Source organism: Balaenoptera borealis, assembly GCF_965194805.1.
Source record: "Balaenoptera borealis genome assembly, chromosome: 13".
Classification (NCBI taxonomy): domain Eukaryota; kingdom Metazoa; phylum Chordata; class Mammalia; order Artiodactyla; family Balaenopteridae; genus Balaenoptera; species Balaenoptera borealis.
In genome coordinates, this window is record NC_138870.1 from 9815472 (window position 1) to 10834747 (window position 1019276).

At 41.7% G+C, this 1019276-nt stretch overlaps 7 protein-coding genes, 4 long non-coding RNA genes and 2 pseudogenes across 39 annotated transcripts; 5 read left to right on the top strand and 8 right to left on the bottom strand.

Moving 5' to 3' along the window:
• Positions 1 to 67957: 67957 nt before the first annotated feature.
• LOC309608616 lies at positions 67958 to 76005 on the bottom strand. 2 transcript variants are annotated; one of them, XR_014233004.1, is made up of 3 exons: positions 74919 to 76005; positions 73966 to 74060; positions 67958 to 70887 (listed from the first exon to the last, which is right to left on the bottom strand). It is a non-coding gene; the product is annotated as an uncharacterized lncRNA (long non-coding RNA). The 2 variants fall into 2 exon arrangements; XR_014233005.1 differs by having other exon boundaries at positions 70049 to 70887; positions 75192 to 76005.
• A 215-nt stretch (positions 76006 to 76220) lies between these two features.
• Positions 76221 to 317353, top strand: ETV6 (ETS variant transcription factor 6). Of its 5 annotated transcripts, XM_082348853.1 has the most exons (9): positions 76229 to 76434; positions 174898 to 175070; positions 175609 to 175738; positions 267280 to 267444; positions 279762 to 279896; positions 295750 to 296295; positions 307994 to 308136; positions 310026 to 310126; positions 313943 to 317353. In XM_082348853.1, the coding sequence occupies exons 3-9, from the start codon at positions 175702 to 175704 to the stop codon at positions 314046 to 314048; spliced, it is 1233 nt and encodes a 410-aa protein (XP_082204979.1). In that variant the 5' UTR covers positions 76229 to 76434; positions 174898 to 175070; positions 175609 to 175701; the 3' UTR covers positions 314049 to 317353. The 5 variants fall into 5 exon arrangements, with proteins under 5 accessions (XP_082204981.1, XP_082204979.1, XP_082204978.1 ...); XM_082348852.1 differs by lacking the exon at positions 174898 to 175070 and having other exon boundaries at positions 76238 to 76434; positions 175612 to 175738; XM_082348851.1 differs by lacking the exon at positions 174898 to 175070 and having other exon boundaries at positions 76242 to 76434.
• Positions 317354 to 472630: 155277 nt separating this feature from the next.
• BCL2L14 (BCL2 like 14) lies at positions 472631 to 759836 on the top strand. Its single transcript, XM_082348860.1, has 8 exons — positions 472631 to 475726; positions 486252 to 486697; positions 490798 to 490971; positions 491636 to 491743; positions 492975 to 493045; positions 495991 to 496257; positions 497812 to 502607; positions 759538 to 759836. The coding sequence occupies exons 2-7, from the start codon at positions 486259 to 486261 to the stop codon at positions 497914 to 497916; spliced, it is 1164 nt and encodes a 387-aa protein (XP_082204986.1). The 5' UTR covers positions 472631 to 475726; positions 486252 to 486258; the 3' UTR covers positions 497917 to 502607; positions 759538 to 759836.
• Positions 521823 to 705811, bottom strand: LRP6 (LDL receptor related protein 6). 5 transcript variants are annotated; one of them, XM_082348828.1, is made up of 23 exons: positions 705449 to 705810; positions 684295 to 684688; positions 629270 to 629467; positions 596694 to 596890; positions 594817 to 594948; positions 591839 to 592235; positions 590602 to 590773; positions 572876 to 573092; positions 571485 to 571774; positions 569964 to 570190; positions 567806 to 567990; positions 566848 to 567174; positions 560059 to 560261; positions 558073 to 558284; positions 557008 to 557198; positions 545427 to 545636; positions 543129 to 543254; positions 538423 to 538659; positions 537637 to 537747; positions 533708 to 533938; positions 531653 to 531789; positions 530899 to 530996; positions 521823 to 527329 (listed from the first exon to the last, which is right to left on the bottom strand). In XM_082348828.1, the coding sequence occupies exons 1-23, from the start codon at positions 705516 to 705518 to the stop codon at positions 527038 to 527040; spliced, it is 4854 nt and encodes a 1617-aa protein (XP_082204954.1). In that variant the 5' UTR covers positions 705519 to 705810; the 3' UTR covers positions 521823 to 527037. The 5 variants fall into 5 exon arrangements, with proteins under 5 accessions (XP_082204954.1, XP_082204953.1, XP_082204956.1 ...); XM_082348827.1 differs by having other exon boundaries at positions 521823 to 527335; XM_082348830.1 differs by lacking the exon at positions 629270 to 629467 and having other exon boundaries at positions 521823 to 527335; positions 705449 to 705811.
• On the bottom strand, positions 575585 to 590595 carry LOC309608625. Its single transcript, XR_014233015.1, has 2 exons — positions 587649 to 590595; positions 575585 to 587318 (listed from the first exon to the last, which is right to left on the bottom strand). It is a non-coding gene; the product is annotated as an uncharacterized lncRNA (long non-coding RNA).
• LOC309608619 lies at positions 706226 to 710367 on the bottom strand. Its single transcript, XR_014233009.1, has 3 exons — positions 707283 to 710367; positions 707091 to 707199; positions 706226 to 707011 (listed from the first exon to the last, which is right to left on the bottom strand). It is a non-coding gene; the product is annotated as an uncharacterized lncRNA (long non-coding RNA).
• MANSC1 (MANSC domain containing 1) lies at positions 744521 to 762543 on the bottom strand. Its single transcript, XM_082348859.1, has 4 exons — positions 762215 to 762543; positions 756904 to 757224; positions 753738 to 753878; positions 744521 to 745989 (listed from the first exon to the last, which is right to left on the bottom strand). Exons 2-4 carry the CDS (start codon positions 757124 to 757126, stop codon positions 745118 to 745120), a joined length of 1236 nt encoding a protein of 411 aa, XP_082204985.1. The 5' UTR covers positions 757127 to 757224; positions 762215 to 762543; the 3' UTR covers positions 744521 to 745117.
• On the top strand, positions 759901 to 760423 carry LOC309608609 (small ribosomal subunit protein eS24 pseudogene; annotated as a pseudogene). Its single transcript has one exon. The product of its transcript is annotated as a small ribosomal subunit protein eS24 pseudogene (transcript).
• A 2790-nt stretch (positions 762544 to 765333) lies between the features above and the next one.
• On the bottom strand, positions 765334 to 766755 carry LOC309608604 (large ribosomal subunit protein uL5 pseudogene; annotated as a pseudogene). The gene has a single exon. The product of its transcript is annotated as a large ribosomal subunit protein uL5 pseudogene (transcript).
• A 7747-nt stretch (positions 766756 to 774502) lies between these two features.
• Positions 774503 to 871746, top strand: BORCS5 (BLOC-1 related complex subunit 5). Of its 2 annotated transcripts, none has more exons than XM_082348900.1 (4): positions 774503 to 774651; positions 777383 to 777526; positions 839687 to 839844; positions 871059 to 871746. In XM_082348900.1, coding segments are annotated over exons 1-4 (534 nt in total). In that variant the 5' UTR covers positions 774503 to 774650; the 3' UTR covers positions 871290 to 871746. The 2 variants fall into 2 exon arrangements, with proteins under 2 accessions (XP_082205026.1, XP_082205025.1); XM_082348899.1 differs by lacking the exon at positions 774503 to 774651 and adding an exon at positions 774658 to 775017.
• On the bottom strand, positions 836004 to 962233 carry DUSP16 (dual specificity phosphatase 16). 11 transcript variants are annotated; one of them, XR_014232981.1, is made up of 11 exons: positions 961821 to 962233; positions 955052 to 955175; positions 949960 to 950022; positions 923963 to 924552; positions 922832 to 922970; positions 905820 to 905983; positions 890284 to 890443; positions 884998 to 885121; positions 877433 to 881462; positions 858405 to 865404; positions 836004 to 838200 (listed from the first exon to the last, which is right to left on the bottom strand). XR_014232981.1 is itself a non-coding variant. In XM_082348832.1 (10 exons), exons 5-10 carry the CDS (start codon positions 924188 to 924190, stop codon positions 880301 to 880303), a joined length of 1977 nt encoding a protein of 658 aa, XP_082204958.1. In that variant the 5' UTR covers positions 924191 to 924552; positions 948794 to 948871; positions 949960 to 950022; positions 955052 to 955175; positions 961821 to 962233; the 3' UTR covers positions 880180 to 880300. The 11 variants fall into 11 exon arrangements, 9 of the variants coding, with proteins under 9 accessions (XP_082204958.1, XP_082204962.1, XP_082204964.1 ...); XR_014232980.1 differs by lacking the exon at positions 858405 to 865404; XM_082348832.1 differs by lacking the exons at positions 836004 to 838200; positions 858405 to 865404 and adding an exon at positions 948794 to 948871 and having other exon boundaries at positions 880180 to 881462.
• A 152-nt stretch (positions 962234 to 962385) lies between these two features.
• Positions 962386 to 974272, top strand: LOC309608605 (uncharacterized protein; the record flags this gene model as incomplete). Of its 7 annotated transcripts, XM_082348902.1 has the most annotated exons (4): positions 962386 to 962738; positions 964769 to 964796; positions 973160 to 973221; positions 974072 to 974272. In XM_082348902.1, 4 exons carry the CDS (start codon positions 962386 to 962388, stop codon positions 974121 to 974123), a joined length of 495 nt encoding a protein of 164 aa, XP_082205028.1. In that variant the 3' UTR covers positions 974124 to 974272. The 7 variants fall into 7 exon arrangements, 1 of the variants encoding a protein (XP_082205028.1); XR_014232996.1 differs by lacking the exon at positions 964769 to 964796 and having other exon boundaries at positions 962399 to 962738; XR_014233000.1 differs by lacking the exons at positions 962386 to 962738; positions 964769 to 964796 and adding an exon at positions 964981 to 966144.
• Positions 974273 to 1003383: 29111 nt separating this feature from the next.
• LOC309608622 lies at positions 1003384 to 1008599 on the bottom strand. The gene is made up of 2 exons (XR_014233012.1): positions 1008104 to 1008599; positions 1003384 to 1007782 (listed from the first exon to the last, which is right to left on the bottom strand). It is a non-coding gene; the product is annotated as an uncharacterized lncRNA (long non-coding RNA).
• Between the last annotated feature and the right edge of the window lie 10677 nt (positions 1008600 to 1019276).

Genomic DNA, 1019276 nt, shown 5'->3' on the forward strand with positions numbered 1-1019276 from the left:
TAAAGGTCACTCTTTGTGATGTACAGTTCTGTGGATTTTGATAAATGCAGTCATTTATCTACCAACTCAGAATCATACTGAACAGTTCCATCACCCTAAAACTTCCTCCATGAATTCTCTTTGTAGTCAACCCCTGGCATCTGTTTTCTGTCCTCGTGGTGTTGCCTTTTTTAGAGTGTCATGTAAATGGAATCATATAACATGTGGCCTTTGTAGTCTGGCTTCCTTCACTTAGCAAAATACATTTAAAATCTATCCATGTTGTTGTGTGAATCAATAAATAGCTCATTCTTTTTCATAGCTGAATAGTATTCCATTATATGGAGGTACCACAACTTGATTATCCATTAACCTGTTGAAGGTAATTTTGGTTGCTCCCTGGTTTGGGAGATTATGAATAAAGCTGAAATAAACATTTGCATACAGGTTTTTGTGTGAACATAAGTTTTGAATTCCTTTGGGTAAATCTCTTAAGAATGCGACTGCTGGGAAGTTGTGTGTTTTTGTCCTTGTTATAGTGACAAAGGTGCCAGGACAACCTGCACATGTAATGTTGAGAGTATAAATCACCACTGAGATGCAGGAGGAGAGAGCAGGTCAGGAATGTTTGGAAAGTCGGGGCTTCAACAAGCTCCCTTAAACAGAGTGGGGGGCAGTGAGCAAGCTTTTTTGTTTAAGGATCAAAAAGGGAATCTCCCAGGTGTGTCAGCCTGTTGAAGACAATCCATAAGCAAAGTCACATACCCTGTATCACAGTACCACTTGAGAGGAAATATAATAATTTAATTTGGTTTTTATCTATTGTGGTTCCCTTCACAAACCCCTGCCTACTGATTAATGGGGATAGGGGAGTCAGGTTCTGATTTAAAGCTTAGTTTGCTCTAGTAACTTACACAATCCCTGTAGAAAATTCTCAGTTATAAATAGCTCTGGGGAGAGGCATGAGGGGCCCCTGGTCTCATGACAGTCCTTGACATGTGCTGGCTGACATCAGCTTCTCTCCAGGGCATTGACCCTTCTCCCTCTAGTCGCTGGGTTCCCTGCAGGGATCTGATGCTGAGACCTGTGGCTGGCAAACTTGTGCCCTGTGTTCTTTTGGCTTGGCTGATACTCTCCACACTACATGGGGGTTTAGGGCAGTGCAGGGAAGTGAAACCTCAGGATCCCCCTCTGTCTGATCATGCTGGATCAACAAGTCTGCTTTGCATGGCTGTACCTCAGCTCAGCACAAGGCAGCCTGGAAGGCAGTGTCCTCAAACAGGAGGAGTGAGGATGGGTGAGGTGAAAACTGGCAGGTGGCTGATGATGGGAGGCTGGAGCCTACCCTACCCTTGGTGACATCATTCTAAGCTCTTGCATCTCACTTCTGTGGACCAAAGCTAGGAGACAGGAAATCACACCGCAATGTCTGCTCTCAGGCACCTCCCTCCTGTCCCTCTATTGGTCTTACTATAATGCCAACAGGGTGGGAAAAGACCTGGCTTTCCCCCTTCCCATTCTTGCCAGACCATCTATAGGTAAAACTCAGTGGTCTATTCCAGGGTGGACAATCATGGCTTCAAATGTCACCCTCTGAAGGCACAGTGAAGTGAGGATTATTTTGTTCTTGTGTTTATGATGATATTACAGCTGTGCTAAAAGAATATACTGTGCACGGACATTATCAGATTAAGCTCTCATCGAAGTATTTCCAACTCACAGGAGAGCAATGGTCAGGGAACAGATTTAAATTTTAAAGGGAATTTCTCATCTAGCAGGATTCTATCACACACACACACACACAACAAAAAGTCCCTGAAGATAGGACTGCAATCAAAGTAAGATTCTGAGTGACACATTTGTTAACCAAGCAAGGAAAGCCATTCACGAACAGCAAATTAATTAAATCATGTTTGTTTGTAGCAGCCAAAGGAATGTGTCCAGAGAAAATAAGCTTTCTCAAGACTATTAGCCTTTTGGTGACAATAGTTGCTGGCAGAGTTGAGGGCATTGGGAGTGACAGCAATAATCAATTAAAAAACAAGACAAACGACTGGAGTGGTTTTCCTTGGCTCTGGATGAGTCAACAGATGTTACAGATACTGCTCAGTTGTTTATTTGAGGAGTTGATGCAGAGATGAAGGGGCTGAGAATCAATCTCTGTGAATAGTCTGCATGGAAGAGGGCACACAAAAGCGTTCCATGGCTCTGTGTGTCTTCACTTTAACATACACACAACTCAACCATGGGGACTTGTGAAAATGCAGATTTTGATCCTGTAGATCTGAGATTCTGCTTTTCTAACAAGCTCTCCAAGATGTCAGTAGTTCTCCTCTCCTAGACCACATTTCAGTGAGCAAAGCCGAAGTGTACTTAGAATGGGACTAGCTTTGTAACTTAAAGCTGTCACCTGCGGGTCAGGCTGAGAAACACATAGGGTAGTGAAAGATAAGCCTGCCACCTAATGCCTAAAGGCATTTTGTGTAAGGTTCTAACTTTATTTTTTTAAGTGAAATATAGTTGACCACAGTGTTATGTTAGTTTCAGGTATACAACATATTGATTCAACATATAAATACATTATGAAATGATCACCACAATAAGTCTAGTAACCATTTGTCACCATACAAAGTTATTACAATATATTGACTTTATTCCTTATCCTGTATATTACCTCCCTGTGACTTATTTATTTTATAACTGGAAGATTGTACCTCTTAATCCCCTTCACCTATTTCACCTGTCTCCCCCCTTCCTCCCCTCTGGCGACCACCAGCTTGTTCTCTCTATCTCTGAGTGTTTCTCTTTTGTCTTATTTGTTTGTTTTGTTGTTGTTTAGATTCCACATATAAGTGAAATCATACAATATTTTTCTTTCTCTTTCCGACGTATTTCACTTAGTCTAATACCCTCTAGATCTATCCATGTTGTCACAAATGGCAAGATTTCATTTTTTTATGGCTGAGTAATAGTCCATATATATATATATTCTGTATATACATACCGCATCTGCTTTATCCATTCATCTATCCATGACACTTAGGTTGTTTCCATATCTTGGCCCTTGTAGACAGTGCTGGGCTCTAACCTTAAATGATTGGAGATGGTACAACGTGTTGAGGTTTTAGTGGGGTCGTACACAACACCTGTCTGAATTCAAAACTAATTAAGATATAAGAGTAAGGCATATAGACACCAAAATATCACATTTAATACTGATAAAGTTATTTAGAGAAGTTGCCTTAAATATGAGGCAGGTGGGCTTGCTAATGGTCCTCTGAATTGAATGAAATGAATTAACTTTCTAAAATGGCAAGCCAGACCCAAAGAGACAGAGACTGGGCCACAGGCTCATTGCATGGCCAAGAGCTAGTGAGACCACACACTCTGCAAACAGCACATCCCCAAAAGAGAGGGAAAGGGGCTGAGCCCACACACTCAGCCCCTGGGGGAGGAGCCAGGGAGGGGTCAGAGAGAGACTGGAGGTGTTATTTCAGAAAATCCCTCCATGAAGTGCAGAAAGCCTGTGACCGACTCAATCCTTAGATGACTTAAGGAGAACTTGGCAGTAGGTGAGGAATTATAACACATTTGCAAGCACAAGATAACTCCCTCATCTATTTATACTCTCAACCCAAGGTTTTGCTAACGTATCTTTTACAAAAAGATATACTTAAAAAAAAAAAAACAAATAGAGCAGGGCCATGCATCCACATCCTGACAGTCACAGGACTGGGAAAAAAGTAATTAGACTTTTCAGCTTCTGGAGACCAAGATTCATATGATTAGAAACACCCAAATGGAAGAAGAGTTTCCAAATACTGCGAGTCCAAAAAATAAAATTAAATTAAAACTGACCAATGTCATTTACTCATGGCCCCACGTGGTAATTGATTCTCCATCTGTACACTCGTTGTTCACTGCCTATTTGCCAGTTGTTCCTCCATGCTCTTGACTTTAGCAGTGCAGCTGGAGACCCCTTGCCCAGTCCATCTTTATGGCCAGACTCTGGAGCCCCTCCCTCTTTTTCACTTCTTCCAGTGCCTCATTTGAGAGTGTTTTTCACTGTCTCTTTACCTGGAGAGAGTTATGTACATCCTCATCAAATCACCATGTGCTATGTTCCTCTCACCCACCATCCCAGGGATAATTTGATTTGCATCATTCTAGAGGGTTTGCCAACTCTCCTTCAGCAGATTCACTTCTTTGACTGAAAAGGTAGTTCAGTGCATTTGAGTAAGTCACTAAACCAATCTGGAGTTGAGTTCTCTTTTCTGTGTAACAAGGAAATGACAGTAAATGGTCCTTACATGTTCCTTTCAACTCTGAAGTTCTGTGATTCAGTGATCTTGGTTTTGAATACTTAAGAAAAAGCAGAGCTGTTGTTTTAATAATCTTAGCAACCTTTCTAAATTTGTTTAATCATTTAATCTAAATGATTGACAGATTTATTCATGTAAATCAAAATATACAAGGTCTATACACAAAAATCAGTGGAATAATAATTCAACTATTTAAAGCTGAAAATTTCATGGGTGGTTATATTGTTTTGAGGTACAAATGGCTTTACTAAATGAGACATTTAAATCTACTTAATTTAGAGCTCCAGTGTGGTAGCTTACAAAAAAGAACTTAAAGCAAGTCAACCATATCATTTCTTTGTTAATTTGTGTGCTGAATAGCCAGTTCTGTTCTAATAGCATGCAGCTGGGGTTTTTTAGGGCAAAAATGCTTAATCACAACCATTAATATGTGCTTACTGACATAATTTATCTGCAGTCATTCCTCAATTACTGTATTTTATTTAAATTTCAGTAGTGTCTCCAAGGGTGTGATTTTCTTAAGACATTGGGGGACACAGTCTTAGAATTTAGCTGGAGTCCTAAGGTCTCACCTTGTGTTTGCTGCTTTTTTGCATCCTACAAGGATTTGTTGGATTGTATGGCAATTGTATGCCTTTCCATTCCAGTTTTATTTGTCTGTTTATTTTGGTGGAACCCAGCTAGAGGTTTAACTCCAGAGATTAAGTTGTTGTAGCTAAATATATGAGTTCAGAAGCCGGAAGTTAAAATCTTATCGCCAGATAACATCTCTTTTCTTGGGGAAGTAGGAACGAAGGTTACTTGCTGAGATTGTCAGAGCTGTGAGAAACCTGAAGATCCTCTAGCATTCCAGTATTTTTATGGATGAAGATACTACAGGCCAGAGGGTTTGAGTGATTTGCTTAGCATTTCTCTGAGAAAGTTTCACAGGTAATAGAACCAGAGAACTCAGGGGTTTCTTAAGAAAAATAGTACTTGAGTATGGGAGGAGGCAAGAATAACATGTTTCCATAAGATAAGTAAGAAGAGCAAAGATGAAGAAGGTAGATAATGATCGGCTCACATAGAATGACCTAGAAGGAACGGTAAATGTCAACTAATTCAAATACTTTAACAAATTAAGAAACAAGGCCAGGGCTTCCCTGGTGGTGCAGTGGTTAAGAATCCGCCTGCCAATGCAGGGGACATGGGTTCGAGCCCTGGTCCGGGAAGATCCCACATGCCACGGAGCAACTCAGCCCGTGAGCCACAACTACTGAGCCTGTGTGCTACAACTACTGAAGCCCACGCGCCTAGAGCCTGTGCTCCGCAACAAGAGAAGCCACCGCAATGAGAAGCCCGTGGACCACAAAGAAGAGTCGCCCCCACTTGCCGCAGCTAGAGAAAGCTCGCTTGCGCGCAGCAAGGAAGACCCAACACAGCCGAAAAGAAACAAATAGATTAAAAAAAAAAAAAAAAAAAAGGGAACAAGGCCAGAAGGGTTAAGTGCTTTATCCAGGGTCACACAGAGAGTCAATGTCAAAAGAGTTCTTAGAATCCAGGGTATCTCACTCATAGCACCTCCTTTTATTCATTTATCACTATGAAATTATCTCAAATAATCTGCTCTTTATCTAAAAAGAAAGGAAGTGAGCATCTGTAGAATCTCAGAAAGTATTAGAACCTGAAGCAGATAGAGGTCAGTTTCTTCTCTGACGTAGTGATTTCCTGCAAAGAACCGAGATAGTTTTGGTTCAGTTAAAATTACCATGCTCCTTTATGAGAAATGCATTAAGAGATAAAGGCGGTACCTACCAGTAAGAAAATGGTTCTGGCCCCTCAAGTGTTCATTCTTCTGTGGGGAAACATACATATTCACCCTTTACTGACTGATACATGTGAAAAGTGACAAATAAGAAGTTTAAATGTATTCAGAATTTAGGAAAAGAATTTTGAAAAACATTTATCAGATGTTAGATCTTGAGGTTAAAATGATATTGTTAAAAATTTATACTCTTTTTTTTTTTTTTTTTTGGCTGGGCTGGGTCTTAGTTGCAGCATGTGGGATCTTTTTTTTTTTTTCTTTTTCTTTTTTTTTTTTTAGTTGGCGGCATGCATGTGGGATCTAGTTCCCTGACCAGGGATCAAACCCAGGCCCCCTGCATTGGGAGCTCGGAGTCTTAACCACCAGGGAAGTCTCTAAAAATTTATATTCTTAATAAAGACTTTATCACTTGGAAAGAATGAAAGAGATTGAAAAGTTTTCTAATTAAAAATAAGTCTGGGGGCTTCCCTGGTGGCGCAGTGGTTGAGAATCTGCCTGCCAATGCAGGGGACACGGCTTCGAGCCCTGGTCTGGGAAGATCCCACATGCCGCGGAGCAACTAGGCCCGTGAGCCACAATTACTGAGCCTGCGCGTCTGGAGCCTGTGCTCCGCAAAAAGAGAGGCCACGATAGTGAGAGGTCCGCGCACCGCGATGAAGAGTGGCCCCCGCTTGCCACAACTAGAGAAGGCCCTTGCACAGAAATGAAGACCCAACACAGCCAAAAATAAATAAAAAATTTTTAAAAATAAAAAATAAAAATAAGTCTGTCCTACAGAATCTTTTAAGATAGATAGCTTAATTGTGGCCAAATGAATTTTTTCTACCCAATAACGTTGATACAATGTGGTTTTGTTTTGTGCCTGTACACAGCCCCTAAACTGTATAGCCTACCCACACACACACAGGTTCACCTCTATGGTTTTTCTCGCAAACTATTTTAGCTTCCTGATAAGACACTTTTCATGCCTTGCTTCACCCAATATAGTGAATTTAGATAATCATTAGTCAAATCATCACCTCACCAAAGCAGATCAGCAGGCCCTAAAAAATTTGAGAATGAAAGACTGTGGTCTCAAAATTTAGAAATCTAAAAATTTTACTGCATCCACTAAACTGTGTGTTGTGCATTCATTCAACCAACCAACATTCACTGAGAAAATATAAGGGGCTAAATATTACTCTAGAAATTGAAAACACACTAATAATAAAGCTTAGCATCTACTAAGGAAGACTTATAGAGAAACCAAAATAATAGGCCGTGATGTGTGATGAGAAATACAGTCAAGGAATGTAAGTCTTTGTTGGAAGTCAGAGAATGCTTTTTAAAGGAGCCAACAAAAGAGTTAAACCTTCAGTTACGTTCTCCATCTTGTGTGACTTCCAAGATCCAGTGGTTTCTTTTCACTAAACAAATATTTACTTAGTAACTGTAGACACTATTTGGGCCATTAAGGAAAGTGAAGAAAACAGGTAGCATGTTTTGGTTTTGGATTAAGAAACATGTCTCAGAACATAAACCTCTTTTCCTCATTCACTATTTGTTGCTCTACTTGATGAACTTTAATGAGCAGATAAGAATCATTGAACACTAGTAGTTAACGAGTATATAAACACTTGAGAGTGCTGTTAAAGTGTTTACAAATCCTTAAGAGCCCTTACACAGGTCAGACATGTCCCAAGTCATCTTATTTACATTATGAATTCGCCTGGCAAACTTTGTTTTCATATGCAATGCAGAGGTGAGGTTCACATCAGCCTATGTGAAAACAAATGGATGGCACTGAATGCCCTAGGTTGTACTTTAAATGGAAAGACGCTAACAGCATTTGGCATCCCATTTTTGGCCATATTTGGTTTCACATGCTGCACATTATAGAAAATGTGTAATTTAATTCATCCATTTTTTTTTGTTTGGCCATAAATACTTTGATCTTTGATTACTCAAAAAACAGAATTTTTCCCCCTCAGATTAGGGGAGAAAAGGAAAAAAATTATTCCAGGTAAAAGGACCCTAAGAAGAACACCACATTATCAAAAATAGTTTTCTTTGGATTGTGGGGTTGTGGGTTATTTATTGTTTTTTTTTTGTATGTCCAAGCGCTCTATAATTAGCATGCTGTGTGTAGAACCAAACTAAAATGGAGTCACTTATATGAAGGGCAAAATGTCGATGGTCAATGCAGGCACATAAAGGAAATTTAACCTAACCTTACAGGAATTTACGCTCTTCTCAGAAATCAGCAGAGGACACCAGCCAATTCCCAAATGCCAAATCTGTGCATGCCATCTCTGGTCTTTTCTGTTCCCCTGACTCAGCTACCCTGACCCAAATGAAAAAGGAGACCGCTAGGCAACCAACAAGCTGAAAAAGCCAAATAACTTCCGTATTTATCCCATAAAAATCCCTTAGTCTGTGAGCAACTCAGAACTGCTCCCATAGCCTTGAGTTTCTCGCCTTGCAGGTTGAAAACATTACAATAAACTCATCTTTCTGCTTTGGTTTATTCGTTATGCAGAGTTTTGTTTTTGACACTTGCTTCTTTAAAAACTTGAAATAAAATTATTAAAGACCTTAAGACAGTAGCCTAGAATCTGAGCAGTACTTTCAAGAACATTAATACTTACCGAACAAACACTTTTGTAAGCAATTTGATGTGGTCCATGTTTAATTTCAATCTCTTTATTATGCTGGCTGCACTTAGCCCTGAATCAGAGCGCCTAAGGACCAGAAACCTATCAGGAGACCAAACAGTAAGAGTGAGCAGAGATCAATGAGGCAGACAGGGTTGTAGAGAACTAATAGTGGGTCTAGAAACTCTGAGTTAGACGGCCGTGGAAAGAGAAGTGGAAGCAGAGAGAAGCTGAATCATCATAATGTCAGGGCATTGCAGAGCCACAGACAAGATAACAGGATTGAAAGAGCTGCTTCTTATCAGAATAGCTTTTTAGTGCTCACTGAGGCCTCTGAGGCCTGTTCCTCAGCTCTGTGGTTTATGAGATTATTTTGTTCTTTCTCTGTTTTTTGTATGTTCTTACAATACAAACCATCAGCTGAGACAACCTAAAGATTTATCTGCTCCTTGCAACCTAGAAGAGGTTAACTGGCATAGACAAATATTTAGGTTGTATCCAATAAAAAAAAACAAACAAACAACTCTGTGATAAACAGCCTAGAAGATAAATCTTTGTGTTTAAAGTTATTTCCTTAGGGTTGAGCCCTAGAATAAAAACTGACAGGTCAAAGGGTAAAGAACTTTTTGAATACTGCTAAACAACTTTTCATAAATTGCTTTAATTGCTATGAGGTTTATTACTTTTATATGATTTTTATATCTTTTCATTTCTCATGTATGCATTTTCTGTTTCTACTCTATGTATGACAGACACTCTATTTTGGCAGATCCAAACTTCATTTGCATCCTCCCTTACTTGACTCTACTATGGATGGGGCAAAAGCTAAATTTTAACTTCCGCTCTCCCTTGTTGATGTGAGAAATAAGTCTCCTAGTGCATTCTCCAAATTCTGCCTTCCTCCTTCTCGAACTACTGGGAGATACAGTAGTCATTTTGAAAACAAAAATATAAAAGCTACATGCTAAGAATGTCTGAGCCAAAGGCTTATGCCTTGGACATTGGTGATGTTTGGAGCCAATGTTATCAGCCCTGGACCGATTCCCATGGGACATCTTTTTTACCTGAATAAAACAGTTCTTTTACTTGTTAAGCTATTTTGGTAGGTTTTTCTGTTTCTTGTAGCTAAACACAATTTTGACTACTATACCCATTTTTTATGACTTCTTCATATTGCAGATATATATCATGTTTGCTGCAAATATTTTCCCAGTTAGTTGTTTGTCCTTTAGTTTGTTCATGATGTTTTTCAATGTACATATGGTTTTATGTTTATGATTAAATTACCATTTTTCTGTGATTTATTTAGTCAAAAAGTTGAGAAATGAAGTTAACAATTTTGAAAGTTATTGAAGAAGATATAAACAAAACAAAACATAGTAAAACAGAAAACAATGAAGAATAAAAATAAAACATATATATTTAGCATAGTATCATAACATGTATATTAATAATAATGAAAATGGGTTCAACTTCTTAAACTTCCCTATTAAAAGACAGTTGTTCTCAAACTGGTTAAACACACATGCACCCATGCACACACACCCATATACACACAGTCATGCTGTTTATAAAACATACTCAAACCAAAATGGCTAAAAAACTTGAAAGCAAAAAGATAGGCAAAGAAATGCCAAGAAATAAAAAGAAAAAGAAAACAAGGGTTAATCCTAGGCAAAATATAACCTAAAGCAAAAAACAATAAGTAGGTTCGAAACCACTATTTTATTGATAAAGGTGCACCTTTATCATATGATAAAGTAGTGTTTATGAGTAAAATCACATGATATGAGTCATGTGATTTTACTCATAAACACTATATAGTCATATATAGAGCAAAACACAATAGAAACAAAAGAGGAAAATTACAGAAACACAAACGTACTGGGACATTTAACATATGTCACTCTCTGACAGGTAAAATAAGCAATACATAAATATTAAGAGAGCTGAGTAGTATAATTAGCATGTTTGATTTAATCAACACTTACAAAATTATGTATGCTCCAAAACAATATGCCTTCCTTTTTAGTGTGCCTGAAGTATTTATGATCATTTAATATTTTGCCAGAAGATAAGTTGAAGAAATTATACATTGAACAGATCATAACATGGTCTCTCAGCATAAAGCAAGAGAAACTAATTTTAAACTTTAAGTTTAAAAGTTCTGTAAAATATCTTTTGAGTGAAAGAAGAAATTCACTGTATGTATATATCACATTTCGTTTATCCATTTATCAGTTGATGGACATTTGGGTTATTTCCAATCTTTGGCTTGAAAAAATCATGTGTAATGCTGCTATGAGCATTTGTGCTAAAGTTTTTGTGTGAACATGTATTTTCAGTTCTCTTGGGTACGTATCCAGGATTGGAATTGCTGGGTCATATGGTAACTGTATATTTAATTTTTCAAGGAACAGCCAAACAGTTTTCCAAAGCAACTGCACCATTTTACATTCCAACCAGCAATGTATGAGGGTTCCAACTTCTCTACATCTTCCCCCAGCACTTGTTATTAGCCATCTTTTTGATTATACAGCTATCCTGGGGGTGTGAAGTGGTATCTCATTGTGTTTTTGATTTTCATTTCCTTAATGACTAATCATGTTGAGCTCTTTTCATGTACTTATTGGTGATATGTACATCTTGGGAGAAAAGTCTATTCAAATTCTTTGCCCATTTTTACTGGGGTTTTTTGCCATTTTATTACTGAGTTTTGAGGTTTTTATATATTCTGGATACAAGTCTCTTACCAGGTTTGCAAATATTTTCCCCCATAATGTGGGTTTTTTGTTTCACTTTCTTGATAGTGTCCTCTGAAATAGAAAATGGTTTTTTAAATTTATTTAATTGAAGTATAGTTGATTTACAATGTTGTGTTCTTTTCTACTGTACAGAAAAATGATTTAGTTATACATACATATGCACTCTTTTTCATATTCTTTTCCATTATGGTTTATCACAGGATATTGAATATAGTTCCCTGTGCTATACAGTAGGGTCTTGTTGTCTAGCCATTCTTTTTATATGTATATATTTATTTATTTGGTTGCATCGTGTCTTAGTTGCAGCATGTGGGCTCCTTAGTTGTGGCATGCAAACTCTTAGCTGAGGCATGCATGTGGGATCTAGTTCCCGGACCAGGGATTGAACCCGGGCCCCCTGCATTGGGAACACAGAGTCTTAACCACTGCGCCACCAGGGAAGTCCCAATATCCATTCTATACATAATAGTTTACATCTACTAATCCCAAACTCTTAATCCATCCCTCCCCCAGCCCATTCTCTCTTGGCAACCACGAGTCTGTTCTCTATGTTTGTGAGTCTGTTTCTGTTTCATAGATAAGTTCATTTGTGTCATATTTTAGGTTCCACATATAAGTGATATCATATGGTATTTGTCTTTCTCTTTCTGACTAACTTCACTTAGTATGATAATCTCTAGGTCCATCCATGTTGCTGCAAATGGCATTATTTCATTCTTTTTTATGGCTGAGTGCTATTCCATTGCATATATGTACCACATCTTTATCCATTCATCTGTTGATGGACATTTAGGTTGTTTCCATGTCTTGGCTATTGTAAACAGTGCTGCAGTGAACATTGGGGTGCATGTATCTTTTCAAATTATAATTTTCTTCAGATATATGCCCAGGAGTAAGATTGCAGGATCATATGGCAACTGTATTTTTAGTTTTTTTAAGGAACCTCCATACTGTTCTCCATAGTGGCTGCACCAATTTACATTCCCACCAACAGTGTAGGAGGGTTCCCTTTTCTCCACACCCTCTCCAGCATTTATTATTTGTAGACTTTTTAATGATGACCATTCTGACTGGTGTGAGATGGTACCTCACTGTAGTTTTGATTTGCATTTCTCTAATAATTAGCGTTGTTGAACATCTTTTTATGTGCTTGTTGGCCATCAGTATGTCCAGAAAAGTTTTTATTTTTAATTAAGTTCAATTTTTTTGTTGTTGTTGTTGCTGGTGCTTTTGGTGTCATATCTAAGAAGGCTTTGCCTAACGAAGGTCACAAATATTTACCACTATGTTTTCTCCTGAGGGTTTTATAGTTTTAGTTCTTAAACTTATGCTTATGATCCATTTTGAGTTAAGTTTGATATATGCTGTGAGGAGAGTCCAACTTCATTCTTTTGCAGGTAGATATCCCAACACTGTTTGTTGAAAAAAAATCTATTCCTTTCCCATTGGATGATTTGGACCCCTTTGTCAAAAATCAGTTGACCAAAAAATGTAAGAGTTTATTTCTGGACTCTCAATTCTGGTGTATGTGTATATCCTTGAGCCAGTAACATACTGTCTTGATTACTGTTGCTCTTTATTAATTTTTTTTTTGGAAGTTGATATGTGTGAATCCTCTGAATTTGTTCCTCTTTCAAGAAGGTTTTCATTATTCTGGGTCCCTCAAATTTCCATTTGAATTTTAAGAGCAGCTTGCACATATTACCAATCTGCCATCTTACCAATATTAAGTCTTCCAATCCTTGAGCATGAGAATTTTTTTCATTTACTTAGGTCTTTTTAAATTCCTTTCATTCATGTTTTGTGGTTTTCAGCATACAAATCTTGTACTTCTTTTGTTAAGTTGATTCCTAAGTATGTTATTCTACTTGACACTATTGTAAATGGAATTGTTTCTCTTTCTTATGGCTGAGTAATATTCTATAAGATAGACAGATATATTTATTTACCACAACTTCTTTATCTATACATCAGTCAGTGGACACTTAGGTTGTTTCCATATCTTGGCTATTGTGAATAATGATGCAATGAACATGGGAATGCAGATATCTCTGAGATCTTGTTTTCATTTCCTTTGAATATAAACACAGAAGTGGAATTGCTGGATCACATGGTAGTTCTATTTTTAATTTTTTGAGGAATCTCCATACTGTTTCCACAGTGGCTACACCAATTTACATTCCCACTACAGAGCAAAAGGGAAGGATTTTCTAATTACAGCAACAAAAGTTCAAAAAGAAAAACACTGAAATATTTGACTAAATACAAGCAAAAATACTTATGTGGCTAAAAAGGCCATAAACAATGATATCATTGGATATAATTCTTAATATTAGTACTAGTATAAGTTTTTATATTTTCTCCCATTTTTAGTTTTTTAGTGGGAAATTGGTTGAATGGCGTTTTGGCATCTGGTTATAGCCCATTTTTAAAAACTAAAAGACATAATTATTTTTTAATTTTATTTTTATCAAAGTTATACATGCCCAGAGGTACCTAGTGACACCAATTCTCACACTATACTCTCTCCTTGGCATAATGTAATTTGTTCCTGAATTTAGGGATTTCTCTACCTTTCACAAGCATAATGTCAGATGCTCTGACTTAAAGAATCTCTAGGATGTCCTTTCCAAGAACAGTGTAGGAATTTGTTCTCACCAGAGCTAGGAAAACAATGATACTAAATATCAACAACAAAGCTGAATACAGAATGCCAAGGAATTTAGAGAATCCAGTTAAAATAATTTTACATACTACTAAAATGCGGTTCTGCCCCAGTTCTTCCTTACTCTTTTCATGGATTACACTGAAATCCTACATTCTATTGTCACCTACCTGAATGGAATTATAAATCATGAGAGAAAGAATCATTGAAAAAGGGTCATGCACATTTCTGGTTTTGATTTATTTTAGAATGTATTAGTATTTAGACTTGCTAGAATTTGAAGTAATTAAATTGCTCTAATGTACAAAATTCTAAGCCTTCACCACCATTTTGTCTCGAAGGAAAAGGTCACAGAGCACTTTGAAAAACACACTGTGCTCTCTATTACCTCAGCCAAATGTGAACTGTGGCCAGTAATTCTGCCAGCATCTTTCCACCTATACATCTCCGGTCTTCTTCCCAGGCTGACTTCCTCCCTTGGCGAATTTACCTTGTCTGGAGTCACAGCTTCCGGGAGCAGCTCTGCTTTTGGTCGGCTATGCCTGTCTCCAACTTTTACGGCCTCGCATTTCTTCCACTGTACAAATACTAGATCAAGTAACGTCTGCTCCAGCCATGAAGGTTAACTCCTCTTCATTTATATTATCTTATAGTCTGCAAAGTACTGAAATATTTAGTGGCGGCTTGCCTGCCACCATAATAGTTGGGTGTATCTCTCTTTCTCCCCAACCACCAGTGGATTCCCATGCATTCCTGATCAGCTTCGAGTTTTCCTGGAACATTATGAGGAAACTATGACGCCTGGTTTCTCAACACCAGCACTACTGACATTTAGGGCTGGGTCATTCTTTGTGGTGGAGAACTGTCCTGTTCACTGTAGTATCACTGGCCTCTACCCACCAGATGCCAGTAGCATGCACCCTGCTACACCCCCAACACCAGTTGCGACAACCAAAAGTGTCTCCCCAAGTATTGCCAAACGTCCCTGGAGAGTGGGGGACAAAACTATCCCCAAGTGAAAACCACTGTTGTAAAGGAAACCTGACCGTTGTAATATATATATAAAGGTGCCTGATAAGCCGTGCAGTTGAGGAATTATTCTATTTTTTTAATGCTGTGTTTTTGCCAGTGTGTTGTAGAAGAATATGAGGTAGAGTGCTTGCAAAGCATAAGAAGGTGGTATTTAAAGGGCATTGTAATAGTTCATTGTCTGTATGGAAGCTGCCATATGAGAAGAACAGAGAGGTTGTAAGGATGTCTCAAAAGAGGTTGTGACCCACAATACAGATCATCCCTGATATAAAAAAGGATCCTATGGACTCCCCTGGTGGTCCAGCGTTTAAGACTCCATGCTTCCACTGCAGGGGGTGAGGGTTCGATCCCTGGTCAGGGAACTGAGATCCCGCATGCCACATGCTGTGGCCAATAAAAAAAAAAGGATCCCATACTTAATTTTGATAGAAATTGACTCAATGTCTCCACCTACCTTAAAGTTGACCAACGGTTTATAAGGATACAGAAAGCATAATATAGGAAAACATTTACCATCAAGTCTGGTCAGAAAATGTATGATCAATTAAAAGAGTCCAGTTATTTGAGTTTCCATGAAGAGCAATATGGTTTATCCATTATTTTTTATAGGGTTCTTAAAAAGTAAAATGTGCAGGTGGATAGAATTTCAAAACGTCTTCTTTTCACCTTAGATTTGATGAAACAGAGTATTACACTGACATCCATGGTTAGATAACCCTGGAGGGTACATCAATCTTTTATCCAGAGGTTGGTATGTCTTCTAAAGGGGTGAGGAAAAGGAGCCAGGCCCTGGGTCTGATGAAACTGCCAACCTCCAGGTCCAGTCCGATGGAGACGGTTCAGGCACACACTGTAGGGGGGCTGATGTGTCTGATTAGCTTTCGTGTGACTGGCTTCACCCTTTACTTATGTTTCTACATACTCTCCTTCCCGCCCAAGTGAAACAGGCAGTGTAGTTGAGTGAAAAGAACCGGGATTTTAGAGTTAGAAAGGCTGGGTTAAAGTTCTGGGTTTGACAATTTCTACGTGGTGTTGGGCAAGTTACCTCTGCACTTTAGTGCCTTCCTCCGTAAAACAGAGATAACAGAGATAATGATTGCTCCCTCGCAGGCTTGCGGTAACCATTAAAGCTTCCAGCACTGTGAACGCTACAGAATGAGTTCCTTCCCTCCCTCCATCACTCCCTTCATTTCTTCTTTCTGTTTCTCTATTTATTATCTGTCTATCATATGTCTGTTGATTTATTTATCTATCCCTCCCCCAGGTGTCAGCCCATGGATGTACCCAAGTCCTCCAGTTTTGCAAGATCATCTTGCCCTTTAAGATTTAATAAAAACTGTGGATGGACCTAGAGACTGTCATACAGAGTGAAGTAAGTCAGAAAGAGAAAAACAAATATTGTATATTAACGCATATATGTGGAATCTAGAAAAATGGTATAGATGATCTTATTTGTAGAGCAGAAATAGAGACACAAACAGAGAGAACAAACTTATGGATACCAAGGGGGAAGGGGGGGATGAATTGGAAGATTGGGATTGACATATACACACTACTGATACTATGTATAAAATAGATAACTAGGGCTTCCCTGGTGGCGCAGTGGTTGGGAGTCTGCCTGCCAGTGCAGGGGACACAGGTTCGAGCCCTGGTCTGGGAAGATCCCACATGCCGCGGAGCAACTGGGCCCGTGAGTCACAACTACTGAGCCTGCGCATCTGGAGCCTGTGCTCCGCAACAAGAGAGGCCGCGATAATGAGAGGCCCGCGCACCGTGATGAAGAGTGGCCCCCACTTGCCACAACTAGAGAAAGCCCTCGCACAGAAATGAAGACCCAACACAGCCATAAATAAATAAATAAATAGATAAAAATAGATAACTAGTGAGAACCTACTGTATAGCACAGGGAACTCTACTCAGTGCTCTGTGGTGACCTAAATGGGAAGGAAATCCAAAAAAGAGGGGATATATGTATACATATAGCTGATTCACTTTGCTGTACAGCAGAAACTAATGCAACATTGTAAAGCAACTATAGTCCAATAAAAATTAATTAAAGAAACAGATTTAATAAGAATTGACTCACAGCCCAGTCACACAGCGTGTGGGAGGCTCCACAGCCTTCCTGGTACCGCTGGGAAGCCTTTGTTGGACCTGTTTGCTGCTCCCTCTGAGTTCTTACTCTCCAGTCTGCATTTCACCGTCTGGGCTTTGTGTTGTTCCCTGGAGACAGTTTGTCGCTCTGATACACAGCACTCCAAACCCCTCTCCTCCAAAACACCGCTGATTAAAGCCATGTGTGAATGCTCCACAAAGTCCTGTGGCAGCAAAAGAGGAGCTCACGTGGCAGGGCACAGTACGACAACCAGGACGATGAGCTCCGTGCTAGGCCTCTGTGCAGTGTGACCGCGGGAGGTGGAGGGTGTGGACCCTGAGCCAGACGGTCCAGGTTCAGACTCTCGTTCCATCACTCACCAGCTCTGACCTTGGTGTCGGGAGAGGCGGTTGGCCGTGTCCTTGCTGAGTGCGCCAAGCCACAGCATCTCACCATCCTGACCTTGAGCCGTTCTGCAGCCAGTCACATAGCGGTCAAGTTGGTCAGGGTGCCCACAGTGTAGCTACTTTATCACTCACTCCTCGGGGAGAGGGGCTGGTCTGTTTGCTGCTTGCTATAAAATGTGCTGAGACTCTGACCCTCAGTTCCTCACAGGCTGCACCACCCACAGTGTGCGTAGCTGACGCCCCTGCGGGACTTAGGGGAGGGGAACCCGAGTGGCTGTGCCCTTGTGCCTGCTGTGCTGTGTGTAGTGGACCATCTTGCTTGCTCCCTTCAGTCTCACTGTCTGCTTTCCCACCAGTCAAGGGACGGTGAGTCCACGGGGCTGTGGCTTAGGCTTATCCTTTGCAGCCTTGCTACTCTTTGCCATTCTCTGTGACGTTGGGGCTTTGTGCTGATACCTGGTTAAGTTGGCTTAACTTCCCTGTGCCTCAGTTGTTTTTTTTTTAAACTTGATCTTGATTATTATTATTATTATTTTTTAAATTAATAGCTACTTTATTTATTTATTTATTTTTGGCTGTGTTGGGTCTTCGTTTCGTGCGAGGGCTTTCTCTAGTTGCGGCAAGCAGGCGCCACTCTTCATTGCGGTGCGCGGGCCTTTCACCACTGCGGCCCCTCCCGCTGCGGGGCACAGGCTCCAGACGCGCAGGCTCAGTAGTTGTGGCTCACGGGCCCAGTTGCTCCGCGGCATGTGGGATCTTCCCAGACCAGGGCTCGAACCCGTGTCCCCTGCATTAGCAGGCAGATTCTCAACTACTGCGCCACCAGGGAAGCCCTGTGCCTCAGTTTTTACATTCAAAAATGGGGAAAATAATAATAATAGTACTTAACTCTTGAATAAACAACAAGGTCCTACTGTACAGCACAGGGAACCATATATATAAGAAAAAAAAAACAGTACTTAACTCTTAGTGTTGTAAGGAATGAATCAGCTAATATAAGTTAAACATTTATTTATTTATTTTATAAATTTATTTATTTTATTTTTGGCTGCGTTGGGTCTTCATTGCTACATGCGGGCTTTCTCTAGCTGTGGCAAGCGGGGGCTACTCTTCGTTGTGGTGGCTTCTCTTGTTGCGGAGCACGGGCTCTAGGCGCCCAGGCTTCAGCAGCTGTGGCGCACGGGCTTAGTTGCTCCGTGGCATGTGGGATCTTCCCGGACCAGGGCTTGAACCCGTGTCCCCTGCGTTGGCAGGCGGATTCTTAACCACTGTACCACCAGAGAAGTCCCAAGTTAAACATTTAGAACAGGGCCTGGCACATAATTATGCCCAGACTAATGCCATGATGCTGAGTTTGATTTTCTCCTCTCTGTTCCCAACTTCTTGGATTGTCTTCTAAAACTCAAAATTCTGCCTTTCTTTTGCAATGGAATTTGCTAGTCTTTGTCCCACTGCTAGTTAATTGGGGCCATGCCTTGTGGGCTTACCTTTTTTTTTTTAATATTTTAATTTTATTGGAGTATAGTTGATTTATAATATTGTGTTAGTTTCAGGTGTACAGCAAATCTGTGGGCTCACTTTTCCCAACCAAAATGCTTAATAAAGACAGTTCTCTTCCCTAATCAGAATTTCTTCCAAAGCTCTTAAATTAAAGATTGTTTGTTCCCTCCCTGTTACAACAGAGGTGGTATTCAAATCATGTAACAGCCACTCATGCAAGGGCACTGACCCATCAGAGCTCTCTAGAAGATAAGTAATACAGCAGAAGATCAAGCTTAGCTGTAGAGATCTATGTATTTTTTTAATATAAAAATTTTAAATATTTTTCCCTTTCCTGCCTCTAAGAGGCTGATTGGCTACTAGCTAGGGAAACTTGTTGACCTCATTTGAGAGGAGGGGTATAGACAGAGAATTAAAGCAGCTTTGAGAAGGAGTGGGTCTATCTACATAAAATAGGAGCTATGTGCAGGGCTGGGGGGTGGTGCGGAAGATCCTGGAAGCAAAAGGAGGCAGATGAGAAGGAGAAGGAGGTCTGCAGGGGAAAGCAGGGAGGAGACTAGAGTTCCTGGAGGGAAGGGGCTGAGAAATTCCAGCTGCTCACAAGATGAATGAAACTTGGGGAACAGGCGGTGCCTAAAGAGGATTTTTTAAAGTTTTGACATGTGTTATGTATGCATTTCTCCGGTTCTTGTCTCTGAGAAACATTTAAATAGAAACACTATTTTTTTATATAAATTTATTTATTTATTTATTTATATTTATTTTTGGCTGCATTGGGTCTTCGTTGCTGCACACGGGCTTTCTCTAGTTGCAGTCTTCGTTGCTGCACGCGGGCTTTCTCTAGTTGCAGAGAGCGGGGGCTCTAGGTGCGTGGGCTTCAGTACTCGTGGCTCACGGGCTTTAGAGCACAGGCTCAGTAGTTGTGGCACACGAGCTTAGTTGCTCCGTGGCATGTGGGATCTTCCCAGACCAGGGCTCAAACCCATGTCCCCTGCATTGGCAGGCGGATTCTTAACCACTGCGCCACCAGGGAGGTCCCACTATGTGGGTTTTTTAAAAACTTCCCTTTACTTGTCTTTTTTCCCCACCATTCAAGGAGTGTTAGGATTTTTAAAGATGTAGATACAGAGACGATAAGGAGAGAACAATTAAATCCTGAACAGTTAAGCTCTTGAAGATAATTTTGTAAAGTCTGTAGCAGACAAAAAGTTCTTAAAAGCCATGTTTTCAATTACAAGAGCTGTAATTGAGAGGGAAATGTAGTTTTTTTAATTCGCAAAGTCTGGCTTTAAATATCCAGAGCCAACGCCTGGAGGACCAAGAACATAATATTTACACCATAACCGCAGAGAGGAGTATGTGATGTCAGAGAGCCTAGAGGATTTAAGAGCTTGACCAGCAGGCAGGAAAGTGAGGATGGTAGGGGGTGTGCTGAGGGCTCACTTGTGGGGCCTAGGGCTGCTAGGCCCTCCTCCAAGGTCAAGTCTTTGCAGAAAAGCAAAATAAGCTTAGGTAGGTTTGAGGCATTCCAGAGCAAATAGAACCGTTGCCTGGCTTCACAGACAACCTAAGTGACTGTAAACCTCAGAGAGCAGCCTGAGTTTTCCTGAGCAGAAAGATCAGCAGTGATCAGGGCTGGGGCATCAGGGCCCGAGGGGTTCTCCCAGAGTCTCCTATGCCCGCTGGGCACGGTGCAGGCGCAGGAGCTGGAATCGCCAGGCTCCCTGAGAGGGCGTGGGACAAGCTGTGTGCACCAGGTGCGTCTTTGTGGTTAGGACGAGGAAGACACAGAATTTAGATGTGGTAACTGGGGGCCATGGCAGGACTCAGCAGGAAGAGAAAGCAATGCTCAAAGCCCGAAGGATGAGTTACAGATGTCAGCATGGACAGAGATACCCATGGTTCAAACTCACATGCCCACCCCTGATGCCACAATTTCACAAGCATCTCCCAAACTCAGAGGCCAGCCAGGAACAAAAGAACTAGAACAGTAGGGTTGGAGGGGTAATTTGAGTTACTCATAAGAAACTGAGTTTTAAACTGAGAGTAAATTAAGTTATCAGGATACAAGTGAAAGTAGAAGCTAAGCTGGGTTCAATTATAGAGAAATCATTAAATTTTTAATATAAGCCATCTTGTGATAATGCAAAGTTTGCACTGCCAAATTATTTGGGAAAGTTACCTGGCAGTAGCCACTAAAACTAAAAATGCACAGACCCTTTTACCCAACAATCCCAGTTTTAAGAATCTATCCTTTAAAAGCAAAAGAGCAAGGATACAAAGATATGTGTATAAAGATTTTTATTTTGACAGTATTTGTAGTGCCAAAACACCGGAAATAGCTTGAATATCTATCAGTAGAGGATGGGGTGAATAAAGAACCGTATATCCATTGTCTGAAATATTATACTGAAATATTGAAATATACGCTGAAATATTAATATGTTGATATGTTATTAAATGAAAAAAGTTACAGTGTGAGTGTATATATTACCTCATCTTTTGTTAAAAAAAAAGAGAGAAAGGTCCTTATATATATTATTATAAGAATGTAAAAATACATCAAACTGTTACCATTAGCTCTTTAATGGGTGGTATTGGAGGGAGGAAAGAGCACTCATCTTTTATATACTTCAGTATTGTTTGACTTGAAACAAAAAGCATGTTCTAATTTTGTAATATATTTCAAGCAGTAAAATTAAAATGTGAAAAAGATGGATATGAGGAGGGGAAAAAAATCCCTCAGTTTAGCAATGTTTCAAATGATCCTCTCGAAAACTTCTATTAAAAAATGAATATGATTTTGAAAGATTAGATTTTCACTTCTCTCTTGCCTGGAGCCAGAGAGAAGTCTTCCTGTCTTCTCTTAACTATGCAGTAAACTAAGTGAAATGACGGGGGTCAGAAGGGTGTCTGAAAATAAATCATTTACATTGTGGAATATACTGAAAATTAAGGTTTGATCTTGACCGCTTCTGAGTCCTAATTTTTAAGGACTGCTTTTTAGGGGGAGTTGATTCTCCCTTTGCCTGCTAACACCCCCTCACCTGTGAGATTCTCTCCTCCTCCACTCTATCTGGGCCCTATGCTCCATGTCTTCCTGGTTCCCAGACTACCCACCTTCCATCCCCAGCTCTCCTTGCCTCTGACCAAACTTCTTTTTTTTTTTTTTTTTTTTTAATTTTTATTGGAGTATAGTTGATTTACAATGTTGTGTTAGTTTCAGGTGTACAGAAAAACAAATCAGTTATACATATACATATATCCACTCTTTTAGATTCTTTTCCCATATAGGTTATTACAGAGTATTGAGTAGAGTTCCCTGTGCTATACAGCAGGTCCTTATTAGCTATCTATTTTATATATTGTAGTGTGTATATGTCAGTCCCAGTCTCCCAGTTTATCCCTCCCCCACCATCCCCTGGTAACCATAAGTTTGTTTTCTACATCTGTAACTCTACTTCTGTTTTGTAAATAAGTTCATTTGTACCCTTTTTTAAGATTCCACATATAAGCAATATCATATGATATTTGTCTTTCTCTGTCTGACTTACTTCACTCAGTATGACAATCTCTAGGTCCATCCATGTTGCTGCAAATATCATTATTTTGTTCTTTCTTATGGCTGAGTAATAGTCCATTGTATATATATGCCACATCTTCTTTATCTATTCCTCTGTTGATGGACATTTTGGTTACTTTCCATGTCCTGGCTATTGTAAATAGTCCTGCAATGAACATCGGGGTGCATGTATTTTTTCGAATTATGGTTTTATCCAGATATATGCCCAGTAGTGGGATTGCTGGGTTGTATGGTAGTTCTATTTTTTGGTTTTTTGTTTTTTTGTTTTTCTAGAAAGTACTTGAACTGCGTTTTTTTATTTTTTTAATTAATTTTTATTTATTTATTTATGGCTGTGTTGGGTCTTCGTTTCTGTGCGAGGGCTTTCTCTAGTTGTGGCAAGCGGAGGCCACTCTTCATTGCGGTGTGCGGGCCTCTCACTATCGTGGCCTCTACTTCTTGCGGAGCACAGGCTCCAGACGCGCAGCCTCAGTAGTTGTGGCTCACGGGCCTAGTTGCTCCGCGGCATGTGGGATCTTCCCGGACCAGGGCTCGAACCCGTGTCCCCTGCATTGGCAGGCGGATTCTCAACCACTGCGCCACCAGGGAAGCCCTATTTTTAGTTTTTTAAGGAACCTCCATACTGTTCTCCATAGTGGCTGTATCAATTTACATTCCCACCAACAGTGCAAGAGGGTTCCCTTTTCTCCACACCCTCTCCAGCATTTATTGTTTGTAGATTTTTTGATGATGGCCATTCTGATTGGCGTGAGGTGATACCTCATTGTAGTTTTGATTTGCATTTCTCTATTAATTAGCGATGTTTTCCTACCTTCTTATTGCCGCCCCCCTCCAGGCTTCCTCATCCCCCTCACTTGTGGGACACCTTGGACATCGTAACTTGGTCGTGAGAAGCACTAGTCTATTGAATGAGCACCAGTGGGGACACCTGGAATCCATGCCAAGCACCACACAAACATTTTTCATGAAAATCACTTCATCCTCAGAAATGGGATGAAGGAAGGGTCAGGGTTGGCTGGGCTGCATCCAACAACAATTCAGGTAGGAGGGTTCCAGGCTGTGTTGAAGGCAGTCCGTAACTGCCAGTAATTTTAGCAGAGGAGAGAAAGGAAAGGAGAGCATGAATTATAGCCTGAGAAAGGATCAGAATCGGGAGAAGACGTGACAGAATGCTCTGTCAAGCTAAAAGGAGGAAGAAAAAGAACCAAGAAGCAGAGTATCAGAAAAGAGATTTGGTGATTAATTTATTCAACACTGTGTCTGCCTCTGACCCTCTTTCTCGTGGTGCAGGTCACTGAGCTCAGGAAATGTTCTTCAGTTTCAGAGTCATGAAGAATAAACTCGGGTTCCTAAATTGGAGCTTTTGGGGGCTGGGGGTCCACCAGATAGAAAAACATTTTTCATTTTATGATTTAATTTAGGATTAAAGACATAAAGTAAGCAGTGCATTTCTCAGAAAACCATATTTTATATTCCAACAGTCATTTTTACCTACTAAACCCAGAATAATTTTTGATGTGTTGACAAGTAATGGAAGAAGGGGGGTCTCCATGATTCTGTACCTAACTGAGTAGTCTAATAACCAAGTAGGTAAATATTTTCTGGGTGAAATATTAGCAATTCATGGGAAGCCCTTGACTTGAAGCAGGACCAAATGAGGCAGGAGGCCTTGCAGTCAATGGTGGACTCAGTATTACTACTGGGCTCCTTTTTCATGATGAAACCATCCCTGAAAGTGTTCAGCTCCCTTCAAGGACTGATGATGCAAAGCCAATGACCTATTTAACGCTTCATCCTTGCACCCTGACTTCTGCTCAGCAGTCTGAAGCAGCCCAGAGGACCTGAACCAGACGACTCGTTGAGGAAGTAAGTAAACTATCCCTACCCACGACATGGCCCCCCTGTACAGAAGTGAGAGTAACTTCAAAATTGGGTGGAAGGGTTTGCTGCAAAGGCCTTTGGCCTCTTCCTGCCCATGTTAAGCAACTCAGGCACACACTACTAGTGTCCTGGCAAGAAACTCTCTCACAAGAGCGGGAAGAAGACCAAAGAAGGCCAAAGCCTCCAAACAGAAGCTCAGTAGCAAAAGTGTTGGAGGGAGAGAAATGAGGCAATTACCCTGGGCTTACAGGCAGGTGACTCAGCACGCCTGCAAGAGAGGAGCTGGTGATTCTGGAGGAGCTGGGGTTCGTGCTACCATGGGGCTGGTGGAGAGGAAGAGGGAGGTTTACTCCTCAAGAAAAAGGGCATGGTCCGGAGTGCAAAAAAGGAAATGGCCTTCTCCACCAAGGGATTGCTGGTTTCTCCATCCACGCCTAGGGTTAAACCCTGTGAAAAAGAAAATGCCCAGCAGGTGGCAGCACCAGATAACTGGAGTAAAACAAGGCTGTAAGGCAAAGCCTTTCTCTGGCGTACGCTGCACTGTGCCTTTCTCGGTGGGATTTCATTTAGCCATCAGTGAGTAGCTCCCTACAAAGAAGTGAGCATTGAGTTCATTTTTGTGTTTCCAGCACCTAGCACCGTGCCTGGCACATTCTGCGTGTATCTGTTGATTGAGTGGATCAAGTAATCAATTATTTCTTTTTCAATAAATAAAATTTTAAAATTCCCCTAAACTAGAAAAAAGTCATCATTTGAAGTGGCCCTATTTCTTTCTTCTTATCCCATCACTACTACTGTCATGTTAATTACAAATTTAATTAGTTTTAGCAATAATAATAATAAAACCCCATACTAGATTAATTCTCTACTCACCCTTGGGCCAACCTACATCCTTATTCCCTACTTAATTAAATTTTCCCTGTCTCCAAGAGGGAGGAGAGAGGGGGATATATGTATATGTATAGCTGATTTACTTTATTATAAAGCAGAAACTAACACACCATTGTAAAGCAATTATACTCCAATAAAGACATTAAAAATTTTTTTTTCCTTGTCTCTTTCAGAGACTTTAAAAAAATCATGGGGTTTTAAAAAAAAACCTGAGATTTATGAGGAAGGCAATAAACAATCATTCTTTGATTAGTTGTTTTTATAAGCTATTTTTGTTGTTTTGTTTTGTTTTTGTATTTATTTTTGGCTGTGTTGGGTCTTTGTTGCTGCACACAGGCTTTCTCTAGTCGCAACAAGCGGGGGCTACTCTTCATTGTGGTGCGCGGGCTTCTCATTGCCGTGACTTCTCTTGTTGTGGAGCACGGGCTGTAGGCACGCGGGCTTCAGTAGTTGTGGCACACGGGCTCAGTAGTTGTGGCGCACAGGCTTAGTTGCTCCACGGCACGTGGGATCCTCCCAGACAAGGGCTTAAACCCGTGTCCCCTGCATTGGCAGGCGGGTTCTTAACCACTACGCCACCAGGGAAGTCCAGTTGAATTTTTTTTTTAACCAACGACTTGTTTGCCAACTATACTTACTTTAAGTTTTACTCTTAAAAAAACTTTTCTGGGGGCTTCCCTGGTGGCGCAGTGGTTGAGAATCTGCCTGCTAATGCAGGGGACACGGGTTCGAGCCCTGGTCTGGGAAGATCCCACATGCCGCGGAGCAACTAGGCCCGTGAGCCACAACTACTGAGCCTGCGTGTCTGGAGCCTGTGCTCTGCAACAAGAGAGGCCGCGATAGTGAGAGGCCCGCGCACCGTGATGAAGAGTGGCCCCCACTTGCCACAACTAGAGAAAGCCCTCACACAGAAACGAAGACCCAACACAGCCAAAAATAAATAATAGATAATAAATAAATTAAAAAAAAAAAAAAAAAAAAACTTTTCTGGGGACTTGCCTGGTGGTCCAGGGACAAACCACACTGAACAATGATACTTGAATCAGAGCCATGTTCTCAGCTGAAGAAAAAAATACTAGAGCAGATCATGGGAGCCATCATTCAGCTGACTCGTAAGAATGGGCCCAGAACCAAAAAATTTAGATAGCATCATCTGGAAACAATGGCACCCTTGATTATCTCTCCCATCTTAGGAACTCCTATCCTCACCCTGTTCAACTTTGTTATACCTAATCATTTTGCTATTGCTTTTACACCTTTGTTATATATTAAATGCAACTTTCCTGAACTCAGAAAGCCCATTTGAGTCCTTTCTATCCATAGGATGAAGTTCTAAGTTATCATTACTCTCCCTAATTCTAGAGGAATATTGTATCCTAAAAACAATTATCTTAAATAGTGATGGTCCCCAGTGTCAAGCTAATTCCTATTCTCTTCCCATGCTGCATGCTTTCCCTAGGCAATCTTATCCCCACCCATCATTTCTATACCAGTAACTCCTGATCTTTACCTGTAATTTAGGTTTGTCTCCTGAATTCCAAGTTCATACATACAGCTGATGGCCTACTATAAATCTCTACCTAGACATACCATAGCTACCTCAAACACATCATACCAAAGATCAAATTCAGGAGATTCTGGTTTAAGATGGTAGATTGAGCATATCTATTTATCTTTTTTTTTCCCCAAAAACTACATTAAAATCATAGTAAAGAAATAAAAAAGATGTGGACACCCCCGACCCCATCCAACAAAGAGAATGGGAGAGAAGCAGAGGAGTAGAGATTCCAACAAAGCTCTGGAAGTCAGGAGGTGGATGAAGAGGGGTAAGTGATGCCTGGAGCAGAGTGAGCTGCAGCCTAGGACACCTGAGGACGAGACCACAGCCAATGAGGTTGTCAGTCTGCCTGCAATAAACCTGGAACCACCCTCAACTTGCAGACTCCAAACCCTACAGAAGGCAAGAGAATGAGAAACGAGCAGAAAGCAAAGAAAAGTACTTCGGTAAATTCAGAAATACTAGGAATGATGTTGCATCCATAAAACAAAGGCAGGATAAAAGATATGAGTGTCAAAACTTGATGTTTCTCCACCAACCTCCCACCTCAGTGAACGCCATCATCATCCACCCAATTTCCCAAAGCCAGAAAGTTGAAAGTGATCCTTTATTCTTCTCTTCTCCTTATGCCTCATTCCATAAACTAAGGGTTGATCCTAATGCCTAAATATCTCTCTTTCCCCACAACCATCGTCTTTAATAGACTTTTATTATGTCTTCCCTGGATTCTCTCAGTAGCTTTATTACTGGTCTTTCTAACTCTGGTTTGAAGCCTTCTCAAGTAAGTCCTTAGAATCTTGTAATTCCTAATCAGCCAGCATCTAGCATACACTGCCCTTCCACCAATGAGTGCTCGATAATTATCTTGAGTAATATCTGACCACCTGTCCAGCCCCAAATTTTCACTACTTCATGCCCTGTTCGCTATATCCCATTCATATCAACTTTTAGTTCTTCCTCAAGACTTGTCTCCTTTTCTTTTTTTAATTGATTTTTATTGGAGTATAGTTGCTTTACAGTGTTGCGTTAGTTTCTGCTGTACAGCAAAGTGAATCAGCTATATGTATACATATATCCCCTCTCTTTTGGTTTTCCTTCCCCTTTAGGTCACCACAGAGCACTGAGTAGAGTTCCCTGTGCTGTACAGTAGGTTCTCATTAGTTACCTGTTTTATACATAGTAGTGTACATATGTCAATCCCAGTCTCCCAATTCATCCCACCCTTCCTCCCCCCGCCCACCGGTATCCATAAGGACATGTCTCCTTTTTAAAACATGTGCAGTTCTCCCTGCCTGGAACCCCTGTTCTCTTTGCTGGCATGGGAACTCCCTTCAGGCTCAGCTCAAGTGTTACTTCCCCTAAGGAAGTTCCCTAACTTCCCTGGACTGATGTGGGACTCCTGGTCCTTCTGTGTCCTCTGTGTGTATCATCTGCCTCCACTACAGCATTTTTATGTTAAATTGTAACTGTATGTTTCCTGTTTCCCCAGACCAGACAGTAGGCACTTTGGAGGCAGCAACCTATCCTTTTAGCTTTGTATTCCTTGCACATGTGTCCCATGAATGAATGATCATAATCACAGCAGAAGGAAACTCAAGAAATCTTCCATATAGTCCCTGCCCTTGGGGTCAATGAGGTATTATCATTTTCATTTTATTAGAGATTAAGTGACTGATGTAAGGTTGCAAACCTGGAGCATAGGGGTTTGTATGTGTGATGGAGTAGAGGTGGGGAGAGGAGAGAGTGGTAGTCATAACTGAAATCCTGGTTTCCTACTTTTTTTTTTTAATTTTATTGAAGTATAGTTGATTTACAATGTTGTGTTTAATTTCTGCTGTACATCAAAGTGACTCAGTTATACATATGTATATTCTTTTTCATATTCTTTTCCATTATGGTTTATCACAGGATATTGAATATAGTTCCCTGTGCCATACAGTAGGACCTTGCTGTTTATCCATCCTCTATATAATAGTTTGCATCTGCTAATCCCAAACTCCCAGTCATTCCCTCCCCCCACGCCTTGGTAACCACAAGTCTGTTCTATATATCTGTGAGTCTGTTTTTGTTTTGTAGATACGTTCATTTGTGTCGTATTTTAGATTCCACATACGTGATATCATATGGCATTTGTCTTTCCTCTTTCTGACTTATTTCGCTTAATATGGCAATCTCTAGGTCCATCCATGTTGCTGCAAATGGCATTATTTCATTCCTTTTAAGGGCTGAGTAATATTCCATTGTATATATGTACCACATCTTCTTTATTCTTCATCTGTTGATGGGCATTTAGGTTGTCTTACCTTCTTATACAGTGATTCTTCCACCATGTTATGACACCTCTTACTAATCTGTTACCATTTACTAAAGAAACTCAACTGGAAAAAAGAAAATATAAAAAAAAAATATTGCCCAAACTAAAGAGATTATTTTCTTTAAAATAATGACAATTATTATATGATATTTTTAAGCCTAGCCTTGTTTGATCCAGGAAGGTAATCACCCTTTGAAATCACACATTTATTCATTAGGCACTATGTCCCATACACAATGTTCTATTACAACCAACTAACAAGCAATGCTGCCACAGGTTATCACATTCAGTTCTTCCCCTAATTCTCTTATTGCAATGTCTGGCACATATGCCAAAGGTGGCAGATGGGCCAGATATTATCGGCATGCTGGCCAGCCAAAGCCATTCTGGTCCCTACCTGAGCACATGCTAAAAAGCCCGCCACTACCTTACCCCGTTCTTGAGAGTTTGCAAGTTTTCTTCGCTTCAGGGAAAGATCTTCTTCTACTCTTTTCTGTCTCCCTTGGTGCCCTATCAAAGTGCAACGATCCTAATACCTACTCCAGAGAGAATTGTTGATTTGATGAAGAAGATAAAAAGGAATCTGCAACACTCTCAGTGAGTTTTGGACGCTTTCTTACGCATTTCCGTCTCTTGGATATAGTTATTTGGTAGCTCCTTCTCAGTCTACATTGTTTTATCCTTTTAGGCCTCCATTCAAATGATGGAAATTTCCTAGATTCTGCCCTCCATCCTCCTCTCTGAGTACTTCCTCCCTGAGCAATCTTCTCCGTTAATTTCATGATGATCTATATGGTAATGACTCCCAAATCTATAGTTTTTAAACCTACTTCTCCCAAGAACTAAAGACCCCAATTACTTAGGGCCTCCCATTGCAATGCCACACAGATGGCCTGATACGCCTTCAAAAGTAAGATGTCTAAAATAAAATTCATCACTTTACCCAAACCCATTTCTCCATCTCTTAAAGGCGTCACCATCCTCCCAAACATAGTGGCCCAGAACTCCAGTCACAACTGATATTCTTCTGTCCTCTTTACTATGCCCCCATTGGGAAGGCTGAGATGGCACCGCAGCTCACAAAGGGTTCCCCCATGGCCATGCCTGTAATACCTTCCCTTACCCCCAGCCATGATTTTCTAGTGGGATGTGCCAAAAACAGGACCTCATATGTCAGGTCCAGTGACTGGCCCAAGAGATGGATGTGTGACCCAAGTTCACCCATCAGTGTCCATCTCCGGAAAAGTTCAAAGTGGCCCAGAGAGAGATCCCATTCTTCTTCAGTCCCTTAGCTAGAAGAACCAGGTATGGTGATGATCCTCAAGCATGGAAGTGCTTCTCATAGTAGAAGAGAATAAAGGCTATCTTCAAAGAGAGGATGTGGATGAAGAATGACAGCCGAGACCTTGACTCAGTTGTCCCTACCTGGCTCTATGGCTGTCCTTACTAAAGTTAGGTTAGTAATCAAGTATTGAATTTTACAAATAAATTCCCCTTTTTTACTTTTTAGGTGAATCAAGTTGGGCTTTCGTCATTTACAAAATCCCAACTTAAATCTTTGCTTTTCACCCCATGCTTCTCCTTCCCCTGAACACATAGGAAAGCATTTAATCAGTTGCCAAATCATGTGGGTTCCACCTCTTAACCATCCTTGATACGTATCCCATTTCCTTCACCTAACTCAGGTCCTAGGTTACATAATGGTTTCCTTACTACATTCCCAGACTCCAGTCTAAACATCCTCCAATTGCTGTCAAAGAACTGTCTAGAAAAAAGTTCTTGTCTTCCATAACCTTCAGTGGCTCCCTAGAACTCACAGAATAAAAACGAAACTGCTCAAACAGCCTTAAACACCCTATAACTTGTCACTTGCTTTCTTTTTTGCTTTATCTCTCCTAACATATCCTTCAACCAAACATGACCACTCACCTACCGCTAAACTTTTTCTGAACTTTCCTGCCTCTATTCTTGTCATTTTCTCTCCACTTACCACAGATACAAATCCTACCCATTCTTCAAATGTCACCTTCTTCATAAAACCTAAAACCTCTCACACAGCAGAAAACTACCTTTTCTTGGCTTCCACGGCACTTTATACCTCTACCAAAGCACGTTTGCTTTGTGCTATAGTATTTTCATACATATTCTTTTCCTTTTTAGGCTATAAAGTTCCTTGAGGACAGGAATTCTTCTGTGTTAACCATTAGTACTAAAGGGTTCCAGAAGGTGCCATTCCCAAATGTGCCTCTTTGGCATATGGATTATTTTGAGCTAAAGGCAATGGAAAATCAGCACATGCAGGAAAAGCCCTTTACTTCCTCCAACCTCCAAATTTTCCAAATTTCCATTTGTAAAAATGTCTTATACCAGGAAGAGAGTTACTCCCAGGGACAACTTATCACCCGAGAGACTCTGATCTGCTCAACATGATAACCTGTGTTTACCAGGCATTTCCTCCCCTCCCCTTTCTACAACTTGCCTCCTCCATCCAGAAGCTCAAACCCCTTTTCCTTTGTTTAGCCTAAGATGGTATATAAGCCTCAGTCATCCGGCCACTTCCTTGAGCTTTCATTTCTTTGGAAACTCTTGTGCATACATACGTAATGAAATCTGGTTTTTGTGGTTCTCTTGTTAATCTGTTTCTTATCAATTTGATTGGAGGAATGGGCAGCCAGCAAACCTAGGAGGGTAGAGAAAAAAAGTTTTTCCTCCCTTGCATTACTCAACATAGTATTTTGTATTACATACAAACACCTGTGATGCTCTAGATGTGACCTGTAGATGTGGCCAGAGGGATTGTTTCTCCTCTAATTATTTAAAATTTTCATTCAGTGTTGGAATTAATGCTTCCTATGGCATCTGTGAGACAATTATTATGAAAGTCTAGATAATGACACCATTTTCTATTCTACCATTCTCATGGATGTTCTCTGCAAAAGAAGACCCAATTTAAAATAAATTTCAGGACTTCCCTGGTGGCGCAGCAGATAAGAATCCACCTGCTAATCTTCCCGGATCAATCCCTGGTCCGGGAAGATCCCACATGCCATGGAGCAACTAAGCCTGTGTGCCACAACTACTGAGCCCTCATGCCGCAACTGCTGAAGCCCGCATGCCTAGAGCCCATGCTCCACAACAAGAGAAGCCACCGCAATGAGATGCCCGCGCACTACAACGAAGAGTAGTCCCCACTCACTGCAACTAGAGGAAGCCCGTGTGCAGCAACAAAGACCCAACACAGCCAAAAATAAAAATTAAATTAAATCTTTAAATAAATAAATAAATAAACATAAAATAAATTCCATAAGGAAACTGAATCTCTGAGTCTATCCTATTACGAAAAAACAAAATTCATCTTCCTGGCTCCTTCCTCCTTCCTTCCTTCCTTCCTTCCTTCCTTCCTTCCTTCCTTCCTTCCTTCCTTCCTTTCTTTCTTTCTTTCTTTTCCTCTTCTTTCTTTCTAAGAGACAATCAAACTGCAAGCTATGGCTTGGGTGTAATTATAGGTGCCAAACCAAAGACAGCTTTTATTTACAACTCCTTCGCCAAGTCAGCACTCCATCTCCCCCTCTGATGTACGCAGACTGCACCCGAACCAGTCTGAGTCATGTTATTTGTATGCCATTAAAATGGGGCATCTGATAGCATCTGCTCCCTTTCTCTGGTTCAAATCATGAATGGGGCTCCTCTCCCTTCCCTAAGCCACCAGGTTTTGAATATTTACAATCTGTGATAGTACAAAGAAATGGATTTTGAACTCTATAAACAGTCCATAGTTGAAGTAGCGAAGCCACAAGGGAAGAAAAACCAGAGTGGACCCATAATAATAATGAATTTTCTGTGAGTGGGAATGAGCTATGAAAGGTGTCGGGGAAGAAGAATGGCGATGAATGACTAAAGGCAAAGAAAGTTTACAAAGAAAGGGAAACATGTGCTTATGGATGAACAGGAAGGAAAGAGCACCGTGCCTTTCACTTATTAGGTACTCAACAGTCATTTATAGCAGGATCTGCACGGGGCTTAAAAAGAGGGCTTTCTTTCTTCAAGTTGAGAAGAAATAAGAAAATTATTCTTTTGAAAAGGCCGTGGTAATTTTAAAACTATGGAATGACATATTTAAATGGTTTGACCGGAACTTGGCTAAGCCCCTACCTGCATGCAATTCTATGTAAAGTAAGTTTTACAGAGTCTTTGTTTCTGGGTGTTTAGAGCCCGAATCTTGATCTACGTTTTTGCAGATGAGCTGTATTGAGAACATTGGTTTTCAGAATCCCTAATCCTGGTTGTTCAACCAGGCAGAGCCAATCAGCCGTCCCTAGTTTTGCTGGGTTAGCACAGTTAGTAAAAAGCGAAGCAAACCTGATTAGCTGGACTGGGAGTCCTGAGCCTGGTGTGCTGAGGAGAGTGGGCAGATGTTGCTGATACAGAGTCGAAGAATGTGCAGGCAGCTGATCCAACACAGAATCAAAGAACTGAGATACTGGAGTGAAAATTGCATCTGATTTGTGGTCAAGACAACAGGAGGCCGAATCTCCATTCTCTAGTGTGGACTTGGAGCAAATCACTCAGTCTCTCTATGATTCAGTTTCCTGTGACCTTGAACAAAACACTGTTTCTCAGGGTCGGCTTCCTGTGAAATAGCAGAATATAAAGTTGTTGTGAGGATTAAATGAGATCAAGTATGTGAACGTATTTTACGGTCTGCAAAGTGCTATATAAATGTAAGGTATCATGAATTTTAGGTTATGGTCTTGTAAACATTATGATTAAGCAATGGTTTCTATTAGCTTCTGAAAGCAGGTGAGTCATGTACAGCATATGTGTGGATAGGATGAGCCATTCACTAACTCAACACTAATTCAAATGTTTATTAATGGCATACTAGGTGCCAAGAGTGTTTTAAGTGCTGGAGATACACTGTGAAAAGAACAGGTAAAAATCCCTGTCCTCACAAGCAGGATAGATGATAAGCAAACTAGTGAAAACAAAGGAGGGCTGCAAAAATTCCCTTGTGTAAAATGTGGGGTCCCATTATTGTGACATTAATGTAGAATAATACGTTTCAGTTGATAATATGAAGATAATGAAACAAACTGTATACACAATTGATAGACAATGAACTGAGGAAAACCCCAATTATAAGGAGGAGGTCACTTCCAAACTCCTCCCACCTCCACTCTGCCCCTGCACACAAGAACTTTAGCTGATTAAGAACTGAGAACAGAGGCTGGGAGCCAAGAGCTTTATAGCTGGGGTTAACATACATAGTATGATAGGGTGTGTCTTAGAGAAAAGTAACCCAGGGAAGGGAAATAGTGAGGGCCATGGTTGGTGGGGAGGCAGGATGGTCGGGAAGACTCACTGAGAAGGTAGCATCTGAGCAGAGGCCTGCAGGAGGGGAGGGAACCATCCATGTGGAGATCTGGGGGAATCACATGCTCATGAGATGGAACAATGAATGGAAGGTCCTGAGTTGGGAGCAGGCCTGGTATGCTTGAGAGATGGCAAGGTGGTCAGCGAGGTTGTAGTGGAGCGAATGGGGGGAGGGGAAGAGTGAGTAAAAGGGCGGATCAGAGGGAAGTGGGCCACATATTGGGGGCTGTGAAAGACACTGGATTTTACTTTGTGTGGAACGATAAGCCACTGAAAGATGCTGAGCAGAAGAGTAACATGATCTGAATGTTCTAACAGGATCACCCAGGCCACTCTATTGAGAATAGATTACAGGAAAACAAAGGCAGGAGCAGAGGGGCCCGTGGAAAACTACTGAAATAATCAAGAGGAGAGATGCGGTGACTTGGATCAGGGTGGAACCAGTGTTGGTCAGAAGTGGTTGAACTTGGAATACGTTTTGAAGGTAAGGCCAACAGGATTTGCTGACAAATTGGATGTGGTGTAAGAGGAAGGCAAGCATACAGAAAGACTCTAAAGGTTTCAGCCTGGACAGCTGGAAGGGCCAACTGACTTTCACTGCGACGAGGGTGAGTAGGGGTGAGTGGTGTTGGTTTGAGAAGTCAAGGATCATTTTTCTGCTTCTCTTCTGATTCTGTTAAGTGAGGGAGTTAGGATTTAATGAGTAAAGATGGAGAAAGAAAACAGCCAATTAAAATGAAAATGGCATTCCAAGAGTAAATTGAAGCTATAGGTGCAAAAATAGGAGGGTAGGCGATGGGCCCACCTAGCAAGCTTGCTAGAAGGGGACAAAGGGGATGAATGGTGAGGAGTTGGGAGGAGTCAAGGAGTTGCAGTAGCACAAGACGGGGACTTGCATTTTGCTGTTGTAAGTTTCCATCACTGGGGCCACAGGAGGGAGTGGCAGGTGAAAACTGGGTGGTGGACAGTAACATTTTGTTAAGTCATAGATGTGTGACTGAAGAGCAAGCAAGAACTTCAGCAAAGACAGTCTAGGTAAAAAGAGAATGTTAAATCCGTGGTCTAGGGATGGGGGAGGAATTGACTTCATATCTTGAGAAAAAGGGCTGGATTTATCATGCACATGCCATGAAAAGCAATATATTTTTTAGTTGATCTTCTTTTTTGCTCACTGCCCCATCCAATCTATTTTTTGAGTTCTGTAGCCATTGTTTCCAAGGCGTTTCCTGGCTCTGTCCACTTCTACTGGTTTCCACTGCTAATACTCTATTCTCTTGAATAGTTTACTAAAATCTCTCTGCATTACCATTTCAACAGCCTCCTAAATGTTTCTCCACTTTTATCTCTGTCTCTCTCTAATCTATTTCCCACATAGGTACAAGAGGGAACTTAATACTAAAATGTCAATCAGACCATGATAGTCTCCTTAAAATTCCTCAGTGACACCCCGTTGCACTTAGAATAAATTATAATAATAAAGCTAGCACATCTGTGACACATACTGGCCCTCCACTAAGAGCATTACATATAGTAATTTGCTTTATATTCAACCCTATGAGGCAGGTACTATTATTATAATTTATATTTATCAAATGAGGAAACTGAGGCACTGAGAGGTAATTTTTTCAAAAGACCTTTCTGTTTTCCCAGAAAGCAGAGGCTGCAGTAAATGCGTATGTACCATGACTTAATTAGGGAGGGCGATCTCAGGAAGTAGGAGTGAGTCAGGTCAGGAGGGATAGTCAGTACAAAGTGACGGGGCCACTGCGTGCTATCAAGTCCAACTGATGGCTTGATCTTGCCTAACCAACTCTGAGAAGCTGTATGAATAAATGTATGTCTGGACTCCAAGCCGGTGGAAGCGGGGAAGAACATGTTCACCGGCACCTCTATCTCTTTGGTTAGAGGTTTACAATATGGAGCATTAATTAGCTCAGTTGCACTCGTGCCCACAAACTAGTCTTAGCACCAACAGGAAAGCACCTGGTCCCAAGATGACTGGTGCCTGGGGCGGGCAGAGGAAAGATGCTATCAGATTGGTCTACCTGGAGTCTATCAATGGCCCAGGCAGAGCTGCCTGCCACATGGGTGGCTAGAGCAAAACAAGTACTTGACGGGTACCAGAATATTGCACCCCAAAATACACCTCTTTGGCAAAGGAAATTTCCACATGTAAAGGAAATTTTCATTTCTAAAGGTGTCTCTTATCAGGAAGAGAGTTACTTCCAGGGAAAACTCATCTACATAACAAGACAACCCTTATTTACCAGACATTTCTTCCCCTCATCTTCCCAGCACTTGTCTCACCTGCCCAGAAGCCTCACACCCCTTTTCCTTTGCTTAGCCGAAGATGGTATAAAAGCCTCAGTCATAGGGCCCTCTCCTTGAGTTTTCAGTTCTTTCTGAACTCTCCTGCATATGTATGTATGTATTTAAATCTGTTTTTTTTTTCCTTGCTAATCTATTTCTTATCAGTTTGATTCAGAGGTCCACCCGTGAACCTAGGAGAATAGAAGGAAGAACGCTTTTCCTCCTCTACAGTTTTCCTCCCTCTACCACAGAGGGATGCCTGGGAAACCCCACTTGCACGGAGGCTGCAGCTGAGGTCTGGGCCCTCTGATAAAGCTGGCAAAAGGTCAAATTTCTTACCAAAGTCACCCTCCCTGATTTCTGTCTGCACTGTCTAATTGAATGAGGGTGGTAAAGTGTCTTTGTTTTCTCTTTCCCAATCTAGAAGAAAAGCAGTTGTAAGAATTAGTTCTTTGGATTACGTCTCTTATAAATTTGGTTTGGAGTACTCATTGTTTATTGATCCTTAGCCTCCCAGGAAGAGTCATTGTTTTCCTCTGTTTCTGTCTTTTGCATTGTTTGTCATGAGGAGGAAATTCATAAAAGATTGTCTTTCCATTTCGTTTTGGGTCTTGAGAGCTTGGCTTGCAGCCAGTGAGGGGATACTCTTCTTGGTCTCAACAGCTTGCAGGGAGGGGGTGTGCAGGTTGTCAGATCTGCATCTGGTGGCACCTGTCAGGCTAGGAAACCCGACACACAAAAGCACATAAGTAACATTGTCCATCTGCCCATACCAGCTCTCATGGGAGTTTGTGTCAATGAGAGGTCTCAGTCCATAATTTCATTTCCTTGTTCATTCAGGGAAAAGTCTCATCCCAGTATAGCCTATTCAGTGGGACAGGTTAGCAGGTCTGTGACTGAAGGTGTCACACTTTTGTGGGGGACCAGAGTTTCCTTACTGCTTGTGACAGTGAAGGTCTTTGATTTCTTAAGCTGTCTTTGGGAGGAACTCTTGATCCTGGGGGCAGAGGGAAGGGGGCTTGTCTCTGCATCTTTTTCAGCCTCTTTGGGGATGCTTCTTGTGTTCATGTTTAAGTCATAAAAAGGAATACTGGTTTCGAGTCACATTGGAATAGGGATACCTTTGGAAATTTGGACTTTATATCTAAAAGGATTTTCTTCATTGAAATACAATTGACATATAGCACTGTATTATTTTTTGTTGTAAAACATAGTAATTTGATATATGTATATAAGGCAAAGTGATTACAACAAAAAGTTTAGTTAAAATCCATTACCATAGTTAGAATTTTTCTTTCTTGTGATGAGAACTTTTAAGATCTATTCTTTTAGCAAGTTTCAAATATGCAATAAAGTATTGTTAACTTAGTCCCCATGCTGTACATTACATCCCAGGACTTATGTATCTTATAACTGGAAGTCTGTACCTTTTAACCACCTACACCCATTTTACCCACCCCTCCCACCTCCCACCTCTGGCAGCCACCAATCTGTTCTGTGTATCTATGAGGTCTTTTAAATATTTATGATTTTTTTTTAAGATTTCCCATTTCAGTAAAATTATACAATATTTTAGTTGGCTAAAAGTCAAAAAGTCTTAGTACAGTAGGTAACCTTAACTTGTTATACCTGGCAGAAACACAATTTGGATCCAAATATTTTATATAAACTAGTAAGTTTTATATTATTTGTATCTAATTCACAGATAACATTTTTTTTAAAATAAATTTATTTATTTATTTTTGGCTGTGTTGGGTCTTCGTTTCTGTGCGAGGGCTTTCTCCAGTTGCGGCAAGCGGGGCCCACTCTTCATCACGGTGCGCGGGCCTCTCACTATCGCGGCCTCTCTTGTTGCGGAGCACAGGCTCCAGACGCGCAGGCCCAGTAGCTGTGGCGCACGGGCCTAGTTGCTCTGCGACACGTGGGATCTTCCCAGACCAGGGCTTGAACCCGTGTCCCCTGCATTGGCAGGCAGATTCTCAACCACTGCACCACCAGGGAAGCCCACAGATAACATTTTTAAATGAATGCTATGTGATTTCTATTTGTGACTGTCTGAATGTTTATGTCTACATATGTATGTTTTGTATATGTGATATTTTTCTACCTCTGGAAGGTATTGCCAAAATTCATAAAAGAGCTCTGCTTTAATTGGTTTAGAAAGAAATAAACACTTATATAAGTTAAGTATTCCTAAAACTGTCAGAAAAATAGAAACTAACCCAAATTAGATTTTTTTTTAAGTCCATGTGATCTCAGATAATGTTTGGTAAATAAAACTAGTTTAATATTTTGGGTTAAAAAAGAAAGGTATGTCCTGAAAGTTGTTGGCATTAAATATAATGCAGACATACAATTTTATTCTACCTGGGTTTACTGTTCAAATGAGATTATGTTATCTCTACTTGTTATTATGTTATCTCTAGTTGTTTAAAATTATAAAATTACAAATTTATTATAAGGCACATGGTGACATGTTGGTTTCTTTACTTCTGTGACTTTTAATATTTTCCTAGCATGCATGTTACAAAATTTGTTAACAAGAAAACAGCTTTAGATGATGGCTAGTTTTGTTTAATGTCTCATGAAATTTTCATGAACAATTCAAGCATAACTGTTAAGAATATGTAGGTTAAATGGAAGTGGGTAACAGTTTCTGCTTAAGAATAGTTTCCAAAATCTTTTTGGTATCTTAAAACTTTAAAGCTATACTAAGTTAAGTTAAATGATGGACATTCTTTGAATATCTAGATAATTTCCAAATAAGATAAAATACCAGAACATTAATTGCTAAACATAAGTTTAATTATATCTACTTTGGCTTCTTATTACAGACAGACTGAAGATATTCAGGTCTGTTAATAAACATATTTTATCATATTGAAAAATTTTACTGTGAAGAAAAGATGCCTCTAAAAATTATAAAATTGGTATATTCATAAATTTTCTAATTTATTACAGAATGCTGATATATATAACACACAGTTCACAATTGCTTACTTCCTTGTTTTCACTGGAAATTAAGGTTACCAAGGGTTAAGAATTCTAATCAACATATGTAAATTAGCTATTAGGAATAATAAAAATGAAGGAAAAAATTGTCTGCAAAGTATTCAAGAAAAGTAAGGCAGGATGTGAGAGATGAAGGATGCTTTTTTTTAAGAAAAAGGAGAGTAATTTTGTCCTAAAGTAGTTTAAGGTTATTTAAAAGTTGTTTCAGATGAGGAAGAGGAAAATAAAGGACAAAAACCTAGATAGATATAGGGAGTTGTAAAAGGAAAGAGAGAGAAAACCTTTTCTCCTGTGGTCAAGCTGGCTAAATGAAATGTATTCATCATCAGGTTTTAAAATGAATTTTGATATAAATAGTGTACTGATACAGAACTGGAGTTTGGATTAATGGTCTGTTCTTAATATGATATCGTAAAAAGTTTTTCTTTACCTGTTGAGTAATCTGCCTAGAAAATAAAGATTCTGTGTCTTAGAATAACTTCCTGTGCTTTGTGTTGTCTTTATTATGTTTTTGATTACTTAAGAAAACAAACTTCTTAATATTGAAAGTGCTAAGTTTCGGTTTTTTTTAATAGTCATGTGACCTTCTGTATTTGCCTTTGAAATCTTTTATTGTCACTTTGGTTAAATAGATAACCAAGTATTGTTTCATAGTGACCTGTGATCCTATTTAATTAGGTGTTCAAACCTTTTGATATTTTCGACTAATTTCCCCAAATAAAATTCTAAATGGAGTCTTCTTTTACCTCAAGATAACTTTGAGATTCCCAGAGGGCACCTGAAAAATCTCACAGAATTTGTTCTCTCACTTGGTAAAATAGAGATGTTATACTAATTAGGTTTATTGGAAATGTTAAATTACATTGTCAGATGAGAAGTGATTCTGAACCTTCTTTAGGTTATATTTGTAGGGATACATGTTCTTCATATAAATGTTTCAGAAATTGTATAAAGTTCCTAGAAATTTGTCAAGTGTGCCATAATGAACTTTCATCAGAGTTTTAACCAGGGCCATTTTGAAGTCTGTCATTCACACACAGTTAATATTTTACACTTATTCTTCCTGAAATGTTGTAGCAATCAACTACAGGGGAAAATGCTTCACATCAAGGAGATTCACAGAAAAGACTCTAACAAGTACTCTGGAGTACAGGTTTCTGACAACATAAAAATCATGCCACTGGGCTGGGAAAAAATTCCAAAAACTCAAATGGAGAATGTGTGGTCAGGCCACTCAAGATGGCTGTTCTCTTGCTCTCTGTACATCCCCTGCCCGACCAGTGCCTGCTTCACGTACACCCTACACACATAACTGACCTTCCTACGTAATTGTCCCAGGCCCCAGCTAGCATTGTCCTTATCAAAGGGGCAGTGAGGGGCATGCCCCTCGGCTGGTAACTAATGAGCCAACCTGAAGTCAGTTCCTCCTATAAGTGGCAATCATTCCTTCCCCGCCAGGAGCGAAGATTGCTGCCATGTCCTGCCCGCCTTCCACCGCACACGGTAGGGTGTCGCCCCAGGACCTTGCTTCAGACGTGTAAGCTCCCCCATCCATTCAACCATTGATGTCTCTGTCGCTGATGCTGGGCTCTTTCTTCGGTCTTTTATTTATTTATTTATTTATTTATTCATTTATTTATTTATTCATTTATTTATTTTATTCATTTATTTTTGGCTGCGTTGGGTCTTTGTTGCTGCGCATAGGCTTTCTCTAGTTGCGTCGAGCAGGGGCTACTCTTCGTTGAGGTGCCCCAGCTTCTCATTGCAGTGGCTTCTCTTGTTGTGGAGCTCAGGCTCTAGGCACGCGGGCTTCAGTAGTTGTGGCACTCGGGCTCAGTTCTTGTGGCTCGCGGGCTCTAGAGCACAGGCTCAGTAGTTGTGGTACACGGGCTTAGTTGCTCCACGACATGTGGGATCTTCCCGGACCAGGGCTCAAACCCATGTCCCCTGAATTGGCAGGCGCATTCTTAACCACTGCGCCATGAGGGAAGTCCTCTTTCTTTGGTCTTAAAGCTGGGCAAGTGCAGTTCTTGTAGGCCTGGGGGGTGCAGTCCAACAAAAAACCTGATGAATTTATAAAATTGCTAACCCTAAATCAAGCAAAACAATAATTAATTTCCTGGGGCTGAATGAACTGATAAGGATGATTATAATTTTTCTGGCCTTTTTGTTTGAAACATCACTGGTTCTTTAATGTTTCGTTTTTCAGATTTAAGGAATCCTTTTTCTCTTTTCTTTTAAGCTATCTATAACTTACAGAAATATGTTAAAGTATACTTTTGTGAATAAAGATGAAATATTTACCTTTTTTCCCTACCTGATCCCTCTATAATTTGGAAGTTTTTATTGAATATTCTTGTTTTCATGGTAATATAATTATTTGCATATGTTCAATAAGAATCTGTTGTCCTGGGAATTCCCTGGCTGTCCAGTGGTTAGGACTTTGTGCTTCCACTGCGGGGGGCACAGATTTGTTCCCTGGTTGGGGCAAAAAAAAAAAAAAAAGAATCTGTTGTCCTTGTTAACAGGACACAGTTTGAAACATTGGTTATATTACCAAGGCTTTGACTGGAATGGCGTATTTGAGAACTAAGGTTCACTGTATAGAGCCAATGCTTATAAAACCCTCTTGGAATACCCATCTGATACCTGCCTTACAGGCTTCCTGGTCTTACAGGTAAGAAAAATTTCTTCGTGGAAGGCCCAGGAGCCTTAAAATATATTGGGAAACTTGAGAAAGGAGGAATTCACCCAAATCTACAGGTACTGCAGATGAAGACTGATGGTAAGTTCTTGGCTTGGCTTCCTACCCTCAAGAGGCTTTTAAAGATCTAATCTGAGTTCCCTTATTTAAAATTCCAGCAAAGCAGACTTAAATGAGCCTAAATGGTCAGTTACTTATTCTTGCGGCACTTATGTAAATAATCAGGCCAAGTTCAATGAGACTCGATTTTTTTGCAAATTAGTCTTACTTTGATTACCTTTGATAGAAATTGGAGTGACTATAGAGAGAGAAGTTCTGTTTCAGTGAAAAAATACAGCACATCCTTGTGAGTTGTTTTGTACATTTTGTCAGTAATTAACATTTCTAGTTTTTCTCTCACCTTTCTGACTTGGCACCACTGAGAACTAAAACCTGACTGCCCTGTCCTCATTAGGACTATCTAAAAGGGCTCTACAAACTAATGCCAGATGCTTCCTTGCTTTGCTCTGAAGAATAACCATGACTGTGACACTGATATACATGCCATCACCAAAGACATTCAAGCTGCAAATCAGGAAATTGGAAGTTAGATTGTCACAGCCATCCTCTCTCCACCATCTAAAGATGCTTTGAGTCCAACATCTAGAAACCTTTTTGACTGACTTTTCCTCTGGTCCTCAAAACTGGGTTTATAATTTGCTCCACCCATGAACCTTTGGGTTTTTGTTTGTTTTGTTTTGTTTTAACAGAAATGCCTTTTCCCAGGGTGGGGGAATAATTTTCAAAGGGCAGAATGAAGGGTACCAAAATATGCCTCTTTGGCATATGAATTATTTTGAGCTAAAGGCGATTGAGAACCAGCAGTTGCAGGAAAAGCTCTTTACTTCCCCCTAACTGCCTGAAAATAGAGTAAAATTTCCCCTTTTGTGCAGGAAATTTACATTTAAAAAGGCAATTTCTACTTGTGTCTCTTATCAGAGAAAGAGCTACACCAGAGACAACTCTTATCACCCAAGAGACTTATCTGCATAGTGAGACAACCCTTATTTACCTATGGTTCCTCCCTCCCCTTTCCTTAACCCACCTCCTCCACCCAGAAGCCCAAACTCTTGTCTTTTGTTTAGCCCAAGATGGTATATAAGCCTCAATCTGGCTGTCTCCTTGAGTTTTCTTTTCCTTGTAAATCTCTATGTCTATGTATATAACCATATCTGTTTGTTTGGTTCTTTTTTTCTTCTCTCTTTCTAAACTGTTTATTAGTTTAATTGGAGAGCCCAGCCAGTGAACCTAGGAAGGTAGAGGGGGAAAAAAGCGTTTTCCCCTCATAGCAAAAGACCCTGGAGATGAGTGAGGCCAGGGTATCTGAAGTAGTTCACAGGAAGTGGCTGATGCATACAGATAGTAAGTAATAAACATGGGATTCAAGCTCTGGCAGCCTGGCCTCAAAATCCATCCATTTCATTGAGCTTGAAGTAATTAAACTCTTCCGTAACTTCTTTTTTGTCAGTCTCTCCAGTAAGCCTCTTGAGGAAAGGGCAGTGTCTGTCTTATCCACCATTATATCCTCAACATGGAACACAGTGCCTGACCCAAGGAGATGCTCAGTAAATATTGTAGAATGAATGAATAAAGGGTCCCTACATGAGAAATGGATTTTAAGGGGCTATTGTCCATGTCATTATTCAAAGTAAAAACACTATTGAGGTACTAAATGGACAAATGAGAAGTACTGATAAGTGAAGGTAATAGACAGGAAGGAAATGAGATGGATGATCTAGCTTGCTCAAATTTTTTTCCAGCTCTAGGAGTCTTTGAACTATGGAGAACATCATTAAGGAAACAGGAAGGAAACAAAATCAGGAATTCCTTAGGAAGTTCAAGAAAGGAAATGTAGAGAATCTGGTACATTGTACGACATAGAAGAAGTTATGTAAAGAAGGTTTTTGAAACTGTGAACCTATAAATGGGTTACAAAAATCCAGGAATCCTACACAATTTTACACAAAAACACGTTTCTCTATATTCAAGTGCAAATTTCTAGGCAATGGTTTCTCTCATATTTGGAAATGAATCTGTAACCTCCACGTGGTTAGGAAACACTAATTGATTACAGCAACTATAGATAATCTAGACACACTTCCTATTCTTCAAATGAAGAAATAAAAGCCCCCAAATGTTATGGGACCTGATGAAGTTCAAACAATCAGGTGACAAAAAGGAGTGGGACTCGGGTCTCTCAATTCCCTACCCTGTATTCTTTGCTGTGCCTCAATGCCTCCCTGAAATTAAGTCAAATACTGTGCAAAGAAAAAAGAAAAGTTTAATTTCTTGGAAAAAAGAAGAGGAAATCCATAAAGATTGATCACAAAGGTAAAAGCAATAGAACTATAAGGCTGGAGGAGTCCCGAGGTGCACCTAATATTTCCCTGATTTCAGAAGAAACACCTCTAAATATTCTGGAATGTTTGTTTTTCAAGGTGGTTAAGGACTATGAAAGAAAGTACCAAAATAATCATTTGGCCATTCGCTGAAAAACAAAAAGAACTAGATTATCTTTATTCAAAACATAAGTATGAATATGTATCAAAGTCATCCAAAAAAAAATTTTTTTAAGAATAATAAAGGCACAAACTGACAGTCTGTCAAAGTCGAGTGCACAATCTATGATGCAAAGTAAAAGAGCAACATGATGTGTTTTCTCATAAATACTAAGATAACGAAGCATTATGACATTTGATCATATCACAATGTGGTCTCAAGGATAAATCAAGTAAATGAAATCCATGCTCTCCAGTCCTTATGTTAGGCAGTTAATCAACTTTTGTTCAAAGAACATCTGACTGTTAGGAGACCTGAGTTCAGATTTCGCATTTGCCACTGATTCTTGGACTTGGACCAGTCACCTTCTATGGTTCTCAATTTTTTTGATCTTCAGAGTGGAAAAAAAAAAGTTGATCTTGGGCAGTGTTTTTCAAATTTTTTTATGGTTTTTTATTTTTAAAATTTAATCTTTTTTGATTACCACCCATAGTAAGACATATTTTATACTATATATATGAATAAACATGTATGCCTATAAGTGAAACAAAAGTTTCATAAAACAGTATTGACCCTTAGTATATTCAAGGCACTCTGATATTTTCTATTCTGTTAGATTAGGTCCTGTTTCTTTTTTTAAAATGCAGGTTATGACCCATTAAATTGATTTCATGACCTACACATGGGTCACAACCTACAGTTTAAAAAATATTATGAAAAACATTAAAGTTACCAGAAGCTTTCATATTCTACTAATAAACTCTCTACAAGAACCACAAGTCAATAGTAAAATCAATTTCCTTGAATTTCTGTTTCCCCTCCCCACCACCACATTGAAGGTGATGATGGATAGTGATAAAGAATTATAGGTAGCAAAGGGAAAGCAGGAGATCTGAGCATCCATGAAAGGAAATTCGGCCAGTAAGTAATTTAACATTGACCACAGAGAAAAAGACAGAAGACATTTACAACTAAATTGGAAAGTTTTCACTGATACTTTTTAAAGACGTCCCATGAACTGTTTAAGTTTTAAGAGCTTCTTAAGAGAATGTTTGAGAGAAGGAGGAGGCTGAAGGGTTAGGAAAAAGGAGAGAAAAGAGGAAGAAAAAGAAGGAAAGGAGAAAAAGGGGTAAATGTTCTGGTGTTGGTTGATAGTCCCAACCCCTCTGACCTTCACAGACGCTCGGCTCAGCTCTTGAGAGAAACACTCTCTGTACATGTGAAAGAGGATCTTCTGAGCCATGTCAGTGGCCCCCACTGCTAGAGCACTCCTTTTATTTATTTATTTTTATTTTTTTAACATCTTTATTGGAGTATAATTGCTTTACAGTGTTGTGTTAATTTCTGCTTTGTAACAAAGTGAATCAGCTATACATATATCCCCATATCTCCTCCCTCTTGCGTCTCCCTCCCACTCTCCCTATCCCACCCCTCTAGGTGGTCACAAAGCACCGAGCTGATCTCTCTGTGCTATGCGGTAGAGCACTCCTTTTAAATTACAATTCTGATCATTGTATGTCTGTTTAAAATTTTTCAGGGACTCAGCTTCTCCAGGCTAACATGTACCCTTCAGCATGGCACACAAGCCATTCATAATCTGATCACATCTTCCCCCCCTTTCCCAATACCATCCACACCCCCAAGGCACACACACCATCACCAGTTACATCAAGTTCTTGGAGTTCCCCAGTGTCCCTTCTCATGCCTCTAAGTTTTTTTTCAGCTCTTTTCTCTTTCTAAAACAGTCTTCCCTCTGCTCACCTCTCCTCGTCCTTCAAGTCTCAGCTCACGTGTCCTCTCTCTGTCATTGCCCACCTGGTCTGTTCTCTAACACTGTGCTTACCCCAGTCACAGGTGCTAACACCATGTATTGCAATACGTGTTTATCTTCCCTCCTAGACCATGATGTCCTTGAGAGCAGGGGTCACGTCCATCCTATTCATGGGTGAACAGTGCCCGGCACATAGTACAAATTCCATAAATATTTGTTAACTTAATGAATATGAATATTGAAGGACTTTTGTATATTCCACCTTTTCCAGATGCTGAGAATAACTGAAAGTTCTGAAATTCAGTGATGATACTTGCCGTTCAAGGGTAATCAGATTAAATAGATAATCCTCCAGTCCCCCCAAAAAAACTTTAGCTAAATCTTCACATAACAAGTAAAGTATGAGTGTTCTCTGGTTAAAAAAGATGATAATGATTAAGCAGAATGGGAACACAAGCCCTTGGCGGTGAATCAAGAGAATGGTATCCTCCTAAAATGGCCCCTCCAAAAATGTTTGGAATTAAAAAAGTGGAAAGAACTCAAAACCATAGTGGAGAGTTACCAGATTTTAGAATATTTAGCATTTCAACAATATCTCCTTTATTAGTAGAAAATAGAGATAAATTTGGCTACTGGCAAAAATCATATGTGTGAAAGAAAGCAAAACACCTCTAAAACTCTTAGCTATATTCCTACTCTGATTATTAAAAGACTAGGGTTTTACTAAGATGATAAATCCTTGGTGTGAGAAATAAGTAACATGGGATCAGGATAATTCATTTTTAAATATGGTAAATAAAACGAGAGGGTCAATTAAATCTAACAAGGGAAAACAAGAGGAGCAAAGATAATGAATGTTAGCCCAAGGAGGGAATAAAATAAAATATCTGATATTAGAAAATGAACAGAGGTGAGCCCAATGAAACCCCAAAATAAGGAGAAAAAGACAGATCATGATTCTAGAGCTGCCAGGCAGACCCTTCTGGAATTGAAGCCATTTTAGATTTGGTGTTTTAACAGGAAACACAAGTGGACAGCTAGGAAGTAAAAAACACGCTTCCATTAAATTGTTGATAAAAAGCAGGTGAAGGGCTATAAAGGCCTAGGGACATGGTTTAAATCTCCTTGCCGCTATGACACACAGGATATCTCAATTAGATGATGATTTCTTTTCATTTCCTAAAGAACAAAGGAACTGAATAAAGTAAATGCATTTATTGTTCATCAGAAAAAATAAAGAAGCCTGATGCCAAAAGTACTTCTCAGTGATTCAAATTCTGATCCTTGGGGAACTCTGGAAAAAAAGTCTATGAACACATGAAAAAATATAACCAGTAAAATTACATGAATTCTTGAGGATAATTCAAGATATGATTACATTTTCATTTTTGTTGGGATTTCATCCTAAAAATTACTGATGGTTGTCTATTAATGGTAAAACTGTGATTTTTAGAATTTTTTGACCTATTTACAGTATCAAAAGCTTCTACAATGAAAATGTACTATTATTGTTAAGAAGAAAAATCCCCTGCCTTCCAAACATTCTGAGTAGATTAACATCTAAAAATTTGGTTTATTTGATCTGTTGTGGTAGAAATATGAAAATTTTGATCCCATCAACTCAAATCATTACTAAGATGATCTCTAGGAAATTAGACTATTCAGAAGAGCATCAAATCTAGACCCTTAGAAGCAGAACTTGGAGGACACAGTTGTTGTAGTAGCAGTGGCTTTTATAACCCTTCCTTCTGGGCAGTGGTGAACTTTTATTGTTGTTACTTGACAATAAGTAATCAAGTATGGTTAGGAGATTTTTAATTGATTTAGTTATTGACTGTGTTATTACCGATTTCCTTGACTGAAAGAACAGAAACCAACTCAGCTCAGATTTCTTTTAAGTGGGTTTATTTTTAAGGACAGAGAGAATTCATGTAAACACCACTCATTCCAGCTCATGGGAGCTGAGGATGAGAACTGGTAAACTGTCGGCCTGGGAGTCATGCTCTGTAAATCCTGGAGCCCCACGGCTGCTCTTCTTTGCTTTTTTCTGAATATCTGCCCCCATTCTTATCTTTGCAGACCAGATCCCTTCACGTACTCAATATTTCTGCTTTTCTGTGATATTCGCCTGCACATGGCTTTTTGTAGGTCATAAAACTAACCCCAAGCATGATGCTACATAACAGATAGGCTCCCCTCAGCTAACACAGACTGTCAGAGAGCCAATCCCACATTGGTTCCAGAGAAGCTGCTGATTGTCTCAGCTTGGGTGAGGTGTACATACAGCCCTGTTCCAATCTGCCATGGAAGAAGAGGAACCAGGACTCGTTGCATCAACATGGCCACCTAGGCGCCACCTCTTCCACAGAGGCTTTTCTGGGGGGTCATTTCCAAAGAAAGGGACTTTGTGCTAAAATGTATCCAAAATATATTTATTATGTTTTACTAAGCAACTTTGGATGAATCATTATATTTAGTAATGAGATGAAAAATGTTACTGTGTAGATCTTCCTTGACTCTTCCAACCTGGTCACCAAGTAGCCCATTATTCCTTGCTTTGACTGCCAAGAGCCTCAATCCCAGGCTTTTCCTCACAAGTAATAACCCAACTCCAAAAGCATCTGCACTCTTATTCCCCATCCACCGTCTCATTCCAATTTCAGCCTGCTCTTTCTTGGCTGAAACACAACTAATTCATACAAAAGTACTTATGACTAATAAAATAACTTCAGAGCAAGCCATTCATCTTCATTTAAGAAGATCATCTTCAGTGACTTCATTTACTTATCTCTAAAGTGACAGAGCTTGGATTAATTGACTCAAGTAGTTTTCTAGTACAACTTTCTAACTTCCAAAGATAAAAGTTGATCACCCCTCCAAGGCTACTTGCATTTTTAAAGAGCATTCTAAATAATAATAATAGTTGACATCCATTTAGCACTTTTTATATGCCAGACACTCTTCTAAGAGCTTTACATATAATAATTTCTTTAATCCTTACAACAACCCAGGTAAAAGAGTGTGTTAATTAGGAGTATATTAATGGCAGTAACAAATAAAAGCGGAAAATACATACCTTAAACAAAATTGAAGCCTATTTCTCTCTCACAGCCCAAGCCGGTATGGGTGTTCCTGATCGGTGGTGGCTTTCTCCCATTTGATTCAGGAAACCAGTCTCCCCCACCCCTGCCACCCACCTTTTGACTTTGCCTTCTCCTAGATCCCACTGTCATCTGCTTTCAGCTATGGAAGGGAAAAGGGTACAGATGAGGTACCTACATCTTAAAGAGTCTGGCCCAGAGTGACATACCTCACTCCCACTCATACTTTATTGGTGAGAACTAGTCTCAAGGCAACAGCAGGATGCAAAGAAGATTAGGAAATATTGTCTCAAATAAGACAGTCAGTTCTCAAAAATATTTTTCATCACTCCTAATCTACACATTTTTTTTCACACTTGAACATCTCTTTGATAGGAGTGCAGTGTTCAATCAAGAACAAGTATTCAGTGTAAATTCATATTTAGTTGGAAGCCTTTTTTATATCTTAGCAGTACATAAAATTGGGTATTTGACGACCAGTGAAACCTTAGGTTAGATGAGATTCGGTGTAGAATATGGAAGAGGGAGCGGATATTTTGGTCCTTCCTTGGTCTGCCATTTCCGCCAAGTATTCATGCACATGCATCGTTTCTTACTCCAAGAACAAGTACAGTCCAATCCAGTCCCAGTAAACCACTCGAAGTCCAGCATCTTTGGGTGGCATGAAATCTTCCCATCTAAAGCTCTTCTCACATGGTAATAAACCTATAGAGAAGTTATCTGTACTTCTTATTATATGATGGTAAAACAGAAACAAGATAATCATAATAAAAACTCCTATTAAGAAAGAGAAGTTAACTGATTCACTTTGTTATAAAGCAGAAACTAACACACCATTGTAAAGCAATTATATTCCAATAAAGATGTTAAAAAAAAAAAGAAGAATCAGCAATGTATAGCAGTCACGGGTGCCTGGCAGTAATGGATTCTGCTTTGGAAGTTATCATAGACATAGTTTTAAAAATGCTTGGCCAATGCATAACATGGGTCTCCATCTTTCCAGTACTGAACATCTGTTTCTTTGCTATCTGCTGCCCACATGTTCAGCCAAATATACTTACTTTAGGTTTTTGTTATAACACCTCCTTTAAAGTGCCAATTCCTATGTTAATTAGGGTAATGTTAGGGGCAATAAATAATAGACCCCAGAATATGTGGCATAAACATAATAGAGGTTTATTTCTCATTCATTTGACCACCTACAGTAAGTGTTCCCAGTTGGTGGGTCCCTTTCCTCCATGCTGTAATTCAAGGATCCAGTCTCCTTCAATCTTGTGGTTCAGTCTTCTCCTAAGGCCTCATCTTCAAATGAATTCATCTGGTGGAAAGAGAAAGATGATAAAGTGCACCTACTTCTTAAATCATGACCTGAAAATGCCACACATCACTTCTGCTCACATTCCACCAGTTAACATGAGAAGGAAGGCCATGCCAGGTGCAGGAGGAAAGGGGAAATATAGTCCTTGTCTGGGTAGCTGCTTCCAGTGACAACTCAAATTCTCTGAAGGGCAAGCACAAATATTGACAAACAGCTAGTTTTTTTCTGATACACGAAGATGAAGATTCAATTTTGAATAATAGAAGTTTGTTAGCAGGGGAGAGCTTTAAAATACTAATACTAAGGTGTTCCTCAGAGGGTGCCTCAGATCATAACATATCACTAACCACCAACTCTGTCTTCTAAGTCTGTACCTGTGTGTTATTTTGAAATATTAGATAAATTAACTATGGGCACACACAGACTGAAAATGAAGAGATGGAAAAAGATATTCCATGAAAAAGGAAACCAAAAGAAAGCTGGAGTAGTGATACTTATATCAGACAAAATTGACTTTAAAACAAAGACTGTAATAAGAGACAAGTGCATTACATAATGATAAAGGGATTAATCCAACAAGAAGATATAACATTTGTAAATATTTATGCTCCCAGCATGGGAGCACCTAAATATATAAAGCAAATATTAACAGACCTAAAGGGAGAAATAGATAGTAACACAATAATAGTAGGGGACGTTAATACCCTACTTGACATCAATGGACAGATCATCCAGGAAGAAAATCAACCAGGAAATATTGGCCTTAAAGAACACATTAGACCAGATGGAATTAACAGATATTTACAGAACATTCCACCCAAAAGCAACATAATACACATTCTTCTCAAGTGTACATGAAACATTTTCCAAGATAGACCATATGTTAGGCCATGTAACAAGTCTTAATAAATTTAAGAGGATCAAGACCACATCAAGCATCTTTTCCAAACAACAGTTGTATGAAACTAGAAATCAGTTACACAATAAAAACTGGAAAATTCACAAATATGTGAAGATTAAACAACATGCTGTTGAGCAACCAATGAGTCAGAGAAAAAAATCAAAAGAAAAATCAAAATATACCTTGAGACATATGAAAATTGAAATGTAACATACCAAAATGTATGGGCTGCAGCAAAGGCAGTTCTAAGAGGAAAGTATAGCGAAAAAATGCCTACCTCAAGAAACAAAAAAGTCTCAAATAAATAGCTGTACACCTCAAGGAACTAGAAAAAGAACAAATGAAACGTGAAGTTAATAAAGGAAGGAAATAACAAAGATTAGAACTGAAATAAAGAAAATAGAGACTAAAAAGACAACAGAAAAGATCAGTGAAACTAAGAGCTGGTTCTTTGTAAAGATAAACAAAATTAACCTTTATCTAGACCCACCAAGAAGAAAAGAGAGAGAGGATTCAAATACAATCAGAAATGAAAGAGGTGATTGCAACTAATACCACAGAAATACAAAGGATGTTAAGAGACTACTATCAACAGTTATATGCCAACAAATTGGACAACCTAGAAGAAATGGATAAATTCCTGGTAGCATACAACCTACCAAGACTGAATCATGATGAAATAGAAAATCTGAACAGACTGATTATTAGTAAGGAGATTGAATCAGTAACCTAAAACCTTCCAAGAAACGAAAGTCCAGGACCAGATGGCTTCACTGTAAATTCTACCAAACATTTGAAGAAGAATTAATATCATAATTCTTCCCCAAAATAAAAGAGGATGGAACTCTTCAAAACTCATTTGATGAGGCCAGCATTACCCTGATACCAAAATCAAACAAGGATGCCACCAAAAAAAAAAAAAAAAAAAATTACAGTCCAAAATCCCCAATGAACATAAATGCAAAAATCCTCAACAAAATATTAGCACACCAAATTCTGAATTCAACAATACATTAAAAGGATCATACACCATAATCAAGTGGGATTTATTCCAGGGATGAAAGGATGGTTCAACATCCAAAAATCAGTCAATGTGATACACCACATTAACAAAAAGAAGAATAAAAATCATACGATCATCTCAATAAATGCAGAAAAATTTGCAGAATTTGACAAAATTCAACAACCGCTTATAAAACCTCTCAGCAAAGTAGGTATAGAGGGAACATATCTCAGCATAATAAGGCCATATATAACAGACCCACAGCTAACATCATACTCAATGGTGAAAAGCTGAAAAGCTTTTCCTCTAAGATCAGGAACAAGACAAGGATGCCCACTCACCCTTTTTATTCAGCATAGTATTGGAATTCCTAGCCACAGCAATTAGGCAAGAAAAAGAAATAAAAGGCATCTAACTGGAAAGGGAGAAATAAAACTGTCATTATTTGCAGATGACATATTGTATATAGAAAACCCTAAAGACTCCGTTAAAAGACTGTTAGAAATAATAAACAAATTCAGTAAAGTTGCAGGATACAAAAATCAATACACAAAAATCTGTTGCATTTCTATACACTAATAACAAACTATCAGAAAGAGAAATTAAGAAAAAAAATCCCATTTACAATTGCATCAAAAAGAATAAAATATTTAGGAATAAAGTTACCAAGGAGGTGAAAGACCTTATATTGAAAACTACAAGACATTAATAAAAGACTTTGAAGGAGATAAAAATTAATGAAATCTGTGTTCATGGATTGGAAGAATTAATCTTAAAATGTCCATACTACCCAAAGCAATATACAGACTCAGTGCAATCCCTATCAAAATTCCAATGGTATTTTTCACAGAAATAGATTAAATAATCCTAAAATTTGTATGGAACCAGAAAAGACCCCAAATACCCAAACAATCTTGAGAAAGAAGAACAAAGCTGGAGGCGTCACATGCCCTGATTTCAAACTATATTACAAAGCTATAGTAATTCAAACAGTATGGTACTGGTATAAAAACAGACACATAGATCAATGGACCAGAATAGAGAGCCCATAAATAAACCCACACATATATGGTTAATTAATTAGAAATGAAGGAACTAAGAATATACAATGGGGAAAGGACAGTCTCTTCAATAAATATTATTGGGAAAACTGGACAGTCATATGCAAAAAATGAAACTGGACTACTGTCTTAAACTATACACAAAAATTAGCTCAAAATGGATTAAAGGCTTGAATGTAAGACCTGAAACCATAAAGCTCCTAGAAGAAAACATAGGTTGTAATCCCTTAGCATAGGTGTTGGTGATAATTTTTTGAATCTGACAACAAAAGCAAAGGCAATAAAGACAAAAATGAATCAGTTGGGCTACATCAAACTAAAAATCTTCTGCACAGCAAAGGAAACCATCAACAAAGTGAAAAGGCAACCTGCTGAGTGGGAGAAAATATTTGCAAATCATATATTTAATAAGGGATTACTATCCAAAATATATAAAGAATTCATACAACTCAATAGCTAAAAAATAAACAATTTGATTAAAAAGTGGGCAGAGGATCTGCGTAGACATTTTTCCAAAAAAGACATAGAAACAGCCAATAGGTACATGAAAAGATGCTCAACATCATTAATCTTCAGGGAAATGCAAATCAAAACCACAGTGAGATATCACCTCACACCTGTTAGAATGGCTACTATCAAAAAGACAAGAAATAACAAGTGTTGGTGAGGATCTGGACAAAAGGAACCCCTTGTGCAGTGTTGGTGGGAATGTAAATTGGTGCAGCCACTATGGAAAACAGTATGGAGGTTCCTCAAAAAATTAAAAATGGAACTGCCATATGATCCTTCTGGGTATTTATTTGAAGAAAACAAAACACTAACTCGAAAAGATATATGCACCCCCATGTTCTTTGCAGCATTATTTGTAATAGCCAAGATATGGAAATAACCTAAGGGTCCACTGATGGATAAAGAAGGTGTGGTATATGTACAATGGAATATTTTTCAGCCATAAAAAATGGAATTTTGCTATTTGCGACAATATGGATGAACCTCAAGGGCATTATGCTAAGTGAAATAAGTCAGATAGAGAAAGACAAATACCATTTGATACCTCTTACATGTGGAATATAAAAACAGAAGCAGGGACTTCCGTGGCATTCCAGTGGTTAAGACTCTGTGCTTCTACCGCAAGGGGCATGAGTTCAATCCCTGGTCGGGGAACTAAGATCCCTGCATGCTGTGTGACGCAGCCAAAAAAAAATAAAATAAATAAAAACAAACAAACCACACTAAACACATAGATCCAGATCAGTGGTTGCCAGAGGCTTGGGAGAAATGAATGAACTGTTTGGTTTGTTTGTTTCTTTAGTGTAGCTTAAATAATTGAATTTAAAAATTTAAAATTTTAAAAAGCTAGACTTTGTGGGAGGAGAGAATTGATGGAAGATTTTTTTTCACCCAGAATGAGATAGATAGATAGATAGATAGATAGATAGATAGATAGATAGATAGATAGATAGATAGAAGATAATATAATTAAGGAGTTCATCAGAGGGTTCCTCAGATCATAAGATATCACTATCCACAACCCTGTTTTCTAAGTCTGTGCCTGTGTGTTATTTTGAAATATTAGACGAAACATCTATGATGAAAATAAAATCAAGAGCAAGAATAGATGGTAAAAATTTTTTTAAGTAGCTAGCAATGGTAATAATAACCATATAGTAGTAGTCAGCTTTTTTTTTTTTAATTGGTTCTATAGGCCAGGCACTGTGTTGAGTACTTTTCAAGCATAGTTTAACTCAGCAGGTGTTTAACCTCCCTAAGCTTCTACACACAACATGGTAAACACCTGCTGAGTTACATAACACCTAGACGTGCCTCATTCCAAGGCCTACTTCTTACCCATACACCAATTTTTTTCCATCTTATAATTCACAAAGCCTTAAGATTTCTTGAAGAAATACCTGAGAAATACTGAATTAGAAGTTACTGATGATAGTTGGTAACAATACAATCATAAACATAAATATAAATGAATTACCTGAATCTACATGCCAGTCCTTGGTTAAAAGGTTATCAAATGATTCAAAACATACTTTTTAAACCATATTACATATGGTTTATATAATCAAAAATTTAAAAATTAAAGATACTTAGAACTTGCAGTTTGAGAAATATTTCCCTATTGTATAATGCGTGGATTCCTAACTTAAGCTGTAATACTTTCTGCTGCTGTTTCACAGAAACTCTTAACTTGCTAAGAAGGGTTTTCCTCCTTGTTAATGTCATTGGCCCTTGAGCCTTATTTTCTTTCTAATCTTGTGGGTCATTTAAAGCATCATAGTTAGTTCCACGGAAACACCAAAAAGTGAAGATTCTCAAGGGCCAGCTACAGGGAAGGTATAATGGGTCCTACTCTTGAATGACCAAGGGTGACTAGAGAAGTAACGCCAGCCAGCCAGGATTTCACTAGAAAAAACGTGCCAGTTTTTGGATGTAAGACGGAGAGGAACTCTGACAGACGAGTCCCAGTCCAGGGAAGGCTGGCCTGCAGGGACTCACCAAAGGCTCTCCTTGCAGGAAATCTCTAAAGAAGATGTGAAATAGGATAAGGCAGGATCTCGTGAATATTCCTCAGCTTTGCCATCTTGAGGCAATGTCTCCATTTTTTACTGTTAGCTTCCATTCATTTCCTGGGCTTCTGAACCTCAAGTCTTTGATTGTTCAGCTTCCTCCTAGTCAGACTGATCTGTAATAGTACGTTACATAGGATATACGGAAGGACTAAAATCTTGCCTCCAGACAAAGGGACAGAGGCACAAGCTCTGCTTCACAGAGGCCGCCTACCCCAGGACCACCCTGCGCACCATAGTCAGGCATTGTAGGAGAGCACGCGTGCTCAGCTGATTCTGATGCTAAGCATCTGGGAGCAAAACATGTGGTTACCTTAAGCTAGAGGCAGGGGAAGAAGTTGTATCTTCCTCTTACAGCGAACTCCAGAGTGTTCACTTTGGAGACTAATAGTCTTATAACCAAACACAAACGGCAAGGAAACAGTTTAGGGATCTCCCAGGGAGATCTAGTTTGTTTTAAAATGTATTACTGAAGAGTCATGAAATTTGAGACTTGCAAGGAACTTAAAGATCCCATCTCATCTGAAGGTCACAAACAGACAGCCTAGGGCCAAATCTGGCCCACAAATCGAATGTGTTTTATTTGGCTCATAGTTAGAATTAGTTGTCAACATTTAAAATAAGGAGAGTTCACATTATTTCTTTAAAAATCTAGATTTGAAAAATCGGAAGATCTGGCAACCCTGACTAGCCAGCATTTCTCCACGGCTGTGACTAGAGCTCGCGGCCATTATGCCCTTGGGACACTGTACATACTCCCCAGCTTCCGGCAGCCCTGCTTCAATTCATCTACACATCCTGCCTGGACTCAGCTGGCAGTTTTGCATTTGCAGCCCTTGTTAGACCAACCTGTTCGTTTTTTACAGCTGAGGAAGTGAGGCCAGAGAAGCCAAGTGACTCGTCCATCCACACCACACATATGTTGGTGATTTTTTTTCTAATATAACACATATGTTGGTGATGTTTCCGTGCACTCCTTTCTCCATCCCCATGGTTTTTCCCAAAGAGATTTGGCAAGAAAGCACGCAGTCTGAGGAAGGGACAAAGATGATGTCAGCCAGAGGATAAGTTAGGAGCTCACTAACTGGAACTCAAGAGACATCGAAAGGAAATGATGGGAGGAAGTGAAGGAACAGGCATTCTATGTGGAATAAGAACAAACGAGAGAAGTATACCTGAAGAGGTAAGGTAATGTGGAGAGAAAGACCAAAGAAGGCAACGAATTGATCTGCGCCTTTAGAGATGTTCACGTTCCCGGAAAGCAGCAGCTGACAGAACGGAGGAGGCTGCCAAAAGCAGACTCCAAAATCCAAATGATCAGAAAAAATCATTAGAATTTATAAGAGGTTTCTTCTTCGGATTTATTTATTTGAAAAAAAAAATGTGTGACGAAAAACAGAGGTGGCTTCTCAGGGTTTCCTGAGAAATTATTAACAGAAGGAGATCAAAACAATTATCTGAAAGAATAAAGCTTTGCAAGAAAAAAAAAAGAAGTCGATGTTTAAGGGTTCAGCAAAAGTTTTTCTTGAAAGAAAAATGAACCAAGATTTAAAAAGAAACAATAGCATACGTGTGTAATTAGCACGCGAATTCGGAGCTGGTCCTGGCTCTGCCACTAATGGGCTGGGTCACTTTGGGCCAAACGCTGCAGTTGTCTAAGGCTCAACTCCCCCTGCTGTGAAGTGGGGACCTTGGGCTGATTCTCAAAGTGCTCTGCCTAGATCAGCAGCAGCAGAAGCAGCAGCGTGGGAGAACTTGTTAGAAATACAAATTCTCAGGGCTCATCCCAGACTTACTGAAGCTCTGCCGTCTGTGTTGTAACAAGCCCTCTGGCTGAGAAACCTGTAAAGTTTGAGAACCACTGAGAAAGCCACCAGCCAGATGATCTCTACGTCCCTTATAGCTATAAATGCTCTAATTCTAAGCAAAAGAGGAAAAAGAGCTGGGTTACCCTAGTAGCTGGCATGAAAGCTCTTTTAAAAGATATTCAGTAGGACAGGACATGATTATTTGTTTCGAATGATGCAAGTATTAGGTTGACCATTCAGTTTTATGAGATGTGAGAACTCGTGCACAGGCAAGGAGCTTTCCAACAATGAAATGAAGTGAGTTGAAGCAAAGTTAGAGACCACAGGTGGCAAGACGAGGACAGACACATGTACATCAGCAGTATTCTCCCTACGAGGGTACATACATATGCACACACAGGCTTGGTGTTCAGACAAGGGAAGAAGGGTTCCTCCCTTTCAGTGTTGAAGTTCTACATTAAAAAAAAAAAATTTAATGAACTACCGCATAATGAGCTTCTTTATATTAATGGTGCTTGTGTTTACAAAAATAAAATCTTTAAGGCTCATTGGAAGTTTTAGAGGTGTCATAGGGCTTAAAGGTTTTGAGTTATAATACCAAAAAGCAAAGCAAAACAAAAGAAAACACACAAGCAAAGAAGCAAAAGGAACAAGAAAAACCAACCCCATAATCAGCTTCTCTCTGTCCAGCATAGTTGAAGATGAACAAGACTGCAGAACCGGGAGAGTGCAACTTGCTTTCCTCAGCCTCCTCTTTCGGTCTCTTCCCCCTTTGCCTGCAGGGACCTGCTCTTTAATTGCTTTTCCTTATCAGTCATTTATGTTGGTTCATTCACTGACTCTTTTTTTTTTTTCCCCCAACTTTTAAAATATTTATTTATTTATTTTTGGCTGTGTTGGGTCTTCGTTTCTGTGCGAGGGCTTTTCTCTAGTTGCGGCGAGTGGGGGCCACTCTTCATCGCGGTGCGCGGGCCTCTCACTATCGCGGCCTCTCTTGTTGCGGAGCACAGGCTCCAGACGCGCAGGCTCAGTAATTGTGGCGCACGGGCCTAGTTGCTCCGCGGCATGTGGGATCTTCCCAGACCAGGGCTCGAACCCGTGTCCCCTGCATTGGCAGGCAGATTCTCAACCACTGCGCCACCAGGGAAGCCCCATTCACTGCCTCTTAACACTGAAGTATGAATAAACTTCATGATGTGCTATGTCAACCAGGCATTTTCACTGTGTTTTTCATAATGAATTCTAGAATAAAAGGTTCGGTCATCTGTGAAAGAAGCTACAGGTGTCTCCTAATAGGTAGGGAAATTTTTGAATGGAGCAGAAAAGCCTCCAAGGTCAGTAAGGAGATCTCTGAAAGTCGATCTGATTTAGTGATCATCTTAGTGTAATTGGGAGTAGTGTTAGCAGGGAAGGTGGAGTAGCAGGGGAGGTGGAGAAGCAGGGGAGGTGGAGTAGCAGGGGAGGTGGAGTAGCAGGGGAGGTGGAGTAGTAGGAGAGGTGGAGTAGCAGGGGAGGTGGAGAAGCAGAGGAGGCGGAGTAGCAGGGGAGGTGGAGAAGCAGAGGAGGCGGAGTAGCAGGAGAGGTTGAGTGGGGGAGCAGCCCAGGATCCTGTGGTAAAATGAATAGAGACTATACTGGCCTCTTTGCTAAAGAATGTTCTCCCACAGGAAGGAAATTCTGCAGGTTGGCTAGGCAAGACCGTCTGTATCAGTAATTACAAAATCTGTATGGAGTCTCTTCCAGGACTGAAGACTTCTTTCCCCACAGGTGAGACCCTTTCCATCCTACCTGCTTCTCTGCCCCATCTTTTTGTGCATGAGTAGAGATTAGCTCCTCTCCCATCCCCCTAATCATAATCCATTTTCTGTCCCAGGAGCCAGGGCCACTGTGTTGATTGTGTAGGCTGTACCCTACACAGAAGGGCTCACTTATGTGGCACCATGCAGAGGGAGTGGATGGAGGCTGAAATCTATTCCATGCTTCCCTCACCAAACGCTGTGTTAGAGGAGGCGGTGCCTTTTTGTAACTCACACAAAGGTACCCTATGAGCTAGCCACAACCATGCCAGTAACCCCTGCATCACCATCACCACCATCCATCTCTAGAACTCTTTTCATCTTATAAAATTGAAACTCTATACCTGTTAAACAGTAAGTCCCCATTCCCCCTCCCCCAGCCTCTAGCAACCACCATTCTACTTTCTGTCTCTCTGATTTTTACTGCTCTAAGTACCTCACATAAGCGGAACCCTTTTGTGATGGGCTTATTTCTCTGAGCGTAATGTCATCAAGGTTCACCCATGTTGTAGACTGTGTCATAATTTCTTCCTCCTTTAAGGCTGAATAATATTCCACTGTATGTATAGACCACTTTTTTGTTTGTTTGTTTGTTTGTTTTTGCCCATGCTGCACGGCATGTAGGATCTTAGTTCCCCCACCAGGAGTGGAACCCATGCCCTCTGCAGTGGAAGCAAGGAGTCTTACCCACTGGACCACCAGGGAAGTCCCTAAACCACATTTTTTTGGGGGGATGGGCTGTGTTGGGTCTCTGGCGCGCGGGCTTTCTCTAGTTGCAGTGAGCGGGGGCTACTCTTCATTGCGGTGTGTGGGTTTCTCATTACGGTAGCTTCTCCTGTCGTGGAGTCTAGGTGCATAGGCTTCAGTAGTTCCTGCACGCAGGCTCAGTAGTTGTGGCTCACAGGCTCTAGAGCACAGGCTCAGTAGCTGTGGCACATGGGCTTAGTTGCTCCACGGCATGTGGGATCTTCCCATACCAGGGATTGAACCCGTGTCCCCTGCATTGGCAGGCGGATTCTTAACCACTGCGCCACCAGGGAAGCCCCCCTTCCATGAAACTTTAAGTATACTGTACTATATCTGTTTTTGCTGACAGAATTTTAAATCTTTTTTAAAAAATTTAAATTTGCTAAGTGTTTTTTGCTTCTCTCTAGTTGTGGCATGCAAGCTCCACAGCGTGCGAGCTCAGTAGTCACCGCACACAGGCTCTCTAGTTGTGGCGCGTGGGCTCTAGAGCGTGCAGGCTTAGTTGCCCTGTGGCATGTGGGATCTTAGTTCCCTGAGCAGGGATCGAACCCGCGTCCCCTGCATTGGAAGGCGGATTCTTAACCACTGGACCACCAGGGAAGTCCCATAAATTTGCTAAGTGTTTCTGACAACACAGCAATAATGTATCACAGGAGAAAATAGTCATCCTTGGGACTTCCCTGGCGGTCCAGTGGTTAAGACTCTGCGTTCCCATTGCAGGGGGCGTGGGTTCGACCCCTGGTCGGGGAACTAAGATCCCACATGCCGCGTGGCACGGCCAAAAAGCAAACAAACAAAAATACGAAATGCATTGTTGCCAAAGAGCCTTGGAAAACAGTAATTGTACCTAAAATGGCCAGAATTTATCCTTAGAACTATTTAGAATGCCACTAACAAAACGATAAGTTAATTACTTTGTAACCTGTTTAAAGAAATATGAATCAAGAATCTCTTATTTGTAATTCCAGAAAACCATGAAAAACAAATTTTTTAATAACTAATTTGGTGGAAGAATCTGATGTGAACTACTGGAGGCTACTTGATTATCTGGATTTATTTTATTTATTCTGAATATTCACATGTTTGGCAGCTGAATTCTTTAAATGTTTGATTCAGAGGTATACTACATTACCTTTCTAAATCCAAAAGATCTGAATTCAGAAACACATCTGGCCAAAGAATTTTGGCTTAGGGCCTATGAGCCTGTCATATGTGACAGGAGACTGGTGGTGAGCGTCTGTGTATTTGCAAGAAGGATGTGATTCCACTTGCAGGAGTGTGGTGTCCCAGACATTCTGAAGGACCCATCAATACAAATAAAAACAATTATATCCTGAATAAAACCTACTTTTACTGCCATGCTGGGCTACCAAGCAGTAATGGAAATCTCCAGCACTGCCCCCCCCCCATATACACACACAAATACAAAGTAAATAGAAAGAGACCAAATACATTCCAAACCAAGGGGAAAAAAATTGAAAAAGGAAAAAATAAATAAACACAATCGTTGCAAAGATTTTACAATGACATATTAGCCACAATAGGCTACTTTATGCTATGATGATAAATCAACTTCACCATCTCACTGACAAAACTCAAATGAAACTGACTTCTCTCTCCTACTTCCCAGCAACGCAGGTTGGTAGGAGACCCTGCTCTGCAGCTACTGAAGGGCTTGATGGGTGAAGGCTTTGCCATCTGGCATGTTGTAAGTTGTTGCAACAGCATAAAAGAACACATGGAAAACTCTGACCGTTTCCAGCTTTGACAAAGGGTGATACGTCACTTTCATTCCTATTGCTCAGGATTACTCACGTTGTCTCCCCTAAACTTATAGGGCATGTAGGGCAGTGTTCATATAGGGCAGTGCAAGGAATGTTTGCCAATCGTGACCATAAAAGGAGAAAAAAGAAACAGAGAAATAAATGGGACAAATAGGAATGTAAAATAACATGGTATAAACAAGTCCAGAGAAATCTATAAATTACAATACACAAATGAAGTATACTCACAAGTAAAAAAGCAGGTAATGTCAGAAGGGATTTTTTAAATCTACTTATATGATGTTCAGAAGAGAGCCATCAAAAATGTTAGAACAAATAAAGCTTAAAAATAAAAAGGCAGGGGCTTCCCTGGTGGCGCAGTGGTTGAGAGTCTGCCTGCTAATGCAGGGGACACGGGTTCGAGCCCTGGTCTGGGAAGATCCCACGTGCCACGGAGCAGCTGGGCCCGTGAGCCACAACTACTGAGCCTGCGCGTCTGGAGCCTGTGCCCCGCAACAGGAGGGGCCGCGATAGTGAAAGGCCCGCGCACCGCGATGAAGAGCGGTCCCCGCACCGCGATGAAGAGTGGCCCCCACTTGCCGTAACTGGAGAAAGCCCTCGCACGAACCGAAGACCCAACACAGCCAAAAATAAATAAATAAAGTAGCTATAAAATTAAAAAAAAAAATAAATAAATAAAGGCTTGATGTTTCATTACCACTTTAAAAAAATAAAAATAAAAAAATAAAAAATAAAAAAATAAAAATAAAAAGGCAAAAAAGGATAAAGAGGCAAATATCAAAAGAAAGCTGATATGGCTATATTTGTATTAGAAATAATAGACGTTAAGATTAAAAAAATAAGTATAAAGGAGGACACTCATAATAGTTTTTTAAAAGCCCAGCTCACCAGGAAGAGATAAAAATTCTAAACTTATGTGCACCTAATAAAATAGCATCAAATTACATACAGTAAAAATTGATAAGGTGAAGAGAGAATATGGCTCACAAAGCTTAAAGTATTTACTATCTGGCTTTTTATAGAAAAAGTTTGTGCCACTGTACATGGACATAAAGCATCTCAACAAATTTCAAAATAGCAGTATCAAGCGACAACCATCTTTGAACTGAAATGCAATTAAGTTATCAATGAAAGTAAATTAAGACAAGTTTAAAAATTCCATGCTTTTGAAAATTTGAAAGGAAACCACACTTTTAAATAATGCATGTGTGAAAGGAGAAATAATAATGGAAATTTTAGAATAGTATGTAATAAATGATAATGAAACTGTTATATATTAGAACTTGATAGATGATCAAGGATGAACATTTAGGACCTCACTAAAGGCACTAATTGCAGTGCATTAAAACAGGCCAAATAAGTTTAAATCTATGAGTTTAGACACTTGGGGAAAAAGCTAGTAGGTCACCTTAGGAAGATGATAGAGAACCATTCATTATTTTGAGAACAGGTAAATAAAGAGAAAAAAAAATTAAATTAAGCATTTACCACGTCTTTCCTACGTGAAGCATTTATCACGTCTTTCCTACGTGACTATCCCGGTAGGCAGTCAATAATCAATCAGCTGGAAACACTGGCACAGGTGGACAAGTTGAAGCTTGCAGGGAAACCCAAGAGGCCAATCATATCCAGATGCCCAAATGAGCCTCTAAAAGGGAACTAGTGGAGAAATCTGTGGGAAGCTGTTGCCTCTGTGGGCAAATCATGGAATTTAAGAGCAAGGACAAGCTGGAATCCAGTGGTGACCTCTGTATCCAGCCATCGCCATATCTGACTGCAACAAACTTTTGAAAGCAGTGGCCACTTCTTCAGTTCTGCCTTCCAGATTTCACGCAGGCTTTCCTATAGCCGACTGTAACTCAGAACCATAAGGAAAAGGGAATTCTGGAAAAGAGCAGCACAATTTAGAGTAGTCCGCTGTTTCCCAATTTGGCAGCTATACATCTTCTTTTAACCACTTCTAAATACAGATAATAGCAAAATCATGTTTCCACTTAAGATGTAACTACCCCTCATACAACTGAAAAGGCACTGATCGTCTACCCAAAACAATCCACACGTGAGATCTGTTTTTCAGTGACGTCTATTTGTCCTACAGCTGGATCTCACTCATCTTTTAATATCCTGTAACTTAAATACTAATGTATACAGTTAATGTTTTATGTTAGATGGGAGAGGAATGGGAGAGGAAAAAAAGAAAAAATGGTGTGTGTGTGTGTGTGTGTGTGTGTGTGTGTGTGTGTGTGTGTGTGTTGCAGACAGAGGCAGCAGCTCCCCACTTCACCACACACACACATTCATACCAAGAAGAAAATACACTCAAAACTACTACCACCCTCGTTTCTGCAATTGGTCATCTGATCATGGTTGGTGTTTATTAACCTCCTTTTCCCATTATCCAGTTAGTATTCTCTGCTCTCAGGAAGCACCTCAGCTTTCCTGGTGGGTTACCCAAACCTTCACTCCCAAAGGATCTGTAGCATTTGCAGTCCTGCTATATTGGGGTGTTGTAGTTTTCTGTCACCTTTTTTTCATAGTACATAGGAATATGAAGAGGTGTCCCCAGAGGATCTGTTGAATTCCAGAGTTACTCCACCCTGCTCCCATTGTGTAGTAGCGACCCAATTTCCCCTTGAGCATTGGGATCAGTCACACTAGCTAATATATTAAGCTGCCTTTTTTTTTTTTTTTGGCTGGTTGGTTCAGTGGAACGAGAAGCTCAAAATGTCCAGGTTACAGTTTCAGCTTCCACTTTGGTAGAAACACTGCTGTGTCCCCAGTGAAAACACTCTTCCTTTGGGAATTAAGATCTCTAAACCAACAGAGCACACAGTTCAGAGGACAGGAAGTATCGTTTTTACCAGTGGACCACTGGAGTTCAGAATCAGAGGCGCCAATCCCATTTCCACCCCCTGATTCTTGAAAATGAGAGAAGAAGCACCATATGGTGGTTGCTTGCTCAGTGCATTTATTGCATCCTGGAAGAAGTTACTCCAGCCTTGCAAAGTGTTGCCACCCATCTGGTACCACAGTTGAGTCTTCAAAGGGCTATCCCACTACCCTATCAAGCCAGCTGCTTCAAAATGATGGGGAACATAATAAGCTCAGTGAATTCCATAAGCACGAGCCCATTGCTGTCTTTTACTTGGTATAAAATCAGTTTCCTGTTCACAAGTGACGCTGTGTGGAATACTCTGAGGATGAATAGGGCATTTTGTAAGTCCATAAATGGTGGTCTTTCCAGAAGCATTGCAGGCAAAAAAGGCAAATCCATAACCAGTTCTGACTGCTGGAGGGATTTTTCGTAACCACCGTCTTTTAGAGCCACTCCCAAGTGGGGCGGTATTGCCACAGCTGTCCACTTTCAGATGGTGCCAGCGTGGTGCCTGAGAAACCATCTGCAATCAGGCCTGAACTTTTTCGTCCTTAGCATAACTTTTTCGACATAGAGAACTTCCCATGAGGCCGTAGGTGTGGGTTGAGAGAGAGGAGGCGATTTAACAGGAGTAAGAGCCGTAGGAATCTGAGCCAGTGGCTCAGGCAACTTCTTCGTGCCTTCAGGACCTGCTTGTGCCCAAACTCGTGTATATTACTTCCACTCAAGTCAGAGCGCTGCCGTGTGTGTGCCCAGCATAGTGGCTTCCCGGGTCAAACAACACCGCATTCAAAATGGGCAGATCGGGTTCCATGACAACAGGGCAGTCCAAAGTCAAGCATTCAGTCTCTTCTAGGGTTCAGTAGCAAACCAGAAGCTGTTTCTTAAAAGGAGAATGTTTATCTTTAGAAGATGGCATAGCTTTGCTCCAGAATCCTAAAGGTCTGCAGTGTAATTCACGTAATCCTGCCAAGGGCCCCTACAACATCCCTATCTGTCATGGGCATTTCAAATCTCAGTGGGTCTTCTGGATCAAAGGGCTCAATGGGTAGAGGAGCGGTCACACAGCTTGGGCCTGTTGCAGAGTCTTCTCCTACGTGAGGTCCCACTGAAAACTGGAGGTGCTCTAGAAGTTGTGCTGCTTTCTCTGGAGTGGGAAGGCCTAGATCCAGCAACTTGTTCACCTTACTAGAGATATCTTGACCATGCCCCAGATCAGAGGAGGCAGTAACTAAGGTGGAAAGCCCCTAAGCTTTTGTGAAATTTATTCTCACCCTCTGGATAGTTGCTACTTCCTGCTCGTCAGGTCCAGTCAACATGCTATCATTACGGTAATGGACCAAAACAATATTTTGTGGAATGGAGAAGCAATCAAGGTCTTTTCAGACTAGATGATGATAGAAGGCTGTAGAGTTGATATAGGCTTGAGATAGGGCAGTGAAGGGTATTGCCAGCCCTACCAGTTGAAAGCTAACTGCTTTTTGTAGTCTTTACTATGGGAATTAAGAGAAAAAGTATTCACCAGATCAAGCGCTGCATACTAGGTACCAAGGATTGTATTGATGTGCTCCAATAAGGAAATCTCATTTGGAGTAGCAGATGCATTTGGAGTTATGACCTAATTAAGTTCACCATAACCCACCATCATTCTTCAAGACCTATCTCTTTTTCTTTTTCCTTAATTAATTAATTTATTTTTGGCTGCGTTGGGTCTCCGTTGCTGCGCGCAGGCTTTACCTAGTTGCGGCGAGCGAGGGCTACTCTTCGTTGCGGTGTGCAGGCTTCTCATTGCGGTGGCTTCTCTTGTTGCGAAGCACAGTCTCTAGGCGCATGAGCTTCAGTAGTTGTGGCACATGGGTTTAGTAGCTGTGGCTCATTGGCTCTAGAGTGCAGGTTCAGTAGTTGTGGCACACAGGCTTAGTTGCTCCGCGGCATGTGGGATCTTCCTGGACCAGGGCTTGAACCTGTGTCCCCTGCATTGGCAGGCAGATTCTTAACCACTGTGCCACCAGGGAAGTCCAAGGCCTATCTCTCCTTCACAGGCCGATAGGTGAAATGAATGGGAATGTAGTAGAAATCACCACTTCTCCATCCTTTAAGAACTTTATGGTGGCACTAATCTCTGTAATTCCTCCAAGAATGCTATATCCTTTGATTTACTATTTTAGCAAGTAAAAGCCATTCTAGGAACTTCTTTCTGGCCTTCTATCATAAACCCCTCGCTTCATAATTTGGGGAACATTGCAGGGATTCTGCCATTTGATGAATATGTAAATTCCAACTCTGCATTTCAGAACTGGGAAAATAATCATGGGGTGGGTTTGGGTATCCAGCAAGCCCGCTATGAATTGGGCTCAAGTCAAAAATCCACCTATTGGGTTTCTAGGAATCAGTGTTAATTCAGAGCCAGTGTGCAGTAACTGCCCCCAATTCTCGTTGTTCCCCCTTCCCTGATGCAAAACCATACTGGTAGGTGGCCACATGTGCCTCTGGGGAAGGGTAGGTAGAAGCTTTACAGCATACATTTTTGGCAGGGTAGCAGGTTTCTTCCTCAAGGAGACCTGCCTCCCCTTAATTTAAGGGGCTCTGCATCTACATCTGGACTGAATCAAGTCTGGGATTCAGATGAGGATCCAGCACTGTCTGTTACTGGGACTCAAGTCAGAATTTTTGACTCTAGACCTAGAGCTTTTCTGTGTATACAAGTCAAGTAAGACTTTAATAGGATGTCTATTTATTTCAGTCCTAGGGAGATCCCAATAAATTAGCCAATACCAAAGATCAAACCACGGTGATTAATTATCACTTTAGCTTTGCTATCCATTATGATAACCATGTTTTCTTATCTTTGGTAGTTAAAATAGTTAAGCATTGTCACTTGACACCTGTCACTCCAGTATCCCACCATCCCCAATGAATTCAGGGAGCCCAGTCTAATGGCAGCATTAATGGCTTAGAGAATGGCTGCTACAGAACTCTGCAAGGGTGCTGGTGTTTGCTTCAACAATGCACTACTTAAAGCCTTGTTGAAGGGAGTGTCTTCTGAACCCTCCCAGGTCATAATTAGGGGAGAGCAGTAGTTCTTACATAATAAATCCACTCCAGCATTCCAACTCCTTATCTTTTGGATACCTTCCATTTATACAGTGTGAGATGGATTTATGAAAGTGGTGATTTTCAGGTACTACTTGACAGAAAACAAATAGTTTCATAGTTTGTGTGTGTGGGTGGAGTTTTGAGTAATATGGGACAAGGCCTGAGGATAGCAATGGGAGTAATGAAGTAATAGATTTGAGCAGAGATAAAAGATTCAGTAGTGATTATAGATGAACTATACAAGTTCTGTGGAAAAAGGAAGTGGCCAATAATCCAAACTGGAGTTGCCACTTCTGGAAAGATAAAGGAGAATCTGTGAATGAAACAGAAAGATTTGGGAAGAGACGATATTTAAGGCATAAAAGAGAGCAGCATGTCAAAAATTATTTTGAGGTTCATTAACTTGGAGGTTGATAATATGATGGCATTAGTAAGAGAGATGGGGATGCCATAGGGAGAAGGCATATGGACTACAATAGTTTGAAGGTCAGATGGGTGATGATGTGACAGAGAACTGAAAAATTCTAAAAATATAACAGCAGGAGAGGGCTATGGGAAGCTGATCATTTTGCGTAGTGACTTTGTAATGTGACAACTTAGCTAGATTGAAATACATTCTCAGAATTCCCTTCTCTGTATGTTTCCAGTTAGCGTGGGACCCAGGAGAGAGTCTGGAGTGATTTGGAAGGTAGAAATGAAGCAGCAGACACTTTGTAGCTCACACATGTTGTCACTCATCTGTTGCCTCCCTCACCGGTGTGTGGCAGCGGCTGAGCCACTGACTGCTCCGCCTTCACCATGATCCTCCTTCACCTTCTGCACCTCCTCAGCCAGGCGTGTGTGTGTGTGCGTGTGCGTGTGCGTGTGTGCGCCTGCCTTTAGTTCCGTGACAAAGGGCCATGGCATGACACCCAGGGCATCAAGGTCAGAGGCAATGAGATTGACATGGGTTTCAGTCCATTCTCATGGGCTCCAGCTCATGCTTCTGAGTTCTAGCTTTTTCTTGATTTCACCCATAGTTGAGCATAGATTTCACCCATTTCTGGATTTCTTGATTTCACCCGGTTGGAAGATCTGCTCTTCCCAACTGCCTGCTGTATATATGTATATTTCCTTTACTATATCAGTCAGCATGCCATCAGAAATACACAATCACTCTCTCTCTCTCTATATATATATACACTATACACTCCCACAACACACAGACGGAGGTAATTCTGCCTGAATGCACCCTGACTGATATAGTAAAGAAAATATATAGTTCAAGGCAGTGACTTTTAAGATTTAAAAACCCATGTCTTCTTTGGATAAGCAGAAACATTTCTCCTCTTCTTTCCCACCCCACCAGTTATGACAGATCCTTTTTACAGAAGCATGCCCATTAGGTTAAGGAATTCTGATTGGGCAGAGATATGTGGATGGTGTTTTTTTGTGTTTTTTTTTTTTGCAGTTTATATTTTTTAAGTGTTATTATTTTCATTGTAAAAACATAACATTATACTACAATAATGGCTATGTTTTTTAATTAAGCACATCCACTTCCACATGGTTCTTAACTTCATTCTTCCCCACTTCTCGCCACTCCTCATCACTCTTTTGGAGGCTAAAGACTAGACGTTCAGGTTCCTCTTCCAGTTTGTATGTAGAAAGTCACAAGAGACCATAATTCTTTCCCTAACACCTAAAACAAACCAGATAATCTACATAATTATAATTTAAAAAACCATCAGAGAGATGAGAGCACAAAGAAACCTAAGTGAATTAAGTTTCAGAAAATGACAATCCTTCAAATGAAAGAAAAGATCCACGGTGGTTCTCACCCGTGACTGAAGTATAGGACTCCACCATAGATGATGGCAAGGAGAAATCAGCCTAACTTTTAACGAATTTTAATGGCCGTGTGTGGGCTTATATGACAGATTAGAATCCAGAGGAATCACAGGCACAGAGTGAAACTATACTACCTCACTATTCTTTCCCATTGATATTCACTAACTACTGGGATAGGGCCATAAACAGAAGGGCAGTGAAGAAGAGCTGAGAGACACTCTCAGAGACACATTGGGTTTTTGGTTAAGAAAGACTTGTAGAGGGTGGGAGAGCTGAGAGAAAACCCATGGCACTCCAGGCCTTCAGCTAAGAAAAATTGAGGGTCAGGGCAGGAGAGAAGGGAGAGCCTACCTGAAGGCTTGATAGCTAAGGAAGACATCAAGCAAGGCAGAACAGCTGAGATAACAGCTCTAAGACAGTATTTGCTTATAGGAAAAGTTCTGATCTTGCCTTCAAAATATTTGAAGCCCGTGGTGAATTGAATCAAACTGAAAAATTACAACAAAGCCCACATGTAGCTCAACTATAGATTATATCAACTCAGCTCCAATTCTAGTGGTCTTATAGGAGAATGTGTGTGGCCCTTTTTGGAGGAAAATATCATTTAATTCACTGTCTACTGTATTTTTACAGAAAATGTATGTAGTTTTACATAAAATGTCCAGCATACAGTAAAAAATATCAAGACACACACACAAAAGAGCAAGAAAATGTAACTCATGGTCAAGTAAGGAAACCAACTGAAGTTAACCAAGAAAACCTCACATTTGAGAATTATCACATTATAACAAAAATGCTAAAGGACTTAAAAAAAAAAAGTAGAACACATAAATAAAGGTATGAGCAACTTCAGAAAAGTGATGGTGAATATTAAAAAATGGAAATGCTAAAAATAAATACAGTATCAGAAGTAAAGAACTTGATAGGCTTAACAGTAAGTTGGACAATAACGGAGGAAAAAAACTTGGAAAAGAGATAAATAGAAAGCATCCAAATTGAAAGTCAAAGAGAAAAAAAGATAAATACAATAGAGTATTTGGGTGTATTGAACAATGTCAGTTGGTCTAACACTTGTATCATTGGAGAAAAAAAAAAAGGAGTAGAAAGAATGGGCAGAAACAATATTCAAAGAGATAACAGATCAGAATTTTCCAAAACTGACGAAAGATACCAACTTATAGGTCCAAGAACTGTAGCCAACATCAAGAAAAATAAATACAAACAAACAAACCAAAAAAACCCCACATGTAGGCACATCCTAGTCACAATTCTGAAAACCACATTTAGAGACCAGATCTTAATGACAGCCAGAGAAAAAAAGACATTACACACAGGGAGCTAAAATATGAACTACAAATGACTCTTAAAAATAATGGAGACAGATATGGAAGGAAATGTTTAAAGTGCCGAAAGGAAAAAAAGAAAATCTGTCAACCTAAAATTTTATACACAGTTGAAAATTATCCTTGAAAAATGAATGTGAAATAAAGATATTCTGACACAAAGAAAGCTGAGAGACTTTATCTCCAACAAGAGAATGCCAACAAGAAATGCCAAAGAAGTTCTTGAGGCCAAAGATAAATGATACTAGATCTGCAAAAAGGAATAAGAAAGTACCAGAAAGGATAAAAAGACAGATTAAAAAGAGACTATATTTTAGTACCTTCATTATACACACATATTCGAATATTAAAAAAAATCAAAACCCCCTACAATGTATGGTGGGTTTCGTAACACAGGTAGAAATAAAATATAGGACAATATCATAAAGGATGGGAGAGGGATAAATGAAATTATGCTGTTGTTAGTTTCTTGTATGAGATAGAATAATATTATTTGAAGATAGACTGTGGTAATTAAAGATGCAAATTGTAATTTCTAGAGCAACCACTATATTTAATGTAAAAAAGAAACACTAGAAAGACCATCTAGGAATTTAAATGGAATATGAAAAAAATACCTAATTACCCCAAAGAAGTCAGGAAACAAGGAATAGAGAAACAACTGACAAATGGGAATGAGTGAATGAAAACAACTTCCCTTAACTATTACTGAGCGGTTTTGGAAATTAGTTTTGCTACAGACTTTATCAAGTCTGTTTTTCATGAATTAAACCTAAAACTACAAGGCAAAATATAGCTATATGTGAAGCTTATACTGCAGTTAAATCATTTCGACACAATTAACATTGTTTGAATCACAAATGATATAAAGCTGCTTTATACATTTCCTATGCTGTCAAAAGTTAAAACAAGAAGCAAGATGTCCATTCTAACACAAATTTGAAGCAGTTCTATTTTTCTGAACTCAAACTACAGTTCCAACAGTGGTTTTTGGATTTTGATGAAGTGAAAAGGATATTTTCATGTTTAAAATCCACTTCACTGTGCAGTTGAGGCACTTCAACCTAACTTTCAATTGGAAGTGATTAATCTGCAATGTAATGACACGCTAAAGGGGAAATATCAAGAGCATTTATAGAATTCCAATAAAATTGTATAAATGCCTTATAAGCAATAAGTATGCTCAAGTAAAACCATATGCTCATGGATTGATATATTTGGCAGTATCCTATCTGGATGAAAAGATATTTCCAAATGAAATATGTAAAATCCCATGACAGATCACCATTAACAGATAAACATTTGCAGTCAATTTTGATGATAGAGAAGAACATTTAGTTTAAACTGGGGTTTAACTAAGTGAAATGTTATCCCCCTTAAAAAAAAAGAGTTCCATTCCTCTCGTTGTTAGACCTGTATTACAACTCTTATTATTACACCTTATATTTTGTCAATAAAAAAAAAAAACTGTGGATATTTGTTTTCTCTATTGCTATATAAGTATCTACATATTCTCCATTTTGGCTCTTGGGGCACAAAGCCTAAAATATTTACTATTGGGCCCTTTACAGAAAGAAATCACCAACCCCTGGCTAAATGCAATGTTTTCCACAGCTGCTACTGCGTATTTTGCTTTGGAACCACACACAGTCTCCTTTACACGCCACTTTTGTTGAGTCACCTGGAGAGGGTAACGAGGAGATAGAACGAAGTTGAGAGTTAATTCAGTCCTGAGGTTAAATAATTGTAGCTAACGTTCATTGAGCAGATAAAGTATGTAGTAAGAACTCAGATAATTCTTCACTTTGTATATATTTACTCATTTAATACTCACAGGAATCTTATGAGATAGGTAATGTTCCCCACCCCATTTTACCCAAGCTGAAAGAGTGAGTTGCCAAAGATCATGCTGATAAGTAAGGGATTTAGGGGTTTACAGGACTTAACCCAGCAATGGGACACCAGAACCAACGCCTCCAACACCAGCCGAGGGAGCAAAGGCAGACACGTGTGTGTGGGTTGAGGTGGGGAGCAGCAGGTGGTCCAGGGCAGAAGAGTTGGTGTGGACATGAGCGCTCTCGGGAAGGACAGGACTACCAGGTGGCATGGACTGCTGAGGTCCTCGGAGACTCACAAAATCCCATTATTCCCACCATCCCAGCAACAGGACTCTTTTCCCATTCCAACCCCTTTAATAAATTCTGGTTCAGAGTGTTCTTCGAATGAGCGTGTGAAGAAGTCTGAACACAATTTATTATGTGGAGAGATGAAGGCAAGTGGGTAGGAAAAATCCGTAGGATGGGGAGGATCTGGGAAATCTGTCCTGGTTTATCTGTATATACTATAGACACACATTATACATATGTATTTATATATTTGTACTTTAATACACATCCATACATTAAAGCCGTACGTATTAGCAGGGTTTAGAATTTAAACATAATTATAATGTTCTCAACCTTCTGCAGTGGGCACTTCAGAGCATTTTCAGGGACTATAAATAACAATAAAAATAATAGAGTGATCAGACTACACGTACTCAAGGCTAGAACCTTCAGCCCGACAGGCTTTAACCTTCTCTCAATTGTTTTTCCAACCAAATATTCCTCCCCCGGCAGGATCCCGGGGTCGTCCCATCCGCCAATGACGGTTTCAGAGAAGCGGTCCTGGGGAGGGGTATTATGTCCAGGAACACGTCCTGTCAACTTTGCAGTCGAGTCACCTATTTCGGTTGGTAGCGGCCGCTATTGCTTTAAAAAGACAGAGGATTTCGAAACAGGGAGGAAGGGGGGGTCAGGAAAAGGAACTCAACTGCCTTTGATAACCGCCCAACAGCCTTTCCTTTTCCAGGACTCGTGCTCGGCTGGGGCAGCGCCCGCATCGCCGGCCTGGCGGGCGTGCGCGCCTCCTCCTTTCCGGGCGCCCACCTTCGCGGGGAATCCCCCGCGGCCAGGCTGGGCTTCTGCGGGCGGCCGCCCCGCTTTGTCTCCGACGTCGCGCTCCGCGGCTCGCTCGCTTGCTCGCCCCTTTACCCCGGTGCGGGCTGTAACCCGATCTCCCATTTCCTGGTGGATTCTCTTAAAGAGGCCGCGGTCGAGAAGCAGAACAAAGGCTATTGTTTTACTTCCTCCTTTGGATTCCGCGTCCTTACCGGAATGTCCCTTCCTATATAATTATTTTCATTGCGTCTGCGCTCGGCGGGGGGTGGGGAAACCCTGTGCCTTTCAATGTATCCAAGAGACGGAGCTAGGGGAGGGGGAGGCGTTTAATAAAACCTGTTCTGAGGTTTCTGGGGCCCCGATGGAACGTTTCTCGGCGTGTCTTCCGCGAGCCAGGCGGCGGCCCAGCGGAGCCTAGGACGCCCCGCGCCAGGCCGGCGGGGGCCGCGCCGCCTGCCTAGTTAGCAGCCGCGGCCTCGCGCGGCCCCGCTCCCCGGGATCCTCCGCCCGCGCCCCCGCCGCCGCCCCTCCCCCCCACTCCCGGCCCGGCTTTTATTTCTCCGATGCGGGGCTGTAACCCGATCTTTTATTTCCTGGTGGCTCCTTTAAGAGGCAGAGCTCAGTGCTGGGAATTCACGTCAGTTTCTGCACTGAAACTCTCAAGATCAATGAGCAAAGAGCTTTCTCAGTTCTGCCTTTCAGTTTCTCTCTTCCAGGAAGGAAAACATTCGAGAGAGCGAGGGAGAGCGGCGGGAGGGCGGGGGGCGGGGGCGCCGGCCCGGGTGGGAGGAGAGAGCGGGAGGCCGGCCGGGCTGCGCCCCGGGTCGCCGCGCCGCGCCGCGACCTGCAGACCCCGCCGCCGCGCCGCCCGGCTCCCACGCCCCCGCCGCCCCGCGCGGCGACTCCGCCGGCGCCCGCCCCGCCCCGCGCGCTCGCGGCCCCCCGGGGCGGCCGCCGGGAGAGATGCTGCAAGAAACTTCTTAAATGACCGCGTCCGGCCGGCCGTGGAGCGTTTCTGGGTTGGGGAGAGGAAAGGAAAGTGGAAAAAAACTGAGAACTTCCTGATCTCTCTCGCTGTGAGACATGTCTGAGACTCCTGCTCAGTGTAGCATTAAGGTAAAGATCTTCTCCCCCTCCCTCTCCGGGGTGGAAAACCTTGAGCTGCACCGGCCCGGCCAGTCGTACTGGGCTCTTCAGTTGCGAGGGGATTGTTGCAGTGGCTCTGTTCGCAGGAAATTATTTGGGGCGCCGGGGAAGGAGACGCGGCTCGCGGCGGCAGCGTACCCTTTAGTGTAACCTTGCTGCTCCCCCCCTCTCGCCGAGCGCCCTGTCGGCTCCTGCGCCCTCACCTCACCCCCTTGCTTTCTGACAATGAAATGCCAGTCACCGTCGGTCTGGAGGAGCCCGAGTGGTCTCCAGGACTGTAAAACACCCCCGTAATTAGTGCGCTTTTAAAAAAACCTGGTCCCTACTCCTACTCCCAACATGTGACCGAAATGGAACTTTTGTTCCCGAGGGGTGGTCTCCTTAGAAAAAAAAGTTCTCCGGCTCCACTGGGACTGGAATCATTTCTTTTTTTTAAGGGCTCACAGAGTCGGATCAGACAGATTCCCCCCACCCCCGCATTGTAATTGCAAGCGCTTGTTGGAGAGACAGTCGTGGTGTCAGCTTTTCCTGGGCATTGCACAATGAATTTCTTTCTTTTCTTTCTTTCTTTTTTTCCCTTTAAACCAAGGTGAATAAAGTCGCTGAATGGTTATTTTACTCTGATGCATATGAACGCTGAGCAATCCCAAAGTAGAAAACTCCCGTGTTGCAGAGAGGGAGAATTATCTAAGTGACCATGCAAAATGACCTTCTCAGTTTGACAGTGCAGAGAGGAGAGCTAAGAGTAGAAATCTCCCAGCTTTCTGGCCATGGTTTTCAGTATTGTAAATGCAGGATGGTGAAGGATGTTTGCAGACACAGCATTTACCTTCCAAGTAGTTGTGTGTTACATTTATATATTTGTGTGTGTCTCTAAAGGCTAGTGGTGCTGCGGTTTGTTGCTTCTAGAAAGTTGTCGTAAAGTTTGCCACCGTGAGGAGGCAGACTGATTTGTCCATCTCCCCCAATTATTTTGCCCGTCGTTGCATTTGGTGTGCACTTCCATTTCACTGTTCCATCAGTACCCAGATGGAAAAGGCTTTTGCTTCCGTGAGAGGCTGAAGCTCCTGAAGTTTGTTTGTGGCTTGGCCCATTAAATATGTTCATTGAGGGGACCCTGCAGAGACAATGAACAAGTAACCAGTTTTCTTCATCTATGGCGAATTCGAGAAACCTTTCCAGTTTTAACACTGCTTTTCCATAGGATCTGTTTGGAGGAAACAGTATTTTATCATGTTTGCTTATTAGGGCTCATAATTATACTCAGGTGTTAGTGTTTCTTATCAGGAAAGATTCTCATGGGGTTTGAATTAGGGCTAATGTGAACTGAAAAGGTGGGTTGGGTTTCTTTGTTTTTGCCTAGCAAAAAAACGCCCAGTGGAACTTTCGGGTTTCTGTGTTTGCACATATGTGGGGATAGCAGTATGTCTGCGGTGGCAGGGAGGTGTCAGAGTAAAGATGTTAGGTAGGTTGATACTTCAAAACCAATTTCTTTTGCTGTATAAATTCGATTCCACGAGTTCAGGAAAATCCTACGGTATGCCTGATCTAATTTATCTGATATTTCATAACACAAACAGAGGTAACTAAATACTAGGGTATGAAATCAGTAAATTGTATTTAGCTCGATGGCAATAAATCTGACCTGGGGAGAACCTGGACCAACTATGAGATAGTGGTTTTAGGGTGAAAACAACAAAAAACAAGCCTTTCTGTGACTTTTCATATTGTCTCTTCTAAAGAGACTGCATGTGCCCACTGTTCTGAGGGGCTTATGTTTGGGTGCTGCAGGTGTTCATCTTATTGTACCCCCGTGGGAGGCTACAGCAGCCCTTTCCTTACACACACGGATGGAATCATTCCCAAACCCAGACAGCACACTCTCTTACATGTGACATAAAAATTGCAGCCATAGTTTGTATATCATTTTTTTCCTTATCGTTTACCCCTCAGTTCTTTTTGGGAGCCTCTTTTCCTCACTCTGTATTTCTCTGTAATTAGAATAGATTTAATGGTCTTCACTAGTAATGAAAGTATCACTTTTATTTTGGATTGTTGTTTATGGAACCAGAATATGACTGTTTGCTTGGACTGTGCATATGTTCAAATGCACATGTGTGAAGTGCGTTTTTCCACGGAGTTTGTTTAGTTTGCAACGTTCCAGTAAGAAGCGCCGGAGATCAAGGACTGGGATTATTCTAGCTTGTCTGAAAATGCTCTGGTGATGTGTGTGGTGTTTCCCTTAGTCCTTGGGATGTGGTACAGTGACTGCATAATACAAAATGTTTGCTGGGAACCCACAAGAACTGGGATTTTTTTCTACAGTCCTGTAAACAGTAAAGTTTTCTGTGGAGCAGGGAATGAATGTCAGGAGCTTTCAAGGATGACCTGATGGCTCTGATATCCTGAGGACATGTGACACGGAAGGCTCTCTGTGTGGAGAGATTTCCTTCACTCCTCCTGTCTACTCCTGAAACCTTCCTCCCTGGCTCTCATTCCTTACAAGCAGCTGGTCAGCAGGCAGTAAATTCCTCAGCAGCTGGTGTGATGGAGCACAGAGGAGCCTGACCAGAGGCAGTCACAGAGGGAAGTACTCTGTTTACTTCTGAGCAGTGTTAGTTCTGCTAGAAAAGAGTAGTGTACGATTTCGGTGGAATTTCCAGGGTGAAAGTTTCTGAATCAGTCAGTGACATCTTTGTATGTATCACTTTCATGGTGGTGGTTGCCAGATGAATGCCTGATAATTGGCTTTTATATTTCTTTTGCACTTTATAAGCATGTTCCCGGCACCGCAGGGAAGTTAATATCAGACGCATGTTTATAGCAGAAGACAGGTTGACCAGCCCAAGGTCACCCAAACTATGGCTGCGCCCCACTGTTTGTCTGCACTGGGCGCTCTCATCGTGAGAGATTAAATGCTTCCATTCCTGACCATTTGGGGCTGTTTAAATGTCAGGACAGGGTCACCTAACTCTGTAAAAAGTCAAATTATTTTTTTTCGGAGGATCGTATGGCTGACTGCTGGGTACGGGAGAAAGGAAGAGGCTATCTTTTCCATCATCAGCCTTCACCTTCAAGTCACCTGTTCAGTTTTAACTTCAGCCAAGTTGCAGCGGAAAGTAACTATGGCCCAGCAGACACAACCCTTCGTAAGGCTCGGCTGGGCGGCCGGCGAGAACTATCCAGGATAGTACAGAAAATAGTTGCCTAACATCCCTGGCCCCTCCTTTCTCTGCCCTCCGTACTGGTTGGCTTTTTTAGCGGAATGAAATCTCTATTTTGCTGCTTTCTGGGAGTCTCTGGGTTTCCCCTCCTCGACTCTGAGCTCCTTGGGTTTAGTGGCGATTATCTTTGCGTCCTGGTGCCCACCTTGGCACCTGGCTCAGAAATGTGTGTCAGTAATGTTTGCTGATTTGCAGTGAAGCATGGAAGGAGGTCAGTACCCTTTCCGCTCTCTGTCCTGTGTGCCCGGAGTGACTTAACACTTCACCCACAGGCTTGCATAAAGTGGTTACTAGGGCCATTCTGCTGTCACAGGGAGGCCTAGAGCACTCCCTTGGGTGTCTGCCTAAAAATTATTACTGGTAGAATTTTGGCCTAATAATGTTTCCTTATTTTGATAACATTTTCAAAAACTGCTTTTGCGTCTCAACAAACAACAACATGGAACTGAGTAAAAGATACAAGACAGGGCCTTGAGGAATCACTGGAGAAGGTTCAGATTAGCAGGCTTCTAAGTTTTCCCCAGGGTCTTTAGTAAGTGAATCAGGGAACTTTGAGAATCTCAGAGCTGAGAGACTATAAAGATCACCTGGGCCAACGTCTGATTTTATTTTCTTTTTTTGCTGTGTTGGGTCTTTGTTGCTGCGCACGGGCTTCTCTAGTTGCGGCGAGCGGGGGCTACTCTTCCTTGTGGGGCGCGGGCTTCTTACTGCAGTGGCTTCTCTTGTTATGGAGCATGGGCTCTAGGGGCGCGGGCTTAGTTGCTTCACGGCATGTGGGATCTTCCCGGACCAGGGCTTGAACCCATATCCCCTGTATTGGCAGGCGGATTCTTATTTATTTATTTTTGGCTGCGTTGGGTCTTTGTTGCTGCGCATGGTCTTTCTCTAGTTGCGGTGAGCGGGGGCTACTCTTCGTTGCAGTGCACGGGCTTCTCATTGCAGTGGCTTCTCTTGTGGCAGAGCACAGGCTCTAGGCGTGCAGGCTTCGGTAGTTGTGGCACGTGGGCTCCAGTAGCTGTGGCTCGGAGGCTCTAGAGCGCGGGCTCAGTAGTTGTGGCGCACGGGCTTAGTTGCTCCGTAGCATGTGGGATCTTCCCGGACCAGGGATTGAACCCATGTCCCCTGCATTGGCAGGCAGATTCTTAACCACTGCGCCACCAGGGAAGCCCGGCAGGAGGATTCTTAACCACTGCGCCACTAGGGAAGTCCCTACAACATCTGATTTTTATGGAGAGGAGGTCCACACAGCTAAATTGTTCGCTTCAGCTGATCGGTGACTGAGCCAGGTTTAGAGCAACGCAGACCCCCTGGTTCTCAGGCCCCTGTCCCGCACTGGCTGGGTTCACGGTGCATCCCTATAAGAGGCCAAGGAAATTCGATACAATAGGCTGCACACTCTGGCACTTCCCAGCTTGGTCCATTTTAATCGCAAGCCAGCTGGTATGAGGGCACAGAGGTACGTGCCAAGGAAGATGGTGTGTGTGGGAGCCCTGGGTCCAGAGGGTATATTGTTAGATGTGAGAAGAGGAAGGAGTAGGAGTGGGGGATGAGGGAAGAAGGGCTTCATGGACTTGTATTTGCACCACCATCTACAGCAATAAATTTTTGTATTCTGGTAAAAAGCATATAACATTAAATTTACCATCTTAACCATTTTTAAGGGTACAGTTCAGTCGTGTTAAGTCTGTTCACGTTGTTGTGCAACTGATCTCTAGAACTATTTCATCTTGCAACACTGAAACTCTATACCCACTAAACACCCATTTCCCCTCTCCCCTTCTCCCAGCCCTCCATAACCACGTTCCTATTTTCTTTCTATGATTTTGACTACTTTAAATAGTTCATATGAGTGCAATCATACTTTCTTTATTTCACTTAGCATACTGGCCTGGAGGCTCATCCATGTTACAGCATGTGACAGGATTTCCTTTTTTCAAGGCTGCATAATATTCCATTTTATGTATATGCCATATTTTCTTTATCCATTCATCTGTTGATGGACATCTGGGTTACTCTCATCTCACAGGTGTTGTGAATAATGCTGCGGTGAACATGGGTGTACAAATGCCTCTTTGGGATCCTGCTTTGAGTTCTTTGGATTTATACCCAAAGATGGGATGGTGGGGTGCAGTGGTACTTTTTTATACCATGTGAGGGGCCGGTACTTCTGTTTTGGGCTGAGGGTGCTGGACCTGTTAGCAGGGCCTTTTCTGAGGAATCCTTGAGGGGGCCCTAGGCTCAAATATACGCCTTAATTTATACACAATAGGCTCTGCATCAGCTAAAAACATGGCAGCTGGTCTTAGGGAAGTAGCTTACCTCTTTAGCATAGGTAAGTGAAGGGAAAAAACACCCCAAATATGGGCACCAGAGGAAGGTAGAACTAAAACAAATTCTGTGCATCTGAGTTGAGCACACTGAGGCAGGTGGAGGGCAGGTGGGGAGGGGGTGTGAGGACCAACTTGAAGAGCAGGTGCGTTCTGTTACGGATGCTGAAAAGTTGCCCTGTGGTGTGGATCTCCCGGCCGAGTGAATCGGTGCCAAACGAAGCCCCCTAGGGTGTGGGGTATACAAACGACGTATTTGTCTCTGTGAAGGCTACTTTAGGAGAAGCAGTGGCGTTGGTTTTCTGGCAGAGTCCTTCACTGCCGTATTTGTTGTAGAAACCAATCTCTGTGTGGATTTGTTGAATAGCATGAGTGTAAGTTGACGCAGGGTTCCCACGCCAGAAGGGACCCAGCTTAAAGACCATTCGCTGCCAAGCCTAGTATTTGGAGAGAGAAAGAGTAAAGTTAGTGAGAAGTTAGAATAATAGCCTATTAAAAAACAAACACATTTTCATTGATTTTTGAACATACAGGAACCAGCCTAATAGAGTGTGGCTTTCCAGGGCGTCTCAGGCTAAGCCTCCGTGTGAACAGGCAGAAATGACTTGTGTCCACACCATCAGCTGGTGAGAAATGAGGGCTGCTGTGTGCTGGAGACTGTACCTTCCGCATCGAAATAGTACCATCAGTATATTACTTGCTCTGTTAATTTGCTTGATCACCCTTTCTTCTTAGATAGTGAAAGTATACAGTTCAGCCTGGTCTTTGGCTAAATGACCTTGAATTTGGGGAGTATGTGGGGTGGTGACAAGGAAGGTATTAGCCTGTGTTTGTTAGGTGTGGAGCCCCAGATGAGCTAACTGCTTACTCAGGCCTGTGGACTAAGCATATGGGAAACTGTGGAACACCTGCGTTTTGGGCGCTTTGTAAAGTCTAGGTAATTAAAGGGTTTTGTGTGCTGCCTTGGTGGTCATCCTCCTCCATCATCACCATCATCGTTTATTAGATACTGCTGTGTGCTGGTCCTTGGGCTAAGCGTTTTATCTACATTGTCTCATTTGCTCTTTACGACTCCCTCCTGGATTCAGGTTTTCCCCCTGTTTTGCAAAGGAGGAGCCTGAAGCCCATAGCTGTGAAGCGATGTATTGGTCTAAGATCTTCCAGGCTGTACTCTGGCCCGAGCTTCACCGAGTCTACATCTCGGGACTACAGTTCCAAAGCACTTTGTCTCCTGACCCAAGACTCAAGGACAGCCACCTTTATGAAGAAAGTTAGGAAACCAAGAGTAATGGGGCTGTGGAGGAGCTTCCCACAGGCCAAGATGAGAGGTGGGAAGAGAGCCGGCAGACATGCTCCTTCCCTCTCTGGGTAGGTGCTCCCTAACCGGCCCTCTCGTGGCAGGGTAGCCAGATGGTCACGTTGCACCACCCACCTTGGAATGGACGTCCAGATCTCCCATTTGTATACCAATCCCTGATGTTCTCTAGTGATACTTTGTCTTTGGGTGGGTTCATTTGTGCCCTTTTTATGTTTTTCTCAGGAATCTTTTCCCTCTCTGCCTCGCTCTGCTTTCCCCCAGTGTCTCCTTACCCCGTCATCAGGTGATCAGGTGGGTGGCAGGCTGGGGCCGTGTCCTCTCATACTGCCCACCCTCGGAGCTAGACACCTTGGTCACACCCTGGTCAGTCTCTCTCCTTCCACTGCTTTTTTTTTTTTTTTTTCAATTTCAAACTTTTTACACAATCCACGAATGCAGTGCTTTTTAAAAACCATCCCTCATGTCCATCTGAAGATACTGTGTGATTTCTAGGAATCTATTTGATGTCTCTTCAGGTGTTCCCTGATTTCCCCCACCACCAAAGGACTCATCTTTTTTCTTTTTTTTTTTAATAAATTTATTTATTTATTTTTGGCTGCCTTGGGTCTTTGCTGCTGCACGTGGGCTTTCTCTAGTTGCGGCGAGCGGGGGCTACTCTTCCTTGTGGTGCACGGGCTTCTCATTGCGGTGGCTTCTCTTTGTTTCGGAGCACGGTCTCTAGGCGCGTGGGCTTCAGTAGTTGTGGCACATGGGCTCAGTAGTTGTGGCTTGCGGGCTTAGTTGCTCCGCAGCGTGTGGGATCTTCCCGGACCAGGGCTCGAACCCATGTCCCCCTCATTGGCAGGTGGATTCTTAACCACTGCGCAACCAGGGAAGCCCTGTCTTCTTTCTTGATAGCTTGATATCTGACCCTACTGGCCTTGTTCTAATTTCCCGGAATGAAGGGAGAATTTGGGCCCTCTGACTTTATACACTTCTGGATTTGAACAGCTTTAATGAAGCCTGTCTTCAGAGCAGACATAGGGAAGGAAGCACACGGAGACATGGCGTGGAGGGAGTTCAGAAGGGACTAAGAAAGCCTAAGCCCTAATTCTCATGAAACAGGTGAGGAAACTGACTCGAGCAGCATTTAAATCGCCTGCTTGAGATCACAGTGCTCTTCGTAGCTGCGCTGGAGTCAGGATCCAGGTGTTCTGTCCCAGGACCATGTTCCACGAACACCAGGAAAGTTGGCAAAAAGCAGACAAGACCTCAGAAAGCATAGCTTCATCGTGAGGACTCATATCTAGAGAGTGAAACCCCTTTGTCTGGCACCACACAGTGACCGACAGTATTAATGATCGTCATTATGACCTTGTCCAAGTTAAAGACAAACTGTAAATTATGAGATTTAGGAAGTTAGGAAATAGTGTCATGCATTTTGGAAAGCTATCCAACGAAAATGGTTGGCATAGAAATAATGTTACGTTTTTAGAAGGCCATGCTTCAGTTATCTGGATGAATGACTTATGAAAATAATACCTTACTCCCCAGTGAAGACAGGAGAGAGCTACCCAATAAATCTGCACGCTCACTGGAGCTCGTGTGTTCCTCGGGGGTATTTTCCCTTTGTATGTGGGAGTCAGACACACGGAAAACGACCTCATTTCCTGAATGACCTGAAAAGGGCGTGCGGCCCCGCTGGTGTGAGCACCGTGGGTGCGTACACTCAGTGATCTAAGTGTCGTTCCCATGTAGTTCCAATCAGCGCTGCTTCGGAGTTTGATTTGCACTTTATTCTGCCTGATGCTACTCATTGGTTCTTCTCTGTAACACTGATTTCCCTTAAGGGGATGGTAAGTTCCCGAGAAGGCGAGACCAGTCATTGCCATACCGTGAAGAGCTTCTAGGGGAAGGACGGACCCTGTAGTAGACAGACCTGAGTGTGAATCCTGCTTCTTGAACTTGTTCATCTTAAGCTTGAACCTGTTAAGTCGTCTGAAGTGGTAATAAAAATACCTATCTTTGGGGGCTGTTGGCACTGCCTTACGTTGTTTTAAAAACACCCAAACTTAGTTCTTCTCCCTCTTTATATATCCTCCCATCACAGGGGTCTAGAAGGGGTGAGAGATTTTCTAGTCCTGTGCCTGCATTATACCGTTGAGAAAATGGAGCTCAGAGATGTGATGGTCTTGCTCGAGCTCCTGTGGCTGGTTCGTGGCACCGCCTGAACTAAACTCCAGGCCTTGCAGGTGGGCCAACTCCCAGGCTGGGCTCTTATCACCGCCGCCATGAGTTTCTCCCAGGGTTGGGGTCACTCAGTCAGCGCTCAGCAAAGCCTCGCTTTTGACTTTCATTGAATACAGACCCCAATAACAGGAGCGAGGAGCCAACTGCAATTACATGGTAGAAACAGATGCCCTCTTGCATCTTAAAATTGGGAGGGCAGAGCTAGTAGGATTCTGAATAAGTTTCCAGAGATGAAAGGAAAGGAAAAAACCCGAAGAAGCCTGGAAGTACTGTACAGTGCCTCTGATGGGCATTATTACTCAGCCCTCAAGTATTCGAACCTATTCAGGGATCTGCTTGTTCATACAGTTGCTTATTATCTGCGACCGGGCCGAGGCTCGAGAGGGAGCATCTATTCTTCAGCCCGCTTTCGTGTGGCACGCAGCCCCGTGTCTGTCTGACCACAGAGCAGACACTGTTTGCCGTGGGTGGTGAATTTCCAGTTCCAAGCGTCAGGAGTGGATGGCTTTTCGTGGAGGTTTAGACGGAAGAGTTTGAAGAAGCCAAATTTGTAACTTTGGGGCATGAGGGAACCTTTGTTTTTAGTAAATGTTAAGAGGGGGGGCTGAAGTATTTGTTAGCAGTATTTTGCTGTGGACTTACAGTGCGTTCCTGCATTTTCCATTGATATCCATGTTAAATGAGAAGATGAAACGGGGCCTGGAAAATAACCCTTTTTGAGGAATAGTGGAGAGAATGTTCGCGGCCTCCGCCGCCGTCCCCAGAAGCAGGTGTGGGCACTTTTAGGCCGTTGAGGAAAGAGCTTAGGTCTGGTGGGCAACCGTTGCTCTCCCTTCGCCCTGGAAAACACAAGCGAACTTTGGTGATTTTTCTGCTCAGCTGTCTTGCAGTCCTCTCTGGTGGGTTATGAGGAGGCCAGGTGACTTCATCTTTCTGAAGATTTCTCTGTATCATGAGGTCACTAATCCCCGATTCTGTCACATCCCCTATACATGAGGAAGCAGCAACCAAAGATGAGATGCTGGCCCTCAAGTACTTCCTGGAAGAAATGAGCTACAGATAGAAATCAGCATTGTAATTACAAAAAAAAAAAAAAAATCAACCCCCAAAGAACAGCCTTTCTGTCTCTGAAGTCACCCGTGTCCCTAACACTTCCCTGGGTCTCTGGGGAAAGTGTGGGTCTAGGTGTGCGGCGGTGGCCTCGCGTGTGCCAGCCCGGCTGTGGTGTGGCCAGGACGGTGCTGGCATCCCTGACGGAGACTCCAGGTCAAGAGACAGTTTGGGACCAGTATTGTCTGAAGCCTAATAATTAGTACTCCGATAAATAGATCTGCCACTGGTGGTATAGCCAAGAGGAACCGTACCTGAGACTTTATAAAAGGGTAGCAGGCGTTTGCTGAGTACTTTTCTGGACTGCTTTGGGGAAGCTCAGACAAGGGAAGGCAACTTTTTTCCATGTTACTTCCTTCCTTCATTGTTCTAGACCATATATCTTTCCCAGACACTCTCTTTGACCGTCATGTCGGCCTCCTGCCAGAGCAGACCACATGGTGGTGTCTCCTGACTCAGCCATCTGGTCCAGCGCTGTCTTTTCGTGTGTAGATTTGTGATCACGGGCCGGGCACCCAAAGGGACAGAAGTGAGTTCTCATTTCTTTGGGCCTCTGTGTGTGCTCTCGTGTCCAAATTCCTGCCCTGGAGTTGGCACGTCTGGTTTTGGGAACTGGGCAATCTGAAAGATTGGACCCCTCGTGCATTTGGTAGCTGCCGTGTCCTCCTTTTGACCTGAGATCTGGGAGATCTGAAAAATCCGGGTCATGAGTTCACTTGACTGGTGCCTTGCTCTGTCGAGACCGTGGCTCTCCTAATGGTCTTAACAGTCGTGGCCAGTGATGGATGAGGACAGCAGGTCAGGGTCACTGTCACTCTGCACCTCTTGATCTGGCCTGTCTCCGAAGTGAGGTGAGGTGGGTGGGAGAACTGTCATTTAAGGGGTCCCCAGTCTGGGTAAGTCTCCTCTCCTCCCGGATGTGGAGACCTGAGTGACCCAATTTGGCTGACGACATCTCAAGTCCCCTGGAAGGCTGCCAGCTCCGTGTTTGACTCTGTGCCCCCGAGTCCTGCCCTGGGTCTGCTGACTTGAACACTTTAGGGTGAGGTGGAATGGGAGACCGTACCCGTTGGGAAGGCAAGAGTCTTTGCCCTCAGACCCAGAGAAACAAAGGCTCTCTCTCTGAAGTTGGCATTCTGCTCTTTTGCGTCTCTGAGGCTCTGTGCTCCTGGCGGGGCCGTGCATGAGTGGTGAGGGCACGCTTCTCGGAAGCAGAAGTCAGCTGCAGGTCAGAAGCAGTTTTTGGATACGATGGAATCCTGGGGGAATGCTGGCGAGCACAGGAAGGCTGCAGTGATGATCCTCTAATCTCTTTCAGCATGCTGTAAGGGGATCTTTAACTTTCACCCAGACGGGAGGGAGATGGGCACAGGGACCTAGGTGTTGGGTTACATCTCAAGTAGGGCACCTATTAGTATACCCGTCTTACATGCTCCCACCCTCCCTGGCACCTTGGCTCTCCTAAGCTCCCTACCCTAGAAAATGAATAAAGAACCACTGACATCAACGGCAGGAGATTTATTTCTCATTTTCTGGGTGCAAGGTCGTGGGCTCTGCTTGGAGATGTGTGGGACGAGGCCTCGGAGGAAAGAGAACCTTAAAAATGCAAGAAAAGGCAGAAAGCCACACACGCCCCACCGAAAGGCCCTGTTATTCCAGCAGAGGGACGAGCTGGGCCCCGAGGTGCAAGTCACTGTTAACCTTAGCCTGCTTTTCTGAGAATTTGTCTGTCTCGAAAAATTTGGTGAAATGGCCAAATGGAGCTTCTGTAAGGTAGGGGGAATGCCTGCGCGTGCTTTTGTGGTTAGCCGTGGTGTTGAACAGTCCCATTTAAGGGAACGATGGTTCTGGGTACGTTTCCATTTCAACTGTGGTATTTAAAGGTTTGCCATGGCGGGGGTGTGGGTGGACGGAGTATAGTCCTTTCGCCTCTTGGTTAATTTTATCTAGGTTATAGGCGAAAATGAGTTCGCAACACCTCCTGTTTCTTATTTGGGTCCATTTTAGGACGACCTGCAGAGCCTAGTTTGGGCAAATCTCGTTCTCCTACCTGACGCACGTGTTTGTGGATTGCCAGGCTACATGCCAAATGGATTATTAGGAAGAATCCACTTCACAGCTCTGGCCCCCATATTGGTGCTTGTGATTCTTCTTGGGGTCTTGTATATACTTGGGGTGCTTTTCTCGCTTAATCCTTCTGGGACTCCGCGTGGGGCTGTGTTGACAAGGTTGCGCCACTTTGGGGAAGTTTTGGCCTCACGCTTCCCCGGGCGGGCTGAGGCAAGCATTGGTCCAGCTGGCTGCACTTCGGGCAGTTGACGGTACTTAGAGCTTCAGGGGTTTCCATTTGCCAGAAAGGTCATCTCTCAGCTGGCCCTAGTGTCCCCAGGGCACACATGTTAGGCTTTGGGGGAAATTCACAATTTCAGCTTTGCTCTTTGTTTGCATCTTGTGTACATTAATGGCCTCATAATTGAAGTGCATTGAACTATTGCTCCACAATCCAAAGCCTGGAAAGTAGCTTCTTTGGGTCAGGGAAAGGTTTCTAAGTGAAGTTATTGAAGGCTCAAGCTTAAAAACCAACACTGGAGGTTAGAAGTAGCGTGTTCTAGAGGGAACAGTGCGAGGGTAACTGACACCAGGCCTTTTTGCACTATTTTTAGTTCTAGTCGGGACTGTATGGGGTGGCTTGTGCTTCCTTGGACATCATTCTGCTTTTATTCCAAGGGTTTGCTCTTGTGACTCTGTTTGTATATATGCAGATGTGTTGCATGCTCATAGGATTATATGTCCCAGCAATTATGGCATAATCTGTTTTCCAGCGTATAGAGTGAAGGATTGCATGAAACCCAGCCTTGTGGCAAAGAAACCCTACATGTAGATGTAAAATGTGTCTCCTTGGAGGGCTGGCTTCCTGATGGGCTATAAACGGATTGTTAAACAGCAATGCGAGGGGCTGTTAACAAGCTGTTTCTAAGAGCATCTCCCTGGTCTGGTCTGAAAAGGTAATGTGTACATATTGCAGCTTTGAAACAGTTTGCCTGTGGTACTTATATGTTGGTAGATTGTGTGTGTGTGTGTGTGTGTGTGTGTGTGTGTGTGTGTGTGTGTGTATTTTCAGTGGTGAATGAACTGAAAAGATAATTTTTTAAATTGAAGTATAGTTGATTTACAATATTGTGTTAGTTTCAGGTGTATAGCAAAGTGATTTAGTTATACATGTATGTGTATATATCTATATTCTTTTTTCCAGTTCTTTTCCATTACAGTTTATTACAAGGTATTGAATATAGTTCCCTGTGCTATACAGTAGAACCTTATTGTTTATCTATTTATATCTAGTAGTGTGTATCTGTTAAATCTGTACTCCCAATTTATTCCTCACCCCCCTTCCCCTTTGGTAACCATACGTTTGTTTTATATGTCTGTGCATCTGTTTCTGTTCTGTAAATTTTTTAGGAATTTGTATTATTTTTTAGATTCCACATATAAGTAATATCGTATAATATTTGTCTTTATCTTTCTAACTGACTTCACTTAGTAAGATAATCTCTAGGTCTGTCCATGTTGCTGCAAATGGTATTATTTCATTCTTTTTTATGGCTGAGTAATATTCCATTGTATATATGTACCACATCTTCTTTATCCATTCATCTGCCGATGGACACTTAGGTTGCTTCCATGTCTTGGCTATTGTAAATAGTGCTGCTGTGAACGCTGGGGTGCATGTATCTTGAAAAGATAATTTTAAATGTTGTCTCTTTGCTCCTATGTCAGTGTCCACTTTCTCCATTGGGCTGTGTTCTGGTTTAAATGAAGAGGTGTTTGGTCAGCACGGGGTATGGATCAACCAAACTTCGAAAAGCTTTCGTATGTTTATGATAACACCCTAAGTGCATAATAGCTGCTTTAAGGATTTAGAATACTTGGATGAATAGGTAAATCACCTCCCCATAAGCAAACTAACATTCAGATTCCAAGTTCAGTGAAGCAGAGCTCCTCTTATGTGTCTAGTCTTATTTGAACTTCTTTTCACATTCAGGTGACATAGCTGAAAATTGGTCCATGGCAGTTTCTGCTACTCTTGGATTTTAATGAGAATGCTTTCTTGTTTCCAGGATGCCACGCTTCTACTGTGTTCGCAGCTGCTGTGTTGAAAAACAGGTGTCTCGTATAATCCCCTGCCTGGATCAGTTTGCTAGCCTGGCAAAGCCTTCTTATTACTGTTTACTAATTTATTTATTTTTGTCCCATGTAGGTTAGATAACTGCCAAGAGGTGCTGATGAGCACCTTGATTAATGGGAGAGAAGATGGCAGCTTTTCTAGGTGGAGGTTTCTATTAAAAGAATCTAAGAGTCTCAGGGCATAAAGATAGAGCTAAAGAAAACTGTTCAGGATACGAATCACCGGAGAGAAGAGCCAAAAGGAGGGTAGTAATAATAGTTCTGCCAAGTCATCTCTCTCTCCTTCAAAGGCCAGTGTGGCCACAAAAGCCATCCAAGACGAGGGTGGTGAGTGAGGACCGTTCTCTGGTCCACGGGGCACTAAGGGACTCATCCATGGTTGCTTCTCCAGGCTTCTGGATCCTGTGCGGTCCACACCCCATGTCTCTCACGCTGTTCTTTCTTCTCCATCCTGACTAACACTGTCTCCCTCTGGCCCCAGACTCTTCAGCTGTCTTCCTTCCTCCACTCCCTGCTCCTTCCCAACCAACCCAGAATGATTCTTGGCAAACAAGCAATTGATCACACCAGGCCCTTTCTGACACTGCAGTTCAGGATGAAACCCAGCTGTTGATCAGGGCATCGAGGCCCTGGACAGGCTGCCTTTCTGTCAATAGAAGCATCTCCACCCTCCTGGCCTACGTTGTCGTCCAACCTATACCTGTCGTTCTCCCAAACCACATTATGAGCTTTTATGCCTGGAATCTTGCCCCGATCCTTCTTCTGCCTGGTGGCCAACTTGTCATCTGAGTCCCGTTTCTGAAGCCTCCCCTGGTGCTGTCAGGCACAGCATCCTACAACCTCACTGAACTTGTCTCCGTTACTGGCAGTGATCCTGTTATAGTTTACTTGTGCCTCATCCTCTAGCTGGAGTCAGAATGCACTGGGAGCAGGAGGTTGATGGATGGATTCGTTTTATATTTCCAATGTCCAGCTCAGTGCCTGGCACAGAGAAGGTCCAGTGTCCTTTAGTTGAATTGAATTTTTTAAATCAGCAAGTATTTATTAATCTTCTGTTATGGGCTCGGTGGGCGCTAGGCTCTGTGCTACATAAGAGAAGTGTAAGTTGAAAACCTTGCACAGTTGAAGTCCTGAGTAAATACCCCTTGAAGGTAGAGGGAGGAAGAAAGGGAGAGACCTCATTTCTGTTGCAGTGTCAGGACCGCGTGGCAGGGCCACACCAATACCTAAGTCCCCCCATGAGGCTCAATCCCTGAACTGACACGTATACACACGGCACCTGCTAGATCTTTCCATCCTGATTGCCCATATTCCAGAGAGGAACATAGGCAGCTGGAGACGAGGCTTGAGAACCTTTAGGCTGGTTGTGCAGGATGAAGCACGGACAGCCCCAAGTGAGTGAACGTATCCGTAATCCGTCCTCTTTCCTTGGCTCAGGATGCCCCTCGGGCCTGGGAGAGAGAGCTGGGGGCTGCTAGTTGCAGCGCGTGCGGTCCTGACACTCCGGGAACGAGGGGCCGCTGGTTGCTCTCTACTGCACCCGTCTGCTCACTGGGTGGCGGAGGTGACCCGGGAGCAGGGCAGCCTCTGAGCTTTCTGCGAAGTCTGGGATTGCCCTTCCAGGAAAAGGGAGGGATCTGACCCTTCCATCCGTCAGCTCCTCGGCCTTCTCCTCCAGATCCTTGCTCTCTTCCACACTTATCTGGGGGATGATCGCTCTGGAGCTGTAGTTCACTCCCAGTGGGTTGCCCTGGGGGCTAAAGCAGCGAGAAAACTGAAGGTACCGCAGGACTAGAAAACCAGCCCCGGGCCCTGTCGTATGGATGGTATGACAGCCTCCACATTTCCATTTACAGTGGAGAACTCAGTGCTGTGTCCTTAAAGACGAGACTGTCAGGGGAGTATGTTAGAGTTAGGAACAGTCTGACGCGTGTGAGATGGGCCAGTCTGGAGAAGCCAGGTATTTTCAGGTACAAGCAGACACACCTGGGCCTTCCATAGGGGCCCAGGTGACTCCTTTTCTCCCTACGCTTGTTGCCATTGACAGACAGGTGGTATTTGGGGCATCAGGGTAGGTGAAAACTTGCAACTTCCTGAACCCAGCCAGGGTTCTTTTACAGTTCCCCTCAAACTGTCATCTGCCAGCACATCTCTTTCCCCGAGCTGCCCTGCAGCTGCCCGCCAGCCCTCCTGGCCTCGGGCTCTTCCTGGCTGTAGGTGGGGCCGTCTCCACCGTGCTTGACCCCAGGCCCTTCTGTCCTCGCAGGGTGTCCTAGGTTTCCCTTGCCTTCCAGACAGGCTCCACAAGGGGTTGTGCAGCAGGCAGGTCGGGCACTGTTGCAGGGGCGCTCCTCTGAGCCGCGTTGGGGAGCAGCAAAGCCTAGCGCCGTGTGTGCCCAGGGAAAAGTCACATTCATGGAGCTGCTGCGGTGCGGGGAGCCACGAAGCGCGTGCCTTCCTCAGAGCCCTCAACTCGTACACCTCATGCCCGGACGGCGCGGTGCCGCCAGGGCTCCTCCCACTGCCACTGCCCTGGCCCAGCCTCTCCACTGCCAAGGCTGTTGGTGGAGGGGCCATTTCCTCCTCGTCCCCCTCCTCTCTCTCCCGTCCGGCCTTAACCGAGGGTAGGCTTACTCTTCCGGGAGCACGGGAGCCTGGGCCTAGCCCTGCCGGGAGCTGGGCTCCTGAGCGTCAGGACAAACAGTCTGATCTTGGGACGCCCTCCCTCCCTTTTGGTCCTGCAAGGCAGTACAGTCCTAGTTCTAGCACCTTCCTTATGGACACATTTTCCAACCTCTGTGACTACATTAGGGCCGTCAGTCATTGGTTTCACTTGCGTTGCTTAAAAGTTGACCTGCCTACGAGGAAAGTTTCAGGACGCATTCCTTAAGGAGCTGTTGAAATAGAAATAGGAATGAAGTAACAAGTGCCCATGAAATTGTGTGTAGGGGGGCATCCCCCATCCCCCAGCAGGAGTTACCGTGTTTTCCAAACCCTAAATTGTGACATGTCATCTGATAAAGGACTTCTCAGTGTTTTTCGTTTATGTGGCAAGGCTTACAAAAGGGCGCGCTGTTGTATTTTAACCACTTAGCTCTTGTCAAAAATAAAATTGCGTGAGATCAGGCCTGTTGCAGAATAGCTTTCCTGCCAGGCAGCCTTCCAGCGTGGCCAAGGTGACACTCAGTGACCAAAGACACCACACTGTGGGTCTCCTCTGCACTTCCTTCATTTTTTATGACCCTTGGCTGCTGTTGAGAAGGACGAGTGGGTCTGTTTGTCTTTCTTCTGGACAAAAGTTGCAAGGACACTTAAGCCTTCTGCTTCAGGGCAGAAGCTGATCACGCGCTGAGATCAGGAAGAAGTTTCCCCCCTGTGGTATCAGATTGCACAGTTGCCCAGCCAGGTGTGCTCCCTCTGTTAAACACACCCAGGAGCGCACGCCTCCTTACTGGCCATCTTCAGAGCAGGATGTTGGACTCCTTGGCCAGCAGCCTGATTCCTTTGGCACGTCCTGCACTCTAAGATGGCAGGCAGCTGCCCCGGGTGCTCTTGGACTTGGCTTTCCTCCAGCTGTACTGGACTGACCTCAGGGCCGTGTCTTCAGACCCCCAAAACTCTTTGCAACTCTCACTTTGCAATTGGGTCTAAGTATATACACACCCACTCACGTGTGCACGTGGACGCATGTGTGCGCACACACGCACATATTCCTCTTTAAAGAGTTTTGCAAAAAAATGAATTTTGCATAAATTCACTTCCCCTTTCCTGAGCTTTACTTCGGTTCCGACACCACATCAAACCCACACGCATTCCCAGAACTTCAAAATGCTGTTCACAGTTAATAGTCGAATTCTTTAAGGCTTGCAGGGGCCAATCTCAAGCTTGTGCTGTAAGTGACTTCGAAGTCTGATCTAAAAGAAGTTGGAGGGTGGGGAGAGATGGACTTTTTCTTTTTTTTTGGTCAGGCCCCGGCCGTACAGCCTCTTGTGCAACAGGGTAATTACCCGCGATTCCCAGGCCAGCCGGCCTGCGTTTTCTTCCTTTGCGTCTCTATCTCCTGGGGCGCAGTACTTCCTTCTGTCTCTATTATTAGCCGACTTAGCTTTCCCGTTCAGTTCCCGGGTCCCTCCTCATCCTCCCCCAGTCTTTCTTTTCCCTGTAAAGTTATTTTGGGGAGCACTTCCCATGTTCGGTTCAGATGCGAGCCTTCTTTTTCTCTATTTTAAGATAACATTTTCTCCTTCATTTCATCATGCATTCGTTCATATTCCCAGAGTAGAAACCCTCACCCTCTAGCACATAATGTGTGGTTTGTGAACCTTTAAAACAGTGTGTGCTGACGTGAGTTCTCCAAAAACAGGTTTGCTCCATCCCAGGACTGGGCACTCTGGTACCCCTGGTGGCCTCTGGCTTATCTTCACTCTCTCTTGCCCTTCTCTTTGTTCTTTGATGATTCTGCCCGAATCATGTTCCTTCCCCAAATTACTGTTTTATTTATTTATTCTTTAAAGCTGAGATACAGTTGCTATACAGTATTGTTACACGTGTACAATGTAGTGATTCACAATTTTTAAAGGCTTATATTTCATTTATAGTTATTGTAAAATATTTGCTATATTCCCCATGCTGTACAATATATCCTTGTAACTTACTTCATACCTAATAGGTTGTACCTCTGAGTCCCCTACCCCTATCGTGCCCCTCCCCCTTCCCTCTCCCCACTGGTCACTACTAGTTTGTTCTCTAAATTAATCTGAGCTTTTTTGTTATATTCACTAGTTTGTTGTATTTTTTTAGATTCCATATACAAGTGATATCGTACAGTATTTATCGTTCTGTCTGACTTATTTCACTTAGCACGATGCCGTCTAAGTCCATCCATGTTGCTGCAAATGGCAAAATTTTACTCTTTATGACTGAGTAGTATTCCATTGTGTGTATATGTGTGTGTGTGTGTGTGTGTGTGTGTGTATACACACCACATCTTCTTTATCCATTCATCTGTTGATGGACACTTAGGCTGCTTCCATGTCTTGTCTTGGCAATTGTAAATAATGCTGCTGGGAACATTGGGGTGCACGTATCTTTACGAGTTAGTATTTCCATTTTTTTCGCGTGTATATCCAGGAGCGGAATTGCTGGGTCATATGGTAGTTCTATTTTTAGTTTTTTGAGAAACCTCCATACTGTTTTCCCTAGTGGCTGCATCAATTTACATTCCCACCAACAGTGTACAAGGGTTCCCTTTTCTCCACATCCTGCCAACATTTGTTATTTGTGTTCTTTTTGATGATAGGCACTTTGACAGCTGTGAGGTGATAGTCCATTGTCCCAAATTACTGTTTTAGTACTTGTTCATCTTGGTTTGTTCATTTTGTAGTTTATTGTTTCCTTTTTCCCTTTAAGTTTGTCTTATTCTTTGGGGTACGCTGGTATTCCTTCCTATTAGTTAGAGATTATTATACCAATTTTCATTACCTAAATTTGCTAAATGGACATAATAGTGAGTGTTTGGTACTTATATCAAGCAAGCCCTTTGGAAATAGGAGAAGAAAAGTAGGTTTTGGGCAGCTTTTGGTATAGTGATAATTCCAAATTTATAATAATTGAGAAATAGTTCATGTGATTCTTACAGAGGAGAAGCTTGAAAGTTACTCTTTTTGTAATTTATGTGGATCTCATTCAGTTTGGGTAAGAAACCCAGTTTAAATGTATGAGTTTTTCAATTAATGGCCTTAGAAATTATTATAATTATTGCTTTAATTTCAGCAGCTAATAATTAATTTTTGTATGTTAAGAGTTTCAGTGTTGGCGATATATTACTGTAGGGTGTTAGCCTATTGGGAATTATAATTTTCTCATTTTATAGTAGAGTTTATAGTGCACAATGTACTGCATATAAGTAGTAAAACTGCATTTCCTTAAATGGGCTTTCCTCGTCAGACTTTTACTGAAGTAGCCATATTCTTTGATGTTTTATTACTGCCCATTTGTAAGATTTTTCGGCATAAGCGTAGTTTCAACATACCCTGTTCTGGGAATAGAGGGAAAGAGTTGAGGGAATTCTGTTTGAGTCATACCCCACCAAAGAGCAACCTCATTTTAGTAATGAAAGAGAAGTTCTCACTCTTCTAAAAATAGTGGGGAGAAGATTTAGGGAGGTGGCCTATAGGTTCAGTTTTAAGACCAGGCCAGCTATACATACTAATTCCCTCTTTGTAAATGAGAAGTAAAGCTTGAATATGGTTTGGTGGTAGGTGAAATTTCCTTCCACTTAAAGTATGACACTGCCATAAGTATTAACGCCTTGAAACTTGCCTTGTAGGGTTTAAAAATGTTCTGACTGCTGAGCACTTGTCATTCAGAAGAGTCATTAGAATTAGGGTTTAGACACTTAAAGCTACAGCTTTGAGGAGTTTCAGACAAGACTCAGACTAGAACCCAGGTCTTCTGACTCCCTGCCATCTTACTGATTTCTAACTCAGTAGGTGGTTTTATTTTAGGACTATTTTCTAAATAACAGATCAGTTCAAGTCAAATCACTCTACTTAGTGGGAACACTTTTTAAAATCAACCAGGTGAACAGAGTGAATATGTCTCCTTTTCAGTTGGGTGTTTTTGGTCATGTGAAGAAAACCACAAACTCAGAAGGTCTTCATGTATGGATTAAAAAACAAAAAACAAAAAAACCTCAAAGCGATTAAGGACGGTAGAGTGGGAAATAGACCTTATACTTAACACTCTACCTGCTCCCCTGTCCGGCTGCCTGCACTCCCGCTGGGTGTTTCCGGGCTCATTTTAAGGTGAGAGGTTGGTTCCAGCCCCCTGACCACTCTGTTTCCTTCCACTAAAAAAAACTGTGATCATGAGTTTTTAATTTTATAATGTGCTTCGACTGTGAAAAGAAACCAACTCCCGGCCCAAACTGAATGGCCTCCGAGATCCTGTTAAGCACCCAATGCTCTGAACACCACTGTATGAAAATGCTTTTCTAGGATGAGCTCAAAGCATTGCATCCTCCAAATAAAATCTATCTGCTCGCACTTAGATTGTTCAAAGGCAGATGGTAGGCAATTGAAACAGAGAGGCAAGCTGGCAGAAGGAAAAATGAAACCACAAATATTTGTACGTGAAGGTGATCTACGTGCTTGCCAGCCCTCCTCCTAACTTCGTTAACACAGCAGTGTAGCAATTAAATAACACGGGAACTCAGACTCATATGGCTAATACAATTGTCCTCCGTTAATGGGGTGAAACAAAGCTTGCATGTGATAGACAGTGCTACTCACCGAAAGGCAGAGCTAAAGGAGAGTTTAAGAGGGAATCAGCAGAAGAGCCCCCAAACCATGCCACCCGTGGCAGACGGCCACCTTACTGAGACCTCGGCGACCCTCACCACGTGTAATTGGGGTCCCCGGTATGAAATGTTTGCTCTTCAGAGTTGCCACGTCTTCAGGAAAGGGACCACCCAGCAGTACTGAGCTCCGGATTGGAGTGAGGGAAGGAAGGTGCTGAGGCGAGCCCCCCGGAACATCAGAAGCCCCCACTGCAGTTGCTTTGTGGGAAGCCCCAGATTCTCCCGGGGTGAATGCTGTTGCCATCTCACTGCCTGGGAAGACCGCGTGGTGATGCGAAAGCCCTTTGCGAATCCCTCAGCCTTTTCCCTGTTTGGAGGGTGCTCCAGGCTCTAAAACCCGGCCTTCCTCTCTCACCTGGAACTTGAACATTCAGTGACAGAAGGGAAGGGAGAGCATCTCAGCCGCTGGAGCTGGTACTTGTGAGCGGCTCTCCTGCGGCCCATTCGTGGCCCAGGCCCGAGTGTTCTGAGGGCGTGGGCTGGGCTGCGAGGGGGCAGCGCTCTGAGGCGGCGGGAGGGCTGAGCGAGGAGGGGGGTGTGTGTGGCTCTCTTCTGCGAGAAACAGTCTGGGGGCGTCTGTGAGAGCTAGATGGCTCTGGAGGGGGGGCTGAGGCCGGAGGGGAGAGGTCATAGGGCAAGCAGAATGAAAGAAGGGCTCTCGTAGCATCCCGAGGATGCAGTCAGGGCATTACACCTTCTGCTGCCTGAGTAACTGAGGGGCAACTCAGAAGAGTTCTACGTGTGAAAAGGCAGCAAAGCCAGGTCTAAGCCTTGAACTTCTTAGCCATACAGAGTTCGCATAGGAGGTGTCTGAGGAGCATTCCTTCACAAATCAGTGTTCTGTCCTCCCAAGCCCTCCACATTTTATAGTTGTAGTTGTTCCAAATACATCGGGTATTTTTTTTTTTAATTAATTAATTAATTTATTTTTTGGCTGTGTTGGGTCCTCGTTTCTGTGCGAGGGCTTTCTCTAGTTGTGGAGAGTGGGGGCCACTCTTCATCGCGGTGCGCGGGCCTCTCATTATTGCGGCCTCTCTTGTTGCGGAGCACAGGCTCCAGACGCGCAGGCTCAGTAGCTGTGGCTCACGGGCCCAGCTGCTCCGTGGCATGTGGGATCTTCCCAGACCAGGGCTCAAACCCGTGTCTCCTGCATCGGCAGGCAGACTCTCAACCACTGCACCACCAGGGAAGCCCCAAATACATCGGTTTTATCTCTTACATAAGAGGGCCGGTCTCATTTTTATTGCCGGATTCCATTTTCAGTTGTTTTCGTGCCTAATGGTCCCACATTCGATCCTGGCCCGAAATTGCCAGTGACTGTTGTTATAGTGATCTTTCCTCTCCCCCGACCAGCCCGGTCAGACTCTGGCTCGTGGTCTCCAAACCGGGGTTTGGCAGTGATTCACGACTGTTGTGAGTGCAGTTCAGTAATAAAGCTCAGGAATGGAGCGCTGGCTCATGGAATTTGGTTGGAGCAGGTGTCATTTTTATTCCTCTGCCAATGCAAATGTATCCCAGAGACTTTTCCTTTACTCAGAAAGAATGACCTCCGTACCCGCTTCCTCTGAAAGGTACAAGGTAACGGTAACGCACATGTGACGCGTTGGCTGGCGTTTACCTTGGGGACAGCAGACGTCCCCACCGCCCCCCAGGCAGGACAATATGCGGAATCCAGCAAACAATAAAGGGCTTGAGCTCGCGTGGCCAGATCGTTAGCTTCCTTCCTTTTTTGCCTAGATTTTTGGGAAGTCCTTGCTTGCGAGTTGCACAGGCCCTGGGACATAGCGATGTAAAATGCCAGAGGATGTGCAAATGGGCGTGTGGAGGAAGAGGGAAAGCAGGAATTCTGGGCCAGAGAGCAGATGGCCGGCCGGTGACCCAAGAAGGGAAGCTCAGGCTTTTAAAGTGGGGAAAAAAAAAAAAAAAAAGTAATACTTTGTTTCACGAGTGAGTTTCATTAAGTAGCACCGTAGCTCCATGTTGGAAAATTCCAAAAGCTGTTGATCATAGCGTGCCTGTCCTCAAGGGTTTACCATCCAAAGAGGTGACAGTCTCTTTCGTGTCATGAAAATGTGCAGAAAACAGAAAATGGAAACACCCTTGGCTCGGCACCATCTGGGGCCCTGCTAAAATGTGTCCTGTGGCTCAGGACTTAGGGGATTTTGGGAGGTTTGTTTCTGGTGTTTTCCCCACGGTGACCGGGTTGTGCAACAGTGCACTTGGGAGGCAGCTGCTTCCTGCTCCTCTTTTCCAGGAGAGCGTGAATGGCCATCTCCCGGCCTGATGATGGAGGCGAGGGGTGGGGAAGGAGACAGCTCGGCCTCTGCTCTCTCACTGCTCCCCTGTCCTCCAGGAGCTGGGAACGGGGTGCTGGGGCTCAGGAGGCCAGGGGCTGTGTCCTTGCCTTGCCGAGGGCCATACAGAGCCTGGCGGTGGTGTGATGGAGGCCACGGCCCGACTAATGTTGGAGGGAAGCTGCAGCCCCTCGGTCAACACTCACTGAAGGAATCAAATGCATCCTGGGCTGTGTAGGCCCACCCAGTGCCCCCTCTAGCTCCTGGGGCAGGACTTGCCTCTCTGTGGGCACATATTTATTTACAGTTACAGACCTAGCAGTAGCCACAGAGGTGAGCTTAGTTCTCCAACCCGCACAAGTTTATTACTATAAGGAACAAGAACACAGGAATGTTTTCTTAAGGTATCCTGTTGCCCCAAAGCACCTGTAGCTCCTGGGTATTTTTGGCTTGATCTCAGAAATACCCAGAAAGCATTCAGCAAGGACCTCGTAGAGATTGCCATTTGTACTTCTGCTACAAAGGGCAAAAATGAAGCAAGCGATCCAACAAAAAAAGCCCTTGGAAGTCCTTTAGTGATGCTAATATGTATTTGAAAACTATTATATGTCACCAAGCAGGGGCATCTATACAGTCAGTCCTTTGGAAAATGCACTCTCCCAAACTTCATGATACGGCCCTTAAAGTCGGTGCATAGTGTACATTCAGAGGAAATGTCAGTTTGAAGCTCAGACATGGGCTTTCCCCTCCCCTTCCCAGAAAAACATACTTAAGGAGGAGTTAAGTGTACCTAGAAATTGGTAAATGAAACAATACTGTAAAGAAAAAGACATTGAAGGCGAGTTGAATGTTCCTATCTTGTTCCTTGCGCTGTGTTTCTGGCCACAGTCTATGGCCACTACTTGCTTGTTCATGTCACTGACTTTCCTCGTTAGTTTGGAAGGGACCCAGGCTGGGCGATGGCTCTGGAGATGATGGCAAACAGTCACTGGGACTGGGAGCTGCCAAGTGAGGCAAAGTGATGGGGCATGCAAGCTTTATGCCTTTTTTGTGGTCTACGACGCCCACCCGTGTGGTCTGTCCCCGCCCCTCACCTCTTTTCTGAGACTTGCTTTACCCACACCAGCTCCTGAGGATTCTACACAGATACCATCCTCTCCTCTCCTGGCCTTTGCACATGCCATTCATCTTCCGGAAACACTCCTCCCATCTTTCTTCTCCCAACTGACTACTCATCCTCAGGTCTCACCTCCAGGAGACTCTTCCTGGCCCCTGGAGTCTGGATGAGATGTCCGGCTCAGTGCACCCATTTTGAAATTTCTATCACCTCGTCTTGGAATTGCCTGTTTATATCCATCACTTGACAATAAGCCCGTTAAGTCAGGGCCCACCCTGGTTTTGTGTCTGTGACCACAGTGTGGGACATTGAGTTGGCCCCCATAAATACTTGTTGACTGAAGGGACGTGTAGAAAACAGAATATGATCTTTGATTAGTTCTGTGTGTAGCTCAGTGTCTGATGCTCTTCAGATCCAGATCCTTCCTTTCATCAGGCTCTGCAGGACTGTTCACTGAGCGGATCTGCAGTATTGTCAGATGTAGTCAGGTCGTTACACGTTTGTTTATGCAGAGGACAACATGGAGTTTTTTATTTTTAGCTGTGAATTCAGAATCTTGAGTTATACATGGGCTGTGGTGGTTTTTTTTTAAATGGACTCTCTGCTTACCGTTAAATCCAAACCAAATCATCTAAAGGAAGGTCTCCCTTATCATTTGCTCCTTCCTGCAAAGACACTGCGGTTCTCTGGATGTTCCTGTAAGACAGGAAAAGCCTTCACAGATCAATTCTAGTTGCTGCCTCTGGAAAAGGTGAGGAAGATAGATGGGTCTGGCTTTTGAGGAACCTTTCCTCTCTCTCTCTTCCCTCCTCCTCCTCCTCCTTTCCTCTCTCTCTCTCTCTCTCTCTCTCTCTCTCTCTCTCTGCCACTAATTACAAAGCTGAACTGAACTCCTGCTGAGAATCCAAGTTCTTTCCTGACTCTGAATAAGACAATATAGATAGTACATGCATATCAGGACTCTTTGGAAATATACTTACATACGCACACACATACGTGCATACATGCACACACACACGCATACATGCACACACACATACATGCACACACACACACAGCCTTTGGCCTGACATGATGGCCCTACGTGAAGACCTGTCCTTGTTTCCTAAGCAGTTGGCCTGCTATGTTGTGTTTATGTGAATCATTCTTGGTTGGTTTATTGGGATATAGCTAAAATAACATGAGAGATAGGGTCCAATGACATGGATTAACTGGACAAATACGAACTGAGCCCCTGTGATAGCCAGGATACTATTGGAATTGCCATGGTGAAGAAGACAGGCCTCCGATTCAACAGCCTGGGTGTGTAATGGGGTCAAGCTAGTGCCACTTTGTAACTTTAGGGGACAAATCATTTATCCTCTTTAAACTTCCCGTTTCTTCACTGTAAAATGAGGGTAGTAGCACCTACCTAGGGGTGCTGTGAGGAGAGTAGCACCTGCTTTATAAGGCCGCTAAGAGCATCTGCTGTGTTAACGTGGGTCACATCCCACCTGACAAGCCCCTGTTCATCCTCGATGTCTCTCAGGCCCTCCGACCCCCCGTGGCAGAACTTTGTGCTCCAGCTCTCCCTGGTCCCTCGAGCAGGCAGCTATGGCACTTGACCCCTCGCCGTGGCATCCTTTGCTTTGGTGCCTGCACCTGGGCCAGACTCTTCTGGAGGAAGGGCAATCCAGGGCCCTCGGGGGGTCTAGCACATGGCACTTTAAACATTTTTTTATTTTATTGATATATAGTTGATTTACAATGTCATGTTAGTTTCTGGTGTACAGCAAAGTGACTCAGTTATACATGTACATATATTCATTCTTTTTAAGATTCTTTTCTTATATAGGTTATCCCAGAATATTGAGGTGAGCTCCCTGTGCTATACAGTAGGTCCTTGTTGGTTTTCTATCTTATATATAGTGTGTGTGTATGTTTTACATATATATATATATATATATATATATATATATATATATATATATTCTTTTTCATATTCTATTCCATTATGGTTTATCACAGGATATTGAATATAGTTCCCTGTGCTATACGGTAAGTCCTTGTTGGTTATCTATCTTATATATAGTGTGTGTGTATGTTTTATATATATATAAATATATATATATTCTTTTTCATATTCTTTTCCATTATGGTTTATCACAGGATATTGAATATAGTTCCCTGTGCTATACAGTAGGGCCTTGTTGTTTATCTGTTCTATATATACTAGTTTGCATCTGCTAACCCCAAACTCCCAACCATCCCTCCCTCCCCCTTGGCAACCACTGGTCTGTTTTCTATGTCTGTGAGTCTGTTTCTGTTTTGTAGGTAAGTTCATTTGTGTCCTGTTTTAGATTCCACATATAAGTGATATCATATGGTATTTGTCTTTCGCTTTCTGACTTACTTCACTTAGTATGATAATCTCTAGGTCCATCCATGTCACTGCAAATGGCAGTATTTCATTCTTTTTTTATGGCTGAGTAATATTCCATTGTATGTATGTATATATATATATGTATATATATATATATACCACATCTTTATCTATTTACCTGTCGATGGACATTTAGGTTGTTGCCATGTCTTGACTATTGTAAATAGTAGCACATGGTACTTGATGCGTGTTTGCTGCTGAATAAATTCAAGCACAAAGCTTATGAATGACCAAGTACCACACATATCATATTATGATTATAAGAACTTTGGGCAAGAAAATAGAACAAAAAGGGAGAGTGCTTTGAGGCCCTGGAGAATTGAAAGGAGAGCCTGGCCTACCCACTGTTATTACAAGGTTGTAAATGTGTGATGCTTTCTACCATGGCTGCCGATGTTTGATCAGACATCAAGGTAAAGAAACGCCCTGAGGTTAGGGCGGAAGTGTACTGAGCGCTTAACCTGCGGGTTAGCCACATGGCTTGACGAGCTCACGAGACTCACAGGTCTAGGTGGTTGACAAGGAGAGGCTCGTTTTGGGCTTTTTATGCCCTGTTCTCCACAGCTCACATGCCGGCACCTTCTTCCTCCAGTTTCCTCTCATCTCGCAGAAGGCAGTGTGTTTCTCTTCTCCGAGTCGCCTTTTTTCCGCTCTGACCGTACATCTCTTTTGTTGTTGTCCATATAAGCTGGAGCATTAATATGATTATTAATAACATTTGAGTTGAAAAGAAAATGTTCTTCTCCATTGTGGGATATGTGTGTAAAATCTGCAACATAGTCTGAACGTGCGGGAAATTAAGGGGTAAGAACATTTGGGAAAAGATCGTGTCTTGAAGGATTTTTTTTTCTCTCTACCCATCTCTTCGCCTCTCAGCATTGAAATCATGGTAAGGTCAGATGGTTGTGTGAAAAGAAGAGCCAATCAGCAGTGTGTACAGTGTTCTAGGTAGAATAAGCTCTTAGCGATTGATGGATGGATGGACGGATGGACATGTTTTTAAGAACATTCCTTCCTGAGTAAAGCTTGGTAATTCTCCCCAGAGCCTCCTTCCGTCCCTTCCCTGGTTTCTGCAAACTGGGGCCATAGAGTGATCTCCTTTTACTCTTTGCAGGGCTGCTGCAGAATTCACTTAGGGGATGTTAAATGATCTTGATGCCTCTCCAGTCTATAAATAAACCTTTTTTTAAATGGGGCCATCACGGGATTTGACTGTATTTATTTTTGTCTCTCTCTCATTCTTCTCTCCACTCACAGGGAACTGGTACATTTAGGAAGAATTTCCCTCATTGGTAACATTCAGTGATTTGTATCTTTCATAGACCATTGTCTCTCTCCGGATATCAGAGCCAGAGGAACAGGCAGTTCCATACTCTCAAGCCTGCTAGTTCTAGGGTCTGTGAGCGGTCTAGGGGAGGAATCACGCTCCGACTGGCATCCATCATTGTGACATCCTCTGGGTCTCACCCAGCTTCTCATCATATTACTCTTCTTGAGTTTACAAATCTCTTGATTTCATTTTCATTTGCCATCACGATGTAGTGGGACTAGCACTTGGCTGGGAATTAGGACGAGCTGTGTCTTTGGATCAGACACTCAACGTTTCTGGTTGGTAGTTTCTTCCTCTGTAGAAGTTGAGACATCCAGCTTGATAGCTTCTGAACGCTGAAAGGATGCAGGCGGGACTTCAATCTTTCATATCTTATGCTTTCTGGGAGCATTTTGCTCAGCCATGTGAGTGATTCAAAAAATCTGTGTTCCCATGAGAAACAAAGGGAACTATGCTGGCCCCTTCAGGTGGTAGCTGCTAAAAATAAAAACCCTACAGTTGTTGGGGGCAATCAGTGTATTCCAGCTCTATTGATAAAAATCTAGAAACCAAATTGCAAAGTTGACCCATGCCTATTATTTAACATCCTCAATGTTTACGTTTTCCTTATTTCTAAGTGACTTCTGATGGTGGAGTATTCTGCATCCTTTGTTTTTGACTGCAGACCCCTCTCCCCCTTAGTGCTGATGCTAAAGCTAAAGCTGACCTCATCCCAAAAGTCGTCGTCCATGTCCAGCTGAGCCAGGGGCTGCATCAGGGCAAGCACCTCGCATATAATTTGACTCAGCTGAACACATTGATTTTCTTGCAGCCAGGGATTAACTCCCTCCATGGAAGACTCACATGAGGGGAAGAACAGATAGCAAAGTATTTGTTCAAATGATGGACTGTCCTTATTTCGCCTTCCAGCAGCAAAGCAATCTACTTGGAAACTAATTAGAGCATTTCCCCAACCGTGTTGATGATCCACTTCTCCTGGCTGTAATTTGAACACTCCCGGGGTCTCCTAGACAGTCCTGCCTGTGTCAGGACCCAGCTGTTGACCGGGCGCCAGTCTCTCCATCTTTCAGCCCATCTCCCTTAAGGAGGAGAAGGTGGAGAGAGGCCCATTCCTTCAAGTGACTCTGAGACCTTTTATTTTAGGCTTGTTGTTTAAGAAGATTTTTCACTCCTCTGTGATGCTCCTTTCTGCATCTTTCCTTTTGGATCCCAGGGTGATGGACAAGGAAAATGTGCATCGTCATTAATATCATATATAGAGAGTTAGGAGATTGCGAGGTCCTCTGGTTCTGGTCCACACTTCCTGGAGGCACAGGAGCGAGCTGACCTTTTCTCTGGAAGCCCACTGGGCCAGCCTCTCTTCTCTGCATCCCACTGAGTCTAGACTTCATTGCTTTGTAATGTGGCCGGCATGCTTTCCACATGGAAGGAGGATAAGGGTGATCTTTGTCATGCTGAGGCAGCTCTAAGTCACGTGCATCTGGGTTCATAGCAGCTGAAGCACCACCACCAAGTCCATTGGGTTTCTTTGTTTTTCAGGATAATTTTTGTTTGGCTCATGTATTGAGGAGCAGACGCAGTCCCCCCTTTTCTTTCTGTTACAGTGTGCTAAAGATTTGGGTTCTGGGCCTTAGATAGTCATTTACATAGTTAAAGTTAGCTGTTAACACTTTTTAGCCAACTTTATGCCCCTTTCTGGTGGGTTTCTGGTATTTTTTTGTTTTCACACATTATAAATCACAAAGTCCAGTGACTTGCATGGGATGATGCCGAAAATCAAGAGGTGAGACTGAAGTTAGGAAGGAAGTTCCTGACTATAAGTGTGGTGTTCATTCTCACCACTGGCTAAAGGCTTCAGACCATAGTTCAGTGAGCAAATCTATGCAGCATATATATGTACATTTTTTGCATTGATCGTCAAGGCTAGCACTTTTAATTTAAAGATTCTGCCTTGATTAGGTTCAGTTTACTAGACATAAACTCATGAAATTTGTTTGACTTTCTACCAGACCGCTTTCACTTCACATTTCACAGATAACACACAGACTTAGCCACCCTTTTCGTACTAATGCCTACATTATAAATAAGATATTTAAATTATAATGCAACTAAAGTAAAATAAAAATGTAAAAGGAGCACTAATAAATGAATTTACTCATCCTTTCTCGAGAAATTCACTTATTCATTTATTAATTCATTTATTGATCTATTTTTAGCCATGATGCATATACCAGTAGACTATCACTGGCTAATTTATATATAGGTTCAGAATACTAGGAATGGAAAGAGGAAAGGGATCAGCTTTCCCTTCAGACTTCTTTTTAAGTCTGGCTGTTCCTTTCTGTAACTCTCATGTCTCAAAGAACTGAGGGCAAACCATGAACCTGAGTTTAAAGTTTGTTTTCCTAGAAATGTCATCAGAATGTAAACTCAGAAACAGACTGCCCACAGAGAAATTCCCTCAGGAACTGTTGTTACTTTTTCCCTGATGTTACCGGTTTTCTTGTAGGATTTCCATATAATAGTATGCACTTCATAAAGTTGCCTCCCAAACTTCCGTGTTTAGTTCCTCTTTTGGAAGAGGCGTTTGATTCATTACTGTGCAAACGTGGGCATAAAGAAAGCCTGACCTTCCTAAACACTGTGTTGCAAAATTAACTGATAATTAATTCCTCAGACGCATATTGCCACATGGACAGAGAATAAGGATGGTCATTTGTCGCGGACATTGACAGTGGAGTCAGAGTGATTCAAGGGAGTTGGCCCTGCATGTAAGAAGTTTTAGGGACAGTATGACCAGTTAATTTCACTTATTTTCCTATTAGTATTTGCCCAAGATGAATGTAAACCTCATGTGTATATCTAAGAGTTCTTTCAATAAGTACAAAATAATTGTGATGCATTCTTTTTTTCTTAGTGGTAGATAAATCAGTGCGTCATAGATGGATTCTCATCTGTGGTTTGCTTTGACTCATTGCTAATTTGATAAACTAAATGAGCATCTGATTTTATTTAGCTTTAAAAAAATTCTTTGTGTGTTTTTTTTTCCTTTGATATTTTACTTAGGCTTTCTGTACCCTAAGATCAAATAAATGTTCAGTTAAATATACGGAAGACGACCTGTTTCATTTTTCCATTAAACTTTAAGATTTTATTAATGAAATTTTCACACATATTCCAAAGTTAAGAGAACAGGCTAATGAACTGTATGTGTTCACCACTCAGTTTCAACACTGATCAATGCATGACTAATCTTTTTCTTTCTGTATCCTATGGCCACCCTTCTCACCTCTTTCCCACCCTATTGTTTTGAAGTATAAATCCCCGTAACGTCACCTATAAATACTTAAGTGTGGGTCTTTAACAGGCTTTTTTTTTTAATAAACAAAATGTCATCATCACACCTAACAAAGCTAACGGTAATTCCTTCAAGTTATCTAATATCTGGAGTTCAAATGTGATACCTAGTGTTCTAGGCACTGAGCATACAGCCGATGAAGGTAAGGGCTAGAAGGTTTTAATATCCGTGAGGCAATATTCTAGTGTGAGGAAACAGACACAAAATGAGTAAAATAAAAAGATCCTTTCTGTGAATGCTGAGTGCTGGGTAATAGGACAGAAGATGGCCCAGGTGGAGGGCGGGGGGCTTCAGGTACGGTGGTCAGGGGGGGCCCTGGGGAGGCGTCCTGGGAGCCGAGACCGATGGGGTGCAGGAGCTGGGAACAGCTTCCAGGGCGCAGGGCTGTGTCAGTCAGTGCGCTAAGAGTTTGGTGGGGCCTGTGGAAGCTCATCCAACCAAGCGGACTTTTTCCACCATTAATGCTGGCTTTAGTTGTCATCATCTGTAACATGTAACTTTTCAGTGTTTCCCTTCTTGGCAAGATAAATAGAAAGAACCACCCAGACTGCGCTGATATTGAACTTCGTGATAATTTTTGGCTGATTTGTTTGTCAGTTATGCTTAATTGCCTCTTGACCTTCCAGAAAAAAAAAAAAGAAACTGAAAATTCAGGCTACTTAAAGACCCTTTGAAATACATAAACTCCTAAGGGCTCAAATTCTTATCTCTCTATAATAGTAAGAGCTCTAATTTCTGCAGGGCAGGTTCCCTCTTGAGATTTGGGGCGCTTCCTGATTCTGGGTAAAATAAAAGTGACAACTTTTTTTTTTTTCTTGTGACTTTTTAATACTTCTCCTCCTTATCTGGGTAAAAACCAGGAAGTGGGAAGTGAATGTATAGAAACCAACAATACACACACACACACGTGTGTATTTTCATGTGCACGTGAATATATACGTGGGTAATACGGAGGAGGGAAAGGATGCGGAGGGAAGATGGTCTTTGTCAAATTTGATTTAAATGTAATAGCAAATTCGGGTACCTTCTTGTCTTAATCGTTTCTGTAACAAAGATAAAATGGGGTATTATGTTCATATGATTGAACAAAGGTGGATGATTCTAGCATTTTTCTTCTCAGCCATTAAAAGAAGAGTTTGAAAGAAACATTCTTTACACACAAAGAGTTTGTCAGCCTTTCTTCAAACACAGCTAGCCACAGTCAGACGAAACATTGGTAGACCTTTCATTTAGTCCGCAGAGGAGATATTTGTTGATTCACATATTTTCTTTGTACAAGTAAAGCTTCAAGGTTAGTATTCATCACTGAATGTAACCCAAAGTAAAATTCCATTGTGTTGTAAAACAACTTAAAATGTTATTTTTGATTTAATCTAGAAAATTCTATCGCCTTCACTCCTGAAAAAGGTTCTGGTTATCTTAGGTTTAACCATCAGCTACATTCACGTCTGTGGATAGTTTTGCAATATATGAACTTGTTACTTATCCTAATTTATCTTCTGCCAAACACCAGTGCCCTTGTGTTCCCTGGGGACTAACTATTGGATTTTTCTGCCCAGGACGTGGGGTACCCGTAGTGAGTTAGAGAGTTTATGGTAGATTCAGTTTGTCTTTATTTACTCAACCACTCTTGCAGGGCCTGGAGCTGTCAAAGGCAAACCAGGAAATTATTGTTTACATCTGTCAGGAATTCCTCATTCTCTCTTGTATGAGCTTTCATGCCCTTCAGAGACCATTCTGCACACCTTGATCGTCAAGAGGGGTCCAGGATGTATTGATATTTGGAGTGGTACCTAGATTGTATATCAACTTCGTCTGCTGTGATTCTCAATGCTCTGTAGTATCTGTTTTCTTAAAATTTAAGTTTGCTTGGCAGTTTTTTTTTAAAATAAGAAATTGGGTAGACACGTCTCTGGGAGTTCAACACTCAGTCAAGTTCATGGAGTATGAGAAATCAGCAAATTAAGTGAGCTGATGCATGTGAAGAACTTAGTACAGTTATAGCCAAAGTAGGGCTTAATCAGTTTGAGTGTGTTGTTGTTAAATAGCCAGCATTTATTGTGTGCCTGCATTTAAGACACTTTCAAACATTGTAGGGAAAGAAAAGTACATGAGCTTCAAGAAACTTGTAGCCTAATGGAGATAAGACATATGTATAAGAAGATAAGTAACATCAAAAAGCAGTATGTCATCAATGCCAATTGCGAATGTGTGCTAAAGGGGTTTAAAAGAGGGAGAGAGTTCATTGCAGTAGAACTAGAATAACGATAATAATGACAGCAGGCAACATTTATTGAGTGCTTACCGTGTACTCAGTACTGTTTGAGGATTTTACAGGCATTCACTCACTTAGTCTTCATGTCAGCCATGTGAGATGGGCATTTCTATTCTCATTCCTGTTCTACAGATCAGGAAACTGAGGCACGTTTGCCAACTGGCCAGGCTCACAGGCCAAGGGGATGGTGGGACCCCCATTAAGATTCTGGGCTGCTTCACTCCACAGCTACAGTCTTATCCATACCAGGGTGGTCTAGGGATACCTGATGCAGGGGGCACCTTTTAGGCAAAGGAAGCAGACCACCTCACGGAAGCAGCCGGTGTAGGCAGGGAAAGAGTGAAAGATGAGGTTTCAGAGGCGTATTTAAAAGGCCTTCAATGCAAGTGAAAAGCATTTGGACTTGATGGGAAAAGCAGTTAGAGAACCAATGAATGAACTTATCAAGAAAATAACATGATCACCCAGCACCCTGGGAGGATGGCTCTCGCAGTGAACACTGGGTGTGTCACAGGGCAACTATTATGGTTTGAGTCTGGCTTTCTGATCATTTCTGCTTCAGTCTTGTGACTGTCCAGTAGTTTATTTGATTTTCCATGAGGCCTTTCTCCCTTGGCCTTGAGGGATCAATAACTACCAGATCTTGGTCATCAGGCGCTCTGAGCTCCGTGTCCCACTCGTCTTCCCAGCAGCTCGCACAAGGGCTAAGTGCTGGAGGGTAACCTGCCTACTTACCTGGACGAAAGGAAAGCCCCAGGTGGTGTCACTCCCCCTCTGGGATCCCTTGACTCTTTTGTGGATTTCAGGCCAAAGAATGCAAAACCACATTTCAGAGCAGCCTTAGAAACTCAGGAGGACGGTGCGGGCACACGGAGGACCTTCTGGAATAACTGCAGCCCCAGCTGCCCCTCCAAGCCTGGCTCTGGGTCCCCAAGGGCTAATTAGAGGAATCCTTTGTGATCACCTGCTCAGGACTGCGTACATTTATAGAGCAAGATTACAGGGAGTAGCCACAGTTTTCTCCGCCATGCTGATGAATCTAGGATTTAAACACAGGCTCCAAGCAAACCAGGCTCCCGTTAGATGACGTGGGGCCCCTGGAAATGTGGGAAGGACAGGGAACAAAGGTTACTTACTCCATCTGTCATTCTTTTTAGACAAAGAAAATATGTGATTAAGAAATGTTTTGGTGGGACTTCCCTGGTGGCGCAGTGGTTAAGAATCCGCCTGCCAATGCAAGGGACATGGGTTCGAGCCCTGGGCCAGGAAGATCCCATGTGCTGCAGAGCAAGTAAGCCCGTGCACCACAACTACTGAGCCTGCGCTCTAGAGCCTGCGAGCCACAACCACTGAGCCCGCGTGCCACAACTACTGAGCCCGCGCGCCTAGAGCCCGTGCTCCGCAACAAGAGAAGCCACCGCAATGAGAAGCCTGGGCACCGCAACGAAGAGCAGCCCCCGTCGCCGCAACTAGAGAAAGCCTGCGCGCAGCAACGAAGACCCAACGCAGCCAAAAATAAATAAATTAATTAATTAATTAAAAAAAATGTTTTGGCAAGATATCACTGAGATTACTTACTGGGAAGGAGGCCCAGGACTCAGGGAAATGTGGGGTGTTTGCTGGGGGTGTGGAAGAACATTCTAAAGTGTAGAAGTAGCGTGAACATCTGTGTCTGGAGGGTGAGGAGTACCGTAGTACGGTTTCGTGCTAGTGAAGGATCCCCCCCCCAAAAGCCAGAATAAATAGAGGAAGGGACCTGCTTGGAATTTAGGGAATGGACTGCCGTGGTGGGGAGCGGGGGATGGTTGGCCATGCTTTGAATATTTAGAGGCACAGCACAGTACATTTACTTTCCTGGTTTATTTTTTTTTAAACCATGGCTAGCTCTTCTCCAGTCTCCTCCGGGAAGAGAACTTTGATTGTTTGCCGTCATCCTGGCATAGAAATGTCCACAGTTATGCTAATGGGCAGGCTTAGGTGAGCAGAGAAGATTTGCCTTTCTGGTTTCAATGTTTCACAGCCTAGCTTTTTATAAAAGAACAAAATAAACTACCAGCAACTGAAATTTCAGGTTAGGGGCGTGGTTGGAGGGAGTTCAGAGCAGCGGGCATTCTTTGCCATGTTTTTTGTGGACATTGGATGCGTATCAGTGTCCTGGCTGACCACGTTTTCCCCTGGGGCGCGTCCTCCCCAGAATCATTTGTCTCCCACTGGGAGACTCTTCCCTTCCTCCTCGGTTTGTTTCTCAGACTCTGCTGCACCGTTTCTCCAGGGCATGCGGTCCAAACCATCCGAGAGCTTTGTCTGCTTAATATAAACTTCTGGAAGAAGACAGAACTGATTGATTTTCATGCACAAATACAGTGATGTTCTCGCCAGAAGTTCCTTGTACTCAGTGTCACAAACATGAATTTATGATGCAGTTGGGGAAGGGTCAGAATATTCAAAGAAGAGGTTAATGCTTGTCCGTGAGTGCTGTGTGGTGCCAAGGTAACCCAAGTGTATCTGGTGTTCTCCAGAGCTTGAGTTCCTCCTGCAAATGCCCAGAGGAAACAGAGGGCTCCGAGGACTGACAGTGGGACGTGTAGATGCAGATTTCTTGCCTCTTTTCAATTGATAACCTAGGCTGGGGAACACAGACTGGCTCCGGGAAGTCAGCTCGTGCAGAATGGGGCGTGAGCTGGCCTCTCTCTGCTCTCCTCACCCCCTTAACAGGACACCTGTGCATTTTGCATAGCTTCAGGCACCGTGCTACGATATTCCTGTAACTTCATTTTTTGTTCTGTTAATGGGCTTTATACGCAAAGAATTGGATTAATCATAATCCTTACTTCATGACACATTATCTTTATATTTTAACTTATTTAAATTAAAATAATAAGTAACCATAAACCCATCTCCTGAAACAAAAGCTAAGCTCTTGAAAATAACCTACATGTGACTGGGTGATGGTCCTCCCCACATCTTAGTCTCCCTCCTTTCCCTCCCCCAGGTAACCCATCACCTGAATTCTGTGTGCGTCATTTCCTTACTTTCCTTTCTGTATAGTCTCTTTCAACTATATGAGTCCTGAAAAGGACTACATGGAACATATAAAAAGTATGTATCGATACAGATGTGTCTTTCATTTTAGTTGTCTGTTAACTTGATAAAAAGGGTATCAGATTATATATAATCTCTGGGGACTTTTTAACTTAATGTTTTTACTGCTGTTGTTCATCTGCATTGCTCCATGTCAGTGTAGGTCATTGCTTTGTCTGCTCTAGACTGTTCCATCGTGTGATGATACACCATTTAGTCATTCAGTCTCCCGTTGATGGACACACAGGTTGGTGCTGGGATTTTGGCTACCTCGAACATGTTTGCTGTAAATATTCTTATACATGTAATCAGTTGTCCCTGTGCAAGGGATTACTTTGTGTATCTGACTTCATTTTTTTGAAACCAGCAGTACTGTGAGCTGGAGGAACATTTGTGGGAAGAGAAATCCCCTGTGCTTTTTATTTCAGTTTGGCGTGAAGAAGTAGCACATAAACTTAGAGACGAGACACCGTCTTATTTCTACATTGTTCCTCCGACCATCTTCCCGGTCCCACCCCGCTGCTTGGAACGACTCTGGGCACCCAGCAGGCGCTTTCTTTATACGTGGCTTCGATGCAGTCAATGCTTGCTGACTTTGTCTTATTTTAAACTCTTTGGAGGTAAAACCGTATCCCTCTGAGACCAGTCTTTTTTGGTGCTTCCATGTGTCTACTCAGGTCAGTTCTTTGCATTGTTTTATTTAACACCTGCCACCAAGCAGGCAGTCTCCATCTTAATAAGGCATGGTTCTTGCCCTTAAAGAACTTCTTATCTAGTGGGGAGAGGATGTTTCCAAACTGAGCATTTTAATGCATCATGACATGTGCTGTAACACTTAGGTCATAGAGGAAGGGCGCTCACCTCTCCCTAGGAGAGAAGGCTTCTGGGGGCGGGAGAGAGAGAGAGTGTTGGATCTGATATTTGGAAAATGAGCGAGAGTTCACAAGATAGACTGGGGAGGCGGGTGGGGTGGACTATTTCAGGGAAGTTAGAGGCCTGGAGGACATGGCACACTCGGGCCCTGGCAAGCGGCTGGCTTTGACTAGAACACGCCCCTCGCAGTTAAGCAGAGGCATGTGAGAAATCAAGCGTGCTTGTGTTTGGGGAGTGTCTTCAGCTTCGAGAACTGTAGATAGACCCAGGTCGTTTCCACTCATGCCCAAGCTCCACCCCACCCCCGTGCCGGTCAGCTGGGTCTTTGGTACTTAGTGGTGTCCATCACCCTTCCCCTCATGGCGTATCCCGTTGGCTAAGAGGGCAGGCCTGGGCATGTGCCCAGGGGAGGGGGAAGATCCCGCTGACCTCTGGTCCCGCTCAGCCTGTTTGCTTGGACAGCAGAGTTCACCTGCGGTAGCATTCAGCACCAGTCTGGGGTTATGGAGTAGTGTTTTTCTCTCCGGGGATTAGCCCAAGATAACTCCATTGCAGGGGTAACAAAAGCACATGCCCGGGAGTCTGTCAACGACTTCCGGTATCTTTTAGCCCCAGGACTCTCTCTCTCTGCCCTATCTCTGCCCCCAGCTGCTTTCACATACTTGCTTTCCCGTGATGAAGCACTGGGCTTACTCGCGGCCATCACTGACCACCTGTTCTCGGAGACTCTGGCGAGCAGGGGGAGCGGTGATCTGGGGGGAAGAAAGAGTCCCAGAGGGGGCTGATGGACAGCAGGGGTCTCTTCTCCGAGAAAACAGCTAGTCCTCTATGACTAGGTCTCCCTCTAACGAGAGATTATCCAGCCACAGTGCGCGCGCACGCACACACGCACACGCACGCACACACACACACACACAGCACACACACACACACACACACTGGGGGAGGGTGGATGGAGTTGTACCAAATAAAATTTTATTTGAATGCATGGTGGTGGAGAAACACCTTTTATTATGCCACGGCATAATGTAGTGTCATATTTTGGATGCTTTGGGGGACGTCTTTAAATTAGGTTCGCCTTATTAGAGCTGTAGTTTCTTTGTGTTTGTGTACTTACCTAGCACAGTGGTTAAGAACACAGCTTTTAAAGTTTGATGGACCTGCCTGTGTTTGAACTCCATCTCTGCCACTTTTTAGCTCTGTGACCTTTGGCGTATTATTTAACCTCCGAGGCTCAGTTTCCTCAGCTGAAAAATGGGCCACTAATACTTGGCTCCTACACTGGGTTATTGTGAGGGTTATATGAGAGGTAATGCACACAAAATATATTACAGTGGTTTCTTTATGGAATGATTTGAATTTTGGACCCATATGTTGCTTTGGAAGCCAGCTACGCTAACCACTATTCCACCAATGCCTCGGCCCATATGTTGCTTTAATAAGAAGATTCAGTCCATCCTTTAAGCTGTGCCGGTCAGATGCCCATCTTGAAACCAAGTGGACTGTTTTCTGTAATGTTTAATACATTTTTAATATTATTCAGTGCCGAGGTTAAAAAGGAGGTTGATTATATACAGGCAGAGTGGGCACATCTACCTAAACATGGCTCTCCCTCAATTTCAAAACAGTGCCTGAAAAATCTCCTCCCCTGAGGAACTTTTCCCAGTGAAAACTCTTTTTCCGCCTGGTCGTTGCCTCTGTGTTTGTTACAGCCTTCTCTCTGCTCTCATATATTTAGCTCTTCAAAGTCATAACAATTTATCCACATGTACTTTGGTGTGTGTTTGTCCCATCTCTCTCTTTAGAAGATATATTCCTGCTGGTGCATGGAATAAAATATTCTTTTCCTTCCCCACGGAAATGCTATTTTCCCTCTCCTCAAGGAGCTAGGAGACAGTTCCACTCGACATTCATTTTGTGTCCGTGTATCACTGTGTTTTTCTTCCCTTAGATCACCATGTGATTAAAAAAATAAAATGGGGGAACGGTCGGGTAAGGATGGTGTACCGCCCATAGCGTACGGCATGTGTAACTTCTGTATACTGGATATTACTGGAATCTGCCAAAAGATGTGGAAGACAGGCCCATTTGAGACATTTTGTTTTCTGGCATTTTCCTACTTGTCAAACTGATCTGTCGTGAACTGAAGGTACACTGTCCTTTCTTTTCAGGACGTTGCCAAATCTAACCCCAATTCAAAGGAAATCATTGTGATTCGAACAGATTCTAATAAATGGAAGTACGGATTTCTCGACCGTATGGGAGTTAAATACTGAAGTGGGGGATATGGACCAACAGGGCTAGAACAGGATGGAGAAAGGAGGCTGAGGAATAGTGATGAAGGGAGGGAGGGACCAGCAGTCACAGGGGCCACGCTTTCAAGCGATTGGGTCTCTTTCACGGGATGTCTTTCGCGGGATGTTAGAATTCTCCCGGCTGGATGCTGGAGTTGCCCTGGGTTCTCTCTGGTTTCAGAAGCACGTTTTGGTTAGAGGCAGAGCTAGGACCGGATCTGGGCTTTTGGAATCCTCGTCCAGGGCTGCTTCCATTAAATGATGCCCTCTCTCCCCTTTGCGTTGGCAGATGTGGAGAGCCCCTCTAAGGATTTCAGCCAAGCCTCCATGGGATAGAAGTTTCTGTGAAAACCCACTTTTTTTTTTAATTGATTACAATGTTGATTTACAAGTTGTTTTACAATGTTGTGTTAGTTTCAGGTGTAGAGCAAAGTGATTCAGTCATATATATAATATATATAATGTATATATGCATATATATGTACATATATATTCTTTTTCAGGTTCTTTTCCTCTATAGGTTATTACAAAATATAGAGTTCCCTGTGCTATATGGTAGGTTCTTGTTGGTTATCTGTTTTATATATAGTAGTGTGTATATGTCTATCCCAACCTCCTGATTTATCCTCGCCCGCTTCCCCTTCGGTAACCATAAGTTTGTTTTCTATGTCTGTGGGTCTATTTCTATTTTGTATAGAAGTTCATTTGTATCAATTTTTTTTTAGATTCTACATGAAAACCCACTTTTAAGTCAATTTTTTTTTTCAGTAAGGGCACATTACTTTTATAATCAGAAGAGAAAGAAAAGCTCTTTTAAGGAGATGAATAGCGGGAAAGTCAGAGCTTCTCTCCCTGGCCCTTTTCACCCTGTATATGGTGGCAGGGCTGTGAGTGTCAGGGTGCAGCACGGCCGCCTGCCCGAGTCCTCACTGCTGCTTTGGGACCCCCTCAGGTCTCTGCTGAAACCCTTCTGGGCCACCTTTTTAAAATAGCAGCTGCCCGACCCCCTCCACACACCCTTTAGTTCCCCTTCCCTGCTTTGTTTTCTCTTTAGCACCTGTCACTCTCTGACATTGATTCTACTTATTTTTTACTTAATATTTTTCTCCTTCCACTAATACAGAAACTCCACGAGAACAGGGATTTTCATGTCTCTTGTTCGCTGCTGTCGCCCCTGCACCCAGAGCAGTGTGTATAACACAGCAGGCAAATATTTGTTAAAACAATGAGTGTGTGAACTTTGGGCTGGTAACTCAACCTTCGGTGCCTTTTTGTGTGTGTGTGTGTGTGTATGTGAGTCAATTAGGGATTAAAAATAAAGGCCACCTCGTCGAGTTGCAATGAACATTGAGGGAGTTCATCCACCTAAAACGCTTAGAACCACCCTGGCATATAGTAAATGCTCAATAAAGGGTCTCTGTTGTTATAATAATTGCTAAATATTTGACTTCTTTGCGAGACTGCAAACTCCTTGAAGGCAGAGACTGTTTCTTACGTCATCTTTTCATTTCTGGTAGTGATGTGGTGAAACACATGATTGATATTCAGTGTTTGTTAGATAGATAAATAAATTATAGAAAAATTGTAGGCAGTACCTCTGTAAATGTTACATTTGAATGAATAGGTTTTTTTTTTTTGTTTTTGGGGTTTTTTTTTGCTGTCTTTTCCCCCAAGCTGCAGTGGGTGAATCTGTGTGGAAGGAGTATGATTATGACCTACCTTAGCTCCTCACTTAAGCAGTGGAGCCAGTAATTTATTTTTGTTGCTGTGACTTGGCTGGAATTTCTCAGGGATTGACAGCAATGGCAGAAACTTGGTGGGTGATGGATATCACCCCAGCCTGTTTGATCCCCAGCAGTTACTTGAGATCTCCTTTCATTCATAGTTGGTACTTCACAGAAATGCTTCCCTGGCAAGGGGGGTTGCCTAGCAGAGGCTTCGGACATCTGAACAGACAGATGCAGGAAAGACGAAAGGGAACGTTAAGAGAGAAACTCCTCCTCTCTGTTTTCAAGAAAGAGTTTAAAGTTTGTATTGATACCAAGATTCTGCTTTTAAACTTGAGCCAGTCATTTGAATTCCATGGGCTTCACAGTTTTTCCAGTAAAATTAGAGAATAGGACTAGGTGATCTCCAGTGAACCATCTTACCTGTTGAATTTCCTGATTCTGTGCAGAATATTTCAGAAGGCTCCAGACTGGTTAAGAATTTAAGGTCAGAGGCTTTAATTAATAATGATGTATCATTATTGGCTCATTAATCATAACAAATGTACCATAACAAGGTAATATGTTAACAGAAGGGGAAACTGTGCAAGAGGGTATATGGAAACTCTGTACTATCTTCTCAATTTTTCTGAAAATCTAAAACTGTTCCAAAAATAAAGTTAATTAACAAATTAAAGGTCAGAGGTTTAAATGGAGATACTGATAAAATGGAAGGGGTTGTTACTGTAGGAGCATTGGGCAAGTAGCAAGTGGCAGATTGTGTCCTTTTGCGAGAGGAACTGGGAAATTTTAGTGTTTAACTAGAAAATGAATCAGAACCCACATCTTAACAGAAGGCTTTTCTGATTTCCTGGTTTGGGTCCATTTATTCAATGTGAACTAAGTTGCGTGTTGGCTGTCGGATCTGGGCATCTGACTTGTGGGCCTTTCCCATAACTAAGTCCCCAGAGATTCCAATCATGCCCATAAGGTAATGCAATTTGGCAAGAGGATTTGGACCTTGACAAAATCTCTTGCCCAATTTGGTTTCCAGAAAGGCTGACTTACCTAATTTGAAAATAAATTGAAAACAAAACCTTTTGGTTGTTACTCGTTTGGTGAAATGCCACAGAAAACTGTAATTTTTTTTTCCATACCCCATCACTGTGGAGAAGATTGTTCCCATTAGCTCCTAAATACCTTGGTTTACTGTCCTTTCCTACCATAGTGTTCCAATAGGCTAAATCACTGCAGCAGTGACATTAAATCATAGGAATCCTTGTGTGTGTGTGTGTGTGTGTGTGTGTGTGTGTGTGTGTGTGTGTGTGTGTGTGTGTGTGTATTTTTGTGTGTGTATGTGTTTTGTACTGTGTGTATCTGCTGGCATTCCCAATCTCCACATTAATATTAGTTTTCTATTGTTGCATAATACATCACCACAAACTTAGTGGTTTAAAACAACACACATTTACTGTCTCACAGTTTCTGTGGGGCAGGAATCTGGACACAGCTTATCTGGATTGTCTGCTTAGGGTCTCACAAGGCCACAATTCATGTGTCAGCCAGGGCTGTGGTCTCATCTGAGGCTTGACTAGGGAAGAATCTGCCTCTGTTTGCAGGTTAGTACCTTGCGGTTATAGGACAGAGGGTGTCAGTTTCTTGTTGGCTGTTGGCTGGAGGTTGCCCTCAGCTCCTTACCTTGTGGGCCTCCCAACACAGGCACCCCACACATGGCAACTTGTACCTTCAAAACTAGCAAGGGAGTTATTACTACAGTTTTCCTACAGTTCAAATTTCATTATGGATGTAACCTCAGTTTCCCCCCCTGTTTTCCTTGTAAGGGAAGGTAGGAGCAGGGAGAACTAAGAAGCTCCAAAAATTTGCAGAGCAGCCAGTGGTTGCATTAGAGTAAGAATACAATGTGATTAATAACCCAAACTAACATTTTCTATACAATTACTGCACACCAGATATGTGCTCAGAGCTTACCCCACCACAGGCTCGTTCAGTTCTCAGCATAACCTTCTGAGTTAGGTTAACTAACTATTACTAAACTATTTAACAGGTAGGGGAGTTGAGGATCAGGGGTTGTATAATCTGCCTAAGGTTTGCAGACAGAAAATACCTAGGTGGGAACATAGGCAGGAGGATTCCTGCCATAGTCCTGTGGTGGTGATAGAAGCCACCACCATACTACTCTGAAGATCTTTCTGTTAGAACATAATGCTACTCATGTTCAGAATTCTCCCTCTCCTTTATCAGATACTTAAATCACTGCAGTATTGCAAAGGGATACTTGGAATAGGGTGTTTCTTTAAGAATGCATTAATAAAATGGAGGGACAATGTTCTTTCTTTGCTACTTGAACCAGGCTTTCTCATTTTCCTGAAGACATATGGGACAAATTGAAGGAAACCAGAATTTAGTGGGATTTGTGTGTACTAATAACACTTTTGCTGCATACACATCCAAAAAACCAAACTTACAAACTCCTCAAAGCTGATAGACTACAGCTTGTTCATATTAATTCATTTAAAACGTTCATTTTAGTTCAGCATTTTGCATTTTATTATTCCATAAAACACTAATAATCTAGAAAAGGCAGAATAGGTCTGTTTCTTCACCCTATAAAACCATTTATGTAGATGGATCTTGTTGGGAGATGGGCAAGGTTTGCTTGGAGTATTAGAAACTGAAATGTAGGGTAAAAATATCTAGTTGTGTGTGTATTTCTTCTGTATTTCTGGAAACTAGAGAGTTATCCTGCAAGATACTGTAAAATCTATAAATACCAAGGGGAAATAAAATACAGAGAAGGTTTGTTGATTATTGAGCTTTTTTCATGAGTGGCAGAATGGAGCAGCTGCTGATAGAGGTCAAGAGGAGGGAAAAATGTCACACTGGGTCAGATCTAGCCAAACATCCAAAGTGTTGTGGCCACCCTTGTGTCATATAGCATGCATTATATATTGTTTTTTATATATATATATATATAAAAAACATACATATGCTATAGAATATATATATGTTCTATATTCTATGCTATAGAATATATATATATATATTCTACAGCATGGAGGATGGCAGAGTCCTTCAGCTGGAAGAACTTGGAGCATACCAAGTGCCCCCTCTTCACTTCCTGGTAGGGATGCAAAGGTGTAAATGGACCAAGATCAGCATCCAACTTCCTTCATTAAATGCTTATGAAGTTGCCTTCCCTGAACCCTTGTTGGAAACCTTCCGTGAACTGACTTTCTCCTAGACTACATTTGTATTTCTTTTTATAAACCTCAATCCAAGTCCGCCCAGTGCTGTAGTTATTTGGGTAGATGTCTCATTCTTCCTAGGATGCCCTAGGCTCTTTTTAATCAACTTGGCTATCTTTCAGCACCTACTAGCATGAGGCCTGGAACACTGGAGGTGCTCAAAATATATTGATTGAATTGAGTGAAAGGGATAAAGTACATTCCATATACTCTTACTGTGGAACTCAGGGCTTCCAACCATTATTTCTAAAACTTAACATCTTAAGGCTCTGAGGGGGATGCCCTCATTCCTGGAATCTCAGAGTTGGTGAACAGATTCAAATCTACTGTATCTACTATCCTTCATGTGCCTGTGTTTTTTACATTTTAATTATCTTGGCTCTCAGCCATTGTCTCTGCCCACCCCCCTTAAAAGTGTGGTAAAATATACATAACATAAAATTTACCATTTTAACCATTTTTATGTGTACAATTCAGTGTCACTAGCTACATTCACATTGTTATGCAACAGTCTCCACTATCCAGCTCCAGAATTTTTTCATCTTCTCCGACTGAAACTCGGTACCAGTTAAACAAGAATGCCCCTTCCTTATACACATACAATGGAATACTACATAGCCATAAAAAGGAATGAAATAATGCCATTTGCAGCAACATGGATGGACCTGGAGATTAGCATACTAAGTGAAGTAAGTCAGAGAAAGACAAAAACCATATGATATCACTTATATGTGGAATCTAAAATATGACACAAATGAACTTATCTACAAAACAGAAACAGACTCACAGACACAGAAAACAAACTTACGGTAACCAAAGAGGAAAGGGGGTCAGGAAGGGATAAATCAAGAGTTTGGGATTAGCAGATACAAGCTACTATGTATAAAATAGATAAACAACAAGGTCTGACTCTATGGCATAGGGAACTGTATTCGATATCCTGAAATAAACCATAATGGAAAAGAATATGCAAAAGGATATATATAAATATATACATATATATATATCACTGACTCACTTTGCTGTACAGCAGAAACTAACACAGCATTGTAAATCAACTATATTCCAATAAAAAATTTAAAAAATTAAAATAAAAAGAATGTCCCCTTCCTCCCTCCCTCGTGTCCCTGGTAACCACCATTCTACCTTCCATCTCTATGGATTTGACTATTCTAGGTGCCTCATATAAGTGGAATCGTACTGTGACTGAGTTATTTCGCTTAGCGTCGTTTCAAGGTTCATCATGTTGTAGCATGTGTCAGAATTTCATTCCGTTAAGTCAGCCGTTATCTTTTTAAGACTTGAGGGTTTCAGTGTTTTTAGTTTTTGCAGCCAGAAGCGGATTTTTCTCCCAGATCTACCCTTGGCGTTTTCCTAGAATGACATTCCTGAGGGCACGCCCTGTTCTTCCTGGATGGTATTCTTCTGGGGAGCTGAGTAGCAAAACTGAGGCAGTTAATGTCAGAGCAACAAATGAGCACCTACTAGGTGTCAGAGGCTCTACTTCTGACCAGAGTTTTGTTGTTTTTTTTTTTAATATATATATATTTTTGATGTGAACCGTTTTTAAAGTCTTTTATTGAATTTGATACAATCTTGCTTCTGTTTTATGTTTTGGTTTTTTGGCTGCGCGTGGCATGTGGGATCCTAGCTCCCTGACCAGGGATCGAACCCGTACCCCCTGCATTGGAAGGTGAAGTCTTAACCACTGGACCACCAGGGAAGTCCCCTGACCAGAGATGGATTGCACCGTCTTTTGGAGGAGACAACTCTATACTCTGCTAACTATAGTATCATGTGCTAAGTGCTAGAAAAGGTACCACAAGGGATCTGCTGAGGGCTGTGAGTGAAATTTAAGAAAAGTTCAAAGAAGGGTGATATTCCACATGGGCCTTGAAGGATGAATAGGTGTTCAAGACAGAGAAATAAGGGATGGCATTCCACGAATAGCCTGAACCAAGGCAAGTGAAAACATGTGGTTTGTTGGAAGAATAGCAAAGGGCTGTGGATGTAGAGAGCAGAGGGGGGTGGGAGGATGGTGGGGGACTTAGAGGAGCTTGAACACCATGCTGAGGAGTTTGGTTCTGGGGAACAGTTGGCCGCTTCATGTAGTTAGACTGACCCGATTGGATCCGTGGGTTGACAGAGTGGTAGATGGGTCTGAGTAGGAGAGATGGGGATTGGAGAGCAGTGTGTGTGTTATGGGCATGGGGAGTGGGGTAGCAAGGTGGTTGCAACGTTTTAGGCAAGGGATGCTGAAGGCCTGGACCAGGGCAGCCACAGACAAGAGTTTGCTCATGGTCAATAGCGTCGGGTTTGTTGACATCAGAGTTCGTAGGACCAGCCCCACCTAGCTAGCCATTTTTAATATTCTGAAATTCTTATCGTTTCAACGCCAATTTAGAGTTTTGTTTTCGTGAAATTTCCATTAGAGCTCTTATTGTAACCAGAGTGGCAAGAAGAGATTGATTTATGAAGGACAACTGGACAGGTTCCTACCTCCAGCCTTGCTACTCAGTAATGCACTTTTGGCCTAGTTTTAATAGTTTTCCACGTGCTAAGTGATGTGGGCTCCAACACCTAGAAAGATACAATTGTTAAGATTGTATGTAATACACATAGAATAGTTGGAATGTAACCGTATTAGAACAGATGGGCCAAGCTACATGGGGAGTGCTCTCTGCTCACCCTGTGATCTCTTGGTAACCGAAGAACTCACGCTTTCTTATGAGTGAATAAACTGAAACTTTGAAGAACAAAGCTCAAAAATCAGTGGCAGGGCCATCAGAGCTTCTCTAATGGTCCGCAAAAAACTCAGCTCTTCACAAAGTGCTTTGAAAGCCAGCGTAACAGGAAAAGACATAGTCCCTGCCCATATGCAGTTTATATTCTAAGTCGTAAAATGGTAGCAGTTACTCTGGAAAATTAAAGAAAATGGAATTCAGCAGTCAGTACTCTTAAAGAGTGATATGTCAGGAGGGCCCCAAACATTCACATACAGAAAGGGAAAATACCTCTTGGTACAAGTATTGAAAGAAAATACCCAGAGTCCTTAGTTGACTGAAAGCTGATTGAGGAAAAAGTGCTGAAATATACTAAAAATAAAATGAGTTTCAAGGAAAATAACCCTTTCGCTAACCTTTGCATTAGTCAGTTCCTTATTAGAATATTTTTTCCTGTTTTAGTCACTGCTTTAGAAGTGTGTATAAATATAGAGGATCAAGAGGAGTGAGATTAAAACAACTTAAGATGTAGGACACAGGCTTCCCTGGTAGCACAGTGGTTGGGAATCCACCTGCCAATGCAGGGGGACACAGGTTCAAGCCCTGGTCCGGGAAGATCCCACATGCCGCAGAGCAACTAAGCCTGTGCGCCACAACTACTGAGCCTGCACTCTAGGACCCGCGAGCCACAACGATTGAAGCCCACATGCCTAGAGCCCGTGCTCCGCAACAAGAGAAGCCACCGCAGTGAGAAGCCCGCGCACCGCCACGAAGAGTAGCCCCGGCTCGCCACAACTCGAGAAAGCCCGTGCGCAGCAACGAAGACCCAACGCAGACAAAAATAAAGAAAGAAATTTATAAAAATTAAAAAAAAGAGATGTAGGAGATGGATTTTAAGAGAGAAGGTTAGAGAAATTTGGGGGATTAAAACGGGTTGACTTAGTTATCTTCAATGTAAAAAAAAAAGGGAAAGACTATTTACAGGCGGACCTGTGTGAATGATACCAAGACGTTTAAACCACACACTCTGCCCTCCGGAGGGTTTAATCCAGTGGCCAGATTTGCACTGTGCAGTTGACTAATGAAAGAAAAATTTTTTAAGTTCCGAAGAAGCACTAAATGAAAGGAAATGCATGTTAAGTTGTGGGAGTTATGCTGAATGATCTACAGAGCCTAGTAGAGTGCCTCGCAACCACCCGCTGGGAGGTGAGGGGTTTCCTTCCCGGGCTCGGAGGGCCGAGCTGGAGAGCTTCCTGAGGGATTTGGACGGAAGCGTCTCAATTATGTGATTCCTTTCCGTTTTAAGATTAGAAGGAAAGTTTAGGGATAGGTGGATCATTGACTGCCCTGTGAGTATCAGTGTCAACACCCAAAATAAACGTGTATTTCTAAGGTTTTGAACATTAAAAAAAGAAAAGCTGTCTTGGTCATCCCAAAGGATATTCAGGTTCTCCTTCTGTAGTTTTTTTCTTTTTTTTAAATTTATTTTTATTTTCTACTGGAAGATTTACAATGTTGTGTTAGTTTCAGGTATACAGCAAAGTGATTCAATTATGCATATACATGTATCTGTTCTTTTTCAGAGTCTTGTCGCATTTAGGTTATTACAGAATACTGAGTAGAGTTCCCTGTGCTATACAATAGGTCCTTGTTGATTATCTATTTTATATACAGTAGTGTGTATATGTCAATCCCAAACTCCTAATTTATCCTTTCCCCCCACCACCTTTCCCCTTTGGTAACCATAAATTTGTTTTCGAAGTCTAACTCTGTTTCTGTTTTGTAAGTAAGTTCATTTGTATCCTTCTGTCGTTTTTAATCTCACTCGTGTTTGTGTCCTTCTTAACAATGATTACAACTTGCAAATATTCCTTTTTTTTCCCCCCTCATTCCTTTGTCTGTCTCACCCTTCCAAGGTAAGCACCAGGAGGACAGGGACCGTGTCTGTTTTGTTTTTTACTGTTTTTCTAGCATCAGGCACAGTGTTGACACACGGTAGGTACTCAAGAATAGTGGTTGACGAAATGGGAAAAGAATTTGAAAAAGAGTAGATACATGTATATGTATAACTGAATCACTTTGCTGTACACCTGAAACTAGCACAACATTGTTAATCAACTCTACTCCAATATAAAATAAAAATTAAAAAAAAAAGAACAGTGGTTGAATGAATGAACGAGTTGAGGGTGTGCCCCAGGGAGAAGAGGGGTGACAAGGGGAGAAAAGTGCTACAAAGACGGGTCAGTGGGTAATGGTCTCCTGGAAGGGTTGCTCGCCTGGGGTTAAAGAGAAGGGAGAGGGGGGTGAGAGTGGAAGGAAGGAGGAAGGAGAGTGAATTCACAAGTCCTTTTCTCCTGTTGTTGCATCTGCATTAGGTAAGAATGTGCTAAAACTGGGAGACATATAGTGACATAAAAAAACAGGAGAAAACATGGGCTAGTGCCCAGACACTAACTCTGGGAAGCAATTCGCAATGACATGCCACTGATAAAAGTCTGTAAATTTTTTCTAAAACAGCCAGAGGCTCTCTAAAAACCTAGTTTTCCTGGTTTGTAAGTCATCTGGGAGTGTGTGTGTGTGTGTGTGTGTGTGTGTGTGTGTGTGTGTGTGTGTGTGTTTCAGGCATCTGACTCCTGTATGTATATTCTCTGCCCCTGGCCTTCAGATGTTTTCTGAGCCACTCACTCTAGATTAGATTATCTGCATTGAGCTAGTGGAGCAATTTTGTGGCAAACTGCCTCTGTGCTTTGGACTGTTCAACTCTTCTTGTCCTGAGTAGCCAAAAAAAGTCTTGATTTAGTCTGGTCTGGTCTGTTGTAGTCTAACTTAAGGACACGAAGTCCCAGATCTTGGGATGCTTCACTTAAACCATTCACATATTAACAAAAGGGCAAAACAAAATAAAATTAAAACAAGGGGAAAAAAATCACCTCTTCCCAAACAAACAAATAGTCCCACCCGCATCCAAATAATTCACCTTACAAACTGTCCCGTGCTGATGGAGCTTTCCAGGGGAATTATTTTGAACCACTGGGGTTCCCTCCTAGCCAGAAGAATATTCCAAGGGGAAGAGTGGAAGGCCACAAGAGACAGTTCTAACCCCCGTCAGCCCACCACACTCTTGCTACCTCTGTACTCTCTTCACCATGAGAAGGCAGGCTGGGAATCTGTTCAGCTACCTGCATTTCAGTGCTTTAAAAAAAATTTTTTTTTTTAAATTTAACTATACTTGATTTACAATATTGCATTAGATTCAGGTATACAGCTTCAAATTTCGTTATAGGTTATTAGAAGATATTGAATAGAGTTTCCTGTGCTATACAGTAAATTCTTCTTGTTTATCTAGTTTATATATGGTGATGTGTATTTGTTAATCCCATACTCCTAATTTATCCCTCCCCCCCTTCCACTTTGGAAACCATAAGTTTGTTTTCTGTCTGTAAGTCTATTTCTGTTTTGTAAATAAGTTGATTTGTGTTCTTTTTTTAGATTCCACATATCAGTGATATCATATAATATGTGTCTTTCTCTGACTTACTTCACTTAGTATGATAATCTCTAGGTCTATCCATGTTGCTGCAAATGGTAATATTTCATTCTTTTTTATGGCTGAGTAATATTCCATTGTATATATGTGCCACATCTTCTTTATCCATTCCTCTGTGGATGGACACTTAGGATGCTTCCGTGTCTTGGCTATTGTGAATAGTGCTGCTGTGAACATTGGGGGTGTGTGTATCTTTTTGAATTACAGTTTTGGCTAGGTATAAGCCCAGGAGTGGGATTGCTGGATCATATGGTAGCTCTCTTTTTAGTTTTTTTAAATAAATGTATTTATTTATTTATTTATTTTTGGCTGCACTGGGTCTTTGTTGCTGCGCGCAGGCTTTCTCTAGTTGTGGCGAGCGGGGGCTGCTCTTCATTGCGGTGCACGGGCTTCTCATTGCGGTGGCTTCTCATTGCGGAGCACAAGCTCTAGGTGCGCAGGCTTCAGTAGTTGTGGCATGCGGGCTCAGAGTTGTGGCTCGTGGGCTCTAGAGCACAGGCTCAGTAGTTGTGGCTCATGGGCTTAGTTGCTCTGTGGCATGTGGGATCTTCCCGGACCAGGGCTCAAACCCGTGTCCCCTGCATTGGCAGACGGATTCTTAACCACCGCGCCACCAGGGAAGTCCCTATTTTTAGTTTTTTATGGAACCTCCATACTGTTCTCCATAGTGACTGCACCAATTTACATTCCCACCAACACTGTAGGAGGGTTCCCTTTTCTCCACACCCTCTCCAGCATTTATTATTTGTAGGCTTTTGGATGATGGCCATTCTGACCAGTGTTAAGTGCTTTTAATAACCATAGAAGCACAGAGAAATGCAATGAGAGCCGTGAGCCTGTGGGTTTTTCCAGAATCATTTTGAGAGACTTATTGTAGCAGTGGGGCTCCAATGTTTTGAAGCCATCCCTGATCTCCTGTGGTTTCACACATCCTTGGACGGCCTTGGGCTGCAGTGGCTCTGAGGTCCCCTGCCAAGACCTCTTTAGAACAGGGACGGTAAGGAGCAAGTGTTCCTTCTGCCGAAGCGCCTGTGTCTGAGCCCTTGGAATGAGAATAACAGCGCCTTTCATTTGTCAAGCTGCTTCTAAAATATTTGCTCTTGTTATCTGGTTCCATCCTGATAGTAACCGTGTGAGAAAAGCAGGGTGGCGTTCTTCTTGTCCTTGTGCACACGCGGGGAAGCCGATGCACAAAGAGGTGAAGTCGCCCGGTTTGGTAAAGGGCAGAGCAGGGACCAGACGCCACGTTTTTTTCACCGCAAAGGCAGACGCAGTGCAAGATGGGCTCTTGTGAAGCGCTCCCAAAGACAAATAAAAAAGCGTAGAGAACCTGATGCTGTGAACTTTCTTAGCTTTTAGAGGCGAATGAGTATTCATTCCTCCTTATTAGTAACATAGGGAATCCGTGTCCTCTGGGTCTCGGTGGTAGACAGGCCTCTGTACCTTCTAGGCTGCCGGGCCTCACCTAGACGGGCACTGTTTTCTATTGACCTAAAGTTTAAGTGCTAGAGAAACAGCAGGGTCTTTCGAGAGCAGGCCAGACGAGAGAGTGAGTCTGAGGCGGACTGAGCCCAGAGGAGTTCTTACATTGACAGGGGGTGAAGGTGGCAGAGTGCCTGTCGGGCTTGCTTCCTGCGGCCCAGCTGCCCTTCCAGGCCCACGCTGCTAGGAGCCAGGTGCTTCCAGGACGACGGCGTCCGGGGCTGTACCTCTTTGCTTTCTGATGGGGCACGTGTTTTACCTTTCGAGTTCTATAGATGGAATCGGGGCGACACCTTGACCCCTTTGGACTCGGGGTCCGCGAGTTGGTTGCTCTTGTTTGGGGAGCCCTCCACTCTCCAGCGAACACTTTGCACCGTCCGGGAGGCCCGTCCGCCAAGGGACCAACTCCTGTGTGTCTGAAAAGGAAGACAAACCTGTATTTTGTAGAAAGGGCCTATTGTTCCCAGGGAGCGCTTGTGGCTAACTTCTCGGGCTCCTTTGGCTGACTCTGAAGAGGGAACTGAGGTCAGAATGCTAATCAGCAGCTTGCGAGACATCAACAATCAAACCTCAGGGAACTAGTAAGAAAGTAAACAAGAGGGCTCAATTTCAGATTCCAGAAGAAGAGCCATGGTGTCCAAGAGGCTGGAGATGAAAAAAAGAATGTGCTGCTGAGGAAAAACAAGAATTCTCATCCCCTGCTTCTCGAAAGGGTTAGTCTTCAGCAAAAGAAAGAAATCCTGCGGTGGGGCTTAGTTCTCCATTAGGGGGTTTGCCAGCGGGCAGCTCACCCTTGAGAAGTGGCCTCCTGAGCCCAGAGCTGTGCGTCCCTGTGGGACGCACGCCCTCTCTGAACTGCAGGATTTCCCCACAGGAGCTGGACACAGACGTTTGATTCCAGTTGTACCCTGCATTTCCAACACTCCCTTTCATGCCCTCGTTTGTTCCCTCTGGTTCCAGGCAGCAGGCTGACGTTGAGAATTCTGTCATCTTGAAGGAGGGTTTTCTTCTCAATGTCAGAAGTTTGGGGATCTTTGGAACCAATGCGTAGGTCCCAGGGGTGGGTCCACGAAATGGTCTCGGTTTGGGTTAGCCCTGATGATGTTCCTTCTCTGAGTGTCAGGCAAGAATTCTTTTCCCCTCAATTACTGCCCTTCAGCCTCCTTCATATAGATTTGTGCGTTCTAATCTGGACCTTTTTTTGATTCAGTGCCGGCTTACACAAACTCCAAGTCCTATTTGTGGCAGGTGGCCAAGATGATCTATCCTAGAGGCCAGCATGGTGGAAAGAGAATTGGTCATGGAGGGGAGGGACCTGGATCTAGTTCTTACCCTGCCACTGAGCTAATGTGTCACATAGCTGGTGTGTCACCTCACAGGGCCATATTCGCCTGTTAATTGATGAGACTGGGCTAGACCATGGCTACGGGAATTTTAATCTCAGCCTTCTCTCCATCTAAATTATAGCGTATTAAGTGGCCTTTGATCAGGATCCATTTATAAGCTACTTGAAGTCTATCCATTCCTCTCTCAGCAGCCGTATTTATGGTTCTCCCCGCCTGATGCCCTAGAGTTCGGTGAGTAGAGAAGCCATCCCCATCCAGCTCTGTGGCGAGCACACACTGAAAGCTATGCTTCTTCTCCAGGCTAACATTTGGTTCCCACACGGGGGAGCGCTCACCACCACACGCAGCCTTGGTCTCCTTTAACCAAAACTGGAATAAGCCAGAGCTGGGGTTCCTGGGACAAATGGGAGCAGCTGAAGTTCAGGGTTGCGGAGTCCTGACGAGAAAAGTTAAGTGCGTGGACTAGGGATTGAAGAAGGCACTCCTGCTGCTGGCTCTCTGGGGAATCCCTTTGCCTCCTAGCTGGACCAGGCAGGAAGCTTGCTGAAAGATCGGAAATTTGCTTGGGCACTTGGCTCTGGTGCCATAGTATGTTTCTTTCTTTTTTTTTTTTTTTTAATTAATTAATTAATTAATTTATTTTTGGCTGTGTTGGGTCTTCGTTTCTGTGCGAGGGCTTTCTCTAGTTGCGGCAAGTGGGGCCCACTCTTCATCGCGGTGCGCGGGCCTCTCACTATCGCGGCCTCTCTTGTTGCGGAGCACAGGCTCCAGACGCGCAGGCTCAGTAGTTGTGGCTCACGGGCTTAGTTGCTCCGCGGCATGTGGGATCTTCCCGGACCAGGGATCGAACCCGTGTCCCCTGCATTGGCAGGCAGATTCTCAATCACTGCGCCACCAAGGAAGCCCCCATAGTATGTTTCTTAAGGACACTTGGGGCTGAGGTTCCACATCCCTGGGAGGTGTTTCCCACCGGCTGCTCGCAATCTGGACATCTCAGAGGCCCCACCTGTCTTGTGTGTGTCCCCGTCTACAAGCCTTGCTGGGTTATCCTGATTAACATAGGGACCATTTGTAGAACACCACGTGGGATGGGCATTTTACATACCTTCTAGGCATGTAAAAATCATGCATGTGACCCTGCCTGGCTTCTGGTGCCTCCAGCCAACTTCTGGAGCTGTTAACGCCTTCCACACAGCTGAAGACAAGCACCCTTCAAGCAGCTCTGCTCTTCCACTGGTTTATTTTTGTTACGCTTGCCCCACCCGCCTTGTTTTGCAGCCTTCAGTGAGTTTTTATTGAGTTACTCAGACATTCGGCTAGACTCCCTGGGGGAATAACAAGATGTTGTGAGCAACTGCCCCAGAACTTCAGGGACTTAAACTCCATTTGAGACGGAAAGGGCTAAGCACATGAAGAGTCATCTAGAATATCAGCCCATGGATGGAGGAGACAAAATGATCAGAGAAGGCGAGGGTGCTGTTCAGGAGGGGTCAGGAGGCTGGATTGAGGTGGGGTCTCACTACATGGCCTGAAGGCTTGGTTCTTCTCCCTTTCTCTTCTATGTACTATTTGATATATACACAAGAAGATACGTGAGTTACAAAGCATAGTGATAAAATGAACCCGCCTGCCTTCCCACCCGAGTTAGCCACCGTCTTTAATTTGGTCGGTTTTATTCCTGCCCTTCTTTTGAAAAAAATTTTTTTGAAAGTCTTTGTAGAACTCATATGTTTTCATTGGAGATCTCATAATTTTCTGTGAAACGGAATCTCTGAAGGCAACAAGGGCATACGTGATGGTTAATATGATGTTTCAACTTGGCTGGGCCACACTGCTCAGATACGTGGTCAAATGTTATTCTGGATGTTTCTGTGATGGTGTTAATGGATGAGATTAACATTTAAACTGGTAGACTCAGTAAAGTAGGTTGCCCTTCATAATGTGGGTGGGCCTCATCCAATCAGTTGAAGGCCTGAACAGAACAAAAGACTAACCTCCCCCAAGGAGGAAGGGATGCAGCAGACAGCCTGTGAACTTGAACTCTAGCATAGGCTCCTGCCTGGGTCTCCAGCACCCCGCTGCAGATTTTGGACTTGCCAGCCTCTGAACATACGATCCAATTCCTTAAAATAAATCTCTTCCTATGTATATACACACATGCCATTGGTTTTGTTTCTCTGGAAAGCCCTGACTAATACAACACATCACACTTCTCCACATGCCACGTCGGTAGCCTTACAGAATTGATGAGCAGAGTATTCTTACGTCAGGGGAGCCGCAGTAGATTAGTCACGTGCTGGGAAGGCCCTGTGCTCTGCGAGTTGATAGCTTGGGCATTTGAGGAACCGATCCGCGCTAATGAGGTCATTGGTAGGGATATATTGCCCTTCCCGGAAAGCTCTGGTCCTTTGACAGCAATCTTCTTGTGGCCACAATTCCTGAGCCCCTAGGAGAAGTTCTGTAGGGGCCTTTAGGGTGATTAGAGGCGGGTGGGGTCTTGAGCCTCCCCTGAGGTCACACCAAGAAAGCCACCCCTACTTTGTGTTTAAACAGGTCCCAAGACTGTAGTGCGGCCCCTTGAAAGTAGGCAACGCCTCACTTGACTCAGGTGAGGACCCCTTAGCTTGGAGGGTCCGAGGCCGCAGCCAGGCCTAGCAAATAACTTGGCACTCCCTCTCCCTCCCAGGACCATGGCAAATGTTGCTAATGACCACAGTGCTCTTCAGGATAACCACTGCTAACTGATTGAGTTGGGCAAGTCGTATGAAAGGTTTGCCCATCCTACCGGGGATCTGGGTGTCCCTGGACAATGGAGCCTGGCCTTGGTCTTGCCTCTCCTTTCTCTTTTTTGTTCCGAACTGTATCCCCCAGCTTTCCCGCACTGGCTCCACCTATTATTCTTGTTTCTTCAGTGTTTTTAACTCTCTTTCCCATCTGGTAAGAAGTGAAATGGTCCAACACAACTCAGTTTCCAAAACTGGTTCTCAAGGAGTGAGTTCCACCCTTTCGTGGAGACTCATTCAGTTTTTCAGCGATAGCAGTGCCTTGAGAGAAGGACATCACCCACCAGGAGTCCTAGGGGTCTCTCTACCTGCGAGGTTCGTTTCTCCATCCTAATTGCAGAAGGAGCAGAAGTTACTCCATTTAAGGGTAGAAATATTCTTTTTTTTTTTTAACTGTATAAAATATTGTTTTATTTGGGAACTTTATTTTTTTGCTATATATTTGCACAACTTTATTTTTTTAATTAATTTTTATTGGAGTATAATTGATTTACAATGTTGTGTTAGTTTCTGCTGTACAGCAAATTGATTCAGTTATACATATACATATATCCACTCTTTTTTAGATTCCTTTCCCATATAGGTCATTACAGAGTATTGAGTAGACTTCCCTGTGCTATATAGTAGATCCTTATTAGTCATCTATTTTATATCTAGTAGTGTGTATATGTCAGAAATACTGTTTTTAAAATACCTCCCTTCTTTTTTCTTCATATATCCTGGTTCCGTCTGTCCTGGACTCTCACGGAGACACTGGTATGTAGGGATACTGTTTCTGATCCCAAATTCCTTTTTCAAAGGACAGAGAATGTTTGTGGATGCCATTGTTTTCTGTGGGACATCCTTGCTGCACCCTTGACTTTCCAAACATTTCTCCCTAAAGTATTTTCAAAACACCGGTCATACAAGGTTAACAATGGTTTCTGGGTCCTTTTAGGGGCATGCTCATAAGTACTCAAAAATGAGTAAAAAATGGAGGAATACTCATCTGAAGTCATGATTTATATGTCATTTCCTTGTTTTCTTCAACATCATTATTTTTGAACAAGTATTTTGATCAACATTTTTTGAGGAAGAATTGTGCGGTATTTCCCAACCTTACCCGCCGTGGGTGGAATTGCATCACTGAATCACTTTTCTCTGTTTTTTTCCGCTTTCTGTCTCCTGCTTTGTCAAGGCTCCAGCAAACCCCAGCCCCTTTTGGGTGTTTTTCAGTCCTGAAATTTTAGTGTGGCATCTGTGATTGTGTTAATTTCCCATCATTATTTTCCAGCCCGTCAAGGAAGCCTCCTAAAAACAAAGCACTTTGGTTAATCCTCAGGTGAAGGTTTAAACTGTGGTAAACAGGGACCCTCCTGTCTCACTTTTTAGCAATCCCAGGAGTCAGGACAGTGATCTTACCAGCTGTAGGCAAAGTGAAGTGCTTTCCTTTCATTTGCCTTTGCCTTATTCCCTGTTTCATCTACCCAATCAGTTTTAAGGGATAAAAATGCTATTAAAAACATTCCATGTATGGTCAGAGTGGTAGCATTTTAATCTGGTCTGAGACTTAAGATGAAATGCCAGCTATACAAGTGGTCTGTGAGGGGTGTAAAGGACCTGGACCCCAGTCTCCGTCCTTCACTTCCTAGAAGTGTGACCTCGGGAAGCCTCTCAGAGATGCATCCTTTCATCCTAAATGGGAATGATGTTACTGGCTGTGCCATCTGTATCAATCAGGGTTCTCCAGAGAAACAGAACCAGTAGGGTGTGTGTGTGTAAGTATAGAGAGACAGACAGACAGACAGACAGACAGACAGACTTGAGTTATTTTAGGGAATGGGCCCACGCACTTGTGGAGGCTGCCAAGTCCAAAATCTCTATGGTCAGACCCAGGGAACGGTTGATGTTGCAGCTCCGAAGACAGTAAGGAGGCTGAATTCCCTCCTCCTGGAGGACCTCAGTCTGTTTTTTGTTTTTTTGTAGTAAGATTCTTTTTTTTTTTTTTTTAATTTTTATTTATTTATTGTCTGTGTTGGGTCTTTGTTTCTGTGCGAGGGCTTTCTCTAGTTGCGGTAAGCGGGGGCCACTCTTCATCGCAGCGCGCGGGCCTCTCACTATCGCGGCCTCTCTTGTTGTGGAGCACAGGCTCCAGACGCGCAGGCTCAGTAGCTGTGGCTCACGGGCCTAGTTGCTCCGCGGCATGTGGGATCTTCCCAGACCAGGGCTCGAACCCGTGTCCCCTGCATTGGCAGGCAGATTCTTAACCACTGCGCCACCAGGGAAGCCCCCCTTAGTCTGTTTTTAATTAAGGGCTTCCACTGATTGGATGAGACCCCGCACATGAAAGAGGATAATCTGCCTTACTCATGGTCCACTGATTTAAATTTCATCTCATCTAAAATATTGTCTTCACAGCAACATGTAGACTGCTATTCGACCACATATCTGGGTGCCGTGGCCCAGCCATATCAACCTGTAAAATCCACCCTCACGAGCTCCCAGGGCTTTTACGAGCATCGGCTGTGAATAGTCAGGAGCTGAAGGCGTGTGGGGGGAGGCAGCTGTCCTTCCAACTTCTTTCTCTGTGCCTCCTTTACCTCCTGAATTTTTCTCCCCTTCCCTCCTGCTTCCCCCCACCCCCACCCCCAACTCCCAGTCTGCCCAAGGTGGGAGCACATGTGAAGTGAGAGTAAAGGCGAGCAACCCAGTGTGGGATGAATTTATCATGGAAAGAGAGCAGACCTTGAGGTCGTTCAGACTGGAGTTAAATCTCGCCCTTTTACGATCATGGGCATGTGAGCATGCCTCTCTGAGCCTCTGGTCAGTTATCTCTAAAGTGGGGATAATAATATTTATTGGATACAATTCTTGGGGATGAGTAAATGACCTAACAGATCCATGTGCATTTCCCTTGCTTTCAAATATTTGCCCATCTCAGAGTGTTTTTTAGCTTTAAAGCATTACTCATTTTGCACTCCTTCAGGTCTTGTGTGCCTAGGCTTCCCGTTAAGATTGACTGTTTTACAATGATTGTAAATCATTGTTTCAGTGAAGCCTCCTAGTGCCTGTATTTGTATGTTAGTCTCCTTTGCTGTTTCTCAAACTCGCCAACCACACTGACCTCAGGGCCTTTACACATGCTGTCTCCTCTACCTGTAGCCCTTCCCTTAGACAATGGCATGGCTTGTTCTTGCACATTTTTCAGGTGTCTGCTCAGATGTCACCTCCTCAGAAAGGTGTTTCCTGATCACCTCGTATACTAATATAATCTCTCACTTTCAGTTGTGTTTACCTTACTTTTTTTTTCCATCACAGTACTGTCTGAAATAAATATTTATTTTCTATCTATACCTTTCACTAGTGGTTCTCAACCTTGGATGTTCATTATAATCACCATGGGAGGTTTTTTTTTTACAATCCTAATGCACTCCAGAACAATTAAATCAGAACTCTGGGGAAGAAGCCCAGGCGTCGGTATTTTATAAAACTTTCCAGGTGATTTCTGTGTGCAGCCAAGGTTGAGAGCCACTGCTCTAGTCTAGAACCTTTCTACAGAGAATATGAACTGGTGGCGTCGGCATCACCCAGAAGCTTATTAGGAATGCAGGTGCTTGGGCCCACCCCAGACTCCCTGAGTCCAGTTCTGCTGTTTGGCAAGATCCCTGGATAATTCAGATGACGCAAGTTGGAGATGCATTGCCCTGGAATGTAAGCTAGTGGCCTCATTTTGTGGCATTCCTAGTGCCAGAACAATGCCTTGCACATAGTAAGCACTCACTAAATACTTATTGAGTGAACAATGGATTAGAGATCAGAGGGAGATGGAGGTGACAGGGAGAGAGGACAGAGGAAGAGAAGGAAGGGAAGGCAGAGGAGAAAGCTCTGCCTGCCCATGTTCCCTGGGCACAGGTATCAGCAGGGCTGCTCTTCCCTGCTCTCTGCTCCCAGTGAAAACTTAACCAGCCTCCCGCTTACTGTCTCATGGGCTTGCCTCCAGCTTGCTGTGCTTTCCAAGGTGATGGAAAAGATGTTGTGATAATGAATTGCCTAACTACCCAGCCCTGCTGCTTCTCTTCAAGCATAGATTTGATTAGGAGCCTGCTGAAACCAATTAACCAATTAAGTAATAATTCTGTAAGACTTTATGGACTACCTATTACATGCGTGGCTTGACACGGCTCAGGAGGCTAAGAACCAAAGATGGAAAAGACACGACTTCCACTCCAGCAGTAGAGATAGGCACTGAGGTGAGTAATTATAACTTGAGGCAAAAAATGGTCAGTGCGTAAGACACATGTAGACATGTAGACAGAATGTTGTGGAAGGTCAGGAGGAAGTGATTATTTCAGATTAGGGGATCGGAGCAGACTTCCTGGTAGAGGGGAGAGGGGACATTTGCGTTGGGAAAGTGAGTGGTTGGAACACAGGGTAAGGGAGCCGTGCTCCTGAGGTTGGGCTACAGCAAAGGCATCTGGAAGGCAGTGAAGGTGTTGGAACACTGATGGCTGTGGATTTGATTGGAGGAGGGGGACCATGGCGGCATCAGAACCAATGCAGAGATGATTACAGATACGCTCCAGGTTACGTGCCAAGGCCCTGATCTTGGGCAGTGGCAGGTGGACATAAAATGTAGAGATAGTTTTGAGAGGCTTCTCAAAGGTGGAAGATGATGTCTGTCTTTGTTATTTAATGCAAGCCAGTAGGAATTCTTGGGGTGACAAAATTTAATAATTTTCTGAGCATGTACTTTGAAGACTGTACAATGTTAGATAATTATTGTAAGTCATTTCTTTCACTGGCCAAGATAGACTGGATCAGATAGAGTTGAGCATCCTTGTCTTAGAGCTTCCAGTCAAGATAGAGCCTAATGATTATTTATTTTGAAGATAAAGAGGAAGAGACCGAGTTGTCAGGTGACCATCAGAGCCAGGACCGGAGCTCAGCTCCCCATTCGTGGACATACTTTGAGTCCCAGGGGGTCTGTAGACACACTGTCTGCGTTTCCTCCTTCCATCCTCACAACAATCCTATGAAGTACGTGATGCTATTTTCATTCTATTTACGTTTTTATTTCTCAATTGAGATGAAATTGACATATCATATTGTATTGGTTCTAGGTGTACAACATAATGATTTGGTATATGTAGATACCGCAAAATGATCACCACCATAAGTTAACAGACCTCGCCACACACAATTACAAACTTTTCTTTTTTTCTTGGAATGAGAACTTTTAGGATCTATTCTCTTAGCAACTTTCAGGACAATACGGTACTGTGAACTATAGTTACCGTGCTGTGCATTATAGCCCCAGGACTTACTTATCTCATGACAGGACATTTGTTTTTCTTACCACCCTCACGCATTTCTCCCCCTATCCTCACCCTCCCTCCCCTGCCTCTGGCAGCCATCAGTTTGTTCTCCGTACCTACGAGTTATGGTTTTTTTTTAGAGTCCACATATACGTGAGACCGTACAGTATTTGTCTTTCTCTGACTTATTTCACTTAGGTATTTTCATTTTAAAAATGAGAAAGCGGGGCTTCCCTGGTGGCGCAGTGGTTAAGAATCTGCCTGCCAACGTAGGGGACGTGGGTTCGAGCCCTGGTCCGGGAAGATCCCACATGCCGCGGAGCAACTAAGCCCGTGCGCCACAACTACTGAGCCCACGTGCCTAGAGCCCGTGCTCCGCAACAAGAGAAGCCACCGCAGTGAGAAGCCCGCGCACCGCAACGAAGAGTAGCCCCCGCTCGCCGCAACTAGAGAAAGCCTGCGTGCAGCAACGAAGACCCAACGCAGCCAAAAATAAATTAATTAATTAAAAAAATATATTAAAGATGAGAAAGCCAAGACTCAGAGATTACGTAACTCACTCCAGAGAGTTAAGTGACCCCGTGGTTAACTCACAGCTCATAAGACACACCTGGGATTTGGAGGTCGGTCTGTCCCATCAGAGCTGTGTTCTTCACTGCTGTGCCCCGCCGGCTCCTGAGTCACCACTCTCTCCCACTCCTGACGATGAGTTGATCTTTTAAAGGAAGGCCAGCCATTGTTCTTATTTTTGGACAAGGGTTTGTTCTCTCTGATTATCATGAATTGGGGATTTGTGACAGCTGATTCTCTAACTTTGGTCACAGTCACACAACATGACTTTTGGAAGTAGTAAAGGCTTTGATTTCCTTAAAAAAGTTGAAGTGTAAGAGGGGAAAACGAACCTAGATCAGAGAATTTTTATCGGGTTTCTGTATTAGGTTTCTTCTAATAATAAATAAGTATTCAGCAGTTCTTTCTTCACATAAACAGGAGAGCCCAGGGAAGAACAGTGACCCTTGACCTAGCTGTATTAAGCCTGCAATCTTGGTAAAAGAGAATTTGCTGAGCACTCTGGGTCTGATACTGAAAAGTTGAAGAAAGCAACAGCTTGCTTATTACCCTTGTGTTTAAGATCATTTGGACCCGATTAGGTGGAGATCAGGGAGCTCAGGGCCGTGCTCTGGTGACTGGTACTGATTTATGCCACCCAGATGAGTTGCCCTGAACAAGTAGTCTCCATCCAGACAGACTGCCTCAGTTTCTGCACTGGCATTTATATTAGTGTTGGGTGGAAGTTGGTCCATTTGGGGCTGAAATTGGTAGACGTGGGCAGAGCAGAACTGGTTTCTCTCTTTTGTGCTCTGTTCTGGGCCTGCTCTGAGGGGGCTCAGGAAGACTCATCGTGCCAGCTCACCTGCCTTCCACATCCCCTTTCTCTACCTGTGAAATAATGGACCTGGTCAGGAGAATCACTCTTCCCTTCCAGCTCTAAAGTTCTTGGATTTTCCTTTTACGCAGTTGAGTGGAAGAGCCATCAGAGCGGAATAGCCAACAGAACGGCTGTGTTAGGTTTTGCTTATTTCTTCCTGTATTGAGTAATTCAACACCTGTCCGTGCCGTCCAGTTCTGAGAACACCTTGGTGGCTTTCAAGCAGTGGTACAAAGTCCATAAAGGGCTCAGCTCCTGAGCCCCGTCTTATGTGTAGGTGCAGATTCCTTATCTCTTATATCTAGAATAATTCTGTGGGTTTTGGTGAAAAGGCCGGCGTGGCCCGCAGCAGGCTCTCATCTGAGCAGGTGTTTCAGAAGGTGGTGCGGGCGCTTCCGGCCTTCAGGGTACACAGGTAAGGGCTTCCCCGGGGCCTCAGGGAAAAACCTTTATTTTGCCTCTCACTGCTCTTCCCGTCTCCTGCACGTTCACATTCTCCTGGTCCAAATACAGGAGCATCTGCTCAACGTCATTTTCTTCCTTTTGCCAAGACGCAGGCACCCAGCTCTGCTTTCCCGAAAAAGGACAGACCTGGAGCCCAGGGTACCCTGTTTCCAGCCTTGATGGCGATTGCTTGGGGTCCCTTATGTCATCACCGGTTAGGACGAGTCGGCAGCGCTGAGTGACACACAGCCCATAAAACATCTCTGCTTCCTGCTGACCTCACGGTTCAGGAGGAGAGGCCGTGTGTGAGGATTAAGACAGACTGGAGTGATAGGCAGGGGTACTCTGGAATATTTCCTTCTACTAAAGAGAGCGACTGCCCTTTTGAAAAGGACGTAGCTGCTTTCCCCTGTAGTGTAATGCTGTGATGCTCTGGGGGGGGGGGCAGGGCGGGTGTTGAACAAGGACCATCCATCCGTCTTCTGCTGTCGTGTCTGAGAACATTAATAAAAGGCTTAACCGCATATGGCTGCAGGTGATCACAAGACAGCTGTGGAAGCATTCAGAGAAGCAGTGTCTTTGTCTTCTGGCTCCTTTTGGAAAAACTTGGGAAAGCTTGCCCAAGGCCACTTCTTAGAGGAGACACTTGGGGACGGCTCTCCTCCTGTAGTTTGATGTCAATGATGATCATCGGGGAGTTTGCGCCCAGCCAGACCCTAGACTGTGGGTGACAGAGTCTGGACTTGCAGCGAGGATTAACAGCCTGGAAGTGGAGTTCTCTCCATCCCAGCAGCCCTCATCTCCTGCACATTTCTCTCCAGGTGAGGAGAAAAGAACAAACCAATGGAAGGCTGACTTTTAAAATGAGCTGCTGCTTTAAAACACCAGGGAGAAGTCAGACTTTGTAGAAACCAGAGAGTGAGAAGGTGAGGCCCATAATCAAAGATTTGAGGTGGATTGGGAGAGTTTCCAAAAAACAGTGCTCCAAAGGGAGCAGTACTTAGTATGTGTATTTGAGAAGCTCTTTCTGGTGCCACCGCTGCAGGTGGCGTTGTCTCCTCCCGGGCACCGTGTGCTCCCTCCTCTCTACAGGGCGGTCATCCTTCATAGCTCATCCCTGCCAGCCCGAAGCCTCACTCACACCCTGCTTGGTCGCACCCTACTTCTACTGGCACGGCTTCTCAGACTTACTAGGGGTTTTGCAGTGCATCTTTGACTGAAGTTGAAGTGCTTGGCGGGACTGGCTACTTATCCTGTGAGGCCCAGGGCAAAAGGAACACGCAGGGTCCCTTGCTTGAAAGTTATGAAGGATTTCAGGATGGCGCGGGCAGGCCCAGACAAGCCCAGGTCCTCTGGAACTGCACATGGGAAGCCAGCCTGGTGCTCAGGATTGTAGTTTGGAGTTAGCAGGCATCGCTTTGGGGGCCACCTGACTCTCCAGCCCCGTCATGTGAGGGCCCTCGGCTGATGCCTGCCCTGTGATTCAGAAAGAGGCATTCAGACAGGAACTGCCCAGGGTCTGCGCTCCCCTCTCTTTACTGCAGCGGTTGATGCCAGGCAGGGTGCATTTGTTTAGTGTTTCATCCAGTCTGGTAGGGCAGTCACTGTGGTTTCTCTGGCAACTCCAGACCTGGCAGCAGACCAGATGAACTCAAGGATGTTGAAGCTTCCCAAGGGCTGGCCACGCCGCTGCCCTGTTGGTGAGCCCACGGGGAGAGGAAGCTGAGCCGGGGCCACGGGGACCTACTTCCCTGGAGTCTGGGATCCATTTGCTCCAGGCAGGAGGCCTGCATCTCAAATCAGGAGGCCCTGCCTGGGTGTCCAGCATCCTATGGATGTTCTTTGGTGAAGAAAAGCGGGTCCTTGCCCCAAATTATTTTACAACCTCTTTGGGCAATGTAATGCATATAAAAATCCAAACAAACTTGCGACCCATGAAAGATACTGATCTTCTCGGACTAGAATGTGCTGGAGACAGTGAGTGCTGTGGACAGGGGAGGGAAGAGATTTTCCTTCCTGAAGGACCAGCTTTTGTCGTATTTCCTGCGCTGAGAGTAGGTCACTCACCAGGGAAGGCCACGAAGGACCAGACGCCCAGTGATGAAGCAAGCCCATTTGCGAGTTTACAGGATGCTGAATAAAGGTGAATTTATCTCTGGCCAACACGCAGAGGCCTCGGAGCTTCTCCCAGTGTGAGAGACTTGAGGTGCCGTGGCTCTTTGGGGGCGCTGGGGCAGAGTTGCAGAGAGCAGCCTGGCCGGCGAGGCTTGGGGAGGAGAAAGGCAAGTTCGGGCGCTAAAACCTGGGCGTTGGGTTGGGAGCAGACACTGGGGCGTGGAAGGTAGGGATTGAGACCGTGAGCAGAGCCTCTTCCCTCTTTCGCCCTTCTGCCTTCACGCTGGACGGTTCCAGTCCTTCCCTCCCTGCAGTGGGAAGCGGCCAGGTGGTGACACCGAGGGCATGGCTTTGGCTGCATGGGTATCCTGGCACACTTGCTGGCCCTGAGTCATCCGGGAAGTGGAGGCGTCTTTTCCGACCTCCTCTCCCACTGTGGCCTCAGGCCTCTGCTGTGCAGGAAATGCCTGCTCTGCCACCAGCCTGAAGCTGTGAACGAGATCAGTGACTGTCTGATTCACTGATCAGTGACAGATTGGGGAAAGGGGTAGAAGTGGATTTATTAGAGCTGATGGAAGGGGAAAGGTAGATATCTGAAGATATCGTGAGGGGCTTCTGAGGATGCTATTAGGGCATTCAGGTACGGGCTTCATCTTTTATAAATTTATTTACTTATTTATTTTTGGCTGTGTTGGGTCTTCGTTTCTGTGCGAGGGCTTTCTCCAGTTCCGGCGAGCGGGGGCCACTCTTCATCGCGGTGCGCGGGCCTCTCACTGTCACGGCCTCTCTTGTTGTGGAGCACAGGCTCCAGACGCGCAGGCTCAGTAGTTGTGGCTCACGGGCCTAGTTGCTCCGCGGCATGTGGGATCTTCCCAGACCAGGGCTCGAACCCGTGTCCCCTGCATTGGCAGGCAGATTCTTAACCACTGCGCCAACAGGGGAGCCCCAGGGCTTCATCTTTTAAAGTCACAAAGAGCACTTGTCACAAGCATCCCTCAAATGAGCACTGAGAGCACTGTCCCAGACAGAGTTCTGTGTGGATGTAAAAAATCGTATCCGTGAGCCTGACTTGGTTTTTTTTTTTTTAATTGAGGTATACTTGATTTACAATGTTGTGTTAATTTCAGGTGTACAGCAAGGTGATTCAGCTACATATTATATATATATATATATATATAATTTTTCAGATTCTTTTCCATTATAGGTTATTACAAGATATTGCATAGAGTTCACTGTGCTGTACAGTAGGTGTTTGCGGTTAACAGAGGCTGACTTACGTAGTGGAAAGAGCATAGGTTTTGGGGGCGGGGAAGACAGCTCTGTGTTCAGATTTTAGCTCTGGCACTTACTGGAGCTTAAATTCTCTGGTTTTCCCTATAAAATCAGGATAAAAATTTCTTGCCAAGTCGTTTTAGAATTAAGTGATAATGTTTCTAAGGTAGCCAGCAGAAGGTCTGGCACCCTAGAATATAGTAGGTGCCTAATTCATGTTAGGTTTCTTTTTCTTATGAACATGAAGATGCATGTATTCAGTTAGGTCAGGGAAAGTTAGAAAGGTGGGAAAAGTCGACTGTTGAAAATGGCATCTATAGAGACGTGACCATGTCTCTGAACTTTTCCAGCTGTCATCAAAATTGTCCATGACCTTGGCATTTTTAAGAGCTATAATTTAAAGCAAGAAGATATCACAGGCTACCTTTGTAGAAATTCTAGAATTTGAGCGTTATGCTTCTGTTTAGTTGTCGATGGGGCTACACTATAAAGTTAGGCTAGCCTGACCATGTCGGGGGTCGGGCATGGAAATTCAGAGCCTGTAGATCATCCCTGTGTTTCATTTTAGCCAATAACAATTCTCCTCCTACCAAGTCTTCACCAGAACTGCTAACAAGGAGAAAAATTGACCAGCTGGAGTTTCCTCACCTTTCATTCTTCCCTGCTTATCCTCAGCAGAGGTGCTAATGAACAGTGAAATGGCCAAAAGGTGGGCTGCTCCCCGGACGGGTTGAGAAGCTTCGCTAATCCACCCACTGGATGGTCCGTGTGAGTCACTGAATTAACTCTCAGAGAAAAGAACAGACAACTCCACCTGCAGTGCATTGTCAGAAGCTAAATTAACACATTAGAGGCAAAGCTTGCAAGTTCCCTTTTTAATCCAGTGGTAGATATTTCGGGACCCCACGCTGTGAAGGAGTTAAACCATCCTAAGAATATCCAGGGATTCTCACCCCCTCCTTGCCTCTCCTCTTTATATCACAGGATGGAATCAGAGAAACCAAATCGACTTCTCTGAAAATAAGGACCACTGAGATTGTTCTCCCAAGCCCCGACCCCAGGGTACTCCCTAACCGGAGAGAAATGGATGACCCAAGTATTTTGACCTTTGCCCATTGCCAGGCGAGGCCAGTCCCAGTGAGGGAGAGGTGTTTTATTATCCGCCTTAAATTAGCCACTATACGGAGAAGCACTATACCGTAATGAGTGGCGTGGTGCTCAAACTTTGCTGTTCAGCACAGTCACCTAGAGGCCTCTTAAAAACAGTCTGCTGGGCCCTTCCCCTAGAGTTTCTGGGTTACTGGGTCTGCTTGGGACCAAGAATTTGCAAATCTGAAAAGTTCCCAGGTTCCAGGGACCACACCTTGAGAACCACGGGTGTCATGGATGAGAAGATGACCTCAGGAATCAGACACCTGGGTCTGACCCCCCCACCAACTCTCACCTGATGGTTGTGTGACTGGGTAGTTGGAGCTGACATAATCGCTTTATCTACGTTTCCTCGTGTATAAAATGGGAATACTGTTATCTCATAGGCTGGAGCATTAAATGAATTAACACAAGGTAAGCCCTTACTTAGATTATTGCCTGCCGTATCGTAGGTGTTCAGTGTAGCCTAGCACGACACAGTTATAGGTCCCTATAACAATGAATACAATGGCCAACATTTATTGAGCACTTACTGTATGCCAGAGACTGACTAAGCACTGTACAAGGATTATCCCATTTAATATGCACAAGCCTCTCCTTTTCTCACTTCCTGCTTCCCGCTTCCCTTCTTTCTATTATCCCTTCCTCTCTTACCTGCCTCCCATTCTCTCGTGCTCTCCATAATCAGTATTGTAACAACATTAATAATATTCTCAAGAAGAAAAAATACACATTTGTTGTCATCAAGTGTGACCTCCAAGAGTCTGGATCTTTGAGGACCACCCCCTTCCTTGTCTCGGTGTCCCAGGGTGGTACCAGACGCACAGTAGGAGTTTGGTGAGCGTTTATTACACGAGTCCTGTCATCCTTACAGATCCATCAGGGTTCCCTTCTGGTCCTTGCTCCTGTCCTGCTTCTCCTTGACCAACACATTGGTGAGTTTAGCCTCTGCCCTTTCTTCCCCCAAATGCAGACCCCCATACGCCCAGGCAAGGTGGTATCACCAACCGTCTACAAAGCTCTCCTTTTACTTGGCTGCTACCTGGAGTGAAGTGAAACTTTTTCAAGCAGGTCCTCCCTGGGATAAGGCAAGATGTCCTTGAGAGCCTCCAGGAAGCCGGTGGGACCCCTGGTTGGGGAAGGGGGAGCCCACACTCCCGAGGGTCCCTGGAGTGAGAGCTGGCCATCTGAAGGCACCCTGAGCTCCCTGACCCAGCGGAGCCGGTGCCTCCCCACAGCAGCTCCCCGCGCCCCGCGCCCCGCTGCCGGTCAGCCTGACTCTTGGTCTTGTAGGGAAGTGGGTTGCCAGGTATCGCCCAGTTACAGTTGGTTTAAACTTGCCACTGCACTGGGACCGCTTCCAGATCGCAAGCAGGTCAGCCGCCCAGGTCTCCGGTTACTCATGCAGCTTGGGTTTCCCTCAGATGGGTCCTGATGGGGGCTAGTTTTGCACAGTCGACGTGGCCAGGGCTTACGGCAGGGTTTAAGGTTTCCGCATACAGCCTTCCACGCAAGGCATGTTCACGGATCTTCAGTATTTGGAGCCGATCACGTGGGTGGATCTGTGCCAGTCAGCGCTGGGGGAAGTTACCCCCGGGGGAGAGTCGTAAACTATGCGACGTTTCAGGGGTCCATCTTCTCATTGTTTCCCTTTGCTTGACCCATGACCGGGTGTTCCAGAAACATTGATCGAGAAGCTACTGTGTGCCGGGCCCTCTGCTACGTCCTAGTGGGGGTGGGGAGGAGGATACAGAGATGGACAAGACCTGCCCTTGAGGACGCCTTTATTTCTGCTCTGTGTATCAGCAGAGGGTCGAGTTGGTACAAGAACAAGGAGTTGGCGGGTTCGGGGGGGACCTGAGAAATAATGATAAGCCTTAGAGAAGTAGGAAGAAAGTCTCAACTGTTTAGACAGTTCATTAAGGCATTTGTAGTAGTTGCGTAGCTAGAAGTGGGACCTGTCTGGCTGTGTGGTCCATGCACGAGACCTTCACAGCCTTCCCACACTGCTTTTCACCAGGCACTTTGCGTTAGCATGAATCTGGGTCGGGGAGACCCTCCTTATTGTATGACACCAAGGTTTCAGGTGGGGCTACTCCAGTGTCCACACAGGTGGGCCTTGTCCTCCTGCCCTTGGGTTCTCCAACTTTCCATCTGGGAAGACTGGAGTCTTATGGCCATGCATTTCTTCCATCATAAACTGGCTGCCGTCTGCTTCCTGCCCATTTTCCCCATCAGGTTCACCTACTGTCAGGGCACATCTTTTCTCCAGGATCCATTTGCTGCCGGGAATCGGCAGAGAGTTTTTAAGACTTATATTTCTTTTCTTTTCTTTACTCAGTACCTAGTCGGGTGCTAAATACTTAACATTCCATCCTGTGAATATGGGTGGAATGGATTGGACAGAATTCCAACTTTGAGTTGCAGGAAAATTCTTTTGTTTTGCATTGCACGTTGCCTAACATGAGAGAAGGTACTGACAAGGACCTGGCAATCCTGAGAGCTTCTCTGGAGTGACATTTGCCTTAAGTGTTGATCTGTTTTGTAATAGACCACGATGGGTTTTCCTTTTGACCTCCTATGTCAACAAGGTTACGTGTCTGAAAGGTCCATCTCAAAGGCAGTATATATTTTTAAAATTTCAGAAAAATGTTTGCAGGCTGAATTATGACTTCCTCTTCTTTGTCCCACAAGACTCACATATACACTCTTCTCTTAGTGTCTGGTTTGCTGTGTTATTTTGAGCGTGTATTATCTATCCGTATGAGTCCCTTCGGTGGCCTCAAGGGTAGGCGGGAATCATGTCTTACCATTTCCGAGTACCAGTGTGGATCCACAGTGCCTCTCGTTGGCACGTGGTGTGTACCCAGGAAATGGTTATGGGCTCACCAAGTGTCCTCGAGAGAGATGCACTCAAGAAGTGATCAAATGAATGGGTAACTTGGCTTCTGAGAGTTCTTAAGGGCATTCCAGGTGGCAAAGGGGTGTGTTAGAAGAAGGGGCATGAGGTACTGATGGGTCAGAGGGGAGATCAGCTGTATCCAGCGCTCACAGTAGTTTCCTCAGGAAACATTTCCAGCTATTACGAGAAGTGGGGGAAATGGTCCATGTGTTCAGTACCCTGGGCCGCAGTTGTCAGGTTGGGCACCCACTGTGCACACAGCTCGGGCAGTGGGTAGGAAAGATGGAAACGACATGATTCTTCACAATCTAAGTGGGGAGATAATGTAGGAACACAAAGTAATTGAAAAGTACGAATCAGTTCAGGCTAGAGAGAGGAAGGCAAATGCCTCCTGTGTGCCAGACATTGTGTAATTCTGAGGTGGAAGCCTTTGACACACACACACACACACACACACACACACACACACACACACACACACACACACACACACACACACACACACACACACACGACTTCATTTAATCTGCACAGCCTTCCAAGATCGGCATCTTTATCTCCAGTTTACAGACGAGGAAACTGAGATTCAGGGGCTGGGTCTCTTGTGCCAGGTCACACAGCTCATAAATGTCACTGCCAAGATTTGAACTTGTTGTCGGGGAAGAGACAGACTCTGACGTGTGGAGGGTAGGCAGACCGTGCATGGGCAGGGGGAGGAGGACACCAAGCAGAGCCCTGAGGAGGTGGCCTGCCCTGGAGAATAAATAAACACCACTGGCATGACAAGCTGTTGAACGTGGAGTTTGTCTGACTCTTCCAACAGGGAGCCTGGTACAGAAGGAAACTCGTATGACACAAACGAGCCCGCATCCCCTACACCCATCCTTTAGGGCCCTCTCCCCTTAGGGGCAGTGTAGCTGGGGGCTTCCTCTTCTATTTGTGGTGTCCCAGTTCCCTTCGATCATTTTACGTCGCTGTGTTCCTCATCCCCCTCATCCATGTCACGCGTGAAGTCACTTGAAAGGAATAATAATTCTAAAGACTCAGAATAAATAGGGAATAAAAAGAGCTGAGAAAATACAGCCTCCAGCGTATGTGGAGCTGGCTTTCCAGTTACGAGGCGTGATTAAGAGTGTGGGGAATACACCTGATTTACATCGTTATAGAAAGTGAAGGAATCAGTGTCTTGAATGTTCTGCAGAGGCTGCATCGCACGTGTGGGGGGGAAGCCCACGGGCCTGGTGGTCACCGCCGTGCGCAGGCTGCTCTGCCCAGGTGGCCCTCGATGCTCCACGGGAGCCGACCTTGGCAGGAGAAAGCGGCTCTACTTCCAGTTACGAGACGCAGTGAGCTGTAATTCAGGACATGGGGCTTGTGTGAAGGCTTCTGTTGCCTGTTGATTCCTCCTTACTGCTGGATGTTCATGCAGGATGGATTGTACACTAGCAAGAACTGGTACATCTCACAAGAGAACAGTCTACACCTTACAAAGTCGGATTCCTATACTTTGTGGTGATAAAGGAGATGGGGCTAGTGTTGAGGCCACCTGGAGATGCCCCCAAGTTACGATTGTGACACTGATTTTACTGTTGAATTGGACCATGGACATTTACAATGAAAGGAAATCATTTAAACTTATTTATTGTTTATTAAACGTTTGGACCACTTTAAAAGGTTTTTGAAATGGAGCCTTTTTACATAGCAACCAATACCTGTACCTGATCTCTTTATCCTCAGCCCCACGCTCACCATTTGTTCCGTAGCTGTTATCGATGTTTATTTACAATTGAATATTCTACTTTTAGCATTGTTTAATATCAAGATACTTAGATGTACTATTGTTATGTAGGGCTTTATAGTTTACAAAACACTGTGTGTACATTATCTCTGTGAATTTTTTGACTCTCTGACCTTCCGTGGAACTGATGGGCAGCAGTTTAAGGTTCTGTTTCTAGACTGAGTTCTGCTCAAGTGTGAGAAACCATAGCAATCAACGTGAACTAGCTTTAGCCTTATCACTGCTTCCTGCTCAGGCAGGTTAAGATCTGCTAAAGGAACAGTTGCCAGATGGCCAGGTGTGCCAGTTCGTGGCCTAGAAGGGGCAGCTGTCGGTTGAACTTTGCCCGTGTTTTCGGGATTTTATCTGATCCCTGGGTGTACTCCTGTGGGCGGGAGCATTAGGATCAAAGACCTGTTCAAAGGCTTTGTGCCTTGAACCGCAGACTCTTTCTGCCATCTTGGAACAGATGGGGGTGGGATTGCAGAGTGGCAGGTTTGGGTTCATGCCTAATAAATGGACTCACCCAGCGTCTAAGCTCGTTGCTCCATGGCACCCTTTACTATGAATGAAAAGGAGGTTGACAGGAATAGCTCGTGTCCCATTATATTTGGTGAGATTGCTTGCAGTTTGAGGATTCTCTCCTTAACCTTGAGGCAATCTCAATAGGACTGACTCATACCATGGCTTAGCTAGTGGCCTCTGACCTCTGGTTCCTACAGTCTTGACCTTGGTTAGATACCATCTTGACCTCTGGAAAGAACTGTGCCCTGGGCTACTGTTTTATTGATTCTCCTCTCCACAAAATAACTGGTGTCTTTCAAGATTTTTTTTGTACCTTACACGCCTGAATTTGAAGGTCATCTCTTTTGTAGTGAAAAAATAACCATTTTCCCTGTGGTGTGCCGGATGTGAGGGTCCAGGCTGGAAGACTAGCTGTCCTAGGTTCTATCCCTAGGTTGTTTTTTGTTTTTTTTTTTTGTTTTTTTGCTGATTCACAAAGGCATTTAATTTCTCTCTCCCACCTTTTCTAGATCTGCAAAATAAAGAGGGGATTTCATGAACATATTATGTGCTATGGGGCGGGGGGATTTTTCTGTGCAAGTGAAAATGAGTATTGATGCAAGCACAGGACTTGCTGCCAGCTTCAAGGGGTGCATTTTACTCTCTCTGGAAAGAGACCAGCAGTAACGACAGAAACGGTACATTTGACTCTGACCGTACTTGACAGCCCTTCCCTTACCATCCTGAAAAACACACTCCACCATTTAAGGGGTCAGCAGCAGGCTTTCCACAAAGCCTGTGGCTTACACATGCCTTTGTAGGCCTTTGGGATTGCGGTGAGAAAACCCTACCCCTCTCTTGCTTCCTGATACCTTGGCATTTGGGAGGTGTCTGGAAGGAAAAGTGGCAGAAAAGCAGCATAACCTGCTTGATGAGTCTTATATAAACAGATGAAGTCCAATAAGGCTCCTGGTCTGGAATTGCTAAACTCAAAGAGGCCAACGTACTGTGTACAAAAGTACAAGTCACTAAGGCTCCCAGGAAGCCCACATGCAGGCAGGACCCAGGGTTCTAGGGACTGAAGGTCCGTCGCAGCACAGGGGGAGAGCTGAGTTCAATGACCGTGGACTCTTTGGTGAGGTGGCATTATTACCTGGACGGGCCGTGTTGCTGGGTGGACGTCTGACAGTGTTCGGGCTCTGCTTCCCATGACCCTTCACGTCAAGTCCTCTAGACTTCATCCTACGGGTGCAGATACTGGTGTCGGCAGTTCTCTCTACTCAAGAACGTGGCGGGATTTGTGTGCTTGGTTCCATTTCCCCCTTTTGTTTTGGAGGGTATGGCAATCAGCGCATTAGAGTGGAAGTGGACGGAGAGAAAGCCTCTCCCAAGGGTCCTCTGTGGGCTACCATTTGGCCTTCCCTAGAAAATTACTTTATATTCAAATCGTGCTTCTAGGAGATTAGAGGAGGTGGAAGAGTGCCTTTCTCAAATGTGAGTAGAGGGCAGCTTTAAGCTGTCCTTGTGAGTAGGGGGAACCATTGACATGCTCCCTGGTGTAACCCCTTCCTTGACTTACACCCTTTCATTCTAGGCCGAGTGACCCCTGTGTATTGGGTGACGCAGAAAAGGAGAAAGTGAGGCTGCCTTTGGGGCACTGCTGCTCTTTGTGATTGGGAAGGACTGCCCTGGAGAAATGATTTAAATGTGAGGTTTTATGTTAGGGTGGCTTGCTTTCTCCATTACAATAAGAAGAATCAGGATTAAGTCCCAAACCCAGCTTTTGATCTTTGGGTGACTGTGAAAACTAAAATGAAAATGTATTCTCCTTATTCAGCGTTGTATTCTCGGCACCTGTCAGAGTGTTTAATGACAACAGAAACTTTTTTATTGAAAATACAACTAAAAAAAAAAAAAATACAACTAGATGGCTGAGTGCGTGGGTGCTACTTAAGTGTAAGTATTTGTTTTTTCTAATCACATGGTTTTCTACTTGCCCAAAATTATATGTACAAAGAATTTAGGATGCTTATGGAGAAAAAATGAGGGCTATTTGTTTCTCCACAATATTTCTATCTGACAGCAAGAGCTGACTAAACTTTCGAAGTCTTTGGAGGTTTAGAAATTCCCCACTGTTATTCTTATGAGAAGAAAGAACGGTTTTGTTTTTTTTCTATCTTCTTGGCCAATAAGGAAAAGCAAATTTCAGAAAAACATGGGACGGAACAGGAAGTGTTTAGAGATTTAGTCATACTTATTAGGTATGAAAAAGCCCCACTGCATTCTCGTATTGTTTCTTTTATGGACTTAACACTTCCTACTTTGAGAATACCTTCCTCCCCCAGGGCTCAAGGCTGTTTACAGTCATTAATCTTCATTTCGCCTCTTTTTGTAAAAACCTGAAATGTTAACTACCGCTTAGCTGGTGTCATACCAGCTAAAACGTCCAGCTAAATGCATTTTTATCTACATGGGTCCATTAGCTCGGTTGAGAATGTGGCCCTACTTAAGGCAATAGGGAGACCAATTTGTCCTGGTTTCTCTGGGACTTTCCTGGTTTTAGCCTTGAAATCCCACATCCCAGGGATCACCTCCACCCCAAGGCACCCAGGATGGTGCATCATCCAAGAAAGCAACCATGAGGGTCCCCCTGCGTAAAGAGACATCCTTCGGCCTTGCAGTCCTAACCTTCAGCCTGGCCTGGTGCCTTAGAAATGACCTAGAAGGTACTGTGTGAGCAGTGCAGTGCACACTTTAATGCCACTTGGTAGCAGATTCAAAGCACGCGGCCATGGCATCAGGGAAAGTCGCGATAAGTAGGGATATCTTTGTGTCTACAAGTTAAAAATTCTGCTTTCTTGGTTGTGGTTTGTTTTTTGTTTTGTTTTTTTTTCCTCCTGTCTACCCTTTTTCTCTTTACAACAGAATATGGTGAAAAACGAAAACCAGAACTGATCACTACCTGATTTCTGAAACAAGAAGTGTGATTGCAGATACTTCTGTTGGTCTCAGATTTTCCATCTGAAAAATGAGGTTGCTGGTCTCGATTTCTAGGGTCCCTTTCTGCTCAAACTTGCTGTGAGGAAAGAAGCAGGAAGTAGGGAGCCAGAGAGGCCAGAAAGAAAATGGACTCCATGTCCTTCACTAAGCTCTACTCACAAGGAGGACAGTTTCCTTTCAGTATAAATCTCTCCACCCCTTCTTCTTCTTCATCTGTTGTTTGAATGTGCTGCTTTTTCAGGCATGGGCAGCTGCCCTGGTTCTCTGGCTGTACCTGACACACAGACATCCCTTCCCCTTCCTGCCTCTGGGCAATCTAAAGCAACTCTTGTTCTCCTAACACCCCGACACTGGGCCTAAATACATGATCCCAGATGTCAGCATATGCTCTCTTTTCTATTTGAATTGCTCGACTACAGGTTTGCAATCGCCTTGTGAACCACTAGGGCTTTCAAAAACTTTCTAATCTATTTCTTACCATCTTATCTTCCCTGAGTCCATGGTACCACTTTTAATTTTGCCAAAGATCCTTACTCCTCATTTTGGGGGAGAAAATGTAGAATCATGGCTTTGGAATTTGACCTACCTTGATTCAGATTCTAGCCCCACTTTGTCGTGTGACATTGGAAAAACCAGGTTCTCTTAGCTCGCTGAGACTTGGTGTCTTCATTTATGAAACAGAAGGGTATCATATCTTATGTTTCTGGCACATAGAAGGTGCTGAATATATTTGATTGACCTCTTCATTTTCCCTTAGCCCATGCTCCCTGACACCTCACCTTGTTTCCATTCTTTCCCTTCTGTTTAATTTCAGAGGTTACAGAACAGGTGTGTGTTACAGGTAGCGTGAGTGCGTGCTGATTGAGTAAGCACACCAGGCCCGCCTCCTGACAACTCACACTGGGCTACACTGCCCCTGAATGTTTATGCAACCAGCTGGGAAGGAGGTGGCATTAGCAAGAGCCAGTACCTCCACGCAAGGAACGAAATGTGCTCGTTATCAGAGCAACACCGGCGCTTCCCACACCACCCGCCCTGTGCTCCGTGATGCTGAAGAGTTGATCCGCGAATCCAGGTGCAGCTGATGCTGAGAGGCGGCCGCCTGCCCCGACCCTCATGGCAGACGGCTGGGAAAGCTCTGCTCAGCAGACGGCTCGGCTTGACGCTCCAGCTGTAGCCACTCACATGCTCCGCCAAAGAAGCAAAGGCACGTTTTCTCTTTGGGCAGAGCGTGGGTAACAGTGTCACAGAAAGTACATTGAGTTCTCTCTCCTTGAGTATCTACCCAATCCAGAGACAGGGGTTGTCTGATCGTCCTAGGACACGCAGACCTAGCAGTGGCCACTTCCGCTTATTGCAGCATCTTTATTGGAATTGAGTCTTTTTTTTTTTTTTTTTTTTTATTTGTGGCTGTGTTGGGTCTTCGTTTCTGTGCGAGGGCTTTCTCCAGTTGCGGCGAGCGGGGGCCACTCTTCATCGCGGTGCGCGGGCCTCTCACTATCGCGGCCTCTCTTGTTGCGGAGCACAGGCTCCAGACGCGCAGGCTCAGTAGCTGTGGCTCACAGGCCCAGTTACTCCGCGGCATGCGGGATCCTCCCAGACCAGGGCTCGAACCCGTGTCCCCTGCATTGGCAGGCAGATTCTCAACCACTGCGCCACCAGGGAAGCCCTGGAATTGAGTCTTTTGATTTCCTTTTTCCCTGTTTTTTTCCTGCTTGAAAACAGATGGTTTGCAAAGGCGCTTGATAGTGACTTAAGCTCTCTAATGGACAGTAGTTACATGACCATTTGTGTCTTTCATCACACAGTCCTCTGTGTAATTATGTGATATCTTGAGCCTACCACAGATGGAGCCCCTAAGCCACCTCAAAAATGACCATCTTTGTATGTGTGCATATCTGTATGTCCTAAAGATTTACCACCACGCTGGCACGTGTTCTTGTCATTGATGCTTGTTAAGCTTTTTATGTGCTACGCCCTGTGCTGAGTTCTAATGTGTTTTCTCCTTTACAACCTTTTGAGATAGATGGAACCAGTGTTATCATTATCCCATTTTATAGATGAAGAAACTGAGGTTTGGGGAGCTTAAGTCACTTGTCCAGAGTCATGCAGTAAGTGCAGGAGCCAAGATTCAAAACAAGCCTGAGTATCTCCAAGCTATAGCTCTTCACCACCACCGTCTATGCTCAAAAATATTTTTAGAACTGAATGGAGAAATCTAAGGGAAAGGAAAGCACGGTCCCTAGATTTTAATGTCTTTTGTGATAACCATACGAAATCTTTCGTCTCTTTCAAATGTCGTTGAAATGAAACTTGAAAGGCTCCATTTCTCATCTTCTACTTAGTAAGAATGGGCAGGTGTCTTGGTAGTTTGTGATGTGTGTCTCGAAGCTGGCCCCTTGTAGTGACGCTAGTTTCTGCTTCCAAGCCTCCTCCTTCCTTCCAGCTCCTTGTGTACCAGTGTTTGTCTGCTGCCTAGGCCACCTGCCCCTCCGTGGGTGTTTGTAGGCCCGCCTATATTCACACGGCAACTTCTACTAAAAGCACCTTCACCCCAACATTGGCACAGATCGGGGGTCGTGGACCTCTGATTGAATAAGCCTCAGGCTTCTTGATGCCCGTGTGAGCTAGGGCTAAGGGAGATGGTCTTTGGAGTATTTCTTCTTCTTCTTTTTTTTTTTTTTTTAAATATTTATTTATTTATTTATTTGGTTGCACCAGGTCTTAGTTGTAGTAGGTGGGCTCTTTCATTGTGGCAGGTGGGCTCCTTTGTTGCAGCTCTCGGGATCCTTGGTTGTGGCTCCTGGGCTCCTTAGTTGCGGCTCTACAGCTCCTTAGTTGCGGCATGCAGACTCTTAGTTGAGGCACGTACGTGGGATCTAGTTCCCTGACCAGGGATCAAACCCGGGCCCCCTGCACTGGAGTGCAGAGTCTTATCCAGTGCGCCACCAGGGAAGTCCCTGGCGTACTTCTTAGGGAGATCAGAGTTGGTGGGTCACCTAACGTGATTTCTAGAATAGTATGGATGGGGTAAGGCTAAAAAAGGGTAGACCCATACCAGTACCCAGATATCCATGTAAATGTGTCTCCTTCAGAGTTTCAAAAGTAGTCACTTAAAAGACAAAACATTTCCTTGAATTGTACACCCCTTGCTTGGTGCCAAGGAAGAAAGGACCTAGGTTTTGCTGTCCGTAGGCTCTGGGTTCAAAGACTGGCTTGTAACTTACTACCATTATGTAAGCTATGCGGCGTTGCTGAATCCCAATTTTTTTAAGTCTTTTTAAAATGGGGATTTAAATGTCATGCTTATTTGATTGCTGGGAAATTTCACTGAAATGTGATACGTGTCTGTTACATAAGGGTTGACAGTAAATAATACTTTCTTTTCCTTTCCCCTTAAGTCATCTTTTCCCCTTTAGACATTAAGTTCCTTAAAGAAGACAGAGTTTTTTTTTTTTTCTTACTCATCTCCATATTCTCAGCATCTAGCAGTATCAGACATGTATTTGCTGAATCAAAGAAAAATCTTTCAGAAAGGTCTTCAGACCATTTGTTCATTCACTCACCAATCGTTAGTCATGTATGTACAGTGTATCAGGCACCGTGCATGGAGGAATTCAGTCAACAGCACAGATACAGTCTGTGTCCCCACTCTTTTCTAGTCTAGCTGGGAGAGAAACATTTCACAGATAATTAGAGCAATGAACAACTTAGGGCCTTGAGGTGGGAGTTAAATTTTGGACGTAGCTGTAATCATTTGGCATCAAGTCCAATGAGTAAGGCTTCCCAGCAATACTTGAAACTGTTCTTGGTCAGATCCAAGAAATAGCAATACACTGGTACCTGTAGTTGCTTCTGAACGTCCCGAAAGAGGTGTCTTTAAAGTATTTTTGAGGAATGATGGCAGCATTGGGATGAGTATAAGCACGTTATTAAGTCTCTCTCTCTCTCTGTCTCGAGGCAGCAGAGTTGATGAGATGGGATCCTTGGAGGGAAGGTGTTCCAGGAACATGGACCGACCTGGAATAAGGCCTAAGAACAAGTCATGTTAACTGGGTAATAGGGCAGTGAGCATGTCTCCTGGAGAGGAGAAGAAAAGGAGAAGGGCAGTGCTGGCAGCTTGTAGCAAGATTTTTATGTAGACAGTTGGACTTAAAACAGTGTCCAAAAGTCACTAGATGGCCCTAGGGGAAAACACGGGACAAGAGGTGAGTTTGTGTTGGCATCGAGAAATGCACTGAGTGAGATTGTCTAATAAGGCTTATTCATTCATTCAGTAAATATGTAACGAGGGCTGCTATGAGCCAACAGGCACTGCCCTGGGCGTGAGGGACATGGTGGTGAGCAGGACGGGCAAGGCCCCCTGCTCAGGCCAAGTTTTCTGCCAATGACAACCTTCCCGTCTGGGTGAGAGGGAGGGCCTGGGGCTCCAGTGTGGTTTGGGGGTCTGAGAAGCACGTGAAGGTGAGATAGACCCCCAGCCGTGGACATGGACACAGGAGAATGAAAGTCCAAGCTGCGGCAAATCATCGACCTCAAAACAAGGAACTGTGAAGGAGGAGACCTAGATCCAAAGTCAAGGGCAAGGTCTGCTGAGGACGTCAGGCAAACATGGGCTGGAGAGACTTGACCTGGCACGAGGCAGGATGGGAAGTCCCAAAGGGGGACCCACAGCTGAGTCTCTGGATGGGGAGGAAATGCTAAAAGCTCTGGGTAGGGACGGTAGAGTAAAAAAGCTACAGTCAGCTATAAAAAGTTTTCTAAACACCCTTATTGAACTAGAAAGCACGTATTGACAGTGGTTTGAACTGAGTGGGGTTTTTGTTTAGGCCTTAGGATACTCAGGACCATTCAGAGATTCCCAACTTACCAGTGTTTGTCCTGTGCTCTGGATGTAACACACTCGAGGCCAGCCTCTAGAAATTAGACTGATGTAGTTTTCTAGTCTGAACTGAGGAAAATTGTACCAGTTCTTCTCTTCCCAATGATCTAATGTCTAATGTTCGTACATAAAAGGGTATAATGTAGTGAGACAGTGCATATTAATTTTTTTCTTTTTTTTTGCTCTGGATGAAAGGAATGGGCAAGTGAATCAGCACGAGTCTTTGGACCTCGGTCTGAAAGCTCTGGAAACCGTGGCATAAGAATAATAACATCATGGTTACCATGGCCTTTTTACCTATTTTAACTGAATCAATTTACTCAGAACCTTATCAATCAGTGAGCACAATTGTCTCCATTTTGTAGCTGAGAAGACTGAGGTTCAAGTCTGCACCTCCCCCCTTTTTGTAGTTTTTGTAGTTTTAGAGGGAAGAATCAGTGTGGAGGATATGGAGGAGTGTTTGTTCAGGGTTCTAACTTATGTTGTTTTCTAGTCTTGCCAGTGGGGGAAAGCAGATAAGGATGGTTAGCCTTGGTGAAAGGATACGTACAAGTTTCGTTAAAACTGTAAGGTTAGTTTTAGTAAGAGGCTGAGTATTTGGGGGAAGGGGATGTGCCTTGTCAAAGGTCCTTATGGAACATTCTTCCTTTCAAGAAGGTCCTTCGGGTGCAACGTCAGTCACAGCCTAGGGAGCCTGTGTTCCTTTTCAACATCTGCTGTACCTACTGCGAGGAGTCACGTCAGGCAGGTGAGGGCGGGTCTGAACCAGACTTGCTCTCAAGGGATGTTGAATCATGTCTTTTACTCCTTATGGAGCTTTCCTTCTGCTTTAATTCTGTTTTCGCCTAATTAGATACACATTTCCTATGATGAGGGCAAACTATCTTTTGAGAAGTCTAAACCTCGATTTTATGGTTCAGAGTTCTAGATGGTAGAAATAATTAGTATTCAACCACGTGCCCCAGAGCTTTAGGAGTTACAGCTGGCTTATATTTCTGGGCATCTCCTAAGGATTGTGGCCGAGTTCAGGAATGACCCAAATGAGGACAGTGACTGTTCACGTCGGGGAGGAGAGCTGAAACTCTGCAGAGTGACGTCCTGCACGAACTCGTTTTTCAGCTTCCAGGGAAATTGGTTGGGTAGTTAAAGGGAGAAAGAGAGAGAGACATATTGAGAGAGAAGAAGAAAGGAAAAGACTTGACCTGATGGAGCCTAAACCCCTGTGTATTTTTGCTGAGTGCTCAGAGCTCATTGTCTCTGAGTACAGGGGCAGGAAGGACATCTAGCCCCTTCGTCCTTCTCTATAAATGGCTGTCAGTCTGGATGACTCTAATGACTGACTACTGCAATTGGAGAAATGAAGGACGAGGAACGTGGGTCATCTGTAGCCCGTGTCCGTCCAGAGTTTAGGATGTTCCTGAAAGGATGTGCGATCGCGTCCCACCTCATCCTCCATTCATCCCCGTGCAGTGCTCGCTGCCCCAGGATCTAACCTGCTGTGTACGATATGGTCACTAGCAGCTCCATGAGGCTGTGAGCACTAGAAGTGGCTAGTGCAGTAGAGAAACTGAATTCTTGACCTATTTAGTTTTTTTTTTTTTTAGTTAATTTATTTATTTTTTTTGGGCTGTGTTGGGTCTTCGTTTCTGTGCGAGGGCTTTCTCTAGTTGCGGCAAGAGGGGGCCACTCTTCATCGCAGTGCGCGGGCCTCTCACTATTGCGGCCTCTCTTGTTGCGGAGCACAGGTTCCAGACGCGCAGGCTCAGTAGTCGTGGCTCACGGGCCTAGTTGCTCCGCGGCATGTGGGATCTTCCCAGACCAGGGCTCGAACCCGTGTCCCCTGCACTGGCAGGCAGATTCTCAACCACTGCGCCACCAGGGAAGCCCTATTTAGTTTTAATCAATTTGAATTTTAAAATGTACTTGAGTCAGATATTAAAAATCTTTAAAAATTTATTTGGAACAGCGTTGGGTGTGCGAATTTACCTTTTCGGCTGTAAATTCTGTGAACTATAAAGACAGGTCAAGTATTTGCAGTGAAAATTTAGTGTCTGATTTGAACGGTCATGTAAACTAGACAGTAAATTTCAAGGACTTAGTACAAAAAAAGTAATATATCTCAATAGCTTTATATCTTGATTATACGTTGAAAGAATACTTTGGATATGTTGGGTTAAATGTAATATATTATTTAAACTAATTTCATCTGTCTCTTCTGCATCAACTAGAAAATGTTAAATTACACATATGGCTTGCATTATATTTCTGTCAAACGTGCTTGTCTAGATAATGCCTTAGGGCATCCATTGGAAGTGTGATTAGGACTTCCTATGGGAAGTTGCTAGACTTCAAAAGTTAGAGATACATTTTCCCCATTGTGTTACTGTGGTCTTTTATAAGGATGGGTATATGACAGTTGAGGGTTGGAAAATGGGTTTTAATAGGAGTAAGTTCATTGAGAAGATAGTTTTCTTCTCTTCATCAGAATGATTTTCAAATGTTTTTCACCCACTCAGAAACCACGGATTCTCTTGAGAACAAAGAACTATATACTGCATCAGTGCTTTGTCATTTGTGTCTGCCTGGTTCATTCACCTTTTCTTCAGGCAGAAGTCTTGGTGATTGTCAGCATAGATTTGATTGGCTTGTGGCAGGGAATATAAAGTAATACAACTAGAGAGGAATTCCATAGCAATAAAGGAAATATTAGCCTTTTTCTAAGCTCCTGTTTCAACCCTACAAGCTCCAAGTGATTTGTAGAGTCCGTATTTCAACTTTTGGTTAAACTTTCCAGATCTTCCTATTGATAGGTTTCAGTTGTTGGCAGCTCCATGTCGGAACTGTTGACACCACTGGTGAGGCTTGGCTAGCGATGCTGTAGCAGGCTTTCACAGGGTAGCTTGCAAGTTGCTTCTGAAAGACGCAAAGAAAATTACAGCCCACTCTAGGACTTTCAACACCTGAGTGAACTTCAGATGATAAAGCCATCTTCATGCCACAGTTCTATCACTGTTCTAGAATTGTATTTTGCTTAAAGGAAGAAGAGTAAAATACTAACAACATCAAGATGATTGGAAACTGTTGAAAATTTTGTTTTATTGGAAGGACTTCGGTTTCCAGTGGCTTCTTTGGAGAATGTTTTTTATCAAGGAATGAATAAATAAATCAGCTAGGTTCTTGAGCTACCCTTCCCCTTAAGGGCCACTTTTTACACAGACTTTATCATGCTGACCAAGAGTTTAAACAACACTAGAGACAGAAGGTAACTCCAGAGAAAGATGACATCTTTGGGTTTAGGACTCTGCTCCCTCCAGAGCAGTTATGGGATTTGTTCAAGAATCTTGTCAATCCTTCCACCTCAGTTCCTACATCTGTCAAGTAGGTTTTGTGCTGGTTTTGGTGACATGACTCCTAGGGGTGTTAGGAGGACATAGCAGCCTGTCATGGAAGGACTTTCAACTATCTTGGTGAAGACCTTAGCGGGCTGGAGATTTCTACTCGTTTAGGGTTCCAAGATTTTATTAAGAAGTCAGCTGCTTGGAGGTCAAGACCTTCCTCCAGGTTATAGGCAGTTGACAGTTCACGTGCAAAAATAAAGACCTAAGCGCTAGTAGCAAGGTTACTTTGGGGAAAAGATGTATCGCACTCGCCATTTTCGAGTGGCTCACAGGCAACCCTGACAGCCATCATGGGGATCATGCATCTCACCTGGGGAAAAGAGGCTCCCCGAACTCCAAGCTGCTGGATGCTTGAGCCAGAAAAAGGGGGTCTGGGGCCTGAACACATGAAGACAGACAGACCCTTCTGGGTGTGGGGAGGGGGAGGGAGGGCAATCCGGAAGTGGAATGGGTTTTCGTTCCCTCTAGCTTCTCCATCGTTACCCTTGTCTTGGCCCTGCTACACACGTCAAGTTCTTAGCCGGTGCTAAGAACATGAGCTCCAGGTGGAGCTCTGGAAAGTGAAGCTGAGCAGCCTCTCCGGGGGTGGGGCTGGGGGAACTCCAGAGGCAGTTGGGAGAGAAGAGGAACCACTGCAGACACACCTGTCTGGGGCACTTGTTCCTCTGTGGGTCAGGTAGTCATCAGGCAGGAACTTCCTGTATTACACCAATAATCTCTATTTTATGGTTAAAGGCAGAACAATAGCAATTTATTCAGGAGGGAAGGACAATTAGCAAATGGGTTAATAAGGTTTCTAAAAAACTACTGTGAAAGATAATCATTTAGCATGTGTCTGGATTTATTCTATTTATGTCTTGATTGAAGATACTGATTCTCAGCCTTACCTCTCTGCATATTGGAATCCGATGAAGAGCTTTAAAAATATTGATACCTGGCTGGTTGACTTGTGTACTGGGATTTGTTTTTTTTTTTTTTTTTTTGGCAATTAAAGACAATCTTTTAATTTTTTTATATTCTTTTTCGTATTCTTTTCCACTATGGTTTCTTACAGGATATTGAATATAGTTCCCTGTGCTATACAATAGGACCTTGTTGTTTATCCATCCTATCTATATATAATATTAATAGTTTGCCTCTGCTAATTGATAACTGGGAATTTTTTTTTTAAAGCTTCTCCAGATGATTCTGATGTGCAGCCAAGATTCAGAATACCTGATTTAAAAAATGTATATTTCCCAAATGATTAGATGATCCTGAGTCCCTGAAGTTTGTGGAAACTCAAGCATATTTTTCATGTACTGTCAAGCACAATAGTTGTAATGAAGGCACAGGATCTTATGTAAAATAAATGATTAGTCTTAACAACAGGGCTACAAGAGCGCAGCGCATAAGTTTCTTTATTATTTCAAGCCGCTTCATATTCTGTTAATGACTGTTGTCATCACATATACACACACGCTTTTATATTTCATTCTCATTCCTGTCATTAAGTTTTTAGAATGCTACTAATGCTGGTAGCATTTCTCATAATAATATTCACCTTGTCAGCAGAACTTGTTTTCAATCATCAGTTGTCAAAAAAAACCCCCAAACTCCCAGGTCTTTCTAACCACGACCACAGTGGAGGGAAGGACGCCTTTTCTGAGTTCCTGTAAGGAGTCATGTGTCTAAAGATCAGGGACCGTCTATGGTTTCTGACAAAGTATATAAGAAATTACTTGCCGGGATGGTTATTACTTCTGGAAAAGTTTTTCTAGAAGAGGAGATGCAGGTGCGTGACCCTCTTAATCCATGTTCAAGATTGTGTATTGGTTACTTCTGAGTTACAGAGGCTGCAGGTTGGGCAGGCAGATAAATTCTGCCTTGATTCTTCAGTCAGTCATATGTGAGGTCATGGTCCATCTTCAGTTGAGGTTTCAGTTAATTTCCCACTCTACACCATGAAGACGGGTTTAATTCTTACGGCACACGTAAAAAGTAGTGCTTTATTTGGGACTTTACAAATTTCTCATTGTAATGATGCGTTGCATTTATAGAGAGCCTTTGTTTCAAGAAACGCGTAATATTTCACAAGCTTCATGTGACTTATCTTTAAAATAACATTATGTGATGGTAAAGGTTGGGTATTTTAATGCCAGTTCCTCAGACGGCATACGCTGAGGAGATGTTGACATTTCTTTTATGGTGCTTTTCAAGTATAGTGTTCTTAATAAGGTTTTGTTGAAAATTATATTGGTAGGAAACATTTTCCCAGAGACATGAATCTGTACCAGACCTCATTTGCACTTGTTACTCTAGGTATAGTTTACAGGGCTTTTTCTATTTCTATTTCTTTGTCAGCCTGAAGCGACCCAGGGATTTTCTGATACATGTAGAGCAAGGGAATTCGTTCAACTTGACCCTGGCAGTGGTTGTCACCCAGCCTTCTCCTTTCCTGATTGAGGTGTGTCGGGGGGCCGGGTTGTCTCCTGGTTCATTGGAAATGGGCAGCATCTAGTTAGGACCTTGCGGGACTTCACGCAGACTTCAGTGGGGCTGTTATTTTAGAGACTCTCTTCAGCATTTCTCTGGATTGCCCTCATTTGAACTAGAATGCAAATCTTGCTCTGGTAGCCTGTTTTTAAAGCCTCACGTTTCTCATTCGGTGTGTGGTCCATTTCAGCTGTCGACATTTTGTAAAGATACATCACAGGACAAAAAGTCTTTTCAATTGTAAAGGGGGTCTGAGTTGCCTCCCTTCCAATCACCTCCAGCAATCAGCTGAGGGTGTGAGTTTAAAAGCTTCTCTTTCTCTCTCTTCCTTTTGTAAGACTTTCATGTGCAGTCACTCACGAAAAAAATGAAGATGGACTTAAGCCCAGAGTGATGCTGTAACAGAAAGAGGAAAGCTGCTTGGGGATGGGGAGAACGTTTATGAGGCACGAGAAGACAGGTGGAGAGGGAGGGAGGAATGTACAGGTTCAAAGCATCCCTTCGGGGCTCTTCTGCTGCTTCCACCTCTGGTCTCCACAGAAGCCTGGCCCTCATCCTTTCCTCTGTCCCAATCTTAAGGTCCCATGAGTCCCCCGGGAGCTCGTACCCAGGGGCACGGGCAGGTAGAACATGTTTGGAAGGTATCTCTCCTTTGCGGGGAGAAATTGAGAAGCTCTCTCTAATGGCGCCCTTGATACAACTAAATAGTAACACTCGCAGTTGATTACTCGTTAGCCCCAGGCAGGGACACTGCAGATTGGCTAATTGTAATAGCCAGACCATTAGAGCGAACAGCATTAATGGAGGAGAAAGCAGCTAATCAGGAGCCGAACTTGGCCTCACTTTGTTGTGGCCAGGATATAAGCTGCTGTTCATTTGAGTACGTGTTTCTTCTGCTGTTAGAATTAGTTAGGAAGAAAGGATTCTGTGACCCTTTTTCAAAAGGTGGATCAAAAGCTTAGGGGCATTTGTGGATAAATCCCACAGCAAGACGGTATTTTTCCCAGAGGTGACACCAGCTGGTTCTGTATGAAGTCACACCACCTTTCTTATACTGAAGCGACCCCACTGTCAGTAGGACATGCGCTTCTGGGGTTTCCAGTGGCGGTGATGTTTGTTGCCGAGCTCACCTAATCTCCACCTTAAAAGAAGTCATCTGTATCCTGGCAGGGATTAGGGGTGTAATCTGGGCCATGGAGTGGCGTGCATTTCATTTTCCCATCCAGGTCTAAAGCCTGTGACCTTGCCTCCGTCAGCACTGGGTTCCAGCCAAATGAGCTAAGCATCCTTCAAGCACAGACCTCCCTGTGAAACCACAACCTGGCATGAAAAGGAATCACAGCTTGAGATTCTGCTTACTACTACTCATGTCAGAAATATTTAAGAAATTCAGAAGAGGAAAAAAAAAAAAAGATTCATAGCATCTCAGGGTTGGAAAGGATCTTAATTAAAATGTTTTAAAATTAGGACAATAAAGAAAATCTATTTGAGTTTTTGTCTTTGGTGCTTGTCTTCGAAAGGGTTACTCCAAGTTGTAGATACTAGTAATTTTTCTAATTATATTGGGTAGACCCCTCGGATCGTGTGAGGGGCCTCTGGGGACCAGTTGATGGAGAAGGGGGAGAGTGGTCTTCCTGTTTTGTTTGGCTCTGTTCTGCCCACAATGTAATTAATAAGCATTGACTCGCCAGGAGATAGAAGATCACGCAGAAGCAGCATCTTGGACTTAGTTATAAGGCACCTTCAAGTTCTACTTGAGTTAATTCCCAGCACAGGAACACCTTTAAGAGTCACCTTTCAGCCTCATCTTAAATTGGCTTTAAAGGGAGCAGTAATCAGACACAGATTCCTAGGGCACAGGTGTGTGTGGCCGGCCCTGCCCTCTGGGGGGCTAAGGGGAAGCCTTTGCTCTGCCTTATACTAGCCCTTCTGAATTTGAAGACATCTATTTGGATCCTTTCAGTCTTTCCCCGCCGCAAGCCCCCTGAGTGCCTCCATCACCCCTTCCTCATTTGCGAGAAGGGGAGGGTGCATCTTCAGACCCCTGGACCAGCGTCGTTGGATGGCAGCCACTGTGATTCCCAGAGGCAGACTCGCTCCTCCCGGGTTCGGAGCTCTGCCCACGAACAGGCCCCGAATAAACGTTGACGGGGCCTTTCCTCCTCACTGCTGCTGTTCGTCTCACCTGTACGTTCAGATCTGCTGCTCTTGGGTAAATGGGAAGGTGTTGAGTAAGGGAAATGGTTTTTGTGGTTGTCGAAGAAAATGTTGGAGAGAAAAGGAACATGGTTTTATTTAAAAATCCCCTAAGATGAGCTTTCAGTACGAGGTAGAGTCCTGAGAGGCGCCAGCAATCTGTAAATGCCCTGACGGCTCTGCTGATGGGGCCCCACAGGTAACACACATCCCTGGATGGATTCTAGTGTCTACCCCCGCTCAGGGGCCACGCCAGGAGAACTCCCCTCGCGCGTTGCATTTAGTCCCCTTCCTTCAGGTGAAGGCACTGACGCCCTCCGTCTTTGTTCCCAGTAGCAGAAGCAACAGGCTTAAGACAGTCAGCACCCTGGCTCAGGGGCCTCCGTGGAGCGACCCTCGGGGACCCCACTGGAGTTCTGTGAGGAGTGAGGGCACAAAGCAATGAAATATTCCAAAGCTGCAGCTGTTCTTACAAGCTTGAACTTACCTCGTGGGAGTCACCATTAGTTGTGAAGCCATTGTTGACGGGCTGGCCCTACTTCAATGTAATTTCTTATGTCTCCTCTTTTTACCAGCCGTACCATCTCCCGAGCTGGTGACTTGAACAGATTGCTACCCCCCTGCCATCTTCAGATCAGGTTCATCATGTGGAATGGGGGTCATGATGCCTTCCTTGCAGGGTTATTGTGAGTCTGAAGTAAAATAAAGGCGTTGTGGGAAGTATATTCCAAGCGCTCCCTTAATGCTAGCTTCCCTCCCTGGTTGTCGCAATGACTGTGTTTTCCAACCAAGATTGGGACATATGTTCTGAGGAGTGTAAGTATTTATGTATGAGTACCCATATGTATTTATGGGTAAAGTGATGCAGAATTTTTTAAATTAATTTTTATTGGAGTATAGTTGACTTACAATGTTGTGTTAGTTTCTGCTCTACAGCAAAGTGATTCAGTTATACATATACACATATCCACTCTTTTTTAGATTCTGTTCCCATATAGGTCATTACAGAGTATTGAGTAGAGTTCCCTGTGCTATACAGTAGGTTCTTATTAGTTATCTCTTTTACATGTAGTAGTGAGTATATGTCAATCCCAGTCTCCCAATTTATCCCTCCCCCGCCCTTTCCCCCTTGGTAACCATAAGTTTGTTTTCTACATCTCTGACACTATTTCTGTTTTGTTTTCAAATAGGTTCATTTGTACCATTTTTAAAGATTCCACATGTAAGTGATATCGTATGATATTTGTCCTTCTCCGTCTCACCTAGTATGATAAGCTCTAGGTCCATCCGTGTTGCTGCAAATGGCAGTATTCCATTCTTTTTTATGGCTGAGTAATATTCCATTGTATATATGTACCACATCTTCTTTATCCATTCTTCTGTCAATGGACATTTAGGTTGCTTCCATGTCCTGGCCAGAATTTTTAATATTGGGGCCATCTTAGAAATTCTAGGACTTAATGGTGGTAGAAGTCATAATGCCTGGTACAGGCCTTGGCTCCTAATAGATGCTTGATGAATGCTGAAAGATTTCATAACAATCATAGGGAGAACAAAACCTTAATGACCTTTTACAGCAGTGCTTGATTGCACGACCTATTGCTAATGCTTCTTTTTATTCATCCAATTGTGCATCGATAACTTAGTTCTGGGCAAAAGAAAGACTTAAGGTGCTTTGACTTAATTGTATCTGTTTGATAGACACAATACGCTGTCTTCTGATTTAGGGTAGAGTAGCCTTAAGAAGGGGAGGAAAAGGACTGTCTATTTCAGTTCTAAGCATGTAGGAATTTACATAGTTCAGATCCCGAACCATCTTTTTCAATGTCCAAAGCAAGAGCACTCCTTGGACAGGTGAAGCCGGGCTCGTCAGAAGATCCCCACGTCAGTGTGAATGTAGATTGTGGGGCATACCCTCCCCCCCAAGGGCTGAATGGGCGTCTGGGTGACCAAGGGAGATAGCTCCAGAGACCAGGAGTGTAGCTCCTGCCCATCCTATTTTCATGGGGTACTCCCATTTTTCTTGCTGGAAACGACTATAAGCATGTTAAAAGCCAAAGACCAATTGGGGGTGTAAAAATCTGATGACTCAGCACCAACAGGGATGTTTCTCTCAGGAGAGGAGCTGGGCACTAAGAGGGAAACTGGCTCGGGTCACTTGTTTAGACGTCTCCTGGAGCCTCTGTGGGAGGGAAAGACAACATCACAACTTCACTGCTGTGATTTGATGGACCTGGTTTTCTACTTCGCAATTCTTATTTGAATCCCTCACATCCTAAGCTATACTGTTCTCACCCCAGATCCTAAAGTACCCTGTTTCTTTCTTGAAAGCTGCGAAAGATATCGTGGACTGTGGCTGTGTGTAAATTTAGCAAAGAAGAGTGACGTTTGCATCTTTCCGCAAGTCCTTTAAGTTGATCTTGCTAAATTTGGGGGTGAACAAAATATTCAGTGTAGTTTTTCAAGTGAAAGAACTTGGCAATCAAGAGTGCGTTAGTTTAGGTTGTTGTGTATTCTGTTTGCACCCCTGGCACCAAAAACCTAGAAAACTGTGCAGCTCAGAATTCAGTCTTGTTCAGTTTTTTGGTGATGCGTTGCTTTTGCTTATTAATGAAAGCTTATTTAATGAAAGCCAAAGCCACCACTTTGAATTATTCTGCAGCCAGAAGGGTGTAGTTATATAATTGTGTATTCAGACTTCAGTTGAGTAAATCTCAATAGATAGTTTCCCATAGGAGAGATTTCTTCTTTTAGTCTACAGAAGATGACTGTAGTAGAAGCATCAGCTTTCCCAGGCAGCTTTCCTAAAAATCTGCAGGGTGGAAAAGAAAAGGAAATCCTCCCCTCAAAATATTGAATATTACTAGCATGACCACTGTACCTGTGGTGCCTACTGTTTCCCCTTTTGTCTGGGTTGCTGGTTTTCAGTGCAGTGAAGGGACACCTAAGTGTAGCAGGATGAAAAGTGCACCTGCAGCATTTTTACTGTATTTCCTTGGGAAATGGTCCATGGGCACCACTGTTTCCATGACACTCTTTGTCCTCAAGACTTTACACAGGCTTCAGAAACCGTCACTGGGGTAATCCTGGCATTCATAACGGGGATGGGGGCTATTTCTGGAAAAAGTTCCTAAATCATGGGCATCTCAGCTCTACAGTCAAGAAATCTTTGAAATTACCTCTAAACCATCTTTTTGCAAGTACTGTTGTCCCTTGGTATCTGCAGGGGGGTTTGGTTCCAGGACCCCGAGGATACCAAAATCCACGGATGCTTAAGTCCCTTTTATAAAATAAAATGGTGTAGTACTTGCATATAATCTGTACACATCCTCCCACATACTTTAAATCATCTCTTTATTACTTATACAATGTAAATGCTATGTAAATAGTTGCCAGCACATGGCAAATTCAAGTTTTGCATTCTGGAACTTTCTGACATTTGTTTTCCCCTGCATGTTTTCAATCCGTAGTTGGTGAATCCCCAGATTTGGGGCGGTGGACTGTACAACCAGACTTTATTTCTGTTTTTCTCTATTACAGAAATGCCTTATCTTTATTTCCAGAAGGTTAGTATTTAATGGTCAGTAAGCTCTAAATTTCTCAGCCTTTCAGCTTTTTCAAAGAGTTAGTGACGTAAAAACAAACGTGTAAACGCGCTGGGGGATCCCCATGATTTATAGAAGCTCTATATTAAATAATTTTGAAAAGGAAAGCCTTTTTTGGTGATAATAATATTCAGTTTTTATCTCTTGTCCGTAAAAGGCAGCCATGGGGTGGGCGTGGAGGAAGGAGAAACGCCACTCTCCTACTGAACACAAGACATATAAGCTTGGTTTACGCAGTAGTCACAGGTTCAGGTTCTAAGCAGTTGGTTTAAAAATGAGCAGAATTATTAAGTATTATTAGAGAAATGCAAATCAAAACTACAGGGAGGTACCGCCTCACACCGGTCAGAATGGCCATCATTAAAAAATCTACAAATAACAAATGCTAGAGAGGGCATGGAGAAAAGGGAACCCTGCTACACTGTTAGTGGGAATGTAAATTGGTGCAGCCACTATGGAGAACAGTATGGAGGTTCCTCAGAAAACTAAAAATACAGTTGCCATATGATCCAACAGTGCCACTCCTGGGCATATACTCCTGGACAAAACTATAATTCAAAAAGATGCATGCACCGCTACGTTCATAGCAGCACTATTCGCAATAGCCAAGACATGGAAGCAACCTAAATGTCCATTGACAGATGAATGGTTAAAGAAGATGTGGTACATATATACAATGGAATATTACTCAGCCATAAAAAAGAATGAAATAATGTCATTTGCAGCAACATGGATGGACCTAGTGATTATCATACTAAGTGAAGTAAGTCAGAAAGAGAAAGACAAATACCGTATGATATCACTTATATGTGGAATCTAAAATATGACACAGATGAACTTATCTACGAAACAGAAACAGAGTCACAGACACAGAGAACAGACTTCTGGTTGCCAAGGGGGGTCGGGGAAGGATGGATTGGGAGTTTGGGATTAGCAGTTGCAAAAACTATTATATATAGAATAGATAAACAACAGGGTCCTACTGTATAGCACAGGGAACTATATTCAATATCCTGTGATAAACCATCATGGAAAAGAATATGAACAAGAATGTATATATATGTATAACTGAATCACTTTGCTGTACAGCAGAAATTAACACAACACTGTAAGTCAACGATACTTTAATAAAATAAATTTTTAAAAAAATGAGCAGCCTTAGATGGGCACCTTGTGACCCTTCATGGTCGGGGATAGAGCTCACTTTCAACAGTGTGCTTGTAGCAACCCTAACTCCGCATTCCATTTAACGTTTTGAAAGCTTTTCTATAATGGTTAGTAACATTTACATTTCATCCTTTGCCTAAAACTATTTTTAGCCTTATTTTCTCCTTCCAGAGCTTTGTGCTGCTCTTCCAACCCCCCTTCTCAGAGGTATTACAATTGGCCTTAGAAATGGCAGTGTTCCCTTTTCTTCCGCCCGTTGGTTTGATAGGTTGCGTCTGCACATTTGAGAGCAGCATGTCTCCTTTTTCAGCATCTAAACAATAATGTAACCACATCACGGCATTTTTAGTCACATCATTGACCTCTGCGGGCAGTGTATCCCCCTCCAACGCTTGAATGCATTAATGTCACTGTCGGCAGCATTTTAATTTAATTAGAGCAGTGGTTATAATCCTCTTGGGGAAATCGTTATTTCCCTCTGTAATGTTGAAATAAAACACCTCTGGTTTTCATCCGACTGACAGTTTGCTCTCGAGGTGAATGCGCTGTAAGCGGGTACTCCCCTTCCCTTCCTTGGGGTTGGACCAGAGGGGCAGTTCTGAGAATAAAGAGGTTTCCGTTACTGGGGGGAATCGGATGTTAGTCTCTTTAAGCCCCTCTGCCTGGACGTCTCCATCGGAGACAGCAGTGTTTTTTTCATATTTCTAACTGCTGATAGTCTTGATGATTGTGCCACGGTAGATGTTAAGTGCATGGTTAGAATAACAGATTTTAAAATGAGGACCACATGAGTCACCCTAGAGATTGACAGAAAGAGAGACAAGGGACATAAGTCTGGTGGGGGATGCCCAGGTGTGTGCTTGCTTCTCCTCGGAAAGGAGCCCACACGCCGGACGGCGTCCTTTCCGGGGTCCCCTGAGTGCCGTGCTGGCTGCTAAACCCAGGGTCACGGTAGTGTAACAGCCGCTAGCAAATTGCTCAAGACCCTAGAAGCACATTTTGCTTTTCCCCCTCTTGGTCAAGATACCCACCCTTTCTTTTGTTACTGACAAATCTCTTCATTGAAACCTTTGAAAAGCGCTTCCCATCCCAGGCTTAGGGTGTCGCAATGTTGCTGAGTGGAATCCGTCATCAGGAGTGAGAGGCATTCAAGTTCCACAGTCACTCGGTGTCTGGCCTTCTCTTTACAGGTTTCATCGTGAAATAGCGAGGTTGTCTTCATGGGGAATTGTTTGCACGTGGGGGGGTGTGGCATAAAAATCCGAGGGCAAGCCCTGAAGTGTGGCGTTCAGTGTAGCAGGAAGGACTGGGAACCACACACAAATGTAAACACACAGGGGGCTGCCTGCAAAGAAAGTACAGTGAAAAGAAGGTACAACACAACGATGATTTAGCAAGTCCGAAGATATACATTCTAAAGGTGATACCTAGCTTGACTCTTTTTTTTAAAGTATTTACTTATTTATTTTTGGCTGTGTTGGGTCTTCGTTTCTGTGCGAGGGCTTTCTCTCGTTGCGGCGAGCGGGGGCCACTCTTCATCGCGGGGCACGGGCCTCTCACCATCGTGGCCTCTCTTGTTGCGGAGCACAGGCTCCAGACGCGCAGGCTCAGTAGTTGTGGCTCACGGGCCTAGTTGCTCCACGGCATGTGGGATCTTCCCAGACCAGGGCTCGAACCCGTGTCCCCTGCATTGGCAGGCAGATTCTCAACCACTGTGCCACCAGGGAAGCCCTAGCTTGACTCTTTTATCAGCAGGCTGGAGGTCTATTTCCCCATGAAATAAAGTAAAATCTGCCTTGAGGGCTCCATCCTTGATGGAGTTGGTGAGGGTGAGGGAGCGGGGAGAGGTGGCCTCTCATTCCTGTGGACTAGTTATAGGATCTTGTAAGTTTCTCCTTGCTTTAAGAGAAAGTCACCGTCTTAGGAAATGCCATCTTCTTTTTTTCTCACACTCATGGCATGCCATTTGAAAGCTCTCTGGCTGCACCGTGTTTTCTTCATCAACAGTTTCAGTTCTGCAAAAACCCTAACAAAACAGAAAGCTATTTCTGGGAATAAAGTAACGGTAGATAAAGATATCGAGATGTATATTGGGACTTGGGTGGCAGTGGGGTGTTATTCAGGGGTTGAAGTGTATGGAGAATTTGTTAAACTAGAAAAAGACTATGTTTAAAATGTTTAAAAAAGCCTATCTTACCTTGAAAAACCCCTAAACAGATTTCGTATGTTTCCCATATGTGTGTTTGTGTCTTTGACTTTTTCACCTCAAAAACCCCAAGCCAAACACCAAAAATATAACTCCTCCTTAAGTTAGAGTTACTCAGAATATGTGTGATGTTTGGTAAAGTTCAAGAAAAGTGAAGTTGAAGGTTTTGCCTCTGGGTGACCTTTCACAGGACATCTCCATTGATCCAGAAATGAAATCTAGGGTGTATGTGTCTGCCCTTAATTAAGAAATTCACCAGGAAACTTTAGGATGTATGTTTAAACAGAAATATTCCAAAGGCCCTAGTTGCCGGTAGAGGATGCCTCAGGGAAGGTATTGTGATTCCATTCGGAAATTACAAAAATATGTATATATTCATTTAAAATCGAAACTTCCTGCCACAGCTGCCAAACTTTCCAGGTTATGAGCAGAAGAGAAGCTTCAGTTTGGTTACAGGGCTGGGGGACTCCCCTGCTTCCCTTTGCATATTTGATGGAGTATAAAATGTTAGAGAACTCTTTCCAAAACGTAAACACCCCTTTCGTTTTATTTGAATCTGTGATTTTTCTTTTGCTCGGTTTTTGTTTTCACAACGGCACGTTACCGATCTCCTCCCGCCCCATCTTATTTTTGGACCATGTGTGTCCCACTTTACTTTGCCCTGTTAAACCACAGAAACTAACAGAAGTTGTGTTTATGTGTGGACTGCAAGTGAAACTAGTTGGTATTCGTCGATCTAAGATGCAAATTGCGCTCCTCTCCCCGCTGTACACCATAGTTGGTTTCTTGCCATTAGTTGCCACGTTTTTAACTTAAAACTAATCCTTCCCATCCCATCCAGTTGTTTTAATTGATCTAACAAACGCCGCCTGTTTGAATTTAAACAGTGGATGTGCTGGGTCTCCCCTCCCCCTTTCCTTGTCAGTTGAGTAAGAATCTTCTATTAAACCATACTTCCTTAAATGCAGGTTATTCTTTGCATGAGCCCTGAAATGCTTCAGAAGGAAAGGAATTATTGATTCTCAGATGGAGCATGAGGGGACAAGGAGATAACTGTTGATGTGGCAGATAATTCCCTGCGATGAAGGGAAAAAATGAAACACTGGAGATTTTTGGTGGTGGTAGCTGTGTCATGAGATAGGTAGGTGATAGACAAATCTTGCTCGCAGATTTATTAACTAAAATCTCGAACTTATAAGCCATCACTTTGGGCTCACCTCTCATTGGATCTGAGTGTGGAATCCTACTTTGATTAGAAGATGGGGATATTGCCAGAGAAGAGGGAAGGTGGTTTTAATGTATTGGTGACATTAATTATGTGACCGGAAGAGTAATTTTTGAGAGAGGAGTCTTTAACGCCATTCTCTTAGACATATTGTTTCATTCCCTTGGTCTTGCCTCCCCTCTTTTTACTGGAACAAACAACTAGTACAGAGGGGAAAAAAAAAAAAGGACACCTATTTAGCCGAGTGCAAAGGAAAAGCCCGATTTTAAACCTTTCCCGCGTTTTGTTACAAATCCCTGATGCTGGCGATCTGAAAGACAGCTGCACAGAGTGTCTAGAGAGGGGACCAGCGCCCAGACGCCCCGAACCCGCCCCCTCGCGGATGTCAGCCCTCAGTTCCAGGCTTTCATTGTCTTTTTCCCCCCTCCCCTCTTGCTGCCCTTCTTTTTAACAGCAGGAACGGATTTCATATACACCCCCCGAGAGCCCGGTGCCCAGTTACACTTCCTCGACGCCGCTTCATGTGCCAGTGCCCCGAGCACTCAGGATGGAGGAAGACTCGATCCGCCTGCCCGCGCACCTGCGTGAGTGTTCGCGCGCCCGGGGATGGACGGGGTGGGGATTGGACGGGACGGACGGACCGACAGCCGGACAGAAGGATCGACCGCTGTTGCGGCGGGGGGGGGGGGGGGGGGCCGCCGGGGAGGCGGGGCTGCAAGCCGGGCAGGGGCGCGCTCTGAGATGGTTTTCCCACGACCTCCCGAAGCTGCTTTGGCATCGTTCGCCCCCTCCCACCTGCAAATGGCTTTGAAAAGCTTGCGCTTCCTGGCTGTCGTTTCTCGGCGTGTTCATTTCGTCTCTGACTATGACATACTACCCGCTGCAGCTCAGCAGGGCGTCGGGGCCTCCACACTTCTTGTGCTGCTGGGGCCAGGCCCCAAAGCACCCAGCGCCTGTCCTTTCCTTTCTGTCTGTCTTTCTTGAGCTGCCACCCAGCTCCGATGACCCGGCATGCCGAGCGCAGCCGGGGAGAATGCACCACCTGATTGCCACCCTGGTCGCGGTGTCCAAGAAAATGCCAGGTCCTCTGGCTTGACTGTTAGCCTCAGGGCACGAGTCCGGGTTATGGAGGACATGACATGGCAGGGCGGGGGTGGGGGTGGGGGTCACCTTGGCCCTTCCCTAGTTGATTCCGCATGACTTGCATGGTGGCCCAGTTGTACTTGCCGTCTTTTCCGGGCGTGCTTGTGCTTCCCAGGTTATTCTGCCCCTCCTGGTCCATCCCTTCTCAGAAAGCGGGAGGTTGCCTGCTGAGAGTGGGGAGAGGATGCAGGCTTCTCTTTCCTCTCTCTGTGCTAATTCGGCGGATCACATGACTGTGATGCTGGGAGGTACTCGGGGTGCACTGCTGGCGTACCCCTTCTCCCCGACAGTGAGGATGGTGGCCGGGATCCTTGCAGGGAGTTGGGGGCCATGAGAACCCGTCCCCTCCTCCAGCTTGCTGCATCCATCAGTGTTTACAAAGACCCTATATACTAGGGTCAGCACACTCCAGCTTCAGTCTACCCTCTTCTCCACACTGAACTTTTAAAGAAGAGATTGGGACTGTGAAGGTGCCATGGTCGTGATCGAGGGCACAGTTGTACTCAGCAAAATGGAGTTCTGTGGCACCAGTGAGTGTTGTGAGCAGACAGCCTGGGAAAGAGACCACTAATAGCCTTTTTTTCCTCCCCAAGCTGTTCTATGACCAAGCTGTTCACTTCAGGACCGTTCACTTTGGGGTGGAACATACTCAGGCCATGCAGAGAAAGCACTCCTGCTACCTGATCTTCAATTATTTGTTCGACAGATAGTTACTGATTACCTGCACTGTGCCAGGCACTCTTCTGGATGCCAGGATACAGAAATGAACAAAGCAGACCCCACTCCTTGCCCTTATGGAGCCTGAAGTCCCCATAAAGAGAGAAAAAGAAGTAATGAACTCCTGTCCCAAATAGGCTGAGGTTTCATGGCTTTTCCTTCCTGTACTTTGACACAACCCAGCCCCCAGCCCCCAAAAAGACCCTAACTCTTGGTTTGTCTCTGGATGACTTCACATATGTAAGCTCTTTTACCATAGAACTGCCTCTCCATAAAAAGTTACCATGGTAAAACGAACTAACAAACACAACGAACTGACCATCAGGAGATTGTAATTCTTAACTAGTTCTGCTGTTAGACTAGCTGTTTGACTGTGAGTCAGTCCTCCTAGCACTCAGTTTTCCTACCATACAGAATTGTGATTGGACAGGAGAATGTTCAACAGCCCTCTTAACTTGAAAATATTATGATCTCACCTAAGATATCATTTTCCCTACTTGGAACTGTTTCTTCCATACGAACACTTTAATTTTTTTCTTGGGTAGACAGTTTCCTCATTGAGTCACAGCGGTGCTGCTTACCACTGTTTTGTCAGGCCCTGCCATGTGCCTAGCACACAGTCAGAGTAGCTAATAGCTATTGTGGCATGCCTCTTTCCAGACACTATGTGAAGTCCTTTATGGAAATTATTTTATTTAATTCTCACAGCGATCCTTGTAGGTATTTTTGTTATATCCATGTCACACGTAAGGAATTTAGGGCTTAGAGAATTTAAGTAACCTGCCAAGGTCACACAGTCAGTAGGAGATAGAGTCAGGGTTCAAACTCAGCTCTGTCTGACTCCAGAGCCTGGGCTTTTATCTATTAGGCCATGATGTAAGTGTGTTTAATAGGTACTTCTTGGATGGATGGATGAATTCAGGGTTGACAGCCGTTATTCACTGATGTGGCCAGAGGGTTGGTTTCTGGCTGGAATCTGTTCTAACTGGTGGATCAGTTGTTGAATAGTTTGCATATCTCCCTTGGATGGATGGATGGGTGGATGGATGCCCACGTAGAGAATTATCAGACATAGAACTATAGCACATCACTGCCGGCCTTAGAACATAATCAGTTGTTAGGTTAGGGATTCAGGTCAGGGTGATGATTTTGCCTGAATGCTCCTGTCTGGCAGCCTGACTTCAGAGCCCTCCTTGGAATCTGCATCAGCCCTATTGTATCACCATTTGTTCCCACATCTGGAATGAATCCTCTGAAAGTGGAGGTTCCCAGGCTCTGGCTGTTTGTCCTCGGCTGGGACTTTCCACAGGAGGCTGAGCTGCCCGCCTCGCTGTCCTGTTCCAGCACTCGGCTGCCCATCGTGATGTTTGAGAAACATCTCCTGGAGTGCCTAGGATGGTTGAGGCCATGTCGTATACTTGAGGATGCATCCCAGCTGGGTTTCCAAACCGAAAAGAAAATAAATATTCTAACAAGGGAATTGGGTTATTGCTGTTTGAATCTGGGATTCCAGACAATTCCCAGTGGAATGCTCATGGAAAGTACGGGGAAGAATCCGAAAGCCAAGACAGCAGCAGGACATTTATGGTATTGCTGGGTTGAAAGCATTTTTAGCTGCTTGTTTTAAAGAGATACTCACCAGACTGGTATGCCTCCAAGTGGCTTCTTTTCGCCCTCTGTCCTCATTGATCTCCAGATAAACCCTTTCTCTCTTAACCCTTTCTTTTTCTCCTTTCATTCTTAAATCAATAGATAGCCTTTCCTGGTTAGGGCGGAAGGCAGGGATCATAATATTTAAGGTTCTCGTACTGCAGGTTTCTCACCATTTTGTTCTGCAAACACAGGGCAAGCTGAAGACACAGTGTGACAACTTAGGAAGCTGTTGAGAAGTAGAAAGTAATGGCTTTTCTACTTGCCTCTGATAAAAAAAACAAAAACAAAAACAAAAGCGATAACTGGGGCAAGCACGAAGTGGTGATTCTAGAGGACTTGAAAGGGACAGACAGGGACAGTCTGGGCCAAGGAGAGGAGGGGGAGCCAATGGGAGAAGGGCCAGCCCCGTACCATCCTGGTCTGGCCTCCTCCCTGCCCTCTGCACCCCCAGGAGTCTTGCGGCAGCTTCCTGGAACTTCCTTGTTGCACCAGGAGAGCAGACGCAAGTTTGTTTATTGAGAAGATAGAAAGGTGTTTTTTCCCTCTTCCTTCCATGTAGGGTACTAAATTTTTTTTTAAAGCTTGAGGCTAGAAGAGCTGAAGTGTGACAGTTACAGCAGGTAGGTGAAAATGAAAAGTTCCATTCTTTTAATTTATTAATTAATTTATTTTTTGGCTGCGCGCGGCATGTGGGATCTTATTTCCCCCCCCACCAGTGATCAAACCTGCGCTGCCTGCTTTGGAAGCATGGAGTCCTAGCTACTGGACCGCCAGGGAAGTCCAGAAAAATTCCATTCTTTAAAGGGAACGTAAACCTTTCATAGTACCTTGAGAACATTTACAGGACCGTGGCGCCCAGAGAGTGCCTGGAGAAGATCACTCTTGATTCCCTGGGCGGTGAAGGGCCTCCCTGGGCCCTCCTAGTGTGAAGGAGAGACTCCCTCTGGTTTGTCTGCCCAGGGACCACTTTTTCTAAACTCATGGCCGGTGGGTGCCAAGGGGGCAGCAAACGGTGCCTCATGAGCTGATGCCAGCCCTGTGAAATACTCAGCCTCAAATCGCGCTGCCCCGGGCCGCCCACGTGACCACAATGCGTGTATTTCAGATGCATGGGGCAGAATTTAAATCGCTAAACGCCTCTTCCTTATTAAATTCCTTTTAACAGAATCATCTCGCATTTAGTCGACAAAATTGCTTCTAATCACAGGCTGACGTGATGCCGCCTGCCTAAAGCCTTTGCCGTTTGCGGTGCCAGTTTGCTCTTCTAAAATTCCTGTGAATTGGTATTTAAAAATCGGAACCCAGGACTCATTCATCACATTTAATAGGGTTACGGTTTATGACGTTGCGGGTTCATAAATAGCCGTAATAGCTGCTCAGAGTTTTCTAGAGTCGGAACACCAGAAATAGTCCCTTGGCTCTCCTTCCTTTCCTTGTGAATCTTTCAGAATTCTTACATTACTGCTCCTCCTGCGCGTGTGTTTAATAATTTAATTTAATGCCTTCCTTTGGAAACGTTACCTCGTGGCTCACCCCCTTGGGCGATTTTGCAGTCTCAGCAGAGTGACCGAGTGTAAGACAGTCACGAGACAAGCAAAGCTCGGTTAGAGCCAGGAGAGTGAAAAGAGATGCAGTGCCTCTCTTTGCTATTGAGCGGAGCAGCCAACAATTTTATATACGTTCAAGTTCTTTCCGTTCCCAAAGAAGAGGCAAAAAAAAATGGGAATTAAGTATAATCTTAGTTAGTATTCTATATTATTATAAGTAACAAAATGTGTTCATATATGTGGTTTCATTTAATCATGCAGCAGTCCTAGGTGTTACTAATCCTCTTTTATGGATGAGATGACCATGGCTCAGATAGTTGCACTGAATTGTTCACATTCACATGGCATGTGAAGAATCTAACGTGATTTCTATTGCAGAAGTCACCATTTAGCCTTCTTAGGAGAAAACATAATGGCGGAGTCTCCCGGACTTGAAAGCAGAGGCAGTGCTGACCGTTGGCGTCTGGGTAGCCGTGGATGTGGGGAGTGGGAGCAGCTAGGGCTCCAGGAATGCGCTTGACCGTTCGTTTGTGCTGAACCTCCCAACAGGCTGGCCTGTCTCCATGGATAATTATTTCAGTTTTGCTCACGCATTCCTCCTGCGCCTCCCTCTTTACTCTAGTGAGCTGAGATTGAAAATCCAGTATCTCTCTGCCACCAGCAGGACAGCGCTGGCTTCGAAGGGCCCACCCAAGTCCCCAGATTCCCTGGCATTTCATCAGGAATGGCCTCTTGGGAACAGGGCCCACTGCTGTTTCGGAGTTTCTGGTTGAAAAAGCACAGCAATATAAAGGACTTGAGTTCCGACAGACCTGAGCGGGCTGGCATCCCAGGGCCGCCTCTCTCTATTAGAGCGATGAGTTCACCTCTCCAAGGCTCAAATTTCATAGAACACCTACTGATGATGGTTTCTTTTCTTTTCTTTTTTTTTTTTTTTACCTTTACCCATAAATATGTCTGTGTATTTTTTCTAAGAACAAGGATATTCTCTTACATAATCACAATGATTATCAAAATACGGAAAATATTTTTGAAATATAACATTAATTTCAGATGCACAACATAACGATTCAATATATGTATGTATTGTGAAATGAGCCTGGAGATCATCATAGTTAAGATCTATCATCACACATAGTTACACTTCTTGCTCTTGTGATAAGAACTTTTAAGATCTACTCTCTTAGCAACTTTTTTTTGGTCTGTTTTGTTTTTTTTGTGGGTTTTTAAAAAAAATTTTATTGAAATATAGTTGATGAGGGTTTCTTATCAGTATCAGAGCTAATTTGCATGTGGCATCTTGCACAGTGCCTGGCGAACAGTGGCCAGGAACTCATGAGGGCTCTATTTCAGTTTCCACAACTGGTAAATCGTGTGTTGAGGAGGGGCGTCTTCCCTTTCAAGGGCCAAGAGAAGCATGGACGTGCTTGCTTGTTTCATTAAAGAAAGGGCCTGGAGTTCTGTCTGCACATATTGAGACTGATTTCCCTAGGTCACAATGAAGGAAGCTTTATTTTCTGACTCTGTGATTTCCGGGAGCTTGGCTCTGCTCTGGGACACTCCATCCCAGGGCCTTTACCTCCCTCACCGTACCTGTACCTCTGTCTGGAACTACTTTCTTCCCTGGCCTTGCCCGAATCTGCCATCTCCTTCTTCAGCCTTCCCTGCCCACCTCCCCAGACCTGACAGATTCTCCCCCATCCTCAGCCATGTTCAGGGCTCCCCAAACGACCCCTCTTCACACAGCTGCCTGTGACATGCGGTGACATCACCAGCAGAGTTGAGGCAGGGACATGGGGAAGGAGACTTCCTTCTCAGTATCTTGACAGAGCAGTCGCGACTTCCAACAACGACGGCCAGCCACCAGCATTTTCTCTTTTGTGCCCCTCAAGCCTTCCTTAGGGGTCCTTCACTTTTTACTTTCAAGTGCTCAAAGGCTTTCTGCTTTTCCAGCCACACAGGGCCCTGGGTAGCTGCTTCAAAGAGCTCGAAGAGAAAAAACAGGCCACAACAGAACAGCCAGGATGCTTTGGAAGGGAAATTTCCTTTTTGGGTTTGCTGTCTGCAAGAATTTCCGATGCAGGCAGACATTAATTCCTAGCTGCATGCTTCCTGATAAGGAAGCAGCTTCAATAGATGCAGCTATTTATAGATGTCTTTTTTTTTTTTTTTTTTAAGAAAAAAAATATATAACCAGAGGTCAATCGACCTTTTCCTTCACTTCACATTTAGTGCCGTGCGCTCCGTGTACATTTAAGGCAGTTCCTCTGACAAAGTGGCTTCGGTCCTGCAGGGAGTTGGGGGGAAGGCCCTCGCTTTCCTTGGAATTCCGAAGTAGACATTTGGAAGTCACTGGCTATGGGCTGTCCCTACCTGGTGCTGTGGGATATTTACATGAGCCTGGAGATATCTGGCTCCATTCTACACCCAGTGTTGAAGTTTTATGGCAGATGAAGCGAAAGATCCATTTAAGAAGAAAAGTCGATGGGAACCAGCTCATTCTATGAATAGACTTGAACAACAGGAAATAAGAAATGATATTTCCATTTCTTCCTTGTCCTCTCTCCTATCTCCCCTTGGATTTTCCCCACCATCAGTACCCCTGTGGTCTTTCCCTTGGCATATTAGGGTTCTGCAGATTGGGGACTCCCCGTCCATCAGTTAAGCGGCCAGCCTCACACGTATCTCTATTCTATAACACTCGCTGGCTGGTGTGATAAAGATTCAACACGATGTTGACTCAGAACTGTGCTTCCCTAGGTTCCTCCCCACGACCTCCCCATTATCACAAAGCGTATTCATTGGGCTGAGTCTATACAAATGTGAGCAAGTTTCCATCTTCAAATAACAGATAGTTTCTCCCATTTTGCTTCATGCCTGAGTTCAAAGTAGCTCAGACTCCTGGAGTTTCTGACAGGCATGACTTTGCCCACTTCATCTTTATGCGTTTCCAGAGGTCAGTGTTACCAAGGACCTTCGGGTGTTGCTGATTTCACTGTTGCCATCAGAAGATTCTGATTCAGTCGCCTGAACCATCTATGTGTGTTTTGGGGTAGGGTGGCTGTTTTTCCTGGTCTCTTCAGAAGCGAGGTGGGGCAGGATTTGAGAGACTTAAATGGTCCCTGTCTCTGACCACATGCTGACTGTAGATTCCTAAGAATAATTAGTCACCCTGCCCTGATATTTACTGCCTCCATCTTTGGTAGGTGGACCAAACCCCATTCTTCTGAAATTATTCTCTATTTTTGTTTCCTCTAGATCTTGGATAGAAATAGCCTCAAATGGGGTGCTAAGATTTCAGTAATAGAAATGCAGACTGCAGATGTAGACCCTAGATAAAGAGCTCTGTGTGTGGGGTGGGTGCAGATAGGATACCTGGGAGGAAAATTCTCATCCGTGCAGGGCTGTGCAGGGAACACGTTGTTTCACCAATTCGGCTAGGGCTGAATTCTCTGTTCTGGGCTGGGGGCTTTCACTAAAGTGGTTCGCTTTAAAGAGGTGGGGGGAAAGTTTGCAAGGAGAGAGGTAACAATCACTTTTTTTAAAGAAGGTACCTAGGTGAGTGTTGAGAGGTCTATCTTAAGAACTATTACAGGGCTATTGGGCATTTATGTAGCTCCACTTTAGAAGTAACAGTGAGTGTTAGGGTTTAATTATCCATTTGTTTTCCAAGAGTGGCTTACCTTTGCAAATCAGTTTCCTTTTTTTGTCATTATACCCCACCTTCCAGTTTACAGAAGCTTTGCTTCTCCTAAGAGCCATCCTGAGGTCCATTGTATGTAAGGTACCACTCTAGAGAATCTCTGTTGCAATAGGGTGTGGAATAAGAAATCATTGCCATCACTGATTACTGAGCACTTTCTTGATGCCATATATGTATATGTGTGTATTATGCTGAATGATCACTAACGCTACACGGTAGATATTCTATCTTGTTTATATCTGAGGCTCCGAGTGGTAAATCACATGCCAGAGGTCATACAGAGAGCAAGCGGAGGAGCCACAATTTGAATCCAGATCTAATTCCAAAACCCAGACTTGTATGCACTCCACCATGTTGCTTCTTAAAAGTATTAGGAACTGTTGAAAGCCATGTCCCTCCAGCTGTTGGTTAGAAGGAGAAAATCCAAGCTAATGTACACTAAATTATCTTTTGAACTTAGAGGAAGATACATTTTCAAATTCAGTCCTCTTTGGAGACTGATGTCTGCAACTTATTTTCAGGTATCTATAAATGCTGGTGTGTTAGAAACAAAATCAAATGAAGTGAAAAGAGGTGCCTGTTGGCCACGATTTTCCATCTTTTTAAAGAGATAATCTACCTCCCAGGTTATTATTAAACAGTAGGAAAGGTGATGTGTTCGGATGATGGTTGTATTATTGGGTTCACAAATTAAACCGTTTCACTGCCTAATGCTTTTTGTTCATCTGACACGCTTCTTCGGAAAAATTGTCGGATGTGTTGCTGCCTTGGTTTACCCACCTGACCTGTGTCCTGGGAAACTCTACTGCAAGTCATAGAGCAGGGGACGCTCTTGTCTGGGGTCATTCCTCGGAGAGTTGGCCCAGCGTGGTCCGTGGTGGGTGGGGTAGTCTCAGACACCTCGTTCTTCCTCCCAGGATTGTGGTTTCCTCGCCTGTGAAGCGAAGTGGCCTGAGTGTGTAAAATCACTGGCTCTTTCCCGCTCAGACATTTTCTTGTTCTCTAATTCCAGAAGAGAAATACAAGGCACAGCAGCGGTGCAGCATTATCTATAAATGCTGAGGATGGTGATCATTCACTTGATTTCGAGCACTCAGCATCACATTTTAGTGCAGATCGTGGTATTTTAATGACGCAGGCAGTCGTCCCCGACTTTAGCTGTGATTGTTTTGTGAGGATGCCCTCCTGCAAGGAAATACAGCAATTCAACCCCCCGCCGCCGCCGCCGTTGGGTGCTTCCCTACGCTGCCCGTGATGGAGATCGGTTAATGCTTTTGTGGGCTGGGAACCCGAGCCAGCTCCTCCGCCTGGCAGGTCTCCTGAAGGCTGCCTCAGCCACTCGCATCTTCCCCTGGGCCCCAGGACCTCACAGCAGAACCGCAGGCCTGCTCCCCCTTTCTCCAAGCCCCCCTTCTGGCCTGAGAATCGTCTGTGAGTTTGGCTCTTTGCCTAGTGCATTATGCACAGGTGTGACTTCTGGTAACTACCTCCTTGACCCCAACTGCATGATTTGTGGGAATCCCCTCGGCAGCTGGGGGCTTGTCTGCCTTTCCTGTAACCTGGAAAAAATGACAGTCTGCATTTTGCTCCCTCTGTAGGTGGTGTCCACTGGGTTTCGGGCTTTACAGAGCCAGCTGATCTGCACAGATGGGCCACACGCCGCTCATTCCGCCAGCCCCATCGCACACGCACAATTAATACTGCATTAATTAATGACGGGGGGAGAAAAGCCCAGTTGGCAAGGGAATGAAGGCTTTCAGCTTCTAAAGTGAAAGCTTTGATGCTGCGCTTTAAAGTACATTTCCATCCGCGCAGCCAGCAGAGAGAATCCGTGACACTTATACCATCCCCTGGGCATGAAAGCTCACACCCAAGGAACGATTTCTGAATAGAGGCCCTGAGCTAGTTACTCGAATCATCCACTTATTGCCAAAAGCTGCGAAAAGGGGGTGTAGGATTAGGGAGAAAAGAATCGCCCAGAGCAGCAGTGATTTGTGAACCAAGCTGATGAGGGGTTTTATTTTACCTCCTTAAGTAGCTCTTGGGTCACCAATATCAGGAGCTCTTTGCAGGGAAACAAATATGAGCCAGTGATTTGGTGCCAAGCCTCTTGGGGAAATGAAATGACTCTTTCTCCTCAGGAGCCTGAATTCAGGAAGCAGCCCTATGGCCAGGCAGGTTCACAAACCTGTTATTCTGCTGTGTTGGAGGGTTTCTCTGTCTTGGGCATATTTTCCTATTAGATGTCAACAAAGCGGGGGAGACACTTCTTCCCTTTCTTTTTCACTCTGATTCCTTCCACGCCGCTGTTCTCACAGCACTGTACTCTCACACTTACTCTTTTCACTTCTCCTGCCATGTGGCAGTGAAGCCGCTTCACAAAATCCCCACCCTGGACAGACGGTTCGTGTTTCCCTATTTGCAATTCCGTCAAGCGTGGTGTGGGCTTCTTGCTGGTCTTACAGTCTGGCTGTGATTTAACTCTTCATCCAGATATTTGGGGTTTTACTTAGAGGCCTTTTAGGAACACAAAAGTAGAAATTCCCTGAGAGAGAGAGTCCCCACTTGAGAGTCATGGGTTATAAACGCCCTTTTAAACTCTCCTGTAGTTCTCTGATCATGCTGAGAGGTACTTCAGAGACCCACAGAAATCTATACAGAGGTAAAATGTGTTTGGGCCTTACAAAAGAAGAAGTTTTTTCTTTTGATTCCTGGGCAAAGAAAAATTCTGCTTCAGATAAATCCAAATGAGTGTGCGTGTATGTTTGGGTGTGTGGAGGGTGGGGAATTTGGTTGGGACTGTCTCAGAGCTATTACTCCAGACATCTGCTTCATGGAGCTTCTGTGCTGACTCCTGCCACCCAGAGTATTGCAGGGAACGAAGCTGAAGAAGTACATCCGGGTACCGTAGGGTTGGCATTGTACACTCAGCTATGTAGCTCTCTCTCGTCTGCTGCTTCTTTGTTTGCTGAAGGAGTATTGAGATTCAGAAAGCGGCTAGCTTCTCCACTTGTATTGTCCAGACATTGCTACTCTGGGTCCAGGACAGAGGGCTTATCCTCGTCCGTGAACAGGGCCCATGTTACGCTTCAGCAGAGTGTGTGTTCACTCAGCTGCAGTGATACAAGAGCGCCCCGCGCTTGAATATTTCCCATGGTGAACTACCGTGGTACCTGAAATTCTCCTCAGGTACATTCCATTTGGATCAGGCATTGTTTCCACCTAGCTCCACTTTTAAAAGGAAAATAGTCATGATAGCAGAGGATACCTTGGATAGAGATAATAAATACCTTGTGTCCCTGAATGTCTTAATGAAAATTAGTTTATCAAATCGAATCTTTTGAAACAGAAGATCCGTGGTCAGCATGGAAGGTCAGGGGAGGGGGCTGAGTTGGAAATAAACTCCATGATTTTGCTGGGGGCTGGCTTCCCCTTGGAGGAGACAGACATAAGATTAGATGGAAAATCCAGACCCCTTGATGTAGACAAAACATTGTGAACCTGGACCTGTGAGACCAAGATGAATAATCTGATACTTAGTCTGCCTGGCTGTTGGTCTCAAGACGTTGCCAGAATCCTTATTGGCCAAACAACGTTGGACCTCTCTAGCTCACTGTCAACGTGAGAATGTATAAGCCATCTGCATTTTCTTGAGAGGAGTAGTGAACTTAGGGGTGTAAATCTGAATCCTTAAGCTTTTCAACCATTCTTACCAAAATGTCTCTACCTCGGGGATGACTAATTGTTTGATTGCACAGGTAGAAGGGAGCTGTTAATCCAAGTGTCAAGTTGAAGTGGCCAGGAACATCTTGGCTTGTGTGGAAATTGAAGGGGCTGGCTGGGGTGGGTGGCTTGTATGAGGAGTTGGGTTTGTGGTCTTGGGAGAAAGATTCCTCAGAGCTCTCTGTATGGAGCAATAACTTCCATTTGTTCGGTGCTTATGGTAGGGACTTTTCACACGGATTATATCATTTAATCCTCACAACAGAGCTATGAACTGAGTTTTATTATCCTCACTTTACTGATGAAAGGTCAGGTTTAAAGAGGTTAAGGAACTTGGCCAAAGTCCCAGAGCTAGTAGGTGGCCGAGCAGGTCAGACCCTCCACTCTACACCTTTCTTCCCAGGCTGAGCCGAAGACCTAGTCCCTAGACCATTCTCTTTAAGAACCTGAAAAATAGTGTTGGATCCCCTTCTGCGATCCAACTGTGGTTAAAACCTCATAAATTTTAGAAAAACAGAATAATTCACTAAACTAAAATCATAAATCCACTCCACAAAAAAGCATCCACCACAACCCCAAACCTCAGTGTTAATATATTCAGATTTCAGTGGGCTATAGGAGTCTTGCTAGTCCCTTAAATATCTCTCTGCTTCCTGGTAAATAATATCCCTACTGAGTTCTGGCACACGAATAGTGTAATGAGATCAGACCCTATCGCTCTGCCATTCAAGTTCAGTCTTAAGTACAGGGTGAAAATCCAGGGCTGCCTTAGTTCCTCATCTGTCTGTGTCTCTCTTTGTCTCATCGCTTGTGATACAGTTTGTGAAGTTCAGTGTCACTCCTTCGTTTTGTGCTTTAGGTTTCTGCGTCGTTTCCTTTTCACAACTTTTTTTTGTTTAATGAAGTGATTTGAAATGGATAATTAAAAACTTAACTGTGAGTCTGGCAGTTTTCTGCTAATGCCTCTGTACTAATAAGAAGCTTCATAAAATATTATATATTATTCTTCACTTCAGCACAGCTGCTCTGTGCTCTCACCCACTTAGTCATTCACAGTATGTCTGAGAGATTAATTTTTATAAGGCTGTGGTTTGGGATATTTTCTCCCTGTCCATGTTTTACTTCAAATCCTCACCAGGAAAGTTTGTGTAGAAAAACCCCACCACCCTTGATAAAAGGTCATTTGGCCATATAAGTGCTTTAGGAACTAAAACTGGCTGTTTTATTTTTGTGCACCCTCTTCGTTTGAAATTCTGCAGTCTTTCTACCAGAAATCTTAAGTGTGTGTGGGCTTGAGGACAAGAATGGGTGCTTTGTGTTGAAGTGCCCGTGTGTGATGTAGGTATGTCTTCGGAGATGCCTGTTTCTTTTTCTTCTTCTTTTTTTTTTTTTTGGAGTCTGCGCCTTTTGGAAGAAGCGGATTAATACACACAATTACCTCAAATTCTACTTTAAATAATCCTGTGCAAACAGTGCAAGCTCTGTTCCCTCTTCAGATTAGCCCCCTAACACTAATTTTAAAATTTTAAATCAAAGTTATGCATGTATAGAGTTTAAAAAGTTAAATAATTCTGCAAAACTTAACAGTTAAAAATAATCAGGGATGCCTATTTCTTGATGAAAGTGACAGGTACGGATTCCCTCTTGGAGAGTTAAAGCTCTGGGTGTGACTTGGAGAATTAAAGCTCAGGATGGTGGGAGCTGGCGGGCACAAGGGCTCAGGAGAATGAAGGAGAGGGAGGAAGAGGGGGTCAGGGACCATTTCAGTGGGGTCCCCATCCCCTGGGGGGAGAGAGCCACACTGTTTATCCCAGCCTCCCAGTCGGAGCCAGCAAGCCAGGGGTGTTTTCAGGACTCAGCTGCCAAAGTTTCTTGAAACAGCTCTGCTCAAAGGCATATGCTGGGCTCACTTCTGAGGGAAATTTCCTTTTTGGGGAAGTTGAAGCAAAGGAATTTCCTGTGTGGGCAGACAGAGCTTCCTGACTTGAAGGCTTCTTGGAAGGGAAACAGTTTCATAATGAAATGACAAATTAAAGACATACCAGCCGGGTTCACTTCAAAACAGCTATTGAGAGTGCAGGCAAAGCCCTATTATACTCCCTCACAGAACAAAAATAAATCCCATCCTGACAGGTTTCTGAATGCTGGATTATATCCGTCCCCCCACACCTTCCCTCGCAGCCCTCCGCACCCCCTTCCTCCCACCCCTGCCATTAGAAGCCACCATCTCTATCTTTATCAGCTCTCCAAGCAGCCGGCAGGGAGGCTGGGAGCATCTCTCTCTCGCTGCCTTTCTTTGTGGCTTCACCCAATCCTGACCTACACGGAGGCCTTATAGGTTCTGTGAGAGCTCCATGCTGCCAGGACCCACAGAAATGACCTCTTTCTTTCCCCCTTTGACACAAAGCAATGATTGAAGATGTTTTCAGCAATGGGGTAAAAAAAAAAAAAAAAAAATGCAGCCATTTCCTCAGGCTGGCCTTTAAAATCTTGTAGGCAGTAAATGTAAGTGCTCTTCTGGTCTTGGGAGCTGGGTCTGAAGTCTGGTTTGTCGAAGAAAATGAGGGTCTGCGCTGGGCGGATGATGTCCTTATACCTGAACTTATAATTTTATGTAGTTTAGTCAGCCTGAATTTTTTTAACTTGACATGAAGATGCCTTATGAATTAAGTTCCTTTTTTTATGGAGCAGACCGGGAGAGGGAATGATGGAAGTGTTATTTGGGGTCAGTGTTAATTAGGCTTAAGCTAATGAAGTAGAAGAGGCACAGGTTTTGGAATCAGAGTCTCAATTCAAGCGCCAGCTCTAACAATATAAAACTAGCAGTGTCACCTTGGGCGAGTCACTTAACTTCTTGGTCTGGGTTTCCTTATCTCTAAAATGGGTACAGCAACACCTGTTTCACATTGTCGTGAGGAAATTAGATTATGATTTCAGAAACACTTCATGCACTCCTCTAAAGCCTTGGCCAAATAGCACTGTTTCTGTAGTCACTGTTGGGATCTTTGGGGATTGAAATACCATATTAGGTTGAAACAGCAGAATTGTAGAATTTGTAGGTCAGTTTGGCAGATGTTTATTAGAGATTTTATATGTGTGCGACATGCTTGGGTTCTGTGGGGGAACATAACAAAGTGTGAAGTTTAGAAGGGGTCACGTGGTGTGGCAGAAAGAATCTTGGACTTGGGGTCAGGAGGGCAGGGTTCAATCCTGGCTGTCATTCAAGAGCTCTGTAGATCAGGGCAAGCTATTTAACCTTTCTGAGCCTCAGTTGTTCATCTGTAAAATTGGGGGAAGTCCAACTCTTTGACTAGAATAAGTTCTGTTCAACTCTGACATTGTATAATCAGTTTTAAGAGGTCCCTGCCTTTTGCTTACAGGATTTATTCTGAAGAGTGAGGAAGAAATATTCCCTGTATAACAGCTTATCTGATGAAGAAACTTGCATCAGAAAGCTAGATACTTTTAATTAGTATATCTGATGTAAACAGGAAAATAATTGAGGCTTGCCAGATATGTCAGCAATAGCAATTTGTTTTGGGGTGTTTCTGAGTGAATGCTGACTTGAAGATTACTAGGGTCGTGGGTTGAACGTGGCAGTTTCCTTAAGAGAACTTGTCCCAGGATTTTGGTTTACCTTCTTCCAGCTGCTCCAGGGGATACTCAGTTTGTTTCCAAGTGGTTGTTTATTTCAGCCGTTCCCATCGCGGGTATCCTTGTCCAAATAGGCTTCCAAGATAGAGGGCACGATGCTGACTGGTCCTGCCAGTTAGGTTTTATTATGTGCTGATATGTAATTTTAGGACTGCCACATTATTCTTCGCCTCATCTCCCGTTTGTATGAGTGAAGGACTATTACTAATTTTGCCTCAAAACAGTCTTGTCAGCACCCATTTTTGATTTGACAAAACCAAAGAGCTAGAAAAATTAGATACCGTTTAGAAGATCACAGATGCAAAATGGTGACAAGTCTAGCCTTGAGTCAAAACAGCCGATGCTTTGTTTTCTTTTGTTTTTGATGTGGACCATTTTCAAAGTCTTTATTGAATTTGTTGCAATATTGCTTCTGTTTTATGTTTTGGTTTTTTGGCTGCGAGCCATGTGGGATCTTAGCTCCCCGACCCGTACCCGCTGCATTGGAAGGCGAAGTCTTAACCACTGGACCGCCAGGGAAGTCCCCAAACACAACAGCTGATGTTTTTGGGGTGTGTACTGTGTGTTACTGGTGCTTTAATAAATCGTCTCATTCATGTTTTTCTCCCGACGAGTCTGAGAGGTAGGTGATACTATCTTCACTTCACACATACAGAAACTAGGGCTTTGAAACGTTAAGTAATTGGCTCCAGGACACAGAACTGGTCAGTGGTAGAGTCAGAATTTGAGCGCAGGTCTGTCTGCTCCCAAACCTGTGTTCTTTCGGGCATCTCGTCTGTGTTGTCCATTGTTATGAACTTGACCTCAGTGCGTAGAAGTGGAGTTAAACCTATACCGCATCCCTGAAAAGAAACAAAACTAACCTCATAGTCATCATGCTCTTGTAATGGCAGAAAAGCCTGCAGCTTTCCAGTGTGGAAAATCATATACCTGGGCATAAACTGAGCAAATATAGCCCTGCCCTTTGCCTCTGGAAGAGAACCTGTTTGGGTTCATCCTGGGGCCAAATTGGCCTAGAACCTCACTGGCCAGCTCTGGCCACACCTTGCAAAATAGGACAGAAGTCTGCTGGCCGTGTTTCAGGTGGGTAAGAACAGTGCCCGGTGCCAGACTGCATCCTTTCCTTGTGAAATTTCTTGGAAATATTGTTTGTGGCTATCTGGGCTTGGTCGGAAGAAAATTCAAATCTGGTTCTATTCGAGAAGCATTGATTTGAAGGGACACTATGCTCAGGGCTAGGAATACAAAGATGAGCAAAGGTAGGAAATCAGTCTCAGAAAGAAAAAACCTGGATAATCATTCAACGAAACCAGTAATTACTGAGCTCCTACTGTGCCAGTAAATGGTAGTTATAAGAGATAAATAAATATCTAAAAAACTTCCATCCAAGGACATGTTTTAAGTCTCTACAGAAAGAACATTTTTTGTCTTGATTCTGCTTGATTTTTTTAAATTTCCTTGTACAAGTAAGCTTTCAGTGTGTGCCCTATTGTTTAAAGCCCAACGTTGTTTTATTATTTTTTACTTGTTTGACTATCATGAAAATAGCTCTGGAATTTCTCCTCCTCATTCCCATTCTTAATCTCACTTTTCTTCCCCAAAGAATATAGACTTTCAAAATTATTTTTCAATAAAGGCCACAATATTTTAAAAAATTCATTTATATATATATATATTTTTTAAACATCTTTATTGGTAAAAATTCATTTATATTTAAAACACAGATAACATCCTGGAGAAAATCTGAGAGAAACATACGATTTTGATGGTGTCTAATTATAAAAGACTCAGAGTACATTGGCAAATGTAGCAAAATACTAAGTAGGTGTCGTTTGGAGTTCACAGTAAGGGGAGAAACGGTGTCACTTCTCCTGCAGAGAAATGCAGTCTCTCACATTAATCTTTCGTTGGGCTCTTTCAAAAAAAATTCCTTTTCTTCATTACACTGTATTCCCCATTTGGGCTTAAGGTGGAAGAAAAGAAAGTACTGTTGAAATGCTGTGACCGAATCTACACTATGCTGCTTTGCTCCTCTGGTGAGGAAGTTGGGGGACGTGGAAGAGACTGATTGATTGATTATTTATTGTGTTGATTATTTTGTTTGGACATGAGAAGCAGGGAGGCGGGGCAGGTTTCGAGTAAGAGCTGGTGTGCACTCTCCTGCATCCCAGTCCCTTGGATGGGATGATTCCTTGGATGTTTTTCTTACCTGGCAGCATCGCAAGGGGGCGAATCCACTGGGCTTCAGATGCCTCAGTGGACCGCCAGGCCTTGGATGTTGGGAGTTGACAGCGTCTAACCACGTGCTTAACAGTTTCACTGACCATCAAGTCCCCAAGGGACCGAAGCAGTGGCCTGGGTTCAACGCTAGTTGTGCAGAGCAAGGAAGCTTCACCTCCTTTGTTCACCTCACACTGTTGTGAGCTGGAGTTGCCTCTGCCCATCATAAGTGAAACCAGAGAACTTCATGTCTGCATGTGGTCCAGGCCCAGCTTGAAGCTTGAGCTTCTGAACATGAGTCTGGCAGTCCCAGCCTCCCTTTCCCTTCTGTAACTCCTGGGAATCCTAACAGGGAGGTCATATCTATCCACTGTCAACCTGATGCACCACAGCCCCTGCTCCCTCTGCCTGCCCGCCAATAACCTTAAGATTTAGGGGAAATTAAAATAGACCTTCTTCTGGAAAGGTACCGAGGTCTCAGGCACAAATGTAGCTTTTTTTTTTTTTTTTTTTTCCGCTTTTTTTCTACACTAGAGAAAGCAAGCCTTTTTGACTTCTGTGAATAAAGAATAAGCAGTGGCTCTGTTCCACCCTCCTCGTTGGTCCAGGCCACTTGCACAAGACTCAGAGCGATTCTGACAGGCTTTAACTGATGACAGACATCAAGTCTATTTGTCTTTGCGTTAGAGACTGATGGTGACAACATTGCCATCAACCTGCACCATCTAGGAAAGAACTCCAGTTTCTGAAAAGGTAGGGATTAACTCCCAGTAATGCTTTAACAGTTCACATTTCACAGTAATGAGTAGATACTGTATAAACAGTGCATTGCTGATGATCAATGAGTGTTAGGTGGGAATTCCAATGGTGTCTTCCCCCGACATTTTACTTCTGGTTCCTTGTCAAGTACTGTAATAACTGAGTTCATAACTGCAACCTAGGGAGCAGTTGCTATGTGTGAACTTTGTTGTGTTAAAGTCTGGAGACATCCTTGCCTTACTTCTTGTCCCTGAGTATTTATACTTTTAATGACATTTAAAAGTCAATCTCCAAAAGTTTAGAGCTAAATCCTAGCAGAGATGAACTTTAAACTGGGGAAAGTTGGGGGTAGAATAATCCTTCTGGGAGTCAGAATGAGACACTTGTGTGTCTGGACAGTGGCAGGTTTGTTTGTTACCAGAGTGATCTCCATGGTAACAGATCAACATGGCGTCAGTGACAGCTCTACACTCAGAGCTTAAAGTTCCCATGAGAAAGTGGATCCTCACAGGAAATAGAGAGAGGGGAAGAAATCAAGAAATATGGATGTACGATCCCCTTCCTTACAGAGCTCTGATCATGCAGTTTCAATTCAAATAACCAGTGACATGTCCTATTTAACCACTTGGGTTCCTCTGAGTAAACCAAGACTCTTCATAGAATGCAGGTGTTCTCCTGAATTTCAACTAAACTTACACAAGGTTTAAACAGGCTTTCACAGCAAAGAACTGTGTTGCAGTGGAATGAGAGTATGACCTAGAGTCAAGAAGCCTGGCCTCTGGACCCAGCTCTGACACTACCTGCAGGTCCTTGCTTTCTAGATTCTTGAGTTCCCACCAGTTCTAATAGTCAATCATCCAACTATACTGAAAGCCCCTAGTATGATACATTGGCAGTCAAAAAAGAGAGCCGGTTAATGTAATACAGTGTGCCATCCCCATCACCATCAAAGCTGTGATGATGTTGGGATGATATGCGTGGAAACTTTCAAACACCTGAAAGGTGGAAGGTGGGATTCATCTCTATTAAACATTCATCTCTGAAACGAACAACCAAAATCTGGAGGCTGGGCAGCCAACAGAAGAGTTTGTTTTTCTGGAGCCTTGGTTACAAAAGGTTATTAGTTTGAAGAAAGAATCGGCAATCAGTCACTTCTCTTAAACCACAAGAGAACCCTTGTGAATTTGGAAGAACAATTATATAATTCAATAATTTCTTCCCTGTGGAATCTTATGACTCAGTGATCAAAGGTGTCAGAGCAGTGAAGATAGTTCTCTATGATCAGGTCTGTGCCCATCGCTGGGCTTGGGCCTACTCTGAGATCCTTTGTGGCCAAGACCACAGAGCAGTTGGGTGATGGGTGATTTGGGGGGATGGTTTCTGTCATACACATTTAAAGGGGACCAATTTTTCCCCCAAAGGGAAATTTCTAAGAAATTTATTCCTAGGGCTATGGGGGAATTAAACCCACTGTGAGTCAAGGAAGCAAGTGCATATTTCCTTTATAAGGCAACTAATGAACTTGATATTAACCAAAGCAAGCCGGCAGCTCCCTTCTACCACCAAGTCAGAATAGTTCTTTACCACACTTTGCAAGGTTAAAAAGAACAACTAATAATGGTAGTGCTCGGTTTAAACTTGTCTTGTGATTCTCTCTGGTCTATCTTTAACCAAAAAAAATCTAAAATTTTTATTTTGGATTCATCATGTTGGAAGAACTGTAGATGGTCCACATTGTAATGCTACTTCCAAGATTGGTTTTAGGAAGTGCCATGATCAGGATTTAAGTATAAAAAAATCTTGATCTTACCATTTTCCTTGTCACTTCTTTGTCTTAAGTTTACTTCGTTGACATAAAAACAATTTTTATTTAGTTCAGCAAGAGCTAAAACAGCCATATATATATATATATATATACGTGTGTGTGTGTGTGTGTGTATATGTATATGCATGCATGTATATATGTCTATATATATGTATATTAGTAAAGATCTTTTTGCCTGAGAATCAACTGTGCTGAGTCTGATCTGTTGAAAATGGAAAAAAAACTTTTTTACACATATATACATTTTTTTTAAATATTCTTTTCCATTATGGTTTATCCCAGGAGATTGGATATCATTCCTTGCGCCGTACAGTAGGACCTTGTTGTTTATCCATTCTAAACATAATAGTGTGCACCTACCAACCCCGAATTCCCAGTCCATCCCTCTCCATCCACCCCACCTTGGCAACCACAAGTCTGTTCTCTATGTCCATGAGTCTGTTTCTGTTTCATAGGTAGGTTCATTTGTGCCATATTTTAGATCCACATATAAGTGATATCAGATGGTATTTGTCTTTCTCTGTCTGACTTAACTTCACTTAGTATGATAATCTCTAGTTGCATCCATTTTGCTGCAAATGGCATTATTTTGTTCTTTTTTATGGCTGAGTAGTATTCAAAAATGGAAAAATTCTTGAAGTGATATCAGAATGAACAGGATGGAGAGTTAGAATTTTAGAGCGTGGTTTCTTTATTATACAATTCCTATTCTAGAACACTAGCTGTCCCTGTTCAAATGTAAATCTGCATTATTTTATTGATATGTTAGTTCATATTTTTGATTCTGCTTAGAGATAATTGAGAGTCATGACCCCTTTTGAAGGAGACTTTCTATATGGATCCATCCCGCTAAGCCTATACTCAAAGCACCTTTCCATAAGCTCTGGCTACTAGGGCTTTCAGAAGAAAAGGATCTAATAGAAAAAGAATGGCAGTTGAGGAAAACAGAGCATGTATTTATAAGGAGAGCATACTTCGTTCCCTCAAAAGAACAAATAAACAAACCCCAGAATCTCAAGCCCAGGTGTGGGAAGGAAATCCTATCAGGCAAGGTTTCTCTGGAGCACCCTCCCCCGTGGCTTAGGTTGCAAACACCCCTGTTTCTGGGGGTGCGGTAGGATGTATTTGACCTGAAAGCTGGGAAAGGGAACGGCCTGCTGCTGTGTTGACATGTGTCCTCCTTCGTCTTCTGGTGCTGCCACCGAGAACGAGAGAGAAAGTGAAGAAAGCAGGGTTGGACGGCTGCCGTCACGGGAAGGAGGGCAGGTCTGGAGCCCTGACAGCAGAGGGGAAGGGCTTTGGGAGCAGGACCCAACTGCATGGCCGATGGAAGAAGAATGGGAAGGAAAAGGAGAGGTGTTTTGGTTGGTTGTTTTGGTTTTGCTTTTGATGAAAGAGGGAGAGTTAAATGAGGAAGGAGGGTGAGTTGGAAAGTTCTGGGCAGGTTCGTGTCCAGGGTTGAGTGATGTTCTTCCTAGTCAGCAAACTACTTTGTTTCGTCTGGGCCTGAAGTAGAGCCCACCACCTGGGAAACTGCATGGAGATCTTGCCTTTTAACCACCCAAGAGAGTTTACAATCAGAACACGGGGGCTCGTGCAGATGGAACTCCGAAAGTCAAGGGCTGGATTTGGGTGAAGAGATTACGGACCTGCTGAGGCCCTGTGCTGTCACCTCTCAGGCCTGGTCGCCTCTGCTCCCTGTTCTGAGCTACACACGCGGGGCCTCCTTGCTCCCCGGCCTGTCGCACTGGCTGTTCCTCTGGCTCCAACGCCACACAGCTGATTCCTCTCCCTTTAGCCTTCCCTTGGTGTCACCTCTTGAGGAGGTGACAGCACAGGGCCTCGGCAGGTCCCCCTCTTCCGAGGCTGTATCATCAGAGTGTCCTGCACACCTGTCCTAGCACTTCGGAGATAGGAAATCACAGGGTCGATCTGCATCTCAGGATGGGCGTCCCAGAACTTTATTGGTACTTGGAGCGTGTCCCCTCCCCACCCCACGACAAATAAACAAATGTAAATAAATGCGGTTCAGCTGTCCATTTATCTCACAAAAGCCCATATAACTCTAACCGATCTGAAATATAGTACTGATAAGACCTGTTTCAACTAACCACCTTTTCTAGCATAATTTATCTGGCGAAATACATGCCCAGATGCCAACCACAGTACAGTGAAGATCACACCATAACCACCACCCTGCCCCTCGAAGGAACTTGGCGGGGGGGAATGAACAACTGGTAACGTGTTAAGTAGCCTCTGACTGAGGGAAGGTGCTGCTTTAGACAGCCCCTGGGAATTCTGGACTATGCATTAGAGGACAGAGGCCCCACGGGGCAGGCTAGGGACTTAGTTCTCCCTCTTCCTACGTGTAGGTCTCTACTGAGTGTCTCTGATTAGCAACTCCATGTATAAGGACATGATCTCTGCAGATTTGGGCATGGTTAGGTGCCTTCACTGTGTGCTGTGTCCCTAATTCTCTACCCGTGTATGGTCGTGTCACCTTGCACCTGAGGGTCATTTGTTTCCTCGAGTCAAAACTGTGGTTTTAGAGCTCAGCTGTTACTGATTGAGAGTCAAGGAAGATGCTGGGATCTGGAAGGGTAAGGCCGATGTTCCCGGGACTATGAACCTTGGAAGGTGGTGACAGAAACGATGGCAGAGGCAGGGAGACTGGCAGTGTGCGACGGTCTCCCTCGCACCAGTTCTAATCCCCCCGCAACGTGATTGTAGAAGAAAGCTTAGCCATTCACAGCAAACGTTTACCAGACGTTTTTTTGCGGCAGGCCCCATGGTGAGGGCTGAGGTTATCCTGTGAATAAAATATAGACACCCCTCTCTTTATTACTTGTTAAAATGTCTTCCCGAAAGTTTGTGTTCACAAATATTAACTGAGCACCTCACGTGCCAGGCAGACGTTAGGCACTGTGGAAAACCGTGATGAACCGGATTTCCCTGTTAATTCGTGGAATTTACAGCCCAAGAGGGGAGACACCCACCCACCAGATGCGAACGGAAGACACCCTCACCGCCCTGGTTATGAGTCCTCTTCAGGTCACTCCCCGTGTTGATTCTGTCTGCATTTATAAACATTCCTGTTGGGGCACCTGAGGCACCTGATAAACCACCACACAAGCATCACATCCAAGAAATGGTCAGTGAGCCGCTAGTGGAGCAGCTCCGTGCCCCAAGCGTTATGGTCATGTCGTGTCCACGTCGATGTGCCATCGACTGCTTGATTGTACTGATCTGTTTCTGTTTCTTGTAGTTCTTCAGGTCTGTCCAAGCTACTATGATCTGTTTTCGACCGAAGTTTTCTGGAGTGTGGGGAGCTGTTTAATCCACTTTCTGCCCCATCTGCTGCAGCGCAGGGCACCAAGCCTGCTGACTGTGTTTGATGGTGATGCTGAAGGGGCTAATTATCACCAGTACTGGGTGTGCAAACCGATTTACCAGGGATGGAGTTGTCAGAGCTCAGCCTGGGAGCTCAGAGTGGTGTGAAAGAAGGAGCTTAGGACCACGCCCAGGGAGTTATGGGGTGATGGAAATTGATTTCTTATTTCAAAGTGAATCTCCAATGAGGTGGAGACGGGCATGCCAGGACTAAGTCCTTGCATCATAGTGGCATTAAAAAGTCCCAGTCAGTGGGATCCTGACTTCTACCATCGATTGAGCATTAAAAAAATTTTAACCGATTAAGCCCATTTTTATAAAACTTTTTTATTTAGGTATAGTTGACGTACAGTAAGTTTCAGGTTTACAACATAGTGATTCATGATTTTTAAAGGTTATACTCCATTTATAGCTATTATAAAATACTGGCTATGTTCCCTGTGCTGTGCAATATATCCTTGTAGCTTATTTATTTTATACATAGTAGTTTGTACCTCTTAATCCCCTACCCCTATCTTGCCCCTCCTCCTTCCCTCTCCCCACTGGTAACCATTAATTTGTTCTCTATATCTGTGAGTCTATTTCTTTTTTGTTACATTCACTAGTTTTGCTTTTTAGATTCCACATATGTGTTATCATACAGTATTTGTCTTTGTCTGACTTATTTCACTTAGCATAATACCATCCAAGTCCATCTATGTCTTTGCAAAGAGCAAAATTTCATTCTTTTTTATGGTTGAGTAGTATTCCATTGTGTGTGTGTGTGTATCACATCTTCTTAATCCATTCATGTGTTGATGGATGCTTAGGTTACTTTCATACCTTGGCAATTGTAAATAATGCTGCTGGGAACATTGGAGTGCATGTATCTTTTCATATTAGTGTTTTCTTTTTTTTTTAATATATACCCAGGAGCAGAATTTCTGGATCATATGGTAGTTCTACTTTTAGTTTTTTTTTAGAAACCTCCATACCGTTTTCCACAGTGGCTGCACCAATTTACATTCCCAGCAAGAGTGCACAAGGGAAAAAAAAAACAGAGTACAAGGGTTCCCTTTTTTCCACATCCTCACCAACATTTGTTATTCGTGTTCTTTTTGATAATAGCTATTCTGACAGGTGTGAGGTGATATCTCATTATGGTTTTAATTTGTGTTTCTCTGATGATTAACAATATTGAGCATCTTTTTATGCGATTGAGCACTAAGCTTAAATAAGTCACCAAAAAATAAATAAATACACACACACACATGCACGCACACACACACACATGCACGAAATAATAAAATACCAATTTGTATTTTTTTAACTGGCAGCGTTTTTTTTTTTTTTTAATGTTAATTCTCAATTTCGATGGAGTTGTGGGAAGACAGAGATGTTTATTTGTACCTGACACAGCTGGTTACCCTAGACTTTCAGCAACTCACACAAGAGGCCTCCGTATACAAGTGAAACGAACAAACAAAAAACAACAGCAGTGGCATGAGAACAAAAATATAATACAGGGAGCATGACCTTTGTAGAGACACTTTGACCACATGGATAAAGAACCTTTAAACAGCTTTATACTCATTGGCTCAGTAATTCTTTTCTAAAAACCCATCACTAGGAAGCAAACTCAGATGCCGACAAAGATTCGTACGTGTGGGTGAGTAGAGCAGCAGGAGCCAACAACAAGGAATCGCTTCAGTAAATTAGGCCAGGCCCTCAGGCTGGAATATCATACAGCAGTTAAAAATCAGGTTTTTGAAAAGGCAGGATACAAATCTCTCTCCCGAAAATAATCCCCCCTCCCTTTTTTAATCTATAAAAATAGACCAGAAGGAAACGCAGGGACATAGTTACTGTGGTTACTCTAGGTGAAAGGATTGTGGGAAGAATTTTTTTCTCCTCCTATACTATCATTGTTTCTAGCATTGTCTGGCATTATTGTCCACGGAGGCCTATGAAATAGCGGTCACTTCTGTCTCCAGCTGGCCGCTTTGCCCCTAGATTAATTGTGTTAAAATGCAAATCTGGGCTTGTGTTCTTCAGCTCTCAGGAGCTTCCTGCTACACGTGGCACGGATGCAGCAGCCCGCAAGGCCCTGCGGGCTCTGGGTCCCACTTGCCTCCTGGCTCTCTCCCCAGCCATACCAGGCCTTTTGCCATTTCCTGTACAGATCACATTCTCCCTCCTCTTCATTCTGGTTGCCGCTCTCTTCTCTACGCTGAGCCCTTCCCCTGCACCACCACCTACCTCTTACTTAGCAAGATAAATTCAGTATCATTCTAGTAGGTCTTTAGGCCTCAGCTTAGGTCACTTACTCAGGCTGGGCTTCCCTGAGGACTTGCCAGCACCCCGACTGTGCTTCCAACATGCTCTCAGCTTCCCTGCTTAGAAGACGGGTGCCCGGTCTATCCTCCCCCCGAACCAGAGGGTCCATGAGGGCTGGGACTGTGCCGCCTGGGTCACCCCTCCTTTCCCCAGAATGCAGCAAGGGCTCAGCCCCCCGTAGATGCTTCTTAAGTATCAATGAGTGGCTGGATCTCCTCTGGTCGGACTGGAACTTCTGTTCTCAGGACGAGCCATGCCCAGTAGAGGCATAGGCTTTGGAGCCCTATAGACTGAATGTCACAGGGTCGCGTTTTCCTCACCACTGGGAGGATGATCTCAGTGCCTGTTGGACGCAAGGGTTGTGAGCTTCTGGGAGTCATCGTGTGGTGTGTGGCAGGTGCTCGGTAAATGAAACTGTCACCCTAGGCAGCAGGCCTGGTGCACGCCTGGTTTTGACATGACCTTGTCTATTGTAAGTCATTTGAGGAGAGGTTTCCCCCGGAGAAACCTTTTTTTTTCCCCAGAAAATGAGGTCTGGTCAGTGCTCCTCCTGAACCCTAGGGCCGTGTTAGATTTCTGGGGTGCAGCACAGTGCCCCGTGTGTATTTGGGCTGAACTGACGGAACCGGACGTGTCCACCTTTCACCCTCTCAAGGGGGCAAATCGCTCTGCCCTCAGCCTGCAGCTGCTTGACGCCTGCCTGGAAGAAGAGAAAGAGAGAGCTCCCCTCAGGGCCCCAAGAGCGCTTATTGTTTCCTTTCTGAAAATCACTCTTCTTTCAAACACCTTTCAACCAGCCGCGTTGTGTCCACTGGGTTTGAATTGCACGGTATAAAAGCCAAGTTCTTTCTCTGAGGTTGGAGCCCTACATGTGGGTCATTTCGGGTAAAAGGTCTCAGAGGCTCGGACACATCGTCCTTTTATAAAACTGATTGTTCAAGCCATACAGCCCTAGGCCTGTCGCTTATTGTAGCTTCTTGAACGTCGCCAAACTGTCAGACTGGCGCTGGTAGTTACTTTATCTCCCAAACACCCAGAACCAGATTTACGTCGGAAGTAGATATTAGTGTGGTTTTTTGTCCTTCCTGTAACTGGGCCCCAAATAGTTCAGAACTAGATCCAGTACTTTGCTGTGTATTTTCACAGATTTAAGCTTCAAGCAAACCTGGAAACCGGCCTGTCGACTCCCCTCTGTGTATCTGCACACACGTGTCACTGCGTTGGTCCGTGCACGCTTTCCTGAATAGGTCCTTCTTCAAAATTCAACTTTTTATCACTTGAGAAATGACTTGCTGTTTCGCAGCTTGTACTTTTTCTGGTTCTTGGAGGATCACTGCAACAGAAAGCTAGCACACAAACCCTTCTCCAGAACTCGGGGCCAAATCTGCTGAGTTCCCATCTTAAAACCTTAAAATTCCTTTGACCTTTCCCGTGATGTGCTTGTTTCTGATCTAAAACTGTACTTGAAAGCTAGTCTTGTTAATCATTCACGTTAAGAAAGGAACGAATTTCTCAAAAAAGAAATCAGGTGCTAAAAACAGCTCCCACAAGAAGGCCCACTTTCTTTTCTACCTAGGGAACCAAGACAGAAACATTTCCAGGATGGAAATGGCATAGTTCAAGTGATGCAACCATTTGGCTCTCTGCTATTTTTCTCTTTTCTGCCAAAAGGAAAATATATAATATCGTGTTGAAGAATTTCCCCAGAGCTGGTAAAATAATCATTGAGGTAACCTTGGGTGCTTACTAGCATGATACCCTGAAAACTTGGAGCTTTAGCATGGTTCCTATCTCAGATTTTCCAGAGAGCCAGGTTTTTACTCAAAACCTGGTTGCATAGCCGTTCTCACGGTTACGGTTCAGTACCTGATGAGAATCCTTCATGGAGGTAAAACGTGTAAGGAGAATTGCAGAGAGTGACCAGTTATCCTCCTCTGTGTTTGCCTAGTGTGCTGGATAATTAAATGAGTGGATAAAGTCTGTACGAAATAGTCTTATGCGGTATCGAACAAATGGCATGACTTTTTCAAAGGTTTTGCCCATAATATTTTTTTCTGTGTCTATAACATACAAATGTTCTACCTTCAGCCTTCTCTGCCCGTACTTACATAGATGCCCCCAAAACGAAAGGGTTCATAAGGAATCACTCCTTTTGTCTCTTCCTGGCACAGAGAAGGCTTTCAATAAATACGTGCCAGATGAGTGAACCAGTGGGTGAGTCGTCATTTATCACACAGTTGATTAATGGAAGTATAATTGTTATCTCCTATAATATAATAAATGTAGTGATTTTTTTTTTTAAGTTGGGATTTTCTCTGTCACCAGGTTGCCAGCTTTTGAGAAGAACAAACATCTGGGTTTATGTTAGAGGTAGTTTTTAGATTTAGTAGCCTCTATCCTATTTTTAACTACACGGGGACAAGAGTAAATATTCAGCCAAACTCATTCTGTGATAGAACACTGTTAGAAGTATTCTAACCTGCAAATAACAACAACAACAAAAATTATGTGTAACCTAATCAGAAAAATTTTTATTGGAAAGATATTAGGTAAGTCATTGGCGTGACTGAAAAAGTGGCAGAAACCAAGGTAAGCTCAGTCGCCAGGAGCTCAGACAAGATCATGCCCCAGGGACAGTCCTCTTAGAATGCCACCGCACATGGCTGCCAGTGGACACGTGAATTTATGAGATGGATGGCACTGCCATGAATATTCTCTTGCCATCCTGGGCAATTGGTCACTCCCTTCAGATTCAAACACTGGGGCAAGTGCCTCTGATTGTCCCAGGCTATGTTCCAGAGAACAGGTAAGAAAGCCCTGCCAATCTTGGGATTCCCCGAAACAGAAGGAGTTTGTGGACGCTTCGAACAGATGAAAGTATAGAAGTCTAGTGTGAGATTGTAAGTGAGTGCGCAGCAAAGTGAATCTGTTATACACATAAATATATCTCCACTCTTTTCAAAGTGAATCTGTTATACACATAAATATATCCACTCTTTTTTAGATTCTTTTCCAATATAGGGCATTACAGAGTATTGAGTAGAATTCCCTGTGCTATACAGTAGGTCCTTATTAGTTATCTGTTTTATACATAGTAGTGTGTGTATGTCAATCCCAGTCTTCCAATTTATCCCTCCCCCCCTTACAGCCTGGTAACCATAAATTTATTCTACATCTGTAACTCTATTTCTGTTTTGTAGATAAGTTCATTTGTAGCCTTTTTTAGATTCTACATATAAGCGATATTATACGATATTTGTCTTTCTCTGACTCACTTCACTCTTTGCTGTACACCTGAAACTAACACAGGATTGTAAATCAACTATACGCCGCCCCCACCAAAATTTTTTAAAATAAAAATAAAATCAGCACAGAAAGAAAACACAGTCTCAGAATTTGAACAAATAAAAATAAAAATAAATGAGTGCATAGCAGTGGGCCTCGTCTTGTTTCATGTCCTGCGGGCTCTTTATTCACGGCAAAGTTAAGGCGGTCCACATTTGCATTCCCCGGGTCAGCACACAGACCTTCAGTGGATTGTCTTCCCTGTCGGCTCTCCTCCACTTTCATGTATGAGGCATTAGCAAATTAGGCAAATCCCAAGGAGCTTTTGTTTCCGCGTCCCCTGGGTGCTGAGAAGCTGGCCTCTACCAGGAAACAGTGGCAAAGCCCGACTGCAAGAAAAAGATGGGCCTGGCTTTTTAACTCGGGCAACTCTGTGGCAGTGTTTATTTACTTTTTAAAAAATGGCTTTTAGCAATTTCTGCTACATACCAATGAACCTGAGCTGTAAAGGGCCTCAGAGATGACATTTTTTTCAACTTGTCACCAAAGTCACAAATGTCTCTCCAGCATCCCGGGTAGAGCAGGACATTCGCCTTCTGCCTGGACACGGTCAGCGAGGCGCACGTCCCTTCCCCTCTCCTATCCTGTTCTTGGAGGTCTCCAGACGGGATAAGGCTTTTCTGAAATTCCCCTCACTGTCACTTTGCTCTTTGGTGCTAGTTTCGTCGTGTGAGACCAGGTGGGACATGTTTCATCTACGTTAATTCTAGAAACAGACGAAACTTTAGAATCAGGTATAGATTTGGTTCCCCCCTTTGCCATTTACCAGCTGGATGAATTTTAGGCAGAGATGTAATCTTTTTTGAAATGCTGTTTCCTCATTGGTAAAATGAGAAAAGTAATACCTACTTTGCAGGGATTAAAATATAATAGAGAGGACCTTACCCTGTGCCTGGCCCTTAGCAGATCCCCGAGAAATGCTAACCATCCTCCTTATTATTGGTCATACATTTGAAGGTGATTCTCTTGCCCCTTCAGGCTTCTGGTTTCTGTGTTAAACCTCTTCTCACTTGAGATGATCCCTCCTGAGTAACCTACCATTCTCGTCTTCCTCCCGAGCTCCCTCAGTCTCTGCTCCCCCAATTTTATTAATGTGACGGTGCGGTCTGCATACTCACTGGGCTAAGGGAATGGGACTGTTCCTCTATCAGTATTTTTCTTCCAGTATGTGCAAACTAATCGTTGAATGAACAAATAGGCAATTATTTTATCCGTGTGACATAAAGTTATGTTAGCACTTTAGTATCTGTGTTACACTCACGTTGATCATTTTTATTTGGACTCTAGCCAAAGTCAGAGTTCTCCTCCCATATGCTTTTGTGGGTCTTCTTTTAAGTTAAATATATGCCTTTACTTTTTAAAAAAATATTTATTTATTTATTTATTTATGGCTGCGTTGGGTCTTTGTTGCTGCATGCAGGCTTTCTCTAGTTGCGGCGAGTGGGGACTACTCTTCGTTTCCGTGCACGGGCTTCTCATTGCGGTGGTTTCTCTTGTTGTGGAGCACGGGCTCTAGGCGCATGGGCTTCAGTAGTTGTGGCACGTGGGCTCTAGAGTGCAGGCTCAGTAGTTGTGGCACACGGGCTTAGTTGCTTCGCGGCATGTGGGATCTTCCCGGACCAGGACTCGAACCCGTGTCCCCTGCATTGGCAGGCGGATTCTTAACCACTGTGCCACCAGGGAAGCCCTGCCTTTACATTTAATCCTGTTAAATTTTATTTAAATTGGCTAAGGTAATTTTGATCTTATGTCTTCATCCTGCTATAGAATTGCTTCTTTTCTACTTTATGTCATCCAGGTTAGATGAGTATTCCCTATAGTTCCTTTTTTTTTTTTTTTTTTTTTAACATTTATTTATTTATTTAGGCTGCATCAGGTCTTAGTTGTGGCACCCGGGATCTTTTCGTTGCGGCATGTGGACTTCTTAGCTGTGGCATGCATGTGGGATCTTGTTCCTGACCGGGGATCGAACCCGGCCCCCTGCATTGGGAGCACAGAGTCTTACCCACTGGACCACCAGAGAAGTCCCTCCCTATTGGTCTTTATATTTATTATTTGGAAGCAAAAAAAATTGAATGGGACAGGATCAGTGAAAGAGCCCTGTGGCATCTCACTAGAGACTGCCTTCTACCTAAGCACTGACAATCTTTATAAGTAACAAGTATGTTGTGATTATGTAGTATTTTATGGCATATACATCTCTTTTTTATATGCCACGTACCATATATACTGTAAATGACACGTCATCATTTTTGCAAATATGTACAATGGTACTGCATTTCAGTTTAACCCATAAGAAAATGTCAAGACAGACTGTCAGATTATTTGCTGAAGTCAAGATGTCCTCCTTGGCCCTCCTGAAAAATCTTTCTCAAGTACCCTCTTTCATTTTGCTAATCTCCTCATGGTGAACCTAAAACCTTATAGTTAGACTTAGGGAAAAGATCTTCTTGGGTCAGTGGTAATAAACAGATGGTTAATCAATTTACATACTCTCTGTGCTTTCAAGAGAGAAAAAGAAGAATTGTAGTTTTGTGTGAGAGGAGTTTTTAAACTGGCAAAACAGCTAAAACATATCTGAAATCTATTGAGTGAAAGTGTCTTTTGTTCTTTTACTCATGACTATGTGTATATTTGTGTTTTCTCCCATTGAACAATTATGAGGTTTTATATTTTATTTTTCATCTTAAAACTGACTCTGTGGAATGTTCACTAATGTTATGGAAAAACAGGGATTTGAGGATCACTGGAAAGATTTGGAAACAATCCATTATGTAGATGTTTATGGTAACAAGTTTAGAAGGAGACAGCTTTTCTTGTTTCTGTGCTATTTCTCTCTAAATACCTTTTCAGAAAATTCTCCAAAAATTAACTTACAACTATAATATCAAGAGAATATGCCACCTTGGTTTGTTTGTGTATAAAATGATATATAGGATAACCTCAGGTGTGTTGATGCAAGAAATTCAATTAAATTATTTCCATGTATAAGAAAAATATAGAAAGTATTGGGACTTCCCTGTTGGTCCAGTGGGTAAGAATCTGCCTTCCAATGCAGGGGACGCGGGTTCAATCCCTTGTTGGGGAACTAAGATCCCACATGCCACGGGGCAACTAAGCCCACACTCTCTAGAGCCCACATGCCACAACTAGAGAGAAGCCTGCAGACTGCAACAAAGAGCCCATGTGCCGCAACAAAAGATCCCGCATGCCACAACTAAGACCCAATGCAGCCAAATAAATAGATAGATAAATAAATAAATATTTTTTAAAAATATGAGAAGTATACATATATGTAAAACAATAACTACAGATCTATTGACTGGCTGAAGAAGGTGGTAGGAGCTAGTTGTTGAGGAGCTAAGGGTATGACATGCTAAGGAGTTTAGATTTTACCCTGAAAGTCATAAAGTACCGTTCAAGGGATTTAAAGAGGAGAGAGGAGTGACCAGATTTATGTCTAAAAGCTTTCATAGGCAGTAACACAGAGGATGGGATGAGGTAAGAACCTGTGGCAGTGAACCAGGTGAGAAAAAATGCGAGTCCAAACTAAAGCAACTTTGGGAGGGAGGATGTTGTGAATGGGAAATATTCAAGTGATATTAAGTGTGTTCAGTGACCCAGGTTTAGTGACAGATCAGATGAGGAGAGTAAGGGAAGGAAGCAGAAAAGATGACTCTTTGGGGAGCCCATTATCTTGGGTGGCAAGATGTGAAGGAAAATGCTATCAAATGGGCTCCCCGAGAGGCAGGAGGGAAAGCACGGAGAGACCAAAGAAAGAGAATTTCAAGAGGGAAAGAATGATCCCCCAGAACCATATGCTGCAGAGAAGTCCGGTAAAATGAGGATTGAAGATGTCCTTGGCTTTTACAGGTAGGGAAGTCATCAGTGACCCAGGCAAGACAATTTTTGAGGTGGGGAGAGGTGGGAAGAAACCTCATTGCTGTGGTTAATGTGGAAAAAAGTAATTATAGATGTCTCTTTGATGGACCATGGATTGGAATCGATAAGAGAGAAGCTGAAAGGCAACAGTGGGTAAAGAAGTGTTTCATTTGATATTTTCCTTTTTTAAAAATTGTTATTGGAGTATAGATGATTTACACTCTTGTGTTAGTTTCGGGTGTACAGAAAAGTACATCAGTTATGCATATACATATATCCACTCTTTTTAAGATTCTTTTCCCATATAGGCCATCACAGAGTATTGAGTAGAGTTCCCTGTGCTATACAGCAGGTTCTTATTAGTTATCTATTTTATATATAGTAGTGTATATATGTCCATCCCAATCTCCCAATTTATCCCCCCATTTACCCCCTGGTAACCATAAGTTTGTTTTCTACATCTGTAACTCTATTTCTGTTTTGTAGATAAGTTCATTTGTAGCCTTTTTTTAGATTCCACATAAGCGATATCATATGATACTTTCTGTCTGACTTACTTCATTCAGTATGACAATCTCTAGGTCCATCCATGTTGCTGCAAATGGCATTATTTCATTCTTTTTTATGACTGAGTAATATTCCATTGTATATAGGTACCACATCTTCTTTATCCACTCCTCTGTTGATGGACATTTAGGTTGCTTCCATGACCTGGCTATTGTAAATAGTGCTGCAGTGAACATTGGGGTGCATGTATCTTTTCAAATTATGGTTTTCTCCAGATATATGCACAGGAGTGGGATTTCTGGATCATATGCTAGTTCTATTTTTAGTTTTTTAAGGAACCTCCATACTGTTCTCCATAGTAGCTGTACCAGTTTACATTCCCACCGACAGTGTAGGAGGGTTCCCTTGATGTTTTCTTTTTTTGTTTAATGGAAGGTATTTGGCCGTGAAGAATTGTTGGTGAGAGTTGAAAATACAGGAGAAGTAAGGGGTAATTTATGGAACTGGGTCTTGCAGAAGTGGGAAAAAAAGATACAAAACAAAAATGGAGGTGGGGATTCTTTAGTGTTCAATAGGTGGATGGCTGTTCATTCCACTGGAACTAGAAGAAAAGTGGGTATGAATATAGGATAATTGTTTGAATGAGAGCAGGCTTAATTGATGGGGATTCCCCACAAAAATTCCATTTTGTTTCCTGAGACGATTTAGATGGAGGGGGTAGTAGTGAAGGAAACGGGAGAGTGGCTGGTGGAGCCAGGGACAGATGTCTGGGCAGATCGGGGTCCCGGCATTGCCTCCGACTGGGTGATCGAAGCTCAGTGTTGGTACCAGTCTGTCTGTCTGTGTGGTGTTCCCTGTGCCATTCAACACCATGGTGTCGGAGGGGAGGCCGGACATGGTGAGACCCATTCTCACAGTAAATCCTGAGTACCTGCCATAGGAGAGGCCGCAGTTAACGATACAGAGGAGTGAGGGAGCGAGCCCATGTGCTTTCCGGGGTCAATGCATTCCAGGCACAGAGAGCAGTAAAGGCCTCGAGGAAGGACTGTGCTTGGTGTATTAAAAGGAATTCAGGGAAGCAAGTGTGTCTGAAGTGATGTGTGACAGGTGAGGGACGCCTGAGTTTGGAAGGAGGGCTGGGAGCAGGACGGTGTGGGAGGTCCCTCTAGGCCCTTATAATGGGTTTGGCTTCTAATTTGCCAATGAGGATTTTAAGCAGAGGACTGACACAGTCTGACTTTGATTTTTAAAGGGTCATTCTAGCTGCTGTAAGGATAAGAGGAGGGAAAGTAGAAGGAGGGAGGGCTGTGAAAGCAGAGAGGCGCATTAGGAGCTGGTTAAAAATAAGTTTGGCAAGACACGGTGGAAAGTCAGTCCAAGCATGTTCCTACCTCAGGGCCTTTGCACTTTCTGTCCTCTGTGTCTGGGCTGCTCTTCTCCCAGATATTCGCGTGGTCCACACACCATGCCCCCTCCTTCAGATGTCTGCTTAAACGTGAGGCCTTCATAGCAGCCCTCACTCACCCCCTCACCCCACCTACCCAATACCACCTCCACCATTGTCATTAGTAGGGATAATGGCAGTGCTAATATTATTTTCCCCTTACTATGGCTCCCTTTCTGGAAAGACGTGATACATCAAGCTTCACATATCGTCCTCTGCAGAGGAGAAGAATGCCACGACGCCATGGGGCCGGTTTCTTGGCTCCGCGTGTAGCAAACAGCCTTGCCTTCGGCTGGTGCCAGTCTTCGCATCCTTTTTTAGTCCCGTCGCTCACACTCTTCAGAATCCTCCAGCTTAAACTCTTGAGTAACTCTGGACATTGGAATTAGCTGGGAACTTGAGAACCAGATGAAGGTTGCTGCCAATAGCATGCCTTCTGTGCTTGGCATCTAATTCTGGCACTTGTTTTTAGCAGGTTTGATTGCATAATTCAGCCATTGGCTACAAAAAGTGACCACATATCCGGGCGGGAAAAGAGGATTTGGAAGCACAGGATGGAAGCTGTCTTGGGATTCAGAGGACAGGCAAGGGTCTTTGTTTTTAAAAATGTGCCTGCATTTCCAGTACTCGTGGGATTAGCGATCGTCGCTTCCTTTGGGGAGTATGGTGTGAGGCTGTTGTCCGTGGTCCTTTCTACCGAGTCTCCAGTTTTGTTATCGCTTTTGTGCCTGAATCCCGTGTTTTGTAATAGTTTCCTCTCCTACAAAATCTGTATCAATTAAGTACAACTTAATTTGTTTTCTCACTTTTTCCCTCATTAAAGACACGCTAGATAAACTGCTATTCGGAACTTCTGATAACTATGAAATAATTGAAAATAGCACATGTAATTGACACCATTCCAAAATAAAGCAAATAATTTGTAGATTTAGTCCTTATACTCTCATTGTGCGCCAATAATAGGATTTCTGATATACATACATACATACATGCATACATTTTGGGGGGAGATACTATTTTCACGATTTATTTTACTTCCATTTAAATTTCACCATTAAATACTGAGCGTAACTATATGCTGGCCCTATGTTCAGATTTTTGAAGTAAAGGTAAATGGACAGCTTTAAAGGAGCACTGTATTAAACATGGTACAATATATTAAAGAGTTAGATAATCTAGGGTGTGGCATAACTCTGTATACCTTTACACATTTAATGGCACAAGTAGACTATAGGGACAAGACAAGCAATTGGAAAAACCCGTTCAGGACTGAACTGAGAGCCCTTGGTGGCTGACAGAATCTCCCCTTGACTTCAGACTTGAGACAAACTAAGGAGTTTGTCAGTATAGAAAAACCACTGGATTCCTGATGGCAGGACGAACGGTAGCATCTGGAGAGATGTCAAGGGATGGTCTCATGTCAGTTAGGGTTGTGAGGGCCAGTCGGAAGCAAGCAGGGTGGGCAGGAGGCTGGAAATCGAGATGGATATTGCGGCTCCAGTCGAGGAGCTGTAGATCGGAACCACAGGCTGGAAAGTCAGTGTAGAGGCAGAATGGTTAGTGCACTCTTCAGAAATCCTGTTTTCCAAGCAAGTTCCTAGGATGCTTTCCTCAAACAGAGGGATTTCTGTATTTCTGAACGCACACATATGATACTTCTCGAGAACCCTCAGCTCATTTCTAGAGGAGAGATCTTACGGTTGTGTGTTTTGTTCTCAATGTGTGGAATTTAAGTTGTAAGTGAAAAGAGCATTGTTATCAAGAGTCAGGACAGTCGTTCTAGCCCTGAACAAATATGTGATCTTGGGCAAGTCTCTTGGAGAAGAGAGATGCACGGAGAGCATTGAACTCTGTGACTTCTAAAGACTCTTCCATCATGAAAGTACAGAAATTCTTTGCATGCATCGTGCATGCCTCCTGTTTCCCTTTGCAGCATCTGGGGTTGATGAGAGCCGTCAGGAGCGCTGTGACCTTGGAGAACTGGCTCATATCACGAGAGCAGATGCCAGCCCCCTCCAGTGCTCTCCCTGGGCAGATGACCCGCTCCCTATTAAAACCCCTGAATATTGACGTCACTGATAAGCACCTGCATAATTGATACTGTTGCCAGTGATCAAACGCTGAAATTACCAAAGGGTCTTGCTGGAGGAGACCCTAAGGTATTCTATTATCTAGTCCAGTTATGGCCTCCAGACCCCAAAGAGTCTGAAAAGAGTAATGGGGGTGTGTCCATGAGTCAGTTTTGATATTCCACATGCCCCATGGTAGTTCTATATTTGACAACAGTATTGTAAGGTTAGTCAAGCTAGGGAAGCACGAGATTGCTCTGCTTTTGGCCGGAGTTACAAACATGAGAGTAAATCAGTTATTCCTTGTAACTGCTGTTGGGTACGCAAAACCTTTCAAACACAGTGCCTGTAGCTGTGACGTGCGGTGCAGTTAGCCGCTGGCCACACATGGCCGTCGAGCGCCTGAAACACTGCTCATCTTCTTGAGCTTTGCTCTAAGTGTAAATGCACTCCAGACCTCCAAAACTCAGTATAAACACCTGAAATATCTCATTACTTTTTATACTGGTTACATGTTTAAATGATAATATTTTACATAGATATAGGGTTAAGTGAAATATTTTATTAAAAGTAATGTCAACTATTTCTTCTTACTTCTTTTTACTGTGGGGACTACAGCATTGAAAATTACATCATGTGGTTTGGTTCACGTTATATTTCTGTTGGAAGCGTTGGTGAGAGACTTCTGGGTGGTGAAAAGGCTAGGACGCGTTCTTCATTCTGCCCCCATGCAAAGTGAGATCAGAGAGGTTAGACCACTTGTTCAAGATCACGCAGCGAGTTGGTAGCTAAGCTAGGATTAGGTCAGTATGTTTTCCATTACCAAAAACAGTCTAAGGGATCACAGTGATTTGTTTTACCTGGAGCCTAAAATTGCTGCTTTGAATAAAAACCAAGGCTCTTATATAGATTATTAGCAGTTTTCCAAAGCACGAGCCCTAAGTTGTATCCCTCCAGTATCAAATCCAACCAAAAATGAATTAAAGAGAAAAGAAGAAATAAGAAAAGGAAAAAGAAAAGCTTCCCCTTAAAGGACCCAGTGAGAAATCCCAGTTTTCCTTCTTGAGCAGATTTCTTTCACCCGAACACCCTGGCATGGAACATTAATTGCTGAAGAAAACCGCAGTAAGAAAACATTTATAAGGAGTCCAGGCTTCATTCATCATGCTTTTCCCTTCAACACAGCAAGAATCCCTTCAACAAATACCCATTAAGAGATTAAGGCTGACCAAGAATAAATTGTTTTGGACCCCAGGCGGTTTTTTTGACATCATTTCCTCAGGATTAGGGACCCCAACGATATGTGTTTAGCATGAGGCTATGTTAATACTACATAGTGATACTCTGAAAAGTTTTAAAATAATTTTTTAAAGTATTGAACTAATAAGACTTTAATGTGATTATTTCACCCACAAATGGGGTCTTCTTTTTTCCCTCCGCGGTGTGCAACCAAACCCAGTAATTCTGTCTTTTAAAAAAAAATTGTACAAAGTGGTCCATGAAGTGTAGCAACATCATGGGCACTTGAGGAATTGTCGTTGGATGAAAAGGAAACTTAGCATCTTGTGTGGTTTGTTCTGGGTCCCTTCTCCTGGGAGCCATCATTTCTCTTCTGATAACTTTATTTGGTTTTTCTGGTTACCAATATTGTTATGTATGGAGTTTAAACAGCTAACAATTCTATAAGGTTAGTTACAAAAATCTTCCATGCCACCCACTTCACTGTTGCCACTCTTGATTTCCTGCTCACCAGAGGGAAACACTTTCAAATGTTTTAACTGCTTCTTTTGTCATTTACCTCCAATTCTTAAATCACTTGCTCATGTTGCTGTTCCTTTTTTTTTTTTTAACTTTTATTTTATATTGGAGTATATTTGATTAACAATGTGATAGTTGCAGGTGGACAGCAAAGTGATTCAGTTATACATATACATGTATCTATTGTACTTCTTTATTTTTCACTTCTAGACATTATCTAATGTTATCTCATCGTGGAAGATGACAGTTTATCCTTTTTGTCCCCTACCCCAGCCCCCCACTATGTAATCATAATTTTGGATAATTTCATCCAAGTAATCATAATTTCGGATAGATCAGTATTTAGTGTTTACATCTTACGATTATATAAATGCTATTTGCATCTGACTCATATAGTCTATAAAGATTACTTTTCCTTTCCTGTAACTTTTAGTTTTCCCTGGGGTTAATAACTATGGTGTCTTTACCATGTACCTACTACTTAGTTTTTTATGTGCTTGTTGCTAATTCAGCTTGTTGCTAATTCAGACTCTCTGCCTCACCTCTCTCTCGGCTAATTCGGATGCAGTAGGTGTTACAAATCCTGAAGCAGAGCCTCTCAGAGCCTTCCACCTGCTCTGGTCTTGGCTTAGCTTGGTGCCCAGCTGCCATCTGGACCTTTCTTCACTTTACCTCTTCTTTGAGTTTGATTTCGTTTCCTGAATGCCATGCTTTTCCCTGTTTTAGTTTAGTCCCTGTTTTAATGGAGGACCATTTCCAATAGCTTCTTTCTTTTTTTTAATTAATTAATTTATTTATTTATTTTGGGCTGTGTTGGGTCTTCGTTTCTGTGCGAGGGCTTTCTCTAGTTGCGGCGAGCTGGGGCCACTCTTCATCGCGGTGCGCGGGCCTCTCACTATTGCGGCCTCTCCTGTTGCGGGGCACAGGCTCCAGACGCGCAGGCTCAGTAGTTGTGGCTCACGGGCCCAGTTGCTCCACGGCATGTGGGATCTTCCCAGACCAGGGCTCGAACCCGTGTCCCCTGCATTGGCAGGCAGATTCTCAACCACTGCGCCACCAGGGAAGCCCTCCAATAGCTTCTTGAAAGTGGAGGGTGGCCAGTAAATTTTTTGAGACCTTGCCTGTCTGAAAATATCTTTATTTTTTCCCTATCCTTGATCATTTGACTGAGTATACAGTTCCAGGCAGGAAATAATTTTCCCCCAGAATTTTGAAGGCATTGCTCCATTGTATGGCCCTTCAGTGCTACTGTTGAGAAGAACATGCCATTCTGATTCTTAGTCCTTTGTGTGTAACTATTTTTGTTTGCCTGTTTGTCCTCTGGGAGCATTTTTATCCTCCAAGTTCTGAAATTTCCCTGTCATGTGCCTTGGTGTGGGTCTGTGTTAATCCGTTCGTGTTATTTCAATCTGCATGTTCATTTCCTGCTCTTCTGGGAAATTTCCTTTTCTGTTTTCTTAGCCCTCTCCCTGGAACTCCCATTATTAGGATGTTGGCCCTGTAATTTTCTCTTCTTTTCTCTTTTATTTTCCACCTGCTTATATTTTAAGCTCCTCTTTGGGAGATCCCTCCACTTTATTTCCCACTACTTCTATTGAATTTTTATTCCTGACATCACACCTTTAATATACAACTGGGTTTTTTGTTGTTGTTGTTCTTCTGGACATATTCCTTGTTATAGCGTGTTGTCCTTGTTTCAGAGTTGCAATATCTCCTCTTATCGAAGCCTAATAATTATCTACTTATTTTTTCTCTTCCCTGCATTGTCTCTGTTTTCGCCATGTTGCCTTTTTCTGTTTGTTTGCTGGTTGGTTGTGTTTTGCTCTCTTTTATGCTCAAACATCTGGTGATCTCTGCTTGTCTGCTCATATTGAAGAGTTGGTGGCACACTGATTGGAAATTCTACATCCATGGGTGGGCTTGTCCATGAGAAGAATCAGCCTGGGCATTTTCTTGAGATACCTTTGGTGTCAATATCTCCAGGTTTTTTGTCTTTGGCTGCTCAGATTCCCCAGAGATGGACGATGGTTCGGTAGCCATCCTAGAGAGTATAAGTCTAGCTGCCAACATCCCTGGAGTGCAGTGGGAGAAGGGGTGAGGGGAGGTCTCAGTGGTCAACATACATGCATTCTTTTAATCCTCCATATATAAACTTTCAGTTAATTCCACTTAGTCATTTTGGTGTCAGCTCTTTTGGATGTCACTGTCTATTACTGACTCTAGTGCATGAACTTGTAATCTTCTGCCAGGGTAGGGAAGGAGCAGTAACACGATGGTCCAGGATTTCAGATGTAACCGGTTCCACCAGTTCCAGGATTCTGCCCTGTACATCTGGTTATTTCACAGCTTTCCCTACTATGAGTTTAGAATTCCACTTTCTTGTCTCTTCTAAGTAAATTACCATTGGTTCATGTGCTTTCAAATTTCTGGCTTGTTTTTCTGTTTTGTACTCCACTCCCACCCCCCTTTCCTTCTTGCTCTTATCTCCTCTTCCTGGTGTCTTTGTCCTTGTACCTTCTTAAAAATCTCTTTGCTGTTATTTTAGAGGAGTTTGGGGAAAGAGAGCAGAGCTAAAATTAACATCTTCAAATTCAGATAAATTCTGACAATCTCTCTGCCATAGGGAGATTGTCTAAAATATATGTGTTCTTGTATATATCACACTAAACCTTCTCAGAAAGAAACTTCACTGTCAATTGAAATTATTATTACTATTGATAATTTTTTTAAAACCTTGACATGTACAACTTGTATCACAGATGTTGCTTGTGTAGAATTTCTCTAAGGTGTTACTTAAGGGACAGGTAGTTGTCTCTCTGTATTCCTATGTCCAGTTAATGGACACAGATTGTTACGTCTCCTTTGTTATAAGAAATCAAAGGAATAATCTGGTTAAAACTCAGTTAGTTAGATTTTTGTTCTGTTTTTACACCAGCACCCTTTAATTAAATAAAGAAATCAATATACAAATTAATAGTAAACTCATTAGCATATGTAAAGCTCTTAGAACCATGACTAGCACATAGCACCATGTAAGTGTTAATTTCTACTGTTATTTTGATATACTTTTATAATACTTTTACATTTTCAAATAGTCATAGCCAGTGGTCCTCAAATCTAGCTGCACAGCCGATTCACCTGATGATCTTTTTAAAAAGATTTCATTTCTCGCCTCAGACCTACTGAATTAGAATCTTCAGGTGTGGGTTCCAAGTACATAACAAAATAGAACTCCAGTTTTCTGGGGAAGAGAGAAGTGAGACATTTTAAGAACCACTCTGGGGGAAAGGAGGAATCAGCACATCATCGATGGCACTTATCATGTCGAGGGTAGTTTAAGAAGACAGCAAAGGAGCCCGTTCTGAGAGCTGAGACTAGAAACAAAGTATTGTATACACAACAAACAAATAAATTTGTACAACAAATGTATATGTGTGTGTGTGTGTGTTTATACAGTAAATACATACACACATGCACACAGAGCTTGGAAACCAAAGTCTTGGGCCTTTGGTTCTCCTTCTGTACAGAACATTTACATAGTGTGTTGGCCCCTTTCTTTATGCTGTTTCATCCCTTTGTTTAAATCAGATTATACCTGGAAAGAATTAGAAGAGGTTCTTGTGGATAGATGTGCATTTATTCCTGCTCTCCCAGTGGCAGACACTTTTGAAGTGTTGGCCAGAGTCAGCTAAGCATTTACTTTAGACAAAATCCACACTCCTGAGGGAACCCACGCGATTCTGATGGATTACATTTAAATTAATCCTTGTTCAGAGTCAGGTCTCATCTGCTAATGGGGTTCAATTTTCATTCATCTACTGTAAAACCAAATAACCCTTATGTGCAGCTGAGGGAGAGAAGGGAGGAAATTAAAAAGCCTTAGGTTTTATTTCCATCTAAGTGACTCAGAAAGCTCTAAATGGTTATTTTATTTGAGAATTAATAGTGACCATTTGTTTAACGAAAGCAGTCAGTGTTGCAAGAATAATTTATAGAATAATAAATAGAATTATAGAACTCTATATTATATAATTAGAGAATAATTAATAGAAATCATAGTTGGGGGCTGGGATGGAGGGTGCAAAATTGCAGAATAACCAAATCCATATCCACTAAATTTTTAAGTTTATAAAATTTTTATTGTTTGACTCTAAGGAATATTCCTTTAAAATCTATCCAAAAATGTATCTTGAAATTCTATCTTCTCGTGTTGGAACAGTGGAGAATAATATCAGAGCTTTGGGTGGGTAAAATAATAACAGCTACCGCCTACTGCATGCTGGCTACGTGCCAGGCACTGCCCTGAGTAACGTACATCTGCTCACTTGTTGGATCCTCTTTGGATACCACTTTGCCGTACTGCTTTGGGCTGCTCACCCCAGGTGCCTGGCCCAGGGGACACTGTACTCCAGACTGGGCTGGGCAGGGCTGTAGAAGGTGTTTTAGAAAACGCCAAAGGAAGCCAACTGATGCCCGCTCTTCCTTCCACATGCCATCTCATTCACAACCAACAGTCACGCTCTTAAGAGACTATTAGGGCGGGTGACCTCAGAGAGCTCAAGGACATTACTCAGGGTCCCACAGATGGACGGTGGCAGCCAGGATTCAGTCCAAGTCGCATTCCAAAGCCAGTGGCGTACCTCCCTGCCTCTGTTAATACCTTTTGCTCCAGTTTGCCTCTCAGGAGGCAGAAAAGAAAGCCAGGGATGAGTAGCTGCCTCGACTCACAGTTACCTTGTGTAGCACTGCATGACTCTCCAGCCGATTTCCCAGGTATCAACCTGGATGCAAGGTAAATAAAGCACGGGAAGGCACCGTCCTTCTTTTGTGTCGAGAAGAAATAACCCTCTTTTGCAGTGGCTTCAGAGAACTGTGCCCACCACCTCTGGGTTTTTTCCCTCTCCCCTTTTCTTTTTTTCCTTTATCAAAAAGATATGAATGCTGAGATCATCCCAGAGAAATCTAGAATAAATACCATGAGAAAATGGCCTCTCTGGAAGGCGTCTTGTTCTCCCGCTGTTTGTAATTGTGAAAAGCTCAGCAACTGGGCAGCTGGATGGCGATAAATATAGCCCGCAGCACTGACGCCCGCTGAATCCTGCTTTCTTAGAAGCACAATGGGAGCCCACGGAAGTCGGGAAGGAGCAGTAAAGCCCAGTCAATCCGTCAGCCTCCCTCCCTTTCTCTCTTTTTCTCTCTCCATCCTGGACATCGGTGTGGGTGTGCGGATAGAAACGGCTCCAAGGTGCACTTAAAATAGCTCTTGGACCCGCACGCTGGCTAAGCTCAAAGACAGGGGAGATGCTACCTCTAAAACCGGCCCCTGTCTGACCCTTAAGCTCAGGACGATTTCAGCCATTCTGGCCCAGGGATCTCCGGAAGCACGTTCTTTTCTCCACTGCTTGGGTACAAGCAAGTTTTATAGGGTGAGCTCCGGGCATTTGGCGTCTCGCTGCTGCCTGGGTACTTAGATATCTTATTCTAACCAAACTCAGCTGTCTACAGCCTGGGGATTAAAAATAGCCTCCCGGTGCTAGCTGTGGAATTGAAGAAGATACTCAGTGAGCAGAGAGGTCAGCATTACTCAAGGCACCTGCCTCTCGTACCTGTGGGTTTCATCGCACCTCCGTGTTTAATCTCTTGAGATTGTTTTAGTTTTATGGGATACCCTTGCCCCTTTGTGGGGCCTGTGCAAGATTAAACAGTCATCTCAGATATGTGGACATCAGTATCCTTAGGAGTCTGGATTTTGGCAGGAGAGAGCCATTGTTTTACTTGCTGGTTCCCAGAAACAAATGGTGCCTCGATATCTTCCCATGCAGACATCAATGGTATTTGCTATTGATGCATACATTTATTCGTTTTCTCTTTCCCATTTGGCGATGAATACTTCAAAGGAAAGAACCACGTTCCCTACGTTCGTTGTAACTGCCCACAAAACTGAATTAATCATCTTACACATCTTAATGTGTTTTGTGACCGTTGAATTGACCAAAGCAACCTTTCTTTAATGTCCATGGCACTCCTCTGGAAAATGGCATAAATACGATGTTGTTTGCCTAACGTTCCGTTGTTTGAGGTTCTGTGTTCACAAGTCCTCTAAGAGTAAATCAGCATGTGTGTGTATGTATGTGTAAGTGTTTCACTGGATATGAGCTGCATCAATCCTTTTTTTTTTTCCTTTAATATCTGCAATTGCTTCCTTCAAATTGAACCTCAGAGTGTAATATTTGTCAAAATAAAGCAGGAGTAGTTAAAGCAGAATATATTTAAAAGGTAAATTTAAACGTGGATTAAATTGGAGGCGGCCCTGAAACTGAAGAGCAGGGCCTCTGTCCGTCCGCTGGTGGCCGGCGTGCCCCAGGGCAGGACCTGCCTCACAAAACCTCTTGCCTGCAATTCCCCATCCTTGGAACCGGTGCCCTGTTAGCAGAAGAGCACCAGCTGTTCCGGCCTTGGTAGTGACTCGTGGAGGAGGGGCACTCTCCAGTGAAATCAGGCCACGACGAGGGGACTTCTTAGAGCCAAAGTGAACGTCTTGAGTTACAATCGGGAGCCATTGCAGGTTATACAGAGCTGATTTCCGAAAAACCATTCACTTAGTACAGTGCCTGGCATATAGTGAGGACCCAATAAATGTTGGCTAAGATGCAAAGAGGCCCCCAGCCTTATCTGTTAGCTCAACTTCAGAAAGCCCAGGAAGATAACGTGGGGAACTTGATCTGAGCGGCCACAGCAAGTCCATGATGATCAGGTGACCTCAGCCACATTCTTCAGATTTTTTCCCTTTGCCTCTGAATGAAGACGACTCTTTGCACAAATAAAATGCAGACACCTCAGCCTCCAGTTCAGCTGCTGTCCTGTAAAGAAGGAAAGACGTTGCGAGTGAAACTCACGTGAAAAGAACTAGTTATGATACATTTGAGACGAGAGGGTAGATTGAGTTTGAGGCTTTTCCGCACAGAGCACAAAGGAAAGGAGAAAAACACATTGACTATGTCCTCTTCTGCTCCTTGGCCGAGATTCACATTCACCTGTTATGTGCCAGCCCCGTGACATTTGTCATTTTCCTTAGCCCTCACAACTGCCCACAAGCTGGGTGGTGTTATCCACGGTCTACAGATGAGGAAACTGAGACTTGGCGAACAAGGTCGATGACTCGTCCAGGGTCATCGAGCTAGTAAATGACAGAATGAGTATTTGAACCCAGACCTTCTGATTCCCAGCCCGATGAGGTGGGAATAAAAGAGTGGAAACAACTGTCCACAGCTCCCAGAGTGATCACAGGCATTGAAGGTCCTGATCATCTTAAAGGCGGCGCCGATTCTCACCCATCACTTACCTTTTTTTTTTTTTTCTTCTATGTAATAAGAAAGTAAAGTCTGACACAGTTTATTAATTTGTCTGACTCAGTAAACGCCATTTTTAGGTACATCCCCTAATGAAGCCAACAGCAATCCCGTAAATCACCGTTAGATTAAGAACCACTGTGTGACCTCAGATTTGACCCCTAACCTGCTGATAACTGAGAAGCGCTGTGCGTAAGACATGCTGGAGACGCCCACAGTCAAGGCTGATGGCACTGGAGACCTGCAGTTAGACGAGGTAGGCTGACTCACAGCTTTTATCGACAAACCGTGCAATTCACCTATTGAGAGTGTGCAGTTCAGTGGCTTTTAGTATATTCACAGAGTTGCATCGCTTACCATTGAAGCAGAGCTCTTGCTGTGTATCTTCCGTGCCTGGAACCCACCAAGGACACCGAGGCTGTGCATTGACAGGCTTTCTCTCTGCAGACTTCCTTTTTCTCTTTCTTTTGTTTTAAGGAATTGAACAGCACTGAGGGATAAATCCTCGAAGTAGGGCTTTATCTCCTTCTTCTTGAGAAACATTTAGACATCCTTTCTTTAGTGAAAGATCCTCTCTCCTGTAAGAACCTAGAAATCGTTCGTTGGTCCTCCACTCTGATGTTTCCAGCAAATCCAGCTCATTGCATACATAAAGCTTAGTTTTTGATAGCCTTTTCATTCTTTCAGACACTCGTATTTTTATTCATACAAATGCCTAGCACTAGTCCACACTCTGGGAATGTAGAAATGAAAGGATATTCTATTTCAGAAATTCAGTTTCCAAACCTCAGCTGTGCCCACAGAGTCAGGGCAAGTGGGGAAGTTTCAGTATCAGTGGGAGGAAGGCAGGCCCGACAGTCGTTGGTGAGTGTGGTAGGCAGGCCGGCTGTTCGTAGCTGGGAGCTGGGGTCTAGCATTAACTTTGGAAAAGGGTTCCAAGAGCAGATAGCAGAAACTCAGCCATAGAAGCTGGGATTCGGTCATAGGACGCTGTCCTGAAGAAGGAGTAGAATATAAAGCTGGGTGGGAAACCAAGATGAAGGACCCCATTACAGGAAAGACTTTTTTTCTGGGTGACAGCAAGCCCCAGTAAAACCAGCCGTTGGGGTGCTGATTCCTTGAACCACTGGGCTCAAGCTTCCTCTTGATAAACAGCAGGTTTGGGCCTGGAGTCTGGGTGGAGCTGAACTTACAGAGAGGGGGTTAAGTAAGCCCAGCTGGAAAGGTTATAGGGCCACTGAGGCAGACCGCCAAGCATCTCACTACAGCCAAAACCCAAATAAAATAAATAGGACTGATGTTATGCACAGAAGAAAATGGACATTCCGAGAGCGCATGACTTGAAGGAAAGGATTTCAGTTCTGTGCGTCTCGTAGGCTAAAATACGAGATTGCTTGAATGCTTGTGACACAAGATAGTTTTGTGTAGTCTGTTTATTTGTTTATTTATTTATAGTAGAAACAAAAGAACACTCCCCTAGTTTTTCTTACCTCGCGAGGGTAAGATTTTAGATTATCTTTCCAACAAATACCTATCAACTATTATGTGTCAGGCACACCTCCTTTGTACTGTGATTCCAGAAATAAATAAGATAGTTCTTGCCCTCAAAGAATTTGTCTCTGCAGAAGACAGATAACTAACCAACAAATTAGAATATAGGGTGATTGGGGATGCATTTCATGTCATTGGCTCACAGAGGAGAAGCAAGTGACTTAGGAAAGGAAAAAGTGGTTAAGGTGGGGTCATGAAGGAAAGTAAAGGTAAAGACAGGTTTGGGGAAGGCAAATAGAAGTGAAGAGGCACGACTGGCTGTAGAAACTACCAGAAGCTGGTGACTGGGGGGAAGGGGAATGGTAGAAAATAAAACTGGGAAGATAGGCCAAAGAGGCCTGCAGTGCTTAGTGGAAGAATTAAACTTTACCCCCAAAACTGTGGGCCACCATTGAAGGAGTTTAGGCAAGGAAGGGATGTGCTCCTTTGTGTGTGTTTAGAAAAAATATTTTGGGAACTATGCGAAGGATGATGGATTATAAGACAGGAGTCAGAAAGGCCAGTTAGGAGGGAAAATGATGCTGATAATTCTCAAGTACTCGCATTTTCCTCTTACCGCCCATTGGAGCTTCCAAAAATGTGGACTCAGCTACAGAGAAGTAAGACAAATGTGAAATCCTGGCTTGTGAACCACTCAGGAAAGGGTAGACTGGGGCCCTAGAAGTGGGGGAGATCGGAAGGCTTCTGAAATGAGGAAATAAGTTATATTAGGGCACATAGGTAAGGAGATTGCAAAAATGTTTAAAATCTAAATCACTTTGTAGCCATGCTAATTATAAGAACCCAGATTTTACCCCAGTAAAATTCTGCAAAGTGCTTTGAAGTTGGTCCCCTCTCGCCACCCCCAAAAGCCAGCTTACCTTCACTCTGAGTTACAAATTAAAATTCAAGTGGTACATAGCTGTGGAAGTCGTATTTACATTCTCACACATTTCAGATCTCTTGAGTTCATTTTGCTAGTTATTTGTTTTCCTTTGAGATAGGAGTCAGTTCTGTCACACTTTCTTCTCCTGACAATAACTGCTTCCCCCCCGCCCCCCGGGGTAGCTTTCCCTCCAACCGTTTCTTGTTGTTCTTACCCAAGACCCAGTATCTGCCAAAACAAATGTATGTGAGTGATAAACGCTGAGAGGAATGTCTGTTGGACCACAGGAAATTTCCTGTTCAGGAAGAGATCTTGGGAACTTCCTGTGGAGAAGTGCATTGTGGGACTTCTGGCTGCAGGCCCTTGACCACAGCTGCAATTAACTAAAGGCAGGGCGGGGCGGGGGGAGAGGAAGAAGAGGAGACAGCTACCCACAGACAATTTTATCCATGTAGCCTGAGGAGGGAATGGGTGAATGCAGCTTTGAAACTTTCCAAGAGAACCCCTTCATGGCCACCCATCATTCACGCATCCCAGACACTTCCTTAGGGTTCCCCCCAAAAAGCACTGTCCTGTTATGCACACGTGTCCTCTGGTTCCCCCATCCCTGGTAAGCCTGCAGGCAATGTCTACCTCCTCTTGAGCCCCACCAACTAGTTGGAATCCTCTCATCAGCCTCAGGGCCCCCTCATGGCTACTGGTGTCCAAGCCTTGGAGCTGGTGATGTTTGTTCATCCCAAGTATTGGAAGAGAGAAGACGAGAAACTTGGTTCTTGGGCTCACTTCTATTTGACTAAGAAAACGTTAAAGAAATGTTACGGAATTATAGTGAAAGACTGGATAAATAAATCCAGTTTATAAGCGCAACCAAAACCAACAGGAGAACCCTGCGTTTTGGTTGGTTCATTCAGGTATGAAGTTCTGAAGAACGCCTCGTGGCCAGACTTCTCAGCCCCCTGAGTGGGCCGCGTGGCAGAGCCGGATCCCACTGGCAGGGAAGTTTCTGTGGCCCTGCAGCGGTGGGTAGGCCTTGGAGCTTCAAGGCTGACAGGGCTGTGACTAGCTCCCTAGTCCCTAGCTGTAGAAAAGGGCAAGACACTTGATCTCTCTGCATTGCAGCTTCTTTGTCTAACCTGGGAAATTTAAAAAAAACAAAAAAAAAACTTTCCCCTCTCTCAGGATTGGTGTGAGAATTAAATCATGGAGAGAGAAGTGCCTAACCCAAAGCAGATGATAGCGAGAGTATTAGGCAGATTTTTCCCTCAAGTCTCTCATCATTACAAACTGGAAATTACTCAGCTTTGGTTCTGGCTCAAGGCAGAAGAAAGACTTGGAGGGGCCTCTCAGCCTCGGCTCCAGTGATTTGCCTTCAGGGAAGTTTTTCTAGAGCTGCTGCTTTGCACCCAAGTGCCTGTTACATCTTTACAGCCTCCATTCACCACTGGCGTCCACCTCTGAAGGGCAGGGCTGTGTTCGAGTCTGAGAATCAAAGTCACAGCCTGGTGGTGGCTTATGTCCTTGGGGAGCTCCAGCCGGCATGGGGGAGGGGAGTGACTAGCTGAGGACTGAAAAGCAGCCCACGCCGTGTTCTGGGTCACGTACATGTATCCTGTCCTCTGTGCATCACCTGTCTCGCCATCCATCCCTCTCACTCTGCCCTAACGGGCACAGCCCCTATTACTGTCCAGGGCTGGTCGCTGGACAGAAATTCATTACTGTATTCTACTTAGTGGTGTGTCCACATCCCCTGCCGGAGGGTGACTCCTCGAGGACAGGGGCCACGTCTGCCACAGGGTTTGTGCTTAATAAAGGCTTGTGAAGTGGAATCCATTCGATTTTAGGGGGAGGTTCCAGGGAGGCCTTAACGATGGGGCTTAAATGAAAGACACTCGTGATAATACGTCATGAAATACCATACCAACCAGGCTGAATGTCCTCTGTTATTATTAAAAATATGTGTCTTGTGTGCTCTGCTGACCATCTGTATGTGTTGTCCTCTCTTGTCCTTTGACCTACAGGCTCCATTGTCACATTTTTAGTTTCTATTTTCATTGCCCCCTTCCTTCCGAAATTATGTCTTTTCTCTCTCTCTCTCTGTCTCTCTCTTTCTCTTTCTCTGTCTCTGTCTCTCTCTTTTGGGTGGGTTCCCCTCTTTTTACTCGAGAAGCTTGAAATGCAGGCCTGTTTTTGCAGCAGGTCTGTAAACAAAAGGCAGTGGTATTGACCCTTGACAGAATGAGCCCCCAAATTATCTTGAAACACGAGGGTCAAATTTTAAAATGTTCTTCGAGAGTATGTGGCCAGATGTTCACCAGAAAGCATTAAAAAGCCAGAATATTGCATGGCAAACATTGTCTGAGTGTTGAGTCTGCCCTCTGAAGCAGCACAAGTATGTCATGGTTTCAAAAATAAAAGCAAAAATACAGATGAAACAAAAAATGAGCTGTATTCATTGAAAAAGTTGTCCTCATCATGTGGGATGAGTGATTTTTGTTTTACATTATTCTGAGGAGATTCCCCACATCAGGATGGCAAAAATGGGAACAGAGAAACATGAATTAACTGGAAGAGAGCAAAATAGACCGCTCAACTGACCTTTCTTTTTAAAACTCTGACCTTGGCCTTTAGAAGAAAAAGGCAAAATTTTTCTCCAGAGTTATCTGATTTAGTTGAAGAGGCCACTCTCGGGTTGTGGCCTAGAGCAATTAGGCCAATTTCCTACATTTTAAAAATGTTCCTTACAGTTGGGAAAATAAAAGCTTGTTTAATGACTCTTGATGTCACCCAAACATTCAGGTATGTAATCGAATGCTCCCTTTCCACAGCTGGTGCTCTGTTTCATTTCGATGGCCTTGACGGAGACTAGGATAAAGAATGGTCATCCCAGGGAGAGACCTCGCTATTCTGCAGATAACATACTATCATCCAGGCATTTGCTGTAGTGAAGATATTGTTATGGTAAAGCTAGTACTATCTTATATTTATATGATACCTCATAGTTGACTAATATTAATGTATGGATTAAACGATCTCGTTTAATCGTTACAAGGCCCCTTGCTGTACAGATGGGGAAACAGACTCAGAGGTTAAGGATGGAGTTCGACCAGCAGAACCTTCACTCTGCTTCGGTCTTTTCTCTCCAAGTTCAGTCTGGCCAGGGATGAGGCTGCTGACCAGGAGGTGAAAGCCAACCTGTGTCCGTTAGTAAGCGATTTCCTGACAAACCCAAGGCCAAAGGAAGTAAAAGAACTTCTTTGTTCCCCTCCATTTCTTCCCATGCTGCATGCTGTCTTCTCCTCAACCCCTGCCGCCTTCTACCCCTGTTTCACACCTACCCCCGTCTGCCCACACTGCTTCAGCTGCCTCTGCAGGTTCTGGGGGGCAGGGGGGCTGAAGAACTCTTTGTTTGTGCGGTAAGGGCTTCCTCACAGGAAATTTCCTGTGATGGAAACTCTGGGGAAACTTCCTGTTGGTTAGGACACTGCAGGGGTCTGATAACACGAACCACTTAAACCTCCAAACCTCAGCTGCCCAGGAGGCTGGGAAGGTCCGTCCCCAATTTCTCTAAGTCTAAGAGGGCAAGAAAGTGCAAGTGTACAGAAGCCGCAAGAGTCTCACTTGGGCGGCATTTTCCAGAAGCTCAAACTTATGATCAGCAAGTTCTCCTAGAAGATCAGCCCTCGTAGTTAAAAGGATTGCTTAGATTTCTAAAGAGACTGGTACCTCCAGGGACCTTCTGTCTGGAAGCATTGAGAGGGTTCTGGAACGTGTCTCAAGGTTCTGGGTCTGATTCTTTCAACCCATGTTTAGATACATGCCTATGACTTCAATGTTATGGGTTCATGAGTACTACAAACATTTCTTTTCAGCCATCACACAGAGACTGGGAGTTTTAACTGTTCCTTGTCTTTGGCAGACACAGTTGACTAGGTATGCGGCATGGTTCTCCTAACACCAAGTGTGAATTGTCTGGGGCATAAACCACACGATAACCAAACTTGAACCATAGCACAAAGTTCTCCGATAGGCTTTACGTTCATTTGACCTGCTCTGGACCTCTGGTGGATTATTTTGTTGTTTGCTATCATTTGGGCAAAGTTAATTATTCCTAACTCATCCCTTGGGATTGAACTGAACTTTGAATGTCTCCAGCGTTGAGAATTCTGTAGGTTCCCTTAGCAACTCTCATAGCCCAGCTCATAGTTTAAAAGCTCGGTCTCCTAATTAGCCTGAATTTTCCCTGGTGACCTGTAGCCTCATTACTACTTGCCCTGCCCTTGTCATATAATAAAAATAATTGACCCCCGTCCTCTTTCTAGCTATTTCCATATGGTTAGACAGTTACTGGAAGGATGTCTCTTAATCACTTGATTTGCCCCAAGCCAAGTTCACTTCTCTACAAGTTTCTTAATAGGTGTTATTTCCTGGTTCAGGGGGTATTGTGGCCTTCCTTTCTTAAATGTCCTAGATTCAGTGGAAGCTTCTATGAGTCCCACCTCCCCAAACTTCTGCCACAAGCTGGGGTTCTTTCTTGCTTGCTTTATAGGAAATGATCATTCCAGCATCAGAGGAAATCAATGAACTGGACTATTTATAGGTGGGGTTTTGTGGTTATATTCGTGCAAATTAGGGAAGCATGAAAGAAATTATAATTAACCAGGAAGAAATTTGTTGGCCGATAAGAAGTCTGCTTGTTAGACTACTCGAAGACAGAGACCATTGTTTATCTTTGTATACATGATATTTTTCATTTTTTGGCATATAGTGTCAATACATGTTTGTTGAATGAATGAATCATAAAAGTAAAAAGGGAGCAGGGTTTCGGACTTTGTTTCTAGAATGCGTAAAAGTTGTGAATTTTTTCAACTTATCTGTAAGGATAAACGGTCCTCATGAACTGAGTATTGATTTTCGAAATGGTGAATTCTCATTGGTGAGGCTGCGTGTAATGTACTTACAAAGGCAAGGAAAAATATCTTTGTGAAAATGCCTTGGGATAAGCTCTAAATATGGAAATGCAAAACAGTGATTTAGTCGGGGGCACTTGGAAAAAGAAGAAGAATAGGGCCTGTTTGCAATGTAACTTACTGTTGGTATTATGTATGATTTCATATTATAGACTGGGATTAACTGGAATATGTTATAAATAGTGACTGTCATTGTAAACACTAATTAGCACCATTTGTCTACATAAGAATAATTGTCATTTTCAACGTATTCTTACTTTAAAATAGATCACAGTGATGTCACAGTAGCTGTAGACCGAACCAAGATATTATTATTATGTGATGGTCTTCACCAAAATCGTATTAAAGTACCACAGGACTGTCTGCTAGCCTTATCTTTTCTGGAAGTCTAATTAGTGTGTTAGAAGGACCACAGGCTTTGGATTCTCAGAACTAATTTTAGTTCTACTTTTGCTGTTCTAGTCATTCTTTCGACAGATAATTTGTCGGGTGACTGCTGTCCACTGTGATGTGCTAGGTATATATCAGTGACCAAGGCAGATGCGGCCCCTGCCTCCATGTTGCTTACAGTGTAGTGGGGGAGACTGATGCTTCCCCAGAAATTAACACCAGCCACGTAGTCCATTTCCCGCACAGCTATCAGAGTAATCCGCTGTAAAATGGAAATCAAATTGTGTCATTTCACTGCTGCAAAACCTCCACTGGCTTCCAGTTACATTTAGGAAAGCTGAGTATGGACTGCCGGGCCCTGTATGATCTGGCCCCGATTAGCCCTGTACACCTCTCCAGTCTCATTCTGTATCACCTTTTGTTCTGCTCATTCCTCTTCAGCCGTACTGGTCTTCTTGCTCCTTTTAGAACCCTCTGCCCGTGCTCCCACCTCAGGGCCTTTGCACTTGCTATCTGTCTGCCTATAAGGCTGTTCCTCCAGTTATTCCCATGGCACAGTCTCTGCTCAAATATCACCTCCTTAGAGAAGCTTCCCTGACAGCTTTATCCATAATGGCATCCCCCTTCGCTCCCCATCCCCTTTACCCTGCACTGTTTTCCTTCATAGCACTTTTCATCACTTGATTTGTCATCTGTTTGTTTTTTTAAATTGGATGGTGACTCTTAGGTGTCTATTCAAAAAGGCGATTGGCAGTTCTGTGTGCACAGGTGAGGCTTGATGCCTGGCGGGTCCAACTGTAATGGTCCAATTGGATGAAAATCTGGCTGTCTCACGGCAGACTCCGGAAGTCTTTGGGGCAAGTGAGTTTGCCCCCGAAGAAATCCTGTGGTCTCTTGCTTGTGAGGAGCCAAGCTGGGGAGGGGCTTGAGCTTTTATCACTCATTATGCGGAGTCCCACTGAATTCCCCTGTGTTCTCAGCCTTGCTCTCCCCTGGACCTTCTCATCCTCTGACTCAACCTGATTCCAGCCAGCAAACGTTTTGTCATCTACCAGGAGGAGTAGCTGCTGGCCTGGCGTGGCGGGGGAGGAGGGATGGAGTACAGATGCCCACAGCGCCTCCCCTGCTCCCTCCTGCCTTCACAGGCACTTGGTACCTCTAGTTTCTGAGGTTTGGGGGGGCTCTGTCAGGGAAACCAGCTTGTGTCTTGCTGGCATGTCCCCTCACGGGCAGGTAGGATTCAGCTGTCCCACTCTGCTGAGTCAGATACCAATTGTCCGTCTGTTTTCCATCCTCTAAAATGTTGCATACCCCTCTCAACTACCATTGTTGCTTCTCCCATTCTGTCTCTTCACGGGTTCGTACCTTTTTTATGCTTCTGCTGCAGTTTAGTGGGACCTTGGACAGGGGCAGGGATGGACACAGGTATGACTCGGATAGTTACACTCGAGGGTAAGTGTATCAGTGCAGCCCTACAGGAGCTCTGAAAGCACAAAGCATGGGAACTTGGCCTAGTCCACGGCATACGTTTAGGAGGAGACTTAAAAGCTTAGCAGGAGTTAATCGGGTAGAGGAGGCGGGATTATTTCTGGGAAGGGGAGCAGGGTGTGTGAAAGCCCTGAGCCCAGAAGAGGATTTGGTCTTCAAGGAATAGAAAGACCAGCCAACTGACATTTGGTGGATTTGCCGTGGGAAACCAGACTGACACGTTACAGAACTGCAAGGGGTGAGGATGGTGAGGGAGAGTGAGGCAATGTCATGTTAAAGATTTTGGTCTTTGTCCTACAAACAATGAGTAGCCATGACTGTGTGACCTGAGTAACCTTAGACCTCGCAAAATCTTGGTTCTTCTCTTGTAAACCAGACACTTTACGTCACAGAGTTATGAGCATTAAATGATATCATGTATTTACTGTTCTACTGAGGAGCCGCAGTGATCTTTTGGGACAATGACGAGTTGCTGTAGCCCCTCAGTAGAGCAGTATAATCAAGATAGCAAGTTGACGAATAATCTTTGAAATCAAGTAAGTGAAAGGTATAAAGTAAGAAACAATTGAGAGGCATCATTCTGGGACCCAAAAGTCTAATAAAAAGGAAGTTTCTGTTGTCCACATGTCAGACAAAGGTAGACTTGGAAGGTGGTGGAAAGGTTAAAGGGTAAGAATTTGATGGTATTCCAATTATACTGCAAAACAAATACTGCAGGAAGATTGATTAAGAAGCTTACCAATTAAAGAGAAAGACAGATACCATATGATGCCACCTGTATGTGGAATCTAAAATAAAATCACAAATGAAGTTATCTACAAAACAGACTCACAGGGACTTCCCTGGTGGCACAGTGGTTAGGAATCCACCTGCCAATGCAGGGAACACAGGTTCGATCCCTGGTCCGGGAAGGCCCCACATGCCATGGAGCAACTAAGCCCGTGCACCACAACTACTGAGCCTGCGCTCTACAGCCCGCGAGCCACAACTACTGAGCCCACGTGCCACAACTACTGAAGCCCGCGTGCCTAGAGCCTGTGCTCCACAGCAAGAGAAGCCACTGCAGTGAGAAACCCCTGCACCACAACGAAGAGTAGCCCCAGCTCGCCGCAACTAGAGAAAAGCCTGTGCGCAGCAATGAAGACCCAACACAGCCAAAAATAAATAAATTTATTTATTTATTTATTTATTTATTTATTAAAAAAAAAAAAACAGGCTCACAGACATAGAGAACAGACTTGTGGTTGCCAACGGGGAGGAGAGGTGGGGGAGGGAAGGATTGGGAGTTTGGGATTAGCAGATGTAAACTGTTATATAGAGGATGGATAAACAACAAGGTCCTACTGTATAACACAGGGAACTATATTCAATATCCTGTGATAAACCATAATGGAAAAGCATATGAAAAAGAATATATACATATGTATAACTGAGTCACTTTGCTGTACAGCAAACATTAACTCAACATTGTAAATCACTATACTTCAATTAAATACATTTTAAAAAAGAGAAGTTTATCAATTAGTAGTTGGGAACTATTAAGGAAACAGACACCAAAGAAAGATGGGTAGCTCTATATCCCTTTGTCCTGGGCAATCAGTGTAAGTTGATAATGAAGCAGTCATCCTAGGTTTTCGTGTAAAAAAGTTTCCTAACAATGCGCCTGGCAACATGCTAAATGCTGTAGACAACGGACAGTAAAGTATTAAAGTGGAGGCCCTTGTCCTCAAGGAACTTTTAAGCTTTAATATATTTTTATTTGAGTTGTAAGATAATTGCTATTTTTAAGAATTGGCCAAAGAGTTGCACTTTCAGTGCAGGGATGAAGTTCAGGCCTCTGAACTTCAGGGCACACATACGTCGTGTTCATTCTTCCGGCACCAAAGGAGCTGATGAGCTCAACTCTAGGAGCTCATCCTTTGAGCCCGGGAATCAGCCTTCACTCAAGACCTGACATTTCTGAACATGCTGAATATTCCTTAAAGGAAAACAGTGACTTTTAATAGTCATTTGGTGGTGTCCCTCCCCATTCAAGTCAACAAGCAGAATTGTCACATTGACGAATGGTCTTGGTTCTGTAGAATTCTTTCTGGGTTTTAAAGATGCAGGCAGAGTCCGAGGCCCACCAGTTTCAAATCTCCAGGTAAGCTTAGGCTGTAAAGTTATCTATAAATAGGCAATCTGGTTCTCATGCAAATGCTGTAATTGAGTGGCTTTTTACAGCTCAGTAGGAATTACCTGCAGTTGTAAATTGTGGTAGAAACAGGCATCTACTCAGTTTTGATCTTAAAGAATTTCAAAGAAAATAAATGCACATTGGAGAGTAGGTAGATTTTGATAGTACATTTCAAACATCACTTTTTATGAAGCACATGCAGGAGTGTGTAGTAGTAGGGAAAATTGGTAGAGTGAAGAAAAGTACAGATTCACAGGGGCTTTCAAGGAACACGTGCGTGGCCAGGCTTCCGCTTAGGAAACAGTGGCTCTGGGCTGGGGTCGCTTAAGTTTGCAGGGCTCGTCAGTCATGAGCCAGGTGGGGCCTGAGGCTATCAGGTTGACAGCTGTGCTGTGAAACCTCAGAAATGAAAGTTTTTTCATTTCTGAGCCTGTTTGAAAGGTGGATGAGAAAGAAAAAAATAGTCCCATAATAAAATAATATGTAAAGACTAAGCAAATAATCCACTTTAGGTTTTACTCACTGCCAGGCAGGAACATATATTTAAAGAGTGGAGGCTTTACCTGCATGTATCTATGTAAACTAGCCACCTTCCCAGTGAAACACGATGCATCTGGCCAGAGGTGCCTTTGATACTAGAGCAATTGCTGTTTGATTGGATTCACAGATTTTATTTCCTTTTGGGAACAGAAGAATGATAGGTGGTATCCTATCACCTTTACTCTTGCCCCAAGAAGTTTTGCAAAAATAGGAATTACTTCTTGAACCAGTTATTTGACCAAAGGTACCTTAGCACATTCTTCCTAAGTAATAGGAGCATATATTTTTCTCTTTCCTACCCTGCAACCCCCTTCCCCAGTGATCATCAGCAATATACCCACCCATAAATCAGTGAAAGGGTCATGAAAGAGAAACATAAAGTTCACTTGAAAAAGAATACCTACAAGACATTCCTAGAATTTTCAGAATAAACCATTTCTTTTGCCAGCAAAGTTTTCAAACGTTTGACAGCAAGGGCGGCGTATGTAGCTTAGTCCAAAATCTCAGCTATGGGCTTGGACCCCACAAACCATTGTTGCCATGCAAGCAACTCTAGCTTTAACGTGAATTTTGTATTTTTCTCCACAATGGTGGCCACACCACTTCCATCCATCCACCGCCCATTTCCTCCATAGGATGCAATAAGAAGAAAAAAGTAACTGACAAGGTATCCTAGAAAACTACATTGAAGGGGATGGTACCAGGCAACAAAGCCCTAAGAGAAAAATAGTAAAAGACAGTAGGTGTGATATTGTGATTTATAGTAAGAAATAAGTATTTGGTCTTCATCCCTATTTCTGGCACAGACCTAAAACCCTTGGAATTTCCTAAGTGCCCAAAGTGGCACAGTTATCTTTTGTTATGTTAATGAGGTGACTTGGAGGCACCTGAGGATGCAGGCAGGTTGCCAGGGGAACCAGTCATGTGATTAGAGGGTTGGAACTTTCAGTCCCACCCCCCTGACCCCCGGGGAGGGGAGAGAGGCTGGAGGTTGAATCAGTCACCGATGACCAATGATTTAATCAATCATGCCTATGTAATAAAGCCTCCATAAAAATCCAGAAGGACTGGATTCAGAGACGGTTCTGGGGTGGTGACCATGTGGAGGTACTGGGAGAATGGTGAGCTGGGAGAGGGCATGGAAGATCCCGCCCTTTGCCCACACCTTGCCCTCTGTACCTCTTCCATTTGGCTGTTCCTGAGTTATAATATCCTTTTATAATAAATCAGTGATCTAGTAAGTAAAATGTTTCTTGAGTTCTGTGAGCCGCTATAGCATATTAATCGAACCCAAGGAAGGAGGAAGTGGTGGGAACTTCTGATTTATTGTTGGTTAGAAGCACGGGTGTCAGTGTGTCCTTGCGTCTGGCGTCTGAAGTTGTGGGAGAGGGAGGCAGTCCTGTGAGACTGAGCCCTCAACCTGTGGAATCGGATGCTTTCTCCAGGGAGATAGTGTCAGAATTGCTGAATTGTAGGACACTATGCTGGTGTCTGAGAATTGCTTGGTGTTGTGTGGCAAGTGCCCTGCCCGCCCCCAAACAAACCCCACACATTGGAATTGGGTCACGGAACCCAAAAGGTGTACCTAGGAAAAATAAAGGAGTGCTTGGAAGAGGAAGGATGAGTAGACAAATGTGACTTCAGGGAATCAGGGATACCTGGACGACCTATTTGTAATGATAGGAAGTGGGAGGAAGGAAAGGATAAGAAAGAGAAAAGAGTACAGTAAAGACATAGCGAAGGAAAGACACAAAATGAATATAGGAAAGAACCTGAAGAGATGTGAAGGAAAAGGAGAAAAGAAGATGTAAAGGGGAGGAATGAAAATATACAAGTAAAACAGGAGAAGTGCTTACTCAACTATTGACTTTCTGTTCTAAGAAAAGGAGAATGATACGGATAATCCAAAATAATGGGTCATTTCCAAACCATCATTATGTTTTGACTCAGTGTACATTTTTATAATTTCACTGAACTATATATTTGTCTGTGTGTGTATTTTTAAATTTTTAAATAGAACAGAGAAGTCACGAGATGCATGGTTGATTAAGTAGCACCAGCTCCTTATCTTCAGTTTCGTGCCTTCCTGCATCCTCCTTTGGGAGGGATCAGTGTCTGCAGATGTCCCTTAGGCTATAATGAGGCCATATCCCCACACACGCTCTGTAAAACTCATCTCAGGAATCTGGGGAAGGAATAGAGCATTTTACTTCAAGACTTCTGTGTGCTGACCCTGAGCATGGGTCATGAACCCCAACCCCCTTTTCTCCTGAGTCCTTCTGGGCTATGACGCTGCAGAGTGAGAATTCACAGAGGGGTTGAGGGGGCCACAATAGCACCAAGTTTCAAATAGAAAACCCCTGAATATAAACCCATGAGGAAAAACACGTCTTTACTCCAGAAAGAGCGCAGACTAATAATTCAAATGCATTTTTGAAGACCTAGAAAGAGCTGGGTGTAGGTATGGGGGGAGGGGTGAAGGGGGTGCATGCGTGAGTTATCTGTGTCTTTGTCAGAGGCCCTACAGCTCAGAATCAAGCATCTGTGTGCCACAATCCATGGTTTCTTTTAAAATTTAAGTGTGAATTAGTATAAGAGAAGCCATACTAAAACAAAAATACCTGTTGTGTCTTGAGGTTCCAGTTGGCAAGAGCCAATCTAAAACATGGATGCCTGTCAACATTAGCAAGAGCCACATATCCGATTTTACTCTGTTTCTGATCAGGATTAACCTGGAAAGCTGAATTGGGTCCATCTTTAATAATAACCTACACCTTCTGGAAGATTCAAACTTACTGTTTTCTTTTTTCTTCGCCGCTGCTTTTATAGCTTTAGAGTAGGATTCCTGGGCTTAGATGGACATCCCAGGTCATCTGGTCTACCCCTGCCCGGTATGGGTATTCCACCTGTGGCTTCATTGGGTGATGACCATCCACCTTCTGCCTGGACACGTCTGAGAGTGGGACCTCAACGTCTCACAGGCAGTCTTGCCATTTTGAAGCAATGCCAACAGTCAGAAAGTTCTTTAAACTCTTAGTTCCATGACATTTATTAAAGCAAGTCTCATACCACCGCACGTAGCAGTGGTACGGCAAATAATTGGCCCTCTATGTTTTTTTCTTCTCTGCTCATCACCCAGATACTGTTTATAACAGGATCTCAACCTCAACCAATCTTTTACTTCACACTCTGGTGGTATCTAGATTACGGGACTCCTTTAGAATCTTAACTAAAAATTGAGAAATCCTCTGTTTCCATAAATATAATGCTTGGCAGACGATAGGAAAAGGAAAGACGGTTTAGCAAAGGCTGGTGATAATTCCAAGAAGCAGTGTCTTTTGGAACATTCCATGGTGACCCTGCCACTGTAGTTATCTGCTTATCTGTCTGCCTTCAGAGTTTCCATAAAAGACTTGCTGCCTTCAGAATACTTCCTGGCCCTTCCTTTAGTGCCTGGATTTCTACTCTTAGCATTTTACCCCTTGAACGTGGATTTTTGTTTTAAAAAGCCCATAGACTAGGGAGATGGCTCATTAAGCACTGGGTGGTCATTTCACTAGAACATTCATCATTTTTAGATCTCTTCCTGGAAGTGTGTTTTAATGGATGGGGGGATGTGTACATCACTAGACACAGGTTTGGGGGAGGGGGAGGATGGGAAGGGAGGAAAGAAGAAAAGAAGGGTGACATTTCTGAGTCTGCTGAGGACCCAGCACTTTCACACGTGTAATTTTCACAGCAATCTCTGTGAGCTGAGATCTACTTTTTACAGATGAGGAAATGAAGACAGGAGATGAAGTGTCCTGCCCAGGTCATAGGCTAGTCAGGGACAGGGCTGGAACTTAAACCAGAGCTGCCTGACCCAAAGCCTGTGCTTCTCCTTATTCCATGATACCTTGTGCTGTCATTGAAAGGAAAAGGACAAAGAAGTGGGGAGCCGAGATGGAATTTGCCTGCTTCAGAATTTTGCATAAGGCTGACCTTGTCTAAAAGCATCACTTTGAAATCAGATGCACGTGGCAGTAAAAATGTCCTAATGCTGACTGATTCCAAGCCTTGGCTTTACCTAAAATTTATATAACACTGTAAAATGTTTTATGTGGAATGAGGTATTTGTTCATCAGGGACCTTTCTCCACTTGATCAGAGTACCGTTTATCATTTCCTTATTCATTATCATAGCTGGTGTCCCCATTTTGGAGAAATGGACAGTATTCACACTCCTCATGTGAATCTTGCACGAATCTTGCCTGATTACCAGAAGGCTGGTGACAATCAGCTCTGAGGTCCCCTCCACCTCTAATTCCTTGCAATATTTTGCTGCGTGCTCTCAGACTCAATCGCAGTAAGCAGACTGCCTATTTTCTGCACAAGTCCCTTAGGGGAGGATACGGGAATAATTCTCAGGTACCCACCGCATTAGTCACAGCCAGCAATGCAGCAAACCTCCTGTAACTCCCCTGTCACTGACACTCACTCACCTGAGGACACTTAATGCTTGTCTGGGATTATTTCGTGCCCCTCACTCCTGCACTTTTGGGAGAGCGCTGGGGAAACACGGTCTCTGGTGAATTTCCCTGTTTCCCTGACCCAGGCCAGCATCAGGCTTTGAGAGGCAGGTCTGTTCCACCCCGCTCGGTATTCTTTCACAGCAACCACAAAACCACGCTTTCTCTATTAAGTACACATTCCTAGGACTATAACAAAAGGCTTCTGTGAGCCCTAGAGCAGCAGGGGAGGGTACCACACGAAGGGCCGAAGATTTAAAGGGATTCATTTCTTCCTTGCTGGAGACCGTATTGTGTTTGAATGCAGTTCGGAATCTGCTTCTCCACCACAAGGGGAAATAGAAATCTGCCCTAAAGCTGCACAGGGACCCCGACTGGTCTTTATCCTTATCACTTAGTGATTCCCTGCCACTCAGTTGAGCGGCGGGGCTCCCTGACGTTCATGAGGCCCCAGGAAGTCCGGGGTGAATGTCCTCCCTTTGCTGAGTGGCTACCCAGCCAGGCCAGTTCTGTCCCGCCAGAGCCACAGCTAAGCTGCCCTCCCGGGATGGCGAGATTCATTGTGTTAGAAGAGATACAGGAAATCAGAAATTTCCATCCTCCCCAGGCAGGGAGAACTGAATTCTACAGAGAAAGTGGCGAGTATTGAAAAGAAAGTGTCCTCCCCTCCCCTTCTCTCTGCAGCCCAACCCCAGGGCACCCCGTCCCGCTGTCTTGCATTGGGGGGGAAACCTTCCCTGCCTGGTGGTGCCATGGGCTTGGCCATGCTGCCACGCTCTTGCTTTTTCAGTAGCAGAGTTAACGTGGCCATGACTCAGAATGATGGGACCCCAGACGCTAAGGAAGTGTGAACTAAGTTATTTTCGGCTCACAGCGGACTCGTAGTCAACAGAATAGGTTTCGTGTTCTAATGAAACAGCACGGAAACTCTGTCCTTGGTGGCTAAGTGGTGTGTGGTGTGACTCTGACTCTCTCTCTCCCCCTCCCTCTCTCCTTCATTCCCTGCTCTCTCTCTCTTTCTTCAAGTCACAGCTGAGAACTCTAATTCCAGTCCAAATTCCTTTAAGCAAAGGGTCCTTCTGAACATGACCTTAAAAGATTTCTTCTTGTGATGTGCCCATCCCGAGCTGCATGTTGTTCCTTGGATTTAGGAAAGACTGGAGAAATCTTCCACTCCATTTAAGGAGAGCCTGTATGGTTAGTGGATAGGGCCTTGGGCACAGAATGAACCAGTTACAATTATACAGCACCTTTCTTCCAGGGAGTACCAAGCACTTCCTTGTAAATCCTGTTCTATTCTCACAGAGCATGAGTTATTTCCTAGAAGTGATTTAGGCTCTTTTGGAAAATGTATTGATTCTCTTAACCATCATGAACCCAGTTACAGTAAAACCTCTATTATCTGATCTTCTGTGACTTCGTAAAGCTATTATTAACTGGCACATTATATGTTTCACCAGTACAATGACAGCTGATATTTATAATAGTGACCCTGAACTTCTGTAAGATCCTGCATTACCCACTCAGGAATCAAAGAAAATGAAATTGTATTCAATAGAGTTTGTTATGTTGTATCTATTTTATTATATTCACATCTTTTTTTAAGGGAATCCAAGTCCACCATGAATTCCCAGAGTAGTACCAATTTTAAATATTTTATCCTTTCCTGGCATTATAAACCAAACCTTGTTAAAAAAAAAAAAAAAAAAAGATTTCAATATTTTGGGTTCAAGCTACAGGTGATGACAGCTCAAACCTGACCAGGAAACAAAATTTCTTTTTCAGAGCAGGTATAGCAGATATGAAATATCATAAATATTGTCACCCAAGTATGGGAGAGAGCATCCTAAACTGTCCCCGCCATCACTATCTGATATCTTAGCCCATCCCTGCTAGGTGTTCTGAGTCATGCCAGGGTTTGACACCATCATTCAGAGACTGACAGTAGTTTTGCCTCCACGTCACAATGGCTCAGATCCATGGCCCTCCTTCTTGAGCTCTGCACCTCTCTCTCCGGCTTTGTTGTGAGATGTGGTTTGTATCATTTTCCTTGAAGGAAACCTTATATAGAAAGGCAAGTGCGATAAACAATGAGGAGACTTTAAGAAATTAGAATTCTACAAGCATCTAGGAAAGGGGTTAATAATGACGAAAGGCACCCCAGGGGGGCTTCCCTGGTGGCACAGTGGTTGAGAATCTGCCTGCCAATGCAAGGGGCACGGGTTCGAGCCCTGGTCCGGGAAGATCCCACATGCCGCGGAGCAACTAGGCCCATGCGCCACAACTACCGAGCCTGCGCTCTAGAGCCCGTGAGCCACAACTACTGAGCCTGCGTGCCACAACTACTGAAGCCCGCACGCCTAGAACCCATGCTCCACAACAAGAGAAGCCACCGCAATGAGAAGCCCGTGCACCGCAATGAAGAGTAGCCCCCGCTCACAACAACGAAGACCCGGTACAGCCAAAAATAAATAAATAAAATAAATAAATTTATTAAAAGAAAAAAAAGGCAACCCAGGGGCAGAGATGTGAGCGGAGTGGCGCTCCCCCACTACCTCTGCCTTGCACCCAGCGTGATGCCGATTGCCACCAGGGTAGCCCTGGCACAGGGGCGGGGACCTGGCTGCCGCTTCTGCAGGTTCAGCTCAGAAACCTGGGAGCTGGCACCGAACGAGAGCTAAGGGAGAAGGAAACAGAGGCCCTAAAGCAACAGGAAAGGATGTACCCCACTCTCCTGTGGTCCAGCAGTTCACACACTTGGCTGGAGAAGTCGAAGCAAACCGCGAATAGGGTATCTGCTTATCGTTGAATGCAGCCATATCGTAATGTCGAAGGACCTTCATGTCCATTGCCTCGTGTGATCTCACAACAGCCCTGCGAGGTAGGCATGATAGAAAGAGTCACTCCCGTGTTACAGAGGAGAAAACATTTTCAAAGGCAGTGATGCCTTAGCTAAGTCCTATCCAAACAAGGAAGGTGACAAAGCCAGGACCAAAGCACAAGGCTTCTGATTCCTTATCCACAATTCCCTGATGCCCACAATCCCCTGATAGAATAGGGTCACCCTTTAAGCTGACTGGTTCCCCAGGGCCTGGTTGTAAACAGGTGGATGAGTGTGGAGAGTACCTTTGAGGACACTGACCCACAGGGCCGCCTCTACTTTCAGAGTTCAGTGTATGAGACGAACTCTGGACCAAGAGCCTGAGTCCTCACTTCTAATCCTGGCCCTAACCTTGAACTAGTTGGGTGACTTAGAGCAAGCCAGTAGGCCTCCTTCCCTTCTGCATGCTCAGCTGGAAATAAGAACAATAATGTCTGTACCACTGACCCACCTGGCTGTTGTGAAGGCCAAATGAGGTGTAGCCTTTGAAAGCCCTTTGTTGCCACATGTAAGCTCACGTCTCCATTTCCCATGATTTGACTCAGAGGAAAAGGGCATCCAGGTAAAGGGTGTGATGACTTAGGTTTGAGGGTATTTGTGGACAGGATGCAACAAACAGATTCATTTGACTGGGGGCAGAGAACAGTGTTCTGGGTATAGTAGAAATGCCTGGAACCGGCAATCGTTGTAGGATTTGGAACTCAAAAATTATGGAAAAGGCAGTTCCATCACAGTTTTGTTTGTTTGTTTTTTGCACTATTTACCACCTCTGGGGATGACATGAGACACGTCAAATCCTTCCTGGGGCGGTAATTTATAAAAGACTTCACCAAGAAGGTGACCCTTGAGAAATCTTAGCATATTTTTAAGCATGCATGGTTCACTCAGCCAAAAGCAGCAGCCCATCCCAGGCAGAGGGGCTGGCCCACGCAAAGGCCAGAGAATGTGGCGCCTCTGGGAATCCACGCGACATGGTGAGTTAGGCAGGGGCTGAGGAGGCCCGGGGAAGCTTCTGAAAATGTTTAAGCAAAGCAGTAACACAGCTCTGTGTTTTAAAAAGACCACTGCTTCAAAGTCAGTGCTCAGCTACCTGACCCTTTTAGTTTTATTGGATAGAGGGCAGATCTCAAGGTGTGCAGAGACTAATGGACAGGGCACCTGAAGTCTTCCCGGCTTCCCTGGCCCCTCTCTCCATGAACCCACACTCAGCCATCTTCCTCTGTCTAAGCCAAAGGATGCAGGGGTGCCAGGGAGCCCCGAGCTTGGTAAGGAAGGGTGGAAAGGAGTCGGTCAGCTGGAGGGTCCATACCGCAGTGGATAATTTGCTAGCCTTAAGTCACTCAGATTAAACCATCTCCTGCTTTTCCTTGATATTTCTCTGGAGCAAATGGAAACTTTAATCAGACACCAACTTCTTTCCATCCTTCCATTGGACGCACAGCCCACGCAGAATTCAGACGTTCAAAGTCCCCAGCCATGGGTAGCGTGTGCTGTCAGGGTTATACGCTCCAGGCTTTCGAACCACCTGGTGATGTGCTGTCAACTGGGGTTGTGGGGATCTGAACTCGGGAGTCAGGCAGTCTGGGCTCTGAGTCCTGGGCCCACCACTCAACTGGACACAGGATCTTTGTAAGTCATTTAACCCCTCTGCCCGTGTCTGCATTTTCTCATCTGAAAAAAATGAGGACAGTAACATCCACCTTCCAGAGCTGCTGTAAGGATCAAACAGATAGAGTCTCCAGAGCACCAGGTATATAGTAAAATCTCAGTGTGTGCTTTTCCTTTCCATGCCAGAAGTTTTCAGTAATTATTCTCTTAGAAGCAAACAGAACAGACCCTGCATGCGTGTGATGCCGCCACCTCTGCCATATTGTATTATGGAAGCCGGAAAAATAGGAGTTAATGATGCAGTACATCCGAAAGGAAAACGTCTCTAAGATACCAAGCGAGGAAAACTTAGGAAGCAAGAAGAGCCAATGAATAACTCAACTGATTAGGGCCCAAAATGTCCTATACACTGGCCTAATATTTTAACCCCTAGGTCTAATTTCTAGCTCAATGCCTACGCAGCCAATAGTAGGATTTTCTAGCCAGAAAGACAGCACTCATAGGATATATTCAATTTTAATACACAGATCATTATTACTTGTCAGAAAGCCTTCTCGCTCTTTCCGTGGCCACAAAAGGCACAGCTCAGCCTGGCACCATGCCAAGTCAAGTGCATGAACACAACCAGGGTGGGTTCCATGGTGGAGAGGGTGGTACCACATCAAACACAAGTAAGCTTGCATTCGGAGCTTATTGCCCAGTGGGGAAGAAGCATAAGCACGGATAAACCTAATTTAACACAGCTTCTGGAAGTCCTGTCTACAGCTTTAGAGTGCTCTGGAAGCAAAAAGACAGGAGAAAAGACATTTTTGGAAGAAGGCATCAGGGAAAGAATGACTTTAGTGCCAGGCCTTAAAGGAGAGGTGAGTTCCAGCAGGTAAAGCCGGAGGGAAAGCAGGGTCGGGTCAGAAGCAGCACGCCCATGAGCAGAGGGGCGCAGGGAGTGGCTGGACCAGGGCAGGGAGGAGAGAATGTCAGGTGAAAGGTCTTGTGTGGGAGCCACATTAGGGTGCTGAACGCCTTTGTAAACAGAGTGATTTTATTCTGTGTGTATTTGATGGGGAGCCTTGAAGGTGTTTAATCAAAGAAGCAATGGGGATGGTCCTTGAGGAGGATTTCTCTGGGAATACTGTATAGTCTCACGGCATATTTGTTGTAGTTTTGGTTTTATACCAATTGCAATCTGGAGCTTGATGTCTCTGAGCCTACAATCTGCATTTCCAGAAAAGACTGGGTCGGTGTGTTTCCTCCACTGGATGCTGCTCTTTGAGCCTTAGACTGTCCCCAGTCAGTGCTCTCCCATTCCCTGCAGCTGATGTGGACTCAGGCCCCACAGTTCCTAACCTACAACCCCTCCCCCTCCCCCCTCCCCCTTTCCCCTCCCCCCCAGTGCCCCAGCTTGTCTGCACTCAGGCCCAGCTCACTGCTCACTCCATTCACAGCGCGAGAAGTCTCCCCTCGTTGCACGCAGGGCACTTTCCCCCGAGCTCAGCTCCTGTGCCCCAGCCTCCCCAGTTGGGGATCCTCTCCCTTCTCTGCTCTCAGCCTCTTTCTCATTTGCATCTCGTTCCCCGGTCCCTTCCATCTTGAAAGAAATCTGCCTGGATTGGACATCACTCTTCGCTACCACCCCATCTCTTTTTTCCCCCTCCCAGCCAAGTTTGTGAAAGGATTATCTACCTATACTCCTCATTTCCTCACCTCCCATGCCTGCCTCAACCCACCGCGAGCTGGTTTCCACCCCCATTACACCTCCGCTCTGGCTAGAATCACCTGATGCTAAATGCACTGGACGTGCCTTGGTCCTCCTTATCTTGCCTCTCGTCATGAGTCTAACTACCTCCTGAGACTCCCTCTGTCTTGGCCTGCAAGGTGCCACTCTCCCCTGGCTTGTCTCCTGATGCCCCTTCAAGGGTACACCTTTTTTAAAACAGTTCGCTCCTTAAATGTTTTCCTTAAATCTCATCTACTCCAGTAGCTTCAAGAATCACCAGTAGGATGATGACTCCCAAATATCTTTTAGATCTCACCTAGATTTTTCTCTTAAGTACCAGATGCAGGTATACAACTGTGTGAGACTGCACCTCTCCACCTCGCTAGCCCACAGTCACCTCACGTGAAACAAAATACGCTTTCTCCCCATCAGTCCTCTGCAGCCTGGGATGGATGGACGCCACTGTCTGGTGGCAGGAGTCAGAAGCCTGGATTTTGTTGTTGACTGCCTCCTCCACATTGAGCTCATCTCCAGGTTCTGACAGTTCTACCTCCGTGGTATCTTGAGCCCATTCTTTCTCCATTCCTTCTGCTTTAGTTCAGGCTAACGTTATCTGTCACCTCCATTTCTACAACAGCCTTCAGACTGATCTTGTACCAGTCTGGCCCTGTTCTAATTCATCCTCCACTCTGCAGCTGGAGTGACCATTGGAAAACAAGATCTGATTATGTTACTCCCTTGTTTAAAATCCTTCAGTGACTCCAAGCAGCCTTAGGATAAAGTCTAAACTCCTTAGTACAACAGGCCCTTTCTAAAAATGGCTAACATTTATCAAGTGCCTCATCAATGCCAGGCACTGTTCTAAGAGCGTTACACACGTCTCAACATTCTGAGTGCTCACAAGTCCCCTATGTGCGTCCTGTTACTACCCCAGTTTTACAGTTGAGGAAACTGTGTGATCTTGCCCAACATCACACAGTAAGTTGGGGAGCCAAGATTTAAACCCACACTGTGATACACCGTCTTTTCTTCACAGGGCATAGCTTCTCATTCATTCAAAAATATTAAGCACCTGCAATGTGCCAGAAACTGCTTGAAGCATCGGGGATATAGCAGTAATTAGAACAGTTCTTTCACTGCTATCTTAGATTCTTGTAACTAATTACAGTAAAGATCAAAATATGTTTAATCAGGAGTCTACCTTGGAGTCATAACAAAGGAGTTTTGCAAGCATATTCAGAGACTGGATGTCAAGATAAAATAACTTTAATGATAGTAATATTTGCTTCATTTAGTTTTCCAGAGTATAAAATTGCATTTAAAAGATTTTTAAATGAGCATATTCTTCAATCCAGTGAACACCAAAAAGATAAATAGCAAAGCAGGTTGAAAAAAATCCGTTTACATTCTAGTGAATAAAATGAATAGTAAACAAGATAAATAGTAAAATATATAGATTTGATAGTGATAAGTGCTACGGAGAAAATAAAGCAGGAAAGATGATAAGGAAGAGTGAGAGAACAGAGATTTGTAGTTTTATATGGAATGTCTGGGGAGGACTTGAAGGAAGTGGGATGTCTGGGAGAAGAATACTCCAGCTAAATGCACAGCAAGTACAAAGGCCCTGAGGTAGGAGTGTGCCTGGTATGTGTGAGGAAAAGCAAAGGGGTCAGGGTGGGTAGAGCAGAATGAGGGAGGGGAAAGGTGGGAGGAGGCGGGCTTAGACAGGGGTTAGATCATGTGGAGCCCAAAGGTCATTTTAAGGATTTTGAGCTTAACTCTGCTTGAGAGGGGGGCCACTGGGGGATTTCGAGCAGAGGAGTGACATGTTTTAAATGGATCCTTCTGGCTGGTATATTGAGAATGGACTGTAGGGGAACAAGGGTGGAAGCTGGGGCACAGTTTAGGCACCAGTAACAATGATCCAGGTGAGAGGTGATGGTGGGTGGCACTAAAGTGGCAGCAGCGGAGGTGACAAGAGTGGTCAGATTCTGGATACATTTTTTTTTTTAAATATTTATTTATTTATTTGGCTGCACCAGGTCTTAGTAGTGGCACGCGGGATCTTTGTTGTGGCATGTGGGATCTTTACTAGCAGCATGCGGGATCTAGCTCCCTAACCAGGGATTGAACCCAGGCCCCCTGCATTGGGAGTGCGGAGTCCTAACCACTGGACCACCAGAGAAATCCCAGATTCTGGATACATTTTGAAGGCAGAACCAACGGCACTTGCTGCCGGATTGGATGACTGCAAGGTGTGGGGCGTAGGCGACAGGAAGAATAGACTTGGCATTCTCTGAGATGGGAAAGACTGGGTACAGCAGATTTAGATGGGGGACAGCAAGAGGGCAGTTTGGGACATATTAAGTCTAGCATGCCTGTTAGGCATCAACGTGGAGCTGCTCTATTGCTCCCTCCCCTCATTTAAACACACATTCACGAACATCTCGTGTTTTGTCCCACTGAACTACTCAAAGTTTCCCAAACTGGCTTTGCTCTCTCACATGTCCAGGTTCTTGTATCCACCATTCCCTCTGCCAGGAAAGCTGTCACCTGATCCTTCAGTTCAGTAAGTCTTCCCCAGTCTTGCACTAATGCACAGACTTGTCAATGTCTCCTTACATTCCTTTCTTCCTACCAGCATCCGTGTGTCATTCACCTCGGTGTATCCCGCACCTGACACGAGATGCGGTGCCCCGGGGTGGGGGGGCGCCTAATTTGTTAGATGGCTGGGTGAGTGGAGGAAAAGGGGGACAGATGGACGGAGGAGCCCTCAGCACAGTTAGACAAACTGTGTTTTAATGGGAATGATGGGAATTCCCCTGGAACAGTGCCAGGTGACATCGCCCCAGACTGAAATGAAAGAAACAGCAGATGTCAGGAAGTTTCTGTGTTAATCCTGACATCTGCGTTAGAACACTCCAGCGTGGGTCCCTCTTTCCCGCACTCTCCCCACCCTCCTACCCCGGTCCTGAGTCCCGATCTCATTAATCGCAAGCCTCAGTGAACATATACCCTCCACTTTACACAGCCAGGTCTGTAGGGGAGATTTTGTTATGAAACCGGAAGAGTGTTTAACCTGACGACGGGCCGCGAGCCTGCTTCCCGCGGGCCCCCGGCTCTGCCGAAACCATCAGGCCTCATTATTTAGGAAGCTGCCTCGGCCAGGCATCACTAATTTGGGCATCACTAGTTCAGATGCCTATTCATGCAAATGAGCAATGACTGCAAAGTGCTTTGGTCAGTGAATTGCAAGCAGAGACAAGAGAAGGGGGTGAAGTAAAGGGAAGGCGCTAGAACATTTGAGCTTTGTTTCCTTTCCCGAAAGGACAGTCATTGCTTCCTGGAAGCAGCATTTGGCAACAGGCACGGAGAATGGGAAAGATTTCTTCCCCTTTGCCAAAGCTTGACAGTTCAGCTTGAGTATCTCAAATCGATACATTTCTTGCAAAGTTTCCAAGGGCTGCATTAAAAAAGCCATTTTTAAAAATGATCATTCTGTGGCTGCAGCCTCTGGTGAGACCTGCCTGTCAGGGTTGAGTCGGGTCTTCTAAACCGACCAAACTCTAATGAGAAAGAAGGTTTTTCAAAAGCATGAAAGCTAAGTGAGAGCTGGCGGCAAACCGGCCACACCTGCAGAGCCTCTGGCATCCCACGGCTCGTTGCTTTGTGGGGCTCCTTCTGAGAGGAGCAGATGACTTGCTCCTTCTCGGGCTTCTGTGGGAAATCTGTGACGGACACAAAACTCCATCTTTCTTTGAGCTGCAGTTTGTCACGGAGCCGGGGGAAGACTCATTTGGGGAGATCTTCACCGTTATCTAGGACTTCTGAGATGTCTGGCCTGCAGGCTGAGTCACTCAGATCTTTGTGAATTTTTTAAAATTCTGCAGTTTTTGACATCTGGCAGCCTTGACTTTTTCGTGAGAAGAAGTGTGGAAAGACAGTGAAAGGTCAGCTGTCTGTACTGTTGCCATTGTTGCTATTGTTTTAATCCCCAGTAGAAATTCCTTCCCTTTGGAAGTTGTATCTTCACTGGAATAGTTCCTTAGTCCTTCCAATTAGAGAAGCCGTGTGTTCCCTGCCTTGACGTCGATGCCCACTGAGGCTCACGGACATTTTACACTGTGTCTTCCCTCTGGGTGTTGTGTCTCTGCTTCCTGCACTTGGGGCTATTACCCCCTTTGGTGTGGTCAGAGGCCCCTCACATTTTTAAAAAAATTTTTATTGGAGTATAGTTGATTTACACTGTTGTGTTAGTTTCAGGTGTACAGCAAAGTGAATCAGTTATACATATACATATATCCACTCTTTTTTAGATTCTTTTCCCATATAGGCCATTAAAGAGTACTAAGTAGAGTTCCCTGTGCTATACAGTAGGTCCTTATTAGTTATCTGTTTTATATATAGTAGTGTGTATATGTCCATCCCAATCTCCCAATCCGCCCCGCCTTATCCCTGGTAATGATAAGTTTGTTTTCTACATCTATAACTCTATTTCTGTTTTATAGATAAGTTCATTCATAGCCTTTTTTTAGATTCCACATATAAGCAATATCATATGATATTTGTCTTTCTCTGTCTGACTTAACTTCACTCAGTATGACAATCTCTTGGTCCATCCATGTTGCTGCAAATGGCATTATTTCATTTTTTATGGCTGAGTAATATTCCATTGTATATATGTACCACACCTTCTTTATCCATTCCTCTGTTGATGGACATTTAGGTTGCTTCCATGTCCTGGCTATTGTAAATAGTGCTGCAGTGAACATTGGGGTGCATGTATCTTTTTCAGTTATGGTTTTCTCCAGATATATGCCCAAGAGTGGGATTTCTGGATCACATGGTAGTTCTGTTTTTCAGTTTTTTAAGGAACCTCCTTACTGTTCTCCATAGTGGCTGTACAAATTTACATTCCCACCAGCAGTGTAGGAAGATTCTCTTTTCTCCACACCCTCTCCAGCATTTATTGTGTGTAAATTTTTTGATGATGGCCATTCTGACCGGTGTGAGGTGATACCTCATCGTAGCTTTTTTTGTTTTTTGTTTTTAAACATAGGAGAGAAGCTTCACTTTTTTTTTAAATTAATTAATTTATTTATTATTTATGGCTGTGTTGGGTCTTCGTTTCTGTGCGAGGGCTTTCTCTAGTTGTGGCAAGTGGGGGCCATTCTTCATCGCGGTGCGCGGGCGTCTCATTATTGCGGCCTCTCTTGTTGCAGCGCACAGGCTCCAGACGCGCAGGCTCAGTAGTTGTGGCTCACGGGCCTAGTAGCTCCGCGGCGTGTGGGATCTTCCCAGACCAGGGCTCGAACACGTGTCCCCTGCATTGGCAGGCAGACTCTCAACCACTGCGCCGCCAGGGAAGCCCTCATCGTAGTTTTGATTTGCATTTCCCTAATAATTAGTGATGTTGAGCATCTTTTCATGTGCTTTTTAGCCTTCTGTATGAGGTACCCCTCACATTAATTATCACATTTTTGCTTACTGCTACAAAACGCAGCAGCAGTTCACCAAGAGACACAAGAAGATCGGTGCTCTTGTTTATGAGACACCAGAGGATGCTGTGCCTGCCAATAGGAAGTATTCTGGGACAGAGTCTGGGGAGACAGCAAGGGCGGCAGCATAGTTTTTAATCTCTTAGGACCCCCAGGTAAGAGCAGAGTAACTCAACAGCAAAACTTCAAACCCATGAACAGTGACAAAACTAAGTGACAGGACATCCCCAAGATGCAGTGGGGCTTTTAGATGTTAGAACAGGAAAAGCCCCAAATAGTGAGTACAGGAAAGCATAGAGGGTCAGTCTGAGAGGAATAGCTGAAAGTGGGGGCCCTTTTACTGATTCCAAGAGGGATGAGTACAGGTAGCCTGAAGGGAGGTCTGAAGGATCTAGAGCTTTTCAGCCACTGTGAGCTCTGGAACTAACCAACCAGGTTCCCCTCCAGAACGACCCTACAGTGAGAAGCTGCCCGGAGTGGAATCAAATTGAACAGGGTAGGAACAACAGAAACTTAGGCGGAAAGGTCCCCATAAGGAAACAGAACCAGGAAATTTCAGCAGTCGTATATTTGAACATGACATGAATGTAATGGAAGAGAGAGCTTTGTAAAGTTAGAATGACACCATGTTCTAAAAGTTCAGGAAAATTAATTTTACAGGGAAACAAGCAATAGAAAAGCAGTGAGTTCAAATCCCATACAAAGTTTTTATAAGATGAAAGAAAATCAGAAGCAGAATAATATTTCTAAAGAAAGCATGCCAAAAAGACATGGCTTTGGAAAAATTCAGAACTGTGACCTATGTCCACATGAGCTGAAAGACATTAAGAAAATGATATAAAACATGGGGGGAAAAAACCCAACATAAATCAGAATTAGGAAAACTTAGAAATGAGATGACGGAACTCAGGAAAGAATTTTAAATGAAAAAAAACAAAGAGTAAACTAGTAAGAATACAAGATGAACATATACAAAAGGTAATTTTTAAGAGAAACGGAAGGAGACAAACTGGAACATTTTAAAAGTAAAAAAGAGATACATTTCAAGAGAAAGGGACAGATATTGAAGAGGGGCAAAGTAATTTCAATATGTGATTAATAGGAGCCTGTGAAGAAGAAAAACTAATAAGCAAGCTTGGGTCTGCACCACTCCGACCTCTGCCTCTGTCCTCACGCGGCTGTCTCTGTCCTCACACGGCTGTCTCCTCTTCTGTGTCTCTCCTCCGTGTTCTCTCATGAGGACCCTTGTCATTAGACTTAAGGCCCCCAAATAATCCAGGATGATCTCATCTCGAGATCCTTAATTACATCTGCAAAGGTCTTTTTTCAAGCAAGGCCACATTCGCAGGTTCTAGGGGTTAGAACACAAACACGTCTTTTGGGGGCCACCTTTCAACCCTCTATAGCTGCTGAGCTAGCAGGTGCCAGAAACAGGATTTGAATCTCATTTTATAATAAAGTTGCGAAAGGAAAATTTTAATATTTCCAGCAAATTAGCAATTCCTGCCAAGAAACTAAAGTAGGCAGCGTGCTTTATAAATAGCAGGACAGTAGGAGGTCAGCCTGCGAGCACCTGGAGACCTTGCCCTGGCCCCCACTCTGCCCAGCCTCTCAGAAGCACGTGTGCACTTTGTGAGTGAACATTCCTGGTGTCGTGAGTGAGGTGCCGCTCGTTCTGTTCACAGGAGGGACCCAGGCCTCTCCGGAGCTCAGAACGCTCATGTCTCTACTGTAGCGCTCACACCTTGTCTAGTGCAGAACGGAAAGCTCCTTGGAGAGTCAGAAGCCGTAACCCCTGCAGGTGAAAGTGTGCAAGTCTCGTTCCTCTTGGTGTCTCTAGCCTCCTGCCGCTGGGCTGTGCCGACCCCCACTAGCCTTAAAACTTGAGAGTTGCTCACTCTTTCCTCTGACTCATTCATCCGACTACGTAACAAAGCTAAAGTGTGAACGATGATATTGATTCCATGTGTTCCTTTGACCAGCGTTGCCTCCCACAGAGGTCTCCGTGCCTTCATCCAAAGGAGTGAATAATATATAACTTCAGACCGGATGACTGAGCCAAAGAAAAAGACATTTTTTGTCCAGGGAGGGTCCCTCGGTGCCCCTTTGGCCCCTGAGCCGGCCCAGTCACCCCACCTCCCAGCCTCTGGGGCCGGGGGTAAAGCGAAAGGTGTGTGTCCCTGCCTCTGTTAGGGGGCAAGGGCTTGGTTTGGTTTGGTTTTTAGATTTTCCTGACTCCAAGTGATCATCTTAAGCCTGGAAATCCAGGGATTAGTAACCTTCACAACTCTGATACTGGAGAATATAACTGGTGAGAAACAAAGCTTTTTAGGTAAATCCATCTCTGAAAGTAGATTCACATTTCCCCATGAGTCCTCTCGGTAAAGAAGGGACGAGGGGATGAGGAGAGGAGAGTAACCTTGACACACACACACACACACGCTCACACACACAATTATATTGAAACAGAAGTTGCTTCTCCAAGTTTGGTGTCTTTCGTTTCACGAGGCCTCCGCGACGCCACTGAAGTGATTTCACCCCGCCTGTGCTCACAGGCCACCTGCCCTTCCTCCTGCTCGGACAGCCTCAGGGCCTTCGAAAACACTGGAATCCCTCCCCAAAGAGTCAGGGAAGAAAAGAAGGAAGGAGTGGGGTGTGTGTGTGTGCGTGTGTGTGTGTGTGTGTGTGTGTGTGTGGAATTCTCCTTCAAAGAAGACGTTTTCCAGAAAAGCATTGCTTTATTGACACAAATGTGTTCGGTTGCTTGAACCCCTGGTGCAATCTGCCTTTTGGGCCCTTGGGCATGTTGCTGAGGTCTGTGGAGTTAGCATGGTGAAAGGTAAATGCTTCTTAGAGTCTCCCCTCCACCTCCAGCCTCCTGGTCTCCTCAGAGGATGCAGGGATCATAGGGACTCTCCATCCTGAGGAAAGGCAGCCTGCTTTTTAGTTTCCTTGGAATAAAGAGAATCCGGGAGGGGAGGGACCAAGCGCGGCTGAACCGCACACGGGAGAGCCCCTGCCCGTCCAGAACGAGAATGAGTTCTGCTCTTGTTACACTTTGCAGAGGAATGTTCTGCAGACCGGCAGGCACAGGAGATGATCCTGTGCGGTTTAAAAGAGGAAAAGGAGTCAGAAAGGATACTCATTCCCGTTTATACGGACACCCATAGTAGATCGTCTGTGTTCTGCGGATCGTGCAAATCCAACAAGATCTTTAGATTCTCTGTACCCCATCCATTTCTATGGAGGATTAAAAAACCTTCTTGCACCAGCTTTCCACAACCAGTTTCCATTTGCTTGCTAAATCTATTTGAGGAACATTTCAACTCTCTTCATATCTATTTTTCCTACATACTTATTTCTTCTTAAAATTGGGCTTTTTTGTGTGCATAAATATCAGGAAAGTTGAAAATAAAAACGTATCTCTCTGCCCTGCAGTTTGAGAAATTCTGCCCTTAATTGCCTCCTTCCTTGAGAAATTCGTCTTTCAAGGGTCTCTCGCTAGGTCAGCCCAGTTGCCTCACATTCATAAATTAATTTGCAGCAATTAACCTTCACCGGTATGAATAAAAACTTGCAATATGTTAGCAATGAGTTCTAAACTACTTGAAGAGGGGACATTTTGTCTTTAAGGTCAGGTGTGTGCCTTTCACAAGGAAATGACACCCAAGTTGGCTTTCATCATTTCATTGCCCATGCCACCCTTCCCCCCACCAATTTCAGAGTGAGAGGAGGGCAGCCTGCCTTCCTCTGTGTGCTCTTCTCCTCCCCAGAATATCAGAAGAGATGTGTGTGTGTTTCTCTCCTCAAACCTAATGTGGTTTTTGCATTATATCCCCAGACCATCTCATCAGACCTACTTGCATGAACGAGGCTAAAATCAGTTCTAAACTGATCCTCTAAACGTCCGTAGGTAAATTTGAGCTAGTCCACCAACTTGAAAATGGCAGGCGAATATTGGTGTGCGTGGGTCTATGCATTTCCAAAGAGGGTTGGTAGCTCTCACTGAATTCTCAGAGGGGACCGTTACCTCCTGAACTTAAGAAGTACTGCTCTCAACTGCCCTAGTCTTCTTTATCACGACACCATCACCGTCATCTCTCCTTTCAATGTAACTTTAGGTAAAATGTTGATATTTTGTTCATTGTGAATGTTTGCATTTATTTTGATTTTAAAATAATGCATTAAACTATCATTATTTTTTGTGATTCCTGAGTTTTCTGGCACTACCTTAAATTTTACATCTGAAGTGAGTGCCTCACTTGCCTTACCCTAATCCCAGACCTGAGTGAGCTCTTAACCCAGCCTTCCTTCCTCTGGCCTCTCACCTGCTTCCCAGCCTGCACATGGATAACGCCAGCCCCCTCCTTAAAGCCCTGTGCTGGGCTCGTAGCTCCTGCTAGACCCTTCACATGGCTCCCAGGAACCCTTGCTCCAGCTTCTGAGGCCCCAGTGAGCTGCAGAAGGTATTTCAGTCTCCCAAAGACATGTGACAAAATACAACAAATCTGCCCTGCCCAACCCCCCAAAATGCACTGAGCACTTCCCGTGTACCAGGCATGGTGCAGCATCTTTATTTGGGTTATCTCACTCCATATTTAAATTTGCCCTAGGAAGTAAGTACTATTCTTGGCCCCATTTGACTGCTGGGGAAGCTGAGGTTCAGAGATGTAACTTACCCAAGGCTACTGGGCAGGTGGCGGAACCAGTATTTGAACTCAGGACTGTTTGACTCCACAACCCAGGTTTTTATCTAAAATATTCCATGCCTCTCTCCACATTGGGCTTGCTGCCCAGAGGCAGAAATGAGGAGGAATGGTCCAACTCATGTTTGTGAGAATGAGTAGGAGGCCCTGGGCCAGTTTTGCTGTCAACAGGTTTGCTGATAAAAACCCCTTTGTGGCTAAAACTGAGTGAAAGCCAGAAAAGTCCACAAAATGAAGTTTATAAGGAAAAAGTTTTCCAGGGAACAGAATAGGACTTTGGATCTAAACATGAATGTGTAGTATTCTTGCTCTTGGGGTTTTAGCTGAGAAGACACCAGAATAACCTTCTAACCTCCACTTGGAAACTGAGTGCTGAGATACAGGGTAACCTTGAGGACAAAAACTAGGAAATGTTTTGGAACGTCCCCTAGTGACCGAATTTGTGTGCTGAGAGCAGATTTGAGCAAATAACACATCCAGAGTTAGAGGCAGACCCAGAGGAAGGGGAATGCCGGAGCTTGTCAGAATCTACCCAGGTCTGCAGTGTGGGCCAGGGGCGCTCAGCCTATGGGGAAGGGTAAGGAGTCGGGAAAGACCCCTGGGAAGTGCTCTGGGAAGCAGCAGCTTAACAGGCTCTGATGATACTTTGTTTTATTTTGGAGCATTTATTTATCCTAAGAAACCCTGCCCACTGCACCCCCTTTGCGGAGGTCAGAAAGGGCCCCGCGCGTTCTGGATCTGCAGCTAAACCAGACCTGCAACTCAACCTGCTACAGTTGAGTTATGATTTATGATTCCTAATTCTTTTGCATTTTTACAGTGCCTTTTATAGTGCATTAAAGTGCAAGGGGCTTTTATATCCTTTATTTCCTTTGACCCAGAGGAAGTTCACTGGACATATACAGAAGACCAGGAGCCGGAGTTCTGGTCTGAGGCCCACCGTGACCTTGGGAAAGTCCCTCAACCTCTCTGAGTTTCAGTTTCTTCTGCAAATACAGTTGTGCCAACCTAAGCTCCCTCACGGAATAGTTGCTGGGATGCCATGAATGTGGAAGTGTTACCAACAGGGTTCTTGGCCTCCTTAATCAATAGAAATTGATAAGAGACCAGACAAGAAATTCAGGCAAGGCTTTATTGGGGCCCCTGCTGCAGCAGTGGGGAGTGAAAACAAGTAGCAGCTTCCCTTGCTTACTCTCCGAGGGGGGAGGCGAGCTGGTTCCTTATATGGGGTGAGGGTAGGGGTGTGTCCAGGGGGTTGGGCTGAAGGGGTGGCTTAGATCGTTTGCCCACCCCTTTGTGGTGTTGAGTGCAGGGGGCATGTGCAGGACCCCGCTTTTGCTCCGGACACCTTGCTTTTGTTCCTGGCTCTTCAGAAGTGGCAGTTGGGCTTTCTGGTCTTTTTGTATCTTATTGTCCATAATTTACCCCAACTGCCCATGCATGCAGTTATATTTAGTCCATTATAGTTTCTTTGTATTTTGTTGCCCCCTGAGACGCTTCTCCAGGTGCAAGCACTGCAGCAGTGGGTCCCAGGTCCCAACCTGTCTGAGAAGCATCTGGTAATGGCAGTGAACTGCACAGATCAGAGGTGTCCCACCTGGTGAGAATGTTGGTAGGAGAGGGTGGCAGTGACAGGCTGCAGAGCTGGCCCAAGGTGGGGTACTAGTATTTGGGTTCTTTGGCCATACAGTCTGGCATTACCAGGGGACCGTCGTGTGCCAAGCATGATGTGAGAATCGCTGAAATCGCCTTCAGCTACACACATGCACGTTTTTTGTTTGTTTGTTTGTTTATTTTATTTATGGCTGTGTTGGGTCTTCGTTTCTGTGCGAGGGCTTTCTCTAGTTGCGGCGAGCGGGGGCCACTCTTCATCGCGGTGCGCAGGCCTCTCACTATCGCGGCCTCTCTTGTTGCGGAGCACAGGCTCCAGACGGGCAGGCTCAGTAATTGTGGCTCACGGGCCCAGCTGCTCCGCGGCATGTGGGATCCTCCCAGACCAGGGCTCGAACCCGTGTCCCCTGCATTGGCAGGCAGATTCTCAACCACTGCGCCACCAGGGAAGCCCCACATGCACGTTTTAACTCTTAACACATGCACCTACCAGTCAGCAATTTGATCTCCCAGAAGGTAGAAGCAGCAATGAGGGGCACTGCTAATTTGCACACATGTCTGACAAATGAGGAGGAATTGGCTGGCGAAGGAGAAATGATGGAAATTTCGGTGAGAATGAAAACATCATCTTGGAATTGGGTAGGGAATTGAAAGGCATGAGCAGATGTGTTTTCTTGACTTGAAGAAGGGAAATGACTTAAATTGAGGGGAAGACTACCTATGGGCCCATGATCTGAAAGGGGCTAAAACCGAGTCTAGAGAATCAGGGTGCTCTTGCAAATGAAATTCTGACATATCAACTACACAGGGCATGAGAAGGGAGGAAGACAACTAAAGAATCGGATGAGGCTGATGAGGGGACCTTCTCTGATGAGCTCAATTTTTAAATAGATCCTTTTAAATATGAAAGTAATACATGCTTAATAGAGAGAATTGGGAAATAAAAAATGAAAAGGAGATAGTAAACATCACCTGTAACTCAGTTGAGTGACAGTTGCTGTTAATATTTTTATGTTGCATTATAATATTTTTCTGTAAGTTGTTTGAGATTATACTATATATGCACACATGCTATTTTGTGATTTTCCATATGAATAGATACTCTTTATAAATATTATGTTATTGGCTGCATAATTTTCTAACCAGAGATGTTGTTTATAGTTTACTTAACTATTTCCTTATTGATGTTCCCAGCTTTTCACTATTAAAAATAACACTGCAATGAACATCTTTGTGCATGAACCATTTCTCTGTATCCTAAATTATTTTCTTAAGCTAGATTCTCGGAAGTTAACATTTACAGGGCTCTTAAACTATCACCAAGTTATTTACTAGAAAGATCATGCCAATTTATCTTCCCACTGTTTTCTGTGTGCCAGTCTAATGAGCTCAGATTTTTTAAAAGATGTATATAGTGGATGAAAGAACAAGTTACTGAAAATGAAATCTTTTTAAAAACAAAAAATGAAATTCTGTCGTTTACAACAGCATGATGTACCTGGAGGGCCTTATGCTAAGTGAAACAAGTCAGACAGAGAAAGACAAACACTATATGATATCATTTATATGTGGAATCTAAAAAATACAACAAACTAGTGAATATAATTAAAAAAAGAAGCAGACTCACAGATATAGAGAACAAACCAGTGGTCGCCAGTGGGGAGAGGGGAGGGGGGAGGAGAAATGTAAGGGTATGGGAAGAAGGGATACAAACTACTATGTGTAAAATAAATAAGCTACAAGGATATATTGTACAGCACAGGGAATATAGCCAATATTTTATAACAACTGTAAGTGGAGTATAATCTTTAAAAATTGTGGATTACTATATACCTATAACGTATATAATATTATACATCAACTGTACCTCAACAACAAAACAATTTAACATATAAAGGAGAGATTTTTAGGTCTAGAATGTTAAAACTAAGTGAGCTAAAAACTATGGGAGATGCTTAAGAAAGCTGTGTTTGGAGGGGCAGTAAAAGAATAAGCACGGTATCAGCATGCAGATTGGGTTGGGTGGCAAACAGAAAACAAAACTGGGCAACTTCTCTCTTTCTTCCCTCTCTTCCATCAAGGAGGGTGATTGTCAGACTGAAACAGGTAGTGCAAACTGACATGAGGGAATTGAAGCCCAAGATGGGTGAATTGATTGTAAAAGTGAATCTAAGTTGTTCTAAATAAATTCAAGGCTCTCGGCCCAGACAAATGACATCCCAGAATAAAGAACTTACAAGGGTGAAAGGCCACTGACAGTGATCCCTAAGCATTGTGGGAAATGGAAGAGGCACTAAAAGAAAGAATATGAGCCGTTGTTTACCTGACACTCAGAGTCGAAAAAGGAAAAAAGGCAGTATGTACAGACTAAAAACAGCTAACGTGTTATAACTTTTAGATGAAACTCAGGAGAGATTTTCAAACATATATGTTGTAAGCACTTAGGGAAAAGTTATCCCTTAGGAACCAACCACCTTCTCCTTCTCTTCATCTTCTTAAATAAGGTTGCTGTAACTTTTGTAGTTATTGTATTTCTGGACATCAAGAAAGCATTTTATTTGAATTTCAGATGGTTCCATTTATGGCTGAACTGGAAAGATGTAGTCCAAATATCCGAGTATTTACATGCATTGATAATTGAACACCTGTACCCAAATGGAGCCAGTAACTGGATCAGTCTCCACCTGCAAGGAGGTGACTGGCGTGTCACCAGAGTGCTCTCATGTCAGCCCTCACCTAATCAGCACTTTGTCAGTAACCTGTTGAGGTGACAGGTGCTAATCAAAACCACAGACGACATGCAGCTACAAAGTATTGATGATACTAGAGATAGGTCCAGATCTGGAGGGACTGCTGCAGGCTGGGATGATGATGGAAAATAGCAAGATGAAATCTAATACGGATTAATATACATTCTTACAGTTGGGCTCCAAACAGCAGCCATATATGTGCAGGGTAGGGAGATTATAAAAATGATAATGGTAGGGCTTCCCTGGTGGAGCAGTGGTTGAGAATCTGCCTGCCAATGCAGCGGACACGGGTTCGAGCCCTGGTCTGGGAAGATCCCACATGCCGCGGAGCAACTGGGCCCGTGAGCCACGACTACTGAGCCTGCGCTCTGGAGCCTGTGCTCCGCAACAAGAGAGGCCGCGATAGTGAGAGACCCGCGCACCGCGATGAAGAGTGGCCCCCGCTTGCCACAACTAGAGAAAGCCCTCGCACAGAAACGAAGACCCAACACAGCCAAAAATAAATAAATAAATTAATTAATTAATTTAAAAACAAAAACAAACAAAAAAAACTTAAAAAAAATGATAATGGTAAATAACTATTAAGTGCTTTTGCTCTATGCCAAATACTGTCCTTTGTATTTTATATCATCATCATTTGTATCATCTTACTCTATCCTAGCTTTATGTCATCTGCCAATTTGACAAGCATGTCATCTATGATTCAGTGGCACTTGCTTCACAAGTTGAAAGTTGTCCCATTCTCCAGTTGAGGCAAGTGAGACACAGAGAGGTTAAGAAACTTGTCCGAGATCACACAGCTGAGAAGTAGAGTTTCCGTGCTGGTGCTCTGTGCCTAAATGTTTAACCACTGTGAAAGTTCACAAAATCACTGAAACTTTTTTTTCTCTCTCTCTCTCTTTTTTTAAATCCTGAATTTAACCTGATGTCCTGCCAAAACACCAAATAACCTTAGACAGAGAGGCAAGGAGTCAATAAATATGGACTTCGGGCTAGACCAACTAGGTTCAAATGTTGGCTCTTCCACTGGGTATTTGACTTTGGCTGCATCACTTAACTTCTCAGTGCTGCAGTTTTCTCCTCTGTAAATGAGGATAGTGAATGTTTCTATCATATAGAATTGCTGTGGGGATTAAATGAGTTGCATACAGAAGGCATTTAGAACAGTGCCTTTCACACAGTAAATGCTGGTAAGTGTTTGCTGTTACAGACATCCCTGGGTATCCGCATGGGGGGATTGGTTCCAGGACCCCCTCAGATACCAAAATCCACAGATGCTCAAGTCCCTTATATGAACTCGTGTAGTATTTGCATATACCCTACACACATCCTCCCATATACTTTAAATCATCTCTAGATTACTTATAATACCTAACACAGTGCAAATGCTATGTAATTTGTTGTGACTACAATGTAAACACTATGTAAATAGTTGCCAGCACACAGCAAATTCAAGTTTTGCTTTTGGGAACTTTCTGGAATTTTTTTCCTGAGTATTTTTGATCCGCAGTTGGTTGGATGTGGAACCTCGATACGGAGGGCAACTGGAGAATCCATATGGTGGGGTGTTAAGAGTTGGGGCCTGGTTTTCAATCCCAGCACCATCATTTCCATCTACCGTGTGTGGCAGTTTTCTCCTCTACAAAACGGGAAGGAATAATCGTTGTAGTGAAGACTCATGTAAATGCTCAATAATTGTTAGCTATTATTATGAACAAAAACATTGTCCAGAGATAGAAAGGTTCTAGACCTGCTTCTGGTACTACTTTTAGGAATGGGAGCCAAATAGTATTTCCAGAGGAGGCAGGCAGGCCTGTAAGGCTCTAAAAAAGGCAGTACAGAACTTCTGTTTGGACCAATGAAGGATGTTTAATCTTAAGGCAAGATGACTAAGCAAGGAAGTGATAACCTTCCTCACTATGTCAAGGGTTACGGAACTGTTCAGTGTCATCAAGACACGGTGGGAGGTTGGAAAGAGTCAGGGAACCTGGGGCAGCTTGATCCTGGTTCAATCTCTTAACTTTTCCCAGCTTCAGCTGCCTAATGAATAAGAGGCAGTGGGAGTAGTCTTCTACGATTCTGTCCTCTAAGCCACAGAATCTGCAGCCAGTTCCTGTGTATACAGAACGTTTAGGATAAAGGGTGTTTTTGATGAATGTTTACTATAGCAAAAGAGCTTGAATTGAGTATTACGCAAACCAGCAACATCCTCTAATGACTCTGAGCCTCTGTTTCCTCATCTGTTAAATTGAAATGAGACTACAGTGGGTTTCACAGGGCTTTTTGGAGAATTACCTGAGGTCATACACGTGAAAACACCTTCTTAAAATGTTATTATTGCCGTTACCGGGTTATAACTTTTCCAAGAATTAGAATATAAAAAAATACTCGTAAGCAACCAAACTCTATTTAAAGTAACTTAATCTGTTTTCCGTGATTCAGAGGAGCCTTCAGGAAGTTACAAAATCTCAGGGTCATTGTCGTGAGCATGGAGTAGCTCTGTAGAAAAAGGGTCCCGGCTGCTTGTATTCTTTGGGTTTTAGGATTCAAGTTAAATGGAAGCGTCTTGACCATATTAAACCCAGAAGGGAAGAGAGATCACATACTCTAAGCCCCTCGTTTTACAGATGAAGCCACTGAACCAAAGAGAAACTGAGTGGCCGGCCCAGCATCACATGTTAATTAATGGCAGATCTGGGAATAAAATCCAGGCTCCTATCTCGCAGCATACTTTCCGTCGTTAGTTTAAACATAACTCAAAAGGTCTGAATCGAGGCTAAGAGTGTACTGATGAATGTGGCTGCTTCTTTGAACATGGAATTGGAGAAGTATCACAAGGAAGTTTAAGGGTCCGGGTATGTCATTGAAGGGTACGGCCCCATGAACTTGACTTGACCCACTTGGGAAAAAAAGTGCGGTGGAACTCTTAGTAATTTTCTTAATCATAGCAGTTCATTTCTTCTGTGCAAAATCCTTCTCAGCTATGCTCTGAAATTAATTGGCGTTAAAAGTGCGGGTCTTAGGGTGGCTTTCACAGGCTTGTTATGCGCCCAGGGAGTAGCATAATGTAGGTATGGAATAATGGTCTCTCTGTCTTTTCTTTTTACTAGTGATCATTAACATGTATATTCTCCAACTTAGTTGAGCTAACATTGCAAGACATAACTGTAAAACAAGTTACATGTGACGCGTTCCTCCCTGGTCTTGCCCGTGTTCTGTTACACTAGCAACTGTCTACACAGGCTCGGTGTGTGCACAGCAAGTGCCTGTGAGCAAGTAGCTAGTGACGGTAGAGCCTTATTCCTGGATGCATTAAAAGCAGAGTCTCGCCTACACCTCCCTCATCTTCCCATGTATAAATCTATTTCTCCAGGGATCTACAGGGGGGTTTTTTGCTCTATTTTTAGTCTGTTGATAACTTGAGAAACCTCCCAGGATCAAAGTCTCGGAGGGGGAGGATTCAATTCACTCAGTCTTTTCGGAATCCCCAATAGATGTTGAAAATCAATCTGCATTCTGAATCTGGATGGGAAATACACGGGTCAGCAGAATGTGGTGGGTAAGAGCACAGACTCGGAAACCCGGTGCCCTGGGTTCGAAATCTCAGCTCCTCTTGTTTTTTTGGTCACTGTGGTCATGTGCCTTTGGGCAAATCCCTTAAATGCACTGGGCCTTAGTTTCGTCAACTGAAACCCTCTCTCACAGGTTACTGTGAGCATGCAATCAAATGAACTGATATTTATAAAGTGCTCAAAATGGTGCTGGGTGACTATTAAGTGAATTAAATGGTCCTGATTCGATGGGAGTGACCTCTCCATCCAAGGCTGTAACACGCAGGCCTTAGGGCCCTGAGGTTTGAGGAAAGGAGGCTTCTTTTTCCTCAGTTAGAATGGCAGAGTGCATCCTACACCAGGACCTTTTTATTCTATTGAATTGAAAAGGGTATAGCAGTGGGACTTGACTTTGAACACCAAAGTTTATCAGACCTCTTTCCGGCTCGGTGAGTGTGTCCGCGTTCTCTCTTTGGAAGAGCGGTGATTCTGATTAGTGTATTGCCTGGCCTCCAGCAGGCAGCCTAGTCTGTCGGGGTCACTTTTGTACAACTGCTAGGATTACCACGGTGTTCCCGGGACAGACTGTGACTCGCCAGGTCCCCTTAGCCCACAAGCATTCAGTCGGTCCCTGGTGAGGGGGTTTCCACGTGATGGCTCCGCTTGCTTCGGGGGCCGGGCTGTGGGAGAGATTAATGGGAAGTGAAAAGAGAAACAGTTGTTCTTAACCGGCAGGGCTGTTTGGAGTGTGCGGCTCTTCTTGTATTTAGGGAAAAGATTACTCATGCGTATTTTCTTCCATAGAATATAAAGAACCTCAAATTACTACTTGTGTACCCACCCCCTTCTCACCCGCCTCCCTCGCTTCAGTGTCTCCTCTGCAGAAACTTCAGCATTTTACTCTCATTTCCCCTCCCGAGCGGGATTCGGTTCTGTTTTTGCTTTGGCACTCCCTCTTCCAATAAGCTACCCCGTCCTTTTTCCTGTTTCTGACCAAGCATCTTCTGCTCTGCGGCCCTCTTGCCCCGAGGCAGTTCCTTAGGCCACGCTTGGCTGGTCCTCACATTCGTCCCCTAAGGGCTGGCTGTGCTCTTGCCCCTTGTGTGAAGGAGAAGAAGGGAAAAGTCCCTAATAACTAATCACTCTGCTGTTCCCGTTCAGAGGTGACCCCATTGACTGTAGGAAGTCAACTCTAAGGGTTTGTGTTGTTTTTTTTTAACCAGTTCAAAAGTCGAGGTCTTGCTGAACCATTTTCACACACACACACACACACACATACACCTCACAGTGATTCCAGATATGCATTTTCAAGGTCATTGGAAAGAGCTGGGATACCTCCTATCTCCAAGGACCTTTTTTTTTTTAACTTTTTAAAAATGCAATTTTTTTTGTTTTTTAATGTATTATTTATTTGGTTGCACCAGGTCTTAGTTGTAGCAGGTGGGCTTCTTAGTTGCGGCTCACGGGCTCCTTAGTTGTGGCACGTGGCCTCCTCAGTTGCAGTATGCATGTGGGATCTAGTTCCCTGACCAGGGACCGAACGCGGACCCCCTGCATTGGGAGCGTGGAGTCCCATCTACCGTACCACCAGGGAAGTCCCTAAAAATGCAACTCTTAAAGGTTATAGTTATTACCAAATATTGCATATATTCCCCATGTTGTACAATACGTCCTTGAGCCTCTTACACCCAGTAGTTTGTACCTCCCACCGCCCGACCCCTATGTTGCATCCCCCCACCAGTGGTAACCGCTAGTTCTCTGTATCTGTGAGTCTGCTTCTTTTTTGTTATATTCACTAGTTTGTTGTATTTTTTAGATGCCACATATAAGTGATATCATTCAGTATTTGTCTTTATCTACCTTATTTCACTTAGCATAAGGCCCTCCAAGTCCATCCATGTCCCAAGGACCTTTTTTTTTTTTTAATGTTTATTTTATTTTTGGCTGCGTTGGGTCTTCATTGCTACGGGCAGGCTTTCTCTAGTTGCAGTGAGCGGGGGCTACTCTTTGTTGCAGTGCATGGGCTTCTCATTGCGGTGGCTTCTCTTGTTGTGGAGCACGGGCTCTAGGCATGCAGGCTTCAGTAGTTGTGGCACGTGGGCTCAGTTGTGGCTCGCGGGCTCAGTAGTTGTGGCTCACGGGCTCAGTAGCTGTGGCTCGCGGGCTCTAGAGCGCAGGCTCAGTAGTTGTGGCACACGGGCTTAGTTGCTCCGCGACATGTGGGATCTTCCCGGACCAGGGCTCGAACCCGTGTCCCCTGCATTGGCAGGTGGATTCTTAACCACTGCACCACCAGGGAAGCTGAGGGCCATTTTTAATAGGCATTGCTTCTTGGCCCAGTCAAGAGTCCAAAACAAAACCTTGAATTCTTTAGTGGCTGTGTTTATTCTAAAGATCATAGAGCAGTAACATACTACACGTTATTATTTTACAATGCCCCTTTTTTCACGTGAAAAAAAAATCATAAAACTTAAAAACCAAGGAAAAAACTCTCAATGCCCATCTCTAATTATTTCAGTGCCCATAGTGCTTTACTGGTGCCCTACACAGTAGACCAGTTTCAAAGAGACTTCCCCAGGGTCCAAGGAAGCCAGCTGCCATTCTTTAAAACTAGACTTTGCAAAGAAACCACCTGGAAGACAGAGCCAGTTGTCATGCCCAGAGGCCCTGGATCTTCTCAAGGGCATCTGAGCCATCCCATTCCCCAGTCCACCCGGGAGGAAAAGCAGCCCATCCAAATAGACCAGACAGTTCTTTGTCATGCCTGACAGAAGGATGAAAGGTGCTTCTTTCCAGGATCAAACCAAAGGACACTGTCAGAGGACACACTTGGAGTCTCCTTAGCAAGTTGAAGTAACTAAATAGAGAGACTGAAGCTCCTCTTAGCAAACACTGATTCTGTTGTATTTGAACTATTAATTCATACGATACTTTAGAGAATAAAGCACTCTTGTGCATCTAGCTTCTTCTAACCCATCAGTTCCCAAACAGCTTGGTTTCAGGATTTCTTTTGATTCTTTAAAATTATTGAAGACCCCAAAGAGCTTTGCTCATGTGGCTTATATCTATCTATATTTACCATATTGGAAATTAAAACTGAAAATTTTAAGTATTTGTTATAATATATGTAAAAATATTGGTTAACTCACTGAAAAATAATAAGCCAAGTATATGTTAACATAAATATATTTATGAATATATTTTCCAAAACCAAAAAAAATTAGTGAAAGAGTGGCATTGTTCTACATTTTTTGCAAGTCTCTTTAATGTCTAGCTTCATAGAAAATGGATGGATTCTCATGTCTGCTGTAATATCACATGCTGTGTAGCCTCTAGAAAATTCCACCATATGCTCATGAAAGAATGAGAATGAAAAAGGCAAATAACCTCTTAATATTGTTATGAAAAGAGTTTTGACTTCATAGACACCCTGAAAAGGTCTTGGGAACCCCGAAGGGTCCTGGGATCACACTTTGAGAACGACTGTTCTAAACCACTTGAATGATATGTCCAAGATTTCCCACAACTGCAAAATCAAATAAAAACATAGATTCACAGTCAGGCTTCCAGACGGAGACCCAGCCCGAGCCATGCTCTCCGCCTCAGTGGCTGCCCTCCCTTTAACCCACTCGTGGTCCTACTCAGAGTTCAAGTACCACCCCTACCAGGAAGTTCTGACATCAGCAAGTACAGTAAACAGGCGAAAGACCTTTCATCCTTACCTTGCCCTCTCATTCCCAGAGGCTAGCCTGATAGCTTCCCAGAGGCGAGTGAGTTGCTCTTCCTGGAAGAAGTTTCAGGGAACACTACATTATTTGGCATCTCTGGAAGGTCAAGCCCCGCTCTGGAACATTCTCACTTTGAAAGGACTCTGGGCTACAATCAGATCAGCTCTGATTCTGAAGTCGCCTCCAAAGCACACTGACATTTGTCATGACTCTGAGCCCCCTCAGGTGCTTCAGGCCCGCTATACAGCTGCTCTGTCCGGGCAGACCAGGAATCCAGACACCCCTGGAGCTGGAGCCGGGCAAGGAAGGAAGGGCTGTGAGACCTACAGTTCCTTAAAGACATAAAAAGGGATTTTTTTTTCCCCATTTTGCCTCTAAATAAAAAGTTCATTTGATATCGCACTTTGCCTCTCATGAAGCTTGAGTTTTACCTGGGATTCAGGGTGGAACCTAAGGGCTCTTCAGATATGGAGACTCAATTTTATTAACCATTCGGAAATCTTTTCCCTTTATTTCAACTGTCTAACTGACAAGACCTTTTTTTTTCTCTCTCTCTCTCTTTTCTTTCTGCCTTGCTGTCTCTCCAACAGGCTTGCAGCCAATGTACTGGAGCAGAGATGACGTAGCCCAGTGGCTCAAGTGGGCTGAAAATGAGTTTTCTCTAAGGCCAATTGACAGCAACACGTTTGAGATGAATGGCAAAGCTCTCCTGCTCCTGACCAAAGAGGACTTTCGCTACCGGTCTCCTCATTCAGGTGAGAGTCTGGACTCTGGACATGGGCTCAGCCTGGAAAGTCTGGTAGCCAGAGTTGGCCTTTGTCACCACTTACCCTCCCAAGAGGTCTCCACATCAGGTCACCGTGAATGCAAGGACAGTGACCCAGCTTAGTTAGAGGACAGATCCTGCTGACTTAGGACAGTTTGAGGGGAGAAGAGGAAGAATTTCCAGGTCCAGGGGAAACTTTTAAGGTTAGGAGAAGTAACCCAGTTCAGACCTATAGACCCTGGAACTTAAGGGATCTCATTGTACCACCAAATAAGGAAGAAAATGCATTCTGGCCCTCTCTCTCTGCCTGGCTTCTGATTCTGAAGACTTTTACAAGAGATACTTGAGCGTGAGTGTAGATTGCAAACTGCTCAGTTAAAAACAAAGACAGGAGGACTTCCCTGGAGGTCCAGTGGTTAAGACTCCGCACTCCCAATGCAGGGGACGCGGGTTTGATCCCTGGTCAGGGAACTAAGATCCCACATGCCGCATGGTGCAGCCAAAGAAAACAAAAAACAAAACAAAAACAAAAACAAAATAACAAAAGACAGCAGAGGAAGGGGAATGAGCACTGCTGAGGTAGGAGGAGTAGAAAGGAAAGAAGAATCGAGGGAACAAGAGAGAAGGGCTGGGAAAGGTGGAGATCCTAGTAGCCCAGGCAAGTTTAGAAACAAATGCCCAGGGCTTCAAGAGATTTCCTTTAGAAGTACTGAATTCTTTGAAGTAATGCATCTTGTAGCTTGTAGAACCCCTGAAAAATATAAGCAACGCATCTAACTAGAAAGATTTGTCAAAATAAGGGCTCCTGAACCCACATGGGAAGGTTTCATTCAGTAAGGAGCTTTTGTACCTGCAAAGTGTATTCCTGACTTGGGTAAGGTTTCAAATATACTTTCCAACTTCATTTCTCACACTTGATGGATATTTTGATGTAGAGATTTGGGAACTCCATATGTCCAAGGGGAACTTTGGTCTCAGGTTTCTGCCTCTTGAGGGCAGTTATTCAAGGACTGATGGGCCCTCCCTCTGTCAAGTCTCACCACCAGCCCCACTTTGATGCAACTTGTCTGGCAGAGACCCTGTCTTCCTTGACTGAGGACAGGGGTCCTGCAGGAGGTCTTGCCATAGTGCCCAGCTACGTTCACCCCGATTTACTCCTGGAGGCTGGCCGGGAGTTAATACACTAGCTAACCGCCACGAGGAAACAGCCCTATCACAGAGGGTAAGATAAGGGTGTGTATGGGACAGTATCGCCCCAGCTTTTCCCAATTGCAGCAGAACCGTTTATATGAGGAAATGATAAAAGGGAAGGTTCCCCCAGAAGTATAGATGTTAATGGAAACTTGAAAACTTATATTAAGGCTGAAAAACAGATCATTGCTATGGTTTTATAAGGGACACAAACCTACCTGAAACATTTGGTCTTCAATCATTGATTCTTTCTGTAGCCTCAGAATAAGAAAACCGTAAAACAATGATATAAATAAATAAATAAAACTAACCTAAAAGGAACCTCAGTAGTTCCTTTTAATTTAATGCAAAAACACTTCCCTTTTCTGTTCCAGTGGAAACTCAAAGATTATACTCAAAGGGGGCAAAGTTACCTATCTGGAGGAAAAGAGCTGTAACTCTTCAGGGTTCCGGAGAAATTACTCATGTCAGGCAAACAGGGGAAAACACAGTGATGTGTTTTAACTTGATTTGACTTAGACCTTGGGCACGCTTTCCTCCCAGAGTCTTTGTAAATCTGCCTTCCCCCCACCATATCTCAGGTGTTCCTTTTTGTTGCTGATTTATTTTTCTCTCCGGTGACCTCTCAACTTTCCTTGTGAAACTAGGTTCTCTCTGCTCAAAGCTGGGAGCGAAGATACACAAAAGCTGTCAGTACACCCTTGCCACTTTGTCAGGTCTTTGCCGGGTGGGCCACGTGGGAAGGTGGGCAGGAGCCTGCTGCCCAGTTGGAGCCAGGATTGCACTGAACCTGAAGGCACAGGGAGCTGGGGAAGGAGAGAGCAGAGTCGGGTGGGTCTCAAGAAAGCAGGAGTGAAGCTGATCTGGGACGTGAAGGATGGAACTGAGTGGGTGGGTCACTGGAGCAGCATTAACTTAGTGTGTTTGGGTGGCGGTGAGGAAGCCCCCCTACGGATGGAAGAGGCAGCATAAGGCTGGTGCGATAGTCGGGACGTGGTGCCGTAGCCACGGTTAGGAGGGGACAGTAGAAATTCATTCCGTGAGTGTTCCCTGGGCAGCTCCACACCAGAGGACAGAAGTTTGGGCTGAAGGACTTGAGGGATAGAGAGACGATTTCCAGTTGGGTTGTCCAATGGGGCTCAGTGGTGTGGTAGTGGAGCCGGACTTTGAAAGCTTTGAAAGGTGAGCAAGAGGTAGGTAAGGAAAGGTGTTGAGGCCAGTTTGTGTGGAGGAGGAACTCAGAGAGGAGGCCACATGAGCTAGACACTGTTCATCGCCACTCATCACCGCCCCCCTCGCTTGTCTGCTTGCCTCTTCATGTTTCAAGTTCTGCTACTTTCTCCAGGAATGCTGTCCCTGGCTCCCATCCCTGCATCCCTGATTCCACCCCACCTTCCTTTCCTCCACCTCTCCCCGCCTCAGTCTGGGTGACGTGCTGGTCCTCTTTTATCTCAGAGCATTTCCTAATTCTGTCATGGCCCCTGACACACACACACACACACACCCGAGTCACACACTGTGTTACACGTGATAGTTTTCTATTCCGTATCCTCTCCCAGAGTAGAGAGTTCAGTTTGGACAGGGCTGTGTCCTGTTAAGCTGCCATGTCTCCACATCTAGCACAGCATTCAGTCAGCACTCAATAAATATTGGTTGAGTTATGACCCAACCTGAGAGTATCTTAAAGCCCAGGTTAAGGAGATTGGATGTTATTTTGCAGGTAATGGGAAACCACTGAAAGGTTTTGATCAGGAGAATGATATGATTGGAGCTCTCCCTTTGGTATAGACATTTGCCATCAGTGCATAGGGTGGATTTATTGGGTCGCTAAAAGCAGGGGAGCTAGATACAGTGCTATTGCTACGGTCCTCATGCAAGATGCTGAAGTCCAGAATAGGATCAGTGACGCCAAAATAATAATACTTCCGGCATTTTGGCCAAGCGATGCCAGGACGTCCAGGAAGATGCGTCCTGTTCTGAAGAATCTGAGGCAGGAACCAGGCCAAGCTGGGGATAATCATTTTGAGTATCATCCCCATGACATCAAGCTGAGAATAAAGATAAATTTACGCCATAGGTAATTTAATTAAGGCATCAACCAGAAAGCCATGGACAGAATATCAAGGTGATACCTGCCAGTAGGGGCTATAAGAAAACTTATCACAAACAGGGGAGAATTGTCAGAGGGATTGGAAGACAGAACTAAGTAGGAGTTGAGAAGACCCCTCCCATGAAGTAGCCAGCCAGCAGGGTGATGAGGGCGTGATATACCTGCTCACATTCTCCTTAGACAGAGACAAGGTATAAATAGAAAACCTTGCTTCTCTCTCAGGTATAACATTTGGTACTGCTTCTTCTGACACGGGCTTTGCTTTTGCATTTGGTGTAGATGCGTGAGGCCCAGGTTTTACACGTGGCTCTTCCGCAGATCACATCACCTCATTTGCCCTTATTTTCCTCATCCATAAAATGGGATTTTCAGCAAGGGGATCCTAAACTCCCTTCAACTCTGAACAGGTCAACCCAACTTCAACCACTGAAAGTGTTAAGCTTCCAGTAAACATTACAACTTCCCACCTACAGGCAGTAAATAAATATTCAAGACCTTGGTCTCCTTCGACCTGTATACCTTGTAAAACCTAGACTTCACCCAGTTTTTTCCTGTCTTTCCTTGGATCTTTTTTGCTGCCTACGACAAAGCAGCAGCTTCTCACTAGTCATGGGGCTGCTAGAATGAAGCAAAAGTACCTGGTGGCCGGCCCATCACCATCAATGGATGTTTATAGCTTCCTCCCAGCCACGTTTCCTGCCTGGCCTCACCCAGACTTCTGCTTTCTGTGTTTGGAAATAACATTCCTTGACACTACTCATTCCAAATGTAGAGAGGAGAGAACGGGAGCTCAATGAATTATAATTACTTGAACTATGGAGGTACCTTAAGTCAAATACGGTAGCCTCTCTGAACTCCGCATTCTTTGACCAATTTAACAAACTACATTTACCCTGTCCACCTCCAGGACAAAGGTCCTCCCTTTTCAACCACTAGAATAAAATAGGGAATGTACTAGAATGTACTTCAAAATATCATCTCCAAACAGAAGCTGTCAAGGTTGAATATAAATGGGATCTATTTTTTGAAATAATCTCTCAATCAGAGGATACAACAGGATGTCGTATTTATGACATTCTCAAAGTTAAGGAAGAAATGTAAAGGAATCTCAGCTTTATAAAATGTCACCCGGACAGGGTAATTTTACCTAGTCCTTGAGCGACTAGGTAGTTACCATATTAAATGGTCTGTGATGATTTAAATTCAAAGGAATTTTATTGAATTTTATGAATTCAATGAATGTCTTACAATGAATAACTCTAATGTGTTTCTTGACCACTTTGAGACTGTGAAAACATATTAATAAGACGGAACAGACAAGTTAGCACTGATACTAACTTTTATTTAGAGTTATTCAGGTGGAACGTATTTATGTATCCATTATTTAAATGAACAGAAAGTTTTAATTTAATTCATGTTAGACTTTCTATCAATGCTAAAAAAAAAAAAAAGCGAAAAGCAAAGCAAACATATTTTCAAAGTTCCTTCAAGTCAATTCAGCAAAAAGTGAATTGGGGTTTTACTAAGTAAATCAGTTTTTACCGTACTGGGGTGTGATGTTACAAACCTCTCCAACCCACCAGAACCTTTGACTTTGGAAATATGCTTTGCTTGTGATCTTCAAATATAGTAAAATTTCTTTGAAATTTCTTTAAACTGAAAATACCGGTCTTTATCTACATACAGTTCCTTGGAAACCAACTTGCCTATTAATCTCTATTAAGCAATGGTGGGTGGTTGGCTGAATTGAGTAGCTGAATCAACTGGCTGTTTTAGACTCAAGTCACAGGGTCTGAGGGCGTGGGTCACAGGGGAATGTTAGCCCTGAAGTGTGGGAGTTCCAGCAGACATGACCCTTGACTGAAGACACCCAGAGTGGCTTCTTTCTTCCTTTGCTGTGTCTTTGAGCAAAACAAGCCAAAAATATGTGTATTACCCATCAGAGAAATGCTTAGATAAGTCAATTACAGGAAAGTCACTGAATTTCTTAGCACTGAGGTTACCCCATCAGTGAAATGGTGGTGATAACTGATCTTTCTGCCGTACGGAGTCATATTTTAACATGTAAAACATACAACATGTCCTTTAATTAACAGTGCATACTTGTGTCACGGTATTTGTATTTTCTCACAAGCTTATTCTTTGCTTTATCTTACCTTATATTCTGTATCCAGGTAAAGGCAGTTGTCTTACTAGATTTCTTTTCTAAGTGATTTATTCTCCTCTTAAATATAATATTCAAATTTTCCCACAGCCTGCTCCCTTTTTTTCCCCAGGATCTCTGTGTCCAAGACATAGATATCAACTGAATTTCACATATTTCTTCCTAAGTAAAAGAGTAAGTTTATTTTTACGGTCACAGAAGGCACTCCGCATTAAATTAAAATGTTTGTAATTCAAGCAGCCTACAAAAATGGATTGAATGGAATGCTTGGAAACTAAGATAGAGCAGAGTTGGAAACCCAAGCCATCCCATGATGGGGAATGTTTGTTAGGCCACCAGCGGGATCCCCCAGGCCTGTGTCTGCGTTGGTGTTTTCACTGTGGAATTTATGATGAAACTGAAGGAACCGAGGCCTCGGACTTCATTTTGAAACTATCACAGGCAGAGAGGACCAGCAGAGAGAGTTTTCTGACAAATCTGAAAAGTATCCCTCCCACACTGTGCGTGCTTTCATTTATTTATTTGTTTTTTAAAGAATTGGTCAGAAGGAAACTAAAATCTCTGAATAAAAACGGAAGAGAGAGAAAGGGAAAAGAGAACAGTTTGCAAATGTAAGAATGTGTTACTTTAGATCATCTTCGTAGGAGGAGATGTACATAGTAAATCATCACCAGAAAAATGCAAATTTTCAATAATGTGACGATTCTGCTTTAAACCTACTGAACCCAAGAAGTTAAACGATGTGAAACGCCTGGGGGAGGGGCTCTGGGTAGTCTTGAAGATGACACTCTGCACTGGTCCCAGCCTTCTGCAGAACAAGCAGTGTATAATAAGAACTTGAAAACTAATCATACGCTTTCACTGATAACACCGTTTTAGGAAAATATTTGAAGGAAACAATCCAATAGAGGGATAAAAAAAATGCCCTTAGCAATTCTATTTATAATGGTAAAAACTGGAAATGCCCAAGCCACCCCGAATAGGAGACTTGCTAAAATAAATGTGGAGAATATAAATATAGAGGAATACACTGTAGCTTTACGGCCATTCATTGAGTCACTTATTATTTCTTCAGTAGATCATACAGGGCCTTGCAGATCATGTTCAGCACTTTACATGTTATTTTAAAGACAGGTAGAAGCCATTCAGGGTCTGAAGCAGAGATTGGCATAATGAAGTACAGAGGTGAGAAGTAGGATGTAGGGCCGTCGACTTGGCTGGCAGGTAGGCGCAAAGGCGGTGACTTAAACTGAGATGGGCCAGCAGAGAAAAGGGGGTGATTCAAGCAGTATTTAGAAGGCAGAGTCTATAAGTCTTGGTGACTGATCAGATGTTGTATAAGAGGGAGAGAGGCGTTAAGGATGAGTGCCGAGTTTCTGGCCCAATCAGCTGGGCGTTTACTGCACTAGGAAACACCACATGGGTTGTAAAGGCGTTTATGTTGAACACATAAGATGCGCGGTGCCCGGGTGACATGCAAGAGGACATGTGTAGGAGGTAAGTGAAGGTTCTGAAGTTGAGGAGATAGGTCTGGCTGGAGTAGATTTAGCGTAGACAAGCTGATTGCAGCCATGGGAGGGGATGAGATGACCCAGGGAGAAAGACGATGAGAGATCTGGGAGCCTTTAAGGTTGGGGAAGGAGGGAGAGCAGAAAACCAGGAGACGGAGGAATGTCTGAAGCCGAGGGGTGTTCTAAGGGGGGGGGGCAGTGGCTAGTGGTGGTGATGTTGCCAAGAGGCAGCAAGTCCCCAAGTACCATTGCCCTTTGGGTTTGATGACAGGGAGGTGACCTCAGCAAGAGCGCTTTGGAGAGAGGGAGTGGAGACTGAAGGGCCCTGAGGGGTGGACGGAGAGGGTGTGGTGATAACGGAGTTGGGCAGCCCCTCAGGGAGTTTGGCTGCGATGGGAGGAGAGAATCAGGAGCAGCACCTGGAGGGGAAGATGGGTGTGTGCGTGTGTGTGTGTGCGCGCGTGTGTAGAAGACAGGAAACGCTTGAAGCTGCTTAAATGCTGAAGGAAAGAACCCTATAGAAAGAAGTTGAAGGTAAACTGTGAACTAGAAGGAAAGAGAAAGAAACCATGAACTAGAAATATCTGTATGAAATGATGTCAACTGGAAAAAAATTCCATTCTTGTGAATGTGACTTTATGAAACTTACGCATGTCCTTTAAAGACAAAAGTGTTGAAGCAGAGCAAATAGCTTCCAGATTTTTTGGAGACACGTCTGTTAATAATTATCATAATCACAAGGGGTACCATCTCCTGAGCGCACAGGAGGGCAGACGTGTGGCTGGCGCTTGTTCACATTATCTCATTTAATCCTCTTAACAGCCCTGCCGAGTCTGGACATTTTTCTCATTTGAGACAAAAGTATATTTAACTAAGCCTTGAACTAAGGCTCAAAGAGAAAAGTAGTTTGCCTCAGGGCACGCAGCTGTTGAATAGAGGAACCAGGATTCAAACCTGGGACTTCCCTGCTCCAGAGCCCAAGCTCTTTCTTCTGAAAGTAAAGAAACTTTGTTTTAAAGCAGAAATTAACACACCATTGTAAAGCAATTATACCCCAATAAAGATGTTCAAAAAAAAAAAGTAAAGAAACTTAGATACATTTAACCCCCTAAACAGCATCTTTATGTTCTCCGTCTTCGGACACTAGTCTTTGATAAAGCAACTTGCAGCAGTTTTATTCACTCTCGCTACTGTTCATTTTAAACAAATTGCAAATAAAATAATAGAATTTAGGATTCTCGAAGTAGTTGCCTGGCTTTTAACATCAGGATCACTGATACAAAATTGTATGTGTGTTTAGTTTGCGGGTTTCTCTTGTGTGTGTGTGTGTCCGTGCGTGCACCTAGGCGTATATCTAGGGTGTTTGGTACCTGAAATTTATAATTTGAGGGCACATAGTTCTAGGTTTCCTTTCATGGGACCATACAAATAAAGGCCCCTGAAATTCACTAGCTTCGAGGCAAATCCACTTGTGCACGTGCCTATGGGTGCATGAACCATGTGTGTATGCCTGAAGATATATGGAGAAACCAACAAAAGCTGTTATCCCTTAAACAATAGCCTTGGTTTCATTGCTTAGTACAATAGGAGCATCTTTTATGGTTAGTACTAGTTATTTCTTTTCTGGGAAGACAGAGAAGATTTATCAAGAGTCGAACAGGCCAAGAGTTTTTTGAACAGTGCCTTTAAATTCAGGCCAGTGGTCATTAGCTTAGTTAGATATATAGTGCTATGGCTCATGCTGTTTATACAGCAGGCAAATAAATGTAACTTCTTTTTAAATCTGTTCTTTATTCCAGAGATCTTTTTGTTAAGATCACTTTTGAGATGTGATCTCCTGTGTATAAGAAGATTTTAAGAATGTAGCAAGAAAACTGACTGGGTATCGGAGGAATCAGGGGCCAGTGGAGATGGAAGAGGATGGAGGGGCGGGGGGAAGCATCTTTATTTATTTAGGAAACTGTTGTAGATGGGACACATGTTCTGTGCTGCTCCAGAAACCAAAACTAAGAACCCCGAGGTACATGAGATTGCAGAGGAGGCCAGGTTCCAACTCAACAGAAGAACTTTCTGTCAACTAGAGCTGTCCAGAAATGGTTTGCTTATGTTGTGGCCGGCTACCCATCACAGAAGTACTCAGCCAAAGCTACTTCTTGGCAGGGGAAGAGGAGGCAGGGGACTTTTACTGATCACAAGTTTGAGTCCATCTAGGAAACCTATAGAATCCTGTCTAAGTCTAAGATTCCAAGCCGTTACCAGGCACACACTATTCCTGCCAATCATACACACATGGCACGCACGGTGGGTTGGTTTTTACCCCAGAGTTGCGATGCGTTTGTGCTAAGCCAGCCACATTCCGCAACTGAGCTCCTAGTTGCCGCGGAAACATGTCTGTGGATGGACTGGTCCAATTGTGGCCAAACTCTGCAGTCTTAGAATTAAGTTTTTTCTTGGCCCAGGACCTTGGGCCCAGGCTCCCACCCATTAGCCAGCTATCACAGGTGGCACTTACGAGCGTTACCTTACTAGGTCTCGTGGTTGTGTTAAGGAACTGGCAGAGCTCTGCCTGGCCGGCCCCACTCCAGCTCTCTCCTGCTCGCTCAGACAGGAGCCTTCTCCGCTGGGCTCCCTTTGCCCGCTTTGGGACGAGAGGCTTGGGGGAAGCAGTGCAGAAGGTCTGGGCGCGTATGGGGCAGAGCACACGTCAGCCCCGCTGCAGGCTTAGCGCAGAGGGGGAATGGGCTCACTTCACCTTGCCCTTGCTGAAGGGGGAACGTAACACTGACCATGACCCAGACGCTCTTCCTTTGTTCTCCTGACACCTCCCTCGGGGTCTACGGGTCTGTCCTAAACCACTTGAATGATGTCCATAATAATAGCAGGAACAGCGGTGGTCACACAACAGCTGGTGTTTGCTGAGTTCTCACTGCCCGATGCTGTGATGAGCTTATCACACGCTTACCTCCTCCGGTCCGCACAGGCACCCTGGGAGGTAGATACTGCTGATATCGCCATTTTCCAGGTGAGGAGCTGAGGCCTGGAGAAGGCAGAGGGCATCCACTTAGTCGCCTCGCTTTCTCTGTGCACGTAGAGAAATGGAAACGGAAAAGAAAGTGGCCTGCCGGCTCTCCAGCCACCATACCCAGAGCTCCTCCAGCCCCCCGAGTGACCTCCAGGGAGGGACCACGTGTGATGTGCACCAGGCCCTGCTTCACGACATCCTCTTCTGAGGGAGGTGTTTGCATTTCGCAGAGAAGTTCAGGGACCTGCTCAAGGTCGCCTGATGCAGAGGAGCTGGCGCTCCAGCCCTGGTCGCCGGGGCCCTCCCCTCACACCAGCCCGCGTCCAAACCAGCAGAGTCCAACACCCGCACACACGCTACGTCTGTATTTCCTGGCCTCCCCTTCCAAAGTGGGTACGCTAATAACTGACCATTTTTTGTTAGTATCATCAGGAACACATTTTTTTTTTCAGTGTTTTCGTTTTCCTCTTCAGCTACTACCGGTATAAGGCATTTGCTCAAACCCACAGAATAGAACCCAGCGTTGTGAGGCCGTGTAAATTCGGAAAAGTTCAGGAAGACATTTACACTAAACCAAGACACAAAATGTTGATTAGGGACTTATTTTTGTAAGCGATTAAAATATGAATCATTAAAATAGGACTGTATTTCAGGCTCTGTATCCTCGTCTTGTCAGAGACAGCGTCACCATGACTACTGGATCTGAATCAGATGAGCTCCAAAGCCTTCCCAGCTCCGCAGGCAGTCATGTGTCACGGCTCTGCCTTACACAGGACGTTTTTAAGTCTGGTTCAGAGCACCTCTGAGGCTCCCCGCCCGTTTCACTAAAAGGAAATACCCAAGTGACATGGGGTCTTCAGTTCTCAGAAGTCTTTTTGCTCTATTTGATCACAGTAGTAAACAGTGGCAGTAAGTTATATTAATAATGACCAAAATTCAAAGGTAGAGGAAGGAACAGAATCAAAGGAAAGACACCAGGGCATCTCAGGAATCACTTAGGACGGGGTATTGTGGAACTTTATTTGGTACCAATAGAAAAGGTGCAGAAGTTTGCAGAAACAAAGGAATTCATTTGGAGTGTTTCTCAGATCCAGGCTGAGTTGAAGAGGAAAAAAAAATAATTTAGCAATAGCCCAAAATATGCAGTTAAATTAAGTTGTTAATTAAAGTATCTGTTAAAAGTGGCTAAAATTAGAGACAAAAGCCCACTCTTTGGTACAATTGCTGACTGCATATCTGTATGTGGAAGGGCGTGGGGGACAGTTAGAAAAGCCTGTGGTATTTTAAAGATTAATCACCCACCCCTAAGGGGTTTTGAGGCGCCCACCTGCATTTTTTAACTTGGATCTAAGTCACAGGGGAGGGACAAGACCATGACAGCTTTTTTTTGCTAATTAACAACTCAGTGGACACTTCAAATACCAAATAGAACAGAAGGCCCCCAGTTCAGACCAGCCCCTACCATCCTCTGCGAGGTGCTGACATCTAAAGATGATTTTCTAGAGATTGTGGAACCTTGGAGCAATGCCTGTGTGTATTTTTAGAGGGAAGCATCCCAGAACATGCCAGTTCCTTATAGGGTATCTTTAATAGTTAGCACCTCTGACCGGACTTGTGAATTTCTTTTTCACGTTTATTCTTTTCCTGCCTGGGATTGGGGTAGATCAGAAAGGCATGTTTTTCTCTATTGGAAAGATTTCTATGAAGAATCCATGAGTTGTCATTGAAACATTAAAACTTTTCATCCTTAATGACTTTGTAATTCTTCTTTGAATAATCTGAAATGCAAATAAAGACAGATGTGAAAAGGATGTTTTTTATAAAAATAGTAGCAATAAATTGGGACAATTTAAGTTTCTAATAAAGTCTGGTACATCCCTGTGACAGGCTGTTGTAATGCAGCTACTAAAGCAGTTAAATAATGTGGAGGGAAAAAGAGATACTAAACTATGATAAGCCTGATTCTAATTCTATAACCATATAATACCGTAGATAGTATTAACAGGCTTGTATCTCTTAGGGATAGGATTGTAGGTGAGTTTTGTTTCTTTCTATCTTCTTGCATTTTTTATACTTTTTTTTGTATATGACTTTCATGTTCAAAAAAGTTCAAAAAAACTTGCATGGCTCTGACCTGAGTTTCAGTGCCACATCCTGTCCCCTGTAAGCTCCACGTGGATAGGTGGCAGACCTGTCTTCCTCACCATTGTGTCCTTAGGACAGAGCCAGGCGCAAAGTCAAAGCTCAGCAAATAGTTGTTGAACAAAACACTCCCATTTCCCTATTTTTCTTTCCTTTTTCTATCCAGGTGATGTGCTCTATGAACTCCTTCAGCATATTCTGAAGCAGAGGAAACCTCGGATTCTTTTCTCACCGTTCTTCCACCCCGGAAACTCGATACACACGCAGCCGGAAGTCATCCTGCATCAGAACCACGAAGAAGGTACCCAGGAGGCTTCTCTCTCCTTGCCTGAGACATAGCCAAATCCCAGAGGTTCCACTGTTCCTTTGATAAGTCGTTCTTATTCATGTGATTCATTTTTCATTCAACAAGCATTTGTTGGGTACTGATTTTGTTTGAGACCCTGGGGGAAATGCTGAGATGAATAAGATCGTGCCACTCACAATCTAGGAGAGGAAATGGGATAGATACACGTGTAAGTATCAAAGAGTAATTATAACTGTAAAGAGACAGTGAAAGGGGAGATTACAGCCAGTACAGGCAGCAGGCTCAGCTTCAGGAAGGATGTGGGTCTGTAGGGTTCTGTGAAGGTCTGATAAGCAGGAATGAAGTGGAGAACGTCCCAGGAGGACCCAGGATGGAGGGAGTCCTTGGAATAGAGAGTAACCCATGACTTGGGTTATAGAGCTTACCTTTCTTTTCCCCCTACCTTTGATTATGAAAAATTTCAAACAGACCCCAAATAGAATAAACTAACTAAAGCCCTGTGATCCATCCCCTCCCCCTACTTCAACAGTGATCAACAGGGACTTCCCCGGCGGTCCAGTGGTTAAGACTCCACCTTCCAATGCAGGGGGCGTGGGTTCGAGCCCTGGTGGGGGAACTAAGGTCCCACATGCCATGGGGTGCAACCAAAAATTCAAAACCAAACAAACAAAAAACCAAACAAACAATGATCCACATTTTGCTGTTGCAGAACTAGTCCAAGGAGATAAGATTAGAATCAGGACGTGGAGGACTTTGATTTCCGGGCTGTGGAGGAAAACAGTGGGGAGTGAAGATTTTTGAGCAGAGAGTAACCGAAGCTGGAGGAAGAAAAGAGACCCAAACCCTGTGAACTCTGCGGGGCACCAAGGAGGTCTAGTATTCGTGCACCGGAGGCAGTGTCCTGCAATGTGCTCACTGTGAGTGCTTAGTTCAGGTGTGCCAAGCACGCTGGTGAGTTACAGTGGTCCTAATCAAAGCGGTGGTAGAAAGCACAGCAGAAGACCAGAATCAAATTGTGGCCCCGGGCAGAGTTCCACAGCAGGTGTTTGGGTACAGAAATAGGGTATAAGAATCTGACTTTGCTCCCTGTTCTGTTGAACAGCGATGCACCGTGCCTCTGGGGAGCATTTCGTCCACGTCCTCCTGCCCAGACTGGGGGCACAACGTAATTCTTTTAAACTTGTCCTTCAGACCAGATTATGAGGGGCCTACACTCCTGGGGGTTTTTTCAGGGGCATTTCCTTCAACTGATTGAACGTCCCCCAGAGCAGGACTATTTTTGTTTTGTTGTCGGCAGATTTTAAAATGAGACGTTATGTGTTTCCCTAATCAACACGTCACAGTGCAGGGCCTGGCTTCAGGTACCTGACGACGGGCATCTCCTCCCGGTGCCCAGCATCTCACAGCAGGTCCCCTTGCCTCCGTGATGGAGAGTAAGCGAGCGCTTCTTGCAGTCTCCCCACCTGTGCCTCTCATCCCGTCTTCCTCTAGCTTTACCTCTGCTGAATTTAGCAGCTGCCCCCCACCCCAGTTCGGTTTCTCCGTTCTTTAACCCTTCCTGCCCTGTGCGTTTCCTATTTGCGTAATAGCCAACAGCTACTCCAGAGAAGAGGAGGTGGGTTTACTGAAGCTTTAGGATTAGGGCAGGAATTAGATTGCCTAGCCTGCCTCTTCACATACAAAAGGTGTGTGATGGACTGTTTTGTTTTGTTTTGTTTTTCACCCTCTCTCTTTTTCTCATTATTTAAAAAAGAAAAAAAATCCCATTTGGAATTTCTGTCTCCCCGTTTATCCTCAGCTGTGATGGGAGGCTGATGGTCTCATCTCATGACAACTCCTTCCTTCTCGCCCCTTGGCCTGATCTGACTCCTAAGTAGGTGTGTCTGTTGTTGTCCTCATGGGCCGGAGTGACTCAGCAGAAAACGCAGGCCGCTCTCAGAGACCCCTCCCACCGAGAAAATATGCACGCGCCACCACAAACCCCCTAAAGAGCTGCGCTCTCAAGTGCAGTGTTGTTGGCCATGGTGAGCTCAGTAGGTAAAAGGATGGAGCGAATGAGGCCAAGGTCAAGGGCTGCATCACCCTGTGGATCAGGTAGCTCTGCTTCAGACCTGCTCTTAAAAGTAGCACGTTCTCAGAGACGGTCCCTTCAAGCTGTCAGCCAGAAAGCACCATCCTGCTACGCGCCCTTGCTCCTCTGCCTGCTCTCGCGTGAGCAGGTGGGCACACAGAAGGGAGCGTGGGTCTTTGTCAGGTGGGATCACGTGAGAAGAGCTGTGCCGGGCACGGAGGTGATACGAAGAGGCTGCTGGCCCCCAGACCTCCAGATAGATGGCTGCCTTTGGTGACTAAGGGACCAACTAGAGAGGTGGATGGGTCAGTATGAGGTCCCCACCTCCAACCACCTTTCCCTTCTCCTCCATCAAAAAGAATATATTTACAGCTTAACATGAATTATCTCTAGGATCAATACGGTTATATCGTGAATGGTAACACATTAATATGGGCATTTGTTAATATACAGAGAGCTCTGATCCTGGGGGGAAAAAAAAAGTTTGTTAAGTGAAATCATAAACGTCCAGTATTACACCCCCAGTGATTTATGCTACCTAACTGGGGATACAGTACAATGTAAGAGTATATCACTCTTGACTCGGCCCAGAGCTCAGAATGGAAGGAGAATGGGCCATTCCAGAGAGGGCCCACTCAGCCCCTCAACAGGCTGGCACAGGGAGGCGTGCAGAGTGACGTACAAACACAAAGCTTCATTCAGCGCCCCGTGACTTCACCTCATCACTGCCACCGACTTGACCAATTCAGACATTCATAATTTCACAATGGGAATTTATATCACAGGACAAACATATCTTGTGTAATCCAGCAACAGTTGCCTGCAAATATCCCCTATGAGTGCATTACATTGAAACCTCACCTTCCGTACTGGCAGCCACGTGGCAGTGCCAGCAGCTTGGAGGTCATTGTTAGCTCAGAGGCTCCCTTCCAGGCTCTGATGGGAGAGAAGGGTGATCATACTAATTCAAACCCTTTATTTTGTAAACATTCATTATCTCTAAAAGTGTGTCATGCCTTGGGTGAAACAGTACTCAGATTACCACCTAGGTCTAGGAGAACCAGTATTTCTACTCTTCCCTTACTTAGTTATGGGAGGGGAAGGCAATATTATATAATTACAATAACCTTATAACTTTTCATCCATACCCAGACACTTATGCTAGCGAAATGGGACTCTAGTAAGTGAGCTAGGACAATAGGCATCAACCAGGACCATCCCTGACAAACGGGGACACATGGTCATCTTAGATTAAATGTCTTAAAGAGTGGGATCTGGACATCAGGAAACCAGCTTCTAATCCTCTCTTCTGCCAGAACAGTCATAAGGGCTCAGTTTCTCATTTCTCTGGGCCTTAGTAACCCCAGTTATAAGACAGGAAATACCACCAAATGGTATCAGATCTTGGAGCTCTTAAATCCTAAGGACTGAGTCTCCCTGGGTGATATGAAGATGAATAAGACACATCCTCTGCTTTCAGGGTCGTAGGCAACTAAAATCCACAAAAGTACAGCAGTGTCCTGTCTGGTGATGCTCAGAAAAGTTGAACATCTCTTCTCGTTGATCTCACCTTATCAAGAACTGCTGATAACATTACCCCTCTTAGTAGTCAAACCAAGAGTAGCATCATTCACTTGTTTCACAGTGAAAAATCTCATTTTAAATAGATTCCTTTTCTTTGATTATTGATTACCCATCTTATCTGCATGTTATGAATTAGTTAGGTATAACGTAGATAGCTATGTAGGAAGGAGACTACTTCTTTCACCAAAACCAGGAGGCAAAACATCTTTAGAAATTTCAGACCAGCAGATGGTTATAAAATAAATTTATTTTGTCACACACAGTTGTGATATCAACTTCTTTTGATACTTTGGGTTCCGAAGTCAATGACTTTTGGCCCCCATGGAATATTTAAGAAGAAAAGCTTGGTGCCAAAGTATATATTCGATTGCCACCGGTCCTTTGGTGTTAGAACTGCTTGAATGAGTGATTCCCTAAAAGTTCATTGAGCAATTAAAATATGCTTCTAGTCTAGGCTGGTCTCCGAATGGGGTCAGCTTTGCAGAGTCACCCCTGTCGGACTGGACATGCACAAGTCTCCAGGGAGGAGGAACAGGATCTGTGTTTCTCAAATGTCCTCATCCCATGATCTCTTCGGGGGACCCGCCTATAATTTCGACCCTTCAGTCCACCCTCTCTTATGCCCCCATCTAAGAGACTGGGAGGTGATTTTTTTTTTTTTTTTTTTTTTTTTGGCCATGCCACGTGGCTTGCAGGATCATAGTTCCCTGACCAGGGATCGAACCCGGGCCCCAGCAGTGAAAGTGCCGAGTCCTAACCACTGGACCGCCAGGGAATTGGGAGGTGATTTTTAATCACTTGAATTTGAAACTATTCCCACATGCTGTGCTGTGATTGTTTCTGTAGCAGTAGCCACAGTTCTAAGGTGAAAGTTCTGCTCTGGGGCAGCTCTCTGTCACCAGGTGGATATGGAAATTGCAAGTGAGGACGAGAAATTTCAGGTGTCGAAATGCTGTCGTTCTCAGTTCTCCTTACAAGTAGCCCGTGGTCATGGCCCAGATAGTAGAGGGAAATCATTTCTTCATGGAGGGTGGCCTGTATTCTGGGATGGCCCACAGAAATTTTATTTATATGATTGCTTTACTGGGGGAAATATTTCCCCTTCTCCCTCCCCCTGCCCACCAAATCCAAGTGCCAGAGACTGCTTTGGAGGAAGGAAATCTTATACAATTTTAATGAGATAATTCAACGAGGTGAGGTACATGAATCTACCTCATAATAACAAAATAAGAGCGAAGGGGTCCTTTATGGGGTCCTCGTCGTGTGCCAGGCCCTGTTCTAAGCTTTTACATGTTTAAATCATTTAATCTTCACAACCACCCCATAAAGAAGGTAATATTATTTCCACTTTGTAGATGAGGAAATTGAGGCTAAGAGCAGTAAAGTACCCTGCCTCCAAATCACATAACTATGTAGTGGCAAAGCTAAGACCTAACCCCAGGTCCACGTGGTTCCAATGCCGGTGTTCATTCCACTGCAGCATGAATGAGCTGACCGAAATAACGTTTTTTATTAATTTTGTGTGTTTGCAAGCGCCCTGAAAATAGGGCAAATGATTAAACGATGAGTAGAAGAACCATGGAGATTAGGATGCCGAGACAGGTCCAATATACTGTATATTGTACTAGGGTACGATATACTGGCAGGTCCCCGCACTCCTGCTTGTAATGTTTCTGCTTCATAGTACAGATCTTCCCAGACTTAGGATGGGGATACAGCCAGATAAACCCATCTTAAGTTGAAAATATCCTAAGTTGAAAATGCATTTAATACCCCTAACCTACCAAACAGCACAGCTTAGCCTACCTACCTTAAACATGCTCAGAACACTTAACATTAGCCTGCAGTTGGGCAAAATCATCTAACGCAAAGCCGATTTTGTAATTAAGTGTTGACTATCTCATGTAATTTATTGAACACTGTACGGCAAGTGAAAGACAGAATGGTTGTCTGGGTACAGGATGGTATCCGTTGTTCACCCTCGTGATCGCGTGGCAGACTGGGAGCTGTACTCACTGCCGCTGCCCAGCGTCACGAGGAGTACCGTCCTGCATATCACTAGCTCCAGAAAGAGATCGAAATTCAAAATCTGAAGTACCGTTTCTACCTAACGCGTATCACTTTGCCACCACTGTAAAGTCGAAAAATCGCTAAGTCGAACCTTCATAAGTCGGGGACCATCTGTACTTGAAACTGTCAAATGAAAACCAAAAAATGTCAGAGGTAACTTTTGAGACCCCAGTGTATGTCTTCAGTTAATGATATTAAAAACTCATACTAAATTGGACTGAATTCACCTGTTTGGATCGTTGACTGCCCCAGGATGAATGGACTTATTAGCAGGACAGAAATCTCCCGGCCTGGGAGAAATGTGGGTTCTGAGTCAGGCAGTGGCCTCTGAGAACAGAAGCCCTGGCTCTTGTACCCCTGGACCAGCCCCTCATGCGGCGGCTCCTTGAGAGCCGGCCCCCCAGGACAGCTGCCGAGCAGGCACCAGGGTAGATGAGGCTTCCAGCTGCTCGGGCCACATCCTATTACCCGCTGTTGTAAAAACCACCCCAATTTTCTAGTCTTGCTGGAATCGTGTTCGTGACTGAAGTGTCAAAGAGGCCACTGGCCCGGGTTTGACATCTTTGTTATACATGTTAACCGTGTAGCACGTGGTAGAGCCAGAGAGCGCGTGATGGTGCGTGTGTGTGGATCCAGACCACCTGGGTTCAAATCCCAGCTCCCGGTTCACCAGCTGTGTGACCTGAGGCAAGTTCCTTAGCTTCCTTGTGTCTCTGTTTTCATCTGTAAAAGAAGGAGAAGAGCAGTACCTATTGAATATGATTGATGTAAGAAAGGGTCAAGTTCATATGGGAAATGCCCTCAGAGCAGCATCTGTCACATAGCAAGCGCTCGATAAATGCTATTCATTATCACTATTTGCTGTTTCTTAGCACTATTTGGTTCAGGTTTTTTCTTCTTTTCTTTAAACTTAAAAAAAGCTGAATTGTGATAAAATACACATAACATTTATCATCTTAACCATTTGTAGGTGTACGATTCTGCAGTGTTAGGTATATTCACATTGTTGTGCAATGTTTTTTTTTTTCTTACCTCCAATTCCAATTTTCTGTTTTTTAATTATTTTTTTATTGAAGTATAGTTGATATACAATATTGTGTTAGCTTCAGGTGTACAGCAAAGTGATTCAGTTATATATCAATACACACATTCTTTTCAGATTCTTTTCCCATATAGGTTATTACAAAATATTGAATATAGTTCCCTGTGCTATTCCAATTCCAATTTTCTTAAGCAGTCCTGTTACTGCAATGGCATGTGCTTTGTGCAAACACCAGGTTTCTGCATCCGGACATAGGAAAGGCCTGTTGTCCACCCATGCCATTATCCTAGGACTTCTTCATGGGTTAACGGGGCACCATCTGTTGCATGATTTCTGTGGGAAAATACATTTAAAGGGCAAACCTGAATTCAGGATACAGCCTGTTTGAAAAATAAGCAGTGCCTACACTTTGTGTTACCTGCAGTACCTGGCACATGATAGGTCCTCCACAACCCTTTGGAACCTTTCTATTAATCTGGCCGTCTCCTCTCACCCTTAAGAACTCTAAGATTAACCTTTCTTGTGCCCCTTTCATCCCTGTGACTCTTGAATCTGGCAGGAGGTAACGAGGTCCCACCAGAACTTCCTGTTGTCCCCAGTGTCAGAGCCCCCGAGCACCAGCTGACACTTTCCCCCGCACTCGGCCTCGTTCCCCTCTTCTTTACCCTCCTCTCCTCTCCAGGGCCTCCTCTTCCTGCTTTGCCTCCTATATGTCGTGGTCTAGGGCAGCATGACCTTTCACCCTCTGACCTGGTCCCCGGTGGAGCATTTGGTTGTGATGGGAGCGCACGGAGGCCCGGGGTGGTGCACGGAGCCACTTTTCATCTGGGTCATCAGCCTCCTTCTGGGGGGGACCCGTGCACCTTCCTGGCCTCCTCTGGCTTCCTCCGGGGGTATGGGGGCTGCCCTTAGTCCAGGGGCTAGCTTGCTCCATTGAGCTAAAAGTTTTAGGGGCAAGAGGTCCCTAGTAGACATGAATAATTCTCCCAAGGTAACCAGGAAGTCTTCAAGAGATTTCCTCTTAGCCCTCAGGAAATGCCACCTGATTCCTTTGAGATAAGAGGCCTGGGGGTGGTGGGTTCAACTCCAGAGAAGGAAGCCCTCCACTCTTTCCCCTCTCCTGCCTTCCTCTGCCTGACCTTTGTGCCGCCCTGGCCCCCTCCCTATAAATGATTCACAGCGTTTACCTCCAAAGGGCAAATTGGCTCATCTGCAACTTCATCCCTTGATTTCTCCGTTCACTTCTTTTGTGGGCCTTTCCTGAGACTGAGGGAGACCCCTCTACACCACCTGGGAAGAGCAGAGCCAGCGTCCGGCTGGGAGCACAAAGCCTCATGTCTACGGCTGGTGTAGACCCGCCCACACCGTCTGCGCTAAACCACCGGCAGAGGCGGCCTCTTGGAGGCTGTCCCGCCCACAGTGATGAAGATGAAGCCTCAGAGTCCCGAAAGTCACCTGTTGTGTTTCTTTCAGTCCCTCTCACCCAAATGCTTATAAAATTCTAGATGCTTCCTTAGGATTTTTTTTTTTAATTAATTAATTTATTTATCTATTTATTTACTTTTGGCTGTGTTGGGTCTTCGTTTCTGTGCGAGGGCTTTCTCCAGTTGTGGCGAGCGGGGGCCACTCTTCATCGCGGTGCGCGGGCGTCTCACTGTCGCGGCCTCTCCCGTTGCAGAGCACAGGCTCCAGACGCGCAGGCTCAGTAGTTGTGGCTCACGGGCTTAGTTGCTCCGCGGCATGTGGGATCTTCCCAGACCAGGGCTCGAACCCGTGTCCCTTGCATTGGCAGGCAGATTCTCAACCACTGCGCCACCAGGGAAGCCTGCTTCCTTAGGATTTATTGTGTATGACCCCAGACGTCTTTGAGTCCTACACTCCAAGCTAGGGCAGTTTTCTTCTCAGGCCCTGCAAGGGAATTCAGTGACAACTGAATGTGACAAGGGAGTTGAGTGAGATGGCAACACTGAAATGGGCAGGCAAAGGGTCAGTGGAAAGTCTTGACTGAAAGTCTTGGCTGAACCTCTTGGAAAGGCGGTAGTAGGGATAGTTTTCTAGGGCTGCCGCACACTGGGTGGTGTAAACAACAGAAATGTATTGTCTCAACAGTTCTGGAGGCTGGAAGTCCAAGATCAAGGTCTGGGCAGGATGGATTCCTTCTGAGGCTGTGAGGGAAAATCTGTGCTAGGTTTCTCTCCCAGCTTCTGGTGGTTTGCTGGCAATCTTTGGAGATCCTCGGCTTGTAGATCTTGCGTGGCCTACCCCTGCGTGCCTTGACTCTTAATTCAGCACCTATAGCCTTTTGTTGTTTTTTGATATGTCTGCCTTCTCCATTAGACTATGGTACCCTTGAGAGCAAGGACCGCGTTTCCTTACTCTGCATATCCTGCATCTGAGACACTACTTCACACGTGGTTGGCATCGCTGAAAGTTCTTTGCTTCAATTCATATTGCAATGACTGTGTGACAAAACACTCCTCTCCAGTTGTGCAGCGTGTGCATGTCTGTGTGTCCAAATTCCCCTGTTCACAAGGGCACCAGTCATATTGGAATAGAGGCCCATGCTACTCCAGTATGACCTTACCTTACCTAATTACATCTGCAATGACCCTTTTCCCAAATAAGATCATATTCTGAGGTACTGGGGGTTGGGACTTCAACACATGAATTTTGGGGTGGGGGGCACACAAGTCAACTCATAACAGGGAGTGACAGAACCTGAGTATGTATATGAAATCTATTTTGAATTCCATCTCAAGATCTAGAGCCTGTAATTTTTGTATAGGTCTTTATATCATTCATGGTTCCTACTAATCTTTTACAAAATTGTGCTGGGAAATGGTGTTTTCATGGGGAAAAATGTGGATCACAGTGTACTGAGGATGATGAGTGAGAGTTATCTGCTGGGCCTGTTGAATTGCATCTCCGTCTCTTATTGTCATCCATGGCCTTAGGGGAAGCATGATGGGGAAGTGTGATCCTGGTGTGTGAGACGTAAACTTGATCTTAGCCTTTGCTCTACCCTGGAAATTTCCTAGTCAAAAACCAAGACTTTAACCAAAGGCACAGTTTTGCTTTGTTTTTTAGGTCTACTAGTTATTCATTATATAATATGATTAAATTGGGTTGAATTCTAATGAATTCTAAATAGAGAAACTTTCCTAATAAGTAAAAGGAAAGAGGATGAGAAAAGAAATCAGACCTTTTTTTGTGATCATCACATTTAAAGTCCTAATTTATTGGGGGCTGTTTGGTAGTGAGAAGAAGGGATGATTTGTGTCTAAAGTAGATCTACAAAGACAAAGGTTTGGGATCAGAAAGTACTTTCAACCAGAATGAGGTCCCTACCACTCCTGGGTACCTTCCCCGTCTCCCCTCCTTCTAAGCCCACACTGACCAATTACATGTGGCTTTTCCTCTCTCTTCCTTGTGCGTTTCCCTCCCATAGCAAGACCTTCAGACCAAGGGCAATGTGGATAATTTCCCAGTTTTCCAGCTGGGCAGTTCACCAAGAACAAACCCAGACATCAAGGCCAGACCAAAAAAACATCTTCTTGTTTTAGACAGAAGACTCCTACATCTGGGGAATTTAATGCACCCACTGTCCGCTTAGTGCATTTCCTGTGTCCGGAGCTTCTCTGCCTGCCGGCTCTGGTCTCATAAGTTTCCATACCCTGCTGCCAACTTATAATAACAGAGGCAGCAGGCAGCAGGGTATCAGCGTCAGAGCCCACTCCATACGTGGGCACATGCTTCGCAAACTGAAACAAAGCTTGGAAGGGCGCGTTGCAGACCTTTCAGCCTTGACAGTGGTGTGCCCAGACCACCAGGAGCCTGGAATTAAATACCCTCAGTTCCAGTTCTCCACCATTAACGTTATCAGCTTCATCAAGTACTTCCTCCTTCAGTGGTGTCTGCAGAGAAATAAATAAATCAAGCCCATCCAAGTCCTGTTCCTGCCCAGATCCGGAGTCAAAAGTAAAATCTGAGTTGGATTATCCAGAGCACTGTCTCCCTCCTTCATTGTTCCCCAAATCTGGGCAGGAACAGAGAGTGAAATCTCTCCAGGACATTACATCAGTTCCTCTTTTACCCTTGGCACAGAAGTTCTTCCTCTCATAGTTCTCCCAGACTTCCTAAGGCTTGCCCTGAGTGCACACCCATCCACTGAGCCTTGACGCCCAGGACATCAAAGAAAACCTGCAGGTAACCAGGCTACTGGCCAACGCCTGTGTCTGTTTTAAAGTTTGTAAGACGGGAAATGGATTCAGGAAATAGGATTTCTCAGTACATGGTCTTCATCATCCTGAAGTATTTTTAATCCTTAATAAGCTTTTAAGGAAAGGGAGGCATTCTGTAAATGGCATTTAGAAGAAAATAAGTGAAACTTCAGAATGCAACTGTCTTAAATATCGCTTACAATGATCATGTTCTGTGACATAAAAAGTGAACCATGGACAAAAGATAAATTCATTTTTGTGGATGGCAGAATTGAGATCTGTATTAGCTATGAAAAGAAAACTTGCCTCATCCCCAGAAGATTGTAGATCATTTCTATCATACTAATAATTTCGGCCATTAAAGTTAACCCCATGGGCCTAATCAGTATCCTGTAAGCATTATTTGCATTGAGGTTAAAGTGAGAACGTTGACTTGTCATCCCAACCTGTATCTTTGCAAGGTTGATTAAGCACTTTAATTCCGATTATAAAATCATAATCACAGAGCCATCACATCACCTGAAAACTAATAGTTCCTCAATATTATCAGATATTTTATTACTGTTTACATTTTTCCAGCTATCTCATAAATTTTTTTTTAATTTGTTTTTATTTATTTATTTATTTATTTATTTATTTATTTATTTATGGCTGTGTTGGGTCTTTGTTGCTGCACGTGGACTTTCTCTAGTTGTGGCAAGCGGGGGCTACTCTTTGTTGCGGTGTGCGGGCTTCTCATTGCGGTGGCTTCTCTTGTTGCGGAGCATGGGCTCTAGGCGTGCGGGCTTCAGTAGTTGTGGCTCATGGGCTCTAGAGTGCAGGCTCAGTAGTTGTGGTGCACAGGCTTAGTTGCTCCGCGGCATGTGGGATCTTCCCGGACCAGGGCTCGAACCCGTGTCCCCTGCATTGGCAGGCAGATTCTTAACCACTGCGCCACCAGGGAAGCCCTCATAAATGTGTTTGCAGTTTGTTCGAATCATAATCCAAGCAAGGGTCTGTCTCTACTTCACAAATGGCTGATGTGTCTCTTAAGTCTCTTTCAATGTACAGGTCTTCATTCATATCTTTTTTGTGTACATGCTTGCACACTCTCTAGGTGTTTAAAAAAGAAGTTAGCCATAATTAGTATAACTTTCCCCCTGTATGTGGTGTAACTTTTCTTTCCCTTTTGGTTGCTTTCAAAATTTTCTGTTTATTCTTGGTTTTCAGCAGTTCGACTCTGTGCCTGAATGTAGCTTTCATTGTATTTATCCTGCTTGGAATTTGCCGAGCTTCTTGGATCTTTAAGTTTGTATGTTGTTGTTGCTGTTGTTGTTAACAAATTTGAGGACAATTTGGCCATTATTTCTTCGATTTTTTTTTTTTTGTTTTGGCCCCATTCTTTCTGTTTTCTCCTCTTTTACAGTGTTATAGTGACTGTGCAGGAAAATCATCTTATTTTCTTAGATGACCACACAAGTACTTAGGATAGGGTATCACAATCTCTAATTTGCTTTAAAATAATTCAGTTTTTAAAAATGTGTGTTGAGAGTGGGGGGGTGGATACCAGCCCTCCGCCATTAAAAAAAAAAAAAAAGTTTTCACCTTCTCAAACTCCAATTACATTTCTTTTAGACCATTTAATATTGTTCCACAGGTCACTGAAGATCTATTTCTTGGTTTTTAATTTTTATTGATCTGTTTTCAAATTTACTAACCCTTTCTTCTATTATCTCCCATCTGCTATTAAGTCTCTCCAGTCCAATATTTCAAGTACTGTATTTTTCAGTTCAAAACCCTTTTTGATCATTTCCATTTCTTTTCTGATAGTCTCCATCTGTTATCACTCATTATGACCATCATTTTCTTTAAGTGCTTGAACTTATTTATAATAGCTACTTTAAAGTTCTTTTTTGCTCATTTAGATTATCTAAATCTAGATTATCTAGATTAATTATTATATATTATTATAATTATATAATAATTATTATTATTATAATTATTATTATCACCAACATCTAGATTATCTCAAGAGTCTACTTCTATTGACTGCCATCCCTCTCGAATATGGGTCACATTTTTCTGTTCCTTCACATGTCTAGAAAATCTTTATCGGACACTGAATATTACATATAACATATTGTAGAGACTCTGGATTATGTTATATTCCTCTGAAGAGTGTTGATTTTTCTGCTAGCAAGCAGTTCAATAACTAGCCAGTCACTCTGAATTTGGGAGGCTTGGTCTTATATTTGGTTAGGGAAGATTTATTTCAGTTTTGCCTTTAGCCCTCAGGCAAATCCCTTTGTCCTAGAGCATAGTCCTTACTCCTAAGGTGTGGCCATTCTGGGGTAATAAGCAGCCTGAGGTGTTTTCAGAGCCTTCCTTGATAGAGCCCCAACTCTGAACTCTTGTCTCCAATACCATGGCCAGCAGCTGAGATTTCTGCTCGTATCTTTGAACTGTACAGCTGTTACCTTTCACTGAGCTCCTTGGAGCGCCCCCTGCACATTGCGGTTCAGGGGCACATGTTAAGGATTTGAGGGAATTTTATGTGCCAGTTAGTGGCTACTCCCTCTGAGGGTCCCTCCTTTATGGAATTTGTTTTCTCAATTTTTTTGCCCTTCTGGCAGCTTCGTACTCTACTCCCTGGCGTCTCAAGCAACTTTCTGTTCTTTTTCTAGCTGCCTCACACTCCATGGACTGGGAAGGGCCCTCAGAGTGACAGCTGTATAAATTTGGATCTTACTCTGGGCAGTTCCTGTCTTGCAAGAGTAAAATCCCCTTCAGTTTCCTGTACCCTCAATAACTTCTATAAATATATTTTATCCAGATTCTATCATTGCTATATGTAGGAAAGTTAGTCTGATACAAGCCACTCTACCATTACTGAAACTGGAATCCCCTTCTCCTTTGAGAAAAATGGTAGCATACCGTAAATACTTCACCTTGCTTTGCTCATCTAGCCATAGAGCCTAGAGACCAGTCCTTAGCAAAATATTTAGTTATTCCTCATTCCATTTTATAGCTGCATAGTCCTCCATCATTTAGAGATATACCATCATTTGTTAAACCAGTCTCCTATTGATAGGTGTTCCAATGTTTAAGCACTTTTAAATTCGTGGCAGCATGTTATATAGTGGTTACAAAATAAGCCCTTTGCCTTCAGGCAGATGATCTTTTAATTATCATGAACAGTATTTCTTTTGTTCACTGTCTCATATGATTTGTCAGATCTAGTGGAGTCCCCATTTTCCTGTTAACCCTGTATAAAACTTTAAGAAACCACCACCTTTGTCTCTGTGTACTAACCCTATCAGATTCCCAGATCCCCTTTATATGTTCTTCATATAGATATTGTCGTAATGGATAAAGGAGATATCTTTGACTTGCTTTACTTAGAACCATGGACAAGTCTTTGACCAGAACAGGGACCTGCAAGTATGCACATCCTTTTGGTGAGACAGCTCTGGGGACAGATGTGGCCAGAGAAACCTCATTAAGATGCAAACTCCATTTTTGTAGGCACATTTTTGTTCTTCCAACCCTTAGCAGGACTCCTAAGGCCACGTACGTGCTGGTCCCTCCCTCAACCCAGCCCATGGAGCTACTTCTGCTGCTGAGCTGTGTACACTTTTTTTTATATATATAAATTTATTTATTTTATTTATTTTTGGCTTGCACAGGCTTTCTCTAGTTGCAGAGAGCAGGGGCTACTCTTCATTGCGGTGCGCGTGCTTCTCATTGCGGTGCACGTGCTTCTCATTGCTGTGGCTTCTCTTGTTGCGGAGCACGGGCTCTAGGTGTGCAGGCTTCAGTAGTTGTGGCACACGGGCTCAGTAGTTGTGGCTTGCGGGCTGTAGAGCGCAGGCTCAGTAGTTGTGGTGCACAGGCTTAGTTGCTCCGCGGCATGTGGGAGCTTCCCCAATCAGGGATCGAACCCATGTCCCCTGCATTGGCAGGCAGATTCTTAACCACTGTGCCACCAGGGAAGTCCCTGAGCTGTGTACACTTCTGATGTCGTCCTTCCTCAGATGTCTCCAGCTTGAAAGTTCAGGTGGGATGGGGTGGAGGTATTGTCAGGGGTCCATCCCTCCTCCTTCTTACTTAACTCTGTCTGACTGTGCACTCAGAAACAAAATGATCCTCAATGTTCTCTCAAGTACAAGATTGTTATTATGTAAATTAGGCCCACTGTGCATGCTTAGAGCAGGTTTTGATGTGACTTTCCCCCCTAGTTTCTACATAGAGAAGTAGATATTCTAATGGGTACATAAGGTTCTAGAATCTTACTGGAATCTAACTGGCTGGGTGGCCTTGGGTAAGTTGCTTAACTTCTTTATGCCTCCATGTTCTCTCCTGTTAAATAGGAGTAATAGTAGTTAGTATCTTCTGCTTAGGCGTGTTATAAATTTTAAACAATATAATCCAGTACGTAGGATATATAGTAATTGCTTTATTATTATCATCATCATTATCATTAGTACCAACAACTCCTGGAGGTAGAGAATATGAAAGTTGGGTTATGAAAAGTCAGTGAAAGCATTTAGAGAAAAACCCTTAAGGACCCCAAAAGCCATGTCGAAGAGTCAAGTAACAAAAAGATAAAGAATGAACGTGTGGCTTCCTTGTGTTTATAAGCCACTAGTAGGTGATTAATGGAATGTTTGTAGACATTTTTTGCTTGTCCATTGGCAGAAATATAATTTCGAGTACATGCACTTTAGTTTTTTTAAAGCGGAGAAAAAGACCCTGCATCCCGGGAAGAAGGGCGCTCCGGCACGCTCATGTGCTCCACGGTTGCCACCTTTAGGACCGCAGTGAGGTCCCTCCCCTGACCATGCATCAGGGTCTCTGATTGTCCTTCCCTCTGCTCCACAGATAACTGTGTCCAGAGGACCCCGAGGCCATCGGTGGAGAATGTACACCACAACCCTCCCACCATTGAACTGTTGCACCGTTCCAGGTCACCCATCACGACAAACCACCGGCCTTCTCCCGACCCCGAGCAGCGGCCCCTCCGGTCCCCCCTGGACAACATGATCCGCCGCCTCTCCCCGGCCGAGAGGGCCCAGGGACCGAGGCTCCACCAGGAGAACAACCACCAGGAGTCCTACCCCCTGTCAGTGTCTCCCATGGAGAATAATCACTGCCCGCCATCCTCCGAGCCCCACCAGAAGCCCGCCAGCCCCCGGCAGGAGAGCACACGGGTGATCCAGCTGATGCCCAGTCCCATCATGCACCCTCTGATTCTGAACCCCCGGCACTCCGTGGATTTCAAGCAGTCCCGGCTCTCCGAGGACGGGCTGCACCGGGAAGGGAAACCCATCAACCTCTCCCATCGGGAAGACCTGGCGTACATGAACCACATCATGGTCTCCGTCTCCCCGCCCGAGGAGCACGCCATGCCCATCGGGAGGATAGCAGGTACGTGGGCGCCGCCCTGGTGGCACTCCAGCCTCGGGCTTGCTCGGAGCCTCACACTGTCCCGATTAGGCGCCCTCCGAGGCTCTGGGAGGCCAAGTGGAGGCGTCTGCCTGTGGGACGCGAAATCCTTAAGGGGCTAGTTAATGAGCCACGGGGCTGGAGGAGGTAGGAGCCCCGGAAGTGTTAAGGAACAAATGTCCTCTGTCCAGCTTACAAGGAGAGTCACATCAGAATCGCGGCTGAGCGAAAAAACATTTGAAATCAGAGGTTTATGAGCGCGTTAATGGCCCTGTCCTGACGTTTCCAGCGGCTAATTAACGAGCAGGCACAGCACGAAGAACCTTTGTCTCAGATTCAGGCTTGTAATTTCCATCCTCTGGGCAGCAACTCCACGTAGCCTTCACCTTGGGAGGGGGTAGGAGAGAAAAGCAGGATTAGGGTGTTGGAGGTGCTGCTGTGTCATTTGGACAGAGGAAACCACTCCCGAATTCTTTCCCTTCTATGCTGACAAGCCCAAATGTACTCCCCTAAGACGAGAAACCAGTGGAAACCAGTGAAAAAAATCACCACATTGTATATTTGCTAGCTCGCCCATAATTTACGTGAAGTCATTCTCCAGGAGCTTATAATCCTCTAACCTCTTGGCAAAGTTAACTGTTTTCCTAGAGCTTCTCTCCGTTCACGAGACACTTTTGGAGCACGGGCTGTGCACAGATAAATGCACTGGGAAGTAGGGGACACGGAGCTGATATAACACTTACTATTTCCTCAAGGGATTTAAATTTTACTAGGAGAGACAGATGTGAAAACCACTAAGCTCCAAGGCAGAAGGAAATAAGCCTTCTGCCCCGTCCAGTCAATGCACAAGCATTTATTGAGTACTTACTGTATGCGAGGATAATTCAGTGCCATGGAAGCAGCGCAGAGAGAAGGGGTATTTTGCCTGGAGGAACTGAGGAAGGGCGGTAGCTCGATGCTGAAGGTGATTATGGGTCCAGTAATGGGAGGGAGACACGGAGACAGGAGAGAGGTCAGAACCGTTCAGGGAAAGGTGAGACGTGCCCCTTCCTCCTTGGGCTGATGCCGCAGGAGTGAGGTCCAGCTGAAGCTCGGGATGGAGCAGTGCTCGCGACACCATGACAACACGGGTCCTAAGGCTGCTTTACTTCTGCCTTGACTCGTCCCTTTTTTATTTAAGTCATTTGTTTCCAAATTCTTCTCTGGTCCCAAGGGCACCTCCAATGTCACCTCAATTTTATCAGTATAAATAATTTACATAAGGAATGTTGAATCAAGACAATCAAATGGCCAAGAACTATGACGTGTTTCAAAAACGCTATGAAAAATGAAATGATGTATGCTTGGAATGTGATCCAAAAGCATCCCACAGGGTTGGGAGCGAGGAACGGGTGAGGTGTACGTAAAATAGGGTTAGTCACAAGCTGATGGCTGTATGGCTGGGTGTTGGGTGCACCGGGGTTTACATTATTGTTCCGTCTACTTTTACAGAAAGATTTTTTAATAATGGAAAAAAGAGAAACTATGAAAAGAAAGGACGGGGATAAGGTAGCAAAGAGCTTATTTGGCAAAGCGTGTGAATTTCCCCAGGTAATTGGAGAAAGAGGAAGGGGTCAGTATATTCCTGTGAATGATATAAATGACCTGTCTTGGCCTTTGTAGGCTTTCCTTCTTGTCTGTATACGCCCTGCTTGTCTTGTTTCTCGCATGGTCTGTGCAACAGTTCTGGACATTTTGTGGATACACTTTCTACTTGTTTATAATCCTCAGGATAGCTCTTCGAGGTAGGCTATCATTGCTCTGTTCATTTTATGTGGAAGCGCCGTTTACAGGGGAAACCACAGAGGAAACTGAACGGCAGAGCAGCAGGGGTCACACAGGGGCTGACGGGTGAGGCTGCAGGACAGCCCTTGCCGCGCCGTTGGCCACTGTCCCCTGGGCTGCCCTTGCTACCCCTGCGTTCCTCATCATGACCTGTCTCGTCCACCTCCTCCGTGACGCTGTCTTTGCCACAGACTTCTTAGGAATCCAAGATAAGCCCCACGTATCAAGTTAAATTGTTCAGGCTTAGAGCTGTTTTTCCCTTGTTTAGGAGGTCTGGAAATTTTTTAATACGGCTCTCTTAAAAATTGTGCTCCTCTATTGGTATATTCAAAAGTTCCATAATCTCCATATGTCTGTATTCACTAGTTTAACCAGATCCAGGATTAGCTAATGTAACCCAAAGGCACTGTTTTTCTCAAGGGTGAAACGAGAGGGAAGTCTGTGATCTAACATGTGGTCTTGATCCTGTGACCCTCTGAGCAGTGCTCATGACAGTTCCAGGCTTCTTTGTTTCTCATCTGGGGCGTCCCTGTCTCTCCACTCCAGCCCTTTGGAGTCTTTTTGGACTACTCAGATCCTCGTGGAATTGATTCTTCATTTACTGGAAGTCGAATTCATTGGGTGACTCATATATGTACAATGTAAAGTTCTGTCATTACTGGACAGCCATAAAAGTCCTTCAGATCTCTATAAAGCAGCTTTTAGATGGGAAAACGTAGCTTTTCAAATGGGCCCAGAGGGCACTGAAGGTGCTGCTGTGTGTCACACTGACAAACACCATCGTTGGAGGATGTGGATAAGAACACTACTTAGGCATGTGGATCAAAAAGTAAATCACGTATCATTTGCTCCGGTACTCCTGGGTGTGTGCCTTTGGACACCTGTGTTTGCAGCACTGTTCTGCATTCATGGGGGTGGAGTGTTCCAGGAGATGTAAGACACAGTCTTTGTCGTGAAAGAGCTGACGACAGTGGGCTGGAAGTGCAGCTTGTGGTGTCTTCCAGGGGCTCCGGTTAAGTGCTGTAGGAGGCTGCAGTAGAGGTGTCAGGAAGGCTTCCTGGAGGGGCTGGCTTTTAGCTGGGCTTAGATGAATGCTTAGAATATGGACAAGTGGAGGTTAAAGAAAAAGAGGTCATTCCAGATGGAGAAAACCCCAAAACAACGTAAGGCCTAGTATATTTGTTCTATTTCAGATAGAAAGGTAAACTCAAGAATCCAGGTTCATTAAAAAAAATCCACCATATTTTAGCAATTCTTTCTTTTCTTCACACTTTAATATCTATGAAATTGGGAGGCATCATACAATTAAGAGATCCCATGCAAAGCTGATAGTTCACTTAGGTATTTACCTGGTGGAAAAACTAAAATATTCAATAAAAGAAATCCAGGAGGTAGTTGACAGTTTAAATACAAACCACAAATTAGATCAATTGAAATAGAAACATATAGCTTATTTTGAAAGGTGTTGCTTGTTTTTCAAAGAATAAGAAGGACCGTTACTGAGTTTAACAAGTTGGAATGGCTGGCATTTGTGGGAGAGAGTTTAACATACGACAGAGTGAGAGAAGATTCCTGGGTTCTGTTTTTTTATTGAACAGCCAGTGGTATGTGCAACACTGAGCAAGTTGCTTCTTTCTGTGCTGTTTTCTATTTATTGTCCTCAGGAAAGGATTGCTTGGTGGCAGGGGGGATGGGGGAGCATCTGTCACCTCCTAACATTTTCTCAGCCCACAAACGTTTTTTACTGGCCTGTGTCTCGCCAACCTGTTTCATAGCCAACGAGTGGTACTGGCAGTGAGCGCCGTAAATTGAAGAAGGGTAGCCCAGGTGATGCTGTGTTTTCAGTATATATTGAAAATCATTCTTAGAACTTGGTGATTTCAGAGCTAGAAGGGTCTTTTACAGACCCATCTTTCACAGATGAAGACACGTCTGGTGTTCGGCCTCCAGCTTCAACCACTGTTCTTTCCAGCACACTTGTTTCCTTGGGACCGGGGACTGGAAATGCAGGCCTGTGGGCCAAATCAGCCACCGCCTGTTTTTGTAAATCAAATTTCACTGGCACACGGCCACACCCACTTACTCAGTATTGTCTGTGGCTGCTTTGGCAGGGTGGAGGAGTTGCAGCAGAGATTGGACTAAAATATTTACTGATTGATTGGCCTTTCACAGAAAAAGTCCGCTGCTCCCTGTTCTACGCAACTGTCTGCTTGTATGTTCAGGATGCTTTGGAATCACAGGTGTAGAAAACGCCATCCCTGCTCTCAAGGAATGACTCGCACCTCAGAGAATGAGGCATGCCTAAGACATGTGGAGGGAACAGTGGCAAGTGATGTAGGGAAGGAGCTAAGTTCTAGATGGCAGGCTGATGGCTGAGTAGCCCAGAGTAGTTACAATAACATCATTAACATAAGTAAAATATAGCTGAGGAAAATAAAGTGTAGCTCTGCATACTTGAACTAGGTAAAGATTATTCATTCAAAAATTAACACGTATCTCTATGTGCCAGGCATTTTTCTAGGTGATAGGGTGCAGCCTCTCTAAATGCCAAATGTTGTGTCTTTGCTGGCATAAGGCAATAATCCCTCTTACTTTATGCCATCAGACAAACTAAGCTCCCTGCTTTGGCTTTAACTATAGACAGCTCAGTTTTAAAAGAAAAAAACTGAAGTCATTTTGGCTTTCTCTTAAACTTCTTCAATTCCATTAAAACCTGAGTTACCAGACTTCCTATCTATCTGCGTGTCCCTTCCTTGGACTTAATCCAAAACTCTGCTAAAGGGAGCAAGGTTCATTGGGAACCTGGTTTACAATCCATTTGCAGCCGTTCATCTGCTCCGCAGAAGTGGGGACTTTAAGAGGGCTGTACAGATTTGGTTGTTCAAAGTCCATGCACCATCCAAAAAGAGAGTATTTCTTTTCTTGTGCTCATCTCACAACTTTTGCCGAAGTCTCTTGATTTTCTTTGCAAACGTGAACTACTTCACGGTCTGTGAGGCTATCATTGGTGAGTTGCTCTTAAAGCAGATAAGACAGAGAGTCCCACACCCCACCCCCCAGACCCTGTACCCTTCACTTGCAACCCTCTGATGACACTTGGCCTGGCAATCTTTCAGATCCTTAAAGAGACTTAAAAAAAATATGTGTATTCTCCCTCAGGGTTACATTTTTAATAGAAACAAAAGGATTCTCATCAAGGAGACACTGAGTCTCCTGTATCACTTATCTGTCACCTGGCTAGTGCACTGTACTCTCCTGATTTGGCTTTATTGACTGGATGAGTTCTGTGTGCACAGAAATTCAATCCTGGGAGCCTCTGATCTGACATCAGATGAAGGCACCTAAGCCTGAGACTCCAGGGCCAGCAGCTAGGGGCTCATCCTCAGGGCTCCCAGGCCGGGGGAAGTCACACTGCACCCTGCCCTCTTGTTTCCATCTCTGCTTCTTCCCCAGTGGTATCTGGTGGTGACATTGTTTCCAATGAGGCACGTGGACTTTTATTTTCTTGTATAAATGAGCCTTGGGAACAGCCCTGAAGGGAAGAAGACATCATAAAAGAGAAGCCTAAATGGACTGTGTGAAAGTGATGGAGGGCAGTGTCATCCCCAGGCCTTTGCAGTAAGGTGTGGTGGTGTGCATGCGTGTGTGCGCCTCTGCACACACACACGCGTGTAAATATTGTGTTTGGGAAAAAGGACAGGATCGTGGGATGTCTGCATAAGCCCATGGGGCTCGGGGTTTTAGTACGAGCTGGCAGAGCTGTGTCCTCCCGTGCTATCTCAGGCAGAGAACCCTCTATGGCTCCCGGCCCAGGGCCTTCATCCACAGCCGGTGGGAGGGTTCCTGGGGTAGCACTGTGGGCCTGTGGGAAAGCATGGGCTCTGGAGTCAACAAGATTAGAATCTAGCCCTTGTCTCCCAAGCAGAGGTATTTAAGGTCCCTGAAGCCTGGTTTCCTTATCCATAATAATGATAATACTAATACTCATTTCTGGGCACTAAAGAGACAACAGGCAAACATTAGCACGAGCAGGTTAATGTCTAAGGGTTAGTTCGTGTCCCTCCTCTGCGCCCTTTCTCTGTGCTCTGCTCCAGGGCTGCAGAGAGGATACGGCCAGCACCACTGCCCACCGGAGCGGGTGCAGGGCCTTAACCCAGAAGGCCTGCGTCTGGGCATTTGTTCTAAGTGATGTTGGCCTGAAAAGTGCACCCCTTCAGGGAACCCTAGTTTCCTTATTTCCTTGGAGATGAACTTCTTCACTCCCTCTCACCTCCTGTGAGGCTTTGCCCGCTGCCTGTATTTGGAGGAGATGGAGGAGACCCTTGGAGAGGACAGAGTCCTTCACCCCGACGGGAACATCCCAAGGTGCCAGACTTCTCACACTCTGGCTGAGTCACTGCACTTTATTTTTCATTGTGAGCCACTGAGAAATCAAGAAGAGAAGGAAAGTTTCAGGGCAGCTTTTTTAAAAGATAAAACAGTCCCAGCACGGTAACTGGGTAGAAAATAATAGAAGGGGATTGAGGAGACTGGAAATTCCAGTGTGTTTAAGGGCGTGCATTTCTGTAACAGCGTCCCTATGTCCCAGCAGTCCCTGGCTGCAAATTCCCAGGCAGCCTCCACGCCTGAGGGAGGAGGGGTACGTCTTACTGGGTTTTAGCGGGGGGCTTGATCTCTGCGTTTCCCAGCCTCACCCCACACCTCCTGCAACCAAAGGTGAGAAGGTTCAGCGGTGTTTGTTTGCAGCTGCGCTCCCTCTGCCCCGATGAAGCCAGGAGGCGTAGACCTGTAGGCTCTGCCTCAGCCTCTCCCTCTCCCAGCTTGCTGCTGTGTACATATGTCTTCTGTTTCCCTAAGCCACAGCAAAGCACAAGCAAGCACCCATTGTAAACACACCTCTGCGTATCAACACAGGGTTGGCTGCACTGGATTGATCAGCCTTCTGCTTCTAGGTAATGGCTGATCTAGAATTGAGGAGGAAAACAAAACAAAAAAACAAAAAAAAACTGCAGATAGATAGCCCCCCTGCGCGTTGTAAAACCCGTGCTTCCATAAGCAGGGTTTCTCAAGCTGGGCGCTCTTGATATTTGGGCCAAATAATTCTTCGTTGCCGGGAAGGAGTTCTTTTGTGCATTATAAGATTTTTAGCAGCGTCCCTGGCCTCTACTCACTGGATGCTAATAGCATCCTGCACCCCAGCTGTGACAAGCAAAATTGTCACAAACACTGTAGAATACCACCTAGGAGGCAAGATTGCCCCTAGTTTAGAACCATTGCTATAAAGCAGAGAAGCAACTTTTTATTTTGGGTGTTACTGACCCATTGTGTTGCTGAACCTGAAATAAATGTATTAGTTTTTCATAATAAATTTAAAGCAATGAAACAGGAACGCTAGGCCTCTCCTTGTTGGTGATTATATCCACAGAACTCCAGTTTACAGACCTTCATTTAAAATTCCATTTGGGCAGTTAAAACAACATAAAATGACTTTCTTAGATGGCTTTCCCGAAATTTGAATTTCGGGAAATTCAAATAACTTGTCAATAAACTCGACTTGCCCACTCAGCTCTTTTAAACATCAGTTTTGTCTAGCATGGTTTTCTAGGTTTTGTTTTTTTCCTTTAGAAACCATGTTGGTTATGTGTGAATTGCCCATCTTTTTACAGTCTCTGCTCAATAAGCTTGTACAATGAGTCTCTGGTAAGAGACTGGCGTGGGAGGGAAAATATTTCTCCCTAACCACAGGAAGGGATATTTTTTTTTTTTTAACAATGCCTTTTAACTGTGGATGCCCAGGGTACCTCACCCAGCAGGAAAGAGAGAGAGCTCTCTTTCTGCAATTGGAAAATAGCACTTCACTCGAGCTAAACCCTTTCATGAGCTTCCTCTCATGGAAGAGACAATCCAAATCATGAACATTTGTTTAAAATTCCCACATGCCTTGACAGAGAAGGCCCTTTAGTTTAAGAGACATGCATCTAAAATCAGTGAAGACCTTGTGATATAAGATATTTTTCACACGCATGTTCAAGTGTTTTGTAATGGGATGAACTTTTGGTGCATTTTATTATATAGTATTAAGCATTTTTATCAATGCTCAGGAAACATTGTATCTGTGCAGACACGGATGGATTTTGACAAAGCTGAAAATCTGCTGGTGGGTCATGGCAACAGCCTCCAGAGGACCTAGGAACTAAAAAGGATCCGCCTTTTATTTAACTAAAATCTTAAAAAACAAAAATAACTCAGATGGCTTGAACTTCGATTGTAAAAAAAAAGAAGAAAAAAAAAAGTTGCGTGGTCAGGCAGCTTTTTTTTTTTTTTTATCATCTGGCATAATTTTCAACTAAAGAAACAAAAGAATCAATAGTGTTATAAAAAAGCCACTTATACTCTGAGCTTGAAACAACTACTTTATGCCACAAAATTCCTGTTGCTACCTCTGTTAGTGACTGAGTAATTCAATATGTCTTGAATGTCAATATATTTTTATTACTCAGCTAAAGTTGGCTTCGCTGGATTAAATGTCATTTAAAAATGATCAATTGGCCCCTTGTTTGGGGTTATTTTCACATTGATGAAAAGGAAAAGTTTGCAAGATACAAGTGTTCCGGCAACTCATAGGTAAAGTCTGTTCTTTGGTAAGCCCTGCCCTTCATTTACCAACCAAACAAACACAGATCACATTCTAGATTTTTTTCAGTAAATGATTTACGACATAAAGGTCTCAGTTCGATGCCTCTGAAGAACCAGCATGGTAGGTACCCAGCACTGGTTAAGCCCTTACTTTGAGAAACGGTAAAATGGTTTTAAATGGAAACCATTTTTTAAGTGCGAACCAACGGAAAATGGTTCGCACTTCACCATTTTATGAGACACAGAATGCCCAAAGCAGTAAAAGAGAAGCCACAGAAACAATGAAAGTGAAAATCCCTCAGCAGGTGGTGTTAAGACAACATTCACTTTACGTTTTAGCTCCAGGAAGTCTCAGAGGTGAGGGACTGCCAATATATTGCTCACCTTCCGGTGGGCAGAAGTTCCTTCTATCAAACTGCGAAAGACAACCAGATCAGTTTTTTTAATTATTAAATTGCGTTCAAATGATTCACTCTAGAGAATCACACTGCCAATCCAGATGCATCCAAAAGGTGCCATGAAGCCTCTTGGCGGTAAAAATGATTGTAACCCTGTCAGGAAACATGGAGAAGCTGTTACACCTTTGTTCCTCCTAGTAGACTGGCATTTTGTGTGATAATATTTGGTTTTGCCAGATGGTTTCTACTTGGAAGAGCTTGTGGGAAATTAAAATGCATCTGCCATTTGATAGTAAGACAAAAACTGGACAATTAAACCGCATCTCAGTTCTCTATTTTTCCACCTGTACTAAAAACGATGTAAGACAAGGAGGTGGCAGAGAGGGAGAAAGACACTGCCTACTTGACTGCTTTGCCTACAGTCGCCCTCTTACAAGTGCCTTAAAAATGAGCTCGATTATTCTCAGTCTGCGTTGGTGTGTGGCACTCACCTCTCAAGGTACTTCCTGATGCTGGGATTGGGCCCCTTGCTGTCTCCCTGCTCCTCAGTGCCCCCTTCTGGCAACCAAGAGGGCAGCGGCAGGCAGGGGTGGTAATAGAATCTCTGGTCAGCTTCTCTTAGCGTAGGGTTGAAACTCCAGGAGTCATCCTTCTAAGAAGGACACCACGGGTCCTTTTCTGAAACAGAAGAAACCACACATCACATTAATTTCTAGACACAGATCAGTCGGGGGAAAAAAGGATACAGTAAGGGGTACTGAAGATGTATGGTCATTTTAAGTTTCATGGTAGTTCCTTAAAAGATTAAGCCTCCTGGAAAATGCCACATTTTATGCCAGTTCCTTCTGCTGTTCAGAGAGAAAGCTGGATTGCACGAAGGACACACTCAGAGTTAAAGCTTGCTTGGAAAAGTCCTTGACTAATAGATACCTGTTAACCCGCTTCTCTGAGAATAGACATCTCAGCGGGACATGCAGCACAGCACGGGCTCCAGACTCCGACATGTGTCACTCGCGAGCTGTGCCTTGGAGCCAATGACCAAGCCCGCTAAGCCCCAGCTTCCTTGGCCATAAAATAGGAATAGCAACAGCGCTGGCCTCCATCAGGTGCCCTAAGGGTCAGAGGCAAGCCGGCTGGTAGAACGCACAGCCCGGTGCCTGCAAATAGCACCCAGTAATCGCTGTTGTTATTGTTTTCCTTACTTTCTCTTCACTCACATCATCACTCGTACAGTAATCCCGGAGAGAGTCGACGTTGTCATTCCCCTTTCGTAAAGGAGGAAACGGAACCTCAGGGAGATTTAAGAAACTTGCCCAAGGTGACCTGACTCGATTGCTCTTGTAAATATGTGCCAGAGGAGGGTGTGTTGCTTTCTCTGGGAGGTGAATGTTTGGCTCGCTCTGAGATAGTCCAGGTTGGGATTGGACATTCCCCACCCAGGTGTGCCAGGCCTCACCCAACATAAGGAAGTAAGGAAATCGGCACCTTGCGGTGCGGGAGCCCCAGAGTTCAAATCCCAGTGACCTCGGGCATGAGAGGATCAGAAAGGATGCAGTGTGTCAAGTGAGGATTAGAAATAATGCTTGCAAAGTGCAGAGCACGTACATACACGGTGTTCAACAAAATTAAGCGTTTACGACCAGCCATGCTGGCTCGTGCTCATCAAAGCTCCCAGAAGCAACAGTGCACACCTGGGGGTCTCTTATTCTCATCTGGAGGCCAGTCCTGCATCAACTAGACTTCGAAAGTCCGCATCTGCTCCCATCCACCTGTCACCGCTGTGATAGGGGCCACGCCACACCCGGTTCTGGCGCTAATCCAGAAAGCACTAGAACAGGGCAAAGGTGTGCAGCCTGCATCGCATCTTTCAATCCGCCAGCCCACAGCCTAAAGTCAAGACCTAGCCCAGCGCCTGGCCTGTACAAAGAAAGATCTGTTGCCTGACCAAGTGATCCAACATCAGTTTTGCACATGGAGAAAGGGATTTTCTGCACTGGGTTCCTTTCTACACTGATTGATTCCATTATAATAAAACAATTTTTAAAACCTCCAAAGTAGCTATAACGAGACTATCTGTATTCTTTCTGAAGACCATGCTGGCCATGGTTCCCACAGTCACAGTGGGAAAGAGGAACGTGGGTTTTCTTCTCCCACAGCTTTTCACGCATCGTGCTGCTTTTTCTGCCATTTTTCAGCCGACCTGAATCGTCACGTCTTCATCCGTCGAGTGTCACCCTCCAAAGTAACCTTAGCCCACCATGGACACCACATCGCTCTCTCTGAACCCGAGCACTCTCTGCCCTTTTACCTGCCAGCCTGTCTTCAGCCCCTTTTCAGAACCAATTCATCTGCAGTTAGAGCTTGTTCTGTCCCTCGTGTGGGCTCTGCTCAAGTTCAGGTCATTGGTCATGACCGTGGACCAGTCCCTTCCTCTCTCTGGGTCTCTGTGTCCTCATCTGATGGGGGGAAGTTCTGGGCCCAGACCGTCCTGAAGGCCTCCACGGGTCAAAGGTCGCCATCTCGCAGGTCTCTCCGTGCCTTGCTCTCCTCGCTATAAGACGAGGCTGCGTCTTTGTTTTAGTTTTGGCCGCGTGGCTTGCGGGACCTTATTTCCCCAACCAGGGATCAAACCCAGGCCCTCAGCAGTGAAAGTAAGTGCGGCATCCTAACCCCTGGACCGCCAGGGAATTCCCAAAACGAGGAAGTTAGACAGTCCATCCAAAGTAGGCAAAAGCGGTGACTCGATTATTTTCTGATTCTTGCTCTTAGTACTTCAACAAGCAACCTTGTCAACAGTGTTTTCTTGCCCTTTTCCTCTGTAGACTGTAGACTGCTTTGGGATTACGTCTATCAGTTGCTTTCTGACAGCCGGTACGAAAACTTCATCCGATGGGAGGACAAAGAATCCAAAATATTCCGGATAGTGGATCCCAATGGACTGGCTCGACTCTGGGGAAACCATAAGGTAAAAGGGCATCAGATGTTCGTTCTGTAAAGTAGGGCCAAGATCTAGTCTTCATCCCTGGGTTGGAGGGTAATTGCCTGTCTTCTGCTTCCTGTCTGCCCGTAATCATTTAGTTTATTCCTCACTGGACAAACAATTAGTTGCAAAGGGGAGGAAATAATTAAAGATGCCCCTTTCCATTTGTTCCTTGTGCCAGGTGCCAGTTAAGTCTCCCAGTCTGATAGGCCTCATTACGAGTAACCGTCAACTCCCCTGCCTCGGCCTGGTCCTGCCACCCACGCCATCGTTAGGTTCCGGGTACCAGGGATGTGCTGTGGCACTTTGTGACTCACAAGGGGGCTTTGGGAAGTGTCGCCTCTGTTCCGCTGGGTTAGAAACTTCCATGGTCGCAAAAGGCCAGTTCTACATGGAAAATGCTTATCCTCTGACTTTAAAGCATCTCCTTGAAAAGCAAACAGTGCAAGAAGTCTGATTGCCCCTGCAGTTTTCCACCTTGGGAAGAGGGAATCGAATTTAAAAGATAAAGTCTTTTATAGTTAGGAAAACCATTAAAGCGCATAGATGTAAAAAGTGGGTAAAACAACCTTGACGTCCACTGATGGATGAATGGATAAAGAAACCATGCTATATACACACAATGGAATATTCTTCAGCCTTAAGAAAAAAAAAAAAGGAGATTCTGCAGCGTGTGGCAACATGGATGAACCTTGAAGACTTGATGCTGAGCGAAATAAGCCAGTCACAGAAAGACGAATACTGCCTGATTCCACTTACTCAAAGTTAGATCTAAAATAAGCAAATTCGTCGAGTCCAGGAGTGGACTGGTGTTGCCAGGGGTAGGGGAGAGCGGGGAGATGGGGAGTTGCTAATCAAGGGGCATAAAGTTTCCATTAAACAAGATGAGTAAGTTCTAGAGACCTGTTGCGGGACACTGTACCTGTAGTTAACCCTGTATTAAGTGCTGTACTATGCACTTAAAAATTTAAGAGGGTAGATCTCATGGTCAGTGTTCTTATCACAGTAAAATAAAGTAAAATGAACAGAGCAAAGAGTTCCCCTGCCAAAAAAAAAAAAAAAAGAAAAGAAAATTAAGATAAATCTGTATTCCTACTTAAAAAAAAAAAAAGAGTCAGCAAGATCCAGGCCTGACCACAGACAGGTAGCCGTGGGGCAGAGGTGGCAAGGCACCAGGAAGGCCCGACTCCAGATCCGCCGAAGGAGAGGCAGGCCACAGGGGAGACGCCGCTGGGCTCTGCCCTGGCTGCAGCCTTGGAGGAGGGCCTGCCAGAGGCTGTCGTGACCAAATATGGCCAGACCCCACTGACACCCTCCACCCTGTGAGTCACTGAGAAAAATCGCTCTGCAGCTCGCACAGGGTGCCCTCACCCCAGGGCTCGGAACCACTGTACTCTTGCTTCCAGGACAGGAATTTAAACAAAAAAAAAATCTCTTCCTTCAAAATGACAAACCAGAAACACAAGCTTGAGAAAGGTCACTGTCAAAATAAAAAAAATTTTTTTAAAAAAAGGAAAAAAGGAAGAGAAATTCTCTGTGGGTCAGAAGGTGAAGGATGTCCCCCAGAGAGGGGGACGCGCAGGAAATTCCTCGGGCGCAGCAGAGCGCAGGCCTGGGAGAGGAAGTCGGGGAGGCCGCTGCGGGACGCGCTTTGTTAGCCAGACTCACCTTAGGAGAGACCTCAGCGAGGACGTCTGTGGAAAAGCCCAGGGGTGGGCGTGGCAGGGAGCAGATTAGCAGGTGGCTTTCCCGACTGGCGGGGCCACAGAAGCAGCTGAAGAGCTGGATCTGAATAGCTCCTGCGGCGTCTTTTCTGAGGTTCATTTCATTGTGTCTTTGTGCTTTTTTTCTCTCTTCCGCCTTTGAACAAACAGAACAGAACAAACATGACCTATGAGAAAATGTCCAGAGCCCTGCGCCACTACTACAAACTAAACATTATCAGGAAGGAGCCAGGACAAAGGCTTTTGTTCAGGTAGCACTTCCTTTTTCTCCTTTCCTTCTTCTGGGAGGATATTGTTTTCTTCAAATAAGAGGGAGGAGGGAGGCTGTTAAGATCTCTACCTGCCTGTCTGATCCTCAAAGCCGTCACGTGCTACACATGCTACACATTCGATACCAGGTGGTGGTTTGTTAGAATTTAAGGGGAAAAAAAAATTTTTTTTTCCACTTATGTCTAACCTAAAGACAAAACTAAATAAACACAATCTGACTCACCTTTCAAATAATGCAATGATCAAACAGTATTATCTGGCATTTATATCTATGGTAGTTAAAGGGAGCAATCAGAGGAACCAATGGCAAAGGAACTAAACAAACCTAGACCTCCAGGTTGCCAAGCCTGGACCAGTGTTTGTCCTGGCCTGTTAGTGAATCATGAAATAGATTTAATGAGTCTAATTTTTTTTAGTGAAATAGAACAGAATTGAATAGGAAAGGATAGAGTTGAAAATATCAGACTGTATGACATGAATTAAGAGTGACTGTTGATTCATGAAAACTGTGATTCGGGGGTGGGGTGGGGGTGTGTGTGTGTGTGTGTGTGTGTGTGTGTGTGTGTGTGTGTATGATGTAAAATATATTTATGACAATGCATTGTAAAAGTCTGAAAGCTGCTGCAGTAGACATTCCTCTTTCCAGAATTCCTCCCAGCTAATGAGTTCCAACCATTTAACCTACCACATAGATTGTGATTCCTAGGCAAGAGAGGAGAAACAATTAGAAGAGGAAAAAGAAGGGATCTAAAGGACCAATCAGGAGAGGTAGACATAGCCCTCTGACACTGGTGGTAATTGACGTGGTGAGACCAAGTGAAGCTTGGGAGAAGGTGGGATTGACAAACACGACCTCAGGTTCTGTGTTTTGGCAGGTGGGACAGAGGAGAGTTACAGATGGGGCTAGAGATGTGGATTTCGGTAGAAAATGACAAAATGACACTGTGTATGAGCAGACGAGCTCACTGGGATAAGTACTTATTGGAAAGAGCAGAGAACCTGGGCCTTAGCATTGGGAAGGTGTGGTAACGTAGGAGCAGTAAAAAAAACAATTGCGATCTTCAAAAGAAACAGAGAAGGCTTTTCAAGAGCTGGAAACAGAGTAGAACAAAGTGGAAAAAGAACCTCCTTTCTCCGGCTCTGCTGATGCCTTCTTTTCATCCTTCACCCTAAACTTAGTCCTTGGCTTCTGTTCTTCCCACTCTATACTTTTTCCCTGGATTGATGGATCCCGTTACACAGCTTCAGTTATCCCCTCCATGAATGGGCTCTGAAATCTCTACATGCAGCTCTAAAATCTCCCTGAAATTCCAAATCTTAATTTCCAAGAGCTTCTTACAGGACATGTCCACTGAAATATCACATTAGTATCTCAGACGTGAAATGTTCAAGACAGGCCTTCTTCCCACACTGGAAATCTACCCACCCCCAGATTTCATGTTACATCAGCAGTGGTATCACCGTTGTTTAAGGAACCAAACTTGACACTAGCGTTATCTTTGACTCTTCTTACCTCTGAGTCATCACTGTGCTGGACAGTCCATTGGCCCTTCAGCACCATTCCCACTCCAGTCTTATGTTGCAGGGGCTAGAAGCCTGGGAACCACATTTCCCAAGATTTCTTACCAGCAGGCTCCAGGTTGGAATCTACCAATGGCAAGTACTCTCACGAGACCTGGAAGATGAAAGCAAGGCAGAAGCATTATTATGGCTTCCCTGGCAGCGGAGGCTGATGTCTATCTAGACTTCATGACTGACACCTAGATTAATTCAGCAATCTCTGCCTCTGGTCCATTCTCCTGCCTCCCAAATTCATAATACACACTGCCAGCTGCCCTCCAACACTAATAGGGTTCCCTATGCCAGAAATGTGTATCACTTTAACTTTTGCTTTTTTAACATATATAATACCCCCCAGGTCTACCTCAAGTCTACTACCCTTTATGAGACCTTCTTCAACTGCTCAGACACGCACAGATACCTTCTTCCATCATCTGTTGGGTTTCCTTGGCCCTAAACCACATCGTGATTTACACTTTTAATAGTTGTATATATGAAGTCCTTCTCCCCAACAAGTAGGTCATAAGCTCCTAGAAGGTAGAGGGTTATATTTTATATACATAGTTCTGTTTTATACCTTATGGAGGCTTTTGATAAATGTTTCTGGGCAAGCCTGGTGTGGAATATCAGAAACTTAATATGGAAAAGCCGTCAAAAGAGGATAGGGGTAGTTCGGAGGGCCAAATATAGCACATCTGTGGACTCGGCCTGGAGGGGATTATTAGTGACTTCAGATGTTGAGGGAGAAGTGTTAGCTCCAGGATAAAAGTGGAAGACAGGCTGCAGATGCTACGGAACAGACTGCTTGAAAAAAATCAGCAATAATGGGCAGAAAAGAAAAGTAGTCGTAGGGGGAAGGTTCACAGGCTTCCAACAGTGATTGCAACAAGATAAAAGGAAAGAAGAGTGCTATTTGTGAGGAGAGGTTAGTCATTTTTGAGGAAATGAATGTCGGAAGCCAAACTCGCCCCAAAATGAAGGCTTCTCGGTATACAACCCAGTGTGTAATCAAGTGAAGTGTTAAACTGGAGGGACTCTTGGAGATTTCGGTATGGATGATGAGACAGAGCTCAGACAGTAAGTAGGGCTCAGATAGTGGAAGGAGTCAAGAGGGTTCCAAATAAGGGCAAAGCTAAAGGTTTGGAGGATGGCATGAACTGTGATTTATATAAAAGGAAGTGGCGAGACTGGAGTAAAGGGTTCATGCTAGTAAACAGTGGAAAACAAGAGTTTCCGGGTTGAGATGACAGAGGGGCCCGAGGGGCAGACCAAAGAGTGGATCCTTGACTTGATAAGTGGTCGTCACAGGATTTTTTTTTGGCCATGCCACAAGGCATGTGGGATCTTAGTTCCCCAACCAGGGATCAAACCCATACCCCCTGCATTGGAAGTGCGGAGTCTTAACCACTGGACCGCCAGCGAAGTCCCTCATCATAGGCTTTTGAACATGAAGTGATGAGAGAAAATGTATGTTTTAAAGACAGGTCATGTGGTACCGAGCAGAGGGAGGGAACGGTGTGTAGGCTGTGGAAAGGGCCCTCCCACCATAAGGACAGAACGTTTGCAGGCAGGCACCCTTCCTGAACCATGTAAATCATGGTCACAACATGGCACTGATGTAATTTCCAAATGAACCCAGCGACGAAGAAGATGAGGCTTGCTGTATGCACCTAGCTGCAAAGGAAGACAGAATAAAGGGGATGAATGGCTAGCATTTGGGGTGGAGCAGTGCTAACATTGAAAAAGATTCTTTCTTTTGGCCTTTCTAACTTCCAGAAGCTCCACCATCTTGCCCTATTCCCCAGATTTTCCATCTAGCATTTCATCGTATCCTTCGCATTAGATTCAAGTTTTGAATACCATTCCTTGGGCTCACAGTCTGGGATGGAAACGGATATACAGCGCTCACGGGTCTTTGTAAAATCTAACCCTCTGAGAATCAGAAATGCAGGTACGTGCGCTGTCCCAGGGCCCCCTCGCACGGTCATGCAGGAATGCATCACACAGCTCCATCTTCTTCAGAGTCATCCTAGACTTCTGTTTATCATTATTTTGCTAACTTTCAGGCAGTCAGAGGAAGGGGTAACTTTTTCTATATTGTGCTAAGTTAGCATTATGACCAGGTTCAGTAGCTCTCCAGCTATGTGAAGGCGATGGGAAGTCTCTTTTTAGAGTTCAAGGTGAAGACAACTTTAGGAAATTGTAACCTCTTCACGCCACCATTTCCTCTTCCAAAGGTTTATGAAAACCCCGGATGAAATCATGAGTGGCCGAACAGACCGTCTGGAGCATCTTGAGTCCCAGGAGCTGGATGAACAAATATACCAAGAAGATGAGTGTTGAAGGAACCAGCCCCCGGGGCTCAGCGGGCCGGTAGCCAAGGGCGCCCTGCCCGCCAGGATGGCTGGGGCGTGATGGAGCGGAAGGGAAGAGACCCGGACGTGGCAGTGACACTTCTCTCACCCAGCGTGAGGGACCCCGGAGCACCTTAGACAAACCACTCAGCAAAAGCGGCGCTGGAATTCTGGCCAAGGGCACCAGCCTGGGACTCATGTTCACGGTTCCTTCTCGTTTGGAATCTCTGTCTGTAATTCCTCCCCCACCCCGTTCCACCTATTGTTAAGTTTCATGGTGTTTTTGTTTTTGTTCTTTTTTAAGACCATGCAGTTTGACTTTTCATCATTCACATAGGGGAAGACATCGAGGTTGTTTTCCTATGGAAATATATATCTATTATATATATATATATTTTTTGCAAATCTCACAAAGTGCAGAAGCCCAACTGGTCAGGAGAGAGAACACTTGCAAAAGGGTTCAGGTTCCTCTTGATCCTGCCACGTGGATCAAGTTTGTTCCTGTTGCTGTTGGGTCTTGGCTGGAAAAAAAAAAAGAAAAAAAAAAAGATGCTTTTAAAAAAGATAAAGTGAAAAGGAGAGCTCTCTTCTTCTCTCTCTGGCTCTCTTTCCTTCCCTGCCCCGTCCCGTCCTCCCTCCTCGCCTGCTGTTGAACTTCAGGTGCCTTTCAGCAGAGTTCAGCCTCTTTGGAGAGTCTCGGGAATTGTTGGCACCTAAACGGAATCAGTGGTCTGGGTGCTTTATAGCCGGCACCACAGAAATCAAACCCACACCCCAGCATTTGGCTACTTATCGGAGGGAGGCCAAAACATCACGGAGGCTGCTGCCTTCCGGAAAGGTGAATGCTAGTCCGGCAGGCTTCCCCTGACACAGCTGTGAGAACCGCGGGGCTTGGTGGTTCCACAGAACGTAAGATAAGCCTGGAAGGCTGTCCAGGTTATTTGGAAGCCCCAGCATCTTGGGATTAGTTTGCAAGTGCTGCGAAGTGGGAAAAAAATGAAAAAAAACCACACAGGCCTGATGGTCCAGGTGACAGATCTTCTGCAGTGGGGTATGAATTATTCCAAAGTAGGTTGTGGAGGGTCATCTCTGCTCCATCCCAAAGGCCATCGTGCCGTCAGTTTCATACCCTCACCTAAAATTTTTTCAATTCCCAGCCTTTTTTTTTTTTTTTTTTTTTTTTTTTAAAGCTTCCTGGTCCCCGCAGGACACAGGGCATTTGAGAGGGAGGATCCCGGAGTGCGTAGTCTCAGTTGTTACTGGTGTTTGCCACGCCTGGGCAGACGGGAAATTCCTCAGATACCTTACTTTTCCCCTCTTCTTTCCTAGCTGTGTTTCCGAATGGACCCATGTGTGGCTCTTTTTCACCTCAAAATAAGGTCAATAGTATCTTATAAAGTGAGGAAGGTGCCACCCCTTAGTACTTTTGATGATAACATATTTTTAGAAAGCTGTTGCAGTTTTGTGGGGGGGGGGGGTTCCTTTTCAATAGCCGTCTAAATCAACTCTTCCAATACAGGCTCGGAATCCAATATTAGGAGTAGAGTCTTCTTTTACTCACGAAGATTAGGCCCCCCTTGCAGGGCACCCCGTCCTTGTTTCTCTCCGCTTCCTCTGCTTAGTTGGGTGAGCATGTCGTGGTCCCTCGGGTACGTGTCTGCACTATCGCCAGAACTTCCATGTGAAGCCACCAGATGCCCAGGCGTGTCCTCAGGCCATTTCCGAGTGAGGCAGGCAGGCGAGGGGGTTGTGGTCACACGGGCAGCAGGCATTCTCCACCCCTCCCCCAGCCCCAGCCTCACTGACGAGGACACCAGCCTGCGGGGAGGGAGGGACAAATAGGCTGACTATCGCTCAAGGACACTGGAAACGCTCCTGCCTCTCATCCGACCACAGATAGATGCGCAGGGGTGGCCGGCCTCCTCCCACCCTCACACACGCCCCCCACTCTACCTTCCGGAAGGTCGGGTTTGCGGTGAGGTCAGGGACCTTCTATGTGTCCCCTGATGAAGGGTTTGGGTTCAGTCTGCTCGAACGGGGATGAAATCCAGCTGGATCCCAGCATGCTACAGATGTCTTTCAAGAGCGTTCTATAGCACACAGTGATAATCTTCCAGCCTCTGAGATGACTGATGTGGGCTCTCAAATGGAGAGATTAAGCCAAATACCTGGTGTGTTGTGAAGCCACTGAGTTGCAGGGCTGGAGAGAAAGGGTGGATCTTCACTGAGGCTCTCTGTGTGTGACGTAAAACCAGAGACCCGGGCACGATGTCGCTCTTCCCTAAGAAAAATTAGAGCATCTCATTCCGTTCACCCAGGTTTAAGGACTCCGGCTCTTATTGTCCAAAGAATCTTACAGTTGAATCAGGGAGGGGAAATTCCCCTTTGCCCCCCGGATTTCTGTATTTAAAGCAATATCCTGTAAGAGTCTGTAAGACTTAGGCTGACACCTTCAGCCACTTGAAGAAACAGAAGGTGTCAATTCCAATGTAGTCTCTACGGTCCATCCAGATATTACTGTTACTGGTTTTCTGTTCACTCCCTTAACGGCAAAGGTTCTTCTCATTGGTTCTTTGAGAGCATACCTGAGCGACGCTGATACCAGGGATACAGCATTTACACACTGCAGACCCGAAAGATTTCAGGTTCAATTTAGGCAACCTTGATGGAGCACCTGCTAGACACCCCGAGAGATTCCCAAGAATCGGGCACAATCCTTGCCCTCCGAGAGCGTATCTCCTACCTGCAGAATCTATCTAGCATGAAATTTCTCACTTCAACACTAAGCACTAGGGGTGACGAAAATTTCACCTGGGACCAAACTAAAAGTACGTCCATGATCTGAATAGTTGGCCTTTCCCTGCTGCCGTCGTGGGAGGTCTTGGCTTTTGCAAAATGAGAAACCGGGAAAGGAAACCGCAGAAGAATGCCACAGGGGAGCGGACTTGCCTCCAGCTGGGTCCGAGGCAGACAGACTCGCGTGTACCTTGAAATTCCCTAGCATCTACTCTTCCCTGCACCTTGAGGTAACCAGGGTGCTTCCTCTCCTTCAGAAGAAAGCAGTGGCAATTGGCTGGACGGGCTACGTGGAAGTAACGTTATCTCTAAGATCTTTCTGTCCCGAGGCAGCTTTGTCTTGCCTAAGGTAGCATCACCGATGTTCCAAATCCTTTGGTTGGGGGGCGGGGGGGGCGGGGGTATCCCCACTGGAAAAGAGGAGTGACAACTGATGGATTTTTTCTCTTTTCAGCAGTATGTTTGGAACCCACCCCACCCCACCCCCCGGCTCCATCATCTTCTTACACTAAAACCTTGTCCAAGTGCGAATGTAGATTTAGCGGAAACTTAAATGGCTTTGACGGGATGTACCTAAATGCCTAAGTAACCACACCTCCTCCGCCATTCACTGCCTAGGATCCAGCTCTGAATACATGTCTGAAACATTAGCTCCCCTTTTGAAGAAGGGAAATGTGAGTATCACAGAGGTCCTGTGACTTGTCCTAGGAGCAGACAGCATGCCAGGGACAGAATTAGGATTGGGATCCAGCCGGGCCATACCCCCATCTGACCCATTCCCACCCAGGAAGCTGAAGATAAAAATTGGGGGAAATACACAAAGAACAAAAGGCAAGTTTCTTTGCCCAAGCATTCGGTGCTAGTTTTCACCCACTCAGCCTGTTCCTCTTCTGAGCAGTAATGAAGGGAGTGATCCAAGGAGCCAGGGGGGTGACAATGGTCCCTGCCTGCCTAAAAACCACAGAAGACTAACCTGATACTCTTAGGGCCCCATCTGCATCAACACTAAACAACGACAAGCTCCCTGAATCTTTCACACATGCCAAGTGAACATTCTTGAAGATTTCTCTTTGTGACTGCAACCACCTGCAAACCAGGACGAATCTAGAATTTTTTTTTTTAATTTCTAATCTCTTGTTGTTTATGAGGTGTGGGGTTTATAAGGGACTGAATCAAATGAATGTAACAAAAAAGAAAAACAAAAAAAAAAAGCCTTTTCTCAGGGCCAGTGAATTGCAAATAATTTTTAAAGAAAAGCCTATAATTGCATCATCTCAATAAATTTTTTATAAAAAAAAATCCAAGTCTCTGTTTTTAATAATATGAAATGGAGTCAGACAGGCAAGGTGGTCCAATGAGGTAAATCCTGTCTCCACTCAATTACGGTATAAAGTGCAGTCATGGTTCTTCACTGGCAGGAAGCCTCTGTCACAGAGCAGTTTGCAGGCAATCTTTAGACAAGTGGCACCAGAAAGGTCAGAGCAAACAGTTCAAGTCTGAGCAGCTGCCGCAAGTGGAGAAATTTGCCAGCAGGAACCTCAGTCAGAGACGGCTTGGGTCCTGCGCTGGGCCGAAGGTTATCAGTTTGCTGCAGACTCACCTGACTCCAAGAGTTAAAGAACCCTAGGTCTTCCCACAGTAGAACTCCTCCTCAACTGTGCTGAAATCATGGGTGTGCGCGTATAGGTGATGAGGGCATGAATGTGACTACACCCAGGGCTACGGTGACCTGGAAGGTCGTCCATCACACAGCTCAGAGCCTGCCCCGCACTCAGAATGTCTCAGCCACGCTAGCCAGTGGGGTCACCTGCCCACCAGTAGGCACTTATGATCCCAACATCCGACATCCTGCAGTCGACCAGAACGATCTACCTGCCATCAGTGGTGGGTAGAAACTAAGAGAAGAATGGAAAAGGAAGCAATTTATTTTGCTTGTAAGCAACTCCGATATAGGTTTGGGAAGCAGAAGTTTGGAATCAATGGTCTCCGAAAGGGTTGTGAGATTATTTCTATATTTAAATTGTCCCAGGTATTCTGTCGCCCATGACCTTGACTTACTGAAACTTGGCCCCATAGTCTGTTATCGTCAGAGCACAGTATCAAGTAATAGGGGTCTAGGTATTTCCTAAGGTGCTAATAATGCATCTGAAGCTACTATTTCTATAACCAGCATCAGTATCCCCTGGGAACTGCTAGAAATGCAAATAAAAGTTCCCGCCCCATCAACTGAATCAAAAACTTTGGGAGTGGGGCTTAGTAATCTCGTCTGCCAAGCTCTCTGGGTGATTCTGATGCATGCTAAAGTCTGGGAGCCACGGCTAGCATCGATTTGTTCATCATAGTATGAAAAAGAGTGTGTGGTGATTTAAAGTAAATACACAAAATAATCGATGACAACTAATTTGCATTAATGTTACTCATAATATGCTGCATTTCCCCTAATACTAGACATACTGTGGAAGGAGGCTAAATGGACAGAATCACATAACAAAGTCCTCTTCTTGCTTCCGCCAAACCTTTTAAGCCATCTGTTTGCTATAAAGATGAGCTATTTTAAAGGTAACTCTAACAGCTGACCTCCCCTTGTAAATCAGAGCACGGCAATTCATTCCCTTCTATCCACTTATCTGCCTAACTAGCCTAATCGAAAAAGAAAAGGATCATTCTCACTGCCCTTGGTTGGCTGTCCCTGGAATTATTAAGCAGAGCCCAGGTGACCACTTAGCCAGGGTTTTTGCAAGAGACTTCAGAACCACCAGACCAGACCGGCGCTTCTCAAATCTGAAAGTGCTTCGAATCACCTGGGGGTTCTGGGTAAAAAGCAGATTTTGCCAGTAAGGTCACTACCTTAGGAAACAGGGGCAGAAGATCTTCTCTTCTTCTCTCTGGGCGAGGCTTGAGGTTCGGCATTTTCCCCAAAAGCTCCCCAGGGATGCTCATGCTGGTCCTCAGACCACACTTTGAGTAGCAAGAGACCAGTCATCTCCTGTCAGCCCTGAGATTCTGAACCTAAGGCGACACTGAGCTAGCCTCTCTCTTTGGTGTATTCCTTTGCCAATTCCTCCCCTAGAATCGTCCCCAGGGCCAATCCTGCTCTGCAAGAAAGTCTGCTTGTTCTCCTTTTAGGGCAGCAACACCAGGAAACACCATGAGCAAAAGTCTCTGCTGAGTGAAGGAAGAACTATTCACATACTGGACCTTAACACACAGGTGCACATAACCAGATGCTTCATGGTCACCATCATTATGGGAGGGAAGAATTCCTGGCATCACTGCCTCTTTTAGCCTCTGGAAAGACCAATCTTGAGTAGTGTGAGCAGACAGAAAGCTGACGATGCCATTCTTGTTCCAAAAGATGCTCTATTCAAACTGCCCAAGACATTGACATTAAAAGCAGACAATCTTGGGGCAGTGTCCTCACTGTCGGTACTTACAGATTCACCTTTTTTATAAGGACCTCATTCCTGCTAGATTGATGAGGTAGATCTAGTAAAAGCCACCGCAAAAATTCTGCCAAATCTCTTTGAAGGCAGTAGAAGACTACTCTCTCTCTCTCCCCAAACCCTCTTAGCAACACTCTTCTGGAGTCTTCTGAGGGTCCCTGTGCCTGTCCCCTCAACCAGTTTTGGTCATGAGATCCCATGTCAGACCACCTGAGTTGGCCTTTGCCTTCCTCCACGGCCTGGGAGCACTACACACTCCCTCCTCGGTGTCCCGACGGCAAGCACTCTGTAAATCCAACTAGATGCCTGTCTGCCATGGATTGCTCACCGCCCCCATTCCTACTGGAGCTCTCAGAGGGGAAGAGAGTGTTTTATGTGCTTTTATATGACCAGCCCCTCGCATGGTGTCTGGTACATGTGTATCTGAATAAGTGTTTTGAATGAGGGAGTAGAGTCAAAGAGTTCACTTGAGTTAGACAAAGATTTCTTAGGTATGACCCCAAAAACACAATTCAAAAAAGAAAAAAATTGTTGACAAATTGGACTTTATCAAAACTAAAACTTGCTCTTCAAAGGTCACCATTAAGGGACTTCCCTGGGGGACATGGGTTCGAGCCCTGGACCGGGAAGATCCCACATGCCGCGGAGTAACTAAGCCCGTGCACCACAACTACTGAGCCTGCGCTCTAGAGCACGCGAGCCACAACTACTGAGCCCACACGCCTAGAGCCCGGTGCTCCACAACAAGAGAAGCCACCGCAATGAGAAGCCCGCCCACCGCAACGAAGAGCAGCCCCCACTCGCTGCAACTAGAGAAAGCCTGCACGCAGCAACGAAGACCCAACGCAGCCAAAAATTAATTAATTTTTTAAAAAAATCACTGTTAAGTAAAAAGAAAATGAAAAGACAAGCTACAGACTGGGAGAAAACACGACTCTTGCATACAAAACAAATTCACTGCATGCATTGAACATATCGACATTTTTACTTTATCTAAAGCTACCTTAAAAGACAGTTATCTTTCCATTCATAACCAGGTAGTGTTAGTCACTCACACATAAAAGACAGAGATATATTACATGTCTACTGAAATGAAACCATCTTCCAAACGTGTTTTAAAATTATTTCTGTCTGTCATGTTGGCAAAACACTTTTCACTGTTCTGTAATTCATATTCCCTCTTCGCTTTCCTTTTGCAAATCTCTGAAATAGGCAGCCTCTTGGGAGGCATATTAAAGGGCTTTAAAATGAGTTAATAAAATTAATTCCTCATTCCTGGTAAACAGCATTACGCGCTGAATCTTTGGTCTCAGAACTTGAGCCTATTGCAATTATAGGCAAAGAGATATTTCCAGACAGTGGGCCTCAGGGCTGCAGGAACAGCCTTCAAAATCATCAAGGAGTGACCAGCCGTGCCAGGAGCAAAACAGCATCAGAGATAGGGCATTACCAGCAAGGATGTTGGTTTTGTCCACCTGAGGATCCTGTCTACTTGGGCGTCAATGCCCAACCTTCATCTTGCCAGTCATATCAGGAATTCTAGATAGAGACCTGGGTTCACTGGTACCAAGTTTCTGATTGAGTCCGTTCTTATTTTGTATCCCTTACATAGACTGTCCCCAGCACAGCTGGCTGGAGACAGCCACAAAGCAGAGTGTTGAAACAAGTGCAGTCAGAACACCTGCCTTTAATCCCACGCCTCCTCTCACTTGCTGTCTGACCTCGGGCAACTGGCTTAACCTCGCTGCGCCTCTGTGTCCTCACATGTGAGATGGGGGTGAAGATCACAGCAGCACCCACTTCAGAAGGATGGCTGTGAGGAGTAGGTGAGTTACCACGGGAAGGGCTTAGAAAAGTACCATACGTGGCACATTAAATATTACCTGTTATTATTTTTGTACTTCGCTCTGGATCTACTGAGCCACCAACAGCAGCCCACCCCGAGCGCCTCTGCTTTCATCAGTTCTACACATGGGGATTCCCCAAAAAGACACCTTCTGAAAAGGTTTCCACCGCTCTTGTTTCATTTGAGTTTGGAGACCGTGGAACAAGTACAACCCCGTCGCTTATACAGATGAGGGGTCCGAGCCCAGCCAGGTGACGGGCTGCCCGAGCCCCTCACGCCCCGGGGTTGTCTGAACCAGGGTCCCCAGCCCAGCATCCTCTGTGGACCATGTTCTCAGCCTCACAGAGCCCCTGAGCACTCGGTGAAATTTATTTGTGGCGTTGGACTCAACTCAAGGGAAATACTGCCTCAGTTCGGGTTTACAGAGGGTATTTTGATCTGGTTTTGTTCCAGTTCAATAGCTTTAGGATATGTGTAGGTTTTGTTCTATCTTAAATTACTTTGTGAGGTTCCTTGATTTTGTTTTCTCCTTCTTGTTAAGGAAGTCTCTACTCAGCCCACATGTGCACAAAACAGTGCTATGTGGGTTCAGTCTGGGGACTGGGAAATTAGAACAGTACTTTTGAGGAGAGCCCCGAACACGGGGAAAGCTACATCACAAAGCCCTAGAAGTCTGGGTGTTCCGGAGATCCAGCTGTGAGACACCCGGACTATCTTGCTCACGGCTGGACTCCTGCTTTTCTGTTAGAAAGGGGAAACATGCACGTGACCAGGTGAGAATTTCCTCTTTCCAGAGACGTGTGGAAAAATAGGAGGAACAAAAGCTGTACTGGATTCTAAACCCATCTAACCACTGTCTCAAGCAATTCACTGAAGGTCTGAGCCTTTGTTTCCTGGCGAGTTATTTTCCTCAATGCACCACTGCAATGATTCAATGAAGAAAATGTGTAACGATCCTGGCACGTCCATGTTAGTTCCCTTCTCTCTTTCCTGCCTGCCAAACCCTCCCCTCAACCCATGTCCACACTGCCCTGCCAGCACTAAATGTCTGTAATTCTGATTCTATAGAATTCCAAGTGGGAAAATCACCCAATGACGACCACTGAGGGATGTTAGACCTTTAGTTTCTAGTCAACTGAATTACCATGTCCCCCTTTCGAGACACACATGGCCCTAAGTCAAGACATTCACCAAAATGAGGTAGATTACCTTGCAACACAACCTGGGAAGTCAGACATCCTTCCTCTGCCAGCCTCCTAAAGGAGAAGCCTCCCCCAGGATTAGGAATCTGCAAGCTCCTCTGCTCCCCCAGCCTCTTCCTCCTAGTAAAATCCTGCAGAGACCATTTGCATCCGCTTGGAGCAGGTTAGTCAAATCAGCAGATGAATACAAACTCTCCTAGGAATTTGAAATCTGCTTTGGGCAATTCAGTTTGGAGCTCTTTCCTTTCCTTTCTCTAATAGCCCCCAATCCAGTTCCCTGCCTGAGAAAAACCCAGGAGAAGATGGAAAACTCCAGTGATGGCTTTCCCCAAGTCCATCCCCCCAGATAGAAAGATTTTCTATTCAAAGGGAAATTTGGATTTTGGTTTAGCCTACTTAGGTGTAATCAGGGTTTCAGACACTCAAATATAGCTCCCTTGTTGGGGGATGCTTCATTCTCTCCTTCTGCTGCCAGCGTTCAACACCATGGTCATCTTCAAATATTGCCCCAGTGCCCATGATGACATGGCACCTGGCCACGTGCAAGGGAAAGCCACCCTTGAGGACCACTGAGTCCCTTCCCATGAAGGGTGTGGACTGACTCATTCAACATGAATGTAGGAAGAGGTGCAACTTTAGGGACTCCTGCACCTTGTCCTGCCACTTGGCTGAGAAGTTGGCCATGAAGAATACCCAATTCAATGAAACAACCTAAATGTCCATCGATAGATGAATGGATAAAGAAGATGTGGTGTGTGTGTGCACGTGTGTGTGTGTATATACACACATATACAATGGACTACTACTCAGCCATAAAAAAGAATGAAACAATGCCATTTGCAGCAACATGGATGGACCTAGAGATTATCATACTAAACGAAGTAAGTCAGAAAAAGAAAGACAGATACCATATGATATCACTTATATGTGGAATCTAAAATATGACACAAATGAACTTATCTATGAAACAGAAACAGACTCACAGACACAGAGAACAACTTGTGGTTGCCAAGGGGGAGGGGGCAGGGGAGGGATGGATTGGGAGTTTGGGATTAGCAGGTGCAAACTATTATATAGAGAATGGATAAACAACAAGGTCTTACTGTATAGCACAGGGAAGTATATTCAATACCCTGTAATAAACCATAATGGAAAAGAAAACAAATAAATTTTTTTTTTTAAAGGGGAAAAAAAAAAGAATACCCAGTTCAGTTCTATGCTTACCTACAAAAAGGCTTCTTCCATTTCAGACACGTAAGGTGGCTTAACCAGCAGTCAAGCAGGAATTACACCAATGTAAAATAATGATACGGTATCATGATGTAGCAGCTCCTTGAGTGTCCCTCCCTTTATAATTTTGGGTGCCAACCTTTGGATGGGCTCGGACTTGCCAAAGCACACCCCCTACTGGGTGCTCCACAGAGGAACCCTGTTCTTGGGAGACTGCTCGGGCATAGTTCTAACAGTTCCAGCCCAACAGCCTCAGGCCAGTCAACTTCAAATTATTTTGAAAAATGCCTGCTCTTTGTTTTTGGAACATTTTTTGAAGGAGCTCCAGGTTCCTCGGGTGGTATGTAGCTTCTGAGATGGATCAGTAAGCTTCTTCAAAAAAGTAAGATCAGGGTGGTCTCCTGAAAAGAGCACAGGCTTTGGTATCAGACAGAGCTGAGTTTGGAACCCGGCTCTACCCCCTGCAGCAATGTGACCCTGTAAAAATTACTCATTTTCTTTGAGTAGCTATTTCCTTTTCTACAGTTCTGAAGGGTTTCTTTGAAATGTAGAGAAAATGCATGTAAAAAGTGCCTGGTACATTGTAGGTGTTCAATAAATGATACAATTATTCAACTGGGTGGGTCCTTTCTCCAGAAAGTGGATGGATAGGTAGATAGATATGCAGTCTTCTGTCCAAAAGTCTTATCTTCCACTCATCAAATCATACCTACCTTTTCTCTTCATATTTTATTCTTTTTTCCACTCATTAGTCAAGGGAAAAAAATTTATAAGAAACAACTTCAGTATGGAGGCTGTTCTAGATCTATCTTTTTCCAAATGAACTGACCTCTTTCCCCATTAACAATGTATATAGTGAGGCTGAGAAGCATTTTTGATTCCCAAGTAAAAATCTTTATACTTACCCTAGAACTTACAAGGACTGTTTGCATGTGCTATATCTATAAATCCTTATTACAAACCCATGAAAAAGATTTTCTCTCTCACTTTAAGGAAAAGGAAACAAGCTCAAGAGATGGTGGGTTACTTGGTGAAGTTCACATAGATTGAAGCAGGAGAGCTTGGTTTCAAACCAAGATCTTCCGATTTGTTTTTTCATGTTCTATGTTATACAGGAAAGGAAACTCTTCAAACCACTGTCAGCCTTTGACACAGATCCCTCTTGATTTGGCTATTAGAGAACTCTTAAGGAGTGAACACAGGACAAGTAAGTCTAGCTGGAGGGAAGAGTTGGACGTGGCCGTGACGTAGAATTTGGAGTCCTGAGAACTCAGTGAACGTGCCTCTGGTGTCTCTTGAGGCAGCAAGGAATAGTATGAGAACACTGGATGTGGGGTACCAAAGAAAGGAAATGGATCTGAAGGACTTATGGAAGAATACTGAAAATAAACTTCCTCTAAGTCGTCATTTCACCTTGGGCCAGCCTCAGCTCTCTTTTTCACTATCTTGACTTCACAAACTTCCCCAACTTTTTCCATGGCCTTTTCTCAGGAAGGAGAGGGTGTGGTGAAGGGATTAAGGAGGAAAACCCTGGTGAACTCAATAGGCAGAGGTGGAGTACAAGGCCAGGATCAGAGCTGGTGCATCACCCGGGTAGCTGAAAGGGGTAAAAGCCCAATTCAAGAATGTAAGCACTGAGGGCATTTGAAGAGCAAGGAGCAGGTAGCTGGATATGGGGTGAGAATCAGGAGATATACAGAAGCAGCTTCTAAAGGTAAGGATGCTCAAAACCGTAAGTGTCAGAGGATAATAAGAGAGGAGGGTTGTATGTGTGTTTATATGTACTTGCATGTGCTTATGTGTGTGTGGCATGTGTGTGTGAACAACTGATAATATTGCTATAGCAGTTCCAAACCCCCCTCCCACTAGTGTTTATATGTCACTAAAAGTACAGTTTGAGTCATAGGGACATATCAATAGAATATTAGAACTAGAAGGAATCTTACATAATTTTACGTAAATTGGAGCTCAAAGGAATTAATGACTGACCTGAAGTCACATAGCTACCCAGTGGCATAGCTGGCATGCTTCTGTATGGTTCACTGGCTTTGGCACAAAGAGTCAGGAAAACACCTAGGCAAGGAATTAAAAAAAAAAAAAAAAAAAAAAAAAACAGTCCTCAAAAGCTACCAACCAACAGCATAAACATGAAGGCAAAAGAAGAGAGGAAAATTTTCTGGAAAGCACACATTCAGATATGAAAAGTCCCATACTTGAGAAGACAATTTAGTCTTAGGAAAAACAGATTCTGAAAGCAGAAAAAGCATAAGATATTGCTTCAGAAGGAAATGCAAAAAAAAAAACCATAAAAAATATTAATTTTATGGACAGCTTGGTGCCAAAGTGTTATAATAGAGTGCATGGCAGAAGTATTTGATTTTGCATGAAGAAATACAAGGAACTGGTTTGTGTGGGAGGAAAGAAGCTTGGATGCTCACTGCAATTTAAGTTTAAAAAGAGGATGAACAAACCTAGTTTATTAGCTGAAAGTTTGCAATTGGGTGTTCCAATAAAGTGGCTTCCTGTACGCTTCTCAGCAATTTATAAATACACCTGGACAGTTTCAGAAACAAGGAGTCCACTGAGGCTATAAACTAGGCCTTGGTTTTCATTCTTGTTCCAGAAACTGTTAGGTAGACTAGTGGCCAAAATGGCAAAACTTTGAATGAATTGAGGTTAGAGCAAAAGTTTTAGCATCATAGTGTGGGGTAACATACAGAAATGTAATATATATGACAACTAAAGAAAGAATGATAGCAGGGAAGGTGATAAATGTACCTATATGGTTACCAGGTTCTTACATTTTACATGAAGCAATACAGTAGTAACTCTAGGACTCTAAAAAAGTTAGGGATAAATATTGTAATGTCTAAGCCATCACTTTAAAATGCTAATAGGCTAATAGATGAATTAAAATGGAATTGTTAAAAATATTCATTTAACCCAAAAGAAACCAGGGATGGAGTAATAGAACAGATGTGACAAATAGAAAACAAAGAATAGAATGTAGGCAATCAAACTGATAACTACACTAAATGTGAAAGGACTAAACACTCCAAATGAAAGACAGAGATTGTCAGAATGGCTAAAAAGGCAAGACTCAAGTATATGCTGTCTATAAGAAACACACTTGAAATATAAGGACATAGGCAGGTTAAAAATAAATGGATAGAAAAATATGCCATGCAAACAGCAAGCATAGGAAGGCTGAAGTGGCTATGTTAATATTAGACAAAGTAGACTTTAAGGCAAATATCAATAGTATTACCGGAGATAAACAAAATGGGAACTTCTGAAAATAGGCATTAGTTTGCTGACTATAGAACTAAAGGGTCAAAAAGGTCAAAGTACAAGATGTACTCAAAAGACTAACATAACCTTGATACTAAAACCATATAAGGATGATACAAAAATGGAAATTATGGAACAATCTCACTCATCAGATAGATATAAAAATCCCAAATCCAGCAAATAATAATAATAACACTTATATAGGCTCTGGAAGGTATTATGAAGTAGCCCAAACCATCACACTTTGAAAAAGAGCAAAACAATTCACTGTTGCTCTTCATAATACTAAAATATTTACACCTGACTAAGATGCAAACAAATTTATGATGGGCAGCACTTATGGTCCTGGAGACACGCAGCTTTCAGATTTTATACTGCAGGAGAGAATTGGCCCTATGCAAATTTGTAAATAGGTAAATTGTGCCTTTGGAACCTACTCTGCTCCTTTCCCCACCCTTAGCCGATGATCTCACCTTGAATGGTCCTACTACTTTTCCCTCTGGGGAAAGGCTTTGGGGTTGGGGTAAGCTATTCACTAGCTGTATAAACTCTCTATAAAATAATGGTAATACCCAGTTCCTTTAGTTGTTGTGATATGACTAAATGAAATAATGAATGGTAGATGTCTACTATAGCACTTGGAAAATAGTAGGAATTCAATCTTTTTTTTTTTTTTTTTTTTGTAGAGTGAAGGTTTTGCTCTGTGTTCTAGGATGGCTGATTTTTTCAGGAGCACAGAGAGGGATGATGGGAAATATTGCCCCTGATATAAAATCTCAACAAGTTACACAAAGAGCAATAAATCAACCAGATTATGAACCATACTTTGAGGGTAAAGTATTAATTAAGGGCTTAATTTTATTTATTCCCAAACAGTATGAATTGCCTTTGGTCAGTCCTTTTTCTCACCTATAAACAACCTCTTTTACAAATCTTAGCTACTTATATCCAACAAATGATCTCATTAAATCCCTTCTCTTAATGACTCAATAAAATTTATTAGATTAAATGAATCAAATGTAAACATATTGCTTTTAAAGGATATCTCTGCCATTCCTTGGTCCATCTAAGTGAGTATCATTAAGTCCACACCAAAGCCATCTAACACTTGACATCTTAGTTCAAAGTTCAGAGTCGGACAGGTAGTATCCAAAAGCAGAACCAGATTTCTCTACTCAAAAGGAGGAGCTCTGTCCTATTTCATAACTAAATAAAGTACACTGACACTTTGTGAACCCTCCATGCCTAGCTCTCTATGTTCAATTCTGTAGTGAGGGGGAAATAATAGAGTGACTTGGAAGCATCTGGAATAGCTAAGGCATTCATCATGAGAGTCCATTACCGGGATAAGGTGTACATCACCTCACAGAAAGCTATCGCCCCATCTCTTCTTATAGCTCTTTCCACTATATTGGGCACTCCATAAAAGTGCATCAGCCAGAAAGAAGACTATCTTTTTTCTTTTTTTAAACACATCCAGAAACTAGATTCCAAACCACAACTAGCCCAAAATTAGCTCTGATAAATAGTGATTGGTTGATTAACTACGTGAATATACTGGTTTCCAATAATGATTTTTTGGATTCTGACTTGATGTGTAATTATCTATGCATGTCTTTGCTGCTGCCCATCCCACCACAAATTTCTTAAGCTCCAGGAAGGCAGAAACATAATTGACTCACGTTATCTATGCTTTATTACTCTTGTAGCTGGGAAATATTTTCAGGGAAGAAGGATCAAGACCAAGCGGTCCCTGTGGGAGCTCTGGAGAGTGAACTGGGGCAGAAAGGCTGATCTGGTCATCCAAAGCCAAGAACTGGGGTGGAGGGGGTTGAGTAGAGGGGAAGCGCCTCAAGATGGGAAAGCTGAGTGGGGCTCTCAAAAGATTCAGGCTCTTCCAACCACCACAGGATTCCTGCTGTAGTCCTGTTTTTAAGGCAGTCCTGCCTGGTTGGAAGAAGGGAACAGCCAGCAGTTTGAGGAAATGGGAAAACAAAATCATCCCCAACAAAGTAAAGAGATCTCATTAGACCCAAGACCATCTCTTAGTGAAACAATAAATATTCAAAAGATTGAAGAGATCAAATGTAAACACATCACTTTTAAAGATACTTTTGTCATTCCTTGATCCATCTAAGAGTTCCTTGGGCTTTCCATTGGCAATATTCACCTGTGTGGTACCTAAAAAAAGGCAAAGAGTTGACAATGCATTCTAAACAATTTTGACCTTTTCCTGGTTGTACCCCGTCCAGTCAAGTTGCCCAGACACTCGTTAGACTGACTGGCTTAGTAATGACTAGAGTCAGTCCTACTAGCTTGGTAGAACCTATAACCCCACAGCCATCTTTGTTTCTCCCTGTCATAAACTACATCCTTTTATCCCCCTTTAAAAACAGAGATAGAGTAACAGGTATAAATGCTATGATGGAATCCAGCTCAAGTGGCAATAATCTATCCAGTTTTGAGGAAACATCTGTGCATGGTTTGGCCAGTCTCTGCCTCTGAAACTAACCTAGGGCTTTTACTATGAGTCACCTACTGGAATCTCCTTTCAGACTCCACCTTGCTTCTCTACTTGCTCCTGGGGTCTGACTCCTTGCAACCAGTCTTCCTTTGGGGTAACCCCCAGCCTCTGCCAAGCTTTACCCTTGCCAATGGGGCAAAATTCCTAGCCCCAACTACACACAGACTCAGCCCAGATTCCACCCAAGCCCTCAGCTGAGACACTCCCCAGGCAATAAAAATAAAAAAGAGGGACTTCCCTGGAGGCACAGTGGTTAAGAATCCGCCTGCTAATGCAGGGGACACGGGTTCGATTCCTAGTCCTGGAAGATCCCACATGCCACGGAGCAGCTAAGTCAGTGCGCCACAACTACTGAGTCTGTGCTCTAGAGCCCGCGAGCCACAACTACTGAAGCCAGCGCGCCTAGAGCCTGTGCTCCGCAACAAGAGAAGCCACCACAATGAGAAGCCCGCGCACCGCAACAAAGAGTAGCCCCCACTCGCTGTAACTAGAGAAAACCCACGTACAGCAACAAAGACCCAACACAGCCAAAAATAAATGAATAAAATAAATTTTTTAAAATAAATAAAAATAAAAAAGATATAATGAGCTGTATCTAAATGCAGCCCCTATGAAGTTCTTTGTGGTAATTTCATCTTCCAACAGGCAGGCAAGGGCTTTGCTCCTTCACGCAAATCACCAATTAAAGTTTAGCTGTCAGGGTAGCCAGCCCATTCTCACCTTTGCCAAAATATAAATCTGTGACAGAGGGATTTCTAGGAAGTAGAAGATCAGAGAATGTGCTTCTTTCTTCTAGACACATATATTCCCTAGGTCAAATAGGGAAATAACTCAAGGAGAATATTTTTACTCTCTTCCCCAACTCATATTTGTAAAATTCTCTACTGGATTCTCTGTAGCCCTAGTGAAACCCAAAACTAGAATATTTAACAAAATCCCCAACCTTATCCAATTTTCAATATTTTTAGAATTCAAAATTTTGTTTAATCAAGAAATAATTCATTTGTCAGGCATATTGGTGGTATGAAATGTAAATACAAGTTTCAGAAAACTGAAATTACTATTTTAAGGCCTGAATAACCTATTTTTGTCTTTGTTTTAATATACTTTATTTTTTAAGAGCCATTTTAGGTCCACAGCAAAACTGAGCAGAAGATACAGAGATTTCCCACACACCCCCTGCCTCTACACATCCACAGCCTCCCCATTATCCACATGCCCCACAAGAGTGGTACATTTGCCACAACTGATGAATTAATACTGATACTTCATTATCACCCAAAGTCCCTAGTTTACATTATGATTCACTCTTGGTGTTGCACATTCTGTGATATTTTGGACAAATATATCAGGACGTGTAGCCACCATTATAACATCACACAGAATAGTTTCACTGCCCTAAAAAATCTCTGTGCTCTGTCTATTCATCCCTTCCTCCCTATAACCCCTGGCAACCACTGATCTTTTTACTGTCTCCATAGTTTTGTCTTTCCCAGAATGTTATGTAGTTGGAATCATACAGTACATAGCCTTTTCACTTGGCAATATTTAAGGTTTCACCACGTCTTTTCATGGCTTGATAAATCATTTTCAGTGCTGAATAATATTCCATTGTCTGGATGAAACAGTTTATCCATTCACCTACTGGAGAACATCTTGGTTGCTTCCAAGTTTTGGCAACTATGAATAAAGCTGCTATAAACAGCTGTATGCAAGTTTTTGTGTGGACGTAAGTTTTCAATTCATTTGGGTAAATATCGTGAAGCATGACTGCTGGATCATATGGTAAGACTATGTTTAGTTTTGTAAGACACTGCCAATCTGTTGTGCAAAGTAGCTGTACCATTTTGTATGCCCATGTTCCTCAGCAATGAATGAGAGTTCCTATTGCTCCATATCCTTGTCAGCATTCTGTTGTTAGTGGTCTGGATTTTGGCTATTGTAATGGATGTGTAGTGATAGTTCATTATTGTTTTAATTTGCACTTCCCTAATGACATATGCTGTGGAGCATCTTTTCATGTGCTTGTCATCTGCATATCCTTTTTTTTTTTTTTGGCTGCACCATGCAGCTTGTGGAATCTTAGTTCCCCGACCAGGGATTGAACCCAGGCCCTCGGCAGGGATTGTGTGGTGTCCTAACCACTGGATTTGACTCATTTTTTAATTGAGCTGTTTTCTTATTGTTGAGTTTTAAGAGTTATTTGCATATTTTGGAGAACAGTCCTTTATCAGATATAACTTTTGAAAATGTTTTCTCCTACTCTGTGGATTGTCTTTTTGTTCTGTTGACAGTGTCTTTCATAGGATGGAATTTAATTTTAAGTAGTCCAACTTATCAATTCCTCCTTTCATGGATTGTGCTTTTGGTACTGTTATCTAAAAAGTCATCACCAAACCCAAGGTCATCCTGTGTTAGATTTTCTCCTGTGTCATCTTCTAGAAGTTTTATAGTTTTGCATCTTACATTTAGGTATATGATCCATTTTGAGTTAATTTTTGTGAAGCATGTAAGGTCTGTTTAGATGCATTTTTTTCTTTTTGCATGTGGATGTCCAGTTGTTTCAGCACCATTTGTTCAAAAGCTTATCTTTGCTCCATTATATTGCCTTTGCTCCTCTGTAAAGATCAGTTGACTATATTATGTGGGTCTATTTCTGGGCTCTCTATTCTGTTCCACTGACCTGTTTGTTCTTTTGCCAATAACACACTACCTTTTTTTTTTTTTAAATAAATTTATTTGTTTATTTATATTTGGTTGCAGTGGGTCTTCGTTACTGCCTGCAGGCTTTCTCTAGTTGTGGTGAGCGGGGGCTACTCTTCGTTGCGGTGCGTGGACCTCTCATTGCAGTGGCTTCTCTTGTTGTGGAGCACGGGCTCTAGAGCGCAGGCTCAGTAGTTGTGGCGCACGGGCTTAGTTGCTCTGCGGCATGTGGGATCTTCCCAGACCAGGGCTCGAACACGTGTTCCCTCCATTGGCAGGCATATTCTTAACCACTGCGCCACCAGGGAAGTCCTAACACACTATCATGATTATTGTAGCTTTATAGTAAGTCTTGAAGTCAGGTAGTATCAGTCCTCCAACTTTCTTCTTCAATATTGCATTGGCTGAATGACTTTAATAAATGTTGTCTTTATTTTTTTGGATAGAAGTTTTATCACTGTTATAGCTCCTTGGTTTATTAAATATTTAGACAATTTAACTTTTTGCTGACTCAAGAACTTGTGTGTCATTGTTTGCCCACATACAAAATGACTCCAGATTACATTATACTTTGGTGATTCTGCTATTTCCATAACCTCTACTCTGTTTCTCATCCCTTCAGTTCCCATCCATACTTTCTCCTTCATATTCAATACCACCTATTATGTGGGCATAAACTGAGGTTTCCACAGGAACTATGTTTTACACTCAATTTTATGACGAATGGTCTGAGAGGTGCTGAGAGGAACTTTGTGTTCCTTCTGTGGAGTGAATTACTCTCCCGCAGAAGCTGTAGATTCAGAAGCCTGATCTGGGCTGCCACAGTGCCCTGAATCCTTATCTCAAGATGTGAGTCACTATTCTGATACAACTATAATAATGACAACTATAATTTGCAGGTAAATACTAAGTTCATCTTTCTTTTTCAAAAACTCAACTCTGGGAATTTTTCCTTATCCCTTCCCCTTTCCCTCACTTCACTTTTTCAAAAATAAGCAACGTGAGCGCTCTCAGAAACTTTAAAATTATATAATAGATGCCACTATTAACAGTCACCAAAACCTGCATCTGTCAGTGATACATTCCTCCCCAAATCCCCCATCCAGACACCTGCAGGTTACTTTTCAATGTTTCTTTGCATCTAGAGATCTGGGAAGGACTGTAGCTTGGGAAGAATTACACAGTTCAGGGATTAGAATTGATCTAGTGAAAGTTGATAAGACTTGTTTGCCTGGGGTCATTGAGTTGTAGCCAAGCCAGCTCAATGAATCCAGTTTCTAGCTTATCACTTTTCACCCTTCATCAAGAGTAGGCACTGGAGAGACAGCTGAATCCACAAAGCCAGTATTGTCAATTGTGATTAAAAGAAGTGTGGGATTCACTTTCTCTAACACAAGGGGGAAACCAAAGCTGACTCAACTAAGAGGAGGGCAAGAGGAGTCCTGGCCAGTGTCACCTCACCTGGAGAGGGGATCCAGAGAAGACTGGGGTTTCCATTGTACAGTGTTTGGGGAATGCTAGAGGAACAGGGCTCTCATTGTTCCAATTCCAGCATTTAACTACCAAAGATGAGAGCTTCCTTTCTACTTATTACCTATGGTCCAGAGTTGCTGGGAGAGGTAATCAGACCATACTGTAACATCCTTTGAACTCCCTGGAGAGCTTAAGCAACAGTAAAGCACGTGGGATCCTTATCAACATTAACTCTCTTGGGTCCTCCTCTCCCATCTTTGTTACCTGGGCACAGTCACTCAACTTGGTTCAGTCATTCATTCTTTGCTGCAGCTGTTTGTATCAAGTCCATTAAAAAAGCTCATTCCAGGAAGTAGAAAATAATGTAAAAACCTGTGTCAGCCTCCAAAGTGCCAAAGCACAACTTAGGGACTTTAACATGAGCTCGATCTCTTTCCAAATACCAGATCAAAGACAGTACACATTGATTCTGCAAACTTAAAACCATCAAAAGAGGCCTTGGTCTTCAGGTAGCATTACTGCATCTACTTTAACCTTCCCCAGAAAGAAAAACACTAATATTTTCTCTAGATTCTCCACATTCTTTTCCTTCACTAATTTCAAATCAGGAGTTTTATTATTTTTCACATCAAAAAGGAGGCTTTACAAAAGTGTCTACAGTTAAGGATGTTAACAAAAAAAGCAAACATGAATGGAAACGTTACTTTTTTTTTTTTTTTAAACAAAATGTATTCCTTTCCAGGAAGATCTGAACAGTGCAGGTATGTGGAAGAATATGGAGTTATTTCAAAATGCACCATGTTGGATTTAACCTTTAATTATGAGCAGCAATTCAGTGTGACGATTAAGTACCGGAGCAATACAACAATACATCCCATTTGCCAGTAAATAAAACATGTTTTACTGCAACATGCTCCATTCTGAAAACATTCCCCTGACCCTCTTATAAACTTAATAGTCACACTACTGTCTGGATAAGATTTTTTGTCTTACTAATTTTTCCCCCATACTGCTTAGAATATCTCCCATCTGGTCAATAGATCTAAAATTCAGGGACTTATCTTAATTTTCTAAAATAAGGTTTCTAAAAAGGCATCCATCAAAAACTCTTATAATAGGAATAGATGGATACTTCCTTGACATTACATATGAATATATACACACACACATTACATATATATAGAACAAGTATAAACACATTACATACATATATATATATGTTTATATATGGTCTCTGATAAATTCATAAATAAGACAAGGCTGTCTATCGCTATTTCTATTTCTGTTTAACATTACTCTGTAAGTATTATTCAAATGAATTAGACAAGAAGAAAAAAATGACAAGTGTAACCTTTGGTGATACTACGATGTTTTCTTGGAGAACACACAAAAATTCACTGAAAATTATTATAAACAATAAGAAATTGGTCAAGATGGCGGTGTGGGAAGACGTAGAGTTAGCGTCTCCCAACAACTAGGGTGCCTGCCAGCCACTGGTGCAGGACTATGACCCCCAAGGAGATGGGAGGAACCCCAAAGTGAACCGGCAGCTTGCAGGATCCTGGTTCATGAGCCCAGGGTCAGGCTGAAGCTCCTGCAGTGGGAGCTCCGAGTCCAAACCACTGGACTAACAGAGAACCTCAGATCCCAGGGAATATTCATCGGAGTGAGGTCTCACGGAGTTCCTCATCTCAGCACCAAGACCCAGCTCTACCCAATAGCCTACAAACTCCAGTGTTGGAAGCCTCAGGCCAAACAACCAGTAAGACAGGAACACAATCCCACTCAAAAAAAAAAAAAAATGAGACAGCAAAAAAATATGTCACAGATGAAGGAGCAAGGTAAAAACCTGTTGGTTTTTACCTTCTTGTAAGACCAAATAAATGAAGAGGAAACAGGCAATCTACCCAAAAAAGAATTCAGAGTAATGATAGTAAAAGATGATCCAGAATCTCAGAAATACAATGGAGGCACAGATTGAGTAAATACAAGAAATGTTTAACAAAGATCTAGAAGAACTAAAGAACAAACAAACAGAGATGAACAACACAATAACTGAAATGAAAAATACACTAGAAGGAATCAATAACAGAGTAACTGAGGCAGAAGAATGAATAAGTGAGCTGGAAGACAAAATCGTGGAAATAACTGCTGAGGAGCAGAATAAAGAAAAAAGAATGAAAAGAATTGAAGACATCTCATAGACCTCTGGAACAACACTAAATGCACCAACATTCGAATTATAGGGGTCCCAGAAGAAGGAGAGAAAAAGAAAGGGTCTGAGAAAATACTTGAAGAGATTATAGTTGAAAACTTCCCTAACACGGGAAAGGAAATAGTCACCCAGGTCCAGGAAGCACAGAGAGTCCCATACAGGATAAACCCTAGGAAAAACACACCAAGACACATATTAATCCAACAAACAAAAATTAAATTCAAAGAAAAAATATTAAAAGCAGCAAGGGAAAAACAAAAAATAACATACAACAGAATCCCCATAAGGTTATCAGCTGATTTTTCAGTGGAAACTCTGCAGGCCAGAGGGAGTGGCAGGATATACTTAAAGTGATGAAGGAGAAAACCTACAACCAAGATTACTCTACCCAGCAAGGATCTCATTCAGATTTGATGGAGAAGTCAAAACTTTTCAGACAAGCAAAAGCTAAGAGAATTCAAGCACCACCAAACCAGCTTTACAACAAATGCTAAAGAAACTTCTCTAAGCAGGAAACACAAGAGAAGAGAAGACCCACGAAAACAAACCCAAAACAATTTAGAAAATGGTAATAGGAACATGCACATCGAATAATAACCTTGAATGTAAATGGATTAAATACCCCAACCAAATGATACAGACTGGCTGAATGGATACAAAAAAAGACCCATATATATGCTGTCTACAAGAGACCCACTTCAGACCTAGGGACACATACAGACTGAAAGTGAAGGGATGGAAAAAGATATTCCATGCAAACGGAAATCAAAAGAAAGCTGGAGTAGCAATCCTCGTATCAGATAAGATAGACTTTAAAATAAAGACTGTTACAAGAGATAAGGCGGGACACTACATAATGATCAAGGGATCAATCCAAGAAGAAGATATAACAATTATAAATGTTATCCACCCAAAAAAGGAGCACCTCAATACATAAGGCAAATGCTAACAACCATGAAAGGAAAAATCGACAGTAACACAAAAATAGTAGGAGACTTTAAGAGCCCACCCACACCAATGGACAGATCATCCAAACAGAAAATAAGGAAACACAAGCTTTAAATGATACAATAGACCAGATAGATCTAACTGATATTTATAGAACCTTCCACCCAAAAGTGGCAGAATACACTTTCTTCTCAAGTGCACATGGAATACTTTCCAGGATAGATCACATCTTGGATCACAAATCAAGCCTCGGAAAATTTAAGAAAACTGAAATCGTATCAAGCAACTTTTCTGACCACAACACTATGAGATTGGAAATCAATTACAGGGAAAAAAACTGTAAAAAACACAAATACATGGAGGCTAAAGAGTGTGCTACTAAATAACCAAGAGATCACTGAAAAAATCAAAGAAGAAATTAAAAAATACATAGAAACAAATGACAATGAAAACACGATAACCCAAAACCTACGGGATGCACCAAAAGCAATTCTAAGAGGGAAGTTTATAGCAATACAATCTCACCTCAACAAACAAGAAAAATCTCAAATAAACAATATAACCCTACACTTAAAACAACTAGAGAAAGAAGAACAAAGAAAACCCAAAGTCAATAGAAGGAAAGAAATCACAAAGACCAGAGCAGAAATAAATGAAATAGAAACGAAGAAAACAATAGCAAAGATCAATAAAACTAAAAGCTGGTTCTTTGAGAAGATAAACAAAATTGATAAACCCTTGGCCAGACTCATCAAGCAAAAAAGGGAGAGGATGCAAATCAATAAAATCAGAAATGAAAAAGTAGAAATCACAACTGACACTGCAGAAATACAAAGGATTATAAGAGACTACTACAAACAACTATATGCCAATAAAATGGATAACCACGAAGAAATGGACAAATTCTTGGAAAGACACAATTTTCCAAGACTGAACCAGGAAGAATTAAAAATATATACAGACCTATCACAAGTAATGAAATTGAAACCATAATTAAAAATCTTCCAACAAACAAAAGTCCAGCACCAGATGGCTTCACAGGCGAATTCTATCAAACATTTAGAGAAGAGCTAACACCTATCCTTCTCCAACTCTTGCAAAAAATTGCACAGGTAGAAACACTCCCAAATTCATTCTACAAAGCCACCATCACCCTGATACCAAAACCAGAAAAAGATGTCATAAAAAAAGAAAATTATAGACGAATATCACTGATGAACATAGATGCAAAAATGCTGAACAAAATAATAGCAAACAGAATCCAACAGCACATTAAAAGGATCATACACCATGATCAAGTGGGACTTATCCCAGGGAAGCAAAGATTCTTCAATATAAGCAAATCAATCAATGTGATACACCACATTAACAAATCAAGGAATAAAAACCATATGATCATCTCAATAGATGCAGAAAAAGCTTTTGACAAAACTCAACACTCATTTATGATAAAAAGTCTCCAGAAAATGGGCATAGAGGGAACCTACCTCAACATAATAAAGGTCATATATGACAAACCCACAGCAAGCATCACACTCAATGGTGAAAAACTGAAAGCATTTCCACTAAGATCAGGAACAAGACAAGGATGTCCACTCTTGCCACTCTTATTCAACATAGCTTTGGAAGTCCTAGCCACAGCAATCAGAGAAGAAAAAGAAATAAAAGAAATACAAAAGGAAATTGGAAAAGAAGAAGTAAAACTGTCACTGTTTGCAGATGACATGATACTTTACATAGAAAATCCTAAAGATGCCACTAGAAAACTACTAGAACTCATCAATGAATTTGGTAAGGTTGCAGGATACAAAATTAATGGACAGAAATCTCTGGCATTCCTATAAACCAACAACAAAAAATCAGAGCAATTAAGGAAACACTCCCATTTACCACTGCAACAAAAAGAATAAAATACCTGGGAATAAACCTGCCTAAGGAGGCAAAAGACTTGTACTCAGAAAACTATAAAACACTGATGAAAGAAATCAAAGATGACATAAACAGATAGAGAAATATACCATGTTCTTGGATTGGAAGAGTCAATATTGTGAAAATGACTAAACTACCCAAAGCAATCTACAGATTCAATGCAATCTATATCAAACTACCAATGGCACTCTTCACAGAATTAGAACAAAAAATTTTACAATTCATATGGAAACACAAAAGACCCCAAATAGCCAAAGCAATCTTGAGAAAGAAAAATGGAGTGGGAGGAATCAGGCTCCCTGACTTCAAACTATACCACAAAGCTACAGTAATCAAGACAGTATGGTACTGGCACAAAAACAGAAATATAGATCAATGGTACAGGATAGAATGCCCAGAGATAAACCAACACACATATGGGCACCTAACTTATGACAAAGGAGGCAAGAACATACAATGGAGAAAAGACAGCCTCTTCAATAAGTGGTGCTGGGAAAACTGGACAGTTACACGTAAAAGAATGAAATTAGAACACTACCTAACACCATACACAAAAATAAACTCCAAATGGATTAAAGACTTAAATGTAAGACCAGATACTATAAAAACTCTTAGAGGAAAACATAGGGAAAACACTCTTTGACATAAACCACAGCAAGATCTTTTTTGACCCACCTCCTAGAGAAACAGAAATAAAACCAAAAATAAACAAATGGGACTTAATTAAACTTAAAAGCTTTTGCACAGCAAAGGAAACCATAAACAAGACAAAAAGACAACCCTCAGAATGGGAGAAAATATTTGCAAATGAAACAACAGACAAAGGATTAATCTCCAAAATATACAAACAGCTCATGGAGCTCAATATCAAAAAAACCCAAACAATCCAGTTAAAAAATGGGCAGAAGACCTAAATAGACATTTAGCCAAGGAAGACATACAGATGGCCAAGAGGCACATGAAAAGATGCTCAACATCACTAATTATTACAGAAATGCAAATCAAAACTACAATGAGGTATCACCTCACGCTGGTCAGAATGTCCATTATCAAAAATTCTAGAAACAATAAATGCTGGAAAGGGTGTGGTGAAAGGAACCCTCCTGCACTGTTGGTGGGAATGTAAATTGATACAACCACTATGGAAAACAGTATGGAGGTTCCTTAAAAAACTAAAAATAGAACTACCATATGACCCAGCAATCCCACTACTGGGCATATATCTGAGAAAACCATAATTCAAAAAGAGACATGTACCACAATGTTCATTGCAGCACTATTTACAATAGCCAGGACATGGAACCAACCTAAATGTCCATCGACAGATGAATGGATAAAGATGTGGCACATATATACAATGGAATATTACTCAGCCATAAAAAAGAAAGGAAATTGAGTTATTTGCAGTGAGGTGGATGGACCTAGAGTCTGTCATACAGAGTGAAGTAAGTCAGAAAGAGAAAAACAAATACCATAAGCTAATGCATGTATGTGGAATCTAAAAAAAAAAAAAAATGGTACTGATGAACCTAGTTGCAGCGCAGGAATAAAGAGGTAGACATAGAAAATGGACTTGAGGACATGGAGTGGTAGGGCGAAGCTGGGGCGAAGTGAAAGTAGCATCGACATATATACAACTACCGAATGTAAAATAGTTGGCTGATGGGAAGCAGCAGCATAGCACAGGGAGATCGGCTCGGTGCTTTGTGATGACCTAGAGGTGTGGGATAGGGAGGATGGCAGGGAGGCTCAAGAGGCAGGGGATATGGGGACATGTGTATGCATATGGCTGATTCGCTTTGTTGTGCAACAGAAACTAACTCAGTATTGTGAAGCAATTATACTCCAATAAAGATCTATCAAAAAATGAGAAATTAAAGCTGTCTACATAAAAAATTAAAATTTTAAAAGCAAAGTCTGTATATAAACAACATCTGCTTAGAATTTATAATGGAAGAAATGATTCCACTCACAATGGAAGCAAAAGGTAACACACCTAGGAATAACTCTAAAAAAATTAGCAAGAAAATTTTAAAATGCTACTGAGGGAATCCCCCAAATCTTACATAAATAAAAAGTGATGTGTTCTTAGACAGGAAGACTCAACATCATAAAGATGTCAATTCTTCCTAAATTAATCTAAATTAATCTAAACATCCTCGTAAAATCAACAGAATTTTTTTTGAACTATACAAATTGATTCTAATGTTCATTTGGAGAATAAACACACAAGAACTGCCAGGATAACTCTGGAGGGAAAAATAGTGAAAGAAATCTACTCTCCCAAATTTTAGCTAATTAAAATATTATGGTACTGGTACATAAATACATCAATAGAACAGACTAGAAAATCAAGAACCTGACTCAAATTCATATAGGAATTTTGTATAAGATAAAGGTAGAACTTTAAACCAGTGAAAGCAAAATGATTATTCAGTAAATAGTGTTAAGATAACCGAGTTGTCATCTCACGAAAAAATTATACATGTATTCCAAAATTAGTAAAATAAAACCAAATGAATCAAAGATCGAAAGGCTGTTAAGCCCTAAAAGCATTAGAAGAAAACACGGGGAAAAAGTTTTTTATTATCTTGAAGTGAGGCAAGCCTTTTCTAACGTGCCAAATGGTGTGAATCATTTGTCCATCATATCCATTATCCACTCCCCCACTTCTTCCCAGGTAAATAAAACCCCAGTTCTTTTCAGGGTGGCAATAGTCTCAACTCCCAAAGACAGGTCATGATGGCAGTCTTGTTCTCCACTCTCCCAGACTCCCTTACAGCTGTAGGGGTTGTGTGACTTGGTTTTGGTCATTGAGACTTAAATGAAAATCTGCTGGGAAATGTTCTTGTTTTCCCAATAAAAATAAAACATGCTGGCACCCTAAAGAGATCATCTTGGGACCAGAAGGGAAAGACCAAGAAAGTAAAATAAGAGACATTGGCCCTGAAAAGGTTGAACAGCTGAACCAATGCTAACAACCATCTATATCTCTAGACTTCTCACCATGAGACACACACACACACACACACACACACACACACACACACACACACACACACACCCTATTTACTTGAGCCACTGTATTTAGATTTTGGTTTCCTGAAGTTGTGCGATACTTGCAATCCTAACTGACATGCTAACAATGCCATGAAACTCAGAAACCTTAAAGTAAAGCCTGAGCAATTTGACAACATGCAAATATTAAAATTCTTTGAAAAAATAATACCAAAAGAAAAAAAATACTGTGATGAGGTTTTAACTTTACAGTCAAAGGGTTAATATCTTTACTACATAAAGGGGTCAACAAATAAAAACACCATTTTCCAGTAGGAAAATGGGCAAGAGATAGAAACAGTGTTCATCAAAAAAGGAATACACATGGTCTTAATCATATGAAAAGATCTTCAATTTCACTCGTAATAAAATAATAGAAATTTAATAATAGGAAAAAGAATTCTACCTCAAGACTGTAACACGGAAACCCTGCATGAGTTTCCAGACTGTTCGCCTGCTTTGTGGACTTAGAACTTGCCACAGCTGTGGCTCCACAGTTGTGAGGACGTGGCCAAGATGGTGGAGTAGGAAGATGCTGAGCTCACCTCCTCCCGTGGGCACACCAAAACTACAACTATTTACAGAGCAACTATTGATGAGAAAGACCAGAAGACTGGCAGAAAAGATCTTCTACAACAAAAGATATAAAGAAGGAACCACAACGAGACTGGAAGGAGGGGCGGAGACACAGTAAAGTCAAATCCCATAACCCTGGGTGGTTGACCCACAAACAGTAGGATAATTACAATTGCAGAGATTCTCTCCAAGGAGAGAGAGGTCCCAGCCCCACACTGGGCTCCTGCACCAGGAAGACAAGCCCCGGAATGCTCAGTTTTAAGGACAATGAGGTTTACTTTCAGGAGAGTCAGAGGGAAATAGAGACTCCACTCTTAAAGGACGTCCACACACACAAAACTTCACACACTCTGGGACCCAGGGCAGAAGGAGTAATATGAAAGAAGCCTGGGTCAGATGTACCTGCTGACCTTGGAAAGCCTCCCACAGAGGCAGGAGGCAACTGGAACTCACCTTGGGTACATAGACTCTGGCAGCAGCCATTTCTGGGAGCTCATGCTACCACATGGACACCAGTGCTGTCAAGTGTCATTTTGGAATCCTCCTAGGACCCAGCCCTGAACAACAGCCTGTCAGCACCAGTACTGAGATACCTCAGGCCAAGCAACTAGCCAAGCAGAGACACAGCCCTATCCACCAGCAGGCCTGCTACCTTGAGGCCCCCTGAGCCCACAGCTGCTCTGGGACCCAGCCCTGTCCATGAGAGGGTCCAAGACGTGGCCCCTCACACCAGTGCATTGGCACTAACCCCGGGACCTCCTGGGCTTCAGCCCCACCCACCAGCAGACAGACACCAGCTCTGGGACTCCCAGGCCCTTTAGCCAGCGACCCCAGGACCTGATTATTTCCACCAGTAGACTGGCACTAGCCCCAGAACCTGGCTTCATCCACCAGCAGGCAGGCACCAGCCTCAGGCCACCACAGCCCTGCAGCCTGCCTTGTCAGGACACAGCCAACCCACCAGCAGGCTGGCACCAGCCCCAGGATCCCCTAGGCCCTAGCCCTACCAACCAGCAGGCCAACACCCAGCTCAGGGAAACCTTGGGCCCCTCAGCTAGCAGCCCTGGGATCCAAACCCACCACCCACCAGTGGACCAATATGAGCTTTGGGATACCCTAAACTCTGCAGCAAGCCATGTCAGGAACTAGCCTGTATACAAGAGGGCTGACACCATTCCTGGGATCTGCAGGGCCTTGTAGCCAGGACACAGCTCTGCCCACCAGTGGGTAAGCACTAACCCCAGGAACACCTGTGCCCTGACCTAGCCCACCAGCAGGTTGCCAGCAGCCATGGGACACCCTGGGCCCTGGCCTCACCAACAAGGAGGTCGACACCAGTCCCACTCACCAATGGGCCAGCATCAACTTTGGGATACCTCAAACCCCACACAGCCAGTCATGTCAGGAACCAGTCCCACAACCACCAGCAGGGCAGCATTAGCCCCAGGTCTTCCCTGGGCTCCACAGCTAGCCACCTCATGACCCAGCCCCACCATCCAGTGTCTGACAGCTTCTGTACAAGGCAGGGCCTGGCAACCAGCTAGACTCGGGACCACCCATGCCTACCAGACCACCCACAGTAGTCAGCCCATCACAACAGAAAGACCCATGCAGCTCTCATAGAAGGCACCAATAGAGCACATAGCTCTGGTGACCAGAGGGGAGTGTGCTGCTGGGATGCACAGGACATCTAATACAAAAGGCCACTTCTCCAAGGTCAGGAAATGTAACCAACCAACCAACCGAATACATAGAAATAAAAACAGAAAATTAGGCAAAATGAGGCAAAAGAGGAATATGTTCCAAATGAAAGAACAAGATAAAATCCCAGAAGAACTAGCTCAAGTGGAGATACGTAATCTACCCAATAAAGAATTCAAGGTAATGATCATAACGATGCTCAAAGAACTTGGGAGAAGAATGGATGAACACAGTGAGAAGTTTACCAAAGAGTTAAGAAAAATCGAACAGAGCTAAAGAATACAGTAACTGAAATAAACATATGCTAGAAGGAATCAACAGTAAATTCGATGATACAGAGGAATGAATCAGTGAGCTAGAAGACAGAGTAGTGGAAATCATTGAAGCTGAACGGAGAGAAAAAATAAAAAGAAATGAGGATGGTTTAAGAGACCTTGGGGACAACATCAAGCATACTAACATTCTCATGCTAGGGGTACCAGAAGGAGAAGAGAGAGAGAAAGCGGCAGAGAAGACATAATAGCTGAAAACTTCTCTAACTTGGGACAGGAAACAACATCCAGGTACAGGAAGCACAGAGAGTCCCAAACAGAATCAACCCAGAGAGGATCACACCAAGACACACTGTAATTAAAATGGCAAAAATTAAAGATAGAGAATATTAAAAGCAGCAATGGAAAAGCAACAAGTTACATACAAGGGAACTCCCATAAGGCTATTAGCTGACTTTTCAGCAGAAATTCGGCAGGCCAAAAGGGAGTGGTACAATATATTAAAGTGATGAATGGGAAAAGCTTACTATCAAGAATACTCTACCCAGTGAGGCTCTTGTTCAGATTTGATGGAGAAATCAAAAGCTTTACAGAGAAGCAAAAGCTAAGAGAATTCAGCACCACCAGACCAGCTTTGCAACAAATGCTAAAGGAACTCCTCTAGGTGGGAAAGAGACCAGCAACTTAAAACAACCTTGCACATATATAGATTGCTATATCAAAACCTCATGGGAACATCAAACCCCCAAATGACAATAGATACACAAAAAGGAAAAAGCAAAGCAACCCAAACACAACACTAAAGATGGTCATCAAACAAGACAAGAGAACAAAAGAGGAAGGAAAGAAAAAAAACCTACAAAAACAAACCCAAAACAATTAAGAAAATGGCAACAGAAACATACATATTGATAATTACCTTAAATGTAAATGGTTTAAATGCCCCAACCAAAAGACAGACTGGCTGAATGGATACAAAAACAAGACCCATATATATGCAGTCTACAAGACACCCACTTCAGATCTAGGAACACATACAGACTGAAAGTGAGGGGATGGAAGAAGGTATTCCATGCAAATGGAAATCAAAAGAAAGCTGGAGTAGCAGTAGTCCTATCAGACAAAATAGACTTTAAAAATAAAGACTGTTATAAGAGACAAAGAAGGACACTGCATAATGATCAAGGGATCAATCCAAAAAGAAGATATAACAATTGTAAATATATATACACCCAACATAAGAGCACCTCAATATATAAGGCAAATACTAACAGCCATAAAAGGGGAAACCAACAGTAACACAATAATAGTGGGGGACTTTAACACCCCACTTTCATCAATGGACAGATCATCCAGACAGAAAATCAATAAGGAAACACAGGCCTTAAATGACACATTAAACCAGATGGACTTAATTGACATTTATAGAGCATTCCATCCCAAAACAGCAGAGTACACATTCTTCTCAAGTGCACATGGAACATTCTCCAGGATTGACCACTTGCTGGGATACAAAGAAAGCCTTGGTAAATTTAAGAAATTTGAAATCATATCAGGCATCTTTTCCGACCACAACTCTGTAAGATTAGAAATAAACTACAAGAAAAAAACTGTAAAAAAACACAAACACGTGGAGGCTAAATAATATGCTACTAAACAACCAATGGATCACTGAAGAAATCAAAGAGGAAATCAAAATATGCCTAGAGACAAATGAAAATGAAAGCACAATGATCCAAAACCTATGAGATGCAGCAAAAGCAGTTCTAAGAGGGAAGTTTATAGCAATAAAATCTTACCCTCAGGAAACAAGAAAAATCTCAAATAAACAACCTAACCTTACACTTAAAGCAACAAGAGAAAGAAGAACAAATAAAACCTAAAGTTAGTAGAAGGAAAGAAATCATAAAGATCAGAGCAGAAATAAATGAAATAGAGACAAAGAAGACAATAGCAAAGATCAATGAAAGTAAAAGCTTGTTCTTTGAAAAGATAAACAAAATTGATAAACCTTTAGCAGGACTCATCAAGAAAAAAAGGGACAGGACTCAAATCAATAAAATTAGAAATGCAAACGGAGAACTTACAACTGACACCACAGAAATACAAAAGATTATAAGAGACTACTACAAGCAACTGTATGCCAATAAAATGGACAACCTGGAAGAAATGGACAAATTCTTAGAAAGGTATAATCTCCCAAGACTGAACCAGGAAGAAATAGAAAATATGAATAAACCAATCATAAGCACTGAAACTGTGATTAAAAAACTCCCAACAAAGTCCAGGACCTGTTGGCTTCACAGGTGAATTCTATCAAACATTTAGAGAAGGGCTAACACCTATCCTTCTGAAACTGGTCCAAAAAAATTGCAGAGGAAGGAAAACTCCCAAACTCATTCTATGAGGCCACCATCACCCTGATACCAAAACCAGACAGAGATGTCACAAAAAAAGAAAATTACAGGCCAATATCACTGATGAACACAGACGCAAAAATCCTCCACAAAATACTATCAATCGAATCCAACAATACATTAAAAGGATCATACACCGTGATCAAGTGGGATTTATCCCAGAGATGCAAGGATATTTCAATATCCACAAATCAAACAGTGTGATATGCCACATCAACAAATTGAAGAATAAAAATCATGATTATCTCAATAGATGCAGAAAAAGCTTTTGACAAAATTCAACACCTATTTATGATAAAAACTCTACAGAAAGTGGGCATAGAGGGAACCTACCTCAACATAATAAAGGCCATATATGACAAACCCATAGCTAACATCATACTTAACAGTGAAAAGCTAAAAGCATTTCCTCTAAGATCAGGAATGATACAATAGCCAGGACATGGAAGCAACCTAAGTGTCCATCATCGGATGAATGGATAAAGAAGATGTGGCACATATATACAATGGAATATTACTCAGCCATAAGAAGAAACGAAATTGAGTTATTTGTAGTGAGGTGGATGGAGTTAGAGTCTGTCATACAGAGTGAAGTAAGTCAGAAAGAGAAAAACAAATACAGTATGCTAACACATATATATGGAATCTAAGGGGAAAAAAAAAAAAAGGTAATGAAGAACCTAGTGGCAACCCAGGAATAAAGACACAGACCTACTAGAGAATGGACTTGAGGATATGGGGAGGGGGAAGGGTAAGATGTGACAAAGTGAGAGAGTGGCATGGACATATATACACTACCAAATGTAAAACAGATAGCTAGTGGGAAGCAACCGCATAGCACAGGGAGATCAGCTCTGTGCTTTGTGACCACCTAGAGGGGTAGGATAGGGAGGGTGGGAGATGCAAGAGGGAAGAGATGTGGGAACATATGTATATGTATAACTGAGTCACTTTGTTATAAAGCAGAAACTAACACACCATTGTAAAGCAATTATACTCCAATAAAGATGTTAAAAAAAAAAAAGATCAGGAGCGAGACAAGGATGTCCACTCTCGCCACTTTTATTCAACATAGTTTTGGAAGTCCTAGCTACAGCAATCAGAGAAGAAAAAGAAATAAAAGGAATCCAAGTTGGAAAAGAAGTTAAACTGTCACTGTTTGCAGATGACATGATACTATACATAGAAAATCCTAAAGATGCTACTAGGAAACTAGAGCTCATCCATGAATTTGGTAAAGCTGCAGCTTACAAAATTAATACATAGAAATCTGTTGCATTTCTATACACTAACAACAAAAGATCAGAAAGAAAAATTCAAGAAACAATCCCATTTACCATCGCATCAAAAAGAATAAAATACCTAGGAATAAACCTACCTAAGGAGACAAAAGACCTGTACTCCAAAAACTATAAGATGCTGATGAAAGAAATCAAAGATGACACAAAGAGATGGGATGATTTACCATGTTCTTGAATTGGAAGAATCAATGACTATACTACCCAAGGCAATCTACAGATTCAATGCAATCCCTATCAAATTACCAATGGCATTTTTCACAGAACTAGAACACAAAAATCTTAAAATTTGTATGGAGACACAAAAGACCCTGAATAGCCAAAGCAATCTTGAGAAAGAAAAATGGAGCTGGAGGAATCAGGCTCCCTGACTTCAGACTATACTACAAAGCTATAGTCATCAAAACAGTATGATACTGGCACAAAAACAGACATATAGATCAATGGAACAGGATAGAAAGCCCAGAAATAAACCCACACACCTATGGTAGATTAACCTATGACAAAGGAGGCAAGACTATACAATGGAAGAAAGACAGTCTCTTCAATAAGTGGTGCTGGGAAAACTGGACAGCGACATGTTAAAAAATGAAATTAGAACATCCTTTAACACCATACACAAAAACAAACTCAAGATGGATTAAAGACCTAAATGTGAGACTGGACACCTTATAACTCTTAGAGGAGAACATAAGCAGAACACTCTCTGACATAAATCATGGCAATATCTTTTTCAATCCATCTCCCATAGTAATGGAAATAAAAACAAAAAATAAACAAACAGGACTTAATTAAACTCAAAAGCTTTTGCACCACAAAGGAAACCATAAACAAAACAAAAAGACAACCCACAGATTGGGAGAAAATATTTGCAAATGTGACCGACATGAGATTAATCTCCAAAATTTACAAACAGCTCATGTGGCTTAATATCATTAAAACAAACAACCCAATCAAAAAATGGGCAGAAGACCTAAATAGACATTTCTCTAAAGAAGACATACAGATGGTGAAGAGGCACATGAAAAGATGTTCAACATCACTAATTATTAGACAAATGCAAATCAAAACTACAATGAGATATCACCTCACACCAGTCAGAATGGCTATCATCAAAAAATTCACAAACAACAAATGCTGGAGAGGGTGTGGAGAGAAGGGAACCCTCCTACACTGTTGGTGTGAATGTAAATTGGTACAGGCACTACAGAGAACAGTATGGAGGTTCCTTTAAAAACTAAAAATAGAGCTACCATATGATCCAGCAATCCCACTCCTGGGCATATATCTGGAGAAAAACATGGTTCAAAAGGATAAATGCACCCCAGTGTTCATTGCAGCACTGTTTACAATAGCCAAGACATGGAAGCAACCTAAATGTCCATCAACAGACAAATGGATAAAGAAGATTTGGTATATACACACAATGGAATATTACTCAACAATTAAAAGGAATGAAATAATGCCATTTGCAGCAACATGGATGGACTTGGAGATTATCAGGCTAAGTGAAGTAAGTCAGACAAAGACAAATATCATATGATATTGCATATATGTGGAATCTAAAAATAAAAAATGATACAAATGAAATTATTTACAAACAGAAACAGACTCACAGAGATTGAATTTATGGTTATGGGGGGAGGAGGGATAGATTCGGAGTTTGGGACTGACATGTACACACTGCTATATTTAAAATGGATAACCAACAAGGATCTACTGTATAACACAGGGAACTCTGCTCAATATTATGTAACAACCTAAATGGGAAAGGAATTTGAAAAACAATAGATACATGTATAACTGAATCACTTTGCTGTACACCTGAAACTATCACAACATTGCTAATCAACTATATACTCCAATATAAAATAAAATGTTTTTTAAAAAAGCAGAAGAATACACATTCAAGTGCACATGGAACATTCTCCAAGATAGAGAACATGCTAGACCACAAAAGAAGTCTCAGTAAATTTAAGACAACTGAAATCATATCAAGCATCTTCTCCAACCACAACACTATGAGACTAGAAATGAATTACACGGAAAAAACTGCAAAAAAATACAAACACATGGAGGCTAAATATGCTACTAAACAACCAATGAATTACTGAAGAAATCAAAGAAGGAATTTAAAAACAGCTAGAAACAAATGAAAATGTAAACAGAATGATCCAAAAATCAATAGGATGTAGCAAAAGCAGTTCTAAGAGGGAAGTTTATAGCAATACAAGCCTACCTCAGGAAACAAGAAAGATCTCAAATAAACAACCTAACCTTAAACCTAAAGGTACTAGGAAAAAGAAGAACAAGCAATACCCAAAGTTAGTAGAAGGAAAGAAATCAAAGATTAGAGCAGAAATAAATGAAATAGAGAGTACAACAAATAATAGAAAAGAGCAACAAAACTAAGAGTTGGTTCTTTGAAAAGATAAACAAAATTGATAAACCTTTAGCCAGACTCATGTTTTTTTAAAAAAGAGGACCCAAATAAATATAATCAGAAATTTTAAAAAGTTACAACCAACACTACAGAAATACAAAGGATAATAAGCGACTACTACAAACAATTATATGCCAATAAAATGGATAACCTAGAAGAAATGGGTAAATTCCTAGAAATGTACAATCTCCAAAGACTGAACCAGCAAGAAGAATATGAACAGGGAAATATCAGGAATGTAATCAAATCAGCAATTTTTTAAAACTCCCAACAAACCAACCCCAGGACAAGATGGCTTTGCAGGTGAATTCTACCAAACATTTAGAGAACAGTTAACACCTATCCTTCTGAAACTATTCCCAAAAATGGCAGAGGAAGGAACACTTCTGATCTCATTCTATGAGACCAGCATCATCACCCTTATACCAAAACCAGACAAAGATATCACAAAAAAGAATATTAAAGGCCAATATCACTGATGAACATAGATACAGAAATCCTCTATAAAATATTAGCAAACTGAATCCAACAGTACATGAAAAGGATCATACACCATGAGCAAGTCTCCCAGGGAGACAGGATGGTTCAATATCCACAACTCAATGTGATACACCCTATTAACAAACTGAAGAATAAAAACCATATGATCATCTCAATATATGCAGAAAAAGCTTGACAAAATTCAACATCCATTTATGATAAAAAGAAAAACCTCTCCACAAAGTGGGTATAGAGGGACCATACCTCAACATAATAAAGTTCATACATGATAAGACCACAGTTAACAGCATACTTGCCACTTTTATTCAACATAGTATTGGAAATCCTAGCCACAGCAATCAAGAAATGAAAGGAATCAAATTTGGAAGAGAGGAAGTAAAACTGTCACTGTTTACAGGTGACATGATACTGCACATAGAAAATCCTCAAGATGCCACCAAAAATCTACTAGAGCTCATCAATGAATTTGAAAAAGTTGCAGGATACAAAATTAATATACAGAAATCTGCAATTCTATACACTAACAATAAGCTATCAGAGAAATTAAGAAAACAATCCCATTTACAATGGCATCGAAAAGAATAAAATACCTAGGAATAAATCTAACTAAGAAGGTAAAAGACCTGTACTCAGAAAACTATAAGACACTGATGAAAGAAACTGAAGATGACACAAATAGATGGAAATATTTACCATGCTCATGGATTGGAAGGATTGATATTGTTAAAATTACCATACTACCTAAGGCAATCTACAGATTCAGTGCAATCCCTATCAAAATTCCAATGGCGGGGCTTCCGTGGCCATTGAGACCCTGTGCTTCCACTGCAGGGGGTGCAAGTTCAATCCCTGGTCAGGGAACTAAGATCCTGCATGTCACATGGTGTGAGCAAAAAAAAAAAAAAAAAAGAAAGAAAACCAATGGCATTTTTCACAGAGCTAGAACAAAATATTCTAAAATTTGTATGGAAACATAAAAGATCCCAAATAGCCAAAACAATCTTAAGAAAGAAGAATAAAGCTGGAAGTATCATGCACCCTAACTTCAGACTATACTACAAAGCTACAATCATCAAAAACAGCATGGTCCTGACACAAAAGCAGACACATATATCAGTGGAACAGAACAGAGAGCCCAGAAATGAACCATGCTTATATGGACACAATCTATGACAAAGGAGGCAAGAATATATAATGGGGGTAAAAATAACCTCTTCTATGAATGTTGTTGGGAAAATCAGAGAACTGCATGCAAAAGAATCAAACTGGACTATTCTATCAAATCATTCACAAAAATAAATTCAAAATGAGTTAAAGACATAAATGTAAGACCAGAAACCATAAAACTTCTCAAAGAAAACATAGGCAGTACACTCTTTGATATTGTTCTTAATTTTGGGACATGCCTCCTCAGGCAAGGGAAATAAAAGCAAAGACAAATGCGACCACATCAAACTAAGAAGCTTTTGCACTATGAAGGAAACTACCAACAAAACGAAAAGGCCACCTACTGAATGAGAGAAGATATTTGCAAATGGATCTATCTGATAAAGGGTTAATATTCAAAATACACAAATAACTCATACAACTCAACATCCAAAAAAAAAGAAGAAAAACTCAGTGAAAACATGGGCAGAGGATCTGAAGAGACAGATTTCCAAAGAACACATAAAGATGGCCAATGGGCACATGAAAAGATGTTCAACATCATTAATCATCAGGGAAATGCAAATCAAAACTACAATGAGATATCACCTTACACCTGTCAGAATAGCTATTATCAAAAAGACAATAAACGACAAGTGTTGGTGAAGATGTGGAGAAAAAGGAACCCTCACGCACTCTCAGTGAGAATGTAAATTGGTACAGTCACTGTGAAAAACAGTATGGAGGTTCTTCAAAAAATTTAAAATAGAACTATCATATGATCCAGCAATTCTACTCCTGGGTTTTATCTAAAGAAAACAAAACACTAATTAGAAAAGTTATATGCACCCGTATGTTCATTGTAGCATTATTTACAATAGCCACAATATGAAAGCAACCCAAGTGCCCATCAAGAGACGAATGGATAAAGAAGATGTACGTATGTGTACACACACACACACACACACAACACTGGAATATTACTCAGCCATAAAAATGAAATCTTGCCATTTATGACAACATGTATGGACTTAGAGTGTATCATGCTAAGTGAAATAAATCAGACAGAGAAAGACAAATATTGTAAGAGTTCACTTATATGTGGAATCTGAAAACAGAACAATTGAAGAAGCATAGCAAACAGAGTTGTAGTTACAGAGAACAAACAGGTGGTTGCCAGAGGGGAGGTAGGGGGTGGGGAAACAGGTGAGAGAGGTTGAGATACAAACTTCCAGCAGCAAAATAAATGAGTCACGGGTATGAAGTGTACAGTGTGGGAAATATAGTCAATAATTATGCAATATCTTTGCATGGTGACATATTGTAGCTAGACCTATCCCAAGACTTATTGTGGTGATCATTTTGACAAGTATAGAAATACCACATCACTATGCTGTGTAACAGGAACTAACATAGTGTTATAGATCAATTATGCTTCAAAAACAATAAAACAAACCAACTCATAGAAACAGGTATCAGATTTGCGGTTACCAGAAGCATAGGGTGGGGTAGGGGGAATTGGATGAAGGCAGTCAAAAGGTACAAATTTCCAGTTACAAGAGAAATAAATACTAGGGTTGTAATGAACAACATGATAAACATACTTAACACCACTGTATGTCATATGTGAAAGTTGTTGAGAGTAAATTCTAAAAGTTCTCTCATCACAAGAAAAAAAATGTTCAATTTCTTTAATTTTGCATCTATGTAAGATGATGGACGTTCCCTAAATTACATCATTTCATGATGTAAGTCAAATCTCTATGCTGTACAGCTTAAATTTATCACAGTGCTGTATGTCAATTCTCTCTCAAAACTGGAAGAAGAAATAAAAATAAAAACCAAAATAAATAATAAAATAATTTCAACTGCAGTAACATGTCATTCTTATCAATTTATTTGGCAGAGATTTAAAACAAAGTTTGACAAAACAAGGTATTTTTGAGGAAACTAAATTTCTATTAGGAGAGGAAAACAGAATAACCCCCATGGAGAGCAATTAGTCAATGTCACAAAAATTACAAATGTCACTCCAGCAGTTGCTACCTGTTTATAAAACCAAAGGATTGAAAACAATTTAAATGTCAATCAATAGAGAACTCATTAAATTATGAAATATTTATATAATAAAATAGTATGCATCCTTATAAAGGAATGAAGAAACTCTGTATGTGTAGTTGAAGAATCTTCAAGATATGCCATTAAATAACAAAAATCAAAGTGCAGAACAGTGTGTGGTGTACAACCATTTATACTAAAAATATATTTTAAATATGTGATTTTATATTCATAAAATACCTTTGATAGAACACACAAGAAACTGGTAATGGTGGTTGTCTCTGAGAAGGGGAACAGAATAGCTGTGTGTTCCAGTTATCTATAACCTAAAGCTTAGCAGCCCAAAACCACATCTATTTTATCACACTCACAGATTCTGTGGGTAAAGAATTTGGCTAGGGCACAGGGCAGGGGATGGGGACCACTTATCTCTGGTCATTGATGTCTGGAGCTCCAGCTGTGAAGAACTGATTGGCAGCATGTGACTCAAATGGCCGGAGCCTGACACACCTGAAGACTCTTCACTCCTCCGTCTGGCACTCAGGCTGCCGTGACTCAGCTGGCATTGTTAACCAGGGTGCCTACAAGCAATCTCTCCAAGTGACTGGAGCTTCCTCACAGCATGGCGGCCTCAGAGTAATTAGACCTCCTATGTGGCAACTCAGGGCTCCAAGAGCAAGTGTTCCAACAAGCAAGGCACATGCTGCATGGCCTTTATGACTAGCCTCCAAAATCATATCCACTGTCCTCTACTGGTTGAAGCAGTTACAAACCTGCTCAGATTCAAGAAGCAGGGATACAGAAATTGAAGAACATCAACTGATAATAGTAGTTATCTCTAGGGAGCAGAATTTAGGGGAGTTTTAAATTTTCTTCTTGTTGTCTACCTTTATTTCCTAATTTCTTTAAATAAGCAAGTACTACCTGTGTTATAAGTGTTTTAGAAAAATCATGGATCTATTTTAAGACTCTCTTGTGTGTGGTACAGCAAAACCATATTTCCCATGCATTTTCCTTGTGAGTTTGAAGTAGTGACAAAGTACAGGGATACCTCCATACATATTTTCCATAAACTCTCTCTACACCAGGATGCATCACCTAAGAAGCATGACAGTTACGTACGACCACATGAGCGAATACATTTTATTTATTTGTAGCATGTTCACTTTGCAGAATCAAGTTCCGCAGGCACAGAAAGACAGTTTCAATGGACTTTATCTGGACCTTATCCAGCTGTGTGGCATGGCTCTGCGGGACCTACATCCCAAGTCCTTGTCACATGGGTGTGAAGCAAGCCGAGGACAAGGGGCTGGCCTGCCTTTGTCCTCTTGCCTGGCTGTCACACCTTTAGAAGCAGCTTTTCTCCCTCCGCCTCTCCTTCTATATTTCTTCTTCCTTCCCTCCCCATACATGCACCTCCCCTAGATGTTGTTTTTTTTTTTTTCTTTAATCTATTCCCTCTCCAGCCCTCTCTACCCTCTCCTTTTCTCCCCACACCACACCCACCTTCATAAGGACTAGACAAAAACCCCATGTAACGGCGGGCAAGGCAGTGGAGGGGAAAGGGGAAAACAGCCTCAATCAACAAAACAGGTTTACAGGGCTCTGTCACCTTCTCTCAGCTACCTGTTTTGGGTGGGGTTTTTTTTCCCCCCATATCACTCTGTTTTATTTCATCAGTGGGCTTACCTGATACTTTCTAATTTCCTTTGTTTTTTTATTGTGGTGAAATATATATACCATGAAACATACCATTTTAACCATTTTGAAGTGTACAGTTCAGTGGCATTTTAGTGCATTCACATGGTTGTGCAACCATCACCAACATCCATATCTGGAACTTTTTCATCATCCAAAACAAACTCTGTGCCCATTAAACACGAACTCCCCATACCTCACTCCCTGCCCCTGGCAACTACCCTTTCTACTTTCGGTATCTACGAATTGGACTATGCTAGGTATTTCACTTAAGTGGAATTATATGGTAATTGTCCTATTTGTGTCTGGCTTGTTTCACTTAACATAATGTCTTCAAAGTTGATCCACCTTGTAGCATGTGTCAGAATCTCTTTCCTTCTCAAAGCCAAATAATATTCCATTGTTGGTACATACTGTGTTTGGTTTATCCATTCATCTCTCAGTGGACACTTGGGTTCTCAGCAATCAGTTTTTCCCAAACAAAGTGAGGATACCCTCCCTCCACAGATCCTTCATTCCTGGTCTGCAGGCTCCCTGCACCCCTGCTGGGGCGCCTCAGAATTGGGTCCTGTGCCCTCCTCTCACCTCTTTCTATACTCTCCCGAATGACAGCTTCTATTTCCACGGTCTGAAATACCCTCTAGTGCTGATGACTTCAGGCATATCTGTCCAAATGAAACTTCTCTCAGGGCCCCAAAACTTCCACCCACCTCCCTACCTCACAGCTCTATTTATGCATATCTCAACATTTATGCATATCTCATCATGTGTTCCAAACTGGATTTCTTGATTTTTCCTCACCCCTCCATCCTCAGGACAAAAGTGACCAGAAACCTTCCGTAAATCAGCCAGGAGACTAGAGGTTTAGCCTTCAGAGAAACTAAAGCTTGCCGCCTCTGGACACCAGCCACAGAGGAGAGCGAGAGTAAGATTCAGATCTGAAAATAAGGTAATTACGAGAAAGTCTGTATGTGCTATGGTAGGAAGCAGACCCAGCCCCCTTCCCTCTGCCATGCTCCCAGAACAATAAGAGTCAAAGGGACTGGAATCTTCTTCCCTAGAGAAACTGAGAGGCCCCACAGAAACAATCTTCAGACACTGACACTGGGCCAGTTCACTGTCTGTTTCCTCTCCTGAGAGGCCTCCTGGTCACCAAGAACAAAGCAGCCACGCACACGAAGCTTTAATCCATGCACTGGGGTCTCTCTCTTGAATGTCAATAAATAGCCAAGGATCAACAGGCATTTAAAGAAAATAGCAATGCACCAATATTATCTAGAAATTTAGAGAGAACACCAAGAAAATAGCTAAGAGAGTTAAAGATGGTTTCCTCTGGAGAGCAAAGCTGAAATAGGAGGAGACTGGCACTTTCAGTTGTACTTATTTTTCTTTTTTTAGTATTGTTTGATTTTTAAATGTGTATATTTTAATAAAAATAATTTTAAAAAAGAAAACAGGAGTACCACCACCTACCTAGCTGCTCAAGACTGGAGAAGTCTAGAAATTGTCTCTGATTCCTGTCTTTATATCCTCCCATAATATTTATTCTATCACTAAGACCCAGCTACTTCACATCCTAAGTAGTTCTTGATCCATTTGTTTCTTTCCATCTTTGTCACCACCATCCTCAAACAAGCCACCACTACCTGTCCCCAGTTACACACAGTTCTTTACTGGTCTCTTTTCCAACCCTGCCCCCCTCCAACTTATTCTCCTCAGGGGACTAAAAGTGATCTTCTTGAAAGGTCACAGGTCACATAAAACCCAACAATGTCTTCCCATTGCCCTCAGAATGGAATACAAACTCCAAAAGTAACCCCAAAGGCTGCTTGATCTGACCCCTGCCTTCCTCTTCATCTACAGCTTGCTTTGTTCCACTCTCTTCCTTGTTCATTAAGCTCCAGCCTCACTATCTTCCTTTCCTTCAATTTCTTTTATTTTTTAATTTTTTTTTAAGATTTTTTTTTTGATGTGGACCATTTTTTTTTAAGTCTTTATTGAATTTGTTACAATGCTGCTTCTTTTTTTTAAGTCTTTATTGAATTTGTTACAATGCTGCTTCTCCTTTATGTTTTTTGGTTTTTTGGCCATGAGGCATGCAGGATCTTAGCTCCCCGACCAGGGATTGAAGCCACACCCCCTGCATTGGAAAGCGAAGTCTTAACCACTGACTGCCAGGCAAGTCCCTCCTTCAATTTCTTTTAAAAAGCCAACATCTTTGCTCTTGCAGGCCTTTGCATCTTCTCTTCCATATCCATGGAGAGCTTTCATCCTACTCTTCATTTGGTTGGTCCCTTCCTGTCCTTCAGGTCTCAGTAGAAACATCACCTCCCCAGGGAGGTCTTCCCTGACCAACCTGGCAAAAATGAGTCATGCATACCATTCTCCAATTCATCCTCTTATTGCTTCCTTCGCAACATTTTAAAACTATTTTTATTTGTTTCTACTCATTTGCTTTATTGTTCTGCTCCCTCCATGAAGGCAAGAAGCATGCCCTACCTCTAGTACCTGGCACAGTAGCTGTTTGAATAAATTACACCCTGAACTGAATGTAAATCTCAATGTGCATCTCTCCAGGCAGTTTTCCAGGTTGTGCTATTCTTCAGAGTGAGCACAACCAACTTGGTTAAAGGTGAAAGGAGTATGACAACACATGCTCCCTACCGTGTGACACAGCATCAGCGCCACTCCAAACTGCTAAGACAGCTCCCTGTTTATATTGGAGGAAGCAGAGAATAGGAAAAACACACATACAAATTGATTCAGGGGGTGGGGAGAGTACTATTTTTTTTTAATGGCTCAGTAAATCTTTCTTAGATAATAGAGAGGAGCCCCTATCTTGAGGGGCTTTGGGGAGTGGGAGTCAAATGCCGATTTTCATTCAAGTCACATCAGTATGGGTGACATGACAGCTTAGTACTTAATCGTTATGATGACTATTAAAATTGTAATAATGTGATTTTATTATTTATTAGGAGACCAGGAACTCAGAGGATGAAAAGGGATAGATAGGTGAATTACCCTCAACTGTGCTCTTCAGACATTTTTAGTTATATCTAAACCATATCTTCATAGGATAGTGCTGGTGACAAGACGTTTGTACTTTGTCTAACTTGGAAAGAAATATCTACTTTTTTACCTTAAAATAAAAACCATGTCACCCCTATACGCCATCCTATGCAAAATCATGGCGACTTATTTCAGGCACTATTGGACACATACGTGAAAAGAGAGATGTATACTCTGCTGATGTTGAAATCTGAAATCACACAATCTTCTCTCCTACTTACCATGGGGCAGCAGCTCAAGTGCTACCTTGAGGGGAAAAGAAGGATCAAATGATTCCTCAACATCCCTCCCAGCTCTAAGATTCAATAATTGTATGATTCATGATTTGCTGAAGGAAATTAGCTTAGGAGACTGGATGGTGGTAAGCCGTGAAACTCTCATAAGCCTGGTCATAACTACCGAGCTGCTAAATCTATACATTAGCATCCTAGAAAAAGGAAAAGCCAGAGGAGAAAATATCAAATTTTCTATCAGCAGAAACCAGAAGGAATGAAATTCGACTTATCATTTATTTTGCTCATTAAGCAAAACTTCTTTTAGCACTCACTATGTAACGGGCACAGTGCATGAAATGAGGGTCAGATACATTTTTTTTAAGTCCATATGCTCTAAGAGTAGTGGAGTTAGACTCAAAAGTAAACAATTGTAGCACAATCTGGTGAATGCTAATTGTTGGCATCAGAGCTGCAAAATGCTACAGGAACCCAGAGGGATGAGTAGCTCTACTGAGAAAGAGAAGAAAGACTTTATTAAGGAGATGATATTTGAACTGGGCTTTGAAGGATGAGTAGAAGTTTTCTCATGAAGAAGGTAAAGGGGATTCCAAAAAGAAGGAATTGAAAACAAAAATGTAGACATGAAAGAGCATGATAGGAAAAGAAAAAGAAAATATTTGGAGTGAGTAGAGCAGGGGTACATAGGGATACGAGACTAAAATCAATGTAAACAGGGAACCTGATCATTAAGGATTTTGTATGACATGCTAAAATCTTACATTTTTCCTACAAAAAGTGTATATGATTGAATGACTTTTACCAGGAGTGCTTCAAGATCAGATTGCTCTTGTTAAAAGAAATCCCTAGTGGGACTGTAGAAAATTAAAAGAGAACAAAGTCGAGGAAAGCAGTCAGGAGGCCACTGTAATAATCTAGTCAAGAAATAAGGGCCTACCAGGCCAGAGGGAGTAGCATGATATATTTAAAGTGCTGAAAGGGAAAAACCTCTTAACTCAATATTCCACCCAGCAACATTATCATTTAGAATTGAAGGAGAGATAAAGAACTTCTCAGACAAGCAAACACTAAAAGAATTCATCAATGCTAAACTGACCCTGAAAAAAGTGTTAAAGAGCCTTCTGCAAGTGGAAGAGAAAGGCTATAACAAGAAGTAAAAATTTATAGAAAAGGAAAAATTCCCACTAGTAAAGGCAAATATATGGTAAAGGCTAGGGATCAACCACTTAACAAGCTAGATCAAAAATTAAAGGACAAAAATTGTAAAATTAACTATACTAGACAGTTGAGGGACAAACATGATGTAAAATATGTCATAAAAACACAAAACGTGGGGGAGGGGAGTAAAAATGGAGCTCATTTAAAATGTGTTTGAACTTAAATGACTATCAGTTTAAAACAAGTGGATATAGAAGTCAACATATATGAACCCCATGGTAAGCACAAATCAAAAACCTACAACAGATACACAAAAAATAGAAAGGAACACAAGCATATCACTAAAGAAAATCATCAAACCACCAGGGAGGAAACTAGAAAGAAGAATAGAGAAGAACTACAAAAACAACCAGAAAACAAGTAACAAAATGGCAATGAATACATACCCATCAATAATCACATTAAATGTCAATGGACTAAATGCTCCAATCAAAAGACATAGGGTGACTGATTGGATTAAAAAAACAAAGCCAATCTATATGCTGCGTATAAGAAACTTACTTCAGAGCTAAACATACACAGGCTGAAATTGAATGAGGGGATGGAAAAAGATAGTTCATGCAAATGGAAGTAAGGAAACAGGGGTAGCAATACTCAGATAAAGTAGACTTTAAAACAAAGCCTATAACAAAAGACAAATAAGGGTATTATATAATAATAAAGGGGTCAGTACAAGAGAATATAACATTTTTAACATATATGCACCTAATATAGGATGTCCTAAATATATAAAGCAAAGGGAGAAATTGACAACAATATGATAATAGTAGGGGACTTTAACACCCCACTTGCATCAATGGACAGATCATCCAGACAGAAAATCAGTAAGGAAACAGTGGTCTTAAATGACACATTAAGCAAGTTGGACTTAATAGATGTCTATAGAACATTCCATCCAAAAACAGCAGAATACATATTTCTTTTCAAGTTCACATGGAACATTCTTCAGGATAGATTATATGCTAGGCCACAAAACAAGTCTCAACAAATAAGAGAAGAGAAATTATATCAAGCACTTTTTCCAACCACAACAGTATGAAACTAGAAATCAACTACAGAAAAAACAGGAAAAGAACACACACTTGCAGACTAAACAACATGATACTTAAAAAACAAAAAACAAAAAACCCCACAATGGGTCAATGAAGAAATCAAACAGTAAAACAGAAAACACATTGAGACAAATGAAAATAAAAACACAGCTTTCCAAAAACTGTGGGATGCCACAAAAGCAGTTCTAAGAGGGAAGTATATAGCAATACAGGCTTTCCTCAAGAAAAAAGAAAAACCTCAAGTAAGCAACCTAACCTACCACCTAAAGGAATTAAAAAAAGAAGAACAAATAAACCCAACATCAGCAGAAGGAAGGAAATAATAATAAGCAGAGAGGAAAATAAAATAGAGACCAAGAAAACAATAGAAAAGATCAATGAAACCAAGAGCCAGTTTTTTGAAAAAATAAATGAAATTGATGTCTTTAGCCAGGCTCATTAAGAAAAAAACAAGAGAGGACCCAAACAAAGTAAGAACTGAAAGAGGAGAAATTACAACGATACAAAAAAATCATAATACTATGAACAGTTATATTTCAACAAATTGGAAAACCCAGAAGAAATGGATAAATTTCTAGAAACATACTATCTTCCAAGACTAAATCAGGAAGAAGTAGACAGTTTGACTAGACCAATTACTAGTAGTGAAATTGAATTAGTAATAAAAAAACTCCCAGCAAACAAAAGTCCAGGACTGGATGCTTTCATGGAGGAATTCTACCAAACATAAAAAGAAAAGCTATTTTTGGAACCAAGATGGTGGAGGAGAAGGACGTGCTCTCACTCCCTCTTGCGAGAACACCAGAATCACAACTAGCTGCTGGACAATCATCGACAGGAAGACACTGGAACTCACCAAAAAAGATACCCCACATCCAAAGACAAAGGAGAAGCCACAATGAGACGGTAGGAGAGGCGCAATCAGAGTAAAATCAAATCTCATAACTGGTGGGTGGGTGACTCACAGACTGGCGAACATTTATACCACAGAAGTCCACCCACTGGAGTGAAGGTTCTGAGCCCCACATCAGGCTTCCCAACCTGGGGGTCGGGCAACAGGAGGAGGAATTCATAGAGAATCAGACTTTGAAGCCTAGTGGGAATTAACTGCAGGACTTCGACAGGACTGGGGGAAACAGAGACCCCACTCTTGGAGGGCACACACAAAGTAGTGTGTGCATCGGGACCCAGGGGAAGGAGCAGTGACCCTGGGAGAGACTGAACCAGACCTATCTGCTAGTGTTGGGGGGTCTCCTGCAGAGGCGGGGGGTGGCTCTGTTTCACCGTGGGGACAAGGACACTGGCAGCAGAAGTTCTGGGAAGTACTCCTTGGTGTGAGCCCTCCCAGAGTCTGTCATTAGCCCCACCAAAGAGCCCAGGTAGGCTACAGTGTTGGGTTGCCTCAGGCAAAACAAACAACAGGGAGGGAACCCAGCCCCACCCATCAACAGTCAAGTGGATTAAAGTTTTACTGAGCTCTGACCACCACAGCAACAGTCAGCTCTACCCACCACCAGAGCCTCCCATCAAGCCTCTTAGATAGCGTCAACCCCAGAGGGCAGACAGCAGAAGCAAGAAAAACTACAATCCTGCAGCCTTTGGAAGAAAAACCACATTCACAGAAAGATAGACAAGATGAAAAGGCAGAGGGCTATATACCAGATGAAGGAACAAGATAAAACCTCAGAAAAACAACTAAATGAAGTGGAGATAGGCAACCTTCCAGAAAAAGAATTCAGAATAATGATAGTGAAGATGATCCAGGACCTCGGAATAAGAATGGAGGCAAAGATTGAGAAGATGCAAGAAATGTTTAACAAAGACCTAGAAGAATTAAAGAACAAACAAACAGACATGAACAATACAATAACTGAATGAAAACTACATTCGAAGAAATGAATACCAGAATAACTGAGGCAGAAGAACGGATAAGTGACCTGGAAGACAGAATGGTGGAATTCAAGGCTGTGGAACAGACTAAAGAAAAAAGAATGAAAAGAAATGAAGACAGCCTAAGAGACCTCTGGGACAACATTAATCGCAACAACATTCGCATTATAGGGGTCCCAGAAGGAGAAGAGAGAGAGAAAGGACCAGAGAAAATATTTGAAGAGATTATAGTCGAAAACTTCCCTAACATGGGAAAGGAAATAGCCACTGAAGTCCAGGAAGCACAGAGAGTCCCATACAGGATAAACCCAAGGAGAAACACGCTGAGACACATAGTAATCAAATTGGCAAAAATTAAAGACAAAGAAAAATTACTGAAAGCAGCAAGGGAAAAACGACAAATAACATACAAGGGAACCCCCAATAAGGTTAACAGCTGATTTCTCAGCAGAAACTCTACAAGCCAGAAGGGAGTGGCATGATATACTTAAAGTGATGAAAGGGAAGAACCTACAACCAAGATTACTCTACCCAGCAAGGATCTCATTTAGATTTGATGGAGAAATCAAAAGCTTTACAGACAAGCAAAAGCTAAGAGAATTCAGCACCACCAAACCAGCTCTACAACAAATGCTAAAGGAACTTCTCTAAGTAGGAAACACAAGAGAAGAAAAGGACCTACAAAAACAAACCCAAAACAATTAAGAAAATGGTCATAGGAACATACATATCGATAATTACCTTAAATGTGATGGAATAAATGCTCCAACCAAAAGACACAGTCTTGCCGAATGGATACAAAAACAAGACCCATATATATATGCTGTCTACAAGAGACCCACTTCAGACCTAGGGACACATACAGACTGAAAGTGAGGGGATGGAAAAAGATATTCCATGCAAATGGAAATCAAAAGAAAGCTGGAGTAGCTATACTCATATCAGATAAAATAGACTTTAAAATAAAGAATGTTACAAGAGACAAGGAAGGGCACTACATAATGATAAAGGGATCAATCCAAGAAGAAGATATAACAATTATAAATATATATGCACCCAACATAGGAGCACCTCAATACATAAGGCAACTGCTAACAGCTATAAAAGTGGAAATTGACAGTAACACAATAACAGTGGTGGACTTTAACACCTCACTTACACCAATGGACAGATCATCCAAAATGAAAATAAATAAGGAAACAGAAGCTTTTAATGACACAATAGACCAGATTGATTTAATTGACATTGATAGGACATTCCATCCCCAAACAGCAGATTACACTTTCTTCTCAAGTGCGCATGGAACATTCTCCAGGATAGATCACATCTTGGGTCACAAATCAAGCCTCAGTAAATTTAAGAAAACTGAAATCATATCAAGCATCTTTTCTGACCACAACACTATGGAATCAGAAATGAATTACAGGGAAAGAAACGTAAAAAACACAAACACATGGAGGCTAAACAATACGTTACTAAATAACCAAGAGATCACTGAAGAAATCAAAGAGGAAATCAAAAAATACCTAGAGGTAAATGACAATGAAAACACGATGATCCAAAACCTATGGGATGCAGCAAAAGCAGTTCTAAGAGGGAAGTTAATAGCTATACAAGCCTACCTCAAGAAACAAGAAAAATCTCAAGTAAACAATCTAACCTTACACCTAAAGAAACTAGAGAAAGAAAAACAAACAAAACCCAAAGTTAGCAGAAGGAAAGAAATCATAAAGATCAGAGCAGAAATAAATGAAATAGAGAAAAGAAAACAATAGCAAAGATCAATAAAACTAAAAGCTGGTTCTTTGAGAAGATAAACAAAATTGATAAGCCATTAGCCAGACTCATCAAGAAAAAGAGGGAGAGGACTCAAATCAATAAAATTAGAAATGAAAAAGGAGAAGTTACAACAGACACCACAGAAATACAAAGCATCCTAAGAGACTACTACAAGCAACTCTATGCCAATAAAATGGACAACCTGGAAGAAATGGACAAATTCTTAGAAAGGTATAACCTTCCAAGACTGAACCAGGAAGAAACAGAAAATATGAACAGACCAATCACAAGTAATGAAATTGAAACTGTGATTATAAATCTTCCAACAAACAGAAGTCCAGCACCAGATGGCTTCATAGGTGAATTCTATCAAACATTTAGAGAAGAGCTAACACCCATCCTTCTCAAACTCTTCCAAAAAATTGCAGAGGAAGGAACACTCCCAAACTCATTCTATGAGGCCACCATCACCCTGATACCAAAACCAGACAAAGATACTACAAAAAAAGAAAATTACAGACCAATATCACTGATGAATATAGATGCAAAAATCCTCAACAAAATACTAGCAAACAGAATCCAACAACACATTAAAAGGATCATACATCACGATCAAGTGGGATTTATCCCAGGGATGCAAGGATTCTTCAATATATGCAAATCAATCAATGTGATACACAATATTAACAAATTGAAGGAGAAAAACCATATGATCATCTCAATAGATGCAGAAAAAGCTTTTGACAAAATTCAGCACCGATTTATGATAAAAACTCTCCAGAAAGTGGGCATAGAGGGAACCTACCTCAACATAATAAAGGCCATATATGACAAACCCACAGCAAACATCATTCTCAACGGTGAAAAACTGAAACCATTTCCTCTAAGATCAGGAATGAGACAAGGATGTCCACTCTCACCACTATTATTCAACATAGTTTTGGAAGTCCTAGCCACGGTAATCAGAGAAGAAAAAGAAATAAAAGGAATACAAATTGGAAAAGAAGAAGTAAAACTGTCACTGTTTGCAGATGACATGATACTATACATAGAGAATCCTAAAAATGCCACCAGAAAACTACTAGAGCTAATCAATGAATTTGGTAAAGTTGCAGGATACAAAATTAATGCACAGAAATCTCTTGCATTCCTATACACTAATGATGAAAAATCTGAAAGAGAAATTATGGAAACACTCCCATTTACCATTGCAACAAAAAGAATAAAATACCTAGGAATAAACCTACCTAGGGAGACAAAAGACCTGTATGCAGAAAACTATAAGACACTGATGAAAGAAATTAAAGATGATACCAACAGATGGAGAGATATACCATGTTCTTGGATTGGAAGAATCAATATTGTGAAAATCACTATACTACCCAAAGCAATCTACAGATTCAATGCAATCCCTATCAAATTACCAATGGCATTTTTTACGGAACTAGAACTAATCATCTTAAAATTTGTATGGAGACACAAAAGACCCCGAATAGTCTTGAGGGAAAAAATCAAGACAATATGGTACTGGCACAAAAACAGAAACATAGATCAATGGAACAAGATAGAAAGCCCAGAGATAAACCCACGCACCTATGGTCAACTAATCTATGACAAAGGAGGCAAAGATATACAATGGAGAAAAGACAGTCTCTTCAATAAGTGGTGCTGGGAAAACTGGACAGCTACATGGAAAAGAATGAAATTAGAATACTCCCTAACACCATACACAAAAATAAACTCAAAATGGATTAGAGACCTAAATGTAAGACCGGACACTATAAAACTCTTAGAGGAAAACATAGGAAGAACACTCTCTGACACAAATCACAGCAAAATCTTTTTTGATCCACCTCCTAGAGTAATGGAAATAAAAACAAAAATAAACAAATGGGACCTAATGAAACTTCAAAGCTTTTGCACAGCAAAGGAAACCATAAACAAGACGAAAAGACAACCCTCAGAATGGTAGAAAATATTTGCAAACGAATCAACGGACAAAGGATTAATCTCCAAAATATATAAACAGCTCATTCAGCTCAATATTAAAGAAACAAACACCCCAATCCAAAAATGGACAGAAGATCTAAATAGACATTTCTCCAAAGAAGACATACAGATGGCCAAGAAGGACATGAAAAGATGCTCAACATCACTAATTATTAGAGAAATGCAAATCAAAACTACAATGAGGTATCACCTCACACCAATTAGAATGGGCATCATCAGAAAATCTACAAACAACAAATGCTGGAGAGGGTGTGGAGAAAAGGGAACCCTCTTGCACTCTTGGTGGGAATGTAAATTGATACAGCCACTATGGAGAACAATATGGAGGTTCCTTAAAAAACTAAAAACAGAATTACCATATGATCCAGCAATCCCACTACTGGGCATATACCCAGAGAAAACCGTAATTCAAAAAGACACATGCACCTGAATGTTCATTGCAGCACTATTTACAATAGCCAGGTCATGGAAGCAACCTAAATGCCCATCGACAGATGAATGGATAAAGAAGTTGTGGTACATATATACAATGGAATATTACTCAGCCACAAAAAGGAACGAAATTGAGTCATTTGTTGAGACGTGGATGGATCTAGAGACTGTCATACAGAGTGAAGTAAGTCAGAAAGAGAAAAACAAATATCGTATAATAACGCATGTATGTGGAACCTAGAAAAATGGTACAGATGAACCGGTTTGCAGGGCAGAAGTTGAGACACAGATGTAGAGAACAAACGTATGGACACCAAGGGGGGAAAACCACGGTGGGGTGGGGATGGTGGTGTGCTGAATTGGGCGATTGGGATTGACATGTATACACTGATGTGTATAAAATTGATGACTGATTAAAAAAAAAAAAAAAAAGAAGAAGAGCTATTATGTATCCTTCTCAAACTATCCCGAAAAATTGAAGAGGGAACACTCCCATATTCATTCTACAAGGCAACCTTTACCCTTTGTCTGGATACTAAAACCTAAAACCAGATAAAGACACTCCAAAAAAAAAAAAAAAGGAAATATACAGGCCAATATCATTGATGAATATAGATAAAAAATTTCTCAACCAAATATTAGCAAACCAAATTCATGAATATATAAAAAGGATCATATACCACGATCAAGTGGGATTTATCCCAGGGATGCAAGGATGGTTCAATATGCTCAAAATCAATGTGATATACATTAACAGAAGAAGTATAAAAGTCACATGATCATCAATAGACACAGAAAAAGCATTTGACAAAATTCAAGATTAATACAGGGCTACTGGCACCCGAGGTAGAGGCAGTGGCACTGGAGTTGGTCAGGGGCAGCAGATTTATGGCTTAAACAACTTCCAGGGAAGAAGGCCAGTGCAGCTACTGTTGCAACCCAAGATTTTGATCCACATCCACAGATTGGAATATTGGTGGGCCAGCCATTGTCAGACATCTCACTGAGGACAGATGAGGAAACTGAGGCTTGGTGAAGTTATGAAACTTGTCCAAAGTCACACAGCTTGTAAAGGGCACAGTGAAGATTCAGAGCCAGGCTCTTGGTGCTTCAGCCAGGCGTCAGGGCTGTGCTTCTGAGGTGGGAGAGCCAAGTTCAGGACACTGGTCCACAAGAGACCTCCCAGCTCCACGTGATATCAAATGGCGAAAATCTCCCAGAGATCTCCATCTCAACACCAAGACCCAGCTCCACTCAACGACCAGCAAGCTACAGTGCTGGACACCCTATGCCAAACAACTAGCAAGACAGGAACACAACCCCAACCCGTAGCAGAGAGGCTGCCTAAAATCATAATAAGGCCACAGACACCCCAAAACACACCACCAGACGTGGACCTGCCCACCAGAAAGACAAGATTCAGCCTCATCGACCAGAACACATGCACTAGTCCCCTCCACCAGGAAGCCTACACAACCCACTGAACCAACCTTAGCCACTGGGGACAGACACCAAAAACAATGGGAACTACAAACCTGCAGCCTGCAAAAAGGAGACCCCAAACACAGTAAGTTAAGCAAAATGAGAAGACAGAGAAACACACAGCAGATGAAGGAGCAAGGCAAAAGCCCACCAGACCTAACAAATGAAGAGGAAATAGGCAGTCTACCTGAAAAAGAATTCAGAATAATGATAGTAAAGATGATCCAAAATCTTGGAAATAGAATGGAGAAAATACAAGAAAATACAAGAAACGTTTAACGTTTAACCTAGAAGAATTAAAGAGCAAACAAACAGTGATGAACAACACAATAAATGAAATTAAAAATTCTCTAGAAGGGATCAACAGCAGAATAACTAAGGCAGAAGAACGGATAAGGGACCTGGAAGATAAAATAGTGGAAATAACTACTTCAGAGCAGAATAAAGAAAAAAGAATGAAAAGAACTGAGGACAGTCTCAAGAGACCTCTGGGACAACATTCAATGCACCAATAATCAAATTATAGGGGTCCCAGAAGAACAAGAGAAAAAGAAAGGGACTGAGAAAATATTTGAAGAGATTATAGTCGAAAACTTTCCTAATATGGGAAAGGAAATAGTTAATCAAGTCCTGGAAGCACATAGAGTCCCATACAGGATAAATCCAAGGAGAAACACGCCAAGACACATATTAATCAAACTATCAAAAATTAAATACAAAGAAAAAATATTAAAAGCAGCAAGGGGAAAACAACAAATAACACATAAGAGAGTCCCCATAAGGTTAACAGCTGATCTTTCAGCAGAAATTCTGCAAGCCAGAAGGGAGTGGCAGGACATATTTAAAGTGATGAAGGAGAAAAACCTACAACCAAGATTACTCATCCCAGCAAGGATCTCATTCAGATTTGATGGAGAAATTAAAACCTTTACAGACAAGCAAAAGCTAAGAGAATTCAGCACCACCAAATGAGCTTTACAACAAATGCTAAAGGTACTTCTCTAGGCAGGAAACACAAGAGAAGGAAAAGACCTACAATAACAAAACCCAAAACAATTAAGAAAATGGTAATAGGAACATACATGTTGATAATTACCTTAAATGTAAATGGATTAAATGCTCCATCCAAAAGACATAGACTGACTGAATGGATACAAAAACAAGACCTGTATATATGCTGTCTACAAGAGACCCATCTCAGACTTAGGGACACATACAGACTGAAAGTGAGGGGATGAAAAAAGATATTCCAGGCAAATGGAAATCAAAAGAAAGCTGGAGTAGCAATTCTCATATCAGACAAAATAGACTTTAAAACAAAGACTATTATAAGAGACAAAGCAATCCCACTCCTGGGCATATACCCTGAGAAAACCATAATTCAAAAAGAGTCATGTACCACAATGTTCATTGCAGCTCTATTTACAATAGCCAGGACATGGAAGCAACCTAAGTGTCCATCGACAGATGAATGAATAAAGAAGATATGGCACATACATACAATGGAATATTACTCAGCCATAAAACGAAACGAAATTGAGTTATTTGTAGTGAGGTGGATAGACCTAGAATCTGTCATACAGAGTGAAGTAAGTAAGAAAGAGAAAAACAAATACCGTATGCTAACACATATATATGGAATCTAAAAAACAAAATGGTCATGAAGAACCTAGGGGCAAGACGGAATAAAGACACAGACCTACTAGAGAATGGACTTGAGGATACGAGGAGGGGGAAGAGTAAGCTGGGACAAAGTGAGAGAGTGGCATGGACATATATACACTACCAAATGTAAAATAGATAGCTAGTGGGAAGCAGTCGCATAGCACAGGGAGATCAGCTTGGTGCTTTGTGACCACCTAGAGGGGTGGGATAGGGAGGGTGGGAGGGACGGAGATGTAAGAGGGAAGAGATATGGGGACATATGTATATGTATAACTGATTCACTTTGTTATAAAGCAGAAACTGACACACCATTGTAAAGCAATTATACTCCAATAAAGATGTTTAAAAATATATATATAAAGAAATATGTTGTTTTTCTATACACTAATAATGAACTATCAGAAAGAGAAAGCAAGAAAACAATCTCATTTAAAATCGCATCAAAAAGAATAAAATACCTAGGAATAAACTTTACCAAGGAGGTGAGAGACCTATACTCTGAAAACTATAAGACACTGATGAAAGAAACTGATTACAATATAAAGAAATGGAAAGATACCCCACGTTTTTGTACTTAAAAATACTGTAAAAGTGGCCATACTACCCAAAGTAACCTACAGATTTAATGCAATCTCTATCAAAATACCCATGACATATTTTTCTAGAACTAGAACAAATAATCCTAAAATTCATATGGAACCACAAAAGACCCTGAATTGCCAAAGCAATCTTGAGAAAAAAGAACAAAGCTGGAGGTGTCACCCTCCCAAGTCTTCCCACTATACTACAAAGCTACAGTAATAAAAACAGTATGGTACTGGCACAAAAACAGATCATATCAATGGAACAAAATAGACAGTCCACAAATAAACCCACGCACCTATGGTCAATTAATCTACAACAAAAGAGGCAGAAATACACAATGGAAAAAAGAGTATCTTCAATAAGTAGTGCTGGGAAAACTCAACAGTCACCTGTAAAAGAATGAATTAGAACATTTTCTCACACCATATCTAAAAATAAACTAAAAATGGATTAAAGACCTAAATGTAAGACCAGAAACCATAAAACTCCCAGAAGAAAACATAAGCTGTATGCTGTTTGACATAAATAATAGCAATATTTCTTTAGATCAGTCTCCTCAGGCAAAAGAAACAAAATAAACAAATGGGACCTAATTTAAAGCTTTTGCACAGCAAAGGAAAGCATCAACAAAATGAAGACACCTATTATACAGGAGGAAATATTTGCAAATGATATGACCAACAAGGGGTTAATATCCAAAATATATGAACATCTCATATAATTCAATACCAAAGAAAAAAACAACCCAATTTAAAAATGGGAAGAAGACTTGAATAGACATTTTTCCAAAGAAGACAACAGACAGCCAGCAGTCACATGAAAAGATGCTCAACATCACTAATCAGAGAAATGAAAATCAAAACCACAATGAGATACCACCTCATACCTGTCAGAATGGCTATCATCAAAAAGAACAGAAACAACAAATGTTGGCAAGGATGCGAAGAAAAGGGAACCTTAGTACACTGTTGGTTCAAATGCAAATTGGTGTAGCCACTATGGAAAACAGTATGGAGGTTTCTCAAAAAACTAAAAATAGAACTAGTATACAACCCAGCAATTCCACTCCAGGGTATATAGATCCAAAGAAAATGAAGACACTAATTTGGAAAGATACATGCACCCCAATGTTCATAGCAGCTCTATTTACAATAGCCAAGATATGGAAGCAACCTAAGCGTCCATCAACAGATGAGAGGATAAAGAAGATGCAAGATACACACACACAAAACAGAATATTACTCAGTCATTAAAAAGAATGAAATTTTGCCATTTGCAACAACATGGATGGACCTGGAGGGTATTATGCTCAGTGAAATAAGTCAAACAGAGAAAGACAAATGCTGTATGTTATCACTTACATGTGGAATCTAAAAAATAAAACAAATGAATGAATATAACAAAACAGAAACAGACTCACAGATACAGAGAAAAAACTAGTGGTTACCAGTGGGGAGAGGGAAGGCGGAGAGGCAAGAAAGGGGGAGTGGATTAAGAGATACAAACTACTATGTGTAAAATAAATAAGCTACAAGAATATATTGTATAGCACAGGGAATATAGCCAATATTTTATAATAACTTTAAATGGAGTATAATCTATAAAAATACTGAATCACTTTTTTACACCTGAAATTAATATACACTGTAAATCAACTATACTTCAATTTTTTAAAAAAAGAAAGAAGGGCCTGCCTTAGCACATGAAAATATGATCAACTTCACTATAATGAGAGAAATTCAAACTTTTATAACTTCCAACTAAACTCACAATGAGTGCCATTTCTCATGGCAAAAATTCAAATTCCTGAGAACACCCTCAGTTGGTGAAGCCATGGGAAAGCAGACCTAGTATGCCACAACTGTTTAAGAATGAAGGGAAAATAGAAATGAGGATACATATTTGCTTATTTTTACAAAAAAGAAACACAAAAATATAAATCAGAAATAAATGCAAATGGCTACCAAGAAAGAGTGGAAGAGAATGAAGTATAAGGTATAAGAATAAGAGTGATAGGCATAGAGATTTTTTTAAAGTAGAGCCTAAAATTGAATGCAAATATCAAAAAGTAACCTTAGGAACAAGGAAAGGATGTCCCTCTCACCATTGTTTTTCAACATCATTCTGGAAGTTTAGCTAATGCAATAAGACAAGGACAGAAAAGATAGACATATTTGAAAGGAAGAAATTAAACTGTCTTTGCTCACAGATAACAAGATCATCTATGTAGAAAATCCAAAAGAATCAACAAAAAACTTCTGGAACTAACAAGTGATTACAGCAAGGTTGCAGGATACAAGGTTAACATTAAAAAGTCAATCAATTTTCTATATAAAAGCAATGAACAAGTAGAATTTGATATTAAAAATGCATTACCATTTATATTAGCACCCTCCAAAAAAGAAATCTCAGTTAGATCAATGGAATAGAATAGAGAGCCTAGAAACTGACCCACATAATTAGGCAATTGATCTTTAAAAGAAGCAAAGGTAATACAATGGAGCAATGATAGTTTTTTCAACAGATGGTGCTGGAACAACTAAACATCCTCATGGGAGAAAAAAGAAAAAGAAAAAAGAATCTAGACATAAACCTTACACCCTTCATGAAAACTAACTCAATATAGATCACAGATGTAAATGTAAAACACAAAACTATAAAACTCTTAGAAGATAACATAGGAGAAAACCTGGATGACCTTAGGTACAATGATGACTTTTTAGACACAGCACCAAAGGCATGACCCTTGAAAGAAAGAATAAGTTGGACTTCCTTAATATTAAAAAATTCTTCTCTGTGAAAAAAAGTCAAGAGAACGAGAAGGCAAGTCAAACTGGGAGAAAGTGTTTGCAAAAGACACCTCTAAAAAAAGACTGTTATCCAAAATATACAAAGAACTTTAAAAATTCAACAATAGGAAAACAACTTGATTTTAAAATGGGCAAAAGACTTGAACAGACACCTCACCGAAGAAGATATATAGATGATAAATAAGCATATGAAAACAGAAATACAGATCAATGGAACAGGATAGAAAGCCCAGAAATAAACCCATGTACCTACGGTCAATCACTCTATGACAAAGGAGAAGACTTAAATAGACATTTCTCCAAAGAAGACATACAGATGGCGAAGAGGCACATGAAAAGATGTTCAACATCCCTAATTATTAGAGAAATGCAAATCAAAACTACAATGAGGTATCACCTCACACCAGTCAGAATGACTATCATCAAAAAATCTACAAACAATAAATGCTGGAGAGGGTGTGGAGAAAAGGGAACCCTCCCACATTGTTGGTGGGAATGTAAATTGGTACAGCCACTATGGAGAACAGTATGGAGGTTCCTTTAAAAACTAAAAATAGAGCTACCATATGACCCAGCAATCCCACTCCTGGGCATATATCTGGAGAAAAACATGGTTCAAAAGGATAAATGTACCCCAGTGTTCATTGCAGCACTGTTTACAATAGCAAGACATGGAAGCAACCTAAACGTCCATTGACAGACGACTGGATAAAGAAGATTTGATACATATATACAATGGAATATTACTCAGCCATAAAAAATGAAATAATGTCATTTGCAGCAGCATGGATGGACGTGGAAACTGTCATACAAAGTGACATAAGCCAGACAGAGAAAGACAAATATATGATACCGCTTATATGAGGAATCTAAAAAAAAAGGAATGATACAAATGAACTTATTTACGAAACAGAAACAGACTCACAGACTTAGAGAAGGAACTTATGGTTACCAGGGGGACAGGTGGTAGGGAGGGATAGATTGGGAGTTGGGGATTGACATGTACACACTGCTATATTTAAAACAGATAACCAACAAGGACCTACTGTATAGCACAGGGAACTCTGCTCAATATTCTGTAATAACCTAAATGGGAAAAGAATTTGAAAAAGAATAGATATATGTATATGTATAACTGAATCACTTACACTGTACACCTGAAACTAACACTACATTGTTAATCCACTATACTCCAATATAACATAAAAAATTTTTAAAAAGATGTTCAGCATCATATATCATGAGAGAATTGCATATTAAAACAACAAGACACCCGTACACACTTACTAGAAGAGACAAAATCCAAAACACTGATAACACCAAACACGGGCAAGGACGCAGGTAGGAGCTCCCATTCACTGGTGGTGGGAATGCAAAATGGTACGACCACTTTGGAAGATAATTGGGCAGTTTCTTACAAAGCTAAACACAGTCTTGACGTAAGGACAGGGGTTATCAGTAAATGCTGAAACCACCAGGATATCCACATCACCTCAAAGTATTACCCACAGATTGCTTAATAATTACAAAGAGGGGGTACTTTTGCAATTGAAAGATATGACTGATATTTTCTTTCTCCCCTCTAGGGTTTTCTTTTTCTAGGCTGTTAACCAAACTTACTATCTGTGGTGGCTTTGTGCTGTGTCAGTTTAGCTAAGCTGGAGCCACGTCCCCCAGAATTCCCTTCCTGTATGTCCTGGAGTAGAGCTGGTCACAAGAGAAATCTCTGAGTGCTTTAGAAGGTGGACATGAAGCGGCACAGTCAATGAAATGTTGGGGTTTTTTTAGGGTTGAAATACTACTGGGTTAAGGGCCATTCAACCCACGTGCTCCTCCATCTAATCCTCACCGCTTCCGTTTCTGGGATGTGAGGCCAATGGTCTGGCTCAGGGAGAAGCAGAGGATTCGTTTGGTTTTTTAATTTTCCTCCTTAACTTCTCTCATCATACTATAGACTGTCCTGGAAACCATAAAAAGAAAAAAAATCCACCACTACTGGATACCTCAACCTCACCCACATGTGGAATCTGGGGATTACATAAAGCCCCTGTGTGTTTTGGCATGAAGAAAGCAGCTCATTTGAATATCTGTGACATCAATGGAACAGACACTAATTAGACAGATGGACGGTGGCATTTTTAGTATAACATGCCCTATAAGCCTGCAGAAAAATCACTCGGCCCACCATGATGTTAGTGACTCATGGGTGTTAATAGTGACAGTTCATAACTCTACTGAGAATACAGCCAATTTCTGCTTATCCACAAATAGATTATTACTTTGCCAAGTATTTGCACAGCAATCTGTTCCAGCCTAGGCTACCACAGTCGGCCCCAGTTTGGGTGGAGCGAGGGCCGTATAAGGGAACGTGGAGAGCACGGGCAGGAGAAGAACATAGAGTAAAGGGTAAGGGAGTGTTTTTTTACCCCAACATGTGTCTGACTATAGTCTAAGGTGAAATGTTAGTCATCTGTGTCACCAGATATTTACTGACTATTTAATATGGTTGGAACACTGTAGAAGCCAGTAGGGATTCAAAGCTATAAAATAAGATCGTTACTTCAGGAATCTTACACTAGGGTTTATGATACAAACCATAAACAGAAAAAACGTATGCATCAATGTTCATCAAGATGCTCAAGTGTGTGATGCAACCAGTAGAGAGCAGAGGAGATATTCACTATGCAGATCTGATTGATGAGTCACAGGGCTGAGGGAATTCTCCAGGGAGAAAGAAAGAAAGAGAAGCAGGAAATATTTATTAAGTGTCTGTCTACTAATGATGCTACTGATAGCTACCATTTGGGGGCATTTAATAAATGCCAACTGCTTCATCTGTGCTCCCTCATTTAACTTTGCCAACATTGTGTGATCAAGTGAATTGCTATTCCTCTATGATAGTTAACCAAGTGCAGTCTCAGATAAATAATTACCCCCAAGGTCACACAATCTGTAAACAACCAAGCAGAGCCCACATACAGGTTGGTCTGACTCAGAATTCATGCTTTTTCTGTTTCGTGGTCTGGACTCACTCTTCCGTGCCTTTCCACAGGAGCAATGTGTCATATATGTCATGTGTGACTCTCATGGCCTCTGCCTTCAAGGAGAAAGTCATGAGCACAAGACGGTGGGGGACAAGAAAATGCCAAACCAAGGGGTGATTGATGCCCAAATGTATGGGAGAGATCATCTGTGCTGGGAGAGGAGAGCTTGAGGGGGGTGATGGTGCCATGGGGAGGGGAGGCCCTTCTTAAAGCATCAGGTCCCTCTAGCTGTCTCCACGGAGCCCTGCCAGTGTTCCCAGACAAATTCTGGTGTAAAAAAAATCATAAACTGCAACAACAGCCGCTCAAGAGTCTCTTTATCTGATGCTGCACAATGGGGCACCCTGATTATGCTTCAGCAGACACATGGCCCATGGGTGGCCTGACTGGGCCAGTAGATTATGGACAAAAGACACAGCTGCCATTCCCAAGGCCTAGCCTCCCATCTGAGTGATGGCAGCTCTCCAGGGACACAGGACATTCCTCATGACTATAATGGGCCTCACGAGTGTCAACATTTGCAGAGTAACTCAAGGGACAACACATGGATGGATTGAACCAAAAAGTGGCCACTTTGGACTTCCCTGGTGGCACAGTGGTTAAGAATCTGCCTGCCAATTCAGGGGACACGGGTTCGAGCCCTGGTCCAGGAAGATCCCACGTGTCGCGGAGCAACTAAGCCCGTGTGCCACAACTACTGAGCCTGCGCTCTACAGCCCGCGAGCCACAACTACTGGGCCCACGTGCTGCAACTACTGAAGCCCGCGTGCCTAGAGCCCGTGCTCCACAATGAGAAGCCACCGCAATGAGAACCCCGTGCACCACAATGAAGAGTAGTCCCCGCTCGCTGCAACTAGAGAAAGCCCGCACGCAGCAACGAAGACCCAACGCAGCCAAAAATAAATAAATTAAATAAATAAATTTATTTTAAAAAAAAACAACTGGCCACTTCCCAGCCTTCACTTTGAAGTCTCTGCCCCAGGAAAGGAGGAGCCATTCAGGGAAAGTGGTGTAACTCCCCAGGGAAAGGTGAGTAATCAACAGCAGGAGTTCAGTAAAGTTTAGCATTTCTGTCTCAGGATAAAACAAATCCACTCCCTTACCCCTAGACTGTAATTTTCTTCTGTATAATTTTCCAGCAGTACTCGGCAGGTTTGTGAGTCACCAGCACATAGTCATCAGCTGTGAAAACGACAGCAGGTGGTACTTAGAATCCAGAGGGAAGAGAACTGGCCAAGAAAAACCCTGGGGATACCGACACGTAAGGGTGTGATATGAAGAGGAGCCCATGAACTTGACATGATCATGGGCCAACATAAAGAACCAGAACTTCAGTATCCAGGTATCCTGGGAGTCCCAAAGGGTCAGAGGTAGCAGGAAAATCCAGGAAGAAGACAAAAAAAAAATGGCCCTTAAGGAATCCTTCTACACTGTAGATGGGAATATAAATTGGTGCAGCCACTATGGAAAACAGTATGGAGGATCCTTAAACTAAAAATGGAGCTACCACGTGATCCAGCAAACTGCCATATGATCCAGCAATCCCACTCCTAGGCATATATCTGGAGAAAAACATGGTTCAAAAGGATAAATGCACCCCAGTGTTCATTGCAGCACTGTTTACAATAGCCAAGGCATGGAAGCAACCTAAATGTCCATTGACAGATGAATGGAGAAGTGTGGCATATATAAGAGGTCCCCAACCCCTGGGCCACAGACAGGTACTGGTCCATGGCCTGTTAGGAACTGGGCCGCACAGCAGGAGGTGAGTGGCGGGCGAGTGGGCTAAGCTTCATCTGCCGCTCCCCATCACCCGCACTACCGCCTGAAGCGTTCCCCTCTCCCCATCCATGGAAGAACTGTCTTCCACGAAACTGGTCCCTGGTGCCAAAAAGGTTGGGGACCGCTGGTGTATGTATGTATGTATATATATATATATATATATATATATATATATATATATATACATACATACATACACACACACACACACATACACACATACACATATCTATACACACACATACATACACACACACATACACATATCTATATACACACACACACATACACACACATACACATATCTATATACACACACACATACACATATCTATATACACACACACATACACATGATGGACTATTACTCAGCCATATAAAAGAACGAAATATTGCCTTTGCAGCAACATGGATGGACCTGGAGATTATCATACTAAGTCAGACAAAGACAGACAAACATCATATGATATCACTTATATGTGGAATCTAAAAAATAATACAAATGAATTTATTTACAAAACAGAAACAGACTCACAGACAGAAAACAAAATTATGGATAAATCAGAGGGGGGTAAATTAGGAGTATGGGATTAACAGATACACACCACTACATATAAAACAAACAGCAAGGAGTCACTGTATAGCCCAGGGAACTATATTCAATATCTTGTAAAAACCTATAATGAAAAAGAATCTGAAAAAAGTATATAAATATATATAACTGAATCACTTTGCTGTACACTTGACACTAACACATTGTAAATCAACTATCCTTCAATAAAAAAATATTGGTCCTTATGTTTGATACGTAGGTCATGATTGATCTTAGCACGAGAGTTTTGGTAGCTTGATGGGGTTTGGAAGACAGACTGAGGTGGAATAAAGGGCAAAAGGAGGTGAGGAAGCAGAGACCGAGAGGTGAGTTTTCAGAGGAGTTTGAATATGCTAGCAGAAGAGGGTGAAGGGAGGATATATTTTTCCAAGATGGAAATATTAGAGTATTATGAGCAGGTTCAGGGGAAGGATCCAGTGGGGAATGAGAAGTGATAACGGGATGGAGGAGCTGATGGACGGACACTAGTAGACATTATAGAGAAAGAGTCTGGAACTGTGCTCTTCATCCAGACTCAAGGTTTTCTCAAGAATCCATAATCAACTGAAACTGTTTTCTTTGATTTCCCTTTTTGACCTGTTCAAGGACGAGAGGGCCAGACTGGCCATCTTTGCTGGCTGCCAGCTAATGCGTTTACCCCCAACAAAAGTGCATACAAGAATTACTGTGTAGAGATAGTCCATAGTGTTTCCTCACCCCCCTACTCACATCTAAATCCTTACATCAGCTTGAGAACACATGAGCAACCAAGTCACATACGAAATAATTAATCAACATGCAAACTAACTAAATGTTTTTGAGTTATTTTTTAAGAAGGGAAAGAAAGGCAGAAGATGCAGGAGCAAATGATGATGATGAAGCAAGGTCCAGAGAAGGCGGGAGGAGATTGCGTCAGAGGTACCATGTGAGGTTGCCTGTAAGTAGAAGGGGTGCCCTACATTCTGACCCTTAAGGAAATGTAGGGAGGGTGCATAAGGTTGGCAGGGGCTGTGGAGGGGGTGAGGGGTGAATAGAACAGAAAATTAAAGGGCTGTCTGCTAAGAGCAAAGAGGCCACATATGTAGGGGATGGTGAAAGTTTTAAATTGCTGTTGAAGAGAATGGGAGATGGACATGACAGGAGAAAGAAAAGGACTGCTGGATATCCACAGTGACCCAGTTGAGGTTGAGACACAAATGACAGTTTGCACAGCTCTGTGATTTCCTCCCACAAAGTGCTGAGCTGCCCAGGTGTAGAGAGCAAGGAGAGTGGGGCAGGTATTTTGTTGGGTGGGTGCAGAGGAAAGATGGTGGGGGGAGGCAAGGACATCAAGAAGAGAGAAGCTCAGATGATCACAGGACTTGGGAAGGGAGGGGCGAGAGGCAAAGAGGATACCTAGGGTGGGCAGCGTTTTAGTTAGAAGAGAATCCGCTTCAGCTGCTTAAACAGAGAGCGATATAGACAACTCAAGAAAACACTTGAGTGGTGCGCAGAAACAGCCTCTGGCTGGGCGCCCAGGAATGAGTCTCTCCAACACACCCCAGGACTGGTCCATCAGAGGGGCCTAGCCGCTGCCGTAATCACAAAGCTTCAGCTCCGAGGCCGCCACCACAGCTGCCAGCTATACAACTAAACGCCCTCAGCTGTCCTGCTCCCAGGAAGACAGGGGCTCCTGCTTGACCATCTCCGTTTAACTCAGTTTTGAGTCAAAGTCTCTTGTAGGTGCATTAAGTTGGTGGAACTAAACCATGTATCTGCCCCTGGAAACCAGGGAGGCTGAGAACTTAATTCTGTGTGTGTGCGTGTGTGTTTTTTCTCCTTCCGCATCCCCCCGTTGCAGAGTTGGTATTTGCACCGTGGAGAAAGCATGCAAGAAATATAGGAAGAGTAGTAGCCATCCACCGTAGGGTGTATCAAGGCTGCTGCAGCCTACACGGTGCCTCTGTGAACGGTTTTTTCAATGCCCTGCTGGACCCATGCGACCCTGTGGGCACATGACTGGCAAGGTCTGTCCTTTATAAGAAGACAAAGGTGCTCCTTCTCCCGGGGGACACCACCCTGCGCCCGGGCACGGCTTCCAGAGCAAAGTAGAGGCTGGGCTTCAGCCCCCCTCCCCCACCCCCCTCCATCGCCACCCGGCCTCCTCAGGTGGCAGATTCTGTGCAGAATGCAAGGACACAACTGTTTGTGACAACCCTGGGGCTTACTGACTCGGGAGAAATCTTACAGGAGCCAAGGAGTCTCCACAAAGTCAAAGCGCGTGTGTAGTGGGAAGGAGGTTACAGGGGGCCAGAGGGATGGACGTTATGGTCACAGCATGAAACACAGGAGTCAGGGAGTTCTCAGTGTAGGAATAACAAGTTCCTGAGGGAGGTGAAGTGCAAGGGAGCTAAGGAGACCTTGACACTGAGGAAGCTGATTGACAGAGCATCTTTGTGGACGTTAAAAAACGGGTTGGAGGAAGAAGAGGGAAATCAGACTCCACGGTCTCTGTGAGAGAGTTACAGGGAGACAGTGGGTGACAGCACCCAGCACTGGCCTCAACAGGAAGGACTTCACGCAAGGGCAGAAGCTGCAGCAGGGAGCAAACAAACCAACACAAAAATCCCAGCTTTCCTCTCCTCGCCCCCTACACATTCATTTAAGCAAATACTTAGTGAATTTCCACATCTTAGTCAGCTCCGGCCGCCATAACAAAATACCACAGACTGGGTGGCTTAAACAACAGAAATGTACTACTTACAGTTCTGGAGGTCCGGCTACAAGTCCAAGATCAAGGAGCCAACGTGGTCAGGTTCCGGAGAGAGCCCCACTCCTGGCTTGCAGACGCCTGCCTTCTCCCTGCTTCCTTTCATGGTGGAGGGAGAGTGGAGAGGTTCTCAGGTGTCTCTTCTTATAAGGACGCTAATCCCCTGACGAGGGCCTCACCTTCATGACCTCATCTAACCCTGATCACCTCCGAAAGATCCCACCTCCTAATACCATTATACTGGGGGTTAGGGCTTCAGTATATCAATTTGTGGGGGGATACAACTCAGTCCACAGCACTCCACTATTTGTGAACAAAGTCCCTATCCTCATGGAGTTTACATACTCATGGAGGAAGGCAGACAATAAACAAAAAAATAAATAAATATATATTATGTTAGGGTAATAGTGCTATAAAAAATTAGTTCAGTGGGGAGAGGGAGAGCTAGGGCGTTACAGTGTATAGAGCAGATATGGAAGAAGAAGGGAGTGAGATGTCGAGTATCTGGTGGAAGAGCATTACAACCCTTAGGAGCAGCAAGTGCAAAGGTCCTGAGGCAGGACCAGGTTTGACTCAAGAAAATGGAGAGGAGAGAGGGAGAAAGAGGACAGTGATAGGGTTTGTTGTCGCTGGGGTATAATGGGGGCAGATCACATAGGGACACAGTAAGGACTTCAGCTTTTGCTCTGAGTGAGCTGCAAAGCCACCACAGCTTAATGAGGAGAAAAGTGACACGATCCAGAAATGGGAGAATGGAAAACCTACCGTGGAGAAAGTTACATGTGTAGTGTTCCTTAGAGGAAAGGCAGGTTGCAAGGAAGAGAGGGGGTGGAGGAAGAGTGGTCTGAGGGAGCTGAGCACCCAGAGGTGAGGGTTCACAGGGTCCAGTGGACTCAGAGGTGGGGAGGGACGGGTGAGGGAGCACAGGGCAGCAGAGACATGAGAGAGAGGGCAGAGGTGGAAAGATGCCTGGGATATCCAGGATTAAAGGAGTGAGGGGCAGCACCAGACCGAGATGCTTTGAGGCAGGATGGGGCCAGGAGTAGGAGCCCCAGGGAGATACCTGGGGTCTGCAGAGGGCAGAAAGGACTGCCCTATGGAGACGGGTTCTGGGCAAGGGCTGTGGTAGAACGTGGAAGCCACCAGGAGCAGTTCGCACAAGGCTTCAGGATGTTTGGGGGGACATGGGGAGGGGGGAGGCCTCCCAAAGGTGCAGAATGGTGCCCTCGGTCGCAGGAGGAGTGCGAGAGACTGTCTGGCCAAGATCTATCTCGTGGTAAATTTGGGGAGGTGGGAAGTAGGAAAAAAGGAAACATGGAAAGCTGTTCAGCTCAGGAAAACCCCCCCACCCCGTGATGACTGGCGAGCAGGGAGGAAGAGCTCGGGGGAGAGAGATGCTGAGCCAGGAAGGGAGAGGGGGAAGTGAAAGGCTGCAACCTGGGACACTTCCTCCTCGCCGGCTTTGCCCTCCCGCTGACCTGGGCCAGCCGGGGATGCGCAGGGAGGAGGCCACAGATTGTGGAGGAGAAAAGCCAGAGTCGATCTAATCAAGGACCACTCTCCAGAGCTTCATTTGCAATTCAGTTGTTCCTCTGGCCAAAGGCCCCGTGCAGCTGTTCCACCCAGAGAGCGTCTGCCAGGTGACCTGGGGGTGTGGGATGCCTCCCCGCTGCCGGCCTGATGGCCGCAGAACGAAGCTCCCCCAGCAGCTTTCCCAACTCCAGGTTCTCGGGCCGAGTTGCACTGGGCAGCAGGTGAGGGAGGAGGCCCAGGTCAAGCAGGGAGCTCTGGCTCACCTTTCCTTTCCTGGTTGAAACAAGACACAGAGCGCTCTCTGATCTGAGCCCTCTGCCAGTTCTGGAAGGGCTGGGTTTGTCACAACTCCAAAAAAGAGCAGGAGGTGACTTAGCTATGGATGAGTAATAATTGGGCACTTGTCTAACAGCTACTGTACTGATGAATAATTAAATTTTTTATTACAATTGAGAGAGAAGCACTCTGCCCACATGGATGTTCTGTCAGCTGCCAGGGGAAATGCAGGTAATGAAAGAGTACCTTCCAGGTCCTGAAATCATAGTCATTGTTGTGTTTAAGATGGTTGGGATCTTAGGAAAAGTTATAAGTGAAGCAGACCCAAACACTCTCTTCCTTTATACTCCTTTTCAGGATCTAATAAGATAAATCAGCTGGAGCAGGACTTGGGCATGCAAATGGCTGAAATAGCTGGAAGTGAAAACCAGGAGGCAACAGAGATAAAGGGAAATAGGTAATAACTCAGCTATACAGATACTGTTATATCATAGCCAATGATGAAGACTTTGATGATGGTGGAGAGGGCACAGCTGGAGTATAATGGGAGACATACTGAACTCTGGAGTCAGAACACCCCCGTTCTGACTTGGGTACTTCTTGCCTGTGACCTTGGGCAAACTCACTTAATCACCACAAACCTCCCTTTCTGTATCTATAAAATGGGGATAATACTACTTACTCCTTGTGTTATCCTGAGGGTTTAACAAGGTAGTGTTAATGGGAGTATTTGGTGATTATAAAGACAGCAAATGCAAGTAATTAGCTTAAAAACCAGAATTAAAGGCAGCTGAGTCCAATCAGCATAAGAGTTGGGATCGGTTGAGTGAATCAGGATTCAGAAATAATGGAAAAGAAAATCTAGTATTTGGATTGGATATGAAATTACCAATGGAATTCTACAGAGTTCAACTTAAATGCATTAAAAAAGGTAAATAAATTCCTCTAGTTGTTAAATGGCATATCTTTCTCTAGTTTGTCAACAGGACAGAACACTTAAAGGGGGACCACTAAATGTTCATTATATTTATGAGAGAGTGCCTATAGAATTCACACATCCACCAATATAGTCACACAGTGGGAAGTGACCATGGGCAGAAGGGACTATTTTTGTTAAACGTATAAAAGCTGAACACTGACTATACGTGATCTCCTTTAATCCTCACAACACAGAATGAAACTAAGGCTCAGAGGGGCTTAGGTAACAAGACCAAGGCTACCAATGCATAGAGCCACGATAAGAAGCTTATTTATCTCTTAAAAGCCATCAAAACATTCACTACACTATTCTCCTTCTTTGTAGTTCACGTGCAGATGCACCATCTACATTTAACATGGTCCCGGTCCCTTATAATCTACTAGGAGAGTTGAGCGCGCAACAGATTAATTCAGCAAGTATTTGTTGCGTTCCTTTGTTCAAAGCGCTGGGGATCCGTAAAGGAGAGAGACGAAGCCCTGTCCTTGGGAGCAACTATGAGGCGAGGGCCACGTGTGTGGCGGAGACCCAGTGCCGGAGACCTTGACGGCCCCTCACTAGCTCTCGGTGGTGAACCCTTATTGCTAGTAGGTGTCCACGGATGCAGCGACCGCCCAAGCAGCCCTCACCAGACTTGAGCATCCAGAAACTGGCAGACAGAGGGCAGGCCAGCATGGAAATGGACAGAACAGGGAGGTGAAGTCCAGTTCTGGCTTCACCATTACTAGGCCTGTGACCTCCTGTCCGCCCCTCACCCGCTAAAATCAGCTGCCGTGTTTGTAAATGGGGATATTGTCGAGTAGAGAGGGGCTGGTGAGACATGGTCCAAAAGGGCCTGGGAAATAATACTAAATAAAAGTTCACTTTTATTATCACTTTATGTTTCTGCTCATCAAACCCAGGACGGTTTGTGTTCTCAGCCATCTGTGGGGCTTCATCATATACAACCTTCAAATATTCCAAACTGCTCCCCTGTAACAGGAGGGAGTGTCTACTCCACGGGGAGTGGTTGCAGAAGGGCCAGAAATATGAGGCATCTTTCCAGGCCAGCTCCTTCCTTCCACCTCTTCTTGGGCGTAGATCCATGTAACACATGCTGGAAGCTTGGGTGGCTGCAATTAACAAAGAGTCAGGTGGGAAGAGGAGGAATTTCTAAAACTTTTGTTAGCAATGTTGAAGTATATACAATGAAATACTACTCAGCCATAAAAAAGAATGAAATAATGCCATTTACAGCAACATGGATGCAACTAGAGATTCTCATACTAAGTGAAGTAAGTCAGAAAGAGAAAGACAAATACCATATGATATCACTTGTATGCGGAATCTAAAATATGACACAAATGATCCAATCTACAAAACAGAAACAGACTCATGGACGTAGAGAACAGACTAGTGGTTGCCAAGGGGGAGGGGGTTGGGGGAGGGATGGAGTGGGAGGCTGGAGTTAGCAGATGTAAGCTATTACATATAGAATGGATAAACAACAAGGTCCTACTGTATAGCACAGAGAACTATATTCAGTATTCTATAATAAACCATAATAGAAAAGAAAAAGAATATAAAGAATAAGATACACTACCAAATGTAAAATCGATAGCTAGTGGGAAGCAGCCGCGCAGCACAGGGAGATCAGCTCGGTGCTCTGTGACCACCTAGAGGGGTGGGATAGGGAAGGTGGGAGGGAGACGCAAGAGGGAGGAGATATGGGGATATATGTATATGTATAGCTGATTCACTTTGTTATACAGCAGAAACTAACACACCATTGTAAAGCAATTATACTCCAATAAAGATGTTAAAATATATATATAATGTAAAGAATATAAAGAATATAAAAAAAGAATGTATATATGTATAACTGAGTCACTTTGCCGTACAGCAGAAATTAACACAACATTATAAATCAACTGCACTTCAATTTAAAAAAAGAAAGAAATGCTGAAGTATTTAGCTACACTCCTCTGACGCCCAGGAGCTGCCATCCTCCTGTGACTCTGCCCTGACTCTGTGTCTGAACGACTGTGTTTGACCACTGAGCTCCATGGCTCGGGAACGATGCCTCATCTCACAGAACAACAAAGCAGCTGCCGTCCCACCATCTGAATGGGCCTGGACATCTGGCTCCAAAGGGCTCCATCCTGAGCAATCCTCAAGCAAAATACTCCAACCTTCCACGTGGACTCAGGCCAGCTTCTCTACAACTTCCATTGGTCCAGTAGATATACCACATTTATATCAGACCTTCAGAAAACACAAGCGGCCCAAAGAGAGGAATAGGTACCTCTACTCTCCCTTGCAGATCCTCCTCCTAATCTACCCCACAGAGATGTTCTAGTCTGTTTCCTGACTTGTTTTGAAAAGTCAGGTCCTCTGACTCACATCTTGATCGATTATAAAAGACTTTCCCCAGGGCAATGCTTTTCCTGGGCCCCCTCATCTGATCCCCTGGGAGTCACATAATCCTCCTATCATTGCAGTATCCAGCCCATGGACACTACAGAAAACTCGAGGCAAAGGCCAACAAAAGTGACTGTGAACATTGAAGAAAGACAGCTGTGGCTGCTTCTCAATGCTTATTAGGGACAAATTAAAACCCACAATGATAAACTTTCCATTTCCCAGTGGTGGGTTCATGTGGCTCAATCCAGGCAACAGCTTACAGCTTTAACTTCTCTCCAAAATTATTTGTGCAAACGTGTCAACGTTGCTCTGAAGGTAGAGGCATACTCTATGGACGTGAACTGTCATCAGAAAATCACCCCCTCTTCTCATGATCACCTCCATCTGCCAGAACACTCCCCCACGGTGGGAAGGGAGATGGTAGAGAGCCAAACAGTAACTAGTTAATAATCCTTTCACTCCACACATTTGCATGGAATGAACTTTTTGTTTTGATTAAGGGACTGGGGGGGAAAAAGACCTTAAGAAATCATAACCTATCCCCCATATATTCTGGTAGCTCTATATTTAATATCTTCCAAGTGCGAGAGAATTCTTTTATTGTTGTTGATGATGATGATATTTTTGTGTTGGCTCATTTTACATTATCTAGTATTGCAACGTAAAGAGCAAAGTACAGACTATAATAAATCAAATATATGTGTATCCACCACCTAGCTTTCACATTATTAACAATTTACCATATTTTGTTCAGTTTTTTTTTACAAAGGAAGAAAGCATTTAGGGACTTCCCTGGTGGTCCAGTGGTAAAGAATCCACCTTCCAATACAGGGGACGCAGGTTTGATCCCTGGTCAGGGAACTAAGATCCCACATGCCGCAGGGCAACTAAGCCCGCGCACCACAACTACTGAGCTTGCGCGCCTCAACGAGAGAGCCCACATGCCACAAACTACAGAGCCCATGCACTCTGGAGCCTGCGTGCCACAACTAGAGAGAGAAAAAAACCCTGCACGCCACAACTAGAGAGAAACCCATGTGCCGCAATGAAGAACCCATGCGGCACAACTAAGACCCAACGCAGCCAAAAAAATAAGGAAAATAAATAAATAAAAATTTTAAAAATCGTTTAAAAACAGAAAGCATTTAGATACACATAATGCTCTGAGAATGTTCTTCCCTGACCCCACGTACTTCCTTCCACTCTAGCAGGTAACCCTTGGCCTGAGGTGAATGGTATCAGTCCCATGAAGACTTTTAAAAAATATTTACTGCATTTATACTCATAAAGCAATGATAGGATTTGGGGGGATATTTTACATTTTTAATAAAATTATATCATGGACTTCCCTGGTGGCGCAGTGGTTAAGAATCCGCCTGCCAATGCAGGGGACACGGGTTCAAGCCCTGGTCCGGGAAGATTCCACATGCCGTGGAGCAACTAAGCCCCAGACCACAACTACTGAGCTCGCATGCCTAGAGCCCGTGCTCTGCAACAAGAGAAGCCACCGCAATGAGAAGCCCGCGCACCACAACGAAGAGGAGCCCCCACTCGCCGCAACTAGAGAAAGCCTGTGTGCAGCAATGAAGACCCAACACAGCCAAAAATAAATAAATTTATTTAAAAAAAGACATATTTCTTTAAAAAATAAAAATAAAATTATATCATACTCTATGTTCTATTCTGTCCTTACTTTTTTCACTGCTCATTATGCTTTTGAGATACATGCATAACAGTCCCTGCAACTCTGAATCATACATCCCAACTGCTACTACTTCTATCTTTAAAAAAGAAAACTTTCATTGACTTTGCCAGCCACTTGCTTCCCTGTTTTTTGCTCTCTTCACCCTTTTGGCAATAAAATTCCCTGAAAGTGTTGTCTACACTCGCTGACTCTAAGTTTTCTCTCAAACTCTCTCAACCCACTGCAGTCAGGCCCCCTCGACTCCACTAGCAAAAGACCTGGGTGTGACAGCTAAAAATCCTTCCTCTCTAGAGAGGCTGCATTGCTTCATGAACGGCCAACGAGAAGCCTCACGTCTCAGCTCCTGGCGGTGGCTTCTGTAGTGGCCCCACGGCTTTAGAGAACCTTCTTCAGCTTCTCTGTCTGGAACTTTAGGACCTGGGGCCAAGCACCCTCACAGACTGGCTCACCTCAAGAGGTGACGGCAATTCTGCTGCCTCTGCCACTGTGTGACAGTCTTCGGAACACTGCACACGTGAAGATGCTGCATCCAGAAGTCCATTCCGACAGCTTCTAAGGACGTGCAGAAACATTGAGTTTTTTCTTCCCTTGTGGACACTGTCACGTGAGAGATGGACAAAGAGCCTCTCTCCAGGACCCCCTACCTTCCACGGCTCTTGACTTCCACTCAGGCAACCAGCGAAGGCCCCTAGTGGCTAGTAGGATAGAGGCCCACAGGTGGGCCAAGAAGCATTTTCAGCCCACCTCTTCCGTTCCTGAAAACATACTTTGTTGCAGTTTGCAGTAAGGGTCTATGAATGCAGGCTTAGATCCCCATCAGGAAGAGGACTTGGAGCTCATGAAGGAGCAAGGGTGCACTGTTCTCAGAGCACCTCACCTGTGAAAGGACACCTTTATCATCCATGCATATGCTACCATGACCTTCTCTGCCCACCCCACTTGTGGAGAAAGGTGGGCTCAGACACCAAGAAGCCTAACTAATAAATTGCCTAGATGCACTAGTCAGATTCACGGTGCTGACAAGGCAATTTCATTCTTTTTCTTTTCTTTTTTTTTTTTGTCCTGTTCAATTACTTTGCATCTCAATTTATACTGAGATATGGGTGGATATGCATGAGTTCCCCAAGTCCCAGTGTCCTGCTCAGGAAATGCTGTAGAAAAACAAAACGGACATTATAAATATTCTCACCAAACCCCAGCTCTAAGAAACAAATCACCTGTGCAGAGAAAACCGCAAATAGATGCTGCTTCTCCTGCCAATATATTTCATAGACTAATTTTTGTTTTGCATTATGCTTTTCATACAACGCACCCTAAAAAGATTTTGACCATGAACTGTGTAAATGTGGTAAGGATTGCAGAGAGAGGAAAATAACAAGAGGTACAGAGACAAAGAACAATTTGAACCAAAGATTTTGGAAAGAAGGGTTATTGGGGACAAATAAAACATTTTAAAAGTGGGTGTTGCATAATTAAATAATCAGAGAAATAATTCAAGACAAGTAAATTGGCTTTCCTCTCCTTTCTTGACATTTCTTGTCTTGAGTTATTTCTCCCTTGGGTAAGACAGCCAGGGTTTGACTCTTGGCTCTCTCACTATCTGTGACCTTGGGCAATTTATTTTACCTCCATAATACTCAGCCTTGTTACCTGTAAAATAAAAGATAATTACAGCACCCATCTTTTTGGATAGCTATGAGTATTAGATTGAATGAAGCACAGTGCCTGGCACATAGAACATATTCAATACATGTCAGCTAGTAATATTATTAATACTCCCTTCATAAATTTCTCAGTATTCATTTCCTCCCATTTTAACCCCCCTTGACCCCTCATCCACTCCGTCTGCCTTCAGCCTCCCACCTCGTCCCTGCTTTCATTCCCACTTCTTTGAACCACGCTGACAAGTCCCTTCACGATTTTTCTCAATCTATCCTTCCAGCCCCAGATACTTCCCTCGCTCTATAAACATCCTCCGTGCTGACCACACAGAACTCTTCCCAGGTCCCAGTGATGGCAGCTCTTTCGTGTTTCTCTGCCCTTACTTCCTTTGTGCTCTTTTCCTGGAATGCCCTTCTCCTCTCGTTGTCTGACTCAAGACAATCAGTCCTCTCTCCATGGCTCTTTGAACCCACCTCTGATACTGCACTTGTCTCTTTGTATTGCCAAGTTTGTTTATGAAATACACTTCTTACCCATATTGTGAGCAGTATATCTATATATAGATCAAGATAGATAGATCTCGATAGATAGATAGATAGGCAGGCACAGACTGATAGAGAGAGAGAGAGAGATAGGTAGGTAGGTAGATAACTACATATATTAATGTATGTGTGTCCACCTAGTAGGTACTTAGACATGCTTACGGGATGATTGAGTGAGCAGGCTATTTCTTCTGAGCTGTTCTGGTCTTGCTAGGTCACTTGGAAGAACTTCCAGGGACACCAGATCAATGCTGTTTTCGCTTGCCACCTACAAAACCCAAAGTATGTAAGACCCTCAGGTCACTGAGGCAAATTTTCCAGTTCAAAAACACCAAGCCTGCGTTTGACTCTCATGTGAAGGTGAGTCTCTTCTGAAGATAAAATGGAGATGAGGGGTGAGATTCTTCCAAGGACCCAATTTCCCTGTGAGATCCTCTGGTGACTTAAAAAGCATCCTGGAAAGAATTACGTGGCACTTGCCTCCCCCATCCCAGGCTGTGACAAGATCAAGCTCTTGGTGGCCCATACTGTGAGTCTCTTCTGTCCCCACTGTTTTGGGAGGGGGAACATTAGAGCAGAGATTCCCTGGGAGACCTGGAAGATTCCTCATCATCTCACTGTAGCTGATGGGAACCCAGAAATGATTCACAGCTGAAGCCACTGTCCCAGATCAATACATATCATGGCCATTTAAACTGGAAACCAGACAGCCATCTGGATACAACCCATCCATATTTTTGTGAAGTTGTAAATACACTGTAAGAGGAGTCCAGTAAAATCCTACTATAATGTTGGTGCTGGGAGCCATGAAGAGTACCCCCCTTGATAGACATTCCCTGATCTAGAGAAAGACACACTGTCTACAGAGTCCAGCATCCTGGGGGAAAGGAAGCCACCGGCTAGAAAAGTAAACCCAAGGGAGAGAGAGAGGTGCCTCCCAGTAGATTTTTTGCCATTTTTTTTTTTTTTGGTTGTTTGCTTTGTTCTATTTTGTTTTACTATAATTCAGTTCTACTGGTAGCTGAGTAGGACTTTTACGTGATGGGGCACAACTTCCCTGAGTTTTAGTAAAAGACGTGTTAAAAACGATGGCCTCCACGGCAGGCTCAGAAATAATGGGTCAGTATGTGAAAAAACCAGAAATGGTAAGTGACCCTCCCAAGGTCTGGTTAGTGGTGGAGTGTGGACCAGAGCCCAGGTGTCCTGACCGCTCACCACCAGTCCTCCTTCCCCCGGACAAAATCCCTTCTAGGTCAGAGCAGGGAACCCAGGAATGGCATCGCAGGTTGGGGGACAGGCAGAAAGGGCAGGGAGGGCACCAAGATAGCCAGTTCCAGCCCAAACTCCAACAGTCTGGGTTCAAAAATCCAGCTCCGCTTCTTAGCGGCTGTGAGACGTTGGGTCCATTTACTTAATTTCCCTGTGCCTCTATTTCCCTATCTGGAAAGTGGGCCGATGATAATATGGGTCACTCTAAGGACAGAAAGACACATTAAAGCTTTGGGAAGATGACCTGGCACGCAGTGAGGAGGATGTTAGCTATTATTACTCTGATAGTGGCTTCTCTCCAAGCCTTCTTCGACTGGGGAGAGCCTGGCTCTCACCTACTCCTTTGATCGTGGCCGTAAATTTGCTCTGGCACCAGCACTCCCAAAGTGGAATCCTCTATTAACTTCCCCAGGCCCGTGACCCACCTCTGCTTGGAAACTTTTCAGGGGCTGCTTACTTACTACTTCTTTAGAGGGTCCCTTCCACTGCTGGATAACTGCACTACTTAGAAAGATCCCTCTGGCATTGGGATAACATCTGATCTGCCTCTCCGTAGCCTCTCCTTGTTGGTCCTTTTTTTTTTTTAGCCAGGGATTGAACCTGGGCCCTCAGCAGTGAAAGCGCCGAGTCCTAACTACTGGACCGCCAGGGAGTTCCCCTCCTGTTGGTCTTAACGCTACTACCTTGCTTCTCATACGAAGATAAATGTTCCCCCATGACACTTGGTGATGGGTTGGGGATGTGTAAACCCATGCAGTAAATATGGCATGTTTTCCTGATGAACCAAATTGAAATGAAGACTTATCGGGGGGGGGGGGGGGTGGAATTTAAACTTTACCTTGAATGTCTTTGCATTTTAAAAGATTTTCTAATCTAAAATACTTTTCATTCAAACCAATAAGCATATTTTTGTGGATAAATATAAAGTTCAAATAATTTCTTTTTCAGATCTGACACAAAATTTTGCTTCTGGCAGCTCTGCCCCAGACCCCTCAGGAGTATCTATTCACTTGTCTTTGACATTGGGAATTTCTAGATGGAAGAGCCTGAGACACGCTGCTCTATTGAGCAGAGCTACAAAGAACCAGTCTAATTCCTCTCCCACAGGACCGCCCGGTGAAGTTTTCATAAGATCTTACAGTTGGAAAGAGACTCAGAAGTAGTCTAAATGCATCTCCCTTCTGCAGCAGGCCTAACAGATGGTCACCCAGCCTCTCCTGGATCAGGCTCAGAGCAGAGACCACATGGTGATCGTTGCCATCCCGTCGCTGGCCAGCTCGAATTGTTAGAATGTTCTTTTCTTAAGCTGAGAGACATGCACAAAGGCCCTGGGATGAGCCAGACCTCAGCCGGACTTCAGGATGAGTCACTTAACCTCATTGGGCCTCAGCTTCCTCAGCTATCAAATGGGATAAATGGTGTTAGCTACACCACAGGGATACTTAGAAGTGAAAACGCACATTAATCACTTAGCATTCTATCTGACACATTAAAGGATTCAATAAATGTACACCGGGACTTCCCTGGTGGTGCAGTGGTTAAGAATCCGCCTGCCAATGCAGGGGACACGTGTTCGAGCCCTGGTCCAGGAAGATCCCACACGCCGCAGAGCAACTAAGCCCGCGAGCCACAGCTACTGAGCCCGCGTGCCACAACTGCTGAAGCCTGCTTGACCTAGAGCCCGTGCTCCGCAACAAGAGAAGCCACCACAATGAGAAGCCCGCGCACCGCAACAAAGAGTAGCCCCCGCTCGCCACAACTAGAGAAAGCCCGCGCGCAGCAACGGAGACCCAATGCAGCCAAAAAAAGAAAAAATAATTATATATATATATAAATGTGCACCATCACCTCCATCCCCATTTCCCTAAGAGCTTCCACCAGCTAAAGTTCCAGAGCTTGCTTGTGATGCCTCTGTTCCAAAACCATGTTTTAGATATTTGATAACAGTTCATGTACTCTCCCGCAGCTGTGCCTAAAAAAGCATTTTCCCTCGGTTAAATATAACGCCACCTTCCTCAACAGAATAACATTCAGATGCTTCAGTTAATGTCTCTTTTTTCAGAAAGCCACTTGAAAGTGTATTAAAAGATTCTTATGGATAGACTGGAGAAATGGTAGAAGACAAAAAGTGCCGTGGAGAAAAAAATAAAAGAGCAGAGTAAAGGAGGTGGAAGAAGCTAGGATGGGGGGCGAGGGGAGGTGCAATTTAAACTATGTGGTCAGGTAGCTCAAAAGCTCAAAGGACTGGGCTTTCTCATAAAGTCTGACTGGAGAACAGGGCTTGGATCAAAGTTCAGGGGGGCATCTCACTCCTTCCCTGAGTTGCAAACAGACATCTGAGCACAGCACTGGCCCTATTTACCCACCGCGTAGCAGCTGAAAACAGGAAGGGACCGAGCAGGGGTCCAGCTGGGGCAGCCTAAGGCCCCTTGCTGTCCTGCTCACTGCGTGTGGCTGCATGATGCCAGCCTCTGAGCCTTGGAGGAGAGAGCCAGGAAAGCGGGAGGTGGGGCACAAGGCGCTCATCTTTACATCATGCCTTGGCCCCTACAAATCAGCTCAATGGGTGTGTCAGGCTCGCAGCCATTCATTCAGTTAACTCATCCTCTGGAAGAGAGGTGCAACCAAGGTGTTATGGACTGAATTGTGTCCCCCTAATAGTCATGTTGAAGCCCCTACCGCCAGTGTGACTGTATTTGGAGATGGAGGTGGTTAAATGAGGTCATGGGGGGAGGGGGGTTATCCGATAGAAATGATGCTCTTATAAGAAGAGGAAAAGACACAAGAGTTCTCTGCCCCGTCCCATACACCGCAGAGAAGAGGCCACAACAAGAGGGCAGCCGTCTACAAGCCAGGAAGAGAGTTCTCCCCAGGAACCGAATCAGCCAACACCTGGATCAAGGACTTCCAGACTCCAGAACCGTGAGAAAATGAATTTCTGTTGTTTAAGCTGCACAGTCTGTAGTATTTTGTTATGGTAGCCCGAGCTGACAGATACACAAGGCAGAGCAGATCCCCAGCAGTGTGATATTGTTAGTGGGAGCTTTTTCCTTTACGGGTAGAGAAAGAACATGGGAGAGAAGATATCCCCACCAGAGGCAGAGTCTTAAAATAATTCAGTGGTGTAATTATGAAACATAAGAATGGAAAATAAGGCAAAATTTAAATAGAAAGTAATTATGCCCTAGCTATGTGTTCAATATGTTAATTTATTCTTGGAAAAGGAGAAAGTGAAAGAAAGCCTTGAACAGGTGAAAGAGTGAAGAAAGAAAACATTCACAGAGGGAAAGGAGAAAACTCCAAGAAGTTAGAAGTACTCTTTAAACCCACACTCAGATGGTGCAAATCCTAACTGAAAGTTTTTGGAAAGTATTAACTGAATGCCTGATGTATTCAGGGTGCTGAGCTAAGTGTGGAAGATGCTATTAAAGAGTAGGATACCCATCCTGCCTTCTAGAAACTTAAGTTTTACAATGCAAATCCCTTCCTTCCTTCCTTCCTTCCTTCCTCCCTCCCTCCCTCCCTTCCTCTCTTCCCTTCTTCCTTTCTTCCTGTCTTCCTTCATAATTTACCAAACATTGAGCCGGACCTTTGCTAGAGAGCATAAAAGGTTTATAAAGATAAGTTACAGGTCATACTTTTGAGGTATTCAACGTCTCAAAACAAAAACAAAAACAAAAACAAGTTAAAAATAGAATCAGCCTGTGGAAGGGCCACAAGCTTCACAGAGAGGAAGAAATTTAAAAGATAACTTCCACTTCCTGAGATGGGGCCAGAGAAGAAGAATATTCTGAGCAGAGGAGATGGCCTGAGCCCCAGCCCAGAGAGGCCTGGACACACAGTGGTCTTCTGAGAAGCCAAGTCCCGTCCTGTGACTGGGTGGAAGGAGATGACACCTCAGTGAAAGTTTCCTCTCTGCCTTCAAAACGCTTCTGAGATATGATTTTTGCCTTGAATTACTAACCTGATAAAACATCCAAAAATAGCTATTTGGCTAAAAATAGCCAAGTCCCCCTCCCTCCCCCTCCACCAGCTTCTCCAAAGCTGCCTGTGGTGCCTCTGCCCTACACGAACTCCCATCCCTTCCCAAGTTCATGACTGATCGCATAAGCAGAGAGGAGCCAGAGGGAAATCAGCTTAGTTTCTCTGCTCTGCTTTTTAGTACCTTTTTTAATTACAGTTTTTCCAGATCTTTAAGCCTCCTATTCCTGCTATATGCCTAACGTCTACTCCTTAAGTTACTCCTTTTAAGTGCTGAGCACTTGTCATATATTTTTTAAACCGATACTCAAAACAAGTCCAAGAAGTGTTATTATTCTATATACAGATGAGAAAACTGAAGCTCACAGAGGTTGTATCACTTGCCTAAGGTTATAAAAGTAGCTAACGGTGGAAATTTAAAACCAAGTCCATCTGACTGTATAGCTGTGGTTCTCAAAGTGTGGGCCCTGGACCAGCAGCACCTCCTGGGAACTCATCACAGACCCACTGAATCGGAAATGGTCTACGGGTGAGGGGGTCAGGCCCAGCAATCTGTGTTCTAGCAAAGCCCATGAGGTGACGCTAATAACACTAACGACGGAGAACCTTCGCTTAAAGCGCGTAACCTTAACCTATTGCTCATCCCCTCGTTCCTGCTACCTGTGTGCAAAAAATCACCTTGGGGGAATCATCCAGAAAAACAGATTGTTTTCACTTCTCCACCTAGATGCTTCCAAGGGATGAAAGGTTACACTTCACTCTAGACTCTAAACTTGACCGCCATCTCAGTTGGCTACCCCAGATTCGTTATCAGACCAATCGGTTAATTGTTTAGTATGGAAATGTGTATTCCCATCCTGCAAGGAATTCCAGGACGCTAGCTACTCAGGAAGAGGGAAATCGCAGCTTAGCTATTGAATCCAACTTGGTATCAAGTTTCCTTTGTCAGCACAACCCAACCCTCAGGTGATGAACAGCTCATTCTAGGCACTACCCCAGAGACGCAGCTCCGACTGCTGCCACGGGTCAGTGTTTATTGATGGAGTACTCCTCCATGTCAGGTGCCCCGCTAAGCACTTGAGATGCTTTATCTCAATTCATTCTTTTTTTTAAAAATTTTTATTGGAGTATAGTTGATTTCCAATGTTGTGTTAGTTGCAGGGGTACAGCAAAGTGAATCAGTTACACATATACATATAGCCACTCTTTTTTAGATTCCTTTCCCATATAGGCCATTACAGAGCATTTAGTAGAGTTCCCTGTGCTATACAGCAGGTTCTTATTAGCTATCTATTTTATATACAGTAGTGTGTAACTGTCAGTCCCAATCTACCAACCTATCCCTCCCCCACCTTACCCCCTGGTAACCGTAAGCTTGTTTTCTACATCTGTGACTCTGCTTCTGTTTTGTAAATCAGTTCACTTGCCACAGCCTAAGATACAGGAACTATTATCAGCCCCATTTCAAAATCGAAGAAACCAAGACACAGAAAGATTAAGTAATTTGACTAAGGCCACCAGCTAATAAACTGTTGAGCTGAGACTCCAACTCAATTTCTGTCCCCATGCTCTACTGCCTTTCTTGAACAAGTCCTCGTTCTTGGTATGCTTCAGGCATAACCTCTGCATTTCCACTCAAGAGTCCTCTTTGCAGCCAGGGGATCCAGTTTCCTGCTCTGCCAGATTCTTCTCTGGCACCACTTTCCCAGCTGTCTTCCATCCCCCTCCCCACCTAGGTGCCGCTCCATCTGGACCTGCTTCCTGCCTGCTAGCCTTTCACCCCCTGGTCACTTCACCTTCCTTCAGACCAGTTTAATCCCCTCTATGTGCTGCTCAGCAGGGCATACATTCTAGCTTCTGCCAGTTCCCAGTTTCTAAGGCAATTTTTTCTTATCTTACCATCTCTGCTTTGACCAGACACTTGGTACAACTTCAAACATTGTCGCCTGTTGTCTGGCTGCCTAACGAGAACTCTTGGCCCACTTTGAAGCCAGCTTTCTTGAAGCCACTGTCATATTTAGCACCCTTAATATAGACTTTGTCTACCACAGAGTGGGGTGTACTGAGAAGATAGATAAGCCTCTGTGAGGAGGTTATTTCTCTGCTTGTGATTTCTAGCCTGGTGGTGGAACCAATACTGAGTCTGGTGATATAAGCTGAAATGCAAAAAAAAAAAAAAAAAAATGGGGCCTGCAGCTCCTCAGACTTGGCCACTGAGAGTTCACCAGAAGCATTGCTAACAAAGTTGGGGGGAGGCCCCCTGGAGGGTCCTTTCCTCCCAGAATGATTGGGGGATAGGCCAGCTCAACCTTATAGGCAAACAGGAAACTCTACCCACAAACAAAAGGAAAAAGGAAGCTTCCAGATTCCTGTTCCAAGTAGCCTCCTGAGAAGGACTTTATCTTTGGGGAAAATTTTGCTGAAGGAAATTTGAACTGAAGTTGAGAGTTTCCTTTGTTAAGAAAAGCAAATAACATGAAAAGGGAGAGAAGCAATGAGACAAAAGATTGGTCATCACAGATATAGATCTAATCTCTGGGATAAAATATGCTGGAAAGAACCTAGTCTTAAATACACAGAGAGGGGAGGCGGGGGTGAAAGGCGGTGGGTAGGCATGAGCCAAGGCTCAATATGGGATGAGCTTGACCTCCGAGAGGAGTAGTGAGGACACCTGACCAACCAGAGAGAACAGTATAGAATCAGGCCTGCAGGGGCAGATCACCGCCCTGTAGTGCCAGGATGGAGTGTTTACTAAACCCATGGGCCATAGAGAGTTCTGGCTCCAAGCATCTAGGAAATGAGATCATCACAGCATATTAATAATAACAGTCAACGTTTTAAAACATGCACTAGAATCTTCTTGAGCCTTTTGTATGTATTAACTCATTTAAACCTCCCAATAATGGTATGAAATAGATACCATTATTATCACTCCCCTTTATAGAACACAAAAAGTTTGGCTATCTTTCTCAAGGTCACAGTGTGCAAGGCTCAGGGCAGGATTTGAATGCAGGCCATCTGCTTCAAGGTCCCTACTCTTGACCACCATACTTGACTGCTAAGCAGTCCACAAAATTAGTAAAGTATATTTTCTTCTCTCTGTTAAGAAGAATATAGGCAACTCCTGGAATGGCAGCAAGCTATAGCAGAAAGAAACCTGGGTTGGAATCTGAACTCTACAACTAGACCTTAGATCTTGAACTTTATAGGGTTGTTTTAAGTATAAATGAGATCATGCATGACTCTGGCACATAGTAGATGCTAAGTAAATCATTATACTAGCTGGTATTCCTTGATGATTCTCAGGTGCCAGGAATTTCTTTTTCAGGGGCTTAATAAAATATGTATTTATTGTTCAGAACAAAACCCAATGCGGATGTTTCTGGATGGGTAGCTTTCTTGATCACTCTCTTCCAATTAGTGACACAGGGATCCATATTCTTTCCATTTTGCAATGGAATGGTCTTCTGCAAAAAGTCTCCATGGTTTCACATTCTAGAAGGGAGCTGACTCAATTCTCATTTCTGTTTAAGGAAGGAACAGAAACCTCTTCTTCCTGATGAATCCAGGAGCCACAGAGCCTGTTAGTTTCTTGCATGTTGGTGGGTCAGGAATGTGGGAAGGGCTTGGCTGCATTCCTCTCTGATGGAACCCTAGATACACGACTTCTGAATTGAATTCAACGGGAGCAGATGAGTTTTATACCTGTTACACTTCAGGGCATGAAAAATGGTTCTGTTCAGCATCTTGGGGAACGTCTCAAAACCCCACACCAGTAATACTTGCTTGAGCCCCATATAGATGAAATTCTCATGTCCTCTTTTAGTCATATCTTAATGAATGAAATAGATTCAAAAGGTTACAGTCATAAAGCAACTTTCTTCTTTCTCCCACTGTCCCTCTGTAAGTGGGTTCTTTCTCTGGCACTAGTTGAGATTTCAGACAGATCTAGGAGCTCCTCTGGTCCTTCCTAGGCATATGGGTCATTTCCAGTCACAAAACAGCCTCACTTCAGTATTTAAATATCCAGGCCATGGTAATAATCAAAATATCGAACTTTTATCTATATTAGAGTCTCTCCCCTTCCAGCAGGGCAGTACTTCAGGGCACTGAGTGTTTGCCTACAGGCAGGGAGGGCTGCATGGACATCTTCCTCCCTGTCTCCCCCCTGGACCCACTGCTGCTTTGACCAGCTGCTGCTTTGACCCCTTCCGGTCAGATTCAGGGAAGGCAGAGATTGGAGGAAAAGAGCATCTATCTTATATGGCTGGGACTAGCACAACCTGGGGTCAGGGCCACGGGGCCTGGCACACATGCAAAGCTGACCCCTGTGTAGGCGGCCATTGCAGGTGGCTAAGGGAACCTCCCACTCAGTTACCTTAACACCACGGTGGCCATATGTCCTGTTTGCAGGGATAGTTCCAGTTCAAGCCTGTTGCCCCAGGATCTTGGGTAATAGCACCCCCTTTCCTTCTCAAAAAGTGGCCCCGTTTTGATAAAAAGTTAAATAATCATCCTACTTAACAAAAATGGGCCCGTTTCAACTCCCCCCTGACCTGTAGGCTCCCAGCAGTCCACTCTACTGGTCACTGCATCCTTCCAGGGAGAACTGTGGACAAAGTCCTTTCAAGAAATCTCCAGGCTGGCTCGCCACACACATGGCTCACATCTGGTGTCCACAGAAATGGATCCCCTTCCTCACGTGGTCTAAGAAATGCAGCTCACAACTACTGCAGCTCCCTTTCCCTGTTGTCATTTCTCTCCCACCTCAGGACTGACTATCCCTTCCCCCATATGTCCTCACACTCCTCCCACTCCAGAGGCTATACAGAAGCTGCCCTGAAGCCCCTCTCACTTGCCCAAAGTGAAAAGGAAGGCCCCCATTCCTCGCCCCTGTGGTGGGAGGGGGCATAGCACTCTAACAGCTGCCTCCAGAGGAATCCTCACTCCAGGCTCTCCATCTACTCTTTTTAAAGGTTGCAGGTGGGTGACTATTAATGCTAGCGGATCTGGCTTTACCATTTCTCAGCATGTCTTGAAAAGGGATACAACTTCATATTCTTTTACAACGTGGAGTTACTTAGCACCTATTGTAATATTCTCAGACTTTAGGGACTCTGCCCATCTCCTAAGCAACAAGAGAGTTGAATTTAACATCTAGTTATGTCTGATTTAATAAAGAAGTAAGGAAAAAAAAACATCACCCAGCTGTACTGAACTCTACCAAAAAAGGTGATTCTTGTAGCAGGCTGTAGCCCAAAGGCACAGCAGCTGCCAGAAATGCAATGTGGACAGCGCAGGGAAGGAGAACAGCAACTGCAGGATCCCCACCACCAAGAAGAGGGGACAGAACTTACCAGGGTGGCCTTGGTCACTTTCCTTACTTACTTTTTTTTTTTTAATTTAACATCTTTGTTGGAATATAATTGCTTTACAATGGTGTGTTAGTTTCTGCTTTATAACAAAGTGAATCAGTTATACACATACATATGTTCCCATATCTCTTCCTTCTTGCATCTCCCTCCCTCCCACCCTCCCTATCCCGCCCCTCTAGCTGGTCACAAAGCACCGAGCTGATCTCCCTGTGCTATGCGCTGCTTCCCACCAGCTATCTATTTTACATTTTCCTTACTTACTTCTTGAAGATGCTAGTGCATGTAATAGAATCTGAAAACATGAAACATGCCCATGGCGTTCCATACCTGGAAAAAAGGGTCTGTGCAAACTTTATCTCAGCTTTGAACATGTGAACAGAAAATCCACCCTAGACCTTCCCCTCTAACTGGGGACAGCTGGCCGCATTGCTAACTGAGGCATGCACGGAGGTGTCAGCGTCGCTGGTTTGGTTTTCAGTCCTCTGTCCAATCCAAAGAATAGAGAAGGGAGTAGAGGGAAGATTCCTCCTCTTTGTGTCTACAGGGGGGTCACAGTGGTCCCCTTGAAAGCTGAAGATGGAAATCTAAGAGCACGGCCTTACGGAGGAATCACTGTGCTGTCTCCATTTTTCCTGCGAGGAACCTGAGAGGCCTTGCGGGTATGCCCAAGCCATGGGCTGTATCAGTGGCTTAGCCAGGAATGATCTCCATGTCCTGATCGCTACACAACTCAAGCTCTGTAGAATAGAGTGTCTTCAGAAACAAAGAAAAGCTTTTTAGGGTAATCCCACCTTTTCCCACAAGCCATGTTTTTATAGGAGGTTTTTGTTTTTTCCCAGCAGCAAGGTAAAGCAAGCAATGGAACTAACTTGTTCTCAGATCAATGAGTCCGCTGTGTGCTTCAGAGAGTAACAGGGTTTCTGTTGTTGCTGCTTTTTTTTCTCTGCCGATGCTGGTTTGGAGCAGGAATTAAACTTGGCCATGGGCTATGAGGAAAAAGAAATGGAGAGACAAAACTTCTCTTTCTTTGGTTGAGATTTAGATTTCCATAAAAATCTATAGGTTTATAACTAAAATGGTTACTAAATATGTATTCACTTATACATGCGTACTCTTTCAATCCTCCTTCCTGCTTCCCTCCCCTAACTCCTCACAGTAGCACCAGCCAAGCTCCAGGACACTAGAATAGCCTTTATTAATAAGGTGCTAAAGTATTACGTGCCTAACCTAGCTTGATTATCTTGCCAATAGAAACAGATGCAAGGTTACTGAGGTGCTATCAAATGCTGGCAAAGAAAGGGAGATTCAAAAGTTCACACATAACATGAACAAAGCTTCACATCAAAATTCTAGAATGCCCTGATCCACTTATGAATTGAGGAAGGAAGCGGAGTTGTTTATTTCACTATTTCTTCTCTGCTCACAGACAATTTGGGTAGATTCTACTCTCAACCCTGAGCTAGTTTAAGAGTAACTGGAGCTGAGACAATTCAATGTGAAAGAATAGTCCTTTCACCAAATGGCACTGGGACAACTGGATATCCACATGCAAAAGAATGAAGTTGGACTCCTGTATTAGTCAACTCAGGCCACCATGACAAAATACCAAGACTGGGTGGCTCGAACCACAGAAATATATTTTCTGTTTTGGAGGCTATAAGTCCAAGATCAGGATGCCATCATGGTCGAATTCTGGTGAGAGCTCTTTTCCTGGCTTGCAGAAGGCTGCCTTCTCACTGTGTCCTCACACAGTGAGTAAAGAGGAGAGAGAGAGAGAGAGAGAGAGAGAGAGAGATGTCTCTCCCTCTTCTTATAAGGCCACAGTCCTACTGCACTAGGGCCCCACCCTTATAACTTCATTTAACCTTAATTACCTCCTAAAGACCCTATCTCCAGATTGGGGGTTAGGGCAACATATGAATTGGGGGTGGGGAGGACACAATTCAGTCCATTACAACCCCTTCCTCACACTGTACACAAAAATGAATTCAAAATAGATCAGAGACCTAAATGTAAGAGCAAAACTATAAAACTTTCAGAAGAAAATATAGGAATAAATCTTTATGACCTCAAGTTAGAAAAAAACCTTCTTAGAAATGACACCAAAAGGACAAGTGACAAAAGAAAAAAATAGATACATGGGACTACATCAAAATTTAAAACTTTTGTGCAATGGACACCATCAAAACAGTGAAAAGACAGCCCACAAAATGAGAGAGACATTTGCAAATCATATACCTGATAAGAGACTTGTATCTAGAACATATAAAGAACTCTCATAACTCAATAATAAAAAGGCAAATAACCCAATTAAAACATAGGCAAAGAATCTAAATAGACATTTCTCCAAAGAAGATACATGTATAAAGAACTCTCACAACTCAATAATAAAAAGGCAAATAATCCAATTAAAATATAGACAAAGGATCTAAACAGACATTTCTCCAAAGAAGATACAAAAATGGCCAAGAAGCCAGTGGAAAAAAAGTTCCTCATCACTAAACAGGAAAATGCAAATGAAAACCATTATGAGATACCATCTCACATCCACTAGGATGGCTACAGTGAGAAAGATGGATAACAACAAGTGTTGGCTACAATGTGGAGAAATCAGAACCTTCACACATGACTGACAGGGATACAGAATGGTGCAGTTACTTTCGAAAACAGTCCAGCAGTTCCTCAAAAAGTTAAACACAGAGTTATCATATGAACCAGCAATTTCACTCCCAGGTACCTACCCAAGAGAAATGAAAACATACATTCACACAAAAACTTGTACACAGTGTTCATAGCAGCATTATTTATAATAGCCAAAAAGTGGAAACAATCCAAATGTCCATCAACTGATGAATAGATAAATAAAATGTGGTAAATCTATACAATAGAATATTATATGGCAATGAAAAGACTGAAGTAATGATACCTGCTACCACATGGATGAAACTTGAAAACACACTGACTCAGGACTTCCCTGGTGGCGCAGTGGTTAAGAATCCACCTGCCAATGCAGGGGACACAGCTTCGAGCCCTGGTCCGGGAAGATCCCACATGCCACAGAGCAACTAAGCCCGTGCACCACAACTACGAGCCTGTGCTCTAGAGCCTGCGAGTCACAACTACTGAGCCCATGTGCCACAACTACCGAGGCCCACGCGCCTAGAGCCCATCCTCCGCAACAAGAAAAGCCACCACAATGAGAAGCCCACGCACCGCAACGAAGAGTAGCCCCGCTCGCCCCAACTAGAGAAAACCGGCACACAGCAACGAAGACCCAACGCAGCCAAAAATTAATTAATTAATTAATTTTTAAAAAATACCCTGACTTAAAGAAGCCAGTCACAAAAGCTACACACTGAATGAGTTAATTTATATGAAATATCCAGAGTAGACAAATCTACAGAGACAGAAAGTAGATTAATGGGTTACCTAGGGCAGGGTGAGGTGTACATATACATACACACCCAACTTGAAGAACCACTTTACCTAAGATTTGAAACAAAGAAATTTAAGAGAAAAATAGAGGGGTGTGACCCAACATATGGGATTTTATTCATTCTTGAAAAAGCATCAAAATGTCTGAAAGCTATAAAATTGAATTAGGGAACAATATACTCAGGAAAATGAAACCAGAGTTCAGATTATGTTAAGCCGAGCAAAGGAAAGCACTGATCTTGTTTAAAGGGGTGAGAGCACAGGGATATGGCTTTGACCGTGCTCTGAATAACTCGTTAGGAAGGAAATGGAACCCACACAGTCATGCCTTCCTTCCCTGGAAGTGACCTCACCTCTAATATGTGACTATAAAGAACAACAACACACTCTTTTTCCTGATGGTAAAAGTAATATATTTAAGATAGTAGAAAAAGTACAGAGAGAGGAAAAAGATCACTCGATCTTGTACTGATATCTGGTAGATTCTCTCCTATGCATGTTGCTTCACAGAGTCACACTGATACAATACACAGAATTTTGTATCCTTATTTCACATTTACAATCAACATTCCCGTAATTTAAAACTCCCGTAAGTATCACTTTCAATCAGAAGAATGAACCGCCATTTATATAACTAATTTCCTAATACGAGAAATTTATCTTTTCAATCTTATACTATTATTAAAAACAAAATGTAGCAAAGGAAATTTTGAGCATAGATTTTTGGCCATATTTCAAATTATTTCCCTGGAACATAAACAATTTTATAGTCAAAAGGTGGGAAACTGTTTAATGAATCTCACAGTACTTATCAAAAGTGTAACATAAACTAATCTATAAACAACAGTGTGTTAACAAGCCCATCTCACTACACAGTACGAGGACTTTTAAAAGTAACTCACATTCCCTTTCTAGGAAAGAATTCTCATCACAGCGTTATTGATGATAGCGAAAATTGGAGGAAAAACAAATATCCAACAACAGTGGAAAAGTTAAATAGATCATGGTGGATCATTTTTCAGTAATTAAAATCCAGTGTTTTCAAAGAATATGAAATGGCAAAGAAAAGTGATTTCTACAAAAATTTTTAAACGAAATGACATGTATGCCAAATACCAAATTGTTGGTGAGGTCAGGTAACACAAAAGCACACCAACAGTGACTATGTCTGGTTTGTGGGATCACAGGTGATTTTGTTTGTTTGTACATTTCTACATTTTCCTAACTACCTAAAACTGACAATGCATTATTTTTATAATTTTTTAAAGTTCATTGATTTAAAACATTAACCCCATAAGTAAATTCACGTTCAGTGTGTCTCCTGCAGAGAAAAGGTAGAAAAGGCAGAAAACCTATGTGTACCATTGAAAGCCAGTGGGGAGAGGTCTCGCTGCTCTGGTTTCTAGCTCCAGCCCTACTGCTTCCTGGGTGTGCTTTGTGCTGAGACCTCATTTCCTCCTTATTACAGGGAGCAGTCTGATGACTTCCACGTTCTCTTTCCGAGTCTGCATCCTCGAGAGCACCCCCTGGGACCGTGTTCCAGCCATCTAACGGGCATTGACAACTGATTGCACACGAGGCAAGCATCCAAGCAAGTTCTGCGTTTCTTGCCAAGCACAGAAGGAGAAGGTGAATCTGGATAACGCTTGCACTTCGGAATCTAAACACAATCCTGTCTTCAATGAAATCCGCCAGATTGCAAAACTCTCGGACAGAAAGCGAAGTACATCCAATATCCCTGCCACCATGTCTGTGAGTTTTCCAATATCATTTCCTCCCATGACCTCTGACTTGTCCAGCAGCCTGCTGGATGTTAGAGCAAAGTTAAAATGAAAGGAACAAAGTCCTCCAAAAAACAGTAGGGTTGACAAAAAGTCCAGAGTCAATGGTATAGTCTGGGCTTCCTGGCTTGTAAGCTGTTCATAATGACTCACTCACCGGTCAGGCGTTGACAGCAAACTGAATTTCTCTGGACCTTGGGCTAGAATGTTAGTAACATATTCCTTAATTTAAGGAGCTCAAATGATGCTGGAATGCATTTATAATCAGGTAGGGAAAGTTATATTTGCCCTGGATGGGAGGTCAGATTACCCATATTCTCTTCTTTCCAGGTTATCACCACAACATCTGTGGATGGTTTGGGCATACTTACCATGTGCAAGCAGCCAGAAATCCCTTTTCAGCCAGCAGGGACTCAGGTGGGTCTGTTTAGCAGACTTAGACCAGTGTAACAACCAAAAATAGTCTCAATAAAGCTACATAATAAACCACCCCCAAACTCAGTGGCTTCAGACAACTAGGGTTTAGTCTCCTACTCACGAGCCTGCAAGATTGATTGTGCTTTGGCTAGTCCAGGCTGGGGAGCTCTGCTTCGGAAGGCAGTTCAGCTGCACTTGGCTCCAGACTGTAGACTGGGCTGTAGGCATGTATGTTTATTCTGGGGCCCAGGCTGATGGGGCAACAGCTGTCTGGAGGAAGCTCTTCTCATGGGGGTCACGGATGTACCAAAATTGCAGCCCGAATGCACGGGCTCTTTTCAAGCCTCTGTCATCCCCCATCCACTAATATTCTCTTTGGCCAAACCCAAAGTTGAGGGGCAGGACGTATATTCCACCCACCATGAGGCCATAACAAGGGCGTTGATGAATAACTCTCTTTGAGTGCTGTGAAGAATTGAGAATAGTAATTTGATTTTCCACAGAGGTGATTAAATCTCCACATATCAATCAGCTCTTCCTCCTCTGGCTACTGCTGGTTTTCTCCTCTAGTTTCCCAGGCAATGTCTGCACCCCTACAGGTGAGCCAAATTTCCAAGGGGTCAGGATTATCCACCCAAATGGAGAAGAGCTAACTTGCCTTTTGGAAGGTTCTGCCCAACCTGCCATGTATCAAGATAGCTTCGTGATTGGAAAGGGACACGAATATGCAAAATAACAGAGTAGAAAGAACTTAGAGCCAAAAAAGAGTAAGGGGAAGAAGTAGATTCAGCAATTTGAACTAGAAATGGAAGTTCAAATTAATTTCAACCAAAACATCCCAAGAAACGGAGGTTCTCCTGAATCCCTTTTTCCTATTTTTGCTATTTTATCACAGAGGCAATAAATGTTCATTGTGGGAAAAAATCTGTTTGCTGACCAGAAAACACAATCATCCATATTTCTATCACCCATAGTCGGCCACTGTTCAAATTTTTTATACATGGACAAGTACAGAGCGTCGGAAACCAAGGTGACAATACCGAAAAAATGTGGTGAAAATATTAAGGCCCTGGGTCCAGGCCACATGGACACCAGAAATTCTTCTTATTCCCCCAACTACACATGCCTAGGTGAATCCTCTCTTAATTTTTTCTTTGCAAAAACGGGGTCATCTAACATATAGTTTTAACCTGTTTCACATATCAGGATAGTTTTTCATATCAACAAAGATGTATCTACATCATCATTTTATGTTTTTTTATTGAAGTATAGTTGATTTACAATGTTGTGTTAGTTTCTGCTGTACAGCAAAGTGATTCAGTTATACATATGTGTACATACTTTTTTGTATTCTTTTCCATTATGGTTTTAAATGCTGCCTTATATTTCATTTGTGAATTACTATAAATTATCAAATCTCCATTGAAGGAAATTTAGGTTATTTCCAATTTTTCAGAATTACTTTCTGCATGCATAATAACCCACATCACTTCATATACAAATTAAGGCATTTATTTTCATTTTCAGATCTAAGCAATCTAAGAAGTGCCTTTATTGACAATAAATAGAAACCACCCTTGGGGGTGTTAGAATGTGGGCAGTAAGAAAGGAAATAGCGTGGTTGAGTGCAGATTAGTCATTTTTGAAAGAGCACATATGTATATTTCACATATTGATGGCAATCCACTCAAAAGTTTAGAGGGCGGCTTAAGTTCTGAATCAGCGTTAAGCACTCCTAAATTCAGATGTTCATCTCAGCCTCTTGGGTCTGCCCACCAGTTTGGAGACAAAACAAGGCCAAGCTTTCTGGCGGCCTCTTGGCAATCCTGCCCTTGGGGTCATTTCTGGAAGGGCAAAGGAGCCCCATGGACTCTTGGGCCACGAGGACAGAAACGTCACCCAGCTCCTCAGCCCGTCTCCATCACAACAGCAGGGCAGAGTAGCCTGGTCATTATTACATTGGTCAGGAATAGCTCAAAGCCAGGATAAAGATGGCTGATTACAAGCAAAGTCAGGCATTCAAGGGAAGACTTTGGAAGGAAATAAGCCAACAGAACAGCATCAGAAACTGAGGGAACATTTCTTCTCCAACTCTACTCCCCAAGAGCTATCAAGGTGACACAGTCTAAAGTAGGCGTTGAAATTATTACTGCCATGGCAAAGCGTTTTGGGGCACCAGGAGGATTTATTCTTTTCCCTCAATCCTGCTTTCCCCCAGAGTTATTTTCACCCTTCCCATGGTAAACCAAGATTGTCCAGCATGTTTACGTGAATACACATGTTTATTCAAAAGATTGCAGTTGCCATTCAGAGACAAGAAAGCACCACTCTCCCATTAGTGTATTTTATAACCTTAGATCAATGCTGTGACCTTCTTATTTTGAAATGTGGGCTCAAACTAATAGATTACATAGAATGTTAGAGCTTATGAGGACCACAGAGGTTTTGTCCAATACCCTCATCCTTTGGTGAGCAAATGAAGGCCTCAGAGAGGGGGAGGGACCTTCCTATGACCCCACAGAGTTGGTGGCAGCGCCCAAGAGTCTTGGCCCCCAAACACTCTGTCCAGACGCCAAGATGATTCTCTCGCCAATGCCTCACAGCGGTAACAGCCTTTTTGCCTGAATGCCTCCCGGGTGTGTCATGAAGACGAATTACTCTCTGGCTGTATGGTTCTTGAGTCCTTTGGATAAACTTGCTGCATGTCAGTGTGCCTGGCAGGCCCCCATGGAAAGCAGAGCTGGGAAGAAATGAAGCGCCCACCTTGGCAAAAACCACTGACAGAACACTTATCCCCAATCCTTAGCTCTCTAGACACCCTAGCAGGTAAACTACAGAGAGTTAAATCTCATCTATCAGTAAGGATAAAAGAACAATTTAATTTCAACCCATCAACTTTACAGGAATAGAACACAAGCTACAAGGCAGCAAGAACAAAAGGAACAGACCAGATACATAGATTTTTCAGAAATGTTAAGCCACGGAAGAACAAAAAAATTTTTTCTTCAAAGAAAATTTGGGGGCAGGGGATTGAAATACATGCAAAGCTTATTTTTAGGGCCCTTTACAGATATAAAGTCATGCTGTTCGTTTAGGAACATAAAAATGCATTATGTATAACTTGTTTCACTCATAAAATTACCATGTTTTGTATATTGATATATTTAGACATCGAGAGGACTGAAAAAAGAGTTTTTATCATTTCTTTCCTGGTTGTTTTCTTGGGCACAAGGAAGTTATGGGTTTTTTTAAGTCCTCAGTGGGAAAACTTTTCAGAATTTTCAGAAACTTTTCAGAAAATTTATAGATTTTAGAGGGTCTTTACTTCTCCTAAATCGACTAGCTCAAGTCTTTTAAGTTCTCAAGTTGTTGAAATCACATGTGTTCAACCAACTTCCTCTATCCAGGCAAGAGATTAGCACAACCTGGTTTAGTGATGGTGAACTATCGTGGAACTTCAGAAAGTCCATTTTAGAAGTCCCACAAATTTGGAATTCGCTTTGCCCTCCAAGGCAAATCTCCTCTCTTCTTTCTACTGCAGCACTACCCAGAGCACATTTCTAGAAATGAGCAGGAGAGACCATAAGTCATTTAGTTTAGACCTGACATGAGCACACATCCTCTCTATATGAGGTCTACAAATGGCTGACTGTCCCTTGCTTCTCCCATTGTCAACGGTCCAAGACCTAGTTGTTATACTTTATGATCTGCATTTACATGTGGGTGATTATCTGATCAACTTCTGTCTTCCTCACTAGAAGGAGGTGTCATCCTGGCAGGAACCAAAAGTTCTTGCTGACTATTCTGTCCTCAACACCTATCAGAGATAGGAAGACAGCAGTAAATGTGTGCCATCTCTTGAGACAGCTCTTACTATTAGAGTTTCCCTCTTTATATTGAACTTGTATTACTCTCCCTATATCTTTAACTCACTGGCTGGATTCTGCCCTTCTGGTCCATCCAGACTTCACAAGATAGAACTTCAAATGTGTGAAAACATTGTGTCATCATCAACTCTTCTTTCCTCTAATCTAAACATCCTCAGTTTCTTCAGCTGTTCCATATGATTTTTTTAGTTCCTTTGTTATCTTGGATGTTATCATATCACTGCTCTGGTTCTAAAGACCCACACAGCTAACAGGGAAGGAAGGGGAGCAGTTATTGGAATGGAGGCGACTGACATATTAAATGCTCCCCCTTCAAAAACAGTTTCAAGGTCCAGGACTAGACTGGAACTCTGTAATATTCTTCCCCAGAAAGCTGATTGGTGACCAAGACTGCTGGTTGACCCTCAATATACATTCTTGTCTTCCTCTATGGCAATAGAACCCCTGATTTTCAGCTGGACAAACAGCTGCCTACAATAAAGGCTATGTTCCTCAGCCTCTCATGCAGCTAAGTGTTGCCATGTGAAAAAGTTCTTGTCAATGGAACGAGTAGGAATGTATTGGACAGGCTTTAAGAACCTTCCCTAAGAGGTAGCATACCTGCACCCTTTGTCCAGCTTCTTTATATTTCTTTTATTCCTTTTTCTAGAATCTGAATGCAACCATCTTAGACTATGAGCCCAAGGACACACACGGCTGAGAAACAAGGTAGAGAGATTCTGGATCCCTGACATCTAGGAATGTCCTGAACTGAGATTATTATGTCTAAAAGAGAAATAAACAGCTATTGTGTTTAAACCACTGTTACTCTGGGTTTTCTGTCACACACAGCCAAAGCTAATCCTAACGGATAGTCTGTTGCTCTGTCTTCAACCTTATTCAAGTAGTTTTGTTACTGAAGCAGAACATAGTGTAATTAGACATGACCTTGCAAGCTGAGAACTCTCCCAGCACTTGCTACTTCCATGGGCGATGGTGGAGAGGGACACATAGGGTATGACATGCTCTCTCAGAGGGTGTCTATGGCTTGACTGGAAAGAGCTTCCAAGAGCTGACTCTCTGCCCAGTAAAAAAAAAAAAAAAATTACAAAGAAAAATAAAGGAAGAGGAGCCAGCGTACACGAGGAAGTGTAGATGATAATTCGCAACAGAGGATACACTATTTTTCTTCTTCCCCTTCCATCAAAGTTTTCAGATCTAATGGTTGATTTCAAAGTTACTTAATGAGTCAACAGCACAGCCTACAGACAGAGATGCTCACATGGACGTCACTGGGAAGATGAGGGGCAGGAGTGCCACACTGCTGGGTGTGCCACTGAGGTCACGGCCAATGTCAGCTTAGAAGATGCCCCACCTTTGCGGGTAGAGGTGATGGGCCCCCCGAAGACTGGAATTTCAGCTTCCATGTGCCATTTCCTGATTTAATGGCAGTTATTTGGTATTTCTTGTTAAAATTATACTTCTATTACAAAACCATAAAAATGGTAAAAGTATTAGCAAGACACAGATTATGGCAGCTCCATATTTTAAAATATTCCCAGCTATTATGCTTCCATTCAGGATGTAGAAATTCACGAGATCATTGTTCCCCACTAATGCTGAGAACAAGCTAGAGAAGCTACTAATCATCATTTTAAAACTCATCTGAATGCTGAGGACACGAAGAAATCTAAACAAAGTAAATTCCAGAAAGTGATAAACACCTCGTAGGAGAGAAGAGACTACGGCTGCTTTCATCCCTGGCAGAGTGAAAAGGAGGAATAGACAGATAGGGAGAAACCAGCCAAACTTTTCATAAACTCCTAGTTCTGTGTGGACGAGCATGACAGATTAGAATACCAATGAGCTCCAGCCACAGGGCAAGTTGACACCCTGTTCTCCACAGGTCTTCCGCTGAGTGTGTGGCGATAGGCAAAAAGCTGGAGGCAATGGGACTTCCCTGGCAGTCCAGTGGTTAAGACTCGGTGCTTTTACTGCCGGGGGCCGGGATTCAGTCCCTGGCCAGGGAACTAAGATCCCACGTGCCATGCAGTGCAGCAAAAAAAAAAAAAATTGCTGGAGGCAAGACACCAGACCGGAGAGAGATCCACACACCAGCCCGACCTCCTTCCCCAGCAAGACGCACAGAGCCTTCTCCTAGTGCAAGGCAGCACCTGCTAAAGGCCGAGAGCAGAGCTGGAGAGCTGAAGGAAGGCACCCAATCCACTTCATCAAGAGCTCAGAGGGCAGCAACTCTCTCAAGGCTGAAGGTGAGGCTAGAGAGTGGGAAGAGACCCCTCCTGAGTTCTCCAGGCCTTCGCTGATTGTAAGGCAGAGTCTCTCAAAGGCTGGGACAGCAGGACAGCAGAAAGGAATACTTCAGAGGCACCTGAGTCTTACCAACTATATACCTCAGTAGCCTTCCAGAGGCCGGGGAAGCACAGGAGAGCTGAGAGGAATCCCGGCAAAATACTCTGAGTCTCCACTGCTTGCACTACCATGGGGAGGGGAGCCGGGTAGAGACAGAGCTCCTGAGAAACTGAAAGCCAGAGGAATAGAGAGCAAAGAAATCTCCCAGACATGCAAAAAGTTGGTAGCTGACTATAAAATATGAGAAGAACAGGAATCTACCAGTGTTTACAGCCCAAGCATCTCTGAAAGGAAAGTCCTGTTCCTGCCCTGATCCTGAAGGTAATGGTGAATTGAGCCTAACTAAACTACAACAAAGCCTAGCCCCAGTTCAGCCACAGAGCAGATCCACTCAGCCCCTCTAGTGGTGTGACCAAAAAAAAAACAGGAGTGTACCTTTTTCTGGAGGTAAATATCATTTATTTTCATCTACTGCTCTTTGGCACACAAAGTCCAGCATACCATTAAAATTTATAAGACTCGTGAAGAAACAAGAAAATGTGACCCATGGTCAAGAGAGGAAATAGTCAAAAGAAACAGACCCAGAGATGGATTCCCAGATGTTGGAATGGTCAGATATGGACATCAAAGGAATTATGACAATATATTAAGGGATGTTGCAGGAAAGTTGGGCAACAAGAGTGAACAGTTGGGGAATTTCAGCAGAGAGATGAAATTTTTTTTTTTAAAAGAACCAAGTGGAAAGGCTGGAAATGAGTAAATAAATATTAGTATCTGAAATTAAGAATTCATTCAGTGGGCTTAAAAATAATCCCAGGGTTGCTCAAATGAAAAGAATACGCTGCTAGGGCAACAATGCATGAAACTAACTTGGGTCTACCAGAAAGGAGATGTATCTAAATGCTTTGCCTCCATTTTTTTTTTGTGGCAAGTTGAAGCCGTGAAAAGTGCTAAAGTGTATCCCTAACTCAATCAGCCACTTTAGAAAAATCTGTTCTAGCAAGTTCCTGATATAGCCAGAAAAAAACAAGAGTCAATATAAACTATAGACAGAGATGAAAATTATTGGAATGATTTTTATGTTAGGATATTCATGCTTATGTCCTGTTTTTCTTAAGGAAAGTTTCAAATCCCATTAGATGGCCAGGAACCATAGTGTTAGATGCTAGGGTAGGTTATGAAGGAGGGTTGTGTACAGGAACTCCTTATTCTACTTCTCTTCCCACTACCTAACCACCCACATCCAATCTGGGCGGGTTTGCTCCTCTTTGGTTGAATTAAGGGGCAGGAAGAGCAAGCAAAGCAACAGGCTTCCACACACGAAAGCTAGTGACTGAGCAAAACCACAAGGAAAGTCCAAGATTGCTTCCAAGCTGCCATGCTGACAGGCAGGACAGATGGAGCGACATGGCTTTCTGGATTATTTGTGCTGCTTCACCCACACCAACAGGAGAAATAACCACATACACCACATCCAAGAAGCTGCTGAGTTTGCAAGATCAGTGCAACACCTCCTTTCAGCCATGACTTGAACACTGTCCCACGCAATCTACATCACTGGCTCCAACACAAAACTCCCCCCAAAGTCCATCCCATGCTCACATTTCTCTAGGGTCGCAAGCAATCTTTACGCAAATTGCAATCTTTACTTTTTTATCACTCTGTTTCTCCAAGCATCTTGAATGTTATTATTGATCAGGTCATATTTCCCTAATTTCACTCATTTTATCTTATTTGTACCAAAAGCATAATATGTGAAGTATTCCCAAATGGGCATAGCCATATTATAGAACCTCTTGAAAAACACATTTTCCATATATATTACTTAACCAAACAATTTAATACCACATACATCAAATTTAAGACACCGTCAATTATAAGATGCACCATTATTTTAGTACCATAACATACACATAATGTATTAAGAACAGTCATGTTCACACAGCCTCTTGTTATCTCAAAATCTGGGATTTGCCTATTCCTCCTGCCTGAGGCTGCACTGTTTAGTGTGCAATAATGTAGTCACAGTGTAAATCTTTCTGAAGACATTTAAAATAGCAATTAAATTCAACATCTGTACTCCTAAGAGTGAGCATAACCCAAGTGAAGCGGGGGCATTGTGAAGGGTTATGAACAAGCTCACACATGTGCAGACAACAACATTCTGGCTGCTGCCTGGCAGGCAGTGTTTGTGAGACACCATTGCTTACGAAACCCTGGCTGACGTCAGGGAGGTTAAGGGGAGCCCCAAAATGTGCATTTTAGAATCACGACAATGTGAACCTTAAATTTCCCTCCTGATGAGTACTACCCATCACTCCTTCATCTGATATATGCATCTTTCTATATGCCTTTCATAGCTAGGAAAAGGATCCCACATTTGAATTTCCCTTTCTCTTCTGATCAGTATACCCATTTAGAGTTCTCTCCTTTAGTGGTGATATTTTAAAACAAGGAGTAAAATATGTGTAGAAGACAGTCGGGAAGCATATCCCCCAAAATATAAATAGTTATCTGTGGGTGGTTGTCTATGAGTGGTGTGAAAATGGGTGACTTGTATAGTCTTCTTTTGGTTTACTGGATTTAATAATGGTCTATAAAAAACTAATATTACCTGGGTAATTTTTAAATTATCTGGAACATAATTTTTTTAAACTATCTTTTGACAAAAGATAAAGGTAAACAAAATCAAAATCAAATGATAGTTGGGAATGAATATTTGCAACACATAACGACTAATATCCAACTCAATACAACAGAATGGACAATTCACACAAGAGGAAATCCAAATGGCCAATGAACATATGAAAAGATGCTCATCCTCATTGGTAGGTAAGGAAATGCAAATTAAAGCAGTAAGGAGATGCCATTTTTTCCTACCCCTCAGATTGACAAAAAAAATTTTTAACATTTTTAAATTCAAAACCTATAGCATTCTGTGCTAGCAAGCACTCTCACACCTTGCTATTAGAACAGGAATTGCTACACTTTCTTGGACAGCAGGCTGGGCATAGCTACTAAAAATTCAAATACAAATAACCTTTGACCCAGTAACCCCCTTTCAAGGAATAGGTCCTATGGGGGAAAAAAGCACTAGTTCATAATGATACACTTAAAGAGTATTTATTGCAGCATTATTCCTAAAGGTGAAAACCTGGAAACTTTCTGAATATCCATCAAATGGACATTAAATAGATTTTGGTACATCTATACCATGGATTACTGTGAAGCTATTAAAAAGAATGACTTAGCTATTTTGATCTGGAGGGATATCCATAGAAAATTGTTATGCGAGGAAAACAGGTTGCATAAAACTGTATACAGTGTGAGTCCAATTTTAAAAAGTCAAAATAATATCTATTTGCATCAACTTGGGAAAGATGTGAAAAGATACACAATAGGTCATTATCCTTGGTTACCCTAGAGGAACAAGACACAGGGATGCAGAAATCATGAGAAAGATGTCTAATTTTTTTTCCTTCTTTCTTCGTATTATTTTACTTGTTACAGAGAACATATGTGAATTCTCTATTTTTAGAAATGGAATTTAATGAGAGATTTTAAAAATTGAAGAATATGCACCACGCATTCTTATCTCTCTGGAACGACAGACTCAGGATTAGGTCTCCCTCCAAGTGACAGAATGAATTCATCCTCCGCTGGAATGATTATAGCCCATATGTCTCCTCAGGTAGCCTGATTCTCTGGTTGATCTTTTTTTTTTTTTTTTTTTTTTTAAATTTATTTATTTAGTTATGGCTGTGTTGGGTCTTCGTTTCTGTGCGAGGGCTTTCTCTAGTTGTGGCAAGCGGGGGCCACTCTTCATCGCAGTGCACAGGCCTCTCACTATCGCGGCCTCTCTTGTTGCAGAGCACAGGCTCCAGACGCGCAGGCTCAGTAATTGTGGCTCACGGGCCCAGTTGCTCCGCGGCATGTGGGATCTTCCCAGACCAGGGCTCGAACCCGTGTGCCCTGCATTGGCGGGCAGATTCTCAACCACTGCACCACCAGGGAAGCCCTCTGGTTGATCTTTTGATGTATGAATAGTTTTACACTTTTATTTATTGAAAAAAGTGATAGTGTAGTCACTCCATCATGAGGCTAACTGGACATAGCATCTCTGCCTAAATCATACTATGGCAGCATATGCATCCCAATAATTCCAGGAACGGTGTTTTATGGTTCCGTGAGAAGGAATCCGTGGCAAGAAGTAGGGGATGTTCCTGAAAGTGAACATGGGGCCAAGATCTGAGACCCATTCAAATAGGATCTCTTTGGTTCCCCTCATTCCAGCCCCACTTTCCTTGTTTACATTAGCCGCCACTGTAGTTCAGTTGAATCAGACAGCTGTACAATTGATAAGGATTTAAAGTGTTACCCATGTTTGTCGGCTGTGCTTCCGCATAGCTCTTCTGAAGATGCCAACCGCCACCTTGTGCCCATTAGTGGGAAAGGCCCTGACAGTTGTCATAACCATCCAGTGGAACTTGGCATCAAGAACCTAATTAAGACATAATCAATCAATCCAGCAACCCCACTCCTGGGCATATATCCAGACAAAACTATAATTCAAAAAGACACATGCACCCCTATGTTCATAGCAGCACTATTCACAATAGCCAAGACATGAAAACAACCTAAATGTCCATCGACAGATGAATGGATAAAGAAGATGTGGTATATATATATATATATACACAATGGAATACTATTCAGCCATAAAAAAGAAGAAAATAATGCCATTTGCAGCAACATGGATGCAACTAGAGATTATCATACTAAGTGAAGTAAGTCAGAAAGAGAAAGACAAATACCATATGATATAACTTATATGTGGAATCTAATATATTACACAAATGAACTTATCTACAAAACAGACTCATGGACATGGAGAACAGACTGGTGGTTGCCAAGGGGTAGGGGGCTGGCGGAGGGATGGAGTGTGAGGTTGGGGTTAGCAGATGTAAGCTTTTATATATAGAATGGATAAGCAACGAGGTCCTACTGTTTAGCACAGGGAACTATAGTCAATATCCTGTGATAAGCCGTAATGGAAAATAATATAAAAAAAGAATGTATATATGTGTATAACTGAATCACTTTGCTGTACAGCAGATATTAACACAACATTGTTAATCAACTATACTTCAATTTAAAAAAAAAAAAGATTCGGGACTTCCTTGGTGGCGCAGTGGTTAAGAATCCGCCTGCTAATGGAGGGGACACGGGTTCGAGCCCTGGTCCGGGAAAATCCCACATGCCTCGGAGCAACTAAGCCCGTGTGCCAGAACTACTGAGCTTGTGCTCTAGAGCCTGCACTCTAGAGCCCGCGAGCCACAACTACTGAAGCCCGCACGCCTAAAGCCGGTGCTCCACAACAAGAGAAGCCCCCGCAATGAGAAGCCCGTGCACCTCAACAAAGGGTAGCCCCGCTCGCCGCAACTAGAGAAAGCCCGCATGCAGCAACAAAGACCCAATGCAGCCAAAGTAAATAAATTTATTTAAAAAAAAAAATTCAAAAAAAAAAAAGATAATCAATGAAGAGAAACTCTAATTGCAGTCTGCCCAGTCTTTATGTGAAAAAAACATGTGGGTCAAACCTCTCTCAAAACTATGGTATTTTGGGGAAAAACAGTGACGTTCTTCTACTTGTTCCTTTCTTGGGAGTAAGGAACAAAAATTACTTTCCTCTGCTTTTCAGCAATAACCAAATCAAATGGCCTGAGGCATTCTGATAGCCGACCAGGAAGGGGACCATTGCCAGATTTCTAGTTGATAAAGTCAACTGTGTTGTGGCTCCCTCGCCTTTCCTCTGGGGACAGAGACAGAGAAAAGAAAAGGCACAGACTTTTACTGGTCTGGGAATGGTCAGATGCTAAAATAGGGGCCTCTGATGGGCCACCAAGCCCTTCTGGGAGGCGAAGATCATTTGAACACTAATTTTTCTTATATGCCTGATAGTTCGGGAAGATCCTGGGGCCCATACTTTCCCCAAGCTTCGGCAATGCATATAAAATTGCTGTTTATACCAACTCTCTCTTCTGGGCAGTGTCTCCTGAAGAGAGGAGAGGGAGGGTGGAGTCAGCCCGGGTGCCAAGCAGCCTTCGGGAGGGACCCCATACACCCCCTTCTACCCCAGGTGCTCTGAACTTAGACAAGAAACTCAGAGGGCCCAGAGAACAGCAGGGGCCTAGAATGCGTTCACATGCAAAGGGGACAGCTGTGGTTTGCGTCCCTAACATTCATTTCCCCTTCTGCAACAGCCCCGAGTTTTTGTCTGGGGACCCACCTCTCCTTCACTCTTAGTCCATCAAAGCATTGCATTCTCTGGCCGCAATGAATATAAAATCCAACAGCACCCGTGAGATGAAATGGGACTTTTGCTGGGACTCTAGAAAAGGGACCTGATGTCTTTTCCCCTGAGATTTGAAGGTGAGAAGAGGTGAGGTCTGGAGCTACACAGCCATCATGTCCCCGAAGGGACAGCCTCTGAGCACGAGGCCTGATGAAGGTGGGCAGATTCAGAGTGTACACAGGGAGAAAGGGGGTGTGACGACAGCAGTGCGACAACAAGATGCCCCTTAAGCCTGGGACTATCACATCCGTAATAAATTCCCTTTTTGCTTAAGCCATTTGGGGTATGATTGTCTTTGTCACTTGCAACAGAAGCCTCCTGGCTCACAAGACATGAGGTGGCAAAAAGCCCGGGTCAATATGAGGACAGCCACGTGATCCCTTTGTTGCATTTTAAATTCCCACTCATTGTGCTTACGATTCACACACCTGGGGAAGGTGTGACATTCTCACCTGGCCAAGGGGTTCCTTCCATTTTGGTTAAACCTGCTGTAGGAGACATTTATTTTCCTGAACAAGAAATGCTGGTGGGAAGTCAAAAGCGTTGCTTACTGTCACTTTAATTTTATCCTTATTAATAGTAATTACAACGCATCTCTCAATATTCAGCTATCATTCCGTTGCTCCAACACTGGCAGGAAGTAGAGCGTTTTGCTGAGTTATCCACATTCTCCTATGGCCCCACAGTGACAATGACACACTCTTGCACAATAGTTTATCCAAATTCTCCCCAGTCCTCCTATGTGGTTTAATTAAATTGGCCCCTCTACACTAGCCACATTTGAAAGATAGGATATTGAGTATTATAAACAAAAAGGGGAAATAGAGAAAAAGTATCACTCTATTCTCTCATTCCAGGTCCCAAGGCAGGATATTCTTCCAAACTAGTGTTCCTCGCTCAGGATAAATGAGGCATGAAGTTGTTAATGACACTTCTCAAATTATGACTTGGCTATTGACAGGCCTCTATTTTTATTTCTTTATTTTTTTGCTTGCCTGCCTTTTTTTATGGAGGAAGTTATAAACATCAGGTTGGGTCTTAAAGTATCATCCAACCAAAACACGATGTGCACCTAAGCACTCACCTGACCAGGGCTCACAGGGAGCTCCCACCCCATCCTAGCAGCTAAGAGATGGCCAGCTTCTGGAGGGTCCCTCTCTCCACGACCATGATATCAGAATGGGGGCTGGCCTTTCATTGGCTGGTTTCTTCTTAACATTCAATCAGAGGAATTGAGAACTAACTGTGATTGGCTGCACTGGTTTACTGTACCAAGGTTCCTATATCTTCAGGAAGAAGATTTTTGGAGGAGTGGGGTCTCAGTAAGTAGGACAAATTAACTGCTAAATGAGCCACCATTAATGTCAAAACCAGATCTTACCTCCTATCAACATCAAACACGATCAAGGTGGCTCTCCCCTCACCTTTCTCCAAGGGCAGAAGTCTAATAACAATATTTTGTGGGAAATTCCAGGTCTGACATATCTAAACCCTCCCAAACTGATACTTGTGTTCCTTCCTGCTTACTTCTCAAGGTGAGACAATCACAAGCAGAGCTTAAAGAGATCTCACGGGCACCGGCAGGATGGAAGGTGAGGATGCGCAACTCGACGATGCAAAGAGACACCAGGTTCTTTCCCACCTGGTCCCAGTGCATCCCACCAGCTTTAACTGCAGAAGAGTGTGCTCTGACGGGTCCAACTCGCCTCTTCCTGTGAGGAGAGGACGGCTTGCAGTTGAACCTGTGATCACCCTCCAGGACAGCACATCAAAAGAATGAATCCAAAAAAGTGACATAAAGGAAAATAATCAAAGAAATACTAACAAAACAATCCAAGAAATTAGAGCCAGTGAGCATCATACACAGAGAACTAAAACAGACTCCTTTCCAAAATCAGGACCCTTTGCATCAGTAAAATATATCTTCTTGTTAAAAAAAAATTTGAGGGGATCAGAACTAAGATATTCTCTTTAAACTCTATAATCAGTTCAAGGACTCTGGCTCTATTTCTTGGTGATGTCCGTTAATGTGTGTGTGTGTGTGTGTGTGTGTGTGTGTGTGTGTGTGTGTGTGTGTGACACATACAGTATTGGCAATACAAGCAAACAGGCCGAGGTGGAAATTGAGCATTCTGAGATCAGTCTGAGATAAGTGAATCTTACATCATCTTTTTTCATTTGGAAAATAATGATTAAATTAACAAAACACAGCAAAAGTATGAAAATATATCTGATGTTTTTTAAAACCAAAACATTTTTAACAACCACAAATATTCTGGATTACACAAATATGGAATTTATTATGCTCTTCATCATATTATTTTATAAGATTTATGTAATATCCATCCAAAAAACATGTACTACTATCCCCATTTTTTTGTTGAGAGGGAAATTAGTGATAAGAAGTTGCATGGCCAATTCAAACCCAGGCCTTTCTGACTCCAAAATTCATGGTCAGCAATACAATGCTGCCTCTTTTCAAAATGTTTCAATCTGCTTGAGAAAAACCCAGCCCCATTACTGATGGTCCCTTGAAGAAGGAAGGAGTCTTCTCTTAGCTTGGGCTCCCCACCAACCATCAACAAGACCGCACTAGGGGCTTCCCTGGTGGCGCAGTGGTTAAGAATCCGTCTGCCAATGAAGGGGACACGGGTTCGAGCCCTGCTCCGGGAAGATCCCACATGCCACATAGCAACTAAGCCCGTGTGTCACATCTACTGAGCTTGCGCTCTAGAGCCCGAGAGCCACAACTACTGAGCTTGCGCTCTAGAGCCCACGTGCCACAACTACTGAGCCCACGTGCCTAGAGCCCGTGCTCCACAACAAGAGGAGCCACCACAATGAGAGGCCCTCATGCTGCATCAAAGAGTAGCCCCCGCTCGCCACAACTAGAGAAAGCTCGCGCGCAGTAAGGAAGACCCAACACAGCCAATCAATCAATCAATCAAGACCACACTGACTGCAATGCTGTCAGCCCCACGTGCAGCTGCAAGAGGAACCCTGGTCCTGCCCCCACCTTGAATATACTCCAGCCTAACCAGCCTCTTGTGGTTCCTGCATTCCTCCATGACTTCCTGACCAGCCGGTCTTTTCCATGGTATCCGCCTCTTCTCCAAAGCATCTTTATTACTCTCTAAGGAGAATCCACCTTGTTCTGTTGTGGCTCGGTCTTCCTCATGTTGGGTTTCCCATCCTGATACTCCCTGTCCTTGGGCTGGTTTGACAAGGTAGTAGCAACTACAACCCAAATTGGCTGCCCCCGCCTCCATTAAATCTTCACATTCATCAGCAATACCCACCAAATCCCACCTGCCCTCGACTGACCCTCCCAAGGTACATGCTGGCTCAATCTGGGAGCTTGGTTAAAGTCACAATTCAACCAGTTTCCTCCCTCCCTCCAACAGTCAAAGATGTTTTGGAATGTTTTAATAAAACAAATGAGAAATTACAGCCTTCTGATGAAAGTTTAATAAATTTTTAGAGAACTATGAGAACATTCAGATTAAAACAATAATGAAATGTAAAATGAAAACAGTAAAGATGAGTAATAAAATCAATAGGTATCATCCTACCATCAAGAAGCAAATTGTAATGAAAAAATAAAATAAAATTAGATCACACCAAAGGCAGTAATTAATTCATTAAGAGGAAGAGAAGGGATACATTTCAAATAGAAGTAATGATAAGTAATAAGCTTTTAGATCATTTGATAATCCAATTAATGAGGAGAAGTGAATCATAGGAATGCATTGAGAAAAGATGTAAATTTCTTGCTGATCTGACAGAAAATACTGCTATGGATGAAGGTAACATCAAATTCATAACATGCCAGGAAAACGAGGACATGGGTGTCATCAATTCAAAGAGTATTTAAGACAGAAATTCACAAGAAAATCTCAAACCTCATGAAATCTTAGAGCTCCTCTATGAAACAAACATGATAGTGGTTTGATTAGATTTGACAATTCTAAACATTTTCTTGGCATTACCAATTATGAAGCTGGAAAAAATTTTCCTAAATTCTCTGTAATAAAAATAAATATTTCATCAACTATGCTAGGTAAATAACTGAATAGTCTATTCTTTCTATAGAAAATATCACAAAACTGCTGTCAGATAAAACCACAATCAAACAGTATGTTGCTAACATAACTTTTAAAATAATGTCGGGACTTCCCTGGTGGTCCAGTGGTTAAGAATCCCCGCTTCCACTGCAGGGGACACAGGTTCGATCCCTGGTCGGGGAACTAAGATCCCACATGCTGCACGTGGCCAAAATAAAAATAAAAATAAAATAAAACTTTGCCTTAAAAAAAAATAAAATAATGTTATAAAGGTGTGCTCAGTAGTTAGCTAATAAAAATAATATATCATGATTTCTCTTCTCATTATAAGTAAATATTCACTTTTCATACCTAATTTTGCATTCTTTTACTTAAAGAGGGCTCCAAAAATTGTCAAAGTTTCAGCCCTATAAACCCTGGATCCATCCTCACAATGAGATCTTAGATTTGCCCCTCCCTCCTCACTGTAACTCAGGGCTGACCCTCTTCCAGACAGCCAGTAGCCAGGACAGAACCAGAGCAGGATGAATAGAAATTCTACCAGCTGTGTTCTTCTCCTTGAAAGTCAGACAAATTCATTCACTAATAAGCATAAAAGCCCCATGAAAATGCAGAGCACCGTACTCAAGATTCCAGGGACTGCTGTTTTCACCAAATCACCTATGAACGCCACACAGATCTAACAGCTAGATAGGAAGAAAAAGCTATTTTTTAAACTATTCAGTTTTTTCAAAAGCAAATATTTCGCTGGCGTAAGTAAGCAGAGTAAACACATTCCTGCCTGATGAAAACACAGGTGACTGAATGGATTTACATACTCGAGGAAGGCCTGGCAATCTTCTCACTCTAATGTGAAAGATGTTATTTGGACTGTGGTCTCCTTTCTAAGAAAAAGCTCTTTGTGTCTTGAACAAGCGTATGTTGATACATTAGACAATCCAAAACAAACTAAAACTAAGACTGTTTCACTACAAAAGAGTTATCCTTTAATTTCATTGTTTCCTTGATTCTCCTTTGCCTATGGTTACATCTCAGGAATTGTCTATTTCATTAAAATAAAAATACGAAGCTTTACCCCAAAAATGTAATTTTATAATTACTTCATTGACGTGTTTTTCACATCAATTCAAGTCAGCAAACACTGCTTGCCAGCTTTCCAGTGGGTCAGGTACTATCTGGGCCCTGGGACATACAGAGATGAAGATTAAGGATGCTTTCTGCAAACATGCCCCAAGGTGATAAATGCTGCTCTGGTGATAAGATCAAAATGTTGAGAGAACAGAGAGGAAGGAGCAATTAATGCTGCCTGGGCCAACTGGGAAAAGAGAAGTAGATTCAAAGTGAGGTTTGTGGCTTCCAAGAGCTCTGGGTGTCTACTTGGGACAGTGAGGAGCTGCGGGGCAGGGCTCCGGGGCTCCCACTGTCACTTCAACCCTCGTATATCTCCTTCCATCTGATTTCTCCGCTGGAAGTCTGCATTAGACTTCTTTGACAAAATGCTTCTCTTTCGAAAAATAATTTTTTTTAAATTACGAAAACAAGACGCCCTTTGATCTGAGCTTTGAAGGTTACAGAATTTATCCAGCTAGAGATCAAATGCAGTGGTTTCAGCTCTGTTCAGATGTTAAAATTCCCACACCTACATATTTAACCCTAACCTTTCTCCTAGCTCTATTTTTCTCCTTCTCCAATCTATCCTCTATCCTCTATAGCACATCTTAGAACTATCGATGGCTCCCCACTGCCTACTAGATAAAGTCCAGTCTCCCTGACATGGCCTACAAAATCCTCCCTAATCGGGCTCCAAATGCCATCCATCACCCATTTTCTCCACTTACCCAAAGATATTGCTGGAGACAGCTCTCCATGGGTCTCTGACATTTCTGTACTTCTTGCAGACAGAGGCACTCACAAATTTTGTCCCAGAGTACCTTTCCAAGAATGTCTGTACAGTGAGCAGCTTTGGAAAATAGAGAGAGTGACTCTCTCCAGAATGCAGGGAAAGTCTGTTTGCTTTCCAGTAAAGATATTATCTACCTCCAGGACAAATTCTGGGCAGGTTGGCTTACAGTCCACTATAAGAGACTGGGGTTTCCTAAGCTTGAGGTTACTCAGCTGTGACACACACCCACCGGGTGCAGCACCCATCTGGGCCTGGTGGAAGTGCAAAGCTACCACATGCCCAGAAGGAACGAGAGCTGGGCTACTGCTAAGTATACCTGGTGACTACCAGAGAACACTGGTCTCCATCCGCATGAAATGACTGGTCTTCATTCAAACCTGCTAAGCTCTCTCACGCCTGTGTGTTTGGATTTGCAATTTCTTCTTCTCAGAATGAGCTACTTCTCCTTATTTCTTCACCGCTTCTCACACTTCTTATTATCTGGAAAATTCCTACTATTTTTCAGCACCCAGCCTAAATACTTCCTCTTTTTTGATGCTTTTCCTGACCACCCTTCACCCAAAAAAAACCTCTCTCTTCCTTACGCCTCCCTAGCAGTCTGTATATAGTTCTATCAGGGTAATGAACTCACTGCTTCATACTGGCTCATGAATTTGATGTCTTCCATAAACCAAGATCTCCTGAGGAGAGAGGATGGAGATGGGCCTATGATTTTTTTTTTACGTTTATTCAAATCTAATGCTATTTTGATTAAAATATTTCCAAGAACTTCTACTCCTTAAGATTAAAAACAAAAACAAAATCCTTAACACACCTACAAAGCCCACAAAATCTGGCCACCTCCAGCCTTCAAACCCCACATCTTTGCCTCTGCCTGAAACCCCCTCATTCCCCACCCCCTGCCTCATCTAATTAACCCCGCCTCATCCCTCAGATCTGAGCAGAAGCATCGCTTCCTCGGGGAAGTCTTCCTGCCACCCACCCCCAGCCTAGGTCGAATCCCCCCATTATAAGGCATTCAGCATAGCTGGTATTTTACAGTTATTTGTATGACTATTTTACTGTGTTTCACCCACACTTGACCTGAAGATGTAAGTTCACGAGGGCATGAATCTTATCTATTTTTGCCCACCATTTGATCTCTAGAACTTTTGGTATATTGTTTGTCACATCGTAGGACTCAATAAATGTAAGGTGAACGCATAAGTGAAAGAATGAATATAATGACTCAACGTATGTGCGTTGGATTGAAAAATTCTATGTAGGGGGGACAAGAGTAAAGAAAAAAAAGAGGCACATGGCCTGCAGGACAAACTTTTCTGAACAACAAGAAGAGCAAGGGAGGCAAACCAAACTTTCTATAAACCTTCCAGTGTTTCATCTCAGTTTAGAATCTGAATTCTGAACAATCAGCTCAGCAGACGCTGGATTTCCAAGAGAGTTTAAGGATATAATCTCATCATTTTGCAACCTCTGTCTCTAGGTGTAATTTACACCTAATTCTTTAAACAAAAAGAGACCTTTGAAGCCTGTTACTAACATTATCTAACATTTATTTGATGATTTACCACTTACAAAGCATTTTCCCTTACACTGTTATATTTTACACTAAACAACCCTAATGATCAAGATTAAAGTTGTAGATGACTTTGACATTTTTACAGAATAATTTCTGGATATATTTGTGGAATAACTATATGACAAGTAAGGCAGAAGAGAGACCCCCAAAAGGCAAGAAAAGTAGATGGCAGGGGTACAGAGAGGGAGATCAGAAGACAAAGAATCGAAAGGAGTGGTAACAGGAGAAAGGCTATAACCTACGAGTCATGCAGGAACGGCCCATGCAGTGGACTGAATGTTTGTGTCCCCTTGAAATTCTTAGGTTGAAATCCTAACCTCCAGTGTGATAGTATTAGTAAGTGGAGTCTTTGGGAGATAGTTAGGTCATGAGGGTGGACCCTCATGAATGAGGTTAGTGCACTTATAAAAGGGACCCCAGAGAGCTCTCTCTCTCCCTCTTTCTGCCCTTTGAGAACACAGAGGGAAGGCTACAATCTGGAATCCAGAATCAGGCTCTCACCAGAACCTGATCAAGCTGGCACCCTGATCTTGGACTTCCAGCCTCCAGAACTGTGAGAAATAAATGTTCATTGTTTAAGCCACCTAGTCTATGGTATAATTTGTTATAGCAGCCTGAACTAAGACAGCCCACAAAGCAGGGAAGAGAAGGCGGTGATCTTTGAAGTTGGCATCAATGAGTTGTAGCGGGTGGAGACACCTGTGCGGGATAAGAAATGAGTGGGCGTCTTTAGAGGGGGCAAGTCCCTGGGGCAGGAAAGATAAAGAGCCTGTAGGGTGCCTACAGGGACACGAACTTGTCAACAGGAACGTAAAAGATATTTTTAGGTGTGCATGCCATTAAAAGATTTCTTACATGGGTTGATGGGGGAGGCAAGGTTTTACTTAAGAGTTCTAAAATGGAGATTAGGTAATAGGTCACAGAAAATGGGAATTACTTATTATTGTTTGTCTTAGGGATTCCGCCAGTATCTGGGGTTGGGCTAGTTGGGGAAATGAGCACCCTGAGTGTGTGTGGGCAGGGAGGGAGGTGGGGGGCAGAGGATACAACAGAATCTGAACAGGCTGGCAAGCTGCAAAGTAGACAATAAAGGCCCGACTCATTTCACTGAGATACACGCCCTCCCCTGATACTCCCAGGAGCTCTGAACCACTTGTGGAAGACCTGAGCAGACTCCGGAGCCCAGGCCGCCAGCAGAGGCCCACCCAGTCCTGGCTGGCATGGAGGCACGCCTACTCACTCGGTGGAGAGCCTCCTGCACGGCTGGCCCAGAGAACAGCACGACTTTACAGCCCAAGGCCCATGGCAAACACCAGGACGTCATCCTTGACTTTTCTCTCATTCTCCCCCCACGTCAGATTGATTCTACGCTCTTACATCCCTCAAATCCACTCACCTCTCACCATGCCCCGAACCTGTAACATAGTTCAGGAAACTGGCGCTGAAGCACGTTCAAACGTCCTCCCGCCATCCACCTCGTTCCCTTCCCATCCGTTTCTCATATTGCAAACCTGATCCGAGTCTCTCCTCTGACTATTACTCTTCGGGAGCTCCTCTGACCCTCAGGATAAAGCCCAAACTTCCCAATGTTGCCTTCCATAGCCTTGGTGAGCTGCCTTCTGGCCCCACCTCCAGCTCCAGGACTGGGCCCCGCATCCGGCTTTTGCAGCCATACTGAACTGCTTGAATCCCACCTGAGTGCCTTGCTCTTTTTCGCTCCCAGACTCGAAAAACGCTTCTTGCTTTCCTCTTAACCACACTGCCACTCAGTCCTGATTTCACCTGGTTAATTCCTACTCTGGACATCTCAGCTGTGATGTTTCCCACTTCACAAAATCTCCCCAACTCTTTCTGGGCTGCTCAAGTTGCCCTGTGTGCTCCCATAGTTACTTGTATTTGCCCAAATCAGAGCATATAATGCTCTGTGTTGTCGAGGTTTTTTTAGCTCATGTGTATCTCCATCTAGATCAGTGGCTCTCTGCTCGGACTGCATGTTAAAATCACCAAGGGACCTTATAAAAAAAAAAAATCACGAATGCCAATTAAACAAGAAGCTCTTAAGGTGGGTCTGGACATCGGTGTTTCATAAGTTTCCCCCAAATAGTTCTAGCGGGTAGCACCCACCAGAGCAGACATTAGTAGGTAAGCACCACTGAGAAGACTGCAATCCCCTGAGCTCAGAGAACATGACAGATCCGCCTCTGCTCGCCAGCGTCCAGCAGAGGAGACAGCTCTCAGTATTTGTCACCTAAACGAATCTCTGATCACTCCACTTTGGTCTGCAGGGTGAGAGCTCTGCTGAGAGGGCATGGAGAAGAAGAGATGGGTCTTGGAGGAGAACCTTCCCCTGGGGAAGATCGGAGGGAGTCTCACCCTCAAGTGAGCCCGGGTGGAAAGCAGTCTCTTCGGCTCGTTGTGGTACAAAATCACCCAGCTGGAGTTGCGGCTATGGCTCCTGGGGGTGTAACACTCATATGCAAGTCTGTCCCATGAGGAAGGCTCTGAGGTCAAAAGGCAACTTATTTCCCTGCACGGAGGGAAGTGCGCATTTGGAGGGACAGATTTACTTTTCAGAGCTCTTTAGGTTTCATTACCTCTTCCGAGCAAGTACACAGATGGGTGAACTGAAGCTCCGAGGCTGAGGGGCCCTCACCGCCATCCTCTCTAGAACAACGCAGAGCACAAATCAACAGGTGACTTGCCAAGAGCCCTCAGTTCCATGGCGGGGGGCACAGAGCCCGACCTTCCTGTCTGCCAAAGCAGGGCCGTCCAGTGTGCTGTCCGGCCCCCTGGTGGTGATGGAGACACATCTGCAGGGCAGGAATCTACGCGGAAGGCGGCAGAGAGCCGGAGGAGGGAGAGGAGCTTGCACCTGAGTGACTCCTCATAAAAACGCCATGCTGTTGCTTCCTCCTAAGAGAAGGGAGGCACCTGGAGGTTGTATCAGAGGCCCTGGGGCCCTAATTAATACGGAAGACAGGCGTCCTGGCCAACAACACACTGACTCGTCTCCACCCTACTCCACGGGGGCGGGGCACAGCTAGGATCCTGGGGCACCTGATTCCCTGCTCAACGCGTACGGCAGAGGCTGGGCAAGCAGGTGGCACCAGGGCCGTGCTTACGACTAGATGACTAGCCATCCTAGGGCAGGATGGCTTTGGCAACGACACACCTGGGTTCAGATCCCGCCTGGCTATGGCCCTGACCAGCTCCAGACCTTGAGCCAGTAAAGATCATGAATCTGGACTATTTACCACGCAACAATGTCAGCGTTTATTACTGTTGTTGTTGCTGTTATTTCTGTTTTCACAGGGAATCCACTTTGCAGCGGCACTGAAAACCCCTCGTATCAAAAGGGCAACACCACCAATAAAAATGGAGAAGAACCCAGTGACTTAGGGAAACTGCAAGTGAAACCAAACGCAATGTCCCCCCTGTGGTTCGTGGTGTGGAACGCTCTTGCTTCGCTGATCGTCTGGGCGGAGGTCAATGACCCTCTGAGGACCATCCTCCACTTAGCAACAGGCGGGGCTCCATTCAAAGTCTCACTCCGCCGAGGTGGCCCCAGGCTCGGCCAACCCCGGCTGCCGCTGTGGCTCAGAGCGCCTGGGACCGCGGGCATCCCCACTCATTTCCTGCCTGCCCGTCCCCACACGCAATGGCTCCTGAAAAAGGGGAACCAAGGGCTGTCCAGACTCCTTTCCACACTTGACAACAGTTGGGTTCCCATCCTGAGCAGCAAGACGCCGAACGTTCTCCTGCCATTCCTGTTCACGGCCGGGCGGCAGGGAAGCAAGCAGACCGAGGGGGACGTGAGCCTCCCGCAGCTGAGGCGATCAGGAAGAGACCGTGCGCCTTTAAGACGAAGGTGGTGGGCAGCCATCCAGCTTCCCTAAATACAGACTTGCCTTGTTCTTCCATTTCTGGCTGAGTGATAAAAACGTTAAATGTCATTTCCTGTATCAGTGGTTAACCACTAGATGCTGGATCAGAGATTTACCAGAAGTGCTGAAGTTAAGGAAAAAAACAAAAAACCTGCTGTTTTCAATAACCCTTTCTTGTAGCCTGTGGGAACTATTTAACCTTTGCGGGGGGGCAGCGGAGGGTGGTGGTACAAGTGGGGGACAGGAGGGGTTGCTGGATTTGGCCTGAGCAATAAATTTCGGATTAGATTTGCCAAAGACTTCCTTGTGCTACATACAGGAAGTGAAGCAAGGCATGATTTCACCATCCTACATCCCTCCCCAGGGAGTGAGCGAGTGTGCAGGGAAAGTGGGAGAAGACAGAAGTGAAAATCTTCCATGTGCCTTCAGTGCCCACCTCCCTCTCAGGAGATCCGCGGTTGTTTGGTTTTTTTCACCCGATGTTTTTGTGGAGGACTGTGGCTCTGGCTATTTGCTTCCCCAGCTTCCTGCAGCATCATCTGGTGACAAGGAAGCATCCCAGCAGCCCAGGGAAGAGCAGTGCCCCAGGATACTTCTGCATATGAGCAGCTGTGGTCTTAGGGATGGAGAGCCCAGCCTGATCCTTTGTTGTATCTTCTTGGATTTCTCCATCAGCTTCTGCATTCAGTGAATTAAGTGCACGGAAAGTAAAGCGGGGGAGACCCGGCTCAGCCCCACAAAGACGTGGCTGGACAACCCACAGCTTTGCTCGAAGCCACTCTACTCTGCTGGGCACTTTCTGCCCTGGGGTGACCTCCATGGGGACAACACACAAAGCTGCCCTGGGCTCCTCCCTGCTGCCCTCCAGGCCACAGGCACCCCTCTCGGTCTGGGCAGAAAAGACTGAAGAGTTACACTTTGTTCCAGCAAATGCATTTCCTACCCAATGCCACCTAGAATGTTCTGTGCGCACAACCAGCACGTCATGTCCATCCTGGGACTAAAGGGATTCAGAGGAGGAGGACTTTCGTTATTAAAACTAGGAAAGTCCCTGGGGACCCCGGATGAGTTGGCCACCCCAAGAGACAAGTGTGTGACAGGCAAATAGATCTTCTGCTTCCAAGCTGAAGCTAAACATTTAGAAAGGGATCCAGCCAGGTCAAATGGAAGAGGGGCGTCACAGTGCAGCAGTTCCTTGGGGAAAATGACATGGGCACTGCTCCCCCACTACTCCCACCCAGCACATCCTAGAAGACGCCCTCTCCTAATTCAGCAGTTATCAGTGGAAATCTGAAATCAAAGTCAGAATTGGAAGGGAAAAGACGGTGAGGCAAAATATATTACACCAAAGTTCTTGCAAGTCTGGGAAACTCAAACCTATCTTCCTTCTCGTAATCTTGGGTAACAGCACCCTCACTCCCAGGTGCTCAAAATGCAAAACTTAGAGTGCTGACTGTCTCCTAACTCTATCTCAGTGCCACTCTCCGTGTTTTCAACAAGCCCTGATTTTCCTCCCACCTATTTTCTCGCCTCTCTACTTCCGCTGCTGCTGCCCGAGCTCAGCTTCCCATGTCCCTCAGCTACCCACTCCATCCCCCCAACCTCAATTTCATCTGCTCCCTGACCTGTTCGATGCTGCCTCCCCTTTTTTTTTAAATTAAATTCAAGGAACATTTATTGAGTACCTAGATCAGGAAGATGCCATCTATGTCACATATCTGAATTTCATATGACTTTGGACAACATTTCTCACGGGCACTTTTTTAAACAAGATCACCTGCGATGTCGTCTCGACAGAAAATCTCCCTGATGTTTCCAGGCAAAGCTGAGCCCTTCCTCCCAGCATCCTGGTTCGTTCATATCGCCCTTGAGCCCTCATCACGTTGCTGCGATTACCGGTTTATATTTCCATCTTGTCTACTAGCTATGAACCCCTGGTGTCTTATTTATCTTGTTTCCCCAGGGTCGATCCCAGACCTTGATAGATAGTAGCCATTAAATAAGTATAAAAGGGGGCTTCCCTGGTAGCGCAGTGGTTAAGAATCTGCCTGCCAATGCAGGAGACATGGGTTCGAGCCCTGGTCCAGGAAGATGCCACATGCCACAGGGCAACTAAGCCCGTGCGCCACAACTACTGAGCCCACATGCCACAACTACTGAAGCCCGCGCGCCTAGAGCCCGTGCTCCCAACAAGAGAAGCCACCGCGATGAGAAGCCCATGCACCACAACGAAGAGTAGCCCCTGCTCACTGCAACCAGAGAAAAGCCCACGTGCAGCAACGAAGACCCAACGCAGCCAAAAATAAAATAAAATTTAAAAATAATAATAAGTATAGAAGATGAGATGGTCGGAGTTAAGAAGGGAAAATATTGTCTGGGTGTTCTTATTATACTTAGGTGGATATATAGCCATTTGAACATGTAAAATTCAAAGGCTCCTGATCATGGTTAGATCAACCTGGTAGTCTCTATTAGAGACCCAAAGATCTCACTCTACCCTGAGCCCCATCCTAACCAACGTTTTTATAAACATCCTGGATGAAGATATAAAAGGATTTAAAACAGATTAGCAGAGAAACCAACGCTGGGAGGTACCACTAATATGTAGGATGTTAGAATTAATGTTGCAAAATTACCTCGTCTTACTAGATCAATAGACCAAAACTAAGAAGATAAAAATTCACATGAATAAATGTAAATGCTACCTTGGTAGTGACCCTATGCACCACTCGATGATGGGGATCTGCTTTAGCAGCAGCTCAGATGGAAAACTTCCAGCGATTCTCACAGGCTTTGAGCTAGAAGAGGACCCAGCGACGATCCAATATGGAGGCTCTCAAGGTTTTTTTTTTAAAATAATAGGACGTTGTCATCAGTTAGAATGTCACACAGAGGCCAAGGAACGAAATGTTTCAAAGGTGCCTCTCTGAGGAGGAGTAGATAAGTAGGCAGTCACCTCTCGCCCTCACCTTATCAAGGCCCCGAGGCACCTGCCCAAGATTCTGAGCTCTGCTGAGCACTGTTTGGAACAACTGATCCGAGTCGGTCTCTTTGCTCAAAGGTAGAGACTTGGTAAATTGTACACGGCTAGTTAGTGTCTGAACTCCTTCAATCCCTCAGCCAGCTTTATTTTTGTTTTATTTTTAATCTACTGTTTGTGTCCCTCCCTGGCACTGTGTTATCCATTTGCCTGTTTGTTCATCCCCTGCCCCCTTGCTGGCGGGCCGTTGTCTGTTTTGCTCACCGTGACCCCTGTGCATGGTACACAGTGGGAGTGAACACTTGCTGGGAAAACGAAGGAAAGAGCTGGAGAAGAGCCCGCATGTCTTGACTCCCAACCTAGTATTGCTCTCCCAGTAGTGTGACTGTCCCAAACAGCAACAACACAAGGCAGGGTCACGTTAGGCTGCATTAGAAGATGCTTGTCCTAAATAAGGATGAAAGGGCCCCACTGCACTCTTCATTGTTCAAGCCATGTCTGCAATCCGGTGATAAGTTCTGGAAGCGCCATCAAAGAAAAGCAGAAAGGAAAGCCCATGTGGCGGGGTGACATATAAATAATATTTGGGAGGCTAACTTTGTGCCAGGCATAGTACACATTCACGTCATTTAATCATCACAATTATGCTATAAAGTAATTATTACATTCCCTTTACATCCAAGGAAACACAGACTCAGCAAGCTTAAGTAATTTCTCCCCAGTCACACAGCTAAAGGCCCAGGATTCAAACCACTGGCAGAGCTTGTGTTCCTTCTATTTCACCAAGATGCCTTTTGGAGGAGGTCCCCAAAAGGGAAAGCTGAGTATGGAGGGTCTAGAAATCTTGAAAATTGGATGCTCAGCCTGGAGAAACCCGGGCATGCGGGCCGGGCTGGTGGGGCATGAGGGGAAGATGGCAGCAGTCACCAAAGACAGGAGGGAAGTACTGAGACTCAATGTCACCTGTCAGGGGAGGTGGAGAGGAGATTCCTGGATGGGTAGAAAGCTGGTCCAAATAGTTCTAAAATCTGTGTGTTTTGGACTGGCTGCTCCTTGTGGGGTAGAAACAGTGCCCTGTGCCCATTACACACACTCGCACCATCCCTCTATCCCCGTACCTTACATGCTGTCGGTCCTCAAAAGCTATGTGGGGGGTTTATCTTCCTTCAAGAGTGAATACTGAGCAGAAGCCGTGTGCCCACAGGTTATAGTTGGAATCATGTTCACAGCTGCTTGGCTTCTGTGGTTAAAGAAACGGCCCCAGGTGGAGAGGCTTGTCCTGGACTAAACAGGCACCAGGCACAGATCATAGTCACAGGATAGTGGGAACCAAGGGGCAAGGCTGGGGTCCAAGTCAGAGACCTGAGCACCAGGGCTGGGAGGAGTTCGGTGACAGGACCCCTCTCCCCACGGGGCCAGCACCTAATCCAGCGCTCTGTTCCAGGCTGCGGGCCTAAACTCCTGAATCTGGTCTAACACATGAAGGCCAAGAGCAGAAGAGGGGACTCGGGAGATCATGGCCTTTCCCCCGCTAAAGTCTACTAAGACCCTTCCCAGAGGTTGGTCCTTGTCCCAAACCCACAGGAAAATCTGCCGCGAGCCTGAGCTTTTAGAGACTCAAAGGTGACTACACTAATGTGCTGGCTCAACTCTTGGTCGATCAAAATGTAATCATGAAGACTAAGGAAAGGTTTTCTGCTCTAATTCAAAAAGATACATGCACCCCAATGTTCATAGCAGCAGTATTTACAATAGCCAAGACATGGAAGCAACCTGAGTGTCCACTGACAGAGGAATGGATAAAGAAGATGTGGTACATATATACAATGGAATACTACTCAGCCATAAAAAAGAATGAAATACTGCCATTTGCAGCAACATGGATAGACCTAGAGATATCATACTAAGTGAAGTCAGAAAGAGAAAGACAAAATATTATATGATATCACTTATATGTGGAATCTAAAATATGATCCAAGGGACTTCTCTGGTGGTCCAGTGGTTAAGACTCTGAGCTCCAATGCAGGGGGCCAGGGTTCAATCCCTGGTTGGGGAACTAGGTCCCACACACCACAACTAAGAGCCCGCATGCCGCAACTAAAGATCCTGCACGCGACAACGAAGATCCCTCGTGCCACAACTAAGACCTGGCTCAGCCAAATAAATAAATAAATAAAATATTAAATATGATAAAAATGAACTTATTTACAAAATAGAAACAGACTCACAGACAAAGAAAACAAATTTATGGTTACCAAAGGAGAAAGGGGGTAGGAGAGGGATGAATTCGGAGCTTGGGATTAGCAGACACAAACTACCCTATACAAAACAGATAAACAACGAGGACCTACTGTATAACACAGGGAACTATATTCAATATCCTGTCATAAGCCATAATGGAAAAGAATATGAAAAGGAATGTATATACGTGTAACTGAATCACTTTTCCGTGTACCGGAAACTAACACATCATCGTAAATCAACTATACTTAATTTTTTTAAAAAGATAGCTAACAGAAATGGTTTTGTGTTCCATGTCCTGTGTCACCTTCCTCCCACTTTCCCTGCCCTCTACTGAGGCGCCTTTCCTGAGAGCCCAGGGTTTCAAGCCACACCCTCCCTGAATACACTTCCCTGTGGCTGAATCCACCCAGACAGCAAGGGGAAGGACCAGACGGAGAATTCGCATGGAGAACTGATGCGGAGGGGGAGGTGGGAAGACCCCGTAGGCAAAGGCATTGCCGTGTCTAGAATGTGAGAGCCACAAGGACCTTCCGGAGTCATCTGGTCCGGGGACTAGCAAACTCTTCTATAAAAGGTCAGAGAGTAGACACTCTGGACCTTGCGGGCCACGTGTGGCTCTGCCACAACTGCTCACTCCACCATGAAACACCAAAGCAGCCACAGACAATACGTAAAGGAATGGACACGGCTGTGTTCTGTGTTTATTTAGGGACACCGAATTTTGAATTTCAGATAATTTTCACGTGTCATGAAACTGTTTGTCTTTAAAAAAAATTTTTTCAATTATTTAAAAACGTAAAAGCCACTCTTAGTTCACAAAAACAAGGAGTGAGCTGGATGTAGCCTTTGAGCCACAGTCTGGCAGTCCCTGCCCGAGTGCAAGCCCTCCTGAGACACGAGTGCAGGGCGGCGTACGATGAGAACCCACATGTGTGGCCTCCTGCGGTGCTCCGTCCCTGCAGAACGGTGGTTCCTCTGCCTCCCTTCCCTCGATCACCAAGTGCCTCTCCTGCAAGGGTGGCAGCCTGGTCCCACCCTGCTCGCTGTCACATCTGGTGAGAACTCCTGGACCTGACAGGCTCCATCTCTGTCCCGTTTCTATACTCCTTCACGGGATAACCTGGGGCAGGTCAAGCCCCCTCCCTGGACCCTAACGGAAAGTGCAAACACGGGAACTCAACGCGGTCATGTCTGAGAGCGTGTTCCCTGCCAGCCGTCCTCCGTCCCACATCCCAGCCCGGCTCTCAGCCTCTCCCTGTCCTGGGACGTTTCAGTGCCGGGACACCTGGCGCCCTACCAGTTGGCCCTGCCTGCCGCCCTCACCAGCAACCGCTGGAGCCACGGGTTCTATGTCACCAAAGGATAATGACTGCTGAGCAGGAAAACTCGAAATGGAAGCAGATGAAGTGTCTATTTTCATGCAGATGAAGCCACGGGAGGCTACGTGATTCATGTGTGGAGTGCTTATGGAAGAGCATGTTTCTTTCATTTTCTGGAAGACAGAAAGTTGGCTTCCCTGGGGTGGCTGGTGAGAACGACATGTGGGGTTTCCTCTTTTAAAGGGGGATTTGGTTTGGTTTTTGTTGACGTTGTTTGGTTTCTTAGCTTTTGTTGTGATTTGTTTTCATGAGGAGTTGGAGATGGAGGATCAAGAGAGAATGTCTTCTTGGGGGAGAAAAAGCAGAGCCCATGTACAGTACCTCCAGGGTCACACAGAGAAGGTCAAGGTGGCTCCAACTCATAGAGTCACATGCCTCGGGACCTGCCAAACACCGGAAGCCTCAGATAGGAAATCAGCAACAGTTTGCCATCTGGGTCTTGTGCAATCGCCATCTAAAGATTCGGAAGGGAAAGGTGGGAGTCCTGGTACGGAGCCCTGGGCCTGTCCCTGCCATCACATTAACGAATGTGGCCATTCTGCTGAAGCACTTCCCTCCAGTCACGCCAGGGAACAGTGGCCCAGGGCCTGGGCACTCTCCGGCCCAGAGCAGCGCTCAGCATTGGCTCCCTCCGCTACTCTCTCCCACAGCATCCAACACGGAAAGTGGGTGGAGACCTTGAATTAGGTATTGGGTCACTAGATCTTCTCAGGAAGCTCTAGGGGCCTCTAGGAACTCGAACAGAAGCCCCTCCAAAGAATTCCACTGAATCCTGCATTCCCCTGAGCTAGCAGTGTGCTGGTAAAAGTTTAACCACCAGCTATCCAGGGAAAAAAAGGCCCTGATTTACAACAGTTGCCAATTCCCATGGTGTAAATACTCCCATCTTGGCCAATTTCAAAACTGCCAGTGTGATGTCCACTGGCTCACAAAAGTTCTGAAGATAAACGTTCAGCCCCTGCACGCTGGAATGAACCAGCTCCAGCCCACCACTGCCCCTAGCCCGTCGGAATCCAAGGAAAGAGCAAGAATCAGAATAGTCTGCCCAGGTATCAAAATGAACGGGGAATCCGTGGTGAAGCCCAGGCTTTCTGAGCCTGAAGCACATCACAGTGGAGGGACTCTGGTGGGGGCAGGAGGGGCTGGCTAAGTAGAGGCCCCCAAACGCCCACAGGTAGGAGGGAGTTAGGGAGCTGGGATAAAGGCTAGAAGCCGCAGAGGCACCAACCTCTGCGTGGTCCACACACACAAATATAGAAAACGAGGAGGGATTTAGCCACCTCCTCTTCCTGTTTCCTGAGTATGTCTCTGTCTCAGTCCATCACTTTCCAGGGAAAGTCTTACTAAAGGATGTGAGGAAGCAGCCATCCTAGATCCCTTCAGGGAAGACAGGCGCCCTGTCTTTGGAAGGTACTAACAAGAGATGATGGCTGACATGGCCGCATCTGTCCCCCGAACACAGAGGCCGCTCTGTCTCCCCGGCCAGGCCCAGGTTCCACGACAGAGGGAATCATGCTGCCCGGCCCCGTGCCCCGACTGCTGCAACCCCCTCATCCTGCCCCCAGCCTCCCTGCCTACAAGTCCCGCCCAAGACACTTCTTCTGGGTTGACGGAGGAAAACCTGACCTCCTCCAGCTGCTTAGATTTGCCTACAGTCCACACAAACTCACTTCTTAAAAGAGTATCCAAGGATTTGTGGATAAATGGAGGCCCCTTCCCTTGGGCAGCTTCAGTTTAACGGGAATTCTGGGATTAGGACCGAACAGTAACTCACTTATGAAAGATCCTATTCTGTGCTCCTCTCTCCTCACCCAGCGTCTGACACCCACAAAGAAGCCCTCCCGGCCAGCTTCCCTGCCCCTTGCTTTCAGAACCTACTCAACAGTCCAGAGACGTTCACACAATCCTCCGAGCCCCCCCTGCTCCTTGCCTGGGAGGCAGGAGCCCCGGGTTCCCTTCCTACCTCTGCTGCTAATCGCCTTCAAGCCCCATTTAACCTCTCTCCACTAGCTTCCTTATCTGTTACGTATCTATGGTTGGACTTTAAAACGGTACAGTTCCATACAAATTTTACAGAAAAATAAGGTTTATGTGGAACTTTAAAAATGACCACATACCTTTCACTTAATCATCACATGAAAAAAACATAAGTAGTAACATGAGACATGATGTTGTAATAAGTGACAGAAGTAGTAATATTAGGTAATATTGGAAAACTGAGGCGCAGAGAGAGGTTGGGAAACATACCCAAGGTTATGTGGATAGGAGGTACCCCAACCAGAGTCAAGCTCATTCCTCCAAGCAGACCCCTGAGAGCGAGGGGCTACAACTAGGGCCTCACATCAGAGCCCCACAGCTTATCCTCTGAGTATTACACAGCCCGTGGTTAACATTCACGTCCCTTTAGCTCACGCCCATCAAATTGCATTCAGACTGATTCCATCCCCAGGCTGGGTGACTAATGTGAATACGCTCAACATGAACTCTGGAAAACTAGGTCCGTCCTAAGCAAGGCTGGTGTGTGGGTGCCGCCACCTTCAGTGCGTCTGCCTACCTCTTGTCCACAATTTCACGTCTATTCCTAACACTCTTCATTGTCTTAACACTGGCCTTGCCCTTCCAAAAGAAAACACTTCCATCAAAAAGCTTTAAATTATATCCCCTCCCTACCTCCTGTCATAAAACAAGGGCTGACATGCATCGCTCCACAAAAGGGTCAAGAAACAGGTACCCCTCCCACTTGAAATATATATTTCCTTTACTTCTTTAGACACAGTTCTCACCCTTCTGTCCTGTGCTGCCCTGTCTACCACAGGGTAGAATTTTTCCACCTGCCCTGAGTCCTTTATTGCTATAATCATTCTTTATCATTGTCTATGGAATGTCCTGGATGCCATTCATTCCCCCCCCCACCCCCGACCAAGTCAGCTAAGGCAAGAGGAAGAAACAAAAAGGAGCTTCAATTACTACCATTTACACAGCACTCTGTCATAACAATAGCCTCCCAAAGCCCTCACTGAGTTATGAGAACAATCCAATGCAGTAGGCATTGTTATACTCATTTTTACAGATGAGGACACAGAGGTTCAAAGACTTTATGGATCATTCAGCTACTAAGTAGAAGAGCCAGAATGAGAATCCGCGTTCATCGGACTCCAAAGGCAATGGCATAACCGGGGTACTCCCTAAGAAATGATCTAATAAGCAGTTTCAGGAATATTTGCCTTTTAACAGCAGTGTCTTAAAACCAGAGCCTAACAACCCAGCCAGCAATGCTCTGAGGGGCGGGCCGTAGCCAGCAATGGCTGATGCAATCATACAAAGAACCCAGTGGGTCTGAAACGTGGGAGCCTCTCACTACACCAATTAGACAGTCACCAGTCCTGCTGACCATAAAACCAACTATAAATGTAAACGATAAGTCCCAATCCCATGGGTCTGGAGACCGAAAAGATGAGGCCCCCAAACTTAAAGAAATTCTGAATCAGAAATGGGGGCACATATCCATATGCCAAAGTCTCAGCTTTCATCCAGATAACATAGGGAATTGGACATAATAAGAGGTTCACCAAGGCTGCCCAGACTCTGGCAACAGCAGTCAGGTTGTGCTTTCTAAAGTCTCCTGTGGTCTGAGACCTGTGGTAGAGAAACTGATTTTCAATTTGTTTTGGATGAACCCAAAGTACAGACTTGCAGACCGTCCTAGAAATGAATAGTAAGAAGTGTGAAGTAAGTTCAGATCACCAGAGAACTCTTGATTTATTTTAGAGACTTTTTCAGTAAAAAGGGGTCAAGGTACTATAGGAACTTTCTGGTGCTTCCACTGGGCAGGTCCCATCTATAGGCCTTGTTCACAAATACATTATGACTCAGTTAATGAGACTTGGTGAGTTATTAACCATCTTGTAGAGCTAATAATGGTTGACCATTATAGGGCTTAGACTGGGGAAGTATGAAATTGTGCTGCTACCAGAAAAGCGTGAGATATTTTCCTAGGCTTTTTGTATAGGATAAAGACCTGCAAAAGAAGAAGCTCAAGAAATCATCTGAGCGTAATGTGAAGGTGTATTCTCAAGGTGTTGAGAATACAACTATCGCTACCTAATGTGTGGCCTTTGTTGAAGAATGGCTAGGCAGACTGTCCGGGAGCAGGTCATAAAAACATGGAGGCTGGACCAGCTGGGCTGGGTTCAAAGGTGCAAAATGAAAGGTGAGCCGGGAACACCTGCTCAAATGGATTCAAGGAAGCTACCTGGGACTGGGAGGGAAGGGAAGGGGGTTAGTAGAGCTTCCGGAAGAAAGGGGGGAAGTGAAGAGGATTGATTTCAGCTGGTGATGCAGGAAAATGGGGGAAAGGAAAACCAAGAAAGAAGCCAGGGTGTGGTGATCGGCGCCCTGAGAAGACATCTAGGAAAAGACAGCTTCTAATGAGAAAAGGTGCCTAAGTGGATAAGCCTAACTCCAGGGGAAAAGTTCTATGAAGTGCATGAAAGAGGAAAATAGAGGAGGAGAAATAGCTATTGAAAGAGACAGAGAAGCCTGGCCAACTCACTGTGGATGGATCCCAAGTCCTGGAGGAATGGGCAGAAAAAAAGGAGACAAAGGAAAAGAAATTTAGAAGGAGGCTTTGAAGGCTAATTAAATTTTCACCAAAAGAGGACAGTAAATAATTCAATGTAAAAGCATAAAATTACCACTAAAAAGAAGGCAAGAGTTACCACTTAACAGGCTCCAGGGAAAGATAAACTGGGCATAAATTTGTGCAGGAAGTAGTCTGGATATTACCTGTTTGGAGCAGATTATTCTCCAGGAATATGGAGAAGAACCGGATCTGTGAGTTTCCTTACCAGACAGTTGAAGAGAGTGAGATTTTTATTTATAGTTTATAATGGGAACTTTCCAAAGATTTGTAGGATCTGGATCTGATGATACATAATGATGCTTTTTAATTAAAGAAGCATTCAATTTGCTTCATGGATATGCATATTTCCCCCAAAAGAAATCCTTATAACCCCCCCAAAGAAATTTGAAAAAGAAAAGCCATACATAAAACATCACTCATTTTCTAAACACCACAAGAAGAGTATGGTGGCGGGAGGGAGGAAAGGAAGATTTCTACCAATTCTTGAGAAAAGAATGAAATGAGAGAGCTAAGAAAAGTGCCCCAACAAACCAAATAACCCAGGTTGTTAAGTCATAGAATTGAAAGATGTTTGTTTAAACGCACTCTCCCACAGTTGGCCACATGATTACCAAAACAGAAACTGAGCCAGGTGGGTTGACATTATTTATGCACAAGAAAGAACAGAGGTGGTGACATGTAACGTGACTAATGCCCCCATTTTTATTTTGTGAAGATACTAGCCAAACTCTGCTTCTCAAAAACTAGAAGTTTGGCAGAGGCATAAAGAAGGGGGTAAATTCCTGATGGAACAAGAAGAGATTAAAAACAAACAAGGAGCGATCAAGGAGAGGGCAGGCCTCTGATCTTCCCAGGCTGGCAGGGGTGGGTGTGTTAAAAAATGATATGATACGAGGAACTGCTCAAGGACAGTGGCCATGAAACCAAGGGTTTTAAAGAGAAAACCAGACTCCCTCAAGTAGAAGCAATAAACAGAGAGGCCAGGATGAAGCAACTGAAATCGAAATGATGACATTTAAAGTACCACAGAGAGGTTTCTAGAGGAGTTTGTACCAAGAAGGAAATGAGGAGAAACAGAGAAAGATACAGCAAAAAGTAAAGAAACTGCATACAAAATTCTAGGGTGTGCTAGAAACGTAAGGGAGAAAAGAGTAATGGTGAAATGAAGAGAGTGAATTGGATAGATTTTAGTGGCATGACTGAAATGGATAATAAGGGGATCTTTATGAAATTGTTTCTAGGAGAAGAAAGAAAAGACAGTGGGCTTATTCCAGTGTGCCAAGAATAATAAAGGAATGTATGAAGCATCAGCCAACAACCCACATCCAACAAGAACCATGTTCAAGCAGCGCCTAGAAAGGCAGCCAGGCTCTGTGGCCTCCCTCAGACTTGGGCTTCTCCCCCTGACTCCTGAGGACTTGGGCTCCTCACCTGGACCTCCCTGAGCACCTGTTTTCAATGGCATGTGGGGAGAGGGTGAAAAGATGAATGAAAAGAAACTCATTTCTCCTTTGTTTCAGTCAAAATTTGTAAAGAGATGTCTATATAGTGCTTGATACAGAGAAACTACAAGAATAAATAAGAACCACGACTAGATATTCTGACATCAATAGAAGCAGAAAGGGGAGGATGGATATTTAAGATATAGAATTTGCTAGATAAGGTGGAGCAAAGTTGAAAGCCATGAAAATGAAAGACAGTGTGAAATGATAGAACTGAAGATGTAAAGGTAGACAAGAGACTGCTGTATAGTCTCTTTAAAGAGGAAAAAGACGGAAAAGGAAAAGTGATACAAAAAGGGGAAGTGATGTGGAGAGCCCTGCTCTAGAACCAGGCAAGCATGGGCTCTGATCTGAGTCCCAGCCCTTACCCAGCTAGCTCTGGTGTGACCTTAAGCAAGGTCGGCTATGGACTCTAAGCCTCTGGTTGCTTGACTCTAAAAGAGACTAATTATGTCCAACTACAGAGTAACTTCTGCTGTCACCATGACAGAGTAAGGATATCGGGCTCACCCTCCCACCATAAACAACAATAAAACTAGACAAAATATATGAAACAACTGTTTTCAGGTGCAAAACTACAGATGGTGGAGTGATGGGAACCTTGAGAGAAGAAAAACAGAAGAGGTGAAATCCACATTTACTCTGGACTTCTGCCTGGGGGCTTTCCAAACCACAGCACAGGGAAGTAGAACCCAAACCAAGGCGGGAGGAAAAGGAGACCAAGTGTTAGGGCTACAAAGGGGCTGAAATTAGCAAGGATGGTACTAGACGAGGGAGCTGCACAGAGAAGAAATCCTGAGTCTTTCGCTGCAAACAAAGCTGCACATGTGCAGGGTGAAATGCCAGGGCCTAGGAGAGAATAGGTCCTGAACAGAGTCTCCAGAGATCACATGGTCGGGGAGACACTGATGTTCTCAGTGGCCATAAGGGAGAGAGTTTGATGAACACTTTGGACATTCAACTGAGATCCAGGAAAGGCCACTAGGACTTGGGCCACCTGGCCCTGGAGCAGGGGGGCACTGGACCCACCACAACAAAGCCAAAGGCTGACACTCAGCAGTATCAAGCTGACCCACCAGTGAATCAGCTGCCACCAAAATAAAGTCAATACTCTTGAAAGGACGATAATAAAATCCTATAGAAAATTATGATATGTCACAAAGAGGAAAGAAAGCAGTCAATAGAAGGAGTCCTGGAGGTGATACAGATGGAATTAGCAGACAAGGACTTTAAAATGAATAGGATAAATATGTTCAAGAATTTCAAGGGAAAAAATAGACATAAGGAATGAATAGATGGATAATCTTATCAGAGAATAGAAACTATGAAAAAGAACCAAATGGGAACTATAAAATTCAAAAATATACAATAACTGCAACAACTCACAGGATGGGCTTAACAGCAGATTGGACACTACAAAAGAAAAGATCAGTAAACTGGAAGACAGAATAATAGGAAGTATCCAGTTTGAAGCACACAGAGAAAAAAGAACTGAAAAAAGAACAGAGCTTCAGTTATATGTGTGACAATATTAATCAGTTTATGTATACGTGTGTGTGTATATATATATATATATATATACACACACACACACACGTACACACACACACACACGAAGTCTCAGAAGGAAAGCAAAGAATAAATGAGGAATTGGGGTAGAATAAATATTTCACAAAAGGAATGACTTCCAAATGTGATGAAAAACACCAATCCACAGATCCAAGAACCTCAATGTATCTTCAGTGAGACAAACTAAGAAAACCACATCTAAGCATGTCATAGTCAAATTGCTGGAAAACAAAGATAAAGAGAAAATCTTAAAAGCATCCTGGGGACAGAAAAAAAAAACAACACCTGACTACAGGGGAACAATAATAAGAATTATTACCGACTTCTCATCAGCATCAGTGCAAGTCAGAAGACAGTGGGAGGATATCTTAAAGCTCTGAGAGGGTAAAAACTGTTAATCTGGAATTCTATATCCAGTGAAAATATCTTCCAAAAATGAAGGCAAAATAAAGACATGTTCAGATAAACAAAAACTAAAAGAATTTATCACCAGAAGAACTGCACAATAAAAAATGTTAAAGGGAGAGAATTCTCTGGTGGTCCAGTGGTTAGGACTTGGTGCTTTCACTGCTGTGGGCTGGTTCAATCCCTGGTCGGGGAACTAAGATCCCACAAGCCGTGCAGCGAGGCCAAAACAAAAAAAGAACAAAAAAACAAACATTAAAAAAAAAATGTTACAGGGAATCCTTCGGGCCAAAGAGAAATGATACCAGGTAGGAATGCACATCTACAATACACGATCTACAAAAAACACAATCTACAAAAAAAAGAGTGCTGAAAATGGCAAATACACAGGGTAGATATAAAATGCTTTTTTCCTCCTTTTTGATTTATTTAAAATACATTGACTGTTTAAAGCAAAAATAATGACAATGTGTTTCTGGGTTTATAATATATATGGAAGTAAAAGGTATAATAACAATATCACAGAGGACAGGAGAGGGACAAATGGAAGCATACTGTTGGAACGTTCTTATATTTCATGTGAAGTCTCATTAATCCAAGTCAGACTACGACAAACTAATGATGCATATTTTCAGCAATCACTTAAGTCAACAAAACTGTCATAACTAAAAAGCCAATAGAGGCGATAAAACGGAATACTAACAAATACTTCATTAATCCAAAAGGAGACAGGAGAGAGGGGGAAAGGAACAAAAAAATAGATGGATACAATCAACAACAAATGGCAACATGGTAGAATTAGACTGAACCTAATTTACAGATCTGTTGTTAAAAGAAAATGGAAGCATGAAAGTGGAACTCGGCATCAAGCTGCCCTCATAACAAATGTGAGGTTTCAACAGTGGGCTTTGGGATGGAGAGGAGGAGGGTAACAATAAAGGAAGTGGAAAAGTAGGCCTGGGGAATGTGAAAACTCTAAAAGAAGCAGCAGCAGGCCCTAAGTGGCCGTGCTACTTCTCACACTGATTTTTCTGGACACACACGGCCATGAACCACTCGCACGGATGGGGCACGGAGCTGGCTGATTGGGTGCCATTTTCATGGCTTTATGGGACAATGGCATGAACTTGGCTTGGGATCTACCCCCATGGGAGGGGAAGCTGAGCTGGTCTGCAGGGCCCTTGTTGGAGGGGTACAGAAAGCAGGAGACAAGGGTCTAAATCTACCTGCTCGAATGAACAGCTAGTGGGATGAGAGCGCCCTGCTGGAGAGAAAAGGAAAAGGCTCTGTCCACTGAAAAGACTGTGTAAAAAGATGGCAGAAGAGAACAAAGGCAGCAGATCTAGGGAGAAAAATGATATGCAAACACATGACATAGGAAGCGTGTAGCTGTAAAATTAGAATTTGACAAGGTGTTTAATAGGCAAAAGAGCAATTAAAACAGGGTTCATGTGTGGACAAACTGTGGGTTATTTAACTCATGAAGGCTCTAGAAATGGAGACACAACAACATCTCAACTAAGTGTGTCATCTCAGTGCCTGTAGGTAATCAGCAAAGAGATGTGGCCAAGTGTGATTCAGCATAGTTCACGCATTTACTGAGGACTTTCCGACACCAGGCTGTTGTGTGTCAGGAGCTGGGGGACAAAGATTACTAAGACCATGTCCCTGCCTTCAAGAAATACCCAGCTCTCAGGGGGGAAAGATGCATAGAAACCAATCGAATGGTAGGGTGGCTTTGGTCCTTGTAACCCTCTGCCACTTAACAGCTGTGTGGCTGTGGCCAAATCACTTAACCTCAGTTTTCTCATCCATAAAATGGGGATGATAATAACTACCAGGCCAGAATGTTGTGAAGATCATTGTGTCCATGAGTTAGAAAGCGCCTAGCGCACTGCCTGGCCTATAGTAATTCAATGACTCAACTTGAGAGCAGGACACATGTTAGAATGTGGGAGGCAAGGACAGGCCTCATCCCCCTCAGTGTCCTGATTCCCCCCAGGAGAAGATGTCCACCTATTCCTGAGAAGGAATGAGAAGGGTGCATGGGTAAAATAAACTTTGAGAATCACTGTGTAAGCATCTAATTCAATTCAATACTTACAAAGATCCTACTGTGTGCCAGGTTCATCAAAAAACTAGTTAGCATTATTTCAACACAGTGATAGAGGGATGCATAAAACGCTAAGAGAGGGCTTCCCTGGTGGCGCAGTGGTTGAGAGTCTGCCTGCCAATGCGGGGGACACGGGTTCGAGCCCTGGTCTGGGAGGATCCCACGTGCCGCGGAGCAGCTGGGCCCGTGAGCCACAATTACTGAGCCTGCGCATCTGGAGCCTGTGCTCCGCAACAAGAGAGGCCGCGATAGTGAGAGGCCCGCGCACCACGATGAAGAGTGGCCCCCGCTTGCCGCAACTAGAGAAAGCCCTCGCACAGAACGAAGACCCAACACAGCCATAAATAAATAAATATACAAATACTTTAAATAAAAAAAAAAAAAAAAAAAAAAAAACTTTAAGAGAGTACAAAGAGATGGCCCCCAGCCTGGGGTCAGGTAAGACCCACAGACCTTGGCTGTTAGCCAGGCAAACAAGGGTGAGAACTGAAATGCGGAAGCATGATTGTGTTGCAGGGAACTACAATCCAAGCTTTAAATGGTCAGCAAATTGCATGTCTGGAGAGGTAGACAAGGGCAAGTTCATGAAAGACATGCCGAGACACTCACCTTATCCTGGGGAAGGTGAGTGCCGTGGACGGTGTGAAAGGGAGGCCCAGGGTTCGAGCCGTACTCCAGGAAAGCAGGTCCCAAGCTGAATGTAATGAGAGCACAGCTAGCCTCAGAGAGCCCGGCTTCAAGAGAAATTCCTCAAGGGCAGGGTCATACCTCACTCAGCTTTGCTTCCCAGGCACCCACCAGAGTCTGACCCACAGAAGACACTCAGCTGAACAGAATCAAAATTAATAAACTTCCTTATCCAGACCTTTTGCATTTTAAACCTTACCTCCAACTATGGGATTCAGTCCATCACAGTTTTATTAAGCCCCCTGAGGGGTACACCCACAAGTGGGGAGGAAAGATATGAAAGCAAATAATTACAATACAGTGAAATAAAGGTTAAAATTCAAGTGCGTGCAAAGTACTTTAGGAGATAGAGAAAGGATCAATTCACTGTCAGGGGAAGCCAGGAAGTTTCCACTATGGAAGGAATATTTGAACTGGGTTTTGAGGGAAACACAGGAGTTCAGTAGTGAGTGACATGCAAGAGTGTTCCAGCCTGAAGATGGGCAGAGGGAGGGAGATGTGAGAGAGAGAGCTAGAAGTGTTCTAGGATGGGTGATCAGTACTTCCACTCACTGGGGATTAGGTATAAGAACACAATGAGAGGAGAGCCTAGAACAATGGGTTTCCAACCTGGGCTGCTCATCAGAAACACCTGGGGAGCGTATAACCAATGCCCTAACCACCTTCCAAACCAATTAAATCAAGATCTCAGGCTGGGAGCCAGTCATGGGGATTTTTTCAAAGCTCCCAACGTGATTCAACGCGCCGCCAAGTTTCAGAATCACTAGTCTAGAAAGAAGACAGAAAGATTTGCAGCATCCCTGGAGGTCAGGCCCTCCTGGTGCCACCCGCCCCCAGCCCTGGCACATACCCTCCCCCCGGCCCCCGCGAAAAAAGACCAGCCAAACCACAGCCACGGGCTTCCTCCTGCTACTCCTTTCCCCCCACCAGCTCTTTGCTCTGAAAAAGAGGTTCTCGAAGTGTGGTCCCCAGACCAGCATCAGCCTCCCAGGGGAACCCGGTAAAAATGCCGCGTTTCCGACTGCCCCTGAGACTGACTAAACCAGAAAGGGGGGCCCAGCAATCTGGCTTCATAAGCCCCCTAGGTGGTTCTGATGCGTGCTAAGTGTGAGAACCACTGCTCTGGAACACTGATCCTTCCAAAGCTGGAGCCAAGCAGCATCTAGGTGTGGCTCTGCAGGTGTCGGGGCTATGCCCCCAGAACCTGGTGGAGGCTCCGCTTAACCAGCAGAGATGCTGGGAGCTGACCTGGGCGCCAACACAGAGGCCTGGAGTCGAAGGGGCCACAGGGCGGAGAGCCAGTTGTTTTCTGCGGTACCAGGAAAAGGCTTTATAGGGTAGGGAGGCATGGGGTTTTGCTTATTTTCGCCTTTTAATACAAAGTGGCCCCGTGTAAGCAAACTTTCAAGATATTTTAAATCAGGAAAACCCATGATGGCGACGGGCATGGATTTACCATATGCATTTTTCCTTTGGAGGAAAGCGGTAGGTGAAGGTGCTGCAAGGTCTTATGAGCCGGAGGGGTGAGAAGGAAGAAAGGACACGGCTGGTTCTCTGCTTCGTCTTTGCCCTCCTCCCAACCCCTAACCCGGCTGAGAATTCACAATTCCTGGGAGGAAAATAAAATAAAGGAAGCAACAAAGGAAATGAGTTTTCCGTATAGAAATGGAAATTGCCTTTCCCCTTAAGGTCAGACAGTCAGACGTAAAGGAGTACACCTTGCAGAACAACCCCAGGCTTTCTTGCTGCTGGAGCCTTGAGAAGTCGGCCAGCTTCTCATTTACTCAGTGAATTCAAAGAATACTAGTGGATTCTCTGCCACACAATTAAAGACGGCAAGTGCTTTAGGGTTTTTTACCATATCCTTTCAGCTCCTCTGCCCCAAGCTGCAGTACTGGAACTACCTGTACTTTTTTTTTCCTGCTTGGGTAAATCAAATTCCCCAGACTGGGGAAAAAAAAATTGTTAAGTTTGACAGCGAGTGTGTAGCGCCACCTGGTGACCACTACTTATCAAAACAGCTTTCTTCCTGGTTCTGTTGTTTCTATCAAAGGCTACATCTTCCAGACAGGTACACATTCAGATCTCATGCCTGGCCTACTTTCCCGTGGGAATTTCAACGTTGGCTGAAAATCTCCTGTCTTTTCACAGACACAAAACAACATAAACAAGCAACAGAGTTTTCTTCCTCAAGTATTTTAAGTCTTCTAAGGTACAAATTAACTGACAAATGAAACCAAGAAGGAAATTTCTGGCTGTACCTATAAATCATGACAGGTTTTCAGGGATACTTTCTCCCTCATCATGATTAATGGGGTCCCAGCAAAAAGAAAAGCTGAAGTACCCTTGACACTACACTATCTGGATTTCAAGTTTCTGAAGCAGTATATGTTTTTTTTTTAATTGAGGTATAATTTACATATAACATTATACTAGTTTCAGGTGTACAACATAATGCTTCGATATTTGTGTACACAGCAAAATGATCACAATAAGTCTAGTTAACATCCTGCACCACATATAGTATGGTGTTTGGTGACTGAAGCACTACTTGGGGCTGGGAGGGAAAGATGGTCTGCAGAGCTATTGTAGGTAGTGGAACTTGCAGACAAATAGGCATCAGGAGAAATCAGTCCTAGTCTTGGCACTGCTGCTAATCCACTGTGTGACTTTGCACAGGATACTTTATCTATTTGGAAACTTAGTGTCCCAGACGTGTTACCCTCCTATTTCCGCATGATTTTAAAAGATGTTGCCTTCCAAAATGCATCTCTAAAAAAGTAACTAGTAACTTTTCTATCTTTAATAATCAGATGTATAAATGTCGACCGGAGCTTCTGATCATCATAAAGCAACCAGAGTTACCGTAATAACTTTACAGCCCAGACAGAAGTGAAGACACTAGATCCCTCCTTATCCTGATCCCTGGTACGTGTATGATTTGTTTTAGGCTTTTAGAATATTGAAACTAACTCACAGACCTTAGTTATAACTTTCCCAGGCCCTAAAGGCTGAGGAATCCCAATTTGGGAACCAACACTGGATAATCTTGAAGGTAACTTGAGTTCTTATGAACTAACACAAGGGAAGAATGGAAGGCTGTGGTGTGTGTGTACAGGTAGCATCCTGATTTAAGAAACATCATTACAAGGAGTTGACATTTAATAAATACCAGCTCTGTGCCATTTTTCAATACAGAATGCCCATTGGTCCCCAAAATAACCTCTAAAGTAGCCATGCAGATGAGGAAATAAGCACAGAGAAGTCAAATTGCCTGCACCATACAACTGGGATCAGAACCAGGTCTGTATGATTTCAGAGCACACAACCTTTTGAAATAGCCAACTTTTAAAATAAAACATGGCAATTCTCAAGTACGAACCAACAGCCCCAACTTAAACCACTTTGTTGAATGGATGCCCTATAGGTTTACTATGTTTCCACAAGTTCCCATCTTCTTAAAATGAAACATTTCTGGTTTAGCATTTATTGACAAACCTCTTGAATATCTACACAATGTTAATTCGTTTTACTATACAATTGTTTATTATAGTAAAGCCAATTTCCTGACCTCCAGTCCATTTATCTGAAAACAAACTGTGAAGTACTTCCATTCTACATCCTGCTGATTTTTAGTTACTTGGGCTCATGTGTTATTTCAAGATATGAAAGCTCAGTTCTGGAATATTTTCTTCTATTATTCCTTTGATAATTTTTTGGACTGTTATCTCTGTTTTCTCTTTCTGAAATTCCTAACAGTTGAATATTGGACCACTTGAATAGATACTCTAGTTTTTTAACTTTTCTCTTTGTATTAGGGAATATGGTTCAGCTAGGAATAGAAGAATATCCAATTAAACGGTAACTTAAACAAATTGTGTTTGTTTGGGTTTTCCCCACACAAGAAGTCAACAGGTAGCTGGACTGGTATTATTTCAGAGGCTCAAGAATGTCAGAGCAGCAAAGATCTCTGGAACTCTCTTGGCCTCTCACCCACGGCCACAAAATAACTGCTGCAGCTCCAGCCATCACATCCATATTTATAAGGAATAAGGAGGAAGTGGAAAGAAGCAGGAAGTGTTGCATCTGTAGCAAGGAACTAAAGGCTTTCCAGAAATCCATCCCCTGCAGACTTCAACTTTTGATTCATTGAGCAGAAATGCGTCAAAAGCCAAATCTAATTATAGGGCAGTCTAGAAAGGGAAGTTTAGTATCCCACCCCCAACAGCAAGGGTAGAAAAAAGAAAGGGGGGTTGTAAAGGAAAAATGTACCAACCTGGTATCCCATTTTCCAGTCTTTTCTTTTTTACTACTTTATACAAGAATTCCTCAATTTCATCTTCCATACTCTGTTAAATTTTTTATTTCTACTCTAATCATTTTAGTTTCCAGAAGCTCTTTCTTGTTTTCTGACATTCCTTTATTTTGTTGTTTTAATGGCATCCATTCTCATTTCATGGCTGCAATATCTTCTCATCTCTCTAAAGACACTTACACTTTTTCTTTAAATGCTTTTCCTCTTCCTTACCATATTTTCTTTCTCTTTAAACTGATAGTTTCCACACAAACACACTTTGATCTCTGTCTTTTATTTTGGTGGTATCTCCCAAGAGTCTGATGACCCTTGGCTATTAATTTATGCTCAAAAATCAGACACAAAGAAGTTGTTTGGAGAGCCTGTGTAATTAGTCAGAATTGTCACCTGGCAGCCTGCAGAGGGATCAGGTGTTGAGCCACTCTGTCTTTAGGGGGACACACCCCCTCCCAATTGTCATTATGTATGAGTATTTCCCCTGGGGCAATGGAATTTTTCCATAGACTTCACTCTGGTCTTCTCCAATTTGATGGAGTTGGGGAACTGGGTCTGAGAAATAAACCTGGTGCCATAGTCGGAGCAGGGAGGCTAATGGGAGCACACCAGCTAGCATGTCCCAGAGCCAGAGACTCTGGTCAGTTTCTCCTGAAAAGGAACTCTGTGTTCTACACAGATTAGGGAGAGGTTATCCCATACTGGTGTGGGTCAGACGTATAACAGGTCCTTAGAGAAACTTTAAAACCATCTCCCTCTCCTCAGCCCCATGACTCATCGTTGCCCCCTCCCCTGTCATAGTGTCTCCAATTCCTGAAGTTTTCAGGGGTTCTGGTGAACAAATTTGCTGTTCATCAGTCTTCCTTTCCACAGGCACTTGGGTTTTAGCCACCTCTGCTCTAAGTCAGTTACCATCCTTCAAAACACTTTCCACCTTGGGCTTCCCTGGTGGCACAGTGGCTGAGAATCTGCCTGCTAATGCAGGGCACACGGGTTCGAGCCCTGGTCTGGGAAGATCCCACATGCCGCGGAGCAACTAGGCCCGTGAGCCACAACTACTGAGCCTGCGCATCTGGAGCCTGTGCTCTGCAACAAGAGAGGCCGCGACAGTGAGAGGCCCGCGCACCGCGATGAAGAGTGGCCCCCACTTGCCACAACTAGAGAAAGCCCTGGCACAGAAACGAAGACCCAACACAGCCAAAAATAAATAAATAAATTTTTAAAAAAAAACAAAACACTTTTCATCTCTCAGATGTGATCACATCTCTTCCCTACTCTTATCTCCCCTCCAATTCTCTTTGTCCTTATGCATTTATGCCTTTTATTCCTTCACTGTAATTTTGGATGGGGTAAGGGGAGGGAAGGTAGAGCTCAGATACATGCACGTGTTTAATCTGCCATACTTAACTGGAAGTCTGAATATATATATATTTTTTAATTTCTCCAATTTCATAGCACATTTTTAAAAAACCATATATTTACTATGAATGTGGCACCTGCCTCCAGTCTAATATGCCTTAGCATGTTTATAGGTTTATACGAGACTGAAAAAGTTTGACCAACACTATTCTGAAAACTACATTTGGTTAGTAATCTCTCTGGATTCTCCAAAGTAAATAATTTGTTAAAGAGGAAGAAGTGGAGGGACTTCCCTGGTGGCGCATTGTTAAGAATCCGCCTGCCAATTCACAGGTTCAATCCCTGGTCCAGGAAGATCTCACATGCCACAGAGCAACTAAGCCCGTGCGCCACAACTACTGAGCCTGCGCTCTAGAGCCCACAAGCCACAACTACTGAGCCCATGTGCTGCAACTACTGAAGCCCGCATGCTCTAGGGCCCGCGTGCTGCCATAACTGAGCCCACGTGCTGCAACTACTGAAGCACGTGTGCCTAGAGCCCGTGCTCTACAACAAAAGAAGCCACCACAATGAGAAGCCCACGTACTGCAATGAAGAGTAGCCCCCGCTCGCTGCAACTAGAGAAAGCCCGCACTCAGCAACGAAGACCCAACGCAGCCAAAAATAAAATATAATAAAATAAATTTTTTTTATATAAAAAAATTAAATTCAATTTTAAAAAAAGGAAGAAGAGGAAACAAATCTAGATTGTGCTTCTGTTTTATAAGTCAAAGATAGAGTGGGTTTTGAGAAGCAAACTCAGATCTTCCAATATTACAAGATCTGGAGGGTCAGGATAAAGTGAGCTAGGCTTGTACATCACAGAAATAGCTGAACACCTATTAAAAATGTGATTTCCAAACTGTGAAAACCAAACTGAAATTTTATGAACAACTTCAAGATAATTAAACAAAAGAAAATGCATTTTCAGAAGCTAAGATACACGGAGAAAAAAAGAGCTAGGTGAACTATATGGAGAATATTAATGCACCTAGGGCTTACCTCCTAAGAATGGCTTGTGAAACATACCTTTTGATCCAACAAATCTAATTCTGGGGATTTGTTTTACAGAGACGGTTGACCAAGTGTTCAATTATAGTCATTCAAGGATGTTTATTTTGGAGTATTTTATATAATAACACAAAATGGAAACATCCTATAGATCCTTCAATAACGCCCATGAGACCCAGAGGTCCGGTGGCCCCAGGAATGATACCTGAATCATGAGTATAAACCAAAGAACAATAAACCTGTGCGGCCAAGGGAGGGCCAGAGTTCAGCACCAGCAGGGTTTATGGTACAGCAATGAGTGAGGTCTCACTGGGCTGTGCAAGACCCATTGAACAGCAGTGCTTCAGGGCTGTGGGGGCTCAGTCTCTCCAACTCTCTGCCTGGTGTTTGGAAACCACACTGACCCCTTTAGACTGAATAACTCCCTGGTAACAGACCATGTGAGGAGCTGGGACTTCCTCCTGCACCTGGCAGTAAGAGGAGCCTCTCCCTTCCCTGCTCATATCAGAGGAGGCCTAGTGAAGAGTCAGGAATTTCACCATTGCCCAAAGGGTATGAGACCACGTCCACCATGGTGTCTCTGGAGGCTACACAGAATGTCAAGGACCCATGGGACGATAATAGAAGACCTAATATTCACGTCATTGGAGTCCCAGAAGGAGGGAAGAAAGAAGGCAGAGCTAAAATAGTATTATCACAGAAATAATGGCTGAAAACTTTCCAAATTTGCCAAAAGACATAAAGCTAGCTTTCAGAAAGCTGAGTGAAACTCAAACAGAATAAACCCAAAGAAATCCACACCAAGATACAGCACAGTTAAATTTCCAAAAACTGAAGACAAAGAAAATCTTGAAATCGGTCAGAGAAAAACAGGGACAAAACAATTAGAATGGAGTAGATTTCTCACCAGAAACCACGGATGCTGAAAGGAAGTGGCAAAATATCTTTCAAGTGCTGGAAGAAAAGTACTGTCAACCCAGAATCTTATACCCAGAAAAAAATACTTCCAAAAATAAGGGGAAATCAAGATATTCTCAGATGAAGAAAAACTAAAAGAATCTGTTACCAGAAAACTAAGAATTTGTTAGCCTAAAAGAATGGCTAAAGGAAGTTCTCCAAATGGTAAGGAAATGGTAAGAGAAAGAACCTTGGAATATCATGAAGCAAGGAAGAGCGTACACAGTAAGCAAAAATATGGGCAAATACAATAGATTTTCCTTCTCTTTTTGAGTTTTCAAAATTATGTTTGATGATTGAAGCAAAATTTATTTATAACACTTAACACTATCTGATGTAGTTCTCAATGTGCTTGAGGAAACATTGAAAACAATTATACTATAAATAGGGAAGATAAAGAGATGTAAAGGGGGGAAAGATTTCTATGCTTCACAGAAACTGATAAAATAATGATACCAGTTGACTATGATAAGTTACATATATATAATGTAATACCTAGAGCAACCACTAAAAAAGCTATACAAAGAGATACATTTAAAAACACTATAGGTAAATCAAATTGTAAAAATGTTTAACCCAAAGGAAGGCAGGAAAAAGTAAACAGAGAAACAAAAAGCAGGAAACAAACAGAAAACAAAACCAAAATGTCAAACCAAAATTGACAAACCTCTAGCAAAGCTAACAAAGAAAAAGAGAGAGAAAACACAAATTACCAATGAATGAGACAGATGATATCACCACAGATCCTGCAGACATCAAGAATAATGAAGGAATTCTACAAGCAACTCTACACCCATAAATTTGAAAACACTGATGAAATGGAACAAATCCTATAAACAAACAAACAGACAAATAAATAAACAACTGCAATTCACCCAATATGAAATAGGTCATTTGAATAGCTTTATGACTATTAAGAAAATTAAATTCATAATTTTAAAACTCCCAAAGAAGAAATCTCCAGGCCCAAATGTTTTCACTAGACAATCTACCAAATGTTTAAAGAATTAATAATACCAATTCTACACAATCTCTTCTAGAACAAAGAGGAGGGAACACTTCCCAATTCATTTGATTTACACCAAACCAGACAAAGGCAGAAAACTACAGACCAATACCCCTCTTGAGTACAGATACAAAAATCCTTAACAAAATATCAGCAAATAGAATTCAGCAATACACAAAATGAATTATACACCATGACCAAGTAGGGTTTATTCCAGGGATGCAAGGCTGTTTTAATATTCAGAGTCAATCAATTTGATCAATCATATTAACAGGCTACAGAAGAAAAATCGCATGATCATATTAACTGATTATATCAATGTTAATATCCTGGTAATGATACTGTACTACAGTTTTGCATGATGTTACCATAGAGGAAAACTGCATAAAGGGTGTACGAGATCTCTTTTTATTATTTCTTACAAGTGTATGTGAATCTACAATTACCTCCAAATAAAAAGTTTAATTTTAAAAAACTCATGACATACCAAAAAAAACCACAACACCTTATTTTTCACAAATATGCAACGTTCAGCTGACGTAGGCCAGGTGGCTCTGTTGATCTTGGCTGGCCTCACTCATGTGCATGGGGTTCAAATGACCTAGGCTGGGTCCCTCTGAGTCAACTGGGGAACTTGGCTCTGATCCATGTAGCTCTCATCCTTAGCAGGCAGGCCTGGACAAGTTCTCCTGGCTACTGCAGAGGTGCACAAGAAAGCAAGCTCTAATGGATACACCTCTCTGAAGCCTGGGCTTCAGTCATGGCTTTTGCGTCATGACTGAAGCAAGTCCCATGACTGAGTCCAGACTCCAGGGACAGAGCAGATCATTCTACTACTCATGGGAGGGTGCTGCCGAGTTATAGGCATGGACACAGGGAGCAGTGAAAAGCTGGGGCTGTGACGGACTCGACCTCACCATCCTTGATCACCTCGAGGATTAAAAACACCTACTGCTACTCTTCCTTCTCAGAGGCAGGCTGTGGTTACTCTCCACTGTTTCAAGGATCATACAACAGGATCTAAGTGTTCCTTTGCCGAAGATGAGTCACAAGGGAAGAAATATATGATGTCTAACAATTTCCTACACTGAGCCAAGCTGCCTCTGGGCTGTCCTACTGCTCCTTATCACCACCTTCCCCGGCCCTGACCCAATCTTTATTCCACTGCTGCCCCATCTCTGATTCTCTTCTCACCCCTTCAATCTTCTAGATTGAAGTTTCTTTCCTGGCACTCACCAGACTTTATTTTATTAGATCTCTGTCCAAAGTCACTGAGATCAGTTCTTTTGGTCTCCATGTTCTCATCCGTAAAGGGTGGATAATAGCAGTACCTACACTGCTCCATCACAGTGTCCACGTGAGGATGAAACAATTTAACTCACGTAATGAGTTTACACTGACTGGTGCAGAGTAATCCCTCAATAAATTGTACTGTGTCTTTGTGGGTTTTTTTTAATGTGGAGGTGGGAGGTACGCTCAGTCTAACTGCAGACAGTTAAAGGAAACCAAGCACTCCAAGTTGGAACTCTGAGAATATTTTCCCATAGAAGCACTGTTCTATACTGTGATGGTATTCTACATCACAGTTATCACTCCTAAGGATTCCATGGCGCCAGTGCTTCAGCTTAATCCTATAAGTTAAATGGGCTCTCCTGGACTGGCCTGGCAAAACTAACCACCATGAAGAACATTACTGTAAGAGAAAAATGTGAGTTCTAAATCCCTTACAAATGAACTCTTGAAATAGAAACCACTCTTAAGTTTGGTGTTGTCTAGAATTGAATGTTGTGAAGGAAGATACTTTGGAGACTGTAAATGTGTCAGGCTGAGGAAGGGTAGACAGTCTGCTGACCTGATCTCTCTGAGCAAGATCCTTAGGAGTGGGACCAGACGGCAGAGATGCTCAGGGCCAAGGGTGAGAAGCAAAACTGTGTTGTGAAGAAAACTAGGTAGACCCTGGGGGTGGGGTCGGATAATGGGAGGTCACAATCTATACCTGGATATACAGAGGCTGTGGAGATGTCTTGGAAAGGAGCCTCAAAAACAGAAAACAGGGTCTTGAGAGCAATGCCAGAGGGGTAGGTATATACTTGCTGGTGGGGAGACTGTGAAAAAAGAAAGGTTTTAACCAGAAACTTATAGGAATATATCTAGGATCCAAACAGAAAAAGAACAGCTAGACCCATCATTTGAAAATGAAATGCAGGGAATTCCCTGGCAGTCCAGTGGTTAGGACTCTGCACTTCCACTGCCAGGGGCCCAGGTTCGATCACTGGTTGGGGAACTAAGATCCTGCAAGCCGCGTGCAGCCAAAAGGGAAAAAGATGAAAGAAAAAAAAAAGAAAATGAAATGGAACCGGCAGAACAAATATAAGAACTATAGCTCCAAGGCTATACATTACACAACCTTAATAACCAAGTCAGAGATCATTTCAGGATGGCCTAATGTATGCAAAGCACCACGTGTGCTAAGTGGGATCCTAAAGTGAATAAACATCTCTTTGTTCTTCAGGCAAACAGGGTGAAGACAGAGGCATGGACAATGGACTCTAATACAAGAAGATTGATAAGTACTATAATCAATGCTCAAAACTTGCTATGGTGTAGCTAAGGGGAGAGAGGAGACTAATTCAATTTGGGGGGGATCTGGAAAGGCTTCTAAGAAGAGGTGGGATTTGAGTTGGAGTTTGAAAGACTTTGACAGCAGAGGTGGGGAAAGAGGCAGATGGTGAGTGGACAGAGCACAGGATATGGACTTGAGGGGCTTGGTTCTTAACTTCCTATTTGACCTCGAGCATATTTAAAATGAGGGCACTGAACGCATTGATCTCTGAAGTCTAGTAGTAGAGACCCAAAAGGGTATGAGTTTGAGCATTCCAGTTTAGGCAAGAGTCCAGAAGTGTCCTGAAGCCCCTCCTGTATCAAGGGAGTGGAACTTGTGTTTGGGGGAGGGGTGGGGGGAGAGGAAGAGGATAATTCATTCAATATTCTGCCCAGTGCACTGATGCAGCACCCAGCACCATTCTGCTCACGTCACTTTGGGAAACTGACAATGCCCTTCTTAGAATGGTGGTGATGCCACCGCCACTGCCATCACCACCACCACCACCACCAACAACAACAACAACACTTCTTTGGCGATTACTATGAGCCAGACTTTTTTAGAATCACTTTACATATTTACATTGACATCCCATTGAATCCTCATACCAGCCCTAAGAGATAGGTACAAATTTTATTATTCCTATTTCACAGGTGATAAAGCAGAGGCACAGAGAGATTAGACAACTTACCCAAGTTCACAGAGCTGGTCTTATGGCAGAGCTGGGATTTGAACTCTTGCACTCTGGCTTCCCGCTTTACTTCTTCAATAAAAACACAAGGGCAGAACTGACCCCAGCTCTGCAGGCCTGTTCTGACTCCCGGGAATCCTTTGTTCTTGCAGCTGTCCTTAGAGGTCTGCTCTCAATGTTCCTACAAACCTCCAACAAGACAAATGTTATTCTCTGTTCTGCAACTTTTTATCTCTATATGAATGGAAAAGTGTTACATCTTTAAAGGTCAGAGCCTTGAGAACAGGGCTATTATGTATATTTCAGGCTGTAGGCAACATTCTTTCACAAGGGTGCAGAGCCAGCATGACTAAGCACAGGCAACGAGCACAAGGGTTAGAACTAAAGGAACGGATCCAATATGGAGTCAGATCTGTTCTTCTCTGTTACAGTGGTGGTTCTGGGTCTCCCTACCCAGAACCTGAGATTTACTTAAAGCTGCTCAACACACCTCTGTCGTCTCTTTATCTAAAGCTCCAACTTGTCACTGTCACTTCCAACTGAGACTGTTTTCCTTGGTACAGAAGAGAGGACTCAAATTGAATCAGAGTGGTTCTGTTTTCTTTCTGCCTTCTGTTGTTGTAACTGAATCTGAAAAATCCCTTCTTTTGTCATTTACATTTTCAAGAACCTCAGCTCAGTCTGACATTTACTCCAGACCTATTCTATTTTTGTGTATTTGCTTTTTGTCACAGTCCTTGACAAAGACTCTCCTTGACCAAACTTTAGTCAGGCCCCTCTGAGCCCAGCTAGGCTGCCATCCTTGGGCATATTGTCCAAGAGCCCAGTTTTAGCAAGAATCCTGCTAAGTTCGTTTAGACAGAATTTCCCACCCTAATGTCTGATCAAATTCTTCACCCCCAATAATTCCTCAGGTAATATCTGGTCACCTGGCTTGCCTTCAGCAAGAATCCCATCAGGCCAGTTTTGCAGAATCCCCGCTTACCCCTAAAGCTTCCTTAGTAATTTTCCATCCGCTCCCCTCCCCTGCTCCTTGGCTATGAATTCCCACTTTTCCTTATTGTATTCAAGGAAAGTCTCTCTCCGCTACTGCAAAGCCCCACTGAAGTAGTCCCTATACTTACCACAATAGCCCTGATCACAATAGTGCCTTAGCGTTTTAACAAGTGACAAAATAAGTTTTTCTTTTACACCTCCTCGGGACATCTTTTCTACCTGTACTTTTAAGCCCAAGAACTTCCTTTTAGCCTCAAAATCAAGTGCTTTTTTTGTTTCCTTCTTCAGATCACTCTCTCCTACCCTTCATTTAGTATGAGGCAGAATCAGTATTCAACTCCAAACTGCCTTTGGAGCGTAAGCCTTTAACTACTGTGCTATATTATACCTATATTATCTGCAAATGTGTTAATAACTAAGTCATTGATTAAAACACAACCACTGGGACTTGCCTGGTGGTGCAGTGGTTAAGAATCTGCCTGCCAATGCAGGGGACATGCGTTCGGGCCCTGGTCTGGGAAGATCCTACATGCCACGGAGCAACTAAGCCCGTGCGCCACAACTACTGAGCCTGCGCTCTAGAGCCCACGAGCCACAACTACTGAAGCCTGCACGCCTAAGGCCCGTGCTCCGCAATAAGTGAAGCCACCACAGTGAGAAGCCCGCACAACTAGAGAAAGTCTGCATGGAGCAACGAAGACCCAACGCAGCCAAAAGTAAATAAATAAATAAATAAAATTTAAAATAAAAAAAAAAACACAACCACTAACAGAACCTTGAGATCTCTACCCACCTGCCTCTCAATTAAGCAGACAATCAAACAAGAGCCTGAAGGGAACATGAAGTCCAGAGATTTAAGGTAATTTAATCAGTGTTAGGAGATAATTTCTTTAAAGGTAAAATCATGACTCTGTCAAAGATAAACAGAGCTAGTTAAAGTAGTAAGGACAGATTTTAATCAGTAATATACTACTGCAATAAAGAAAAGTGTCCGGCATGAACTGAATTTGGATTTGTGCACTTTGCAGGGAGAATGAAGGAATAAGGAAGGAGTGACTGGGGACTCAGTAGAGTCAGGGGAGGGGTAAATTACAAAAAGCAGGAAGGGGAGGTTGGTCTGCCTGAAACCATCTGGGTTTGTTGGGCTTCTCTCCTCCAGACACTGGGAAACAGGGACCCTACATTCAGGTGTTGGCTGGAACAAACAGTAAATTATGTTGGCAGTCTTGAGTTTTCTCAGGCAGGCACTTTAAGGTGTATGTGTGGGGGCTGGGCGTTGGGTTGGGTCGGCCTAGGGAGGTAGCTGTGGGCTGTTAGTGTTTTGCTCAAGTCTTTAAAGGACAAGCTTGCGCCTAGTCAAGAAAGGGCTCAGAGGCGCACAGCTAGAGTTTGATCAAGGAGAGAATCTTTGCCAACTCCCAGATAACAAAAAGGAACACGTGTCAAACATTTTATCTAACTCATTAATTAATAGTAGAACCAGTATAATATTACAACTGCTCAAAGGAGAACTCAAACTACTGCACACTTATAGGCAGATAAGAAATGCTGAAATCATTTTACAAATAGAGGCAAAACTGGAAAAACTAGTCCATACCCACAGGACAATAAACAGTTGCATTCACAAGAGACAATCTGCATTTTTATGAAAGGAATTATTTGCATTACTATCTGTTTCTTATAATCCAGTTTCTGCCTGTATAGACTTGTAAAAGAGCCCAATCAAAAGCCGACAAAGGTGCACATTTCTATAAAAGCAAGTAATCCCCAAGGGTTCCAGGATTTCATTGAAAGGATATCCAGTAATCCCTTTTGCCCATTTCCAAACATTCCGGTTTTTCCCCACATCAAGGTCAAATAGCAGTAAAAGTAAGCTCAGAAAATCAAAAGTTGTTACCAGATTAATACAGACTGTTATAACTATAAGATGTTTTATAAAACCTCATGGTAACCACAAATCAAATACCTATAGTAGATACACAAAAGAGAAAGAGAAAGGAATCAAAGCATACCACTACAGGAAACCATCAAATCACAATGGAAGAGACAAAGCGAGAAATAAATGAACAAAGAACTACAAAACAGAAAACAATGAACATAATGGTAATAATAAGTCCATACCTATCAATAATTCTTTAAATGGACTAAATTCTTGAATCAAAAGACACAGAGTGGCTGAATGGATTAAATAAACAAGATCTAACCATATTCTGCCTACAAGACTCACTTTAGCTTTAAGGGCACACACAGATTGAAAGTAAAGGAATAGGAAAAGATATTCCAAGCATATAGAAACCAAAAGAAAGCAGGGGTAACTATACCTATATCAGACAAAATAGACTTTAAGCCAAAAACTGTAGCTAGAGATAAAAAGGTCATTATATAATGATAAACGGGTCAATTCATCAAGAGGATATAGCAATTGTGAATATTTATGAACCCAATATTGGAGGGCCTAATACATAAAGTAAATATTAACAGATCTGAAGGGAGAAATAGACAGCAATACAGTAATGGTAGAGGACTTCAATACCCCACTTTCAACAATGACTAGATTATCCTGAAAGAAAATCAGTAAGAAAAGTTTGGACTTCAACTTTATGCATTAGATCAGGTGAACTTAACAGACATATATATAACGTTCCATCCAAAAGCAGCAAAATATACATTCTTCTCAAGAGCACATGGAACATTCTCCAGGATAGATCATATATTAGGTCACAAAACAGTCTTAATAAATTTAAGAAGACTGAAATCATATCCAGCATCTTTTTCCAACCACAATTACATGAAACTAGAAATCAATTACAAGAAGAAAACTGGAAAATTCACAAATATGTGGAGATTAAACAACATGCTCCTGAACAACCAATGAGTCAAAGAAGATATCAAAAGGGAAATCAAAAGATGTCTTGTGTGGTTACAGATGGCCAACAGGCACATGAAAAGATGCTCAACATTGCTAATTATTAGAGAAATGCAAATCAAAACTACAATGAGGTACCACCTCACACCAGTCAGAATGGCCATTATTAAAAAGTCTACAAATAACACACGTTGGAGAGGGTGTGCAGAAAAGGGAACACTCCTACACTCTTCGTGGGAATGTAAGTTGGTGCAGCCACTGTGGAAAACAGTACAAAGGTTCCTCAGAAAACTAAAAGTAGAATTACCATATGACCCAGCAATCCCACTCACTCCTGGGCATATACCTAGGCAAAACTATAATTCAAAAAGACATATGCACCACTATGTTCCTAGCAGCACTATTCACAACAGCCAAGACATGGAAATAACCTAAATGTCCACTGACAGATGAATTGATAAAGGAGATGAGGTACAGATATACAATGGAATATTACTCAGCCATAAAAAGGATGAAATAATACCGTCTGCAGCAACATGGATGCAACTAGAGATTTAGTAAGTGAGGTAAGTCAGAAAGAGAAAGATAAATACCATATGATATCACTTATATGTGGAATCTAAAATATGACACAAATGAACCTATCTACGAAACAGAAACAGAATCACGGACGTAGAGAACAGACTGGTGGTTGCCGAGGGGGAGGGGGTTGGGGGAGGGATGGAGTGGGAGTTTGGGGTTAGCAGACGTAAGCTTTTATATATAGAATGGATAAACAACAAGGTCCTACTGTATAGCGCACAGGGAACTATATTCAGTATCCCTTGATAAACCATAATGGAAAAGAATATAAAAAAAGAATGTATAAATATGTATAACTGAATCACTTTGCTGTATAGCAGAAATTAACACAACATTGTAAATAAACTATACTTCAATAAAAAAAATTAAAAAAAAGCTTGTGTGGAAACACAACATACCAAAACTTAAGAAATGCAGCAAAAGCAGTGCTTGGAAGGAATATTATAGTGATAACTGCCTATATTAAGAAATAAGAAAGACTTCAAATAAACAACCTAACTTTACACCTCAAGGAACTAGAAAAGGAACAAACTAAGCCCAAAGTTAGTAGAAGGAAGAAAATAACAAAGTTCAAGCAGAAAGAAATGAAACAGAGTCCAGAAAGACAATAGAAAGGATCATAGGAACTAAGAGCTGGTTTTTTGAAAAGATAAAAACAAAATTGACAAACCTTCAGCTAGACTAACTAAGAAAAAAAACGAGAGAAGACTCAAATAAATAAAATCAGAAATGAAAGAGGGGGCATTATAACTGAAAATGCAGAAATACTAAGAATCATAAGAAACTACTATGAACAATTATACACCAACAGATTAGATAACCTAGAAGAAACAGATATATTCCTAGAAACATACAACCTACCAACGCTGAATCATGAAGAAATAGAAAATCTGAATAGCATAATTACTAGTACAGAGATTGAATCAGTACTAGAAAACCTCCCAACAAACAAAAGTCCAGGACTGGATGGCTTTACTGGTAAATTCTACCAAACATTTAAAGAAAAATTAATACCAACACTTCTCAAATTCTTCCCAAAAAATGAAGAGGAAGGAACATTTCCAAAATCATTTTACAAGGCTAGCACTACCCTGATATCAAAGCCAGATAAAGAACCTACAGGAAAAGAAAATTATAGGCCAATATTCCTGATGAACATAGATGTAAAGTACTCAAGAAAATACTAGAAAACTGAATTAAACAGTACATTAAAAGGATCATACCATGATCACATGAGATTTAGCCCTGGAATACAAGATGGTTCAACATACACAAGTCAATCCATGTGATATACCATATTAACAAAATGAAGAGTAGAAATTGTACGATCATCTCAATAAATGCGTCTGAAGCATTCGACAAATTCAACATCCTTTTATGACAAAAACTCTCAACAAACTGGGTATTAAAAAAACATATTATCTAAAGCCATATATGACAAGCCCACAGCTAACATACGCAACAGTAAAAAGCTAAACGATCAAGAGGAAGACAAGGATGCCCACGCTTACCACTTTGATCCAACATAATACTCCGAGTCCTAGTCAGAGTGATTAGGCCAGAAAAAGAACTAACGTCATCCAAAAAAGGAAAACCTTTATTAGATAGATACATAGATAGATAGATAGGAAGAGATATAGATATATATATAGAGAGAGAGAGAGAAAGGGAGAGAATAGAATATTTTCAGACTCAAAAATGAAAAAAAAAGAGAAAATCTTGCCATTTGCAACAACATGGATGAAACTAAAGGGCATTATATTAACTGAAAAAAGCCAGACAAAGACAAATACTGCATGGTATCACTTTTTTTTTTTTTAATACATTTATTTTATTTTTGGCTGCATTGGGTCTTCGTTGCTGCACGCAGGCTTTTCTCTAGTTGCGGTGCATGGGCTTCTCATTGCGGTGGCTTCTCTTGTTGGGAGCAAGGGCTCTAGGAGCGCGGGCTTCAGTAGTTGTGGCACGCGGGCTCAGTAGTTGTGGCTCGTGGGCTCTAGAGCTCAGGCTCAGTAGTTGTGGCACACGGGCCTAGTTGCTCCGCAGCATGTGGGATCTTCCCGGACCAGGGCTCGAACCCGTGTCCCCTGAATTGGCAGGCGGATTCTTAACCACTGCGCCACCAGGGAAGCCCTGCATGGTATAACTCATATACGGAATCTAGAAAAAATTTTTTTAAGTCAACTCATAGAAACAGAGATTATAATGGTGGTTGTCAGGGGTGGGGGAAGCAGGGAAAGGCTAGTAAAAGGGTACAAACTTTCAATTATAAGATGAATAAGTTCTGAGGCTCTAATGTATAACATGATAACTACAGATGACAATACTGTGTTGTATAATCAAAATTTGCTGAGAGAGTAAGACTTGAGTGTTCTCACCCATAAGTAAATAAATAAATATTATAAATATAATATTATAAATAAATATTATAAACAAATTAAATAGTATAAATAAAAATTATTAATAAATAAATATAAAATAAATAAGTGAGGTGATAAATGTGTTCATTAACTCAATGGTGGAAGCCCTTTCATAATGCATACCTATATCAAATCATCATGTACACTTTAAGTATATTACCATTTTATTTGTCAGTTTACCTCAATAAGGCTGAGGGGGGCACAATAAATTTGTAGAGAAGTGACAAGATAAAGGAAGAGAGCTTTAGGCTTTTGGGGTGACAAACTGTGGGAAGGTAAATATACGAGGGCAAGTAATGGAAGATCTGCATTGTTTTATTAAGGTTTGTTGTATAGATTCCTCTAGTGGCAGCTCTAGGCTAAGAAGACTCTATAGAGTTGTCTCCAGTGATTAAGAATCCTCCTCCCTTTTTGGTAAAGAAGCAGAAGGCCGAGTTTTTCTTGTGTATGCTTCTTCTTAATTGCCTTCAGCTCAAAATATCCCTATGCCAAAGCTGCATGTTTGGGGGTAGCATACTCTGAACCCCTCCACAGGTATACTTCGTACCAAATGGTGCTCCTTTCCTCAAGTGTTTCATTTCAACCAGCCTCATTCTTTTGTTGTGGGAGGTTTCCCCTTTCAGGTAGTTGATAATGAGTAGTAACAGCATGACCAGCTTGGAAATTCCCTTTTTCACTTTTACAAGATGACCCAGCAACAAACAAAACTAGATCAGGATTAGTCAAAGGAGTGTCTCATAAATGGGGACGCAGTGTCACAAAATGGGACCTTAATGCCTCACAGTCATGGGGCTCACCTTCGTCGGGCAGGGGTCGTAATGTGGCAGGACTGAGAATGTTGCAATCTGAGCAACATGGATGCAACTAGAGATTATCATACTAAGTGCAGAAAGAGAAAGACAAATACCATATGATATCACTTATATGTGGAATCTAAAATACGACACAAATGAACTTATCTACAAAATAGACTCACAGACATAAAGAACAGACGTGTGGTTGCCAAGGGGGAGGGGGGTGAGGAAGAGATGGATTGGGAGTTTGGGGTTAGTAGACGCAAACTCTTATATATAGAATGGATAAACAACAAGGTCCTACTGTATAGCACAGGGAACTATATTCAATATCCTGTGATAAACCACAGTGGAAAAGAATATGAAAAAGAATGTATATATGTGTGTAAGTGAATCACTTTGCTGTACAGCAGAAATTAACACAACACTGTAAATCAACCACACTTCAATAAAATAAAATTTTAAATAAATAAATAAATAAAACATACATCACACACACAAAAACACTGCAATGTTTGAGATGTAGATTAGGTGGTGAAAGCAGAAAGCTCTCTGCTTGCAGAGAAATGCTGAGTTAATTCAGAGTTAAGAAGACTTCAGACAGCGTGTGGAGTTTGTAGATGTTATTTCCTAGGGTTAGATCTGCTGAGGTTCTACTGTCTTTGCCGCTGTGGCCACAGCCTTAATGCAGTTGGGATAGGTATAAGCAACTGAAGCAATTTGCCTGCTGTAATAGGCAATAGGCCTGTGTTTATTGCTCTGTTCTTGTGTGAGCATTCCCAGGGCTTGTTTATCTTTTTCATGTACAAATAAGGTGAAAGTTTTTGAATCATTAGGTAGCCCTAGGGCAGGTGGCTCTTGTGGTGCTATTTTTAGTCTTATGCAGGCCTGTTCCAGTTTATCTTCCCAGGAAAAGGGCTCGGGAACTGATATTTTAGTAAGTTCATAAAGTAGGGACGTGAATAGAGAAACATTAGGAACCTAAAGTCTGTATAACCAGCTAGGCCTAGAAATCCACGAAGCTCTTTCTCAGTTGTAGGCCTAGGAAATTCTTCAATTAACTTAAGTCTTTCTGGAGATACCTGGATGCCTTCAGCGCTTAGGTTCTGACCTACGTCATGAACAGTGTCCAAAAATAATTGGAATTCTGTTTAGAGACTTTATGTCCTTTTTCAGCTAAGTGTTGCAGCAAATAAATGGAATCTTTTACGGGTGCCTCTTTGGTAACTGAGCGCAGCAAGAGGTCACCCACATATCGTAAAAGGGTCGATTTCCCGGGGGGAACTGGAGGGTGCTTAGACCTTGACAGAGCACTTGGGAGAAATAAGAAGGGGCCTCAGTGAACCTCTGGGGCATGACTGTCCAGGTATATTATTGATTATTGCAAGTAAAGGCGAATAAATATTGACTGCAGGGTCTCCAGGGATACTGACAAAGGCTGAACAGAAGTCTATAGCACTGAACCATCTTAAATCTGGCCGAGCTTGTGTCAAAAGGGTTTGGAACAACTGAGAAACAGGGAATGACTGTCTTGTTACTAGCTCTTAAGTCTTTGATAAATCACCATGCCCTCCCATCAGGTTTCCGGACTGGCGAGATCAGTGCGTTACAGGGTACAGGGAAGGACTAATTCCTGGGCAATTAGGTCTTTTGTTATTGATGTGAGGCCTTGTATGGCTTCAGGCTTTAATGGATATTGAGGCCATTTACGAAGAGGTTTAGTCACATCTATCTGAATTTTTATAGGCTCTGCATTTTTTATTTTCCCAGTGTCAGTATTAGTAGTAGCCTACTGATTTTCAGGTACCTCGGTTACATTAGGGGATCTTTGTTGGAATCCTTCTATATCAAAGACAGATTGTAAAAACCATCAGAGATCAGGTTCGGGTTGATCAGGAAATTCTAAGGTGAGCAAAACATATTAGCTTTTTTAATTTAGAAAGGAGATCTCTGCCTAATAGATTCACTGGGGCTGGGTCACATAGCAAAAAAGAATGCTTTTCAGTAAAAGGTCCCAGAGCCATTTGTACTGGTTGAGATAGAAATTCTTCCTGAACTTTATTGGATACCCCCTCTATGGAAAACTTTTTTTCATTCTAAGAGACTTCTGAGAGTGGGATTTACAGTAGAAAGTATAGCCCTGGTATCTACCAGAATTTGGTAAGATTTTCCATTAATTTTCATTTTAATTTCCTCTTGGCTATTTAAGGGTAGCACTTTACCTGAGGGTCCCTCAGAGCTGCATCAGTCCTGGGAGCAGCCATATGGGGGCCCTCCCTTGGGGGCATTTGAGTGGATATTGAGGAATCTGCATAGGATCTTTGAGGACAATCTTTTTTCCAGTGCCCCAGTTGATTACAAAGGAAACATCAATCCTTGGGCCATGTTTTGATGGTGGACCCCTAGGAAGGTGCAGTGTGGGGCAACCAGGTATTATTTTAGGTCTCTGACCTTGGAGCTATTGTAGCTGTAAGGCCATAGATTGAAGGACCTTTATGATGTTGGTCCAAAGTCCTTTCAAAGTGTTCAGCAGGAAAAGATGAGTTTTCACATAATGAAGGACAGAGGGGAGAAGTGGGAGGCATGCATCAGTCTTACAGCCTATTGTTTGGGGTACCTCGTAGCTCTTGTGTCGTTTATTTTTCCTTAGCCTTCCATAAGAAATTTTCTAATGAAGCTATTTTGGAATCTTGAAGCCTTTGGGGAGCTCTGCAGACCAATTAAAGCAAGTATCCTGTTCTGCTTAATTCAGAAAACCATAGTTTCAAGCACACTTCTTAAATGAAGGACCATGTCTAACTGGAACATTCCCCAGACTGGCCATTGTAATCCTAGGTTGTTTTTAGTAAGATTTTGCCATTTTTGTAGATAGCGTCAGGGACCATAGTTTTTAAACATAAAATAAGCAGATGTGCCAGAAGGTGGCGTGCTTGACTCTTTAGAATTTAAGAATCCCCTAAACTAAGCCTTTGGGTTTTTTAAACCTAAAGGGATGCGCCGCTGGGCTGGGGATGGTGCGTGTTTTGCAGTGCACCTTGTAGCACGGAAGTTTTCTTGAGGTTGGCGGGTTACCTACTGTCGATCTACCCTGTTCCGTGGTCAACTTGTCTCAACACTGCAGTCTTTGATTTAGCTGTCGATCACTCTAACAGCCTTTATATGCTTAACCTGCACCCACCAATTTTTGCAGCTTTTTGGCCTCTGAGATCCCCGCTAGCAATAGCCTTTATTTACATAAAGCGAGACAAAGGTGCACTTTGACGCGCCAGCAGTGACCAAGAGATGCTACTGTGACCTGGCCAAGAGAAGGTCTGTGCATCCCAACAATTTCTGTGGAACCTTGGCCTGGGGAAAGGATTGAACCAACAGTGGGGACTCAACGAGTGCAGGCTGTGGCCTGGGGGCTCTATATGAACAGAATCAAGGGGTGGGGTTTTTCTATTTAAAACCTGGGAATTGTCTGAAAGGCTAAGGGCTTAGCTCAGTTGGCTCTGAGCAGAACCATCTACCAGCATAAGCTGACCTGCCCTGTAAGCCAAATAGATGGGGAGCTCGATGCAAAGAAAGTTCAGAAGCAAGAGGGAACTTATTACCCACAGCCCTCGGAAAGGGCAAGAAAGACAGTGAATTCCAAAAGGGGCTCATGGGTACATCACCTGTATTCTTCATTGTCCCCGAAGCCATCAGAAGTCTCCTTCAGTCCCTCTGCTGCCACCAAACCTGTTGAATAACATAAACTCAACTGAGTAAATCTTAAAGATCTAATTGGCTTTACTGTATGATTCATGAATCGGACAGCATCCCATCTAGCAAGTGAAGAGGAACTTTGTTGAGCTGCAGAAAAGGAAAGGTTTTTAAAGGCAGAGAGGGAGCAGAAAAAAAAGGAAATTATTAGCAAAGATGCATTGTTTTAGGCAAGGCCACCCTCCTGAAGGGAACGGAAGGGTCTGTCCACAGATTTCCCAGGACTGACCAGGAAATTCCAGGTTAGCTGGAATCACATTCCTGGGGAAGGCTGAAACTGTAATTAGCTTAGGCATCAAGTCTTGGTCTGCTGCCATGGGACCACAAGTGACTCCATTCGGGGCCTGTTGTTTCCTTTTTAACAAGGGGCAGAGGTCGTTTGGTCCACCTGATTGCAGGGGTGCATCCTGGTACATGCATGATTGGGGACAGCGTGAAGAGAAAGGGCAGTGGGCCGGGCAGACACCTGAAGGGTAGCAAGGTATTATTGTCATGGAAGGAAGGAAATACACCAAATTTTTAACAATATTTATCACTGGATGACTGGATCATGGTGGTCTTTATGTATGCTATTTTATGTTTTACAAATTTTCTACAACACAATGTGTATTTTTATTTTTTTAATTTTTATTTATTTTTTGGCTGCACCACGTGGCTTGTGGGATCTTAGTTCCCCGACCAGGGATTGAACCCATGCCCTTGGCAGTGAAAACTCAGAGTCCCAACCACTGGACCGCCAGGGAATTCCCACAATGTGTATTTTTAGGATCAGGAGAAAAGTGGGTTTTGTTTCGTCTTTTAATATATAACACGTATTGAGTCCTGTCTCTGTTATGTGCCAACTTGTTGGGTGTGGGAGATGCAAAGCTGAATGATTAATGGACACTCTCTGTCTTCAATGAGCGTGACTACTTGTGCCGACTGCCCCTTTCTTGTGTTTATACTTACCTGCCAAGACCTCGCAAGATTCTAAATGGTTTCTGCCCCCAGTGTCATTAAGTTATGTAGCTCTGAACTCCAGTAACAGCTGTAGTCCAAACTATGTGATTTAGTTGTGATTATATGTATTTGTTGGTTCTTAAATTGTTTCGAATGAATGTATCTCTTCTTCCGAAAAAAGACTAAGTTTTTTTTTTAAGACCAAACAGTCTTAATATTTCTTTACTATCCCTCAAGTTGACTAGAATGGTATTTGTTATGAGCAATAAATATGAGTTTGCTGGTTAAAATTCACTTCGAGTCACCAAAGAACTAACTTTCCCATAACTGCCATTATTTGTCTCTCATGGATCTGTTTACCTAATATTTAAATGGCCAGTTCTTCCCCACTTTTATGAAATTAGCCTTAATTCCCCTTTCACCATGCACACTTCCTTCATCTTCACATTTTGACTAGCCAGCGCTCATGGTTTTATGATCATAAGTGTCTATTTCAGTTAAGAATCTGGATAGACCGCAAAATCATATGTTTCTTCTTTCCTATACATAGGGAATTCTATCCCTAAAATTGTGACATATGGTCTTTAAATGAGTTTTTGTGGCTTCTACTATGGCTGGGGTTACATTCCGTTTTGAAAGCTTTTCCCGTGGTTGCATCTGAATACAATCTTTGAATCTCATGGGAGAGGTAACATTGATATAGTGTGAAGCCAGAAAGACTAAGATTTGGATCTCAGCTCAACTGATGGGGGGGGGGGGGCACTTCCGCACCGATACCTTACCTCTCTGAGCCTCAGTTTCCTTGTATGGAAAATGGGAATCATAACACCTGCCTCTTGATGTGAAGATTAAACATGTGTGCCATGCCTGTCACAGAGGCGATCAGTCAACATTCGCTAAACTGATGAAAGGGAAAGAAAGTAAAGTACTATCAGGAAAACACCCTCATAATTGTCCGTGTCCCGAAGGGCAGTGAGAGTCCTTGGTAAAGGATGCAGAACTCCTTTTAGAGTCAAATTACTTGGGCAAAGGTCAGCCCCTCCTTCTGTTAAAAAGCGGGGCTGGGCTTAACAAGGAAGTGATTTCCTTCCCTAAGCCTCCTTTCAGCCTTAGTCCCAACCTGAAGAGGCTACACCCGCGTGGAGTCTTACAGCACAAGAGCCTTCCAAAATGAGGAGCCAAGAAGACTTGGCCAAAGTTTCCTCTTAAGTTTCGTGGAGAGAGATTCAGGTATAGAAATATCCCTACTGCCACCTGACCTGAAGCAGGAGAAACTGCTGACAGCTTGGAGACCAGGTAACACTAGGAGACACCAGTCTTCATGTTCAGCCTTCCCAGCAGGGCACAGGGGACTTCAGTCCTGGTTCTGCTCATGAGGCAATCTAACTGGGGGTTAGTAAACCTAACGTTTATTGCATTTATTTACACGTTCTGATCATGTAAGTCTCAGGAAGCAAAACTAAGACTCTAATACTGAAAGCTAGCATCTAGTTTATTAGGGGTTTCCAGAAAACGGAGAAGTATTTAGGTTTCCCTTTCATTTCTCCTTTGCTCCAGAAGGTTCGGGAGAGTTCAGTTAAGAATACATAACTGGCCGAATCATTGTTAACATTATGCAGGTCTGTCTCATTGAATATGTAGCAAGGTATGTGATAGTGTGACAGAAGCCCATGGAAATGCCAGCTCCCTCCCCCAGAGCAGAAATGGGCTGAGGACAAGAGTCCCTGGCTTTGAGCCCTGAGTACCTGTGGGCACTTGGGCACAAGATCTGGTGCCGGCAGACCCCCCAGAGACTTCCTTGAGCACAGGGCACAGGTGAAATGGGGAATGCGCCCCCCAGGGGGCTCCCTCCTGCGTTCCCTGCCTGCTCTGTTCCGTAATCATCAGAGCCTGAGTCTTTGTGTTTAATTAATAAGACCTGAGGCTCTCTCTGTTTAGCTTCTATTGCAGGAATTTAAGACATTTTACCTCATTCCTCATTTCACCCTTAGGATTAAAGACCGCAGGGGAGGAGAGATGAAGACACCGTAAGGTGAAGTTCAGGGAAGGAAAGGGAAGGGTGGACCGCCTCTGAAGGGCGTAAGGGGGCAGAGGGTGCAGAAGGAGAGGCCCAAGGCAACCAGACAAAACTCAGCTCATAATCTGGCCTGGGAACATCCCTCTGGGATGGGTGTCCTCACCCATGTCTTACACTCGGGCCTTGTCTGTGTGTCCAGAGTGATGGAAGTCAGCTCTCTGGCAGAGCCTGTTGCCAAGGGGTCCTCCGCGCCCCTCACCCCTGGGACAGACCGGAGCAGAGCTCCGTCCAGGGCAGAGTTCCGTCCAGCTTCCTGGGGCCCTGGTGGCCACAGCCTCTGTGCATGCATGAGGGCTGTTTGCTCCATGACCTGCCACAGGAAGGGAAGGAAAATCTAACCTCGACCAATGAATCCAGAACTAGAAAAATCCCTAAAGTGTGTCCTGTGATCTTGGAGGTCAGATGCGGCTCCGCAGGCCAAGCAGCGCTGCTCTGCGGCGCTCCCCGGAGACTAGCCGCCGGGGTCTCGGAGGACTTCGGCCATTTAGGGGGTTGGGGGGAAGGAACCCTTCGAGAGGGAAGAGAGGCCAACAAAAGACACTGTGTAACCTTGCTTTCGGGGAGTAGGTCTGTGAGAGTTTGCTGTAGATACGCAAGAGGGTATGTAAATACTGGATCCAAAGGGTAGGGCTGTGTGCACTGAGTCACTGGATTACAACGAGCCTCACAGGGCTTATTCTGGAGCTAATTTTCCACTCCAGGCTCTGAACCGACATTCTGGGGCCTCACCCAGGGCTTCATTTCCATCAACATAGGCAAAAAACTTACCTGTACGTTTCCATTAACCCAGAAGTTGGGCTGCTTCTACGTTGAACCCGAACAGCTGAGAGCAGAAGGGCTGCAATGGTAATGAAGTAACTCACTGCTGCTTTCAAATAAGACTTCGTTATCAATTTAACAGCTCTCCCGTCATTCCCAGTGAGGATGAGTAGGAAAAACACCCTACGCTTGTTAAGTGCCTTGAAAGTGTCTGAACTCATCCTTTGACGCAGCTGCAAGCGCTCGCCGGGGCTGGTCAAGGTCCCCTCGGTCCCAGGGGCTGCCTGAGCACTGCCCTGCCCTCTGCTTCTCTCTCGCCCTTGGCCTTGCCTCCTGGTTGGGCCCTCAGCTCCTTTCTAGCCTGGGAGATGGCAAAAATCTCTTCTTTCCCGAAGTGGACGGGCTCTGTGCTCCATCTTCACCTCTGCTTTCCCCCCTTTTCGGATGTTGCTCCTGAATCAGCAATTAGCAAACTCGTTTCTTAAAGAAGTCGGACCCTTCCTCTCTCTCCAAGAGAAGCGACACACACACACACACAGACGCACGTCCATACACACACAATTTTGAAGTCTTCACACTGCATTAGAAAGGTTGGGTTGGTTGGGTTGGCTTTAACTGACACGGTTTCTCCGGAGCGTAGTCCTGTGGCTGGGAGAGGGCTCCCCCGCTACCACGGGCACGGCTCCTGGAGGACCCGCGGGTACCTCCTGCCTACCGGGCGCCCTGAGCTGCCCAACTCCAAAGGATGCTCGGAATTAAAACCCGCCTAAATGCCCTCCCGGCGCCTTCCGGCGCTGCTCTTGGCCTGAGCTCGGCCACTTCCGCGCCGAGTCGGCGGCGCCCGAGTCCCGACCGCGTGTCCCGCTCTTTCTCTCGCGTGACCCGCTCTTTCTCTCGCGTGACCCGCTCTTTCTCTCGCGTGACCCGCTCTTTCTCTCGCGTGACCCGCTCTTTCTCTCGCGTGACCCGCTCTTTCTCTCGCGTGACCCGCTCTTTCTCTCGCGTCACTCAGGCTCCACCCTGGGTCCGCTTTCCTCGCTTCCAAGAACCTGAGGTCTCAGTTTTTGCAATCACCACCTTTTATTCACCGAGTTGCCAGATATGCGTAAAAATACAAGAGGCCCTGTTCGGTATGAATTTCAGATAAACAACAGATACTGTGTTTTAGTGTAAGCATGTCCCATACAATACTTGGGACACACTTATACTTAAAAGTTATTTGTTATTTACCTGACATTCAGATTGACTAGCTGCCCCATATTTTATCTGGCAGCTCTGTATCATGTTTCTTTCATTCATCAAATATTTCCCGAGAGCTAATCAGGTGTCAGGCATTATACGAGGTGCTGGGAAAGCCAGCCAAGTCCCAGGCTTCATATCTTACAAGTATGTATACTTTATGCACACACACCCATACACACATACTCTCTCTCTCTATATATATATAGTTTCCTGTAGTCATATATATATTTGACATATATATATGTTTACTATAGTCGTATATATATATGACTACAGGAAACTACAGGAAGCAAGTGTGAATTTTGTGCTAAACCAAATAGTTGCATGTCATTAGTTTTCTTAATTGCTGCTTTTGATGAATTTTCTTTTATAAACATATTAAAGCTTACAAAAAAGGCAACCTATTAAAATAGTTGTTTTTTTTTTAATTTTTGGCTGTGCCGCAGGATGGCATGCGGGATCTTAGTTCCCCAACCAGGGATCAACCCAAGCCCCCTGCAGTGGAGGCGCGCAGTATTAACCACTGGAATACCAGAGAAGTCCCCAATTTTAATGAATAAAGACGCTAGGGCTTCCCTGGTGGCGCAGTGGTTGAGAGTCTGCCTGCCAATGCAGGGGACACGGGTTCGAGCCCTGGTCTGGGAGGATCCCACGTGCCGCGGAGCAACTGGGTCCGTGAGCCACAACTACTGAGCCTGCGCGTCTGGAGCCTGTGCTCCGCAACAACAGAGGCCGCGATAGTGAGAGGCCCGCGCACCGCGATGAGGAGTGGCCCCCGCTTGCCGCAACTAGAGAAAGCCCTCGCACAGAAACGAAGACCCAACACAGCCAAAAATAAATAAATAAATTTATAAAAAAAAAAGACGCTAATATTTATTGAGCATTTAACATCTACCATGCACTATTTTAAGTGATTTACACCTGCTAATTTTTTTTTTTTTGCCCACATACCTATGTGATGGGTGGGGTTGTTTTATGGGGGGTTTTTTAATGCTTTTTTTTAAATTTATTTTTGGCTGTGTTGGGTCTTCGTTTCTGTGCGAGGGCTTTCTCTAGTTGCGGGAAGTGGGGGCCACTCTTCATCGCTGTGCGCGGGCCTCTCACTATCGTGGCCTCTCTTGTTGCAGAGCACAGGCTCTAGAGCGCAGGCTCAGTAGCTGTGGCTCACGGGCTGAGTTGCTCCGCGGCATGTGGGATCTTCCCAGGCCAGGGCTCGAACCCGTGTCCCCTGCATTGGCAGGCAGATTCTCAACCACTGCGCCACCAGGGAAGCCCTGTTTTATGGGTTTTAAAAAAAAATTTTCTTGAGGTATAGTTGATGTATAATATTATATAAGCTTCAGATATATAATATAGTTATTCACAATTTTTAAAGGTTATACTCCAGTTATAGTTATTATAAAATACTGGCTATATTCCTTGTGCTGTACAATATATCCTTGTAGCTTATTTATTTTATATCTAATAGTTTGTACCTCTTAATCCCCTACCCCAATCTTGCCCCTTCCCCTTTTCCCCTCCCCACTGGTAGCCACTAGTTTCTTCTCTATATTTGTGAGTCTGTTCCTTTTTTGTTATATTCATTAGTTTGTTGCATTTTTAAGATTCCACATATAAGCGGTATCATACAGTATTTGTCTTTCTCTGACTTATTTCACTTAGTATAATATCCTCCATGCTGTTGCAAATGGCCAAATTTCATCCTTTTTTGTGACTGAGTAGTATTCCAGTGTGTGTGTGTGTGTGTGTGTGTGTGTGTGTGTGTACCACATCTTCTTTATCCATTCATCTGTTGATGGACACTTAGTTTGCGTCCATATCTTGGCAATTGTAAATAATGCTGCTATGAACATTGTGGTGCATGTATCTTTTTGAATTAGTGTTTTTGGTTCTTTAAGATATATACTCAGCAAGGCAATTGCTGGGTCATATGGTAGATCTATTTTTAGTTTTTTGAGAAACCTCCATACTGTTTTCCACAGTGGTTGCACCAATTTACATTCACACCAACAGTGTATGAGAGTTCCCTTTTCTTGACATCCTTGCCAACTTATGTTATTTGTAGACTTTTTGAAGATAGCCACTCTGACAGGTAAGAGGTCATGTCTCATTGTGGTTTTGATTTGCATTTCTCTGATGGTAACGATGTTGAGCATCTTTTCCTGTGCCTGTTGGCCGTCTGCATTTCTTCTTTGGAAAAATGTCTATTCCGGTCTTCCCAGAGTAGGGAAGTTTTCAGCTGTTATGCCTTCAAATACGTTCTCAGCCCCTTTCTCTCTCTTTTCTCCATCTGGGACCCCTATAATGAAAATATTTGTGTGTTTGATGCTATCCCAGAGGTCTCTTAAACTGTGCTCATTTCTTTTCATTCTTTTTTCTTTTCTTCTGTTCAGCATCAGTGATTTCCACTACTCTGTCTTCCAGCTCGCTGATCCATTCCTCTGTATCATCTAGTCTACTGTTGGTTCCTTCTAGTGTATTTTTCATTTCAATTATCGTATTCTTCATCTCTGTTTGGGTCTTTATATTTTCTAACTCTTTGTTAAAAACTTCTGACTTCTCACACTCCATTCATTCTTCTCCCGAGTTCTTTAATCATCTTCATGATCATTACCCTGAACTCTTTCTTGGGTAGATTGCCTATCTCCACGTCACTTGGTTCTTCTGGGACTTTGTCATTCCTTTGTTTGGAACATGTTCCTCTGTTGCCTCAGTTTGCCTGACCTGCTGTTTTTATTTCTCTGTATCTGGTGGGTTGGTTACATTTCCTGATCTTGGAGAAGTGACCTTGTGAAGGGGACATCCTCCGCATCCCATCAGTGCACTCCCTTTTCATCGCTAGAGCTATATGCTCCAGGGGTGCCCCCTGTGTGGATTGCATGGGTCCTTCTGTTGTGTGGGCTGACTACCGTGGGTGGTCTTGTAGGCTTGGTTGGCCCCTGGTCCGGCTGGATGCCAGGCCCTGCCTTATGCGGAGGCTGCCAGCTGCTGGTTGGCGGGGCCAGGTCGCAAGGTGGCTGACCGCAGAACCCCGGGGTGGGGAGGGTGCAGGGCTAAGGCTGAATTACTGGAGGATGGAGTCAGGGTCCAGGAGACCCTGGGGCTATTGCCTTCCCGTTGGTGGGTGAAACAATGTCCTGGGGCTAGTGCTGGCCTACTGGTGGGCAGAGTCAAGTGCTGGGGTCTGGTTGTAGGGCCCAGGGGTCCTAGACCTGGTGGATGGGCCCAGTTCCTGACACAGTTGGCTGCAAGGTCCGGGGTGTCCCAAAGCTTGCATTGGCCTGTTAGTGGGTAGGGCCAGGGCCCAGCTAGTTCCAGGGCTGGTGCTGGCCTGCTAGTGGGTGGGCTGTGTCCACAGGCTGCAGGGCTGTGGTTGTGTTGTGGCTGGTCCTGAGCTTAGAGCGGGCTCGCTGGAGGGTGGGGTCAGGGCCCAGGGGGTTGTGGGGTCTCTGGCTGGAGAGCCCTGGGGGTCCTGGGCCTAGTGCCTGCCCACTGGTGTATGGGGCGGGGTCCTGGGCCCTCTGGTGGGCAGGGCTGTGTCCAGGGGCAGCTGTGGACTCAGGGGGTCTTAAGGCAGCCTATCTGCTGATGGGTGGCGCTGTGTGTATGCCCACTTAGTTGCTCGGCCTGAGGTGTCCCAGCCCTGGCACCTACAGGGTGCTGGACCGCTGCGAGGCTAATCCCCGAGGCTAATAAGCTAGAGGGAGGATTCCAGAATGGGGCGGGCCAGCACCAGCATCCAGATAGTAGAAGGAACTCCCAAGAATGGCTGCCACCAGTGTCCATGTCCCCAGGGTGAGCGGCAGGTGCCTCCTGCCTCTCCAGGAGACTCTCCAAAGTCAGTAGGTACGTCTGACCCAGGCTCCTTTCAAATGACAGCTTCTGCTCTGGGTCCCAGAGCGTGTGAGATTTTGTGCGTGCCCTTTAAGAGCAAAATCTCTGTTTGCCCCAGACCTCTCCCTCCTTTGAAGAACCTCTGCAGCTGTAATTATTCTCCCGTTTGTGGGTCACCCACCCAGGGGTATGGGACTTGACTTCATCGCAGCTTTGCTCCTCCGGCTCGTTTTGCTGTGGTTCCTTCTTTCCATCTTTGGTTGTAGGAGATCTTTTCTGGTAGGTTCTGGTCTTTTTTATCGACGGTTGTTTGGCAAATAGTTGTGATTTTGGTGTGCCCTTGAGAGGAGGTGACCTCAGGGTCTTTCTACTCCACCATCTTGGCTGATCTCCTGCCAGGGTCATTGTTTTGTTTTGTTTTGTTTTACCCCATTTTACAGATGAAAAAAATGAAGGCAGAAATAAATTAAGGTATGCAGCCAGTCACAGAGCTAGTAAGCCAATGACCCAGGATTTGAACTAGGTTAGCTGTCTCAAGAGACCAGCCCGTTAACCACTATTCTGTACAGACCAACACTTGGGATTTTTGCAAGGGATTTTCACAGCTTGTAATTTAATCCTTCTATGGTTAGCGAGTTCAAACAATACGAATCGCATCTTGTAAATGGAAAAACTACACCTCGCTGGAGGCTACATGATCTGCCTCAGCGCCCTTGCCAATAAGTACGAAAAGCAGCTCTTCCACTGCCTTTTCACCCCACATGCTACACTCTCCCCGTTCCGCCACCCGAAAACCCCTTGCAGCTTCTCTACAACAGTGTGGCCCTAAGTGGGTTTCATAAATATTTTTTTAAATCAAATACTTGTTCAAACACTTAAATGCTATTCTAAATGCTTTACAAATATTAACTCATTTAATCTTTGTAACAGAAGGAAACAGGTACTATTCTCATCCCCATTTTATTATTTTTTTTTTTTAAAGATTTTTTTTGATGTGGACCATTTTCAAAGTCTTTATTGAATTTGCTACAATATTGCTTCTGTTGTTTCTATGTTTTGGTTTTTTTGGCCACGAGGCATGTGGGATCTTAGCTCCCTGACCAGGGATCGAACCTGTACCCCCTGCATTGGAAAGCGAAATCTTAACCACTGGACTGCCAGGGAAGTCCCTTTGTCCCTGTTTTAAACATGAGGAAACTGAAGCCTGGAGAGTATGTCACATAACTGCTAACGGCAGAACCAGGACTGGAACCCAGACAGTCTGTCTCAGAATAGGAAGAAGTCCACAGTTCATTGCCAAGTGCCTTTCTGCCCCAGGCATTACTGTAGGAGCTGGGCACCCAGCAGAGAAAAAACAGCACGCGAACATGCCTGTCCTCGCGGCACTTACATTCCATTGTGGAAAAGAGAATGAAGTCTAGATAAACTGGAAGACCTGGGAAGGATCGTCATGGGTGTGACTGAAACTGGCCACCAAGAGGGGAAGAATGGTTGACCTGTGAGGATGGGGCGAGGAGGGGGGCGCAGGCAGAGCGAGGTGAGGGTGGAGATGCTGAAGTGATTCCAGACAGCAGAAGGTTCCCTGCATTGCATAATGGGCGCGTGACATCGGGAGTAGGTGAGGGAAGGAAGATAGTCCAAGCCCCGGAATAGGACAGGCGTGTGACGAAAGGGAGGGAGGAGGGCCCAGTGGTGGTGACCCCCAGTCTACACCACGCCCCTCAAGCACTGCTCACGCTCAGTTACCCGAGGCAGGTCTGTGGGGCTTTGGAGTCGTGCAGGTACATCTGTGTGTGCAGTAGGTGTCCCAGGTTTTGCAGCCCTGCCCTTGGCCACCCTGGCAGATCACTTCTGCCCCCTCCATCTGCACCTGATGTTCTGGCACAGCCCCTGCATCTCCCTCCTGGCATCACTTCCATCAGAACTGCTTTCTCGAGGCCTGGCCACAGAGCGCTTCCTGGATGAACAGCTTCCTATCATCCAGTGTGAGGCTCTTCCAAAAAAAAGATAGGAGACAACAATGGAAACAGGAAGCATCGGCAGGCCTGCAGGGGAGATGTCTCAGCCCTCACACCTCCTTCAAATAGTAATAGAATCAGAGGGGAAAGGTAGAGAACATTCGCTGTGAAATCACAGGACCAAAAGAATTGAGAGACTTGCCCAAGCACTTTGCATGTTATAAACTGAGCCAACCCTGGACCATCGGCCTCCAGACACACAGTCGAATTGATCTGAGCCACGTCACACTGCCTCAAACCCCATCTGCGGTCATGTCCCAATTCTTTATCAGTTGGTCCTGGTGTGAGAGGGGACAGTGGAAAGAAAAGGAGAGACATGCCAGCAGATCCCATTAATATCACTACAGCTATTTATTATCACACCAGCTCACATGCCAAAAGATACTCTTAAAGTTGGACCATTAAGGGAAGGGTCCATGATTAAGAGCCAATCAAGGACAGAGTCAGAGGGCCTGGGATGACAGTTGTACTAAAAAAAAAAATAGCTACCGTTTTTGAGCCAGGTTCTGTGTTGGGGCTTCTCATGCATCACATTGTACCCTCACAATACCCCTGCAAGATGACTATTATTATTTTCAATTTACCTAAAGGAAGCTCAGGTTCAGAGAGGTGAAGTAACTTGCCCCAGGTCACACAGCTAGTTGGTGGTTGGTGGTATGGCCAGGATTTGAACTCAGGACTGTTCAACTGAGAAGCCCAAGCTGGTTTCCAGCACACGCACTGTCTGTGAAATTTTAATCCAATGACGGTTGGTAGATCTGGGCTCTCTGGCATCTGGGACAAAAAGGAAACCATAGTCCTTAAGATACAACCAAAGAAAGCAAAGTATATCAGAAAGAAATGATTTCCTAGCAGACAACCATTTAAGGAATTATTTCATGAACGTTTAAATTGAACACAATCAGTTAATTACATCTATCTGGTTATTCATGTGGAAATAAAGATGTAACTTTCATCCCCCTCATTTTAGTGCTTGTATTGATCTTTCTAAAACATGTCTGTGGTCACATCACTCTCCCGCTCCAGACTTTGAAAAGCTCTCCATTGCCTCCATCAGTGCACTTCAAACTTGTAAAAAAAAAAAAAAAAAAAAAGCAGGATATTTTTCTTCAGATAAAATCTTACAGGGAATGCTAAATATGGCAAGGAATAGAAGCAAACCTTTCCAAGCTAAAGCAGTGAGTAAAGGAAGAATGGAGAGAGGCCGGGGAGGGCCAGGGACCCCAGACAGTTCCCTTCCCTGAGCTCGCCTCTCCCCTTGCCCAGCTACTCTCTCCCGAGAAGACTTTTAACTGCCCTCCACAGTCTAGGGCCCCTTCTGAAATGTACTGATCTACCGACATGAGAAAATGCAAAGCTTTCAGCCTGACCTTCCAAGGCCCCCATCGCCTGGCCCTGACTGCCACTTCACCATGGTCCCTCCACATCCTTAGCCCCAGCTCTCCACAAAGCACAGGCTTATGCTCCACCAGATCTCTCTCCACTCTTCAAACGCATCCTAAATTCACCCAGAGCCTGCCCTCTGCCCAGCCTGTTCTAAGGCCCGGTAGCCAGTCACCCATCCAAACACCTTCTTTCCTTCAAGGAGCCTGCACTCGCCCTCTGTTCGCGGCTGTCTTTCCTCCCCACCTCCCACGCTGGCTCCTGCATCTCTGTTCGAGCTCCTACCTTGCCCTCTTTGTCTGGAGTTATCTATGTACAAGTCTCATCTCTGTAAGATGGAACTTTCAGAACCAACCCTGGCTTTTCCATCTCGGATGACCCCCTGCCCCCCAGCACAAAGAGAATAGGTGCTGAATAAATGCTTATTGAGTTTCACCCCATCTCTCCCGACCTACAAAGAGTAGGTGGCCCCCAGGTAGATGGACGCGTGTGGACTTTGTCGTTGCAGCCCTGCCATGTGCACCACTAGCGCCTGCGACCTGGAGGAGATCCCCCTGGATGATGATGACCCAGACAGCATGGAATTCAAAATCCTGGAGTTCTACGTCAAACATCACGTCTTCAAGAACACCTCTGCTGTCTTCTCACGAAAGCTCCCGAGAACAAGAAGTTTGTCCCAGAAAGGACCGGAGAGTTGGCCGGCAAACGAAGCATGGACACAGGGGCCGTGCACTTGCAGAAATTCCCAATCCAGGGAGAAGGTCATAAACGTTGGCAAGAAAAAGTCGTCTTGGAGAACACTCTTTGGAGTAGCAGAGAAGGAGGAGGGCTCTCAGAGCTCGCCTCCGGAGTTCCGTTTGGAGGGGCGAAGTACGGTGGGACCTCAGAGGGGTCCTCACGGTCCGCAATGGCCGAGGTCCCTCTCCAACGTGGAACAGCGCTTAGAGCGTGAAGGTAGGCTTTTGGGGATTCTTTCTCTTCCACAGCCATGTCTTTCCCTTCTTTGTGCGCCTGGGGGCTCACCTCCTCCCAGCTGGTAATGGGGCCTTAGGCAGGGCACTCTTTGAACCTCAGCTTCCCAACCTATTAATACTCAATTCTAATTGCCCTGCTTTTCTCAAGACTGAGAAGAAAGGAAGAGGATGGCCGTGAAGGGTGACGGGACTGGTTTTCTGGCTCCACCGTCTATAATTAAACTTGCTGCCCAAATTCCTAATCCTCAGTGCCAGAGACCAATATAAGATAAATAGCCCCAGCTGGGCTCAGGCTGCTCTTCTTCCTGAGGGAAGTCGACTCCCCTCTCTGGGCCTCTGTGTTTCCATCTGTACACTGGCCTCTGAAGGTGGATGGAAAGATCAGATAGCTGTACACAAAAATACTTTTCAAAGTACAAGCCACTCAAAAAACAACCAAGAAGCATTTTGACAAAATCTTCCTTCAGTGGTACAAAACACACTATATTGAACAAACATTTTCATGAAAGGCCTTATCAGAATTGCCCTTCATCCACAAACCCTGGCATAACCATCTTCTTCCCCTCCAACAATACCTTGTGCCCAATGCCCAGATTTTAAAAGAAACCCCCCTCCTGCTGGGCTGATTGGCCTGTGTAACTTGTCACTAATTAGTCAACAGGTGGCAGTAATGTCTCAATTTTTAAACATTGTGATGGCTGGCTTACTTAGAGAATCAGCCCGCACAATGACAGCTTTAGATCATTCACTGTGATCAAGGAAACTTCCATTTCCTATTAGACTTATAGAATTTTAGGAGAGAGGAAGTTAGGGTCGGGATTACCTGGGGAACTCCTCCTTCCCCCAGGGGTACAGCAGGCTTCTTCTACTGGGGTTGGTATCTGAGCTCTGGAGCAAACAGAACAGTTTGGGGGCACCTCAATAGGCTTTTCTGCTTGTCCTGTTCTTTGGAGTTTGCCAGGAAACAGAAGATTTTACAGACTTTAACCTTCTGCCTTCCCTGAGAAAAATGACGTTCTGTATTTCAATATTACTGAAGTGTCATTTGACCTTTTTTATTTTCTAAAATTTCCAGATCTCTGTGTAGATATATAGATATCCCTACAAAAGTAGAAATGGTTACCTCCTAAGGAAGCTTAGCTTTAAGGATTTAAGTACCGTTGTTCCTCCCTTCTCACCTTCCTCTCTCCTTGCTTTCTTGTTTAGTTAGTTATGTGGGTAGTTAGTTGGTTTTATGTTGGGTGTGACCCAAGAGGGACTCACGTTCTATTTCTATTTTGCCACATGTAAATCAGAGCTCAGCAGCTGGCGTCCCCTGGGTTCTTTTAACTAAAGGTCGCAATTTAGCCTGCACTGCCATTTCCAGGACTCAGACACCAGGCTGGAGTGAGAACTATGAGGTTATGTTCCAAGACCAAAGTCTCATAGTGAGAGGCCTTGGAATGTAGAAAAATGAATGTCCATACCAATTTTAGTAACACCAACCCGGGTTTTTTTGTGAATCTTTTTTTCTCCACAGCTATGATTCGCTACAACTTCAATAACATAGAGATTATTTTTCTCTCCCATAAAAGAAAACCACAGTTTGGCAGCCCAGGCTTGATCTACTAGTTCCACAGTCTTTAAGGATTCCTATTCTGCCATCCCTCAGCTAGTTGCTTCCAACCTCAAAGTCACCTTAAAACCCAAGGTGGCTGTTGGGATTCCAGCCATCATGTCTACATTCCAAGCAGGAAGAAAGAGGAAGCAAGGGAAGGACAAAAGGGTATCTCCTTCCTAGATAATTCAGCTCCCTTTCAGAGAGCTTTCTTAAAACTGTACCCAACTTCTTACATCTCAGTGGCTACTCCTTACTGCAGACGAGGCTGGGAAATGTAGTGTTGTCAGCTTCCCCTGGCATTTCAGGGATCTGTTACTAAGGAAGAAAAAGAAAATGGATACTGGGTAGGAAATAGCAGTCTCGACCATATGGAATTCTCTCCCAAACGCCCTGCCTCTTCTCTTTAAAACAAATGCCTCAAGCCCAATGCCTTCCCAACCCCGCTCTCTCCTGCTCTCCTTAATCCCACAATGAGCCCCCAGAATAAACTCAAAAGGATGGGCAGCCTTTCTGTTCTCTCTCCACACCCATCCAATGTTCCCTTGCCTATCAGATGGGACCAACTCTGATGAGAAGGGAATTTTTTTTTTTCCAGTTTTTAAAATTAAGGTATTAGAATGGGAATCTTAACTAGAGCTAATTCATCTGAGTCAAAATGAGGTTGCTTATAGTTTTTCCTGCACATATTTCACCTGCATCCCTCCAATCCGCAGAAACAGATACACATACACAGGTTAGTCAGCTTGGGTACCTCCACGTCTGCTGCGGGTCTTGTGATTGCCCTGCCACATGGTGGGGGCTGGGGGATGGGGAGGGACAACCTCGGGGGCCCTCATCTGCCTCCTTTGAGGGCAAGGTGGGCGCAGTGTGACTTCCGTGGAAGAGAGCGTGTTAATCACCCTGCAGGCTGCACAAGGTCGCAGAGAGGAAAGCACGTGGAAGCTGTCCTCCACCGTCTCCGGCGGACACAAGGGAAGGCTCCCACTGGTTTTGGGATCCAGCCTCTTGCCACCTCCTTCCGTGGGTGGCCAGTATGCACGAGGAAGCCGGTTGGGCTGCAGTAAGGTGATTTAAAAGTGGAAAGTACTATTGGTTGGGTTATTAAAATGGGAAGGAAAAGCACTGATCCTTCTCTCCTTGACCTCTCCAATTCTTCTCTCTCTAATCCACTCCTGATCTGTTTTTGAACCCTATGGATGGAGCATCATGAAAAATGTGGCTTTTTAAGGAAGCCATTATGCCTTTTTTTAAAGGAAGGCATTGTGGACAGAGCGTCAGTTCCCATGGCCTTTCAGTGAATGCCCAGGGGGGTGAAGGGAAAGCACCAGAGCTCCATGCGATGCGCGAATCCAGGGAGAGAGGATCAGGAATCACCTTGGCAGCTCCTTAGGAGGTCAAACCCTGCTTTTCATGTGACACAATCCCTCCCCGTACCCAGGCCTTGCCTCTCTTATCTATCCTGATTGACAAGGTCCGGGCGTTCCCCTGGGCACACCAACCTTCTAGCCAAAACCCCATTCTGTTACTTTCGTCGTCTTATGAATTAAATACTGTTGTTCTTAAACATTGCATGATACGACTGCTCCGTATCAAAGGCAGAACTTGTACAAGCTTCTAAAAGTTAAGAACTTAGTGATGGATTAACAATGTAAATGTTACTCCCAAGTAACTCAGCAGTACTGCCTGCCCTCCCAACCCGACCCCATCCCCTACCAGGGGCAAAGTCGACTTGTCCTTCACAGGCTATGACATTCAGGGGGCCAGTGCCATTTAAACCTTCATGTCCCCAAATGCTTTATCCTCTAGTTGCGTGTGCAAATTCATGACATAAGGCTTTTCCTGGATTATAAACTGTTGAAGGTCATGGGTTAGACTTTATGCATCCTTGTTTACCTATCAGCATTTTTCCCATGTTTCCCACTAGACGTGGAGGAGAGAGAAGACACGTGACCATGCAAGCAAGGGGAGTTCAGTGTTCACTTGATAATGAGTCATGAATATGGCCTGAGAGCAGGGATATTTCTCTTTCCTCCGTGACAACCCCCAAAGGCTTGTCACACTGCTGAATGCCCTCCTATGTACATAGGGGCCAGCTCTCCAAGATATAAAGGATGTCCAAAAAAAAAGAATAAAAATAAAAGCATAATGAGCATTCCCTCAAGCAAAGAACTAAGCACTCCCTTTTGTGTTTCCTCCCTTGCAAAGGGGCAAGGGGACCCTAATTTTGCAAGACTTCAAAAAGAGGGTGCAGAGGGGCAATTGTTTCGAGGTGGCAATCATTCCTGTGTGCGCTCCTCCTCCATCCCAGCCTCTGCCAGGCAACTGCCGGCGCTTTCGGAAGAATGGACTCCCCTCCACGCACACTCCCGGCCGTTTCCTTTCGCTCCAGGCTGGTGTTTTCATTTCGGGCAACTGTGCATACCAATGAGCTAGACGAAGTTCTGGGAAGGGCCTGTCAGCACAATTTTGTCTTGTTTCAGCCGTGGACCCCAAAGTTGTTTCCATTGCCAACCGAGTTGCTGAAATCGTTTATTCCTGGCCGCCGCCAGAAGAGCTCCACAGCCCAGGAGGAAGCTTCAAGTCCAGAAGGATTGTGACACGCCAGGGTCTCCAGAACCAGGGCTTCCAGCCTAGAGCTGCAAGTGGGAAGAGAGGTAAACTTCCCTTCTGAGTGTTTGCACTGGGCTGCCTGTGTGCCAGGCAGAGGTCTACAGCATTTATGTACTTATTCAGCTCAGGGCTCTGCAACTTAGGAATCTCTGCTAACCTGGCCTCAGGGCACGACAGCAACATGCTGGAGGCACTGACCTTTAGCTTGAGAGACCAGCCCAAGCCAAGGGTGTGCCAGCAGCTGGAAGCAACAGGCCAAACTCACTGCTAAGTCCAAAGAAAAGTCTCCTACTGAGGGGCAGGAGGAAGTACAAAGCGTGCACTCAACCTTGTCCACAAGGGGAAATGCATGTTAGATTTCATCACGTTAGCGATGGCCAAGGACCAGTGTACTCGAGCAAGAGCACAGGGTATATAGGTGGAGCATCGCCCGGGCATTTATGATACTGCCTTGGGCTCCTGTGAAAAAGCAGGGGGTTGTCAGGTACCAGGCCTGGGGCAAAACGTGAAGCAGAACTGAGAAGTAGTGATCAGACTGGGTCAGTTGTCACCAAACTATAGCAATAGCTAGGACTGTGGATCGCATCCCACTTGCAGGAATTCTAGAGTTGAGGGAAGCAGGACCAAGTGCCACAGGAAGAGAAGTTCAGTCCGGCCATTCCCTCATTAATGACTGTCCTGCCCGTGGTTCTCTTTCCCAAACTCCAGTGGATGATGAGGGGCCGAGCTGGCTCCTGAGTTTGCAGCACGCCAAAACAGAAGGCAAAAGATTTATCCGCCTAGGTGGTGGTGTCTCCCAACCCCAGAAGCAAAGCGGTGAGTCTGTCCACCCCGTGCTGTGCTGCTGGGACCACAAACTACCAAAGGGGCTTAGAGAGCGAGGCGCTGGGGAAGGAGGACCCCTCTGATAGCAAAAAACAAAGTGTTCCCACTTTATTGCTATCTCATGTGTGTCTGGGCCTCGTAAAGCAATACCCCTAAACCAGGCAAAAGCTCAGGCTCTCATCCTTTGTGCGCATGAGAAATTCAGGCTGCTGTTCTAGCAACTTTCCTGGAGAGAGGCGGCAGCGTCAGATAAAAACTACACATGGGCAGTGGAAGCATGCAGTCCTTCTTTTCCCAGGTGACTTGGGTCTCAGACTTCCTACCACCTTGCCCTTCACTCGACCTTGTGGGATGAATTTCCTGGCCTCTCCTCCCCTCTCCCTCTGGGACAAACATGAGGACTCCATGACTTCAGAGACTGCGCCATAAGGAAAAAGTGCCGTCTCTGTTTGGATTCCACTCTATGGCAATGACCGTTTTCCTACTGTTTCATGTTAGCACATTTTGAGACAAGAAAAATCAGACTCCACCTTCCCCGTTCCAACACACACACCAACTGGAGCCACCTCTCTCTCCGTCTGCCATGTTAGCCTTTGGGGTGGGAGACCTTATTCATTTTATTTACTTACACTCCACCTTGTTGTAAAGACACAGCACACAAAGTACACATTTTAGTAAGATAAATCAAATTTGAAAGATACTGTAAAAAGAAAACAGTAGGAAAATAGGTGGGTTTAGGAATGAGTTTAATTCCCCCAGTGCAGGAAGGCTATACCCACCTCTTAGGAGGCCGCAGTTTGGCTCTACACTTTCTAGCAGCTAACACAAAGGGGTAAGACGATCCAGTAGGGATTTATGGTGTCTACATGGAAAAAGCACCATCTGTCAGGACAAACCCAAAGACCGAGAGAAACTGCTCCTAAATATCTTTAGAGATAAGCTCATGTATCTTCAACAACATTTTTACAGTAAATAAAGTGATGAGTTTCATGGTGAGAACTGTGGGAGTGCTGGGGGAAGAAAGAGAGGAAAGGAGGGGACCGTGGGAGAGGGTGTCTGGAATGGTTTGGGCCTGATCAGAAGAGGCAAGGTAAGATTTACTTTGCTGAGAATTATGAAGGGCATGTCTTCCTCAATCCCTAACCAGGCTACAAGCAGTGTCCCTGGAAACATTTAAGATTGTTTTTTCTTAAAAGAAATAACTGGAATTTTCCCCTGGCAGATGGAGAAGACCAAATAATAGCCAGAATCGTTGAGCTGCTGAAATATTCGGGGGATCAGTTGGAAAGAGAGGTAGGGAGCTTCTTGAACTAACGAGTTTTCTTTCTGTGCCCGCGCGCTGGTACCCAGGAAAGGAACTGTACTGCTGTTTGTACTCCTTTGCAAAGTTCTGGTTTCCACTTAGTCCTAAATTTTATTTCCCTTGGACTCAAAACTCTTCATGCTGGCAGCATCTCAAAAATGAATCACTTTGGAAAACATAAGTAAACCTTCTGGAGCCTCCTTGGAATTTTTGGAAATGAAAAAAGTAACTTTGTTTTTGCAGGAAAAAGACACCAATAAATTACAATTTGCTGAATAGAATTATGAATCTAGTTCCCCACGTAACTGATCCTCAGGGAAGTTTAGACCCTTGCATTTGCCCTGCAGCGTGGATATCTGTGTCCCACAGCTGCTCCAAGTCTGGAGTCTTGTCTGAAATCTCCCCCCTAGAAAGGCCGGACTGTTCTCTCTCAGCAATTCTGCCAGGGGGCAGGTTAGTGTTAACTCGGAGAACTCTTGAGTTTCCTGCCATTTAGAAGTTGGGACCAGTCATTCCCATCAGGAACGTGTAGGAGTTGCCTTCAGGTAAAGAGGTAGTGAGCAGGCCCCCCTGTAGTCAGGGCTTCTCAAGGGATCTTGTCCGTGTCTGCCACCCACTGACGGCTGCGTAGTCTCCAGCGTCTGTCCATCAGGGGCTGGCCTGTGGACCCATTCCTCTGTTTGGCCAGGATCCATGGGGAGGAAGTCAGGTCTGTGAGGGCTCTGCAGGAGGGGGAAACAGCACTCACTGGCCAGCCAGCCACCCCAGTCTCAGCATGCTCCGTGGCTCCTCGACGCCTTTGTCACAGGTGTGCCCAGAGGATGGTGACCAGGACGGGGAAGGGCAGATGAGGTGGTGCAGAACGAGAAACACTGAGAAAACCAGGGGTATCCGACCAAAGAAAAGAGAAGGGGGTATGGGAGCTTCAGGGCCACAGTACGGGGCGGACAGGGGTGCAGAGGAAGCAGAAAACAGAAGAGGGCACATGGTTTAAGGACACGCCTGTGTTTCTCCAGAACTAATGTCAATAGATAGGAGTTACAGGGCAATTGATTTCTCCCCACTTTAAGAATGAACTTTCTAGCACTCATGGCTGTCCATCGAAGCCAAGGGCTGCCTTGTGAAGAAAAGATCTTCCTGTCTCTAGAAGAATTCCAAGTAGATGCCACTAACCAGCCCACAGTTCAGGACTTGAACTAGGAAGGATCTGACAGGTGTGCTCAAGGATTCCTTACAGCTCAAAGTGGCCGTGGCTCTCACGGCAGTCTCCTTCCCGGCCTCCCCCCGGGCAGGGACTTGAAGTAGGTCAGGGAGGCCAGGGACGGGGGCGTGGCATGAAGGTTGACCCTTCTGGTTATGAAGAGAGATGCTTTCCTTTTCACCCAACAAATTACCACTTGAAAAACCTCACTTTGCCTGACGCACTCTCTTGATTTGGGGGCAATCATTTACATTATTTCTGTAGAAAACATGGTGGTGGTTCTCTTTATGTGGTCCCCCAGTAGCGGACTCTGGTGGGAGCACACAGAAGCTCTACTCGTGCTCTGTGGGTGTAAGTTCCCCACAGAGTGGCACAGTGACGTGAGGAGGGGACCTGCCATGTCTGCAGAGTGTCTGCCAAGCCACTCATCCCCGAGGGCACCTGCGGGCTCCTCCTGCACCTCCCTGAGATGCCAGAAAGCCAGGTGCAGCCCCAAGGGGCAGGGGGGCAGAGTGGGTACCCTGTGGAAGGGCTTTCTTTCCGGCGTTTGATTCTCTCACTGTTCTGGCATGGTCCTGGATTCCAGCCGCCCACTGGAGGTTTCGAGTCTACCTTCTTCCACTGAGTCATGACTAAGAGGAATCCATTCTTGGTGTCGAGGATGTTCCTGCTGCTTCAGACTTATAATTCAAATAGGCCCCCGTGTCTCCTGGAAGTTGGGAGGAGGTGGGCTGGGCTCAGATAAAGGACACGGCTCCACTAAAAATCTTTATGTTGCAACTGACTCATCCCCAGAGTGCCCCTTTTAGAAATAATCGTGGTTGAAAACCTGCTCAGCTTATCATTCCTCAAGGACAGAACTAGTTGATTTTCAAATAAACATATAGCCCCTGATCACTGAGAAATTTCTGTTTTCACATGACAACCATCACTTTACAGACATGGCAAGGAGGGCCTTAGATGAGGATGATGTATGCTTTATGACACAAGCCCTGATTTTTCACAAGCAGAGGCAGGGACTTCCCTGGTGGTCCAGTGGTTAGGACTCTGCGTTTCCACTGCAGGGGGCACGGGTTCGATCCCTGGTCGGGGAACCAAGATCCCGCATGCCTTGCGGCGTGGCCAAAAAAAAAAAAGCGTCTCGCATCTTGAAGCATCCTGGACAAATGCTAACACTTTGAGAGCACTTTCCGCCATGTTGAGCACAACACAAAGTGTTTTACTCAATTACCCTGTAGTACAGGTACTGTCATCCCAGTTTAGAGATGACAAAACTGAAACCGAGAGGTTAAGTAAGTTCTCCAAGATTGCACAGCTAGTAAGAGGTGGAGCAGGAGAGTTTGAGCCAAGACAGTGATTTCCAGGCTTCAGATTCTGCCCACTACACAACCTCTAACAAAGCACTTTGCACTGGGTTACAACCGTCAGTAGACTGTGAGCCCTTTGACTGAGGGGCTGAGTCTTAATCGTCCACAGTACCACCTGTCAGGTACTCAGCACTCAGGAAACATTTGTTGAATGTCGAATGAATGGGCTGTTCAGTTTGTATTTGTCCCCATGAAAAGAATTCACAGAGAAGGTCCATGCCCAATCCAGCCCTGCAGGACATGGTACCACGATTGAGACCAAAATTGAGGGTTTTCCATTGGGTGTTTCAGTTGCCCAGCGTTGAGTGGGAGAGCTTGCCTGCCCAGGCCAGGCTGCTGTACTGAGTGCTTCTCCTCTTGCACACAGTTGAAGAGAGACAAGGCTTTGATGAACAGCTTCCAGGACGGGCTGTCCTACCCTGTTTTCAAGACCATCACAGACCAGTTCCTAAGCGGTGTGGACACCAGGGGAGAATCAGAGGTCAAAGCTCAGGGCTTTAAGGCTGCTCTTGCAATAGATGTCATGGCCAAGCTCACAGGTATCGACAACCACCCCATGAACAGGGTGCTGGGCTTTGGAACCAAGTACCTGAAGGAGAACTTCTCGCCCTGGATCCAGCAGCACGGTGGCTGGGTAAGTGCATCCTATTTAAAAATAAATCTTCCCAGAACTCAGAGGAGATGGGATGGAAAGGGGTTTTTTTGGTTTGTTTTTTGTTTTTTTAAGTGAAGGGAACACATCTTTGAAGCAGTTCTCATGGGTTTCGGACACTTGAGTGGCAAGAGATTTATCCCATTGATGGGAACATATTTTTTAGTGATTATCTTCATTATCAATAAATATTTACTGAGCTCCCAAAGGGTATGTGGGGGGAGAGGGACTGGTCGGATGTAACAGGAAATGAAGAGATGTTGATATAAAATGTTTGGATAGACAGAATTTCTGTTTTCACAAATTTTGCAGGCAACGGAAATCTAGCAGTGAGACGAGGAGAGGCAGATAGTTCCTTATTCTCTCAGATGCTGATGGGGTGTGGGTGTAATTCTCACGCAGAGGTTCAGGGCTTATGACATTTTGTCATTGCTGCTTGGACCCAGCCATTGTGACAGGGACATTTTGATAACTGAAGAGCAGTTAAATTTTCATCTATTTTTAATTACCTGCTATCAGGCAAAACAGACCTCTTTACCCCGATTCCTCACCTCAGCCCCTCTCCCATCCTTTTCCCTTGAGATTTCCTTAAAACTGCCATGTTCGAATGGCCTCATAACAGTAACCTTTTCAAAATGCTTTATCCCATCCAGAACTCTAAATCTCACTACAGTTAAGTCCCCTACGTACGAACGAGTTCTGAGAGCGTGTTCGTTAAGTCCGATTTGTTCATAAGTCCAACAAAGTTAGCCTAGATACCCAGCTAACACAATCAGCTGTATAGTACTGTACTGTAAAAGGTTTATAATACTTTTCACACAAATAATACATGACACAAAAAACCAAGAAAGCATTTTGAGTCTTACAGTACAGTACCTTGAGAAGTACAGTAATACAGTATAACAGCTGGCACACAGGGGCTGCCATCGAGTGAAAAGGCAAGAAGAGTTACTGACTGGAGGAGGGAGAGGAGGTGGAGCTGAAGGATGGTCAGCAATAGGGATGAAGGGCAAGCTGCACTTTCACTCATGCCCGACATTGACGGCACAGGTTCTGGTTCCTTGCTGGGACCAGATGCACGTTTGCATCTTTTAAAGTTCGCAACTTGAAGGTTCGTATGTAGGGGACTTACTGTAGGCCTAGGGCATGTTTGTCTGTTCAAGCCCTTCCTAGGAGGCCATACACTATCATTAGTCCTCTTTCCACTAGAGTGGTCCAGGGGCCAGGAGGAGGCTTGAGTCTGCTCTGGGCATGGCCCTGGGGCCTCCAAACAGGCTTAGTGTCTTGGCTACCAGACGGAAAGTACAGCTGATCATGCCTAAGGGGATGAAGTGCCTGCCATGGTCTCCAGTGGCTACCCATTAAGCTATCCAGACTTCTTTCCTATTTTCCACTTTTGCACCAGATATGATAGCCCTTAAGTGGCTAATCTGAACAAGGGCTCTTAGGTATTCTAAATTCAAGCTGCCTTAACTCATGCTAAGAGGAGGACAGAATCCTCGACATCACTTCAGCTTTAACTGCTCTTTCTTCCAGGACCCCCTCAAGTCCCTCTTCTGCCCCAGAGCCCTTCCTGACTACTCCGGCTCAAGACTCTTACCAGCCTCTGACCTTTTACAACACTTCACGTTTGCATTATGACTATATACAGGAAATTACCATCATTGTTGGTCTTGTTAATATATTTTTCCAGCGAGATTATAAGTATCAATTGGGCTTACAGGCCTGTTCTCAAAAGTCTATTTAGTTAATTAATGTAGCTGAAATGCCAAAAGTGTTCTATGAAAAACTGTGTTTCTACACCAAAAGCACAAGCGACAGAAGAAAAAATAAACTGGACTACATCAAAATTAAAAATATTTCTGCTTCAAATGATACCATCAAGAAGGTAAAGAAACAACCCAGAGAATGGGAAAAAATATTTGCAAATTATATATCTGATAAGGGACTTGTATTCAGAATACGTAATAAATTCTTACAAGTCAACAATAAAAGACAAAAAACCCCACAATTTTTAAAATGGGCAATCGATTTGAATAGACATTTCTTCAAAGAAGATACACAAATGGCCAATGAGCACATGAAAAGATCCTTGCTTGCCATCTTCATTTCAACATTAGGGAAACGCAAATCAAAACCACAATGAGATACCCACTAGCATGGCTAAAATAAAAAAAGACAAGTGTCAGTGAGGATGTGGAGAAATTTGAATCCTTATACCTTGCTGGTTGCACTCTAAAATGGTCCGGCCCCTTTGGAAAACAATTCGGCAGTTCCCCAAAAGGTCTATACCCAAGAAAACTGAAAACAAGTGTTCACATAAAAACTTGTACATGAATGTTCATAGCAGCATCATTAGTCATAATGGCCCAAAAGTGGAAACAACAAAGAAGTTTATCCATGATGAATAATGAATGGAAAAACCCAATGTGCAATATCCATACAGTAGAATAATATTTAGCCATAAAAAGGAATGAAGTATGGACAGGTGGCCGAACCTTGAAAACATTAGGCACAGTGAAAGAAGTCAGACAGAAGGGCCATATATTGTATGATTCCATTTATATGAAATGTCCAGAATAGACAAATTCATAGAGACAGTGGTTTCCTAGGGTTTTGGGGAGAGAGAATGGGGTGTGACTGCTAATGGACACAGAGGTTCTTTTTGTGGTGATGAAAATGTTCTAAAATCACATAGAAGTGATGGTTGCACAACTTCGTGAATATACTAAAAGCCACTGAATTATGTACTTTAAGAGGTGAGTTTTATGGTATATTTAAAAAAAAATCCGTTATGAAAAACAGTGGTTCTAATTCTAGTAAGCAAATAAAAAGAGGAAAGAAAAAAGAATACAAAAAGTTTTATTAGTTTTTAATTTGGCTGCTAGTGCTAGAGAGAAAAACAGTTCCAATCAGAAAACAGATGTATTTTTTTGGGGTAGAAATAATAAAGGGAATTTTCAAAGGCTTTAGAATTTTGTGGCACTAGTTCTTTAGCACTTGTATTTTCAATTCAAAATTTATTAGTTTACTTTTCCAGGTCATCTTAATCTTAAGTCGTGGCCACAGTTAGGTTTAATTTGGAGCACGTAGCTAGAAATTAGGAGGGAAGAGAAAGAATAAGAGGGAAAGGACTAATTTTTTCCAAAGTTGCAGAGACAGAGTTGCAAAAAATAAAGGATGCTGCTGAAAGAATATTTATGAGTTGATACGAACTATGAAAGTGTGGAGGAGATGTGGATTGAGACGGGTGCTCAGTCTCCCTGAACAGGAAACAGATGAATCTGGGTGGCAAGCCTTCCATTGCTCCAGGGATTTTAGTGGCTCTCCGGAGGGTCCTTGTAGTGTGGTGTGGAAGGAGAAAAACTATTCCTAGGCACACGTTTTCCAGGAGCTCAGGGTTCCTAATTATCTTAGTCGTCCACATTTCATAGGAGTGCATCTTATCTTCCCAACGGAACTGCAAATCTGTGAGGGCAGAATTATGTATTTCATGCCCCTTTTTCTCTCTCATAGCTTCCATTACTTTTACATACGTCATAGATGTTCAGCCAATACTTGTAGAATAATGAGTTGATCAAATGAATGAATAGCGACTCTATCCACAAAGCATGCCAAACAAGCCACCATTTGATTTTAATTTATTCCTTGGCCTTTTTGCTTCACTTGAAGCACCATTCACATCGTTACCCTGTGGTCCTGCAACCTCACCCCTTCTACAGCACTTTGAAAGGAGAGGTTTGCAACCTCCATAGTCATCAACCTTTCAGTATCTACTCTTCGAATTTAACCATAGAATCAAAGACTTTTCCCATCTAGTCGGTTAGCCCTGGGTGTGTAACATAAGTCCTTAGCTGATAAAGTTTTCCTTTCAGGCATACCGAGGATGCCAGTCAACTTTCCAAACCCTCCCCCAATCTTAACATGGTCTCCAAGCCTTGGGTCATGCCTGGGATAAGAAAGCAGAGTTAACAGGCATATGTTTTCACTTCAACAGTGAATCAAACTTGGAATTTTAAGAATCTATTTCTCTTTTTCCCCCCCTCTAGGAAAAAGTACTTGGGATATCACATGAAGAAGTAGACTGAAACATCAGAGGATTTGTAATCTGGAATACTCATGGTCCAACTCTGGTCTTGTGTACATCAGTCTTAGCACAGACTACGGGAGAAAACAAAAATGGACAAGGCAGATGGACCATCAAAATCTGCAAAACCATTATTCCTGCAAATCAAGAGGCATCAGGAGAGGCCTTGAAATCTCTGGCGCATAGAATCTAGTAGCATGGCCCTCGACATCCATGTTTTCAGGTCTCCATTGAGTGTGTAAGGAAGTCTAGAAAGACGAGTGGTAATTTTCCATTCAAATGCTTAGAACAGAAGTCATCACCCTGCCTCTGCCGGCCACTTGAGTGAAAGTGTGTGACAGATGTTTGTTGACCTCCTGAGGGTGAAATGATAAATGGGGCATGTGCTTACTCTTTGGTTTCCAGTACTATTTATTTTTCAAACTTCACTTGAGATGGCCTGACAATGACATTGTTTCAAGCCTACCTTTAGGCCAATGCGGCTGTTTGTGTTGGTAGACAGAGCTCAAAGAGACTCCTGAGTTTACTGCTGTATCCACTAGCCTGGGGAGAGACGGCCGTATCTGCTTTTTGACTCACTTCTCTTGGAGAATTCTTTGGCAGTTTGAAAAACTTGCATTTGGCAGAAAACAACTATTCCTGTCACCCTCAACTATCTCAGTGACCCCACCTCTACTTCTCGAGGTTTCTAGGCCTTTGTTATTTTTTGCGGTAATGATTAGTGGTTGGTAAAATAAATATGCGGAAAGATAACTGTCAAAAGAGTATGTTTATGGTTAAAATAAACAGTAAGTAAGAGTATAAGATTTCTGTGAGGATCATATAAGTGAATTTATATCAAGCGGTTAGAACAGTGCTTGGTATTTAGTGCTGTATTCACTTATGTCCACTATTATGTGCTGCCCTCAGCTAAGCTGAAAACTTGCTCTGCTTTCAAAGCAGTCACGGATAGTTTTTCTGAAATTGATACTGTTCAGAGTGAGGCTTTTTAGTAAATGAAGTATGTTCCATAGTAGGTGCTTAAGACACAAAACAATTTTTAAAAATACTATCAAATTAGAGTCTTACAAATTTCTGGCTCCCGAGCACCCAGCACGTAGCCTGATGTAAAGTAGGGGTTTAACAGACCTTTGATGAACAAATAAATGAATGAGTTTATCAGACATATTTTCAGCTTCAAGGGAAAACTGGAGCTATCTATTATCACATGCTTCACCACTCTACTCTGGATTAAAATGAGTTATTCTCTTTTACCTTCTTCCCCCTACGTTGAAACTCACAAATTTTAGGGCTAAAGGAGTTTCCTCTTACAGATGGAGACACTAGAGACCACCTCCTCTCCATTCCAAACTATTTGCAGTTCCCCAAATGTATTATGTAACCTTGTACTTCTGAGCCTCATAACATTTTCTCCACTTGGACCATTCTTATCTGTCGGTCCTCTTTCCCCCATTTCCCCTAATCCAACTAATTCTAGCCCATTTTTGCAAATCCATTCCTTCATTTTCTCCAGGAAGCATTTGCTAACCCTCCCTGGGCCACCATGAGACTATATTTGGATGCCTTTCCTCATAAGGATGTTCCATATCACCCTGTATAGAGACATTATACCTAATACATTGTATCATAAAAATGAGTCTTTTGCACTGGATTATAAATTATTTTGTAAACAACTATTTTGTCTAATTTAACTTTGTATACCTAATGCCTGGCATATTTTTAGTGCACATTTGCAGAGTCACACCCTAGCCTCACTGCTATAACCTGTAAATCAGTAAGGCTGGAGCATGGCCCAAGATATGTGTAGTTTTAACAAGCTCTCCAAGTGTTCCAATATCATCTGCAGCTTCTAGACAAGATGAAGTACTAGTAACTGAATTTAATCTCCTGCTAAAAACAACTGAAAAACAGATGAAATATATATACAAAAAAACCAGTTATCAACACATTGTGCATCAGGTAATGAAGGACTGGTCCCTGAGCTGAGAAAAAAAGTGAGCCCAATGATTGCTGTAGATTACTGCAGGTAGAGTTTCCAGGCCACGCTGCAAGGAAGGGAGCCCACAGAGGGCTCAGTACTCTCCCTGAAGAGAGGAGATACAGCCTGGGAGTCCAGGAAGGCCAAGGCAGCTGAAGTTTGTAGGGCAAGTGGAGAGAAGAAAATGGCACATCAAGCTCCAGAGATCGGCAGACAGTTCCCCTCAAGTTTTCAGATGAATACTCATCAACGTGTGTGTATCAAGAAGTTACCCAAGGCTTGGGAAAGAAACGCTTGAAAATATTAAGTGGCATACTCTTCCAGGCTCACACAGGGCTGGGAGCAGTGCCTATTTCCACTAACCAGAATGGAAAAACCTCAAAATCCACATGGCAATAGGCAGAATACACAGAAGAATTTTGCCTCAGTAGTGGGAAAAAATTAGCCCTAGACTAAACATACTTCTGGTTCTCTCCAACAAAAGCAAAAAGCAAGTACCAAAAGGATTAAGCTGTTATCAAGTAATTTAGCTGTGTTCCAGAACAAAGCTCAAGAATCTTTAAAGGATCACAAGACTATCCAACACCCAACAGGTAACATTCACAGTCAGCATCCAATAAAAAAAATTACAAGGTGTGTAAAGAAGCAGGAAAATTAGACCCATAATGAGAAAATTAAAAAATAAACACAAAAACAGAGATGATACAGCTGATATACTTATTCTACAAGGACACTGAAACCATCTTTATTGTATTCCATATGTTCAATGAGCCAGAGGAAAGACTGAACATGTGAAGTACACAGAACCTCACATAGAAATTATAAACATGACTCAAATCAAACTCCTAGAGAAGAAATCTATAACTCTGAGATGAAAAATATACTGGATCGGATTAACAGCAGACTAGACATTGTAGAAGAATAGATAAGTAAACCTGAAGACATACCAATAGATTCAAAATAAAACACAGAGAAATAAGACTGGGGGAAAAAACAACAGAACAACAGTGACTTGGGAAATGACTTCTACCAGCCTAATATATGTGTAATTGGAGTGAGAATTTTCCAAATTTGATGAAAACTATAAATCTACAGAACCAAGAAACTCAATGAATGCCGAACACAAAAACACGTAGAAAACTAAGGCACATCACAAATTGCTCCAAAGCAGTGATGATGAAAAAAAATCTTAAAAGTAGCCAGAGAGGGCTTCCCTGGTGGCGCAGTGGTTGAGAATCTGCCTGCCAATGCAGGGGACGCAGGTTCGAGACCTGGTCTGGGAAGACCCCACATGCCGCGGAGCAACTGGGCCCGTGAGCCACAACTACTGAGCCTGCGCGTCTGGAGCCTGTGCTCTGCAGCAAGAGAGGCCGCGATAGTGAGAGGCCCATGCACTGTGATGAAGAGTGGCCCCCGCTTGCCGCAACTAGAGAAAGCCCTTGCACAGAAATGAAGACCCAACACAGCTAAAAATAAATAAATAAATAAATAATAAAAATAAAGGAATTCCTTAAAAAAAAAAAAAAAGTAGCCAGAGAAAAAGGCACATTACATACAGAGAAACAAAAATAAAAATGACAGCAAACTTTTCTTGGGAAACAATACAAGACAGAAGAAGAGTATTAACTTTAAAGTATGAAAAGAAAAGAAAACCTGTCAGCACAGAATTCTATACTCAACAAAAAGATGATTTTAAAAAGGTGAAATAAAGATTTTTTGATAAGTACAAAAAAAAAGAATTCCTCACCAGCAGAACTGAACTATAAAAACTGTTAAAGGAAGTCCTTTAGGCAGAAGGAAAATTATATCAAATAGACATCTATATCTACAGAAAAGAGTGAGCACTGGAAATGATAAATAAAATAAAATACTCTTATTTGAATCTCTTCAAAAGATAATGAACCATTTAAAGGAAAAATAATTGTAGGGTTTATAATATGTAGAATAAAATGTGTGACAATAAGTACAGGGCTGGGAAGAGAGAGACGGAAATATAATTGTAAGATTCCATACTATATGTGAAGTGTATAATTTCACTTGAAAGTAGACTGTGGTAATTTTAAAATACATACTATACAACTAAAAAAAGAATCACTAAAACATATACACACATATACACTTACACAAGACTCACAGCTAATAAGCTGACAAAGGTGATAATATGTAATCATAAAAAATAATCCAAAAATAAAGCAGAAAACGAGGAAAAAGGGAACGAAGGACAAATAAGACAAAAGAAAACAAACAGCAGGTGTTGGAATATTAAACCAAACCATATCAATAATCACAATAAATGAAAATGGTCTAAACATCCCAACTAAAAGGCAGAGATTACTAGATTAGATAAAAAATCCAGACCTAGCTATATGCAGCCTACATAAAACAGCTTTAAATACAAAGACATGATTATGTTAAAAGTAAAAGAAGGTAAAAAGAAATACCGTGATAACCCTAATCAAAAGAAAGATGGGGGCTTCCCTGGTGGTGCAGTGGTTGGGATTCTGCCTGCCAATGCAGGGGATACAGGTTCGGGCCCTGGCCTGGGAGGGTCCCACATGCCGCAGAGCAACTAGGCCCGTGAGCCACAACTACTGAGCCTGCGCATCTGGAGCCTGTGCTCTGCAATAAGGGAGGCCGCGGTGGTGAGAGGCCCGCGCACGGCGATGAAGGGTGGACCCCGCTTGCCGCAACTAGAGAAAGCCCTTGCACAGAAACAAAGACCCAACACAGCCAAAAGTAAATTAATTAATTAATTAATTAAAAAAAAAAAGATGGAATGACTATTAATATCAGTCAAAGTAGATTTCAGAGCAAAGAATGTTAATATTAGTGTTAATTAGTATTAATGCAATTTAATAATAATAAAGGGGTCAATTCATCAAGAGGACCTAACAATTGTAATGTTTATGTATCTTCTAGTGTGTGTGTTTTTTCCCCACACCACCAAGAATTCTCCAACACCAGCTGGGTATCCTACAATTCAACTCAACTCTGACACTATCTACCCGCGTCAGATCCCACAGGTTAAGGGCTCAGCTCCAGGAGACTGGCTCCCCAACAACACACACTTGCCAATCGCAAGTCCAGACTGTCACCTGGGCTTCTGACCAACAGGCTATAATCAGAAGTTTCTATGACCCCCTCCTTGGGTTCAATTAACTTGCTAGAACAGCTCACAGAGCTCTGAGAAACATTCTACTTACTAGATTACTAGCGTATTATAAAAGGATATAACTTAGGATATAAGCCAGATGAAAAGATGCATAGGGCTAGGTACGGCTGCAGAGCTTCCATGCCCTCTCCAGGAGCACCACTCTCTCAGCACTTGCATATGTTCATCAACCAGAAGCTCTCTCAACCCTGTCCTTTTGGGGTTTTATGGAGGCTTCATTACAGAGTCACGATTGATTGAATCACTGGTCATTAGCAACTGATTCAACCTCCAGCCCCCCTCCTCTTCCTGGAGGTCAAGGGTTGGAACTTTCAGTCCCACCCCTCTAAGCAGATAGATGGTTCTGCTGAAAGCCAGCCCCCATCCAAGGTTACCTAGGGGCTTTCCAAAATTAACCATATTAACAAAAAGATACCTTTATAGCTCTCACCACTAAGAAAATTCCAAAGATTTTAGAAGCTCTGTACCAGGAGCAGGGACAAAGATCAAATATATATTTATTATTATAAAACATAGCATCACAGCTTCAAATACACAAGGCAAATCACAGTATTAAACAACTTCAAAATACACAAAGCAAAAACTGATAGAATTCCAAGGAGCTATAGACAAATTCACAATTATAGTTGGGGATTTCAATCTCTCTCAATAGTTAATAAAACAAGTAAACAGAAAAGCAGTAAGGATATGGTAGACTTCAACACTACCAACCCACTTGATCTAATTGACATCACAGGGCTTCCCTGGTGGCACAGTGGTTAAGAATCCACCTGCCAATGCAAGGGACACAGGTTCGAGCCCTGGTCTGGGAAGATCCCACATGCCACGGAGCAACTAAGCCCATGTGCCACAACTACTGAGCCTGAGCTCTAGAGCCTGTGAGCCACAACTACTGAAGCCCATGAGCCTAGAGCCTGTGCTCCTCAACAAAAGGAGCCATCGCAATGAGAAGCCCTCGCACCACAACTAAGAGTAGCCCCTGCTAGCTGCAACTAGAGAAAGCCTGAGCACAGCAACGAAGACCCAACACAGCCATAAATAAATAGATAGATAAATAGATAGATAAATAAATAGATTAAAAAATAAATAAATAAAATCTAACTGACATCACAGCCATCACACCCACCAATAGTAGAAAGCATATTCTTTTCAGCTGCACATGGAACATTTACAAAGTAAAACTATATTCTGGGTCATAAAACAAATCTTAATACATTTAAAAGGATTCAGATCATACAAAATATGTTTGCTGATCACAATGAAATTAAATTATAAATCAGTAACAGAAAGATATCTAGAAAACCCCTCAAATGTTTGGAAACTAAATAAGCCATGTCTAAATCACCCTTGGGTCAAAGAAAAAAATCTAAACTTAAAGAAAATAAAAGCACAACATACCAGAATTTATGAGAGCCACTAATGTACTACTTAGGGGGAAATTTATAGCACTAAACACCTATATTCAAAGGAATGGTCATTAACTGATGACTTCAGCCTGTACCTTAAATTACAAAAAGCAAATGCAGAGTAGGCATAAGTGGGGAGGGGAATCAAATAGAAAACAGAAAAATAGTGGAAAATCTATGAAACCAAAAAGTGGTTTGTTGAGCAGTACAATAAAACCTCTAATCTGACTGATCAGGAGAAGAGGCACAAATTACCAATACCAGGAACAAGAGAGGTGACATCATTATAGGTTCTACAGATATTAAAAGGAAAATAAGAATATGATACAAAACTTTATGCCAAGAATCTGACAACTTACATGAAATGGACAACTTTCTTGAAAGACAGAAACTACCAAAGTTCACTCAAGAAAAACAGAATGTAAAATTTTACATTTCCAAAATGGAAAACATTTTGGCAGTTTCTTAAAAAGCTAAACAAACATCTATGAGATGACCCAACCATTTCACTCTTAGGGATTTACTCAAAGCAAATGAATTTGGTCCAAAACTTGCACCAAATGAAGTAACTATTTGTGAAAGCTCTAAAGAGAAAACAACCCAAATGTTCATCAACAAATGGATAAGCAAATTGTGGTGTATCCATACAATGGAATACTATTCAATTAAAAACATAATGAACTATTGGTATATCCTGTAACATGGATGAATCTCTAAGTGAAAGATGTCAGACCAAAGCCGGGGGGTGGGGAGCCCACCACATAGTGTATAGGCTTATTCATAAAAAATTCTACAAAATGCAAACTAATCTATTGTGACAGAAAGCAGATCACTGGTTGCTTGGAAACAGGGAGGGATGGAAAAAAGGAATTACAAAGAGACGTGAGTGTTTGGGGGTGATGGAACTATTCATTACCTTGTTACTGTATACTTTAAATACATGCAGTTTATTGTATGCCAATTATACCTCAATAAAGCCGTTATAATTTTTTTAAATGAAGGCAAAATGAAAACATTTTCAATCAAAAGTAGGATTTGTTATGAGCAGACAAACAGTATAAGATATACCAAAAGAAATTCTTCAGCTTGCAGGAAAATTATACCAAACAGAAACTCAGACACATACAAAGGAATAAAGAGCACCAAAAAACAATAAATATGTGGGTAAGTTAAAATATTTTTCTCATCTTTAAATTTTTTAAAAAGGTAACTGTTTAAAGCAAACAAGCAAAGAAACAAGACAAAAAAACCTCGGCGTATCATGACATAACATTCAGAAGCAATATATGTGATAATAAAAACACAAAGGACTGGAAGGGGAGAAGGAAATAGACTGTTGTAAGGTTCTTACATGCAAAGTGGTGTATAATTTCAAGCTAGACTTAACAAGGTAAAGAGGCATACTGTAAATCATACAGCAATGACCATATATGAGCAAAGTTAACAAGTCAATAGTGGAAATAAAATGGAATACTAAAAGATACTCAAGAGAAGAGAATAAAGAACAGTTGCAACAAAAAGAAAATAGTAAGATGGTAGATGAACCAAATCACAGCAATGATTACATTTATGGAAATAGCTAAACACTCCAAATCAAAGGCAAAAATAGAATCAATAAAAATGAAGACCCAAATGTACTGTTTTATATCTAAACATGAAAGAGAAGTTAAAAGTAAAAGAACAGAAAAATATATACAAAACTAATACGAAAGCTGGAATGGGTATATTAATATCAGTCAATGTAGACTTCAGATCAAGGAATATAGGGACAAAGAGGGACATTATGTAATAATAAAATTATTTAAAAATTTTTTATTAAGATTAAGAAGATATAATAATCCTAAATTATACAGAACTCATAATAAAGTAAAAACTGACAAAACAATTATAGTTGTAGATTTCAACACTCTTCTCTTGGTAACTGAAATAGAAAATCAGTAAAGACATAAAAGACTTGAACAACAATATAAACCAAACTGACCTAATTGACCTTTATAGAAAACTGCATCCAACAACTGAAGACTACTACTTAAGCATCCATAAAACATTCAATATTATAGATAATCTGGCCTACTGACTATGTCTCAATAAATTTAGAAGGATTAAAATCATACAGAGTATCTATGACCACTATGGAATTAAATCTAAAAAAAAAAATCTGGAAAATCCCCAAATATTTATAAATTAAACACACTTTTATGTAATCCATGGTTCAAAGAAGAAATCACAAGCAAAACTGTAAAATGTTTTGAAATGAATGATAATAAATGTATCAAAATTTATGGGGTGCAGTTAACGCATGCTTAGAGGGAAATATATAGCTTTCAATACTTGTATCAGAAAAGAAAGGTCTAAAATCAGTGATTTAGGTTTCCAGCTTAAGCAGCTAGCAAGCTTCACCCAAGTAAGTAAAAGGAAAGAAATAATGAATAAAAAACAATAAAATAGAAAATGGACATACAATAGAGAAAAATAAATTAGAACAAGAGCTGATTTTTTGAAATCTTCACTTTGACCAAGATAGGATACAAATATCAATGTCAGAAGTGAAAACAGACATGAAAAGGATAAGGAATGCACTTTATGCCGATAAATTGAAAACAATTAAAAAAGACAAATTCCTTTGAAAGACATAGTTTTATCACTGAACTATTGTTTACGCTATCATTACTTTTCTTGTTTGACTGCTTTTCCTTTGTTTCTGCATTCCTTCATTTCCTTAATTAGTTTACTAGTTGAGTCTGCTCTTTGGAACTCAGGGAAGCCCTAGGTGACCACAGCCTTTTTCTACAAACAAGAAACAAGGGACACTGAGGGGCTTTTGTTAATACCTGGGAAGGCCCCACAGGGTCCTGCTTGGTTTCAACCCCCCCTTTTCTTTGATACTCCTTAGTCCTGAGGAGAAAAGGGGCAGGACAAGAACGGGGATAAAGTTTTGGATAGAGAGGTTAATCATAAACTCAGCAGGGGAACTCGGTTTTAGGGGAACCTGGTTTTAATCTCCACTCTTTTTTTTTTTTAATACTTTATTTATTTATTTTATTTATTTATTTATGACTGTGTTGGGCCTCTTAGTTTTCGTGTGAGGGCTTTCTCTAGTTGCGGGAAGTGGGGGCCACTCTTCATCGCGGTGCACGGGCCTTTCACTATCGCGGCCCCTCCCGTTGCGGGGCACAGGCTCCAGACGCGCAGGCTCAGTAGTTGTGGCTCACGGGCCCAGTTGCTCCGCGGCATGTGGGATCTTCCCAGACCAGGGCTCGAACCCGTGTCCCCTGCATTAGCAGGTAGATTCTCAACCACTGCGCCACCAGGGAAGCCCTAATCTCCACTCTTGTTCTAACTTTCCCCAAAGCTTTGAGGGAATGGTGTGACGACTCCTCTGCCTACTTCCTGATGAAACAGGGTTTGGTCCTGCCTCAATTTGGGGAATGGACAGCAAATTGGAAATATTCCCAAGTCCCAGGTTTTGGATTTAAATCTTGCATGATTAACGTCTTAGTCCCTTGGTCCACCATTTTGGTGCAACAGACACAATTAGAAGTAGGAGGAGGAGTAACAATTCAAATTTTAATAAACCTTGGAAAATAGATTGCATTCCCTGAAGAATTCAGGAGAATAACTCCAAAAACCTGGACCTGGCACTTCTGGGGAGACTTACAGCCAGGTAGCCAGTTGCCTAGTTTTATCTAAGTAAGTTTTAACTTCTGACTGGCATTTATACATCTCCCTTTTCTGCTAAAATCCAATCTAAAGCAATTTTATTGTCCAGTACTATTCTGGCTGAAGAATCTAGTGCTTTCTGATGGGAGGCTATGGCTTGAGATGTCTCATTTGTTACTATTCCAAAAGTAAGAAAAATTTTATTATAAGAGAACTTTTGAGATCATAAGGTTGCAAGTGGAAGCTTCCAGCAGACACTGTTTTGAGAATGGTTAGTGGCATCCCCAGATCTGACACAGTTCAGAAAATTCAAGTTCTCATCAATACAGGAACCTGTCTTCAATCACATCCAAAATGGCCACCCAGCTCTACCTTGGATGCCTGAACCACAACCACACCATTTTGACTTTCAAATGAATTCCCCTTCTTGATGGCCAAAGCAGATGTACAATGCATGCTTGACAGGCCATAAAACAGGCCACTCTGGTCAGCATAAAGTTCAAGTTGAATCATGTATAAGCCAGAATGACTATCCCATACCTCAATATGTGAAGATTTCTTCCATCGTTTCCCCTTTTGTTTGCAAATCTTTTGATAGATCCAAATATTTGTCCCTCAGTGCCAGGGTGGTTGCTGCCTGCCCTGGGTTCATAATGTCCCTCAGGGCTAGGCCTCCTCTATAAATATATATATATATATATATATATATACATACATACATACACACACACACACACATGCCTAGTTATCCACGTTGGGGGAAAATTAATCACACATAGTGAAACAGCAAAACATGGAAAAACAGTTTATAGGCTATATTTTTTTTCAATTATAATGAATTATAACACAAACATTGTACATGTGCTTTTAGCAGACTTGCAGTCAAACAAGTCTTGAGTAGTTATACTCTGTGACAACTTCACTAGATAATTTTCTTACCATTCTAAACATTGAGAGCAACAGTATGGTTAGAAGTAAAACAGTAACTTTCAATGTTGATAGAGAGACACACACCTGGTAAACAGTTCAATTAAATTAGTGGAATTGGTCTCACAGGCCTGGTCCAGATTGTTGGGTCAGCTGCCTACCATTGCCATTGTCTTCTTCTCATCCTGGTGTGGGTCTGGGTTTTGGGGTCAGCAGTCCTTTCTATAGACAAGTCCAATGCAGAGGCCCTTCTTAAATGGGAAAAACATGAATTCAAGAGACATCCTCTTTAGTTTTGCTGTGCATGAGCTAGTTAAGAGTACCTGGTAATGAATGGTACCAGGTACTTTTATCTAGGAGACAGTCCTTTAAATGATGCCTTTTTCAGTATTTATAATCTCCTTGTTGCAGGTCATGGGGCATCTGATCTTCATCCAGACAGAATGTTGTGATAAGCTTCAGAAACAAAGTGTCCTTTAAATAATTCAGTTAAACTTTATAATTATGTAACATAACAACAAGAAACTATTTGGGAGGTGAGTCTTAGACAGTGAATACAGACCTCAATGAACAAAACCAGAATTTAATATCTACAGAAACATAATCTTTTTCTCACTAAAAAAAAATTTGTCTGCAAAATAAGTCTGGTTTCAATAAACTTGGTCTGATTATTTACATAGCTATAATTGATCACATTGGTTTTTTTTAACTGGCTGTGCTGGAACTTTAAAAGGTCTCTTAAGGCCAGAAAACCTGTGCTGAGGGCTTGTCAGATTCCATCTATGATATCTACAGATTTGGGTGAATCCCTCTCTTCTTGAAGTTCCCAAAATATCTTGAGATTCCTGCATCAGTCAGGAGGTGGCTTTCCTTATTCATCTGAAAAGGCTGCTGGGAAACTACAAGTTTCCAATTTCTGAATGATTCAGGTAGAGAGGAAAGATAAAATCAGGTAGAAAAGAAAAGAAAAAAGATAAATGTTTCAATCCTACTTACAAAGGTATAATTTACCAAGTTATTACAAGCCATAATTAGTTTGAGGGGAAAGGTTTCCTTCTATCTGGAAAACACAGATTAAAAGCCAGTAATATTTCAGACAAAACCCGTAAAAATTATAACCACCTTTACCAGATCATTCAGTCCTATGTTACTAATCCTTGTGTTAACAGTTTTATGAAGCCATCACATTTTCCATTAGAATTCTTTAATTTCTTACCCAGTTCAGCGGTATGACCTGAACATTATCAAAAACCTGTACTTGTCAAAAAGTCCTCTCTATGAATCTTCTTGAAGATGAAGCATTTTTTTTGGTAAAAGCATCAGAGTACAACGATAACTGTCTATAAATGACAAAAGACTTTAAAAGGCACAGTTAAACACATGATTACATTGCGATGGACAAAGAAATTCGGTTACTGCTGTGACAGACAACATTTTAAGATAACAACTAGAATTATGACTGATAACATTATACCAGAACAAACCAGATTTTTAAAAATTTCGTATAACTTCTAAAACCTTTATATTAAGGGCATTTGCCCATACACTATAAACTGAGAAAATTTATTACCAATCACTTGACAATGTTTCTCAAGTAATTTAACATACCAAATAATCCTAATTATTTTAATATTGCTCTCTGAGATGCCTTAGGGTTTCTCTGAAGTATTCCAAAATTAGCTGGAGATCAAAAGTACTTCAATTAGAATTTGATATTAGAAAAGTTTGTCAAAAATATAAAAGAGTTTCAAAACACCTGGTCAAATAGGATCATAGGTCATTGTGAAACAATACTTATTTACTTAACCAAAGTGACAATAAGAGATTTTAAGAGCAAATACACAGAAAGTATAAATTACTTAAAAAGTTAAGAAACTTTACAATCTATTATCAAAAGCTGATCAATATTCCAATAAAATTTTGTTCTCTTAACAGAGAAAACCCAATTCAAGTTTTACACCACTTTACCTTCAATCTTAAACTTTACTCAGTTAAATTCATTCTAATCTTAGTCCGGACCACACATAAAATTCCTTTTAAAGATTCTTTTTTGTTTTCATAAATCTACAACTTTCTATATCAATATTAGTTTATCCCTTATTTTCTTTCCCATTGGGAAATAATCAGCTTTAGGACAAAACTACTTTTTCCCTTAAAAAAATGCATTTCAATTTCTCATACATTCTTTTAGTGAAAACACACCTCCTACTTTCTTTGCATACTGAAATGTTTCCCTTATTATTTTAGTAGCTTTATATACATATATATTACAAATTTTAACCATCAAAAACCTTAATCTCTAGTGAAAACCAAGAAGTAAGCAATTGTGAACATACCAGCATTTCCTGACTGGCCAACTTATGAATATATTCTATAACCTCTAGAAATATACATCTCTACATATTATAATTTCTTTCCTCACTGTGGTACAAGACATATGTCTAATAAACCCAAACATCTTTAGTTTTTCTCTCACAAGAAAACAAAATTAGGTAAACTTAGACTTGTTTTAACAATTAACGTTCCAGTATTTTATCTTATTTGAAATGACCTAGATATTCAATAAATTTCCATCATTTAACTTAATTTAGCAAAACTCTATAAAGAGTTTTAAGTTACCAACACCTGGGGAGATGATTTTTAAGTAGACATTCGCAAAACATAATTATTCCCAAAGAGTTGATCCAAAAAAACTACTACCTCATTTACATTTACTTAAAAGTTTCATCATATCAAGTTATTTTCTTTCCTGACAAATTTTGTAACAGGCATAACAAAATCTTATTGACTCTCAGTAAACCTAGATATAATAAAAGTATTTCTACTTAATGTTGATGACTCAAGACATGCCTATATTAAACCAATAAACTTTAACTTTAATACCAAAAATTAATTTAATACTAAATATTTCCCAGATCATGTGAAGCTAAAATTCATCAAGTTAGTTTCTAAGTCTGAAAATTTATGTAAGTGCTTACTTTCCTTTAAGCCAATTAAATAGAGATCATTTACAAATTAATTTTGGTAATATCATCCAGAGGTAAAAACATATCATCTCTATAATGTACACAGACATACATACATCCATATAAACAGATCTCATTGTTTCCTGCTTGAGTTAAAAATCTTTTTCCTTTTTTTTTTTTCTTTAGTCTCAGGAATTGGAGATGGTCAGATAAAAGTTTCTGAGAGCCCAATTAGAACATTTATATCTCAAAGGCACAGGGAGAGAAATGCAAGTTCCTCCTAGAAAGCCTGCTTCCTCTAACAGGATATGCAAAAAAAAAAAAAAAAAAAAAAATTTAGAATGTCAAAAGAGCTCCATCCTCGTCATTTTTCTCTGGAGTCTAAAGAACACCATGGTCACCCGAACTGAGGGTGGTCTAATTTTGTAGGATGCATCCTAAACGGCTATTTTTAGGAAATGAACTTTTGTTTCTCATGTCCACCAATTGAAACACTGCACCTTCTTTAACACAAATATACACTCACACACACACCCTCAAAATATAAGCCAAACCAGTTCCAAAAGGCTCAAAGCCAAACCAATTCCAAAAGGCTTACTTCGATACAACAGTATAAAAAGGCTTTGCGGGCTTCCCTGGTGGTGCAGTGGTTGAGAATCTGCCTGCCAATGCAGGGGACACGGGTTCGAGCCCTGGTCTGGGAAGATCCCATATGCCGCGGAGCAACTAGGCCCGTGAGCCACAATTACTGAGCCTGCACGTCTGGAGCCTGTGCTCCGCAACAAGAGAGGCCGTGATAGTGAGGCCAGCGCACCATGATGAAGAGTGGCCCCCGCTTGCTGCAACTAGAGAAAGCCCTCGCACAGAAACGAAGACCCAACACAGCCATAAATAATAAATTTAAAAAAAAAAAACGCTTTGCATAAGGAATTTCATACCATTTTCCTTCCCTTTTACAAAACAGTTCTACTTGAAAGATAATGTTATAAATTAGAGAGCCATTAGGGCCCATTGTTCTCCAGATCCTAAGGAGCAATGAGGCCAAGCAGTATTAAAATGAAACACTTTTTTCTTTCATGGGTGCATAACTGAAGATCTCCCAGTTTTGCCAAACAGACCCTAAGGGTCTACAAGATATAATAGAGTTCTGGTTACCCATCATTAATTATCCATGGCTGGTACTGTGAGACATTCCCCAGTCTGTGTGCCAAAAGAAACAAACCAATGCAATGGGGTCTCTTAAGGTCACACTTCCCTAACTTGAGAGTGAGGAGCCTCATCTTACTGTCCCAGATGGTGGTGTATGAGTCCTGGTCCAAACGGGAGATTCCCAGGTACAGCCCCAGGTGGTGCTAAATGGCCAGAGAGACTCCTCAGTCCAAAAGGGAAAATCCAATTAAAGCAGTGCTCTGCTCAGTCACTGGAGTCAAATGACCAAGTCCCAAACCCAAAAGGAAACTTCCAGTCAAGGTAACACAACAGGGAAGAATACCCTGGTATCATCACACACAAGATTCCTCTACTTACCAGGTACCTCAACCTTCAAACGCCTTGTTTCCTTTACCACAAATATCAAAAGCGCTGTGTGTCAACGACACCCAATCAGTGGCAAGCCTCAGGGCTGTCCTTGAGACAAATGTGCTCAGGCAGCTGCTGGACAGAATGAGAGCCACCACAAGCCAGGGTTTGATGTGCCACAGGTTGAGACACCCACGTGGGATGATGAGTCCCTTTGTGGTCACCAAATCCAACTAGGGTCTGCTGGTAAAGCCAATCTACTGACACCGGGTTGTGGTGAAGCAAAGTACAGCATTTATTTGCAGGGTATCGAGCAAGGAGAACAGGCAGTTCATGCTCAAAAGATCCAAACTCCCTGATGGCTTTCAGGGAAGGGTTACTAAAGGCAACATTTGGGATGAAAGATGCAAGGTGCACGATTTCTTCTAATTAGTTGATGGTGAGGTAAGAGTGGTGTTTCAGAAATCTTAATCATCAACCTTCTGATTCCAGTCTTCTGAGGTCTACATACTTGTGGTCTGCATGGTGTCACCACCCTCCAGGCAGGGAAGGGTATCTTAGTTTTGCTGAACAACTCAAAGATATGTATCAGATTGTTATGTATATCCTTTGAGGAGGAACTAGGACTGTCTTTTATCACTGAACTACTGTTTAAACTATTATTACTTTTGTTTGCTTTACCTTTGTTTCTGTATGCCCTCACTTCCCTAGTTAACTACTTGTGCCCACTTTTTGGAACTGAGGGAAGGCCTAGGAGACTAAAGCCTTTTGCTACAAACAAGAAACAGAGAACACGGAGGGGCTTTGGTACCTGGGAAGGCCCTGCAGGGTTCTGCTCAGTTTCAATCCCACCTTTTCTTTGACACTCCTCAATCCTGAGGAGAACAGGGGCAAGACAAGAAAGGGAATAACGTTTTAGATAGAGAGGTTAATCGAACTCGGCAGGGGAACTTGGTTTTATAATTACTGGACAAAACGCAAGCATCTTGAGGACCATACAATTAGGTAATCGTAGCGTTGAAGCTTTTGGTAGGATAATCAAGTCAAAAAGCTCCCTCTGATTATCAAAAGATAATCACTTTTGTCTGCCATACAGCTTTTATGGTATGATAGGCCTTGTGTTGTCTCTCTTTTGAGAGCTATACATTCCTTTGGAATGCAGAGCAAGACCAGAGAAGGGGCCAGGAGGAAGGAGGCATTAAACAGGGATCTACACAGAACAGGATGCTACATAGCTGTTCGGCCTCCTTGTAATACTATTCATTGCCTAGAATGCTTTATGTACAAGTAGCTCTCTGGAACAGGTAGTAGAACTGGCTGATTGAAGAGTCAAGGTTCAGAAAACTATTAGAGACGAATACCAACAAATACAGAGAATAAATGACTTCAGACATGTCTTGGCAATTAATTAAAATGGAACAGAGATTACAGTCTAAATCTCAATTCAGTGTCCTTTTCCCTGCATCCACTGCCAACTGTCTCTGATCAAAATTTTACACTGGCATTTTCATACTCCAATTGGGCACTTCCTGTCAAGGTTAGTCATTAATCAGTTGATTATTTTGTGGAAAAAAATGGGATACTTCCCACAGCACCTGGTGCACAGTAAATGCCGGTTAAATGTTAACAAATGTTATCCTTTATTTTTAGCCTCTTTATTGGGGAAGATTGGCTTTACATGGTAATTAAATCTGAATTTACAAATGCAAATCTCAGGTAAAAATTTTTCCGGGGTGGAAGATGGATTGTGCAGACTGCACGATGGTACAAATGAATAGATCCAGAGGTCTGAAACCAGTATAGGGGAGGAAAAATATCTTCTAAGTTCTCTACTGGGACCGCTATAACAAAAGAGATTAAGAATAGAAAAGCATACAAATGTGTTTGTTTTACATGACATGGGAACCCTCATAAGGAAATGAAGATCCAAAAGATGGTTAAACCTGTTCTTTCACTGGGTTTGATGAAGAGTGGAAAGTCATGGAAAGATATGATAGGGCAGAGTATGAGTTAAGTGTAGTAAACTGGGAGAACTCAGCAATGCCTGTTCAGATTCCTCAGTGTGTCTTTCTTCCGGGTAAAGGGAGGGCACCTTTCACATGATGGTTTATACCTGCTTCACAGGAAGGTCAGAGAGTCCTTCCTGAACATCCCATTTCTCAAATTCCTTCAGCTTAAAATATTCAACATGCCAAGGTGCCATATTTTGGGGTAGTGTGTCCTGAACCCTGTGAATACTAATTCATCCTTTGATTTAAATTTACAGAAATAATGCAATCACATACAAGCAAGGCAAAGAATTAAAATTAAAAAGATTGTAAAACCTTAGCTGAAAACCTATCTGGGGAAAGAAGAACCCAAAACAACTCACTGTATTCCCTACTCATTTTTTTAAGGGAAGTATAGTTGATTTACAATATTATATTAGTTTCAGGTGTACGACATAGTGATGAAATATTTCAAAAATTATAACCCATTTAAAGTTATTATAAAATATTGGCTATGTTCCCTGTGCTATACAATATATCCTTGCAGCTTATTTATTTTATACATAGTGATTTGTATCCCTTAATCCCCTCCCCCTACCTTGCCTACCTTGCCCCCTTTCCCTCTCCCTACTGGTAACCACTAGTTTGTTCTCTATATCTGTAAGTCTGTTTCTTTTTTTTGTTATATTCATTTGTTTCATATTTTAGATTCCCACATATAAGTTATAGCATACATTATTTGTCACTCTCTAAGCATAATACCTTCCCTCCAGGTCCATCCATATTGTTGCAAATGGCAAAATTTCATTGTTTTTTATGGCTGAGTAATATTCCCTTGTGTGTGTGTATACACACACTACATCTTCTTTATCCATTCACTTGTTGGAAACTTATGCTGCTTCCATATCTTGGCTACTGTAAATAATGCTGCTATGAACATTGGGCTGTATGTATCTTTTTGAATTAATCTTTTCACTGTTTTCCTTATTCTACAGCACGCCTTTAAAATCAGGCAAACCAACCATAGTTCTGCCTTTCCTTTCTGTGACTCAACTGGCAACAGCAAAACTTACATGATTTTTGTTTTCCCTCCAGAGAAAGAATGCAAGGGGTCAGCAAAGAAGCCAAGGTAAGCTCATTTTTTCAAAAGCATCTACTAAGGAAAGACTTTTACATTAAAACTAGGTTTCCACTAAAAGCAGAATTACCATATGATCCAGCAATCCCACTCCTGGGCATATATTCAGACAAACCTATAATTCAAAAAGATACATGCACCTCTATGTTCATAGTGGCACTATTCACAATAGCCAAGACATGGAAACAACGTAAATGTCCATCGACAGATGAATGGATAAAGAAGATGTGGTACATATATACAGTAGAATACTACTCAGCCATAAAAAAGAACAAAATAATGCCATTTGCAGCGACATGGATGCAACTAAAGATTATCATACTAAGTAATGTAAGTCAGAGAGAGAAAGACAAATACCATATGGTATCACTTATATATGGAATCTAAAATATGACACAAATGAACCTATCTATGAAACAGAAACAGAATCATGGACATAGAGAACAGACTGGTGGTTGCCGGGGGGAGGGCGTTGGGGGAAGGATCAAGTGGGAGGTTGGGGTGAGCAGATGTAGGCTTTTATATACAGAATGGATAAACAACAAGGTCCTGGGCTTCCCTGGTGGTGCAGTGGTTAAGAATCCGCCTGCCAATGCAGGGGACATGGGTTTGATCCCTGGTCCAGGAAGATCCCACGTGCCGTGGAGCAACTAAGCCCGTGAGCCACAACTACTGAGCCTGTGTGCTACAACTACTGAAGCCCACGTGCCTAGAGCCCATGCTCCTCAGCAAGAGAAGCCACCATAATGAGAAGCCTGCGCATTGCAACAAAGAGTAGCCCCTGCTTGCCGAAACTAGAGAAAGCCTGCGCACAGCAACAAAGACCCAACACAGCCAAAAATAAAAAATAAATAAAATAAATGAAAACAAACAAACACAAAAAACAAGGTCCTACTGTATAGCATAGAGAACTATATTCAATATCCTATGATAAACCATAATGGAAAAGAATACTAAAAAAAAAGAATATAATCACTTTGCTGTACAGCAGAAATTAACACAACACTGTTAATCAACCATACTTCAATTTTAAAATATACTGATTAAGGAAAAAAAAAAAAAACCACTTGGTTTCCATTTAACCACCTGATGTTTGAACTCAACTACTGCCTAATAAAAAAGCAGCTTCCTCTCTTCCTATCAAACAGTAATCTCAGACTAAAGCAGGGATCTGGTAGTTTTGAGTTCTCAATGGTTTTTCCATCCACCCTTCTGAGTTCTTAGATGAGACTCCTACAATAAAAGATAGATTTATAAGGAGGAAGAAAAAAAAGACCAGAAGTTTATTAACATGTATACTTTAGGTATACATAGGAGATACCCAGAGAAAAATGAGTAACTCCCTAAGGCGGTTTAGAATTCAGGCATAAATACCATTGTAACAGGGAAAGGGGAGTGAGGATGTAGGCCTCTTACGGGATTATTAGGAAAGATGAATAGGCCTTTAAGAGAATACATAGGAGATATGATAGTTTGTGACAAAGTTTGTTTTTTGGCCAACGTGTCCACTTCTAGTCTCCTCTCCCATGACGTCAATCTTCCCTGGTTGATAAAACTCCGGGAAGGGATTTATGATTCATGACAATTGTGTTGCTTTTAGATGATCTGCCTTTAGGCACATAAGGGGAATTCAGAGACAGCTTTTCTCTGCATTTGCTGGTTTTTAAGTACCTACAGATCAAAACAATCAAGATGCCAAAGTGGCATATTTTGCAGTGGTATATTCTGCTGCCCTTCAATATCATCATATCATATTGGGCTCTGCACCAGGAAAAGCAAGTTCATTTTTAAAGATAATTTGGAGGAGGAGAAGGGGGTGGCTCAGAGGCCACATCAGGACTCCTTCCAGGAGTTTATAAAAACAAGAGCAGTCAGAAGCACAAATTGTGAAACTGAGCAGGACCCTGTGGGGCCCTCCTGAGCACAAAAGCCCTCCTGTCTCCTGTTTCTTGTTTGTAGAAAAAGGCTTTAGTCTCCTATGCCTTCCCAGAGTTCCTACTAATTAGGGAAGAGAGGGAATTCAGAAACAAAGGAAAAGCAGTTAAGCAAGAAAAGTAATGATAATAGTTCAGTGGTAAAACAGAATCCTAGTTCCTTCTCAAGGGATATACCTAACAACCTGATGCATATCTTTGAGCTGTTCTGTAGAAACTAAGATTCCCAGCCCCCCAACCCAAGTAGAGAATGGTGACTACATGCTAACCACAAGCATGTAGAACCCAGACTGGCTAGAACCACAAGGTTAATGATAAAGATTCCTGTGATAAACACCACTCTGTTACCTTACCACCAACCAATCAGAAGAAAGTCATGCACCTTGCAGCTCTTACCCCAAATGCTGCCTTTAAAAAAACTCTTTCCTGAAAGCTATCAGGGAGTTTGGGTCTTTTGAGCACGAACTGCCCATTCTTCTTGCTTGGCACCCTGCAAATAAATGCCGTACTTTCCTTCACCACAACCCGGTATCAGTAGATTGGCTTTGCTGTGCAGTGGGTAAGCAGACCCAACTTTTCCTTATTCTGTTCCCAATCACAGGTATTGTCAGCATTGCACTAAGCAACAGCCCTTCTCAAACCTTTCTTCCAAAGTTGTATTTTATTTGAAATGCAAACAATAAAGGTGGGTTTTGTTGTGTCTGAAACACAACATTCATATATCATAGCAAAGCACAATCAACTGTTTTAATTTCTTGCTGAAGAAATGACACTTGTATTTTCCACCGTTTTATTATAAAAATCAACATTTCATTTGTTACAACTCAACTTATTGTAATAATCAAAAAGGGGATTTATACAAGGTATTTTTATACAGTTTAAAATTAAAGCACTTATTTTACAAAAAGGGGGAAGTGAATAGTGGACAAGGGCTGACCAAATGTTGGTCATTAAAATATAAATACATCCTTGCAAAGCACCATCGTACCAAAGTCCATGAACAAGAAACACCAGCTGACTTCAAGACAATGACGAAGATTAAAGCTTAAGAAAAAATTTAAAAACACAGAGGATAAAACATCTGAAAGCAGCACCAGATCCTTCACTTGCAAATAAGGCTAGTCCAGCTTAAGCGTCTCAGTATCCTCTTTACTCTTATTATAATAAAATGTCCTCAACTAAGCCCAGATACTTAATTTCATGTAATGTTAGGTTTAATCAGACTTTCTTTGCTTTATTTTCTTTTTAATATTCATATTTAGGCATTGATATTTAGAGTCATATACATAGAGATCTATCTATCTATCTATATATTTATCTATACCCCTGCCCTTATATTTGATTTAAAAAATTTTTTTAATAATTAAAATTCTTTCTTTTAAAAAAAGAATGGACAGTTAAGCAAAAGCACATTGTATAATTCTTTGGTGTTAACTACTGGGCAAACCCTAAGTAATGGGAAATCTAAAAGTTAGTTTTTGTTAGGGCTATATTCCACTTCTGAGTACAAGATATCACTTAGTTTATAATTCTACCTGTAAAGTCATGATGATTTTTTTCAGCAATAACTTAAGAATGGTTTAAGAATGCCTTATGAAAAAAAAAAAAAAAACCAAAACCAAAACCAAAAAACCAGTAAAGTTTACCTTGACTGAAGAAGGATGAGGTCAGTAATTTCATTCTAAATCATCTAGATTAACCGAAGAATCTACCTCCCTCTCCGCTCAGGTATAGGCTTAGTTTAACAAAAGGCAGAATCCAATCAAACAAATATCCTGAGTATATGGTCCACAATTTAAAAAATCTTTTAAAATTATAACAGTAAAATGTTATGCTTTAGGGTCCAAAGTCCTTTAAAAGTTTGAGAATTTCAAAAGCTAAATTTTGAGCCTATTGTGAAATGATGCAATCCCAGAAGTCAGAAACCAACCATATGCTACTAGTACTTTGTAAAATCATCTGTTATTTCTCTTGGTTCATTTTAGGTTTGGGATAAGGAAAGGGGTACCAAATAAAATTAAATTTCTTGAGTTTAAGAATTTTGAGAACATGTTTTAAACAATGCTTGATTATGAACTTCTTTAAGACTCAGTCCATGTCTACACTTAGTGTACAGTCTCATTTATTGACGCTCAAACATTTGTCAGCCATCTGATAATCACATACTCATACCCACACTCCAGACATACTATTCATGTCATTATTCAAAATGAAGTACTGTGCTTATTAAAAGTTTGACATACTTGGGGGACGTGAAAAGGCCAAGATTTTTGTTTCTGAATCTTGTTAGATGTGTAATGGTAATAACCAACATGCTGCTTTTATGGCATGCAAATCAATGAAGTGGCAAGTTTCCCCCTGCAAGAGATAAAGCAATTTTAAAAACTACACTTTTAAGAATCTAGTCGAGGCAAAGGACTTGACAGAGAAACAATAGCAGCAGACCTATCGCAGAGCCAGGTTTGCTTGCTTAAGGCAAGCCTTTCTTTTGTACCAAAAGTAAGTAGTCTCTATACTATGATTACTGCTATCAGGTCACATAAATATACAGTTCATTAACAGATAAGTCACAGCTACTAACCCCACATGAAGTATTCTTCACTAATGAGCTTTTACAGCAAAACAAAAAAATTTTCCCTCCAAACTCATTGCTACCTAATAAGGATGGTGGCTATTTTTATACCTTAACAATGTCTTAATATCAAATGAGTTGGTTGTATACAAATGATTGACTTTGGAGTATTTTTAAATAATGAAAATATACAATCCTCAATCATCTTAAAATTTTACTGCTCAAAAGCCCCCACCCCCAATTATTGGCCTATATTAGACGAAAATGTAAAGACTTCATTTCTAAATACATATCAACCTTTTAGAATAGTTGTTCTCAAACTTATTGAAGGGTCAGATAAGCTCTTGGTGGTACATCACAAAGTATTTTTATATTAAAATTAAAATAATAATTTTCTGCTAAACATATAATATCTCATGATATGCTAGTTAGAAGAGTTATAGCAAGTGTCAGAGGCATAACAAAATTTCCTGAAAGAAAAATTAATATTGAGAAAATTCTATGCCTTAATTGTTTTTTACATTGTGAATATGCCATTATCTGATATAAGCAGCAAAATCCTTTGGGCCACTGTTCAGAAAACCAGGGCTCTGCAGGAGCCAAATTCAAGACTATAAAAGTTCAGAATTATAAAAGACCACCTTCAGTGAAGAATAGCTTACTATAGGGCACAGAAAGCATGCTATGCTGAAGTTCAATTCTCAGATAATTTTAATGACATCAGAAAGTGGGCATACTTCACGCCATACAATCACAATGAATACTTTTGCATTTAAGGAATATAATGAAATTTTATTCATTGCCCCCCAGCATGGATAATGAATCTAACAATACTCCAAATTCAAAACACTTTTTTTCCCTTTTTCCCCTGATTTGTGCTCTCATATATTAATTTTTTATCTTCCAATTAAAGATCTTGTGTTTAACAATCAAGATAGTCTACTTTTAAGCTTAACTGTCCATATAATCTAAGGGTCAATAAATCTTTCCTGAATTTTGACAATTCTCTCATTGAAAGGTACTCCCCAAAATGTTAAGAATCCATCTCAAATACCAAGACAGAGGATTCTGAGATTAAGCTGAACTGCCTTCAAATAATTTCAAACAAATTGGCACACAAATTAGTATTTTGCAAGAAGAGGCCATTGCCATCGCAGTACAAGCACTTGAACTGAGATATAACAAGGCAATATTCTTCTTAGTTCATTATAGTGCAAGTTTCCACATGGGAAGCCCACCAGATAAAGATGCACATTAAAAAATGTAAACATACAGAATTCTCAAATTTTAAGTGATACCCAGTTATTGCTAACCTTTCCATCTTCATTTGAGCATCAAGCGCCCTTGCAAAACTTCAATGTCCATTTTGTTAGAACTTGAGCACTTTGTTCCATCAACAGGAAGAGTTAACACTCGTCTGACTGAAATGCAAGATACTAATGGATTACCATTTATTTATATGCAAAATCGAGTGCACCTGATTCATATAAGGTACTCCCAATAATCTAAGCATTACTCTGAAACCGTGTTTTTTTCTCTTTAAAAAGATTACTTAGGTATATTTTTTAATTGCTTAAACAGTTAGTTCACCTCTACCAAACTTCTGAATCCCTTCTTCCACTGTTTTCTCTTCGGTCCTGAAATCCAGAGAGGCCTCAACAAAACAGAATTAAAAAAAAAAAAAAATCATTCGATAACAACTGACCAACATCAGTTAAGGTAAAAATACATTAGTTTAAAAGCACATTCAACTTTAGCAGAGAAATTCTGGAAACATGTAAAAAGCAGGAAACCAACTTCTGGCAAGGTGGCAGAGCAGTGCTAGAATCATTCCACAGGTCAGCCCTGATAGCTGAAGATGAAGCAGCCCCAGTACCACACAGGTCAGGCAGATTACGTAAGAGCCTTCCAATATTCCCCTCCACCCAAGTTCTGACAGCTGAGAAGTTAATAGTTTGCCTTCTCATGTAATCCATATTGTTAAATTTGTTAAATCGTCTTAATTCATCATGGAATAAGAGAGAAGACACATAAAAAATATATGAGGTGATTATAAGAATAATTCATGGATAATTTGAAAACAATCTAACATTCACATTAGGTAACAAAGATATTAAACTCATGTCACACATTAGAAGAGGTATGTATGTAGAGATCATTCTGAGAAAAATTGGCCTAAAGAACATGAAAATGTCACCAACAGTTAATAAAAAGGGAAAACCCAACGATAACAAAAAATTCTCTTTTTAAATAGATTGTCTCTAACCGGAACATATTTAAATGTTTTACTAGGAAAGATACATATAAAAATGATTTCATATTGTGATATTATATGCTGAAAGTACTGCAAGGATATATGATTAATTTACAACAAAAACTTAATGGTTAAATTTGTAACTCTTAAACATTGTCTATACGTGTTGTAAAAAGATATTTTAATGAGCATTAAAACAATCTTGGAAGTAAAGAGGAGCAATAAACATGTCTAACCTTTGATCATTATGCAAACACAGCAGTCCAAATGAAGAGCTAAGCTGACTGGGGTATGGAGCTAGTAGAAATATTAAAATGAAACCTTAATTTAGAAAACTCCATTTTATCAATCCTCAGATAAAAAACTGTGAATAAATTATGGCATTTTGGCAAAATACCCTACAATACTGCTAGGGGAGGAAGCAAGGTGAAAACACCCAGGGAAAAAAATTAATATATGACAGAGGGGTGAGTTTTAAGGTAGGGACAGAAGACTTGCACAACAAACGGCCCCATAGCATCTTACCAGACAGCTGATGTCTCCCACAACAGCAGCACCCCAAATGGATTTTTATAAATATCTATTTTCCTCGATAAAATTGTTGGATTCCTAGAGAAAACAAAGCCCTTTATCCAAAGTTAGTATTAATTCTTTTTTTTTTTTTCCTTTCATTTCTTAAACCTGCTGGCCTTCAAATGTTAGTTAACATGAAGGCCATCTGGCTACTTCCAAGTATCTATAGTTTGCTGCTCTGAGATGGACTTTTTTTTCTTTTTCTTTTTTTTTTTTTTTTGGTATCAATAAAGCCCAGACATTCCTGGTCAGTGATGCCTTTATTATTCCTGCTTCCTTTGTACTCAGTCACTTCACTGGGTTTAAGGCATGCTTTGTGTATTTAGTTTGCAAAAATAAAACTTTTAGTACAAATTTATTTTTTATACAAATTTTTATGGCACAAGCAGCAAATGTGCTGTTTTAAGAAAATATATAAATATCTTTTCCTTCTGTACAAATATCTCCAGTATGCCCTACCCCATTTATAATTTTTATCTGTACATGGTCTGCCTCGCCCTCCTCGAAGAGCTCCCCCCCCCTCCAGATCCCAACCGCATTCGTGTTTACACTTCCGTGTGGGAGGCAGTCAGAGGAGGAGGGCCCCTCCTCAGGAGGAGTCCGTACAGGGAGAGGGCGGCGGTGGGTAGAGGTGATGAGGGTAGCTCCTCTCTGTGTATGGAGAAGGCGGGCAGCTTTCATAGTTCTCTTCTGCCGACAAGTACTGGCTTCGGGGCGTGGGAGGCGGAGGCACAGGCTCTGAGTCGTAGTTCAAGTCACTAGTGTAGCCCTTGGCTGCGGCCACTGAGGTCACTACCCTCCGGCTGGGAGCGTAGTCACTGTCACAAACATCTGTGCTGCAGGGTGTGGTGGGCGGTGCAAAGTGCCGGTAACTGTGCGGCCTGTAGCTGGCAGAGGGAGAAAACCAGGAGAGGCTGAGTCAGGGTTATGGAGAGGTGGTTTTCTCTATCGGAATACAGAGGTATTAAACGCAAGCCTCATCTGCAAGACAATAAGCTACCACAATTTAAGGCTGCACCAACCAAGAGGCAGTTTTCAATGGCAGATTGGAGGAGGAAGATAGCATGTGTTTCATATTTGTAGATAAAATGTGATTAGAGGCAATTAAAAGTGGACAGAATGGGAATGCAGAGGTGAACCCATTCTAGCCTCTGGGTGTGCGCTTGTATCTTTAAGTTACCCTGTATCATAGAATTAAAAAAGAACTATTCAAAGTTGTATTTAATGGTCATCTTTGGAAAATCTCTCAGTTATACATTTTGGATTTAGTCTATATAGTGGACCTCACCAATTTCTGCCTCTCCATGATCTGTGAGAAGAATGGGTCTTCATTATCTTACATTACTCAAACATGTTAGCATTCTCTCAATACTCCTTACATGATCTATGATTTACCTGATGAATAATTTAATGATGTCTGAAGACTTCACTGTCTCTTTACAACTCAAATACTGTACAAGCCAGGCTGAATTTTGGTAGACAGCCTAAGGGGCTTTTCTATCCCATTATTATTACTATCAGCAAAGGGAAATTGCTGTGGTTTGGGGGAAGAAGTGTTGATTCCCTGTATGTAGACAAGCATATTGTCATAAGAGTGGCTCTAACTGAACATCAAAATGATAAATTCTAGGTATCCATACAGGACCAGTGAATTTTCTAATATGTATTTCAGAGTCCTAATTTATTTTTTACACTTTTTAAGCTACCTTTTCAAGTAATCTATAGCTGTTAAGTCAAGTTTGTAGCGTGGCTAACTAAAGAAAAAGGTACTGGAAAGAGAGAAGTGTACTAGTGAAAATAAGAGCTGACAAATTGCTGGCTTTTCTATCATTTCTACTTCTATCTGTAACTTCTTATACCATTCATAGTCTAAGTATAGTAAAGCTGAGTAAAGCTGATCTTATTTCATATATACCTCAATCAAGATTTATTTATATGCTTTCCCATCGGACAAAATGACTGCAAGAGTAGGGCAAGAGCAAGTGTAAAACTGAAGTAACGATTTATAAAATACCTAGCGATACAGAGTGCCAGATAACACCTCAGGATAAAAGCCACGTGAGGCCAAGCCCTCAGTGGTATGAAAAGAACTCGCTGCAAAAGACCAAAAGTTACATGACCTGCCAAGCAGGTTCTCAAGCATTTTTACTACCACTACTGACATGATGTCATAGTATTTTTTAGGTCTTATCTTTCTGTCCAATCAGGTGGCGAGCCTTGGAGAAATTTCTTGGCTCTACATTTAAAAGGCCCAAATTCCATTTTCATGGGAGAAAAAAAAAAAGAGGAGAGAACGAAAGGAAATAGAATTAACAAAATTCTTTTAAGTTCCACAAACTTTAAGTTAGACAAAAATTTCAACAAATGATAAAAAGTTTCACTCTGAAGAAATAAACTGGGCTTAATTTGAGATGTGGGAAATGGTTAAATAAGAATTGTTTTTGATGCAATTATGTTTACTTGAACCAAACAGTGTTTTATTCCATTTAAGGAAATTAATTTTTTAAAAGTAAAATTTTAGGTCTTTCCTTTTGTTTTTTCAATTTTCAGGTTTCTGCCTTTCTATTTGGCTTTTTAGAACAAACCTGTGGTAGGGAAAGCAACATTTACAATAAAACATAAAAACAATCAGTTCAGAGCCAAGCCTATCTTATCCATAAACTGAAATGAGAATTGTGAATGAGATACTATGAACAATCTCCACTTGCTTTCTACACATCTATAAGGTTATATATCAGGGCAATCTGACTGGAATGCTAGAAAACACCTGATCTCGAAGATAATAGGCACTTGAGGGATGCCAGTAAACACTGGGCACTAAGTGAAGAGAGAGTGTAAGTTTCTGACTTTCTGCTGGCCTCTCGAATAAGACGAAAGATGACACACTAGGACTTAACTTGCTCATCCCTATGCTCTACAGCGTCACGAAGCAGCACAGAGGCATAACCCCCCGTTTCTGGCTTACAAACACACTTCAGTTATTTTAGTGAGTCACGATTTATTCCATGCAACTATATGAGAAACTTTTCATTCCAGATTGTAATAACGTATGTAAGCAAGAGGTGAACTTAAGCTTCTCTCAACTTTTCTCAAATTCTGTTCCCTTAATACTCCTGCTGTTTTAGAGTTCTCATAGCACTCCCAACCTTAGTTTTATCCCAATATTCCACTGAAGACTATCAATCAAACCTAACCTCAGCAGTAACCTATTTTGCAATCAAGTCACTTTGGGGGGTAACTTCCTTAGAATACTGCCAAAGCCTGGGGGCTCTACCTTAATACTTTAAAAGACAGCATTTTTGACTCTCTTTAAAAAATGTATAGGGCCCTGAAGACCCGAACAGACATTTCTCCAAAGAGGAAATGCAGATGGCCAACAGGCACATGAAAAGATGCTTGACATTGCTATCATCAGCAAAATGCAAATCAAAACCACAATGAGGTATCACTTCACACCTGTCAGAAGGGCTATCATCAGAAAGAACAAAAATAACAAATGTTGGCAGGATGTAGAGAAAAGGGAACCCTTGTATACTGTTAGTGGGAATGCAAATTGATGCAGCCACTGTGGAAAACAGTATGGAGGTTTCTCAAAAAACTAAAATAGAACTATCGTATGACCCAGCAATTCCACTCCTGGGTATATATCTGAAAAAATGGAAACACTAATTCAAAAAGATATGTGCACCCCAATGTTCCCAGCAGCATTATTACAATTGCCAAGATATGGAAGCAACCTAAGTGTCCATCAACACATGAATGGATAAAGAAGATGTGGTACACACACACACACACACACACACACACACAACACACACACACACACAACGGAATACTATTCAGCCATAAAAAAGAAAGAAATTTTGCCATTTGCAATAACATGGACGGACTTGGAGGGTATTGAGCTAAGTGAAATAAGTCAGACAGAGAAAGACAAATACTGTATGATATCAATTATATGTGGAATTTAAAAAATACAACAAACTAGTGAATATAACAAAAAAGAAGCAGGCCCACAGATACAGAGAACAAACTAGTGGTTACTACTGGGGAGAGAGAAGTGGGGGGGGGGCAATTTAGGGGCAGGGGAATAAGAGGTATCATCTTTTAGGTATAAAATAAGCTACAAGGATATATTGTACAACACAGGGAATAGCCAATATTTTATAATAACTATAAATGGAGTATAACCCCTAAAAATTGTGACTCACTATACTGTACACCTGTAACTTATATAGTATTGTACATCAACTATACTTCAATTTTAAAAAAGTATAATGCCCTGAAAGAAAAGGATGTGTGGTAGGGGCAATATCAGCATTACCAAGACAAGATGCCTGTTCTCTCTTGGTGACCATCATCTACTCATTCAGGGCTACAGCAAACTCACAACTAGAACACTTGCTTCTAATAAATACTGCGATTTATGCTGGAGGAGGATGTGTATTACCTGTAGGACCTATGAGTGGAAGGACTGTTTGAAGAATAACCAAATTCCATAGTGTAATGTGATCGCTCTGTGGCCGGGGATGGCGGAGGGTTCAAAATCTAAAAGGAAAAATAATCAAATTATTGAAATAAGCATAGTCTATTCCAGACAGAGACTATTAGCCTTTTTTCAACTTCTTTCCCTTCATCTCTGTTCATATTCCTTTCCATTACACTAGTAGCACAACCCTGTTTCAAAGAATTGACCTAAAACAGTACTTCAGGACTGTGGCTCTCCACCCCCCAAGACACAATTTCATTATGGCTGAAAAGCACCAGGTGATGAGAAGGAAATCTGTAATCTACAAGTCACTGGTTTAAGTGTAGCACAACTGGGTTCTGAGTTTTTTAAATTATAAATGTTTAGAGAAAAATTACTGACTTAGGAGAAATACCAGGTGTGCTTCTTCTCTTGGGAGGTCATGGAATGAAAGTCCTTAGCCTCTCAGGAGGTACTATTCAATAGTTCTACTTTTACCCAGTATATAAAATTAATGTCAGTGTTTTCAAATATGCTGGTTGCTACACAGTAAACTTAAAGAAAGATTTCTAAGTGCTCACGTGGTGGTAATTCCTTTGAGCCTTATATACCTAAATTCTATACTAAAAAACTTTTTATATTACCATCGCTGAGTACCCACATTTAAATAAATTAAAAATCTAAGATCCTGTTTCTCTTAGTATTCAAAGTGAACAAAGGAAAAGAGACTGCTTACCGCAGGGAAGTAAGTGCCTTTGGTGCTTGAAGAACTACTGGACGATGCTCCTGTGACATGAGCTCGGTCATAAGGGGGTCCACTGCTTCCCCCCATGATACTGAGGGAGCTTATCATTGATTTACCTCGAGACATTCCTAAAATGAAGGAGGATAATACTGAAGTTGAATAAGATCTATAAAAATGCATGAAATAATTTTATTCAGTACTAGAATTACAAATACCAAAGGTCAAATAGTTTGGCTTTAAAACAATTTACGCCCTCTTTTCCCAATAATAATTGAAAACACTTAACGGAAAAGAGGAACAAATGTTCCCTAGAAGTGGACACTTCCATTGAGAGCTGGCCTAGAACAAGGCCACGAGTAGCTCCCAGCCCTTCCTCTTCCCCAGAATGGAAGCAGAGCTCTTCAAACTGAGAGGTTTTCAACCTCTTAGAGGATCTGAGAAAGAAAGAACTGTGGAGAGTGGAGGCTGCAAAGCAGAGCAGACTAAGTAACAGATCTCAGAAGAAAACTAAACCCATTTTTTTTTATAGCTACTTTATTTTATTTATTTTATTTTTGGCTGTGTTGGGTCTTCGTTTCTGTGTGAGGGCTTTCTCTAGTTGTGGCAAGCGGGGGCCACTCTTCATCGCGGTGCGCGGGCCTCTCACTGTCGCGGCCTCTCTTGTTGCGGAGCACAGGCTCCAGACGCGCAGGCTCAGTAGTTGTGGCTCACGGGCCCAGTTGCTCCGCGGCATGTGGGATCTTCCCAGACCAGGGCTTGAACTCGTGTCCCCTGCATTGGCAGGCAGATTCTCAACCACTGCGCCACCAGGGAAGCCCCTAAACCCATTTTTAAGGGCATAAATTCACTGCATGGAAGATTACTGCTTTATCTACTGGATGCAAATGTTGTTGGAATCACAACTATAATGCTAAAGAAGAAATTCCATTTTTTCAAAGTGACTTACCAGATTCCACTAACAAAGTTAGGTATGGTAACAAGGAATCATTAACAGTTTTAAAAATCACATGTTTCCTTAGAATTAACATCCAGAATAAGTTCTTATTTTCACAGGGCTCTTGGCCTGGTATCTCTTTCTCCATATTTATTACAAGAAAGGCTTCTTTTCACTGAGGGTACCAAAATGCATTGAAAAGAAAGCTGTGGCTTCCCTGGTGGTGCAGTAGTTGAGAATCCGCCTGCCAATGCAGGGGACACGGGTTCGAGCCCTGGTCCGGGAGGATCCCACATGCCGCGGAGCAGATAGGCCTGCGAGCCACAACTACTGAAGCCCGTGAGCCTAGAGCCCGTGCTCCACAGCGGGAGAGGCCACCGCAATGAGAAGCCTGCGCACAGCAACGAAGAGTGGCCCCCGTTCGCCACAACTAGAGAAAGCCCACTCGCAGCAACAAAGACCCAACGAAGCCAAAAATAAATAAATAAATTTATTTTTTAAAAAAAGAAAGAAAAGAAAGCTGTACGTCCCTAGAGCAATATGGTCTCTCCCAAGTATAGAACATCTGGCAACTTGGCTATGTTTGAACAAACCCTACTCCCACTGTCATCACCTAAGTTAGGAGAAAACATAAGACGATATATACCTCCCTGCTCTCACTCAAGTATTTCTAAATCTCTGTTTGCTGAAAAGGAATCTTCATCCATTTTTTGGCCTCCTTTAATTCCTGGGCTCAGTAGTACTGAGGTCTCTTGGTAGTGAACCTAAAGAACTGTGGTTTATGACTCTTTTCACCAAATGACCAGTTGATTCATTTTCAGTAGAGCACATCCAGAAACGCAGTATGTGCAGTAAATGTATTATATATAAATGCTTGTATGTGCATATATTTGCTTTATATCCTTTGGCAATTTCTACCAAACCATACCTAAGGACTTCTGTGTAAAGAGAAGGTGCTAAAAGTAAAAGAGAACATTTGTTCTTATAATTGTTTAAACCCAAAGCGGTCTACGTTGAAATAGACTGTAGGCAGTATTCTGTTTCCATCATGGAAACGTGGCAATCTTGCCAGGACCCAAGACTTGACTCTCAATGGATCAGCCTCAGCTCACCTGGAAGAGATCCTGACAAAGAGCTTGGGTGTGGCACATAACCAAGGGGCACAGAAGCTGGTCCATGAACTACATAGTCATTAGTCATGGTTTCCCCATCGCCCTTCATACGTGGACACAACATCCTCTGGCAAATAAAGTATATGGTTCCAGACACAAAAATGGTAACAATTACTCCAATAACTGAACCAACTGTATTGGTGGCCTGTGGTGCTGGCTCCTCAGTTGGATCTAAAATGGGAATGCAGTACAGTTATATAATGGAAAAACAACTGTAGGTTCAAAATAGTAATTAAAAAGAGGGCTTGCAAGCAGAATGTGAGGCTAATGAAGACAACTCATAAACACTTTTCTCTTTTATGAATACATATACATCATGCCCCATGGATATATACATAAACGTCATTGTTAGGAATCAAAACGAATTATCCTTAAGTGAAAACAGACATAGAACAATACATTGGGAAGTATAATTGTAAATCAATAACAAAAATGTTAATTATAGATTTAAACACCACTAAGAAGCTTAAAACCACATATATAGATAAAATCTATCCTACTTCATTCTGTATATCATAAAAATCATATGGTTACTTTGGAATTTCAGAGAAAATTTTAGGGTCAGAAGGGATGGACCTGGAAAAGTCATCAAATGTTTTACCTGGAATGGTAAAGAAGCCAAAATCAGCTCTGAGCTTGATTTTAGGTCTGAAAAGTGACGTTTAGGCCTGGTGAAGAGAAAGTAGAAGCTACAGATGAGCATTAGCTCTCAGGCCCAATATACTGCTGCCTTAAGGGTGAGTCTAGTTGCCTGAGGGCAAGGAATGTAAGGTCTCTGATACTTGAGTACCCGAGGACTCAGAAAGAAAAGCCAGAGCATGAGATGCCCATGGCATCTACCTTCATGGAATCCCTGAGCTATCTGAGGCTTTAGAAGCAGAGGGCATCAATATTAGAGGTAGAGGGAAACAGCAAAAGGGCTCATCAGATTCAGAGCATTACTCTTCTATTCAGAAGGAAAATCCTTCCATTCTGAATAGTCAGACTATATTTCACAACGGCAGATCCTTTAAAAACCTTCCTTCTGCTTCATCTTGCCTCAAAAGCGCCCATCCACACAGCTAACTCACCCTATGATTAAATCCAAGAAAGGAGAGAAAACAACATCACTAAGTTACATAATACGTAGGGGCTGCCAGTCCCATATTACCACCTATGGACTCGGAGGCACAGACTCCTTAGTCCTTGTGAGCAACAGCCCATCTTTCTCATTCCTTTTCAGCACACTGGCATTCCTCTCTAACGCCAACCTTCAAGAAAGAACATTTACACTCACCATCTCCAATTCTTAGTCTCTGGGTCACATCTTAACTCACTGAAATTAGACTTCTGTCCTCACCACCACAATGAAACTAGTCTGCAAAGGTCAAAGTTCTCCTATTTGCCATAGTCAATAAACTCTTCTTCTCACTGACATTTCTCTGCATTCGATATTGCTGACCCCTGTTTTCTTCTCAAAAATGCCTGATCCTTCCAAGATACCACTCTCTCAGTTTTACCATCTGATTATTTGTTCTGTTTCCTCTTCTCGGCTTCATTCTCTTCTGTCTGCCTCAAGTGCAGGTGCTTCCCAGAGTTCTGTCTACCACCTGCTATTTTCCTCCGCTGCTTACTCTCCCTAGGAGATTTCGTCTACTGCCTCAGCTGTGATTAACATTAATAAACTAAAAAGCCCATCTCTCTTGAGCTACAGACCCATATAGTTAACTTTCTGAATAGCTACAATAGGATACTCAATGGGCAACTTTAATGCAACATAATCCAAACTGAACTGGTAGTCACCATCATTTGTCAATGTTTCCTAGATTCCAGGGGTAAGGTAGATCATAAATAAATGATGGCACCTGTAGCAAATTAAAGGAATTTAAATTAAATTTAAAACAAAAATAAACTAACTAAAAATCTACATCAGCTAAACATGACATCCACAGTCAAGATACAAAACGATACTTGGGTTCTTAGTCTCTGCCATATATTCTAGTCTATGACTCCAGTCACTCAATGAGGTAACCTGTGAGTCAACCTAGACTTATCAACTCTAAGTGGTTACCAAACCCTTTTTATTCTATTTCTGGAATAACTTTGAAACCTATCCACTCCCTCCTTTCCACCACCACTGCTCCCCTTGATTTAGACCTCCACCGTCTTCTGCTGGAACTACAATAGCCTCCAAAGCATTATAAAATTATAGGCTGCAAGTCATTAGATGGTAAAAACAACTTAGTGGGTTGAAACCAGCATTTTGAAACAGAAAACTTCAGAATGCGTTCCACACAATATAGGTAAATACTGTTGTATGACACTTTCATTTGTGTGTACTCACATCTTTGTATTCCTCTTGATGTGGTCAAAAGATTTTCAAATCTAAAACCAATCTAAACAATCTCCCTGCCATAATCTTATCACCTCCAGTGCGTCCGCTTTACAGCTTTCACGATTACGGAGCCGTGCCAGTCCTTCACTTAAGTCTCTCAATGGCTCACCATTATTCTGGAGTACTGTCTACACTCGTTAGAGGAAAAGCAGAATCCTTCGTGATCTCACCTTTACATATGCTATCTCCAGCTGACACCCCTCAAGACAGGAGCCTGTGTTTTGGCAGGCCAGTTTACATGTAACTTCTCAAAGGTGCTTGTTTCGCTCTGGCTTTGAGCAGGACAGGACAGTTCCTCTGCCTGGAATGCAATCTCTCCACTTATCCGCATAAGTAACGCTATTCACCGACCAACACCCACCAACCTTATGCACCATTTTTCTAAGACGTTTTCCCTGATGAACCCCATCTTCATTCCTAAAGATCTGACTACTCTCTTATTTGTGCTAATCCTTGTATAGAGTTCTACTATAGCACATTTAATATCACTTATCACACTCCTTTATCAAGTACCTACTATGAGCCAAGCTGTATGTTTTATATACATTAAATCATTTAATTTTCTCACAACAGCCATGCTAAATATTATCTTCATTTTAAAGATGGAGAAACTGAGGCCTAACAAGAGCAAATAAATGCTGGTAAGCGGTGAAGTTAGAATTCAAATCCATCTCTGCCTGGCTTTAAAATCCCTCTTCTTACTACTACCTCCAACCACAGAGGACTTTGAGAACCTTGGTACAGGTACATGCATCCTCAGCACACAGTAGGTATTCAGCACATGTTTGCTGAATAAATGAATAGTTTCAAAAAATTTTAGTGAGTCTCCCATTTGAATTTTGTAAAAATAGCAGCTTAAAGTCTTTGTTAAGATTAAAGAGCTTTAAAATGAGTTCTGTCTAAACTCCACAAAACCAGGGTAGGTAGACCTGGCTTGTGTTGAATTCCATTCAGAACTGTTTGTCAATTTGGGATATATTTTATGGTAGGACATTAGTCAATAGTTATGAACCCTGAAGAAATACAGGTTATTTAGCCTAAGGTCTCTAGACCTAGGGGTGTATGGTGGCTCAAGTAGCCTCAGGCTGCATTTTAAGGAAGCTCTTAAAGTCACTGAGAGACTGGTAGAAAATTACCCAGAAGAAAAATGGGAGATTTTAAACGTGGACCAATGTTCAGAAACTCTTAAGTTTAGACCACTGATTGATTTCTACATATCTAAACTGAGAATTTCCTAACTTTAGTTTTGGCAAAACAATATTCTTTTCTGATGCTTTACTAAATGTTTCTGTGAAGATTTTTGTACATAAGAAAACTACTGTCTTTAAGAAATTATTAAATATAAAACGTAAGAAATCCCTGGTACAAATAACTAACTAACTTGTTTCTTAACAAGGAAATACTGGTTGTAAGTGAACCTCACACATAAAGAAAAGGAAAAGTACTTTAAAAATTCTCCCTTAAGAGTAATAAACATGGTTTTAGTCATACTTACAACAATCCAGTTCATCTGATTTGTCGCTGCAATCTAAATTATGATCACATTTCTTGTGTTTTCCAATGCACTGACCATTGGCACAGCGGAATTGATCAATTAAACAAAGCACTGAGGAAAAAAATGCAAATAGTTTTCTTATTTTTGCTACCATGTAAAGGTAAACTCTGGCAAAAGTCAAAAAGTGCTTTCTGGGTGCAAATGAAAAACAAATTAGACTTTTAGAGAAAACTTACAAATTATTCTCTGGGGATTTCAACTGGTCCAGAGAAAAGACAAAGGAATCCAGCACAAAACTTCCTATTTTGTCCTTTACGCTAAATTTCATCTTTCACTAATAATTCTGTCAAGAATTAAAGAATTCTACATGCATTTCTGGACACTAAAAATTTCCAGAGAATTTGTTTGTTTTTTGTTTTTGTCGTGGTTGTTTTTTACTGTGTTAAAGGTTAGCAGATAAAAGAAGAAAATATGAAATTATTTTACGTTGTAATAAATAAATCCACTAACTGAGAGCTCACTGGAAACAAGGACTAGTTTTACATACTGAAGGTCTAATGTTTTGGCCTCATTTCTCAACTTGCAAAGCTTATTAACGTGTATAAACCTTACGCATGTTAAGTGAATTAAAACAATTTAGAACATGCTACTATGTTTAGAAATAATAAAGTCAAATACACTTGAAAAACCCCAAATCTACCGCTGAATGAGCCAAAGCAATACTCTGAATTTCAAACAACTTAATTGAAAAAGGACTCCATAACCAGGCCTAGGGGTTTCGGATACCTTCACAGCTCTTCTCATCTGACTTATCCTGGCAGTTGGCATCTCCATTGCATCTCAGGGCACCGTCAATACACTGCCCACTGGCACACTGGAACTGGGACTCTGAGCACACAGGACAATTGAGCTCATCACTGTGATCTTCACACTCAGTAAACCCATCGCACCGCCAAGCCACAGGGATACAGTCAATTTCTCCCGTGAAACAAGTAAACTGCTGAGGAGAACATGTTGGGGGTTCTTCAAATGAACAAGGGGGAGGGGAGTGACAAAAACACAATCACCGTCACACAGAGGTACAAACATTTACACCTGAGAGAAGCCCATTTAATAATTAGCATGTACAAAACACTTCATAATAGATAAAATCTGTAAAGTGTCTCACCGAATCAGAGAAGAAATATAATTTTTACAGTACTTCATTTAGATGCACTAACTTGCAAAACTATTAAGGCAGAAGTTTTCTCATATACTATAATTCAAGTAGGATTACTGTATTTGCAATCCGTTATAATCTCACACATAACCTAGGAATCATCACTATAATCATCGACCTCCAAATATTTTAAAGTTACCTTAGAATTCATTACTTTTCTAGCCCTGAGGTTCTCAAATAATGGTCCACAAACCCCTGGGGGTTCCTAACCTGCGACCTCTTTCAGGGAATTGACAAAAACTATTTTATAATAATATTAACATGTCACTTGCACTGGTGCCACAAAAGGAATGGTGGGTAAAACTCTTGGCACCTTAGCAGATTCAAGGCAATGGCACCAAACTGTACTAGTAGTCAATGCATTCTACATAGTCACATACATACGGGGTGGGGGGCATTGGGGAAGCCAGTTTCATTTAAGAATGTTCTTGATGAATCAGTAAAAATATTAATTACATTAAAATCAATTCTTTGAGTACATGTCTCCTCAATACCGTCTGACAAAATGGGAAGCATGTATAAAGCTCGCGTTGCATACCTCAGCATGATGGTTTCTTAAGGGAAAGCATTCTGAGCTATAAACGCAACCTAAAATGGGACACCCTTCTGATGTGAAAGAACAACTGACAGATAAACTATCAATAGTTGCACTTGGGTATTTGGCAGGAAGTTTTAAAAAAATGAACCAGTGAATCAATTATTTCAAGGAAAACAATAGCAAATCATAACACTGTACTTCTGTGGCAAATTATAACACTGGAACTTTCAATCAGAAATTATAATTTTGGAAGACCTATATCCAAAACTGTAAACTTGACAGACTCCTAGTACTTAAATATTTTTATGATGAGATTGGTGGTAATATTATTTTTTTCGATACTATATAATGAAACGCATCAAAATCTGAAGATCTGGGAATTTCTGAGTGGAATTCTAATATTTCCAAATGACCAACGTGTAAGGTTACAAAATAGTGCATGGGTAAAATATCCATTCTGAGCACAAGATAAATTAACAGATTTCAACATAAGAGACTATGAAAAGTGAACTGATACGGTTTCAAATTCCACATTACAACTAAACCTATAGAAAACGACCACTTGTCAAGATTTGGTGTAGAATTCAAGATGAATGTACATAATTATTTGAAAAGGCTATGTTATAGTCCTCCATTTTCCTCATATCTGTATGAGGCCAAATTTCTTCATGTACTTCAACAAAACTATGTACTACAACAGACTGAATGCAGAAGTAGACATGAGAATCTAGCCCAACATTAAAGAGATTTACAAAAATGTAAAAATAATGCCATATTTCTCACTAAAATGATTTTGCTTTAGAAAATACAGTTAATTTTCTTAACAGTTTTAACTTAAGAACATGTAAAGGTTTATTATTGTTATTTTTTAACAAATATTTTTTAAAGTTCTTGGTTTCAAATCCTACTAAGGTAAATACAGATAAATATAACCTATGCAAACAAAAGCTCTCCTCAGCAGTTCTTTAAAATGTAAAAATATGCTGAGACCAGTTTGAGAACTGTCATTCAATCTGAATTCCTTTGTTTTGCAAATGAAGAAACTGAGGTTCAGAGAGGCTAAGTGGATCACCAAGGTCAAAGAGCTTCCTATGAACAAGGGTGATTAAAAAAAAAAAGAGGACTAGAAGGGCAGTCTCCTAACTTTTAGCCCATTGCCTTTACTACTGTACCACTAGCCCACTGACTCCTTTTAAAAACTTATCTGTTAGTAAATTCTCTAGAGAACACAACTTTATTATATGACTATGGATCAGAAAACCTTTTATCCTTAAAATAGAGAATATTGGATAGAGAATAGAGATTATAAGTGAACATTTTACACGGAGAATTTGAGGGATTTTTTAGAGGAAATTTGAGCCTATTATGTATAGAGCACTGTAACAGATCATATGGAGAATAAAAATACATAAAATATGGTCCATGTCCTTAAAGAGCTTTTACTTTGGTTGGGGCTAGGAACACACTAATGAATATAAAACAAATGATTATGTAACTCTGAGCTGCATGGTGCTAACAAGTGCTACAATTCAGAAAAAGGGACAACAGTAACCGCTAGTGAGGGTTTCAAAGATCATGAGGAAGACTCATCAGCTGCACCTTGAAAACGAGAGATTGAGGATGCGCAGGCAAGAAGAAAAATACATCCCTGAAATACCACAAGAAAATCCTCAGAAGCAAAACAAAACAGAACATGTCACAGTGATGTCAAACTCCAAACAGCCACACAGAAATAAAGTGAGCAGACTGGGCAGAGAAATACAAATGAGATGGGCTGGTAAAATAGGCTGAAATGAAAACACATCTTGAAGGTCAAGCAGAGGAATTAAGATTCTGTATTTCATTTACCTCCATTGTAAAATCAATGTTAAGTCACAAGAAAAATCTTGTATAAAAACATCCACTGCAGTTTCACTCTTAATAACAAAAACTGAAAACAATTAAAATGTCCCTCAACACAAGAATAATAAACTGTGGCTTATTTATACAATGAAACATACTACGTAGCAATAAAAAGATAAAAATGACTGATGCACTCCACTATAAGGATGAATCTCAAAAATATTATATTAAGCAAGAGAATCCAGACATAGAGTACGTACGTCATGATTCCTTATATAAAGTTCAAAAACAGGCAAAGCTAAACTATGAGGATGAAAATTTTAAAAGTGGTTACTTCTGGAAGAGAACTGGCTGCTAGGACACAGGGAGCTTTTCTTAATGAAAACACTGTATGTCTAGATTTGGGTGTTGGTAACACCATTGTACACATTTGTTAAAAACTATGCATTTAATAAAACTATGCATTTAATATATACATTAAAAACAATCAATAAATGTGAAGGAAAAAAACACTGGTCTTTTACAGGACATTTTCTAAATGAAAGGTGGTATCTTTGATTCAGTTTTACCTACGTTATCATTACACAAAGGCATATTTTTCTAGGATTTGCCTTATTAGAGCAATAATCTGGCACCCTGACATGGAAACACTTGTTTTTTTTTTTTTTAATTGTGGTAAAATATATGTAACAAGTTTACCACTTTAGCCATTTAAAAATATACAGTTCAGTGGCATTAAATATATTCACATTGTTGTGTAATGCCTGCTATTTTGGGGAGAGATACTTCAAGTACCAGAGCTTAACTTTTACTATGCACATATCTGATCTCCCCGACTAAACTGTATGCTCTGTGTCAAAGAGCTGCAAATCTTCTGCAGTCCAAACAGAGTGCCTCATAGCTGCTACTCAATACATGTTATTTATTTTTTTAAAAAAAACTTAAAGGAAAGTTAGAAGAATAAAATATTCTTATAATACCATCTTATCAATAATTTTTATATTTTGAGTGTAAGCCCTTTCAATCTTTGTTCACAGAAATACGTTTTTTACGTAATTCTCATCATAGTAGAAAACGCAATTTAAAAATTTTTTTTCCACTTGCAGCAAATTTTGGCTACATTTTTACATCAGCTTATGCTCATAATGTTTAATAGCTATATAAACTCAGTTATTTTACTAACTTTCCTATCATTAGAAATTGTTTTTAAATTTCTGTCACTGTAGAGAATAGTCTTTTTCCTTCAGTTGAATTAACTTAGAATCATCCCCGAGAGGAGAATTTCTGAATTAAGGGAATAAATATTATAATGGCATTTGAAGCTACCATACTTTGCTTTAACAAAGGAATATACCAATCTCTTATGGTCCCATGAGTGACTGAACCAATTTCACTACAACATTATTACTACTCAGTGATATCTTTAAAAAAAAATTTTTTTTTTTTTTTTGGCTAGGTAAGTAAGAGAAACAACAGGGAACTGCTGATAGAACTGAACAAAAGAGTATTCTTTTCACTGGACACACTCCCAGCAATGACAATATAAACTGATAGAATCTAGGATTCAGTGGATGGAGACTATAGGAGGCAGAATTAATTCACCTTGTTACCCTTTGGGGTGGGAAAAGCTACTTTTTTATTAGGAAATAGACTCATTCACAGTTATGAGTTTCCCCTTTTGCCTTAGTCCCAGGGTTGGGTTACACCTATCACTTGTCATGATGAATTCACTCTTAGAATAATCCAAAAGCCTAGTATAGTGCAGAAAATGAAATATAAGTAAGCAATCAAGTTAGAAGAAAGCAATTTCACTGTCAAATCAAAGAATGCTAGACTAAGTTTTGGAACATGATTGGCATTTAGACTTTCAGAAAAAAATAATAACATATTTACCTCCACATAGTAGCTCATCTTGAAGCAGAACCAAGTGCATGGGGCAGGAGCACCTTGTAGTACCATCTCCCTTTACAAGACAAATATGTGAACAGCCACCATTATCCTGAGTACAAGGGTGCTGTCCTGCAAAGAGAAGAGAGAAGAGAGAAGAGAAGAAGAGCAGAGAAGAGAAGAGAAAAAAGAAAGGAAAGAAAAAGAAAGAACGGAAAAAGAAAAGGAAGGGAGGGAGGAAGAAGGAAGAACAGCCCAGCCAAAATCAATTATTTTTGAGTTACCAACAAAACTAAATGTAAAATCCCTTTGAATTTTATTTCCACACAATATAATTTCTCACCCCATCCCTACACAATCTACAAGGAGGATAACAATTTAAAACACAAAATACTTATATCTAACCACTGTCTTTACATATTTATACATAAAATATTTTACACTATTTAAAGTAAGGTAACGGTACAGCTCATGTTAATTTTTGTGAATAAGAAAATCTGATTATTCAAACTAAAAAAATTGCTAGGGAGAATGCTGAAACTTGGATATTATTCTCTTTAAAATATAAAAACTCTTCTAAAGATTTTTAACTCCGAAATTCTACCTGAGAGATAAGATGATTTCACTCAAAAAGTATACTCCAATGAGGAACCTGCTGAAAATTAGAGTTATTAGAAGAAAAAACAAGTTCATGTGAATCTAACCACCCAGAGACAATCAAAATTATTTGCTTGGTCAACTGCAAAAGAACTTGCAATGTTACAAATGTTTAATTTCCTCATATTTGGGTTAAATTAAATAAATACACTGTCAGGCACATTTCAAAGTCTGTCTCATAAGTTGTATTTAATGAAATCATTGTTTTGACTTTGCTACTTAGCTCGTGTCAAAAGCAACTTGACAGGTGTCATCCCAGTAGCCACCCATTTATTATGTGACTCTTTTCTCAGTAACACATCAATCCTGCTTCAGTGTGTGTTGATGAGATTGAGGGAGCCAGCTCTGTACAAATGAGCAGCTGTGTGATACTACACATATGTGTAGTATCACACAAAGCAGACACCCCAGTCCTTGTATTAGGATGTACAACCTATATAGCAGTTTCTCAACCTTTTAATTCATGACACTTTTCATAAACAGCAATCCCATTTTCTTTAATGTTATTAGAAATTTGAAAAAAAAAAGTTTTTCTAAATATAAACCCATATTTAAATGTTAAATTTTAAAGATATTCCCCCTGAAATTCTGAAAACCTTCATTGAGATTTTTCTGCAATAAAATGTTCATCTCAACTGAATAAATAACCTAGCCATTATATCATCTCTACCTTATTTCTATTAAATATTCAGCATGAATTATATGTCATAACATAGGATGACAACAATTCTAACTTTCTAAATCTCAAATACCTCCTAACTTAACTTCTAAGTTCATGAACAGTGACAACACAATGAAGACTTGAACAAGCTACGGTGCTCTCATTCCTCTTCCCTCCTTTCATACTCCAATTCATTTCTGAAGCATTGTGCCAAGAAGTTAAGGAGTTTCAATACTTCTCTCATTAGTCCTCCATACAACATTTGCATTCCTGATATACTGTATAAGACCTATAGCAGTGATTGCTAGGAAGGCACATTTGATGACAAACACATATTAACAAGAGTTAATAGTATTACATAAACACACGTTAACTAGGCCAAGATGACTAGTCATTCTCAAAAGTTTTCAGTAAGATAAAAAAATAATTTATGGCCACTTTTCTAAGCTAGAATTGAAAAACTTATCCAAGAGCGGAAAAAACAAGCTCTTATTAAACACAGTCTTTTCTAAGTTTACACACTAAATTTTAGTTTGTTTTGCTTTTGCTTAAGAATAGGTTTATTTCCATAATAGCTATAGTCATCATTATATAAATGTAACTTTTGCTTTTGTTGAAACCATGGGGATGTACATGGAACAAAAGAAATATATGCTGTATACCAATATTCTTAAAAGGGCTGAAGGAGAGAAAGAAAAAACATGACAAGCAGAGTCCTTGCTATACCTGGGGAAATTCTTGAAAATGAGCAATACCACTCCTTTCCCCCACTCCTGCTTCATGAGGAAAAGGTATTTCACATGAAAAAGTTCCCAGGTGAATATAAGGCTTTAAAAACATGAAGAGTTAAAAAAAAAAAAGGCAAAACTAATAGTGTATGAAAATCTTAAAGATAAATAAGAAGACACAAAACAACATCTTAATTTTATATCATTTCTTACAACAAACATGAATCTTGCGATTAGCAGTACACCACCAACACTTACTATATTCCTGAAGATTCAGCTCCTTTACAGCATGAATGTCACTAAGCTGGGCAATTCGAGCCTGGACTTTGGTTCTACCCTCTCGACCTGTCATGTCAATTTTTTCAATCATCTGCTGCTGCTTATCAATCCAATATAGCCAGTTTTCAAACACAGTTAGTCCCACAGGCTGCAGAATGTTGGAGTCTTCTAATACTATCCGGTTGGCACCTTGGAAAGGAGAACATTCAACAGAAATGATGCATGTGGGTCAAGTCATACGTTCAACAGCTATTTACTGAAAACCAGTTAGATTTTTAAAGTACTGAAAAGGAAAATATGATAAGCTCTCTACAAGAAAACTTAAAAATCATTCTGAGAAGAAAAGATATATACATACCAGAAAACAGGTAACAGACTAGACATCCAAGTGCAATCAAGAGCAAATAAGCATCCAATACATAGTAGATACTAAGTTCATAGAAATGTAGAAAAGAACTTGAGTCGCTTTCAAAAATTTTTTAAAGCACAGTCCATCTTTCAAATTAAGTCTTATCAAACTCTCTAACATGTATAACACACAAAAACAGTACTTCTCTGGATGAAGCAGTGGTGCTGGGCCGAGAGCTCTGTGTTCTCGGCTTCCCCCACCTGCCGAGCACACCCAAGGCATCTGTGAAGAACACCACCCTCACCCACCGGGCCACTCAGAACACAGGAAAAAGGACTCAAAGGTTACCTGGTTCAAGCTTCACCTCAAAATAATATTTCTACAACACCCCAGACACAGAGCCATCCAGACTCTGAAGAGGCAGCCTATTCTACTGCTGAACTAGGAGAAAGTTCTTTCACATAGTGTGCTGAAATCTGTGCCCCACTGCCCACCCCCATAGCTTCTCCCTCATTCAAAAAGAATAAAATACATTAATTCTTTCTCTCTTCCTCCTAATCATCCTTCAAATATCTATAGAACTTTTCCCTGGCCCTAGGTGTTTGATCAAAGAAAGACATTAGCTTAATACTTTGGAAATATCATGGAAAGTTCCAGGAAAGAGGCAAGCATAAAGCTAAGTTTTAATAAATGGAGAAAAGTGGGGAGATATTACGGATTAGAAGGCACCGCCTAAGTCAACATTCAGATTCATGGTGGGTTAAACACAAGTCTACTTAAGCTCCCTCTTAAAAATCTACTAAAACGATGGTAAAAAATGAAGGCATAAACCCATAAGGACAAATGGGACAGAAGAGTAGAAAAGCGATATAAAATTTACAAGTTGGAGAACAGACAGACAACAGATCAAGAATTTTAGCCTACTATGAATCTCCTTTCAAGAAGCTAACAGAGGATGTGATCTATCACGAAAAAGGAATTAACGAAAGAAACGGAATCTGGGAAACAGCAGGTTCAGCACCAAGGAGACTGGCAAGTACATTCCCAGGATAACGGTGAAAGAAAGTTGGCCTAGAAAGCAAGCAAATCCAGACTGGAGCAAGATGACAAAGAAATTCAGGAGGTACGTCTTCAGTTAAAAAGAAAAAAAGATGGATTGCTTGATGCATCTGCATATACTGAAACAATATTTACATTAGATAAGATTAATTTCAGAGAGAAAAAAAGCTACAGAAGGAAATGTAGCTGATGGTAATATCTTCATAGCCATAAATAACAAATAATTATGAACTTAAAAATTATGATATAACTAAGCTGGGAGGATGGGAGGAGAGTTCATATAGGTATGTTAGGGATATATGGTTTAAGACAGCAAAATCATTTTCTTCCATTAAAAGAAGTCAAATTGTGGTACCTAAAAATTAAAAATCATGAAGCAGCAGTTTTAAACAAGTTATTTTAAACTATCAGAGATGCCTCTGAGAGTAGGAACTGAGAGGAGGAAGGAGTAGGGCAGTAGACTTGGTTTTTGTAGGCCAATTAGAACCATTTGATTTCTATATCTACATGTATTATTTTGATGAAAATTAAAATTAAATTTAAAATTGTAACACTAAGAGTGATTAAAAAAAGATTAGTTGGTGGTAGTGGAAGGATGGCCTCAATTGGACAACTGGGGAAAATAAGAGGTCAACAGTGTTGCTGGAGGATCCCAGATCTACTGATTTACTCTGATGGCAGTTATAAAACTCTGGATCAGCAATGAAAAGACACATTTATTCAACAATCTAAGCATATACTAAACGCAGTCCAGCATAAAAGCTCTGTAGGAGGCTAAAAATACTAAGTAGAAAGATATCCCATGAAAAAAGTATATGATTATCTGTGAATATATAAGGAAGAGGGGGAAAAAAAACCTACCAACATTATACTAATCTTTTTCAGAAAACGTAAAAAAAGGAAACATTTTTTTTTATGAGGCCAATGTAACCTTGATGGCAAGATGCCAAAAAGTACATTATAAGAAAGGAAAATTATGGGGTAATCTTTCCCAGGAACACAGATGTAAAAATCTTAAACAAAACATTAGCAAATCAAATCCAGCAACATATAAAAGGGATAATGTATCATACCAAGTTTGATTTATTCTAGCAAACTAAGAACAGAAGAGAATTTCCTTAATCTGCTTTTTAAACGTTATCTACAGAAAAACCTTAGCAAACATAAAACCTAATCAAGACGTATTGAATGCTTCCCCCAAATCATGAAAAACAAAAACAAAATGAAACAAAAAAAATCTAAGGATTCTATTATTTTATTCAATATTGTACTGGGGGGTCCCAGTCAGTGTAATAAGGCAACAAAGAAAAAGGACTGGAAAAGAAAAAATAAAACTCTCCTCATTTGTAGACAAATGATTTTGTAACACAGAAAATTATAATTTAGCAAGGTCCCTGGGAACAAGTACAATGTACCAGACCGGGGAAGAAGGGAAAAACTGTATTTCTATATTCCAGCCACAACCAGAAAATGAAATATTAAATATTTAGACTACTCTTTACCACTAGCATTCAAAAGCATTAAATACCAAGGAATAATTCCAATGAAAGACAGGCAAGACCTCTACACAGAAAACTACAAAACACTGAGGGAAATTAAAGTTCTAAATAAATGAGGGATATACCATGTTCATGGTTTAGAATCTAGACTAATATTATAAAGATAACAATTCTCCCTAAATTGATCTATAAATTCAAAGAAAACCAGACAGAATTCTAATAGGTTTTTGCTTTTTGGTGGAAACTCAGAGGCTGATTCTAAAATGTATATGGAAATGCAAAGTGTCAACAATAGCCACGGTAATCTTGAAGAAATACTAAAGATGTACACTGCCAGATAAATTTGTTATAAAGTTTTAATTAAAAACTTTAATTTAATTAAAACTTTAATTTAATTAAAACTTTAAAAACTATGAATTGCAATTCACAGATGAAACATGAATGACCAATAAATTAACCTCAAATTCAAATAGAGAAATGCATATTTTATTAATAATGAGATATACCTTTAAAACTATTGGATTGGTAAAAACTCAGAAGTCTAAAAGTACCAAGTACTGGAGGAGAAACTCATATACTTCTGGTGGGGATTCTAAACTGATATAATCACTTTGGAGAGCAATCTGAATAGACATATTCAAGTTGAATATATACATACCACATTACATAGCAATCCCACTACTAAGTTTAGGCCACAGAGAAATACTCAAATATGTACATAAGAATATACACTGCAGCACTGCTTTTAATGGCAAAAAATTGGAAATAGCAGTTTAGATAGCAGAATAGAGAAACTGTAGGATGATCATACAATGAAATACTATTTAGCACTGAAAATAACTGACAGATTCGTGAATCAAAAGGGATCATCTCAAAACCATGATATATCTGAAAAAAGCAAGCAACAAAAGAATACATGAGACTATTTATACTAATTTTAAAAAGTGAAAAAAAGTTTAAATGTATGTGTGAGTTTACATGGTAGAAAATACACACACACACACACACACACACACACACACAGAGAGAGAGAGACAGAGAGAAAGCAAAACATGCATGGCAAAGAAACACATCAAAAGTTACCTCTGAGGAAAGAGGGAGGAAAACAGAATTGGGGAGGGATACACAAGGGCTTCAAATTCTCCCTAATGCTTTTTTTTTTTCACGAGAGAGAAGGAGGAAGGGAGGTTCAAAAGCAAATATGGCCAAACACTAAGATTTTTTTTAAGCATCTTTGTTAGAGTATAATTGCTTTACAATGGTGTGTTAGTTTCTGCTTTATAACAAAGTGAATCAGTTATACATATACCTATGTCGCCATATCTCTTCCCTCTTGCATCTCCCTCCCTCCCACCCTCCCTATCCCACCCCTCTAGGTGGTCACAAAGCACTGAACTGATCTCCCTGTGCTATGTGGCTGCTTCCCACTAGTTATCTATTTTATGTTTGGTAGTGTATATATGTCCATGCCACTCTCTCACTTTGTCCCAGCTTACACTTCCCCCTCCCTGTATCCTCAAGTCCATTCTCTAGTAGGTCAGCATCTTTATTCCTATCTTGCCCCTAGGTTCTTCTGACCATTTTTTTTCTTTTTTTTTTAGATTCCATATATATGTGTTAGCATACGGTATTTGTTTTTCTCTGACTTACTTCATGCTCTATGACAGTCTCTAGGTCCATCCACCTCACTATAAATAACTCAAGTTTCGTTCCTTTTTATCGCTGAGTACTATTCCATTGTATATATGTGCCATATCTTCTTTATCCATTCGTCTGTCGATGGACACTTAGGTTGCTTCCATGTCCTGGCTATTGTAAACAGAGCTGCAATGAACACTGTGGTACATAACTCTTTTTGAATTATGGTTTTCTCAGGATATATGCCCAGTAGTGGGATTGCTGAGTCGTATGGTAGTTCTATTTTTAGTTTCTTTAGGAACCTCCATACTGTTCTCCATAGTGGCTGTATCAATTTACATTCCCACCAACAGTGCAGGAGGGTTCCCTTTTCTCCACACCCTCTCCAGCATTTGTTTGTAGATTTTTTGATGATGGCCATTCTGACTGGTGTGAGATGGTATCTCATTTTGATTTGCATTTCTCTAATGATTAATGATGTTGAGCATTCTTTCATGTGTTTATTGGCAATTTGTATATCTTCTTTGGAGAAATGTCTATTTAGGTCTTCTGCCCAGTTTTGGATTGGGTTGTTTGTTTTTTTTGATATTGAGCTGCATGAACTGCTTGTATGTTTTGGAGATTAATCCTTTGTCAGTTGCTTCGTTTGCACATATTTTCTCCCATTCTGAGGGTTGTCTTTTTGTCTTGTTTATGGTTTCCTTTGCTGTGCAAAAGCTGTTAAGTTTCATTAGGTCCCATTTGTTTATTTTTGTTTTTATTTCCATTTCTCTATGAGCTGGGTCAAAAAGGATCTTGCTGTGATTTATGTCATAGAGTGTTCTGCCTATGTTTTCCTCTAAGAGTTTGATGGTGTCTGGTATACATTTAGGTCTTTAATCCATTTTGAGTTTATTTTTGTGTATGGTGTTAGGGAGTGTTCTAATTTCATTCTTTTACATGTAGCTGTCCAGTTTTCCCAGCACCACTTACTGAAGAGGCTGTCTTTTCTCCACTGTATATGCCTGCCTCCTTTATCAAAGATAAGGTGACCATATGTGCGTGGGTTTATCTCTGGGCTTTCTACCCTGTTCCATTGATCTATATTTCTGTTTCTGTGCCAGTACCATACTGCCTTGATTACTGCCGCTCTGTAGTATAGTCTGAAGTCAGGGAGCCTGGTTCCTCCAGCTCTGATTTTCTTTCTCAAGATTGCTTTGGCTATTCGGGGTCTTTTGTGTTTCCATACAAATTGTGAAATTTTTTGTTCTAGTTCTGTGAAAAATGTCATTGGTAGTTTGATAGGGATTGCATTGAATCTGTAGATTGCTTTGGGTAGTAGAGTCATTTTCACAATGTTGATTCTTCCAATCAAAGAACATGGTATATCTCTCCATCTATTTGTATCATCTTTAATTCCTTTCATCAGTGTCTTATAATTTTCTGCATACAGGTCTTTTGTCTCCTTAGGTAGGTTTATTCCAAGATATTTTATTCTTTTTGTTGCAGTGGTAAACGGGAGTGTTTTCTTAATTTCACTTTCAGATTTTTCGTCATTAGTGTATAGAAATGCAAGAGATTTCTGTGCATTAATTTTGTATCCTGCTACTTTACCAAATTCATTGATTAGCTCTAGTAGTTTTGTGGTAGCATCTTTAGGATTCTCTATGTTTGGTATCATGTCATCTGCAAACAGTGACAGCTTTACTTCTTCTTTTCCAATTTGGATTCCTTTTATTTTTCTTCTCTGATTGTTGTGGCTAAAACTTCCAAAACTCTGTTGAATAATAGTGGTGAGAGTGGGCAACCTTGTCTTGTTCCTGATCTTAGTGGAAATGGTTTCAGTTTTTCACCACTGAGGACGATGTTGGCTGTGGGTTTGTCATATATGGCCTTTATTATGTTGAGGAAAGTTCCCTCATGCCTACTTTCTGGAGGGTTTTTATCATAAATGGGTGTTGAATTTTGTCGAAAGCTTTCTCTGCATCTATTGAGATGATCATATGGTTTTTCTCCTTCAATTTGTTAATATGGTGTATCACATTGATTGATTTGCGTATATTGAAGAATCCTTGCATTCCTGGGATAAACCCCACTTGATCATAGTGCATGATCCTTTTAAAGTGCTGTTGGATTCTGTTTGCTACTATTTTGTTAAGGATTTTTGCATCTATGTTCATCCGTGATATTGGCCTGTAGTTTTCTTTCTTTGTGACATCTTTGTCTGGTTTTGGTATCAGGGTGATGGTGGCCTCGTAGAATGAGTTTGGGAGTGTTCCTCCCTCTGCTATATTTTTGAAGAGTTTGAGAAGGATATGTGTTAGCTCTTCTCTAAATGTTTGATAGAATTCGCCTGTGAAGCCATCTGGTCCTGGGCTTTTGTTTGTTGCAAGGTTTTTAATCACAGTTTCAATTTCAGTGCTTGTGATTGGTCTGTTCATATTTTCTATTTCTTCCTGGTTCAGGCTGAGAAGGTTGTGCATTTCTAAGCATTTATCCATTTCTTCCAGGTTGTCCATTTTATTGGCATATAGTTGTAGTAATCTCTCATGATCCTTTGTATTTCTGCAGTGTCAGTTGTTACTTCTCCTTTTTCATTTCTAATTCTATTGATTTGAGTCTTCTCCCTTTTTCTCTTGATAAGTCTGGCTAATGGTTTATCAATTTTGTTTATCTTCTCAAAGAGCCAGCTTTTAGTTTTATTGATCTTTGCTATCGTTTCCTTCATTTTTTTTTTCATTTTTTTCTGATCTGATCTTTATGGTTTCTTTCCTTCTGCTAACTTTGGGGTTTTTTGTTCTTCTTTCTCTAATTGCTTTAGGTGTAAGGTTAGGTTGTTTATTTGAGATGTTTCTTGTTTCTTGAGGTAGGATTGTATTGCTATAAACTTCCCTCTTAGGACTGCTTTTGCTGCATCCCATAGGTTTTGGGTCATTGTGTTTTCATTGTCATTTGTTTCTAGGTATTTTTTGATTTCCTCTTTGATTTCTTTAGTGAGCTCTTGGTTATTAAGTAGTGTGATGTTTAGCCTCCATGTGTTTGTATTTCTTACAGATTTTTTCCTGTAATTGATATCTAGTCTCATAGCATTGTGGTTGGAAAAGATACTTGATACGATTTCAATTTTCTTAAAGTTACCAAGGCTTGATTTGTGACCCAAGATATGATCTATGCTGGAGAATGTTCCATGAGCACTTGAGAAGAATGTGTATTCTGCTGTTTTTGGATGGAATGTCCTATAAATATCAATTAAGTCCATCTTGTTTAATGTATCATTTAAAGCTCGTGTTTCCTTATTTATTTTCATTTTGGATGATGTGTCCATTGTTGAAAGTGGGGTGTTAAAGTCCCCTACTATAATTGTGTTATTGTCGAGTTCCCCTTTTATGGCTGTTAGTATTTGTTCTTATGTATATTGAGGTGCTCTTATGTTGGGTGCATAAATATTTACAATTGTTATATCTTCTTCTTGGATTGATCCCTTGATCATTATGTAGTGTCCTTCTTTGTCTCTTGTAATAGTCTTTGTTTTAAAGTCTATTTTGTCTGATATGAGAATTGCTACTCCAGCTTTCTTTTGATTTCCATTTGCATGGAATATCTTTTTCCATCCCCTCACTTTCAGTCTGTATGTATCCTTAGGTCTGAAGTGGGTCTCTTGTAGACAGCATATATACGGGTCTTGTTTTTGTATCCATTCAGCCAGTCTATGTCTTTTGGTTGGAGCATTTAATCCATTTACATTTGAGGTAATTATCGATATGTATGTTCCTATTACCATTTACTTAATTGTCTTGGGTTTATTATTGTAGGTCTTTTCCTTCTCTTGTGTTTCCTGCCTAGAGAAGTTCCTTTAGCATTTGCTGTAAAGCTGGTTTGGTGGTGCTGAATCCTCTTACCTTTTGCTTGTCTGTAAAGCTTTTAATTTCTCCATCAAATCTGAATGAGATCCTTGCTGGGTAGAGTAATCTTGGTTGTAGGTTTTTCTCCTTCATCACTTTAAATATGTCCTGCCACTCCCTTCTGGCTTGCAGAGTTTGTGCTGAAAGATCAGCTGTTAACCTTATGGGGATTCCCTTATGTGTTATTTGTTCAAACACTAAGATTTGACAAAGCTGGATGGCAGATAGTCTATACTTTCTGTATGTTGGAACCATTTCATAATTAAGGGTGGAAAAACAAACAATAAAACATGCATAGACAAAAAAAGAAGCATTAATAACAATAGTGTTTTGTTTACAAGCAGCTCATGCAGCTCAGTATCAAAAAAACAACAACCCAATCCAAAACTGGGCAGAAAACCTAAATAGACATTTTTCCAAAGAAGATATACAGACAGCCAACAAACATATGAAAGAATGCTCAACATCACTAATCATTAGAGAAATGCAAATCAAAACTACAATGAGGTATCACCTCACACCAGTCAGAATGGCCATCATCAAAAAAATCTACAAACAATAAATGCTGGAGACGGTGTGGAGGAAAGGGAACCCTCTTGCACTGTTGGTGGGAATGTAAACTGATACAGCCACTATGGAGAACAGTATGGAGGTTCCTTAAGAAACTAAAAATAGAACTACCATATGACCCAGCAATCCCACTACTGGGCATATACCCTAAGAAAACCATAAATCAAAAAGAGACATGTACCACAATGTTCACTGCAGTTCTATTTACAATAGCCAGGACACAGAATCAACCTAAGTGTCCAACGACAGATGAATGGATAAAGAAGATGTGGCACATATATACAATGGAATATTACTCAGCCATAAAAAGAAATGAAACTGAGTTATTTGTAGTGAGGTGGATGGACCTAAAGTCTGTCATTCAGAGTGAAGTAAGTTAGAAAGAGAAAAACAAATATTGTATGGTAACACATAAATATGGACTCAAAAAAAAAAAAAGGTTATGAAGAACCTAGGGGCAGGACAGGAATAAAGACGCAGACATAGAGAATGGACTTGAGGACATGGGGAGGGGGAAGGGTAAACTGGGACGAAGCGAGAGAGTGGCATGGACTAATATAGACTACCAAATGTAAAATAGGTAGCTAGTGGGAAGCAGCTGCATAGCACAGGGAGATCAGCTCGGTGCTTTGTGACCACCTAGAGGGGTGGGATGGGGGGATGGGATAGGGAGGGTGGGAGGGAGACACAAGAGGGAGGAGATATGGGGATATATGTATACGTATAGCTGATTCACTTTGGTATAAAGCAGAAACTAACAGACCATTGTAAAGCAATTATACTCCAATAAAGATGTTTTAAAAATAAATAAATAATGATAGTGTTTTGGATTTTCTTTTTTTATTTGCTAAACTGTCTTTAATAAACATGTGCCGCTTTTATAACAAAAAATAAACACCATAAACGAAGAGAAGAAATGAAAAGGAAAGACGGGGGAAAACCCACCTTAAATACTAGCAAGAGTTAAAACATTGATATAAATAACTATTATACAAATTAGAGGGGATATAAGAGATACAGGTGATCAGGTAAGGGAAAGCGTATACTCTGCAAGGTGTGTGCACACACACGCAAAGTGAGTGCATGACTGTTTGGAATCAAAGAAGGCATAATGGAAGGGAGGCATTTGAACCTGAAAAGACAGAGTTTCTTAAATTTTTAAACAAGTTACACATATATGCAAAAATATAAAACTTAAATGATACAGAAATAAATACTCTTAACATATTAGTATGCTAACCTTCCACACCTTTCTCACGGTTTATTTGTTTGCATATTTCTCAAGGAATATACATACATACATACCTATATATTTATTAATAGTATACATATTGTGTGTGTGTGTGTGTGTGTGTGTGTGTGTGTGTGTAGTACATACATTTTTGGAGGCAATTTGCCAGTATATATAGTATATAGTGTGTGTGTGTATGTGTATTTATATGTGTGTGTGTGTGTGTATAATATAGTTTTAAATTTTAAATAAAACTAAATCTTAATAAACATTACTATACAACTTAATTTTAAAAATCATCCTTCTATGTCAGTACACACAGATCTACTGAATGACTGTAATATTTACTGAATGACTGTAATATTTCATACCCTTGATATACTAGAATATATTTCTCTGTGATAGACTATTACAAATAATGCTCAGCAAACACTGTTGTACAACGGGGTCAGTGTTTCTGTAAGACAGCTATCTGAAAGAGAAATTTAAAAGCAAATGGCCCTCCGAAAAGGTTCTACCAATTTCCATTTCTACAAAAGTGTATGAGAGCATGCCATTTGCTACCATTCTGGCCAATGTTGGGAATAATCAACATCATATTTTACAACTCTGATATATATAAATAGTGTATTATTTTAATTTCATTTCCCTGATCACTAGTGAGACCACACAGAGTATTTGGACTTCAGAAATTGGGGGTAGGGGAATAAACATGATTGTAAAGAGAGGACCACAGAGAAATGAGAAAGTAAAAAGTATATCTGAAGACAAACAAATTATTTAATTTCGTTAAAACACACTAGGAATGTTAAGATCATCTGAGTTTGAGGATGAGTTTGTGAAAGGAAAATACCAACTTAAGCATTCAACCAGACTTGTTTTCTTCAGGTTATAAGAGTACCCTGAAGGGTTTTTTTAGTATAGTTAGTGACATGATTAAAAACCATGCTTCAGAAAATTAATTTAGGAACAGTGTGTAAACTTTCAGGGGGGAAAAATCAGCAGGCAGGAGACTAATCATAGGCTAGAAGTCAGGCCAGAGATAAGACAAAGTAGAGCAGAAGAATTAGAAAAGGAGAAGAGATGCATTAGAAACATATTATTTACGGAGCCCAAATCAAGAAAATTGGCAAGTTATTAGATAAAAATGGAGTAATCATGTTGATGGTTGAAGAAAAAGTGCTTCCCAACCAACTTGATGCTGACTATTCTTAGTAAATAAAACTGTAAAGAAATGTGTACAAAAATAATACAATAGAAGGAAAATACAAATGCTATTGGTGAATCATCTCAATAACTCAAATCAAAATAAGGAAACACATTTCTTGGGTACCTGAGAGATCACTGCTTTCAATTCGCCGGAGATCTGAATCAGCCCAAAAGAGTTTGCCCAATCTGCTATCAAGAGCTAAAGCAATTGGTTTACTTAAGCCACTGAAAAAGAGGACTTCCCGTTCTGTTCCATCTAAAGCAGCTCGTTCAATTTTGGGAGACCTTTCCTGAAGATTGGTAAAATACATATACCTGAAGAGAAAGGAGGAAACTATAAGTTTACCAAAGTAAGAAATCACACAAAATGAGAATATTGCTGTTAAGACAAAAGGAAGTAAAATAATATTTTTAAATCTTATTTTAAAATGTTTTAGAACATATTTTTTTGAAGGTCATGGGATATATTAATTTCAATAATAGCAACAAAGGGTGCACAGAAGTTCTGAGGGAGTTAACTTTAAGGAATTAATAAAACAAAGTGTTAGATACAGGCAGCCTTATGCTTTTGGAATAATACAATACAATAAAAGAAAATAGCAGTAATCAGAGAGATCTGGGCACAAAATTTTAAATTTCTTCTCTATTAGTCCATTTCATAACTGAAAATAAGTCGTATATGAATCATTTCTTATATTTAACTTCTATAGTTCATCTCTTTCCTGTAACTCCTTTGAAGTAAGCTACTTTCCCTGCTGAATTCCTTATCATTCATTCAGATTCAAGTAAATACAATTCATTAAATGCAAAGCTCTATATTAAATGAAAGAAGGCATATTAGTTCTTATCATAAAAGAACCTAAAATCTAGTAGAAAACATAAGACTGAAAAACAATTAAGTATAAGGTAAATTGGAAGGGACTAAGTATAACTAGAGAGGTACAGACACAGAGCAGTGGGTATTTGAGAGAGGGGAACGTCACATCTGGCTGAGGGTGGGGCAGATCAACGGAAACTTCACGGAGGATGTTACAGTTCAAACAGTCCTGGAGGTATGGGTAGAAATTAGAATTAAAGCAGTAGTGACTAAGGAAGGAAATTCTAGACAGTAAAATCAGGGAAAGCAAGAATATACATGGGCTGAAAAGGAAGGCTGATGAGGGTTTCAGATGCCACCTTAGTAACATACCCTTTTTCTGGGTTTACCACAATGGCTCGAGGTCTGTCTTGCTCGCCTTTTAACACCACTCCAATCGATCGCCCATCTAATCTTGTTACATTAATGACATTGGTGGCCTCGCAAGTCCAATAGATGTAGCGGCTATAAATATCAATGCTGAGGTCATAGGGCTGTATTTCCAGGTTCTGATTCGGAACTGAGCTCACAACCACAGTAAAGCCCTAAGGAAAGAAAAAGAAACACACACAGAAAATTAGATTCCAAGCCAGATAGCTCCGAGGAGATCACTCACAATACTTACACTTATGTGGTCACACACCTGAGAAGGAACTCTCAAGTCTCAAGCAACATTCTTAGTGAACATTTCAAATGTTCCCTTTGGTTATTACGACATAAAGCAGAAGAGCGAGCTGAGGCCATGTTAGTTGCTCTAAGAAGCTGATAGTGCATTGCTCAGAAATGAGAGTGAGAAGGTGGCAGGTGTCCCTGTACACTAGAGACAACTGCGGCTAGAACCACACTCTAGAAATACCCCTAAAGCAGTGGTGTTCAACCAGGGGCGATTCTGCATTTGCAAACGCCTCCACCAGGGGCACTGGCCAATGTCTGGAGACATTTTTGATTGTCACGCCTATGAGACTGTAACTGGCTTCTCGTGGGGAGAGGCCAGGGATGCTGCTAAACATCCTACGACATACACGTCAGGCCTCCACACAAAGAATTATCCAGCCAAAAAGGTCAACAGTGCGGAAGCTGAGAAACTCTGCTCTAGAGACAGCAGCAATTAGTCAGGGCTACAAACCACATCTATCAGTCATGTCCTTCTCTAATCCTCAAATCTAACCCCCCACCAAAATTTTTTTTTTAAACAAAGCCAAGCAAAAGGAGAGGCTTTCTTCATCTCTTTTATCTGAATAAATTATATTTTATTTACTCGGCATCTCTGAGGTAACACTCCTTAATAAGGCTATCTCATTTATTTGCTATGTCCTCAGCTGTATAAGAACAGCTATAATTTCTATCAACTAGTTATCAGTCTATTGGTCCTGGCCTACACCGTGTAAAGTGCATCTGTAATATACCGCTACAACTATACCCCTAAATGATCCTCGGCAGCCCTAAATACACTATCTCCTTGCTCTTTTTTGTCAGACAAGACATATAAAAAATAAGTAATCTAATCTCCCTAACAGGCTCCCTAAATTTTAATGCATTAAAAATCCAACTTAACACTACTGTTAAAAGGAAAATGACAAATAATTATTTATAGTAATCCCGGTCTAATACTGCTTGGACACAGGAAGAAAGCAAAGAATTATGGACAGTGGTATGTAAATCATGACTAGAATGTAAGCACAGATAAGACATGTTGATAATATTTTCATTCCTATCCCACAGTTACCAAATAATAGTTACCAAAACAAAAACAAAAAAACATTAGACTAATGATAACATATCCTAGATGTAATTTTACTGAGACTGTGTTTTATGTTTCCCATCCTCTGAACCTTTTAAATAATAGTTAACTAGTAATAGAACTATTATTTATTGAGTGCCCACGATGTAACAGATAATGGGCTATGTGCTTTACATTCCTTTCAGCTAAAAAGTTCGTAAGAATCCTAGTGAGTGACAAAGCTGAGATCAGAACCAAGGGTTTATTTGATTTCAAAGTTTCCAACACTCCATGTAAATGGAATTAAAAAAAAAAACTATATAAATGATATGGGTGGCACTGACAGTCATACTAACATATGAGCATAAGTTATTTTAATGCAACACAATCTTCATTCTAACAGAAGTATCAAACAATTGTTTACTCAAAGATCATTAGGAGGGAAAAAAGCTGCTAGGTTCAGAATTCCAGTTTTACACACACACACACACACACACACACACACACATAAGCAGAGTCAAGACTTAAGTAAAATAGGATGGTTGGCTGGTCCAATTACTCGGCAGAAGAACTGGATCTTGAACGCAGCCCTGAATTACCTGGCTGCCATCTTCTTGTGCTTTTCGGATCATGTTTTGTCGTGAGTCAATCCAATAGAGCTGCTTGTCCAGTGGGTCATAGTCAATGGCCCGGACATTCCGAAGGCTGTGGATAGGAAGGATGATGTCGGGGCTCTGCTGTTCATCAATCACCATGCGGTTGATGGCACTCTTTTGACTGAAGAGCAGGAAAGTAGTTGGAGCTTAAAGAAAGAAAAAAGCAAAGAGGAAAAACATAGTTACCCTAAGTCTTGTATCACTCAAAGATTTGATCAGCCTGTTGTCTGTATCTCATACAAAACAGGCATGTATGTTGAAAAGGTAAGGTTGAGACAAAACCCTTTGGAATGCCTCCAGAAACTCTCTTAGAGGCAACACTGATCAGCGCTCTGGTTACCAAACCAGTTATGAATTTACCCCATGATAACAGCCAACTAGCCACTTTTTCTCTGTCTTGTCCACAGTGGTATCATAGGACACTTGATTTTAATGAAGCATTTAATAAAGACAGACAAAATACTCCTGTCTGCCAAGTAAATAATCCTAACTCCTCCATAACCAATTCTTGTAGGTGGAAGGAAGCCTGGGTCTCCATAGGTCAAAGAAGAAACTTCAAGATTGGTTTTAGTCTCACTTCTCACACTATTTAGTCGCTTGATCTTAACTAAGGCCCTAAACCTCTTTAGGTCAAAATCTACTCAACTGTAAAATAAGGTCATAGTTATGTTGTCCTGGTCATTGAGTTGCTATAAAAATTTTACAACATATGTGAAAATACTTTAAAAACTGTAAGGCATTATGGCAATTATACCTCAACAAAAAATTGTAAGGCATTATGTAAATATCAAGTAAAAATAACTACTGTTTATTATTATCAGTAGTAGCAGTAATAAACTTGGTATTAGTAGGATTCAAACAAACCCTCACTGGTTGCAGACATAGGCTTAATATTTTGCATAGTGGGTTGCAAGGAGAGGGAGCCAGTAAAAAAAAAAAAAAACACACTTAAGTTGATGCCCTTAAATTTATGAAATGGGAAAATGCAACAGAGACAACATTCCCTTTCCCAGGGACTAGGCCTCTAATCTAGAAAAGGACAGCATCTGGCAGTGCTACCAAAAACTTCAAAGTCTAATAGCATTTTTAAAATTTTCATTTAAAATATATGTAAAAATTCCATAATTATACTCTTGTTGCTTAGTCATCACCTAAATCCAGGAGAATTTTGTCCTTCTCAGGGATATAAACATAAATGGCCAAGACAGAACTCCCTGCTTTATTTCCCCTTAAACCCCATTCTTCACAGCTCCATTATTTGTGGTTCCCTGGTTGACTTTACATTTACACCCAAATGTATATTGGCTTAAATCCCAAAGAAATTCACTGGTTCTCACAAAGAAACTTGGTATTCACAGCACTGAAATTCTGCTTTGAGTTCCTCACTGGCTAAAAGTCCACACCTAGCTTGGAAGATTTAGAAAGTATTCCAATGATCCCACTGGAACTCTCCATTACCTGGAGTCCATAACATATTGATTTAACAACTTTCAGCAATTTTAGTAGAACCCATGCCTTAAGCAGTAAGAATACAGGTCACAATAGAGTAGTTAACAAGTCTCCCATCTTTTTTTTTTTTAAAGAATTATTTTTTTCGCAGTACTACATTCTTGTAAATCAAGAAAATAGAAAAAAAAGTTCTGAATTCTACATTTCCAACAAAATAAGCACCGCTTATACTAAGACATACAATGAAACTTACAAGAAAGACCCCACAGTTTTAGGTGTCAACTTTTCCTGCCTGGGAAATACTCAAATATGTATTTGGCTCCAAGTATGTTTCACTGGGTAGTTTTTTTTTTTTTTTGAAACAAGTTTTAACCTTTAATAAGATTCCATGATTAGGTGTTCTAGAAATGTAGATTAAGACAAAGCCAAATATGGCTCCAAATAAATGCTTGTTTCAAAAAGTCTATGGATGACATTAATAATTACAGCTGGCTAAATATTTCTAAGAGGAAGCTGATGTTTTGACTTATTTACAAAAGTGACGAAGAATATGCAATTTTGTAAGCCTAAATCCATCCTGATTTATGTAACCTCTAACCACCACTCCCTCATCTCCTGCAGAATGCTTTCCAAACCGTCCTGTGAGGTTGACTCTGTTTTGCATTCCCGCAATGAAGACAGCCACACGCAGAAGTTGGAGGATGAGGTAGGAGGAAGCTCTTCAGCTCTCCTTTGAAGACACAAGTGTTCACCCAAAGCTTAAAGAAAGGTATTACTCTGGTGTAAGAACAGCATAAATGACAAGGCCAAGCCCACCATGTCTGACTGTGCCACTTGTGCATTGTGCCAAAGGCACCAAGTAGGGACTGAAGTCCAGTCCACACTTCATTAGCCAAGTCAAGCACCTAGGCAGCTGCATCTGCCCAGAGGAAACATCTTTTCCCAATTCGCACAAAGGTTCCATAGAGGCCAACCACTTCAGTACTGAACAAGGGATTACACAATTTGGCCTCCTGTTTCCTCTCTGACTTAATCTCTATTCACTGTGTTCCAGAGACACTGGCCTCCTAGGTGTTCCTCTAATATGCCAGACATGCTTCCCCCTAGGGCCTCTGCATTTGCTATTCCCTTTTGCTTGACAGGTCTTCTACCAGATATCCAGCATAGCTCATTTCCTCACCTCCTTCAGTTCCGGACATAGTGTCACTTTTACAGTCAGGACTTCTCTCATGACCCTATTTAACACTGTGATCCTCTTACCCACCCTTTCTTGCTCTTAATTTTCTCCATAACACTCATTTCCATCTAACTCATGACAGAGTTTACTTATTTAGTTCATTATCTGTCCCACTGAAATGTAAGCTCCATGAGGGCAGGGATTAATGTCTATTTTATTCAGTGCTACATTCTTCACTGGCTCAAATGATGCCCAGTGTGGATTAGGTGTTCAGTAAATATTCATTGAAAGAATAAATGAGTAAACAAAAGAATAAACAAGCATGAGATCATGATAACTAAGGACAGCCCTGTAGCCATGATTCTGAAAGTAAGGAAATAAAATTATTTCAGAAAACTGGGAAAGAAAAGAAGCATTTATTTAGGAACTCCAAGATGTCACACATCATACCAGATGTCATCCAATACCCCAAATTACTCCATTTTATAGGTGAGCAAACTCAGAACGGTTAAGTAATTTTTAAAGAAAAGCTCAGAAAGGTTAAGTAATTTTTCCCAGGTCACAAAGCTGCTGCTGAATGGAAGAGCACATGTTTTTCCAAATCCTGTCCTGCTTCTTCATTCTTCTATTTAACAATGATTTCTTGAATGATTACTATTTACTGAACACTTTTTTAGGCACCTAAGATACATCAGTGGAAAAACAGGAAAAAAATGCTGCTTCATGGAGTTTATAATCCAGTAAACAGATAACAAGTAATAAGCATAATAAAGAGGCTATAGTATATAAATAATAGAGTATATAAATTATATAGTATATCAGAGAGTGATTAAGTGTCACAGGAAAAAGAAAAATGGCAGGTAAGGGGCACTGGTAATGTTAGATAGGGTGGAAGGATGACTTGCAATTTTAAATCGGGCAGATCAGGTCTCACTGTGGAGGTCACAATTAAGCAAAGACTTGGAGGTGAAGTATATCCATGCAAATATTTGCAGGAAGAACATTCCAAGTAGAGGAAATAAGCAGTACAACAGTCCTGAAGTAGGAGTAACTGGCATATTTGAAAACAGCAATGAGGCTGGTGTGGTTGCCATGGAGAGAGCAAGAGAGAGAATGGTAAAAGCTGAGGTTAGAGAAGCAAGGGGGGGGGGGCAGTGCAAAGTGTGGGGTACGGATCATGCAGGAACTTGTAGGCCATTATAAGAACTAGGTTTTCACTCTGTGTGAAATGGGAGGTTTTGAGCAGAGTAACAACATGATCTGATTTAGCTTTTGAAACACAGGTCTAGGAGTAAATTACACAATGTTAGAAAACTTTTTGAGGGCAAGTACTTTGTGTTAAACTTCTCTCGTAATCTGCTTTGGAATCTAATACATCTGTGCACAAATATTAAATAGTACTCATTATAAAAAGAACACGCAACAGGAAGCCTCTTGAAACACTGCCAATCATCTCAGAAAGAGCCAAAGACAGACATTAGGGACACTCAGCACTGATTTCTCAAGACCTTCACTCACCAACTAGCACACACTGGTAAAATCAGCCCAAACAATAATGACCTCAAAAGGTCTTTCCATATTCTTCTGTCTCCATCCTCCATCACTTATTACCCCCATTTTCTCCTTCCAAAGTTAAACTTCTTAAAAAAGATGTCTACATAACACATACACTACCTCCCCTTCCTTTTCTCCATTCACTTGTTGATCTATTCCCATCTTTCACCATTACCTCCCTGAAATTACTTTTTTTAGGGTTACTAATAACCACCTCATCCAAATATCCAATGGATACTATTTTAGGCCTCACCTTACTCAACCTGTCAACAGCATTAACACAGTTCTATTTTGAAACAATCTTCTGTCTTCTGTGTCACTATCTTCTCCTGGTTCTCCTTTGGCCTTTCTCGCTGCTGCTTTTCTGTGTCCACTGCCAGCTTTCCCTCCTCAACCAGAGTTCCTGAGGTTACCAGACCCCTTCTTTTCGCCACACTAGAGTTGGCAAATTATGGCCCACAAGGTAAATCTGGCCTGCTGCCTGTTTTTATAATAAAGTTTATCAGAATTGAGCCACATTTTAAAAATGTAACATCTATGGCTGCTATCACACTGCAGTGTACAGAGCTGAATAGGTGTGAGGGAGACTATAGGATTCACAAAGCCTAAATATTTACTCTCTGGCTCTTTAAAGAAAAAGTTTGCTGACCGCAGGTCTACACCTTCTCCCTAAGTACCTATTTTAAATACATGCTGGCATTTCTAAAATTAATACCTCTAACCTCATCTCTCTCTCTGAGCCATGGATTCTTCTATACAATTTCTATCTATCTAATCTATCTATCTTATCTATCTATCTATCTATCTATCGCTGCGTGAGGTCTCCGTTGCTGCACGCGGGCTTTCTCTAGTTGCAGCGAGTGGGGGCTACTGTTCGTTGCAGTGCGCAGGCTTCTCATTGCGGTGGCCTCTCTTGTTGCGGAGCACAGGCTTTAGGCAAGCGGGCTCTAGAGCGCAGGCTCAGTAGTTATGGTGCATGGGCTTAGTTGCTCCGCGGCATGTGGGATCTTCCCGGACCAGGGCTCGAACCCGTGTCCCCTGCATTGGCAGGTGGATTCTTAACCACTGCACCACCAGGGAAGTCCCTACAATTACCTATTTAATATTTCTATTTCCCATAGGAAAATCAACACAAACCTAAAATTTTAAAATTCTTTTTGAAAATTAATCCTCTCCATTTGCTACCTACTTAAGTGCTCAAACCAAAAATCTAGGAGTCATCCTTGCTTCCTCCCTCTTATTCTTCCTCATATACAACTCATTAACAAGTTCTGTTCATTCTAGTTTCAAAATATACCTTGAACCCATCGACGTCTCTCCATCACGACTGCCACCAGCCCCGTCTAAGTCGACCTGCATTATCACAAGAGTCTCACTGCCCTGCAACCACTTATTTTCCTCCTCAAATCCATTCTCCACAGCAATCATGTTATTATATCTTATTCAATTTTCATAGCAACCCTACAAGTTAGTTACTATTATTATTCCCATTGTACAAAGGAGAAAAATTAAGGCTTAAAAAATTTATGTGACTTGCTTCGGTAAAACACAAAACTTAACGTGTGACAGAGATGCCAAACCATTGAACTATAAACTGATGTACTTTCTTTTTCAGAACTGAAGTCTTGAGCCAGAACAGACTAAATCCTTTCCTATGTGACCTCCTATACTTTCAGGCACAGAATAAGGTAATTTCAATAGTTCACTATATCCAATACCCTACAGCAATTTTGTTACCTTCTAACTTAGTGAACCATACCCTACTTCTCTCCCACGAATCTACTTTTTCTGATCTATTTCTTTATCATATCTACCAATTTGTTCTTGTCTATCCACCAAGACATGGGCGTTCATGCACACTTGAATCATAAATCAGGACTCCCCAAGCCAACAATCTTTTGTTACACACTGTGTCTTGGTGTTCTTAGCACTGTATGTGTGCGTGTCTCTGTGTGCATGTGAATCTGAGAAGATCTGGTAACATCAGCTAGAAATAAGTGGCGACCACTCACTATGTTCAGAGCATGTGCTCTCCCGTTTCCCTTCCCCATGTATTTACTACTGTTCCATACTGGGCTAAATTTACTCATAGCATTTTCTGCCTGGCCTCTTACACACTTAAATTCTTCATCTTTAGCCTGTTCTATGAACTTCAAAGGACAAGGAGATTGTATTTTGTAGATTCTCTTTGTTGTACTGTTTGTACTGTTCTTCCCTTATCATGAATAAATATGTATAGCACACATATGTGCTGTCTCTCTCAAAGAAGCGATGCAAATTTTTCAATACATATTTAATCCCCAAGGAGAAAAGACTTACTTTTTCTATAGGATCAATTTTTCCATAACATCAACTAGTTAGCACCAAACAAATAAAAGTAACAAACACTTGCATTTTTCCACGTTTAGTCCTTCCCTTTTATTAAACAAATGATCAACTCTGGACCTCTACAGCTTTTTCCTCTAGAAAGACCATGAACTACAGTGTTTTCACAATCCTGCTTTCTCCTCTAATTCTCGATCGCTTTTGGGGGGGGGGGGAATGCAGCTTACCACTGCAAGTCCTGTTGTCAGCATTAAGAGAGTAGTGGGCAGGGCATCCACAAACAAAGCCTCCAACTGGCACTGCCAAGCAGAGGTGGGAGCAGTGCCCATTGCTGGAAGCACACTCATTCCACCCTGCCTGCCGAGAGGAGTGAAACACGAGGATGTCCATCACATAATCCAAATGGCCCTGAATGATGGTGCGGTTTTGGCCACTGGTTTTGTTGGCACGCTCGATGCTGCGTCGGCTCCAGTCCGTCCAGTAGATGTAATCTTGGTACTGAGTTAAGCCAAAAGGATGAGGCAAGTCATCTGCTATAACCTCACGGTTGAGTCCTGTTTTCAGAAAGGTAGTAGAAAGGGGAGAAGCAGAGAGATGAAATATGTGAGAATGTAAGAGTCTTGTTGGCAAAAATAAAATAAAATGTTAACATATAAAACATTACTTTTGTAAGCAATTTAAAACAGAAAAATTCCTTTAAAAGCAATTCTTAAACCAGACTGGTCCTCTGAAATCAACCCACCTGCAGTCTGACCCCATGCCTCAAACTAACATTCTTGCTACAAATCACTGAGTTTGTTTAAACTCCTGTAAATGATCTATTTTGATTGTGGTCTTATTTTCCCTCCGTAAAGGTCTATAGTTCAACTATTTTTCCTTCCATAAAAAGATGGAAATGCATATATTGTATTTTACTGGTACAAAAAGTCACTTCAGGAATATCCAGGGTGTTATAAATTCCATAATAAGCCCAACAGTAATGAAATTTCCACATATTAAAGAGATATGAATCCAAGTATTTGGCCCACTATTAATAAATAGGATACAGTGTGAGACAGAGGAAGAACCTAGACATTCATATGAAGTTTTATTAATAGTATCTAACCTATGGTAAATAACAGCCACTGAGTTTTGCACAGAAAGGATTATATACTATCTGTCTGAACAAAAAGGAGTACAGCTTACCAAGCATATTTGAAGATTCTATTAAGTTGGTGTCCAGGTCTGTCCAATAAAGCCTCCTTTTAGCATAATCAATAGTTAGGCCATTTGCTCGCCCCACATTTGGAACTAATGTAGTACGTTCACTTCCATCCATGGCAGCTCTGTCTATCTTAGGCTTTCCACCCCATTCAGTCCAATACATAAATCTAAATTCAAAACAGTGGATATTTAACATTTCATTTTTGACTATTTGGGAGAAAGGATCATATTCATGCATAGTAACTAAATGAATTTAAAGAAAATATACATTAAGTCAAGGAAATTGGTAAAGCAAAATCATAGCTATAATTTTTTTCAAGAATACTGGCAGCCTCAACTAAATATTTTTTCTCATATCCTAAAAAGGAAGTGAGTCAGCTTTCCTTAGTCTTTCCAATGAATTTGTTCCATCCAAAACCTAGGAACTGGAAACAAACCAATGATTTCCTTATTGCAGCACTTGCATTTATAAAACTAATATTCAAGAAGTTAGGAAAGAATTAAAGCTCTCGTCTCAGAACCTGATTCACTTCAGAACAAAATACATGTATTTCTGAATACAAGTAATTCGAATTTTTAAATTTTTAAACTTCTTTTCAATTTGTGTCATCAACTCTCCCCCAAACCAAGTTGCAGCAGTACATCAAGGGTAAAAATTAATAGCCTTTAACTGAAATTTAAAAGCAAAGTTTGAAAATGTATTTGGTCACATGGTCCAAGGTAACATACTGCTACGTGTAAGAGCAACGAACCACCCCTTAATGTGTCAGCTGGTCAGTGAACGCTATTACTACAACCCCTGTGAAATTTTAGAACACTCTTTTGCTTTTATTGTACTCTTTTGAGTTTTTCACCTTAACCTTAGAGCGGCCCAACAGTACAGGCTTTTTACACATGAGGAGGCCAAGGCACTAAAAGTGTGACTGATTTGTCTTATGTCTTCAAGCCAGTCATATGGCAGAGCTAGAACTAGAAGCTAATCCTTAGCCAAATGCCCTTTCAGCTGAACTAGTTGTGCTAGTTTCAAGACACTCTGAATACTGGGACTAGGAATGTTCTCCACATGCCAGGTCTCATCAAATACCCATGGGAGACATTCACTCATCAGCCTGTTAGCTGATGGTTGATTTGGTAGCAATGTATGAACACACTTTTCTGAAAACTGAAGTTGTCTCGGTCTTTGTTTGCATTTGTACTTGTCAGCTGACAGGCACGTGCACACCCCAAGAGCCCAAGAGAAAACAACTGTGGGAGAAATTTCACAGTTGCCAGCAGCCACATAAACTAGAGGCCTTCGTCCCAACTACTAAATATATCTGTCTGGTAACTAATGTTTAGAATAAAAATCACCATAACCTAATCACAACATGTCAGCACAGAGAGGGTGCTTTCAGTATGACCTTCTTAACTACATGGCTAACAAGCTAACCATGGAACTGACTGATTCAGGGAAACTATTTTTCATTATGGCTATAGTAAATATGTTTGTATGTTCACATTGTTAACTTCTGCTTTTTAAAATGGAGTTATTCTTCAAATTTCAGATTTCTTAGATGCTGGCTTTTTAAAACTTGCTAGATCATGTAAGAAGGATCATCTACCGTTGAAAAACATGTCACGTTGTAAATAAATAGTTTATTTATCAGAAAGTTCACTGTTTACTATCAAAGTTTCCCCAAGTTTATAATAATAATCAAACTAATTGTCCATTTTTGAATTAACAAACATTCTAGAATGGAGCTTGTAAAATGCAGTTATTTCCTAGCACACATTATTTCAGTGGGTTTACTTTCATAGGTTTGGAATCTGGTGTAACTTGGGAGAGAGTGCAAGCAAATACAGACTTGATGACACCTTTAAAAAGGCTGTCTACTTAGTATATAAGTATGATCATTAATATTTAATTATTAATCCATTTCACTAATCTTTTTCACCCAATGTTAATGATGACAAAAGTCAAATTTAGCAAATAATTATTAATTCTAAATCAGTGAAATCTCAACTAATGGTTTTAAGATAAAGCCTGTCTATGGTTGACTTCTCAAATTCCTAAAAGCATTATTTAAGACATCAAGAATATAATCCATAACTTGGCCATGAGCAATGCAGTTGCAAAGAATGCATACAAAAAGCTGTTTACCCTTCAGCGGGGTCCAATGCAAGAGCTCTGGGACTATCTAGGTCTTTCCACACCAAAACTTGTCGGTGCTGCCCGTCCAACTTTGATACCTCAATTCGATTTGTTCCTGTGTCTGCCCAGTACAAGTTCTTCCCAAGCCAGTCTACTGCCATGCCTTCTGGATAATCTAAGCCAAATTCTACCACATGTTCCAGTGCACTGCCATTCATAAAGGCTCTGCTGATGGTCTGCAAAAATAAGATTAACAAAAAAGTCACAGGGCTTACGTACAAAACATTATCCAGAAGGAACGTATGGTTTGGTTTTTGTTGGGTGGGAGGATCCAGAAGAGCCAGAGGCATAGTTTCTCAATACAATTCACATATTTTATGAGCAAAGAAAAAAAAAATGATGTCAATCTCTAATAAATGCAACTGTGACCTCAAGTTTTATCGCCAATTCAGGGAGAAAGTTTTGAAATTTTTAAGGACCAGAAATGTATTCTAGTAAAACAGTGGAATGACTATTCTTGTAAAATTTATTAGTAATCAAGTGAAAAAGATGTGACCAGAATGTTGTAGACTTTTAACTGGTAGTCAGCTTCCTGAAGGTACTTGAGAGTATGCCATGTCATTGTGTCAACTGAAGATCTCAACAACCTTATACTGATACCTTATAGACGCGCATATGACTATTATCATACCATTACCACTGTAGCTTTGAATCCCCTAAAAACTAAAACCGTCATAATTCAAGCTATTAATAATAGCTGCTACTTCTTGGCAAGTACTATCCTAAGTACTTTGTGTACATATATTTTCTCATTTAATCCTCACAACAGCCCTGCAAGATAGACATTATCGCTATTTTCAAGATGAGGAAACTTACAAGCCCACATAATAAAAGCCAAGATAAAGCATTTATTCACTCATTTAACAGATTTTACTGAACACCATTAGAATCCAACTCTGGCTCTAACATTCCATGATTTTTGCACGAGACAAAATTTTACGCAAGTTATCTAAAACAAGTCCAAAACAATCTGGAAGAAGGAAAGCTTATTCTCCAGATTTTCTGGTTAAGAGCTCCTCCTTATTGACTCAGTGTGCTTTTCAATATTTATTCTAGGGGGGAAAAAAAAGGTATGCTATAACTCATAATTGGCATTTTCTACCTCAGTCAGGCACCCCAAAATTTTTTTTAATAAATTAAGAGTCAAGTCTCTATAAGCCATTTATATGAAGCATACAATTGCTTACTCTCTAACTGAAGAAAATGTCATTCATTATATTCAAACAGAACAAAGTAGAGGAAGATTATGTCTTGCAGATTTAGAACACTCAAGCAAAGTATCTTGCACTAAAAGATACTTAATAAAATACTGAATGGGCCTTTCCCTCGACTTCCTTTAAAAAGTTAAGTGTTTTTGTTGAACTCTGCCTATTAAGTAATGAGGAAAGCTGATAACAGCACGAAGACTCAGAAATTCTAGACGCTCTCCCTTTTAGCCCCCAGTTTTAATAGTCCAGTTCTTTTGCTAACCTTGAGTGATATGTCAGTCCAGTAAATTCGGTTGTCTGTCACATCAAAATCCAAAGCAGAAGCTTCTTTGACACCAGTGAGCGGGATGGCCACGTTATTATTGTTAGTTTCCAAAGAAATTCTCCTGATATCTGCTCTCCGTGAAAACAAAAGGAAAGCCTCTGGGACAATGCAGGTCTTCATGTCACTGATGAGTTCAAAGCCAATGGGGCAGGCACAGCGAAGGCCCTGAGGTCTATAGAGGCAGAGATGGCTGCATCCCCCATTCTCCTCAGCGCAGGGGTTGGAACCTAAAATTATAAAAGGGCACAGAAGGACACACGCATTGACACAACCAACACATTTTCAATTTAAAATGACTAAGCATTTGTTTCACAAAGACCGAGGATTATATTTGCTCCCAAACCTAGAGTTTCAGTTCTAATCTCATAAACATGTACTATGAGGATTAATAGGGAATAAAAGGCCAGGCACAGGTGTGCAGGCCTACAGTCCCAGCTGCTCGCAAGCAGGATGGCTTGAGCCCAGGAGTTCTGACCGGTAATGCTCTATGCTGACTGGGTATCCGATTAAGTTGGCATCAGTATGGTGACCTCCCAGGAGTGGGGACTACCACGTTGCTTAAGGAGTGGTGAACTGGCCCAGGTTGAAAACGGAGCAGGTCAAAACTCTTGTGCTGATCAACTGCGAATAAAGGTATGACAAAAATACTTTCCTTTGTACCCACAGTAAACTTTAAGTAAACTGCATTATTCATATAATAGAAATTCTTTTCATGAAGGGGTGTGTGTGTGTGTTAAGTTTAGCCCTTTGATTCAAACTATGTAGCCAGAGTACTAAGCCAACATTTAAAAGGTCTATTACTGCCAATCAATCTGATAACTTAAAGTTCTCATTTGTTTCCGGGTAAACAACTTTAAAGAAAGTTCTCGATTCCAAAATTATTCATGGTCCATCTACATGGTGCCCAGCACTAGGTCATCCCCAAATATCACTGAACTTGGTGATATGCTGAAAATATGTTTGGAGGTTGCAGGAACCAAAAGAAGAAAGTGATTTGGAGTATTTTCCCTGGGACATTTATTTAATTTCTCTGGTTCTTACATTTAGGGTTTGACAGTAGGGAGGTGGAAAGAAATGGAATGATAGTCCCTGAGAAAGAAGATAATTGTCTAAAAGCTGTTCACTGTCTTCCTTAGCCACCATAAGACACCATGGGATATGATGTAAAAGGTATCAGACTTTGAGAAAAACGTACTTGTACCACAAAGAATTTATGTATATCCCCTCAAAACATCAACAATTTACACTGCTGACTTTACAAGCTGCTGACTGTCTCCATCTTTTCTCATTCCTGGTTCAGTCTCTAAGAGAATCGTGCAATTACTTACCAATGATTCGATGAACATTTGTGGCCTTCAGGCCCATGAGGTCAGGGAGCTGGTCTATGATGATTTCCCGCTCTGCACTTCGTTTGTGTACTCTTTCGATGCTACGCCTCTGCCAGTCAGTCCAGTAAACATAGTCACCCAACAAAGTAAACCCAAATATGTGGGGAATTTTGTCTTCCACTAGCACTCGTCTCCCAGTCCCATCGGTATTCATAACCTTCAAGTTTAAGTTTAAAGAGAAGAGGAAAAGATGTGTACTTATTCTTCAAATGTATGTAAAAATGACAAAACCAACTGTGCCTACATCAAAATCCAAGTGTCATCTTAGTTACTCCTATTACAATGCTTTCACAAAATGACAACATGTTCATTTAATGAGAATGATTTCAAAGACTCAATGTAGGCTCATATTTTACCTCTATTTCTCCAGTCTTTTATTACCCTTCCTTCTAAAAATTCTGGCAACATTAGATTTAGTATGCACCTCCTCTATTGAATGACTGTGTAAAAATTAAAAGTACAATAGTATCACCTTAAGTTTGCTTGTACATTTGTTTTCAAATAATAGTGTACCTCTGCACATATTATTTTATTACGTATTGTGTTTTATAACATATTTTATTTTATCCTGAGAGTTTTGCCTGTTTGACATCTAAGGAAACTAAGATTCAAATAAGGTTACAAAGCTTGTAAACAGAGTTGATGTCTTTTTTAGGACTCCTTTATTTAGTGTATTTTTTATTTCATTGTTTTTGCTTAAAAAATTTAAAAAAAAAAACAAACACTCTAGATACTCTCTCTGCAACTAAGTTTCAAGTAACTAGGATGTATCAGCTCTTTCCAACTACCCTACAGTCCCCAACCTTTCTGGCACCAGGGACCAGTTTCATGGAAGACAATTTTTCCACGGACCGGGTGGAGGAGGATGGTTTCAGGATGATTCAAGCACATTACATTTATTGTGCTCTTTATTTCTATTACTATTACATTGTAATATAATATGAAGTATATAAGGAAATAATTATACAGCTCACCATAATGCAGAATCAGTGGGAGCCCTGAGCTGGTTTTCACTTGCCACTGGCTGACAGGGTTTTCATATGAGTCTGCAAGCAATTGATTTATTACGGTCTCTGTGTAGTCAAACCTCTCTGCTAATGATAATCTGTATTTGCGACCTAGAGCCCTCACATGCGCAGTTCACAGTAGGGTTCGCGCTCCTATGAGAATCTAATGCCGCCGCTGATCTGACAGGAGGCGGAGCTCAGGCAGTAATACGACCAATGGGGAGCAGCTGTAAATACAGATGGAGCTTCGCTCGGCTCACCTCCTACTGTGCAACCCGGTTCCTAACAGACCACAGACCACTATTGGTCTGTGGCCCGGGGGTTGGGGACCCCTGCTATAGCAACATTATTAAATTCATTCTGACATTTTCATTATAAACATCAGCAATTTCCCTAGAAGTGGCAAAGGCGTCTTATCTGTCTCTGACATTACAGAAACATGTACTAATCTTCTGTTCTAAAAGACAGAGGAAGTATTCTAAAGCACCAACTTCCAAGTCCTCATCTGAGAACATTTCTATCATTTAAAGTGGCCTGTGTACCAGGCAAATCAGCCTTCAGAAATGTTATTCTGTTACTAATAACATGTACATGCAAACACCCACCTAAAAAGAAGTATCAGGCATAATCTTATACAAGTATTAATTTTTTATTCATAAATTATATTCCATGTAAGTCAATACTGTGATGCCTAGATGGAATGACAAGCAAATGTCTTTATCTCTCCTCTCTAAAAATTTTAAAACACTTGCTGACCTTCCCCAAACATCCAAACCTTGGAAACAAAATACTTAAAAATTGAGCAAAGTTGTGCTATATTCTTGTATCTTCACTTGCAAATATCAATAAATATTTGATTTATATCTGATGGAAGAGAGATTATATTAGTTGGATGTTTATCTGTTCATATTAGATACAAGAGGACTTCCATTAAGCCAACTGAATAAATCTATATTTAAATACAATGTTTTTTAAAAGTCAAAAACATAGTTAAAGAGAATTAAATACTACTCCAACTCCTAACATTACATACTTTTTAAATAATTTCTCCTTGAGACATGAGTTTGGATTTTTTACATATTTTCTTGCAACAGACCATTCCTGGATATATTTTATGATGTCTACGGTTTATCTTAAAATTACTTTGGTGTTTAAGAGTAAGATGACTAAGCAGAGAAAAAAGGTTGATAATCTGTTTTCATATATAACTAGGATGTGATCTCTAGAATAGCAGAAACCTAATTCATCTATTTATGTCTTTCACAGCTACTATTAAAGAGCCTGGCAGAGAACTCAATAAATATTTGTTAAATAATTTTTAAAAGGAGGGACTTCCCTGGTGGCACAGTGGTTAAGAATCCGCCTGCCAATGCAGGGGACACGGGTTCAAGCCCTGGTCCGGGAGGATCCCACATGCTGCGGAGCAACTAAGCCTGTGCGCCACAACTACTGAGCCTGCAAGCCACAACTACTGAGCCCGTGAGCCTAGAGCCCGTGCTCCGCAACAAGAGAAGCCACCACAATGAGAAGCTCGCGCACCGCAATGCAGCGTAGCCCCAGCTCGCCGCAACTAGAGAAAGCCAGCGCGTAGCAACAAAGACCCAATGCAGCCAAAAATAAATAAATAAATATATTTAAAAAAAAAAAAAACCTTTAAAAGGAGACAGGTTTCCTAAGACCTATGACAGTCAAGAAACCTTCTTAAAAATGGGAATAAAAATTTATAAAACAGTTCTTATCCTTAGATCCTAGCTTAGCCATGTGAATGAATGAAAGGTATTCTTGCCCAAATTTTAAAATCCATGTAAAAATGCATACTACTGCCTACTTTTAGAGAATGGATACATTCCTGATCCCTCCTAAAAGCAGAGCTCCAAGAAAGAATTTCTGGCCCCATTTTATTACTGCCTGGAAACTCTGATCAGGGTGAAAATCTTTCCTTTATTAGACATAATTTAGAATAGTCATTATTTTAGGTAGGAGAAGCTTACTTTAAAACTCTGTCCTTTTGCCTCCACCCTAATATGGAGATTCTTTCTTGACTCTGGTATCTTCCTCTACCCTCCTTGCAAAAATTTCCTCCCAATACTATGTCCTTCCTTCCCAGGATCTCCAATTTCTCCCTCTCCATAAGGTCCTTCTTTTCTGCCTTTAACACAGTTTCCACCATTTTAGAAAGACACTGTTTAAAAGCTGAATGATTCTGTTTTTGCTGTCATGTTCTTTGAATGATCTGTAGCCGCTGCCTCCACCTCTTACCATTCATTCCCTTACCTCCCTACAACTGGCTGACAATCTGTGACAAGCTCAAATGACTACTGAAAATGATCAGTGACTACTTTCCAGTTCTTCTCTGCTCTTGTGCTCTTGTGCACAATCTGCTTTCTATCTCTTCATCTCACTGGTTCCTCTTTCCTTTTTCAAACCTGGCTGGATATGTTCCAAGATTTTCTGAGTTGTTCTCTGTCTATAAAACACCTTTCAACAAGCCCATCAAGTCTTAAGTCTTTAATATTACCTTATGCAGAAAAATTACAAAGTTCTAGTCTAAAGTCTCATCAGTTTCTACTGCAATATTTCCCACTGCATCTCCCAGAAAATCTACTGCTACCTCATCTAAAATGTCAGATACTTAACAGGAAACCTGTCTTCTCCATTAGGGGGAGGAGTTCATCATCCTCTATCAGAGAGCATCTAACACAGAGTGCTAAACATTCTGTATTACAGAATTCTAAAATAATACTTTCTTACAAGTGTATGGTATAGTAAAACGTGTCTGCTTTTACCTTATTCCTCGTTTCAGTATTATCTTAAATCAATTATTATCTTACATTTAATAAATTAATACTAATTTTGCTGATTACTATGCTCCAATATTGGCCTTCCTATTAAAATTTATTTGCTGATCTAAAAGCATACACTAGTTGCCTAATACTGAACTTTTTAAAAATAAAATCTAAATTTCTACTTCAAACACATTACAGGATCAACCAACTCTCCTCTTTCAGTTATGTGTCCTGCAACATTCTTGTTTGTTCATTTTGAGACATTAACAACTTAAACAAAGATAGCTGATCAGCTATGAATTTAGATAATGGGCAAAGAATTAAACTGAAAACCACAGTGAGAAAAATAACAAAAAGATAATCCAAAAGATTCTTCTGGTTTACACAACTCAGCATTTTCTTATTTAGCATATATTCTTCATTCTTCTGCTCTCTAAAAATCTCTTATGATTAGCAAACAATACTCTGGCAGAATTAGACAGATTTGGATTTTAAATATAAGCTCTATCACTCACTAGATACCCTTAAGGAAATTTCTCACATGTAAAATAGGGAGAGAGCACTTACATTACTGAATTATTTAAGAATTAAAGAAAAGAATGTTTACTTATATAGCACAGTATCAGATTAGTAGATGCTCAGTAAATGCTGGTTCTTGCCTTTTATTGTTTTAGTAAAATGCTTTAGTCCCTAAAAGTAAACAGCTATATTTAAATGGCTATATTTAATTAATTTAGTAAAATATAGTGCTTCAAAATAAAAATTAATACATAAATATAAAAGGATATGTAGAAGTAAAGGACCACACAGTTTTAAGCTGAATAAAAACAACACAGACCTTTCTGTATCCTCGCAACTAGTGGAAAACTGCAGGGCTGCAGCCTTATTCCCATTTCCAACCCCCATTTTTATTGTTTGCTTATGCTACTTAGACGCACAGTAACTAAAACAGTAAACAAAATGGAGCAGTTTGACAATTTGATTGGAATATACTTTTTGCTGCTCTACCAGACCCTCAACTCCACTCCCCACCCCAAATCAAACAACATTAATAAACATATCTACTAAATGCAAATCACATGAAAAGCATGATGAATGCTAAGAAGTTTACAACAGGGCCTCTTCTAGCTAAGGGATTACAATCTGGTTGAGGAAGTAAACTAAATTTACATTAAAATCATACACATACACCCTTCTCTGGCCTACAGCTAATCAGGAAAAACTTTAGGAAGGAGCAGGAGTTCAAATCCACCTTCAAGAATTAGAAGAATTTTGACAAAGAAAAAGAGAAAATGATTTTTCAGAATAAAAGAAGTAACATACGTTAAGACACAGTCAAGGATGTCTTGTTTGACTGACTTTGAAAGAGACGCATTGAGGTAGAAAGAATACAAAAGGGACTCAGAGACAGCACCCTATAGGAGGTATGAAATCCCAGGTAAGAAAAACTATAGAAAACAAGAAACTTCTGAAAGCACTTTAAGGAGAGTGACATAACAAAGCTGTATTTCAGGAAGACCTCATTTACCTCTATCACTGTGTCCAGATTGTGCTAAAGATAAATATCTTAAATACAGAATTATGGTTAATAAAATATTTTCAATTTCTATGGGATGATAATAGAGGTCCAAAAATCCCCTTTCTGAAGGTCTCTGGGCTAGCTCTATTTTAGAATTCGGACTTCTTTGAAATACCGAAAGGCTAACACAATGCACATGTCGTATCACCTCTACCTGGGTCCAGGACAGCACTTCATTGCCTAGCATGATAATATTTTTGCAGCAAGACATATACATATTCCCACAAAGGGCGATAAATAGAGACTACAATTAGTCTTACACTGCTTCAAGTCAGACTCTTTTTTTTTTTTTTTTAAGTGTTTTTGATGTGTACCATTTTTAAAGTCTTTATTGAATTTGTTACAATACTGCTTCCATTTTGTGTTTTGGTTTTCTTGGGCTCCCGCACCAGGGATGGAACCCGCACCCCCTGCCTGGACCGCCAGGGAAGTCCCTCAAGCCAGACTCTCTACCAACTGAATTAATAAAAATAACTTTCCGTTTCGAGAGCTTTTTGGATTTCAGAATTGCACATAAAGGACTGTAGGTTAGGAATGCTTTGGTGATCTTCACTCTGGTCCCCTGACAAAACTGGGGCTTGGATCAGTGTTAATGCTGCTCTAAGTGCAAGCAAGGGTCTCAGGAAGAAGAAAAACAAGCAAAGGACATGTTAAAAAGATAAGGTAATTTTTAGCAACATCTGGCAAAACAACAACAAATGATAATGAAGGTCTTAAGAAGATCTTTAGAATAGCACACAGTCCAAGAACTGAAATATAGTTCCCTAAAAGCCACAGCTAAGGATTTTATAGCTTTGCACACTAGAGTATTAGACCCTTCCAGCTAGCTATTCCTTGTTCTCTCACTTTAAAGGCAAAAACTAAAAGTGTTTTTTTTGGGGGGGTGGGGGTGGGTAGTGGAGTAAATAAAGTGCACACTAAAGCTAGATATATCACATCTATTTCAAATTAAACAATGTAATTAAGATATGCTAAGATACTTTAAATGTAAATTTGTAAGCACACTGCTTCCCTTAATTCCCTATCTTCCCATTCTTGACTGTTGTAGCTTTTTACAACAGGGTTGGGTCTACAACAGTGCTGTCCAAAAGAAATACAAGTTACAAATGTGAGTCATGTGTGTAATTTAAAATTTTCTAGGAGCCAGATTTTTTAAAGTTTAAAAAAGAAAAACAGGTAAAAGTAATTTTAATAATATATTTAATCTATTCATATATATCCAAAATATTTTATTTCAACATGTAATCACTCTTTAAAAATTTATTAACGAGATTTTATGTTTTTTCTTACTAGGTCTTCTTAGTATGCATTTTACACTTCAAGCATCTCAATTCAGAGTAGCCACATTTTAGGTGCTCCATAGACATATGTGGTTACTGGCTACCCTAGTGGACCGCACAGGATTAGAATTTCATGGTGGTGACTCTACAGCCCACAACAAAATTAATTTACTCCTGTTTTAGATTAGATCTCTGTCCCCTCTCAAACCTGCCACCTTCAGGGCTGCCCTAGACTCATCAGGCTCAGTAAAGCCACAAACAAATGTCTTCCATTTCGTCTTTCCTCCCTCCCCTGCTATACTATACTTAATTCTAATACGGGTTAAAATTACTTCAAAAACTGATTTCTCATGAAAAGAATTAATAAAACTCTACTTTTTTCATCTTTTATCACATTTGTAAGTTTACATTTCAAAGTACTAGCTGAGATTTGTAAGAGTAAGGACAAAGGCCTGATTCTTTCATTTCTTTTAGGTTATCTCAAAATAAAAGTATTAAAATCACATTTATATTAATAAGAGAATCCCTATCTGCCATCTCCTTGGCTCTCCCCTTAAGAGCATTCTAGATTGACAGATAATGGTTGAAGCCGGGTAGTTCCTGAGTATCTTTACTCTGCTTTACTATATGTCTGAAATTTTCCATAATTAAAAAAAAAAAAAATGAAGGGAGGAAAGATAAGGAAAAAGTCCAAGGGCACTTGAATAATAATAATAGTTGTTAGTAATAAATGCTGTTATCATTTTTGTTGTTCATATGATGTAGGAAGCAATTTATAAGAATCCTCTGAAGAGATTAAGGGATCAAAAGCTTAAACAAAATCTGATTGTGAGACTTTACTTCTAAAGAACTACATATTTCCCTTTATACAGAGTCTGATTACTTTCTGAAATGTGTTTCCTTCCATTACTTTTGCAGAGTTGACACTTCTTAGAAAATTGGCTTCTGCCCTAAATGCTTCTCTTTCATCAGCCGCACAATCTCTCTACTGGGCAGAAGCAACATAGAGAAACAAGAACATGTTGCTTTGTCTCAAAGAAAATTACTGTTACATTTCTCATACCCAAGGAGTAACAGTTTTGGACAGGTTACTAGGTTTGTAAATACAGTTTTAAGCCCCTTTATGTTTAAAATAACAACCCAAATCCTGGTAAAAGCTTGCTTGTACATTCTGAATCCAGAACAAATGCACCATTTTAGGCCATTCCAAAAGATAACCCTTATGCTTTAAAAGTTGAGCCAACACTAATTAAATCTTCTTGAGGGTGTGTTTCACCATATTACCTCAGAGTGGTTTAATTAAACTGAAATTAGGCTTCTGTCACTTCTAAAATCTACCTCCAAATCTGAACCAGAGTCTCCAGTGGTTTCAGCTGCTTCAACCACATTGCGGTATGGATTTAACATTCCGAGGCATTCCCAAATATTGCAAACCACACTGAGCATATGGGCTACAACAGGAAACAGATGTGGGTTAACCAGAACATTATCTTCACAGAGAGGAGGTAATGGCAAACCTTCTGCAGACATCACATCCGGTTTTTTTGAGCAGTTTCATCAGGCCATTAAATGTCAAGACAGGATTACCCATGAAATCCTGGAATGCAGCCAGTCTACTACCAAAGTTGCTGCTATGCAAATTCACTTGACTGGACATGTTCAAGAGATAGATGACAACAGGACAACCAGGCACCCACCATAAAATGAACGGAGAATGCTATCAAGTTCCAAGAAAGAAATGCAAATGAACCATTCCTCTTATAGTGTTCCAGCCAATATCCAAAACAAGTAGTAAATTAGAAGTTTATATATATATATATGAGAGACAAATAGGTATCGTTGGGGGCTGATTCATATACTTCATAGGTTATAAAGTATAATTTCATAGAAATGGCATTTTTGAAAACTATATCGATGGAAATAACATTTCAGTCATGCAGAATCTCACTGGGGTGAGAAGGAAAGAGAAATGCTTTGCACTCAGTAGGGGAAGCAAAGGGATGCCATGCTCCTGTTTAAGAGAGCAGTAAGGGCAAATTCGGTGCTGCATTTAAAGCCTTTTAACCTACTTCAAGACATATTATGTCTGAGTAAATACAAGTGATTTTTTTTTTAATTTTTTTAAATTTTTTATTTTTTTAATTTTTTCAAGTGATTTTTAATATGGAAAGAAAAAGTATCAAACTTGCACTAGGTAGTTTCATAATATTTTTTCAAGGAGCCGTGCTTAGAATATTAAACATTTGCAGTTACTATGCTCTTTTACAGACAGAGCTACGAATTGCTATTTGTGACCAAAGCATTCTAAAACATGAATTACTCAGGAAAACTATAAAATTGAGAACAGATTTTCAGCTGAAGGTATCACTATGATGAAAACCAACACCACCTTAGTCAATACTCAAATGCTTCATGAGACACTTGTGAGAACCCCACTGTCCTGGAGCCTTTAATAAACCCTAAGGGAAACACATTAGCATATTAACAAGGGGAAGATACTCCCTTTCCTCATTCTTTTCAAGCACAACTAACATATATTTGGAGTCTTAGTAGGAAAAAAAAAATCAACTCTAACATCTTAGTATTAAAACAAATTACTCAAGTACCAATGAGCACGCCTTATGCCCAGATATTGGTTTTTAAATACTATTCTTCATTAAAAAGAACCATGGCTCCTTGGCATGGGAAATAAGAAAAGCTGGAATACGCTGTTGTTCCAAAAAGTGTTTTAAAAATGACGGGGGCTCCTTACAAAATTAAAATTAAATTACCATATGATTCAGCAATCCTACTTCTGGTACATATCCAAAAGAATTGAAAACAGGATCCCAAAGAGGTATCTGCACACTCATGTTCACTGCAGCAGTATGCACAATGGCCAAGAGGTAGAACCAACTTAAATGTCCATCAACAGATGAACGGATAGAGAAAATATGGTATATATATGCAATGGAATATTATTCAGCCTTAAAAAAGATGGGAATCCTGTCACAGACCACAACACGGATGAACCCTGAGGACATATGCTAAATGAAATAAAGCCAGTCACAAAAAGATAATACTGCATGATTCCACTTATATGAGGTATCTAAAGTAATCAAACTCTTAGAAACAGAAAGTAAAATGGCAGTTGCCAGGGGCTGGCGGGGAAGCAGTTGTTCAATAGGAATGGAGATTCAATTTTGCAAGATGAAAAAGTTCTACAGATCTTGCAGAACAATGTGCATATAATTAGCACGACTGTACACTTAAAAATGGTTAAGATGGTAGGTTTTACGTTATGTGTTTTTCACCACAATTAAAAAAAAAAAAAGATGGAGGCACATCAAAAGGACACGGAATCACCTTGAAGGTGCTCCTAATGCCAATTCTGCAATAATTTTTGCAACGATATAATGATGATAATGAAATATAGCCTGTAGAATAAACTGAACATCCATGGGCTCATATATATACATATATATGTGCATACATATATATATATATGAATAATTGAATAAATAGGAAAGGGGACACCTCTTCCTTATGGGAGAATTCCAATTAATATAACAGGAATAATGCAAATGGTATCAGGGTTAATTTCCTGGTGTTGATCACTATTCTATGAGTACGTAAAATGAACCTGGGTGAAAGTTTTATTACTCTTGCAAATTTTTTGTTGAAGTCTGAAATTATTTCAAAATGAACAGTCTAGAAAAGAGGCAGCAGAACTCAACACAAGAAGTACTGTATTAGGAATCAGGAAACTTGAATTCCATTGTTTTCTTCATAAATAGCAAGTTCTATGACCTTTGACAAATAAAAGAAGCTAACTAATCAAAAAGCAACAAACACTGCTGAATTCTGGGAAGAGAAACCTGGGATAGGAAGAACAAATGTTTGTGTAAGTATATGACACTACCTAGAAACCATCTGAACATGGCTCTTTTCCCAAAGACAACAACACTTTGAAAACCCATGAAACTCTGTTTGCTTACTATCTGTAGACTAATGAAATCTATTGCAGCAGAGAAGGGTTTGGGATTTTTTTTTCCATATTTTAAGAATAACACTGTAACTAAAACACAATAGTAGTGTTATAAATCTCAACCAGACATAAAGACCAAGTCATAAATCAATCTAAAATCAAAAATAAATGAACATTTAACTTTTTAAATGTCTAAACCTAAGTGAAAGAAGCCATACTTATAAGGCAACATACTGTATGATTCCATTTATGCAAATCTAGGTGCAGAAGTTGCCGGAGAGTGGCCGTGGGGAGTTGAAAATAAAAGGGCAGCACAAGGCAGTTTTTGTGATTGACGGAAATGTTCTGTATCTTAATTGTGGTGGTGGTTACATGACTCTATGCACTTATTAAAACTTATAGAACTGTAAAAAAATCAATCAATCAACAACAAAAATAAAAAACTGAACAGGGGCTATATTAATAGCATAAAGCCTCTAATTTCAGTCCTACTTACAAGCTCTACAAGCCTGGCAGATCTCAGAAGCTCAAAATTATAAATGAAATAACAAAATACTAATCTATTGAAAAATCTCAGCACTATAAAAGGGATTGTAACTCTTTCCCTCAGATTATTATTTCAGATCAAATCTACCAAAAAAACAAATCATAGTACAATGAATGAAGAGTTTAGGAAATCTATTAAGAGTTCAACAAAAAAATTACAGGGCCTGCATTATAACATTCTCAACATTTTAAAATTGTAAGCTACACTTAAAGTGGGAAAAAAATTGAAGGAGAATCCTTTGCTCGTTTATGGATAACTTCAGCAATGACTATTACACAGAATCCTTAAATAGCTGGTGATAAATTAAGTTGAAACAAGAAGTTAAAATACTTGTTATTGTTGACACTGCTCTATGTTTTGCAAATTCCCTCCCAAGAAGCCCCAAAACTGTGGTCCTTGCCATTATATTTCTTTTTACCCTTTCCAAACCTTCTAAAAACAGTAAAAATAAAACCTCTATGACCCCTTTAAAAGTATAATAGTTTCCCAGCTACAGGGAAATAACCTCCTGAAAAATAATGTTTTACATGTACTCCATGAACATTTACATGTTTGGCAAGCTTCAAACAACAGCTTTAAACATTTATTTAAACCCGCCATGCATGTTTATAATGGAGTAGCCTGCATACAGGTCAACGCAAAATCTAAATGAATAGCTTACCAGAAGTCGCTATCAGTAAAACTGAGTTACTAAAGATATTGAACCCCCAACAGGCAAGTTTTCTTTAGGTGATAGGAATTAAAGGCACCGTAAATAAGGAAAAATTTAAAGAAAAAAAGAAAACAGTCATGTCATCTTCAATATAGATTCCTTTTAGCAACTCTCCCAAGCAAAGTGTTTTATTTGTTCTTAACCTATGACATGCAGTTAATATAAAAAAATCAGAAAATGTTATAACTGGAAGGAACCTAAAGATCACCTGGTTCAAATGACCTCATTGGCCAAAATACAAAGACCAGAGATTATGTGAATTATCTAAAGTCACCGAGTTAAATGGCAAAATCAAACAAGAACTAGGTCAGGGTCCAATATTATAAAATGTTTCAATAAAACATCTAGAGATTACCTCGATAAAAACTAAACACTGTTACAAACTGTAAAGAGGATGACCTCTCTTCTCAAGAAAGTAGGACACTGAAATCAGCACTCTTACTTCAGGGGTACAAAAACCAAAGGAATAAAAAAGGTACTTCTAAAATAATCAGACTGTAACTAAAAACAGCTCCCCACATATTAAATGGTTTTATACTAAAACATGAGGCGAAAAAGTATAATAGCAGAACATTTAAAAAATAATCCAAGTGCAAGTTCAAACTTGGTCACTAAAATGCTTTCTAAGTACCAAATGAACAGATTATCCTAATGTACATAGATAAAATTATACTAACTCCAAAGTGAGGCAACTGCATCTTGTTTGGTGAGGCTCCAGGGTTTGTTGTGCCAGTTCAGGAAAATATGATTACACCTATCATCAAGCAAGTTTCTCTCATTATAAATATGTGCAATAATTTTTTTAGAGCCAGACAAAGTAGAGTAGATAATGAGATGACAGAGCATACAACTGGACGATGTACTACTCTGGCTGCTAGAGATGATAACAAGTTAAATAATGTTGTTAGAATTGTACAACAACAGGTAACCTTCAAATACGGGTTCAAAGATAGATATAATCATAAGATACACCCCAATCAGAAACAAGATGCTATAACAGGATAGCCCATGTTTACAACTCAGTGAATACAGGCCCCAAATCCAGGTATTCTGTTGACCTGAGGAATCTAATAATGGAATGTATCAAAATCATTCTTCCGTTATTGTATGTCAAGAAGATGCGGGGAAAAATATATATTCATATATACATACATATAGTGTGGTAAAGTAGTAGGAATGGGCAAAGATTCAGGTATTTAAGTTCATTATCTTGAACATTTCTCTAAAACTAAAAGTAAAACCAATTTTAAGGTACACTGTTATAAAACTGGCAAAGATGCAAAAGGAAGAACTTGTTGGTACTTGTCATACACTCAGGAGAGCTTTATCTCAACAACAGATGATTATATTTTTATAATTTCTTAAGGATGAATTAATCTTAGGAAAAACAATAAGAAAAACCATCATAAATGGGTCCTTGTGTGTTTTAACAGACTTTCACAATACACAGGCTAAAGATGCCAGACAAAGAAATTACTTTAAAAAAAAATCTGAATACTTGGGAAACAAATTTCTTTATAAGAGTACTGATTAAACAGAGGAAGTTGTCATGAGAGGAAAATACAGCCCTGCAGTTTCAGGCTTAGAATATGAAATAGAATATTCACCAAATGCGAAGTTTTCAGCACACATCCTACACAATAATACAGTCTTTATTCAAAAATGTCTTGGTACTCAAGGTTCTAATAATCTCTGTTTCCGTTTCCCAACAAAATTGTGCCAGGTATAATTAGATTTGGACAAAACTACCTATGGACACTGTTCTCTAAAACAGGGAAATTTACAATAAAAGAGATGTGAAATAATTCTACATGTCCTTGAAGTAAACAAGAAAAATCTCTCTCTTTACCTACAACCACTAGGTGTTGCTGCATCTGTCAGCATAAGCTCAGAAATGAAAAGGGGAAAAAAATGAATAAAAAGTATATAATGAGAAAATAAACTGTGAGAAAATTTCAGCTATGACAATATTATTTTCAATAAAACCAGTGACTGAAAACGCATTAACTGAAAATGTTTTAAACTTATAAATTATCTATGATATGTCTTCACTATTGGTAAGCAGTACTGCAGGCCCTTAGTACAACAAATGTTTTTGGCAGTTAAAATGGACAAAGAAAAACGAGAATAGTGTTAAGACACAATGTGCTTCTGCCTACTGCAGGGTCTTATAAAGTTGAAATAAAGGCTTGTTTGATGTTCCCCAACCAGAAAAAAGAAAATGATCCTTTCTGCTAATGCTTTAGTATTTATTATCAGGAAGCCCCAGAACACTATAGTAACACTTGGGTGGGGAGTAGAGGGGACCCCAGTGCAGACAAGTAAACTAGAAGCTTGTATGTAAAAGGTGATGAAATGATTTCAGCATAATGAAGAAACGTAAACAAGTACCAGGAAGTACCTTTTAAATAACACCTACAGTTAAGTGGTCACTATCAGTTGAAAAGTAGGGAAATCAGACATATCCTCACAAACGCATTCTTATATTAAAGCACCAGCCAAGGGCTTCCCTGGTGGCGCAGTGGTTGGGAATCTGCCTGCCGGTGCAGGGGACACGGGTTTGAGCCCTGGTCTGGGAGGATCCCACATGCCGCGGAGCAGCTGGGCCCGTGAGCCACAATTACTGAGCCTGCGGGTCTGGAGCCTGCGCTCCCCAACAAGAGAGGCCGCGATAGTGAGAGGCCCGCGCATCGCGATGAAGAGTGGCCCCCGCTTGCCGCAAATGGAGAAAGCCCTCGCATGGAAACGAAGACCCAACACAGCCATAAATAAATAAATAAATAAATTTAAAATAAAAGTGATTTGAATAAAAAAAAAAAAAGCACCAGCCAATACGATGACTGTCTTTTTTTTAAAAAATGTGACATCATTAGCAATTCCCTATGTACCATCCCTCTCTGCGGAATTGGTTATAAACCTCAGGTAAACCTATTTATTCTTTCTTGCAACTCTGTACAACAGAAGTCGAGTCTGAAACCCAGAGCTCCCCATTAATTTTCTCTGGTTTCCCCAATCCTCAGACCCAGCTCCCCAATATCCAGCATCTGGTTACATCACCACTTACCAAAAAATGTGAGTGAGAACCTGATCTAAGGAATCTCCACTGAGGGAGCAGAGAGCATAAGCGAATGAACATTTTAAGCTCTTCCCATAAGATCCACTCAAAACACAAGAGTTTACTATGCCTTACACTGCTACATAATTTATCAAATACCTATCTTTTCTTCCCAAATGCACTGGAAACATATATCCCAAGTAAACTCTAAGTCTTCCAGAAGAGAATAAGGCCACTACAACCATAATTTAATATTTTCTTATAGTCCCAAGAAAAAGTACCTTTCATTCTTGGGCATGACAAAAGCGGAGAAGCTTTCTTAAGAGAAGGGGAGTAGCAAGGAGCATGTGACCTAGACTAGGGTCAGATCAGCACCGAGGATCAGCTGATACATAACAAGAGGCCAGCAAGTAATCCTAGAAAAAGAAGCATTTTTAAAATTATGTGTCTTCCCAAAAGTTTTAGTCGACCTACTACTGAGTAAAGCAAAATGAAAAAGCTGGTGGTTACAGTTGCTCCTATAATCACTACTAGTCTCAGAGAGGGAAACTAACAGTTTTTCTCCCTCAGTTATGCCATATGAAGAGCTGTGCTCTTTCCTTAGTTTGCCATATACCAGCAATTTTACATATCGTAAATTTGAGGGTAACAGATAACAATATCTGCTCTCTTTATTTCCCAGATGTGTCTGTAAAAAGAATTTTTTTTTACACTGTAATTGTAATTAAAATTACAAAAGCATTGAATGTTCAATTAGGGAAACTTAATCAGAATCTCAGGGGAAAGAATGAGGGGAGGTCTTTGTGTGTATAATTTGGTGGAAGTAGATATATCACTAACCTCAAATAATCTGTCAAAAGGGGGACAAAGAACAAATAGCAGCTGTGTTCCAGTAAACCTGGAAGAAGAGAAATAGATCTGAAAGGTAAGTTTAAGGATGCTGGTACAAGTCAAGGAGGAAGGAAATAAGGAAGTGAGAAAGCAACTGACACCACTTATATACATATACACAGCTCAAAAGGTCAGAACTAATACTAATTTTAAGACCTACTGCACTTCCTGCAAACTAAGAAAATAAATCCTGTAAAATGAATATTATATATTGTTATATAATGTGTATTCATTTTTATTCTTAAACACTGTCATTCAGAACCTCCATAAATTCCCATTTCTCTACCTGAATCCCTCCTGAACTATTTGTGATTTTGAATGAATTTCTATATCTGAAGTGCTAAAAGTGACCTGCAGTAGGGAAAATAAGACTTGAAAAATTCCTAGAAAGAAACAAATGTTTTATTTACAATCTAATCAGTCAGTCATAGTAAGCTAAGAAAGATAAGGTCAAATACAGAATTTTTAAAATCCCTATAAAATAATAAATCACGTGTTCTTCTGTGATGTAAATTATGTGCTCTTTCCTTATGTGCAGACATTCCTCTGGGACACATGGACTTAAACTATTTTTCTAAGAGTAGTATACCTATACACTCATGTATAGTCCACAGCTGATCAACAATTCACATTTGTGAACTGGATGGGAATGTTGTGAGATTTGTACTCAAGCCTACCCAAGTGAAGCTAATAGCCTGTCTGAAAAGTGAACTCATAACCTTTGTCTCATTAGCACTGCACTCCAGCTGCTAGATTCAAACCTAACTTGGATTTAAAGGGGGTGGGGGCAGTGAAACACTAACAGCAGGGAGAAAATTTATATAGTCAAGTCTATGCATAATTTTCTATTAATGGAAACCAGCTGCAAGAGTTGAAGATGGTTTTCAGTATTTAAGCCTGGTGGAATACTAATGGATTTTTTTCTATTCCAAGATTCCATTCTTAAAGGAAGGCCCTTTAACTCATTATTCCCTCAGAGTCCCTGACATTCCTAAGAATCACCTTTCTAAAGTAACTGCTCTAGAGCCCAAATTATCTATCTATTGCGAGATGTGTGCTGTGCCTTTGAAGAGCCATTCAAAGCTATTCCTTATATGAGAAGTCATGTGTTTTCCAAAGAAATATTGTGATCAAAACTCCGTTTTAAGTATGTGATTCACAAGACCTCTAGCAATTCAAAGTTGTAAAGTTAGACTTCACAATCAATTATCAAGGATATGTGCTCTTCACAAAACAATGTGATAAAATAGTCACATATTCACATATGGTGGTTGTTTCCACCGTAATTCTATTCTGATTGCCCTTAGTTCTATCATTTGGAAAATATTTCCCCCAAGTTTTGGCTAATTAATTTTTCTCCCACACAGCTCATAAATCAATTTAAAAACCGTTTGCATGTAACCATCTTATTAATAGTTAATATATGCCACCACCTGCCCCAACACCATCACCAACAGAAAGTATATATGCATGCATGGGCTTTGTTTTCCTGACAACGACTATCACAGCTTTTTCAGTCTAGAGCTTATATAATATTTGGTTTGTGCAAACTGCCCCTAGGAAATTCAGGCAGTGGTTTTACCCATAATGAGAAAAATCACTCACATAAGCTTTTAAGACTAGAAATACATGAATACCCATTTCTCATTCCAGTGTAACTCAGAAATTTTATGGTTAGATGGAAGAAAATACGCAATCCCTAGAATCCTAAAGGTTGAATAAAATTTCTATGCAAGATACCTCCGGCACCCCAGTGAAGATGCAAGAATATCTGCATCAAATTACCATTAATTCAAAAACCATTATAAAACTGGTTTTAAAATGAAAAAGCAAGAAACAAACCTCAATTTTGTCTGTTTTGGCATCTCCCCAGTATATTTTGCCTTCATCATAATCCAAGGCTAAACCATTTGGCCAACCAAGAGAAGTGTTAACCAACACTACTCGATCAGAACCATCCAGAGCTGCTCGCTCAATTTTCGGGATTTCTCCCCAGTCAGTCCAATACATGTACCTATAGAAGTACACAGAATATGAGCTAAAAACAGATAATAAACTGTAACTTTCAGATATCCTAAAGGTGAGATCCACCCCTCTTTTACACTGATTATCCGTTAACACCACAGAAGGAAAAAAAACATAAGACAAACATACGAAGAGTATGTTTAAGACATTTATAACTGCAGTGTGTAAGCTTGTAGAAAATTTTCAGATGAAACAGTGTTTTCTAGACCTGATAATGCCTCCCAATAATGATATTCTATTTTCAGTTGTTTTTTTTCAAAATATTTTGTGCTTCTTCCCAGGAATAGCCCTCTCTTTCTTGCTGGCTTGTCATCTCTGACACAAAAAGGTTAAACCAGTAGTAATATTCAGATGGCAAACTGATTTCCCCAAATAACTAACTCTTCCTGTAGCACTAAGTGATTCTTGAGGCTCCTGAGAATTTAAGGGGCTTGAAGGCATTGGTATGCACTGAGGTGTAATAATTTGTCATTATGTTCACCCTCAGGATGAATCTCATAGTAACAAACAACACTGGTGAGTATGTAGAAAGCTGTGTTTCCCTGGACCATGGTCAGGGTGTTATAGCCAAAAAAAAAAAAAAAAAGACTAGGCATAAAGCTACATGGCCAGACAAAGTTTTGGAAATCAAATCATTTATATGTTTGGGGACATACAAAAAGTAAGATATATTCTTTACCAAGTCGTTCTGGAAGTACTGAAAATTAGATGAAATTAAATTTTCTAGGGGGAAGAGAAAGAGCTCTGAAAACAACTTCTTTCCACACTTTTCATGGTCATGATGCAACCTCGGCAAAATCTGCAGCCAACACCCAAAGTCAGCAAGCATGGACTTAATTTAGAAAGAAAAAGTATTCAAAACATTCAAGGAAAAAAACTAGCAATTCTTTAACTTGAGATTTTATTCCAATCACTATATTCTAAAAATGGACAGTCGTTAAAGAGCTATTTATTGGAAACCAACATATACTTCACATTGTTTTTCTCAATGTTTCTAGGAACCTGTAAAAATCAGAAACACCTGGCAAAATTTTCTATCAGCAGAGCCTCTTACCCAACCATGGGATCTAACACAATAGCCCGGGGTTCCTCTAAGTCCTCTGAAATCAAGATCTTCCTCATGGTCCCGTTGAGCCTTGTCACTTCTATCCGATCAGTGCCAGTGTCTGTCCAATAAAGATTTCGGGCAACCCAATCAACAGCAATACCATCAGGATGGGCGATTTGAGCAGTGACCACAAACTGACTGCCAGATCCATCTATGAATGAGCGGCGTATGGCCCTCACTTCATCATCAGTCCAGTAGATATAGCCTTCCACAGGATCATAATCTATGGCAATGGCATGACGGATGTCTTCCAACTGTAGAACAATGTCTGTGAAATCTGGTGTATCCAAAGAAATTCGTCTCAAATCTGTCCTTCGGGCTAAAAGCAGTAATTCAGTGGCACCTAGAACAACAAAGTGAAAAAAATGAAGAAAAAATTGAAACCCACAGGCAAAATTTAGGTACTCTAAATAGAGAATGCAGAACTTCTTCAGGAATTGAAAAGTAATGAGTATAAAAGGATACTAGGGTCTATTTAGGGTGGAAATGGAAAGTAATGCAGTAAAACAGGAGTAGCTTGACTATGAGTTCAAGCTCTATTAACGGCTGAATTCTCCAAATCAAGTTTTGATTCTCTCTCTGGCTTCATTCATTATATAGTCCCTGGAATTAATAACATTTATTTAAAGGTATAATGAATAGCAACTAAGTAATGACTAAGAAGCTAAGTAGCTGAATAGTAGAGGAAGTGTAGGATATAGGTCCTTTGTTCAAGAAGGATGTTTAAAAAGGTAAAGGAATCTAGGACAAGGATCTTTTGTGATTAACGAGAATGTTCTAAAATTGGATGTATTGTGATGGCTGCACAACTCTGTAAATTTACTAAAAATCACTGAATTGTACATTTGAAATGGTTGAATTTTATATGTAAACTACATCTCGGTAAAGCTGTTGTAACAAAAAGAACTACAGGGCAATGCCTGACAGAATTAAGGACAAAGGAACCTATGGAGGAGGAAACAGCAGCAGAAGAGAGAGGGAATCAGATAAATATGACACAGTGGGTAAGGGTTAGAGTTGTTCATCTGACAGAACTGGATTCAAGCAGTTACACAAAGTCGGGCAAAACACCTAATCTCTCTAAGCCTGGTTTCTATAGGGTTGCTGTGAGACTTTAAGGAGATAAATGTAAAACTCAGAAATGTACCAAACATGTAAGTATTCAATAAATACTAGCTAATATATTATTATTATTACCATTAGAAAATAAACTTTCAAATTTTTATCTCATTGAGTTTTAAATCAGATTTATTTATGAAATGCTTTTAACCCCAAACAGTATTCAATAAAAACACTGTTGTGAATGAGAATATTAATCTTTTTGTTTGCTTTGATTTTAAATATTCAAGTCAACCACTAGCAAAAAACCATTTAACTTTATATAAAAGCTAATAAAAGATAGTAAGCAAGTTGACATCTCAAAGAGTGAAGAAAGATTCCCAACCAAAGAAATGAGTCTGAAAGAAAATACTGACATTAAACTTCAAGCATTAATCTGGAAGTAGAAAACACTGAGAAGAGGAGTGAAAAAGCTCTCAGCATCAGCTTTTTGACCCATGGATTAATTATAAATGAACTCTGTCTTGGAGAGAATACGGCCCTAAATGCCATAGCAGGCACCAAGCAGGAGGAACTTTATACAATTCACTGCCTCTGCTAACTACCAAAAGAAGCCAGCCCTAAACTTTGCAAACAAAGAAGTCATAGAAAGTGAAGCTGTCAATTTGGCAAGGTGGTCAAAACAGAATAGTTAACTTAAGGCTATTACATGCCAAATTTATATCTGAAATTCAAAATAGTAGTTAAACTCATACATCTGCACTGCTATAGGGTGTAAACAGACCACTACTGCTAAAATAAATCCTCTGTTTTAAAGTCAGGCTACATTTTTAAACAAAAAGGCAACATTACAAAAACCTTTTGTTTTAAACTGAAACCAAATTATTGTTTGCCATGAAAACCGTCTGACACGAGTCAGCCAGCTTCACCTTTGACTAGGAGGATAATTTATCAATGCCAAGTCATGACAAATATCCTGTACACCAACTCAATTCCATCTCTCTGGCTCCCTGACCCCCTTGCCAGAAACTCTAACCCACTCCTAAATAAAGGCTTCTGCTTTTCAGAGTTAGATAAAGAAGCCACTGCTAAATATAACAATTTTCTTACCAGGTCTTGCTGGTGGCTAGAGAACCAGATGGTGATCCATAGGGGTAAGAATGAAGAATAACATTCTCATTAAGAAGAAAAAGAGAAGAACTGGTGTTATCCCAAACCTGAAGTCCCTGGAAATGTCCTAAATCAGAATATTCTCCAATATGCCCTCTCTCTATAGGGGACTGAGGGTAAGGAGAAGAGGCAGTGTGGTGGTTAAGTATAGAAAGAGTTGCTCTAAACAGTACAATAAGGAATTCTTTTCTTCTTCTGAAGGCAATTCTCTGTTGTTAAAAGGCAATTAAAAACATCATTCAATCATTTTTTAGAAAATATGTTTATCCCATGATAGTCTTTATAGTTAAAAGTTTAATAAACATCTTTTCCTTGCACGGAAGTTCTTTATTTACAAATGCTACCTACTGTTAAAAATGTATTCTTTATGAGAATACTCATTTCCACAAGAATCAATTGTGATATCAATGACTATGAGATTTGACAGAGAAAAGAAATGGCACCTAATTTTTTTTTCCAAAATAGCATGTTAAAAATTCAGTTAAATACTAAAATAATTTATAAAATAATATTCGAGAGTTGCCATAAAACACAAAACATTCCTAGTGTATAACCAATTGTGAAGACTGAGAGATTAAGTGACTAGTCTCCCAAAGCACTGTAACCTGTAGAGCTTATTATAGAGAAATAAAATAAATCATAAAGAATCCCAATTGCTATCTAAAATTCTTCCTTCTTGGAGACCAACTTCTTACCATCTTTGCAGGTTTTTCCATTCTCCAAGAGTTTAACCCCAGTTGGGCAAGCACACTGATAAAAAGGCTTGACTGGAGACATCAAACACAAGTGGGAACAACCACCATTATCAATTCCACATGGATTTGTAGCTGTCAAATATAAATCACAGTAATTAATACCAATGATTATGGATGACCTCCCCCACTCTAGGTACACAAAGGTTAACAACCATAACATGAGCAACTCTGATAAACCAAATCATTACCAAATGTCATCCAGGTGCTTGACTACCAGACCATCTGCAAGGAAGGGAATTAATCAGTGAGAATTTACTTAGCATTTTGTATCCAAAGAGGAATATACAAGAAATAAAGCAGGATGTCCCTGCCCTAAAGAGCTTGCAATCTGGCCAGTATGCCAAAATTAATGAACAATAATACTGGAAAACAACACAAAACAATGAAACTGCTATCTTGCACATTTAGACTGTAAAGTAAGTATAGAGTCAAATGGGAAGTAAATCACTAAGGAAAGATACAGGACATGACTGAAGTCTTGAAAGACAGGAAGAACAGATAGGGGGACATTCAAGTATGGTAAAACCACATGAATGAAGGCTTGGAGGCTGTGCACTGGGTGAGATAATAAGGTGAACAGTGTAACTGAAGATTAAGGTTTGACTAACAGGAACTAAAGCTGAATGAGCACAGAGAGGGGAACATCTGTGGTGGAGGCACTGAGAGTCAAGAAAAGCCACACTTTGGAAAGATTTACATGGAAAAGATAAACAAAATGGACTTAAAAGGGAAAACTGAGAAGCAGAGATTAATTAGAAAATGTGAAGACACTATAGAAAGGGGTGGATTTAAATAATACTCATAGAAAAAAATCAGCAAAAGATGGAGATCAACAAAATATGAAAGATAAAAAGAAAGCAATATCACACATAACTGCAAATTCTCAAACTAGTAAAACATAAAGGATCAACAGTGTCATTAAAAAAACAAGAACAAAGAAATTCTTTCCTGAGGGCCAACACTGAGAAGAAAAAATTCACGCAAGTGACTCAACATTTTCTTTTCTACAAAAGAGTAACACAAACATTTTAAAACATTTTTATGGACTCATGATCACCAGATTCCAATATGACACATTCAGTATTTGACTATCTCCCCCTAAATGGAAGGAACTAATACAAAGCAATGCATAATCCAAAACCCCTGCATTTTGGGCTATGGAATACAATCTGAAATACACTCAGACACATGCCAGACATTTATTTACACACCAGTGCCAAACACTTAACATTCTCATATTCTTTTAAACCTAATTCTAGTCCTGTCTTACAAGAAATTGTTGTCAGCAGTCACAGCCCAAGTCATTATAAAGGATGGCCAGAAATAGAAGCAAAACTAAGAAAAAAAGGTGGGGGGATGTGCACAGAAAAGGTATAAGCAAGTATTTTATTTAAGTAACCTGAGGTACTTAAATTAACCAGTTAGATTAATAGAGGTTTCCATTCAAGAAAAGTGTTCATTTTTAAACATACAATGAACAAAATCACTCATTAGAGAGAAATAATATGAATAAGAAATGCATTTGTGCACAATCTTAGCATATGAGCTATCTCAATTTCTTATTTTATTTCTGTCTTCTTTACCTTCATAACCCCAGACTCAAACAAAGGGCTGAGGTGGTCTGTAGTGACAGCTATCAAGCTACAAATGGTTTACACCGTTATCTACCCTGAATTATATTTTGACATTTTCCCTGTTTTTTATTCCTTCCCACTACCTTTGGATATATCCTCCCTCCTCTTGCCCCTCACTAAAGCCACACATCAGAGTGCTACAAAGCTATTCCAACCTGCAATTTAAAAATCAAGATCACTTACCATTTGGCTGCCTCTGCTGGCTGAAGGCATGTATATCCATGGGAGAAAAGATGTTAGAATGGATTTCACGCAGACCCTCGCCAGTGTACTTGTTGCAAGCCAAAATGGAGTGTGTATTCCAGTCAGTCCAGTACAATGTGTCCTCAAATAACGTCAAGGCAAAAGGATGTGGAAGGGAACCTTTAACCACCGCCTGCCTATTAAACATAAAGAGAAAAACTCAAACATTTCTAAATTTTCTTCTTTAATCAAAACTTCATCTCTCCCATTAAAATGGTCTTGTAGTCCACATTAACACATACAAATCCTGGATAACACATATGTTAAGGTCAAATACACCTATGAAAAATAAGACACGGAGTAAATTCAAACATATTTGAAATCATGGTGCCCGAAATCCTCAACCACGCACTTCAGAATGGTTCCTAACTTGGCAGCAGGCTTCGGGTGCACCACAAGCTAGCAGACAAAGTGAAGACCCAAGTATGAGCACTGCTGTCAGCTCCCATCGCCGCACTCACACCTTCCATCCTTCCACATAATTCATGCCATTGGAAAGAGAAAGACTGGCAAAAAGAAAAATCCCAGGGTTTAGAGTTGGCCCTGGGAAGTAGTTTTAAATCAGCAATAGGTTTTTTCCCTTCTTGACGTGGAAGAACAAAGAATCTGAGCCTGTTTCTTCCATCACTTCTTATGGCTTTGATAACTGAAAAGTAAAAACATACACATGAGGCTAAAAAGTCATTCTGGTAGAGCTCTCTCTCTGCAGACTCCAGTCTCGCTCCAGCAAATGATCATCTCACTTGGCTTTCTGCTATATAGTTACTTAATCTCCACAAGCCAGGCAGCAAAAAGGAAGCCCAACCACTGGCAGAATGTGTTCAAGAGACAAAGCAGATCCCCAAATTTCACAAGCAATCCTAACTATGTGGGAGGAGAGGTAGAGAACCTGATTAGTACTGAAGGCACAGAACTTTGCAGACTGTCATGGAGAGTTATGTAATTAGTAAATAATATAATTCTTGAATAATGAACAAACTGCGTTTGAGCCACAATAACAGTCAAGAAAATAAATGCTTTGATATCTTCATAATATCAAATCTAATATTTTCATAAATCGCTCAGCTAGGAGAGAAAGAGGAAAATGTAAGCAACTAAAAAGAAATAAAGGATAACACATTGACAGATAATCCAATTTTTAGGTCCCTGAGGTTATCTGATCTCTAACACCTAACAGATCACAGGTATTCTAAATTAAATTTAAGAGCAGTAAGATAATTTTCATCTAAGCAGAATTAGCATCTGTTATTGTACATGGAATGGTCCTAGCCTAAGATGTTTTAAATCTGAGCCAGAGTTTTAAATAACTGTATACAAGATTAGCATGACTAGTTTATCGAACTTTCTATTTTAAAACCTCATACCTAGGCCAGCCCACATCACCACAATTTTCTCCTCTTTTTTAATTCTCGCTTCCCTAGCAGATTACTTTCCCTCTCACTTCCCAATAAGAACGGTCACAATGACTACTTCTGAAGTGGTTTCTTCCAGTTTTTAAATGAACAGCTTTATTAAGTTTACTAAAATGATTATGCTATTATAGGAGTGATATCATAGTTTAAGTTCAAATTTAAATAGGCCTGCATATTTCACACTGATGTTTTCCAAAATTCATTATGGTAAGACATAAAGAGAGAGTTCTGAGAAGCTGCCAAGAAAGTCAAGTAACATGACTGAAAAATAAATAACAGGAAAGATGAAATTACTTAGGTTTTCATTAACCATCTTAAAGAATCACAAATTATATAACCAGATCTTTGAAAAACTCTGCGGAGAAAAAAGTCTTCTAAGTCCTTTGTATAGTATTAAATAAAAAGTTACAATTCACTCTGATGAATTTAACACAGCAGAATAAACAGATAGGAAAAACAGAACCCCTCCCTAAAAGATATACTCATTTTACATATTGACTGAAAGCACTTATATACTGAAAAGAAATGAGACAGAGCCGAGTTCAAATGTCCCCCTGTACTTACTACTTATTTCCACAAGCTTTGTTTTCCTCATCTGTTATTGGAAGATAATAACCTAACCACATTGAGTTACTGTGAAGACTAAATGATAATATATGCAAAAGCATTTAAGCATTATGATTGGTACTTAATAAACATTTCATAAATGACTCCTCAATTTTAAGATGTATGTTTTCAATATTTTAATATTTCTGACATAGGGATAATATTTTACAACTGAAGTGAACATTTCATGGGCTGGTTTGTAAGTCAAAATAAAAAGCTCTTAAAATCAATAGCTTATTAGAATCAAGTAAATACTAGACTCTGGCTTATTTATATTAACAGGATCTCACACAACACAATATGACAATATGTACAAATTAGGTGGACTTATTAGACACTCAGTGAATGCCTGATAAAATTAAATATCTTAAATGAAATATGTAATTAACAGAACTGTACAAAAAGCAGAGCTAAGAAGGCTATCACTCATTCTTGTCATATTCTTTGATGACTTACTGATTTGTCCAGCAAATGGTGACTTGCTCTGAAACTGCAGGTAAGTGAACATAGTCTTCACCTTTCTTCCCTCTGGTTGGGATTACCCACCCTGGAAACTCGGGTTACTTCAAGGAGTTGATCACGGATACTGAGAACAAATGTGGCTGGCAAGGTCAAAGCCCAGTCCTTCAGTAGTATGCCACAACCAAAACAGGACTTGAAAAACTGATCTCTTCTACAGAGACCAAAGGAGAGAAACCGAGACCCCTACTGATGTTTTGCTTTAGTGCTGGCAACCTCTGAGCATCAACTCCTCCCTCTGTCTGTCATTTCCTGAGGGCTCACTCTCACCAGTACCGCCAAGTACAGGAGTGCACTCGCTACCTCTTTCAGATTCCACGCCTGGCAGGTGCCTCTTTCAAATTCTGCACAAACCGGACTTATCCTTTATAAAACACCTGTGCACTTGTATTCACTTTCTGTTTCTGGGCCTCTTCCCAGAAAGTTGTCCTCTTCCCCCAACTCAGAACTCCCCACCTGTGTGGGTAATAAATCTACTTAGTCACACCAAAGCACTACTGTCATGAATTCTGACATCTGAACCTAACCTTGGAAGAGAGCTTCTCCACATCACAGTGAGGTTTTTATAACACCTAAAAAGATGACAACAGTGGTAGTGGTACAGTGTTTGAAAAATCTCTGCAAGTCTTCCACATGAAAACAGAACAACTAGGTAGCAAAACCAAAAAAACCCTTGGACAACATTTACAACAAAGCTAGACGAAAAGGTACTACCACAAAACCCAAGACACAAAAAGGAAAACTACCAACAGCCATAAGATCTCATTGGCATCAGCACTTCTGCAGGAGGAATCGGAAGGAAAAAATAGGGCATTCAGCAGATCCAGGAACAGAAGAATACACAAAATAGACAGCAATGGAAAGACAGGGAAACCAATCTGAGAACAGCAGCTGCCGAGGACTGGTTCCGTCCACTCGGAGAATGCAGAGTGGATGGTTGGTACTGAAGGGACTGGCGCACTTTAACCTACAGTGAACTCTCCAACTGACCCAACAGAGCTCCCTTCCAGACAAAGGCCCATACTGACCATACACTACTGGGAGTAGAATGAAAGTGAGGATGATAGTACAAGAGAGATAATGGAAAACCAAGGTACAGAAAAAAGTGGGAGAAGGAAACAGAGCCAGGATATCTCAGAAAGCAAGCTGCTAATTTTTTAAACACACAGACACTCGAGAGTTCTGCGAAGTTACAAAAGTTATGATAAACTCTGCCTTCTTCAACAAGTTCCAGAAAAACAATTTCATGTGAAAATTTAAAAATAAATTAAGGGGCTTCCCTGGTGGCACAGCAGTTGAGAATCTGCCTGCCAATGCAGGGGACATGGGTTTGAGCCCTGGTGTGGGAAGATCCCACATGCCACGGAGCAACTGGGTCCATGAGTCACAACTACTGAGCCTGAGCTCCGCAACAAGAGAGGCCGCGAGTGAGAGGCCCACGCACGACGATGAAGAGTGGCCCCCGCTAGCTGCAACTAGAGAAAGCCCTCACACAGAAACGAAGACCCAACACAGCCAAAAATAAATAAATAAATAAATTTTAAAAACAAAATGAATAAATAAATAAATAAAGATCAAGTCCATTAAAAAAGTTAATATTAAAAACAAAAAAAAAGAATAACATCCCTAAAGATAATAAAATATGCCAGAAAAGTATGGCCCTAAAACAAACAGTTTACAACCTATTGCAAGCAAAATAAACTAAAATGATTTAAAATCATATACTAGCCGTAAAAGAATAACACAAATTACAATTTAAAACCTCAAAACTGAGGTGACAGAACTAATGAAAGAATTAGAAGTATAAGAATAAGTCACTTAAGAAATGAATTATCAACTAGAAATAACACAAACACAAGAGTGAATAAACACAACAGATAAGGAAACAGAAACAGCCAGTGAAAAGAAGGAATTTTTTTTCTTTTTTCATGATTTTTTTCCCATTTTATTAAGAAATAATTGACATATATCACAGTACAATGTACAGCACGGTGTGAGTTAGACATATTGTGAAATGATTACCACATAAATTCAGCTAACATCCATCATCTCGTACAGATATAATAGAAAGAAAAAAAAATTTTTCTCCATGGGATGAGAACTCTTAGGATTAACTCTCCTATAACTTTTCTATGTATCATCCAGCAGTGTTAATTAACTACAGTCATCATGTTGTACATTACATCCCTAAGGAGGAATTTTTGAAGATCAAAAAGAAACAGAAAAATAGATATTTTAAAAATAAAGATTTGAAGCACAAAGGACAGGGAAGAGAACAGAACTAATCTGGAGCAAAGAAATGACACCCAATAGTAACTCAAACCCTCAGGAAGAATTACAGGGTACCTGAAACGGCATATATGTAGGTTAATACAAAAGACTCTATGAATAATGTTTTCTCTTTTTCTCCTTTAACCTTTTAAAAACACCTAAGATTGTATAAAGTGATAATTATAACATTCCATTGGTTATAATAGAAATGTAATATAAATGACACTAATAGTACAAAGGAGGGGAGAAGGAATGGAGATATACTAGACTAAAATTTCTATAATTTACAGGAATTAACTTAGTATTTTACCATAATACAGATTTTGACAAAAGGAATACTGCAATCCCTAGAACAATCACTAAGAATATTTTGTTCTCCAAAATACTGTTTAAAAACATGAAAGGAATTAAAACGATACACTAAAAAATATCTACTTAATACAAAAGAAGGCAGAAGAACCAAAGGAACAAAAAAAGACAGACATGAAAAAAAAATAAAAGTGTCAGATGTAAACTCAACCATATTATTAACAACATTAAATGTAAATAGATTAAGCACCCCAATTAAAAGACAAAAGGTTGAACACCTTAAATATATACAGTTTTTCTTTGTAAAAAGAAACCATATATATAGGGCAAAGGTTGTTAGACCGGGTAAAACAAAATAAGACTCAACTGTAGGCTGTCTACAAGAGACACCCTTTATATCCAAAGATCCAAATTCGTTGAAACTGAAAGGTTACAGCAAACAGTAACCATAGGAGAGATGCAGTGGTTCTATCAGACAAAATACATTTTAAGACAAAAAATATTACTAGAGATAAAGCAGCACATTTTATAATGACAAAAAGTCAAATCATCAGGAAGATATAACAATTATAAACATACACAAATAAAAACAGAGCCCCAAACAAATGAAGCAAAACCTGACAGAACTGAAGGAAGAAACAGACAATTCAACAATAACAGTCTGAGATCTCAAAATCCTATTCTCATTAAAAAGTAGGACAACTAGACAGGAAATCATAAAGGATATGGAAATTCGGGCTTCCCTGGTGGCACAGTGGTTGAGAGTCTGCCTGCCAATGCAGGGGACACGGGTTCGGGTCCTGGTCTGGGAAGATCCCATGTGCCACGGAGCAGCTGGGCCCATGAGCCACAATTACTGAGCCTGCGCGTCCAGAGCCTGTGCTCCGCAACAGGAGAGGCCGCGATAGTGACAGGCCCGCGCACCGTGATGAAGAGTGGCCCCCGCTTGCCACAACTAGAGAAAGCCCTCGCACAGAAACGAAGACCCAACACAGCCATAAATAAATACTTTAAAAAAAAAAAGGATATGGAAATTCGAACATTAGGACAAGTATCTAATTTTAAAAGATTGAAGTCACACAAAGTGTATTCTCTGAGCACACTGAATACCAAGAACAGAAAAATTTGGGAAATCCACAGTGAGAATTTTCTCATTGTTAAATTTTTCTAAATCCTCCCTCAATGTCTTCTAAGTAAGCAATGGGTCAAAGAAGAAATCCCAATAAATTTTAAAAAAATATTTTGAGCTAAAAGAGAATGAAAATACAACATATAAAAATTTGTGGGATGTTACCAGCCAGAGCGGTGCTTAGGGTAAATTCTATAAATTTATCCCTAAATGCCTGCATTGGAAAAGAAGATAGGGACTTTCCTGGTGGTCCAGTGGTTAAGAATCTGTCTTGCAATGCAGGGACACCGGTTCTATCCCTGGTCAGGGAACTAAGATCCCACATGCAGTGGGGCAACTAAGCCCGTGTGCCACAACTAGAGAGAAGCCCTTGCACACACCGCAACGAAGTGAAGGGCCCACACACCACAACGAAAGACCTGCGTGCTGCAACTAAGACCTGATGCAGCGAATAAATAAATAAATATTAAAGAAAAAAAGAAGAAGATAGACTTCAAATCTATAATCTAAGCTTCAACCTTAAGAAACTAGGGGGGGGGAAAGATGCAAACTAAATCCAAAGCAAGAAAATTTTTAAATATTAGGGTGGAAATCAAATGAAATATAAAACAGAAAAAACAATACAGAAAAAAAAAAAAAAACCAAATGTGGGTTCTATTAAAAGACTAACAAAGTTGACAAGCCTTTTAACTAGACTGACAAAAAAAAGAAATTGGGAAACTTGTGAATAAAATTATGAATAAAAGAGGGACATCACTACTGACCTTAGAAATTAAAAGGATTATAAGATACCATGAACAATTTTATGCCAACAAAATGGAAAACTTAGATGAAATGGAAACATTCCTAGAAACAAACAAATTACCAAAACTCACTCAAGAAGAAATTAAATGTAAAGACCTAGAACAATTAAAGAAATTGACTTAATAATTTAAAATCTTTCCATAAAGAAATCCCCAGGCCCAGATAGCTTCATTAATGACTCCTATTAAATATCTGCAGAAGAAATAATATCAATCCATAACATACTCTTCCAGAAAATAGAGGAAGAGGGAACACTTCCCAACTCATTCTATGAGGCTCGTATTACACTGATACGAACCAGCCAGACAGCACAAGGAAAATAAACTACAGACCAATTTCTCATGAATAAACACGTAAAAATCCTCAACAGAATATTAGCAAACTGAATCTAGAAACATCTAAAAAGGATTCTACGGCTTCCCTGGTGGCACAGTGGTTAAGAATCCACCTGCCAGTGCAGGGGACACGGGTTCGAGCCCTGGTCCGGGAAGATCCCACATGCCGTGGAGCAACTAAGCCCGTGAGCCACAACTACTGAGCCTGCGCTCTAGAGCCCGCGAGCCACAACTACCGAGCCCACATGCCACAACTACTGAAGCCCGCACGCCTAGAGCCCATGCTCCGCAAGAGAAGCCACCACAATGAGAAGACTGCGTACAACAGTGAAGAGTAGCCTCCGCTCGCCACAACTGGAGAAAGCCCATGTGCAGCAACAAAGACCCAATGCAGCCAAAAATAAATAAATAAAATAAATTTTTAAAAATATTATTTTAAAAAAAAGAAATAAATAAAAATAAAAAGGATTCTAAAACATGACCAAGTGAGATTTTTTCCAAGAATGCAAGATTGGTTAAACAACTGAAAATCAATTAATGAAATTCACCATGTGTATAAAAAACAAAACCCCATGATCATCTCAACAGATGCAGAAAAAGTACTGGACAAAATCCAATACGCAATCATGGTAAAAACTGAAGATACTAGGAATAGACGAGAACTTCCTAAACCTGATTAAAAGGTCTCTACAGAAAACCTATAGCTAAGATCCTGCTCAATGGCAAAAAAAGAAAAAAATATTTTTAATGATTTCCCCCAAAGATCATGAACAAGGCAAGGATGTCTTCTATTCAGCCTAAGACCTAGTGAGTACTATCAAGTAAGAATAAAAGGCATCCAGATGGGAAAGGAAGAAGTAAAACTCATTATTCACAGATGACACGATTCTGTATGCAGAGAATACTAAAGAATTTAAAAGAAAAAAGCCTCACAGATGTAATTAATTCAACAAGTTGCAGGATACAAGATCAATATACAGAAATAAATTGATTTCTACAGACTAGCAATGAAAAATACAAAAAGTGATATAGTCAACTAATATTTAACAAGGGAGTCAAGAATATCCAATGGAGAAAAGACAATTTCTTTAATAAAAGGTGCTGAGAAAACAGAAAAATTGAAATTTATTAAATAATTCATTCACAACACCATAAAAAACCCCAAATACTTGGAAATAAATTAATAAAAGAGTGTAAGACATCATACACAAAATGGATCATAGATCTAAATGTTAGGAATTAAAACAATAAAACTCTTAGAAGAAAACATAAATGTCAATCTTTGTGACTTTGGGTTAGCAAAGATTTCTTAGTACATAAAAAACACCTTTAACAAAAGAAAAAACTAATAGTTTGAACTTTATTTCTAAATAATATATCCAATGAAGAACTTGTATCTAGAATACATAAAATTCTTACAATTCAATAATAAAATAACCCAATTTAAAAATGGGCAATTAACTTGAATAGTGTCTTAAATATCTGAGCTTCATGTGAAGGAAGACAGAGCTACACTGTATTCAAGAAGATTACAGGCAGGATAGACTGAAGTAAAGTTAATAATGTATCTGGAGTAGAGGCAAAAGAGAAGCATGAAGGGACCTAAACCATGTCGGCAAAATCTGGTATTTATTTTTTCCAAAGTAATTATTTTCTCCTGATAATATAAAGAATACACATATGTTGACTATAAAAAATGTGGAAATAGAAAGTATATCTTTCTAGTCCTTTATTATGTGCATGTGTACAATATGTACATGTATATACACAAATACAAGCAATTTCCAATGATCAAGGAACGGAAAATCTGGTTTCTTTTATAAATAGATAAGGTACAGCATGAAACCAAATAACTAAGACATAACAGGAAACCAAATAACCAATGGAATTTAGAATTAATAATTTGGTAAAAATTCATTAGTTCTAAATCGTAGCCCCCAACAGGACGAAGGAAAACAGCTGAGCCAAACCAAGAAACAATTGAGGCGCCTGCACCAAACCAGGAATAAAGAGCATTTACCACCTATAATTACTGAGCTTCTTCACAGCTTCTTGTTGCATCTTAGTAACCGTTAATATGCCCTGAGAAAAAATGGTTAATTTATGTATTTTGAAAGACTCCAACTCACCCTCTCATCTTGTTTAAACAATATCTGACTGTATTTTTTTACAAAAGTGAATTTTTGTAAATGCACAGCATTTACTGCATCATAATGACCCATCTTCATTTCACAATGTAAAGATTTTCAACATATTATTAAATATTGCTTTCACATTAATTTTAAAGGCTATATAACACTGAATTGAATGGCTGTGCTATAATTTTAAAACCCATATTGCCAACATTCAACATTATATATTAAATAAGGTGTCTTTAAACATAAACATATATTTAAAAAATTATGTAATGATCAGTTGATGAAAATTTTTTGACAACAGTCTAGCAGGAAACTAATTCTGTATTTCTCCTTAGAGCAATGGTTCAGGGCTCACTATATTTCCATGTTCACAACAACTTTATAAAATTAACTACCGTGAATAATGAGAATCCACTATAATTAATACTATGGAAAATATTCTCTCTCACTAGTAAAGAAAAAAACTCAAATACAAATAAAATATATTTTTAAATTTCAAAAAGGATGAAATTATCTTTTCTTAGCTAAACTTAATGTAAAAAAAATGGTAGATTAGATATGCAGAAATACACTGTGTGTGACAGTGGAAATTAATAAAATCATTCCATTATAAAAAAAAAAAGATGGCCTTAAAACTCTGAACCTTGACATACAAATCCTACTTCTTGTAATGAATTCTAAAGATGTAATCAAAGATGCAGATTCATATAGGCTCCTCTTTATTCCATCAGTATTTATACAAGTAAAAAAATTACAACTTAAATATTTCACAATAGGGAAGTTTATAAAAAATATTATTCAACATTCAGATTATTTCTTCCATTTATATCTAACAGCATAGCTGTTTGACCCTTACTCTTTTCTTATAACTTCCATTTTTTATTCTTCCTTATACTCCACCTCTCCATTTTTTCATGGACTTTTCCTACTAGACTGGATTTATATGCTTTTTAAAATGTCTCTAGGGATTTGGAGGCTATACAAACTGTTTTATTCAATTTTATTATCTTTATGTTTTAAAATCATATGTGATCCTACTTTAGACAATAAACTTAAAGAGTAAGACAGTATCTACGGACGCTCCCATGTGTAAGGTAAGAAGTTAACATGCTCTTCTTCCTCATCTAACCATCCCACTACCATCTCTTTTTTTTTTTTTTTAATAAATTTACTTATTTATTTATTTATTTACTTACTTACTTATTTATTTATGGCTGCATTGGGTCTTCGTTGCTGCACGCAGGCTTTCTCTAGTTGCAGCGAGCAGGGCTACTCTTCATTGCGGTGCGCGGGCTTCTCACTGCGGTGGCTTCCCTTGTTGCAGAGCATGGGCTCTAGGCACATGGGCTTCAGTAGTTGTGGCTCACAGGCTCTAGAGCGCAGGCTCAGTAGTTGTGGCACATGGGCTTAGTTGCTCCGCGGCATGTCGGATCTTCCCAGACCAGGGTTTGAACCAGTGTCCCCTGCATTGGCAGGCGGATTCTTAACCACTGCGCCACCAGGGAAGTCCCTACCATGTCTCATTTTTTAATTGATGAAACCTGGAATTTTAGATCTCTATTACGTGCTTTCATTTTACCATTTTTATTTGAGAGATCAAAATATCTCACAGTTACATTAAGTTTTAAAAGTACATTAACAGTAATTACTAGATTTAACTCCATGTTTAACTGGTTTCATTCTTCACAAATATTTAATTATCTGATATCCTCACTCTTGAGCTCTACATTGTACTTCATCTCTATCAGTCTTCTGAAGTGTAGCAAGTAACTTTTTCAGAAAGAGTGATATAAATGGCATATTTTGACTCCTTGCATATCTAATAATAATGTCTTCCTGTTGCAGTAACAGAACAACTCCTAGATCAACCTCCATTTCTCAGATCTTTTTATTCCATTGTTTTCATCCCTACTTCTACAATTTGTGGGACAATTTCTCAAGGTTACCTTCCATTTCACTTATTTTTTTTTTCAGTCATTCATCTGGTTGATGCTGCTTAAACTTTTAAATTGAACAATCATGCTCTTTATTACCATTCTGTCTTCACCAGTCTTGAATGCATTCTTTCATACTATTTACTCTGTTTTCATACATGCTGTGTCTTCTTGAACTTCTATAATTTTTTCTCCTGCATTTTACAGGAAATTACAGCAAGACATTGTTCTGATTCTTTAACATGGATCATTTCATTTGAACTGTAGTATCTTCTCATGTGCCCTGTTGTTTTTTTCTAACAGGGAGGGAGGGCTTTCAGAGGGAAGACTGTACATTATTGGAAGTTGAGATTAATTCTGTTGTAGCCTGAAAATTCTTGGTCCAAGCTTTCAGATCAAGAAGGGAGAAGGCAAATAAATTTCTGATTTATCACAACTTCATTTTAATTTGGAAATCAAATTATACTGTACAGAGGACAGGGCGGTGGGATCTGAAGCTAGCAATAATAGCAGCATATTCCTGTTTCTTTTGCATGTTTCTGGTAGCACCAAGAAGTCTGTTGATATCATGACCCTGCTTATTCTCTGGCACCACTGTACTCATTCAGAGCCAGCTTTAACTACACCTCTGATGTTTGCCTAAGATGCTCAATCATGTCAAGTATGGCTGTCATAAGGTACGTGTCCTTTAGTGCCTGGTGTATTTCCCAGAGGTGCTAACAGAATCCAGATGAGGCCTACCTTCCACCTTATCCTACCTCCCTCTCATCACCCTCACCTTCAGCCCTCCTTCTCTAGAGTTGTGGTTATTACTGTTTATGTGGGTAAATCTCTTCAATTTGCTTCTTTGGGAAGCAGATTCTTCACAAACTCGGTAGGTGACCAACCATGTTGATTTGCCTGGGTCTGAGGGGGTTCCTGGAACCAGGCAAACAAGGATGGCTGATCATGCAACAGCTCAGTCAGACTGGGACATCCTTCAGTCTTGAAGAAATTCTTCAAGGTTTCTGGTATGTGGTTGTTATCTTTGCCTAAGTCTCTAGCACTGATGTAAAATTCCCCTATGTTTATAGTCCATGGCTTTAATAACCATTAACTTGATAATGGCTATAAATCTAAATGTCCCTCTGAGACCACTCTGCTGAGCTGCAGGCTCATATATCTAAAGCTCCCCAGACTTTATCACCATAGTTTTCCGTAAGCAACTCAAATGCAAACGCAAACATGTCCAAAGCTGAATTCAATCTCATTCTCTTTCTACATCAAAAAAAGAAAGAAAGAAGTAAAGAAAGAAAAAGAATATATCCTCCTTTCCTGAATCTTCTATCTCACTGAATGGCACTTCCATCAAACCAGCCATTAAAAGCAGAAACCTAGGAGTCATCATAGACACCATCAGGGAGCCGCAAGTGGTTTGTTAGGATTGGGGCATAGTAGGCAAGGGAGGAAGCGGTGAGAATACTTGTCTAAAACGAGGTAAATAAATTAGATCATGTAAGTTATAGTGAAGAGTCTGTACTTTACTGGAGAACAATGACGATTAATTGGAAGACTTATGGAAGTGAAATAACTAACCTTCAAACCATTTTCTACACAACTACCAAAGATATTTCAAAGACAAATCCATCCGTGTCAATTTGCTACTTGAAAATTTCCAATGACTCTCAATAACTTCAGGCTAAAATTCAAGTGCCGCATCTTAGAATACTAGACCCAGCAGGATCTGGCTCCTAGCCATCTCTCTACACTTGCCTCCAACCATTCCTCACATTTCCAGTTGCTGCTGAACAGGAACAAACCAAAGCATTCTTTAATAACCTTAATAATAACTTTAATAAGCTTAACTTGAAAACCTGACTCTACTAATTAGGAATTTAAATTTTTTCACAGAAAGGGCTTTTATATTCCTCCCAGTTTTTAAAGTTTATTATTTTTCTTCAGTGTCTGTCAAGGCAGGTTAAAAGAGCATATTTACATCCTTGATACTTAGGTTAAAGTCAACTAACCATACATACACTAGTACACTAGTTTCTGAACCCAATTTTGTTCCACTGATACCTATCTATGCTCAGATTTAGTACCTCATTGTTTTAACTACTCTGGCTTTATGGGAAGCCTTGAAATCAAGTGCAAAGTCATCATACCCAAAGTCCACAGTTTACCCTTAAAGACTATTCTTGGTGGTGTACATTCTATGGGTCTGGAGTAATGTACGTATCATTATAGTTTCATACAAAGTATTTTCACCGTCTTAAATGTAAACCCTCTGTGCCTATTCATCCCTCCACTCACACTGTCTTTTCAGTCTCTTTTTAAAATGAAATATAAATACAGTTGATTTAAAATGCTGTGTTAGTTTCAGGTGTACAGCAAAGTGATTCAGTTTTATATGTATCTTAAGATTCTTTCCTATCATAGGTTATTACAAAATATTGAGTATAGTTCCCTGTGCTATACAGTAGGTCGTTGTTGGTTATCTATTTTATATATAGTAATATGTATATTTTAATCCCAAACTCCTAATTTATCCTTACCCCCGCCCTTTGCCTTTAGTAACCGTAAGTTTCTTTTCTAAGTCTGTATTAATCTATAGGTTCCCTCATCATTCTTTGCAGTTTATCTGTTCAAGGACCTGGGATGTGTGACCTGTATGTCTGAATCTGCTGATGCATACTCATGGTGCAGTTCAATATGTTTCTCTGTCCTTTATTTCTCCCACAAATTTCCTGCAAATTCCAAGTTTGATCAGATTCCTGATGAATTGATCCTTTTGGCAAAATGAGAGAGGATGCTCTTTTCTTCCTTCAGGTGGCAGTGTCTGTTCTTTTCCTTGTGATATTAGCAGCCATTGATGTTCAATGCCTAGATCTAATAGTTCACTGGAAGTTATAAAATGCTGATATTCTAATTATATTATTTCTTTCATTTATTAGCTGGAATAGCTTTCTCATATCTACTACTTTGTTAGCTACTGGTAGATTCATATATGAAAGGGAAGATAAATTGCTTGATTCTCTTTATTACCAACATTCAAAGTAATGAACTGGGGACTAGGAACCAAGATGGCGGAGTAGAAGGACGTGCTCTCACTCCCTCTTGTGAGAACACCAGAATCACAACTAGCTGCTGGACAGTCATAGACAGGAAGACACTAGAACTCACCAAAAAAGATACCCCACATCAAAAGACAAAGGATAAGACACAATGAGACGGTAGGAAGGGTGCAATCATAGTAAAATCAAATCCCATAACTGCTGGGTGGGTGACTCACAAACTGGAGAACACTTATACCACAGAAGTCCACCCACTGGAGTGAAGGTTCTGAGCCCCACGTCAGGCTTCCCAACATGGGGGTTCAGCAACGGGAGGAGGAATTCATAGAGAATCAGACTTTGAAGCCTAGTGGGATTTGAACAGGACTGGAGGAAACAGAGACTCCACTCTTGGAGAGCACACACAAAGTAGTGTGTGCTTCGGGACCCAGGGAAAGGAGAAGTGACCCCAGGGGAGACTGAACCAGACCTACCTGCTAGTGTTGGAGGGTCTCCTGAAGAGGCAGGGAGTGGCTGTGTCTCACCGTGGGGACAAGGACAATGGCAGCAGAAGTTCTGGGAAGTACTCCTTGGTGTGAGCCCTCCCAGAGTCTGTCATTAGCCCCACCAAAGAGCCCAGGTAGGCTCCAGTGTTGGGTTGCCTCAGGCAAAACAACCAACAGGGAGGGAACCCAGCCCCACCCATCAACAGTCAAGCGGATTAAAGTTTTACTGAGCTCTGCCCACCAGAGCAACAGTCAGCTCTACCCATCACCAGTCCCTCGCATCAGAAGAAGCACAAGCCTCTTAGATAGCATCATCCACCAGAAGGCAGACAGCAGAAGCAAGAAGAACTACAATCCTGCAGCCTGTGGAACAAAAACCACACTCACAGAAAGATAAACAAGATGAAAAGGCAGAGAGCTATGTACCAGATGAAGGAACAAGATAAAACCCCAGAAAAACAACTAAAGGAAATGGAGATAGGTAACCTTCCAGAAAAAGAATTCAGAATAACGATAGTGAAGATGATCCAGGACCTCGGAAAAAGAATGGAGGCAAAGATTGAGAAGATGCAAGAAATGTTTAACAAAGACCTAGAAGAATTAAAGAACAAACAAACAGAGATGAACAATACAATAACTGAATGAAAACTACACTAGAAGAAATGAATACCAGAATAACTGAGGCAGAAGAACAGATAAGTGACCTGGAAGACAGAATGGTGGAATTCACTGCTGTGGAACAGAAAAAAGAAAAAAGAATGAAAAGAAATGAAGACAGTCTAAGAGACCTCTAGGACAACATTAAACGCAACAACATTCGCATTACAGGGGTTCCAGAAGGAGAGGAGAGAGAGAAAGGACCCGAGAAAATATTTGAAGAGATTATAGTCGAAAAATTCTCTAGGATGGGAAAGGAAATAGCCACCCAAGTCCAGGAAGGGCAGAGAGTCCCATACAGGAGAAACACGCCGAAACACATAGTAATCAAATTGGCAAAAATTAAAGACAAAGAAAAATTACTGAAAGCAGTAAGGGAAAAATGACAAATAACATACAAGGGAACTCCCATAAGGTTAACAGCTGATTTCTCAGCAGAAACTCTACAAGTCAGAAGGGAGTGACATGATATAGTTAAAGTGATGAAAGGGAAGAACCTACAACCAAGATTACTCTACCTGGCAAGGATCTCATTCAGATTTGATGGAGAAATCAAAAGCTTTACAGACAAACAAAAGCTAAGAGAATTCAGCACCACCAAACCAGCTCTGCAACAAATGCTTAAGGAACTTCTCTAAGTGGGAAACACAAGAGAAGAAAAGGACCTACAAAAACAAACCCAAAACAATTAAGAAAATGGTCACAGGAACATACATATCGATAATTACCTGAAATATGAATGTATTAAAGGCTCCAACCAAAAGACACAGACTCGCTGAATGGATACAGAAACAAGACCCATATATATGCTGTCTACAAGAGACCCACTTCAGACCTAGGGACACATACAGACTGAAAGTGAGGGGATGGAAAAAGATAGTCCATGCCAATGGAAATCAAAAGAAAGCTGGAGGGCTTCCCTGGTGGCGCAGTGGTTAAGAATCTGCCTGCCAATGCAGGGGACATGGGTTCGAGCCCTGGTCTGGGAAGATCCCAGATGCCGCAGAGCAACTAAGCCCGTGAGCCACGACTACTGAGCCAGCGCGTCTGGAGCCTGTGCTCCGCAACGGGAGAGGCTGTGACAGTGAGAGGCCTGCGCACTGCGATGAAGAGTGGTCCCTGCTCTGTGCAACTGGAGAAAGCCCTCACACAGAAACGAAGACCCAACACAGCCATAAATAAATAAATTAATTTAAAAAAAAGAAAGCTGGAGTAGCAATACTCATATTAGATAAAATAGATAAAATATCAGATAAAATAGACTTTGAAATAAAGAATGTTACAAGAGACAAGGAAGGACACTACATAATGATCAAGGGACCAATCCAAGTAGACATAACAATTATAAATATGTATGCATCCAACACAGGAGCACCTCAACACATAAGGCAACTGCTAACACCTATAAAAGAGGAATTCGACACTAACATAACAATAGTGGGGGACTTTAACACCTCACTTACACCAATGGACAGATCATCCAAAATGAAAATAAATAAGGAAACAGAAGCTTTAAATGACACAACAGAGCTGATAGATATAATTGATATTTATAGGACATTCCATGCAAAAACAGCAGATTACACTTTCTTCTCAAGTGCGCATGGAACATTCTCCAGGATAAATCACATCTTGGGTCACAAATCAAGCCTCAGTAAATTTAGAAAATTGAAATCATATCAAGCATCTTTTCTGACCACAATGCTATGAGATTAGAAATGAATTACAGGGAAAAAACGTAAAAAACACAAACACATGGAGGCTAAACAATACGTTACTAAATAACCAAGAGATCACTGAAGAAATCAAAGAGGAAATCAAAAAATACCTAGAGAAAAATGACAATGAAAACACGATGATCCAAAACCTATGTGATGCAGCAAAAGCAGTTCTAAGAGGGAAGTTTATAGCAATACAAGCCTACCTCAGTAAACAAGAAAAATCTCAAATAAACAATCTAACCTTACACCTAAAGGAACTAGAGAAAGAAGAACAAACAAAACCCAAAGTTAGCAGAAGGAAAGAAATCATAAAGATCAGAGCAGAAATAAATGAAATAGAAACAAAGAAAACAATAGCAAAGATCAATAAAACTAAAAGCTGGTTCTTTGAGAAGATAAACAAAATTGATAAACCATTAGCCAGACTCATCAAGAAAAAGAGGGAGAGGACTCAAATCAATAAAATTAGAAATGAAAAAGAAGAAGTCACAACAGACACTGCAGAAATACAAACATCCTAAGAGACTACTACAAGCAACTCTATGCCAATAAAACGGACAACCTGGAAGAAATGGACAAATTCTTAGAAAGGTATATAACCTTCCAAGACTGAACCAGGAAGAAATAGAAAATATGAAAAGAATAATCACAAGTAATGAAATTGAAACTGTGATTAAAATTCTTCCAACAAACAGAAGTCCAGGACCAGATGGCTTCACAGGTGAATTCTATAAAACATTTAGAGAAGAGCTAACATCCATCCTTCTCAAAGTCTTCCAAAAAATTGCAGAGAAAGGAACACTCCTAAATTCATTCTATGAGGCCACCATCACCCTGATACCAAAACCAGACAAAGATACTACAAAAAAAGAAAATTACAGACAAATATCACTGATGAATATAGATGCAAAAATCCTCAACAAAATACTAGCAAACAGAATCCAACAACACATTAAAAGGATCATACACCATGATCAAGTGGGATTTATCCCAGGGATGCAAGGATTCTTCAATATAAGCAAATCAATCAATGTGATACACCATATTAACAAACTGAAGAATAAAAACCATATGATCATCTCAATAGATGCAAAAAAAGCTTTTGACAAAATTCAACACCCATTAATGATAAAAACTCTCCAGAAAGTGGGCATAGAGGGAACCTACCTCAACATAATAAAGGCCATATACAACAAACCCACAGCCAACATCATTCTCAATGGTGAAAAACTGAAAGCATTTCCTCTAAGATCAGGAACAAGACAAGGATGCCCATTCTCACCACTATTATTCAACATAGTTTTGGAAGTCCTAGCCACGGCAATCAGAGAAGAAAAAGAAATAAAAGGAATACAAATTGGAAAAGAAGAAGTAAAACTGTCATTGTTTGCAGATGACATGATACTATACATAGAGAATCCTAAAGATGCCACCAGAAAACTACTACAGCTAATCAATGAGTTTGGTAAAGTTGCAGGATACAAAATTAATGCACAGAAATCTCTTGCATTCCTATACACTAATGATGAAAAATCTGAAAGAGAAATTAAGGAAACACTCCCATTAACCATTGCAACAAAAAGAATAAAATACCTAGGAATAAACCTACCTAGGAAAAAAAACAAAAAACAAAAAACACCTACCTAGGGAGACAAAAGACCTGTATGCAGAAAACTATAAGACACTGATGAAAGAAATTAAAGATGATACCAACAGATGGAGAGATATACCATGTTCTTGGATTGGAAGAATCAATATTGTGAAAATGACTATACTACCCAAAGCAATCTACAGATTCAATGCAATCCCTATGAAATAACCAATGGCATTTTTTATGGAACTATAAAAAAAAATCTTAAAATTTGTATGTAGACACAAAAGACCCCGAATAGCCAAAGCAGTCTTTAGAGAAAAAAACAGAGCTGGAGGAATCAGACTCCCTGACTTCAGACTATACTACAAAGCTACAGTAATCAAGAAAATATGGTACTGACACAAAAACAGAAACATAGATCAATGGAACAAGATAGAAAGCCCAGAGATAAACCCACGCACCTATGGTCAACTAATCTATGACAAAGGAGGCAAGCATATACAATGGAGAAAAGACAGCCTCTTCAATAAGTGGTGCTGGGAATACTGGACAGCTACATGTGAAAGAATGAAATTAGAACACTCCCTAACACCATACACAAAAATAAACTCAAAATGGATTAGAGACCTAAATGTAAGACCGGACACTATAAAACTCTTAGAGAAAAACATAGGAAGGACACTCTTTGACATAAATCACAGCAAGATCTTTTTTGATCCACCTCCTAGAGTAACGGAAATAAAAACAAAAATAAACAAATGGGACCTAATGAAACTTAAAAGCTTTTGCACAGCAAAGGAAACCGTAAACAAGATGAAAAGACAACCCTCAGAATGGGAGAAAATATTTGCAAATGAATCAACAGACAAAGGATTAATCTTCAAATTATATAAACAGCTCATGCAGCTCAATATTAAGAAAACAAACAACCTAATCCAAAAATGGGCAGAAGACCTAAATAGACATTTCTCCAAAGAAGACATACAGATGGCCAGGAAGCACATGAAAAGCTGCTCAACATCACTAATTATTAGAGAAATGCAAATCAAAACTACAATGAGGTATCACCTCACACCAGTTAGAATGGGCATCATCAGAAAATCTACAAACAACAAATGCTGGAGAGGGTGTGGAGAAAAGGGAACCCTCTTGCACTGTTGGTGGGAATGTAAATTGATACAGCCACTTTGGAGAACAGTATGGAGGTTCCTTAAAAAACTAAAAATAGAATTACCATATGATCCAGCAATCCCACTACTGGGCATATATCCAGAGAAAACCATAATTCAAAAAGATACATGCACCCCAATGTTCACTGCAGCACTATTTACAATAGCCAGGTCATGGAAGCAACCTAAATGCCCATCGACAGATTAATGGATAAAGAAGATGTGGTACATATATAGAATGGAATATTATTCAGCCATAAAAAGGAACGAAATTGAGTCATTTGTTGAGACGTGGATGGATCTAGAGACTGTCATACAGAGTGAAGTAAGTCAGAAAGAGAAAAACAAATATCGTATATTAACGCATGTATGTGGAACCTAGAAAAATGGTACAGATATTCCGGTTTGCAGCACAGAAGTTGAGACACAGATGTAGAGAACAAACGTATGGATGCCAAGGGGGGAAAGCTGTGGGGGGGCGGGGATGGTGGTGTGATGAATTGGGCAGTTGGGATTGACATGTGTACACTGATGTGTATAAAACTGATGACTATTAAGAACCTGCTGTATAAAAAAATAAATTAAATTAAATTTAAAAATTAAAAAAAACGAATACTAAACTTTCTTTGGGTTATTTGTATGGAAATATGTTAATATAAATGTTTCAGACATTACATGAAATTCCTAAAAATCTTATATGTTCTGGTATAATGTTATGTCATAATTCTAGCTATTATTTTAAAATGTATATCTCAGAAATAACTAAATTACCTTGTCAATTGTATTATTATGAACTTTCATCAAATCTTTAACCGTGGTCATTTTTAAGTCTTTTGTCATTTACAGACAGTTCTGGGTGTACTCTGATGCTTTTGCAAAAATGTTCCTATAAAAGGTTTTCATCTTCAAGGAATTCATGAAAAAAACTCTAACAAGTACAGGTTTCTGGTAACTGACTATACTGCTGAACTGAATGAATAAGCATTTTCAGAACTCTAATGGAAAACTGATGAATTCATAAAAGTGCTAACAAAAGATCAAGATGAAAAAAAAATTAATTACATGGGACTGAGTGAACTGATGAGGATGATTATAATTTTTGTGACTTTCTGTTTGAATTAAAAAAAAGAAAAAGAAACTTAAAAAAAAATTTAGAACAGTGAGACAAGGTAAATCTTTGTTGAAAAAATAAAGAAATATCAATTTAAAAAAAAAAAAACCAAAAACGTAATGAATTGGTTCCGTCATCCTCTGAAAGTGACTTCCTTTTAAAAAAAAAAAGTATCATTATGCACTCAAGGATTTAAACATACTTGATGGGTTTCTATCAATCTTTGATCAGTGAGAGGCTTTTCAAGTTATTTCTCTGGGCTTTATGAAATGACCCTAGTAGCTTGTAATAGCTTCCTTGCTTTCCACTATGACATAATGTTCCAGCTCATCTTGGACGTTTCTTGCAAGAGACATAGAATCAACCATTTCACCTGAAAGGTTTGATTTCTTTTAAGGTGGAATGTTTTTCCAAGAATACAATCTGGGTGGTGTTTTCCCTAGTCCTCATCAGTGGTCACAGTTAAGAAATAAACATACATACTTGTGTGTATTTTTGTAACATACAATAACTAATGAGCTCACACCAGTCCTTTCAATTAAAACTCAGAATTATCAATTTCTCTTACTTAACCTCCACAGTATTACATCTATATATCCTTTCTTCCACAACAAGAATCCTACATATTCAAAGGCAATGGAATTAATATATCCAAAAATTACTCACTTATTTGATCCAAAATTATAAATATTCATACCAATACACCATTGTAGTCACTATAAAGAGTTGAACAAAATTTTTGCATATAATACCTCTAACTTTCACTCTATTTTTAAAATTTTATTTTATTTTATTATTTATTTATTCTTTTTTTGCCCGCTCTGCAAGGCATGTGGAATCTTAGTTCCCCGACCAGGGATTGAATCCATGCCCCCTGTAAATGGAAGCACGGCATCTTAACCACTGGACCACCAGGGAAGTCCTTTCACTCTATTTTTTAGAGTGGTGCTTTACCTACATTATCTAGACATTATATACCATACTCTCAATCTTAATCCTCCTTTAGTTTTAATACAAGTTAATTATATGTTTAATGCTCTTCACCAAGTCTTATTTTGTTATATCGCTCATCATTTTGATTATCTAAAGCTCAGCCACTAGTCCATTTTCAGAATGACTCAGGGAAACAGTATTTCTTGATTTCTTGCATGTTAATAAAATTTGTCTATGGCTTTGTATGAGGAAAATCACTTTTGCTGGGGAGAAAAATCACTGGCTCACACCTTCTTACTTTCAATATCTTAAAAATACTATTCCATTTAATTCTGACAGGGAGTGTTGCTGTGAGAAAGCCTAATGTGAATCTAATTTTCTTTTCCTTTTAAAAAGTCATTTAAAAAAAAAAAAAAGTCATTTATTTTATTCTTAAAGGAATATTTTCCTTTTTCTATAGAGTGATTTTACTTATATCTTGTATAAGCTTTAGCTTATATTACCAGGTACATAATGTTCTTTATCTGTTGTTTCAAATCTTCTTTTAAGAAACTTTTCCTGAATTATAGTTCCTCATATTTGTCCTATTCCTTTATGTAAGTTATCTTCCTAAGAGTCTTTTTTATCTATGTGTTTTTTCTTCTTTGCCTATCTTTAATATTTGTTACTTTCTCTCAAATCCTGTTCATCTTTTTACATTTCTTTTTAGTCCTTAAATTTTTCCCCCTTTTCAACTTCTGTTTAAAGATCTTTTCTGTTTACTCACTCTTTTGTCCCTTCTAGTTTAGCTAGCTTTTCTGAAATGATTTTTTTCTTTTATTTATAATTCTTTCCTCAGTTCTGGCATCTCATCTCTGAACTTTCTAATTTTAATATATGTTGGTCTTTGACATGTGATACTGGTGTCTCAATTAGTGATAGTGCATTTTAAAATGGAAGTTTAATCTGTTCTATGATCATATCTTTCTGGGGAGATTTTTATGTAAGGACATTATTCTGTTCCTCACTTTTTTTCTTCAGCTTTTTCCAGGTATAATTAACAAACAAATTTGAAAGATACATAAAGTGTACATAGTAATGATATGATACACACATAAATTGTGAAAGAATACCCCTCATCTAGTTATTTATCACATCTCACACGTTTGGGGGGGGTTTGTTTTACTTTTTAGGGTTTCGTGTTTTTGGTGTTTTTTTTGGTTAGAATATTTAAGTTCTACTCTCGTAACAAATTTCAATTACACAGTACAGTGTTATCAACGATTGTCACAATATTATACAGCTGACCCTTGAATAACACAGGGATTAAAGGTGCAAACCCCTGCATCTGTGTATAACTTTACAGTTGGAACTCCCATATCTGAGGTTCCACATCCGCAGGTTCAACCAAGCACAAATCATGTAGTACTGTAGTACATATTTATTTTTAAAAACCTGCATATAAATGGACCCGCATAGTTCAAACCCATGTTGTTCACGAGTCAACTGTATACTAAATCCTCAGACCTTATTCATCTTATAGCTGAAAGTTTACACCCTTCCATCAACTCCTTCCTATTTCCTCCAATCTCCTGACAGCCACTTTTCTTCTGTTTCTATGAGTTTGACTTTTTTTTTTTTAAGATTCCACATATATGTAATACCATGCAATATTTGTCTTCCTCTATCTGGGTCATTTCAATGAGCATTATGGCCTCAAGGTCCATGCATGTTACCACAAACAGCAGGATGTCCTTCCTTCTCATGGCTGAACAATATTCTACTGAATGTGTATATACCACATCTTCTTTATCCATTCATCTGCTAACAGACACTTACATTGTTTCATGTATTGGATATTGTGAATAATGCTACTATGAAAATGTAAGTGCAGATATCGCCTCAGGATCCTGTTCTCATTTCCTCTGGATAAATACCCAGAAGTGGGATTACTGGATCATATGGAATTAATATTTTTCATTTTTTGAGGAGCCTCCATACTGTTTGCTTGTGGTGTCAAACACACACAAAAAATCATAACCAAGACCAATGTCAAGGAGCTTACGCTCTGTTCTTTTCTAAAAGTTTTATAGTTTCAGGTCTTCTACTGGAGTCTTTAAGCCACTTTGAGTTGATTTTGTGTGTGGTATAAGATAGGGATCTAGTTTCATCCTTTTGCATGTGGATATCCAGTTTTCCCAAACCATTTATTGAAAACACTATCCTTTCCCCACGGGATATTCTGGCTCCTCTGTCATAAATTGATTGACCAATTACGCATGGGTTTGTTTCTGGGCTCTCTATTCTGTTCCACTGATCTATGTGTCTGTTTTTATGCCAATACCATACCATTTTGATTACTACAGCTTTGTAATACAGTTTGAAGTTAGAAAGTGTGATGCCTCCAGCTTTATTCTTTCTCAAGATTCCGTTGGCTATTTGTGGTCTTCTGTAATTCCACACAAATTTTAGAATTGTTTGTTCTACTTCTGTGAAAAATGCCACTGGAACTTGGATATGGATTGCACTGCATCTGTAGATGGCTTTGGGTAGTACAGACGTTTTAACAAATTAATTTTTCTAATCTGTGAGCATAAAATATCTTTCAATTTATTTGTGTCTTCTTCAATTTCTTTCATCAGTGTCATAGCTTTCAGTGTACAGATCTTTTACCTCCTTGGTTAAACTTAATATTAGGTATTTTATTCTTTTTGATGATATAGTAAATAAGATTTTCTTAATTTTGCTGACAGTTTATTATTAGCATACAGGAACATAGCTGATTTTTGTATACTGATTTTGTATCCTGCAATGTTACTGAATTTGTTTTTAGTTCTAACAGTTTTGTGGTGGTTTCTAGAATTTTCTATATATAACATCAGATCATCTGCAAATACAGCTTTACTTCTTCCTTTTTATTGAGATGCCTTTTCTTCTTTTCCTTGCCTAACTGCTCTGGTTAGGACCTCCAGTACTATGCTGAATAAAAGTGGCAAGAGTGGACATCCTTGTCTTGTTTTGACCTTAGAGGAAAAACTTTCAGCTTTCCTCTTTTGAATATGATATTAGCTGTGGGCTTGTCATATATAGCTTTCACTGTGTTGAGGTATGTTCCCTCTATACTCACTTCGTTGAGAGTTAATCATGAATGGATGCTGAATTTTGTCACATGCTTTTTCTGCACCTGTTGAGATGATTACATGATCATCACATCTCTTTTATCCTTCATTTTGTTAATGTGCTGAATCACATTGATTGATTTGCATATACTGAACCATCCTTGTACCCCTGGAATAAACTCCACTTGATCATGGTATATGATCCTTTTAATGTGGTGCTGAATTCAGTTTGCTAGTATTTAGTTGAGGATTTTTGCATCTATACTCATTAGGAATATTGCCTGTAATTTTCTTTTCTTGTAGGCTTCTTGTTTGGTTTTGATATCGAGGTAATGCTAGCCACTTAAAATGAGTTTGTAAGAGTTCCCTCCTCTTCTATTTTTCAGGAGACTTTGAGAAGGACTGGTACTAATTCTTTTTCAAATGTCTGGTAGAATTCACCAGTGAAGCCTTCTGGTCCTCAACTTTTGTTTTTTGGGAAGTTTTTGATTACTGATTTAATCTCCTTATAAATAACTGGTTTGCTCAAATTTTCTATTTCTTCATGATTCAGTCATGATCCATTTCTTCTAGGCTGTTCAATTTGATGGCATGTAATTGTTTACAGTAGTCTCTTATGATCCTTTCTATTTATGTAGTATCAGTTGAATGTCTCCTCCTGATTTTATTTGTCTTCTCTATTTCTTATTAAGTCTAGCTAAAGGTTTGTCTATTTTGTTTCTCTTTCAAAAAAGACAGCTCTTGCTTTCACTGATTTTTTTCTATTGTCTTTTTAGTCTCTATTTCATTTATTTCCACTCTGATATATTATTCACTTCTTTCTGGCAACTTTGGGCTTAGTTTGTCCTCTGTTATCAAGTTCTTTGAGGTGTAAAGTTAGGTTGTTTGAGATCTTTCTCATTTCAAATGTAAGCATTTAGCACTATGAACTTCCCTCTTAGAACTTCCTTTTGCTGCATCCCGTAAGTTTTGGTAGGTTGTATTTCAATTTTTATTTGTCTCCAGATATTTTTGATTTCTCTTCTGACATTTTCCTTCAACCACAGGTTGTTCAGGAGAATCCTGTTTAATCCCCATGTATTTGTGAATTTTCCAATTTTCTTTTCTTGTTAATTGAGGTATAACTGACATACAACATAATATTAGCTTCAGGTTTACAACATAATGATTTGATATTGGTATATAACATATAATGATCACAAGTCTAGTTAACGTCCGTTGTCAAAGTACACATTTTCTTGTGATGAGAACCTTTGAGATTTACTCTTTTAGTAACTTTCAAATACGTAAAACAGTATTATTAACTATAGTCACAATGCTGTGTATTACATCCCCAGGACTTACTTATTTTATAACTGGAAGTTTGTATTTTTTGACTCCCTTCAACCATTTCACTAACCCCCATACCCTGCCTATGGCAACCACCAATCTGTTCTCTGTATCTATGAGCTTGGTTTTTTGTTCGTTTGTTGTTTAGATTCAACATGTAAGTGAGATCATATGGTATTTCTTTCTCTGTCTGACTTATTTCACTTAGCATGATGCCCTCAAGGTACATTCATGTTGTCACAAATAGCAATACTTCATTCTTTTTTATGGCTGAATAATATTCCATTGTACATATATACTACATCTTCTTTATCCATCCATCAATGGACACTTGGGTTGTTTCCTTATCTTGGTGACTGTAAATAACGTTGCAATGAACATAGGGGTGTATGTATCTTTTCAAGTTAAGTGTTTTTTTCTTCATATACCCAGAAGTGGAATGGCTGGACCATATGGCAGTTCTATTTTTAATTCTTTGAGGAACTTCTACACTGTTTTCCACGGTGGCTGCACCATTTACATTCCCATCAACAGTGCACAAGTGTTCCCTTTTCTCCACATCCTCACCAACACTTGTGATTTCTTGTCTTTTTGAAAAAAGCCACTCTAACAAGTATGAGGTGATAATTTTCCAGTTTTCTTCTTGTAACTGATTTCTAGTTTCATACCACTGTGGTCAGAAAAGATATCTGTTATGATTTCAACCTTCTTAAATTTATTAAGACTTGTTTTGTGGCCTAACATATAATCTGTTCTCCAGAGTGTTCCACGTGTGCTCTAGAAGAATGTGTATTCTGGTGCTGTTAGATGGAATGTTTCTTAACATCTCTTAAGTACACCTAGTCTAACATGTAGTTTAAGTCCAATATTTGCTTACTGATTTTTGCCTGGGTGATCTATCCACTACTGAAAGTGGGGTACTGAAGTCCCTACTATTGTTGTATTGCTGTCTATTACTCTCTCCAGGCCTGTTAATATTTGCATCATATATAGAGGTGCTCCTATGTTGGGTGTATAAACAAAATTATATCTTCTTGGACTGACTCCATTATCATTATATAATGACCTTTTTTGTCTCTTGTTACAGTCTGCAGCTTAGAATCTATTTTGTTTCATATAAGTATAGCTTCCCTGCTTTCTTTCAGTTTCCATTCATATGGAATACATTTTTCCATCCCTTTACTTTCAAAGTGTGTGTTTCCTTAAGGCTAAAGTGAGTCTCTTGCAGGCAACATACAATGAGTCTTGTGTTTTTATCCATTCAGCTACTCTACATGTTTTCATTGCAGAATATAGTCCATTTCCATATAAAGTAATTATTGATAGGTATAGGCTTCCTATTGCCATTTTGTTGCTGTCTGGCTGTTTTGTATTTCAACTGTTCCCTTCTTCTCTTCCTCTCTTTGTGATTTGATGATTTTTCTATTAATCTTTTATATATCTAGGACAGGTTTTTGTTTTCGATTACCATTAGGCTTACATAAGATGTCGAGCCCAGCAGAGCTCAGCACAGAGGGAGCAGTCAGAATTGCTCATCTTCCAGTCTTTCCCTAAAAGAGGTCTATTTTCATACTTTAAAAGCTGCTGTCTAATGCTCAGGCTTCTAACTTGGCAGACATCCAGGGGCTAAGTGCAATCCTCCTAGGAGACCAGGGAAGCCAGCAGATACTGCCTCTGCCTTCTCCCACTAGCCCACTCCAAATCTCCAGTATTTCCACACAGAATCAGCTTGTACACACATCTGGTACCCCAGATTTCATGGATGTCACTCAAAGAATGGGCCCCTGGCTCGCCTGGCTTTGAAAGTCAACAGGGCTTGCACTGACAAATCCCACAGGACTATGGCAAATAATGAAGCAGTTTTTAATGGGTACAGGAGGAACCTCTTCCACAGCTATAAGCTGGGTCCAGAGCAGAAGGAGCAGGCAAAAAAAGCCTATCTCCAACATTCTCCATAGAAGGGCTCAAACTACATGCATATTCCCTGCTGCCTGGGGGTCTGACTTCCAAACAGGCTTCACCTAGGTACCGACTGCAATCCTCCTCTATGGAACACTTGACAAATCCTGGCACACACTCAACTACTGGGAGCAAGAAGAACAAAGAAGGCAGCTTGGACAATCACAAAGGTTTGAGAGACAACCAAGAGCTCAGGCCAAGCTGAATGCTAAGGTTCATATCCTACACAAGACTCCTCTGTCAAGACTGGGAGAGGTGGCTGTTTTATCTAACGCACAGAAACCAACACAGAGAGTCAAGGAAAATGAAGAAACAAGGGAATATGTTTCAAACAAACAAACCAAAAAAACCCCTCCAGAAACAGACTTCATAATGAAACAAAGATACATAATTTCCGTGATTAAGAGTTCAAAACAACAATCATAAATATGCTCACTGAGGTCAGGAGAACAATGCATGAACAAAGTGAGAATTTCAACAACAAAAAAAATAAAAAGAGAACAAAGTACCAAACAGAAATCAGAGAGCCGAAGAATGCAGTAACTGAAATAAAGAATTCAATAGAGGGGTACAAGAGTACACTAGATCAAGTGGAAGAAAGGGTCAGCAGACTCAAAGACAGGGCAGTAGAATTCATCCAGTCAGAGAAGCAGAAAGAAAAAACAATAAAAGGAAGTGAAAATAGCTTAAGGGACTTATGGGACACCATCAAGTGGACTACTATTTGCATGCCAGTGGTCCCCGAAGGAGAGGATAGAGAGAAAGGGGAAGAAAGCTTATCCCAAAATAATGGCTGAAAACTTCCCCAACCTGGGGAAATAAACAGACATCCAGAAACAGGAAGCCCAGAAACTTCCAAAAATGGTGAATCCAAAAGGACCCACACCAAGACACATTATAAATAAAATGTCAGAAGTTAAAGACAAGGAGAGAATCTTGAAAGTAGCAAGAGAAAAACAAGTTGTCTCACACAAGGGAACCCCCATAAGACTATCAGTAGATTTTTCAGCAGAAACCTTGCAGGCCAGAAGGGAGTGACATGATACAGTCAAAGCGCTGAAAGAAAAAACTGCCAACCAAGAATACTCTACCCAGCAAAGCTGTCCTTCAGAATGAAAAGAGAGATAAAGAGTTTTCCATACAAGCAAAAGCTGAAGGAGTTCATCACCACTGTATCGGCCTTAAAAGAAATGTTAAAGGTACTTCTTCAAGATGAAACAAGAGTGCTAATTAGTAACAGGAAAACATATGAAAGTATAAATCTCATTGGTAAAGATAAATATAGGGTTAATTCAGAATATTCTAATGCCGTAATGGTGGTGAGCAAATCACTTAAAAGCGAAAGTAGTAAAAATAACTAACTATAATAATGTGTTAATGGATACACAAGGTATAAAGACATGCATTGTGACATCATAAACACTAAATGTTTGGGAAAAAAATGTAGAGTTTAAGTACACGGGTTTTTTTTGTTTGTTTGTTTTCTGGTTTTTCTTTTTGGCCGCACCACGCAGCATGAAGGATCGTAGTTCCCCAACCAGGGACTGAACCCGAGCCCCCTGCAGTGGAAGCGCGGAGTCTTAACCACTGGACTGCCAGGGAAGTCCCTAAGTACGCATTTAAAGTTTAGTTGTTATTAGCTTAAAATACTGTTATAAATGTAAGATATTCTTCATAGTAACCTTAAATGAGATTTTATACCTTGAAACTTTTATGTTTCTATTTATGTGAAATTAGTTTTCCTGAACTTTTAGAACATAGTGGTGTTCAGCATAGTTTTTCTAACTTTACAGAATTCACTCTTCTGTTTTCACATGTTAAAAAATATGGTAGCTCCCTTTCTGAGATATCCCAGCTCTTCCTCTGCCCATCCTTATCTGAACCTTCTCTTTCCTTCTCCTTTCATTCCTTAATTTTCCCTACTGTGCTGAATTTTGACGCTATTCTATTCAACTTTGTCTCTACTCTGTAGTACCCTGTCCTGGTAGAGAACTCAAGCAGGTCTGTTTTGGAATTCTCTGGAGCCAGACTGCTCTATCCTCTTCTGTCTTTACCACGGACACACTGCACTTGCCTCATATTGGAGTGGGCAACCCCCCACTCTCTCATTTCAGCTACTGCTCTTAATATAGCCCACTACACTGTCTAGTAAATAGCTGGGGCTATTTTGGAGGTCCCCTGCTTTTAAGTTCAGTGAAATACTTTACTCACTCTCTCAGCTTACTCTTGCACAGACAGTAATACTATGGAGGTCTTGTGGCTGTTAGTGGTCTGCCCTTACCTGCTTTCATTTCTGGATGCCTGAGGTTAACTTTACGGTAAGTATTCAGATTTGCTATCTTGTTCCACTGGTTTTTGTGTGGGTATTCCGAGAGAGTCAAAAACCTACGGAGTGGCCATATTCACTTCCTAGTATCCTTCTCAAAGACAAATTTGAAGTTCAAACACAGCAATTATGTTGTTATAGTCATCATATACTTATCACTTTTTTGGACACTTATTTCTAATTATTTTTAAACCATCCTGTTGTGAGTCATTTCATTCTTTTTTGCAACAAGGCAAAAAATTCTCTCACTCCATGATTTTAAAAAGTTCACTTTAATATATTCTTTAAATCTTCCCTGGTTTTCAACGCTTATAAATGCTTCCTGACTCATAGTTCAGATAAGTTACAAATGTGTACACTTTGAAAAATTCCTTCAACTACCTAAGGCTCCCGGCTTCTATTGAGGTCTTAGAATGAGACCACTAGAAACCTAAATAATCTTCCAAACACAAGAATATAAAGTGTTTTTAAAAATCTGAACAGGACTTCCCTGGTGGCACAGTGGTTAAGAATCCGCCTGCCAATGCTGGGGACACGGGTTTGAGCCCTGGTCCGGGAAGATCCCACATGCCATGCAGCAACTAAGCCTGTGTGCCACAACTACTGAGCCCACATGCCACAACCACTGAGGCCCACGTGCCTAGAGCCCGTGCGCTGCAACAAGAGAAGCCACCACAATGATAAGCCCGCTTGCCGCAACTAGAGAAAGACCACACGCAGCAACGAAGACCCAATGCAGCCTAAATAAACACATAAATAAATAAATAATTTTAAAAAATCTGAACACACACAACATTGTAAATCAACCATACTTCAAAAAAAAATTTTTTTTAAATCTGAACATGATCTGAATAGAAATTCCATGTTTATGTACTATAACTTTGTCTTCTGTGAATACTGGGGTATAGCATACATGCAGTAGGTTTTCTCCTGGTCTAGGGGTCAGTAAACTAGAGTCCACTGGCTCAAAAAAAGTTTTACTGGAACACAACCATGCCCATTCCCTTAGGTATTATATATAGCTTCTTTCACACCACAACAGCAGAGGTAAATGGCTGCAACAGAGATATGGCCCACAAAGCCTAAAATATTTACGATCTGGCCCTTCACAGAAAAAGTTGGCCAACCCTGTTCTGGTCTACAGATTTATCAAATGAGCTTCCACAAACAGCACCTGGGAGGTGGGTAAGTCTGAACAGGATGATTCTTTGTCACATTAGGTGCCCAGCACATTACAGGATGTTTAGCATCCCTGGCCCCCCAGGAACTAAAATGCTAGTAGTACTCCCAATCCCAGTGTTAACCAAAATTCTCCACACATTTCCAAACACTCTGCAAGAGAATGGAAGCACTATCCCTGGTAGAGAACCACTGCAGAACTAAATTAGCTCAGAGTAAAGAAGGAGAAAATACAGCCCATAAATTCCAAGTGCCACCAAGATAGATGAGAAATGTCGTTACCTTTTTAAAAAGCAAACTAAAAATCTATTCTTCTTCCCCTTTGACACTTAAGCCAATAATATGCTAGCTTCCTAATAAAATTAGGCTTTATAATTTGATTACTACATCAAGATATCACGGGGTTGACTTAAAGTTTAAAAATAAATTTATAAGGCAATCTTACCGATTTGTTCCATCCAGATTTGATCTGTGGATGAAATTAAGTTTTGCATCTGCCCAATAAAGCTTCCGTTCCTCATAATCCAAAGTCAGTCCATTTGGCCAGTAAATTTCAGTGTTTATTATAATGAAGCGACTTGAACCATCCATTCCAGCACGTTCTATCTTTGGTACTTCTCCCCAGTCTGTCCAGTACATGAACCTAAAAATCATGAAAAATAAACCCATGACATAAGCAGGTTAACCGCCAAGTATCTTATAATTATAACTATTGGATAAAGAAAGCTCTCTCAGGAACACTAAAACTGAAACTCCTAGAAACTGTTATCGAAATTTTAATCATCTATCTTTTTGCCACCATGATGGTAATAACTGACTCAAGACAAGCATCATCCAGGACGCAAAAACCATCTGATCAAAGTTCCTTTGGCAAAAAGGATACCTTACACTGTCTCAATGTATCTCCCCACAAATTACTTATTAATGACAAAGGGGAAAATGGTAACTTTAGAGAAAATAAACTTGGTGGACACCACCTTATCCACATCATCTAAATTAACATCATCATCATCAACACTGGCATCATATATGTGATATGCTGGGAAGAACATTCCACCTTTCTTTTATATATAAATTTATTTATTTTATTTATTTTATTTTTGGCTGCGTTGGGTCTTCATTGCTGCATGCGGGCTTTTCTCTGGTTGTGGTGAGCAGGGGCTACTCTGTTGTGGTGCGCGGGCTTCTCATTGTGGTGGGTTCTCTTGTTGGGAGCACAGGCTCTAGGCGTGCGGGCTTCAGTAGTTGTGGCTCGTGGGCTCTAGAGCGCAGGCTCAGTAGTTGTGGCGCACGGGCTTAGTTGCTCTGCAGCATGTGGGATCTTCCCAGACCAGGGCTCGAACCCATGTCTCCTGCACTGGCAGGCGGATTCTTAACCACTGTGCCACCAGGGAAGCCCCCATACCGTCTCTTTTATGTATATTCTCTTACATATTATTTCTGCCCAAAAATGCATAACCTGAACAAAATCATTAAGGAAACAGAGAGTACCAAATTAAAGAACATTCTACAAAACAACTGCCTTTGAAAATATCAATGTCATAAAAGTCAAAGAAAGGCAGATGAACTAATCTAGGTAGGAGGAAAATAAAGAGACAGTAAGGGACTTCTCTGGTGGTCCAGTGGTTAAGAATCCACCTTCCAATGCAGGGGATGGGGGTTCGATCCCTGGTCGGGGAACTAAGATCCCACATGCCGCGGGGCAACTAAGCCCACGTGCCACAAACTACAGAGCCCACGTGCCACAACTAGAGAAGAGAAAACCCACAAGCCGCAACTAGAGAGAAGCTCCAGCAGACCACGCGGTAACGAAAAAGATCCCGCATGCCTCCACAAAAAGATCCCGCGTGCTGCAACTAAGACTCGACGCAGCCAAAAAAAAATAAAGAAAAATAAATAAAAAAAGAGAGACACAGTAACTATATAAAGTGTATGATTCTGGACTCATCAGCTGCGGAATATGCTACAAAGACATTACTGGGAAACCTGGCAAAATTTTACAGCATGTCAAATTCTATAACAGAAATGTACTAATGTTAATTTCCTAAATATGATCATTGTACTTTGGTTCCGATATTTCAAATAAATCATGACCAAAAACTTCCCTAATTTGATTTTTAAAATACTAGCCCATACATCCATGAAGTTTAATAAACTCTAAGTATGATAAACACAGATATATGCAACTATACACATCAGTTAAACTGTTAAAAGACAAAGAAATCGCGAGCACTAAGAAAAACAACTCATCACTTGCAAAGAAACCACAATATAACTAAGAGCTGATTTCTTATCAGAACAATGGAGGGCAGAAAGCAGTACGACGACACACTAAAAGTGCTAAAAGAAATTAAAATGTCAACCAAGAATCCTACATACAGCAAAACTATCTTTCCAAAATGAAGGTGAAATAAAGACATTCCCAGATAAACAAAGTGAGAGAATTTGTGGCATGTAGATCTGCCTTACAAGAGATACCAAGGATATTCTTCAGGCAGAAAAGAAGTGACCTAGATGTTAACTCAAATCCACATGAAAAAGCAAACAGTACTCATACAGATAATTATGTAGGTAATTATAAAAGACAGGACAAATATATTTTTCCCTTTTCTTCTCTTAATGGATTAAAAAGACAACTGCACAAAAAAATAATTATAAACTTGTTTTATTGGGCTTGTAACATATAAAGGTGTTATATATATGGAAATAGTAGCATTAAGAAGAGAAAAGGGAAGCAAAATTGAGGCAAGTTACAGCACAAACTAAAGTCACAAGAAGAAATCAAGAATACCAGAAATGGTAATATGCAGGTTAATATAAAAGGCTTATACATTTTTTGTTATTCCCTTAGCATCTTTAAAAAATGCAAGACTTCCCAGTTCCCAAAGTGTCTTATATACAAAATAACCTTACTAAAGACTAAAAAAGGAACTTCCCTGGTGGCACAGTGGTTAAGAATCCACCTGCCAATGCAGGAGACAGGGGTTCAAGCCCTGGTCCAGGAAGATCCCACATGCCACAGAGCAACTAATAAGCCCGTGCGCCACAACTAACTACTGAGCCTGCGCTCTAGAGCCCGCAAGCCACAACTACTGAGCCTGTGTGCCGCGACTACTGAAGCTCACATGCCTTGAGCCCGTGCTCTGCAACAAGAGAAGCCACCACAATGAGAAGCCCGTGCACCGCAACCAAGAGTAGCCCCTGCTCGCCACAACTAGAGAAAGCCCGCGCCCAGCAAAGAAGACCCAACACAGCCAAAAAGAAAAAAAAAAAAAGACTGCTTAAAGCGATCATTATGACACAGTATTAGTGTTTTATAACATACAGAAACATAATATATGACAACAATAGCAAAACGGACAAGGAAAAACATAGATCAATACTGGAGCAAAGTTTCTGTATTTTATTGGAATTAAATTAGCATTAATCTGAAGTCCATTGTGATTAAAAGATATTATAATCCCTACAACAAATACTAAGAAAATATCTTAAAAATTATAGTTAAGAATTCAACAGAGGAGGGGCTTCCCTGGTGGCGCAGTGGTTGAGAATCTGCCTGCCAATGCAGGGGACACGGGTTCGAGCCCTGGTCTGGGAAGATCCCACATGCTGCAGAGCAGCTAGGCCCGTGAGCCACAATTACTGAGCCTGCGCGTCTGGAGCCTGTGCTCCGCAACAAGAGAGGCCGTGATAGTGAGAGGTCCGCGCACCGCGATGAAGAGTGGCCCCCACTTGCCGCAACTAGAGAAAGCCCTCGCACAGAAATGAAGACCCAGCACAGCCATAAATAAATAAATAAAAATAAATAATTTTTTAAAAAAAGAATTCAACAGAGGAATTAAAATGATACCCTAGAAAACATCTGCTTAATAAAAATGGAGGCAGTTAAGTTGAAGCAAAGTAACAAGAAAAACAGGACGTAAGGAAAACAAAATGACAGACATGACTACACTCAAGTAAATAACAACATTAAAATATAAATGTATTAAAGATTCCATTCAAAAAAGAAATTGTCAGAGGGCAAAGCCAACAGCTATTTGGGAAGGAAAAACTGACAGGACTTGGCTTGAGGAGTGAGGGAAGAGCAGGAACTGCGGATGATTTCTAGGTCTCTGGCCAAAAAGTGATGCCTTAAAAGAGGTAAATATTAATACACATCAAAATAAATACACAGCTATTAAAATAAAAGATGTTCAACCATATAACACCTACTGGTATGAATGTCATATTTCGGATATCACCATAACAGAGAAATGTTCTTTTGTTGTAACTGTTCAATTATAAATTGTATAATTTATAATTACAAGCCCTTTAAGTGTGGAAAAGTTGGATTATAAGATAGTGTAGAGGTGATTTAGAGCACAGATTCCAGAGCTCAGTTCTGCCACTTCCCAGACACGTGATCTTGAGCGAGTTACTTCACTTCTCTGTCCCTCATATTCCTTATAACACGAGGATTCAAAAAAGATCTACTTCATAGGGTTTCTGCAAGAATTAAAGCAGTTAATATATGCAAAGCACGCAGAAGCTCTATATATGCTTTAGCTACTGCTGTTTATGTCATAAATCCCTTGTTTATGGCTTCTCACTTTTAGAATGAAGAGCAAAATCATTAACATAATCTTTAACTCTGTACTATCTGGCTCCTACCCATCTCTTCAGCTTCAACTAATGCCACTCTTCACCTCATTTATTATATGCTGGGTACCACACTCCCTGGCAGTATAGGGCTTTCCCTCTACCTATTATCTTCCTCTTTCAGAGTTCCGCTTAAATCGTGTTTCCTCTACGAGGCCTTCCCTTAAATCCCAAATTAGGTTATACAGTCTCTCATAAGCTCTCAGACTACCTTATATTCATAGCATTACAACTATCAATATAATTATTTGCTTAATGTTTATTGTTTATTACCTCTAACTTGCACATTTATGTTTCATGCAATTTCTGGATTAGGACAAGATTTTTAAAAGTAAATGAAAGATAAATTTTCCATCTTCTGATTTGGTAAAGTATACCTTTTGCTGAGGCATACAAATACCTCATTCTTAATAATGCTATTACATGAAAGAACTCTTGTCTACAACAGCCAGCAGAAAAGAAATAATACATTTGAAGAATAAGTTGGCAGAGAAACTGACTAGAGATTTCCAATGATCACAGACTGAATTTGGTGGCAGCGTTTCATTACGTAGTTTGACATGCTAATGTCATGTCTCAGTTGGCTGAGTGCCAACTGTTTACAGGTCATTCTATCAGTAAATATTTTAGCAATGTTCTAGCTAACAGCTCACCTCTGGTTTATATTTCACAACGTTAAAAATAAGAAAGCTGGAATGAATTTATGATAAGAATTTAGATCTCTCACCACAAGAAGAGTTTTAAAAAGAGAGCAACCCGTCAATGACAAAATATTAAATCAACCCATGCACCTTTTGTTCTTTTATTATTGTACAATCCAAGTCCAAGGTCCTCCTAGACTAATTTTTTTTCAAATTGAAGTATAATTGACATATAACAACACATACGTCTAAGATGTACAACATATTGGTTTGATACAGATTTATATACTGAAATATCATTACCACCATAGCATTAGCTAACACCCCTACCACATCACATAATTATCATTTCTTTTGTGCAGTGGGAACAATTAAGATCTAGTCTCTTAGCAACTTTGAAGTTTATAATATAGTATTGTTTATTATAATCACTATGTTGTACATTACATCTCAAGGACTTATTTATCTACTAGTTCTAAGTTTGAACCCTAAAACAACACATCTCCAATTCCTCCAGCCCCCAGCTTCCGGTAACCACTATTCTACTCCGCTTTTATAAGTTTGGCTTTTTTAGAGCCCACATCTAAGTGATATTATACAATATTTGTCTTTCTTTGATTGACTTATCTAACTTAGCATAATGCCCTCAAGGCCCCCCTGTGTTGCCACAAATAGCAGATTTCCTTCTTTCTCAATGGCTAATATTCCATTGTATATATATACTACAACTTCTTCATCCATTCATCGTTGAAGAACACTTAGGTTGTTTCTGTATCTTAGCTATTGTGAATAAAGTTGCAATGAATATAGGAGTACATGTATCCCTTCAAACTCCTGTTTTCATTTCCAACAACAGAAATTGGAACTGCACAGGTCCATGTATACGCAAATTTTTTTTCAACGATAAATACTACGGTACCACACAATCCATGGTCGGCTGAATCCTCGGATGTGGATCCTCGGATACAGAGCAACCACATGTGTACAGAGGGCCAACTATAAGTTACATGTGGATTTCCAACTGCACAGAGGGTCGGCATCCCTAACTCCTGTGTTGTTCAAGGCTCAACTGTATATCCACAAGTGGAATTGCTGGATCATATGGCAGTTCCATTTTTAATGTTTTGAAGACCTCCATACTGGTTTCCATAGTAACTGAACCAATTTACATGCCCATCAACAGCGTACAAGGATTCCCTTGTCTCCACACCCTCGCCAACACTTACCTCTTGTCTTCTTGATGATAACCATTCTAACAGGTGAAAGGTGGTATCTCATTGTGGTTTTGCTTTGCACGTCCCTGATGATTAGTGACGTGCAGCATCTTTTCATGTACCTAGTGGCCATTTAGATGACTTCTTTTGAAAAAGATCTATTTAGTTCCTCTGCCCATTTTTTTAATTGGATTTTTAAAAATTAAGTTGTATGAATTCTTTATACATTTTGGATATTAACCCTTATCTGATATATGGTTTGCAAATATTTTCTCCCATTCTGTAGGGTTTTTTGTTGTTTTTTTTGGGGGGGGACAGTTTCCTTTGCTGTGCAGAAACTTTTTAGTATGATGTAGTCCCACTTGTTGATTTTTGCTTTTGTTGCTTGTGCTGGTCTAAATTTTTTCACTTTTAACTGTGAGTCCTTTCACTGTTTTGGATCTCCATAATGAGTAGGAAAAAGAGGGGCTGGGAAGATAAGCTGAGTATCTGTGTTTATCTTTTCCCAATCAGCTATTAGTCCCATAAATTAAGTGCTTGTTTGAGATGCAGTCTTCTGCATGTGGGCAAAGAACCACCTAAAAATGACAAAATCATGTAGAAGCTTTCTTCAAAAAAAATTGAAATTTAAACCCTATCTCTACCAAAATACAGAATTTCTCAAACTATCTTTAATTGTTAAATGCATATATCATGTAGCAACTCAGAAGCACATTTACCATAAATAAAGCATAAGCAAACCTCAGAATCCCTCATACAGGCTCCTTCCAATATCCTGTTTTTAATTTTGTACAGGCAGTCATGGCTCTGCACGGTTCCAATACGTGTGAACTTCAGTTACCACAGTTTAGTTAAATAACATCAGTCCCCGCTCAACATGATCAAATTTCACTTACCATGGTATATGAACTGTAAGTACACAAAGTACAAATTTCACTGCCAGCTCCACAAGTCACTATGTAAATGACAGATGTGTCTGATGATCAGTGATCAATCACATCCTTCTTTCAAAGTCTATGATTGGCCTCTGCCCATCTGCTATTCAGCTCACACATAGACAGCAAAGTGTATAGCTGTGTTGCCTCCTTGTACTGATAAACCCATGTAACATTTTATGGCAATGAATTATCGAAAGGAAATTGGCCAAGAAAGATGAAGGTGCAGCAAAGAAATGAAAAGTGGTAACACAGGAAATGAAATCTGAATTGAACATAAATGGAGTTATAGAAGAAACAGCTGACCATGGGAACGTCGACACCACTGCCATTCAAGACTCTACACAGATATGCAGCCAGGAGAACTCAGTCAAGGCCAAGTTATCAACATAAACGAGGAAAATGATTGCGACAAAAAGGATAAAGCCACCCCAGAGTGATGGCGGCAAAGACTTCACACTGAAGGGACTCCCTCAGGTAATCCACAACACTGAAAACAAAAAGGCCTAAATATTCTGAAAGCTTGATCCAAACATAGAAAGGAATACGACAATTCACCAAGGCATAGAAAAGATGTTTGTTCCGTATAGTAAGTTATACAATGAGAAGACAGCAGCACACTCTGCTCAAACTACTTTTAATAATATTTCTAATGTTTTAAATTATAGTACATAAATAAATACTAGTTTTACTGTTTCTCCATTTCCCTATACATTTACAGCAGATAGTAATAATTTTTAATGTTTTGACAAAAAATTTTAAACGTCACAAAAGAACTGTAATTTATATACTAATTATTAAGATTGGTTTGTATAGTTACAGCTTTGTATGGTGTTGCACGTTTTGGTGTTTGTCAAATTTTCCTCCATAGGAAAAGCTTTTTTGGGGATTAACCATTATTTAATTTTCATCAGTTCACTTCAATGCAGCTAGACTAACACTGAGCACCTACCAAGTGACAAACACCCCTTGAGGTATGGTTCTGGCATTCAAGGAGTTTTCAGAAGAGACAGTTTTCAAATATAATAGAGATATAAGAGAGGTAAGTGTGACCTCACTGCTCTGACAGCAACAGAAGAGGGGCTATGAGTCCAACCAGAGATAATGACACCTGAGTTGCGCCTTGAAGGAGGAGCAGGTTGGTTTATAAGAAATCAGGAGAAAACGTTACACCGAGGCACAAACTGTGTGTAAAAGGTACTACATGCATTCCAGTATCATTACATCATAAAATGAAAGGTTTGAGATCAGGCTAGAGAACAAAGGCATCAAATCTCACAAAGAGCCGTACACCTGTACTCAGGAGCTTAAACTTGACACTATAGGTATTTGGGAAACCATTGCTAAGTTGGATTATTTAGCGGGGGAGGCATGACATGGTCAAACTTGTACATTTTATACAGATCACATTGGCAGCTTACTGGATTTAAATGAAGAAAAACACAGATACTAGTTAGGAATCTATTTCAATTTTTCCAAGTGAGAAAGGATGAGGCGACAACTAAAGCAAATGGGCAATGGTAGTAGAATAATATAACAGAAATATTCATTTATATAAAGGGTCAGGGCCTTTCTTTAGGCCTAGCCTAAATTCCTAGTTTCATCACCTGGTGTTCCCTACCTTGAATCCTATAGTTAGAGCCCCAAGTTGACAAATTGTTTCCTTCCCCTAACAGCCAACCATCAGTGACTTGGTCCGGTACTCTGTTCATAAAGGTTGTGAAGCCTAGTCAGAGCTGTGGGGAGAAACTCAGTGATTTTTAGTTAATGACTTCTACTAAGAACCCAGGGGAATGAGCTAATGCAGGCCTGCCTTTGTTGACCCTACTGTAAACACAGCGACTACATGCTCTTCCCAAGACACCCTGAGTTTTTTGTCCCTATGTTTTCGCGCATACTATTTTACTCAATCCTAATTTAAAAAGCTAATAACCACCATCAATAATTAACTCACAAAACTGCAGCTATTACACATTAACTTCTACTGAGACAGCTATAAATAATCATAAAATTAAACAAAATATTATGAGGCAGCTGTTCTAGGAACTGAAAATAAGGCAGCACGAGACCACAAACCATGAGACAAAGGAAACTCACCAGGTGAGCTCCAAAAATCACCCGGACTCAACCTGGTGACAACTCCCCAACCAAAGTGTGGAAAGCTGAAACTGAAATTAGGAACAGTGGTCTCAACAAGCTTAAGAAGGCAGAGAGAATTTGGGGCAAAGACTGGAATCTGCAGGGCCCCAACAAGGAGAAAGTTACATTGGTGGGGGTGAGGGGGACTCATGGGGGATCCCCATGAGTCCTTGGACCAAGAACCAGGCTGTGCACGCACAGGATCCTCAAGGATTATCAGGTTGAGAACAGAACTAAAATGCCAGAAGTCAAGCAACGCGGGTGGTCTTACATGTTCTGCCAAGACAGAGTAAAGAGTATCAACACCACCCTGGACATTCAGCTGAGACACCTCAAAGGGCTGAATCCAGACCACACCCTAGGGCAGTGGTTCTCAAGAGTGTGATCCAAAAATCCCTGGACAGACTTCCCTGGTGGCGCAGTGGTTAAGAATCCGCCTGCCAAAGCAGGGGACACGGGTTCGAGCCCTGGTCCAGGATCCCACATGCCATGGAGCAACTAAGCCCATGCACCACAACTACTGAGCCCACGTGCCACAAATACTGAAGCCCGCGCACCTAGAGCCCATGCTCTGCAACAAGAGAAGCCACCGCAATGAGAAGCCCACACACTGCAATGAAGAGTAGCCCCCACTCGCCACAACTAGAGAAAGCCCGCGTGCAGCAATGAAGACCCAACGCAACCATAAATAAATAAATAAAGTTATTAAAAAAAAAAAAAAGATCTGGAGATCTAAGGAATCCTTTCAGGAGGTCTACAGGTTCAAAACTGTTTTCATAATATTGCTAAGCTTTATGTATTTATTTAGCCTTTTTCACTTTCATCCTGGAGGTTTTTCATGGATACATATAAGGTGTGGTGATGACTTCACCCTGATGGCTCATGGAATGTATACCTACTATATTTTCCATAAGCTTCTAAGGTAGCAGGTTTTGGAAATAACTATATACATGTTCCGAGATTAACTCAGTTCACAGCACTTTTGCACTCTTACTAGCTACCTTTGATTATACCTGCTATAATCTCTGTACCTCATTATCATCTAAAAACTTGTTACTTTTGAAGTCCTGAAATTTTACTGTGCCCAGAGCAAAAACACATCAAGGAGCAAATACACTGCTTTGTTTTACAATATTTCTTAACTTTAAGTTTTTATTTTAAACTTTTTATTTTGAAATTTACTAGTATTCTATTTTAAAATAAAAGAAAATTTACTTATATTTGTCTTGTATTTAAGAATGGCCCATTGGCTTAAAAAGGAGAGATGAGAAAACTCACTTCTTCAACCCATAGCTATACTGCCTACATTTAAAGATGTTAAAAAAGATGATACTGATCTATCAGAGAGAGTTCTCTAAGAAGGGATGAAATCTACTCCAAGACCCTGAGCAAAACTGTAAATGAAAAAGTATTACAAAAGCAATCTTTCCATTGGCTTATACATGTTATCTTTTTGTGAATAGTATTATGGTTCCAGTTAAGCTGAGGCATTATTTTGAGACAATCATTCAGAGTTTAAAGAAAAATGAATTGCATAGTTTAAATGTAAATATGACCTCATTAAAAGCCAAACAATGTTTATTACAGCTTTCCAGCTGGAGAAACTCACAAAAACAGAGACAAATAAAGCTTTCTCCAGTTAGCATTACTGAATTCCTCCCAGAGGAAAAGCCAATAAAAGAAATCATAGTGCCGCCAATTTCCAAAGCTACATTAACACAAAATTTAAAATTTAGCTGCAAACATGAAAACGGAAGTTATTATGTCATCTAAGAAACCGTGATTTTGCCTTACATATGACTAAATTTAAGGATATGGCCGGACTTACTGTTTTGTTTGTTCATCAGGTGTCAGTACCAACTAATTATCAAAGATCTTCTATGTGAATGTTTACAACAATAAATGTAAGTGGTGCTGAAATATTCAAAGTGTTGAATAACTTTTTTGAATTGCACAGATTACCCTGAACTACCTACTTGTGCTGATATTTGCACTGATAGTCCAAAAGCAATGGTGGGTAAGAGTGCAGGGAGTGGCAACCAACTGTACTAATAGTCACTATATTTATTCTTCACCACATACAAAAGAAAAGTCGGTCTCAATGAACACTGACATTGGTAAGGCAGAAAATTATTAATTTCATTAGAGCTTGACCTTTGATTACACATTTAATATTCTGTGTGACAAAACAGGATCTACAGAGAAAGTACTTTTGCTGCATATGAATGTAGAATGGTTGTCTTGAGAAAAAGCACTTGGCCAACTGAGCTAGCTGCTTTTTTCATGGAACACCATTTTTACTTTAAAAAAAAAAAAAAATGAATGACAAACTATGGTTAACAAAACTTAGGTATGAGGCAGATACTTTCTTGGAAATACATGAAATGACCTTGTCACTTCAATTTGTTGCCAATAACAAAATCTGAGCTTTCTGCGTTCAATCTGTTGTAGTACATTATATATATCTGACAAAGGACTTATATCTACAATGTATGAAGAACTCCTAAAACTCAATAAAAGATAACCCAATTAAAAACTGGGCAAAAGATCTGAACAGACACATCAACAAAAGACATACAAATGGCAAATAAGCATACAAAAAGATAGTCAACATAATTATTCATCACGGAAATGAAAATTAAAACTATAGTGAGATATCACTACAGATCTAGTAAGATGACTAAACTTTAAAAAATGGACAATACAAAGTACTAGCAAAGATGCAGCGCAACTGAAACTCTTATACACTGCTAGTGTTAATGCAAAATGGCACATCTACTTTGGAGAACCGTTTGGCAGTTTCTTACGTTAAACATTCCCATAAGATCTAGTAACCCCACTCCCAGGTATTTACTCAAGAGAAATTAAATATGTATTCACACAAAAACCTGTATGAAAATGTTTATAGCAGATGTATTCATAGTCACCAAAAACTACTGAATATTCTTCAAATGGGGAATGGATAAACTATGGTACATTCGAACAACAGAATACTCTCAGCATTAATAAAAAGAACCACTGTAATAAAAATAAAAGTGCAAAAAAAAAAAAGGAAAACTATTTTAACTGTTAGAAGTCAGAATAATGGTTACTTCTGGGGGAAGGAGTAGAGCACGAGGGGACTTCTAGAATGCTGGTACTGTACTGTTTTCTTATCTATATGCTGCTCACATTGATATGTTCACATTTATAAACTTAATTTGCTTTATATATATATGATTTGCACATTTTCTGTATCTGTGTTATAATTTACTAAATGTTTATATTTTTAGGAAGAAAAAGAACCACTGACATACACAATAACACATATAAACTTCAAATGTTTTATGGTAAGAGAAAGAAGCTGGATTCAAACACTACACGATATATGATTCCATTTATGTTACATTCTGGAAAAAACAAAACTGTATAGAGTCAGAAAACAGATCAGTGGTTACCTAGAGCTGCAGGTGGAGGGAAAGGTTGATAACAAAAAGCCAAGAATATATTTTGGGGGGTCGTGGAATTATTCTATATTTTAATTATGGTAGTGATTACCCAAATGTATGCATTTGTCTAAATTCAGAACTGCCCACTCAAAAAAGTGTAAATTTACTGTGTGCAAATTTTACTTTAACTTTTTTAATGGGTAGAAGACATCATTTAATACTTCACAAAAGATACATGAATGGCCAATTGGCACATAAAAAGATGCTCAATCTCATCAATCATCAGGGAAATGAAAATTAAATCAGTAATAAGATATCACTTCACACCCACTAGAATGGCTAACATTAAAAAGACCAACAATACCAAGTGTTGGTGAGGATACAGCAACTGGAACTCTCATACACTGCTAGTATAATCACTTTGGAAAATAGTCTGGCAGTTTCTTACAAAATTAAATGTACACTTAACCCTATGAACCAGTAATTCTAGTTCTAGGTATTTACTCAAGAGAAATAAAAACATACCCACACAATGATCTGTACATGTAAGTCTACAGAAGTTTTATTCATAATAACCAAAAACTGGAAATAAATCAAATGCCCATCAATAGGATGATAGATAAACTCTGGTATATTCATAAAATGGAATACTACTCAACAATGTAAAAAAACTAACTACTCACATATTCAACAACAAGGATATATTTTTTTAAATAATGGTAAACAAAAGAACCCAGACTCAAAAGAGTACCTACAGAATGACTCCATTATATGAAGTTCTAGATTCAGCAAAACTAATCTATAGTGATAGAAGTCAGATCAGTAGTTATCATGGTGAAAGTAGGAGCTGACTTGAAAGGGACTAAGGCAGCTTTCTGGAGTGATGTGATAAAATGGGTTTTTTTCGGAGGTAATGGTAGATATACACATTTAGCAAAACTCATCAAGCTATAAATACTAAAATATACATATACTTGCATATAAATTATATCTCAAAAAAGTTGCTTATAACACAAATAAGAATCAAGAGACTATTTTTAAAGTTAATGCAAAGGTAGCTTCTTTTCTGTAGAAGCCTTTCCTAGCTTGCCTAGAAAAAGTAGAGTTACTCCCTCCTATGTGCTCCTATATAGCTTGTTTCGCTGTGCTATAATACTTATCACAGTTTGTAGACAAATTATGAAGAACTCATATGGGCTGACCATAAGCAATTTGCACGCTATCAAATGGATATAGCAAATAAGTGCCGTTGTCCTTCCTGTATAATATCATTTACATAGGTCTCACAATTGCCACTAAGCTTGTCTAAAGAAGCACTAAACTTACAAGAACTCAGTGTCTAGTTTATGGTGTAATAAAAAGCTATCACAAATGAATTAGTCAGCTCAACAAGAATTTTATAATAAATAAAATTATATGCATGCTCAAAGCTAATAAATAACTCTTCCAGTACTCAACCCTAAGAAATAAATCATGTCATGTTACTTCACGGATCACACTCAGGTAAAGGCTTCAACTACAACAAATGAAACTGAGAAATTTGTCAGGTGAGAATTTGATAAAATTTAGAATTTTTAATTGAAGCTTGCTGGTATTTTCATTTGTTCAAATATTTAAAATTTAAAGTAATAAATTTCATCTATAAATACCGAACATTTGCATTTGTTATTTAATTAACCTTTAAGCTAAAAACTCATTACATACTTAATACAGAAAGGGAAAAAGGAACAGGCAGCACAAAAACACAAATATTTTATAAGTTACCAAGATACTGTTTAATTTTTTTTAATGTACTGACCACCTATTAGGAGCTTAGCATCATGCTTGACATGGTAGTACAAAAATAAGCAAGGTAAAACTACTGTCCTTATGAAACTTGCAATCTAGGCAAGGAATGGTAACTGTATCAAGAGAGGTATGAACAGGCTGCTATGAGAGTACTGGGAATTCATACCCAGTCAAGCCAGTGAATGTAAGAGTTCTCAACAAAAGCCCACCAGAGGAAGTAATATTTTTATTTAGGCAGTTGCCAAAATGGGAAACAGTGTTCCAGGAAGAAGACACAGCCTATGCAAAGGCCATAAGAAGTCATGACATATTTGAGAAACAGCAAGATCAGCAGAGCTGCAGGATACTGTGTATTGTGGAGGACACAAGGCAACAAAAGAAGTCCCACAGATGGGATCTATTTTGCTGTGCTAAGAAGCTTGGACTGCACAGCTTATAAGGGATGAGAAGTTACGTAAGACTATAAGCAGAAAAGTAAAGTGCTTATTATCCTTTTACAAATTACAAAAGATTATCCTTTTACAAATCACTGTTGATAATACTGAGGGACTGACTAGAGGGGGAAGAAATTAGAGAAAGAGAAGTAAGGCACAAAACTTCTCAGATATTCCAAATGAGAACTGATGAAGATAAAAGTTGAGGGATGGATCAACGAGGGAGAAGAAAGATAAAGGACAGACTAGGATGGCTCCCAAGATTTGGCTAATGTGAGTAAGTCCATATTGGTGTCACTCAACAAAATACGGAATAGAGACAGAGTTTAGGGGGCAACATGCTGAGTTCAGACAAAGATGAAATGAGCACACTGACCTCACTGTTCTTCCTTCTATATCCAAAGAACCAGCCAAAAGAGTAACAAAAAAAACAGTGTAAAAATGAAGAGTTGGACAGAAAAGTAAATAAAATAAAAAGGATGTTAACAGTCAACGCAGTTGGACTATAGTAACAAGGCAAAAGAAACTACAATTAAGAGTTGCATATGAAACCAAGCCAACCCCAAAGTGTAAGCAAGAGTCATGCCACATTCTAAGAACATGACGTGACAGATGTAAGGTAAAACCTAACTATAAAGAGCCATGGAGCCTCCAAAACATTTTTTTGCCATAAAATTTGTTTTGAGAAAGTTTCTAAAATCACTGGGACTAAAGCCAGTGAAAAAAATTCTGACTTAATGAAAGTGAAAAGAAAAGGCTCATGCAGAATTCACACATCCTTCGTCTTCCTCATCCCTGAACCAGTTCTGTTTTACTTTGGTTAGTAGATTAGGCTTTCAAGTGAAGAAAAGGTTGGAGAATTCAATAATATCTATTTCCTGATAGAACTATCATAACATCTTACGGAAAAACCCGAACGAACTTTTTAGCCCACGCAATACAAAGAGGAAAAAAAAAAACTGTGAAGAAATCTGCTATACTTCCCGTGTTTTCCCTCTCCTTGATTATTAGTGTTAGTATCATATTTTAACTATACGTGGTGATTACTGGAAGATAATGAAAGCATTTGTTTTAGATGATTTGTTTTTATAGAGAATATACAGTAATCAAATTAAAAAAAAAAGATTCTATTATTGAGGAACAGGAAAGAACATGGGTTCTATTAAATAAAACCTTGCTCCGACAATATGCATCATAATGGAATTCTGCATGTATAAACTGATTATCCTGGAGAAAAATGATCCTTAGGCACCCAGTCTAATTAATAAATTTAAGAGTTAGTGGACACAATACTAAGAATATATTTCATTCAGAAATAACATTGATATAACACTACTGGAAGGTATAGCTTATAAGCCTGAAATAAACAGCACGCTAAATCAATTTAATTCCCTACGCTTACCAAAGAAAATGTTAACTATAGCAATTTTGCCAAATTGCTGTTATCCACATTCCTCTTTCTGAAGAAAACAAGGTGATGCATTTTGAGCTCCTTTAAGTATAATAAAAATGATATATTAACTGTCTGGAATGCCACCCTCCTCCTTCTAGACACTCATAAACATCCTGATTCTTCAGACAGTTCAAATGTCACCACACCTTGGTGAAAGCATTTCATGACTCCCTCAAGCACACTCTCCTCTGTGCTCCTCCAGTGCTCTGTACATCTCAAACACATACGATACCAGGACTGTTTACACGTTTCCCACCCCTCTAGATTCCAGGCCCTTGTTTTATTCATAGTTGTATCCCCTATCCTAAAACCATCTAATATAATGGCAAGCATATTTATAGTCACTACTCCAATGTTTAATAACGGTCTGCATTCACCTGCTCTTGGACCATCTTGTATGTGGGTCTTATTACAGAGACCACATCCTTGAAAAATACAGGTAGAATTTTATTTTAATGTATACCCTTATTCCTATACTACACTCCAGTTACAAGCTATTTGTTATTCCTTGAATGTGCAATGAATGGCACGATAGAGTCTGGCACACAGCGTTCCTACTGACTAAAAGCTATTACCCATTTCCACACCTTGTTCCTCTGGCCAACAACTGCTCAGCTAGAAAGCACCAACCTGAAATAGCCTCCCGAGTAAAACTGATAACTCTCTCCACTGTACAGATTCCCATAGCAATACCTATAAAGCTTTATTACACAACATTATTTCCCTAAATTTAAAACTGGTTTATACCTAATAAATATATAATTAGTCTCTATTCTATGCACATTTTGCTATTAGGTCACTGCAGAGGATATACTAGAATATCCCATTGCTCAAACCTAAAAACTACACATACAGCTTCACTGACTTTTTTTTTAATGGCCTGGTGAAGAGAATAAAGGTAAAATTATTTCAGTCGGCCCTATGAGGACTTCAATTACATGTCTGATGTATTACAGGAATCCCAAAATTACTTTTTGAGGAGAATCTTGCCCTTGCCCTTGAGTACTCAGTTCACATCTCTAGCTCACCTTACCGGCTTCTAGTGAACTGCACTGTGCCCTGACACTGCAGCACAAAGACCAAATAAATGTGTCACTGATGATACTACAAGGGTGCTGTTCACTACTTTATATAGCAGCTTCTTTATGAGGACTAATGGGGGTAGAAATTGGTTTCACTAACAGGAGGAAAGATGATTTCTCAGCGAATGGCATTACTCTTATAATCAGTATTTTCTTTAGATTGGCTTAGATAATTCCTAAGGCCCATTCCAGTTACAAAATTTATATTTCTATTAACTATCTATCATCACACGCCATTCATTCTTTCAACATGAGAAAGGAAAAAAAATACAGTATTCAAAGTATGGCAGAAATATGGACTAATCCTATGACCGTTCACTTACAAAATGTTCTGTCATGGATACCTGGTATTTTAGGGGGCTCTCCAGCATCTAAACTACCTTCCTATGGTTGAAGAATCCTCCACCTTACGAGAGAGAACCACTACCTGAAACTAAAGAAACTGAAAACACCAGCTATTTGCTTTCCAAACCTTCCTTGCAATTGCGACAAGAACATAAGATCTGGGTTTTCCCAGTCAGACACACCAAGGAAAGGAGGAGGTAGAGGCAGGAGAGGCGGAAGCAACAGCTGCAGCAGCAAGGACCACAGCAACCCATTCTGGGGAGGCTGGGGGTAAGAGCAAAGGCTAATTAAATCCAGTTTAAGCTCACTCATCCTTCTTTAACCCAGTTTTACAACAGTTTAAGGATCATCTGTTGCCTCGTGTCAGTGGGAGAGCACACACAGTGGTAAGCACACCACCTGACAGCGGTGCCCTCACCGGACCAGGTCTGTGGTATGATTTGTAGCAGAGGTCCTGGATGTAGATTCCAAGCTTGGTAATTCTACCATTTATGAAATTCTATGAGTAAGCCAACATCCTCTTTAAAAATACTTTTTCTGTTTAAAGTAGAAGGGTTTCTATTGCTTAAAACTATGAACACTAACACACATTTTTAGATCCAAACACCATCACTTAAAAGTTTAGACAAAGTCACTTCAACTCTTGTCCCAACAAAGCCTCGTATCTTAGACCTCCCCTCACCTCTGCTATCTTAGAAATGGCATGTTTCAAAAATCTCACAACTCTTCCCTCAATCTACTGTGACTCCGCTCATTAAGGGCCAATGTCAACATTCATGAGAATGGCTGGCAGAAAACTGTCAGGCAAATCATATCCTGAACCTTCCACCTGTACACTTACCTAAATCGGTATCTTGATGAAAACCGATATAAAGAGAACAATTTGTGACAGATGGAAAAGCCAACTTAACATCAAAATATGACACTTATGTCACCATAAACAATGAAACAATGAGGCATAAAAGAAAGAAAATTCAACTGAACTGTCTGCTTTATCTACACATTTATAACTTCAAAATCCAATAATCACCAATACATAATGACCCTGAGATAACCAGTTCTTGAATATTCAGAAACCAGAATTGTACACATAATTAACAGTTATGGTATGGCCTGAATGTTCCCCTGCCCCCCAAGATTATATGTTGAAATCCTAACTCCCAAGGTGATGGTATTAGGAGGTATGGCCTCTGGGGTGATTAGGTCATGAGGTTGGAGCCCTTGTGAATGGAATTAATGCCCTTATTTAAAAGGCCCAAGAAAGCTCCCTTGCCCCCTCTACCATGTGCAGTTACAGTGGAAAAAACAGCCGACTAGGAAGCAGGCCCTCCCCTGACACCAAACCTGCCAGTGCCTTGATCTTAGACATCATAACCCTCAGAACTGTGAGAAATAAATTTCTGTTGTTTATAAGCCACCAGTTATGGTATACTGTTACAGAAGCCCAAACGGACTAATACCAGTTACCTTAAGCACAATGTTTCTTAGATTATGCACACGCTTCCCCACACAAACACACTAATAAAAATAACAACAACAACATTAATACCACCACCATCAACAACAGCAGCAGCATCAACAGCATGAAACACCTAAAGCATAAATTTTTTAAACCCTGGCAGCATTTGAGAATGACCTGAAAAACTCATTAAAAATATCAGTCACTTGGGTTCCTCCATCAGAGATTCTGATTAAATTGGTCTGGATTGGGGCCCAGGCATCAATATTGTCTAAAAGCTCCCAAAGGAATGTTAGTGCACTCAGACAGGGTTTAGAAAGAGTAAAGAGGAGTCTGACTTTCTCAAGCACCTGTTTATCCACAGCACTCTGTTCCTGTACAGGTGGTGTTAATGTGTTTAAATCATTAACCAGCTGACCCTAAATATTAGCTAATAATTAGCCTCAGTTGGTACTCACACCTTAAGCTGTGGAAGACCACAAAAGGAAACAAAGTACCAAACGAATTCCTTCCTGCACACAACACTTCCGTATTTCTTTCAAAAGTTTTATAATTTAAGAAATGGTATTTTGAAAGTTCACAATTACTGTTTAAAATTCTACTAAGAATAAATATACAAAAATCTGTGAGGATAAAATGAATTTTCAAATTTCTTCTAAAACTTCTCAAGCTTTTGGCATCCAATTCTTTATATATATATATGGTGGCAACTCATTGGAGGTTTTAATTTGTTAATTCATTCAATATATTACACACAACAGGGTCTCATTTTACTTATAAGATATAAACATATAGAAGATTATAGTAAATACCCTTAAAAAACTTTTGTCTTCAGTTTAGATGTTGCCAAAATGGTAAAAGACAGATTATGTTAGGCTAGCAAGAAATTTTCATCAAAATGTGTAATATAAATAGTATAGTTACCTTGGCATTGTGTTACTTTGACACTGGTTGACTTGCACCTACCCTTAGCTATGCTAAATAAAGTCTGAAATGATCACAAAACTAATGTTTTTTCTAAATAATTAAGGATTTTTTACTTTTTCCTTCATGCAGGTTCAGTCCAGTAAAAGATCAATATTTAAAAAGCTGTCATTAACTCTTGCCACTTTTATTCAGCATACTTTTGGAAGTCCTAGCCATGGCAATCAGAAAAAAAAAAGAAATAAAAGGAATTCAAATTGGAAAAGAAGTAAAACTGTCACTGTTTGCAAATGACATGATACTATACATAGAAAATCCTAAAGATGCTACCAGAAAACTACTAGAGCTCATCAATGAATTTAGTAAAGTTGCAGGATACAAAATTAATACACAGAAATCTCTTTCATTCCTGTACACTAACAACGAAAGATCAGAAAGAGAAATTAAAGAAACAATCCCATTTACCATCATATCAAAAAGAATAAAATACCTAGGAATAAACCTACCTAAGGAGACAAAACACCCGTACTCTGAAAACTGTTAAGACGCTAATGAAAGAAATCGAAGATGACACAAACAGATGGAAAGATATACCATGTTCTTGGACTGGAAAAATCAATATTGTGAAAATGAGTATACTACCCAAGGCAATCTACAGATCCAATGCAATCCGTATCAAATCACCAATGGCATTTTTCACAGAACTAAAACAAAAAAATCTTAAAATTTGTATGGAGACACAAAAGACTCCAAATAGCCAAAACAATCTTGAGAAACAAAAACAGACCTGGAGGAATCATGCTTGCTGGCTTCAGACTATACTACACAGCTACAGTCATCAAAACAGTATGGTACTGGCACAAAAACAGAAATATAGATCAATGGAACAGGATAGAAAGCCCAGAAATAAACTCTTGCACCTATGGTCAATTAATCTATGACAAAGGAGGCAAGATGATACAATTGAAGAAAGATAGTCTTTTCAACAAATGGTGCTGGGAAAACCGGACAGCTACATGTAAAAAAAAAAAAAAAAAAAGATTAGAACATTATTTAACACCATACACGAAAATAAACTCAAAATGGATTAAAGACCTAAATGTAAGACTGGACACTATAAAACTCTTTAGAGGAAAACATAGGCAGAACACTCTTAGACATAAATCACAGCAATATCTTTTTTGGGCCATCTCCTAGAGTAATGGAAATAAAAACAAAAATAACAAATGGACCTAATTAAACTCAAAAGCTTTTGCACAGCAAAGGAAACCACAGACAAAACAAAAAAGACAACCCACAGAATGGGAGAAAATATTTGCAAACAGTGCGACTGACCACGGATTAGTCTCCAAAATTTATAAACAGCTCATGCAGCTCTATATCAAAAAAAAAAAAAAAAGAAAAGAAACTCAACCAAAAAAATGGGCAGAAGACCTAAATAAACACTTCTCTAAAGAATACATACAGATGGCCAATAGGCACATGAAAAGACGCTCAACGTTGGTAATTATTAGAGAAATGCATATGAAAACTACAATGAGATATCACCTCACACCAGTCAGAATGGCCATCATCAAAAAATCTACAAACAATAAATGCTAGAAAGGGTGTGAAGAAAAAGGAACTCTCCTACACTGTTGGTGGGATGTAAACTGGTACAGCCACTATGGAGAACATTATGGAGGTTCCTTAAAAAACTAAAAATAGAGATACCATATGATCCAGCAATCCCATTCCTGGGCATATATCCAGAGAAAAACATGGTTCAAAAGGATGCATGCGCCCCAGTGTTCACTGTAGCACTGTTTACAATAGCCAAGACATGGAAGCAACCTAAATGTCCATCAACAGATGAACGGATAAAGATTTGGTACATATATGCTATGGAATATTACTCAGCCGTTAAAAAGAGTGAAATAATGTCATTTGCAGCAACATGGATGGACCTGGAGATTATCATACTAAGTGAAGTAAGTCACATACAGAAAAACAAGTATCTTATGATATTGCTTATATGTGGAATCTAAAAATAAAAAATGATACAAATGAACTTATTTACAAAACAGAAACAGACTCACAGACTTAGAGAACAGTTACCAGCGGGGAGGGATAGAGCGGGAGTTTGGGATTGACATGTCCACACTACTATATTTAAAATAGATAACCAACAAGGACCTACTGTATAGCACAGAGAACTCTGTTCAATATTCTGTAATAACCTAAATGGGAAAAGAATTTGAGAAAGAACAGATACATGTACACAAATAACTGAATCACTTTGCTGTATACCTGAAACTAACACAACACTGTTAATCAACTAGGCTCCAATATAAAATAAAGATTTAAAAAAATAAATAAGAACAAAAAGCTATCATGCCTTAAACAAAACTGCATTACTCAAAAAAACAATTGGTAATTCTCAATTTTCCCCTGGGAAAACTGGTACACTTCTAAGAGTTTAAACACTCCTGAAAATAAAAGCCATCACTCATTACCGTCTTTTTCAAATCCATATAAATCAGCAGAAAAAAGTTGGTAATCCTACTCAGATACCCACAGTAGGCAGACATGCCCCAAAGCCAACCCTTCTTTTATGTATGTGTGGGGGCATCATTAAGATTCTTTGACAAAATTAGTGACTCAGTTTCTGCCCAAGACCCCAAGAGTCAGAGTGAAATAGCATCTAGAGGATGAACAGTCTTCTGATACTGGTGCTAAATTTAGAGCTACCTGGGTACTACCTAGCACTTAAAGTTACCTCCAATTTCACCTTGAGGTCAAACAGGTCAAAAGAATAAACGTCAAGATAACTACCAAAAACAAAACAGAAATAGTTATTTAAAACTTAAAAATAAAACGGCACCATAAACATCTATTTTAAATGTATTCTCCAGTTAGAAAAGGAGCTAAATAAAAGGATTATTATTTTAAGTAGGCCTGTTTCACAAGGATTTAGTTGCAAAAGAATTTAAAGTGATGGGTGAAAAATTAATTTGTTAATAAACTCTAAACAAATACTACTTAAAAAGGTGAACAGTATGTTTGAGCAGGCAATTCATTAATCTACCAGAAGTGGAAAGCAGGTGAAAGAGAAAAAGGACAAAATCATCTGAAAGCTACAGAATAAACTTTTTTCTTAAATTGAAATAACTGAGAAAAGGAAAATGGCACTAGACTAGGAATTAATCTCTAATCCAACTCTCAAATTTCATCAAATTAAAACTCTAGTATATATTTAAAAAACTCTTGGTTGGGGGAGCTACTTAGAGTCTCACCCTACTTCACATCCCCCAAAACAACTGAAGAATTAAATATGAAGTATGGTACGAGAGGAGGCAATCAGTACAGGGAGCAAACCACACTGGTAATGTTCTACTGCTTAGCTTATATAGTAGGCACAGTGCTCATTATGTTATTATCTTCTTGTAGGTATGAAATATAAGTATGTGAGTGGTTTAAAATGCACAGCAAACTAAACCATAAAGAAAAAAAGAAGAGAGAAAAGCAAGCTGAACATACTTAACTCTCCTCAGTACTGGAAAGAGTGGAATATAAGAATCATAAAAGAAAGAACAGCAAATTAAATACTGGGGTGGGGGTGGGCAGGAAAGCTTATACAGCAATACAGCAGACTGTAAGTCCAGAGAAGGCTTTCTATTATAAAACACCTGAAAATGATAAACTCCAAAAATAATATTTTAAGTACATATCTATGACCATAGAAAATTAAGGAAATATTTTGAGCACAGCAAAAAGAAAGGAAAAATCCAGAGAAGTAATGCAGCACTGAAAGAGAGACAGTCTCTGTAATCTACACAAGGTAGCACCCACAGATGAGGGATTACACACAGTACCAGAAACCCCAACTTGAACATTCTCAGTGGGTAAGCTAAAAGGAACACACACACACACACACACACACAAACACACAGACAGAGAGAAAGAAGGAAATGGTAGGAATACCTGACTGTATGAAGAGATAATTAGTGTTAAATACAAAGGGAAAAAATGGATTCATGAAAGACAGGTTATCATAAAAAAAATGGAAGAGTGAGGAAAACAGATTTCTATTTAGAGTTCCAAAAGAAAACAATGGGGCAAAGGCAATTATTTGAAGAGAATTTTCTACAACTGATGAAAGACATCAGCCCACAGAATCCAGAAACCCAACAAATCCCAAGTAGCATAATAAGAAACAAAAATCTACACAAATTATACTTAAACTGTGGTCAGGAATGATAATAAGAATAATAGATTATTTCAACAACAAAGAATGCCAATGGACAGTAGAATGATACCATCAACATGATGAAATCTATTGACCTAGAATGAAGGCATATCAGACAAACAAAGCCTGAGAGAGTCAGCTACCAACACACCTTCACTAATGTAAATACTAAACATTTGGAAAAATTATCTCACCTGGAAGGTCTAATATGCAAGATGGCATGATAAATCTAAATTTTAAAAATTTCTAGTGAGTTACAAACAACGAAGTAGAACTTAAATTAATGATAATGATATTTATATAAGCCAGGAAAGTAATAAACAGAGGTCAAGTGTACTAAGAATTTCATAAGTGTATGTGCTAAAAAATTCCTAGGGTATCTTCAAAAAGAACAGAATGTGTACAATTTGCACACTAGTAGAGGAGAAAAACTGAAGGACAAAACATAATCAACATGAAAAAAGCCAAGAAAGAACAGAGAAAGAAACAGAAATGGGAAGGACAAACAGAAAGCTCAAAATAAGATGTCAGAAATGAACTGAAATATATTAGTCATTACAATAAGCACAAATGGACTAAAAGCTTCAGTAGAAGACAAATTGTAAGGTGGACTTAAAAATCAAACCACAAGCTACTTAAAGTTTAAAAAAGAAATACCTAGAAAACAAACACACAGAAAATTTAAAAACAGAAAACTATCAGGCAAAAACTAACTGAAAGAAAGTACATGTAGTTAGTAACAACAAACAAAACAGACTTTTAAGTCAAAATGCATTAGCAATAAATTCAGTCCCTAAATAATAGTACGAGGTACATCAGGAAGATAATTCTCTATCTACGTACACTTCAAAACAGTCTCAAAGCACCCCTTTAAAAAGCAAAATGGGCAGATCTATAGAAAGAAACTGTCAAGATTTTTAACACACTTCTCTCAGCAACAGATAAATCAAACAGACTCAAAAATCAGTTAGGAATTAGAAGATTTCAACAGAACAAACATGCTTCATTTAATCCCAGCAAGATTTAATTAGAATCTGACAAGCTGACATTAATATTCATTTGAAAAATCAAAGACTAGAGTTGCCAAAACAATTTTGAAAATGGAAAACAACCTTGGAGAACTCATACTAATTGCTTTCAAGACTTACTATCTTTACTATAGTAATCAAGAGAGCATGTTACTGACAAAACAATGGACACAAAGATCAAATGAACAGAGTCCAGAAATAGACCCACATATTTGGTTTTCAATAAAGATACAAAGACAAGTCAATGGAGGGCAGTCTGTTCAACAAATGATGCTGGAACAATTGGATATTCACATGCCAAAAGATGTACTTCAATCACACCACATACAAAAATTAACTCAAGATGGAGGAGCTTCAAGATGGCAGAAGAGTAAGACGTGGAGATCACCTTCCTCTCCACAAATACATGAGAAATACATCTACATGTGGAACAGCTCCTACAGAACACCTACTGAACGCTGGCAGAAGACCTCAAAACTCCCAAAAAGAAAGAAACTCCCCACGGTAGTACCTGGGTAGGGTAAAAAAAAAAAAGAAAAAAGAGACAAAAGAATAGGGACCTGCACTAGTGGGAGGGAACCATGAAGGAGGAAAGGTTTCCACACACTAGAGAGCCCCTTCACAGGCGGAGACTGTGGGCAGCGGAGGGGGGAAGCTTCGGAGCCACGGAGGAGAGCGCAGCAACAGGGGTGCAGAGGGAAAAGTGGAGAGATTCCCGCACAGAGGATCGGTGCCGACCACCACTCACCAGCCCGAGAGGCTTGTCTGCTCACCCGCTGGGACGGGTGCGGGCTCGGAGCTGAGGCCCCAGCTTCGGTCGGATCCCAGTAAGAGGACTGGGGTTGGGTGCGTGAACACAGCCTGAAGGGGACTAGTGCACCACGGCTAGCCGGGAGGGACTCCGGGAAAAGGTCTGGAACTGCCGAAGAGGCAAGAGACTTTTTCTTGCCTCCTTGTTTCCTGGTACGCTGCTTAAAGAGCGCTGCTTAAAGAAGCTCCAGAGACAAGCCGTGGCTATCAGCGCAGACCCCAAAGACGGGCATGAGACACTAAGGCTGCTGCTGCCGCCACCAAGAAGCCTGTGAGCGAGCACAGGTCACTCTCCACACCGCCCCTCCCGGGAGCCTGTGCAGCCCGCCACTGCCAGGGTCCCGTGATCCAGGGACAACTTCCCTGGGAGAACACACGGCACGCCTCAAGCTGTTGCAACGTCATGCCAGCCTCTGCTGCCGCAGGCTTGCCCCGCCTCCCCCGTACCCCTCCCTCCCCCCAGCCTGAGTGAGCCAGAGCCCCCAAATCAGCTGCTCCTTTAACCCCGTCCTGTCTGAGCGAAGAACAGACGCCCTCTGGCGACCTACACGCAGAGGTAGGGCCAAATCCAAAGCTGAATCCCAGGAGCTGTGCGAACAAAGAAGAGAAAGGGAAATTTCTCCCAGCAGCCTCAGGAGCAGTGGATTAAAGCTCCACAGTCAACTTGATGTACCCTGCATCTGTGGAATACCTGAATAGACAACGAATCATCCCAAATTGAGGAGTGGACTTTGGGAGCAACGATATATATATTTTACCCTTTTTCTCTTTTTTTGTGAGTGTGTATGTGTATGCTTCTGTGTGTGATTTTGTCTGTATAGCTTTCCTTTTACCATTTGTCCTAGAGTTCTGTCTGTCCGGTTTTTTGTTTGTTTCTTTTTTTAGTATAGTTTTCAGCGCTTATCATTGGTGGGTTTACTTTTTGGTTTGGTTGTTATCTTTCTTTTTAATCAGTTAAAAAAAATTTTTTTAATACTTATTTTTTGTTTTTTATTTTAATAACTATTTTATTTTATCTTTTTCTTTCGTTCTTTCTTTTTTTCTCCCTTTTATTCTGAGCCATGTGGAGGACAGGCTCTTGGTGCTCCAGCCAGGCGTCAGGACTGTGCCTCTGAGATGGGAGAGCAAAGTTCAGGACACTGGTCCACCAGAGGCCTCCCAGCTCCATGTAATATCAAATGGCGAAAATCTCCCAGAGATCTCCATCTCAACGCCAAGACCCAGCTGCACTCAATGACCAGCAAGCTACAGTGCTGGACGCCCTATGCCAAACAACTAGCAAGACAAAAACACAACCCCACCCATCAGCAGAGAGGCTGCCTAAAATCATAATAAGGTCACAGACACCCCAAAACACACCACCAGATGTGGACCTACCCACCAGAAAGACAAGATCCAGCCTCATCCACCAGAACACAGGCACTAGTCCCCTCCACCAGGAAGCCTACACAACCAACTGAACCAACCTTAGCCACTGGGGACAGACACCAAAAACAACGGGAACTACGAACCTGCAGCCTGCGAAAAGGAGACCCCAAACACAGCAAGTTAAGCAAAATGAGAAGACAAAGAAACAATAGATGAAGGAGCAAGGTAAAAACCCACCAGACCAAACACCTGAAGAGAAAATAGGAAGTCTACCTGAAAAAGAATTCAGAATAATGATAGTAAAGATGATCCAAAATCTTGGAAATAGAATGGAGAAAATACAAGAAACGTTTAACAAGGACTTAGAAGAACTAAAAGGTAAACAATCATCAACAACACAATAAATGAAATTAAAAATTCTCTAGAAGGGATCAACAGCAGAATAACTGGGGCAGAAGAACGGATAAGTGACCTGGAAGATAAAATAGTGGAAATAACTACTGCAGAGCAGAATAAAGAAAAAAGAATGAAAAGAACTGAGGACAGTCTCAAGAGACCTCTGGGACAATATTAAACGCACCAACATTCGAATTATAGGGGTGCCAGAAGAAGAGAAAAAGAAAGGGACTGAGAAAATATTTGAAAAGATTATAGTTTAAAACTTCCCTAATATGGGAAAGGAAATAGTTAATCAAGTCCAGGAAGCACAGAGAGTCCCATACAGGATACGTCGAAGGAGAAACACACCAAGACACATATTAGTCAAACTATCAAAAATTAAATACAAAGAAAAAATATTAAAAGCAGCAAGGGAAAAACAACAAATAACACACAAGGGACTCCCCATAAGGTTAACAGCTGATCTTTCAGCACAAACTCTGCAAGACAGAAGGGAGTGGCAGGACATATTTAAAGTGATGAAGGAGAAAAACCTACAACCAAAATTACCCAGCAAGGATCTCATTCAGATTTGACAGAGAAATTAAAACCTTTACAGACAAGCAAAAGCTAAGAGAATTCAGCACCACCAAACAGCTTTACAACAAATGCTAAAGGAAATTCTCTAGGCAGGAAACACAAGAGAAGGAAAAGACCTACAATAATAAACCCAAAACAATTAAGAAAATGGTAATGGGAACATACATATCAATAATTACCTTAAATGTAAATGGATTAAATGCTCCAAACAAAAGACACAGACTGGCGGAATGGATACAAAAACAAGACCCGTATATATGCTGTCTACAAGAGACCCACTTCAGACCTAGTGACACATACAGACTGAAAGTGAGGGGATGGAAAAAGATACTCCATGCAAATGGAAATCAGAAGAAAGCTGGAGTAGCAATTCTCATATCAGACAAAATAGACTTTAAAACAAAGACTATTACAAGAGACAAAGAAGGACACTACATAATGATCAAGGGATCAATCCAAGAAGATACAACAATTGTAAATATTTATGCACCCAACATAAGAGCACCTCAATATATAAGGCAAACACTAACAGCCATAAAAGGGGAAAACGACAGTAACACAATCACAGTAGGGGAATTTAACACCCCACTTTCACCAATGGACAGATCATCCAAAATGAAAATAAATAAGGAAACACAAGCTTTAAATGATACGTTAAACAAGATGAACTTGATATTTATAGGACAACCCTCCAAAAACAATAGAATACACTTTCTTCTCAAGTGCTCATGGAACATTCTCCAGGATAGATCACATCTTGGGTCACAAGTCAAGCCTTGGTAAATTTAAGAAAACTGAAATCGTATCAAGTATCTTTTCTGACCACAACGCTATGAGACTACATATCAATACAAGAAAAAATCTGTAAAAAATACAAACACACCGAGGCTAAACAATGCACTACTTAATAATCAAGAGTTCACTGAGGAAATCAAAGAGGAAATCAAAAAATACCTAGAAACAAATGACAATGAAAACACAATGATCCAAAACCTATGGGATGCAGCAAAAGCAGTTCTAAGAGGGAAATTCAGAGCAAAACAATCCTACCTTAAGAAACAAGAAACATCTCAAATAAACAACCTAACCTTACACCTAAAGCAATTAGAGAAAGAAGAACAAAAAAACCCCAAAGTTAGCAGAAGGAAAGAAATCATAAAGATCAGATCAGAAAGAAATGAAAAAGAAATGAAGGAAATGATAGCAAAGGTCAATAAAACTAAAAGCTGCTTCTCTGAGAAGATAAAATTAATAAACCATTAGCCAGACTCATCAAGAAAAAAAGGGAGAAGACTCAAATCAATAGAATTAGAAATGAAAAAGGAGAAGTAACAACTGACACTGCAGAAATACAAAGGATCATGAGAGATTACTACAAGCAACTCTATGCCAATAAAATGGACAACCTGGAAGAAATGGACAAATTCTTAGAAATGCACAACCTTCCAAGACTGAACCAGGAAAAAATAGAAAATATGAACAGACCAATCACAAGCACTGAAATTGAAACTGTGATTAAAAATCTTCCAACATACAAAAGCCCAGGACTAGATGGTTTCACAGGCGAATTCTATCAAACATTTAGAGAAGAGCTAACACCTATCCTTCTCAAACTCTTCCAAAATATAGCAGAGGGAGGAAAACTCCCAAACTCATTCTATGAGGCCATCATCACCCTGATACCAAAATGAGACAAAGATGTCACAAAAAAAGAAAACTAGAGGCCAATATCACTGATGAGCATAGATGCAAAAATCCTCAACAAAATACTAGCAAACAGAATCCAAGAGCACACTGAAAGGTTTATACACCATGATCAAGTGGGGTTTATCCCAGGAACACAAGAATTCTTCAGTATATGCAAATCAATCAGTGTGATACACCATATTAACAAAATGAAGGAGAAAAACCATATGATCATCTCAATAGATGCAGAAAAAGCTTTTGACAAAATTCAACACCCATTTATGATAAAAACACTCCAGAAAGTAGGCATAGAGGGAACTTACCTCAACATCATAAAGGCCATATATGACGAACCCACAGCCAACATCGTCCTCAACGGTGAAAAACTGAAACCATTTCCACTAAGATTAGGAACAAGACAAGGTTGCCCACTCTCACCACTATTATTCAACAGAGTTTTGGAAGTTTCAGCCACAGCAATCAGAGAAGAATAAGAAGTAATAGGAATCCAAATCAGAAAAGAAGAAGTAAAGCAGTCACTGTTTGCAGATGACATGATACTATACATAGAGAATCCTAAAGATGCTACCAGAAAACTACTACAGCTAATCAATGAATTTGGTAAAGTAGCAGGACACAAAATTAATGCACAGAAATCTCTTGCATTCCTATACACTAACGATGAAAAATCTGAAAGTGAAATTAAGAAAACACTCCCATTTACCACTGCAACAAAAAGAATAAAATACCTAGGAATAAATCTACCTAAGGAGACAAAAGACCTGTACGCAAAAAATTATAAGACACTGATGAAAGAAATTAAAGATGATACAAATAGACGGAGAGATACACCATGTTCTTAGATTGGAAGAATCACCATTGTGAAGATGACTATATTACCCAAAGCAATCTACAGATTCAATGCAATCCCTATCAACCTACCACTGGCATTTTTCACAGAACTAGAACAAAAAATTTCACAATTTGTATGGAAACACAAAAGACCCCAAATAGCCAAAGCGATCTTGAGAAAGAAAAACGGAGCTGGAGGAATCAGACTCCCTGACTTCAGACTATACTACAAAGCTACAGTAATCAAGACAGTATGGTACTGACACAAAAACAGAAATATAGATCAATGGAACAGGACAGAAAGCCCAGAGATAAACCCACGCACATATGGTCACCTTATCTTTGATAAAGAAGGCAAGAATATACAGTGGAGAAAAGACAGCCTCTTCAATAAGTGGTGCTGGGAAAACTGGACAGCTACATGTAAAAGAATGAAATCAGAACACTCCCTAACATCATACACAAAAATAAACTCAAAATGGATTAAAGACCTAAATATAAGGCCAGACACTATCAAACTCTTAAAGGAAAACATAGGCAGAACACTCTATGACAAAAATCACAGCAAGATCCTTTTTGACCCACCTCCTAGAGAAAGGGAAATAAAAACAAAAATAAACAAATGGGACCTAATGAAAGTGAACAGCTTTTGCACAGCAAAGGAAACCATAAACAAGACGAAAAGACAACCCTCAGAATGGGAGAAAATATTTACAAATGAAGCAACTGACAAAGGATTAATCTCCAAAATTTACAAGCAGGTCATGCAGCTCAATATCAAAAAAAACAAACAACCCAATCCGAAAATGGGCAGAAGACCTAAATAGACATTTCTCCAAAGAAGATATACAGATTGCCAACAAACACATGAAAGAATGCTCAACATCATTAATCATTAGAGAAATGTAAATCAAAACTGCAATGCGATATCATGTCACACCGGTCAGAATGGCCATCATCAAAAAATCTAGAAACAATAAATGCTGGAGAGGGTGTTGAGAAAAGGAAACCCTCAGACACTGTTGGTGGGAATGTAAATTGATACAGCCACTATGGAGAACAGCACAGAGGTTCCTTAAGAAACTAAAAACAGAACTATCATATGACCCTGCAACCCCACTACTGGGCATATACCCTGAGAAAACCATAATTCAAAAAGAGTCATGTACCACAATGTTCATTGCCACTCTATTTACAATAGCCAGGACATGGAAGCAACCTAAGTGTCCATTGACAGATGAATGGATAAAGAAGATGTGGCACATATATACAATGGAGTATTACTTAGCCATAAAAAGAAACGAAATTTGAATTATTTGTAGTGAGGTGGATGGACCTAGAGTCTGTCATACAGAGTGAAGTAAGTCAGAAAGAGAAAAACAAATACCGTATGCTAACACATATATATGGAACCTGGAAAAAAAAAAAAAAAAAAAAAAGGTCCTGAAGAACCTAGGGGCAAGATGGGAATAAAGACGCAGACTTACTAGAGAATAGACTTGAGGACACAGGGAGGGGAAGGTTAAGCTGGGACAAAGTGAGAGAGTGGTAGTGTATATATGGACATATATACACTACCAAATGTAAAATAGATAGCTAGTGGGAAGCAGTTGCAAAGCACAGGGAGATCAGCTCGGTGCTTTGTGACCAGCTAGAAGGGTGGGATAGGGAGGGTGGGAGGGAAAGAGACGCAAGGGGGAAGAGATATGGGGATATGTGTTTATGTATAACTGATTCACTTTGTTATAAGCAGAAACTAACACACCACTGTAAAGCAATTATACTCCAGTAAAAATGGAAAAAAAAATTAACTCAAAATGGGTCATAGAGTTAAATGTAAAACCTAAAATTTCTAGAAGAAAACACAGGAGAAAAATCGTTGTGACCCTAGATTAGGCAAAGATTTCCAAGATGTGATACTAAAAGCCAAAAGTACAATCCCTAAAAGAAAAAAAACTGATAAAACATAAAATGTCTGCTCTTTGAAAGACGCTGTTAAGAGAGTAAAAAGACAAGCCACAGCCTAGGAGAAAAGATTTATCAAACACATACCTGATAAAGGACTTGTATCCAGACTGTATATCAACAACTTTCAAAACTCAACAATAATTAAGAAAAACAATATAAAACTTGGCAAAACATCTGACAGATATTTCACCCAAGAAGATACACAAATACATTAAACATATAAAAAGATGCTCACCATCATTAGCCATTAGAGAAATACAAATTAAAACCACAATGAGATCACAACATATGTATAAGAATGACCTGATGGAAACTGACATTATCAAATGCCAGTGACGATGCAGAACAACTGGAACTCTCATACACTGTTAGTGGGAATAAAAAACGATATAACCACTTCAGGAAATTTTCAGTTTCGTATAAAGTTAATTATAGTTACCACAGAACCCAACAAGCTAACTTCTGGGTATTACCCAAGAATAGGAAGAGAAATGAACACTTATGTTCACAAAAAAACCTGTCCATGAATGTTTACAGTAGCTTTATTTGTAAGTGCCAGAACTGGAAACAACTGATTAATGGACAAACTGTAATACATCAATACAATGGGATACCACTCAGCTACAACAACAACAACAACAACAAAAACTACTGATACACACAACAACATAGATGAATCTCAAATGTATTATGCTGAGTCAAACAAGCCAGTCTCAAAGAGCTATGTAATATATGATTCCATTTATATGACATTCTGGAAAAGACAAGAAGAACAGAGAACAAATCAGTAATTGTCAGGAGCCAAGGGTGAGGCAAGAAGGTAAGTACAACAGAGCACAAGGAAATTGGGGGGGAGGGGGAGGTGATAATAGAACAGTTCTATATCTTGACTGTGGTGGTGATACTGACAGAGACTCTCTAATTAAATTCCAGCCATGCTCCTGAGTCCCCTCCTCAACTATGCCTCAACCATGGCCTATAAAGACTTGAACAAAACACTAACACAGTTTCACAGCTGCATCCCTAGGATAACTCCAGCCCCTCTTAAAATACCTGCCTGAAAAAACTCAAAGCTGCCAAAAGAATTTACTGTGTGTTCCAGCCAACACCTGAACATAGGGCTTCTGTCTGGCAGGACGTGTGGGATGGTAAGAGCTTTGGATAAGCAGCAATTAACCAATCCAGATAGTTTCACGTGGACCAATAACAAAAAGCTCCCCTTCCAGCCTCCTGTTATTTATCGCTTCCCCGACTCCACTGAACCCCCTCTCACCCCTTCTCAATGCCTTCATTCTCCCTTTAAAACGCCAGGTCACTGCTGTACAAATTAAAGCCGAGCTCCTCCATTCACGCTGGAGTCTTTGCGGTAATATATTACTGATTAAAATCTGTCCTTACCATTTTAACTAGGGTCCAGCTTTGTTCACCTTTAACAGTACACAACTATATTCATTTGTCAAAATTCATAATACCATACAATAAAAAGGATGAATTTTACTGTATGTAAAATTATACCTCTATTAAAATAAGAAAAACAAACTTTGTAAACAAGAACAAAAAGCTTCTGAACCATCAGCAATAATTCACCTCATTAATAGGGCAAAGAAAAATTACATGATCATCTGAAATGCTGAAAAGTCATGACAAACACCAATTCTAGAATTTTTGTTTCTATCAAATGAAACACATATGTCCTTTCTCTAAAACAGGAATAGGAAAACTATGGCCAGGGGTTCAAATCTGATGCCTTGTTTTTGTATGGGCCCATGAGCTAAGAATGGTTTTTACATTTTTAAAGGGTTGTAAAAAAAAAAAAAAAAAAAAAACGAGAAAGATGCAACAGAGACCATATGTGGCCAACAAAGACTAAAATATTTACTAACTGGGCCTTTGCAGAAAACATTTGCCCACCCCTTGCTCTAACACCTTGCAAATGTGGTCCATGAACCAACAGCCTTAGAGAAATCTCAGGCTCCACACTAGAACTACTAAATCAGAATCCACGTTGTAATAAGAGAATAAAACTCAAGTACTATCTTTCCTTATAAATGTCTTTGTAACATCAGAAAATACACAGTAAATACATAGTAATCGTAGTATACACAACTCTAGAAAACACCAAGCAGTATTTCTAGGATAAATCTACAAAGCATTTGGCAAAATGCTCCTAGGTCAATTTGGAAAAACCATCAATTAAATCTCAATCATATTGTGACTCTATTTTCTGAACCCGAAATTATAGCTGACACAGTCCAACACCAAGATAAAATATTTTAAATCATTCTCCCCAGAAAAGTAGTAAGTATTCATGCCATTAGCTAAGCATAAAAATTATAAAGACACTCCAAGGTTTTAAAGAAATATTTCCCCAATTATTTCATTCAAACCCTTCATCAAAAGAAAAAACAGAATCTGAATTTTCCCAAATCTTTATACGCATGTTATAGCCATTTATCTCAGCCTCCCAGAACGCCTTGGAAACGGCCATTCTACAAAGTCTTTCCACAAACTGTTTAATTGAAAATTAGGTACAAGTATTACCACCAGTCAAACACTGTTGCTGTGTTTCCCCCTGGGAATGAGAGAGAGAGAGAGAGAGAGAGAGAGAGAGAGAGAGAGAGAGAGAGAGAGAGAGAGAGAGAGAGAGGGAGGGAGGGAGGGAGGGAGGGAGGGAGGGAGGGAGAGAGAGAGAAAGAGAGAGAGAGAGAGAGAGAGAGAGAGAGAGAGAGAGAAGGAAGGAGCATACCACATATATTACATATATTGAATAATTTAAATAAAATTACAAATACTGCAAAATACAATCATGATTCTATGATCAAGGGATTTGTATTTGTATCAATACAAATCTCCCTCTTAACAGAAGGCATTCAACAATATGACTGGCAATACTTAGGTCTGGATTTAGGACTCTGTCTCATTCTGTAAGATCTAACAAATCCTGCAATACTTAAGGCAAATGCTTAAAATATTAACTATAATATACTTTTCAACTACTCCCACCTTGATTATAAAAAACTATTAAGGGACTTCCCTGGTGGCGCAGTGGTTAAGAATCCGCCTGCCAATGCAGGGGACACGGGTTCGAGTCCTGGTCCAGGAAGATTCCACATGCCACAGAGCAACTAAGCCCGTGCGCCGCAACTACTGAGCCTGCGTGCCTAGAGCCCACGAGCCACAACTACTAAAGCCCGTGCACCTAGAGCCCGTGCTCCGCAACAAGAGAAGCCACCGCACTGCAACGAAGAGTAGCCCCTGCTTGCCTCAACTAGAGAAAGCCCACGCACAGCAACGACGACCCAACGCAGCCCAAAATAAATAAATAAATAATAAAAATAAATTAATTATAAAAAAATTTTTTAATTTAAAAATACGATTAATTCCAAGGCTGAAATTTCTATGTTTGATTGCTTTGAGGTTAATGAACTAAACTCATTTAAGATGTACACTTATATCTATAGTAAGTTAAGTATGAGCTTATACTAGTATCTCCAAGTCTAATGCACTACCACATGGATCACTGCAGCCTCCTTCCCTTGCTTGTCTGTAGCCTCCCACTCCAACAGTAAGAAACCTGGTTCCCACCACCTACCACCTACCTTACTTGTTGAATTCTAGTATAGAATCAGAATTGTTAACCATGCCTCTATGGGAAGCAACATTATCAACTTGAGTACACTACGTATGTGCGGTTCCTTTTGCCTTTAGTCTTACAGGTTCCATGCATTTCCAAAGTTACTTAGGACAGTACCTTTTCTCCCCCGTTATATTCAGTGAGATTTTTTTCATACATTTCTAATAGAATTAGATGTTTGGCTCAGTCTGCATTTCATCCTGGGATCCTCCAACCAACTACATGTTTGTTTTTTTAATTTGCACACATTAAGGGTCACTTTCTGCTGTAGAGTTCTATGGGTTTTGACAAATTTACAGTGTGCTCTTTTATGATGCTTCTCATCTTCTATATACATATAACAGCTTACAAACAATTTTACTACTCATTCTTCAGGCAAACATACACATTTCCAAAGTCCTCTTTAATTCTTCTAAACAGAGTACACAGTCTACATGTCTGTAGGCTTATCTCCATGCACATAACACTATTTTCAACCTCTGAGGAGACAGTTCAGAAAATTTACTTTCAGATTGCTAACAGTTGTTTGCTCATGGTTAGGCTTCAAAGGAAAATGTTACAGAGTTATAAGAAAACAGACTTCATATCTTATTTTACAACCAAGTTCTGAGAGTTTCACTTAAGCCTCTATCATTAATAAAATTAGTGAAAATTTAAAAAGACAGTTATGAATTCATTTTACTGCTTTCATTTCCACTTCAGTCTTCTTATATATAAACTGAGATGATGTGGATTCACTTACTTAGTTCAGTCTCACTGTAAGGATTCTTAAACAAAGTCAGTCTAGTCTAAACAGTATCTGTTTACTGTAGAAAAACAGTTTATGGTAATAAATAAAAGTATTATTAGACCCAATACCAATGGCTTAGGGAACTAGACTAAGGATATAAATAAGATATAAGAGCATACAGGTTCTATTCCCTGGGTGCCTGCCTCAATCCAAAGCAAAACCTCTGAATATGTCTGGAACTCATCTATCGAAATTAAGATTCCAGATTATATTATGTAAGATTCTTCTAGCTAATAAATATTGCATTACTTAAGCTTCATGTATTTAGATTTTTAATGCAAAAAAAGCAAAAGCCCTGACTTCCAATTTCTAGTCCACCATGTAAGAAGCTTAGAAACCGCCACTCCATCCTAACAAGCAAAAACCTGAACTGAAAAAAATCAATAGTTCTTCTTAGATCCATCAGAGAATTGGGTCACAGAGCAAATTGCTGATCCAAAAACTGGACAGACAGGCAGGCAGATACAGAGAATCATAATTTACCAGAGCAGAAAACTATGTGGGAACCAGTAGCAGGGTAGTAAAACCTGAACTGTAACTGATGAATTGCTAGAGACTTAGTGTAGATAAATCTGAAAGTTAAAAACCAGAGAGAACCAGTCATGAGGTGGCCCTCACACTTTCGTGAATTTTTCCTCCAGGAACTCTCCCAGGTCCTCACTGTGAAGATCAAAGAAAAATCCCCTCATGCTTCCAGCAATGGGAAGGAAAAAAATAGTAATTTTTGAACTACATCAGAGTATTCTATTCTTCTTAACAAGGCCTGCCCTCAAGAGAAACTATTTTACCCTAACCTATTGGGCTTTTATCAGACCTGAGGGAGGGAAATACCCAACTCCAGTCTCCTCTAGCTATCCTGCCCCACCTAAGGGGACGGAAAAAAACACACATTTGTGAAGCTCCCAGCCCAGGAACTAGAAGACTCACTAAAAGACTGAGACCTACTCATAGAACTACAGAACATATCCCCTCTTCCAGCACATTACTAAAGGCCTATTTACTGCAGTCCCTTTTGCCCAGTACATAATGTTCAGCTTTCAACAAAAAAATACAAGGCTTATTTAACTAAAAGGAAAAAAAGTTTGAAGAGACAGAGCAAGCATCAGAACCAGACTCAGATATGGCCAGAATGTTGGAATTATGAGATCAGGAACTTAAAACAACCATGATTAATATGCTAAGGACTCAAATGGAAAAAACAGGCAACATGCAAGAATAGACAGATAATATAACCGGAAAGATTCTAAGAAATTCTAAGAAAGAAACAAAAAGAAGTGCTGGAGATCAAGAACACTATAACAGAAATGAATGCCTTTAATGGGCTCATTAGGAGACTGGACACAGCTGAGGAAAGAATCTCTGTATTTATAAAATGTCTACAGAAATTTCCAAACTAAACAGCAAAGAGAAAAAAGATTGGGGAAAAAAAAAAAAAAAGGCACAATATCCAAGAACTGTGGGACAACTACAAAAGGTATATCATATGCATAATGGGAATCCCAGAAGGCAAAGAAAAAGAGAAAGAGCTATTTGAAGCATATTCTAATTTGAAGAATATTCTAATAACTTAGAATTTTCCCAAATTAGTATCAGATACCAAACCACAAATCTAAGCAGCTCAGAGAACAGCAAGCAGGAAAAGTGAAATACTTAAAAAGAGTTGAAAGGGAAAAACCCGTCAATCTAGAATTCTGTAACCTGCAAAATTATCCTTCAAAAGTGAAGGGGAAATAAAGACTTTCTCAGAAAAACAAAAATTGAGGGGATTTATTGCCTACAGACCTGCTTTGCAAGAAACGAAGTTTTTCAGAGAGAAGGAAAATGATACGGGTAAGAAACTCAGATCTACATTAAAAAAAAAAAAAAAAAGAGTATTAGAGAAGGAATGAATGAATGTCAAACAAAAAACTTTTCTCTTTTTATTTTCTTTTTCTTATTCTTTTTTTTAATTTTATTTATTTTTGGCTGCGCTGGGTCTTCGTTGCTGCGTGCCGGCTTTCTCTAGCTGTGGTGAGCGGGGGTTACTCTTCGTTGCACTGCGTGGGCTTCCCACTGCCGTGGCTTCTCTTGTTGCAGAGGACGGGCTCTAGGGCACACAGGCTTCATTAGTTGTGGCACGTGGGCTCCCCAAAGGCAGCTAAATTACGTGTCCAAAGGAAGGAATAAGAAAGAGAGACTGAAAGAGATTACAGTAAATGTTATTCTAAAATGTCTCCAGTCAATGCAATGACCTTTCAGCACAATGAGGCTCTCTGCTTGGGTCTTCTCCACAACGGTCACACTATATAGTCTTTCCTATGTTTCAGGCTCAGAATCTGCTTTATGAGACTTTGTCTTTCTCTAGAGAGTGCGGAAAAAAATGGTAATGGGCCCTAGAGAGCCAGGAGAGAAGCATTCATGGCACTCGGGGATGAAGCATTGAAGCTGATTCAAACAGAATGGAAGCTACTGAGTCCCGCTCAGGACCCTTGTACAGATATGTGATGTTGGACAACTATGGCAGCCGATCTCATCACTGGGAATTCCATTTCTGCAAACCCAAAATCATCATTCAACATGAGGGGAGGAGAAAAACCCTGGAGAGAGGGGAAAAAGAACATCCACTGGTATATGTCCTCCAAAATCAAAGTATCCTCCATATCCAAAGTAGGTACGGAGGATTTACTATGTATTTTGAGTTTGATTACCTAAGAGCTTTATTTGGGCCAGGTGAGGGGACAAAGTTGAATTACAACATTTTAACACTGTCAAATGAATATCACTTTACATCCCTTAGTCAAAGTGTAGCACAAGACAAGACTAGCATGCTCTGCCCTCATATGTAATCCAGACATGGCACAAATACACAATCTCTCTATAAATATGAGTGACTCTACTACTCTAGGTACTGGAAGAAATTTAAGGTTCAGTCTATGTATCAGAAAGAGATTATGTGACCTAGAAAAACTCTAAGTTTACAGAAGAGATTTTAAAATTCCCAGTTAACTTTTTTAACTTTATAGTTTTTCCCATTAATCTATTACAGTACATAATTTAAAGCAAAAAGGAATCCTTTAGAAGTTTGTCATTTTTCAAAATGATTCTATGACTTCAAAATTTCCAGTAACTTTACACAGCTGGGGTAGAGCTGCCAACAAGAAGCATCATGGGGCAATGAATGTCAATAAGTCATGAAGAGTTATATCTGCATTGGGGAGGTGAGGGAAGGTCATTTCCAGCCCAAAAATATATAGCATATATACAGACTCTGGCTCTCACTGTTAAGTTGCATAAGAGAATATGAAAAAATCAGGATGATATGGTAAAGGGCACCGGCTAAAAGCTTGAATGACAAACTAAGGTGTTAGATTTAATAAAGAACAATATTTAGGGGCTACTCCTTTTAAGACAATAGATTTAATAAAGAACAATACTTAGGGGCTACTCCTTTTAAGACAGTTACTCCTTAAAGCGGGGATGGGCACCAGCCAATAAGAGAAAGATGTAAACGTTTTATTTAAAGATCAACTAGTAGGATGGAGAACATCAAGATTGCCAGCAGAATAGAGACTTCAGGATGCAGAGAAAAAAGAGGGAAAAAAAATTCTCCAGATTATCTGTTAGGATATCACATAAACATTTTCTATTATTAAAATGAAGAAAAGAGTATTTGACACTGAGGCCTGAAGACCTCCCCCCTTAACCCAGCTGCCTAAAAACTAAGACTATGAGGTGAACTCCTTGACATCATTTTATTTTGGACTCCTTCCAAAAATAAAAAATAACTGGGGTACACATATTAAGGAGTCAGTTTGGTTTGGCTTAGTTGTTTTGTTTTGTTTGGGCAGTTAACCTAGCTTAGTAACCTATCGTTACCTAAAAGCACTTAACAATAAAGTTGCTAAATTCAACTAGTTGTGTAGTATATTCTACAAACACTTTTTATCAGCATTATTTAAAAGCCAAAAGGATACCTAAAGTATCCTTTAGGAAATACAAGAGTGTTTGATAAATATCTCCTATGGCTTCTCAAAAGCCAAGTTACAGGCTCACATAAGAGAAATCTCTCTTCAGCAACAATTATTACTAACTCTCCAATTATGTAGTCTGTTTGGCCTCTAATTTATTTTGGCTCTGGGTTCTATCTGGGCTTTGCATTAAGAGAATATAAACATATCTACTTGATACTGAAGAATTAAATACATGTGGTTACAGCTCCGCTTTGCCAGAGTGTGCACATCTGCTATTCATCAAAAATCATGAAAACCAGTGCCAGGCTGCTATATGCTGTTCACTAGTTTCCACACAAATGTAATTTTATTGCTGTATCTGGCATGATATCCATTTGCAACGCTTTCTGGAAAATAATTTTTAAATGGAGTAAAGGGTAGAAGATCGGCTTCATTTTAATTAGGAAGTAATTAAAGTAAAGAAAACAGTGAGTTTTCAAGACATCAAAATTTCTTATGCCAGTAAAGTAAAAATATCTCAACTGTCAATCAGACTAGATATCAGCCATTTTACACAAATTTATTACAATCCCAAGCATATAATTTCTATGATTAGGTAAGGAAAAAATAATATATTTTCCAAAATATTTACAGACTCCTAATCTAGTATGTATACTTAATTTGAATCCAGCTTCCCCTAACAAAAATACTCAGAAATGTTCAGTTTCAATAAAGTTAAACAAAAGGGATACATTTTCACCCTTTACAAGATGTAATTACATTCAAAGGTGACTAATTAAGACAACATTTAGAATTGAGTCATAAAATCTAAGTGAACCAGATCTATACCAGGTGATAAACCACTTCATGATCCTTTAAGTTACTTATATAATCCTACCTATAATTAAAAGAAGTCATTAGTACACATATTAGTAAGTATGAATAATGCCCAACTATCATGCACATATATCCACAATAAGAAAAGGTAATATTTAAAAACATAAAAGTTAGAATTTCTATTTCTGGTAATTTGATAACAGCATAACCAGAAAACCCTCCTTTTACAAAACACCTAGAACCACTGGTAAGTCTTTTTACTTGATTTATACATTGCTATGGTCTGAATGTTTATGTCTCCTCAAAATTCCTGTACTGAAATCCTCAAAGATGATAGTATTAGAATGTGAGGCCTCTGGGAGATGCTTAGTCATAAGGGCAGAGCTGTCATGAATGGGATTAGTGCCTTATACAAGAGGCTCCAGAAAGACCCCTAGGCCCTTCCACCACATAAGGACACAGAAAGAAGGTGCATGAACCAGGAAGAGGGGCCCCACCAGAAGTGGACCAAGCTGGCGCCTTGATCTTGGACCTCCCAGCCTCCAGAACTGTACACCAGGGGTCCCCAACCCCTGGGCCACGGACCGCTACCGGTCCACAGCCTGTTAGGAACCAGGGCCACACAGCAGGAGGTGAGCGGCGGGGGAGTGAGCAAAGCTTCATCTGCCGCTCCCCATCACCTGCACTACCGCCTGAACCATCCCCCCCACCCCCCGTGGAAAAACTGTCTTCCAAGAAACCGGTCCCTAGTGCCAAAAAGGTTGGGGACCGCTGCTGTAAGCAATAAAATTTCTATTGTTATAAGCTACTCAGTCTGTGGTATATTGTAATAGCAGTCCAAACGGACTGATACACATATATACACAAAATAAAAATACATAAACACTCCTTTAAATGTACAACTAAGGTATGAAAGTAGGGGAAATCTCTTAGAGAGCCAAAAATTAATAGGGAAATAAAAAGCAGTACACACCTGATACTACAGCCACCCTGCAGGTTATTCTCATCTCAGAAACTGAGGAACTTCTGTTTCAGTGGCAAAGCAGGGAAAAAGACAAGGCCTTGACACACAAGATGCACTGGGTTAGAAGTAAGATTTTTGCACTAAGCACAGACCCTTGGGGAACTGAAGTAGAAAAATCTGCCATTGGTAGGAGGCAAAGAAATCTTCTGCCTTGGCCTAGGCTCTGAAAATGTGGGAAAAATCAGCAAAGACTCTGTAATCACAAGATGCCCTCACATAGGTTTATAGTTTGAATTTATTCTATCTACGTCGTACAGGAACTCCAAATTCCAAAAATTAAATAGAAAAAATGTTCTCTGCTTGATAACATAGGTATATACACATGTCAAAACTGCAATGAAAATCTGTGCATTTTAGTACATGTAAGCTATACTTCAGTTTAAAAATAAAGTGGTCCCTGGAAACATCTCTAGGGTGCTTGGCAAAAACAAACCTCTCTGGAGTAATATGCCCCCCCGCCTCGCCAAGAAGCCACTCAGAATTCTCATAGACAACCCCTCTGAAGATCAGCTCACAATTCAAAACTATAAAACACCTAAGGAAACAGTTCACCTTAAGAATCAGCAAATATAGCAAAGAACAGAAGTGGATTTCTAAGAACTTCAGACAACTGAACAATCTGATAGACATTTATAAGTGCTTTAAATGATTAAAACACATAAAAGATAAACTAAAATACATGGGACAGGACATCATAAAACAGTAACAGACATCCCTAACACAACAATACAAGAACTGATACTTGGTGGATGTTAAAACAATCAACAGATGAGGAACTGGATACTGGCATGGTACAAAAGGATCATCCCACAGATTGCACGAAGAATATAAGAGGAAAAGCTCAATATTATAATAAGAATATTAACTTTCATCATCTGAATCTACTGAATATTAGCATCACTACAAGTAGGACAAAACATTTCTGATGTGATGAATACAAAGTACTCAGTACTACCTATGAAGCATTTGTGCCAAAACACTGAATTCGTTGCAAACCAAGTCTCCTATCATAAATTTTAATTTTACAAGAAATGTAAAGGAGGGCTTCCCTGGTGGCGCAGTGGTTAAGAATCCGCCTACCAACACAGGGGACACGGGTTCGAGCCCTGGTCTGGGAAGATCCCACATGCCGCGGAGCAACTAAGCCCGCGCGCCACAACTACTGAGCCTGCGCCCTAGAGCCCGTGAGCCACAACTACTGAGCCCACATACCTAGAGCCCATGCTCCGCAACATGAGAAGCCACTGCAATGAGAAGCCCGCACACTGCAACGAAAAGTAGCCCCCGCTCGCCGCAACTAGAGAAAGCCCGCGCACAGCAACAAAGACCCAACTCAGCCAAAAATAAATAAATAAATAGATAGATAGATAGAAAGAAATGTAAAGGAATAAAAATAAGTCAAACATCCAAATAACTCTTAAAAAACCCAAAATCTGGAACATTCTGCAAGAAAACTGTAGAATCATTTCAATAAGTCAAGAGGGTGAGAGGAAAAAAAAGATGGGGGGGACTGTTCTAGACAAACTTAAAGAGACATAATCAAATGCAACTTATGAAGCTTGTTTTAAATCCTAATTCAAACACGCCAACTGTAACACAGCATTTCTGAGGCTATGAAAGATATCAGAATATAGAATAACTAAAATATTAAAGACTTGTGCATTTGGGGTGTGTGGAAGACAATGGTACTGTGGTTATGGAGAAAAATGTCTATTTTTCAGAGATGCAACATAAAGTGAGATGTCACTGTGTGATTTGCTTTAAAACACCTCAGCTAACAAAACAGCCTAAGTTTCTAAACACAGGAGAGTAGCTGAATAAGCTATGCTATATTTGCACAATGGAATACTAGGCAGTCTCAAAAAAAAGAATGAGGAAGAGCTCTATGAAATGATATGAAGTGATATTCAGTATATATTATTAAGTTAAAAAAAGAAAGTACAAAAAAACTCTTTAGTATTTTTTTCATGTAAGAAAAAAAGGCAATATAATAAGAAAATTTATATGTATCAGCTCATTTGCACAAAAAAGAATTCCAAGAAGATAAAACCAGAAATAAATGATAATAAGATATCCTAGAGGACAAATCGGAACAAGCTGGAAAGAAAGTGAAAATGGGACCATGGTAGAAGGATAGGGAGGACGGACACTACTCTGAGTAAAGCTTTTTGTGTTATTTCTAACTCTTAGAAACATGGTAATTGTTTCACATAACCCCAAAATAAACTGATAATTAAAATCAACCAGGATATGGGGGGTGGGGATTCAAAATGGAACACAAACAGTAATAAATGTATTACAAATGTCACACTGCAATGGGTGGGAAAGAAAAGAAATTACCTAAATAAATTTGGAAAACAGTATTTTGACTCTACTGACAATATTTTCATAGTAGTGTATTCTAGACAATAAATTTGTTTCTCACAAGAGTAGAGGTTAGCAATTCTGAATTCTTGTATACTAGGATTGAGCAAGTAAGAAAATACATTGTGGACAATGAGAGCCAGGTTTCTCACTATCATAGACTGGAAAAACAACCTATCAAACAAACGGTGTGGGGGGAGAAGACTATAACACAATTCTGTAAGCAGTGGATTGGAATTGGAGATATCAACACGAACTCTTTTTTTTAAATATGTAGATACAGATAGAAACACACAGAACTGGGTGTATGCATATACATACATGTATTTCTTAACTCTGTCCACTGAGAGGACTTAAAAGCAATGAAAACCCAGTATGAGCACACCGAGCTTCCAGATCTTAATTTCTCAATACCATTTTCCAATCAAAGGAGAACAGAGCCCCTTGGAGAAATGGTTGATTCTAAGGGTGAAGCAGAAGAAGGACAAGTTGAATCTGGAACATCTTGTGCTATGCAGATAGTAAAAAAAAAAAGGGTTTAAAAAATGATGAGGGCCTGTCAAAAGGACACAGGAGCAAACTGGAAGGAACTCCCAACGGCAAAATCTGGGACAACACTAAGCAAGAAATAATGACACTAATGGATTATAACCTATAGAATAAACAAGTGCCCAAGTCCATACTAGTATAAATAATTGGATAAATGAATAAATAGGAAAGACAGGAAAGCTCTTCCTTAAGATGGAATTCTAACTGATAATGTATGTAATAGGAACAATGGGACTAGAAATATCGCCATTTGGCAAACACCACAGTAATAATTGTTGCAGGCAAAAACCATTAAAAAATGCTGAAAAGTATGATAAGAAACAGGATAACTGCATAGCTTCAAATATTTATTACAAGGGGGAAAAAAGTGGATACAAAAAAAAATAAAAACCAACCCGGCAGACAACACCATAAGCAAGTGATCAAATGTTACATCGCCAGTATCTACATCATGCACCTGCTGATATGATGCCCAGAGAAGAACACAACACGACCTCTGCCATGCCAAAAATGTATAACCAATCACAAGAAAACATCAGACAAATCCTAAATGAGGGACATTCTACAAAATGGCCAGTAATCTTCAAAAGGTCAAGGTTACGAAGACAAAGACTGGTTAAATGTCCAGATTAAAAAAGACTAAGGAAATAACAACTAAATGTGACATGGGATCCTAGTCCACAAAAAGGACTCTAGTGGGAAAACTGGAGAAATTCAAATATGGTCTACAGATTAGTCAATGGTATTTTATCAACATTAATTTCCTGATCTAAGATAACTATTCTATGATTATATAAAATATAATATTAGGGGAAGCCAGGTAAAGTTTATACAAGAACTATACACTATTTTTGTAACTTTTTTATAAGTCTAATATTATTGATAACACTATTTTCTCTATTTTCATGTAGGCTGACATTCTCATAATAAGTCTTTTAAATGAGGGGCACAAAGAACTTCTAGAAAAGCAAAATACAATTGCTGATATTAAAAAATCAACTGACTCAAACTGTAAAATTAGGCACAGCTTAAGAAAGAATTAATTATCTGGAAGGCACGTGCAAAAACTAACCAGAAAGTGGCCTAGAGAGATAAAGATACAGAAGATATGAAAGCAAGATTAAGAGGCAAGGAGCAGAAAATTACATGGTCCTCATACATCAAACAGGAGATCCAAAGGCGACTAAACAGAATGAAGGGTAAGTAAGAAAATAAAGGATAATACTTCTCTAGAATTAATAAATAACAATAATGATTACATTCTAGAAACAAGAGCTCTAAGCAGGATAAATAAAAACATAGTCACATCTAGACACAAAGTGAACAAAGCTGCAAAATATCAAAAATTAAGGGATGGGGCTTCCTTGGTGGCACAGTGGTTAAGAATCCGCCTGCCAATGCAGGGGACGGACACGGGTTTGAGACCTGGTCCGGGAAGATCCCACATGCCGCGGAGCAACTAAGCCCAAGCACCACAACTACTGAGCCTGCACGCTAGAGCCCGTGAGCCACAACTACTGAGCCCGCATGCTACAACTACTGAAGCCTGTGCGCCTAGAGCCTGTGCTCTGCAACAAGAGAAGCCACCGCAATGAGAAGCCCGCACACCACAACAAAGAATAGCCCCCACTCACCGCAACTAGAGAAAGCCCGCGCACAGCAACGAAGACCCAATGCAGCCAAAAATAAAATAAATAATTAATTAATTAATTTAAAAAAAATTAAGGGATGTTTAGGGACTCCCCTGGTGGTCCAGTGGTAAAGAATCCACCTTCCAATAAAGGGGACATGGGTTCGATCCCTGGTCAGGGAACTAATATCCCACATGCTGCGGGGCAACTAAGCCTGTGCGCCGCCACAACTACACAGCCCACAAGCCCTGGAGCCCACGTGCCACAACTTGAGAGAGAAAACCCGCATGCCACAACTAGAGAGGAGCCCGGGCGCCGCAACTAGAAAGAAGTCCAAGCAGACTGCGCGCCATAACGAAAAAGATCCGGCTTGCCTCAACAAAGATCCCATGCGCCACAGCTAAGACCCGACACAGCCAAAAAAAATAAATAAATAAGGCAAATAAATAAAATTTTTTTAAAAAAATTAAGGGATTTCTAAGGGCTGCTTTTAAGCAACCAGAAAAAAAATAATAATAAATTACTTGCCAAGCAACAATAATTAGAAACAGCAGACTTCTCACAGCAACAATTAAAGTCATAATACCCTCGAAGGACGAAGTGCAAATAACTATCACAAAGAATTCTATAATCAAATAATTATCATTCCAAGAATGAGGACAAAATAAATACATTTTCAGACAAAGATCAAGAGTTTACCATCAACAGACCTCTGCTGAAAGGAATATTAAAGAACATACTGCAAGCAGAAGGAAGCTGAACACAAATGGATTAAGTGGGATGCAAAAAAATATAGTAAAATAAGAAATTAGTACAGTGAGTAAATCTAAAACACAGAATTTATAAAATCCTCCTTTAAATAAAGCTACTATGTTGCATATTTTAAAGTAATTAAATGTGCAAAAAAAATGGCTTTAGCAAGATACCTTTCATGATGAAAAAAGCACCAAACGTGGAACTGGAAAATCTCAACCAAGAATCTGAGTTTCTCTTATTTTAGCCAAAGGCCTAAGTTTCTTCAGCCAAAAAGTGAAGGCATTTAGCTAGAAGATCCTTAAAATTCCCTAACAGTCCCAGGATTTAATGGGCAGAAAATAGGCTTCCCCAATTGACCAGGACACTTTTAAAAATGTAAATTATTGAGAGTTCAGAGCAAGATATTTCACACTCAGAACCAGTGCTTGAGGATATGGAGCTTTATGGATAACTGACTATCTGCTTCTGTGCAAAAACTATGGAAATGGATATGATCTTAGAGAAAGAATATAGAAAATGATGCATTTTAAACTTGAAGAGTTAATAAAGAAAGGAAAAGGGTGGTCCAAGTGGTAGGAAAACGAACAGTATAAAAATGAGAAAGTCTTAAGAGAAAATTTCTAAAAGGAATATGGTATCAATATCAAATGCTGCAAAAAAAAAAAAATACTGAAGACAATCATTTTATTCCTACTTCACAAATTAGCTATCACAGACTCCTCCTTCCAAAATCTTAAAGGTTCAATGACAGAAATACCAGGAGCAATCAAACTAATTTGCTATAATTGCTAAAGAGCCAATCATACTGGAATACAGCAAGGGTATGTAAGATCTCCAAAATGCAGAGAACTCAGTTAAAGGTATCCTATTCTTTACTCTCATAAAATTTCATTGTTCACTGTTCTCCTTGTTAAGGATAAATTACAAGGTCAATGCTGCAAGCAAGGATAGCTTTTAGCAAAGAAAGCTATTAAGAGACTGGGCTAGGTCATACTGCAAATACTCCCTTTCAATATTCCTTCAATAAAAGTGGGCCTTGGAGATACAGAACATAAAAATATCAGACCACATAATCAAAACTCAATTTGAGATGTGATGTATATCACTAGACATAAAGAATTAAAAACTGGATGAGGGTTAAGATGTTTATAAGAGGAAAGACCAACACTAATATTTAAGAATACATATAAATATACACACACATTTATTTATTCTTTTTTTTAATTGTTGAATTTTACTATTTTTTTATACAGCAGGTTCTTATTAGTCATCAATTTTATACACATCAGTGTATACATGTCAATCCCAATCGCCCAATTCATCACATTTATTTATTCTTTAAAAAAAAATGTTTTCACTTCCAAGGGCCTTGATTCCTATCCCAGAGGCTGGTAAAGCTAAACCTATTATCCAGATTTCCTGGATTAGTGGCTTTTCTTATACACTCTCTTAATTTTTAAATAATCTCAAAAACACCTACCTCCGGGGGCTTCCCTGGTGGCGCAGTGGTTGAGAGTCCGCCTGCCAGTGCAGGGGACACGGGTTCGAGCCCTGGTCTGGGAGGATCCCACGTGCCGCGGAGCAACTGGGCCCGTGAGCCACAATTGCTGAGCCTGCGCGTCTGGAGCCTGTGCTCCGCAACAAGAGAGGCCGCGATAGTGGGAGGCCCGCGCACCGCGATGAGGAGTGGCCCGCGCTTGCCGCAGCTGGAGAAAGCCCTCGCACGGTAAGCGAAGACCCAAAGCAGCCAAAAATAAATAAATAAATAAATAAATAGAATACCATGGCCAAAAATCAGTAAAAAAAAAAAAAAAAAAAAATTAAAAAAAAAAAAAAAAAAAAAAAAACACCTACCTCCAAACATATCTGAATATATATAGTCTGCCTAAAAGTAATGGGCCACATTTTCCATTCTTCATACAAAAAGAATCCTTCGCCATTTAAAAATATTTTTCAGTTTACATCAAGTGGAACTGGAAAAGAGGTTTAAACTAGAGGTGAAACAACCCTAAAAAAGTGTGATGACATATGCAATAAGGGCAGTAGAAACAAAATTTTAAGAAGAATCTGTTCTGAAGAAACACAATTCTAAGTGTAACATACCTAAATTAGACTTGAATATGTAATTGTAAAATACAATTTTTAAAATTAGAGTACTTTCTTAGGGCTTCCCTGGTGGCACAGTGGTTGAGAATCTGCCTGCCAATGCAGGGGACACAGGTTCGAGCCCTGGTCCAGGAAGGTCCCACATGCCACGGAGCAACTAAGCCCATGCGCCACAACTACTGAGCCTGCGTGCCACGACTACTGAAGCCCGCGCGCTTAGAGCCGGTGCTCCGCAACAAGAGAAGCCACCGCAATGAGAAGCCTGCACACCGCAACGAAGAGTAGTCCCCGCTCGCCGCAACTAGAAGAAAGCCTGCGCACAGCAACACAGCCAAAAATAAAAATAAATTAAAAATTAAGAGTACTTTCTTTAAATGTCTGACTTTTAAAACTTAAATAATGTCAAAATTGAAAGGAACTCATCATTCTAGAGATGAGGAAATTGAGGTCCAAGAAAATGAAGTAACTTGCTTGGTAAATAACAGAGCAAGATGTGATATGAAACATGCTCCAGTGAGTGTATTTTTATAAAATATGATCTTGAAAACTTGAAATGAAAAGACTAAAAATCTTAATTATGTTTTAAATTAACAATTGCAGTCAAAGCCATAGTGATTTAGAATTCACAGGACCATGCTAAAATTTACATTTGCTTAGAAAACAAATGTCCCTAACAAGGATAATTAATAGAATTATAAAAGAAAATATAAAGTCCAGCCACTCAGAAATATTTACTGAATACTTACTATGTGGCAGGAACTATTTTAGTCACCTGGGATATACCAGTATAGAAAATACTTTTAAACATACTCAAGTTATGACAATTATATGTACATAATTGATAAAGAAATTATAAATCATTCTTTTTCCACTGAACTAGTTCTGCAAGCATTTTTAAAGCAGAACTTTTAGTGTTGTTAATATTATTCTTAACAATGATAAAAATGTACTTTTTAACATATGTATCATTCAAAGCTATTCAGTATGAATTCACTTCAGACTGAATCACTAAAATTTAACTTTCTAAAAAATATCCAGAATGATTTGGAATATGAACAGATCCTTAACAAACAAAAAACCCTTAGAACTGCTTTATTTGTACCTGAAACAGTAGGTCCTCAACATCACTAAGGTTAGTACAGTCACTGTGGATCAGATTAAGGAGTTCCACCATTAGGAGCAGCCACATAGGAATCACCTCTCACTATAAAGTAAGGATACTGCTTTCTATAACCATGGTTGTTCATTTCTGGAACAATTTCCATACACACGTTTTCCTGCTCCTTATTCTGAATTCTACACTGCCAGTCACTCAAAAGAAAAAAAATCTCAGACTAACAGAGGCCAAATTTAGGGAGGGAAATAAAAATCTTCCTTCAGTCTAGGCTAAATGGACTGACAGCACAAAGAACTCCATACATCCAAAAGCACACAGATTTCTGCACCAGTTCCCAGGGTTCAAACAATACCAGTCATTCAATAGCTTTCCTTTTACATAAGCTGCTGTGAGAGAGCTCAGTCAGCTCTTCTGAACCTCATAACCTAGGATCCCGGAACTCGGATAAAGCCACCTTTTTCCTCAGCTCTGTTTTCATGTACTTTCTCTGGAAAGCAAACTTCATTTTTCCCCTAAAAAATAAATCTGAAAATCATCTCTTCTGTTTGATAAGTGATATACTCAATCCAAAATTACTATTCCATTAAAACTAAAAGCATTAACATAAAACCTAAGATCAATACCGAAAAACTGTTTGATAAAATATATTTTTAAATGCATGAGTTTAAAATATAATTTTAAATACGCTTCATCTTGCTAATTACCAAATGATGCCATTTGTCTGCATTCTATTTGCTTCCAGTTGCACAATTCAAAAAATAGCCATCTGACACAAAACTTTCAAAAAATTAAAAGAAATTTTAGAACTGTTGAAGGGGGGGGAAAGTGAATTTACACACACATACACACTCAACACTAACTACAGACATCAAAAATAATGAAAGACATTTCTTTGAGTGTTTGACCACACCCCCATTTAGGCCTCAGGAAAAATATACATATTCTTCACTGAACATCCCTTAGAAGCTTAAATAACAGTACTTTCTACCTTCAAAGCACATTATTATTGATTCTTCCAGTATCCTTTACCAGCTGAGTCTTTGGCAAATTCAAACTTTAAATATTAGTAAATATTTAAGCCACGGAAACGCTAATGTAAATACTTTTTAATCATATGGCAAACCTACTTCCTAAGACACTTATCAGACCTGCCACCCAGAAGTGAAACTCAGTTTTAGGGGACAAAATGAGAATGATTCATTTACTTATTAAATTATCAGCTCCTGAATAGTCAATAGTTGCCTATAAATTCATCTCCCTTGACTATGTACTATCACATAATCATTACCCCTTATAGAAATGATAAGATGCTACTCCAGAATTGTGATAATCTAGCTATTTTATCCACCCATCCTCCTTAAGAGTTCTGTGGCCCTTCTAATTCCTTTAACACTCTTTCCCTCTCCACATACATACTACATAATGCAAATAAACATGCTCTGAAAAATGAAAAGTTCTCTCTCCTAAGTTTTCTCTCCTTAAATAAAATAGTAAATCCTTAAAGATATTCACCCTCTCCACAAGAAGAACACAAAAAGCAAAGCTCTGAACATACTAACCATTTAACAGATATTTGGGGAAATTTCCATCATCACCCTTAGAGTTATAAGATTGAATCTGTCAAAAATGGGGAAAAAAAAAAGAACTATTTATCTTTTCATCAACGTATTACTCCCTAATAACCACTGAAAGCACCAAAACCCTGTGTGTTCTGTGAAGCAGTAACCTCAGAAACATTTCAACACTCCCTGAGACTTAACGAACTTTGTTGGCAAAACAGATTCCATTTCTCAAAAATACCCTGCAAGTTCTCAAGAAGCAAATTCTTCAATCAATACAGTTTACCACACATTCAACATCTGTGACCTTCTCCTTGGGACACACAAACCTTTTTCCTACCACTAGAGTCAGTATAATATTTTCTGATGCTTTATTAAAAGACCATCTGACTTTAGCAGATACCTCTAAATGCCCCTCTAAAAATACATTTTTTATATATTATATAAAGTATACATAATATATGTTTTCTAGAACTTCTCACCCTAAAATTTCACTCACCATTGCCCATGTTATCTTTTATAGTCAGAAAAGGCTTTTCATTTTCCTATAACATTGTATCTTCTTTAACTTTTGTCACCAAAAAGGGCCTGATATCAAGAGAAAGGAGCATATATAAACCTTTCTTTCATTTTTCCCAAATTTTCATTTATTACATAATATTAATCCACTGCCTTCTATAAATGAGTTTTAAAGCATTCCAACATACTTGAAAGTCAAAGAAAACGAAGTACTAAAAGAGTTATTCACAGGTTATTTATCTTTAGATTTTAAACAATTATTAGTAACTCATTTCAGGTTCATGTTTAGTTATCTATACCTAGCCATGACAGACTCTGGCATGACAATGTATTCAATAGATAAATAGCAAGGAATTGTATATGGCAGGACTGAAACACAGTAACAGAGAAGCACCTGGGGACACAGTTCACATTTTATAATAAGATCTGCCCATAGCTTTACGTTTCTCTTCTATTAGAAAATAAACTTTGGGACTTCCCGGGTGGTCCAGTGGTTAAGATTGCACGCTTGCACTGCAGGGGGCGCGGGTTTGATCCCTGGTTGGGGAAGTTCCACATGCCGCACCCGGTGTGGCCAAAAAAAAAAAAAAAAGTAATAGGATACCGTGGTCTCCCTATACATTGTGTTGCCCAAATTAGAGACAGCTTTCTGAAAAATCAGTGGTTCTGTAGAGAATATCTGCACTAAAAATATATATATAATAAAAACACAAATATTTAGGGAAAAAAAGAAAATAAACTCTTATGGCAAATACATGTTTAGCTAACTAAAAATGAGTTATTTAACAACCTAATTTTTATTTTTCATTCAACACTGACATATTAAAAATATCAGTTTAATATAAAAAAACACTAGCATTACAAAACACTTGTGTATATAATAAAAGGTGTAAGATTCAGAAGATTTTTTATATAATCTTGAGCTATCAAATACTACTCATTATCATTCCTTCTTCTCCGCCTTCTGATTATCCTCTCATAATTATAAAAAATAAGTGCAGAAGAAAAACCAAGAACTATAAACATGGCTATCCCATAAGTGATACTAGAAACACAAAACTATTTACAGACACACCTTACTTTCAGAACATGACCTAACTTCCCACATTCAAATCTACTTGACAAAGAAGCCCAAAGAATCTAAAACTGGGGTCTGATGTTTCTTTTCTCTTGGAGGTAAGGGATGTCTATGCTAATGGAGAGAAAACAGCCAGGAGAAGGAGATACAATAACCTTTGTACATGATGCAAAACTTACCCACTTGAAGGATCTAAGGCAATAGCTCTAGGTTGATCCAACTCTTGCCAAAATAAAACTTTTCGTAAAGATCCATCTAAATTAGAAACTTCAATACGATTAGTTTCAGAATCTGTCCAGTACAATTTTTCTCCAAGCCAATCACATGCCAGCCCATCAGGGGACAATAATCCAGAAACAACAACATTCTGTACACTCTCAGTTTTGTTGAACTCTGTTCGTTTAATGGCTTCTTCGCTGACATCACTCCAGTATATCAAGCCATGACCAAACACAAAGTCCACCGCAGCTGCATCCTCCAAGCCTCCAACTACAATCGTAGCATTCTCTTTGCCATTTGCAGCATCAACCAATCGCAAGTCCCGTCTGTTTGCATAAAGCAACAAAGGGGCCGCTAGAACAAAAAAAGAAAAATATGTAAGTCAGAACGAAGGAAATGTCTTGGTTCCTATAAATTGAGTTTCAAATTAGTGTTAGTGAGCAAATACTATCAAAACTAAAGAGTAAATAAATGTATAGAAAACTGTCAAAATCTTTTCACATGGCATTATTTTTGCAGCATTTTAAATACAAAAGAGTTGCAAGAGGGGAAATTAATTCTACCAGGACAGTCTTTTCTTGTTAAAATAGTCTGTCAGATAAAATTTTAAAAGGCCTGGTCATTCCAAGAACTGGCAAGGATATGGAGCCAGTGGACCACTCATACTCTCCTGGGTTGGGGGGGGGGGGGGGCGGGCTGTGAAATGGTGCAGCACCTTTGGAAAACAGTTTGGCAGTTTCTTAAAAGACTAGATATTTACTTCAGAGAAATAAAAGTATATGTCAATACAAAGACCTGGTTGCATGATGTTCACAGCAGCTTTTCTGTAATAACCCAAACTGGAACCAACCCAAAAGTCATCAACAGACTAACGGATGAAAAAACAGTGATATATCCATACAATAAAAAGTAATGGGGACCAAGACTGAACCAGGAAGAAATAGAAAATATGAACAGACCAACACAAGTAATTAAATTGAAACTGTGATTAAAAATCTTCCAACAAACAAAAGTCCAGGACCAGATGGCTTCACAGGTGAATTCTATCAAACATTTAGAGAAGAGCTAACACCCATCCTTCTCAAACTCTTCCAAAAAATTACAGAGGAAGGAACACTCCCAAACTCATTCTATGAGGCCACCATCACCCTGATACCAAAACCAAAGATACTACAAAAAAAGAAAATTACAGACCAATATCACTGATGAATATAGATGCAAAAATCCTCAACAAAATACTAGCAAACAGAATCCAACAGCACATTAAAAGGATCATACACCATGATCAAGTGGGATTTATCCCAGGGATGCAAGGATTCTTCAATATATGCAAATCAATCAATGTGATACACCATATTAACAAACTGAAGAATAAAAACCATATGATCATCTCAATAGATGCAGAAAAAGCTTTTGACAAAATTCAACACCCATTTATGATAAAAACTCTCCAGAAAGTGGGCATAGAGGGAACCTACCTCAACATAATAAAGGCCATATACAACAAACCCACAGCAAACATTATTCTCAATGGTGAAAATCAGAAAGCATTTCCTCTAAGATCAGGAACAAGACAAGGATATCCATTCTCACCACTATTACTCAACATAATTTTGGAAGTCCTAGCCACAGCAATCAGAGAAGAAAAAGGAATAAAAGGAATACAAATTGGAAAAGACGAAGTAAAACTGTCACTGTTTGCAGATGACATGATACTTTACATAAAGAATTTTAAAGATACCACCAGAAAACTACTAGAGCTAATCAATGAATTTGGTAAAGTTGCAGGATACAAAATTAATGCACAGAAATCTCTTGCATTCCTATACATTAATGATGAAAAATCTGAAAGAGAAATTAAGGAAACACTCCCATTTACCATTGCAACAAAAAGAATAAAATACCTAGGAATAAACCTACCTAGGGAGACAAAAGACCTGTATGCAGAAAACTATAAGACACTGATGAAAGAAATTAAAGATCATACCAACAGATGGAGAGATATACCATGTTCTTGGATTAGAAGACTCAATATTGTGAAAATGACTACACTACCCAAAGCAATCTACAGATTCAATGCAATCCCTATGAAATTACCAATGGCATTTTTTATGGAACTAGAAAAAAAAATCTTAAAATTTGTATGGAGACACAAAAGACCCCGAATAGCCAAAGCAGTCTTGAGGGAAAAAAACGGAGCTGGAGGAATCAGACTCCCTGACTTCAGACTATACTACAAAGCTACAGTAATCAAGAAAATATGGTACTGGCACAAAAACAGAAACATAGATCAATGGAACAGGATAGAAAACCCAGAGATAAACCCACGCACATATGGTCACCTTATCTTTGATAAAGGAGGCAAGAATATACAGTGGAGAAAAGACAGCCCCTTCAATAAGTGGTGCTGGGAAAACTGGACAGCTACATGTAAAAGAATGAAATTAGAACACTCCCTAACACCATACACAAAAATAAACTCAAAACAGATTCGAGACCTAAATGTAAGACCGGACACTATAAAACTCTTAGAGGAAACCATAGGAAGAACACTCTTTGACATAAATCACAGCAAAATCTTTTTTGATCCACCTCCTAGAGTAATGGAAATAAAAACAAAAATAAACAAATGGGACCTAATGAAACTTAAAAGCTTTTGCACAGCAAAGGAAACCATAAACAAGACGAAAAGACAACCCTCAGAATGGGAGAAAATATTTGCAAATGAATCAACGGACAAAGGATTAATCTCCAAAATATATAAACAGCTCATGCAGCTCAATATTAAAGAAACAAACAACCCAATCCAAAAATGGGCCGAAGACCTAAATAGACATTTCTCCAAAGAAGACATACAGATGGCCAAGAGGCACATGAAAAGCTGCTCAACATCACTAATTATTAGAGAAATGCAAATCAAAACTACAGTGAGGTATCACCTCACACCAGTTAGAATGGGCATCATCAGAAAATCTACAAACAACAAATGCTGGAGAGGGTGTGGAGAAAAGGGAACCCTCTTGCACTCTTGGTGGGAATGTAAATTGATACAGCCACTTTGGAGAACAGTATGGAGGTTCCTTAAAAAACTAAAAATAGAATTACCATATGACCCAGCAATCCCACTACTGGGCATATATCCAGAGGAAACCATAATTCAAAAAGACACATGCACCCCAATGTTCATTGCAGCACTATTTACAATAGTCATGTCCTGGAAACAACCTAAATGCCCATCGACAGACGAATGGATAAAGAAAATGTGGTACATATATACGATGGACTATTACTCAGCCATAAAAAGGAACGAAACTGGGTCATGTGGAGAGACGTGGATGGATCCAGAGACTGGCATACAGAGTGAAGTAAGTCAGAAAGAGAAATACAAATATCATATATTAACACATATATGTGGAACCTAGAAAAATGGTACAGATGAACCGGTTTGCAGGACAGAAACTGAGACACAGATGTAGAGAACAAATGTATGGACACTAAGGGGGAAAAGTGGCGGGGGGTGGTGGTGTGATGAATTGGGAGATTGGGATTGACACGTATACACGGATGTGTATAAAATGCATAACTAATAAAAATCTGCTGTATAAAAAAATAAAATAAAATTAATTTAAAAAAAAAAAAGTAATGGGGACTTCCCTGGTGTTGCAGTGGTTAAGAATCTGCCTGCCAATGCAGGGGACACAGCTTCGAGCCCTGATCTGGGGAAATCCCACATGCCGTGGAGCAACTAAGCCTGTGCACCACAACCACTGAGCCTGTGCTCTAGAGCCCACAAGCCACAACTACTGAGCCCGCATGCCACAACTACTGAAGCCCACGCGCCTAGAGCTCATGCTCCACAATGAGAAGCCACCGCAATGAGAAGCCCGCGCACCACAACGAGGAGTAGCCCCTGCCTGTCGCAACTAGAGAAAGCCCGCATGCAGCAACGAAGACCCAACACAGCCAAACATAAATTAAAAAAAAAAAAAAAGTAACGAACTATTGGGAATTCCCTGGCAGTCCAGTGGTTAAGACTCCACGCTTCCACTACAGGGGGCACGGGTTCAATCCCCAGTCAGGAAACTAAAATCCCGCGTGCCACACGGCATGCCAAAAAAAAAAGTAATGAACTATTTGTTTATGTAACTTGGGTGAATCTCAAAATAATTATGTAAAATAAAAGAAGTCAGAATAAAAGTGTATATATTGCATACTCCATTTACATAAAATTTTAGAAAATTCAGATTAATCTATTGTAACAAAAAGCAGATCGGTGGTTGCCTGGAGGTGGGGAGAGAGGGCGGAAAAGAAGAGGAGGAGGGATGATAAAGGGGCATGAGGAAACTTTTGTAGGTGATGGCTATACTATACTGACTGTGATGATGGTTCCAGAAGTACATACATATGTCAAAACTTATTAAATTTTAAACTTTACATATGTGTAATTTATTGAATTATCAATTATACCTTAATAAAACAGTCTGGCAGATATAGTTCTTAATGCAACTATTTTTATTCTGTTTTATATTATTATTAAAATGATCTTTGAATAAGACCTAATACCAAAACTAAATATAAAGCCTATCCGAAAGAGATATTTAACTCTGAGAAAGCTGAAGCTGTTAGGACTGAAGTAGTATAAATGCTTTTTTTTTTTTTTTTTTTAACCCAAAATATGGGTTTTGGTTTTTTTAAAGCATTTATTCCAAGCTTTTGACATCTACTTTCCTGGTATCAACAGTAATTAAAGATCTAGAGCACCACTATCCAACAGAAATTTCTATGATGATAGAAGTGTTCTCTCCACTGTGCAATACAATAGCCACTGGCCACATGTGGCTACGGAGCACTTAAAAGATGGCTAGTATGACTAAGAAAATAAATTTTTAATTTTATTTAATCTTAATTCATTTAAATTTAAGTAGACAAGTGGTCGTATGGATAGCACAGATCTAGAGGCTGAGATGAAGAACACAGACGAGGCAGCAAAAATAAGACCAGAGTTACGATGCAATAATCTACATGATCTTCTCTCACAATTACTTACTAAAGATCTAAAACAGTCATCCAAAGCCAAGACCAAGTGCCACTGAAAACTAACCACTCCCCTCTTTAAGAAACTAATTTTTAAAAAAATTAAGGTGCTCAAAAACAGTAAAGAAAAAAGTGATGTTTAAGCCAGTTTATGGGTTTTGTCTGCCAAATGGAGTTATTAAGTCCACTATTTTCATCAGTAAGCACAACATGAACTTCCCTTCTAACTAAGCTTAAGTCCAACTTTCTTAGTCAAAAACAGATGGGCGGACAGCTTTTTAAAAAAGTGACTAAGAGGGCTTCCCTGGTGGCGCAGTGGTAAAGAATTCGCCTGCCAATGCAGGGGACACGGGTTCGAGCCCTGGTCTGGGAAGATCCCACATGCTGCGGAGCAACTACACATGCTGTGGAGCAACTAAGCCCGTGCGCCACAACTACTGAGCCCGCGTGCGACAACTACTGAAGCCCACGCGCCTAGAGCCCGTGCTCCGCAAAAAGAGAAGCCACTGCAGTTAGAAGCCCGCGCACCGCAACGAAGAGTAGCCCCCGCTCGCCACAACTAGAGAAAGCCCGCGCACAGCAGCAAAGACCCAATGCAACCAAAAATAAATAAAAATTAAAATAAATAAATTTATTTAAAAAAAAAAAGTGACTAAGAGCCCTTTCTGCTTATTCTGCGTACCTACAGCTGCTATTGGCAAATTAGTAAATTTCCCTCACAGATTCACTTTTAGCTCATTTCAGGCCTTCATACATCACACTGATTTATCAGTCCACATAGTGTTCACTGCACTATCTTATACTGAACCCCTCATATTATGCGCCAATTATAAAAATCAGAAGAAAGGTCAATATTAGTTAAGGGTACAATGTTGTTAAGTGCTGCACAAGGCTAAGAAATAGCCCCAGAGCATTTACAATTTAAAATCCAAGAGTGATAATAATCTGATATTTATTGGGCACCTTTCTTTATGGCACTTTCCTTGGAAAACTATACCAAATCTGTATATGGCATTAAGTGGCAGCTAAATGTCTTTTATGGCTTTCAAGTCAAACATTAACGTTTCTACTAAATATGTGGTCTACAAAATCCAAAGAACCTTTCTGGTCATTTAAGGCCTCACAAGCCTTAAGAGTACAAAAAAAAAAGGAGGGGAGGGGGGTGGGTGGGTGGGTGTGTACAAGTTAATTTAAGTTAGCAGTAGTGATTATAATTGAGGATTTCTAAAGGACTATACATAACCCTATACACACTATTAAAAAGAAATCCCGGAGTTCATCCTGTCCAACCACCCTTCTGATACTTCAATACTTTCTACAATATTGTCACCAATATCTACTTAGCAGTGTATTAAATGGGACATCTGAAAGGTATAATTTGACTTGTAATACTGTTTTAATCTACTAAAGAAATACACTGGATCCACACACACTTGCCCCTAGTTGTAGCGTATGTGCCATGCACTCAGTATCTTCCACTCCAAAGCACTTACCTTCAGACTTAATACCCAGATAACCCAAATAACCACCATCATATCTCTTTAGTGAACCTTCACAGGTGCTTAGAAATCCTTATTTTCCTTTATTAACTTCCTACCAATCTTTCCCTAGTGCCTTTCTAAACTTTTTCTGCTTTCCTGAAGACAAATTCCATGCTTTGAATCCTTCATCCCAGATCATCTTCACAAAATAATCTCAGTGAAGCAGGAAGCAAGGTAAATGTCATACATCCCCAACATCTTACTTTAAACTTCTCAAAAATCTCTTTATATCCTACCCATCCTCCTCTATTTTGTCCTCAGTCTCAAATGACAAGTTGCCCTTCCTCCTTTCTTAGTCTATACCTATGTTTGGTAAGTGGGAGGGAAGATTTGAAACTAAAAGGCAGATGAAGCACGATCAGAGGAATAATAGTATAGTATAGTATGCAGAACATTCTACATAGGTGGGGATATGGTCAACATTTTTGAATGCTGCAGAGAAGAATAAGGACTGAGAAAAGGCCAGTTGGATTTGGTTATGAAGACTTGGAGAAAGCAGTTTCAGCTGAGTGCTAGGTGGGAAGTTAGACTAAAGGAGTTAATAGCTAATGGGTGGTTATATGAAGTGTATACCAATACTGTAAGGTTTTGTGATTAATATAATTATTCTCTTGGTGGTAGCAAGGTTAGCTTTATTAAAACTAAGTTTTTTGAGAGCAGGGACCTGGCAGGAGCCATTGGAGATTCAAGAAACAGGATAGTGAGATGGCCAACAAGAAGTTATATGTATAGAACTGAAGCTTAGGCTGGAGATGATGACTTGAAAATTACCTGAATAGAGTTGCTGGTTGACCAGGTGAACTTGGATAATCTTCTCTTCTACACTCTCTTACTTAGGGGACAACACAGAGTGTAGATGAGAAAATTATCTAAGTTGGCCGTCTCTTCCGGCCATAAAATTAAATTCATCACCAAAGAAAACCCTCAAGAGTCAATGGTACCACAATTTTCCTAATCCTACTGGTGCGCCACGGAGCCATCCTTGACACCCACCTTCCCCCCCCCCCCCCCCCGTCTGCCAATCACTCACTGTCTTGTTGATTCTCCTTTAGCATGTCCTTAAATCTGCCTCTTCTTTTCCCTTTTTTAGAACCACTATCCTACTCTAGACCTTCATAACCTCACGCCTAAACTACCTCAATAGTAAATGATCTCAACACTCTCCCTTCCCTTTTCTACTTCCAATACTTCTACTTTATCCAACTCAAAAAGGTTTCTGATCTGTGCCTAAAATTAAAAAGCCTCAATACCTCAGGCCTCCACCGGGTGCTTTCTACCTATGACTCTAACTTACCTTTTATAGTCTCTGCGTCATACAAACTAGTTTTTAACACATCAACTGTGAGCACATCATACTCCATCACCACAGTGTATTCATTTTCCTGCACGCTCCGTATTTCTCTAACCTTATCCAGCAAGCAAATCCTTCAAGGCCAGATTCAAACCTTATCTATTCCAAGAATCTTTCCAATTGCCTCAGCTTTCCTTCTTTGCACCCTTACAGTCTTCACCACTTATTTGATATTAGCATTTTTTTAGGTATATTTCCTTCTTCAACTAGGACCTCTGCCACTTGGGAACAGGAGCCATACCTTTTAACTAATTTGGGGAATCCCTAACACAGTTCACTGTATGACGGTCATATAAAAAACATTTATTAATATTTAAAAGGAATTTTTTAGAACCTGATCTAAAAACATACTTGTCATAAACCCTAAAGGATTTTACATTAAGTACTGGCCAAATGCATACAAATGCCCAACTTACACATTGACTCGGCCTGACCAGATTAGTCAGGCTTCTGGGCCCTAAACTTCGGCCAGCTCTAACCTTAAGCAAGCCAATCCAGAACATCCTCTCTTAAGGACTCATTTGAAGTATCAGCTGACCATACACTCAAAAAAATCTCCTGTTAAAACTGCCCTGGTCATGTCATCTGCTAACCTCTACCCACTTGTCCCACTTTCCCACAAAGATCCTGCTGGCACTATTCATTTCTACATATAAGAGTAAAGCCTTTTTGGGTTTGATTCTGAGATACCTGCATACCCTGTGGTCATTCTCCTTATTGCAAAAGTCTTTTTGAATAAAGACTCGCCTTACCAAGCAGGAATTTATTTGTATTTGACATCTGTATAGTGAGTGACATGACTTGGATGGGTATTGACCTCACCTATGGACCCGTGCCATCCCCACCTCAATAATGACACTTTGTGAGTCATTTAAACTCCTTTCCTGCTCAGAGATTCAGGGATCTTTCCTTGAGTTCAACTCTTTAACCAGTGCTGCAGACATCTTATCTGTTGCAACATGGTAAGAAGTTACCTTGATATTTTCCAGCAAATAATTTTTTTCTTTGCCTCTCTGAGTAGACAATCACACCCTAACTCTTGAGGCGGAATATTCCCAACTCTTCTGTGAGGCCTCTTCTAACTTCCCTAACTCCTATAATGGAGATTACACAAGGGAATTTCCTGGGCTCTTCACAAGGGAATACCCTTTCCCAGCTCCTTTAAATTCTTATATCTCCATCATCAAAAAATCTACAAACAATAAATGCTGGAGATGGTGTGGAGAAAAGGGAGCCCTCTTGCACTGTTGGTGGGAATGTAAATTGATACAGCCACTATGGAGAACAGTATGGAGGTTCCTTAAAAAACTAAAAATAGAACTACCATACGACCCAGCAATCCCACCACTGGGCATATACCCTGAGAAAACCATAATTCAAAAAGAGTCATGTACCACAATGTTCACTGCAGCTCTATTTACAATAGCCAGGACATGGAAGCAACCTAAGTGTCCATCGACAGATGAATGGATAAAGAAGATGTGGCACATATATACCATGGAATATTACTCAGCCATAAAAAGAAACAAAATGGAGTTATCTGTAGTGAGGTGGATGGACCTAGAGTCTGTCATACAGAGTGAAGTAAGTCAGAAAAAGAAGAACAAACACCGTATGCTAACACATATATATGGAATTTAAAAAAAATGGTTATGAAGAACCTAGGGGCAAGACAGAAATAAAGATGCAGACTTAGAAAATGGACTTGAGGACACAGGGAGGAGGAAGGGTAAGCTGGGGCAAAGTGAGAGAGTGGCATGGACTTACATATATTACCAAATGGAAAATAGATAGCTAGTGGGAAGCAGCCGCATAGCACAGGGAGATCAGCTGGGTGCTTTTGACCACCTAGAGGGGTGGGATAGGGAGGGTGGGAGGGAGACGCAAGAGGGAGGAGATATGGGGATATATGTATAGCTAATATTATACTCTAATAAAGATGTAAAAAAAAAAAAAAGATAAAGAAAAAAAAATTCTTATGTCTTGTTTAATTATCTAATCCAACAGGTAATTGTCACTCTATTGAGCGCCCTCCGTCTTCTCCCACTGACCACATGCTTCACCATTACAGCACTAATTCAGTCCACTATCTTCAAAAATAGCAAAATTTTACTAAAGACAATTTAGAACTTCAATGTCCTCCTTGGGAAACGGGATCTCCCTAAAACCTCTCCTTTCCCATCACCATCTCTCTTCCTTCCTCCATTTTACCAACCTCAACCTTCCCTTAAATCCTTTATCTATCCTCCTTTAATACCCCAATCTCCTCCACCCCTCTATCCACCCTGTCAGACCTTTCCCTTCTCACTCCAACCCCTCAATTCCCTGTAGTCACTAGCACTTTAAGGTTCCCTTTTCCCCCCTAGGGACTCATGAGGGGCTCAGGGACCTGAAGTTAAAAATACAAATTGGAAACAGGCTGGATCTTTTATCCACTCACATGAGCTTCTGAGACACCCAGACAGCCCTTGGTCTCTCTTTGGGCCCTCACTCAAAATGTAGTCCACAGCCTCCTTAAGGTTACATGTCAGGGCAAAGAAAATCTGAAAAGTCTCCTCCACAAATAATGGTGGGAAGACTTTAGCCTTCATAGTGACTGGGTAGGTAACCTCAACCTGCCCTATCTGCCAGAAACACAAAGATAAAGGAAGGATAAGAACTAGCTCTTCTACATAAACCATCAGTGAGCTGAAACTTTCAAACTGACGCTATAAGCTATTTGTATGTTTTATGTACATATGTATGTATGTTATATATGTATATAAAATACTTCCCTACCTTCAGATGGTATTGTTAAGTATAATTTTAGATTATGAAATCCCTTGAAGGAGTTCTATTCTGATTAGCTTGAAGATAAATAGGTGCTCACAGGTTCTTTTTGGAGTGATGAAAATGTTTTAAAACTGATTGTGGTGATGGTGGCACAACTCTGTGAATAGACTAAAAACTACTGAACTGTACACGTGACATGGGTGAATTGTATGGTGTGTGAATATCTCAATAAAACTGTTAAAATAACAACAAAAAGTGCTCATATAAAAGTATTTCTAAGATTTCCAGAAGTTAAGGAAATCAAAATTCTTAGAAACTAACCCAAATGTTTTAAAAATCCAAGTTAACATACATTTAGGCAAATCTTTGGTATATGAGACCAGTTTAATATTGTTGGTTTAATAAAAACACCTATGTCTTCTGAGTTATGGGCATTAAGTATAACACAAGAATAGGTTTTTATTCTACTTGAATATGTTCTTCCTAAATTTTTACAGGTTTACTGACAGAATAAACTAGCATTTTATCTACATTTGTACTTAGCCAAGTTGAATCATTATTCTGACAAACTGTACTTCAAAAGTAATTATATCTTGTAATAAGCCAACTTGAAGATAGTTTCCAAAATCTTTTAGTAACTTAAAACCTTAGACTTATGCTAAGTTAGTCCATGGATATTCATCAAATACCTAGGTCATTTCTAAGTAAGACAGAACACTGAAGCATAAGCATTTCAAGTTTATACAAGTTTTTGCCTCTTATTTTCATGGTACCAAGAAGCTACACATATTTGAGTCTATCAATGAACATATTCATTTTTGTCACATTGAGAAGTTGTACTATCTGGAAGTGCATGGCTATAAGAAGTTGTAAGATGTATATTCATAAACTCTGCCAGTCTACTACAAAATGTTGGTGTATGACAGACAGTTCACAACTATCCACCTCATAGTTTTCTCTGTAAAATAGTAGTTACTGTCATTATAAGTTATAACCTTGTATGTAAATGAGACTCTAATAGAAATAATGACAGAAAGGAACAACTCTATATGCACGATGTGTTTTTAAGGAAAAAGAAAACGGTCCTAAAGTAAAGTGACTAAGTGTTCCAGAATGAGAAAGAGGAACATGTAGAACAAAACCTGAATGGACAGAGAAAGTTATAACAAGTTGATGATAAAAAGAATTTTATTTGTCACGGTCAAAGCCAGCTAAGACTTGACAGGTTTATTTGTAAGATTTTCAGAAAGTGCTTCAGTATCAAACATTATACTTGTACAAAACTAAAATTTGGTTTTCTACTAAAATGACAAAATTATCTTGGGTTCTGATCCGCTGTTAATAAAGAGGTTATAAAAGGTTTTTCTTTGTTTTCTGAGTAATCAATCTCCTTAGAAGCCAAAAATTCGGTGTCTTTTCAGCATTTCCTGTACTTGGTGTTAATTTTATCATGTCTTATTATTTTAAAAAGTCTTCTCACTTTTGAAAGAGCTAAAATTCTTTCCTATGTTCACTTTTAAAAAAATATTTTTTTGACACTGGTTAAACAGGCTGACAGGTATTTTTTCTCACTGATCCATGATCCTATTTAATCGGATGTTCAAACCTCCTGACAACTTTTGACATTCTGCCTTTTCAAATTCAAATACTAAATGATGTATTTTGCACCTACTACTGTCTTTAAAATTTCCCAAAGGGCCCCTGGAAGTTCACAAAGGATTCTTTCACCTTGTAAGAAGAGAGGTACTAAAAATAACTGGTTTATTTGATCAATGTTATGATTTGCATGGGAAGCACTGCCAAATCAGAAGAGAGGCTTACCCTCCCTAGATTAAATCAGTATGGGTAAAATGTTAATATGATTATTTCAAAAACTGGATGAAGTTCCTAGAAATTTATCAATAGCCTCAGTGTTCACAATGTGTTTCCATTTCCTGAGTCCCAGTGGTGCTTTGTCTGATATTAAACAACAGTACAGAATCATCAATTATAATTTTGTTTTTTCTTTTTTATGATTTTTTTTAATGTTACCTTGGTCACAATTTCATTTCTCTAATTTGAATACAGTATATTATTAGTAGGCCAGTGAGTGGTTCTCCACCAGGGATTCACTTAACTTACTTACGGAATTTTATTATACAGATGTTTAGGACTTATTCCAGACTTAACTAAAAATTTTTACTTGATAATCTTGATATGCTCTAACTATATGCTTCATAACACATTATGTCTCAGGATTACTGCATATCTTTAAGTCTTTTTCTCTACAAGAGTTATATTCACTTATACTCATAAATCAGATGTAATAGCTACTCTTTTTTAAAATAAGGTTAATCATTATGCCTATAGATATCTTGCCTAAAACTTTTCTGGACTGATTTTATTTTGGTTTGCACGCCATAAAAGCAACCAAACTGGGCTTCCCTGGTGGCGCGGTGGTTGAGAATCTGCCTGCCAATGCAGGGGACACGGGTTCGAGCCCTGGTCTGGGAAGATCCCACATGCCGCGGAGCAACTGGGCCCGTGAGCCACAACCACTGAGCCTGAGCGTCTGGAGCCTCTGCTCTGCAACAAGAGAGGCCGCAACAGTGAGAGGCCCGCGCACCGCGATGAAGAGTGGCCCCCACTCGCCGCAACTGGAGAAAGCCCTCACACAGAAACGAAGACCCAACACAGCCAAAAATAAAAATAATAAATAAATAATAAATAAAAAATTTTATTAAAAAAAAAAAACAACCAAACTTATTCATCAACTGCATTTTTTTTTTTTTTTTAGATCTTTAAATTTTATTTATTTTTGGCTGCGTTGGGTCTTCATTGCTGCACGTGGGCTTTCTCTAGTTGCGGCGAGCGGGGGCTGCTCTTCGTTGTGGTTTGCGGGCTTCTCATCACGGTGGCTTCTCTTGTTGCAGAGCACAGGCTCTAGGCACACGGGCTTCAGTAGTTATGGCTCGCAGGCTCAGTGGTTGTGGCTCGCGGGCTCTAGAGCGCAGGCTCAAGCAGTCGTGGCTCACGGGCTTAGTTGCTCCGCGGCATGTGGGATCTTCCCAGTATAGGGCTCGAATCCATGTCCCCTGCATTGGCAGGCAGATTCTTAACCACTGTGCCACCAGGGAAGCCCAACTGCATTATTTTTCATAAACTCTCATCAGATCTTTCGCTTTTAAAACTACCCGTATAAGTCAGCACCACCATTTTAAGTCTTTTGTTATCTACAGAGTGTTTTTTGTTTTACTTCGATGCTTCCCTGAAAGTGCCTGCAAATGAGCTACAGGCCAAGTGCTTGTCTTCAACAAAAAAAGGATTGTTGAAAGAGGACTATACCGGTAACTCCTGGGCACAAGCTTCTGATGGCATCACTTAAATAACTTCAAGACTATACCAGTGGACTGAGTCAGGATTCCCAAAAAACTAGTGAAGCAGATGGATTCATGAGACTGTTAACCCAAGATCTAGCAGAACAAGAATTAATCACACAGGACTGAATAAACTGATGAAGGATGATTATGGGTTTTAAAATATTGCTGATGCTTTAATGTCCTATTTTCTGGATATAAGGAATTCGTTTCTCTTTTCTCTTAAGCTATCTATAATTCATTGACAATTTCAGCAGACTATGCTTTTGTAAACAGAAATAAAAATATTTATCTTTTTCTCCCTAATTCATCCATAATTCAAAAACAAAACTCTTATTTAAATGAGTATTCTTATTTTCAGGGCAACATAGTTATTTGTATAGGTTCAATAAAAGTCTGTCCTCCCGGTTGGAAACATTATAATGCAACCAAGGCTTTGACTGGATGTCATATTTGAAAGTCATGTTCACTTAATCTAATACCACCAGTTACTTTTAAGGAGCTGTGATTGATTTTATGGAACAATGCTTACAGTTCCCTTGGGAAAACTAGACTGGTACCTGGCTTACAGAGTTCCCAGTCTTACAGGTAAAGTAAGCAAGGTCAATTCCAGGCAGGCCCAGGAACCCTAGGATATTTTGGGGACCTTAGGAATTTACCCAAATCTACAGGTACTGCAAGTGAAACCCAATGGTGAGTACTTGACTTGGCTTCCTGGCCTCAAGAGGCTTTTAAAAGTTCAATCCAAGATTCCTTATAAAAAGTCCCATTGAAGCAGACCTAAAATGCCTACACCTACATAAATAATCAGACCAATCTAATGAGACCAACTTCACAATGACTTTAGCCTACTTTTTTGTGGACCGAACGTCTGTGTCCCCCAAAATTCATACGTTGAAACCCTACACTCCCCCTCATGTGAATGTATTAGGAGGTGGGGCCTTTGGGAGGTAATTAGGATTAGATGAGGTCATAAGGGTAGAGTCCTCATGAATAGGATCAGTACCCTTATAAAAGTCCAGAGAGAGCTTGCTTCCTCTCTCTTCTCTCTGCCCTGTGAGGATACAAAGAGAGGTCAGCAGTCTGCAAACTGGAAGAGGATCCTCAACAGAATCTGACCATACTGGCACCCTGCTGTTGGGTTACCAGCCTCCAGAACTGTAAGAAATAAATTTCTGTTGTTTATAAGCCACCTAGTCTATAATATTTTTGTTGTAGCAGCCTGAGCTGACTAAAACATATCCCTAAGACTGACAAATTTTCTTTTAAACAACAGCAGGACTGACCAAGTGCTCACAACTACCCTTGCTTATCCACTGACTTGGCTTGACAAACTTTAGTCAGGCTTTTCTCCTTTCCCACAAGCCCCTAAAGTTTGGCTTGCCCTAAATTTAAGCAAGCAGATGCTCTTAGGCTCCCTTAACAGCTCATTCTAAGCCATCAACTGACTGCAGTAAATAAAAAAAACTCCAGTTAAACTATCTTGATCATGCAATCTGCTCACCCTCACCCACTCGGCCCACACTCTTACCAAGTTACTGCTAGCCCTGCTCACCCTTGTCCATAAAAGAAGAGTCTTTTTGTGTTTTATTTTGAGATGCCTGCAGATCCTACAGAAGAGCATTCTCCCTTTTGCAATAATCCTTTTGAATAAAGTCTCTCCTTACCTAAATCTGGACTAGTTTTTATTTTACAGTAATATGACAAACCACCTATGTACAAACTCCAAAATTACAATGTTACTTATTTTCCCCTATCAAAAGTGATTGGTGTAAAAAAAAAAAAAAAAAAAGTGATTGGTATCATTTTCAAAACCATATTAAGGTCCAGGTGAAATTAGATGCATACAGAAAGCACTGCATGTAAAATTACTGTCCAGAGTACAAGCAATCTGGCCTTAGATCAGTCATTCGTCTTTCTAGTGTCAATTAATAATTTAAATTTTCACTTTTTTTTTTTTTTTTGCCTAAAAATATGATTTCACTTCACATCCCCAAGTTCCTGGCCCTTCCAAGCAAGGTATCACAGAAACAAAAATCAGCAAGTTACATTATAGCTAATAGGATCACAGCATTGAAGTACCTGTAATGTTCACCAAATTGAGCCCAGGCACATTTTAGTATTTTCCAGTCTCACATCTGCATGACTTTTTTGTGAAGATAGTCACTGCCACAAATAACACAAACAGCTTGAGAAACAAAAGCATGTGCTAATAATATCAAATAACAGTTTTCCTTGTATTTATGATGAATTATATTTTAAATGAATAATCTCAAAGACAAATATCCTATTCTTTAGGTTGCCTAGTCCATGTATCTGAACTAAATTTCAAAGTTATTCACATGGAGCACAGTTCTATTCATTAAGAGGAAGTCCTTTTACAGAAAATATGTAAAAGACTCTCATACAAAGACTGAAATATACAATGCAGGAACTCAGTATAGCATTTACCCATCCTACAGGGAGAAGTCCATCAACTGATTTTAATTATTATAAACAAACACAATAATAAAACTCTCAATTAGACAATATTTTGATAAAATTATTTTGCCCATAAGTATGGGCAACTTTTAAAAAAGTAAATAAGTATAATTAACCGAACTACTTATTCTCTAGCTTATTTATAATAATCACCTAAAAGTGTTCAAGTTGCAATCCTTTAGAAGGAAAAATAAATTTAGTAGATAGTGGCCATCTTGTTTATATAAAACAAAATAGAAAATATCAGAAGTAAAAGTATTTCACGGAATTTGTTCCAGTTGCCAAAGAATCAAGTTCAAAAACCACTGGTTTAAAACTACTGTCTAAAACAGTGCCCAGAACATAAATGTTTTACTCGTCTTTCCTGTGCATTAACATTTCTTTTAAATTAGCCATCTTGACAATAGTGACCATTTACTCAAAGTCCACAGACTGTGCACTGTGCTATCCCTTTGCAAACACTCCATCAGTTCTCACAGAAATCTTGGAAGGTATTATCCCCGTCTAATAGTAGAAGAAATAGTAAGAAATAGTAGAAGAAACTAAAGCTAAGTAACTTGTCCAAGGCTACATAAAGTGGTGGAAGACAAACCTGATTTGTCAACAAAGCCTCTTCTCTGAATATCAACTTGCAATAAAATTTCCATGATGAAAATGAATTTTCTCAGAGTACTTACCCATGGTCTAAGCAGAACTATAACCGGTATTACTTGTTTTTCCAATATATTCAATTTATAAATTCACATAAAATATTTTCCATTTATATACTCCTTCACAGAATCTTCTTTGATATTCAAAAAAGACAAACCTTTCTGATAGTCAAAACACATATAACTACACAGAAAAGCATTTCAGTTCAGCAAATGGAAAAACCTCCAATTAAAGAAAAGAAAAATTCTCTGAAAAACTGAACCATGGGAAATCACTGTTAGGCCTGATGATAACAATGAGCTGAAACCCTGAAGTTTCATAACCAGTCAAATTATTTCCTAGTCAGATGAGCAAATCTAAAGCCAAGTAAGTAAGAAGGGATTAAAGTATCAGATTCAACTATACGAAATTATCATCAAATATCAATTCACATGACTCAACCTAATGCTTAAAGGGTTACTGAGTCCAGGTTCTCTCTACGTTTGTTCCTTGGAACAAAGGTTCAGCAGACTGTTAAAAGGATTTACGAAAAAATTCATTGTCTACTTTGGGAAACAGTGGATTCAACAAAGTTAACACTGGTCTCTACCTCAGAATCTCTCAGAGCCCTTAGTGTGTTAATATGAAGTAAGAACCTCCAAAAGAAGGATTCATTATCCTAACGAAGGTGTACAGAGTTTAGGTAACTTATCCAAGGTCACACAGCTAGCAAATGACAAACTTAGAATAAGAATCAAATTCTCCTGATTCCCACACCAAAATTCATTCTATCTTCCCAAGACTTCGTTATACCTGATACTAAACAATTTTCCAAGGACCACTCTTATAAAAATTTAAGATGGGAAACACTAGTGGCTTGTGCTGACAGTATTTACCACCACCCTACCAAAACAAATAACAACAAAAAAAGGTAAGTAACAAAGAATTCTTATAGAACAACAAAGCCTTCTCAAAATAAGCTAGACATAGTATTTACAGATTATACACACTTATGGTATTCCAAAACTTATATTCTTATAAAAAATATTTCCTCTAGGAAATCAGAGCTATACTCTTCTAACCAGCACCTGGATGGAAGTAAGGATGGCAACCTAGATCGTGAGGTCCATGAGAGCAGGGCCCGTGTCGATTTTGCTCACCAATATACCATCAGAGCCTGATACATAGTAGGTATACCATACCTAATTGCTGAAAGAATGGACAGTAAATCCCTGCTCTAACATTAACTAGCTGTAGGATCTTGATCACGCTATAATCTCTCTGAATCTGAGTTTCCCCACTTGAAAATGAAGTGGTTAGATCAGAAGGATCAAGATCTCTTCTATCTTTAAGAATTTGTGAATCTCATACGAATTAAATCTCAAATCCCCAGCATTTGAGGATACGTCCACAATCAAAAATTATAACAAAAAATAACATTTGCAAATCACTTGATATTCAGTACTTCATTTAATATACCCAACAAATTTGCAAATTAGCTTGGTATTACTACCCACATTTTACAAGTAAAGAAACTGGGGCCCAGAGAAACTCACTGACTAGACTAGAATCACAAAGTTATTAAGTAGTGAAGCATGGACTTTAAACCCAAGATTTTGGTGTTGAAATTCCCAAATCTTTCCATTACACCTTGTCCTCTGATGATAGGGATAGGGATGCAGCCCAGATAATGACAGCATTATTCCCTGGCTTTCAGCTATTGATTTAACAGGGCCAGAGGACAAAAGGTCTCCCAAACTCTCCCATCATCCCATCTTCCCAATGTTAAAGTTCCAACTCTTCTGTGAAGAAACATTATCTTAATGCAACAAATTAATCATATTTCTCCCTGGAGTCCAAGGTTATCTAATATTGCCATTTTAACACAGGATGACATTATCATGGAATGAAAAGAATCTAAATTATGAATAAAAATCTTTCACACTGAAAGACAGTTTTAGTTCAAATACATACTCACAGTTAAGTACACTGAATTCAAAGACCACCTCATACCATTATTAGACTGCATTTAAAATGAAAGCTTCACTTTTGGAAACTTTGCTTGCTAGTGGAAATGAGGCAATTTAAACTATTAACTCTTTTAGGTCTTCTTACACAATATCATACTGCACAATATTACTTCAAGTACAACTTCTCTCAATTCCAATAATGAATAAACCCAACTCTAGGCTCAAACGTGTTGTTAAACAAGTGGCATTTACATCATAACCTTCCCTTCCAAGAAACACAATTGGGCAACCAGAAACATCCCGGGTTATGGATTTCAATTTCTCAAAGACTTTAACCCATCAGCTGACTCTCCTATTTGTTAACTCTATTAATCTTCTGTCTTAAAATATATACATATTCTATGTCAAATATAATTGTTTTGCACAGCTATAGCAAAATCCCCTTTCGACAGGGAGTATACTATAACAAAATAAACATATACTTATTAAACCTCTCAAGTACATAACACTGCATTAAATTCTCTGCCATGAAAATGAAATGGGCACTAGCTTTCTGGAGTTTACACGTGGAAATAGTTTAGGATATGCTTACAGTGGGTCGTAATTAAGTAAAACTAAGATACAATAGGCAGACATAATAATCCTGAAGCGTTAACTAAAGAAAAAAAATTCCTCCTCCAAAAAAATGTCAATCACCCTCATCTAAAATAAATATATACTCAAAAATGGCATATCTGGCTCATTTATAGCACAAGACTATTAGTTTCTATTGTGTTCTGGAAACCTCAGTAACTTTGCACGCTTACCAAAAGTTTAGTCTGTTAAATTAATAGCTAAAAATCTCCTTAGACCCAAGAGGTTCCGTACCCGAAAAGAACTGACCGTGAATACAAGCGAGAGTTTTAACAAAACCAAAGCTACAAGTCATGGCATCAATCGGTACTTAAATTCCTCTGCTGGTAAATGCCCCATAGCATCAGAGTCATTACCGCTTCACCACTGATAAGTTTGAGAAGAGCTGTTGAAATCTTGCGGGCCAGTGAAAAACCTCAGTGAACTGTCACAAAATAAAAGTCACAGCGTATGTGACAGCTTTGCAGGCCAATCAAAAAACAAAAACAAAAACCCACAGGACCATCGAATTTACGCGATTCTCGGAGCAAATCATCTAGAATAGCCTATGTTATTTACCAAAGTGCCAAGCAGTCCCCAGGGGAGCGCAGCAGACGATAACTTAGGTCCCAAGACAGGCTCCTCTGCACCAAGGATGACTCTCCTACTTGGTGCCAACTGTGCACTTGCATGCTCCGAAAATAGGGGCAAGTCCTGAATGCCAGGAGTTGCAAGGGCAACGTTTCTATTTTATTATGGCCTGAAGCCCGGGCGATTCCCAAGGCTGAACCTCTCGACCTTTAACCTCGGAGTCACTTTCCAACTGTGCTCTCACCCACGATCATTATATTCCCAACGGAAACCAGTTATTAGTTGTAACAAGGCCTGGAAAAATAGTAAGGGAGCTCTCAAAGTTCCCAGGACCGACACAGAAAAGGCGGGGGCTTCGACGGAGAAGCCCAACGTGGAAGCATCTTGGGCTCCACCGTTCCGAGAGCCAAAATCCGGACAAAGCCCCTCGTCCCCGGTGACTCCAGGCAGAAAGAGACACACCGACCCTCAGTCACTCGGACAGAATGGGGCTCCGGGGGGTCGGGGTGTCACCCGGCCAGGGAGGCCGGACGGAGGCTCCGCTCTGCCCCGACGAGGTGGGCAAAGCGAGGCGGGGGCTGCAGCGTGGCCGGGCCGAGCGCGCAGCCCCTTCTCCCGGGCCCCTCTCTTCCTCCTTCCCCACGACCAGGCCTCTCCCGGCTCCTCTTCCCCTGCTTCGCCTCCCTCCCTCCCCTCCCCACCCCCACACCGCAGAACGAGGCCCCCTCCCCCCCCCCAAAGCCCACCAACTTCCCCGTTCCCCCGCTTCTCCCCACCTTTCAGGAGCACGCAGAAACTGCAGGCCAGGAGGCTCCTCAGGACGGCCCCCATCTTCCCTTCTCGCATTCGCTTCTCTCACCGGCGAGGGGCGGCCCGAAGAGGGGGAGGCGAGGAGCCGGGGCGGCCGCCGCAGCGGCAGGTCTGCACGCTCATGCTTCCCAGCTTTCCCGAGAGAGAAGAAAGAAAGGGGCCCGTCAAGGCTCCGCGCGCGCCGCCGCCGCCGCTGCCGCCCTCTCTACCGCGCCGCTCCGCCCGGGGCTCGCGCGACGCCAGCGTCTGCTTCCATGCCGCCGCCTCCTCCCCCGGCGCCCCGCTTCCCCCGCGCAGCTCCTCATTCAGCCTCTTCCTCTCACGCAGCGGCGCAGGGATATACCTCCTGCCGCCTTCATGAGTCGCCGCCGAGGTCTCCCTGCGCGCGGGCGAGCCCCCTCCCTCGGCGCCGCCTCCCGAGCATTTCAGAAAAGGAGAGGGGGCCGTGCGCACGGCCTCGGCTGGGAGACCCCGGGAGACGTGCGGGGCGAGCAGAGGCGGGCGGGAGGGGAAAGGCCGCCCGGCGGCGCATTCCAATGGGATTCTTTCCCGGTCCGGCCCCTTCGGCCCTCCCCGCGGAGGGCGTGAAGCGACGTCGAACAACATCGAGGACGGCGTGGTCGGGACTACTTTCTGCGGCTCGGCCCGGCCGCCGCCTGCGCGGGTCTTTGTGCGGCCGCTGCCGGCCGAGCCAGGTGAGGCTCCTGGGCCACGCCGGCCGCCACCTGGGCCGGGACCGCGGGGGGCGGCGGGGGACGGCGGGCCGGGGCCGGCAAAGCCGCAGGTCCACGCTCAGGGAGCCACGCGGGTCCCAACGCGGGTGACGAGCTTAGTTCCAGGGTTGGAAATTGGTTTAAGCATCTATTTTTTTTAAGGTAAATAAAAATTAATGCTGCGTCCACCGACTTTCAACGTAGATATGGTTTGAACACCAGAAGGGTGTTCAAACGCCAAAACAAAACGGAGATTTTTTAAATTTTTCTCCTGGTTTCCCAGAACTACAGACTGCCCCCTCAGTTAAGTCCAACAAGGACTAAAGATTTCTAAACTGGCAGATAAAATTCCAAGATAAATGCGTCAGCACCTAAGACAGAGCAAAGGGACAATTGGTCAGAACTGTCTTCGGGATTTTACAAACCGCGTTTAATGATGAATGTTGGGCATGTTTTGACGATCCGTTTTCAGCTTGAGGAAAGGATTCCTCGGAATCTCGGACTCTGATTTTGTACAGCCTCTGCTGGCTGCTCTCCGTGCACTGGGCATTCAGGAGTAACAACCCACACGCCCCTGGAATCACATGGCAGCTTCAGTGCGGGATGAAGGGGGAGGTGGGGAGGGAGGAGGGCAAGCCACCAAGAGTTAACGTAAAGGAGCCATTAGGTGCAACCTGCCCAGCTGTCACATGCCCTTACCTGGGGGCAGATGGATGCGGAGCTGGAGCCACTCCCGCATTGGTACTGGTATCTTAGTAACATTGCAGTTCACCAAGTGCTGAGCACACATGATCAGATTTGACGCTTACAGCTACCCTGGGGTAAGGCAGGTTGTGTCACTTAGTATCCTTGGTGCAGAGAGGAAAATGAGAAGCTGAGGAGTTCAATGACTTACCCAAGGTCACTCAGGTAGAGCATAGCAGGTCAGAACCCAACCCAGGTCTTCCGACTGCAGACGCTCTGCTCCTTCCAAGAAATGCACACGGAACCAAGGCAATACGTGTCTGTAAGCAGAAGGGCAGAAAGAGCCAAATCACTTTCTCCTAATCTCACCTGTGAAAGTCTGGCCATCATTGATTTAAATTACCTTCTTCCAAGAAACATGTCAGGACTCTGCAAGTTTTGTATTCTGTCCTCCTCAAAACAGGTAACTGAGAACCAGGTTTTCAGCAGTAGCCTAGAGAATATTACCTGGAAGCTGTGAGGCTGTGGAGACAACACGATGTAATGAGAAGGCATGAGCTTTGGAATAAGACCGGTAGGCTCCAAAACCCTGCCAGTTACTAGATGTGTAACTTTGGGCATGATAGTTAAATGCACTGCACCTCAGTTTTCTCATCTGTAAAATGGGGATAATACCTTCTTCAGGTTTGTGGTAGGAATTAAATTTTAAAATATATACAAACTTCTCACTATATAATAGGTGCTCAATAAATGACCATTTCCTTTCCCAACTGCTGCAAGGTGAATGGTATCATAGTAACTTGGAATCCTTCGAAGAGAATGGAAAAGAGGGAAAAAAATTCATGCTCAAAATGTTTATTCCAGGATTATTTCTAGTTGGAGGTAGATAACTGTGAAGCCAATAAAAATTAATCTTCAGGACTTCCCCCCCACGACTTTCACAGGCCCCTTCCAAAGCCTGGGGAGGGACCCTAACAATGTGTTCACATGGTCCTATTTGCAAAAGTAAGATAATTTTGTATTCTTTTTCTGAAAACATGACTCAAAATTGTGTAAATTTCAAGTTCTACAAAACCTGGATCTGTTTCTATTTATAATAGAAAACTGGGTATAACCTAAGCCTCTTTTAGGCTATCAACCGAAGCAGGGAAATGAGATATGCAATCCTGGAAAAATGATAATTTGGAGGACTATGAAACAGTGTTGGAAAATGCTTACAGTTCATTAAGCTTAAAAACATATAAAAGTGCATGTATATTTTAATTACAGCTATGTAAAATATAAATATATATATACATGTATAAACAAAAATATATATAAATATCGCATATTTGAGAAAAGACCGAAAGTAAATACACTAAAACAGGGATTAGGATGGTGAAGTAATATGAGATTTACTTTAGTTTTCTGTTCTTAAATTTCCTTTAATGTATTATATATTTTTTGCAATTTCTTTAAAGGTACTTATGTGAAAATCTATAGCTTAAGCTTAAGCTCAGCCAGGATGCTGTTCTTACTGCTTAATAATTTGTTTCACGTGCATTCAAGTGCCTGTTAAAAATACTCAGTGCCAGTCCCGGTGTAAAGTGCTGGGTATGCAAAGATGAGATTAATCATATAATCCCTACCCTCTAGAAGCTTACAACCTGGTTTGGAAACTCTAATTAATAAAACAAATAAATAAAATGTTAAAATTGCTGTAGTGCATGTTTGTGCCATATCAACAAGGAATTCAAGTACAGAAGCACTTAAGTCTGCCTGAACAATTTAAAGAAGGGAAAATAACCCTACAGCTGAGTCTTGAAATTTAAGTCGGAGTTTGTCAGGCCAGCACGACTGACAAGGAATTCCAGGCAGAAGGGGAGCAGGTGCAAAGGCACTGAATTATTAGAGAGAGAGCTTGGCATGTTGGGGATTTGAAAGTAGATCCATATATCTGAAGGATAGGGCGCTTTCAGAGAATATCGGGAAATGAAGCAAGACCGTTAAGTAGGTATTGGATAATAAAGAGCTTTTTAAGTCAGGCTAAGAAGTTTAGATTTTCACCTCTTGACAATGGACATTGAAGGATTTTTCTCATGGAGAGAACTGATTTGCATGTTAAATAATTTCTCTGGCAACAGTGTGAATAAGAGAATGGAGGCAAAGCAAAAAGTAGGAACACCAGTGAGGAAGTTATTTTTAGTCTATGAAAGAGATGGTCAGGACAGCAGCACTGGGGATTGAAAAAAGATGGTGGATTTCAGGAATATGAGATAGAAACAGCAGGATGTGGTAACCTAACAGATGTGAATTTGGAGAGAGAGAGAAGTAGTCTATGATGAATTTCCAGGTTTCTAAAATATGCACCCCAGTGAATGGGAGTCTCATTTACTAAGAAAAGAAATGCATAAGGAGCATTCCAAGAGGGACAGATGATAAGTTCAACAATGTGTCTTTTATATTGGCGGGGTCTGTAAAACACCAAGCTTGCTGCTATCCAGGAGACCGTTTTGTTTGATTGTTTGTTTTTGTTTTTGTTTTTTTAATTTTTATTGGAGTATAGTTGATTTACAATGTTGTGTTAGTTTCTGCTGTACAGCAAAGTGAATCAGTTATACATATATCCAGTCTTTTTTAGATTCTTTTCCCATATAGGCCATTACAGAGTACTGAGTAGAGTTCCCTGTGCTATACAGTAGGTCCTTATTAGTTATCTAGTTTATATATAGGAGTGTGTATATGTCAATCCCAATCTCCCAATTTATCCCTCCCCCCCCTTTCCCCTTGGTAACCGTAAGTTTGTTTTCTATATCTGTGACTCTATTTCTTTTTCATAGATAAGTTCATTTGTACCCTTTCTTTAGATTCCACATATAAGCAATGTCATATGATATGTCTTTCTCTGACTTACTTCAGTCAGTATGACAATCACTAGGTCCATCCATGTTGCTGCAAATGGCATTATTTTGTTCTTTTTGACGGCTGAGTAATATTCCATTGTATATATGTGCCACATCTTCTTTATCCATTCATCTGTCAATGGACATTTAGGTTGCTTCCATGTCTTGGCTATTGTAAATAGTGCTGCAATGAACATTGGGGTGCGTGTATCTTTTCGAATTACAGTTTTCTCTGGATATATGCCCAGGAATGGGATTGCAGGATCATATAGTAGCTCTATTTTTAGTTTTTTAAGGAACTGCCATACTGTTCTCCATCGTGGCTGCACCAATTTACATTCCCACCAACAGTGTAGGAGGGTTCCCTTTTCTCCACACCCTCCAGGAGACCATTTTGACGTAGAAGTCTGGACTCAGGAGAGGAATGGAAAACACAGTCATCAGTGATGATTGTGGAGCTTCTACACCACACAGTCCAGGGGACATACTGTAGAATATTAAATAGTGATTGAATAGTTATTAGCACAATTTTCTGGACGACGATAGTAAGGCATCTTCAGGAAGGGAAATCCTTTTTTCAATTCAGGTGAAGTCACCTTGGGGTCACCTCCTTGGCAGGCTGAGGGTAGAGATGGTAGTTGAAACCATAAACTTGCCTAAGGAGAGAACAAAACATTTAGTGTGACTAGAAAAGTGAGCCATGGCAGAACCATGTGGTATACAAGAATCTAGGAACAAACAGAAGAAGAGAGGCTAGGGAAAGAGACAAAAAGGCGAGTGGAAAACTGGCTGAAAGTGCTGCCAGGAGAGAAGGTGCATCAATAATGGCAAATACAGGGACTTCCCTGGTGGTCCAGTGGTTAAGACTTCACCTTCCAATGCAGGGGGTGCGGGTTCGATCCCCAATCTGAGAGCTAAGATCCCACATGCCTCTCGGCCAAAAAACCAAAACATAGAACAGAAGCAATATTGTAACAAATTCAATAAAGACTTTTAAAATGGTCCACATCAAAAATAATAATAATAATAATAGCAAAATGCAGTCGGCCTTCTGTATCTGCGGTTCCACATCCACAGATTCAACCAACCCCGATCGGATGGAGGATGCAGAACCCGCGGTCACGGAGGGCTGACAGTACTACACCACTTTATATAAGGGACTTGAGCATCCCCATATTTTGGTAACCGAGGGACCCTAGAATCCACCCTCGAGGGCCGACTATACAGTGTACTGTGAAGTCTGCTAAGAGAAGCACTGAAAAGAGGCCATTATGACATATAACTTCCCAAAAGGTCATTGATGGGAACATACATTATGCCAACATATTAGGAAAGCAATCTGGGAGTAAAATACACACACCTTTTAAACTAGAGTTCCACTTCTTGGAATTTATCGGCAGAAAGAAAAGTTTATAGAGATACGCATATATAGATATTTACTATAACATTGTATGTAATAGAAAACAAACAAAACAAAAAAACAAGCCTACAAAAAATGGCAGTTTTATGTGATTCAACCTAGGCAAAAGAACCTAAATGCACTTCAGTAGGGAATAGTTGAATCAACCACAGTATATCCTTATTGTGGAATGCTATGCAACTGTCAAAAAGAATTCTATAGATTTATATCTATTGGTTTGAAAGTGTAGCTATGATATATGGTTAACTGAAGAGCAGGTTAGAGAATAGAATGTTCAATGTGATGGAATTTTTGTTTAGAAGAAAAGAAGGAATGAAGGGAGGGTGAAAGAAGAAGAGAAAGAAACAGAAATCCTATGTAGTTGCATATGTGTTTGTTTTAGATTTGGATGGACAAAGCAAACAGTATGGATAGTAAACATGAAGTTGTTAAGAGTGAACATTCAGGGACTTCCCTGGTGATCCAGTGGTTAAGACTCTGTGCTCCCAATGCAAGGGGGCCCAGGTTCGATCCCTGGTCAGAGAACTAGATCCCGCATGCCACAGCTAAGACCCAGTGCAGCCAAATAAATAAATAAATGTGTTTTTTTTGTTAAAAAGAGTGGACATTCAGAGGTGTGTACTTAGCAGAGGTAATGGGAACTTAATTCTAGTTTTGACACTTTACTATTTGAGATGCTTGAGGATCATTACTTTTTTAATTCAAATGCCTGTTTTTTAAAAAAATCACTACTAAACTTAAAGTGAACAAAATAGTCATTGATGACTTTAGCCAAGGCAATTTCAGTGAGTTATGAGAGCCAAAGCAAGAGTGAAGTGAATTAAGAAATGAATAGGAAACAGGGAGGGAGGCCAGTGGTTTTCCCAGAATTTTGTTGTTAAAGGAAAGAGCAATTGGGTGGCTAGAAAGGAATTTGGAGATGGAGGAATTTAGGGGTTGACATGGTTAGGGTTGACTGGTTACTTTGTTTTTCAGTTTGAGAGGAACACAGTCACATTTATAACCTGAAGTGGGTGATCCAATAAAGAAGGAGGAAAAAGGAGTGAGTTGGAGGCTTCCCAGAAGATCTGGAACCTGGCAGGGTGCATGAGTCTTGGATGGGAGCAGGAGGAGGGAGGGGGAGGGAGACGGGAAGGGAGAGGAGGAGGGGGAGGAGGAGGAGGGCTGCCATTTCTGGGCAAGAGGAGAATGAGCGTGCCTATCTAGGGCTGCTGAAGTTCCAGCTCCCTTTCTCCCACCCCCATTTTCTACAGGCTTCTTCCAGAGGCCCTAGGAGGGACCCTGGCAATGATTTAACGTGGTCATGTGTTTTTACCAAATTTGCAAAAGTAAGGTATTTTTTGTATTCATTTTTTTTTTAAAGTTCCCCCTTCTCCAGTTGAATCTGCTCAGGCACCACAAAACCAAATCTGCCCCTGGTAGCTGTTAATAGGTTTGGGGGAGAGGGGATAGGGGAGGCCAAAACTGAAAGAAATTTATGTTTGTTCGCCTTTATTTTATTAATAAACAAAAAGCAAAGTTAATCTGTTCAGAGTGAAGTAAGAAAGAATATAGTGGGGGCTTCAGGAAAGTGATGAAGATTTGGAAAAGCTGCTGAAGGAATGGACGAGGGAGCTGACAAAGAATTCCCCAACATCAGAGAGGGTCCTGCTGCAACTGGTTACCATAAATTTGGTGGGTACCATGAACGGTGGCCTTCTTGCCTCTATTTTCCCATCACGGAATGGAAATAATATTTGTTCCTAGCTACAGCATGAGAGTATTGCAGGGGATGCATAAGAAGAATTCATTATAATTTGAAAAGAATTATACTTTGTTTCTGGTAATAGTTTTTCTTATTTCAACATCAGCTATATAAACCCCCAATAAGACTAATAAAATTAAAACATGAACAATATATACTTAGCCCCTGCAGGAGGAGAGGACATCTGCAGTAGAGGGTACCCTGCCCTAGGGAACCAGAGCCAGAGCAGAGAGGAGGGTGTCCATGCCAGGGAGGGGATGACAGTGGAGTCAGAATATTGGTTACATACAGAGGAATTGATCAAGTAAGTAAACACATTAAGGACAGTGGACGCTGGGTTTCTAACTGTTGGAGAAGGAGTTACAAATACAAGGGAGCTGTATTGGTGCCCAAGTCAATGAAAATGGTGGACTAGTTCTGTTAGGGTCCTGTCTCTTCCCAGACACACTGAAAAAACCTGGCAGAAACTGTCAGAATCAACTTTATCAGAGCTCTAGAAGATAGTCAAGGGTCTACAGCAACCAAGCAAATGCTTTATCAGGAGGAGGGCCACTGAAACATGGTAGAGGAGGTTTGTCATGTTTGACCCTACCCTTGCCCAGCCTTGCCTCCCTGGGGCAGACGCATTCTAGAAAACAGCAGCCAGTGTTCCCAGAGTGGGTTCCTTGATCTGGAGAGAGCAGAGGGGACCTTGTTCCCAGGGAATTGTGCTTGTATGTTTTGGCCTGTTTGGGGGCTCCCTGAAGGACTGAAGCAAGGGGTTTGCCTTTGTATCACCCAATTCAGGACCCTCTAAGAGTGCAGAAGTGGCTGTCTGGAGGAGATTCTTCAAAAACATGCAAAGGGGGGCTTCCCTGGTGGCGCAGTGGTTGAGAATCTGCCTGCCAATGCAGGGGGCACGGGTTCGAGCCCTGGTCTGGGAAGATCCCACATGCCGCGGAGCAACTAGGCCCGTGAGCCACAACTACTGAGCCTGCGCGTCTGGAGCCTGTGCTCCGCAACAAGAGAGGCCGCGATAGTGAGAGGCCCGCGCACCGCGATGAAGAGTGGCCCCCGCTCGCCGCAACTAGAGAAAGCGCTCGCACAGAAACGAAGACCCAACACAGCCAAAAATAAATAAATAAATTTATAAATTTATTAAAAAAAAAAAAAAAAACGTGCAAAGGCAGCTGGGACAAACCACAGACATGTAGAAACCTGGGAGGAAAAGCTGAGGATTGATACACTTAGGGAATAAGGTTCTGAAAATCTCCTGTGCATTCAGGGGAATCGAGAAAGCTATGCACACGCCCAGGGCAGGACACATCCTCAGAAAAGACCTGAAAAGACCATACGCTTTCACCTCTGGCTGATCTCCAGGCTTAGCACAAGCAGGAGTGAAGGCTAAAGCCAAGTGATAAATGGCCTGACTAAGCACTGAAGCACTGGCGGCAACACACAGAGAGACTACAGAGAGTTCAGAGACTACGCAAGACAAAGAATATGATCTTTACAGAAGTAGTTTAGGAAAGTCACTAAACAAACAACTACAGCCCACAGCAACCAACAACAACAAATCCTGGGAAAGAGGAGAATTTGATTTCCAAAGTTACCTCATATTTTAAATATCCGGTTTTCAACAAAAAAATCATGAGGCATATAAAGAAACAAGAAAGCATGGCCTATTTACAGGGGAAAATAAATTAACAGAAACTATCTTTGAGGAAGCATAGACATTGGACTTACTGGACAAAGACTTTAAATCAACTGTCTTAAATATATTCAAGAGCTAAAGGAAACCATGGACAAAAGGCTAAAGGAAACCAGGAGAACAATGCCTCAACCAATACCGCATGTCAATAAAGAGAGAGAAATTATTTAAAAAGGAACCAAATAAAAATTCTGGAGCTAAAAATACAACAACTGAAATGAAAATTTCACTAGGAGAATTCAGCAGCAGATACAAGCAGGCAGAAGAATCACTGAATTTGAAGATAGGTCAATCGAAATTATCAAGTCTGAGGAGCAGAAAGAAAACAACATGAAGAAAAATGAACAGAGACTATGAGACCAGTGGGACACCATTAAGTGTACCAACATACACATAATATGAGTCCCAGGAGGAGAGGAGAGAGTGAGAAAGAGGCAGAATATTTAAAGAAATAATAATCCAAAGCTTCTTGTGTTTGTTAAAATATATAAACCTACACATCTGAGAAGCTTAACAATTACAAAGAGTTACAAACACAGAAACAGAGAAAACTAGAATGGACCCTGTGATGCTGTATTAGTATTGGATGTATTGTTATGAACTCATGGTTTTCAATATATGTGGATAGATATAGAAATAAACATGGCTGTAAGTGTGTGTGTGTGTCTGTGTGTGTGTGTGTGTGTGTATTCCCTAGCTCTGTCCAACAAGCGGATGTATTAGTTCATGTCTACTGAGAAGCAGTCACCAAGACAGGATTAGATGTGTAAGAGATTTATAGGGGAGATGGGAGAGACACAACTCAATGTCATGTGTGATTCTGAACCATATCTTGTTGCTAGAAAACATTTTATTGAGACAATTGGCAAAACTTGAGTGGAACCTGAGGATTAGACAGTCATGTATCAACGTTAATTTTCTGATTTTAATGGTTGCATTGTGATTAAGTAGGAAAGAGGTCTTAGTCATAGGAAATAACACTAAAAAGTATTTGGGGACGGACGGTGGGGCATCAGATCCATACTTTCTCTCAAACGGTTAAGGACAAAACGTTCTCTGCACTGTACTTAACTTTTTAAAAAAAAAACTTTTTGAATGTTTCAAGATAAAAAAGTAATAAAAGTACATATGCTATTTGAAAGATAAATGTGTTATAAATATAAGGTTTTATTATTTAAATCCAAAGAGCCCTTTAACATTTTTTAACATGATGAGTTAAAAAATGATGAGTTCTTACTTTTCTCCTCATCCAAGATTACTGCAATTCATTTACAAGACTGAATGGAATCTCAACATTTAAATACCTAATCGCTTTCTTTCAGCTTTGGCACAGATGAACTGGATTTCCCCACATGTCTGAGTCACCTGATAACAAATTTCCCAGCTTAAATAGGTTTAAAATTGCACTATTAGTAAAGCGGCATTATGAATTGTGTCTCAGATTCAAGGATTTATAGTAACAATATGTCTTTAGCATTCATGTTCTTTCTCAACATACACATTTTTCTTTCATGCTGTAAAAAGTTCTTCTGATGCTGAAAAGTCTTTTTCTCCACCTATTACAGAATGAAGCCCCTCTCCCACTTCTCGCTCCCAGAAAATCAGACAGCCTGATGTGTTTTTTGCTTTAATCTGAACTGTAAAACACTGCATTCTTTCAGTTTTCCCACAAAATGAAGAGAAAGAAATATGCACTTGCCATCTGGGGGGTATATGTCTAGGTAAATAAAACATGGTCCCAACCTCTTCCCCGCCTCCGTGCCACTTCTGAGAGTGAGAATGGGGAGGAATTCTGCCGTCAGGGAAGAAGAAATTCTCCTTCACCATTGTTAGAATCTGTTCAATTTGGAGGCATAGGAGCCAGATTTTTCCGTTGGAGATAAAGAGAAAAACGATCAGTCCTACCCAAATTTGCTGTAGCTGAAACTGTTTAAGCATATTCCTGAATCAGTGGTCCTCAATAGTGGGGAAAGGGGGTAGATTCTGCCCCCTCCCCCGAAGTTTTAGCACTGCCTAGTGACATTGCAGGTTGTCAAAACTAGGGGTGGGAGATGGTACTGGCATTTCGTGCGTGGAGGCCAGGGACGTTGCTAAACATCCTACAATCACAGGACAGTCTGCGCAACAAAGAATTGTTAGTGCCAGGATTGAGAAACCCTGCCCAAGATGAATACAGAAAAGACGAGGGAGGGAAAAAAATACCAAGAAACACAAACACAGAACACAATTAAAAACTAATACTCAGGGTTTCCCTGGTGGCGCAGTGGTTGAGAATCTGCCTGCCAATGCAGGGGACACGGGTTCGAGCCCTGGTCTGGGAAAATCCCACATGCCGCGGAGCAACTAGGCCCTTGAGCCACAATTACTGAGCCTGCGCGTCTGGAGCCTGTGCTCCGCAACAAGAGAGGCCGCGATAGTGAGAGGCCCGCGCACCGCGATGAAGAGTGGCCCCCGCTTGCCACAACTAGAGAAAAGCCCTCGCACAGAAACGAAGACCCAACACAGCCATAAATAAATAAGTAAATAAAATTTTAAAAACAACAACAAAAAAAACCACACTAATATTCAAACTATGAATTGCACACAGATTTATAAAGACACGAATTTTTTAGGGATTAAGTTCCTATTTTGTGACCTTTCAGGATATTGCTGAGAGGCAGTTAAAGCCCTTTTGAGTTTCCCCATGACTATCTTTTTATCAATTCATTTGCCAAGCATTTCTTGAGCACCTAGAGTGTGTCAGACGCTGAGAACACAAAGATGGATGACTCTCTCTCTTCCCTGGAGGAGCTAAGAGAGTTTAGCGGTTGAAATATCTTTAAGTAAAAAAATTATAATACAAATGGCAAGAGCGAAAAGGGCAAGTAACAGATTTATCGAGCACCTTCTCTAAGCCAAGCACATCTGCTTATCTTGAGTAATTCTCATATCAGCTCTCTCCAGTGAGTATTATTCCCATTTCACAAAGACGAAAGCATGAAATTAATAACGAGAGCTAACAAGTATGTGTCAGGCGCTGTTCTTGGTGTCTTTTACATATGAGCTCACGTTATCCCCATGACTGCCCTATGATATGGGTACTGATATCATCATCCCCATTTTACATATGTGGATACTGAGAGACTGAGAGTTTGGTCCAAGGTCCTGCCACCAGGTCATCTGGCTCCAGAATCTATGCTCTTTACAACCCACTCCAGTGCATCTCTTGTGCCTTAGCCCAAAGAAGCAGGTGGCTGATCTGGATGTAAAAGCCAGAGTGCCTGCAAACCCAATGCTCTCATCTGCTACCCAGCATTACATACCCTCCCCTGTACTAGGAGATCACCCAAGGTCATACAGGCTCACTGATGCTTGACTTTGCCTGGGGAAACCAAGGTAGCATCTGAGCCCATATTGGAAGTCAAGGAGGAAAGTCAGGGAAAGGGATGGCACAAGCGAGAAGAGACCAGGACAGATTCCGCCGTGGTTAGCAGGTGGCAGTGGTTGAAATGTAGTACACGGGGGAAGGACTAAAAAGAACCTGGAGAGGTGAGTGGGGTCAGATCAAGAAGTGTGAGCTTCGTCCCATTTTCACAATTTTTAAAGGTTATACTCCATTTATAGTTATTTTAAAATACTGGCTATATTCCCCATGTTGTACAATATATCCTTGTAGCTTATTTTATACCAAATAGTTTGTATGTCTTAATCCCCTACCCCTATATTGCCCCTCCCACCTTCCCTCTCCCCACTGGTAACCAGTAGTTTGTTCTATCTGTGAGTCTGCTTCTTTTTTGTTATATTCACTATTTGTTGTATTTTTTAGATTTCACATATAAGTGTATCCTACAGTATTTGTCTTTCTCTGTCTGACTTATTTCACTTAGCATAATAGCCTCCAAGTCCATCCATGTCGCTGCAAATGGCAAAATTTCATGCTTTTTTATGGCTGAGTAATATTTCATTGTGTATATATTTACCACATCTTCTTTATCCGTTCATCTGTTGATGGACACTTAGGATGCTTCCATGTCTTGGCTATTGTAAACAGCACTGCTATGAACATTGGGGTACATGTATCTTTTAGAATTCCACTCTTGCTCTTTCAATCTCACTGAACCGGGCTTGAATGTTTATGGTTGGAGGAAGAACAGGAAGGATCTAGACTGCCTCTCCCTTAGCAATTCTCCCCAGCAACTCTCAACCCCCCTCAAACCAGCCGACATACAGGAGCTGTTGATGATGCCTCAGTGCTGGTGAACAGCAGAAAGCAATGTGATGCAATTACAACCAAAATCACACTCTCAGAGTTGATGTGGTTGGGTACATTTTGAGTGTGATAATAGTCCTATTAGTAATACTCATAGAGTGCTTTATAGCTTACCAAGCTTTTCCATACACACTCTCTTGTTTGATCATCAAACAAACCAAGGAGGTAAGTACTATCCCATTTCACAGATGCGGAAGCTGAAGCTCACAAAGCACGTCTGAGTAAGTGGAAACAATGAACAGTTAACTCCAGACTTCAAGTCTTATGCTCCCTCCTTGCCTTCCTGCCTTTCCTTCCTCCCTCTTTAACAATGTTTTTGTGTATGTGTGTTGATTTTCCCACTTGTGTGGGACAGCAAAAGCCCAGAGACTTGACTTTGCCTTCCCTTCCCTGTGGAGGGTTAGCCCACTTGGGCCCCTCTCTTGCTCATGCAGCCCTGTAAGATGTTCCCAAATATATCCTGTTGCCTTCAGTGCCTCTTCCACCCTGATGATCAAGTGTGTACTCCTTTCCATGGCACATATGACCTTCTGCATTCTGGCTTCCATCCTGGTTTGCCTAGAAGTGAGGGACAGGGGACTTTCAGTGCTAAAACTGGGATGGTTCTGGGGAAAGCCAGATGGTTGGTCACCCTCTATCTTCCTCTCCAGCTCTCTGATCTGCTGCTCTCCACTCCGGCTTCAGGGAATCTCTGTGTCCAGCCTCTGCTCCGCTGTTTTTACACCCTATCTTTTTTTTTTTTTTTTAAGTTTTTTTTTTAAATTAATTTATTTATTTTTTGCTGTGTTGGGTCTTCGTTTCTGTGCGAGGACTTTCTCTAGTTGTGGCAAGTGGGGGCCACTCTCCATCGCAGTGCGCGGGCCTCTCACTATCGCGGCCTCTCTTGTTGCGGAGCACAGGCTCCAGACGTGCAGGCTCAGCAGTTGTGGCTCACGGACCCAGCTGCTCCGTGGCATGTGGGATCTTCCCAGGCCAGGGCTCGAACCCGTGTCCCCTGCATTGGCAGGCAGATTCTCAACCACTGCGCCACCAGGGAAGCCCTACACCCTATCTTTGATTATGTTATTCCTTTCGTCACAACACATACCTCTACCTTTTTTTCTTAGCTACTTCCTACTTTTCCTTCAAGACTATATTCTGAAGTGTAGGTACCGATTTCTCCAGGAGACCTTCCTTGACTTAAATGTCCTGTCTTTGTGCTTCCACATCACCTCACACAGACCTTTATCATAGCATTTAAATTTACTGTATTTAAATCATCTGTTTCTTTGGTCATCTCTTCCAGAATCTTTTATACTCCTCTGTAAAGCATCTTTTTATCCCTATCCCTAGTAGAGTTCCGAGCATATAGTAGGCAGGTAATAAAGGTCTGTGAGCAGATCAGATGATACTAGAACTCTGTAAGAATTTTTCTCAATTCCCTTCTACATACTTCTTGCCAAAGAGAAGAGGTCTCCCTCAGGGCAGCAAGGTAGACAGCTCAAGAAGTGGGCAGAGGTTAGGCTACAGAAGCCTTGGCCTTCCATGCTCAGGGGTACAGACGTTCATGGTTTAGCAATAGACAGTCATTAATGGAACTGAAACAAACGTTAACATGATGAGTGGGCTTTTTTCTGTGAACTCAAGTAGAGCCAGAGCAGGAATAAAGGAAATGTGGGTAACCAGCCCAGCCAGAAGAGAAACTACACGGAAGACCTCCTAGTCTACCCAGAGTTCTACACACCCTCCTCAGGGCCAGAAGCACCTCAGAGTGTGTCTACCCGAACCCACAGGTATACCTGGCTGGAGTGAGCAGTGAAGAACAAAGAGGGAAACACTTCCTGACAGGAAAATCTCAAATAGTTTCGCTGCAGAGGCATGCATACAGGCAGGTACTGTATAAACAATTCCTTGGCATGGTGGTTCTCAAACTTGCATCAGAATCACCTGCGAAGGAGCTTATTAACACACAGATGGCTGAGGCCCATCCCCAGAGATTCTGATTCAGTGGGTCTGAAGTGTGGCCAGAGAATTTGCACTTCTAAGTCCCCAGGAGGTGCTGTCAACCTGGGGACAACGCCATGAAGACCACCACCCTAGCACCCACTCCACATCTCTCTCCTCAACAGACGATTTTGCCTGTCCTTTCACCGAGGCCAGCAAGGTCCCCTGTGACCCAAGACTTACCTCTGTCTTTGCTAACAACCTCTCTCATTCTTCTTTCACAGACTCATTCTCCTCTTGACATTCTCAGATCTGTGCTATGGCGGTTGAGGGAGCAGGGAAAAGACAAGAACCCTTTCCCTTGATAGAGTTACTTCTTAACCATCACTCTATTCCTCTATCTTTTCCTTGCAAACTTTTTTTTTTTTGGCCATGCTGTGCAAGTTGCAGGATCTCAGTTCCCTGAGCAGGGATTGAACCTGGGCCACAGCAGTGAAAGCCCGGAATCCTAACCACTTGGCCACTCCCTCTTGCAAACTTTTTAAATTGTTTACATTGACTATTCTTATTCCCTCACCCTTCATTCTCTCTTTAATGTCCTGTAATCTTTATCCTACCCCCATCCACCACTTTACTGTTCATCAAGATTGTTTGTAACTTTATGATCACCAGATTCAGTTGTTGTTTGTCAAACTTGTTATGTGACACAGATTTGATATTATTGACCACTTCTCAGTATTTATAAGAAAAAGTTCTATGTTTAGAACTTTTCCCATAGGCCTCCCATCCCTTCATTAACTCATTTTGCTTCTCCCTACTAATGCTACTTGCTTCCATGTAATATAATTGGTTTGTACTTACCGGACAGAGATTAATGTGTCTTGATAATAGAACCTCAATTTGGTTCAGGTGTCCAGGTGAGACAGGCTCCTCCTACTTCTGGGGGGGATAAACTATGATTGATTTAAGCCAATTTATTAATCCCTATGCCCACTACCAGTGATTAGCTCTGTTCTGGCCAATGAAACAAAGGAGAAGTGTGGTGGGGGACTCCTGAGAAATAGTTTTCTTCTTTAGAAAAAAAGAAGCACGAGGAGAGATTACTTTTCCTGCTTCGAATATAGTTTGATGAGGATGTGATGGAGCTGCAGCAACCATTATGTTACAATGAAAGGTTACATCCGAGGACAAAAGCCAACACATGGAAGATGTCAAAGCAGAAAGCTGGAAAGCACGTGGATTATCAACAACATCATTTTGCAAGTGAATTAACAAACTCCAGAATGATCTATCTCCAGACGTCTGTTATGTGAAATGATAAACCCCTGTTTGGTCTGAGCTAGTGCTTCTCAAACTTTAATGTGCACATGAGTCACCTGGGGGTCTTGTTAAAATGCAGGTTCTGATCTAGTAGGACTGGGGTGGAGCCTAGCTTCTGCAGTTCTATCAAATGCCCAAGTGATGCTCCAAGGACCACATTTTGAGTAGCAAGGATCTAAGCTGTTACTTGCAGCGTAATGCATCCTGACCTCTAGGAAATCTAAGTATTTGCTTACAAATGCAATTGAAGTGTTCATCACAGATCCATTTAAAAAAAAAAAAAAAGCTTAAAGCCCTAAGTCAAAGGAAAGGAAGAGAAAAAAGTATTTTGACAGTCATAAGGTCCAGGATATTTTGGGCCCTGGGTATATGTTAGGTAGAAATGGGTGATTGTTATCATTGTATTTGGGGTGGCTGTGAATGAGGTCAAGGACTAATTTTTTTTTTCTTTGCTTAGGTAGACTTTTTTTTTTTTTTTTAATTAAAGGTTGTTGACCAAATTCTTTTTTTTTTTTAATTAATTAATTTATTTATTTATTTATGGCTGTGTTGGGTCTTCGTTTCTGTGCGAGGGCTTTCTCCAGTTGCGGCAAGTGGGGGCCACTCTTCATCGCGGTGCGCGGGCCTCTCTATCGCGGCCTCTCTTGTTGCGGAGCACGGGCTCCAGACGCGCAGGCTCAGCAGCTGTGGCTCACGGGCCCAGTTGCTCCGCGGCATGTGGGATCTTCCCAGACCAGGGCTCGAACCCGTGTCCCCTGCATTGGCAGGCAGATTCTCAACCACTGCGCCACCAGGGAAGTCCTTAGGTAGACTTTTGAGAAACATTTCTCTTCCTGTTTTCACATAGAGAAACCTAATTTCTCCTAGCTTTTTTTTCCCATTGGAGTTAAAAATAGCATGGATCTATTTATTTGTGCCTATTTCCCTTAGGATGTCTGCAGATGTTAAGAGATACTTCAGAGCTGATAAAGGAACCTCAGATTTTCATCCAGAAGTGGGTGGAGAATGGAGGCCCTTGATCCCTATTAATTTACTTGGGTATCACCGTCATTTTCACTGCTAAGAAATTTTTCTTTTATGAAAATATGAATATTTTAATTTTAATGGCAGTTTTATATCTATGGTAAACTTATAGGCATTAATTCATTCACTACCAAAATGTATATTTCTCAGAACCAAGACACACAGGCCATTTAACAGGATACATTTAACATAAGAATAAATTAGACAAGCAGAAAAAATGAAAATTACATCTATCTAGAACTGCAGAAAGGATTTCAAGTCACCAGATTGCATGCTATTACCAATTCTTGATTAGCGATATTAGTGCAGTCAATTTATTTATTGATTCATTAAAATCCTAACTGAGCTCCTCTCTGTACACAGCACTTAGGTAATATGGGTGAATACTAAAAAACAGAGCTCAAAGTCAGTTACATTTAAGAGGGGAGTTTGGGGAGCTTCATTGCAACCCTTAGGCCTGAAGAGGTAAAGAGAGGAGTGTCACCAGATCCCAGAACCCAAGGGGCAGCAGCCTTAGGGAGCCTTACGGAGAGAAATCCAGCCAATCCACAGAGACCCAGCAGGATGGGAGCCAGGAGGATAAACGCCCAGATCTCACTCTCCTCCTCACCCCCCTGCTTTCCTGATGGTACCTCCCACTGGCCAACTATCCAACAGGAAGCCAGTAGGGAAAGGGAATTCATTGATGTAGTCCACAGAGATCAGCTTTCTGTGGAGGAGAGAGTGGATCTGAGGGGCAAATGGAAAACACCCCTCATACCACATGACCAGCATCGCTACTTCCAGGTTTACACCCTACAGAAACTCTTCCAACGTGTGTACAGAAGGACATGCACGGATATTGTCGTGCAGAATTGTTCACAGTAGATTGGGGGGGAACCTGGTAAAGGGCTAGATAAATTGAGGTATTTTCATGTGTTAGAATATAGAGCATCCGTTAAAATGAATGAACTGTGTATCTATATAAGTGTGTGTATCTATATAAGTGTGTGTGTGGGGGCTTCCCTGGTGGCACAGTGGTTGAGAATCTGCCTGCCAATGCAGGGGACACGGGTTCGAGCCCTGGTCTGGGAAGATCCCACATGCCGCGGAGCAACTAGGCCCGTGAGCCACAATTGCTGAGCCTGCGCGTCTGGAGCTTGTGCTCCACAACAAGAGAGGCCACGATAGTGAGAGGCCCGCGCACCGCGATGAAGAGTGGCCCCCGCTCGCCGAAACTGGAGAAAGCCCTCGCACAGAAACGAAGACCCAACACAGCCAAAAATAAATAAATAAATAAAATTTTAAGTGTGTGTGTGTATTGTAGAGAAATACATAACAGTATAAAAACGTTTAAAACAAACAGAAAAGACAATTGTTGTATGTTATCTATGCCTACATATATGTAATAGAAGTATAAAAACATGAGTAGAAGAATATGTGAAGTCAGAGAGAACAGAGTTATGATAGTGGTTTCCTTTGGTAAAGGAGGAAAAGGGAATGATATTGGGGGAAGATGGAATAAAGGACCTTCAACTATATTCTTTATTTTAGAAAGATCTGAAGCAAATATGGCAAATATGATAACTGCTAGGAAGGCGGGGGGGGGGAGGCAAAGAAATGAGACAGAGAATGACGGTGGATAATACTTAAAATGTAGGTAGAATGATTACAAAACGCTCCTCTTGGGAGGTGACATTAGAGAGGAGACTGAAATGAAGGGAAGGTAAAGCAGATAAATACCCAGGGCACGCATACTGCAGGCTGAGGGCACAGCAAGCGCTAACACTGAGGGGGCAGCAGGTGTGGCCTGTTCAAGCTCAAGGCCAGTGTCAACGCAGGACAGTAAGTAAAGGGGAGGGTGGTAGGAAAGAGCTCAGAGCGTTAGGCAGGGGCCAGGTCCCCCTGGAGCACTGTGGGCCATAGTAATGACAGTGTAAAAGCGATGGGGAATGGGGAGAAGGAAAAAAAGGTCAGTATCTAAAAGGAGAGAAGAGGGTCAGGTAAGTAGCTAGCCCCCTCCTCAGGGGAATAAAATTGGAGTCATGCTCTAGAGAGCAGCTACAGTGCTTGATGTCAAGGAGGAAGCAGGTATTAGTCATGATATCTGTATCTACATCTATAGATATATTTATATAATAAAATAATATATATTTATACAGATATATACATATACATACATATATAAATGTATATATATACAGATTTTTTAATGTATTAAGATGAAATTCACATAACACATAATTAGTTATTTTAAGTGAACAACTCAGTGGCATTTAGGACATTCACATGTTGCGCAATCACAACCTCTATCTAGTTCCAAAACATTTCCATCACTCCAGAATAAAACTTTGCATTCATTAAGCAATTTCTCCCCATTTCCTCTTCTCCCTCAGACTCTGGCAGCCATCAATCTGCATGCTGTCTCTACGGATTTACCTATTCTGGACATTTCATAGAAGTGGAACCATAAAATATGACCTTTCGTGTCTGGCTTCTTTCACTTAGCAGAACGTTTTCAGGTTCATCCATGTTGTAGCATGTGTCAGTGCTTATTCGTTTTTATGGCCCAATAATACCCCATTGTGCACGTATTTGCAATCATGATTTAACATGTTTTACATTGTAGGAAAATACACATGACATAAAATTTACCATCCTGACTATTTTTAAGTGTATGATTCAGTGGCATTGAGTACATTTACATTATTTCACAACACTCATCACCATCTGGGAACTTCTTCTCCTCAAACTGAAACTTTGTTCCCATTAAACGGTGACTCCCAATTCCTCTTTCTTGCAGCCCCTAATAACCTCCATTCCACTTGCTGTTTCTGTGAATTTGACTGCTCTATGGATCTCACATAAATGGAAGCATACAGTTTGCCTTTTTGTCACTGGCTTATTTCACTCAGCATAACATCCTCAAGGCTCATTCACGTTGTAGCGTGTGTCAGATTTTCCTTCTTTTTTTAAGGCTGAATAATATTCTATTCCAAATGTATATACCACATGTCGTTTATCCATTCATCTGTTGACGGGTGCTTGGGTTGTTTCTACCTTTCGGTTATTGTGAATAACACTGCTATGAACATCGGTGTACAAATATCTGTTCGAGCTCCTGCCTTCAATTATTTTCTGTATTGTATTACAGTTCTCTAGAGAAACAATAGGAGATAGATAGATCCGTAGAGGGAGAGAGAGAGAGGGAGAGACTATTACAGGGAATTGGCTCATGCAATTATGGAAGCTGAGAAGGCCCATGATCTACCGTCTACAAGCTGAAGACCCAAGAAAGCTGGCAGTTTAGCTCTAGTCCAAGTCGGAAGGCCTGAGAACGGAGCGCCAGAGTGTAAGCCCCATCCTGAGAGCAAAAGACAGATATCCCTGCTCAGTAGTCAGACAGAGAGAGAATTCTCTGTTCCTCCACCTTTTGTTCTGTTCAGGCCCTCTGCAGATTGGATGGTGCCATCCACACTGGGAAGGGTAATCTGCTTTATTCAGTTCACCTGTTCAAATGTTAATCTCTTCCAGAAACACCCTCACTGACGCACCCAGCAATAATGTTTAACCAGACATCTGGGCATCCTGTGACCCAGTCAAGTTGACACATAAAATTAACCATCACAGGTATATACTCAGAAGTAGAATTGTTGCATCTTATAGTAATTCTATTTTTAATTTTTTGAGGGACCATCACACTGTTTTCTACAATGGTTATACCATATTACATTCCCACCATCAGTGTGCAGTCATGATATTTTAATGTTCCCCAACTCAGTATGTGTGGGGAGGACTGGAAGACTGGATTGTCTGGTGTAGACAGTCACCTGCATATTGCCCGATGGGTCTCTCATTGGCTCTACAGGACAAGACCAGGAAGACAGGCGTAAGTCAGGTGCTCATTGTGACAGGAAAATACACAGGTTGGTAGTGCTAGAAGAGGTTTGGAATCGGGAACCAATGGGTCAGTTGAGGGCTTGGTGCCTCTATGGAAAAGAGATGAAAGCAAGAGACATTATGTAACAGAGAAGAATAAACGTGACTCCATATTGGATCTCTTCTTTTAGCTCTAACCTTTTGCTCTGTTGCCTGTGCTTAGTCATGCTGGCTCTGCACCTTTTATAAAAGAACGTTGCCTATAACCTGAAATATACATGATAGCCCAGTCTCAAGGCTCTGACCTTTAAAGGTATAACACTTTCCCTTTCATATAGAGATAAAAATTTGCAGAACAGAAAATAGCAATTGTCTTGTTGCAGGTTTATAGAAACATTGTGTCCAGACCTAAGTGGACAGCTGCAAGAACAAAGGATTCCAGCACCAAGAAGTCTGCAACAACCAGCCACACCCCCTCCCCCTTTAGTATAAAAGAAGCCTGAATTCTAACTTGGGTAAGATGATTCTTTGGGACTGTAGTCCACCGTCTTCTCGGTCTGCTGGCTTTCCGAATAAAGTTGCTATTCCTTGCCCCAATAACTCATCTCTTGACCTATTGGCCTGTCGTGTGGCCAGCAGGTCACACGTCGTGTTACCAATTGACTTGGTAACAATTAGAAGATGGCTAGAATAAAAAAAGTCAGGTAATAACAAGTGTTGGCAAAGATATGGAGAAATCAGAGCCCTCATACCCTGCTGGTGGGAATGTAAGATGGTGCATCTTCTTTGGAAAACAGTCTGGCAGTTCCTGAAATGTTTAAACGTAGAGTCACCATATGACCCAGCAATTCCACTCCCAAATATAAACCCAAGAGAAATGAAAATACATGTCCAATTAAAAACTAGCACACAAATGTTTATAGTAACATTATTCATAATAGACAGAAAGTGGAAACAACCCAAATGTCTACCAACTGGCCAATGGATAAACAAAATGTGGTCTGTCCATAAATGAAATATTATTCAACCATAAAAAGGAATGAAGTACCGATACATGTTACATCATGGATGAATCTTGAAACCATTATGCAAAGTGAAAGAAGCCAGTCACAAAAGACTGTATTTCACAGGATTCCATTCATATGAAATGTCCAGAACAGGGAGATCTATAGAGATTGAAAGTAAATTAGTGGTTACTTAAGGCTGAAGGTAATGGGGGTATATGGAGGTGATAGCCAAAGGGTATGGGATTTCATCCGGAGATGATGAAAATGTTTTAAAACTGACTGTGGTAGGGACTTCCTTGGTGGTCCCGTGGTTAAGAATCCACCTTCCAATGCAGGGGACGCATGTTCGATCCCTGGTCGGGGAACTAAGATCCCACATGCTGTAACTAAGCCCACAGGCTCTAGAGCCTGCGCGCTGTAACAAAGATCCCATGTGCCGCAACCAAGACCTGACGCAGCCAAATAAATAAATTCAAAAAAAAAAAAAAAACTGACTGTGGTGATGGTTGCACAGATCTGTGAATATATGAAAAACCATAGAATTACCCACTTTAAATGGGTGAATTGTATGGCTTGTGAAATATATGTCAAAGTTGTTTTAAAAAAAGAGGGATGTTAGAGAACAGAGCTTTGACTTCATGAGTGACTAGTTTCGGGGGCTAGAGGGAAAAAAGAGGAAGGGAATGCCTAGTACCAATCCATCATGATAGGGAGACTGTGATAGAAATAGGGCAGTGTGCAAATGGAGAGAAATAAAAATGCAGTTTGGAGGAAGAGATCTAATAAGGTTAAGGAAAAATATCAGGATACTCTAAGTTATTTTTAGGTTGATTTGAATTTTCCTAGCTTCTTTCCCAGAAGCTCCTAGAAAATGTCTTTTTCATATATTTGTATATCTCATGGGCCTATATCAAGTCATGGCTCTGGACCAAACACAAATCAATCTAGGTGTGACAGAGGGACTTCCCTGACAGTCCAGTGGTTAAGACTCTGCGCTGCCACTCGCATGCCGAGTGGCACAGCCCAAAAAAAAAAAAAAAAAAATCTGGGTGTGACAGAGACGATAATTATCCCTCAGTTTCCACACTTCCCTTTTTCGTCTTAGCAGAACCACCACTTGCCCCAGTTTTAGCTGAGAACATGGCCACTTTCCAGTTTCTCTCTCCCCTTGACGTGACCATACGACAGAGTTCAGGTCAATGGGGTGGGAGGGAAAGTGACGCATACAAGTTTCAGATCACCTCCGTAAGGACTGAAAAACTGCTGGCAGTGAACTCTCTCTTTGCTCTTCCTGCAGACTGGAATGTGGATGTCGGCTTCCCCTGCAGCACGTGGTTTTATAGAGAAAAGAACATGAAAAATCAAGTTCCTTTTCCAAAGAAGAACAGGGGATGGGCATTGAGCAACCGAAAGCAGAAGCTATCCGCTACACTCTAGGTCAGGGTTTCTCAGCTTTGGCACTGTTGTCATTTTGGGCTAGATGATTGTTTTTTCTTGGTGGCACCACACTGCTTTCAGGATCTTAGTTCTCTGACCAGGGATTGAACCCAGGCCCTTGGCAGTGAAAGCTCAGTGTCCTAACCACTGGACCACCAGGGAATTCTCGGGATAATTCTTTACTGGGGTTGCAGGGGGCTGTCCTCTACATTGTAAGATGTTAGCAGCACCCTTGACCTCTACCCACCACTATATACCCCTGGTCGTGAAATAAAACATGTCTCTAGACACTGACAACTGTCCCCTGGGGAGGGGGCAAAAATCTCCCCTGGCTGAGAATCACAGCTCAGGAGTCTTGAAGCTGACTTTTCTGCCTCTCACCCCTAGTCTTTTTCTTACACGCCTGGCAGATTTTCTTTTGTAACAAAAACGTGCCATGCTTGGAAATAATGACTATTTTGTGCATTCATTGGGTAAAATCTAAACTCTCAAGCAAAGCTTACAAAAACCCTTCCCAAAAACTACCTTGCTAGTCTCACGTACAATTTTATTCCCACATACCCATTGCTCTAGTGATACTGAATCTCTCACTATTCTCAAAGTTGCCCTGCTTTTTTTTTTTTTTTTACTCCTATGCCTTTGTACATAGTATTCTTTCTGCCTGGAGTACCATACTCCACTTTTCTCTTAGGGAAACTCCCCTATACTCTTCAAGACCCAACTTGAACATAACTTCCTGTGGTTTTTTTCTTTTTTAAAAAAAAGGCCTTAAATTTTCTAAGAAAACTGTCTCTCTGTTTTGTTGATGTTTTGTTCATCCCTCTAGGGTTACGTGTGGCACAATGTGTTGTAACTGCTTTCACGTTAATTGTGTTTGAATCACCGCAACGCCTGACACAGAGATGTTGCTCAATCACTGCTTGATAAATGGATGAATGAAGTGAGGAAAACTGCCACAGAAGTCCCTTCAGATTTCACCAATACAAACTGTAGCTTGGCCAGAGAACCCAGACTGGGATTATGACAGGTGTCCCTGTTGCTGAAGTAGAAAGCAGGTGGAAGGCGAGCCTCAGGACGTGGAATTAAAGACTTTCTACCCCGTGTCTCGGTAGCCCATGGATCAGTGAGCGTGAAGTGTGTAAGCAGTAATTTCTAGCTGCTGCTGCCAGGGAGATATTGAATGATGTACCACAGAAAGTATCACGTATAGTCTGTTACACAGGAACCTCTGTGAGGGTAAATTGGGCATGCTTTGCATCCCAGAGCACGGGCTCAAACAAATCCATTTGTCTGTTATATTTGTAAAGTCTTGATTTCAAGAATTTAAAATATGTGTTTTGGAGACAGAGGTATAGCTAATACCTGGACCATAGGAATCCTACATCAGTATCTGAATTAGGATTCTCGTGTCCAGGTAGCTCCCAAAGTTGAAGAGGATGTCCTTTTACACACTCACAAGGCTCGTTTTAATCTTATTGGGTCTCAGGTCTCTTTCTACTTTAGGAGAGAGATTTTAGGAGAGAGATCCTAGCAGAATGTGCCCACCTAGAAACAGCCCCCAAACGGCCTTTGCTGCTTCTCATCACTAGTCTTCTCACAAAACTGGCAGAATAACCTTTCTGTTAACGCAAATATGTCATGCTTGGGAACGGTAGAGTCTGTTTAGGATGACACAGACCCTGCAGTCGGGTCTGAGAATAAAAATGTCACAAGTGATCCACCAACTCCAGTGATTTTTTAAAAACTAAAAATATTAATTCTGTATAACTTTAAAGCACAACTCTGCACTTTGTAATATGGATAAACCAGATGGAAATTCACGAGGGAGAAGATGGAGAAAGGGCAGGCAGAAGGAGAGTCCCTTGAGTTGGTGAGAGATAGGAGATCTCAGGGTCCCCACGGTCATGGCTTGCTTGCCCTGGTCTAGTGGATCTCCACCTGTCTTCTGCACACTATGACCGCCTGGGAAACTTAAAAAATAATGATGCCCCTGCCCCAGTTGAATCAGAATCTCAGGACATGGTCGGTACAGCCACTGCTTAAACATCCCATCATACATCTGGAGTCTGAAAAGGCTTCTGTTTCATAAGCAGAGAACGCTAGAGTTCCACCATGGCTACGTGGAGCCAAGGAGGCACTGACCTCCCCTGCCCCCAACCCTCCGATCCCCCATGCCCACCAGAAAAAATAGCATAGTGTTACCAGAAGAAGCAGGAGGGATGCTGGGCAGGGGGAAAAAAATGAAAAATAATTACTATAGTTTTTATAATTGTGCTAGGGCTTAAACTTCATACACTGGTCCCAAACAGCAATTACTAGCTGCCTAAGTCCTATTTTAGTTCTGGATTTGGATGGAGTTGAGCTTGAAGCTATAAGTAAACAAGGCTGGGAATGCAGGATCCAACATAGGTAACAGCAAAAGGTGTGGGCATATTTTCTTAACTTTGAGTGAAGGGCATAGAAATCGGGAGGGGAAGCTCCCTTTTTTTTCTTTGTTAAGGTTCTATCTTATAATGTTGGAAATTTGGAGGTAAACATTTATAACCCCCCAAAAAAGTTTCAAATGGGTTACATAAGGTATAGTCAATTGGATTAAGGTATGATTCATAATCTATATGTGTAATTCTGTCTCTTAATCAAAAATTGCATAATGTTTGTCAACTTTATAACTTAAGGCTTAAGAGAAGAAAGTGAACACTGCTTTGGCTCCCTCCTATTCCAGAGACACACTAATAAAGGCAGTAAAGCTTCATTTTACAGGCTGTATATACAGGTGTGGTGCAGATAAGGCATTGATGCTCCAGGTGAGAAGATCAAATAATCAGCGTGTCACTATGAATTCCCCTTGACTTAGGCTCCTGCAGGTCTGGAGACCACCTGGGTGGTCTTTAATGAAGAATGTCTAGGCTTGGTCCATTAGGCAAAGTGTCGCCTGAGGATCCCTGATTCTTACCCACATATGCCTAAACCCCATTTTATGAGAGTCAAGAAAGCAAGAACAACAGCAATAATAAATATAAATGGTAAAGTGACTTGGATTTAGTTGTACTATGTAGGTTTTGTGCTGAATATTTCACCTATCATATTTCATCTAATCCCCACCATAACTCTGTGAAGTAGAAATTAGCACCATGTCACTTGGCTGAACTGGGTATGTCTGAGCTAGGTCTTTCAGATGTATCTCTGAAACTGAGGTTTTCCCACTTTTATCCACAGCCCCTCGAACTGGGGAACTGCACCTCTGGCTCCTTAAATGCCTCAGATCACCCACAAGTTCCAGCCCCTGGGATTGATGCCTGAGGCCCTGCTGCCATATCTCCCTGTTGCCAATGTCCTCTCTGGCCTTCTTCCAATCACCTGCCATTGCCTGCCCCACCCCAGCTCGGGCTGACTCTCAGATTCTACAGGGACTTGGCTTATAAAAGTGAGGGTCCATCTGTCTTTTCCCCTTAGGCTTATCTTTTCGTCTTGGCATTTTCTCCAAAGCCTGTGACCTTAGCCATGCACCTATATTGAGGTCAGGGGCCTCTGCCTGTTCCCACTGGTATGCCTGATTTCTGGCTTATCCCGTGGTAGATTACAAAAGAGGTGTTTTATGAAAGAGATGACTTTTTTAGACTCCAGGCACATGATTGGATATTTAAGCAGTGGTTATACATGTTTTCATGCTTATAAGTGCTGTAGCAAATGCTTCCTCTCCAAAATATGTAAATTGTGGAGACCTGTCCTTTGGGGGGGGTTAGAGGCTTCGGTATTAAAAATATAAATGTGGTGTTATAAGTGTTTTAAAAAATAACTTTTGTGTTTTTCTAATTATAAACATAATATTTTAGTTTTTTATAGAAATTTGTAAAATATCGATAAATATAATGAAACAAAATCACCCAAAGTCCAATGATCCAAAGATGGATAATCACTGTGAACAGTTTGGTGTATTTGGTAAATTTTCTTTAAGCCTTTTCACACATATAAACACACATTTATACAAAATCAGGATTATACCTAATACAGTTTCATATTTCATTTAATATTATCCTGCTAGCATTTATGCATGTCATTAAAATGATTTTTTCCTAGATTTATTGAGGGATATAACAAATAAAATTATAATATATTTAAAATGTAGGACTTCCCTGGTGGTGCAGTGGTTAAGAATCCGCCTGCCAATGCAGGGGACATGGGTTTGAGCCCTGGTCCGGGAAGATCCCACATGCCGCGGAGCAACTAAGCCCGTGCACCACAACTACTGAGCCTGCACTCTAGAGCCCGAGAGCCACAACTACTGAGCCCGTGTGCCACAACTACTGAAGCCCATGCACCTAGAGCCTGTGCTCTGCAACAAAAGAAGCCACCACAGTGAGAAGCCTGCACACCACAATGAAGAGTAGCCCCCACTCACCATAACTAGAGAAAGCCCGCACGCAGCAATGAAGACCCAATGCAGCCAAAAAATTAATAAGTAAATTAAAAAAAAATAAAATGTGCAATGTGATGGTTTCATATAGATACGCATTGTGAAATTATTACTACAATCAAGTTCATTTACACATCCATCACTTCACAGTTACCTTTCTGTATGTGTGTGAGAATGCTTAAGATCTACTCTTAGCAAATTTCAAGAGTACAAATATTATTAATTATAGTCACTGTGCTGTGCATTAGATCTTCAGAATGTATCCATCTTACAACTGAAATTTGTACCCCGCTCCTTCTTTTTTGGCCACACCACACGGCTTGTGGGATCTTAGTTCCTGGACCAGGGATCGAACCCATGCCCCGTGCAGTGGAAGCACAGAGTACTAACCACTGGATTGCCAGGGAATTCCCTCAAATTTGTACCCTTTAACCAACATCTCCCTGTTGTCCCAATTCCCCCAACTCCTGGCAACTAGCATTCTACTCTGTTTCTATGAGTTCAACCCTTTTTTTTAAAGTTCCATATATAAGTGATACCATACAGTATTTGTCTTCCTCTATCTGGCTTATTTCACTAAGCCTAATATCCTCCAGTTTCATCCATGTTGTTGCAAATAGCAGGATTTCCTTCTTTTCTATGTCTATATAATACTTTATTGTAGGTAGATAGATAGATAGATAGACAGATAGAGAACACATCTTCTTTATCCATCCGTTGATGGACATTTAAGTTGTTTCCATATCTTGGCTACTGGAAATAATGCTGTAATGAACATGGGAGTACAGATATCTCTTCAAGACAGTGATTTCATTTCCTTTGGATAAACACCCAGAAGTGGAATTGCTAGATCATATGGTAGTTTTATTTTTAATTTTTTGAGGAACTTCCACACTGGTTTCCATAGTGGCTGTACCAGTTTACATTCCTACCACCAGTGCACAAGGGTTCCCTTTTCTCTACATCCTCTTCAGCATCTATCTCTTGTCTTTTCGATAATAGACTTCCTAACTGGTGTGAGCTGATATCTCTCTGCAGTTTTGATTTGCATTTCCCTAATTAGTGATATTGAGCATCTTTTCATGTGCCTGCTGGTCATCTGTATATCTTCTTGGGAAAAATGTCTGTTCAGGTTCTCTGCCCAAGTTTCAGTCTAATCATTTATTTTTTAAATTTTGCGTCATATGAGTTCTTTGAATATTTTGGATATTAACCCCGTATTGGATATATCATTTGCAAATATTATTTTCCCATTCAGTTGGCTGCCTTTGCATTTTGTTGATGGTGTCCTTTGCTGTGCAAAAGCTCTTTAGTTTGATGTAGTCCCACTTGTTTATTTTTGCTTTTGTTGCCCTTGCCTGAGGAGAGAGATCTAAAAGGATATTGCTAAGAGTGATGTCAAAGAGTTTACTGCCTGTGTTTTCTTCTAGGAGTTTTATGGTTTCAGGTCTTAAGTTTAAGTCTTTAATCCATTTTGTGTTGATTTTCATGTACAGTGTAAGATGAGGGTCCAATTTCATTCCTTTGCATGTGGATATCCAGTTGTTCCAACACCACTTATTGAAGAGACAGCCCTTTTCCCATTGTATCTTCTTGGCACCTTTGTCAAAAATTAGTTATTTGTATCATTAAAATTCTTTGAAAGTATGTTCACTAGCTATATAATATTCTACCTTATAAATGTACTATGAATTATTTAACTAATCATATTCAGAGACCTAGACTGATTCCACTGATCAATGTGCTGCAATGAACATACTGTGCATTAATTTTTATGTGCAATTCTATGTCCTTAGAATGGAATCCTAGATGTAGAATCATTGGATGGGACAAATGGTAAGATTATCTAAAGCAGTGGTTAATCGATTTTTAGTCTCAGGACCCCTTTGTTCTCTTAACTATTGTTGAAGACCTACAGAGATTTGGTTTATATTGGTTATATCAATATTTACTATATTAGAAATGAGAAATGAGAAATTTTAAAAAATATTTATTACTTCATTTAAAAATAACAATAAGAAACCCATTCTTTTCGGACAAATGGGTGAATCAGTGAGAGGTACAAGTCAAGCATTCAACTTTCCTGCAGCGGACTAAAGAAATTCTCATTTCTAGTGATCCTGTTCACAGCGATGGAAGATGGAGGTGCAGAGAGGACGAGACAGCCTTCCTGGAGGCAGAGGTGGGAAAGGTGGGGAGTCTGAGGGAGAGGCAGGCTGTCTCCCCATGGGACACATGGAAAATTTTCAAGACTCCAGCCCACTGGGTGAAACTTCAAAGGCTTAAGCCACAATCTTCCCTCTCAAACTTCTAAAATGCCTTATAAAATACCTCCTTTATAGAGTTTTAAATACCTGCTTTATAGGGTTCTTTTTACAAACATGAAGCCACTTATTCTCAAAACCCAACGATGAGATAGACTCCACGGATAGGAATTCTCCGCCTTTTCACGAGGAAACTGAAGCCCTGGGAGGTTGTGTGACTCGTCTAGGCCCCTGGGGCATTTTGCGGCGAGGACTAGTCACCACCCGCCCATCTGTCCGTCCGGATTGCTCGCCCAGCGGTGGTGCCCACTGATTGCGCAGAGTGAAACTGTTGGTTCATCAGTCTATCTTCTAAATCTGCCGCTTCTAAAAGTGATTAAAAGGTACAAAAAGTCCAAGTTATTCCCTAGGCTACCAGGCAGGTGCCTAGTTTTGTTCTGGGGTGGTCGGACCCCTCTCACCATTTTATTTTCCACTGAGAGATTGAATGTACAAACAGACAACGCCAAACCATATATGACAGTAGAACTCTGACTCACAGCATCTGCCGCAACCAGCTGGGGAAGCTAAACCACTCGGCTTCCAACTCAGGAGCCCCTTTCCAGCCAGGACCAACCTGAGAAAGCCAAATATGTCCCCCAAACCAACCACAGAGGACGCCCCGATTCTTGGTAGCCCGCCTCCACCTTCCCTATACCAACGACCCCCGACCCGGGCACACCCCAAGGCTTCCCTTTCTTTCATTAGGAAGCTTCCTCACTCTCCTCTCGGGCCTGAGTCTCTGCCCGATGCAAGCGACGGTGGCTGACGCCCTCACTGCAGCAAGCAAGCTCCGAATAAGTAGCCTCTGTGCTCGTTTGACTCCTCCGCGTTTGTTTCCACACCACCGAATGAATAATGAAGGATGTTACAAAGCCCCGTTATGAAAAAAGCATCAGTTATTAAACATTTGTAAAGTGCTTGACAATCATTTTAGTGTGCCTTGGAAACCCCTTGTGAAGTCCTGCTGTCCCCATTTTAGAGCTGAGAAAATTGAGAAGGAACCAGGAGATGAAGCCATTTGCCCGATCTGCCTGGAGCTGGGATGAGAACAGAGACCCCCGTGTTGTTTGAGATCTGTTGTTTATCCACGGAGCTCGGCCTTCACTTTGGAATCATTATCATTTTAAAGCATTTTACTCTGGGTTGAGTGAATATTAAGAAGTAGATCACATTTCAGCCTGGCAGGCGCTAAAGTATTGTTTTTAGTTTGTTTTTCTAAGTTTTAGTAGACGCCATATGGGCTCCATTAACTTTACTATGTAGCACAATTTTGAAGATCGTTTCTTTTCCAAAATATTTTTCACCGTCATTTAGCATTTTAAAGTTCAGCACACACATCAACCCTTGATACTTGTTTTTCTCAAAACTGTGGCCTTTTTCTCTCCCTGGCAAGGGGGGGAGAGAGGGAGGTCATAAATCCAGCCAGTGGTATGTTGTGTTACTCTGGCTGGGTGGGGTGACATGGTGGGGACAGTGTAACCTGCCCACGCTGGACGAAGTCCTCCTAAGGCAAGGGCTTTCCTTTTTTTTTTTAAAGAGAGCAGATTTTGGTCTCCACCCTGCTTCAAGTCTGAAGATTGCTGATGATGTTGACTGAAGGGGGTGAGAAGAAAGCCAAGATGCGCAGAACCTGACTTGAGTTACAAGAAGCCCTGTCTGGAAGGCAGAGGCAGGAGGGACTGGATGATTCTCTGTTGCTCCTTGTTGGCTGCAAAAATGCAGCTGCCCCTGTTGCTCTCCACCCCAGGGCAGTCAAAAAGCAGGCTGTGTGGCAGCAGCGTTTGGCCTGTGTGCCACTGAACCTGGTCCGCCCAGCGAGGAACACCCTAGTGATTTGTTAGGGACACTGGCTGAGGGTTCACCTAGGCACCCTCACTCCCTCTCCCTCACTTCTAACCTTATATGCTGGCTCCAAATTCTATTTCTTTTATATTATCCTTTCAGATTTCTTCAGTTTGGGGTGTTTTTTTTTTTCCAGGTTATTATGTATAAACATGCATAAAGGGACTTCCCTGGCGGTCCAGTGGTTAAGACTCCACGCTTCCACTGCAGGGGGCTTGGGTTCGATCTCTGGTCGGGGAACTGAGATCCCACATGCTGCGAGGTGCGGCCAAAAATAATAAATAAACAAACAAACAAACAAACACACATGCATAAAAGGTCTGCAAATATGTGTGATCAGGTATGTGTTGTGATGTCTGGTACGGGTTTTCTTTTTCCTCTGATGATGGGAGTGAGCTTTCAGTGATGTGAGAACAGGCCAAGTCTCTGAGGAGACAGGCAGCTCATCAGAGGCTGCCCATTCTGTGTTTCTGCCCATTTCTCACTGGAGCCAAGGCTCCGAAGGCAGAGGGGAGGCTGGAGGGGAATGCAGGTCTCAGGGCCTGAGGGGCTGAGGGTGGTGTTGGAAAGAGAGGGGAGAGGAAGAACCGGAGGGAGGGATGGCGCGGAGCATGCGCTGTACCCACATGAGGGCCCACCACTCCCAGCTTTTATAATTCTTGCCTGGCTCATTCGGGCTTCCTTTCATCCCATGAAACACAGGCCCCAAACCTTAGAGTTTAGAAGTCTAGAAAATGTTCCAACTAACACATTTCCTGATAACCTATTCAATGCAGGGCCAGCAGGAGTCGTCACAGACACAAAGCAAGGATGGACAGGCAGAGTTCGAGGCTGGGCCAGACCTTCCATGCTCTGAGCTGTGTCTTTCGTATCCTTCCTGCACTGTAATTAGGACTAGATGAGAAAGAAAATTAGGCATGAGTGCCAGCCACAGGTGGCAAACAATAAATGATGCTAGCAGATAAAAAGAAGTATAAGATGGAGTGCTGATCTTCCAGGCACTTTCAATATTGCTGGGAAGACAAATTGTCCATATGAAAAGGTGAACACAAATATAATGTTACAGAGTAATGCTGTTGGCCCTTGATAAAGACAGTATTTGCATATAGTCATTGAAACAGAATTTAGCCTTTAACCAGTCCTATATGTCCTCATTTTCAAATATTTAAATGTAAATGGATGTCTCTCATGGAGAACAGATGAAAAACAAATGTTTACTAAAGATATTATAAATTACGTAATATACAATGAGATTGAAACTCAAAATTAAACACCTCCCACCCCATGTCTGGGTGTGTATGTCATTAGATACGTTATTTCCATAGAGACACAGCCCTGCTCACAGTAGGATGACTTGGTGGAAAGAATATTGAATCAGAAGGTTTCAGTTTTGACTCTTTTGCTAACCAACATCATAATTTTGGGACAGATAACAGATTCTGGGCCTTATTTTGGCAATAAAAGTGCTCTAAAAGTTGCCTTAAAATTAACCAAAAATGCAGTCACTATGGAAAACAGTATGGAGGTTGCTTAAAAAGCTAAAAATAGAGCTGCCATATGATCCAACAATCCCACCCCTGGACATATATCTGGAGAAAACTATAATTCAAAAATATACATACACTCTTATGTTCAGAGCAGCATTATTCACAATAGCCAAGACATGGAAGCAACCTAAATGTCCATCAACAGATGAATGGATAAAGAAGATGTGGTACATGTACATATACTGCTCAGGCATAAAAAAGAATGAAATGATGCCATTTACAGTAACATGGATGGACCTGGAGATTACCATACTAAGTGAAGTAAGTCAGACAGAGAAAGACAAATACCGTATGATATCGCTTATATGTGAAATCTAAAACAGGACACAAGTGAACTTACCTATGAGACAGAAACAGACTCACAGACACAGAGAACAGACTTGTGGTTTCCACAACATTGTAAATCAACTATACTTGAATAAAATAATTTTTAAAAATTAACCGAAAATGTAAGAGCACCAACAAAAACCCATTCTGTCAGCTCATCTTCCCATAGGCTAAGAAAACTGTACTACTTTAACTCTAAGAAGAGAAATAAACAAAATCAAATTGCTTATCTACTGATTCCTCAGCACATGGTCTTCATTAAAATAACAGTATACACTTCATCATTGTGCACCTGGATTATATTCCATTTTCCTAAAAAAATGCATATAAGTGGGGTCTTGCCTGTATTTTCTCTTCATGATATAGAAGCTGTTACATATCCAGCTGATCACATTACTGCCTGTTGCTGAAAGGCATGAACTTCAACAAACAGGTTTTAAAATTCACTCGTGATCATTTATCGAGTGTACTGTGTGCCAGGCACACACTGAGTGTGGGAGGATCACAGGAGCATTGCTCTCGAACACAGTGGTGTAATATATAAACGGATACATGCAAAGAGACCATGGAAATGTCCTGCTGATGGTATAAATCAAGAGCCGTGCCAGAAATCCAGGAGGAAGAATACCTCTCCTGGGAGACCCTGGGAAGACTGCAGTGGAGGTGATGTTTGAGCTGAGTCTTGAAAGATGAGTGGAAATTTGCCAGGTGAAGGAGGGCAATTTACAAGCAGAGGGAATAGGATGGCTCATGAAAGTGCCTGGCACGTTTGAGAAAGAGTGCAAAGGTGTGTGTAGCTGCGGCCCAGGTTTTGTGGGAGGGAAGGAAGCTGGGAGGACGGTTAGGTCAGGGCTAGAACACGGGAACCTTGTTAGCCTACACTCGGGGTGATCACTCCTGCAGGTAATGGGGGGGCACAGAGGTGTACTGCATGATGTATTGTGTGTGCTGTGCTTTTAAGGGGAGTGGAGGTCATACGGAGTGAATGTGTAACTTGGGAGTAGAGTAAGGAGAAATGGGTTAGGGACACCAAAAGGGAGGTGGCAGTGGGAAGGGTTAACTTTGAGAAGCAGGGACTTCCCTGGTGGTCCAGTGGTAAAGAATCCGCCTTCCAATACAGGGGATGCGGGTTTGATCCCTGGTCAGGGAACTAAGATCCCACATGCCACAGGCTAACTAAGCCTGCACGCCACAACTACTGAGCTCATGAGCCTCAACTAGAGAGCCCGCGTGCCGCAAACTACAGAGCCTACAGGCCCTGGAGCCCGCACATGACAACTAGAGAGAGAAAACCCACACACCACAACTAGAGAGAAGCCCGTGCACCACAATGAAGAGCTCGCGTGCCTCAACGAAGAGCCCGAACACCACAAGACCCGACGTAGCCAAAAAATAATAATAAATAAATAAATAAAACTTTGAGAAGCGTTATTGAAAGAGAATAGATAACATGTGGTGAACCCTGGCTGTGGAGGTGGAAGGAAAGGGCAAAGCAGAGTATGACTTTGACGTTGCTCAGTACAGGGGAGACTGGGTGGCTGGTGACACTATTAATCCAGATGCAAGAACATGGAACATGATGGGTTCTCTACTCGGGTCTGCCCCAACTAAAGGATGACCATTAACTTTGGCACAGGTGGCCAGTGACCGAACAAGAAGGCAGGATGACAGCGGCTGAGAAGCCTGCCCCAGAATGAGACCTCTGATCTCTTCATTTCCATGCCTCTGGCTCATGGTATCCATCATTCGGTTCAATACCATTTGAAAGCTGTTATCTAGAAGATATCTGATCTACTGAAAACCTCTTTTTTTGGTTATTTCTTATCTGTCCTGTTATAAGAGTGTAAGTGTGGGAAGTCTGGAGCCAGATCATTCAGGCAAGTGACCTCCAGCAAGTCAGTTAAACCTTTCTGTGCCTCAGTTTCCTCATCTGCGAAATAAGGATAAAAATTCTTCATGAGGTTGTTACAGGAATGAAATGAGTTAGTCTACGTAAAAGGGTGCCTGGCACACAGTGTAAGTACCTTGTGAGTATTTGCTATCATTATTAATAAGTAATGGAATACTTGACTAAAAGTGGTACAAATATTAGAGATTTATTATCACAGAACAAGATTGGAAGTGGGCAGTTCCAGGTTGGTGCAAGGACCAGACCCTTCCCATATCCCACTCTGCCATCTTCGGCTTGTTAGTGATTTCTCCCCTCATGGTGGCAGAAAGGCTGCAGTAGTCCCAAATATCAAGTCCTCACGTGACCGGCATTTCAAGCAGGAAATAAGGGCTTTCTTCCTTGTGTAGCCCTCACTTATCAAGGAGGAGAATCTTTCCTAGAAGCCCCAGTTGGTTTCCTTTCAGCTAGAACTGATGGGTCACAGGCCCATCCCTAACTGCAAGAGGAGCTGGGAAAGAATCTGGCACTTCCAATCTATAAACAAATGAAGCAAAAGTGGAGCTGGGCTGGCTGTTGCATGGAGAATCCGCAGTGCCCATCACAGTCTGGGAGCCAAAGATTTCAAGACTGCCTCTCTCAGGCCAGGGATAACTGAGAAACAAGGACATCGCACTATTCTTCCAGAGTAAATGAGCCATAGACTTCATCCTTCAGGGGTCATTAGTTTTTTTAAGGATAGCTTTTAACTCAGGTGAGTAACTTGTTGGTGAAATAGAGAGAGAGGATATTTTTGAGCCCGGGGACCTTTCTAGTCTTCTCACCTGTTCTAGGCTGTCACCTTCCCTTCCCACAAACCAAAGGAGAAAGTTCATAATTCAGTTCACCTTGTCTAGAAGGTTGGCTAGGCCAGTCACTCTTAAAGGTACTTAAAAGGAAGTGGATGCAGGCTTCACCCCCTTTTACTGCCCCATGCCGCATCTCACCCATGGTGATGGGGTAATAAGCAGAGAGCTGTGTGAGAAGAGCTACTCTTTCCCCTTGAGAAGGACATCGCAAATCAGCAGTTCCCCTACAATCTACATCCCCACAGTCATGGCCAGAGTTTGGACCCATAGCATCTCTCATCTGGGCTCCCAATCAAATTTCTCCATCGCAAGAAAGACTGCAGACGGCAAGGTGGATGGCGAGCTCCAGAAGAACGCCTTTATAAACATCCACAGAAAGCCCTATTTCCAACATCCAATTCCGTGAACAAAGAGAGGAGAAATTTTAAAATTCCAAGGTACTTAGTTACTAATCTGATTCTGGCCTACATGTGGATATTCAATAAATACTTGTTAAATTAAACTGAGTCAAGGTTTTATTTATTCAACATACTTAAAGCTTATGTAAACCCCCTGGAGATTTGTGTCAAGCTGTTAAGTTGGAAAATATATGAAAAGTAGTATTTTCAATAGACCAGCTTTCCTCTTAATGAGCTTTATGAGCTTAGTGTAAACCAGGGGGGAGGGGGAGGGGTTCCAGGCGAGGGGACGGGAAGGAGGAGGGAAGGAGGAAAAAGGAGAAAAGCCTGTTTCTGTCTCTGTCTACATTTGCCTTCGTTGCTCTACTTATTAACCAGTTACTGCCCTCTAGCGTTCACTGTATAAATTCTCACCTGAATCCCATTTTTGTCTTTAAAAACCCTGATGACACCAGGGACCAAACCTCTTGATCTGCAAATAAGCAAATTGAAGTCCAGAGAGATGAGATGTCGAACTGACCCAGGCGGTCTCCTGGATTTCCAGTTACCCCACTGTAACTTGTCCGGCAAACCCCCATTATTCAAAACATTTCTCAGACACTGTAATAACTAATCAATAAAAATTACAGCATGCTAATCATTTAATAATACAAGGCAGACCTCGGAGATATTGCGGGTTCGGTTCCAGACCACTGCAGTAAAGTGAATACAACAAGAAAGCGAGTCTCATGAATTTTTTTGTTTCCCAGTACATATAAATTTCATGTTTACACTGTACTGTAGTATTAAGTGCAATAGCATTGTCTAAAAAAAGTATATATCTTAATTTTAAAATATTGTTAAAAAATGCTAACCAACGTCTGCGCCTTCAGCAATTCGTAGTAGCAACGTCAAAGATCATTGATTACAGATCCCCAGAACAAATATAATAATAATGAAAAAGTTTGAAATATTGAAAGAATTACCAAAATGTGACACAGAGACATGAAGTGAGAAAATGCTGTTGAAAAATGGCACCAATAGACCTGCTTGAGGCAGGGTTGCCATAAACCTTCAATTTGTAAAAAATGCAATATCTGTGAAGCATGATAAAGTGAAGCACAATAAAATGAGGTATGCCTGTAATTTTAAGTGCTATCTATTATTTCCAATGTTATTCCAAATAAAGCCAAAATTGACTATTGGTCGTTTAGATAAGGACTTATAAATAATATTGTTACATTTTAAATTTACTTAAGTTTGGAAAATGCCTATTTTACTTTTTCTTTTTTTTTTTTTTTGAAAAAATAGTTAACTAGAACAGACCCAAAGTAGATCTGGCCATTTATCAGAACTTATCATCATCTCCATGCAGGCTAATATTCTGCTAGAATTCTCCCAAAGGAACCTCTTTTGCTCATTGATGGGATAAGGGGGGTTTGTCATTTTAACTTAGAACACATATTTTCATCATTTAATCATTTTGCTGGTGGGAATAAATTTAAAGTTATCCAGCTGGACGTGTCACTTACAAGAACATTACTGAGTACCAAAAGATTTATTCAGATATTTAATTGGAAGGAAATACATCTGGAATAAGTTTTATTGGAATTCATATAAAAAGGAAAGTAAATCCATTAGAATTAATACCATAAACAGTCGACTTTATCTGGAACCAGAAACATTAATGAATTGGAGCCTAGGAGTCCTAACCCTTTTTCCTTGTAAAAAGCCAGTCGTTTTCCAATTGATGTGGCAATTATTCTTTATTGCTTTAGGTAGAGCTTTGTTTTCAGCTAATATTTTAGAGACAGATCCTTCAAATCACCCGGTTTGTTTCTTTCCCCCGCTTCTTTTCGAAGAACAAGCAAAAAGAAAGCGGTAGGAGGCATCTTTGCCTGTCTTCAAACACTTGAAAAATGCTGCGAAGATGAGCAAATCAGCAGAACCTCGCTGCATAGGGGCTATTAGTAACTACATGAATAAAGAGACATCTAGGGACCTCCCTGTCAGCCCAGTGGTTAAGGCTCCCCACTTCCACTGCAGGAGGCACGGGTTCGATCCCTGGTCCTGGTCGGGGAACTAAGATCCCACATCCCACAGCCAAAAAAAAAAAAGAGGCATCTAATGTCCTCCTTAGATGTCAGCATAGATGCCATTGATCAAATAATCAAGCCTCGAGTAACGTTTCCTGCGGAGGGATTCTAAGAGCGTTCTGCCCAAGAGACCCAGGCCTATGGCGAGGAACAGAACCCCAAAGAGCACGGTCCCGACCAGGAGCCACTGTTCAAATGCGAGGCCCTGCTGACTTTCTGGAGCACTGCTCAGGGAGGGCCCACCAGAGCTGGCCTTCCCATCTTCCTGGGAAGCTGCTGTATTTGTAGTGGGAGAATTCACATTTGACAAAGGAAACGTAGCAGGGTCCCCGGCAGCCTCTGTGTTCAAAATCAAGCTGGAAATGTCTCTTAAGGGCACCGTGTCTGGTGGGCCTTTCGAGTCTGTTGATGCCCTAAAGATGGAAGTCGGAACCTCAGTTGTGGTCGTGTTAGTGACCGTGGCTACAGGTGGGGCAGAGGTGGCCCCCTGAGGCTGAGAAGTCACAGAAGGTATCCCTGCAGTGCTGGTGGCAGGGAGAGATGCAGGCTTTGGAGTGGCCAGGATGGTGGGCAGAGAAGCAGCTGCCACTGTACTGGGGAACACTGTCACATCTTCAGGCAGCAGATGAGCTACCGTTTGTTCTGAGGGAGATGGTGACTTCTGAGAGTGGCCTTTTTCTTTATAAACAGTCCACTGTGGACTCGCCAGATCAATCTTGAGTAGTTTCTCCAAGTGATCTGAGGATCCAAACTTCGGAGAGAATGAATCTCTCCATAAGACCGTGGGCTCTGAAGCACCTGTGGGAGGAGGGGGCGTGGGAGTGATGGTGTGTGAAGACCTGCTGAGGAACAGAGACTCTTCTTGGGCCACCTCCTGGCTTGGCAAATCAGTTCCCGCCAAAGATGGAAAATCTGAAGACGGAAAGAAAATAAAAAGAAGACTTCCATATTTCCATGCGAAGGCAGGTTAACAAGGACAAACGTTATCAGCTTGTTCAGTAAGACCTCAAACTGTTGATTCTTGACATTTCATGGGGCAAAATGGAAAAATACGAATTGCTAAATCAGATCCTGATGACCTTGCCTCTTCCCCAGATGCTGTGGTTTATTTCTCGAGTGTTGGCCCAGAGGAGAAGAGAAGTGTGCAGAGGAGGATCGGGCAAATGAAGGAAGAGGTGGGAGGGGACCAGCAGAGATGATAAGAGGAGCTCAGCATGGCCGGCAAGAGGTTTAGGAAGATGGAGACCCTTCAGGGGCCAAGGCCAGGGAAGGCAGCTGGGCTGGAGTGATGCGGCAGGAAGAGGACAGGCAGAGAAAATGCTGGTGTGAGGCACAGGCTGTGCCAGCTGGGACCGCAGTGACAACTGGGAAGCAAGCCATCACTAGGGGAGATATCACGGGGCCGGGGGGTAGCCCACAGGACAATGCGGAGAGGAGACAAAATCCCAGTGACTTGCCTTCCACGAGGAGGAGGAGGAGGAGGAGGAAGCTGGAGGGTCCCTGAAGCCAAGGCAGCAGTACAAAGCTGATGACGTTTTTCAATGAAAAAAAATGGGTTTCAGAGACTTCCCTGGTGGTCCAGCAGTTAAGACTGCGTGCTCCCAATGCAGGGGGCCCAGGTTTGACCCCTGGTCAGGGAACTAGATCCTGCATGCCGCAACTGAGAGCCTGCATTTTCATATTTTTAATATTTATTTATTTATTTGGTTGCACCAGGTCTTGGTTGCGGCACACGGGATCTTCCTTGCGGCATGTGGGATCTTTCGTTGTGGCACACAGGCTTCTTTCTAGTTGTGGTGCATGGGCTCCAGAGCCCATGGGCTCAGTAGTTGTGGCACACGGGCTCAGTAGTTGTGGCACGTGAGCTCTAGAGCACGCGGGTTTAGTTGCTCCTCAGCATGTGGGATCTTAGTTCCCTGACCAAGGATCGAACCCGCATCCCCTGCATTGGAAGGTGGATTCTTAACCACTGGACCACCAGGGCAGTCCCAATAAATAAATATTTAAAAAAAAACAAAAAAAACAACCAGTTTTCAGCACCGTACTCAGGGGAGGAAGGCGATCTGAGAGATTTTCTTTTGATCCTTGCAGATTAAAATTTTAGAGCCAATATCTTAGGTTCTGAGGACCATGGACCAGTATTTGAAATCATGATGGCCACGTGGCTAGCATAAAGAGCAGAAAATCACACAGTCCCAGCTCCTGCTGAGGAGGAACCAGCCTCAGATCCTCCTCCTGTGTGAGAAAGTTTAGAGTTTTGCTCTTTGTCACACATGCCGTTTATCACAGCTCGAACTGAAAAGGCTGGTTAAAGCAATCCGGGGCAGAGAAAGACCCCTTGAATTGCTCTGTATCACTCTGCTACTTGGCTAATCATTTCACTTAAATTAGAACGGCAGAAACACAAGGAAGGAAGCAAAGGTGATTCTCCCCTCTTCTCTTTTCCATCTCCTATTTCAACTCCCGTCAATACCAGTTTCTAAACTTGACCTCACTCTCTTCTCTGCTAACAAATAGATCCAGAGGCAACTTCAGATTTGTGACATCTTTGACTACTCTCTAAGCTTCACACTACTCAGAGGTCCTTTAGAACTGTCACTTATTAATCCATCTAGAACAGGGGTCAGCAAATTATGGCCACTTCTCTTTATATGGCTTGCGAGCTAAGAATGGTTTCTACATTCTTAAATGATTGAAAAAAAATCAAGAAGGATAATATTTTGTAACATGTGAAAATTATACGAAATTCACATTTCAGTGTCCATAAATAAAGTTTTATTGGCATACAAGCATGCCCATTTGTTTACATATTGTCTATGGCTGCTTCTACTACAAGGACAGAAGTGAGGAGGTCCGACAGATTGCATATGGCCCACTAAGCCTAAAAGATTTGCCTGAAAAGCCTAAAATACTTATTATTTGGCCCTTGACAAAAAAAGTTTGTGGATACCTGCTCTAGGACACTCTAAAATAGAATTTAGATGCCTGAAATTCCTCCAACAATGCTGAAGAAAAGAGTTTCTGCTGCAGGTGATATCACATTCATAGGCATAGTGTCACCACGAGAGATAAAGAGCACCTGTATTTTTAGGTCGTGTCAGATATTTTTAAAAAGAGCAGGACTCATCATATTTCATTTTAAAGTTTAGAAAGAAGGCTAGGGCTTCCCTGGTGGTGCAGTGGTTGAGAACCCGCCTGCCAATTCAGGGGACACGGGTTCGAGCCCTGGTCTGGGAAGATCCTACATGCCGCGGAGCAACTAGGCCCGTGAGCCACAATTACTGAGCCTGCGCGTCTGGAGCCTGTGCTCCGCAACGAGAGGCCGCGATAGTGAGAGGCCCGCGCACAGCGATGAAGAGTGGCCCCCGCTTGCCGCAACTAGAGAAAGCCCTCGCACAGAAACGAAGACCCAACACAGCCATAAATAAATAAATAAATAAATAAACCCAAAAGTTAAAAAAAGAAGGCTAAATAAATGCTCTGTGATATGTGTGAACTCAAAACTTAAAATAAGGCCATTGACAAGAATGACCAAAACAGCTGTTTTCTTTCTCAAGAATACAAGGTCATAAATAAAGCAAAGCTAGGGCTATTCCCATTTCTTGATAAGATTCATCTATTGGCAAGGATCCTAGAACCACACAGGGATCCTCCACACCTGCTCCATTCACCTCACCCACTGATGTTTGCCTTTGGGGTATGGTGTTTTCTCTTAGTCACGTAGCCATGAGCTACAGAAGGAGTTGGGAAATGTGTCCTCAACCGCTCTTTTGAGTTTCATTTCCAAGTGACTTCACTAGATAAAAAATTTAGGGACTGACTATTAACTTGGAAACCAGCTGAGCAAATAGACTTTCAATTTATTCTATTTCTGAATTCCCCTATTCTAGTCCTTGGAGGAATGACAGACCACCAAGCTCCAAAAACAAACAAACAAAGATTAAATAATGCCAAGCTGCAATGATTTTACAGAATGAACAGAGCACACTATTATCTTTCAAACTTTCAGTCTGTAAATATTAGTCAATTACAGGAAACAGAGTTCATCAGGAAACAAACCACCAAACATATCTACTGAATTTCACTCTGACCAGGAGGCAGATATTTATTTTTATGGGGCAATCTCAATCCATCAACACGGGCAGATTCATAAATAGAATTACAAACACAATTTGTAAACATCTGTAGATACAGACAGCCCTCTGCACACCAAGTCCGGGGTTGGTGCCACTTTGCCCCTAGATAGCCACCGGCTCTGGGCTGATGGTGCCCCCTGGTGGCTGACACAGGAACTGTTCGATTCTAATTCCACTTCATTCACTACCTTCACACTTGCCCTTAGGAGGTTTAGGCACAAGCCAAGTTCCCTTTTCTCCCAGTTCCACTGGAGAAAATGGAATCTTTACCACATACTCCCTGTTTTATACATGCATTATAAAATCAATAACATGACAGAGGTACTATGAAAGTTATAAAACAAATTCAACGATAATTTCTATCATGTCCCAGCAACTATTAACATTTATGCATACCTTAAAATTAAAATTTTTTTCATGTAATTTAAAAACTGGGTGTTTTTCACCTGAAATTTAGGTGACATTTTATTTCTACATCTCAAACTTATTTTTTAACATCTGCATTGTATTCCCTCAGGTGGATCCATTATACTTTACACCCAACCATTCCCTAGCATTTGGACATTTAAGCTGTAGAAACTTTTAAACTAATTTCCTTTAAACTAATTCAAAAAGTGCTGTTTTCACTTTTTAAACTAATTACACAATAAACAGTTTCACAACAACAGCTTTTTATTTGGTATAGATTTTATGGAAGGCGAATGACTGGATTCAATTACCTATAATTTCTTTAATATTCTGCTTTAATTGTGAAATAGCTGATAGACATAGGGAATACACACTGAGTGTGGAAGAAAGGACACAATGAAGAAGAGGCAGTGAGAAGGGATCAGAGAGGCAGATGTGATGGTCCAACTTCTACCTGATGGGAGCTCTTGAAGGAGAAAAATAAACATTCCAATTAGTGTCTTGAGCCCTGACCTCACTGGAAACTCAGACTGCGATGTCCATTTCCTGCCGGATACCATCCCCGGGTGTCCAACAGGCTCTGCCACGTTCCAGGTGATGAAAAAAAAAGAGGACAAGCAAGAAGCCATATCCGCACAACACTGTAGGTCCCGGTGTTTTTAGCCAAGATTATATATAGACGTAAAGGAGGCGAACAGTCAGAGGCAACTGCCCTGGCCAGTGTGAAGCCCAGAAGGGGCTGGGAGACGACAAGATACTTTCCACCCAAGGTAAGATCTTGGGTGCTCTGAGAGGCCTAATTTGTTCTGTGCCATAGTCTTTTTAAAAAATTATTCTTTTTAACAACTGTGGTAAAATATACTACATACAATGTATCACTTTAACCCATTTTTAAGAGTATAGTTCCGTGGCATTGAGTTTGTGCAACCCTCACCATCAACCATCTCCAGAATTTTTCATCAGGCAAAAGTGAAACTTTGTACCTTATCTGCCAATCTTTTTAGACTTGGGCTTCTACCACTATGTAGGAAGAATTTACACAAGCAATCTGTGCTTTATGCTCCTGTTTAAGGGAATGTTTGACACATCAGGTTTTCCTGCTTCATGAACGAAACTCAGACACAGCCTCACTCAGGGGACAAAGCAGAGTCAGTGTCCGGATGGCCCGGGCAGCATCGTTCCCCAGAGAACCCTGATTGCACTCTCCCTCCCAACCGCAAAACCACTTCCCCGGCTCAGTAGACGGCACTGCCATCCATCCAGATGCTCAAGCCCAGGACTCGGACCCAGTTTCACTCTTTTCCTCGTTCCCCACATCCACACCACCAGCAAGCCCTGTCAATGCTATCACTGAAATGGCTCGTGTGTTTACTTTCCTCCATCTCCTCCACCGTCTCCCTGGTCCCCAAGGCCACGGCCTTTCACTCGGATCTCGTCCCAGCCTCCTACCCAGTCTTCCCACATGCCCTCTTGCTGCTGCATCACTGTCCATTCGCAATAGAGCAGTCACAGTGAGCTTTGAGAAATCACCTTTAAAACAGCACGTTATACGTGCCTGCTGAAAACCTTCCAACGGCTTCCCATCATGCACCGAAAATAAAAACTCCTTACCCGCTACAGAGCTTGATGGGATCGCCCCACTTTCCTTCCTTCTTGCACGTCACTCTTTACATGGTTCACTATGAGTCAGCTGCTGAGATTGGAGTGTTTGAACAAACACTCCCAAACCATTCTGCCTTAGGATATTAGAACAGGCTGTTTCCTCTGCCTGGAAGGTCTTCCTACAATCTTCCCACATCTGGCTCCTCCGTGTTCAGATCTCAGCTTAGGGGTTACATGTTCACAGACACTTCCCCTGATCACCTAATCCAGACGGTCCACTCAGTGATTATCTATTTTTTCTTTTTTGCTGTGCTGTGTGGCATGCGGGATCTTAGTTCCCGGACCAGGGATCGAACCTGCGTCCCCTGCAATGGAAGCGAAGAGTCTTAACCACTGGACCCCCAGGGAAGTCCCTCTGTGATTATCTACTATGTTGTCTTAGCTCAATTATCTGCATAGCTCTTATGACTATTTTTTTAAATGGGAATTTTATGTTTTAATTTTCTCTGCTTTGAAAATATATTCTTATATAAAGGCCATGTTTCATTTTATTATGATCAGTTATTTTTTTAATTTAAATTTTTTTATTGAAGTATAGTAGATTTACAATGCTGTGCTAATTTCTGCTGTACAGCAAAGTGATTCAGTTTATATATATATATATATATATATTTTTTTTTTTTTTTAAGGGTAACCACCTCTTTTTTAAAAAATAAATTTATTTTATTTATTTATTTATGTTTGGCTGTGCTGGGTCTTCGTTGCTGCCCGCGGGCTTTCTCTAGCTGCGATGAGCGGGGGCTACTCTTCATTGTGGTGCACGGGCTTCTCATTGCAGTGGCTTCTCTTGTTGCGGAGCATGGGCTCTAGGCACACAGGCTTCAGTAGCTGTGGCACGGAGGCTCAGTAGTTGTGGCTCACGGGATCTAGAGAGCAGGCTCAGCAGTTGTGGCGCACGGGCTCAGTTGCTCCGCGGCATGTGGGATCCTGCCCGACCAGGGCTCGAACCTGTGTCCCCTGCATTGGCAGGCAGATTCTTAACCACTGTGCCACCAGGGAAGTCCTACATTCTTTTTTTTATATTCTTTTCCATTACGGTTTTTCATAGGTTTTTTTTTTCTTTCGGCTGCAGTGGGTCTTCGTTGCTGCATGCCGGCTTTCTCTAGTTGCGGTGAGCGGGGGCTACTCTTCATTGTGGTGCACGGGCTTCTCATTGCGGTGGTTTCTCTTGTTGTGGAGCACGGGCTCTAGGTGCGCGGTCTTCAGTAGTTGTGGCACACGGGCTCTAGAGCGCAGGCTCAGCAGCTGTGGCGCACGGGCTTAGTTGCTCCGTGGCATGTGGGATCTTCCCGGACCAGGGCTCGAATCCGTGTCCCCTGCATTGGCAGGCGGATTCTCAACCACTGTGCCACCAGGGAAGCCCTTTCACAGGATACTGAATATAGTTCCCTGTGCTATACAGTAGGACCTGTTGTTTATCCATTCTATATATAAAAGCCTACATCTGCTAACCCCAGCCTCCCACTCCATTCCTCCTCAACCCCCTACCACTGGGCAACTGCAAGTCTGTTCTCTATGGCCGTGGTGACTATTTTTCTTGATTATTTATTTATTAAGGTTATTGTCTCTCTCTCCTAAAATATTAGTTCCAGAAATGAGAACCTTGATTTTTCATGTTTAGTGTCGTATCTTTCTATCCTTAAGGTGTAAAAAGTGCTTGGCACATAGAAGATGCTAAATAAAATTTGTTTCTTATCGAATAAATGAACAAAGGAAATATTATTAATACCTAAGGGTGTAAGGACAAAAACTTTATAAAACTGAAATAAAAGTAAACTTCATACTTGAAAGCATTTCATCCTGAAAATTAACAAGCCAAAATCTCACCAAGGCATATCCAAATAATTATTTTTACTTGTTTATTTTCTGTATTCTGAGCAAATATGTAATTTCCAAATGTGGAGACTCTATTTCCAATGCCTGCACAAAATCTGGCATGTAGCTGTTTCTCAAAAACTTCTTAAATGAGCTTCCTTGCAGGTCTGGATAATAAAATCCAGTGAGTTTGATTTCAGAGAATGTGATTACAAAATAATTGGAACCTAATGACAAATGTACTGTAATTTTATATACTGTATTTACATCGTCTTAACCCTTTCAAAATAGTCACCCCTGGAGACCTGTGTACTTATTCCAATGTTACTGACACAGTTCTATTAAGACATGTTTCAAAATGTTTACATGAAAGATCTATGTGCCTTTTATCTTAAGAAGGTAAAAACAAAAACAAAACAAAATACTATCATTCATAGGTATAAAATACTTTCACTGGAAAAAAGAAAGATGTTTGGTTGAATCAACTGAATTTTAAATCATGAGATTTTTTCTGATGTGCCTCTATATTTGTGATCCCTTTTGGCAGTTCTTCTTAAACTCTTGCAGGCAACCTTTCTACATGAATCATATCCTTAAATAATTCCAATCACAAAAGACAAAGAACAATGTTTTTATTACCTCTAATGATCCTGTAACTCATAAGTCCCTTTGCTGGTTTCAGGGGACAGGCTTCCTCAGTGGGACAGAAAAACAGGTAGCAGTTGGGTAGTTTAGTTGTTTTTCGAGTGTCGAAGATCATCAAGTTACATGCTTTGTCCCCTGCAATGAAAGGTTTCATAAGCATTATTCTGAAATAGGATCTTCCAAAGAATAAGGCGAGCAGGAAAACATTTATCCTAGCGGCCAACACAAAAACCTTTGTTCATTGCCTGCTGGCCGCTGAGTCATTTCCTTTTCCTTAGTTTAGTCACTGAAAGCAACTTTTAAAGACCTCAGGTTTAAAAATCAGAATGAAGGTAATTTTGGCGAAACATTTTTAATAGTACATTTCATTCTTTAGAAAGAAGCCTTCCATTTGCTAAAATATTTATCAAAACATACATAGAAATACTGAGTCTACAACTCACTACTGAGTCCGACCTTAGGAAATGGATCTAACCCTAATGCCTGTACGTACCTCTTGCATACTGAAGGCATCTTAGATGCCTACGAAGCCATCAGTCTGGTTTTCTTGGTGTGGGGCGAGGGGAGGGTGGTGGGCAGGGAGGGTCAGTAAATTCAGCCTTATACATATCATGCCTCCTTCCACAATGGAGCTGCATAGCATATGGAATGCCAAGTCTATTGTTTACTTTTATCAGTACCATTCTTCTTTTGGTTCTTCAAATTTCTGCTCTTCCTTATCATTTTTGTTTGTCTCCCAATCAGGCAGTGGTCAGGGATCACCCTTGACTCCCCCAGTGGGAAATAAGACTGAGTTCGTTTCTGCAGGGGTTTTATCCTATCATGTCTCCATTAGCCAGGTAACAAGAAAGGTACTCTGGTTACTTTGGCTTTTCCTTTCCCCACGATGTGATAATTCTACAAACCATTTTTGTGGGCACTTAGGTAAAGGGGAGGGTCCATAAAGGGTCCAAGTTGTACACAAAATTTTGTGTCCTTTGTATTTGTGGGCATTTTTCTAGAGTCTGTGGCTATAGGCAAATTATCAAAGTGCTTTTTTGGAACCCTAAACGGTCAAAAACCAATGCTCAGTAAAAGAGGGAAAAGTCTGAGATCCATTAACTGAGACCCACGGTACCTCTGCTTACAGTAAAGCAGTAACAGTACTTTTGCTTGTAGAATAAAGCCGCAAACCCTCATTTCTTACTAAACACCTATCACGGAACTGAAGAGAAATGCAAGGTTTCCTGTGTTGCCAGGATACGCCCACATGGCATTCAGTCCTATTTGCAGGTGATGTTTCTATTCCACATGTATGTTGATATCAACATTTAAAGAAAAACTAGAAATTTAAATGAGATCTCTATGACTCCCATAAACTACGTCTCTATGAAGAGTGTCCAAAAGCACACAGCTCAATTTGAGAAGATCATTGAAGTATTTGCTTCCTCCTGACAGCAAATACCTGGTGTCATTTCTACCCGAATTCTCCAGTTCTCTGATTCTCTAACACCAACGGGGTGTCTTACAATTCAATTCGATTCTAATACTAACTGCCTGGAGTGAGTGTCAGACCCCACTGGTCTAGGGCTCAGTCCCATAAGACTGTCCCCACTCAGACACCAGTCACAGTATCGGGTCCTCAGGTCACTCACACATACGGCAAACTTGGCTATCACCCCCCCACCCCAGGTTCAATAACTTGCTAGAACTACTCGCAGAACTCAGGAAAATGCAATACTTACCGTTAGAGTTTATTACAAAGGATACAAATGAACAGCCAGATGAAGAGGTACATAGGGCGAGGTCTGGAAGGGTCCCAAGTGCAAGAGCCTCTGTCCCTGCGGAGCTGGGGTGTCTCCTGGCACATGGATGTGTTCACCAACTTGGAAGCTCCCCGAACCCATCATTTAGGGGTTTTCATGGCAGTTTTATTATGTAGGCATAATTGATTAAGTCATTGGCCATTGGCAACTGAATTCAATCTCCACCCCCTTTCCCCCTACCTGGAGGTGGGTGGAGAAGACTGAAAGTTCCAAGCTTCTAAGCAAAGCTTGGTCTTGCTGGCAACTAGCAGCCATCCTGGCGCGATCGAGGGTCCCACCAAGAGTCACCTCGTTAGCATAAGCTCAGGTATGGTTGAATGGGGCTCCTTATGAATAACAGAAGAAGCTCCTAAGCTCAGAAAATTCCCAGGGTTTTAGGACCTCTGTGCCAGGAATCAGGGACAAAGACTATAAATAAATATAAATACGCAAAAGTCTGTGTCCTTCAATTTCATGTCCATGTGTATTTGTCTTATTATACCACAATCATTATAGCATGAAATGGAAATAAAGATCTAAGAGAAAACATATGATTTAGTCAGCTGATAAATCAAGTAAGGATCACGAGTCCCGTGTTCACTAGCTCTTCTAGGGTCCTTGATGACAAGGTCTTTTCCATCTTATTCACTGTTTTATCTCCAGCACCTACCAAGGCATTAGGTGCTCAATAAACTTATGTGGGTTTTTTTGTTTGTTTATTAGATATATACTTCTGTTTTCAGGTCATAGGTTTGGAGCCTGAAATATGCAAGGGCATGGTTCAAACCTGTGGGCCTCAGTTTCCTTCTGTGTCATGGAATGGGTCATTCTAAACCCCTTCCCATGCCTCTTAGATTCCTAGAAGCTGCAATTAGTGGCCAGTGGCTTCCTGACTCACCTGTGCCACCAGCTCCAGGGAAGGGAGATAAAACGGAAATTTTGTGCTTCTACTTAAAACTCAAATGCTGATTCTCCTATGGGATGACTTTAGAATTTTATTTTTTGCCTCAACTCCCTTTCTGTTTAAACGTTCTTTCTAATATCACACTGTATTCCAATATTCCATGATGATGGAAGCCAAGCATTTAAATAGGACTTTTGTTTTCAGTATCTCAGATGCCTGTTAGAACATAACACCAGTCGTTTTCAACCCTTTTTCTACCCACATATCTGAGTGATAATATATATACACTCATCAGTAACTTTGGCTCAGCTTAGGGGAGGGGAGAGCACACCATGGAACATTCCGTAGTGATTTTGCCACCCACTTTTCTACCCCATTGAGAATCACTAGTACAAACCATTTAGCTTCATCAACCAGCTACTTACATCACAAAACACATGGAATAAAGAGTTGCCAAGGCATTATTACTTACCTGATATGTTTTTTGTTGAGCAGCAAGAATTAATGCAGTCTTCTTGAGTTAATGTGTGTATGGGCTCATTGCCTCTGATTCCCTTGGAAAGAGATGACTGGATGTCAATGACCATATCTTCTAGACTCTTGGTGGGGCAGTTCTGACTGGTGGACAGCCTTAGTGTCAGGAAACAAATTATTACACGAGTGTAAGTCAAGCTCCATCCCTCCCGGAAGAACATTTTAAATTTCAGTTTAGTCTTGGTCTCCAAAGGTCGGATAACTCTCCCTCTGGCCTGAGTTTGCTTCAAGAAGATTGTACAGATGATGGAATTTCTCTCTAGCACAAAAATAGAAAATCATCAATGAGTTTTGTTTCTTTGAACAAACCTAGAGAAGATACATTTCATTTCCTTCAAGTCAATGTAAACAACTCACAATTCATAGGACAGGAATAAACAAGTATTTTTTATTTGTTTCACTTTTAATAGATTTGAGACCTTTCATTAAAAACTTGGCAAAAAGCTAGTAAGCACACACACATGCGCTCTCCCATCAATGCTTAAAATCTGACAAGTATCTATGAAAGAAGAGGTAGTCTGCTTTTCAGTTCTAGAATCCTTCCTCTTCTTGCCTCTCCTAAGAAGAGGGGAAAGGACACAAAATCTGTGGTCATTGATGAAGCAATGATCATCGCTTTGGACATATTTTCTTTCTCAGTAATAACAATTAGCATTTTAAAATCACCTACTGAGTGGTAGGCAATGCGCTAAGAAAATTACATATATTGTCCTTCTAGGAATTAGCCCATCAACAGGGGGAATATTCTGGCTCAGTTGAAGGAAACTGTAGGGGCAAGTGTTCTTTTTGACATCCCTAAAAACACAAAAGTCATAATACATATAATGCCAACTCCATTGGTGAGCTGGTTCTTCCAGAAAAAAAAATGTTAAACTGGCAAGGCTATATCAGAAAATATCCTCATTTCCAGAATACAAATTGTTCACTAAATGATAGCCTAGATCAGAATTACCGCTTCTTTAATTTTTTTTTTTTTTTTTTTTTTTTTTGGTTATGAACCCTTTGGTACTCTGGTGGTGCTTAGGCTCTCTTCTGACATGTTTTAAAATGTATAAAAGCCATATTGTTAAATGTATAAAATGAAATATATAGGATTACAAAGAAAGATAGTTATATTGAAATATAATTACTGAAAAGTTTTTAAAATGTGCCTATAAGACTCTGATGAAAGATATCAAAGAAGATCTAAATAAATGGAGAGATATTCCATGTTCCTCAGTAGGACTACTCAATATTGCTAAGATGTCAGTTCTTCCCAACTTGATCTACAGATTCAATGCAATTCCAATCAAAATCTCAGCAAGTTATTTTATAGACCTCAACAAACCAATTTTAAAGTTTACATGGAAATGCAAAAAGGCCCAGAATAGTCAACACAATACTGAAGAAGAACAAAGCTGGAAGACTGACACTACCTGACTTCAATACTTACCAGAAAGCACTGCTAATGAAGACAATGTAGTACTGGCAAAATAACAGACAAATAGATCAATGGAACAGGATAAGGAGCCCAGAAATAGACCCACACAAATACAGCCAACTGATCTTTGACAAAGGAGCAATGGCAATTCAATGGAGAAAGGATATTCTTCTCAAAAACGGTGCTGGACAATTGGACATCCACATGCAAAAAAAATCTAGACACTGACCTTACATCTTTCACAAAAATTAACTCATAATGGATCATAGACCTAAATGTAAAATGCAAAACTATAAAACTCCTATGTAACATAGAATAAAGTCTCTGTGACCTTATATTAGGTGAGTTTCTAGATAACAACACCAAAAGCACAATCCATGAAAGAAAAAATTGATAGGTTGGATTCCATTAAAATTAAAAACTTCTGCTCTGTGCAAGACACTGTTAAGAGAATGAAAAACTAAGCCACAGACTGGGAGAAGGTATTTGCAAAACACATATTCGATAAATAACTGGTAGCTAAAATACACAAAGAACTCTTAAAACTTACCAAAAAGAAAACAAACAACCCAATTTAAAGTGAGCAAAAGACCTGAACAGACACCTCACCAAAGCAGCATATGAAAAGGTGCTCAGTATCATTGTCATTGGGAAACTGCAAATTAAAACAACAATGAGATGCCACTACACACCTATCAGAATGACTAAAATCCAAAAAACTGACAATACTAAATCCTGACAAAAACCTGCATACAAATATTTATAGCACTTTATTCATAATTGCCAAAAAACTGGAAGCAACTAAGATGTCCCTCAATAGGTGAAGGGATAAACAAACTGGTATATCCACACAATAGAATATTTTTCAGCAGTAAAAAGAAACGAGCTATCAAGCCACAAAAAGAGTAACCTTAATTGCATATCGCTAAGTGAAAAGAAGCCAATGTGAAAGGTATGATTCCAACTCTATGACATTCTGGAAAAGGCAAAACAACATCGACAGTAAAACATCAGTGGTTGTCTGGAGGAAAGGGAAGGGCTGAATAGGTGGAGCACAGGGGATTTTTAGGACAGTGAAACTATTCTATATGATGCTGTAATGATGTATGTCATTACATTTATCAAAACCTATAGAGCTGTAGAACATAAGAGTGCATCCTGGGGCTCCCCTGGTGGCGCAGTGGTTGAGAATCCGCCTGCCAATGCAGGGGACACGGGTTCGAGCCCTGGTCTGGGAGGATCCCACGTGCCGCGGAGCAACTAGGCCCGTGAGCCACAACTACTGAGCCTGCGCGTCTGGAGCCTGTGCTCCGCAACAAGAGAGGCCGCGATAGTGAGAGGCCCGCGCACTGCGATGAAGAGTGACCCCCACTTGCCGCAACTAAAGAAAGCCCTCGCACAGAAACAAAGACCCAACACAGCCATAAATAATAAACAAATAAATAAATAAATAAAGAGTGCATCCTAATATAAATAGGTAGACTTTGGTCAGTAAAAAATAAATAAATAAAAAAACCCAGTTGCTTTTCCTTCCTGGCTGCTTGAAGATCAGCCGCCATTATGAACGACACGGTAACTATCCGGACAAGGAAGTTCATGACCAACCGACTACTTCAGCACAAACAAATGGTCATCGATGTCCTTCATCCTGGGAAGGCAACAGTACCTAAGACAGAAATTCGGGAAAAACTAGCCAAAATGTACAAGACCACACCAGATGTCATCTTTGTGTTCGGATTCCGAACCCATTTTGGTGGTGGCAAGACAACTGGCTTTGGCATGATTTACGATTCCTTGGATTATGCAAAGAAGAATGAGCCCAAACACAGGCTTGCAAGACATGGCCTGTATGAGAAGAAAAAGACCTCGAGAAAACAGCGAAAGGAACGCAAGAACAGAATGAAGAAAGTCAGGGGGACTGCAAAGGCCAATGTTGGTGCTGGCAAAAAGAAGGAATAAAGACTCTGCAGTGACTGTGTCTGTGGTGATTGTGCAGATTTTTCATGAGAGAGTTAATAAACTAAGACTTTTTACATAAAAACAAACAAACAAACAAAAAAACCCAGTTTTTTAAAAAAACAGTATATGGTAATACAGCACAAGTCTAATACCTTCCTTGCTAACTCTTATGTCCAACTTTCTAAAACAGTAAAATGAAAGTAACATTTATGGTTCTCTACGCTAAGCACTTTACATATATTATGTCATTTAATCCTTACAAGAATCCTATAAGCTAGATCCCATTAGCTCCATTTTCAGTTAAAATAAAAACAACTGTGTGATAAATAACAGATGGTAGGTCTAATCATTGCCATAATTTTGAAGTAGTGTTGAATGTAATGATTTTGAGATATATGCAGTAAGTCACATGACATGGAAATATTTGTGATTTCTACTGGTGGCAAATCAGAGCTACCCTACCACTAATACTCCTGCGGCTTTTGCCTATATGCCTCTTAAAGGAAATACTACACTACATTTAGAGGTTAGCAAAATAAACTTTTCCACCCAAGTTCACAGACTTTCTGAATACTGTCCATGGACTCCCCAGGTTAAGAATCCTGGCACAAGTTACTTTTTATGCTGCCACACTTTGCAAGTCACTGGAGAAAACAAAACAGGAAAAAAAAAGAAAAACCAGGCCAACACTTCACTTTGAATGGATTCTAAGAATCTCTCCTCAAGCTGCTGCAAAGAAACCTGAACTGTGCCAGGGGATGCAGGAGAAGAGCTGTGCTTTCAGTACCAGCATCTTTATTGCTCCTGGATCACAAGCATACTAAAGCGCTTATCTCATTAATGGTACCAAACAATTATTAGGTAAATTAATTCTTCTAATACATTATTATTTAGGCCTTAAAGGTCCAAAGATGAACAGATTTTTAAAACGTGGCAAATACATAAAGTGGAATATTATTCAGCTACAAAAAGGAATGAAATTCTCAAACATGCTACAATCTTGAAATCATTATGCTAAGTGAAATAAGCTGGATACAAGAGGACAAATATTGTATGATTGCACTTATATAAAGTATCTAGAAGAGGCAAATTCACAGAGATAAAAAGTAGAATTGAAGTTACTAGAGGTTGGTGGAGGAGGGAATGGGGAGTTACTGTTTAATGGGTACAGAGTTTTCCTATCGGGGATGCCAAAAATGTCCTGAAAATGGACAGTAGTGATGGTTACCCAATAATGTGAACGTACTTAATGCCACTAAATTGTACACTTAAAATGATCAAAATAATACATTTTGTTACAGTATGTCTATTTTACCACAATAAAAAGATCAAAACAAGCTTACAATTAAAAAAAAAAGGTTCAAAGTGAAGTTGAATCCTGTTGAAATAGAGTGGGAAAAGGACACAGGTGGGTAAGAGAAGATGCACCTGAGCTTTAAATGCCTGCTGACTGGAGTTACGGGATCGTACCTGCAATCAGTCAAATGTTGGAAATCATTTTTCTCACAGCATAATCTAACTTAATTTATCAAGGTGTTTATAACTGTGTATAAACACACACTCTACAGAGTATTAGACAATTAGCGGGTTCGATAAATACAGGATACGAATCATACAAGAAAAAATGGGAAATCTGCCTTTTCTTTGAGGAAAGGTACGTGGCTCACTAAACCATTCTTCTGACCCTGCTGCTGGCTTGCCTAAAGACCGTCTCCAGGATACGGGGGCCACCAGCATCCGGCTCAGCCAGTTCTCCGAGCTCCCGGAGGGGCGGAGGAGGCTTGCCCCGGGAAAGGGCGGGGGGCGCCGCTGCCCCCGCAGGTGGCGATACTGCCCGCGGGGGCTGGAGGGGAGGATGGAGAGCCTTTACCTGGAGACGGGAGGACCGGGCCCTGCTGCCCTCCCGGTGCAGGGCAGCCCCGCGCGCTCGGGGAAGCAGCGGCGGATCCGCGAGGGGTTCGTGGAGGACGCCCGGGAGACTCCGCAGCTCTCGCCCAGCCCTGGGTTTGTAATTCACGAGTTCCTGCTTCCGTTGCGGCGGCCGAAAGTTTGCCGGAGGTGGAAGGGCACGTTCCCGCCCTGCAACCCGGAGCTGCTTCCCAGCAACCTGGAGCAGGCCCCCTGGGCACCGGGGAGAGCCGGGAGCCCCTCCCCGGGTCCCCCGGCTCCCCACTCACCCACCCCCGCCCTGCATAGCTGCTGTGCGCGCTGCCAGGGCGGGGGCGCCACCCTCGTGGGTGCCTGAGGGTCTGCAGCTGCGCCTTCTCGCTTCCTGGAGACCAGAGAACAGGCAAATACCACGATGAAAGTCAAACAGTACTCAAATGTACACTGTACAGGCATACCTCCGTTTGCACTTAGCAGAGACTGCTATTTTTTTTTTTTCAACAAATTTAAGGTTTATGGCAATCCTGCCTGGAACAAGTCTATTGGTACTGATTTTGGAGAGGCAGCAGTGAGTGGTGGCGTGAAGCGAGATCTTAATTCCCTGCCCAGGAATTGAACCTGGGTAGCCTGGATGAAAACTAGGAATCCTAGACACCACACCCCCTGGCTCTTGCCCCCAGTGAAAAATGCATTTCTCATGGAGGCAAAAACTGTAAAAACAGGTACAAAGTTTACTATTGGAGACATAGCACAACAAGTGGGAGAGCAGACAGAGAAACATTTGTTTAGTTGAGGTAGAAGCAAGGTAGAGATGCATACCCGGAGAGAAAGGGTGTGAGCGCCCTCCTCCGTGAGAAGGAGCACGATAAAGAGGCGGTTAGGTCATTTATATAGGGCAGTTCTTCCAGGTCTTTGTTTACCTTTGGCCAATTATCTGGTTTCTTTTTCCACCTGCCCTGCCCTAAGACCCTCCCCAACACGCATGCGCAACTTTTTCCAAGCTAGATTACAGCCCAGAGGCCTATGGGACCGCCTTAGCATCACATATTATGGGGTGGCGCCCCCTCCTTTTTGACCCCCAAGGAGCCTTTCCGTGCATGTGCAATGTTTCCCTTGCCCCAAGGATGGGAATTTATGACCTCTTGATCTTTTAACAGGGTTTAGTCCCACTCTGTCCCTGCCATAAAAATGTCGAATGTCTGGTTATTTACTCTATTTCTGTTGCTGGTTTTTACATCGAGGTGCAGATCTCGAAATATAGACAAGAGTCCGGACATAAATGTGTAGTCCTGGAGCCCGTTTGTCTCTTGCTTCAGGAAATGTAAACAGGGGGTTGGTAATGAATGTCCGGCCTGGAGCCCATCTCCTTCTCACCCCAGGAAGTGTGAACAGGAGGCCAGTTGGAAATGTCTAGCCTGGAGCCCATCTATCTCCTACCTCGGTGCCATGTCTCCAACAGCATTTGCTCGTTTTTTCATTATTATTATATTTACTATGATGGTGATTTGTGATCAATAATCTTTGATGTTACTACTATGACTTGCTAAAGGTTAGAATGATAGCTAGCATTTTTTAGCAATATTTTAACATTAAGGTATGTACTTTGTTTTTTAGACATAACGCTATTGCACACTTAATAGACTACAGAACAGTGTAAACATAACTTTTATATGCACTGGAAAACGAAAAAATTTGTGTGACTTTATTGCAATATTTGCTTTATCTGGAACTGAACTGTGGTATCTCCCAGATATGCCTGTACAATGAAAACCCTGCCTCTCACCCCTGTGTCCCAATCTAGTTCTCCTCCCCAGAGGCAACCGCTGATCACAGTTTCTTCACGTTCAAGAGTTTACAGTGCCTGGGCTTCCCTGGTGGCGCAGTGGTTAAGAATCTGCCTGCCAATACAGGGGATACGGGTTTGAGCCCTGGTCCGGGAAGATCCCACATGCCTCGGAGCAACTAAGCCTGTGTGCCACAAATACTGAGCCTGAGCTCTAGAGCCCGCAAACCACAACTACTGAAGCCCGCGCGCCTAGAGCCCGTGCTCCTCAACAAGAGAAGCCACGGCAATGAGCAGCCCACGCACGGCAACAAAGAGTAGCCCCGCTCGCCGCAACTAGAGAAAGCCCGTGTGCAGCAACAAAGAACCAACACAGCCAAAAATAAATTAATAAAATAAAAAAAAAAAAAAGAGTTTACAGTGCCTTCTATCAGGGGCATAGTTAAGAGAATCCTATTTCAATCGTTCAAGGCATGGCGGGTCCTTAATTAGGTTGGCAATTCTTGAGTTAAATGTGCAAGTCAAGACTCCGAGAAGGCATTGGGATTCCGCATGATTTATTGTTAATAGGTATGGGTAATAATGATGAAAACAATGGTGTCTATTATTAAAATGTTATCCCTGATATTTAGCATAGTACCTGGTATGTAATAGGTATATAGTAAATATTTAACAAAAATATATTTGTTGATTGCATGAATGGAAAAGAAGGGCTAGGCGTAGGTTTTACAAGTGTGTTTCTAAATTAGTGCTTGCTCCCCCAGCCTCATATACAGGTGAACAAGTGCAACGTTACTAAACCACTGACACAGCTTGCCAAGTGTTCTAACCTTTCACGGTATCTCTACCTTGGTTGGTGTGAAAGAGCTTTCAAAACTAAGGCACCATGCAGCTGTAGATTATTATTCTAGGCCTGAGAACCAACAGCTCTAGTTTTAGCCAGTAGCTACTGGAGGCATATGTTGCCAGAGATGCCTGTGAACAATGGTCCATTGTGTGAAACTAACTCTACTAGTTGTATCCAGAGGATGACCTGCTCTTGAATTACAATAATGTTGCGAATATTTGTTTTGAAGAGTGACCAAAGTAAACTCCAGTGTGAATTCCCATCGGAGTAATTTTCCTGATGCAACCAGAGACTGAGGTGCTGAGTACATTTTATCTATAGATGATATACACGAAGGTCCAGGGTATAGAGAGGTCACAATCTTTGAATCTCCTTTCATAGGTGGTCCATGCTAGGAGCTAAGTAGACCTTTCCCCACTTAGGAACTTCAGATTCAAGGTTTTGGTTTTTTGGGTTGTTTTTTGTTTGTCTGTTTGTTTTTTTACATTTCACTGAAAACTTTTTATTGGCCTTTTGGATTGAAAGGGGAATTTATTTGCCAGGAAGGATGATCCCATCATACTTCTGCTGAAACCAGCACATGGCCTCCCCTTTGCTGATTAGGTGTTTGGCCCCAGCGCAGCCTGTCCTGTGCTTCTTGTCTGTGATGCTGAAACCTGGCCTACCCAGCGCCACGTAGAAGTTTAGGCCGTAGATGCCAATGCTTGGGTCATATTTGATCCCCAGATTGATGTGTTCTCGGATTCCAAAACCAAAGTTTCCAGTACCTGAGAAGTTATTTTTTCTTAATTCGCACTGTCGCACCTTTAGACCTTCCTCCAGGATTTCTTCTGCGTTGGCCTCACAGACTGTGCAGTGGATGGCAATCTTTTCATTTCTCCTGATGCCAAAGGATCTGACAGTGTATCTAGCTTTGGAGAACACAGGGGTCTGGCCTGTGAGCTGCTCCAGCACCTTGGCTGCCCCGGTCAGTCTGTCTCCACTCTCCCCTACACAGATGTTGAGGCAGAGCTTGCAGATGCGAAGTTCCCGCATGGGGTTCTCCTTTGCACCTTGATCTTGAACCATGATGGGAAACAGGAAGAGAGCCAGATGCAAGGTTTTGAGACGATGAACCTGGTTATGGTTGAAGTAATATATTTTCAGTTATGACAGTGAACAGAGGACAATTGATGAAAATAATGATTAAAGAAAAATTTTCTCTTGATATGAACTAGGAGTTTAAATTAGAAATTATATCCATTGTCACCTTGTTGCCGAAGAGATTCTAAATCCTCTTCTCCTAATACTTAGAAGTACCATTTATGCAGAGGCAGATTTTTTGAAGTATTTTATTCAGAAAATATGCATTAAGCATCTGCATGGGAAATTAAAGACCGATAAGACACGAATCTGTTATTGAACACAAGTTCATGTGCCCTACGCACAGTGAAGCCAAACAAACTAAAATGTCAAGAGTTTGAAGTTTGGAGCAGAGAAAGGTTTATTGCAGGGCCATGCTAGGAGAACGGGTGGCTAGTGCCCAAAAAACTCCGGAACTCCCCGAAACATTTCAGCAAAGTCTTTTTAAAGGCCAGGTGATGGAGCGTCCCAGCGTGTGTGATCAGCTCACGCATAATTCTCTGACTGGTTGATGGTGAGGTAACACGGCAGTTAACATTATCAATCCTTAGGTGCCAGAAGGTCTGGGAGCTACTTGCTCATTATCATCAAATAGTTAATTTCTTCCATGTGGTGGTGGTTTTTAGCCTCTGAAAAACTCATGAAATATGCGTGAGATACTGAGACCAGCTGGGACCAGGGAACCTTTGCTGCAGTGCTTGCACCTGGACAAACCTCTCCTCAAGCAGCAAAATACAAAGAAACTATATGGGACTAAAAATAACTGCGTGCATGCCTTGGGGCAAATTATGGACAAAAAGATACAAAAGACCAAAAAACTCAAAAGCCAGTTCTGAAGAGCCGGGAGCCAAAAGCAGGGTGTTGGGAGAAAAGCAGGGTACTGAGCATGCCCCCTGCACTCAACACCACCTAAGGGGTGGGCAAAACACCTACGCCACCCCTCCGACCCCACATAAGGAAAAAGCTTGTGCTCGCTCCCTCCTGCTGCAGCGGGGCCCCAGTAAAGCCTTGCCTGAATTTCTTGTCTGGCCTCTAGTCAATTTCTATTGAAATTGGCCTTCTTGGGAAGGCCAAGAACCCTGGTCGGTATCAATACTATCTCTGGATACTCCAGAGAAGAGCTACAGCAGAGGATATGCGGGAGGGTCTGTCCTGGGAAGGCCCCATAGGGTCCTGCTTGGTTATAAATCTATCTTCAAGATGCTTATTGTTCAGTGGGAAAGACACACAGGTGAATCAATGATTGTGTAAAGACTACATGTTATAATAGAAGATGCTAACTAAGGAAGCTCACACAGGGGACATCTAATCTGCACTTCTGGGAGGAGGTGCATAAGTTCAAATTTTTTTTAAGACTTTATTTTTTTAGAGCACCTTTAGGTTCATCGCAAAATTGAGAAGGTACAGAGATTTCCCATATGCCCCTGCCCCCACTCATTCACAGCCTCCCCATTATCAACATCCCACATAAGAGAGGTATATTTGTTACAACTGATGAACCTATATTGACCCATTAAAATCACCCGAAGTCCACAGTTGACCTTACACTCATTCTTAGTGTTGTACATTCCGTGGGCTTGGACAAATGCATAATGATATGTATCCACCATTATAGTATCATACAGAGTATTTTCACTGCCCTCCAAATCCTCTGTGTTCAGCCTTTTCATCCCTCTCCCTTACCCCAAACCCTGGCAAACATGGGTCTTTTTACTATCTCCATAGTTTTGTCTTTTCCAGAATGTCACGTACTTGGAATCATACAGTATGCAGCCTTTTCAGATGGGCTTCTTTCACTTTGTAATATGCATTTGAGGTTCCTCCATGTCTTTTCATTTTCCATTGTCTGGTCCAGAGTTTGTTTATACATCCACCGAAGGATACTTTGGTGGCTTCCAAGTTTTGGCAGTTATGAAAAAAGCTGCTATAAACACCTGTGCGCAGGCTTTTGTGTGGACATGAGTTTCCAACCATAAGTTAACTCTTGAAGGATGAAGTTCAGTTAACTAGATGGAGAGAGAAAAGCTGAATATTCCAGACAGAGAAAACAGGACTTCTCAGGGAATTTCATCCCGACTGGCATGAACTTTGCCTGTATAAAAAGGGATAGGAGCTACCCTGGCAGTCAGTGGTTAAGAATCAGTGCTTCCACTGCAGGGGTGCAGGTTTAATCCTTGGTCTGGGTACTAAGATCCCGAATGCCATGCGGGTGTAGCCAAAAAAAAAAGGGATAGAGAGAGGCTGGGGTCAGAGCAAGAATGTTCTCATATGCTAAATTTTAAACTTTATCTTGAAGCCATGGGGAATTATTGAAGGTTTTTAGCAGGGCAGTGATAGGTTCAGAGACCTGATTAATATTCTAGAAAATTCTCCGTGCCAGCCACATGAAGGATGCATTGAAGGAGGTGAGGCCAGAGGCTTCTGTTTTCCAAGGAATGAGAGAAGCGAGGAGGCCCTGAACTATGCAAGGAGACAAAAGAGAAATTAAGGAGAGAGGCTCTGCAGACGTGGTGGTGGGCTGGATATGGTGGTGAGGCTAACCAGATTTCTGGCTTGGGAGACCAGGTGGGTGGGGTGCCCGGTAAAATAAAGACAGAGGAGGAGGAGCTAGTCTGGAGTAGACAGAGGCATAATGAGTTTTAGAAAACTTGAATCCTGGTTTTATCACTTACTAGCTGTGTGATCAGGAGTAAACCCCTTAACCTCTATGTAAAATTAGGAAAGTGTTATCTACTTTGTAGGCAGGTCATACAGGGACAGTATATATGAAAGTGCTTTATAAACAGGAAAAGGCTATTTAATTCTTCCTTATTGTGTATATAAGCCCCATAGGTTGCTATTCATGTGGAAGTGATTTTAGGGGTGCTACAGGCATCAATCTCAAATGTATCCTACCTCTGAAGCCCCTCCAGCGGTACCCTGAAAGGCTGGGGAAGCTGAAGCTCACCCCACTCCTTCTTTCTAGCAAGGGGAACTCTTTCTTTTTTTTTTTCTTTTTAATTAACTTTTATTGGAGTATAGTTGATTTACAATGTTGTGTTAGTTTCTGCTGTACAGCAAAGTGAATCAGTTATACATATTCATATATCCACTCTTTTTTAGATTGTTTTCCCCTATAGGCCATTAAAGAGTATTGAGTAGAGTTCCCTGTGCTATACAGTAGGTCCTTATTAGCTATCTATTTTATATATAATAGTGTGTATATGTCAATCCCAATCTCCCAATCTATCCCTCCCCCCCCCTTTCCCCTTGGTAACCATAAGTTTGTTTTCTACATCTGTGACTCTATTTCTGTTTTGTAAATCAGTTCATTTGTATCATTACAAGGGGAATTCTTTCTTGCTGGCAAGTTCCCTCTTTGTGTTGAGTAGTGCTGGCTGGCGGGGGATGGGACAGAGTGGAAAAAATGAAGCTACCTTCCTTCTCCAGCAGAATCCTTGTGTTATAAACGCCCATTTAGGGACTTCCCGGGCAGTCCAGTGGTTAAGGCTCCGAGCTTCCACTGCAGGGGGCACAGGTTTGATCCCTGGTTGGGGAACTAAGATCCCGCAACCTGCAGCCAGATAAAAAAATGTCCATTTAATTTTCTTGCCACCAGACTGTAAGCTTCCTAAGGATAGGGAGACTGAGTCTTGCTGGATCTTTCTTCCCTAGTGTCTAGCAAGTGCCTGGCAAATTATAGGCTCCCAATAAACTCTGAGTCAATGAATGAAGGCATTTTATCTTCCAATATCCTTTTTCTGAGTAACAGCTTTATTGAGATATAGTTCACATAACTATACAATTCGCCTAAAGTGTGCAATTCAGTGATTTTTAATATATTCACAGAGTTGTGCAACCATGATCACAGTAAATTTTAGCTTTCTTTTCTTTTTTTTTTTTTTCCTTTGGCTGCACCACAGGTCATGCGGGATCTTAGTTCCCTGACCAGGGATCGAACCCGTGCCTCCTGCAGTGGAAGCACGGAGTCTTAACTACTGGACCACCAGGGAATTCCCACCACAATAAATTTTAGAACATTTTCAACACTCCCAGAAAGAAATCCCCACACCCATTAACAGTCACTCCCCATATCCCCTCAGCACCCGCCCTCCTTTTCAGCCTTACTTACTTATTTGTGTCTCTATAGTGCCCCTTGTGGACATTTCATGTAAATGGAATCTACAATACGTGGTCTTTTGTGATGGGCTTGTTTCACATAACATAATGTTTTCAAGGTTTATCCATGTTGCAGCATGTATTAGTACTTCATTTCCCTTCTTTTTCCCTGCCAAATAATACCCTACTATACAGATATACCACGTTTTATTTATCCATTCACTGAAAACAAATGGCAACATAGGAGGCCCCAGCCTCTGTGCCCCCACAAAGATGAACAGTTAGACAGCTATCTACAAACAAAAACAGGTCTGGGAGAGCTCTGGAGTCCACTTAAGAAACTACAGCAACCCAGCAGAACAAAAAACTTGAGAATAACTACACAAGGAAAGAAGGAAGGTAGCTTCATTTTGCCCGCATCATCCCATCCCCCTAGCCAGCACTGCTCAGCACCAAGAGGGAATTTGCCAGCAAGAAAGAGTTCCCCTTGCTAGAAAGAAGGAGTGGGGTGAGGACCCAGCTTCCCCAGCCTCTCAGGGCACCGCATGATGGTCCACGTTTGGTTTCACCCCACCCAGACCTGCAAAGCTAAGACGTATAGAGATGGCTAGGAACGAGGAGGAAAAGCAGGAACTTCTAACAGCAGTTATGCAGTAGAAGAGATCACGGTTCCAGTGACCTGCTCTGCAAACAAACCCAGCAGCTTTCACCACTGAAGAAACTGATGACCAGTACAGCTACCTCAGACCCTGCCCCCCATAGATTTCACCCTACAGGTATTCACACCCACTGATGACAGCTGCCTGTGTCCCTCTCTGCTCCCTCCCCTGCCCCTATCCTCCCCTGGAGTCTGGAACCACACTGGCAGCCAGCCCAGGCCTCTGTGGTTGCATGAATGCAAGATGCCAGTCTGGACCCTCTGGTTGACACCCACCATCATGTGCACAATCTGGGCTAGCCCTTCCAGCTGCAACCTTGCATGCCAACCACCTGATGCCCGTCACGGGCCTCCCCCGCAGTGCACGTGCCTGGGGCAAACTGTGTGGCCACAGAAGGGCGTGCCAACAGCCAGGGCCCCCGCAGCTGCTTGTGGGCCCAGATCAGGCCCTTCTGTCACCGGCCTGTACCACTGCGCTCACCTCAGCCAGTCCCTCCAGATGTGCACCTGCATGCCCCTGGCCAGGCCCCTGTCACTGGCCCCCACTGCCGTGCACCCACGGTGAGACCTGGCAGCTAAAGGAGTGCTAGCCAACAGCCAGGACCCCTGCAGGTGCCAATGAGCATTTGGCTGGCACTGAGCCTTTCTGCCTGCCCGGTCCCCCACTGCTATGTGTGTGTTGGCAACCAGCTCCTGCGTCTCTATAGGCACCTGCAGCTGCACCCCCGCAGCCGAGTGTGTGCATCACTACGGCATCAGCAACCACTACTACCTGTCTGGTCTCTAGCCGCTGGATCTGGAGGGGCTGCTGAGGACCCCAACAGTGGCCCTTAGAGCCACTATAGACGCACTGAAGTGCTTGCCAAGGGCCACAGTTGTTGACACTGTGGATTCCAGTGGCCTGAGTTAAAAGATACCATGTAACCCTGAACCCTGTGCCACCACATACCCCTGCACTTGGCGCCCTGCACCACTAGACTTGGAGTCACAGCATGCTCCAGCACGTCCCCACCTGCAAGTGAAAATCTTCCTTTACCAAAGTCAGCTCATAAAGCCTGGAGGAGGTGACTGCTTCTTCAAATGAGCAGACACTTATGCAAGGTTACAGAGATCACGAAGAATCAGGGAACCATGAGTCCTCCAAAGGAATATAGTAAGCCTCCAGTAACTGGCCCCAAAGAAATGGAGGTCCAAGAATTGCCCGATAAAGAATTCAAAATAATTGTTCTAAAGATGCTCAGAGAGCTAGAAAAGAAGACAAACAATCTAGCGCAATCAGGAAAACAATACAAGAACAAAATGAGTTCAACGAAGAGACAGAACACATAAAAAAAGAACCAAACAATAATTTTGAAGCAGAAGAATATGACTGAACTGAAGAATTCAACAGGGAGCTTCAACGGCAGGTGTGACCAACCAGAAGGAATCAGTGATCTAGAAGGCCACTAGATCAACTGAAATTACCCAAACAGAGGAGCAAAAAAGAAAAAAGAATGAAAAGGAATGAAGAGGACTTCCCTGGTAGTGCAGTGGTTAAGAATCCACCTGCCAATGCAGGGGACACAGGTTCGAGCCCTGGTCCAGGAAGATCCCACATGCCGCGGAGCAACTAAGCCCATGAGCCACAACTACTGAGCCTGCACTCTAGAGACCATGAGCCACAACTACTGAGCCCACGTGCCACAAGTACTGAAGCCCACGTGCCTAGAGCCCGTGCTCCACAGCAAGAGAAGCTACCGCAATGAGAAGCCCGCACACCACAACGAAGAGCAGCCCCTGCTTGTTGCAACTGGAGAAAGCCTGCGCCCAGCAACAAAGACCCAACACAGCCAAAAATAAATAAATTAATTAATTTAAAAAAGAAAAGCGAAGAAAAGAAAAGGAATGAAGAAAACCTATGGGACTTATAGGACACCACAAGAGAGACGATGTACGTATCACTGGAGCCTCAGAAGGAGGAGAGCAGGAGATAGGGTAAAAAGCTTATTTAAAGAAATTATAGCTGAGAACTTTCCAAACCTGGGGAGAGACTTGGACATACAACTTCATGAAGCTAATAGCTCACCCCAAAATCTCAATCCAAAACGTTCTTTTCCAAGACAAATTATAAAATTGTCTAAAATCAGAAACAAAGAGTGAATTTTAAAAGCATCAAGAGAAAAAAAATCTCTCATACATAGAGTTGTCAGCAGATTTCTCAGCAGAGACCTTGCTGGCCAGTAGAGAATGGGATGATATATTTATCTATTCATCAGTTGATGGACAAAATATTCCTTTTAGAATGAAACGTTTATCCTAAGGGAAGCATAAAAACCACCATCACATCAGTACAGATTAGGGTATGGAACACAAGATAAATATACTTTGGTGTGGAAGAGAGGGAACAAGAGTCAGAATATGACTTACTCTCCCCACTCTTACTTCTTCTCTCACCCATCCCCAAAGAGGGAATGTCTTGAGAGAGAGAGCCCCAAGAGGGAATGGGCACATTGCTTAGTAAGGCCTTCCCAGTCCCATCAGCCTGGTGGTTTATGTAAACTTCAAGACTATAGTCTTTTAGGAGACTCTTTTGATCTCTCAGGCAGTTTTTAGTTCTATCTTCACATTCCCACAAAATACTGAATTTACATTCATTTGCACGTTTCTCAAGGTACAGTGGGCCCTCCATACCCAAGTGTTCCTACCCTTCGAAATTGGAGGGGCCAACTGTAAGGGATTTGAGGATCCATGGATTTTGGTATCTGCTGGAGGTCCTGGAACCAATCCCCCGTGGATACCCAGGGACTGCGGATACCCAGGGACGACTGTATTGTAATGGTGAGCAGAGGAAAGAGCATGAGATTTGTAACCAGAGAGTCCTAAATCCTAGTTTCACCACTTACCTAACCATGAGGAAGTTACCTGTTTATGGGCGTCAGGGTTGTTGTGAAAATCAAATGAGTGAAAACAGGTGAAATGTCTGTGATATGGTAGAGTGGAAGGGACTCGAAAATCATTTCATCAATTTGACACTCTCAGGGCATTTGCTGGAAATTTCGTGAAACAAACAATATAAAATGAGTTGCAAAGTTCTGAGAACCCCAGAGCCACCCAACTCCTTGGTGGGAATGCATTGCTAGGTGTAAGTCCTTGACCTGCCAAAGTTGGAAGTTTCTGTATTGCGTTACCTGTAGTACTTCTTTCTTGCCTTTGCTCGTTTCAGAATGCCTCGTGGATAATTGTCAAGGTGGCCAGAAAGTGACTAGACTTGGGGCATCCACTTTCCTTTGAAGATGCACAAACGCCCTAACACATGAATCAGCATTTTCTCCTCATTTCCAGCTCCTTCTTTCACCATCTAGTATTTTTTGTACGGTCTTCCACTGCCAAACTTCCAGCTTTGGGAACTGATACAGGAGCTTGGCATCCAGGCAGCTGTGGATTCCAATCCTAAATCTATCTAGCACCACTCTTTCCCCATCTGTAAAACAAGGTTAAATTTTTTGCAATATATTACAAATGTATCATTATGTTGTACACCTGAAACTCATACAATATTATGTCAATTATATGTCAATTAAAAAAACCCAAAAATAAATACCAAAAAAAACACACACAAAAACAAACTCCCCAAAAGCCTATTAATAAAGTTCTAACGATGGGGATAAAGTGCCTCGGGTGTGGATGATACTTAAAGGTGACGCGCAACATTACAACAGGAAACGGGTAACCCTTTGGAGCGGTTCTGGCTTTGAGGTGATCGGGCCCTTTAAGGCTGCGCCCCCGGAGTCGCCAGCGCGAGTTTCCCCGCCCTCCCTCGGGCCCGGGGCGGTGGCGTGGGGGGTGGGCCTTCTAACCCGGAACTGACGGCTGCGCGCTGCCGGCGCCGCCAATCCGCGTCCGAGAAGGAACGAGCGTGCGGCGCCCGAGCGAGTGAGTGAAAGCGGTGCCGCCCGCCGGCCGCAGGCACGGCGGGTGCCCGGCGTTTCCCCGCCTCCTTGCCTTGGGTTTCCCTAAATAAGGCAGACGAGCGGTGTGTAGCTCCGCCGCACCTCCTTGCACGTCCTTCCCCGGATAGGGCCTCCCCGGTCCCCCGCCGCCCGCGCCCCCGCCTGGGCTGGGCGCGCCATCCCCACAGCGCAGCCTGTGTAGCCTCCGCATCTCGGTCCCCGGCCCCTTCCCTGTCGCCCCGCCGCCCGAGCGGTCGCCGCCCGTTCCGCCGTTCCTCCGCTGCCAGCACCATGGGCAGTGAGCAGAGCTCCGAGGCCGAGAGCCGACCCAACGATCTGAACTCCTCAGGTCGGTGCCCTGATCTCCACCCTTCTCCAGCCAGCCCTGTTTGCTTGCGGGGCGGGCTGCCTTCCAGCCTGCTGGGGACTGGGACCGGCGGACAGGAACGCACAGGAAGCCCTCACCATGCTTTTTTCTTAAAAAAGAAAAAAAGAAAAAATTACCATCTGCCCTAGCCTTGATTCCCCTGATGGAAGCCGGTACCTGTGATTGCAAGCTAAGCCAGCGTGGGCGCCCGAGCCCATTATTTGTTTTCAGAACAGCTGTTCCTCTCAGCTGCAGCCTACTCTTTGAAGGAGGACCTAATTAATATTTGGCTTTAGTATTCATGACTGACATTGAGATTTGGGTCGCGCAGTGGATGGGTCTTAGGACCTGAAAGAACAGATTCCTTCTTAAAAATGGTTTCTAGAGATTCTTTTTCAGAAGGGATGTGTGGCAGGTGAACAGTCGCCGTGAACCCTTGGGTGAGAGCGAGTCCAGAAACTGCATCTTCCCATCGGAAGGTGTCTCGGCTCCCTTTCTAATACAGAAGCTGGCCAGGAAGGCAAGATCTGGTGTTTTTCCCTATTCTTCCCCCGCCCATGTTGTTTAGATTTCTCTCCGAGTTTGATGTAGGAATGGGAGGATTATTGTTCCTGTAGTATAGTGAGCCCTCAAATAAAACAGCTGATGCTTAATTGAGGATCATTTGCTCCTTTTTTTGTTGTTACCCACCAAACTCTAGGACCACTAGGACTGTCCCAGATAAGCTCTGGAGTTGCTAATCCAAATTGGCTTATATCTGGGTCCTTAAAAGAGCCGTGGTCATGGACTGCTGTGATCTTGGTAGGATGTGTAGTTCAGAAATGTAGAAGCTAGCAGGTCTATTGGTATTCCACACTGAAATGTAACCTTCAAGGCTAGTTCAGTCTATCATTCTGGGGGCTAGATTGAGACAGATTTTAACGGTGAGCAGCATCTACTGCTACATTCATTCTTATTTCTTTGAAAGACCCAGAATGTAGTATCTGTTACAACAAATGCAGTAATAATTGTTACCCCTTACCTTCTTGCCTCTGTGTGAGGCCAGAAGCATATTTTGTGAGAAGCGTGTCATCTTTTTAATAGGCTTGCTCACCTACTAACCAACAGCATGGGCTCTAACCAGTACTAGAGCATACTAACCAATACTACCGAATAGCATAGGTTAGAATTTACCTGGTTCCCTGTCCTAAGTGCTTCACATGTGTTCATGTTTAATCCTCACAGTAGCCCCATTTTACAGACAAGTAGTCGAGACTAGCTAGAATCTAGTAAACTCTGTTTTCCTCTGGAATCTGGGGAAGGAGGAATCACTGAATTTGTACTAGGAAAGATTTCTGGCTTGGGATTTGTAAAACATTAGGTAAATTACCAAAAGAGGCGAAGAGAGACTTCTCGAAGAGCAATGAAAGTAGCTGAGATTGTAAAAGAGTGAATGCCAAGCCTTAAGAGATGTTAGCCTCCAGGAGGCAGGGCAGTTCTCTGGCATACCTGGATCAACCTTTGAGACCTGATTATGATGGGCCTGCAAATACTACCTTCTAGAGTGTAAAACAATAAAGATTCCCTCTTGCCCCAACCAGAAGATGTTTGGGAGCAGAGGATGTCTTGGTCTGGGGAGTCCTTGATAGTTTGAATCACTTCCCTCTAAATGGATTACATTCTCCTAGGTACCTGAAATTGACCTGCCTCTTTAGCAGTCCTTCAAGTTTCTTTATTTTGCCTCAGCCTACAGTGGACCTGCCGGTTCTTTCTGCCCTGTGACTCTAAGGGTGAGGGGGCTGGTGCCATCATCTAGGGTTAAGAACCAGGATTTTTCTCCTGTGACTAGGATCTAGTCGTCATGCTGGCCTTGCTGTGACAGGGTGGCTACACAGCTTTGCAACCCCAGCGTCACTGGGACGGGCCACGTACACCAACGATCCATTTACCTCCACTTCCCTTCTCAACTCTGTTTCTAGCACTGGTGACTTTGGGCAAGTCACAGCTAAATTTTGTATGCTTATTTCCTCATTGGGAAATAGGGACAAACGTCAGGAGGATCAAAGAAGTAAAAATTAAAAACAATCTGGTTATTATTTTGTGTTTTGAATAATAAACTTTTAACTACAAAAGCAGTCTCATAGATGGTATATGGTCCTATAAAGTTTGAAGGTTTTTTTTGAATACCATGGGAAATAGAGGTCCTCTGTAATTCATCTCCCCTACCCAGCCCCCACTGCAGGATAACTGCGGTTAACACCTTTTGTGTAAAAAATATCGTTTTTAATGACTACAGTGAAAACAGCTTTGGTGAGACGGAGGTCGCTAAATAACATGCAATTCCTGAGCGGTGTAACTTTATTTTCAGTGGCCCCTTCTCCAGCTAAGCATAGAGCCAAGATGGATGATATTGTGGTTGTAGCTCAGGGCTCCCAGGCCTCACGGAATGTCAGCAATGATCCCGATGTCATCAAGTTGCAAGAGATTCCAACCTTCCAGCCACTTTTGAAAGGTAAGGGCTTGCATTTCTTAAAAAAAAATTTATTGAAGTATAGTTGATTTACAATATTGTGTTAGTTTCAGGTGTACAGCAAAGTGATTCGGTTTTTTATATATATATGTGTGTGTATACACACACACACACACATACACACACACATATTCTTTTTCAGATTCTTTTCCATTAGAGGTTATTACAAGACATTGACTGTAGTAGCATCCCACTGACATCTATAGGCAGATCTTCCAGACAGAAAATCATTAAGGCAACAGAGATCCTAAATGACACAATAGAACAGTTGGACTTAATTGATACATACAGGACACTACATCTAAAAAAACAGAATACACATTCTTTTCACGTGCACACAGAACATTCTCTAGGATAGACCACATACTAGGGCCCAAGGCAAGCCTCAATACATTTACGAGGATAGAAATTATTTCCAGGGATTGCATTTTATCTTATCTGGACTTGCTGGAAAGATGAGCATAACCCCACCATTCTCCCCTGATATCTCTGTGCCTTATGCATCTCTTTCAGGTCTTGCTTAAATGGTATTTTCTTGGTGAAGCCTTCCTTGACTGCTGTATTTAGAATTGCAGCCCTTTTCCCTGCCTGTTTTTCTCTGGAGTATATAATCACCCTTGACTTACTGCATAGTTTACTTATTTGTTTACTGTCTGTATTTCCCTGCTGGAATGTAAAGCTCCATGATGGTAGGAACTTTCCATGTTTTGTTTACTGTTGAATCCTCAGCACTTGGAATAGAGCCTGGTGTAAAGTAGGGACTGAGTAAATGAATGAATGAATGATGATGAAGTTGGCTTACCTGTCTTATTTCCACAAAAAGATTTTCATTCTTATTTGTGATCTGGACTATGGGTTGACTAGTTCAGCTCCATAGAGAAAATCTCCATGATCACTGATACACTTATAATTAATCCTGGCAACTGTTTTGTTTGACAGAGAGTTCGTGTCTGAAAGGAGAGAATGTGTACAAACCGTCATCCCTCTTAATATATGATTAGCATATATTGAGGTAGTTACCTTTTAATATGAATTTTATTATTCATTGGATAATTTTATTTTATATTTTTATTAACTTGTTATTAATACATGCATTACTTTATTATTTTCATATCTTTATTAAGTAGTGGCAGTGATTTTCTATTAACTGAATGGAGTTTCTGCTGTAAGAATCACTCTGTCTCCCTCTCACCACAAAAGATTAGGAAATGTAAATGATTTAGTTGGCCTACCCTGGCTTACTTAACCTGGTACAATATAATATGAAACATCTTACATTTATAGAGCTATTTGTATTAAAAGGTTCCCTCCCCTACACACACATATACAATATCCCTTTAGTTCTTACATCATTAAATATGTTTGAATGATTTGTGCCAGATTAGACAGCTGGCAGCTAGAGGTTGAACTTGAACCTTTACCACTGATGTCAAATCCTGTACTAGTTAAACTATTCCACACTGTACTTAAAAAACAGAAATAAAACCAAATGGTGCTTTATAGATGACCCATATACTTCTCATTCTTCCCAGTACTTCATCTGCTTTACAGATGAGGAAATACAAGCTTTCAGTCTTCCCCCGGAGGCCTCAGTGTTAGACACTGGTAAACTCTTCTCATTCTTATGCAAAACAACACATTACATCCCGTTACCCATCTTCTCATTAGTTTCTGTTATTTTGAGGAATAATGTGAATCTCCAAAGAAGCCAACATTAGTGAAATTTCCATTTTCATATATCCTTGTGCAGTCAGATTTAAAACACACACCTTTATCTTTAGAAGCTTAGGGGCGGACACTTGTGTTCTGTCCTCCATCCCTTCTGGAGTTGCATGTATTGCTCACAGTCACAATGTTCGTGCCTCCACTTCCTGTTAACTATGTCCTCTCTCCTCCCAAAGTCGTCTAGTCCTGGGTGAGACCTGTGAGATCTAGTTTTGTCTCCACTTCTGGGAAATGCTAAAAACAAACAAAAACTAAAAACTAAAAAAACAACCCCAGAACTTTGAGATGTATTTAATAATTTTCTGGAATTAGTGTTTCTTCTTCAAGCATTTGAAATAATTCATATTTTATGATAAGTTGACTAGTAGGGGAAACATCTGGGAGAAGGTTTGGTGTTAAGGGAAGCTAACCTCAGATTTAAAATCGTCACTGGGAACCCCAAGAGTGAATTATTAGTGTGGTGCAGTTAATGCGACACAGCTGGACTTGCTTGCATTGCTACCTGGATTTTATTTATTTATTTTTTATTGAAGCATATTTGATTTACAGTATTGTGTAGTTTCAGGTGTACAGCATAGTAATTCAGTATTTTGCAGATTATATTCCATTGTAGGTTATTCTGAGATCATGGGTTTAATTCCCTGTGCTATGCAGCATATTCTTGTTGCTTATCTATTTTATTGATATATTTAGTAGTTTGTATCTGTTACTCCCATACCTCTGATTTGTTCCTACCCCTTTTCTCTCCCCTTTGGTAACCTCAGATTTGTTTTCTATATCTGTGACTGTATTTCTCTTTTGCATATACCTTCATTTGTATTATTTTTTAGATTCTGCATATACATGATATCATATAGTATTTGTCTTTTTCTCTGTCTGACTTATATCACTAAGCATAATATTCTCCAGGTCCATCCACATTGCTGCAGATGGCAGTATTTAATTCTTTTCTAAGGCTGAGTAATATTCCATTGTATATATATTACCACATATTAATCCAGTAATCTGTTGATGGGCACTTGGGTTGCATCCATATCTTGGCTATTGTAAATAGTGCTACTATGAACATTGGTGTGCATGTATCTTTTCGAATTAGTGTTTTTGTTTTTTCTGGATGTATGCACAGGAGTGGAATTGCTGGATCATATGGTAGTACTATTTTTAGTTTTTTAAGGAACGTCCATACTGTTTTTCACAATGGCTGCACCAATTTATACTCCCACCAACAGTTTACAAGGGTTCTACTACCTGGATTTTAACTGTGACTTGGCTACCAACTGGCTGTGTTGCCTTGACTTTGTTTTTCACCTCTTTGAACCTTGGCTGTTGAGTATGTTGAGAGTAGGTGCAGGAGAGAGGAAAGCTCGCGAGAAGCAGCGTGTAGTTAAGAGGAGTCCTAGGATTTGGCTAAGGAGGGTAGAGAAATCACCTGAGGAGAGTGATGTGAAAATAGAAATGGTAACAAGGGGCAGTGGCCAGACTGCAGGGAACAAAATAAGCCAGTGAGCATTTAAGTTGATGCTCGCGTTCCACTTGTGAAGAAGAAACATCTTGGACAGTGGTTAGAAAAGGTAGGCAAAGGGGACAACTGGGTGGAAGTGATAAGTATCATCATGATAGTAATAGCAGCTAATCCTCACCTCCCGTGCTCTGCATACCTATTATTCTTTCCATTTTCTACATTAAAACACTGAGGCTCAGAGAGCTTCAATTCATTGCCTAGAGTCACATGGCTATAAGTGATAGCCCGTCTCAAGATGACATCAAGACATCGAGTTTTAACTATTTTGTACATAGAATAAGACTCAGTTTCAGACTCATAGATACAGAGAACATACTGGTGGTTGCCAGAGGAGAGAGGAGTTGCAGATGAGGGAAATAGGCGAGGGAGATTAAGAGGTATAAACTTGCAGTTTTAAAATAGATAAGTCATAGGGATGTAAGGTACAGCATCAGGAATATAATCGGTGATATTGTAATAAGTTTCTGTGGTGACAGCTGGTAACTAGATTTATCGTGGTGATCTTTTCGTGATGTATAAAAATATCGAATCGCTATGTTGTACACCTGAAATGAATATAGTATTGTAAGTCAATTATACTTTGATTTAAAAAAGAAAGACTCAGTTTCCAATTCTAGCGAAGCCCATGGTAAAAATCACGAGGCTGTAATGGGAAATAGGGTGATGGGCGTGAGCTGGTTTGGATTTTCAGGTGCCGGGTTTGTTACAGAGCCTCCTGCTTTGACGTTGTTCTGCCTGGTAATGTAAAACCCTGCATCTGTTTGCTGGCCTGGGCAGGGATCACTCATCTCTGTTGCCTTTATACTCTAATCTCTTTCCCCCTTTACTGCTTTCAGAATGAGGCTGTTTCTCAAAGTAGTAAAAGGGCCACACAGTGAGGGCTACCCCCCAGGTTTGATTTCAGAAAGCTTTTATTCCAGTTAATGACAGTGTATTCTTTCAAAACAATACATTCAAGTACTACACAGAGTTCACAGTTGTTCCATAATGTCAGATGATGTAATGCTAATGCTGGTGGGTGATCTGCAGAGGCAGTGGCTGGGCGAGTTTGGGGCTATTCCTATGACTGAGGTAATGTGTGCATTTTTAATAAGCAAGCAGATTCTTTCTTTGGTCTTAACCCTTTTGGGTAACTATCCCAGGGTATAATTTATGCTCCATATGCATGCCAAATAACATTACATTAGTAAAGTTCCTCTTTTATTTTAAGCCAAAAGAATTTCTTTTTTTCATAGCAGTCTCTGAAGTACCAACTTACTTTGAAATGTAACACACTTAAGAGAAAATGAGAAATTAAAAAATTAGAAGGTAGCAATAAATGGCCACGACAGAGCACAAAAGCAAAATGTAGATTTGATGCAAATTAGATTCCCAGAGGTTAAACAAACCCTATGGATTTCTTACTTAAAATTCAACCATTCATATTTTTTAATTAATCTCACTATCCTACATCATTCTATAGAAATGAAATACCCACAAGTGAAATGCAATATTGATGTTTTATATATAAAAGTTATAAAATAATTATTCTGTCCACTCCTGGTAATGAATATATGTGCACGCGTGAGAGGACATGGTGGTGCGTACATATATGACTTTCTTCGCAACTGACTGATCATTTTTGTTACTGACCCTGGATACAACAAGACATAAGATTGTCAGACTTCCCTGGTGGCACAGTGGTTAAGAATCCTCCTGCCAATGCAGGCGACACAGGTTCAAGCCCTGGTCTGGGAAGATCCCACATGGTGAGGAGCAACTAAGCCCATGCGCCACAACTACTGAGCCTGCGCTCTAGAGCCCATGAGCCACAACTACTGAGCCCGCGTGCCACAACTGCTGAAGCCCACACGCCTAGAGCCTGTGCTCCGCAACAAGAGAAGCCACCGCGATGAGAAGCCCGCGCACTGCAATGAAGAGTAGCCCTGGCTCGCTGCAACTAGGAAAAGCCCACGTGCAGCAACAAAGACCCAACACAGCCAAAAATAAATAAATAAATAAAATAATTAAAAAAAAAAAAAGATTGTCTTGCTGCCTTAGGAGGGGACTGTCTTTGTTACCAACAAGGGAGATCAAACATATACAGTGTAAAAGCCTCAGTGATACTAAGCAGCTCTGTTGGGAGTTCTGTGCTTGGTTGTTAAGAATGTGATGCATATGTCCAAGTATATTCTTTTATGTACTTGTAGTTTGCTGTTGACAGTTCTGACAGTTCCCAGAGGTAACGTTTGTGCAGATGCCAGTGGGATGGGTGCAGAGACAGGCAAGCCAGTCCCCATGCACTGCCTCCACCAGCAGCCCCTCCTCTCTGCTGGCTCACAGCCACTGCTGCCCTGGCTGCTGCTTCTGCAGATCTGTATCCAGGTCCTGACTGGGTTTTACTCTCAGAGTCCCAAGAATCCTGGACTGCCCCGCACGTGCTAGTTATTGCCACGTATATTTTCTTTGCTTATAGACCCGCTCCATTGTTCCATAGGACTTCATTTACAGACACAGGTCCTAAGATAAAATTATTAAGAATTTCAGAAGGCAGCACAAGAGCATTGAACCAAATGTGGGGGACCCCTTTTGAGAACGGGACCCTGTGGGACTGCACAGTTGCACGGCTGTGAAACAGTTGTAATCCCACAGGTAGTTCAGGTTTAGGTGCTGTTTGATCCAGAGGTTTATAATGTCAGGGTCTCATTTTACTTTTCTGTAATTTTCTCTGTCTTTTCACTCTGTCATCCTTCATGTATTGGTTCCATCCTTTGACTAGTTTTCTACATGAAAGCAAAATGGCTACAGGAGTTCCAGGTCTTTTATCCATATAATGCACACTCTATAGCAAAAGAGATTCTCATTAGTTAGTCAGGCGTGGGTCACATGGTCATATGCCTAGGTGACAGGCTACCTAATTGGCTTAGTCTAGCTCACATGCTTCACCACTAAAGTATAGTAGGGTTTTTTGGAACCATATGGCTCCTAGCATGGAAACTGAGGACTATTAGGCAGGAATTGCTACTGTGGGAGAAATCACAAATGTCCACTATAGACTGTGTCTTGAATTAATGACTGACTGACAGATTGGAGTACTTCATCCTGGGAAAGGATTTGTAAATATGCCTCTTGCTTCCAAAATCTTAACTGAAATTGTAACTAATATTGTATAAACTGATGTCTAGATAATTATAATATGGCAATTGTTGAAAGAACTGTGATAAGAAAAAATCCTATTGCCTATTTAGAGATATTGGAAAGGAAGCACTTAGTACCAAAAATGTTATCAGTGTTTTTCCAGCACTGCTGGAGGAAGATGCCTCAAGGCTTCCAATGACCAATACTGATTATATTCTAGGTATATGTGTCTCTGAATATATAAAGGATAAAACACCAACGTCATGGGACTACCTTTCAAGCAATAGCAAAACTTCTGATTCTGTGATTAACGGGCAGCTTCTATTATATACAGTAATTTGGTTTTTGTGATGAACCTACACACCAGGAGGAAATGTATACAAATGTATAGTAGCTATTAATAAATTATCAATTTAGCTTAAAAAAAAACATGATGCATGTGAAGGAGATTTTGACAATTAAAAAGAGCCTGGAGCTTTCTTTGGTGGAGCAAAATCTCACAAAACGGCAGTGAAAGCTCTCAAATCACATGGAACGTTGAGAATTAGCGCTGGAGGTTGAAGCAGGGAAAGAATGAATCGATGGAAAAGGTTGATGTGAAGAACATGAGGGAACTGGATTTCAAATGACCAGTTTATTCACATCTTTCTCACCAACCCACCTATCAGCCAGACAAATAATATAAACGAAGAAGGTCCTGGCATTTATCAGACATCTGCCTGTGCCAGCTGTCAGGCCTTACCTCTGCATTGGAAAGTGGAGTGACAAAGGAGGGGATGAGGGGGTGGGTCTTAATCAGAGCCACAGTCTTCTCTGAACCACGGAGCGGTGACCTCCAGACCCAGGGTTGATCCTCAGAGTGTATTTTCCCCCAGATACCATCTTTGAAAAGTTGATAATTCATTCCCGATTACCTTGTAGGTTTATTTGTATGTGTAATAGCGCTTCAGTTAACCTTTTAAACGTGGCTGTTAACTGGCAAAGTGTGAGTCTTACTCAGAAGAGTGGGACGCACTAGGAGAATGGTCACTCGAAACCAATGGAGAACGTTTGCGAGAGCAGCCTCACTTCGTTCTGCACTCCAGCAAATCTCTGTGCCTGCATCCGTTCTTGTTTCTTTCCATGAAATCTCAGAGGAGGTGTGTCTGTGTCTTTAATTAAAGAATCATGTATCTTCTAAAGAAATTAAGGGAAGAAAAAACTATATGTAGAATGTTTACACCCATGTTGATCATTTCTGGAATTCTTAATCCCTTCCTATGGATTCACGTTTCCATTTGATGTCATTTATTCTTAGTCTGAAGAACTTCTTGTAGCATTTCTCGTAGTGCAGGTCAGCTGGAAACAAATTCTTTGTTTTTATTTATATAAAAATGTCAGTTTTGCCCAGTTTTGTTATAAAGTTTTTTCTTTTTGTTTTGGTAACTACTATATTTTTGAGGAGATATTGTGAGACTTTATGTAATCTTGTTTTTCAACACACTTTCTTTCACCAGTCGTGATATCCATTGATATTTCTTGCTTGAATTAATTATACAGTGATGGTTGTCAAACAGTGATTTTTTTAACTTTATCATTCCTTCTACATTTATTAGTTTGCATTTTACTGTAAGGAAGACCTTTCTCTTATCCCCAGTTTTTATTCATTTATTTGTTTTAAGTCAGTGTGGAACAGTGACTTCCTATTTTATTCAATGAGTTGTGATCTGTTAAAGTCATTACATTTGGCCCTCCGTATTGGTGGGTTCTGCATCCACAGATTCACCCAAGGGCGGATTGAAAATAGGAAAAACATTCCGGAAAGTTCCAAAAAACAAAATGTGAATTTGCTGAGCACCAGCAACTACTTACATATCATTTACATCAATTTACATAGTATTTGCATTGTATTAGATATTATAAGTAATCTAGACATGATTTAAAGTATAAGGGAGGATGTGTGTAGGTTATATGCAAATACATTTTATATAAAGGACTTGAGCATCCAGGGACTTTGGTATCCACGGGGGTCCTGGAATCATTCCCCTCATGGACACCAAGGAGCGACTATTTATTTTTAATTGCGAAATGCTCCAAATTTGGCTAGTTGGAATACCATCAGTTTAGCTTCCTGTGTCCTTTTGACGTATTCTCATTATCCTTTGAAAATATTTTTATTTTATGGCACAATATAATGTTCCAGACTTACCTTGTTCTTCCCTGGCCTCAGCCCTAGAATCAAGCATTTCTCCAGGAGCCCCGGTTCTTTTAGTGGAGGGTGGTGTTTAGAAACCACTCCCAGACCCTCTTGGTGTGTTTAGCAAGGAAATATATATATGTGTATATTTATATATACAAACTCACACATTTGCACCGGTATTTATTTTTATGTTTAACCTATATATATTGAAAAGGATGAGTTCACACTAATGTGCACCATATGTCCTTTGATCTATAGGGTTATAGTTATTATCAAATACTTTGGCCATTATTTCTTTCAGTATTTTTCTGCCCCCTCCCTTCCCAATTTCTATGTTTGAGCACCTGGTGTTTTCTCACAGGTCATTGATGCACCTTTTGGATTTCTTCTCCTTTCTGTCTTTTTCCTTTCTGTCCTACTTTGGGTAATTTTTAATGCTGTGTTTCCAGGTTGAGTGGTCTTTTTTTTCTGTCATGTCTATGCTGCCATTAATCCCATCCAATGCATTTTTTTTAAACTTTTTATTTTATATTGGAGTATAGTTGATTAACAATGTTGTGATAGTCTCAGGTGTACAGCAAAGTGATTCAGTTATACATATACATGTTATCTATTGTTTTTCAAATTCTTTTCCCATTTAGGTTGTTACATAATATTGAGCAGAGTTCCCTGTGTTATACGGTAGGTCCTTGTTGGTTATGCATTTAAAATATAGCAGTGTGTACATGTCAGTCCAAAACTCTCTAGCTATCTCTTCCCCCCACCCTTGTATTTTTAATTTCAAATAACTGTTTTTCAGCTTTAGATATCCCTTCCTCTCTTTTAAAAAAAAAAAGTCATTTCTTTGCTTTATCATGCTTATGTTCTCCTCTACTTTTTGAACATATATAGTATATTTATAATAACTCTTTTAACTGTTGTCTGCTAGTCCATCATTTCTGGATCTGTTTTTTTTAATTGAATGAGCTTTCTCAAGTCACATTTTCCTGCTTTTTTCATGCCTGGAAGATTTTTACTGTATGCCAAACATTGTATATTTTATGTTTTTGGGTGCTGGATTTTGTTTGATTCCTTTAAAGGAGATTGGACTTGGTTCTGGCATAAGGTTAAGTTACTTGTAATCAGTTCTAGGCTTGCTTTTGAGTTTGGTTAGGGCTCATCCAGAGCAGCTTTAAGTCTGGTTTAATTAAACCTCCCTACTAAGGCAATACCCTTCAGAGGACGCTACCCATTGCCCCATATATTATGAGGTCTTTCCACTCTGGCTGGTGGGAACATGAACTCCTCTTAGCCCTATGTGAGTTTCAGAAATTGTTTGGCTTACTGCTTTCCTGGTTCTTTCTCCAGCCCTGTGGAATTTCGGCTCATAAATTCACAAGTTAGCGTGCAGGGGTTCAAGAGTGCCCTGTGTGATTTCCAGAGTGTGCTTGTGGAACGCCCTTCCCTCCCATCCTCTGTCGTGTAAGTTCTAGACACCTTAGTCTCTGCAAACTCCGCTCTGTCTTCAACTCCGAGGCCACTGGGCCTCCCTGGTCTGCATCCTGAGACCTGCCTTTTAGCAGTAAGCTGGGGAAATGATAGAACTAACTTGTTTTCCTTCTTGTGGGGCTTAAAGTCCTGCACTGCCTGTTATACAATATCTGAAAAGAGTGTTTCATACATTTTGTCTGGTTTTCTAGCTGTTTACGACTGTCAGGCATAACAGCAGATAATCTTTCACGGGCAGAAGTGGAAATCCTCCCCCAAAGATGCTTTTTAATCCATATTCTTCTCTCAGTTACCACTTCTTCGTTTTACTTTTGTGCCTCATGGCAACAGCTTTTGATAACTATATTGGGCATTCATTTCTGCAAAATATGGGTAAACTCCTGCCCAGGTCCTGGTGGTGCTCCAGATAGCAGAGATACAAAGAATATAAGACACCGTTTCTGCCCTTTGGGAGCTTATAGTTCTGTGAGTGATTTAGACAGGTAAATAACTCGTAGTAATATAGTATGTGTAATACTGGCCAGATGCTCAAAAGACTAGGTAGGCATGGAGGAGAGAATCATTAATTTGACCTGGGAATTTGAGGTAGCCTTCACAGTGGAAGAAATATTTGAGCTGGGCTTTCAGGGATGAATGGAAGGTAGCCACATCGAGAAGACAGGGTCGGGGGTGGGGAGTTGTCCATAGTTTAAAATCTTCCATATAAATAAAAAGATAAAAGTTGCCAAGAGAATTCTTGACCAGAATTACATCTGGGATGTACTGCTTTAATTTTCTGTTCTTAGTCAATGTATGCAGGTTACCCAAATATATGCAGGTTAAATTCTGATTTTAGTTTCAAGCCATATTAAATATCAACTTACTGGAATAATTAATTATCAGATAGTTTATGTACTGATTATTCATTCTTTTCTGTTTCTCTAAACTTTCAATTTGTGTTATATTATGACCTTAAATAAAATATGTATGGTTTTCTTTAGCTAGAACCCAAGGATATATCTTTCTAAACAATATCATTTCCTGCATGAGCTAGCCTTTTACCCCTGGAATATAACAGTAAAGATGGATGTACAGTATATATTTCCTTTTAAGGTTCTGGTTTGTCAGCAGTTTGTGCTTAGTGATAGCCTAGAAACAGCCTAAGGCTGAATAGTATAAAATTTTGTTAGTCATTTTCAATTTTTCTACTTTTCCAAAATTTGCATATAAAAATCCTTCAATTTTAAAACACACTACGACCCACCACCAGTCCCTCCCATCAGGAAACTTGCACAAGCCTCTTAGATAGCCTCATCCACCAGAGGGCAGACAGCAGAAGCAAGAAGAACTACAATCCTGCAGCCTGTAGAACAAAAACCACACTCACAGAAAGATAGACAAGATGAAAAGGCAGAGGGCTATGTACCAGATGAAGGAACAAGGTAAAACCCCAGAAAAACGACTAAATGAAGTGGAGATAGGCAACCTTCCAGAAAAAGAATTCAGAATAATAGTGAAGATGATCCAGGACCTCAGAAAAAGAATGGAGGCAAAGATCGAGAAGATGCAAGAAATGTTTAACAAAGACCTAGAAGAATTAAAGAACAAACAAACAGAGATGACCAATACAATAACTGAAATGAAAACTACACTAGAAGGAATCAATAGCAGAATACTTGAGGCAGAAGAACGGATAAGTGACCTGGAAGACAGAATGGTGGAATTCACTGCTGCAGAATGGAATAAAGAAAAAAGAATGAAAAGAAATGAAGACAGCCTAAGAGACCTCTGGGACAACATTAAACACAACAACATTCGCATTATACGGGTCCTAGAAGAAGAAGAGAGAGAGAAAGGACCCGAGAAAATATTTGAAGAGATTATAGTCGAAAACTTCCCTAACATGGGAAAGGAAATAGCCACCCAAGTCCAGGAAGCGCAGAGAGTCCCATACAGGATAAACCTAAGGAGAAACACACCAAGACACATAGTAATCAAATTGGCAAAAATTAAAGACAAAGAAAAATTATTGAAAGCAGCAAGGGAAAAATGACAACATACAAGGGAACTCCCATAAGGTTAACAGCTGATTTCTCAGCAGAAACTCTACAAGCCAGAAGGGAGTGGCATGATATACTTAAAGTGATGAAAGGGAAGAACCTACAACCAAGATTACTCTACCCAGCAAGGATCTCATTCAGATTTGATGGAGAAATCAAAAGCTTTACAGACAAGCAAAAGCTACGAGAATTCAGCACCACCAAACCAGCTCTACAACGAATGCTAAAGGAACTTGTCTAAGTGGGAAACACAAGAGAAGAAAAGGACTACAAAAACAAACCCAAAACAATTAAGAAAATGGTCATAGGAACATACATATCAATAATTACCTTAAACGTGAATGGATTAAATGCTCCAACCAGAAGACACAGGCTTGCTGAATGGATACAAAGACAAGACCCATATATATGCTGTCTACAAGAGACCCACTTCAGACCTAGGGACACATACAGACTGAAAGTGAGGGGATGGAAAAAGATATTCCATGCAAATGGAAATCAAAAGAAAGCTGGAGTAGCAATACTCATATCAGATAAAATAGACTTTAAAATAAAGAATGTTACAAGAGACAAGGAAGGACACTACATAATGATCAAGGGATCAATCTAAGGAGATATAGCAATTATAAATATATATATGCACCCAACATAGGAGCGCCTCAATACATAAGGCAACTGCTAACAGCTATAAAAGAGGAAATTGACAGTAACACAATAATAGTGGGGGACTTTAACACCTCACTTACACCAATGGACAGATCATCCAAAATGAAAATAAATAAGGAAACACAAGCTTTAAATGACACAATAGACCAGATAGATTTAATTGATATTTATAGGACATTCCATCCAAAAACAGCAGATTACACTTTCTTCTCAAGTGCGCATGGAACATTCTCCAGGATAGACCACATCTTGGGTCACAGATCAAGCCACAGTAAATTTAAGAGAATTGAAGTCATATCAAGCATCTTTTCTGACCACAATGCTATGAGATTAGAAATGAATTACAGGGAAAAAAATGTAAAAAACACAAACACATGGAGGCTAAACAGTACGTTACTAAATAACCAAGAGATCACTGAAGAAATCAAAGAGGAAATCAAAAAATACGTGGAGACAAATTACAACAAAAACATGACGATCCAAAACCTGTGGGATACAGCAAAAGCAGTTCTGAGAGGGAAGTTTATAGCTATACAAGTCTACCTCAAGAAACAAGAAAAATCTCAAACAGTCTAACTTTACACCTAAAGGAACTGGAGAAAGAAGAACAAACAAAACCCAAAGTTAGCAGAAGGAAAGAAATCATAAAGATCAGAGCAGAAATAAATGAAATAGAAACAAAGAAAACAATAGCAAAGATCAGTAAAACTAAAAGCTGGTTCCTTGAGAAGATAAACAAAATTGCTAAACCATTAGCCAGACTCATCAAGAAAAAGGGGGAGAGGACTCAAATCAATACAATTAGAAATGAAAAAGGAGAAGTTACAACAGACACCGCAGAAATTCAAAGCATCCTAAAGACTATTACAAGCAACTCTATGCCAATAAAATGGACAACCTGGAAGAAGTGGACAAATTCTTAGAAAGGTATAACCTTCCAAGACTGAACCAGGAAGAAACAGAAAATATGAACAGACCAATCACAAGGAATGAAATTGAAACTGTGATTAAAAATCTTCCAACAAACAGAAGTCCAGGACCAGAGGGCCTCACAGGTGAATTCTATCAAACATTTAGAGAAGAGCTAACAGCCATCCTTCTCAAACTCTTCCAAAAGATTGTGGAGGAAGTAACACTCCCAAACTCATTCTATGAGGCCACCATTACCCTGATACCAAAACCAGACAAAGATACTGCAAAAAAAGAAAATTACAGACCAATATCACTGATGAATATAGATAGATACAAAAATCCTCAGCAAAATACTAGCGAACAGAATCCAACAACACATTAAAAAGATCATACACCATGATCAAGTGGGATTTATCCCAGGGATGCAAGGATTCTTCAATATACATAAATCAATCAATGTGATACACCATATTAACAAACTGAAGAATAAAAACCATATGATCATCTCAATAGATGCAGAAAAAGCTCTTGACAAAATTCAACACCCATTTATGTTAAAAACTCTCCAGAAAGTGAGCATAGAGGGAACCTACCTCAACACAATAAAGGCCATATACGACAAACCCACAGCAAACATCATTCTCAGTGGTGAAAAACTGAAAGCATTTCCTCTAAGATCAGGAACAAGACAAGGGTGTCCACTCTCACCACCATTATTCAACATAGTTTTGAAAATCCTAGCCACGGCAATCATAGAAGAAAAAGAAATAAAAAATAAAAATTGGAAAAGAAGAAGTAAAACTGTCACTGTTTGCAGATGACATGATACTTTACATAAAGAATCTTAAAGATACCACCAGAAAACTACTAGAGCTAATCAATGAATTTGGTAAAGTTGCAGGATACAAAATTAATGCACAGAAATCTCTTGCATTCCTATACACTAATGATGAAAAATCTGAAAGAGAAAGTAAGGAAACACTCCCATTTACCATTGCAACAAAAAGAATAAAATACCTAGGAATAAACCTACTTAGGGAGACAAAAGACCTGTATGCAGAAAACTATAAGACACTGATGAAAGAAATTAAAGATGATACCAACAGATGGAAAGATATACCACGTTCTAGGATTGGAAGAATCAATATTGTGAAAATGACTATACTACCCAAAGCAGTCTACAGATTCAATGCAATCCCTATCAAATTACCAATGGCATTTTTTGCAGAACTAGAAACAAAAAATCTTAAAATTTGTATGGAGACACAAAAGACCCCGAATAGCCAAAGCAGTCTTGAGGGGAAAAAAACGGAGCTGGAGGAATCAGACTCCCAGATTTCAGACTATACTACAAAGCTACAGTAATCAAGACAATATGGTACTGGCACAAAAACAGAAACATAGATCAATGAAACAAAATAGAAAGCCCAGAGATAAACCCACACACCTATGGTCAACTACTCTATGATAAAGGAGGCAAGGATATACAATGGAGAAAAGACAGTCTCTTCAGTAAGTGGTGCTGGGAAAACTGGACAGCTACATGTAAAAGAATGAAATTAGAACACTCCCTAACACCATATACAAAAATAAACTCAAAATGGATTCGAGACCTAAATGTAAGACTGGACACTATAAAACTCTTAGAGGAGAACATAGGAAGAACAGTCTTTGACATAAATCACAGCAGGATCTTTTTTGATCCACCTCCTAGAGTAATGAAAATAAAAACAAAAATAAACAAATGGGACCTAATGAAACTTCAGAGCTTTTGCACAGCAAAGGAAACCATAAACAAGACGAAAATACAACCCTCAGAATGGGAGAAAATATTTGCAAATGAATCAACAGACAAAGGATTAATCTCCAAAATATATAAACGGCTCATGCAGCTCAATATTAAAGAAACAAAGAACCCAATCCAAAAATGGGCTGAAGACCTAAACAGACATTTCTCCAAAGAAGGCATACAGATGGCCAAGAGGCACATGAAAAGCTGCTCAACATCACTAATTATTAGAGAAATACAAATCAAAACTACAATGAGATATCACCCCACACCAGTTAGAATGGGCGTCATCAGAAAATCTACAAACAACAAATGCTGGAGAGGGTGTGGAGCAAAGGGAACCCTCTTGCACTCTTGGTGGGAATGTAAATTGATACAGCCACTTTGGAGAACAGTATGGAGGTTCCTTAAAAAACTAAAAATAGAATTACCATATGACCCAGCAATCCCACTACTGGGCATATATCCAGAGAAAACCATAATTCAAAAAAACACATGCACCCCAATGTTCATTGCAGCATTATTTACAATAGCCAAGTCATGGAAGCAACCTAAATGCCCATCGACAGACGAATGGATAAAGAAGATGTAAAAATTTCGTTCCTCAGCCATAAAAAGGAACGAAATTGGGTCATTTGTTGAGACGTGGATGGATCTAGAGACTGTCATACAGAGTGAAGTAAGTCAGAAAGAGAAAAACAAATATCGTATATTAACACATATATGTGGAACCTAGAAAAATGGTACAGATGAACCGGTTTGCAGGGCAGAAGTTGAGACACAAATGTAGAGAACAAACGTATGGACACCAAGGTGGGAAAACCGCGGTGGGGTGAGGGTGGTGGTGTGATGAATTGGGTGATTGGGATTGACATGTATACACTGATGTGTATAAAATTGATGACGGATTAAAAAAAAATGATGACTAATAAGGACCTGCTGTATAAAAAAATAAATAAAATAAAATTCAAAAAAAATTTTTTTAAAAAACAACAAAAAAACACACTAGCATTTGAGACTGAAATGTTTATTTAGGAAAGCCAGTGTTTTAAAGGTATTTTCAGAACTTAAAAAATTGCATTTCTCCCAGCCCCCAAAACTGAACTGATTATTAGACATTAATTTGATGCTAATTTAATCATTTTGGGAACTGGTACCACATAATATTCCTCACTGTGAGCATGAGTGGAAGCCACATGCTTTTTTTTTAGAACTGTGATATTTCATATATTTATTTATTCATTTAACCAAATTCATTAAGCTCTTGCTATTCATCTGATATTGTTAGGCTAGAGACACAAAAGCAAAACACATTACTCCTTCCCATGAAGAGAGCTCACAGTCTAGTGAGGGAAACTATATTGTTAACAGATAAATTGTGACCCAATATGGTAAGTGCTGTAAATAAAGTGTAAACCATCAGAGAACCTAAAGGGTGGAACAGCTTATTCTGTCTGAAAGAGGCAGGAAAGGTTGACTAGAATTAGAACAACTTAGAAGAATTTTTATTTGTTGTCTTGATAGTAATTATTTCCAAAACTTTATTATGCGTAATAAAGCTGATTATAGGACCCCAAACTCAGAGAGTCTGATTCAGTAGGTTCATTTGTAAGGTATCATCTGTATGTTGAACTAGCATTCCAGGTGATTCTGAAATGGGTTCACGGACCACACTTTGGAAAACATCGAGCCAGAAGTTTATGAACTTTAATCTTACCTGAAATTACAGAACTGTTAGATCATTCAACTAAATGATTCTAGAAAATTTTTTTAAAGAGATGTGGTTATCAAAAGTATATCTTGGAATATGTTATTAGGTTTCTACTATTTTTGGATGAACTCAGTTATTAAAACTATGATTCACAGTTAATGCCTATACATTAAATTTTAGACTCATTGGGAATTCATTATTTGTAGAAGAATGTTAAAAGTCACAGGTTTTTGATAATGTTTGTGTTTCCCACCAAAATCCAGTTTCACAAAAAGCCAATGAAATGCAAAGTGATATTTTAAAGAATAAGTTTCGATAGATAATTATTTGCATTATATGAGATGAAAATCATTAACAAAAGTTTACTGACATATGGAAGTGTCAGTAAACAAATATATGGAAACAAAAATGCAGTTTTGATTTGCCAGATTTTTGGATCAGACATACCACCATTGGGGGTTACTTGGTTCTTCATTCAGTCTTTTTAATTGAGGGCTTTTGTCTCACTTATAATTAAAATATTAGTATGTTTTATTTCAGTAAATCTTATATCAAGATTAATATTTACCAGCTACAAGAGAAGGAAAAAATTATAGACCCCAGTGAGAGGGGTTAACAGTTATATAGGCCAAAGAGACAGTAAAACATTTTCTAATGCTAGTAAATACCATAGTTCTTTCTCGTATTTTGCCACTTGTTTTCATAAGATGGCCTCCCTTTAATGTAGTTTAATTTATAGCAGTGCGGTTTTTAACCCTTTTGCCACTAGATGTCACTAGACTAAAACAGTTGGTAAGCTGGTTGAAACTTGCTACAACTTGTGGGAATATTTGCAAAAGCCTTTGGTTAATTAAGTTTACTCTGTACCATCTGGGTTTCTCATAAAACCAGGTCACAGCTTGCTTCAAGCACAAGCTGGCTGGAAAATATACATGTTCTGTGACACATTAGCAATCTATAATTAGTTATTTTAGTGTTTATCAGGACAGAAAAAGAAAAAATTTACTACCACAGGAAACTTGCAGTGACCTTAATTTTTTGAAGAGAAACTCTGTTTTCAGTGTATCACTGTACTCAAATGTTTATCACTAAAAGTTTTCTGAAGAATTCGGATTGTGTCTTAATTATCTCTAATTTCCCAGGGGCTACCACAAAGCTTTGGCACTTGTAGGTATTCAGTAAATGTTATTAAGCATTAGGGTAGTATAGGAGATGTCAGAGGGAAAAAAGGCCACAAGTCCTCCTCTCAAAAAAGTCTCATTTGGGAGACAATCTACAAAAACATATGCCCACAGCTCAGGGTAGTGTGTATGTACCAAATGAGTACTGCAGTTGTTAAATTCTGTGGGATTCCAGAGGGTCAGTAGCTCTTGGGAGCTAGGGGCAGTGATTAAAGGTGTCTTCAAGAAAGGGTATTTAGAGATGAAAAGGGAGGGCAGGTACAAATGAAGAAAGCAATGGCCAAGGTTCAAGGGTAGGAAAATGTGGGCAGTAAAGATTCAGAAGGATTAACAACTCAAGGGCTCTGAATTTAAGGCTTAATATTGGACTTAGTATTTTTTAGGGGGGGCATTAAAGGATATTGGAGTGGGGGAATAATAATCTGGTAATGTTTTGTAATTTACAAAACACTAGCACTTGAAGAAAGGTGAGTTAGAGATGATTACTCTTTGATTTTAAAATGCTTCTGTTCTAAAGTCTGTTAAAAACATTTCTATTTTAAAAGAGATAATCTAGATAGAGGGCTCAGCATTGTGCCTGGTACTTAGTAAACCCTCAATAAATGATCCTTGTTAATAATAATATTATTAAATCAGAAAAAATGTTAGGGTCATTCTACAAAGTAACTGACTACTGTTCTTCATAAGAGTCAAAGTCATGAAGGACAAGGAGTGACTGAAGAATTGTCATAGATGGGAGGAGACTAAGGAGACCTGTAATGTGGGGTCCTGAAATGGATCCTAGAACAGAAAAGGACAATAGCAAAAAAAAAAAAAAGGGAATTTGAGTAAGGTGTGTAGTTTAGTTGATTGCATTGTACCAATGTTAATTTCCTGGTTTTGATCATTGTACTATGGTTGTGTACTGTGTTAATACTAGGAGAAGCTGGTGAAGGGCATATAGGAATCCTATACTTCATGCAGTTTTTCTTAAAGTTACTTTAAAAATTAAAAGTTTAAAAATATAGTAACGGCTTAGAGAAGGTTGCAATTCTATATTTGAACTGGATGTTCTACTGAGGTCAGATGTTAGAAGAAAAGTTTTACAATCTCCTACCTTGTAGAATCTTTAGGATGGACAGCTACTAGGATGGCTTAAGGCAAGAGTGAGTTCCCTTAAAGACAAGGGAGTAGAACTTCTGAAGACCCTCAGTCCATTTTAACACCTCTAGACGTATTGTAGCTAATACATAAAATTTTCCAGTGTCTTGGTCTTTAAGGCCACTTGACTTTTGGTTCTTCAAACTGTAATTTAATACCCTCAGCCCCCTTTTCAGGATGTTCACAGTAATCTAATGAGGCTTCCCAGGGCTTTGCCATCAACCCATACACTGTATTTTAATAAGAAAGGATTTCTTACAGCATTCTACCTATGAGCCTTTCTATATATTTCATCATCTTTACTCAGATTACCTGTGGGCCAGAACAACAGTGGAGGAACATCTCGTGTTTGTAGAGGTGCTGGGTATAATTAAGTTCTAAAATCAGTGCAAGAATTTTATATTTACTTACAACCTTGGAAAATTTTTTAAATTATCAATAAAGCATACTTTAAAATATTTATGCTCCTGTACTTTAAATGTTTAGGATAAAAGGAAAGTCTGCATGCACATATCTGGACATCAGACCTTTATGACCTATCATAAATAAGGGATTAGTTTGTAGGTTTTTATTCTTTTTCTTTTTTTTTCCTCTTGTGATTTCTTTGGCATGAGGGAATACTGGATTCATGAAATCAGTTGGGAAGTATTTCCTCCTTTCTTTAAGAGTTTGTGAAGGATTCGTATTGTTTTATCTTTAAATATTTGGTATAATTCACAGTGAAGACACTGGGCCTGAGATTTTCTTTCCTTGGTATAGGTCTATTCAGATTTCTATTTCTTGAGTAAGTTTTAGTAATTTTTGTCTTTCTAAGAATTTATTTCACTTATCTAATTTATTGGCATAAAGTTTTTCTTAATCCCTTTTAATCCTCTAAATTTCTATAAGGTCAATAGTGATGTTCCTCTTCCATTCCTGATTTTGATCATTTGAGCCTTTTTTCCTTTTTCCCTGGTCATTCTGGCTACAGATTTGTCAGTTTTGTTGATCTCTTCAGTGAACTAATTCTTGTGTTATTGATTTTCTCTATTGTTTTCCTGTTTTTAATTGCTTTCTGCTCTAATCTTTATTATTTTATTTTCTTCTGCTTGGTTTGGATTTCATTTGCACTTCTCTTTCTAGTTTGTTGAGGTACAAGTTTAGTTTATTGATTTGCCATCTTTCTTTTTTTCTGAAATAGGCATTTAAAAGCCATAAATTTCCTCTTTAGTCATCACTAAACACAACAAAACCTAGAATTTCTCTTGTTATTGTCTAGGAGTTTTATAGTTTTGTGTTTTACATTTAGGTCTTTGATCCATTTTGAGTTAATTTTTGTGAAAGGTGTAAACCATGTGCGCTTCTAAAGAGTGTGTCCTCTGCAGTTATTGGCTGAAGTTATGTCAAGTTGGTTGATTGTGTTCAAGTCTTCTATAAACTTATTGATTTTCTGTTTAGTTTTATCAATTATTGAGAGTAAGGTACTAAATTAAACATCTGTTATTGTTGAATTGTCTATTGCGCCTTTGAATTCTGTCAGTTTTTCCTTCGTTTGTTTTGAGGCTACACTGTTAAGTGTGAATACATTTATAATTATATAATAATACGTTTATAATTATATAATAATACATTTATAATTATAATAATACATTTATAATTATATCTTACTGATGTAGTCACTCTATCATTATGAAATGTCATTTTTCTCTAATAATACTTTTTGTCTTAAAGCCTATTTTTTTTTTTGGTTGCGTTGGATCTTCGTTTGTTTTGAGGCTACACTGTTAAGTGTGAATACATTTATAATTATATAATAATACATTTATAATTATATAAATAATACATTTTTTTGGTTGCATTGGGTCTTCATCTGTTTTGAGGCTACACTGTTAAGTGTGAATACATTTATAATTAGATAATAATACATTTATAATTATATCTTACTGATGTAGTCACTCTATCATTATGAAATGTCCTTTTTCTCTAATAATACTTTTTGTCTTAAAGCCTGTTTTTTTTTTTGGTTGCGTTGGGTCTTCGTTGCTGCACGCAGGCTTTCTCTAGTTGCGGCGAGTGGGGGCTACTCTTTGTTGCGGTGCGCGGGCTTCTCCTTGCAGTGGCTTCTCTCATTGCGGAGCACAGGCTCTAGGTGCGCAGGCTTCAATAGTTGTGGTGTCCGGGCTCAGTAGTTGTGACTTATGGGCTCTAGAGCGCAGGCTCAGTAGTTGTGGCGCGTGGGCTTAGTTGCTCCACGGGATGTGGAATCTTCCTGGACCAGGGCTCGAACCCGTGTCCCCTGCATTAGCAGGTGGATTCTTAACCACAGTGCCACCAGGGAAACCCTTAAAACCTATTTTATCTAGTATTAATATAGCCACATTCTCTTATAGTATACTTTCTCTGTAGTATATATCTTTTTTCATCCTTTTACTTCCAACTCATTTGTGTCTTTGAATCTAAGGTGTGTCTCTTATAGAAAGCATGTAGTTGGATCTTGCTGTTTTATCTAGTCTGACACTCTTTGCCTTTTGGACTTTCATTTGCCTTTTTGCCATTTCTTTTCCGTACATTCTATTCTTGTCTATTTTGTCCCTTTGTTTCCTCCTTGACTGTCTTCTTTTCTATTAAATAAGTATTTTTAGTGTACTAGTATTTTAACTCTTCTGTTGATGTTTTTTAAACTGTATATTTCTTGGAGTTGTTTTCTTAGTGGTTGCTCTAGGGATTACAATATGTATCTTAATCAGACTCTACTTCAGATTAATACTAAATTAATTCTGGTAAAATATATAAGCTTTGCTCCAATATAACTCCATTCTTTATTTCTCCTTTCTACTATTATATATAATATTTATGATAAAACATATTAAAAACATAAATATATCTTTATATATATTATGAACCCCAAAATGCACTGTCATATTTATTACTTTTAAAATGTTTACGTCTTTCCAGGAAGTTAGGAGAATAAATGAGTAAAAACATATTTATAGAATCTTTTATATTAACCCACACATTTACTATTTTTGGTGTTCCTCATTTCTTGTGGCTTCAAGTCACCAACTGTTGTCATTTGTTTTTCACCCTGAAGAGAGTTCCTTGGGTATTTCTTGTAATAATATAGGTCTACTAGCAATGAATTTTCTGTTTTTGTTTATCTGAGAATGTCTTTATTTTATTTTCATTTTTGAAAGATAAATTTGCTGGTTGACAAAAATTTTTTTCCCCAGTACTTTGTGTATGTCATTGAACTCTCTTGTAGCCTCCATTGTTTCAGATAAGTCACTTTTCTCTTGCTCTTTGACTCTGGCTTACAACAGTTTGTTATGTAACTATGTGTTGATCTCTTTGTATTTTTCCAACGTTGAGTTTATTAAGCTTCTTGAATGTGTGGATTAATATTTTTATCAAATTTGGTAACCTTCTCCTCTCCTCTCCTTCTGGGATTTCCATTGTGTATATGTTCGTATGCTTGATGTTGTTGCACATATCTCTGAAGCTCTGTTCATCTTTCTTCAATCTTCTTTCTCTGTTACTAAGATTGGATAATTTCTGTTTTCAGGTTCACCGATTCTTTCTCCTGCCATCTCAAAACAGTTGTTGAACTGCTGTAGGGAATTTTTTATTTCAGCTATCGTACTTTTCAACTCCAGGATTTCTGTCTCCTTATGGGCAGTTTCTGTTTGCATATTCATTGTTGCCATACTTTTTTTTCTTTAATTTCCTTTAGTTTCGTGAACTTATATGTATATAGTAACTTCTTTGAAATATTTGTCTGCTATATCCAGTATCTGGGATACTCAGAGACAGTTTTTATTGGCTACTTCTTTTCTTGAGTATGAGTCACACTTCCCTGTTTCTTCTATGTCTTGTAATTTTTTGTGAGAACTGGACATTTTCGATAAAATATTACAGTAGCTCTGGATTCTGATCTCAGGATTTTTGGTGTTTTTTAAATTGAGGAGTATTTGACAATTAAATATTGTATATGTTTAAAGTGTACAATTTGATTTGATATACATATTCATTGTGAAATAATCACCACATTCAAGCTAATTACCATATCCTATTGTTACTTTTTGTTTGTTCGTTGTTTCTTTGCTTAGTAACATGCTTGCTAAACCTGTAAAATCTCTCTTCCCTGTGATTTATGGCCACTGATGTCTCTGCTCCTTTTTAAACTTGTTTCATTTTTAAGTCTGCTTTCCCAGGGGTTGTCCTTATGTTTCCATGGCTTGTTAGTCAGCCAGTGATTGAACAGGGATTATATTCAACCACCTTGATCCAGTAAGGTTTTTGTCATCTCTCAGTGGATCTGCGTGTGGGTAAGTAGTACATTCAAAGTTCAAGCCATTTTCAAGTCTCTCCCATCTTTTGAATTCCACTGGGTCCTTTCAGCTCTCCTCTTGGCATGTGCACAGCCTCGCTTTCAGCCAGGAGTGTGTGACTGGTTGGACTCTCTCGGGTCTTTGCTGTAAATGCATGCAGCCTCAGCCAGGAATAAACTTGCCCCAGCCATGACCACAGCCTTGTGCTAGTAGAGCTTTTAGCCCTTCCCACCTGCCATCTCTGAGATAGTCATTCCACCGACACTATCGCTGGACATGGATGTTACCCACTGCTCAAAATCATGTGAACCTCTTTCTGCTGCAACAGAAAAGTTGCTTATTCTCGCAACCTGCCGCATTCTGGCACAACATCTGCTTCAACTGAGGCAGGAGGGGTAGGAGAAGCCCCAGGTTAGAATGCCACAGATTGCCACTGTTCTTATCCAAGTTCATCTGTTTTTTAGGCATAAATGCTTTTTAGATTATTGTATGCCTTTGGTTGATTTCTCAAGCTTCAAAATGCTTGTTTTTTAAAATTTGTCCAGCTTTATAGTTGCTTTTTATGGAGAGGATTTGTTGATCACCTCATTTAGCTATAGTAAGAAGTCATACCTGGCTCATTCATTTGCTGTTAATCTAACTCTGTGTTATATTTAAAGTGGATTTCTTGTAACCAGAATACAGTTGAATCTTGCTTTTTTATTCATGTTGAAAAATCTCTGTCTTTTAAACAGTATCTTTAGTCTTCTTACATTCGATGTAATTTCAGCATTGTTGAATTAAACTCTTCCACCTTGCCATTTTCTGTTTATTCCATCTGTTCTTCAATCTTTTCTCCCTCTTTTTCTGTCTACTGTAGCATTAATCAAATCTTGTTATGATCCAATTTTTATCTCCCCTGTTGGCATATCATTTAAATGTTAAAAACTTTTTGTGTGGTTGCCTTAGGGTTTATAATGCACGTCTTTAATTAATCACCACTTCACATATAGTATAGAGTTTTTATCGCAGGAAGGTATTTATACTTCAGTTTCCTCTTCATATTTTGTGCTATTGTTGTTATATATTTTTCTTTTACATATACTATAAACCCACAATACATTGCTATTTTTGTTTTAGATCAGGGTGGCAAACTTTTTCTGTAAAGGGCCTGATAGTAAGTATTTTAGGCGTTGTAGGCCATCTGGTCTTTGTCTCAACTACTCAACTCTGTCATGAAAGCAGCCATAGACAATACATAAAAGAATGGGTGTTACTGTGTTCCAATATAACTTTACTTACAAAAACAGGAAGTGGGTGCGATTTAGCCCTTGCGCCATACTTTATTGACCCCCTGCTTTAGACAATCATTATTGAGAGCTATTAAAATTAAGAAAAAAGGTAGTTCATATTTACCTTCATTTCAGCCATTTCTGGAGATCTTCATTTCTTCATATTGATCCAAGTTTCTGTTTGATATCATGTTCCTTTTGCCTGAAGAACTTCCTTTAGCATTTCTTGTAGTATGGATCTGTTGAAAATGTATTCTTTCAGTTTTTGTTTGGTCTGAAAAAGTCTTTATGCTTAATTTTTAAAAGATAATTCTTATCATTTCTATGTATATAATGTATTTCTTTTCTCTGGCTGCCTTCAAGATTTTCTCTTTTTTTCCCTTTTTCTTTTTCTTAAAAATTAAGATGTAATTTAAATTCACTAAAATTTACGCATCTTTTTTTTTTTTAAACTTATTTATTTATTTACTTTTGGCTGCGTTGGGTCTTCATTGCTGCGCACGGCTTTCTCTAGTTGCAGCGAGCGGGGGCTACTCTTCGTAGTGGTGCACGGGCTTCCCATCGCGGTGGCTTCTCTTGTTGCGGAGCACGGGCTCTAGGCACGTGGGCTTCAGTAGTTGTGGCACGTGGGCTCAGTAGTTGTGGCTCGCAGGCTGCAGAGCGCAGGCTCAGTAGTTGTGGCACACGGGCTTAGTTGCTCCATGGCATGTGGGATCTTCCTGGACCAGGGCTCGAACCCGTGTCCCCTGCATTGGCAGGCGGATTCTTAACCACTGTGCCACCAGGGAAGTCCCTATGCATCTTAATATACTGTTCTGTGAGTGTTGATATATCTGTACAGTTGTGTAACCACCCTAACAATCAAGAGATAAAATAGCTTTATCATTCTCCCAAACTCCTTCTGTGTCATTTTGCAGTCAATTTCACCCTTCACCACAACCTCTGACTACCGTTGATCTGTCCCTGTAGTTTTGCCTTTTCCAGAATATTGTTTAAATGGAATCATATGGTATGTAGCCTTTTGAGTCTGGTTTCTTTCACTTAGTAATAATGCTTCTGAGATTCATCCATCTGGTTGTATCAGTAGTTTGTTCCTTTTTGTCGTTGATCAATATTCCATTTTATGAATCTACCATAGTTTGCCTATAAAGCCACTATAATAGCAGTTTCGCAGCTGTCACAACGTATGGCAGGATTGTTTTCCAAGAGGTTTAATAAACCAATTTATAGTAAAACAAGCAGTGTCTGAACATGTTAGTTTCATAGTATCCTCTTTAACACTGGGCATTATTTACATAATTTTTTATCCAAAATGGAAATATCTTTTAATCTGATCATAAAAGTCACGTGTGCTCATTTAAAAATTGTGGAACAGGCTCTTTGTAGACAAAACAATTTCAGTTCCTTGTATAAAATGTTTTTGCCCCTCTCAGCCCTCTGAACTGAAACCCAAACATACTCTGTTTTGGCCCTTTTAAAGTGTGAGCCCTAGCACTAAACAGAGTATTCCAGGTGTGAGCTGGATCTTCTGCCCTGTTCTTCATGCTGTATTTCTTTTAAGACAGCCTAAGTTTGAAGTTGCTTTTTTGGCAGCCACATGCATTTGAGTCATATTGAATCATCTAAAACCTGAAGTCCTTTTCACATGTGCTGATGTTAAGCCACACCTCCCTCATTCTATATTTCTCCAGATAGTTTTTTGGACCTTCAGTGCAAGACTTTACAATCATCTATAGTTCGGTGTCATGTGACCTGTGTCTCTAACTTCTTGAGGCTCTTTTTGGACCCCCATGATTAACATACTTTGAGTGTCCTCATTCCAGTCATTGAAAAATGCTTGCTAGGACCCAGATCAGAGAGTCAGAGAAGAGCTCAGGCCATATTACAGTCAACAGACACAGAACTCTTGCCATCTGTTAAGGATATTTTTTTTTATTTTCTAATTTCTGTTTAGTGTTCTTCGGGATAAGGAGATTGCCACCTTATATGTAATTAGTGAGAGGTAATGTTCAATATTGTAAAATTTATTGAGACTCATTTTGGTATCTTTTTATTAGCACTATGTTTTATTATATATGTCATTGATGCAGTATTTATTATGATATCCTATGTATATTATTATTATTACAGTACTTATTTAAAATGTTGAGGTATTTTTCCTGAGACTTTAAACCACATTGTGGACCACACTTTCCAAACATATAGTGGGAGTCACCAGAGAGGTAAAAATCACACCATTGATGGGAGAAAAAAAATCCTATTTTAAGACCTGCCCCAAACCTAAATAGGCTAGTAGTGTCATGGCTGATGCTAATTTAGTTTGCATGAAATCAACAAAGAGGAACTGCTAGCCAGGGATAGTTAATATTCAAAAGCAAAAGAAATATATCTGTAACTAAAGAAGTTAAAATAAATTTCATCATGACATCCACTGTTTTCTTTGGATGTGGTTATTGAGCAGTAGTAGATAAGCATATTAGTAAAACCACTGTAACAGGCAGTGTTCCATAGTAATGCAATAAGGAAAAATAGGACAAGGCATGAGTAATTATGGAAAGGAAACCAGACTCATAGGGGGCGCATGTAAGAAAAGGTAAGAGTCATTTGGAAGTCTGGTCCGAGGACCAGAGGAAGGCTAACATTAACATTGTGGCCAGATGGGCTTTATCTTTCTGCTGTTCTTTCCATTTCCTGCCAATATACTAGAAGAGTTGGGAACACAATATCAAGGCAGCCCCACACATTGAAAGTGTGAGATGGAAATGAAAAAAATGTTCCCAGATATGAGCATAAAATAACTCCTTTTGGTTAGACAATTAAGCCATTCTTTTAGCAAGTTGAAGCCAGCCCTCCTCCGACTTGCAGTAAATCCTGGCAAGAAGCTGCAGTTCTGGGGCCTCTTTATTTTGGCTTTGTTTTATCCCTACTTTTGCTTTGGAGACATTCATTGACTCTTACTCCTTCCAACATGGGGACAGGACACAGGTTGCTGACACAAATGTTATGGGTTCAAAGAGAAAGTATGCAGGAAGATACTGACTATCCCTAGCCAGGTTTTTTGCCTAGGCCCATATAAATACATTTTAAATGAACATTTTTAATTCTTTCTAATTAATTATGCACACTTCTGCCAGAATCCTTTCTTAAGCCTAACTCAAGTTATGTGATTCCTGCTTAGAGTGTTGGGTTGCTCCATACTGCCTGTCAGATTCAGGTCTGAGCTCCTCAGCTCGACGTGAAGATCTCAAGAAGTCATTGTATCCCATCAACTACTGCTTGCATATGTCTTGAGCTCTAGGCCAAATTGGACTGCTTCCTTTGCTTTACCACCTCCAAGCCTTTGCTCATGCTGTTCTATCTGAAGGCTGTCTTCTCCATCGTGGCCTGCTCAAATCTGAGCATCCTTTGAGATTTTTTTAAAATTAATTATTTATTTTTGGCTGCGTTGGGTCTTTGCTGCTGCGCACGGGCTTTCTCTAGTTGCCGTGAGCGGGGGCTACTCTTCGTTGTGGTGCGCGGGCTTCTCATTGCGTTGGCTTCTCTTGTTGCAGAGCATGGGCTCTAGGTTCATGGGCTTCAGTAGTTGTGGCACATGGGCTCTGTAGTTGTGGCTCGTGGGCTCTAGAGCGCAGGCTCAGTAGTTGTGGCACACGGGCTTAGTTGCTCTGCGGCATGTGGGATCTTCCCAGACCAGGGCTCGAACCCGTGTCCCCTGTATTGGCAGGTGGATTCTTAACCACTGTGCCACCAGGGAAATCCCATCCTTTGAGATTTTGATTGTTCATTTGTTCAGCAGATATTGGAGAGGCCACTGTGAACCCTAGGCCCTGTTCTAGTAGGTGAGCCTCTAGCAAAATATAAATTCTTTGCTCTTGTAGAACTTACTTTCTTATAGATCACCCCACTAGAATGTCAGTTTGCCTCAAACCACCTCCATCATCTTTTTTACTTTCTCTAAATTGATATGATACATCTTTACACAAATCATGATGACGTGAAAGAAAAAGGTAAGATATTTGAAGTGATCGCTGTGGCTGGGCAGAGAACATTCCAAAATGCTCTAATTTTTAAAGCTTGTGTCCTAAATGTAGAAAGAAGCAAATGTGACCATAGACTGGTATAAAGGAGTGATAGGAACTGGGATGAATAGGGTCAGGATATATAAAGGTTAGGATAAACAGAGGCTTCTGAGGTGAGGGACATGAAGGATAAACAAATACAAAAAGTTATGTTCAGAGCAAAAGCAGCTGTAAGTAGATATAGGCAGCTTCTTGTGCCAGCTGAGGTCATGTTAATGTATGACACAGCAGAGCTATTTATTACCTCTTTTGCTTCCATATTTTCTGTTGAGAAGAAAGATAATAAACTGGAAATGATAGAACAAAGGAGTAGCTAAAACCCCAGATGGAAGGAAGACATTGTAGGCACCATTAGCTGATCACAATGCATTGTTTTCTGGTGCTTGTCTCGTCACCCCTGCTCTATCCCTCCACCGCCTCCACACCCCTCCACACCCCTCCGGTCCAGGGAACTGAAAGAACGTGTAGATGAAATGAGTGAACCCGCCATCTTTAATGAATTGTGGAGAACGGAAGAGGTGCCAGAAGCTTAGACATAGAAAAAAGTATTTTCATTAAAATGGGAAGGGATGAGGGAAGATGGGGCAATTGATAGAGGGAAGATAATTCCAAAATGTGCATCACTGTAACATTCCATCCATTGGTGCCAAATCTTTGTACCTGCAGAGCTTGCTGCCTTTTAAAACATAGACTCTTGTGCCTTCATCAGCCTTGTCTTTTGCAAACTAAATATTTTAAAGGTAAGCACACAAGAAGGTCACCAGCAAGATGCCACAGGGTTATGACCTTGACTTCTTATTCAACATCGTATCAATTACTTAGCTCCAACCAAAGGATCCTGGATATACTTTATAACTCATTAAAGATTTGTTGATTGACTTTAAATAGAGGTAGTGGCATGGTAATCAAATTTGCAGATGATAAAATGTTAGGAGGAGTATCTAACATGATGCATGACAGATCCAGGGTTCAAAATGATCTCAACAGACTTGAAAGATGGGCTGAAACCACAGTGACATTTAAAAGCAATAAATGTCAAGTCCTGCATTTAGATTAAAAACAGTCAGTTACATAAGGACAGGGTGTGGGAAAACTGGCTCAGCAGCAGTTCAGTGGGGGTTTTTAGTGACAGCAAGATCGAACTGGAAGCAGTAGTCTCAGGCACTGGTGCCTCTATACCTGCAAGAGTGTTCTGGGTGTCATGTTTAAGAAGCTGTTTATAAACTAGGGTATATCCTGAATAAACGACCAGAAGGTCGTTGTTTGGAAACCGTGTCATGTAAAGAAGTCTTGAAGCAGATAAGAGTTTTTAGGCTGGAGAAGAGATGACTTAGGGGAACACATCTCTCCTAATATTTTTTTAAATTAAATTAAATTTTTTTATTTTTTAAAAAATTTATTTATTTATTTATTTATTTTTGGCTGTGTTGGGTCTTCGTTTCTGTGCGAGGACTTTTCTCCAGTTGCGCCGAGCGGGGGCCACTCTTCATCGCGGTGCGCGGGCCTCTCACTGTCGCGGCCTCTCCCGTTGTGGAGCACAGGCTCCAGACGCGCAGGCTCAGCAGTTGTAGCTCACGGGCTTAGTTGCTCCGCGGCATGTGGGATCCTCCCAGACCAGGGCTCGAACCCGTGTCCCCTGCATTGGCAGGCAGATTCTTAACCACTGCGCCACCGGGGAAGCCCCCTAAATTTAATTTTTTTAATGAGTTAAAAATCTTTTATTGAAGTATAGTTGCTGTACTCTCTGTTCTAATATTAAATGGCTGCTGAATAGATATAGCATTAGATCTACTTTTGTGACGTCCCAGTGATCAGAACTGAGGTCAATGGGGAGAAGTTTTTGGGATGTAGAGTTTGGTTTGATACAAAGAACTTTCTATAATAATCACTTTAATGGTAATATTTATTGAGCAGTTGCAATATGTCAGGCAGTGAGCTAAGCACTTTTCATGCAGCCTCTCACATTTAATCCTCACAGCAACCTTGTCATATGGGTACGTTTTAGTCCCATTTTATGGGTAAGGAAACTGTTGTTCAGAGAAATAGATTTGTTGAATGTCGTGCAGCTAGAAAGTAGCAAAACAGCTGTTCATAACCTAGATTTGGCTGGTCTCAAAATCCTGTGCTCATAACCACAAAGCTGTCTTGCAAAGTAATGAACTGTTGCATTTCTAGATATGTTTAAGCAGAACTGAAAGGATCCTCTTTCATAACTTAGAATCAGTTCTTGCAATTCACAAGAGTATGCAGGGGCAGTGTGGCATGATGGGAAAAGAATGCAGACTTTGGAGTTAGTTCAGGAATGGAAAATGTCACACATGGCCCATATGATCTTGGGCAAGTCACTTAACCTCTCTGAGCCCCGTTTAATATCTACCTTAGGGGGCTAGTAGGTGGATTAATTTATTTGAGCAGCATGTCTTATGTGTAATATGTATTTGGTACATAGCGGGGATTCAAAAAATAATTGCTTTAATCATGCAAAACGTTCTTCTTACTTTAACAATTATGATCATTGGACTTAGACCACCATCATTTTAACTTTGTATGTTCCTCTTTGTATTTTTTACTATTAGGGCTACTTTATCTCTGAAACAATACATGCTAAATGCCCCAATTAGAACAGAAGCTTTGGTTGCTAGACTTGATTTTGTTTACAATTTTGTACAGGTCAGGTGTGTATGTTTACTTTTTATAGTTTTTCTGTTGTCACCCTTGCTGATAACAAATAGCAGCCTCCTCCTAATTGCTACTGTCGGCTTGGAGACCAAAATAAAAATCAATAGGCCCTTAGGGGCTGTCTGAAGGGCTTCCTATTAATAAAATACATAGGCATGAGTGTATGGAATTTATAATAACTATTTGGGTGACCCGTAAGCCATTTTATTTGTTTTCCCTTGTTTCTTGGCTTTTTAGGGAGTTGAAATTCTTAAATAAGCGAGATGCAATTGGATGTGACATGATTTTTGCTCCTGGGTAGTTTTACAACCTAGTAGAAAAACCAAAACATCATGATTGACTTAAAGCCTAGACTCTTAGAAGCACAGTGCTCATATAATATCATGTGATGTTATAATACCTACCATTTGTTGAGTGCCTGTTTACCACGTACCCAGCTATACTAGTTGCTCTCCATGAGGAATCTTCTTTTTTTCATCTGCAAAACAGTCTTATGAAGGAGGTATTAACGTCATCCTCATTTTGTAGGTTAGAAGGCTGAGCTATGAGAAGGAGAAGTTAGACAACTTGTTCAGTTTCCACAGAGATTTGAACTCGGGTGTGTCATATTCCAAAGACCCAGTTCTTCTGATCACCCTGGGCGAGGTGGACCACAGTCATAGGAAGCAGCCGTGCAGAGGAGTTATTAATTGAGCTGCACCTAAAAGAACAGGCAGGATTTTGGTGGGATGTGTCGGCTTGGGCTGGGAGGGGTGGAGGGAGGAATTCCTGGGTGGGAGGATAGTATGAGCACAGTGGGCCTGCATCTGCTGCTCTTAGGGAGCTGGGGTGGAGACCATGAGAGAACCGCTTGACCAAAGAGAAAGGTGCATGCATCTTGAGGAGCAGTAAGAAGTAAGGTCAGAAAGTTAAACAGTGGCCAGATGATGGATGCCCTTGAAAGCCAGGGAAAGGAATTTCGAGGTGATGCTGTAAGAAGCAACTGGAGTTTTATGTTTGTTTGTTTGTTTTAAAGATTTTTTTTTTGATGTGGACCATTTTTAAAGTCTCTATTGAATTTTTGTTACAATATTGCTTCTGTTTTACATTTTGGTTTTTTGGCCGCAAGCCATGTGGAATCTTAGCTCCCTGACCAGGGATCAAACCTGCACCCCTTGCATTGGAAGGCAAAGTCTTAACCACTGGACCTCCACGGAAATCCCAGAGTTTTATGTTTGTTACAATAGGGAGCAGGGTGTTGACAGGCTGAGAGCTGTGTGTTTTGGAAGATTGGTATGACAGTAGCCAGAGATGAACACACCAGTTAGGAGACTGTTGTAGTTTTCTAGTTCTGATGAGCCGATGAAAGTCTGGACTGGGGTGGGGACAGTGGAAGGAAGAACAAATTTGAGAGACATTTTCAAGGAAGGAATGACAGGACTTGACAGATTAGGTGTAGGAAATAAGGGGAAAACAGCTATGGGGTCGCTTGCTTGGGAGAGCAGAATGACGGCAGAATTGGGGAGGGAAATTAGATTTTTAAATTGGCCCTGCAAAACCACAGCTAGTAGGAGTCATTTTGGTGCTGCACACAGAATGTTCCCTGGCTGAGAACCATTATAACACCCCCTCTGATCCCGGAGGAGAACACTTAAGAAGGTGGTGCTGGGATGGGGTGGGGTGAGGAGTGTAGGAGGGAATGAGAGAGGCAGGTGTCTTTCAAAGTTTGCTCTGTTTTCCTGACTTGATTTGCTGTGGGTCCATTGAATGCAGTATTACAGTCATGGCGAACGCCTCCGTGCTGATGTGTGTAAACACAGATGGGATGTTTTATAAAGAGCAAGCTAAAAATCTTGGGTGGGAGTTGGGGGGATTATGACTCTTCGTGTTATTATTTTACTCTTCATGCCAGGGACCAATTCACCCTTCTGGGTCTGTATCTTCAAACAGAGTGAATGCTAATATGAATTTACAGTACTCAGGTTGGAAATTGCTACCCTTGTTTAGAAGCCATTAACCTTTACGTTGATAAAATAATGTTCTTCACTGAGCACTGAAATCTGTGCTGAACAGCTGCAGCCTTTCCGGAGCACTAACTTAAAAAGCACTCGTCATACTTTTTGAAAATCAAAAGCATGTGGGTGGGATGAAGTCACCTGAGCAATTTTCTATAATTACAACTTTCAAGGCCTTTTCCTTTGTTTTTTTTTTTTCAGGCTGACTTCACACGCGCACACACACAGCACAAACCTATGATTTTGTTTTTCTTTATAGACTTTTTGCACTTGTTTTTGTTAAATAGTTGCAGTTCTCAGGGAAGGTAAATGCTTTCCTGTTCCTCTCCTGTTTTATTTTAAACCTGGTATCTCTGAGGGCTTTGGAACCGCCCCAAACAGAGCTAGCTATCTCCCTAGACTTCTGAGCTATGAGTGACTCCTCTGAAAGTGTGCGTGAGTGCTTTGGAACCAATGCCTTGATATCCTGGACAATGAACCAGGAAAATGTGAGCACATCACACGTTTTGTGTGTGGATTAGGTTCCTCAGCGACAATCCTAGTCAGCAAGTACTGGAATGCGACAGAATTGGCAGTTGTGCCGGGACCAATCCACACTGGGAATTCACTTCTACATTCTGATAATTAAGTGAGGTTAGCTGCTAATATTCCCTGAAGGAAGGAGAAGGAGGGAATCATATTGTTTCCAGTTGTGCCTTTTAATTAACCGAGGGATGGAATGGAAAGGGTTTTAAAGAAGACTTCATGAGGGGAGGATTAGTACCTGACATAGCTCAGTAGTTCCATCATAGTTGGACACATATTAAGAATACCAGCACCAATTTTTCCAGCAAACTAACTGAAAATAATTCTGAATTGTAGCTTCTTTTATGTGTAGAATAAAATTGTTGGCTTTTCAAAATTATGCATTAAGTAGTGCTTTGCCAGAGTGATGTTGAGCAGGAAGTAGTGTAATACATCTGTCTTACTATTTTAAGGATCACCCATTTTTCTTCTTCTTTTCTTCCCCTAAGTCACAAAAATTCTCTACCTAGAATAGACCTTTGGGGCTTACATTTTCTTTAATATTGATAGTTCTTTCTTGTTACTGAAAGCAGAGGTATCGTTTTCAGGGAGATTAAAATGATCAGGTTACCTTATGTTATCTTTTGCCTTCTTAGTAACAGAGGCAATACTTTGTCTTCCTGAAGCTGTTTGAAAAGATCTCTGTATACAGGTATAGTGCCTCGGGTCATAGAAACGAGGTGTTATGTCATTTGTTTCAGAAGATACCTAATGCATCAAAAACAAATGACAGGGAAAACAAAATGCAGTTAGTAATCTTGTTGCTTCAAAACGAGCAAACGTTTTGTGAGAGCGAGTTCTTGCTGGACATCACTAAATAAGAATGAGTTGATGTCACACTTGGCAAGAAGCAACTCCGAAATTTTTTTTTTTCCATACAAATAGTACAACATGGTGGGGAGGGAGGGGGGATTTCGGGCAAAGGGTAAAGGATTACAGGGGAAAAGTAAGCTGGAGAAGGAGTAGGAGAATGAGTTGCTTGTTACAAAAGCATTACTATGATATAAAAGCCATGTTTGTTTTGTCAGGAGGCATCTGAGTTGGAACTTGAACTGATGAAGGAGAGAGATGTTTACCGGGCTCCTCCCACGCTCCCTCCGAGCCCTGTGTGCTCGGATCCCTGTGGAGGGTTGTGTAACTGCCTTGACTCATTTTCAGGGAAGAATGGCCCCTGTAGCTGTTTTGGCTCAATAGAGGGCTGCAGCAAGTATGAGTCAAGAAGTCCCTAAAACCCAGTAATAGCAAACTTAAAATCATTTTCGTTAGGGTTTCCAAGCACCAGTGGGTAATACTGCAGACTCTGTGGGGTATGTGACACCACCTGCCTCCCTCTTCCCAGAACTCTATGCAGCCTTGGGAATGGGGGGCAACCTGATGGCCAACTTCACATATTCCTAAAAGCCCCTATCAGGTACTGCTAACCAACCTTTGTGCTGCCTTGAATTCACGGGACACATCTTAAAGAAAGCACCAGACCCTGACTGGACCTTGCCTTTCTAGCAAGGTTGAAGAGAGTCTTTCTGGAGGTATCTTTGCCAGTAGACAAAATCTCCAGGTTACAAGGTGTGATGCTTATGGTCTTCATCTCCTGAGAGCATGCTGTGAAAAGATTGCTCCACCAAAGATGGTTATTTTTAATAGAAGCAATTAAACCTTTGCAATATTGAAGTATGTCTCCTTTTATCAGGCCCAGATCAAAAGAGGCAGGGGCCAGGTGCCTTGGATGCCCTGTGATTGTATCCCATGATGAGAGCTTATGAGTTCCAAAGGTGTGGACCTGAAATTTGGAAGGACCAGTAGCAATGCTTTTGGCCAAGGTATTTGGAGCGTCTCTACAGATTTTGCCAGTTGAGTCTTAATAGTGCTATTAGAGCACTCGCCTAACCCTGGAACCAAATGTAGTCCTTGTTCTGAGGTCCCGCGGCTTAAATATTGAAACTGAGTTTGAGCAAACTGTAATTTTTCTTTAGAGACTTTATGTCCCCTCAAGGCCAAAAGTTTTAACAGGTGGATGCTGTCTTCTTGTGAAGAGGTTTGAGAAGGGGAGCAGAGAAGCAAATAATCTACATATTGTAACAAGGTTGAGCCTGCAAAAAACTTTATATCATCCAAATCAGCTTTCAAGATTTGTGAAAAGTAAGAGGGACTTTCTTTGAAACCCTGGGGCATAACCAGGTGTATTGCCTTTCTTCCCAAGTGAAAGCAAAAAGGTATTGGCTAGCCTTATCAGCTGGAATACTGAAGAATGCACTGCGTAAATCGATTACAGTGAAAAATTTGCTTTCATTGGGAATGAATGTCAGTCGTGTGTTCAGGATAAGAGCAACAAGGTGTCAGGGGATAGCCATGTTGTTTATTGCTCGTAAGTTCTGGACAAACCTCCATCCTTGGCCACTGGGTTTTCTCACAGGTAAAATAGGAGTGTTACAGGGACTAGTACTATTGTGGCCCTGGGCCTTGTCATCCTCTACTATGGGCTTGACACACTGAAGAGCTTCTTTATTTATAGGATATTGATTAATACTTGGGCAAGGTTTTGAGAGATCTCTTTGAAACTTGATAGGAGGTGAACTGTGAATTCTACCAATATCAGTTGAAGATTTTGCCCACAAGGTGGATAGTAGCTGATCCAGTAGGGACAGTGGATCAGTGTCCCCAGATTCAGCTCTAGTGCCATCAGAAATGGAGCAAATAAAAGGTGTCAAAGGGTCACTTAATTCACTTGGTTAGCTGTTTTGACTGCTACTGTCAAATTCTAGAATTATTTCCCCCTTTTGGGAGAAAGTAATTTCAGCATGATACTTTTCTAAGAAGTCTCAGCCTAATAAATGAATAGGTAGGGGTAGAGGAACTGAGGAGAAAAGGGTATGTATCTCTTAAAGGGAATAGGTTCAGAGATAGGAACCTGTTGAGGTTTATTAGAGACCCCTACTATTTGAACTGTTTTAGTACTCCAAGGCAGGTGCTGCTTTACAGCAGTGGGGTTGAGCACCAAGGGTGTAGCTCTGGTGTCATTAAAGACAGAGAGAGATTCATTCCCAATCTGGAGAGTGGTTTCTCTGAGTCGATTAAGAGGGAGGATTAGGTAGAGCCCATGTAGTTCCTTGGAACCCCATCACTGGGAATTAGGAGAACATTGGAAAGGCTGGCTAGAGGGATGGAAGCCTGGAACACTTAAGTTTGCAACAATCTTTTTTCCAATGTCCTGGCTCTTTGCAATAATAGCAGAAACCGGGGCAGGTGTGTGTGTGTGTGGGGTGGTGTGGGTGTGGAAGGGGTTGGCTTGGTTCAGGGGCCCTCATTTGCCTGAGTTGAAAATTAAGATTTTTTTTTTTCTGTCACACCTCAAGGCTTGTGGGATCTTAGTTCTCTGACCAAGGATTGAACACAGGCCCTTGGCAGTGAGAGCTCAGAGTCCTAACCACTGGACCACCAGGGAATTCCCGAAAATTAAGAATTTTAGTGATATTTCTTTTAGGTGGTTCATGTAGCATGCGAGCGAGCTGGTTTGCCAAATTAACTAAATCTAGAGTGGACATAGTTTTCCATTCCACCCTGGTGCTTTTAAGTAAATGAGAAAGATCCCAGTTCAGCTCATTAATAAGCATAGAGTTAAAGGCTACCTGAGTGGATTCAACATCAGAGGGAAGACCGGAATTTTCTTTGAAAACAGTCTGAAGTCTATTATAATAGTCATGAACAGGTTCATCAGATTTTTGTGTGCAAGCCTGAATTTTGTTCCAGTCTGTAGGCTTAGGAAAAGCTACTGTTATTGCTTGGTGGAGGTTTTCAGCATTTTGTCAAGTTAGGGGTTTGTTTTTCTTAATTCTGTTCAGAATGTTCCCATCAGGCAAGTTTCATCCAATGTTTGACCCTCATCAAGAAGCATGTGGACTAACTAATATAAATCTGAGAAACCAGGTTGAGAAATTTGAATAACTATGTTAAATTCTTCAGCAAACCTGTGGGTTACTTTAGGGAACTCTTTTAACTATGACTCGCAATTTGGCCTTACTCCAGGAAACATAAGAAATTTGGGGTTTATTTGCATCCTCAGAAGAGTTACCTTTAAAGGGGCAGGTTCAGAGGGGAAGGGACTGGGGAGAGGTTCAGGGAAAGGGGGAAGTATAGTGAGAGCATTAGAATGGGAAACTGAGGGTGTAGAGGAGGTGGCAGTGGTGGGGAAGGGGGTGGATGATGGCACTGGAGGTGGGAGTCAAAGAAAATGGGGCAGGGGAAAGAGAGCTCAGAAGCCTTTTTTCCTTTTTTAGTTGTTTGCCTCAGTTAATTTATAAATTGTATTTTGCAAAGAGGCAATTTTAGACTCTTGATAGCATTTGGAAGCCTCAAAATACCAGTCAAAATAGGCATCTCATTCAGTTTTAACAATTTTAGAGCCATGGCTGTCCAATTCTGTTTTAAGAAAAGTAATTTTGGGGAGTATGAAAGTTCCCTTTAATGGCCTTGGTTGTTCTCAATTACTTTTGGATTAAGTTGTTCCATTTGGTTAGAAATGGGCATGAGGAGGGACCTCAGTTTTTAAACATAAAACTGGCTGGGGTCCCAGAAGAGGAGGCACCCTCAAAGCATTTTGATGACTGGGATCCCATTTCTTAGAGGTTTTTCTCTGGAGCAAAAAGAAAAATTCCTAAACACCTGTTTCAATAGGAACAGTCTGGTTCCCAGAGGAATTGGATCAAAGGCCAGCACAGTTCTAATGGGAACCACCTGGTTCCAAAAGGAATCAGACCAAAATCCAGCATGGTTCCAATAGGAACAGCCCGGTTCCAAAAGGAATTGAGCCAAAAGCCAAGCAAGTAGTCTCAGAAAGGACAAAGCCTTTAAACAGATCCCTAATAAAGCCCAGAGAACTCAAAATGCAAAGAGAGCAGAGCTCAAAATCCAGGAGAGACTTGCCCTGTAACTCCAGGGTTGGAAAGAAAGCAGTGGGCCCATTTGGCTCTGTGGTTACCAACACCTGTTTGCTCACCAGCCTCAGAGTTGTTGGGGTGGGGAGGGTTCGTCTCTGGATCCCACTTCTGACACCAGGTAACGTTGACCTTAAAAATAAGTCGGACTTCCCTGGTGGCGCAGTTGTTAAGAATCTGCTTGCCAGTGCATGCGACATGGGTTTGAGCTCTGGTCCGGGAAGATCCCACATGCCGTGGAGCAACTAAGCCCATGCGCCACAACTACTGAGCCTGCACTCTAGAGCCTGCGAGCCACAACTACTGAAGCCTGCGCACCTAGAGCCCATGGCTTCACAACAAGAGAAGCCACCGCAGTGAGAAACCTGCACACAGCAACAAAGACTCAACACAGCCAAAAATAAATAAATAAATAAATAAATAAATTTATTTATTAAAAAATAAAAGTCAGTTATTTTATCAGCAAAAATGGGTTTATTCAGGAATAGTAGAGAATTGCAATTCAGGATAAGCAAGCCACTGCAAAAACCATAAGCAAGTCCAATAAATAAAGGTGAGGAATGTTATTTTATAGAGAAAAAGGAGGAAGTTGGGAGGGGTTGTTTTGAACGAAAGTCCATTGGAGAAAAGTGGAAGTACAGGGTGATGACGATTTCTCACTGGCTGCCTTGCTGGGGTAGTCAGTTTCTTGTAGGAGATGCAATGTACATCTTTTCCTGTTGGGTCCTGTAATAGATGACTCTTTTCTGTTGGTGTTTCTTCTGTTGGGATCTGAAATTGACAATTCTTCCTGTAATTGACATCAAGTGGTACTGAATGAGAACTCCCTCTTGCCTCCCAACTCCATGTTAGTGAGGCTTCCCTTTATTAGTTTTCACACCCAAAAGAGTAAGAATTATTGCTGTGGATAGAGAACCTTGCCCTCAATAGAGATTGCCAGCTGCTACCTAAAATTTCTTTTTTCATTTGAAATATCTTAGCATGTAGCAAAAATAGCAAACACCTGAGTCTTCATTTACCAACTTTGTCGGACTTGAGTATTTTGCCATATTTGCTTCCGATCTTTTTTTTTTTGCCCCCAGGAGAAAAATATTTCAAATAAAGTTAAGTCCCCCACCACCACCACCAACCTTCCCTAATATTCCTTCTCCCTTCCTCCCTGCAGGGAGTCATTGATCTGACTGGTGTTCATCGTGCACATGCATTTTTTTTTACGACTTTACTTTTTTTTCTTTTTTAATATTTATTTTTTTATTTGACTGCACAGGGTCTTAGTTGTGGTACGCAGGATCTTTGTCGATGAGTGCGGGATCTTTTAGTTGCGGCATGTGGGAACTTTAGTTGTGGCACGTGGGATCTAGTTCCCTGACCAGGGATTGAACCTGGGCCCCCTGCATTGGGAGCGTGGAGCCTTAGCCACTGGACCGACAGGGAAGTCCCTCATGGCTTTACTTTTTCCTACATGCTTATGTGTCTCTAAACAATATCTAATATATTCTTTTATGTGTTTTGTCTTTATATGAATTGCATTCTACTAGATGTTTACTTCATATACTTTTATAACTTGCTTTTCTTTTTTTTCGGTTTATATTTTTGAGATTTATCCATGTTGATATATGCCTCATTTTTTCACTGCTGTGCAGTATTCCATTGTATGAATATTTCACAGTTTGTTTATCCATTGTCCTGCTAATGTTGGAGTTGCTTCATACTTTTTCACTATTAAACAGTTTTGCAGCGGGCACCTTGTACATGTCTCCTTGTGCACATGTGTGAGAGTTTTCTCGAGGGTACGTAGCTAGGAGTAAATTGCTGTCTAGTAGGGCACATGTATTTTCAGCTTTACTAGATATAGTCAAATGACTCTTCAAAGTGATTGTGCTGATTTATATCCTTACTAGCTATGTATGAGAGTTCCTGTTGTTCCACATCCTCAATCACACTAGATATTGTCCCAGCTGTTCCTTGTTTACTGATTAATTTAAAGACAACACTGTGCTTAGCAACCACCTCAAACATAGGGTCAGATGCATACTTATTTTTTTATATCAGGCTTCCTCCTTTTAAAGGAATTATTTTCACTTTCAGAGTTACAGAACCAAGATAACTATTAGATAGTGTTTTTGGCTCATATTTATTTTTAGAAATTAATGTTTCTTTTTTATGATCACAAAGTGAATATATGATTATTTTGGATAATTTGGAAAAGAGTTACAAAAAAGAAAATTAAAAATTCCACCACCTATACCTAGCCATTGTTAACATTTTACTATTTATTTCCTTCTAGTGTAAACATATATATGATATACATTTACTCTCCAATTAGAATCATGCTAAATTTGTCATTTTATATCACAATTTCACTTAAGATTATATTGTGGCATTTCCTGTCATTGACTATTATTTTAAAACTCAAATTTAATAGCTGTATAACATTTCTTTGTATAAACGTTATAATTTAATCATTCTCCCCTTAGAGGACAGCTTTGATACTATTTTAGTACTGCAATAAACAGTCTTGGTATATAAATCTTCTTATGAGTTTCAGTTTGTTTCTTTGGGATAGATTTCTAGAAAAGGTCAGTAAATATGTGTGGAATTAGTTTGAAGAGATTGTAAGGAAGGCATCCAGGGAGAAGAAAAAAGCAGTCGAGAGAGGAAAATAGAACATGGTTCGGGGGTCATGAGATCCATTAATTTAGCTTCTCTCATATTTGAGTTGAGTGGCAAATCTGTCCTTTAATTGAATTTGGACACCCTTCTCTTATTAGGGATGATATTAGAGGTGAACTTCACTCTACCATGGACACCAGAGAGTTGCTTGTATATTGTAGTGTTCAAGGATTATAGCATTTTAGAATTGGAAGGGACTTTTAAAATTTTATCATCCTATCTTCTACTTCTTGCAGAGTCCCCAAATTGAGTGTATTTTGTAGACTATCTCACTGAAGTAGACTTATAGGCTTGACTTGCTAAATATCTAATCCCAAACAGGTTGTTGTGATAAAAGGCAGTCTGCTCCTTCATTGGGCAGCTTTCATTAGTTGAGTGTGGTTCTGTCCCTTAAGCCCAAATTTGATTTTTTATAACTTTCACTTACCATTTCATTTTTTTTAATTGAAAAGCTCCTTAAAAATAATGCTGGAAATACTTCACCTTTATGTATTTGTCTGTTAGCTTCTACTATAATTAACACGAAAACAAACATATGTTTGACCTGCTTTTTGTCTTTGTTTCCTTCCAAGGTATAATTTAGTTTTATCTTGTCTTTGTAGTGAAAATTATATATGTGAACATAGGTAGGCTAGAAAAACCTTCCACATATTTTTATACTTGGTAGGCAGAAAAGTTCCAAAGTGCCTGTAGGTACGACTCGTTTTATCATTATTTCTTTCTGTGTGTCTCTCTTTTTTTTTTTTTTTTGCCCAAAGGTGTTACATATATTACCTTCTTTAAATCCTGAATAACTTCTTAGGGTAAGGCATTTCCCTCATTTGGCAGGCGAGGACGCTGAGGCTCAGAGAAGTTTAAAGACTTTTCCTGTCCCACAGCTATTAAAGGTAGAGCCAGGATTAAACACAGGTCTAATTCTAACACCTATATATTTAACCAGTTTGCAAGTCTGTTCTCCTCACTTATTTATATTAATTTCATAATATAAAATCATAAAATCAGATGTACTTCTGTTAACGAAAATGTTCATATGTTTGGGTGACTCAGTTAATATGTCATATTGGTAGTGTGGTATGGGTGACTCAGTTAATATGTCATATTGGTAGTGTGGTATGGGTTACTCAGTTAATATGTCATATTGGTAGTGTGGTATGGGTTACTCAGTTACTATATCATATTGGTAGTGTGGTATGGGTGACTCAGTTACTATATCATATTGGTAGTGTGGTATGGGTGACTCAGTTAATATGTCATATTGGTAGTGTGGTATGGGTGACTCAGTTAATATGTCATATTGGTAGTGTGGTATGGGTTACTCAGTTACTATATCATATTGGTAGTGTGGTATGGGTTACTCAGTTACTATATCATATTGGTAGTGTGGTATGGGTTACTCAGTTAATATGTCATATTGGTAGTGTGGTATGGGTTACTCAGTTACTATATCATATTGGTAGTGTGGTATGGGTTACTCAGTTACTATATCATATTGGTAGTGTGGTATGGGTTACTCAGTTAATATATCATATTGGTAGTGTGGTATGGGTGACTCAGTTACTATGTCATATTGGTAGTGTGGTATGGGTTACTCAGTTAATATATCATATTGGTAGTGTGGTATGGGTGACTCAGTTACTATATCATATTGGTAGTGTGGTAAGATTGTTGGCAGTCTGTTGCTTCTGCTTGCTTCTCTGTGGTAATCCCAGCCCCTCTCTGCTTGGTTTGGACACACCAAGGATTTCCTTCCCATCTCTCCCTGGCACCCTATGGGGCTCCTTTCTGTCTCTGGGGAAACTGAAGCACAGGATGAGAAAAGAGTAACAAATACTTACATAATTTTTTCTTTCTGAATATTATCAACTGATGTGTCCCATAAAGAAGGATGTTTTTGCAGCTGTGTGCTTTAGGCATAAGTGGGGAAAGGTTGAATTTTTATAACTTGGGTATCTTCTACGACAAAGGCAGTGGCACACATGCTCGATGGGCTTGGAACGTGGAAACCCGTTCTCTCAGCCCTGTGAATCTTGCGTTTATGTCACATTGGGATCCAGATACGTTATCTCAGTGAACTTGAGACCAAGGGTCAGAGGACCAAGGAGGGGACTTGTGGAGTATATGATTTAATTACACTAGATCAATCAAGCTTTGACTTAGCGATGACGGGATATACTGTGTGTGTGTTTAGGAGGTTGCTAGGGGAAAAGAACAAAGTTTAATCCTCGGTTTTGTTGACCTTTGGTATCACTTTTAGCAGTAGTTCCATAGCACTGCCTTTGCCGAATTTTCAAAAGAGTGCAGTCAAGTGATTTATAGATTAAGGCCTCATTTACTACTTGCACAAGAAGAGCCTATATCTTTCAATACGGGTGACGTAAGTTTACTTTAGAGACAGGAATGAGTTCATTTCTTTGGAGAGATATGAACAGAATGTGTGTCTCTTGCTCTGCTGAGAAATAAATTTAAATCAGAACTTCGCTTGAAGGAACTGGAATGGAGTGGCTGAGCACTCGAGCCTTCAGATTAGGGAGCTTTAGCCGAGGCCCAAGGGGGCACTAATTGTGTGTTTGCAGAACTCACGCAAATATGAGCATTCAGTATATGAAACAGCAGACATCTATGGAGGACTACTTTGTATACGTCTATAAGGCACTTATGTGCCTTGGGTCTGAATTTCAGAGACAAAAATAACATGATTCTTTCCTCAAGGACCTTACCAGGTAACTGGGAGAAAGCAAGATGGTCAACAATGATACACAAAAAGGATGCTATGGTAACTGCCAAAAATGAACCTTCCACCAAGCGTATTCCAGAGATCCAGCCCCTGAAGAGTAAGATTATCATAAATGAGCTATGTTGCTGCTGAAAACATTTTGATTCCAAAGTATAATCAAGTCTCAACTAAGCAGAACTGTCTTAAGCATAAATTAAGAGGAAAATGGTATTTTAAGTAAGTTGCCAAATTTTGGACACTAGAATTTCAAGAACTGGCAACTCCAATTCTTGGTTTGGCTACTATATTATCTCCCTTAAATTACAGTAATATTTCTGTCACCAAAAATCATTAATTTACAGTATTTCTTCGTTAATTCCATCACTGTGATTTGTTGTCATGATTATTATTACTATTTACTTACTTAGTATAGAGGATACTAAAATCTGCCTCCTAAGGTCATCCTGACAAGTAAGGTAAAATGTATAACATGTTCAGCACGGTGCTTGGCTAAGAGAGTGCCATCATTAATGTTAGCTGTAGTTTTTCTCAAAATCTAATGCTTTATATAGTACCTGACATATAGTTAAATTTTGGTAAATTATAATAATATATGGCTTATTGTTTACAAAGGGCTTTCACATATCTTGTTTAATTCTCTCAGCTACCTTCAAGGTACACAGTTTTACCCCTGATAGAGAAATCGAGGTTAAGTGTATCAGTCAGATTTTCTGGCTGATCTAAGTCAAGAAAGAATTTATTGAAAGGACAATGGCTAGTTTACAGGATCTCCAGAAGAGCTCTAGAATCAGGTTTTGGACAACCTACCCAAGCATAATGGCCAAAATCAGGCCACGGAACTGACCCACTGAGGTCACTACTTGCTGTCACGACCAAGCACTTGACATGCCTTGTGCCACAAACGCTGCTAGCTGGCCGTAGAGACTGAACTTTGCCACTGGTTCTGCTTCTGTTGCTTCCTCAGAAACACTGGTTCTCCAGAAACTGCTGTCACCAGAGAATGTACCTCTTGGAAGGCCCCTATTTTGCAACATTTGCTTCCTATTTATAGGCTGGGGCATGTGTATAGATTGGTGGAACTTCTGTTACGACCTTGTGTTCTGGCTGCCGGGCAGGTGGGAAAAAAGAGGCTCTTGGTTCTTCAGCTTTGGTATAATAGGTGACTGGGTTCTCGTCTGTGACACTTTGCTTTATTGCCAGCTCCCTGGGTCTTAACTCTCTCTGTTTATAGAAAAAATACTCTTTATTTCCTGTTAATTGTATATAAGCTGAGTAGAAATCAAGATCGTTTTCCTTATTAGTAGACTTCATGTGTAGAAAAATCAGTTTTTTTTCTCAAATCCATCTTGTGCTTAGAAATTAGCTGTTATAAATTAACAGTATTGCCTCAGCATTTTAAGCTACTAATAAATGAGAACTTTCCATATGATCAGGGTGTTTTCTTCAGTGTAAACAATCCTGTGTGTCTCATTGTCCACGGGACAGGGTATGTAATCCTTCAAGGAAGCCATGAGTTAGCACCTACAAGAAGGGCAGCCCCTCTGAGCAAGGAAGTCCTGGTATTAATATTTCAGATGGCTTTTTTGTTGCATCCTTTTCTTAGTACTTCATTTGTTTTTGTGGAAAGTGAATCTGCGATTCATCTTTCTGAAAACCTAAAAAAAAAAAAAAAATTCAGGTTTCCAATGTGCTTGCCGTTGGCTCTAAAAAGATAGCCTCTCCTCTTTTAGAGTCGGTCTTAGTGTGCCTTGCAGAGCCTGTATTTCTAAGAAGCTGTGTACACAGACTTCAGACTACCGTAAGTAGAATCATATGTTAAATGCCAAGTTTTAAAAGAGCACTTTAGGACTTCCCTGGTGGCACAGTGGTTAAGAATCCGCCTGCCAATGCAGGAGACATGGGTTCAAGCCCTGGTCCGGGAAGATCCCACATGCCACAGAGCAACTAAGCCTGTGCACCACGACGACTGAGCCTGCACTCTAGAGCCCTAAGAGAAGCCCGTGCACCGCAACAAAGAGTAGCCCCCACTCGCCGCAACTAGAGAAAGCCCGCGCAGCAACGAAGACCCAACACAGCCAAAAAATAAATAATAAAAATTAAAAGTAAATTTAAAAAAAATAGTCTTTAAAAAAAAAAAAAAAAAAAAGAGCACTTTATTCCTTAAAGCAAACTCTTTTAGCAAGGGAAGAAGCCTTTGGTGCCCCAAACAACCATCCTCACTTTGTCTGGAAAGCTGCAGTATTGGGGTATTGATGTTTCAGCAAGTGGAGAACACCTGGGCGTGGTGAATGTTAGCTGCCAAGTTGCAGGGAGGACCCAGGTGCCTCATTTTTACAGGCTGGCAGTCGTTCTTCCAGACAAGTGAGACAGAGTGGGCTTTCTGCGTTCATTCAGTGAGAGGTGCTGAAAGGTTGTGGCATCCAAACTACGTATGTTTGTAGTAGACTGCTTTTTTTTTTTTTTTTTTTTTTTTTGGGGGGACGCACCATGTAGCATGCGGGATCTTAGTCCCCCAGCCAGGGATTGAACCCGTGCCCCCTGCAGTGGAAGCACAAATTCTTAACCACTGGACCGCCAGGGAAGTCCCTAGACTGCATTTCTTTTATTTGCATACTCAGAGTAAGGGTCTTCTGAATTTAAACATGTTCCTTTCTGCAAATAATTCTAAATCAGTCTTTGTAAAAAAAAAAAAAAAGAAAGAAAGAAAGAAAAAGAAGCATGCATGGTATAGCAGTCTAGAATATTACTTTGTCTCTCTCCTCATAGAAACATGGAATTTTCAAGCTGTAGACTTGGAAGAAAACATGGTTCAACTTGCTCAGTTTTCAGAGAAGGAAATGAGACTTACTTTTTCCCCTTGGTTTATCCTTTTTTATATTTGTATATATAAATTGGTATATATAAATATAAATATTGGTATATACATATCGGTATATCCTTTTTTATATTGGTATATAAATATTGGTATATATAAATTGGTATATATAAATATAAATATTGGTATATCCTTTTTTTATATCCTTGGTTTATATTTTTTCTTTTGTTCCCTATTGGCCACACATTTTTTGACCTCTTTATTAGAGGGGTATTGTGAAATATTTTTGTTTAGCAAAAATTAAACTCAATCTACTTGACTTTTTTTGTTGTGTAAAACATAACATAGCATAAAATTTACCATCTTAACCCTTTTTGAGCCTGAAATTCGGTGGCATTAAGTCCATTCACATTATTGTGCAACATCACCACTGTCCACCTCTAGGACTTTTCCATCATCCGAACTGGAAATTCTGTACCCATTAAATAGTAACTTCTTATTTCCTCCTCCCCTCAGCCCCTGGCAACCGTTATGCTACTTTCTTTCTCTGTGAATTTGACTGTTCTTTGTACCTCATGTAAGTGGAATCATACAATGTTTTCCCTTTTGCGTCTGGCTTATTTCACTTAGCGTAGTGTTCTCAGGGTTCGCCCGTGTTGTAGCGTATGTCAGAATTTCCTTCCTTTCTAGGCTGAATAATGTAACATTGTATGTATATTACCACATTCTGCTTATCCATTCATCCATTGGTGGATGCTTCGGTTGCTTCCACTTCCTAACTCTCATGAACAATGCTGCCACGAACATGAGTGTACAAATATCACTTCGAGACCCTGCTTTCACTTCTTTTGGGTATATACCTGGAAGTGGAATTGCTGGTAATCGTATGGTAATTCTATGTTTAATTTTTTGAGGAACTACCATGCTGTTTTCCACAGTGACTGTACCATTTTACATTCCCATCAGCAGTGCACATGGGTTCCAATTTCTCCGCATTCTCACCAACACTTGTTGTTTTCTGCTCTTTTGATAGTAGCCATCCTAATGAGTGCGAGGTGGTATCTTACTGCAGTTTTGATTTGCATTTCCCACATGATGAGTGATTTTGAGCATCGTTTCATGTGCTTATTGGCTATTTGTATATCTTCTTTGGAGAAATATCTATTCAAGTCTTTTGACCAGTTTTGAATCAAGTTGTTTGGTTTTTATGTTGAGTTTTAGGAGTCTTTAAAATGTATTCTGAATAGTAACCCTTTGGGCTGTCTTTTTACTCTGTTGATAGTGCCTTTTGATGCATAAAATTTTTTAATTATCATGAAGTCCAGTTTGTCTATTTTTTTTCTCTTGTTGCTTTTATCTTTGGTGTCATATACAAGAAATCATTGTCAAATCAAATGTCGTGAAGCATCTGCCATTTGTTTTCTTCAAAGAGTTCTATAGTTTAGGTCTCTGACCCATTTTGAGTTAATTTTTGTATGTGATGTTAGATAAGAGTTCAACTTCATTCTTTTGCATGTGGATATCCAATTTTCTCAGCACCATTTCTTGAAAAGACTGTTCTTTCCCCCTATTGAATGGTCTTGACACCCTTGTAGGAAATCATTTGACCATATAAGTGAGGATTTGTTTCTGGGCTCTCTCTTCTGTTCTGTTGATCTGTATGTCTGTTTATGTCAGTAGCACATTGTTTTGATTACCGTAGCTTTGTAGTGAGTTTTGAAATGACAAAGTATGAGTTTTCCAGCTTTGCTCTTCTTTTTCAGGATTGACTACTGAGGTTTCTTTGACATTCCATATGGATTTTAGGATGTGGTTTTCTATTTCTGCAAAAAATGTTGGAATTTTGGTAGACATTGCATTGAATTTGTAGATCACTTTGGGTAGTATTGATATCTTAATAATATTATGTCTTTCAGTTCATGAAAGATGAGTTGTCTTTCCATTTATGTCTTCAACTTCTTTCAGCAGTGTTTTGGAGTGTTCATTGTACAAGTCTTTCATCTCCTTGGTTAATTCCTAAGTATTTTATTCTTTTTGATATTTCTGTAAATGTAATTGTTTTCTTAATATCTTTTTTGGATTGTTCATTGTTAGTGTATAGAAATGCAACTGATTTTTGTGTGTTGACTTTTTTTTTTAACATTTTGGGTTTTTAAAATTTATTTTATTTATTTTTGGCTGTGTTAGGTCTTCGTTGCTGCGCACTGGCTTTCTCTAGTTGCAGCGAGCGGGGCTGCTCTTCGTTGCGGTGGACACACTTCTCATTGAGGTGGCTTCTCTTGTTGAGGAGCACAGGCTCTAGGTGCACGGACTTAAGTAGTTGTGGCACGCAGGCTCAGTAATTGTGGCTCAAGGGCTCTAGAGCGAAGGCTCAGTAGCTGTGGCACACGGGCTTAGTTGCTCTGCAGCACGTGGGATCTTCCTGGACCAGGGCTTGAACCTGTGTCCCCTGAATTGGCAGGCGGATTCCTAACCACTGCACCACCAGGGAAGCCCTTGTGTGTTGACTTTGTATCCTTCTACCTTACTAAATTCATATATTAGTTCTAAAAATTTTTTTTTAATCTTTAAGGTTTTCTATATTAGTTCTTATTATTCTAGTTCCTTAAGTTGTAATGTTAGGTTGTTGACTTGATATCTTTTCTTCCTTTTTAATGTAAACTTTTGTAGCTATAAATGTCCCTCTTAACACTGCTTTGCTGCGTCCCTTAAGTTTTGGTATACTATGTTTTTGGTTTCTTTGTCTCTAAGTATTTTAAAATTTCCCTTGTGATTTCTTCTTTGATCCATTGGTTGTTTAAGAGTGTGCTGTTTAATTTCCACAAGTTTGAATTCTTCAGTTTTCCTTCTGTTATTGATTTCTAACTTCATCCTGCTGTGATTAGAGAAAATACTTGGTATGATATCTGTATTTTGAAATCTATTGAGACTTAACTTGTAAGTCTGTCCTGGGATATGTCCCATGTGCACTTGAAAAGAATGTGTGTTCTATTGTTGTTGGGTAGAGTGTTCTGTATATATTAGATGTAAGTAACTTACTGTGTTGTTCAGGTCCTCTGTTTTCTTACTTATCTTTTGTCTGATTGTTCTATCCATTATTGAGAATGGGGTATTGATATATCCAACTATTATTGCAGATCTGTCTATTTCTCATTTTAATTCTGTCAATTTTTGCTTAATGTATTTTGATGGTCTGTTATTAGGTGCATAAATGTTTACAATTGTTATGTATTTTGCTGTATTGAACCTTTTGTTAATATATAATGTCCTTCTTTGTCTCTTATAAGCTTTTTTGATTTAAAGTATATTTTGTCTGAATTAGTATGGCTACCCTTGCTCTCTTTTGGTTACTATATGCCTGGAATGTCTTTTATCATCCTTTCTCTTTCAACCTATTTGTGTCTTTGGAGGTAAAGTGAGTCTTTTGTAGATAGCATATGGTTGGACTATCCTTTCTTTTTTAAATCCATAATGCCAATCTCTGTCTCTTGATTTGAGAGTTTATTCCATTTACATTTAAAGTAATTAGTGATGAGGAGGGACTTCTGTCATTTTGCTTTGTTTTCTTTTATGCCTAATAGCTTTTTGTCCCTCATTTTCCTGCATTACTGTCTTATTTTGTGTTTAGTTGATTTTTTTGTAGTGAAATTTTAAAATTACATTCTTACTTTCTTTTGTGTATTCTGTAACTGTTATATTTGTTGTTACTATGGGGATTATATTTAACATACTAAAATAATAGCACTCTATATTGAATTTATATCAGATTAACTTCAGTACTGTAAAAACTCTGCTCCTTTACAACTCCATCTTCACTCCTTTCAGTTGTAGATGTCACAAAATTACATCTCTATACATTTCCCAAAAACATAAATAATTTTTTTAAATATATGTTTTCTTAAATCATGTAGAAAACAAAGTGGAGTTTCATACCATTGTTATAGTAATGCTAGCTTTTATAATTGTCTGTGTATTTACCTTTACTGAGATATTTATTTATTCATATAGTTCCAAGTTATGTCAAGTATCCTTTCATTTCAACCTGCAGGACTTCTTTTAGCATTTCTTGCAGGGCAGGTCTAGTGGTAATGAATTCCCTCAGCTTTTGTTTATCTGGGAATATCTTAATTTCTCCCTCACTTTTGAAAGATATCTTTGCTGCAAATAGGATTCTTGGTTGACAGTTTTGAATATAAAAGCACTTTAAATGTATCAGCCCACTGCCTTCTAGCCTGTGAAGTTTCTGTTCAGAAATCTGCTGATAATCTTATAGAGGATTCCTTGAATGGAATGAGTTGCTTTTCTCTTGCTGCTTTCAAAATTCTCTCTTTGTCTTTGACTTTCAACAGTTTGATTATACAGATCTTACTCAATTTACAATGGGGTTATTTTCCAATAAACCCAGTGTAAGTTGAAAATATCATAAATTCATTTAATACACCCAACCTACCAAATACCATAGCTTAGCCTAGCGTACCTTAAACATGCTCAGAACACTTACATTAGCCTACAGTTGGGCAAAGTCATCTAACCCAAAGCCTATTTTATAATAAAGTGTTGAATATTTCATGTAATTTATTGAGTACTTTTCTGAAAGTGAAAAACAGAATGGCTGTATGCGTACAGAATGGTTGTAAATATACCATTTTGATCACATGGCTGACTTGGAGCTGTGGCTCACTGCTGGTGCCCAGCATCTCGAGAGAGTATCATACTGAATATCACTAGCCTGAGAAAAGATCAAAGTTCAAAATATGGTTTCTACTGAATGTGTATTGCTTCTGCACCACCGTAAAGTCAAAAAATCAAGTTGACCCATCGTAAGTTGTGGACCATCTGTAATGTGTCCTGGTATGGATCTCTTTACGTTCATCCTACTTAGCGTTTGTTGGGCTTCTTGGATATATATGTTCATGCCTTTCATCTAATTTGGCAAGTTTTCAGCCAATATTTCTTCAAATATTTTCTCTGCCTTTTTCAAGAGAAAAGTCCTTTTGGGACTCCTGCAGTATGTTTGTTGTTCTGCTTGATGGTGTCCCACAGGTCCCTTAGGCTCTTTTTACTTTTCTTCAATCTTATTTCTTTCTGTTCCTCAGACTTGGCAATTTCCGTTGTCCTACTTCAAGTTCACTGATTCTTTTGCCTGCTCAAATCTGCCTTTGAATCCCTCTAGTGAAATTTTCATTTCAGTTATAGTTCTCAGCTCCAAAATTTTTTGTTTCTTTCTTTTTAGGTTTTCTATCTCTTGAGATATCTCCATTTTGTTTGTACCTCATTATTCTTGACTTTAATTCTTTGAGCATCTTTAAGACAGTTTAAAAATCTTTGTGTAGTAGATCTGCCATCAGATCCTTTTCTGTTTCTGTTGTTTGGGACAGTTTCTGTTGTTTGTACCTTGGAATGCTTTTCTGTTTCTTGTGGGTTTTGTGATTTTTTGTTGAAAACTGGACATTGAATTTAACAGTGAGGTAACTCCAGAAATCAGATTCTTCTTCTCCAGGGTTTACTGGCTTTTGTTTCTGTGTTCTGCTTTTGTTTGATTGTTGTAGGCTGTCTCTCTGCTGAGGATTAGGGCTTCCCAGATCTTTTCTGAGCCTGTACCTTTCCTGGGCATGCACAGTGACTTTCTGATTTCCCCCAAATATGTGGTTGCTTTTGAATGTTCTCATGTTCAATGTCTAGCTCCAAGAGGGGAAAAAGAGAAAAATGAAAGGGAAGAAAAAAAGTACCAGTCCTTTAAGTCCCCTGGAAGTCACTTCAGCTGGAGAGTGAGGGGCCTGCAATAATGGAGGATGTGCAACAACAGTGGCCACTGCCTCCTTGTCTGTACCATTGTGATCAGAAGATCCAATCAGTGGTCAGAATACAGATCCCTGATGTTTGAAGAATAGGGTCCTTTTTGCCCACGCTGGCTCCTGCAAGCTGTGTGTAAGTTGCTCACAGCTGCCTGCCACAGGGGTTGGGAGATGGATAGGTGCTGCTGTGCTAAGAGCTGAAAGTGACTGAAATTAACCACAGTTTGCCATCCAGGCCTTCCCCTGGAAGTTGAAGCCTTCTATAGCCTCCAGAGCTCCAAAGTATAATAGTCAGAATCAGACAGAATCAGACAGATTCTGCCTGTGCAATTGTTGTTTAGGTGGGGAGACAGATTCCTGGTGCTTCCCATTCTACCATTTCCCCCGAATGCTCTCTGTGTTTAATTTTTAAAGGAACTACCGTATTGCTTTCCACAGTGGGTGCACCATTTTACATTCTCACCAGCGATGCATAAGGGTTTCAATTTCGCCACATCTTCACCCGTACTTATTATTTTCTATTTGGGTGATAGCCACTCTGTTGGTTAAAAGTGGTATCTCATTGTGGTGTGTGTTTCTTTTGCTTGTTGTGTGTTTTTTTTTTCATTCCCCTAAGGATTAGTGACGTTGAGCATCTTTAATGTGTTTATTGACTTCTTTGCATCTTTGGAGAAACGTCTACTTAAGTCCTTTGCCCATTTTTGAATTGGGCTTTTGTTGTTCTCTTTCATTTTAGTCCCTATTTATATCTGCGTTCTTTGTATTTAACTCCTGCTTCTTCTAGTAATCTGCCTGAGGTGTGGGATCACTTCTTTATTATTTTCTATAGTGCTGGTATATAGAAGGAGGTGCTAGCAGCAAATGTTCATATATGGTAGGGTTGGCCAGTCATACAGCCAGATTTGAAACCCTGCTTATTTGATCGTGGCAAGAGTTGGTAGTTGGGGACTTGGGGACCTTGAGAAAACTGACATGAATTGAGTACCTACTCTGTGCCAGATACTCTGCCAGGCATAACTTGATATAATTCTCACAGTACTCCTTTAATGTGCATAGTATTTAATTTATTGATGAAGGGTTTGAGTTCAGGGAAGTTAAGTGACTACCCTCACATGACACAAGTGGTAAATGGCAATCCCTGGATTCAAATTCCCAGGTCTATTTGACTCCAGAGCTTGTAATTTTTTTCATTATGTCATGCTGCCTCCCTTCCCTGGCCTGCAAGTTCAACAGGAAAGCAAGGCTTTGAACCTGGGAACTGTTGAAGGAGGATGATGAGTTGAACCTTTTGCTTAACTCTTTGGTAGGAGATTTTAAAAAGCTAAGTTCATAACGGTGGATAGGATTCCTTGAGGATAGTGAGGTGTCTCATTTGTGGTTACTGATCATTTTTGTAAAAGCTGTATCTACTTTTGGTTGTTGACATCCGCTGTTCTTGTTTCTTTGGTACCATAAACCAGGGCCATTGACCATGGATAAATGGGTGCCTGAACCTAGAGGGATGAAGTGCTTTCTGTAACCTACCACAGATTCCGTCCAAGCCTGAGTGCCCCTTTACCTCCTGAGTCTTAAGGAAGGCGAGATTAAAGGGAACAGATATTTATCAGGATCCTGTATGCTAGGCAAATGCTAAAAGGGAGGTGATTATTATCCCAGTTTTACATGAGAAAACTGAGGCTCAGAGGTATAAGGTAAATTGTCCAAATTCACACAGCTCAAATAATAATGGGGCTCAAATCACATTTTCCCATGTTCCCTGTCTTAGTGCATTTGGGCTTCTATAACAAAATACCACAGATTGGATGTCTTCAAACAACGGAAATTTATTTCTCACAGTTGTGGAGGCTAGGAAGTCCAAGATCAAGGTGCTGGCAGATAGATTCAGTGTCTGGTGAGGGACCACTTCCTGATTCACAGACAGCAGTCTTTTTGCTGTGTCCTACATGGTGGACAGGCCAATTGAACCCTTCTTTTATAAGGACACTAATCCCATTCATGATGGCTCTACCCTCATGACCTAATCACCTCCCAAAGGCCCTCCCTCCTTATACTATCACATTAGGTTTCAGCATATGAATTTTGGGGGGGACACAGACATTCAGTCTTTAGCACTACCTCAATGAGAAAGTTCTTCTTTCTTGGCCCTCTGGTAGGTATTGGAAACCGTTAGGAGGGAGATCCTGGGAGCATTGTTTCTCTCCACACCAAACATTGTGATAGGTTGGCTGTTACTCTAGGGCTGTCTACACTTGCAGTCTCTTCTGCCACATAGATTAACCAAAACAATGATGGTAGCCATTCTGGGCGGCTGCTTCTCCTGGGTGAGACTGGTGTGCCTCTGAGGTGACTGAATGGAGATAAAAGTTCCTAAGGGAACCAGTCATGGAGGGCACCCTTTTTCTGAATACCCCAAAGGAATTGATCCCTAACACACATCATAAGGTCCTGTCCAAGTGGGTCAAGTGTTTTTAGACTTTTCCCTTTCTTTAAGGGAAGGTGAGAGAGTGCCTTTGAGAACTAGAGTTCATATTAGGTAAATAATACACATGGTTTATGTGCTTTTGACTTTGAAATATACTGTGACCAGCAGTCAAGAATCCCTTATTAGTTTGGGGGGAGATTTCTTTTTTAATTATCTGTTGCTTAATTGTACCTTCACAATAACTTTTGTCAAAGTTACATACGTTCTGCTTTCTGGATTCTGTAGGAGGAAATGGAGCTTGTTACACTGTTATCCAGATGTGAGCCCGTTACTCACAGTACTCATTTCCAGTCCTGGAAGCAGCTAAGCGTCTAAAAGTTAAGGAATTCAGTTTGATAATAGCAGAGGTTAATACCCATATGGCTCTGTACTATACTTTACAAAAACTTTTTTTTTCCTACCTGACATTTCAGAAAGAAAAAGATTGCTCAGCAAAATATTTTCCAAATTTCTAACCTGATGATTTTTCCACTCAACACTTTACACAAAGAGCTAGGTACAGATGGCAATTTGCTGGGTCTGTGTTATATTCAGGCTTGGTCCTCACCCATTCCCTAGAGCCCACTCTCCATTCCTGTATAAACAAAGTGGTTTCAACAAGGTCTTAGGAAATGTCTCCAGTATTTACCATTTGCAAATATGGAATCTATTAAATCATGTTTTTAACTCAATAAACATCTACTTTGTATGCATCACTGTTTTAAGCTAAAGAAGAATTAGAAAACGGAGGGTAATGGCCGTGTGTTCCCTAGCACAATAAAGAAGACATAATTTAGAAACTTTTATTTAACATGAAAAACTAACCATAGATATGTAGAAGAACAGAGTATTAGGGATGAAGTGTCATGATCTCTAATTTTTTTCATATTGCTCAGGAAAAGAAAAAAACAGAAAGATGAAGTAGATATGATAAAATATTAGTTGCTGATTCTAGATGGTATCTGAGTATATATTTTTTTCTTACTTTTCTGTATGTTTGAAAATTTATGTAATAAAATATAAAAAAAGAAAAAAAAACTTAACCATAAAGACCATTTATAAAACTATACAAAAGATAATTTCAAGGGGATATAGGGTTCATTCTCTGTTACCGAAGCTAAGGGTTTAGGTTATTTTTAGAGTTGGTAAGTAAGAATTGAAACAGAGGTGTAAGCCTAGAGGCCCTCAGAGGCCGGGCCGGTGATGTGAATGAGTGAAGCTGGCTGTTGGGGTTGAGAGAGCAGGAGAGCACACACCTCATTTAAAGCATCTACAATTAAAAAAACAAAAATTTAATGTGCATTCAGAATAAAAACAATTCGGAGGCCTGGCAGTATGTGGTCTTCTGAAAATGAAAATATTTACCATGTCTAAATTTACCCAGCTTTCTGTCCTCCCTCTTCCTTTTATCAGAAGATATAGGAGTGGGTCAGTCATCAAAATGGGGGAGGCGGGTTCCTGACACTTGAGAGTGATGGGAAAACTTTGTACTCGTTGCCTGTAGGGTTGGCCTGGCTTGCCATAGCTCTGTAGCTTCAGGAGTAGAAGAAATGGCCCATCTTTTTCTCTCTGACTTGCTCCTTCTGTGTTCTGGAGCAGGATTTGTGGCAGATTTTCAGAGATTCCTGTGAGTCTAAGGAACACATTCTGATAATAGACCCACGTACCTGGGCTTTGTTTTTAGGTGATTTGGGGGAGGGTACAGTTGTGCTTTATAAGGGTGATTGGAAGTGTAATTTCTTTGACTTTGCAGTTGGCTGGGCAGCTTGATTTGAACACCTTAGTGTGCCTTCTAGACTTGGCAACTTTCCCCCCACTTCCCCCACCTTTTTTTTTTTTAAGAGGAAGAGTCAGGGTTTTGGTTTGAGAGCGAATGCTGGGTATGGGGCCCTCTGCTTCGGGCCTCTGGTGACCTGGGCTGGCCCTGGAGCTTTCCGCCTCACCGCTCTCCAGTGCAGCCTCTGGAAATCTTCCTCACTCACCTCGGAGGGGCAGGTGCGGACTGAGACCACGCCTCACTCCGAAGTATATGTGGAGAAGACAGAGTAGGGACCCCGAGAAGCCTTTTTTTCCTCCTGAAGTCTCCCTCAGCTCACTCTTTCCTTGGAATTCCAGCAACAGAACTGCATCCTCTTAGCCTAGTTGGAGAACCTTTTATGTACCAGGCGCTGTAATGCACGAGATAAAAAGTAAAACATGGCCCCTGTTCTCCCCCAGCTCACAGTTTGTTAGGAGGCTTTTTAATCACCTTGGAGAAGATACTGTTTGAAGGTATATCCAGCCATATAGGCCCTGGTGAGCATGAAAGAGAGGGAACTGGTTTTGACGGACAGAGTTGGGGATACTTGGGGTGGGGAAGGGGAGAGAATGCCCAAGAGGACATCACTGATAGATGAGAAGGACCTTGGCTGCTTTTTGTTAAAATGACTTTATTTATGTAAACATTTTGGAAAGGGAAATACATTCATATGGTTTAAAAAATGTTAAAAGTATACTCTGAAATTCTCCTTCCCGACCCTTGTTCTCCATCTGTCTAGTTCTTGGAGTCATTCCAGAGTTTCTTTATGACAATACAAGTAAATATGAATATATGTTTTTATTTACTTGTACCCCTCCCCTATTTTTACACAGTGGTAGCACACTCCATACACTATTCTATATACCTTTCTTTTATTTTTATTTTTAATAAATTTATTTATTTATTTTTGGCTGCGTTGGGTCTTTGCTGCTGCGCGCAGGCTTTCTCTAGTTGCGGCGAGCGGGGGCTACTCTTTGTTGCGGTGCGCGGGCTTCTCATTGTGGTGGCTCCTCTTGTTGCGGAGCACGGGCTCTAGGCACGCAGGTTCAGTAGTTGTGGCATGCGGGCTCAGTAGTTGTGGCTCGCAGGCTTAGTTGCTCCGCGGCATGTGGGATCTTCCCGGACCAGGGCCCGAACCTGTGTCCCCTGCATTGGCAGGCAGATTCTTAACCATTGCGCCACCAGGGAAGTCCATACCTTCCTTTTATTACTTAATATCTTAGGGAGATTTTTCCATGTGAGTATGTACCTCCCTCATTCTTTGCTATGGTCACGTAATTCCATTTATGGATGTTCCTTGATTAATTAGCAAGCTCCCTACTGATGGATACTGAGGTGTTTGCTTATCTTTTACTATTATAGTCACTGCTACAGTGAATACTCTTATACATAATTATATGTCATTTAGCATGTGTGCTAATGTATATATAAATTCCTAGTAGAGAAATTGCTGCATTAGAGGCTTTATGCGTTTGTAATTTTGATATCTTTGCCAAATCACCCTCCATGGCAGTAACAACTTACATAAAAACCAGCAATGCCTGTTTCCTTATAGTTCCACCTAGAGAGTTTTTATCACACTCTTGGATTTTTACCTATTTGGTAGGTGTAATATCGGCTTGAGGTGAAGTTTTAATTTCTGTTTTTCTTATTATGAGTGAGGTTCTGCATCTTAGAGTTGAGGCATTGGTATTTACTTTTCTGTGAAACGCCATTCATATCCTCTGTCCATCTTTCTTTTGCTGATTTTTTACTTGCCAATTTCTAGGAGCTCTTTTTCCAATAGGAAGCTTACCCTTTGTGATATGAGTAGCAGTGGTTTTTGTTTGTTTGTTGATTTTTTTTTTAACTTATACTGTTTTTTGCCATGAGGAATCTTGTTTTTTATCTTGTTGGATATATCAGTGTTTCCTTTATGGCCTTTGCATTATCCTGGCCCACTTTTGATGGCACAGAATCATTCATTCCTCTTCCCACATTGCCTCCTCACTCTCTTTTTTTTTTTTTGTCTGTGCTGCATGGCTTGCAGGATCTCAGTTCCTGGACCAGGGATTGAACCCGGGCCACAGCAGTGAAAGCGCCAAATCCTAAGCACTAGACTACCAGAGAACTCCCCGTTCTCACTCTTTTTCTACTTCAATCCTTGATTGACGACAAAAAGCTGGTCCTTTCTTCCGAAGTCTGCATTCCTGGAACTGTATTCTTTGTCAGTAGTAGGGTAGCCCTTGATAATTTTGTTAGGAGATTTTAGTGGTCTGAAAAATCCCCCATTTGCTAGGTTACGGGCACTCTAGAAAACAGTTTGGCAGTTTCTCATAAAACTAAACATGCAGTTGTCATGCAACCCAGCAATTGCACTGTTGGGCATTTATCCCAGAGAAAGGAAAACTTACGTTTACGCAAAAACCTGTACGACGACTGTATAGCCACTTCGTTTGTCGTGTCCCCAAACTGGAAACAACCCAAATGGCCTTCAGTGGGTGAATGGTTAACCAAACTCTGGGATGTACATACTGTGGGATACTACTCAGAAATAAAAGGAACAAACTACTGATACATGCAACAACTTAGATGAATCTCTAAGGTATTGGGTAACATCTTACGGAAAAACCCGATGAACTTTTTGGCCAACCCAATATTATGTTGGGTGAAAAAAATCCCAAAAGGTTACATGTTAGATTATTCCATTTTTGAACATTTTTGAAATGACAAAATTTTATTTATTTATTTATTTATTTAACTCTCCTTTATTCTTTTTTGATTTTAATTAAATTTATTTATTTTATTTTTGGCTGCGTTGGGTCTTTGTTGCTGCGCGCGGGCTTTCTCTAGTTGCGGCGAGCAGGGGCTACTCATCGTTGCGGTGCGCTGGCTTCTCATTGTGGTGGCTTCTCTTGTTGCGGAGCACGGGCTCTAGGCGTGCAGACTTCAGTAGTTGTGGCTCGTGGGCTCCAGAGCGCAGCCTCAGTAGTTGTGGTGCACGGGCTTAGTTGTTCCGCGGCATGTGGGATCTTCCTGGACCGGGGCTCGAACCCGTGTCCCCTGCACTGGCAGGCGGATTCTTAATCACTGCGCCACCAGGGAAGCCCCTGAAATGACAAAATTTTAGAAATGGTGAACAGATTAGTGGAGGATTGGGGAAGGCTTCCCAAGACAAACTTTGATGTGGGCTAGTTCATTCTGATGGTGCCCAGTGCATGTGCTGTTGTCGTGTTTATTTCGGAGGACCCGTGTTGTGCCATTGGCTCTGGTGTGAGGGTACTGCTCTCAGTGGGGTGGGGAGTGCCTGAGAGCCCCAGGACCCTGCTAGGGATTCTCTGAAGTCAAAACTATTTTCACAGTAATACTTAGACATTTGCTAATTACTTTCACTCTCTTACAAGTGTACAGTGGAGTTTTTCAGAGGCTACATGATGTGGAATAGCAACAGATTAAATGCAGAAGCAAGTCTGAGAATCCAGCTGTTTTCTATGAAGCCAAGACATTTAAAAGACTTACAAAAATGTAAACGAGTGCCACTCTTCTCACTTTTTTGTTTTGGGGAGTAGATTTTCTTTAAAATATGTTATTTATGTTAACATGTAATGGGATTATTATTTTTTTAAATGATTTAATAAATATTCAAGAATTTTCTGTTTTAATTTTTAACAGATGAATATTGATTTAAACTACATACACAAGTGCTCTTTGGGGGTCCTCAGTAATTTCTGAGAGGGTAAAGGGGTCCTGACACCAAAAAGTTTGTGAACCTTCAGGCTGACAATAAGCACTTGACCAGAAGTCAGGAGGCTTGAGTTCTAGTCAGGACTATGCTGTGTGACCCTGAGCACGTCATTTAGCCTCTTTCATTGGTATTTCATCTTTTGTAAATGCTAATAATTATCCGGTTCTACACACCTTAAAGAAAGGGAAGATAATTCTGTGTGAAAGGCTTTGAAAATATAACGTCCTGTTCAAATTTAAGGGAATTTAATAGTTACACAACTAAACTGATGTTGAAAGAAAATGTAAAGGTTGAGGCTTATGGTGTGTTAGTGGACATCCTGTTCACCTTTTAAATGTTTTCCTTTTTGCATCTCCTCCTAACAGTTTCCGTATATATATATATACATTCTTTCTGTTTCTCAGACAACCACTTTAATTAGTTAAAGGAATTAAGTAGGGTACATCTTCCAGATTTTTCAGTCAAGAGGGGGTTTATACTCTTGATGCTTTAAATTAGTGCCGTAAGGTCAGGTACTCTGTCTTGGAGAAATCACTTATTTGACTTTAGGAAAGTTACTTAACCTTGTGACGTCTTGGGTTTCTCACCTATAAAATGGGGCTAATAATAGTTTACTTTCCTGAGCGAGTATATGAAAAGTAATGCGCAGGAGGCACTTTGCCAAGTGCTTGGCACATAAGGTGCTCCATAAATGATAGTTGCTGTGATCGTCACAGGTATATGACAAAAGATGCAAGATTAAATTTAAGCCTCTTACCCTGCCTTCAGTGAACTTGTTATTAAGCTACTTTATTCACAAGCTTATTAGTAATTTCCATTTCATTTGGTTTTATTCTTTTTTTGCTTCCAAGGGCTGTTGAGTGGCCAGACTTCTCCAACAAACACCAGACTGGAGAAGTTGGATTCTCAGCAGGTGCTGCAGCTCTGCCTCCGTTATCAGGATCACCTCCGTCAGTGTGCAGAGGCTGTTGCTTTTGATCAGAACGCTTTGGTCAAACGAATCAAAGAGGTAACTTATTGTGAGAAAATATCATGGCTGACTCAATCTTGTGATTCCCTGTGACTCCTGAGTCCTTTTCTCCTGGGGTGTAGAGCCAGTGATCCCAACTTTCTGGGAAGTAGTCATTTTCTATCTAAATGTCTTGACATCTGTCCCCATTGCTTTGAGAAGATTGTCTTTCCCAGCAGTGGAATGTGATGGTGGAAAAGAGTGGTCCATGGAGTAGACTAATCTGGAGTTTAATCCTGGTTCACCACTTATTTGCTTGGGAAAGTTACTTCACTTCTCTTGGTCTCAGTTTTCCTCATCTGAAAAATGGGTCTCACGGTAGTAATCTGCCCGCAGGGTTGAGTGAATATTAAATTGCTTAGTAAGTGTTAACTGTTATTAGTATGTGTGAAGTCCTGCCATACTGATTTGCTTTGGCTAACATTAATTGATTTCAACCCTTTCCTGCGTGTAATTTTTATTTTGTTTTCCAGTCGGGTATCAGTTCTTTGAGAGCAGGAGCCCTGACATCTCCCTCAATTATATTTTTCACTGTGTTAGCAGGAAAAGCTCGGTGATGCTTATTGGTTGGATAGAAACAATTATGCCTACTTAACCCACAGGGTTTTTGTGAGGAAAGACACAAGATAATTCATGTGAAAGTACTTAGTAAATGAAAGAGTGTGGTACACATGTTGAGTAATTATGAATAACATAAAGTAGGTACTCTTTTAAGCATTTAAATATATCACTGATTGGGCCACTGCATGGCACAGCTCTGGGAGCACCAAGGTATAAGTAAACATGTTTTCCAAAGTTTTCAATCAAGAAGGGATTTCTGTTCTGTAATGTCATAAAAAGAAAAGGTCAGGAGCTGTATCGTGGAGAAACCACTTACGTGAATGGCACTGCCTGGAGTTTAACAAAATAGTCCTGATCATTGACTCTGGCAAGAGAAGGTGGACATGAAGAAATACACAAGGAAAGGGTGGAGAGTCACTGCAATTAATGATCAGTTTTGTAATCTCAAGGATGTAGTATGTCTATAACTAAGTAGTCATTAGTTATACTGATAGATTTAAATTTGTCAACACCTCCAGTATTTTACTACTTACCTTTCATAAAATGTTGTATGCATGTATGCTTCTCTCATGGACTAAATACTTTTATATGGAAAACTATTAAATATGACCTTTTATTTTGGTTGGCATCTATGTGGCCTTTCAGATACTATATTTATTTTACTACATTATGATCTAAAGAGCTTAAGTCCCAAACATGACTATGCATTGGATTATATGAATTATTATTATTGGATTTTCTTTCTTTTAATACTGAATTCTCCTCTCCCCCAGTAGGTCTAGGACATGGTCTGCGAATCATTATTTTAATAAACTTACCAAATGATACTAATGCCATTCTCCGTTACCTGGGATTTGGGAACCACTGGTGTAGAGCATTGTTTTCCAAAATAAGTTCCATAAAACTAGTTCCATGTAAAGAAGGTCAGACTTTTTGCATATTTCATAACCACCCTTGGAAAGTCACAATGCATGTTATCTTATTAAAAAGTTCTTAGGAATCTTACAGTAAAGAAAATCAGCACTTTTCAAACTTATTTGATTTCGGAACCCTTATCTTAGGTAACATCTATTAACATCTTATAGAAGTAGTGTTTTTTAGAGCATTCTTTGGGAAAATGCTTTTGTGGATGTAAGACCTTATCATTTTTGACCGTGCTAGAAATTAATTATGATATTAACTTCCATAAGATTTTAGAATAAATCAGCTTTTTAATGCTTCCTGTCTTCTTGAAAGGTCGTCTACTCCATTCCTGTCATTTCATAGTTAGGAAAGTGTGGTACGGAGAGATTAAGTGACTAATTCATTGTCCAGGAGCTGGGCAAAGTATTTTGTAGCTGATAGTACCAGACAGAGCTCATTATACCACATTTTCAGGACTCCAGAGCAGTGTTTTTTGGCCCTGAATGAGTGTTAGAATCACCTGGGAATTTTTTCCTCCAATATATATGACGGAAAATTTTACGCACACACTGAAGTAGACAGATACCCTTCCTGTCCTCATCGCCCAGCTACTACAGATATCAGCTTGTGAAGACTCCTGTTTCATCCACACCCCGACTCCCTCCCTGCCACCTTCCTAACTGGTTTGTGTTGCAGGAAATCTCAGGCGTATCATTTCATTCATGAGTATTTAAGTATGCATCTTTAAAAATAAAGGACTCCTTTAAAAACCTTTTTAATTTGAATTACTTTTAGACTTAGAGAAAAGTCACAAACATAATTCAGAGAGTTCCTGTATGCTTCTCACACGGCTTCCTCTAAAGTGAGCATCTTACAAAACCTTAGCCCGAAGACAAAACCAGGAAATTAACATTGGTACAATACCATTTACTAAACAGAGACCTTATTTGAATTTCACCAGTTTTTCCACTAACGAAAGACCCCTTCTCAAAAACACAGCCAGAGTGCCCTTATCATACCTAAAAGATTACCTTAATTCATTCAGTATAGCTGAGATACTTTGAAGAAAATACTGATGTGTAGATCTCACTCCAGAGCAATTAAATGGAAATCTTGGAAGGCTGGGTTGGTGGGAAGGAAGCTGGGCATTGACTGGTGTTCATGAACGTGCTCTAGATCAGGGGTCCCCGACCCCCGGGCGTCTGTTGGGAATGGGGCCTCACAGCAGGAGGTGAGCACCAGGAAAGTGAGCGAAGCTTCATCTGCCGCCCCGCATTGCTCCTCATTGCTCGCATTACTGCCTGAACCATACCCCCGCCCCCCGCCCCCGCCCGGGTCCATGGAAAAATCGTCTTCCACGAAACCGGTCCCTGGTGCCAAAAAGCTTGGGGACCTCTGCTCTCGAGGATTCTCACTTGTGACCAGGGCTGAGCACCAGTGCCGTGGAGCATTCATTGAAAACAAAATTTTAAACTGAGTTTAAAATTCTGCTAGAGGAGGCTTGGGATTCACTTTGAGCCGTCAGTAGTGACCCAGGATCGTTACCAGGCAGAGAACAGCAGTCCCGGTATGAGCAGCACCTCGGTAGTTGTCTTAGGGCCGAGGAGGTGAGCACTGCTTTAGATTCTTCACTGAAGGCCTGTCTCCTCTGTGGGTGCAAACTCCTGAAACATACACATCCATGTGCGCTCAACTTCAAACCTAAGGGCTGAAATTAGTCACTTCCAAATGAATAAAGCAGAGGATGTAGTTCTGATCAAACACCAACTCTCTGATATTATTCCAGATGTTTCCTGGAAGTTGAGTTGCAAGTGTGAGGAAGTAACATAATGCTATATGTGTTGAAAAGTCAGGGAACTTAATAACCGTGGAGAATGTGTGTTAGTGGAAGTTAGAAGCCGGGTCAAGCAGAGGCCCAGAAAGCTGCAGCACTAGTGATCACTTACATTTGGATCAAAGGGAAACATGGCTGTAACAGTTTCTGATTCAGAGAGAAGAAAATCAAGGAGTTAGCTGAGCTTTCCTATTGCTAAATTTGGATGATGCTTTTGAATAAAAAGTTGATGTTTTACAAATTTCTGTGTAAGAGAGGCGTGGAAGCCAGGGGTGGTCTTCCTTCACACCAGAGTCTTGTACACTGACCACTAGTTTCCTCAGTGGCTTCAGGATGACCCTCAGCCAACCAGCCAGCATGGCTGAGCAACTACTGCTCACCAACTTAGTGTGAGGTCCTTTAAGGGTTACAGAGAAACGTGACTGGTCCCTGCTCGCTGCGAGCTTAGTCTGGGCGAGGGCATGAAGGTACACAGAACAGTAAGGTGAAAGATACAGTGCCATCAATGGAGAGTGCTCAGTTGTGGTTCACAGCTGAAGTCCTAGGAGAGTTAAAGGTCAGGATATCCTGGGATATAGCGGGTGAGGCTGAAGCCACGTCGTAAAGGAAAACCGGGATTTGGGAAACGAATGGAGAGAAAGTGGAGAGCGCTGCTGGCTGCAGGAACAGCTGGGAGTCTCGGAAGAAAATTAACTTCGGGGCTTCCGGGGACAGTGGAGAAACTAAGTTTGTTCCAAGAAATCTCTCCATTAAGAACCACAGATGTCGGAGCTGGAAGGACCTCAGAGACCTTCTGGTCCAGGACCCTCATGACACACAGATGCAGAAATCGAAGCCTGTTAGAGAAAGTAAGCAATTAATCCATGGTCACAGAGGAAGATAGAGGCTGAAACTATAGAATTAAAAGTGGATGAAGATTGGGACTTCGCTGGTGGCGCAGTGGTTAAGAATCCGCCTGCCAGTGCAGGGGACACGGGTTCGGGCCCTGGTCCAGGAAGATCCCACATGCCACGGAGCAACTAAGCCCGTGCGCCACAACTACTGAGCCTGCGCTCTAGAGCCCGTGAGCCACAACTACTGAGCCCGTGAGCCACAACTACTGAGCCTGCGAGCCACAACTACTGAAGTCCACATGCCAAGAGCCTGTGCTCCGCAACAAGAGAAGCCACCACAACGAGAAGCCCACGCACTGCAACGAAGAGTAGCCCCCACTCTCTGCACCTAGAGAAAGCCTGCGCGCAGCAACAAAGACCCAACCCAGCAAAAATAAAAATTAATTAATTAATTAATTTTTTAAAAAGTGGATGAAGATCAAAGGAGGTTTGGGGTGTTTCTTGCAGGTGGTATATTTGAACGTGCTTCCAGGTTGAGGGGAAGAGATAGAAGAGAAGAGATGGAGGGTGAAGGATAGAAAGGGGATTCTGAGAGTGAGGTCTCTGAGGCAGCAGGAGAGGGGGGACTTAGAGCCCTGAGGGCATTTGTTTTGAGAGAACAGGGAAGATCTAGGCAGGTTTTTAAGAGGCTGCCTGGCACAGACCAGTCATGCCTGAGGAGCCTGTGTGTTCTCGCTGAAGGAGAGGGGAGGTCATTTGTTGAGAGTGACTGTTGGGTAGCAGTACAGTTGTGAGGACCAGAGCCATTGAAGGCTCAGCTGAGGTGGGAGAACTTGGACCTTGATTTTGTGGGCAGTTCTGCGTAGTGGTTCTGAGTATGAACGCCAGAGCCTCACTGCCTGAGTTCAAACCCTGGCACTGCCTCTAGCTGTGTGACCTTGAGCAAGTTAGTTGATTCTTCTAAGCCTCAGTTTCCTCTTCTGTTACATGGGGATGAGAATACTAGTCTACTGCAGAAAGGTTCTTGTGAGGGTTAAATGAGTTACTCTATGTAAAGTATGGGACCATGTCTGCCATGTAGTAAACACTGGTGTTAGTGCTCATTATTGTTTTAAATAAAAATGATGACTAATAGAAAAAAATAACAACAAATAATAATGACTGATAGGGAAAAGCGTAACCTTATTGCTGTGAATTGGCCTGTGTGAAGTTTCTTGATACCAGTAGCAGCCTAAATATTGGCTCATTTTAACCTCTACTCTCAACAACCTGAGTATCACAGAGAACTAAATGGAGGCAAGACTGATCATTTATAGCCCAGGCTGCAAGCCCTGCGTGATTTCTTTCATGCCACAGATATGTGCTTTCTGGCATTTGTGTAGTTAATTTAGCTGTTTATCCTGCTCTGTGAAGAGCAAAGTGGTGCCTGGGGAACGTGGATGGTGAGAAATGTGAAACCGGACGGCAGCACGTGATGCGTCCTCGGCTTCTGGGCTGTGGATGCCTTGCCTCTTATCGTTCCTGTGATTTCTGTGATATCTCGTCGTTTCTAGTTAAGGATTCAAGTTGGCAGGCAGACACTTTCAGTTTTAGGTCACATCTGCCATTGAAATCTGGGTTACTGAAAGGTAAAGGAGGAAAGAACGCGCATCTTTCAAATGTGCGGGCTTTCACCAGCGCGGGGGCAGGAGGCAGGTGGCAAATACACAGCCCGAGGAAGACGTCGTTGAGATGTCTGGACTGGCTCTGGTTGCTCTCAATGGGCAAATATATTCATGGTTTAGAATACCTTCCTAACTAAGATGAAGCCGTTAGGTTAGTTTTATTACAGTGGCTGTGTGCTTGCTTAAAGGCCTTGAGACTAAATTCATGAGTGATTCTGGTAGCCTCTGTGTTTCATTGTTAGGTGTGTTGATAGCATGCTGTCTTAGCATTAACCAATGTGAACCATTGAATTGGACGTTCAGATGGACACAGAAGAGTTGCAGTCCTTAGAAAGCCACACGATTTCCTGGGATTATAAAGACACCTCAAGTTTCTCTAATTCAGCCCTTTGGTGGCACACATGAAGAAAACAAGGGTTCCTGAGTTTATTTGGAATTTGTCCAAGGTTTTTCTCCTAGTTAATGACTAAGATGATAGAAGTCAAATCTTCCTGATTGCTGTCCTCTTATCTACTTCACCATACTACTTGTGTTCTACTTCCGTGGAATCTTATCATTGCGTTTCTCTTTTTCATGCAGTAGGCTCTCAACTAGTGTTGGAAGGAGTGAGCTACCATTCATGGGCCTGCACACAGAGCCGGGCAGGGATTTCTTTCAGTCGACAAAACTGTAATGTTTAAGACCCAGCTGGAGCCATTTTCCAAGTATTTGACCCGACTTCCTGTACCGTGTTTCCTCCCATGGGACTGGGGGAGAGGCTGACCAAGGTTAAATGAGTTTCTCACAGTTTGCACAGAGAATCAGTGTTTGAACTGGCGTTAGCATTCACTCTGAGCCCCTTCGATGGAAAGCCTGGTTCGTGAGCCGTTGGCCAGGTGAGGCCGTTACCCTGCCTGCCGCCTTGAACCGAATCTCCTTTAAATGACAATGTTGTTAGATTCCTGTGGCTGCTTTTAAACATACCCTGGCATTGGTCACTGCTTACTTGACTTCAAATTGTATAATGGGTTGGGAGTGTTTAAAGCTACAAAGTTTGAACAAGAACATTTGAGATGTTGGGCTTCTTTTTGCCGAAATACTGAGGGCCAGGCATTTCAGGAACATTCGGGGTTTCCTTTCTATCTTACAAATTACTCTGGTGTGAATTTCAGGGTGAGCCCTTAGAACACGGAGGTGTCCCCCCTTCTTGTCCTTTGGGCAGCCTTTCTTTTTGGTAAGAAGTACAGCTGGTCCCTTGAGTGGCAGGAAATCCAGATGGGGGATTGGACTCATTCTGGTTTGTCTGGCTGTAAGGTGCGCTGTAGAGCACTTCCTCGGGCCTGGGCCCACACTTCCTCTTCACCAGCGCTGTCCTGCCACAAGGCAGAAATCCTGGAGGAGGGCCCAGTCGAGTTTATTACTTGCCTGTTGGAAATGTAGGCTTGTATTTTTTGGCGAGGCGTAAGCAAAACCCAAGGTATTCGACTGCCCTGAGATTTACCTCCGTTCAGGTTCTGGATACGGACGTGAAACGTGTGTGAGCAGCAGCCCCATTTCCCACCTGCCCTAGACGTGCCCCCGGACAGCTGGCTCTGCCAGCTTTCCCAGTACTGGCTGCATGTGCCAGGTACTTGAGCCCCTGTCGCGCTCCGTCCCCGGCTCCTTTCCCGCCTGCGAGGGTAGGCCGTGTTAGAGGCCCCTTCAGCTGAACTGCAATCTGTAAGCCAGCAGGTGAGCAGTATTAAGGGCACATGGTTGTAGAACTGGAAGTAGGGCCGGGAAAAGATATTCCCTGTCCTGTGTCTCTTTCAGTGAAGGAAAACAAGGAATTTTAGCACATTTGAATGTTGCTGTAATGCTTAGAACAATGCCTGGCACATAGTAGACATACAATAAACGCTTGTTAAATGAACAACTTAATATAGTCTTCAGTTCTGTCAGTATCTTTGTCATAGTGACTGATAAGCTTTCTCATTCCATTAGAGAAAATATAGGTTATGAGAGTTCTGTTAGGTACGAGTAGGCTAGACTGCAGCTATAAATAGACTCAGAATTGTGTAATAGCTCAAATGCAAGCAAAGTTCATTTCTTGCTCACGTTCAGGGTGGATGTTTCTGGTTAGCAGGTGATTCCTGCATTGAGTTCAGGGATTCAAGGCTTCTCCCATTTTGTGGCTCTGTCATATCCAGAGACCACATTGCTGATAGCATCCAGCTGGCAGAAGGGGAAAGAGAGTGGAGTAGCACAGATGGGAGGTTCTCTGGGACCAAACCTAAAAATGTCACACATCACTTTGGCTAGAACTCAGTCACATGGCCACAGCTAACTCCAGAGGAGGCTGGGAAATGTAGTCTATATGTGTGCCCAGGGTCGTACTAAATTTTGAGCTACATTTTGAACATCTGTGTCATCTTTGAACTTATGTTCCTAAAATGCATCTTTAGCTCAACTTTGAGATTCACAAGGGTTGATGCAAGGTCCCAAGGTCCCATGGTAGATTTCACTTGATTTAGGTCCTTCTGTCAGTAAAAACCAAGTGATATTAAGCAAACACTTAAGCCATTAACACTAAGTGAAAAAACTAGTACACAACATTATATAGTTAACATGACTTCAAATATGTTAAATATCTTTTTAAAAAGATTAGAAGGAAATATGACAATTAGCTGTGGTTGCCCTTGAGTGATGAGATGACCTGTGGTATTTGTTTTTAGACTAGTTCGTTCTGTTTTCCTGTATTTTACAAATCTCTATCTTGAACATGCATTTTTTTCCAACTTGGAATAACTCTGTTCTCTTTTTCTCACAATATATGAGCCTTGTTAGGGTTCTGTCTCCTTGGCTGCAGCTTTTTGACTCACTGAGATAAGAATATGCCTTTCAGAACATTACATGCATGTGCCTCTACACGTCCACTTCATTAATGAACTCATTCAGCTCTGGGCCAGGCTCTGCTCTAGGCGCTAAGGATATATCACTGAACAAAACAGACAGAATCCCTTCCAACAAAACAGACAGAATCCCTTCCTTGTAGGCCTTACATTCCACTGGGGAAGCAGACAGATAATAAACACGTACAGAGCAAGCCAGGAGACTCTTCCTCAAAACTCTGTCTATACCTAAAATTTATCAAAAATCTTTTGACGAATGACAACCACAGTACCCAAGATTCTATCCATTATTAACAGTCTGTTCCTTGTCACACTTATCTGGATGTTCTGAACTAGAGGCTCATTTGCTCTCTCCGTTGTTACTTGGGAGGACACTTACAGAGCCACCATACTCCTTTTAAAAACATCCCTCATTCTTTCAGGTCTCAAGGATTCCCAAAGGATTTCTCTAGGAAGTGTCCTTAGAGCTTGAGGCAACAGTTAACTTTTTTCCACCCATGTTGACAGACCGTGCTTTGGTATCGTGAGATTTTATTTTATTTATTTATTTTTTAAAATATTTATTTATTTATTTAGGCTGCGCTGGGTCTTAGTTGTGGCATGCGGGATCTTCGTTGAGGCATGAGGGATCTTTAGTTGCGGCATGCAGACTTCTTAGTTGTGGCATGTGGACTCTTAGTTGCAGCATGCATGTAGGATCTAGTTCCCAGACCAGCTATCAAACCCGGGCCCTCTGCATTGGGAGCGCGGAGTCTTACCCACTGGACCACCAGGGAAGTCCTGGTATCGTGAGATTTTAGATGCCGTCCTGGCCTCACTCCCCAGGGCTCGTTCTGCACATGAGTAGAGAGCATGTCGTTTGTCTAAGGTCATGTGAAACAATTACTAGAGCTGCTCTTGCAGAAAGTTAAGGCGGCAGCCAACCTGCAGCCCAGAGCAAATGGGACAGTGAAGGTGTAAGTCCTCTGCAGGACTCTTGAGGAGCTGTGTAAATTAAAGGATTCTTTTAGGGAGTAGAAGTCGTTTCTTTCAAATGCAGCAAGACCAACAATGGGGTGATTGCAAGATGTTATTGTAGAAGCGTGAGCATTCGTGGCACAATTACAATATAGTTTAGAAGTGATTTCTTCCTGCATTCTCGTGCACCTCAGCCATTTTCTTTTTATTAAAGTATAGTTGATTTACAATGTTTGTTAGTTTTAGGAGTACAGCAAAGTGATTCAGATATATATACACACACACACACACACTTTTTCAGATTCTTTTCCCTTATAGGTTATTGCAAAACATTCAGTATAGTTCCCTGTGCTATACAGTCGGTCCTTGTTGGTTATCTATTTTATATATAGTAGTGTGTGTATGTTAATTGCAAACTCCTAATTTATCCCTCCCCCCCTTTTCCCCTTTTGTAACCATAAGTTTGTTTCCTATGTCTGTGAGTCTGTTTCTGATTTGTAAATCAGTTCATTTGTATCATTTTTTTAGATTCCACATATAAGTGATAGCATATGATATTTGTCTTTCTCTGTCTGACTTACTTCACTTAGTATGATAATCTCCAGGTCCATTCATGTTGCTGCACATGGCTTTATTTCACTCTCTTTTATCAGCCATTTTCTCTTTCACCCTTGCTGATACCAAGACTCTGTCAGCACGTACCTGCCCTGCCATCTTGTAATCGTCATAGTTGTGTTCCGCAGAAGCCACTCACTTTAGGCGTCACTGGAGTCCCCACTCCCACCCCCCCCGCCCCGTGTGCTCCCTCCTGCTGGACTCTGCCCACCCTCCATCTCCGCCTGGTGCATCTCCATTCCCATCTGGGTATGCCAACAGCCTGTCCAAATGCACTCCTGCTCTCACCTGGTCAGAGGGGTCTCCTGCCTCGTTCCTCTCCTCGTGCCCCGTTCCTCTCCTCGTGCCCAGGACGTGTTCGCCGGGTAAATCTGGGTGGGGAAGTGGAGTTGTCACTTCAGCTGTCTGCTCGGGTTAGTGACACAGGCCTCTGGACTCTAGGCCAGGTGCACACATATCAGGAGAGGTCACCCGGCACAGTGTTTAAGAGCATGGCCTCTGGCGTACCCTGAGATCTACCAGATGATTATGTTAGTTTTATCTCCATCATCAGCGTCATTGTCGTCTCTTCCTGGGTATCTCTGGTTCTTTCCTCAGGCACAGGGTACAGGTTTTTAGCTGTAAAATACCTACCTCCACACCACCTCCGAAGTCTGTTCTCTACTCTGAGTCAAAAAAGGCGTTATATTCATGGCTAGTTTGGGTGCGTAAGTGAGGGAATTATAGGACGCCTCATTAACCCAGTTTTACATTGCTTAGTAGTCACTTTAGCTCAGGTTTTAAAATATTGAATGTGTCGCTTAGGTCATACAAACTGACATTTATTTCCCTTTAGTCCTGGACATTGGGAAGGGGAATCCAGGTTACTGACGTGGCTCCTGGATTTTCTTCATATCCACCCTCTCCGTCTATTACCATGGCTCCTGCAGCTCCTCTCCTAATGTAGAAGTAAGAGTGGTAACAGTTAAGACTGCTGTCGTTTTTTTACATGTTTACCATGTGCCAGGTCTAGAATAGGCATTTTATATACATTATCATCTACTTCTGACAGATACAGAAACCAAGGTTCAGAGACCTGAAAGGAAAACCATTTAAGGTCACATGGTTATTAAATGGTAGAGCCTGAGACTCAAATCCAGATCTGAAACCCACATGTAAGACTCCAGAGCCCATGCTTTTTCTACTGTCCTTTTCCTTTCCTTCTTTATCCAAAGGCTTTTTACTTGCCAGCTCCTCTCCTTGTTTGTACCTAATGTCCTCTTTCCCTAACCCCATATTCCTTTACAATATTCTCTCCGTGGTTTCACAGCATACTTTCATATTTCAAATGCAGTCCTTAATGGGAAGCAGCCACACTTAAGGAAATAACCCTGATCACCCCACATTTACATCTTGAAGATGCCAGCTCTGCCTATTTGAGGCTAACTTTCCCACACTCCCAATCGGTCACTTTTTCGAGAAAGGGATGTTTACCGTTATCTCGGAGGACCATGGTAGCAATGAAGGTGGACAGAGGGACACCATCAGGGAAGCCGGACAGTGGTCTCGTGCTGCCCCCTCCCACTTGGGAGGGCTGCAGAGAGGGGGCTTTAATGAGAGAGAAAGCAGAGCAGGGACTTCTCAGGGAAGCAGATCTTTTAGGGTGTCTGTGGCCCCTGAGCTAGTATCAAAATCTTTCATAGAGTGCAGTGAAAGTCTCCCAGGGGAGGGAGGAGTGGAATTTCTGCCCGTGAGTTTTGATTTTTACCCTGATCTTTTTCTCGTCTTGTTTTGCTGCCTTTCAGTGTCACTCTAGCCCTTTTCCAGGGGGAGGGGGGACGGACGGGGTGTGTGTGTGTGATCTGCCTGACTTTTATGTTTTGAGCTTTGGGACCCGCTTAAAGGTTTTGAGGTTTCTTTCCTCCCTTCCTGCCTGGACATAATGCCTCCGAGGGTAAGACTGCACGTGAGGAAGTTGGACAAGTCATGAAATAATTACTGGGCACAGTGATGCCATTCAGATTCCTGAGACCCCAGTGTCTCTTCATTCTCTTGGAGGCCCAAATAGAAGGTGTTCCTTTACTGAGACATTTAGATACATTGTTTGAACAAAGGAAACAGGGTCACTGCAAAATGTCCATTATGTGGTAATCAATGCCATTCAGTCTGTGGTGTAATTAATGAAAACACTGTCGACAGTCTGCCCATTGTTTGTCCCTTGCGCAACAGGAAATGGCAGACTAATAAGGAGCTGGAGAAGGCTTACGTAATTCCAGAAGGACACAGAAACTGTGCACAATTGTGACTGACATCCTTCTAACTGCAGGTCTAGGCCCACCTGAGAGGTTCCTCTTCCAGAGGGGCATGGGGACATTTGATTTGACCCTGTCATTTGATTTTTTAAAAAATTTTATTATTATTATTTTTTAAATTTATTTTTAATTTTATGTATTTTTTGGCTGCATTGGGTCTTTGTTGCTGCTCATGGGCTTTCTCTAGTTGCAGCAAGCTGGGGCTGCTCTTCATTGCAGGGCGCAGGCTTCTCTTGTTGCGGAGCACAGGCTCTAGGCGCGCGGGCTTCAGTAGTTGCAGTGTGCGGGTTCTAGGGCATGCGGGCTTCAGTAGATCTGGCTCACAGGCTCTAGAGTATGGGCTCTAGAGCACAGGCTCAGTAGTTGTGGCGCACGGTCTTAGTTGCTCCGCGGCATGTGGGATCTTCCCGGACCAGGGATAGAACCCATGTCCCCTGCATTGGCAGGCAGATTCTTAACCACTGTACCACCAGGGAAGTCCCTGTCATTTGATTTTGACATCAATTCACAATAGATTTTTGTGTTCCTTATGGCCAGAAATGGTGTCTTGAGAAACTTTGTTTTATTCATTTCTTTTTTTTATTATAGTTGGTTTACAGTGTTGTGTTAACTTCTGCTGTACAACAAAGTGATTCATATATATACATTTATATATATATATATATATTTTTTGGCTGCATTGGGTCTTCATTGCTGTGCGTGGGCTTCCTCTAGTTGTGGCAGGCGGGGGCTCCTCTTCGTTGTGGTGCGTGGGCTTCTCATTGTGGTGGCTTCTCTTTGTTGCAGAGCACGGGCTCTAGGCGCACAGGCTTCAGTAGTTGTGGCACGTGGGCTCAGTAGTTGTGGCTCATGGCTCTAGAGCGCAGGCTCAGTAGTTGTGGCACATGGGCTTAGTTGCTCCGCGGCATGTGGGATCTTCCCCGACCAGGGCTCAAACCTTTGTCCCCTGCCTTGGCAGGCGGATTCTTAACCACTGCGCCACCAGGGAAGTCCCTACATTCTTTTTCACATTCTTTTCCATTATGGTTTATCACAGGATATTGAATATAGTTCCCTGTGCTGTACAGTAGGACCTTGTTGTTTATCCATTCTCTGTATACTAGTTCGCATCTGCTAACCCCAGACTCCCAATCCATCCCTCCCCCACCCCCTTGGCAACGGAAGTCTGTTCTCTACGTCTGCAGGTCTGGAGAAATTTTGTTTTAGATCACAGTTGTGACACACAGTTAGAACTCATTTGACAAGGTAGAGCTAGCTATGGAAAAGTTGGCAGTAGTGTTGTGTGGTGGCCCTTCAATCAGCAGATCTGGAGCCCAGCCCTGGCTCTGGCAGTACCTGCTGTGTGGACTGACCCACTCTGGGGTGGCCTCCCTCTGTAAAGTGAGGGGGGTGGGATTGAATGATCTCCAAGGACCCCTGCAGCGCTAAAATTCCATGTTCTGAGCCCCCTCTGTGAAGTCAAGGATTGTGAAATGCTTATACAAGTGAAAAATCAGAGTACAAAGTGTACAAGCAGACTTTGCCAGTGAAAATGTCATTCAAGTTTATCTGCTAACAAATAGTTTATTCCCTTTGGTTTCCTCTTAGTTTTTGTTTTGTGAATGTTCACATTATGTCTGGAAACTTGTTATTTTTGTTATTAAAACAAGAAATGGTGGTTAAATTAGAAACAAAAGTGTTCTTTCATTCTACTGGAAAACTGTAAAACTTGCCATTTCAATTCATCTGTCAAGAATTTCAAAAAGGTCCTGAACACATTGCCCAACATGGTGTATATTTAATTGAAAGGAATTGATATTTGAGTTAATGAGCTCTGTAGAAAAGGTAGGCGAAGATTAGGCTAAAAAGCATGGGTTTGAATCCTGGCTTCACTGCTAGTACAAGTTGTGTTACCCTGGACACATTTTTATGATCTCTGACTCCCTGATTCTGCAACTCTAGTAGGAGAAGGGAATTTTCCCCGTAGGCCTATTGCGAGGAATAAAGATAATGTTTGTGTAGTACATAGTACAATGCCTACTTAATTGATACTCAATGAATAGTAGTTGTAACTGTTATACATTATTTTATTACATTAATTAAAATATCTAGGGAATTACTAAATATTATATACTGTGTTCCACCTTCCTGGTCATCCTAGTATACTATACATAAATTGCTAAAAGAAACAGTCCCACTAGTATGGATTTCAGTTTTTGTTTTTGGTAGACGGTGTAGACTGAGGTTTGCCAGAGAGGGATTTCTCTTCTTGTCTGACTTACAGATCAAGGATGTGATAGGAGAATAAATGGCAAGAGTTTACTCTTATAAGCTGTCATTGTAAACTGTTGCCTTCAGAGTCACTTCAAAATGTCCAGTATGTGGTAATTGGTGTCATTTAGCCTATGGCATAATTTTTGAAAACGTCTGCCCATTGTTTGTCCATTTTGCAAGAGAGAGGCACCCCGGAGAAGGTTCCCACAGAGAGCTCCTAATCCTCTGCGGGGATGGTCATCTGGAGGAAGGTCAGAAAGCCAGAAAACACAGATTTTCCTTGCGGCATGGCATGCAGGATCTAGTTCCCTGACCAGGGATCGAACCCGGGCCCCCTGCATTGGGAGGGTGGAATCCCACCCACTGGACCACCAGGGAAGTCTCTGCTTACAAGTTTTTGTGTGAACATATGTTTCAGTTCTCTTGAGTATATATCTAAGAGTGAAATTGCTGGGTCATATGGTAACTCTGTGTTTAATTTTTGGCAAAACTAAACTGTTTTCCCAAGTGCTGCACCATTTATGTTCCCAGTAGCAGTGCACAAGGCTTCCAATTTCTCTACATCTTCAGCAACACTTGTTATTGCCTGGCTTTTTATTTCAGCCATCCTAGCGAGTGTAAAGTAGTAGCTCTTTGTGGTTTAGGTTTTCACTTTCCTAATGACTAAAGATGTTGAATCCCTTTTCATGTGTCCAGTGGCCATTTTTACATCTTCTTTGGAGAATTTCAAGCTGTATTTGCAACACCAGATTTTGCCCTTGGGACAGTACTAATTTATAGAGTACTAACTGCTAACTGCTCTCTAATCAGGAGAATTGGTAGTTCTGAGAACACACGAAAGGGTGAAGCTCTGTATAAAACATTGAAGCAGTTTCTTTTGAATGTGATCATATAATTGGAGAATTTCTTAGTTTTATTTTAGTACTATGAAAAACAAATCTCCAAGCGTATTTGGCCATTCAGTGGAATTTTTTATATCACATAACATTACATTTTTATAGCTCTGATCTGTTTTTAGATCACTCATATATATCATCTCATTTGTAATCTTTATAACATTACTGTAAAATTGGATGGATGGACAGACGGACGGGTATTATTATTCCCATTTTTAAAAAGTAGAAGCTCAGACTCAGTTTGTGATGTGTCCAAGGACACATAACTAGTAGGATTTAAGTTCAAGCCTTCTGACTTCTATCTTTTTATGTTAGTGAATTATTAGCCATGTCAAGGATGGGGGGGTGAGCCTACATTGCTAAAAATCAGTGATACACCCATCTCCAAAAAGACATTAGAGGCATGGCCACGTCCCCATAGATTGTTATTGACCTGAAAATTCATTTTTTGGATAGCTGTATAACAGAATGAATTCTCAGTTTTCCATTTAGCCCCTCTAGCTAGAAAAAAATTACAATAAAAGGAGAATTGTGCATCACTGTGTATTCATTACATTTGGGGGCACAGAAGGATATCCATCGAAAGTACAAAGCTGGGGCTGGGTTTGGAGGGGTTTTTTTTTTTGGTGTTTTTTTGGCTGCCTTGGGTCTTCGTTGCTGCATTCGGGCTTTCTCTAGTTGTGGTGAGCGGGGGCTACTCTTTGTTGCGGTGCATGGGCTTCTTATTGTGGTGGCTCCTCTTGTTGCAGATCATGGGCTCTAGACACACGGGCTTCAGTACTCGTGGCTCACGGGCTCTATAGCGCAGGCTCAGTAGTTGTGGCACGGGCTTAGTTGCTCCTCGGCATGTGGGATCTTCTCGGAGCAGGGCTCGAACCCGTGTCCCCTGCATTGGCAGGCAGATTCTTAACCACTGCACCACCAGGGAAGCCCTGGGTTTGGAGTTTAAGAAGAGAGCAGCCCTTGGTTTGCTGGCCTCAGCACATCGTGGCCTCCACCTCCCAACCCCCATGTTCCTAAATTGACCTCCTTGGGAAACTATAATTTAAATGTAGAATGAGTGCAGAGAAAGTGAACTATTTGAGACCAAATAAAAATTGACCTTGAGGCTTAAGTTAACATTAAGAGCTGAACATTTAAAGGGTGGGGAAGATGAGTGACTTTTTAAAATGTAGTCTCAATTAAGTCCTTAAGCAATTTTTTTTTGTTTTTAACATTTTTAAAAACCTTAAGTTACTGAGGGAGAGGAAAAGCAATAGTCTGTTGATCATATAGACTTGAATTTTGTTAACTGTGAAACACAATTTACCTATTCATTTTCTTTTGCTCTATGAAAAAGTTAAATTTGCTTTTGACCACCTTGAACCTATCTACAACTTAAGGTTTTAGAATTCAGAAGATGTACAGTCTTCTTTCTGAAGCTCTTACTGTTGTTCACGCATCTTTTTTCTAACTTAGAACTATAGGCCCTTGTAGTATGTATCCCTACTTTGACAAGGTTACCTTTACTTTGAAAAGGAAGTTACATCAAGCATTTAGACATCTTCCATAGGATGACCCACCTGTCCCAAACCAGCATCAAAGCTTATTCTATCAGGAATTTTTTTTTTAATATTTATTTATTTATTTGGTTGCACTGGATCTTAGTTGAGGCAGGCGGGCTCCTTAGTTGTGGCATACGAACTCTTAGTTGCAGCATGCATGTGGGATCTAGTTCCCTGCCCACGGATCGAACCCAGGCCCCCTGCATTGGGAGCATGGAGTCTTATCCACTGTGCCACCAGGAACGTCCCCAGGAAATTTTTAATAATTTTTGAAGCAGTGTACTCTTGTTGGAGAAGATATCATTCATTAAAGCTCTTCTGCTTGTTTTCAAAGTATTTTTGAAAAAAATATATATATCTTCAAGTACATGGGTATTTTTAAATTTTACTATGTTGGGTAGCAGCAAACAGTGGTAATAGTAACTCATTCTCATGGCTGAACATATAAATCAAAAACACATGGAAGGACTTGTAGGTAAATAATGATTTCAGTTATTAAGTAGTGTGAAATGTTTCTGTAAGGGAACTTTGGGGTGAGTAATGTGACTCTTTTGTAAGATTTTCAGTAGCAGGAGTTCAGAACAGAAACAAAACATGCCAGCAAAAAACACAATGGTAGATTGTCCTCTGAGTGATTGCATAAGCCTTGAAGATATTTAGTGTAACAGGGATGAGGCATAACAATAGCTCCCTGCCTTTACAACAGAGATACATGTGCCTATTTGGATATCTTCAAATGTCATTCTTTCTGCCCTTATTTACTTAATCTTGCTTTTCTATTTTTCATGTAGGAGAGGTTTCTAGACATAGTTTCTCTTTCAGTTCACATTTATTTTATAATTTACGGAGCTCTGGGGGGTTTTTTTGGTTTTGTTTTTTGGTGGTTTTTTTTTTTGGCCATGCTGCGCGGCTTTGCAGGATCTTAGTTCCTCAACCAGGGATGGAACCTGTGTCTCCTGCAATGGAAGGGCGGAGTCCTAACCACTGGATTTCCCTGGAGCTCTGTTTATCTGGGGCTGTTCTTTATCTCATTTATTCCTCACATTTAATCCCGTGAGATAAGTCCGATCATCATCCCCAGTTTAAGGGTGAAGAAACTGAAGCTCAATGAGGTTAAGTAATTGGTTCAAGGTTACAAAGATAATCATATGCACAACCAAGACTTTGACCCAGTTCTATCTGACACTGCTGTCTTCACCTGCAAGCTACACATAGTTGTCCGTAAAGCTTGGTGACTCACGCCTCACAATAATTCTTTGTTTATTTCGTTGTTTCTGTCGAAGCCCCCTCCCCTTCTGAGAGAAGCCCACCCCTCTCAGAGCGATTCGGAGTCACTCACCTCCAGCTCAGGATGCCGCCGACGTGTAGACAGGTTATTCCCAGGCTCTGGATGGTCATTTCACACCTGAGATGAAAGCTCTGGTGAAACCTTGGGAGGTGAACTACTGAGAATTTAAGCCAGTGGGTCTGAAAACCACTGAGTCCTTTCCTGCCACCCCAGCTCAGCCAGGACGGGGGCGTCCGTGAAACAGGTTCCTCTCACGGACGTTGGTGTCATGAATAGCCATTTCTCGTCTGGTAGCGGTAAGTATCCAGAGACAGGGATGGTATCCAGGGTCATCTTGGTCATGGACCTGAAGCCACCAGAGTCCTCAAAGTGATGTGAAAATTGACCAGAATGTTTTCCCTTCCACACCGTGTCGGGCCTTCCCCAAATGAGTTCTGGGGAGACTTGTCTGGTGAACATCTAGCTACTCCCTTTTTCCTGGTCTGTAGTCCAACTTAACAGTGCCCGTGGGTTCAATCTTCAAGCAAGTTTTACTCTTTTGCTTCCTTGGACCTTTTGTCCCAAGAGGACCAGATCCCACTTCAAGCTCATCTCTGGCAGGACTTTTCTGTAGGCTCCCAGCCCGTTTCCAGTGGCTCTTCACTGGCCTCCTCTCCCCTCCTTTTCTTTTTAATAAATTTAGTTGATATTCAGCTCATCAGTTGGAGGCTCACTTTCCTGGAAGGGATCTAAATTCTCCTTTTAAGGATCTCAAAAGCAGATTTTTTAAAGAAATGCAATGAATGTTTTGAGACAGAGGCCCAGGTCAGTTCTCCTGAAAAGATCCCAAATTTGGATTTTTTTCTTAATATTGAGTTGTAAGAGGTCTTTATATATTCTGGATATGTCTATTATCAGATGTTGATCAGTCGATCGATAGATAATATTTCTTCTCTTAGTCTGTGGCTTGCCTTGTCATTTTCTTAATGTTATCTCTCAAGGAGAAGTTTTAAATTTTGATGAAGATCAATTTAACCATTTTTTGCTTTTTGGTTAATGTTTTTTGGACCTGTTTAAGAAATCTTTGCCTACTGCGAGGTAGCAAAGGTTTTTCTTCTAAAAGTTGTATAGTTTTAGCTTCTATGTTTAGGTCTGTGATCCATTTCATGCTAATTTTTGTGTATGGGGTGAGGTGTAGGGGTTCAGGTTTTATTGTGTTCTTCCAAAAATTGTTGAAAACCTTTCTTTTCCCCATTAAATTGCCTTGAAAACTTTGTAAAAAAAAAAAAATCAATTGACCCATGTATGTTTAGATCTATTTCTACACTCTGTTCAGTTTCATTGATCTATATATGTCTCTATGCCAATCCTGATTACTATAGCTTTTTTAAAAAAATCTTTATTGGACTATAACTGCTTCACAATACTGTGTTAGTTTCTATTGCACAACAAAGCGAATCAGCCATATGCATACACATGTCCCTATATCCCCTCCTTCTTGAGCCTCCCTCCCACCCTCCCTATCCCACCCCTCTAGGTCAGCACAAAGCACCAAGCCAGTCTCCCTGTGCTATGCAGCTGCTTCCCACCAGCCATCTATTTTACATTCGGTAGTGTATCTATGTCAATGCTACTCTCACTTTGCCCCAGCTTCTCCTTCCCACCCCATGTCCTCAAGTCCATTCTCTATATCTGCCTCTTTATTCCTGCCCTGCAACTAGGTTCATCAGTACCATTTTTTTTTTCTTTTAGATTCCACATATATGCGTAAGCATACAGTATTTGTTTTTCTCTTTCTGACTTACTTCACTCTATATGACAGAGTCTAGGTCCATCCACCTCACTACAAATAACTCAATTTCGTTTCGTTTTATGGCTGAGTAATATTCCATTGTGTATATGTGCCACATCTTCTTTATCCATTCTTCTGTCGATGGGCACTTAGGTTGCTTCCATGTCCTGGCTATTGTAAATAGAGCTGCAGTGAACATTGTGGTACATGACTCTTTTTGAATTATGGTTTTCTCAGGGTATATGCCCAGTAGTGGGATTGCTGGGTCATATGGTAGTTCTATTTTTAGTTTTTTAAGGAATCTCCATACTGTTTTCCATAGTGGTTGTATCAATTTACATCCCCACCAGCAGTGCAGGAGGGTTCCCTTTCACCACACCCTTTCCAGCATTTATTGTTTCTAGCTTTTTTGATAATGGCCATTCTGACCAGCATGAGGTGATACCTCATTGTAGTTTTGATTTGCATTTCTCTAATAATTAGGGATGTTGAGCATCTTTTCATGTGCCTCTTGGCCATCTGTACGTCTTCCTTGGTGAAATGTCTATTTAGGTCTTCCGTGCATTTTTTAACTGGATTGTTTGTTTTTTTGATATTGAGCTCCATGAGCTCTTTGTATATTTTGGAGATTAATCCTTTGTCTGTTGTTTCATTTGCAAATATTTTCTCCCATTCTGAGGGTTGTCTTTCTGTCTTTTTTATGGTTTCTTTTGCTATGCAAAAGCTTTTAAGATTAATTAAGTCCCATTTGTTTATTTTTGTTTTTATTTCCGTTACTCTAGGAGGTGGGTCAAAAAAGATCTTGCTGTGGTTAATGTCAAAGAACGTTTCTATGTTTTCCTCTAAGAGTTTTATAGTGTCTGGTCTTACATGTAAGTCTTTAATCCATTTGGAGTTTATTTTTGTGTATGGTGTTAGGGAGTGTTCTAATTTCATTCTTTTACATGTAGCTGTCCAGTTTTCCCAGCACCACTTACTGAAGAGACTGTCTTTTCTCCATTGTATATCCTTGCCTCCTTTGTCATAGATTAGTTGACCATAGGTGCGTGGGTTTATCTCTGGGCTTTCTATCTTGTTCCATTGATCTATATTCCTGTTTTTGTGCCAGAACCATACTGTTCTTGATTACTGTAGCTTTGTGGTGTAGTTTGAAGTCAGGAAGCCTGATTCCTCCAACTCCACTTTTCTTTCTCAAGATTGCTTTGGCTATTCGGGGTCTTTTGTGTTTCCATCCGAATTGTAAAATTTATTGTTCTAATTCTGTGAAGAATGCCATTGGTAGTTTATTAGGGATTGCATTGAATCTGTAGATTGCTTTGGGTAGTATAGTCATTTTCACAATATTGGTTCTTCCAATCCAAGAACATGGTATATTTCTCCATCTGTTTATATCATCTTTGATTTCTTTCATCAGTGTTTTATAGTTTTCTGAGTACAAGTCTTTCGCCTTTTTCGGCAGGTTTATTCCTAGATATATTATTCTTTTTGTTGCAGTGGTAAATGGGAGTGTTTCCTTAATTTCTCTTTCTGATTTTTCGTTGTTGGTGTATAGGAATGCCAGAGATTTCTGTGCATTAATTTTGTATCCTGCAACCTTACCAAATTAGTACTAGTAGTTTTCTGGTGGCATCTTTAGGATTTTCTATGTATAGAATCATGTCATCAGCAAACAGTGACAGTTTTACTTCTTCTTTTCCAATTTGTATTCCTTTATTTCTTTTTCTTCTCTGATTGCTGTGGCTGGGACTTCCAAAACTATGTTGAATAAGAGCGGCGAGAGTGGACATCCTTGTCTTGTTCCTGATCTTAGTGGAAATGCTTTCAGTTTTTCACCATTGAGTATGATGCTTGCTGTGGGTTTGTCATATATGGCCTTTATTATGTTGAGGTAGGTTCCCTCTATGCCCATTTTCTGGAGAGTTTTTATTGTAAATGGGTGTTGAATTTTGTCAAAAGCTTTTTCTGCATCTATTGAGATGGTCATATGGTTTTTTGGTTTTTTTTTTTAATTTATTTTTGGCAGCGTTGGGTCTTCGTTTCTGTGCGAGGGCTTTCTTCAGTTGTGGCGAGCGGGGGCCACTCTTCATCGCGGTGCGCGGGCCTCTCACTGTCGCGGCCTCTCTCGTTGCGGAGCGTGGGCTCCAGACGTGCAGGCTCAGTAGCTGTGGCTCACAGGCTTAGTTGCTCCGCGGCATGTGGGATCCTCCCAGACCAGGGCTCGAACCCGTGTCTCCTGCATTGGCAGGCAGACTCTCAACCACTGCGCCACCAGGGAAGCCCCGATCATATGGTTTTTATTCCTTAATTTGTTAATGTGGTGTATCACATGGATTGATTTGCATATATTGAAGAATCCTTGCATCCCTGGGATAAATCCCACTTGATCATGGTGTATGATCCTTTTAATGTGCTGTTGGATTCTGTTTGCTAGTATTTTGTTCAGGATTTTTGCATCTGTGTTCGTCAGTGATATTGGTCTATAATTTTCTTTTTTTGTGATATCTTTTTCTGGTTTTGGTATCAGGGTGATGCTGGCTTCGTAGAATGAATTGGGGAGTGTTTCTCCTTCTGCAATTTTTTGGAAGAGTTGGAGAAGGACTAGCGTTAGCTCTTCTCTAAATGTTTGATAGAATTCACCTGTGAAGCCATCTGGTCCTGGGCTTTTGTTTGTTGGAAGAGTTTTAATTACGGTTTCAATTTCATTACTTGTGATAGGTCTGTTTATATTTTCTACTTCTTCCTGGTTCAGTCTTGGAAAATTGTACCTTTCCAAGAATTTGTCCATTTCTTCATGGTTGTCCATTTTATTGGCATATAGTTGTTTGTAGTAGTCTCTTATAATCCTTTGTATTTCTGCAGTGTCAGTTGTGAATTCTCCTTTTTCATTTCTAAACTTATTGATTTGTGTCCTCTCCCGTTTTTTTCTTGATGAGTCTGGCTAAGGGTTTATCAATTTTGTTTATCTTCTCAAAGAACCAGCTTTTAGTTTTATTGATTTTTGCTATTGTTTTCTTCATTTCTATTTCATTTATTTCTGCTCTGGTCTTTATGATTTCTTTCCTTCTACTGGCTTTGGATTTTCTTTGTTCTTCTTTCTCTAGTTGTTTTAAGTGTAGGGTTAGATTGTTTATTTGAGGTTTTTCTTGTTTCTTGAGGTGAGATTGTATTGCTATAAACTTCCCTCTTAGAACTGCTTTTTCTGAGTCCCATAGGTTTTGGGTCGTTGTGTTTTCATTGTCATTTGTTTCTGTGTATTTTTAAATTTCTTCTTTGATTTCTGCAGTGATCTCTTGGTTATTTAGTAGCACACTGGTTAGCCTCCAAGTATTTGTGTATTTTACAGTTTTTTTTCCTGTAATTGATTTCCAACCTCATAACGTTGTGGTCAGAAAAGATGCTTGATACGATTTCAATTTTCTTAAATTTTCCAAGGCTTGATTTTTGACCCAAGATGTGATCTATCCTGGAGAATGTTCCATGTGCACTTGAGAAGAAAGTGTATTCTGCCACTTTTGGGTGGAATGTTCTATAAACATCAATTAGATCTGTCTGGTCTATTGTGTCATTTAAAGCTTGTGTTTCCTTATTATTTTCTGATTGGATGATCTGTCCATTAGTGTAAGTGGGGTGTTGAAGTCCCCTACTGTTATTGTGTTACTGTCGATTTCTCCTTTCATCGTTGTTAGCATTTGGCTTATGTATTGAGGTGCTCCTATGTTGGGTGCATAAACATTTATAATTGTTATACTTTCTTCTTGGATTGATCCTTTGATCATTATGTAGTGTCCCTCCTTATCTCTTGTAACAGTCTTTATTTTAAAGTCTATTTTATCTGATACGAGTATTGCTTCTCCAGTTTTCTTTTCATTTCCATTTGCATGGAATACCTTTTTCCATCCCTTCACTTTCAGTCTGTATGTGTCCCTAGGTCTGAAGTGGTTCTCTTGTAGACAGCATATATATGGGTCTTGTTTTTGTATCCATTCAGCCAGTCTGTGTCTTTTGGTTGGGGCATTTAATCCATTTACATTCAAGGTTATTATTGATATGTATGTTCCTATTACCATTTTCTTAATTGTTTTGGGTTTGTTTTTGTGGGTCTTTTCCTTCTCTTGTGTTTCCCGCTTAGAGAAGTTTCTTTAGCATTTGTTGTAAAGCTGGTTTGGTGGTGCTGAATTCTCTTAGCTTTTGCTTGTCTGAAAAGCTTTTGACTTCTCCATCGAATCTGAACAAGATCCTTGCTGGGTAGAGTAATCTTGGTTGTAGGTTTTTCTCTTTCATCACTTTAAGTATATCCTGCCACTCCCTTCTGGCCTGCAGAGTTTCCCCTGAAAAATCAGCTGATAACCTTATGGGGATTCCTTTGTATGTTATTTTCTGTTTTTCCCTTGCTGCTTTTAATATTTCTTCTTTGAATTTAATTTTTGTTTGTTGGATTAATATGTGTCTTGGTGTGTTTTTCCTAGGGTTTATCCTATATGGGACTCTGTGCTTCATGGACTCGGTTGACTATTTCCTTTCCTGTGTTAGGGGAGTTTCAACTATAGTCTCTTCAAATATTTTCTCAGACCCTTTCTTTTTCTCTTCTTCTTCTGGAACCCCTATAATTCGAATGTTGGTGCATTTAGTGTTGTCCCAGAGATCTCTGAGATTGTCATCAATTCTTTTCATTCTTTTTTCTTTATTCTGCTCCTTGGCAGTTATTTCCACCATTTTGTCTTCCAGCTCACTTATTCGTTTTTCTGCCTCAGTTATTCTGTTATTGATTCCTTCTAGTGTATTTTTCATTTCAATTATCGTGTTGTTCATCTCTGTTTGTTTGTTCTTTAGTTCTTCTAGATCTTTGTTAAACATTTCTTGTATTTTCTCAGTCTGTGCCTCCATTCTATTTCTGAGATTCTGGATCATCTTTACTATCATTACTCTGAATTCTTTTTCAGGTAGATTGCCTATTTCCTCTTCATTTATTTGGTCTTGTAGGTTTTTTACCCTGCTTCTTCATCTGTGAGAAATTTTTTTGCTATTTTTTTTTTTTTTATGAGTGGGATTGTGTTCCTGTGTTATTGGTTGTTTGGCCTGAGGCTTCCAACACTGGAGTTTATAGCCTATTGGGTAGAGCTGGGTCTTGGTGCTGAGATGAGGAACTCCATGAGACCTCACTCTGATGAATATTCCTTGGGGTCTGAGGTTCTCTGTTAGTCCAGTGGTTCAGACTCAGAGCTCCCACTGCAGGAGCTTTGGCTTGACCCCGGGCTTGTGAACCAAGATCCCGAAAGATGCCTGGGGTGGCAAAAAAAAAAGAACAATAACAAAGTGAAAAATAAAATTAGACTAGGAAACTAACAGATATATTAGGAAGAATATAAAAATATAGATGAATCAACAACCAGAAGGTACATCAGTACCACAATAGTAAAAAAGAGGAGGGAAAAAAAAAGGGAGGGGGGAAGAACTTGGCTCTGGATGGTGGGGCCTAAGCAGGGGTGATGTTTGGGTGGGGGGCGGGGCCAGTGCTCAGAACACACAGGGCTGGAAAAGGCCCTGGGGGCTGTGGGAGGAGGCCCTTAGGCTCAAGGAACAGAAGGGGCCCAGGCGTGCCCCCCACCCCTGGTCTCAGAGGGCAGGACACCTCACCTGGGAGCCCAGCAGGCTTCCTGGGCTTGAGTGAGTGGAGCAAATGCCCTCCTCTCCTCTCCTGCTCCTCCAGTCTAGGAGCGCCTCTCCTCCCTGCCTCTCCCGATCTCCCCGGCCTCCCTCCTATGCCCCGAGGACCCACGTGGCCTGGATGGGGCTTTGTGGCAGGGGTACCGCCTTGGGAGCTCAGCAGGCTTCCCGGCCCGAGTGGGCCAGGCGATAGCCCTCCGCTCCTCTCCCGCTCTTCCCGGAGAGTCCCTCCCACCTGCCTCTCCTGATCTCCCTGGCCTCAGGGGCACCGATTCTGTCTGGCCTCCACTTCTCCTCCCTCCTCAGTCCCTCTGTGTCCTACTGGTTCACTTTTGGGTTCCTCCCATCACCTGGGCCTCAGAGTCCCTCACCAGCGGCTGACAGGCACCCTAGTTGTGGGGAGACGCTAACTCCTCATCTTCCCACACCACCATCTTGACTCCGCCCTGTAGCTTTAAATTAAGTCTTGAAAGAATTACTGTAAGTCTTCAGACTTTGTTCTTTTTCAAAATTCTTTTGACCATTCTGTTTACTTAGAAACAGCTTATCAAATCCCTACCAAAAAAAGCCATCTAGAATTTTGATTCAGGTTGCAAATGAATCTATAAATCGATTTGGCAAGAACTGACATCTTAATGATATTGAATCTTCCAATCCATGAACATGGTATATCTCTCCATTTTCGAGATCTCCTTTTTCATTGCAGGGTTTTGTAATATCAGTGTGTAGGTCTTATACATATTTTGTGACGTTTTCTCTAAGTTTTTTATGTTGATGCAATTGTAAATTTTGTATTTTTTATTCCATTGTCCAGTTGTTCATTGCAAATATATAGAAATACAATTGATTTTTGTATATTGAACGTGTATCTTGCAACCCTGCTAAATTCACTTGATGGTTTTATTAGTTTTTGGTTCTAAGTTTCCTTAAGATTTTCTAGGTATACCATGTCATCTGCAGATTAAGACCCTTTTATTTATTCCTCTCCAGTTCCTGTGCCTTTTATTTCCTTTGGTTGACTTACTGCAGTGGCTAGGACCTTTAGTACAACTTTGAATAGAAGTGGTGAGAATGGGCATCCTTGCCTTATTCCTGATCTTAGGGAGAAAAGTGTCTTTCCCACTAACTATGATGTTAGCTGTTGGGTTTTCACAGATGCCCTTTATCAGACTGAATAAGTTTCCTTCTGTTCCTAATTTGCTGAAATTTTTCATAATTTGTTGAATGCTTTTTCTGCATCTGTTGAAATGATTATATGATTTTTAACCTTTATTATATCAAAATGACAAATTACTTTGATTTTCAGATGCTGAAAAAGCTTACATCCTTGAGATAAACCCCACTTGGTAATGATATACTATCTTTTTTGTATGTTTCTGGATTTGATTTGCTAATATTTTGGATCCATTGCTGGCAGTGGACCGACCAGGTGGGCAAATAGGCTGCCCCATCCACATAAGGTATTTGGAACGACTTTGAGCCCCTTCTGTAGATGTGTAATGTCATAGTAAAGCCTGCACTTACACACACAAATAATCTCACCTCCTTTTTCACCTGCCCTTTGAAAGGTACTGCCACCAGAGACAGTATATGAATATGTGGGGCAAGGTTTGAAGTATGAGTTTAAGAGTAAACAGTGAGTTCCTTAGGGCAGGGACTTTGTCACATTCATATGTGATAGAATGATATACATTCTATCAGTGTAAGATTAAATCGAACTGGTGTTACAGAGACCCAGAATTACAGTGGCTTATACAGAATGGAAATTTTTTTTGACCTTTTTTTTTTTTTTAAAAAACATTTATTTATTTATTTATTTGGTTGCACCGGGTCTTAGTTGTGGCAGGCGGGCTTCTTAATTGCGGCTCATGGGCTCCTTAGTTGTGGCATGTGAACTCTTAGTTGCGGCATGAATGTGGGCTCTAGTTCCCTGACCAGGGATTGAACCCAGGCCCCCTGCATTGGGAGTGCGGAGTCTTAACCACTGCGCCATCAGGGAAGTCCCGACCTTGTTTGTTTCTTTTAAATTAGTTTTTATTGGAGTCTAGTTGATTTACAGTGTTGTGTTTCTGCTGTACAGCAAAGTGAATCAGTTATACATATACATATATTCACTCTTTTTTAGATTCTTTTTCCATATGGGTCATTACAGAGTATTGAGTAGAGTTTCCTGGGCTATACAGTCAAAATGGAAATTTGTTGTTCTCTCCCACACCTGGTATGACTCTCATGGGGAAAAATCCTCATGGACCCAGACTTCTTCTAGTTCACTGCTCTGCCGACCCACAGATTATGACCTTAGTTATTCTCATGGTCCATGGGGCCTGCATCTGCATTTCAGCAGCAGCAGAGGGAGGGAAGGGACAAAGGAGGAGAGGAGGAGCATGCCAGCTAACTTTTAGGAAGGTGCCCGGAAGCTCCATGAGAGACTTCCTCATATACATGCCGCTGACTAGTACTTAGTCACGTGGTCACAGCAAGGCCAGGGTTTTGAGGCAAGAGTCGTGGGGAATAAATAGTCATTCTCTGTCTGTTGGAAAACCTAATAGTTTTTTCATTTAAATGGCTTTTCTGGAAGTTCCTGAAACAAAGTTATTTGCAACATTCCTCCTTCTGGGCCTGAGTTTCCTGGAATGTAAAGTCATGTTAACAAAGAGAGTGGAAAAGAAAAGTCATGTTAATGTACACAGTAAGCCGTGTGGGTGTAAATAGTTTTGGTTCTTAATATCTATATCGCTAGGACTTTGCATGGTGCATGGCACACGATAGTACTCGGTAAATGTCTGTTGACTCTGTATGTTGTATTTATGCTTCCTTGTTAGAATCTACATGCCAAACTAGAAACAGGAAAGGTGAATATGTTCCCGATTGTCAAAATGGTAAAATTCAGAATTGCATTAGATACTGACATTGCCTAAAGTCATGTCAGAAATGCTAGAATAATTCTGTACCTGGGGTTCATGGATACATCCTAAGGTAGGGATTAGGGGTCAGGAGGAGTATTGTCTGAGCAAAGGGCAGGGCATGAGAAGTAGGCATTACCCATTTTATTACACTTTTCCAGGTATTAAAGTCTTAGTTGCACCAAATTGAGACTTTACTTGCAGCAATCAGAAAGAATGGGAGAAGATTTAAAAGGCAATAACTTTTCCATCACGTGATTTGATGCTCTTTAATGCCATGCCATGTACCAACTGAAATCTCGTGTGCCCCTAATGGTACACTCTCTCAATTAAATACAGTAAAAGGAAGATGCTGGACTGAGGAAATCTGGGTTTTAGTCTTGGTTCTGTCACTGTGAGACCTTGGAGGTCGCTCAGCCCTAAGTTTCCTCTTCTGTGGTTTTTTCCCTCTGGGACTGTCATGGAATTGAGTCTTGGAAGACATACTCTAAACATGTTTGAACACCGTGCTTGAATTCAGTGTGCTCACCTGAGCATTAAACATGACATGGCTTTGGACAGAAGCTCTGGACACATTAAACACGGCCTCAGCTGGATGTGGAAGTGTGTAAGGAAGTGTATGCCATTGAACAAGAACTTTGCTAAGATGGTTGTAAAAGCTGTCTGATCAGATGTCAATCAGGCCGTAGGGGAGGGGATGGGTTGATTGCCAAGGGCCTTAGGCACGATAAGGTAGAGCCTTGGAGGCCATTTCAGATAAACTCTGACTCAGGAGTCTGTCTAGTCTGGTAGAGTTGGGGGCTGGGGGCCGGGAATGCCCCAGCCAAGTGAAACGTGATGACCCGAGAAGGTTCTGAATTCTGGTGCAGGCTGTTCCATGAGCTGTGCTGGTCCCCGAGGGGGGGTTCCAGCTGGCTCCCACAGTCTCTCAGAAGGCGGAGTATTCCTAGGTGCTGGATTGAATTGCCATCCTGAAAAGGCTGGCGCTGACTGTCAGGAAGATGATAATTTCCTGCTTCACCACCTCCAAAGTGCTGAGTGCCTGAACAGGCTTGCAGAGAACCCTCTGAAGGTATAAACTGTTTCCACCTTGTCTGGAGTTTCCCATTCAGATGGATTTTTTTTCCTCCCTGCACACCCCAGCCCTTCACCAGCTGTCTTTCTTTGTCCCCTCGGCATTTCAAAACAAGTGATGGGAGAACCAAGGGACAAAATAAGCCCTGCGTTCTTGTAACAAACCCCCTGCTCCTCACCACCGTCCCTCTCTCCTCAAACATACAACGTCAAAATAGAATTGGTTATTTTTGGGGGGGGGGGGGCGGTGCCCTGGCTTGGGTCTCTTATATGTTAGAGTGTTTGTTTTGTTTTTGTCTTTATCACACCATTTTCGGAGGCTCTGCGGTAACTTGCGTTGAGGGCCAGTGCTTTGCTGGATGCTGGGGTTGGGAAGGGCCGTGCTCCTGGGAGAGACAAGAAGGAAGGGTTGAGGTGGCATTTGAGCTTTGGGACAGAAACGTGAGTCTCGGGGGTGTGACTGTTCCCTCCCTGGTTGGGGAAGGAAACAAGTGGGGAGGGAGTGGATGTGGGTCCATGCAGAGGAGGGTACGGGCATCAGACACGCTGGCGGTTCCCTCCTCCTCCTGTTTTTATCCGGATGATAGGTACCAAAGAACCTCGCCAGGGGAGGAACAGAGGTCACAAAAGGGGAGCCCAGAGCCTCAAGTTTGCTTGACTGGGGGGAGGGTGCACGAAGCAGTCCTCTGTTTGCCCTGCATGGTATATAGACTTGACTTGGTTGGCATCTGTGGTTCTGGCGGGGAGTGCCACCCCCTCCAGGCAGCTCTCCCAGAGTGACTGCGGTCTGCAGCCTCCAGGGAGGAGGGAGGACAAAGCCGAGTCCTGAGCACGTCTCGTCATCTCGTTTCGTCCTCACAGCAACCCTGCAAGTCTGCCATCAGCCCCCTGATTTTTGCAGATGAAAAGCCTGAGACAGAAAGCATACATATTAGCAACTCAAGTGGCAGAGCCGGAGTCAAACCTTGGTCTGCCTGATTTCTGAGCCCAGGATTCTTTCCTGTAGAGAGAAAGAGCTACAAATCCCAGGGTCTCAACAAGGACTAGATGCCTCACGCTCCCAGAAGGCAGAGCTGGAGGCCGTCATCCCAGTCTCCCTCTGCAGAGGGTTCTGGGGCAGCAGCCGGTCAGGCCGTGTCCTGGAAGGTTGTTATGCCCAGCGATTCCGCTTCCTGCAAAGCTGGTCGCCCCCCACGTGGCCTGTGGGCTCCGCACCTCGCGCTCAGCCCCCAGCCTCGTGACGGGCCTTGTTTCCTCTGGATTGAATGTGTCTCACTTCTCTCCCTCCTGCAGATGGATCTGTCTGTAGAAACCCTCTTTAGCTTCATGCAGGAGCGCCAGAAAAGATACGCCAAATACGCCGAGCAGATCCAGAAGGTCAACGAGATGTCGGCCATCCTGCGCCGCATCCAGATGGGCATCGACCAGACGGTGCCGCTGCTGGAGCGGCTCAACAGCCTGCTGCCCGAGGCCGAGCGCCTGGAGCCCTTCAGCATGAAGCCCGACCGCGAGCTCAGGCTGTAGCTGCCTCCCCCCACCGGCTGTGGCCCGGGGACTGCCAGGGCCCCAGGACGCTTGGAACCAAAGGCGTCAGAGGTGACCGAAGGCCACGGGGGGTGTTGACGCTCCCTGAGGGCACGGGAAGCAGTCCAGCCGCCCTGGAGACTGCGATGCCCCAGCCCTTCCCTTGACGCGCTCTCCCTCTGCAAAGCCAGCAGACCTACTCTCAGTGGTCACCGAAGTTGGAATGTTTGAACTATTAGGGATTCTTTACAGAACTCTGCCTTGGGACTTATTTTTATTTTGCGTAGTTTTTTTTTTTTTAATTGACAGTGTATATTATCTAGTCTAGCTTGCAGACTGACAATATGAAGAGAAGGGGAGAAATATTTTAAGAAGCTCTGTGTCCTTGACGCCTTTGTGAAATTTTTCTCAGTAGGCTGTCTCGTGGGTTGTAAACATAAAGAACTAATTTAATCCAGGTGTGTGTGTTGTGTTTCCATCGTAGCAAGTCTTTATCTGGCCTGGCGTTGCTCCTGTGTCACCTTAGGGTGCCCCTCCTGTGTCGTCGTCGGAAACTGAAGACTCCCTTTCCACAGCCTGGTCGGGTTCATCTCCCACTGATAACTGGTTTCCTTGATGCAGATACAGTTTAGGTTTCCTCTTATTACATCAGCGCTGGCAGGACTCCAATTTTTGAGGCAGGTTTTAGCCCTCATTTGCTTTAGTAGCTTTGCAGACTCGCGGAGCAGAGCGGAGAGTGCTTACCCAGCAGGCGTCCACGGAGCCCACTGGATGGGCCAGGCCTTGTGCCGGGGGTACAAAAAAGGCTGAAGAGGAAAAACTCCCAAGTGCTGCTGAATTTCTATGGGAGATTAGGAAATGAAGCAATTTGAGTAACCACAAAAGTACTCGGTGCAGTACTCTGCACATGATAAACGTTCTAATGGAAGAAAAGATTGCAGCAGCAAAGAAGTGGAACGTACGAACAGATCCGGGCAGGCAAACGGAGACCAGCAGCCGGGGATCTAGGGAGGTCACTGGGTCCCTAGATTCCTCCAAACCTCAGAGGGTGTTTTTTGTGTCCAAACAGCCTGAGGCATATTTGTAAGGTTAAAATTGATCCCACTTAGTTTAGCATCTCTCAGTTAAACTTTATCTGATTCTAACCTCGAATTTTGATTGAACACTATCTTGTAAGGTTCTTAGAACCCGGGATAAAATGTAGGGCATAAAACAACTGGATGACAGCAGAAATATGAACATTCCAAGCTAAATGGAAAAAATAATTTTAAAAAATTTAGACACAGGAAAAAAATCAATAGCTTCTAGCATTTTCTAAGTACCAAAAAAATATCAAGATTGCTCATTCCCTCTGAACTGGAAAGGCAAGTTGGAAACCAGAGCCAAGGGAAGAGGCCAAGGCAGCATCTGCCTTCTTCAGAGGGCAACCTTCTGGGAACTGCTTCTTTACCCATCAGGAAGGAAGGCGGGTAGAGACGTCCAGCCAGAGGAGATAAAGGGGTCTGAGGGAGCCAGGGCGGGATTGGAAGTGGGGAGCTAGACCTTTAGAGTTTGTTGGGCCACTCTGGTGAAAGAAGCTCGTCTTTATAATGCCTTTGGTGGTCAGGATTTTAGTGGGGCTTTAAACCACTCCTAGAGCAATTCATTAGAGTACAATCAAGAAAGATGTTCTGTAATTTTAGAAACCTGTTAAATAGCTAAGGTTATTCTAGGAACTGTCACGGAGGGGAAGGCAGCCACATTTATCGAATAATGCATTTCCCGCCCCCCGCCCCCCACTGTGTTCAGTGCTCCTTTCGTGTATTAAATTCCCATGTAATTGAGGATCTAGTTCTGGACTGTATTCAGATCCGTTGATCTTTCTCTCCGTACTGTCTCCGTACTGTTTCATGCTGGGTTTTGTTTGTTTTTTCACACTGTCTTACTATTATAATTTCACAATACATTTTAATATCTGATGTGGCTAGACTAGGTACCCACCTACTCTAATTACTATTTTTTCCTAACTTCACTTTTTTTTTTTTTTAACTTCAAACTGGCAGAAAAGTTGAAAAACTAATAAAAGGCATTCTCATAGTCCCTTCCCCTAGACTGACAGAAAGTGGCATTTTTCAGCCCTCAACCATCATTGTCTTTTTTTGAGTTCCTGGAGTATACAGAACCTGGCCCTGAACACAGAGACATGCTTGTAGCTTTCAAAGAAGGAAAGGCTGGTTGTCTACAGAGCTGTCAGAATAGCTCAGGGATCACGTTCCGTTATCCTCACTGCACTTAATACAATTTACAAATAAAAGCACATAACAAAGTGACATGCAGACTGAGCCTGCGAGGACAGAGCTTTCTCAACGGTGTTGCAGCAGCTGATGGTCTGGACGTGGCAGAAAGGTGACCTCGCGCAGCGTGCAGAACTTCTCTGCCAGCCAGCGCTCCATCCAGTTCTTTTCCTTCTTATAAAAACATTAGACAAAACATGGTATATTAACTTAGATTTGGGTCCAAAGTAGATAGACTGCTTATTCCTGGGTAGAAGCAGAGAAGAACAATAGGCAAATCTGATGTGTTTTGAAATAGTTCTAGTTAATTTAATATTTATGGTATGTGGTGGTTTCGCAACATTATCAACTTTGGCTAAGTCGAGTTATGTTTCCTGGAATTCCCTTCCCTGTTCCTTTTTGGTTAGGGTTGGCCACAAGAGAAATTTGCATGAGATTTGTCAGTGGAACTGAAGCAGCATCCATGTGTATTTGATGAAAGTCGCTGTCAGTCAGGCCCTGTTGCACTTTCCGTGTGGGCAGCAGCTCCTCCGGCTCCACAGAGCTCTGCCTTCAGCTTTTCCAGATCCCGGGCCGGGTATGAGGACTAACTTCTCCGTAGGTCTTCTGCAGCAGGGAGGATGAGGGCTGAGAGAAGGGAAGAGCCAGCGTGGGTTCTGGTGGGAGACAGATGTGGTTCCAGCTTGTTGCTTGCAGGCTTCAGGTGTCTTGGCTCTCCGCCACTTACCATCCATCCCCCACTGCACATCCAGCTGTTTTCTGGACCACCTGCCCAGCGACTCCTGGTGAAGAAGAAACAGCGCAACAGGGACTCTTATCAGCTCCTTTAATTAATTGCTTAAGGTGAGTCTCTTGAACAACCTCCTTATTCTACATCATTCCTGGTGGTTCTTCTCTGATTGAACCCTGACTGGTAACATTTTACTTTTCCCTCCTCAATAGTTTACTTTTTCCAATGGATTCTAGGAATCTGAGGGGTTTCCTGTTTCAAGAGACAGTAATGCTGGATCTCTGTTGGTTAATGACCAGTGACCTAGCTGGACGCTCCCGGATGTTTCAGGGATGGGGAGGCTGCCTGGGGTTGTCAAAGAGCCCTGGCTGGAAGTTTCCACCCCCTCTAGGGTGGTCTGGGTGGGGTCTCACGCCCCTTCCAGCTCTTAGATCCCAAGTCTGCGGTTCTGGTACATCACCCTCGAGAAACAGTGAGGAGCATCTTTGCCTGTTGTGTCTGAGCAGTGGCCCTAGGTCTTGGTAGTGACTTTAAATTCTGAGTTGCCAAGGGAGAGCTTCTTTCCTTCTTTTTGTTAACTATGAATTAGACAGGTGTCAGTGGCTCGCTTCCTTTAAGGACCTGTCCTGCTTGTCAGTCTCTTCACCTCTAGTGATGAACCCCATCCAACAGGCCGCTATACTGCAGCCTCCTTGTTTCACTAGTTGAAGTGGAAGATCAGTAGAAAGGCCTTCACCCCTTGTATTATGTGCATATAAGTTTACAATAAATGAATTGTGGGGTTAAGAGCAAGTGATAGATTTCATGGGCAGCTTTATAATGATTTTATAGATTTCACATCTTTATTTCCCTCAAAGTTTTATCATTCTTAGTAACTTATGTTCTCTGCCAGAGTGAATATTCGATGAAATGAGTTTTTAAGGATTCCATATTCTAAGTGCACTCAAGAAATTGGTTTGGTTTGTTTGTCTTTGGTAAAGCATTCTCTAGCTTATTTCTTTGCTTTCTCCTCCGACGTGTGAAAAAGGTACATTATAGGTATTATAAACATGCTGTTCCCAAGGCTACGTAAACTAATGGCCCTGGGGAACTACATGTGCCACTTACTCTTTTGGGTTGATTTGTAGAACTTATTTAGCTTTGGCATTTCCCCTAGCAAATCCCAGGGAAAACAAGGAATCTTCAGTAATGAGAGCTGTGAACAAACACGTATTAAAATCCTAGAGTAAGTGAAAATTTTGTCTTCCTGTTTTGTTTACACCTCAGCTAAACCCAGATATGTAGTATTCAGTCGGAAATTACTTATCATGTTGATACTAAAGATTGAAGGGCAGCGTGGAGAGAAGGGAAATGTTTTCTTCTTGTGGAATTTTTCGGTGTATGTTTTTTCTTAATTGTGAGGGAAGTAATTTTGCTTTTCTTTCCCCTACCCTGACTTTCATTCCTTTGTTAAGAGCTACATAGTGCCTCAGAGATGTCATTGTTGTTTATTGGTTTATAATAAGTAACACTGAATTTCTTGCACACACACGAGGCATGTACCTTCCATTCAAATGTTGTGACTACAGAGGGAAATGGTAACCAGATAACTTAATTATTCACATGCTTCAAACCATAACATTAAAACTTTTTTGGCAACTGAATCTAGTTGCTTATTAGTATGAGCAGTATCTCATGCGGTGAGCTGCGTGTGTGTGTGTGTCCATTGCTCTTAGGAATTTGTCCAGGGTCATCAGTGTCAACATAGGACATGATAGAATTTACTGACGATTAATTTTCTTCACCAATCAAGGCATATTCCTACTGCTACCTTTTCTATATAGTGAAGCATGATTTATGCCAAAAGCTTCTGTGAACCAAGTATTTTTAATTCAGTCTTTGAAACTGTCATACTTTCCCTGGCCAGAGAACCCAGGCCACAGCTGAGCTAACCCTCTCCCAGTTATCCTGTTTGCCTATGACACCCTCCTACAAGGTAACATTCTGCATGTCCTATGGGAAAGCATTTCCAACTGACTCTGGTGTGTTAGCCAGAACCGAAGGAATGAAATTTGTTTTTACATAAACCCAGTTTGATATCTATATGCACATAAACTGCAACAATATGATTGACTTGTAAACATCTTCCAAGATGGTGGTGTAATTCTCCAGTTGATTTTGCAACATTGTAAAGATATAACCAAGTATAATTTTGCTGTACAAGGATGAATGGGCCCCACAGAATGCAAGAAATACCTTGCTTCCCTCTTTCATTGATAGAGGCAGAAGAGTAATATTCAGAGAAAAGCACCTAGACCTAAATTTTGTTTACTAGACCTAAAACATATCTGCTTAGTGTCAGAAAGCGAAAACCACCAGATAGGAGTATCTAAGACAAAATGACAGTGAAGGTTCTGAGGATAACCAGGTGTTGTTCACTTGTCCCAGTATCTGTACCTTCCCCGTTTCCCCTTAGCCTGAGCCCTGGTCTGATGATGTCAGACCCAAACTAGTCCTTTGACACCAGCCTACTGCGGCTGGTGGTCCCCAAGAGGCCCTCAGATCTGTCTGCGTTTAAGTAGTAACTGGCTTGACTTTCGGGCCTTCCAACATCTACAGCTTCCCATCCAAAGCCTCTCACTGAGACACCTGCTGCCTCCTGCCACCTCCCATCTCGAGGCAGATTTATTCCATATGCCCTCTCCTCCTCTATCCCACGCCCACCTCCTTTTTGTGGCAAGGTCCTAGTCATGACAGCTCTTCTGGTCTTCACTCACCCAGTCCAATCCTTCTTGTTTTTAAATTTCCTTACATCTAACTTCAACTCAGAAGCCTTTCACAACCAACTTAAATGATGTCACCTGTGATTCTTCTTACCGCCACTATCCCATCTGCTTGCGCTGAAGGTAAATGCTTTATTCCTTTAATGCCTAATTCTTCACTAACAACCTGATGAGGCTGAGCTTCTAGTCTCATAAGTCATCATGCCCAGTGTCCCTTATAAGCATTATGTGACACTGGGCATGATGTACATGGCAAGGATGGAGAACAGATCATTAAATAACTACTCTCCCTCAGTTTTTCCTATAAGGATTATAAAACCGTCCACATATTACATTAAAATGCACCACAAATGTTTACCTGGTCTTTTTTCTTCCTACCTTATACCTAGTCTGGTTTCAGTCAGTCACCAAACCTGAGGTCATCGGAGGTTTCTACACCACACTGTGCGTCTGGCGTACACATTAAAGAATGAAGGCGATGGCCGTAGACTGTTAGCGCCTGAGCGTGTTCCCTGTGAATGATGGATCCCGTGACACAGCTGATGCCTCCGGCGGGAGGACAGCGGGCCAGGTCCCACCAAGGCCTCCTTCACCACTCGGACATGCTGTAGAGAGAGGTCCTTTCTCATATTTATGTATAAACAGGTACCAGTTTTGATTTTATTTCATCATATTAACATTCATGACACATCAGAATGAGAAATGCACAATTCAACCATTCAACAGCTTGCCTTACTACAAAAGAACACTATATTCATATTAAACATTTATACAGTCTTCCCACCTAACTTTACAAATGTCCTAAACCATTTTCCAGCATTTCTCACGTAGAAGTCTAGTTCTGTCGTATGAAATCACCATCTGTATCACCTGGTAGGCTCCAGGGCTCCCCCTCGGATTCCACGCGGCAAAGAGTCAGCCGCCGCCCTGCCCGGCCCTCAGCCTCCCGCGTGGCTCTGGGGCTGGCCCGAGAGGCTGCCCCTTCGGCAGGCAGGGCAGTCTCCATTCCAAGGGCTGATTACTCGACGTTAGTGATCAAGGACCAAAGGGTGTAGCACAGGACCACATCGGTCACAGGAAGGAAGGGGACCGTGGCCAAGAGAAACCCCAAATGATGGAAGGCCAGTTCCGCCCAGAGATCGCATTAAAACCAAGTCCCACAACCCTCCTGAAACATACAGCACTGGAGCCGTTAATTTCATTTCTCAAAAACGTTCCACAGTTGTGACCAGACTCTGGAAGCAGGGAGCTGTTACACGTTTGGTGCGTGTGTACATAACACATCGAAAATCACTGTGTGAGACCTTGATAATGTCTGATTACATCCAAAATTTACATGTATATAGAAAAGCTAAATCACTCTTAACAGAACTTCTCCAGTATGGTAACAACGCACTCCCTACGCAGTTTACTCTCTTCATTTTATACCCATATCATAGCCCATTATTTGTGCATAACCAGTTATGTTCTATGAAGCTCATAATCGTCACAATCAAGTCGGTTTTGAATCATGTCATTCTATGCTGGTTTTAGCAGTCACCATGGGAAACATGAAGTCACATCCAACTCACAGGACTGTCCATTTCTCACACGTAGAAAAACCTGAGATACGAGTCAGCAACTAGCTACACTTACAGTAAAGAACACTGCTACCACCCACCCACCACCCTAAAAAAAAGCTGCTGACGTGAACTAAGGCTTCAAAACAGGACCAGACTGTCGCTGACGAAACTCAAGCCCGTAAGTTTAAAAGCAGGTAAGCACTGTCACTTGTGTACTTGTTCTAATCACCTCCTCTTTTCAGCTGCCAGGATTGATTCCATAGTGATTGCAGGTCACGGACTGAGACCACTTGGTCCCGCTCCACTCTGATATGTCCGTTCCACTAAAAAATGCTGGGGTTAGTTTCTGAGAACAGCTTGGCTGTGTCTTTCCGCTCTGCTTGCAACGAAACAAACTTCAACCACCTTCTCCTCACCTTCCTACACTGTTTATCTCTGAACATTCGTTGCTTACCAAAGCCTCTCTCAGCCCTATCAGTATGAAAGTCTAATTATAGAAATACCACCTTGGTCGCATGCTAAGGGAAGAAACCACTGAGAAAAAGTTTCCTGCGTCTCCTCAGCAACTGTTCCTTCTCTAATCCTTCCGCGGTTTTCTGCCTCCTGGTAGTTTCCTATGAAATTCTGCCTTACCGTTCCATTTTCCCAAAACGCATCTGCGCGATGAACCCGAAATGGAAGCTGTCTAGCGCGGCTGAGGACGTGACGGTGGCTGCTGTGCTGCTGCCGAATAAAGTCACGTCTGGCTTGAAACTGACCTTCATTGAAAGGGTTGACAGCCCCATCTCGAACAACTCTTTGATTTATAAAGAGGGAGGTAGACTTGTTTAGCCTCCCAGCCTTAGCTTAAATCGTGATGCTGCCAGATTCCTGGCTGTTCAGTTGATCCTAGATCGCTTCCTTCCTTTCTTCACAAAGCTGAGAAGAAAGAACAAATGAACGCCCTCCCTCCAGGCCCAACTGGAGATGTGTGCAGAGACCGTCTGCATTGGTCTGAAAGGGGTGACTAGCTACCTGCCTGTTCACAATGCCTAGAAAACGGGCCACCAAGCCTGGTAGTGGTGAAAGCCCCGACTTTCCGTCTGAGGTACTGGGGTTGCTCTATAGTAGATCTTGGCAAGGCCCCTAATGGTCGGTCAGCAGAACGATGCTCTCGCATCGCTCGGCTGTCAGGTGCGCGTGGGTGTGTGAATCAGCTTTGGATGTGGTCATTTCTCTTGGATTTACCATTAGGTTCTGTTCCTAATAGGTTCTCCCCGCCCGACCCACAGGCTGGCTCAGTCTCAGCGCTAAGGTGCACTATGGAAGGGACCGGACAGGACTAGTATTTGAGATCTCTCTTTGTAGCACGACAAGAAAATGGTGGGCGCTTCTGTCCTCTGACACCAAATAGAACTCGATTTAGTAAGAACGAGAGGATGTGCAGTCCACTGCATGGAATTGTTTCATGTGCCTGGGGGGAAAGCTAGCCTCTGCCCTTCCACTTGTGTTGAGAGAAACACTAGCTGCTCTCTCAAATGCAGATGTTAGAACGACGGTGTTGGTCCGTGTTTTGCTTTTACACCATAGCTCCATTTTCCAAAAATATATATGTATGTACATATATATATTTCAGATTTACAGGGAATATTTTTTTGTGAACGAGGAAAAAAACTGTCCATAGAAGTCACAAGTGTCTTTCTTCTCAGGAGACCTCGATGATTTCCATGCTGCCTGAAAAGCTCGACTGGCTGCCCACCTTCCCCAGTTCCTCCCGCGACCGGTTTTCGGACATGATGCTCTCGCCAAACTCCATCTGGCAGCTTCTGCGTTTGAACTGCTTCTCGAAGGGACTCTCCTCGTGCCAGCTGCGCCGGGAGTCGGCCCTGTCGCTGGGCTTCTGCCGCCGGCGCACGGAGTGGCCCGGGTCGCCGCCGCAGGCGGGCAGCTGGCCGCAGCTGAAGGCCGGGGGGCCGGCGTGGCCTCCGTAGACGGCCGAGGCCGAGTAGAAGTGAGTGGGCTCAGGGGCGAAATACCAGCTCTTGGCCAAGGAGGGGGCGGAGGGCTGGGGGGCCAGGATGTCCGAGTGCCAGCCCTCGAGGCCCAGCCCGGCGGCGGCGGAGGGGGCCAGGTGCTGCTGGCTGGCCGAGAGGCCGAAGAGGAAGCGGGGCTGGCAGTGGTCCTCCACGCTCCCGCTGCGGGGCAGGGGCGACAGGAGCGGCCTCCCCGCGCGGGGCCGCGCGCCCTGGCCCTCGGGGGCCCTAGGAGGCTGGGGACCCCGGGGGGGCCCGGCCTCCTCCCGCTCCGGGCTGGCCTCCGGCGTCTGCTCCGACACCTCCCGCACCGGGGAGAACTGGCACGGCTTGCCGGCGCCCTCCAGGGCGGAGGAGGGCTTGTAGGCCTCCGGGGCCGCCTCCGGGGAGGAGAGACCGCGCAGGGGCGCGGCCGCGCCGGCCGACGGCGACACCGCCTTGATGTCCAGGGAGAAGGAGCGCTTGAGGCGGCCGCTGTCCTCCCGCCGGTCCGCGGGCAGGTGGAGCCCGTTGAGCGCCTGGACCAGGGGGCCGTCGTCGGGCGGCGAGGGCTGGGCGGCGGGGGGCGCAGGCCGGGGCCCCGCCGCCTCCGGGGGAGCGGCGGCGGGGCGGGCGCGGGGCGGCCCGAGGGGCGGCTGGCCTCCCTGCCCGCCCTCCGTGGGGACGGCGACGGGGACGGGGACGGGCTCGCTTGGCTTCTCCAGGTGCAGCAGCTTCAGTTTGCTCTTGGGCCCCGCCGCTCCGGTCTGGCTCTGAATCCTCTTCTCGTAGTCGAGCAGCTGGCCCAGAAAATTGAAGTTCGGAGATATAGTAGGTCTTTTTTCTTTCACAAATCTATGAAAAGAGGAAAAAACCAAAAAGGCTTGAATCTGACGACTACCTGTTATCGTTAAGAATGTTATTAAGCTACAGCAAGTGAAGAGCTGAGACGGAATCATCAGAGAGACCCTCCCAAGACCTTTGTCAGGTGGCTGGTTTAAAACTTCCGGCAGAGGGTCAAGGAGGAGAGGAGGGCCTCTGCATCGGGGAGCTTTACAGCCTGAGCCCGGAGGTGCTAGGAAGCAGGGGGCCAGGCCCCTAAAGTTCTAGGTTGAGCCTCCTTATTTTCAAGGACCCAAGGCTTCCCGTGCAACTGGTAAGAGATGATTCTTGCCTCACCGCCTGGGATGACACCGCTCCCCCCCCCCCCACCCCGACCGGCGCTGCCACCAGAAGTACAGCTTAACAGCCGTGGGCCACCTTCAGCCTCCCAACATCAAAGGCCCCACAGCCACTTCAAGACGTTGCACATTTTTAATTAACGATCAAAAGAGAGAGTATCAGATGGCCAGGGCATCAAAGCACACACTTCCGAGTTCCTTCCCTTCGGATTCAGTGTGACTGACAGAATAACCAGCTACACAGTGGTCTCTGTCTGCTAAGCACTATGCTAATGCACTAAAGAGAGTATTCTCTCATGCAACTCGCAAAACTGCCCTCTGTCAGGTGGGTGTGGTTACCCCCATCACAGAGATACAGAGAGTCCTTAGGTGACTTACCCCAAATCACACAGCTACCAAAGGATGGTGCCGGGATTCAAAACCAGGTCTAGGGACTTCCCTGGTGGCGCAGTGGTTAAGACTCGGCGCTCCCAACGCAGGGGACCCGGGTTCAGTCCCTGGTCAGGGAACTAGATCTCATATGCATGCCGCAACTAAGGAGCCGGCAAGCCGCAACTAAGGACGCCACCTGCACAGCTAAGACCCAGCGCAACCAAATCAATAAATATTAAAAAAGAAAAAAACCAGGTCTGATGTCGGGGTTCATATCTGTAACCACCTTGTTTAAAAAAGAGTCATCAAGGGATCAAAACTAGTAATAAACAGCTTTTATGTTTCCATGTAGAAACAGAGACTCTTTAGAAATAGTAGATATATTCTTTAGTGGCCCCTGACCCTTAAGACACTTCTCAGAAGATGCAGGAGCGCAACTACACTGAAAATTTGTATTTGGATCAGGAGGAAAGAGAAAAATCCAAAATAAACTCCTTGGAAATCAGTCACCTAAAGCAAATTAATGAAGCCAGAAATAATTGCCTCAACTGTGACAAGTTTAAATACAGGATCCTCGTGATGAGACCTCGTAACAGGATATAAGGGTGGCTTCCCTGCTGGTTTCTCCTGGGTGCAGGAGGACCTTAGGGAGAAGCCAGAGTGGAGGACGAGGAGTGATGCGGACACAGGGAGGACCCGCCTCCTCAGTTCCTTCCTCAAGTGAGAAGCTGTTCAGGTAGCTCATTTCTTTTTTCCAGATTTTCCAATTTTAGAAGAAAGTCCAATTGTTACAGCAGGCCTGGCTCCACGTGCCTATATTTATTGATCCTTTATCACACGCAAACTAACCGCCTCTATCGACACAGAGGACTCCGATTCACGCGTCCCTGAACACAACCCCAGTCCTCGGTGCTGCTGTCGCTGGCTGCCTTCTGCCTGGAGAAAGGGGGGTGGAGGCAACCCACTCCAAATTATACACTTCAAAATCTGGGCAACTCTATGCACAGCCACATGCAAATCAGGTTAGAGCACACCCTCACTCCACACACAGACATAAACTCAAAATGGCTTAGAGACTTAAGTATAAGACATGACACCATAAAACTCCTAGAAGAGAACATAGGCAAAACATTCTCTAACATAAATTGTACCAGTGTTTTCTTAGGTCAGTCTCCCAAGGCAATAGAAATAAAAGCAAAAATGAACAAATGGGACCTAATCAAACTTACAAGCTTTTGCACAGCAAAGGAAACCATAAATAAAAAGACAGCCTATGGACTGGGAGAAAATATTTGCAAATGATGATGTGACTAAAAAGGGCTTAATTTCCAAAATATACAAATAGCTCGTACAATTCAATAACAAAAAAAAAAAAACCCCAATCAAAAAATGGGCAGAAGACCTAAATAGACATTTCACCAAAGGAGACACACAGATGGCCAATAGGCACATGAAAAAGATGCTCATCATCGCTAATTATTAGAGAAATGCAAATCAAAACTACAATGAGGTTATCACCTCACACAGGTCAGAATGACCATCATTAAGTCTACAAATACGTGTTGGAGAGGGTGTGGAGAAAAGGGTACCCTCCTACACTGTTGGTGGGAATGTAAATTGGTGCAGCCACTATGGAGAACAGTATGGAGGTTCCTCAAGAAAACTAAAACTAGAGTTGCCATATGATCCAGCAGTCCCACTCCTGGGCATATCCCCAGACAAAACCATAATTTGAAAAGATACATGCACCCCTATGTTCACAGCAGCACTATTCACAATAGCCAAGACATGGAAACAACCTAAATGTCCATCAACAGATGAAAGGATATAGAAGATGTGGCATACACACACACACATACATACATACAATGGAATGTTAACCATAAAAAAGAATGAAACAATGCCATTTGCACCAACATGGATGGACCTAGAGATTATCATACTAACTGAAGTAAGTCGGAAAGAGAAAGACAAATACCATATGATATCACTTATATGTGGAATCTAAAATATGACACAAGTGAACATATCTATGAAACAGAAATAGACTCACAGACATACAGAACTGACTTGTGGTTGCTGAGGGGGTGTGGGAGAGGGAAGGATTGGGAGTCTGGGATTAGCAGATGCAAACTATTACATATAGGATGGATAAACAACAAGGTCCTATTGTATAGCCCAGGGAGCAATATTCAACATCCTGTGATAAACCACACGGAAAAGAATATGAAAAGAATATATGTATGTATAAATGAATCACTTTGCTGTATAGCAGAACTTAACACAACACTGTAAATCAACTATGTACTTCAATAAAATTTTTAAAAAAATCTAAGCAACTCTAGATTGCAGGAAATTCTACTCAACGAATGGAGTTTGACAATTATTTGGTTTTATACTTGCATATATTGGGATTTTTCCACAGTGAAAGAGACACAAAATCTGAAGCACGGTAGGAATTCTATAATGAGTATTCTCCTGGAGCGTTTCTTTCTCATGTGTAAATTAGAACAAATGATATTTCCCCAACTAGGCAAAGATATAAACTCAAGTAACAGGATGGAGATCTCTGTATTTGCTCTTCCTTAAACTTAAAAAGTAGCTGAGGATGGACTTGATACATGTGAGCACAGAATTAGTGCTAAATGATAAAAATGCATTTTTCTCCAGTCTTTGAAAAACCATTTAAAAATCCAGTCACCTGTAAAGAGTGTAACTAAAATCATCATGATCTGCTTTAACGTGGTCACCACCACCCTCTCCCCACCCCCTCCACGTCTTCTCATGCTTCAGGTCAAAGGAGAAGCCAGTCTCGCAGGGCATGTTCCTGTCCTCACCTGTAAGCTTCATCCAAGGACATATCCATCCTCTTCATGATGTAGGCGATGGCGATGGTGGCAGAGCGAGAGATCCCTGCCAAGCAGTGCACTAGGACACATCCATTGGAGGCTTTTGCTTTCTCTGTATGAGTCAGATTCAGAAAGGGTCATTAATGACAACTTTGTTCAGCAGTGAAATCTTATTTCCATTTACTCACACAATGTCTTTCATCTGGCAACTCGAAGTAAAGCCCATCTATGTACCTATTTTTCCTTTCAATATTCTTTTAAGGAGGTAGGGGAAGATGATTTCCCCACGATTTACATATAGAACAATGAAGGTCCACATGTGTTAATAAACAATGTGTCCCTAACTCAGTTTGCCTCTTATTCAGTACTCTTCACCATGTATTTTTTACATTATTTTAATAACTTTCCCTGAGTATAAATCACACATTGTGATCACGTGATTCTACTTGTTTAGTGTAGAAAACTTCAGAAATACAGAATAGTATAAAGAAAATAACATCCAAAATCCTAAGATTTAGCTAATATTTTGTTTACCTATGTTGTCTGATAGTTAAGTTTTTTTCGAATTACGTAAGAGATACATTTTTTTCCAGTTTTGAGATATAATTGACATATAACATTGTACTTTAGGTGTATGACATAATGATTTGATATATATGAGCAATTAAATTAAAAAAATTTTTTTTCATTTTAAACATATGCGACACACATTAACTGTGTAAAAAGCAGGGAGGTGGGGACGGGGAGAGACTTAATCACAGTGATACCACATCACGACGCAAAGAGACGCCAAGTCAAGCAATTTGTAAAATGCCGACTCACAGAATCCACCTTCCTATAATTTCCCTATCTTTCTCTGGGAGACTTTTCTGTGTGTCATAAAGTGGCTCACTTAACTTTACTTGCTGAATTTAAGAAGAAGCCATGTGTGTACCATGAATCAGTTTCAGTAGGTCACCTTAATGAGGACCAAGGGAACTCTGACCTCTTCCTTGATATCCAAGAGATACTGTCTGACTGCATCATGCTAATTCCCCGTAACATGGTAGAAGGACTCGTGGACACTGTTAGAACCAAGAACCAAGGAAATTCGATCGCACGGTACTGCCATCTCTCACTGTAGGTGAGCTTTAAAAGCTTTCTCGTGGACATGGATGAAGTTATCCCACAGCCTGGAAGCAACTACCATTTTAGCCAGTACAGTGACTACCTTATATCTGAACAATTACGTATGTGCTTACCCTTTACCTGCACGCTGCTGCCATGAGCTAAATTCTTCCCTTTTCATCCTTGTTTTCATTGATAACTACCAAAAGTTTACCAAACCTTATGTTAAAGTTCTTGTAATTAACAAGGTATCCAGGGAATCTGCTCTGGCAGCTGAATGATACAATATACAATACAATAACACTTCAATCTCACCACCTCTGTTATACATATAACAAATTCCCAACGTATAGGACTTATTGTTTGTTATGTACAAAACACCATAGAGCTTTAAGGTACTACATGAACAATCAAGCAGCTTCCCTTTAGACAGGGAAATCAAACACAATAAAACAATAACAAACGAACACAAAACAACATTGAAACAAAGAAAAAAGGACACGCTATACAACCTAACAGTATATAAACACATGTACGTAAAGTCCAAGCCTTCCTGGGCTACACAGCTCTCTTCCTCCTAGCAACTATTCAGTATTTAGCCTATACTACTGTTAGTATTTCCTCTTTCACCTTGGCTGCTAAGAAGCCCAAAGCTAAGGTGTTCACTCAATTTCAAGAGATAACTGTAATGCAGATTTTACTGTGCCTTTCCTAGTCCCATATTACCTGGTTCTTGCCCTTCTGTCCCACTTTAATGGGTACGTGTGTGCATGTGTGTTATCTTTTGAGCCCGACCTCTTACTGTAAGCTGCTTCAAATTCTTATTGGAAGGAGGCTGGCTTTAAATATTTTTTTAATGTTGACAGTACTCTCTCATCATTTTTAATAATTATCGCGAAACTAGACTAGGAGGACCAAGAAGGGTCTTGCTTCTAACACTCCCCCAAAGGGTTTAACACTGAGCACACAGTGTGAACCCAGTAAATACTGGCTGGCTGACCGATACATATTTTAAAAGGTAATCTTTATAAAAAATTCGAAAAAGGCTGGAAGGAAATAAAGCAATGATAACAGATGCGTTAGGACGTTGAGGTTACAGGTTTCTTTTTCAAATGTTCCGCGTGGTACTTATACTGTTTTTACAATTACAACTGCTTTGATGATATATTTTAAAAATCTAACTAAAAAGTGATTATACTGAAGTGGGGTTCATTAGAACACATTTCTTGGCAGAATTGAGTGCTAAACTGAGTCTCTTAAGGCAAAGGAGGTAATACCTGTCGACCTGGCGGAGAGGAGAAGGGAAACATTTGAGAAAGACCCACGGTGGGGCTGGACAACCACTCAGAAAACAGCCTTGGCTGGTGCACGCTGGGCGGGAAGTGACCGGAGAGGAGGGGTCAGAGGTGGGAAGCAGGTGTTGGAGAGTCTGGGAATGTTGGGCTAAGGACTCAAGGCACTTAAGGAGCCTCTGCAGGTTCCTGAATAGGGGGCAACAAGAAGGCACTGAAGGGGAAAACTGGAAATAAAAAAAAGCAGGTTGCCACTACAACAATCCAGGAATTAAACAAGATATATCTATTTTTTCAATTTTATCTATTTTTCAGTTTTTTCTGTTTTATCAATTCTAGGTTAAAAAAGAGAGAGAGGATAACAAATGAAATGGGTTAAGAGGGAGTCAGTGACAGGGAGAAGTTAAAGAGGCTAAAAAGAAGGAAGAAATAACAGAGGTGACAGAGTACAGCTCTAAGAAAAAACAGAAAAGGACTTAGATAATTTTTAAAATAAAGCTACTATTTATTAGAGCCAATTATGCGTCAGGCACCTTGCAAGGTGTTTTACATGCATCATCTATTTCAATCCGAACAACATCCCTGAAAGGTAGAAACATTATCTTTAGTCTCCAGATCAGGAAACTGAGGAACAGAAGTTTTAGTAACTCACCTGGAATCACTTAACTGATAATCAAATACAGTTTGGCTCCAAAGCGCATACTCTTAATTACCTCCCCGGATTGCCTACAGAAGCCCTGAGTTTGCGGTGGGTGAGGCGGAGCAGGAGCCCGTGCGAGCAGCCAGCTGGGCCGGGGGCCCTGGGCAGTGACTCGGGGCACAGACGGGTAAACGCGCTCGCCGCTGCCTGCGTCCACTAGGAGTAAAGGCAACACCCCATGAAAGCTGCGTCCTTCCAACAAACCTTACTGAACAAACAAACTTATTGAAATTTAACCTGAATAATAAAAAGTATGAGCCTGTAAGTTATTAAGTGCTGGTATGAGGGTATGTCTTCAAATTATATTCTCTGCCATGACTAACCATAGCTTAAAACAGCCTGGACGAGACTAGCAACTGTAGTGAACATGGGCTGAACTCCACAGTGGGCTGGACGTGTTGCCCTGGATCGTCTGGGTGGGAAAAGGATGGTGGCCCTCACAGTAAACAGGGCCAAGCAAGTGAACTACTGGTAAGTGAAAATATCTTCAGATATACAATAAATCACGATACGTATTTGGGTGGGTATTTCACCAACCAGCAACATGGTAAAATTCCTTTTGTAGGAATTAAAAGTGGCCAAGAGCTCCAATGAAAGAAGAAAGTAAGCTGGGGGCAAAGTTATTCATATTCTCTCTTTTCTACCAACCTCCTAAAGCTTAGACATTGTCATGACTTAACAGAATCAGGTTCTATTCTAAATAGATTCTGAAATCGCACTTTTAGCTGAAATTAGAGCCAGTCATCTCTGGATCAATGTGACATGCAATGGGAACATTAACTATAACTGTCGTCTTTTAAAGAGGCAAACGTTGAACGATATGCTGAATATTTCCTAGAAGTAGAATAGTGGGAAGGATTAATTTGGGGAGTTTTGTTTGTGATTATTTTAATGTGAATTATCAAGCCATTTATCTTCAGGTGTTTCACAGAATGCATGCCAATTAAAGAGGAGACGACTTGGCAATCTGAAATCTTGAAAAAAAGAGATCTGTTTCAGAATTGCCCGAAGTTCCAAAAGCACTGTCTAGAAAATTCCTCTCGCAGATGAAAGGATATAGTGAGGGGCTTAATTTACATAGTTTTACTGTTTAAAAGGAACTAGTTCTTTTTTTTTTGAACTTTCAGTAACCAATTCAGAGTATTTAATTATGGATGAGGGTACTCAAACTTGTGTGACTAGGGGGAAAACTAACGAAAACTCTTCACACGGACATCAAGAGTCACACCCTGTTATGCTGCTCAAGAGCAAAGAACGCGTCTCCTCGGTTTAGCCACTTTCCACCAAAACCACATTTCAAATACACATCATCGATTTCCTACCAGCAGACCTGATCCCGAGGCACCAAAATGTCACAACAGCGCCAGAAGCTGGGAGTCAGGGAGGCTCCAGGGCTGACGGGCCCAGTGAGCAGAACAAACCTGTCACAGACAATGCCAAGGAATGACCACACAAGTATTAGAGTGTGTGTGTGTGTGTGTGTGTGTGTGTGTGTGTGTGTGTGTGTGAGTGTGTGTGTGTGTGTGTGAGTGTGTGTGTGTGTGTGTGAGTGTGTGTGTGTGTGTGAGTGTGTGTGTGAGTGTGTGTGTGAGTGTGTGTGTGAGTGTGTGTGTGTGTGTGTGTGAGTGTGTGTGTGTGTGTGTGTGTTGGAATTTCATTAGATCCAATACTACTTGAAATTACTGGCACACGGACTGAGGCTTAGGAATCTTGTGACATAAAGACTTTAAATGTAATGGGATTTGTTTTCACAGGATTTGACTTTTCTCTGGGGAAAACATAGCAGCAAGGCAGAAACAGTTTAAGGAATGCCACCACAGTTTCCAAAAGTCTTTTATAGGATTTGACGAAGTGGGTAAAAAGTTTAATCCCAAAAGTTCAACCGATTTTCAAACACTTGCCAATACATAATCACAGATCCCATTAGGCTTAACCCTGGTAGTGTTAAAGTTAGCTAGGATGTCACAAGGCTAGTCCCTTAGGGATGGCATGGCACACACACATCACCTTGGCCACTAAACGAGATAAGCAGCATCATGTGTTTTCAGACTTCTGAACTGTATGAAATAGGTTCCTTTTCTCTAATGAAAAAAAAAGGGGAGGAAGGGAGGCAGGGATACACCTCTACATGAGACTATAACCCAAAGGGCTTGTAATATTACTTGAGCTACTCACCAATGAAATCTACTGATTTGTCCAACCATGGCAAAATTTTCTCACAAAAGCTATCGTTCACAGGCACTCGCAGGAAATGAGATTCAGGGATAAAGTCAGGCTTGGGACAGGTGTTGCTGGCATTTAACACATAACCAATCCCATTCTGTTGCATCAGCTCCTAGGGAGGGAAAGAGCAATTAAAGTAACTAATAACATACTAGCATGATCATTTTTAAAGAGAAAAGTTTAGCATAATGATTAAAATGACTAGTTTCCTTGAAACAATCAGACTACATTCAATCAGTGAAATCCAATAAACCTAGCACAATGACATGTAAAGACTTAAGTTTAAAGCAGAATCTAAAACTGAAGTATAGTTAATTTACAATGTTGTGTTAGTTTCAATTGTATGTCAAAGTGATTCAGTTATACATATATATATATATTTAGTTTCTTTTCCATTATAGGTTATTATAAGATACTGAGTACTGTTCCCTGTGCTATACAGTATGTCCTTGTTGTTTATCTATTTTACATATAGTAGTGTGTATATGTTAATCCCAAATTCCTAATTTATCCCTCCCTACCACCTTTCCCCTTTGGTAACCATAAGTTTGTTTTCTATGCCTGTGAGTCTATTTCCGTTTTGTAAATAAGTTCATTTGTATCCTTTTTTCTTTTTAGATTCCACATATAAGTGATATCATATTTGTCTTTCTCTGACTCGCTTCACTTAATATGATAATCTCTAGGTCCAACCGTGTTGCTGCAAATGGCATTATTTCGTTCCTTTATATGGCTAAATAGTATTCCATTATATTACATATTATATTATACTATACTATATACACCACATCTTCTTTAACCATTCATCTGTCAATGGGCACTTAGGTTGCTTCCACGTCTTGGCTATTGTAAATAGTGCTGCAATGAACAGTGGGTTGTGTGTATTTTTTTCAAATTATGGTTTTCTCCAGATATATGCCCAGGAGTAGGATTGCAGGATCATAAGGTAGCTCTATTTTCAGTTTTTTAAGGAACCACCATACTGTTCTCTGTAGTTGCTGTAACAATTTACCTTCCCGCCAACAGTGTAGTAGGGTTCCTTTTTCTCCATACCCTCTCCAGCATTTATTATTTGTAGACTTTATAATGATGACCATTCTGACGAGTGTGAGGTGATACCTCATTGTAGTTTTGATCTGCATCTCTCTAATGATTAGCAATACTGAACATCTTTCCATATGCCTGTTGGCCATCTTTGTGTCTTCTTTGGAGAAACGTCTGTTTAGGCCTTCTGCCAACTTTTTGATTGGGTTTTTTATATATATATATATATATATATTAAACTGTATGAGCTGTTTGTATATTTTGGAAATTAATCCCTTGTCAGTAGCATCGTTTGCAAATATTTTCTCCCATTCTGTAGATTGTCTTTTTGTTTTGTTTATGGTTTCCTTTGATGTGCAAAAGCTTTTAAGTTTAATTAGATCCCATTTATTTATTTTTGTTTTTATTTCCATTACTCTAGGAGACGGCCCGAAAAAGATATTGCTGCGATTTATGGCAGAGTGTTCTGCCTATGTTTTCCTCTAGGAGTTTTATGGTTTCCAGTCCTACATTTAGGTCTTTAATCCATTTTGAGTTTATTTTTGTATATGGTGTTAGAGAATGTTCTAATTTCATATTTTTACATGCAGCTGTCCAGTATTCCCAGCACCATTTACTGAAGAGACTTTTTCTCCATTGTATATTCTTGCCTCCTTTGTCATAGATTGACCGTAAGTGTGTGGGTTTATTTCTGGGCTTTCTATCCCGTTCTGTTGATCCGTGTGTCTGTTTTCGTGCCCAGTACCTTACTGTTTTGATCACTGTAGATTTGTAGTATAGTCTGAAGTCAGGGATCCTGATTCCTCCAGCTCCGTTCTTCCTTCTCAAGATTGTCTTGGCTATTCGGGGTCTTTGTGTTTACATACATACAAATTAAAAAATTTTTTTGTTCTAGTTCTGTGAAAAATGCCATTGATAATTTGATAGGAATTGCACTGAATGTGTAGATTGCCTTGGGGAGTATGGTCTTTTAACAATACTGATTCTTCCAATCCAAGAACATGGTATATCTTTGCATTGTGTTGTGTTCAATTTCTTTCATCAGCGTCTTACAGTTTTCAGAGTACAGGTCTTTTGCCTTCTTAGGTAGGTTTATTCCTAGGTATTTTATTCTTTTTGATGTGATAGTAAATGGGACTGTTTCCTTAATTTCTCTTTCTGATATTTTGTTGTTAGTGTATAGAAATGCAACATATTTCTGCATATTAATTTCATATCCAGCAACTTTACTGAATTCATGGATGAGCTCTAGTAGTTTTCTGGTAGCGTCTCTAGGATTTTCTATGTATAGTAGCATGTCATCTGCAAACAGTGACAGTTTTACTTCTTTTCCAATTTGGATTCTTTTTATTTCTTTTTCTTCTCTGATTTCTGTGGCTAGGACTTCCAAAACTATGTTGAATAAAAATGGCAGCAGTGGGCATCCTTGCCTTGTTCCTGATCTTAGAGGAAATCCTTTTAGCTTTTCACCATTGAGTATGATCTTAGCTGTGGGTTTACTGTATATGGCTTAATTATGTTGAGGTATGTTCCCTCTATGCCCACTTCCAGAAGTTTTTTTTTTATTATTATAAATGGATGTTGAATTTTATCAAAAAAAGCTTTTTCTGCATCTACTAAGATAATCATATGACTTTTACTCTTCAATTTGTTAATGTGGTGTATATCACACTGACAGATTTGTGGATATTGAAAAGTCCTTGCATCCCTGGGATAAATCCCACTTGATCATGATGTATGATGCTTTTAATGTATTGCCGGAGTTGGTTTGCTAGTATTTTGTTGAGGATTTTTGCATCTATGTTCATCAGTGATATTGGCCTGTAATTTTTTTTTTTTGTGATATCTTTGTCTGGTTTTGGTATCAGGGTGATGGTAGCCTCATAGAATGAGTTCAGAAGTGTTCCTTCCTCTGCAATTTTTTGGAATAGTTTCAGTAGGATAGGTGTTAACTCTTCTCTAAATGTTTGGTAGAATTCACCTGTGAAGCTATCTGGTCCTGGACTTTTGCTTGTTGGGAGTTTTAAAATTACTGATCCAATTTCAGTACTGGTAATTGGTCTGTTCATATTTTCTATTTCTTCCTAGTTCAGTCTTGGGAGATTGTACTTGTATCTTTCTAAGAATTTGTCCATTTCTTCTAGGCTGTCTACTTTATTGGCATATAGTTGCTCACAGTAGTCTCCTATGATCCTTTGTATTTCTGTGGTGTAGGCTGTAACTTCCTTGTCACTTCTGATTTTATTGATTTGGGCCCCCTCCCTTTTTTCCTTGATGAGTCTGGCTAAACGTTTATCAATTTTGCTTATCTTTTCAAAGAACCAGCTTTTAGTTTCATTGATCTTTTCTATTGTTTTTTTAGTCTCTATTTCATTTATTTATGCTCTGATTTCTTTCCTTCTGCTAACTTTGGGTTTTGTTTGTTCTTCTTTCTCTAGTTGCTTTAGGCATAAGGTTTAGGTTGTTTATTTGAGATTTTTCTTGTTTCCTGAGGTAAATTTGTATCACCATAAACTTCCCTCTTAGAATTGCTTTTGTTGCATCCTGTAGGTTTTGGATGGTCGTGTTTTCATTTTCATTTGTCTCAAGGTATTTTCTGATTTCCTCTTTGATTTCTTCAGTGATCCACTGGTTGTTCAGTAGCATATTGTTTAGCCTCCATGTGTTTGTGTTTTTTGCAGTTTTCTTCTTGTAGTTGATTTCTAGCTTCATAGCGTTGTGGTCGGAAAAGATGCCTGATATGATTTCAGTTTTCTTAAATTTATTGAGGCTTTAAAGCAGAATTTTTTAAGGGCAAAATAGGCTGTTTAGAAGATCACACATCACTAATATAGTCAATTCTCTATTATCTTCATTACTAGAGAGAGAAGTGGAACAAAGAACAGAAAATAAAACCATGACAGTTTACTATGACTTTCCCCTCCTTGGCAACTATGTAAATTTATTATGACCATGTTAGATGTAATCCCCAAAATGCATGAATAAGTGCATTGATTTACAAGATTTGGGAGTATGCTAGAATACTTTTGTTTGTTTGTTTTGTTTATTTTGTGCTATGACTTCAGAGTATATGCACACACAATGAGAACATTTTCTTCCCAAACTGAACATGCTGGTTGTTCTCTAAGACACAGTCCTAGGCCATCTTCTGGCTGTAAATACTCTCTCTGAGGGCTGACTCTGTTTCCGTAGTTTTAATTATCACCTCTACATGCTGATGACTCTTAATAAATACACACACACACACACACACACACACACACACCCTGTTTAATTTTTGTCATGTATTTCCAGCTGCTTCCTGGATATCTCTATTTGGATGTTCCTCAGGACCTTCAAACTCAAAGTGTCAGAAACACAGTACATTCACTTTCTCCCTTCTCTGCCTCAAATTCTTGCTTCCTCTCTGTAATCCAAAACCGGTTTTTGGTAATAACATCCACCCAGACACTTGAGCTAGAAAATGGGATCATTTCATCCCATTTTTTCTTCCTCACCATCCCCATCCTAATGTTGCCAAACCCTCCTGGTATCACCCCTCCCGTCCACCCTTTCTCTCTGTTCCCAGTCGCTGCTCAGTGGTAAGCCCTCACCATGGTAGCAAAAAAGCCAACAGGGAGCTCTTGACGTTTGCAGTGTTTTCCTCTCCAAACAACAACTAGAGTAATCTTTCTTGTAATTAAACACGAGCTACATGCTTTAGCCACACTTAGTTTCATCACGTCTCACTGCCTGCTCCTGTCCCGTACAACCTCCAAATCCCATCACATGTGCATCCCCCTTCCCCAATGTTGTTCACACCGTTTCTGAGCTCAGCAGGCCCTGTTCCTCTTCCTGATGACTCTTCCACTTTTCTACTTTGTTTAAGTTAACCTTACTATGAACCCCTTCTACTGGTGCATAATTAACCATTCTGTTCTCTGCCCGTCCACAGGACTTTGGACATGCTGTTAGTAAAGCACCGAGCACACCGTGTTATCATTAGCAGATTCACTCTTGTCTCTCCTATTAAGCAGTGAAGTAGTGAGATCTTGGCCTGATGCTTGCTTGTTTTTCTCCCTTCAGCACCAGGTACATAGCTGCACTCAGTACGTGTTTGTTCAGCTAACATCCCGTCCACCATTTTCCATTTTCTATACCACCCACTTCATTTAGTCATCCATTGCTGCCTCTCAGGAAATGTTCTTGGCCTGAAATCATTCTCTTCTAAGCAACTCTGGTCACGTCTTCCTTTTCTTGGAATGCTACCTCCTCTACAAATCTGTTCCAACTCCAACTCCCCGAAGGACAGTTGGTCATTTTCTCCCTATTTTAGCCTCCTGCCAACTCGCTCATCCCTTCATTTACCACATTCTGCGCAATAAATATATTGTTTTACAGAAAAGGTAGACTGAGTAAATCCAGATCAGGTGTGCAGCCCTCTCAGCTATCAGATGACAGAGTCAAGAAATAGCTTTTGGAGCTAGGCGAGCTTCTTAGAGTGACTGACCCTCGCCTTCCGAAGGTCCCGTAGGCTCCCGTTAGATCTCAGTGGTGTTTACAACTTTTAAACGTCTGTACACGAGCGAAGGTCACACTGTTTTCTACCACTGTCTGATCACCACAGTGTTTCCCACGCAAGAACGGCAGCGTTACTGGAGATAAAAGTCTTCCAGGGCTTTCTCATGAACGCTCCGTAAAGAAAGGAACCTTTTTACATTTCCTTCTCCTTTCCATCAACAGTGTGACAAAGATCTATTAAATTAAAAGTAGTCTGATAATAAAGACAAAGGAGCTTCTGAGGAGAGAGGCTGACGTGGGCAGCGTTACCTACTCTACACAAGAGACCACAGGCGATGCTCACAAAGGACAACACTAACGTGAGACAAGTCAGTAGTGACCATCAAATGTGATTTCCCCACACAAAGTCTAGAACAATGTACACTTCTGACAATTAGCCTAATAGTCTACATTCTGTAGAAATGACCACTTAAACCTAAATTCAATAAAAAATTTGTTGGGCACCTTTGCTACAGGTGCTATGTTATATTAACAATATACTATTATGGCACGTGGTACACATTAATAAACAACATCTAACATTTACTGAATGCCTACTATGTACCTGGTACTGTGCTAAGCATTTAAATGGACTGTCTCATTTAATCCTCACAACCACCCTTTGAGATGGATACTATTATTCTTCTCCTTTTTAAAGTGAGGAAACTGAGGCTTAGGGAGTTTATGTAATGTTTCCAAAGTTATACAGCTAACAAGTGGTCCAGAATAGAAATCCAAATCCAAGCATATTCATCTCCAGAATCTGTCCTCTTAACTGCCATACTCTACTGAAGTTCTTTTTAAAGCAAATTAGATGGAGCAATAAAGTAACTGGCCTACATACAGACTTGCTTTTTAACCAAATGAAGTAACAGAATATAAAGTTTTAATTGCATCCTTTTCCACCCTTTTTCACTGTAACCAGTTAGGAAATAAAGGAGCAACCCTCTGGGCATGGACTTCTCTGAGGAGACTCTCGGAGCAACTCAGGACACTTGATGGCTATTGGAGGAGACTAATCAGTCCTATTTTACCTCTTTTTTCCCTGATTGTCACCTCAGTTGCAGCCACGGGCATCACAGCGTGGCCCTGCTGCCGTGTTCACACCGGCACCTGCTGCTCCCGGCTGAGGCCTGGCGGCCCACGTGCACGTCCCCCAGCCTCACGCCGCTGCTGCCACGTGCCCAATGCTCATGGCCCGACGGAAAGGAAACACGAAAAAGGGGCAGTTCTGACCTCACGTAAGAAACATCAGTCATCCAAGCCTACAACGCTATTTATGTCTCAACAATATTCTCCACATATAAAACAGTGTGCCACGAAAAGATGCATTTAAGTAGTAGCTTTATTTTAGATAACTGATGTAAGGGGGGAGGGGACATGAATGTGTTGAAATAGAGTGATAATAAAATAATTTAACCACAAAATGAGATGAGAAAAAAATGGTAGTTATACATCAGTGGAGAAAATGAGTTACAAGAGGAAATGAAACCGTTAAAAATGTTACAAATATGCGTAAAACATTTTAACTCAAAACAAATAAATGTACATTAATTCACTGATTTCTGATGCAGGACCTTGGTTTTTTTTTTAAATAGGTTAGCTGATTGGAGTTCTTAAGAAAATCACAACCAAATGCATCTACCACTTATACTTTCCATTCTTTAAAGAGCAAGAACTAGTAAAGCAATAAATCAGTGCAGAATCTTCTAGATTATGACTGTCCCCTAAATATTCTACAGCTGCCTTCCCCTGCCTAGTAAGACAGAAAAAAATGTAGAGCAATCTGTCTTTCCTGAATCTTTTTTTTTTTTTTAATATTTATTTATTTATTTGGTTGCACTGGGTCTTAGTTGCGGCAGGTGGGCTCCTTAGTTGCAGCTTGTGGGCTCCTTAGTTGTGGCTCGCCGGCTCCACAGTTGAGGCACATGGGCTCCTTAGTTGTGGCGGCATGCATGCGGGATCTAGTTCCCTGACCAGGGATCAAACCCCGGCCCCCTGCACTGTGAGTGCGGAGTCCCAACCACTGCGCCACCAGGGAAGTCCCTTTCCTGAATCTTCTGAAAATATTTAGCTTAGGTCATAGAAAAACCACTCTCTTTCCTCATTCGTATTTCGTCCGTGTATGCAATATTTTAACTAACGTACATCATTATAATAACAAGTACATTGGCCTAAACAGGTCCGAGAGCAAACACAATTGCGTCCTGGTGAGCAGACTGTTCAAATGGGGTTAGTAGCCCTGCGACGGCCCAGAGCCCACTGCTGCTGGGAGATAGGCGTCCACCTGCCGAGGGCGGCAGAGCAGAAGGGTGGGTGGGTGGAGGGGCTGCAGTCAGCTGAGGCGTCACGTGACTGTCACGTGACTGTTCTGTTCCCTTCTCTCCTGATAATGTTTATGGCCGGGCATATAAGTGGCAGCGAGGGCATCTTACATCAATGTTCCTGACAGCAAGAACTGGGATGGAACTACAAGTGTGAAGAACGGGTTCGTTTTATAGAATCATGACTGCTTTTACTCAGAGATGGAGGTCTGTGACTTCCTACCACGTTTTAAGGAATTTACGTAATTCATTCAGCGTTGTTTCAGTGTGTTGTGTAAAGTGTACACAACTCAATACTACTCTGTCCCGTCATTAAACATCGTAATCCTTAGGCTTCCAGAGAGCATTCATGCTGTTTAATATTTAGCTCAACTTTGTGCTCAGTCGGCTAACACATGCTTCCTACTGATAACATAATCTTTCTTCTCTGACCTTCAAATATCCTTCCGACACCGTGGCCTCTGGGTTCTCTGAGCGCCTCACCTTGAGCACTCCCTCCCGAGGCCCGGTCTGGTCTCTGCCGTTACCAGTAACCATAACACCTCACACAACGCGCTGCAGGACGCCACGTCCTTCCTTCCAGCTTACTGTCTTCCACCACCACTCCTGGCGCCCCTCAATCCCCCCAGGACCTCATTCAGCCTTCTCTCCGTCCTTCATCCTCATGACGTCTGTCCTTCCTTCCTGGCCCAACTTAAATTCTGTGGCCAGTCATTACAGAGTCGACCCTTGAACAACTCAGGTTTAAACTGTGCGGGTCCACTTATACATGGATGCTTTTCAACAGTAAACACTACAGTATTACAGGATCCACAGCTGGTTGAAACTGAGGTTGCAGAGGCCCTGCGGATGGGGAGGGCCGACCATAAACGATACGAGGATTAACCCCCGCACTGTCCGAGGGTCACCTGGAATCCCTCCCTCGCTTTCACCCTCAATTACTGTGTCCCTCCGTCACCTCTTCACGCTCACTTGGCAAGATCACAGCCCTGGATGAACCTGGGTCGCCGCTGAGTCTGCACCTGCACGCAGGCAGCTGAACGCGGCCCGAGAAGAATACTGAGCAACGCTACTGCCGGGCCCCCTTCCGGTCACGCTCCTCAGCGGGCACTCTGTGCCCCTGGTCTTCACCTGGCCTCTAGCCTGGATGCCATCCCAGCCCTTCCCCGTTCTTTTCAGACTCTCCACATGTCCTCCCTCACCCTCTCTCTCTGCTCATGGATGATCTACACTGAGAAAACAGAAACAATCAGAAGGAAGTTTTGATAAACTTCTACCACCACTTTCCCTTCTGCCAGCACACGTGCCTCTAAACCCTCCTCCCTCCTGTTACTGTGGGTGAACTCAGTGTGCAGGACAAGCACACGGGCACCAGTCCCAGAAAACTGGGAGCCCGGCTCAGCACGTGACTGCTCAGTACCCGAATGACCTTGGAGGGGCTACCTGACCTCCCTCAGCTTTAGTTTCCTTACCTGTAAAACAGGGCTAATGATCTCTATTTTGTAAAGCTGTTATGAGGATAAAGTGGTGCATGATATACGAGTTTCAATAAATGTTAGTTCCCTTACTTTAGCTTATTTTTAAAATAATAGTTTGTGGGAATGTAAACTGGTGCAGCCACTATGGAAAACAGAGTGGCAGTTCCTCAAAAAATTAAAAATAGAGCTGCCATCTGATCCATCAATTCCACTTCTGGGTATTTATCCAAAGGAAACAAAAACACTGTCTCCAAAAGACACATGCACCCCCTTATTCACTGCAGCACTATTTACAAAAGTCGAGACATGGAAACAACCTAAGTGCCCACTGATAGATGAATGGATAAAGACGACATGGTATTATGTATACAATGGAATATTATTCAGCCTTAGAAAAGAAGGAAATCTTGCCATTTGTGGCAGCATGGATGAACCTTGAAGGCATTATGCTAAGTGAACTAAGTCAGACAGAGAAGGACAAATACTGTATGATCTCACTTACATGTGGAATCTAAAAAACAAACAGAAACTGAATTCATAGATACAGAGAACAGATTGGTGGCTGCCAGAGGTGGTGGAGGGGAGGGGTAAAGGTGGTCAAAAGGTACAAACTTCCAGTCATAAAACAAGCAAGTCATGGAGATGTAATGTACAACATGCTGACTATAGATAATAATAGTGTATTGTATATTTGAAAGTGGCTGAGAGAGAAATCTTAAAAGTTCTCATCATAAGAAAGAAAAGGAGTAGCTATGTATGCTGGTAGATGTTAACTAGATTTATTGTGATCATTTAGCAATATATACAAATATTGAATCTTGGATATAATGTTACTTGAAACTAATATACTTGAAACTAATATAATGTTATATGTCAATTATATCTCAATTAAAAATATCTTATAAATCATATGGTATACAAATTATATCTCAGTAAAGTTGCTGCCCACTCCCCCAGCCTGTAATGTATATCTTTCACTAAGTCAAACTGTCCTCTCTCCTAATTGGCCTCAAGTAGGGAACTTACAGTGAATGTAGCAGGCTGGGTATAAAAAAGGGTTCAGCTGTAAAGTAGAAAAGATTACCCCCTAAGAAATTAAAAAATAGATTCTAGTTTCAAAACACAATTAAGAAAGTGTTCAAATATAATTTTTGTGAGTCAAAAAATAAATCTTAATTTTACTGCTATGATTTGCATTCACTTTTTTTTTCCCTTTAAGTTTCCTTCTCCTAAACCATGAAATAAACTTTGCCCTGTAGTTGGACCAATTTCTAAATATGGGCTCTATGCTATGTTGATACAGACTGTGGAGTAGTATATGGAATACAGTTTAATATACAGCCTTAATACAGCTGCTCTGTTTGGTCAAGTTGCCCATGTTCATTTAGGCTGAGGACAGAGGTCCCATTAAATCACACAGGCACTGCAAATCTAGCTAAAGGAGTTGTAATTTTTCTTTCTGAAGTCAATTTAATGAGTGACTTTGCATTTGCCACTCCCTTTGCCTTCAGAATTGACCTACTTCCTCCAGCCAGCCTTCCTCCGCCAGCCACACCCAGTGTACCCACCACTCACCCTAGACCCTTGTATACCCTACCCGGTGGTGACAATAACAGTGTCCCTATAAACCAGGAACTGCTCTTGGTGCCTGGCATAAGGCCACGTCACTGGAGCCTCACGAGAACAGTAGGAGGCAGGAATCATTTCAGTTTGCAGGTGAAGAAGCAGATTCGGTCACGTGGCTCAACTGCTCTGGCTGGCGAGGCGAAGACCTGGGAAGCGAATCCTCCCCGTCCAGAGCCAGCTCTCGCTCCTGCCCTGAGTCACCTTGTTTGCGAATTACCGTCTCAGGAACAGATCTTGTCTAACCACCCTGCACTCTGTATGGCGTTCTACACACAGTGGACCCTGAATAAATACTTTTACTGATCATTTTGACGACATGAGCCTTTGTCTTCCTAGATCACAGAGAAACCTGAAAGCAGTATTTGGCTATACGGTGTCCGGGCTACAGCCTAACTCTCACACGAGAACCCCAGAGAAAGTGGCAGTAGTCCTGGTGACGGGCAGAACAGCAAGGCAGCCCAGGAAAGCCAACTGTGCACGTTGGAAGACTGAAATAAGAAGCTACCCCCAAAAAGCTGACTGCGCCCTGTTTAAAATGGGGAAAGAGGGGGCACAGCAGCTTTAGTGAAGAAGCCGAAGAGGTCCTGGTTCAGGAACTACTCGCAGTAGGGAATTCCATCATACCTCCCGTGTGTAAGTGGGAAACAAAAGTCCATCCGAAATTTTAACTGGTAAAGGAGAAAAAAACATCAGGAACTTATGTCTTTCCCATTATAACTAGAGATTCTGGTTCAAGTCGCACTCAGTCAGATGTGAACTGGGCACCAGCAAACTGCTTTAGTGGAACAGTGTACACTGTTAGTGTAACAGCCATACAACTCCAGTACAAAGACCAGAGGAGGACAGATTGTGGGAAACAAAGTACAGATGTGAAGGGAAAGGAAGAGCGTTCTTTTTGCTACCAGTGCCTTCTTAAAGTCTTTTCCAGAAGAGCTATGTCTTTGAGACCTAAGTAAAAACAATCACATGCTGAGAGTATTGACCTGCACCACCTGATTTGTGGAAGCACAGGCACATGTGGCACGTCCACAGTGAGAGGTGCAGAGACCATAAGATACACACCAGATTTCAAAGACCTAGTACCAAAAACTGTAAAGTGCCAACAATTTTTTATATTGATTGCATGTTGAAATGATAATATTCTAGACATATGGTGATGAATGTTATTAAAATTAATTTCACTTGGGTTTTTTTTTTAACTTTTTAAATAAGGCTATCAGAACATTCTAGATTATATACGTGGCTTGCATTATACTTCTGTGGGATGGTGCTGGTACAGAATATGCTGTAGAAAAAGCAGGAGGAAACAAATCTCAGCTGTGATTCAATAGACTGTTAAGATTTGTCAGTCCTTCATAACAGTCTGTTATAGAGATTTCAATTTCCAGAGGATGAGGATTTCTGGTGTTCTACAAACACAGGACTTAGAGCCAGAGTAGTTTGGGTCTGAGGATGTCTCTATCACTCACTAGCTTTGAGGTCAATGACTTTCTAGCCACAAAATCTTGGGTAAGTAAGTGACATAACTCAGAGCCAGCCTACCTCCAAATCCTATTATGAGGGTTAGATGCAGTAACATAAAGAGCCTAGCATTTTAAATGATAAGCACTATTATCCTCCTCAGAAAATTTCCCTGACATGCTTTTAACATGTTTCAGTGGCACTTTATTAAAAATAAATAAATAAATAAATAGGAAGATGACTAATAAAATTAGTGGTCTTGTGGTGACTGTTCTTAGAAACTTCTAAGTTTGACTAAAAAGTAACGTACTATTAGGGGAGATGATAAAATCTTCATCTCTGGAGATCTTCCAGAAGAAGAGAGCACATTATTTCTCCTGGAAAGTTTAAACCAGAGAGTGGAGCAGGAAGAGGAGTTTACGCTCTTTTCGGAGGAGAGGCACATCCAGTTCTAAACCCCATCAGCGGGGTGACGTTGCGGAATTTACTTAACATTTCTGGAATTACGATTTCCTCATTATTGAATGAAGGAGGTGGGCTAAGTGATCTGTAAGATCCCCTCCAGCACTAGGACTCTTCTCAACAGTGAATCCAGAGGTGACATACACAGAAATCTCTGCTCACCACTTTGAAAGCACTCTTCTCACTACTCCCTAGTCTGCACGTCGGTAGCTTCTACAGCAGCTTTCTCACAGTCTTCCCGAATGACTCCTTGCTCAAGCTGTTTCCCCGTGAGCTTGCATAAACCCATTCTCCCCCTACAACCACTTCCTTTCAAGGCATCTAGGTGCCTATCCTGTTTAGCATACAGACATGTAGAAGCCAATTAAAAACAGAAAGCGACCAGCCCCCCGGCGCACCTCAACTTCAGGTTCCGGTTTAACTGCTCTCACCCTGCAGGCCTCACTCAGCTGTTAACTGACACATCTGTTAAACCTGGAAAAGGTATGCAGCAAAATCAAGGTACCACTGCACTGAATGTCAGAAGTAACAACAAGGACCTGTAACGCAACTACTTGTAAAATCACCTGCCATACCATACGACCCAGCAATCCCACTACTGGGCATATACCCTGAGAAAATCATAATTCAAAAAGAGTCATGTACCAAAATGTTCATTGCAACTCTATTTACAGTAGCCAGGACATGGAAGCAACCTAAGTGTCCATCAACAGATGAGTGGATAAAGAAGATGTGGCACATATATACAACGGAATATTACTCAGCCATAAAAAGAAACGAAATGGAGTTATTTGTAGTGAGGTGGATGGAGTTAGAGTCTGTCACACAGAGTGAAGTAAGTCAGAAAGAGAAAAACAAATACTGTATGCTAACACATATATGGAATCTAAGGAAAAAAAAAAAAAAAAGGTCAAGAAGAACCTAGGGGCAAGACGGGAATAAAGACACAGACCTACTAGAGAATGGACTTGAGGATATGGGGAGGGGGAAGGGTAAGCTGGGACGAAGTGAGAGAGTGGCATGGACATATGTACACTACCAAACGTAAAATAGATAGCTAGTGGGAAGCAACCGCATAGCACAGGGAGATCGGCTCTGTGCTTTGTGACCACCTAGAGGGGTGGGATAGGGAGGGTGGGAGGGAGACACAAGAGGGAAGAGATATGGGAACATATGTATATGTATAGCTGATTCACTTTGTTATAAAGCAGAAACTAACACACCATTGTAAAGCAATTATACTCCAATAAAGATGTTAAAAAAAAAAAAAAATCACCTGCCAGCTGACTGGTTAGAAGTTTTACTGGGGGTAATTCTGAACAGGATCCTTAACTAGGAATTTTATTTCATTTTGTTTTATTTGCTGATCTAAGGATTAAATAAAGCATCTCCAGGTTTGCCCCAGGGATGCATGTGACTTTAGGAAATTAATTTTGTTTTCTGTGACATAGTTTGCTTATCTCTCAAAGAGAACTAATAAAAATCACGTGCTCAAAGACATCGTGACCCCACCAGAAAGGCTCAGTGCAAGCGTAAGCTATCAAATTTCAAATACCTCACAGAAAGAGCAGACATGTTAGCAAAAATGTTCAGGCAAAATTTTGAAGAGGTAGGAGTTTTGAGAACAAAAAAGAAAAAAAGAGCAAAAAGAATGCCTCCTTGCTGCCCAAAGAGAGGGTGTTTTTTCTTTCCACGTGCTAAAATAAAGCAAGCCCACCTGGAAGCTTATTTTACGATCAGCCCAATTCTTTCAGCTACTCAAGCAGAAGTGCCCAAAAGCAGCACTTGTAAATCACCAGCAGTTGAATTAAGATCTTTGATTGCTTTTTCAATTAGAGGTGATGTAAATAAGAGGTTTTAGAGACAAATCACTTTCCAGGCAGTTAGAGCACTGCTTTCTAGCACCACTGGTTAAGAGCATATAAGCTGTGGAGACAGACGGATATTAGTTCTACTGCTGTTATGTGTGTACCGTTATATATAATGGCCTCAATCAATCAATACGGCTCCTCTGTTGGGTACACCTTGTTCAGAATGGCTCACATCCTTTTCATCCAGGGTTTATGGTCCTCCCTCTTCTTTCTCAACCAAACTGCTCCGAGGGGCCTCAGGCGGGGCGCCTGCAGCGCATCTTCTTAGCGCTGGTCCTCACCATCCTTTTATACCCCCCTCCCTGCCCCTCTAGCCAGGAGTCATCATGAGATCTTCCTCAATCCAAGCCAACCTGAGTTCCTTTCTAGTTGCTGCCGTAAATACATACATTTCTATATGTGAAATAATCTAGGCGGCATTAGCCTTCCTGGGTGTGCCCAACCGCAGGTCTCTTGGACCTGTAAGAACAGCACACTTGACAATAGCTTAGCCTTCCTACGGCGATCAGAACGTCACAGCAGACGGCACTGGGGAGGATGGTACGGCTGCTGGGCTGCTCACGGGGGAGATGCACTGAGAACACGGGGTGCGTGTGTCTGAAAGGACAGCCCACCGGCAACCCAGTGCTTCTCCAGCTGCTGTCAAGAAACCCTGCAATGAAGGATATTTTCAAAGCACCCACCTTGTTGAGGACATCTCGCTGGCAGCCAAGATAGAGATTGGGCAGAATTCGGGTTGGCCCAATGTTGGCAACAGGTAAGCAAGGCTGAGAAATGCAGGTGGGGACTAGGGTGGACTTTCCTTCACAGAGGCCAGGGAAACAGCGGGAGAACTCGGCAAACCCACCTAAGGACAGACAGGGTACAGTTACGCCGTGCACAGAGATGCAAACCAGCCTTTTGCTAACTACTCAATGCAGCTGTCTGGAAAGAGCAATCAGACCCCACAGATGCAAGTGGACCCCCGTCCACAGCAGCTCGGCCTGGGGTACAATCCAGCACCAGCCCTGGCTCTGCAAGCCCACGAAAGGGACCCCAGGCCCTGAAGGCACTTACATGACGCCCCCCTTGCTCTCACTCCCTTCACCTTCACGCATCCTACGTCTTCTCCCTGCTCCCTGTCCTATGTCGTGTGACTTACAGAGGACTGAAAGTAGCAGATAACCAAGACAAGACAGATGCAAGATGGGGATACAAAAACACATGAACTGAGGCCAGATGTGACTTCTTCAAAATAAAGCTGACAGAGTTAAAAGTTCCTTCTAGAATGAACTTTAAATCTTCCTAGTGTGTAAGTTTTATATTTCAAAGATACCACATACTCCCCTCACTCTTACAAATATTCTCTATATCGAGGGTCGCATAATTACCCCCGATTCCGGGGTCTCCTGTTCATTGGCTGAGCACTGTGAACAAGGGCCGACAGACCCTAACTGCTCAGGTTACATGGACGCCTTGTGGCAAGATTTCTGGACTCAGAGGAATTCAGTGTTTTCTAGTCCCGTCCTTATAATGACCTACACTATGATCTTCATCAGGTCACAATCTTACTACCTGTTAATAAAGAGAAATCTATTGGCTAAGGAGACACTCTCACCTCCTTTCAGAAAAGAAAAGATGAACAAGGTCTTCACTGGGTTTTCCAATCTAAATACTCCTTGCTATCCAAATCCAAACCCAAGAACTGAATACATTCTGATACATTTTCAGATAAATCCCTCACTCTCCAGACCCTCACTAGTCACTACATCTAAACTCGGAACCAAAGACATCTGGATTATAGGGAATATGTGTATATTTTTAATACTATTAAATTAAAAAACAATTAACTTGTTAAGAAGACAGAGCAGCCTCATTTTTACCTCTTTAATCAAGCCTTAAAAAGGACCCTAGTTGGGACTGACATATACACACTACTATGTATAAAATAGATAACTAATGAGGACCTACTGTATAGCACAGGGAACCCTACTCAGTGCTCTGTGGTGACCTAAATGGGAAGGAACTCTAAAAAAGAGTGGGCATACGTATACATATGACTGATTCACTTTGCTATATGGCAAGAAACTAACACAACATTGTAAAGCAACTATACTCCAATAAAAAATAAAATAAAATCTTAAAAAGGACCCTAAAATCTCATTAAATATTTATCTCCATCTCCTTGAGCTACATTCCATTAGCCTTTCCTGCGCTTCCAGAAACATATAAAATATGCCCTCAAAAACTGCAGAAGTGCAGGGAGTTGACGGGGGAGGTGTCACCCTTTTTTATCCCCTGTACTATGTTCAGCGCAAGCATGATCCTCTGCGTCCACCATCCGTGCTCAGCATGGGGCGCACGGTGCAGCGAGCTGGGACCGCAGCAAGTCGGTGACAATAACCACGCCACCTGCAAAACGTAGGTGTGCACCCCTAGCCTCCAACCCAAGTGTCTGCACTGTTTTTCCTCTTAAGCAGTTTGCTTATTAAAGTTCTTAAGGTAACCCGATAGAAAGAGCAGGGGGTTCCATTACAGAAACCCCACCTTCCTTTGTGGGACTGACGAGGCCCTGGGGACCTGTACCTGTTCAGCGTTAAGGTTCCATTTCTTGCCCTTTCCAAACGCGCTCTCCAGCCACACAAAACTCACTGTCACCTCACACTTTCGTGCTGTTCTCTCACCACCACCAGCCCGCCCCGTGCACACACAGACGGCATACAAACCACACACACGTGAGCCCCGCGACCGTACAGTGGAGGGAGGACGAGCACAGGCCCCTGTACCTGAGTCTGTGTCCTGGCTTCCCCACGTTCTAGCTGTCAGGTGTGGACAAGTGACTTACACCCTCCGGCTATCAGTTTCCTGTCCGTAAACCGGGAATAATGATCACACCCCCCTCACAGAGCTGTCAGAGGACTGAATTAGCTAAAATGCGTGAGTGCTTTGTGCCTGCACAGAGTGAGCCCTCCATGGTACAGTGATCCGACATCGAGCTCCCAGCTTCGTCTGTGGACCCTCCTCCTCCACCCCTGATCTGCAGCTACACCTCGGTAGGATACACCTGAGACAAAGCGAAAACAGTAATGCTTCTAAGGCTGCATTTCCCAGAGTCTGCTCCAGGGCGCTGGCATCCTGCAGGAAGCTGACAGACGGGATATTGGTCCAAAAAGTAAGAGAAACACTGCATATCACGTCTCCCTGGGAGACTCACAGCACACATATTAGAAGCATATTAAAAGCTCTGAAAAAAAATCTCTAAGGAAACTAGTTTACTTTCATTTAATTTAAGGGTCCCAAACTTATTTGACCATGGAATTTCCTGTCCCATTTTCCCCTCTAAAATCTCTTAAAATCTTAGCTGGTAGAACTCACACTCAAGGAAATGCTGTGCTAGGGCTGTTGCATCTACTGAAATGAAGTAAATTAGAATCCCTACACCTAAAGTATAAGCCACGGCAATCTCAAAAAAGGGGTCAGTTAATACTGGCATACGTATATGCCTGTCACTGTTTAGGATTTATAATTTTATTTCATTAATGTTTTGTCCTTTTCAGTCTCTTAATTGCATAATGCAGTTATTTAAGGTGAGTTTTTCCCTCAAAGCAGTTCTTGTAATAATAAATGTTAAAGAGTCTATACATTATTTGCCTATCTTACACCTACCCAACACGATAACTGACGGCCACTATTTTGATTATAATTTAAATTTTAACTTCCATTAACTTTTGTTGTTCTGGTGTTTCTCTAAAGAACTGTTTTCATATTTTTTCCTATTCTGGCTCCAAAACAGTTGATGGGATGATCTCTCATTTAAATCCAACAAAACGAGAGTCCAGTAAATGTTCTCAGAGAACAGAGAAACCAGACAATCCAAGGAAACTCCACTTGAACTCCATTTGAAACTTATAAGTCATCATATTTATAAATAATATAAGGACTCCCAGAGTTACTGAACATTTACTATGTGACAAGCATTGCTCTAAGCACTTTACAAGGATTTCTTCAATCGTTACAACTGCCCCGTGAGGTAATAAGGTGCTTTGATTACTCCCATTTTACAGATAAGGAAAGAGAGGTTCAGAAAGACACAGGGTGATAACCAACAAAGCTGGATGTGAGCCCAGCTCGAGATTGTACTCTCACTCGCTCTGCTAAACCGTGTCTCTAAATACCACGGAATTAACTGCAACGCTCTCTAGGATGTGGGGACAGCCTGCTGACATCTCTGGGGTCCTGCCCTCATTTTAGCCTCATTTCACCAGGCTGAAGATGGCCATGGGCCTCTCCCAAACTGACGGAAGAGCCTTGCTTCCCCCAAGCCACATGGTTCAAAAACTTCGATGAGGGAGAGAAAAGGGAAGGAGATCTGACCTGACCAGAGAAACAAGAACTCTGTAAGTGTGCGTCACATGAGACCAGTAACAAAGCTGAGGAAGAACTAGCGGGGGATACAAAAGACACAGTCATGGCTGGCTTACGATCACAGTTTGTGAATTGGTGGTAAGACTGTTGCTGCGTCTCGGTGACTTGCAGCCCGTCTTCCACTGAACTACGTCCAGAGGGGACAGATTCTCCAACAATCGTAAACTGAAGGCCGGCCAGCCTGGGCTGTCTGAAGTGCAGCTCTATCATTCATTTTATCCTAAATCACTTCTAACTTTGGTGGTCCTAACAAGTAAAATGTGAGTGTGGCTCTAGAAAATTCTAAGGAAACAGAAAAAAACAAAAACAAAAAAACGAGAGAAAGCAGCCACTATTCAGCCTCAAAACAAAACCCCAAAGCCAAACAAAACAGCAATAACACATTATAAAACAAACAGAAACCTTTTTTTTGCTTACAAATTTTTTCAACTAATCTCTAGCAGCACAAATCCAAACAGCCTTAAAATATTTAACAGATTTTGCGAAATCAGAGCATTCATTTAGTGCTCAGTCTGGCTTGAAATGTCCCAAACCAGGACTCCTGGTAACTTCCACAAAACACTACCTCAGCCAAAGAGTACGTTTTCCCTGATCTTTATCTCTGACAATGTTCCACTCTGCTGACATCCTCCTTTATTGACAGTTTTTTCCACTCGCTGACCTTTCATTCATCGTTGGACTCCAGTGACCCCAGTTTCATTTCATTAATTAACAACAGATGAGACACTGCCTGACTTACCCGAACCCTCGAGAAACTATCTGTAGCCTCAACAGCAACTCAGTTTTGAAATATGTCTGAAATGTCCCTCTTCCTCTTACAAGAAGAAAAGTACAATTCATCTACGTAAACTTTCTGTTACAAACGGCTGACAGACACAGAATCAAGAGTCATCTCTGCCCTTGTCCCAACTCTGCTGTCCCCAGACCCTAAGTTAGAGTCTATTATGACAAGAAGACGCAACATCAGTTCATGATCTCCACTTGTTTACTGTGAAAGCAGCACTGAGAAACTGACACGCTCCTTGAAAAAGTTTAAAAATATTTTTTAAAGTTGTTCAAGTATCTGACTCACCGTCCAATCTTGCCAAGTTTCTCCTGTCCCTAGATTTTATGCTGCTTATCATCTAGGAATGGAGAAAATAGAAAGTCGAACAACGCACGTGTGCTTCCCTGAATCTCAGAACGCTGTACCGGCTTTGGCCCCTTGTGCTAGGAGTGTTTGTTTTAAGAGGAAGGAAGACACATATGCAGACACCCTGGCCTGTAGAGAAACGGGGGTGGGGAGACCAGCGGATAGACATACGGACACCACTGGCCTCTACAGACTTGGATGAACAGGCAGACAAACTGCAATGTTAAAAATCCATATTTCTGTTAGTCTTCCACAAATTTACCTGTAGAATGTATGTTTATAAATAAAAACATACATATTACTTTGGACGGAGAAAACACTTGGTACAGCTTAAAGGCATTCATAATTTGTATATCACTTTCTTCTCATTCAGCCAAGAAACACTTCTTCCCTTAAGAGTACCTCCTTCACAATTCAAACCATAAATATAATTTTCTATAAAAGCCAGTGTCAACCACCATTCCATTTTCAGAGGAAAAAAAAAGTCTGCCATGTAAAATAAAATACATAAAACGATGCCACTAAACAATTCTAACTGGTCGGTTTTCTCTTCCCTCTGACCCTTGCAGTTATAGATCACAGAGTTGTTTCTTAAAATAAAAGAATATTTACAAAAGTAGCACTTTACTACAGATTAGCAATGTTAATTCTAAGACACAAATTCTCAACATGTATCCGTATCCTTTTAGTCAAACCAGAGATAAATGTCAATTCCATGACTCTGAAGACAGTTCCTTGCAGAGAGAAACAGAGGGCTGCTCACTTACGCTTCAGTTCAAATGGGGAGCAAGTCATAAGAGCTTTATCAGCTGACAGAGCTGCCTAAGCTGGGAAGGGGGATTAAAGGCAGCCCCTTCCCATACTGCGGATGAGTTCCATGGCTATGGACAGAAATCTATTTACACAAAGCTCTACTTTATGAAAGATATTTTTCTAAAGTTGTGTGCAAATTTAATTTCTGTACATTAAATCATTTTCAGTTTATATAGTTTCAGCTTTTAAATATAGTTCTCATGCAGTTTAACCCTTTTGTAAAACAAAGACCCCCCTTTTTGTGACATAAATACGACCCATTCATTTACTTATTCTAGAATGTATGTGAAGGATTTAAGTGGAGTATTCCTGCACCTGTAGAGAACCGTTCTCTCCATACTGAAAATAAAATCTGGGCTTTGCTATTACACAAAGGAGACAACCCTAATATTAAACAATGAAATGTTGAAATGTGTATTTTGTAAGTATTTTAATTGCTCTCATGAATAACTATTTTGCACTTTAGTCTGAAGTGACTGATTCAGGCAACTTTATCCTCTAACCATTTAAAGACACACAGGCATGGTCACAGTTCTCCCAGGGTCAGTGGACTGTATACATGGAAAGTTGAAACCACTGACATAAAATGAAAAGGAAAGGCAACATAATTTTGTACCTCCAAAGAAAGCAAACAAAAATATGTAACTGTACTTTTCCAATGTACACAGGTTGGTCTGGGTAAGCCCAACCACACAGGCTTGATCGATCACTTCCAGGAGGGTAGAGAGCACGGCACGCTTTCCTCAGCAGCGATTCTGTCTTATCTAGTCAACTCTCCGCAGAGCAGCACAGAAGAGAAAAACCCCAAATGATGTGGAGCGTTCATTTTAAACTCTTATTCCACCTCCTCCATCCACGTGAGAGGATGGTGGACAGACATGCGTTTCTGCGGAGATCCTCCAGGAAACCTGAGAAGTAGCCTCCATCGCATAAAACTTGCCCCATAAAGAGCACCCCCAAAGAAGCTCACTCTGTATGAAACAACCTATCACCTGGCACAGCTGGGGAATGGGACATTCTAGCTAATTTTTTTTTTTTAAACAAAACAATCCCATCTCTCTTTTTTTAGAATTAATTAATTAATTAATTTTGGCTGCGTTGGGTCTTCATTGCTGCACGCGGGCCTTTCTCTAGCTGCGGCGAGCAGCAGCTATTCTTCGTTGTGGCGCACGGCCTCAGCTGCTCCGCGGCATGTGGGATCTTCCAGGACCAGGGCTCGAACCCGTGTCCCCTGCATTGGCAGGCAGATTCTTAACCACTGCGCCACCAGGGAAGCCCTCTAGCTAATTTTTGGATTAACACAGTTATCAAACACACAATAAACGAATTAAAAATTTTCAAAATACTAGCGTTAAAAAAAAGCACTAAATACTAAAATAATGCAACTTATAAGAGTTCTCGTGACTCATAATGTCTAAATCTTACATTCCTCAAGATAATGTTATCTAGATCAATTCGACTGGCAAAATCCAGAAGTGTTGTTTAGTAAAGAGTTCTCAGGGCTTCCCTGGTGGCGCAGTGGTTGAGAATCTGCGTGCCAATGCAGGGGACACGGGTTCGAGCCCTGGTCTGGGAAGATCCCACATGCCGTGGAGCAACTAGGCCCGTGAGCCACAGCTACTGAGCCTGCGCGTCTGGAGCCTGTGCTCCGCAACAAGAGAGGCCGCGATAGTGAGAGGCCCGCGCACCGTGATGAAGAGTGGCCCCCGCTTGCCACAACTAGAGAAAGCCCTCGCACAGAAACGAAGACCCAACATAGCCAAAAATAAATAAATAAACAAATGTGGGGTTTAAAAAAAAAAAAAAAGAAAAAAGAATATTATAAAAAAAAAGAGTTCTCAGAAGATGTCGAGTGACATTTTTTACTCTTTCACTGATCTTTCAAATTGGCAATACATAACTATACCCAGAGGCTCTTCTTCAACACACACGCACACACACACACAAGCACATGCACGCACGCAGGCATGCACACACACACACGCGCACACACGCACAGCCAGGCAGGACTCTCAAAACATGCCTTCAAACAAAGATTGTTCTGAACAGCACAACCAGAATGATCAATCAAAAGGAATTACGGCCAGAATCCACCCTTGGCTGAGCAAAGGCAACAAGCGCTATAAGCAGGAGAGAGGTTCACAGAGGCCACCCGACTGGTCCTCCAGTGACTTTAAGACGTGAAGCCACAGCCAAGCGAACGGCAGCCTGGGGCTTCCTGCGGAGGAAGGACCTAGAAGGCCTCTGCTTCCACCAGCACGGAAGGAGGAAGTTACTAAGGAGATCACCTTTGCTCACGTTCACCTGAAAATCAAAGATTTCCAAGGTTGCATTTGGGGGCCTGAGGTCCCAAACTCCAACCTAACATTTTCAATGCTCTTTTGGTCATTTTCACTTGAAAGACTTATCGATACTTTTAAAATAAATTCCAAGCCAATATCTCGCTCTCTTTGGTTCTGTATCCCTGCTCGCATCTGCCCCGTTCTCCCAGTCACCTCAGCAACAGCCACCTGGTATGCCAACACTCGGACTTGCCTTTGCGACGTCCCTCTGTCTGTCCCTGCCTCCCCCACCCCCAGCCCATGAGCTCCACGCTACACTGTTAGATAAATTCAGGAACAGCTCTCTCTGATCCGTCCATCCTTTTCCCAACTTGTTCCCACTCTGCTGCCAGATTAAGCTCCTAAGATAAAGTGTTGATGTATCCTCTGCTCCCAAATACCCACAGAATACAATCCAAAACTCCTGATCGGACACTCAAGCCCTTCATCATCGGATCCCACTCTACTGTCCACCCTCACTGTCGCTATTCTACCCACCACCATGTCCCAGGCCCATTCATCTTCTTACTGTTTTCCCACCGCACCTGGGCTTTCTCATCTCCAGCCTCTGGCAACAACCAGGGAAGTCCCTCTAGTTTCAATTCTATTCTGTTGCATTTTTTAAAATTCCGCTGTATTAAAAAAAAAGAAAATTCTTCCCTGACCAGTGTATTTAAATATGATCTTGCCAACTTAGAACTTCTATAAAAGGTACAGCCATGGGAATTCCCTGGCAGTTCAGTGGTCAGGGCTCCGTGCTTCCACTTCAGGGAGCGCAGGTTCGATCGCCAGTCAGGGAAGTAAGATCCCACAAGCCACGCAGCCAAAAAATACACACACACACACACAGCCATCACATGGCAGTAAGAATTTACCATTGACCTGGTAATTGTGAATTCCCTTTCCGTGTGTGTGTGTGTGTGTGTGTGTGTGTGTGTGTGTGTGGTAACCTCTTACCTCTTCGGCTAGAATACCCTGTGAACTGTCTGCATAAGAATTGTGTCTCACACTCTTTTGCAATCACCTCTGCATTTAGCACAGTGCTTGGCACATAATTAAATGTTTATTGAATCCTCCCTTGATACAATGAATAGCTGTTGATGGACATAAGTCTTGTGTATTTTGGGTGTTCAAAAGGATTTCCTGATTCCATTCAGAGCTGAAAGCTCTGTGGGCCTGGGTGTGAGCCCAGAACCTGCTTCCTACTCCTTGACCACAAGGCCCCAGAGGACCCTCAGGGTGAGCGAAGCGGCACAGGGCAAGGAAGACATTTCTCTGCTACGATAGATTAAAAAGGGAGACTTGGTGAATGCTGCTTTCATCATCCAAAAGCCCCAGTGAGTCCTCAGGGTGCTTATGTCCAGGGAACTTTCCATGAGAGGCGGGTTCCCTCGGCGGCTCAGGACTACAGAGTCCGGTACGACATCCAGGGCTCAGGGAACCAGGGGCACAGCTCTCAGGAAACGAACTGGACCAACTATAATCAGATCCCGGCTAAGGATGACGCGGCTGCTGGACGTGCCCCTGGTGACCGTCAGGGGGCAAGGCCTCGTGAGACTACCCATCGGGAGACAATGCTCTGAGTCCCGCGGAAAAGGGGACAGGAGTCTGGTCTCCGGAGGACGACTCTTCAGAGTCCCACCTGCCTGGCGTGTAAACTGTGCATGGGTCACCACACAGCTCACTTCTTGGGCCTTTTCCCGTGAAGCTCAGGCTTCCTAATGCACCCCGAGCAGGCCCTCCCGGGACCCCCTCGGGTGTGTCCGCTCCGGCAGCCATCCTCCTCCGGGGCCAAGCGCACCGCCTCCCAGCAGAAGTGGCAGACCAGCGGGAAGGAAAGGGTCCCTGTTCGCCAGCCAAACAGCCCTGGAGACCCCTGGCACCCACAGGAGAGTTCAGAGCCATGCCGTGAGCACTGCTGCGAGCCGGACGCAGCGCTGGGTGCTGGGACAGCGGTGACCACGACAGAGGCCCTCTCTGGAACTGACAGTTTAGTGGGACAAACTTCAACCAAATAACTAGATGAATAATTGGCTAATCATGGTGGGTGGCCAAAGGACTGTGTGTGACAGAGGACACCCAACTCTGCCTGGGAGCCAGGGGGGCTTGACGGGCACTGTGAATCCAGCAGGAGACACCTGGGCACATGGGGAGAGGGGGGCACTTCGAGGAGGAGGAGGGTGCCTCTGGGCTGCAGGTCTCGGGCAACCGAGGCTAAAGTGCTAAAATACACACACACACACACGCACACACACCCCAACAACCTGAGGACAGAGAGGGGCACGAGATGAGGGCACAGAGGCAGGCAGGAGCCGCCACTGCAGGGCTTCGGAGTCAGGGAAGGATTCTGGAATTTACCCTAAGAGCACTGATGCAGACTAAGCTGGGGCGTGATATAATCACAGTTACACTGAAAATATCAAAGAGAGACGTAACGTTAGCGAGAGTGTGAGGAAAGGGCAGAGAGGCAGCAAGACAGGGTGAGAGAGCAGGGAGGCGGCTCCGGGGGCAGGTCTGAGGGGCTGATGTGGGCCTGAGTTGGAAGCAGAGCGCAGAGAGGCCAGAAGACAGATCTGGTGGCCAAGAGGTGACAGGTGTCACCGAGCCTCCAAGGGCCCCCAGGCCAGCCCAGCAGAGCACAGACTCGTCCTTCCAGGCTGAAGGGCCCGCACAGCCTGACTGCACTTGCTCTCGATTCCCCTTCCTCCCGTCACAAAAAGTCCACGCGGTCTCCTGGCCGCCTCCTAAAATCTGTGTTCACTCCTGACATTTTTAATTATGTCAGTCCACAGAGGACCCTCCCCACCCAAATCTTACTCATTTTTCAAGGTTCGATGAAAATTCCACCGCCGTCCTCAAACCTTCCCCAACTCCTGCAGGCGACACCGAGTCACCCCTTCGCACTGCGACACACAGCTCGACGCACTGTCATCTGCTTCTATTTCATCCGCTCCAGATGTGTTGTCCCAAATTAACCGAGGGGTCTCAAGGGCAGGGGCAAGATGTGCACTCTTCCAGTACCCTATCCCCCAGGCCCACCCCGGGGCCCACCCAAGGGAGCCCTCGAACCCTGTGAGGCCAGCTGAATGGACAGGACACAAATGACATGACCAGGGCAGGGGAAGACTGATGTCACCACTGTCACCCAGGGTGCTTCTGTGTAGCTTGTGCAAAATGTCAGGGTGAGGAACTGTCTCGAGCCTGGTCTGCAGTCCATTTGTTAAACAGACACAGCCTCAGGCGTGATGTCTTAGCCACCGGTAGCTGGGGAGTGACAGAGCTGGCTTGTTACCACACAGGCAGGTAAGAACTGGAGAAAAGACGGGCTAGATAACCTCATGCAAACTGAGAAGCAGAGCCAGCAGCTACACGGCAACCAGTGGGCGAAACGGCACCTATTTTTAGTCTGTTTTCAGTGGCTCTCACCGCAGCTCTTTAAACACAAGGAGAGCCAATTCCTGAACAACTGTAGTACTTTGACTGGACTCCATTAACGTCGATCTCTTTTACCAGCTACTACAGGACCTGAAATGGGATGATTGAAGATTTCCCTCCTCTAGACACAGGGACAGAAGAAACGCCACACTGGATGAGAGAAGGTGTGATGACAACGGCGCTCACAGCAAATCCGGAAGCGGGAAGATCAGGTTCTGCCCTGCTTCCATCGGGAGGGTAACTGGTTCCACTGAACCAAAGCTGCCCATTCATTACACAGAACTGCTGACTCAATCTAGACTCCAGTTAAACTGAAAATGTGTCAAGAGTCAAATACATTTTTATTCACTCCTAGCTCTAACTACAGTAGCAACTCTAACTCAAAACAAAGAAATACGTCTTTGGCCTTTAGCCACAGCAGACATTAATCTAAGACCTCAGCTGCGTTCAGAGACGAAATGTTTCTAAGAGCCCTCAGCACTGCGTCTCACACCGACTCCAATGGTATCCTTCTATCATTATCCGGAGTGGTATTTCGGCTCAGGACAGAGTAGACTTTTACTTGATGATTCCCCCCAGCTGAAAAAATTTAATGCTTAAAAATTTTATATACAGTCTATTTTTATACATTGCTTCTTCCATAAAATGTGAAGTAAGAATATGACTCTGAAGTCCACAAAGAGGCTGAGAGAGAGCTACCACAAAAAGCACAGGCCTGATCTGAAGTGGGCACCCCCTCTAGCCTCCTGAGGGAATTCCAGAAGACTCAGGAATTATTGCAGACAGGGGCCTGGGCGCACAGTGAGAATAGTGAGAGCTGGGGAGAGTCACGCAAGGGCTCTGTTATTTTCCTCGTCTGTAAATGAAAGGGCTGAGGTCTGTGATTCAATTAGGGTTTTTTGCTGCAGGGCAATCCTGTGCCTCATCACAGGATAGAAATGAGTGCTGTAGAATTAGCAAACTTTTGTGGGTCCCTTTTGCTTTTACTCAGAGTTACAACAGCGAGGAAAGAGAAGAAAATAATAGAACAGCAATCTTTGTTTCTACTAAATGAACCCACTTATTCTCTTTTCTCTATGTTAGCACACGCAAAAAAAGTCCAAATTCGGTGGTTTTTCTTTTTTTCTAATATATTTATTTTCAATCTGGCACCCTTAGAAATATATTGATAATAGACAAAGGCAAGTAAAATAAAGTAATATAATGAATAAAGGCCAAGAAACAAGATTCTTTTTTAGAGAGAACTAGTTTTCTGAAGGTTAACAAGACCAAAAAAGTTGATCAATAAGTCAAGGTTGGCAACTGTTTATATCCATCAACGATGAGGGACAACTTTCCAAAGGGATCCAAGTTCATTCTTTTTGGCTAAGATGAGGCCACAACTCATAGTAAAACCCTTTAATCCCCGGGGGTGAAACAATGCTATGGTTTAATCTGGCTTGGTTATTGGGAGGCTACTGGGAGACTTATTAATGACTAAGCAGGATAATCAATTTACTTTTTTTTTTTTTTAAATAAATTTATTTATTTTTGGCTGCGTTGGGTCTTGGTTTCTGCGCACGGGCATTCTCTAGTTGTGGCGAGCAGGGGCTACTCTTCATTGCGGTGCGCGGGCTTCTCATTGCGGTGGCTTCTCTTGTTGCAGAGCATGGGCTCTAGGCACGCAAGCTTCAGTAGTTGTGGCACACAGGCTCAATAGTTGTGGCGCACGGGCTTAGTTGCTCCGTGGCGTGTGGGATCTTCCCAGACCAGGGCTTTAACCCGTGTCCTCTGCAATGGCAGGTGGATTCCTATCTACTGTGCCATCAGGGAAGTCCCTCAATTTACTTTTAAAGTACAAAAAAAATTATTTCAACTGTTCTCAATTCATAGGGATTCAAGGGCTTGTATCCTCCTATGAGTGGCACTAGGTTTTCTAGAGCTCGTAGCTCCTCATCAAAGTTCAGGATTTAAGCCCTGTTTAATTGTACTAGTGTTTTGTTTTGTTTTTTGGCTGCGCCACGTGGCTTGTGGGATCTTAGTTCCTCGACCAGGGATTGAACCCAGGCCCTCAGCAGTGAGAACTCAGAGTCCTAACCACTGGGCGCCCGGGGAATTCCCTGTACTAGTGTATTTATTAGATCTTAAAATCATGTTGAAATCTGCTTAAATAGATGGAAACATTTTCGTATTGGATACTTTTCCCATAACAGCTATATTTTTGCTCTTCCTGAACGAAGACAACTTGCAAATCATTTATGTCAAAATGTCCTCAAGTTTTCGCTACTCTTGCAGATTAGTTTCATCACTGTTTAATATAACCACTTACAAACTAAACTAAATGAATAAAATAAGTCATATGAAATACAAATGGTATAAACCTACATGCAAGCTAATGTATATTTCAGATATTTATTGAAAACTGAAGAAGTGCTAGGACTTGTGGGGAACACAGAGATGAACAAGACATAGTCCTCGGCTTGCAAAAGAGAATCCAGGAGGGGGGTTAAGCTAACAACTGAAAAAGATACACGACAACGTAAGTTTAAATAAGATTTTAAGATAATAATCAAAGACTCGCATGTGGCATATGGCTATCAAATATTAATCACTTGGTTTAGAATACTGGCTGGGCTTAAAAAGAGGGACAGTTGATCAGTCAGGGGTCAAGATCGCTGGCTGAGTAGGCCCACAGATGTGGCCAATACAGGCCAAGTTCATTGCAGAACCAGGTTCTGAGTTTCAGGACCGGAAGGCTTGGGACCCCGGCCTCACTGATAGTCAGCTGTCCAGGTGGCTTAACAGGACCCCTTTCCCTGGCGGAAGCTGAAGTCTACCAGGCTAGCCTGTCCCAGAGCAGAACCTGCCGTCCCATATGGAAGAATTAAGCCCACTGCGCGCCAGTGCAGCCTCCCCGAACCCGACCCTCTCCCGAAAGGGAGTCTTCATCATTAATGTCCACGTAACTAGGTCCCACAGGTAAGTCTGGGTCTCCTCTTGCTTGAGGAAAAGGGCTTATTAAGATGCTTCCTCTATCAGTTCCTCGGGGAGGTCCTCTTCTTCCCCTTCTCCAGAGTCACTCCTCTCTAGGTCAGGTGGCCCTGAGAAGGTGAATGGAATTCGGGCCACAATTCTTCACTCCATATACTGATATAATGACCATAAAAAAACCATCTGACGTATTTAATACTTTCTTCCTGAATAATCTCAAAGTAACTGAAAGCTCTAAAGTGATGGAGAAAATTACTCCAAGAAACCACTTTGTCTTTCTATTATCACATCCCCACAGGGCCGACAAGCATCTGTAACTGCTGAAAGCATCAGGGGCAGCTTGTAGTGAAACTTGTCTCCAGCGACCCTGTCATTTCCCGTAGCACCTGTGGGACGCTAGCACGCTTTTCCAAGGTCAGTTATTTTCCCCGAAGCAAAATATTTAAGAAACACATGTTGATATGTCCTTCTACCCCACATCCCTGGGACGTCCTCTGAGCAGCTGCTGGACCTTGGCAAAAAACAAAAAAACGAAAGCAAAAAACAAAGCACTGCCGAGAAGTGATGGTCACGCCTTCCCCAGCACTCTCTTCTACCAACTCTACTTCTCTGTCCACTCTGAGGACAGGCTCACTAACCAAGGGAATTTCCAACCGGTCAGAAGCTTTCGGATGGCTGGGAGGCTTTTAATCATCCAGAACCCTCTCTGAGGTGCCCTAAGAAATCTCGCTGCTCAGAAACTCCCCAGCAAGGTCATTCAGTCCTTGAAGCCACCTTCTAAGCTAAGAAGAATACAGGATTCTGGGGTGTGCATGACGAGATGGAGCTGTGAACACACGTATGTGGTTCTCGGAGCTGCCTTGACGGGCTTTCGTTTAGGCCTAGGACCCATTTCCTGTACAAAGTGGGGATGCCAGGGGTTCTGACCAGCACCATCCCACGTATCCCTAGGGCTGATCTCGATGGTCAGAATGAGTCCTCTTCCTTCCTTCCTGCCCAATAAGCACCCCTCCCAGAGCTGCACATGGCTGGAAAGAACCTTCCACATAACAAGGGAGAGCTTCTCGGGAAAGAGGAGAAACTACTTGAGTAACTAAAACTCGCAATGAGCTCATTCCTCCAGAAGTGTCTGCCTGGCCAAGCTGTTGGGTCAGAGCCCCCGTAGAGAAAAGCGTCTCAAACAAGAGCAAGCAGGGATAATCTCTTTCCGTCTGGGTGTACCCTCTTTAAGAAAAACCCTGGTTCCGTCGATAGGATTCCAAGGTAAAGTCCCTCCCAGTGGCTCCAAGAAGCATGACTGCGTTCCTAAACTCAGCAACCGAAGTGAGTGGAACTCTAATAACTGTTGTCAGATTTAACACTGTTACACTCCCAGTAAAAGACCATGCCTACCAAAAGATACAGAACCTAATGCTATAATTCTCCATTACAGAGTTCTGAGAACTACGTTCTGAAACAAGCTGGCTTCCCTTTAGGACAGAATTGCGGCACAGGTGAAACGTGTGCCAACAGACGACCTGAAAGTGACAGGTAACTATGCTTATTCTTTGAAACCAGGAGCAAAAGCCGATGAGAGAGAAATAAAGACACAGAAGTCTTATTTAAACCTTCAGAGAGTTTAAATGTGGTAACAAACCAACAACTGATTCATCCTATTCTCTTACAACTGAAATGTCCATAGTCTAACAATCAATTGCCAGTAACATCAAGCTCACTGGACTCTCCTTGCAACAAAAGACAAAAGGTGCGAAAGTGACAATATCTGTCAATATTTTGTTTTTCTTAGATCAGATTTTTAAAAGTGCTCTTGCCGATCACTGTGGCAGAATCTGCTGGACGCAGCGGCTTTGTGGTAAAGGTTACTGCGCATTGTCAAACTGTATTCCCTGCTCTGGGAGCCAGAGTGAGTGAAAGGGCTTCAGTACTGTCTGCCAAACAGGGAAAGCAAAGGACGAACAGTCTGCTTTGGAATTTGATGAGATGGAACTCCCACACCACCCTCCTTTAGGGCAGATATAAAACAGTTAGCCCTTTCCATGCACTTTATAAAGTCAGCTGGTTGCTTAGCATTTGCAAGTTGAGACTTTTTTTAGTTGTGAAAACAAAACAAAAATACGTAAGTTCGTTTTAAAATTTTCCCTCTAATTATTGGAAGAAATATTCTGCACACATTCTCTTTCTATCTCATTGTACATAATGTCCAGGATGGGTGATCTTATCGCTGGAGTCCACTTCAACCAAAAATGTTTAACAGGGGTTCACACTGAATACTGGACGGGTTCTCTCCTTGGGGGTGGGAACTGAGGACAGGAGCTGAAATGTAGAGCATTCGGTGTTTGTAGATTTATACAGGCACACAGATCTACACGGCACTTCTGGCTAATAAATACCAGATGAAGAGGCGTTTGAGCTAAATCAAAAATACACTGACCAATGGGGAAGAACAACAGTATTCAGGTTAACTAGAATAGTTACGTCAATCAAAAGCTATAAATAAGTCATTTTACACAATGACCTCAAAGTTGCGTCCACCTAGCGTGCTTCGAGCTCGTTGTGGAATCCTGCTTACTCACAGGCTCAAGGAGATTCCGAGTCCTCACAGTTCTACCACAAGCCTTACCTGCAAGCAGGTGAACAGAGCTGAAGCTCCTCTCCAGTTTACCCAGGAGTACGGTGAGAAAGCAGTCTGAGGCCAGAGAGGCCACATCTTGGGAGCTTTGATCGTAAACTACAACCTTCTGACTGCAATCAATGTCGACCTAAAATGCAAACGTGAGGCTGTTAGGGAGGAAGGTGAGGAGAATAATCCCATATACCTCTGCTGCTGAAGCAAATAACTGCTTCCTGTTTTCCTTAATACTCTGAATAAAAATGAGATGTGGTCAATTTACTGGATAAACCAACCATACACATGGTTTAAATGTTTGTAAAAATCAACATTTACGAGGCAAACTTGATGCTATTTCTGGGTAATGTGCTCAAAACTCCTTAGTTTTAAATCCTTAACACGATAACAGGGTAAAAACATGTACAACAAAATAACACGCAAAATAAACATAACGATCCCTGAACTAAAGAAACATTTTAAATGGTTTCTACTCAGTAACAAATCAGCTTTTCGTAAAATTAAAGCATGAACTCATTTTTATTCCTGAACAAAAGAAATAGCCTTACCTACCACAAAGCTGACATCCTGGTATCCTGAGAAAACCTTTCCTTGAAGATCCTTAAATTCTGACCATTACCTTACCTTCCCACAAATAAAAAACACTTGTAATATAATTAGTTTCTACTTTCTTTTCAAGGCACTTGAAAAGAATGATTTCCTTTCAGTACATTTGTAAACAACATAAAACTATGTATTAATGTATTAGTTATTAATAATATACATACAATATTATATATTATTATATAATTGCTAATAATTGAGTATTATAATATACTGTATTAAACATAACTTTTTATTTGTGTTAAATTAATAAAACAATTTTTAGCATTAATAGGGAAACATAGCACTTGATCAAATAAAAACAAGTTAAGCTTTCTGTGTAGTTTAGAAATATTCTGAGGTGTGACAGTGTCTACAATTAGTGAATTATTCTGAGGTGTCATAAGGTATCAAAGTTTAAAAAAAAGCAACCAAAACTTCCTCAAATTACTTTCTCCCCTTAAAAATGAGGCTTCATTTAAAATGATTCCCCATTCAGCATGTCCATTTATTTTAAAAAGGAAAAAAAAAGCAAGCATGTACCTTATGTTTGGCTGAGTGCTGGATGAGCTCTGTAATTAACACTTTGTCCTGTTGCAACCTTCGCTTCATAAGCTTGGAGCAGTTGATATTAATGGCTTCCAAAATGTGGGACGTATTGTATTCCACAAATGGCCGGCTATCAATTAGCAGCACTTTTTCCGTTCCACTTTCCAGCAGAGCCACCAACCTCTCAGTAACAATTTGAGTTCCAATCATCTCATGGGCCATGACAACAATAAGTCCCCTTTTCCCACCTCCTCCTTTAATTTGCCACGATGATGTAATGGTGGTGTGCTCAAAGGCTCAGCCACTCCATTGTACTGAGATGTATGAGGTCAGGCTGGTGGCGACTGGCAAGAGGAGAGTTAAACCCATTTTCAGCAAGAGCCCTCCAAGTGAATGTCTCTTTCTCTTTCCCGTTGATGTGCTCTCGCAGAGGCCTCCTGCCACAAAGCAGCCCCTCACGTTTGATTCATAAAGAGATGACTGGAATAACCATTCCAACAAAAGATGCTTGGGGCAGCCCGTGCATTACATCATTCTTTACCTCTGTTCCCTCGCTCCAACAGCTTTACACGGGGCTGAAAAGCCTACATGGAGAGAGAATGACAGACGGAAAACAAAACACGGGGGTCAAAAAGAGAAAGAGCATCGGATTAGAGGGAGTGTATGATTCATAATATTTACCCCATTAATCTAATTCCATACTTGATGCACTGTTTCATGTGAACAAACAAACAAAAAGGACAAGTAGGTATGGCTTCAGAAAACGTACTAATGATAATTCGCTTTCACCGCAAAATATAAAAACTCAAAGATGACAAAACAAGACATAGTCGTGAATTATATATTATCACCTGGGGGCCCAGAACTACTTGACTTACAGTATGAAATTAAAAGAGCTGTAAAAAGCCAGTGCAAGTATTTTTATTCCGGATGGGTTTCCTCCATTTTATTTGCTTATTTCTTGAAAATAGCACAAAAAAACCACCACCTAACATCAGGTTAGCAATCTGACGTTATCAGGACATAAAAATCTTTCCTGATGGCTTGAGAATTACTATGATAAATGGAGTGTGTGTGCTGTGAGCATTCCTTGAAACTACCCTCAGGAAGAAGAGGCAGGAAAACGGGAGGTTCTGTCAATTTCGGCTGCCTTTTAAGGAAGAGGAGGGGCGATGACTGATGCGCTTGTCACACCAAGTGCTGAACCGGCTGCTGGGGGCCTGTAAGGCATCCACTCTGCCCCAGGCAGACTCACAGCTAAGATCCTGGCCGGTCCTCCGCTTCCAGGTCTCTCTTTCTTGTGCCTCATTTTTAAGAGACTCACTGATTCCCCGCCTCAGAAAATCTCACACCTTAACCTTGGACTCTAGGTCAGCAACCCAGGCACACGAGAGCCCTTAATACTGGACCTGATGCTTCCTTATTCTTGCCAAACTCCTAAGATAGACCATTTCCTAGTTAACACTAGTTGGAGTTTTGTGCCCATAGCTTAAGCCCCGCGCCCTGACCTCCAATATTCTCACGTTCCTATCTCCCCGGTCCATCTCTGCTTGTAGGAAATGCCCTACTACATAAAACTAGATGTCCACTGTTGGCATTCGACTTCTAGAGGTTAAACTACTTGATGGCAGACGTTTTTGTATTGTATTTCTTACTTCCACAGTGTTTTGCACATAAGATATTCAATTTACACTGTTACAAGTTAGTAAAATCCTCCTTGCTCCAAAAATGACTTGATACTGAATTATTCATATCTGATTAACTGATTCTGGATGAGGATGATAGACCCCCTCAAACATCATTGGGTCCTGTTTCCTAATTTCAGACTTACAAATTAGAAGCTGAAGCATGGAGAAGTAGGAGCAGGCAGGACAGAGAGAGGAGTGGCCTTGCCCTTTACTTGTTATGTAGCTTCGGACAAATCATATTAACCTCTCTGAACCGCACTTCCCTCATCTCTAAAATGTACATATAATATTGGCCTTGTCTCCTCACAAAGTTTGTTTTGAGGATGAAATTATGTCAGTTATCTAAAGAGAGTAAGCCAGAAAGCAACTAGTCATCACACAGAGAAAGGAGGAAAAATGCTGTAAAGATGCCAGTGGTGAACAGAGCTGCCTTGCATCTGGAATCTGAAAGGCATCCCTCAGCAGATAAAGACGGGGCAATCCCATCCTGCTACAGGCCGGCTTCAGCCGGGCTGCGCCGCTTCTCACGGAGCCGGACATCCACGGAGTTAGAAGGCACCTGAGAAGCCAGCTCGTCTACCCTCACATCTCACAAATCAGCTCCACATAATACATTATTTGTCCATTTCGTATCTTCAGGATACGAAGGTATTATTTTTAGTACAGCTTAATGGCAATGAAGCACAAAAGTCATCTCTACCTTCGACTGAAGAAACCAGAGCAGAGAATCTGTCCTACTCAATCAACCAATGCACGTTCGCATAGCACCTACCCAGGGTATTTCTGACTCAAGTCCTGACTGCCCGGTGACCCAGTTCACGGCCACGCAAGGTCCCGGGCTCAGACGGCCTGACTCCCTCACCGGGGCTCCCACTCCCGGGTTACCCTGTTTTCCTAAGAACCTGTCCCCATAATGAAGCTGCACTGAGACAGAGTGACGTGACTTGCCCACGCGGGAGCCCGGGCAGCGCGGAAAGTGGAAACCCGAGAACGGGAGCAAGTGGGTGCCAACAATGGCCTGAGTCTCTGGGCCCCATTGGCTCCTCTCAGTGGTGCAAACCGGGCAGGACAAAGCAGTTATCTGGGTTAGCAGATCGAGGGACAAAGGGAGGGAGAAGACGGCAAACGTGCAAACGCTGAGTGAGAAAGTTCTCATCTTTGCTTCCCTCCAGCCAACTCTCAGAAGCCCAGATCCCTGAAACCCAAGGCAGGCTGTGGCCAACAGGTCCACCGGGAAGAAAATGGTCATTCCTCCCCAGAGAACCAGAGTCAGTCGTTCCGGATAGAAAAAGACCCTTTCCCTGACCAAGAAGAGGTCTGGTCAAAGTGACCCTGACATGAGGATGTAGCTGAAACAAAACAGTGAAGGTGAACTGAGGATAAAGTTACGCCTTTCACATTGTCCTGCGGCCAGCTGGAGCCCTCTGACAGTACCTTCATGCAGCACCTTCACGTCTGATGTTCTGAGGTCCCAGGTGACTATGGAGGAGGCCGAGGCTGCCAAGGGGCTGTGGAAGGTGAGGTAACAACAGCCTTAAACCTCGTTCACTTGCAGCTACAGAATTCTGGGGAAGACCTCATCCTAAGCTACAACTCTAATTTAGAAATTTCTCTCCATTCATTGTTCTTTCCGAAGAAGGTCAACACGCTGAGATCAGGGACACATCTGTGATAGTTTTGTTCTCGGAATCTTTTGCATCAAGTAGGATTTAAGAGATGACAGGAGAATATTTGATAGTTGGCAGCCCCAACAAGCTCATTTTACCCCAAAATCTCTTCAAGAAGTCAGAAGGCATACGAATTTTTAGATGGAACAGGGGGGCCCAAGTGCATATAGCAAAGCCCAGGGCAGGCCAGCTTTGCTATTTACCTATTTTCTTAGACAATTTAAAAAGTTTTAACTAATTTCTTTCTATTTTTAATAAGAGTATAGTCACATGGCTCAAAAAAAAATTAAAAAAAGAAAACTGTATACACACTATGAATACGTATACTTTATCCATCCAATGTTTGTCCACTATATTTCAATAAAGCTGTTAAAATTGCCATTATATTGAAAGTCCAACAAATACATTTAATTGAAAAAAATGAGCACATTGAAAATCCTTCTCCCGCCCTTGTCCTCCGTCTGCCCAGGTCCTCCCTGGCCCTCTAACTGGTAAACACTGTTAATAGTTTCTTCTGATTTCTTCCAAAGATTTTTTTAAATGAAAATAGAATAAAACACTATATATTCTTTTCCTTTTCCTTCTCTGTTCAACTGGATACACAGTACTGTTACACATCCTGCTTTTTCTTTCACTTAAAATACTCCAATTTGATTTTTTCCAAATCTAATTAGAATGTGATACAACCTATATATCCATGGGTCTCCCATACATGCACTTTTGGAAATCTAAATAAAACATGTAGAAATACTTAACCTTAAAAGACAACTCCCAACCATAGTTCAAAAAGAGTCATGCACCACAATGTTCACTGCAGCTCTATTTACAATAGCCAGGACATGGAAGCAACCTAAGTGTCCATCGACAGATGAATGGATAAAGAAGATATGGCATATACAACCATAAAGAGAAACGAAATTGAGTTACCTGTAGTGAGGTGGATGGACCTAGAGTCTGTCATACAGAGTGAAGTAAGTCAGAAAGAGAAAAACAAATACCGTATGCTAACACATATATACAGAATCTAAAAAAAAAAAAAAAAAAAAAAAAAAAGGTTATGAAGAACCTAGGGGCTGGACAGGAATAAAGACGCAGATGTAGAGAATGGACTTGAGGACACGGGGAGGGGGAAGGGTAAGCTGGGACGAAGTGAGAGAGTAGCACTGACATATATACACTACCAAATGTAAAATAGATAGCTAGTGGGAAGCAGCCGCATAGCACAGGGAGATCAGCTCGGTGCTTTGTGGCCACCTAGAGGGGTGGGATAGGGTGGGTGGGAGGGAGGGAGATGCAAGAGGGAAGAGATATCGGATATATGTATATGTATAGCTGATTCACTTTGTTATAAAGCAGAAACTAACACACCACTGTAAAGCAATTATACTCCAATAAAGATGTTAAAAAAAAAAAAAAAAAAGACAGCTCCCCCTTTCCTCTAGTATTACACCCAATCGGCCGTTTACCTGAGGACCAAAAGGTTGAGGAGTAATTCACGACAATGTGCTCGAAGGGTCAGCAAGCTGCTTTATGGCATCCTAATGGGAGAGTATCCTCTGGAGCTACTCTGACTCAAGAGAAATTTAAAATGTGACACTCATGTTCAAGGAAGCACGAAATTTATCTCTTAAAGGACAACCTGCTGCAACCTGGGCTGTTCCCACCCAAAGAGAGGGCGGCACCACAAGTTCCCTGTATGGAGGCCAAGGGGCCACTGAAAGGTCAAGGCCTTCAGCCGTGTCACTCTACTGCCACTCTGTCCCTGCAGACCTCACGGGCGCTGTTCAAGGTCTCCCACCTGGGCCGCCCTCCGGGCTGCCTGGCGATCGTGCTGAGGGAGCCCTGGACCACAACGCTACCCAGGAGATGGGGCTGGGGCAGCAGAGACTCTCTTCTCAAGAGAAGGGTGATGGGACGTCCCAGTCCACCATCGAGGCAACCTAGGAGGCAGCCGGCCCTCAGAAGACGGCGACATAACCCTTCTATATACATACAAGAGAGTCTTCTATTTAAAAAAAAAAAAAATAAGGGAGGGAGATGCAAGAGGGAAGAGATATGGGGACATATGTATATGTATAACTGATTCACTTTGTTATAAAGCAGAAATTAACACACCATTGTAAAGCAATTATTCTCTAATAAAGATGTAAAAAAAAAATAAAAAATAAAATAAAATAAAATTAAATTAAAAAAAAGGTCAGTATTTATCGTACCGAAGACTAGTAACCTTAACCAGGTCCACTAAACAAATATTTACGAAGTATCCTAGTTTCAGAAATAAAGGATTTAAAAGACTTTATTTATGAAGAGATGGAGAGAGGCAGAGGCAATATATGAGTATAACAAAATACACACATCAGGGAACAATGTGGGCAGATCCCCTAAAGAAGGGCCAATTGTGGTATATTTTACATTTCAGCAAACAATTTACGTTTCCTATTTTATAACATTTAATATTGACATAAACTGTGTAAGAACCTCCCACCCTAACATACAATATTTGAAGTTTTTCTGTGTAACTTACGTTTGAGATTCCATTCGGTTACCTATGGAAATGCATCGATGACTTTATAATGGAAATTAGGAGAGTGTTACTTGTTCAAACTCACTCTACATCCAACTTCGCAAGAGAATCAATGGACTAAAGAGTACCACTGAATTAGTTATGTCAGAGAACTGTTAAGTCTAAGGCTATTTTGATGATCAACTTAATTAAAGGAACGAAATAAAGCTCAACTGGCTAAGAACCAGTATTTGCCATTAGAGTAATTAGCTGAGAGGAAAAGTGTTTTGTTTTGATTGCAGCCTTTACTTGACTTGTAGCCTTTAAAGCTAGTGTCCAACCAGCAAATTTTTTAAAGATTGAGGTAGTTTTTAAACGACTGGTAAGCGTCTCCCTCCTCTTCTCAGATGAGGCGTTATTCTTTTCGACTTCCCAGATACGATCCTGTCTTCTCGGCCGGTCACACTGCACTGGGTCTATTCCACCAGGAAGGAGGTGAGGCCCTTTCTCGCACACGATTCTCCCTCTGGGGCTGTCGCTGGCACAGCTACCCCGGTGCCCACATCAGGGCCCACGGGCTGCCCCCCATCCCACCCTCCAGTTCCATTTTAAAACCTTCCTTTTTCAAAGGAATTCTCAGGAGAGGGGAAAGGACCCCAAAGCTGTGTCTGCTTTGTTAAGTCAGGACAGTGACCGAGCCTTGTTTGGTTGGGCTTCAGCTCAAGCTCAGATTCTCAGAGAATTTATGGAAAGGTTATAATCAGGTGAGAAGTTTAAGACTGGCTTGTAGTTTAGCTATTAAACTACAAGCCAGTCTTAAATTTTTTTTCCTCCAATAAAGCTGAAGAAATAGGCAACAGGATACACCAAACAGGCTTTCAGCAGAGCTTTACACACAGACTGTTAATAAGAGAAAAACTGAACAAATCAAAAGGGAAAAAAGAAGGCCATGATGTCCGGAAGCAAGAGCATCTTGGACTCTGACCATTTTAATTCCACACTGATTAAAGCTACTCTGCCTCACACGCTGCGGGTTAACCCCGACAGAAATTCTGAGGTCTGGTATTTGGTAAAATATATGCCATAAAGAAACAAAAACAAACCCAAAAAACCATCCTCACCAAAGCCAAGAAGGCAATACGAGCTTAATGCATTTTTCAGTCACCTATTCCTGCCCTGGCCATATTTTCTTACCCCAGCATAGAGGACGCAACCCGACTAGTGGTGGCGATAATGGGATAGAGGTTGCTTGAATCACTGTCTAGACAGAGCTAGGCATGGAGACAACATTTGTCAGCACTGGAAAAATCCAACAACTGCCTCTCAGCAACTCGCAGCACTGTAGGAAGAGCCCGCTCTTATCAGAGGCTCAGGTTGTTTACACGCATCTCAAGGATCCACAGACAAAGGCTGCAAGAGTAGCCATCCCTCAGAGACTCAATACAAGGCCTCTGCTTCCGACACACACCAGCCCAGGCAGAATCCAGATCTGTGAGACGCCTTCCCCAAGTTTCTGCTGAAGAAGCGCACTGCACTCTTGGAACCGGCTCAACGGAAGCCTCCTGTTTATGGTCACCTGCTCTACCAGCTTCCCCCTCCCTGTCCCACCTGAGCTCCCCGCCCCACTCCACCCCCTCCCCCCTCCACCCCCTCCCCCCTCCTCCCCTCCTCTTTCCTGCCTCCACACCAGTTATCCATCCCCGACACACTCCTGCCCCAGGGCTCCCTCACTTACCCTTCTGCATTTAATGCTTCCTCCTGGCACCCTGCCTGAAAACGACGGACTCTACCCCCCAGAAGCAGTAGTCTTGAGGGGGTGGGAATGAAGGACCCCTGGATAGAGTAGCTGGCAAGAGGAACGTGGCCAGAGGCTGGTTTAATCTGAGAGCTGAGGAGAACCCGTTGTGGAAGGATATTTGCAATAAAGCTGGGCTGGAGGCAGGGGAGGAGAGATTCAGAATGTTAGACGGGGAATAATTAGTACATCCTGGTTTTCCTGAGCATCTGTCAGGCCTACTGCAACTCATTCAGTCAACTAACAAATGGTTATTGGGCACCTAATAAGTGCCAGGCACTGCTGTGGAAATGCACCAAAAATGAGCGAGGCAAAAGCTCTTGTCCTCCTGGAATTTCTAACTGAATGACGAGAGATGCATAATAAACAGCAACAACAACAAAACGTGTCGTATGAGAGATGGTGATCAGTGCTACGGAGAAAAAATGAAGCAGGGAAGGAAGAAGGATAATGGAGGTGGAGGGGTTAAAGTTTTAAACAGAGTAGTCCGAGAAGTCCTTGCTCTGATGGTTAAGTAAAGACCATGAGGGAGGTGGAAGATGGCTACGTGGACGCCTGGGAGACTAGTTCTCTATGTCAGGGCTTGAGGTCAGTGAATATGTTGACCAAGGTAATGCTGAATTGGACAAATGCCAGGAAAAGATGTGGCAGGTGTTCAGTCTTCCTTCAGAACTGTGGTTATATCTTTTGGAAATGAAGCATTTTTAGTCACTTGAACTTTTAACTTAAGCGTAAAATACACACACACACACAAGAAAGTTTAGTATAGTTTCTTCCTTAAAACTACAAAGGAAGAAGCTGTGGTTCCTATGTTAGTGCATTACTTGGCAAAGAAATAAAAAGAAACACTGTAACAAGAAAGATTACTATTAATGCTAATTTAATACAATTCTTCCAACTCCACAAATGTGTAGTACCTAATAACAGAATCTTGGCTTTATAACATAGAATGTAGGAAAACATCAAAGACATGTTGAACAAGATGCATGCTTGAATAGAGCTATACAACAAGGAAATCATTTAAAGGAGGTTTACATTAAAATAAAGAAGAATGCTTTCAAGGAGCTCTCCTTGTCAGAAGGTGTATCGAATCCTTACCACAAGGCCTTTGTAAGAGAGGTTACTGTACTCAGGGGGTAGGTGATCCTAATATAAACTTATCATCTCTATCCATGCACCACAGTTAGCCCACCTACCCCCAAACAGCAAAATTCCACTATATAACAGGTGTACTTTCCTGACAAAGAGCTAAATTACTAAAGATATTACGACCAAAGTAAACACGACTAACAATGAAAGATGATCATGATATATAAAGAGAGTAAAATCAAAGTACAGAACAGTAGGTAAAGCAGAACCTCAAACACCTACATATATACAAACACACAAACATATATATTCAAAAATGTCATAATAGTTTTGCTTGGGTAAAGGTTAATATTTATTACATTCTTTTCTTTCCCATAGTCTTGGAAAGTGCAGAACAAAATTAGAGAAAGGGCACGACATCCACGCAGACCCGGGTCCGGGTGGCTCTAGTCCTCCTCAACAGCGCTGTCAAGAAAAGTGCGGGCTGGGAATTCCCTGGCAGTTCAGCGGTTAGGACTCGGCGCTTTCACTGCCTTGGGCCCAGGTTCGATCCCTGGTCAGGGAACTAAGATCCCGCAAGCCGCGTGGCACGGCCAAAAAAAAAAAAAAAAAATGTATAAACACACACACACACACAAACAACAACGACAAAAAAGTGTGGGTTTGGGCAAAGCAAGAAGATCAACAAACACAGTATAGGGAAGCTGATGTTTACCCTCAAGGTAAAAAGCTGAATCTCTACTTCACAAAAGGACTTACAAAGGATTATTTGAATAACAATAATTTGTTTGGGGGGGGTGAGAAAAATTAAATTTTAAATTACACACTTGTGACTATAAACCTGGACTTTTAAAAAGGGTCAGCTGAGGTGTAACTCTTTTAATACAGAAGGGTTTTTTTTCCGTATACGAAGGACTCGCAGCTAGCTTTCTAATATATTCCCTAACGCTCTTAAAATGTATTTCAATTTATAAAGTTTCCAAAACAAACCTACCTAAAGCATCGCAAATGAAACACAGAGTGACCTTTACTCCTCTCACTGGAAAAGCACAAATTCTTTTAACAAAGTCGCTAAGCGGGCCCGTCACTGTCCTCAGCTCCTAAATAGACGCACACAAGACTTGAACAGATTCCAGGCGTGGCCTTCAAGCCTGGACCACACCTGCTTCCAAGGCCCTGAGGCTAAAAATAACCCTGGGGCCTCAAAAATGGGACACCAGCCAGGCCAGGGGTAGCTGCCGGCCCCCTGCTCAGCTCCAGTGACCGCGAAAGCGGGAGCTACGAAGCTCGAAGCTCAACAATCACAAAATCCTCCACCACTGGCTCCTCCTGTCTGTCTCTCTGTGCCAACCACCTCCATCCCAGGCCAGCTCAGTTTCTTTTCCCCTTGATGCCAAAACCAAACCAACCCTAGGAACTTAGAAACAAGTGAGGTTTTATGGTGTATTGTTTAAAAAAAACAAAACAAAACAAAACAAAAAAACTGTGGACCAAGACTCAGGAGACCTTGTTCCTAAGTTCAGCTCCTCTACGAAGATGCAAAAATGTCACAGCAAGAGTCACATCCTCCAGCCTGTTGTTTCCTCACCTGTCATTACGTAACATCTAAGGATTATCTAAGGATATGATGAGATCGCCCGTCAGCGCATCTCAGGTCTTCGCAAGTTGCCCTGACGAGGAAAGAGTAGCAGGGCTGATGTGATCACCGGGCAGTCCTGTTGAGGAGTTAGTGTGCATCCTACAACAGACAAGTTAAAACGGGTAACTCCTGGACAACGGCTCCGCAAAAAGCATGGTGAGCAGACAATTTCCTTTGTGGTGGAGGCTTTCCACTGCTCCAAGACAATGACTCCCGCTTCCCTGCCAGCCTCGGAGTTTGCAGGATGCCCCTCCGGGACTGTTACGCTACCAGGTGCGGAAGGAAGAAAGGGAGGGAGGCCGGAGGAGGGGCAGAGGAACGGGCAGCGGCATCGCTGTTCCCTCCAGGCTCCCGGGCTAATTTAAGTCGCTGCATCTGTCTCCACGCTTCCCCTCCTGAGGCCCGGGGAGTCACTGGTGTCAGGAGGCTGCACCACAGGGCAAAGCGGGTGACAGGGCCACGACCTCGGCCGAAGAATCATCGCGCCACAAGATAGAAGGAGAGCAGCCCAAGATGCTCCCGAGATGGGAGTCCGACTGTGCCCTGTCCTCACCTGTAGTTACTTTTTCCGCTTTGTCCTTTCCACCTTCTATCTCTGTCCTATAATTTGGCTCTAACACACATCACCAACTGGCAACTTCTGTGCCCTTATTTGTGCTCAGATGCTTTGATGTTTCTTTCTCACTCCCTCTCTCCCTTCATATTCACCTTGATTTCTCTCCTTGGTATTAAAACCGAGCCTCTTCCTTTCTAAGGTTTACCCCCTTATCATTAATCATTAATTTTCTTTTTCGGGGGGAACTGCCAAGGCCCTACATGTGTTGCTATTACAGTGAATAGTCATAACTGCTCCAGACTGCTTTGACACAGACATCCGTGGATTCAGGTGTTTTGTCAACCTTTAAAATCTTTTGATTATTTGTTACCTTAGAATAAAAAGTTTTATTTCGGAGGAGAGAGGTAAAATTTTCCAGTGAGGTATTTCGTACGTGGTCATACTGAGTAGAGATGATTACTTCGGGATCTTACGTTTTCACTAGCCCTCAAATGCCCTGATGATCTAGTCACTAAAAGTTAAATCCCTATGTAAACCTCAGAGGAAGACAATACAAACGCTCAGTGTCTTCCCACTAGCTCATTTAGAAACCAACAAGATCTGAATTATTTTGTAATGGAGAGCTCGGGTCTGAGGCAGGAAGCAAGCGCTGCACGTGTGGACAGAGCTGTCTTCATCCGGACTCTGCCGGCACCTGTGTCAGCAGCCTCCCCGCCCACCCTGCCTGTTTCCTCCACCCCCAGCCTTGGGTGAGCGCAGACCCCATCCGGAGGACCTTCCAAGAGAAGGCAGAAAAGGCAGAGAGGAGACCTAAACAATGGCCAGCCTCTTATCTCAGCTCCCAGTGGCTCTATTGGCTAATTTTTAAAAAAGGATTTCCCGCACAATTTGAATAGCAAAATAAATAGTAATGGATTATAACCCACAGAATAAAATAACCATGAGTGCCAAAAAAAAAAAAAAAAAAAAAAGGAATTTCTCACAAAACACTTGCTCTATGATGAAAGTTTGAGAGGATGGTGTTTCTATTTGCTATTTTTTTTCTTTTTTAATAGGTTGTTCTGTCATCTTAACTCCCTCCATCAGTTCCGGCGTGACACCGGTTGGGTTCCGGCATGCCGCATGCAGCAGGGACCACCTTCCTACCAAAGCCTCACTTTCCCTCTCTGAATAATACCAAAGTCTGTATTGGTTTAAGTTAAATTAACTTAGATGTCTAAACCAATGCAGGGCACTGTGGGAAAAACAGAAGAGATGGTAGGTCCCTGATGTTAATTGGTTGAGTAAATAGTTTTAAAAAATGACATTTGGACAAACACAAAATGATAATGTGCTGGCAGATGTACAGCAGGTCAAAGAGGAAGGCTTCCTAGGGTTTTGAAGGAAAACAGGGACATGAACTGCCAGAGAGAAGAGGGAAGAAAATTGCAGGTGAAGGAAATGCAGAAGCAAAGGTAGAGGGACGGGCTGTGTGCAGCTTTTCCCGGCCAGAGCACAGACTGCATCAGCGAGTAACAAATAAGCTGGTGAAGCAGAAAGGGCCACTGCTGATGCACCTGGACGTCTACAGCCATCTAAGCCACCGCGAGCTTCAGGAACGGAACAGGAGAACATCACAGAGGAATGTCTGTCTCTCTGGGAGCCTTGTATGGATTGAAAGGAGAAAACAGGAGAAAGGAGACTAACCAGTTCTTACCTTTACAGTTCTAGTTATCTGAAGATGGGCTCTGCCTAGGAGGGTGACTGTAAAATCTGACAGGAAAAGAAAGATCCAAGAAGCTGGGATGGTCAAAATCCAAGGCAGCACGCTGGATACAAAACACCTTTATTAAAGAGCGTACTTCCTGACTGAAAGTGCCCATGAAAAGGGCTGTTTAGACTTCATTATTAAGTTATTCCACCATGAGAACATCATCTGAAAATATCTCAATACCCATTCTGTCCTTGCTTCAGATGAACCAATATCAAGCAGAATGAGCAAAATGTACAAGTTCAAGTTTTACTAGTCAGGGCCCAGTGAGAAACCAAAAGAATCAGACATAGTAGAAGGTCAAAATTATGTAAAGCAGAATATAAGCAGAGGTGAAGTCTGATGTTGGCATTATGGGTGACTTGCTCCTATATATTGAATACTTTTCGGTAATTTCCCAATTTTCCATTATATATGAGTGTATATGTATATAAAACTTTTGCAACAGAAAATTAAAGTATATAGTTTTCATCAGTCATAACTCATGTCATTCTCATGCTGTTCAGAGAAGAAGATTTGGAAGTCGAGGTACTGGGGCCTATTCTCTGCATTAGCTAAGTAAAAATTATTTTGTAGGAATCATTAACCAAAATAAGTTTTCATACAGAATCATGGGATTTATCCAACAGTGACTTAGTAGTCTGAAACAATTAAAGAGATTTTTAAACTGTAATTACATATCCCTGTGACAACCATGCCCCAAGGCACATGGCACTTGAATGTATTCCAGACAAAGCAACAAAGTATATATATATAGGTTAGTACAGGGCAATGTTCCTTTTCCAAATGTAACCTTCAGTATCAAAGGCCATATATTCAAAATTAAAATTAAAAGCAAAATGATTACAAATACAGTATGCCTGCCACAAGTGAATTTAGTATAAAGCAGACCACAGGACTGTCTATTAAGTAACTCACTGACTTAAAAACCAAAATATCCAATTTCACCATCTCATCTAAAATGTAGTCCATGGCACAGAGCCTAAGAATAATGTTCATACAGCTCTACTGTTTTATCCCTCTGCCTAGATTCCCAAATAGGTTTAAAAGAAACCTATCACATTTGCTATCAACACACGTAAGCATCAAAGAGCACTAAGTACGGTGCAGCCAATGTTTAGTTTTCTCTCCTGCAAATAGTGTTTGTTTTTCTGAATTCTAGGATTGTGGACTTTAATCTGTAAAACTACAGGAAGAAAAATGAAATGGGTTAGTAGAATAGACATGTGTTCATCTACTGAGTGCCTACTATATTCAATTCCCTAGAGAGCCACTTCCCACTTTTGTTTAATCACAAGAATTACTTAGGAACTTGATTTAAAAAATATGATAAAAATAATCACCCAGGCCCCACCCCTGAAGATCGATTCTTAGGGTTTGGAGTGGAGACTGTGAATCTGTATTTTTGACAAATGCTCCAGAAGGTTCTTAGGATTGTTTTTAAGTACATCTTTAAGTTTGAAAAACAATGTCCTCAAGACACATTTGGGGGACTTCCCTGGTGGTACAGCGGTTCAGAATCCGCCTGCCAATGCAGGGGACACGGGTTTGAGCCCTGATCCGGGAAGATCCCACATGCCGTGGAGCAACTAAGCCCACGAGCCACAACTACTGAAGCCCAACTGCCACAACTACTGAAGCCCGCGCACCTAGAGCTCGTGCTCTGCAATAAAGAGAAGCCACCGCAATGAGAAGCCCGCGCACCGCAACAAAGAGTAGCCCCCGCTCGCTGCAACTAGAGAAAGCCCGCATGCAGCAACGAAGACCCAATGCAGCCGTAAATAAATAAATAAATAGATTAAAAAAAAAAAAGACACGTTGGGGTCTCTCAATGTTCACATTCAATGAGTTATCAAGACCTACTGATCTTCAGTCTATCTCACCTGGAGGACAGAAAGGTGTGAAAGCTGTGTTTGAACTGAACATATTGGCAACAGGAATTGCCAGTAATGGAGGAATGGGCAGTCAGCCAGAGACCATCCGACTCTCACAGCTGAAGCAGGATGTCCATTTAGTCTAGTGCATGCCTTCTGGTAGGTTAATAACATCCATTTACAAAATGCGAAGTATTTGCCCAAAGTCACACAATTCGTCAGTGGTGGAACAGAAACTAGAGTTTCTATGACTAGTGCTTTCCGTAACCCTACAGAGCTTAATCAAACATTTTGCAAATTTTAATAGGCTCCTGAAAGGCACAGAAAGCAATAGATTTCAAAAGATGAAAAATAACACACCCTTTTAAACGCCTGATGCGTGTGGCTGTGAAGAGAAGGGGCCTCATCAAAAGGCCAGCCCGCCACACAGTTACAAATAGCCACGTACAAAGCACAGAACCAAGCGACGAGGCGACAAGCCTTCACAGAACACTCACGAAGACTGAGCAACCCTGGGAGCAGAAGCTGGTCTGCTTCACTGAGTCACTGTGAGAACACAGTAAGTATGTGGAAGGGCGGTACTTTGTAAATTGGAACATGGACTAAAAAGCTAATAACACAGGATGAATGGGGAAGTATTTTGGCTAATACAGTATTTCTGAACCTTGGCTGCATATGAAGTCACCCGGGGAGCTCTTAAATATCCTGAAGTACCTCCGACCAACAAATCAGAATCCCTGGGGAGTGGGCCTCAGGCATCAGTATTTTTTACACAAACAGGTAAAGGTGGATTCTTTACCTCTTCCCAAGGGTCACAAAAGACAGGCCACTTGCAAGGCAGAGTTTAAAAGGGAGCAAAGGAGAAATCTGGTCATGCACACAGTGCTGTAACTCGTCTGCCCTATTTCTTGAGGTACATGTTTTATAACATCTGCTGGGAGCCTGGGGTGCTGGATATATTATCAGGTAATGGATCAAGTTCTCAGTGTCGCAGGTTCTCTAATTCCAATAATAATAAAGGAACACAGTTCACTTATGACACCCAACAGAAGGCCACAAGGATATGCTGGGGCACAGAACCCCACTGTGGCTTAATCAAACAGCTTATGGTTGAAGCAACCCAGTTTCCAATCTGTTTTCACTGTGTTTTAGAGGTAGACGTATCAAAAAAAAGGCTTTTAAAGGCTGGGAGGAGACAAGGTAGAGCTCAGTTTTCACCTGTGTACAAACAAATGCAAGTTAAATATCTCCGCCCAGGAATTTCCCATTACTAAGGGCAAATCACCACTACAAGGGCAGACAATCTTTTGTAATTCCTCTCTCTAGTCCAATCCTGTAAAACTTCATTTAATAAGCTGATGACGGAAACCAAGATTTGGGCCTCCAGCCAAACAATCTATATTATATTAAATAAAGGATATCCCCACCCTTCTCAAGGTTGTGCCAGCAATTTCTTAAAAAAAAAAAAAAAAAAAAAGGCGGCATTCAACCAAAGTCAGGAGTTTTTATTCACAATACACCTTATTAACATACAGTAGAAGAAACTAGACTAGGAAGTGTTCACAGGCTGTCTCCTCCGAACAGTGGGTCTCCCCGTGGCTCATTCACTGAACAACGCTTTTTTGAACATCCAGTCTGTGCAAGCCTCTCTGCTCAGGTACCTCGGGGGGACACAGTTGAAGACAATACCATAGAAATAAAATTTGTACCCAGGCCATCTGCCAGGCTCAGCAGGATGGGAGGGCTCCGAGAGTAAGAGGAGGGAGGACTTCCAGGGGTGGCATCTGGAGGTCAGCAAGGGGGCGGTGATGAATCTCACCAGCACATATGTCCCTCTGGATGTTCTCCTACCCCAGCTCCGAGGATGCCACACAACCTGTATTCAAGGCCAAGGGAAGTCTGGAGGAAGCGGGGACATCACCAGCCAGCAAAACCTTCTACAGATTCTGGAGGCAACCTCTTTTCAGCTGGTCCTTGAAGGCTGGCTGTTTCCTGCCAGGCAACCCTTAACACAGACTCACCTTCAGGAGGCAGACAAGTTGCTGGTTGTCACTGTGGCACTGACCTAGCAGAGGGGAAGGGAAGGGAGGGGAGGGGGAAGGAGGTTCATCTTCCTTCAGACCCCAGGTACGCACAGTACCCTCCCCCAGCACAAATACAAACACAAAAAAGAGAAGAATGAAAGGGAGGTACCCGCTTTACAACTCTGACAGTTATCTGACAAGATTACACTGACTTAACTTCTGCCCAGCAGCGTCTCTTGCAAAGTGTAAGCAGGAAGAATACAAAAGAGGAACTCATTAAACTTAGTCCATTTTATTGGAAGGCCCAGTAAGGCAGGCAAAAGGCATAAGTTCTCAGGAGCCAGGCCATCTAAATAGTTGTAGACAGAAGTTAGCTGTCTAGACCCACGGTCCTCAGGCTTTTTAGTCTACACACCACTTGAGAACGACAAAACTGCCTGGTCCACGTCTCCCTAACAATTGTTTCTCTGACTAGTCATCCCTCAGTGACCACAGGGATAGGTTACAGGAGCCCTCACGGACACCAAAATCCTAGGATGCTCAAATCCCTTAAATAAAATGACGTAGTACCGTGAATACAGTCAGCCCTTCACGTCTGTGGGTTTTGCACATGGAAACTGTACTCATGATCCATTACAAACCCTAGAGGAAACAATGGCCAAGAAAATTCTGCAGAGCACTATAGTGAGATATGAAGCCTAGATCAGAATTTAGATATGAGTACTAAAAACATGTACACAAAAACCCGTACAAGAATGTTCATAGCAGCATTATTTATAATGGCCCCAAAGTGCCTCAACTGATGAATGGATATGCAAAATGTGGTCTATATCCAGACAACAGAATATTACTCAGCCATTAAAGGGAATGGATTTGATACCAGTGACAACATGGATAAACTCTGAAAACATTAAGCTAAGTGAAAGAAACCAGACACAAAAGGGGGGAGGAGGGAGATGGGGAGTGACTGCTAATGTGTAAAAGGATTGTTTGGGGTGATGGTTCAATAGCGGTGATGGCTGCACAGTTCTGTAGATATACTAAAACCACTGATTTGTATACTTTAAAAGGATAAATTTTATAGTTGTGAGTTTTATCTCGATTTCTTTAAAAATATAAATTTTATGGTATGTGAATTATATCTCAGTAATTTTTTTAAAAAAGACAAAGAAAGGCCAAGGAACTACACCAAAGAAAAGGAAACTAAAAAAGATACATGACAAGTAAATGCAGTATCTGATCCTCAACTGGATCCTGTACGAGAGGGAAACAATGCTATGAAGACTGCTGTTGGATTGATTGACAAGATGGGAATACAAATGGTGGACTGAACAGAGATATTAAATCCAGGCTAGGTTTACTGGGTTTGACAGCTCTACTGGGGGTAGGAGAATGAACTTGTTCTTTGGAGACCCACTGACGTGCCTGGGGACAGAGGGCTATGATGTGTGCAAGTTATTCTCAAATGGGAAAATAAATCATGTATATATGTGAAGAGAGAGGGCAAGTGATAAAGCAAAGAGAGCAAACTATTAATAGTAGATGCTGATCTATTTTCTCTAAGTGTAAAATTATTTCCAAACAAAAAGTTTAAAATAATTTACACATACTGTAAGATCCAAAACTTCTACTTTCAATAAATTATCCTATATAAATATACTTGCTCAAATACATTTTATGTGAAATATTGTTCACTGAAACATTTTGTAATTATAAAAAGTCAGAAACAGTTTCAATGTCAATGAATGATAAATGGTCTAAATATATTATATTCCATATAGCTCTAAAAAGAAAGATGTCTATCTATATGTACTGATATAGAATGGTTTCCAATAATATATTCTTTCATGAAGGAAAAAAAAAACCAAAACAGGGATACAGGAAGAATGGGTTTATCCCTAGCCACAAAAGCAATAAAAAAAAACTCAAGAAGCCTAGGAATGTCTTGATTTAGTCAGGAAAGAATTTAAACCTGTTCTCTATATTTATTTATGGAGCTAGTTATTTGTATCTGTAGATACAAATAATTTTCTCTCTTACAACACTGATAATATGAACTTTACTAATGAAAAAAAATACAATCTTGGATGCCGTTCACTCCTATGGTTAACTCAAAGTATTTCTTTTAACAAACTTTTTTAATTCAAATATAACATATATTCCAAAAAGCATACAAATCATGAATGTACAAAGAACTTTTACAAAGTTAACATACTCATATAACTACCATCCTGATCAAGTACTAGAAGGTTCTAGAAGTTGGCCTCATATACCATCCCATCAACTAATCTCCCTCCCTAAAGGTAACCACTATCCTGACTCCTTACCCATATATTAGTTTTGTTTGTATTTTTAAATAATTAATTAATTTATTTATTTATTTTTTGGTTGCGTTGGGTCTTCATGGCTGAGAACGGGCTTTCTCCAGTTGCGGCGAGCGGGGGCCACTCTTCGTTGCAGTGTGCGGGCCTGTCATTGCGGTGGCTTCTCTTGTTGCAGAGCACGGGCTCTAGGCGCGTGAGCTTCAGTAGTTGTGGCACGTGGGCTCAGTAGCTGTGGCTCACAGGCTCTAGAGCGCAGGCTCAGTAGTTGTGGCACACGGGCTTAGTTGCTCTGCGGCACATGGGACCTTCCCAGACCAGGGCTCGAACTCGTGTCCCCTGCATTGGCAGGCGGATTCCTTACCACTGCGCCACCAGGGAAGTCCTAGTTTTCTTGTTTTTGAACTCTTTTGTGTCTGAACTCTTTTACTCAACATTATATTCGAGCCCATGTTGTTGTCAATAGCAGTAGTTTTTCCTGTTTGCTGTTCTATGGTATTTCACTGAATATACAACAATGTATGATATTTCTCCATTCTTCTACTGATGGACCTTTTGGGTTGTTTCCAGTTTGGAGTTATTATGAATTATGCTACGAACATTCTTGGACACGTCTTCTGGTGAACATAAGCACACATGTTTCTGTTGGGTATACAACTAGGACTGGATTTGCTGGGTCAGAGGCACAATGAGTGTGTAGAACTTTAATATAATACCACCAATTTTCCAAAGCAATTGTGCTAATTTACACTGTCACCATCAGTGTTTGAGAGTTCTCGGTGCTCTGCATCCTTGCTGACACTTGACATTGTCAACTTTTTTGTGGCTGTATTTGTTTTTAAATCTTAGCTAATTCTGGTCAGCGTGCAGGGATAATTCACTCTAGTTTTATTGAGCATTATTTGGTGACCACCGTGTTGCGCACCTCTAGGAGCTTTTTCTAACCTCCTGTATTTAGATCTACAGTTGACCTGGAATTCTTCTGTGTGCATGATGCGAGGTAGGGGGCAAAATTAGTTTTTTTCAATATGGATAAGCAATTCATCCAGGATTATTTATTGAACAGATTTTTCTTTCCACATTGCTGTATGATGCCATCTTAATCATGAATTAAGTGTATGTGTATGTGTATGTGTGTGTGTGTGTGTGTGTGTGTGCGTATATAAAATATATGTATTACTTATAAATACACACATACTTTTATATATTAATTGTGGGTCTGTTTCTGGTTTCTGTTCTATTCCATTGATCTATTTGTTTATTCTACACTGCACATACAATAGTGTAAATTCTGCAATTTGTTTTTCTTCAGTATTATTACCTTGACTAATTGGCCATTTGTGTTTCCATATAAATTTTAGAATCAGCTTGTATAGCGATTTTAGACATCTTTCATTAGATTTAGTCCTAGGTATTTGATATTTTTTGATGCTATTATACATATCATCTTTCTTAAAACTTCATTTTCTGGTTACTACTGCTATACAGAAATACAGATTTCACATACTGACCTGGTATCTAAACTTACTTTTTACAAAATATTACTTTCAATTTATAAAAAGTAAAATTCATGTTTTTTGGTGTATAGTTCTATGAGTTTTGACCAGCTGTATAATGTAACCATCACCACAACCAAGACAGAACACTTCCATCACTCCAGAAAATTTCTTCATGCCACTCCTTTGTAATCAGCACCTTCTCCCCACCCTGAACCCTGGCAACCACTGACCTGTTCTCCATACCTATAGCTTTGCCTTTCTAGAATATGACTTAAATTGAATCATATAGTGCATCACTTTTTGACAGTGGCTTCTTTTACTCAACATACTGCCTTTAAGATTCATACCTGTTGTTGCATTTATCAACAGTTTGTAGGAATTTGCCACCATTTGTATATTCATTCACTGGTTGTAGGATATTTGGGTTCTTTCTAGTTTTGGGTGATTATTCATAGAACTGCATAAATATTTGAGGACAGGTTTTTGTGTGAACATAATTTCTCATTTTTCTTAAGTAAATACCCAGGAGCAGGACTGGCGAGTCATACGGTAAGTGTACGTTTATAAGAAACTGCTGAACTGTTTTCCGCAATAGCCGTACCATTTTGCACTCCCACCAGCAACATATGAAAGTTCCATTTGCTCTGCATCCTCACCAGAACTTGGTTCACATTTAGGAAGTTCCTATTTTTGTTTGCTAAGAGCTTTTTATCATGAACAGATACCAGATTTTAACAAATAGTTTGCCTGAATTACTGAGATAGTCATATGATTTTTCTACCTTTTACAGTTAATGTGGTGAATTATATTAACTGATTTTTTAATACTATCAAAATATTTTTATATGTACTTTCCCAATTTAATTAGAAAAGCTTACTTAATGATCAAATCTTGTTACTCTAATAATAGGTTAGAAGGTACCTGGATAAATGAAGTCTAATGATATTCTAAAATCCTACACCTAGCCAAAACTGTATGATCCCTTCAGTCACATTTCCTAGCAAATCTTTCCCCCCAAATACAAAGTAGATCAGAGGCATGATGACCAAATCACAGTCTGAGAGCCTTATGTACCGCTCTGATGTTTAATATTTGGATTCTGAATCACCCAAAAGGAAAAAGAACTCCCATTAAAAATGATATTGATGTTGTAATAATAGTAACACCACATACTTTTAGAAACCAGAAACCAAAATGTATAGAAGTAAGTTACATTTCCCATGCAACATAAATAAATGGATGAATAATGGAAACGTGATAGTTTTACATATTATAAAATTTATGAAATGCTACCATTTGGAGGGGAAACCTTACACCCTTTTGACACTGATGAATTCTGGGCTACTAATTACCAACCATAAGTTAGTTTTGCCTTTTCACTTTACCTGTGTTCTGGTGGTTATGTTTTTTCATAATTAAATGACTAACCTATGATCAGAGGGATGGTGATGAGGAGCCCCACAGGGCCTAGATAATCTTTTGCTATGAAATCATCATGTTACCAAATGCATTTTCAATCCTTGAGTGGACTGTATAATCTAGAGGAAGGATGACATCAGGTGGCTCTGAACATTTTGGCAGCTTTTCACAACGTAGCTCTCTGAAGTTGCCTCAGCCCCTGCATTACCCCTCCCCTGCTCACACACTGGCTATATTTAGCATTTTGGCAAAAGAAGGGACTGGCAATATTCCATCAAGACCTGACAACAGGCCAGAAGGCAATGGAGATGCCTCAGATGGCCAAGGACGAAGACACTGCTGGACTAGATATCCTGGGTTCTATTGCAAGCCCGACCAGAAACTCACTCTTTCTGAGTCATCATGCGTATTCCTCACCTATTCCTATGGGGTTTACTGGATTCTGCTTGTTTACCTTATTACCTCATAGAATACCGTTAGCATTAGAGCATTTTAAGTCACAGCACAGCGCCATATGGCGATAACGTAACTCCACATAACTAAGATGAGCTCCCTAAAGACTGGCTATCTGTCAGACGGTATCCGTGAGACGCAAAAAATTAAAACTACCAAGTGTCTGAAATCTAAAAGTAATTCTAAGCATATCCTATCAGAGTCCACGGTAACCTTCAACATCAACCACCACAATCACATCACTTTTTAAAAATTATTACCCAAATATCACTATGAAAGCCATGGACAGGGAATAAACAAATCAGTTGGGTAAGATTTCTTTAAACCCAGCATTTAACACAAAAATATAGCTAGTTTTACAGAAATGAGAATTCACTGAATTTAGTTCTGTTTGCTCTACGTGTTCAAAACAACAAATACACTGTCCAACGAACTTTGGCTTCTATTTCCTCATGACCGTGAATAGGTTTAAAAAATAACAACTGCTGTGTTTCTCCAGGGCGAAGTCCAAGCCCGAGCACTCTACCACGTGTGAGGACTCGTGTGAGGCGGCAGTTAAAGAACTGACCCGTAGGCCCAGGATCTGGAGGTGACACCATACTATAAAGAGCCAAAGGAGTTAAAAGTTAGCAAACCAGGGGCTTCCCTGGCGGCGCAGTGGTTAAGAATCCGCCTGCCAATGCAGGGGACAAGGGTTCCATCCCTGGTCCGGGAAGATCCCACATGCCGCAGAGCAGCGAATCCCGTGCGCCACAACTACCGAGCCTGCGCTCTAGAGCTGCGAGCCACAAATACTGAGCCCGCGTGCCACAACTACTGAAGCCCACGCTCCTAGAGCCCATGCTCCGCAACAAGAGAGGCCACCACAACGAGAAGCCCGTGCACCGCAACGAAGAGTAGCCCCGGCTCGCCGCAACTAGAGAAAGCCTGCGCACAGCAACGAAGACCCAGTGAAGCCAAAAATAAATAAATACATTAAAAAATTTAAAAAATAAAATAAAAAGTTAGCAAACCAAAGATCCAATAGGACTTTGGTGGAGCACTTCTTACTAGCCATCAACAAAGACTTCTTAGTCTAGGAGTCACATATTACTGAGGTTCCAAGGAAACTTTAGATGTTAGAGGTCAGTTGGTAAAAGGCAATACTCTCAAAACTCGGTATTTTAGATCTGGAAGACGCCTCAGTTATCATCTTGTCCACCCCCCTGGTTTCATAGGTAATAAGGAGGAGGAGGGATAGGAAGAGGAGGATGAATGAGGCCTCAAATCCTCTTTGGGAGTAAAAGCCCTCAATTAAACAAGCTGCACTGATAGTGGCTAAAGATGGGGGAGTTCCTCTGCAGTTACTGCAGTTCCTCTGCTCCGCTCTCACTGCATTTCTGTATCCTGCACTATAGCCCACCTCATCTGGGAGCAGTTCTACTCTGCTAATTCATATTTTAACGAGAAAATGGCATCTTATAAGTCAACAACAAAAAATTAAATAACCAATCAAAAAATGGGCAAAGGACTTAGACACTTGCCCAGAGATGATACACAAATGGCCAACAAGGAGATGAAAAGATGCCCATCATTACTAATCACCAGAGAAATGCAAATCAAAACTACAATGAGGTATCACCTCACACCTTTAGAATGGCCATTATTTAAAAAAAAAAAAAAAAAAAAATGAAAATCACAAGTGTTGGCAAGGATGTGGAGAAATTAGAACCTTTGTCCACTGTTGGTGGGATTGTGAATTGGTACAACTGCTATATAAAACAGTATGGCAGTTCCTCAAAAAATTAAAAATAGAATTACCATATGACCCAGGTATTCCACTTCTGGGTATTTATCCAATAGAATTGAAAGCAGGGTCTCCAGGAGATATTGGTACATCCATTATTCACAATAGCCACCCCAATATCAACAGATGAACAAAATGTGATTAAACACACAATAATAATAATACAATATTATTCAGTTTTAAAAAGGAAGGAAATCCTGCTACGTGTTACAACATGGATGAAACTTGAGGACATTATGCTAAGTGAAGTAAGTCACAAAAAGATAAAACGCCGTACGATTCCACTTATACGAGGTATCTAAAATAGCCAAATTCATAGAAACAGAACACAGAACGGTGGTTACCAGAGCTGGGGGAGGGAGAAAAGGGGATTTGTTGTTTAACGGGTATAGAGTTTCAGATCTGCAAGATGTAAGAAGTTCTAAAGATCTGTTTCACAGCACTGTGGACATTCTTAAGAGTACTGAACTGTAGCTTGAATATGGTTACGATGATAAATTTTACATTGTTTTTAACCACAATTTTTTAAAAAAAGAAAAGAAAGAAAATGGTAATAGATCTCTTCCCTCTTTTTGCTGTGTCCCTCCCAATCTTTCATACCTAAAGGGCCGAGAACTGCTCCAGGACACTGTCTTCCTCCCCCTAAACTAGCCTACGGTAGCAGCCAACAAGCCCTCGGCTCCTACATGCAGCGAGCAGGGCTGCTCTGCGGTCACAGGTGAGAAGGGGAAACGGCCAGGAGAGGACTTCAGGTGGGCTGACCTCCACTTCTGACTGTGACTTCATCCCTCAGCCTAGGAGAGTGGAGACTGATGTGCTGGACCCCTGGCTGAAGAACCCCTAGGGCAAAGAATAACGCGTTTCACAGTGATTTGCTTAAACCATGAGGAGTAGATAATCAACCAAGAGGTGCTAGCAACAAGCATAAACTCCTGGATGACCAAGGTCACGGGCTACACTTCTTCGCGTCCCTTCTAATACCTCACTCTTAGACGTCACTCAGTAATACCTGTTCATGCTGATGACAGTGACATGCCGATGACCACTGGCAAAAAGAATGGATCTTTGGTCCAGAAAAAAAGCCTACCAGACTCAGAAGTTAAAGTGCTCACTGTAATAAATGGACTAAGGTCATTTGTACAATAAAAATCTCCACTGATTTCACAAGAACTTTTATTAAGAACTTGTATAAAACTACTTTTTCCTGGCAAGTGGATACCATGCTGCCTGACACTTGGTACTTGGAAATCCAACCCCCCCCCCACCAAATACTGTGTCGCCTTAAATTAACATCACGTTAATTACATTCTATAATGAGACAGCCACTGGCAGCATCTAAGACCCTGCCACACAGGTCATTCGTTTGCCAGAAAAAATTGCTTGAGTTTGTCTTTCAGCTAGGACTGTGTTCAAGAGAAGAAGGGGTTTTCCACTGTACATGATTTTTATTGTTGGTTATAAAACCAAGAAGCTATAAAATCAAGCTTCCTGAATATTTACATTAACAAGGCTCTTAGTCACTCACATAATGAAAAATGAAAACAACTGCTTTAATTATATAGTTAAAAGGGTTTCAGTAGAAGGAAAAGTTTCTGTTATTTGGATATTCCACAGTAATGAAATTAGACGCTGCCCCTAAGCTATTTAAAACAGCTGTTAAATACATATACATACACCCATTTTATTCTTAAAAATACACTCCAAACTGCAGATGTCTTTTGGCCCCTTTGAATGCCAGAGTTAATAAGGTTTATCTCCAGGATCTCCCAATACTGATAAAACACAATAAACTGCATTGGCATCCTTCTATAAGATTTTTGTTGGATAGAAGACCAATCCTTTTTAGGTTAACATTTCAACAGCCTCCTTTATAAGCAGTGTAATTGCTTGGTAATTTGTTAGAGTTGGGAATATGATTTTCAACTCACTGTATATCCGACTTCATATAATCTTGACCGGATTCTGTAGGAGGAGCCAGATCACCGCTCTCTCTGAAACACAAGTAGAATCCCATTTCAAGACATTTGAAACATCAAAGGTTCTGCCTCATTCAAGTTCAGTTGTTACAACGCATGAAGGGTATCACTCTCCTTTAGCTGTCCTCTAATTTTATCTAAGGCAAATATGCAATGCAAACACTATTAACAAATAAGAACAAATGCCCCATAAACAAAAGGTGGTGTTCTACCAGGTTTTAACCAACAGTGCTTCAAATGCTTCCTCTGCTGGGTCAGATGGCGTTTTCTTAGAACACAGTACTGAGGCTATTTTGATTACAGACTGTACACGTATATGTATATGTTCCCCTATTAAAATAAAAATGCTATTAGTTTTCCACTTTCAATAGAAATTTGGGGTATAAATAATATCATATTACCTAACTGCCAAAAAGCCAAAACCTAATTTTAAGCTTCAACCTTCTATACCATCAAGATCTTTATTAGAGACACTGCCCAGCTATCAAGATGACTATAAAACACCAAACACTTCTATATCCTCTCTCTAATCCTGTCCGCTTTTTTTTCTTTTTTTTTTGGCCGCACCGTGTGGCTTGTGGGATCTTAGTTCCCCAACCAGGGATCAATCCTGGGCCCCCAGCAGTGGAAGTGCGGAGTCCTAACCACTGGACCTCCAGGGAATTCCCCTGTCTACTTTTTTTGATTAAAAAGATAGAAATGTGAAATGATCAAAAGACAGGAACAAAAGAAGAGATAAGAATTTTTGAACCAGAAGGTACCTCAGAGATTATCTAATACAATATTCTTATTTCACAGTTGAGGAAGTTGAGACCTAACTGTCTCTATATTTGCTCTACGACTAACTGGGATTCAGGTCTGTGTAACCTTCCACTAAAATAAGAAAGAAAAGGGAACATGTAAGAAAGAAGGACACACATAAAATAGTCTCCGAACTAAAGGAAAGTTGATGTAGCAAGCTACTGAATACTCTGTGCTTTCCTTTCTGCATATTTGTGACAGACACACAGCCAGCCAGCCAAGAGACATTTCCACCCCTCTAATGGCTGAGTCCCAGTTTTTCCTGGGCAGCAAGCAATGTGGCATAAGCCTAAGAAATGATACACGATGTGCGTTACACCAAACCTGGTACCCATTCCCCTTGTACATACACTCATTTGCCCAGTATCTCCTGTGAAGGGAGGCGGTCTTGTGTGAAACAGTTCAAGCAAAAGAGACTTCAGCGAAAACTGGATGGAAGCTTCTGGGAAAGATTTTGTTCTCTGTCAGGCAAGCACAGGAATGGGGACTGCTTGCTCTACTTCCTCCTTCTTGCCTTGAAAAGGGATGTGATGCCTAGAGCTGAGGCAGCCATTTTGTGACCTGGTGGCAGTAAGGGAACATGCAAAAGATGGCAGAGAACCTGGGGCCCTGAGGGCACTGCTGAGCAGCTGGACCTCCTTAGACCACCTCTGAACTTCTGTGAACTGCATAATAATAAACAGCTTATGGTTTAAGCTTCTGCTCATGGCTTTCTGTTAACTACAGCTGAAAGCAGTACTGAATTTAAAAAGATTTTTTCTGTGCCCTGCTATGATTCTCCTGCCCAAGCACTCCCATTACAAATGTATACTGTACTTATACATATGCAACTAAAAAGTGACAAGATTATATGCCTCCTGCATAGTTAACAGAGACCAGTTTAATTACTTTACAGTTACAGTACCTCAACTATATGACCCTATTAAAATAAACGTCATCAGTAGATAAAACATAAGGGAAAAAAACATGACTCAGAGTCATGTTTGTTCTTGATTACTGACTTTGATTCTTCCTTCTGCCATCTCAAATCCTTTCTGGAAATGAGTACCACATAAGTAACAAACTGATGAATGATATCTATCTGAACTAAATTCTTCTGCCTCCTTTAATCATAATTGCCTGTTAGTAAAAAATTAAATATTAAAATTTCATTCTTGAATTTGCAGCCCCAAACCTGGCCCAATCAATATTTTCACATACTGATGCCTGTAACCGAAGCTTAGAGACTTACCAGCACTACACCAAATTCATGGCATTGCTGTTTTCTCCTGCACAGGTTATAATAATAGAATTTGAATACTGGTAAGACATTCGAAGTCAGACTACCCACTACAGTTATTTCAATAGTTATTTCAACTGTATTTTGATGGAAATCTTTCAAATATACGTTCATCTCCATGACTCCGGTTGCACCCACCTCTGTATGCCCCTGGGCCCCGTTCTCCCCATGTTCACCCCACAGTCTTCCTCTGCCCCCCATCACTCATCTCCGTCTCTGCCCACAGCCCAGTTCTGCCTGCAGCACCTCCCGTGATCACTAACGTCTACTCCATTCACAGCCTCCCTGGTTGGAAGAAACAGACAATGGCCGTGAACACCTGTTCTCCTCTCAGGTGTGCCAGTGTCTCTCCCCTGCTGTCACTCAAGGAAAAAATGGCTGAGTACCCTGATTTTGAGCATAGATACAAATGAGTATGAATATATATATGTAGATCCAGTGCTTTTTTCGCTTAAAAAAAAAAAACACAGAGAGAACAAATGCTCATTTTTTGTTAAGTCGTAAAGCGCTTTTGCCAACTCCACCCTCTGTCTACCCTTTACCCCACCACTCTCTGAGGTTACACCACCTCCACCACTATGATCTCCAGACCACACGGCTCCTCCACACACTAACATATTTCCCTCTTCCTGACAAATTAATCAGCTAAGATGGAAACATTACTTTATTGATACAGATGTCTATGTTAGACTCCTCTAAAAATATGTTAGGACAGGGCACCAGTTTACATCAGCATTTTCAAAGTGTGATCCAGAGATGCCCCGGTGTGAGGTCCCCGAGACCTTTTCAGGGGATCCACAATGTCAAAACTCTTTTTAGTAATACAAAGATGTTACCTGCCTTTTTCACAACAGTGAGTCCAGAGAATACACAGTGTGTGATGATAATATATCATTCTGACAGCTAAGGAAACATATGCTTGTATATTCTTGTGTTTAGAATGTTCTAAGGTAGCAAGTTTAAGGTATAAATATGCATGTTTTCAGAAATTTTCAGTGTGTTCTCAGTACTTCTATGTTCCTAGCAAGAGCAATCTTTGGTTATATCGGCTATAATCACCACTACCTCATTATCATCCAATGAATTCATTGAGGGTTTAAAGAAAAAGAAATGGAATGTCTTAAATTTTGACATGATGAGCTCTTCAGAAGCAAAAGATTGTTTTCAAATTAGAAATGAAAAAGCATCATAAAGGTAAGTTATCAGAATGCACGGGTTGGAGCGGTGCACAAGATAGCTGAGAAACTAAGAAAGCTTTGCACGGCTGACATTGCTGAATGTCTGCTGGATGAAGGGCCAGTAAAAGAAATCACAGCAGTGGCACTTCCAACGATGCAGTAGCTCATCAAATTAAATGTTAATATCTACAAGTTAATACCTCTCCTTAAGCACTGTACTCTTGCTTTATAAGCGGACAAATCTGCAGACATGGGTGGACTTACTGTTTTGTTTTTATTATTCCAGTATCCATGCCAACTAATCATCGAAGGGCTTCTTTTATGTGAATGCTTGGCAACAAATACAAGTGCTGCTGAATTACTCAAAGTATTAAATAACTTTTTGAATCTCATGATTTACCCTGAAACGACCATGTTGATATCTCCTCTGATGGTACAAAAGCAATGGAGGGCAAAACTGCTGGCACTTTAGCGTGAATCACGGCAAGGGTACAAAACTTTACTAGTAATAATTATATTCTTCACTAGCAATCATTTTTAAAAAGCCAGTTTCACATATGCCTTTGATAAAACAGTAAAAGTTATTAATTTTATTAAATCTCACTCTTGAGAACGTGGTCTTTTTAATAATCTGTGTGATGAAATGTGAGCAGTTCATCATACCAAATATGTAGAAAAAGCATTTCTACATACCTAATACATAGGCCGTCTTGAGGAAAAGCATTTATGCAATTGAGTTGTGAGCTAAACTATACACTTTTTCCATAGAATACCATTTTTGCTATAAGAATGATTGGCAGACAACTTACTGTTATATATAATTATTTAGACTTAGGTACCTGGTATTTTCTCTAAAGTAAATAAAGTGAGCCTGATGCTTCAAGGAAAAAAACTAACAATATCTGCTGCTGATGATAAAATTTGAGCTTTCAAGAAAAAATCAGAATTTTGGAAAACTTGAACTGCATATCAAAATCTTGACTGCTTCCCAATTCCTAAAGACTTTTTGGATGAGATTAATGGTCATATTAATGAATGTGATTTGCTAAATACTGTGTAATCAAATGTGTCAACATTTGAAAGATCTGCAGAACTCAGTCAACTGTTATTTTTCAAATGACCAATGTATGATATAAAATCACACACAGGTCAAAGATCCATCCAAAGTGCAAGGTGGGCCAATAGATTTTTACATTACAGAGAACAAAAAATTCATTGATAAGGTTTCAGATTCAACACTGCAACTAACCCTTAAGAATCTACCACTTGCTGAGTTTTGATATATCAAAGAATGTTCACAATTATATGAAAAAGACACTAAAATACCCTACCCTTTTGCTACTCTGTATCTGTGTATAGCTGGGGGTTTCTTCATGTACTTCAAACAAAGCAACATGTCACAACAGACAATATAAAAGCAGTTATGAAAATCCAGCTACCGTCTATGTAGCAATGCATTAGAGAGAGTGGCAAAATGTAAAACCATCTCACGTCTCTCACTACATTTTTTGTTTTGGAATACCTTTTTCATTAAAATATGTTATTTATGTTAACCTTTAATGTGTTTGTTACTTTTAAGTGAATAAGTATTTTAAACATTTCTCAGTTTTCATTTCTAATATGCTAAATATTGACAGATATAGTCCACATAAACAAAAGATCTTTGGGGTTCCAGTAATTTTTAAGAATGCAAAAGTGTCCTGACACTAAAATGTAAGAAAACCTCTGGTTTTTAACACCACAAAAAAGAGTGCTTTTAAGTATGTGTACATAAGAGAATGGGCACCTGAGAATGAGTCAGAAGGTCTCGGCTCCAGGTCCGCTGCCACTTCTTAGTTGCTTTGGGATTTGGATAAATTAGTCTCTCTAAGGTCTTAGTCTCCTCATCTGTGAAACGGGTAATTCATGTCCTGTTCAGAGAATAAAAGACAAAATACGTGAAAACAACTTATAAATTACAGGTGTATTATTATTATAAGATCTCAGAGTGAAGAGTTTTAATCTTGTGACCATATTTCTACAAAATTATCCCTATTTAAAAATTTTTTTTTACTAAATACAGAACTTACAGAAAATGCACAGGGGAGAGTTTTTTGATTGGTCAATTTGCTCAAACGTCCAACCACATAATTTTACTGTATCAAATTTCATCCTCTACAGTTATGATTGGTAATGTGTGTATTTTAAATAACTATTATGTATATTTCCAAATACACACAAAAGTACAGAAAATAGTAACAAACCCCAATGTACCCTCAACAATTATCAAAAATTTGTCAATATTGTTTCATTTCCCATTTGTGTGTGTTTGTGCCTATCCTGAAGTTTTTAAAAACAAATAATAGGCATCATTTCATTTTGCCTGGAAATACTTCCATATGTATCTTTAACAGATGAGAATTTTTTTAACATAACCACAATACCATTAATATAGATAAAAACTTCATAGTTATAATTCTTAAGTATCATCTAATACACATTCCATGTTCTAATTTCCTGATTGTCTCCAAAAAAAAGTCTTTGTTAGTTTTTAGTTGTCTTGCAGCATCAAAATATCATTCTTACCAGTTAATTTACAAGTGAATACAAGATTATCAGCTAAAGCTGAGAAGGAAGAAGAAATAATACCATGCTTTATATACCATGTACAGTTTATAAAACAAAGTCAAGAACTATTTTTCCTGAGAAATGTGCTTCTCCTCCAAGAAAACAACAACAAAAAATAACAAGAGAAACCCACTACAAAATAGGCCAGACTGGGGACACTTGAGTATTCTGAGAAGTGACCAGAAGAGGACATAGCTCAGCTGCTGAGGAAGGGAAGAAATTGTAAGAAACCACCACCTGCCATTTCAGAAAAGATGAGGTCAGGTCAGCCCCAGGGTCAGGCAGGCTGGAGGTGAGGTCAGGGTCCAGGTCCCAGAGTGAGCATAAAGCTTAAACAAGCCGGGTGCCCAAGGCTGGAAGGCAACCCCCTGCAGGCTTCAACTCCACGCTCAAAAATCAGTGCTCTAAGCTGGAGAGAGAATGCAACCACCATCAAAAGTAACTATTTGTGAGAATTCAATTTACTCAGCAAACCTTTGTCAAAAGTGAACTCGACTTGGCACTATCCTAAGATATGAGTTATATTTTTTGGTCATTTATACAGTTAAACAATAAGCAGCATATATGTCTCTACACGTGACTTTCCCTATTAATTTTAAGGGGAAGAATGGAGATATTTAATATTAATTACCTTGCCATATACCATTACAATTTATATTTATATTTTTCTGTAAACTGCAGTTTAGCCCACCCGTCACCCAGACATTAAAACAAATTTGATTTCTACTGTCCTTCCCACATATGTTTGAAGAGTACACGTCACATTAGCTTTGATCACACACATCACAGACCCCTAGCATTTATCACTACAACTAATTCTTTTCTAAATGGAGTATCTAGTTTAGAAGGAAATCAAGGAAATGCTAAAGAATCTCCCACTTCCTATGAAAATTGTTTTATTTTCCATAGGCTTATTCCAAGCGTGTCAGAATGTATTGTAGATGAAAACTGGTTAGGTGCATATAGAAAAATTTTCAAGATGTGGCTCTATAGGCACATACACTTAATATAAATCCTTTTTGAAAATCCTTTACCTCAGTTCCACCTATAATTTTTTTTTCAAGTTTAAAACTACAGAAAGAATGGAGAACGAGAGAACACATTTCTTAAAAAATGCTTGAGAAGTACTTCATAAATGTGTCCAAAAACATGAAAGAGTCACTAAGAAATTTTTAGCTGACACTACAAAGGACATCTTGTCAACAACAACAGTAAAACCTGGCAGTCAGACAGCTACAGAGTTCAGACTTCCCCATTTCAGAACTGACACTTTTGTATCAGGTCTACTACTTGTAGAAAAACAGTAAAAATCCTAAGGTTAAGATAATATTTCCGGTGAGACCACTAACTCCCCTATCAATCTGTAAGGAGAATGATTAACCACACGGAGCGCAACACAGCCCAAATTTACCATCAGATTCCTGCACCATGTGGACGAGGCCTGGAGGGGGTGTCACCCTTGACCCCATTTTCTGGTAACTGAGCTGAAGAGCTTACTTGTAGTTTCTGTACATCTTTTGTTTTGTGCGCTCTCATACAAGGTACCATCAAAACAAACTGTCCTTGGAGTTTAGCTTCACTTTATAGCACTATTGTGATTATCGTTCTTAATGGAGACTCTTACCTAAGTATACAGCCCAACACATACAACTCTAAGTAAACTGTGAAGAATGACATCAACCTCACTGTAAAAACATGAGGTTCTTAGCAAATAACAGCAGAAGAATTGCATACAAATTGTTAACAAGGAGTTAAAAACTCAAAGCGTGCATGCTTCAATCTACAAAATATTACGTAGGTTTCTTTTTAAAACTTGGTTAAAGATGAAGTCAATTAATGTGTAGACGTCTATTCAAATTGGTTTGGACTGCAAATAAATAATAAAAAGTTAAATCATTAACATTATTCACCAGGATATCACAGGCAAAATAGGTTATTCACAGAATAAGTGGGGCTATAAAGAGCACTTTATAATTTCCTCTACTCTGTTCATTACTATCTTCACAAGACATCACTCTCTGACATCAGATTTTCCATGTAGTGTTTACTTGTTTACTGCCCTTCTGTCTTCTCCCACTAGAATGTAAATTCCATAAGGGCAGAAACCTTATCTTATTTTCCACTCTATTCCAGGTTTGGAGAACAGTGTCTAGCACACAGCAGAGGTTCCAAACAAATCTGAATGAATCTCCTGAATGAAGGGATGGATGGATGAATGGCCTCTCCCTTTCACCTACCCTACTTCCTTTCCTCCATACTCATGTTAACCATCCTTTGAGGCCAGGGTCAAACTCTACTATCCCTGTGAAGATTAGGTCCGCAATCCTCCAGTCTCTTTCTCCTTCATACCATGAATTTGGCACTTCCCAGCTGTCTGATAATTGTTTACCTTTGCATATGTATATAGCTCCTTTAAAATTCTCATAATCTTCATTCTGGGCAGGGACCCATGCCCCTAACTTTTGGTATCCATCTCAGGATGTGTAAAGAGTACACCACTAATAAATGCTCTGTTTGACTGATTCATATCTGTAGTCAATCCAGAAATCAATTCAGTTAAGAGTTTCAACTTTTTATAACCTAGCCCTCCCTTTCCAATAACTCAATTGAAATTGCAGCGGGTCCCCCTCTATTTTTTAAATTTATCTTTGGCAATTTCAAGCTTTACATTCTCATATACACAACTATAGCTGCTCAAAATGCACTTCATCCATCCCCCTCCCCCAAGATTAATTTTTGTATGTAATAAAAAAATCTTGTGACTTTTTGGTGATACCTACAATGAGGTATCTAACCCCAATCAAGACGGAGGTAAAGTTCCATCACTCTCTTCCTGTTGCTGAGGTATTGGAGGGTATTTTTTCTTTTTATGCCTTTTTCCTTTCATGTCAAGATGTATCCCATTTCCTTCTTCCCTGATCATAGCCCTGGCAAGCTTTTATTATTTCTTTGTACCTGTCCTTGGTAATCTGCCTCAGATCCTCCTTTCTGAGCCACTCCTGTTTCCTTCAGTCATTTATTTGATTACATTTCAAACTTCTCAGTCAGTTTGTGTATGAGACTGGCGTCTTCTTAAAGCCTGAGCCTGCTTCTTTAAATCTGGCCAAACTTTATGAACCCTATATCCCTTCACAAAGCCAACCAACCCTTGGTCAATCTGGGCTAAATGAAATGTACAAAAATATCAGATTATCCACAACACAAGATAATCAGAAAAAATTTGACATCTGGCTTTGGGCCAGATTTACTTTCTTAATTATATTTTTGCTTAAGCCACCGTTAGAAACATTTTCTTTTATGATGGTGGATATGTGTCTTGGTTTTAAATTTTGATACAGTTAATTTTTTTAAAAAAGCCAATCAAACATCAACTGTGGTTTTTCCTATGAAGCCTTTTTAACTAGTTTTTTCAATCTGTTGAAAACTGTCATAAAATCTTGTTTCTGTTTCCCCTGATTTATTTCTTCCCTGTTTTTGGGCTTCTGATCCAAATCAGCTTACCCTATATTAATTTACTTCTTTAATTTAAAGTACCATTTGCTTGAGAATGCAAAGCATTATAAAAACATTACACGTCTAGTAAAATTTTCAGTCCAAATAACACTGGATAGAAAACTCCGTTTTGTTTTTTTTTTTTTGATACTCCAGGAAAAGTTGGGTTTCTAGGATATATTACACTGGTAATGCTAGCAAATTATATTTAGTGGGCTATAACGATTGGCTGAAAAATAGAAAAACATTAATTTTGAACAGCTATATAAGTCAGCTTCATCAATATATAATCCCATAGGCCAAAAACTCTATAGAATTAAATTCCCAATACAGGCATTTATAGAAAAGAGCATCAAAACAAACTCACACATCAACCCTGGCCCTTCTCCTGACCCCAGCCTAAACTGTGCACCAATCTCAGACTTGATCTCAGCCTCACTGCCACAAATGAGTTTCTAATGTTTAAGAAAAAGGAAAAGAACTAGGTTAACAGGATCTTCTCTTTTGCCCCCTTTTCAGTTACTGCCATTAAGCTTTTGGTCAAAGAGATCCTTAATCCTCAATTTTACATGACCGTTTTCACTTTACAGCTATTCAATTATTTTACATTCAAATGCACATTTATAGCGCTTGAACCTATTTTTTTTTCATGTTAGTCACCATATTACCAGCAGAATTAAGAATAAACTCATTTGTACTGTTTCCCCCCATGTAGAACTTTGATAAGTACAAATTATTTAACCTAAAAGCCAACTTTTGGGCTGGTGTCTTTTAGGCGAAGTTTTTACATAAGATGTTAAATGTTAACCGCCCCCCAAAACGTTTTTAACAACAAGCTTTCACACAGTCATCAAACTCAGTTAAATTCCAGAACTTTACTTAAAAAACAAAAACAAAAACAACTTTCACAGTGCCTAGTCACATTTTGACTAAAATCCCCATTCAAAGCCCCAAATTTTTAGTTTTTTAATTTACCTTCTCCAGGCTGCTGCCTTCACCAAACACAGAATCCCACAAGTCTCAATTAACTACGGCCTCCCCAGCTGTTTATCCAATACACATGATTCTCAAGGAAAGATAAATAATTCACAAGTGACTAATTCAATTGGTAAGAATTCTTTTCTTCTTTTAAAAATTTACCTCGACTTCAAAAATCTCTTTTCAGAATAGTATAAATCCTTTGAGGAAACAGTTGTCACCTATGTGCACTCATAAGATGAGTGGCTTAAAGAGGCATTTTTCTGACAGTCTAAGTTCCCCAAATACGAGTCATAAGGTCTTTCATGGATGGTAAATTTCACACACACACACACACACACACACACACACACACACACACACACACACACACACACACACGCCCCGGAAAGAAAGGAAAGAAACATACCTGGTCATTTTCTAAACAGGTTTGATAGGTTTGGTTCCCTTGTAAGAGCAGAGTATTTACTTACAATCTTTTAAAGCAGAAGTGGCAGCCAGAGCACTGGGTAAATAAAAACTTCAGAGAGGTTTAAAAACCCTGCATCTTAACTCACTTCCCCCTGATTCAAGGGGACGGCACTGCAAACCCCAGGGCAAATGAGATTATGTAACAGGTTTTTCCTCTCCACTTTATTCATCACAGGCTGGTTGGAGGTGTGCTTTCTCCAAACGATTCGAGGCACCCAGGACTTGATTTAGGATCTCTGCAGCTGACGTTTGATACACTTCCTTAGGATTTTGCAGGATCCATTCATTTTAAGATCTACTTGTATTTTCTCGAGTTAATTACCGGGTTGCTGCTGTTGTCGTTTTAAGGAAATAAACCCAGCAGCAACCTGAAAACTTCAGTTTTGCACCAATATCTTCCTCCCCTGTGTTTCATTCCGTGAAGCTACACATGATAACACAGACCTTCGGTCGTCTCCCTGGGCTTTTCCCTTTCTCACGTTTTACGACTGGTGTAAATAAAGAAGTCACTGGCGCACCGGGCCGGGCCCCCAACACCGGGCCTCAGGGGTCCCAGGAGGAAAAGCGAGTTGACTGAAGAAAGCAACCCCGTCACCACCCCGGTGGCCGCGCGGCTTACGCCAAAGGCGAGCTGGAGATAATGGGAACCGTCAGGCCGGGGCCCCACTTGGCAGGCGTGTTGTGTAACAGTCGCGCCTGGAAGTGAGCAGCTTCGCCCGCGAAGGGACCGCGTCGGCGGCGGCTCCTGGCGGCGGGACCCGGCCGCCCGGCCCGAGGCCCCCGCCCCCCGCCCCCCGCGCAGGCCCCCCCGCCGGGCGCCCCCCCCGCCCCCGCTTCCCACGCGCGCGCCGCTCCGGCCCGCGGTCGCCCCCCACCCCGCCCTGGACCCCGGGCCCGGCCGCCGGGAGGGCAGCGCCGGCGGGGCGCGCGGACAAGCGTCCACGCTACCGGCGCGGCGGGAGCCCGGCCCTGCGCCCTCCCACCTCGCCGTCCGCGCGGCCACTTACTTTTGGGGCCGCCGACCTCCCGGCTCCCTCGGGAGGGGGGAACGAAAGTCGTCACGGCGTCTCCCCGCGGGGCCCCCTCGCCTCCCGGACCCGCGAGGCGCCGCGACGGAGCCGGGAGGGCGGCTGCGCTCCCGCTCGCGTCCGTCCCGTCGCGCTCTCCTCCTCCTCTTCTTTTCGCTATATTATCTTCTCCTGCTCGGAGGGGCGGGGGGGGCGGGAGGCTCGGGACGCGCGGAGCCGTTTGCAACTTTTCTTCTCTCTTTCTCTCTAACCCCCCACCCCCGATCAGCCTTGAAAAAACACTGTCGAAAGAGGCGAGGAACCTGGGAGGTGGAGGTGGCGGCGGGGACGCGGAGGGGGTTGGGAGAGGTGATGGTGGTCGTTTGAAAACTGCTCAGAGCCCCCCAAACAGGGATACCCAGAAGGAGGGGGAAAGGCGGGGGGTTGGGGGGGGTGGGGGGTTGGGGGGAAAGAGAAAGAGTCGCTGGTCAGGAAACTTCAAGCGCGGATGAGGTCATTGGTTTAAAAATAAAGAGATGGCGTCACTTGAAACCAATCCCAGTGAATGAACTCAGCGGAGCCCCGGGGAAAGGAGGAGACAGGCGAGGGCAGGGCGGTGGGCGCCGGGCGGGGCCGTGCGCCCGCCCGAGCCCGGAGCGCGGCTCGGCGCTTGGTAGCGGCCGCTCGGGGAGGGGTCGGGTCCCGTTCCGTTCCGGGGTCTGGCCGCTCCGGGACAGGTTCCGCGGGCGCCGTTGGGAGGAGCCGGGCGGCCCGGGGAGGCGGCCCCGCGGCCTCCTCCTTCTGCGCCCGCGCGCCCGCCGGCCGCCCCCCGGCCGCCCCCCGGGCCCCTGATCTCCCCGACCCCCGACCCCCGGGGCCGGGGCTCGGCCGCGCGCCTTCAGCGCTGCGCCCCAACAGGTATTTCAGGGTGTCCCCCCCCCCCCCGCCCCTCGCCGCCCCAGCGAGGCGCAGAGCCTTTTCCGCCTCCTTGGGCTGTTTCCAGCTGCCTCCCCAGCGTGAAGAAACGCCAACAATGATTTGAGAGCATTACAACCGCTCTTTAAAAAGTGACGAATCTAAAACGCAGGGCGCTGCCGTCTCTTAGGAAAGAGAAGCTACAGGTACTTTAAGAAAGAAATCACACTCAGGTGGTCAAGCGCTCAGCTCCCTCTGTGTGTTTGTCGTTGAAAGCCCTCACCTGAATGCTCCTAACATTCATTACTTCACTGTGCTTATATTTACTTATTATTTCTATTTACATTTGTAAATGTAACGAGCGCGAGCAGGCTAAAATGCCCTTCACAGGTATGTTCTGTATCGGGCAGCACAGACCAGAGGTTCACCGCCCCTTGCGAAGTGCAAGAGCAAGACCCCGTTGATTTAACTTAACACACTTCGTGCATTTTTTATTTGGATTAATTAAAATAGCTTTGTTTTGAAACTACATTACACACTTTGGGAAACTAGAGACCTGAGGTGGCGACAAACCGGGGCTTGGAATCACTGAACAGGACAATCGGAGCTTTATTCTAGTGTGCTTTGAGCATTTGAGCATGAAGCTGCTTCTAACTGAGAAGTACTCACGTGGATATCACATAACAAAGATGTGATTAATGACGGAAAAGCACACTGCGAGCGGACTGCCCCATGAGCCAGAATTTGTGTGTAGGAATAGTAGCTCCTAAAATATTCCATTTACAATGTACTGGATTTGGGACATTGGTCCCTAAAGGCCAATCTTTGTTGGGGAATGTCCGTTTGGACACTGCCTGGGGCTTTTTGTTGTTGTCCTGTTTTTGTTTTTGATTCGTAAAAGAACTGAGAAGCAGGTTTGGGGTTCATCTAACGAAAGATGAAACATCTCCATACTCCTTTTCTGCCTTTAAATCCTGCAGCTTAAGTGCACTCGTTCTTATAATCATTTAAGGTTAGTATTAGGGTAAGCCTCTAGGAACTTCCGGCCCATCTTTTACAGGAGGAAAAGGAGCCCATCTGGAGAGGGGGAGAGCGCTGAGCACTCGAGGCAGTAAAAGACGCCTGAAGGCCATGGATGCAGAGCCGACTTTCTGCCTCTGCCTTTGACCTCTTTAAGACTTCTGCAGGGGGGAAGCAATCTCTCCCGCGGCGCCCTGCCCTCTGGTGGCCGGGGGATGTTACTGCAGCTCCAATGGGATTACTGCCTATGCTCTTAAAGAAAACCTCTAGAAATCGACTGCCCATATAGACCTGCTGTTTCTAGAACGGTTTCAAAGGGGTAGTTGGAGAGGATCTGCATCTCCAGTCTGACTAGCTGGAGGAGTTGGGATTTGGGGGAAGGAAGGAAAAGAGAGAGAATCCTTGTCCTGGAGGTGGAGAGCCTGGATCTTGAAGACTTCTTCTTTAGATGCTGCAGCTCCAGGCGCCTTATTCTGACACGTCTTGAAACCTCTCTCGACTTTCTTCATTTATACAATTAAATTGGAGCGCCTTCCATGTATGTGGTGCTATGATAGCTATTATGGGAATCTCCCAGTGCATATCATCTAACTAGGGAACGAGACATGCATGGATTAAAACTAATGAAAAACTAAATTAATGATTGAGTGGCATACGATATTGGTTAAAAGAGTCCAGCAGAGAAAAGGAGCGATGTCAGCTGGGGTTTGATAGTTAAGATCTAGTTTGGGGGAAGAGGGTTCAGCGGAGGGACGATTCTAGAGGGGAAATGGCAGGAGTGAAGACATGGAGATGGAATGCATAAGGGGTATTCAGGTGAGGGATGAGTAGACCCTTCTAACAGTAGTAGAGATTGGGGTGAAACAATCAAGAATTAGGCTGAATTTGAGATTTAGAGGCACACTGCAGAGGTACATGAATGGTAGGATACATAGCCTGTTAGTAGTCCAGCAAATAAATATTGAACAAGTTTGTGTCACTAAAGAGTACATTCCTCCTTGTTCTACTAAAAGAGCTTCTGTATATGCCAACAACAAACAGGTAAGAACAAATGTAAAACAGTATCATTTATTGATACAGTTGCTCCAAAGAATATGAAATATTTAGGTATAAATCTAACAAATCATGTACAGGATCTGTATGCTGAAAATTATAAAATGCTGATTAAAAAAAATTAAAGAAGACCTAAATAATGGGCTTGGAAGCCCCAATATAGTAAATATATCAGTTCTTCCCAAATCGATTTATAGATTTAACACAATTCCTATCAGTAATCCCAGCAAGGTTTTTTTGGTAGGCATAGGCCAGCTTAACCTAAAACTGCTTCCAGTATGTTTAAAGGATTGAGTGAGTGCTAGGTTCCCCAAAAGCAGACAAACGGCTCATGTATTTAGGGCACCAGCAAAGCAGGGGCTCCAAGGTCTTACAATCAGACCATCTGGAAAGAAGCTAGTTTTGTTTCAGTACACGCAAGTGTATGGTTTAGTACTGTTTCTGGTTAGAGTTTAATATGAGGGAGGCGCACCAAATTTTTTGGCCAGAATTAAAGATGGAAGAGGAGCACCATCATCTTTAGTGCTGAGACCCCCTTAAGGTTTTTGTTTGTTTGTTTTTTAATGTATTTTTTTTTTTTTTTTTTTTTTTTATGGCTGCGTTGGGTCTTTGTTGCTGTGCGCGGGCTTTCTCTAGTTGCGGCGAGCAGGGGCTGCTCTTCGTTGCAGTGCATGGGCTTCTCATTGCAGTGGCTTCTCTTGTTGTGGAGCATGGGTTCTAGGCACAAGGGCTTCAGTAGTTGTGGTTCACGGGCTCAGTAGTTGTGGCTCGCGGCTCTAGAGCGCAGGCTCAGTAGTTGTGGCGTACAGGCTTAGTTCCTCTGCGGCATGTGGGATCTTACCTGACCAGGGCTCGAACCCGTGTCCCCTGCGTTGACAGGCGAATTCCCAACCACTGCGCCACCAGGGAAGCTAAGACCCCCTTAAGGTTTTAATCTGTCCTGGCTCTGGGACTGCGGTTATAACTGAGAGGCAAGGCCCCTTCCCTCATGGAACTAACATTCTCGTGGGGAGAGAAGACAAAAACAGCCAGGGCTGTAACAAGATCAGTTTTACTGGAGAAAACTGGGTGTTGTGATAGCGCATGGTTGAGGGTGGGGTGAAGGTGGTTGGCGGAGACATTCCTGAGGAGGGGGCGCTTGAACTGAAGCCTGAATGCAAGGCGGGATGCGGTCTGGGCAGGGGCAGCAGGTCACTCCGAGACTGTTCAGCAGAAACAGAGTGACTTGTCGGGAGGGAGTTGGTATGTTCCCAGGGCAAAAGGGAGGCCAGTGGAGCTCAAAAGTATAAAGCGATGGCGAGCAGGAGCCAGACCACACAGGACTTTATAATGCACGGTAAGGCATTTGCATTCTACTCTGCAAGATTTAAGCAGGTTAGCACATGACCTGATTTATGAAGAAGATATTTACAAGTAAGCATAAGAGTTTAGTTTTGAAAAGGGAGTTTTGATAATATTCTGTAAATATTTAATTTAGCAGCTCCCTCTTCCAATGGGAAGTAAGCATTTCTGATAATTTCGTTTTATCTCCAGGGATCCCATTAATGTTCCCAAATCAAATATTCTTAGCCTAGGGTTCATGGCTTCCAGGGAGTACGTGGACGGGCTTCAGACGGTCTAGGAGCCCCCTAAAATTTTGTACGTATATGCTTATGTGTGTTTTCCTGTGAGTGGGTCCCTAGCTTTCAACAGGTTTTCAAAGCATTTTCAATACACACACAAAACGGATAAGACCTGCTTTACCTTTAAGTCTTGGCTGTTTTTTGGATGGTAGTTGCTGCTACTGTCCTAGGGCTCATGGCCCCATACAAACGAATCACAGCTCTGGAAGGAAGCAAGTTCTGCCTCAAAGAGGTGAGACACTATGTTGGAGGAGAGCACTCTTCTGGCAGAGTAGGAGGCAATATGCTAAGAGTTTGCCTCTGAAGGAAGTTCCTGGAAGAAAATCTTACCTCTGTGATGTGAGAACAAGAAGACACCTAAGACATTACCTGATACCATCCCACTCACTTTACATAAAAGGGAGCGCAGGTCCAGAGAGGTTAAGTGGCTTGCCCAAGAATGCACAGCTAGTTAGGGACTCAACTGGGATTAGAAGCAGTTCTCCCATCTTTCAGTACAGTGCTCCGTGCTCCTCACTGGAAGGTTTATGAAGAACCTGGACCAAGTATGGTGCTTAAAAGTCTAATGGGAATGAAGTGTTCAATTCCATTCAATTAAATTAAACAAATACATGCTCATTTGTAGGGAAACGGAAGGAAGGAGGGAGGTGAAGGCATTCGAAAACATACAATCCCCTCTCTGAAAGAGATGAAAAGCCTCAATGTCAAATTAAGATGTACAACCAAGAAAGAATAAATGGCAACAACACTGTTATCAGTGTATCTCTGATCTTTGTGTGGCAAATATATAAACAGACACAATAAGTTACAAAAACTAGATGACTTTTCATTTATCAATTAGGCAAAGATTTTTAAAACGGGTATGGGACTTCCCTGGTGGCGCAGTGGTTAAGAATCCTCCTGCTAATGCAGGGGACACAGGTTCGAGCCCTGGCTCAGGAAGATCCCACACGCTGAGGAGCAACTAAGCCCGTGTGCCACACTACTGAGCCTGCGCTCTAGAGCTCGCGAGCCACAACTCCTGAGCCCGTGAGCCACAACTACGGAGCCTGTGCACCTAGAGCCCATGCTCTGCAACAGAAGAAACCACCGCAATGAGAAGCCCACGCACCGCAACGAAGAGTAGCCCCCGCTCGCTGCAACTAGAGAAAGCCCGCGCGAAGCAACGAAGACCCAACGCAGCCGTAAATAAATAAATAAATAATTTACTCTTTAAACAAACAAACAAAAAACCAGGTAACCCCAGGATTGAGTCAGGAGTGTGGAGACACAGGTAAGCAGAAAGAAAGGCAGTGGACATGGCTGTTACAGAATGTGAAGAAAAAAGCGTTTCAAGCAGGGAAAGAGTGTGTTTCCAGTGTACTAATACTCAGAGAAGATAAGGTCTAAAAAGTCTTCCTTGATTTAGCAATTAAGTGACCGTGAAGAGGGTGGTTTCACCAAAGACAGTCTTGCAAGATTGCAGTGAGTTCACCAGGGAATGAGAAACAGTGGACTAGAAACTATTTTTTCAAGGAGATTGCGTGTTAAGGGGAGAAAAAAAGATCCTGCCCAGCTTCAGGCAAATGTAGGACATTTCAATCCTACAGAGATCCTAATGACCTGATAACTAGACTATTTGGTTGTCTTATTTTAATCAAACAATTCATAACAAACAGGTATTCGGGAAGCGCCCTGAGAAATGAGAATCTCTCAGTTGCAATCTCAGGAGAGTTGCGGATGGACTTTTGCTATCTACAGCCCAAACTTGATTTTCAATGTTATGTAGAACACACATTTGGGGGTTTTGTCAAGGTTGCTTTGACAAGTCTTTTAATAACTGTGAAATAAAATATTAAGAATAAAAGAATGCTCATTCCTAACATCAGATGTATTTATCTTTCAAAAGGCTGAAAAGTTCTTTTATAAATGATGGTGGTCGTAGGAGGGGAAAGTAAATCAAGGCTAAAAACTATTTGTGAATTTCGCTTCTATTCATCTGACTCTAAAGGAAAATAATTGGCGTGAATGCAGTAATGTCCTTTTTTTCCTCTGATATAAAGAATATGAAAAAGTGGTGTCTGTTTTTGAAGACCAGTGATCTTTAAATGGTTTTCTGAGTAAGTGTAGCTCTCAAAGTGCTCAGTGGTTTTCTGGACTAAAAATGACAATGTTCAATAATAATTCGTGTTTATAAATGTAAACATTACCTTTAGGAACAGTCTTAAACTAGTAACAGAACCTCTTATTCAACGTTGGTTAAACAGCAAGATAGTATATTCTGACCAAACAGCAAAATACTATTTTGATTAAAAAGTACTTTTTAAAATTTGTGTAAAGTCAGTGTTTTAATGTATTGAAGAAAAATATCTAGTTCTCTTTAGATCACTGAGTTTTTAGGACTATCTCAAGCCACTACTATATGGGAATCAGCCGCATAGCACAGGGAGATCAGCTCAGTGCTCTGTGACCACCTAGAGGGGTGGGATAGTGAGGGTGGGAAGGAGATGCAAGAGTGAGGAGATATGGGGATATATGTATATGTATAGCTGATTCACTTTGTTATAAAGCAGAAACTAAGACACCATTGTAAAGCAATTATACTCCAATAAAGATATTTTAAAAAAAAACACTACTATAAAGAAACTAGAAATTAAATGGAATTTGAAAATAAACTAATATCATCATGTTAAATCCAACACAGAAACAGCTCTTTTGTACAAGGTATATACTGGGTTTTTAACTCTCATAACAACCAGAAGAGTTAGGTATTATTATTTTCTTTTCTATTTTACAGTGGAGGAAATTGAGGCTGAGAAAGTTTAAGGAGTTGGCTCAGAGACACAGAACTAGGAAATCGCAAGTTAGAACTCAACCCAAGTTTTCTTACAGGAGGTTTCGTGGAGAAGATCAAGAAAATACAAAATATAAGTAGTTCAAAATAGTACTACAAGCAATGCCACTCTCTTAGAATGCACTTTTATGATTATGGGTCAAACTTAGATAAATAATGAAGTTGGAAAAAAGCTACAGAAGTTGGAAAAAATGAGGGCTGTCTGAGCTGGGGCAGAGCAGCCAGCTCCAGATTCCAGCTCTGCCGCATACTGGCTATGTAACTGGTGGGAAACTTAGTTTCCTCATCTTCAATATGAAGGTTGTTAACACCAACCGTCCAGAGCTGTTGTGGGTTTCAAATGACTACCAAGGAAAGCATCAAATAGAATGCATAATTCCACACGGGAAATACTCACTACATACTGATTCCTTCCTTTTTAGGAAGGGCTGAATGTAGAACAGACTCAGATAGTGAACAATAGATTGAATTGGGATATTAAAAAAGAAGGGGAAGCTCATTCCAGGAAGAGAAAACACACAGTTGGAGACACAGCAGGGAAAAGGTGTTTAAAATAGTTTAACTGAAGCAGAACATTTGTATTCAACAGTTTATAATAAGCCTGGAAAGCGTTTTGGGGCCAGATTACACAGGGCCTCAGCCAAAAAAACTAGCTTCTCTGTTATAAGTAGCAGGGAATGATCGATAATTTGGTTCCTTTTTAAAAATTATGCTTTATTGGTCTTATTTTCTATCATAAAGCAATACATGTCCATTGCTAAAAGTCTGTGAATTACAGAAACATGTAAAGTGTGAAGAAGAAAATTCAAATCACCTTATTCAATGGTTACCCTTGGGAGAGAGATAAAAGTTTTTTATTGCTATATCCTTTGATAGTATTTTGACCCAGTTTTTCTTTTACCATGTACATTTTTTGTCTTACCACTAGTAATGAAGTTTATAAATATATGGAAGCACTAAGCAGATTTACATAACCTTTTTTAATGCAAAGATTTGCCTCTAAAAAGTGGAATTGCATATTTGGAACGGTCAGACGACCAATGAGAGCTCCCCAATGCTGGAACAAATGAAGTTTGACCTACAAACTTACAGGGTATAATGTTTGCTTATCTTTATTATGTATCTGGCCCTATAATTTCAACCTATAGTTGTAACAGTTTTTCCTTTTAATTTTAATACAATGAAGTTATTTAATTTTTCAAAAAAATATTGCCACCATCACACTGTCCAAGGATAACCTTTGGGGACATTTGGACGTATCTTCTCTAGTTTAAAGGTTTGAACTCAGAAAAAGATGGGATAAAAGTGGGATTTTAGGTGGCTTAGTCTGACCAAAGCATATTAGAAAGATCTGAGGAAGGGGAATCATAGAACAAGAGAGACCGTATTGGGCTCTCGTGATAACTGAGGCATAAGTCAAAAAGAGCCAAGGTTGATACAGTGGCAACGGACATGGAAACAAGTGCAAGAAATAGTGCAGAGGGAGGACTGAGAGAACCTGGTGATTCATGCGCTCTGGAGGGCGGAGGAGATGAGTAATTAAAGATGATGCTAAAGTGTCACCTTCGGCAACTTACATAAGCTTAAATTTCCTCAGCTATAAAATAGGGTTAATAATCGTACCTTCCTCATAGGGTTGTTGGGAGGATTCAATGGATGACGTCTAAAACACATAGCACAATAACTGGAATGTATTCCCAGTAAGGGTTCGCTGTTACTGTTCTTATAGCTGCTGAATCTAGATGACAGGGTTAATGATGAAATTCTCAAAAGAAATACGAAAGTCAGGGTGGAGGTCAGATTGAGGTGAGGGAGGTGGGGCTGAGCTATAATTTAGACATGTGAAATTTAGGTTTATGGTGGACAGGGAATTAAAAATATTCAGCAAGTAGCCACCACTGGCCAGTGATGTTCTTGACAACAGGTACATTCTAGGAAGACTCCACATTCGTAAGAAGCAGACATATGGAGAGTGGATACCCACTGCAAAGTATTAGCTGCACCTCTCCCCACAACCTCCACTTATTAGAGAAATTACCTTAACTAATGAGCAACCTCTGTAAGTACTGACTTCCTAGTTGGATGGCTCTCCGGGCAAGACAGATATCAAAGTAGTGAAGTACCTAGAGTTTGGGACCACATCTGTGAATCTCAACTCTACTACTTACTATTATCTGATTTTAGAAAAATTAACTCTAGGGAATTCCCTGGAGGTCCAGGTGTTAGGACTCTGCGCTTTCACTGCTGAGGGCCCGGGTTTGATCCCTGGTCGGGGAACTAAGAGCCCACAAGCCATGCGTCGCGGCCAAGAAAACAAAACAAGAAAGAAAGAAAGAAAAATTAACTCTCTAAGCTTCAGCTTCCTTGTTTACAAAAATGGAATAATAAAAATTTCCACCTCATAGAACCGGTGGGAGGATTAAATGGAAATATTAAAATGAAACTCTTTATAAATTATGTGACATCAATACCAAGTATGGCTCTCGGTCTCCCGCTGTGTCTCAGTCCCTTTGGGAATTTTGTTGCCCGTGATTGTGTGAAACCCCAGAATTCCAGGCAGCACCTTTGGGGCGAGACGGTGTGTCAGCCTTTGTTTGGAGAGACTCTGTTAGTTTTCTATTGCTGCCGTAAACAAATTACCACAAACAGTATCTGAAAACAACACAAATGTATTATCTTATAGTTCCAGAATTCTAAAATGGGGGGGTCACTGGGCTAGAGTCAAGGTGTCAGCCGGGCTGTGTTCTCCTCTGGAGGCTCTAGGGGAAAATGCATTTCCTTGTCCTTTCCAGCTTCTTGAGGTGCCTGCATTCCTTGACGCGTGGTCCCTTCTTCCATCTTCAAAATCAGCAACAGTGGGTTGAGTTCTTCTCACATCATCAACCCGCTCCCTGGTTCTACTCTGCCCAGCCTTCCCCTATTAAGGATCTTTGTGATTACATTGAGCCCACCTGGATAACCCAGAATTCTCCCCTTTTGTTAAATCTGCTAATTTGCAACTGTAATCCTCCCTTGCAGTGTAGCCTAACATTCACAGGTTCTGAGCATTAGGACAAGGACGTTGAAGGACCATTATTCTGCCTACCACACCTTCCACAAAGGAAACTTCAGGGAGGTTTGCCCCTGCTTCGTCCCTCTGCCTTGCAGGACCTAAATGATTCACCAAATAATGAGCTGTCAACCACAATTGGAGGCTGATAAATAGTCACAATTAGGAGGTGTTTCACACTAAGATTTTTCTTCTAGACTAATCCTGGTTCTGCTCCATACTGAAAGATATGTTTGCAGCCAAACACAATGAATATTAGCTAACTAAACATTTTCAAAGAAATAATGATCGCAGTGAATCTTCTCCAGCATGAGAAAGAAAGGTTTATCATTAACCCTTAAATTTTACAAAAGATACAAATGTCCGTTTCATTTCTGAGACTAAGCCACCCCACAAGTCCCCCATGATCATTACCAATACATTTTTTATTTTTTAAAAAAACTTTAACAGCAGTGTTTTCATTTTAGCTCCAATTGATGATGAATGGATAGCAGAGTATGTCTTAAGAAAGACAGGTGAAAAATATCAGGTTGCAAAGCAAAGCATGTACATATATCAGAGACTGGAATTTTTTGTTTAAAGGGGTAAAAGGCCATCAGTACTATTTTAGGAGTACCAGGAGTTCAAACACTGTAGTTGGAAATGGCTAAAACCTCAACACCTTTGAATTTCACTCTGAAATTCAGTATTCCTGTCTTTTATCTCTGAGGCATATAAATCAGCTCAAAATAAATTGGTCCAAATCACCAGTGAAAGTAATTTTTATTTATTTATTTGTAAATATATGATTTTTTGCCTTAAACTGTCCATTTTTGAAAATTAATTAATTTATTTTTGGCTGTGTCAGGTCTTCGTTGCTGCGCGCAGGTTTTCTCTCGTTGCGGTAACCGGGGGCAGCTCTTCGTTGAGGTGCGTGGCCTTCTCATTGTGGTGGCTTCTCTTGTTGTGGAGCACAGGCTCTAGGTAAGCGAGCTTCAGTAGTTACGGTGCACGGGCTCAGTAGTTACGGTGCACCGGCTCAGGAGTTGTGGCTCGCGGGCTCTAGAGCGCAGGCTCAGTAGTTGTGGTGCACAGACTTAGTTGCTCCGCGGCATGTGGGATCTTCCCGGACCAGGGCTCGAACCCGTGTTCCCTGCATTGGCAGGCGGATTCTTAACCACTGCACCACTGGGGAAGTCCTCTCCAGTGAAAGTAATTTTTAAAAATTTTAATGGTTGATCTTAATTTTCTAGTAAGAGGCTAGCCTTGGTATGTAACTGAAAGAATATTTAGCTTGACTAACAGGAGAGGCCAGCACTAAAGTGTTCGATGACTTTGGGCAGGACACTCCAGAGAAGGAAAGGCGAGACAGCCCACATGTATTGAGCATCTCTATTGCCAAGCACTGTATTTACACACATTATTTCACTTAATTCTCACACCGACCCCCATAGGTAGGCACTATTATCCCCACTTTAAAGATGAGGAAATTGAGCCTCCAAGACGTGAAGAGACTCTCCCACAATCACACAGCAGAAGAGGGACAGCACTGGGATTCAAGTCCAGTTCTACCCGACTCCAAAGCTTATACATCCTGTCTCCACCACCCTCAACTGCTCTTCTCTGAGCCCCAAGTTTCCTCATCCACAAAATCAAGGAACTGAGTCAGCCAGTCTCTGATGCCCCTCATAGCTCTCACTGTATGGCCTTCATGGTTGGGAGGGGAAAGCGGAATCGGGAAGGGGTCTCAGGCACTGGGTAAAACATCTTTCTCTCCTAGGTGGGAAAGCACGGGAAATGTGTGTCCTGCCTGTACTGTCATGACTCCCTGACCTGAGAAAGGAGGCTGCTGGTACTGACAACGACACCAGCGACGATGGGGCTCCAACACCCACCACTTTAAGAAGAAACAGGCCTTCTAATTCTCCTCTGTGGAGCCACTTTCTATGAGTTTGAATTTCCAAAAACAAATTCATCAACACTTATTGTTGAGAATCTTATTGTGCCCAGCACTGAGTTAAATCGTATTGAGAGGCTCCACACGGGCCGGCAAAGAAGTATAAGAGATAGTCTGTATTCTCAGGGAACTCGCAACTAACACACAAAGCAGTTTCTAGAAGAGAGCATACAACCAGGACTGAACTGTGTAGTCTAGACGGTATGGACTACAGGATCCAGAGGCGGAGAGATCAATGCGGCTGCTGTACTCTGAGAAGGCTTCGTGAGAACTGATGTAAAGACAGTGTTCTTAACCTTGCCTTCTAGACTTGGTCTTTCCTGGCCTTCTCTGTCATTGTGAAATCCTGGTAGGAACCTTTCACATAGTTCAAAGATTCTCAGTTTTGGAGGCCGCAGTGATGTCCTTCATATCACGTCATCTGAATGCCACTTCACCCTTATTGGCACACAGGGGAGGAGTAAAACCCCAATGGTATGCAAACACCGTCATGGATACTTGCTCCAAGCCATGGGAGGTTTCATGCAAAACCGGTTTCTCAATAGGGCAAATGTTGTGCAAAGATGTAAGAGGCTTGAGAAACTGGGTAAAGGCAAAACCTGTCATAGCAAGAACCAGATTCAAATAGGGACACTTTGCTGTCTGTGTCAGCCATGGTCTGCCTCACCTGGGCTTAAGCATTTCTCCAAACCTTTGGCCCAGAGGCCATAGGTCCTTGGCCCACCTACTAGGAGACCCTTACCCCCCCCCATCTCCTCACCCTCACGTGCCACTCTGTTGATAAGAGACTCTAGGTCTGAAAAGCTGTTTCAGAATTCCAGACCCTTCCTCACCCTCAGACACCCTCTGTCCCTTTCTCCAAATTTCACCCTCAATACAATCTGGGAATGCAAACTATCCCAAGAGATAGTCTGAATTGATAAGGTCATCTAGTAGTTTAAATATCCACTACATTTACTGTGTATTCTGAAACAATGCTAGACTGAGGAATATTTTCCAAACTACTTGAAGACATAAAACAAATACACAGGAGACAGCATCTAAGTGTACCAGATGCTAAATTAAAGGTAACTGGCTCGGAGAAGTGAGAAATCAATACGTACCGAAGTGATGAGGGAAGGTTTCATGAAGGCAGGGTGTAGGACGGACCTTAGAGAGTGGGAAGACTTTAGGGCTTCCCTGGTGGCACAGGTGTTAAGAATCCACCTGCCAATGCAGGGGACACGGGTTTGAGCCCTGGTCCGGGAAGATCCCACATGCCGCGGAGCAGCGAAGCCCGTGAACCACAGGTACTCAGCCTGTGTGCTAGAGCCCATGAGCCATAACTACTGAGCCCGTGTGCCACAACTACTGAAGCCCGTGCACCTAGAGCCCGTGCTCCGCAACAAGAGAAGCCACCACAATGAGAAGCCCGCACACCGCAACGAAGAGTAGCCCCCGCTCGCCGCAACTAGAGAATGGCCACATGCAGCAACGAAGACCCAACACAGCCAAAAAGAAAGAAATTAAAAAAAAAAAAAAAAAAGGAGTGGGAATACTTTGGATAGGCAGGGAAAATAAATTATGACAATCTAGAAAAAAGACGTGCCGTAACCAAAGGCAAGAAAAGTGGGAAATATATTCATGAAAAGCCAAGGTAGTCAGCCTGTCTGGAGAAAGAGTGGCACAAGAATGTGCATAGCAAGAATTTGCGGGAAATGAGATCATACGGATAAAATGAATTCATCAACAAACCTAGTAAACATTTATTAAGTGCTGATCAGGTGTCAAGCACTGTGCTAGGTCTCTTGCACATAATAATAGCTTATGCCCAGTAGAGCCTACATTGTGCCAGGCTCTGTGTTAAGCACTTTACATGCATTATCTCATTGAATCGTCACTACAGACCTATGAGGTATGTACTGGTTGTATCTGCATTTTACAGATGCAAGAGATGAGGCCCAGGGAGGTGAAGGAACTTGCTCCAGGTCACACAGCTGCCAGGTGAGAAAGCCTGGATTTGAACCAAGGCAGTCAGCTCAAATGTGGTTTCTGAACACAAAGCTAACCTGCCTCCACACACCTCATTAAATCCTGGCGAAATTCCCTATGACGCTTTGCAAATGGGGATCCAAGGCTCCAAGAGTCAGCGAGTTCCTCCAGGTGGTTCTGCTGAGGCCAGAGCTGGGATTTGAAAGCAGGTCAACTAATCGCAAATCCATTAAACTTTCCATTACAATATAACTGCCTGGCAGAGGAATTGTCTAGACTGGGATCAAATTAGGGGAAATTTAACAGCCGGATATGGGCAAGAAGCCTATAGATAGGGATAGGGAAGAGCTTCAAGTTTCGAACAGGCATGACTTAATGAATGAAGATAGGTCTGGCATCAGCCTGGCACAGGGAATCGAATCAGAAAAGAGTGGACGTGAGCGGTAGATGACATTAGAGGTGGTAATGACCTAGAAATGGGCACAGGCCGGGGGTGGGGGAGCAGGGGAGGAAAGGAAGAATAGAAACGATCAATATTTGGAAGAAAATCTGATTGTTCTTAGGGCTGAGAGCAAAGAAAGGAGATTAGATCAAAGAGGACTTTTCTTCTTGTCTAAATGACTCAGCCTATTGACAAGGGCTGAGAGGTTACAGGAACGGCTGGTTTGTGGCAAAAAAAAAAATGAAGGTTGTTTTGGGACCTGTCACAATCTGCTTGGAAGGACAATGAGCGGCCCATGCCAGAGGAAATGATGAGTAGGCAGCCAGGGACGTGGGACTGGAGCTCAGGTAGAGAGCAGAAGCTGAGCATCACATCTGACACAGAAGCAATGCAGGACCCCTGAAGGGACAGACAAGTCAGATCCCAGGGAGAATAGGTTTTTCATAGCCAGAATAAGCCAGGAGTCTGCAAAGAACAAAAATGCAGCGTAACAAAAGAAAACAGGCCCAAAGGCAAGCCATGGGTCTGGACAAGTTCTTAGGGCCAAGACAGAGATAAATATAAAAGGGACACAGTAGCAAATGAGATCTCACCCATATCGAGGAGAAATGACCACTAGAATAATTTCCCGTCGTGTATGTGGTATTTTGGGGTGTTTTCTTATTGCAGGAGCCAGACCTACCTGAACCGTTAGGACCCTGCAGTCTGACCCCGCCGGCCAACCAAGAACTTTGCTAGCAGAGAGTACACAATCTACCTCAGCACAGGGAGGGAGCTGAAGTCATCAAAATGGGCCTCTCTGCTGAATTATACATTTAAAAGTGGTTACGATGGTAAATGTTAGGTTTCGTATATTGTACCAGAATAAAATAGGAAGGACTCTCTCCTGAAAATATAAATGCCTACAGATCCCACAAAAATATCCAAAAGCCCATCTAATTTAGCATTTCCCAGATTTACCCTTTTTGTCCAAGGTTTTGATTTCCTTGCCCCAGTTAGTAGCTGTGCTGCGTAGGAGAGGAAAGTACCCAAACAGCCAGGGGTGCCCCTGGCTCCCGGGCCCCTTCCCATCGGGGAAGAGAGTGGGCTAGTCAGCTGTGGTCCATTTGTGGGGTTACTCTTCTTCTGGCCTTTCTGCTACCTCTCTCTTTTTCCAGAACATGGTCTAGTGGCCATAGCCCCCCTCTCTGTGGCCTCTTCTGCCCGACAGAATGAAGAAAGTGAGACTTGGACAAACTCAACCACTACCTGGGAGGGACTTACCTGAGGCAGGAACCCGGCAGTCCTAGGATTTCAGTTCTTGCTTATTGCCCTTCAAACACTTCTGTTCTAGGGTCCTTCTAACGGGCTACACGAAGTTCACCTGCAAGCCTATACACAACTCCTTCCCTGCTCAGTATATGACCTGGTCCTCAGTCAGGGGTCCTCCGTGAAACAGGGTCGGCTAAAAGGATTCCTCCACCCTTGAAAGTAGCCAGGTGGGGTTTCTCCTCATTTTACAAGTGAGGAAACAAGGGCCCAGGATTACTGAGTGGCTCGCCCGAAGGCATACACCTGGGTAACTGCAGCACGAGAAGGAGACGCAGGTCTTTTGATCCACTCTCTAAATCTCTTTTAGCTAGACAAAGAGATCCCAGCTGAAATATTTGGAATTCTATTTTTATTAAAGCTTGGCTTTCCCCCTGATTGTTCTCTTTCGCTGTCCTTGTCTCAAAAGATGTTTAAAATGCTGGCAAATGCCAGATGAGGGGGTCCAGAAGAGAATGGCAGCCACAGTGATGAAGGGGGCAAGCTCACTGGTTGCCCACAAAACCATCACAGGCTGCCCATTACACTGGGATCCATGCCCTCCCTCAGCCCAAAGGCAGGAGAGCCTAGTACAGGGCCTGTGTCCTAGGGCTCTCTAGTCCTTTCCGTCATGGTCCCCTGTTGACCTTGATCTCTGCATCCCAAATCCTTGACTACCAATGTCACTAAACAGCCAGCCAGCTTGGGAGGGGCCCTCCAAGGCTATGGCGAGATAGAAGAATGACAGTACAGCTCACCCAGAAACATATTTATCAGGCAAATTTCAGGAAAAACTGGTTGCTCAAGCTTGCCACCTCAAGAGAAGTAGTTTTGTGCAAAGCCTGACCTGGTGCGAAACAGACACAATTTTGCTCCCATGTCACGTGCGCTTCAGGAGGTCTCCGTGGGGGCACATCAGCACACAAAAAGATTTTCCCGCACTGGAGAGAATTTAGGCTATAGAGTTAAGCAAAGAAATGAATTATCTGCTTTCATCAAGCCTATATATCTTGAACGTGGTCATTTCCTGAAAATGCAGGAATTCAAGTTTAGAACTTTAAAGTCATAGAGTCATAGACTCATAAAATCGTAGAGCTGTATGGGACTCGGAAATCATCTCATCCAGGCCCTAAATGTGCAGATGAGGAAACTGAAGTTTCCCATTACTTGGATATTGTACTTCTACTATGCAGAAAAGGGTCACACCCGTTTCTCTACAAGCCAAAAATTGCACTGTTGACTCCAGGGAGCTGGCAGTTCACCTAAAACCCATGGTATTTTTCATATAAAGCACTGTTCAGCTAGATTTTCCTCATCCCAGGTTTACTGTACAAATTTCCTAAAATTTTGTTCAGGCATTTACATTTTCCCTTTCTATTCCATTTTGCTAGTTTTATACCTCCATATTCCATTCTATGATTTGGATTTTGGTTCTGCCTTAAGCTCTGTAAGTGTGTTTGGGAACGGGGAAGGTCACGCGTTAGGACACACTTTGCAGTGTGCTTGCTAGCTCATATTTAACAGCTAAATTGTTCTAAATAAAACTCTACAAAAAGCATTTAATTTGGAATACCTCCACCCAGTTTTTCAGATCCTCGGGGAAGGTAGATAACTTTTCTCCCTTGTTACAAGAAGGAGCTCTAGCATGGGCCTATCCTCCACAGGGCAGAAGAATATTCTCGGAGCTTGTCTCCTGCTGGAAGCTGGTGAGCCTGAAGTAATGTGGTGAAAGGCCACCCTCTAAACCACAGAGTCGGGGAGTCTTCTTTATGTCCATTTTGATGGATCGTCTTATAGTTTATCCTCCATTAGCCATGAAAGCTAGAGGGGTCAAGAAATGTAGGAGAGGGGAGGAAAGAAAGGAAGCCTTTCCTAATCTCTTTTGTACTCAAAAGGCTATCTGCTGTATGCAAAAGGAGAATTAACTTGAGTGAAATTCTTATGATTACTTTATATATAGTAAATAGAAACCTAAGAATCGCCCCTGATTTCTTTCTCTCCTTCATCTCCCATATCTAATAATAAGAATTGCTAGCATTTATCAGGCACTTTTTATGTGCCACGTACTGTGCTTAGTACTTTATAAGCCTGACTGATTTAATCCTCACAAGTATCATGATTTTACAGATGGGAGGACTGACACTTTCAAGAGATTAAACTACTTGCTTGAACTTACATATCTAGGAATGGTGGGGCCAGATTTGCACAGAGGTTATTGTGAGTCCAGAGCCGCAAAGCTTACTCAGTCCAGGTTCTCTGCGAGAGCCGTCAGACCATGCGGTGGGTCTGACCCTTAGGAATCATGGCAGGGAGGGAGGGAAGGAAGGAAGGAAGGAAGGAAGGAAGGAAGGAAGGGAGGGAGGGAGGAAAAAAGGAAGGAAGGAAGGGAGGGAGGAAAAAAGAAGGAAGGAAGGAAGGGAGGAAAGGAAGGAAGGGAGGGAGGGAGGGGGGGAAGGGAGGAAAGGAAGGAAGGAAGGAAGGGAGGAAAGGAAGGAAGGGAGGGAGGGAGGGGGGGAAGGGAGGAAAGGAAGGAAGGAAGGAAGGGAGGAAAGGAAGGAAGGGAGGGGGGGAAGAAAGAAGGAAGGAAGGAAGGAAGGAAGGGGAGAAGGTTGGTGGAGTGGAAGAATCTTAGACTGCAGTGCAGTTCTAAGGAAGTCCAGCAAAGCTGATGGAACATCTTGGAGCTAAAGTTGTCCATCAGAGAAGTGCCACATTTCCCAGGAGTGGGTCTTTCTTAGCAACCAACACCCCCCCACCAACCCTGCCACACACACATTCAGTCATGAAACGGCCTTTGGGAAGCATGACCTCAGTAAGAAGCAGGGATGGATTTCAGAGCAGAGAAGCTGGGGTTATCAGTCAATTGTGACCCATTCTGAGAGGTACCTTTTCATTGCTGCCACATTATACAACCAACTCTTTTAGCAAATCTGCTGATTTTGTCTTCAACAGCTGTCTCTACCTAGAGCCCTAGTTCAAGCCTCTGTCATCGTTCACCTAGACAATTCCAAAAGTACTTTAACTTATTTCTCTTCTTTCAGTCTCAATACCCTTAAAATGATTTCCTGCAACATTAGTGGGATGATCTTTCCAATATGTAAGTCCAGCTATGTCATAATCCAGTATAAGAAGCTAGATGGAGACGACCTTTGTCAAACTTAGAATATAGGTATGATGATCCCATAGCATATAAATAACAAGATTCTCACCAGCTTTCACCAATTAGGGTAAATTCAAAATTGTCTTGTATTCTTTTTGGTAAGGTCATCACTATGATATTTATATATGGGGCTATCCCAGTTACCATATGTCATTCATCTACTTCAAAGCCCTTCAAACACTTATAAGACCCAAGTTTCTCATCATGGGACACCAGGACCCCCAGGACCTGGCTACTCCCTACTTCCCCAACATCACCCCTGCCACCTGTTACATTTAATACTGTGAAAACACTGTACTAAATTATTTGTATCTCTCTCCTGCTATGCTGTATCATCGCATCTCCATGCCTTTGTTTATACTCTTCCCTCTACCTGGAGTGCTGCTTTCTCTTCTCCTCTCCCTTTCGTGTCTCTTTAATCTCATTTTAGATTTGGCTCAGCTGTCACCTCCCTGGGGAGACTTTCCATGACTCATACACAGCCCAACTCAAAGATCATTTAGTCCAATCTCTAGCCCAATGCAGGAAGTCTACCTAAGGCTTCCCGGTAGAAGGTCATCAAAGGAAGAGTCCATGTCTTCACAAGGTAACCACCGGCTCTGAACTTTTCTATGGTCACATAAACCAGTCAAAGCCCCTTATTATTCTGTTTCATGAGAGAGTCTGTCAGCTCCTGTTTCCCCAGGTTTTCTGTGGATGGTGGTTAAAATAATACACCTGCAGCTTCAAGATGGAGAGTTAGAAGTTGGGAGCCTAACTGAGAAATTCTCTTGGCAGGTCCTGTAGAGGTGATGTCTAGCTTTGAACTTTCAGATCTTGTCAGGGAGAGGGGGTGGTAATGAAAATGATGATGGGGAAGGACAGAGCTTACCAACAAGCCAGTGGTCATTTCCTTCTGGATTTAATTTCCGAACTTTCTGACTTTTCATTTTTAAACCCTCTACCTGTGACTCACAGAGGTTTCGAGAGACCTTCAGAATGCCTGTGGACTTCAAGGAGGAGGAGGCACAGATAGAAGAAAGATGTACCCTCTGGTAAACCACATATGGCTTAGAATTCAGCCACCGTGACTACAGTCACTAAGATTCCAAATGTATGCTTAGTGCTTTTGGCAAATCTCTCTTTTTCCAAGACTGAAAAGTTACATCTCTAAATACAAAGATAGGAGATACCTGGTATGGAGAAAAAGACAGTAAAGGCTGATTCTGGGATCCTGCTCCTATTGGGATTGTGGGAGAAGAGGTAGGATGAACATGAACTTTCTTTACCCACACTCTAGCACAGGCCTAGTGTTTTCGGCTTTCAATAAGCATTCCCTGTTTCTGTGCATTTTAAAGGGTTCAGTATAGTGACTGAGAAAACACTGGGAGATTGTCAAATAGTCCTTAGTCAAAAGTTTATTTGGGGGAAGCACAAGAAGGAATTATAATACATATGAACAAATCAGTAAAATAGATATGAATCAATGTTATTCACACTGCAATGTTGGAAATGAAAACAATAAAATTATAGTGGCTACTGAGCCATTAAATCATCTTACCAGCCATTGTCACTGTATGCAAACAGAGCACACAATTACATTTTTATTGGTATTTGAGTATAGATCATCTGGAAATATAAGAATGAGAATAGAGGCAAAACATTCTCTGACATAAATCGTACCATTGTTTTCTTAGGTCAGTCTCCCAAGGCAATAGAAATAAAAACAAAAATAAACAAATGGGACCTAATCAAACTTACAAGCATTTGCATAGCAAAAGAAACCATAAACCAAACAAAAAGACAACCTACAGAATGGGAGAAAATATTTGTCAATGATGTGACTGATAAGGGCTTAATTTCCAAAATACACAAACAGCACATACAACTCAACAACAAAAAAACAAACAGCTCAACTGAAAAATGGGCAGAAAACCTAAATAGACATTTCTCCAAAGAAGACAGATGGCCAAAAAGCACATGAAAGGATGCTCGACATTGCTAATTATTAGAGAAATGCAAATCAAAACTACAATGAGGTACCACCTTACACCAGTCAGAATGACCATCATTAAGAAGTCTTCAAACAACAAATGCTGGAGAGGGTGTGGAGAATAAGAAACCCTCTTACACTGTCAGTGGAAATGTCAATGGGTGCAGCAGCTGTGGAAAACAGTATGGAGGTTCCTCAAAAAACTAAAAGTAGAGTTGCCATATGATCCAGCAATCCCACTCCTGGGCATATCCCCAGACAAAACTATAATTCAAAAAGATGCATGCACCTCTGTGTTCATAGCAGCACTATTTACAATAGCCAAGACATGGAAACAAACTAAATGTCCATCAACAGATGAATGGATACAGAAGATGTGGTATATATATATACACAATGGAATATTACTCAGCCATCAAAAAGAATGAAATAATGCCATTTGCAGCAACATGGATGGACCTAGAGATTATCATACTAAGCGAAGTAAGTCAGAAAGAGAAAGACAAATACAATATGATATCACTTATATGTGGAATCTAAAATACTATACAGGGGCTTCTCTGGCAGTGCAGTGGTTGGGACTTTGCCTTCCAATGCAGGGGGTGCAGGTTCAATCCCTGGTTGGGGAGATGGGATCCCACATGCCTCATGGCCAAGGAACCAAAAGACATAGAACAGAAGCAATGTTATAACAAGTTCAATAAAGACTTTAAAATGGTCCATATCAAAAAAAAAAAATCTTTAAAAATAAATAAATAAATAAATATGATACAAATCAACATATCTACAAAACAAAAACAGATTCACAGATAATAGAGGACAGACTTGTGTTTGCCAAGGGGGAGGTGGGGAGGGGAGGGAAGGATTGGGAGTTTGGGATTAGCAGAGGCAAACTATTATATATAGGATGGATAAACAACAAGGTCCTACTGTACAGGGAACTATATTCAATGTCCTGTGACAAACCGTAATGGAAAAGAATTTGAAAAAGATTGTATATGCATGTATGTGTATAACTGAGTTCCTTTGCTATACAGAAGAAATTAACACAACATTGTAAATCAACTATACTTCAATAAAATTGTTTAAAAAAGAATGAGAGTAGAGGGATGAAGGGAAATTAGTGCTGTTAGTTTTAAAATTATTTTATTTTATTTTTAAAAAGATTTTGTTTTTCTAGAGCAGCTTTAGGTTTATAACTTGAAAGGGAGGTACAGAGATTTCCTATATATCCCTGCGTCCACCCATGCATAGCCTCCCCCACTATCAACATTGCTCATTGGAACGGTTCTTTTTTTAACCAGGGATGAACCTATATTGACACATCATAATCACTCAACATCCACACTTTACCTTAGGGTTCACCTTTACACAAGTTTGGAAGATGTATAATGACATATATCCATCATTATAATATCACGTAGAGTATTTCCACTGCCTTAAAGCCAACAGATTTTTAAATTTTTTTAAATTTATTTTTTATATGTTTATTTTTGGCTGTGTTGGGTCTTCGTTGCTGCACGTGGGCTTTCTCTAGTTGCGGAGAGCAGGGGCTACTCTTCGTTGCCGTGCGCGGGCTTCTCATTATGGTGGTTTCTCTTGTTGCAGAGCACGGGCTCTAGGTGCACGGGCTTCAGTAGTTGTGGCTCATGGGCTTAGTTGCTCCGCGGCATGTGGGATCTTCCCGGACCAGGGCTCGAACCCATGTCCCCTGCATTGGCAGGCGGATTCTTAACCACTGCACCACCAGGGAAGCCCAAAGCCAATAGATTTTTTTAAATGCATTCTAAAGCCACACTAATTAATAGTATAGTGCTGAAATAGGCAGGTCAATGGGGAAAGGTAGACAGTCCAGATATGGACCCAAGTGCAAACAAAGTAAGTTTATGATAAAAAGGAGCATTCCAAATCAGTAGGAAAAATATTCAGTAAACAGTGTTGGGATAAACAGTCTTTTAGACACAGTCTTTTAGAAAAAAAAATAAAAGCAGCGCTCTATGTTTCTCTGCACATCAAAAATAAATCCAAGGTGGACAAAAGACTTAAATACAAAAATGAAATTATAAAAGTACTAGGATAAAACAATGAATCTTTGTATAATCTTGTCATGGAGAAAGCTTTTCCTAAGTATGACATAAAATCCAGAAGTCATAAAGAAAAGATTAATACATATGACTACTGAAAAATGGAATTTTCTGAATAAAAAATACAATCAACAAAGTCAAAGACAACAATCTGGGCAAAAAATGGTTAACATATATGATAAGAGCATTAATTCCTTTAATATATATGGAGCTTTTAGAAATCTATAAGTAAAAAACCAACCACCTATAAAAGAATGAGCAAAGAATATGAACTGGTAGTTCAGAAAAAAAAAAAAATGAAATCCCCACCACATATGCAAAGAATACCCCATCTCACTGCTAATTCAATAGGTGCAAATTGAAATATCAACCAGATACCATTTTTAACATACCAAGCTTTAAAAGTTTGATAACAAACCATGCTGTCTGGCAACTGGGGAAACATACACTACTGGTGGAAATATATATTTTGTAACTCTTTTGGAGGAAAACTTGGCAATATCTGCCAAAATTCAAGGGCGTATGTACCTCATCCAGAGGTTCTCCTGCTAGGAATCTGTCCTATAGATAAAGTTACACAAGAACCGAAAGATGTATAACCAAAGTTGTGTGAATATTTTTACATTGTTTAGCTAGTCAAAATAAAAAGTAAAACAAATAGTAGATTCTGAAAGAAAGGAAAGAAAAACAACAGTGAAGGAGAGTGTTACATATAAAATGATATGGAATAACATCCAGTACATATTTTTTAATTGAAAAAAATGTACAACAGTGTGTGTAATTTATTTTTTATTATTTTTTTAATAATTAAAAAATTATTTTACTTATTTATTTTTGGCTGTGTTGGGTCTTCGTCGCTGCGCGCGGGCTTTCTCTAGTTGTGGCGAGCGGGGGCTACTCTTTGTTGGCGTGCGCGGGCATCTCATTGCGGTGGCTTCTCTTGTTGCGGAGCACGGGCTCTAGGCGTGCGGGCTTCAGTAGTTGTGGCTTGTGGGCTTCAGTAGTTGTGTCTCGCGGGCTCTAGAGTGCAGGCTCAGTAGTTGTGGCGCATGGGCTCTACAGCGCAGGCTCAGTAGTTGTGGCGCAGGGGCTTAGTTGCTCCTCCACGGCATGTGGGATATTCCTGGACCAGGGCTAGAACCCGTGTCCTCTGCATTGGCAGGCGGATTCTTAACCACTGCACCACCAGGGAAGCCCCAGCGTGTGTAATTTAATACCATCTGTGTAAAAATGAGAGGGACATACCCATACTCCTTGTAGTGTGTCCAACATTTCTGGAAGGTTATACAGTGGTTAACTCTGGAGAGTGAGTCCGGAGGTTTTACTTTTTACCTTATAAACCTCTTTGCTGTTGGAATGTTTTACCATGGGCACATGTTACTTCTGAAATAAAAAGTACTGTTTTTGTTGCTGTTGTTGTTACTTTTACAAATCAAAAAGAGAAATTCTATCTGTTTAAGGAAAGTTTCTGTAGACAACATTGAGGGGTTTTTTTTCACCTCTCTTAAATAACATATTTTCAATTTTATTGAATAAATGGAAGATTCTAAATTCAGTCTCTTTGTCTAACATTCACTCCATCTGCCCATCCATCTCTTCTTGGTGATATTTGTTACAGGCATGGCATGGGGAAAATGAAGGGCACTGAGAAATTTTAGTCTGTCACCTTGCAAAAGGGACATAGTTCAAGAAAGTTGAAAATAAAAGCTCACTCCAGAGTGAGTTCCACGTCTCACTAACATTTTGAAACTTAATGTCCTTCCCCAGAGATGTCACAATTGGTTGAATGAAAATTCTGGGTGACGGAGGGATTAAGATAATTTCTGGAATATGTATTGGGCACTGTCATGCAGCGGCAATGCACCCCCATGGAGACATCCCAACCATTCTTCTGCCACTTGTTGCTTGTGGGTGACAGAAAGAGCCTGGAGGGAAAGGGAGCCCAGAGGTGTGGCCGGTACCACCTGCCGGTACCACCGACATCTAAGCAAGGGTCAGAGACTGTGTCAGAAACTATATCAGTCATCAGGTATTAGTAAGAGCGGACTAGACGCCAGGCCCTTAGACTACAATGGTAAATCCCATACACCACACCATTGTATAGCATACGTATATCACAAGCATGACATAATATAATAAAACATTACAAAATAAAGGAAAAGTTATTGAGGAGCTGCCAACTGCAGGTGAAAGAGCCAAGTTCCCCCAGATTTAGTTGTCACTCTCCTGCTTAAACTCTCAGTGGCTCCCAAGCAGCTTCAAATTAAGTCCCCGCTTGAATTCAATGCGCTTCACCATCTAGCTCCTGTGTATGTCTTTGGCCTTAGATCGTGACGCTGCTCTTCCCATCTCCTGAGATGCCTGTGTTACACCCAAACCAAATTATTTGCGGTTTCCCATTGTAATTTCACACCAGGCTGCCCTTGAAAATATTTCTTTTCTTGCCTGCTTGAAAAACTTGTACTCATCCTTTGAGACCTGGCACAGAAATCAGCCCTTCGGGAAAGACTTCCCCTAGATCCCCTCTGTATTTTATGTGTAGCTTTATTATCACACTTTACACACTATCCTGCGCATACTTAGAGAGCTATGCCCGTGAATCCCCCATCAGTGTGTAAGCTCCTTGAGAGCAGAGACCCTGCCTCGTGAATCTTGGTGTGTCTAGCATACAGCACAATGCCTGGTGAGAAGGAGCTGCTCAAGGTGTTTTATGAATGAATGGATGGATCAAAAAATGAATCAGTCATCCTCCAGCCGAAGGATTTCTTTGTAGTACAACATTTCTGAATATTGAGACAAATCTGGTAAAACTTGCATCTCTCTTGGGTTCTATCTCCACGCTACTTCAGTCCCAGGGCAACAGGCTCTCCCCAAGGCACTCTAGTGAGGTTCCTGTAACAATTACGAGAGAATCAACTGTACTGCCAGCGCAGTTTTGCGTAGGGAAAGATTCACTTCACAGCGCACCAAGTCACCGATTAGGTATCATTTAAATCTTGACCGCGTACTTGTAAGCCTGATGCCTGAGTTCTTCTTCCTTCCCATAGCTAGCCTCTCTCCGAACAAGCTGAGATAACAACCTGCTTTCTTTGGCAAATTGATTAATGGGGACATTACTCAATAGGCCTGGTTGTATGACACGTCCAATAACATTGCCATTTTGTTTATGGGGTTTTGGGTAAAAATACCCAGGAATTTACTACCAGTAGAGTGACCACCTGTTTGCTGGAAACATTAAAGAGGGAAATCTGGGGAGGCAGCCCCCCGAGGGATTCCATCACCAGCCTCCACTCTCACAAGAAACTGCCTCTTCTAAGCTTGGCAATAGCACCTGTGGAAACAAGAAGACAGCAGTGCGGGTACCTTAGCACTTCGCTTGGCTGGAAGGAGGGCAGAGCTGGAGAGGGTGTCAAGCGCTGCTTCAGAGGCGACGAGAGAAGTGCATCTTGGTTTAGGAGTAGAAACAACGGAGAAAAGGAGCATGCATGAGAGAAGGGATGGGAAGTGAGGAGGAAACACAACTGTAGGGCAGGAAACCGGGCAAGTGCAGCCAGGACCACTCCCCCCTTACCTCGGGGACCCTGCGGGGGACATGGGAGGCTAGGGGAAGGGGAGGTGTGATCCTGTCTGGAAGCTGTGGCGGAGCAGGAAGGGAGCTGGCCTCTGTTTGAGTCTCACCTGCAGCAGCCAGAACAGAGCTGATCAACAGACACATTCCGTGCTGAGTGGGAAAGGAGGCTATCAAAGCGAAACACGGAAGAAGGCCTGAAGTTTTCTAAGACAAAACAAACTGGAGAAAATCCTCCAGGTTTAGGGAAAGGATAACCGCCTCCCAGGACTCGCTGTCTGAAAACACAAAGCAACAAGAAGAACAGAGCACAAGGCAAGAACCGTGTGAAAAAAGGGAAAGGGTGAGGCGCAGAGGAGAGGGTCAGAGAGTCCATGGTGATGTCGGAGGTGCCAGACACTGCGGCAAAAGAGTGACATTTCTTGCACAACCTCTAATGACGTGCGCATCAGCCAGTGCAAGGCCATCCTGAACTGGCCACGGTACCATGCGAGAGGCTTGTCTGAGGCAGGCAGCGTCACTTAAGACAAAATGACTTTCTTTTCTGGTTTAGAAAAACATCTAGAGACTAGAGCTGAGATGTAAAGTGAATCTGTAAAATTCGAAATGACATGTATGTACTCCTGGTAGGAAGCGGAAGGAAAGGGTTGCTACTCGTGTTTTGAATCTCATAATTCTGAGAGCAGCAGGTGTGTCGGGAGAGGTGCAGCACCAAGCTAGGCTCTTACGTGCCTACACTGCACTCTAAAATGAGCCCTGTAACAAAATTAGCTAGTCGTGTAAACTCTCAGTTCTGATAATACGGTCTATCTTGTTAGGGAGACAAAGTGGCTGTTAAAAGATCTGACTTAAAGGGAAAAAATGAAAGGCACAAAGAGCTTAGTAATTGCACGGAAAGTATGTATATGCTTATACAAAGTTCCTATAGATCGCTGTGGGTAATCCATCCCCTGAAACTTCTAGTAGAAGGCCCCAGAAAACGTTGGGCAGCAAAAAGTCCGGAACAGAAATGAAAAGAGAATAATTCTTCCACTCAGATTAAAACACAGACAAGCAGAACCGTGGCTGCTCCGCACACGCCCACACCCATGCGAGATGGTACCGAGGCAGCTCTGCGACTGTCCCTGGAAAGAGAGGTGATGGTGTCAGAAACCGCTCAGAGAAGTCCACTGCAAACCCTGACAGGCCTCAGGCGTGGGGAAAGACTTTTTAAAACAGTACGTTTCATTTGGATATGTGACAGCTGAGAAATAGCACGGTGTGACTCTCTAAAGACCAGAAACAGTGAGGGCACAATCACCATGGCTTGTTTACAAGGATCAAAGGATGTCCTTTGAAACTTGTTTGAGATACGCTTATAATACATATTTTTAAAGAATTATTTCACATAGCAAGCAGGAAAAAAATCTTTAATGACTTGGACACACTTACGAATGACAGAGACAGAAATGGCTACTCAGCAGAAAGATGCTATCTAACTTTTTTTTTTTTAATTTTTTATTTATTTATTTATTTTTGGCTGTGTTGGGTCTTCGTTTCTGTGCGAGGGCTTTCTCCAGTTGTGGCAAGCGGGGGCCACTCTTCATCGCGGTGCGCGGGCCTCTCACGATCGTGGCCTCTCTTGTTGCGGAGCACAGGCTCCAGACGCGCAGGCTCAGTAATGGTGGCTCACGGGCCTAGTTGCTCCGCGGCATGTGGGATCTTCCCAGACCAGGGCTCGAACCCGTGTCTCCTGCACTGGCAGGCAGATTCTCAACCACTGCGCCACCAGGGAAGCCCCTAACTTTTAAGGGCAAAACCATGCTGTTCTGCCAAAGGACTGCTGTTGGTGACAAAAATACCCTTAGCACAATCGGTCAGATTCCATGTGGCAATCCTTTAATTCCTATGTGATAAATTTCATGCAAACATTTTTGGAAACTGAGTGGTATTACTACTACTAATATTATATTTTATCTCACAAAATATGAGGTGCTATACCATTCAAGTACCATTGTATTGACCAAAGAAGACTGACATTAACCATCTTCAGGCTTAAATGTTTTTGGAAACAATTCTAATGTATAAGCAAAATGGTTTAAAGATATATCTGGAATGGAAGCCTTCTTATGCAGACAAGGAAGCCTTTAAGGGAATTGAAAATATGCTGTAAAAATTCTTGACTATGTAAACGAGTCAAAAAATAGATGAAGATATGTGATATCAAATAGAAAAATCAGAATATCCATAATATTAAAAGTAATGCCAGAAAGAGTCAAAGGTGTTTACATCTAGCAGTAGATAACACCTAGAGACAGGAAATATTAACACTTAAATTCTCATAAATATTGTTTGGAGCTTTTTGAAAACATCTTGACGGTCGTAAGTCTGATAGAGTCCCAGTAGTAAATTTTAGGTTGCATTTTTTTTCTTAGAAATGGAGAATATTGAAGCAAACTTTGGAGGAGTTAAGGCTATTCATAAAATAAGAAATAGGTCCCCTGCTGCTCTCCTGAAGTCACAGGTACCAAAACCATGCTTTCTCCTGCATAACCCAGGATTCCAGTCTTCTGTTCCTTAACAATGTAAGATCTGGAAGATGAGCCCTGTCAGATTTCCATTCAGCAAACAACTCTGGGTTTACCAAAACTTACACTGGAAAAAACCTCAAAAGTGAACTTTGATGAACGGAAGCTGGTTTTTGAAAAAAAAATGTTCCTAAGCAAACATGCAGGCTGAGTTTTTTTTACTTCCTCCATCACAAGTGCCATGGTAAGTTTAAGCTTCTTCAGGTCTGAGTCAGTAGAATAAATGTGCCTGTCATACGCGTGTCTGTTGGGTAAACCCTCAGGAGAACTGTGAGAGACGGTACCTGGTCACTTGTTGGTTCTTCATCTGTCTCCTATCTCCCCTGCCCTAACCTTCATGGGCGTCCACTGTTTACTGGGCTGCGCTTTAAATGCTCAAAGCTCCAGCACAGCAATCAGATCTACACAGATCTCTCCCCTTCTTAGATCACCTGTCCTTCAAACCCATATGTGTATTCCTCTTTTCTCCCAAACCTAAACCTAATCGTCAGGTAGCAAATACAAGGAGAAAGAAAAACAAAAAAGAAGTACATTCATACTAAAGTGTAAATGACTAATAGTGATGCTTAGCAAGCCATCTCTTATAAAGGGTGGTTTAGTTTTAAACAGTTGCTTATTGGCCAAATAATTTCCCATTTTTTTCCTCAAACAAGGGCACACTTCATTCTTTCCTACAGTGTGAGGTACATAAGGCTTAGTATTTTCAGTAGAAACGGTAGTTGGGAGGATACTGAGAAAAGCTGTTGCTGAGTTGGAGGTGACACTTTCAGTACGTTGGTGAAGGGGAAGAGGTAAGGGAAAGTTTGAACGTGGAAGGTTTTGGTTCCTTGAGCTTCATTTTCTCTTCCTTATTTTTATGCTGATCGGATCTTTTTCCTTCCTCGGCAACAGACTGTTTCAGTACTTTGTGGCATCATTTATTTCTTTTGCTCCTGCTGACAAGCTGGAGGCTGAATTATGTGCTCATTCTGAAATTGTTCCTTTAGGCTCTTGCTTCTGAACTTTCTAGCCAATGCAGAGAGTAAATAGGTACTGTGCTGTATGCAAATGTAGGCATATTTGTCCGTGTAGGCAAAGGGGTGGGGGGAGCATTTTGCAAAATGCCTTTAGAACAGAGCCAAACTTTTGAGACGGAATATTTTATAGCCTCATGACAATAAGCTAAACTTTTCGGAAACAAGGACAGAGGGATACTTATCTATAAAGTACGTTGGAAAAAACACACACACAAAACAAAACAGGACTAATACTTCAACAGTGAGTTCACCTCAAGCATTTCATGAATTTCACATGACCCACCCACTTTTTCTCTGTACCTCTGAAGATTACCATATCAGCGGCAATAATACTCTGTTGTTCTAGTGCCAGATTTACATATCAGTGTAGCCATGGCATTCCTGAATGTAGAATATCGTACTGTTCCCCTTGTTTGTGGTTTCTAAATAAGGTTAATTTTTGTTCCCTTACCCTCCTCTCTTAATCTCATGCCACCCCCTACCTCTCTTCAATCAGTGGTTTGTTTTTTTTCTTTGAATAGTTTTCCTCCTTTTCTTTCCCCGTCTCTGTGTCATAATCGGGACTATCCACAAATTCACTGTACAACCATGCTGCGTTTTAAAAATCTTTATCACTCAGCCACAGATGATCAACTCTTTGAGAAGACAGGCCAGGGACAGAGAAGTAACGACGGGTCACTTCTGAGGTGACTCTGGGATACCTTCTTCCCCAAATGTACGGTGTGTGTTAAGGTGGGTCAGAAGTTACCATGGTCGATTTCACGGCCACCTTTGTTTCTTTCTTGGAAGGTTTTGTTGTTCATTATTGCTATTTCTAGATTGGAGATGAGTCTAGCACAAATTTGCATGGCAGAATTGAATCAACCAATTTTCATTTCCATTGATCGTTTGGAAAGGGCTGGATAAATTTTAAATTCTTAGACTCTTATGTGTCAAACTCAATGGAAAGCCAGCTGGAGCCTAACAAGCTATTTTAATGAGCTTCCTTTCTCTCTGATGTTCCCCAGGGGCTAGTGCCAAGCACACCCATGTGGCCCAGGGAGTAACATGATCATCTTGGCTCTGTTTAGACACCTGTGCTCTTTTAGCCAAGCAGTAAGGGGAGCAGGAGAAAGAGAGAGATGAGGGCATGGAAGGCATGCAGATCAAGTAGGAGTGGGTGTGTGCCATGCTGCTTAGGAATTCAGTACAAGAAACTCCACAGCAACAGCAGAGACTCGACGCATCACAGGCCAACAGTGCCTCTGTGTGGGGTGTCTGAGAGCACATGAAATGTGTTTGTGTGCGCTGGGGAGGGAGGAGAAAATTATATGCATTTTTTAAAGGAACTGAATGCTTCGGAGGTTCCCTTCGAGAAGGCAATATAGGAAGAAAAGATTGAAAACCATGGATACAAAATATGTCCAGGACCCTGAGATTATATTCTTCATCTAAGCTTCCTCCCACTCCTTTAAAAAAAAAAAATTGCTGTGTTCACTTTTCCTTTCCCATGAATCAGCCTGATGCTTGGCTCTCCCTACCCACTCTGAACAACTTAGCACATAGATATTAAACTTGGTCTGTATCGTTTAGTGATTGTTCTTAGTCTCCTGTATGTGTGAATTTCTCCTTCCTGGATTATAGGCTCCTTGAGGATTTAAATTTACAGAAGCAAATACTTTTCTTCTGTTCTTCCTCACCCCTTTGTTACCAATCCTGGGTACTTCTCAGCAAATGTTTAACATATGACTATACAATACTTCTTCGTAAAATTTTCTTCCCTTTACCGAGTCTTATTTTATGATGTGATTGTTTGTTTTTATAAATTAAATATTTAGTAAATAATTTAAAATATTTCCACACTTTCTAAAGTGAGCATGTTTATAGTTTCTCAATGTACAGAAATACGAAGAAAACAATACACTGTACTCTCCACCACGAGATTTCACATATTTGCTTCATCCCTTTAAAAGTTAAATCTACAGCTAACCACCCCAAGACCCTCTCCATCCCATTTCTCTCTCTCCCTCCCTAGAGAAAACCACTCTCCTGAAGTTGGTGTACATACTACCTCCCTAGCACGTGTTTAAATTTCCATCACTTGGTTCAAAAGGTCTTAGTCCTCCTTCCTGAGGGCACGGCGCACTTCTGTCAGCAGGGATGCAGACAGAGTGACAGAGGACTAACCCCGGGGGCAAGGCAGTTCCACCCCGAAGAAGAGGGCTTAGCAGCGGCAAGGGCATAGCTGGGGAGGAGGACTGAGGCCTTACTGGGCGCGGAAAAGGGGTATTAGGTGAGGAAAGAGGAGAAGAACCTGCAAGGAGCACAGGCTTTGCTCCCCTGATCATCAGAGAGGATGCGGCTAGATGTCTCTGAGACTGCCTGGAACGCGGTTTGGAGGTTACAGATGCCCCCCTACCCTGGCTGGGCCAAAAGTTGCAACCCCGCATGATGACCTGGTTAGGTGGCATTTACTTCTGAGGGACTGACCTGCTTTAGTTCCTCTGAAGCATTGTACAGATCGGACAGAGACAATTCTGCTTTTCTATTATTACTCTTCCTCAATTTGCAGTTGTCAGATAAAATAGAAGACACATAGTTAAATCTGACTTTCAGATAAGCAATGAATGCTTTTTTTTAGTAAAAGTGTGTCTCAAGTATTGTATGGGACACACTTACACTAAAAAGGTACTTGTTTATCTGAAATTCAAATGTGAGTGTCCTGTATATTTATTGCTAAATCTAGGAACTCTACCTCATTTGAACTTTGGAAGGGTTTAGCAAAGCGCTGTAGGAGTCTGAAAAGGAGTGAGTCAAAGGGCTCTCCAGAATAACATTAATGAAGACAATCTTTGTCAAATTCTCAATGGCCTAACACAGGCCAAAACAACAAGCTCACTGACTTTACTAAATCAGGAGGATGCCAAGACATTCTTTGTTATTTACTATTGAGATGTAATTCACATACCGTAATAGTCACTCATTTAAAGTACACAATTCAGTGGTTGTTAGTATATTCAGAGTTGTGCAGCCATCCCTAAATCAATTTTAGAACAGCTTCATCACCTCAAAAGAAACCCAGTACCTATTAAAAATCACTCCCCACTCCTGGCCCCCCTCCCTCCCTGCTGCTCCCCAACCCTAGCCCCTGCAGACACTCACCAGCTTTTTGTTTCTTTAAATGTACCTATTCTGGACATTTCATTATAAATGGAATCCGCGATACGTGGCCTTCTGGGTCTGGCTTCTTTCACTCAGTGTGTTTTCAAGGCTCATCCGCGCGCATCCACATTGCAGCATGTATCAGTACCTCATACCTTTTCATTGAGGAATAATACTCCTTTGAATATAAATACCACAGTTGGCCAGCCATTCATCCACTGTTGAACACTTGGGTTGTTTCCACTTTTTGACTACTAAGAATAACGCTTTTAGGACAGAACGTTACTGCACAAGTTTTCGTGGGGACACACGGTGTCATTTCCGGTGGGATTGCTGGCCATACGGTAACTCTATGTCTAATATCGGGAGGAACTGCCAAATGGTTTCCAGAAGCAGCTGCACCATTGTGCATTCTTAGGTTTTTTGTTTGTTTGTTTTGTTTTGTTTGGGGGGGGGGTTGAATTTTTAAAATAAACAACCTTCAGGGTTTCCTCGGTGTCTATGAGGAGGGCCTGCTCCCAGGGCCCCTCCTTCAGGTCCGCCTCTGCGGGGCTCCTAGGGTCCCCTCCCCACGCCCAGACCACTGGAACCCAGGGACCAAAACATTGTGGGAAACGTAGTTTCGGCCCCTCCTGCGTAGCGCTCGCCGGCAGGAAAACGGACGCCTTTCTGAGGCTCTGTGGACATTGTAGTTTCCTTTTTGGTTCGCCGCGCAGAGACCGCGGTAACGAAAACTACAATCCCCAGAATGCCGCGGTGCTACGGCAGCCGAAGCAGCCAATCCGCGCGTCGCGCTGCCGCCTACTCTCCGGTCCGGGCCTCTCTCCAGGGCGTCTGTAAACACAGCCGGAGCTTGTCATGGAGGGGGAGGAGGAGGCAGCGGCGGCGAAGGGAGGCGTTCTGCGCCGCCTCCAGGGTCCGCTCTGCCATCCCTGAACTGGTCCCTCGTCCCCATAACTGTGGCATCAGGGAAGCGAACTGTTAGGCGAGAGGAGGAGGCAGTCAGAACCTTATCCCGTTCTTCCCCCGGGGCTGGGGCCGGGCCGGACCAGGCCGGCTGAGCCGGGGGAGGGCCGGGGGAGGGAGCGCCCGGCCGGGCCGGCCTGTCTGCCGAGATGGATGACAGTAAGGTAAGTCCCGGGGTTTGCACGCGCAGCTGCTGCCGCCGCCGCCTGCTTGTCGCTAAGTGCTCGTCCCGCCGCTGAGCCTCAGCTCCGTAACCCACGCAGCACCCAAGAGACACCGGCCTTAGACATCTCTGCGCCTCCAGCTATGACCCCAGCTACCCAGACAGGAATTGAGGGAACAGCGGGCTGCGTTCTTCCAGCAAGGGCCCACTCCTCTGGAAAATCACACCCAGGGCAAGCCTGTTGGTCAGCTTTTCCAGGTAGTGTAAACCCTAGTCCTCCCGAGATAAGTGAAGAAACTACTGTGCCTTTTCTTTTTGCCTTCCTTTGTCCCCACCCAGCCTTCCTCCACGTTGGAGACCTTAACTAGGGCACCCTGAACCGGCCCTGTTCCCCTTGACGGTCCCCCTTTCTTCTCCCAGGCTCCCTTACTCAATGCCCCATTCATATAATCGGTTCACTCCCCCTCTGAGCTGTTCTGCTAAGCTCCTGTTGCTATTCGTCCAGAGTCTGGAATCTAACCTCCTCTAGAAAGCCTTCTCCAAGAAAAGGAATGAATTCCTTCTTGTTAATCTATCTTAATATTCCATCCCCATCCCCCTTTCCCTATCCAGATCACTTATCCCTATGATGATAAGATGACCGACAGTATTCATTATTGGTTAATTCATATAGTTTATGTATAACCTTTGTCTATCCACGTTAGTGTTGTCTAGTTATATGTCATGAAGATAGTGATGGTCAGTTTATTCATCATCAGCTTATCGATGTTTTAGAGTGTTTAGGAAGTTGGACTTTTTTTTTTTTTTTAAGGAATCAGACTCTAGAGTTTGCCAGTTTTCAAAATAGACACTCTTCCCTATGCTTTCCAGAGGTCTTACTTTCCACACTCTCTGGCATGCCGCTTGTGATAGCTTTTTCCTTCGTTTGGGTACCCTTTCCCCCTCCACCTAACCAGTAACATTTTGCTGCTATCAAGTTTTTGTTTCACCCATCCTCAGAGAGATTGAAAAAATTTCCATCTTCTCTGTGCTGCTTGTGTTATTCTACCTTATCTCCTCTTCCTGTTCCCGCAGAAGACTGAGAGAAATGAAAACAGGGAAAGCCCAAGGCAGTACTCTGGAATCAGGACTCACCTAGAGGAAGCATATTTGTGAAGTAGCAAACCCCTCCTAATAGGAAGTGGTATTTCCCAGACAGAAAGGAGGAGTTCTGAAAGTTTTCCAGAAAAATCAGAAGATAATTTTCCATAACAACCTTTGCTAGCTTGATCTTTCAGTGTTAATTTTGAAATTAAGTCCAAATACTGTGTCCACTATCTTTCCTAGATATGGCTGGGAAAGGATGCTAAAGCAGCATATTCTTTCATGTCCTCAGTTTGAGACTCTCACAGTATATTCTACATAATTTTCAGTTGTTTCTTTTTTGAACCTTTGAAACATGTAATAACTTTCTCAGAGTCTTTACTAATCTCAAATAAATTCAAGAAAAATACATAGGATTTTGAGTTATCTTATCTACCTATAAAATAACATAGGACTCATTTCTAGAAACAGGCAAGCTCTAGTGGAAGGTATAAAGTGTTATGGTTTTGCCTAAAGAGTGAAGTTAATTTTGGGGGGTAGGCTCTTCATAACTTCTTAGAAGGTTCATAGCTAAGCAAAATGAATTCAGTACTCATTCTTTATTAATTCATTGTATTGTGGCGGTATTTAAAAACCAGCAGTTTCTTCAATCTTTAATGATTACGGAAAAGAAAAACCACTTCAGATGTCTCTGGATGGGTAGTGCCTCTGTGAATACACTACTTTCACTTTGAATACATGTCGTAGCTGTGGTTGAGTAACGTTTAAATGCCACGTACAGCAAGACCGGATTGCTCTTTCAGCAGTCAGGTGGTATGAAACAGTCTTTTAAAAAGGCTCCTAGTCCTGCCTTTGCCTTTGCTCTAGTTGTTACCGTCCTGCAAAATTGTATTCTCCTCCTAGTAGATACATACACACTCACACAGAAAACACACTTCTCCCTCACATTATGTATGGGTGATGGAGTCTCAGGTTCCATTTTCTCCTGTATAAGGGGAAAGTTGAGGCTTGGACGTATATGGTGGTTGTGCTGGTGAGGGCATAAAAGATGACAAACTGGCTGACAGCAAGGCCAGGGCAACAGGAGGAGGACAGAGTGGGCAGGAGCAGCAGTTACAGAGAGGCAGTATTTGAGTGAGCAGGTCAGGAAGCATGATGATGATGTGATGACCTCCCTTTATAAAGATTCTGTATTCTGAGTTGTTTTCATCAGTGGTGGTGAATGAGTTTGCCAAGAGCTTTCCACCTTCTGCCACCTAGTTTCCTGGAGTCAGGGCAGGACAGTTTTGAATGGGAGTGCAGCTTTGCCTTCCAGGTAGGTAGCAATGTGCCTGGTATGTTACATCATAGAGTACTGGTTAATAGTGATTGAATTGAATTGGAACAGAGTGGCATTAAGGAGACTGCCCTAGATGTACCTGGGCTTTATTAATCAGTTTGCTCTATTGAGCCAGCCAGGCAGAGTATACAGACTACAGCTAATGGGAAAAATAAAGCAAGAGACAGACTGGGCATCTAAAAGGGGGGCTTGGGGAAGTGCTAAGTAGCAGATCTCAAATTCTGATTGAATAGATTTCTACTTAGGCTAGTTGAGAAGGAAAATATCTTGGCTAAGTTATTTAACCTTTTTGAGCTTCCATTCTATCTGTTAGATGGTCAATACCTTCTTCCCAGGCTTTGTTGAGGATTAGAGATAATGCATTTGAAGCATCAAATACAGAGTCTAACACATGATAGGCACTCAGAAAATATTATCCTTATCATATTATCTGTCAGTGACTTCCTCGGTCTTTAACACAGTGCAGTAGGCACCTGAGATGCTCATTTTAGTAATTTTTAGGTGTGCGCTGTTGCATGACATTTGCAGCTGTGTTTCCCCCACGCTACCCTCTGCTCCTAACTATGCCCCCCAGTGGGACAGGGACAACGGGATGGGGCATGAAACGACCTTAAACTGTGCCCTTAACTGTCAGATTGTGTGAGAAAGGTAGTCTCCTGAGCCTACCTGCTTGTCCACCACTAAGAAAAAGCACTTGTTTTTATGAAAGCCTCTTCTTCCTAATGTGCTGCATTCAGTTACAAAGAAAATTGAAATGTGTTATTTTCAGAGGCTTTGATCATAGTCAGAGGGTTTCCTATTTTCTATTTGACTTTCATGTTTATCGAACGAACGAATGAGTAACTTGAAATATCCTAGACCAGCTGTGTTCCTGCCGCAGACTAAGCTGGTAAAAGACCACCATTCTGTATTGCCCAGCCTGACAGTTTAGGGCACCAAGTTCCAGCTGAGGGACTGGTGAGAGAGCGGGTCAGCCACTGGCCACAGGATGCTGATATGGGCTGCCCTTCTCCTGCATACTTCCTTTCCACCTGTGCTCCACATGATTATCTGAAAATGAGGTTTCTTATACAGTTCTGTAAATCAACTATACTTCAATAAAAAAATAATAATCTGTCCAAAATCATAATAGCTTAAAGTGGTGGAAATTAGATTTGAACTCTGGTTATATGCCAAAATCTATGTTCCTTCCTAATTGGACCATTCCTTACCATTCCTTACCCCTTAGGTCATTTGTTCCATTCAGTTCTGAGTAATGCTGGTTCTCACGAAAATTTTAACCTGGCCAAAAATCTCTTTGACATTCCCAGAGCTGTCCTTTGGCCCCTGAAGTCCCTCCTGTTGGCCCCTTAGCCATCCTTTGCTATAGTTGGAACTACCCTCCTTGGGCAGTGCCATGAAGCCCAGAGACTTTCTGCCTTTTCTGTCCTCCTGCTCTATCCATGCTTTCCATGATACCAAGACAGAAGAGCCAGCTCGTTTACCAAACTAGACAGTAGATATTCATGTTTTAAATGTGCCTTCCTTACCTGCATAGGCTATGTGTACATTTTAACTAGGGTACCTCTACAGATATCAGTTGAAATCTTAAGTTTAAATAACCTTATTCAGAAGGTTTTCTCTTTAAGGTTTTCCTAAAAGTTTGTTCATTTATTCATTTATCGTCAAACATTTGTTGGACACCTAATATGTATGTAACACGAGGCATTGTGCTAGAGATACAAAGACAAGTAAGAGTTTATAATTATTCTCAGGAGCTTATGTTTCAGTGGGCTAGACAGACATACAGAAAAATAATTACAACGTGGTGAGGTAAGAAAGGAGGGCAGTCGTGGCAAAGTGCTTTGGGGGCACTAAGAATGGATGGCTAGCTGGGTATGTCAGACATGGGTTCACACAGTAGGAATGAATCTGTAAGGAAGAATAGGAGTCCCTCAGAAAATGGGAAAGAGGGAATATCCTATACTAAAGCGTATTGCACTGGGAAATAAGTATTTTGGTACAAGCTAGAGCAGGAATTGGGGAATTTTCTTTAAAGGGGCAGATAGTAAATATTTGTGGGCCACGTGATCGATCTCTGTTGCAATTAACTCTACCACTGCAGCGTGAAAGCAACTGTAGGCAGAATGTAATGCATGGATGTGGCTGTGTTCTGATAAAACTTTATTTCCCCAAACAGGCAACAGGCTGGCTTTGGCTTGCCAGCTGGGCTAGAGTTTGCTGATCCCTGAGCTAGAGCATAAGGCACAACTAGAGGTGTGGGCAGAGATAAGGATGGAAGGATAATCAGGGGCCAGATCATGATTTGCTTGGCAAGTTAAGCTCAGAAATTTGGGCCAGTATTTTTCAAAGTGTGAAATAAAGAAGACTGAATCAGAATTTTGGGGAACAGGGCCTGGGAATTTGAATTTTGTTTGAAAACCAAGGCACCATAGTTGTTGAGGAGCTATTAAAGGATTTTAAAGCAAAGGTGATAATATCAGATTTGTGTTTTCAAAAAAAATGTTCATGGCTATATGGAGACTGGATTAGGGTAAAGATGTAGGAACTGGAACAAGACTAGAGGCAGATGGTCCAATTAGGAAGGAACATAGATTTTGGCATGTAACCAGAGTTCAAATCTAATTTCCACCACTTTAAGCTATTATGATTTTGGACAGATTATTATTTTTTTATTGAAGTATAGTTGATTTACAGTACTGTATTAGTTTCAGGTGTACAGCAAAGTGATTTAGTTATATATATATATATTTCAGATTATTTTCCATTATAGGTTATTACAAGATATTGAATATGGTTCCCTGTGCTATACAGTAAATCCCTGTTGCTTATCTATTTTGTGTATAGTAGCATGTATCTGATAATCCCATAATCCTAATTTATCCCTACCCCCCTCCCTTTCCCATTTGGTAATCATAAATTTGTTTTCTATGTCTGTGAGTCTGTTTCTGTTTTGTATATAGGTTCATTTGTATTATTTTTTGATTCCACATTAAGTGATATCATATAATATTTGTCTTTGTCTGACTTACTTCACTAAGTATAATATTCTCTAGGTCCATCCGTGTTGCTGCAAATGGCAATATTTCATTCTTTTTTATGGCTGAGTAATATCCCATTGTATGTATATATATACCGCATCTTCTTAAGCCAGTAGTCTGTTAATGGGCACATGGGTTGTTTCCATGTCTTGGCTGTGGACTGCCATAGTGCTGCTGTGAACATTGGGGTGCATATATCTTTTTGAATTAGAGTTTTCCTCTTTTCCAGATACATACCCAGGAGGGGGGTTGCCCGATCATATGGTAGTTCTATTTTTGTTCCTTTAAGGAACCTCCATACTGTTCTCCATAGTGGCTGTATCAATTTACATTCCCACCAACAGTGTAGGAGGATTTCCTTTTCTCCACACCCTCTCCAGTATTTATTATTTGTAGACTTTTTGATGATAGCCATTCTGACAGATGTGGGTGATACCTCATTGTGGTTTTGATTTGCATTTCTCTAATAATAAGCGATGTTGAACATCTTTTCATGTGCTTGTTGGCCATCTGTATGTCTTCTTTCGAGAAATGTCTATTTAGGTCTTCTGCCCATTTGTTGATTGGGTTTTTGTTTTTTCGGTATTGTTGAGTTATATGAGCTGTTTAATATTTTGGATATTAACCCCTTGTCATTCGCATTGTTTGCAAATATTTTCTCCCATTCTGTAGGTTGTCTTTTTTGTTGATGGTTTCCTTTGCTGTGCAAAAGCTTTAAAGTTTGATTAGGTGCCATTTGTTTATTTTTGCTTTTATTTCTTTTGCCTTGGGAGACTTACCTAAGAAAATATTGCTATGGTTTATGTCGGCCAATTATTTTAATCTTTTCAGAACTGTATTTCTTTACCTATAAATTGGATGTGTTAATAAAGCCTTATTGAGTTAGTGTGAGAATTAAATGTTATATATGTATTTTAAAAAATGTAGTACATAATGGGTTCAAAATAAATGCTGGACCTCTGTGACTCCTCACCAGCTTGGTTAGATTGCTCAGAAGAAAGGCCTGAGCTGAAGACCATGCTAGAGACCATTACAATGTAGGCTGTGGTTGATGCAGCATGTATAAAATCCTTGAAGGATAAAGAAGGTGGACAGAAGAGAGAGCTAAAGAGACAGAACCCTGGAAAACTTTAAAATGATCAGAAGAGGCCAAGGAATATGACTCAGCAAAATAAACTGAAAAGGAAAGGTTAGTGATACAGGAGAACCAGAAAAAAAAAGGTTGTTATTCCATATGAAGTAAGTAGTGAAAAAGTATCCATTGGACTTCAAAAACAGGAGATTGTTTATGAACCTAGCATGAGAAGTTTCAACAGAGTGATGGGGCAGAAGCCAAAATGTAGCGGTTGAGGAAGAGTGGGTGGTAAAGAAGCAAAGACAGTAAAGTATACAGGCCGATATACTGGGTTCATTTCCAGACTACTGCAGTAAAGCAAATATGTAATAAAGCAAGTCACATGAATTTTTTGGTTTCCTAGTACATATAAAAGTTATGTCTACATTATACTGTAGTCGATTAAGTATACAATAGCATTATGTGTAAAAAAAAAATACATACCCTACTTAAATAATACTTTACTGCAAAAGAATGCTAGCCATCATCTGACAATGCAGGGTTGCCATAACCTTCAGTTTGTAAAAAAATGCAGTAAAGTGAAGCACGATAAAATGAGATATGCCTGTAGGCCACTCTTACTGAGTCAGTTTGTAACAGTTTGGGGCATTGCTAAAATACATGTAGTATTATATTTAGCTTCAAACAGTAATAGGCTGGGGAAGGGGAGGAATAGGGGTTGGGAGAGGAGAGGCAGGAGTTAACAGTCAGAAATGCCTGCTTTATCTTGTTTCTCCTCTGTTAATGAGAAAAACTGGCAGAAGGGTTAGCAGCAGGAAGATGTGATTAGACTTTCTCTCTTTCTGAAGATCTGGTAAATAAGAAAAGAGAAGAGCCTAACCAACAGCTGTGAAGGAAGTTATGGGAGCCTTAACACCAAATGAAAGTATAGCTGCTTGTTTTTTTTCTTTAAAGTGGTAAAGAGCAGTGGCTGGCCGCATTCATATCTGTCTTATTTTTCTTTAATCGATGGCAGATAATGTTTCACTTTATGTTTTCAAAAGAAAAGTGAAACAAGCTTTCCTGCTATTTTACTTCTTAGCTGGGGCTGATGCTGCCACTTCATGTGAACGCAGTAATTCTCTTAGACTTCACAACTTGAAACTTTTATGAGTCGCCTTAAGAATTAGAGCATTAGGGGACTTCCCTGGTGGCGCAGTGGTTAAGAATCTGCCTGCCAATGCAGGGGACATGGGTTCGAGCCCTGGTCCGGGAAGATCCCACATGCCGCGGAGCAACTAAGCCTGTGCACCACAACTACTGAGCCCACATGCCACAACTGCTGAAGCCCGCGCGCCTAGAGCTTGTGCTCCTGAACAAGAGAAGCCACCACAATGAGAAGCCCGCGCACCACAACGGAGAGTAGCCCCCGCTCGCCGCGACTAGAGAAAGCCCGTGCGCAGCAATGAAGACCCAACACAGCCATAAATAAGTAAATATATTTTTAAAAAAGAATTAGAGCTTTAGGATGTAAATAAGTGCTAAAAGGGTGGTAAAATAATAAGAGTTATTGATTGGTTTTTGAGATTTTATATCCCTTATGAGAGAGGTTTGTTGTTTTTTTTTTTTTTATCAACTTCTATAAGCTGGTGGTAGTGGTGGTCATAGTAATACCAATTTAAATTAAATTGCAAAATATAAATGGCAAAATAGTAAATTAACTTGCAAAAATATTTTTAAAAATTGCTAATTTTTCTTGGCATTTATTCATCCAATCATCAGTCTTTTAATAAATGCCTGGCTCTGGGCCAGATAACGGTGGGGATTGGAATGGAAAACACAGCTTCAGTGCCTGCAGTGCACGCATCACTTGGAGGAGATAGAACTTAAATCTGTGAGGCCACTAAGAATAACCAGTATACCATGTACGTTCAGCGTCATGGTGACTATATGTTCCAGAAATTCGGGGATGAAAAATAATGTGTGGACCGAAGGAGATTGTCAGCAAGCTTCCCAGAAAGAGGGCCAGGGCTGACCCTAACCAAAGGGAGCATAATGTTTGCAGGTTTGGATCGGGCGGCAGGGGCCGGGTTGTGGAGAGGGAGCGTTTAGAGAACTGGTCAGTATAGGCAGGAATGCAGGGCGTGGGGTGAGCTCCCCAAGGACACAGGCATGACTTGTTGGGAAAAACGAAAGAGAAAATTGGCTCGGTGAGCAGGAGCCTGGATGTAGCGGGCTGAATGGTGGCCTCTAAAAAGATACACCCATGTGCTAATGGAACCTGTAAATATCCCCTTATATGGTAAAAGAGTGAATATTATATGGCCCAAAATGTGACTTAGTTAAGTATTTGAGAGGAGGAATTTATCCTGGGTTCTCTGGGTGAGCCCTAAATCCAATGGCAAGTGTCCTCCTAAGAGTGCGGCAGAGGGGGATTTGACAGACAGACGTGGAGGCAGGGTGACCACAGAGGTAGAGCTTGGATCGACGTGGCCACAAAGGAAGGCGTGCTCACAGCTGCCAGCAGCCGGAAGAGGCGAAGGACGGCTTCTCCCCTAGGGCGGCTGGAGGGAGCGCAGCAGCCCTGCCAGCCTTCTGGCCTCCAGAACAGAGAGAGAACACATTTCTGTTGTTTTAAGCCACCGACGTCGTGGTGGTGGTTACAGCAGCTACAGGAAATCAGTATTCTGGATTTGGTGACCTGGTAAGCAGTGCTGAGCCAGAGGCCTGCCCTTGAGCCGGAGCGTGACATGGCCAGAGGGCCGTTGAAGTTTGTTCTTTCTATAATGATCAGGTACCACCTTTTTACAATGAAAAAAAAATACACTAAAGTTATTTTAATAAGCTGAAAAGAAAGGCTAATTTGGCAGTTCTTTGCAAGATAGATTAACCAGGGAAGTAAGGAGGGATGGGAGGGAGATCCACTGGGAAACCCACGGCAATACTCTCTAAGTAGGGTAGTAATGTAGGTAGTAGGAATAGAGAAGAAGAGCTAAATCAGACATGTTGTAAAGGAGTAAACTGGCATGACTTCAGTGGGTGGCACAGAGAGTCGCAATAGCAGAGGGAAATTTCAGAGACGCATAAAATGAAAAAATTTGTTAGTTAACCTCCTCACCGCTGCCCTCCATCAGGTGACTAATGTCACAGTGAGCTGGATTAAATGAATCCAGTCATTAAATGACTGACTATATAGCATTAATATAGCACTGCATTTAAAGCATCTGTCAGTTTTAGAGCCTTTTCAGGGAGTTATATGTTCAGGTTAATGAGTCCTACCTAGGAATCTAGAAGGGAAGTAGTCATGCTTGATGATAGTGAGTCATCTTGTGACAACTGAGCATCTTGGGTCAGTTGCTGTGATGCTAGTCAGGGGACTTGGGCTCTATCCAGATTTTATATCCATGAAATAAAGAGATCACTATGCTTATCTGTGTGTGTGTGTGTGTGTGCATCCCTGTACCAGCAGCACTCCTGTGTGTACTGATATCCTGCCCTTTATAATGGTGTTTATTTCATGTCTGCTGTATTTCAGAAGTCTGATAAATATATTAAAGATAAGGACCCTATCTTCTTACATTAATATTCCTAGAGTTTGACAGTGTTTGGGGCACAGTGAGTGTTCAATAAATGGTTGTTAAATAAAGAAATTAATTTTCCCCTCTTTACCTGAAAAAGATGAGGGTAAGTGTTTACTTCCCCTGGTGTGAAATAACGTGAGCCTGACATGTGGAGGCCTAGCTCACGGCCCTGCCCACAGTGAGTGCTTGCTCCCTGCACGCCCAGATTTAGCTCCGAATTTGTTTTTGTTGTTTGTTCCTAAAAAGCCGAAGTAAAATGATCCAAGAATCTTTGGAATAAGATTTAATCTGGACACTGGAGTCCTCCTCATTTGAAGAAGCCCCTAAAGAACATGCATCTACAATCACACCTCTTCTTTCCACAGACGTTAAACCCGTTGACTGGGGAGCCTGTGGCATCAGGAACTCCCTCTTGGCTAAATGCAGTAGTTTTATCTTAATTCTCAGCCTTTTAAAACTCATAAATTAGGAGCTTTATGCTTGACCCCTCCCCTCCCTCGTGTTCTTTCTCATGTGCTTGTGTCTCTGTGCCACCTTGATTCTTCCTTTGCTGCTATTCTTTCTGCTCTCTAAGGTTCGTGTCATTTTAAAAAATAGCCCATACCATAAAATTCATCCTTTTCAAGTATATAATTCTGTTATTTTTTAGTGTATTCACACAGTTGTACAATGATCCCCACTATCTAATTCCAGAACATTTTCATCACCCCAAAAGAAACCCTTATAAACAAACTATTATACTCATATAATGGAATGTTATTCATATTATTTAGCAATAGGAAGAAACGAGCTATTTAGCTACAAAAAGGTGTGAGGGAACTTAAATGCATATTGCTAAGTGAAAGAAGCCAGTTTGAAAAGGCTACCTACTATATGACTCCAACTATATGACATTCTGGAAAAGGCAAAACTGTAGAGTAATAAAGGTCAGTGGTTGCCAAGGTTTCACGGGAGAGGGAGGGAGGAATAGGTAGAGTGCAGGGGATTCTTAGGGCCGTGAAAATATTCTGTATGATACTCTAATGGCAGATATATGACACGATGCATTTGTCAAAACCCATAGAATTGTACAGCACAAAGAGCGAACCCTTGGGCTTCCCTGGTGGCGCAGCGGTTGGGAGTCTGCCTGCCAGTGCAGGGGACACGGGTTCGAGCCCTGGTCTGGGAAGATCCCACATGCCGTGGAGCAACTAAGTCCGTGAGCCACAGTTACTGAGCCTGCGCGTCTGGAGCTTGTTCTCCGCAACGAGAGGCCGCGACACTGAGAGGCGCACCGCGATGAAGAGTGGCCCCCGCTTGCCGCAACTAGAGAAAGCCCTCGCACAGAAACGAAGACCCAACACAGCCATAATAAATAAATAAATAAATAAAGAGAAAAAGATGGTTCAATTAAAAAAAAAAAGTGAACCCTTAAGTAAACTATGGACTTTACTTATTAATAATATATCAACATGGGGTTAATCACTTGTAACAAATGTACGACACTAATGCAAGATGTTAATAGGTGAAACTGTGCAGAGAGAGAGGGGATATATGGGAACTCTGTACTTTCTGCTGAATTTTCCTGTGAACTGAAAACAGCTCTAAAAAACAAAGTCTAGGGCTTCCCTGGTGGCGCAGTGGTTGAGAGTCTGCCTGCCAATGCAGGGGACACGGGTTCGAGCCCTGGTCTGGGAAGATCCCACGTGCCGCGGAGCAACTGGGCCCGTGAGCCACAATTACTGAGCCTACGCGTCTGGAGCCTGTGCTCCGCAACAAGAGAGGCCGCGACAGTGAGAGGCCCGCGCACCGCGATGAAGAGTGGCCCCCGCTTGCCACAACTAGAGAAAGCCCTCGCACAGAAACAAAGACCCAACACAGCCATAAATAATAAATAAATAAACAAATACTTAAAAAAAAAAGTAAAAGTCTATAAAAAAATTTAAAAAAAAAAAAAAAAAAAACAAAGTCTATTAATTAAAAACAAAACAAAAAAACCTTTAGCAGTCACTCCCTATTATCTCCTTCTCCTTCCAGCCTTAAACAACCACTAATCTACTTTCTGTTGCTATAGATTGCCTATTCTAGACATTCCATGTAAATGGAATCATATAGTATGTGGCCTTTTGTATTTGGCTTCTTTCACTTGGCATAATGTTTTCAAGGTTCATCCATGTTGTACCATGTATCAGTACTCCATTCCTTTTTATGGCTGAATAATATTCCATTGTATGGATATACCACATTTTGTTATCCATTCATCAGTTGATAGATATTTGGGTTGTTTCCATTTTGTAGCTGTCATGAACAGTGGTGCTCTGAACATCTGTGTACAAGTTCTTATGTGACATATGTTCTCATTTCTTTTTGGGATACACCTAGAAGTAGAATTGCTGAGTCATATGGTAATTCTGTGTTTAATATTTTGGAGGAACTGCCAAACTGTTTTCCAAACTGGCCACCATTTTACATTCCCAACAGCAATGTATGAGGGTTCCATTTCTCCACATCTATACCAGTTCTTGTTCTTGGCTGTCTTTTTGATTATATAGCCATCCTAGTGGGTTTAAAGTGGTATCTCATGATTCTGATTCACATTTCCCTAATGACTAATGATGTTAAGCATTTTTTCATATGCTTATTGGCCATTTGTATATCTTCTTTGGAGAAATGTCTATTCAGATACTTTGCCCACATTCTAATTGGATTATTTATCTTTTTATTGTTGAGTTGTGAGTGTTCTTTATATATTCTGGATGTAAGTCCCTTATCATATCTATGATTTACAAATATTTTCTCCCATTCAGTGGATTATCTTTTCACCTTGATGGTGTCCTTTGAAGCAGAAAATTTTTAATTTTGTGAAGTCCAATTTAATTTTTCTTTTGTTGCTTGTGAGGTCATACCTAAGAAACCATTGCCTAATCCAAGGTCACAAAGATTTATTTGTGTGTTTTCCTCTAAGAGTTTTATAGTTGTCTCTCTTACATTCAGACCTTTGTTCTGTTTTGAGTTAATCTTTGTGTATGGCATGTTGTAGGAGTGCAACTTAATTCTTCTTTGTAGATACCCAGTTGTTCCAGCACTGTTTATTGAAATGACTATTCTTTCCTCATTTCTCTATTGTTTTGGCACCTTGTTGAAAATCAATTGACCGTAAACATAAAGGTTTATTTCTGGATTCTCAATTCTTTTCCATTGATCTGTATGTCTGTCCTTGTGCCAGTACCACACTATCTTGATTAGTGTAGCTAATAAGTTTTGAAATCAGAAAGTGTGAGTCCTTCATCTTTGTTCTTTTTCAAGATTGCTTTGGCTTTTTTGGGTCCATTGTATTTCCATATGAATTTTAGGATTATCTTGTCAATTTCTGCAAAACGTCAGCTGGAATTTTGATAGGAATTGTGTTGAATCTGTAGCTCAATTTGGGGAATATTGTCATCTTAACAATATTAAGTCTACCAATCCATTAACATGGAATGTCTTTCTTTTTATTAGGTCGTCTTTAATTTCTTACAGTGATTTTTGTGGCTTTCAGTATATGTCTTGCACTTTTTTTTTTTAATTTTAGGCTGAGTTGGGTCTTAGTTGCGGCACGTGGGATCTTTGTTGCGGCATGCAGTATCTTTCGTTGTGGTGCATGGGCTTTTCTCTAGTTGCGGCACGTGGGCTCTCTAGTTGTGGTGTGCAGGCTCCAGAGCGCATGGGCTCTGTAGTTGTGGCGCGCGGGCTTAGTTGCCCTGTAGCATTTGGGATCTTATTTCCCTGACCAGGAATCCAACCCATGTCCACTGCATTGGAAGGCAGGTTCTTAACCACTGGACCACCAGGGAAGTCCCTGCACTTCTTTTATTAAGTTTATTCCTAAGTATTTTATTCTTTTTGATGATATTCTAAATAGAATGTTTTCATAATTTCATTTTCAGCTTGTTCATCGTATATAGAAACACAACTGATTTTTGTATATTGACCACCTTGTGTCTTGCAACTTTGTTCAACTCATTTATGAGCGCTAATAGTTTTTTTGTGGATTCCTTAGGATTTTTTATATATAAGATCATATCATCTTCAAATAGAAATAGTTTTACTTTTTCCTTTGTAATCTGAATGCTTTCTCTTTCTTTTTCTTGCCTAATTGCTGTGGCTAGAACCTCCAGTACAATGTTGAATAGAAGTGACAAGAGATGACAAAAATCCTTGTTTTGTTTCTGATCTTTGAGGGAAAGTATTCAATCTTTCACCTTTAAATGATGTTAGCTGTGGTTTTTTCATAGATGCCCTTTACCAGGTTGAAGAAGTTCCCTTCTATTCCTAGTTTTTCGAGTGTTTTGGGTTTTTTTAAATCATATAAGGGTGTTGGATTTTTTTTTTTTAATTGGCATTGGGTCTTCGTTGCTGCATGCAGGCTTTCTCTAGTTGCGGTGAGTGGGGGCTACTCTTGGTTGTGGTGCGTGGGCTTCTCATTGCGGTGTCTTCTCCTGTTGCAGAGCACAGACTCTAGGCATGCGGGCTTCAGTAGTTGTGGCACACGGGCTTAGTTGCTCCACAGCATGTGGGATCTTCCCGGACCCCAGGACTTGAACCTGTGTCCCCTGCATTGGCAGGCGGATTCTTAACCACTGTGCCACCAGGGAAGCCCCAGGGTGTTGGATTTTGTCAAGTGCTTTTTCTGAGTCTATTGAGATGAACATGTAATTTTTGTCCTTTTTTCTATTGATATGGTGTATTACAGTAATTGATTTTCAGTTGTTAGACCAACCTTTATTCCTGGGATAAATCACATAGTTATGGTAGATAATCCTCTTTATATGCTGTTAGATTTAGTCTGCTAGTATTTTATTGAAGATTTTTCCATCTATATTCGTGAGACATACTGGTCTGTAGTTTTCTTATGATATCTTTGGTTTTGGTATTAGGCTAATACTGGCTCATAGGATGAATTGGGAAATGTTCTTTCCTCTTCCGCTTTTTGGAAGAGCTTTTGAAGAATTAGTGTTAATTCATTAAATGTTTGGTAATTTACCAGTGAAGTCACCTGGACTTGTCTTTATGGGAAATTTTTTGATTACTCTTTCAGTCTCTTTATTTGTCATTGGTCTTTTTAGATTTTCTATTTCTTCTTGAGTCAGTCTTGCTACTTTGTGTCTTTCTAGAAATTTGTCCATTTCATTTGTCCATTTCAACTAGGTTATCTAGTTTTTTGGCAATTTTTCATAATATTCCCATGAAACCCTTTTTACTTTGGTAAAGGCAATAGTGATGTCTTCTCTTTCAGTCTTGAGTTTAGGATTTTGAATGTTTTCTCTTGGTCAGTCTAGCTAATGGTGTGTCAATTTTGTTGGTCTTTTTGAAGAACCAGCTTTTGGTTTTATTGATATTTTTTTCCCTGTTGTTTTTCCATTCTCTGTTTTATTTATCTCTAGTCTGATATTTATTATTTCTTTCCATCTACTTGTTTTAGGTTTAATGTGCTCTTCTTTTTCTAGTTTCTTAGGGTAGAAAGTTAGGTTATTGATTTTAAAATCTTTCTTCATTTAGGTGTTTATGGCTACTTCTGAGCACTGCTTAAGCTGTATCTCATAAAGTTTTGGTATATTGTGTTTTCCTTTTCATTCATCTCAAAGTATTTTTCTTATTTCCCTTGTGATGTCTTCTATGACTCATTGGCTACTTAGGAATGTCTTTTGTGTTTTATCTGTCATATTTATTAAATACTTATTGTGTACTAAGGTAAAATATGACAGAGTCCTTGGTGCTTACTTTCTAAAAATCATGACCTTTAGTTTTAGCTTATCTCAAAGGAGAACGTGTTAAAAACAGATAGTTAACAGAAAAGTAGGACCTTCATTCTTACTTTAACGTTTTTAACATATAATGAAGACAGAATTAGAATTGCAGAGGCCCTGCTGAAATCTAACATCTCTAATATCCTACCTTTGTGAAATAAGTTCCCTGTGCAGGGCAAGACAAAATCAATGGCTGGCAGGTTGCTTTTCTTGGTGGTATGGGTTAGGGAGACAGGCCTTGTGAGTGTTTCCCTTAGGACCTTTTCTCTGCAGCTCACAAATGTGTTTTCGGGAGGAAGAGGAGGTAAAATGGATAGCCGATAAAGAGGTACCTTGTTACAAAAACAGCTATTTAAATTTTCATGTGGCCCTATGTCGGTAGAAATAAAACTACAACAGAAAAAAAGTTAAATTGGGGGATTATTTTCATAGTTTTCTTTTTGGCGTTTGTGTTGGTGTGTAAAAATCAGTACTTTTATTTAGCCACATTAATGTGCTTCCTCACAGAATAAGAGAGAGCAAGGGGACAATGTGGTTAGCACTGAGTTTGTGAAAATTCTAAGAAACATTGGTAAGACTAATTTTTGGCTCAGACATATTTAAGGAATTTGTGGGGTTGATTTCAGTTTTAGTTTCTGGTTCCTCATTTCTTTTCTTTTTTTTTAAATACAGCATGTATTTCTTTTTTTTTTAATTAATTTATTTATTTTGGCTGTGCTGAGTCTTAGTTGCGGCATGCAGGAGCTTTAGTTGTGGCATGCGAACTCTTAGTTGTGGCATGCATGTGGGATCTAGTCCCCTGACCAGGGATCGAACCTGGGCCCCCTGCATTGGGAGTGTGGAGTCTTAGCCACTGGACCACCAGGGAAGTCCCCTGGTTCCTCATTTCTTATTAACTTCCCTTATCCGTTCCCCAATCTTTATGGCTCATGAAATATGTAAAGTTCAGTTGTTCAGGTAACTAGTATACTAACCTATATTTGTATAATATGCTTTTTTTTTTCTAACAAAGTGCTCTCATACATTATTTTACTTAAGATTTATAATAATCCTGTGATGTGTTTCACTTTCTTGAAAACTGGCACACTAATCAGATTTTAGCTGACACCAAAAGCCAATAATTCAGGCTATTACTGAGGAAAAATTAAGCTAGAGAAGTGGTGGTTATGTGGTCTTAAATATAATTTTACAGATGACATAAAATGCAGGAACCCTGGATTCATTTACTGTGCCTTTCTAATTTAAAAAAAGGAATAAAATAGTTCCAGTTTAAATATTTTGCTACCATGAAAACTAAACAAAGGGTTATACCTTTTGTTTGATTTTTATGACTATGCTAGGTTTGTGTAAAAAATCAGTGAAGTCTGTGCAGTACACTGTGTCCTCTTGCTGGCTTCTCAAAGGCAGCCATTCCTGAATTAATTAAAAACAGCAATATATAAGGTATTGGATTATAGTGAGTGGTATGTGACTGATGACTCATTTTACTACATAAAGAATAGATGTGATTACCTTTTATTTCACTATAGACATGAGTTTAGGCTATAAATATATTGCTTTTTAAAGACTGTATCAATAGCAAATACACTTTGTTTTAATCTAGGGTGATTTCAAAATACTTTATTAAAATTGTGCAGTTGATATAATATAGGCATAATTTAAAATTTAGCCCATAGTAATATTTGGATCAACTAGTTATCCTTCAAGTGCTAATCATATATTTGATTTTGAAAAAACATTACCTGAGGTATATATTATTATATTGGAATCAAAACATGATGATACAGAATAGGAAAGCTTTGAAAGACCAGTTTTTGAAAAGTTAAAACTAATTTGGGAGTAGTACTGAAGCAGCTAGCTTTTAAGATGGTGGCGGAAAGGATTTTCTTCCTGAGACTCAGAGTATTCAGTCTCATTTCAGAGCCCCCCCTATAAAATGCTAGGTGCAGTGATTAGCCATCTTGTTATGACACAGTTTCTGGTAAATGTAGCTGATTAACATTTGAAGTTTGGTTTTCCTGACCTAACCATGATACCAAGTAAAGATCTGATCTTTATAGGGTACTGGGCATTGTTGGTTTATGGTATTAATAGTGATTCCAAACACACAAACAAATTAGAGTTTTTATATCCAAATGGAGATTGATCCTTTTAGTTTTGTTACCTGGTAAGACTTCTACATTTATTCCAATGATTTGCCAGTGTTTGAGTTTTTCATCTTCTCTTTTAGAATTGCCTTTAAAGCCTCAACAATATTCCTTTCAGTATACTAAGGTAGTGACATTTTTATTCTCTGAGGGTAATTTTCAGAAAGACCTAGACATCATTTGGAACCTCGTCAGGTAAACAAAGCGGACCATCAGATTGGGAATTTAAAGAATAACGTATCATTCGAAAGTAATACGGCGAAGTAATATTGCGTTGTGGCTTGTAAGAAACTGGCTCCAAAAGCAGCTTCCAAGAAAGCTTATTCATTGGAATAAATTTACCCTTTTCAAAGTGACTCCTTTAAAGGAAATTCATTTGATGTATAAGTTCCGTTTCATGTATTTTAAAATTCGTCATCTTTATCTCATAGTTACATCTTATATAAGAACTTGGGGAGGTTCCAGAGCTAAACAGTGAAGAAGATTAAATTACTCTGGCAGTCACCAAAAAACTGTGCCTATGCAGGTAAATGAATAACAGGGATATTGAGAAGATGTCTCTGACACCAGTGGGAGCAGGTAGAAATCTCCTGAGACAGTCTAGGGTTATAATTATAGACTTCTAAAGGCAGGAGACAATTATCCTGAAGATTTCAGGGACTTCTGTGTGTTCCTTTGGTCTCAACAAATTTGAAGAGGGAATTGATAGCCAAATTGTTTAGGATTCTTATTTATTTATACACATAATTTTATATACAAATTTTATGTTTTTCTAATTGTAAATATTTAAAAATCATAAAAAAATACAGATGAGAAAAAAGCTCTTGATAATCACACCTATCAGAGAAATCCTCACTGACCTTTTTTTTTTAATAGATCTTTCTTGGAGTATAATTGCTTCCCAACACCTTGTTAGTTTCTGTTGCACAACAAAGCGAATCAGCTGTATGCATACATATGTCCCCATATCCCCTCCCTCTTGCGTCTCCCTCCCACCCTCCCTATCCCACCCCTCTAGGTGGTCACAGAGCATGGAGCTGATCTCCCTGTGCTATGCAGCTGCTTCCCACTAGCCAACTATTTTACATTCGGTAGTGAATATGTCGATGCTGCTCTCACTTCGCCCTCCCACCCCATGTCCTCAAGTCCATTCTCTGTGTCTACCTCTTTATTCCTGCCCTGCCACTAGCTTCATCAGTACCACTCTTTTTTTTTTTTTTTTAGATTCCATATATGTGTTAGCGTATGGTATTTGTTTTTCTCTTTCTGACTTACTTCACTCTGTATGACAGACTCTAGGTCCATCCACCTCACTACAAATAACTCAGTTTCATTTCTTTTTCTGGCTGAGTAATATTTCATTGTATATATGTGCCACATCTTCTTTATCCATTCATCTGCTGATGGACATCTAGGTTGGTTCCATGTCTTGGCTATTGTAAATAGTGCTGCAGTGAAATTGTGGTGCATGTCTGTTTTTGAATTATGGTTTTCTCAGAGTATATGCCCAGGGGTGGAATTGCTTGGTCGTATGGTAGTTCTATTTTTAGTTTTTTAAGGAACCTCCATACTGTTCTCCATAGTGGCTGTATCAATTTACATTCCCACCAACAGTATAGGAGGGTTCCTTTTTCACCACACCCTTTCCAGCATTTATCGTTTTTCTAGCTTTTTTGATAATGGCCATTCTGACCGGCGTGAGGTGATACCTCATTGTAGTTTTGATTTGCATTACTCTAATAATTAGTGATGTTGAGCATCTTTTCATGTGCCTCTGTCTTCCTTGGTGAAATGTCTATTTAGATCTTCCTCCATTTTTAACTGGATTGTTTGTTTTTTTGATATTGAGTTCTATGAGCTGTTTGTATATTTTGGAGATTAATCCTTTGTCTGTTGTTTCATTTGCAAATATTTTCTCCCATTCTGAGGGTTGTCTTTCTGTCTTGTTTATGGTTTCCTTTACTGTGCAAATGCCTTTAATTAAGTCCCATTTGTTTATTTTTGTTTTTATTTCTGTAACTCTAGGAGGTGGGTCAAAAAAGATCTTGCTGTGGTTTATGTCAAAGAGTGTTTTTCCTATGTTTTCCTCTAAAAGTATTATAGTGTCTGGTCTTACATTTAAGTCTTTAATCCATTTGGAGTTTATTTTTGCGTATGGTGTTAGGGAGTGTTCTAATTTCATTCTTTTACACGTAGCTGTCCAGTTTTCCCAGCACCACTTATTGAAGAGGCTGTCTTTTCTCCGTTGTATGTTCTTGACTCCTTTGTTGTAAATTAGGTGCCCATATGTGCGTGGGTTTATCTCTGGGTATTCTAGGTATTATAGCTGTTAGCAGTTGCCTTATGTATTGAGGTGCTCCTATGTTGGGTGCATATATATTTATAATTGTTATATCTTCTTCTTGGATTGATCCCTTGATCATTATGTAGTGTCCTTCCTTGTCTCTTGTAATTGTCTTTATTTTCAAGTCTATTTTATCTGATACGAGTATTGCTATTCCAGCCTTCTTTTGATTTCATTTGCATGGAATATCTTTTTCCAACCATTCACTTTCAGTCTGTATGTGTCCCTAGGTCTGAAGTGAGTCTCTTGTAGACAGCATATATATGGTTCTTGTTTTTGTATCCATTCAGCCAGTCTGTGACTTTTGGTTGGGGCATTTAATCCATTTACATTCAAGGTTATTATTGATATGTATGTTCCTATTACCATTTACTTAATTGTTTTCGGTTTGTTTTTGTGGGTCTTTTTCTTCTCTTGTGTTTCCCACTTAGAGAAGTTTCTTTAGCATTTGTTGTAAAGCTGGTTTGGTGGTGCTGAATTCTCTTAGCTTTTGCTTGTCTGAAAAGCTTTTGACTTCTTCATTGAATCTGAATGAGATCCTTGCTGGGTAGAGTAATCTTGGTTGTAGATTTTCCTCTTTCATCACTTTAAGTATATCCTGCCACTCCCTTCTGGCCTGCAGAGTTTCCACTAAAAAATCAGCTGATAACCTTATGGGGATTCCTTTGTATGTTATTTTTTGTTTTTCCCTTGCTGCTTTTAATATTTTTTCTTTGAATTTAATTTTTGTTAGTTCGATTAATTTGTGTCTTGGTATATTTTTCCTAGGGTTTATCCTGTATGGGACTCTCTGTACTTCCTGGACTTGGGCGACCATTTCCTTTCCTGGTTAGGGAAGTTTTCAACTATAATCTCTTCAAATATTTTCTCAGACCCTTTCTTTTTCTCTTCTTCTTCTGGGACCCCTATAATTTGAACGTTGGTGTGTTTAGTGTTATCCCAGAGGTCTCTGAGATTGTTTTCAATTCTTTTCATTCTTTTTTCTTTATTCTGCTCCTCGGCAGTTATTTCTACCATTTTGTCTTCCAGTTCATTTATTCATTCTTCTGCCTCAGTTATTCTGTTATTGATTCCTTCTAGTGCATTTTTCATTTCAGTTATTGTGTTGTTCATCTGTGTTTGTTCTTTAGTTCTTCTAGATCTTTGTTAAACATTTCTTGTATCTTCTCAATCTGTGCTTCCATTCTATTTCCGAGATTCTGGATCATCTTTACTGTCGTTACTCTGAATTTTTTTTCAGGTAGATTGCCTATTTCCTCTTCATTTATTTGGTCTTGTAGGTTTTTACCTTGCTCCTTCATCTGTGACATATTTTTGTGCCATCTCATTTTTTTTTTTTAATGTGTGGGATTGTGTTCTTGTCTTACTGGTTGTTTGGCCTGAGGCTTCCAACACTGGAGCTTGTAGGCTATTGGGTAGAGCTGGGTCTTGGTGCTGAGATGAGGAACTCTGTGAGACCTCACTCCAATGAGTATTCCCTGGGGTCTGAGGTTCTCTGTTAGTCCAGTGGTTCGGACTCGGAGCTCCCACCGCAGGAGCTTCCCCCCGACTCTGGGCTCACAAATCAAGATCCCGCAAGCCACGTGGGGTGGCAAGAAAAAAAAAAAGGAGAAAAATAATAAAGTAAAAAATAAAATTAGACTAAGAAACTAACAGATATGTTAGAAAGAATGTAAAAGTAAAAATATAGATATGTCAGTAACCGGAAGGTATATCAGTACCACAATAGTAAAAGAGAGGAGGAGGGAAAGGGAAAAAAAAGAGGGAGGGGAGGCCTTGGCTGTGGAGGGCGGGGCCTAAACAAGGGCGAGTTTTGGGTGGTGGGCGGGGCTAATGCTCAGGACCCACAGGGCTGGAGAAGGCCCTGGGCACTGTTGGGGGTGGGGCTTAGGCTCAAGGAACAGAAGGGGCCCAGGCGTGCCCCCCACCTCAGCCTCAGAGGGCAGGGGACCTCACCTGGGAGCCCAGCAGGCTCCCTGGGCCCGAGTGGGCAGGGCGATGGCCCTCCACTCCTCTCCTGCTCTTCTTGGAAGAATCCCTCCCACCTGCCTCTCCTGATCTTCCTGGCCTCAGGGGCGCTGATCCTGTCTGGCCTCCACTTCTCCTACCCCCTTGGTTCCCCTACATCCTACCGGTTCACTTTGGGGTTCCTCCTGTCTCTTTGGGGGTCAGAGTCTTCCCTCACCAGTGGCCGTCAGGCACCCTAGTTGTGGGGAGATACTAACCCCGCATCTTCCCACACTGCCATCTTGACTCCTCCCTGCCACTGACCTTTTACGATCCTTTCTTCTGTGTGTTGTTTTATAAGATTGAGATCATACTGAACTTACAATTTTC

Bases quoted from the DNA above. Each gene is read 5' to 3' on its own strand.
- ETV6 (XM_082348851.1), top strand. From the start codon at position 76,402: ATGTCTGAGACTCCTGCTCAGTGTAGCATTAAG. The intron at 175,739-267,279 runs GTGAGTGTTCGC...TCTCTCCAACAG, and splicing joins CCGCCTGCCCGCGCACCTGC to GCTTGCAGCCAATGTACTGG. The intron at 267,445-279,761 runs GTGAGAGTCTGG...TTTTCTATCCAG, and splicing joins CTACCGGTCTCCTCATTCAG to GTGATGTGCTCTATGAACTC.
- BCL2L14 (XM_082348860.1), top strand. From the start codon at position 486,259: ATGTGCACCACTAGCGCCTGCGACCTGGAGGAGATCCCCCTGGATGAT. The intron at 486,698-490,797 runs GTAGGCTTTTGG...GTCTTGTTTCAG, and splicing joins ACAGCGCTTAGAGCGTGAAG to CCGTGGACCCCAAAGTTGTT. The intron at 490,972-491,635 runs GTAAACTTCCCT...CCCAAACTCCAG, and splicing joins AGCTGCAAGTGGGAAGAGAG to TGGATGATGAGGGGCCGAGC.
- LRP6 (XM_082348827.1), bottom strand. From the start codon at position 705,518: ATGCGAGAAGGGAAGATGGGGGCCGTCCTGAGGAGCCTCCTGGCCTGC. The intron at 538,660-543,128 runs GTAAATATGTTA...GTTCATTTGAAG, and splicing joins AGATGAGCTACTATGTGGAG to AACCCCCAACATGTTCTCCT. The intron at 533,939-537,636 runs GTAAGTATGACT...TTCCCATTTTAG, and splicing joins ATCAGATGAACTGGATTGTT to ATCCAACTGAGGAGCCAGCA.
- MANSC1 (XM_082348859.1), bottom strand. From the start codon at position 757,126: ATGTTCTTCCGGGAGGGATGGAGCTTGACTTACACTCGTGTAATAATT. The intron at 753,879-756,903 runs GTAAGTAATAAT...CTTTCATTGCAG, and splicing joins CTCAACAAAAAACATATCAG to GGGACAAAGCATGTAACTTG. The intron at 745,990-753,737 runs GTAATAAAAACA...TTCCGTCTTCAG, and splicing joins GAGTTACAGGATCATTAGAG to ATTTTCCATCTTTGGCGGGA.
- BORCS5 (XM_082348899.1), top strand. From the start codon at position 774,960: ATGGGCAGTGAGCAGAGCTCCGAGGCCGAGAGCCGACCCAACGATCTG. The intron at 777,527-839,686 runs GTAAGGGCTTGC...TTTGCTTCCAAG, and splicing joins CTTCCAGCCACTTTTGAAAG to GGCTGTTGAGTGGCCAGACT. The intron at 839,845-871,058 runs GTAACTTATTGT...TCCCTCCTGCAG, and splicing joins TGGTCAAACGAATCAAAGAG to ATGGATCTGTCTGTAGAAAC.
- DUSP16 (XM_082348833.1), bottom strand. From the start codon at position 924,190: ATGGCCCATGAGATGATTGGAACTCAAATTGTTACTGAGAGGTTGGTG. The intron at 905,984-922,831 runs GTAAGGCTTGTG...GTCTGTCCTTAG, and splicing joins CTCTGTTCACCTGCTTGCAG to GTGGGTTTGCCGAGTTCTCC. The intron at 890,444-905,819 runs GTGGGTGCTTTG...TTCCCTCCCTAG, and splicing joins AGCGAGATGTCCTCAACAAG to GAGCTGATGCAACAGAATGG.